We start from the raw sequence: 992,074 nt of genomic DNA on the forward strand, positions 1-992,074 counted from the left end.
TTTCTTTTAAAAATGTTTAGGGGTACTCTCATTTTGACTCAAGAAAATCATCCTTTTATAGTTCAAATTGGGGAAAAATAAATACAGTAAATGGACAAAAGTACAAAGATTCACAAAATGTTTAGGGCTATGCGTCCCCCTGTGTTCCTCTAGAAAAAAAGCATTGCTCATCGGTGTCAGCCCCAAGCGACTCAGTGGACCTCGGTTTCAAATAAACACGCACAGGGCTGGGCTGTAGAGTTTGTAATAATGTGAAAGCTAGTGCAAAAGGCAGAAATGAAATTCACACCCCCGAGTGCCAGTCCACTCGTCACTTTCTGCAAAGGCTCTTCATCAGTTTTAATTGCAGCAAGCTAGAAGACGTGCTCTAAATCCATCAGTAACCCATAACCTTCCAATTGCTATTTATTGGCCCTTGCAAAAAGTCTTTGTACGTGGCTAGCCGTGAATTATATTAACTCCCAGGCGGTATACAAGTCCCAGTGTTCTCCACTGGGATAGAACTGTGGCTCCAGCATCTGGTCTCCCCCTACTCTTCACCTTTTGTATGTGTTTGCTATAATCTGATACATATGTTAACCATTGTTCCGACTCCTGTGCCCCCTAAATGAGGTCTGCCATTGGTTTTCGTAGACATCGTATGGGACGTGCACAACACATCACTTTTATTAGTCTGTTTTATCGTCCTTAGTTCCTAACAGCCCAGACCACAGACCTCCCCAGGTCTCTATAACTTCGCACCAGAGGCTGTTTTGTAAGGCTCCCATGCAGAAGGTTTCATGGTTGCCCATTTCCCCAACCCGCCCCTTGGAACCCTTCAGGGCCTCTTAACTAAAGCAAGGCATGACAATTCACCTCGTGCACAAATAAAAGACTGTAGTGGATCCCCTCGAGCTTTTTTTCCCAGCACTCCAAAGATGCAATCTTTCTCCCTGGCCCAGATAACACACCTCTGGCCCCAAGCCCAGAATGCCTTTGGTTTCAGGAATTGGCTAGGCAGAGCTGTATGCTGGCTAGCCTTAGGACAAAGCCACAACAGCTGTGCTCTACCTCCTCTGTTGGAGGCAGTCTTCTGGGCAATGGAAGTGGGAAGAGGGTTGTTGCAGGTCCTGCTGTGGGCTTCCCATGGGTGTCTGGTTGGCCACTGTGAGAACAGGATGCTGGACTAGATGGGCCATTGGCCTGATTCAGCAGCTGTAAATTGGAAAGGACCTGTGTGATGTCTAGCCTCTGCTGTTGACATTCCTGAAAGCCCCCAGCCCTCAGAAATCTAGTTTGTCGCTTTGCAATTGTTTTGGATGTTATTTCTGCTTTCCCGGCGCTTGAAATGTACGCTAATAGTTTCAGGCTGCACTTGGGTTACCTATAGCCACATAATTTTCTGGCTGGATCAGTTTAGGCTTATTTCTGAAAGCATAATTTTGGCTTGCGTCAGCCCGAGTTAAGAGTCGCAAATGAAGGCCCATGTAGCCAGGGCTTTGATCCAGATGTGTTTGAGATAGGGAAGTTGACATAATCATAGGACGACGCTGCCCCTTCCTTACCCACAGTTGCCCTTGCAGACTGACACCATGCCCAGCTCCAGAGCCAGCCTCTGCTTCCATTTCTGCATCCTCATTCTACTCTCACGCAATAATTTCCTCACAGCAGAGCGATACATGGTTGGAATTGCAGTCAGTGCCAGAATTTTCCAATAGAAAATCCCTTTTTTTGGGCCACAGCCCAGCACTTTGGGGAGGGGAGAAAAAGCTTGTAACATCTGGAAATAGTGGTGGTACAACATCTGCAAAACTTTCAGAAATGTAGGAGGGAGGGAGAACTACCTACATAATAATCGATGTGGCTAATTAAATTTCAAATAGCATAACATTTGATACATATGACTCTCCTTATCTCCTATAAGTTCCCTTTTGCCACATGGTGCGTTGCATGCAGCTCACTGCTGATTAGAGCCAAAGCAAATTCGATGTGAGGATTTCGCATTCAAGCATTGCAATGGATTTGCACAGTGCGTAGCCAAGTGGGATCCTCCTTGCATTCACAAAACACACCACTTTGCATGGCGAGTGAATGTGTCGTCCTTAAAAAAAGAAAAACAAGGAATTTGAATAAATAAAAGCATCATTTAAATGTGCAAGCTGTCCCCAAGAAATCCACCCAAGCAGGCATTGTTCTCTGGGAAGGAAAACAACTTCTGGGTCAGGAAAAAATATATCCAGATTTTTAGTGCTAGGGATGCAATCCTATGCATTCTTACTGGGAGTAAGTCCCACCGAACCTTCCAAGTAACCAGGGGTAGGATTGCACTGTAAATTACATTATACACATATTTTGCTAATGTTTTAAATGTACATTACTTCCTTAGCTATTTAAAAATAACGTGTAAATTGTGGAGGCTTGCTATATTAAAATTCCCTTGCTCTGTCTCTTGTAGTTTCTAGGCACTTTTGAGATACTTCTTGGTCCACATCGGAAGGCACGAGTGGTCATTGCTTTGCCCAATACCAATAGTTTCCCTATTTGGTATGATACAAAAGTATTGGAACACGTACCTGAGTTATGAGCCCCTTCTGTGACTACCACTCAAGCCAAGCAGTGAAAAAAGACCTTGGTCTAAGCAATCATTCAGTTTTGTTATTTATGTGTGTATTTAGAAGTGGTTTATTACAGAATTTTAATGATTTTACTAAAGCCCTGGTTCAATCAGATTTCACAGTTGTGTAGGAAGCCTTCCAGCTTTCTCCATGTAGGCTACCCTTTCAGACATTTCAGGATATAAGATGAACATCTCTATATGTATTTAGTGTCTCATTCCGCATCACTCTTAAATTAGACATCTTCAGAGCCCACAGTCCAGCTGAGCTCAGTAGCATATCATATATATTTTTCCATAGAAAACACTCCCATTAATAACATTGAAACAAATGACAAATCCAAAGTTCAAAGTTATGAAAAATCCTATTTATGACTTAGAGTACAGCTGATTTTCCTTTAGCTTTTTATTTCATTGATAATTCTGGGACTGTAGTTGAAACTTTGCAACTTAATGAGCTGATGTTATTACTCATACCGTGTGACCATCTGGAATCAGTTTGGCCTGTGAGTCCAAACCGCCAACAGCCACCTGTAATGCATTAAGTTGCAGCCCAGTACCAACTACAAGGATTTGAAAAGCTCGGTCTGCATAAATACTAACCTGTGAGAACGTAATTGGAGAAGTGATATTTAAGAACTGATAGTTTGCCAGAAACTCTTATACTCGGGGGAATGGACACACAGGCTTAAAGTTTAAAGCCAAGAGGTTTTCAGTTTCGACATTGGGAATCGAGAAAATCATTGCATATGGATGTTGTTTAGCTTTCCAGGCCACTGGGCCTGTCTAAATAGTTCAAGCTTCTCAAGAAGGCGTATCAGGCCCATTGTTCTTCTGTAGCATTTGAGTCTTATCTTCAAGGTGGTTAAACCTGGCAGGCCACCATTTCTAAACAGTCTTTGATTGGAGCAACCAAACTTTCCATCTCCAAGGCAAACCCCCTTGTGAACGTTCTAGTGAAAACCTTGGTAACATGTTTTACCAACAACAAATGGACAACAAAACTGAAGTATGACACCTCAATCAGATTTAACAAAAATCCATAGGATTAGCAGCAATCCCTTAAACCACAAGGAAGTTCATTTTCTTAAAATGGAACTAGAACGTCTACAGAAATTGGTGAAAATTCTGAACTTACACTTTTGGGGGGAGGGGGGAAGGCACTGCCAAACATCCAGGAATGAATGGCAGCAGACAGTTATGCGGTTAATATATAGGGCTCTGCAGCGAGCAGCAAATAAAAGCAACTTCCTTAATGCAATCTGAATTAGTGGAGGCACTCTAAAATTTAAGGCAGGCGTGGGGAACTTTTGGCCCTCCAGAGGTTGCTGAACTACAGTTCTCATCAGCCTCAGCAAGTATGTCAAATGACCAGGAATGATGGCAGTTGCCGTTCAGCAGCATCTCGAGGGCCAAATATTGCCCACACCTGACTTAAAGGAAGAGCTATTCCATTCTGATTCTAAGTGCTGCTTCAACCTGTGAATTGAACTGCGCCATGCATCATTGGCTAGCCTTAAAGGCCTGCCATCGTGGCACCTGACTGCATCTTCCCCCTCAGTGTTAGATAGGATTATGTCATGAGAACCCATATCTTCTTCTTGATTCTCCTCAGTTGTGCTCTGAATAGCCCCATCTGATGAAACCTGAGATTTTACTGCATTCTGTTGATCCACCAACTGCCAAAATGCTTCATAATATGCTGCATCTCTGGGCACAACCAAGCATGATAAGGAATGCTGGGTTTCTGCCAAAAACAGCCAAACGTGATATACCCCATACCATCTCTCCTATACTGTAGCATGTCACAGTGGAAATGTATGACCTGATGCCATCACATCCTGCAATTCCCTGCCCTTTCTCCACATTAAAATTTGCAACATGCAGGAATCTAACATCCATCTCTCCCAATTCATTCAGAAGAATGAGGCTGTGATGCATATGCTTTATGACGCTTCATTCATTGTATTTGGAAAAGCGAAGCTTTACGCATCATAAGAGTATATGGACAAAATTCCATAAAAATGATCTCACAAGATTCATTACCAAATTGAGATTATATTTTATAAACAGTTTAGGTTTTAGCAGTGGGAATACAACTTGGCTGCCTGGAGCAGTTACCTACCATTTCCCCTATTTATATATCCTTTTGGATTATCAGGGGAAGCATCAGAAGACAAAGAGTATTAAATCCTTGAAAGCCATTTCTCAGCGCTCAGTCCTGGGAACCCTTGGATTTTGGGGCTGAATGTCAAAACTGAGTGGAGACCTGTGAGGAAAGGAAAATAAGGAAGTTCTTATAGATTAACTAAGTGCAGCGCATTGCCCATTCAAGCTTTAAATTAAAATGTTGGCCTCCAGGGTTGCAACCATTACACCCTGACACACCCCAGCATTTTCTTTCTGCATTCCTATTTAACATAAATATATTTCAAATGCATCGGGCTGGCACGCTGCCAGAAAGAAACAGCCAAATACGCCCAGCAAAGTGAGAGATTGACTTTAGACCTGCCAGTAAAATATACCCCTTCTGCACTCCACACATTCTTCCACTGCATGAACAAGGTTAGATATTGTTTTTCACTCAGCTTCCCAGTTTCCTATGCCACCCATGCTCTGAGGCAGAAATTAAACTCATGAACTTAACTTAACTACCGCCCCACTTAAAAAAAACAAGAAACTGCAACTCTTGAAGCAAATCTGAGATGCTTTATCCAGTGTGTGATCTTGGTCTAGATTAGTAACATGATTTTGTATCATTTGTTGTTCTCCGTCTGTCTTGGGAGACAATGGAAGAGTGCACCTTTGGGGTAAAGTCTAACTGTCGGAGAGTTACAGCGCCTGCTGTGGCTGTAGATACAAATACAGGAGATATTTGTTTTATTGCAGGTGGGGCAGATGAATACATCTATTTTCACTGATACAGGTGTGCCATAGTATTTCTTCTTTCTGCGCTCCTCCCAGCAGTCATTCCTACTGTGCTCACTGCTGTGGATACACAACCTGACTGTATGTCTCCAGGGACTGCAATCATCTGCAAGGGATTCCTATACAGAGGCGTTAATGTTGCCAGCCTTCATGTCCCGTTTGCTGACATCTTTGTAACACATAGTTGGTCTGCCAATATACCTAGTGCCTGAAGTCAGCTCTCCATAGAGCATGTCCTTGGGGGACCCCTCCATCTTTCATTCTGTGGACATGGCCAAGCCAGCACAGATGTCTCTGAGAGTGTTGTTGTTTAGTCGTTTAGTCGTGTCCGACTCTTCGTCACCCCATGGACCATAGCATGCCAGGCACTCCTGTCTTGCACTGCCTCCCGCAGTTTGGTCAAACTCATGTTTGTAGCTTCAAGAACACTGTCCAACCATCTCGTCCACTGTCGTCCCCTTCTCCTAGTGCCCTCAATCTTACCCAACATCCGGGTCTTTTCCAAGGATTCTTCTCTTCTCATGAGGTGGCCAAAGTATTGGAGCCTCAGCTTCACGATCTGTCCTTCCAGTAAGCACTCAGGGCTGATTTCCTTCAGAATGGATAGGTTTGATCTTCTTGCAGTCCATGGGACTCTCAAGAGTCTCCTCCAGCACTATAATTCAAAAGCATCAATTCTTCGGCGATCAGCCTTCTTTATGGTCCAGCTCTCACTTCCATACATCACTACTGGGAAAACCATAGCTTTAACTATACGGACCTTTGTCTGAGAGTGTAACCCACCCTAATTTGGTCTTAAGTGCCAGATTTGCCAAAGGAAGCCTTCAAGAAAGACATGGCAGCACTCTGTGCCATATTCCTCTTTTATAAGTAGCATATAGAATTTCGAAGCTAGGCCCCTGCACTGCAGTATTGCACCTGCACGCCTGCCAACCCTTTATAGGCGTTTTAAAACAGCAGGCGTGCCTGATACATCCCAGTGTCAATCACTTGTTAATAGTATCTGCCTCCAGTCAAACAAAAACAAAGCAAAACAGAAATCCTCATTTTGAGGAACTTCAGCTGGTCCTGATCTTGAAATAACCTGAATATCCTTCGCTCTTTGAATTTTCTCCAGTACAACAGGTAGGACTAGAATAGACGACATGCACATTTCTGCATCGCTCTGTACTGATGAAAGGGTGTTGCAGGAAGAAGGAAGTTATAATAAATGCATGATGGCTCCAGACAGTTATCTCTGTTTTGTTCCTATTAATCGCTAGCATAGGAAATGGTAAGCAGACAATGATTTATGCAACCTGTTTAGATAACCTAATGGGAACCCATTAAGAAATCCTTGACTGTATGACCGTCCATTCCTGGGTTCCCATTCATGGAGGTTGGAAGGATCACATGCCATTCTTTGCTTGCCCAGGCCTTTCAGCTTTATAAAGGAACATTTGTATTCCAAGTGCATCTAAATGTGGCAACTACTTCCAGCATTAAGAGATCAATCGCTTCCTCCTTCCTGCAAAACAAGTCTTTATTTTAAGTGCTGTGGGATAACTAACTGCCACTGTGGCAGAAAAATCCAAAGCTAAAGCCAGGACTTCTTATCAGGTAGTGGGTGTGGAACGAAGGTCACAGGGGTCATAGTAAATAAGGCCAGTTTCCTTCCATCATAACTCTGGAAACAAGCCATGAAACTTGAGGTTGTTATTCAGTTCATGTTCAGCACGCCATATCGTGGCAGCATGAGCTCTGGACTCTGGGATCCTCTCTTGGTTGGTTCATTTTACTCCCTTCCTCCTTGTACTCCTTCCCCCGCACCTATTTAAACCTGGACCTTTCACCTGGGTGAGAGCCTCCTCCACATGGCCCTGAATTGGCCAATAAGCTCAGGGGAGCAGGTTGTTTATAAACCATGCCTCCCTAAGCCCTTCCTCTTTTCAGCATCCCACCCTTTGCCAGTTGCTGCTTGGGGCTAAGGAGGGTTTTTTTTGGGGGGGGTGAACACTGAATGGTCTCTGGGTGCACTTTTTCACCTTCTTCAGGTTGCTCTTAATGCATTGGCATTTATTGTGGGCAAGTAAGTGCCTTACAGCTCATCAGCACCCTGAGGCATGCTGGGTGGAGAGCACTACTCTTAACCACCTCCAATGGTTGACTGAATGACGGTCAGTTGGGATGGCTGGCACTGGTCAAGTCATACACCCTTGGCTTCCCTCTACAGGAAAACACCATTTGTCTCCCATCATGCCAGCTTGGCTGATGCAATTGATCTGGAGTAATTTGGCCCCTAGCAGCAGGCGGGAAATGTTTGTCCGTCTACACAGGCTACAGCTGCTCAGACTTGTTATGTGAGATTGGTGCAAGTTCTTCATTATTATATTTAAATAAATGCAACCTTACACCAATTATTGTATTGTCTAGTGTGGCACTAAGGGCATTTTGCACAAACCAAGGCATATGTTTTCTTTAGGCCTTACTCTTCCCATTGCACATGGTTTCCAAGACCACATTCACACCCTACATTTAAAAGCACTATGATGCCACTTTAAACAAAGAATTATGGAAGGTGTTGTTTGTTAAAGGTGCTGAGAGTTGTTAGTAAGATAAGATAAGATAAGATAGATAAGATAAGATAAGATAAGATAAGATAAGATAAGATAAGATAGATAAGAGATAAGCTATCTTTATTGTCATTGTCCCCTTGCGGGAACAACGAAATTACTCAGTTGCTACATCCACTCAGATAAAGCATTCCGCATAATCCAAAATTACAAAACCTAATTAAAAACAGTAAATATAATACAAATAACAAGTAAAATAAGATGACTTCAAAGTCCAGGCTTTCCATTTAAGGCCAAAATCACTCTAGAGAAGAAACTCTTCCTGAGACGGCTCGTTCTTGCCTGCATAGTTCTATATCTCCATCCCGATGGCAGGAGCTGAAACAAATGGTGACCAGGGTGCGTTGGATCTCTTGATATGTCTAGTGCTTTTCTATGGCACCTGGTGGTATAGATTTGTTCTAAGGTGGAGAGTGGGCAGCCAATAATGCTCTCTGCTGTTTTAATAATTCTACACAGCCCTGCTCTGTCCTGAGAAGTACAGCTTCCGTACCACACACATAAACCGTACGCTCTGTATGGCACAGTGATAGTAGACCCCTAGTCCCCTCACTGAGCAACAATTCCAAGAGTTTGATTATTAAACCACTCTGTGAAGGAAATACAGGTTTTCAAATAGTTCTCAGCACCCTTAACAAAGTACGTCTCCCATAATTCTTTGAAGGAAGCCACAACTGTTTACAGTGGGATTATAATGCTTGAAATGTATGGTGTGAATGTGGCCTAAGATTTTCCACTCCAGATATAACGTAGTGCAATATATATATATGGATGGCTCAATAGCTGGAGCTGACCTCTTTAATACGCCCAATGCCAATCCATTACTGTGTGAGCTAAAGAAGCACATAATGTTGTGCAAATGGCATTATGCACATAAATAAACTCCTGCATTGGTTGAAGGAGTCATGGAAGGCCTTCTGAACCTTTCAGAAGAAGACTTGCAGATGCTGTAAAAATACCTTGTCATCTATTTCAAGTCTATAAAATCTAATTTAAAAAAGTAAATGTCTCAACACAGTCTAATGGACATTATGTAGTTACAGCCCGAAGGAACTGCAATAAAAAATATTTCCAGGCTGGTTTATAGGGCACAGCTGTCCACTTCATAGAGCTATTGCTAGAAATACTGCCTTGCTGGCAACCTGAGAGAGACGTGAATGGACATGGAGATTCTGTTCTTTTCTGGATATTTTAATTACTTATTCATTTCCTAGAGTGGAGGGGGGAAAACCCAAAGACATTGGAATACACTTCACGAGTCTTAAGGCCATATGCTAAACTGAAGTTCATTTCATTTGTTCTAGGGGTACCCAACAGCAACACTGCTCATTTCTTGAATGTTTACATGTATGCTTAATGATATGATTAGTGAATTCATTGGTAGCTGCAGCCAAGAGCCCTGGAAACATTATTTGCAACTGAAGTGTATCAGCCAATTAAAATATTTGCTTCTTGGAAAAGATGAAGCCAACTTCCTTCCCTGGTATCTGGCAACTGACTTGTGCATGTTTGCAATGTTGGTAGTAGCTGCTAAGTTCCTCATCCAAATTTTCCTCTCTTCCTCAGACTAAGGAAATTGTTTGACACGGTTTTAATGGGCTGTTGCAAAGTGTTTTTGCTCATCTTGGCTGCCACTTCTTCAAAGTCCCAGGACCTACATATGCAGTCTCATCTAGCATTGCCCCTGTTGTCAACAATGGCTGCAAAAAAAGGGCGACTGTTTATGGGCTCTAGCAGGATATATGGAGTCCCATGTGTTAAAAGCATTGGCTTTTTCTTTTGGCCAGAATGTGGCTGAGATATATGTGCTTCTCCCAATGCCAAGTGAAGTAGAAAACCCCTCTGTGAAACGTTGCTAAACACCAATGTTTCTGTGGTTAAAAAAAATTCGAGGTGCAGGTACTGATATCTTGATTTAAAAAATGTGGGTGAGAGCACAAAATGGCTGCCATGGGAAGCAACACTGGTGATGGCATTCTGTACCAGTGAGTCCTGTCACACAGAAAACGCTGTGAAAATGCATATGAAAATTCTTCTAATTTCCCCCCAAAATTCTATAGATGTTTCACCTCAATAGAGGTGTTCTTTTTCAATCTATTTTATGCTCTAGTATAACTGAGCAAACACTGCAGAATCTAGGGTAACTCTAGAAAACAAGTTGAGTGGTATTTTTATGTGTGCATGTGTCTGAGTGAGACTAACAAAACATTTTAAATTCTTAAAGCAACCATTTTGGCTTCCATCTTCATCAATTGCTATGATGATGCAGTTTCCAAGGGGACTGGCCTTCATTCACTGAAGACCTTCATTAGCTTAAGAGATGCTGGTATTATCCTCTAGACTGAGGCCATGCAAAGTTAATGTGTCCCACCATGTACATCCAGAAGTTCTCCCTTTTTGCTCACATTCTTGGATTTGTTGGCATCTCTGTGGCAAACTCTGAAAGGTTGTAGTACTCAGAATTAAACATTTAGCAACAGGTTGCTCCGCTTTTCTTGTCAAAATCACCAATTTGGTGGCTTCTAAAATGTGTGCGTATGTAGGGCTGTTGTTTTATCCTACATACTGCATATGACATTTCGGGTTTTTGTTTTGTGGGTTTTGTTTTGTTTTGTTTTGCATTCCAGGATATAAATTGTATTGCAGGACCTGCAGGTGATGTCCTGTTGCTTTTGAAGGTAGTTGTCTCCATGAGATACACACAGATTATAACAGTGTTTGGAATTATCAGGATTGCTGATGGATGACTCCAATACAGTTCTGGCTAATAGTTTGCATAGATTTGGAGAATGGCAAAATGTTGTAACAGGGCACTTGCTGGTAGCTTTAGCAAGGTGTTCAGAGATTGCTAACAATAGGCTTTCTCTAATTGTCGGGAGATAGGAGATAAAACATAAAATAGAAAACATGATATCTGTAAAAAAAATGAAACAAAACAGGGAAAATGAAAAATTAGAACACAATGTTCTTTTATTTAGGGACTGCTGATATATCTATAAGCTGGTCACTCAGACAGTCAGAGGTAGACAGTCTCCCAATAGATAAGCAAAGGGGAGGAAGTGCTGGCCCAAGACTGACAGGTTATCACAACGGGACAAGGAAATGGTGTTGAGGGGCAACAAGGCCTATTCTGAGCCCTGCAAATGTCTATTTTTATTTCCCTGTATTTTAAACATGAAGTATTGCAGGAAGCTGGATGCTATTTTCAATTCTAATTAAAAATCAGCTCTTCCACACAAAGGTCTTCGGTTCCAACTTTCCACTGGGACCAAGGTTTTTACAGCTGTGAATTATGTGGTTTTGAAAGTGGCAGGGGGGGGACGTGGAAAGAAGGGTCCTTACAAAGGATCTTCCGGAGTCCCATGTCTATAAGGGCCTCTGAGATACTTTTACACACCATTTCACTCCCATGTGATAGGTATGAAAGTACTGGGTCCTTGACAGTAGGGATGGGAGGCAAATCTGATACAGTTTGGATTTAAAGGTGAACCTATTTAATTTACACTTTCTGAAACAATGCATGAACCGAAATACAGCCTTCCATCAGGATTTGCACGCCCCCAAATTTTGCAATGCAAAACTTCTCCAGTCACATAATGTACGAAAAATGCATATGCTGGAGTGAACTGCCTATAGAAATGCATATACTGGTAAACATAGCATAAAAAACAAATTGCATTGGGGAAAGTGGATTTGTAGTGATCCTAATAAATGTCTGCATTCTTTAGGAACTCTATGCATCTGCATTATTTTCTTTATCAAAAGAGAGGACCAGCTTCAAGGTTAAACTAAATACATATTCATCCATTTCTGTCTGTTATCTTAATAATAATACAGTCGTACCTCAGAAGCTGAACGGAATCCATTCCGGAAGTCCGTTTGACTTCCAAAACATTCAGAAACCAAGGCGCGGCTTCCAATTGGCTACAGGAAGCTCCTGCAGCCAATTGGGAGCTATGGAACCCACATCAGCGGTTTGGGTTCCAAAGAACATTCACAAATTGGAACACTCACTTCCGGGTTTGCGGCGTTCGGAGCCAAAACGTTATACTCTCAAGGCATTCGACTTACGAGGTACAACTGTAATAATAATAATAATCTATTCTCATTATTTTTGCTGTAAGAATCATCAGGAGATTCATTCAAAACTGAACCATTCCCTGCTATGGATTGTTGGAAGGAGTTCTTGTGTGACCACATTTCAAATATGGTTTATGTTTGTATTATTCCCAAACTATGAAGTTAAGCAATCGAAATTGTTTTCATCCTTCCATAGTATGCCTCATCTTCTCTTCTTTTGCTTTACTAAGAAATACATCACCAGGTTTTACATGAGCAAATAATAATTGTTTTCTCTCACTTTATTCTAGTAACTGCAATCAGCACCTCCCAAAATAAACTCGTTTGTTTTCCTGATTTCCTTCTGCTGAAGCTCATTTCAATCCTCCCAAAGGAGAGTTATGAAACTGTGGCAATGAATTTATTTACTAGCGTATATTTAGTTAAGAAAGAGCAGCCCACTGGGACCCATGATTTTCACCATCAGGGAAATCATGGACACCTCTGTTACACTCATAAATAAAGATGAGGGAGAGAGGGCATGGAGCACAAGAGAAAAGATCTAATAACAAAAAGAGTTCTTTCCTTTTTTAAGAGCAATTCAATCTTCTGTCAAAAACACTTTTCATACCATGTTCATCATTTCAAAAACAGAAGGTTGCATGAATCTAGGTTCTACTCAGACTTGGTTCACTGAAATTAATGGGTTCAAGTTAGCCATGCCTATTAATTTGACCAGGACTACTTTGAGTAGAACTTGCATTAAATACAACCCAGAGAATCTGAGAAACTCAAAACTTAATTCTAGGTTTTTCAGGGGAAACAATGAATGCTACAAATCATATTGTGCAAACTATGACATTTCTTTGACTTGATGGGGAACCTGTGACTCTCCAGCTGTTACTGGAATTCAATTACTAGCTTAGAAAATTGAGGTAGTTTTAATCTGTTATTGTATTTAACTCTTGTATGTTTTAAAGTATGGTTGTGAATTTTGCTCACTTTCATTGTCTTATCTTTTTTTAAACTGCTTTGAGGTTTCTTTCAATCAAGCAGTGTATTTTTTTTAATGAAATAAATAAATAGCACATCCCCAACCACTGGCTGAGGTTGATGGGAGTTCATCCACATCTGGGCAGACCACAGGTTACCCTCCCTTGTGCGTACTCTTCCTAGCACACTCACTCTTGTAAACTGCAAGTTCTATCCAACCACCTTTCTGCTGGAAACAATACTTAAGGAATACTTAAAGAACCCAGAGTCTGGCTAGAATCTCACAGTGTTATGTGCAAAATGGATTTATTTATTTTTAATTTACTGCAAGTTCTCTAGGCAGTTTGCATAAACAATAAAATACAAAATATAATTTACCACAAAAAAACCACTTAAAACAAAGATAAAATTACAGTGGTACCTCGGTTTACGAATTTAATCCGTTCCGGAAGTCAGTTCTTAAACCAAACATAGCTGCCAAGTTCTCCCTTTTTTTAAGGGAAATTCCCTTATGCTGAATAGGCTTCCTCGCGAGAAAAGGGAAAACTTGGCAGCTATGAAACCAAAGCTGTTCTTAAGCCAAGGCCCGCTTTCCCTAACGAGGCCTCCTGCCACCGGTGCCCTTCCACTGTTCGGATTCCGTTCGTAGACCGAGGTAAAATTTGCTAACCGGGACACTACTTCCAGTTTTGTGGAGTTTGTAAACCAAATAGTTCGTAAACAGGTACCACTGTCAAAATATTGTGGCAAATCCCTCAACTAAAAGGAGTAGGAAACACAGCAGTTAAAACAATTAAACCAGATTAAACAGCCAGCAAACAATTAGATCCTTCCCACCACTCCCTCCCTTTAAAAGACAAGTTTAGAAACCCACAACAATCCACTGCTGAAACCATTTGTAGATGTGGGAAGCCTGTTTTCCGGTGGCATAACACTCCTAAGAAAAGTTCCATATTGTGGTGCCACATGTTATTTCTGAATCACCAAACTTCTACCGTAGTACTTTTGACCATGTGTTTTTAGGTAAGATCATCCACTGCTAAAAATTCAAAGATAGCTCCACTGGAAGCAGGATGAAAGGGTCTACTTCTGCTCACAGTTGAAGTCAATGGCTGAATTCTCTCTTTCTCGTCTCTCCCCTTCCCCATAATCATTCCAGAGGTGTCCTAAATGAAACCACACAAACAACCTCCCTGGAAAGATTCAGCTGGAATGGTGACTTGAAAGGGAAAACAATGAAAACAAGTTCATGACACCACTGAACTTTGCCTGGTAAGAGGAGATGCCAGTTCTAATGACATAATTTACCAGAAAAAGCATCGTTTTGCTTTTCAAAGAAAAGTAGAAAGAATTCCACTTGCTAATAAATGACTTGTTTCTTTACCCTTGCATCCCAGAAAACGTCCAGACAGCTGGGAGTTCATATACCTTACATTTCCATTTAACTTTTGTGTGACTTGTAGGCCATCCGTTAAGTGAAAGTGTAATGTTTCTTTCAATGGTTGAGGATAGGGAAAAGGCTGGAATGTTGCCAAACAAGGGACTGGTGTTTTACTGCATTACAAACATACCCAGGTAAAAGCTAGACCGGTGAACGTTTGGAGGTGAAAGGTGTCGGAGACTGCGGATCAAGTTGGTTGCTTTCTGGATTACAACTTCAGGCTGGAAGACGGTCCCTTAGTTAATCTGGGGAAACGGGAGACACCCAGTATGGTAGTTTGGAATGGGAAAGATCACTGTGAATGATATTCGCTGGGGAGGGAAAGGAATATTGTCTCACTGCAGAGCAATATAATTGGTAAGAAGTTTGCAACATCATTTCTACAAGCTAAAAGTCAGCAAGCAGCCTGTGGGTCTTTGGTGAATTCAGTAGGTTAAGGATCAAACTGTTCCTGGAAGGCCTCTGACTTGAGATTGAGATTTTGCTTACATTTTGATGAGAAACTTCCTAATATTCACTTATTGAATCAATACTTGAATCAAGTTGTTTAAGAATCAGGATTTTTGTATATCTATGCAGAGGTTCTCAGATTGTATCGACTAAGTAAACTGTGTTCCCATGTTGTTTTTGAACATTTTCAGCAACATGCAGAGAGAGGGAGAGGGAGAGGGAACGCACTTGCTTGGGCAAATTTTCAGTCATTGCTTCCAAAGTGTTTGAAAGTATCCAGCTATTCAGAAAGGACTGCCCTCATTTGGCTTTGTTGTCAATGATGTCAGCAGATGGTTTAGCTACCTAATGTTGTGATGTCATCCTGTTTACAACATGATCCTCCATTGGATGAGCTCACCCATGTGACTAATTATTGAAAACAATAGCACAGCCATTAGAAAGAAAATAAAAAATTCTGAAGCAGGTGGGGCAAACAATGGCAGTGAATAGGATTTTTTGATTTTTGTAAAAAAATGATGATGATGAGGATTCTCACAGTTATGGAGATATCTCAGAAACAATGACTAAAGTAGCAACAGGATGTGGCCCAACAGATGCTATTAGAATCCAAATCCTCCTAGGCCCAGACAGGTCAATGTTCAGGAAGGATGGGAGTTGTAGTTCAGTAACAACTAGAAAGCCATAGGTTCCCCATCCCTGCTTTTGACCAAAAACCACTACAGGGGGACAGTTAGTATGGCCCTGTTCTTCTTGGGTAGACCAAGGAGGTGTCCATTGTTCTGATCATGTTTCCCTGAATCTAGTCAAGCTCAACATCCATGCAGCAAAAGTTGAGATACTGTAGTCTCAATTTATGTTTAAGGATTGTTGTCTCACAGACAACTAGGGTCCCAAGAAACTAGGGTCATAAAGGGGTGGGAGAGGTTGTGCTCAGTGCTCTCGTTGATCTCACTTAACAAACAAATGAAACTTTAGAAGGCCTGTTCTTGATTATCCTAGTGGCTGACTGGGACCATACAGAGCCCAAGATACATGATGGAGGTGGTCCTTTGCAAGGCAGTAGGATGGGGGCCTTGGAAGGATGGCCTCTCTTTCCAGTAGCTTTGCAGGTACAGGAATGCTTCGCTGTTTGATCAAGCACTCTTTTTCAGTAATAGATTTACATTTCAGATTTACATTAAGTTGACAGAGCTTTGCATGCATGAGTGCATGTGTATTAGGCATAGAGTTTACATTTTATAATTCATGTTTGCTGAGCATTGCAGGTTGCTGCTGCTGCTGCTTTTCCTAGGTCCTAGTGCAAATTTCCTGGCTAGAAAATACAGACAGCTGAACCTAGCTATAAGGTTGCCAGCAAGAAAGCAGAATTACCTTATCTCTTCTTCTTCACAGATTTCAGAAATGATCAGAAATCATGTCTATTATAATATGTGCCTTAGAACCATCTGGTTTTGTAATAATCCCAGGAAAGAGTCTTCATTTAACAAGAATTTTGGAAGATTGCAGCCAAAAGCAAGCTTTAGAAGATGATAGGCCTTGGTTTCAAAATCAGGAATAGAGATGGGGACAAGCAAAAATGTCAGTTTTGGGTTTTTCATTTTTTTTTACAGTCTTAGATTGAGTTCTCCGCATTTCCACATGAGTTGGATTTTTTTTGGGGGGGGGGAGTCCTCATGAAAATCCATCAGTGTGAATTTCTCCCAATATACACATTTTGTATACAGTTTTGCCTGATATATACATATTTGCAATGCAGTTTCCATTCAGCAAATCCCTGTGATGCATTTTGGTGTGTTATTTTCACTAATAAATGCATTTACATGCACACTTTACCTTAGTATATGTATTTCTGTACACATTAATGGCCTGGAGAACTCCATTGCAAAATTCTGGAGAAGTGCGAATTTGGAAAGTTGGCTGTGTTTCAGTTTGCATATAGTTCCGGAAAATTCTAATTCAGTCAATTCGCCTTGCAGTGGGAACTGAATCAAACTTCTTCCCCCTCTCTAATCAAGGGTACACTTCATTCATCTCAGCCTCCCTTAGAAATAATTTGAGCTCTTCAAGGGTTAAATCGGAAGACTCAAGCATACTGATTTAGATTTTTCGATGTGAATGTCTCTCCTTCCCCCTGCCCAAATCCTTCTGTTAGAAATGAGGAAGGGGGGACAGCTGGTGGGGAGCTCCCATCATTTGCAGAAAGGGATCCTAGGACCTGAAGCTTTGTGATCTCCAGCTGCAAATGATGTTCTGCACAGCTGATATGAGGCCTTCCAAGTTTTCCTGTGGCTGTGCAGAGCATCATTTCCATTTGCAGCTGGAGGTTGGAAGGGGGCTTTGACTATAAGCCCCACCATTCCCAGCAGCCAATTAGGCTCCAATGAGCTGAGGAAGCAACCCAGAGCCTCATCGGATGGATGCTGTGTTGTTTGCAGCCAGGCACACTGGAACCTGTGCTAGGCTTGCAGTCTCTGGTTCCAAATGATGAGGCTGTGCTACAAGTCACAAAGAGAGTCGGGACAAGTTCAAAGGGAGTGTGCCTTAGAATTGCAGCCATTCACACCCCTGCCCCGCCCAGCTGCTCAGCTAGCTCCTTGATTTGATGAGGAATTGCCCCAAGAACCTGCCATCTCACAATGATGTCACAGTTTGCAAGAAAACTTGGGAGTGGGCCACCTAATTAGAGACACCATGTGCCCAGGATGAGGGTAGCTACAGACTGCACACCAGGTGGCCTACTTTCTTGAGGCCCCTCAACCTGGAACATAGGAAGCAGCCTTATAGCGAGTCAAACCATAGGTCCATCTAGCTTGGTGTTGTCTGCACTAATTAGCAGTGGTTCTCTAGGGTCTATAGCTGGGCTGCCTCCCATCCTTACCTGGAGATGGCTGAGATTGCACCAGTAATCTTCTGCATGCAGAACATGGCTTCTACCATTGAGCTATGCTCCTTGCTGTGCATGGAAGGTGACAAGTGAAGGTAATGAAAGATCTCCACTGAAAATCAAACTGTTTTTTGTTCACGATAATTCATTTCTTGAATCTACATTTCACAGTCCCAAATCTCCAGATATGACTGAGGGGTAAGTTTTGTTAAAGTAGTCTATAAAACTAGTGCTATTTTTCTAGAAAAAGAGGTGCCGGAACTCACCATGAATTCCTCCCTTATTCTCTTATAATGGTAATGGCACACACCTGATGGTTTCCGGAACTGAGTTCTGGCGAGTTCCCACTGGAAAAAGGCCCTGTATAAAACCATATGTCAGGGTTGAAATATGATTCATTGATTAAATGGAAAACACCCACTGGTCTCACTTGTGTCCCAAATTTCTATAGGAGTTATAATGTCAAGTTAAGATGCTCCCCTCCAAAAGCCTGATCCCTCAGACTTTTAAAAAAGAAAGAAAGAAAACAAGAATAAATGTGATTTCTGAGGCAAAATTTGGGCATATATGATTTACACATTCCTCCCCCCCTAGAAAGTGGCAGTAAAAAGCACACCTCAGTGGGAACATCCCAAACCAACTATCCATTTACAGCTGTAAAGAATCAATACATTTAAGCCTGTGGTACATAAGAACGAACATTTTTCTTGGAGTCTGCTTTTAATATATTTCTCATCTTTTATTGTTCGTGTGACCTGGTTATTTTTTTTTTTTTGGAGTTTAGAGATTTTTATAAGGTTGTATATGTTAACATGTGCCTGAAAAAAATTCCCCGCTGAACCAATGTTAAATTAGCTAAACTGAAAGAATGATGACATTAAAATGTCCTTTTTCAGAATCTTAAACTTTTAACTTTCAGGCTGGCAGAATCTCTATATACAAAATTCCTTACTGATGATGATCTCTGATCTTGGCTCCCTGGAAGAACAAAAGTGAATTTCCAATGATCTACAGGCAGAGGAGAACGCAGGGGTTGCGCCTTTCTCCCCCCCACAGCTTAACACATATTCATGTGCTCCCCCAGGAAATACATGAGAAGTACACCAACTGTCAACAAGAAGAGCACGGAGCTCAAAAAAAAAAAAAAAGCCAGCCAGCCAACACCCTCAAAGATTATGAATTCAACTCTGGTTTGCATTGGAATTGTTTTCTCCTTGCAAGGATGGATAACCCTTTCTTGAAATTAGAGGAAACTTGGGAATAGCAAGACAGCACAATATGCACTCGAGTCCAGAGCTGTTGTTTTAAACACAACTTGCCAGCAAAGGGGGCAGGGGATGCTGATCGGGATTGGCATAGAGAGTTAAGGGGCTTTAACTTCCTCCTGTTAAAATCTCACTCCAGATTGGCACTCCCCTCCCTGCAATGGAATGGGAGGTTTTCTTCCAATGTAAAAGGCAGGTTTTGGATTGGGACCATAGTGGAGGAGGGAGAGGGTTAAATCACCTCACCATTTGAGCTCCAGATTGTAGGCTCCACATTGGCAATGTGTTTAAAAGTACCCCTTGCATATACAGTGGTGCCTCGCTAGACGAAATTAATTCGTTCCACGGGTCTTTTCTTACAGCGAAAAATTAGTCTAGCGAATCCCATAGGAATGCCTTGAATTTTTTTTGAATTTTTTTTTTGCCCATAGGAACGCATTAATTGAATTTCAATGCATTCCTATGGGAAACCGCGATTCGCTAGACGAATTTTTCGTAAAACGCATTCGTCAAGCGAGGCAACCTCCCTGCGAAAAATCCTTTTGTTAAGTGGAAATTTTGTTAAGCAGGGCATTCGTTAAGTGAGGCACCACTGTAAGGGCATCGGTTGTACCATTTGGTTTGGTCCCTTGAATAAATGTGGAATGACTTCTGCTCTGTGTCTAGCCCTGAGCTTTTGTCTTGCTTAAGAGGGTGGATGTGAGAAAGTGCATGCTGCTGTTATGTTTTATAATAAGTGAAGAGATATGGGAAAGTGTTGCTGGGGGGGGGGGTGTAGTTTAACAGAGTTGCAAGTGATAACTGTTTCTAAGTACTTAACATGCACCACAAAGGAGGTGTAAAAATAAAGAACTTGTTCTCCAAAGACTTGGGTGAATAAGTAGCAGTGGGATTTAGTTGTGCATTTTCAGCTGAATAATATTAGTAAACTTTCCTAACTTTAAGAACAGCTGGCAATGAAAAGGGTTTCTGAGAGAATTTGTAGAATCTCATTCTCTGGGGAAGCTGGACAACCATCTGTAGGAATGGTTTACATCTGGTGTGTGGTTTCCATTTCGGGAATTGGAGTGGAGAACACAGCCCCTTCTAGCCACACAGTTGTACTATCCCATGAATTTATTACTCTAAGTCAATTAAGCATTTTCAACCCAGTTCTCTTGCCTGTTCAAGATAGTGAGTCAGAAGCAGAACTCCCCCCCACCTTCTACAAAAATATGTGGTTGACCTGACCTGACCTGAAGTCATGTACCTACTTTCTGCTGTCCTATTTGTTGGCGGTGTGAAATAATGAACTTTTGTTGAGTAATGTGTTGGAGGGTCTATATCTTGGCCGTAAGTAGCAGTGGCTGGCACCCATTGGGACTAGTGGGGCGGAAAACAGGTGAGACCAATAGTAGATGGAGATGGAGCCAATCACAGGCAACGCCAACTTATTCCAGTGTTGTCCCCATCCTCCTCCCTGTTGAGTTCAACAAGAGCAGCACTGAGACTAAGGAGAACGAGAAGGTGGTTGAGAACAGACCTAGGTTGGTGGGGCAGTGCCTCATTTGTCCCAATGGACCAGTTTCTACGTAGTAGGGTAAATGCATGTAGAAGTTTGCACATTAAATCCCCAGTTAAAAGGAACATGGATGATGGGAAAGACCTCGGCCTGAGACCCCAGAGAGGCATCACCAGGCAGAACAGACAGTACTTGGTTAGATCAGTCAATAGAAGGCAGCTTCCTACATTCTTAAGTTGCGTATCAAAGCAGAACATAATGGGTAAACCACAATATATATTTATAAAAATTGTACCGTGAACGCTTTTGACTTATTTGAGCTAAGGCAGCTACCTGGACAATTTTCACAATGAGCTGGTGGCATCTGTAGCCAATGTGACATACCCTTGAATATTAGGGTACAGAAAGAAAGGGCTAAGTCCTTGATCAATTAAAATTTGAAATGTGAAGAGCAAATATTACTCCATGGATTTACAAACGTCAATGAGTGATACTTGGAGTACAACCATTAAGACAGATTGTTCTACTCTATGACTTAGTTGAGTATCACCCACAGTGTCCATATTCATATTTTTTAGTTTAAAAACAACAACAACATGTGGGGCTACTAATGTAACCCAGGTTTACACTTCCCACAGACAACCTGATAAGAAAAAACAGATTTTTTTATCTATGAATTTTTCCCCACCAAAGGAAAAATATGAACTAAAGTTTTTAAACCAATGATGCCACATGGATGCTGCAAAAAATATGCATGCCTGAGGAGCATCCCACAATATTCCACAATAAGCACCCATCTGAAAGCACCCTACATCCCTTATTATACATTGCGTATCCTTAGAGAGTGTAGAAAATTTAAAAATTGCATAGGGCTACATCCAGCCATGCCAGCTCACATGCACAAAAGACACCTGCTTGTTGGGGGAAGAAGATGCAGAAGGGTGCAGAGGACTCCAGGGGAGGGGAGGGGAAAAGGAAGGAAGAAAAAGGACCACTGGATTTGTTGCCATGACAACTGGTATCGCCCATAATGTCTGTTACAGTATCTTGTAAATACCAACAAGCAGATTTTCTCATAGCTGGGGCATCTAAAGTTTTGTTTCTTTTCTGACAGGTATTCTTCTGTGGGGGGAAAGAAAATTGCTGAAACAAAACACATTGTTCTCTAAAACGTGAGATATTGCAAATAATTTGACATTGTGACTTCCTCAGATCCTGTGGGGGAAATGGGCTCATTTGTGTCCAATTGATTGATTTTATGGAAATAATAATGTCTTTATTATGGCAGAATGGTTGGATTTCTGTGGTTTTGGCCAAAGGGTTCTCAGATGATTTCAACAACTCAATATCCAGAAAGCATAAATCTGATATGAACACTTTATAAAACAAAGATTGCTTTAAGAGAGAGTCCCCCATCATTTCCCCGTTTTTGTTGACAACTGGCATTCTGAAATTTTAACATTAATATAACCAGCAGATGATGAATCAAACAATTTTTTACACTTCTGCCACATCTTCCAGTTGCTGATCTTGAGATATTTTACCAAAGTGTATTCAATATCACAGCGCATTTGATTAATATGACCATTATACCTAGCCAAGCAATCCAACAAACATCCAAAAATGAAATGTAAAAAACAGGACAGACATTTCAACCGGGGGGGGGATTCCCACTGCTTTTTTCCACTGAGGAAAATATGTTTTGAGTTTAAGTAACTTCTTATTATTTTGTCTGTTAAAAACCAGCCAACAGCTTCAATTAGAATGCTCTAGGTAGATTTAGAGAGATTATCACTATGCATCTGAAATTTTCTAAGTTGGACATTTAAACAACCATTGATCTGCTACTCCAGTTTGGGCTTTTTCTGCTTTTCATGCTTTTTTAAAAAAAAAAATGGAGCAGAAATAAATATTGCCACTGCAAAGAGAAAAAGTGCTATGAACCCAAGGCACACAAAGAAATGTTCCAATACATTCAAGAGGTAGTTTAATGAAGCACAACACAGATCTTTCAAATGTGTATTTTATCAGGGGCAAATGATGAAGTCTGGCATTTAAATTATAAGACTTCCACACAAAAATTAATCTGTCGGTTGGGCAGGATAATATAAATACAACAGAGTAGGTGAAGTGTCATATCATCCATTTTCCAGGCTCCTACATCCCCTGCTTTTGATCCCCGGTGGGAAGATTTATGGAAGCATTTTTATTTTTGACAATATCCATTTACCTTGTCTAAATTATGCCAATTTGGAGGGAGCAATTTGTTTTTGTTTTGCTTTTAAAGGAGAGAGAGAAAGCCTTGAAGCCCATTTTTATGCTTTGCAGTGATTGCTCAAAGCAAAGGGCTGTTTGGGGCAGAGTTATGGGGTGGCATCTATATCACTTGCAGACATGCTTGGCAGGTTGCATGTTCATAGCTGAGCCTTAGATCTGAGATCCAAACTTGACATTCAACAGGGGGCATTTTTTCAGCTGAGCAACAGCTAAGGAACTGGCAACTAAGAGCTGTCTTCTGATACCCGGAGGGCTGGCACGTGGAGGGTATGGTAGGCTTGCTCTCTGATTCTCCAGGTGGCAGGACTAATGGGTGGGAACTGCAAGGAAGCTCAACATTGGAAGCAATTTCCTAACAACAGGAAGCTGCTCAACAGTGGAACAGACCGCCTTGGGAAGCCATGGAGATATTTAAGCACAGGTTGGATGGCAATTTGTTGGGAACGCTGTGGTTTCAGATTCTTGGATTCTCAGAAGAACATAAGAAAAGACCTGCTGGATCAGGTCAAAGAGCCCATCTTGTCCAGCACTCTTTTATCACAGTGACCAGCCAGATGTCCAGTCCTGGGGCAGGGGTATGTAAACCCATTAGTCTCTTCTGGTTCATTGGCTGTGTGGGATCTGGTTTAGGGTCCTTCTACCCTTGCTTTCCTTTGAAGAGGGCTCAGGTCTTATGTCTGGGCAGGGCAGGGCAGGGCAGGGCAGAACCCTGGCAGCTAAAGACAGTGAAACTGGTTCTTGATGGTTCCCATTAACGTCTATGGGACATGATAGACAACTGCAATATGGGGCTTAGTTAAAAAGGGAAAAAACCTTTTCCCACTCTTTAGATATGTATGGCTCCCATGCATCCCCTTAACATAACACTGCAAATGGGGGAGATGTGCAAGCTCACCAAAGCTTAACCTACTAATTTGGAAACTCCCAAATCTCTATGCTCCCAAAATGCAGTAAGGTAGAGTAATTTCTGTGAGCTAAATTGCTACTCTCTGTTAGTTTGGAGGGGGCAGAATTCTGCAGGAGTGAAACCAGAGCATGCAGAGAGGAGCCCCATGCCCTCTGTTCCTTGATTTTTGCCCTGCTTGCATTAGACCAGTTGCGTGGGTGTGCCTTGAAGGGGGTGAATCTAGTCATTATTCCCCAGCTAGGAATTTCATCTAAGCAGGAGAAGAATTTGGGCACTTGTGAAACATGCCCCTTATTTGAGACACGCTTTTATGAGCTCTTGAAGTTTTTTCCTTCGCCAGCATCTCTAGCAAAAACAAACAAAACAAAAGCCCTGCTGAATATCTCTGACACTGTGTGGTGTAGACTCCACTGACTGGGATCTTGGGGGGGAGATGAGAGACTACAGCAAATCCCTGTGTGCTCTGCAGAAATTGTAAAAACCCCACCCACTGCCAGTGGTATCCTGAAATGCACACGTCGTTTCTTCGTCCCCTATTCAACAACAAGCATTTCACTCCAATTGATGATATAGGCTTAAAATGAAATCCTAGACCCACTTATAACACACAGCTCACATAAAAACAAGTGGAGCTGCTGAACTCATTACACATATTTTAACAAATGAACATCAGGAGTAGCGTTAGTATTAAGGACTTGGATCAACCGGTAATCAGCTTGGGGTTTATTCTATCAATAAAGATCATGTTGTTGTTGTTGTTGTTTAGTCGTTTAGTTGTGTCTGACTCTTCATGACCCCATGGACCAGAGCACACCAGGCACTCCTGTCTTCCACTGCCTCTCGCAGTTTGGTCAAACTCATGTTCGTAGCTTCGCGAACACTGTCCAACCATCTCGTCCTCTGTCGTCATCTTCTCCTTGGGCCCTCAATCTTTCCCAACATCAGGGTCTTTTCCAGGGGGTCTTCTCTTCTCATGAGGTGGCCAAAGTACATAGCTGCCAAGTCCGGATCGTAAAGATCCGGGATTGGCAGCGCGCGCACGACCGGAAGTTGCGTGACGCAACTTCCGGTGGCGCTTCGCCCTTCTATGGGCACCAGAAAATGGCGGCGCCAGCGCCGGAAGTCGCTTCCGCGCATGACCGGAAACACGTAAAAGCGACTTCCGGCGCCGGCGCCGCCATTTTCTGATGCCCATAGAAGGGCGAAGCGCCACCGGAAGTTGCGTCACGCAACTTCCGGTCATGCGCGGAAGCGACTTCCGGCGCCGGCGCCGCCATTTTCTGGTGCCCATAGAAGGGCAAAGCGGCACCAGAAAAATGGCCGCCAGGAAGAATCGAATTTAAGGGACAATGCCGGGATTCTCTGCCAAACGGGAGACCGCCAGAAACGGTGAGAAAAAAGGGGTTTTCCCGGCGGATACGGGATACTTGGCAGCTATGCCAAAGTATTGGAGCCTCAGCTTCACGATCTGTTCTTCCAGTGAGCACTCAGGGCTGATTTCCTTCAGAATGGATAGGTTTCATCTTCTTGCAGTCCATGGGACTCTCAAGAGTCTCCTCCAGCACCATAATCCAAAAGCATCAGTTCTTTGGCGATCAGCCTTCTTTATGGTCCAGCTCTCACTTCCATACATCACTACTGGGAAAACCATAGCTTTAACTATACGGACCTTTGTTGGCAAGGTGATGTCTCTGCTTTTTAAGATGCTGTCTAGGTTTGTCATTGCTTTTATCCCAAGAAGCAGGCATCTTTTAATTTCGTGACTGCTGTCACCATCTGCAGTGATCAAGAAGCCCAAGAAAGTAAAATATCTCACTGCCTCCATTTCTTCCCCTTCTATTTGGCAGGAGGTGATGGGACCAGTGGTCATGATCTTGGTTTTTTTGAACCATATTTTGCGCTCTCCTCTTTCACCCTCATTAAAAGGTTCTTCAATTCCTCCTCACTTTCCCCCATGAAGGAGCAATAAAGATCATAAAGAGTGTAATTTCATGTGATCATTAAGTTCACACCAGGACAGAAATGTGTTTGTTGCCTGTGCTTAAAATAGACTCCTAACTCAATAGTGAAGGGACCACTGACACCTGCTGAACATCTCTGTTTGAATGAGTGGGTTGAGTAGGCATCAAAAGGGAACCGGTGGAAGCCCAAGATCAAAAAGTTGATGATAGTCCAATTTTATAAATGTAACTGAACAACAGCTCTCTGTGTATATGTATTATGTTTTCCCTTCCCCTGTTTCATCTCAATTTTCCTTCCCATTTCCTGAAAGCGCTTCCTGATTTCTCACCATAAACATCCTTTCCTTTTATTAGAGCATTTGACTAACTGTTCCTATGGTGTGAAGCCTTCCTCTGGCCTCTGCCAGAACTGTTGTACATTTCCCTACCTTTGATTATTTCTTCTCTTTGGCATCAGCAAGCTCGTAGCAGCTGCTTTTTAAACCTGTGCCAACCAGTAAGCGCCGTCAGTCATATTGCATATTAGGCAGGGATGGGTGAATCCATCCATTTTCTTTCTTTGCATTTTTCTTTTGTTTACCCTCGTAAGTTCAACATTAGTTTGTTGGGCTTTTTCTTTTCTTTCTCTCTTTCTTTCTTTCTTTTTGGTAAAATGTCCTCACTAAAATTCATTGGCATTTTACCATTCACATTTTTGCAAGCAATTTTTATTAATATAATGCATGTTTGCATGCTGCTGGCATGAATGTATGTGGTTTTACGCACATTTTGCCCTTATGCACACAGCCTCATTTGGTTTGCACTTTGTTTTGTGATGTGCAAATCCGGTAGGCTTGAATTAAGATGCAAAGTATCCCCGATATTTCAAAACCACAAGCAATTTTTTCGTCCTCACGGGTGCTGGGCTGCATAAACCTCTTTCATGCAGGACATGACAGATGAGAAAATGCTGTGGGGCTGAGCTTGAAGAGTTTACCTTGGAAAGGAGGAGGAGGTCAGAAGCTTCCTCTCTCCCCTTGGAACAAGCATAGCTTCAGAAGGAGAATTTACAAGGCTCTCTATAGCATGGGGAGACCTCTATGCCTGAAGCTCCGGGTCTTTCAGAAGCATCCATCATCCCATGCTAGTTTTGGAATGGCCTGTGTGTCTCAGTGGCAGCACATTTCCCACGAAACTGGCTGCTAGAGATCCCTCTCTTCAAGGGGACCTTACAAAAATGTTGACACAGCTGTGGATGGGGCCAGGACAGTTTTCTAGGGGTGGCAAGGGGCAGTTGTCCAGGGCTTCCTGGCGTGTAGCTCTAGACAAAAGAAACAGTGGGGAGAAACAAGAGAATGAAAACGCAAAGGTGCCATTACAGAAACATGGCAGGTGCAAAGCAAGAGCAGGCCTCCTTTACCCTTAGAAGGCAGCTCTATATAGGGAAGTCTTTAATATTTGATGTTTCATTCAGTGGCGGAGAGCAGGCGGGGGCGGGGCTGGTGCGCGTCCTGGGGGCGGGGCACACTGCCTGTGGGGCCATGGCGCCCAGCACGGGCAGGGGGCAGCCGCAGTGGCACCCTACTGGGATCGCGCTGCCGGGGCAGTGTGCTCCCCCCTGCACTCCTCTTCCTCCGCCAGTGGTTTCATTATGTGTTTAGGGAAGCTTTTAATGTATATTAATGTAATCATTGTATTTTAATACTTCTGGGGCAACCCAGTCAGTTGGGTGGGGTACAAATAATAAAATCAGTAGTTTTAGCAGTACTTGTGTAGGAGGGGCAATTTGGAGGTGATGCAGCCCACTGTGTATCCACTAACGGTGAGGTCTGCTATTTTTTGTGACAGATTAGCATGGAGTACATCAGAAAATGAGGAACATAATGGAGAAGGAGAAGAAGAGGAGGAGGAGGAGGAGGAGGAGGAGGAGGAGGAGGAGGAGGAGGAGGAGGAGGAGGAGGAATAGTTTGGATTTGATATCCTGCTTTATCACTACTCTAAGGAGTCTCAAAGTGGCTAACATTCTCCTTTCCCTTCCTCCCCCACAGCAAACACTCTGTGAGGTGAGTGAGGCTGAGAGACTTCAAAGAAGTGTGACTAGCCCAAGGTCACCCAGCAGCTGCATGTGGAGGAGCGGAGACGTGAACCCGGTTCACCAGATTACAAGACTACTGCTCTTAACCACTACACCATACTGGCTCTGCTTAACCAGCAGAGGCTGGTTAAGATATTTCTTTCCTTTGGTGGGGCTCCTACAACATGGCAGCTAGTACTACTGCAGCTGTTTAAATGGTAGCACTTCCTTGCAATATTTTTCTGCATTTCTAATTAATAAGGACAGGTTGCATTTCAGCTGTCTGAAGATTATATTTTATTTCTGAAGAAGCTGAACATGTTTACCAAGCTGAATAATCCTGTGGAATCAGGAGTAAGTACCACCAAGGCTAGTGGAACTTGCCGCCCAGTAACAATATATAGTCACACCACTGGGCTGATCAGGAATGTGAACCCAAGTCTCCCCAGCCCAATTCCAACATGCTAAGCCACCCTGTACAAGCCCACTATTCTATTATGGAATGTGCTAGTGCCCTTTGGGGGAAATACATAGCCATACACAGCCATACACAGTGCTCACTGGAAGGACAGATCGTGAAGCTGAGGCTCCAATACTTTGGCCACCTCATGAGAAGAGAAGACTCCCTGGAAAAGACCCTGATGTTTGGAAAGATTGAGGGCACTAGGAGAAGGGGATGACAGGGGACGAGATGGTTGGACAGTTTTCTTGAAGCTACGAACATGAGTTTGACCAAACTGCGGGAGACAGTGGAAGACAGGAGTGCCTGGCGTGCTCTGGTCCATGGGGTCACGAAGAGTCGGACACAACTAAACGACTAAACAACAACACACAGATAATGGATCAACACGTCTGCCTGCATCCCCCCCCCCGTAGGAACGTGGTTATGGCTTTAAAGAAGTTTATTTGAGCATGTTGGAAATCATCTCGAGATTATGAAAAATGTTTTCTGATGTCATGGTTGGCAGAGGAGAGAACATTTCTTTCAGCATATGGCAAAGCGAAGCAGGGAACACAAAAGAAGGGATAAGCAGAAGACCAAGGGGCTGCATTCTTTCTCCCCATGGTGACATCACTGTTAAATCCTCTACAAACCTCTTATTAAGATGGCACGATAAGGGAGCATTATTAAATTGTAATTAAATGACATCTCCTGGTATTAGTTAGTTCATTCCACTACGTTCCTTAGACTCTCATAACGGAAAGGTTTGTGGAAGAACTAAAATACCAGTTTCCCATGGAGGGCAAGCAAGGCCTGTGTCCACCATACTTGGCACCATCTCAAAGGATCACGTTTTCATAGAAACTGAAAATATGTAATTGTCCTGATTGTTTTGTTACATTAAATTATTTTAGTCCTTTCTCTTGCTGATGGGGTTTTTGGTTGTCAAATTGTTTTGAGGTGTTTAATAGGAAGGGAGTCATAAATGATTCCTGCATTGCAGGGGTTTGGACTAGATGACCCTCGTGGTCCCTTCCAACTCTACGATTCTATGATTCTATGAAATAGATGAATGTGTATGAAATAAACACACAGTTTAGGAACACAGCAAGCTACCTTATGCAAAGCAAAACCATTGGTCCATCTAGCTCACCGTTGTCATAGGGTGCTACCCTTACCTGCGATTTAAGGTGAAGGTAAAGGGACCCCTGACCATTAGGTCCAGTCGTGACCGACTCTGGGGTTGCGCGCTCATCTCGCATTATTGGCCGAGGGAGCCGGCGTATAGCTTCCAGGTCATGTGGCCAGCATGACAAAGCCGCTTCTGGCAAACCAGAGCAGCACATGGAAACGCCGTTTACCTTCCCGCTGTAGCGGTTCCTATTTATCTACTTGCATTTTGACGTGCTTTCGAACTGCTAGGTTGGCAGGAGCTGGGACCAAGCAACGGGAGCTCACCCCATCACAGGGATTCGAACCGCCGACCTTCTGATCAGCAAGCCCTAGGCTCAGTGGTTTAACCACAGCGCCACCTGGGTCCCTATCCACATACAAAATCTTACAGATCTCCCACAAAGTGAGAAACTGGCTGAGCTCACCATCACAAACATTCAAAAATGACAAAGGTGACTTATAGGCCAGGAGGACTAATTTGATTCAGTTTGTATTTAACAGCAAACCTATCAAATTTGCACTTTTCAATACAATATTCCGAAACCAAAATACAGACATCCTTGAAAATTCACACTTGCTGTGCAGTTCTCTAGCCAAGTAATGTGTGTAAAAAATGCATGCACTAGGGTAAAATGCATAGAAAAGGGCATATTTTACTGAAAATCACATATGAACATGCATTATATTGCGAGAAACTGTTTCCAAAAATGCATTAAAATGCTGATGAATTTTCATGAGGATTTCAGATAGATAGATGATAAATAGATAGATAGATAGTTGGATAGATAGATAGATAGATAGATAGATAGATAGATAGATAGATAGATAGATTTGTTGTTTAGTCGTTTAGTCGTGTCCGACTCTTCATGACCCCATGGACCAGAGCACGCCAGGCACTCCTGTCTTCCACTGCCTCCCGCAGTTTGTTCAGACTCATGTTGGTAGCTTCGAGAACACTGTCCAACCATCTCATCCGCTGTCGTCCCCTTCTCCTTGTGCCCTCCATCTTTCCCAACACCAGGATCTTTTCCAGGGAGTCTTCTCTTCTCATGAGGTGGCCAAAGTATTGATAGATAGATAGATGATAGCATAGATATTGATAGATAGATGATATCAAATTGATGCAGAAATGTGAAGATGTGAATTTAAGATTGGGCAAATGAGAAACCTGAAAAACCAAAATTGGCAGATTTGCCCATCCCTAGCCAGGACAATATGTAACAGCAGAATCTTCCGTTTTAATGAAAATCTGCCCGTGGAATTTTCTCCTTGCTGTGCATTCTCACATATTCTGGTAAGGCTCTGGGGTGGGTGTATTAATAGTTGCTGTGTTTCACTGTTATGCTAACCTCCTGAGGATTTCAAGAATAGGCAAGTTAAAAATCTAGGTAAGAGAATGAATGAATGAACAAATAATGTTGGCATAGCTAGTGAGTGATGGCCTCTCAACAACCCCTATAATGGAGGGTCTGTGTTGTAAAGGCACCACCAGGTATCAAACTGCATCTGCAATTAAAATCTTATGCTGACAAGGTTTGAATGGTGTATAAATATTTTGATAAGATAAGATCAGCAACTGGAGCAGCCATACTTCAAAGGGCTGTGCTTGGCCAAGGAAAAAATATGTCAAATGCTTAAGAAAATAAGTGGGAAATATCTTAGCCGACAATATATAAAGGTGTTTTTTCAAGGCAGAAGCAATCAAATGAAATGTATCAATGTCACCAGTTATTCTTTATGGTGAATTCTGAAGAAGCGAACCTTGGTGGCTCCTATAAGCCATAGTCTGCTGAAGGGAAGTAAGGCTACCTAATGGGGCACATTCACATAGCATAGCACAGCACAGGATTTGTCCAGATTAAGCTGAATCGATGATGATGACCATCAAAAGGTAAAGGTAAAGGGGCCCCTGACTGTTAAGTCCGGTTCAGATGACTCTGGGGTTGTGGTGCTCATCCTGCTCTATAGGCCAAGGGAGCCGGCGTTTGTCTGCAGACAGCTTCCGGGTCATGTGGCCAGCATGACTAAGCCGCTTTCTGGAGAACGAGACCAGAGCACAGAAACACTGTTTACCTTCCCGCCGGAGCGGTACCTATTTATCTACTTGCACTTTTGATGTAATTTGAACTGCTAGGTTGGCAGAAGCTGGACCGAAAAACGGGATTTGAACCGCCGACCTTCGATCGGCAAGCCCTAGGCTCTGTGGTTTACACCACAGTGCCACCCTTCTATGATGACCGTTAGTGAGCCACTAACTTTGGCTGTATGTTCCAAGTACGGAATGTAAGCTGTCACAGTTTGAAGGCTGAACCAGCCTATCTTCTTAAAAGGAGCTATTTTTCTTATTAACATTTTAATGGTGTTTTCAATCATAGAAGTACAGAATAATTTAAACAGGAGTGTCAACTTGAATAAAATATGGGGGGTAAGCCCCACCCACATAATTGATCATGTGATGTGTTACACACACACACACACACACACACACTATTTGAATGGCAATACCTATCAAATTTGGGGAGCCTGGACCCCTCAAAAAAATGAGGGCAGCGGTGAAGGGATCTTGGCCCCTAGGAGTTAGCTCCTATGCCTTTAAGAGAGTTTAGGCCAAACTACGTGACATTAAATGGGTCTTTGCTTTCAACATGCTGGGTTTTTTTTAAAAAAAATAAATAAACAAGGATGACATCAGTGTAGGGAGCTGTTACTTAATAGCTTCAAATCAGGTGGTGTAATTTCAGCCTTTTTGCCTCCGCTGCGGTTCTGTGAGAAATTCCTATCTGAAGTAGGATTGGAATGAAATCCCCATTTAGCACCAGGGATTTCCCCAGAAAGCAATAGGGTTCAACCCTGCTCCATGCCTATACTGGTCACGTTAATTGACACAACTTCAGCCACCCCAGCTGATACAACTCATATACTTTGAAACCTTGCAAAGACATGCTTAATATCATATATAGTTTGGTGAGGGGGGGGGAAATAAAATGGTGCAGATTAACTGAGGAAGTTAATATTATTTTAAAGGTTCTTTGGATGTTGTAGTTCTGCTTTACAGGCGTACATCCATAAGTTCCTTCCATAATGGCATTCATTCATTCGTTTGTTTGTTTGTTTATTTATAGACAACAATCATCATGCAGGAAAGTCTGGTTCATGTGTTCGATGCATATACTGACATAGGCATAAGTTGCCCACACACTTTGAATTTTCATTAATATACTTGCCTGTAATTTCGGGGGGGGGGACACAGGTGTGTGTGTGTGTGTGTGAGAGAGAGAGAGAGAGAGAGAGAGAGAGAGAGAGAGAGAGAGAGAGAGAGAGAAGAGAGAGAGAGAGAACACACACACACACCCCTATATTTCCAAACATGCAAGGCTAGTGTGTCATAGGGATGGACAAAATTTCACAAAAATGCAAAACTTAACAGTTTCAGCAAGATTTCTCAACCACTTTATTGTAATAAAATCTCAAAGCAGTTTTCCAAAGAGAAAACAATAAAATTGCCAGTAAAAGTCCAGCCATTAAAACCAAGTATTTTAATTTATTTAATAAGCATTCTAATCAGTGATAAACTAATCACCGGATTCCAACACATGTCAACCTTCTACATGTCCAGAATTCCACAATGTTACTTTCGGTGTCATTTGAAATTCAGAATCAACATCTGGCATCCACATTGAAGATGTGACCCCCTTGGTTTCCTACTGATTCAAGGAGATGAAAGATCACCAGATGCCAAGCACTGGTGATGAAGTGACTAGCAAAGTACATGACCAATATGGTCAGGGAATTGTAGCACTTGAAGGAAAAGGAAGCCTTCCAGTTCAATACACTGATGCCCTCCATCAAATGAGCCCATGGTGTAAGTAGAAAGCAAGACATCTTGCTGGACCCAGCAATGTTCTCAAGGCCAGCAGACTACAGGCACCTTTGCAAACAAATACCTTCCCATTGTTGTCTTCCCATTACTGCAGCCTATGGCTTTTGACTCCAAAAGGCACTGGGAAAGTCAGCAGAATGGCTCAAAAGCACGTGAGCTGTCAATCCCGAATATCCTGGGATGACACGTTTAGTCAACTGATAAAGCTAGGTTGTGAGAACACAGTCAGCACATTAGCCAGGAAGCATCCCTAAATACTTTTCGTTTGCTATGAAACCATACCCTCTGTTCTTTCCCAGATGTTAGGCACATCTCTTTCCCTTGCCAGCTGTTTTAGCACATCTATGAATGCAGAAACCGTGTTAGGATACGTACGAGGCGCCTGATGCCAAAAGCATTATCTAATTTGTTAGTGTTTTATTATTCTCTCACAGCTTAAAAAAAGGAAACAAATGACCAATGGTTAGAAACAACAACAAAAAGATTAATTTTAGTAGCCAAAAATGACCATGTAATAGATATTTTATGTGCTGAGCATAACCTATGAGTCATAGTCCATATGGTGGTTTTGGAAGCAACATATACGTTGCTCTTAGAGCCTCTGGGATGAGTTCTCCAAGTTTTTCACATATAATCGATGGTGATTAGTAGAGGATATGAATCATCATGGCGCATAAGGGTGCCTGAGCTCATGTTTTAATGGTGAGGGATTCACACTTTTTTCCTAAATGTATTCTTTCAGGGCTCTGCAGCTTACAAGCAAATAAAAGGGCAAAATGGAAAGGGGGGGGAAGAATTACAACGCAGGGAGATTTGTTTCTATTTTAGATAGTAAAATGGGCACTTGATGCCTATTAATATGATTTAAATGGAGCACGACTAATGCAAATGAAGTCTGTTTCAGTATTTCCCTACAACATTAGGTGGCATTCAGTTGCATTTTTGCTCTAGCACAAGGAGATTTCACCTCCTCCTCTCCCAACGTGAGTCCTACACTCTCCCCAAATATGCTCTAGATGGTTGGGGGTGGGGAACCAGAACAGAATTAGGGGTGCACAGGGGGAGGAGAGGGGGAGCTTGTTCCATTGTGCAAGGAGAAATCATGGCAAGGAATGAACATTCTGCTTATTGCTACACTCAATACTAGTGGCACAAAACATATGCCCCTCAAACCACGTCCCCCTGCACCCCCATCCCCTCCACACAGGAACTAGGGTGGTGCTTATATACATGCCACACAAATGGAGATCCATTACAGATACTTCACAAAAATCAGATTCTTTGCAGTTTACAAGACAGAAGGTTTTTTAAATACATTATTCTAGAATAGTAGCTGAATAATGATGGCAGCATGTGGCAGCATGGCAACAAATTTGGGGAAAACTAACATCTATACATAGGGACCCAGGTGGCGCTGTGGGTTAAACCACAGAGTCTAGGGCTTGCTGATCAGAAGGTTGGCGGTTGGAATCCCTGCAATGGGGTGAGCTCCCGTTGCTCGGTCCCAGCTCCTGCCCACCTAGCAGTTCGAAAGCACGTCAAAGTGCAAGTAGATATATAGGGACCACTCCGGCGGGAAGGTAAACGGCGTTTCCATGCGCTGCTCTGGTTCGCCAGAAGCAGCTTTGTCATGCTGGCCACATGACCCGGAAGCTGTCTGCGGACAAACACCGGCTCCCTCAGCCTATAGAGCGAGATGAGCGGCGCAACCCCAGAGTCGGACACGACTGGACCTGATGGTCAGGGGCCCCTTTACCTTTACTAACATCTATACAGAAATGCCCCTTCTTTTGGGTCTAATCTCGGCAAGGGGAAGGGACTCTTCTATGCATAGTTGTGTGCCCACGGGCGCTGCATTGGCAACATTTGTCATACAATAATGTTCCTTTAGCAAAGGTACATTTTCACTGTGAGAAATTTTCCCAAACATTTTTAACACCCCTGGGAATTATTACAAATGATCCATCTGAGCAAGACCTTCCAATATCACGTTAAGTCTCGCTTTGCCCAAAATTGACCACAGCTTCAGGTATATGAAGAGTCTCTTCCTTTAAATACCTTGGAGTCCATCTTAGTGAAGACCTAACTACAGCCCAGGTGGTTAGGAAGGCCCAACGGAGACTTCGTTTCCTTAGGGTCTTGTGAGAGAACAAGGTTGGACATCAACTGATTATTTCCTTCTATTGGTCCACGATAGAAAGTGTTCTCTCATACTGCATTACGGTGTGGTATGCTGGTTTGACAGCCGTGGATAGAGAGTCCCTATGGAGGGTGGTGAAGACAGCACACAATATCGTGGGCTGTCCCCTGAGTCCGCTAGATGTTATCATGGGAGACCGTTGCCTCAGAAGAGCGAGAAACATTCTCAGAGATGACTCACATTCTGGCCAGCACCTTTTTAATATCCTGCCCTCAGGCAGGAGATATAGAAGCATTATAAGCCGCACCAACAGGTTAAAGAACAGTTTCTACCCATGGGCCGTGAGGCTGCTGAATGGAAGACAGCAACATTGCAGCTGACGTTCGGGGTTGGCGGTCATACGACAGCACCCAGAGTGTAACAAAGACTGAGAGATTGTGGGGGGGAGGGGGCTCGTTTAATCTCACTGTAAACAAGTGGTACAGTGACAATAAATTATTTCTATTATAGCCACTAGCATATGAAAATACAAACACAAATGTGTGGTTACTGTCAACAATCTGTTGGGGAATTAGGCGCCTCCCAGTACATTTCCGAGCACAATTCAAAGTGTTGGTGCTGACCTTTAAAGCCCTAAACGGCCTCGGCCCAGTATACTTGAAGGAGCATCTCCACCCCCACCGTTCTGCCTGGACATTGAGGTCCAGTGCCGAGGGTCTTCTGGTGGTTCCCTCACTGCGAGATGTGAGGTTGCAGTGAACCAGACAGAGGGCCTTTTCGGTAGTGGCACCCACCCTGTGAAATGCCCTCCCATCAGACGTCAAGGAAATAAACAACTCTCTGACCTTTAGAAGACATCTGAAGGCAGCCCTGTTTGGGGAACTTTTTAATGTTTGATGTTTTATCGTGTTTTTAATATTCTGTTGGGAACCTCCCAGTGTGGCTGGGGAAACCCAGCCAGATTTATATTATAAATTATATAATAATAATAATAATAATAATAATAATAATAATAATAATAATAATAATATAATATATAATCATAATAATATATTATAATAATATATTATAATAATTTATAATAATTTATAAATAAATGATTCTTGGAGGCGCAGGTCAATTCTGTGTCCAGGGCAGCTGTTTATCAGCTCCATCTGGTACGCAGGCTGAGACCCTACCTGCCAGCGGACTGTCTCGCCAGAGTGCTGCATGCTCTAGTTATCTCCTGCTTTGACTACTGCAATGCGCTCTACGTGGGGCTACCTTTGAAGGGAGCGTATGCCGAGACTATATAACACCGGTCTTGAAAGATCTACATTGGCTCCCAGTACGTTTCCAAGCACAATTCAAAGTGTTGGTGCTGACCTTTAAAGCCCTAAATGGCCTCAGTCCAGGATACCTGAAGGAGCGTCTCCACCCCCATCATTCTGCCCGGACACTGAGGTCCAGTGCCGAGGACCTTCTGGCGGTTCCCTCACTATGAGAAGCCAAGTTACAGGGAACCAGGCAGAGGGCCTTCTCGGTAGTGGCACCCGCCCTATGGAATGCCCTCCCACCAGGTGTCAAAGAGAAAAACAACCAGCAGCCTTTTAGGGGACATCTGAAGGCAGCCCTGTTTTGGGAAGCTTTTAATATTTAATAGATCATTGTATTTTAATGTCTTGTTGGAAGCCGCTTAGAGTGGCTGGGGAAGCCCGGCCAGATGGGCGGGGTATAAATAATAAATTGTTGTTGTTGTTGTTGTTGTTGTTGTTGTTGTTGTTATTATCTAGTATACCAGCATCAGTTGATAAGGTAGTACCATCTCCTTGACACCAGTATGATGATTATTTATTGTTACATATTAAATTTGTTAGTGCTTTATTTTGCCCAAGGCAACCCAAAGTAACTTAAAAGTATCACTTCAACTGACTGGATGGGCAGCCGCAAGGTCAGGGTTGAAGGGTTGTACCAAAAGGACCACCAGGTTGGCTCCATAGGCATGTCTACATACCCCCCCACACACACACACATACTTTGCCACCTCCCTGCCCCAACCCAGCCATCCAGGTATGCTGTAGTGATGCTGTTATTGGGAGTGCAGCTCCACTCCACCATACCACCGGCGGCTGCATGACACCTGATCGACAGCACCATCTTTTGTCGAAACAGATGGTGTTTGAGTCTGGCGCAAATAAGGAGCTGTGATTTCCTTTTCTTGGTATAGGTTTCTTCCTACAGCAGCTACAGCGAGTATTAAATAGTTCCTAACCTCATACACTAGCTAAAGAGTTCCCGACCACTAAAAACAACACAAAACCTTGAGATTGACATTGGCGCACAAGCTATGTCTGTTGCAATGAAACCCCTGTCTGCTCTTTGACAGCATTGCGCATGAAGAGAGCCAAGGGAAGTGCACAAGTCAACTGGGGGGGGGAGGGATTATGAGGTTAACGCTTGAAACGAAGACAAACTTTTTATGATAATCATGTAAATGCACATGATGAAACAGTTGAAAAAGTAATTAGGCACAATGCTTTTAAAAACAACAACCCTTTTTTACTAGTGTTGCAAAAGATGAAGGAAACACATCTGAGTTTCAACTTGATATACATTATATAGGTTCACATAAGTTACCCAATGCAGATTGCTTAGATAATAAATTGCATGCAGTTAAAGAATCTGAATACTTTTTAAAAGCAATATGCTAGAAATTATATTAGAGAGTACACTAATCCTGTAAAAATTAGAAGCTGCCCCCTCCCCTACTTTACATATGTCCTGGGTCTTCTCATATGCAGAAGTGGCTCACCAGGGGAATGGAACTTCTACACCACCTTCCTGGCAGCTGTGTCCCTGTTGCTTGCTGGGAGTGGGAGTGGCGAGGCAATGAAGAGTTCTCTGTGGTGCAAACCCACTGGCCATAGCTGCCAAGTACCCCGTTTTCTCCGGGAAAACCCCGATGTTACTTACCTTTTCCCGGTGGTCCCCCGTATCACTTCGTCTCCCGTTTTTCTCCGTTATTTTCTCCTGCCGGCGTTATTTTCTCCTCCTTTCCGATTTGCCCTTCTATGGGCACAAAAAATGGCCGCCGCCGGCTTCAAAAGTCACATCTACACATGTCCGGAAGTGCATAGACGCAACTTCTGGTGTCGGCGGCAGCCATTTTCTGTGCCCATAGATGGGCGGAGCGACACCGGAAGTTGCGTCGACGCACTTCCTGACATGCGTACAAGTGACTTTCGAAGCCGGCGCTGGCCATTTTTTGTCCCCATAGAAGGGCAAAGCGACACCGGAAGTTCCGTCGACGCAACTTCCGGTGTCACACGGCTGCCGGTCCCGGATTCTGCAGTCCGGGACTTGGAAGGTAAGCCACTGGCAGGAGCACTGAAGAAGCTCCACTGGTGCATTTGCACCATGCCAACCTCTCCACTACATCACCCCTCTCCTATCAGTAAGCAAGAGCCACCCAGCTACAAGGAAGATAGTGCAATGCTCATACGGCTCTATTTATTTGTAGATCTGAAAGTGCTTTACAAAACTAACATCTCAATTAGGGGTACTCAGAAAGTATTTCATGCTTTTTGTTTTTAATAATAATAATAATAATAATAATAATAATAATAATCAACTTTATGGGCTCCCATGGGAAGGAGGGCAGGATATAAAATGAAAGAATGAACAAATGACTTTTGTTTTACAAAGTGTTTCTCTGAAGATTTCAGCCTTGTGATACAGAACAGTTTTGTGAATGTCACTGCATACCTTATGGTGGCAGCTGCCTACAGCCCCTTTCCCAGATGCAATGGGTTTTCATTGAGATTTTGATGAAGAAGGCATGCAACCATGTGCATCCCACTTGCATTTGGAAACAGTCTCTATTACACAGGACTCTGCCATGTTCCTTTCTTTATCTATTAATATGGCTGCAACATTTTGGCTTCTATCCAAAGCTGCAATTTCCACCAACTGGTATTCAGAAGCATCATAGCTGCCAAGTTCTCCCTTTTTTTAAGGGAAATTCCATTATGCTGAATAGGCTTCCTCGCGAGAAAAGGGAAAACTTGGCAGCTATGAGAAGCATACTGTCTCCAATTGTGGTGGTGCAGCATAACCATGGATAATGACCACAGAGAGCCTTATCCTCCACAAATTTGTCTAATTCTCTTTAAAGCCATCCAAGCTGGTGACCATCTCTACCTCTTGTGGAAGCTATCTAGATGATGTCTGCAACCATGCCAGGAAGGCCATTCACCCTGTGACGTCTGTACGCCCACCACACACCCAACAATCTATGTTTCTAACAATCAAATCACCCACTACCAGAACTCCTCCACCCCTTGGAGACGTATCCTCAGCATGAAAGGATAGTTACTCATCCCCCAAGGATTGGGTTCCTTCTAAGGGATTGTTCCCCACTTCCTCAGAGTAGCTACAATTTCTTTTTTCCCATGAGGGATTTTCACCTTTGGGTACAGAACTATTCTGTAGGCTATTTTATTGCACGTAGTGTGCAAAATCAGCGAGTTTGCCAGAACTACAAACTAGGGCAGAACCTCAGGCCTGAAATCCAGATGTAGCCCTCTAGGCCTCTCTACCATTCACCCCAGGCCACATCTCTCATTGGCTCTGCTTCACATCCTGAGTGTTTTTGCATGGCAGGAATGTGTCCTTGAATTCAGACAATACCTCTTGTTTGCCAGAATGGAGGTTACGGGGGGATGTATGGAACTGGCATATTGTACAAAGGTTAAATTTACATTTGTTGCTCCACCCACTTGTGCCTCTGGCCCTGCCCACCAGTAGCATATCACCCTTGGAAGGTTTCCTAGAAGGTTTCCTTGGGCTGGAAAAGGTTCCTCACCCCGAGAGAAACCCTGGGACTGGGGAAGGCAAGCCCTTTCTCCTCACCTTCCCTAAATGGTGCCATTACAGAGTGGTTCAGGTTCTTAAGCTTTTACTGTACACTTATTTTTGGAAGTGTGTGTGTGTGTGTGTGTGTGTGTGTGTGTGTGTGTGTGTGAAGAATCAATTAAAGCTTTGACTGTAACTCTACACCATTATGTCATTGTTATGGAATCATTATATTCAAGAAGTCCTTCGTAACAGTTTGCTAACATGAAAGAGCAAGCCTCGGCTTGACGGTTCTTCTTTGCTGAACACCACCAAGCATCTGTTTGTTAACTCAGCCCTTTCTCCATGGGACTGGGAATTAGCTTAGGAGAGATCTGGAGCAAGGCAGGCCTTTTGCTTTGCATGGCCTGTCAGGCACCCCATGCTCCAAAGGAAGGATCGTCAGCTGCGCTGGAGAGCCGTGAGGAGAGCAGCCAAACTGAGTCTGCAGGCCTGCGAGGGACCCCCATGCCAAGAACAGCAATAAATAACCTGTTCCAAGCTGATCTCCAAGTAGCAAGATGATTTCCAAGCTCAGCAGGGGCCCTTTTCCTTCTTTGTCTGAAATAGTCCAACGGCCCTGGGATACCTCACGAGAAGAAGGGAGGGGGGGGGGAATCACCATACACTGAGCACAGCTGCCTGAACGGGATATTTAAAGCTGGCTCACTAATGACCTCAGTGTGAAAAAATACATTTCCATCAAAACAGCTCAAGAGTGTAATGCATGTCAGATTCTTTACACATTATAAAAGGCTCCAGCAATGGCAAGTTGTCCCTGATCATCTCCCCAATAACTGTTACAGCTCTATGCTGTGATTCGTGAATTTCTCCATCTGAAGAGGAAGAAAGAGAGAAAGAGAGAGGGGGGGTTGGGGTTCCTGAAAACTTACAGGCCTCAAATGAACTTAAATACCAACATCTTTTGGCTCTCATTGTAACTCTGAGTATCAAGTTAGTTTCACATAAGCACTGTTCATTTCCCTTCCCTTTGCTGTCTCTCTACAGAGCTCTGGAATGACTGGCCGCCCTAGTCAATGATCTGCTCTGCACAGATCAAATTCTTACGCATGCGTGAGGTCAGCAGCGGATGGTGTGGTGGAGCTGCTTCACTCACTTGATCTCTGTATGACGAAATCATTGCAGCATACCGTGATGGTGAAGAGGCAGAAGCAGTGGAGTGGGCACGGTGCAAACACGCCAACAGGAGCACTGGGTCGGTGTGTTTGCACTGTGTACAATGTCACCACCACCAAGCTGCTTCCCCTCTTCATTCCAGGATGCTGCGAGTCGGCTGGACAGAGGTCAGGTGAGCAGCATAGCTCCACCATGCAGTCCACTGCTGATTTAGGGGAAATGAATGAACACATGGAGGAAGAGGGGCTGGCATTGCGCCCACTGTGGCCCTGCCTTCAACTTCCATGCATTCATCCAAATAGCTGCTCAGAAGCATCACACATATTATCTGCATAGTGTGTGCATGATTGTTGGTGTGTCTGCACCCCCTTGTACACAGGGAATAAGTTGACTGAATGTGCATATGCACCTATGCATACATACCCACATACATACATACTAGCCATGTGTTTATTCACTTTCCCTATAATGTCATCTCAACAGGGCTTCAGAGAATGGGGCTTTTCCATAGGGTTTCAGCAGTCATTTGCAGAACTCTGGAATGGTTTACTTCTGCCAATCATCATTTTTATGTGTAATTGAAGTATATTATGCTGATATACACACCATCAAACCAGCTCCAGAGCAGGTCCTGGGCTTTTCAAGGGCAGAGCTTGGTTGAAAATGAAATATCTTGTCTTTTCAGTTACCAAAAATAATAATGATGATCCAGAAAAGACCATAATATAGCAATTGTGCACTTATTCAGAGCTAAGCTAAAAAGAAATGGAAGCAAATGAGTAATTGGTGAAAGGGAAGTAAAGCCAAGATGAAATCTCTTCCAGGTGATCAGAGTCCCAGTGAACAGGTCAGCCAGCAGTTAGCACTAAATACTCAAGAAGGAGTTTCCATCACAATTGAACATCACTTTCATAATCTAGGGTTCTGGCTGGAACCTAAAATGAAATATGACACACACACACTGACACCGTGCCTTTAAAATAACACTTCTGTAATGCTTCTAATTTAAGCACTGCTTGGAGAGAGTAAAAAATGGAAAATATCTTTATTTGATTCAGCTATTATGGCTATTTTACATTATATATTGCATTCCCTGAAATAGACAATGAATTGCTTTCCATCTCATGGAATTGGATGGATACCAGTTGGTGAAATTAATTAAGTGCAACCCAGTGTATCCTATGGCATGATGATTCTTTCCTGCTGGTTCATTCATGGTGGAATATTCCTCCTTTTAAAAAAAAACAGTACCCATAATATTTGCAGTGAAAACGCCACTTTGAAGTATTATACTTTCAGCAGCTTTAATTTCAAGAGCTTGATCAATCCTTGTACCAAGTAAGCTGTAGCAGGTTTGAAGGGATGAATGGATCAGTCTAACTGCTATCTATGCCAATTTAACATGTGCTCATGTTTAATTCAATTCCATTTTAAACATGGTTAAAATCTGTCTCCAGAACTTTCATGAGACCTGAGTTGGGTGCTAACTCGGTGAGAAAATGCCTCTTAATGACACAAACAATAAATATGTCATACTTTCTTTGCACAATTAATTGCATCTATCAAAATAAACAGGGAGATGCGCCAAGGGCTTTAGCACTGAATTATCTGTCAACTTACATTTTGGGTCAGTTGGATTCACATTAGAACTGAGATGAATAAAAGCTCTTGGAGGTTGTCCCAGACTGAAAACCAGGATTTAAAACGTTTGTGCTGCTTTCTGCTTGGCTTTGCAGCCAAGGACCTAGAAATATTGGCCTCGACTAGTTTTATGACTTCAGCTGCAAGCCAAAAAGGGAAGAGACCAGAAAGCTACATTCACCCTGCAATTATTGCCATCTATTTACCCACAATAACCATTCACCATCCCAGTCCAAAGACAGTACTGGGCATTTTACAGGGCAATAAAAAATAAATGTCATGTCCTGATACTGGGCCCTGTTCTGGATCGGGCCACACAGTAGTGTCTTGCAAAAAAAAAAGGCACCCCACTGGCTGCCATTTGCCCCCTTCCAACTCTACAATTCTATGTTTCTATGAAGTAGTGGCCAGTGTCCTCCACGGTGACCTTCATGGTTTCATGCAACCCTATATAAACAGGACTGCTGCTGCTCATCCAAATGTTGGGCTATGGGGATAATTATTAATGCCACAGCATGTTTGGATCATGTGCCTTTCTGAAATAGAGCCAACTTGATGGTGTAAGTTATGTCTTTCCACTCCATAACAAATGACACCCTTTGCTATGTGCAAATCTTCCCACTCACCAAGGGTGTTCCCTGAAAACATCAAGGATGACTCTGCTGTGTTGCTAGTGGCATAATTTAATGGAATAAGAATTTCCCCAGTTCATCCTGACTTCTATTCTTAGCTGTTTCTTTACTGCGGTCCCTATGTTTACTCAGAAGTAAATCCCACTCTTTAAAATGGTAACGGGGGATTTATGGGTATGTTTTGTTCTTGCTCTTCTTTTCATTATGTATTTTGTGTTTTTAGTTTGCATTGTTATGCTGTGAACCACCCTGAGGTCTTCACATGTACAAATTTAACAAATAAAGGAATAAATAAATATGTGCCCGAGCCCAGATGCTTAGGATTGCAGACCAAATGTGCAAAAAACAGAAACCTAATGTATAGTGGTAGTGATTTATATGGAAAGAAATCGTTGTGTTAGTTAGTTGCTTAACCTTGCCACTGATGTTTCTTAGCTTTTTTTAATGCAAATTATACAAGAAGTTCCTTCAAAGTTGTAATTCCACCATAGGTCAAAAGGGGATGCCTTGAAAGTTATCCTTAAAACTATGTTGCAATGGTTCCCAAAATTCTATTCTACCATAGTTATGTTATTTGGGCTGCCATAGTTGTGTATTCTTCCTAAATAGAAGACTAATTAATCTCTGTACCAGCACAGTAGCTGAGTCAGTGAGGAGCCCATTGCATCAGGCCAGTGGCCCATCTAGTCTAGCATCCTGTTCTCATAGTGGCCAACCAGATCTCCATGGGAAGCCTGCAAGCAGGGCATGAGAGCAACAGCACTACCGACAACCTTGTGATTCTCAGCAACTGGTATTATGAGAGAGGGAGTCAAACTTTTCCCTAACAACTTTCTCCACACTAGGCAGAACTTTATACACCTCCACCATGTCTCCTCTTACTTACCTTTCCTATAAACTTAAAGCCCTACTGCTAAATATCCCACAAACAGTGATGCCACTTGCATCTACCTTTCTCGCCATATAACAGTAATTTAGAAGAATAGCAAGGTGTATTACGTGTGAAAAACATGTCTCCTGTTTCTAGTTTAGAGCTTAGAGATGACCATGAATAAGCGATATACAAATTGCATTTTTTAAGGAAAAAAATCTCCATCATGTAATGAGAAAGAGAGTGTGCTGGTACCATCTTCAACATGACATCTTGCCCTGTCCCTTTAAAAGTTCCTTCAACATGTTAGTCGACATGTTGAAGGAAGGTCTGCCAGTAGGCTGTCTCCATGAGCTCCAACTCAAGGCATGGGCTACTTGTGTTTGGCAGGCTTCCACTTTGCAGACCTTCTCCCAACATGGTCAATGGTCAATGGTATGGAGGCAGAACAGAGATACACACGCAACCCCATTCACTCTCTCCAAGCAAATGAGATCACATGGAGAGAAACACCTGAAGAGGGGTTGTATGTCACACTCAGAACTGGGTGCCAGTTCCTGCGTCATATACAGTCATACCTCAGGTTACAGACGCTTCAGGTTGTGTGTTTTCGGGTTGCGCACCGCGCCAAACCCGGAAGTACCAGAACAGGTTACTTCCGGGTTTTGGCGCTCACGCATGCGCAGAAACACTAGATCGCGCTTTGCGCATGCGCAGAAGCGCCGAATTGTGACCTGCGCATGCGCCGACGTGGCACTGTGGGATGCAAACACTGCGGGTTGTGAACGTGCCTCCCGCACGGATCACGTTCACAACCCAAGCGACCACTGTATATATTTCATTTTATAGAAGATAAAATAAATGTAAACACGATAGTAATTATTAAAAGCCCACATTAGCTGGCAAAGGACCAGAGAAGAACAAAGTTTAGTGAAATTGTTTTAGGAAACAAGTGTGGCAAACAGCATTTTCTCCACCACCCTTTATTACCGAAGTTTTGTTTTGTTTTGTTCTAAAGAAAAGTTGTTGTTATTTTAATTATTATTTTAACTTTGCTAATCTACAATTTTCAGACCGTTATTAATAATGCTGCTGCTGCTGCTATTAGTTTAGCTTTGTTCTAGGGGAGAAAAGAAAAGGGATCTGTCAGGAAAGGCTTTTAAACTACAGCCATTTGAGGATTCATTTGCCCTGGCTAGAAAGAAATGATGGCATGCATGAAACTGTTGCCAGTGCCTACCACTGCGTCCCTTTGGGTGTCAATAAATTCATTCCAAGAGTTATACACTTAAGTGATTTACTGTACAGTATACACTTAAGTGCCATTCAAATAGCTCAGCATGAGATTTCAGGCTCCGGAGGTCTTCTGAGATTATAGTCATAATTGTTGGCTTTGGAGCCAGGTATTTCTCTGCCCTACTACAAGCAGGTTTCTTGTATGAAACGCATCAGCCCGTTGACTTGAGCAAAACTCAGGTTGAAGACAGTTTAATTTAAAGTGAATGAAAAAGGTTCAATCAGTCAAAGACCGCCAAATGCATACAAGGCTGTTATTACTATTAATAAACCTTCACAGTAAATTATAATATTTTATAGCGCTATTAAAAGTATGCTGGGTTCCCCCCACCCACCCACTCTCCACAGGAAAAAAAAAGTTTAAAAAGAGTATCCAGTGAAGACTTTTTTAGTTCATTTTGCTAGAGTGGTTTTCATTGCCTCCAGTCCCAAAAGCCTTTACACAAAGGACTATCCATACATATGTAAAAATTAAGGGCCCTCCCAGTACAAAATGGCCGACAGTTCCTGCACATTTCTGCATGAGGTCTTCCTATGCATCCCTCCAACCCAAAGAGTTCATGACAAATTCAGCAGAGGGATGGACATTTAGGCGTCACCGCTTATGGGAAGGCTGTTTCCAGCTACCCCAACCTCTGCCTTTTAGAGCCTAGATGCTATCTGAACTGGTAAAGCATTGGGGAAGTTGAGTCCTTGAGATTTGGTCAGACTGACTTGATTCCTGGCTAATTTGTAGTAGACTTAGAAGCAGTGGGCCACATTCAACTAAACCGTTGCACTCTTCTTCTTTCTTCTTCTTTGGCCATCACTCATAGCCGAGTAAGATTGTCTTCCATAAACACGATTTTAACAATGAGTCCGTAAGTGACTGTGGAGGCCAATTCTGGATCCACACGTCCTTCCACAGTGGGGACATTGGTTTCCAGGTGGGAGTTGATCACGGTGTGGATTTGCCAAGCGTGCCTTCCTCTTAGCACGTTTCACCCTTGCGTCCTGAGATCGAGTTTCTTCAAAGCCCATGACACCTTTGGTAAAGGCTGTTCTCCAACTGGAGCGCTCGCAGGCCAGTGTTTCCCAGTTGTCAGTATACTACATTTTTTTAGATTTGCCTTGAGACAGTCTTTAAACCTCTTTTGTTGACCACCAGCATTATGCTTTCCATTTTTAAGTTCGGAATAGAGTAGTTGCTTTGGAAGATGATCATCAGGCATCCGCACAACATGACCAGTCCAACGTTGTGCTAGTGGAAGCTAGTACAATGTTTCCCAATAGCACAATTGGACTTTCTCCCTTTCTCCTCCCCCTGTGTATCTCGCACCTTCCCTAACCTTCGGGGGGGGGGTCCTGTCAAAAGAACAAGCTAGTTTGCAGAGGGAAAGATTTACATTTGTGCATCTACTTAAGGATTTGTCTTCTTTAATGAAAATAATTGACTCATTATGCAAAAATGAACTATCCAATCTACTCACTGGCTTGTCGTTTTCTTCTCAAGGACTGCAAGCCCACAATGGCTGTGGACTGTCTATCCATTTTTAAATAAAAATACTAACTACCATGTTGACAAAGCAGGCCTTTGCAGGACTTCAAAGCCCAGTTTTGTGTGTTTGCCTCTCTAGCCCACTCTCCCCCCTTGCACTTTGATATTTTGATAGCCAGTGAAATTATTATCTATTCAATCCAGCGTGTATTTATTTAGTTTAATTTATCTCTGTTATTTCTTCAGCAGTCAACAGCCAAGGAAGAGCCCTCCCTCTGATTATTGGCAGAAGCAGAAAGCAAGAATTGAAAGCGCAAGGACTTTTATCTCCAACAGCTGAAAGAAAACTCAGGCATTTGAACTCTTTCTTGCTGGGGCTCTAGTGGGACTTCCCCAGGCTCCTCCTCCCTTAATTTATGCCTTTCAAAACCCAGCCAAGATTCTTTATATAGGTTCCCCTGTGCCATAAGAGAGCAAAAAAGTCAAGAAGACAGTGTTCAATCGAAAGTATGATCTAGAAGTGTTTTTTCCCCTTTTGAAAAGGGAACTCTGTGTTAGAATATTTGGACGCGGTGAGAGAGAGAGAGAGAGAGAGAGAGAGAGAGAGAGAGAGAGAGAGAGAGAGAGAGAGAGAGAGATTTCTCCAGTCTTGTTTGTTCAATTCAGTCTACTAAACTGAGGGTATGCATAATCATGGGAGAAATATTTTATATGCATACACAGACGTTTCATATGATGCATAAATGAAATACACTGGGATAGGGCATACAGCAGACTGCCAGCTATAAAAATTAAGTGTGGTGTAATGGTTAGAGCATCAGACGAGGACCTGGGAGGAGCAAAGTTCTATTCCCCACAAAGCTCACTTGAGCTCATTGGAGGAAAAGGTGGGATATAAATGCAATAAATAACTAAGATGCTTTAAAAAAAAGACTTAGGATGCAGTTCTCTACAGGGAACAAGGCCCATTGAGCACAGTGTTATATGCTGACAAAATGTCACTTCTGTCAGCAATTGTGCTGCAGCATTCTGCACTAGCTGCAGTTTCCGGATCAAGCACAATAAAGCATTGCATAGAGTGCATAGCTACAAATCTTCTCACAGCTTAAGTACTTAAATCTGTTGGAGAATTACTGACTGTGTCTTCTGTGCTAAACTACATCCTATAAAGCTTTTTTCTTTTCTTCTTTAGTTTATTTTTCCCCAAACAGAAGTTCCATGTTCCTGAACTGAACTCATAATAGTTCAGCCATCAAAATGAGATGTATGCGTGTTTACATACTTCAAAAATCAACAATTTACTATCGAGATGTTCTGCTAGGAAGGATACCAGGTCCATAAAAGAAAAGGGGGGGGGAGAGAGAGAACCTTCATAAAACTACATACAGTGCAAAAGGTGCAGGATTTAATTGCTACACTTGACATCCCTGCTGGTAACAGTGTCAACAGAAGTACAGTTTTTGAGCACTAAATATTCCTGAGTCATACTGCATGACTCACAGATCATATCCTCACATTTTGGGGCATATAAACACATTTTCCCTTTCTTCTTGGTTATTGTTTGCTCAAGAATTCTAATTAGCGAGGCCTTCAGTAAGCAGACTGTTGCTAAGTTGTTTGTTTTGCTCCTTCATCCACTGAGTGACTTCTACTCCGTGCATCACACCCAGCTTTGCTATAGTGCAGATATAACTTCCCACCAAGGCGCTTCCTATAAAGAGGAGTAGCAGGACATGAGCTAAAGTAATGGTCTTTGGGATGGGTTTCCCAGACTGATTGTGAAGATCAGCCATGGTGAAGAAGCTCCCCTTAAGCTTACCTGTGGTAAGCACCTGTGGGGGAGAGTTCTAGGGTGCACTCTCTGAATGAGGGGTGACAACAATGGAGCCCAATCAGAAGTGCTACCTGGTTGTCAGGGGCTGCCAGGCCTCCAATGAGTGGGCAGTAGAGGTAGCAGAGCCCGAGGCTGTTCCAGGGGAAGGGAGGAGCAATTTACGGGGTTTATTGCACCTCCCGTGAGGCAGGAGCCAGAGCTAGAGGATGGAGAGGGTATGGAGCGGTCAGAGACAGGGAAAGAGGTGCAGGAGCCGGAGGTGGAGGTGGAGGTGGACGGACAGGCTGTAGCAGGAGCTGAGGGAGAGACAGTGCCTGAAGGGAGGGAGCAGCAGAATCCCCTCCATCTCCTCCCTCTCCTGCTGTCCCCCAGGACCAGAAGGGGCTTGAAGAGGCAGGCACAGTGACAATGCCCATGTACCGTAGGAGAAGTCAAGGTTTAGCTTGCACTCATGCGGTCAGACAAGGATAATGAAGTCTGAGCCATCTGTTTCTCTGACGTTCCAGCTCAGAGCATAAACCCAGGGAGGGACACCAACAGCCTAGCCACCAGAAGTGTGTATGTGCTACAGGAGCTACAGTAAGTTCAATGGCAGACTTGGGTACTATGGCACCCTGTGTGAGGCCAAAGTTGCCCCCCCCCCTGCTTCACACTGCCTTCCCAAAAGTGGATAAGGAGACGCCCAGCTTTGGGAAGGAGGCTCGAGGGCTCTGGCAGTGTCCAAGATCCCTAGCGCCTCCTACCCAAAGCTGGGAAAGTACTAACTAGGCCAGTGTTTCTCAACCAGTGTGCCTCCAGATGTTTTGGGACTACAACTCCCACCATTCCTGACCACTGGTCTTGCTAGCTAGGGATGATGGGAGTTGTAGTCCCAAAACATCTGGAGGCACACTGGTTGAGAAACACTGAACTAGGCTTTGGTAAGGAGGAGAGAGGACTCTATGACCCTATCAGAGCCTCATACCTCCTTTCCAAAGCCCATCACCTCACTTACCGGGCTTTGAAATGTTGCCCCCTCGGCTCGGCACCCAGCCCTAAATCTGCCCCTGGTTAGTTTGTCCTTTGTCAATAAGTAATTAAACTACTGATCCCAACCCCACCCCACCCCAACGAGGTTGAATAAAGACACTTGACAACAGTATTTTAGGTTAATGGGCTAAAGAAAAACCACAACTTTATTGGTTACAGATTATGAGCGGTATTGGCTTAGGCATTGGACCTAACCAACTATATCTGACTCCCACCCATCTGCGCAGAGTCCAGGATGGGTTAACCACCATTAGGGGGAGTCCTGCTGATGCACATCAACTAGGAGCTCCCCCGGAGCCACCGATAGGGGTCGTGCTTTAGGCCCTAGCCTCCCCAGGTTTCGGACAGGGCCACGCCCCTGGAATCCTTTAACGGAACACCCTTCAATGTGTGTGGGAGGTGATGGCGCTACCTCCCCTCCTCTCTTCTCCAGCAATATTCCAATGCCTAACCGCCACCCGAGCCAAACAGCTCACCGCCAATACCCATATACCTGCAACCAATTCCTAATGCCATCTATTATATCAGCCAGCCAAACATCATTTCCCACATCGGAAAGAAGTACACCATCTTCGCAGTAGAGGGACACCTGGCCAATCTTGATGGTGGGGTTCTCAATCACCCTACTGGTCAGTGCTACCATTCTACAAGCCACTGATCAATCCAAGAGCTTCCTGGCTTTGTTTATCACAATAGGGCAATGACATTCACGCCACACATGCCTCTCCAGCAACGATGACCAAAATAGGGTCAGGTTTGGGAAAGAGGCAATCAGTTCATCAAAGTTCTTGTAAATGTTCCACATCAAGTCCATGCCCTTTCGATAGGCCAAGTCATTTTCTCCCAGCTGTATAACCAAGACATCAGGGGGACCATGCATGGAGACTCTAGCTTTCACTGCTGGCAGGAATTCAGCCCAACACATTCCCCTCCACGTGATCCAAGAAACTCTAACATTCACCGGTAGTCCCAGCCTGCACCCCAGGCCTCAATCAAAGGCACAAGCTTGAGCCCAGTGGACAATACTGTGTCCGATTATCCAAACGTGAACCCCTACATCACCTGAAATTAAAATGGAATGACAAGCCAGGTCAGCGGGATCACCATCACTCAGATGGTCATACAAACATAACTATTGTAGCAGCTAGAAGCGCGAAAAGGGGTGAGATTCCCACTGCGTCCTGCTTAAATCAAGCAGGCCACACCCCCAGAGCAATCGGCTTGGTTATCTGGGTAGTGATGCAGCCGGGAATCCCACCACCACCACGCAGGGCTGACCACACCCCTGCACACGTGACGGGATCGTGAGTGCCCGCAACTCCACCTCCTCCTAAGGCAGAAGTGGCTTTGTTTGTCCTTCGTGGGCTGGGTGTGCTCAGGACACTGGTGCCCATTGGGACTAATAGGGTGGAAGGCAGGGAGGTCAACAGCAGGTGGAGCCAACTAATTCTACTTTTGCTCTATCCTCCTCTGTGCTGAGCTCTACAGGGCAGCAAGGAGACTAAGGAGGAGGAAGCTGACAGTCAAGGCCATCCTCAGGACTGAGGTTGGTGGGGCAGCACCCTATTCATTGCAATGGAAGACTCTCCACTGTGAATGCCAGTTCCCACTTTAGGTTCTGGGAGGTCCTTGGGCATTGGTAATATATCTTCAGTGGCCTCCTCCCACTTCTATTCCTCCCAAGGATGATGGGCCTCCAATGTTTATATAAGAGTTTATGTAAGGTGTGTAGAGATAATCCTTGAGGTATTTCAGGAGGGAGGGAGGGAGAACTTTGAGGCGTTAAACATCATTTGAGGTATAAATTTGGCGCTTCATAGTTTCACTTTGCACTAGAACTTCTTTATGGTGAACCACCCAAAGTTGCAGACGCAGAAGGGGCAACATTGCTTGCCCAGGTTGCAACTTGCCTGTATCTCCCATACCCTCAGTGATCCATTGACTCTTTCTGACCAAAGCTGGAATAAGTGGTGTCCTTGATGCTGGCCTAGTTCCTAGTTCCTCATCTGTGCATCATGGGCCTCTGGAGCAACACTCCAATACAAGCCAGTCCCTGATAGGTTGTTCGCCTTTTTCCCTTCAACAACTCAATTCCCTATAAGTCAGCACTCACAGTCCTTTATAGTGATTTCAATTATTGTTGTTGTTGTTGTTTAGTCGTTTATTTGTGTCCGACTCTTCGTGACCCCATGGACCATAGCACGCCAGGCTACGCCTTAGTCTCCTTGCTGCCCTGTAGAGTCAGGCTTATTATTATTATTATTATTATTATTATTATTATTATTATTATTACCCCATCTCTGGGCGGCTTCCAACAGAATATTAAAATACAATAATCTATTGAGCATTAAAAGCTTCCCTAAACAGGGCTGCCTTCAGATGTCTTCAAGTCCTTGTCTGATTATGCATCACAAATAAGATGGACAAAAGGGCTAAGAAGTATTGTACTCTAGCAGTAGTAGTGGTGGTGGTGGTAGTTATATATCAAATTTCTATACTGCTCTTCATCCGAGGATCACAGGGTGGTTTACAATATAAAAACACAGAAGTGCATACAAAAACAATAACCCCCCCACAGACACTGTATTATTATAGTTGTGCTGTGATGCCTCCAGGCTTACAGCATCACTGGAATTGTACAGAATTTAAGCATTGCTATGTTGCCACAAATTACTTGTAAAAGTCATTTGGGACAAATGATCAAAAGTATAGCATGAAACTAATTTATTCCAAGAGCTCAAAACCCATCCCAATACAATTTCCTTCCAGCCCTCAAACTACTATTAATAAGGACAGGGCAATATCACTTCTTCCTCCTTCTCTCTCTCTCTCTCTGTGACCTCTGAAATGATAGCTTGCAGCTGGGCCACTATAAAAGCCATAACATAATATGTTGCTTTTCTCATAATGAGATGAAGACTGCCTTGGTTGTCTGTATGCCTAATGCCCTAATTACAACTGTACTCTCTCTACATCTCCACTAATCTGCACAGTGAGAGAATCTGTTGGCAGCTGTGCTCCAAGTTCATCTCTCCTTTGATGCTATTAACATCACGTCAAGGGAACTTCTAGCTAGCGTCAAGGGTAGGGATTTTTTCCCCTCCACCCCCACTTGTGTAAGCTGAAAAGTGGTCCTCTGTATGCTGGAGAACAAGGCTAGCAGTTCAAAGAGGTTGCCGTATGAAATAATACAAGGAAAGATCAGGCTTCAAGGGATTGTCTTAGAAGCATGAAACCAAATACACACCACCTCAAATAAATAATCACATTTGGGTTTTTCAAGTCAAGTTTGGCCAAAAGTAACTGTGTCTTCCTAACACAGTTAAATCATTCATAAAGGCCCATATATTTCTGCAAAGAGATTGTTGCACCCACTTTCTGTGGGTTTCTCCCACTCAACCCCACAGAATTCTTACTTTCGTTTCCAGTTTAACACTAGAGGAGGGGAAAACAAAACAGAACAGACTGAATCTCACAGGCAATGTTTTCCAGGTATATATACAAGGGCGTAGCCAGGATCAAAACTAGGGGGGGGCAAGCCATGATCATTCAGGGGCAGGGCCACAAAGTGGGAACGTGGGCGGGGCTACAGGGCCAGCTGGCCTGACGACATCGTGGTGGCGGCAGCGGCCACCTTGTGCTTCTGGGGCTGGCAACGGCGGCGGCTACCCTGCTTGGCTGGAGAGGACGGGAGGGTCGGGCAGGCAAGAGGGGGTGACAGGGTGGGCGAGGGCAAGGCAAGGCACGGCCGCAGTCACGACGGCTCCGAGGCGTTGCTGCATATCAGCATAATATTTCAACCATGTTGTGGGTTCAAGCCCCACCTTAGGAAAAAATTCCTGCATTGCAGGGGGTTGGACTAGTTGACCCTTGTGGTCCCTTCCGACTACAATTCTATGATTCTATTGATATATTGCCATAGCATATGCATCATTCTGCTTTCTTGAATTGTCCTAGGCATAGCAGCCAACTCCTAGAGGCCTAGGTGCCTCCCCCCCCCCAAATACTAGTAAATACCGTATGTGAAAGAGTCATCCCCCCCCATGTTGATGGGCTTTCTATGTGGGGCTTATCTGCCCCCCCCATATTTTATTAAGAATGGAAGAGGGAGGGAAGGAAGGAAGAAATAGAGAGAGGGATAACTCATATTTGTGGGTGCCTCTGGGTGATGCTGTGAAGCTGGAACTCTGCAGCAAGAGGATGGGAGGGTCGGGCAGGAGAGGGGGTGGCAGGGCGGGTGAGGGCGAGGGAAGGCACGGCCGCAGTCACGACAGCTCCGAGGCGTTGCTGCATATCAGCATAATATTTCAACCATGTTGTGGGTTCAAGCCCCACCTTGGGGGGAAAATCCTGCATTGCAGGGGGTTGGACTAGATGACCCTTGTGGTCCCTTCCGACTACAATTCCATGATTCTATTGATATATTACCATAGCATATGCATGATTCTGCTTTCTTGAATTGTCCTAGGCATAGCAGCCAACTCCTAGAGGCCTAGGTGCCTCCCCCCCCAAAAGAAATTACTGGTAAATACTGTATTTTAAAGAGTCCTCCCCCCCATGTTGATGGGCTTTCTATGTGGGGCTTATCTGCCCCCCCCCAGTATTTTATTGAGGATGGAAGAGGGAGGAAAGGAAGGAAGAAATAGAGAGAGGGATAACTCACATTTGTGGGTGCCTCTGGGTGACGCTGTGATGCTAGAACTCTGCAGCAAGAGGAAAATACCGGTACACCTGTACAGGAGCCTTGTAAGCAGCTTTCTCTCTGCTTGATTTACAGCAGGCACGTCCAACAGGTAGATTGTGATCTACCAGTAGATCACTGGATGTCTGTGGTAGATCACTGCTAGATCACTGGCACCCCTAAAAAAAGCTCACCCAAATTTTTCCTCCTCCCTAAAAAAAGCTGAACTATGACCTGAAGCCCTAAACAAAAATGGGCCTCCCTCCCTCCTAAAAGAAGCTCAACAAGTTTGACCTAAACCCCCCAAAACAGGGCTTCCCTTCCTTAAAAAAACTCAACAGCTTTGACCTGAACCCCCCAAAAGGGGGTAGATCACTCCCAGTTTTTAACTCTGTGAGTAGATCAGAGTCTCTTGGGAGGTGGCCACCCCTGATTTACAGTATACAGATGCAGGAGGAGGGGCAGACTGGAACACCAATGCTTTTTATAAACATCACTGTGTCTATCAAAGCTACAGCCCCCCCCCTTCTTATTCACTTCCTTTTAGCCTTGCAGGGCCACCTTAGTCAAATTGAATCCTCTGCACCCTCATTAAATCGCCAATAGAACTGTTAATGCGATCCCTGAATGCCCATTAACAACTCCCACTGAATAACAATAGGGTGAATAGGGTGGACCTTGCCTGAAGGGATATTCTGCTCCATTGTCTTAACTGCTTAAGTACTGGTAGCCACTTTGCTTTATTTATTTGATGTGTTTTTGTTACAGCTGTGTTCCCGCCCCCAGCAAGTGGAGAGCTGCTCTTGCTAAAGCAAAGCCCTTTCCACTTCAGTTTTTGGAGGGGCAAAGTATTGGTTATGGTCTGTAAAATACAATAATTTTTTGCTTCTAGGGGGGGCAGCTGCCCCCTCCTGCCCCTCCCTGTCTACACCCATGTATATATATATATATTGAAAATTACTTCATTGGACTGGCACTATGAACACAGCCAGAAAATGATCTCTCCTACCGGTACTAGCCTTTCAGTTTTTCTTTGCACCTGATATTCTGGATACATTTTCTTTCTCTCTCTCTCTCTCTCTCCCCTTTTCAGCTCCAATGTTGAATGGAAGCAGGAGCTTTGATGCTGTTCCAAATGCAAATGCCAGAAGGACCTCAGCTTTCCAGCAAGTACTGCCAACTTCAGCGATCATTAATTTTATGTGCTAATTTTTCATTTGGCCGCCTTTGTTACTTGAACTCTAAAGGACAGCTTTATTCAAAATGTCAAATGTCTTTCAAATGTGGAAAGAAAAGAAAATGTTTTCTCTCTTTCTTGCAATGAGAAAAATAAAATCAAAAACTTCTATTGGTAGATACTAATCAGATTTTCAGTGAAAACACATTTCCGCTTTGTAGCCTCTGGAAATTTGGTTGAGTAACATATAGAATAATTGTTTTGACTCAATAAAGCATTAAAATGGTGAAAAAGAGAAACCTGTATTGTGAAACAAGCTGGAACAAACTTTTTTGGTTCCCCCCGCCCCACCGTTTTCTCCCTTTCTTCCACCACAGAACATTTACTACTAGAGAGCGTGTGATTTGTGTGCAGTGGAAGAAGGATTTTACAGATGTGAAAAATGCATTATTAAATGCATTAAATCCTTATTATAAGTAATGAGTACAGACAGTAATTATTACTTGTTGGATACAGTAAAGTTCAGGGGGCCATAAATGCAAACAACAAGAAAGGTTTCAATAAAACACAGAACAGCATTAATCTAGAAAATAAGCAGCAGCTAAAGCAAACCCCAAGCTTTGCTCATTTAACAGGACACTGTATATTAGGAATTATCACCAAAGTGCTATTTCCTTAATACTGACAACTTTGCTCTGATATATAGTACGGTGAATGTCTTTAATCATGAACAGGCATGGCATATGTTGTTAATGTTCCATTGGGAGTGTTTTCATAACCACCACAATTCATGACAGAAAGGGTACAAGCTAAGATTGCTGTGTTTAAGTCCCCCAAATCTTGGCAGCCTAATTAGCATGTTATGCTAATTATGCAAATCAAGGTGTGGGTTGGGGAACTGTTAAGAAACAGCCCCCAGCCAGTTTTCTGCTCCAAATTATATTTCCCAGTGCAGCATTGCAACAAGTAAATGGGTCACTGAACATGTCCACAAGTTGGCTTACAATCACAAGGTTGAGGAATATAATTATGCACTGTAGGGTCTAGTACTAGAGTAACCAGTGCTAGCGGGTCGTGATGACACGTGTCTGTAATCCAGATACTGCTGCAGACTAAGGCTGGTGGATTGCTTGAGCTCAGGAGTTTGGGGCTTTTGTGGGCTACAATGATCGGGTGTCCATATTAAGCACTAATATGGCAAGGGCTGGGGAGCTGAGGTGCACCAGGTTGCCCAGTGAGGGGTGAACTGGCCCAGGTCATAGGTGGAGCAGGTCAAAACTCCCTTTCATTGGTGGGACTGCACCATCAGAATAGCCACTGCAGACTTACCTGGGAAAGACAGCAAAACCCAGACACTTCTTTAATTCCTGCATTGCAGGGGGTTGGACTTGATGCAGCAGCGGAGGAAGCCTCTCAGGCACCTGGGGCGGAGTGCCCAGGGGCGGGGCAAACCGCCCATAGGGGCGGGCCGCAGCACACATAGGGACTGGGCGTGCAGCGCCCATAGGGACTAGATGCGGAGCGCAGCACCCATATGGACGGGATGTGTAGCGCCCGTACGGGATGGGGCACAGCACCCAAAGGGACGGGGCATGCAGCAGGACCTCAGCTGCCATACAGATGGAGGAAAGGCAGCGGGCGGACAGCGCGGAGCCTGCAGGCACCGAGACACGTGTCTCATGCGCACTGCAGGCCCCGCAGTGATGAGTGCCGCCTGCCATTTTGTCACCCCCCATCAGGGTGGCACCTGGGGTGGACCACACACCCCACACCCCCTTTGTGCACCCCTGACTTGATGACCCCCCCAGTTCCCTTCCAACTCTACAATTCTGTGATTCTATGGTGACCTCCAGTTCCCATCATCGTCGGTGTTGACTTGACCATTGGCCATGTTGGCTGGGGTTGACAGGAGCTGGCGCCTAACAACATCTGGGGGCACAACAACATCTGGCGGTTGCCACCTTGGCTATCCTTGGTCTAGTAAATTATCCCTCAACTCGCTTGCATTGGCTGCAGCATCCCTCATAAATCGTTTCTTCTTCTTATCATTAGCATGTTCAAAGATCTGTGGAAGTGGGAAATATCTTCACCAGCCCCTAGTGAAAATGAAAATTCTCTCCCTTGTATCCTTCTGATCTCCAGAGATGAAATACAGAGCTTATTATGGTAGTTTAATTATGAATCAGTAAGGATGGCCTTCGGTGAAATCCATAACCCCATAAACAGCGTTGATTCTTCTGCCATATTAGATTTCTTCCATTTCAATTGTAAAGACAGAGAGGCATGTGCTTTTCATTTCACTCTCTAGACCCCCTGCTAAACTTATAAACATAAAGGAATGGTAGCAAAGGGCAGGGATTAGCTTGAAATGGAAAGAAAGAAAGAAAGAAAGAAAGAAAGAAAGAAAGAAAGAAAGAAAGAAAGAAAGAAAGAGCAACCTATAGGTCCTCCTCCTCCTCTTACAGGGATCACAAATGAAAAAGGAACACATTTGCCTTCCATCTTGTATTGTTATAAAGCAAAACAGCCATACTCCTTTGGCTGCTTCTCTTCTGCAGCAGAAACTGTGAGACATCTCGGGGGTGGGGAATGTTTGCACTCTGTAAGCAATTAAAAGGTTTCTTATTGTCCCTCTTTACCAAAGCTTGGAAAACTAGGAAAGAGGAACAAATTATCAGGCAATTTTGGTACTGTGTTTTTGAGAATAAGAATAAGAATACCATACAATCTATATTATACAGTAGCTACATTCCCATGCACACTATATTTCCCTTTTTCATTATTGTGCATTAGGGAAGCAACTAGTACTGCTTCCCAGCCTTCTAGAGTCCTAAGCACAGGCTGGGAATTTGTCATTTGCTAGCTGGTTCACACTACAGCAGAGTCGAAATTTCACAGGAGACTTTTTCTGAGTAACTTTCTGAGATTGTTTATTTTCCAGGGGCATCTTAGCCATTGAGGCTACTGGCGCAAGGCGCCACAGCGCCACGTTCTGGAGGGCACTTTGGAGGGCGCCTCCGCCATACCGTGCCATGCCCAGAGCCTCCTCCTTGTGGGAGGAGTTGCCCTCAAGCCCTGCCGGCATCGCCGCTCCTGCCCGCCTCTCCTCGGGCTGTGGGCGCTGTTGCGGGGAAGCAGGCCACAAGCCTCCCATTGGCGCGGCAGCCAGGGCTCCCTGGGCGGCAGCGCCATGCAGCCACTTCGGCCGAGCAGGCGGAGGCGGAGCACAGGTGGCAGCGTCCCTGCCTCCCTTTCTGCCGCCGCCGCCATTGCCGCCTCCGGCTCGGCGATCTTTGTAAAGCGGAGATGCCTCATCTGCCCGGGGGCGGAGGAGCCGTGGGAGGAGGAGCGGTGCGGTGGCCCTGTTTGCACTCCGGGCCAGGTAACCTCTCTAAGGAGTGGGGGGGGCTCCCCAAAGCAGGTGCACGAGCCCGTCTTTGGGGCCAGAGGGAAGAGACAGGGGCCTGATTCCCAGCCTGGGGACCTCCTCTTGCGCTCCATCGAGGCAGTGGAAGGGAGGGAAGGGCGGTGGGGGCGCCCAAGGGATCCCTGCACCACGGCGCCAGATAGGCTTAAGACGGCCCTGTTATTTTCTCAACCTCTCCCCCGCCTAGAGAAAAGAAGGTCACCTTGCAGAACCTTCTCAGGGTCTTCTCCACCATTTTGGGTGGTGAATGGCACTCACACACATGCACCCAGTGCCCCAGAATGATGCTAGGACTCATCATGGAGGACTCAAAATGGTGGTCAGCAACAAAAAGGAAATCTTAACCAAAAAATGTAAGAAGAAGTGCTACTGACAGGTTGAATGGTGAGTCCAGCCACTGAGAAAATGCAAGAAAATGGTGAAGAATGCTTTTATGCCCCTGAAGAAATCTAGTGAAATGAAATGAAATCAAACTCTGCAGGTGCAAGCACCAGCAATCAGCTAGAAGCAAACAATGATTGACATCAAATATAGTGTGAGTGGAATGTTATTGGCTAATCAACTATTCTGGATCTTAAGCCATTGACAGAAATCTGCCTATTGTCATATCTCATCTATTTAATAGCATCCACCACCACCACCCCAAAAAAAATCAGTTATTGAAAAAGCAGAAAGACAGATGGGACAGAAATAAGATGTAACAGATTGAAGCATTGATATTCACTTATGAGCCACATTTAGGGTCTCAGTAGAGGCAAACACAGAGCTTTATATGGTGTCTTTGTTATACTTAAGTTGTCTTTATGCTGTCTTAACCTTCTGCGATTACTGCTTGAATCTTTTTCACACAGTTTCATCTGTTCTCGTTTGGATTTTTATTAGAGGTGATTTGGCAACCAACTTATCCAAACACGCCATGGTTGTCAACAGAGCCCTCTAGCAACAAGTTTAGGCCAAGTGAGAAAACATGGAAAGGGCATGGGAAAATATGTGATATCAAATGATATTGGATGTTGAACTCCAATCATATTAGATGTTGAAACAAGACCACGATATAATAATAATGGGTTTATAAGACTAGCTCTAAATGCTTTGCTCAGTTACAAAATGGGATCCCTACTGTTTTCAAATCATTTCTCGCTCTTTGTGAGCAGATGTGAAAATAGCTGAAAATAGCCCAGGGAGGGGGGGGAGACTTTTATCTGGTACTAACATGCCCAGTTCTAGCAAAAAGCATGGCAATGCCCTAATTTGAGAGGGGGGATGAGGCAGAAGGGAGGTTTTCTCTTAAGGTGGCAATGGGATGAGTGTGACGTGGCAGTTGCATATGATACTACCTAACCCACATACAAACACACAAGAGACACACAATTCTTGGAACAGGGCTCCAAGACTGCAAGGGCATAGAAGTTCCAGATTGGAGATATGAGAAACATTCTTGGCCTGTTGGGTGGTATCTGGCTAACACATCCCATCAGTACAAGGATTTCTGCTTGCACAATGGAAGCGCCCCACTCCTTCCCCCATTCACTGCCTAAACTTGTTCTAGGGATTTAAGCTTAAGTAACTATAAGAAGGGCAGGACAGGGGCTTTGAAGTTGCCCTTCAACAGTTAGGTGGACAGCAGACTGAGTAGGCACAAAGGTTATTTGGTCACAGTCTTCCCCAGTACGGCAAGCCATTTCCTGGATCTGTGACCATATAATAAAATTTGTTGTGAATTATGGCAATTGTTTCTACATTTGCATTCACATATAAATTAGCATATGCAAATTGCAAACAATTTTGCCCACTTTTTTTTAAACTGCTTTGTCCTCTTCTTGCAGTTTATTTGCAAAATGCACACCACCCTCGTCATCTCAAGTGATGTCAGGACAAAAATTCAAAAATAAAAATACAAAAGGTAAAGGGTAAAGGGACTCCTGACCATTAGGTCCAGTCGTGACCGACTCTGGGGTTGCGGCGCTCATCTCGCATTATTGGCCGAGGGAGCCGGTGTACAGCTTCCCGGGCATGTGGCCAGCATGACAAAGCCGCTTCAGGCAAAACAGAGCAGCACACGGAAACGCCGTTTACCTTCCTGCTGTAGCGGTACCTATTTATCTACTTGCACTTTGACGTGCTTTCAAATTGCTAGGTTGGCTGGGACCGAGCAACGGGAGCTCATCCCGTCGTGGGGATTCAAACTGCCGACCTTCTGATCGGCAAGCCCTAGGCCAGGCATCTCCAAACTGCGGTCCTCCAGATGTTTTGGCCTACAACTCCCATGATCCCTAGCTAACAGGACCAGTGGTCAGGGATGATCCCGATGTTTGGGGATGCCTGCCCTAGGCTCTGTGGTTTACCCCACAGCGCCACCCATGTCGCTATATAAAAAAATACAAAAATACAAAAGCCATATAATAAAATCAGTTAATAAACCTATAAAACCACCTGAAATCTAAATCACTTCATCTGCTTCCTATAACAATACAAGATGGCTCAATAGTTCAACCTCCATACTGTGCAAAGGTTTAAAGGAAGATAAAGTTTTTCAGTCCATGCCGAAAGCTGGATAATGTCAATACTAGTGGCACTTGAAGGGGAAGAGCATTTCATAGCTAGGGTGCAACCACCAAGAAGACCTTGTCCTGAGCTAAAGTCTCTCAGGCTTCACTGGAGATGGAATGGCAAAGAGGGCCTCTTGGTTGGCTTATAGTGCAGGCTGTACACTGCCAAGGGAGGCACCACTTCAGAGAAGCAGGTAGCTGTAGGCTACAGAGCCGTAACTTAAGATGAAACCCCTGGATCAGGCCAAAGGCCCATCTAGTCCTACATCCTGTTCTTACAGCAGCCAGCCAGATGCCAATGGGATGCCCACAAGAAGAACCTGAGTGCCCACAGCACTTTCTCCACTAGTGATTCCCAGTGCAGATGGTTTTAGGGTAGCGTGGCCACTTCGGACGCACTGGGTGTTGGTGCTGCAGGGGTCACTTCAACAATGGTGCAGAATGGAGCATGAGAGGCAGGGAGCAAATTTTAGTGTTACACAGGGCATTGCTGAAATTTGAGAACCCAAAGACCACCACTGTTCCCAGCAGCTGATATTTAGACAGCGGGGTTAGAACATGGTCATCACAATGACTGGCCACTGGGATTAGCCTTATTGTCTAATCCCATTGAAAGCCAGGACTAAACCCACACTGAAAGAAAAGGTTCAGTGAGTTGCCGTGGCCCTCGGCCGTTGTCCCTGAAGCTCATATGACCAACCCTAGAAGCTCTTTTGCTTGCTTGTGCTGAAGAAATGTGACCTCAGCATGGGCCAGGCTTCTCTACTTTCTTAAGACTAAAAAAAGAAAAACAAATAGTAGGATCCAATGTGTAATTAGCTAACTAGGTGTAAGGTTACCTTGGAGGTTGTGTTACCCTGTAATAGGAAGACTGAAAATCAGAAGGATTATGTTAAACTAAATAAATAAAAGGATCTGGCGAAAGGCAGGGGAGGACCAACTGCTCAGAATCCTACTACTACATTTTCCATAAAAGCAAAGAAAGGAAATCATAAACAGGGAGAATGAGATATAGGGTTAGCAGTGCCCCCCTTCATTTCAGACATGATTCTTTGGAGATCAGATTTCGATAAGCAAATGAGCCATTAGGGAAGGTTTAATTCCAAAATGCCAGAGGGTCACTCATTTTGCACGAATGAAAATATAGGAACAAGGAACAGCCCTGGAGGAGGTAATGCAGTAACTAATGGATCTGACCTTCACACTTGAGGTGGAGTTGAGGACTGATACAGAATAATGAGGTAGACAGGAAAGCTTTGGGCAGATTCCTGGGTGGAATACCATGAACACCAGCAGTTGTGGGAATTTGTAATGGGAGAATGAATATCCCATAAAAGAATCAATGTTCTAGTGACAGGAATGGAAGGGATTACATAGCATGACATCTACAGTCCTAAAAATATATGGTGACAATGACATCACTGTGAGTTCCTTCCAAGTAACTGTATTGAAGCTTATAGCATTAGCATAATTCTGTTACCATGTTTCATTTTCACCCCATCTGAATATTTGTTATTAAACATAGTTCTTATCCTGTCCCATACTTGTGAGACACTCTAATCTGACTTGGACGAGCTATTTCAAACAAATAACTGTCATTGGTTTGGGGCACAGAATTTTCAACCCAGAATGAAGACACGAGACAGGAAATGGCGCTAAAGGACCACCACTTTATTTAACTTATAAGCAGCCGCTATATCTAACTTTGTCCACCAGTGTGGGCCGCCTGGCAATTTCGGGAGAGAGCTAGCAAGACTTCCCACTTTCTTCCTTTGTTTGGGTGACACATCCACCCCTTCCTTCATGTACTGAATTTGAAGTTCAGATGCATAAAACTTGGGAAAGCTTTCTGTTTAGTTGATTGTACAGGCAAGCCTTTCTTTCTGGTAGAAATAGCCATTTTAAAACTGTTTGTTTAATCACATTTAGCAAGAAATCAATTAAAGCTGCAACCCTATGTGGACTTTCCTGCAAGTATGCCCCACTGTAAACGTGCCTAGGCTGTGTGTGTTTGTTCTCTACATTCTTTTTTTATGTTATACATGTAATACAGTGTTGGGGAACCATTTATGGCTGGTAAGCCAGGTTTTAATCTCCCCAATGCCTAGGAGGCCAAATTTGACAGGTGGGCAGGGCTGCTCACCTGTCGTTCACCTGATATCAAACAGCCTCACATTACTCTTAAACCTCTGATTTTGGGGGCTTCAAAGAGTAATGCTGGGAGGGAACTGAAGGATGGATGGCCATGATTCCCTCAAAATGGCCTTGCAGGCCAAATGGTAAGGCCTGGTGGGCTACAACTGGCCTGCCACCCATTAATTCCCTGCCCTGCCCTGAGGCAGAGGATTCTTAAAAGTGTATTTGGAAAGGGATAGGCAAATAAATCGACTCTGTTCCTCTTCAGCTCAGCGCCCATGTTTCTGAGATGCATGATATTTCTATGGCAAAATGGCATCCTTGCCATAGCTGCCAAGTTTTCCCTTTTCTCGCGAGGAAGCCTATTCAGCATAAGGGAAAATCCCTTTAAAAAAGGGATAACTTGGCAGCTATGATCCTTGCAAGCAAAGACTTGAAATAAGAGCATGAAGTTTGTCATGAGGTAGTGATCCTGCAAGCAAGTACTGCTGGGTGGGGCTCCCCAGGCAGGTGGTAACAATTAGTCCCCAAAGTGGGAGCATGGGATGGGGCTGGCTGCTTGCCAGTAATCTCCAGTGCATATAAATCTTTGAGTTAACCTGCCAGGGGAGCGAGAGAACACACCATGTTTTAGACTTGCTGGTTGGTGTTCTGTAGCTGGTGCCAGAGAAGAAGCCAATAAGGCCTGGTAACCTATTCGGTGTCTGCATGTGATTGATTAGTAGCTTGGAGGCAGGACTCGGGAAAGCGACCCCCTCCTCAACAAAGTTAACATATGATTTGTAGTACATAAAATCACAGTCTTTCAATGTGTTCATGAAAACCCCACAGTTAAATAGAGGTGTGAGGTGGAAATGATGATATTGTTTTAGGTGCAAGAAGAGTTGCCCTCTGTAATATAAAGCAGAGCTGCCTATAAAAATGTATAGGACCAAAATTCAGAGTGTGTGGGTGCGCTGCCCGTTATCCTACCTAAAAGATTCAGGGTTTTACACACTGAAATTAGGATGCTTTGCATTCCTGCATAATGATGCTCTTCTGCAAACCTGCTTGCCACAGAGTTCTGTGCCAGGAGAGGGCTGTGAAACTGGAGGGGAAAATAACTAGAATGGATGCCAACCTCTTTACAGTGTGATTTTTCTGAAAAGTTCTGAGTGCAAAGGAAATTCTGCTGCAGGGCAGATCAGTTTAGTGCTTTTAGTTCATTAAGGAAATGAGTATTTTCTTTTCTGAGCTAAGAAGAGCATTTGCATGTCGTTTGCTATGATCCACACAACACAAACCACTTAAAGTTGCTTGACTTTCCTGGAAGCAGGCTAACCCTCATTGAAATTCAAGTAGTTTGACTGTAAGGAGTCTGGAAGATAAACCCTTAAGGCATAGCTGTCAAGTTTTCCCTTTTTTTTTTAAGGGAAATTCCCTTATGCTGAATAGGCTTCCTCGCGAGAAAAGGGAAAACTTGGCAGCTATGCCTTAAGGACACATTTACAGGTGGTACAAAGAACACATCCTTTACCTCAACAGAGAGGAATTTAAGTTTTAAATGTAACACGTTTAATAAAGTTTCAAAAGTGTTACAAAAATAACAAGAATAGGAGAGATTACTGGGTGCAAATAATACATCTCATGCAGCATATTCACATTTGCAAATTCTTTTTTATCCTTCTCTGTCCGTCCAGATACAAGGATAGTCAATGTGAAGCCCTCCAGATGCATTTGACTACAACTCCCATCAGCCCCAGCCATTGTGGACACTAGTCAGGGATGACGATGCAAGTTGTATTCCACAACATATGGAGGCCATCAGGTTAGCCACCACTAGTCCAGAATGAGGTTTGGTGTTGCTGTGGTTTAGGAACACAGGAAACATCATTCACATGGAAGATAAAGGGATAGCATGCTGCACAGAAGTCATCAAGTTTGACCAGGTCACTTCCCCCCCCCCCAATAAGGCTGCATCACATATACAGGTGTACCATCTCTGCAAAAAAACCCAACACCAGATGCCTTGCAAATCTGTGCAAACTCTAAATGATCTGTGACCATCAAGATGATGATTAGCCTTTTATGAAGAATATATTTATGCTCACCAGAAAATAGCATTTCTAGTCTGGAATCAGTTTCAGTTGTTTGCGTAGTAATATGAGATATCTCACGAAATATCTTCCCCCAGAATCTTCACACATATGCGTATTCCCAGCATGTGTGCCAAATACATTCCATGAGTCTCACAGACCCACCAGCACAGAAGGGATGTCCCTCTGCTCATATGATTGTGCTTTGTGAGCATTAAATGTTCCCTGTGTGCGATCTGTAGAGCAGACTCTTGTATATATTTGCTGAAACAGAGCACAATAGTTACTGGCTCCAAAGTATGGGTTTCTAGAAAAGTGACTGTCCCCGCATGCTCAGGTCCATTTGTCCCCCACAAAAATTGGGAGCACATTTTTGTACTTTCAGAAGGGGGGTCAAATGCCAGTGATTTTTCAGAGGTTGGTACCTTGATGCACACCTTACTTACTATGGGGCCATCAGGCAGGAAAACTCGCCATTGGCTCCATTGTGGACTCAGAGCCTCACAGTAGGGGCAAAAGAAGAAACCTGCCTTTGGGTTGCAATGGAGGAGTGGAGAGGTACACCTCTCCTTCCCACATGCTGCCTTCACAGTGAGAATTGGACTCCCCTTCCCCTGCAATCAGTTAAGACCTGCCATGCATTTAAGCAGATGTTCACCCCTACTTCATGTTGGTCCGGGGGGGGGGGAGTGGAGTATAGTAAGGAGAATTCCTGGATGTCATGATCTAAGTTTGAGAAAAACATGAATGGTACGCTTTGACCTTGAAACTATGAAACTACGTAGAGCTGATGAAGAATAAACCGAAACAGGGCCTTGTCCTGGATTTCTAAAAACTGGATTGCTACTGGAATTCGTCTTATTATTATTATCAACTTAAAACTTTCTAAAAATTATTCCTTTACCTGGCCAGAGCTCTTGGAATCTTTTCATTTGATGATCTAAGTTTGGAGCAACTACTCTTTGGTGAGAGAACCCTAGCAGAGATTTAAAGTCACAAAATATGCAGCAAAGTAAAGCATGGAAATATAGACTGTTAAAACTTTAATACATGCCCTTTCAAGTGAGTTCCAAAATGTCCCTTAAAAAAATTCTTTCCAAAGTTTGCCTCTTCCCCCAGCATAGAAAAGGACCACACGTTTGGTAAGTACAAGTAAACAAAGGTCAGATTCATGTGCTTCAGTAAGTTGCACTGGCAGTAAAACCTGGCTTAGTTACAAAGTGGTGAAAGGGTTGCCATATTTCAAAAAGTGAAAAACAGTACACCCCAAAAATTGTTGAGCTTTTTGATTGGCTTGTCTAATATTCAAAACAAAGTTCCACCTTTCAGAAATTCCCCCCAGACATCAATTCCGCCTTTGGAATCCTGGTAACGTCATATGGCAGCCCTTACTAAATTATTGGTATAGGATCTCAAGTGTGGCTTGTGAGAGCCATGGAGCTAAGCTCTTCACTCGTTGAGCATCTCGGGTAGACTGGAAGAAGGACAAAGACTTGATTACTTAGCTCCTCCCAAAGTTGAGGGGAAATGGACATTTCTGCTAAGCCTGGCAGGACAGCTTACTCTATAGTCTTAACCCCTTCATGCATTAATTAGACTTCAGCACATTGATTATATGACGGTGGCTATTCCACACTTTTTGGTCGATATGGGGTCCATAAAGTGAAGGGTTCCCCATCCTTTTCTGCCACCTAAGGCAAAATTGGAAGGGATCGCTGCCCCCCCCCCCGCTGCTGCCCCCCTGCCAAAGTCTAATTTACAATGGCCATATAGCAGCAACTTGAAGTGAGATCTTGTGAGAGTTCCTCAAGATCTCACCAGAAGCCACTGCCACACAACCATGCCCATCTCATGCATAAAGTACTGAAGCTTATTTATGGGCTGGAAGGGGCCAGCCACCAACCTGATCTCACCTGTGCTGGTCCACAGAAAAATAATTCACCAACCAAAGACCACTGATGTCACTGAAAGACTTTCATGCACGTACTGCAGAACAAGAATAAATTTCTAAATGAGATACTGCTTTGAAAACTAAGCATTGTCAAATCTGGAAACAACCCTAGCATATCTTCAGCAGTTCAAGAATTATATCACTTCTAGTTTCACTGGAAGCTAAAGTAATTGGAAGGCAAGCAATAGCCTGTACAGAATTCCCAGTACCATAAACCAGGGTCCCAGTACCATAAACTCTGACTCCTATCAGTCCTAGCTAGCATGACCAATGGGATTATGGGAGTTGTAGTCCATCTGGAGGGCCATGGTTTCCCCACCCCTGCTGTAAACCTAGCACACTGAATAAGCATTTGGTAGAAACTCATGTGCTTGATGGGTGAAGCAAAAAGTGTTCAAAGCCTCTTTGGTATCCAAGTCTTTTTCAGAGGGATTTGAGTTTTTAAAGAAACACACCAGCAAAGGCAGAGCAGGTGGCACCATCTGTGCCCCTCAGATTCCAGCTAAAATAATCCCATCTCCAGCTGTGGAGGAGGGTAAATAATATGACAGTAATTCATGTGTGGTTAGAACACTGGGGTCTTTGTGGTGAAGAAATATTTGGTCATTAGGGTTGGTCAGCGTCTCTTGCCCTAAGCAATAAACACAAATATGTCTCCTGGCCTGGCAACATCCACCCGCAACCGTCTCAAGAACCTGTAAAAATTCTGGTGGGGGCTCTATGCCATTTTAAGCAAATGCCTGCAGCCTGCCAACTATTTTGAAGGGCACATTTGCTGAGAGCCTTTAAACTGAAACATTCTGCCACATAATTAAAAAACCTCCTTTGCATATTTGAGGGTTTCAAAATGCACCACTTGATTAGATTAAGGTTGCAATCCCATACTCACTTACCTCAGCACAACCTAAACTCAGAGAGTCTTACTTATTCAACTTTCTGCTCTGGGTATGAAGAAGAAGGCTCCTTTCAATGACCTCTAGACCCCCATCCACCACTGGCAGGTGGTGCCCAGAAAGTTCCCAGGAGGCAATGTGGGCCTCAGGCTGAAAGAAGTTCACCATCTCTGATTTGTGAAAACACATATTTTTATCATTTTTTGTCTTTGCTATACATTTTGTATTCAACGTGAACTACCATCAGAGTTTCCCAAACTTGGGTCTCCAGCTGCTTTGGGACTACAGTTCCCACCATCCCTGAGCACTGGTCCTGCTAGCTAGGGATGATGGGAGTTGTAGTCCCAAAACAGCTAGGGAAACAGGTATGGAAACCCTGAACTACGCATAAATACCTCACAACTTTTCCATCCAAAGAAAATTCACTAGTAATGGTTCAACCCTTTCCTAGTTGCTTCCTGTATTTTGAAGGAGTGAGTTGCCTTTCATAACCATTGCAACGTGTTGTTTTTTTCACTTGTATTGTTGACGACCAATTATTGTCTTTGGTACAAACTGGAGACAGAAACCTGACTCATTATTCCCCCTTCTCTCCCTTTTCTTCATCATCCAACACATGCAGATATGAGGAAGAAGTGAAGCATGGGCATTGTCAAACAACATAATTCCTCAACATGCAATATAGTGGATCTCTAGAAACATATATTCTCTTAAATTGCCCCTTGATCATGGCATAGAACATATTAAGAAATTAGCTATGTGCTTTTAGAACACATTCCAAAGGAATCTAAAACCACTAAAGGGTTTCTTTATACTGAAAAGAATCCTAGTTCAGATCTAATACAGTACTGGTCCAAAGATCCAAGCTGGCAATCTTATGTATTGAGGACTGTGTGAGAGAGAGAGCATGTATGCATGCCTGTGTGTGTAAACCTCAATGTTGTAATTAATGGTTTGAGGTTTCCATCATCTCTAGGGATCTACACCAGCCAATATGGTTTCCACGCTCAACTCTAAGTTGATACAAACCAGGCAGGCTCCAACAGTCATGCCCAAGTGATGGGTATGGCTGTTCTCTGGGTCATGCCCTTTTCATTTAGGTTATCTCTTCCCTGACTGTGAAAAAACGGTCCTCTTGGGAGAGTAAATGATGATTCCACTTCCAATATGCTAACAATATTCATGGTTATTTTATAATATAGCCTTCAATGCATCAGGGATACAGCAAATACATAGATGGAGAAATCACAGTGTGCACATAGAAGTAAATGCTCCATTATTAACTTGCATGAAGCCACCTGGGTCGCGGACTTAAATTTCATTATGTATTTTATAAACTCGGAGGTTTAGCAATAACAACTTGTATTGCCAGCTCAGCTCAGAATGCATTTCCATCATAAAGACTGTTGATCTCAAGGGAGTATGTTAAAGGCAATGTGAGTCATACTTCAAAGGCTGCATGTATCTCTGAAAAAGACTCCTCATAGCCATATTCAAACACTAACATTTGATAGAGGCTCATACTTACTTTGGCATTGCAGCCTTCCTTGGGATATCTAATGCTTGGGAGGGGGGCTTGGGTAGGGGGATTGCCTATGTGCTGAACATAGTGTGTGGGAACCCCGGCTGCTATTGGAAGAAGCATTTTATTTTCCATAGCAAACATGGTAAGCCAATGTTGTTAAGTGTGGGAATTTTACTGCTGTCTCTAGCTGGCCATTTATATTGAAGATAAAGGGTTGTCAGCACCTTCAGAAAGTTGATTCCTGAGAGTGTTTACATGTGGATTCATGGGCCCAGTGCTAGAAACTAATATGTGGAAGCAGCGTCATGCTAACCAAAACTTCCTGAAATATGAACGTCAACTCAAGAGTCAGATGAAACCATTTTGATTGTGGGACTTGCCAAACATTTTCTGGCCTGTCTTTTGAGCCTTTAATAGGTGTGTGGCAAAGAACAGCACTGGGTAAAGCTTTACTTAGGAAGAGCTTACTGGTGCTGCTGTGTTTCATATTTCCTGAGTCATAAATATAAAGCTCAATAGCCACAACAAGCAGCTCCCAACACTAGTTTTGTTCTTGCTTACCTGAGACAGGCTGAGGTGACAGTGAACTCAGGGCTGCAAGCATTGGTAGACCTACATTTGGGGGGGGCTCTGAAGCTTGCACTGTTATGGTGGCCCCTTCACAACCAGCAACAAGGTCTAGGAAACTTCAATGGGGTTGTTCCATGGCAGATTGCCACAGTCTTTTTAAAAATATTAACTACTACTTCTCAGACTTTGATTAAAATTGCTGTACTTGATTACCCCGCATGTCAAAGTCACTGGTGTGAATAAAAACTGGTGTCAATGTGCCTTATAGTTTTCTAGTTATTAACGGGGATTAAAATGTTGTATACATGCGCGGTGCACTTTTAAAAGCAATTGTTAAAGCAATGTGGACTAAGTTACTTCTGGCGCCTCTCTGGGATTAGGGGTCCTGGCGCTTAAGCTTCTTTAGTTTCTTAGTAGATACACCCCTGGCTGCAAGAATGCACCCACAGGATTGTAGCTTCCACCAGTACGCCCATGTGGCTCCACCTCACCCAGATAAGCAGCAGCAATGCCAATGTTTGGAGCAGTACCAGATGGTGCAATGGGTCGTACCACTTACTTGACATCCCTCTGGCCAAGTCATTGCTGCACACTAGGATGGGGCAGGGGGCCAAGGCATCAGCAAGGTCAGTGCAGACCCATCATGCCATCCACTACTGGCCGGAAGGATGGTTCTCTAGTTTCACACGCACACACTCCTGCCGGTACAGAAGTGTAAAGGCTGTGCATGTTTCCTGCTTGGGTGATTCACTTGCATGGGCGTGGCCTATATATCCATGCTATTCAGAAACCGTATTTGCACAATTTCTGTTTTTGCTTCATTGTTTTTGGGTGCTTTCAGTTGGTGTTCACTTCCTTTCATGGGGGACTGCTGTGACAAAGGTCTTTGTGGGGAGCAAGGCCTCATCGTCTCAGGCTGGGCTGCCCGGAGGAGTCCCCATGCAATTGCTTGTGGAACCTTAAGTTCAGACTTCTAGGGAAATTGAAGGTTTTGTTGCTTTCCTATGCACATGGAAACCTTAGAATACAGAGAAGCAGAAAGCTGCATCCTGTCCACTACTACCACCTAAAAGAACTGACCGAGATAACTTAATAGACAATTTAAAGGGTAACTGAGGTCAAGCTGTGTAATTGGGTATGTGCATCGCAAACAGGATGAGGAACATTTATAAGTATTTCAGACGATCAGAGAAAACTCCTATCACTTGATTGTCATCAGATAATCACTGTGGCAACAACGAGGCAAAAGTTCGGGTCACCTTCCTGCTCTTACTATTTCTCAGGCCAAGATTTGAGGGGAAAACACCGGAGTAATTTAATACAGGGGGCCATAACACAGATTGTTAATTTTAAGTATAGCAAAATCACAGCAGGCTTTGATTGAGGAGAGCCAAAATAAACAGGCAAAGTATGCGTGCCTCTTTGAAAAGGATATACCACATCCTCCATTTGGTAGCCAAAAAGTCCGGAGTTTTCATCACAAAATGCCATCAAAGAGATACCTTTCTCTAGGTGTGTACCCCAAAGGTGGAGTGGGAGAGGACAATTCTGAAAGGTGCAAGCAACCTTTTGGATGAGTCATTGTTTCCTTGTTGAACGCTTAGCTCAGACTCAAGAAGCAATAAAGACAAGGACCTTGAAATCTAAGGGTGACTTTGATTAATCGGGACCTGATTGTTTGATTAATAGTCACCCCGCAGAAAAAGCAGACAATGCAAGAACACCGCTGCCAACACGCATAAACACACAAATAGCATTTTAGAAATAATATAAAGACAAATTACAGTTCAAAGCTACTCCTATCGGAATGTCAGTTTAAGTGATAAAAACAAAGCTTTCTTGCTAGGGGTGATGGAAACCAGACCTTCAAAAGTGGTCCAGAGCCCTGACGATGAGAGAGAGCTCATTTTCCAGCCTAATTAACTTTTTTCTTCGATCATCCCTTCATTTTACAGCAATAAATCATGATCTCTCTTTTTTTAATGAGGAAAGTTAAACTTCCTCTCATTTTCAAGCTCATTATGACACATTCCCAAATCCCTGCATTACATAAGGGTCTGCACAGCTCTCTGAAAAACCACAAACCCTTTCTCTCTCTGTCTTAAGTAGCAAACAAAACAACACATTGTGGATTGCTCAACAGACCATCAAGTTTCTCCTGGATATGGATAGCGCCCAGTATGGTCCCAGTAGAAAACCAGAAGAGGACAAATCAATAAACTTGTCTTTCTAGAAACCTCACAGTCAAACAGCTGCCTACTAAACAAATGAGTTTCTTTCTGTTTTTTTCATGAGTTTTAATGAAAATTTTTCATAATACAATAAAAAAAACTAATCCAACTGGAAACAGAAACAATAAAGAAAGAGAAAAGAAAATACAAAGTCCTTTCTAAAGGTAGATCTTAACCAGGCATAGGCAAACTCAGCCCTCCAGATGTTTTGGGACTACAACTCCCATCACCCCTGACCACTGGTCCTGTTAGCTAGGGATGGTGGGAGTTGTAGTCCCAAAACATCTGGGGGGGGGCGAGTCTGCCTATGCCTGATCTTAACCATAGGAGCCAATTCCTAGGGGCCGAGGTCCCTTTGGCTGCCCAATAAAATATATGAGGGGGGGGGGTCCCAAAGTTGAAAGACATTGCCATTCAGATGGTGTGTGTGTGCCACATCTTGTGATTGAATATGCTGAGCAGGGCTTACCTGCTCCACCCCCCCCCCCATTTTTTAATCCAAGTTGGCACCCCTGATCTTAACCCTTGGAATATAGCCTGTTGAACAAAGGTTAGGATCACATCCATTTTTCCACACACTTGTGGTCTTTGGCTGCAACCCACAACTGACATGCAGGTTTGCCCACAAGGAGATTCAGTCTTTGGGCCGGGGGTGGGTGGGTGGGTGGATTTCCTACAAGCAAAATGCATTTGACTTCTCCATTCTGTGCTACAAACCTGGAAAAGTCTGAAGCTTAATTCTCAGTCTACATTCTTGCAAAATGTTTCAGATTAGCATTTACTGAAAAACCAATGGCTTTGGGTGGGGGGGGGGTTTAATTGTATTGCAACATGGTCTCTTTGTGTTTACTGATTTCACAACTCCAGCTGGCCTTCGTTTGGCAACATATTAGATTTTTACGAGAGGAGAAAAGTTATAAATCTGTTGTCACCAGAGGACACCATACACTATGTGGCATATTCATGATATCACCAGCATGCACTGCTTTTAACAGAGCCATTTGCCCATAAAACTGCCATCCAGGAAAATCACATATGAAACTAAAATGTGAACTCTGGAGCAGCAAAACATTCACTCTGAGAAATCTTCCTCTCCCTGCTGCCTCACAACTGTAAAAGCTTTTTTTGGGGGGGGGGAGAGAACATTTTTCATAATGAATATCTAAGAATTAAAGTGTAGCCAAATTTCCAGGATAGAATCAGCTGTCATTCACAACAATAATGAGTGAGAGGCGTCCTTCTCCCCAACCCTAATAGCCATGCCTACCTCTTTGCATGTGTGTAGAAATATAGAAAATTTTCAGGGGCTGTAGTCTGTGGCGGCAATTAAAATATTTCAAATATTGTAAAACTACATCTGTTGCATCCATAAAAAAAAAATTCAAAATTCGCCATTTTGAAATCCACATTATGGAAAAAACCTGATCTTTAAAAAATTGCATTCATATTTCAGCCAAAATTTGAGATAAGAATTTGAAATGCACATTTGATTGGTCAGCATGTCAGTCCTGTGCATGTTGTCTCACAGAAATAAGTACCAATGAGTTCATCTGGATTTAGTCCCAGGTAAGTGTGTGCCTGTGGGATAGCTCTGGAAGATTGTAATCAACAGAGCTGGCCCAGCCATTAGGCAGGGTGAGGCCATAGCTTTAGGCAGCTTGCTCATGGGTGCCCTGCCTGCCCCACCACCTCCCCCAGTGGCAGAGAAGCGCCACCACAATTGATGCCAATTTTGGGAAAGATTGTGTCTATTTGGGGTGAGGTTTTACCCAAAACTTATATTCACATTTCAACTGGGTGTTATGGTGCCTAAATTTCCCCCCAGCTTGGAAGGCAAGTGGGGGAAACAACATAAACATGTGATAAGCAATTCCACTTCACCCTCTTTCCTCCTGCCCACTTCACCTACCCATGGCTCTGGGTGACCTAGTCAGAACCCTCTTGACGTATCCTTTCTTACAATGGCTCTGAACAGACAGAAGTGGAACTGACAAGTGCTGTGAGGCTCTGGGTCATAGTAGGGTCACCCACATGAGAGAACAAAGTTAATGGAGTCCCATTTTTTCATCCTTTGGTTCTCTTAGTTCCCCTCACTGAAGATGGAGAATCAGCTCTTCACTGATCTAGCTCACAGATCTAGCTCACTGCAAAGCCTTTTCAAACACGATTAACAAAGTGGTGGTAGCAGCAGCCAGCATCTATGCATCACCAGGGAGTGCTACTGAAGCATCTCTCTTTCTGTTCTACTTCAGTTGCCCTGGCCTTTTTATCACCTTTGCAAGGCATGTTTTTTCCTAGCAGGATACAGAGGAAACAAGGAAGGCTCGCAAGGCCAAAACTGTGGCCCCAAGTTGATCAAGGACGCAGAAGCCTTCTGACACGGGCTATAGCAAATTGAACCAAAACACAAGGAATCACTTGGGGCTCAGAGTTCCATGAGGCAGAAAGATTTCTGTGTGTTTGTACCTGCAGACGGAATTCTGATTGTAGACAACCAGCCTCATGCCAAAAGCCTCTCGGCTAAGAGGTTTATAATTTATGCTTCAAGTAGGGCTGAGAGGTTCACAGGGAGGTTATATTTCTTCTCCCTCTTTATACTGTAACACTATATTTCTCCCCAGCAACATTAATTAGATAACTGATAATTGATTTCTTTTTTAAAAAAACAAAAACCCACATGCTTGTATCCCCCCCCAGTTATTTTTATTGTAAAGCATGCTTGTGTTCTTTCGATTTCTTGCATGCCTGTCTTCGTTTTTTAAAATTATCTTTTTATTGTAACAATGAAAAAGAGGTAAAAATAAATTTACACTCCTGGAAACATAGATGGAATAATAATATATGAAAGACAACAATGAGGGAACATATACAGCAATAGAAGTAATAAAGATGCAGGAGGTATTTTTTAAAAAACAAAACAAAGAGTTAGCAATATACCAGAACAGCAGTAAAAAATATACAAGGATACAGCATCCCACCATAATGACTCATGAGGTTTGGCAATATGTTGGCAAGCTGGGTGTTGATTGCCCTAAGACAGGTAATTATGTTCTCCAGATGCAGCTAGACTACAACTCCCATCATCCCTGACCATTGTCCACACTGGCTGGAGCTGATGGAAGCTGGAGTCCAACAACATCTAAAAGGGACTGCATTGGCTACCCCTGGCATAAAATATGAATGTGTACCAGTTCTTGGTGAAATCTTCTGTTCACATTTGCCCAGTGGAGACAAGCACATGATTGTATTCTTCATTTCACACAGTCAGTGGAAGGCGCAAATGTGGCACTCCTCCACCAATATCAGTGTGCCCACACCTGCCTGCAATTCTACAACAAGTTCAAGGGGGGGGGGGCTCTGCCTGTCATTTCCTCTGGCTCCACCTACTGCCGGTTTCCCTGCTGCCCTTCCAGTCCCAAGGCACACAAGCCACCACTGCATAGCATGATTCCTATCCTGATCAGCAGTGGCTCTCCAGAGGTCTTTCACATCGCTTGCTACTTGATTGTTTTAACAGGAGATGCCAGGAGTTGCACCTGGGCTTTTCTGCATGTCAGCTCCTGTGCTGTGTGCGGGAACAGACTTTGGTCATCTTCCATAACATGGCGCACTGTGCGAGGCCAAAATAGGCATCCCCAAATGGAATTTTCTCAAAGACTGATCTTCTCAATTTGCCCTGTGTGGGGGATCCACTTGAACTGCCCCAAATCTGGTGCTGCTGTATAGATCCTCCCTTTCAGTCACAAGATAGGATCTCTGCAAGCTAGAGAGAGCCAGGCCCAAACCACAGAGAAGAAGTGTGCTATCAAAGGGTGCTTGGGATCATAGAAACAGTTTCCCCAGAGGCTTACGTAATTTTATATCTACAGTGCCCACATACAAGCAGAAATGGAATCACTCTCAAGAGAGACTAAGAACACCTGAAAATCTTGTTTCCATAAAGCGTATGTAGCACAGCGAGGCAGTCGTGTGTGTTCTGTATGAATATAGTTTTGCAAATATAAACTCAAAACACGCCTGAATAATTCTGAACTGAGCTGGCACAACCTGTCATGTTTCAATTTTTCATCACTCTGCCCTGCCCTTGCAAATGTCTTACTTGGTTTTTTCTGATTTCCATCCTGTGTATGAGTAACTCTATCCTATGAGAATTCTTGGAAAGCAATCTTGGATGGAGAACAAGAAAATAGTTGTGCTGGTGTAGCATATGATCCAAGTGTTTCTGAGATGTGTTAGTAGAACAAGCACTTCTACAAGGTCGCCCGAAGTGTTTGTTTTTATTTTATTTCTATTTTTTGGTATCTCAACCAAGCCAGGTAAAAATGCTTACACCGCCATTTTCCTCTTCAGGTTTGGTTCAAAACACACAAAACCACTTCAAATGAAAGGAAACATCTGAGAGATTTTTTTGATAAGCAGCTGTAGTGTTTTGAAATGTAAACTTCATGGGCCAGATACCCCAGCAAATCAAATTATGTTGCGGAACTCATGTAGGTGAGTAGAATGAATTTTAAGAGTAAAAGGAGCCAAGGTCAAATTCAAGCTTGATCGCCCAATCGTACAGGCTGGGAAAGTCTCTGAGAGAATGTTGGTACCAGCCTGTTTCCAGGATACATCACATCAGTTCCTGACTGAAGTCACTATTCAGTGCTCCACTTCTGGATTGCACTGGGGTGGGGTGGGGGGGAATACTTCTCTCTTTAAAGATGTTCTGCACAGTATCAGCATGACTGAAGGGAATGGACATTTTCATGGAACATCTGATCTGGTGGCTGGGAAAGCTCGACACTCCTGCTTGGAATGGAAACAGAGCCCTTCCTGGCTGGCAAACCTACGGCAGCGCTCTTGCAAACCTGCCAACTGGGGAGAGATTCATTTCAAGGAGCTAGAGAGAGGAAAGTCTGCCATTTGAATGAAAGCCCTCCATCTCCTCCCCTCTCCCTCCCCACCAACTGCAGTGAGCTATGGTTCTAGCAGCAAACAAACCCACCCAACTGCTCATGAATAAATGACTCTTGCTGGTGGTCTTTGCAAGGGCAAAGGAAATGGGGTTCCTGTGGTTGTGAAGAAGTGGAAATCTTAGCCTGTGCAGCCTTCCTTGGGTCACTTAGGTGGGCAGTCATCCAGATTTGTTTGCACAAAGCTTGCATGGAGGTTATATGATGGTCAGTGTTCATTCATTTAGATTTGTTCATAGGGAAGTTATATGATGCTATGTCAAGCAATAGTTACACAATACTTTCCAATAGTTTAGATTTCTGCAATGGGACTGACTCTGAAGGTGGTTTGGAAACTTCAGCTGGTGCAGAATTTGGTGGCCAGGTTGCTCACTGGGGCAAGACAGTTTGAGCATATGACACTGATCCTGATCCTGAGTGCACTGGCTCAGGACCACATTACCTCAAAGACCATCTGTTCCCAACATGGACCCTGCAATAAACATTGAGAGGCCCAGAGGGCGGCAGCACAAGAAAGGGCCTTTTCCGCGGTGGCTCCCTATTTGTGGAAAGCTCTCCCCAGAGAGGCTCACCAAGTGCCTTCAGTGCATATCTTTAAGCACCTTTTTAATACGTTTGTAAGAGTGGGGGATTTTTGGAAGTGGGTTTGCTAGAGAAGAGCACCAAATCTACTTTACTTGCACAGCCTTAATTTGACAGCACATCAACAAATCTCACCAGAAAAATATTGACAGTGCTGGTTCCAATACTAGTCTAGATGGGCCAATAGGTACTTTCTGATTCAGTATAATAAATAGACCCAGGAATCAGCTGGTGGTTGTTCCTGGTATTTACAATGCTGAGGGTGGGGTCTGTTTGTCAGCATGCAGTTTGGTTTCCAAAGTTTCTCTTTTATTCTTTTGATATCTTCAGGCGGTAAAAATAAATACCTTCTTTCCCCAAACCTTTATTAGGCATTACAGATATAGGCCATCTTAAAGCATCCATAAATGCTTTAAGCATCCACAAATAATAATAATTTAAACATAAATACCAAAAAGTTTTAGAAACCCATATTCTAGCCTTTTCATTTAATTTTTATAGAGCATTGTTGGAAGCATTTAACATTCAAGATTAAGTACGTGTCTGCAAAAACCCTAGGCAAGAATTATTAACCCTTATTGGCAAAGCCAAATTAGATTATTAGTAGTGATGAAAAGTTGCTTGCCAGCATTCTTCTAACAGACATAACAGCCCCGAAATCCTTTTCTTTGAGCCCTACCTGACCAAGTCAAGCCATACATATATATGTTCAACAGATCATAACTCAGCTAAATTCATACAGTTCTAATCAGGGCCAGCAGAAAACCTCAGTATTCAAGCTCCTGCCAAAACTCAAAAGTCTTTCTTCAAGTTAGAGAGGTGCTGAGCCTTTCAAATATAAAAAGGTCCAAGGAATATATGAAAATACACACACACACACACACACACACACACACACACACATTTCACAAGGTTTTTCTTGGAAACCCTTTTGTTATGTGTGTGCTTGTTTTTTAAATGTCTATTTGCATTGTCTTTGCTATGTGCCATTGTTTTGAAAGTATAATTTGATTTCGGCAGCACAATCTGATCATGTTTACTTGGAAGCAAATCAATCTGAGTTTAATAGTGCTTACGCCAAGGATTGCAGCCTTAAACACTCATTCTCCCTAGTAGCCTTTCACCCTAAAATGAAACTGATCTGGAGGGCAAAATATATTCCACTGTGATTTTTGAAAACACAATTAGACAATTGTAAGCGACTGGATGCCACAGGCAGGGTCATCTGTATCTACACACCAGCCCCTCCTTAGACTGAAAATAACAGAAGGGTCCTGTTGCTCCTTGAAGCCATATGCCTAGAAATCCCTTGGTGCTTCAAGGAAACTCTAGTCAAATCAGTATCACTTGATGCAGCCAATGGAGATAAGGATTCATGGATTAGAAATGCTCTTAAAACTACTATTACCCAAAGATGTGGTGCTCCTTTATGAAGCTGGTAGACAATGAAGTCCTCACTGTTCTCTTAAAACAGATCTTCCAAGAGCAGTAATCATGAGATGGGCCATTGTCAAAAGCACCTAAACCCTAGAATACTAAAAAAAAAAAAAGAGGAACTGCTTTGGATCACTTTTGAACTATACTACTACTATGACGACACTGACTGTACGAGGAGCGCCTTAGTTCCGTCTGTGCAGAAAGTCCCAGGTTCAATCCCCAACATCTCCAGGTAGGTCTGGGGAAAACTCTTGCCTGACATTCTGGCAATCCACTGCCAGTGAGTGTAGACAATACTGTACTAAGCGAGACAGACCAATGGTCTGATTTGGAATAAAGCCAACTTCCTGTGCTCCTATTCATGGCAATAGTAGTGGGATCTCTCCTCAGTGGCTGCATACTCACGTGAAGCATCGTTTCCTACTGGCTGGTCTCTTCCCAAGTTCCTAGGAGCACCCTGATGCCTTATACCCTCTCCTCCATCCTCAAAGTAAGGCTTCTTTTGGCTTGACAAAGGAAGAGGGACAGACGACTAGGAGTGAAACAGCAGCTCCTTGAGGCTTTTGAGGGTTTGATATGAACTCTCCAAGAGCATTGGTAATTTTCCAAGTGAGCACAGTAAAGTAGTCATTCACCCCTCTTTCTTTTGAAAGTATAGTCACATGATAAAAGGGAGGGAGTTACAGCCACTGAGCATGACATTTTGGGGAGTATTTGTCCATAAACAATCAAGAAAGTCTTTGTTTTCTTTTTCTAACTGCTTAAACAGGCATCCCCAAACTTTGGCCCTCCAGATGTTTTGGACTACAATTCCCATCATCCCTGACCACTGGTCCTGTTAGCTAGGGATCATGGGAGTTGTAGGCCAAAACATCTGGAGGGCCACAGTTTGGGGATACCTGTGCTTAAAGATACCCCCAAACAACAATGTCTTGAGCCCCAACAAGTCCTGTGCCCCGTTAAAGACTAACGAATTTATTATATCATATGCTTCCATGGACTATATTCCACTTCATCAGATGCCATCCTGAATTGCAGGTGTGCAGAAGTGGGTGTGTATCTGGGGGAGTGTAAAGTGAGGTCAGGAAGTGATGAAAGGCAGAAAAGTATAGACTATGACAATTACCTTATTAAGATAGGCCATTTTCCACTTCCTGGCTCTGGGAGGGCAATTCATGCATGTAGCATGATAGCAATCTGCTGTGTCTAGTTAACAACTAGATGCCCCATGGGCCACATTTTGACCAAGCCATAATTTATAACTTCATGCATGTGTGGTATCACAATCTGCACCCCCAGTTTTGAGCTTCAAGTTCCCTGGGAGAATTGTGTGGCAAAAATTGACTCCAGAGGCACTTGATACTTAACTATAGTTTATGCATACAGGGCAAGAAAATGTTTCTGCTAAATGTACACAGAATGAATTAAAAAGTCATTTCCTTTTTTTGCAGCCGGTCAAATATGTGTCAGATGTCTTCGTCTCTCTCTTTTTTTGTACTCAAGCCCAATGAAGCTACAAATATGGAAATTTTGGCATTCCTAGTTAAGAATAATTTTAAAAAAGAAGAGATAAGACAATGCAGAGCTGCTTTTAGACTCAAAGTGTGCCTTACAAAGAAACACTATAATAACAGTTATAAGGAGATAACAAGCAAAGACAGTTTTATGACCCTGAACAATTATGATGTTATTTTCAATGTGAACATTGACTAAATGTTAAAACTGTTTGTGATTTGACTTCTTCAGACCTTGAGATAATGCTGAGCCAAGATCCCAACTTGCTGCCCATTTCACCACACTCTAGTTTAGCTAAACTCTTGGCCGCCTCTGCAAAACCTGCTTGCTCTTCATATCCTGTGGGTAAATAACCCATGTAGGAAAAACATCCTCAGTCACCAAGAACCATTAACATCTTTTATCTAGTCCCATCCAGCAACACTTTTAGGCAAATCGTGCTAAGTGGATTCATTTAAAGAAATCAAGATTGTCCAAAGCCATAACACCAGTGTGCATGTGTATCCTATTCACAACACTTATTCAACTACATTCTCCTTATCTCCATGCTCCTTCTTTTTTTATTGATCCAAATGGGCAGGCAGTGCAAGAAAGAACCCTGGTAGATTTCCGTGCTCTATGCTATGCCTAGCCTAATGATTTTATGAAATCATTCCTGCTGCTAAATTCCTGCTAATTGTTTTGAAGGACACAGGGAAAACATCACAACTGGTAATATTTAAAAAGCATGGAATAATGGAAGTGTGTTATTGTTGGCATGGCTGACAAAAACAGTATGTATGTATATGTGGGCTCACAATTGGTGCAGTAAGAGGGGGTATGGGGCCACCGTTTCCTTGTGCTTTAAAGAAATGGGGAAAGCGACCAATTTAATGTGAACACATCCCTTCCTCATTCTTAGCAAAAGAGGATAACAGATGGTGAAAGATAGCTACTTTCTGTAATAATCCCTGCTCCCCTGGGGCATGAGCAAAAGAAACAGATTTTCTGCTGTAGAAAGACAATCCAGAGTTTCTCCATATACCGCAGTATGACTTCTCATTAGTTAATATAACTTCATTCTCATCCACCCCACCGAAGCAGATTTCCATGGTTGTATCCTGAGCTAACACCGTATGCTCAATGGGGTTTACAGTCCAGCTCAGCAGAGAGGGCTGCCTGTAAAGAACTCCATTTTAAAAAGTTTTATCCTTTGTTAGCTTGGATGAGTTGTTCTGAAGGGGAGCTGGGGGGTGGATTTATTTCCACATCGTCCTTTACTTTTAAAAAATATATTAAATGAAACGAAGCTGGTTAAGCATTGCTTCCTAGGTAGAGCTATCTTTCATTGCATTGCCTCTTAATGAAATTCCTTGTCTTTATAAGTGGGCAGTCTGCATTGCTAAGAAACAAAACAGAAGATGTACTGATATTTGAGAGAAAAACAGGCTGTTGTCTTCTGCTGAGTATTGTACATTTTACTGTGGACAGCCTGGACTTGGGTGTTGGCAATGCAGATTGAACAAGATGATGGAGCAGATACTGCTTCACACGCTGCTTCCCAGCTTTCCAACTTTCATCTAGAGCCCCCTTTCAAACAAGAACACTTCCTAGAATCTTAGCAGTGATTCACTACACACAGACCAGCATATTTCAGGGCCAAACAAGACACAACATTATTCACGACTCTAGCCTTAGTGTGTCTGGTGTTTTTTAATAAAATAAAATAAAGAAACAACCAGGGCAGGGGGAAAAAGATTTAGCCCTTTTGTTCCATGAGTGGTTCTGATCCAAATCAGAGCCTTCCACTTGTTTTTTTGTAATGCGGTCTTTGCAAATTGTGGGCGATGGGATCAGAGCCATGGTGGGGGCAAAGAGTTAAAACCTTCACACATACACACACACACACACACACACACACACACTATTTTTTCTCTTTGAAAAAACTGCACATGTCGCAGCTAGTGTTTATTTATTATTTGTATTTCTAGGCTGCTCTTCATCCCGCAGGATCCCAGGGTGGTGAGCAGAAGGAGATAAAACAATTCATTCGAAACATAATTGATTGTCCTCGGGTATGGCCCTCAGATAATCATCCAGATAATCTTTCTCTCTCAAAAAAAGGGGGGGTGGAGGGAGAAAACCTCTAAGGAAGCAGTCCACACACACCTTCAAGACTAACATCTATCGGTAGGTTTTACTGTTGTGAGGGGGGAGCAGGGAGGATGCAGGCAACTGCATCTAACAGGCTAGACTGTTAGAATGAGGTCTGGGTTCAACCACTTGTCCAGTCACTGGTTAGATCTGAACATATCACACTCTCCCAGCGTCTGTTCCACACTTGAATAGTGGAGATAGGATCATTCTGAGAACAAGTTCGTAACAGAGTAAGTGAGTTTCATGATTGGACCTGGCATTTGGGGCAACAGCAGCCCAAGCATGGCTTGTCTTGTCATGGCTCAAGGCTCAGGAAGAGCTGACTGCAGCAGATTCACTTAGCAGTAGGGCAGGGCTAGGACAGGCAAGGCAGGTTCACGACAGGACCCTGGACAGAGCACTGTGGAAGGTGCTTGCTGAAGCATCCTCACTCACACAAGGAAGAGCAGTTACCCCATGAAGGTGTAAAGGTCTTCTGGGGCTGCCTGGTCTGCTACAGCTGTTGGCTCTGCTTAGCCCCACCCCCATGAGCTGTTTGTGTTCTTAAAGGGCCATTGCCCAATTCCACAGTTATTGGCACATACAGCATTGGTAAGGACTGGACTTAACTGGGCGTGGGTGTTCCAAATCCAAAGAATCCAGTAAGGCTACATCTTCTGGCTTGGAAGGTCCTGAAATGTGAAACAATAGCTACATGTGGAGCATTTCCTTCCCTTCCATGCCTTCCTCTGAACATGTGAGGCTAGATAGCATGGCAGAAGATTTTTGATTCCCCAAGCACTTGTTTCCTCACACATGTTAATGGGTCTGTTTGCCCCGCTAATGAAAACTTACATCACAGTTCATATAGGACAGGCATCCCCAAACTTCGGCCCTCCAGATGTTTTGGACTACAATTCCCATCATCCCTAACCACTGGTCCTGTTAGCTAGGGATCATGGGAGTTGTAGGCCAAAACATCTGGAGGGCCACAGTTTGGGGATGCCTGATATAGGATATTCCTTTGACCAGATAGATGTTAAGTCCTGTCATGACAGCTGAGAATGGACATGTTGTTGTGACCCTCCACCATAATGCCAACCATAGTAACTTTTTATTTATAACCATGAATTTGCAGCAAGTCATGCCTACTGCTTTTATGGTTTTCCTTGTAATGTAACCATGATCGCTTCCTGGGTACAACACTAAACAAATACTTTGGGTGACATTCAACTTCACACTATTATAGACATCTGCATATCAGCTTGCCAGATGTGATAATCCATCTCCCTTCCCACACTCTTCTGAGCCATTGGAGGGGGGGAGGGTGCACAGGGGGAGGAGAGGGGATAAAGCCCCATTGTGGAGGCAGAAGCCGTTCTGCAGGGCTTCCACCGATGGTGTTTATCAGATGAATGCCACCCTTTGATTCCTCTCTACTCCTAGTTTAATGGTGGTCAGTTTGAATCTACTAACCCAGCTGTGGAGAACCTTTGACCCTCCAGTTGTTTGCTGAACTACAACTCCCATCTTTCCTAGCCATTGGTTGAGCTGATAGGAGTTGTAGTTCAGAAATATCTGGAGGACCAAATGTTGCCCAAACCTGCACTAATCCATCTCTCTAAGTGTTTGAAACTTCACTGGACACATTTCAACTGCATGAGGTTTTCATCCAGGTATAGAGCAGGCTTCAAGTCACTGTGAAAGATCACTGCTGCTTTGCAACTTAACTGATTTATTGACCTTTGAGGATCAGTCCCCACCCCCCACCCCGGCCCCTTCACAAAGCTGTCAAGCCTCTTGTTCTTGCATTCTCTTACTTGGCAGTGCTTTCAATGCACTGCAGATCTGTTAGATTACTTGCGTTACAAAGAATTTCAAAGTGGGATGAGATTTACAGCTAAGTGCACACGAAAACATCAATACTGCAGACATTTACTGGTAGGGGAAAGAATACTGCACATGAGTCAGGCAGCTTCACATTTCCACATGGACTCCCCCTGGTGGAAGGAGGGCGAGAAACAACTTTACACATGCAACTAAAAGGGGCTTTCGTATGTGTTTGACATTTAACAAACCATATTGAAAAAAGTATCCCTGCTACAAATGTCTTTGTTTTGCCAACAGACTGATACATGTAGAAGGCGAGAGGCCTGAGACTTCTTAAAATCAAGCTTTATGCATTATGGCATGACTTTTCATAAATATGACTGCAGTCCATCAAATCCATAGACAGAACATAAAAACTTGCCTTATATCACATTGGTATTTTCTAGCCTGGTATTTTCTACATTTCTCTGACATCTCACCAGAGGTTTTTTTTTGTAGTCCAAGATCCTTTCAGCCAGAGATCCTGGAAATTGACTATGATCCCTCTCCACAGAGAAGCTGAATGAATGAATACAGGGAGACAATAAATGTGTACATGGGAAGCCTGTCTCTAGATCTCAACTCAGCTATGATTGGGCATTGGGCAAGACTTTGGTCCCTTTAATGAAAAGGGAATAGAACGAAGCTACCCCACAGGGCTTCTGGAGCTGGCTGCTAGATAACAGCAGAAAATGTGGAAGAACTGCATGGCAATGAACAAAGTTTCCTCTCTTCTGTGCAACGTTAATCGAGCAGTGATATCTCTACCTTGCCATATATGCAACCAATCCTTAAAAATCCAAATGATAATCTCTGTAATCAGTATTTGATTGCCAAATACATAAACTCAATTTTGTTAATACTTTATTGAAAAGCTATATGGTTCCACTGCCATATTTAAATAACTGGCAGCGCACTCATGTCTGTGAGTCTACTGGGAAGTAAGCCCCACAGGGTTCAATGGAGCTTAGCCCCCTAGCAAGTATACATTTTTAATTGCAGCCCAAGAGTCCAATATGGTAAAGAATAGTTCCTCTCCATAAGTATATTTGTCACCATTAAAGTCCTTATTGAGCTTTTCCTCCCATTGACTTTTGAATAGACAATGGCCAGGTATCAACAGTTGTGAAGCACCTCTCATTTCACATGTGGCATGCCTCTGAATATCAATTGCTGGGACATACAAGTAGGGACAGTTCAGTTGCACTCAGATCTTGATTGCACAGTTGCCACAAGCATCTGGTTGACCATTGTGAGAAGAGCATGCTGGACTAAATGGACCTTTGGTCTTATCCAGCCAGTTATTGTTATGTTCTAATGATACATGCATGGACCTCTCCTATTCCAGGGGACTGTTATTTTCCATGAGAAGAGGCAGCACTCTTCATGCATAGTGTGCTGGGAGGGCATGTGATTGTGAGTAAATAATCTCCCATCCTAGAAAAGAATGGGGAGCCACTATATACATAAAAATCAGAGGTCCATGGTCATGATTTATTAAAGGCTTTGAACCTTCATGGTCTTTTGTCTCTCTGCCAACATCCAAGCTGTGCAGTGCCATGCAGCATTGGCCGCACAATTGTAAATCACTACACTACTGCAGTATCCCGAGTACTTAGTACAATGGCATGGTGTATGATACTGTTCCAAATGCTCGCCCAATCCTATTTCTGACTTCTTTGTGCCACAGGCCGCAGGATCGGTCCTTGAGCGTTTCTAACAGGCTCTAAATGCTTGCTATTTGTAACACTTCAGTGATGTCCTTGAAAGGCTCACATCACATCAATGTTTGTAATGTTCAGCTGGCGAAGTGGGCCAAGAGCATGGGCTTAGTTTGCACAGTGAGCCTCGTGGAACCCGTGAAGTGGCTTGACTCCAAGTAACTGTTTTGCAGCTCAGATTGATGCTGTGTTAAGATCTCCTGTAGTACGGGAGTTTGGTCTCACTAAGAGGTGCTAGAGCACTGGCATGGGTGTGCTGCCCAATTGTATAAATTATGTATGGAGATTTAACATCTGTATAAATAACCTCTGATGTACCCTTCATAAAACAACATTGCACAAGCTAATCTGCGGATTGGCAGCGTGACAGCATTAATTTGGGGTGGGGACCCACGGCAAGACAGTTCATGAAAACATGTTATGTTGAGCAAGTTATAACCAAACACTCGTCCTCTAAATCCTTGAGACGCAGCTGGAGGAAGCAAGTCCTAGGGTGCTACGAATTCCATTGCTTTGAAGGCAGAGTACCTTATGAGCAGATTAAAAGAAAGCTGTTTCTCCACTTCAAGGCTCTTTCAGATGTTACAGTTTGTACATGGAATTTATTCCCCAGTCATCAGTCACCTTGCATGCATATTTTGCAGATAAAAGCTCTAATTTACACACGTGTCATTTAGAAATGGGACGAAGGGGGGGGGGAATGGAATATATTAAAGTCGTCCACAAGCTAGATGTTACAGAGTGCATGGCTGCCATACAAAGAAGCAGTTCTAGGTGTTCCCTTCTCTTTCCTCTAGGGATGGAGGAAAAACATTATTCACTTTTCATTTTAATGAGGAAACTCTCTGTTTTGCACTTCTTGAACCAATCCACAATGCAAAAGACAATCAGAGTCAAACTACCCTGAATTCTGCAATGTTGTTCTACAACCAAACGCTGAGTGCAATAACGCATGTATATCCAGGGAACGTGTGTGTAGAATTGTATAAGTTATAAATTTTATGAACTAAAAGTAACATAATATATGTGTAAATTAAAACTAAAAGGCCTCAAAGCAGTTTCTAAAAAGAATAAACAAAGAAATTATCATCAACAGAAAGCATTTTTTAAAAAAACTATTTAAAACACCCCCAAATAATTAAAATAAAAAAATAATATTAAAAAACAGATTAAAACACCTGTCATATCTGAATGGGGTTGCCTAAACAACAATGTTTTTAACAGGCTCTGGAAAGAGTACAATAAAGGCATCTGCCTGATGGCAGTAGGCAAGGAGTTTCAAAGTGTAGATGCTGTCACATTGAATGATCAATTCCTTGCAAATGTGAAACAAGCATTATACGGCACTTGTAACAGTGTCGGTTTTGATGACTGAAGCAATCAAGTGGGCATATATGGGGCATGGTGATGTCACAGGCAAATTGTTCCTAAGTTGCTAAGAACAGTTACTGACTGAAAATCGAGGGATGCCAACACCACCACATCCATCTCACCAACCTCTCCACATTTCCAACTTCCATATAGCCTTCAGGTGGCCCCCTGCCTTTCTCACTCCCTTTTATTGTCAAATGAGGCTTTTATGATATCAGACGTAAATTATCCTGCAGGAAATTTTTGCAGCTCCATTGGCTGTACTAGGATAAAGTGATGCACTTCTCCTCTGCCCCAACAACAACAACAACACAGAGAGTTGAAGGCCATCCCTTCCTCTGATTCTTATTAAAAGATCAGAGAAGACAGCTTTTGTTTTCATGTAATTGAGGACAGTAGAACCAAAAATTGTTTCACTTAGGAGAGGCCATATTTTCTGCTGGGCTGTTTGAAAATTCTGCGTACACTGCAGATACGTATCAGTGTTAATTTGGTCAAAGCAATAAAGTTTGCATGCTAAGTCATGATGGAGGGAGTGGAGAGGAGCGGATAGCAGAAGCAAGTCATACCCTACGAAGAAGAAACAGCTGCTTAAGGATGCTCATGGATCTTTTTAGTTTTGATCTGCTTTGGATCTTTGAGACAAGCTGTTTCTTTTACTCTTCACTGTAACCATTTGTATCTCTTAAGAATCAGGAAAAATTAAATGCCATCACAACTATTTAAAAACTAGCACATTGCTGTATTTTCAAGAGGTTCCATTTCATGAGGATATGAAGCTTTCTCCAAATTTCACTCCATATTCTGTAGAAAGTCACACCATAAATGGGGACGACCAAACAGAGAGATTTAGACTACAGGCCAAGAGGACAATCTGAGACATGATCAATATGAGAGATGTCCTGGGAGCCCCACCTAAGACCTCTTCAGTGTTTAACCAATAGGGTTAGATATTTAAGAGCATCGCCAACCTTATACACTTTTCATTCATGAGTTTTAAGGATGGGCTTAACTTTCTCATTGACATTATTGTAATCAGTGGGGCTTCCATGGGAAGTCAGTAGCAGTTTGTGCTCATGGTCATTGTTTTACTGGTCTCCGGTATGTTGTGCAAGATGTATTTATTTCAGTGAGCTCAATTCTAAGGGGGAAACCTGTTGCGACTTGCCCTGTAAGAGGTCCTTCTGTACCTCTTCACAGTCTACAATGAGTTAATTGACCTAAGTGAATATCACCCTCTCAAAACAGAGGGAGAAAGACACATCTGCTTTTTATTTTCTGAGTCCGAGACTTTCCGCACATTGTAGATTAAATGTCTGCATTCTTTCTAAACAGAAAGAAGCTCCCATGGGATGACTCAAACAATACTACCCCTGCTTCCAGACAAGCGTTCCTAACCTCCTTCAAGTCTGAATTCATGTGGAAAAATGCAATGTGTGAATGGGAAGATCTCGGGTATAGTCAGCATCAATTCTTATGACCCAGGGGCCAATTCTTCCAGTTGCTGCCTTGACAGGAATTGCTCCTGACTATATCATTGATCTGCTGGTTTACACATTGCACATGCCACACAGGCAAGGTCCAGGCTGCTCACACAGAGTGTTTGTTGCATCTGTCGCGCTCTTGAACACCAGGTGGCAGGCAGCTGATGATGCCCTAAAGCCCATTCAAATATTTCTCACCCAATGGTCCTCCTCCCCAAGTGGAAATGGAGTCTGGGTCCCCATTAGAATAGACAGAAGGAAGAACTGAGGGCAGTGGAGAGATGACAGTACTTAGATTTGGATTGGGAAGTCAGATGTCCCTAGTTATGGGGACACAGTTCCAGTCATTGTACCACCACCAGCTACCAGTCTCTAGAGCCTGGTCTCACCACCTAGGCACAAGAGTGGAACCACAGCTCAGAATGTGCCTTGCCTGGGGAAGAATTTGGGAACAAGGTTGCCCAACTCATAATGAAAATGAGTATTACTAAAAAGGGCAATTCATCTTGTAAAGCCTCATCAGCATCACTAAACTTTCACACCATAGTGGCAAATTGATCTATGATGAATGAAAGACTGGTGTGGTTTTAGAGGTCATGCTAGAGCAAGCAGCCTGCTGACATAAGTTCAGCATGCAAGGAGTCTTATAGTGCTCCTGTTCTCATCCAACTGGTATTAATCTGGGATAAGCTCACTCTGTGAACAAGAATCTCCTCTCTGGAATTCCAAGAGATTCAAGTTCAGCTGTTTGGTCATTTTTTGGGTAGGGTGGGGGGTAGAATCAGTTCAATAAAATACAACACTTACATTGGGGAAACTTATTTTGGTACACTATTAATTGCTTCAGTGATCTATAATATTAATGACTACAATAAGGATTTCATGGAGATTATATTTCAAATATTATTTACCTGTAACAGAATGCCATTTGTTAATAATTACCAGATTTACGAACTGCTGTGGAATAAAATAGACACACCCTGGGGAGCCTCTTTTAGTATCATAAATATCCACAAATGTATATATACATTATTCATTCTAGCCAAATGTAAAATAATAACACAAGGGAACATTACATTTCAGTAGATTTCAGTTTTCCTCTCTGTTTCTTGAATCTGGAGTTAGGAGCACCTGAATCCCACGGGAACTAAAGCAATGTTAGCAGAGCTGATTGTTCCTAAAGGGTGAAACTTCTCTAGAAAGTAACACACACAACACTGTGTGCTGCTTTCTTCTAAGATGCATTTGTATTACCCCTAAATGCAGGATAGTATAACAATTCCCATTCATCCCAATGGGACTTCCACCAAGTTCGCAGCAGACTGGGTACCTACTTACGGAATTCTAGGGATTCAATAATTCTGCAAAAGACTTACTCAGTTCAGAAGAATGTATTTCAAACTGCACTCATTCCCTACCAGATCACTTTTCTGTTGCTCTTGCACCATGACCTTCTTCCTACAAACTCAGGGTGCAACTTTCGTTTCATATCATAACAACCCTTTGAGGTTGGTTATGCTAGTAATAAAGTCTCTATCCAAGGCCAGCCTCTCCAGGGCCAAGCATGAATTCAAACCGGACTTCCCCACATCAAATTTCACATTGAATTAATGAACATAAGAAACTGGCTGTTATGAGGCCATGGGGTTAAGTGGGGTATGGGTGAGCACAATGATGTCTACATGTTCTGGGTGCTTCTCCAACACTCCAAAGCATACTTGGGGGGGGGCACTAGGAGCATGATGGGGAGGAAAGGGGGGAAAGTCCCTCCCCCAAACATTCCCTCCTTTGCCCCTGTGTTAAAAGATGCTTCTCACCACCTTTCCTTTACTGATGGGACAAGAGTTCATACCGTATATACATTCTGTAAGTTTTTATGTTAAAAAGTTTAATATAGATATTTTGAAAAGTGTGTGTAACAGGATTGGGGAACCTGCAGCAACTCCATACAGCATGGTCAATGGTCAGGGGTGATGGGAGTTGCAGATCATCACCATTTGATGGGTGACAGGTTCCATGCACAGGATAACAGTCTTACTTTCTGTTGTGACGTGGGGTTCGTGATTTTAGCTCTCTTGACATAATATGCTGGAGACAGTTCTCTAGTTGTTGTTGTTTAGTCGTTTAGTCATGTCCGACTCTTTGTGACCCCATGGACCAGAGCACGCCAGGCACTCCTGTCTTCCATTGCCTCCCGCAGTTTGGTCAAACTCATGTCCGTAGCTTCAAGAACACTGTCCAACCATCTCGTCCTCTGCCGCCCCCTTCCCCTTGTGCCCTCAATCTTTCCCAACATCAGGGTCTTTTCCAAGGATTCTTCTCTTCTCAGGAGATGGCCAAAGTATTGGAGCCTCAGCTTCATGGATCAATGCCTTGTCGTGGCGAAGGGGCTTGAATAACTCAGAGAAGCTATGAGCTATGCCATGTAGGGCCACCCAAGATGGACAGGTCATAGTGGAGAGTTTTGACTAAACGTGATCCACCTGGAGAAGGAACTGGCAAGCCACTCCAGTATCCCTGCCAAGAAAACTCCATGGACAAAGACAACAGGCATATAGTTCTCTAGTAACACTTCTTAAAGCAAACAAGACTGAGCTCTGAGGAGAGGAAAGCTACATTTATAGGGACAGGGGACTAGCTAAAAAGGGATACATTTTGGAGGGAACAATATCAGGCAATCACAGTGCTGCCTTTTGGAGGAAACCAATAAGACAGAGGATCCAAATACAGCAGCTTAGATGAATCAATAGTAGCTGTACCTTCTGGAACCAAAAGGAAGTTACTTTACCCTAATGCAAATACAGACAATAGTAATACAGATATAAAATCCTTTGACTCAATACACAACACTTTCTCCCTTAGATACTGCTGTCAATGAACATTCAAATGTACATAGTCCTCTCTAAATTGCACATGTATCCACATATCCTTTCTCCCACTGAATTCCTTAAAGGTTTCTCCAGTGTTACACAGTGTACTGTAGTAAACAATCTTTTCCACCTGCTACTAGACACTGCAGCAATGCAGCATGGCATCTTGTGTCAGTGGCCTGCTACATTGTTTGATCCCCCAGTCCCGCCCTGTTCCTGCTGGCCTTAACCTGCAGTCATGAAGCACCATTAAAAAAAGTGTTTAGCTCGTTGTATACCCTGGAGATGTACAAGGTATACCCTGTTGTATACCCTGGAGATGTACAGCACGTGGTACTAAATGAATGAATAAATCTGGAGAAAACAGCAGGTTTCATCTACTTGCATTTCTTAGAATGCAAATATTTCAGGCTTGCCTCTAAACCATTTAGATAAATAAATTTTTAATCATCAATTTAGCTTGCAGATTTGTGGATTTGAGGCTGTCTTCTAGATCTGAGTTATGAACAGAGCAGCTGGGCAGACGGAAGGCAGAAGCGGACTACCAGAACCAAGTGAATGTATTCTAACATCCATTCCTGATAAATACATTACTCTGCACAGTGCAAATCCTGGGGAATATCCGTGCCTTCTGTTTTTGACACCATGTGAAAACTGTGATTGCAGATAATACCTATAAGGTAAAACAGATAATAAGGTTGTAGAAGGAAGCAAACAGCTGTTTTCCAGCTGCTACATCATGGCTGGAAAGTGGTTTATTTGAGTAGACACAGATCAGATCTGGGATTATTTTGATAGGGCACAATCCTTTCTCATTTTTGATTCAATTTATGGGCTCCAAGTCTCTACACAGCTGGGGCAATTTACAAAATCAGAGCAAAAGTCCTGAGTAGTGTACATACTTCATTCCAGACTGGTAAGCTTATAAGGCCTCTGACTGCAGCCCCTCCTAACACATGGTTGGAACTGACTAAATGCTCTTTTCCTCGTCTATTGATAAGGGTGCATAAATTTGAAGAAAACCCATGTTTGTTGCTCGAAATAAATTATATCTGCTTATTTATTCAAAGGATTTATTTCAGCGCACACCGCCCTCCCATGGCAGTTTACCAAAAATGGTTTTCTATGTATGGAAATACATAAATTAAAATATTGGCCGTTTCAAGCAAATGACTACCTTTAAATCATTAAATTAATTTAGATCAGCTGTGCTGTGTGGTGGAATTTCACATGGGAAACTGAGCTGTGCCACACCTGACATCACATGTAACATCAGAAGTGGGTGTGGTTTGAGGGAAGTGGCTTTATAGGCCAAACTGGGAGGATCCTCGGCCATGATCTGCATTTCTGCTCATGTCATCTCAAAAAAGAAAGGAATAAAAGAATACAGCAGAAATAGAAAGGCACATCAAGAAGATCCATCATCAAGCTACTGGGTGAATTAGCTAAAGAAAGAAAAAACAAGTGCCTTTTCACATGGCTTTGCAAAATCTTCCATGGGGACATCAACAAGATTCAGAAAAGGGAAGGTCTTAGAGACAATCACTTTTCAAAAAGCTTATTTGGAAACACAGAATGGAGTTATCAAAGATGGGGAAGCATCATCTCTTGATCTCCCTTTCTCTGGAACTGACAATTACCAGGCTGCTCACCCAGAGACCACATCTGTTTCTTTAGCCACTCTGAGGAAATGAGGTTATGTGGGTCTAGTGTCTCCTCCCTGTGTTGCAGCACCCAAAAGCAATTTATGTTTTTTGTATATAGTTTTCATTAAATTTTCTGTTTTGCAGTTTAGGATATGCATTTAAACATCTTTAAAATATCAATAACTTCCCTTCTCCTTCATGGTTCATTTTGCATATCATAAATCCCCTGCATATTTTACATAAACTAAACCATTCAGTATTCCATTATTACATCCATCAAGACGTATTTACACTGTTGAATCTAACTTAATGCTGCCAATGTTTTCAAATGTACACAATCCCCCCCCATATATTCAGTAAACATTTTCCAATCTTCTTTAAACGTATGTTCTTCTCATTCTCTTATTCTATATGTTAACTCTGTAAATTGTGCATATTCCATCAGCTTATTGGGACCTCGCTCGTTTTCCATTTTGGGGCTGACAAAACACAGGCCGCACTAGTGGCATACATAAATAACGTTTTCTGACACATGGAAATTTCCATCTGAATTATCCCGAACAGAAAGGACTCTGGTTTGTTTGTTTTTGGAAAAGTACTTTTAAACTTTTTTTCCCCAATTCATTATGAATTATTTCCCAATACTCTCTTACCCTTTTACAGGTCCACCACATATGAAAGAACGTTCCCTCAACCTCATTGCATCTCCAGCACTTATCTGATTCAGCCTTATACTGTACAGCAAAAGCAATTTACTTCTGAAGTCCAGCTGCTGGAAACTGCAGCAGAGGAGAGCACTGTTGTACTCAGGTACCTGATGGACCACTGGGAGGTTGTTGGATTAGAAGAATCATAGAATCATAGAGTTGGAAGAGGCCACAAGGGCCATCCAGTCCAACCCCCTGCCAAGCAGGAAACACCATCAAAGCATTCTTGACATATGCCTGTCAAGCCTCTGCTTAAAGACCTCCAAAGAAGGAGACTCCACCACACTCCTTGGTAGCAAATTCCACTGCCGAACAGCTCTTACTGTCAGGAAGTTCTTCCTAATGTTTAGGTGGAATCTTCTTTCTTGTAGTTTGAATCCATTGCTCCGTGTCCACTTTTCTGGAGCAGCAGAAAACAATCTTTCTCCCTCCTCCATATGACATCCTTTGATATATTTGAAGAGCCACCTGTCTGATCCAGCAGGCTCTTCTCGTGCTCTTATATAGTCTACCTGTTCTAGGCCAAAACCTCATGACAGCAAGCAAAGTGATTGGGGGGGGGGGCTGAAGACATTGTCCACACACAACGTCTCAACGCCCTGGAGCTGTTCAGCAAATGTGCACAGCTCTCCCTGAATCAGAAATGAGACATCCTGCACACTTATCACTAGTAATTAATTGATGAAAAGTGAATAGGGAGAGGGTTTTTTCTTCCGAAATTTAAAAAATGGAGGGCATCCAACCAAATGACAAGACAGTCTGTGCAGAAAAAAATCTCTGTGAGGAAATATAGCTAAAAACAGAAATCCATTCATTCACCTAGCCAAGACAGACACTGCTGGGCAGGCCTCATGCATAAAGCCTAACAGATGGTTGGCCTCCATATGGCACTCTGAAATACTCTGCTCCAAAACCAGCTGCCAAACCTAAGATCTTTTTGGGTACCACCCACTAAAGAAAGGGTGGTTCTGTTAAAGCTACTTAGTGGAATATCCAGGAGTCTCACAGCTATTGAATAAGCCCAGCCAGATATGTGGCCGTTCCCATATCCTTAAATATCATTAACCAATTGGCTCAACAACACCAGCCTATACCTTACTCTCCTTGAGTCAGACACAGCTAAAAAGCACACCACCCTTCATTTGTAAAGATTTAAAGCAGAGGAAAGTCATCTCTTCTAAGCCGAGACCAATTGAATGTTATGGTTCTTGAAAGCAGTGCCTCTAATTACAAATATATGGGGATTAATGAGTTTGGCAATGGCAGCATCTTAAGGAAAATGGCAGACAGCCATTTAACTACTTTCTGGGTAACAAGAGATGACTGATGATTTTACTACCTATGTTCAAATAGTGAGATCAACATGAATTCCCCAAAGCAACGCCTTCATTTAAATACCATGACCTTTTCACATCACCAAGTGGCTGCGAATGGAAGATAGTGGGGCTTTGTGGGGGGGAAAGGCATTATCCCACTTTTGCAGTTTTTCCAAACCACTATTCAGTTCACCAAGTGCATGAAATTTGACAAGCTTACCATGATCCTCGACTCATTTCATCTAAGGATTTAAAAGTTTCTCATCTGATCAGTCATCTGATAACTATATTGTTATGCCTCGATCCGAGAACTGGAAGCTGAAACCTGAACAAGTGAGATGAAATGGTAGGATTTTACAACGCAAAGGAAGAGTCATTAAAAATAACCATTTCTACTTACTATTCATTAGAGATCTGCAGTGGCTTTGGATTAATCCTGAATCCCTGACAGAACCAGGATTCTTTGGAGGGATTGTGGTTTTATCTGAGGTGAAGCACGATCAGGACAAGGTGCACAAAGTCAAAACTGGGACACACAAAATCCAAGGATCTTGTGGTGACTTAGCAACCTGGATGCTCCCACCCACCCTAAAGTGTGTCTGCTGACTGTAAAAGTGTTGTTTCTAACTTTACCATCTAAGCAAAACATCAGTGGGGGGGGGCAAAAAAGAAGATAGCACAAATGCCAAGATGGGGTGATGAAGGAGGGAGGGCTCCATTGTGACTGACAGCAGGTCAAGCTTTTAATCACGGTGAATAATATTACCCAGGCTGGCCAATCCCAGGGCTTCAGAGGAAGAGAGAGAGTACATTTTAGTTTTCTCACCCCACCCCAGCCATGCAATCAACTCTTAAGATGCCTGGTATGAAAACCTCTGACAAATTTATCTGCAGTTTGGCAAGTTTCTTACCTAGGAACACTGGGTGGGTGGGGGTGGAAACACTGCATTTTTCTTTTAAAGATCAGACACCATTTCTCTTATCTCTGATAAGAGATCCTGGGGCCACAGAGATCCTCCCCACACTTCAGATAAGCTTCTGCTGCTGCCTTTTATCGTCAAAAAGCGAGCAGGTTTTTCGCTCCAATCTTAGTGCTATCAGATGTGGTTTTTGCAAAATGTTGTAAAGACTGCCTTTATGGATAAACCACTTTATGGGTAAACCTTCTGAAATCTAGCAGGATTCATCCTCCAGAAGGGACAGCATGCCTGCAAATTTCATCCAATTATGCCAAACAAAATTTACTTCTTTTTTAACAAATAAATCCAAACTTTAAAGACAGCACATAAACCCCTGGATGTCATGTTCTGAATCAAATATCATGGTCAATACTTTACTCTCAATCTTCTTTCTATCCTAGATGATTTGAAACATTCTCTTATTGACCAAGATTCAAGTGACCATAATCTCAGTGCCACCTGCCTCATCAAGGGCTTCTTTTTGTTGATTCTACCCCTTACTCATGGCTGCCATTGTCTATCTATGGCTGAGAAGACCCATAGCTCAGTGGAAATTTACATGCTTTGCATGTATGAGCTTCATTTCCCAGCATCTCAAGTTAATGGTTCTCAAGCAGCAAGCTGGAAATCATTCCTGCCCAAGGGTCCCTGCCAGTCATGGTAAACAGTGTTGAGTCAGATGGTCCAAAGGTCTGTCTGAAGGCAACTTCCTGTGTTCAGCGACTATGTAACTGACTGAAGATGAAGTGAAGCCAAATTTCCAGCTGGCATTATCTTTATTGACTGGGATGTTAAAGTCAACAAGCAGCATAAGTGCACTAAAGAGGCATGTATTTCCAGCTACACCATTAGATCTACTAGGAATGCCAGTGATTATAGTCTTATTCAGATGTTCCATCCTCACACAACTGCATGATGGGGGAAATGGGGCTGCTCTTCCTGACTCTGGCCCCATAGCTGCCAAGTTTTCCCTTTTCTCGCGAGGAAGCCTATTCAGCATAATGGAAAATCCCTTTAAAAAAGGGATAACTTGGCAGCTATGTCTGGCCCTCTCTGTTATGCTTCTGTTGGCTGTGCTCTGTGGTCCTCCACGCGTCGGAGGAGAAGGTAAGGAAAAAGGGAGCCTGCTCTATATGCAAAGACTCCCAATGTGATTTAGCCTATTGGAGAGTTCTAAGTCATGTAGTCTCCCCACTTCAAACCTTCCCTCCAATATGTGGAGAACAACAGAGCCAAGCTAATGGGAAAAGCCAGCCAATGAGGTCCCTTAAATTACTGAATAGGTCTGACACTGCTGTGCTTTCAAACTTTGTATCAGGTAGCTAACACTGTGCTTTCCACATGTTGTAGACTACAACTCCCATCCCCCCCCCAATTGTTGGCCATACTGGCAAAGGCTCATGGGAGTTACAGTCCACAACATTGGCTACCCCTGCTTTGCATGAATAGCACCATGCATAACCATCATTTCGTATATTGCTGGGACACATTAATACGATTGTTAAATGTTCACCGCTGAATGTGCCCCTTTTAAAGGCTTAGCTTACACAGAGCTTTTCTTTTACATCGCAACACTTATAGCAGTTTTAAATAGGTTATGAGGATGTTCACAGCTAAATTTTTCTTACGATTCCCTCCACAAAAAACACCCGTCTTTTTGAACTGAAAAAAGTGGACCATGTTCTGTAGTAAATTAAATGTAATTTGTGTGACATTTCTTCATGAGCAGTCTGTTGGCGTTACTATGGATTATGAAACAAGCTCTGTTCAAGTCCTGTATTAGCCTTATGTTCCATTTTTGGACTCAGTCTGTTTTTGTTGCATTTTCATTTAGGATCAACAGGGGAGCCTTTCTCCTCCTAATTTAACACCTGTGAATTCCCACAGGTGCCGGAGAAGAGGAGGGATCAAATTAGTCCCTCGTGGGGATTCTCTGGTCATCTCCAATTTGCACCAAATGTGAAGGGCAGCCTGAGGCAATAGTTGCATTTTATTTCATGGTGAATTAAAGCTCGGGTTATGTTTTAATTTAATGATACTAGCATTAATAGGAAGAGATTTATGGGGGCCAAACTTTCTACCTCAGGTCTTTCATCATTGTTTGAAAGGACCATAGCGCAAAAGAGATGGCTTTGGAATTTTATTCCCAAATTTGGGGGGGGGGGGATGCTTGCTTTCTATCTTGAATGGAAATGCCACTATGGATAATGAATCAACAAAGGTGTTGGCTATATAATTCCACTGTTTAAAATTAAACCAGGAGTGGCGAACCTCAGGCCTGTGACCCTCTGGTGTGGTTCTCTTGGTCTGTCCCTCAGAACTCTCCCTCAGCGACAACCCTCATTGGCTCTCTTCCATACTCCCAGGTGGTATTGCCTGCCTATGATGTGTCCTTGAAGTGAAACCCCTCTCACTTGTCTTGATGAAGACATGTACATGTAAAAACTACCCTAGTGTACAAAGGTAAAACTTACATTTGCTGCTCTGCTCACTTTGGCGCTGCCAACCACTGATATGGGGCCCTCAAAATGTTGCCCAGAAGGGAAAGTGGCACTCAGACTGTAAAATGTACCCCATCCCTAACTTAAATCGAGCCTTGTGTCAAGACCTATTGAGATCTGTGGACAATTGAAATTGTGAACCTCCGAAATACAAATGGTAGCTTAGAGCCTTAGGATAACTTTTGTTAAGGAAGATCATGGACGGAAAAATTATGGTCCCTACTTCCCCCTGCAACCATTTCCAACTCTTGAGTAGATTCTCCTGAGGGCTGTGCATGTAGGCTCCCCATATGGTTTTGAACCTTATGCAAATGGGGTTCTAAACTCTGCAGGAAGTCTACATGTCTAAATCCAACTTTCTGTTTCAGGCCTTCTTCTCCAACACATGGATCTTGGGACCAGTGAGCACAGCCCAAGACTTCCTGTCATATGATAGTAATTGGGCAAGGGAAGACAAGGGCTTTTATATACAAAGAAATGCTTTTCTCCATATGGCTGGAATTTTCACAATTCACAAGTAGGGTTGCCAGACTCAATAGTGAACAGGACTTCTGTGCCTTTAATTGCCTTGCTCTCTTTCGAGTCTAGAAACCTTAAAGAGAAACCAACAGACCCTTTGTTTAATTTCCAAGCAAAGGGTCTGCTGGTTTCTCTTTAAGGTTTCCAGACTCAAAAGAGAGCAGGGCAATTAAAGGCACAGAAGTCCTGTCCACTACTGAGTCTGGCAACCCTATTCACAAGGTAAAAACAAGGGCCACAAACCTTGGAAAAGTCCGTTAATTCTCAGTGAATTCGAATAAAATCAAAACTTGGTGAAAACACGCAGCTGAAAACTTAACCAAATGCTACAACTTCACATCCAGAGTGATCCTATGCATGTCTACTCAGAATTAAGTTTAATTGGCCTTACTTTCAGGTGATGGAGCCCTGAAGTTGGTATATCTTTTAAAGTTATTTTCAGCTGATGGAGGATGAGGTGGCTAGATTCTGCTACATTTTTCCAAGAAATGCATAAATGGATACGAAAAACATAAGTTTTCTTAATTTGACTTACAAAGACAAATCTTTACGGTGACCAAGCAGATGGCAAGCACTCCCCCCCCCCTTACGCTTTCGCTTACCACATCAAAGGCAGACTTTATTTTGTGGGCCTTTTTCCTGCTGTCTCTTAAGACACGTCTGCCATCCCACTGCTCCTACTTTGTTGTGGCAGGAATAGGCGGCAGGAGAGACATGAAAAGTAGCAGCAGAATGTGGTGCTTCATTGCCGACTGTGGCAGGGCACAGATATGAAACTGGTCCATAAACCTCTCCAAACAAAGCTTTCTGGAAGCAATTTCCAGAGACACAGTCTCCTTTCCAGGTACACTGAACTTTCTGAAAGTGTCTTTGTACACTATTGTATTTCATTTCCTTTGCTGGAAAATTGCTCAGATTCAATCACAATAGCAATATGGAGGGAGCCTCAGTTGTGTCAACTTGGGCTTCCTACGAAAGCTCAGCCTTTATTCATCTGTTTCCTAACCCTCTCCTAAATTTAGTTCTGCCATTTTTATCATGTGTGTTCAGTTCTTTGGAACTGATTCAGAGATTAAATATTCCTAGATTTCCAGGTGTGAGGAAATTTGTGTACACCAAAAAATATAGCATGTGTGAATGAGGTAGGTGTCTGTTTTGATGTGCCTCTATCACATGTGCTTCCTATGAAGTGTGGGCTTAGTGAGAAACCTGGTATATATGGAAGAGCGCTTGATTTTCTTTAGATATTTTCACTTTAGGAATTTGAAAAGGGAATATAAAGGTGCCTTTACTTTGTGGCACCAGAAAAGGGTAAGTGGTGAGTTCCCAGAAAACAAAAGTGTGGGATTCATAAGAGAGAATATATGTTTTGCAGTGGTCATTTGAATTGTAAATTGTATGTTGTATAACAGGAATGAAAGCCTGAGGGCGGGGAACAGGCAAATCTTTCAGTTTCTCTCGGTTTCTCAATTTTTCCAGTCTTAGTTCAATTATCCACATAAGTTCATGATTTTTTTAAAAAAAAAAACCTCATGAAAATTCATCAGTGTTTTAGTGTGAATTTGTACCCAAAAGTGTGCACTTTATTGCACATTTCTTGGCTAGAGAACTCCCTCGCAAAGTTCAAAGTGCAAATTTCTAAGGATGTGTTGAATTGTTTTGGAAAGCACAAATTTTGTATGTTCATCTTTAAAGGTGAACTGAATTACATTTCTCCCCCAACTATACTGGAGGCAACTGTTGATTGCAATACTCAGTCTTCTTACTCTAGAGAAGTGCCATTGGCAAAGCAAGGTTAAACTCTGAATTAGCTACACAGCTTTCATTTTTTTAAAAAAAAGCTTTGTGCCACCTGGGGCCATGAATTCTGTTTCAGTTGTTATAAGACACAATGGTAACTTGAGTTGTGTTCACCTTAAATTAAAACATGCTGCAGAAAGAGGCCCCAGCACTAGCTGTGATGGAGACAAGATGGATGGTTTGAGCTGGGGAGTGAAATCCAAGTAATTAAGTAGTTGGCGCAAGACACCTGAAAACCAGTAACCCTTTGTTGTCTGTAACAGCAGTTTATTCTGCCAGTTGCATAGCACTGCGAATGTGTAAATAATATAGAGGAAAATGAAAACATCCCCCCTCCAAAAAGGCAAAGGTGCAAATTTAACTCCCAATCACTCTCAAATAGTCAAAATGCACATTTGCAGAAGCAAATAATAGCAATTACGAACAAGAGAAAAAAACATATCCTCAAGGTGTAACCAATGAGAAAGAATACTAAATTATTGTTTTTAAGTCAATGATTAGAAAACATGAGAGGTCTAAATTGTGTTTGCATTACAGGAGAAAAAGGAAGATGGCAAATTTTTATTCAACTAGGTCTTTACTGAACATTTGTTCTGATTTGTTTACAGGGCAGTTATATGACAAAACACTCTCTTATAGAGTGTTTAAATTATTGTGATGGTTTTGTTTATTATTATTTATTAGTTATGTCTTCATTTGTTCCTCCCACACTTTTCAATGCATTTCCACCATCACTTTCCAAACCACAAAAAATCTATGTGTGTGTTTTTAAATGTTACACTAGGGCAACAGATTTTTACTTTAACTGCACAACTCTAAAAGTATTGAAATCCGCTTGAATCTCTCCTGCAAAATACTGAGTGTCTGGAGGCACCCTTAAGGTTCAAACCCTGAAAACGTTGCAAGTAGAGTCTGTGGTGAGGCACATGCTTAGCGTGCAGTCTGTCCCAAGTTGGGGGTGGACAACTCCCTTGTCTAAAACCCTGAAGAGTGAAGAATCAACGGCAAATCAAGGTGAGCAATATTGAGCTAGGTAGTCTGACCTGGTATAAGACAGCTTCCTATATTCTTGCAATGTGACATGGTTTTAGTTGCCAGCCAGGCCTTCCCAGGGAATTAGGCGCATGTCTTGTGAATCTTTTCCTCATGCCATATTCTTACAATATTTTCATATGCAGGTCACTTTCATTCTCAATTGAGCAAAGATGAATGAGCATAATAATGCCTGAAGAAGAAGAAGAAGAAGAAGAAGAAGAAGAAGAAGAAGAAGAAGAAGAAGAAGAAGAAGAAGAAGAAGAAGAAGAAGAAGAAGAAGAAGAAGAAATGAAAGAAACTTTCAGGAATGCTGCCAACAGCAAGAGAGTAAGTAACAAGGTCATGAAGAGAGAACGAAATGAGAATGGATTTTTGAAACATAGGGTTTCCTTACATTTTTTTAACTGTTAAGCACTGCTATATACTTTTAAAAGCATTTTTAATATGGCCATAACTCTGTTTAATACAGAAGGGGGACTGTTGACTCCCTGTGGTTTTCATCAATTTTCATATTGATATAATTCAGACAATAGGATAACTCCACTCGATATCATTTCCTGGCTACAGCAGAACTAGAGGTAATTGAGTGTTCATATTTTATTGGCTGGGGGGGCGGCGCAGCAGCACCTGACTTGCCTATACCGAAGCCCCAGAAATGCGGCATGAACAGAGAACAGCCCAATGGATACAGAAACAGCGAGTGGTAATGCATTCCATGCGTATATGCAGGTGGCTGAGCACACCATGGCATAAGCACCATGAAAGCATCTTTGGCAAGAGTTAGTACTGGGCTCAGGAAAACCAATGTACACATAGGTGAATGGGACTATTTGTTTAAATTCTTGTGCCAATTAGGCTACAAGCCAATACATACTTTTAACTCAATATGTCTTGCTTCTGAGTAGGGATGTATAGCTTTGCGCCGGAACCCTTGAATTATTCAACGTCTATGCATCGTGATGACAATGATGGTGGCGAATTCATTTTTGAATGACAACGAAAAAGTACCACCAGATTCTTAACGGCAATAAATTGCATACACCACATCACTTGCATGTGACATTTCCCTCAAAATTTGATGGAATTTTTGGAGTAGGTTTTCAGTTGCTGTTCACCCTGTCCCAGAAGGGCCTCTGACTTTGTCACAGTTGCAAAGAGTTTCCCCAAGGAGGGTTGCATCCATCTCTCCTGGGTTCCCCAGCTATGCTGCTCTTCTCTGGGCATTCCCGCCTGCATCCGGGCCCACACCATCCTCAACCCACTTTCTACTTCAGATTGACAGCAACATTAAGGGAAGAGCTAACCAGCAACTGTTCATGGATGGAACCAAGCATATCAAAAAGGGAAGGGTGGAATGCCTCAAGTGAGTTGCGATATAAGTGTTTTAGATATGTTGTTGTATCCACAAGGTTCCTGGGACTGGTAGTCTTGAAAATAAATGGTTTTATAAAAAGAAAAGCAGTAAAGCCTGGAACTAGGGCATGGGTAGGCAAACATAGGCCCAGGGGCCGGATCTGACTCAATCACTTTCTAAATCCGGCCCACGGACGGTCTGGGAATCAGCGTGTTTTTAGTAGAATGTGTCCTTTTATTTAGTAGAATGTGTCCTTTTATTTAAAATGCATCTCTGGGTTATTTGTGGGGGATAGGAATTTGTTCTTCTTTTTTCAAAATATAGTCCGGCCCCCCACAAGGTCTGAGGGACAGTGGACCGGCCCTCTGATGAAAAGGTTTGCTGACCCCTGAACTAGGGATTCACAAACAAACTCTGCAAGTTTTGTTCAATACACCTAATGTTGTTGTTTTGTCATTTGGCTGGGTTCGTCTGCAGCTCTTCTTGAGTGGCAAACCCAGGTTTCTGCTATGTAGACTTTTTACCACCACAGAAATTGCTTGACGCATCTAGGTATCTCTTAATAATAATAAATGTGTCCTCCAGGCACAACTAGCATGGTGCATCTTGTGCAATCTTTCCCCCAAGGGCTGAGTGCAGCGCATAATCATCCCTGTGAGAAAGGCTGCTAAAGAAGAGCAAGACATGAACTGCATATCACTGGTGCTGATGCCCTTTTATCCCTATGCATTAAATCCATACTATGCATATCTGCTTCCTGCACCTTTTTTCTACTGGCAAGAAATGTAAAGCAATAACGTGAAAGTCAGTCCATCAGTCAAAAGTGATCTAGAGCAGAGATGCGTCTCGGTCTATTCTGCTGGAAGCATAGATACCTTATGGGATCCTGGAGTTATCTTGCTTATTAATACCACTGGCATTGACACATCTGTTTCAGATTCATTCCTTGGAGCTGGTCTTGATAATAAGTACATTCTGTGTTGAACGCTAGCATTTACGTTGCCTGCCGAGATTCATATCCTTGAAACAATTTACTCATTGCTAAGACTATTCGGTGATTTTATCTAACCAGCCAGGTATGAAATACAAAGCATTACACACACACACACACACACACACACACACACACTATTCCTAAAACTTTTACAAGCCCAGACCTACTTTAAGAAAAGTAAAATCGGTTGTGATTGTCTACAATATTCCAATTTATTCAAGGTGTGTTCAGACATTCACCTATGCACTCAGACATCCAAAGTGTGGACAGACGCAGAGGCATATGCACAAGTGTCCCTTCTGCACCTCTCTTTTCCCCATCACCTGTTTTGCACAGTAGGGGCTTCTACTCACATTTGATTGGATGTGAGTACAGCCTTCCATGTGATCAGGCACCTTGATAAAGCAAGAAGGAGTCTACTCACATTCAAGCAAATGGGAGCAGAAGCCCCGTACAGACTTTGCCCACATACCATGGGGAAGGTTGGGGACTAAGGTGGGGGAGACATTTGTGATAGAGAGGACACTGAAGGGCTTGCCTGCCTGCACACTCCCACCCCACCCCCACTCCACAATCCCATCCACAATTTGAGTGTTCACACAGACGCCTAGCAAGTTTGTTCAAGGTGAATGCAAAACATGGCATGCGTTCTTTTACAAAGCACGGCACGTGGCCCAATTTTATTTCAAACTCTAAAAATGGACACATTTGTCCTCAAAAGGGAACCAAGTTCACGGGGCAGCCAGGTAGGCTATGAATATGGTATATTTGTTTTTATTTATTTTATACATGTGCTGTTAATCATCTTGAGTGAGACAAAAGTTTGCAATGAAGAGGAGGCATAGAAAAGCAGAAAGTAAAGAGACAAATACTGTTGCATATACACTATAACTTTCAAGTACATTTGAAGCACTTTTACCACAGCGCCCCTCAAAAAAATTCTGGGCACTATAGTTTGTTATGGACTGCTTGGAAGTGCAACTCTGTGAGGGGTAAACGACAGTGCCCAGAGTTCTTTGAATGTGCCTTAGAGGTATAGAATATGCAGAGTCTAAGAACCTAAGGATGCTGGGAAATAAGAGGGTGGGAGACTAGGCAGGAAGGGATCAGAAATGACACAGGCATAGTGGGTGTGGAAGAGGGAGCATATAGAACAGGAAAGATTAATCTGTGGCCCTCCAGAAGTTGCTTGTCTACCGCTTCCACCATCCCAAACCATTAGCCATGCTGACTGGGGCTAAAGGGAGTTCAACAATTTTTCAGGGGTGGGAGGTGGGGGAGTCACAGGTTCATTACATCATATCTCTGTATCTCTCTAAATAAAAAGAGAGCATGGGGTACTAAGCTGGACCATTTCTTCAGGGAACCTTCAACTCAAGTCACATTTCTGCCTTTAATAAAAGAGAGGAAGGTGGGGGGGGGGCAATACAAATTTAGTATATTGTAACTGGCACCTGAAATTAATTAAAGTTTCCACTTTGGAGCCATTCGCTTCATTTGGCCTTTGTTAGCCATGACAACCCTGCTTTTAAATTAAAAAGGGCTTTGCATCAGACTCTCTGGTCAACTCGACCTGCCCAAATTTGACAGAAATGAGTTTCATTGTGAATATTCAGCTGAGCTCTACAAATAAGCAAAGTTTTCACTGGCTGCTTTGACTAAGCTATTAATATCCTTCTGTGCTTTGATGCAAGTACTTTTCTCTAGAAAGCTGTTGCTGTTCAAATATGTTAAAATAATCAAATATGTTGGCTTCTGGCAAACAATGGGGGGAAATCACTTCCCTACTTCTGGGAGTTGCTATGCATTTTTAAAGCATTTCTAAAATATGCGTGTGTTGCAGTTTTGGGACTTGGAAAGCCAACATATCCACAAATGGATGAAAATGATGGTGCTGTTGTGTTGATTTGCATCTTATTTAGAGGTGAGAATGAGGACAATGATGCTAAAACACTGAATATTTATTTATTTGGCTGCCAAGAAATTTTACAAATCAGCATGAGCCTACGGTTTTATTTTTAATTTCCCACTAGCACTGTCCTTAAACTCAGAGTGTTTGAGAAGGAACCATTTTAAATCAGACCATACACAAAGACTGCAATTCTATGCGTATTTCTACCTTAGGAACCTATGCCACTGAAATGAAGGGGACTTCATGCCAGGTAACATACATGCCAGGCCTGGAGGCAAACAGCCATTCCAGCAAGCTGAGCAGAATTTAAGCATCAACCAAAAGCCAGCCTGGAGTCAGCTAAGCCACATAGAACCATGAGCCAAATACTGAGCCAAACAGAACCATGTTGGCTCATTTCGCTTAAGAACATAAACACCCTACTGGATTAGACCAATGGAGCAATCTCATCCTATTTCCCACAATGGCCAGCCAGGTGCAAGGCATGAAGGTGACAGCTGTCCGCTGTTGCTGCCTCCCAGCAGCTGGTACTGAGATGCATCCTCTGTCGGATCCTGGAGGTCCCATGTAGCCAATCTCACTAGCAGCCATTTATCCTCTGCCTATTACCCTTTAAAAGCAACAGACACACTAATGGACACCATCACTAATTCCACAAATTAATTACACCCTGTGTGAAGAGCTCCTGGTTCCTGGCGAGCTGGGAGCTAAACTGCCGATTTATAGTGGCATTGCAGCATAGCAGAGATGCTGGCCGGAAGCCCTTTCTTCCTCCAAGCTGCCACAGTGCCGTGGAAAGTGTAATGCTCAGGCAATTAGCTGCTGTTGAGGTGCTGGTTCCAGGCTGCCGGAAGGCTAAGATGAAATCTGAAACTGAGGACAGGCAATTAGAGGGGTGGATGTGTGGAAGTCAAGTGTGCCATCATCACTATCACCACCCCCAGCTGATGTGCACACCAAGCTATCTCAACACTATTGTCACTATTATCTGCTTTGCAGTTAATAAGTTGAGGTAGTTCTCATTTCCTATGGCATTCACTCTGTACAAACAATGAAGATTGCTCACTCTATCCCCCTTCCAACAGACCAGCCAAGAGAATTTACACTGGCTCCCCCAGTCCCACCACATTCACAGCATTGTGTCGTAAATACGATCACAAGCAATCTGATGATGCATGAAGGTATTTCACCGTCCGCTCGGGGGTTTGCGATCTCTCCTCTGGGCAAGATTTTTCAGGCAGAGGCTGCCTCATCTTTCACGGAAACTAAGCAGGCCCATAAATTATTTCCAGAATCCCTGCGACTCGGTCTCAGTAGCCTCCCACCCCTGGCGCCTGCTGGTTTGTTGTTGTCGATGATGCTGAAACTGGCCGTTCTGAGTGTGGGGAATGTGTGATGTATCGGGAGAGCAGCAAGACCTCTTAACTCATCAGTGTAAAGGTCGCCAATAGGAAGAAAATGCCATTTCTGAGGATATTTAGCATTATATAGGTCCTCCGGTTAGTGCCACACTTTACTTTGTCATTCTCGGCATCCCGCTTGGAGAGCTCTGCTCCACTTCATCATCATAAACATGTCAACAATCAGCCCCAGTGGAGGGTCCGGCTGTTTGTTCTGCAGCCTCGCATGGAAAAGTGTGCCCCCCACAGCAGTTCACAGCACTTATGCTCTGTGCCCGGTGGGGCCAGACTTGGAACATTTTCATTTTGTTTGCCTAGATTCTTGATCTCCTTCCCCTGCTTTATTTTATTCTTCCCAGGAATGAAAATTATGCATGTGAGAAATGCTGTTAGAAATTTGCCTGGGAGGACCTCCTTAACAGTTGCTGTCTGAAGGCACAAATGCAATAACTTTGTTGTTCCACTCCTATAATGTGATTTTTTGGAACGCTGCAGAAGCTCACACTTGCATGGAAATCATACCCTTTGCCCTAAAAAACAACAACCCTGAGCCTATAATCTCCAGTAGGTGGGAACTATTCCTAATTTCCTTTTAACCCATACTTAGGGCCCACCCACACTGTCCCTTAAGTCTGTACATCTTTGCCCCGTTTTTAATTTGGTCTGAGGCTGGGCGTTCCCACTTGTGATTTTTGCCTCAGATTTTACTTGGGGAAAGACTCCTGAAGCCCTGTGTTTTCCCATTCATTTTTTCTATAATCAATAACCCGCTTCTTGTGTTGTCTCCACCTTCAGCTCTGCCCACCCGTGGCAGAATGTCAGAGAATCAGAAAACAGGATAACCAGAGAATCATTTAACATATAAAAAAGGAGCCAGAAGTCTTCCAATATGTATTATTAAAGACAGAGAATATATTTAAAAATAAAATAAATTGTCCAGCAGCACCTTAGAGACCAACTAAGTTTGTTCTTGGTTTAAGCTTTCATGTGCATGCAAACTTCTTCAGATACAGTGTGCATGCACAAGAATGCTTACACCAAGAACAAACTTAGTTGGTCTCTAAGGTGCTACTGGACAATTTTTTAATTTTATTTTTATTTCGACTGCGTCAGACCAACACAGCTACCTACCTGAATCTAAAGACAGAAAATAAAGCTGTGATTTGGAACCATCACAACCGATCAAAACAAATGAATGGGAACAAGCATATATATCATTTGGTCACAATTTTAGCTATTAGAGCTAAACAGAGAAAACTAAAATAAATAAAAATTTAAGCAGGCCAATGAAACTGGAATTATGCTGCTCGAAGCTGGAGAGACAGCTTTGATTTAACAGTAAACAGTGGGTTTTCCCAGGGGAAGCGGCGGGACAAAAAAACAACTTCTTGAACCCATGATAATAGATATGAAACATTAGAAATCATAGTGTAGATGGGCCCTTACTCTTTTCTGGGCCTTGGTGGCACCCAGCTGAAATATACCATCCATAACAAGTATTCATGATTGTGACTCCAGTTGCCTAATCCAGAACTTTTTTTTACCATTTAGAGAAAGGATGGTGAACCTACAATGGTTGCTGAGCTGTAACTCCTCTTGGCTCAACCAGTGTGGCCCACAGGGAGGGGAGCTGTAGTGCAGCAATCCTGGTTTAGAGGGCACCAAGCTGTTGTGTGAAACCTTGGAGCAGGAAGAATCTTGTTACATGATTCTATATGAAATGCTCTTATGTTCTTTTGGTCTTTTGGGTCACTGCTTTTCTGCAGTGGTTTTTTTGCTGGTTTCTATGGGTCCTGCTAGGAATGGAGCACATTACCTGGTTGACAAGACTTAAAGGCTGCTTTGCAGATGGTTACCTATCATACATATGTTACAGTAAATGTCTGTACAGTGTATATGGAAATTTGCTCTGATTTGTAGCTGGTTTGGGGCTCACTGCTATCCACATGCTCTGATGCTGTTCAATATCCTGGAAATTGTTTGCCTGTTAGCACATTCTTCTGATTATCTGAGATCACTTTATTTCAACTCCTGCATAGAGATGCTTAATGCAACACTGGTTATATGGCCCCCTGTATAACATTCTTTAAATACAACATAGGAAAACAAAAGAAAAACATTTTTTCCATTTATGGCATAGTTTTACAATACAGTGCACTTTTTACAACTTATGCCCCAGAGAGCATTTTAATAGCCCACTTAATTACCCTTGCAAGAGAGGACTCTATAACAGAAACTCTGGCAGATCCTTAACTAGAAATTACAATCACCTACATTATAAAAATGACCAATTAGAATGATGTTTGGCTATAAGAGAGGATGTCGAACGTCCTGGGTGTTAAAAGCAGGCAGCAATAACAAAAGGCTGCCAAAACCAAAGCTTATTACATCCTCCAGTTGACTTCGGTGGGAAGTTTGTTTGCTGGTTTTGAATGGTATGGGCTGCACTGCAAAAGCAAGACAACAGGGGGTACAAATACATAGAAAGCAGCAAGTGGGGGGGGTTACTTGTGCTTCCTATCTAATATGCAAAGTGGGAAAGGTTAGGATTTTTCACCTCAAAAAACACATTGCCCACCTTTTGCCTCCATCCGTAATGGCAATGATTTCTGGTAAGGGTATAATGGAGATGTGTCAAAGCATCTTCACTCTACAGCCTTTACCATCTCTTTACCTCTCTTTAACATGGTCTTTAAAAATTAAGGTACCTTGTTTGATTGGACCCACCTCTTGTGCTGAACTTATACAGTTCAGTTCCATTTGAACCAGTTTTATTTGTTTTATAAGAACCTGTTTTATAGTTGTATATTCTGTTGTTGAACCCCACCTGGGTTTGAGAAGGTTTTGAAAACCCAATCAAATAATTAGGGCCATGCAAAGTTCCTAATTTAGTCAGGCCAGGCCAGATCAGGCCCCAAGCAGAATGAGGGAGCGTACACAACCCTATTTCAAACTTCTACTCCAGCCAGAACTGTTTTGTCTATGTGAACGAGAGTAGATCCCCATTCCATTGCTTCCCAAAGGCTCCAGGAAGCAGAGACGTTGCTTGGGATGTCCTGAGCCCAATTTAACTGCGTCTGATCCTTCTTGTGGCCAATGTTCTCCTGTCCATAAAAACATGTGTAAACCATTCCTAGATACTGGTCTGAGATGTTGTTTTCAAAAGGGCCCATTAATTAGGACTTTATAGGGCACAGGTTAGTGTGTTTGCAGTGAAAGGTTAAAGTCTAATGGCTTCCACATGTTTTAATACTTGACACAGGAACGGCAATTAGCTGGAGGGCTTTTCCTTTCCATGTGTTATTCTTCCACCGTGGCTGAGGAGCAGCTTTAAACTCTTTGCAGAATCACAACAATGTTTCGCTCCTCGGATCCTGTGGCATCCGACTGCTTGGGTCACTTGAAACTTGGCTGCAAGAACACACTGCAGGGAGCAATGCTGAACAGGCAGGGAACGAGGTAAGATGACCTAATGGGCTTTTTCTATCTTTAATGTATATGGTTCCATCATTTCCAATAAACCACAAAACTATTCCAAGAACTAGCTTGCACCCCTAGAGTGTGTGCAGCTGGCTGCTAGGGCAGCAGACGTTCGTTAAAAGCATCTCTGGAGAGACCTTTTGTTTGGAATACCTTCAAAAACCAATATAGTTGTTTTTTATGATGTAACAGAACATGCCAAGGCAAGAGAAGACGGAAAGGAATCTGGAATAGAGGAAAGTTCACTCATCTGACATAAGACCAAGGACTCGGTGAAAATCAGGGTGAGAATACACAGATGGGAAATGGCATTGCAAGGTGCAAAGAGCTCTGTAATTTTTCTGGGGTTATTCACTTTTATAAAGACACACAACACAACTCCCTGCTCACCAGGCAAGGTTTGGGCTAGGAGGACTGGAGAGAGGCCGGTTGAGCAGCATAGCTCCAACGCACTGTCTGCTACTGCCTGGTGCCTTCCAGGCATGTCAGATGACAACTCCCATCAGCGCCAGTCAGTATGGGCAATGGATAAGGATGGTGGGAGTTATACTCCAAAATATATGAAGGCCACCACATGGTCTAGGTAGTTTTTTGAGAGGCTTAGGATCCAGGGGACTCCAGTGTCATGTTTCAACCCTGCCCAGACCTTGAACCTGAAGTCTCCTTGGATGAGGAGCAATGGGAGCAGGACCCTCCAGAATATCTCTGCAATGCTAGTTCCCAGGACAGGATGTGCCTACAATGGGTTTTTTTTGGATTCCTGGCCAACATCCCACCCCACTTTATCTCATCCAGGGCCAGAGAAGCAGAGGAGATAACCAGACACACAGGGACTTTCAAGCTGCTGCTGAAGTGTCTAGCTAGCAGCATGCGAGTAGTGGAGGACCATGGAAACACCTGTTCAGATCAGGGCCCCACTGAGAGCCAGGAAGGGGTGGAGACACTAGCTCCTACAGAAGCTGCTAGTCTGAGATGCTTCATTGCCGAAGCAATGACTCTCCTCCCAGCCCCAGTCTTTCTGACCTGGGGAAAGTATACAAAGAGGTCTCCAGGTTAACATTTCACCTAAGACCAGTCCTATGTCCAAATCTTGATCTACAACACCAAGGTCACATGCTCCAATGGTTGACTGTGATCACAACGCACCCCTTTCTTTGACCTTTTCAAACTCTCCCATAAAAGAGGTCAACGTTAATTTTGCGAATTTTGAGGTGAGAGGTTACAAGCCAGCCACTATGAGGTTCCTTCTCCATTACTTTGTGAGAATTGAATTTCCTCCAGTTCCTTGGAGATGGTGTTCCAAAGGTCAATGTTGCGAAATAAATGTTCCTTGGTGAAGCTTTTAGCTTGCTGTCCCATCTTGCCTGGTTCAGCAGCTGTGTCCTTTGTTGATTGACATATCTTAATACACTTGCTGAGAGCGTTGCACACTCTCTTTATCACTAGCATGATACTACAGGGAAGAAGATGACCGTCCATGGAACGAGGAATCAAAAGACACCCCCTCCTCTGATGTTTCTGCTGAAGAACAAAGTCAGACACATAATGGGAATAATGGATCACTTTACATCATTTTCTCTCTCTTTTAGCATCAACTTCAGATTACAGATAATGAATTCAAACTTCAGATTGCATAGCATTGCATACAAATTGCACAGTATGTTTCGTGGTTAGAAGAGATTCTGGTATTAAAACATTATCACTACCCGCAAAGGAATTAAAGTCTTAGGTTAGTGCTCCAGTTTCCTGAACTCACAAATTTTGATTTGTATATTCTTTTGAAAAAGAATATTCATTTTTTATTTGTTTACAATATCTCTACACCACCCCATCAGAAAGGTTCATTAGGTTGTTTACATACAGCCAAGCTGGAATCCAGTCAGAATCCAGGAGTAGTTCCAAACTACAAACCTCTATCTATCGGGTGGAGTGCAACCCTTACCAAAACAGTGTGCACCTAATTCCCAGACATGGGAACCACCACCCACCACCACCACTTCCATCTTATCAGGATTCACCCTCAACTTATTGGCCCCCATCCAGTCTACCACTGCCTCCAGATACCCATCCAGCACCTTCACAATGCAATCCTAAACAGAAGACATCAGGAAAAAGTCCTATGGGATCAGCCCAAGGGCCCATCTAGTCCAACAACTTGCTGTCACAGCAGCAAAGCAGAAGCCCATAGGAAGCCCACAAGCTGCAACAACACTCTCCCCACTTGCTACTCCCAGCAACTGGCGTTCAAAGACATACGGCTTCCGATGGTGGATTTTAGGTAATCCGGCCATGCCAGATTTTTCTCATTTGCTCAATTTGCTTTTTGTTTGTTTGTTTGTTCTTTCCTTTTAAAAACTCACTCTTAAAATTCATCAGCATTTAAGTGAAAATTCCTCCTGATATACACATTTTTGAATGCAATTTTGCCCAATATACACATTTTTTCAAAGCATACGCCCCCTAATAATTATAATTTCCCTAATGCAATGCATTTTTTGTTATCTAATTTCCACTAATACAGGCATCCCCAAACTTCGGCCCTCCAGATGTTTTGGACTACAATTCCCATCTTCCCCGACCACTGGTCCTGTTAGCTAGGGATCATGGGAGTTGTAGGCCAAAACATCTGGAGGGCCGCAGTTTGGGGATGCCTGCACTAATAAATACATTTGTAATCACACTTTGCCCCAGTGTATGTGTTTTTGTACTTGGCTAGAGAACTGCATTGCAAAATTCAGAGAAGATGTGCACAGCTTGATAGATGTTTCAGTTTGCATATCGTTCCAGAAACTGAATTAGTCACATTTCCCTTTAAATGTGAACTGAATCAAATTTCTGCCCCATCCCTGATGATCAGTGGTGTGGTTTATTTCACTATTGTTTTTCTGAGCACTCTTCTCCACCTGGATTGTGACATCCTTTCCCCTTTTGCATTCAGTCATCAAAACTGCAATTCACCCACAAAAGCTTGGTTCAGTTTCTCCCATATCCCCATTTTCCTTCAATGAAAATAGCCCTTCTGTTTGGTTACCAACTCTGGTAGAGATAAATACCATTGGTGCGTTGCTAGTAATTTTTATTGAATTTGTATACCGCCCGCCCTTCATCTGAAGATCCCAGGGTGGTTCACAACAGAAAAATACAAAATGAGAATACAAAATGCACCATAATTAAAAAACAAAAACAAATATCTCCCCCTCCCATTAGGCTGCTTTCTACAAGCTCGATAAGATTTGAGCCAAATTACAGCAGAGAGACCTAGAGAGGAGGGGCATGCGGGGGGAAGCTTTTGGCAAAAGGAGTTAGATTTTATCCATAATGACAGTTCCAGCTCAACTGAGGCAGCAGGGAACAGGCCCTCCCTCCTCCAGCGCACCTTAAGGTCAGGAGAGGTCACTGTGAGCACCTCAGCTTGGCTGTGACCTTGTGGGAGATCTTGCAAAGCGCATCTGGAATGTATTTTGGCTTCATGATGGATAAATGAAAACACTGAGCACAACAGGATCGGGGCAATGTTGTTTGAAAGAAAAGGTAATATTTTGACCCTTTCTCGGCCTGCGACATGTCTGGTTCTTCCACCAAGGGCCAGGGAAGTGCAGCTTGTTTTGTTTGAAAGCCTGATAAGCTCTTTGGCTGTTTTCAAAGAACAGCTTTTGGGAAGATTTTCTCACACGTAGGCTTTGAGAAGCAGCACTGGTTGCGCACAAATAAAGGTAGGGAGAGCAGGGCTGTGGAAAAGGCAAATGAGCATTGTGATTTCAGACCACAAAATGGAAAATAAACGAATCTGACAAAATTAAGAAAACATATATATCAATATTATCTTTTTTACCTGTTCACCTTGGTAGGGTAGTCTCTATATTGTGTCTCTGTGTAGTTAAGATACTTTAAAAATTAGTTGAAAAGCTAGGCTGTGAATAGCCAAAAAGCTCTATGACAATCTTGTAGGTGATCAAAACTACAGTGGTACCTCGGTTTATGAACACAATTGGTTCCGGAAGTCTGTTCATAAACTGAAGCGAACTTTCCCATTGAAAGTAATGGAAAGTGGATTAATCCGTTCCAAACGGGTCCGTGGAGCTCAACCTGAAGCGTACTTAACCCGAAACATGGGTGTAATTGGTTCCGGAAGTCTGTTCATAAACTGAAGCGTTCATAAACTGAAGCGTTCATAAACTGAAGCGTTCATAAACTGAAGCAAACTTTCCCATTGAAAGTAATGGAAAGTGAATTAATCCGTTCCAGATGGGTCTGCGGCATTCGTAAACCGAAAATTCATAAACCGAGGTGTTCATAAACTGAGGTTCCACTGTACTTTTTAATGCAGGTCTGAAGATGGGTGGAACAACTTTGGGAAGGGGCAAGTTAAACTAGAGGAGCAGTGAATGGGATGTTTCTCTGCCAGCCGTTTCATTCCTCTAACTCCATCCTCTCAGTTTATCATCTCATATACCAAATACTTAGTTTAGTTACGTGCATCATATATACCTTGGAAGTCGATCAGAATCCGTTCCGGAAGTCCGTTCAACTTCCAAAACATTCGGAAACCAAAGCGTGGCTTCTGATTTGCTACAGGAAGTTCCTGCAGCCTATCGGAAGCTGGGGAAGCCCTGTTGGACGTTTGGGTTCCAAAGAACGTTTGCAAACCGGAACACTCCCTTCTGGGTTTGCGGTGTTGAGGACCCAAAACGTTCAAGTCGCAAGGCATTCGGGATCCAAGGTACAACTGTACATGTAATATTTAATTAGGCTCTCATAATTCCTATCTTGATGACCCTTTTCACAATCAACTTGGAAGCGTTTCACACTAACAGAAGCTTGCAGCCTTCTTAGCATTAGACACCACTAGCTTTTTTTTTAATAAAAAAAAATCTTGTAGATATACCACACAGACACTTTACATTTCACATTATTTCTTAAGGGCGTTCCTTTGACCTCCCGCCTTTCATTTTGGCCTCATAACTGCTCTTGCTTAAGTAATATGATTTCCCCTCAGAATAGGCTGCTGAAGGCCTGACTGACATCTCTGGGTCGTTCGTGAACCCAGCAGTCCTGCTGAATAAGCAAAGCGAACAACAGAAGAACACTGGGTGGATTAAAATGGAAAGAAAACCAAATAACTTCTCCTGCTGCTGCTGCTGCTGCTCATACCCTTTTCCTCTTAATTCCTCCAGGACCCCCCAAGGCTGGTGGAAGAAAGAGATCTGGTTGCTTTGTACTGAATATTGAAACAGCAAGAGTGTGTTTCTATAAGTGTCTGCATCGCTTGGCTTACCTCAGTGAGTACAGTAAATTAAGCCAAAAAAAAGAAAACCCGCCACTTTTGGAAGCATAGGGCGGGTGGGGGGGGAGACACACGGACAGACACAGGGTTATTACAATGTGCTCAAGCTGTTTTGAGACATGAGTGCTACCCAAATGCTCCTTCAATGGAGAGGTCCAATCCAATACGTTTTGCTACCAGGGGCAAACTAAATCATTAATCATGACAACCAAATCTGCCCCCTGAAGCCAGCGCTGCACTCTGGCTACATGTAGGACTGGCCCAGTTCATGTGAGTGGAGACGGAGATCAGGTATGGCTTTGTGCATATATTGTACAAAGCAGGGAAAGGTTGTGGAACAGAAGTGGACAGCAACTAAACAGGAGCCTGAATTGGACGGGGGGTGCAAGTCTTGTTGCCTAGAACCAGGAACAGGTTTGCAGTCCTGACATTTACACAAGACAAGTGAGTCTCACAATTGAACACACCGCACCTCAGACTGAAAAGCTTGGTGGGATTGGTATGGGAACGTTTTGGGACATCTCTGTTGCTTCCAGCCAGTTTTGAACTTCTTGCCCTGCTCCAGGATTCCTGAACCATTACTCCTGAACTCTGTGTCTGCTGCTGAGCCTGTACTGCTTGCCTGAATAGAGATGTATTTCCTACTTACAAGGAACACCCTCGGCTTGAGTGTTTTAGAGTGGCGGATGTTAAGCAAGGCTGCTTCCGCTTGCGTTTCTACATTGTTTAATCCTTACATTTTTACCCCGCTTTCCCCCTTCCAGCAGCGGAACTCGAAGTAGCTAACCAAATACTGTAGTTTGTGGGTTTCTGAAAAGTGAATTCTCAGCCAAAGATCTAAAAGCAATTAAGGAGTTGGTGATTTAGCTTCCCGACATGGCCATCAATGAGCCCTTTCAGGTTAAATATGCTTAACAATGAAAACACATTTAGTAACAGAGAAGGTAAAAAAAAAGAAAAAAAATTACTCCTGGCCTTTAGAAACACTTAAAAAGAAAAGAATTTCTCTTGAGAGTAAGAGACAAACCACATGAACAAAGATGGAAGATTTCTATGCCCACATAGCTGAGGACTAGTGCCCCCCCCCAAAAAAGGAAAGATGTAACTATTTAAAAATAATAATGATTTTATAAAGGGTGGCAATACAGAACTGAAGAAATTATACTGTTGCCCAGTGGCCAACAACGCCCACCTCCCAAATTGTGTTGTCTAAGGTTGCTCCAATTTTGTCTACACATAAGAGAACTGTTTGGGCAACTGGAGACTGTTTGGGCAACTTGAGCTGCGGTGCCCTTCCATGCCTGCCATTTTCCTAACATGAACGCCACACCTGGAAAACAGGCCACACACCCAACCCCGATTCCCTGTCTGCCCTCCAACTACTCTTACGCTCGGGATGAGGAAACAGAGATGTGGTTAGGGATCTCTTCCCTCTCTTAGCTAGTTTGACCCTCGGGCACCTCATCCTTTGGCAGAGGTGCCAGCTTCTCCAGACAACTGAGGTGGCCTGGTGCAACATCCTGAAGTCAAGCATGTGATGTTGTGCGTGTGGCCCTCTGAACTCTGAGGGGACCTGGCCCCCTAAAAATGATACACCCCCCCCCAGTGCCTTGGCTCCCTTGGCAACTTAGTAGTAGACCCTTTTATTGTTCTCTGCTACCACCTACTGACTTGTCAAGGAATTCCACACCTCAGTTTGGAGCTCCATGGATGGAACTCCCAGTGCAATTTTCTGCTTCAGGGAGCAGCCATGAGATAAGAGCGATTGAGGTTGGGGCCATATCAGGCAGAGAGGGGAGGATTCAGTCTTATGCCCATGTGCTGACTCCACAACTTTAAATCGCCTCGGAAGCTACTATAGGTGAGTAAACAGACAGCAGATTAATTCACATGTGCACACCCCTAACTACAGTCACTTGAGGAGAGTCATAGCTCAACAGGGATTCAGGCCTAAGCCTCTCTGATTGAAATCCTGATCACTATAATTCACTGGCTTTCCACAATATATTTCCCCACTGATTGATGCCAATTTGCAGGTTGTCAGGAAGGGAATTCAGGAAAGAAGGCATTCCAGATGGGGCGGTAAAGGCTGTTTGTACATGTGGGCATGCATGAGAATGATACAGAACCCTGGATTATTTGTTTGTTTGTTTGTTTAGAAATGTTGCATATTTTCAAGATTTATCTTCATGACAATGAGGACTAGAAACTTTTATATATATATATATAAAAAGTGGTGATGACAATTATCTGGGATCTGAAACAAGTATAGTTATATATTCAAAAAGATCTCAGAAACATGCCATGTAGATTATCAGGGCTATATACTGTATGTGATGTGTAAATAAAATTACTGTGATTCAAAACAAAAAATGGTAGAAATTGCTTAAATGTAGGAGTTTGTTGTTGTTGACTGTTTTATCATCTGCTATGTTTGTTTTTACCTGCTGCTGGCACAGATCTTGTTGCCATTATAATTAGTTTTGCAATATTTGTAGTTTCTGCTTGTTATACTAATAATAATAATAATAATAATAATAATAATAATAATAATAATTTATTATTTATACCCTGCCCATCCCCAGCTACTCTGGGTGGCTCCCAACTGAATATAATATGGGCTCCCATAGGGGGAAGGGAAGGGATGTAAGAACGAATGAACAACTGACTCGTTGCTTTCTGCTAAAGAAAATACTTTAAAAGAAAGACTCACAAAAAAAAACTCCGTTTTAAAATCTTGAAACTTTTAACCAAACTTCACTCCCTGGAACAGGAAAACTATAGGTTGCTTTAAGGGTTACCTAACATAAACACAGCATAGAAATTAAAGATAGAAAGATATGAGATCAGATTCTTCTTTCATGGCAATTTAACGCGGATTGCTAAATCCTGGTGTTAAATGGTCTATGGAACAGAACCTCCATAACTCCCTGTGGAGACTTCTCCACAGTCTGGTTCCTCTTCACATCAGCAGATTCTTTTAATCCCTCACCTTCATTTTCCATTCCCTAGGATTCATCCCATTAGCAATAGTAACACTCATTTTTTCTTTTTTAAAATATTCTTTATTTAAACCATAACGATTTTACAAAAATAAAATAAAATAAATTATCTCAAATCAAATACATACAAATCATATAAATCATGTAAATCGTATAAATCACATATATACAGCATATAAAAAGAAAATAATAATAATGATAACAATAATAAACAGAAAAACACCCAAAAAAGGAGATAGAAAAGGGGGGGGGAACCACCCTCCACCCTGTGATGACTTCCAGCCATTTCTCTATTTCAGTTTCTGTATCCAGGTATTCTCTGTATACCTTTTTACATATTTTTTCCATTTTTGTTTAAATCTCTTGGGCCCTTCACCTGTCTGCCAAGAGGTTAGCATTTTCCACATGTTCTGCCAAATAATTATTAAATTTACTCCAATCTTTTCCAATTTAGCAATAGTAACACTCTTGTTGCGGAGTGGCGGGTGCCTGGTGCTGTTACTACTATAGGGCTGTAAACTCTTTGAATTCCTGCTGTCAGAGCTGGACCTGAGCAGCGGCAGCCATTTTGTGCCTCTCTGTTACTAGGAGGACTACTTGCTTGTTTTGCAGATTCCCATCTTTAAAAGCCTATGCAGAATATGGTCTGTAGTTTTTAAAGCGTGTTCGAAAGAAATGATAGAAGTGGCTTGCCAATTGGGGCAGAGCTACTTTGGCAGCTCCATGGCAGGTGGGTAGTTGCTCACGAGGAGTAGAAGAGGCAAAGTCAGCATGGTGCAAACACACCGGCAGAGCCAATCTGCTGTTCCTGCAGGTGCATTTGTGTTGCACCAACCTCCCTGTCACCTCACCCCTCTGCCTCCTAGTCAACAGCAGCGACCACCCTGCCCGGAAGTTAGCAAAGTGGCTTTACCCTTCCCAGCGAGCTGCTTCTGAGTGAAGCTGAGCCAAAAACTTCGAATATTGACTTTTCAGTCCAATTCATACAGCAGAGGCAGATTTAGGGCAGCACAACCAGTTCCATCGCATGGGACATCGCAAGGCATCACAGCTTTGATGTAGTGCATTGAGCGGAATGGAAGGTGAGAGGCAGGGGTGCAATATTTTGGCCTCACACAGGGCGCTGCTGAAATTTGAGAGACCAAGGTCTGCTCTGCATAGGGGAAGGGCATAAAGGAAGCTAGGACCGGAGGCATTGTGGACAGGGAGTTCAATGAGATATTCAGGCTGTACCTTCCAAGGTACAGTAATGTCTAGACGCATCAGTACCACAATTCCTCCTGGCATCACTGTCACTGTTTTCCTTAGGGTAAGACTATGTATAGGACAGGGGTGGCCAACTCCCAAGAGACTGCAATCTACTCACAGAGTTAAATACTGGCAGTGATCCAACCCCTTTTGGGGGGTTCAGGTCAAAGTTGTTGAGCTTTTTTTAGGAAGGAGGAAGGCCCATTTTGGGGGGGTTCGGGTAAAAGTTGTTGAGCTTTTTCAGGGAGGAGGTAAAATGTTGAGCTTTTTTAAGGGGAGCCACAGTTGTTCAGCTTCTTTGGGGGGAGCCAATGATCTACCAGTGATTTACTGCAGATGTCCAGTGATCTACCGGTAGATCATGATCTACCTGTTGGACATGCCTGGTATAGGACATTTGACATCTGGCAGGGGGGATGTCACTGTTCATCCTCCTGAGCCCTAAACATCCCCTTCCCCTTATCAAAATGGTTTATTTAATTTCACCGCCCAAATGCGCCATGGTTACTAACGGCACACCTGGTGTCATGTGTTGCTGGGCCTTGAGCTGTATGGCTTATCCTCCCCTCCTGCACCAGCATGTTTTGAATGATCACACTTTGTCCCTTGCCATGGGTCACCCAAGTTATGGTGGCATTGGCAGGCTCTTAACACTCTCTCTAGATTAAGCCGCCTAGATCAGGCATCTCCAAACTGCAGCCCTCCAGATGTTTTGGCCTACAACTCCCATGATCCTTAGCTAAGGGATCCCACAGCAGAGAGCATTATTGGCTGCTCACTCTTCACCTTAGAACAAATCTACACCACCAGGTGCCATAGAAAAGCACTAGACATATCAAGAAATCCAACACACCCTGGTCACCATTTCTTTCAGCTCCTGCCATCGGGACGGAGATATAGAACTATGCAGGCAAGAACGAGCTGTGTCAGGAACAGTTTCTTCTCTAGAGCGATTTTGGCCTTAAATGGAAAGCCTGGACTTTGAAGTCATCTTATTTTGTTATTTGCATTATATTTACTGTTTTTAATTAGGTTTTGTAATTTTGGATTATGCGGAATGCTTTATCTGAGTGGATGTAGCAACCGAGTAATTTTGTTGTTCCCGCAAGGGGACAATGACAATAAAGATATCTTATAACAGGACCAGTGGTCGGGGAAGATGGGAATTGTAGTCCAAAACATCTGGAGGGCCGAAGTTTGGGGATGCCTGGCCTAGATCAAAGCATGCCACAAGCAAGCACCGGGAGTGAGTACCAGAAAAGTGCTTTAAAACATAATTCCCATGGGTAGGTGACAACTGCCAAGAAGGGGTGGTGCAAGAATCACATTTTTTTGATTTACTTCTTCAGGATATTTGGGGTGTTATCTTGCCAAGAAGTCCCAGCGGCGGAAGGGCGCAATGCATTTTTCAATTAGCTTCATAGGATGAGTAGGCCAAAAGGTTGTTTGCTCTAATCTATTAAATAGGGACAAAATAGTTTTGAAATATGTATCTAAAAGGGGAAAGATCTTGCAATAGCTTTTTCTAGGTCTTTTCCTGTGGAGGGTAAACTGGGAACCTCCCAAGAGGACCTGGAAAGGAAATGGGAATGCAAAGTGAATTGCAAACAAACAGCTATTTTTAGTGGCGAGGGGAAGGGGAGATACTTGCAATATTTGACAAACAATACAAGGAAGCTGCAGATACTGACGGCAAGAGAGAGTTGATACCCCTTGTGGCTGACACACCTAGTCTGGACACAAGGGTGCTGGCATGTTCTCAGGCTTCTCACTCAAACTTTTAAGGTTTTGTCTGGTGCATGAATTCATCTACCAGACATTGTCACTTCTAGCCTCTTGCCTAAAACCCCAGGTTAGAATCTGCTTAGTTGGGAGAAGGGAAAGGTCGATCTCTCCATTTCACTTCCCCTCCATTTCTCATTTGTCCAATCTGAAGTTCAGCTCCCCACACTTCTACACCCATGTGTGGCTTTTCTAACCCAGGCTTCCTCAACCTCGGCCCTCCGGATGTTTTGAGACTACAATTCCCAGCATCCCTGACCACTGGTCCTGCTAGCTAGGGATCTGGGGAGTTGTAGGCCAAAAACATCTGGAGGGCCGAGGTTGAGGAAGCCTGTTCTAACCCAAATCCACCTGGATTTCTCCTAATATACACATTTTATACGCATGTTTGCCTAATATACATATTTTTACAAGCAATTTCCTCTAACCTGGTGCGGTTTTTGCACATGATTTTCACCCACATGTGAATTTATGTGCACTGCCTCCGAGTGCATTGCATTTCTGTATGTGTTATTTGGGGAAGAACTGCATCACAAAAGTGTGAATCTTGAAGGAGGGCGTTGTTTAGCTTTGCATGTTCTTTCAGGAAGTGGAAATGAGACAGATTTGCCTTTAAATGCCATCTCTCTCTCTCTCTCTCTCTCTCTCTCTCTCTCTCTCTCTCTCTCTCTCTCTCTGTGTGTGTGTGTGTGTGTGCGTAAGTGTAAGTGTAAGTGTAGACAAGGGTACATGGCCCAAACATACTGTCAGTGTTATATATGATGTCTGCAGTAGTACCTGTGACAATTATGTTCTGATATTGCAGAAGTAGCCTCATGGGAAAACCAGCATCTGACATGGCACATCCACTGGTGGTGTTGGGGCAAGACTTTGAGGGAGAAGTAAAGCACCCCCAGAAGGCCCTCAACACCTCAAAGCTGGCTCATTGCAGTTTGAAGTATGTAAAGTAATACCCATTACCATCTAAACAGGGGGTGGACGGATAAGAGCATTAAATCCAGAGTCTAAAATTGCTTAACTGTACCACAGGTTATTATTAATTAAATGTGATTTACTTCCACATAGGTGTGTGGTTAGGGATTTCTGCTTTGATTGTGCATATTAACTGCTTTATACATTACATGCATATTTTACTCATTCGTCTACTACTTTCAAGTGTTGGAGTGACTGAAGGGGAAATCATTTCCTCTTTATGAAGTCTTAGTCTGGGGCCCTTTTTCATTCCACTTCAGAATAAGTCTCGAAGGAAATAAGCTTTTTTTAAAATAAAAATAATAAAAAGGACAAGCAGCATCAATTTCTCCGGCCCAGGGAATGGTGTGAAAGTGCATAATACTGTTCAGCTCCTGAAACAGAGGTCTAATCCCAGGCGATAGCTGGATGGAAGACCACCTGCAAATCATGTATAAACTACTTGGAGTTCCTTGGAAGAAGAGTGGCTTATGCAGCTCATGAGCAGTGCAATCTGAAGCGTGTTTACTTAGAAAGTCCTACTGAGATCAATGGGAGGAGGAAGCAGATATTCAAATGAGGCCCTTGTGATGCTGTGCAAGCATCGCAAAGACATAAAATGGGCCTGCTGGATCAGGCCTGTGGCTGAGCAGATGCCTCTGGAAAGGCCTGCAATCAGGACGTTAGCACAACAGCACTCTGCCCCTCTGCAATTCCCAGCAGCTGGTATTCAGAGGCATAATGCCTCTGGAAGTGGAGATAGAACACAGCCATTGTGGCTAGTAGCCGTTTGCACGAAAGCCTGCTGGGAACTATAACCATGGCCGATTCCCCATCTCCAGAAGTGCATGTCACATGGGAGATTTGGGTGACACTCAGTTCATGGGTTTTCAAAGTGGAGAATCAGCCATTGATATGCACCGTGGAAATGCAGCCCCCATGTCTTCAGCTTCTGCTCCCAAAGTTCCCAAATCTCACCCAAAATGCTCTGTTCATCATCTAGCTAGCCCAAAGGTAGCCAATGTAGTACCTTCCAGATGTTTTGGGCTACGGCTCCCTTCCACCTTGACCATTGGCCATTCTGCCTAGGCTGATGTGAGTTGTAGTTCCCAACATCTGGAGGGCATCACATCACCTACCTCTGATCTAGCCGGATGAACACTTCTGGATAACTCAAAAAGCTTCCACACGTTTGTGATACTTTGGTTAGCATAATAAAAGTATTAACTTACCGTAATATGGATCATGGATCATAGTTTCTGTTAGTTCTGTTAGTTCTTTAAGCACTGTGTGGGTTCTGTTAATAATTCACTGGTGCTCTCGATTCTGAAGAACATTCAGTTACCGGGTATGGTGCTATATTTAGGGCAGGATGTGTCCAACCTAGATTTAGAGTTGCTTCATTTGAACACGATACTTTTACCGTCCAAGTTTACATTGGCAATGCTGTGAATCAACAAAGAGGTAAAAATAAGCAAGTGTTTATTATTTATATTCCCCTATATCAAAACACACACGTGTGCAACTTCTTCCTATTGAGTCAGTGACCGGAGATGGAAGTTCGCTTCAGAAGTGCAAACAGTAGAAACAATTTCTTTGGACACTTAAGAGCTTCCCCCTCTTAAATAAATAAATATTTTGTAAAAAGCGACTCAGCAGTTCTAAGGAAGTTCCATCTCCGTTTGCTTTGCTTCCTCAGAAACAAATTGAGGATTAAACAAATGTAGAGCCTCTGGTCTTCCAGAAATGCTGTGTGTACATGTGCCAATGGAGGAGACCAGGCACACCAACTCTAGGGGGCTGGGGTGTCTTCAGACCCCTCAATATTTGTTGGAAGCAGGCCAGGCCCCCTCCATGTTGAGGCGGCCCGGTGTGTGGTGCCTATGTGTGACATCACACACAATGCAGCTTCAGTGGCTGGCTCCTCCAGACAACACACACGCATCGCCCATATGACACCACCCACCTGCGACACATGTCACACACCCTCAATCTTGGGGGCAACCTGGTACCTCTGGAGGAGACCAACACACTGTCAAAACCTGAGGCTGGCCAGAGACTCTGACTGGAATGAAGACCCAGATTCAGGTCACCATCAGGAAGAGTTGGAATGTGATAAAAAAGACACATACATCTGCTAAAACATTAATTGAACAATTCAGTTCTACGTTGGATGACTTCATGAATAATAACACAGTGGAAGGTAGCTGTCACAGTGGCCGGAGTGGACTACTTCAGAGTAACGACGCTACGCAGCTCTGCATTTTATTCTTTTATTGGTGCTGCGTATTTACAGTGCTCAAGTCATTGCTATTTACACGGAGCGATGTTGTCAGTCGGTTTCAGAACCTCCTAATGGCTTTTGGCGCGTCTTTCTCCAACACAAAAGCTTTGGCAGACCCATCCTCTTGCCCCTCCTCTTCCTGCGTAATTCTGGAGTTGGGGGGATGGGTCTTCCCCCCTTACTTGCCCCTTCCTGTCCCACCTGGGACCCTGGCTCCTCTACCTTGCCTGAGCCTCGGACACGACTTCCTGCTTCCCCACTGGAATCGGAACTCTCCCTGCTTTCCCCTTTGCTCGGGGACGGGCTTGAACTCAGGAGGGGAGGGACTTCGCGATATCCCCTGTCCCTCACATCCACCCCCCTCCCAAGCTCTCCTTCACCCCTCCCCAGGCCCCCCCCATGTGTCGGTGACGACTGGAAGCCTAAAAACTCGGTGCTCTCCGAGCCCGTTGGTGTGAACACCTCCCCCCAGTCCTGCGAGCCCCCCCCTTCCGCCTGGGAGGACGGGAATCCCAAAAAGTCCGTGGCGTCAGAGCTGGTGGGGGTAAAAATGTTTTGCCAATCTGCTCCTTCCTCTGACTGGGTGGATCTTGGCGACACCCATACCTCATCCTCTGGTTCCTCAAACTCCGCTTCCCAGCGCCATGGTGAGCTGTTCTCCCGTGCCTCCTCCTCCTCCCCCTCCCTTTCCATGTGCCAGGGCTTGGGTCTGTGGGGAAAGAGGGCGTGAAATTCTTCCACCAAGAATTCCTCCTGTATCTGAGTGGCGGGAACCCATTCATTCTGGGACGGTGGAGCATCCTCCCATGCCATGAGGTACTCCAGGCCCCCCACCCCCCACCTTGAATCCAGGATGGCCGTGGCCTCATTGAGTTGCTCCCTGCTTTCCCTCTCCCCCCCTCCCTCGGGGGTTTGTTCGCTGTCTCTGAGCCTGCTGCTTTCCCTGTACGGCGACAGCAGCGATCTATGAAACACTGGATGCACCCTCATGTCCTCTGGCAGTGCCAGCCTGTATGCCACCGGGTTGACCTGTTGCGTGACAGTGAAGGGGCCCAGCCATTTGGGTGCCAGCTTTTTGCACCTCCCTCTGGTGGGAAGGCCCTCCGAGGACAACCACACCTTGTCCCCCACCCTGATGACCTCCCCTTGTCGCCTGTGGCGATCTGCCCCCTTTTTGTACGCTTCCTTGGCCCTCTCCAAGTGTTCTCTGAGCTGCTGGTGCACCGTCTCCAGTTCCTCTGCCCAATCCTCAGCCTGTGGGCCCTCCTCCTCCTCCTCCCTCTCCCTCTCTGGGAAAGATCTGAGGTCGCGCCCGTAATTGGCCTTAAAGGGCGACACCCCTGTGGAGACGTGCACTGCATTGTTGTAGGCAAATTCTGCTAGTGGCAAGCGATCCACCCAGTCCGTTTGCCGCTGGCTGACGTAGCATCTCAGGTACTGCTGCAGAATGGTGTTGACCCTCTCCGCTTGTCCGTTGGTCTGCGGGTGTCTAGCCGTCGACAAGCTGACCTCCACCTGCAGGAGGTTCATGAGCCGCCGCCAGAACCTGGAAACAAATTGGCGGCCACGATCCGAAATAACCCTTAAAGGTAATCCATGCAGTCTGAAAATGTGATCAACAAACAGTTTGGCTGTCTCTTCTGCCGAGACTGCCCTGGCACACGGTATAAAGTGACACATTTTGGACATGAGGTCCACCACCACCAACACTGCAGTCTTACCCCTGGACGAAGGCAGATCTGTGATGAAGTCCATGGACACCACTTCCCACGGCCTGTGTGGTGTGGCTAAGGGCTCCAGCAACCCTGGTGGCGCTGCTCTGACCACCTTCGCCCGCTGGCAGGTGGTACAGCCCCTTACATAGTCTCGAACATCTTCCCTCACCCCTGGCCACCAGAAGTGTCTCATGACTAGGTGAGTGGTCTTGTCCCTTCCAAAATGCCCCGCTGTAGGGTTGTCGTGCATCTGCTTGAGGACCGTACGTCGAAGCTGGGTGGTGGGTAGGTACAGCGCACCCTTGTAGAAAAGCAGCCCTCTGCGTTCTGCAAAGTCTTTTGCCTGCTCCCTCCCCCCTCTCAGTTCTCTGAAGATGCGGTTGGCAAATTCATCCGCTGCCGTCAGTGCTGTGAGTTCTGCCTCGCTCACCAGTGCTGCTCCGCAGGACCATGCCGACGGGGGGAAAATGTGCCTTGGGGCTGGTGGCGCCTCCTCCTCCATGTACTCTGGCTTGCGGGAGAGGGCATCCGCCCTGACATTCTGCTCTCCTGGGATGTAGTGTATGGAGAAGTTGAAGTTCGAGAAGAACTCCGCCCACCGTATCTGCCGCTGGTTGAGCACCCTGGCAGTTCTCCAGAACTCCAGGTTCTTGTGGTCTGTGCACACCTGGATGGGGTGCTTGGCGCCCACCAGGAAGTGTCTCCAGTGCTGGAACGCCGCGTGGATCGCAAGAAGTTCCCGATCAAAAACTGTGTAGTTTCGCTCGGGCTGGGTCAACTTCCTGGAGAAGAAGGCACAGGGTCTCCACTCTCTGTTGGCGTCCAGTTGCAACAAAATGGCGCCCACAGCCTTATCAGAAGCATCTGTTTCAATGCGTAGGGGCGCGTCCTGAACCACGTGGAACAGGTTCTGGTCTGAGGCGAACACCCTCTTGAGGCTTTCGAACGCTGCTTGCGCCTCTGGTGTCCACCTGAACTTCTGCTTGCCTCTCAGGCAGTCAGTGATGGGAGCCGTAACTCGAGAGAAGTTCTTGATGAACTTCCTGTAGAAGTTGGCAAAGCCTAGTAGGCGTTGGGCATCTTTGCGCGTCCTGGGGCTGTGCCAGTCCAGGATGGTCTGCACCTTGTCCTTGTCCATTGCCAGCCCCTTGTCTGACAGCTTGTAGCCCAGGAAGTCCACCTCCTTGGTGTGAAACTTGCACTTCTCCAGCTTCACATACAGGTGGTTCTCCTTCAGGCGCTGTAACACCTCCCTGACGTCCTTCACGTGCTGCACTGGGTCGTTGGAGTAAATAAGGATGTCATCCAGAAAGACCAAGCATTTCCTGAAGAGTAGGGACCCCAGGACGTGGTGCATGAAGGCCTGGAAGCATGCTGAGCCCCCTTGCAACCCGAAGGGCATCACCAGATATTCAAAAGAGCCCAGAGGCGTGAACATCGTGGTTTTCCACTCATCGCCTTCCCGGATCCTGATCAAGTTGTACGCCCCCCTCAGGTCTAGCTTGGTGAAAATCTTGCCTCTGCGTGCCGCTGTCAGGAGATCATCCACTCTGGGCATGGGGAAAGCCACTGGCTCTGTCACCGAATTCAGCCGTCTAAAATCCACCACAAGACGGCGCTGTTGCGTGTCTTTCTTGTCCACCCAGAAGACCGGGCTGCCCCCTGCTGCCTTGCTTTCTCTGATGAACCCCCGCTTGAGGTTCTTGTCGATAAAAGCGCGCAGATCCTCCAGTTCCTGGTCTGACATGGCGTACAGCTTGGCTGGGGGTATAGTTGCCCCAGGCACCAGGTTGATCTGGCAGTCAAAAGGCCTGTGTGGGGGCAGGTGGTCGGACTCCGCTTCACTGAAGACCTCCTGCAGGTCCCAGTATGGTTTGGGTATCGCCTCACCCCCTTTGACGTGCATGGTGGCCACCGTGGCTATCGGAGGCCCCTCCCCTGGTTGGTGCTGCATGCAATGTTCCAGGCAAAAGTCCGATCCAAAAGTGATGCATCTCTGATGCCAACTTATGGAGGGGTCGTGGCGCGCCAGCCAGCTCATGCCCAAAACGATTGGGGGGTCTGAGATGGTGGTGACGTTGAATGCCAGTGTCTCTGAGTGCCTTCCAACCGTCATTCTCATGGGGGGGGTTTGATGAGTGATGGCCCCTCCCAGCAGCTCTCTGCCGTCAATGGTTGCCACGTGCAGAGGAAAATCCAGCTGCAGAAGCTGGATCTGGTGCTCTTCTGCAAAGTTTCTCGAGAAGAAGTTGGCTGAGGCACCACTGTCAATTAGGGCGAGGACCGTCAATGGATAGCCATTTGGGAGCGTGAGCGTCACTTCTAGAACCACTCCTGCTCTGGGAGGGGTGGGCTGGCTCTGCTCCTCTCTGTGCGGGTGGGTGGGCTGGGGCTGTTGTCTGCTGACTGTGCCTGGCTGCCGCCCCTTGTCTCCTGCAGCCAGGCTTTCCCGTTTCCCTGCTGTGGTGCTGCGTCAGTGGGGGAGGGCACAACCGTTCCCGCCTTTCCTTGCCACTCCCTGCGATGTGGGCAGTCTCTGACGAGATGCTGGGGGGAGTTGCAGAGAAAGCAATTCCCACCCCTTCCCTCCTTGCGTCTTGGCGCCGCTGGGGTTTGAAAAGCCCGCGCGCGCGCGCTATCAATCTGCATGGGTTCCTGGTCCTGACTGGCCCCAGGCGTGGCTTGAAAGGGTTGTTGAGGGAGTGGCTTCTCCTGCGACCGTGGGAACCAAGCCCGCTTTGCGCGCGTTGCTTGCTTGTCGCTCCATCTGGATTCCTGCCTCACCCCCACCGCCAGAGCCGCTTTGCTCAGTTGATCCATATTACTGGGCTTTGGACCTCTCGAGAGCTCATCCTTCACCTCCTCATGCAACCCCAAGTAAAACGCCGCTTGCATTGGGGCAGACTCCAGATCCCACCCCAATCTGTGCACCAGCATGGTGAATTTCGCCCAATACGCGCGAACTGTCATATTTCCTTGGCGTAAATTATGAAGTTCCTCCTTAGTCTGGTCCATATGACTATCGGACGAATACATCGTTTTCAAACCTTCTAGAAATAGTTTGACATTCTTCATGCAAGGATTCCTTGTTGCAATTAACGGTCTTAGCCACTCCCTGGCCGCCCCTGTAAGGTGCTCCACAATAAACGCTACTCTGTGCTCATCATCAGGGAACTCATCGTGGTGCAGCTCAAGAGCATACACAATCTCAGTCTCAAAGCCCTGAAACTCCTTCGGGTCTCCATTGAACTTGCTTACTAGGGTCCCGGCTCTCCTTCCTGGCAGCACTTGGACTTGGGGTGCCCCTCCCGCCTTGTTTTTCTCTGCATCCAGCTTGTTTTGGAGGTCTACCGCCACCGCCCTTAAATGCTGCTCTTTTTCCTGGAGCTCTCTCACCTGTTCCGCAAGTTGTAGCCGGTCGTCCTGGACCTTCTTAGTCTCCTCTTTAGCTGCCTTCAATTCTCCCTGCGCCTGCAGCGACAGCTGTTGCAGTTCTAGCTGGGCTTGCTCAGCGATCTGCCGCCACTTCTCCGCCTCTGACACGCTCATCCCGGCAACTCCAAAGTAGCCCAAAAATGATTAGGAGGTTGCTGTCACAGTGGCCGGAGTGGACTACTTCAGAGTAACGACGCTACGCAGCTCTGCATTTTATTCTTTTATTGGTGCTGCGTATTTACAGTGCTCAAGTCATTGCTATTTACACGGAGCGATGTTGTCAGTCGGTTTCAGAACCTCCTAATGGCTTTTGGCGCGTCTTTCTCCAACACAAAAGCTTTGGCAGACCCATCCTCTTGCCCCTCCTCTTCCTGCGTAATTCTGGAGTTGGGGGGATGGGTCTTCCCCCCTTACTTGCCCCTTCCTGTCCCACCTGGGACCCTGGCTCCTCTACCTTGCCTGAGCCTCGGACACGACTTCCTGCTTCCCCACTGGAATCGGAACTCTCCCTGCTTTCCCCTTTGCTCGGGGACGGGCTTGAACTCAGGAGGGGAGGGACTTCGCGATATCCCCTGTCCCTCACAGTAGCTTTCAGCAGACGTAAGTTAACTAGAAAAATAACTTATGTTGATGCAAGAAGCAAACAACAGAGAACATTTGGCAGAACTTGAAGAGACATATATCCAAAAATGGATCTGAGACACTGCTAAAGAACCCACCCTATACTTGTGACTAGAGCAGGGGTCCCCAGACTACGGCCCGCGGGCCGGATGCGGCCCAATTGGCCTCCCAATCCGGCCTGCGACGACCCCCGTCGCCCGCTGCCACCGCCCGCTCTTACGGCGCGCTGCACGGTGGCGCACTTCCAGATCTGAAAAAACGCCGAAAATCGTTTCTGCGCATGCATATGGGCCTCTCCCGACCCAGAAGAGGTCATTTCCGGTGCACTTCCGGGTCAGGGGAGGTGCACTTCCGGGTCGGGGAGGCCCATACGCATGCGCACAAACAATTTTCGGCGTTTTTCCGGCCTGGAAGCGTGCCACCGCGCCAGTAAATGTGTGTGTGCATGCGCACGGGCGCGCACTCCCCCACCCTCCGGCCCGCCACGCGATCGGCGCGGCGGGCACCGGCCCAAAGGCAGGTAAGTCTGGGGACCCCTGGACTAGAGGTTCTTTTAAACTTTTTTGAATGTTGCATTTTAAATTGCGGCCTTGGGGTAAAGGGCAAGTAATGAAATTTTAATTCTACAAAAGTGATGAATGGTCAAAGTACAGCTGACTCATGAAGTGATACAACTGATTTGGGAGCAATACTGTGGACCTCTTTTTTTCACATTCACAAAACATTGTTGGATGGGAAGCACTCCAATATCATCCATTCTTTTTTTGGAAATATGCAGCATTAGGTAGAAGTATGTCTCAAACTGTTCAGAGACTAAGACTTTCTGTACTTTTGAGCAAACACTGGAGAGCTATACTTAACTTCCTGTCATTTCAGAAAGCACATTTATCTTCCCTAATTGCTGGTGAAGGGGAGAATTATCTTGCATGTACGTATGACAAATTGGGAAGGGAACGGTGGAAGAGGTTGAGATCAAATCACTCAAACCCGTAATCCAAATTCTGGAGTCTAAGCCAGGCTTGAAAATTTAAAATAAGATAGACAATTGTATCTGAAATATCATGCCTTTTAATGCAAGGATAACAAACATTCAGTTCCATTTAATTTTTTTTTATTTCCTTCTGAGAATCAGTTTGTGTGTCTTCATCTTGTACAGTGGTACCTCGGTTTATGAACACAATTGGTTCCGGAAGTCTGTTCATAAACTGAAACGTTCATAAACTGAAGTGAACTTTCCCATTGAAAGTAATGGAAAGTGAATTAATCCGTTCCAGACGGGTCCGCGGATTACTCAACCTGAAGCGTACTTAACCCGAAGTATGAGTATAATTGGTTCCGGAAGTCTGTTCATAAACTGAAGCGTTCATAAACTGAAGCGAACTTTCCCATTGAAAGTAATGGAAAGTGAATTAATCCGTTCCAGATGGGTCCGCGGCGTTCGTAAACCGAAAATTCGTAAACCGAGGTGTTCATAAACTGAGGTTCCACTGTACTATTAAGAACAAAAGAAAAGACGTTCAGGATTAGACCAAAACCCTAAGTAGTCCAACATCATGTTTCCCAAGCAGCCAACAGGTTGGGGCATATTTATGATACAAGTGCTGACCTCATCTTAGATGAGTCAAGGTCTTGTGCTGGGCTCTGATATTGCTTCAGCTACAGGCACCCTCAGACTAAGCCCTATCTAGGAGCAGCAGTTCTTTCTCAGTGGCAAGCTCCAATTTTACTGAAAGGAGCCCCACCAGTTACAAGGACCCAGACCACTTCAGCAACAGTGTTTTACTCAGATGGAGCAGGGGAAACTGGTTGTACTAAGGCATCTGTGATGGATGCCTTTGAGCCAGAAGACAGCAGTGCAACTTCCTTAAGCCAAAAGGATAGTGCTTACCATGGGCTCATCTTGCAGATGTGTTTCTATGAAAGGACTTATCCCAGAGTCTTGGCAGGCCAGGGAGAACTAGCCCTCTCTCCCATTGTTGTTCTCCAGCAACTACCGTAATAGTAACCTGTGGCAGCTCTCAGGTGTTGGGGCAGAGTTACAACAGTGGCATCACTGCTGCCGACCTGAACAAGGCTCAGGTGGCAACAGTGCTGGAGGTGTCATGGACGCAGTGGTGGCAACAGGAGTCCCACCAGTTCAGTCACATGATCCCCACCTCACTGTCCCATCCCCCCACCAGGTGCCCAAATAGCCAGCAACAACCCTGATGTTGGAAGGGCAGCCCTACCACTTTTCTTTATTTATGCCCACATTTGAACATCTTTAAGACATAGTCTCAGTGGGCATGGAGAAATCAATCAAAAGCTTTAATGGAAAATGTACAATTAAGATCAGCTATTTACCCATCAGAAAACCCAGTTACGTAGGAGCTCATCCCTAACTATTAAAAGCCAATCCAAATAAAAGCAGAGTCAGGGGAGTATTACTCACCATCCCATTTCAGCACAGAGGTTGTCCATATTAGTCATGTAACTCTTATTGCCACATGGGCCTGCAGCTCAGAACTGTTTTCTATATCAGCTTCTTCATCCATGCTATGTGCTGCCATACAGATTTTGTGTTTTGTTTTCTAGTTTGGGGTTCCATCTCCATACTAGAAAATGTAATGTATGAAAGAGTTGTAATGATGCTTTTTAAAAACCAAAAGATAAGAAAAAAGGAGTTATGGGACCATACTCAATTTACATGTCCTTGCAATCTGACCTTGGCAAATAGCTGGTACAGTAGAGAGGAAATTCCCTCTCCATCCCAGAGTCAGCCTAGTGTCCATTATCTATTTTCTCGGGCAAACCATTTCCAGGTGGCCTCTTCTACAGCAACATATAGCTGGCTTCTCAGATGGGGGCTGATGAATGAAATTCAGCTCTGAAATGTCATCATGTCTAGGGCTGCCAAATCAGAAATGTCCAAAAAAAGGAATATGCTGCAGTTGAAAGAATAAGCATTATTTCTGTTCAATGTTTGTGCGAAGCAGGGAAATGATCTATTAAGGGGCATCCAGCAATCGTTTCACCTACTAGTCACAGCCCTGGATCTTGCACTGCTTGTGTCTGGAGAAAAATGTGTGTGTTTTAAAAAGTACCCTTGTTTTGACAGAATGTCCAGCAGTAACCCCATGTCTTGCATAAATGATGTGTTAAAACTGCACAATAATAAATGTCTAAATAACCATCTGCTTTGTTGGCAATGTTGGTCTGCAGGCTTCACACGCTCCACGGCTGATTTGGAACACAGAACTCGCAGGGGCTCTTGCCTTGAATTTCATGACACTCTTGCTGCTGTGAGAATAATGCCCCCAAAATTAAAGTTTAGTCTTTTGCTCAGATGCCACCAAGTGATAGCTGTTGGGACACTTTTTTTAATAATAATAAAAAAGCATGGAATGCCTCGTACAGCTTTTACTACAAAGTATGTGTGCGTAAAGCAACAAACACTCACACACAACCCTTGAGTCATCCCCGAGCTGCCACACAATGCTGAAATCTCCAGGAAGCAAATGTTCTTTATGCATATTTTGTTAACCGCTCAGTGCGTTACATAAACTCCCAATGGGTACAACCATTGCAAAGGGTTTTGAAAGGACATATTTATTGCAGCTTGTAATACTGGCATTTTAACCATCTGACAGCTGCTGCAGACAAATATGCGCATGGGGGGGGGGGAAGCAGCAGCAATTCAAAACTGATGTTACAGAGGACGGAACTCAGTGGAATTATGGAAAACTAGAAAAAGAGAGAGTGGAGGGATCTATATCTAATATTTTGTGTGTGCTGTTTGGTATTCAGTCTGTGTTTCTAAGTACTTTAACCCATATTCATCCACTTGGTAAAGAGGCTAGGATGTATTAACGTTTTCTAACAATACAATTAGGGACCCAGGTGGCGCTGTGGGTTAAACCACAGAGCCTAGGGCTTGCTGATCAGAAGGTTGGCGGTTCGAATCCCTGCAACGGGGTGAGCTCCCGTTGCTCGGTCCCAGATCCTGCCCACCTAGCAGTTCGAAAGCACATCAGAGTGCAAGTAGATAAATAGGGACCGCTCCGGCGGGAAGGTAAACGCCGTTTCCGTGCGCTACTCTGGTTCGCCAGAAGCAGCTTTGTCATGCTGGCCACATGACCCGGAAGCTGTCTGCGGACAAATGCCGGCTCCCTCAGCCTATAGAGCGAGATGAGCGCCGCAATCCCAGAGTTGGACACGACTGGACCTGATGGTCAGGGGCCCCATTACCTTTACCTAACAATACAAGGGCCATTCTCACTAAGTACTGGGCAACTGTGCTGGTTTTGATGATTTTGTGCATCTAAATGCTCATTCAACGACTTAAATCGCCCACATCACCATACAGTGCCCCCAAGTATACCCATAAGAGAAGTCCTTTACCTATTCTTGTTATTTTAAGAACAGCTTATCAAGAAAAAACAAGCAACGATACAATAAGACCACATACACCTTGACATTTGGTTACAGCAAATGTAAGAGCAAAACAAGTAGACAACAGAAAATCTCTCACAAATATAGCATACATGACAAATAAAGACGTCCACCACTTTTGAACAACTCCACACCATGTTTGTTCTCCCCCCCCCCATACTTCTGGGTCTGGGGAGGCATGAATGTCCTCTATGGTCCCCAATGCTGGGATAGTACAAGGGCTCTCCATGGAAAATATAGAACCATAGAGTTGGAAGGGGGCTTGTAAGCATCCAGTTCAATCCCTTGCTTAATGCAGGAAATCCAGAGCTATAACATCCAGCTGATGGCTGACCAGCCTCAGCTAGAAGATCTCCAGTGAGGTCTCCACCACACCTCTGAGTAATTGGTAATTGGTTCTGTTGCTGAGTGTCCTAAAGTTCAGCTGAAATCTACCTTCTTGTAACTTTATCTCAATGGGTCTAATACCTTGGGCTGCAGGAAAGATATTCTCTTGCTGTGGAATTTGGAACTGTGACTGAGATGGGTGAAGTTTGGAGAAGCCCTGGTTCAGGGAGGGAGGGAGGGAGAAGGACCCATCCCATGAGTATCCTGGGTTAGCACGTGAAGTTATGGATTCTGCAGAAAGTTTGACTCATGGAGGGCTGAACTCTCCATTGTCTCTACAGTTGTTCAGCTTTCACTATGCATGGAGAAAGCCACTGACAGTATTACAATAGAACAAGGTTTTTAAATGTTATGATTATGGTGTAAAAAGAGTGGAAGTCTAACACCATAGAATGGTTGAGTCGGAAGGAACCACGAGGGTCATCTAGTCTAGTCCAACCCCTATAATGCAATAACAATTTGCCCAACGTGGGGCTCAAACTCAAAACCCTGAGATTTCGTGCTCTACCAATTGAGCTATCCCAGGCCACTTCAGTGCTAGCACTTACATCTAGCAGTTCTAGATTGCAACACATGTTTGTGTAGATGGTGACATTAGATAGTTTAGATGCTGGGCATCACAGAACTTTTTTCTATAAGGGCAGAGCAATGAGTTTCCTACTGCTGCTTTGCTCTTATTTAAGAGAGACAATTAAGTTCATATATTGCTTCCTGATGGCTGTGTCCTATAGAACTTCCACTGGTGAAGTGGTATGACTCTTGAATATCAACTGATGGAAATCACAAGCAAGGGGGATGCTGTTTGGCTTCCCAGCTTCATCTGGTTGGCCGCTGTGAGAACAGGATGCTAAACTAAAGCAGTCTTTGGCTTGATCCAACAAGGCTTTTCTTGTGTTTGTGACGGTGCTGTACATTTAATGTAGTAGGAGGTGAGGCAGTTGTCGATTCTCCCAATCTCCCTGCTATCTGACCTGCCCTATAATTAAGTCAAGGGCAGTTGTGGCACACACAGCAGCTGGGGATGGGAGGAGGAAGAAATGAACAATAAGTCCAGAAAAGAGATTGGCTAGGGGCCAGAAATCGGTGGCTCTTGCTACCCTGAAGAATGTAAAAAAATAAATATAAATAAATAATAATCAGTGCAGGTTTCTGGTCTGCAACCTGGCAACCTTAAATTTAAATCAACTGCAGATCTTATTCAGATTTTCTTCCCCATTCCATAGCAGTTAAGCCAGAATTTGGTTCTGCATCATCCGCAGAAATATCTTGCACATGTTTACAATAGCTTTCGTCTATAAACTACAAACTCCTTTCTGACATTTGAAGCCAGAATTTCACTTGGGGCAAATCACTGAAATGCTGAGAAGAGGGACTGGACTGCAAAGCTTGCCAGGACATCTGTGATGAGGTGGAGAGTGGGGCATTTGCAGAGTTATTTTATAACCCTTTAGAGAGGGGGGGAGGGGAGAGATGCCGTTTTATCGGTAATGCTATGTTACGGTACCTCTCAGCAACCTGTGGAGAATAAAGTATGTTGCACAAGATGTCTTACTGTTCCCAGCTGAGGTTGCCAACTGTCACGATTTCTGCTGACTCAGTTAAAAGAAAACACACAGATGTTTTCCTCGGGATAATCTCATTTGCAAACAGAAGAAGCATTTGGTAAGAGAAGACATTCTCTTTTTGTGTTCTGGATAGGGGGCTCCCCTATCTTGGACTGTTTCACATGAGATTCAGTGATACAGGAATGCTTCTTCTGTGTATGAAACCTGCATGTGATGAAAGGGAAAACATATATCCCATCAATTTAGGCACACTTACACATGGCAGTTTTCTCATGGGACCTCATCATATGGAATCAAATCACAGCACACACACAAAAAGCACACGTGCACCCATCACACAGGACAAACTGCATGTAATAAACCACCATTTCTCACATGTAAGCAACTTCTCTTTGGGAAAAGCTGCTTCTGTGGAGCAGTCTTTAAGCTGGTGCAGCATTTATAAGGAACTTTATAAATGAGGTAGATGAAAAATGGCAGTTAACGAAACCGCCGTAAAGGTTCACAAACTAGTTGGGATTGGTGTAGGATAAAAATAAATGAGAGGTGTGGGATTTCATGTTTGAGCATGCCTGTATATTAATTTAAAAAAAAAACAGAAACAGAATCTCCTCACACTTGGAACTCTGGTGTGGATACAGGTGTATGGCAGAACACATCTGCAGTGTTAGGTCTACATCAGGCATCCCCAAACTGCGGCCCTCCAGATGTTTTGGCCTACAACTCCCATGATCCCTAGCTAACAGGACCAGTGGTCAGGAAAGATGGGAATTGTAGTCCAAAACACCTGGAGGGCCGAAGTTTGGGGATGCCTGGTCTACATAAACCTGTATCATCAGTAAGGTTTGGGAAGCCTTTTTCCACATCAGCTGCATTTTGTGTCACTCTAGCGACCTTTTGGGGAAGCAATCACTTGGGTCAAGCGACTGGCAAGGTTACTTCCCTTGCTAATGTCACCCCCTCCCCTAGAGACTCCTGTAAGCAAAAGAACGGGGTGGAGCTCCCAACCTACTATTTTGGAGTAATTGTTCTATGACAAACCAGACCTTTCTTTCTGTCAAAAATCTTCCTTGCTTCTTTGCCGTTTTCCTTCTGTTCTTAATAAACTCATTTTCCTATGTTGCATTATTATTATTATTTAACCCAGCACAAATACACAATAAACCCTGAGGTAATTTTCCTAAAACATTTTCTTCTGAAACTTTTTTTTCAAAAGACCATGTATGAACTTCAGTCATTTGGAAATGGGTTTTGAAACCAAACACTGGAAAAGTTAAAGAAGTGAGTGCTGATAAATACTTCCATATGATTTATTTAATATAATATTTTTCCACTTTAAAATAAACTTCTGAGTATAGGAAAAAAAATTGCATGGGAACCCAAGAAACATGTTGAAGCTTCATAGAATTTTTAGGTGCACACACCGATTCAAAGAGAATAACCGCCCCAGAATGGATGGACACCATAAAGCAGATAATAGACAAGGTATACCGTAGTCTTTCCTCAACTGAAAATATTACACCATTCTTGGAGAATAAACTAGCAAGAATTTTACCAGGAAAAAAAGAAATCTGTCAAGGCAGGTTAATAAATAGTTTTATTTTTCCATAAGCATATTAAACACTCCCCTTAAATTTCAGAACAATCACCATTCTATGATGCCGCAAATCTTTCAAAACCTTTTAACACTGTAGATTGTATTAACTTTCTCTGCACTAAAGTCTTTCATGGATCTTCTAATGAGACCTCCCTGCCTTTAATTTGCCACATGGCAAATGACCACACACCCAGGCAGTTTCAACTTCCCACTGGTGAAGATCCTTTCATAAATATAAAGGCCTGAAATTTATAACACCCCATGTTTCAAAGGCAATAATATGCATATGGCTGCTTAGGAGTTATCAAAACACATATATTAACACAACAATCATTACAATAACCCTGTAAGATGGAACAGTGTCCTTAAATTGCAGACAGGGGCAGGTGTCTCCCAGAATGCCCCCAATGTTGTGATCAGTACAAGGCATTCTGGGAGAAATAGGGCAGCCACTGGGGAAAGAGCACCATTTTTGTGGCAGCTACCATTTTGAACCCACAGTTCCCAGAATAATTCAACCTCTGGGACATGCGGGGGAAGAGAACCCAAGAGAGCCATCAAAGTTAGTTTTGCTGCCACTGTATAGACAAAGGCCAATAATAATTGCAGGGGACAGAATGAGGGGGGAAAAACCGAATGGGATGTAAAGAATCAAATATGATGGTTGTGAACAGATAATGAAACTAATGAGGATTTCAATAACAAAAATAAAATAAAGGAGTACTAAGTACTAGGGTTTTTTTATACGAACTTGCTGAAAACCACCTGCTGAGTTTATGGGTAGGGTGAAAAGCGAACAAGGGGCTTTCTGGTTTATAGCTCAGTCTCTTAACACCTTGCGTAGTTCTGTGGAAGGATTCTCTATAGCATGCTTAACATTTCTAACAGTTACTGCGCAAGATATATTCATAAGGTCCTTGGGGGAATGACAGTGTAGTGAATGCTCTGTGTTAATATGATACATGATGGGTTGTTTCTGTTAAGGTTGGAATAGAATACCACCCTTCTAGCCAAAGTTAAGTGTCTCTAATCCCCGCTGATTTCATGGGAGGATTATGCATGTGCTTGGCTCTCCTGCAGAAACCAAAGAGGCTTAAAAGAGCTGTATGGTGACACTTCTGCTTAAAAATGGCCTTGGATACTCAGTATAATTGCCTACCAATGGAGACTCAATAGACTTTATCTTTATCCTCTTCAGGCTGTACCTAAAGATTAACTGGCATTGCAAGTTGCTGGTCGGATTCATTAGGAAGGGATCTTTAACAATATTGTGCTTCAGCCTGAAGGAGATAAAGGGCTGAGCTTATTTTTTAAAAAAAACAAAAAGAATAATTTGAGAAATCCTATGATAATTTTTGGAGGGTGCTCCCCTCAAACATGGAAAACCACATGTATTCTTCTCTACCACCTTTGCCTCCTTTCCCTTTAGGCTTTCTGGTTCACAAGCTCCATACATTGTCTGAAACATCCGTAGCTCTTCTGTTTCCTATTTGATTATTTTCTGTCACATCAACAGCTGGCACGTCCACAAATTCCCACTACTTGAAGGCACTACAGGACAAGGTTAATTGCAAATCAGATCCTCCACTCTGGAAGAGCATAACCACTGGTTTGTTTATTCCTTTCTAAACTCTTTCCCACAATGCAGGGCGGGCTTTATGTCTCTGGTTTATAAAATAATATGTCTGAAATAGGCAAACTAATGAAGCCCTAGTTCCTCCCACCACCACCACCCATCTACACAGAATACATCAGGACACAGCGTACAACCTCTGGTCCAGTGGCCCTCGAGTTGTGTCCTTGCTTCATAGAATTACGCTCAGATTACTATTTCTATTTTTTAAAGGAAAATAGGCTGTGGATGCCATTATAAGGATGGACAAACTTGTCCATTTCAATTTCTCTCAGTTACTCATTTTTCCAGTTGTAACTTCAGTTCACCATATTTCCACAACCGTTTGCGAATTTGTTTAAGTCCTTGTGAAAATTCAAGAGCATTTTGGTATTTCTTTCTCATAATAAACACATTTGTATGCAATGTTACCTAAAACTCACATCTTGGCGAGTATTTTCCCATAAGGTAATGTACATTTGTAAACCATTTCCATCCATATGTGCATTTACAGTGGAACCTCAGTTTATGAACACCTCGGTTTATGAATTTTTGATTTATGAACGCCGCACACCCATCTGGAACGGATTAATTCACTTTCCATTACTTTCAATGGGAAAGTTCGCTTCAGTTTATGAACACTTCAGTTTAAGTACTCCACGGACCGTCTGGAATGGATTAATCCACTTTCCATTACTTTCAATAAGAAAGTTCGCTTCAGTTTATGAACGCTTCAGTTTATGAACAGACTTCCGGAACCAATTGTGTTCATAAACCGAGGTACCACTGTACACACATTTTTGGGTTGAAGAACTGCATTGCAAAATTCAGAGAAGTCTCAATTCTGAAGGATGTCTGCATCAGTTTGAATACTGTTGTGGGAATTACAAATTAGGTAGGTTCGCATTAAAATGCAAATGGAACGAAATTTATCCCGCCCTTTTATCCTTCAAATCCAATAGCACACTCCCAATTTCATCAATAGAAGTGATTAATTAAATCATAGAAATATTTCTAGCTTGTCTTTCAATGTGGATTCTCAAGCTAACCACCCACCCTCCCCAAAGCCCCTCCCACATCCATTGCATGACAAGGTAATTTTATTACAACAGGAGCTACTTTAATGCTTAGAACAAAACTCTGGTTTTTTAGGAACGTTATTGTAGGGATGGGGAAATGGTGGCCATACAGACATTGTTGGACTACAACTCCCATCAGTCCCAGCAAGCATGGTCAAAGGTCGGGATGAAGGGAGCTAAATCAGGAGTACCAAGGGCACCCCACCCCTGCTGTGGAGGATCTAGGCCAGGAATAGCTAACCCACAATTCAGGGACCTAATGATGCCCTCCAAGCAAATATTTGTCCTCCCCCCACCAAAAACCAATCACATTTGGGAGTGGCAGCAAATATATATATACCACAAAAAAGGAAACATAACACTGAGGTGGGCAGAAAGGTTTAAGCCCACCGCATAGCCCAATGCAAATCTCCCCACTTCATAGTCACCAGATCAAACATTCATTGAGCAGGGGTGTGCAATAACTCTCCGCATCAGGTGATTTGTGTATGCACATGAGACAGTGTGGAGTGGCCATACCCACCACTGGGATGTGACCTCTGGAAGGTTGGTGAAGGGTAAATGTGGCCCTTAGGAAAGAAAAGCTAGCCACTTCTGCTCTAGGCCCACTGTGGGATTCCAGACTCCGGGCCAGACTTTGGTAATCTTTCATAATACGGCTCCCTGTGCGAGGCCAAAATTTGGCACCCCAAATGGATTTCCTCAATTATGAATCTTCTCAATCGTTGCCCCTCAACTCAGCACCCTGTGCGAAGGAATCACCTGCACTACCCTAAAATCAGCGCTGCCACATTTCAACAGAGAGGATCACCTGAGTAGAGCTCCACTGGGAAGGTCTGTTTGCGTAGTGAGCAGAAACCCTGTGTTTCCGTTTAGGAGTTTGAGGGTCTCCATCAAGGCTGTGAAAGAAGATAGTTTTCCTCGAAGAGACAAAGCATGCAGACACAGACTGGGTGTATTTGTTTTAAGCAGGCCACAGTGCAAATTCTAGTATCATCTGTCACCAGTGGGTAAAACTGTACCCGCTGTTATCTTTAGAAAATTTAAATAAGTCTTGTTTTGATTTGCAGCTGGGAAAGTTTGTTCAAGAATCTTAATTACAAGGGAAATGATTTGCAGGGCATATTTACATTATTCTGTAGCATAAAGGGGAGGGGTGTGCAATGCACTTATGTCTCAAGGAGATTTTGATGCTGTTGAGTTCTCTCTCTTTTTATCCCAGTGGCCTGTTTGTGCAAACAGCACCGAATGCCGTTTGTGCAAAGGGCTTGAGGAGACTTTTCCGATGGAACAAGCATAAAGCCGTGCATCAAAGCCTGCCAGCCACAAAACAGTTAATGCAAAGAAAAACACCACAAGTCGTGCTCTTCTCAAAGGGATATTTATTTAGTTTTAAAGAACTTCTTCATGCAAAGAAAATGAAAGCTGGAAGCAGAAAAGAAACATCTGCCTTCTACAAAGTTATGAGAAACTAGGTTTCACATTCCTAACCCTTCCTTTTTCCTTTTGGCTCCAAATCAAGTACTTTTAAAAGAAGGTAACATAACATACACACATCTGGATAACTGGACAAACTATATATATATGTGTGTGTGTGTGTGTGTGTGTGTGTGTGTGTGTGTGTGTGTGTGTGTTGTAAAACAAAAACATAAATTGAAGCAACCAAATGGGGCGGGAGAGAAATAGCATATTCACTTTTTACCTGGAAAAAAAGCACATTCTTTTGTGGAATGTTTCTCTGGATCAACTCCCATTACAGTGGAGAAAGTGTTTGGCATTCCGCTTAGTGTTGGAATTCAGGATACACACTTTCCATTCCAATAGCATTAGACCCCAAACAAGCTAAAGTTGCTTGTTCCATGGATTAAGCCCTTTTCATACACAGGACCGGTCACATGGGAGTTCCTGCTCTTGGTGTGAACCCACACTGCTGCAGCGAAGCCTTGGTAAATTAACTGATCAGGTGCTCACAGATTACCATAGAGTTGGAAGTGGGTCATCAAACCCCCTGCAATTCAGAAATCTTTTGCCCAACATGAGGCTCAAACTCACAACCCTGATATCATGAGTCTTGTGGATCATATGGGCCTTTCCCAATGAAGCACCACCTCACCACACAGGAGGGTGCTGACTACATAATTTAAAAGACCCATGTGATTGACTTTACCCATGCAATTGCAATATACTGTATACACATATTTCCTTGCAGGCTTGTTGCTGGTGTGTGAGAGAGAGAGGAGGAGAGAGAGAGGTGCCCTAACCCTTCTGATGAGTAATTACCCAGGCATACAGAGAGTCCCCCAGACACAGGGCCGGCCCTAAGGCAAGGCTGGGTGGCGCAATGCGCCAGGGCACCGGGCCTCCAGGGGGGCGCCATGCTGCAGTGCCCACGAAAGCCGTGCTGTGCCCACCAGACAGCCGCATTCGGAAACGGGGGTGGGGCGCCGGAGGGATAGTTCGCACCATGGCGCCAGATATGCTTAAGACGGCCCTGCCCAGACACCAGCACTGAAGTCCCTGGTATACCAGGGGGCACTCCACTGGCCTACCTCCAGAGGATGCCATGGAAGAACCCTTTGGGTAGATTCCTGACCCACCTCTGAAATGCCCTCAAGAGCATCAGGTCCAGAAGGTCCAAGTCCAGAGTGCATGTCTGAGAGCCCAATGACACTGCATGTCTCTTGACTAAAGGACTCCTTATGAGTAATAACACCCCCTCAATAGTAAAAGACATCTGCTGCATACTCTGGGCTATCAGCTGGATTTTTCCAGTTGCTAGAAGCAATGCATGTCATTCAGCTCCCATCTCTGAACCAGACTCCTTGCCTTGGCCTCTTCAGGACCACCTTAGTTGGCGACCTCCTGGCTCCTGTTTATTGATGCTGTCCCCAGATTATGTTTGGACTCAGATTGGAGCTAATGTAGTTGAGGACCAGAGGATACTTCATATCTCCCTTTCTAACAGAGAGCAAGAGAGCCTAAACATCAGGGAGGCAGATCCAGTGTCAAATACTTCCTTATAGCCACCAACAAGACATCCTTGGCCCAAAGGACCAAAAAGGAGAGTGTTTGGGGTGGAGGATGTCAAGGGATGGCCAAGAACAGGCTTGAACCTGAAGGACTCAAAGACTTCTTAGCCACCCAACATGCTCTCAAGCCCAGGGAAAATATCCACTGGCTCAATAATTTGTCAAGGACATTCAGTTATGAGTGCATAGGCCATACTGTAAATCAAGAGGCAACAACATACATATTGTTCACACAAATCCACAAATATTTTTAGTTACCAGCTCATAAAGGGAGAAAGAAGCAGAGAGTAAATATACAGGAAGAAGCAAATGTTTGATTGCTTATTGGTTGTGATAAAAGGGACAAGAAGATATTTCCAGTGTGTTCTCCCATTTTCAATCTTCTTTCCAAGCATGTGTATATATGATGGGGACATATGTATGTGTGGAAAAGTTTTTCATTTTGGTTTCTTCTTTCATTTTCTGCCTCCCTCTGGGAAGTTATCTCCCCCCCCCCCTTGCTTGAAGCAGATACCTGTTCATGGCAGCCAAGTCATTCAAACTGTTGGTTATGATGACATTTAGAAGGATTGCTGTGATGCATAAAATGACAGGTATATATATATAAAAAGCTGGCTCCTCGGGTCTGCTGCTTGCAGCCTTAAGAAGAAAAGTGTGCCGCGTATGTGATCAATCATTCAATTCAAGACGTAGTTAAAAAGCCATCTGTAAAAGGAGCCAATATCAAGGAAGGAGAGGTTTCAGTAATTCCTGCTTAATCATAAACTCATTATACTTACATACAATAACTACATCACCATTAGTACTACAAATATATTTAAGTTATAAGGTTAAAGGCACTAAAGCTAGAGACCAGGCATGTAGCTTGAGGACCAGAAGCAAGGCAGCAAATAATCAATACTTAGGAATAGGATATGCCACTTGAATGCTCCAAAGCTCTGCTCACTGATCTTTCACTTGTTGTTGGGCAGATGGGTGTCACATTATGCAAGGGAAACAATGCTTTCTTGTAGACAACGTGGCAACAAGACAGATAGAGCTTCCTATCGTAACATTAACTGGACTAAGTTAACTAAAGGGATGAGACAGAGGAGTAATCAGGAAATTACATCACTGAATGTTGACCAATTAGGCACAATGGGCTGGAGAGGAGTAGGAAAGAGAGAGGGTTGGGGACTAAAGAGAAGTGAAGGAACTGCCTGGTAGGGTGAGGAACTGAAACAAGACAAGGCATGGGGACTGTGCTGCCTATAGGAAGCACATTGTTGCATAGCGGACACCATTTCAGAGTATACTATGAGGAAGGGAGCAAGCTTCAAAGACCCACTTCTGGATATATTGAAGACTGCATTATTAGAGCATTGTGCTTGAAGAGCATTTGTTGTAGTTACTTCTACATATTATATAATAAACAAATATATGAGTGCTCCTCAAGAAACATCAAATGTGGTCTGAAGACAGTGAATATTGGCCCTAGAAGATGTATGCAGCCAACCTATCTTCCAACAACCTAAACACACATCCAGTCTAACCAAATTGTTAGGAATTTGCTAACTTTTATTTCATTTCAGTGTTCATAGGGTCTCTCACCATCTCCTCTAAGCTCTCTCACATTTTCTCTCAATGGCTCAATATAGTCTTTGAAGATACAGTGCACTCCACTTCTCATGTCTTTCTGAATCCTGGCACCTATTCTCTCAAAATTACCAGAAAACCTTTTCATACTTATTTGCTACAAGCCTTTTGTTTTAACAAAAAATACCCACCATACTGATTACAAAAATCTACCGGTAGTGGTGCCATTATCAAATTAACCAGCTGTGCCCAATCAGCAAGCTGTACAAATAATTAATATCAAACAAAACTTTCAAACATTCCTTCAAGCTCTCCATTTTTGGCTTCTTCCTATTAAACAACATATTTTTTAATATTCATATTGGCTCTGAAATACATGGCCATTTGTATTCATATATGTCGTCATGAGTGCCTTGGCATGAAATTTGCTGGTCGAGAAATGTGCTTTCTAAATCACAATCCAAGCTGTAATTAAATATTATACAATATCGCAATTATGCATAGCACTTATGAGATGATAAAATTAACATCCATGTAGAGTTAATTACTAACAGGTATGTTTGGCTTGTGGTTAGGCGACTGCTAGCTGTTTCCAGGGCCTGTTTCTCACACTATGGTTCCACTTTCTGAGGCATTTGCAAAGTCTGCTGATCCATAAAATGTACTATTGAAAAGGTTTGTCTTGGCAAAAGGTTTAATTTTGTTCAGCGTCGTAATGGTGTCCGTTAACACACCATTACATACACCATTAACATATTTGGCAACTGGGATTTCCTTTTAAGGGAGAAAAAAAAGAATGTGAGCGTAAATCATAATTATAGTCCACCTAGCACAATCAATCAGCACATAATGCGTCTGCACTCCTTCTTGGCCCACCCTGAAATGGTTCCATCTGAATGCATCTCCCGTGTAAATGGAACCCCATGTGTCACTTTAACAGGAAGTCACTAGTCAAGCGCTACCTGAGGTTAAGTTATATGGTCCCATTCAAGAATGTGGATTCGGTGAGATTCGGTGAGCAATCTGTTACTAACAACATTTCAACACTTGAAGGATGGGAGAAGACTTTCAAAACATGGCCATCCACTCCTAGAAGTGTTAAGCAAATAAATGAATAGAAGCAGATCTCCTTCCCAAACCACAGAGATATCTATATGTCCAAAAGGCCATATACTGCATCTTTCTCCCTTTCTGAGCTATTTCAGTCTTTACTTGTCCCTTTCGAAATTCATGTTTCTGTATACTTCAGTCCTCCATGGCTACAGTTGCCCATTTGTGTTAAACCAGAAATTGGACAAAGTTCGGAGAAAGCACAGCTTCCTTTCTTTATGGCTTTTGTCGGTCCATCTGTGTCCTCTCTGTCTGATGTGGTCATGCAAGGCGATGAATGTAGGCCAATGCTGCCAGCACATCTGGCCTTGGGGAATTGAAGTAATAGACATTTTAAACATGCTCCCCCACCCCTCACTCTTTGTAATGGTGTTGTTGCGGCTACTCTCGAGTAAAGATGCCTTGTCTTTAACGGCTTTATTGTGCATAATGTTTATAGTGCAGAGATAGCAGAAAACATGACCTCCTAGTCACTCACAAAATCTGGGAGTGGACGTTTCCTGTTGCGTGACCAGCATAAGAGCTTAGGCACCCCGAAATGCCTCCTCCCGACCTTATGTTTAGTGGCGCGCCTTAATTCAGGCGCTGGAAGGGGCTGCCTGTTCCCCTCCACCTGTTGGTCAAGGCGGCACAAGGACTCTCCCACACCACTGAGCCTTGCCTCCTCCATCCCGCTAACTTCCTCATTCCTCCCTCCTGACCCGCTGCTGCTGCTCTCACTGGGCGAAGTGCTGGTCAACAGGATGGGGGGAGGTTCCCTGTAGGGAGGTCCCCTGATACTCTTCTTCCAAGCGCCATGCTTTCAACACCAAAATCTGGCAAGGCAAGGACGTGGGGCAAACAGGTGTTTGATGGGTGGCAGGCGGGCAGAAGCCAGAAATCAATCCGTTGCTACAGAGGCATAGGAAGAAATTGGCCATTTCACACTGAAGTCAGGCAGTGGCAGGCAGCTGTTAATGGTATGAGCCCTTCAAATAGCCCACCATGTATCTTGAAGCTAATCCCTGAGGACAGAGCTCCAAGGCAATGCCAAATCAAGGCCACAGAGGAATTTTGGAGAAATTGAAATGTCATGTGCCAGCAGCAGATCTCTAGACCAGGAGCTCTGTTGTTGTTGTTGATTTGCTGTGCCTGCCAACCCCCACCAAGGTAAGGAAAAGGGTGCACCACCACCAAGAGGGCCATCTACTGAGGTCTCTGCCACCACTGCTGAGGGGTCCACCTGGAGGATGCCAGCACTGGTGCCATTCCTGACCAAGACTGAAGGAACACTACAGAGCTTGGGAGTATTACATCAAAAAGCTGTATGGACCTGGCTTTCTGGTTATCACCTGATTCAGTACTCCCAATTTAAGGCATACTGAGCTTAATACCAGGTAACTACAGGCAACCTACACAGGATTATCTCATTTGAATGATTAAGATTTCCCCAAGGCTACCCAGTGAACTTGGGTATTTAAATCTAAATCCTCCCCATTCCACCATTTACCCACTATTCCACAGTGGCTCTCCACACACCACTCACATACCCTCCAACAGGTTGAGTCCCGGAACCAGTATGCCCATCTTCCCGTCCATGGCCCTGCGCAAGTCATGTGACCCACATGAGATCACAGAGTCCAAAAGACACACTTTTGGGTGGCCGTGCTCTCTCATCATCATCACAATATTGGTGCATATCCCCCCCCCCAAAAAAAAAATATGCACACAAAAACGCATGCAATTTAATCCAGATTTTCTTTTTCCATGGAAAATATGACTTAGAAAAAACCTGATGCCAATATCCCATTTGCAATTCCGGATGCCTTGTTTTGCAATATTAAGCCCACCATCTGGAAGCGTCTCCTGAAGTAGGCAGCTATACTAGGAATCATTGCTAATAACAGTGTGGAGGAATGTGCTGGATTTTCTTCACTTTATTCCCTGGGGTTAGGCACAAATATTGCTGGATCCGAGATCTGCAACAGAACCCCTGTTCATTCAGAAGAAAAACAAATGGAATCAAATGGGACGTAAAAACAAATACGATGTTCAGAATAACCAAAGTCACTTGTGTCTGTTAGTCCTGGATGCGGGGGGGGGGGGGCACCTGCCTTCCCTGTTACATGGGCAATCATTGTTGGCACCCATCTGTCTCGAGAGACAATGGAGTGTTCCTCCAGGGGTGAAGTCAATGGAGTGTTCCTCCAGGGGTGAAGTCAAACCACTGCACTAGCTGCACCGAAGTGACCTCCACAGGGTGCAAGCCTGGGCAGTGTGTATGGAGATCCTGGGCTGCCCAGGTGACAAGTCCCCCCTCTAGGCCTTGCTGATGTGGTACAAATGAAAGGAAAGCAATACGTTTGACACCAGATTGGCTGTAGGAGTTGCCAGAAGGAGACGCACAAGGCACCACCCAACCATTTTCAGGACTCCACTCCAGATTTGTATAGGATTTACTCCTCAGCTTTTTCTTCTCCCGAAGATATCCTGCAAGGCAGGTTTAGGACCAGAGATTTCCTTCTACCTTCCCAGGTTGATGACTCCCTTCTGCCCCCCCACTTCTCTCTACAGCATGTGCAGAAACTGCCTTCTTGACCGTTGGACCCACTACAGTATTGTTCTTGTCTGCATAATCTCTCAGACTCAGAGCCTGTCTCACTGAGGGTTTGAGACCCATCAACTACCCTGACCTGGTTTAGCCTGCCAGTTGAAGCCATTCCAAGGGTGTGGCTGCTGTCATATGCTGACAGCTTCTAGGAGCTACTTGTGAGAGCTGAGCGCAGTGGGAGGACCAAAAGGTAGATGAGGACCAAAAGCGAAGAGTGAGGACCAAAAGGTGGATGAGGGAGCATATTGTGAGCCCCACCAGTGGTACTGCCACTCCCCTAACATCCCATACACCCTATTGTGTTGGCAATCAGTTAAAAAAAAGCTGCCAGCTTCCACAGTAATTTGCCAATGCCCTCAGGTAAGCACCCTTCTACTCTCTTTTCCTGATAGCAAGGGATTCTCTAAATGAAACAGAATTAGGTTTGATAAATTCATACACAAAAATGTTTTTTTGATTGTCTGACTCTCATTTCTGCTGATTTTGGGTAGAAATGCCATTTCTCAACAGCCCTCTCCTTTCTGCAGTTTTGCTACCAAACATTCCCTACCTCCAAGTTAGGGATTCCCTATCTCCAAGTTGCTATTTGGAAGAAGAAGAAGAAGAAGAAGAAGAAGAAGAAGAAGAAGAAGAAGAAGAAGAAGAAGAAGAAGAAGAAGAAGAAGAAGAAGAAGAAGAAGAAGAAGAAGAAGAAGAAGAAGAAGAGGAAGAAGAAGAAGAGGAAGAAGAAGAAGAAGAGGAAGAAGAAGAAGAAGAGGAAGAAGAAGAAGAAGAAGAAGAAGAAGAAGAAGAAGAAGAAGAAGAAGAAGAAGAAGAAGAAGAAGAAGAAGAAGAAGAAGAAGAACCAAATAGCAGCTTCACAGAGTAGGCCTTATGAGTGGAGAAAATGGTGAAGTGATGCTTAACATCCCTCATCTTGATCCCCCAAAACACACACATATGACTCCTTTTGGAAAACAAATGGGTGTGGCCTATGCATATACACATGAGAGAGCTTGTGTGTTCAGAATAAATCCATGGAGTCCATAAATGAGCCAAAACTGAAATCTCCTTGGTATAATTCCAACATTATATTCTGGACCACACTAGCTCAGATGCAAACATATTGGATGCAACTTTGGTGAAGAACAAAATAAATGGCAAGGGTAATGTAATCAGCCTTTTTTTATGGAGCCTCATATGGATTTGTGGGGGTAGGGCGGAGAGCAGACGTTTTTGACAATTACAGTACCCACTATTAAAACCAGATTTTAAAACATCATCATCGCCATAATGTTTCTCATTTACATAGTGTTTCATTTTTCATTTCCCAAAACCCATTTCCTACCAAATGAAAAAAAGCCCTTCCAACTAATAAATATGAACCAGCATTATTCTTGTAACTATTAAAGCAATATTACTTAACATTTATGAAGCAGGTTTTCACTAATCCTCACAACATCCCAATGAGGCAAGTAGATCTGTGCACATTAACATTCCCATGGTTCTGATATAACTAAATACCAACTCATGAGTTCTTATTGAGGCAAAACATGTTCAAAGCAATAGTGAAACAATAAATGTCGACATTATACACCTAGATGGATTATACACCCAGAACAATTATTATTATTATTATTATTAAAATGTAGCAGATTATCTGAGGCCCTTCTTCGTGTGCCTCCTCCATGAGAGTTCCGGAGGGTGGCAACACGAGAACAGACCTTTTCTGCGGTGGTGCCCCACTTGTGGAATGCTCTCCCCAGGGAGGCTCACCTGCCACCTTTATTACATATATTTAGGTGCCAGGCAAAAACATTCCTCTTCTCTCAAGCCTTTGGCCAATTAAACGCTGTATGGCCTTATAAACTGGGGGTAATTGTTTTTGTTTATTACTATGTTATGTATTTTTGTGGTTTTATACTATGCTGTGATCCTCAGATGATGGGCAGTATAGAAATGCAATTAACAACAATGTAACAGAGGCTGCTCACCACCCTCTGTACCCCTCCATTTTTCTTCCTCCACTCTTCTCTTCCTCCCACTCCTTACGTGGCACTTGGGGTTCTGCTATAAATCACTCGCACAAGGCATCATTGGAGACGCAATTTCTCCAGTTTCTCTCTTTCTGTCCTTCCTCTTCTCTTTCCCTTCCTTCAGAATGAAGCATAGCTGTCAAGTTCCGTCCTGAGAAATAAGGGACTGGACCGGAAGTAGCAGACCGGAAGTAGCGCTGCCGCCATTTTGGAACTGGGCGGAGCATGCTCTGAAGCTACTTTTGATGCTGCTCTACCCTGTTCCAAAATGGCCACCGCACCAGAACTGCAGCCATTTTGGAACTGGGCAAAGCAGCATCAAAAGTCGCTTCTGAGCATGCTCCGCCCAGTTACAAAATGGCCACCGCGCCAGAATAAACCGGGGGGAAACAAAAAAAACCGTTTTTTCGGCTGGGAACAGCTGGAAAAATGGGGGTTTCCCGGGGAATACGGGAGACTTGGCAGCTATGGAATGAAGTTTAACTGAGTGCTAGGAAAGGAGGGGAGATAAAGAGAGGTGCCCTGGCTGCTAGGAAAACAGTTGTAGTGCCATTTAAAACGTGGAGGAAGGTAGCCTGATAGGCCTACCTTTCCCTAACAGCCATTGCTGCTGCTGCCCAGTTCTCCTCCAGCTCAGTTTTCAGTCTGAAACAGAGGAAAAACAAGGCGGTGAGAATGGGCTCAGCTTACAATAAAGGCACACATTATTTGTACCTTCTGTAAGTGCAGCAAATTTATACTAGATATACTAGATCATTCAAGACTCAACAATACCAGCCCAATTTGGAACTCATCCCTTCAGTGGCAGTAAGCTAGGGAGCAATAGCAAGAGGGGGCTGTTTCCCTCATGGCCTCCTTGTGGGTTCAGATTCCCAAGAGGCATCTGACTGTCCATTTTGTAAAACAGGATGTTGGACTCAACTGACCTTTGGTCTGACTCAGTGGTGCTCTTCTTGAGTTCTTACGTAGTATGGTATCCAGGCAAACTCCCTCAAGGCACTGTTTTTCCTCTAAGAACTTCTCATTTTCCCCCCCAGCAATCAAATGGAAAGATTTGGTCAAGTCATAAAACGTCTTCTCCTCACAGCTAGCACATCCACTGTTGTTGCAAGTGCTTTCTGGAATTTAGTTGTGTGTCATGGCCCATTATTACCACAAGCAACAAGCAAGGGTAAGTGAAGGACTGCTGCTACAAGTTGCCCACTGGAAAAGGGGCTTAGGAAACAGGATAAACATGTATGAAGCCCAGAAATGAATATCATTTACTTGTTAAAGCAACATTTACAAATTCCTTGTATGCTCTCCATTTTCTTCTTTCCGTTTTTGTTTTGTTCTCCAACTTTGCCAGGATACTGCAAACATGTTTCTGCCTCCACGAAAAAGACACCGTTTTGATCAAGGCTTTGGCATGCAAACAACCAAGAACATTATCTTCAAAGACAGACCAAGCACTCTCACACAGAACAAACCTTGTTGTTGCATCCAGTCCCTAAACCAATGGCTGCAAGCAGTGTTTGAGATTGGTCATAAGGTTGACGGCAGCACAAAGATTGTTTTCCACAAGCTCTTGGTGTATTCGGCTTCTCAGTGGACCGTCAACATGTTTGGACCTCTGCCTGGTTCCCTGTAGAATCATAGTGTTGGAAGAGACCACAAGGGCCATCCAGTCCAACCCCCTGCCAAGCAGGAAACACCATCAAAGCATTCTTGACGTATGCCTGTCAAGCCCCTGCTTAAAGACCTCCAAAGAAGGAGACTCCACCACACTCCTTGGTAGCAAATTCCACTGCCAAACAGCTCTTACTGTCAGGAAGTTCTTCCTAATGTTTAGGTGGAATCTTCTTTCTTGTAGCTTGAATCCACTGCTCCATGTCCACTTCTCTGGAGCAGCAGAAAACCCTTTTTTTTTTTCAGTGGGCTTAAGCCTGCCTAACTCTGCCTAGGCTGAGGCTGCACATATCAGATCTGAGTGTTTTTATCATCTTATTCAGGGAGACATAACCAAGCTGACAGCTTTGGGCTAGATTAGAGTAGTTTCAAGGCTTTCAGAAAGTCTGGAGTCAATTTTCCAGGCTCATAAATCACAACAAAAAAAGTGTTTCATTATTCTGTCCAAGCAGAGTGGAATATCTGAGCTATATATCCTCACTTGAAATTTCCATTTCAGAGCCCTTATGATGTCAGGAAACATTTCAGGGTGAAAAACTTTGAATTCATTTTTCAATCTATTCTTCTTAAAAGAAGGCTTTCAAATGTTGCATGGAGCTACCCAAGGTGGGCCAACAGTTCCTTGAGCACTGTGCCCTTTACTTGGGGAATTACAAACGCTTTTCCATTCCCCCTTTTCCGTTACCCCCCTTTTTACAAGTTGATTGAGCAGCTCCACATCATCTTGTAGGCTCATAAACTTCTGAGTATTGAGATCAACTTCTGAGTTCTTGTTCGTCAGTCCACTGGTAAGAGTTGGCATATCAAGAGCAGGACCTTCTTAGTGGTGACCCCCCACACACACACACACCTTTGGAATTCCTCAGGGAAATACATATGGCTTACTCTCTTGTTGCTTTTTTAAAAACCTCAATACATAATTATCCCTGTCTGTGCTTGATTAATCAATATGCTGTGATTGAAAATTTTTAGCTGCTGGTGGTTTAAAATTAATGGTTTCTTTGGATTTTTGTTTTTATGAGTTTAAAGCTTTATGTCAGGGTAGCCAACGTTGTGCCCTCCAGATGTTGTTGGACAATAGCTCCTGCCAGCACTAGTTAGTAGGGCTAAAGATCAGGGATAGTAGGAGTTATAGCCAACAACATCTTGAAGGTGCCCCTGCTTTATGCAATCCACCTTGTGAGGACAGTGTGGCCTGAAAAGTGGGCTATAAATCTTCAGATGAATGTTAATTATCTAGATCCTTTTCAATCTGTCTTCTGCCTAAAACTGCCTTGGTTGCCCTTAATGATAACCGTCTGTAGGAAATACAGGGTTATGTGATGTTGTGGGTTCTCCTGGACTTCTCAGTGGCTTTCGATGTCATTAGCCATGGTATCCCTTCGAATAGAAAGTCAAGTCTTACATCACTGGGAGATTCCAAGAAGAGGTGCAGGGAATGAGGCTGCTCTCTTGTAGGTATATATTTTCTCTCTCACACGGTTTTTCACATCACATTCACATAGAATACCTGTGAAAAGTCACCCAGAATTTTGGGCTGCCGTTAGTAAGCTACTGGTGTCCAGTTCTACTTCTCCTTTCCGTCTGAACCAGGTGTTGCGGTGTCATCCTTGAATGACTTCCAGAGGACAGGAACAGACTGAATGAGAGCGAATAAATTGAAAGATACAAGCTCTCTTCAAGTGTTAATCAAATGAAGGGGCTAACCCATCAAAAGGGAGAGTGGGACCACATCACTGGCCTGAAACCGTGGTTCTGCAGATTCATTGGTCCACACATTGAGCATGAATAGAGCTGGATTTCGAAGGGGCAGAGGAACCAGATACAAAATAGTAAACATGCACTGGATTATGGAGAAAGCTAGAGAGTTCCAGAAAAACATCTACTTCTGCTTCATTGACTATGCAAAAGCCTTTGACTGTGCCGACCACAGTAAACTACGGCAAGTTCTTAAAGAAATGGGAGTGCCTGATCACCTCATCTGTCTCCTGAGAAACCTCTATGTGGGACAAGAAGCTACAGTTAGACCTGGATATGGAACAACTGAGTGGTTCAAAATTGGGAAAGGAGTATGACAGGGTTGTATATTGTCTTCCTGTTTATTTAACTTATATGCAGAATTCATCATGCGAAAGGCTGGACTAGATGAATCCCAAGCCGGAATTAAGATTGCCGGAAGAAATATCAACAACCTCAGATATGCAGATGACACAACCTTGATGGCAGAAAGTGAGGAGGAATTAAAGAACCTTTTAATGAGGGTGAAAGAGGAGAGCGCAAAATATGGTCTGAAGCTCAACATCAAAAAAACCAAGATCATGGCCACTGGTCCCATCACCTCCTGGCAAATAAAAGGGGAAGAAATGGAGGCAGTGAGAGATTTTACTTCTTGGGCTCCTTGATCACTGCACATGGTAACAGCAGTCACAAAATTAAAAGACGCCTGCTTCTTGGGAGAAAAGCAATGACAAACCTAAACAGCATCTTAAAAAGCAGAGACATCACGGACCTTGCCAACAAAGGTCCATATAGTTAAAGCTATGGTTTTCCCAGTAGTGATGTATGGAAGTGAGAGCTGGACCATAAAGAAGGCTGATCGCCGAAGAATTGATTCTTTTGAATTATGGTGCTGGAGGAGACTCTTGAGAGTCCCATGGACTGCAAGAAGATCAAACCTATCCATTCTGAAGGAAATCAGCCCCGACTGCTCACTGGAAGGATAGATCCTGAAGCTGAGGCTCCAATACTTTGGGCACCTCATGAGAAGAGAAGACTTCCCGGAAAAAGACCCTGATGTTGGGAAAGATTGAGGGCACAAGGAGAAGGGAACAACAGAGAACGAGATAGTTGGACAGAAGCTACGAACATGAGTTTGTCCAAACTGCGAGAGGCAGTGGAAGACAGGAGTGTCTGGTGTGCTCTGGTCCATGGGGTCACGAAGAGTCGGACATGACTAAACAACTAAACAGCAACAGAGCTGGGGAAGCTATGAGGCCTCTACACTCATACACTTCCACAGGACCTGGAACCCTGGGTGCTTAAGGGATCTTTGTAGTCTGTGCCTCAACGGGGTCTGGTGCAAAACCCCAGTTTTTATACATATAAACCACTTGGAATCCGATTATGGCATTAAGTGGCATATAAATTATGAAATAATAATGAAATAATAACAACAGCTAGAAGAGCATTTTTGGTGTCCCTTGCTTTCTGAGACTCACCATGTCCAAGCACTCAAGCCTACTGAGGCAAGTTGTCAGAACTTTTTCGTCCAGGCAAGCATTTCATGAGGAGCACAATGAGAGTTTGCCTGAGCTGTGTGTTGCTCCTCCTGCTAGTTGAATGAAGAAGGCTTTTGCATTGTTGTTGTTATGTTTTGTTCATTGCTGTTTTGATGCCTTAATTGTTTTTACACTGCCTGAAATTGTTCTCCATTTGGAGAATTCTTAGTAACTGAGCTGTAGATGCTTTCACATTTTAATTCAAAACAAAACGAAACAAAAATGCATCTCTCCCTACCCACCATCCCATGAGTTAGGAATCTGCCTAAGTTGCTGTTTCACACATTACACAAAAAATGGAAAGAAGAGAATACGCTCTTGTACGTTCTCCTTCAGAGCTTCTTTGTGGATGTGCAAAGCTGCTCCCATTTAACTCTGGGCTTGCTTCGTCCTGTTCACTGAGCATGCTCCTTTGGCTGTGAGCCTGGCTAATTATTTCTGTCTGTGAACTGTGTTCTGAACTGGCTTTGCTCTTTCTGCTTTTTGCCAGCTCTGCAGAAACACACTGCACATGCTATAGCACAGATTTAATGCTTCACTTCAGCTGCTAACATTGAAAGCTGACTTTAGAAATTTTAACACTATAAAGGAACCGAGATCTTGGATTTCCATTTGTTGCTTCCAGACCCTATAATGGTAAGACCAGGACCAACATCAACACCCAGGTTCCAGCATCTAGGCAAGATTATTATCATTATTTATTAAATTTGTATACTGTCCTACATCCGTAGATCTCAGGATCCACTGGTAGCATCATCCCAGGGAATTGTGGGTATGCAAGTCTGCCATTTTAATTTCCCATAATGTTCTAGGCCAGGCATCCCCAGACTGCAGCCCTCCAGATGTTTTGGCCTACAACTCCCATGATCCCTCGCTAAGAGGACCAGAGTTCAGGGATGATGGGAATTGTAGTTCAAAACATCTGGAGGGCCGAAGTTTGGGGATGCCTGCTCTAGGCTTATACTACTATGTCAGCCACTCTTGGAAATGTAAATCAGAAACCCATAGCCACTGCCACCAGATATGTCAGGAAACCCACCAACATAGGAAGATAGTCATGGTGGGCATTACATAGCTGTCCCTATATAGGGCATTTTTCGAATAAAACCTGAACTCTCTGATTTCAGTGGGTCTATTTGACTGATGTTGGATGCTGAGACTACCTTTTCCACATAACAATCAGCAAAGGTCAAAAGAAGGGAAACCCAGAGTAAAGAGAGAGAAAATGAGAGCCCCTTCTCTCTCTGATGCCTCTGGGTGAATTTTTCACTGGATTATCTTTTTTTAAAAAAACAACAACAACTTATTTCTTGAGCAAATGGGTTTTAATGTTTCTCTATTGCAAAAAGGAATTAAGAGCACTGATCTAATAAGTTTGTGCTTCAGAGTGCTCTGCCGCAGATACGCTGACCAGTTTTTATGACTTCTTGGGCTTAGGAATAGTCTGCAATGGATTTCACTTGCTTGGGCCGTGTATTCCCCATTTGTTAAATGGAATAATATGTTGCAAATATATCCTGTGTGTGCATGTTACACACTACGAGTTAAGTGACATGTGTATTTCTGGCTTCAACACCCACCCACCCAAAAATCCTAACCATTTGGAGCCTTATACATCTCCATCCTCATTTCTATGGGAGAGGAACCTGAAGACTGTCTTACAGTTGCTGTCCTTTCATCTGAGATAATTTCTATGACATTTGTGGCTGCATCACAGACAGGTGCTAATGCCCAGTGGTCGGTGGATAGATCCCTTTAGAAACCTGTCTAGCCAATATACTAGGATAATTTAATGCTTCCAAAATCCCTGGCAGGCAGTCCATTACACAAAACAAGAATACATGGGTATAAAATTATGTTGCTGAGCTGCCATTGGATAAAATGGGAATTTCTAATGTCAAACTAGTTCTTTGTTCAATGATATGTTTGAAGAAGAAAAAAGAAAGATGACAATGTGTGTTTACTTGGTACTGACTCAAAACTGGGGGGAAATCCTCTTGGTTTGTTTTCTGCTCTGGAAAGTTCCTGCACAAAACATCCCATAATCCTTTTTTTTTTCTTTTGCCTGTGTGAATTTAGTCCTGGAGACACCTTCCCAAGCCCCCAGCTCTCTGTAATAGTTCAACTCTAAAGTGTGTGGGAAGTTCTGAACGTTTTTCAAAACATAACATTTTCCCTCGAAGTTTTGGCCTTTGGTAATCATGGGGAAATGGCGAAATCATAAGAAACATGTTATCAACTGTCCTCATTTCCTTCATTGACACTTGCTTTGATGAATGATACCCACATTGCACTCTGCAGGAGAGCAGCATTCAAAAGAGCTCATTTGCAAGAAACAAAGAGTTCTCACAATGAATGGAACTTGTCACACAAAACGTCATACTGAGTTATAATCAGCTCTTCTTATTTTCTTTAGCTATATTTCTCTGATGTTTATCTCTGATGTTTATCAGAATGAAATGCTAGACCCGAGATGCTGCCAGGACAAAATGCATCATTTCCAAATCATGGTATCTAGGCTTGGCAAGGTGAATTTTGAATATAAAGTCAAGAAAACCACGTCATAAGCCGTGGAAACCAGGGTAAAGGCAAAGGCCTTTTTTGTGTATGAAATTTTTTTTCTCTCTCTCTCTCTCTCTCTCAAACATTTATCAAACTAATATCATGGGCAAAGACAGATACTGGGCAAAGGACCTCATGAGTTCTCATTTTCTCCTCACTGCTCTAAGGAGGTGTGTTGACCTAAGTTAACACTGTGACAAGATTTTTCAGATACTGGAAAGGTCTACACTTGTGACCTACCAAGCTGAATCAACAATCAAGTCCAACAAAGACTCAGCATGTGCCCTGTTATGATGCCTGCCTAGGAGTGTAGAAGAAGGTGATTGTAAAGTACCCTATAGTCCAGGCATGTCCAACAGGTAGATCGTGATCTACTGGTAGATCACTGGACGTCTGCGGTAGATCACTGGTAGATCATTGGCTCCCCGCAAAGAAGCTGAACAACTGTGGCTCCCCTTTAAAAAGCTCAACATTTTACCTCCTCCCTGAAAAAGCTCAACAACTTTGATCCAACTACCCCAAAATGGGCCTTCCTCCTTCCTAAAAAAAAGCTCAACAACTTTGACCTGAACCCCAAAAAAGGGGGTAGATCACTGCCAGTTTTTAACTCTGTGAGTAGATTGCAGTCTCTTGGGAGTTGGACACCCCTGCTATAGTCCTACCAGGTTTTGTTAGGCTAGTAAGCAGATGCCAGCTTGGTGAATAGTGCAAGCCTGTTGGCATCCATCTGTCTTGAGAGACAATGAAGTATGCCTCCTGGGGTGAAGTCAAACCGCTGTGTTGGGGCACCAAGGTGACCTCCTCAGGGCACAAGCCTGGGCAGTGTGTGTGGAGGACCTGAGCTGCCCAGAAGACAAGGCCGCCAACCCCAACCTCACCCCACCCAGCCTTGCTGATGTGGCCCACAGGAAAGCAGAGCAATACATCTGACACCAGATTGCCTGCAGGAGTTGCCGGAAGGAGGCGTACAAGGCACCTTCCAACCATCTTAGAGACTCCACTCTGAATGTGTGTAGGGTTTGCTCCTTAGCCTTTTCTTCTCCAAAAGATATCCTGCAAGGCAGCGTAGGTTTAGGACAGGCATCCCCAAACTTCGGCCCTCCAGATGTTTTGGACTACAATTCCCATCTTCCCTGACCACTGGTCTTGTTAGCTAGGGATCATGGGAGTTGTAGGCCAAAACATCTGGAGGGCCGCATATTGGGGGTGCCTGGTTTAGGATCAGTTTCCTTCTCCTAGGTTGCCTACCTTCCCAGGTTGACGAGTCCCATTTGCCCCTTTGTTAAGTATGCTATAGTTAGTATAGAAGTCTTTTGTAGCACTGTATGCTCTTCCCCCACCTGCTCTTTCCTAAAACTCCTGCTGTTCTCATGCCCTATTTCCTGAAGAATAAGCTCAAGAGGCTGTTACTGATCCTGCTCCCCGAACACGCACGCACCAAGGAACCCAGCAAACAGCTTTGTGCTGACTGAGACCATTGCTCCATCTTTCTTGGGATTGTCAACACTGACTTAGCAGCGGCTCTCCAATGTGTTAAGCAGGGATTTTCCATAGCCCTGCTTTGATATGTCAGGGATTGAACTTGGGTCCTTCCACATGCGAAGCCCTGGACTTATTTCAGGTGAGTTGGACCATACATGCCACTTGTTCTATGGGAAGATTAGCAATTCAAGGGCAAATGTCCATGCCAGTGGACACATTTCATGCGGTTAAACCACAAGCCTCAGCTTAAAAAAAAAAAGCCGTTTTCCTTTAAACGTTTCATACGTTTTATTCATAACAAGGGCGGCGGCGCTTTTTCCATTTACAAATGCTGCATGAGTCTTCATAATTCGCTTGCCTACAAATGGAATCAAGATGCACTTTCTAAATCAATATTGTAAGGGCTACTTGTGCCCCCTCCCGCCACCTCTCCTATGTATTCAGCAGTGATCGCAGCAGCTTAGGCCGTACCACTTGCTGGTTTATAGCTCCTGACGTAATTTGAGTCAAAAATTCATAAGCATGAAGCCACTGGGCAGCGTTTGTGCCAATTCCACCTCTCATTAACCTGAGTCCTGCCCTCCTCCCCCCCCCCTTGAACTCCAAAGTGTAAAAGTCAACAGGATGTGAGGGAATTCACCATAAGCCGCAGCCGTGGCAGATAGCTGTGACACAGTAGCGTAGCAGTAGTCGTGTCAAAGCTGAGTGCCAATGAAGTCATTTCAAGGACCTGTTTCTTGTCCCCCTCCAGGGCAAACTTGCATTTTGACAGGCCAGGAAAGATGGTTTGGTAACACAAATGGACTTGTGCAGCTGAGGAGAAAGCTGATTTACTAAAGTCACACCAGAGTCATCCTAAAGGCCTTAAGTGAATCATAATAACTTGATGAGTTGGTCCCAAAGGATATTGTATGACTGCTGATTTAACTTCCACTGGGACTAATTAATCATTAAGCCCTTTCTTTCTTTCTTTCTAGCAGCCTTAGCAAAGGTTGGTTAAGCCTCTATCCACTAGCTATTTTTTCTGCTCAAAATTTCCTGCTCTTAACTCTTGACCAAAACCAAAGGGTGCTCATCAATGGCTCCTCTTCATCCTGGAGAGAATGACTAGTGGGGTGCCACAGGGTTCTGTCTTGGGCCCAGTCTTATTCAACATCTTTATCAATGACTTGTATGATGGGCTTCAGGGGATCCTGAGCAAGTCTGCAGATGACACCAAATTGGGAGGGGTGGCTAATACCCCAGAGGACAGAATCACACTTCAGAATGACCTTAACAGATTAGACAACTGGGCCAAAGCAAACAAGATGAATTTTAACAGGGAGAAATGTAAAGTACTACACTTGGGCAAAATAATAATAATGAAAGGCACAAATACAGGATGGGTGACACCTGGCTTGAGAGCAGTACATGTGAAAAGGATCTAGGAGTCTTGGTAGACCACAAACTTGACATGAGGCAACAGTGTGATGCAGCAGCTAAAAAAGCCAATGCAATTCTGGGCTGCATCAATAGGAGTATAGCATCTAGATCAAGGGAAGTAATAGTACCACTGTATTCTGCTCTGGTCAGACCTCACCTGGAGTACTGTGTCCAGTTCTGGGCACCACAGTTCAAGAAGGATACTGACAAGCTGGAACGCAACCAAAATGGTCAAAGGCCTGGAAATGATGCCTTATGAGGAACAGCTTAGGGAGCTGGGCATGTTTAGCCTGGAGAAGAGCAAGTTAAGGGGTGATATGATAACCATGTTCAAATATATTAAAAGATGCCATATAGAGGAGGGAGAAAGGTTGTTTTCTGGTGGTCCAGAGAAGCAGACACAGAGCAATGGATTCAAACTACAAGAAAGAAGATTCCACCTAAACATTAGGAAGAACTTCCTGACAGTAAGAGCTATTCGACAGTGGAATTTGCTGCCAAGGAGTGTGGTGGAGTCTCCTTTTTTGAAGGTTTTTAAGCAGAGGCTTGACAGCCATCTGTCAGGAATGCTTTGATGGTGTTTCCTGCTTGGCAGGGGGTTGGACTGGATGGCCCTTGTGGTCTCTTCCAACTCTATGATTCTACGATTAACTCTTTTTCTTTGCCTCAGGGTTCCGGCTGTATGGTTATTAGGCCACACCCCCACCAGTTTGCAAGGTGCCATAATCTATTAAGTTTATTATGCCACTCTTTGCATCTGTCTGCAATTCCTAAATTCCAATTCTACTAAATTATCTTGGTAAAGAACATGAAATCCTACCGGTAGAACTAAAAGACTGCAAAAGAGCTGCAGAAGGACACAAAGCTGACCTGACCTTATAGGACTCGAGAGCTTCTCCATTTCTCTGGAGCTCAAAGTCAAGCTAGCTCTGGCAAGCAGGTTGCCAGTAACACAACCCTTTAATTCTAGAAGGGACACACAATGTTGTATTAGATCCACTGCATCCTTAAATCAAACAGAAACTTGGTGAACAGAATGAAGATATTCACAGAAGCATGAGTCTAGTGCAATTAAGTAGATTTACTCAGAAGTAAGTCCCACTGAATGCCATGGACGAATAAAGCATTGGACTTACATTTGGTATAGCTCTTTAATGGATGCTTTTGTTCATAAAACATTCTGGAAGAGAGACAATTCAAAGTGCGCAGCTATTCTTTCTCACAAGTCCTACCCTGCAAATTTTATTTCATTGTCCTTCACAGGGATTTTAAGGAGTTACTTGAAAAGCAGACACTTTACTGGCTTATAAAGCACAATTATGAATATGCAAAGATCAAACTAGGTAAAATGCTTTTTCAAAATGAAAAAAGGTCCAAACAGGAATAACTTTGTAAACAAAAAGAACAATCGACCATATCTACCTCATAAGCTTCATGTAGGCCAAGCAGAAGGAGAGCAACAAACATTTCACAAATATGCCAAGCAGGTCATTTTCACAGACTCCTTAAGGTCATGAATGACAACTGCCCCATGTGTGACCCTTCAGGAACACCAGTTTTAACTGGGAGGATGTTAGGACAACATGCATTTATGGACATTTTCTAAAACAGGTTGGCAACAACCCACTTAACCTGCTCTGCTGAAAAGCCTCACAGTTGGCTGCTAGCTACTTTCAGTGAGTAAAATGAAACAGCAAATTGAACACCGGTCCGTAATTTGTCACTGTGTGACATATATAGAAATGGGGACATAGGTCAATGTTCGGTTATGTGAGTTCAGATCAATTGAAAATTGATGACCATTTTGTGGGGGGGGCTCCATTCCTAGACCCTGCGCGCATCAGCAGAGCATGCATAAACATGCCCCTCCCCAACCCCAACCCCCCGCCCGTTCTTCCCTTCTCCAGTCCAAAAGAACCCATGCATCAGCGATCACACGTCATTTGGACGCGCCTAAAATGGTTGCTGCCTGTACATCAAATTCGAATCTGATCTTGTAATGGGTATGTATTTTTGTATAGCTTTGAACAAGTCTCAATAAATAAGTTTAAAAATAAAATAAAAATAAAATCTGAATTAGAATCCCAGTGCCCACAATTTAGGAAACATTGGAGTTCCAGTGTTGATTGTGGAGCAACATTTATACAGTATATGCATCTATTCTAGGGCATGAACCTCTGAGGAGTTCTCCACCACACTCCATTGAAATGAATGGGAGTGGCTCCAGAGCACCACCATTCTTAATCAACATTCATAATGTTCTGTATTTATTTAAGATACTAGATAAGAGGGCAGGAAAACTGTGATTGGACTCCCATGTTGTTGCTTTTTAAAAAAGAAGAAGAAGAAGAAGAAGAAGAAGAAGAAGAAGAAGAAGAAGAAGAAGAAGAAGAAGAAGAAGAAGAAGAAGAAGAAGAAGCAGCAGCAGCAGCTACAGGGGTGTAATCAGGCCGTGCTACTTGTGGAGGAGTTAAATTCCCCTGCCCCATACTATTTTGCAAGTCTATATCATCTCAAAGCTGCTATTTGTTGTGGAAGGGGGAAGAACATGCAGGTATCAAATATACAGGCACCAGCCCTCCCCTAGCACTGTAGATTTCACAGATGCACACCCATACACGCCATAGTTTTAATAAACTGCTTTGAAGGTTTTCTTTACAACCACGCAGTGTGTAAGATTTATGAAATAAGTCAATAAGTCACCTTACATAGTTACTGCTTAAAAACAGGCGGCCCAACCGTAGATGTCATACTATCTTTTATAGCTTCATGTTGGGGGTCTATAAAGCTGAACACAAGGTATTTTTGCATAGTGTTCGATGCGATATAATAAGAGGCATGATTGTTTGTGGTGTGCCAAAAACCCGCTTCTGTCTCCGGTGAGCAGGCTTTGTAAAGGTAACGGGACCCCTGACCGTTAGGTCCAGTCGCAGATGACTCTGGGGTTGTGGCGCTCATCTCGCTCTATAGGCCGAGGGAGCCGGCATTGGTCCGCAGACAGCTTCTGGGTCATGTGGCCAGCATGACTAAGCCACTTCTGGTGAACCAGAGAAGCACACGGAAATGCTGTTTACCTTCCCGCCAGAGCGGTACCTACATATCTACTTGCACTTTGACATGCTTTCAAACTGCTAGGTTGGCAGGAGCTGGGACCGAGCAACGGGAGCTCACCCCGTCACGGGGATTCGAACCGCCAACCTTCTGATCGGCAAGCCCTAGGCTCTGTGGTTTAACTCACAGCACCAACAGGCTTTGTAGCACTTCCCAAATCTGTGCATGCTGTGCAAGGAATGAGGGGCATCCCATTTACTCCAATATAAAACTGCTTACTCTCATGTCACCCACTAAAGAACTCTACTGAAAAGCTTTGGTGTAACTGATCTGTAGACTGCAACAATCACATTACTTCTGAGTAATTTCAACTTGTTCCATGGTGACAGAGAGAGAAAGGGCAATGTTAACATTTGTTTTGTTCCACTTTATGCAAGTATTTGCACACAGACTAACCCAAGCTGGAAGGAGGTCGCTGAAGTAATGTCCTCGAATGACTTCATGATTAGGAATGGGGGGAGGTGTCCATTTATGGATAATCAGGTTTCCAACGCTATGCCTCTCCTCTTCTTTCCATCCTAGTTCTCTGTAATACAAGAAATCTTTCAGCAAAGTAATGCAGAAAGCCAGAATTGAAATGGGTCAGGGGCACTCTAACTTCAGCTGAGAACGGACACTGTGTCTGCATTATTTCAATGAGTCAGTGTGTCACTGATAAGAAAGTTTAAGCAGAGTCCAAAGAGCTGTAATTTATTTGAGGGCATTTCCCATCATTAGCACTACGAGACTTCTAAAATCAGGCAAAGAGCAACTGAGAGACTTAGCATGCTGACTATTCATTTTCAAAACAGAAGAGGCCTATTTCTTTCTGTCTTTTATTTATTTGCAAGCTTTCTATTTTATTTTATTTTATTTTATTTTATTTATTAAATTTCTATACTGCCCTTCATCTGAGGATCACAGGGCAGTTTACTATATAAAAACACAAAACATACTAACACAACATATAACATACTAACAAACAAAAACAGTACACCCCCCAAAAAACACAGAGTTTAAAAGGTCAAAAATTGTATGGATGGATGGATGTGGGACGTGGGTGGCTCTGTGGGTTAAACCACAGAGCCTAGGGCTTGTCGATCAGAAGGTAGGCGGTTCGAATCCCTGGGACGGGGTGAGCTCCCGTTCCTCGGTCCCTGCTCCTGTCCCCGTTCCTCGGTCCCTAGCAGTTTGAAAGCACATCAAAGTGCAAGTAGATAAATAGGTACCGCACTGACGAGAAAGTAAACGACGTTTCTGTGTGCTGCTCTGGTTCGCCAGAAGCGGCTTAGTCATGCTGGCCACATGACCGGGAAGCTGTACACCGGCTCCCTCGGCCAATAAAGCGAGATGAGCGCCGCAACCCCAGAGTCATCTGCAACTGGACCTAATGGGCAGGGGCCCCTTTACCTTTACCTTATGTATGTATGTATGTATGTATGTATGTTAATTAGCCAAAGGCCTGGAAGAAAAGCAATGTTTTTGCCTGACACCTAACGAAGGTGCCCATCCAAGCAAAGCTTTTTATGATGTTGCAAGAGCACATGCTGGCCTACAGGGCTGTGTTCAAAGGATCAGTGCACTTTTAAGACAGTTATTTTGCTCCTAAGCTACAAGAAACTGCAGTCTTCTTTACTGGAGAATCAGGGTCAATCATGGGGATTGGCTCGAACATCCTATTAGCATAAAAGTGCTGAACAAAAAAGTCACATATAAGAATGGATTTAACTAGTTGAATTTACTACTTTTCAGCATTTTTTATTCCAAAGGTGGACAGCAGCATATTTTCTGTTTCATATTTTAAACCTTAAAGAATTCAGATATTCAAAACTGTTTAATGTACAGGATTGTTTTTAAACAATGTTCTGGCTTTTTATTGTGTAGCGTCTGTCCTGAAACCACAAAATATCAATGGCTTTCCTTTTCTTCTTGGCAAAAAAAAAAAAAAATCTAACCTGGCTCTACAACAACCATGTAATTGGAACAATGTGAGCCAATTGGATGAGTCAAAACATATCTATCCAGACGAATATTGATCTTGTACAGGTGTTTGGGATTGGGATTTGGGATAGAGAGAAGAATGCATTCTCCTCCACTGAATGGGATGTTTTGCACATCCAGGGTGACCCAATTTTAGAAAAATTCTCCTCTCCCCCTACCACCAAAAAAAAGCAGCAGTTTTTTTGCATTCATGTTTTAATGCTATCTATTGAGATAGTTAGCTCTAGCTAAACTTCTTCTGACTAAACAGCTGCATCAGACCAGGGCTGCAATTTGAGACTGTACTGCTGTTGCCAAAGGTCTAATTTGAAGTGTTTTAACTAACCATGATTAAGTAAACATGAGTCTCAAAGTGGAGCAGCTAGGATTTAAATGTCTCTCTTTAATAGAGTCTTCTCTGTAAACTGGGTTAGATCAGTTAATCTGCCTGCAGATAATGGGGATTAAAGGCATACAATCTAGTTTCGGGCCTGTCCCCAACACTACATCTGTACATGGTTCCTCCAGGAAAATCTTGCAACTCCCACATCATAACCCTCAGACGGTCACTGGCAAACGGAGTCTAGTTTATTTAAAGCTGCAGGCTGTGTATAGGAACACAATAGAACCAGCTGGCCATGGGATTTCAAATTATTTCCCCATGGCTACCATGTGACCAGTGTTGTGTGTTTATGACAGAATCTATTTATTTGATCTTATACCCTGCCCTGCCTGAAGGCTCCATGTGGATATCAACATCATACCCTCCAACATTTCTCTGATGAAAAATAGGGACGTCCTATTCCATAAGAGAGCCAGTGTGGTGTAGTGGTTAAGAGCGGTAGACTCATAATCTGGGGAACCGGGTTCGCGTCTCTGCTCCTCCACATGCAGCTGCTGGGTGACATTGGGCTAGTCACACTTCTCTGAAGTCTCTCAGCCCCACCCACCTCACAGAGTGTTTGTTGTGGGGGAGGAAGGGAAAAGGAGATTGTTAGCCGCTTTGAGACTCCTTCCGGTAGTGATAAAGCGGGATATCAAATCCAAACTCCTCTTCTTCATAACAACAGTAATAGTGCTTTTATTATTTATACCCCACCCATCTGACTGCGTTGCCCCAGTCACTCTGGGTGGCTTCCAACATATTTAAAAACATAATAAAACATTAAACTACTTCCCTATACAGGGCTGCCTTCAGATGTCTTCTAAAGCTTGTATAATTACTTATGTCCTTGGCTTGGGTGTCGCATAACTCCATACGTTCCAAGATTTCGCCAATGAAAATAGGGATGTCCTAAGGAAAAGCAGGGCATTCCAGGGTCAAAGCAGAAACCAGTACAGCTTCTGAAGAACCGGAACTGTCCTTGGAAAACAGAGACACCTGGAGGGTCTGCAATGTGATTAGCAAAATACAGTAATAAGAACAACAACCACCTTATTTGATTCACGAGCAGTTCCCGTTCCCAACACATACCATTTTAGGCTGCAATCCTAAACCCATTGACCTGAGAGTAAGCCCACTGAGTTCAGTGGAATTTACATCTGAGTAGACATAATTAGGATTGCAGCCTTAGCAACTAAATGTTTGTCCAAATGTAAAGATCCTCTGGTGTTTCTCAAATGTGTTCCCAGGGAATCTCATGCAGAAGAGTTTTCTACATGTGGGCAACTACTGAAAATGCCTCTTCACATTTCCATGATGTTCAATCGTCTTTTTGTGAGGCCACTGGATATTGCCTCATTCACAGTGTATCTATACTTTAAAAAAAAGTTGTCTCACAAAAAAGCTTTGGCCTTATTTTATTGACAAGTGAGGGTTCTGTAAAATTCCCAGGGACCAACTGATTCTGCATTTCAGATATGATAATGGAAGCTACTGAGAAAACAGCTGTCTCCCGTTATGTGATGGGTACAGATTGCCCGACCTGAGTGAAATATCTGATGCACAGGAGTTAATAGAAGATCTACATTACCGCATAAAGATTGTCCACAGTAGGACTCTCACTCTTAGCTGAAATGGGAATCACAAACGTAAAGAGCCAAATACTGATTCTGGCAGCAAAAGCAGCCATGAAAATGAGGGACATTTTACTCCAGACATATGAAATTGAATATCTACCGTCATAATTTATTTAAGTAAATTCAAAGGTAGGCTTTTAGAGTTACACTTGTTTCATTCCTAATTTACTGACTGCACCTCTGTAATCCCTTCCACAATTCACCTGCATAGACTAATTACTCGAGTGGTACACAGATGGAGTTGTTTTTTCACCCAGTGCCAGCTGCCAAGATGGATGTAGGTGGGCCATAAGAGTGTTGATTCTCAGGCATCCATGGCTGCTGTTCTTCTGTTGCTCTAGCAGTAAAGTCACTGGACCAGTTCCTTTTCAACCACTGCAGACTGTATTTTGGATTATTTTTTTCCTCAGGTGCCACTAAAGCAGAGAAGAAAAATATGGCTTGGAGCACACAGTGAAAAAGATTAAGGACTCTGTCTGTCAACACTAATGCCCAGATGTTTTAAAGTGCAAGAGAAAACAGCAAAAAGACATTAATTACATGCCTCTTTCTTCACTTTGAAATGCTGTTTAAAAATAAGCTTTAAGTACCTAACTTTTCCTGCCATTTTCAGAATGATTTTAAAAAAAGAAAACATTTCAGACAAAACTTGTCAAAACAGGCTTAGAGGGAAGGAAACACATCTCCACCCCCCAAACAGAGGTGTCCCCCATTTCAGATTAAATTCACACTTACTGGATTAGGTGGGAAACAATCTATTAACTTCAAGGATCCATATGGGGAGGGGGTGCAATGCTAGAAACTACAGACAAAACCCAACATTTCTAAGTACCAAATTTCAGTTGCACTAACTGAATGATGGAGGTAGGTTGCATGATTGCATTCTATCCATGCAACACATACATGGAAACACAGTTATCTTCACACACACACACAGCATATAGAAAACTATAATGTCAGACCACTAAACTCTTATCCCAAACATCAGTTCTAAGTTTTGCTTTATTTTTAAACAGAAGTCTATTCGGTGATGGCACCAGGCAAAAATATTGGGAGAGTATAGATGGGGTGAAGTTCATTTCTGTATGTGTGAGCTTTGTCTTGCATGATAATTTGGAGGCTGGGGGGGGGGACTCTGCTTGTATGGATGGTTCCTTATCCCCCAGACCAGGCATAGGCAAACTCGGCCCTCCAGATGTTTTGGGACTACAATTCCCATCATCCCTGACCGCTGGTCCTGTTAGCTAGGGATCATGCGAGTTGTAGTCCCAAAACACCTGGAGGGCCGAGTTTGCCTATGCCAGCCCCAGACCCACCTCTGGTGCCTCCCGTAAAAATAACCGTGTGATTTTCTTCCATCCATATCCTGAAATGGCAGAACAGTTTTATAACATGTGATGAGTTGTTTGTTTTATACTAAATCTCAGTTTGTAGCAACCTTTGCCCTCAAAGTATCACTCCCTCCCTCTGTTGTGTCAGCACTACCAGCACATTGTCCATCAGCGCTCCATTCCTTCTGGCTGGGGTGTAAATCCTGCATTCCATGAAAAAGAAAATGCCAGGATTCATGCAAGGTAAACAAATATGCTGAATGGTTATTTGCAAAATAAACTTTAACCACACAATCCGATGTTTCTGCTACAGTACTAACATTCCTTCCCCCCCCCCTTTTTTTTTTACTAGAAAATATGTAGAGGAAGATAATAATAAACGGCCGAGACCACATAACACCAGTCTTGAAAGACCTACATTGGCTCTCAGTACATTTCTGAGCACAATTCAAAGTGTTGGTGCTGATCTTTAAAGCCCTAAATAAACGGCCTCAGCCCAGTATACCTGAAGGAGCGTCTCCACCCCTATTGTTCAGCCCAGACACTGAGGGCCTTCTGGCAGTTCCCTCACTGTGAGAAGCGAAGTTACAAAATGGTCAAAGGCCTGGAAATGATGCCTTATGAGGAACGGCTTAGGGAGCTGGGTATGTTTAGCCTGGAGAAGAGAAGGTTAAGGGGTGATATGATAGCCATGTTCAAATATATAAAAGGATGCCATATAGAGGAGGGAGAAAGGTTGTTTTCTGCTGCTCCAGAGAAGTGGACACGGAGCAATGGATTGCACCTAAACAGAAAGAAGATTCCACCTAAACATTAGGAAGAACTTCCTGACAGTAAGAGCTGCTCAGCAGTGGAATTTGCTGCCAAGGAGTGTGATGGAGTCTCCGTCTTTGGAGGTTTTTAAGCAGAGGCTTGACAGCCATATGTCAAGAATGCTTTGATGGTGTTTCCTGCTTGGCAGGGGGTTGGACTGGATGGCCCTTGTGGTCTCTTCCAACTCTATGATTCTACAGGGAACCAGGCAGAGGTCCAAACATGTTGACGGTCCACTGAGAAGCCGAATACACCAAGAGCTTGTGGAAAACAATCTTTGTGCTGCCGTCAACCTTATGACCAATCTCAAACACTGCTTGCGGCCATTGGTTTAGGGACTGGATGCAACAACAAGGTTTGTTCTGTGTGAGAGTGCTTGGTCTGTCTTTGAAGATAATGTTCTTGGTTGTTTGCAGGCTGAACCATCGCTTCAGGCATGTGAGAAATGCCAAAGCCTTGATCAAAACGGTGTCTTTTTCGTGGAGGCAGAAACATGTTTGCAGTATCCTGGCAAAGTTGGAGAACAAAACAAAAATGGAAAGAAGAAAATGGAGAGCATACAAGGAATTTGTAAATGTTGCTTTAACAAGTAAATGATATTCATTTCTGGGCTTCATACATGTTTATCCTGTTTTCTAGATCAACAGTATATTTCCCCAAAACCCCTTTTTCCACCACAGCAATTTTGATTAATAAAAGCCAAATGCTGGAGAGTTCAGAGTTCTGAGACCTAAGGCGCTGCACTAATACTTAAATAGCGTATTTGGACGCCACCTTGCAATATGAACATTATAGGGAAGCCGATTCATTAATATTTGGCGCTTGTAGCCGGGAACTGTTTCCGCATGATTCATACATTGATCTTTTTTCTCTTTCCAGTGACGCAGAGAACAAGACTCATTTTTCCTTGGAAGTGTTGCTTGTTTTGACCTCTTCATTCACAACTTCGCTAGACTTCTTCCGATTATGTACTTGATAATCAAAAATGCCATCAGAAGGCAGGAGTAAGAGTAAGCTTATTTGTTTCCAGAAGGACAGTTCCCAATTATATCACGTGGTTACAATGTAATAACTGAGGGTGGAAATGTATAAGAGAGTGTTAAGCATTAGGGATAATATGCCCATTGCATAGCAGTAGACAAGCTCAGATTTGTGAGATCTTCTTTGTTTTTTTATTGGCTCTTGAAGTCCACCAACTGGAGCCAAGTGTAAAATATTGGTGGTAGAGGCAGAGGGGAGGAGAGGAATAGACAAAATTCAATAATAAGGTGCTTTGGAAGACATGTTCAAACCAGGAATTTGTTTCTGCCTCAGAACCAAGCTTACAGTCCTTTGGGGGGGGGAGGAATTAACAGAATTTTTTTTTCATTATAGCAGTCTAATTTAAGGTCAGTGGTTACAGGTAGGTAGCCGTGTTGGTCTGACGCGGTCAAAAGGATTTTTTATTTTTATTTTAAGGTCAGTGGGAGAGTCTTTTTGCTGTTGCTGTTGTTAAACCACTGAGAGTCTGAAACACTTGCCAAACTACTGCAGATCACCCCAATATATCTCAGTGGATCCCAAACTACCTTCTATCCATCCCCCACTCTAGCATATATAGAAAACAGAAAACGATATGGATAATTTATTTGGACATACAAAACAATTTGAGGAAACTGGGACTCAAAACCCACTCTTTGATTTGCTAGAGCTTAAAATTTATTTAAATCAAGAAATCACAATGAATACAAACCAACCAGCCACAGCAACAATGTCAAAGCCAGAACTTAAGGAAGAAAGTAGCATTCAAATTTGAAACTGAATGAATCCACCTTCCTTTTTATTATTCAAAATTCCTATTTCAAAACTCAAACTTTGATTTACAGTGTGGCTGTGTTCAGGTTTTGATGACAAAATGTTTTAATTTTCAAGCAGAAATGCAATTAAGTGTGGAAAAAATCAAATGTGTAGCCTAAAACCAGAACCTGAAGGTATACTAAGTACTCTTCACATATATCCTTCCTATCACCTCCCCGTCCCCTGGAAAGCTGGCTTTAGGTTAGGAAGACTTTCAAAGCTGCCATTCCAAAAGGTGCAGGGGTCTGCTACCAGCAATAAGGGGAAACCATGAGCATATGGAAGGCTTTTCTCATGTGTATGGGCCTCTTTGGATCTTAGTCTCTTGAGATATACATGAAATTTACCTGCATAATTATGTATCAGCATTAACAGTATTGTAACTGGCTTCATTCTTGTGCGCACATAACTATACAGAGGGACTTAAGAGCAGATGTCCTGTTAGTTTGCTTCTGACTTTGATTCTGCAGAACTAGAATGACATCACAACAAAATAAGTCACAAGTCATAAAAAAAAATTCCACAGTTGCCTGGATGACACATTAGTTAAAAGGTAGAGGTAAAGGACCCCTGGATGGTTAAGTCCAGTCAAAGGTGACTCTGGGGTTGCAGCGCTCATCTCGCTTTCAGGCCAAGGGAGCCAGTGTTTGTCCACAGACAGTTTTCCAGGTCATGTGGCCAGCATGACTAAACCACTTCTGGCGCAACCAAACACCATGACGGAAGTCAGAGCGCACGGAAACACCGTTTACCTTCCTGCCACAGCAGTACCTATTCATCTACTTGCACTGATGTGCTTTCAAACTGCTAGGTTGGCAGGAGCTGGGAAAGAGCAACGGGAGCTCACTCCGTCACGGGGATTTGAACCACCGACCTTCCAATCAGCAAGCCCAAGAGACTCAGTGGTTTAGACCACAGCACCATAGTCTGGTTGTATTTTGATTGCAATGAACTTTGTCCCTGATTTCCATCAGATCCGGACTACAACCAGAGGAGGAGATGACTGGGCAACCCAAACCCATCGGTGGACTTTCTACCTCCAGAGAGGAGACTCCAGCAGTAGCTCAACCTGCAGAACAGTCTGTGCACAGCTGCAGGCTCATGGAAACAAGAGCAGATTTGTAACTGTTCCCAGCTCCTTGATAACGACTGCTGGGCAGTCTCAAGCTGTTGTATGATGAAAACTTTCCACTTGAGCTCATTTTAATGATATCTCCAAAGATATGACTAAGTAATCAAACTTCGGTGCAATGATAAATCTTAAAGGACCCTCTTCTAGAGGGAGGAACGATACTCTTAAAAATGGGGAAAACAGAAACTCTTTCAGTGTCGGAGGGAAACTTGTGGCTACTGAGGGGGAGATTATTGTGTTGCTTGACTGTAAGCAGTTTCAGATACTGCAAGTGAATCAGTTGCCCAGTAAAAAATCACATGAAACGTCACATACAGCTTGTTCCTTAATTCAAAAAAAGGGGGGGTGCAAGAAAGATTTTGTACTATTGTTGCATCTGGACCAACTTGGTCATACCATGTCCTGGAGGACCCACTGCTGAGAAATAAACTGTAGTTCTAATCTAGCAAAAATATCCATCTGTTCTCAAGCACCCAAGTAAAAAAAAGGTTGACATGTACTTGCAAGGAACAAGACACTTGTTCTAAAATGCCCCAAATGATACAATTGTCAAACAGATGTTTTAAGCCATTTTTTTTATTTCAAGTATTTATTAGGATTCAAGAACTCAAAGGTGGGTCACAACAACCAATAAAACATAGCATTAAAATCTAAAACTGTAGAAAGATTTGCAAATGAATCTGTGTTGTGACCCAGAGATAGACACAATCCCAGAATCAGAGCAGCAAAGCCTTTTCCTGCATCCTGCTAGTCTTTCTGTAAAATATCATTTAATAGACGATTCCAAGATGTTTTCCCCAAAGAATACAGTACTCACTATTTTAAAAGCAGAAAGGTAAATGGGTGGCAGCCAGAGGGGGGCTAGATTGTGTCCTGTGGGAAAACACACACAGGATGTCATCTATCAGATTTGGGGGCAGAACAGCCCAATGGAATGCTTGCTTGGAAAGCACAAATTACAGGCTTGCTGTCATTCAGTAAGCAAAGGAATGGGTATTTCTTCCTGCCTGGATGAGTTTCTACAAAGTCTATAGCATTTCTTTCCAGATGGATGAGTCCCTAAAAGCCTAAGGCAAACTGAGTTACCACCATCAGTCAGATGCAGGATAACATGCAATACAAGAGGCTTCTAAACCACAGCCTTCCTGAGTGACAGAAGCAATAATGGGAAAGATTTGTTTTTTGTTTTCAAGGAAAAGGGCCATTGCCTTTAGTGTAGCAATTTCTTTCAGGTGGTCTTCATCTTTAATCACCTGCATTTAAAGGTCAGGTTGCATAGATAACCTCTGGTTCTAATGTAGGCATTTCCTGAGAGAAGCCCTAAGCAACAAAGAGTGAGAATCAGAAACAGAATAAGTTTGCCACCTTTTGGATTAGCCAGTAAAGGGCCTTTCCTTAAGGACTACAGTGTAGATAAGCACCATTTCATTCTTTAGGATAGCTCCCCCAAAATCGATGGTACTGTAATTTAAAACTGCACCACTGTTTTTTTTTAAAGAATTGATCTAAGAACCTGAAGATCTTAAGCCATAAAGTTATGTTTTTGTCAGAGGGGTGGCATAACCTCTATGGATTTTATACCTCTGATCTCCTCAGACCTGTGTGGTGTTAACCCCATTCAATAATCTCTTTAGAAGGTGTGTGAGTAGTCTTGTTTACTACTTCCTAGCCATCAAGGGGTCCAGATGAGCTCCCCCCCCCCCTAAGATTGACCTCAGGAAGAAGTAATACAGTACTGTAACATGTCCTTGTTTCCCAAATGGGAGGAGGGATCAGGTGAAAAACAGAACGGGGATTTTTTCAACTTTCAGAGCAGCTTAGAAGAGGGGATTTCAGTAAGTGTAGCTTGCCCACAAGTACTCTTGCTGAAATTCCTTATTTGATTCTGCAGAGAATTAATGCTTTTGTTAATCGATCCAGGAAACCTGATCTCTGCCTCCTTCTTGTTAAGAAACCATACCTAATGCCAGATCATCTATAGAAATAATGAGGGAGGAGGTGAAGTTTCTCAATCTCAGAAAATAATAGTATTCAAAACTTTTCCTTTTCTTTCTTGAGCTCTCTATGAACTGTTGGGTATGTTTGCTGACGAATATTCAGCAAAATGGACTCCATTTTTTTGCAATCCGTTAATTTAAGGGACAGCTGTGGATCCAGTGTTAAATATCATTTAGTATTGTGGGTCAAAGAAATGAGCTTGGAGCCTACCCCTTTCCCATCCTCTTCTAGAAGGTCATGGCTTTCTTCACAGAGTTCCGTTCAACATTAAGTGAGCTGGAAATTCTCAGAAGATAATTTTCTAAGGAAAATTTAACCTCCACTTTTCCCACAAGAGTAGTTGGCAAAATCCTGTGCCCCCCCCCGCCCCATTTTGCAGCCCATAAATTGTGTGAGGAATTTTGAAAGAGCAGTCTCCCTCACCTGCTGCCTCAGTCCTACTTCTAAGGGCCTCTTCACTACAGGTAGAAATATTCTAGCATACCTTTAGACCTGTTCTTTGCTAGCTCTATTCTACGTGCCCCGTTCCATGCCCAATAAGCACAGGACACCTGGGCCTGGTGGCGTTGTGGCCCATCAACTGCAGCAAAATACTGGGCAGGGTTTTGCCCGCTATCCTCACTTTGCGACGGACTCGTGGGAAAAAGCTGTCCAATGAGCCCTTGCAAAGGGGAAGGGGAAGAATATATAAGGCTGCTATCCCTGGAGCTCAGGGCCATTTTCTCTTAAGAGCTTCCGACCTACCTGCCCTTGGTTTAGGGCAGGCATCCCCAAACTTCGGCCCTCCAGAAGTTTTGGACTACAATTCCCATCTTCCCTGACCACTGGTCCTGCTAGCTAGGGATCATGGGAGTTTTAGGCCAAAACACCTGGAGGGCCGCAGTTTGGTGGTGCCTGGTTTAGAGCCTTCACTGAGCGATTCTGGGTCGCTGGTTGACAGGACCAGAAATGAATTTTTCTCTCTCAACCTGATTGGCACTTGGTTAGAGTTTTTCACATTTCCCTCAGTGAAATTATGACCGTCCTTTGTTAGGCCAAGAATGTTGTTTGTATGAGGACAGAAATGGCATTGGGCAGGATCAATATGATATAGGGCCCCCCAAAAAGGGGCCTAAGGGGAGGATTGAACTCGGCACTCCCAAGCTTGGGCTATCTGCCTGATAGGAATGCAAACCCTCACCCTGCCTGCTGCTGTCAATAAAAAATTGGCTTAATTTTATCCCATCAACATTGTACAGTCTTGTTATTTTGCTGTTCTCATGGGTCACATATTGCAGTGTTTCTCAACCAGTGTGCCTCCAGATGTTTTGGGACTACAACTCCCATCATCCCTAGCTAGCAAGACCAGTGGTCAGGAATGATGGGAGTTGTAGTCCCAAAACATCTGGAGGCACACTGGTTGAGAAACACTGACATATTGCACCTGCCTGGGCAACCCTAAGATAAGGCTGCCATCCTATTAGTTCCAGGACTCTCCAACGAAAGGACACAGTGTCCCTACAATTGAGCCAAATAGGATCTGTGTTGTGCTTTATCTAAGGGGGGAAAATAGAGAGACCTACTACTGTGCTTCTTCATTCCTAAGTGGATGGCAGCTTGTCGAGCCTTATCTTTGGATTTCCTGGCTTGTGTGTCACAACCTTCATGTTATTTCAACAAAGTTTTGTATCTAATTTAATTTCCTTGTTTTTATTTAGCCTCAGTAATGGAAAGGAAATCTTTTCAATGAGGGTAAAACTGGACAATTATTGACTGAAAGAATGGGTTCATGAAGTTATCAGAGACTAATGAGAAAATAGCTGCTGAGGCAAAAACAAAAAAAACTACAAGTAAGGAGCATGGGAACTAAGAGCTACCAAGGATAGCTGATTAGATTTTAAAATATAAAGCCAGCTGAAGGGACACATACAAAAAGACCTTAAGATAAGACTGGGGAAAGGGATATTCACAGCACAACAGAATGGTATTGTGCAAGATAGAAGCTGGAGAACTAAAGGCCAGTTGACATCATCAGGTGCCCCTACATGTGAGCAGCTAGGCCACCATAACTAAGTTGATGCTCTCCATACTTTTGTTGGACCACAACTGTCATCAGCCCAGCCATCATAGCCAATAGTCGGGGATGATGGGAGCTTTAGTCCTGCAACATCTTGAGGGCACCAGGTTGTCAAAGCCTGGGATGGAGAAATATTAGTGTGAACTGGACATGGAAGCAGCCAGAAGCTATTTTGTTGCAGCTCCTTCATCTGTAAATCTATTGTTCCATTAAAATGTTAGCATTTGAAGATGTTTGTTTAGCCATTCTGCCTGAAAAGAAACACACACAGTAACTTTCCGATTTTGTTCAGTGGGTTTTGCTATCTCTGGCCTGGCGCTTTGCAAACAAACATTTTTGTGCAAATACAGATGGTGCAGCAGGAAGATGGTGCCTTCCACTGTTGGACAAAGGCATTGCTGGGACATCAATGAAGCGCAGAGGCAAACTCAAATGATCTCATCAGTGCAAGCCAGCACAGCAAGCCAGCCAAAATGATTCCTGCCAAGAGTAATTCTCTGCAAAGGGACTTCCTGGCCAGATAAGGCAAAAGAAACCTATTGCACATGTTGTTATTCTAAAGGCTAACGGGTAAAATACATGGATACTGAGCAACTGCAGGAATCCAGCACATTGTGTGAGGAACTCAGAGAGGGAAATCGATCTTTTTGACAGTGCCCAGAGTGGGAGATTGAAGCCACATGGGAAGTCAGGAAAGTTCAAAAAGATTGTACACGGTGCAGTCGAATGCTTCACATTGTGGCATATCTCTCATTACAAGGGAACCTGAGAGCCATGGGCCAGTTTGCACTTCCATGCACTCTTTGCACTTCCAACTTGCACCATGATCTGTATTATATTCATTTGGGTTCCGTCTTTGAGCTTGTCCCTCCCAGTTGGCCATGCATGCCCTCTGGTGGTGGTGGTGGTGGTGCTGGCTGTTGTTGTTGTTGTTGTTGTTGTTGTTGTTGTTGTTGTTGTTGTTGTTTTATACCACCCTTCAGCCACAGATCTCAGGGTTCGTAACATAAAATTACAATATAAAAAGGTAAAGGTAAAGGACCCCTGACAGTTAAGTCCAGTCACAGACAACTCCGGGGTTGCGGCACTCATCTCGCTTTACAGGCCAAGGGAGCCGACATTTGTCCACAGACAGTTTTTCCGGGTCATGTGGCCAGCATGACTTGGCCGCTTCTGGAGCAACAGAACACCAAAACCAGAACAGCGCACGGAAATGCCATTTACCTTCCCACCGGAGCAGTACCTATTTATCTACTTGCACTTTTTGGCGTGCTTCGCACTGCTAGGTTGGCAGGAGCTGGGACTGAGCAACGGGAGCTCACCCCATTGCATGGATTCGAACCACCGACCTTCTGATCAGCAAGCCCAAGAGGCTCAGTGGTTTAGACCACAGTGCCACCCGCATCTCTTTAAAAAATTGCAATATAAAAACCACAACATACATAGTCAAAACATAAGAACAACAAACTAATAATCCCCCATCCCACAACATTGGATGTCAATCAGTCAAAGGCCTGGTTGAAGAGGAATGCTTTCGCCTGGCACCTAAAGGTGCTTAATGAAGGTGCCAGCTGAACCTCCCTAGGGAGAGAATTCCACAAATGGGGAGCCACTGCAGCAAGGGTCTGTTCTCATGCTGTCATCCGCTGGACTTATCATGAAAGGGGGCACATGAAGAAGGGCCTCGGGTGATGATTGCAAGGTCATTGTTAGATACAACATAAGCTAAATGTACCTACATCCTTTAGTGTCTAATATGATCATCGTCCTGATCCTCCTTGGCATCATTTCCAGTGCGCCTTCACCCATCGTGTACAAAATCTCACAATCAGATCTTGAGACAAAACTTTGATACATCTTCAGTTAGAATTGGTAGCCTTTAGGACTGAAAAGATAAAGAGCAGGGTTATTCTGCCCTATTGCTATGTCTATTGTTCAAGCTCTGTTGAGAGGTCCCGGCACCTTCCAATTAACAGCTAATTTCCTTTTAAATGGTTATCTGCTTTGTGCTGCCTTTTCAGAACAGGCCTGTCTCAGGCAAACGTGCTGTGTTGCTTTTGTGAAAGCATACTTTTCCTATTAAGATGATGTTTTCATTGCTCTTCCATCACGCTGTGCAGAACAGGATATTACTCTTTCAACAACTGGAGCACAAGATCCATAGCCAGTGGGGGACTGGCCATTACTAGCTACACCATTAAGAGGATGCATTTGCCTCATACCGTGTTTCCCCTTTTTTAAGACACCGTCTTATAACTTTTTCCCCTCAAAAAAACACACAGTGGCTTATTTTCAGGGGGTGTCTTTTTTTAAAAAAGTGCTGGTACAACTGGGACCCACTGGCTCAGGACGCTCAGTGCTCTCTTCTGCGCGCTGCTGGGCGTGTTGTTGGCGCTGCCAGTTCCGAGCGCCTGCAGGGTGGGGTGGGGGGTGGCAGTGCTTTAAACCCCCAACCCTTTAGAAAGCAATGGAAGTTATGGACCGTAACAATCCTTAAGAGGCGCAGGTCTTAAAAAAAACCCTGGTATCACCCTTGAAGCACAGCCTTCCAAAGTCAGGGGGGAAGAGGTCTGTTTAGACAAAGGAAAGGATCGGGGGTGATTCTGCGCCCTGGGACCCACAGAACTACTTTAAAAATCCCAACCTGGGGGGGGGGTCAAATAGTGAAGCCCCATAGCCCTGTAGCAACAGAAGGCACATTCTGAAGCACCCGAGCTGTTCGGTTCCATAAAAAATCCAGGAACTGTAAAATCAACAACAATAATGGGGGGGCACTCTATCCAAAGAGTTAAGAAGGAATGGGAAAGTGTTGAGTTATATATGGAAAAATATGGAAAGGAAAGTTAGTTAAAGATAAAAAATAAATAATTATCGCAAGGGAAAAAATAACATCATAAAGGGTAATAATATTAAATATAAAATAGACAACACAACAGAAAAAGCAAGTATATGACTAAATGAGATCGCACAGGAGTGAGGGAAGTGGGGAGAGAGGGAGGGGGGTAAGGAATGGAAGGAGGCAATGGTTGGAGGAGGGTATAGGGGGATGAATTAAAGGAAAATTAAGACTGAGAGGCGCATGGTTTTTGTTTTTTAAAGATGCAAAGGCTTGCAATCAGCCAAAGTATAGAGCCCAACTTCCAGGAGACTGCGATCTACTTGCGGATTTATAAACTGGAGGTGATCTACCCCTGTTTTATTGGTGTTCAGGTCAGAGTTGTTTTTAGAGAGAGGAAATATCCCATTTTTGAGGTTAAAGTAAAAGTTCCTGACCTTTTTTTTATAATGAGGAAATGCTGCTAAAACTCCGTTCTTCATTCCACGAAGGGGAGAGGGGGCGGGGCCGGGTGCTCAAAGACAAAAGAAATGGAAAAGGAGATAGCGATCAACTGCAGCCTCCTGCAGCCGCCGGGAGAGGCAGGGGCTGCAGCCGAGTGCTGCTTCGCAAACAAACGGGGGAAAGTGCTTAGAACCCAGAGAATCCAGCTGAAAAACACGAAGCAGCAACAGCAATTGCACACACACCATCCCAAGCCAGCACAGTAACCAAGTCCCAAAAGCAAGAAAGGACTCAGCAAACACTGCTGCGGCCGGCGTTGCTGCTGCTGACTCGGGGAGCTCAGTGCTCTCTTCTGCACAGCGACTATCACTATGGCTTATTTTCCGGGTACGGTTTATATTTCTCAAATGCTTAGAAATGCTGCTATGGCTTATTTTATGACTACGCCTTAAAAAGGGGGAAACACGGTAATTGCACACACATTGTTTCTTGCCCAAACCAGACAACAGTCCTGTTTTCGCTAAGATGGTAGTACTTCTCTGTACCACTCCCAGCCATTGTAAATTTGTACAACCTTCATACTGTTTTGCATGCAGCAGTGGTTTTAATGATGATAATAAATAGTCCCAAATAAAGGATTACCATCCCAGGCATATAAACCACAGTTTATCAGTCTAGGAATGACCCATGCTCCCTCCACACACATCCCCTAACTTGGGGATTCTCTTTCAGACTTGCTAAACCACAGTTTACTGTGATATTCAAACTGGAAAGTCGGTTTATTGCTGCTTGAAAACTAGGATAGAAAACTAAAACCTTAGATTTTTAAAGTGAATTGAGTGTTTGCAACAGACAACCTCCTCCATAGCCGGTAATTACATTAAGACTGATCGTACCCAAAATGAGAGATTTATGCATCTTTCAGTGGAGGCTTAGTGGAAGGATGCAGAGACAGGCTAGAACAGAACAGTGAATCATGCAGAGAAGCAGCTGGTGCCCTCCTCTATAGATTAGCGCTTGGGCTAACAGCTGCCTTGTATTTACTTGTATTTACAAAGTGGCTGGGGAAACCCAGCCAGATGGGCGGGGTATAAATAATAAATTATTATTATTATTATTATTATTATTATTATTATTATTATACTTACTTACTTACTTACTTACTTACTTCCAGGTCCTGGTCATTCTCTCACACGTTCTAGGGCAGTAGTGATTAGGTAATGTTAGACTCTGGACTTCACTGTTTTATCTTTAGCATTGTGAAATTAGATAGTAATTACTTCAAAATTTGGTAACCCAGTTATGTTTGGGGACACTCCTGCGTGCTCTGCTGAGTAGGACCTTGAAGGTTTGCCCCCCAAGTTCTGCCCTGAGGGCACCGCTGCCCTAGGGTACCAGGATGCCTACCATAAGTAAGAGAGACCTGGTCTGAATAAGGACACTGGATTCTTATCTCATTATACGTGATAAAGCTTTCTTTAGCACCTCAGCCCTTACTTATTCCTGCTAGACCAATTGCAGTCGTTAAGTCATCAACAGGTTTACCACTCCTATCAGCCAATCACCCATTCCCACCACCCTTCTGAGTAATACCCCTCCCCACCCTCTGACTATACATAAGGGTCTGGTGACTTCTGTTTCAGTGTATCTGAAGAAGTGTGCATGCACACGAAAGCTCATACCTATGACAAACTTAGTTGGTCTCTAAGGTGCTACTGGAAGGAATTTTTTATTTTGTTTTGACTGCGTCAGACCAACACGGCTACCTACCTGTAACTAGGATGCCTAAGAACAGCCTAGGAATGTTACTCTAGCATTCCATAGCCTATAAGCATGGAGTATGACAAAGGATAAGAGATGCTGTGTCAGAGGTCACAAGACAAGTGAGCAAAGAGGACTTTTTGGTGATTGGCACCCTGGCTCTGAAATATACCCCTGGTAGAGATTCATCCGACTCACTCTGATTTCCAACAGATTCCTCTGATCTCTTCCTTATAGCCCAGCTTGATTGCTGAGATCATCCAGAGGAGTGCTGTTAGTTGTCCCCCATGTCTCTGAAGCCTGACTGGCATGAGCCAGAAGTTGGGCATCGAGTGTCACTTGCCATCTCAACCAAGATTCAGCAGGCATTCTCACTGCAAACTTTCAGAGGACAGGCCTATCTAGTAGTGTTTTTTAGTGTAATTATTATTTTAAATAAACCAGCCATGTTTGTGATTTTTGTATTGTTTTGTGGAACTTTACGCAGTGCACTGCTTTGATGTTTTATGTGAGTGGGCAAAACAGAGATACCTTTATAAATGGACAGATAAATTGTAAATGTTTTTGTTATTTCAATCGGCTTTTAAAGTGGAGCATAGCTTCAAAACTTAAAATATTGAGATGTGCTTTGCTCTAAATTGCATTGTGCTGTAAATCACCACCTGAGACGCATTAAGAGCAGAAGAGTGGGGTTCAAATATGTAGTCATTACCGGCAACAATGGTGTACAGTTCAGAATAAATGTATGGATGATGACTGCTTTAAACCACATGACACTTAAATCCTGGAGAACGGGACAGTTACAATTCACTTCCCTCAGTCTGAATACAAGCGGGAGATATCCTGCCTTGCTAATCATTGGCGATTTCAGTTCACTTCTCTGATTTACAGTTTCCTGATTTGCAGGTTGTTAAAATGCTTGTTAGAGACTGGGGAGTGGGGAATCCTTGGCTGGTCTGGAAAATGTTCCTACGTAATTATGCTGATGACTGAGAATCAGGCTGAAAAGGCTTTAATTCATAGCAGCTTATACAATAAGGGAGATTTAGGGAGGGCTTTTCTCCTCTTCCCATATTTTTAATAAGTTTCATTCATGTTCATATCCTGCGCTGCAGGCCCAAAGCACACGGGTTTATGTGACTAAATCAGCTCAAATCCTGCTCTCAGGATCCGATTCATTTTTCTGGAAATACTTTCCCGGGCAACTAAATTATTCCATCTGAGTGTATTGTGCTTATGTCCTAGCAATGTTTATATGGGGAACAAACAAAGAAGGGGTATTGTCCTCCTCTCTGCTAGGAGCTTAGAGAGGTGAGAGTTGAAGCTGAGAGAAAATAGCCACTATTTGTGAGGCAAAAGAACCTGGCTAAGTTCATGTGGAAAGAGACATAATGGCTGCTAGCCACAATGGTTGTGTCCTATTTTCCTGCCTCCGAATGCCCGTTTTTGGGAACCTCAGATGGGGACAATGCTGTTGCATTCAGATCCTGCTTGGAGGTTCCACAGGGTCATCTGGCTGGTCCCTGAGAGGTCAGGATGCTTGACTGGATGGGCCATGGACATGATCCAGCAGGAAGAAGGGGGAAATGAACAAGCAGCACACTTCGGTACACCTCAGCACTTTGAGTGGGTGGGTACACATCCCAACAGCACTCTGTAAATGTGGAATATACTTTTACAGGAAAACAGTCGGTGTAGCTTTAAGATAAAGCTAAATGCTAAATGCTGCTTTTGCTTTTGGAGAACTGCTCCGCATTCTCCGCCTCCATCCTTCTGTGAAGAAACTGCTTTACCGGGCAGCTCATGAGCTCTATTTTTCTTCTTCTCAGGCGTCATTCCACTTTCTCTGGCTGGCCCCTTTCCGCCCATTTGACCAGCCTACACCTGGGACCACAATGATGCATTGCAATAAGCTTCAAAGAGCACTGTGGTTAACTGCTACTGTAACACGATCACCTTCCTATTAAATACAAAGGTCGGCCACATACAAGTTCGTTCTGGTTTGGGGCTCATAGTGATTCTGAAAGATGATTAGCCGGACCAGGCAGCTGTGGCAGCAGAGTCTCCAACAATACTGTCTGATGAGTATCCCTGGAAGAAAGTCTTGCCATCTACCCAAACATATTAGCTGTATTCTTCTTCTTTTTAACTATACAGTACTGATTTGAATGTGGAGGTTGTATTTTCACACTTGGTTGTACGCTGCCTTGAGACTCATGCAGTAGGTGGTATAGTTCTGATAAATACAGTGGTACCTCTACTTACGAATAACTCTACTTACGAATAACTCTACTTACGAACGGAGCTCCGTCCACCATCTTGGATGCGGTTTAGATAGGATTTTTTCTACTCACGAATTTCTAGATAGGATTTTTTCTACTTACGAATTTTTTCTCCCAATGCATTCCTATGGGATTCGACTTACAATTTTTTCCTACTTACAAATGTGCATTTGGAACGCATTAAATTCGTAAGTAGAGGTACCACTGTAAATAAATAAATAGAAATGTGTCCCTCCATCAGAATTAGGAGACCGATACAGGTGATTTTAAAATGTTGATACGTTAGATTGGAATGTTTTTAGTTAAAGAGAGAAACTAAATCAGGAGTAGAGAACGTTGTTGGCATAGTGGGGCAGATTGCTATTGGTCCCCATCCAACTTTGACAAACTGGCATTTTGCTCAGGGTGCCACTGCTGCTTGCTAGCCAGAAGCAGATGCCTCCTTTGCCCTATTCTGGGGAATAATAATAATAATAATAATAATAATAATAATAATAATAATAATAATAACTGGGGAAGGAAAGAAGGCACATCAGGTTGACCCTTGCAAACTCAGGCTGCTGCCTACCTGCCTGCCAGCAGTGGGCACCCCTTTTGCCCCATGCTGGGCCTATTGGAGGGGGGACATGTGTGGGGAGAAGCTCAAGCTGCTGTTACCCTCCAGTCTGCAGCAGGCAGCTCTTTTGTTACATAGTGGAGCTGGCTTTTTTTTAAGGTTGGAGGGAGGGAAAAGTACTGGGGGTATCCCTGCAGACTCAATCTTGGTGGCGCCTCATTTGCCCCACGCCGGGGCTTGCTTTTTTAAAAAATTGTAATACAATACATAGAATATAAGAAATAAAAAATACAATTAATGATTAATATGCATGTTTAATGTGAAGGACATGCAATGCCTCATATTGCTGTTTAGTCGTTTAGTCGTGTCCCACTCTTCGTGACCCCACGGACCATAGCACGCCAGGCACTCCTGTCTTGCACTGCCTCCCGCAGTTTGGTCAAACTCATGTTCGTAGCTTCGAGAACACTGTCCAACCATCTCGTCCTCTGTCGTCCCCTTCTCCTAGTGCCCTCCATCTTTCCCAACATCAGGGTCTTTTCCAAGGATTCTTCTCTTCTCATGAGGTGGCCAAAGTATTGGAGCCTCAGCTTCACGATCTGTCCTTCCAGTGAGCACTCAGGGCTGATTTCCTTAAGAATGGATAGGTTTGATCTTCTTGCAGTCCATGGGACTCTCAAGAGTCTCCTCCAGCAATGCCTCATCTTCAACCACAAATCCACAGACATGCCACAGATCAGCTGAACGACTGCAGTTTGGGGACTGTGCCATTGCAACTCACCCCTCCCCTGGGACTTATTTGAGCAAAGGTGGAGTGGCCACACCCACTTTGACTTGGCCACACCCACCACTGGCACGCAACCCTTGGGGGGATTGGCCAAAAAAGGTAAGCTACCACCATCCAAATAGGTCAAGTGCCAAAACAGGATGTATCTTAAACATAGGTAGAGATGTTCTTGCAATGTGGTACCCAACTTTATAGCCTGCTATTAATATGTGTGGACATTGCTTTTCATTACTTCCTCCGTTTCACTTTATGGTTTTATGCTGCATGAGCACAACATGGCAGAAAAGCTGGATTCAGGGAGAGCGGAAGCACATAGGAACAATATAGCTTGGTTGTCCACAGATGGGAAGTTGCAGCAAAACGGATTCCGAAGTGGCGACAGCAGTGCCTCCGCAGGTTCCACAGCTTGGCTGAACACCTAGAAACCTGAGCTCCTGCGATTATATGAGAGGTCTCATGGTGATAGCTTTGCTCTGGAGGATTCCACTGCTTCCTGATTTCTGATTCTTGTTGGAATCGCTTTGGAAACATCTGTCCTTACAGCACTCGGAACTCAGGCTTATAACCTTGGCTAAAAGCAGGAAGTGTAAAAGGTGCGTTCACCAAAGGGGGCGGGGAGGAGGAAAGGGTAAAGACAAATAAATAAATAAGTGCACCTGCACCTGAGCTTTTCTAAATCTCAAAGACTAGGGACTGAGTTTTTGGGCAATTGCTCAAATTGGCACTTCATCCTTAAAATCACTTCACACATCCTTGCACACAATATGCTGAGTTTAAGGAGGCTAGTATTTCAGTTTCAGCTCTCAATTCCCTGTTCTGAGTTTGCAAGCCAAACTCTTAACTGTTTTATAGCTGGGACAATTTATATGAAAGAGCTGCAGACTGAAGTGCCATCTGTTTAGCATCTCCTTTCTACTAAGCCATTTGAAATGCCCAGAAAGACCCAGAAGGAACTGGTTCCCAATTAATTTCCAGCGCTGAAAAACAACAGCCAGCGGTCATTTCTCAGTGGATGTGGAATTAAAGCGAAGCCAAACGGATGAAATGAGTGCCCCGCTTGAACTGAATGTGCTATAGAATATGACCCAGAATGTTCTGCAATGAGCAAGAGTTTCGCCATATAAATTCAGGGGTTCCTCAACAGATAACTTGACGATGCCCAAATGGAGCTTTGGGATCTGCCTCACATAGAATCTGACCATTGATCTGTCTAGCTCAGTATTGTATGTATTAACTAGTAGCAGTTCTCTACGGTTTTGGTCTTCCAGAGCGTAGAGATGGCAGTGATTGCACTTGGAACCTTCTGTCTGCAAATCATGTGCCTCAGCCCTTCTGCTTGCACTGTTCTGAATTTTCACAGTCCACCCAACCAAACAACGCCAATTGGTGCTGGTGATAGACTGCACCATGTCATCTATCACCAGCACCAAGTGTCATTGTTTGGCTGGGTGGACTGTAAAATCATGAATAAACCAATACAGGCCTTCATATTTTCTCCCGAAGAAAAGGCAGCGGAGGTTTATTACATATTGCAAAATGAAATAAAAACCATTTTTTTAAAAAGTAAATAGATCCACCTCTGATTTTGCACAAGATTCTACAGGGTATGATTCTTCATCAAAATTACCTTAATTCAGAACACTCTATAAAACGTGTGTTTCAATTATTATTATTATAACCCAACTGATAAGATCCTCTTCCAACTCCTTTTTACTAACGAACAAATGGTTATGCACAGATCAGACCCTGAGCAAGCCACCTCTTTTCAACTGTAGTTGAAATCTAATAAAAGTGTTGTTAATTATAATTTCATTATTAACAAAGTTATAGATTTTGCCTAGAATGAAGAAGAACATGAACTCACTACAGGACAGTCCGTTTAATGCCGTTTTACATATTTTGAAGCGATTGATAGTAGAAGTACTGGGAGAATCCCCCAAGGCAGCTGAAGGTCATTTGTAGGCTTTGGCAAGGAAAGGAAATTATCTCTGAAAGCTAATCTAATGAAAATCCTTGGAAATTAATCTCCAGAAACAGCTTTCTTCCTTTCAGAGGGGGGGGGAAGAAAAGGTTCTTAATCTCCAGCCACTCCATGTGAAAGGTTTCAAGTCTCATCTGTCCTGAGTTAATTAAACTGTGGAAAGGCAGGGTTCCTTCGACTGCAGCTGGTTTAGAGCGAAACCGCTAGCATCAGATCAGAATAAGAAAAACAAGAGGACATGCAGGTTTTGATGACTCAGCAAGGAAGGTTTATCAGCCTATTGTGGCTTTTGAAAATATATAACCCCCCAATATTGCAGATCTCTCCAAACAGGTAGATTAAAGGGCTAAAAGAGTCTTGACATTTCAATACATTATCATCTCTTTCTTGTGTTTTCTTTCTTTTAAAATAGCAGCCACTGGGGAAGGAGATGCTATGAATTAGGACATGGGGGAAAGAGGTTATTCTTTTTATTATTTCTTTAATTTGTAGTGCATGCTTCATCAGTTAATAATTGCAGTGCAGATTATCTATCATTTTAGAAAACAATGTACTATTATGGTCAAAATTCATAAGAATACAAAGAATTAAAACGAAATAGCACTTTAAAGTAAAAACCATCCTAGTAAGACTAAAAATGCCTTACCCTGTACATCTGAAGTCAATCACTGAGCTCATCTGGGGGAGCACTATAATTGGCCCCCTATGGATCAGAAGCACAATTCATCTCAATGAGAAATCATGCCTTCCAGTTGTGGGCCCGACTCTGTGGAACTCCTTCCCACTAGAAGTCAGAGTCTACAGAGTCCCAGACACCTGATTAAAATTATTTTATTTCAGGAGACTTTTGCATCATGAATGGATTTCTGATTTTTTTAAAATGGATTGTTTACATTTCCCAGATTTTCCATTTCTGAGGTTTATGTTATAAATTCTGCATATTGTCTTTTTTATTGTTGTAAACAACTTTGAGACCTAGATATTAAAAAGCAGAATGCACACAAACACATACATATAACTAGTACTGTACAGGCAGTTTCATCATTTAAGAATTAAGTCAATTCCATTAAACTCCCACAAAAGCCTGGAGAAAGTGCTGAAGCCCCTCCAACTACTATTTGACTCCCAAAGGTGCCATTGCAGTCAATAACAAATTGGGTGGTGGGAGTTTTCAGCAGGAAAGTGGTGGGAGGAGAGTCCCAATCCAAATGGTACATGAAGTGTAGGTGGCTTCCCACAAGGCGAGACACAGTGATAACAGCAAGAACCTTCATTGAACAAACAGGGGCAAAGCAACTGCTTATATACATTTCTGAAGGCCTGGACCACTCCCACTCCCAACATGATTGGCTGTCTAAACTTCCAAGCTGCGAATCATAACTCAGAGTTTAAGAGCCAATGGCAGAGGCCCAAATCCTGAAATGTTCTGTGATTGGATATCATGTATCGAATCAGAACACAAGGGCTCAGAATCCTTAGTCCAGACTCAAGCTCAGGCAAACACAGACCACTGAATACATAACAGTACAGTGGTACCTCTAGTTACGAACTTAATTCGTTCCGGAGGTCCGTTCTTAACCTGAAACTGTTCTTAACTAGAGGCGTGCTTTCGCTAATCGGGCCTCTTGCTGCCGCTGCACCGCCAGCACACAATTTTTATTCTCATCCTGGGGCAAAGTTCTCAAGTCAAGATAACTCTTCCAGGTTAGCAGAGTTTGTAACCTGAAGCATTTGTAACCTGAGGCATTTGTAACTCGAGGTACCACTGTACCTCAATGTGACTGTGATCCTAAAAGAATTGAATTATGATGATGCCTTTGATACCAACCTACTTTCCCCAAAAATTCTAATACAGTGGACGCTCGGGTGGCGAACGTGATCCGTGCGGGAGGCACGTTTGCAACCCGCAGTGTTCGCAACCGGCAGCACCGTGTCTGCACATGCCTGGGTTGCGATGTGGCGCATGGGCAAAGCGTGATTTAGTGCTTTTGCACATGTGCGAGTGCCGAAACCCGGAAGTAACCCATTCGGGTACTTCCGGGTTTGCACGCTGCACAACCCGAAAAGACGCAACCTGAAGCGTCTGTAACCCAAGGTATGACTGTAGATACAAGTCTGGTAGACTGCTGTATACCTACTTGAACTATAAATCCTTGGCTATTCAAATGGAAAGCTTCAGCACTAAAGTACCACTTCCAGAAGGGGGAATAACGTGGTCAGAAGTTCAGCAGTCTGCTGTGGTTTCCTGCCGGAAAGAGCAGGTCACGTGTCAGTTTTGGCAAACATTCGTAGTACAAATGTAAGCTTGGTTTCTCCTTTTCTAAATTACCGCGTGTGTGCCCTGCTATGATTCTGTGAATTCCAAAAATACAGTTGCAATGTGAGAACTAAACCACTGGCAGTGTCAGACTAAGGGCCAAGCAGGGTTTCAGTAAAGAAAAAACAGAGGCAGGCTTTCTTGGTTGAGTAATTGCTCAACTAAGTTCAAGGCCCCAGTCAAGCTGCATAATAGCCATGGCTGGCCAATTTGTTTTGGCATCAAAGGTAGAAAGCCCCACAAGCATATCTCCCTGAGAATAAGAATACAACCATAATAAATTAAATAACTAAGCATTTGCTGCCTATGACACCCAAAGCTCAGCTGCCTGGGGCACCCACTTCACTCTGCCTCATGGTAGTACTGGCCCTGTTGTTATTATTATTATTATTACTACAGTATTAAAGCCTGGAGCATCCAGTCATTTAACATTCTGCATGGTGATCTTCCAAGTTAACTGATGACACTTGTTATGTCATAAATGCTGAAATCTGATCTTTAAACAGTTGACTGTATTTTGCTTTTTGCACGTGCCTGGAAATGAATTTTCTGAATAGCAGTCTTCAAAATATATGTGAAGCATTTTTATTTTTATTTTTTTAAAAAAGGCAAAGGAGACGTTGTGTGTCTTCTGTTTCCAGTTAGACTAAGCCAGCTTTCTTAATGAGGTAATGTTCTTCTGCTCCAAGTTTATCTGCTGGCAGATGGGTCAGCAGGTGATCTAAAGGGGATAGAGGCTTGAAAAACATCACCTACAAAGCTGTTTAAAGTTAACACTATCATTCATCTTACAGAACCTTTGGGTAAATTGACAGCCACGGTAGTGCTTTCTCCTTCTGGAGGCCTCACCAAGCCCTTGACCCTACTGTCTAGCACACATACTCTTTCTTTCTCTCTCTCTCTCAGGCCAAATGAGATTTCACGCTACAAAGGAAGTTTATAGCAGTCTGCTTAAAGCCATAGGAAATGTCCAATGAAATACTTTCCATACCCTCCAACATGTCTCCGATGAAAACAGGGACATCCCATTCCACAATGATAATTTTACTATTTATACTCCACACATCCTACTGGGTTGCCCCAGCCACTCTGGGCAACTTGCAACATATATAAAACATTAAATATTTTTTAAAACTTCCCTAAACAGGATTGCCTTCTGGTGGCTCGGGGGTCGGATAACGCCATACCCTCCAACATTTATCCAATGAAAATAGGGACATCCTAAGGAAAAGTGGGACATTCTGGGATCAAATCAGAAACATGTTCTCTGAATCAGGGGTGCCCCTGGAAAATAGGAACACTTGGAGGGGCTGACTTTCATGTATCTGACTATGAAAGCCAGAGGCTTGTGGCTTTCAGAATCACAGAATTGTCAGACTCCAAGGCGTCTTAAGAACCCATCTAGTCCATCGCCACACAAAGGCAGAGGTTAATTAGTCTAACAGATGTTTATCTGTTATGTTTCCAAGCAAAATTCAAAGTGTTGGGGCTGACCTTTAAAACCCCAAACAACCTCGACCCTGTATACCTGAAGGAGCGCCTCCATCCTCATTGTTCAGCCCAGACACTGAGGTCCAGCTCCGAGGGCCTTTTGGTGGTTCCCTCGCCGTGAGAAGTGAGGTTACAGGGAACAGAGGGCCTTCTCAGTAGTGGTGCCTGCCCTGTGGAACGCCCTCCCATCAGATGTCAAGGAAATAAACAGTATTTTGACTTTTAGAAGACACCTGAAGGCAGCTCTATATAGGGAATTTTTTTTATGTTTGATGTTTTATTATGCTTTTATATTTGTTGGAAGCCACCCAGAGTGGCTGGGGCAACCCAGTCACATGATTACGCATGATTGCAAAGCCTTTGCACATGTACATTCAGTTTGCACCAAACTTTCTTTATCAAGTTCTTGCTCATTGTACATCAGCCTGAACAACCTTGTACCCTCCAGGTGTGTCAGACACCAGCTTCCATAAGCCCCAGCTGGGATGGACAATGGGCAAGGAAGGTGTGGCTTGAAACCCAAAACATCTGGAGGGCCTTCCTAATCTGGGGAAATAGCCATCCATTTCTAGTAGTGTGTTTGGTTGTGCTTCAGCCCAGTGTACCTGAAGGAGTGTCTCCACCCCTCTTGTTCAGCCCGGACACTGAGGTCCAGCTCGAAGGGCCCCTATTGAGAGAAGTGAGGTTACAGGGAACCAGGCAGAGGGCCTTCTCAGTAGTGGCACCTGTGTAATGTCTCTGTGGAACGCCAGACCATCAGGTGTCGTGGAAATAAACAACTCTCTGACTTTTAGAAGACATCTGAAGGCAGCCCTGTATAGGGAAGTTTAAGGTTGGATGTTTTAGTTTGTTGCAAGCCACCCAGAGTGGCTGGGGCAACCCAGTCAGATGGACAGCATATAAATTATTATTATTATTATTATTATTATTATTATTATTATTATTATTATTCCATTTCCTGTTGCCCACTGTGAGACCTTACCTGTACTTGTGGATCTGTTGGTCAACAGGGCCCCTCCTTTCTGTAAAGGGCATATTTATCCTGTGTGGGAGGCACTCATAGCCGTGTTGAGTAATGGAGGGTTGCTAAGCCATTAGACGGCTTCCACATATTTTGACGAGAGAGACACTATCCAGACATAGATGTTAACATTGCTGTGCACACTCAGCTCTTTTCTTGGGAAGGCAGAGATGAAAGATGTGTAGGAATGCTGTTTTGAGGCATGGCTCCTTGCTAAGGTTCCCCCCTCCTCTCCCTGCTTTACTTGTGGGGAGTTTTTCCAGCTCCAACTGCAGTAGTGGAATTCAGATTCCTGTTACAAGTTTGCTTCTGGAGCCAGTGTACCTGTTAGAGTTTTACCAACACTTACGCCCTTTGCTGGTTGTTGGGTGTTTGTAGCTAGTGCACAGTGCCCATTCCACAACTCCACATCTGTGTACATAACTCTAAAGACCTGGCAACAGTGTGATGTGACTCCACTTTCATGGCTTGAAAGCTGAGATGTGTGTTCTCTGGCCAGTGATATAGGGTGGTGTGCCGTGATAGATTGCCTTTTTTAGACATACCAACCAACACAGAAGCAGGAAAAAACAGGGGTGAACAGAGTGAGATTTGTGCTCCATCCCTGTCCCCTCCAAACTGGAGACTGAATATCTGAAGCAGGGAGCTTCCTCCTGGCCTCTTGAAGGCTTGCCATGCTATTGGTTCTAGATCATGTGGGGAGCATCCACAAGCAAAGGAGACTCCCTGCATCAGAAGTTTGTCCTCCTATTCATAGAGTGTGATAGGAACGGTGTTGGGGTGGAGCTTAGAGTGCCCATTCCCACTTGCATGAATTTGCACATGAATAAAATGCCTGCAGATGTATTTAGGGATGCATATGTCCATTTTGGTTCTCTCTATTTCTCCCGTTTCCAATCCTAAATTCCATTTCCCAATTTGCATTTTTTAAAATATATATATATAAATAAAATTCATCAGCATTTCTTCTAACAAACACATTTTCTATATAGATTTGACTGACATACATGTTTTTGCAAGCAATTGCCCCTGACATTATGTGTTTTTAGTTTGTCATTTTCACCAATATATTAATTTTTATAAGCGTGCATTTTTTTTGTAAACACTGTTTGGAGAACTGCAGTGCAAAATTCACATCAGTGTGAATTTCAAGGTGTGTGTGGCTGTTTTTCGGTTGTCATGCTGTTTCCTTGGATAGAGTCACCTTTACATGCGAGCAGGATTTATTCTGTCCCCCATCCCTTTGGCAAAATCCCACCCTCCCTTTGCAAAAGAGTGGGGCAAGTGGGAGGACCCCTTCGCTTACTCCCGAGATTGTGTTTCAGCACGACACTGCCTGTTTTGTCATCATAACATTATGCCATCATAGGGCACAGGAACAAGCCTGGGGGAAGCACAGGATTCCTTCCTCCTCCTAAGATCTGGTCCTCCCTCTGCCACACCTCCGTTCCACCCATTGCCCCTTGTACTAATAATGTCCTTCTGGCAGTAGCGCTGCTGCACTGGCCTAGGTTCACATCAGCTTCCACTTCCACAAGGGAGGTGGACTCCCCAAGCACAGAAGGCTCTAGGAGTGCTGTCAACACCACTGGTTGTAATTCAGGATCAACACCGTGGATTTCTTTTGAAAAAGTTCTCATAGTAACACCAGTTCCAGAGTAGTTGAGTACCAAATCTGCAAGCAGCTGCTGATTAGCTTGGCTTATACTGTCTTGTGAGCGGGAAGATTTAAATTATCTATGGAGTTTAAGCTCATAATGCACATATACATACCCCACAACTCTTTTCCAAAGTTCCCAGTCTTCTGGGGGAGCACTAAGAACTTCCTAGCCTGATTTCCATATGGATGAGCACTTTGAAGGGTGTCTCTTCCAAAGATTACTGGACGAGGTCCTAATTGTATGCAGCTCTGGTTGTGTGGAAGCAGCCAGCCAGTTCATGTTTCAAAAACAAGCACAGCACAATACTCCAGTGCGGACATCGATGGGAAGACGATATTCAGGCCAGAGCACTAAGCACCACCTGCTTGTGAAAGAGCTGTTGGGAAGTTGCCATGGGAAACTCGCAAGACGGCTGCTCAGTCAGGCCTGAGAAGGGACCAGAAGCTTGTTCCTTTCCATGTTTCCCCCATCTGAACATGGGGACTTAATTACTCAGAGCTTCTCACAGCCTACTAGTTGGACGCTGTGCAGAAAAACTGCAGCTCGATTCTACCGAGAGCACAATTTCCACCTGAGCAAATTGATTCTGTCCAGACAGCTGTATTTTCAGTGTCATGACAAAAAAAAGAAATTATAGAAGTATCTGAGGCTTTGCAGTGTGTTAAAAAAAGGAAGAAATCAGTCCAGCATCTGTAATCTAATGGAGGCTCTCTGTAAAACTACATTTCATGTTTTAAAATGGCAGAGCAACTACAGTGGCTACAGACGGACCCTTTACATGCAGAAAGTTCTAGTTTTGGTTCTTGGGGTCTCCAGGTAAGCTTCAGGTGAAAATGGCCACTCAGCCGTTTCTGAGGTGGGTGGTGGTTGCAGCCCCTCACCCTCAGCTGCGGTTCGCAACAACCAGATTACACATGGTGGGCCGGCTACTTGGGAATTCCCCAGCCAGCAGGGTGACAGGGTGGGACTTCCCGCCCAAAAGTTAAGTTCAAATTGGACCAATCAGAGCCCCGCTAATGGGCAGTGCCTCGCTGGCCATGCCCAGTCAGGCAGCAACACATAAAAGCCGGCTGTGTGTTTCTTCCACAGCACAGCTGGCAGAATAGGGGAACCATAAAAGGGCTCATGAGAGGGTCATCATATTCCCCAGGCAGGTTCATATGGGAGAAGAAGGTCCTTGATCCCAAGCCCTTTGAGGAACCCGTGGCCCTCCAGATGTTATCCAACTCCCATCAGCTGTAGCCATCATGGGGAATGGTCAGTGATGCTGCGAGTTAAGAGTCCAACAACATCTGGAGGGCCACAGTTTCCCTATCCCTTGATTTAGGGCTTTAAATGTTTATAAGGTTTCCTTACATTTTATATCAGGCTTCCTCAAACTCGGCCCTCCTGATGTTTCAAGGCTAAAATTCCCATCGTCCCTGACCACTGGTCCTGCTAGCTAGGGATCATGGGAGTTGTAGGCCAAAAACATCTGGAGGGCCGAGTTTGAGGAAGCCTATTGTATATACTTGCATGTGCACTTAAAATATTTTCTATGTTTCTACACTCTTATGTACTTTATATAATTGTGTCCAATGTACTGTTCAGGCCATTTTGGCCGGGTTATACTTGAAGATCCCTGCAGCAGGAAATGTAAAAGTTCAGGGCTTGAATGTATGCATTAAGTCATGGCCTGTTGTAAAATGGTTTGTCGTAAAATCTTAGCATGACTGAAGTCTCCTGCTACTTATCCCAGTAAAGTGTATCTTGCAATAATGCTTCAAACGGAGCTCTTTTGCAAGTGAATAACTCCAAAGAGAATACATAGAAAATTCCAGTCCTTCACCCCACCACATCTCACCCCTTGCTGGTATGGATTACTGCAGACCCATTGGAACCCATGGATTTTATGTCAGCTGATGAGGAGTGGTACACGAAAGAGTGAAATTAGCTACATGCTTTCCTTTCGCTATCCAAAGAAAATACACTGCCCCAGAGCCATGAATTGACTCAGAATGGAGAAGGACATTGTGACTGAGCTAATTACCCCTCTTCTAAATTATGTAGCATGGTTTCAGAGGGGAGGGGAGGATTATGTGTTGCATTGACAATGTGTTTCAACTAAACAAATGTTTTCCCTTTTAATGGTGCCTGTGGGCAAGAGAGGGAAGCGGAGGGAGGGAGGGAGGGAGGGAGGGAGGGAGGGAGGGAGGGAGGGAAAGAAAGAAAGAAAGAAAGAAAGAAAGAAAGAAAGAAAGAAAGAAAGAAAGAAAGAAAGAAAGAAAGAAAGAAAGATTGTATTGTGTTTGTAAATGTAACTGAATCCTCTTGTCTAAGGGCTTGCCTATACTACTGGTTTAACACGGGTCAGTGCTGAGCTGAAAATGATTTAGTTAGCAGCTGACCAGCAAATTTGTTATTGAAAACATCTGGGAACCAGTATAATTGCCACTGGAGGTTGTATTTGTGCAGGTCACATGCTTTGGTGTAGCAGAGGCAGAACAGTAGGATTCCGTGACTGGTTAACCATGTCTAAGGTCTGGCGTATGTTTTGATATCTTAGAAGGGTAATTTGGCCAAGACTGAGCCTAACCAGAATTTGAGGGAAATGTGCTGGGTGAAAAATCCAAGGTGGTCAGCACCAAACAGTAATTTTACATATTTCCCTTAGAGAAGTACAGTGGAACCTCGGTTTATTAACACCTCGGTTTACGAATTTTCAGTTTACGAACACCGTGGACCCATCTGGAACGGATTAATTCACTTTCCATTACTTTCAATGGGAAAGTTCGCTTCAGTTTATGAACGCTTCAGTTTATGAACAGACTTCCGGAACCAATTGTGTTCATAAACCAAGGTACCACTGTAACAGCAAAGGTGTCTAAACAGGGCTATTTTGGGTCAAGGAATTCATTTCTGCCAACGTAAAGCAGCTATTGAAACATGTTTGCCTCCAAATGGTTTATGTTAATGGACAATCTTTCATGTTAAGTCTTTTTAAAGTGTGGGGGCAGAAATCCACCTTGACCTTATATAACCAGGCATCATAGTTGTAATATGAAATGTCCTGAAGATTAGCCCAAATTATGAAATGTCCTGAAGATTAGCCCAGATTGGTACTATGGTAATGAGGAACCTTCAGGTCTGACCATTTGTAACCTTCATTAAAGTTGCTGCCCATCTAACATGGAGTCACCAATTACCATGCCCAAGGTGATGGTTTAAAAATAGCTATTTCACCATATCTTTTCATCAGTAGTAGGAGACAACATTATATGCAATTTAATGTGGGTCTCCTGCTGCATCACCTCCCTTGAGCCTTACACTGCACATTCCAAAAGAAGAGGCAGAAGAATGCTTGCAATCATTTTTAATGCCAGGAGATTCTGTTTTTTATTTGGTGGTAATCTCGATCAATAACAGTCAGATCATTTGCGTGAGGAAAAATGAATATGAGCAGCACTGCAAGTTTATATTCCAGCTGTGCAGTGGAATCTTGGTTTACTTTCCATGTCCTTGCCCACAACCCCCCGTTCCCAGTTTGTCAGCAGGAGAAATTTAGGCTAATAAATGCCACATTGGGTTCCAGTGCAGGTGTCTGCAGAGTGATAGTCATTTCTCTCTGATTACCTCCATCTGCAATACATCTTATAATTACAAGTCAGGTAATTGTCCTAAATAGACACGGGGAGGGGGGGAGACTGGGGGAGAGGGAGATGGGGAATTAACAAGGGAGAGTGCATTTTTTAAATTCTGCATTTGCAGTTTTGTGATAATATTCAGGCAGGCCTCCTTAGAAGGCTACAGACCTCTACCTGGCACGTCAAAGAATAAAACAGGAGACTCTTGTCACCCACCAAAGAACACTTGGTCGTTCCGCACAATTACAAACCCCTGACATGTTTTTTTGCCTGGTCTGCATAGTGATGCCAGCCTTCTAACTAGCCTTTGAAGTTGTGCTTGTAGCTAAATGCTATTGCTTGCTGATTGGGTGCAGATCACTGTTAAAAGCACAGCTATGGGACCTTCTTGAAAGGTTGGCAACTGTAGCTGTGGGTATTCATTTCTTGTGCAATAGCCTCCTGTCATACATTGGGTCATGAAATTCGGTGTGCTCATGAACTCCTTAAGGTCAGTTTGCCTGCACAACGGAAGGAAAACTAGGATATCCAGAACTTTTTAAGGTGGTGGGGGGAGTATTTCCTATAAGCAAAATAGGGGCAATGATTTAGCAAAGAATGGTACCAGAAAATTTGTTGTTGTTGTTTTCTGCTGCTCCAGAGAAGTGGACACGGAGCAATGGATTCAAACTACAAGAAAGAAGATTCCACCTAAACATTAGGAAGAATTTCCTGACAGTAAGAGCTGTTCGACAGTGGAATTTGCTACCAAGGAGTGTGGTGGAGTCTCCTCCTTTGGAGGTCTTTAAGCAGAGGCTTGACAGGCATATGTCAAGAATGCTTTGATGGTGTTTCCTGCTTGGCAGGGGGTTGAACTGGATGGCCCTTGTGGTCTCTTCCAACTCTTTGATTCTATGATTCTATAAAAATGAGGAAAAAATAGGATACAATAGGAGGTATGAAGACAGCTTTGGAGATATTGTGTTTGTCAGTAAGATCTCATAAAGCTTGACAGGGAGAAAGAATGTGGATGCAATTACAGAGTGTTGAAATGCTGTTTGCAATGGTTACATTGCATGATTGAATTAGCATTTACACCTTAGTCAAAAACTTGCCATGGGACAGGCTTCCCTTTGATTCAGTCAGTCATCTGCCTCATTAACCAAATTTCTAAAGAAATGTTTAAAAAATGCAATCATGTAAAAATATTCTTTATTTCCCTTAAAGACAGCATAAAATATTTTAAAATCATTATCATCATCATCATCATTGCCACTTATTAGTGTTCTTATTGCATTAAACCCATGCATTCTGTATTGCTGGTTTTTAGGGGAAAGGAACTATAGAGCTGAAAGCCGGGAAGGTGACATCCAGATCACAGAGCTGAGGGCTCCTCCAGATGATCTATCCACTGTGCATTCATCCTGATTTGCTTGCATTAGGTTTACATGGAGTATAGAACATATTTGGTCTTTATTGAGCATTCAGTCAATTTGTTTGCAGGGAGATTGAACTACAATGAGCATTAGACCTGCATTCATCCTGATGTGTATTCCCATGTGTCATTTGTTCATTCTACACATTTCAACCCATTTCCCCATCACTTTCTGAACCACAGTGTGTGCGTGTGTGTGCATTTTAAATGGATTTGTTGCACTAGGATAACAGAGTTTTATGATTCACTTTAATTGTGCAATCTTAAATTCCCTGTTAGGCACTTGAATCCCTCCCAGTACATTTTGGAGACGCACTGTCAACATTCAATAGCACAAAGATAAGAATATGGACAGTGTTGTTGTTGTTGCTGCTGTATTTATATGCCACCCATCTGAACTGATAAAAAAGAGGCATATATTTAGTATACGGCAAAAAGCAATATGGCAAAGATGGTGGTCACACTGCTGTGGCAGGGGAGTTCCATAATTTAAAAGAGCCCTTCCCCCCAGGCCACCATTCCCTGCTCTTCTGGGGGTTAATCTCTTTGGGCATGCCGTGGCCCTACAACATAGTGTTTGTAATGTTGTTGTTGTTGTTGTTGTTGTTGTTGTTGTTGTTGTTGTTGTTGTTGTTGTTGTAAAACTCTCATTGTGAGTTCTGTCAAAGTAAAGGTAGGCTAGAAACCCACTGAATATATGAAATAATCCATTTCACATGGACTTGTGGTAGGAGAAAGGGAAGCGCACTGGCTTGTCACCTGAAATTCAAATGTCATCTGGCTTGTCAGGAAGGAAATGGCAATGTGGAGCCAAAGGGTGTTAGATAATACCAGGCTAACCCATTTTGATGATGTCAGCTAGGTTTCTAAAAGCAAGACTTGCCAACGGAGCATCCTAAGCTAAGCAAACATTATTACTACAGTGGAACCTTGGTTTACGAACACCTCAGTTTATGAATTTTCAGTTTACGAACGCCGCAGACCCGGATTAATTCACTTTCCATTACTTTCAATGGAAAAGTTCACTTCAGTTTATGAACACTTCAGTTTATGAACAGACTTCCGGAACCAATTGTGTTCATAAACCGAGGTACCACTGTACAGTAAGCCTGCAAAGGTTACGTTCCGGGGATAGTGCATAAAGCCAAAATCACGTCCAGTCAAAACACATTGGGTGCAATAGCAGGTGGGTTTGCAATAGTCGTCCATCCCCACCCCCAGGATGCCAGCCTTCTTCTTGTTTTATTTTTTAACTTGCCAAACACGTAAAGCTGAATGTGCACAAGTCAGATGTGCATAAGTTGTGAGTGTACACTTTGGAGGCATTGTCTAGCCCTGAAAATGGTGAAGGGGGAGGAAGAGAAGGACAGGACAAAATCTGCACCTTGATTGTTGAAGGTACTAGAGCAGGGGTAGGCAACCTAAGGCCTGTGGGCCAGATGTGGCCCAATCGCCTTCTCAATCCGGCCCGCGGACAGTACGGGAATCAGCATGTTTTTACATGAGTTGAATGTGTTCTTTTATTTAAAATGCATCTCTTGGTTATTTGTAGGACCTGCCTGGTGCTTTTACATGAGTAGAATGTGTGCTTTTATTAAAAATGCATTTCTGGGTTATTTGTGGAGCATAGGAATTTGTTCATTTTGTTTCTCAAAATATAGTCCAGCCCACCACATGGTCTGAGGGACAGTGAACCGGCCCACGGCTGAAAAAGGTTGCTGACCCCTGTACTAGAGTATCTTATTGAGAGCAGAATCCTCAGGCCTGGATTGTAGCCTGAATTTTTGATCCAAGAAGACCCTCCATTGTTTGAAATTGTATAGTGAGCAGGCTAAAACTAAACCAGGTGTTGTTCCAGTTTTGCCAAGAACAGGCTTGACACACGCTAGCATGTAAATTGATGGCTTTGCAAGATCAAACAATGCTATATTATGTTGGCCGTTCCAGCCGTTCCAGAGAAAAGCAATTTTCCTGTAGTAGTTTTTTTAAAAAAAACAAAACATTTTTTATTTATCTATGGGTATAATTGGATATCATCAGGCTGGCTGATAGTGTTGTGAACCAATGTAAAACAGAAATGCTGGAGAAGAAAAGCTGATGAGATAAAAAAAAATCAGTGCTAGCTCTGTAAGACTAAACTTTCCTTCAAATGTCCTTTTGAGGGCATCATTAAAAAGTCAATTAGGTACAAAATAAAAAAAAATCCTTCCAGCAGCAACTAAGTTTGTCATTGGTATGAGCTTTCGTGTGCATGCACACTTCTTCAGACTAACTTAGTTGGTCTCTAAGGTGCTGCAGTGCTGGAAGGGATTTTTAAATTTTGTTTCTACTACGTCAGACCAACACAGCTACCTACCTCAATTAGGTACAGTAAATGTCAATCACCTTCACCATTTGAAACCAAATTATGGTCCACGATCAAGACTGGGTCATCTTACATCCCCAAATATCCAAATTCCATGCCAAAGAAGTCCAAATGTCCAGCTCAGAATTTGGGATGCTTGAAGAATTTGGTTTTTTGCAAATTCTGGTACAAACTGACCAGATCTATCTATACCTCCCACTCTTTAGTGCTCCATCAGAGCAAACAGCAATCAGGTTTTTGTGGTTTGTCGTTTGTTCCAAATTAAAGCTAAGGAGCAGGTTTTCCCTGGGGAAAGAAGCAGGGCAAGAGGAAAACTGCTTGGACCTGTGTTTTCTAGGCACAGGACTAGCAAAAGGATCTACGAACCCTAAAAGCAAAATCCCTTGGGGGAAACAGGATTTTCTCTTTTTTGTGAAAAGCAGGGGGAGGAGGGGGAGGAGGAGGCGGAGGAGGAGGCAGAGGAGGAGGAGGAGGAGGAGGAGGAGGAGGAGAAGGAGAAGGAGAAGAAGAAGAGGAAGAGGAAGAGGAAGAGGAAGAGGAAGAGGAAGAGGAAGAAGAAGAAGAAGAAGAAGAAGAAGAAGAGGAGGAGGAGGAGGAGGAGGAGGAGGAGGAGGAGGAGGAGGAGGAGGAGGAGGAGGAGGCAGCGCCGTCTTAAGCGCCCCTGTCGCCATGGTGCGCCGGATCTCTCTGGCGCCCTTCTGCCCTGTTTCCCAATGCAGTGGGCGGGTGGGCGCGGCGCTGCTGCGCGGCAGGCGGGCAGACACAGCGCGATCTCTCCGGCGCCCTCCCGCCCCGTTTCCCAGCGCGGTGGGCAGGTGGGCGCCGCGAGCTGCGCCCACCCGCTGGCCGGCCAGTCTGCCAGTCCTCTGCGCAGCTCCTGGCAGGCCGGCGCCATGGTGCCCTGCGCCACCGGGGGTCTACGATGAGCCGGCCCTGGGAGGAGGAGGAGGAGGAGTTTGGATTTGATATCCCACTTTATCACTACCCGAAGGAGTCTCAAAGCGGCTAATATTCTCCTTTCCCTTCCTCCCCCACAACAAACACTCTGTGAGGTGAGTGGGGCTGAGAGACTTCAGAGAAGTGTGACTGGTCCAAGATCACCCAGCAGCTGCATGTGGAGGAGAGGGAAATCAAACCTAGTTCACCGGATTATGAGTCCACCGCTCTTAACCACTACACCACACTGGCCACTGGAGAAGATCAGTCAGATATTCAATGGCAAACCAGAGTCTGGGTGACCTGACTGAGAAGGCACTCCCACCGTTACCCACAAAGCTCACTTCTGCTTGGGGTGGGACAAAGAGGAGGGCCTCTATCCATTGCAGCAGCATAAAAGTAGTTCACATGGAAGGCTGTGTTCCTAAACCATGTAAGGCTTTCAAGACTAGTCCCAGCACTTTGAACTGGGCCCATAAACTCCCAGAAGCCAATAAATGTGATGCAGCCCGTTAGCAGCCTCGCTGTCATATTCTGCACAAACTGGTGTCCAGGCACTCTTCAAAAGTACAGTGGTACCTCTACTTACGAATAACTCTACTTACGAATGTTTCTACTTACGAATGGAGCTCCGTCCGCCATCTTGGATGCGGTTTAGATAGGATTTTTTCTACTTACGAATTTTTAGATAGGGTTGCTTCTACTTACGAATTTTTTCTCCCAATGCATTCCTATGGGATTCGACTTACAATTTTTTTCAACTTACAAATGTGTGTTCAGAACGCATTAAATTTGTAAGTAGAGGTACCACTGTAGTGCTATGTGAAGCATGCTATAGTAGTCCGATCTACATGTAAACAATGAACATGTATAGATAGTGTCATTATATAGTTAGGTCCCCATAGGATTTATCAATACTTTCATGAAGCTTGACACAAAATAAAAGCTTCAGATCAGGCTGACATTTCAAAACAATCTGAATTTCTCTGGGTTTTGAAATAAACAGGAAACAAAGGTGCTTTTCAACCCCTGTGCTTCATTGAAGTATTTCCTCTTTTTCTCTCGCTCTTTATTTTACAACGGCAAGTGCGCTTGCCCATAACCCCCTGAAAACTGCAAACGATTCTTTCTGGAATTCCTCTCTCACTTATTAAACAAGGATCTGGCATCATCTTCCCCCTTAAAATAGCTGGCTATTCTTCCTCTCCCCTATTTTTAAATGTCTTCCAGCCATAAAAATGTCAACTGCTCGACTGAAAAATGTTGTGTAACATTATGGCTCGCATGTTGCCTGTCTCCGCTTGCCACGTTTTGGTGTGTTGGGGTGGGGGGTGGGGTGGGGAGCACAGCAGTGAAACCCAGAGAGAGAGAGAGAGAGATGGAAATGAAACCTCACTTTGCTGCACAATGTGTGTGGGCTTCTAGCCAAACAATTCTGTATAACAAGCTAGTCACAAAGCCACCTCTCATGTCGGAACATATGGGGAAAGTGGATTACAACATATATTTTAAATAAAATAATAATTATTGGCCATTTCATTTTTATTTATTTATTGCTCTTTTTAATTTTAATTAAAAACATTTCGCACCCCCCACCCCAAGCTCGCCTGGACTGAGTCAGCTGGATCAAAGAGAAGCTATTCTGTACAAAAATAATTCATGTTAAGATCTTTCATGAACCATCCTCCTTCATTCAGAAAGCCACACTATCATGTGTTTAACAAATACTTGCTTGCCTGTTTGGCTATGGAGCAGGAATTGGGAGGGAGGTCATTTTCATATAAAATAGAGCATATTGGGGTGTGGGGGAAGAGATCTGATTTTTTGGGTTGTTTTTTTTTTTTTTGCATTTTAATAAGGAACTTCCCAGTGCACACTTTTGGAACCAATGTGCAAATCCAAATGCTTTTTTTTCTCTTTTCTTTTTTGGAAGTTCTTCAATTTTTGTGGGAGAGCTCTCCAACCAAACAACCTGTAGGGGGGGAAGGCATATATTGTGGGGAAATTCACATTTCTCCTAATTTTGCAATGCAGTTATCTCTCTCCAATAATAATAATAATAATAATAATAATAATAATAATAATAATAATAATAATAATATGGCTGGGTTTCCCCAGCCACTCTGGGCGGCTGCCACAATAAAACATCAAACATTAAAAACCTCCCTAAACAAGGCTGCCTTCAGATGTCTTCTAAAAGTCAGATACTTGTTTATTTCCTTGACATTTGATGGGAGGGCATTTCACGGGGCAGGCGCCACCACTGAGAAGACCTTCTGCCAGTACAGTACACTAAGGTAAAGTGTGTGTTAAAATGCATATATTCATGAAAACAGCATTAAAAAATGTGTTATGTTAACTCTACATCAGAACTGACTTCCAATGCTTTGGAGCTCTACAAATGCCACAATTTGCCAACCTGGAAGGGACTTTGTTTCCAGGTCCTCTGCAGCCCACCATTTCTATATACAGTACAACCAATGAGGGGATGTAGGTGAGACTAGCTAACCACCATGACACCCCACATTTAGCCTCTCTCTTGTCTCTTACCCCATCTTCCAACTTTGGTAATAGGCTTTCCATCAGTGTTCTCTAGCTTCTGCCGAAGAGCAGAACCAACTTATGAAGGAAACAATACTCTTTATTTTTGGGTGTATCTTAACGGTAACACAAGTAGCCTCCAACCAACTGTCATCTGAGCAGCCAATGCCTGTTCAGTTCCTGCCCTGGGGAACAGACAGCGCCCCCTCTAAATATTAACACTCAGCTCACCCACATTGCTTTTTTGCATATTCTCTACCCCATTCCCATGATGACTCACTTTGGTGAGATGCCATTTTTCTCCCAATAGGTTTCTTCCAGGCCTAGCATTTTACAGTTCCGCTTCTCCACTTCATACTAGCTCGGTGCCTTGGTCAAACATGCACCGTCTTGACAGCTGGAGAGGCAGATCAATGGTTAATTTCTTACCATAGGCAGTAACAAAGTAGCAAAATATAGTTACATTTGCAATTAAACAATAATCAATTATTAAAGTCCATGGCTCAAAAACAGCCTTTCAGCATACAGATTCATTTGTCAAAGCAGTAATCTGTCACGTGGCTCTCAAATGCACCATGTGTCCTTTTTCTTTTTCGCTACTGCCTTTGCAAAAGCAGCACGTATTTGTTGCACCGCTGTCAGCTTGTAAGGGACCACAGTCAGAAATCTAGTAGTGTGCTAAAATTTGTAGAGACTTTTCTAAGTGCCCCAGGGAGGAAATATGATGAAGACCATTAACGCAATTTCTCTTTTTACCTGAGGCAGCTTGTGAACTCTGACTTTCAAAGGTTGGAAATCTCCCTTTCCCTTTTAACTGCGCAGCGAAGTCCAAGCAACCTTCAGAGTTTCCACTCCAAAGTTGAAGCGTGACTGTGATTAATGTGTAGCTTTGAGTTTCGTGTATTTCTGAACTGTGTACATTGCTCAGGGCTTGAAAGGTTTCCCTTTTTAATGTGCAGTACAAATGTAGGTTTAGACTGGAGGGGCTTGAGAAGGGAATGCAAAGTCAAAAGTATTTCCATATGTATTTTGAGAATGTTGAGCCTGAAGTAGAAGAGTACCTGGGGATTTATACTCTGTTCCACCAAACTCTGAGAAGTGTGCTAATGAAGACGCTCTGAATTCAATTGCTGCAGTGCATTGGATTACTCCACAGCAGCTAAGAATCCAACATTCTGAAAGTTGCCAACGTTCATTCAAACAACATCTGCAATGTGCTTTTTTGCTGCTGTGCTTCAAAACAAGCCAACTCATCCTTATGCTGATTAGGTCAAAACCTTCTGGGTTTAGGAGTCCCTGAATCTTGGGTGGGATTTCATCACCAAAGCTTCACCAGTGCTGGTGCAGAAGCTGGTTTTGATACCTAAATGGACCACTAATTGATTCTTCTATTAATTTAACACCGTATAAGGCTCTATCTGCACTATGCCTTTAAAGAAGAATCATACCAAATCATGGGTTCCCACATAGAATCCTGGGAACTGTCTTTAAGGCTGCTGGTACCATATCTGATACCATATGCTGCTACTAATACCGGTAGTTGTGAGGAGACTTTATTCTCCTCACAGAGCTACCATTTCCAGAGTGGTTTAACAATCCCTCTTCCCAGGGAACTCTGGGAATTTTAGCTCCATGAGGGGAATAAAGGCCTCCTCACAACTGGAGGACTATGTTTCACGCAACACGCCAGCGATTCCTTCAACCCTGGGTTAGAGATTCAAAGGATAAAGCCAGTTTTTGTTCAACAAACATGACTTGCTGGCTCTCTCATTTTCTCTGTTCAAAAGTTCAGAAAAGGGCAAACAAAATGATGAAGGGGATAGAGCAACTCCCCTATGTGGAAAGGTTGAAGCATTTGGGCCTTTTGAGTTTATAGAAAAAGCAAGTAAGAGGTGACATGATAGAAATGTGTACAATTACACATGGCATGGAAAAGTGGATAAAGAAATGTTTTTCTTCCTCTCTCACAACATTAGAGCTTCGAAAGAGGATTATACAAATATTGGAGGTCTGAATGTACAGCAGCAGAATGCAGGCATGACTTGTCTGGTATGATGGCTGGTTGAAAGAGTAAAAAAAAATAACATTAAGGTTTATTACCCTTGGGAAACAAATCTATTATGAGTACTGACATACATGTAGCCTAACTGAACAAGAAGGAGGAAGGAAGGAAAACCTGGGATAAACATTCTACATATCAACATATAGTTACTTAGGAAAGTATCGGGAAAGGAAAAATGTCTGTCACTCCTTCCCTTCCAAGTGATTGAGGGAACTTGTAACAAGCAGTGATGCTTTACTGTCAACAGCAAAATTTGTGAAGGAGAAGACTATCAGTTGCTTCTAATCCCAGTGGATATGTTCCATCTCCACTGTTGGGGACAGTATGCTTCTGAAGACAAGTTGCTGGAAACCACAGGAGGGAAGAGTGTGTTTGTGCACTTCCCAAAGGCATCTGACTGGCCACTGCGAGGAGAGGATTATGGACTAGACAGGCCACTGGCCTGATCCAACACATCTCTTTTTATATTCTTATGTTCTCTTTCCTAAGATGTAAAGCAACTTTGCAGAATTGAATCCTATGAATGCTAACTTTCCTTGTTTAGTTCTCTTGGATTATTAGAAAATCTCACCACTACACCCACTACCCTTGCTTTCTTTTGTGATATTTCAGATTCCCATGCTTTGCACCTAGAGATGGGAAGCAGAAGGGCACTCCTCAGTGTAATGACAATCCTACTCTCACATCTTCTATGACACTTAAAATAAGTGCCCAAGTCCAAAAGGAGTGCTGACTAGATTACACTAACCTGTTCTTTATAACACACCAATGTCCTGAATGGCATCCTGTCTAAACAGGGTCTAAAAGACCATCCTATAAAGATGTGATTTGACATCTCCCATATTCTTCCGTTTAGCTTGACTAAATTAAAGCAGAAAGCACACATGCACTAGAAATACTGTTCATTTCTGAAATGTATAGTATTTGGGGGGGGGTTACTGATGCATGAGCTCATCACATTTGGCGTGTTAATCAGTTCTGAGCACCCAGCAAAATCCAGAAGCCCGCTTTTACAATGCCAACCTTGTCCTGTTTGAAGTGACCTCCTCCCCCAAATTTTAATTTCACATGGCAGACCTCCTCTCGTTTCTTAATTAAGCCTAAGGGAAAGGAGAGGGAGTCGTGCAAGCCCCGCAGAGTGGTCCCCCCTCCACTAATTGACATGTCTGTAGGCTCACTCATGTGGTTACATTTTCATAGCCTGACCCTGAGCAGCCATTCTTTTCTACCTAGGCTCTCCCCCCCCCCAGCCGCCTTCCTCTCTTTCTCTCTCTCGAAGCAATTTTGCATACGTTGATTTGGGTCGAAAAATTCAAATTATCAAAACTGTCATGGGTGATTTGCTGGATCTAGAGATACCCAGGGTCGGATCAGCTTGGGTGTCAGAAACAATTATGTATCCCAAAGTGATTCCAGTTAGCAAGCCCTCCACTAATGGGCCACCGCCCTAAAGATGCTGATTGCTTCTGACGTTGTTTTTCATACTGTTTGCTAGGAATCGACAACCCGGGCACTTGTGGCTTAGCATTTTAGAAAATGCTCTCAAAAAATGAAATCTGCACATATACAAATACATACTGGAAGTTCTTCAGCTTCGCCACTCCTTCAGTTCCCTCCTCCCTCCACCTCCACCTTAAAACTCACTTCTTCAAAAAAACTGTAATAAGAGTCTTGAGCCTTTCTGTCTTCACATACCCTAATGATAAGTGTGCACTTGGTATCTGGTGTTTGCACCCTCTTTTGAATAAGTCGTGGTTTGTCGCAGAAAGTGGGCCATAATACGCCAAATCATTCTGCTTAACCCTGCCTTAATATTTTCTCTGATTTTTGCTGTGTGCCCCTACAAGGATTCTGGCTGCAGTGCAATTGGTTGCAAAGCATCATGGTACAGGTGCATATCTGGAAATGCCTCAGTTGGTAGACAACTCAATCCTTGGCACTGATGTGGCAACATAAAGGTACAATGTGCTGTGGCACTCTAGATCTGGGAAATTATAACGGTTTCCAGGAAGAACTTGCTTTCTCAGACTACCAGCAACCTCAGATGTTTTACTACTGCAGTCATATAGATGCGCACGCACACAAGCACACACATGAGAGACAACTGGCTGGAATGATGTCATTTCCTGGCTCAAAGCCAACAAGAGCTTCCTGACTTGGACATGTTTTGGGACTCATGTACAGTGAGAAGCATGTGAGATGCAACCAGTTCATTTATCTATTCACACACTTGAGCTTTTTCCTTACCACACAAAGTACAATAAATACATAAATGCTACCAAGCAGTTCTTAAATCAGATTTCAGAAGCTGTAAGCTAAATCCACAAGCACCCCTGGGGCATTCTAACAGAGCCTGTCTTATCCAATGCACTGACATGGGCTTTGCCCTGGGTACTCTAAAACAAAAGACCAAGATTACGAGGCTCTCTTGAAGCTAGGCTTCTAAAGGATTTGTGCTTATCTGCTCCCCCGTTGAAAAAAATCACTAAACTTTTAACACAATTGATAGTTCTGTGTTTTCTTGGTAATTTAATGGTGAAATTCTGCATATTTCCCAAGACATTGCTCAGAGATGCTTTGCAACGCAAAACACAGTATTGTTTTTTAAAAAAAAATCTGGAGGGAGATATATGGCATTTGGTGAACTTCATAGGAATTTCTGTGACCAGTGAAAAATAAAATATAGCCTCAAAAACAACAAAGACTGGTGTCAGAGTTTCAGGATTTAAAGTGGGGGGGGGAATACTAGCCTGTGATTTGTAAATTCAGGGATATTTTTTCTAAAGTTCTCTACACCTCAATCCTCAATACTTCGTCCTGTCAAAATTCGCTACCCCCTCCTCTCACACTCCATTCTAAATAATAGTTGCCACACCCCCTGTGACACCCGCAAGGCTCTGCACCCAGTGTGACTGAATGGGCTCCCCTAAATCCCCCTCTGCCTGACCTGTTGGGTTCCCAGTTTGAGACTTTTGTTGCCTGAAACACCAGTCAGCTACATCCACCTCCTTGTTTCTGAAATACATTGAAGTCAATTCAGGAGAGTAACCTAAATCCATCTGCACAAGATGTAAGATTTGCTGCTACAAACCTTGTAAAATGTTACCCCAGAAAGACTATGTGTGTGTGAAGCTTTGCTATGAAACTCTTGCTACGGCTGATTTCAAAAATCATACTGCATTGTTGTTGTTGTTGTTGTTTAGTCGTTTAGTCGTGTCCGACTCTTCGTGACCCCATGGACCATGGCACGCCAGGCACTCCTGTCTTGCACTGCCTCCCGCAGTTTGGTCAAACTCATGTTCGTAGCTTCGAGAACACTGTCCAACCATCTTGTCCTCTGTCGTCCCCTTCTCCTAGTGCCCTCAATCTTTCCCAACATCAGGGTCTTTTCCAGGGAGTCTTCTCTTCTCATGAGGTGGCCAAAGTATTGGAGCCTCAGCTTCACGATCTGTCCTTCCAGGGAGCACTCAGGGCTGATTTCCTCAAGAATGGATAGGTTTGATCTTCTTGCAGTCCATGGGACTCTCAAGAGTCTCCTCCAGCACCATAATTCAAAAGCATCAATTCTTCGGCGATCAGCCTTCTTTATGGTCCAGCTCTCACTTCCATACATCACTACTGGGAAAACCATAGCTTTAACTATACGGACCTTTGTCGGCAAGGTGATGTCTCTGCTTTTTAAGATGCTGTCTAGGTTTGTCATTGCTTTTCTCCCAAGAAGCAGGCGTCTTTTAATTTCGTGACTGCTGTCACCATCTGCAGTGATCAAGGAGCCCAAGAAAGTAAAATCTCTCATACTGCATTGGGTTCCAGTTATCTGCTGGCGCTCTCCAAAACCACTCCCCTCCAAGTACTGGTAACTTTTCACAGAATGTTTCGGTTCCTTTTATCAGTTCACAAGAGTTAAGGAGAATGGACAAATGGTCAAGTCCTGCTTGATCCATTCCAAGTCAAAATGAAATGCCTGCTGGTAGAGAATATGCCAGATAGGATTATACAATATTCTACCCCAGCTGTGGCACTTTTCAGAATATAGGACATGGTGGATTCTTCTTATCAAAAGCATGGCCTAGGGTTCAGCTGTGAACTATGCCATCAAACTCTTTTATACTGAAAAAGGACACCAGTGTAGGCTCAAATGCTAGACTGGTGACTGGGAGCGGCCGCCGAGACCACTTAACACCGGTCTTGAAAAACCTATATTGGCTCCCAGTACGTTTCCAAGCACAATTCAAAGTGTTGGTGCTGACCTTTAAAGCCCTAAATGGTTTCGGTCCAGTATACCTGAAGGAGCGTCTCCACCCCCATCATTCTGCCCAGACGCTGAGGTCCAGCGCCGAGGGTTCCCTCACTGCGAGAAGCAAAGCTACAGGGAACCAGGCAGAGGGCCTTCTCAGTAGTGGCACCCGCCCTGTGGAACACCCTCCCATCAGAGGTCAGAGAGATAAACAACTACCTGACATTTAGAAAATACCTAAAGGCAGCCCTGTTTAGGGAAGTTTTTAATATGTGATATTTTATGTATTTTCATGTTTGTTGGAAGCTGCCCAGAGTGGCAGGGGAAGCCCAGCCAGATGGGCGGGGTATAAATAATAAATTATAATTATTATTATTATTATTATTATTATTATTATTATTATTATTAGTGATTTCCATGTGATAGGCAGTCAGCTTCATTGACTAATTTACTCTTGCCCACATAAAAAGGATGCTTTAGGTTACATATGAAGTGTGGAAGATAGGGGTGCAATTGCTGTAGTCAGTTGCTTTGAGGACCAAAAACTGACAGCAATGACAACTCTCACATGCCTGTAATATAATAGAATTAACTTAATGTACATATCTATTATCACAGGCCCAAATTCTCAATACCTCTAACTGTGCAGTAAATGGACACCTGGCTCATGGGGCACAATGCTATGTATATTCATTCAGAAGTTCCACTATGCTCAAAGGGTAATCTTCAATGGTGCATGTAGTATTGCATCCTTAGTCATAGAAGCAGGAATCTTTGCTAAAGCATCCATGACAGATGGCCATCCAACCTCTGCTTTAAAACCTCCAAGGAAGGAGAGTCTACCACCTCTCGTGGAAGTCTGTTCCACTGCCTAACAGCTCTTATTGTCAGAAAGTTCTTCCTGCCTCCTGTTTACTTAGAATCTCCTTTCCTTTAACTTGAATCCATTGGTTCGAGTACTACCCTCCAGAGAAGGAGAAAACAAGTTTGCTCCCTCTTCCATCTGACAGCCCTTAAGATATTTGAAGATGGCTTTCCTATCTCCTCTCAGTCTCCTCTTTTCCAGGCTAAACATACCTACCGTATCTCCTTCAAGCGCTCCTCATAAGGCTTAGTTTCCAGCCATTGTCTTAGATGCAAACCCACTTCCATTGCATGTTGAAATATAACACAGAGGTCGTTGATGTGGCCAGGGTGAATGTACAGTGTGTGTTCCCTCCAGCAAAAGAAGAGAACAAAGTGAGTTTTAAGCATGTTGCCTTCGGTGATACATGACCTACAAAATAGAATGGTCAGCAATTTAGGGGATAGCTTCAGATTTGAAAAAAAATGGTGTCACAATAAAGAGTATCAAGGACATCGAATCTGTTTAAGCCAAGAGAGTAAAGGATAAATGATATGTGGTAGAACAAAAGAAAGATTTGAGTTGTTCTAATTTGGGATTAAATCTGTTTGTATGTTATCCATTAGTGCCATCTGGTGGAACTTGGCAAGAATTAAGAAGGCAAAGCATTTGTTCCTTGAAGGCAACAATGTGACCTCACATTTTAGCATTAATAAATAACCTTGATTCAGATTAAGTGGATGATCATAGCTAGGCATCCGAGTTAATGACATCTTTAAATTTGTTTCCAAAGTTGACAGTTGGACACTGGCAATTGCATCAATTTAACAGTGTAAAGTTAAGTACTTGCACTTTGGACAGAGCAATCTTATACTCACTTTATGCCAGAACTGGAGATATGCCAGCACTAGGCAATTGTATCCAGCATGTGCTCAGGCCAAGAGGGGAGGGGGAGATAATGCACAACCAGAAAATACAAAAATAGAGTGAAAATAATCGACAGCATGCCTGAACTTTCACTTACACCAACCAATCAATGACTGTGCTGGCAATTATGCCCACATGCGGATGGAGCCAATGAGCCAACTCATTCCAAGAGGGACACCCCTCCAGCACTGAGCAGGCTGCCTACAGAGAGCACACACAGCCTTCTTGGGACATGGATTTGAGACATGCCCAGTGAAGGGAATATGCTTTTGCCAAGCTGGTTAGGGGAAGGGCGAAGACAATATCTATCTATCTATCTATCTATCTATCTATCTATCTATCTATCTATCTATCATCTATCTATCTATCATCTATCAATCTATCTATCTATGTTGCATACCATCCTTCATCTGTAGATCTCAGTGTGGTTAACAGCATGAAATAAGGGGAGCCCCACAGCCAGCCAGCCGGACACAAACACACAAACACTTACAACAACAGCCCTCAGTGGCCCACTGCATAGGGCACAGGGTTGGGAAGACTGAAGGAGTTCACTTTGCCCTGCATGCATGAGGGGATGAGAATAATCCACCTTTGTTGTTGTTTAGTCGTTTAGTCGTGTCCGACTCTTTGTGACCCCATGGACCAGAGCACGCCAGGCACTCCTGTCTTCCACTGCCTCCTGCAGTTTGGTCAGACTCATGTTGGTAGCTTCAAGAACACTGTCCAACCATCTCGTCCTCTATCCCAACATCAGGGTCTTTTCCAGGGAGTCTTCTCTTCTCACGAGGTGGCCAAAGTATTGGAGCCTCAGCTTCACGATCTGTCCTTCCAGTGAGCACTCAGGGCTGGTTTCCTTAAGAATGGATAGGTTTGATCTTGCAGTCCATGGGACTCTCAAGAGTCTCCTCCAGCATCATAATTCAAAGGCATCAATTCTTCAGTGAACAGCCTTCTTTATGGTCCAGCTCTCACTTCCATACATCACTACTGGGAAAACCACCTTTAGACCACCCAAATTTTGCTGCTGTAGCCTACCTTGTTTTGGTGTTTGTTTTTGTTTTGTTTTGTTTTGTTTGTTTGTTTTTAAAACATAAAAATACCTGGCACAAGAAATTACACCGCCTGAGGTGGGCAGATAACACCACCTCCTTCTGCCTTCTCCTCCCCACTCACATTCTCCTCCTCCCCTCATCCCTCACTGGCCTGACTGCTAACAAAATGGGGTGGGAAGATGGGCCTGATCTGCTGGCTTCCCAGTTTGAGAGTCATGGGAATTGTCTTCAAGTCATTTTCAGATTGGTAGCCATGTTAGTTTTTCAGCAAAAATGACAGAGACTCTTGCAGCACCTTGAAGACTAAACAGACATATTATGGCAAAAGCTTTTGTGAACAAGAGCCTATTTCACCCAATAATAGTGTTGTCCTAATTTGGCAGAGAAATAAAATGGGAGGCAACGGAGAAGGGGGAGGTCATAATAGTGTGACCTGGTGGAAAAGAGGGCAGGCCTCGTGTACCTTTATTTCCCCCCACCTTGGACAGAGAGAAAGAACAGTGTGGGGATTTTTTTAGTGAGCTATTTTTTCATGTGGTCCCAACACTCCCCAGCAGAGATCTTTTACTAGATACGGTCGTACCTTGGTTCTTGAACGGAATCCAATCCAGAAGTCTGTTCGACTTCCGAAAATGTTCAAAAACCAAGGCACGGCTTCCGATTGGCTGCAGGAGCTTCCTGCACTCAATCAGAAGCCTCAGAAGCTGCGTTGGACGTTCAGGTTCCAAAGAACATTTGCAAACCGGAACACTCATTTCTGGGTTTGTGGCATTCGGGAGCCAAAACATTCGAGTTGCAAGGTGTTCGACAACCAAGGTATAACTGTATTCCTTTAACATACCAAAGAATAAGAAATGACACACAAAAGAATAAACAGCACAACATCTGCTCAGGGCCGGGGATGCTGGAGGTGACAGGAGAGAGAGAGAGAGAGAGAGAGAGAGAGAGAGAGAGAGAGAGAGAGAGAGAGAGAGAGAGAGGAAACTCTATTGCACCCATAGAGCTGAAGCATTGGATATGACCCTTTGATTGTCATGTATCTAGCAGCAGCACATACACCTTTGTTCTTGATGGTCTTCTCATCATTTGCCTTGGTAGTTGGATTTTCATCCCTGTAAGAGAGAGGGCTTGCAGAGAGCAGCCCACTCTGCTTACTTCCATCAGATGGGAGAGCAGCAGCAAGTCTGGGAGGGAAAACCAGGAACAGGAAGGGTTAAGAATGGTCCAGGGCTCAGCAGAGTCCTGAAGGCTCAGCTCCAGGCTGGGAGAAGGGAAGCAGGGGTGGAGCTAGCTTCAGCAGGGACTGGAAAGGAGGGAGTAAGTAGAAGGGCACCTCAGGAGCCTGTTTTGGGACCACGGAGGACCCATAGAGCAAGGAGGAGGGGCGTTTGGATGCCCAGTCTTAAAAGGGGGGTCAGAGCCCACGAGACGCCATTGTGGGCTTCTGCCCCATGCAGAGCAGACATGATTTGAGACATCTCACCACTGTATATAGCATGCACAATAAAACTCTGAAAATCCAGAGGATGTGTGGAGTGCTTACTCGGGAGTAGCCAACACCCATCTGTGACAATCCCCTTTTTGCGATCCCCAGAAACAGCTGGCTGGGTTTGGGAAGAGCTGCTATGCTATTTTCCCTCTTTCGAAATAAGATTCATAACAACTGCTACTACTACTACCGTACTACTATTACTACTACTTTTTATTTACTTATTTATTTATTAATCTGACTGGGTTCCCCCAGCCACTCTGGGTGGCTCCCAACAGAATAATGATAGTAATGATAATACAGTCATATCTCGGGTTACAGACGCTTCAGGTTGCGTGTTTTCAGGTTACGCACCGCTCCGAAGCCGGAAGTACCGGAGCAGGTTACTTCTGGGTTTCGGCGCTCACGCATGCACAGAAACACTAAATCACGCTTTGTGCATGCGCAGAAGCGCCAAATTGCAACCCACGCGTGCACAGTCGTGTCACTGCGGGTTGCGAACGCTGCCTCCCGCACTGATCACATTCGCAACCCGAGCGTTCATGATAATAATAATAATAATAATAATAATAATAATAATAATAAAGCGATAAAACATCAAACATTAAAAACTTCCCTCATCAAGTGGATGGGTGGGTGTGGGGGAGAGGGGGGGGGACATGCATGTGTTATTCTAGTTCTATGACAGTCACAACTGCATAAAAGCAAACTAGTTACAGTGACCATTGAAGAGGCCAGGTTAGTGACAAGGAGCACAAACACATTGGCCTTGGTAAATGTATCTTAACTTTGGAGCAGATATGTGCTAGACTGCATTGGAAATTGCCTTGCTAATAGTCCTTTGGGGAGAAAAAAGCAAGTATAGATGATGATTTTATTGAATACCTGCACACACACACATACACACACACACACACACACACACACACACACACACACACACACACGGCTAATTGTAGCTTGGGAGAGCAAGGGGATTCAGAATGGAAAATAGATCCATGAAAAGGGTTAATGTGTCCACTTCCAGTGCTCCAATCAATTTCAGAGACCCCTGCATCTGTTTTAAGGTAAAAGGAGGAAAGGAAACAAAAAAGTTCAGAGAGCCAATCATGGATTTCCCTCATCGTGTGTGGTTTGTCCCTCAGCTAGCTTGCCAGTCAAGGTTGTGTATTTATTTTGTTATCTAAAGACATACACCAGTTTCCGCAAGAAATATTGAAAAGGTTGCAATTACAGTATGTTCAATCCAAAGGCTCATCCGAAAGATCTGCCAACATCCAGAAGAGGGCAGTAATGTACCTGCAGGAAAATACATCTATCCTGTGCTTTTTTTTCTATTAAAAAAATGTTTAGGGGTACTCTCATTTTGACTCAAGAAAATCACCATTTTATAGTTCAAATCAGGGGGAAATAAATACAGTAAATGGACAAAAGTACAAAGATTCACAAAATGTTTAGCATAAAAAAGCACTGCATCTATCCATTTTCACTCTCATTGGCTCTATGGAGAAATGATTAATTTCTCCCTTGTTCTTGGAGAAACAGCATCTCTATTTCAAAACGTTGCTGCTTTGCACCTAGTTGATGAGGGTATGGTTATGGATAGATGAAACAAAACTATCGGTTGCCATTAGCATCAAAGAGGGGGATGCGTCTTTAGCACATCATCTCAGTGTTCTGTCAATGGATCTATAACAGGGTTGGGGAATTGGATCTGGACAGAGGACTGGAACCAGAAACGACCAACCCTCCATGGACCACTTCAGGTCATCTCAGGAGCACTTCAGGCCACTGTGATTACAAAATGGCATTTGAGAATCATGTTGATTTTACAGTAAGAACGTAAAGCAGGCACCCCCAAACTCGGCCCTCCAGATGTTTTGGGACTACAACTCCCAGGATCCCTAGCCAACAGGACCAGTGGTCAGGGATGATGGGAATTGTAGTCCCAAAAACATCTGGAGGGCCGAGTTTGGGGGTGCCTGGCATAAAGGGAGGAGGGTTTGCTAGGAGTTGGGGAAGTAGGGCTGTCTGGCAGGTAGGCAGTGTTGGAGAGCAGCGGCAGCCCCTAGTATATAATATAAATGATCCTGAAACCAGTGTGCACTATTGATTTCTTTAAAATATGGAATTAAGTGCTCTATAGTAATTTTTAAAATGCTAGTGCAAAACCACCTAACCACCTTCTGCGTTACTGATCTAAGAGGAATATGTTGGATCAGTATGTTACTAATCTAATATGCTCATCTTGGATAGCTCAGTTGGTTAGAGCATGGTGCTGATAATGCCAAGGTTGCAGGTTCAATCCCCATATGGGACAGCTGAATATTCCTGCACTGCAGGATCCCTTCAATCTCTGTAAATCTGTGAATATGAGTAGAGAATGCTGAAAGGACCCTTAGCCACAGCAAATATGATAGCTGTGGCCTTTAGTTGATGTTGCATAGTAAGACAGACAGATATACAAATCTCTCTGTGTGTATAGACACATGCTTTTACAAGTTTTTCAAAAAGAACATGACCCTACGTATCAAACATTCTCCCTTACCCACACAAAACACAGATTCTTATGGGGAAATGACGCATAGTGTTGAAGGTTTGAAGGCAAATGTGTTTTAGTGGTAATCTTCTGGATAGTGTTTTATATTAACCAGCCTTTTCTCTCACCTTATGCATTTCCATAGTTTTTGAACGCTGAAATAAAATGTGGAAAATAAAAAGCAGTATCATAGGTTTTTATTTCATTCCCCCCTTCCCTCTTTTTTTAAAAAACTAAACAGATAATACAATCTTACAGCGTCATCTGCCCTTAATAACATTACCATGTTGGTACTAATTTAAATATTTGGAAGTTAGCCTCTTGCTCCAAACGCTCTCATTTGAACTACATCAACAATCCAGTCCTATATACATATATATTCAGAAGCAAGTGTCATTGAGTTCAATGGGACTTACTCCCAGGTAAGTGAATACAGAATTGCAGCCTATGATGCCTTAATAACATTGAACCTCTAGCAACAGTTGGTTAAAATATGTTAGTTATTTCAAATGATAGAAGCAGAAATGTATCGATGATTAAGAAAAATTCAGGAAAGGGCAGGATTTATTAAAGTTTTTCATACTGTACCCTGTGCAAATGAGTATCTGAGGGTCGGTTTGGGTTTTACAATCAAGTGATTTATACTTTTTCCTAAATAAATGAATAAAATATGCCAGAATATTTTTTTTTGCAGCTTCAAAATCCTACCTTCAGGTATATAGATCATGTTTGGCTAAAACATGTAGTGCAAATATAACCATTCACATAGCATTCAAAAATACCTAGTCTAGCAAAAGCCAGTATATTTGATTCAGTCACAGCTTATTTTTAGGCTGGCTAGCTATCAAACTCCCACAAGTTCTTGCAGTCTTTCCAAAGAGAGACTGAAAGGTCACAGGTCTCTGAAAGATCCAAAAACATTCATATCCATTGCAGCTTGGGTTAGCCTTTTTTCATTACAGTGATCCTGCTCTTTTAATAGTTCCATGGCAGGCAGAAGTTTTATAGATGCAGCACTCTCAGCACAGAAAGAAAGAAGACCCGGTTGAACTTCTATATGCCTTGTATAGTAGTACACAAATAGTGTTTTCCAGCATCTCTGCAATGTAAACATGTTCAAAACAACAACAAATGTCGCAGTTAGCATCTTACCAGATGAGCCCTAGGTTTTCTTCATTGTTGCAGGTACAACCCAAAAAGTATGCTTTGCCTTTCAAGTTAAGGCAGCTCTCCAATATTATCCTAAGGAGTTCAACTTTAGGGCCTGCCCCAGAATTTGAAGTTCAGTGCTTTGCACCCGTGCAGTTTTCCTGCCTCTTATATACCTTCCATAACCCATCTAATCTCTATTATTTGCTGCTCCAGCTCCTTTTATATATTAGGTTCAGAGAAAGAAAGAAAGAATAAAATAATAATAATAATAATAATAATAATAATAATAATAATAATAATAATATATTATTTATACCCCGCCCATCTGGCCGGGTTCCCCCAGCCACTCTGGGCGGCTTCCAACAAAACAGAAATTCTAAAATACAGAAATCCATCAAACATTAAAAGACAGAAATCCATCAAACATTAAAAGCTTCCCTAAACAGGGCTGCCTTGAGATGCCTCCCTCTCAAGGCTCCCACCCTCTCTTTTTAGACATCCAAGATCAGGAGTTTACAAAAGGAAGTGGGAAGACTTGCAAAGCTATGTATTTGACAGTCATATGACATAATACCAGTAATCTAGGTCATGTATGATTGTGCTTCCAAATGTTATGGGTCCATGCCCTGCCCACTGCAAGACTGGCTAGAGATGGAGGCAAGCAATAGGCCAAGGAATAGTTAAGGGTGTACATAAGATTGCCGGAAGAAATATCAACAACCTCAGATATGCAGATGGCACAACCTTGATGGCAGAAAGCGAGGAGGAATTAAAGAACCTTTTAATGAGGGTGAAAGAGGAGAGCGCAAAATATGGTCTGAAGCTCAACATCAAAAAAACCAAGATCATGGCCACTGGTCCCATCACCTCCTGGCAAATAGAAGGGGAAGAAATGGAGGCAGTGAGAGATTTTACCTTCTTGGGCTCCTTGATCACTGCAGATGGTGACAGCAGTCACGAAATTAAAAGACGCCTGCTTCTTGGGAGAAAAGCAATGACAAACCTAGACAGCATCTTAAAAAGCAGAGACATCACCTTGCCGACAAAGGTCCGTATAGTTAAAGCTATGGTTTTCCCAGTAGTGATGTATGGAAGTGAGAGCTGGACCATAAAGAAGGCTGATCGCCGAAGAATTGATGCTTTTGAATTATGGTGCTGGAGGAGACTCTTGAGAGTCCCATGGACTGCAAGAAGATCAAACCTATCCATTCTTAAGGAAATCAGCCCTGAGTGCTCCCTGGAAGGACAGATCGTGAAGCTGAGGCTCCAATACTTTGGCCACCTCATGAGAAGAGAAGAATCCTTGGAAAAGACCCTGATGTTGGGAAAGATTGAGGGCACTAGGAGAAGGGGACGTCAGAGGACAAGATGGTTGGACAGTGTTCTCGAAGCTACGAACATGAGTTTGACCAAACTGCGGGAGGCAGTGCAAGACAGGAGTGCCTGGCGTGCTATGGTCCATGGGGTCACGAAGAGTCGGACACGACTAAACGACTAAACAACAACAAGTACATGAGCACACACACAAGAGAGACAGGAGATACACTGATTTTCTGACAATGCATGCAGTGTGGCTCAGGTTATTGCAAGCTGTCATCTATACTGCAAGCGGCTAATTTGAGGTTTCACTACTGCAACAATGTCGTGAAGAGCTTTGGGGAAATAGAAATATGTATGCATAAGCTTTAGTAATGTGCATTCCCACCATTCCTTTTTTGCACCTCACTTTGCTCATATCTCAATGTTTCATTGCTGTGTCTGCTTGTATGCGGAAGTGTGAGTTCCCCTATATGGTTTGTGGTTATGATTTGGCCTGCGTCAACAGGAATTATGTTGACATCAGGGAAACGTATTTCATGTTCAGCTTTCATTTTATTTTAAGATCCTTGCATTACTTGCACATTCCAGAACGACATTGTTCATGTGAAATGCTACACCCAGAACGTTTAAGAAAAAAAATGAGGGGATCCTGCAGCATGCAGATAAAGTGATGCTGACTTGTACAATGACCTATGAGGAACTGCAGAGACCCAGAAGAGGAAACAAGAAGTGGAGGGAATGTAGGAGGGACAGAAACAGGGATAATGATAGGGCACTCTCTCTCTCTCTCTCTCTCTCTCTCTCTCTCTCTCTCTCTCTCTCTCTCTCTCTCTCTCTCTGTGTGTGTGTGTGTGTGTGTGTGTGTTCAAATAGGGTGGACAAGACCACAGAGAACTTAAATCCAGAGCCTGCATAAATATGGCTGTTAGCATAGACAGGCAACAGCACCAGTTGCTGGAAAGTGCTACTACTCTCACGTCCTGCTCATGGGCTTCTGCTAGGGATCTGGTTAGCCCCAGTGAGAGCAGGATGCTGGCCTAAGATGGGACTTTGGTCTCATCTAACAGGGCTCTCCTTGTAGCTGAATAGAACCTCCACTCTTAGGGATAACATATCATTAAATCAAGGATGCGGGAGCTGATGTCCTCCATATGTCACACTACAACTTCCATAATCCCTAACCATTAGTCATGCTGACTGGTGCTGATGTGACTTGGAATTTAGCAACATCAGAGGTTCCAATTCCCCACTCCTGCTCTAAATACCAGCACTGCAGACAAACAAGAAGAGAGGCTACATTCACAACTATAGTAGTCCAGCTTGGAGATCACCAGGGCATGAGTAGCCATAGCAAGGCAATCCCAATCCAGAGATTGCTACAGTCAGCGCACAAGTCAAAACTGATCATAGGCACTCTTAACCACTGAATGCATCCAAGGGGAGCACCCCAAAATACACAATTGCTCCTTTAAGGGGAGCGCAAGCCTTTGAAGAACACTGTTCTGCCAACTCCTGGATATGGGGATTTGTACGGTATATGGCTCAAGGTTGTGGACAAGGCTTTGAATAAACTCAATAAAAATTAATTTTTTTTAAAAAAAGGTTGTGGACAAGGCTTGTATGGGTAACTGTGCTCTGGAGCCCTCCTGTCTGATTCAAACTAATAAGGAGGGGACTGGACCAGGGAGGTAATTTATGCCTCTTTAGGAGAGGAGACTGGTCCCTACATGCCTTAAAAAGGCATCTCCAAACAAGTTCAGGACCTGCACTGTCTTTCCAGGTACTGGTGGAACAAAGAGACAAAGCTTGGTGTTGTTTTTTGAGACTTTGGCTCATGGGGATTTATTTATTTATTTATTTAAATTTATTTAAATATATTTACTACCTGCCCTTCACCAGAAGGTCCCAGGGCAAGTTACAAAACAGAAAAAAACAATGCCACCACACACACACACACACATACATATGGCATACATATAAATGAAACAACCCAGCCACAAAGTCACCGAATCCAAAAGCAATTAAAAAAAAATTCGAGGAGCTTTTCTCCAAAACGGTGAGGCCGAGGTCTGGAAAATAACACCACCAGCAAGAAGTAAATAAACACGTGGTGGCAGATCCACCCATGGGCGTAGCCAGGATTTATGTTGCGGGGGTGGGGGTAGGCGGGCAGCCAAAATAGAAGTTGAGCTTCTTTTAGGAAATCAAACGAGCTTTTTTTGGTAAAAATACCCCGTAAATAGGACATTGCGGGGGGGGGAGAGAAGCAGGCTTCTTGTGTGTGGGGGGGAGAACCTCATATAAATGAATACTTTCAGCGGGGTGACCGGGGTTCAGCATAGTAGTAGCTGCTTCTTCGCCCGAAGCGGCATTTGCGGGATTCCATCGCCTGTCGCCTCTGACGTTTCCATGACAACCAACCCCTCCTCCCCTCCGTTCACGTTCGGGCATCGGCCTCGCCTACCCTCCTTCCCGCACGTGATAGCGGCGGCGCTCTTCCCTCCCCCCTTCCCCCACGCGCATCCGGGCTTCAGCAGGCCGCTTCCGGGTGGGTGTGGGGCTCGGCGTTGTCCTGCCCTGAGGCGGCGGCGGCGGAGGGAGGCGGGCCAAAGGAGGAGGAGCAGGTTCCCGTCAACATGGCGGCGCGCAGAGCGGGCGGCGGTGGTGGCGGTGGCCGCCGGAGCGGCAGCAGCAGCAGCGCCTGAGGCGTCGCGGAACGAGGCGCCATGGAGAGCGAGGAAGAGCAGCACATGACCACGCTGCTCTGCATGGGTTTCTCGGACGCGGCCGCCATCCGCAGGGCCCTCCGCCTGGCCAAGAACGACATCAACGAGGCCGTGGCGCTGCTCACCAACGAGCGGCCCGGCCTGCACTATGAGCCCATGGACAGCGGAGGGGGAGGCGGCGGCGGACAGGGAGGCCCCCAGCAAAGCGGCGGCGGCGTCTCCTCCCGCGGTGGAGGGGACGGCGAAGGCACCGGTGGTGGAGGAGGAGGAGGCGGCCAAGGTGGAGGCAGCGGCGGCAGTACCGGCTTCGACCCGCCCCCTGCCTACCATGAGGTGGTGGAGAACGAGGTAACGGTCTCTGGGCGGAGGAAGGGAGCGGGCGAGGCTCGCCTGTGCTTTACGGCGCCGCCCATTAAGCGGGATCCCAGCCTGACCTTTGGCCGCACGTGCCCATTGGAAACGGATCGAAAGGGGGACAGGATCGCCTTAAAATACCACTCTGGTCTTGAGAGAGAGAGGACTTGTAGGGTTAGGAACCGCGCAGCCCTGAATCCTCACCTCGATTTCTTCACAAGGCGCCCCCGCCCCTCCCCAGTTTCCGCGAGTTAATAGGGACCCCGCCACGCGCGCCTGGGGGGGGGGTCTTGGTGGAATTGACCCCCCCCCAAAAAAAACCCCAAAGCAGGCGGGTTTTCCTGGGCGCCTTGTGCATGAGCTGTCAGGTGCATAACCCTAGCTTAAAGTGCGATCTGCGTTTGGGTGCCCTGGTTTGTCACCGGAAGATGAATGTTGTCTGCAGCCTAGGAACAGGGATTGCTGTGTTATGCCTAGGCTGCAGTGGTGGAGGGTTTGGGGACTGGTCGCTTGTGTGTGTGCAGACTCATTCTTTCATTTTGAGGTGCCCATATTGATACTTTATGTGTTTGCTGGGATGTAGGCCATATTGCTTTCAGTTGAGTTTGCTCCCATGTGTTGTATAGTTTTGTAGCTTTTGCTAACCAAGGAGTTCTTTGAGCACCCATGCAATTCTTTATAGCAATTCTGTGCTGATTTTCTTACTTGAAAGAGTCTGGGTGGTTTACAAGCAATGAAATTAGTAAAAATAATCCAAAACCATGAATTAGGTAGGAGGTTTAAAAGCAACTATCACATCATTAGTGGTTGAGGTAGAACTGGTTTTGATGCTTATCTAAAAGTGATAGTGATAAGCCCAGGTGCACTTCTTTTGGGAGGTTATTCCAAATCTTAGGCACCACATCTGAAAATACTATATCTCTGGCACTATCCTACTACCAGTGGTAGAGAGACCCAGCAAAGAGTCTCATTAAGAAAACAAAGTTCTCAGTTATGTTCATCTGTTCTGGGAGAAGGAGATTTTTGAAATATTCTTTTCCCTTTTAGAGCTATAAAGCTCAATAATTGTGTGCAAAATATCACATAGGTGGCTATGTTGCATGAGCAGCAAGTCATAGCATATTCAAACATGGGCAAAAATAGAGATAAAAAATACGCATTCTGACAAAACCTCATAAAAGCATATTGTGTCAGGAGCTTAAGAGTTGTAGTCAGTTAACTTTTATTCAGAGTAGACCCATTGAAATTAATGGCCGTTTAGGTCTGTTAATTCCAGTGGATCTCCGCTTAGTGCAATAATTAATGTTTGGATCATGTAAGCTGATCCAGACATTTAGTAGCAGCTTGCCTGGTGGGCAATCTGGAGGTTGGGGCTGTCTGAGCACATCAAGTCCTGCAAGTACACCTGCACAGTCTCTGCCACCTTGCCCCTCTCCCTCTTGGGAGTGATGTGACTCTCCCCACTGGGTGAGCTGCTTCTGACTATGTTGCAATAGCTGCTAAGAAAATGAATAGCCTTCCTACAATTGAATGGGTTTAGGAATAGGAATGAAAGGTAGGCGGCTTTCTCAGCTGCTCCTTCCCTCAGAGCACCTCCACAAGTGCTCCCTACAGGAAAGGTGATGGGGGCTTCCTGGGGAGATATCCTACCAAATATTAGCCAAGGCCAGCATGGACTCCTTTGACTTCTGTACAAGATAGGAATTCAGAATGCATTTGGCACATCATCCAAGCCATCAGTGGAGGGACTGGGGAAACAACATACAGTCTTATTCTGATCCATCATACAAGAACTAACTTGTACTGTACTCTACTTTCTCTTCCATACTTTCTACTTATTCCGAGCTACAGTGCTTATTAGATAACATTCAGGTATGAATTTATGATTCGTCTCCAGTAATGTACCAGCACGGTTCACCTAGTCCTAGCACAATGGGATTGTTACTTCTACTCCCCCCAACCCTCTGGAGCTGAATTTGACAGCAGGCAATGACCTGAAAGGGACAGAATGCATGCATGAAATCCTATTGCACTGGTGAAGCTGCAGTGTTGGTTACAGCCCTGTGTTTCTAGGTGTATTTTGTATTTTTGTAACCAAGAACAAGTGCCTGAATTTGTTTTTGCCTCCTCCCTCCAATGCCACTTTCCTTTTGAGTCAAGTAAGAGTGTAAGCTTTAGGTCAAAGACTGTCTTATTACTTGCTTTTCTAAGTAGTAGCCCCCCCCCCCTATTTTTGACTGAGGAGTGAGGTAGAAATCCTTCAAACAAACAAATACTACTTACATTCCTTATAATATTCCCACACCAAGACTCCAGAAGTGATGTTATTGTATGAACCTTTTTAATAGATAAATAAAAAGCTTTCAAATTTGAAAAGCTGGTTTTTGTTGGGATGTGCCTGGGGTATAGAACTTGGACCTGTCTGCTATAGTGCTGACAACTCTGGCTCGGAGGTCTTTTGCCAGGCTTGACTGTGTATGAACTCCTTTCTTGCCTTGCTCCTAATTCTCCTAAATTACATGCTGACAACTGAATCACGACTGAAAAGGTAAATAAACATAGGAATCCATGAGCATATTCTTGTAGTAAGTTGGGAATTTTAATTAGGTTGCGAACCAGCACAGAAGTCTTGTTTCGATTCGTAAGCATTTTCTATTCTTCCCAGTTGTCATTACTATAGTGCCACATCAGTGATTAGTGCCATATAACCATCAAATATTTGCCTACTCAGGTTTTGGTGTGCTGTGTAAGGTCCAAACTATTTATTTATTTATTTCACAATGTTTGTATATATACTGCTTGAGTGTTATGGAACTTCAAAGCAGTTTACAAAAAAAAAAACCTATGTAGGACATTTGTGACTGGATTAGCTAACATTTTGATTCTTTCTTTAAACGTTGTCACAGGAGTCCCACAACTAGATCTGATCAGTAGTGCTGGAAAAGAAGAGACTTTCTCCCCTGTGTCAATTTCTGTTCTATTTGACTCTCTTGGGAAAATACAGATAACTAAACATTTGGTCCTAACAGAGAGAAACAGTCTTTACAGTTTACTGTACTGTACCTGGTTTTGTTCAGCAGCTATGCAGTGCCAGTACTAATAATCTAAAATAACACATTGGCCAAAAAATAACGGGACTATTCTTTTTTGCATAGAGTCCACTACTTGTACTTCTGCACTGTACACCTGTTCCTCACAGATGAATTGCTATAACATTCATATTCAAAGTACCCTTCCCGTCCATCCCATCTTGGGTGATGAAAGACTTGAGAGTAGCAGAACACTTCACCGTAATGTGTGTTCCACTATAATAATGTTCTTCATTTTTGTGTGTATTCGCACATGTACAGTTGCTGTGGCGAACTATGCTTATGCATAGCTTCATATATTTAAGAGCATTGCATCATTCACTAAACATTCTGAATCATTTTATGAATGCTTAATCCTTGTCAATAAACTAATAATTTAAGATATAGTGTGTTTAAGTATAGAGTGTAGAAGTGATTATATATATCCTGTGAGACAGAAAGTTGCTGTCGTAATGTTAAGATGAAAGAACTTGAGTATTTTAACCAGAGTTGGGTGAGCTTCTCTTCCCCCACCGCTGTGGCTTACATTGGCCTAAAAGTTAGAGCTAGGGGGCTGCTTCAGAGGACTACTCTTGGGGTAGCTGGGATGGGCAGGTGACGGAAGCGTACCATACAGGTGGCTCTGGGAACAAGAGGGTCTCTTTATGGGAGTAACTGCAGTAGGACAGACCTTCAGGGCAAGTTGTAAAATGGAAAGTCCTTTCTGGCTTGATTTTTAATCTGGGCTTGGGAAGAGTTTGGGAGCTTCTAATGGTCACCTCTCCTTCCAATTATAGTGCGATGTACTGCTAGAATTTAGTTGTCTGTGTTCACTTTGCATATCTCAGTACTGCTTCCTGAAGCGCAAGAAGTTAAGTTAGAAAGTTTGAACAGCTATTGTATAGAATAAATATATACTGCACAGATTCAGATGTTATATTTTCAAAAACAGGTATATTCAGTTATGTGGTACCTTCTCTGAAGGTAAAGGTCTGACTACAGTGTATCAAATTTCAGAGCTCTAACTCATTGGGAAACACCGAAACAATTTTCATATTCATATCAGGTCAAGCACCTGATACATAGTGGTCTGACACATGTTTGCCAAGTGCATACGGTACCTTTTTACTCGTGCACAGCTCTTAAGAGTGTTTGTTTTTTATGGTTTGGTTTTTACCTAGTTGCTCCTCTATTTTCCTGTATGTTATTACCGGTATTACTCAGATTTCTTAACTTGCCCTTCAAGTTGCAAGAATTTAAAAATACAATATTAAAAACAGTTGAAGCAGATTACAATCAAGAATAGGATGAGTTCTAGTTGTATATATATTAATTGTTTTGTCTTTTGCTTATAAATCAAGTGGGGGAGCTGAAGCCTGAAAAATAGTGTAAAAGTTTAAGCATACAGTACTGTAGTTTCTTCACATTCTCCATAGATATGTTCATTATCACTTTTGTGCCAGCTTAATAGCTTTCTGAAATTATGGGTTGCAGTTAGGTCAAGTGATAGCATCAATTTCATTGTTTAATAATAATAATAATAATTTATTTATACCCCGCCCATCTGGCTGGGCCTCCCCAGCCACTCTGGGCAGCTTCCAACAGAAATATTAAAATACACTAATTTCTTAAAGATTAAAAGCTTCCCTAAACAGGGCTGCCTTGAGATGTACTCTAAAAGTCTGGTACTGTAGTTGTTTTTCTTTTTGACATCTGGTGGGAGGGCGTTCCACAGGGCGGGTGCCACTGCTGATAACTTTGCCATCCCTGTGTTCTGTTGGTTTTTAAAGGAGGAGTTCTTAAAATCTTAAGATATGGAAGGACTGTGACACCAGCATGTTAACCCTTTTGTGTAAATTGCAAAATATGGCATCCATATGTATTTTGTGTATAACACATTTCAGGATTATAGCATTTTTCTATGTGGTGTTTTTGGGTTCCTGGTTCTGCAAAACTGGAATCTCTGTATCCTTTCAGCACTTTTATTTCTTGAATAAAAAATATTTATGGACATTGTCTTTTTAACCTACTCCCGAGCTATTATAGTCTTTAGTATATTTCTTACTGTTAACTTCCACCTTTAAAGGGTTTCCAAATCGCATGTGAAATACTTTTCTGTTTACTGAAGCAACCTCCAGGCAAAGATTAACACTTGATGTGATATAAATGTTTATCATTGGTGGAAGTGGGAGGCCATTTATGCATGGAACAAACAGCAGCTCAGCTGGGCAGGAAGTGTCTTTCAAATAATGTTCAGTAGAGACATTTTCTGGTCATCTTCCCAGTCAGAAGTTCTATTCAATGACAGCTGCTTAATAAGGAAGTGAAATGCTGAAGGAAAATGAGGCCAGTGTTAGAAGTTAATTCTACCAAACACATTTTGAATGTTTCTGGGTATGAACAGGAGTCTCTTATAAGAAAAGGCCTGGGAGGATCCTAATCTTTTCTAGGTTTTATTTGAAAACAACTTATACAAAAAGCTTGTCTGGGATAGTGGAGGCAAATGTCTGATAGTTTATAACAGATCCTCATTTGGTGTCAAGTCTTTTTCACCTATTTTTTGCATGTATTGTTTGCTTTCCTTTGCTTAATATCGAACTGTCTAGATGAACTTTTCAAATTCAGTGTTAACTGACAAATATAAAAGGGAGCAAAAGATATACATTCTAGGAAATAAGCTATAAAATTGTAACTAAGTAGATCTATATGTTCTGAGTAATTGTGTGAATCATTCAATGCACCTGTGTTTCAAATCAATTTTCCTGTGGTTGTCAAGTATGAAATAATATGTTCTGTCTATGGCAGCATCCTGATCTGGGTGCTAGCACCTGACAGAAAAGGGGGGAGCATTCCTGTTACTATGCCATGGGAAATTATCCTTGTTTCACTCTGAATTAACTTGATGTATTTAGCTGGTATTATAGGATTTAAATTCCGAATGTGTTATCTTTGTGAATGTACACTCCTGGGCACCCCAGAGGAAAAGACAGTGGTGATTAGCACTTTTCCCTTGGGAATGGGAAAAAGAATTAATGCTAGAGAGAGCTGCTAAAGTACCCATAACTTATATAATCCTGCAGCAATATAGATAAACTAAAAGAAATAGGCAACTTGTGGTTTAATATTTTACGAAAGCTGTTGTAGAAAATGCACTGTTGTGTTTTCCTAGGCTTCCATTAAAGAGCTATACCTGCATTTGCATTAAGAAATGCAGGCAAAAATAATTCATTCTATAGAGGAAAGCATAACTTGCAGGGCTGAGCTACATCCAAATATCCCTCAAAGTGCACATGCTTGTGTTGTAAAAATTTTGCAGAGCTACACGGCCCTAGAATTAAGTGGATCCTTGACCCAGGAAGAGTCCAGGTATCCTGGCAAGCAGACAAAGTTTAAGCGTCTCCTGCCCACCAAATAACAGAGACCAAACCAGGACGTGCGAAGCAAGGCACTTTTATTTTTGCTGTTGCAACAGGGTCCTTCCTCTCACACAGGAGAACAAGGAAGGAACCCCAAACAAAGATGTCTTGCCCTTAAAAAGAGATTTGAAATTGGTTTCAGCCCACCCCCCAGAAGCATCATCCATATGTCACAGAAGGGGTGTAGCCCAAGACCCCCCCTCCCTAGATTCATCATAGGTACATCATGAAAGGGGAGGTCTGGTGGCAGTAATCTGAGCACCCTGGACCCTGCCCCCTGCCCCCAGAACCTAATCAACAAAATTGAGAGATATTTACATTTCCCTGTTTCCCAGCCAAGTTAATCACACCCTTTTGTCTGGCAGTCAGGTATCAGGATGCCAGGGATTATCACTTTAATTCCTGAGACAATGAGAAGGTTCCCCCCACCCCCCTTCTTCCTTGCAGAGGAACACCTGGTCAGAGAGAGTCAAAATGGTGTCAGTCAGGCCTGTTTTCCTGTGCTGCTTCAGACATGTTTCTGTACATTCATGTACATGTTTTATGAACAATTATTATTATATATATATATGACCTCAAAATTCTTATAACAATATCCCCCATTTGGGGCTATAATTTTTCTTAAAAATTGTTGCCCCACAAAAGAATAACCAGATGTGTTGTTTTAGTACTTTGGGAGAAGCATTTCTCAAAAATGGTCTACGTATTTCATTTAACAGGATGGTCCACCAATATTGACTGGAAAGTGCAGTTTGTTTGTTTACCCTTTTGTGTGTTCTTCAGGTGTCAAAAGCTAGCTCTCCTCTGGTTGCACACCTCCATCGTGGCACAACAGCAACAATCCCTGGTGAATCCCCTTAGGGCTTTCATATTGACCATGTCGCCTGGCACCCCCCATAGCTGCCACAGGTTTGGACATGTCATGAGAGAGATGCCTTTGCCTTGGGCTTCCTATGGGCCTTTATTATAGGCTCTGGCCTTGCACTGTAGGGAGTTGCCCAGTTGCTCTTAAAGGAAGAAAGCTACTTGCACCTTGGATACACTTGCCCAATTAGAACTGACCCAATTAGAATTTATACAGCCCCATAAAACATGTCCAAATTAGTCAAATTTAACTCTAAAAGGGATCATTCCTGTTAAATCAAGACATAAATACCTTCATTTATCTGGTGTTTCATGGATCTTGGGGCTTATTCTTGGTAAAATGATTTAAAACAATCTAAAATTGTGTAAGAAGGCTGGCACACTGCAGAGTGCCAGGTGGGACAAGAAAACGTGGTCATAAGTTGATCTAATCTAAATACTGGACTATGCAATATCCTGATCCTTTAAAAGGCATACAATAATACAAAAAAAATCATTGGGACACTATACATTAAACATAAAAAAACAATTAAACACAAAATTGGTTCACCCCCCCCCCTCCTTGTGGAAATAACATACTGTCAGACATAGTTCAATGTTTCTGTCGAATATCACACAACATAAAACATAATCATATATCAGTTGTATGTCTTGAGGCCATCATGATCTTGAGACAATTCCGGCTGCTTTTAAATCCTAGGGCACAGAGTCTTGAGGTCAAGGAGAGAGAATGTCCTTGCAATTCACTTTCCCCCTTTGTCCCAAAGTCATTTGACACATTTCAGTGTTCCTATATAACACATAATGCACAAAACCTTCAAATTATTAATTATACGCCACTTGTATATCTTGAGGCAATCAGGTGAACTTGAGATAATTCTTGCTGCTTTTGCATGTATCTCCAACAAGGGGGTTTTCTTGTCTGCCTTCGAGTCACTGGGAGGAAGTTAACAGTACTTCTATAACAGCACTTCTAAACCTTGCTGAAACGTTATAGCTTTCTAGGTCCTCCTTCTTAGGTTGTGATCAAAGAGATAAAATGTCAATTTGGTTTCCTGTAAAACATCCTTTTGAAAATAGGCCTGCAGGGGGTTGGGGTCTGAAGATATAATTAGTTAAAAAATAATAATAATAAATAGTATAATAATGATAAAGTCAAGAAAGGGGAGAATATTCTAGAAATTTCTTCTTGGGAAGCTGCAAAGAATATAAGATCATAGTTAAGCATTTTATTCATCTAAATATTATTATTATCATTCATATTTAATTACTGCTGTTATTGTCTGCTCAGTCAGTTTAATTTACTTCACCTAGTTTGGCTGTGGAGGAAACAAAGGACAAAAATTTTGTTAATTAGGACACAATCGATAAGTTATTAACATTTTCCTTATGTGGTTCTGAATTCTCTTTGAGGTTCACGTATCTTGTTTGAAAGGGATTAATATTATTATTATTATTATTTACAGGAAAGAATGAGTTAGATGCTACATTTGTATGTACAGAAAGAAAAAGTAGAAATACCAAAAAAAAGATACAAAAATAAAACAATAAAATTTAGATTACCACTCACACAACAATTTTTCAAATGAAATTGGACTTGACACAAAGATATCAGATTTTTTTAAAAAAAGAATTATCATTAAATAATACAAAGACATTATAAATTGGAGAGGAACCTTAAAGATCTGAAGGTGAAATATCCAATTAAGATGGAAAAATGGTAAAATAACGGAAAAAGCTTTGAAATTCATCATAATAAGAAATACTCAGGCAAGACTACCTGACAAAATACAGTCACAAAACAATACCTGGTTATTGTTAGAATAATTTCATAGACATAATGGAAAAACTGATTTAATAAATGGAAGCAGATTATTTATAAGCTAAAGAGAAGCGCCAAAGAGAAATGAAATTACTGTTTGTATCTCCTCACTCCTCACTTTTTCTTTTTTTTTTTTTTTTGTGCTGTGGAAGAAAAAAATTGGCAAAACACTCAATCATTGCTACATTAGAAAAGGGAGGGTTATATTAACATAGGGTAATGCTTCGGGGTGAAATGCAAATGAGAGATAAGTATCCATCCTGAGTACCTGCTACGAAAGAAATGGAGCCTTTTGCTTGCATAGTCTGTCAACTGGTAGACAGCAATTTTCTATGAATTTCCAAGTGTGGAGGGGGCTTGTTTAGGTGGCGTCCCCCCCCCCATTGGGAGATAATTTTGCATTAAGGTTCTGAAAGAATTTCTCTGCACACTGAATCTCAGTATCCTGCTGGAAAGGGAAAATTATTTCATGTGAAAATCAGTCAGGAAATGTTCCTAAAATGTACAGAGTTTTGCATGTTGAACTGGAATTGGCAGCTTCTAAACAGTTGATGGTTCTCAATGGTTCTTTATCTATTTATTTATTTTTACATAAAGAAATTTAAATTTAAGTTTCATGTGCAAAGCATAACCTTGAACCTCTTAATTAATTTATAAACTACTCAAGAGACAGACTTATAGTAGTACTCTGCTATTTATACCTGTGGAAAGAATCTGGCATGTTAAGATTTTGAAACTTGGCAACCATTTAACTTTGATGGACCAGTAACATACATGAGGTTGTTTTCCCTCAGTGGTTCAAAGCTTTACATTAAGAAATTTGAATAATATTTCATGAGCAGATTATAACCTTTTCGCCCCTTAGTTTAAACCTCCTTTTTCTCCTCTATTTTCCTCTTCAAGCTGACATAGCCTCTGTGCATGTACAGAGTTCATGATTCGGCAGTCTATTATACCCTTTTTTTTTTTTTTTAAAGTGCTGTACCTCTTGACAACATTACCATCTGAATAAAGGAAGGGAAGGGGAAAGAGTAGATTTTAAAGTAGGGTTAGATTTCAAACAAAAGATAGAAACATAGCAGTGTTTTTTTTTTCAGAGCCAGTTTAAATTCTTTTTCCTTGTTTGGAGTCCTAATACAATTTGATACATTGTTTCTTGTTTCTTGCTGCTTAAGAAGCAGGCTTATAAACCTTAAACTAACTTGGAAGCTGCAATAAAAGTTGGGTCAGATTAAAGTCCTAATGAAGTCACCAAATAAACACCTCATACCCCAGGCAAAATAAATCTTGATTTGCCCCCTTTATCTACAGGGTTCGGGGTGAATTCGTAATTGCAAATGTTTTCGTTTGTTTGTTTGTTTTTAATTAATTTATTACAGCCATGGCAGACTAAATTCTCTGCCCCTTTATCTATGGGTAATATGGCCATAGAGCCAGAATTCATAAAATCCTTTGCATTCTCATTGATTTTCAGCCTTACCAATTCCAGACAAAATTTTCTGGCCCTTTATTTACTTGAACTGTTGGCTGGAGTTTTGCAGTTAAAAAAAAATAGCTGACAATATGGTGGAAAAAATAACACCAGACATTCATTTTCAATGCATGATATACCATCTCTACCTCTTTCTGAATGGCACCTCAAACTCTTCATGCCAAACTTTAAAAATCTATCTTTCCATCCTTCTCCACCAAAGAGTAATGCTTGACTGAATTCAGGCCATTTCACTATACCACCAGGGTTTAAACTCACTTTTCAGTGCTTACAAACACATTTTCTCTCCCTCCTTTTTCTAAGTTTGGAAAGGGTTGGAAGGGATCTTGAGTAATCTAGTCCCCCCCTTCTGAAATATGGGGATCTCAACACTATCACTGCCCTTAGGATACACATACATTTGAGTACAGACGCCTGACTGGGAAGGAAACACAGGCTATGCCCTATCACGGAAGCACATGTGTGTACTAAGGGAAAAATAAGGAAGGGGAAGATTAAAAGTACCAACGTTATATAGAAGCCTTTAGCAAACCTTAAGATTGGATAAAGATTGGGAAATGTTCAAGACTTTCATATGTGCTTAAACTTTAAACCTTAATAGACAACGTGATAAAAACTTATATAATCACTCCATAAAAAAAAACAATTACACTCTTGTTCCAACTCTGAAAACCAATAATCTTTCCTTGCCAGAAAGCAGAGCTGGGCTGAATTTCAACCCATCACCACATCAGACACATTGCCTTTCACATAGCTCTAAAATGGGGGTTAGAAGGGACCCTGAGGTCATTTAGTCTAACCCTCTAAGATACAGGATTCACAAGATTTGAATGAAAATACCAACTTTATACAGAACCCTTGAGCAGATGAGTTGTTTTTTTCTTAAGAGACTGATATGGGGAGCCCAACAATAACCCTTCTGTCCAACACAATTGAAGTTAAAACTAGACTCAGATAGACAATTCCTGGCTATGGAAGCTCTACCTTTGACAAACAAATCACCTTTATTGGAATAGCTGTTCAATTTTCCTTTAGTCAATATTCATCTAGTCACTTGGAGAAAGACTCCCCTTTGGAGCCTCTCTCAATAACAAACATTTGCACACCTCATTCTCATATTTATAATGTTTAAGATTGATCGGTTCAACATTGTTTCTATACTAGAAATTTAAACAAGTTGGCAGTTTTAACTATGCACACTTAAGAAGGCAGTCTATGGATGTTGTAGCCAATTTAAACACACCCCATAACATTCTAAACCTTGAGTACATCTCTTATCCACTTATAGCTGGAGTTTATGAACATTTTCAAGTTTAAAATATTTTCAAAGCATTGAGCAAGCATTTTTAAACTTACAGCTCGTTATTTTCCTTCATCCTGCCCCCTCTTTTTACTTTTGGAGAGGAAACAATGGCCTTCTACAGCCTCTTTAAAACAAACCTTTACACACTACCTCCACTCTTTTAAATATTTGCCATGTTTTTGGGTTGATCAAGCCCTTACATAAGATTATTTAAGCAAGCTTGCCTTAATTTTTATATTATTTTAAACTATGCATGCTTTAAAAAAGGCAGTCTGTGGGTGTCATGGCCAAATTTTAAACACAAACCCCTAATTTCCTAAACCTGGATTATATCTCTCATTTACTTTAAAGGAAACAACTATCTATAGCAGACACAAGGAACAGACGCACATACACGTAACAGACAACACAGACAACATGTAACATGCAAACATATATAATTTTATACCATAACATACTTTGCAGGATTCCTCACAAAACTTTTCCCATTCAGAGTTCACCAGGGTTAATTTTAAAGCGGAGATTCACTGTATGTTAAAGGAACCTCCTGGTAGCCATTTCCCCTCATCTGGGTGGTCCATAGTAAATCGGACCCTATGTTTTTTTCTTACAAAGTTTTTGCAATTGGTTCCCTTCAAGCTTGTCCGCCCCGGGGATTTCATGCCAATTTAAGAGAACGAATTGGAGTGGACTTTCATCCTCAAAGTCCTTACCGGAGCAAAGCCTCAGTTGTGCTTTGCCTCGGTTGGGAGTCTGGGAAAGGAATTCCTTAGAGTGGGTTGCACCCATTTTACTTCTGTCTTTTTATACTGCAGTTCTGGGTCCCCGACCCTGTTCCTGGACACTCTTAACTTCCCGAGTCTATGACTCACCCCCACGTCCTAGTGGTGTTCCTGCCTGCCGTTCGCGTGCACTAACTACTAGGCGGCCTGGTGCAGCTAAAACCCTATTGGAACCCTCCCACTGGTCATCAATTGCCTGAGGGTTCCACAGCAACTTCCCTGCCTCTTACACACTAGACTCAGGTCCTACTGAACGCTTGCCTACGCAATGTCAGGTCGGAACTGAGGAATACAGAGTAGAAAGGAACAGGCGCACTTGCATTCCCTGGTCACGGGTCCTACCCAACAAGGGTCGCCGTGGCAGGGGGGCGTCTTCACCCGAAGATTAAGAGCAGAGGAATAGGAAACAGAGCTGGGATAGCCAGATTCCCAGATTGGTAGAAAAGCGACAGTTTGCTCAGACTTCTGCTCAGTTTGGCAGAAGGGAGCTGGGACAGTCTTTCTAAGCTCTGCGTTTAACGTAAAGACTGTTGCCCGGGACCTCAGTTCTACTCTGTAACTGTGCCTGGCAGCCTTGCTGCAACTAAGGTCCAAAGAGGAGAGTAGAAAAGGATAGTCCAAGTGGAGAAATAGATTTTTAGTTGCTGTGGTTCTTAGCTCACCCAAGGTGTCCCCTTTTAATACTCACGACCGATCCTTTCAGTCGAATCCCGTTGTCTCCAGCTTCCAACTGGTTCCTAAAAAAAAAACAGCCTTGTCCCTTTAAACGTTGCTTCGTCCTGGGGGTCCCGCTTGGACTCTCAATTACTACCAAATGCCTCGGGTCCTGAGGTTGGTTTACCCCCCTGCAAAAGAGGCAAGGGCGCGCTGGGCTCCCCTTCCTCAGTGAACCCGGAGCTCAAGGCAAAACTGGGTCCCCGAAGTGGTCGCCAAACTGTTGTAAAAATTTTGCAGAGCTACACGGCCCTAGAATTAAGTGGATCCTTGACCCAGGAAGAGTCCAGGTATCCTGGCAAGCAGACAAAGTTTAAGCGTCTCCTGCCCACCAAATAACAGAGACCAAACCAGGACGTGCGAAGCAAGGCACTTTTATTTTTGCTGTTGCAACAGGGTCCTTCCTCTCACACAGGAGAACAAGGAAGGAACCCCAAACAAAGATGTCTTGCCCTTAAAAAGAGATTTGAAATTGGTTTCAGCCCACCCCCCAGAAGCATCATCCATATGTCACAGAAGGGGTGTAGCCCAAGACCCCCCCTCCCTAGATTCATCATAGGTACATCATGAAAGGGGAGGTCTGGTGGCAGTAATCTGAGCACCCTGGACCCTGCCCCCTGCCCCCAGAACCTAATCAACAAAATTGAGAGATATTTACATTTCCCTGTTTCCCAGCCAAGTTAATCACACCCTTTTGTCTGGCAGTCAGGTATCAGGATGCCAGGGATTATCACTTTAATTCCTGAGACAATGAGAAGGTTCCCCCCACCCCCCTTCTTCCTTGCAGAGGAACACCTGGTCAGAGAGAGTCAAAATGGTGTCAGTCAGGCCTGTTTTCCTGTGCTGCTTCAGACATGTTTCTGTACATTCATGTACATGTTTTATGAACAATTATTATATATATATATATGACCTCAAAATTCTTATAACACTTGCCACTTTGTTGACTAGGTTACTTACTTACATGATTTTCTTCTAGGATAGTGAGATGTTATTTTGCAGTTGCTATAGTCTTCCACACACTGGCTACTTCCAGACTAGGCTGCTGAAATGCTTTTTACGTAGGGCTACATTTGAAGGCAGTTCAGAAGTTTCAGTTGGTACAGAATCCAGCCGCCAGGTTCCTTGGAGAGCAAAGAAGTCTGTGTGTATATAACACCCATACTGCTTCAGTTACTTTCATTGCCTGTTTCTTCTAAGCTCAATTCAAACTGCTGCTGAGTTTAACATTTAAAGCCTTTAATTGTTTTGGAATATGGTAGGTTGTTCGCTCTTACGAGTGAACTCTAGGTGCAAGATAATCCTTGTGGACCCTATTGTCTGGCCTACCATTAAAAACAATCAAGTTTGCAGATACGGTACTAGAGACAGGGCTTTTTGGGATGAGACGGGACACCACATCTCCCAAAGTTTTCCCTCCAATAAATTTGTTTGAACCCTCCACTTCAGTATTTTATGTGGGCCCTGAAGAGTTTATTTTGTTCTGCCAGGCTTTTTGTGATCCTGTTGCTGGGTTTTTGTGCTGCTATTTTTTCAGTAATTATTATGTAGTTTTATTGTGCTAAAAAAACACACCTTGGGAGGGTACACCTTGAAAGGTAACTTATAAATGATTCAGATAAATGATGTGTAGTTTTGTGCTCTAGATTTTGCTGTCATGTGTAGCATTGTTTGGTATGCTAGTTTTGCAAATAATGTGGTACTGCCATGCACTGTCCAGCCTCACAGTAGCTCAGTGCTGACTGAATAACATATGTGATGTTGTTTCTGGCTCTCATTGCCATGATGGATAGCGTGGAGGCTGCTGTTCTGCTCTTAGCAGCAACCTCTGACCCTGTACTTCTCCTACTTGCTCTGCAGTCTAACATCACGAGGCTCTTCTGCAAAGCCTCAGAGGTTTCTCCACTGTGTTGGAGGTCGTGGGTATTGGTTCTATCAAAGATTGGTTGTATCTTGTTTTAGCCTAGTTAAGTAGATTGAGTTTGGGACATAAATGGGCATATGTGAGGGGATTGGAATCTTTGTTGAAACTGCATTAGGGTAAGGCCAAGACTGAGCACTTCTGAGCTTGTGCAGTATTTTTTCCTCTTGAAGGGAAGATCCCTTTGCAAATATTAAGTGTTCTCTTTGTTATCATCAGGATGCCACTACCACCACACTAAAAAAAAGCATTCCTCCCTACATATATTCCATAACCCACAGTATATGTATTGCATCACTTAGCCCAATAATAGCATCATTTCATGTTTTTATTTTGCCTCTTCTCCTGTGCACATCATTGAGCCAGGCACAAGGGGCAGACAACTGCTAGGGAATTTCCTAAAGGTTCTACAAGCATCACTTGATCTCTGTGGGAATCAGTTGAACCACCATACTTAGGATGCATAATTGTATATTTGCAAGTGTATGTTCTGAGAGAGATTATAAATGTTGAGAGATTATGTAGCATGTGGTATCACAATATGAAGATATCTAAGAGTTTTCCTTGCTTTTCTAGTTGTTATCTTGGATAAAAAGGGCTGTTTTCATGTGATGCGCTTTGGGGTGGGGAATCCTAAATGGTGGCTGGTCAGAAACACGATTTTGAGGTTTTGATGGATAGCACAATGAAAATTTGACCCAGTGTGTGGATATTGTAATGCTGAAAAGGGTTCAATAAGCGGAGGGGTGTGAGGGAAGGTTCCAACATTTGCTTAGAAAAAAAATGTGAAGGGGGGGGGGACATGATAGAGATGCATGCATGGTGCAGAGAAAGTGGGTAGGGTGTTCTCAGAATATCAGAGCCCATGGCTGTCTAATGAAGCTGGGTAACAGAAAATTCAAGATGGACAAAGGGAAGTATTTCTTTACGTAGAACACTGTTAAACTAGTGATGGCCACTTATGAACTGCTCCTGAATTTCCCATAGACGTCTAGTTGACCACTGTGAGAAAATGCAGCAAGGCTCTCTTATATTCTTACTGCAGTGCTCACCATTCTCAAATGCTGTTCTATAACCACAATGTTGTTTTCTATATTTCAATCCATTGAAAAGATAGTATTTAATGTCCGTGCTTTCAGTTTGTTGTTGCTTTCCTAGATAATAGTTTCCTGTTCTACAGTACTTAATGTTCATTCTCAGATAGGAAGCATTATTTTATGAATGTGCAGTTGTTTTTAATACAGAGAGAGTGCTTGTTAGACCAGGAAATGAAAGCAATAAATGAGACAGTGGAGTGGTACTGGAAAAACAACCTGTGACTACTAGTTCACAAGTTTTGAACCTTGTCCAAGTACATACAATGATCGAAAATAGCCTGCTCACTGACTAGCCAGTGTGCAGTGAGTCATGGTTTTGGTCTTTTTTGTGGTAGCTATGTGTGTCCATGAGAGTTTTATTGTTAGATCCAATGCTTGGCATCAATTTGCATCCTGTTGGCACTTTCAAAAAAAGGTTAAATCTCAAGCTGAACAATGGCCAGCGCTTACTACCCAATCTTGTACATGGTGAAGTATTTCATAGGCTCCACTGCTTTGAGCAGCATTGGATGCCTTTTGACCTAGGGTGCTCAAACTATTTGTTTGCAATAAAAAAATGTTAAAGCCTCTCTTCGTTAATTGCAACAAATTATTCGAATTGTTAGGCCTTGTAGACGGAAGTAGGTAAATTTAAGTGGTGTTTGGGGAATGGGGGAGAGAGCAGGGATTTATAAAATGAAATGTGGGTTATGTGCTTTCTGTTTGTAGAAATGGCTCCATAGGAAATGAAACTGATGAGAAAGTGGCATAAATGACCTTATTTGCTTTACAGTATTATAAATTAGTTGAAGGAATGTGCTGTCCACACAGGCTACATTAGTTGGGGGGTGGGTCAGATACCATCTTGCTCTTTGTTTGCTTTTATTTCCGCTTATGGGAGTCCACCTTAGCCTTGTAGATCTGTGCCTATGGATTTCAAAATCTTTTGCTCAAAATGTGAAAAATAATTAGAAAGTAACTACAGCAGAATGGTTTATAAACTAGATAAGGCAAATAGATATCTGTAAAGATTCTAAACCAAACTTTGTTTTGAGATTATGGTGTACTCTGTTTCCTTATTCATTGCAGTAGTGATGATTTGGTTATTTAGATATAAAGGAGAAGATAAGTTCCAGGCCAGATAGATCGATATTGATTTGTTTGATATGATTGCTATAACCCTATGTAGATGCAGATGTGATAGCTGCAAGCCTTTCAGTGTGGAAAGAGCTCTTCACAAAGTTGTAGGTCCAGCTGCTCTCCAACATGGTGATGGTCTTTTTCATGCTTTTCTTTCTTACCTCAGAAGTGGTGCACTCACTTCTCGTATGCATTATGATCTTGGACAGATGAGTAGTCCAGTAAATGCAGAAAAGAGAGGCACAGTCACACAGTCAGTGTACACATCCACTGTAATGCAGAACTAGGGTAGCTGTATATTCCGTATCTCCTCCTGCCATATAAAGCAGAGGTTGATACCAAGGTAAGACTACATATTAGTGGTTGCTCATTATAATGGCTATATAGTTACCGTCTCCAGTATGATTGGCAGTATGCCTCTGAATACCAGTTGCTTTGAGTCATAAACCGGAAAGTGCTATTGTGCTCATGTTCTGCTTGGGGGTTTCCATAGGTATCTGACGGGTCACTGTAGGGACAGAATGTTGGCATAGATTGACTTCTGCTCTTATATTATTAGGAGACGCTGCATTTTTGTTGCATAGTGGGGAAGCAGAGCCTTAGTAAGAGTGGCTGGCTTGTGGGTCTGTTATGACCAGATCAGTGGCTGGGCAGTTAATATTTCATTGTTAGCATGTTGGATCAATTATGTGATTATCAGAAGTTGTATTCTATATCTGCTAAATAATTAGGTGATTTCTTTTTGGTTTGAAAATGATTGGAATAATGCCCTTCAATCCTTTCCAGACTTTTGATTCAGTAATCTAGGAAAACTTTTAAGTAAATGATGGTAGTACATCTGTCTCACCACTGTGCATATATTTGTCACAGTGCTAGATTCTGCATTAATCTTCCCTACTTTTTCTGGCACTTCCTTATTTTTCTGCTGGGTGCAGAAATGGTGGGAAAAGAGGACAGCAAATAGGCTTTGTTTTCTGAGTTAAGAAGTGGAATTTCTGTTGCACAGGAGTTGCTTTGTAGTTGGAATGTCAGGTTTTCTGGTATGGATCTGCTACAATGCCTTTTTATAACAGCCAGTAAGTAAGTAGAACAACTAACTGTGGCTTCTTCATACAGCTAACTGTGGCTTCTTTTCAACAGAAAAATGACGAAAATGGGAACTGCTCTGGAGAAGGTATCGAGTTTCCTACAACAAATCTTTATGAACTGGAGAGCAGAGTATTAACAGATCATTGGTCCATTCCATATAAGCGGGAAGAATCTCTTGGCAAGTGTTTAATTGCATCCACTTATCTTGCAAGGCTGGGTAAGTTGCAACCTTTTTTTTAAAGTAAAATCATAGAAATGTTGACTTTTATGTTAATGATGACTTGGCAGTAAAAACTTGTCTACTCAAATAGCTTTTGGCTTCACCTTTTTCCACGTTGCATGTTGGTAACAGGTGTTTAATTAACAAAATATTTTCTTGTTGGGAGTAGTATGAATCTCTTGGCTTCAGTAGAGTGCTGTGCATTTTTAAGTTGACGCTTTCACCTTTTAATCAAATGTTTCAGAATCACTTTTGAATTATGGGTGATCTTTAGAACATTTGAAAACAAGCACAAATATATCCCTTCTTAAATATTATTTTATTTTGTGGTTAACAAACTGTTGAATAGGCTGGTATGCTCAAATACCGGGGTGAAAATGAAATTTCTTTTATAAACTTGCTTAAACATATTGCCAAGAGCAGGGCTCTTCAGGCAATTATAGAAAGTTAACTGTTGTTTTGTTGCAGCAAAAACAAAGGAGCTGCTAATTTATAAAAAGGCTGGTAGTAATGCTTTTTGATATGGAAATGCTTGTAGTATAATTGCAGTATAATTACATGGTGGAAACACTAGTTTGCAACATTTCAGTGGAACTTTTGCACACTTGGAAGAGTGTATGCATGTGATGCTAAAGGTGATTATTTGGTGTGGAAAGAGATTGGTCTTTTCTCATTATGAAAATGTCACAAGGTCTTCTGAAAACGAATTTCTCAAACTGTGGAATACCTAGCAATTATTTCCTAGTTATTTCTGCTTGGCACATAGAAAGGGAACTTGGAAAGGTATTTGCGAAGGGAGGCACAAAAATGGTTCCAGTGGCATCACTGATAACTGTGGCTTAGATCTGTATGTGTGTGCACGCCTTCTTTTTCCTCATTTCAGGAATCTAAATCCTTACTACCGGTAGGGTCTTTATTTTATTGGGGTGTCCAAACTCGTAGAGCCCCTGCCTCATAACGTAAGTCTCCAATGAAGTCTTGGGAATCTCTTTGCTTGGCTGGTGTGGAGGGTCTAATTCAGGGGTCCGCAAACTTTTTCAGCAGGGGGCCGGTCCACTGTTCCTCAGACCTTGTGGGGGGCCGGACTATATTTTGGAGAAAAAAATGAACTAATTCCTATGCCCCACAAATAACCCAGAGATGCATTTTAAATAAAAGGACACATTCTACTCATGTAAAAACACCAGGCAGGCCCCACAAATAACCCAGAGGTGTATTTTAAATAAAAGGACACATTCTACTCATGTAAAAACATGCTGATTCCCGGACCATCCGCGGGCCGGATTTAGAAGGCGATTGGGCCGCATCCGATCCCCGGGCCTTAGTTTGGGGACCCCTGGTCTAATTGACTACACTTCTGGGGTGGTATTCAACAAATTAGATTGCACAACAGAACTTCTCTGCCTGTGTGCCCCTTAAATGTGTTCTGGGGATAGCCTGAACCCTCTGGAGCAGATTTGGGGAGATAGCTTAGGGAGAGAAGTTCCCTTGAAAAGAGGAAATCTTTGTGTCAGCAGAACTGCTTATTTGGATTTCACCCCTGAGCTTTTGATGATGCTAGAAGTTAAAAAGGGGGGGCAGGCAGTAGCATGGCATCTCTGCATAAGAGAAGGACCAAAAGTTATTGGTAGAGTATGTGCTTTGCATGCAAAAGATCCCAAGATCAATATCTGGCATCTTTCAGGTAGGCTGAGCGAGGAAAGACTCCTGTAACCTTGCAGAACCACTGCCAGACATTACTGAGCTTAGAGTGTTGGTGCATATGGTCAGACACAGGCAGCAAAAGCTGAGAAAACTTGTTTTATTGGTGAAAGAGGATAACGTAGCTTTTTGGCTATTTGTGTGTGGTGCACAGTCAGGGGTGATTCAGCTGTATAGAATGAGCCAAGGACTGTATAAGCTATCTCTCCACACTAAACTGAACATGTTTGGAGACTGCCTGCAAGCACTTAAGGGTGAGTGGAAGGCTCACTCAGATTCCTTTTATTGCATCACAGGAGTGTAAAGGTGTTGAGCCTTCTTTGCAGAAGTGGAAGTGAAGAGTGAGAGAATAAAGTGAACCTTGTATGATGAGGAATGCATGTTATCCAGCCTTATAGAGTGTGCCAAGAGCAGTGGGGCCCTGCTGAGGTTCAGACCTATATAGGACTGGAGTTGTGTGCCCTAGATTTCCCCCTCCCACTGATCACATACATTCTTAATGAAATATGCCTTAGTTAAGGGATAAGAGAAATTAACTGTTCATGTACTCAGTCACTTTCCTTTATTATTAAATCAGAGCAAATGCAAATTGTTGGGATATAAAAATATTTCATTTGAAATGGGGTCTCAGAAAGAGGAATACCTTGAGGAGGGTGCAAGTGGACAGATTAAAAATTACTGTCTTACAGATATGGGAGCAATCAGCTGTCCTCATTGAATTACAGCAGGGCCCCTAGCTTTCCCGGGCCCATAGGCATATTTGGCATTTTCAGAAGGTGTTGTGAATAACACCACAAAATTGCTGCTGTGGAGCAGGCATGGCAGAGAAGGCTGCAGGTCATAACATGACTGCTGTGAGTGTCATGCCTAGTCACAAATTTTGGGAAGTATGCCTCTCACCCCCACCCCACCCCACCCCACGACTTGCTTACCATACATTGTATATCTCCTGGGAAGAAGGTAGGCCTGGAGGAAGAAAAAACAAGTAAAGGCTCACAAACCCTAGAGAACAGGGGGAAACAAAAGAGTCAAATGCAGATACAGTACGGGTGGCCAGGAAAGTGTGGGAAACAAACAAAATAAGAGAGGAGAAGGTTGGGAAGGGGAGAATGACAAAATACAGACTGCTCCAGGGAGGAAAGAATTTGAAACAAGAATTTAAAAATAAAAATGCAGAATGCCCCCCCCCCAAGAGAAGGACAAAACCTACACACAGTGTTCTGTTCCTTCCCTTCTCTCCTTCGCTAGGTCCCTCTTTTCTTAGCCCCCTCTTACTCTTTTTTACAAAACACTTTCTCTCCTGGTCACTCTGTGTTCTACTTGGATGGTGATTTCAGGCTAGAAAACAAAAGAGTTTGAAGAGGAAGTGGGAATGGCACTCCTCCTACTTCCTTTCACAGCTTTCTTTTCCAAGCAGAAATCTCTCCTTACTTCTGAAGGGGCAGGGAGTGAAGTCATAGCATGGTGGGTAAGGGGAGTACAGAGCCTTTCACTGATGGTGAGAGAGGCTTTCACAGGTGCTATTGCACACAAAAACCACATTGAGGACACTGGCATTACAGCCAAAGCCTTATAAATAAATACATTCTATGCATGCCTGCACATATTGGCTCTTCTGATTTTGCATGCTGTGGAAAATACCAAGTCACAGGATATGTATTGGGCCTAAATTTGAAAGGACGGTCTTATAGATGCTGGTTGAATGTGTAATCTTTTGTTTACAGTGCAGATATGTACCTCTGTCTAGTGCAGCCCTGTAAATATAAGCAGTCTGCATTTGCACCCTTCAGGTTTATAGCATGTGCTTTGTGCAATGATCCTTACTCAGGATGATAAATGATGCTGCAAGACCTATGCTTCAGGGAACTATTTAAGTTGTCTGTGCATAATCAGTATCATCATGAAATTATAGCAAAATTGCAGCTGTTCAGCATGAAGCATTGCCTGCTTACTTCTGCCGCAGATGGTGTGTGGCACATCTGATGTGCTCAGAAGTGTTTTATCTTTTCCCAAGGATAAACACCATTAAAGAAACAAAATAGTTCCTAGGTTGGGGATTCTGTCTTCTGCTCTTGAGTATGATGTCTCCCCCTTCCCCGTTTTTCATCTGGATGCTTCAGATGAAGTGAAGAGCATTTATGTCACTGATACTCTATACGCTCCAGCTGGAAGCATCTGCATCCACAGAGAAAACAGAGCAATGCTCACCCTTTATTACCTTTGCTGTAATGTACTGTGCCAGCCAACAAACTCTGCCTGGGATCCATAGAGCTGTTCTGTCTCATGTGAACTACCGGTACCATCATAGAATTTCTGACTCCAGTGCCATATCATAAACTACTTTCGAAAGTCCCTCACTTGAATAAGAAAATATCTAAAGTCTCCTTTGTTCATAGTATTCTGGATCCTGGCCTTTGTGAGCAATACCTTGCCCCTTCCTTTTAAGCACAAAAATATGGAGCTTTAGAAAGCATTGTTGCTTCTGTGTTGACTTTTAGAAATCTGCACTGTTTTATTTCATTCATTTCTCCTTATTAAAACTATAACTTCTTTGAGTTTCTTCATTGTTAAAATAATTGGTAGGCAGGAGTGCTGTTTGTGTGAACCAACAAAAATCTTGTTTGGGTAGCCCTGTGAACTTCAGTCTGTAGCTTGCAAAACTTTGCAGGATCCTAACTCCTCCTTTTTTCCTGTTAAATAAGGGCTTTCGGATTCTGATGAAAACTGCAGAAGGTTTATGGACAGATGTATGCCTGAAGCATTTAAAAAAGTAGGTGTAAAAGAAAATGACAGTGGATTCTATCCAGTGTTTTAGATAGGAGAGTAGGCGGTAACTCATAAAGTGGGAGCTTGCTACATTCTGATTCTGTAGCAAGTAAGGAGAGAGAGGGCAAGTTACAATATTACTAATGGACATGGTTGACATATTATTCTGCTATTCCACTTCAAATTTGCAGAGTTAAGAGCTGCATTTGATTTTTCTTTGGCACGATGCAGCAATTTTGTGTTCTACAAAATAGGTCATTTTTTTATTGGGACAGCAAATGGGGACAGGAGAATGGGGATATTGAGAAATGTTTGTAGGAATAAGGACAGGGTTTTGTTTTGTTTTTTAAGTGGATTAGTGAGGTATGCCAAGTGAAGATGTTCTCCTAGCCACCTCTAGTCTTAGAATGTATTGAAGATACTGTGTTCTCTAAATATGCTATGCCTAAAAATGCTAACCTAGCAGTTCGAAAGCATATCAAAGTGCAAGTAGATAAATAGGTACCGCTTTGGCGGGAAGGTAAATGGCGTTTCTGTGCGCTGCTCTGGTTTGCCAGAAGCGGCTTTGTCATGCTGGCCACATGACCCAGAAGCTGTACGCCGGCTCCCTCGGCCAGTAAAGAGAGATGAGCGCCGCAACCCCACAGTCGTCCGTGACTGGACCTAATGGTCAGGAGTCCCTTTACCTTTACCTTTAAAAATTGAATCTTCTTAAAACTGGGATGGGGAGCTAAGGTAGAGGCCGGCTGTTCTTTCCAGGTTTAAAATCTGCCTTCAGAAGTTGTTTGTTGCTAAATAGATACCATAGCTCCAAAAGCATTTCAAGGCTAGCAAAAAGGTACTCTTTTCCCCTTGTAGATCCATGTCAGCATTTTAACACATCCTGTGCTTCTTTGCAGCTGTTGACATCAAGTGCTGTTCATAAATGGGGTACTGAAATCCATGAGGGAATCTACAACATGTTGATGCTACTAGTAGATCTGGTTGCAGAGAGGATAAAGCAAGATCCTATCCCTGTTGGTCTTCTCGCTGTACTCACAATGGTATTGCAGTTACTTGATCTCAAGGCTATTCAGCATGAAAATGCATGGTTTATTAAAATGTAAAATCTATAGAAGACATTTCTTGGTTATATCCAATTTGCATATTCAATCAATACATTCCGCCAAATCATGATTATGGAAGCTTTTAACTATGACTTAGTGTGATGTTTGAATTGACAAGACATTTTGAATTGACAAGACAGTACCCATTGAATCAGAATAAGAAACCATGGTTTGAAGTGGGTTTTTGAACCATGGCTTGTACTATTCTGGTTTGCCATGTCTGAACTTACAAACCATAGTTATGGCTGTTGTGTCATTATCCAAGAACTGGAACAAGCAGCTCCAAACCTTGGTTTTCTTGTATATTTGGAAATTCAAAACACTTAGGTTCTAAAGGATAGATAATATAATTAATTACTTAGCAAGATGTATGTTCGTACATTGCTTTGACACTTGGTATTCCACTGCCTGCAGTGACTTTCAACTTGTCAATTTACTGTTTTTAAGAAATGTGAAGAGGGAGTGACCATATCTCAGTGGTAGAGCACATCGTCTGCAATAGGTTCAATTTCTGGCATCTTCAGTTAGAAGGATCAGGTGGTAGTAGGCAATAGGAAAGATCTCCCTCTGTCTGCAACCCTGAAGAGCTGGTGCTTGTCAGAATAGACCATACTGGAGCGGATGAGCAAACAGTCTAGCCTGGTATAGGGCTGTTTTTTGATGTTTGTGTCCGTGTACACAATATTTCACTTTTCATTTTAAAAGCCAAAGTTAAGCATCCATGTTAATATCTATATAAACAAAATCCGAACCAATGCATTTCGCCCGTCTAGGCTCCAATAGCCACCCAGTGTTTTGTCAAAGAAAATTGGTTTTGAGATACTAAAGCCATGTCTTCTGTTTCTTCACTCTGAAGTTCTGGTGCTGCTTCTGCAAAAGTGTATGTACTTCTTGATGTTCAAACACTTTTCTTTCCTAGGAAGGAAAACCTGATGAAATGCCACTTGATCCAAATGTGTTTTACATTGGAAAATTGCTAATCCTATATGTCTTCTTTCTTGCCACACCTTTCGCTCTAGGCTCTTAATCCTGATAATGAGTACCATTTCAAGAACCGAATGAAAGTGTGCCAAAGGAACTGGGCAGAAGTATTTGGAGAGGGCAATATGTATGCTGTCTCGCCCATATCTACTTTCCAGAAGGTAAATGTGTACACTTCAGGTCTCTTACTAGAAGTCAGATAAAGTTGTGTTTTAGTGCAGTATGTGTGACACTTGAAATAAACATTGTCATTTCCTCCCCACCCCCTTTCCCATATCTAACAATTTATCAATCTGTCTCATTGACAGTAGCCTTTGGTGTGCTATTATTTCTGCTACTTTGACTATACTAAGGGTTTAATTACCACTCTAACCACAGTGCTCTCTTCTAGATCTTAGTGGTGACCACACTGTAGCTGTGGTTTAGACTATCGTATGGGTGTGATAATTTCCAGTCCTTTTCGATCTGAATAGTGGCTAAGGAAGTGATATAACTACCTTTTTTAATGTATATGGATAAATAAAAATTTGATCATGAGACTTTTTAGACACTTTTGCAGCATTGAGCTTGTTGGTGCCAAAATATTGCTTCTAATTTCATTCCTTAAGAAAAACAAAAACCCTTCTACTCCATTATGGGTTAATATAACTGATTCTGAGTCACCAACTCCATATCCTAATCTTGCCATAGAATCATTGACTCATAGACCATAATACATTATAATAGGTTAGGCAACGTTTAGGAAGTGGATAGTGCTAACAATCTCATCCAGAAATGTTAGGTGCCTTATCTGAGCAGTTGTTGGCAGGCAGTACATGTGTTGTATTTGCAGTGACCAGTCATGCATGAAGTAATCTAGAGCTCTAAATGAAACACACAATTAAAACACCATTATTTTACAAAGTATCCTTGTGGGGGAAATGCTACTAATTTGTTAACATCTCTGTTGACTAGGAACCGCATGGATGGCTAGTGGACTTAGTGAATAGGGTAAGTAAATGATAAAGCATTCTTTATTCTGAACCATCTACACATGTAAGGCACTATACAGACTCATTAAACAAAAATAAAACCAGTTTCTGGGGTGGGGTGGGGTGGGGTGGGGTGGCGGGCGACAAGAGGATGAGAAGAATGACTGTGAAGAAATACAGTTACAAATATTTAAGCTGGGTTTAAGTTGGAAATAAGGGTGAAAATGTTGGTCAAGAGACATACAGGGAAATAAGATACATTTGAGGAAGGCTCTGAAGTGGAAGAGTTAGCATCATGTCTATATTCAGGGAGATCACAAAAGAGAATGAATGGGTTGTAATTTAAAGCAAGAGGACTTCTGTCAGTGAAGGATGTTAGCACTGGAAGAATGAGAATCATATTTAGGCATATATTTTTAAATGAGATCAATTGGATGAATTTATAGTGGTACTGAAAGGAATGGCAAGTATTTGAAGGGACATGAAGAGCGGCCATCACTTGTACAATGGGAGAGGTGAATGTTTTTGTCAGCAGAATGAGTATTTTTAGCACCAAATATGAGGGAGAGGTTAGAGTTCTGTGGAGAGGCTTCCAAGGCTCATTGTGTATGTGTGTGCACACATGCAGCATTATTCTTGCAAAATGTTCATGTGTGAGTTTTCATCATTTTCTGGAGCTGTAATAGAGTAAGAAGAAATGTATGATGCATATGGAAAAATAGTTTTACCTCTTAAAGTGATTTCTCATCAATTTACCAGTGAAATGCCATTGAACTGAGTTTTCTAGGTGAACTTCAGAAAAATATGAGGCTTTGACAGAGAGAACTGCACTAGTAGTGTTTTCCCTTTTCCTTTCCTCCTATTGTTGTACCTTTACCTCCATTACTGAAATAGTAAAATCCTTAGACTCAGCATACCTTACTGATACACTTTCCCGTGGTGGACAACTGAAGGAAATGCTCATCTATTCATGCCTGTTTCTGAGACCTATCACACTACTTTTATTTATATAATTCATGTCTTTGATGGTGTTGTTTGTATACCTATTTAGCTTGCAGAATTAGGTGGATTTTCTGCAATTCAGTCTAAGCTTCATTCAGAAGATATTGAACTTGGGGTAAGTTAAAATCCAAATCATTTCCCTCTGTTTTATGAATCTTTCACAGTAGATGGCTCTTGTTCAATACGAATTTTCTGTTGTTGTGGAACTGAAGTAATATTTTAGTCTCAAGATGTGCTGGGTGAAGCAAACACAACTTCTAAAACTGTAGTGTGAATTGGTGTGCTTTGTTGCATTAACATTAGGCTGTATTTGCTGCTGTTGCTGTCGTCAAGCAAAACTATACTAGCCATGTTCATCAGTCTATTTTATCAGTTACCATTCTCTTGTCTTAGCCTCATATGCTAGGGACCAGTTTGGGGATCCTTCTTGCAGTATTTGCCTCGGGTCTGTTCTGTGTATGTTCTTAAATGCTTTCTCTTTCTTCTAGGCAGTATCTTCTTTAGTTCAGCCTTTGGGGGTTTGTGCAGAGTATCTCAATTCTTCGGTAGTACAGGTAACGAACAGCACTTTCTTTAAAATTATGTACAATTAGTCACTTGCTCTGAACTTAAAAAGAAAAGTGAAGCAAGTGGAATTCATTGCCTTATGTTTGTTTTTCAGTTATTGCATTTGCAAAATATTTGTTTTGAAACTCATATTATTATTATAATATAATAGCAACAACAAATGATGCTCACATTAACATTGATGCTGTTATTGTTAAAGACAACTGTCAGTTTTGGATAACTCTAGATAATCTGCAAGATACCTTTATGGGATAGATTGGAGGTGGGCGGACTGGGATCTAATTTGTACACTTAGAATTAAATAATTCTGAACCCTGGAATTTGTTTTTAGTGACAGAACCAAACTGAGCTTGCAGTCCTTCCACATAAAAATCCACTCCTCCAGCAGTTGAATGGGGGGGAGGTCATTTTGCTGCCATTTTTAAACAATTGGGAGTTGGAAATCCTTGTTCTACTTCAACCCACCCAGAGATCAATCAGTAGGCCCTAATCTAACATTTGCCCACCCCAATATAGATTTGTATTTATTTTTACATTGGGAAGTATCTAACAGTTACATGTGAAGGTTGCTTGTGCAACTGATCTTTCTCCTCCTCCCTGCAGACAGTTAAAAAGCCTTTTCAGAGGACTTCATTGAACAGTGTGGGCTGTTTACCTGGAAGGGGGATGTTGTGTGAAATTGGGCACAAGAGCCTTGCTTCCTTTGCCCATTTTGGGGAGGGTTGCGTATGACACAGCCCATCGGAAAGCCCTCCAGAGATGTTGTTCAGGGGTGTACTGGGGGGGGGATGTGAGGTAAAAGATTGGTTGAGTGAGCTGTTTTCCACTCAGGCAAGCAGTGGATACAACACTTTATAATTAATTTGTTTACTTCCTTACTTCACATATACTCACATCATGAGTGGAATATACTTTTACTCGGGGGAGAGTGGTTGCAATTTTTGCTTTCTGCACCACATTAAATCCCACTTGGGGGAATCTCCCTGATCTTCAGAAGGGTGCAGGAATAAAAGTTTTCCATTGGAAGAAAGCCCTCGGAGTGGGGAGATACATTTTCTCTTTAACATACAGAATGCCTGTTTCTTGTTTTATAGCCCATGCTGGATCCAGTAATTCATAATATGATTAAATATGTACAGAATGTTGAAGAGAAGGACCTGAAGGACAAGGTAAAACATGATTTTTCAGATGCGACCTACAACTTGAACTGCAATTTGAAAGTGTAAAACTGACATTCCCTTAGCTAATTAATGCTACTGCTCCCATGCTTTTAATGTGTGTACTTGACTAATGTTTGGTGAAACACTTGTAATGACACTTGACAAATAATCAGCATTAGAAGATTTAGCTATTAATGCTGTCAGCTGCAGTGTGCTTAGTACACACTTTCCTTTATAAAGTAATTTGTTCTGTATTTATGATCTGTTTAGAACATGTTTACCCAGCTCTTCAGCCAAAAAGGTTCCCAGAGCAACTTACATACAGTCAGATAATACAAGAAAGTGCCTGCCTACAGACTTACAGTCTAAAACACATGATGCACAAGAAAGAAGGGCTTGGGAAGGAAGAGGAAACTCAGGATGCCCATTTTTTAAAAAAATTAAATTGTAATTTCTACAATGACAGCGTGGAATGGAAACTGTTCAGGGACAGGAAGAGCCCAATAAAGCAAGTCTTTTAGTGGAGCGGCCCTGCTAGAATGGTTGCTTCTGTGTAGCAGTCCATATCCACAATAGTTGCAAATCTGCACTCTTTGTTTTAGGAGGTTCGAATCTTGTATAGCTAAGCAAAGCTTGTTTGATAGACAAAGCAAAACTGAAAAAAAGCTTAACAACTTTTGCAAAAATAATAATAATTCTCAACAACTTTTGTGTCCGGATTTTCACCTTTTGAAATGTGGCAGTTTCAAAGGCTGCATCAACTTAGGTGGCATCTTCCTTTCCACTTGAATTCATCATTGAGATCTCTAAAAAGCGCTCATAATTCTTATGTTTCACAGAGGCTGGTCAGTATCCCTGAACTCTTGTCTGCCATCAAGCTTCTTTGCATGCGATTCCAACCTGACTTGGTAACAGTAGTAGATGACCTGCGCTTAGATATCCTGTTGCGTATGCTGAAATCGCCACACTTCAGTGCAAAAATGAACTCTCTCAAAGAAGTAAGTTTGCTAGGCTAAAATCTTCAGCTTAGATTGACATTCACAATTGGGTATTTTCAACATTCACAGATCCAGGACACACTTTTACCCCAAACACTCATTTGGTGACCATTTTATTCATCTTTTACCATATATGTGCATGGTGGTAGTGCTCCTCCTGCGAGCCACCTTGGATCAGGCTGCAGCCCACGAATGGGTCCCGATCCAGTAGTTAAAAGCTAGTTCTCTAGCTCATATTAACCATAACAACTTAATGATAACCATTGCTGATTGGGGTCGCAAAGCTTTCAAAGAGAAAATGCAGAGGCATAGGAGAAATCCAAAGATTCTTAGATTCTATCCATGGCTATAAATTCATTTGAAGTTCGCTTATGGAATAAGTGACAAATATATGGTGTTAGTGTGCATTTAAAAGGCCTAATAAACTTTTCATGAGGCCATTGAAATATTAATGATTTTACAAAGCTGGGCACTGCTCAGTGCAGTAATGAAAAATAGAATATAGTTTTGCTTATTCCCTGATTCTTCAAGTATTTAGTGTTTCAGGCCTTGCAAACCTTCGCAGTGAAGACATATATTTACAGCCCTCCCAAGAACCACCCATACATACAGCAACTGACTTTTAAGTTTATTTATTTTATTTCCTACACCATTTGGCTATTGATATATCTAGTTGTTACAAATCCTCTGTGTTTATTTTTAGGTAACAAAACTTATTGAAGACAGCACTGTATCCAAATCAGTAAAGAACGCAATAGATACAGATCGGTTATTAAACTGGCTAGTAGAAAACTCTGTCCTTTCAATTGCATTAGAAGGTAAGTTTTGAATATCCTGCGTTTCTGAAGTTCTTAAACAGAAAGAAAGTTGATATTGTGGTTGCAGTCAGAAGGAGTGCTAAACCATGTTTGGTGTTAATGAAAGTGAGTCTTGTACTTGCTTGCTGCCTCACTCCTCCTCCTCCTCCAGGTTGGCTGCAAGGAAATGATGTGAAGCTTCCACTTACAAGATTAAAATAAATTAAGAATGTTGTCCAAACTGTGGTTTATAACAATGGTCAATTGAAACAAACCATAGTTTAGAAAGTTGGCTTGTTTCAATTAACCATTGTTAAGATGAACTGTTTGGCTTTGGATGGTTAAAAACCGTGGTTAATACAAGATGGAAGCTAAAATTGTGTACTTTTTGCAGCCACACCACAGTACAAGAACAAAGTATATGAGCTAAGACTCGTAATGCTAAACCACAGCACTTTGTCTGAACCGTTCATGTATCTGAATGTTTTGGTGTAGATATTCCTGGTAAAAGTTCATATTTTACTGAGTCTTTCAAATTCTCTGGTTTTTTTAGAAGTATCTTGGGTGCTACCAGCACCAATCCATCGGGTAAGAAAGGGCATTTTAAAAAAATATGAAGGGCCTTAGTTGTGTAGTGAATGAGATAGAAGGGGTTGTTAGAAAACAGATCTTCATGTTACTGCACCTCTTATTACTTCTTTTGAAGGAGTATATATTTTGTTATTCCCATATCAAAGACTTGATTAAGGCATTCCTTCTGGTTAGGCTCACTGTTCTGTTTCTTTCGCTAGGTAACATAGACCAAGCACAATATTGTGATCGTATAAAAGGAATTATTGAACTCCTGGGCAGCAAGTTATCATTAGATGAGCTGACAAAAATATGGAGAATACAGGTGAGTATGTGCAGCAGTATGTCTCAGAGTTTGAAATTCTTTTGACAGCATTTGTGGAATGTCTTTTTCAGGTGCATGTATAAAGATCCCAAACCTGTCCAAAATTAGCAGATAATAATAGTGTGACTGACCATACAATAGATATCCATGGAGATGGAGTATGTGTTATTCTACAGAATTGGGACTCATGGCAGGAAGTTGTGTTCGTGGAAGCTAAGTAGATGCATCAATCCTAGGATTGGAAGGAGGCCAGTAGGTCATCTTGTTAAACAACTTGCCCAAGGGAAGTTCACCTCAATGAATCATTTTTATTTTTATTTTATTTGCAATCACATAAATACTGTATGCCACAAGCAGAGAGCAGGATTTGTTTCAATGCATGCTTCTCAGTACTTTCCTATCACCATATTAATGACTTTCCCAAACCTCATAAGACATACCTTGTTCATGTCCTGCTGACCAGGAATCTGATTTAGGCAAGTTTCCAAGAAGATGCGTGACAACCACACTCTGATGCTATATGAATAAGAAAGCAAACAGTATGGTGATCACATTTGCTGAGGCCCTGAAAAAAATTAATCTAAGATAGAATCTTACGCTTCAAGGTTCATCTCTTTTGTTTCTAGTTGAATCTCTTCAAATTCTTCAAATTCTGTGTGAAAGAAAACAATGAGAGATGTATGAATGTTTTTTTTATCTTAGTTTAGAACTGCTAGGTTTTTTTAATTGCTTTGCTAGATTTGTTTGACACTCACATACCTTTGCATATCTGTACATATTATTCAGTCCATCCATCCATCCTCCCACACACCTTTACATTATTTGGTTACTTAACTTAGTTATTGTACTTTGATAAACAGAGCTCTAGTAATTCATTTATCTTCAAGGGCACTTCTATCACTTTTCTTTTTTGCAGAAATGATGTTCATTCAAATTTCACATAAGTGTTGAAGGCTGCATATTCTCTCCCTACCCTGCCTCCTCACTGCTTAATTTTAGTACTCTAATATGAAGCAACTTTAGAATATCCACACCGCATTAAGCTTATAAATATGCAGTAGTCTGTAAAATGGTGACAAAGCTCTTTATTTCTGGCATTGTTGCAACCATGTGACGTATTTCATAATTTATTTTGAGCACAGTCATTCTGCTGACAAACCTGTGACATGTTCTTAAAAAGAGATCTTAAGGCTCTGTGTGTCTCTGAATATCACAATATAGAATGTCTTTGTAGTCTATCCCTTTCCAGTACTCTAGGACATGGGTGGGTTGTGACTGACTAAGGTGAGTTGCAAATCATGGGCCACAGCGTAGCAGGCATGCAGGTTGAGTTTGTGTAGAAAGTTGTGAAGTCCACTGCTTTTAAGCACACTGTGATTCAATGTGTTTTCAGTCTCTCAACATTACATAGGATACTTTTAACTAAGAATACTGCTACAATATTTTAAGGTGACTTCATTTCTTTAGATTTTGGCCGCACATTCACTTCAGTTGTATTTGAGAACAAATAACATTTGCACACTGCCCGTTCACAAGTATATTTCTTGCTGCAATATGTAGCACCAAGGGTTTGGTTGATAAATTAGCAGCTCAGTGTTCCATACAGTCTTCATATTTGCATTACCTTTAGAATGTTTCAAATACTGTGCTAATCTGCATTCCTGTAATGGTTGTTAGCACTTATGTCAGCAACTTCTTTTGATTTCGAACAAATCAATTCAGCCTTCCTGAAGGATTGTGAGTCCTTTCTGACGTGGCTTGAGCATTTATTTCTGAAATTTTACATTCCAATGTTCTCAGAAGCACCATCTTTTCTTAGAGATGAATGAATGATTCATCTTTATTTAATTATGTAGTAGTAGTTACGCAATGCCTGCATTTCTACTGGTTCCATTAGCCTCCAGAATACCCACAGCCGGAAACAGAAAGCGCTTCTGAATTAGTAATCAGTTTACTCAATGACACACCTAGCAAACGGTATCTTCCCTTTACACTTAGTATAAAACCTTTCACAGAGTACAAATGCTTCCTTTGTTGTGTCCAAAACCTAAACGTAAAACCACAAAGTTGTCAGTGTGGTATTTCTTTCAGTCTAGTAAGATGGGGCTACAGACTTCCTCATTCTTGCTTGATAATACGCAGTGTGACCCTAAGCATGTTTAATCAGAAACGTCTATGTTTTCAGTGGGGTTTACTCCAGGGTGAGAATGCCTAAGATTCCAGCTTTTCTGTTTAATTTACATCTATGATTGTTTTTTTCAAAATCACCTTTCTTCCATAGCTGTCTCCTTCCTGTTGTTTTTCTCTCCTCTTTAAAGTCAGGACAGCCGTCAACAGTAATAGAGAACATCCACACCATTATTGCAGCAGCTGCTGTCAAGTTCAGCTCAGACCAACTCAATCATCTCTTTGTCCTTATTCAGAAGGTGAGGCAACTACAGCAAGAAACGGAAATATATATTCTGAAGTCTGTTTCATAATATGGATAACCAAAGCTTGGCCCAGTTGAAACTGAAATTGTTGGGTTTTTTTGTCTTTATTCATTCCCCACCACCACCCCTGCCCTTCCCTCCCGTTTTGTAGAGTTGGGAATCTGAGAGTGATAGAGTGAGACAGAAACTGCTAAGCTTGATAGGACGTATTGGCCGGGAAGCACGTGTAGAGACAACCACTGGAAAGGCATGAGTAATAAATTCCACTTTTAAGAGTTAACACGGAGGCTAACTTCTGTAATGAATGTTGATATTTATCTGTGCGTGTATATCCTTGTAGGTTCTTGAGGTTCTCTGGGAGTTGGCTCATCTTCCAACATTGGCCAGCAGTTTGATTCAACAAGCCTTGGAGGAGCATTTGACAATCCTTAGTGATGCATATGCAGTGAAGGAGGCAATAAAAAGAAGCTATATCATCAAATGCATAGAAGACATCAAAAGGGTTAGTTTGCCTTATCTCTCAGAATGTATATTCTGTGTGCCCCCCCCCCAGTCTTCTAGATATAACTTTATTTTATTAGAAATGTTACAGAACTTGAAGCTTGGCACATTCATTAGTTCTCATGTTTCATAGGACGCCTTGAAAAGGGAGAGTGTGTGTATCAGTTTGCTTCTTGTGAGAGTCTTGCCTTTATTTCTGCCAAAAAGGAGTGACTGTTTGCTGTGGGGAAGCTGCAAGAATGAAATTTGCAAATAGATCCACGTGTCCTTTGTGGGACGCAGGTGGCACTGTGGGTTAAACCACAGAGCCTAGGGCTTGCTGATCAGAAGGTCAGCGGTTCGAATCCCTGCGGCGGGGTGAGCTCCCGTTGCTCAGTCCCAGCTCCTGCCAACCTAGCAGTTCGAAAGCACATCAAAGTGCAAGTAGATAAATAGGTACCGCTACAGCGGGAAGGTAAACGGCGTTTCTGTGTGCTGCTCTGGTTCGCCAGAAGCAGCTTTGTCATGCTGGCCACATGACCTGGAAGCTGTACGCCGGCTCCCTTGGCCAATAATGCGAGATGAGCGCTGCAACCCCAGAGTCGGTCACGACTGGACCTAATGGTCAGGGGTCCCTTTACCACATGTCCTTCACAACGTAATCTATATATATATTACATAGAGAACTAAGTAATCTAGAGTGGGGAATAAAACTTTGAATGTTTATGCAGTCATTGTTACTAAGCATATCTATTACTGTACCTTCTCCTAATAGTCATCCCAACATAATAACCCTCAGTTTGTGTGGGTGGTACCAGCTTTACGTCAGCTCCATGAAATCACACGCTCATTTATTAAGCAGACCTACCAAAAGCAAGATAAGGTAAGATGATTTTTGAGACAAAATTGTGTCTTGTGTGGATTGATATGATCAGGAGGGGGAATTGATCAGGAGGGAACAGATCTAAAAAATGGGATGCATTCGGGAAGTAGACAACGTTGAATACTGAGGGTTTGGGTCCTCAGGTACTGAAAATGTTTGTTTGTTATTTCAGTGTATAGATCAGTGGTTCCCAGCCTTTACAAATATGAGGACCCCTTTTTAACCTCAATTTTTTTGCAGGCCCTTACATACTAATTGTTGTAATTTTAGGCTCTCTTAATTGAGAAAACACTATTATGTACTCAATACAGCATGCAACTCACTCTCTCAAGCTAGATTTTAAAGAAGGGGAGAAATATGTAAAAGAGGGAGAAAATGTGTTTCTTTGTGTGGTCTTAAGAGCTGTCAGCAGTAGGATTCCCCAGAAATAGCATTTCCGCACTATTCAGATTGTACGTTAAATATTCAGACTTGAATAAGGGTGGTGTAACTCACAAGCTCACATATCACGTTGTAAACTCTGGCGTGGTCAGATATATTAGTTCTAACACTCCTTTTTTCGCAATAAAGGCTGTCTTATATTGAGCCACTTTTCCTTAGACCCCACCCTCCATCAGCAGGATCTTCCATTATTTCCCATTCTATCTTTGTATACTCCTCTCCTCAATGTTATTTTTAAAAGCTATCCTTTAGAAGGCTTGTATTAGACCCTAGCCTTACTTATTTTGTTGATCCAGATAATTATGATTTAATTAGGGTTTTTCAGCTCGGCATCAATACTTTATATTTGTAAGGTTCCCCGGAATTTTATCCTTTTAACCTTATTAAACTTTACTTGTGTAATTCTTGATTAAGTTCTAGAAAGTAGAAGAAGCGTATTGGCCGACTGTGGGCCTAAAGTCTCAGCCTTGAATCCAAAATTTTCTTTGTACTTAGCCCCCCTTTTCCTAACTTTCTCCCTTTAACATGTTGTGAAGGGAACTGATATGAAAAACAACTATCAAACCCTGGGTCTGCTACATAGAAATCAGACTTAGACTTCCTCTTTGAACAAAGCAATCACTGTCACAATGCTATAGCCATATTATTGTCATTCTTAATGCTAAGTATTCATAGTAAGATCGGATTTGGCTTTGGAAACGAAAGCACACGATTTTGTGCTGTGCTAACTGAAGTATATATTTGAAGTGCTTAGTACTTCTTTCTGCACGACTAGTGGCATGGCTGGAAAAACTGGTGAATGAGGATAGAAATTATGAGACTTTCGAGGCCCTGGTTGAATAGATGGCCAGGGGGATGCAGCGAGGGAAACTTGTATTCGAGTCTTGAAAGTCTAATTGCGCATGTTGTAATGCTTTGTTTAACACATCTTTTCCAATACTTTTGCCAAGAGCATTATTCAGGATCTGAAGAAAAACTTTGAAATAGTGAAGCTGGTGACAAGCAGCTTAATAGCATGCCACCGATTGGCCGCATCCGTGGCAGGTCCTGGGGGCCTGTCAGGAGCAACCTTAGTGGATTGCCGATACACGTATCGGGAGGTAAGCAAACTTGTGATGTTCAAACCAGATCATTTGGGGCCAGCCCTGTAGAGAAGCAACTTGTCTTTTTACTGAGGTAGTGAGCTTGAATCTCTCAAACCTTACATTTACAAAATGTTTCATAAAGGTCTGTTCGGAAATGTTAATTGCAGTTTGTGTTTGCTTCCTTTTCAGTACTTGGAGGCACATCTCAAATTTCTGGCATTTTTCCTCCAAGAAGCTACACTTTACTTGGGATGGAATCGTGCTCGGGAAATCTGGGAATGCCTTGTGACAGGCCAAGATGTTTGTGAACTAGATCGGGAGGTGAGATGCTGCTGTTGCATGTCCTTGGAATAAATGTAGCACTAATTTACTTGGAAACAATGTATCCTAAAGATGATCTGGGGCTAAAATCAAAACACACTAGGAAAACAAAATCGTTTCACAAATATGTAGAAAAATAAAGTGCTGTTATGAATGTTTGAGGGGCTATTGGAGTAGACAAAAATTACTTTTAATTCTCAATCATACTGATATTGGAGTTTTCTTGAATTGTTAGCAATCCCCAAACAAATTCTGGTGCATGGAGTAAACCATAGTGTATTGGGTATTTTACAGCAATGTAAAATATATCATTTCAAAACAGAATGTGAACCATAGTGTATACTCTTTTCGCAGATGTGCTTTGAATGGTTTACAAAAGGGCAGCACGATCTTGAGAGTGATGTGCAGCAGCAGCTTTTTAAAGAAAAAATTCTTAAATTGGAGTCCTATGAAATCACTATGAATGGTATGTAAGTATTTTTGTTTTATCAGCCTTCTGTATAATAGTCAGATATCTTAGAATAAAATTTGGGGGGCTTGATAACTGCTGAAGATTGCGAACAGCTTCAGAGACTAATGAAGTCAGACTTTAAAGCTTTTATTTTGCATGAGTAATGTTTCTATGTTTGTTTAAATGGAAATAGCAGAATTCCTTTAAAATGTTAATTTTTAAAAACAGGTTTTGGTTTGTTTAAGACCTTTTTTGAAAATGTGAACCTCTGTGATCATCGATTGAAACGTCAAGGAACTCAGCTGGTAAGCAGCTTTCTATAAACTTGTTCCAGTGCAGTTCATAGGTCACAGCTGGCAAGTTTATTTGGAAAACAGTGTGTGCTATAAAATAGTGACCATTGGGAAGTGGCAGTTAGAATGTGGCTCTTCAAAGCTTTAGTTACGGATTTTCCCAGACATTACTGGGATTTCAAAGGCGGAATTGAAATTCGGGGGAATTTCTGAAAGGCAGCACTGGATTAGGCAAGTCAATAAATAAATCGTGTTTTTCCCCTAACAAAAGCTCAGCAGTTTGGGGGGTTGGTTTAAAAAATATCAACAATTTAGGGGTGCCCTGGTTTTTACTTTTTGAAATATACTACTATACTACTATACTACTATAGTACATTAATTTGTCCTGAGTCAAGATTAGGTTTAGGGTTCAGATCAGTTTCCTTTAACTTACTCATATGAAACAATCCATGAGCACAGTTAAATTATTTGCTTCTACATGCCTGGGGGTGGGGAGGGGATTTTTCTAGGGTTAACCAACATTATTAGAGGAGTCCTTATTTGTAATCCTGTTACTAGTATCTTCAGTTTCTGCAGCATGTGAAATATTGCAATAGTGTACTCTGATCTGGTGCTAACAATCTTAGTCTCTCTCTCTCTTTTATTTTGTCTAGCATGTAGAAAAACTGGAATTAATAGGAATGGATTTTATTTGGAAGATCGCAATGGAGTCACCTGATGAAGAAATAGCGAATGAAGCTATTCAGCTAATAATAAACTATAGTTACATCAATCTAAATCCAAGACTAAAGAAGGTAACAACTCTGAATTGTTTTGGTGGCTGTACTTGTCCCAGAAGATGAGATGTAGGCTGCCTTCAGATGATCCTAACCCAGTGTTCGGCATCTGTGTTAAAAGACCACATGAGAGTGGGCAGCGAAGACTAACCTGGTACCGGTAGCTCCACGTGGGCACCCCATCCTCATTGCTCTCCATGACTTGGAGGAATAGCTGCTTCTGCAGTGGAGAGCCTGCTCTATTTATGTGGGTTCCTCGTGATTTTCAAGGATTCTAAATCTCACAGGTTGCTAAAATGAGTAGAGCAGGCTCTCTGCTGCAGAAGAAGTTATTCCTCCAGCTCAAGGAGGGTGACAAGGCTGGGGAGACAGAGGTTGTGGCCCTTTCCTCACTCTTCCACCTTGCATGTTGTTGTAAACAAATGTAGAATGCCTCAGTATTGCCCCTGAAATGAGCAATACCACCTCTTCCTTTGCGTGCACAGGGGGGAAAGAGATTAGTAGCTTCTACTTATTGACAATTGATAGCTCGCTGCATTTGTATGAAACTACAAACTACTATGAAACACAACACAGGTGGCGCTGTGGGTTAAACCACAGCGACTAGGGCTTGCCGATCAGAAGGTCAGCGGTTTGAATCCCCGCGACGGGGTGAGCTCCCGTTGCTCGGTCCCTGCTCCTGCCAACCTAGCAGTTTGAAAGCACACCAAAGTGGAAGGGGGAGTGTGTGTGTGCGCGCGCGCTCGTGTGTGTATGTGTGCTTACTGCTGTTCATTCATAATGGCAAGCCATGGTTTTGGTTGTCTAAATAGAGACATGGACCATGTAAGTTTTTGTATTACCAACACTTTCTCCTGCCCATGCTCATGTTTAATTCAGTAATATGTATATAGTAGCAGTTCTCTGTATGCACTCTTGCTCTCTCTGCATGTGTGTGAATTATTGTTTTTAATATAGTTTAACACTTTTCATTCTTTTCAGGATTCAGTGTCACTCCATAAGAAATTCATTGCGGATTGTTATACAAGATTAGAAGTAAGTGTCAGTCCTTTTTTAAAAAATTGTCCTGTTGTATTTTTTCTTCTTACAGAAGTGTAAAATGATTTCCAGCATTCCACCCTGTACTGTACAGAAACCCCTTTCTCAGCTGGAGTAATGGAGCAGCCACCATGTTGGGTTATATCCACTAATCATCTGGGGCATCAGGGAACTGCATGATAGACTTGTGACCCTAGACAACTCCACTTCTTTGTCTGACTTTGCCCAGGACACTGAACTTTCTCCCACCTTTGACCCCCAAGTAGAGGTTTTCTTTTTTTCTTTTTTTGGAATTGTTTTTACCATCTCTCTCTTGCCATGGTTGGAACTGGAGCCTAGAGTCAGAGGTCTTTTACCTGTTTCTTTGCCTTGGGTATAACCCTCAAACAGCTTAACTAGAAAGAGTATGCTCCTTTCCTGAATATCATTAAAATGAAGGTTTGTAGAGATGTCTGCCTGTTATGCCTTGGAGCTAGCAAATTGCTTTGCAGATAAAAGGCAAGGTTTAGGTTCTCAGTGCTGAAAAAGTGGCCACACCATTATGTGGCCTTCCCTGTAATCCAGAAATAGCATGATGTTTCTTTCATTCTAGGCAGCCAGTTCAGCACTTGGTGGTCCAACGCTGACACATGCTGTCACCAGAGCTACCAAAATGCTAACAGCAACTGCGATGCCTACTGTGGCAACATCGGTACAGTCTCCATACAGGTAAGGTTTTGGTTTAGGAATAGATAAATATGATCTATGTAGGTTTGTTCTAAATAACCATGATTTAGAGGACTGGGAATGTGCTGAAGGCTCACACCTTCAGTTTCAAGTTTTCCGTAACCGTGGCTTTCTAAGATGTGCAAATCCATGGTATGAAATCCTCTTTAAATGTGGTTAGCTGTAACCACAGTTTGCCCAACTTGCTTGTGTTAAAAGAAACCTCAATAATGAGGAGTCTCGTATCTCACATTCCTGATCCACTAAACTTTAGAATGTTACATCTGAACCAGGTCTTCTTGTCTGTGTGTGAAATGGATATGGGCCAAAGAAACTACCAAAATTAGAACTTGTACTGAAAGGCTGCTGGCACCCACAGCTTCATCATACATAAACACTTTACAAAGGATAGGTTTATTCAATGTATTTGTCCCCACAAATGAATGTTTCTGTTTTTTTTTTGTTTTTGTTTTTAAATACCTTGCAATAGGATTCACTGCAGAAGGTAGTTGCCAGAAGGGTGCTGCAAGTCTCTGGTTTCAAAAAGAAGTATTAAGTAAACACTTTTGTTAGGTTTGCTCAACTTATGCTCGCCTATGATGGGAAGGAAAAATAATACAACACAGCACAATACAATACATCTTAAGTTTACCTTTTGGAAAATCAAGTGGTGTCCTGTTTCAATTCCAAAAAAGTAGTGTATTAAACAAGTTAGTAATCATGGAACAAATAATGTGCACTTCCATTAAATTGATTTGGACACCTGCTTAAAGAAGATAAAAGTTGCTACTATTTCTCAGGGGATGTACAACAGCATAGTAGTCGTTTATCTAAGTGGGAGAAGTCTGCAGTGAGGCTGCAGTTTACCAGCAACAGCACTGTAAAAATCGTAAATCTAAATGTTTTCTGTTGCTGATATGGCTTCTGTGATGCTGTTTCTAGTGCTGCTTGGTCTCATCTGTATTTTTATTTGTAAGCTGCCTTGAGTTTACTGTTACCACCGAAAGGTGTGAGATATAAATACATTAATTAATTAAATAAATTAAATCAATGAAAAGATGAATTGGCCCAGGAATGCAGCCAAGTGCAGAAGCTGGTGCTGTTCCATAAACCACTGAACACATTCCCCCTGGCCCTGTGGGGAAAGAGGGCAAATTGGAGGTACAAAGTAGCATCAAAAACTGCAATAATCTACAGTGTTGTCTTGGTCCTGGCTCTTCTCCCACACCTTCCCTCCTAATATTTCTTTAAAATGTAAGTTGTACCTCACTTCTTAAGCCTTTTTCAGGTGAAATAATAAAGCATGTTGCCAGGTTTATCTTTGAATCATGTGAGCCTCAAATAACAAAAGTTTAGGAAAAACTGGAGTGGGTTTGTTACTTATACTCCTCCATTCTTTTCTTTCACTAGGCAAAATTAGGGTTGGAAGTATATGTTAAGGAAGATTTTTTTCCCCTCCTTGCTACCACCACCACCACCGGTACTTCACCACTAACCTGTGGTTACTTGAAATGTATAATATTATATGACCCAGTTCAGGAATTTCTCTGGCTCTGCTTCACTTCATTGTGTAATGTGGAGCAGGTACAGCAAAACAGTGTGAAGACATCACACCACACTTCCTCTTTTTAAAATAAAATGTTACTGAGGTGGTGGTGGGGAGGAGTGGCAGCCACACATTTCTCTCCAGCATTCTTTGTTAAGTGAATAAATCTAACTCCTTGACTGTTGCCACCTTGAACCTAAGTTCCAGCTTCTGCATACTCCTTGATAGTGAGAAATTTGTTTGGGCCACCTATCAGATAGCGGCCACAGGGCATTATGTTTGGTGGCTTTTGTCAGGGTGGTAGGTATTTTCCAGGAGCTCAACTGAGGTCTCATCCAACTGTCATTTATTTTGATTGCAATCTCCAGGTCAACGAAGCTTGTAATAATTGAGAGACTGCTGCTGTTAGCAGAACGCTACGTCATCACTATAGAGGTAAAAAAAGAAAAGTCTTTGTCATCTTGATACCCATGTCCCTTTAGTTTGAGTAGCCCAGTAAGTGCAATGCTAAGTTTAGGCTTCAAGTTCTCCTATTATTATTGTTGTTGTTGTTGTTGTTGTTGTTGTTATTGCTGTTATTTATTGAATTTATATCCGGCCTATATTATTCTTCTTTAGCGATCACTCGTAGCCGAGTAAGATTGTCTTCCATAAACACTGTTTTAACAATGAATCCGTAAGTGACTGTGGAGGCCAATTCTGAACCCATACATCCTTCCACAGTGGGGACATTGGTTTCCGGGCAGGAGTTGATCACGGTGTGGATTTGCCAAGCATGCCTTCCTCTTAGCACATTTCTCCCTTGCGTTCTGAGTTCAGGTGTCTTCAAAGTCCATGACACCTTTGGTAAAGGCTGTTCTCCAACTGGAGCGCTCGCAGGCCAGTGTTTCCCAGTTGTCTGTGTTTATACTACATTTTTTAAGATTGAAAGATTTTTAAGGTTTAAAAAATAAAATCAAAATATAAAACCACAAAATACATAATCAAAATAAAAACAGCAACCCAATACCACACACATCCCACTGTAGACTCATCGTTTAAGCAAGCAAGTTTCTATTACCTTTGGGCCACATCAGAGAGTGAGGAGGATGAGAACCAACGCAGAACTGGATTGAAAAGGCTACAGTTTTATTAGTGGTGGCTATTTTTGTATTTGGCTGAACTGTGGCAGGGCAAGTGATCTAGTGAACTAGTCCTGCAGCCCCAGTCTCTCAAGTTTTGGGAAGAAATTTATACCTTGGAAGGTGACTAAGAAGTCCTAATAATAACTACTACTGCAACTACAACCCCTTAACAGCAACTGCATGCAAGAACAGTAGCATGCAGTGATCGGATCCTGCTCCTTGATCTTGGACCCTGCTTACTACCCAAGTGAATGAGAACACTGAGCTTTACCTGAAATTGGGTCTCATTTGAATAACCTAGGAGCAGGATGGAGAGAAGATCTCCATTCTGGACCATCACAACCCTCTCCACCCACAGGCCATGTGGCATCAAGCTGGCTCGCTGAGGGACAAGACCCATGAACAGTGGAGTGGCAAAGGCATGGACTTGGAGTTGCATGGCCTCTACACTGAGAGGCAGTGGCTCTTCATGATTTCACGGCAGGAGCATTCCCAGCCCCAGCTGGAGCTTCTGGGAATTAAACCAGAGACCTTCTGCATACAAAGCAGATGTTCTGCCACTGAGTCTGAGCCAGCATGGGCAGTGATGATGTAGTCCAAAATATCTGGAGCGGACCAGGTTGGGGAGGCTTTGCTGTATAATGGGCGGATCATTGTGACAGCTAAAACACAGATAAAAATGTTCAGTTGATCAGCTTACGCCAGTTTACATTTTAAATTGTTCCTTGATCATTTGTGTCAAAGGTCATTTTTACTACTTTCTTTCCTTAGGACCTTTACTCCGTTCCACGTACTATTCTACCTCACGGTGCCTCCTTTCATGGACATCTTTTAACACTTAATGTTACGTATGAATCTACCAAAGATACCTTTACAGTAGAGGTATGCTCTTGCAATTTTATTGCATTTTAAAATACTCATATTTAAGGTGTGAAAATTCTCGGCAAAAAGGGAGTTGGGCGTTGATGCAAAGCAGGGGTCAGCAAACTTTTTCAGCAGGGGGCCGGTCCACTGTCCCTCAGTCCTTGTGGGGGGCCGGACTATATTTTGAAGGGAAAAATGAATGAATTTCTATGCCCCACAGATAACCCAGAGATGCATTTTAAATAAAAGCACATGTTCTACTCATGTAAAAACACCAGGCAGGCCCCACAAATAACCCAGAGATGCCTTTTAAATAAAAGGACACATTCTACTCATGTAAAAACATGCTGATTCCCGGACCGCCCACAGGCTGGATTTAGAAGGTGATTGGGCCGGATCCAGGCCCTGGGCCTTAGTTTGCCTACCCATGATGCAAAGAATATAATAGCATTGGGATGTGTGAAATAATATGTTTTGAGTGTATTTTTATTTTATATCTATCAAGGGTATGCTGAGTAAATGGGGCTTGCGGGATAATGTGGAAATGTTTCATGCACTTATCCCTTATGGGTCACTGGTTTCTATCTAATAATACTTCCTAGAACTGAGAACATGAATGAACTAACTTCCACTTCCTTTTTGCAGGCTCATAGCAATGAGATCATAGGGAGTGTCAGATGGAAGATAGCAAAGCTGTTGAATGCTCCTGTGGAAAACATACAGATATTTGCAAATGACAGCTTGGTATGTAAGGATAATTTTATCAATATTCTAGATGTGTACAGTTTGCAGAAGCTAAGAAAATATATTGTATTTCAGCTAACAGTGAACAAAGATCAAAAGCTACTTCACCAGTTGGGCTTTTCTGAAGAACAAGCACTTACTGTAAAGACATCAGGAAGTGGAACCCCATCAGCAAGCTCTGCTGATTCCTCCACTAGCTCCAGCAACAGTAGTAATGTCTTCAGTTCATCATATGCAATGGAACAGGTACAACATGGGGGGGGGGGAGTAAATATAGATTTCACACACACAAAGACACTTTTTCATTAATTAAGTCGGTTTCTTTTCACTTTAAAAAAAATGCTTTCCAGTATCTTCCATTTCTCTGTACATTGGTCATTCATTATTCAAATCTTTATAAAATTTAGTTTGTCAGAATTTGAAAATCAGTTGGAAAGACTGGAGCGAGCTAGTGCTACATGCAGTTACTTACACTGATCCTGCACGTTTTCCCAGTCGAATTGAGATGCTTGATAAATCCAGCAGGAACTGCTAGCACACCTTTCTGGTTTTATCATCTGATTTTGATGAACGCAGGATTTCAGTCAGCATTTCAGAAATGGATGCATCTGAATTGTTTGAAGTAGTTCTGACTGTAAGCAGAAATGGAAAAAGTAGAAAGCATCCTCCCTGCTGCTGTTTATTATATTTGATGACACAGTTTAGAATTCCAAGGTGTAATGTTTTGGTTCATTCTGTGCATAAAAGTTAAAAGTATTGAAAATGTGAAGCTGTGATTTCTTCAGCAGAATTTCAGATCAACAATGAAGTTGTGTGTGTGTGTGTGTGTGTGTGTGTGTGAGAGAGAGAGAGAGAGAGAGAGAGAGAGAGAGAGAGAGAGAGAGAGAAGTATACAGGATTCAGTGCCTTGTGTTGGCAAGTAGCTAGGCCAGGTTTTAAATTTATATCGCTGAATTTTTAAAATTGAGAACCCTAACAAATTGCTTTAAAAATAGGGAAGTTAATTGTGTGTTCTTACTCCTCAGGAAAAATCCCTCCCTGGAGTGGTAATGGCTCTTGTGTGTAATGTGTTTGACATGCTGTACCAGCTTGCGAACCTAGAAGAGCCAAGGTAAGTAGTGTTATTGAAGCCGCTGTAGAAATACTGTGGCTGCAAAAAAAGAAAGAAATTGGAAACATTTACAAGTAGACATAGTGTCCGGCCCAGCAGAAATTTAGTATATTATATGTCTCTTGTATTCTTCAGGATTACTTTGAGAGTACGGAGGCTTCTTTTGCTGATTCCTACTGACCCAGCTATTCAGGAAGCTCTTGATCAGCTAGATTCTCTTGGACGAAAGGTATATATTTTTCTGTTAACTACACAATCATAGTCTAGTTTTGCTGATTGAGATTGGGATTGAAAGGAATGGAGAAAGAAATAGGTAGGGCATTACATTGTAGGCATTATAAAATGCTGGGGAAGTGCTAGCCATTGTGGAGCAAGAATTAAACCATCACTGGCTAAATTAATTTTATTTCTCTTATTAATGATGTTTTGCTTTGGCAGGGAAAAAATATTGGCACACATTACTTTCCTTCTAGGGATTCAGATAGCATGGCTAATGTGCTTATCACTACTGGGGCAGGAAAAAACGCCATGTTAGCACAGCCGTGTATTAGCTTGCTAGCTTCGTCTGTAAAGTTGCACAGAATCTATTACTCATAAAGTTCCTAAGCCACAGGCTCATTTAACATTCACCCTTAAGGATGGCTGACCTAGCTATACCTATATAGGATAGTAGCAAATAGTCATTGGTTCCTAAACATGTTTCATAGAAGTTAGCAAACGACATTAAAATTAATCTGGCATTCACAAAACATGTCTCTCCCATATCCCTCGCGCTGCAACCTTCCAACAGTTTTACTTCACCCCCCAAAGGCACACTCCTCCATTGTCTCCCAAGACAGATGCATGCCAGCTATGAAAAAAGAATAATGTAAATTACAAAAAATACTAATTAAAGGGAAATGGTATTTACACTGGGATGCATCGAAAAAGAAGGGTGTGGCATAACCTTTGTAAAAATCTGCAGATTGTATTTTATAGTTCTTTATGGTATTGAATAGGGATGGGGAATCTGTGGCACTCCAGGCGTCAAATTTCCATCAGCCTGAGTCGGCTGCACCAGTAGTCAGGGATGGACTTGTAATCCAGCGATATTGGGAGGGCCATGAGTCCTCTGTCCCTGGTATAGAGTGTAGCAAAAGGTGCCTGCAAGAGATTTTATTACTTTTAGGAAATTCAGGACTCCGAAGACTATCTGTCATGGCTATATAACCATGTTATATCAGAACTGCCTTCTTATTTGTATTTCTCTATGCTTTTTCTTTTCTCAGAAAACATTACTCTCTGAATCAAACTCCCAGTCTTCAAAGTCGCCTTCTTTGTCTACAAAGCATCAACACCAGCCTAGTGCTACTTCAATACTTGAAAGTCTTTTCAGGTCTTTTGCCCCAGGAATGTCTACTTTTAGAGTACTTTACAATCTTGAGGTAAGAGTAAATTGGCATGGAAGTGTGGGGTAAGGTCAAATATCAGTTCTTTTGTTTTGCATGTAGAAGACCCCGTGTTCAGTCCCTGGCATCTCCAGGTAGAGTTGGGAAAGTTTTCTGTATGAAACTTTGCCGCCAGTCAACAACCTGGTTCACCATAATACTAAAATGTGACTTAGGCAGTATCAACATACTCTGAAGAGAGAGGAAAGGCATTCTGTGAACCCAATGATCTGTTGATCCATTTAGTGCTAAACTTTAGTTTAGTGCATGGGTCCTCAAACAGACATCCTGAGGCACGTCTGGAAAACTAAAAAATATAATGGATGCCACAATATACCCATTTCACAGAAGAAAAATGGGGTGGTGCCAGCACACACAAAACAAAGCTGGCAAAACAAACATGCAAAACCCTCCATTCCCCAAAAGGGGGGAAGGCAAGTAATAAAAACCAGCCCAGACTAACAAAAAAACACAAAGCACCTGCAGCCGCATGCCAACATGCAGAATACACACAGTTCTAGCAAACAAAAAGGAGTCATTGAATTCCCTTATGATGAAATTGCTGTAGTGAAACTGTGTTTCCAGTGGTCCACAGGTTATTTTTGCATGGTTGCCATAGTAGTGATGCCGCTCTCTTGCAACCACCCTAAACATCTGTTTAGCAGGTCGCATGGCACTCCCTCACCACCTTGTAGTTCCTTATCTTCCGTTATTTTTACAAACTATGTAAATATGCCATAACTTCTCCCTTGAAATGGGAGGGCCTTAAAACACATTCATGAAAGCTTTGTTAGTATTCAAGGACCTCTGACTGTGTTAATGTTCTTAATTATATGGCAGGTGTTGATAAAAGAATTAATAAACCTTATTGAAAGGTCTCATTGAATTCAGATGACCAAGTGTCGTAGGATGGTGAATTAATTCTGAGTAGCAGTGTTAGAGTGTAATATGAACTCTTGCCTAGCTGAGCATACTTTGCCTGTGGGTGAGAGAGGGGCTTAGTGTATTGCTCCACTGAAACTCTGCCACTTACCTAAAGTCTGAATATTTTTCAGGTCCTGAGTTCCAAGCTAATGCCTACAGCGGATGATGAAATGGCAAGAAATTGTGCCAAATCTTTCTGCGAAAATTTTCTCAGAGCAGGTGGCTTGAGGTTAGTTGAAAGGAATATTCTGAAGTGGAACCTTCCAGCTGTGCGAGAACTAGCCTTTAAGCATTCTCAACTCAGTATACATTTAATACCAGTATAAATATTGTAAATGGTGCTCTCAATAGTAGTATTCGAGCATCTATTCCAAATACTGTGGGGACAGCATAAATTACACTAGGTAGTTTGCCTTCTTTGTGTGAATGATGTTGAATAAATTGCAGCAAGGGTTTTTCCCCGTTACCTTTCCACTTCCATCCTATGTAAAGAGGTGCCAAAACTGCAGTGCAACCTGGAAATCCTTGCTTTTTCAGTACTGTACTGCTTTCAGGGGTTGGGGCTGTCCTCCCAGAATCTGTTAAGGTGTTTGCAGAAAAATGCTTTGTCAAAGAGTTCTGGATAATAGATAGTACTATCCATTGAATCTGCACTTAACTTTGAATGGGAGTAGACAGTTTGAGGCACTGAGATGGCATTGACTATGCCCTACTGATAAAGTCATAATAAATTTAAATAGTTGATTAGAATTTTAAAAAATAAGCTGGAGGTTGTAAGTATTAAATGTCATCTCTTAGCATATTTGCACTTCGGTACTTGACCGGCAAATGAGAGCTGCTTATATTTCTAGTCTCCAGTGGTTGTGTGCTTAGAATCATAGAATGGATTGAACCTGCAACCTTGGCATTATCAGCACCATGCTCTAACCAACTGAGCCATAACATGCCAATAGAAGAGTATGCCTTTGGACCACAGAAAGGAAGGAAGTGACAGGTGCTGCCATTATTGTGATGGCACGGTCAATGGATCAGTGACCAGAACATTGTGGAGTGCGGAAAGAAGTTGATTTACATCAGAGCCCTTGCTTTCCCCCATTTCACCCGCTGAGTCAGAATTTGGTGGAGTCTGTCAACTGGCCCCCTGATTTAGTGATGCTGTTAGTGAGGCTGCTCTGTTTTATGTGATTAACACATTAAATTAATCCTCATCAATACAGGGAAATACTTTCAACCAGCAGACTTCTACATGTGTTATATGTTTCTTGTCTTAAATACTTTTGAATTAAAAATATCTAAATTTATTTTCCAGTTTGGTGGTGAATGTTATGCAGAGAGACTCCATCCCATCAGAAGTGGATTATGAAACAAGGCAGGGAGTTTATTCAATCTGTCTGCAGCTGGCAAGGTATGTGATTGATTTTCCAAAGGTAGATATGCATGACCCTAATCAGCTCAGTGTTTGATCTTCCTAAGGTACATAGTGCCTTCACTGTTCAAAACAGCACACAAATTCTTTTATGTTTAGGTTTTTGCTTGTTGGGCAAACCATGCCTACCTTTCTTGATGACGATATTGTTAAACATGGAGTGGAAACACTATCGTCACGCCCATTCCGTAATGTGAGCCGGCAGACTACCAGGCAGATGTCAATGTGTGGAACCCCAGAGAAGTCCTCTTATCGCCAGCTATCTGTGTCAGACAGGTCTTCTATCAGAGTGGAGGAGATCATTCCTGCTGCACGGGTTGCAATCCAAGTAAGTAGGTCTAAGTGGCAGCAGTAGGCCTGCTAAAGGCAGAGCTCAAACATTCCCTCTGCAGAATTTTAGTACCTTTTTTAAAAAAAATGCCACTCTGCCAGAAAACCAGAGTTTTTCTTCTGTTTCCAACTATGTTCCTTGGATTTTGTGTCACCTGTGAGTGCTTTTCTGGCCTAACACATTGGTACCTTGAACAAGAATTCTTTATTTTTCCCAGACAATGGAAGCAAATGACTTCACTTCCACAGTTGCTTGTTTTATGCGACTCTCATGGGCTGCTGCTGCAGGGCGGCTTGACCTGGTGGGAAGCAGTCAGCCGATAAAAGAAAGCAACACGCTGTTCCCTGTTGGGATTCGTAACCGTCTTAGCAGCTCAGGTACGCCACTGACTTAACAGAATTGAAACAGCTGAGATTTGGCAATGACCTCAGCTCTATGTTGCTCATAAGACTTTATCACAACTGTAGCTGTTCATTCCTAACTTGAGAGATCTACACTTCTTTTAATCCTTTGTCACTTGTTAACATATTGCAGGAAGCAATTGCAGTTCAGGAAGTGAAGGAGAACCAACAGCTCTGCATGCTGGGATCTGTGTGAGGCAGCATTCTGTATCCACCAAAGATGCACTGATTGCAGGAGAGGCTTTGTCTCTCTTAGTTACATGCCTACAGCTCCGCAGTCAGCAGCTAGGTAGGTTCGAGAGAAGGGGATGAAGCTTTTCTGTTGTTTCCTGACCCTACATACAACTGAGCCACAAAGACCCAGTCCCAATTTGTTACCATCCAACTCCCTTTTCACTTTCTCTCAACCTCTGCTTATATCTGGCACGCACATTTTACTGTAACGCTGTGTAACGCTAATAAATTCTATTAGATTTTCCCAATGATATTTTAATACTAGGAGTATTAAGTACTATAATGCTTTCTCACGAAACAAATTGTGACAATCCACATTGTGTTTTTCTTAGGTTCTTTTTACAACCTCCCTTGTGTTGCTGACTTTATCATAGACATACTACTTGGATCGCCAAGTGCGGAGGTAAGGTGCTTGCATTTATATTCAGAGCAGTTACCTATCTTGCAGAGAGCGGGGCATGTTCTGCCCTGTAGCATGGACAAAGTGCTCATGCCAGTGGCAGCTGAAAAACGTTTGCTACAGATGAAGCTACTTAGGCTATGCCACTGGCTTTCTAGTAAGCAAGTTCCTAGGATGAGAAAGCTGTGTTCTTTAGAGGACTGGACTTCTGGGAATTAAATTAACTGCAAGCATTTTTATCATACTTTATACAGATGTGCCACTTTAAAACTGAAACTAAGATTTGGCTCAAAAGCAGCAATGGATTGATGACATTTTTTACTGCCTCAAGTGAGCAGTTGGAGGATGACAACCACTTGGTGCTATCCTAGTGCCCACTCGAGAAACTTCTGTTCCTTACACGCTTGTCTGTCTCATCCAGCTTGGACAAATTACGATAGTAACTTGGGTGTTTAAACAGTTTTCTAAGACAGTGGTATTGGGTTTTGTGATCTGACGTGTGCTTCTGGCCTGTTCCAGATTCGCCGCGTGGCCTGTGACCAATTGTATACCCTCAGTCAGACAGACACATCAGCTCACCCTGATATACAAAAACCAAACCAATTTCTTTTGAGTGTCGTCCTTACTGCTCAGCTGCCACTCTGGTCACCTACCAGCATCATGAGAGGAGTCAACCAGAGGCAAGTTGGAGGCATGTTTGTTCAATAGAGAATGTAAGAATTAAAAATAAGCATTTGTCTTAAATGCTTATTTAAGACAAGTGCAGTAAAAACTTGTGAAACAGGAAAAAAGTGTGCTAGAAGTGAACTGAGAAGTTATGATTTCCCCTGTGGTTGCTTGAATAGGAATTGGATAGCCAGGAAGTTACTGAATCGTACTGCAGCATTGAACCACAATCTACCCAGTACAAAGAGAGGAGGCAGTAGCACCAACCAGCATACTATGCTAACTTACTTTTAGATTTGTTGATCATAGTAAATGCACAAAAAAACCAGTAGTGCTTTTTTTTGGGGGGGGAGGGTTGCGCTGTTTCAAACGTACATACATGTCAATATCAAACCTTCAGCCTTCTTCCTGTTACCTTTAGATTTCCAATAAGAAAATAAGCATTCATGATGTTGAATGTGAAGCAATGTTTGCTTTAAAGTTAAACATTAAATATGAACACCAAATCCTAGATCTGCTTTCAGAGAAAGGGGTTTTAAGCTGTTAGCATTTCAACATATTATTCTGGAATGAATGATGGTCATCATTACAAACAGTTACTGTGACCTTAAAATAAAAGCAAACCTTTGTTTTATAGCATAGAATGTAAGTCAGCATGTTGGCTAGGTCTGAATAAACATCTTGTATGTGTACATGGTACCCAGGAAAGTAAAGGTTTCTGTAAAATATTTCACATGCTTCTGAGATTTCCCACCCCCCCCCTTAATATTAATTGCCTGAATTTGCTTTTAGGCTTTTGTCCCAGTGTACAGAGTACTTTGACCTTAGATGCCAGTTATTGGACGATCTCACATGTAAGTAGTAGGAATCAAAACTGCTTGAAACTTAATGTACCATAAGAAAATGTCCCTTATCCACATAGTAAACAGTGCCATCGAAGTTGAGTCAAGAATTAATATTGATTCTACTTATGGAGAGAGAGAGAAATGTGTTTCTCTTGGGTTCTTATCCTTCCTCCATTATTTGTGTCCTTGTAGTTCTGTGCAGAACTGTATTTGCATGGGCTAAAAACTCTGCTTCAGAGGTCAAGTGAGAGATCATCTGCCTCTCTCGTGAACTGTTTGCCTGGGTCTTCTCTTTAGCTTTAGCGTGCAATCTAATTGTCTCAAGTGATTAGTAGTTGACTCTGAGCACACAGATGGGTAGCAGTACTACCCCAGCCAGATGGGCAGGGTACAGTGGAACCTCGGTTTACGAACACAATTGGTTCCAGAAGTCTGTTCATAAACCGAAGTGTTCGTAAACCGAAGTGAACTTTCCCATTGAAAGTAATGGGAAGTTGATTAATCCGTTCTAGATGAGGAAAAACACCCCCTAGAACGGATTAACCGCTTTGCTCCGATGCCTTCGCGGAGGCTGGGGAGCGTTTCCGCGACTGGGCTGCAGCCGCGAAAGCGGTCCCCGGCCTCCGCAAAGATATCGGAGCAAAGCCCCAGCCTCCGGAAGGCATCGGAGCTGGGACTTCGCTCCGATGCCTTTGCGGAGGCGGTCCCCGGCCTCCGCAAAGGCATCTGAGCGAAGTCCCGGCTCCGATGCCTTCCGGAGGCCGGGGAGCGTTTCCGCGACTGGGCTGTGCAGCCGCGAAAGCAGTCCCCGGCTACCGGAAGCCGGGGACCGCTTTCGCGGCTGCACAGCCCAGTCACGGAAACGCTCCCCGGCCTCTGGAAGGCATCGGAGCGAAGTCCCGGCTCCGATGCCTTCCGGAGGCTGGGGAGCGTCGCGAAAGTGCTCCCCGGCCTCCGCAAAGACATCGGAGCGAAGTCGCTCCGATGCCTTTGCGGAGGCCAGGGAGCACTTTCGCGACTGGGCTGTGCAGCTGCGAAAGCGGTCCCTGGCTTCCGGTTGCCAGGGACCGCTTTCGCGGCTGCACAGCCCAGTCGCGGAAACGCTCCCCGGCCTCCGGAAGGCATCGGAGCCGGGACTCCGCTCCGATGCCTTTGCGGAGGCCGGGGAGAGTCGCGAAAGTGCTCCCCGGCCTCCGCAAAGGCATCGTAGCGAAGCCGCTCCGATGCCTTCCGGAGGCCGGGGAGCGTTTCCGCGACTGGGCTGTGCAGCCGCGAAAGCGGTCCCCGGCTTCCGGTAGCCGGGGACTGCTTTCGCGGCTGCACAGCCCAGTCGCGGAAACGCTCCCCGGGCTCCGGAAGGCATCGGAGCCGGGACTTCCGGTAGCCGGGGACTGCTTTCGCGGCTGCACAGCCCAGTCGCGGAAACGCTCCCCGGCCTCCGGAAGGCATCGGAGCCGGGACTTCGCTCCGATGCCTTTGCGGAGGCTGGGGAGCCGCGAAAGCGGTCCCCGGCCTCCGCAAAGGCATCGGAGCGAAGTCCCGGCTCCAATGCCTTCCGGAGGCTGGGGCTTTGCTCTGATGCCTTTGCGGAGGCCGGGGACCGCTTTCGCGGCTGCAGCCCAGTCGCGGAAACGCTCCCCGGCCTCCGCAGAGGCATCGGAGCGAAGCCCAGCCTCCCCGAAGGTATCCGATGCCTTTGGGGAGGTTTGGCCTTCGCTCCGATGCCTTCGGGGAGGCCGGGACTTCGCTCCGATGCCTTTGCGGAGGCCAGGGAGCACTTTCGCGACTGGGCTGTGCAGCTGCGAAAGCGGTCCCTGGCTTCCGGTTGCCAGGGACCGCTTTCGCGGCTGCACAGCCCAGTCGCGGAAACGCTCCCCGGCCTCCGGAAGGCATCGGAGCCGGGACTCCGCTCCGATGCCTTTGCGGAGGCCGGGGAGAGTCGCGAAAGTGCTCCCCGGCCTCCGCAAAGGCATCGTAGCGAAGCCGCTCCGATGCCTTCCGGAGGCCGGGGAGCGTTTCCGCGACTGGGCTGTGCAGCCGCGAAAGCGGTCCCCGGCTTCCGGTAGCCGGGGACTGCTTTCGCGGCTGCACAGCCCAGTCGCGGAAACGCTCCCCGGCCTCCGGAAGGCATCGGAGCCGGGACTTCCGGTAGCCGGGGACTGCTTTCGCGGCTGCACAGCCCAGTCGCGGAAACGCTCCCCGGCCTCCGGAAGGCATCGGAGCCGGGACTTCGCTCCGATGCCTTTGCGGAGGCTGGGGAGCCGCGAAAGCGGTCCCCGGCCTCCGCAAAGGCATCGGAGCGAAGTCCCGGCTCCAATGCCTTCCGGAGGCTGGGGCTTTGCTCTGATGCCTTTGCGGAGGCCGGGGACCGCTTTCGCGGCTGCAGCCCAGTCGCGGAAACGCTCCCCGGCCTCCGCAGAGGCATCGGAGCGAAGCCCAGCCTCCCCGAAGGTATCCGATGCCTTTGGGGAGGTTTGGCCTTCGCTCCGATGCCTTCGGGGAGGCCGGGCCTTCGCTGCGGGCCTCCAGGAGGCATCGGAGCGAAGGCCCGGCCTCCCCGAAGGCATCGGACGCTCAGTAGACCTCCGGCACCTCGGTTTACTAACTTCCGGGTTAGGATAGTTCGTAAACCGAAAGTTCGTAAACCGAGGTGTTCGTAAACCGAGGTGTATAAATAATAAAAGTATTATTATTACCATTTTCTACCTTTTCAAGACCATAAGAAATTACACGCTACAACTACCATAACATTCCACTTTCTTGTGAATGGAAATAACATACATGAGCCACTTTGGCTTTTTTCGTATTGTTTTATAGGACTAGGAAAAGTGGGCAGGATAATGCTCTCATTTTTTTTGCCACTAGGGGATGCATGTTAGGAGTATTAGCAAGTGATAGAAAGGCAGAAGAGTGGGGGGGGAATGCTATTTGCCTTCATAATAACTATTTTTTTATTTAAAAAAAATGGAACGTTTACCTGTGTCTTGGCGTTTCATTTCCAAAAAGTAGTTCTGTGTTCATTTTAAGCTAAATGATATCTTTTATATGAAACAAAGTGTTAACCTAAGTTTGTCCGTCTGTTCTGTAGGCTTAACCCATGTGGTTTTTCTTACCTAGCTTCAGAAATGGAACAACTAAAGATTAGCCCAGCTGCTATGTTGGAGGATGAGATCACGTGGTTGGATAACTTTGAACCTACCCGTGCAGCTGAATGTGAAACCAGTGAAGCTGACAATGTGTTGTTGGCGGGACATTTGAGGCTCATTAAGACCCTCCTGTCACTTTGCGGAACAGAGAAGGAAATGCTAGGTAACTTGCTTTCAGTGCTTAGTTGTGTCATTACAGTGTTAAACCTAGCGATTTCTTCCTTGCTGCTGAGATCCCTCAGGCTTCAGATCACCAAAATTCCTAATATGTCAGGTCAGGCTGCTTGCATCTGGTTGCCATGGGCAACAAGAGTTCTAATTTTCACAGTGGAAAGAGAATGGTTCTTCCCTTCCTTTGTGGAGCAAGGTTTAAGCTTTTGGGCAAATAAGCAATTGCAGCAAATTTGGCAGTATGAACAACTATCTCTTAGGACAGGCATCCCCAAACTGCGGCCCTCCAGATGTTTTGGCCTACAACTCCCATGATCCCTAGCTAACAGGATCAGTGGTCAGGGATGATGGGAATTGTAGTCCAAAACATCTGGAGGGCCGAAGTTTGGGGATGCCTGTCTTAGGATAAGACCTGAGTGAACAGAGGTTGTCTCACTTTCCCGCCTGCTTAGAACAGACTTCAAATAGCAGTGGTCTTAAATGAAAATTATTTGCTGTTTTTCACATTTGATTCGTGGTGCTTTGGTCATAAACTAGATAATTGGAACAAGAACAACAGTTCTCTGGGGTGCGGAGGGCGGATAGCTATATGTGTAGCTTACAATAAAACAGGAACAGCATGTAGTGCCATTTGATAATCCTTGCTTAGTTATTGTAGTAATGGGAGGGAAAACTGGTGGTGGTGCTCTTTAAATACAGTGGAGCTATCTGTTCTGACTGGCAGTAAAACCTTTCTCACTTCTGCTTCCTATGACCTGTTTAAGTGGAGATGATAGAGAAAAGCATGATCCCTCACTGGACACCTTTTTCTTGCATGATCATTTGTTATAAATCCTGTAACGGTCAACATTGAACATAGTGTTATTCCCTTTATAGGTTCGTCTTTGATCAAACCATTATTAGATGACTTCCTCTTCCGAGCATCTAGGATTATTCTGAACAGCCATTCTCCAGCTGGCAACGTGGCTGCCACTCAGCAAGACTTTCATCCAAAGTAAAGAGTGCATGAGTACTTTTGTTGTATTAAACAAAGAAGCACAGAGGGCTCGGATCTACCACCCTTGGTCAATCAGCTTTGTGCAGAATGGAACAATTTTCTTTTTTTTAAAAAAAAAGACATTAAAATAGACTTTATGAGTGTGTGCCAAGAAATTAAATAACTTGAGAATAAATGTGGTTCCTAAGAGAGGCTATTAAGAAACATATTGAAATACTACTTAATTATAAATCATCTATATTGCTCTCATGTCCTTTATTACATTTTTAGAACATGATGTTCCATATCTGTGGAGAATCACATTTCAGATTATTGAAGATTAAGCAATGTTGTAAATGCTCTTCCAGAATTATTTGTTTTACTGTGCATAATTTGAATGGCTATAGTTGGTCCATTGCAAAATCCAAAAGGCTCAGTTGTTTTAAAAAGCAAAGCTCAATCCCTCTTTCAGAAGTACAAAGGCATCTGAACAATTTATTGGACCATAGGGCAGGTGTAACTAACCCGTGCATTATCACAGTCCATAACTCCCTCAAAATGTTGAATGAATACCCAGAAACAAAGAAATCGGGTTAACTGTTTTTGTAAATTTCTCTTAGGGGTATAACTTTATTTAGCCACTGAGATTGGGATTTTATGCAGAAATCTAAGTACTTTTCTGCTTAAGTGTCATTTTATTCACATCCCAGAACCAGCCTTCCTTTGGGAGGGAATGATAAGCACATAGACTTTTTTTTATTGCTTGCCTGCCTCTGCAAAATAAATAACATCCACTGGTCCAGGAAATAAAAATGCGCTGAACGGTTTTTAAATTGGACTGCACAGATGGGCATTAAACTTTACTTGGATTCCCTTTGGCAACTATTGGAAGTAGGTCATTGATATATCGTGCTAGTATGAAAAGTGAATATGCAGCATGAACAGATTCTTTTTGCTCCCTTCTAGGTGCAGTACAGTGAATAGCCGATTAGCAGCATATGAAGTGCTGGTGATGCTGGCAGATAGTTCGCCTTCAAATCTACAGCTTATTACAAAAGAGCTGCTCTCTATGCATCACCAGCTTGATCAAGCTCTTTCCAAGGAATTTGATGTAAGTGGGTTACTTCAATGGAAGTGATTTTTTTCACTACAGCTCCGTATATATGAAGCTAAGTGTCAGATCTTCAGAATGGATTAAATAATGACAGTCATAGAATCATAGAATTGTAGCGTTGGAAGGAACCATAATGAGTACTTTTAGAAAGTCCCTTGGATATTCAGTTTTTCAAATAAATATATCCATTAACGCTTTAAATCTTCTGTGCTACAAATTTATGCTCTCTGCCTCCGTATTTTCCAGTATCTCCCACCTGTAGACGGCCGATCCATTTCAGGATTTGTGGGGCTAAAAAATGGAGGTGCAACATGTTACATGAATGCCGTCTTCCAACAGCTCTATATGCAGCCAGGACTTCCTGAGGTATTTTTTATTTACTGTTCTTAAAGCAAATTCTTTTGGGATGCCTGTTAGCTTCACACATATAGTATGGACTCTGGGAAGGAAGGAGTGCTGAATCATGAAAATGGGCCACAACTCTGAGGTAAATCCAAAACTACCTAGTTCAGAAATTACAAGGCTGAGATTCATATGTAGAGTAAATGAGGGGATCTCTAACCTTGGTGGTGGGGGTTTGGCTCTGAGGCACATTTAGAAATCCAAAACTTTCTAGGACACCATAAAATGCCCATGTCATAGAATAAAAACTGTTGACACTCACACAGGCAAAACACTTGTGTGGATGACAAAATACAGGCAAAACAAACTTGCAGCATCCCCAGAAAAACACATGCATCACAAAATAAACACAATAAAAACCAGGCAAAACATGCACACCCCAACAGCGACAAAAAAGCATAACGTTGGAAATAATTAAAAGCAAGGAGAACACCCAGCCCCAAACAAGAAAAGCAAATCACACACAAACACAAGCACCAAAAACAAAACACACACACACAATTGGTCCATCATCCCAAAGCCTCCCAGACAGCAGCAGGATTCCTTTTCTTTTCTGAAAAGGTTTGGAGGCTAAACACAGAGCTGGAGCTTGCTCCCACTCTTTCCCCTTCCTTTGAAGAATACCTCTGGGTATACCCACATGGGCCATAGTTGGGGCACATTGGCATTTGAAGCCCAGGCTCTTGCTCTGCTTTGCTTGGAGGGCAGATAAGGGAGCCTTGTGATTTCTCCTCCATCCAGTTCCTATAAGGGGCTAGAATGAATTCCAGTCCTTTGAGGTAGTGCACTTTGGTGAGAAGCCTCTCAATGAGGCCAGCCATGTCACCCTATTCTTCATCCCTTCCATCTTCCTAACCAGTATGCTTGTTGAAGGTGGGAACAGCTAATAAGGAAGCTCTGGGTATATTGAATATTGATATTAAATACCTTGGTTACTGCTCTTATCCGCTCCTGTCAAAACTGAACTGTTCCTCAGTGTGATGCATTTTCAATAACTTTCCTTGCCATTTGTTTCCAAAGGCATTGCTTTCGATTGACGATGACATGGACAATCCCGACGACAATGTGTTCTATCAAGTTCAGTCACTCTTTGGTCACTTAATGGAGAGCAAGCTGCAGTATTACATACCTGAAAATTTCTGGAAGGTAATTCTCCCCACCCCCAATTTTAACATGTAGATTTAGGTCTAAACATACTGAAATGCAGCAATACTAAAAGGGCTCTTATCTGTTTGAATATACAGTCATACCCTGGTTTTCCAACAGCTTAGTTCTCAAACATTTTGGCTCCCAAATGCCACAAACCTGGAAGTGACTGTTCCGGTTTGCAAACTATTTTTGGAAACTGAACGTCTGACAGGGCTTCCACAGCTTCTGATTGGCTGCAGGAGCTCCTGCAACCAATCAGAAGCCGTGCTTTGGTTTCTGAACATTTTGGAAGTTGAATGGACTTCAAGAACTGATTCTGTTCGACTTCCAAGGTACGACTGTAATATATAGTTCTCCCTATTGGTCACAATCCAGTGGTGCAGATCACGGGGGTGTTCTCCTCTCCTTCCACTGAGAGGCAAGCTTTTTCCAGGGATCTAAGATGCATCTGCTGCTTTCCCTTAAGAGTCTCAGTATCTTAAAGCAGTGACTATGGAATATATTTTAATATTTTAGATCTTCAAGATGTGGAACAAGGAACTCTATGTACGTGAACAACAAGATGCTTATGAGTTCTTCACAAGTCTTATAGATCAGATGGATGAATACCTCAAGGTTATTTTTATGTTTGTTATGGTGTTATAATTACACAGCAATTCTTTTCATTAACAGCCGCTTCATGTACAATCTAGTTGCTATTAGCTTTTTTTTTTTAATCTCTTACAGAAAATAGGACGAGACCAAATATTTAAGAACACTTTCCAGGGAATCTACTCTGATCAGAAAATCTGCAAAGACTGTCCTCATAGGTGGGTGAGTTTTAACTAGGTTATTCCTAGTTACAGGTAGCCTGCTTGGGAAAAAGAACTCTTAATGTTAACTACTGGGCTCAACCATTTCTATCCTCCCTTCCCTGGATTATGTGGGAGAGGAGCCTGATCATTTCTCAGTCAGTGCATTACATTAGATTTCTCATTTATTTTCTCAAGCCTTTATAATTCTCATAGGTTAGGGTTAATATGAGTCGTTGCCAATTCTTCATTTTTAAAAGTAGAAATAAAACACAGCAGCTTGGTTGCAAATACTGAAAATATGTTCCCAGCAGATGATGTCTGACTGGGAAGTCTCTTTCCCAGCCCTTTCTCAACCTAGTGCCTTCCAGGTGTTTGGGGCTACAACTCCCATCATCCCTGATCATTGGCCATGTTGAGTGGGCCTGATGGGATTTGGAGTCCAAAACTTCTGGAGGCTACCAGGTGAGGGGAGGCTGTCATAGATCTGTTTCTATGGCACCTGCCTCCCCTATCCTATATGACACCCCCACCCCCATTTTCTTGTCAATATGGTTAGTATTGCATCTGTAATTATAATACTACTTAATTCTTCACAAATAGTAACCATGGTTAGTTTTTAAGCAGCAAACCCTACACCAGGATTGAAATTGCAGGGAGGATAGGATGGAGCCATGAGCCTATATATAGGCTGCCATCTTACAGCACAATCCAAACTCAAGATCCTCTGGGATAAATGGGTTTGGTTCTGGCAGATTTTGGGCTTCCTCAGCTGGGGATATGCTGACAAAAGTCTTTCACCCTTTCAGAGCCCAGAGGGTTGCCGACAGAAGTCTCAAAAAAGGGAGGCAGAGGTGGAACAGGGCAAGGAGAGACTTAGACCTTTTCCAAACCCCTTGCAGTTAAGTCATGTGGCCTCACAACCCGGCAGAACTTAGCCAGCAAATGGGTGATGTGAATCATATTCTTCCTTCACAGAGCTGGAAATAGGCTTAACTTAAGCCGGTATAAATTAAGATTTTCTACACTTAAGATTGCTCTGTAAAACCATCAAAGGAGATGATAAGCCTCATGTCTGCAGTGGGTTTAACTGTTAAAGATATTGCCAAAAAGAGACATCTCTTAAACCGAGAAACAATAGAGCTGGTAGTATTGCACTCTAACCCTTTTTCATTATCCTCTTTGGTGTAGGTATGAACGAGAGGAAGCCTTTATGGCTCTCAATCTAGGAGTCACTTCATGTCAAAGCCTGGAAATTTCATTGGATCAGTTTGTTAGAGGAGAAATTCTGGAAGGAAGTAATGCATATTACTGTGAGAAATGTAAAGAAAAGGTAATGCTTCCCCCCACTCCCCTGGTGACAGTTAAAATACCTGTGATATTCTAAGGGAGAGACAACCCAAGATGTGTTAGTACACTTAGAGATCTGGAGAATGAGTCTAGTTCAAGCCCTCAAGTTTAATGTGTGCTTGTTTTTATCACATTGATACTCTGCGCTTCCTTCGATGAGTACTGGGGTAGTATATATATATGCCGGGGGGGGGTCACTTCAGAATATTGGTGTTCTGGGCAAAGCAGAGACAAAATATTTGTATGTTTGAAAGTTTTTGCCTATGACAAAAGGCGCGTACTAAATGATTTGATAAGGAATTAGTAGTTAGTCTTTAGAAAATAGTTTCCCTGCTCTTTGATTCTATCAAGCTAAATCCATAATTGTAAGAACACTTCTCTACAGTGAGCAGGAAGTATGCATTCCCTGATGCTAAAATGAGTAGCTGGAGGTGACTCTCTTCTATTTTTAAGAGAACTACAGTAAAGCGGACATGCATTAAAGCTCTGCCTAGCTTGTTGGTGATCCACCTCATGAGATTTGGATTTGATTGGGAAAGTGGACGTTCCATTAAGTACGATGAACAGATAAAGGTAAGCACAGCTGCTTTTTATTTCTCTAAAGGCATTTTCTGGAACAGAATCTTTACTTCTCACCATTATTTATTCTGTTCCAAGTATCCATATAGCCCACGGTGTATCTCTGTCCCTCTGATAGGCCTTTGATGTTACCTGCCCTAACTACTAATGGTGCTTGCAGAGTTTCAAAAGAAGTGAATGTGACTTGCTTTCTGAGCTGAGGTCCATAATCTTCCTCACTGGAAAAAATCGGAAGCTCCATGAAGGGCAGGGGGTTGGACTGGATGGCCCTTGTGGTCTCTTCCAACTCTATGATTCTATGCTGAGTCCTGGAAAAACAGGCAAACCTTCTGGTTTGCTCTATGACTTTCTGCATCCCATAAACTATTTCCTGTGTTCAACCTTTAAAGGTTAGGCACCCTGTGTTTTAGGTAATTACAGGAGGTTTATAAACAAGTAATAGGGCTCAGGTTTAAATTTAATCTGAAGTGCTTCCTTTCAAACAGTTCCCCTGGATGCTGAACATGGAACCCTATACAGTTTCAGGAATGGCCCGGCAAGATTCTTCCTCAGAAGTTGGTGACAATGGGCGACACATAGATCAGGGAGGTGCAGGATCCCCCCGGAAGAAGGTGGCCCCAACAGAAAACTATGAGCTGGTTGGGGTGATAGTGCACAGCGGTCAGGCCCATGCAGGGCACTACTATTCCTTTATCAAAGATAGAAGGTAAGGAGAAAATCTGCTGCGGAGGAACTCTACTAGTTCTTTGCTTGAGTGCTTTAAAACGGGTAAGACCATGCAGTGTTAAAATTGCAAACCCCTCTTGGCAAATGCATCATTTTTGTATAGCCCTTTTTAAAGCTCTGTATGAAAGTATACCAGTATGCTTGAAAGTTTTTGCAAATGTAATGGGGTAGCTCTGGCTTAAAACAAAACCAGAATCTTCCTTTCAATGGATGCATGTGACAGGAGGGATGATCTTCGTTAAGCTTTGAATCATTGTTTGAAACAGGCTGGTGGTGAATGTGTCTGCCATCTTGCTGTGATTTCCGATTTGTTTTGTTCCATATTTGATTTTAACATGAAGTCATTCTCAATGCAGATTATCTCTCTGGTAGCCATGAGAATTGGAAAGCTATTAGGAAACTTTTTTGAGGTTTTTAAGCCATCATCTTTGACAGTGAACATGGCTTGTGTTTCTGTGTGTTACCAACAGGGGATGTGGAAAAGGAAAATGGTTCAAATTCAATGACACAGTTGTTGAAGAATTTGAGTTGAATGATGAAACTTTGGAGTATGAATGCTTTGGCGGAGAGTATAGACCCAAAGTTTATGACCAGTGTAAGTATAAATTTTGTGTTCCATTATCACTTTTCCCTGCATCTTACTTACTTCAGGGCTGAGTTACAGGATCACAGTCGCTGATGTGGATTTTCTAGAAAATGTGGAATTGATTTATTTTCTTGTGCCCCTAAATTGATGAGGGATCAGTGCACATTTGGATTATGCAGCCTGCACTTGGTTTATAAATTCATTTTATGTTATGCTGGGAAAATATCAAGGGTGACATCCAAACTTGCACAATCAGGTTGCCCTTTCCTCTCCTCCCCTTTCAGCCCCCCTAAAATATGTTGTAGAAGATCCATCCAACCCATATTGTTCCAAAGATTATTTTTTTAAATGCGCTGAAAATAAAAAGCAAACCAAAAAAGAAACTTACATTATCTGTTCCAGCTCTTTCATGATAACCTGAGTTTCCATTTAGCAAGGTTTTTCGAAGGCAGGTTCAGAATTCTCAACCTTTTGCTTAAAAGTTGCACAAACGTCTGTGAAAGTTTGGCATCTGTCTTCAGAAAAAATTAATCATATTACTGACATACAGTATGGCTGCTGTCCTATTGTTTTTTATTCTTTTCATATGGTTCCTTAACAAATTGGGAACTGAAGAGTGTAGCTGGTGTGATCAGAGTTGCTACACAAACACATGCTTTTTCTACGCAGAAGGCATTTCCATGTAGGAAGCAACGTGAAACGTGCGTGTGATGTGTAGTGCATTGCTTCTACGCATGTATCCATAGCTTGGCAGCACATTCACACACACACACACACACACACACACACACACACACACACACAGTGAAGCTTGCATGCATATCAGTGCTGTGCTGTTTCCTGCACATACCTGCTTTTCTTGGCCGGGGGGGGGGGGCAAAATGTTTTATGTGAAACGGAAGTGAGCCACCTGTCTTTGGAAAATAAAATACCATGGAAATGTTATCATTTTTTCAGCAGCTGTGTCTGATGACCACAGTTACTTCCCCCCCCCAATTGCTTGTTGGTCCCCTTAATCAGCAGTTTCCATTAACAACTGCCTGAAATTTGTAGTTATGCCAGTATTCCTGCTGCAAGAGTCAGGTCAGTCAACTATAAGGATATCTCTTCTTCACAGCAAATCCATATCCTGATGTTCGCCGCCGCTACTGGAATGCCTACATGCTCTTCTACCAGAGAGTCTCTGACCAGAACTCGCCAGTTTTGCCAAAGAAAAGCAGAGTTAGCATTGTGCGTCAGGAAGCTGAGGACCTGTCTTTGTAAGTTTACCTGCCTCTAACCCCAGTTATTTGATCCCTGCACAAGCAGAACATCTTGCTTCTCTCCCCCCGCCCCAATTTTTTTCTTCTCTCTCTCTCTCTCTCTCTCTCTCTCTCTCTCTCTCTCTCTCTCTCTCTCTCTCTGTGTGTGTGTGTGTGTAAGTGTAAGTGTAAGTGTAAGTGTAAGTGTAAGCTACTTAACCAGAAGCTTATTCCATGAGGGACCTCTGCAGAATTTATAATCTTCTGTTCAGAGGAGTACTCTTGAGGCTATAATTTGGTTATGCATAAGCTCAGGTCAGCTTCTATGAGTATGTTTATGACTAGGGGCATCCAAGACATTTAGGAGGTGGCTACTGTATGAAGGAATAGGACTGTACAAGCTACAGTATTGAAACTTTTTAAAGGTATAACCTTGAAAAAGTAGAACATAACCATTTGGGGGCAAATACTTGCACCGTGAAACTCAAATCCTGCTAAAATGGCCAAAAAACATTTAGTCAGAGAAACCTTTGGTTTTCTCTTTACCTTGTTTCATTTTTTCCCATTAGCAGGGGGCTGGGCAGCTGTCTCTATGAAGCCTGTTTTCATTATGAAAAGGAAATGGTTCAGTTCTGAACATCATTGGGTCTTACAGATAACAGTGTATTAGTAGTAGCAGAAGCAGAACTATGAGAGAGGGATTAGCAGGTTTTTGAATGCATGGGAGCATCTGTTTAGAGCTATGTACTCAGCACCACAGCAGTAAACAACCCTGGAGACCTAATGAAGGAGGAGAAGCTACACTGGCTTCTTACAAAGCACTGCTCCACAGCCTGCTGCCCTAGCAAAGGATGCAGGATTGTTGCCATAATCGGCCATATAATGAGTTCAGGCCTTCCATACGCAGAACGTAAAGTTATTATCAAATGTGCGTTGCTAGATGCACAACATACTTGAGAACTTTGGCTTTGCACTTTGTCAAGCAAATTTTCAGCATTGAGCTTGCATGCATTTTATTTCCCAGGTCTGCTCCATCTTCACCAGATGTTTCACCACAATCATCGCCACGGCCTCATAGACCCAGTAGTGACCGCTTGTCCATCTTGACCAAGCTGGTCAAAAAAGGGGAGAAAAAAGGCTTATTTGTAGAGAAAATGCCGGTTCGGATATATCAGGTAAACAGTGTTAATGGCAGCTAGATAACATTATGAAAATGTAAGGTATTCACAAGCTCAATAGAGAAAATTCTATTTGTAATTGATATAGGTATATCTTTTACTCTCTGAATTGTTCTGGAGCAAAACAAAAATCAAAATTTATCTCGTACATTTAGAGGTGACACTTCATTTTAAAGCTATTCAAATGAAGACCATTTCCTCATGTTGTAGGAATCAATAATCGATAAATTAATCACATTTTGTGAAGAAATAGTTCTCTCTTGTAAGCCTAATGTCTGTCATTTTCAGTTGACAACTCAATTATACCTGCCCCTTTGTGTACATTTGCCAACACTATAACATAGAATAATAGGTTGTAGGTTGGAAAGGGACCCCAAGGGTCATCTAGTCCAACCCCCTGTAATGCAGGAATCTCAGCTGAAGCATCAATGACAGAAAATCATGTGAAAGTTTACTTACTGTTTTATGGCACTGTAGTAAATGTGAGTTCTATTTTCTATTTATTTTGCTGGTAATTCTTCACATAGAATTTGCCATTAAATCTCACTGCTGCAGCACACTGAGCCTGATGTTTTCAGTGAGCCTTTCCAGTATGACTTGATTAGCTTGGTGATAATTACAGCTAATTCAGCCCAAATAATGCCATTTCAAACATACAGTACAGTTTGAAATATACATTGCTTCTAACATCCTGCATTTAATGATGCTTTTGTTTTAAAAATGTAATATTTTCTTTAAGATAGATTTAGAAATTATAAACATATCCTTGACTTTTAGTTCTAAATCCAGGCATATGTTGTCATTGCAGATGGTGAGGGATGAAAACCTGAAGTTTATGAAGAACAGAGATGTCTACAGCAGTGACTATTTTAGCTTTGTTTTATCATTAGCTTCGTTAAATGCTGTGAGTGGTGAATTTTATCTTTCAGATACTAACTGAAGTAAATTGCTGAGGCTCAGTGGAGGCAGAACAAGATAAACTGTCCTTATTGGGAAGAGGGGGGGAAATTAAGACTATCCAGCAGCAAACTTCTTTTTGAAAAATGAATGCATTGTTGATATAGCATACTATGGCATCTTTAATTACTTAACTGCAGTAAGACATATGTTCAGTCCGTGGTTATATCTTTTAGGGGTGTTCATTGCCTGTGTGTGGGCCAGATAACAGGGTGATTTGTGGGGCTGCCCTCCACCAAGTTGGATCAAGGATCCCACAGAGCTTTATGTTGTTCTGTCACATTGTTTCTATACTTTTTTTTTCTCATATATCTATGTTTTCCTACATCTCTTTGCAAGAAGTGAGGCTGTCCAAAATGATGATGAAGGGCTCTAGATTGTGTTTTTTGTCAAAGCACAGCAGTGTAGGACTTTTAAAGAAGTAAGAAGCTACTCATACACATATATGTTAACTCCTGTGTTCCTCTGCTTTAACAAAGAAAACTGAAACACCAAAACTCTGCAGCCAACATTTTAGACCCTGTAAGGCTTATCGTAGGCCTGCAAAACCCATCAGAGGACACAACCACTGGAATGAAAAGGCTGGTATGAAGCCTTTAATACACAGTCCTTTAATTATTGTATGAAGAGAAAAGGCAAGAGACAAATACCTGCTTTTACCCACCCCTGTAAATTTCATCCACTTTGGTCAAAAGTGGGGGGGGGGCATACAATTTTTTGATTCTCCATTATAGTGAATGGGAACTTCAGAATTTTGTTTACACAAAACCAAAAACATAGAACAAATCAAATAGCAGGAAGCAATTTGAAAATGGATCAGAATTTTAAAACACATACAGTTACAAGGCAAATATTGAGGCCACCGCACACACTGATAGTTTGGTTTGAGCTAAAGAGGAAGGTCCAAAAAATGAGGAAAAGTTTGTGCTGGATCGCAGCTGCCAGAGCATAATCCAAGGGACAGAAGCTGTTTTTCCTCTTTCTTTAAACACCAAGGAGCTTAGTAGAAGAGTGGAAGTCACCAGACATTTGACAAAGCCTTTTTCTGAAACCTCGGTTAATTCTCTTCACCTTCTCGTGCCATCCTAAAACTATTTTGACACCATCTCAGTTCCAGTCTGAAAACTGTGTTTAAGAATTTTATCAGAAAGACCAGTACTTGTGGTGTTATGTGATGCACTTTCTTTTTCTTAGACAAAGTTAAAGCACCCCCATTATCCATCTATGGCAAGAGTAAGTTTACAACTAGCAGTCCAGTTCCTCTTCCAGACGTGTCTGCGAACCAAGAAAAAACTCAGGTACCACTTTTAAAAGCTTTTTAAAAGAGAGAAAACATATATTTCACATATTGAAGTCTTGCTGACCTTGCTGTGATTGTTTTTTGTGTGTTTTTTTAAGGGCTGACATAGAAGAATGGATTGCAACCATTGATGCTTTGGTTTCTAAAAGTTTTGAAGCTTGTCAATGGTTGGTTGAATATTTAGTTGAGGCAGAAGGGCGAGAGCTCATTAAGTAAGTATCAACATAAGTACACAAGTTTAACTATTATATACTACTCGCTTATCCCCATTAGAGGAATGTACCCAAAATTTTGTATACTTGGATGAATAAGCCATATGAGAGAATGATCTACTTGTGAAGAGGCAGATAGCCTTTTAGATATATTTTCTGGCAGGAGTTTTAAATATAATTTATGACATGAATATAAAAATTGCTTGATCCATTAAGTGCACAGTGAGTCAGAGAGAGAGAAAGAGAGAGAGAAGCTTGTGTCTGCTCCAAACGACAAGCTCTCTCACACTGAATGACTTTCAGTGGAAAGCCTATCTACATTGCTTTAGGCAGTCAATTACTGCTTCCTTTTAATCTGTCTATTTTGTTATGGTATTAAATCCTGCTGATTTGAAGAATTCCTGTCAGACGCACATAGATATCATTTACATTCTATGAGGCACCTTCAGTTTGGCTATTAAGTGACCGTATCCAGTCTTTCTACTCTCGAAGAAGTGTAAATATTGGATTTCACACTTGAGTAAAAGGCAGGGATTGCAGATTTCTACTAGCACATGAGAGAGATGGATTCTATCGCGCATCTTCATTTTTACTGCATGTGTGCATTTTTCAGGACTTTTCTGCTGGAATGCAGTGTAAGAGAAGTGCGAGTTGCTGTAGCCACCATTCTTGAAAAAACCTTAGACAGTGCCTTGTTTTATCAGGAAAAGGTCAGTAATATGTAACTGCTGGTATGCGAAACATTTCATTGCACTTCAGATAATTGAAGGCTGCTGCTTCATGAATGCTATATATTACTTCTTCCCCACCCCTCCGCCGCCCTTGCTCTTCTATCTTATGTCTTTAGTCTGTTCACTACCAGAATCTTGTGACTAGTTTCAGACCTTTGCAAATCCTATGGTTCTGTGATGGTTTTGTCTAAGTGCGGTATTGAGTGTTGTGAGAAACTCCTACTTGAAAAAATAAGTTTCTGTTCTTATGGCTGCAGAGATCCATTTGAGAATGTATGGCGACATTTGGTAAAATCTCAAGAGGTGGTTGGTGGTCAGAGGAAGAGGCTTAAATGTCCTGCCTCGCTCCTTGCATACACACGCCCCAAAGTTGTTGTCGCTGTGCTCAATACCGAGCTTTTTAAGCTTGAGTGTTTTTACTTAAATTTGCTGAGCCAGTGGTCAGACTTGAAAGTGTTATAGTCCTTCTAAGAGTGTATACACTGACACCCTTCTTAAATAAAATTATTTTGTTCTAAGGATATGTGTGAGTCCTGAAATGTATGTAATAGAATTGTTCAGGGTGTTAAGGAAGCCATGCCCAATGGCCAGCTGAACCAAGCTGCCTGGCATTTGTCTTAAGCAAGCCTAATAAATCCATAGGCAATAGGTGCCTTTTGTACTTATTGTTAAATGGGCCTTAATTAAATCCGCCTTAATACAAGATCTCCCCATCTCTACTTTTCAACAGTTGAAAAGTCTGCATCAGTTAGTGGATGTGCTGCTTGGCCTGTTGGACAAGGACGTCCCTGAGAACTGCAAAAACTGTGCCCAGTACTTCTTCTTGTTCAACAATTTTGTACAAAAGGTAAACCAAATACTCTTCCACTTCTCTCTTTATTTGCCCTATGTCCTAGGACAAATTTATGTTATGGGTAAACATTACCATTATCACATAAAGGTCGATTATTTTTCTGGATTCCTTATATAGCCATTTACAATTTAAACCTGTTACAGTAGGTGCTCAAATCAAGCCCTATTGACTGGAGAGCATGCCTTTCCCCAGGTGCTTTCCAGTGCTCTGCTGCAGTCTTTAGGGCATGTGTTTCCAGCTGTCAGGGCATCCTATTGTTACACTGGTAGGCAAGCAAACCTGAAAGAAAAAAATATCTGCAAATCACAGGGGATCTGGTGCTGTAGAGCCATTCAGAACCCTGCCAGTCAGTAGTATTTAATTTAATCATATGTGTTTTTGGAAAGTACGAAGTGTAATAAGGAACCATAATCTAAAATGTGCAGGCATGCTCTGCATATGGAAACAGATGTGACCCTATGTTCTGTTTGTCCTTTCACAGCAGGGTATAAGAGCTTGTGATCTCCTTCTCAGGCATTCTGCCTTAAGACATATGATCAACTTTCTCCTTGGTCCTAGCCGTCAGAATAACCAGGTAATGAGAGGTGCTTAATATCATCCAGTAGTCTGGGTAGAATATTTGTGTTGCCTTCAAATTCATATACTCAGTTACAGAAACTACCTATTGGGCTTAAAACCATCCTTGCAAGCCATCGTGAACTCTGCCTTCCAATTGCCACCACTGCTCCTGTACCTTGAGACCCTAAGAGAAGCAGCCAAGGAAATTTAATCTCTGAGCTCATCTTCCCCCTGCAACAGTATGTGCAAGAAAACAGCCAGACTCCCTGCAGCTGCTTCCCTTGGGCCCAGCTCTGCACTGCCAGCAGCATTTGAGGCAGGAGGGAGGGCAGAGCCATGTGTCTGGCTTGCCTTGGCAGCTGCTGGTACCAACTGCCTCAAGCCTGTAGGTGGCTCAGCACAACTCAGCCCCGTCCTGGACTTGCTGCATGCATTGCTCTTGGAATACCCTGCCAATTATTGGGACAAGTTGCTGATAGAAGGCTTTTTGCATTAATCAAACAGAAACGGGTGCCTACTTACAACTCAACCCGATTCATGGTGTGATATGCCAAGGTTCTGCTGTACCATAAAACTGAGTCTACCTTGGAAACTCAAAATGAGTTTTCCATATACAGTAGTAACCTATACTTTGCTACTAGTATATGAACACAGTTGCCGCTTACTCAAAGCAAGCGGCAACTGTGTTCATATACTAGTAGCAAAGTATAGGTTACTACTGTATATGGAAAACTCATTTTGATTGGTTTTATAATTGATCTTTCCTTAAAAAAATAAGACACAATACTGAAAAGTATATACATGCAATGATGTTTAAACAGGGCTTGCAAAATAATCTTCTACTGTTTTTTTTTAAAATATTGTTTAACAAAAACAGAATCGCAGATGGAGTTCAGCACAAGCACGAGAGTTTGGGTTCCTCCATAATACCGTGGCACTGCTTGTTTTGCACTCTGATGTCTCATCACAAAGGAATGTGGGTAAGTATTTTATTTCACAAAGTTACCGGTAAATGGCCGCTGTTAATAATTCAGCTTGGCAGATCTTCAGTAAGGGGATTAAACTTCCTCAGTTTTTCCCCTAAGAGCAATTCCTGGTTTTCAGTGACTATTTGGAAGGAGTGTACACCAGCCACAATATTCAACTTTTTATCTGCAGCTTTGGGAAGCAGCCTGATCTGTTGGGAGCCAGTCTTTCCAGTTCAACCCATTGTTATTCAGAGCAGAGCCAAATTAGATCTGTTAAAAATTAAGCTCCGTTTTCTCAACCCATTCATGATAATGGGGAATCTAAAAACAGCTGTAACTGTCTTCCCTTTTCACAGAAGTGGGTTAAATTTGCCAGTGGGTCTTTGCTTGAAGGACCCTCCAGAGTGGATTAAGCCTGCAAAACGTAGGCATTTATATCCAGGGGACACCTAAAGGTTAGATTCTTTTCCAATCAAAGGACAAGTTATACTTTTTTCATTTTCTTCCAGAATTGGGTGAAATTTGTAGGCACAGTCACCCTTTCTGTGAGGGAATGAAGCTTCACAGTGCTTCTCCCACAAGGACAGATGTGACCATTTTAGGGTGGGCACACTAGGAATTGCGGGTGAAGAAAAAAAGTGCTAGATTCTCAGGAAATACTGAGTGTGGGGAATGCCACCCCTAGCAAAGACCCTAGTCCCCAAATGGTGGTTGTTAGGGGGTTGAGCTTCTGCCTCCCACAGACATATTCTCTTCTCCCAAAGAGACTTGCATGGAAAGGGGTTTCTGCAAAACAGCACAAATCTCTAGGAAAAAGGGGATTTCTCCCAGCAAGGACCTGTTACCGTAAGGGTCAAAGGGCTGGTCTTCGGGACCTTTCCCACTTACTTTGAGGCATACAATGGAGATCTTTCCATTCTCTTGCATAGAGGAAAACCTGTAAAGAAATAGCTTTCAACCCCTCCTCTAAATATCTGGAGTGTTCTGGGAAAAGAAATCAGTGTTTCAAAGCTAGACCTGTTTCTCAGATTCCACCACCTCTCCACCCTTCCGAGCTTTGGGAGTTTCCCCCAGTCAGCTTGACTTAGTTTCTGGGAGGCTAGGGATGGGAATCAAGGCCACAGAGCCACCTGGAGTCTTAGGGCAGGGGTCCCCAAACTAAGGCGTGGGGGCCGGATGAAGCCCAATCGCCTTCTAAATCCAGCCCACGGACGGTCCGGGAATCAGCATGTTTTTACATGAGTAAAATGCATCTCTGGGTTATTTGTGGGGCCTGCCTGGTGTTTTTACATGAGTAGAATGTGTCCTTTTATTTAAAATGCATCTCTGGGTTATTTTTCAGCTCCTGGTCTGTGTGTTCTGCATTCACCCCTTAGCATTACCACCTCTGGGCCGCTCCTGGCCCTCCATGAAGAAGTAGAAGCTTTACTGTTCCTGCCTGAGGGGAAGCCTTATTTAATGGAGGTAATAATCATCATCATCTATTATTTAAACCCCACCCATCTGGGCGGCTTCCAACAGAAAAATGAAATAAAATAATTGATTAAGCATTAAAAGAATCCCTAAACAGGGCTGCCTTCAGATGTCTTCTAAAAATCTGGTAGCTGTTTTTCCCTTTGACATCTGGTGGGAGGGCGTTCCACAGGGCGGGCGCCACTATCGAGGTAAACTACTGTTTTACGCCTATAAATTACGAGGGTTGGGTTGGGTCTTAAATGTGAAGAACATTTTAAAAAAGCAATTCTACAAGCTTCCCAAAAGCTGGATTTTTTATTTTAAGAAAGAACAGCTGCCTAATCTGACTCTTTGTGTTTCTTCATTAGGTGATGTATGCATTAAGGGAGCTAACTGGATCGCTGCTGGTCCTCATTGAGATGGTGGTGTACTGCTGCTTTTGTAATGAGCACTTTTCCTTTACCGTGCTGCATTTCATCAAGGTAAGGAGAAACCAGACAGGGTACACTTTCAAAACACGGCCTGTTCTACGTTGGTGCCTGAGGCATGTGTGTGCATGCATGTCTGTGTCCGTAGTAGCTCTGTGCAGTACAGAATCAAATTGCCTGTTGCATAACCTACATATTAAAGGTAAAGGGACCCCTGACCGTTAGGTCCAGTCGCGGACGACTCTGGGGTTGTGGCGCTCATCTCGCTTTACAGGCCAAGGGAGCCGGCGTTTGTCCGCAGACAGCTTCCAGGTCATGTGGCCAGGATGACTAAGCTGCTTCTGGCGAACCAGAGCAGCACACGGAAACGCTATTTACCTTCCCACCGGAGCGGTACCTATTTGCACTTTGGTGTGCTTTCAAACTGCTAGGTTGGCAGGAGCAAGGACCGAGCAACAGGAGTTCACCCCATTGCAGTGATTTGAACCACCGACCTTCCGATTGGCAAGCCCTAGGCTCTGTGGTTTAGACCACAGCGCCACCTGTGTCCCATAATCTACGTATTGGCAGATGCCAATTCTTCAGAATCAAAGAGCTGATTTGCACTTCACTGTACACATTAGCTATTGGAGCACATGAAAAGGTTCTGCAAAAAGGTATGAATAGCCAGCGCTTCTGTCATATTCCTCCATGCATTCATAGACAGAGGAATGCATATTAATTGCATTTATATCCCACCCTTTTTGCCAAGGAGCTGAGGGTGGCATGCTTGGTTCTTCCCTTCCTCAATCCCCACAACAACCCTGTGAGGTAGGTTAAGCTAAGAGACAGCGACTGGCCCAAGGTAACCCAGTGAGCTTCATGGCCAAGTGGAGATTTGAACCCTGGTCTCCTAGGTCCTAGTGCAACATATTTCATATTTATGAATGTAACATGCTAGCTTTTATGAGAACACAACTTTTATATTTGAAATGACAAAAAAAATGCTTAGAGTTTTCAGGAAGCAGGAGATCTGTATATATTTTAGCTCAGAGTTTGTACTCCCCTCACTTGCCTCTCTAATTTTCCTATTTTATACATTTTGTTCTTGCTGCCTGTCGTCTAGCACCCTTTCCTTTGAACCAATGCTCTTCGGAGAAAAAAAAATCACAAATAAAGAATTTGTGAACAAATGGGGGAGGGGTGTTTAAATGTATTTCTCCTATGACACAAGCTTCTGATAAAAGTACAAATACCTAGCCCCTACCTTGTTATAATTTAGGGAGTTTTAAAAATGCAAAATCATAAAAGAATTAATCTGATATTCATGTACGTGCCCTTCCACCTGCTTAAATCTGCGTCTTCAATTTACAGAATCAGCTGGAGACTGCTCCACCCCATGAATTGAAGAACATCTTCCAGCTTCTTCACGAGATCTTGGTAACTGAACAAACCTTAATACCAAACAGGGTTTTTTCCTTGTTTGTGTTATGCCTTTCACTCAGTCAATATGCATTAGAGCATAGATGAAAATGCCAAAAACGAAACTAATTTCTACAACCAATGTATCTTATGTCCATACAGATTTTCCCTTACCTGGTTTTTTGCAGTGCCATAATATTATTTGTCTTGCTAACATAACAATGGATATAATCTAGCCAGGGTAGAATTGAGAAAAAGCCCTTTTGTGCAGGCAGAAGTCCTTGCACTAGTGGAAAGACTTCATTGGATACAAGCAAGAAATGTATAACTATAAGATAGATTCCAAGTGTCTGTATAAACAAATGGCTCTGTTCCTTTTCACAGATTATTGAAGATCCTTTGCAAATAGAGCGGGTCAAGTTTGCATTTGAGACTGAAAATGGATTGCTGGGTGAGTAAACCTGCTGTGAGGCGTTAATGGATCCAAAGAACCTTGTAGCTAGTTCTATGCATGCAAGGAGGACTTGCTTTTTCTCAGCTTCCTGGCAAATCACTTTGAAATTGTGGGAAACTTCCAAAACACATAATTGGCAGTAAGAAAATCAATGGCTTAAATCCAGTGGTCACACAACTGGAAGGCAGGTTACACAACCAATCTTCCTCTTCTTTCCACCTGAAAACTCTCTAGGGGGGTGATGGGACTGTGTGATACAGAGTAGCAATGCGGGAGAGGAGAATTCCCCCCTTCCAGTGACAATGGAAGCCCCACTAGCACCATTTAAAAAAAAAAACTTCTGGACAGGGTTTTCATTTTGTACAGAAGACTGTGGGGGGAGGAAGATCATTTGCGTAAGCAGCCTTACACTTTCACAGCTAATGGACACTGCCCACAATCTCTGTCCTTGAATATATTCAAGTGAAGAATTAGAAACAAATTTATGTGTGAATTCAAAAGGAGCTATTTCTTTTTATTGTGAAGACTTGATTCATATAGAAACTGAAGTGCTTTTTACCATTTTGACAACTACGTCAGAAGCAAAAGAACAGAAATCCTGTAGGTAACAGTGGGGGGGGGGTATGTTGGTAACCAAGTTTCATCATCTTTAATTGGTCTTTTATAACTTAGGTTGTAATCACACAGCTCATTGCATGTTTTAACTAGAAAGGGGATCTTAACATTTTGTTGTTTTTAAGTAAGACATGAATCATAGGCTAAATTCATACGTTGCACCAAACTATGGTTTTGTCTAAGTTAGCGAACTGTAGTTACAGCTAGGTGCTGCACAATGAAAGTGAGAAATATTTATGAAAAACTCCCTGAAATGATGATTTGTCTGTGGAACATTTTGAAACTACAACCATGGTTTAGATTCTACACTTTGGTTAGTGGTCTGACATGAAGCCCAAACAAGGACGTAGAATCAAATCTCCCTGCTTTACAGCAGGGCCCACTCCTGAAGTCTTTAATACTGATTAATCACCTTTCTTTTCCTTTAACAGCACTGATGCACCACAGTAATAACCATGTGGACAGCAGTCGCTGTTATCAGTGTGTCAAATTCTTGGTCACTCTTGCTCAGAAGTAAGTATAACAGTGAAGTGGAAGTCGGTGTGTTCTGTTCTTATTAAGTCACGTGCTTATAAGAAGCAGCTGTGTCTTCAGCAAGCCTTTGCCAGTTCTCTTTTATCCTTTTTCAGGCCCAAATAAAATGTGTAAGATTTATTTATAATCTAGATAAAGGGTCTGCTTCTTGTGAACCAGTGATCCAGTAAAGACTAGTTGTATGGATACCTAAAGAACGTTCAATGCTGTGCATTCACTTGCATTGTAATAGTAGTAGGCTCAAAGAAAACACTGTACAGAACAGCAAATATGAAGCCTGTGTTGTTTGAAAAATAGTGATGTTCTGTCATTTGTAAAAAATCGTCCTGTCACTGCAATGTATCATAGGGGAAAGGCTTGCAAATAGTCACTCAGCTGACTGACTGTGACAAGAAAGAATTGCCCCTGTGTGACAAGGAAGGAAAGCTTTTGTAAACTGGAAGAATTTGTACTTTGGAGAAGTTCTGAAACATTGGACTCCATCCTGCTCTGTATTGCAGCACACAAGCAAAGACAGTGAATTGCACAGCCAGACAGTTCATAAAGTATGAAAAGGGAGTGTGATCCTAATTTACCTTTAGATAAATAGTTTTAATAATTTGCTTTGGATTTCAAAGGTGCTCTGCTGCTAAAGATTATTTCAAGGAGAATTCCCATCACTGGAGTTGGGCTGTACAGTGGCTTCAAATAAAGGTAATTTAAACCCTTTCTTATTCACGTGACTATAGTACTGTTCCACAGTTTCCATTAACGGATGCTTTCATATTTCTCTAGATGTCTGAACACTACTGGGCTCCACAGAGTAATGTATCCAATGAAACCTCAACCGCCAAAACCTTTCAGCGCACTATTTCTGCACAGGTCAGCCTAAATTTGACACTCTTTACACGTAATCTCTGTGGGCTGTAGTTACCGTGTGTGCGTGCGCGTGGTTATACAAATATAATGAAAATGGTATTGCTGTCTAGCATTTTGGCTCTCGTGTGCAGAACTCTCCTGTCTAATTACTATGTAACATTGGCTGATGATTGCCTAGTTTTATTTATGAAAAGCACAGCAAACTTGGTGCACAAATGCCTCAAGCTACATGCGTGTATGCATACATTGCCAGTCTTCATAGGCTTGAAATTCATTAGCATGACTGATTTTTTAATAATTTCAAGTTGCCCATTGCTTTAAACATTGAAACAAGACTGAAGTGCCATAACTTTCCAGTTTGCTCTTTTAAAAAATAAACCTCATACAGCAGGGGTGGGGGACCTTGGGGCCCAGGAGCCAAGTCCAACTCTCCTACCCTCTCCGCATCTCTGTTCTGCTTTTGCATTTGGAGTGCTTTGGCCCGGCAGTGTCCCTGAACAGAAGATGAAGACTGTGTGTGAACTAGCCTACTATGCAAAGGTGAAAGCTGTGTTTGTTGCTCCTCCCCCTTTTGCTTCTGGCTCCGCCCTCCACTGCCATGTGGTCTCCCAAGGTTGAGCGGAAGGGACTATGGCCCACAGGCTAAAAAAAAGGAGCCCCTGCCATGCATTATAGCAAGGGATTTTTGTTAAGTCTCCTATATGAGATCACTACCATGCTCTTTAAAAAAAAAAAAACCTGTTTGCCATATTTGAACCAGTGCCAATTTATGCTTGTTTGCAGGTATTGCATTTCTTTTCCCTGGTGAGCAGCAACATTGTGTAAAAAGTATTTACTTGGCTCTTAAGTCCTGTGTTTTTCCTTTAGGACACGCTGGCATATGCCACAGCCTTGCTGAATGAGAAGGATCAATCAGGAAGCAGTAACGGATCCGAGAGCAGCCCAGCCAATGAGAATGGTGGCAGACATCTACCACAGGTAAAGGACAAGGTTGTTCTGAGTCCGTAACCTGCATGCTTGCCTCTGTTGGCATTGCCTCTTCAAAGCTGAGTGACTAATACTTAGGAAAAGGTTTGATTTCCGTTCACCGTGCTTACTTTGCATAACCTGATGCTGAAAACTTTCGAGGGCTCCTACCACCTTGAATTCCACCCCAGAAGCTCACCTGTTTTATAATGAAATAGTGGTTGTTTTCTATAGACGGCCATAATTCCCATTCATGCATTCAATAAGCTGTGAGAGTGGTCACTTGACTTGAGAGTCTCGCAGAGACAGCTTCATATAGAAAGTCATTTGTGCAAGTAGCTCCCCATGTGGTTCCAACTAGTTTTAAACCCCACCCAGTGCAAATGAATTGAGCTTGTGCATTCTCCCGTCAACAGCTGAAATGTAAACTTTTGTAAGCCAGGTAGAACCTTACCACCTGTCTTCCTCAAGAACAATTTGTAATGTTCTTTGTTTTAAAGCCCTTGTTGCCCAGCTTGATTTGACTTCAGGCCAGTCTAGCACCAAAGAGTGATGAGCACAAAGCTTCAGAATACTGAAATACTTCGGTAACAGGCACAGAACAGTTTCACAGTATAGCCAAGATAGGTTTGATACTAGCCTGGTTTAAGATGCATCTGTTTCTAATCAATATAGTGGAGTTCTTAAGCACATTACTTTCTGAGATGAAATTCACACCCTCAGACTTTAAAGAACTCAGGCAAGAATTAGCTTTACCAGCAGCATCTTGGAGGCTTAATTTGGTTTACCATAGTGCGCCTTCCTGGTGACTCTTGTGCCATTCAAATCAGCAAAATAATTGCTGAGAAGTTCTAAATTGCCAGCTATGTGGCGATAGTTCACAGTGCCTGGGGTCTGCAATATGCTGGCCATGATCTCCATAGCATCTTGAGACACTTCACTCGGCACCTGCTAAGACCCACTGCCCCTCCCAATTCTTTTTAAGGAGCATTTGGCACCGCCCACTTTCCATGGGTAGAAATAAAAAGGCATGTATCCAGCCACACCTTCATCTTGCCTCTCCTTTTCTCCAGAATGCTTCTTGCCCACCCACTTTTTTGTTCAGTTGCTTGTTTTGGTTTCATGAAGGTTGCCTGCTTGCTTGCTTGTTTTGAGGGAGGTAGTTTGCGTGCTTTTTGTTGGTTGGAGGGTGTTTTGCTTGTTTTGGTGGGGAGGTTGCCTGCTTTTATCTGTATGTGTTTTATTTGGGGAGAGGATGGTCTCAGCATTGCCTATTCCTTCTGTGAAATGGGTGTATTGTGGTGCCTGCTTCAGATTTCCAAATGTGCTTTCAAACCCCAGAAGGCTAAGGAACCCCCCCCCCTTGCATTATATGATACTTGGAAGAGTACATATGCTTTCCTAACTCTCTTGTGTTTTTGAAAGGGCACAGTGTCCCCAATGATGATTGGTGAACCTAAAAGTGACCTTGATGATGTGGATCCTTAGTGGTTAGCTGCAAGCTGAGGAACAAGCGTTCAACGGAAGCATTGAACCCCTGGCATCTTTCTGATATTGTTAAAATCCCACCGCTTTCATCTTTTAGAAGTGAAGCTTTCTAAGAAAAAGTGGCCATGCTACTTCCTAAAGAGAAATTCTCCAACTGAGAAGTTTAAGCATCAGGCTGTGGGGGAAGTCCCAGCATCCTTTATGGTTCTTGTGGGATGCTGGTCCAAGCATGAGTTTAAAAATCTGTCACAAGATTTTACCAATTTAAGGAAAAATATCAAGTGGTTGAAATTTTTATTATGTGAACCTTTAATGAGTGAATGTAAAAAAAACTTGCTTTTCTGTGATGCTGCAAAAAAAAACTTTCAGTTTTTATACAGAAGAAAAAATCTGACTGCCTTTAGGTATGGAGGGCAAATTTTTAATCTTTCTGAAAATATTGAATAGTGATATTCAAAATTATGTAAAAAATGTGTGACTTACACTTGGCATTGTAAATTATTAGTTAAGAATCAGTTTACACAAGGACCTTTGTATTTAATATGTCTCCTAAATCATTTGTATAGCGCTTTGCAGAAAGGGTTTGCAGCCCTTTTGTGTAAGGATGGTTATTCCTTATGGAATGGTTTTGGTACTAGGAAGTCTGAAATTGGTAACTTCTTTTCCTGATGCTAAAAGTAAATGGGTAAGAGCAATAAAGTAGCTTTGTTTATTCCAAGAATACACTTATGTATTGTGGCATCAATGGATCTTTTTTTTAAAAAAAATTGATGAGTAAGTTTAACACAAAAAAGCACTTTAAGACAGAATTTTATTGCTGTTTTGCCTCCTTAAATCATCATTCTAACACTTGGAGACATATTGAATAAATTGTAGTCTTAATGATGTGATCTGCAATCATTTGCTTATGCTTTTGAATTTGAGAGTTGGAATTGGCTGTATATGATTCCTTGAGTAACATGGGGACATATGAATCTTTTTTTAAAGAAATAATAACACAGGCAAAGATTGTAGGCTTTGTTTTGCTTGGCCAGGCAGCATTGAAAATACAACAGGTTCATTTGTTCCTTAATAACTGGAAACCAATTGAGCTACATGGGTACAATTTAGTTTCCCTATGTGAAATTTAGTTAAGTGGCATCTTTCGCAGCTCTGGATACTAGCTTCTTCTGTGCCAATTTTTAGTTTTTTCACATTTTTCCCCCCGCACTGCTTTTGCCTTAATTTAAATGAAATGCACCATGAATTGAGGGGAAGTTGTAGAGTGCCTGGGTTACCTCCACTGTAGAAAGGTTTGCCAAGTCAAAGGCACAAACAGCCAAAAAGTGCCTCTTTTTTCTTTTCACTTTTATGTACTATTGCAAAACCTGATCTGACATAATAGCTTTCTTCACAGTTGTGCACTGACTGGTTGTGAATATTACAGGTCACTTCACTGCTGAAGGAAACAGCTGCACATCTTCCAGCTGGAGTTCTTTGCCATGTGTTTTAAGTCAAGGGAGTCATGTTGATAACACTGCATGTGCAAAATAATGACGTTTCAGTTGAATTTGCTTCTCTCAAGACACGCGTCTTCTTTGAAATGTGGCAGAATTCAGATATTTTATCAAAAGCCTCCAAAATTTTAAATGTGGTGTTTTAAAATTTTGAATAAATTTTGATGTCCCGCCCCATTTTTATTGCAGCACCTATCTTCACTTTTAAGTTGAAACAGAAGCAAGTGTTAACAGAGGTGATATTAAAAAGTATCGCTCCTGTTTGTCCAAAGGCATTGGCGCTTCCATCATTTCCTATGGAAAAGATGGTCTCTTTTCAGACTGAAACAGAACGTTCAACCCCAGGAATGTTCTGTTTCACCACCATATTGCAGGCTGTTTTCTGATCCTCTTTCCGCTTGTACAGAGTTGATGGTTACCATTTTCAACTACAACAATTGGTTGACTATTTGATTTCTGGCTGCTATCACTTGAATCTGCTGAAGAATATTTTTTTAAAAAAACCAAATGCAAGAAATCTAGTTTGCTGTGTAAATTGTGACATGTTTCTATGTTGTGATCACTTTTACTGCCAGTCTTTTTGGATGAAAAATGGATATGATATATGTTTAATGGAATGTTCTATTGGGTGGGGTGGCAGCTGTGATTCAACTGTGCACTCTTAACTGTGTGTAGATTTGTCCAACTAATTCCTAAGGCACTTGGTACTGGAAAAGAAAAGGCAGTTTTCATGGGGGGAAATCCTGGTCAATGGAATAAAGTTTATTCCTCTCACACACACAAAAAGGACCAGTCTGATCATTAGGTTGTGAAAAGAGGTCAGATGTCATTTTGCTGGTGTTTTACCCAGGAAACTGCCCTATACTTCAGATTTCTGCTAAAGACTAGCAGGAAACTGTACCTTTGTCATGTCAGGTAGCTGTCTAAGAAAAATAATGCATCTAGTCAAAACCTTGGGTGCAAATGGTTGGCAGGACTGCCAGGTTTTTGGATTTTTTAAAAAAACAAACAAACAAGCTGAACGCACACAAGTTAAATGTGTGTACGTTTTGAGCTACCTGTGGTTAATATTATGTTTAAGAGGAGGCTACACAGTTATGCGTTCCCAAGAAAATTCATATGAAACTTTATTCCAAAAAAGATGGCATTATAAAATGTTTATATAAAACAGAATAAATAGTTTCCAGATAAAAATGTAAAATCCACAGCACGAGAAAAGCTTTTCTTTACATTAAGCACCTATCAATTACAGTAGTTAATATGTGTGTTAGTTCAAAAACACTTACAAAGTATAACATGCTGTCTACATTACTCATGAAAAAACTGTTTAGACTGCAACCCTATGCAGACTTACCTGGGAAGTAAGCCTCACTTCTGATAAAACAGGGAAGGATTGGTCTGTCAAGAGTATTTTTAACATACTATTTCAACATACATCAACAAATATAGTTTGATTATGTAAGCAGTTGGCAAACTTGACTAAAAAGGCAAAGGAGGGAAGGACTTGTGCCTGCTTAAAACAAAAATTAAAATTGTAGCTACCAAGTGCTTTATCAGTAAACCAAACTATTTGGCCTAAATTACTGACAGTGTGCTTGACTTCACAGTATCTCATGTGTGGCTTATGGCCAATAATAGTACGTGGTCTCCTGAATCTTAAGTGCTTCGGGTACTTTTACCTAAAGAAATGTTCTGCAACAACTCAGTGGCACCCTTGGAGGCCAACAATGAAATCTGGACTGTTCCCTCTACCTCAGCTGATGACTTTTGCAGTGCCTTCCTCAGTCACAGGTAGGGGCAACAGTGGCCAATTAAATATGACCGCCTGAAGATGGAACCACAGTAAACAGCCCTAGTAGATGGGGCATTTGTAGGTTAGAAAGCAGCATCAGAAGCCATTCTGACCACTCCCCTTTTTCAGGGAGGAGGGTTTTAAATTTGCAAGGCTCTTTTAATTATTGCAAATGGGGTCTGTAAGGCACTTTAGAACTCAAAATATTGAAGGAACGCAGGGGTGTGTTTGTATGAGCTGAGTGCTGCACCTCCATGGCATGACGACTCCCCCAATCTTTGCTAAACTACAGCAAGATACTGAGATCCCTCAGCCGTAACACAGGAGAGAATCTTTAGGCACTGGAACTTTTTCTCTGTGCTTAGGCAGGGGGGGGGGCATGTGGACCTCCCAAATCTCCCCAGTTGCATGGCCAGTGGTCAGGAAAGATGGGGGTTGTAGGTCCAGCAACAACTGGAGGTCCACGGGCTCCCCTTCCCTCCTGTAAAAGGTTATGGCTTAAGAATCCCAGTAAAGGGTCTTCTGGACTAACCTTATTTTCCTACTCTGTCTTGGACAGGCAACCTTGTTAACCATGGTTTGCTGGGGAGAGAAGGGGAAAACAAAACGTTTACAAAACAACAAGACTGGCCTGATAGGCACAATGCTACTTTAACATAGTAAATGGTTTTAAAAAAAAAATGGAATGACCCCTTCGAGGGGGAGAAGCTGAGCATACAATGCACAACATGGAGTCGTAGGAAACTTGTTGCACGAGTGGAACAGCTTCCATTTGCATAATGGGGCCTTCCCCCCCCCCACGCACCCTATATCTCTTCTGAGAGTTCCCTCAACCCTCTGCAGTAGATTTGGGGGCACCACAGGGCACATATGAAGGGGGGGCAGTCCCACTGCATATGCTCTCATGCAGTTACTTAGTTGAATATATCCATCCAAAATCCTGCTTTAGATACCAGGTTAAAAGTCTTAGGGGGGATACTCAACATTTATAGTTCAGAAGCTGCTAATTCCTGCAAAAGGGGAGTTGCTGGTTATACCTCAGACACCATGAAGGGGTTGAGGTCCCACAAAAACATGTCCTCTCCAAAGCTCCCATTCTTCTTTATCCCCAGCTTTTGAACAAACACTGAACAGTTCTTCAAAAACCATAGAAGTCAAACACGTTAAGTGAACGCATGTATGTGCATTAATATCACTTTGAGCTCAGAGCACTGCCCAATCCATGCTGTTTTCAGGAAACCTCTCTGGGTGGTTCACATCAATAAGGAGTATGGTTGGCCTACCCTGCAGTTTTGGGACAAGAAGAAACTTGGAAGGAGCCGATGCTGTCATACATCCTAAAGGGCTGGAAGTGGCTGGCCATACATATAAAAGGCAGATAGGGGAAGTATTGACTAAGCTACTGTCAACATCATTCTGTGGATGCATCTCAATTGGTATTGCTGAGAGGGCATCACTAGAACCATCTCCCCATAGTGAAGATGGTGGTACTATTGGCAAACTGATACACTGGGAGCATTCTGCTGAGGCCACCCCAAACGCTTTCTAGAGTCCCACCTGGAAGAATAACTTCTTCACCAGGGTGATGTTATGGGGGTGTGGTCTTAACACAGTAGTTCCAGGGATAGATAGTAAAGGGTGGGTGGGAATAGGCCTGTCACTTATAATTGGAACCATGCTTATCTTCCAAGAGTCTCTTTCTGCAGCAGATGGCCAGAGCTGCTGTTCCTTTGCCCCTTGGGCTGCTCAGGACGACGCACGTGTTGTCCACAGAATACGCCCCAAGTGTGTTGGGGCCATGGGACTGGGCACTGCATCCTGTCAAAGTCCAACCATCATCGCAAGTCACCATCACCTGTGATGGAGAAGGCAAGGTTAGTCAACACCGACAAAGATGAAAACCTCTAGATAAGGCAGCCCCAGAGGTAGCATCCTCAAATAAGCCTACTCATTCTCCCTTGCAGCCTCTTATACAGAGAATCCCACCCCCCTGCTGCCACTAGCCCTGGTTCAAGTACCCAAGCCCAAAGAAATGGACTCGCGGATAAAAGACCACAAGACCATTGTGTAGAAGGGCCTCATTGTCTTTTAGCCAAGTGAATGATAAGCCTGCAGGCACCCCCATCCCCGCTGTTGTCTCTCTTAGCTTGGGCATAGAGCAAATTCCAGTATTTGTGGTGAGTGGCCTCCACTTGAGACAAAAAAGTGATTAAACTCTGCCAGAGGTTGAAGCTAGGGCTTGAAAGAAGCTGTCTGTCATACCCAGCAGTAAGTTGTGGGATGCATGCTTCTCCAGGTCACAAATGGGCCCATGGACCCACAATGGTTGGTGACCCATGCCCTAAAGGAACGACACCCACATACCTTTGGTGTGTACTCCAGAGAAGAGTATTCCTGCACCTTGCACTCTAGGCTGGGCGCATGGCAGCAGGAAGCATGCACGGTTGCACCTGCCTGGCCGACACACTGGTCACGATGGCTTTCTGTCCCCAGTTCAGGTCTGATGCTGTCACTGAAATCTCCAGCCAGAGAATGAGAGCTGCAACCTGCCAGTTTAGATCATATTAGGGTATATGCTCAGTGACACGGGTGTGTTTAGATGAATGGAATCAGGGGTACAAGTTGATTTGGAGTGTTCACACTGCGAATCCCCATTTTTCTTTGTTCTGTTTGCTTTGGTTTATATTGCAGGTCAGAAATTAGCTGGGGTATGGAAGAGGTTTCTGCATCAGCACCACTTCCTGCTTGTCTGTCCCCACCCGCTCCAATTTCACGTCATCATCCTACCACATGTTGTCTTTTGCAAGAACCCAAATATAAACCCAGATCACCCGAATTGCAGTCCTTGAAAAGACCAAGCAGTAGTGGGGGATACAGCCTTGTCTGTTCAGACCTACTGAAAGGCCCGTTTCCACAAGCTATTTTGCCCACTTGGGTGTGCATGCACTGTATTGCTGATGGGCATTGTGCATGCATAGGCCATGTGTGCGGATGTTGCCACGACCATGCAAAAGGTTTACATGCTGTTTTAAGGATCCTTGACCAGCACTTTACTTTCCCTCTGCTTTTAAAAAAATAAACTCTGCTTATGTGGGTCTGGAGAAAGGTGCTCGTCAATTTCCAAAAAAATTCTATCCAGCTTTGAAGTATTCCCCAAGTGCAACTACCTTGGAAGTCAAATGGAATCCGTTCCAGAAGTCCGTTCAACTTCCAAAACGTTCAGAAACCAAAGCGGGGCTTTTGATTGGCTGCAGGAAGCTCCTGCAGCCATTTGGAAGCTGCGGAAGCCCTTTCAGACATTCCAGTTTCAAAGAAGGTTCGCAAACTGGAACACTCACTTCCAGGTTTGCAGCATTCGGGAGCCAAAATGTCCGAGTTCCAAGGCGTTTGGGATCCAAGGTACGACTGCACTTATAAACTGTTCCATTTTCATTGCTGGTAGTTATTAATTGTGCAAACTATGCAAGCCCAGAAAGAGTTGCATGCAAATGTTGCACAGTGGTCATAAGATGGCAGGTGGGAAAGCCCATGCCAACCCATACAGTGCAGTACTGATTGGGGCTGTGGGTGCATCAAAGTATAAGATCAGCAAGTGTTCCGCAACACATTATAATTGGCCACGTAAGTCTGGGTCCAGTAAGGGAGTCCTCTTCCCTGCACGGAACCTTCCTTGGTGACACTGAGCCCACGTGGGAAAGATGCTTTGGCACAACATTATGGATTGCATCCATCACAGCTGTCGTCACGTACCTGTCAAAACATGGCCGTCCTTGGTGCAGCTGACACTCTGCAGTGCTGCGCCCTCTGCAGTCTGCGAGTGGCCATGAACCTGGCAGTCTGCTTTGGGCCAAATGCAGCACCTGGCAATGGCATAGACGCCTTGGCCCCCAAATCGATTATGAGCCACACACTCCTTCTTGCCTCCGTTATCCTGGAATTTGGAAAGCACAGCAGTGAGACACAGGGAAGTGCCAGCAAGCCTCCTTAACCCACTGAAAAGCTCGTGTCTGCATGTCAAACAGGAACTCCAAAATGTAGCCTCGCCCCCACAGAACATCACCTCCATGCGCTCGCCTCGCCGCTTGCCATTCTTCGATAAGCTTGAGCAGCTGAACATTTCTTCATTGCTGTTGCAGCGGGCAGCAGCTATCGACTTGCTGGTTGACCCCGACGGGGGAGACCACACGGAACGACAGTACAGCTGCTCATCTGAAAGGAAGTGGCCCGTGGCCATTAGAGGTGCCTAGCAGTGCCCCGCAGAGTGCAGCTCTCCAGCCTGTTACGTTTTCCCTGGTCCAGCCAACTGGAGAACACGCACACACACACACACACGAGAACCATCACAGGGAGGTACTTGGGAACCACTTGAAAGTTGGGCTGCAAAAGTAGCATTTTGGAAGGCGGGGGTGGTGGTGGGGAGGGGAGGGGAACGTCAAATAGACCCTTGTCACGGCCTGTCAAAGCTCTTCTACAAAAGCATGAAGCCAATGAAAATAAGGATCACTCACCTGCTACCAGTTTAGAGGGAAGCCCAGCTACCCTGTTTGGAGTTAGTAACCTCTGGTCTTCTGGAAACCAAGCCTCATTGATGAGGTTTTTGCTGGAGAAGTGGATCAGCTTCTGCCTCAACTCGGTGATGGACAGGTCAGGGTTGGAGTTCAGAATCATGGCTGCAATTCCTATGGAAACGTGCATATTACTCTGCATTATTTGGCACCGGCTGTGAAATTAACAACTCAGTGTTTTGGCTCTCTGTGTGCGCAGCTTTTTAGATGGAGTTCACTTAATCATAAACAGTTGATCAGCTGTTTGGTAAGAAGTGAGGAGGCTGGATCCAGTTGTGTCGCTCTTCCACTCACCTGGGCATGTGCTTGAATCCCATTGAACTCAATGAGACATAAAAGTGCTTAACTTTGGCTGGATTGTACCCCGTAGTCCGTTATCCATCCAGGCTACTTAACTGAGTCTGATGCTCTTGTCAAAGAGAGACAAGGGGGAGAGGCAAACTCGGGCAAATGTCTGCTTTTTTAGAAGGGCCCCACAGAAGATACTTGGCCCAACACAACCATTCACTGTGGGCAGAGGGGTTCTCTGATGGGTGCACTGCTTTACTCTAAAGAGCTTCCCCATTCACTTCAATGGATGGAACAGCCAATTTATCCATGGAACGGAATGGCGCGCACACCCAGGTGGTCTTGGTCAGGATAAAGCAAACAGCAAGAACCACCTTCTGATCTGCAAATTGCTTTGTTATTCTTGGGCGTTTACTTCTGCCGATAATTCAGAATACAAATTATTCGGCCATCTGGTACTCCTTTCCTCCAGTATAGCCTAATCGGAGGGGTTATTTCTGTGTTAAGTAAATGCCTTTTCCTTTTCTCCCCTTCAAGCTGCATATTTCATTTCTTTAAAATATCTGTTTTTACAGTCGCCACAGGCACCCTCCAGGATGCACAGGAACCATTTAGTAAGGAGATGTGTTGGCAGCAGTTAACTCTTTGATGCATTCAGCCTTTGGCCCAGCAGCCCACGAGGCATGTCACTAACAGACCATGACACACATGCTGGCGTTCCCAGCTGCATCCGCACAAAGCTGCCACATGAGCCTGAGGAGCGGAGGAGGACGAGAGCATGCACATGTGCACATGCCGGGGAAATATTCTGTGGCGTAAAGGTCAGGCTGTCATTTCACATGGATGTGCCATGCCAAGGCCACAGCTTTCAGCCATCAAGGATCTGATGGGCCACAGGGCAGCTTCCCAGCTACTTACTTAGTTATTCATCAAAGTATTTATATGCTGCCACCCATCTCGTAAAATATCAGGCCAATGTACAACAAAATGTCCACCATGCAATATGAAACACCATTAAAAACCATTTCAAAATAATCATGAAAATGACTGGCTAATTGCCCCCAAAATTAAGCAGATGCACAGGTCTTCAAAATTAGAAAGCTATGGTGCTTGCCTAACTTGCTCGAAGAGTGTTCCACAGGATGGGACCAGCAACAGGACATGGTCAGCTTCTAGCTGAGTCCAGCCAGGCCTCTCTGTAACATGCCTGGAAGCACATGGGCAGCCAATGCAGATGTTTTAGCAGAGGTGTCACACGCGGTCTGCCATCTGCCTCCATTCTGCACCAGCAGGAATTTCTGGGCTAGGCCCGAGGGCAGCCCTACATGCAGCATATTGCAGAAATGCAGATTACCAATTCGTGAACTACAATGGCTAGGCTGACCCAAACCAGATACAGCTGGATGATACTGGATGAAGCCGGTAAAAGGCACACTTTAACCACAGGGGTGGCTTGTTTATTTATTATTTAGGAAATGTATATCCCAGTTTTCCTCTCTCGTTATGTAGGACCTAATAACACCAAGGTGTATCCTCTAATGCAGGGTTTCCAAAACTTGGGTCTCCTGCTGTTTTTGGACTACAACTCCCATCAACCCTAGCTAGTAGGAGTAGTGGTCAGGGATGATGGGAGGTGTAGTCCAAAAACAGCCAGAGACCTACGTTTCAGAACCCGTGCTCTAACGGGTTTGAAATGACAAATACATACTCGGGAGAAGCCCCCAAGCTGTGTACTTTAGAGTTCAATCCCAACAGGCAACAGCCCTATATGGAACCACCTATCTACAGAAGCCCTGACTTCTCAGGATTCAAATTCAGTTCATCAGCCCTCATCAAGTCCACCATTGCATTGAGGCGCCAATCCAGGGCTTGCACAGCCCCTCCTGTTTTTAGTTGTTAAGATGTAACGGAGCTGCGTGTCGTCAACATACTTGCGGCACCGCGTGCTCCAAAACCCCTAATGAGCACTCCCAACAGCTTCATATAGATATTAAATAGCATTGGGAGCAAAATGGCGCCCTATTGAGCTCCATAGCATTAGGACCAGGCCGAAAAGCACTTCCCCCGATGTTACTTTCCAGGCTTGAACACAAAGGTAAGAACAGAACCACCGTAATATAGAGCCTCCAACACACACACACCCCACTCGGTCCATCTAGGAGGAGACCAACCTTTTCAAAAGCAGCTGAGAGACTTGAGTATGAGCATACAATCTGAGTATGAGCTCTTCCACTATCTTGTGCTAAAGGAAATCCATCAGGGCAACCAAGGCTGGTTTAGTCTTGGAAACTAGGCTTGGACCCATGGAGAAGTCATGGGGTCCCTTTCACACTACTGCCAAATGCGAGATGATTCCAGTGGGTGCATTTACATCCAGGGCAGTGGGCTAGCTAGTGCAAACCCGACATCATGCATGTGCTTAATATGTGGGACGGGGACGGGGGATATCTATGTGGAAAAGAGCCATAGATGAAGCTGCGGAAGTGGAGGCATATCTGTAATTGCATGCAGCCCTGAGGGATGGGGGCCACTATGAGGAAAACCTCCATTAATTCAGTGTTCTTGGGTTTTGGTGACTGCTTGATGAGGTAAGAGAAAATGAGGCAGGAGAAAATATTTGCCTTTCACCATTGAGAATAGGAGGCTCAAAACGACAAATTCAAAGGTCACATCTGCACATTTAGCACACATTTAAAGCACACAAAATGACAGGAACCGCAGTTCACCTCTCACACAGAGCTACAATTCCCAGCATCCTTGACAAACTACGGTTCAGAGGATTCCTTGGGGGAAGCCATGTGCTCTAAATGTTTGGAGTAGATGTGATCAAAGACACACAGAGAGGGGCCGTGAGTCCGACCCCGCTGGGAGCTGAGCAGCGGTCACAAAAATTCTGCCATAAGGTTTTTACCTGCCACGTGCGCAGCTGCTTGGGACGTCCCACTCTGTGACGTGAAGCAAGTGGTGCAGTCGCTGGAGGCACCGATGATATCGTCTCCGGGGGCGAAAACGTCCACACAACGGCCAAAGTTGGTCCCCAAGGAGCCCATGGAAGCAGGCTGGTCCTGAACATTGGTGGCCCCCACTGTGATAACCTATAACGACACGAGACCTAATCATGGCTGGCGCGGAGCAAATAACAAAGACAAACTCCTAGAGGCGCAGAGGGTCTTAGATGACAGAAGCCATCGAATCCAATCTTCTACTCAATGCAGGAAACCTTCAGCAGGTGAGTGTCCGGCCTCTGCAAGCGACAGCCCACTGCCAACCGGCCTGAGCAATTAGTCCCACTGTCAAACCTACGTTTAAACTCTAGTGTATATTTAAACAGCACAAGCACAGGGTACAATGTCGATGGGAAAATTCCACCCAGAAACACCTGGAAGAAAGAGGTCCTGTCCAGCCCAGATGTTTAGAGCATTCTTATGCCGCTTCAATGGTTGTGGCTTCCCCCAAAGAATCCTGAGAACACTGGTTTGTGAAGGGTGCTGACCTCACAGAGCTACAGCTCCCAGCACCCTAACCAGTTTCCAGGATTCTCCACGACTGTTATCATCAAGTGGTATAATAGTGCCATAGGGAGAGAGCATGGTGTGGGTGTGACCAGAGACTCCAGAAAATGTGTGTGTGTGTGTGTGTGTGTGTGTGTGTGTGTGTGTGTGTGTTTAATGGCTTCTTTCCCAGTTAATTTGAACATTCCTCTTCAGCCAACTCTGTAAGTGGGCTGTGGTGTAGACCCTAGTCTGAGAATCACGACCCACAAGGCTAAGCGTCAGCCTCCCCCTCTTTACATCTGGAGACATTGTAGTCGCAGAAAGGAACGTGTGGCTTGGCCAAGATATCCACAGCAGGTTTTGAAGATGCAAGCAAAGAAGCGGAAAAATACCAAGGACTCAGGCCAAAATGACGATTTGCTAGATATATGATTTTCAAGTCTTAAGTGAATTTTATTCCTTTTACAGATGAGATGAAAACTCCAAGGCCAAGGCCCTGTTTTGATATTCTTCCTCAGCTAAATCTCTTAAGAGTTTCAAGGTCGAAGTGTACCAATTTTGTCAAAATAACTTACACTTCGACCTTGAAACTCTTCCTCAGATTTAGCTGAGGAAGAATATCAAAACAGGGCCTTGTCCTGGAGTTTTCATCTCATCTGTAAAAGGAATAAAATTCACTTAAGACTTGAAAATCATATATCTAGCAAATCATCATTTTGGCCTGAGTCCTTGGTATTTTTTCGCTTCTTTGCTTTCAAGTTCCACAAAGAACTCAAATTTCTTTAGGTTTTGAAGATACTGCATGCTCTAGTGCAGCGACTGAATCTTTCTCCAGCCGTAAGCTGCCCAGTCCTTGGTTTGGAGGATGCAGGTGGCAGCAGTCGCCCATCTTTCCATGCCTTGCCCTGGAGTGCTGATATTCCATCAAATGGCAGGTAGGCTAGCCCAGGTGTGTCCACCAGTCAGTACTTGGCAACCGCACAGTGGATGAGTGGCAGTTCCATGTGGCAAACTGTCACCATGGGAGAGCGCTGTGTTTAAAACCATGTGAAAGATGTACCCGTGATGAGATGATCTGGAACCTTCCTTGGGACACCACAAATAATTACTGGGCTACTTTACTACAGGCCTAGAACAAGGGAGCAAGCTAACCCTCTCACGTACCTCTGGTTCTGATGCCGGTGAATACAAGCAAGCGTCTTCCTTGTAGTTGCCCGCTGCAGCAATTATCACCACCCCCATCCGGACCATCAGGCGACAGGCCGTGTTCAGGATGTGGCTATAACCACCAGCCAAGGGAAGCAAGACAACCAGAGGGCTGTAGGGCTGGACATCCAGGGTCTTCTTAATGAACTCCAATCCTGTTGTGCGAAAAAAGGAAACGGACAGCTGAGTGTATCTCTCGCTCAAAAGAGAGGGCACAAGCGCACGTTTTTTCACAGTGTGTGCTTTGCCCTGTTTCCAAGTTGGGGAGACAAATCAGTAGAGCACATGTGAAAAGAGGGAAAGGAGCTTTTTGTACACACATCTGTCTTACCATGCAGAAAAGGAAGGAGAAGAAAACTCCTTGTTTTAAAGTTGGGAACCATGCAAGTGCAATGGACAAAAAAGTTAGCCCATGATAGTACCGTACAAAAAATAAAACAAAACAAGAAGACTTTTGTGGGACTTGAAAGACAAACATTTGTTATAGCAGAAACATTCCTGGGCTAGAGTCCAACGGACAGATCCATGCACCCATTGAATTGGGCTGTGGAGGTCAACATACGTCCAAGAAACTTCCACTAATTTCTTAAGGATTTCTTCTTTGGGGTCCTCAAATATGAAACCACAAAATAAGCTCGGTCTTTTTTTTATATAAATTAGATTTTTGACTGCATTCTCTCTCTCTCTCTCTTCCTTTTGTTTTTAAACCTGATCGGGTGCCAAACGAAGCGAGAGCTGAGTTCATAAAAACTGGACTGAATATCTGTCCGCTCAACCTAACAGGCTCCTCCCCCAGGCGATGGTGGATCAGCAACATCCAAAGTCTGGCTGGGATTTGACAGACTGGACTCCAGAGTTCCGCCCCTCTCCCCCCCCCCCGGCCTACAGCTGCTGCTTACTCACCCATCAGAGTGCCACTCACAGTGCCCTTCCCCTGGCAGTTGAGCACTCGGAGGCTGCTCACGCTGGCTCCTTTGGCGATGCCGGCATCCCTCCCACTCACAACGCCAGCCATGTGGGTCCCGTGGCTGTCACACTTGCTGGCCTGCCACAAAGCATAAAGTTCGCCATTTATCACCTGTTTCTGCCCCCCTCGCGCACACCATGAATGGCAATCCTTCACATCACCGGGTCCAAAACCACCCTGTGGCCTCTGCGTGGCTAAAGAACCGAGTGGTTCCGTTGCCTTTGACGGACATGAGGAAAAAAGAGAAACCCAAAAAGAATGTGAAGTGCTGAATTATATTACAGAATTCTAAATTAATTTTCACTGGAAACTATTTGGGAAAAGAACAACACTAGAATGTCAGGGGTGACCATCATATGTCATAATTCAGGACAGGAATTGATCAAATGCTACCATTATTGGGGGGGGGGAGAAGAATAAACGCTCCCAATGTAAAAGGGTATGCATGGTCAAAGGCCTGGAAATGATGCCTTATGAGGAACGGCTTAGGGAGCTGTGTATGTTTAGCCTGGAGAAGAGAAGGTTAAGGGGTGATATGATAGCCATGTTCAAATATATGAAAGGATGTCATATGGAGGAGGGAGAAATATTGTTTTCTGCTGCTCCAGAGAAGCGGACACGGAGCAATGGATTCAAACTTCAAGAAAGAAGATTCCACCTAAACATTAGGAAGAACTTCCTGACAGTAAGAGCTGTTCGGCAGTGGAATTTGCTACCAAGGAGTGTGGTGGAGTCTCCTTCTTTGGAGGTCTTTAAGCGGAGGCTTGACAGCCATATGTCAAGAATGCTTTGATGGCGTTTCCTGCTTGGCAGGGGGTTGGACTGGATGGCCCTTCCAACTCTATGATTCTATGATTCTATGACCATAATTTTGTCATTTCAAAGCTATCTTGAAATTCCATGCTGTCCAAAGGCCCCATTATTCACCCCTTCGCTAGACATTAAGCAGATCCAGGTTTTGTCACAAATATGAGAAGCTGGAATCCCCTTGATCCTTCACATAAGGAGTGATTGTCATTACAGATAAAAAGCAACTGAACCGCCTCTGGCCTACTTGCTCAACTGACACTTCCCGCTTCAAGAAAACGCCATCCCAGTGGCGCTGCCAAACGCAGTAATGGTTTTTACGAGGAATTTCCAACAGCAACAGAATAAGGGAACAAGTTGTCGGCATGAAGAGCCCACGTTAAAAAGCAGTCGTGAATGTTACGGGGGCCTCCCCTGCCATACACATAGGGAGAAAGCATGACAAGAGCCTATGCAGGGCGTGGAGCCTTTCAGATGCGGCGGCAATAACTCAGCGAAGCACAAAAACGTTGGTTGATAATGCCTGAACAAAAGCCTCACTGTGACTGAAGAATCCACAGGGTTGGATCAAGGGGGAAGCCTGCAGAAGGGGGCTGGCTGAAGCTGGCTTTCACACTCTGCCCACTTTTTGAGAGCCCCTCCACCTCCACCAAAACCTCTCCCTAGAGAAAGGGGACCCTGCTGAAAGGAGTAGGCTTTGGTGTAAAGGGCTAAGGGGGGATCCTCAGAAGTCAGGTGGAGGGAGCTCCTGTAAGGTGCTTCTGCTCAGTTTGCGGGGACTGTCCCCTTCCTCCTGAGCCCACTGCATCACATCTCACCCCATTCAACAAGGTTACCCCAACCCAAAGGAGTGGCCTTTCTGGGGTGGAAGCCCTCAGAGTTGAAAAGTCAGCTCCCACCAGACCCCTTCTGTGGACTTTCCCCTCAATTCAACCCACAAGAGGCAGGGTGAAAGCCCAGCCTCAGGTGTAAAATTGCAGCGCAAAAATTAGTTGGTATGAAATTTTTGGTTCCATTTTATTTGAAAAATGCTGCCCTGGACCCTACCTATCTCACTGGCTTTAATAATAATAATAATAATAATAATAATAATAATAATAATAATAATACTTTATTGTCACTGTACCACTTGTTTACAGTGAGATTAAACGAGCCCCCCTCCCCCCCCACAATCTCTCAGTCTTTGTTACACTCTCTGTGCTGTCGTACAACCACCAACCCCGAACATCAGCTGCAATGTTGCTGTCTTCCATTCAGCAGCCTCACGGCCCATGGGTAGAAACTGTTCTTTAACCTGTTGGTGCGGCTTATAATGCTTCTATATCTCCTGCCCGAGGGCAGGAGATTAAAAAGGTGCTGGCCAGGGTGTGAGTCATCCCTGAGAATGTTCCTCGCTCTTCTGAGGCAACGGTCTCCCGCGATGACATCTAGCGGACTCAGGGGACAGCCCACGATATTGTGTGCTGTTTTCACCATCCTCCGTAGGGACTCTCTGTCCATGGCTGTCAAACCAGCATACCACACCGTAAGACCTCTAAAGATTTCCTCAGCAATTGTGCCATTCAATCTGGAAATCTCCATGCAATGCACATATTTGAAACCACCTTAAGAGGCCATTCCGCCCTGGAGGAGAGGAAGAGACCCAATGGGAAGACCAGGACTCCAACATCTTGGTCAGAGGGAATCCGGTTGCAGTCAGGTCTGTCCACAAATGGCATCTCACTGGGATGCTAAAAGCACAATCCGCACCCACAATGGTGAGGGTCTGTTAAGAACTCACCCACTTCCCAGCGGTTGTGGGCATCCCTTTACAACGTACCGTGTTTCTCATATTATAAGACATGTCTTATATTTATTTTTTCCTCAAAAAAACACACTATGGCTTATTTTCAAGGGATGTCTTATTTTTTTTCCTCCTCCTCCTGCCGCGGCCGGCATTGCTGCTGCTCCTATCACTATGTCTTATTTTCGGGGTATGGCTTATATTCCTTGAATGCTTAAAAATCCTGCTATGGCTTATTTTATGGGTATGTCTTAAAATATGAGAAACAGGGTAACGAAGAAGTGGGCCTGAATAAACTGGCAGACTGAATTATACATGCTGCTGCCACAGAAACACCATAGCTGGTGCTTGATCCCACAAATCCCCTCCCTGGACTAAAGGTTTCAGGGCTGTGCTATAATAAATGTAGGGTTCTAGCAACGTCACTGGTAAAAGGGGAAGGTGGCAACGAAGTTGTCATTGCTCGTGAAGAGAAACAGAGCTGGCGTACCTGTCGGTGGAAGCGAGTGCCGTCTTCTTCTGGGACGTTCTCAAATTCGGTCATGAACACTCTGCCCTCGATCTCTCGGTGGTTGCTCTGGACCCCAGTATCCAGCAGATAAACTTCAACCAGGTCTCCTCTGTCTACAAAGAGGAGGCAGGCAGGCAGGCAGGCAGTGAGTGACGCCAAGAGGCAGTGAAGGCATTGCTCTCAACGCAGCATCCCAGCATGCCAATATACAATGAGGTTTATCTCGCCCAAGCAATTTATAAAGGGAGCTGCTCCAATTTTGTCTTATACGGAGCAGGCAGGAAAGGAAATGGAAGATTGGAGTTAACACGATTATCCTTTCTGTTCTGGTGATCAAAGGCAATACAAGCGAGTTAGCTGCTCTGTGTCGTAAGGCCAGATTTGCAATCTTCGGAAAGCGGAAATTGGGGTGGGGGAGAGTCAGTCTACTTCGCTATTTAAAAAGTGGCGTAGCCTATCCAGTAATTATTCGAGGCCTCAGCATTTAACCATCTAGTGGTTTTAACAGAAAACAAAAAGAGATATTCAGAAAATCCACTCTGCTTACTTTTAAATTTTGTTTCAATCAGAAATATGTGTATAATGAAGCACATGTTTTAATTTCTCCCCCTTCCCCGCTTCCTCCTCCCTTTCTATAAATTCTAATTGTTATTGATGCAAAATACCTGTTACTTTTGGTCACCCATCAAAGCAATCAATGCACGTTACTATATACAGTATAATCTGCAACAATTGTAATCATTTTGGCACAAACACTCTCATTTCATTCATTCATTCATTCAACTTATTAGTTGCTTGTCACCCAAAGGTCTCCATTTTGACACAACTTTGTTAATAGATTCAGAAACATTTATCTGAGTACTTATGGTGGTTTTATTTCCATTTTAAATTTCATGTAGTTGTTGCATGTCATATGCTCTAAAGTAAACAAAGATGTATCCCGATGCAATCATGTTGAACAGTTCAGAGAAGGAAATAAATAAAAACTATGTTACAAAAAGAAGATGTGCGTGTATATACATGCAGAGCAATTCAAAGCAACCCTCACACCAAGCCAGGTTGGCTGGGTGATTCAGCAATGCTGTTCCTCTGCTCATCTCCACTGGCTCAGCCCAGTCCTGCATCAGCATGGGGATGAGAGCCATACTGGCAAGTTATTCGCCAGCAGAAAGCCCCCAGATGGAGTGCTCCTGGGGAAAAGAGGGGCAGGACTAAGCCAGCCTGAGATCCACTGGATCCTGAGCTGGTCTCGCTAATGTCATGTGACGGTCTCAGGCCCAAATAGGGCTGCAAGGAGAGCAAGCATGTGAGACAGGGCCTTGTTGGTGGTGGCCCCACAGGACCGACGGAATGCAGTCCTGTGTGAATCACATAGTGGCAGACCAAACAACAGGTGATAGGTAGCGCCATTCCTCTACATAGGGTTTTGTTGTTGACTCCATAGACATTTGGCATCTCATGAGCACATGGTTGAACAGGAAGATCACTTACTGGGAGGATTATATTCAGTAGATCCGTCTTGCACAGGGACAATCCGGCCAAGGTTCCAGGGAATGCTCTGAGCAAACACATATGAGTCCTCTTCTATATAATCCACATGTGGTAGTCTCAAAGCCTGCACAAAAAGATGACATGGGAAGAACTGTGCAAGTCATGCAATAAATATCATCGCCATCATCCTACTCTTCTCCTAAAAGTATACAGAGCATATAACAGGAATGGGGGGATCTGTGGGCCTTCAGTTGTTGTTGGACTACAACTCCCATCACCCTGAGCAGTGGCCATGTTGGCTGGGGCTAATGGGAGCTGGAGTCCAAAAACATCTAACGGAATGTGGAAAGAGGCCATTTGTGTAATTTCCTCTTCTCCCTGCGGCTTCTCCCCCACCAATGAGAGAGCATCTGGAAATTCAGATTTATGCAATTAGTGCCCTGGAGCAACAAATCCACTTTTAAAAAGAAACTGGTTTGGAAAGTGACCAGGAAATGCACCGAAAAGTAGGTCAACATAGGATTAACATGCAGATGGTGTACACCGGCTCAAACAGATCAGGATGAAGGCTCAATAAAGACTGGATACAATCTAACCTCTGTGTAAGCCTTGTGCAAGCAAATCAGGATGAATGCTCAACAGGTGAACTAGAGGAGCCGTGAGTGCGGCCTACATTGATCTCAACAGAGTGATGTCACCACTGAGAAGGCTCTGCCCATCCAACCTTGTTCCATATTCATTCGGCAGCACAAGCAGAGCCTTCCTTCCCTGCAGGTATCAGAAGCCAGTCTGGCTGGTACTGAGGAAGCTGAAGAGACACGCTGGAATGAGGAAGCCTAGCAGGGTGGGAAGGTGCTGGAGATTTGGGGCAAGGGTAGGGATGAGAGAGGAAAATGAAAAGGGTGGTGGTGGTAAGGATAGGAGTGCAGCAGGCAAGGTGGAGGGGCTGAGAGCAGGACTGGGGAACCTTTGGCCCTCCAGATGTTGCTGGACTCCAATCCCATCAGACCCAGAAAGATGGCAGGACAGAGACCAAAGACTTCTCTTCTTCTCTATGCACAACACGCCCTCCTTACAGAATTGTGCAGGCTTCTATCTCATAAATGTATTCAACTATGCCTGATATCCAGCAACAACACTTGCTCCCATAACTGTTCTTGTGAGGCCATTCACCCCACTGGGCAAAAAGATTCCTGCATTGCAGACGGCTGGACTAGATGACCCTGGGAGTCCCCCCCTCCAGCTCTACAATTCTCTGATTCTATAATCTCTGATAGCTTTGTTTTTAATTTTCTTGCCATTCCCTATATATATATATATATATATATATATATATATATATATATATATATCATTTTTATTGCAGTTTCTGTTCACCCCCCCCCCTTCCCCAATACAGATTGGTATAGTAAAGATACAACACCGTAATATAAAACTAACAACTTTTCTATCTCCTATTTGCTATACCTGTAATGGCTTCCATTCTTCCTTTGCTGTCATTATAAAAGCAAGTTTTTGTACGCATTGATTATCCATTGTATTAATGATTTCAGACCAAAGTACAAACTTTACATTTCCCTTCATCCTATATAATAAAGTCCAAGTTTTCCCGTGTGTCCCTGGGTCACTGCGCATGGGCCCCAGGGATTGGACAGCAGAGACTGCACGCGCTCTCTCCCCCCCCCCCCCGCCTCCTTCAACCACCGCTCCCGGCCGGACACCGCCTCACTGCAGGGCACGTCAGGGAAGCGAGGGTGGAGGCCGGCGGAGGCCTCCTCCTCACAACCCTCCCTGGCCCGTAAGAGGAGCGGCGGGAGGCCGCGAAGCAGCGGCGGTGAGGTAGGCATTTGTGTCCCCTGTCCTTCCTGTCGGCGGCTGGAGGAGAGGAAGGAAGGAGGAGAAAGCAGTGCTTTCTCCTCCTCCGTTCCTGTCCCCCTGCCGCCGACAACAAGGACAGGTCCCAGGCTTCGGAGAAGCGCTGCGCAAGCGCTTCTCCGAACCCCAGGATTCTAGCGCCCGTTATTGAACGGGCTGAAATCCACTAGTTATTTCAATAAACATTCAAATTCATATATTCATATTTCTTGTACATTTGTTCCCGCTCTACTGTTCCGATTTTTCCTAATTTATGTTAATTCCTTTATATAGTTCATAAATTTCCCCCATTCCTTGTTGAATATTCCATTCTTGCCATTACCATTAGTGTGGTTGATAAAGTTATGCAGCTATTATTGAACTCAGCATTACGGCGGGTACTTAACAAATGGACAAAGATACACTCCTCCAATTCTGGATAATTCTAATAGCGATTCCAGTGTCTGACAAAATTCCTTCCACCGTCTGACTTCTAGCTCACATTTGCTAATTTCCCCTTTGCCACCATTTAGGGAGCCTTTCCTGCCTCCTTTTTTTTCAAAGCAGCTCAAACTCTTGTAGCGGCAAGTCATAAATTCTCCTGTGTGTGATCAGCGCTTGAGGCCTTTGTTGGTAAATATCTACTGCATGCTGGAAGCACTCCATCAACAGACTGTGGGAGAATCTCCTTGCTGCAGGCTAACTCTGTGGTCGCTGTCCCCCGCAAACATACACCAAGCACGCAAACACAATCGCAATCTCTCTCATGCTCCCACACAAATTCTAATCCTCTCGCCCATTCTCTATTTCGGTATGTGCATGCATGCGCACACATCCATCTGTGAGCGCTCCTGAATATTTTCCCTTCCACTTCCCTTATGCGTGTGCAGGCAAGCCTTTGCGACCGCAAGCACAGCCAAACAGAGGGCTAGAGATGCTCTCCCCTGCACCTGTCGCAACTTGCACATGGGTTTCTGAAAGAGAGAGCCGTGTCAACGAGTTGTTTTAGAAAACGCAAACCAGGAGTGTTTGCATTCTGCATCAGATTATTTCCCCTAAGCAGCGGCACACCTGGCATCCTCTTTGGTGTTGCAACGCTCGTAAGTTCTCTGATTCGCAGACTTTCACAGAGCTACCAGCCTGAAGCGTTATCTGGCACCGTAAGCAGCTAGGAAGCAATTAAGCAAACCTATTTGCCTCCACTGAGTCTAGCATCCCTTTGGGTTTCTCGAATGGCACCTGCCTTATCTGAAGATGATGAAATGTTTGGAAAGGACCAGTGAGTTATCAGTTGTCCTGTAAAAAGCCACAGGAGTCCATGCAAATATGCCCTTCTTGCGAATGAAAGGGGGAAAGCCCTCACAAAACACCTCCCGGACACTTCCCACGGGAACAAACAGGAAAGCTGCTTCTTATTTGTATCTTGCCAAGGAGGTCGGAACATTTGCGTGCCATAATCTCACAAAGTCAACATCGCATGCGCTCCTGCCCAACAAGAGAACGTCGTGGCTGAGCAGGGACCTGAAGCTGGTTTTCCCATCGCCATAACAAACCCAACCCTCTGAGCCAAAACACAACCAGGATGGTGTGGAAGCAGAGCGAAGCCAAGCTGCTCCTTCTGCCCCTGCCCCAGGAAGACAAGAGAGCAACACAACCACACGCCCTCCCCACTACTGGTTATGGGAATAACACTTTGAGATATTTATACAACAAGTAGAATTCACATGGTGTACTTGTTCAGTTTTGTTTACAGTGGAACCTCCGTGACGGAGGCATGTCTGCAACTTCGCATCCTGAAGCGCCGCGTCTGCGCAGGCAGGATTTGGCGCTTCTGCACATGCGCGAGCGGCAAAACCCAGAAGTAACCCATTCCGGTACTTCCGGGTTCCCTGCGATCCGCAACCCAAAAACACATAACCTGAAGCGTCCATAACATGAGGTATGACTCTACTCAAAACAACTCAAAACACCACTCAGTCAATCCTGGTCAATTTTGGCCGGTCACACATTGCCAGAAGACCCACATCATTGCCCCACGCAATGGAATGGGGACTTTGTGAAAGTTCACACAACAGAGATGATAAAAAAGATAACTGTAGGGGGGGGACCAGAAACAAACAGCAGACAGATGCACAAGTATCCCCCCCCCTAAAGTGTTTTGGGAATGTTTCTTTCTGCTCACTTAAGCATTCTGCTTGGTGCACCAAAAGAAGAGTCTGAAACTGAAAGAAATCTCACTTGAAAAAGAAACAGCTGTATACACACAGCTAGTTTTAACTAAGCAAAAGACCCCAGCAGATTCTACTCCGCAAAAGCCAAATTCTTAACCTCTTTTTCCCTTTACAGATGTTAGCAGCTGTTGAGATGATGATGCCTTGCTTTTACTAGCCAGATTTCTTCAAAATATCTATATTTGCTGTTGATATGGCATGGCACAAAATTTATTCAAACACAGCTTAGACAGCCATCTTTTACAAGATAGTCTTGCTCCATCCTTAGCAGGGAGGTTTCGACCAGATGGCCTACAAGACCCTCCCTCCCGGGGTTTGGGTGGCATTTGGCATGGCGCGGGCAGAGACTTTCACTTGCAGAATGGGTCTTCCCCTTCTCCCCCTCCTCTTCCCCCAGCATAGCTCCCCTACACCTCTCAAAATCTCTCCAACCCCCTAGAGCAGATATTGGAGCTGTGGGGAGCCAACAACGCCCATTCCACTGGTGGAACCCCCACAAGGTATATCTTATGCTGCATTTGATCAAACTGTAGTGCTAGGGGAGCCTTGGATGAGAGACATGCTAAGATCTGGATGTAACTAAGTACCTATTGTGCTTGTAAATACTGCTGGGCTATGTCAGGGACCAGGAGAAGGAGATAGGAGACTGATTTGGAACTAAGGGGAGACAACAGGACTGGTGGGCCTGCCTTTTCCCAACTTGTAAGTATACTTTTGACAATAAAGAGTTTCTTCCATACTCTGGGCATTCCTGATAGCACCGTGATGAACTATAACTCCCCGCCCATAGGCCATGCTGGCTGGGGCTGACGTGGGACCGAAGCACATCTGGAGAGATTGTGAGTTCCCCAGCCCCGATGCAGAAAGGGGGACTTACCATGTGCAGCACGTCGCTGCTCATCTTCACGAGAAAGCCCTGGAACAGGTCCTCAAAGAGATGCAGGATTTTCGTCAAGTAGCCATGCCTGGCTGCTCTAGCCTGCAGGCGCTTGGCGGTCCTTGACGTCTGAGATTTGTGGGTTTCCTCCTTCAGCACCACAATGTATTGCCCTGGCAGGCGCCACAAGTCCTGCATTTAGACAAAACAGAAGTAGAGAGTCGGTAGATGATTTGCAGAAGCGCTTGCCCCACTAGGAGGGGGTGTGGCGCAAACACAGGGTGGGGCTCTGGTGCCCTCAAGAAAGTGTGAGATTCTGCTCCCAATTCATACTGGGCATTGTCTCTTCTGCAAGCTCACTGCTCTGCCTGCTTCTTTTGACATGCACATGAAATGAGCCAGTGGTGTGGCGGAGAAGGAGCAGAGCGCCACTGATTTCACAGCAGGAATGGCAGCGACACCCCCCCTGGGGGGGGGCTCCTCTGCGTGCCAACCAAATAAAGCTTTTCTAAAAGAGAAAATGACCAGATAACCAACCACCCTCTATTATGGCTAATCCAAATAGTGAGCAAGCTTTAGAGGTCCACCAGAATTCTTCAACAGGCTGCAAACTAAGCAAAACTTGGAAAGGGGGCCCTGCATTTATCCAAAAATCATTTTTGCTTTATAGCCTTAGAAGAGATGTGGCAGGGGTGGGTGTGCTGTCACGAAGAGGGCCTGCACTTCAAAATTAACTACTGCACCACTGTATTTAACACCGAAAGGAAACAGATTCCACTCAACCACTCCTCTGACTTAACCATTTTTGGCTCAACACAGCCACTTTAAGAAGTAAACAACACCTTAGAATCATAGAATCATAGAGTTGGAAGAGACCACAAGGGCCATCCAGTCCAACCCCCTGCCAAGCAGGAAACACCATCAAAGCATTCTTGACATATGCCTGTCAAGCCTCTGCTTAAAGACCTCCAAAGAAGGAGACTCCACCACACTCCTTGGTAGCAAATTCCACTGCCAAACAGCTCTTACTGTCAGGAAGTTCTTCCTAATGTTTAGGTGGAATCTTCTTTCTTGAAGTTTGAATCCATTGCTCCGTGTCCGCTTCTCTGGAGCAGCAGAAAACAATCTTTCTCCCTCCTCCATATGACATCCTTTCATATATTTGAACATGGCTATCATATCACCCCTTAACCTTCTCTTCTCCAGGCTAAACATACCCAGCTCCCTAAGTCGTTCTTCATAAGGCATCGTTTCCAGGCCTTTGACCTTGTTAAACACACACACATAAAGCAGCACAATCTTTATTTGCGTAGTGAATGACAACTAAGAATTGATGTGATTTTGAAAGTGAAGGAAAGATGTGCTGGTTGTTTTTCCAGTTCAAAATCTCTCCCTCCTAGCCAATTCCACCCACAGATATGGATACAAACATATGGAACTTTATAGAAGAAATAGCAGGAGCAGGGAGAGATTTTGAGTGAGGAAACTGACCAGCAGAGAAAGGATTGTGTAAACACAAGCTCACACACCTCTACTAAAAATCTGCTTTTTATTTTTATTTGTTTTATTTAAAAAATGGGAGTTTGTTGCACACATCGCCATGTAATGTATAATCTGCCCCTTAGGAGGAAGCTGATTCTGTACCGTATATCAAAAGCAACTATGAGAAAGGGGGAAGGATCATCAGGGATTTTGTGAAGCAAATCTTGCTGAATCCAGCACAAATTATTCTCCCATCTTCTAGTCAATTGCACAGGGCTGAGATGAATGGGACATGGGAGATCCAGAATCAGACCTCGCAACATCTTTGCTTAAAAGCAGTCACATCCTCCGATTTGGACCAGGGTTGGATCCTGAGTGAATTGGGGCGGGGGAGCTTCTTCTCTGCACTGTTTCCATTATTTAAATTCTCCACCTCCCAGAAGCTGCTATTTAGCTGTGGAGTGGGGTGGGGGTGGGAGAGACATAAACCATTACTGGATGTGCTTTCTCTCGTCTCTGTGGCAGCGCTGGGGAGAGGAAATTTAAACTGGGGAAAATGTTTAAAAACCTGTCTTTCAGCACTGATCCAAAACATTTCCCCACCCCACCTATAAGTGCTTCTTAAGATGCTGGGAGATCCAATTATAGATTTCCTGCATTGATGATGTATAGTTGCCCTCCAAATATTTTAGCAATCTCCATTTGTCTTCCTTTGTCTTTTCATTTTTCACACCCCTCTACACTGTTCTTTTTTTTTTTAAGAAGCCAAAAACAAAATCCAGTGACCCACTTTTTTTGGGGGGGGGGGTGGACTGGGAGAAACCTGCATGCACATCTAGGAAATCCCAGTGCTGACTGCTCACCGCTTCCAGTATTGACCACCTGGTTCGTCGCTGGGCAGACTCCACCTCTAAAAGCAAGGGAGGAGAATCTGAAAGAACACCTTGGCTCTTCCTGATACTCCCTTGCAGTGAGAGGAGGCAGGTCAACCGTGCACCCTGCCAAGGCAAGGCAGCAGATATTCTCTATCACGGCTGAAGCTTGCAACGCAGGTGGACCACACGAAGGCATCCAATCAAAATAGGCAAGGCTCAGAAGTGCCCCAAAGACAAAAGACAGGCAATACAACACAGAGTGCCAGGAGAACAACCCTTGCATTTCCCAACCACTCCCTGGAAGACAGATCTTTCAACTCACATGCAAGACAAAGCAGGCATTTTTTAAAAAATGAATAGTTCCAATAAAAGGCATGTCACCCGAGATCACAAGACCTTAATAGGCAGGTCTACCTTTCAGCAGGCGAGGAGGTTCTGAGTGAAGGCAAAAAATGCAACAGGTGTGCACTCGTTGCAAAACATCCTGGAAGCCTTTAAGGCATGCCCAACGTTACAGTGAGTGGTATATGACTGGTGCCTGGCCAAATTTCCCAAAATGGATTCTTCATAAAGCCTCTTCCTCCTGCTGCCTGAACGTAACATTTCAAATGTCCTTTCTTCAAGAGACAACCTCCCCTCTCCCCCCCAAAAAAGAGAGCATTAGAGTTCCATAGAGGAATGACTTTCTAAGGAAACAGAATAGGTCCAAAATAACCGGGGGGGGGGGTATTGGGCCCCTGTTCCCACAACAGCCTTTGCTTCTTGAATGATGGTGGTAATACACCCATCCCAGGCCCTGACCTACCGCGGGTGTCTGAATTTGGCAGCAGAAATCCCAAAGCATGCATTAGTCTCCTTCCAAATGGGGAAAACAAGGGGAAGGGGTTGGGGAAACAGTGCCACACAAACAGGGCTCCCATGAAAATGTTTCTGAATGCCAGAGCCGTGCCCAGAAACAAGTGAAGCTGACTATAATGAGGAGAGCAGCCTGGGGCATGTGCAAAGAGATAATGTGCAGAGAGATGATTTTCCTTCCCAGCGCCCAAGAAAGCACAGCCCACTTAGGAAGCCGCCTCAAACTGAGTCAGACCCTTCTAGCTCAGGGTTGCCGGCACGGAGTGGCAGCTGCCCTCCAGGGTTTTCACGCAGAGAACAATTCCCAGTCCTGCCTGGAGATGCTGGGGTTGAAAGCAGGCACGCAAAGCACAAGCCCTTCCTTCCCAACAACGCACGCTCGGTTTCAGGTGTGTGTGGGGGATTTCCAGAGGGCAGGGAGCAAGGCAGCGCCAGGCAAGACCCTCTCTGGTTTAGGGACTGACGGCTCGCAAGCAAAGGAACGAGCATCTGTGCAATGCGAACCCGTGGCCTCTATGGGGTCCTTTGGGCAATCCTTACATTGCCATCCCATTCAGAAGTCGCTGGAGCTTATACTCCCGGGCAACTGCAGCCTAAGGTCCCAAGCTTTAAAAAAATAATCTATTGGATGTGTTTTTTCGGCAGTCAAGAGGCATATATACATTTTATGAAAAAATCAATAAGCTCCATTGCAGCGCTTAAAGCTACTTTTGCATGGGAGCCAGCCAGGGGGCTTTCGCGGCCGCCCAAACCCTGCCTGCCTGGGATCTTCAAACCAGATCCCGAGCCTCGGAGGACGGAGGTGCCCCTCCAGGCCCAAGGCGAGTGGGAGAGAAGAAGCAAGGGCACCAGCCAGAGCCGGAGCCTTCAGAGTCCCTCTGGTCCTCCTCTCCGCCACGGTCACCTTATTGCTCCGATGGAAAGCGGCGGACCCGCTCCGGTATTTCCCAAAGTCGGCCTGGCTCTCCTCCTCGAAGGCGAAGGACGCCACCAGGTCGTCGTCCTCGTCCGGATCGTCGAGGTTGGCGGCAGCCGGAGAGAGAGCGCCCAGCAGGAAAAGCAGCAGCAGCAGCGGAGCGCGCAAGCAGCGGCCGCCCATCGTGTCCCCTGCTTGGGAAGAACGCGGGAGTCTGCAGACCGAGAAGAACCCGCCGTGCGCGGAAAGTCTCGGCTCTGGAGCGCAGCGCGGCGCCTAGAACCCGGCGCAGGCGGAGCCTAGAACCCGGCGGGACCCTGCACTCAGCGGGCTACTGGCGCGAGCTGCCCTTGGCGCGGCCGCAGTTGCACCGGGCGAAGGATCAGCAAATGGGAATCGCATCCCACAGCTCGCTTGCTGGCTGCCGCGCGCAGAGACACACACACCCCTCGCCCGCTTCTTTCTCGCCGTTTCGACTTTCCCTCCTCCCCTTTGCCTTTCCATGTGCTCCTCTAAATCTTTTTGGGGCGTGGATGTGCCGGATCACGCCACTATTATCCCATCGGACCATCCTAACTCGTTAAACATTAATTGGAGTTTCTCTCATCCCTGGAGATCAAGTTGCTGCCCCGTTTTGCTTTTCCTGGCGTCAAATTACAGGATTACTTTCGCGTGGGGTTTCTTTCTTTCTTCCTCAAACGCATTCCATTGCATAGCTTCCAGAACGAAAAATGTACTGTATATATTCTATGCATGAACACGATTGGAGGACTGCGTCTCAAGGGGATAAGGGGGAGCAGTTATGTAAAGAATTCGAGAAGCAATAAGCATGTTATGGTATGGGTCTTTGGAAAGCTTTTTTTTAAAAAAGAAAACCTGGGGGAAAAATGTCCACAGTACTCCCCAGACTCTTGTTTCTTCAGGGTACTATAGTACTTCCATCCCAAGGAAGTACAACTTTAATTTCCCAAGAGAACTACCAGTAGAATGAACATAGCACACAAAGAAAGGCTATCCCCCACCTCAGGGGCCCTCACTAGGGCACAGCCCCTCTCACTGACAGAGTGCCTTTGCCTGGCTGGAATGTGACCTTGAACTGCCAGACTGTTTCTTGCTCGCCTCAGTTGCCTGGATGAAGAGTCGGGCAAGCGGGCTGTACGGTTCCCTGACTTTTGCATGCCTGAACGCAGCCTGCTATACGAAGGTCAGAGCGGCATCCACCTTTGCCTCTGGCTCCGCCCACTTCTGACTCTGGCCCCGCCCACCACTGGCCCGCAGTGACTCAAAACAGCACATATGTACCCCACTCCTGCTAGCAGATTTCCTCTTTGCTGAAAGGCCTGCGGATTGAACCTAGTAATCTTAGAATCATAGACTCAGAGTTGGAAGGGATCCCAAAGGTCATCCAGTCCAACCCCCTGCAATGCAGGAATATTCTGCCCAACATGGGGCTCGAACCCAAGGCTGACTCTGAGATTAAGAGTTGTGCAGGCCAAGCATGTGGTCTAACCACAGAGCTATGGATCCTGCTATGGCACTGTCAAGTACAGGTGAGCCTATAGAGACAGAATAAATACCTTATGAAGCCCAGGTCAAATATTATTATTGTTGTTGTTGTTGTTGTTGTTGTTGTTGTTATTGTTATTTATTATTATTATTATTATTATCATCATCATCATTATCATTATTTAACCCCCACCTTTCCATCAGCATATGTTCAAGGCAGATTGCAATATGTTAAAATAAAAATAAGTAAAATTATGCCTGCAAATATCTCTGTTCTTTCTTTCTTTCACATTCTTATTCTGCTTTTCATATTAGTTGCCACTTTCCATATTGACATGAACTCACATAGCAGACATTTATAAAAGCAGATTAGATAACAATGAAAAAGAATAAGAAAGGACGAAACATGGGGATGGAGCAGCAGAGAGCCATGGGGAGCAGCCTTCCCGATACAGACATTTCTACACCTTGCTTGGATGGGGCAGGAGGTCAGGGTGAGGGCAAAGGCACTGGACAGATGCACCGGCAGAACCAATCTGGTACGCAGCCCCACTTTGCCGCTGCCCCAGCCCCATCTCTGTAAACTGTTGGGCCACCAGTATTGGGAGGGTGACTCTGCCCCACACCGGCTGCTACTGCCACAGACAGAGCTTCCATATTGCCTTATATCCCCTTTAACACTCAGTGGCATCACTTTGAGTCCCCAAGCATGCAGCGCATACACTAATTAAGGCTGGAGCCTTTCATTATATTCAAGTAATTCAACTATGTTGTAGACCCATTGAAATGAACAAACCTAAGTTAGTCCCGCCCATTAATGTCATTGGGTCTGCTGCTGAGTAGCTCTAACACTGAACACGTCCTCGTCTTTCTTTCTGGACGGGCACTGTGCCAACAGCATCATCAAAGAAGCATAGTATTCTCCACCCCCCTGCAATGCAAGAATCAACTAAAGCATCCATGACAGATGGCCACCCAACCTCTGCTTTAAAATGCCCCAGGAGAGCCCACTGCCTTCCCAAGGAGTCTCCTTGCTCTTACCATCAGAGATTACACCCTGCTGTTCACACACCCTGTGCCAGGACCCTTTCAGTGCTTCTAGGTCTCTTGTGCAGAGGCAATGCTACATCCAGGGCTTTGGGCAGCAAGGAACAGCTCCAGCTTTTCTCTGCTACAAATGGGACAGGAATCCACAGTCAGCCTTAGAAGGTCACTCCTAGAGTTACTGTGTGCAGCCATCACCCGAACACAGAAGTAGAAAGAGCAAAGGAATTAGAAGCAGCTTCTGAGCAAATGAACCAGCCACACAATCGAATTACTTTATCAATGCAAAGAATGTAGGTTTGGGTCAACTGTTAGGAGAAATGTCTTTGTGGCAAGAGCAATTTGACAATGAAACCTAATCTGGGTGGGGTGGCTCTCTCTCACTGGAGGTCTTTGTGCAGAGGCCAGACAGCCACCTGTTGGGGATGCTTGAGATCTCTGACTTTCTTGAATTGATTGGGATTGAACTAGATGATTTATAAGACCCCTTCCAACGAAGGGTGAGTGAATGTTTCTCATTTTTCCTTAAGTTCAATTCTCCACATTGCCGCAGCAGTTTGTGAATTTTTCCACACACAAAAAAAGTTCCTCAGGAAAATTAATCAGTCTTTTAGTGTCAATTTCTCCTAATATGCAGAAGTTTGTATGCAATGTCCCCTTATATAATGCACTTTGTATGCAATTTTCATTTGTGTATATATATTCATTTCTATGCATGCTACCTCAGTGTACGCATTTTCGTCCACTTTAACTGGAAGGAGAACTGCGTTGCAAAACTGACAGAAATGCCTATTTCGAAAGATGTGTTCCAGTTCTCCTGTTGCTCTGGAAAATACAAATTAAGTAGATTCACCTTTAAAGGCAAACTGAATCAAGTTTCTCCCCCAACAACCCTACCTCTGACTCCGTGGTTCTGCTGTTCTGCAGCAAATTGCTCTGTTACGTAAATTGCGAGGCCATAACAGACCATGCCCAAAGGACCTGCACAAGCAAATAACAGTGCTGTGGAATGATCAAAACTCAACTAAGTCATAATTTTGGAAGAGTAAGTGAAAAGAAAACAGCAGTGGTTTTCCTCTCTTTTTATGTTCTGGCCAGGACATTTTCAAAACAGGGTTATCGTGGAACTCTGGGCAATGATTTCTGTGTGCTGGAGGAGAGGGAGGTGGAGTTGGCAAGAAAAACCACCAGGAAGAGCTCAGCGGAAGGCCTTGGTTGGAAAGCTTGTGATGTGGCTTCTCAGTCAGATGTTTGGGGCTTAATCCCGTTCAGCCCATTTCCAACAAAAACCACAACATGCTGCAGTGCCTTTGATTTTACTGCCTGTATGTTTTGTGGGTTGCCACTGTGACTCTGGATGTTGGCCACCACCTCTTCGGACTTAACCCATACGATTTGCTCCCAATGGGTCTACTCCGGAGAGAAGGGAATGCCTAAAATTTTGACAAACTTTTCTCAGTCCAAGGACCCCATCGCCTCAGGGACAACAACCTTCTCGGCAAGAAGGCAAAGCTAGAGGCAAAAGTGGGAAGAGCAACAGATGTAATTCTTGCCTTCGTACTGCAGGCTCTGTAGCACAGGCCTTGCACAAGTCAGAGCTTTCTACACAACCCTCTCTCTCCATCCAGGCCAGCAAGAGGCATTATCATAGTTCAATGGCACATTTCCTGTCAGACAAAAGCACTCACAGAGATGGGGGAGAAGCAGTGCCGGATTTACGTATTAGCTAAACAAGCTATAGCTTACGGCCCCACTCTCTTGGGGCCCCCAAAATAATTTAAAGGGAAAAAACTGGATGTACATTTCCAAAATATGAGATAAAAAACAAATAAAATAAAACCTAGATACAGCAACTGTGTTTTGTGTTGTGTAGGCTCCTATGATGTAAGTAATGGGCCCCGCCTGCTTTGATAATATACATATTTTGTTACGTGCAAATGGCTTTAGACACCCATAAAGTCAATAAATTACCATATAGCATATATTCAACACAAAAAACAGCAACAATTTGTTGTTGACAAAGGACAGCTGGACATATAAAGGGCCCCATTACCTTCAGTAGCTTAGGCTTCAAACCTAAAGTCCGGCCCTGGGTAGAAGAGAGGGGCAGTGTTGTCGCTGGGGGGCAGCATTTTTGCCTTGGGAAAGACCTGAGGGTCACATTCAGACCCCAGTCCCGAGCTTCCCCATGCCTGGGAGAGTTGAATAATTGTATTAAGTTGTTTAACCTTTAATTTTTTATAGTGTTTTTTTTTCAGAAGTATGATAACAAAGTGTTTGTGAATTGTGTTAACTGGCATGAGGTGCACAAATGCGCCTTGTCACAAGTCATGCCACATGGTACTATCCAATCAGAATCCTACAGTTCTGTGAACCCACAATCCTCTAGACTGAACGAACAAGGGTTCAATCCTTGGCAGCTTCTTAGGCACCTGAGCTTCCAGAGACTCAGGCCTCTCCTGGATTGCCTACAATCAAAGCTCATCCAGCTCTCACACCTGTGGAATGGAAGGGGGCAGAAATAAGACACCTTAATTTGTTTCTGGGGAAGGAATATTCCCCCCAGACAGTGCACTATTATGAAGAAAGGAGTATGTCTCCCCTGCAATGGCTGTACCTCACTTATGACCACCTGGGAAGGTCTTTCACCTTTGTCCTCGAGCTTCTAATCTAAGTCATGTCTGGGCTCTTTACAAGAATGCTTTGGATAGCTAGTGAAGATGTTTATGTTGCATATTTTGGACAGCAACAACAAAGGGCTCCTTTTCAGTGAATGAATACCAGCAAATAGCACGCATTCCTGCCCTACAGAATTCTGAACAGGGCGATTTAAATTTCTCTGATTAGCTTAAAATGCATACACACAAAACATGGAAAGTTGAACCCAGCCCATGTTACATTTGAAATCGTGTTACATAATGAAAGGGGGAGGAAGAGAGAATCTCTGTGCGACTCGCGGTTAATTTCACACAGTTGCTGCTCTTGGCTTGATCCCTGAAAGATTGGCTCCTTCTCTATGGACTAGAGGCAAACTGGCAAGCCAAGAAAGCCGGCAGTTGGCTGGATCCTGAAACACATATGACTTGTTCCAGTTTTTCACTGTGGGGAGCTGGCCATAAGGCCTCCCAGACAGCAGATAATGGGATATTGGGAGCACGAGGGGCTGGGAGCCCCTGCACAAAGGGGGCCTGCTTAGCCTGTATATGAAGCTTCACACCAGGAACTTCTTGGTGGAGCAAAAAGAGTTAATAAGCTAGATCTTTTCATCTTTGTTCATGAGCAGGAAGAAATCTTCTGCTGGGCACCAAATGGCAAAGGCTCCTTGTGCCAAATTAAGAGGAAAGCCAACAGATCTGGAAAGAGTTGGATTCAGTGACCTGCTTTTGTTTATCCAAAAGACAAATGCCAATTGCTCCTGCTCATATTAGAATGTTCTTGGATTCTAATAGAAATTGATTTGACAAGAAGCACGAATTTACTTCACAGGATACATGAAGTAAAAGTGGTCAGCGTGTTAGTTACCTGGTGGGCTGAGATCCAGGGCAGAACAGACAAAGTGAGCTTGTTCCAAAAGGGTAGCCAATGTTAAGACTATATTGGGAAAAAGCAAATTAGGAGCCCTGTGGAAGAATCCAGTTAACACAACTTGCAGTAGCAAGAGTCTCTTTTTTCAGATGTATGAGTATTCTAATTCTGAAGGCTAAATTAATGTATTCCAGAGGGACAAATTCCAGTTGGGGTGGTCAAAAACAACTGGGGCTGGATCAAGACACATCAAAAAAGCGTTTCAGGAAAATGTGTTGTAAGCTTCATGCGAAATCACGTTGGAGAAAGATGGGGCTCCACAGCGCCATCTGGTGCTACAGTGTTATAACACATATAGAACGCTTTTTCTTTACTTAATGCAGCTGAGCCAAAAGAGCCTTGCGGCACCAAACCATTTCTTGTGGTAGCACTTTTCTTGGTTCAAAGCTTGCTTGCTTATATGAATGTAAGGAAGGATCTAGAGAGCTGATGTGCAAAGCATGTATTCAGTACATAAGCCAACCATTCGTTTGAGAATCAAAGCATGAGAGGGTAGTGAAGGATTAGGGAAAGAAACAGGGCTCAATACGGTAGTTGTATAGGAGAGACTTTGGTAGTAGAATTGGGATGCACAGACATAGAAAGAGTTGTCGCTGTGTTCTGGAAGCACACTCACATCATTGTCATGTGTACCTAATCCTCTCCAGTGCTGATTGGCAGCTGTCTCATGACATCACGAATGCTCTCTCCTCAGAGTAATTTTGCAGTGTTTAAAAACTTGGCTATGCTTGCTTTCAAAAAGAATGTCATGAACGAGCTCCTGATTGCTTTGGCACCCAAGCAAAGCTTTGATAGAAAGGCAGGCAGACAGCTCACCAAAAATATAGAAAGCAGGGCAAGACTCTTATCAGTGAGAGTGGGAGTTCCCAGGCGGGCTGATTACTGAGCATTCTTGCCGCTAACATCCACAACTTGCATGGAGTTTATTTGATGTCTCCTGCTTCTCAAGCATTCCTCATGTGGAGGTTATAGGACGCTGGCAGCTAGTGGTTGCTATCTCACACTTTCCAATGCAGTTTTCCATAACTTTTCTTATCAGATTTTTTTGCAGTTAAAAAAGGGATGGAAAATTGCACTAGAAAGTGCAAGGTAACAATCACATTTTGTGAAAATAAACAGCCAATCTGGAAGCAATGTAATAGTTACCCAAAAATGAGTATCTGTTCTAGCTAACCAGCTATATAACTGTATGTATGTATGTATGTATGTATGTACCGGTATGTATGTATGTATGTATACAAACAGACATCTATACACATGCACAAACTGACAGAATCGGAAAATCGGAAAAGCAAGTGTCATTAATACCAATATACCAATCTCTGCCTCAGCCTATAATCCAGATACACCTACAGAACACTGATATTTGGGACCAGGTCCATACTGCTCCCACAGGGCATCTACAAATTCTGAACTTTTGGGGGGCGCAACTGAGGGGCATTTTCCCCTTGTGCCCTCTTACAAGGCCTTCTGACAGCCTCTGGAATAGAATTGTTGCATCCTGCTCTCAATCCCAGATCCAGGATTTCTCCACCAGGGCCTTTATAAAATGGGCACACAGAAAAGATGAATTGAACAGGTAACAGCCCCTTCCTCACTTGCAGGAAATGAAAACAAACAATGAGATAATGAGTATGTGTGATAATGAGCTTCCAGAAAAACAACAACAAAGGGGAGGGAGTACTGTAAAAGCTACAGCTGAGGCAATGGAGAAGTGTGTTCTTCAAAAAGTGACTTCCAGCTCCCATAAATATTGTTATTTTTTGAAGGACGAGAAATTAGAGTTTCTCCTTCATCTGAGGGCCACTGCAGACTGGCATATTAGTGGTTGTCTTCTGCCACGTGCTATTGGCATGGTGCATGTATTTATATGGGACTATCACCATTCACACACCATTCTGCTTTTTTAGTTCTGCGATGCTTCCACAATGTTACCGCACTATTGCCATCTGGAGGGGCAATTGCCCCACAGCACAAGGAAAACCAGAGAGAGAGAGAGAGAAGAAATTTCAGCAGGAAGAACAGGACATGCACTGATCAGAAACAAAGCAATACATCCACCCCAAAACTTGCAAGTGCAAAGCAGTTAAACAGTATTGATAGCAGGGCTGAATATAGTACCCTGAGCACAAATCATCCTGAATGCACAATCCAAGGAATTTATGAGGGCCCAGATCTCCCCAGCTCATATTCTCTCTTTTCCACTTCTGCCATCAAGCTCTCCATTCCACTACCTAAGAACTATCTTAGTCCTACTTATCTACTGCCTATGTTGGGCTGTGTATCATATATTGGAATAAAGCTGTCATATCACAAGTGGTCCTTTTATATCTTCATTTTTTACCTGTGGCTTGAGGGGCAATTTGATGATTATCTGTACTTAGTGGGTTGGTAATGGATTAAAAGCTAACAGAACCTACAGTAATTTGGGTTGCCATATTTCAAACTGGCAAATTTGTTGAACTTTTTTCTTTTCGGCCAAAGCTGTTGAGGTGTTTTTTTTTAGTTTTGCCCAAAATGTTGAGCTATTTTTGTGAAAAAAAAATTGGGGGGTAATTATTGAGCTATTTTTAAGGATGTTCACCAAAACCTACACTATACGTCTGGATTTCCCCCAACATTTTAAGTGATTTCCGCCCAGACACAGTTTTTGATGGCCAAAACCCAGCTATGTCCAGGAAATTCCGGACGTATGGCAACCCTTCTACTGTGTTGTACAGTGGTACCTGGCTTCCCGAACTCAATCCATTCTGGAAGTCCGTTTGACTTCCAAAACATTCTCCAGCCAAGGCGCAGCTTCTGATTGGCTGACTGGCACCAGAAACAATGCCGACAGCTGAAACAGACGTTTGCCTTCCAAAAAACGTTCACAAACTGGAACACTTACTTCTGAGTTTGCGGCATTCGGGAGCCGATTTGTTCGGGATCCAAGCCGTTTGGGAACTAAGGTACCACTGTAAAGGTAAAGGTAAAGGGGCCCCTGACCATCAGGTCCAGTCGTGTCCGACTCTGGGATTGCGGTGCTCATCTCGCTCTATAGGCCGAGGGAGCCGGCGTTTGTCCGCAGACAGCTTCCGGGTCATGTGGCCAGCATGACAAAGCTGCTTCTGGCAAACCAGAGCAGCGCATTGAAACGCTGTTTACCTTCCCGCTGGAGCGGTCCCTATTTATCTACTTGCACTTTGATGTGCTTTCGAACTGCTAGGTGGGCAGAAGCTGGGACCGAGCAACCGGAGCTCACCCCGTTGCAGGGATTCAAACTGCCGACCTTCTGATCAGCAAGCCCTAGACTCTGTGGTTTAACCCACAGCGCCACCTGGGTCCCTGTACCGCATTATGAAGTATCCAGAGTGGTGTGTGTACAAATGTGGTCAGCAGAGGGCAGGCTGCTACAAGATTCCCAGTTCTGTGTGTTGGATCCCACAGAGAAAGATGGAACACAAATTATTTGTGTAAATAATCATATACTCTCTGATGTGTCTGCTTCTATACCTGGGTACAGGAAAGAACAACCCACTATTAAGAGGCGCTTTTGTACTCTTCATATTTATTTCTCATACTTACACAGCCCGCCCTCCATAAGGCCAGGGGCTGCTCCATTTAATAATAGGTTAGGCTGAGAGTTTGTGACTGGGCGGCGGTTACCCAGCCAGCTTCATGGTTCTGCAGGAATTTAAAACCCCACTCTACCTCATGCAAGTCCAGCATCTTAATCTCCATTTCACACAGTCTTTCTGCTTAATATAAGCAGTTAAATGGAACCAAAACAAAGAGGGGAATAGCACAGCAAAGATGCAAGTTCCCTTCTGAGTAATACCCCTCCCCACCCTCTCACTATATATAAGGGTCTGGTGACTTCTGTTTCAGTGTATCTGAAGAAGTGTGCATGCACACAAAAGGTCATACCAATAACACACTTAGTTGGTCTCTAAGGTGCTACTGGATATTTTTTTTAATTTTTAAAATATATTTCTACTGCTTCAGACCAACATGGCTCCCTACCAGAATCTAGAACTTTTGGTTTGCGTTTGTTTTCTGGATTGTTTTTATTGTACACTGAATTGGGTTACAGGGGGTTGTACACGGCCTTAGAATCATTTAAATGTGAGGCAACATAGAAAATATTTTAAGTAAATAAATCAAACACAAACTATTAAGGTGCCTCTTTGTAAATGGATTCTACCTCAATGCAAAGGATTGGAATAGATGGCCTCTTACATTACCTCCAGATTTTAGGCGCGTATTTCCCAGAGGTCCTCCATTTTCACTGCACCGCTTATGTTCTTGGGAAGACAGGATCATCAGAGCAAAACTGGAGCTTCTTAGTAGGTTATATACAACCCCAGCCAAGTTGCCTCATGCCTATTCCACAGGGAATCCTCTGCAGTGCCTGAAAAGCTCAGCACCTGGTTTTAATTTCCTCACAGGTGAGTTATTTCTGGTAATGCTGCAAAGCCTATTGCCTCCCTTGCCCTATGTCAAGGTTATTTACTAGGGCTCTGGGTGTTGCCTCCACCATTTCTACAATTAGGCAGCCAAATGCTCTGGGATTTCTGTTTGCATGTTTTAATTTCATGCAGGAATGTCTCCTTCCCTGCTATATTTAACCCCTGCCAAAACCGATAATTCCAGATTTGAGCTATGCAGCCAAAAGAAGCAGGGCACAGAAGACTTAACAAGAATTATCACTCTATATAACAGGACAGTGCTGTCCCAATGGTCCAGGAGGCTGAATCCTGCTTTTCAGCAACCATAAAACCGCCACAATGATCTCATCTCACAAGTGGCCTACATCAGGTCCATGAAAGGACTACTGGCCAGTCTCTAGTGGACCGTCTCACACTGGCTTGACACTGCAATTTTGCAAAGAATTAAGGCATAATAATTCCCATCATCCCTGACCACTGGTCCTGTTAGCTAGGGATCATGGGAGTTGTAGGCCAAAACATCTGGAGGGCCACAGTTTGGGGGTGCCTGAATTAAGGACTAGGTGGAGACAGACAACTGACCTGGCAAGGCACTTCTTGCATTCTTAAGCCAGAGTCCATGTTCACTTAGCACAGATTAGTTGTACCTTAATTGTTAAGACAAGGAATCCAATGAAAATATGTTTTTTACAGGTTGATGTAAACCAGGCACCCCCCAAACTACGGCCCTCCAGATGTTTTGGCCTACAACTCCCATGACCCTAGCTAGTAGGACCAGTGGGCAGGGATGATGGGAATTGTAGTCCAAAACATCTGGAGGGCCGAAGTTTGGGGGTGCCTGATGTAAACAATGGCTACACCACCACTGTGGCTGTTGAGACAAATGTACAGCAATAACACTGGTGGTTTTATGTCTCTGTGATGAAAATAGTGTCTGTTGGCATCTTAGGGGGCCTCCAGACTGTCAGTATTTTGCAGGAGGGATCCAGGCACATACCAGAAAAATTAGGCTTAGGTCGTTAACATGAATAAAAGTGCTCAGTCACCCTTCTGCAGTTGTGAATATGCCCTTTTCATTTTCTCTCTGTTTCTCATTTTTCCAATCTTAAATTCAATTCTCCACATTGCTACATCATCTTGTGACTGTTATTTTTAAATTGTCAGCAGTTCTCTGGAAATTTCTCCTGCTCTGCACATTTTTATGTGCAATGTTGCCTAATGTATGCATTTTTGCAAAGCAATTTCCCCTAAAATAATGCACATTCCTATGCTACTTCCTATAATATACACATATATATTCACGCCTTACCATAGTATATGCATTTTTGCACACATTAATTGCCTGGAGCGTTGCATTGCAAACTGCGGAGAAGCTCACATTTCAAAGGAGAGAAGTGTTTTGGTTTGCATATTGTTTTGGAAAACACAAATATTTCAAGTTCACCTTTAACAGTGAACTAGAGTGGATTTCTCCTTGTGTGTGAAAGGGGGCAGGTTATACCAAATTGAACAGGGACAGGGAGTTTTATAAACCCTACGACCCTGCTGTGATCCCAATCCTACAGTCCTGCCTTTGCTATTTGTTTAGCATAATTCAGCTACCCCACAGCAGCAAACTCCATCTAGCTTGGCCAGCACATCACGATCTCCTAGGGTGAGGTGAGAGCAAGCAAACCTCTCCCGACTTGGAAGGCCTGCCTTGGGCAGTCAGGGAGCTGGGAGCAGGGACATGAGTCAGGTCTAAACAAGGAGGGGGTCCGTTTTTCTTTTGTGTGCTGCTCTCACTTCTGCAAACAATGTTTAGGAAACATGTGCTTTTCTCCTTTTCTTTTGTTTTCTTGCTGTGACACCCAACAAGTGTTTCTCATAATCGTATAAACAATCCTCCTCAACTCCCTGACATTGTTTTCACCTTTGGCTGCTTATTTCTGTGTACGTGAGCAGAGGGCCAAACATCTGCAGGGAAGGTGGTGTGCTTTCTTGTGGTAGACAATGAGCAAAGTACAAAGATGCCTGCTAAATTTATAGTCTAGCTTTAAAAGAGATGCATGCAATGAATATAAGAGGGAACCAGGGCACAAGGAAGACAGAAAAGGGCAGCACTATGAAAATGGACCACCAGGCTATCTGTTTTGACAAGCTGATGAGAAGGTGGCATTGCACCTTGCAAAGCCCCCAATCTTAAAAAATTCATGCCTACTGCAAACTTCTTTCTCCCACCCAGCAAGGCTAGGAAAGCACATAGATCAAGAATTCTTGCTGGAAATTGCAAGAGGGTGTTTTCTGTTTTCTTCCATCCAGCCTGACAGTGCTCCAGAAGAGGATGGTTCCGTTTGACACCCCTCAAAAGCTATTTGGATGGGCTAAGCCCGGAGAAGGGAACATTTTTTTCCCCAGACCAGGTGCCACCTTCCTTCAAATCCAGCCTTCTGGGGGCCACATGCCAGAGGAACAGGGAAATGAAATAGTGGATGTGGTGAAAATGAAAGTGGGTGTAGTCAGAGCTGATATGGGATGCATATAGGCACACAACACACAGCACACACACCACACATATTGACACAACGCACGAGCACAAAATAGCCAGGAGAGCCAAGATGGAAGAGTCATAAATCATAGAACAGGCATGTCAAACCTGCGGCCCTCCAGATGTTTTGGACTACAATTCCCATCTTCCCCAACCACTGGTCCTGCTAGCTAGGGATCATGGGAGTTGTAGGCCAAAACATCTGGAGGGCCGCAGGTTTGACATGCCTGTCATAGAATCATAGAGTTGGAAGAGACCACAAGGGCCATCCAGTCCAACCCCCTGCCAAGCAGGAAACACCATCAAAGCATTCTTGACATATGCCTGTCAAGCCTCTGCTTAAAGACCTCCAAAGAAGGAGACTCCACCACACTTCTTGGCAGCAAATTCCACTGCCGAACAGCTCTTACTGTCAGGAAGTTCTTCCTAATGTTTAGGTGGAATCTTCTTTCTTGTAGTTTGAATCCATTGCTCCGTGTCTGCTTCTCTGGAGCAGCAAAAAACAACCTTTCTCCCTCCTCTATATGATATCATTTTATATATTTGAACATGGCTATCATATCACCCCTTAACCTTCTCTTCTCCAGGCTAAACATACCCAGCTCCCTAAGCCGTTCCTCATAAGGCATCGTTTCCAGGCCTTTGACCATTTTGGTTGCCCTCTTCTGGACACGTTTCAGATTGTCAGTATCCTTCTTGAACTGTGGTGCCCAGAACTGGACACAGTATTCCAGGTGAGGTCTGACCAGAGTAGAATACAGTGGTACTATTACTTCCCTTGATCTAGATGCTATACTCCTATTGATGCAGCCCAGAATTGCATTGGCTTTTTTTAGCTGCTGCATCACACTGCTGACTCATGTCAAGTTTTGGTCTACCAAGACTCCTAGATCCTTTTCACATGTACTGCTCACAAGCCAGGTGTCACCCATCCTGTATTTGTGCCTTTCTTTTTTCTTTCTTTTTTGCCCAAGTGTAGTACTTTACATTTCTCCTTGTTAAAATTCATCTTGTTTGCTTTGGCCCAGTTGTCTAATCTGTTAAGGTCATTCTGAAGTGTGATCCTGTCCTCTGGGGTGTTAGCCACCCCTCCCAATTTGGTGTCATCTGCAAACTTGCTCAGGATGCCCTCAAGCCCATCATCCAAGTCATTGATAAAGATGTTGAATAAGACTGGGCCCAAGACAGACCCCTGTGGCACCCCACTAGTCACTACTCTCCAGGATGAGTATGAGCCATTGATGAGCATCCTTTGGGTTCGGTCAGTCAGCCAGTTAAAAATCCACTGAATGGTAGCATTGTCTAGCCCGCATTTTACCAGCTTCTTTACAAAAATATCATGGGGCACCTTGTCAAAGGCCTTGCTGAAATCAAGATAAATAACTGTCCCAGTCAAGGAGGTTGGCAGGGATGTTTGTGGTAGGGTCACCATTCACAAGGCTTGTGGGAATAGAAAAAAGAAGTGAACCCTCAGAACAGAACAAGATGGTTCCAATTATCTACTCGAGGACACGTGGAATATTCATGAATATGAGATGTAGCTTAGTAACTGGATCTGGGGCTGCAGCCTCTACAAACATCAGGTGAAGCTACGAAGGACACTTCAGGGTCACAAACTGGGCTTTTCTATTTAGTGCAAACAACACATTTAAAATGGCTGTTGACACAGTACACGAGTAGGATTACCACTGTCGGATTACCACTGTCAGGGCAGCTTATGCCAAGTACACAATGCTTTAGCAAAGTACTAAAGCTGGCGGGACAGAAGGGGACGAGCAACAAAACCATCCACAGCCATTGAGGTCCCTCCTGACATCATTACGCCATCATTTTCACGATCTGACTCTTCAGTCCACATTATTTCCTGCAGCTGTCAGGGGCGGGGAAGTGATGTATCAGGAGCAGAAATGGAAAATGGAGCAAGTTACAGAGCCAGGGGGCTGCAACACCAGGCTGCTTCTGGTATTGTCAAGGGTTTCGTAAAAATTGAGGCTAGAGACAACCAACCTCTTCCAGGTCACGTCTTAAGCCAGGCCAGCTTCTGATAGGCTATTTAAACTGTGTGAGACTCTTCTGCTGTTAGTTACCAGGAGCATTTGACTGCAGTCTACTTACAAACAAGTAGCGTCTTGTTCTGTTGCAGAATTGAAACATTAAAAATACTCAGCTTCTAGGTCACTTGAAAGCTTATTTGAGAAGCCAAGACATGCATGAAGATTCCTGAGATTTGCAGCACCTTTCAGTCCCTGAAGAAAATACATTTTCCTAATGGTTGTGGTTTCTGTGCAGCGTCTGCAGTGTATATGGTCCTATAAACTTCTACAGACCCTCTAAGTCCCATCCCATCAGATGTCAAAGAGAAAAACAGCTACCAGATTTTTAGAAGACATCTGAAGGCAGCCCTGTTTAGGGAGGCTTTTAATGTTTAATAGATTATTTTATTTCATTTTTCTGTTGGAAGCCGCCCAGAGTGGCTGGGGAAACCCAGCCAGATAGGCAGGGTATAAATAACAAATTATTATTACTACTACTACTACTACTACTACTACTACTACTACTACTAAGTGTTCCTTTTTTCCACCGATAGCCCCAGATTTACAAAAGCCATCCCAGTTTCTGATTTGATCCCAGAATGCCCCACATTTCCTTAGGACGTCCCTATTTTCACTGGGAAAATGTTGCGGAGGGATGGAGTTATGCGACCCCCAAGCCAAGGAGATAAGTAACTCTACAATCTTTAGAAGACATCTGAAGGCAGCCCTGTATAAGGAAGCTTTTAATGTTTCGTTATGTTTTTATATCTGTTAGAAGCTGCCCAGAATGGCTTGTGCAAACCCAGTCAGACAGATAGGCTGGGTGTTGTTGTTGCTATTATTATTATTATTATTATTATTATTATTATTATTATTATTATTAAATAGTACACCCCTATTTTCACCAGAGAAATGTTGGAGGATATGCTGCAATCTTCGGGTGCAGGGGTTATTATTAAGATTCATTAATCCACCCAGAATAAAATATTGTGTGTGGTTCCCAAGGCTGTGATGCTAAGCACAAGTTGTTTGGATGTAAGGGACCCAGGTGGCGCTGTGGTTAAACCACTGAGCCTAGGGCTTGCCGACCTTGATCAGAAGGTCGGCGGTTCGAATCCCTGTGACAGGGTGAGCTCCCGTTGCTTGGTCCCAGCACCTGCCAACCTAGCAGTTCGAAAGCACGTCAAAATGCAAGTAGATAAATAGGAACCGCTACAGCGGGAAGGTAAACGGCGTTTCCATGTGCTGCTCTGGTTTGCCAGAAGCGGCTTTGTCATGCTGGCCACATGACCTGGAAGCTATACGCCGGCTCCCTCGGCCAATAATGCGAGATGAGCGCGCAACCCCAGAGTCGGTCACAACTGGACCTAATGGTCAGGGGTCCCTTTACCTTTACCTTTAAGCCCTGTTGAACTCGATGGCATATTCCAAATGGTGTGTCTCTCTTTTTTTTCAAGGAACAGGCATGACCGCAACTTATAAAACAGGCCCTACTGGCTTTCTATTGAGATAGCCTAGTTAAGACGGAGCCAACGTCAACTTCACGCTGTCAGTTTCATGGAGCCGCTGCCCCACAGCTGCCTAGGAGCTTGGCTCCCTCCCCATGCGGAAGAAGCAATCTGACAAGCTGAGCATTTGGCAGGCTTCCAAAAGCAACATAAATCACTCTGGATTTTCCACTGCAGCAAGCAGACCTCCAATGGCCAAAAGGCACGAATCGGAGCAGAAAGCAGGACCTCAGAAGCAAAGGTGCTGAGGGCACACGATCCGCCTTCTGTCTGGCTGCTGCTGCTGCTGCTGCTCCTGTACGTCAGCCGCTCCATAGTGATCGGGCCAATCAGTGAAGCGTGAGCCCTGAGCTGCTTTGGCACCCACACACAAGCACTTCTTAAACCTCTGACCAGTTTTGTTCATGTTAAAAGTGTCACCGTTCGGGATATCATCCAATCCCCAGGAACCACCACCATCGAACGTGTCCTCAGCAAAGCAGCCCATGGACATCAAGTAGAATCACACCAATATACAGTCAGATAAAAGGTATCTGTGGATGATGGGGCAAGAATGCTAAAGGATTCTAAAAGGCTAGAAACACATTGAAGGTGTAATTCTGTGCATTTCCACTCAAAAGCATACCTTGCTAAATTCAGTGGGACTTGCTCCCAGTTTTGTGCATTTAGAAAATGGCAGCCTTAGTAGGGAAGTTCAGTCAATAATAATAATAATAATAATAATAATAATAATAATTTATTATTTATACCCCGCCCATCTGGCCGGGTTCACCCAGCCACTCTGGGCGGCTTCCAAAAAAACAGAAATTCTAAAATACAGAAATCCATCAAACATTAAAAGCTTCCCTAAACAGGGCTGCCTTGAGATGCCTTCTAAAGGTCTGGTAATTGTTGTTCTCTTTGACCTCTAGTGGGAGGGCATTCCACAGGGTGGGTGCCACTACCGAGAAGGCCCTCTGCCTGGTTCCCTGTAACTTGGCTTCTCGTAATGAGGGAACCGCCAGAAGGCCCTCGGAGCTGGACCTCAGTGTCCGGGCAGAATGATGGGGGTGGAGACGCTCCTTCAGGTATACCGGACCGAGGCCGTTTAGGGCTTTAAAGGTCAACACCAACACTTTGAATTGTGCTTGGAAACGTACTGGGAGCCAATGTAGGTCTTTTAGGACCGGTGTTATGTGATCTCGGCGGCCGCTCCCAGTCACCAGTCTAGCTGCCGCATTCTGGATTAGTTGTAGTTTCCGGGTCACCTTCAAAGGTAGCCCCACATAGAGCACATTGCAGTAGTCCAAGCGAGAGATAACTAGAGCATGCACCACTCTGGAGAGACAGTCAGTGGGCAGGTAGGGACTCAGCCTGCGTACCAGATGGAGCTGATAAACAGCTGCCCTGGACACAGAGTTGACCTGTGCCTCCATGGACAGCTGTGAGTCCAGAATGACTCCCAGGCTGCGCACCTGGTCTTTCAGGAGCACAGTTACCCCATTCAGGACCAGGGAGTCCTCCACACCCGCCCGCCTCCTGTCCCCCACAAACAGTACTTCTGTCTTGTCAGGATTCAATCTCAATCTGTTAGCCGCCATCCATCCTCCAACCGCCTCCAAGCACTCACACAGGACCTTCACCGCCTTCACTGGTTCTGATTTAAAAGAGAGGTAGAGCTGGGTATCATCAGCATACTGATGGACACCCAGCCCAAACCCCCTGATGATCTCTCCCAGCGGCTGCATATAGATGTTAAAAAGCATGGGGGAGAGGACAGAACCCTGAGGCATCCCACAAGTGAGAGCCCAGGGGTCTGAACACTCATCCCCCACCACCACTTTCTGAACACGGCCCAGGAGGAAGGAGCGGAACCACTGCATGACAGTGCCCCCAGCTCCCAAGCCCTCTAGATGGTCCAGAAGGATGTTATGGTCGATGGTGTCAAAAGCCGCTGAGAGATCCAGCAGAACAAGGAAACAGCTCTTACCTTTGTCCCTAGCCCGCCGGAGATCATCGACCAGTGCGACCAAGGCAATTTCAGTCCCATGATGAGGCCTGAATCCTGACTGGAAGGGATCCAAATGGTCCGCTTCTTCCAGGCGTGCCTGGAGTTGTTCCGCAACCATTCGCTCAATCACCTTGCCCAAGAATGGAAGATTTGAGACTGGGCGATAGTTGGCCATATTGGCCGGATCTAAAGATGGTTTTTTAAGAAGCGGTTTAATAACCGCCTCTTTCAGCGGGTCTGGGAAGGCTCCTTCATGGAGAGAAGCATTTACCAACCCGCGAAGCCCATCGCCCAGCCCTTCCTGGCTAGCTTTTATAAGCCAGGATGGGCAAGGATCAAGGAGACAGGTGGTTGGTTTCATTCGTCTAAGCAGCCTGTCCACATCCTCGGAGGTAACAGATTGAAATTGATCCCACAAAACTTGACTAGACAGGACTCTAGCACTCCCCCGTCCCAGCCCTGCTCCCACGGTGGAGTCTACCTCTTCCCGAATCTGAGCGACTTTATCTGCAAAAAACTTTGCAAAATCATTGCAGGAGATCATATGGCCCGTACTGGGCCCGGATGGAGCAGGTGGTTCCGCTAAATTGCGAACCACCTGGAAGAGTCTCCTGCTGCTGTTTTCTGCAGATGCGATGGAGACGGTGAAGAAGGTCCTCTTCGCCGTCGCCATTGCCACTTGGTAGGCTTGAAGTTGAGCTCTAGCCCGTGTCCGGTCTGATTCAAAATGAGTTTTCCGCCACCGGCGCTCTAGCCGTCTCAACGACTGTTTCATCACCCTCAGCGCCGGGGAAAACCACGGGGCTGTCCGGGCTCCATGCAATCTGAGAGGGCGCTTCGGAGCCAGTCAATAGCGCTGGTTAACTCCGCATTCCAGCGGGACACCAGGGAATCAGCTGAATCAAAGGCGGCTATGGCGCTCATCTTGCTTTCAGGCCAGCATTTGTCCACAGACAGCTTTCTGGGTCATGTGGCGCAACAGAACACCATGACAGAAACCACAGCGCATGGAAACACCTTTTACCTTCCAGCCGCAGCGGTACCTATTTATTTACTTGCACTGGTGTGCTTTCAAACTGCTAGGTTGGCAGGAGCTGGGACAGAGCAACGGGAGCTCACTCCATTGCAGGGATTTGAACTGCTGACCTTCTGATCGGCAAGCCCAAGAGGCTCTGTGGTTTAGACCACAGCGCCACCCGCATCCCAATATAGTAGAGTATCCTTTCATAAATGGCAAAGAATCGCCAAAAGATGATGTTCAAGCGAGTCATGCATCCTCCACCCACACTCCCAGGGAAAAGTCATGACTCTGCCCCTTGGGACGATATATATGTTCTCAGCAGGGCTGCCATTCTCCTATCTCCCTAGAGAGCTCGTTTCCCCTTTATAGTGTTTTTCTGAATCATCTCTCTGGCTGGGGAGAACTTTTAGGTGTTCAGTGCTACCCAGGTTTGATTTCCTTTGGAAGAAAACCACAGTGGGCTTATGGGATTTGGTGATATTTGTCTTCATTTACAAATATACAGGTTGAGCATAAGTGGAGGGTCAGCTTATGACACTTCAACAGACAGCCAAACTTTCGTTCTTCTGCTTTGCTCCTAACCCTTATTCTCCATCGCTCCCTACAAATCCCCAGAGAGCAGGACAAATTTACCATTGCTTGGGCATCCCTTTTATTGTCTGAGCCACTCCCCACCCCAACCAAACCTTTCATCTCCTCGGATTTGGACTCCCATGAGAATGTTCCTGGGCTCATTCCTTATTTTTCATGCTTAGTCCTTTGGTTCAGAGACAGCACCAACCGATGAGGGGACGTCTCCTGGTCCCTCTTTTATTCCATAGTACATGTCATCCTCTTCTACATTACGCATAGCGCTGTGTTCCAGTTGTTCAGGCCCTACTGTAGCCAGTGCCCCGTCTCCTCTGGGGGCAGGAATAGGGCAACGGCTTTGGTTAGGTGCTGTTATCCTTTCATTGCTTTGACCTTGACCTTCCGCCGTCAGGGAATCGATCAGGGCAAAATCTTCATAGGAAGGAAGTTTGAATCTGAGCTGGCTTTCTGTTGGAGACATAGGCTTTGAGACATTTTCCCACTTCTGTAGAAATGGACTGTTGGCTGTAGATTCCACACAAGAGGTGTCCGCTTCCTCTTGGAAAGAAGCGAGCGGCGCCTGGTTAGGAAACTTTTCCGACTCACTAGAATTTAAAGAGAAGGTTCATTGAAGGACATAGCTTCCAAGGCTGATTGTTGAGCTGTTTTGTGTTTCTACTAGGACGTTTATAGTAAATCAAGCAGGGCAGATGCTGTGCTTTTCACCGGCACGTCTCTGGTTTTGGAATGACCAGCTGTTGTTGGTTTAAGTAACTTGGTTTCTAAGGGCAAATTAAATATTATTGACAGCATTGTTTTGATCTTGAACTCAAGAGTCACCAATGTGAAAAACATCCCCTCCAGATGTTTTTGGACTCAACTCCCATCATCCCCGGCCAGCATGCCCAATGGTCTGAGTTAACAGGAGTTGCACTCCACCTGGAAGATATTGCGCTTGTGGTGCCTGCTTTAACTAGAAGGAACAACACCAGGCAGTACCAACTGTGTTGGCTTTTCATTGATACAGAGCTAGCATGCATCTTGTATTTAGCTCCACCTTCTATGGGGATGGTAACATTAGCTGATTAATCTAACAGATCAATCCACTAATGTTGCTAATCAGTTAGATTAATCAATTAAAGAACATAAAAACATAAGAAGAGCCTTGCTCTGGATCAGGCCAGTGGTCCATTTAGTCCAACATCCTCTTGTCATAGTGGCCAACCCCTGTTCAGTTCAAAAGGAGCTCCCAGTTAAACAATCAGTGGCACTTTCGCTCTGTCACTTTCTCTCTCTCTCTATATATATATACACTGTGTGTGTGTGTGTGTGTGTGTGTGTGTGTGTGTGTGTGTGTAATACATATATAGATATACAGTCATACCTCGGTTTAAGTACGCTTCGGTTTGAGTACTTTCAGTTTAAGTACTCCACAGACCCGTCTGGAACGGATTAATCCACTTTCCATTACTTTCAATGGGAAAGTTCGCTTCAGCTGTACTTACAGACTTCCGGAACCAATTGTGTACTTAAAACCGAGGTACCACTGTATATCATTGGACCATATCTCACACATAGAAAAGGATATGATTTCTAACATAGAATATTATATATTTTCAAAGATTGTGTCAGTTCTGACACCTGCATTTGTAACATTGTTATGCAGATGTTCATTTATTCATTTTGTTTAATCAAGCAATGACAATGCATACAACCAACTAATATTTAATTTGACAACCACCCCACCTTTGCAAACTTTTCTCTACCCAGGGAGCCTAACAGAAATCACCAAGAGTGACTCGCAGAGTGGTGTGCAATTTAAACCAACCTTGTAGCATCCTTCTGGGACATCGGGTCCTTGCAGGAGTCTCCATCGCTTTCCGAATCTCTGTGGACCTCTGCCTTGGCCTGTACAACAGGCTGGATACATCCTTCTGCCCTGACCGGTGGGACTGGGGCAGACAGAACACCCACAGATTCTGCACCCGCCACTTTCGTCTGGATCTGTTCGTAAGACGGCAGGCTTTTCTCATAGACTTCAGCTTCTTTCTGGCTGGTGTAAGGTGTCTGGGAACTGAGAAAGTGGTATATTACTTCACCAGATTTGTTACCTCTGTTATTAACAGGGGACAGGAACCTGATTGTTTGCTGATGCAGAAATGTGCGCAGCTTCAGAGGACCTAGCATTTCTCTAGTCAAGTTTGCTTCCTCTTAAGTGTGTTGCAGTTGTTCGTTATGTGGATTTGAGCTGTCAGGAGACCTGCTTTTCTTACCTGTCCTCCATTCCCACCTGGCTGACTAGGAGAAAGAGACATACAAAACCCATCAGTCTGTATGCCAGGGCTATGCTGCATTCAGCTACTTTTTCGTTTCACTTTCCTTTCTGTTGTTGGCAATTGGAGTATTATGGAAAACTGCCTTGCACTGTTAAGAAGCCTGTTTAAGGGAAGTTGATGGAAGGAGTGTGGTGGGAAGAAAGATCTGAGCAAGTAAATGACATATAGCCAGGAATGGAGTGGCCCGCCCATGGGCGCCTCTGAGGCTGGGCTAATGCACAGTAGGCTGGTGCCGGGTCCAGGTTTTCAATCAGAAAAACAGTTGCTTATGAAGCACATAAAATAGGCCTTCTGGCAGCAGGCTGTGCTCTTGCCCTTAGTCAATGTTGAGAGGAAGGGAAGAAGTGACTAATGAACTTGGTACGAAGCTCTATACAACTTGGGACCAGGATAGCTAAAGATTATCTCACCCCTGGGACTCAGCTACATTAGTAAATAAACAACTGTTTGAATGCGCTATAAACATGCAACACCAGATGGTGCCAGAGAGCAGAAAATTTTCATATGCGATTTTCCATAGGGTTTTTTCTTTCTTTTATTATAACACAGGCACGTCCAACAGGTAGATCATGATCTACTGGTAGATCACTGGACGTCTGCGGTAGATCACTGGTAGATCACTGGTTCCCCCCAAAGAAGCTGAACAACTGTGGCTTCCCTAAAAAAAAGCTCAACATTTTAGCTCCTCCCTGAAAAACTCAACAACTTTGACCTGAACCCCAAAAAGGGGGTAGATCACTGACAGTTTTTAACTCTGTGAGTAGATCGCAGTCTCTTGGGAGTTGGCCACCCCTGTTATAACAGATCTAATTTCTGACTTATTTATAGTGGTTTTCCCCTGCGTGTAGATCCACCCCATATATACCCAACCTGTTTCTGCACTCTGCAGGAGATAACCTCCTACAAATACCATTTCACCAGGATTTATCCATCTCTAGGGTGAGGAAGGCACTGTTCTGAAGAAGCTTGGATATAAGGTGGAAGATGGAGAAGAAGCTCTTTTAAGCTGCCATAATTTTATCTTGATTGACCAGTTATAGCTTCTGCACAACACAGAGAGAAGGCCAATGGAGCTGCTGTTCTTATGGCCAGAGCAGAATGAACCCTACGGAGGCCCACATTCTCTTTCTGGATTGGATTATATATAGCAGGGCTAGACACTGAAATGAGATGGAGTTTGCAATCCTATACACACATCTGAGAGTAAGCCACATTGAACTCAATGAGATCTATTTCTAAACAGAGAAGTATAGGATTCTGCTGTAAACGCTGCTGCCTTTTGGCTTTCCTACGGATGGGTCTCCAAAGCTTTTCCATGCTTTACACACAAACACACATACCTCTGAGGAGCTTTATATTTTCCCTAAAGACACCACTTTCCTCCTGCTTAAAAATACACTTAAATTGTGCAATTCACTGCCCTGTGCCAGCGTTTCCAGACGTTGACCTTGTCCCTCTGCGGAACATAGTTTGCGATATGCACAGGCGAGTACTGTATTCTAATTAAAAAGTAGATTACAGACTGTTGAGTTGAAGCTTACAGGCTTGGTTTCCACAAACATACCTGTTCTTCTCGGGAATCACATTTTGAACAGATGAAGCAGCAGTCTTCTTTACAAGAAACTTCTCAGACTCCACATCAACAGAAACAACTCTGATCTGCGGAGGGAAAGCAGGGAAGTTAGGGAACAGGGGGGTTATTTCCTCCCATCAAATGAGCAGATACACACAATCACATGCACAAACACTGAATTTAATTAAGAAAATGTGATGTATCATTTGGATCCCGGATAAAGCTCAGGAGGCAGTCCACCCCGGGCAAAGATATTCTTTCTCACCTACCGCCAAGGAGATGTAGGGGTTCCTTTGAAGAAAGGCATTTTGTTTTTGTTTTTACATTCTGAACTGTGTCTTCAATCAAATCCTAGATTTTCAGGAAGAAGATTCAAGCTGCAACTCCAACAGAGAACAGCCTTAGATTTGCCATTACCTAACTTATTCTTTCTACAGTTCCCGCTGCATTATATTGTGGCACCATTCTAATACCTATCCTGCGATGGCATCATTTTTTGTGTGTGTGGCAACTGTAAGGAAACCAATGTGTAAAGCAATTTATTAATCGAGCGGATACAAAAAAATTGATTGCTTTGCAAGTAAAATATTTTTTAAGTTTGTACTTCTTAAAAGGCTAACGAGCTCAATAAAGAGTAGGAACCATATAATCTTTTAAGATTCCTGCAGTTTCCAAGAGCCCAAAGATATTCTTGGGAAGCCTGAGTTTGATACCCCCAAAATGCAACTGTTGAAGGCACATTCTTTGGAAGAAAAGAAAAGTAGACTGTTTCCTACCTTCGGGTAGCACTGGCACATGCTCCAAATGATCCCCGCAGCGATGAACAAGGCGCCCAAGGTACAAAAGGTGATGTAGATCTGGGGCTTCTCCACACTCATGATGAACATTCCGATCATCACCAGAAAAACTCCCAGGACGATGAGCCCATGGCGAAAAGTTTTCTCTTCAGCCATTGGGATCCAGGAAGAAGGATCGAAATCGAGGTGGTTTCTGGGCAGGCTAATTCATGGAAAGAGCTTGCGCTGGGAAAGTGTGGGTGGTGGTGGTGGGGAGTCCAGGAAGGCTGGGCAGCCCTTCACCTGTCCCTGATCCAGACAGCAGCCCTCCTCCCTCTGGTGCACTGCAAGGAGATGATGCAGAGAGCCAGCAAGGGGACAAGTGTCAGCTGCAACCTTCAGACCAGTCCTGCCCAGGTCTCAGCCAGCCAGCTTTTAATGGGTTTGTAATGAATGCAAACAAGATCCTTCCATTCACACATGAGTAACATTGCCCAGGGACACTTTACAATAACCTTCCCCCTAGGTATATACAGCGCAAAAGCTGAGAATGCTTTGCCAAAGGGAGGGAGGTTTTAGGACCCTTCTAGAACCGGATCCCAGTTGCCAGCTTTCAGAGGCTCACTGGCGAATTAGAAAAACTGTACCCACTGAGCCAACTGACTGCTCCACAGCCCAGTCCTTTGTCTAGACCTTAAGGGACTCTCTGGTGGGGCAATAACCTTCCTGCCCCTGTGTGTTGTCAGATGGCATGGCCTTTGCAGTGCGCAATCTTGCATGGGTGGCTCCCCCAGGCTCTGGATAATGAAGTTGTTGCTTATGAAAGGCAAGTAGGAAGGAGGCTTCACAAGATCGCTTACTCCCCCACCCCCCAAATGTGTTCTTTCAGTCAGACCAGTTATCACAACGACTACATTTTGCTCCTGTCACCCCCCCCACCTCCCACCCCATTCCTTTCACAGAGGCAAGAGTCTCATAACTCAGTTATGTGGGGCAGGATAAATATAATCCCTCACGTAGATGAGCCTTTCACTATCAAATGTCAATCATAGCCCCACCCTTTAAAGCGCTTTCTCAAAATCATTCATTTACAATTATATTGACAAACTTCAGGCTGCATTCCCTAGGAGGGAGCCCTGTTTAATTCAATGGGACTTACTTCTGAGTAGACCTGTATAGGATTCCACTATAAGTCATTTGACTAGCTTTAATAGTCTGCTCATGCATGTTGATAGAGTGGAAGTTTCTATTCTTCCTCCCCCCCCCCCAATTTTTTTTTGTGCGCACGCTTGCTTGCCTGCCTGCCTTAGGGACCATTCTCACAGTCCTTGTTGGCGCTTGCTAGTTTTGAGTTTATATGAAGGATTTTAATAATCGGTCCATTTTTACAATTTTCTTCTTGGGTGAATTAAAAACCGCCACCCTTTTCTTGCCTCTGCATGGCTTTGTAATGCAGTGGCTCATATCTTCTTTCCCACCATTAGTGAAATCAGAAATAATACGGATTTTATTTTTTTATGTTATAGTTAGGTGAATGGGCTTGGAGGCAAGGGAGATTGCTTAGGTTATGGCATTTTCTCCTCAAGCAGCTGATAATATTCTGCTGGGTCCCCCCCCCAAAAAAAACCACACTCCCTTCCTTAAAAACCTTTGAGATTTGTAGAAGGAAGTTTTGGGAGTAGGTTGCCATCTAGTGGGTATTTTACACAACTGCTCCACCAAAAGTGCTGTGGAAAAAGCTGAAGAAAGCTAGCCTAATGCAAGAAAGCCAACCTAAATTATGAACCTTCAAAAATGGAAGTTGTTCACAAATCAGAAATCTAAATAATCCTCCCCCCAAACCTTGCTTCTTATTGTTTCTTGATTCTTCAAGTGCATATATACCCTTCTAGTTTAATAGACACCTACATTGACAGTGGGGGGGGGGACCCTGGAGAGATACTGTCAGTCAGTCTGAATGATGCTGAGCTGGATGAACAACTTGTCTGTTTTGGGGCATTTCTAAACTTGCCAATTACAGATATAATTGCTGGGGGAGAAGTTTCCAGATACTTTGCCATGCTGGCACACGGTATCAGCATTATTCAGCTGAGTCTTCCAGAACAATGAACTCACAAACACACTTTTTTTTTCTACCACAATAAAACCCTGACTTTTTTGAAAGATCTGTAATGGATCCCCAATATCTTCATCTGTGCAGGATCCTGGTTTCTAGGTCGAGGGGGTCGGTGGGCATGGTTTGGAAGACATCTGTTTTACACTACCTCCCTCTGACCAGTGCAAACTGTCAGTTTGTGAGCTTAGTTCAGAGCAAAGGTATGGCCTATAGAGAAGATGCTACTGAGTCCAAGCACTGTCCGTGACAGCAATCGTAAGCAGCAGAAAACAACATTTCATCACAATAACCAGGTTCACCAAAGACATGTAGTTCCTCTTCTAATCTCCGATACTCCCAGAAGATTAGAATCCTGGAATACTAAGCATAAATTTGTTTTAAGCCATGAAAGGGCTATCCCCCCTGCTCCAAATACATAAATGGATGTCATATAGAAGAGGGTGAAAGGTTCTTTTCTGCTGCTCCAGAGAAGCGGACACGGAGCAATGGATTCAAGCTACAAGAAAGAAGATTCCACCTAAACATTAGGAAGAACTTCCTGACAGTAAGAGCTGTTCGACAGTGGAATTTGCTGCCAAGGAGTGTGGTGGAGTCTCCTTCTTTGGAGGTCTTTAAGCAGAGGCTTGACAGGCATATGTCAAGAATGCTTTGATGGTGTTTCCTGCTTGGCAGGGGGTTGGACTGGATGGCCCTTGTGGTCTCTTCCAACTCTATGATTCTGTGATTCAATCTTACAACCCACCAAGACCAAACACATGCCTCTAGGGCAGGGATGAGAAACCTGTGGCCCTCCAGGTGTTGGGTATCATATCACCCCTAACTGCTGGCCATGCTGCCTGGGGCTGATGGGAATAGGAGTCCAGCAACATCTGGAAGGCCACCACTTCCCAATCCCTGCTTTAGGAAGCCTGCAAGCAGGGCATGGAAGCTATAGGCCTTCTCCACAAGCGTTCCTCTGGTTATGGAGTGGTGTGCTCTATGTATGTCCAAAAATGGAAGGTCTACATAATCATGGATTCTGCGGCCTCCTTCCAGCCCTTGAGGTGCCAGCACATTTCATAACACTCTGTCCCAGGTTATCAAGTGGTGAACACACCATCTAATGCACCTTAGGAAGGAGACACCATAAAAGGAGTTTCATATAAGCAAAATCAATCAATCAATCATGTGTCTAAGATTCAAGTGGGTGGTAAGCAACTGTCAATAAGAGCAGTAGTTGCACTTAAGGTGGTTTTCCTATGTTTATAGCTTTTATATTTGGGGAATGGCATTTGGGTTGTACACACGTAGCATTTTTCAGCACAGTAGCATATGTGCATCGTATCTCAATCCTTTCAGGTATATGGGAGGAAGGAACAGAATACATCTATGCCACGTAGGGTGGGGGATACAGACTTTGGTGTAGTAGTTGTTGGCGTCCGCCTGTCTCAAGAGACAATGGAGTGTGCCTCCAGGGGTGAAGTCAAACCAATGTGTTAGCAGCACTGAAGTGACCTTCCCAGGGCGCAAGCCTGGGCAGTGTGTATGGAGTTCCTGTGCTTGCTGAAAGCAGAGCAATATTTTTGGCACCAGCTTGGCTGCAGGAATTGCCAGAAGGAAGCGCACAAGGTGCCATACAACCTGGCCAGTTGAAACCATTTCCTGGGGCTGCTGTTGCATGCTGACTGCTTCTAGGAGCCACAGGTGAGAGCTGAGTGCAGGGTGGGGACCAAAAGAGGACAAACTACCCTGGAAGAAGCATGATGTGTCCCGTCCCCCCACCAGAGGTACTACCCCCTTCCCTAGCACCCCATACCACCCTTTGGCATAGTACAGGTTATGCAAATCCATCCTTAAACCTTTTCCAAATTTTGCCCGAGTCACTTTCAGGGCAAAGGAATGAAAGTCATTGTCCTTTGTTTCCCACAAGGTTAATCCTCTGTTTTAAAAGCAAGCAAAGTCTTATCTTAAAAAGTCTCTTGAACTTTTGCTTCTTGAAAATGTGTGTAATCCAGCACAATGGAATGCAGGGAACTCATGATGAACCTAAAAAGTTGGCTGCCGGCTGAGTGCATGATCCACAAGAGGCATCTTTGCAATGTGTGAAGTAGTCACTCCTCTGCACAGAAAGCTGAAAAATCAAGATTAAACACTCCTATAATTATTTCCCACTTGATCTGGGGTTTCCCTTCTCGCAGTTTATGCTGCAAATGGCTGTCCCCCTCCCACTTTCCCTTTCAGTAAGGAAGCATGGGAATGATGAGGCTGGTCTAGTTGGATATTTCAGTCAAGGAAGAAAGGGGTAATAATTATTTAGGAATCCAGAACTATTTGTACCATCCCTTTAAAGCTGTTTTCATAAAGTGTTCCAGACATAACACCTCCAAGCCACTGAAGAACTACCAATCCTAAAGTGTTGGGAGAGCTTTCAACAATAATTACAGCAACAAATCAGCAGTAAAGTATCATGGGAAATGTATCCATGCTAGGTTTATGTGGAAGCCCCTGAGAAATTTCAGAGCTGCATTGAAAGTCCATTCCATTTGAAATGATCACTAGCAAAATCCAGCATGTTTTAAGAGCTGGCGTTCCCCCTCCCCACCTCCCCCTGTTCAGCTTTTTATGAAGAGATTATATTCTGTCTCTGAAGCACTAATGTAATTTTACTGCAGAAGGATTAACTTTTCAATGAAATTAGAGATGGTAAATCAGATGAAGAGAAGTGATTTCACTGGCTTGGCATCTTTCATGTTAAGTTTCCAGCTTTTCTCCTGGCCCTGATCTTGAGCGTTGAGCCCAAAGTGAAGAAATTAAAGAAGTTATGCTTGCCTCATAGAAACACAAAACAATGGGGAAAGGCACAGGAGCGGGGCTATTAAAACACTGGCAGCCCTTTATTCATGAGTGCATAAGGTGGTTGTGGTTGTAGTTGTGGTTGTTGTTGTTTTATACCCTGCCCATTTGGCTGGGTTGTCCCAGCCGTTCGAGGTGGCTTCCAACACATATAAAAACATAATAAAACATCAAACGTTAAAAAACTTCCTGATACAGGGTTGCCTTCAGATGTCTTCTAAAAGTTGCACGGTTAATTATCTCTTTGACATCTGAAGGGAGGGCGTTCCACAGGGCAGGCGCCACAACCAAGAAGGCCCTCTGCATGGTTCCCTGTAACTTTGCTTTTCGCAGTGAGGGAACCGCCAGAAGGCCCTAGGAGGAGTTCAGGCTGAACGATGGGGGTGGAGATGTTTGGGGTTTTAAAGGTCAACACCAACACTTTGAATGATGCTCAAAACTATGGCTCAAAAACATATTGTGACATATTGTGAGCCAGTGAAGATCCTTTAGGACTGGTTTTATATAGTCTAATATTGAACATAATTGATTTTACTTCTGGATAAACTTGCATAGGATTGTGCTTTACATTTGACTAGGTAGCATGAAACAAGAATACATATAGAGAAGATAATCTAATATTGTGTGCAGTTAATTTCAGAGTAGAATATTTCCCTTTAACCAATAAAAGGGTGCAACCCTGCTAAAAATACCAGACTTAATTGCGTTCCCGATGCTGCCAGATCCATTGTCTAACACCCACATAACCTATTCTTTAGTTTGAAGGAAGAATTGATCGAACATGTGACAGAAGATAACACGCTGCACACAATGCTGCCTTTCCTCAAATTACCTGAAAGTTAAAATTCGAGGGTTCCAGATGTGAAGTTTGCCAGAGCTTTGGTTGCTGAAGGCACTTTTTAAATGAACATTAATATGTGTCACCTTGCCCCTTAAGGAATTATCATTTCAGTTATTTATTGTGAGCAATCCTCAAGCAGAGAGAGAGAGAGAGAGAGAGAGAAAAGAAAGAAAGAAAGAAAGAAAGAAAGAAAGAAAGAAAGAAAGAAAGAAAGAAAGAAAGAAAGAAAGAAAGAAAGAAAGAAAGAAAGAAAGAAAGAAAGCTTTGTAAGGGTTCTATTTTATGTGACAAAATTGGCAGGCTACAAATATTGAGTAATCCAAGCTGTCTTTTATGTGGTAGTGATGCATCCCAGGATAACTTCACTTCACGCTTGGCTCCCAAATCAACCCACATTTACTATCCACTGCAGAGTCAGCCAACATGGCTGAGCCATAAACGTGGGTTGATTTGTGAGCTGAGTGCGCATATTATGAGATGTCCACAGACTCAGTGCTGCTTTACTTCCTACTGAATTCGGCCAGGCTCCACTCAATCCACATTTCTCATCATGGCAGTTTGATCATACACACTGACCTAATTCTTAAAATCAAATCAACTCCTTCTTAACATTGGTTGTTTTTTCCCCTCCCCTCTTTTGCCTTCAAACCTTTAATTTTGTAGTTCTGATCCCATTTACTAAAGTCTGGATTCTTTGCTTGCAATTGCTTTTGCCTGAGCAATTTTTGTTGGAAAGTTTCCTCTTTTTGCTGTCCTTCTTACTTAACCTTTCCTCATAAATCTGCACCCCCACTTAAGGTATACTTATGCTTCTAATGTTGGGGTGGGCTGAGTTGTACACTGAACAAGGACACCCATACCTTCTTTACACAAGGAATCATTGTGGAGTGTTATCACCTAGACACCTTCTCCAGGCCGGGGAGCAATGGTTGCAGTTTATTGTAACTGCTCCGTTGATGGTGTTGCAAAGGGGAAGGGACTATCTCAAATTGACATTTACAGGCAGATGACATAAGAAAACCTGAATAGCTGGGCCATCTATATCCCCGACAGCGATCTCTTGTTTCACTATTTGGTAAACAAACATTTGAAAAAAAGGTGTCATGCAAAAAGGCTACAGCTTCCTCCTTGAGACACATACAGGAACAATTCTGTTTTCTGAAGTGGTTCTTGGCGTCAGGACTATTCAATGCCAGCATCGTCTTCCATGGAGCTAAGTGACCTTGGGGTTGCAAATTGAGAACTCTGTCTCATCTTAGGCACTATATCAACATACGATGATTGGTTGTATTTTTATGTATAGCGGAGCGAATCTTTTTGTCCCTCTCTCTCTCTTAACATTTAGATCACCTTTTGGCATAGTGTGGAAGCAACAGCACATGTTCTGTTTTATTGGTTTGCGTCGTGGCTTAAATATTGCGCTACGCCACCCACGCTAGCTTACTTTTTACAATACTGTATTAAACCAGGTTTTATATCAGTAAAGTTTGTTATGGTGTCCTATCAAAGAAGCAGCAACAGCAGACACCTTGTGCTCTGAATTCCTGAACAAAGGTGCTAACTTTGTTTTGACAGAGTCTCTGTACTTTAATAACTGTGCTATAACAACATTCAGATCAGGTATTCCCCACCCCACCCCGCACTGCGGAGATGTACCGTAGTGATGTTTCACCTATTGAATGCTTGCCTGTCACCTGTCCAGTTAACTCTTGGATGGAGGGGGCTCTTACAACATGACCTCTGTTGGGTTCCCTCATCCACCCGCAGGTCCTCAAGGGCTTATCTGGTGGGGAGTGGTGTCAACAATAACTCAGGCCTACTGGTAGCCGCCATTTTAATTTCTCACAGTAGCCTAGCTTCATGGCTTCAATTTATATGACCAGTAATTTATTCTTGTTGTTTGCATCTGATCACATAACACACAAAAGCCAGGTTTATGACACAAACAGGCTCTTACCATTTTCCTGTCTTGGCTAGGGCAGGGCAAGGCTAACTGGGAGCAAACTGGGAGCAATACCGCAGCCTGCCCACTTCAAAATACTTCCTATCAGAACTTCCATAGCAGTCACACTTTAGAATCAGGAGTGAACTATTGTAGAATAGGCATAAATTCAACCGTAACCTCTTTTGCCATCATGGAGATGCAATTGATAAATATTTACCTGTTGGATTCCTGCCTGTTTTGCAACTGGTAAAAACACAGAAGTCTTGGCGTATCCATTGTCCATACACTGACTAAATAAATGTCATTAAACATTGTATGAAATAAGATTAATAGGAAATAGATATTTGCACAGAGTACTGGAAGACTTCCAGAGGTCTTTTGTAGCTTAAGGGTAAACAGACTACTGTTAATACTTTGGGGGAAAATAAAAAGGGGAGTGATAGGTGGAAATGAGTTGAAGAGAGATAAGGCAGGCTAAGAGAAGAAGAAAAAACTTCTCCTTACCAATTATAAGATTCAAGGAATTGGTTTGGGTAAGGATAAAGCCCCTGCTTGTGAGATTTTGACCACCTCATCTTCACATGAAATTGAAATTCCTCCTGTGCGAGAATCACCAAAGTTACCGTGTCATCAGAGAAAATGTTATTTCTAAACGGTTTCCTTTTACGTAGTTAGCTGGAGATGTTCATGTGGGCAATATTTGAGACAAATAACTTCCCATGTGAAAATGAAGCAGTAAAGTCATTGCTTGAAGACTTCTATCACCTCAAAAATAAACATGTGACTCAGTCCTAATACTCCCCCGTAACAATTACTTTTTTTAACATTAAAAAAACTAGGAAAATAAACTGTTCATTCTCATCTGCTAGATCCTCACAGAATCCAAATATAGATGCATGCAGTGGTTCCACTAAATCGTGTTACTTCCAGGGAAGGCAGCCCTCCTCCTGCCCTCTTCCCCCCCCCCATGTTTCAGATGACATGGCATTCTTCCTCAGCAGCAGCAGAAGCGTATTATCTTTGTTAACTATGAGTAACCATCCTAATACGAATTGGGGGTTGTCTTCCCTCCCACACCTTGTATGATCTCAGGCAGAGATGGGCAATCTGCAGCTCTCCAAGGCCTCTCTAGCCAGCCCTTGAGACTCTCCGCAGCCATGCCCTCTTCTCAGGCTATGCCTCTCACTGGGCTTGCTCTGCATCCTCCTGCTTTTGCCTAGATGAGGTGTCTCTGAACTATGATAATGCCTCTTGCTTGCCTGCATGGAGATGCATATGCATAAAAAAAAAAACACTGAAACCAGTAGCACCACCCTCTCCATCCCAGCTCACCAAAACTTTCTCCGTAACTCATCAGCAACATTTGCAAAGAAACTCTCCCGGAGTCCAGACCTACTGAAGACCATTCACACACCATAACTATGAAAGATAATGCGGTCTCGATAGATAGCATTTATATTCAAGACTGGGATGCTGGCTTGAAACTGAATTTTGTCCCCATTCAAGTATGACCTCGTTAAGAATAACATTTGGCCAAATATAATCAAATAATGGCTTCTAGGGGCTACAGTGGTACCTCGGGTTACAGGCGCTTCAGGTTACAGACTCCGCCAACCCAGAAATAGTACCTCGGGTTAAGAACTTTGCTTCAGGATGAGAACAGAAATTGTGCGACGGTGGCACGGCGGCAGCGGGAGGCCCCATTAGCTAAAGTGGTGCCTCAGGTTAAGAACAGTTTCAGGTTAAGAACGGACCTCCAGGACAAATTAAGTTCTTAACCCGAGGTACCACTGTACTTAGGAAACCTTCCAGCACTGATAGAAACCTTTCTCTGCCACAATACATGGAGTTGTAATCCAATGCTACACCAACAGAGTTGTACCGATGCCATGGGACTTCCGTTTCCTTTCTTCCTCCTTCCCCCGAACCCTCCCCAAAAGAAATCTGCTTCACAAGGTTCCCAACCCTCTGGAGCTGATTTTGAGAAGCTGGAGGGCACAGGAGAGGAAGAGGAAGTTTCATTGCATGCATTGGATATTGCCTTTGGTGTTCAGAACTCAAACACATTTGCCTATATCCCCGCTATGCATATAAAACAATTCAGAATTGATAGCAATTTTATTAAGAGCATTTCAGAACATTTTCAAAATGTCATATATCCACAGCCTGGTTACCCAAATTCGCTGTGTACTGTCCTTAAAGGCCTGTAGCAGTGTAACCTATGAAAGCAGTTCTTTCATTTAGCAGAAGTTTGAATTTTCTATGCACTTAGTATGTGCTTCTGAAGTATCATTCTCGGCACATGAAGCATTGTATTCACATTAGTCGCACACTAAAAAAAGCAAGGTCGAGACCGACCTCCGGCAGGGACCCCTACAAAAAGACAAAACAGTTGTTCGTATTTTTAATAGCTATTTAGCTTTTCCACTCCAGCTTGCCACAAATAATTAATTTAAGAAAAAGGCAGGCAGGTGTCAGCTCAAGAGTAATCTAGAGATTCCCAAGCAAGGTAAACCTGATCCCAAGATCATCCGTCGCACGAGCGAACACTCTCATAGCTAGGGGGCGGAGTGCCGCAGACAATGCTCGAGTCATCCCACGATGCTGACTCCAGCCTTGGCAGAATATTCCGGAACAAAACGCTATCAGAGGAGCTGCGCCTACGGCCGGCATGCCGTGTGTCGTTTTCGTCCACCACTTGATACAAGGGGGGCCTGCTCTCCTTCAGGCTGTTGGGCTGTGTGCAGTTTGGGGCATTTTCAGCAGGCTGGCAATTCAAGGCTTCTTCATAGGAGGGAATAGTGCTTGGATCCCAGGTGCTGAAACAAGCCAAGGCAAAATAATAAAAAAAACCAATTAATCATTATTTTGAAAAAGAGGTATCTTGGTGCAAAATAAGGTTTGCAAGAGCACACGCAAGCAAGACTTCAGTAATCTTTCCACTTCATAGCTGTAGCTATTACTCTTGAAGTCTCAATGTCAAATGTAGAGAGAGAAACAAAACAAAAACCCCACCCCCCTCTTTTCATGTGTTCCTCAAGGACAATGTCACATGATGTGACGTGTAAACGCGCCTCCACAGCTGCAATTCTATGCACACTTACCTGGGATATGCATCTTACTGACCTTATTTCTTAGTAGGTATATACAGGATTGCACCGTGGGTCTCTTGTGCACTATATAACAAAATAAGAAGAGCCTGCTGGATCAGGCCAATGGCCCATCTAGTCCAGCATCCAGTTCTCAGAGTTCTTACCACTCTGCCTTCCTGCAGTTCCCAGCTACTGCTGTTCAGGAGCCTATTGCCTCTGACAGTGGAGGCGGGACACAGGCATCAGGGTTAGTAGTGGCAGACAACTGCATCCACCACAAATTTGCCTAACCCTCTTTTAAAGGCATCCAAGTTGTTGTCCATTGCTGCCTCTTGTGGGGAAACCCACAAGAATAGGTATAGACCAGGCGTCCCCAGATTTCGGCCCTCCAGATGTTTTGGACTACAATTCCCATCATCCCCGACCACTGATCCTGTGAGCTAGGGATCATGGGAGTTGTAGGCCAAAACTTCTGGAGGGCTGCAGTTTGGGGATGCCTGGTATAGACAGTGCTTTTTTCTGGGGGGATGCAGGGGTACGCATACCCCTAAACATTTTGTGAATCTAAGTTTGGCCTCCTTAATAATAATAATAATAATTTATTATTTATACCCCGCCCATCTGGCCGGGTTCCCCCAGCCACTCTGGGCGGCTTCCAAAAAAACAGAAATTCTAAAATACAGAAATCCATCAAACATTAAAAGCTTCCCTAAACAGGGCTGCCTTGAGATGCCTTCTAAAGGTCTGGTAATTGTTCTCTTTGACCTCTAGTGGGAGGGCATTCCACAGGGTGGGTGCCACTACCGAGAAGGCCCTCTGCCTGGTTCCCTGTAACTTGGCTTCTCGTAGTGAGGGAACCGCCAGAAGGCCCTCGGAGCTGGACCTCAGTGTCCGGGCAGAACGATGGGGGTGGAGACGCTCCTTCAGGTATACCGAACCGAGGCCGTTTAGACCGAGGCCGTTTCCTTGAGTAGAAAAATGAGAGTAGGAAAATGAGAGTGCCCCTAAACTTTTTTAAAGGGAAAAAGCACTGGGTATAGAGAAAGCAGAAGAGAATTTTCTTAAGTTGAATGTACCTTCTGTGGGCATATTTGAATTATACAGACAGGAAGTGCAAAAATAAAAAAATAAATGCATACAACATCAATTTAAGTGAAGAATTACCCCTGCATCAGATGCCTCCAGCACTTTAGCAGTACCTGTACAATACGGACATTTGTGCCCTTTCGCAATATTTAGAATATCAAGTGTCAAACTTGACCACATTCCCACTGGTTAATGTGCATTTCATGGGCCACTGATCATCATCAGGCCACAGCGATTACTTTTCCGTTGTGCTTTGCTAAGCAAACATGGCTTGTATACAGGTGAAACTTTCACATAACCTTTGATCATTTGACTTCCCTTTTCTTTCCAAGGGGCAAAGTGTTTATGTGTGGGAAGCAACAATATAGTGAGATGTCAGAGTTCACCTTGAAACAGTGCTAGCCAGGGAAAATACTACTACGCTGTAGAACAAAAGCAGCAAATGGGAAAAAAGATACCACAAAGCAATATTTTATCATTGTCTATCATAGACGTCGTATCCCAGTTTTAGCTAAGCAGCAATTTTCCCCCCATCAGGTTTGGGCACAAAGATCGTGCTGACCTGCAGGTCTGTTTCTCAAGAGGCTCCACGGTGGAGTAATGAAGGTCCCTGGAAAAATGGTACTGATAGCGGCGAGAAACTATCCCAGCATTGGCTGACCACAGAAGGCCAAAGAGGAGGAGGAGACCGCCAATTCCACAGCAGAAGAAGCTTATGGACCTGAGCACCGCATTAGAGGAAGAAGAGCTTGCCACTGGTCCGGCCTCTCCATCAGGCATGATCTTTGGCTCACTGCTAGATGGGGCGGCTCCCATCTCGCCATCACTCCACCAAGCAAAACAGAGAGTCCCCGTCACCAGCAGGATAGCTCCAGTGATGGTCACTCCATGGCGCAAAGTAGCACTTGCCATTTTAAAAACAGAGGCTGATGATACAGGTCATCTAAAGTTTCACCAGGAAATAGGTCTGATGTCCTGATTCAGGCTGGGGGTGAAAAAAAAGGGAAGGGGAGAAGAGAAAACGTCACAGTGGGGAAAGAAGGGGGGGGGATAAAAAAACACAAAGCATGAACTGAGGACGAGAGGAATGCTGTCCTCCCAACACACAAGGAGCAACTTAACTGCCAGTTAATTATTGCAGGTAGCAGTTTTTGTCACAACTTTTTATTAAACGCGTTGCTGCCGTCCCTTTTGTCCAACAGACCATGGTTAAAACAAACCGTTTTGCTTGTTACGTATTCGTGCGTTTTTATATTGTAAACTGCCCTGTGATGCTCAAATGAAGGGTTCTATAGAAATTTAATAAATAATAACAATGACTGACCCTTCTGTGTGAACATCAACCAATATCTGACACTGGGCGTTTCCAGACTAGCACTGTTATCAATCACATACTGGCAAATTCGGGTGGCCCAATGAAAGCTGATTTGGCCATCTTGTGCAAGAAACCCACTGCCCCCAATATTGGACTTTTCATGATATGTGACAGGAAAATGCACTGGAAAGTGTGGGATAACAACTGTTTGATGCCACATGGTATAACCTCCCCACAAACAGATCAGAACAAATGCGCAATGTCATCGAACCTCCCTGCAAACTTGGTGCAAACAAGTAAGGAGGAATGCTCAATAAACAGGTCATCTGGCAGCAACCCAAAACACCAACCGGGTTCCAATCCTAGATTACCACTGAGCTTGCCCAGGCATTTATTGCTTAGAGTGGTGCTTAAATTGTTTGTGCCTAAAGCCCCGACTCTCTGTTTTAGCTGCCCTGCTGAATTTTCATCTGAGAATATATTTTATTAGTTTCTATGTACCTGGCCCTGGGATTTTATTATTATTACTACTTGATAAGGGGTGTGTTAGAAATCCTATTAATAAATAAAAGAGTTTTGCAGTCCACAACTAAGATTCATTGTGTGGAACAGACTGGACGAGTATTAAAATAACCCTAATCTACTGGCTCCCGTGGCCTCTGCATGCCAGTTGCTGCGAATTGCAAGGAGGCAGGTGTGCTCCTTGTTTCTGGGCTTCCCACAGGTATCTGCCTGATTGGCAACTGTAAGAACATGATCCTGGACTTCGATGGATCATTAGATGGGCCATTGGCCTGATTCAGCCGGTTCTTCTTATGCATGAGCTGAAGGCCACTGCCATTACCAGCAGATTCACACATAATGGCAACGGACTACTTGTCGTCTATTTATGATATGAGAGCCATAGCTCCCAGGTCTTCATAATTCCGTAATTATTGATGCCACTCATGCTATCTAGATTTTGGAGTGGGGGCTGCACAGCACGTACCCATAGATCTATGGTGTAATAATCACTGTAATTGCACAGTTGAGTCGATAACCATGCAAAAATGAATATGCTTTGTATGAATCAGGTGTTAATCATAATATGCAAGGTTTCGAGTGACGGGAAAGCGCAAGATGAAATGGGAGAAAAACGTATTCCGAGGACTAAGTGATTTAGCAATTATCTTAAAAGGTGTACAAGTTGTATTGCTGCAGGGAGCCTTTAAGATGTGTTTGTATATTAATTTTTTTCATTATAATTTTCAAACACCTGCAAAAATTAGGCAATGCACAAAAGATTACAGTATTGCAAAGCGTGGTCCAGTCTGAAGGTTAACGGCAACCTATAAAGAGAGAAAGGGCAGGGAATTGTTTTGATAAATCTCTAAGAGCCCTGTGTTCTGAAATATGCAATCTCAGATCTGGTGCAGAGGCAGAGAAACCTAGAAACTGGGATTAATTTGTTATCTTCAGGACGAGTGGAAACTGTACTTTTCACATGAGCTGGGCAAGCTAAATGGGAAACTGAATTACGTGGCAGTGAAAGAAATCCTGGATGATCTTATCCATATTTAATGAAGAGATGTGATGAAATCAGATTTATTAAAGCTGCAGACAGATTGGATGAATCTGAAGTGTATTAATCTAGTGCCTCTTTCAGCTTCGGGGAATGCATCCCTGGCACAGCCCAACGATTCTTGATTCGCATAAACATGGGACTACTCTGGAGCTGATTCTGTCCCGTATGACATGGCCAAGTCAGTGGTCTTTGTCAGGAGTGCAAACAACAATAACAACAACAACAATAGTTTATTATTTATACCCTGCCCATCTGGGTGGGTTTCCGCAACCACTCTGGGCGGCTTCCAACAGAAAAATAAAACAATCGATTAAACATTAAAAGCATACCTGCCAAGTCTCCCGCAGAAAAATACGGGATCAGCAGCAGCAGCGGCACTGGAAGTTGCACCGGAAGTTGTCCAACGGCCATTTAGGGGGTGGCCATGCGGCCACCTCCAAGATGGCCGCGGGCATGCGTAGAAGCTATTTCCGGCACCAGCGGCGGCCATTTTCTGGTGCCTGTAGATGGGCAAACCAGCACCAGAAAAATGGCTGACGGCAGGAGCAGATTTAAGGGAGATTTACGGGAGAGGAGCTCAAACGGGAGACCGCCGGGAAATGGTAAGGAAAAATGGGGGTTTCCCGGGGAATACGGGGTACTTGGCAGCTATGATTAAAAGCCTCCCTAAACAGGGCTGCCTTCAGATGTCTTCTAAAAATCTGGTAGCTGCCATCACTGGTACCTAAAAAGCTGGATCTGGGGACTGGCATTGGGGCTGCTGCAAAGGATACCTCCAGACTCCCTTTGCAAGCGTGCTCAGGTCTTTCTCTCTACTTTGAACCTGGCTAATTTTTACTAAGATGTTCTGGTGGCCCTCCAAGTGTTGATGGGTTACAATTCCTACCATCCCTGACCATTTGGTCATGCTGGCTGAGGCCAATGGGATTTGGAGTCCAACCATGTCTGAATTCTGGAGAGCCACAGGTTGCCTATCCCTGCCGTAAGATTTCCCATAGTAACGTACTTTATATCAGAGAGAAATTGAGAGGAGAGATGGGGATTACTGTCAGGGAATCTCAGGTTTGTACCTTGCAAGGTCAGCAGAACTGATGCATTGTCTGTTGCAGTCTCTAAGGCACTTGAAAATAAACCTTCCAAGTCTAAGAAAGGATCTCCCGTAACACCAACAATTATATTAGTATGTGCCCCTGTGGGAAATGGTGGTGTGAGACCACAGAAGACAAGCAGTCCCAGAAGACATTGACTTGTGTGCTCCTGCTTTTCAAATGCCTGAACAGCCAAAAAGGGATATAACAGAAATAATACTAAGGTGGTAAGATTGTCTGATATTCAAAGGTTCTTTGGAAGACAGGCAATAGATCCGAATCCAACCCCTAGAATGGAATAGTCCTGTGACTGTAACTTGTCTAAAACTGTTATTAATATTGTGGGCAGGAATCAACAAGTCCCAACTGCAGAAGCCCTGGGCAAGGTATTCTACTTGTGCAACTGGGCTCCCCCCCTCCCCCTGCTCCCCCCCAAAACAGCCTAGGGGAATGGTCGGGAGAATCCTGAAAACAACACAGCGAAGAGGAGAGGGGGATTGTTCTGTCTGGCAAGCTGAGAGGTTTGCACTGACAGAATGTTCAACAAAGCACAATGCTGAATTCATCCCAATATTTTTAAATTGCTGCAACCCACCCTGGTCCCTTATGGCAAATAACTGAATTAATAATATTCAGATATGCTGCAAATATAAAGAGATGCTAAAATGTGAGCTACCTTTGTTGCTCGATCCAAGATCTAGCTTCGTCGCCAACAACTCACACCAGTTTCAAAGGAATATCTACCTACCTGCTGGGTCTACAAAATGTGGGCGAGTCAATCCTTCTTAAATCCACTTGAAGGATTATACGGGGCTTAAGCCGTGGTACGCTGCCTGTCTTAACAACACCAATTAATTAACCTCACAGAGACCGGCCGCTTATAATAAATTGGATTACAGGATCAGGCTCCTTACATACCACCCATTTCGTGGGATGCCTCTGTGGCCACCAGGAGCAAAGCCAAGAGATGCAACTCAACCATTTTATTTACTAAGATGCTTCAGTCAATACTTCCCCCCTTCAGGCCCCTCTCCACCAAACAAAGAGGGCAAAAACAGGTCATATTGTTATAAGTTTGTGGGTGCCAGACACTTGTAATCCTAGCAAGCTAATCAAGGGAGGCTAGCCTCCTGATGAGGTAACTGGCCATTAAGAGAACAAAGGAAAGGGCTCTGTGCCAGATGTTAAATGGGTGGGGCTTCTCCTCCAGCTCGCAGGTAGTTAGAAGGACAAAGCTGGGGTTTGAGGGCAGAGTGTGCTGTGATGTGGCCTAGAAGAAAAAGTGGCAGGCTGGAAAAGGAGAGGGAGAGGGAGAGGGAGAGGGAGAGGGAGAGGGAGAGGGAGAGGGAGAGGGAGAGGGAGAGGGAGAGTGCCATGGCTGATTTCTGCTAGAATCCAAGGCTGTGGCTATGGGAGAAACAAGACCCTTTGGGGACGCTGAAGAAGAAGAAGAAGAAGAAGAAGAAGAAGAAGAAGAAGAAGAAGAAGAAGAAGAAGAAGAAGAAGAGTAGTTTGGATTTGATATCCCACTTTATCACTACCCGAAGGAGTCTCAAAGCAGCTAACATTCTCCTGTGAGCCATTCCATCGTAGGTTCAGGTTGCATATATGTGTGAACAAACCATATATAATCAAGACACTACTGTCTCCACAGTGCCTCATTCCCAAAAGGAAACAAACCCCGGGCGAGCGCCTGAAACCCCTCAAATCTCGTACCGCTTGGAGATTGGGGTGGCATGCAGCAATATATTATATCATCTACAGACTGGAGGAAAAACCATAGAACCCAAGCCTTTAAACACTATATAAATGTGGAAGGATTGTGATGATGATAATTATAATAAATGCCCATTCTTTCTCTCAAAGAATACAGGTCACTGTATTTTGTAAAGAATTCCTGGGAATCGTAACTCTTTGAAGGGTAAACTACAGTGCGCACGATGCTTTGAGGGGGAAAATGTTGTACTTTCACTGTGTTTTAGAGGTATAGTCTTGTGTACATAGCCTGTTGGTTACTGCTAACACTTTGCATGCCAGCTGGTCCCAAGTTCAACCCTCCAACAAAAATAGTCAGGTGGTAGTAATGGGGAAAGATCTCTGCCCGAGATCCCAGAGCGCTTTTGCCAGTCACAGTGGACAATAGGCTTGGTGGTATAAGGAGGGTGAAAATATTGATTAAGCAACCACAAAGAGGCATGGGAGGAATCCATCTTTGTGGAGAGGAAGGATGGTGACTCAGTCAGGTATGAGAAGTTAGAATCAGAGTTTTCCACTACGATTCAGCTGAAGACCAGCTTGCCATTTGTTTTGCATCTGAAGCAACACAGCAAACACTTTCCAGTTCAGCCTTCTAGGATGATTTCTGTGGGGGAGGCTAACAGCTTAACGCAATTTTTATCGCTTACAAAATAATAAGGGAGATTGACAGTTTCATAAGGGAAAAAGTCCTCTCTTTCCCCCTTGCATAAAAGCTGCGGCAATGACATTTTCAGCATCCTCAGCCCACGCTTCCAGAAAAGGAGGTGGGGAATTGTAGTGGATCCCTCCTCACACCAATGGCTGCGAGATCAAAATCCCAAAACTTAGCAGCGCGATCCTACACTTACTTCACAAGTCAGTTCTACTCAATCCAGGGCTTAGTTGCTAAGTTAAATATATTTAGACGTGCACCTTTACAGTCTTGTTTCAGCTATTCCTTGCCCTTATAAGAGATCTGCATTTTTTTATTTATTTGTATTTCATCTTTTATTTATTTGTATTTCATACAGTGTGGTGTAGTGGTTAAAGAGCGGTAGACTCGTAATCTGGGGAACTGGGTTCGCGTCTCCGCTCCTCCGCATGCAGCTGCTGGGTGACCTTGGGCTAGTCACACTTCTCTGAAGCCTCTCAGCCCCACTCACCTGACAGAATGTTTGTTGTGGGGGAGGAAGGGAAAGGAGAATGTTAGCCGCTTTGAGACTCCTTCGGGTAGTGATAAAGCGGGATATCAAATCCAAACTCTTCTTCTTCTTCTTCTTCTTCTTCTTCTTCTTCTTCTTCTTCTTCTTCTTCTTCTTCTTCTTCTTCTTCTTCTTACACACACACACACACACACATAGAGAGAGCTATCCAAACACATACTCGTATCCATATGTGTTTTGTTTAGGCAGCACCAGATGAACAGAAAGGGTATACATTTACTAAAATACGTAAATACAAAGGCCGAGAAAGTTCAAAGCATTGAAAAGATATGGAAAGGGAGAATACTGAAAAACGGGGGTGTGTGTGTGTGTGTTAGAGCATCCTTGAAAGGGACTGCTTAATGGGAGGAATTACCGGTAAGTGCAGGGGTCCACAGGCCCCCACTTATGCGTCAAAAGACTAGCTAGTAAGGCTGCAATCCTAAACTCACTTAACCTGGGAGTAAGTGCCATTGAAACCATTGGGTCTTACTTCTGAATAAGGCTTTTGCTGCCAGGCTTCCATTCCAAACACACTTACTAAAGAACACTGAACATAGTAAACATGCATGAAATTGTGCTGTTGTGGATACTAGTCTTAACACTCTTGGGCAAGACTTAAGTTGCAGGGTGGGATGCAGCCCTCCAAGCTTCTCTATCTGATTCTTGGGACTCTCCCAAACCATGCACCCTCCCCGGCCACATCCTTGAGTCTTCTGGTCTGGCAGGAATGTGTCCCTGAACTGAAAAGTCCCTGACCTTTCACTTGCCCAAGGAGGATGGGGGGGGAGGATGTAAGAGAAACTAGCCTCTGCCCATCATTGCCTCGTTCGCCACCCAGTCCTGGCATGTGCCCACCAAGGCCAAGGTTGTTGAGGGGAATGCTGGCGGCTTCTAAATCAGCATTCAGATACATAACGGTTTGAGCTGATCAGGGGCCTAGGAAGGGGTGACATCCCTGACGGAGTGACAAAATGGCATACCAAGGGGGGCAGCCATTACTGTGGGGCCTGGCCTGGAGCGCACCTGAGCCACGCATCTCTCCTGGGAGTCACGCAGTGGCTCGGGCCCCCGCGCTGCCCAAAATGGCCGCCCCCCGAGTTGCTCGCCCGGCCCCCGCCACTCCGGGTGCTGGAGCAGCTAGCTACGCCCCTGGGGCTGATGCCTTTGAGGAAAGAAAACTTTTCTGCCACCAGGCAGTACTTTTCACACCTACTAAGACTCCCCTCCTGCCGCAAATTCTGGATGGAGGTAAACTTTAAAAAGTTTTCATGGGCAGGGGGTCCCAGGAGAACATATTGGGAGCGTCTAAAGATGGGTTGCACTCAGGCTTCCATAATCCAGCTGTTTTGGGACTACAATTCCCATCATCTCCGATCACTGGTCCTGTTAGCTAGGGATCATGGGAATTGTAGTCCAAAACACCTGGAGGGCCGAGTTTGCCTATGCCTGCATTATTAGTTATCACTTTTCATCAGCTGACAATTACTTGAAATGCCATTCCTGTGGAGGCATTTTTGGATGGGTTTTGTCATTTGCCCGTTTTGTCATCTGCTCGCTGTACGTACTGTATTGCCCAGTCAGAAGCAACACATTGCCACATTCTTTTCTTGATCTTAGGGAAGAAGAAAAACCTTTGCTTTGGGGGAGGAGGAAAGTGAAGGTGGGGGGGGCATGCTGGGGCTAACATATTGCGTAAAACATAGGAGCTACCTTATAAATAATCAGGCCATGAGTTCCATATAGCTCCATGTTATTGACACGGACTGGCAGCACCTCCCCAGAATTTCACTCAGGAGTTTTCCCCATACCTACTTGGAGACAATGACAACAACTATTATTATTATTATTATTATTATTATTATTATTCATTTATACCCCACCTATTTGGCTGGGTTTCCCCAAACAAAAAACTGAACCTGGGAACTTCTGCCTATAAAGCAAGGCTCTACCACGGAGCTACTGCCCTCTTCTAGTGTATGGCTTCTATAAACAGCTACAGGATCCTTAATATGCAGGGTTTCCCCCCAGATATTCTGCTAGGCATCTGGTAACACCAATCCAGCAGGGGAAACAAAACATTAGCTTGTACATTTCTTTATTTGGGGTCTCTCCAGTGTTAGAAACTGAGATATGAAAGCTAGGAGCTAAATGGCACCTTAAACCTAGGTTATGGGTGCAACAGTGGAATGTATAGGTGCGCTTTTTTAAAAAAACACAAGAATACAAAGCTGAAAATGAATGAACTGCCGCTAAAATCTTATGTTCATTTTTCATGTGGTCCAGTCCTTCCCCTGCCCACCCCTCTGATATTCTTAAGATGGTCTCTTCTCCAGCCTTCGGAGAGTAAGTAGCTGGAAGTGGGGAGGCAGAAAAAGGTCCTCCTTTCCTTCCACTCTGCAGTTTTAGTCTGAAAAATCTTAGGCACAGTGCTGCTCCCGGAACTCAGAACCTGCTTGCACTGGTGAAATTCCCTGTCGCAAAATGTGCCTAGAACAATGGGAGTTTTGAACCATTGTTTCAATCCCACCTTTTGCCACAAAACCGCCACAGGGCAGATCACACAAAGCCAATTACAGGTAATGAATCCAACACACCTGTATACATCAGAATCAAATTGAACTCAATCCGCATGCTCCTCCACCACTTATTAAGTACCTGAAACAAACTAAGCTTCAGGTGGCTTACCTGTGTAGGTGTGAGCAACGAGCAGTGGTGAACCCTCATTTCTCCACTAGTGAAGATACACCATTTATGCAAGTTCAGAATATTGGATATAGTCAAGTACACCATGCAAGCACCTGTGTGCTACACGTTTAGGAACCCTAGCTTTATAATTACAGCTCTGTGAGATGCTTTCTGTTACAAGTGTGGGCTATTCTTAATGAGAAATGTTTTGCAGGAAAAGATCTAAAGTCACTGTGTGCATGTCAGAGAAGAGATCTGGTCAATCCAATAAGCTTAATAGTTGTTGCATGCTCTGGTCAATGGAGTCACGAAGAATCGGACACGACTAAAAGACTGAACAACAACAAGTAGTGCACAGAACAAGTTGTGCAGAATGTGGTCCAGAGGCTCGGCTAAGCTTTATGATTCATCAGCAAACAGATTAAACTGGGTTTATACAGATATGGGTCTAAACTGGCTTCACCAGGCTCGAGAATCTCACTCTTTTACTAAACAAAATCTAAGGACGCGAGATTCTTGGCTCCTCCGTCCCACTCAGAAAACGCAAGTGTGATGATGGCATCTTCCCCCGCCAATCTTTCTCCTTTCTGCGTCCATCCAACGCTATTAGCAACCGCAGAAATACAGCAGGGAGGCGAAGAAGCGCGATGCGAAAGCACCCATCAAGCCTAGATGGAAATGAGTTCTGTATCCCACCCCCCCTTCTCACCCGCCTCAGCTGTACTCAACTCTTAAAAAGAAAATGCACTGGGCTTTTAAAATACAGGCTGAATAAGCTCTGTTAATGCTATTATTATCTCCGCGAGTGCCGGCTGGAAGCAAAAATGCAAAACAAAACACACACACAAACGAATAATGCTTCGAGCAAAATAACCGTGCTTGCAACAATAAAATAAAATAAAATGCTAGAGTTGCCACAGATCTGGAACACTTGCAGACCATTCTGAATCTCTTACTGGTTGCAGCGTCAACGACGGCTAACTTTTAAACGATTCGAGCCAGGGGCAAGGAGCAGCTACCGAAGCGGCTGGTGCAACGGAGAAAGACAGCGCAGCATCGCCTGCAACGCCCCGCGCAATCCAAGCATGCTTCAGCAAGAGATCGAGCTTGCAAAGTACGCGTGCAACTCCTGGTCGCGCTTTGTCGCCTTGAAGCCTGCGATACTTACTTCGGGCGCCAGCAGCTTCGCGGGTTTTCCCCATGCACTTTAAAGGCAGCCGGCGCAGCCGTGCAAAAAGCGACTCTCCCGAGGGGCAGAAACAGAAAACGCGGCGCGCGCGCAGCAGCTCGGCTCGCGAAAGAATGCCGCCTTGCAAACGCAGCTCCCGCGGGGAACTTAGGTTTAGCAGCAGCGCCCTCTCGAGGACAAAGGGAGAACTTCCCCCCGAAGTACACCTGGACGTATTTTCTGCCAGTCAGGCGGATGGCGGTGCTGATAACGCCTGTTTCTGGCAAGTGCCTCGCTTAAATCAGACATGAAGAGGAAAGGAGAAAGGGCAGCTGCCAGAACGATAAGGAGGCGCTCGGCTCCTGCTCCTGTCAGCCCCAGCCAGCCCAGCCATTAGTCTGGGGTGATGGGAGTTCCAAAATGCCCTCTTTAAAAGTTTCTTTCCAAAGTTTCCCTCTTTCCCTAAAAGACCACACATCTTTGGTAAGTTTAAAAATGGTTTACTTACAGACTCTCCAAAGGTCAAGTTCAAGTGCTTGAGAAAGTTGCACAGAGGCAGTAGTTCGCTTAGTTATGAAGTGGTGAAAGTTCCTAAATTATTGGTATGTAGGAACTCAAGAATGGCTGGTGAAAGCCATGTGGCTGGGCTGGAGTCCAGAAACCAGCTCAAACTTCTTCACATTCTCAGGTAGCCTGGGGGAGAACAAAGGCTTGATTACCTCCCAAGGTGAGGGGAAGTAGACATAGCTAAGCCTGGTGGGACAGCTTACTCTATGGTATTAACCTCTTCATGTGTTAATTAAACTTAAGCATGTTGGTTATATGAGGCTGGTAGTCCCACAGTTTGGCCCTACACTGCAGGTTCCAAGCATCTTTGATGGGACTGAAAATAAATAAGAAGCTTTTGGGTTAAAGTTATTAATGTAATATAAAACTTTAAAGAGAATAAGATAAAAACCAATCCCAAAGTTATTTCACTTGGTAGATTGGATGGGTGGGATACTATCTAAACACAAACAATCCCTAGGGAATAAGTTAGCTTCTGCTGAAAGATTAGTTGGCAAAAGGCTGGAAGAAACTAACTCCCATTACTAGAATGGAAGAAAAAGTATAGCACATAATATTAATGCCCAAGATTCCATATTATAAGAAACTGTGGAAAGGATAAACACAAGGATATTAAAAGTAACTATGTTGGTCCATAAGTAAGAGTCCATACCAGGGCAATATCTTTATTACACCAACAAAAAAATGTCATAAAATAGTGTACATGCTTTCAACAGGCTCTGCTACCCACCATGGCAAAGTTGGGTCCTCCGCCACAGCAAAGCCTCCCCCCACCAGCAACAGTTCACCCCCCCCCCAGCCCAGGCTGGCAAAGAAAAACCTATGCAGGAACATAGGAAGCTGCCTTATTCTGAATCAGACAAGTGGTCCACGAAACTCAGTGCTGTCAACACTGACTGCCAGTAGCTCTCCAGACCTTCTGCATGCAGTGCAAAAGCTCTGCCTCTGAGCTAGGGCCCTTCCCCTGCAATGTGTTCTGTGTCATCATGATACACACACCCAGCCATCAAAGGGATGGGGAAGGCAGAACTGCCCTCAAAGGTGTTAAACCAGCACCATATTCTCGGTCACTCACTATATGACAAAGCCAGAGAGAAGGCTTCATGTTGCATAATATTCAAGCATTCTACTCAGCAATAATTCTTACAGCTTTTTAAATAGATCTAAAGGACTCTGCCTCCTGAAACTCATATACTGTACCTTCCCTCCCCGCAACCTTCTCTGCAGCAAAGAGCTCTATTTTTGGGAAGTTTTGTGTGACAGGCATTATCTCAGGCCCTTGCAGTGATGAATTGAACAGGGACACAAATGCAGCACTTTCCCCCTCCCTCCTTCCTTTCACACAGCTCCAACTAACTTGAATTTAAAGGGTTTTTTCCCCCACCCCCAGGGATCAAATGCCTCGTATGTCTCAGTTTACAGGAAGGGAAGCAGCCACAGACTACCCTTGCAAAACTTATTTCATAAAAGGAGAAAAGTGTAAATAAGCAACCTCAAGAAGAGCCTCCGTTGAACTGACAAATCTCCAACTTGTGAATGCTCTGCTTCCATGGCAGAGATGCAACCACTAGGACAGGAGTGGGCAAACTGCAGCAGCCCTAGGGCCACAGGAGACCGTTAGCCAAATTTTATGTGTCCCTAATTTCAAAGGCAATCAGCTGAAGATCTGGCAAGTTCATTCCCCTGGCAGCCTGCTGTGGGTGGAGGGAGGGAGGGAGCAGAAAGAAAGTGTGAGGAAAGGGGGCGCCCCACCCACTTTTGGTTTCTGTCTCTGCCTCCCTGGGAATAAAATATAAACACATAAAATATTCCACACTGTGCCAAGCAGCAGCTCCACAGAAACTCCACTCTGCACCACTCCATCTTTCCCCTCGTCCTCTCTCACCATTGGCCGAGTCAGTGTTCATTTCCGTGACCTCGCCAATGGAGGACATCTTTTGGTTGTTATGGATGAGCACAGCAGTGATCCAGAGGTAGAAATGGTCACCAATGCTGTCATCCCCAAATTGGACAAACGCGTTTTATCTAATGGCCTGCCTACAATTGTAAATAGTGATAATGGACCACCTGTGTGATTTCCTCCGTTTTCAAACCATCTTGGATTCAAATATCAAAAACGTGTCGCATCTCATTGGTCACAAGCAAATGGGGAAGTTTGGAGATTTATGAGGACAGTCGAGAAAGACTTATGAATTGTCACAGCAGAGGCAGCCAATATAAAACAAGAATTGTTTCCGTTTCTCTGAAGCTCCGAAACCATACCCCCCATTGTTCTACTGGCATGGCACCAGCTACCATGTTTGGTGGAAAGGTAAGGACAACATTTGCTCAGATCGACTTCCCACATAGGGATGCACACTGCACCAACGTGATAATAAGGCAAAGCTTGCAATGAAAAAGTATACAGACCAATGCAAGTGAGACACACAGTGGTGCCTTTCAGAAGGGAGAGAGGGAGATGATCTATGTTAAGAGCTTGCAGCTTTGCAACAAATGCCTTTCATTCCTGTTCCATATGAAACCACAATGATAAATGGCACAATGGTCACTGCAGAGGCGTGCTCATAAAGTCACCACAACAATGGCTTCACAAACCATTTCATAGCATCACTCAGATTCAAAGTCCTGACGATAATGATGACTTCAGTAACTTCTCATCCACCACTCCTGCTGTCTGGAACCCATCGATTCCATACATTCCAGAGCAGTGTTAGAAATGGAGATATGAAAGCTAGGAGCTAAATGGCACTTTAAACCTACGTTATGGGCACAACAGTGGAATGTATAGGTGCGCTTTTTTTAAAAAAAACAAGAATACAAAGCTGAAAATGAATGAACTGTCTGCAGCTAAAATCTTTCACCTGGTCTAGTCCTTCCCCTGCCCACCATGGGCGTACCCAGGATCAAAACTAGGGGGGGGCAAGGGGAGGGGCCAAGGCACGGAAGGGGAGGGGCCACAAAGTGGGCGGGAATGGCGAACTCATGCTCCGCCGGGCTGTGCCCCTCCCTAGAAGCAGGGCTGGTGGGCGGAGGCGGAGCCCAGCCCAGCGGAGCGCAAGTTCAGCGTTCCCGCCCGCCGCGCCGCGCTCTCTGGTTCCCCGCCGCGCTTGGCCTTGCCTGAGGGTGCGCCGGGGAGCTGGAGGGAGGGCGCAACGCGGCGGGCGGGAACGGCGAACTCGCGCTCCGCCGGGCTGTGCCCCTCCCTAGAAGCAGGGCTGGTGGGCGGAGGCGGAGCCCAGCCCAGCGGAGCGCGAGTTCGGCGTTCCCGCCCACCGCGCCGCGCTCCCTGGTTCCCCGCCGCGCTTGGCCTTGCCTGAGGGCGCGCCGGGGAGCTGGAGGGAGGGTGTGGCGCGGCGCGGCGGGAATGGCGAACTCGCGCTCCGCCGGGCTGTGCTCCGCCTCTGCCCACCAGCCCTGCTTCTAGAGTAGGGCAGCTGCCCTAACTTGCCCCGTGGTGGGTACGCCCTTGCTGCCCACCCCTCTAATATTCTTAGGAGGGTCTCTTCTCTAGTCTTCAGAGAGTAGCAGGAAGTAGGGAGGCAGAAAAGGGTCCTCCTTTCCTTCCACTTTGCAGTTTTAATCTGAAATCTTAGGTGCAATGCTGCGCCCAGACCTCAGAAACTGCTCACACTGATTAAATCCCCTGTCACAAAATGTGCCTAGAACAATGGGAGTTTCAAACACTGCTCCAAAGATCTCCAAGGTATCACCGGAAGCCATCACTGACAGCAGGGCTGACACTGCCCTGTAGGTTTCTGCTGCCTAAGGTGCTGCTTCACTCTGCCCCAAGCTGGCTCTGTTTTGGCTGGCCCTGCCAGTTGGCATATAAGCAATGATTTTGCAAAGAAGTTTAAAAGGGGAAGAAGGGAAGCAGATCTGGGGCTCAGAGTAAAAGACCCAGGGTTCAGGCATTATTTGTTGTGGCAGGGGGAGAGGCTGCTCTTTTAGAGTGAGACACACACACACACACACACACACACACACACACACACACACACACGATACACACTATTTCATGTATAGTTCTGGAATGAGATTGTGGCATATTGTTATCATGGAATGTGGAAGTGCTCTGTTGGAGTAAGATTGCGAAATATATTGTGCGCACGCCCTTGGTTTGGAAGGTTAGCAAAACAATATATGACAGCTGGTAAGAGAATGCTTCAAGTAATTATTTATGGAACTCAGTGTACTCCTGAGAGTACACCAAGTAATTTTTCATTAAACCAGTGGCAACAAGGCTGATCTGAGCAATCCTTGAAACTTTAGCCTTAACCTTCCAACTGAAACTCAGACATAAGAAGCAGCATTTCTCCGGGGGGGGGGGGGGGGAGAAAACAACTATATTTTCAAGTTGCCTTCTGAGACAGTGGAGACACAAGTAGGCAGCCTGACAGACAACTTCTTGTTTTCTTCACAAAGGCATTTAAGCAGCCCACAAAGAGGCAATAGAAAGACTTCACATCTCCCCAGCCTTCAGTCTGCAGAAATGGCTTAAAAGGAGAGCTTTGGGAATGGGCAAAGATATCTACTCAGGTATCTGAAGAATCAGGTATATGAATCAGGTATCTGAGGAAGTGTGCATGCACACGAAAGCTCATACCAATAACAAACTTAGTTGGTCTCTAAGGTGCTGCTGGAAGGAATTTTTTATTTTGTTTTGATTACGTCAGACCTACCTGTAACTGTCTACTCATAAATGAGGTTTCCGTTCTTCAACTGTAGATCTATCTTTTTAGCTGCCAGTAGAAGAGTCCCTTTAAAGCCAACCAAAGAGTCACCAGCATCTCCATTCCAAATGGACAGTCCCTTGCCAGGTATGACTTGGCTTATTCTGTGCCAGGATGCTGATATCTATTACTGTATATGGTAAACTTTCCAGTAGTCAGAGTATGAGCCAAATTTCATCTTAACCATGTGTTGACACGCTGATACCTTCATGTTGAAAGATATATAAATGCTTCTCACTCCATGTGTGATAATGTGAGGTTCAATTGCCTATATCTATCTAGCAATCTGAAGGGAAATCAGGGTATGTAGCAATTTGGGGTAGCTGTTGTAGAGATGAACTTTATGTAATTCAGTATACAGTGGTAGCTCTACTTACGAATAACTCTACTTACAAATGTTTCTACTTACGAATGGAGCTCCGTCCGCCATCTTGGATGCAGTTTAGATAGGATTTTTTCTACTTACGAATTTTTAGATAGGGTTGCTTCTACTTACGAATTTTTTCTCCCAATGCATTCCTATGGGATTCGACTTACAGTTTTTTTCGACTTAGAAACGTGTGTTCGGAACTCATTAAATTCGTAAGTAGAGATACCACTGTATGTTCTTGTACAGTGGTGCCTCGCTAGACGAATTTAATTCGTTCCACGGGTCAATTCTTATAAAAAAAAAATTCGTCTAGTGAATCCCATAGGAATGCATTGCATTTTTTTCCTTTGCCCATAGAAACGCATTAATTGAATTTCAATGCATTCCTATGGGAAACCATGATTCGCTAGATGAATTTTTCGTAAAATGAATTCGTCTAGCGAGGCAAGCTCCGCTCGAAAAATCCTTTAATTAAGCGAAAAATTCGCCTTACAGGGCGTTCATCTAGCGAGGCACCACTGTACATGCATTTGGCAGTATCTCACAGCCAGTGCACTATTGAGGATTGAAGCAGGCCTCCCATCTCTCTAAAAACTGGGTATGTTCAGCTTGGAGAAGAGGAGACTGAGAGGAGATAGGATAGCCATCTTCCAATATCAAAAAGGCTGTCACATGGAAGCTGGAGCAAGGTTGTTTTCTCCTGCTTTGGAGGGTAGGTCTCAAACCAATGGATTCAAGATAAAGGAAAAGGGATTCCAAGTAAACAGCAGGCAGGAAGAACTTTCTGACAATAAGAGCTGTTTGACAGTACTGTAGAATGGACTCCCTCAGGAGGGTGCAGACTCTTCTTCATTGGAAGTTTTTAAGTGGAGGTTGGATGGACATCTGTTATGGATGCTTTAGTTGAGATTCCTGCACAGCCGAGGGTTGGACTAGGTGACTCTTGGGGCCCCATCCAACTTTTCGATTCTATGATTCTATGTATACACAAACCCATTACAGTATACTGTATTAGAAAAAACTATGTGATGTTAGGTCAACATTTAGCAAAATTGTGTTTTCAAGACTTACAGAATATAGAAGGTGGGACAAATTTAGCAGGTATTTGATATTAAGCTACTCAATTCTCACAGCAAGGTCAATGCAGGGTTCATCTGACTGTAAGAGCTGGGATAGAATTTTTCTGTCAAAGATGCTAAAAGAAATATTGAATACATGAAGAATACGTTTCCGAGCACAATTCAAAGTGTTGGTGTTGACCTTTAAAGCCCTAAACGGCCTCGGTCCGGTATACCTGAAGGAGCGTCTCCACCCCCATCGTTCTGCCCGGACACTGAGGTCCAGCTCCGAGGGCCTTCTGGCGGTTCCCTCACTACGAGAAGCCAAGTTACAGGGAACCAGGCAGAGGGCCTTTTCGGTAGTGGCTCCCACCCTGTGGAATGCCCTCCCACTAGAGGTCAAAGAGAACAACAATTACCAGACCTTTAGAAGGCATCTCAAGGCAGCCCTGTTTAGGGAAGCTTTTAATGTTTGATGGATCTCTGTATTTTAATGTTTGATGGATTTCTGTATTTTAGAATTTCTGTTTTGTTGGAAGCCGCCCAGAGTGGCTGGGGGAACCCGGCCAGATGGGCAGGGTATAAATAAATTATTATTATTATTATTATTATTATTATTATTATTATTATTATTATTTTAAGTCTACCATACTATCTGGTATAGTAAAATCAAACCAGACCATACTATCAATCAAATTTTACTCCGCCCCTCCCCCTGCTTCAGTCAGACATGCTTTTACCCAACTTGGATTCCAAGCCATGTCTATTGATGTCTAGATATGGTTGTAGATTTTCTAATAGACTAGCAAAGGATGGTTTTGGCATGTGAGAAAGGCCAAATTGAAAATGTGATGCACTGTATCTTGCACCATCCATTATATGCTTATGTTTATTCTTCCCTTTCAGGCTTTCTTACAAGGCCAAATGATTTTAACTTTGATAACTTTATCTGAATCTCCTATTTTCATTTCTGTGTTTTAATGATGGGTGTTTCAATGGATAGGCCAGCTGGTTAGAGCATGGTGCTGATAATGCCAAGGTTGAAGGTTCGATCCCAATAAGGGACAGCTGCATATCCCTGCATTGCAAGAGGTTGAACTAGATGATCCTCAGGGTCCCTTTCAACTCTACAATTATTTTATCCTATGCCGTTCAGTTGTAGCCATACATAGATGAAAACCTGCTCGATTGCAGAAAGCCTTTTGCAAAATTTGGATGTATATTAACAAATGTCCAAACAACTTTCCAAAATATATCAAAGTAGTTAGTTGTGGATTTTTGTTTTAATGTTTCGTAACTGGTTATCCAGCTTCATATACTGCTTAGAGTAATGTTTTGGCATTAACTGTATGCACGCAGAGCATTTTGTTTTGGTACTCAAAGGCACAGAAAACAAGCACCTCTCATTTTGCTGCCCATGGCACCCACAACATGCTTACCAAGATAAGAGAACTGGTACATCATTTCTTTTATTTATTTATTTAAAACAGTGTATGTTTGTATCTTGCTGTGTGTGCAAGAGCAGACGAAGAATTCTGCCAACTCACTCATCCCTCTTCTTCTGTATAATTAAATTATTCAATTTATATACCACCCTTTATTATCCAAAGATCCAAGGGCGGAGTACAACACTAAAAACATAATTTAAGCACAACAACAACAACATAATGCACAGCATAACAATACGCAGCATCATAATAATAAAACGATCATAACAATAATGCATAGGATTGATTTCTGTTTTCACAAAGACCTCTCTGTTCAGCAAGCAGCGTGAAGATTCAGAACTTGGACACTGCTTCTAACATGGCGAACGCCCAGGGGCTGCAGATGGTTCGCCTCGTGCCGCGGCACCGTGCCCCGGACAAAGGGGGCAGGATTACAAGGTTCCAGGCGAGGTGCCACCAGGCAGCACGTGGCCTGAAAGGATGCCCCCCTGGTGCTGCTCCAGACCCTGGCTGCCGTTTCACCCCAGCGTGCCAACTGCATTTCTGAGCCCACAGAACTGTATCTGCGTGTGCAGAGCAAGGCAAGGCAGGAAGGAAACGTCTCCATGGCACGTAAGTTGTCCCATAAGCAAAGGAGGAGGAACCTTTGCCAAAATACTTAAGCGCAATCCTATACGGAACAACTCTCAGGTGTGTATAGGATTGCAATCTTATTTCCCTCCCCTATTTTTTGGTGTCCGAGCAAGAGGCCTCTTTGTTCTGACTGCAATTTAGGACGGGCATTCCCCCGATGCAAGGCTTGCGGGGAACCCTCCACAGGACCGGAGACGGGTCACTGTTCGTCAGTTCACGAACAGAAACGGGGGTTGGGTCATCCAAAAAAAAAATACCTGCCTTGCAGTGTCACCCACCCCCTCCCAACAGCGAGAGCACCCAGCCTGCATGCCTGCCTGGGGTGGGGAGGCGGCGCGCGGCGCTCGCTCCGCCAACTGGCCTCGTGCTGCTCCGAGGCACCCGGCCGGTACGGGTGTTTAGCTCCCCGCCCCCTCGCCTTCCGAGCCAGCCAATCCCGCCACTCGGCGCCTGATCCGATCCAAACGGCGCCACTCCATTGGTTGGACGGCGTCCCTCTCCTCACCGCCGAGGAGCCCGAGCGGCCAACCAGGAGCGAGGTGGGCTGTGCTTCGAGTCGGGCCGGAGGCGGAGCGCCGGGTGCCAAGCGCCGAACGTTGGGTCAGCTCGGGTGTCCAGGGGAGCGCGAGGAACGGTCGACTCGCGAGCTGGGGGTGGCGGTCCGCGAGCGAGTGTGTGACACGGTCGTGGGGAAGGTGCGCGCGTGTCCCCGACGCGGTTCTTCTGAACCCGGGTCTCGTGGACATCATCAAACATATTCTGTAAAGAGACTTGCCCCGTTTGCGAGGGAAGGAGAAGGGCGACTGCCCGCCTTGCGTTGCATAGGGCGGCGGCGCTGCTAAGACGGTGCTGACCGTTGTACGTGGGAAGAAGACGAGGCGGAGGGCAACTGGGGACTGAAGAGGCCGGCTGTGCAAAACAAGTTGTGCCGGTTGTGCGGGAGTCGAGGAGATCCGATTAGGCGCGTTGCGAGTGAGTGACGGCGAGGGTTCGCGATGGGTCCTCTGCTGTCTCTCGGGGTCGGGCTTCTGCTGCTCATCCTGTGGGCCCGCTACAAGGGGCTCGCGTACGTGCTGGTCCACCACCGCTGGGTCTTCGTCTGCCTTTTCCTGCTGCCCCTCTCCGTGCTCTTCGACATCTACTACCAGTTCCGCGCCTGGGTGGTGCAGAAGATGCACAGCGCGCCCCGGCAGCACAACCTGCGTGTTCGCAACATCCAGGAGCAGGTGAGAAGGGCGGGCGGAGGGGGAAAGCCCCCCCCCAAGGGTTTACAAGTTGGAAGAAGCGTAGGCTGTTCAGTTTTTCTAGTAAGACTCGGGGTGTTCTGGCCGTCGTTCCCTAGAGCAGAGGTTTAGTTTGAATGAGGCTAAATAGAAGTCGTGAGTTGCAGGTCAGTCTACTCACAGCAACCATTGAGTCTGGTGCTCCCCCCTTTTTTAAAATCAGGTTTGATATTGCTGATATTGGAAATTTTTCTCATACAAAAACTCAGAGGATATATCCTGACAATTATGTTGCTGCCCTGTCGCTTTGGGTTGCATCTCTGGCTGCACCCATGGGCCAAAGCATGGATGGGAAAGCTGTGGCCCTCCAGATGATGTTGGACTACAACTACATGCCATCATACCAGCTATTGGCTTTGCTAGCTGAGGCTGATATGATTTGGAGTCAGTTTCCCTGTTCCTGACCAATCAGCTGTGGGCCTGTAGCCGTGATTCAGTGCTAAATTAATATCTTATTTACTTATATAACATGTAATGCTAGAGTAGGTTTCTGAGCAGTTTGGAAATATAAAAAGCCAACCATTAAAATACACTAGAAAACAGTACAGTACCATTAAAATTAAAAGTTGGGAAAATCGGATGATGATGATTTATTTGTACCCTGCTCATCTAACTAGGTTGCCCTAGATGAAGATATCAAGGGACACATCTTGCAAACAGGTGTGCTTTCAGAAACCGGTAGATTGTCAATACAAATAGAGATGTATTTCAGCAGAGAAAGCGTTCCATTACTGTTACTACAAGCCAATCCAACATACCATCTCAGGACTATTTAATTGCTCATCCTCTAACATTGTGTATGCCATCAAATGCCAACAGTGCCCTTCAGCTCTCTATATTGGACAAACAGGCCAAACCCTACGCCAAAGGATAAATGGACATAAATCTGACATCAGGAACCAGAAGACAGAAAAACCAGTAGGAGAACACTTCAATCTCCCAGGACATTCTATACAAGATCTCAAAGTAGCTGTCTTACTACAAAAGAATTTCAGAAATAGACTGGAAAGAGAAGTTGCTGAATTGCAACTTATCACCAAGCTCAAAACCATGGAGGGACCTGGTTTGAACAGAGATATCGGGTTCTTATCTCATTATACATGATAAGCGATCTTCAGCCATCTCAACCCTTGCTTTTTCATGCAAAACCATTTGCAGTCGTTTGCGGTCATCAACAGCTATCAGTCAGTCAATCACCCATTTCCACCACCCTTCTGAGTGATCCCCCCTCCCCATCCCCACCCCTCCCCACCCCTTCTCTACATAAGTGCCTGGAAACTTCCATTTCACTGTATCTGAAGAAGTGTGCATGCACACGAAAGCTCATACCAAAATAAAAACTTAGTTGGTCTTTAAGGTGCTACTGAAGGAATTTTTTTATTTTACAAGCCAATTGTAAGTGGAGGGAAAGGTGCTGCAAGATAGCAGTGCCAGTATTTGGCACATTGTTGCTCTCTAGAGAGTATCTTCTTCAAAGAATCATAGCATTGTAGAGTTGGAAAGGACCACAAGGGACACCTAGTCTTCAGTGGTCCTCTTGTTTATGGAAAAGAGGCATAAACATTAGGGGAGTCCGTATGTGGCTTGCATAGGTATGTGCCTGATGCTAGGGAAACCATAAATCAGGAAGCATTCAAATTGCAGAGAGCCTATTCTGTGCCATGTCTCCCTGACAGGTCACTATACCAAACAAGTCTTTACTCTTTTGTTCCTGTTGATGAAAATAGCAACTTCCTGTGTAGAAAGGTTACAGCATTTGGGGCTTTTTAGTGTAGAGAAAAGGCCAAAGAGGAGACATGCTAGAGCTAGAAGAACACCATGCACACCAATGGCATCATCATCGTGGGGTTTATTAGCATGAGATACTTTAACCTCACACTGCAGTCTTCTGCTCATCACAGTGCAATCAAGACCAGAGTGGCCTGTGCTGTCATGCTTTTCAGATAGTAGAGTGTGTTCACATTACCACTTTAAAGCTCAGTGAAATCCCTTCCGCTGCCCCAGTGAATTCCACAGCACAGCTCATTCTCTCCCCCCTCCCCAGCTATTCACATCAACACGGCTCCATTAGTGTAAGATTTGTGTCTGTTTGTGTACACATTAGGGTGCATTGGCAGGCAGGAACGACTTTTCCCTATGCAGAAGTGTTCACACCTTGGTTGGAGATGAATTACGAATGGCTTAAGGAGTCTCAATCAGTGTGAAGCTAGTTTGGGGGAAACTCATAAAACAGCAGTGTAACAAAGTACTGTACAGGATGCATTTGCAAAGTCCAGGATGCATTTGCACCGGAATGTCAGTGAGCACAGTGGGAGTGTGAAAACAGCCCTAGTAGGCTCTTATTCTATCTTAATTGCAATACTAATGCAAATTTTAAAGCTAACACAAAAGAAGGTAACTATCTTGAGAACAGGCAGAAAAACCATTAAGTGGTCCACCAAGACCCTCAAGAATTTTCAAGTAGTCTAGGGGAGGGAGGGAGTTCGGGAACTGTTGGCTTAGGTTTTCTAAATTAAGCAGTATATAAATTTTGTTAAGTACTGGTAAATGTTTGCTTTGAATTGCCCCATTCTATTTAATGGGACTTCCAGGGAAGCGTGCGTATAGTGTACATAGGATTCTTTTAGTCAGAATCAGTTTTCTCAGATGAAAATCTGTTTATGGCCTATTACTTGCAAAACAACATCAAGTTGTTATATATAAGGTGTTAAATTAATCTTCCTTTCTTGCAGGTACGAGAATGGAAAAAAGAAGGGCTAAAAACATATATGTGCACAGGACGTCCTGGCTGGCTTACAGTGTCTCTTCGTGTTGGAAAGTACAAGAAGACACTTAAGAATATAACAATCAACTTGATGGATGTTCTAAAAGTGGACACTGAGAGAATGGTAAGCTTGGAATTTATCCTTCTATTTAAGTGATGAACTTTTGTTCAAGGGATGCGGCCATTGCTCAACACCACTGAGCCTGTTGGTTTCTGTGCTTTCTGGTCCTCTTTGAGGTGCCTGACCAAGGATGAGGCGCATGATTTCGAAGTGGAGGAATCAGAACTTGGGGCACAGGACCTCTGGTGTGGCAGTACTACTGAGGATGTATCCCCACTAGCTGGTGTCTTCAGAATTGCTATCTTTTGCTCACTCTGTCTTGGTAGCAGGCAGTGGGGCAGCAGCACTTACCTGACTTCATGTCACTGCAGCTTACTGCAAGGGCCCAGGTTGGCGCAGTGCAAACTCATTGGTGGGAAAGAAACGAAAGCTGCCATTTCTATATGCAAATGGAAGGATGAGACTTCTGTTCATGGGAGGTTGGCTTGCACAACTCTTCCTAGCAAGTGGAAGGTACAATAGCCAGGAACAGAGGCATGATCCTGCACTTTGTTCATGTTCTAGTATATATGTATGTGATAAACAGTGCAGACAGGATTTTATTGGGCCAAAATCTCAAGTTTATGGTGCACCTTTACCTGCCTTGTCTGCTACAGAAAGTACTGTTGTGCTGCTCAACCTAAAGCATTCATGCTATGGGTTTCCTAGTTGTAATTTGCCTAATTACATCCAGGATAGGCAAGCATAATCTGCCACACTAACCTGTTTAAAGTATTTCTTTTCCACTGTATTTCCTGATTCACAAAGACCAAGGTAACTTTTAAGGTGTGCACCAAATGATGGAGCAGAGTGCATTTCTGTGTTACTGCTCTGGCATCAGATTTGTATTGAGTATTCGGTATTCAGTATTGGCATATAAAATGTGTTCTTCCTTAGGTTGTCCGTGTGGAACCCTTGGTCACGATGGGACAGTTAACAGCACACCTCAACCCCATAGGATGGACTGTTCCAGTGGTACCAGAACTTGATGACCTTACCGTAGGTGAGAGGTCTTGGGATTTGTAAAATATAACTACAACTCTTAAATATTTCAATACTATTCCACTTAGCAATTAAAAGCAAATTATTTTTAAACTTTTCTGTGATGCATAAGCTCTAATGCTCACTGTATGATTCCCAAGTTGGGAAAATTCACTTGTTATTTAAGTAAGTCCTCTGGAAAATTAAAATACAATTCATCTGATTGTGCAATGATCTCTTGTTCAGGTGGTTTGATCATGGGGACTGGTATTGAATCTTCCTCCCACATCTATGGACTGTTTCAGCATTCCTGCGTGGCCTATGAACTTGTTCTTGCTGATGGGAGCCACGTGAGATGTACACCGGTAAGATAACATTCTAATTTGCTGTGGTTTGCGACATTATGCCTCCTCTGTATCTGTATGTGCCTTAGCGTTGCGTACTTTTTGCAGGAGGAGAACTCAGACCTATTTTATGCAGTTCCTTGGTCTTGTGGCACACTGGGCTTCCTGGTGGCAGCAGAGATAAAAATGATCCCAGCGAAAAAATATGTGAAACTGCATTATGAGCCTGTGAGAGGACTGAAGACAATCTGCAAGAGATTTGCTGAAGAATCTGAGAAGAAAGAAAACCATTTTGTGGAGGGTCTGGTTTATTCTTTAGAAGAAGCTGTCATAATGACCGGAGTTTTGACCAATGAAGCTGATCATAGTAAGGTAACGACATTGATTCTTTCACTTCTTCAGGTAAAAAGGGCACCAGCGGGGGGAGAACTAGCCAAACTTGCCTCTGATAATCAATTGCTGCACTTTGTTGATTCTCAAGTTAAGAGAGCCAGATCTGCAGTATAGGCTTCCTTCAGTTTTTATGGTATTTTATGGTAGCTTCTCCTAGAGAACTGTAGTTCATTGAGAGTGTTGTAAATTCTTTTTTTGGAGCCTAGCCTCTCTTACAGAAAAGTAGTTCGTTCCCATGGTTCTCTGGACGAAGGAGTGACTGTTAAACTAGTTTAACAAAATACAGGGCAAATACTTCCATGAGTGGAATGTCTTGCACATAATTAACCTGGTGGGAGAGGCCGTTCCACAAAACTATTTCTCCCACAGGCCTGGGGCAAACCAATTTGCCTGATAGAAGTGCACAGAATTGGCCTGTAGGCAGTTCTTATCTTCAAAAATAATTGCCAGTGTTGATTGCATACAGGCAATTGCATGTAAATGTTGTACATTGCATGACTTTACATCAAGGATAGACAGTGTGTCACCCTACAGAAGTTGGACTGAACTGCCAGTTGGCCCCAGCCATTGCTGGCCAATGCTTAGGGGTGGAACGAATTGTAGTGCAGTAACATCTGGAGCAGCAACCCTCTTAGCTACCTGTGATCAACACAACCTGTTGTTGGCGTTTCCTTGACAATCTTACTCTTAACAGTTGCAGAAATGTGCTGAGCATTAAAAGAACTTGCATTCAATTGCAGCTGCAATTAGAGCCACGTTATGAAACTTTGTCTTCAGGCAAAGTTGCTTTTGTGTTGGTGTGTTCATTGTGTTCCGGTTTATGTTAAGATCAACAGAATTGGGTGCTACTACAAGCCATGGTTTTTCAAGCATGTGGAGAACTATCTAAAGGCTAACAAGACGGGAACGGAATATATCCCGGCAAGGCATTACTATCACAGGCATACACGGAGCATCTTCTGGGAGCTCCAGGTAAGGTTCCAGTTCGTGCCATATTTGCTGTCAGTCAAGCCCACGGACACTTCCTTATCAATTCAACCCTCTCTCTGGTAATGATAAACCTAGTTAGCGAAATAGTTGACTAGGCCGAACTTCTTCTCCATATCGGGGTAGAAACTAGATCTGACCAGCTGGCGTGTACCAGTTCCCATGGCCCAGTTTGACAGCTGCCCACCTGTTGGTTGCCTGATGTCAGCTGATCAGTGGCCAGTGCAAAAAAACCATTTCATTTGCCCACGCCCTTTGATTTCAAGCCATTGGGGGCAAAGGAGGCATTTCCCCGCAGGACTTGTCGTAAGCTCCAAGGTGAGCCAACTGGAAAAATGGTTGCAGTAATTCCCCAGACTGAAATGCATCATATTGTTGCAGCTGACTACACAGAAGATCCCATTAACAAAAGTCCTCCATGGGCCTTAGAAGGAGGGACTTCCTTCCAATGTTATGTGGGATTTGTTGCTAATTAGCTAAATCCATATGTGCTGTGGTTTTATTTTATTTTATTGTATGTACTGATTAGTGCAACTAGTAATTGTAATGTGTTGGTCTGTTTTCTAGGATATCATCCCATTTGGCAATAACCCTGTTTTCCGCTACCTGTTCGGCTGGATGGTTCCTCCTAAAATCTCCCTCTTAAAACTCACCCAAGGAGAAGCAATTCGGAAGCTCTATGAGCAGCATCACGTTGTACAAGACATGATGGTCCCCATAAAAAGCCTTGAGCAATGTATCGAAACCTTCCACAGTGACATTAAAGTAAGAGCATCTTTCCTACCTTCCAGGTTGTTCTTAGTAGCAGTAGTTACACAAAACATGTCTCAACTCCAGGATTCAGAAGGGCTGGGTAGTGGCTCCCATGTATTGCTCTGCCATGAATATTTTTGTTCTTCCATTGTCTCCAGGTTTATCCTCTGTGGCTCTGCCCCTTCATCTTGCCCAATAACCCTGGCATGATCCACCCAAAAGGAAATGAAGCAGAGCTCTATGTGGACGTTGGAGCCTATGGAGAGCCCAAAACAAAACACTTTGAAGCTAAGGCTTCCACCAGGCAAATAGAAAAGTTTGTAAGGAATGTTCATGGGTAAGGGCCTAAGTCCCGAAAGGGCATTCTCTCATGTTGTTAGGAGAACCCTCTTGCAGTTACCTTTTCAGCTTGCTGCATGATGATGTTGCACAAACAAAAAAAATTGTAACTTAATTTTTTATTGATCAGGTTTTTTTTAAAGGATCCTTTTTACCTGAAGGCATATATTATTTAACAAAAACATGCTTCATTATAAGCTGCTATGACAGACTTTCCTTTGGGGGCTACTGAGCAGTCTGAAGTGTTTTCTGTTCTAAAATTCAGAGTTGGTTTCATGGGGTGCTATTGGAGTACTTGGGACTAGACAAAAGGGTTCCTTTAGGACAAGATCTGAACGTTTGTGCTGGCAAAAGAGCCTGCTCAAAGAAATGAGCAATAGTTTCTGCCGCCTTCTGATGCAACAATTTTAAGATCTGTTTTTCATTTTTCCTTTCAGTTTTCAGATGTTGTATGCTGATTGCTATATGACCCGTGAGGAATTCTGGGAAATGTTTGATGGCTCGCTGTACCACAAGCTGAGGAAGCAACTTCATTGTAATGATGCTTTTCCAGAGGTGTATGATAAAATCTGCAAATCTGCAAGACATTAAATCGGACTCACCTGAACAAGAAATTGGGTGAAGTTGGATTTTACAATAACTAATTGCTCTGCCCTTAACAAAAGCATGTTGTTGCTGTCCCAAAGACTTCAAGCATATTTGTGATTTAAGCGATATAAACTCCTGCCTTTATATGGAAAAAAAATCTACACTTAATAATATTATAGCTTAGAAATGGAAATTCCTATAAGGTTTAATTATAGGTTTGCTATAGATCTTTTAGTGGTTTCCTGTAGAAGAATGGAAAAAATCTGAATTTTGAGGATGCTAGAACTGCAATCTGGCTAGCAATTGCCAGCGGGAGTTTTATAGGAACTTCACTACTACAAATGTAATGGGATGGGATCCTCTAATTTAGAACATCACCTCTACACGAGGGTAGTGCCAAATACTTGCCAAATGAGACTGCCTTTAAATTACGTCACTGTTGCCTATACCATATCACTAAGCTTTCCCAGAATTTCCATTTGAATTGTTAAAAGTAACCATGCATTAGATTCACAGTTGTAGACCTGTCTGTCTGAAAGCGTTGGAAGTTATGGTTTGCAGGCAATTTGAACCGTTCAGCCTCTCTCTCTTACTTTGAATTACCGTACTTTTTTCTTTAGTTGTTTCCATCAAAGTTTATTTGATGCAGGGGGAGACTTGCTGGCATGCACTGTGGAGGGATTGATACATTTATCTCTCCTGTTTATAAATGCTGTTGCTTTTGTCTGTTCTCTCCCTTGCCCCCTGTTCTACAAGTCTTCAGTGCAAACTGCCGCTGGATGGCCTTTGTTTGTTTGTTTTCCTGTGTTGCTTTTTGGTTTCGCTGCTGCTGCTACAAGAAGATACAGAATATGCTATGGTTATCTGTTTTTTGGGTAACAGACACTGGATTAGCAGTTTAAATGGATTGTCAGAAATGCAAGATTGGCCTCACTTTCATAATACACGGAGAAGATCAACACTGATCTGACACTGAGCAAAGTGGTTTCATTTTGTTGCCTAACTAATTTATGCTTTATTTTGTTTTTGAAATGTGTAGCAAATTGTGGGTTTTGTGTGGTAGATGATGCACATAACTTTAGTTTGAAAGGCAGTATTGACCATGGGTATCTTTTATTTTTAGGAAGTTTTTATTTTTAGTGCCTTAATCAACTGGAAGAGACCTGGATCATTTTAGCCATTCTATTTTTAAGACCTCATTAGCGTTTGGAAATGCGGGTGGGGTAGGAATAGAAATCCAGATTTTTTAAACGTCCGAACATGGACCCCACATGTAGATGAAAGGAAACGTAAGCTTTTGTATGATGTAACCCAATCCTATGCACATTTACCCACAAGTCCCACTTTCAGTAAGCCTTAAGAGAGCCACGTACATCTAGAAGCCAAACTTGCATGCAGCCAGCCTTGTAGGAGGACAGATACCATTTCTTCATCCTCTTTACCCTCATCCTGCCCAACAAAAGGCAGGGGGTTTGGATGAAGCAGAGCTGTCCCTCTGCCTAGATCTGTCAGCGAGAGAGATCTGTTGCCATCTGTCAAGCCCTCCAAAGTGCTCGCTCAGAAGGTGGGTGACATATACAGCTGGTGATATTCAGCAGAAACCTGGGGTTGGGAGACCAACACATGATCAACTGGATCCTGAGCCATCCCAGCTGCTGACAGCCACAGGCCCAAACTGGGCCACCAGCCCAGCCCTGGGAGCTGTTCTAGTGAGGGGGGATTTTGCCCCCTGCTTCTTCCACACTGGCTGGTGTGTGTCAGTGGGGCTGTGGAAGTAGCAGTGGCTACACTTCATTAAGCCCAACCTTAGTGGTCCAGGGGGTTGGGTTGCACACTAGAAAGAGAGAGGAGCGGGCCTCAAATTTACACTTGTGTTTACCCCCCTTTTCCATACGTTCTGATTAATGTTAAAATGTTAACATGGCTACTTTCTTTCTCACAATTCTAAAAGCTAGTGATTTTTCTAACTGTTAGGCTAAAGCTTCTGCACTGAAGCAATAAGCCCCCAACGCTTCTAACATCAATGCTTCCTAAAAATTTAATGTACAGTCATACCTCGGGTTGCAAACACTGCAGGTTGCACGTTTTTGGGTTGCGCTCCACGCCAAGCCCGGAAGTACTGGAACGGGTTACTTCCGGGTTTTGGCGCATGCGCAGAAGCGCAAAATGACATCACGCGCAGAAGCGCATCACACGTGTGTGCAGACCTGGCGCTGCAGGTTGCGAACGCTGCGGGTTGTGAACGTGCCTCCCGCACGGATCACAATCGCAACCTGAGGTATGACTGTAATAGCAATAGGTTAAGTTGGGCTGGGGCCATGAACTTCCCCATTATAAAACTCGCTTCACATCTGTAATCAGTTTTACAGGGGTTAGGTGGGTTTGGGTTTCTTATTTCCTTTTCATTGCACCAAGTTTAACCAAAATCTGATCCAAAGACTAGTCAAGACTCAAAAATTCTCACGTGGAATTATTTATCTGAACATAGGAAGAAATGTTCGGCTTGGTGAGACATACAATATGAAAACATCTTACTGTCTGTGGGGTTTTATTTATGATGACCAGATGGTGATTTTATTTATTGGAAGAGAATAAACGAGCATATTTTAGTTACTCAGTAATGCACATGTGTTTAGACTGATCCATCTGATAACCATTCCTTGATGGGGGAAAGCCCTGGATACACTACTGTAGCACATCTGAAAACCATTCTCATAATGTTTGTAAGAGTAGGAAGTGGCAGGAGCAGTAAAAAGCCACTGTAGCTGTTCCAGTGTGTTGGGCATAGGTTGAATCCAGAAATGGACTGAGAGTTGACAGCGCAATCCATGCTTGCCATTGTTTATCTGTGCAGGAATGAGTTCTAAAGGCAAAGGGGGGGGAGTGCCAGAGTCTGTAATCTGTAGAGTACAGTGGGACCTTGACTTACGAATTTAATCCGTTCTGAATGCACACTCGTAGGTCGAAAACATCGTAAGTCGAGTTTCCCATAGGAAACGCGGTTTCCCATAGGAATGCATTGGAAACGGAAAAATTCGTAAGTCGAGGAAACCGCATCTAAAAACTCATAAGTCAAGGAAACTGCATCTAGCCGCAAATGGTTTTTCCGTTTGGATGTCGAAAAAATCGTAAGCACGCGGCCACTTTTTCCGCTCATAACTCGAAAACGTCGGATGTCGAATAGCTCGTAAGTCGAGGTCCCACTGTATGTCTTTGTGTCGCACATGGTTCTGTTTCTCATCACAGGCTGTATCTGCAAGTGTGTTTGTCCTCTATTGCTACAACCATAGTGAAAAAGAGTACCAACCACACAGGTGTCCTAATTTTATACCAGCAGCCACAGTGTACTTACGTTGCAACTGTCAGCTGTTTTGTACTGCTGCTCTCGGGCAGAACTTGCGCTACCACCATAAAAAAATATGCTATTTTGATGTGATTGAATAAAATGGTGTTGAGAAGATCTTTGCTGTACGTCTCTAGCATCTCGAGTCACTTAGAATGGAAGATACATTGGAAATGTCATTTATAGGGCATCACTCTTTGAAAAATTTCAAGTAGGTCTTCATAGAAGCTGGGTTGAGGAGCTTTTTGGTGTGCTCATAGGGTTTTTGAAGCTATCAAAATTCAACCTTTAGCTTTTTCCTAGACTTAACTGTTATTTCTAATCCTGGAATCACATCCATATTTATAGAATATGTTGTATTGCATCCTTAAAAAAAAAAGAATCTATGCCTCCATTAGCCTATAAAATGTCTGAAAAGTGAACCTTGCCATAAATTCCTACAGGGTCTTGCCTGGCATTATTTTACCACATTATGTGCAAGTTAACATTTATTCGGCAGTATAATAACATGTCCTTAAAGGAATTGACAAAATGAACTAATATTTCAGTTCCTTGTGCTTCGGTACTATCTAGTTCAGAAGTAACCAATATGTGCCCTCTAAACATTGTTGGCCTCATGGTCGGGGATGATGGTCCTTGTAGTTGCATCAACATCAGTAAAGCATCCTGTTGGCTCGCGTTGGTCTAATTAAATAGAATTTTTCACACACCAAATAGGATTGAACCATCTAGTGTTCAAATGCTGTGACAGTCAGTGCTACCCTATGAGATCTGTAGGGAATGTGTCCACCCACAAAAAAGCAAGAAAATGTTCGATGGTGATGAAACAACAGATTGATAGGAAACACAACTACTTGTATTCATGCCAATCATCCCTGTCTGCTTACAGTCTATGTCTCTAGCAACTGCTTCTATTTCTGTTTGTGTGACTAGGATCGCACAAGGTTTATATGTGTACATAGCTTGTGCACCTGCCAAGTTACCTTCAGGTATTACACTAGACTAGAGCCAAGAAGCTCCTCCTCCTCCATCACCCCCAACCAACATGTATTGGTGCTTCTGATATGAGTTCACACTTTCCAGATAAACCCCTGGCAGAAGAGAGGCACTTTAAAAACACCTGACCCTGATTGCCTGCAATATTTGGAGGAACCAAAAGCAACTGCAAACTCTGATTTCTTTACTCATACAACCGACTAGTACAATTATTATTTTTTTGCTGGTGTGGGCTACATGTAACAGTAAGCAGTTCAGTTTGTGTCTAGCATTTTTAATATTGATACAATTACAGCAGCATGCTGGTTTTCAAAAAACACATTTACCATATTCTACCAAGGGTCTTGATTTGAGTGTTATACATAATTACCAAGAAATGATTGTAGATGGGTACAGGATACAATATAGCAAATGTTGAGGTGTCTGTCTGTGTTCTCTTGGCAGGATTTTTTATGGACATTAACTAGAAATGCAGCGGATCCCTAGTGAGTTTCCTATGTTTCAGGAAGCAAAGAGTCTTCAGATAGATTAATAGAGTCTTCAGAGGCCTTTATTAACAGGCGTAATCCTCTCCCTGAAAAAGAGGATTGAATTGTGAGAAGAGTAAGCCAGCAAAATGTTTACCTTCAAAGAGATGCAAATGAGCTGAAAAATGCACCCAATTCAAGAATTAATTTTAGGAATTCTAGTTAAGCTCCACTCCTTCTGGGTTCTAGTTTATTGTTCCCCTGGTTTGTTTAGCCTTAAGGAAGCAGAATGGGCAACATCTTTTTATCTCCACATGAGACATTTTCACACGAAACGCTTCCTGTCCCACTGGCCTGAGCCAAAGCCTCAACATTTCACAAGCCCAATTCTATTACTATTCTAGATCCTGAAAAGTTTCCAAATTCTAAAACTAAGTTGCAATCGAAACTCGGCATCCAAAACAAGGCATGCAAATTTGGCCAAGTGTACAAATTAGAATGAATTGCTCAAGCACAATTTCACATACTTATAGAAGTTGCTGCCTCCTCTGTGTGTTTTTTTAAAAAAATTACTTACTGTAAGCACTTGTCCCTCTCCAGGTTAGTAAGGTAACGCTGTGTATCATGCATATAAAGCGAACGGTATCTGATCTTCTTTCGGTATTTCTCATGTTTCATAGTATCATAGCGGCCAACTCCAACTGGGTTCTATAAACAGGAAAGCAGACAAGGAGCAGCTTTGGGTATCCTGAGATGCAGATCTGTAAAGCCCTTGAGCATCCATTTCTTGTCTGGCCAACGGAATGAAAGTGAGCTCATGGTGGGGAGATAAATGGGCATTAAGCACTCCCTCTGTGCAAAATCCCCTTTTGGCATTAGACAGTAGAAATGCAAAATGCACAGGTTTGGACTACTTTCACAACTGCTTGTTGCTGTTCCCTGTTATGTCTGAGACTGTTTCTGATTTTGGTGAGCGACATGAATGTTCAACTGTGCACTATAGTGAAGATGATACCACCTCTCATCTTTATAACATTGGAACAGACATCCACCTCATTGATACCCAATATATATCTACATATCTTGTCATAAGGTCCTCCAGATGTTGGTGGACTACAACTTCCATCGTCCCTGACCATTGGTCATGCTGGGGCTGATGGGAATTGAAGTTCACCAACATACAGAGAGCCACAGGCTCCCCACACATGTCTTAAAGGAAGACTTCTGATCCTCTCAAAGGGAGAATGGGGTGAAAGAATTGTGAACATAGCCTTAAAGGCTTTGACAGGCTCACTCCACTTGTTCATGAATCTCTAAGTGCAGTGGATTAGTCTAATGAATAGAATGATTTCAAACCAATCTATTTGGACAATATACCAATGGCTTGACCCTATATTAGGCCATGCCATCTAGTCCTCCAACAGCCACCCAAGATTTCACACTGGAATTCCTGTCATCAGAAATGTCGGTGGCCCTGCTAGAGGGAGATATTCCACAAACCACCTAGCCTTTTATTGGGGGCAAAGCCTTCTCCCTTGCTGCTGTTTGGAAGTTGCCTAAAAAATAAATTTGCCCATGTAACTCAGCACTGTCTACACTGACTGGGAGCTGCTGTCCAGGGTTTCAGACAAGAGTCCTCCCACCCACTGACTGAGAATGACAAACATTGGACCAGGGACCTTTGGCATGCCAAACACTGGCTCTTCTTCTGAGCTATGCCTCTTTTCCAATGTTGCCATTAGTACAATTGCTGTAGGGAGAGGCCATGCATCTAAAACGCCTCTGCAAAGAGTCTTCCCCATCCCCTTGGGGTAAGAACGGCAGTAGAACAGAGAGAGGCTGTTCCGGGTATCAACAACACCCCATTTGCATGTTTTGTACTTGAGAACATCAATCCCCCCTTTCATTTCCATACATGTACAAGAATTCTCATTCATTTTGCTAACTCTGGCTATTTGAACCTAGATCACTGAGGAGGCCCCTCTGAAGCAGGGGTTTGTTTTTTTTTAGATGTCCCAGTGGCCAGAGCAAAACGATTTGCTCCTCCGTTGCATTAAAATCTCTCAAACTGCTGGCAGGTAAGTTCAGTTCTCTGCCAACTTTATCCATGACACTTAATCACCACCAGCAAAGTTCCCCATCAATTATGAAAGAGCCCTTCATTCTTGACCTCTTTTAAGTTCCCTGCTCTCCAGGATCAAGGAGAGAGAACAAACCCTGCCTGGGAGTCCTTACCTGTTCCCCTAAGTGGAAGTGAACTCTTTCAAATGAAAGCTTTCGCTGACTGAGTCCTCCCAGCTTTGTTCCAGTTCACCACAGGAACCCAGAAAAGATGAATGCAGATGATACAAGAAAGGGCACAAGGAGAAGGAGGAACAGAGCCAGAGCCATCCCTTTGGCACATCATTACTAAAAGGAGTTTTAGCCTATCAGCCAAAGGGATGTGACACTATCAAACAATCTAAAATAGATTCCCTCAACCCAGCACAAAGTAAGGGGCACTTGAGCCTAGTGGAGACAAAAGTATTTTATTTGCGCACTGCAAAATCCCCTGATCATAAATGTGTTTGCTTGGGGGGATAGTCCTACTTCTAAGTAAGTACACATAGGAGTGTGGTCAAAGTATAAGGCTAGGTGTGTGTGTGGCACCACCTGCAACTGGGCAGTGGGCAGGGAAAATGTTTCCAATCAATCTGATTCTCTGCCCCTTCACCATTTGTGCCTTTGCCATGCTTCCTAGTGGGCTCATGTGAGATGCCCATTGCTCCATTGAGCCCCTTCTCAGGATAGGCAAATCTGTCCATTTTGGTTTCTCTCTCTTTCTCATTTTCCCATTTAGTACATGCATTACTTGGCAGGAGCACTGCACTGGAATATCTGGAGAAGTGCAAATTTTGATAAATGGCTGTTTCGATTTGCATAGTTTTTCAGGAAGGGCAAGCTAGGTAGCTGCACCTTTATATGCAAACTCCAAATTCTCTCCCCTTCCGCCACTGGGAAAATTACGGTAAGCGGTCTTTCTTAGTCAAACTCTGACCGTTCCGTTTACACAAGTGTTTTGGCTGGACAGATTCATAAAGTAACCAGAAGAGCGTTCTAAAGGGGAAAACCAAGAGGAGGCTTTTTTTTTTTTACTTGCTCTATCCCGATCATATAATTTCCCACTCACAGTATTTCCAATAAACAGACGGTACGATTTCCTGTCAAATCTTTTTGCACCAATCCAGAACGGTGGCTGATTTTCATACTCTTTTCTCTTGATGGGCTTTATGTCGTATGAGCCTGGCCCTGTCAAGAACTGTAAGAAGTGAAACAAATTTCTTTGAATCAGTGAATACAACAGTTGTGTAGCAGCACAAAGATTATAGAAAGGCATCGTGGGGGAGATACAGCTACCTACTTGAGCCAGAGACACGGCACAACGTTTTGCTAGAGATTCCCCTTGTTCACTTGACTAGCAATATTGTGTGACTGAGTGCTTACCAGTTTGGAAGCCACATAAAATACCGGCTTCTATGTACTTGGAGGCCCCCAAGATACGCCTATGACATTTATGAAACAAAAGTTGAAACACAACCACCAAAACATATATTAATTTGACGCTATCTCACAATGGACTCTGCCCCAAACCCCTAGACTCCAGGTGCGTGGCTGGTTGCCCTCAACTCTGCTTGGCTGTTTGGCTGCGATTCTGCATCGACCTAAAACTGAGGAGTTAGTCCAGCTCTTTGGATAGCCTGGGGCCCATAACGGACTGCCCTAGCAGCCTGTTGGTTCTTTATTGTTTGTTCCCCACTCAACCCTTTTCACCTCACATGACTTCCCAACCCTGCCATCTGGAAGAAACTAGCACTGCGATTGCAACCGAGAAGCAATGGAAAGTCACCTACTTGTTCACGTGGACACTGACTGACTGTGGCCCAGAAGATCCGATCGGAGGGGCACAGGGGATTCCAAACAAGATGGCCGAAAGTGCCGTGCTTCCTTTTATCCTTTGATTCTAGTTCTTCCAGGAAGCTCTTCAGTGTGGCGCCACTCAGCTCGGTGGACTTTTTCTAGCAACATTAAACAAGGAAAGGAGATACAGTCGTACCTTGGATCTCAAACGCTTTGCAACTTAAACGTTTTGGCTCCCGAAAGCCACAAACCCGGATTCCGTTCAACAACCAAGGTACGACTGTACAGTATGTGTACTGTATATCAATTCTGTGCAATTTTATGAAAAAAAGGAAGCAAGTCAGATGAGGGTACTCTTGTTGCTGTTTTTTTATGGAATGCAGTTATAATTTTCACACAACACACACACAAGCTCAACGATCTGAAGGAAGATTGTATCAGGTTCAATGATCTTATATAAAATGAATTTTCAACATGCTTTGTTGAGGCTTACTACAGTTAAAATGCACATAATGCAATTGAATTTGTTGAACGGTAGGATCTGCCCTGATTCTGCTTTTGGTCTACCACTGCTGCTTTTTCTATACTGTTTTCATTCAACCTGTAAATTTCTCCATTTTGGAAAAGGAAAGCAATGCAATATTTATCACTGGCAGAAAGGGCCACCCCCAAGATTTCCTATGCCCACCCCCCTCCAAGCAGCTGCAGTTATTTGCATTGTTCAGCCTCCAATCCATCTATAGTATTGTATAATACAAGATTTGTTGTAAGGGTGCTGAGACATTTAATGGAAAATGAGGTGTATTGGAACACTTGTGACAAAATTCTAAATAAGTACTTAATCATCAATATAATCTGAATAGTTTACTCACCCTGGTCTGGAGTGTTATAAACATTAAAAACAATATTGCAGTAGAGACATTTGAACTCTTACAAATTCCTGTCTAATAATTTAGACATTTTTTCATCAGAATATTCAGGGTTCCAAGCAGCAGAACCTGACAGATCACAAAACTTCAAAATGTAACACATAGAAAATTATTTCTTTTTGTGTTTCTATATTTCCTTCTTTTCAAAGACGATCAGAATCTTCTTTAATTTCATTACTCCAAAAGTTGGGCGCTTAAAAGAGGCAGTGTGGGGAAGGTTCAAGGACTTTCTGGTGTTTTGCCAGTCAAACTGAAGTCTGGCAACTCTTATCATTTGAAGTACTAACCCAGCAACATGACACTTTTTAAAAAAAGTTTGCAAGCAAAGAAGATGAGCGTACATACATCAGTAGCGTAATGCCCATAGGGAATAGGCTTTGACCTGTCTCCTGTGAAGATTTCATAAGGGCCTTTTAAGCTGACCACGCGTTTCAGCATCTCATCCACCCCGTTTTTGATATTGTAGGTGCCAGGTCCCAAACCACTTCCCTGAAATCAAAGATTAAGAAAGTATTAGAGAGGGGAGCTTGCAAAAGTGCAGCATCTATTGCATTGAGTAGGCGAGGACTTGGGAAACACCTTGGTCCTGATGTGGCTGTAGTCGTATGAAACTACATGGGATCATAATCCCGTGCCAACGGTGTGGCATGGGAATGCGATCCCATATCAGCAACACAAGGCTTCCCCAGCCTGTCCAACGGGAAGACTACGAGGATTGAGGAGCAGCTAAGTAGAGAACTAAGAAACTAAACTTGCCACATTGGGAAAAGCAAAGCATTTTGAAGTTTTACTGTCCATTATTCCAAGTGCAGTCACAGAGCGTTTTTCCTTTTCATTCAGGGCAGCATAAGGATTTCCATAGGTTCCTGGGCCAGGATAACATTCCTAGAAGGTTAGGGTGGTGAGAGAGAGAGAGAGGGAGGGGCATTAACATAACCACAGCAGAGCAATGGCCATCTCTTATCTGGACTACACATTGTTTCCAATGGTGCTGCCAGACTGCTGTTTTTGAGCTGAATGCAATCACATGCTGGCAATTTAATGTTACACAATTATAGTTGATTTCGAGCTCCTGCTCACCAGGTGCATCTTATCAAAATACTGGACTTCTTGCATTGAGAGAAATGATGGGGAATTGCACTAGAAAGCACATACATATTAACATTTATTTTGACACCATGTGATCTAGCCTTCCTGCAAGCAAATCAGACTCTATGTTCATTAAATAGCTGGTGTCGTCTAATCACCTGGCAAACTAATTAGGATGAATACTCAATAATTATTAGCGAAGTCTTGGGCTGCCAGTTCTTATTTAGTTACTTTGGTAGGGCTTGTGTGAAAACAGCAGGCATTCGTTTTGATTTGGAAGTTACTGTAGTAGGTGTAGTTTTCATTTTCTTTTGTTAATGTTGATGCTATGTTTGTTTTGTGCTTGTTTATTATCATTTGTGTATTATAAATATGTAATTTTAATCAATAAAGAATAATTTGAAAAGAAAACAGGCATTCAAAGGGTGGAACTTTCCCCAGCATTTGGATGGGGCAATGGGAAAAGTTTCACCTACAGAATGAATTTCTGCTTGTCACACTGCTGTTAAATAAGGCCTGCCAGAGGAAAAACTCTAGATCAGGGATGGGAAATGTATGTCCCTTTGGATGTTGTTGGGCTACAACTCCCATCATCCCTGACCCTGGGCCACACTGCCTGGGGCTGATGGAGTCCAACAACATCTGGAGGGCCACAGGTTATTTAATCCCTGCCCTAGGACCTTGCTGTTTTCTGCCACATGTACATAAGCTGGTTCTTCGTGTCTACCAATTGCTTCCTAGTTGCCTCTAGCAGAGGAAATAGCTCAGGTTCTTGTAGGAAGACAAGGAGCCTTCCCTTGACTTCAGGAGCGAGGAGATGCTCCCTTTAAACACCCTTTAACACCCCCCCCACACTTTTATCAGCTTTTATCAGCTGATTTGTATCAGCTACAAAAACAACAAAAGCCTCGCACAGACTAGAGTATTACATATGTACCATATCTTTTAAGACAGTTTCCCTTTTGTGGTACTATTGATATCATCTTTGCTACTGTGACATAAGTGAGGGTGGAAACCTGGCTTTTTGATTATAGAAAAACATCACAAAAACAATTCCTGGAAATTCTGCACGAGAGTTCAGAACAAAGAAAACAGTACAACTCAATGAATAATACTGTGATTAAAGGTATTTTGCAGGCAAAGCAATCTTTCCAGCAGTTAAGAGTTGTAGTATTTTTTTTAATGTGTTTCACCTACTAATCCACTGTGCGTCACTCTTGCTTCATAAATGTGTCAGTCGAGTGGTGAATAATTTTTATTTTGCCGGTGCTAAACCACAAAACCGTTGAAGGCAGCCAATATATCTGTCCTGCATTCCTGCCTCCATGATTCACAAGGAAGGGAAGATGTATGGACGGCTGAATCCTGAGCCTTTCACCATGCCAACTCTCCATCTACATCAAAACCTTTCTTTTTTTTACAACACAAGCTCAGTTGTTGTAGCACTACAACTCCCATTATTCCTCACTGTTGTTCATTCTGGCTGGGAATCATGGGACTTGGGAGCCCAAAACATGTGGAAGACTACAAGCTTCCCACCCCTACTTACGGACTCCTGAGGTAATGAGCAGGTTGTAGACTCTACAGGTGATAGGAGCAGAGGAAGGAGGGATGTACAGACTGAAAGGAGCCCAACGCAGGTGACCATAGCAATGACAGCCATTCGTACATGCATAATGGCTGCAATCTAATTTCTGACACGTTAGAACAAGGGGGTTTTAGATGTTGAGCCAAATGTAAACCCAGAGGCTTTTGGGGTAGCGTGACTGGTTCGGCTGCACTGGGCACCATGCTGCTGGGGGCATCACACGAGACGTAACCGGCTGTACTCTTGCATAAATAAAGTATATTATTCACTGTATCATATTATAGATTTCAACAGAAATAAGTCATAAAATACAACGGAAAAAGCAGAAGCTACTACTATGCCATAGATCCACTATCTTGGTACATTACATATGCACTTGTACTACTGATGAAGCCCAGTCTGGCAAAACAAGGTTAATATTCCGGAAATCCTTGTCTTACACTTTGTGAAAGGATTCTGTGGAACAATAACAACTCTTCTTGTGGATTGCGTGGACCTGATGAACAGATGCAGGTGGAACAGACACTAGCATATGTTTGCACCTGATCCATGAACTGATTAGAATTTGAACCGATCTACTGACTCTTCTGCTTTTTCCGTTGTATTTTATGACTTATTTCTGTTGAAATCTATAATATGATACAGTGAATAATATACTTTATGCATGCAAGAGTACAGCTGGTTAAGTCTTGTGTGGGTATTGAGCATGTTTTAGGTAACCAAAAGTTTGATGTTGTTTTGCTGGGGGCATCACAACAAAGCTGTAGAACAGAGCAAGAGAGGTAGAAGGTGCCAAATTTTAGTGTCACACAGAGCGCCACTGAAATTTGAGAACCCAAGGTCTGCCTCTGGCAATCCCCCTAGTAGGAACAAAACCCAAATGGTTGACTTCTGTATCCTGATGTTGCAGTCCCACCTGCCTTTCTTGATGCTCTGGAGAGACATAGGCTCACATTGCTGGAAATGGGGACAGTGGCTTCATGGTGTGGTTTCTCTAAGCCTACTTTTCAGCCTAGATCTCTCCCCCAATAATGCAGGTTTTAAAGACCCAAAGTTCTTGGTAGGTTGTCGACTCTCCTTTTTAAGCAAAGGTTCGATGACCATCTGTCATGGATACTTTAGTTTAGATTCCTGCATTGCAGGGGGTTGAAATAGATGAACATAGAGTTGGGGATCCCTTCCAACTCTATGATTCCTTTAAAATGGAGACATTTTCTTTCTTTCTTTTAAAAAAATCTATATTATTTTCAATAAACTATTACAAATTACAATGAAATAATAGAATATGTTTTGCATTAACTGTAAAGTACTGCACAAATTGGAGTTCTTGGTAAGTAAGAGAAACAAAATGCGAAAAATTCCAAGAGCTCAGGCCACAAAGATGATTAGCTATTCAGTCTTTAAACGATTTTTAATTTTTTATGTTAAGGATATGTTCCAGTTGAAATAAACTCCAGGACAAGGCCCTGTTTTGTAATTCTTCATCAGCTAGGTTTTCACGGTCAATGTGTACCAATTCTGTGTTAGCCTTCGTTTAAAGACTGAATAGCTAATCATCTTTTTGGCCCGAGTTCTTGGAATTTTTCGCATTTTGTTTAACTATAAAGTAAGCAATGCAGAATTGCACCACAACTGGTGGTTTGAAAGACAGGAGGGTCAAAGAAACCAAGACAAACAAGCAAAACCCCGCAATCCAGGTGACAGAGTTGAAGACTATGATAAAAACAGCAAATTCAAAGTAAATATGGCAAAAAAAACATTCACAAAGAATGTTGCATTTCACACAATTCATTCCAGCAAGGACAGATGCCTACCCTGATGCGGTCTTTAAATCTCACTGCTCCGGTGTCACATATTCCTCTAATGCTGTGTGGGCGTTTCTCTTGGAGTTGTAGAAAATCTGAGTACTCATAAGTCCCAGGACCCAGCTTTGCTTTCTTGGAGAAAGAAAGGATGCACATGAATAGGGTGAAGAGATGGCACGGGCAGCTTTAAAACAGCCACCTGGTATGTGGAGTTTGTGGCAGCACAGGAATGAGGAGGAGCGTAGCTCCAGGCTTTATTTTATTTTTCACAGCAGATTATGCCACCGGCTGGAGCAGTATTTGCTAGTGGTATAAACTGGGGTGGGGGTGGTTGGAAGGTAGGTCTGACCTGGTACATGATCTCTTTTTTAGGGAAGCCAGGCTCAGATAGGTCCATGGTCAATGTCATGATTCACCAGGAGTTATTCTGGAGTGTACACTATATGCTAAATATTGGAAATAACTATTATATATAATTGGCAGATAGAAGAGTCGAAGCACCTCTTTTTAATCTTTTTTTGTTTTTGTTTCCTTCCTACTTAGTTTTTGATAGTATTTTATTAATATTAAATAATACTGCTTATGGGTAAGGTAAAGGTAAAGGACCCCTGGATGGTTAAGTCCAGTCAAAGGCAACTATGGGGCATAGCTGCCAAGTTATCCCTTTTTTAAAGGGATTTTCCCTTATGCTGAATAGGCTTCCTCGCGAGAAAAGGGAAAACTTGGCAGCTATGCTATGGGGTGCGGCGCTCATCTCACTTCAAGTCGAGGGAGCCGGCGTTAGTCCACAGACAGCTTTCTGGGTAATGTGGCCAGCATGACTACACTGCTTCTGGCACAACGGGACACTGTGATGAAAGCCAGAGCGCACAGAAACGCTGTTAGCTTCCTGCTGCAGAGGTACCTATTTATCTACTTGCACTGGTGTGCTTTCGAACTACTAGGTTGGCAGGAGCTGGGACAGAGCAACGGGAGCTCAGAGATGTAGCAAGCCCAGGTGGTACCCGGTGCAGAATTTTTTTTGTCAACCCCCCCCCCCCAATGTGGCTCTGGCCCTGGCTCTGGTGAAAAGTGAAAAACATGAATTGCAAAAAAAACCCCTAGAGCTTACAGAATAAAACCGACTTCAGATATGAAATCAGCATTGAAATAACATATAAGAACAGTTGAAAAATCTCATGCAACAGAAAATAAATAAAAAATATTCCCCAGTGGGGGACGCCAAGTGTCACCCCCCCTCCAGGGTGGCACCCAGGGAGACCCGCCCCCATTGCCCCCCCTTGCTACGCCACTGCGGGAGCTCACTCTGTTGTGGGGATTCGAACCGCCAACCTTCTGATCAGCAAGTCCAAGAGGCTCAGTGGTTTAGACCACAGCGTACTTGCCTGAGAAATAGACAGGGGTGACAAGTTCCCCCGTACACTTGCCTGATGCCCATTGTTACACTTGATGGGCCGTTCCTTCATAGTTCGCAATGATAACATTCTTGGTTATGTCACAAAGACAAACCACATGCCATTTGGAAAATACTCTTAAAGATGATACCAGTCTCGGAGAAAACTGTAGACCCGTGTCCTCGGTTGTACAGTATCTGAAATGAAACTGGCCGATATTTTAACCCCTTGACTAAACCAACATGTAACAAATAGCTTAAAGCCAAACACTCACCAGAGCTTTCCCCCTGCTGCATATTTCCTTAAAATTGAAATGTGGCATTTTGGTGAGCCTTGTTGCCTCCTGGGCTTTTGCCCAACTAGAGCTCGACATCTTCTTATTCAGATGACTAGAACTGAAGCCTCCATAGTCAATACTGTAGGTGCCTGGTCCTAATTTTCGGTTCTAAAGGAAGATATGGTTATTTCCTGCATTTGCTTGCATAGCTACAGTTCCTTGGGAAAACGGCATTGCCAGGGCTAGATAAACCAGTGTTTCTCAACCAGTGTGCCTCCAGATGTTTTGGGACTACAACTCCCATCATTCCTGACCACTGGTCTTGCTAGCTAGGGATGATGGGAGTTGTAGTCCCAAAACATCTGGAGGCACACTGGTTGAGAAACACTGAGATAAACTATTAGGTAAAAAGTCTGTACATTCTGAAGCACCCTGGTTCAATGGGTATCCTTCAGCATTCGTTATCCCATTTCAGCAGGATATTTTAATATGCTAATGAAGGCCTCTACTGATATCTGTTAAACTACAGATATTGCTCTTGGATCTCCACCCACCTACCCACATCACTGATTAATAGACCTCTGACATCCACAAATGAAACCATAATACTCCCTCTCCAGCGTAGCATAATTCATATTCTAGAACAGAATGGCATGAGGTTAGTTGCACCAGCGGGAAAGACACAGAATCATAGAATTGTAAAGTTGGAAGGGACCACAAGGGTCATCTAGTCCAACCCCCTGCAATACAGGAATCTCTGACTTGAACCCACGACCCTGAGATTAAGAGTCTCATGCTATACCGACTGAGCTATCATTGTAGAGCAGAAGCAAGTAATTAAATGAGTGAGGGGGGAAAGAAACAGAGGGTATCATTAAGTTGAGGTGCAGTATTTCAATATGAGTAGGAAAATGAGAGTGCCCCTAAACATTTTTTTAGGGGGGGGGGAAGCACTGACTATAAAAGATATTAAAACAAACCCTCAGGAGGCAAAATAAGGAAAGAAAAAAAGGAGGATCAAGCACATTTAGTAGCCACAGAATGTTGAGTATCAGTTGGGAAAGAAAAGAAAACTGAAGTGGGGATGGAGGTGGAATGGCATATCCTGGAGGAAGGCACAGCTGGATGGAACCATGAAGAAGAGCATTCCTATTAGACTTGGAGTCACAGTCCATTTCATTAGAGAAAAACCAAGTATGTCTTGATTGCGCTCTAGTATGATCAAGGAGTGGAAGCCCTCTAGGCAATGTACCTCTAAATTAGCTTGTATGATACTCCACACGGGTGGCATGCAAGCAACTGCTTCTATGGGCAGACTACTCAGATGAAATAGTTTGACATCACAACGGCAAACTCCCAAGAGATTATCCCTCTGTAAATAGTCAGTTTGCAGCTATAGTGGGAGACAAAGTTCTGGATGGTCTAAATTAGATGCGGGGCAGGGGTGGGGTGGGGTAGAGGAAATACTGTACATAAAAAAATATTTTTTGTTCAACCACACATACAGTAAAACTTAAGACTACATTTGCTTTGTGCATGTGAGGCACCCTGAGGTATAGACTCACCAAGTCTGAGCAGACAGTTTTGGAGTATGGGGCCTGCAGGTAAGTACTTGGTCTCTTGAAATTTGGATAAATCGCTGACACATCAAATCTAGCCAGAAAAATACAAATATGAAGAGCTGAATGATCCTACTGGGGGCATTTGAATCAAAGTCATGTAACACAGTTGCTTTCAATTTTTGACACTCCGAGCTATATAACCACAATAATAGCTGCAGGATATATATATAGAGGCAGCCAACCTGTGTTTGGAACGATGCAGAGTGCTGCTTCAAAATCCAGATCCTGCATCGCAGTGTCTCCAGCAGTGCTAGTATTCTAGAAAAAGAGTCACCATGAACACCTCCCTTGTTCTCTTAGAATGGCAATGGCACCCACCTGAGAGGTGCCGGAACTGAGTTCCGGCAAGTTCCGGCTGAGAAAAAGCCCTCGTCTCCAGTTAATCGGTCTATAAGGTTAGAACCAGTCCAGGTGTTTTGCTGGCCGACTTGGAGCCTGGAGGACAAGGTGGTGCTTCCCTCCCTCCCCCACCCTTCCATATACAGAAGCTAAGCAGGTGGGCACTTGACTCTTACTTCAATGCTGCCTGGTAATGATGAGCAGCATCGCCCATCGTACCTGAGGGCAGCAGGGGGTATATGCCACTTGATCCTTCAACACCTTTGCACCACTCCTTACCTACCAGCACCTGCTGCCTGAGGAAGGGCCAGCCCTGTATGAGGCTGTTTCAGAGCTCAATCTGACTTGCAGAATTATGGCACAGGGTAATACATTAAAATCCTTCCCCCTAAATGCCCCCCTGCCCCCTGAAATTGGTTCAAGGGGATGTTGGGAGGATCCTCAGAACAGCACGTGAAAGGGGGGTGTTTGTTCCATCTGGCAAGCTGGTGTGCTTGCAGAGATGAAGCATTTGTAATAGAAGTAACATTTGAATTGAATTTGAAGTGTCTAACACAGGCTTCCACAACCTCGGCCCTCCAGATGTTTTGAGATTACAATTCCCATCATCCCTGACCACTGGTCCTGCTAGCTAAGGATCATGGGAGTTGTAGGCCAAAAACATCCGGAGGGCAGAGTTTGAGGAAGCCTGGTCTAACAGCTAAGGCAGATGGGAAGCCCTTAAAGGTGTGAATTGGCGGCGCCCAACTTGTGACCCTGCAGATGTTGTTGGACTCCTTTTTAAAATGTTTGATGTTTTATTATGCTTTTATATGTGTTGGAAGCCATCCAAAGTTTCTGGGGTAACCCAGTCAGATGGGTGGGGTATAAATAATAAAATTATTATTAGTATAATTATTATTATTTTATTGGCACCAGCCAGTGTGGCCAATGTTCTAGAATGATGGAGTCAAACATCTGCAAAGCCACAGGTTACACACTCCTGCTATGGAAGGAAACTCTACAACCCTGTTATGTCTTATTATATTTGTGCATGCAAGTGTGATTTACATGCATGGTTGAAGTTGTCTTCTATTAAGGAGCCAACAGATCTGTGATCTAGGCTGATGGGATGTGCAGAATGCAGTTCTGAGCAGGTTCAGGGGTATGTTTGTTTGCTTGTGTAGGATTGTGACTTAGCGTATGTCTACATGAACTTTGATTCAAGAAAAATACAGATCTACAAGAAAGAAACTGTATATGATCCATACTTGTGTGAATATTTGTATGTGGCAACTCACACGCTTCTTGCAAACTTCAAATCCATGGTGAATTATTTGTAAGCATTGTAACAGGAACACAAGTGGCATATGAACTGTAGCTTGGTTTTTAAAACACAAAATGCCCGCGTTACTCCAAGAAAAGAGCTGCCAGAAAAGAGCACTCTCTGCTCAGAATCCCAGAAATCTGGAAGGATGGCTGTGGGTTCTCAAGTGGGAAAGCCACTCACCACATGCTCAGAGACTCTTACATTTTCCGCCTTTCAGGACTGATCGTTGACAAGCCCCAGCACAAGATATGCCCTGTCTTCGAGAAGGTGTCGTTTTATTTTATTTTTTTTAAAAAGAAACCAACCCAATTCCTGTGGGAGCAGCCCTTACCTTGCTGTTTGACTCCCAAAGGGGGCACCTGTGAATCCCTTAGGCTCCTCCATCCTCTGATGCTTGGAGCAGAAGGAGGAGGAGCACCACCTTTCTTCTTGGAAGACGGCTTCTGACAAGAGCTCTGGAACTTCACTGCCATGACAACACCAGACGCTTGGCTTTCTGTTTCCAAGTGGCTGGGAGGAGCAGGTCTTCAGACAGCCTGATATGCTGATGAGGATTTCTCAGTGCTGCAGACACCTGTGGTGGTTCAGTGCCAGAAATCCCATGTGGTACACAAGGACGTTGTTGTGTACCACAATGTCCTTGTCCAGCTGATAAGAGTCTTCCACAGTTTATCTCGCTAAAGTAAAAATATTGTTGTAAGCCAAAAAATGGCTTATCTTCTGAGTTAGCCAATTAAAACTCAGAGACAAGAGGAGTTAGGAGTCCGTTTTGTTTATTGCAAAGCAATAAGGTTACAGTCGAATCTTTTCGCAAAACTGCAACCCCGCCCAAAGGTCGGACAGGAATTTATAACATTTCAGACAAAGGATTTTGATTTAACCAATCACATAAAGCATTACATCATTTAATATTTTATTTTTAAAATATATTTTTATTGATTTTATGGCAAATACAGAAAAAAGAAAACAAAATATAAAAAGACAAAAATCAGAAAGAAACAAGAAAAAAACAAAAAACATTTCTTTAACAATATCTAGTATAATTCTTAATCTGTCGACTTCCTCCTTCCCCCCCTTCCACGCTTCTATTTATAACTAATACAGCACTCTCTATCTCTTAAACCATTTCTTCTTCTAACATACTTATTATGAAAAATTTTCTTGATCCATCTTAACCACACATTCCCAATATTTCAAAATGTCCTTTGAATCTAGAAATCTTGATTATCATTTTACATTTATACTTATTCCCTTCTTATTATATCTAAATGCTTCTTCAGCCTCTTTGTACTTTCATTTCCCTTATTATCTATTTTTAATCTTACAATTCTTTTCCAGATAAATCTTAAATTTCTTCCAATCTTCTTCCACCATCTCATTTCCCTGCTCATTTAATATTTTAATATTCATCATTATCTCATTTCATATTTAATACGTATGTCATTACCTAATCTAATACGCATGCGCAATAAGCGTTGCTAACTAAACTTTGATTCTTAAAGTGACCTGTTACATATTGTTAGTTTGCATGTATGGGAACCTGTGTTACGTGTGGATGTAACAATTTATGTTCTAGTTTATGAATTGCTTCTTTGTGATTTACGTATTAGCTGACCTTCTATCCCAGTAGGGATGGCTTCTTGCTGAATCATCAGTTTCTGTAAAGCAACAGGTTACCATAATTCACTAATATAAGCATATTCCAGGATTTATAGGGAATTACATTATTACTTTAATTGGGGCCCTTTGGGCCCCTGCTACAATATGGGGAAGGTTTAGGGCAGGCACCCCCAAACTGCGGTCCTCCAGATGTTTTGGCCTACAACTCCCATGATCCTTAGCTAACAGGACCAGTGGTCGGGGAAGATGGGAATTGTAGTCCAAAACATCTGGAGGGCCGAAGTTTGGGGATGCCTGGTTTAGGGAGTGGGAGAGGTGGTGTACAACAGTTGCTCTTTCGGGACTGTCACCACTTGTTTTGATTGCGACATGTGGAAGGATCAGCCCCTCCATCCAACCTTCAGGAGCCAATGCCTTTCAGCTAAAGGGAGAGGCAGCAAAACAGCTGTAACCTGCAGCCAGTTTTGCAGCAAATAAAGAATCACTTCTTTATATGTTTATGATACACCAAGATTTCTATATTTATAATATATCAGGCTGCCTGAAGACCTTTCTGCATGGCCTCCAGGCTAACTGAAAGGTGATAATGGTACAAAAATAATACAACAACAAGGTTCTTTTACAAGGCAGTGGTGACTTATGAACATAGCTGCCAAGTTATCCCCTTTTTAAAGGGATTTTCCCTTATGCTGAATAGGCTTCCTCGCGAGAAAAGGGAAAACTTGGCAGCTATGCTTATGAACTTCAGGGTGGGGAGGTAATAGTGGCAGTTGTCCCTCTCCAGGCCTCAGCTGATGTGGCAGTTTCAACTGCCGCTTTTCAGAGGTTCCATGGGGACCACAGAGGAGACTAGCACCCCCATCCATGAGAGCTCCCCAGCAACCATGACCAGGTAGTACCAGGTGTTTTAATCACTGGGAGAAAGTAATCTCCTCACACATGCAATTAGACCAGGCATAGGCAAACAAGGCCCTCCAGATGTTTTGGGACTACAACTCCCATCATCCCTAGCTAACAGGACCAGTGGTCAGGGATGATGGGAGTTGTAGTCCCAAAACATCTGGAGGGCCGAATTTGCCTATGCCTGAATTAGACACTCTGCTGTTGGGAGCAGTGAAGGATGATAACCATGTCCCAGCCTGGTGGTGATGGTAGTGTGGCTGAAAGTTCAGATCAGTGGTTTGGAACCTGCAGCCCATGGAACTATTCAGGCCTGCCAGGCCTCAGAAATTGGACTGCCAAGCCATACCTACCATGCTGTCATATATGACATCAAGCAGGGGAAGTTCAAGCCATGAGGTCCTCATTTCTTCCTTGGTAGGGAAAACTGGCACTTTTAAAAGATGCCAAATAATGACAAGAGCCAAGTCTTGGCTGCAAAGGAAAAACCAGGAGTGCATTTCTGATTCATTCTTTGCAGCTGCACCTTGAATTCAAGCCAGGGAGGCAAAGGTAGTCTTCTTAAGGAGCTGCAGCTGCAAAGGGAGCTTTCCCCTTCACACCTGAAGGTACAATCACCTGATAGACAGATTGTGTTCCCCATCCCTGTTTTAGATGGCAGTAGGTAAACTGGGGTGCAATCTGAGGCTGTATCAGCTGCACTCTGATGCAAGGTTAGCAGCTGCACTACCTGCTGAAGGAATGTTTTTGTCTTCATGATACAAGTAATAAAATTCTTATGAAGACACCATCAATCTCCAGAGTTGCCTCATTCAAAGGAAACCCAAGACTACCTCTGGAACTTCCCACCACTAGGGGAAAAGGAACAAGGAATGGTAACTTGTCCTTTTATATTGCTGTGAGTTTGTGGGTGCCAGGCTCCTATAATCTCTGGATCCAGCAAGCGTCGGCATTTAATCAAGGCTGATAGTGTTAAACCCCTGTGCCCAGCAAGTGTTAAAATATAAGCCAGGGTAGCTTCCTGTGTTTAGGTGATGGGCCGTTAAGAGAACCAAGAAAAGGGGTTTTGTGCCAGGTGACAAATGGGTGGGCCCCCTCCTTTCCTACTTAGATACTAGTAAGAAAGACAAAAACCAGAGATTAGACTTGAAAGTGTGTATAATGTGACCTAGAAGTTAAGTTGCAGGCTGGAAAGCCAGAGAGACTGAGCACAATGCTTGACTCCAAGGCTGCAGCTTTGGGAGAAGCAAGGCCCTTTTGAGACGCTAATGCTGTGAACCCCTCCATTGTAGGCTTGGGTTGTGTAAGGTAGGGAAAAGAAAAGCAGTGCATTTTTTCTTAAAAAAATGTTATGGGGTACTCTCATTTTCCTCCTCCTATTGAAATACTGCTCCTCAGTGAGGCCAAACTTAGATTCACAAAATGTTTAGGGGTATGCGTACCCCCAGAAAAAAAGCACTGGTGAAAAGTAAAGGTAAAGGACCCCTGGATGGTTAAGTCCAGTCAAAGGTGACTATGGAGTGCGGCACTCATCTCGCTTCCAGGCCAAGGGAGCTCGCGGTCGTCCATAGACAGCTTTCTGGGTCATGTGGCCAGCATGACTAAGCCGCTTCTGGCCATGACGGAAGCCAGAGCACATGGAAATGCTGCTTACCTTCCTGGCGCAGTGGTACCTATTTATCTTCTTGCACTGGCATGATTTCAAATGGCTAGGTTGGCAGAAGCTGAGACAAAGCAACGGGAGCTCACCCCGTCATGCAGATTTGAACTGCGGGCCTTCCGATGGGCAAGTCCAAGAGGCTCAGTATTTTCGAATCTCCACTGTGTCTCATTTCCAAAAGGAAACTGTTCAGCGGAGGCGGCCCAAGGCCCGCGCCCCCCGCGTGCCTCCGGATAGCGGCCTGAAGCCGCTCAACAGCTGAGAGGCGCAGTGGAGGTGACCCCAGGCAGCACCGGGGGGCGGCGGGCGGCGGGCAGGCTGGCCAGCGCCCCCTCCATTTTGGCACCCTAGGCAGCTGCCTAGTTCACCTTGATGGATGCACCGGCCCTGAATGTGGTTTGTACTAGGTTGCATCCCACTCCACTCCAAACTGGACATTCTAAACCTTTTCTCGTAATGGGTAGGCATTATGGGTAGCTGGGATGAAGCACAATTTGCTCTCCCTGCTGCTAGCCTTTTGAAAGGCATGGTAATAATGTATAGCCTTCTAGGACCTGGAGCTTTTTCCTTTGTTGACAAATGAAGGGCTGCTTGAGTAGTTCTTGTCTCTGCTTTCTGTGATTCACTGACCAAATGAGAACCCTGAACCAGCAGGTTGGCTGTGGAATGACAAGCGTTTTATTTTGCTCCTCCCTTTGCAGACTTCATGTGAATCAGCTAAACCAGAAATACAGGTAGAGAAAGAGGTGGAGGATTTCTAAAGGCAAACACCCTGACAGAACAGTAAAAAAACAAACAAAAACACCACGTCTTGAATGGAAAAATAACAGGGGAAAGTAGCTGTTTGAGAGAGCCTGGAGTGGTTGATACTCTTTCCAACGTGAAAATGGAAGAAGCCGAGGTGGGCATTGATACTCTCATTGATGAGATGGATTATATCCCAGGTCACTTTCACTTAGATATGAATTTGAACTTTGAGTCTTCTTCACCTATGAATTTCCAAGGGAGAGACTTGAAGCTGAAACGAGAGAGCCTAACCTATGAGCTAGAGCTCGAAACTGGCTCGCAACAGTATGCCATCAGAAACCTCCTTGGGGTCTTTTCTTTCTACCTGGAAGAAGTGGAGCAAGCCAAGGAGATTTTCCTCTGCATCTCTCAGGAGGACCCTGAGAATCTGAACACTTGGGCCAACCTCGCCTACGTTTATGATAGGCTGAACAACGAGCAAGAAGAGGCTAGGTGCACCGAAAGACTCTCCCTCTTAATGGGCTTGGATTCAGAAGACCACAAGCTGCAAGGGGACCCCCAGCTCAGAGCAGCCCGTTGCTTGGCTGAGCAGGGCTATGCTTATGCCTTCGATGTTGGGCTGGTGAACGAAGAAGAGAAGATGGAGAAACTGACCGCAGGCCTCACTCTCTACGGCAAGGCTCTTGCTTATGGAAAGCAGGTAGGCAGGCTGTTTTACCTTCTGATGTCACTTGCCATTCAATGGGTCATTCGTTGTAAGAGGGATACTAGCCAATACACACGCACACCCTTTTTCCTTTTCTGTTTCAGAAGGTGCACCGTACCCATCTGTTGTCTAGAAATGTTTGAGAAGTGTGGGTGCTGCATGAGTTGTTGTTGTTATTTATTTATTGCTTTTATTTCCCAGCTTTTTCTCCAAAGAGCTCAAGACGGCCTCCGTGGTCTCCCCCTTGTCATTTAATCCGCACAACAACCCTGTGAGGCAGGTTAGGCATCTTAGCTGTTGATCTCTGTAGGGAAATGTGCTTGTTCATACAGCAGCAATTGCATATACAGTTAGCTTGCTAGGCTTATTATTATTATTATTATTATTATTATCATTATTATTATTATTATTACAAAAAAACCCTCAGGGAGCTGAGCCAGGCCAAAGGAAAGCTCTTCTCATTAAGAACCACTGCTTCATTTAAACAACTTGTAGCCTTCAAACACCTAATCAGGGCCGGCCCAACGCAAGGCTGGGTGGCGCAGGGCACCAGGGCACCGGGCTGCCAGGGGGGCGCTGCGCTGCTGAGCCTGTGGCAGCCGCGCTACACGCTGCGCTCAGACAGCCACGCTGGGAAACGGGGGGGGGAGGGATCTTCGCACCACGGTGCCAGGGCGCCAGATATGCCCTGGTGCCTTGCACGTGTGTGGTTAATAACCATCCTGTTAGGAAAAAGTTGCTGCAATATATCAGACCCTGAGTCTTTGCAGCAGATGAAATGCCCATACCGTAGAATGGCTTGCACATGTGTCACAACCAGCCCGCGATAGTTTTCTGGGGCATTGCTCAGTCACATCTGGTTACAGCAACAGCTGCCAGCCGGGGCAATGAATTCTGCTACCCTTGTTCATCACCATGAAGCTGACACACAGGTACAAGTCACGGCATGACACTGCATCAGAGCTTCAGGTTCTTTTGAAAATGTAACTTCATCATCACAGGGAAAGGTTGGAGGAACTCAGCTGTAATCACCTCATTATTCTGCACTCGAAAATAATATGTTTAGAATTCTACCCCTCTAGTGACTCATTTTTTTGGTTGGTCATGTCATGTTTTATGATATGCGTGTACAATTTTCGTAACAAGGGGGGGGGAAATCTTTTCAAAAAAGAAGGCTGGAGGAACATGAGCAGGTTGGAGGACTGGAAACAGCTATGGTCACTGGTGGAGGTGGGGCTTGTTTTGGTATCCTCCCAGATGGGAGGAGCATGCTGCCACAGGGGAGGGGTAAATTTAAACAAGGCTTCTGTAACTGGGTGCAACCTTGATCATTTTTTTAAAAATAAAATAAATCTAAGATGCTTTAGACATGTGGCTTTAAGAAAGATCCAGACATAACCAAGGATGAGGCCAATTCAAATATTTTATTTTGAATGTTCAAACCTATTAGAGAAGTGGTTGCAGTGCTCACAAACACGTCCCTGAACAGCCTGGGCTCAAATCACAAACCCTCTGCACCAATTTCTAACACTATCCAGTTTTCTGATTAGATGCTTTTACAATATTCTGGACTACTTGGCTCAAGCTGAACAAACAAAGGTGCAACCTTTTGCACACCCAGTTTATCATCCCCTCCAGCAACAGACAACAGGGAAAATACAGGTGGCTGAACTGGAGCACAGTTTGTCAAAGCAAAATGTTTGCACTGAGGGGCAGGGCTATATTTATGTTTAAACTACAACTGTGCAGAGTCCAAACTTCTTAAGACATTAGAGAAAGCAGCAGTGGGGTGGGGGGGCACACATCAAACTAACCATACTAGTAACTACAAAAATGTTTTAGAAAATAATTGCCACCTTGAGTCACATAAAAATGTTGCTATTCTATCTGTTTTGCTCAGAGCTTCTTGTAGCTAGAACCTGTTTCCTGTTACTCATGGCTGCCCAATTAAATAAATCTTAGCTAATTAGTATGAGTTGTTTATTGACCAATCAACCAATCAATCAATCAATATTCAATTGAATGTGAGTCAATGTGCATATATCAGCATATATACAGACACACAGAGAGACAAGAAAAAGAATATGTTTTCTGGATTGTTCTCCTTGGAATTAATTGCACTGATATCAGTAGGATTTACTTCTAGAAATGAAAGAATTGGTCAGTTTTTATTTCTCTTAGTTCCCCATTTTCCCAGTCTTAAGTTCATTTCATCACATTCCTGCATCAGTTTGTGAATTTCTTGTCACCATTTAATGTGCATCTCGCCTAATAGGGACACAGGTGGTGCTGTGGGTTAAACCACAGAGCCTAGGGCTTGCTGATCAGAAGGTCAGCGGTTCGAATCCCTGTGACAGGGTGAGTTCCTGTTGCTCGGTCCCAGCTCCTGCCAACCTAGCAGTTCGAAAGCACGTCAAAGTGCAAGTAGATAAAGAGGAACCGCTACAGCGGGAAGGTAAACGGCGTTTCCATATGCTGCTCTGGTTCGCCAGAAGCGGCTTTGTCATGCTGGCCACATGACCTGGAAGCTGTATGCCGGCTCCCTTGGCCAATAATGTGAGATGAGCGCCGCAACCCCAGAGTCAGTCACAACTGGACCTTATGGTCAGGGGTCCCTTCACCTTTACCTCCTAATATGCATTACATTATAATATTACATTATTACAAATATTACATTATTGACCATGGCGAGGACAGGAGTAGCTGCCAAAGTCCTTGATTTAATGGAGCTACTGGTGTTCAGCACACTCCTGAAGGCACCTGAGGCCATCACCTTAGAGAAGCTAAGCAGGTGGCTGGTTGGGTGGCCACTGCTTGGGAACCACATGAATACCACCTTGGATTCCAAAACCGAAGAAGGGTGGAAAATAAACAGAAAGCAATGATATTTAAAAATGTATTTGCAATTGACTTCCAGGCATCCCTTTACCCTGGTCTTTTTGTTTTTTATTTTATGTTACTATACATACTTTTCTCCTCTATTCTCCTTTTGTTCCTTTTTTTGTGCCTTTCATGTATCCGCTAAGAGGTTGGTTTTTTCTATTTGTTTTTTTTATATTGTTTAAATGAATTCCAATTTTTCCCCAAATCATCTTCTTTTACACCTTTTATCCTCCCTGCCCTAATTGTTAAATTTTGATAGTTTATCAATTTTTCTACCCAATCCTCTTTTTTTGGTACTATTTTACTTTTCCAGTTCCTTGCAATTAGTGTTCTGCCGGCAGCCGTTGCGTGCATTATTAATGTTCTATCATTGGCCTTTATCTCGGGGGGGGGGGGGGGGAGAAAATAAAGGAGAAAATCATATGTTATTTTTTTGTTTCTGTATATATATATATATATATATATATACACAGTCAGATGGAAGAATAACATGATTCCAGTGTTAAATTGTGATTAATATATGATGTATATATGTATTTATATTTATATATGATTTATCTATAATTTAATTATGAATTATTACGATTTATTATGATTTATTTATATTTGGGTTTAATTTTTTGTTTCTTTATTTTTTCTGTCTATATTTTGTAATTATCATTTCGCTATTTTATTATTAGGCCAATTATTTTTATTTACCACTAGTGTTTCGTTAGTGTTGTTTTTGTTTAACGTTTTATTCTGTTTATGTGTTTTCATTTTGTAAATGCATTTTAATTTCAATAAAGTTATTTTTTTAAAAAATGTATTTGCAGGGAGGCAAATACTGCTTTTCTAAGAACTTCTCTCTCCCTCTTTCAGATCCCTTTGGAGGAGAAACGAAGCTGGTACTTCACTATGGCCACCCTGCACATCAGGTGAGGCAAGAATCCAGGATGAAAAGCCACCTCAATGGAAACAGAAACAAGATTGGCTCTGAGGGGCAAGTCTAGAACTTTTTGTGAAAGAATCCACTTAGGGCTTATCCATATTTACTTTTTGACCCATGCTTTCTTGGGCAAAGGTCTGTGCTTCCCCAGTTGCTGTCTGAGTGCTTTTTCAAAAAATTAACCCGATGCTTTCCCCAGGAAAACCCAATATTTACTGCTGAATTAGAGCAAATGGTAGGGTCCTGAAGTTTTTGAGCTATTTTTAATGAAATTTGCCAAAATCTACACTACCAACGTGGGCTGCCATATGTCTGGATTTTCCCGGACATTTCAGCAATTTTGACTTAAGTCTGGGAAATTCTGGACGCGCGGCAGCCCTAGCAAATGGCAACTCATGTTTTCTACGGATTGCCGTTTGCTCCAACTCCAGTGAGTTTCGTGGCTGAGTGGCCCAACTAGACATCACTGCATCAGATTCCTAGCATGCTTCTTAATCATAAATTCTGCCATCGCCAGACTTGGATCAGAGGCATGGTCCTACGATGTCCTATTCCCCTTTTGTTTTGTTTTTTGTTTAGTCGTGTCCGACTCTTCGTGACCCCATGGACCATAGCACGCCAGGCACTCCTGTCTTCCACTGCCTCCCGCAGTTTGGTCAAACTCATGTTCATACTCATGTTCGTATTCCCCTACCCTGGCTAAAATTGGTCTCACAAGGGACGAGTTGAAGGTAGTGGGGGAGCTATTCAGATGAGGAAAGCAGCATTAGAAAAGAGGCACCAGGTTGGCAAAGGCCACTATACCACACAAGATCTTCTGGGGTGAGTTTACGCCAAACATGACACGAAGCATATCACTTTCAATCGCAAAAAGAAAGGGGGAAGGGCATGTTCAGGAGGGGCAATTGTTGGCTCTGCCCCCGGCACAGCCCAAGTCCCTAGCCTGCATCCCTAGTCGCCAAAGCCGGGTGCAGGCTAGGATCCAGGAAGGGCACCGCTGTTCCAGTTCCCTCGATGGAGCCCAGTGAAGCCTCTGCCGTCCCGCAACGCCGCTGCACCAAGAGGGGTGAGTGGACTTTCCAGCAATAAATAAATAAATCAAAAATCACCCATCACCTGCTATTAGCCCTGGAAGGAAAATTACTTACCTGGAAATAACCCCCACTGAAGTTGTTGTTGTTTAGTCTTTTAGTCGTGTCCGACTCTTCGTGACCCCATGGACCATAGCACGCCAGGCACTCCTGTCTTCCACTGCCTCCCGCAGTTTGGTCAAACTCATGTTCGTAGCTTCGAGAACACTGTCCAACCATCTTGTCCTCTGACGTCCCCTTCTCCTTGTGCCCTCCATCTTTCCCAACATCAGGGTCTTTTCCAGGGAGTCTTCTCTTCTCATGAGGTGGCCAAAGTATTGGAGCCTCAGCTTCACGATCTGTCCTTCCAGTGAGCACTCAGGGTGGATTTCCTTAAGAATGGATAGGTTTGATCTTCTTGCAGTCCATGGGACTCTCAAGAGTCTCCTCCAGCACCATAATTCAAAAGCATCAATTCTTTGGCGATCAGCCTTCTTTATAGTCCAGCTCTCACTTCCATACATCACTCCTGGGAAAACCATAGCTTTAACTATACGGACCTTTGTAGGCAAGGTGATGTCTCTGCTTTTTAAGATGCTGTCTAGGTTTGTCATTGCTTTTCTCCCAAGAAGCAGGCGTCTTTTAATTTCGTGACTGCTGTCACCATCTGCAGTGATCAAGGAGCCCAAGAAAGTAAAATATCTCACTGTCTCCATTTCTTCCCCTTCTATTTGCCAGGAGGTGATGGGACCAGTGGCCATGATCATGGTTTTTTTGATGTTGAGCTTCAGACCATATTTTGCGCTCTCCTCTTTCACAGTATCCTACTGAAGTAGGACTTACTTATTAGCCCTGGAAGGAAAGTTACTTACCTGGAAATAACCACCACTGAAGTAGGACTTACTTCTTTGTAGATGTGTATATTGCACTATTATTGCTGATAGTGTATATTGCACTATTATTAGAGTTAAGCAGCTGTGGATTAGGGCCTAATTTATCAGTACTACAGTCTTAGAACCACCACAGTGCATAGGAAAATACTGATTTTGAATGAACAGAAGTACTGTTGTTAAGGCTAGGTTTACTTCTGCTATGTTTCTTGTTGGCTGTATTTCATATACTATCTTGGTAGGCACCTTACACCCTACAGAACTATGAACCTATCAGCATTAGATCAAAGACAACCACAGAGACTTTGATCTGCGCTCTTTCCTCCCTTATGTTACACCAAAAGGGTTTTTGTTACAAAATCAGAGATAAATCAATTGTCGTGGAAAGCATAGTGTCAGCAATGTAGACACATGAAAATTAGAAAGGACAAAGAACAACGCTTTGTAGAAAGACTTGCCAAAGCATCATTCATTACTGTATAAGGCGCAACATTTGGCAAGTTTTAAAACCAAGATGCGCCTTAATCCTTCCCTCTCCAGCTATGACCACTCCCAAAGCTGTTTCCCATGCTGCAGCTAGCCTAGAAAAAAAAGCCTTCTTTGTTTTCTTCACTTCTCACTTCCCTCTGTGCCCCCCCCATTTACATGATTTTCACCTGTGCCCCCCCCCCCCGGAGTATCCTGGGGACCCCCAGAGAGCCACATGGCCCCCAGTTGAGGAAACGCTTCTCTAAGGAGTATTTTGCAGCAGGTGGTGGTTATTTTAGGGAACTATATATTGCATTTTATGTCTTTTGTATTTTATATTCACTCTGTTTTGAAACATTGCTGCCAAACCCATTGGATGGGGGTAAAACAGTGGCATTTGGAATAAATCACTTGCTTGCCAGTTTTAGAGCTCTGTATATGCAGAACAACAAATCACAATAGCCTTTTTCTCTCTTCAGGTTGGATGCGATGTGGATGAACAAGGGCAATGCTGAGGAAAAAAGGTTGCCAGCCTTCAACAGAACCTTGATTTTGCTTCAGCAAGTCCTGAAGTGCTCCAGTCTACATTACAGAGGTAGGAGAAGTCACTTGCATGATCGAAAACATGTAATTACATGTGCAGTTCACGCATGCAGCTCTGCATCCTGCAAGATTGTTGCAACCCAGATGTGTGTAATTGGGCTCTTCAGCTCAGCTAGCAGAAGTTCTACTGAGGCTGTGGTCTTCGTCGCTGCAACATCCATGCCCAGTGAGGCAAACTATTCCTTATTTTCACAAGTGGTTTGTTTCATCAGCTGGGAAACCTCAGTGCTTGGTTTAAGCTGGCATAAAACGTTCCTTGCCCTGCTTTCAATTCTGTCCTCCTTCTCTTCTAGCCTTGGCCTGGTGCTATCTTGGGATATTGTTTGAAAGGAAAGACTCCTTCTCAGCTACCCCTATGGCTATTCATGACTGTGGGTACTCTGGGACAGATCCCCTTGACTGCTTTGGAAAAGTAGGTTTATATATTGTTACAAGTTTTGAGGGGGGGGTCTGTCTGAATGATACCGTGGGCCCCCCTTCCAGTTCTTGGGATCCTGTACTGTATCTGGGGGGATAGAATGTACTGGCACTGTGGGTTAAACCACTGAGCCTAGGGCTTGCCGATCAGAAGGTCGGCGGTTGCTTGGTCTCTGCTCCTGCCAACCTAGCAGTTCGAAAGCACGTCAAAGTGCAAGTAGATAAATAGGTACCACTACAGCAGGAAGGTAAACGGCATTTCCGTGTGCTGCTCTGGTTTGCCAGAAGCGGCTTTGTCATGCTGGCCACATGACCTGGAAGCTGTACCCTTTACCTTTACCTTTATAAGAACAAGCTTTCCAAACCAGTTCCTTTGTCAGGCTAATGGCTTTGCCTGGCTAGTTAAGGACCATGATTTAGCATAATCAAATAAGTTGCTCTGTGCCATAAAACAAATGGTGAGATTTTCCCCATACAGCCCTCACCCAGCTGCAGGGCTGGATTAACCATTAAGCAAAATGCGGGGGGGGGGGGCAACACAGGATTTTTCCATTGATGGATTTTTAACATTAATAGTCACAAATTGCTCAGCTGAGCTTCCATTTTCTCAGCTGAAGTATAACAAAAATCCCAACAGAACAACTATGCAACAAGGCAGGTTGGGTGCCTTATTTCTACTAAGTTTAGAATCAGATGTGTTGCGTAAGGTTAGTTTTCAGGATCTGATCAGAGACTTTGCAATTTAAAAAAGTAGGAGGAAAGGTTGTCAAATATAAAGTGGAAGTATACAAAAATAAACATCGTTTTCTACCTTGCTGTGGGTTTTGTTTCATTTTGAAAAATAAAATGTTACTTTACTGTTGATTATTGTTTATATTTTGAATAAGATACTGTATATATGGAGGCCCCAAAATCTTTTAAGTGCTCTTAGAGCCTCTAAATCGGGTCAGCAACCTTTTCCAGCCGTGGGCCGGTCCACCGTCCCTCAGACCATGTGGTGGGCCGAACTATATTTTTTTGGGGGGGGGGGGAATGAACTAATTCCTATGCCCCACAAATAACCCAGAAATGCATTTTAAATAAAAGGACACATTCTACTCATGTAAAAACATGCTGATTCCCGGACCGTCCATGGGCCGGATTGGGCCGCATCCGGTCCCGGGGCCTTAGGTTGCCTACCCCTGCTCTAAATTATCTTAATCTGGCCTGCCCAACTGCTAGCAGAACAATAGCCAGAGTGGGTGGAGATGCAAAGCTGAAGCTAGAAGCTACAGAGAGAGGTGTATTTGCTTGTGCTGGATCCAAAGCTGTGGCCAGTGGAGAAGCAAGATCTGTTGGAGTGTTAATGCTGTGAGTGTTTCAAGTGGTGCTAATTATAATTAAGGATAATGCGGGTGTATTATAAAACAAAGATCCCTTTTACTCAAGTCTCAGTTTTACCCTTGTGGAGAGGAGGATGGAGACAAAACTAGAATTAGTTGACTCTGGCTGTACCTATTGTGGCCTCCCTGTCTTTTCCAAAGGGTGCCAGCCACCACTTGCTTATGAGTAGATATATATAAGGCAGTGCTGTAAGTGATGGAAGGGAAGAGATGCCCTCCTTTGCTCATTTCCTTCTCATCCAGAGCAAGGTGCCATCTCAATTCATGTCCTCACACACTCCAGTCTTTCCAAAGGGCATAATGTACAATGGTGGCCAAGCTGAATGTTGACACATAAATTTCTCCTTTCATTGCCCATCGTTCAACAGAGCAAGGAGAAGTTCACTAATGGAACAATGTATTGTGTATTTGTTTGTTTTTAAGGCAATAGCGATAGCTAGAGAACACCCACTTGTGCTGAACCGCCTAGCAAAAATCTTCCACTTCCTTGGCAAGCAAGAGATGGCAATGGCAGTCTGCAACATGGCCTTAGATGTGCTGCCAGATCCAGTACTTAACTGGCAGGCATATTGCATGCGCGCCAAGGTATGGAATTCTCCTTTAAAAACAAGGAGGTTGTCTGTCAGCATTGTGCTTCCTGAAAAGCCATTAATGCAGCTGCCTTTCTGGTCAGCATCAATTATTTTGGTTTAACTGCATAAACAAAAAGTCTCTTCTTGTAACTTCTCCTAATGAGGGCACTGCTTAAATTCCAGTGCTACCAATTCTGTTAGAACATATGAACCTGCCTTGGTCCATCTAGCTTAGTAATATCTGTGTCTATTTGATATAAGCTGTTTATTTTAAAGTTATTGTGACTTTTTTTGTATTGGATCAGATTGTTATTAAGTGTGCAATCTTTGTTGTCCATTTTGTTACTTCTTCAGCTTGTAAACCACCTTGTTTATAGTAATAGAGAAAGGTGGTATACAAATTGAAAGTGAAATGAAGGGCAGTACCTGGCAGAGGCAGTAATTTACTGATTTAGACTCTGAACTTAATGGGCTTATGGGGGGGGCTTTAGATGGCCAAATGCATTACTTCACTTACTTCCATATGTGGTGAGTCAGCCTTGCTGTGTCTGAGGCCTCCTCTTCTCATTCTGAGGAATGGGGGGGGGTCCCACACTTCAGCCCCAAAGTCCTGCCTGTCCTTGATGGTACCTCCGGGTCTTTCCAAGCTCTGACCCCTGAGACCCTTTTAACAAGAGAAGTTGGGGAATAAAGAACAGTCATACAAACTAATGTGCAAGGAGGGGAGGGCAGAGTCAAATTGGTTTAACAGCCCTTTGTTTATAGATGCTGCTTAAACTATATTTGCGTGATTTGGATCGTGTGAAGGTGGGCCTGGGAGGAATGCCAGACCAGAGAAACCTCTCTTATGCCAAAGCTGATCTCGAGAATGTCATGAAGGTGCATCCATGTCTGAAGACTTACCTTGACCTAGGCCAGGTGAGTGAAAGCAACCACCTTGTCCAGACATAGTCATTGTCTTCACTTTATTTTATCTGTATGATAATAAAAGTGTTGCTGCTCATTCAGGCTTTTAACAGGACTAAGGCTGCAATCTTAATTTCAGTAACTTGGAAGCGAGCCCCATTTGAATCCAGTAGGGGTTTTTTTTGAGTAAACATTGTTAGGATTGCAGTTTTTAATTATTTAATTCTAGAGTGTTGATTCTAGAGAGATTTCAGAAATGTAATCAGAATGTAATGAGAGTGTATCCATTTTTAACCAAGAGTAACATATGGGGAAGTTCCTGTGTGTGCATGGATCTCTGAAGGGATGAGCAATATTCTGAACTTTCAGCCCAACTTTCTGCTCTGGTTCTATTTGGAGTGACTCACCCATAAGCCAGGTGCTTGGGAGGAAGCCTTGTTGAAGTGGCTATAGTTTGTGAACCTTTTGTTCCCTTCTCTAATATAATACATTAATTTAATAGAAAGCTCCTGCCTAGCAGCCTACTTAACCAACTCAAGGTGCCAATGGTGTTGACCTATGTAAAGCCCTGAAGTTGCCCTGGAATAGCTTTGTCTCTGTGGGGTGTACTCTCTCTCTCTCTCTCTCTCTCTCTCTCTCTCTCTCTCTCTCTCGCTCTCTCTCTCGCTCTCTCTCAATAGAAACTTGCCCATTCTGAGGAGGAAATGCTTTGAGATAAAAAATGAAGAGCTGAATGCCACTGAGGTCCTGTTTTAGTTTCTTTAATAATTTATCATAGACTGTTACTATGAAGCCCTTCCCAGAGGCCAACACACAGCCTCACTCTACAAACTTTTAAGAAAGGGAGGGGAAACATATGGCCCTCCATATGTTGCTGGACTACAACTCCCATCATGCCTCATCATTGGCCATTGCTGGCAGGAAATGCAGTCCAACAACTACAGGAGTGCCACAGGTCGCCCCCCCCCCGTGCTTTAAGAGAAAGTACAAGATCAGGCATCCCCAAACTCGGCCCTCCAGCTTTTTTGGGACTACAATTCCCACCATCCCTGACCACTGGTCCTGTTAGCTAGGGATGATGGGAGTTGTAGTCCCAAAACAGCTGGAAGGCCCAAGTTTGGGGAGGCCTGTACAAGATATTCAAGAAAGTTTTTTTGTGATTCATTAACATTATATTAAAATTTTATTTTCTGGCAGATATTCAACAATGAACATTTATAGATTTGTTTTCTGGAAGCTGGAAGCCATCTTTGTTCTTTTGACATGTTTTTAAAATAAATACTGAGTGTTCCTCCTTTCCCTCCCTGCCCATCCACTGCTCTTCTAGGTATGTTACTACATGGGAGTAGATGCCATGCAGGAACTTTTACTTGTAGATGAAAATGCTGTGAACAATGCCCTCGTGTTCTTTGCTAAAGCCATGGAATTAGAGCTGGGAAATGTTTTGCCTGAAATCCAGCTGCTGAGGGGGAAATGCCTTCGGATAAAAAATGAAGACCTGAATGCCATGGAATGCTTCAAGCAGGCAATAGAGCTGGATGATGTGGGTTCTGTTTACACAGAGAGCTTCCGTTGCTTAATGGAAATGCTGCTTGCCTTGTTCAGTCAGAAGAGGATAAATACAGAGATGCTGATGAAGGAAGTAGAGTTGTGGGTGAAAAAGGCGGAGGAGAAATATCCCAAACAGCGAGTGCAGCAGGAGCTTAGGCTGGTGTGTCGCCACTACACCGCTGAGGTGCTTGAGCTCTCCAAAGCCATGGTGGCCAGAGGGAAGACTGAGCTGGTGAAAATGCTCTTTGAGACCATGAAGTGTGACTTTAACAAAGGTAGACGGAATGAACGCTCGCTCTCCTTCTGAATGGGTGGTTTGCTTTTCAGCCACATGGCATAGCAAAAGGTTTAGCTCTCCCCATAGTTTGTGGAAAGAATTATGATAAAAACTATATAATAAAATGTGATGCTTTCTAGAGCACCCACCAAGTATTAGTCTCCATATACATGGAGGAGTCGAGGTATGTGTGCTCATATTAAAAAATGAGTGTGCTTATTTTTCCCCAAAGCAAAACATTAAACAAGCACAAAACGTTTACACTATGTATGTATGTATGCATAGCACACAGAAGCAGGTCAACGGGAGATAAAATACACCTTACCTGCTTCTCAGTAATAAATGAAGGCTAAAACTCTGATAACATTTTACATGTATCATTTCTCAACCATCAAAACTTAATGTGACCAGATATTGATGCTTATGTCCTTGCTTTGGATATAGACATTCATTTAACTTAATTGTAGCAACCTAGGGATGTGCTCTTCCCTTTGGAAGAAAACCACCACCATCACCCCGTATGTTTCACTTAATGAAAAAGAGATATAATAGCAGAAGTTTATTTAGATTTTTTTAAAAAACAAGTTAAGAATATGTGTGCACCTGTTTGGTTTTGTCTGTTGAAAATATAGAATGAAAATCTCCAAATTCACAATTTTTTTGTGGTTAGGTATGTTTTACATTTTCTGCACCTTCCTTTGAATCAATGGTTATCTTCACTTATCATGTGGGCTTCTTGCTAGGCCACATATTGAACTCATAGAATGGATTAATTCTGAATGGATTGTGGGGGTCACATTTCCAGAGCAAATCATTAAAATCACCAGATAAGTTTACAGTACAGTCATATTCAGAATGACATATTCAGTAACTTATTTACTGATCTTATCAAGTATGCAACCCGTGGGTACCAACTCCCTGAGGCCCCGCGTGGCTGAGCACCTACAAAATACCCCATGAAGAGGACGGGCACCCAAACATTTCAGTGCCCAGGCCATAGTGCTGCTATTCTGAGATGTACTCACTGCATTTAAATAATGAATTTCTTGCGGGACTCTCCGAATAGCCAACACCTGTTGATTCATGCTTGGACATTAGGTCATGTGATAGTTTAAGCTATTCCTGGCCAACAAGACATGTTGTTGAAATCAGTTAGCCTGGCAAGGAAAAGATAGTATCTCAATTGTCAATACGCCCTTCATTCTGATCTTACAGGGATGTTTCAAGTGGCATTATAATTCATGTGGCATTATAATAAAAGAAAAACAGCACATGCTACACAGCAAATATCAACCAAGAGAGAACTGGGTGATGTTGAGAAGGATGAAACCCTCAGGGATGATGACAGTGCACCTGTGCTCAGCACCCTCCATTCTGACTCTGCTCTGAATGCACAGATCCATTCTTCAGGAGTTCTTTAGCGACAGGGCTGCTGGGATATAGCCGGGTAAAGCGGGCAAGTGCAAAGATAGGGAAGATGATTCGGTAGGCATTGTAATGCAGAGTACCAGATTTGTAGAATGCTCCAGCGATGTCACCCTGAGGAGAGGCAAGAGAAATTCCTGAACAACCTACATGCAGTCTTCTGCCCTGATTTCACGGTGATTAAATTCCATTTGAGAACCCAGTTGTATGATCACTGTAACCTCTTTTAAGAGCAACTGTCACATACAGTACCACCGAGCTTTTGTTTGGCAAACAAGACTCTGGAAGCAGGAAGCAGAGACCAGAGCCAATTAAAATGCAGGAAAAGCAACTAAAGACATTGTGGCATCTCAGGCCGAATATCAAAATGGTTCCATGATTAAAAAAATAAAAGAATCAACTGGCCGTCTACAGCTTTTGAAGGGCACCCCTCTGACCTGCCACATGTATGTAACAGTAGGGCCAGCTGTGTCCTGTGCTCTGATACCACACAAACTCAATCCCAATGGCACATTTCAATGCCACAGCAGTAACAGGTAGCTGCACTTGGGTGCCTAAGGCAACAGAATACTTCCCACAGGAACATCAGAGTGTCCGATTGAGGGCGAATATGGGAAGCACTTGTAAGAGCTCACCTGCCAATGCCACACAGGTGTCCATGTGTGCCCACAATACATTGCAGCCATCTATGAGAAGCATCTTTATGACCGCAATGATGCCAATGAGAGTACACACTGATCTGGGTCATTCTGTAAGTGAGGGGTGGATAACCTTCGATCCTCCAAATATTGCTGACCCCCCACACTCTGAGGACTTGTTGGGAAATGCTCTGCGTTCATTCATTCATTTTATGTGTATTTGGAGGACATGATCCTTTCCATAGGTGGCTGAAATATACTGTTTCTGTCAACCTTGAAATTATATTGCTATGAGGATATTTGATTAAGAAATTAAAAGTTGTAACACACCTGAGGCCACTCCCCAATCGATGTCTGTCTGTCAATCAAAACTTGTATTCCTCTTTCCAGAACCCGAACATCAGGATATCTGCAAAGCCACACGAATACTGGTCATTCCGTTCTGTTATCAGCACCCAGTTGAGGGCTGGTGGCTGGAGCGAGGGGAAAGCCTGTCAGTTTTCTTCTGGGGAGAAGCTTATATGACCACAATTTCTTTTTAAAAGAAAGAAAAAAAACCCTCATGGGTTCCCAGGATTCTCTAGGGAAAGTCATGTGCTTTAAAGGTACACAGCTCACTGCTTTTGGGTGCTGATAGCTCCATTTCCCATGACTAGCCTGCTTTGGCTAACAGGCCCAGAACAAATTTATGCGAGTGATGCAGTGCACTCATAGTGTATGGATAATGGATTTTTTGTGGGAAAGTCTTTGGAGGAAATGGACTTGGGGCAGATCAGCCCAACCAAAGATACTTCCAGAAAGAAGCACCTCTTGTGATGGAGGATTAGGCTGCATACACACCATAGGTTTAGAGCAAATCACTTCCTGCAAAGAATCCTGGGAACTGCAGCTCTGTGAAGGATAAAGTACAGTTCCCAGGATTCTCTAGGGAAAGTCATGTGCTTTAAAGGTACACAGCTTACTGCTTTTGGGTGCTGGTAGCTCCATTTCCCATGACTAGCCTGCTTTGGCTAACAGCCCCAGAAGAAATTTATGCGAGTGATGCAGTGCACTCATAGTGTATGGATAATGTTTTTGGTTTTTTTGTGTGAAAAAGTCTTTGGAGGAAATGGACTTGGGGCAGATCAGCCCCCTCTCGCCAAAGCCCCATGAACTTAGAAGCATGGTTCTTTAGCACACCTTAATTGGTTTGTCTAACTGCTGCAGAAACCACTTGGCCAAAAGCAGACAGAAGCCTTTTCTAAGGTAGGTAACTGCCAGCTTCTGTGCTTACCTAACAGCCATTAGCCCCAACAGAGCCCAAGAGGTTTGGTGGATCTGGGATACGGTGTGCTGAATATATTTGCGAAACCTGTAGGATTCAAATTCCTCTCCCCAGCCACCGTCTTCCATTTGCTTGGAGACTAAGAATTCACAGGCTTTGGTCACTTCCTTGCATGCCTCCCTAGAAAACATGAGAGGAGAAAGAAGGGGAAAAACAGCCCATGAGATGCCTCATTGGGTTTTGTTCCACTGTTGGCCTTGACTGCACCCCCCCCCCAAAATTGTGCACACTTACCTGCAGGTAAGACCCACTAAGTTCAGTTGGATTTACTTCTGAGAAAGCATGCATAGGGGCTGGAGCTGTCAATATTATATGCACATGACTCCCCCGAATTTGATATTTTGGGTGGAGGAGCCTTACGATCTTTCCACTTCACCACCCTGAAGCTAAGCTCCATCAAGGGCTCCCAGCAGAGCAACATTCATACTAATCTTCTATCCGAAAGGCTGCTTACTCACCCACCACGGTAGATGAATCCCATACATGCAAATGCCTCGAGTCCAAACCAGGTGCCATATGTGAAGCATACGCCCCATCGCCTGTCAGGGAGGGGAAAACCCATCAGCCGCTGAATGAATGATACAGAGACAAATGACAGACTACAACCTTTGAGCATGCCCTTCCATTCACTGTTTCATAGAATCAGAGTTGGAAGGGACCATGAGGGTCATCTAGTCCAACCCCCTTGCAATGCGGGAATCTTTTGAGTCTCATGTTCCTAGTCAAAGTCAGAATCTCTTATAACTTTTTATTTTATTTTTTTCTTGTTGTACATTTAACTAGATCTAATTTATATAACCAGTTATTTTACTTCAATCAATAACCTTTATTAGGCATCAGTTGTTTTTTCTTCTTCTTGTACATTTAACTAGATCTAATTTATATAACCAGTTATTTTACTTACTGGTTGTAGATCTAAGGGTGTGAATTTTCATGACGATTCATGAAGGGATCGGTATGGGATCAGTACACAATGTTACTGACAAAAGGATCCCCATCCCTCCCCCCCATTTTAAAACACCAGCATGTTTTCCCTCTAAGCCTAATGATAATGTGAAGGTTTGTGCAACTACCTTATGCAGACACATCATTAGAACACTGCTCATCTGAATGGTCACAAAATCCTGCCTCAGAACAGGCATAGATTTACTGTTGCCGCTGATGCCTAGATATTGGTACTACATTTTAGGCTGCTGGTTTCAAATCACTCCTCAGACAGGCTAACATCAGTTATTTGTTGTGAAGAAGACCTCTAACTGCCAACTTAGCTGTCACATGCTGAATTTGCCCATTTCATGCATCAGGGTTAAGTCTGATCCGGCTCGCATTGTTCATTTAGGATCTCATTACCTCAAAAAAGAGGCTGCATACTCATCTTTTCTTTCCAGTGCATAGAGTTAGGCTGTAGCGCACCCCTCCACAGTGGGAAGGCAATTCCGTGCATTCATGAGAAACCCCATTCCTTGCTTGTGTTTTACCCTCCATCCCAAAATAGTTTCATATTTGTAGAACATATCAAAAGAGCAAGCTGCCACCAGTGCCAATGCAGATAAACAGGACTGTGCCTGAGTAAAGGGTCACCTCAAGACACAGGTCAACCAAACTGAGACACACACACACACACACACACACACACACACACACACAAACACACACCCGGCCTGAATCTATGCCTTCTGGACAATCTTCTACCAAAACCCCTTTACCGGGGTTCCCTTCATCCCGCCAGATGAAGGCGGTGATGCACCATTTCACCCCCTAAGAAACAGACCAGACATCCCCAAACTTCGGCCCTCCAGATGTTTTGGACTACAATTCCCATCCTCCCTGACCACTGGTTCTGTTAGCTAGGGATCATGGGAGTTGTAGGCCAAAACATCTGAAGGGCCGCAGTTTGGGGATGCCTGAAATAGACCCCAAATTCATCTTCAAATTCACCTTAGCCACTGAAAGTTGTGACAATTGCTATGAGAAGACAAAACCACCAAATGGGCCCAATTAGTCTGCTTCCTGGCCCTGAAAACGGTGGCCGATTATCTCCTCAGCAAGGTCCTCCATACACATTGCCCACTTACCTCAAAGGCAATGCCAATTTTTAGGGTGGGCAGGATGATCAGCTGCCAACTATGTTGCTGGCTCCCACTCCAGATGGCTTAAATACTCCAGCAGAGGACTGGAGTGAACCCTCAGTATCTCTCTCTGCTGCTGAAGCTCCACTGTTGGGCCAATTTATATTTTAAAAATTGACAGGCTTTCCCATCATCCCCTCTGGTCAGTTGAGGAAAACAATTGGCCTGCCCCACCCAAGTCCCCCGAGGGGTTGCACTGGGCCACAATCATAGTCCGTATCAACATAGGACAGCTGACTGTCAACTACTGTACACTACAAGTGGTCCGCAGCACTTCCTCTACTAGGATGACACACCAGCTGAAACAATGGAACAGCGTGTTGCATTAGCTAGTTCTCTCAAACTGCTATGTAGGAAAGACATTCAAAAGGTGAAGGTTTCCACTGCTCAGTCAGCAAGTCATTCTTTCAGAACGCTATGTATGCATTCAGAAACTCCGCCAATCAGTGCCGCAGTCAAGTTCAGTGTGGGATATTTGTAAGCCACTCACCCTAACCAGGAGCCATCAGCTTTCTGCATTTTACGACAAAACTGCAAAGCCTTACTTAGAGTATCACTGGGAAGAAAAACAAAGGGGTCTTACATTTCAAGCTAAACAGCTTCTGGATGAGAGAATAATTAAGGCAAGCTCCTTGTAACAATGGCATTCAGTAACCTAAAGAAGCCTTCCACTTTTTCAGAACTTGGTCCCACCCAAAACATTCATTTTGTGGCCTACTTCTTAATGTTTTAACAACGTTTGTGTTGCTATTGTGACCCGCCTTAGAGGAGGCTGTGATCCAGTAGTGGTTCCTCCCAGCCTCCCAGGTGATGGCTACTGGTAATTAAGATCAAGAGTGTTCATCATCAGTCTTTGTTTAAACCACCAGCAGCAACTTTACATAAGTATCACTTCTATGTTGGAAATAACATGTATGCTGTAAGTTACATGTACATATACATTTTCCAGAGGGGTAGCTGTGCTGGTTTGCTGCAGCAAAAACAACTAAGAGTCTTGTGCCACCTTAAAGCCTAACACATTTTATTGTGGCAAAAGTTTTTTATGGACTGGAGTACCCTTCAGATGTACCGCGTGGTCATTAGTTGGCAGGTATTTAAGCGGATGGAGGTATATGTATATATTTTAAATAATGACTGGAGTTGCAATCAAATATCAAAAAAATACAGTCTTTGACAAATTCAACTCCTGAACTCTTAACATGGAATAGTCTATTAGAATATAGAATTCAAGACTATAGAACAGGCATCCCCAAACTTCGGCCCTCCCGATGTTTTGGACTACAATTCCCATCATCCCTGACCACTGGTCCTCTTAGTTAGGGATCATGGGAGTTGTAGGCCAAAACATCTGGAGGGCCGCAGTTTGGGGATGCCTGCTATAGAAGATGAATATCATGATGTAACAATAACATCCTTCTCAGCTTCTGAGGATCTCACCCCAGACCTTTACCTGATTTCATCTTCCCGGTGATTTGGGAATCTTTTCCCAAAATGTTTCAATCCCTGCATTATGGATGAAGTGCATTCTGTATAGGTGTGGTCTATCATACAGTCAGCTGAAAAACATAAAGTATTTTACTTTATGTTTCAAGATGGTTTACAGATTTATAAAATCCTTGAAAATATCCTTTAAAACGGAGCCAAAACCTAGCAGTTTAAACAGCAGGAAGAGGGAAAAAAACTCTATAAAAGCAACAGCCACCAAAAGCTTATCAGGAAAACAGGCCATGCATTTTGTGCAGAGGACTATCAGCGAGAGCCTTCCTTGTCTAGATCAGGGGTGGCCAAGCTGCATCCAGAGGGTCACATACAGACCTCAGCCTATTTTTAGAAGCACAGGAAGAGCCAGAAGGGAGATGAAGATGGTGGTGGAGGTGAAACAGATGGGGCGATGTGAGAGGAAATCCCTTTGCAAGCAAACAGTTGAGAACCCTGCAAGAATTATTGGTCTCTCCCCAAGCAGCCTGCTGGGCACGGAGCAAAAGAGAGAGAGGAAGATAAAAGGGTGTGGCAAAAGGAGGGAGAGATGGCTCTGGCCACACTCACTGCTGACATGCAGTTCACAGCAGAATGCCCTCAAGGGAAAGTGTCCCCCCCCCCTTGAAGGCTGTCATCCTGGGAGAGGTGGCTTCTAAAATAGACCCATGTGGTGTAGCTGAAAACCAATTAACTTGAACTAGGCCCATAGACTCATTGGCAGCCACTAAACACTACTTTGATGTTTAGACAAGTAGCTTGCTTCGCCCACAAAGGTTGAGTTCTGCAGGTCCATGCATAAAGTTAGGAACTCCCAGAACCAGCCTCCACCCCCCCCCCCAATTTTATGAATTTTGCTTCCTTCCTAAAGCCCAGTAAGCACTTGCCCATCTCTGAGAAGCTGCGTAAGCCCAAATTCACAGCTGTGCATTTATTTATTTCTACCCAGCCACACAAAGCTGTGATTGTGTAAGTAAAATGAGAGTAAGACGTGAGTTACTGTGCATTATTGGCTCCCTCCTATCGTCTAGTGCAGGCATCCCCAAACCGCGGCCCTCCAGATGTTTTGGCCTACAACTCCCATGATCCCTAGCTAACAGGACCAGTGGTCGGGAAAGATGGGAATTGTAGTCCAAAACATCTGGAGGGCCAAAGTTTGGGGATTCCTGGTCTGGAGGCATGCTGTGCCATTGTGAGCCAGTCACAGTTTGCAGACCACCTTCAAAGCCAGAGCCAATCTGCAAGGATTTGTAAAGAACCACAGGACACAAACAAGGGACTCTGCACAGCACAGCCTTGGTACCTTGCTATCCTGCACCGTTTATCTTTATTGGGATGCACTGCCACCCACATAATAGCCAAAAAAGAACATGTGTGATGTGAGGAGACCATTGATTTCTAGCTAACTTTGTGTACCTGTTGCTCATTTGGGTTCTGAAATATACTCGGAGTCGAGAGTGAGTTTCATGCTCTTTATTCAGCTCATATTCATCAAGGAGAAGAAGAGAAGACGAATGGCTCTTTTCCCAAAACCATCTGCTTATATACATTATTTACACAATGGGCCTTGCGTGATTGGCTACTTCAGGGCTACACCTGTGGGCCAATTATATTGTGGATTGACTTCTGCCTGCAGCCTGATTGGCTGCTCCTACAGGCCAATCAGGTAGCAGATTCACTTCTGCCAGCCGCCTGATTGGCTGCTCCAGCAGGCCAATCAGGTTGCGGATTCACTTCCACCTGGAGTTGGATTGGGTAGCTCCTGCTGATTCTGAATCCTATTGTTCTAGGATTCAGCTCAGTACATAACAGGTTCCATGTTCAGAGCCACATGGACTGTCCGTATCACGTCATCTTTGTTCTGCCTATTCCAGAAACCAACCACCAGCCTGCCTTAGAACATCTCTCCTATCAGCACCTGCAGTGGACTCTGACAACGTGAACAATTGCCAAGGTCCTATGGCCAAAACAAACTGCCTTCAAACATGTGACTTCAGTTCATGGTCTCTAGCCCCAAAACTATGAAATAGGCCTTGCTTGTAAAGATGACCAGAATTCACAAAAGATTCCCATTTAAGTTGTTCTGATATCAAGGCTGTGTTCTTACCATATAACTCCGTGCAGTTCATTATCTCCAGTAGCCTACTCCCTCGTCTGGTTTCATAAGCAGCAAAACCGCCATCAGAATTTCTCATGCTCAGAATCTGCAAAAAAGTACAAGTGGGATGGGGGAGGGGGAGAGGGTTTAAGAACAGGCATGGTGTTCCTTGTCCTACTTGCAGAGGCACATGACTGGTCACTCCTGCACAACCCCACAAGCCACTCCTGTGCCCCTTTCACGCTTGCCTTTTTTTACAAACTAAAAAACCCCCCAAATGTTACAGAGACCCTTGATCATTTTAGTTGCCCCTTTCTACCCAAGTGCTTTGATTCCTGCTGTTTCAGGCTTTGCCACAAGCACCAAATGCAATTCAGGCGCCATTCCACCCGGCTACAATGCTGTGTAAAATCAGAGCCTGTGCTCTTGACAAACCAATCTCTTTATTTTAAGTGGCGCTCAACAAAAGGAGAGTGGCTCTCTGTACATATATGTAGTCGTGCCAGTTGGCCCTCTCTCACCATATTAGGCCAATGGAGAACTCGGTGGATGGGGAGATTCTGTTGTTCTAGCAAACCCTAGAAAGTGCCCTTGCTCATCACGACTATGATGAGGATTCCAGGACAAAATTTGCTAATTTGCACTATTTCTACCAAATGTGATTTATCTCCAAATTACCAGTGTAGGGAAAGAGATTAACTCATTATGTATTTGACTTCAAATTGATTACCGTAAGTAACGTGTAAGGATGCAATAGCTGCTTTCTAAAGAGCAAGATCAACAGTCCATCTGTTCTCAACCCTAACGCCCAGTGAGCTTTCGATCCAGCTTACTGGGGGAGATTGCTCTCAGTCCCACTACATTGCATCCCTTTACCTGAGCTTCAGGAACTCAAACTTTAAGACTGATCATCCTTCACAGAGGATAAAATGCTGCCATAGGGACACTTCCACCAATTCTCTTAGCCTACGGCCCCACAAAACTCAGCACTATTACTGAATGCTAGATGACTTCAGTCTTCCCACAATAGCTTCCTCCTGCCTGCTTCCCATTTTCTCTTCTGGGCTTTCCCCCTTCTCACCACGTTGACAGCATCAAAGAGGCGCTGAGGTGCCACATGATCTTCTATGAAGGGGCATTTTTCCTCCAGCAGCATCAGTGTCCTCATGGCCTCAGCAGTGCAGTCAGACACTATCCAGTCATTCTCTCGAGTGCTGAAGGGGAATCCACCCTGGTAATTGAAGTGAATACATTAGGACTCCATTGGCAGCTGCCAGTGTAGAGGCATCTCCTCCCAAGCAATGCCCAAGAAAGCAATCAGGGAGTTGATGGGTGATCCATATTTCTTCTTCAGGATTCTAGATTAGATGGGCACTGGCCTAATGCAGCAGGCTCTTCTCGTGTCCTTACATTCTCAGAATTAACACTTAAAAGCTCTCTTTTTGCTGGCTATGTGTCAGACAGACAGGTCACGATTCTGGATGTACCTTGTTCATCTGGCGATAATATCTCTGGTAGTTAGGTGGGTTATCTACAACCTGAAAAACAGATTAGCAGCATATTAATAAAAGGCGATCAGATTATATTTGTAACCAGTGGGAAAGCCAGTGTGGCATAACAGTTTGAGTGTTGGACCTCAGAGACCAGGGTGCTAATCCCCACTGCCTCTCACCCTAGACTTCCTCACAGGGTTGTTGTGTGGATTCATTAAGGAGGAAGAAAACCATGTATGCCACCTTAAGCTCCTTGGAGAAAAAGGTGGGCTATGCAATAACTAAGAAACAAAACAAAACAAATAAATTAACTCAGTCAGAAATATGGCCTGTAATTTAGAAGACAGAATGTGGCTACAGCCTGATGCAATGGCAGCACATAGGGTTATGTTCAGTGCTAGTGCTACTCAAAGTAGACTCACTGAAATTTATGAACTCAAGTTGGTCATGTTTATTAGCCTGAATGGGTTTGCTCTGAATAGGATTCATACTGGGTACAACCCATAGTGCTGGTTGAGGTAAATTGCCGTAGATATACAAGGTTTTACACAGGACTGAAGCCACACTATAAAACCAAATTGATATTACTTGTCAAGGATCACATGGGCTTCAGATTAAAAACCTATTATTCTGTAGTCCTGCCATGACACATTATTCAGCTGAACGAATCTCATGTGATCAAGAGGCAGCTAAGCAACACTCTGGCTCTGCCTCCAAGGTCACACAGCATCTCATGACCACAACATCCACACATTAAGCTTTGCCTATGCAGGCATCCAGGTCTAAATGCATGGATATCAGAGGCAGGGCTGGGGGAAACCATACAACCTTGGAAGCTGTCCTTCAACATCTAGGTCAGGCATCCCAAAACTGTGGCCCTCCAGATGTTTTGGCATACAACTCCTATGATCCCTAGCTAACAGGACCACTGCTCGGGGAAGATGAGAATTGTAGTCCAAAACATCTGGAGGGGTGAAGTTTGGGGATGCCTGATCTAGGTCAAGTAATGGCCCACTGCCTTGGATCCCCTAATAGCTCCTTCTCATGATGAAAGGGGCTCATGTTACTTTGCAAAAAGAGACAAGCGTTTTCCTCCTGATTGTTTTGCTGAGACAGCTGAAAGCAGTATTGATTCCCTATGTATATTATTCCAATATCATGCTTTACCTGAGAGGCTTTCAAGAATTCATGGGCTTTTTTCAGACAGGATGCATAGTCAGGATTGTTCTGAACCCCAGCCTAGAAAAAGAAAGAAGTTATGCTTAAGAATTCTGACCCAGGAAAGTCACAGAGAAAATCTCAGACACTTACACAAAAGCATCACTTTGGACAGCTACAAAAATAAACGCAAGTTCTTGAGGGATAACTTCAGTGTTACACAAGGAATACTCAGTGTGTGAATTTCTGGATCTCATGTCATAAATTACCTGGAGAACCATGACAGGCATACAAGGTGTTCAGATCTCGTAAGGTGTGTGCTTTGGTTAAACACACACCATCTACATGCCAGTTCATTCATCTAATATATATATATGTAAATGGAAATTATTATGGAGAGAACAAAAGTAGAATATTTGACAATATAAAATGGTACCTCCAATAAGCCTTGAATGGTAAATGATGTATCCCAGGTCTGTGATCCTATGAACTGATATAAAGAAAGGAAGAACAGTTTTGTCCTTTTAGATCAGGGCTGGAGAACCACTAGCCTGGGAGCTGAATGCAGTCCTCTCTAACCAGCCCTTGGGATGCTTCCCCAGTCATGGCCACTTCCCAGCCTACAGCCTCCCCCACTGGCCTTGCTCTGCATCAATCAAGAACACTGGGAGTAAATCAGTAACTAAAGGGCTCCTCCACACTTTCGCTTGGCCCTTGTTTTGATTGTATTGTGTACTGATCAATTCCCCCCAAGTCCAATAGTTTTTCCTCTTGTTCTCTCAGTTAAGCAGCATGTGTTTTGGGGATTCTTGGCACATCATATAACATCTGAATCAGCATTTTAAAAAGGTGCCACATGACCTGGTGTTATCTTACATCTTATCTCCTAGCCCTAACCCTGGGGTGAAGCTACACATTATGCAGAAGATCCATGCCTGGATCTCCTGATATTTTGATATTCACTTCAAATAAGCTGGTGCTGTCAGGCAGGGAGAAGACAGCTGAGCTTGAGAGTCACCAATGCAATGCAAATTGCAGCCCATAATATTTCAAAACATATTGGTTCACACTATTGTACCTTTATTAACATACCATCTTGTCCCATCCTGCAGAGATATAAAAAGAAGAGATTATAGCAGTCACAAGACCATGTAGTTACCTATCTGCATTGCATAATAAGAGACCAAAATCTTCCTGATATCTCTCCCATACAACACAACGAGTGAGCCACGGGTGTGCATGAGATCTGCCTATACAGTACTGCAAATAAGGATATGTTCACATCACTGGCCTAAAACGCAGCAAAGTCATTTTATCCCACTGCTTTGCAAAGCTGCATTTGCACAGGGTTGTTCACATCAGAGAGGGGGCAGAGATGTTTTTACAGAGTGTGCATGCCCTTTCTGGTTTCCCCACCACTGCAACCCCCTGGAACGCCTAGTGATGAAGCTGCCATCTGAGCATCTGTGCTCATCTGTGCACATACGACGGTTGTCGCAGGTAAACACACCATTCTGAAGTACGATGTGAATGTGCTTTATGTTTTCTAGTCTGATTGACCCTTTTTTGAGGAAAGATCAAGGTCTGCAAAACCACACTTATGCAAGACCATATTCAGGACACTACAAAGATGGGTGGAATAAATATGCCAGTCTTACCAAAGGTAGTCATAAAGTCTGGAGATATGTTCTTGAAAAGCTGGAGAATTGGCTCCATCAACTTGCTTTCTTATTAGCATATGAAACACTTTACAAATCTACAGGACAAAAGATATATCATTCCAGTTAGGAATTTTCCTCTGCTATACCTCCATGCTTAGCACAGTCATCTGTTGCATGGCTATGTCTCTGCATGTCACCAGCCCAACACAGAAACTCCTTCAATTGGGCAAAACAAGATCGCTACAAGCATAGCTCTACCTTTGGAAGTATACTGGTTTTGGGGGCAAATCTTCCTCAGGAGAAGGAACATATGCTGCCATCAAAAGTAACTTGTTCCTGATACAATTATTTCTGAAAGACATTCACAAAGGACCTACCGGACTAGAATTGGTGGCATTTGAGAATATGTCATCAGCTTTGATTTGCTCATACATTTCTGCAATGGCTTTCTTTCTGAAACTGGTGAAATGGTATCTCTCGTACAAATTTAAGGTAGCTGCAGAAGGAATAAGAGACACTATGAACATCGCAATCATGTTAATACGGTTCTATCTTCCTCGTGCGTTTTGGGCTGCAATCCTCCATGCAATTACCTGGAAGAAGGCACCATTGAATTCAATGGCACTTGCTTCCAAAAGATACTGTATTTTGCTCAAAATAGAGGCAGGATTTCAGCCCCCAAATTTCAAAGATGATTTCAGGGGGAAATCTGCAAAAGGAACATGGGTGTGAACAAGGGGTTTACCACAGATGGGTACCAGTGGTTTAGGGTCATTTGTTTTTTTTCCCTTTCCCTTTGCCCTTCTAAAAGTGAGGAGCTTGTGTCCCAAGCCACCATGACCCCATTGCCCCCATTATAGGGAAATAACCAGACAGGACAAAAAGAGTAAATGTAAAATGGGTCAAATAGGCCACAAATTTATTGATGTGATGTGAATGTTAGCCATAGGCATTGGGTATATCATTTGAAGTCCAGCCTACCAACTGGAAGTGTTTCTAGGGTCAGCCCAATACTATGACCTACCCCAAATTGTGGTACCCCCCCCAAAAGGGTCCCTGGTCAATGAGTGCTATGGCCCTAACCCCCGCCTGGATGTTCAGACAGAAGCAACTCCTTGTGGATCCCTTTAATGGGACACCCTCTTTCATGGAAGGGCTAATACCCATGTGTGGACCCAAGTGACACCACTTAATAACAACAACAATAATAATAATAAATTTTTATCTATACCCCGCCCTTCCCGATTCAAAAACCTGGGCTCAGGGCGGCTAACAACAAATTTAAAACACTTAATTGTAATACAACATAAAAGCAACATAAAATACAGTATAAAAGCACGAATAACAATAAAATTCAAGTTCAAGAATCAATTTGGGGGAAATCCATCCAATAAACATTAGATAGTCACCAGAGATAGCTGGCTAAATTAGACCTATCTGGGCCAGCAAGGAGGCCAGGAGAGAATTAGCTGTGGGGTCCCAGAGCGGGTAATCTTCATAAAAGAGGGGATGGGGGAAGAGAAGGGACTATGTTTAGGGCACCTTGTCTAGCCCCTCTCCCTTTTCGGGGTAAGCAGAGTGGATCCTAAAAGGTGCTGCTCAGGCATGGATACAGCTGCCGAGCTGCTCAACTGCCTCATTCCTTGAGTCAGAATGACTGAATCTGTATCCACCGCCCATGTGCCGGTTCATGACTAGGGGCTTCCAGATTTCACGATTCTGCCCCCGTTACCATTTGCTGATCGCCATGGGACTTTGGGGGTTTGGGTCGGGTTTTTGGAAGACGCCTGTGCGTGAATTTGTTTTATGTGTGTAGATCAGTGCACACTGACCAACGCACAGTCTTCGCAGTAGGGTTCTGTTCCGAGGGCATGAAGTAGTCCTATCTGCTGCAGCCTTCATCCACCTTCACAGCCATTGCAACATGCCACTTGTTATCATCCACCTGTTCTGCTGTTGAGGACTTCTTGGATCATTCTTTGTCTAGCTCCTTCACTTTGACCTTACTGCCTTGGGTGACCCTGCTGGGAGTATGAGATTCCTGACGGCTCACAAGGGTCATAGGAACATGCAAGCCCACTCACCACGACAATGTGATGATCCAGCGAGTGGGACTACCCTGTAGTCTGACAGGCAAAACCCTAGTGATGATCACCATGGGTGGTTCTAAGACTACAAAACCCATAATGCCATGGCATGTGTCCATAGCATGGTTCAGGCCTCTTGCTCACAAAGCAATGTTCTTACTTGTATTTGCTACAAAGGTTTGTATTGTGTTTGTTCCAGCTAACAAGCTGTGATAATATGAAACTTGGAAGATGTATGTTTCCATGGATATGTGTCTGCGTCAAGGACATGCAAAGCATCCATGTCTTATTCCTCAGACAATGTGTTTGCCTATAACAACAGAAGTCTCTTCCTCTCTTTCTCTGTGCCAAGTAAACCCTAGGAAACCTACATTGAAGGCCTGAACTCCTGGAATAAGACTTGCCAATTCCTACATCACTCACCATATGCGGCATCCAGCATCCAGCTGTGTGCAGCTTGCAAATCGGTTTCGTGAATATTGTTCCTCTGGGCTTGCCAATCAATAGTGGAAAAGTCCTCCACATAAATCTCCTAGGAGGAAACCATGAAGTGAAATGACTTTCATAGTAAAGAAGAAGCAGGATACTAGTGTACTTGACAAATGCCATTTCATGGCTTTAAAAAAACCAAGAAAATTCATGCTAGTGTGGCAAAATCTGCTCTGTACCCATATAACACTTCTCCCTGTGTTATGGCATCAGCTTTCATGGTCCTCTTCATCCATTTTTATACTTATATGAAAAGTGGTATGTCTTAAGAAATAATATTAATTAATTAATTAATTAATTAATTAATTAAACACTAGAGGAGGAAGAGGAGGGTACTCCATAGGAGATTAATGGTTCAACAGTTCTTCATTGATTTGTTTTTTAGTAGTTCTGAAGAGGGGAGGAGAAAACACCTTTTACCACCCAAAAAGAAAGGGAGAAAGAAATTAAAAGATGCATTAAAAAGGGGGAGTCTGGTATTACTGTGATGGAGGAGGCAACATGGGTGTAGTCTGTCAGTTTTTAGGAGAAGAGGCAAGGGTCTAAAAGCAATACTCTGTGGAGCATGAAGCACAGAGTCATTAAAATAAATTAAAAGAAAAGCATGGAAGGTGAGAGACATATGATTTGGGAGGGTGATACCATGGGCACCATCTCCACTCCAAATTCTACCCTCCCAAAGTTGCCCTCCCCTGTGGAATAGGGATGGCCAAGTGGCATGTTTCCATGCCCCCGCCTCTCTCCAAAATAAATATTCCCATGGCATTTTTAAACACTGTTGCTCTGAGCTTGACTTCTGCCTTAAATGGAAAATAAGACATCCAATTTAGCCTTCTCCCTGTCAGATACAAGCAAGCAATCTCCCAAGTGCAGATACGAGGGAGTACGAGGGTCCTACTCTGACCGAGGATGATGGGATGTTTGGAGAATGCTGCCTTGCCTGTCTTAGACTCTGGATCAATTCATCTTCTTCCATAGTCAGGCGAGAGGCATAGCAGTAGCTCATCACAAGGGTGATATGGCGAGCATGACACCAGTATGTTGAAGGATGTGCTGGAATCCATGTAGGGAACAGCCTGTTTCAGAAAGATGGAAGAAACAGGTTCATGGAAAACAATGTCAGGAATCCTGGATATAGGGGTAAAACTAAGGGCAGGCTATATTGCCCTTCATCCGAGGATCACAGGGCAGTTTATGGTATAACACAATAAGAAACAAAACAATAATTCATCCTCCACTAGATTTTTTTGTGAAAACTAGTATCTTTTGCAACCTTCTGGTTACTTCTTTCTTAAAACCAGAGCTTTTTTCTGCGGATACACAGGGGTATGCATACCCCTAAACATTTTGTGAATCTAAGTTTGGCCTCACTGAGGGCAGTATTTCAATATGAGCAATATGAGTAGGAAAATGAGAGTACCCCTAAACATTTTTTAGGGGAAAAAAGCACTGTTTAAAACAGTCCTAAAATCATTTCCCAGGCCTATGGGCTGCAGTTTGAGCTCCATTTGCGGCTTGCAATTTTTGCTCATTAACATGCGCCATATGTCACATCCATGACATGTGTCTACTCACCAATCAGGCAGAGGTATGGCAACTAGCCATACCTCACTCTGACTCATGAGTAGATGTTCTTCATCTGAGTAACCTCTACATGAAATCCTGTGAGGAACAGGTTCTGTCACAAATGGACACGAAGTAGTGAAGATTCATATGAATGTGTCTATTTCCAAGTCATTGCTGTTTCGTGAAGGATCCGTCTACTGTGCAATACTGTTGCCGCAGAGACCTTTCTTTGGCAATTCATGATTGGCAGGGTGGGTTGGGGATGAGAAAACTTTAGGACACATACCATAACTCAGGAAACAGTGAATTCATTCCCTCCCAGCTGTACAAATTCATAGTAGCCAGCCAAACTTTGCCCAGATGAGGGATTCCAAGAGCACCACCTGGAAAGAGAATTATCAAAGTCTTTGTTTCCATAGACTGAAGGGGCAAAGTCAAATAAACCTTTAATGAAAACCTAGATATGTTTATAGCCTTGTGTGATTGAAAGCTCAACTTGTTTAGAGTTTAGTGATGCAATGCCTCAGATTTCCACCAGAGTGCTGTGCCGCAGCCTCCTTTTGATTGGTTGTGGGTACAGGTAGCCAGAGGGAGGTGGTGACAGCACTTGCCGTGGGCATGAGAAAAAAACAGTTAAGGGATTGGAGTTCTGGCATTTAGCTGCATAGTAGTATAGCTCCTGAGCTGTGTGTTAAATTCACTCTGTAGTCAGAGAAAGAAGTCTCTGAACTTAAGTTTGAGAGACAGTGATTAGCGCATTTTAAGAGTATACAGACAAGAGAAAACTGGGAAGCTGAATTGGGAACAGGAGAAGTAGAATTGTGAGAGGACATATTATTTGGATTCTCAATTCAGTAAGAAGGGGAGAGATCTTCTTGAAAGAGAAGAATCCCAGACCAGTCAGAGGGGTGAGCTGATCCCCTGGTCTGTTACACTACTAGAGGAGCCTCACGAGTAAGATTTATAGAAGGTTGGGAAACTGACAGAAAGTACCACCCTGAATTACATCCTTAAGGACTGTAATTCATGGAGATCAGGCTGGTGTTTTTTTACCAGGTAGATATATGAAAGATAATTTATGAAACATTATTGATGTGATTGAATATCTAGAAGTTAGAAATGATAAGCAAGCAGCTTTGATTTTTATTGATGCAGAGAAAGCGTTTGATAATATATAATGGACTTATATGAAAAACGTAATTGAAATAATGAATTTTGGACAGGTCTTTGCTAATAGTATTGAGGAAATTTATTCTGAGCAACAGGCTAAATTAATAGTAAACAATACCGTTACTGAAAAATGTAATATAATAAAGGGAACAAGACAGGGGTGTCCATTGTCGTCCCTGTTATTTATTCTGGTGTTAGAGCCTTTGTTGAGAAAGATAAGAACAGATGAAGAAGTCAAAGGCATCACAATTGGAACTAGGTCATGCAAACTTAAGGCATTTGCAGATGATTTAGTATTAATGGTAGAGAATCCTTTGGAATCGGTACCAAAAGTATTTGAGAAATTGAATGAATTTGGCCAAGTGGCAGGGTTAAAGTTAAATAAAGGAAAAACAAAAATGCTGGTTAAAAATATGACAGAACAAAATAAAAATGAATTTGAACAAATAACAGAATTAAAGATAGAAAAGGTGGAATATTTAGGGGTCTGGTTAACATCAAAAATTATAAACTTTTTTCAAGATAATTATGTAAAAGTATGGAATGATATCAAAAGAAATATGGAAATATGGGGTAGAATGAACTTATTTTTTTATGGGAAGAATCTCAACAATAAAGATGAATGTGCTGCCAAGAATGTTATTTTTATTTCAATCAATTCCGGTAGCCTATGGAAAAGAACACTTCAAACACTGGCAAAGAGATATATCTAAGTTTGCATAGCAGGGGAAGAAACCAAGGATTGAATTTAAATTACTGACAGATGTAAAAGAAAGAGGGGGACTTGCTCTGCCAGACTTAAAATTATATTATGAAGTATCCTGTATTTGTTGGCTTTTATAGAATGGATGAGTTTAGAAAATCCAGGCATATGAGATATGGAAGGATATGATAATAGATTTGGGTGGCATGCTTATTTGTAGTATGAAAAGGTGAAAATACATAAAGGTTTTTTGAATCATATTGTAAGAAAATCATTATATTATACATGGGGGAAGTATAAGAATCTATTGGAAAATAAGACCCTGTGGTGGATAGCACCACTTGAAGTATTAAAATTAAATATGGAAAGAGGGTGGTTAACTTACAGAGAGTTGTTGATAGAGGAGGAAAACCAGTTGAAACTGAAGAAGTATGAAAATATAAAGCATTTGTTTTCTGACTGGCTCCAATATCATCAACTAAATGATATATTTAAAAGGGATAAAAAGTAGGTTTTGGGAAAGAAATCTCAAGACTACAAAAAGATCTGTTGGAGAGTAATGAAAAGGTTCTATCGGAAGTATATAAACTGCTGTGGGAGTGGGAAACAAAAGATGAAGAAGTGAAATCGGTAATGATACATTGGGCAAAAGATGTGGGCATAATATACAATTTGAGGCATGGGAAAAGCTATGGAAGGTGATTTAAAGTTTACGCCATGCTGTACGTTAAAGGAAAACTATATGAAAATGAGGTATAGATGGTATCTAATTCCGGTAAAACATGCAAAAATGTACAAAAAAAGTCGAGTATGTGTTGGAGATGTAAAGATAATGAGGGCACATTTTTCCATATGTGGTGGACCTGCAAATTAGCAAAAGCGTATTGGGAAATGATATATAATGAATTAAATAAAATGTTTAAAATAACTTTTATTTAAAAAACCAGAGGCTTTTACCGTGTTTCCCCGAAAATAAGCCATAGTGATAGGCAGTTTAACCTTGTACCGTACTTAATTAAAAAAAAGAAGACATTCCCTGAAAATAAGCCACTGTGGGTTTTTTTTAAAGGAAGAATAAATATAAGACGGTGTCTTATTTTTGGAGAAACACGGGTAGGTATAACAGGAGAAGATATCCCAAAGGAGAAAAAGGTCTTATTTATGTATGCAACGACAGCATTGAGAATGTTATATGCCCAGGGATGAAAGGAAGAAAGAAAGAAAGAAAGAACCCCATCGAAAGAAGAATGAATAATGAAATTAATGGACTATGCCGAAATGGCAAAAATGACTGGGAAGATCAGACACCAAGAGGACAAAAGATTTTAAAATGAATGCACTAATTTTGTAGAATATCTGAAGGAGCATTGTAAACACTTAAAAACATTAGCAGGCTTAGAATAGTGCTGGTGATATAATTAGGGTAAAATTTGTAATAAGGGAAATGAATAAATTAGATAAAGATATAAAGATGCAGAAAAGATAAGAGATAATGATAGGAAACCGGGGAGGAGGGTGGGGGGAAGTCTGGGGGTTGAGAACCTCCAAAAGATAATGTTTTGTTGCGTTGATATGAATGTAAAATGTAAGCAACAAATTCTTAAAATAAAATATTAGATGATAGAGATAGATAGATAGATAGATAGATAGATAGATGATAGATAGATGATAGATAGATGATAGATAGATGAGAGAGAGAGAGAGAGAGAGAGAGTACCACCCTGTTTAAGAACCAAAGTATTAAGACCTAAGCTGTAGCACCTAGGCTGAAAAAATTGAAGTGAAAATAAGCTGTGTTTTCTACCTTGTTTAGACACCTGTAACAACAACTGAATTTAATATATTTGTATATGTTAACTGCCCTGTCACACTGTCATTGCCTGGCTCGGCCACACTCCACACACTGGAGGGCAAGTCTAGTAGCAGATGCAGTTTTCAGCTACGTTCAGTGTAGAGTTTCTGAACAGGTTGGAGCCAAAGGGTCCCCCCTTCATTTCTATATTGGACAGAGTGAATGCCCTGATCATCCTCAAACCATATGCATGTGTTTCTCAGACTGTATCCACGCAGAAGTAACTACTTCACCTCCCACTGTGCCAATAAACCCTATGTGTGAACGCTACTGCAATAAAAAGGGTATAACTCACCTCATTCTTTGTATTTATGAAATAACTAGCTGACCCGGCCACCCGTTGCTGTGGTTCTTTCCTGTGATCCCCCCCACCCTGTCATGATTCATGACGTATCCTGCCCCTCCTCCCTCCACCCCGGCTCATCCCTGTGTTTCGGTAGGATACCCTTCCCTCTGTTGTCCCTGGGGAGTGTTGGCCTCTCCCCCCTGTATCTCCATACCTTGGCCCCCACCCTCGAAAAGGAACTGTTTGGTTCTGGGTTCTATTTCCCAGCATGCACTTTTGTCTGAACCCTCTGTTGTTCCTGGGGAGTGTTGGCCCCTACCCCTGGTATCTTCCTACATTGGCCCCCATCCTTGGAGAAGGAGCTGTCAGTTTCTGGGTTCCATTTCCCAGTATTTACTTTTGTCTGAGCCCTCTGTTGTCCCCTCCCCCCTGTATCTCCATACATTGGCCCCTGCACACGCATCATGAACATTTCTATATGTTTAGATTAAGGATCGGGGGTGATGATGTGCCCTGGGACCCAGAGAACTACATAAAGAATCCCAACCCGGGGAGGGGGGGTCAAATAGCGAAGCCCCACAGCCCTGTAGCAACAGACAGGCCCAGACAGAAGGAAGAGGGTCATATGGGGCACTTGGCGCGGGCCTCCAAATCTAAAGGGGGCCTCGGTCAGCATATTCTCAATCAGTAAAATGGAAGAAGTAACTAAGGGGTTAAAAACAGGGACACATTATCTTATCTATCTGGGCTGGGCCTCTGTCTGGCCCTGCAAGGGCCTGGCAACAGAAGGCGCGTTCAGAAGTCACCGGGTTGTTCAGTTCCATAAAAAAACCCAGGAAGTGGCAAGGGGAAGGTAGGGAATTGTAAATGGGGTGGGAGGTGTGTACTGCAAATATCTGAGGACTTAAACTGGGGAGAGAAAGTGAATGGTTGTTGTTGTTTTTTTAAAAAAAGACACAGAGGCTTACAATCAGTTGTTTCTCCTAAAATAAGACATACCCATAAAATAAGTCATATTTATTTTTGTCTTGTGGATTTTTTGGGGGTAGTGGTGCTAAATTGTAAAGTAAAAACCCCTTGCAGTGTAGGGGCCTACATAAATCAAAGGTCGTGCTGCGGTCTGTGGCAAACCCCTCCTCCGGCAGGCCCCGACCTCCACTTGGCAATGTTGGTTCTTTGGTGGGGTTTTTTTTGGGTGGGGGTAGTGTTGCTAAATGGTAAAGTAAAACCCCTTGCAGTGTAGGGGCCTACATAAATCAAAGGCCGTGCTGCGGCCTGTGGCAAACCCCTCCCCTCCAGGCAGGCCCCCGACCTCCACTTGGCAATGTTGGTTCTTTGGTGGGGTTTTTTTGGGGTGGGGGTAGTGTTGCTAAATGGTAAAGTAAAACCCCTTGCAGTGTAGGGGCCTACATAAATCAAAGGCTGTGCTGCGGTCTGTGGCAACCCCCCCCCCCAGGCAGGCCCCAACCTCCACTTGGCAATGTTGGTTCTTTGGTGGGGATTTTTTTTGGGGGGGGGGTAGTGGTGCTAAATGGTAAAGTAAAGCCCCAAGTGTGTTGCTGTGGGTTATCCCCCTCCCCGGGCCTAGTGGAGGCCTGTCAGCCTGTCAGGGGCCTAAAACAAAGGCCTAGATAAAATGGCTGGCTTGGTGTGTTTCAGTTGCTTGGTTGATGATGATGTCATTCGGTTTGTGGGTGTGGCTTAGATTTCTCAGGAAGGGAGGGGGTGGAGGAGGTTACAACGCCACTTGAGGGCGCTGTTTGAATTGGTGGGAAAGCATTTCTGTACCTGCGCAGGTGTGTGATTTGAGGGATTTTTGCCTCCAACAACGCTCTAGGAGTGGCCTGGATCGTTGTGTCCAAATTTCAGGACGATCGGTCAAGCGGTTACGGAGAAAAGTGGAACCCCGGATTTCATGATTTTTACATTTTTATATATATAGATATTTTATCACTGCATTTGTGCTTTACGGAGTGGTACAAAACGGCCCATGTCCCGACCCTCCCAAGAGTTCCCAATACAGTGGTACCTTGGGTTAAGAACTTAAATCGTTCTGGAGGTCCGTTCTTAACCTGAAACTGTTCTTAACCTGAGGTACCACTTTAGCTAATGGGGCCGCTGCCGCACAATTTCTGTTCTCATCCTGAAGCAAAGTTCTTAACCCAAGGTACTATTTCTGGGTTAGCAGAGTCTGTAACCTGAAGCGTCTGTAACCTGAGGTAACACTGTATAATTGTTAGAGGAGGAAAAATCAGGAGGGAAGATATGACCAGCATCTTCTGTTTGATCATAGAAATGGTGTCCATTTGCCAATCTATGGAGATTTGTAATAGGACCCAGGAAGGAAGGAAGGAAGGAAGGAAGGAAGGAAGGAAGGAAGGAAGGAAGGAAGGAAGGAAGGAAGGAAGGAAGGAAGGAAGGAAGGAAGGAAAAGAGACAGAATAGAGAGGTGCTCCCAAATAACTGTACAACATCAGGACTGCCAAGTTTTGCCTGGGCACTACGCTCGAGCAAAATGGATTGATCCAGCCCTGCCAGAGAGTTCTGCCTTACCTTTTTTGTGGAGATTTATCCGAGCCCGCACTACATTTGGATGGTCAGGCCCAAGTCCAAGGATTCGCATAGCTATATAGCTGAAGGTTGTGCCTAATACTGTTGACTGTTCTGTAAGATGGCTACCATAAAGAGAGATCAAAGAGCCATTAGAAAATAGACCAGAGTGTTTGGATGTCTAGAAACCTGTTTGAATTGTTTAGTTTCCATTAACTTAAATTCAAAAACTTCTCTGAGAATTTGTCAGAATACTCCAACAATACCCAGTCAGCTAGCCATTAGCCAGGCTACCACAGAATACCTACTTTTGTTTTCTATTTCCTTTTTTTAAAGTAATGCCTTAATGGAGGACATGTAGTGCTTTGAAATGTTTCTTTTCAGGAGACAGCATGGGCTTGAGAGCAGCTCATACAGCCGGAATACCAGATGAAATTCCATTCCAAATAAATAAGAGCTGATCTTGGTTAATGAGAATGTAGATTCTGAATTCAGATTCAAAGCTGAGTCAAACCCCGAACTATTTTGTGGTTTGCTATTGGTTTGACAGGATACATTTGGATGGAGGCAACCTGGCTTCCCCAGACCATTTATCAGTTGTAATACTTCCTACAGGTGGTACTTTTTAAAGGCAAGAGGGATGTCAGAAATCATGTCTTCATTATTGTTGCCTCTCTCCACCCCTCATGCCACAATTCTATTTTTCTCTGCCACAGCTGGGCAGCTTCAGTACATGCTGAGTCCAGCTTGCATTTTGGTCATCTACCCTGCTGCCCTGTCCGCATGGTGAGTATTGCTCACAGTCAAAAGACAGCAGAATGCAGAAGTGATTTAAAGTAGCCTTCATGGGGGAATTGCATCATGGACCAGCCCAAGACAAAGATATGCAGAATTAGAGCATCTCTTCCCAGGCCACTCTAAAGAAGCTCACACCCTCCTTGGACTACTCACAAACTCCAGCCACCATCTGGAAGCTGTTGTGAGAAGATGTAACGCAGGAGCTCTCTCTCGTACTCTTCTGGCAGTGAGATCTTGGCAGCATAGCATGACATCAAAAAACCTGTTTGATTTTTTTTAAAAAAGATAACAATGTATAATACTTCACAATCTCAGTTTTGGCTTGATTTGTTTGGATACCGCCTGTTTGGATATCGAAATGTAACTTGTGCTTTTGTACCCCTGGTAGGTAAAAGGTCAAACATAACAAGATTTAATTGGCTTTTCCAATTGCCAAAGCCATGTTAAAAACTAGGTTATGGGACATAGAGCGCCAGGAACTGACTTTAGCTGCAAGAAAAACATGTTCCCCTCTTTATTTCCAACTCTCTTGGGCGCAGGAATCTAATTCCAGCTATTTACAATTTCCGTTTAACCCACAAGAAAGAAGGGCTTTCTCACTAGCTAGGTTCAGTGCTAACCCCTCTAACCTCCTCTGGGGTAGGTTCGCAGGGACTGCTGAAGGAGACAGGATCTGCCCATGAGACGCCCATCTGGTTGAAACTTTAGCTCATATAGTCCTTAAATGTATGACGATATCCGCCAGCAATACCTGGACCAACTATGTGTTCCAAAATGGAAACCGGAGATAGAGGTTATAGGGGGAGAGACCAGGAGCGTACCAAGACTGTAGCTAAGTTCCTCTATTTGATCTTTTGCCGCCAAAGTACACTACAGGATCCTGCCCCCATTGGAGACCCACAGAGGTGAAATAGATTGCTGGCCTTCTCCCCCTTTTGGCAAGTGACTGTACTGATAAGTTGGCGACGTGATTGTACAGGACTATGTATTTTAAATGTTTGAAAATTATGCCAATAAAGGTTTTGATTGATTGATTGACAAGATTTAATTATCTAGCAAGTTTAGGCAAAAGATAATCACTTCTGCCCCCTCACTAGAAGGTGCATAATTTCATTCTGGACTATTCAATGTTGGATGCTGCTTACAGTAATTGCCTGGAGCTCTATGCACTTCCCCTGTGTGGTGAACCACTGAACAACAGGCAGCAGGATTCTCAGTGAACTATCTTCAAATTGCTGGTCCAGGTGGGGATTCAGAGGGGTATTACCCAATCCTATCAGGTGATGCCAGAGGGCAAACCTAGGACCTTCTGCATGCAGGGACTGAACTGAATTCAGCTTCTCTCACTTCATTTCAAAGTTTGGTTCACTTTTTTGCATCAGTTTGTGATTGATTTATTTTTAAGTCTTCATGAAAATTCATCATCTCAATATACACATTTTTGCAAAGCTATTATTATTATTGTTGTTGTTGCTGCTGCTGCTGTTGTTACTCTAGTATATGGCATTCTACACATTATGTAACTGGAGAAGTGCACTACAAAATTCAGTGAATAGCAAATGTCAATGGATGCCTGTGCTTCAGTTCTCATACTGTTTCCGAAAGCACTAATAAAGCCTTTACTGCAAACTAAATCAAATTTCTCTCACATCTCTATCTCTACGCAAACCACATTTATTTATTAATATTTATTTATATACCACTTCAGTGTAGTAAAGCTTCTAAGTGGTTTACAAGAAATATTAAAATTTTCTGTAAAACAGTTAAAAATAATACAGATTTATTTTTTTTAAACCATCTGGTCTACCACATCCCCATACAGCTATGTGATGCCAACAATGAGCAATATCCTGTGCAATGGAGTCAATGGATTACCCCCCTGCTTGGAATGCACTGAAGTGGTATTCTGTTTTGTGAGAGAGGCTAGACTTAGTTTTCCAAAACAGGTGGGAATTGTTTAGTTTAAAATATTCTGAGAATGAAGACTATTCCAGAAAGTTGACCAAAGTCAGTCTGAACTGGCTTGAATAAGATAAACACCTCTGCTTACCCAAGAAGAAGAAAACCTATTTAGCTGAATTACAGTTAAATTCACAGGTGAGATCTCTTTGTTCCTTTCATAGCTAAAGGCTTACAGGTCCATTATTCTAGATTATTCTGACTTCATTGGAAAGCGCGATAGCTTTTGCTTTGTTGCAGAAAATCCCAAGTTGGATCCTGGGCATAGAGCTGGGGAAACCAAAGAGGGTTGCCAGCAGTTCAGTGTTCAGATAGATGTGCCAGTGGGATAAGGCAGCTTCCTATGTTATTATGATGAACAGCTTTGTAGAGGCAAAAGAAAGACAACTAATTTAAGCAGTTTCAGGGGTTTCTGAAAATGTTCACCTATTTGTGCCTAGCCTATCTGGTAAAAAAAAGAAAAGAAACAGATTTATAGAAAATATACAGGGAGGCCAGTTAATGTATTTGTGGTAAGTCTGTTAGCGTCCCTGTACCTGGTCCAAGAGCGACGACACCAGAGCACTCCATAGGCCAATGGCCATCTTCCGCTTGCAGGCCAGAGAAGAATTTAATCGCTTTCTGGACTGCTTCCTGGGCCGTATTGGCTTTGGGCAAGTCTGGAAAGAACTTACTCTGTAAAACAAAATGGGGGAAGTAAGAGAAATGTACAGAAATTAAAAAGGCTGGCTACAGTACAAAGTACCGGTATGCATAGTGTTAACTGTCCTGCTACATATAATGCAACTGTTTGGTCATTTTAAAATAAATATAGCCTAGAGACATCTCTGAGCTCTTAGATCAGTGATCCACAAGGGACCAGAAGATCATGTAGCCCAACTCCCTTTCCACAAGTAAGAACCCAACACTGACTCTGGCTTGCCGATGAACTCACTCAGCACAAGCTCAGATAACAATCACAGAGCAGCTACCTTGTAGAAAGTGATATCAAAGTTATGTATTCCAGTATTTCCAGTAGATCGGCATATTCATCTTATTCAGGGTTGTCTGTCTTTCAAGTATAAGATAAGCCTGACCAAGTGGCAGGCAGTTGGACTAGATGACCCTCACGATCCCTTCTACAATCTATGATTCAATGAAAGCAATAACCAAGCTCCTGTGTTCCTGAGGTGTCAGAAAATGAGAAGCCAAAAGAAAAATGACCCAGCCCTTGGGAATCTGCAGCAAGCCAAGCCCAAGCCAGCAGTCCTCATGCCCTCTACTCCTTTTGTAGACTTTCAGTGTTGTACCATCTGTTATCATTAAGCCACTTACAATGTCCAGCCCTAAAGTGTAAGCCTCTAGTGCGTTCTGTTCACGGGCACATTCTTCATTGTCTGCCACGTAGTACCATTTATGCCGCCCTTCCACGGAGCTGAATCGCCAGCGAGTAAGATCAGTTTTGGGTTCTATTTCATGTGCACCTTTTCTTCTGCGCAGACATCTACCAAAGAACACAGAGGGGGGAGTTTGAAACATGCAGGCAGATTTTCAGTTTGTCATCCTGCCACAGGAAATTAATCTGAAACCAATTTTGTGCTCATTCCTGCCAAATGTGAGGGACAGACTTTTCTATTGATTTCAGTGGGTCTATTCATGACTAATTTGTCCACTGATTTCAGTGAGTCTACTCTGAATATGGCATATTCATACACCACCCATAGATCCTTTGCTTTTTCTAACTAGCTCATTATGGAAACACTTCCTATCGCTTATCCATCGGCTGCTTCCCAAGAATGGCTCCTCTTCTTTGTGTGCAGGTAAGCCTACCTGACCCTACCTGGCCAATCCCCCTGGCACGCCTACCTCTGGCTGGATTGGTCAGCTTACTGAGTGGGCGGCGACTCCAGCCTCAGGTAGCCAGTGCCAGCCTCCAAACTTCTAGAACTGCCCTAGGGATCCCAGGGGGGGCTGCACGCGACTGCGCAAAATGCGCCTCCCCTTTATGTTGGATAAGCGGTCATTCTCTCCAACCATATTTTTGTCCCAGTTGTTCAGAGCACAAAGAGGGATGGTTTATAAGTTTCTTTTATATCCTGCTTCATTCCAATGACAGAACTCATTTTAGGGTTCTTAAGTATGGAAGTCACAGATTGATCAACAGGACTTATTGCTGCAATCTCTTGCATACCTTTCCTGGAGGAAAGCCCCAGGGAAACAGTGGTACTTCCTTCCGAGTAAGCCTGCATAGGATTGTCCTAGTAGACTAAAGGTAAAGGTAAAGGGACCCCTGACCATTAGGTCCAGTCGTGACCGACTCTGGGGTTGCGCGCTCATCTGGCCGAGGGAGCCGGCGTATAGCTTCCAGGTCATGTGGCCAGCATGACAAAGCTGCTTCTGGCAAACCAGAGCAGCACATGGAAACGCCGTTTAGCTTCCCGCCATAGCGGTTCCTATTTATCTACTTGCATTTTGATGTGCTTTCGAACTGCTAGGTTGGCAGGAGCTGGGACCAAGCAACGGGAGCTCACCCCGTCACAGGGATTCGAACCGCCGACCTTCTGATCAGCAAGCCCCCTAGTAGACTATTCCATGTTTAAAATTTAGGGGTGATTTTCTCATAATTGGCCTATTATACACCTCCACTATGGGACCCGGGTGGCGCTGTGGGTTAAACCACTGAGCCTAGGGCAGTTCGAAAGCATGTCAAAATGCAAGTAGATAAATAGGAACCGCTACAGCGGGAAGGTAAACGGCGTTTCCATGTGCTGCTCTGGTTTGCCAGAAGCGGCTTTGTCATGCTGCCCACATGACCTGGAAGCTATACGCCGGCTCCCTCGGCCAATAATGTGAGATGAGCGCGCAGCCCCAGAGTCGGTCACGACTGGACCTAATGGTCAGGGGTCCCTTTACCTTTACCCTTATACACCTCCACTAATTGAACTGTTTTCGACATCAATAATTGACAAATAATAAGGACCACTGATTCAGTTCCAAAGAGAGTTAATATGTATGTACTGTGCTGCACTCTGCTTTAGTCACTAATTTATTTGCAGCCAGATATTTTGCCCATCTTCTGCTTATCCCCTTCATTTATCTAATTGGGTTTGCTAAACTTAACATCAACACATCCAGTTTCATGTCATTTATCAACTGTATTTCTGAATCAAGAAAAGCCAAAATGCTGCCTTTTTATTACTTAAATCATCAGGTTAATTGCCCTTCCCATCTTATTTCTGCAAATGTTTCCTGTAATAAAGCTTGCTTAATCAATATGAATGATGTCAAGCACTGGCACACTTTGTTATTTTATTTAACCATCATCCTAATTCAAAGCATATAGATTGCACACGATGTACTTACGTCCCAGCAGACATCTTCTTGGGTTGATGAAACTGCCTCAGATTGTTCTGGTTATATTTTAGATGTTGCCAGACAGGCACAAAGGACACTGAATAGGACGCTGAACTCTTGTACTCTGGGCTAGAGTTCCTGCCTCTGAAGGTCCACAATTCCTAAAAACATGCAGGCTCACATCCAGTAAAATACTTGAAGGCTACCGTATTTAAAGACTGACCTAACCAATCACAGCAAGAATAACTTTACAGGGTGGGATCAGGAGTGTTAATGTAATCAATGAAAGGCAAACCCACAATAACAAATGTATGGCAGGGCTATCCTTGATGCATTCCACAGACTGGTTCTGAAGATAAAAATCTATCATGAGTAAAGTAACTTACTGTATATATATATTTCGAAACCTGGTTGAGAGTGCAAGGGAAGGAGGAGCAAAAGAACTGGAACCTGTGGCAACCAGTGAGAGAGGGAACACAGGACATAGATTTAAACCAACAACCTCTGGAATATGAGATTTGGGAACAGGTTCTCCTAGTGAGAGGGGGAGAGCCTGCCCCAATCAGAGACTATGATGCTTGGGCAAAAGAACAAGAAGGGGTATAGAGAGGTGCTTTCCTAGTGGGAGTAGGAGAGCACAATCCATACGGTGCGCAAGTTGTGGGATTGGAAACTGTAAAAAATGAAAACTAGCATGGGGAATGTGCTAAAGAATATACACAACAGAAACAGAATGGGAGGGTGGGAAAACAGCAGGGATGGGAGTGGACGAAAGTTGGTATAGGATGAAAGACTTAGGGATTTTGTAATTGATGGATGGATTAAAAAGGTCTGAACTGGATTGTTTTAAGGGACTGGTCGGGACTCCTAGGGAAACGTTTTCCGGGGAAGGGGGGGGACCTAGAGGGGTTTGTCATTTGATTTCAGATTTCTGAATCACTATTTCCCCTGCACACATGCACACTTTTATTCAATTTTGATGCAAATAAGCACTGATTTAGGTGTAGTCCTGTCCATTTCTGTATACTCTATACTGACTAAATAATCTGGGCTTGTCTTTGGCTTTTATTTCGTTGTAACCACTGTAGCACAGGGAATTCATAAAAGAGTTTTTTATACCGTGTTGTTCTGAATGTATCATGGCCAAAACAGAAACCAAAGAGATGCCAAAGATGGGTGTATTGCCAGATTGCTTCCGCAAAGAGATTATATGTTTCTATAGCTGGCTAAACGTTTGACTATTCTAATAATAATAATAATAATAATAATAATAATAATAATAATAATAATTGTCCAGTAGCACCTTACAGACCAACTAAGTTTGTTCTGGTATAAGCTTTTGTGTGCATGCACACTTCTTCAGATAATGATTGACTATTGTCACTCATGTGAATCTGCTGTTTCAATTTATTGATTTCTTAATTTTCCCATTTTCTTCACATGCCATTCCGCTGCAAATGTTCACTTGAGGATTATTATTCTTACATTCTTCATGGAAGAATGGGGCTGCATGCTCCTTATGATGTGGATACAGCCCTAGTCTTCTATGTAGAGTTGACTCTGTGGAATAATCCTCAAGTGAACATTTGAAGCACATTTCCCTCTCCCAAAGAATCTTGGGAGATGTCGTTTGTTAAGTGTTCCTAGGATTCTTTGGGAAGGATGCTCTGAGTGTGTGGTGCGTATGTAGCTGAGGTGGAAAAGACAAAGGGAATCCAAATTCATAACTCATTTGTCCTCACCCTAACCTAGTGGTGTGGTTTTAACTGAGAAGCACCGTCTGGCCAAAGTTGTCCATGCAACTCAGGGTGAATCTGCACTTGAACATGGGTCTCCCATGTTGACACCCAACACTGTGTTCCTACTACAGTGGTGCCTCGACTTACGAATTCAATCCGTTCTGAAGGCACCTTTGTAGGTCTAAAAATTCGTAAAATTCGTAAGTTGAAAAGCTGGCTCCGTCTAAATACTGGCTCTGTCTAAATCTAAATCCACCTGGGCTATTGCCTCTAGTCACACAGGATGTACACAAAGGTGCATGGGCAAAGGCTGTGCACCAAAAACTCCTCACATGTGTCCTGCAAGCACAGCATTTACTCATAATGGGCCCATCCAAGGCAAACAGCCTCATATACCAGCGCCTGAAGAACATTGAACAACAAAACAATATGGCCATTATTAAGAAATTTAGCGCATGGTATATCCGTCTTCCACCTTCCTACATGGACTTCCGGTCACTATACCTGTCCAACCTAACCATCCCAAAATACAGACGAGCCTTCACGCTGGCCAGACTGGACATGCTACCCTCCGCTGTCCTTGAAGGTCGATTCTCAAAAACACCATACCAGAATCGACTATGTCCCTGTGGAGTTGGCAGCGTGGAGACAGTATCACATGTACTCCTGTCCTGTCCCCTATATAAAGACCTCAGGGATGAGATCATCACACCGCTGATATCCACCATTTCGGGCCGCCCATCCGAGGATATACTGTTTTTCCTCCTGGCAGACCAGACTGCCCAGACAACAGAGAAGGTAGCCAGATTTACTGAGAGGGCCATGAGACTGAGGGCCGCCAGCTGAAGGACAATAGCGCCTCCTGTGTGAACATATAATTAAGATCTCATCTGTTTCATTTTAATTGTGTTATGCTGAATCCCGAGACAGCACATTTTATTGTTATATATAGCATTTTTCTTTTTTCTTTCCTTTTTACCAGGTTATGTAATATGAATCCTTTGTTGCAATGGCCTGTAGGCCACGCAAATAAATAAAGTTTTACTTACTTACTTACTTACTTACTTACTTACTTAACCAAGAAGCACCGTCTGGCCAAATTCGTCCATGCAACTCAGGGTGAATCTGCACTTGAACATGGGTCTCCCATGTTGACACCCAACACTGTGTTCCTACTACAGTGGTGCCTCGACTTACGAATTCAATCCATTCCGAAGGCACCATTGTAGGTCGAAAAATTCGTAAGCTGAAAAGCCCCATTGGAAACGCGATTTCCCATAGGAATGCATTGGAAAGGAAAAAATTCATGAGTCGAAGCAACCCCATCTAAAAATTTGTACGTCGAAAAAACCCGTTCGGATGTCGAGAAATTCATAAGTGTGCTGCCATTTGCCCCACTTGTAAGTCGAAAAATTCGGTTGTCGAGTCGTTCGTAAGTTGAGGTACCACTGTAATAAGAAAACTTTATCAGAATTGGTTCTACCCTGATGTACTACTGTTCAGATAAACTGAAGACTACAGATAGACAAAACACCATGTTGCATTTGCACCAGCGAAGCCAGATATCTTCTGCAATAAAATATATCTCTCCCATATTGCTCTCTATAGCCATGGCAGGCACTATACCTCTCCAACAGTTTGACTTTACCCCCAATGGCACACTCTTCCATCATCTTTCAAGACAGGTGGATGCCTTTTGATAACTTTAATCACTGTGCTCCACTGCACAATCCTGCCTCTTCAAATCTTTACAGTAGACTTAGCCTTTGATGAATTGAATTGTCACACTCCTACCCCTTTTTGTTCATGCATGACAAACGTCTAAAAGCAAGGAAAACAAGAATTTCGTGTCCAAAGACCAGAACAGTTCTGTGAAGAATTTGGAAAGCCAGGAGTTTTGTTGTTGGTCCTCATTTATCCAAAGCTATTCGTCATTCACTTGGGACATAGTAATTTCATGTTGTTGTTTAGTCGTTTAGTCGTGTCCGACTCTTCGTGACCCCATGGACCATAGCACGCCAGGCACTCCTGTCTTGCACTGCCTCCCGTAGTTTGGTCAAACTCATGTTCGTAGCTTCGAGAACACTGTCCAACCATCTTGTCCTCTGTCGTCCCCTTCTCCTAGTGCCCTCAATCTTTCCCAACATCAGGGTCTTTTCCAAGGATTCTTCTCTTCTCATGAGGTGGCCAAAGTATTGGAGCCTCAGCTTCACGATCTGTCCTTCCAGGGAGCACTCAGGGCTGATTTCCTTAAGAATTGATAGGTTTGATCTTCTAGCAGTCCATGGGACTCTCAAGAGTCTCCTCCAGCACCATAATTCAAAAGCATCAATTCTTCGGCGATCAGCCTTCTTTATGGTCCAGCTCTCACTTCCATACATCACTACTGGGAAAACCATAGCTTTAACTATACGGACCTTTGTCGGCAAGGTGATGTCTCTGCTAGTAATTTCATACTATGTTATATAAGGCGGGATTTATTAGGAATATACATGCCTATTGCTCATTGGTTCATACTCCAAATCTTCAGGGGCTATTAATTACAGTATGTCAGTAATTACATTAATTATGCCACAGACATTATTTCAAAATATCTTGCTATACTCATAAATAACATATTATATATATAACATATTATACTACATATATAACGTAGTAACAAACAAAAAATACCCCAACAGACACCACAGTTTAAAAACCATTGTTTGCTTAAGTACCCAAAGGTTAACCAGCGCAAATTAACCTGAGCCTTGCCTTTGGGAAGGGGAATGACTGGTGAAGGGAGAAGCAATCAGGAAGAGAGATACCCATGGCACACTTTCAAAATTCAAAAGTGATTACGAGCCCAAAAATGTTGGCAACCCTTGATGTAAAATGAAGCTCATTGGTACAAAAACAACAATAGCCCTAATGACTGCACATAACTGAATTTGCCACAATTACCTTGGGATAGTCTGAAAATGCCCACTCAGTGAAGGTCAATTTTTCTACCCTCCACTCCCTTTCCCCACCCCCATGTTGTTGCCCTGAGGAAACCACCCAGTGCTTAAGGGAGGAAGAAGCAGAAGGAACTAGTAAAATTTCCCTATATTACCAAAACTCTACCCTACCGCTACCAGGCTTCCTCAACTTGAAAAAAAAAAACCTCACTGCTATTATGCCTGATCAGATAACGAAAGAACAAACCTGAAATTTATGGCTGATAAGGTTTTGAAAAATGTATACTGTATTGTGCAAGTAACAGTGAAGCAAGCTTTGGAGAAGAATCACCACCGTGAAGAACAGTGACAGACTTCAGTAGGAAAAGGTTTAGAACAGGGGTCAACAAACTTTTTCAGCAGGGGGCCGGTCCACTGCCCCTCACACCTTGGGGGGGGGGGGGCGGACTTTATTTTGGGAAAAAAATATGAACGGATTCCTATGCCCCACAAATAACCCAGAGATGCATTTTAAATAAAAGGACACATTCTACTCAAGGCCGGTGCTAGGGTTTTTGGCACCCTAGGCAAGGTCACCTTCTGGTGCCCCCCCCCCACAGTTTGAATGGCAGGAGGGATGAAAAGGGGCACAGAGCCCATGTTGCTGGCCTGGGCAGCAGACGCTGTCTCCGTGCCACTGCCAGCGCCGCTTCCTTCCTGCTCTCGACCGCTTCTGGCCGCTTCCTCCCGCTCGGCCCAGGGGTGCTCCTGCAGCCAATCAGAAGCTGCGGGCGCCTCTGGGCCGAGCAGGAGGAAGCGGCCGGAAACGGCCGAGAGCAGGAAAGAAGTGGCGCCGGCAGTGCCACGGAGACAGTGTCCGCCGCCCAGGCCAACCTCCAGAAGGCGCGCAGAGCGGCGGCGGCCTCAGAGGAGGATCGCCTCCCGCATCCTCCTCCCTACACTGCCCCTGTTCGCCAGGTGCCCTGGCGCCCCCCAGCCCGAACCGAGGGACGGCCCTGCAGGCAGTGGCGGGCGATGGCGGGCAGCAGGCTGGCCAGCGCAGTGCCCCTCAATTTCGGCGCTCTAGGCAGTGGCCTAGTTTGCCTTTATTAGCGCGCCGGCCCTGATTCCACTCATGTAAAAACATGCTGATTCCCAGACTGTCCACGGGCAGAAGGCGATTGGACCGCATCCGGCCCCCGGGCAGAAGGCGATTGGACCGCATCCGGCCCCCGGGCCTTAGTTTGGGGACTCTGGTTTAGAACCAGAAAGTTGTTGACAACAGAGAGACAAGCATCAAGCCAACTGAAAGTATCAAATGGAGCTACTGAAAGAGCAAGATTTTTTACTTTGGTACAGAACCATATAAAAGGATTGCCTGTCCTTTAGTTATATGGATCCCAGATCATGTAAAGCATTAAAGTTCACAGATAGTACCTAAACGGGCCCCAAAGCACAGTGATAGTCAGTGCAACAGATGCAAAGAAGCTATATTTGCATTTTCCCATCCGTAAAAAGGCACACAGCTGCCTTCTACACCAAGTGTTGCTTCAGAGGTTTCCGTAAGGGCAGATGCACACAGACCACCTGGCATTACCCAAGCCTAGAAGTTACAAAAGCACGAGTAAGTGTAGCACAGCAACAACATTCAAAAAAGGTAGAGACCATCCTCAGTTCTTACCTTCCTTTCCTTTTGTGTGATGTCTTTTATCCAGACAGGGGCTGCCCTAACGGCTGATCTTTGAAAGTCATTCAATGTTTGAGAAGTGTGGGTGCTGCATGAGTTCTTGCTGTTATTTATTTATTGCTTTTATATCCCAGCTTTTTCTCCAAAGAGCTCAAGACGGCCTCCGTGGTCTCCCCCTTGTCATTTAATCCGCAGAACAACCCTGTGAGGTAGGTTAGGCATCTTAGCTGTTGATCTGTGTAGGGAAAGGTGCTTGTTCATACAGCAGCAATTGCATCTACAGTTAGCTTGCTAGGCTTAATTATTATTATTATTATTATTACAAAAAAAAACTCAGGGAGCTGAGCCAGGCCAAAAGAAAGCCCTTCTCATTAAGAACCACTGCTTTATTTAAACAATTTGTAGCCTTCAAACACCTAATCAGGGCCGGCCCTACGGCAAGGATGGGTGGTGCAGGGCACTGGGCTGCCAGGGGGCGCTGCGCGGCTGAGCCTGCGGCAGCCGCGCTACACGCTGCGCCCAGACAGCCACGCTGGGAAACCGGGGGGAGGAAGGGATATTCGCACCAGGGCGCCAGATATGCCCTGGCGCCTTGCACTACCCAGCCTTGCCTTAGAGCTGGCCCTGTGTGTGTGGCTAATAACCATCCTGTTAGGAAAATGTTGCTACAATATATCAGACCCTGAGTCTTTGCAGCAGATGAAATGCCCATAGAATGGCTTGCACATGTGTCACAACCAGCCCGCGATAGTTTTCTGGGGCATTGCTCAGTCACATCTGGTTACAGCAACAGCTGCCAGCCGGGGCAATGAATTCTGCTACCCTTGTTCATCACCATGAAGCTGACACACAGGTACAAGTCATGGCAGGACACTCACCTTTCTAGCACAGTGCTGCATCAGAGCTTCAGGTTCTTTTGAAAATGTAACTTCATCATCACAGAGGAAGGTTGGAGGAACTCAGCTGTAATCACCTCATTATTCTGCACTCGAAAATAATATGTTTAGAATTCTACCCCTCTAGTTACTCATTTTTTTGGTTGGTCATGTCATGTTTTATGATATATGTGTAGAATTTTCATAACAAGGGGGGGGAAATCTTTTCAAAAAAGAAGGTTGGAGGAACATGAGCAGGTTGGAGGACTGGAAACAGCTATGGTCACTGGTGGAGGTGGGGCTTGTTTTGATATCCTCCCAGATGGGAGGAGCATGCTGTCACAGGGGAGGGGTAAATTTAAACAAGGCTTCTGTAACTGGGTGCAACCTTGATCATTTTTTAAAAAAAATAAATCTAAGATGCTTTAGACATGTGGCTTTAAGAAAGATCCAGACATAACCAAGGATGAGGCCAATTCAAATATTTTATTTTGAATGTTCAAACCTATTAGAGAAGTGGTTGCAGTGCTCACAAACACGTCCCTGAACAGCCTGGGCTCAAATCACAAACCCTCTGCACCAATTTCTAACACTATCCAGTTTTCTGATTAGATGCTTTTACAATATTCTGGACTACTTGGCTCAAGCTGAACAAACAAAGGTGCAACCTTTTGCTCACCCAGTTTATCATCCCCTCCAGCAACAGACAACAGGGAAAATACAGGTGGCTGAACTGGAGCACAGTTTGTCAAAGCAAAATGTTTGCGCTGAGGGGCAGGGCTATATTTATGTTTAAACTACAACTGTGCAGAGTCCAAACTTCTTAAGACATTAGAGAAAGCAGCAGTGGGGTGGGGGGGCACACATCAAACTAACCATACTAGTAACTACAAAAATGTTTTAGAAAATAATTGCCACCTTGAGTCACATAAAAATGTTGCTATTCTACCTGTTTTGCTCAGAGCTTCTTGTAGCTAGAACCTGTTTCCTGTTACTCATGGCTGCCCAATTAAATAAATCTTAGCTAATTAGTTTGAGTTGTTTATTGACCAACCAACCAACCAACCAACCAATATTCAATTGAATGTGAGTCAATGTGCATATATCAGCATATATACAGACACACAGAGAGACAAGAAAAAGAATATGTTTTCTGGATTGTGCTCCTTGGAATTAGTTGCACTGATATCAGTAGGATTTACTTCTAGAAATGAAAGAATTGGTCAGTTTTGATTTCTCTTAGTTCCCCATTTCCCCAGTCTTAAGTTCATTTCATCACATTCCTGCATCAGTTTGTGAATTTCTTGTCACTATTTAATGTGCATCTCGCCTAATAGGGACACAGGTGGTGCTGTGGGTTAAACCACAGAGCCTAGGGCTTGCTGATCAGAAGGTCAGCGGTTTGAATCCCCGTGACGGGGTGAGTTCCTGTTGCTCGGTCCCAGCTCCTGCCAACCTAGCAGTTCGAAAGCACGTCAAAGTGCAAGTAGATAAATAGGAACCGCTACAGCGGGAAGGTAAAGGGCGTTTCTGTGTGCTGCTCTGGTTCGCCAGAAGCGGCTTTGTCATGCTGGCCACATGACCTGGAAGCTGTACGCCGGCTCCCTCGGCCAATAATGCGAGATGAGCGCCACAACCCCAGAGTCGGTCACGACTGGACCTAATGGTCAGGGGTCCCTTTACCTTTACCTCCTAATATGCATTACATTATAATATTACATTATTACAAATATTACATTATTGACCATGGCAAGGACAGGAGTAGCTGCCAAAGTACTTGATTTAATGGAGCTACTGGTGTTCAGCATACTCCTGAAGGCACCTGAGGCCATCACCTTAGAGAAGCTAAGCAGGTGGCTGGTTGGGTGGCCACTGCTTGGGAACCACATGAATGCCACCTTGGATTCCAAAACCGAAGAAGGGTGGAAAATAAACAGAGGTAAAGGGCATTTCCATGTGCTGCTCTGGTTCGCCAGAAGCGGCTTTGTCATGCTGTCCACATGACCTGGAAGCTGTACCCTTTACCTTTATAAGAACAAGCTTTCCAAACCAGTTCCTTTGTCAGGCTAATGGCTTTGCCTGGCTAGTTAAGGACCATGATTTAGCCGCATAATCAAAGAAGTTGCTCTGTGCCATAAAACAAATGGTGAGATTTTTCCCATACAGCCCTCACCCAGCTGCAGGGCTGGATTAACCATTAAGCAACATGGGGGGGGGGGCACTACAGGATTTTTCCATTGATGGATTTTTAACATTAATACTGTAGTCACAAATTGCTCAGCTGAGCTTCCATTTTCTCAGCTGAGGTATAACAAAAATCCCAACAGAACAACTATGCAACAAGGCAGGTTGGGTGCCTTATTTCTACTAAGTTTAGAATCGGATGTGTTGCGTAAGGTTAGTTTTGAGGATCTGATCGGAGACTTTGCAATTAAAAAAAGTAGGAGAAAAGGTTGTCAAATATAAAGTGGAAGTATACAAAAATAAACATTGTTTTCTACCTTGCTATGGGTTTTGTTTCATTTTGAAAAATAAAATGTTATTTTACTTTTTATTATTGTTTATATTTTGAATTAGATACTGTATATATGGAGGCCCCAAAATCTTTTAAGTGCTCTTAGGGCCTCTAAATCGGGTCAGCAACCTTTTCCAGCCATGGGCTGGTCCACCGTCCCTCAGACCATGTGGTGGGCGGAACTATAATTTTTTTGGGGGGGTGAACTAATTCCTATGCCCCACAAATAACCCAGAAAATGCATTTTAAATAAAAGGACACATTCTACTCATGTAAAAACACCAGGCAGGCCCCACAAATAACCCAGAGATGCATTTTAAATAAAAGGACACATTCTACTCATGTAAAAACATGCTGATTCCCGGACCGTCTGTGGGCCGGATCGAGAAGGTGATTGGGCCGCATCTGGCCCCGGGGCTTTAGGTTGCCTACCCCTGCTCTAAATTATCTTAATCTGGCCTGCCCAACTGCTAGCAGAACAATAGCCAGAGTGGGTGGAGATGCAAAGCTGAAGCTAGAAGCTACAGAGAGAGGTGTATTTGCTCGTGTTGGATCCAAAGCTGTGGCCAGTGGAGAAGCAAGATCTGTTGGAGTGTTAATGCTGTGAGTGTTTCAAGTGGTGCTAATTATGATTAAGGATAATGCGGGTGTATTATAAAACAAAGATCCATTCTACTCAAGTCTCAGTTTTACCCTTGTGGAGAGGAGGATGGAGACAAAACTAGAATTAGTTGACTCTGGCTGTACCTATTGTGGCCTCCCTGTCTTTTCCAAAGGGTGCCAGCCACCACTTGCTAATGAGTAGATATATATAAGGCAGTGCTGTAAGTGACAGAAGGGAAGAGATGCCCTCCTTTGCTCATTTCCTTCTCATCCAGAGCAAGGTGCCATCTCAATTCATGTCCTCGCACACTTCAGTCTTTCCAAAGGGCATAATGTACAATGGTGGCCAAGCTGAATGTTGACACATAAATTTCTCCTTTCATTGCCCATCGTTCAACAGAGTAAGGAGAAGTTCACTAATGGAACAATGTATTGTGTATTTGTTTGTTTTTAAGGCAATAGCGATAGCTAGAGAACACCCACTTGTTCTGAACCGCCTAGCAAAAATCTTCCACTTCCTTGGCAAGCAAGAGATGGCAATGGCAGTCTGCAACATGGCCTTAGATGTGCTGCCAGATCCAGTACTTAACTGGCAGGCATATTGCATGCGCGCCAAGGTATGGAATTCTCCTTTAAAAACAAGGAGTTTGTCTGTCAGCATTGTGCTTCCTGAAAAGCCATTAATGCAGCTGCCTTTCTGGTCAGCATCAATTATTTTGGTTTAACTGCATAAACAAAAAGTCTCTTCTTGTAACTTCTCCTAATGAGGGCACTGCTTAAATTCCAGTGCTACCAACTCTGTTAGAACATATGAACCTGCCTTGGTCCATCTAGCTTAGTAATATCTGTGTCTATTTGATATAAGCTGTTTATTTTAAAGTTATTGTGACTTTTTTTGTATTGGATCTGATTGTTATTAAGTGTGCAATCTTTGTTGTCCATTTTGTTACTTCTTCAGCTTCTAAACCACCTTGTGTGTAGTAATAGAGAAAGGTGGTATACAAATTGAAAGTGAAATGAAGGGCAGTATCTGGCAGAGGCAGTAATTTACTGATTTAGACTCTGAAATTAATGGGCTTATGGGAGGGGGCTTTAGATGGCCATACACATTACTTCACTTACTTCCATATGTGGTGAGTCAGCCTTGCTGTGTCTGAGGCCTCCTCTTCTCATTCTGAGTAATGGGGGGGTCCCACACTTCAGCCCCAAAGTCCTGCCTGTCCTTGATGGTACCTCCAGGTCTTTCCAAGCTCTGACCACTGAGACCCTTTTAACAAGAGAAGTTGGGGAATAAAGAACAGTCATACAAACTAATGTGCAAGGAGGGGAGGGCAGAGTCAAATTGGTTTAACAGCTCTTTGTTTTTAGATGCTGCTTAAACTATATTTGTGTGATTTGGATCGTGTGAAGGTGGGCCTGGGAGGAATGCCAGACCAGAGAAACCTCTCTTATGCCAAAGCTGATCTCGAGAATGTCATGAAGGTGCATCCATGTCTGAAGACTTACCTTGACCTAGGCCAGGTGAGTGAAAGCAACCACCTTGTCCAGACATAGTCATTGTCTTCACTTTATTTTATCTGTATGATAATAAAAGTGTTGTTGCTTATTCAGGCTTTTAACAGGACTAAGGCTGCAATCTTAATTTCAGTAACTTGGAAGCGAGCCCCATTTGAATCCAATAGGGTTTATTTTTGAGTAAACATTGTTAGGATTGCACTTTTTACTGAAGGCATAATATATCCAATCTTTGTTTTGCTAGAATATGGTAACCTTGGTTCCTTTTCCGTTTTGAGTTCAGTCCATTCGAGTTCCATGACAGAATCCTCAACGACATCTTAAATTGCAGCAGCTGCGCCTTCTCCTAAGTAAGAATCGGAGTCTAGCTCGATTGGGGCGTTTAGTTGTCCTGGAGTTGAAGTTAGCAGTCCTGGTCGTAGTAGCTCTCTCTCGTATTTCTGGAGGAATTCCTTCTTCTGCTCCACTGACTTGATTTTAAACTTCTTCTGTTGGAATTGGAAATTTAAGCCTTCCAGGAAATCCCACTTGTGATTCATTCCTTTCCGTTTCAAGATGGTTACCAGGTCAGAATATTGGGATCTCAGGTCCAGAAAGAATTTTGGCAAATCTTTAAAAAGGATGATCCGTGTTCCTTGAACCTTCAAGGTCTTCTCGTAATGTAGACTCAGGATTCTATCTCTTTGTTCTTTGGTTTGGAATGATATCATACAATCACTAACAAAATTTTTGTCTTTCTTTGGTCTTGCTCCAAACCTGAATGCTTTGATGATCTGTGATTCCAATTTTTCCTTCGATAGTTCCCAAGCTTTCACATGTCACAAGAGCCCATTGAAGAATTTTGCAAAATAAGAAATTGGGTCAAGAATTCATCTCTTCAGATGAAGTTAAGAAGTGAGGAGTGGTGCTCTATGCTAAAGAGAAATTAAGTCCCAAATTAATATTTAAAGATGAAAAGGGAAGATATGTTGCAGTTGAAATAACATCGCAAGGCGAAAAAATCTTAATTCTGGGAATTTATGCACCAAATGAAGGAAAATCTGACTTTTTAAAAAAGTTACATGAAAAACTCTTGGACTATTTGGATTACAAACTATGCTTGTTGGGAGACTTGAATGGAGTGGTCTCTACATTAATGGATAGATCGCAAAGACAGATGTGTACCAATGAAGGAAGACTGCCAAAGTCTTTCTTCGAATTGACAGAGAATTTCGACCTGATCGACACCTGGAGATTGAAAAATCCATTGGAAAAAGACCAAACTTTTTTTTCAAATGCTAAAAAATCTTGGAGTCGTCTCAACTATATTTGGATTACAAGAGAGTTGGGACCAAGGATAAATAACATGGAAATATGCCCAAGAACTTGCTCCGACCACAATGCGGTACTATTGGACTCAAAAACATCTCTACAGGGTACTTACAGATGGAGAATGAATGATGCTTTATTAAGAAATGAGAAAATAGTGGAGAAAGCCCAAAAAACATTGAAAGACTACTTCGATATAAATCTGAGGACAACAATTGACAAAAAATGGTATGGGATGCCAGTAAAGCTGTGATGAGAGGATTTTTGATCCAACGAAATGCAATTAGGAAAAAAGAAAGCAATGCAAGAAAAGAAAGGATTTTAAACCAAATGAAAGAAAAGGAAAAGAGATTAAGAAGAAACCCTAAGAATTGATGAATCAAGAAATTGAATCAAAAATTAAATGGATGAAACAAAAATCATTTGAATCAGCAAATAAATGTGGAAAACTACTGGCATGGCAATTGAAAAGAAGGCAGAAGTTGAATACCATCACAAATCTGGTGCAAGAAGGAAAACATCTGGAGCACCCGACAGAGATTCGAAAAATATTTTAAACAATTGTATAAACAAGAAAAGCAAGATAAAGATGAGGTAGAGCAATTCCTGGACAAACATGGACTGCATAAAATCCCAGAAGAAAAGAAATCCCTACTTTCGCAACAGATTTCAACACAAGAGGTGGAACAAGCAATACAACAAATGCAACTGGGTAAGACTCCAGGACCGGACGGACTCACTGCTACATATTATAAAACAATGAATGACTGGCTAGTCCAACCACTGAAAGAACTGTGTAATGAGATTTTGAGTGTAGGAGAGGCCCCCGAGTCTTGGAAAGAGGCCTATATCACGCTGATACCTAAACCGGATACGGATAGAACGCAAGTGAAGAATTATCGCCCAATCTCCTTACTTAATGTGGATTACAAAATATTTGCTAATAATTAGCTTCCAGATTGAAAAAGGTTTTAAAAGACTTTATTTACCATGACCAAGCTAGATTCCTGCCGGGAAGACATATGAAGGACAATATTAGGAATGTCGTGGATATTTTGGAGATGTTGGAGCAGAAAATAAACAAAAAAGCCATTTTGATGTTTATAGACGCAGAGAAGGCCTTTGACAATATTTCTTGGCTATTTTTTAAAAAGGAACCTAGAAAAGATGGGGATGGGCCAAAATTTTTTGAATGGAGTAAATGCGATCTATTCCGAACAAAAAGCTAAGATAATTGTAAATAATATGGTTTCAGAAGAGATTAGAATTGAGAAAGGTACAAGACAAGGGTGCCCCCTCTCGCCCCTACTCTTTATATCGGTTCTGGAAGTTCTACTCAATAGGATTAGGAAAGACCAGGAAATAAAAGGTGTGACTGTAGGGAAGAAACAATATAAACTTAAATCCTTTGCAGATGACCTTGTTTTGACTTGCAAGACCCAGAGTCCAGTGTTCAAAGGGCTCTGGACGTAATTCAAGAGTTCGGAAGGGTAGCAGGTTTTAAACTGAATAAATTAAAAACCAAAGTATTAGATAAAAACTTGAATACCGAGGAAAGAGAAAAATTACAAGAAGCAACTGGTTTATCTTTTGTTAAGAAAGTGAAGTACCTTGGTGTCAATATGACTTCTAAGAATTTGAACCTGTTTAAAGATAATTATGTTAAATTATGGAATGAAGTCAAGAATGACTTAGAAACCTGGACTAAATTGAAATTGTCTCTGTTGGGACGTATAGCTACTGTTAAGATGAATGTTTTGCCAAAAATGTTGTTTATGTTTCAAGCTTTGCCAATAATTGAAAAGTTGGACAGTTTTAAAGAATGGCAAAAGGTGCTATCAAAATTCATACAGCAAGGGAAGAAGCCAAGAATTAAATATAAGATACTTACGGATGATAAACAAAGAGGAGGCTTTTCCCTGCCTGATTTTAAAATCTATTATGAAGCAGCGGCCTTTTGCTGGTTGAAAGATTGGTTTATGTTGGAAAATACAGACATTTTAGATTTAGAAGGGTATGATAATGTTTACGGTTGGCATGCATATGTGTGGTATGACAAAGTAAAGGCCCACAGAGGCTTTAAAAACCATATAATTAGAAAATCATTGTATAATGTTTGGTCCAGGTACAAAGACCTGTTAGAAAGGAAAACACCTAAATGGATTTCACCTTTGGAGGCCAAGGTTCGTAAAAGGTTAAACATGGAAACCAGTTGGCCAAAATATAGGGATTTGCTAACGGAAGAAGGAGACCAATTTAAGTTAAAGACATATGAGGAGTTGAAATGTAAATTAGATGATTGGCTCCAATATCACCAGATAAATGAAGTTTTTAAAATGGATAGATTACTTGGTTTTCAAACAGAGAGGTCAAAGTTGGAAACAGAATTGTTAGAACCTTAGACGAAAATACTTTCCAGGATGTATAAATTGCTGCTGGAGTGGCATACAAAAGATGAACAAACAAAAAATGCTATGATCTTGTGGGCAAAAGATGTTGGTCATAACATCATGATGGAAGAATGGGAAAAACTGTGGAAAGAGAATATTAAGTTTACTGTGTGTAGTCTTTTAAGAGAAAACATAATGAAAATGATGTATAGGTGGTATCTTACACCAGTAAAGTTAGCAAAGATTTACCATAACCATGAGAGTAAATGTTGGAGATGTAAGAAAGAAGAAGGTTCATTTTACCACATGTGGTGGACATGTCCACTAGTAAGTGACTTCTGGAACAAGATTTATAATGAACTTAAGAAAGTGTTGAAAAACACATTTGTTAAGAAACCAGAAGCATTTCTAGTGGGCATTGTCGGGAAGGAGATTCCAAAGAAAAATGTATCTTTTTTTCTGTATGCTACAACGGCAGCTAGACTTTTGATTGCTAAGAACTGGAAACTACAAACACTACCAACAATTGATGACTGGCAGATGAAGATGATGGAATTCATGGAGCTGGCAGAGATGACCGGAAGAATCCGCAACCAAGGAGAGGAAGCGATGGAGGAAGATTGGAAAGATTTTAAATTGCATTTTTAAAAATATGTTAAAGTAATGTATTAGATCAGAAATCAAGTTGTAAACAAACTGGAATTTGTGAATATGATATTTTAGAGGAAGAAAATGAGTCTTTATAAAGTGAATAATCTGATATAGAATTTGCTAAATAGAAACGTATCTAAGAACCAATGGGAGGGGAACCCGAGGAGGTCCCAATATACATTGTGATATGATATAAGATTTGGTGTTTTATATGTAGTAGTTCTTTCTTTGTCTTTGTTTTTCCTTTATGCTTTTGTTTTTATTGTTTTGTATTGCTTTATCTTTTGGAAAATTTAATAAAATATTATTTAAAAAAGGATTGCACTTTTTAATTATTTAATTCTAGAGTGTTGATTCTAGAGAGATTTCAGAAATGTAATCAGAATGTAATGAGAGTGTATCCATTTTTAACCAAGAGTAACATATGGGGAAGTTCCTGTGTGTGCATGGATCTCTGAAGGGATGAGCAATATTCTGAACTTTCAGCCCAACTTTCTGCTCTGGTTCTATTTGGAGTGACTCACCCATAAGCCAGGTGCTTGGGAGGAAGCCTTGTTGAAGTGGCTATAGTTTGTGAACCTTTTGTTCCCTTCTCTAATATAATACATTAATTTAATAGAAAGCTCCTGCCTAGCAGCCTACTTAACCAACTCAAGGTGCCAATGGTGTTGACCTATGTAAAGCCCTGAAGTTGCCCTGGAATAGCTTTGTCTCTGTGGGGTGCTCTCTCTCTCTCTCTCTCTCTCTCTCTCTCGCTCTCGCTCTCGCTCTCGCTCTCGCTCTCTCAATAGAAACTTGCCCATTCTGAGGAAATGCTTTGAGATAAAAAATGAAGAGCTGAATGCCACTGAGGTCCTGTTTTAGTTTCTTTAATAATTTATCATAGACTGTTACTATGAAGCCCTTCCCAGAGGCCAACACACAGCCTCACTCTACAAACTTTTAAGAAAGGGAGGGAAAACATATGGCCCTCCAGATGTTGCTGGACTACAACTCCCATCATGCCTCATCATTGGCCATTGCTGGCAGGAAATGCAGTCCAACAACTACAGGAGTGCCACAGGTCACACACACCCCCTGTGCTTTAAGAGAAAGTACAAGATCAGACATCCCCAAACTCGGCCCTCCAGCTTTTTTGGGACTACAATTCCCACCATCCCTGACCACTGGTCCTGTTAGCTAGGGATGATGGGAGTTGTAGTCCCAAAACAGCTGGAAGGCCTGAGTTTGGGGATGCCTGTACAAGATATTCAAGAAAGTTTTTTATGATTCATTGCCATTATATTAAAATTTTATTTTCTGGCAGATATTCAACAATGAACATTTATAGATTTGTTTTCTGGAAGCTGGAAGCCATCTTTGTTCTTTTGACATGTTTTTTTAAATAAATACTGAGTGTTCCTCCTTTCCCTCCCTGCCCATCCACTGCTCTTCTAGGTATGTTACTACATGGGAGTAGATGCCATGCAGGAACTTTTACTTGTAGATGAAAATGCTGTGAACAATGCCCTCGTGTTCTTTGCTAAAGCCATGGAATTAGAGCTGGGGAATGTTTTGCCTGAAATCCAGCTGCTGAGGGGCAAATGCCTTCGGATAAAAAATGAAGACCTGAATGCCATGGAATGCTTCAAGCAGGCAATAGAGCTGGATGATGTGGGTTCTGTTTACACAGAGAGCTTCCGTTGCTTAATGGAAATGCTGCTTGCCTTGTTCAGTCAGAAGAGGATAAATACAGAGATGCTGATGAAGGAAGTAGAGTTGTGGGTGAAAAAGGCGGAGGAGAAATATCCCAAACAGCGAGTGCAGCAGGAGCTTAGGCTGGTGTGTCACCACTACACCGCTGAGGTGCTTGAGCTCTCCAAAGCCATGGTGGCCAGAGGGAAGACTGAGCTGGTGAAAATGCTCTTTGAGACCATGAAGTGTGACTTTAACAAAGGTAGACGGAATGAACGCTCACTCTCCTTCTGAATGGGTGGTTTGATTCAGCCACTTGGCATAGCAAAAGGTTTAGCTCTCCCCATAGTTTGTGGAAAGAATTATGAAAAGCTATATAATAAAATGTGATGCTTTCTAGAGCACCCACCAAGTATTAGTCTCCATATACATGGAGGAGTCGAGGTATGTGTGCTCATATTAAAAAATGAGTGTGCTTACTTTTTTCCAAAGCAAAACATTAAACAAGCACAAAACGTTTACACTATGCATAGCACACAGAAGCAGGTCAACAGGAGATAAAATACACCTTACCTGCTTCTCAGTAATAAATGAAGGCTAAAACTCTGATAACATTTTACATGTATCATTTCTCAACCCTCAAAACTTAATGTGAGCAGATATTGATACTTTTGTCCTTGCTTTGGATATAGACATTCATTTAACTTAATTGTAGCAACCTAGGGATGTGCTCTTCCCTTTGGAAGAAAACCACCACCATCACCCCGTATGTTTCACTTAATGAAAAAGAGATATAATAGCAGAAGTTTATTTAGAATTTTTTTTTAAAAAAAACAAGTTAAGAATATGTATGTACCTGTTTGGTTTTGTCTGTTGAAAATATAGAATGAAAACCTCCAAATTCACAATTTTTTTGTGGTTAGGTATGTTTTACATTTTCTGCACCTTCCTTTGAATCAATGGTTATCTTCACTTATCATGTGGGCTTCTTGCTAGGCCACATATTGAACTCATAGAATGGATTAATTCTGAATGGATTGTGGGGGTCACATTTCCAGAGCAAATCATTAAAATCACCAGATAAGTTTACAGTACAGTCATATTCAGAATGACATATTCAGTAACTTATTTACTGATCTTATCAAGTATGCAACCCGTGGGTACCAACTCCCTGAGGCCCCGCGTGGCTGAGCACCTACAAAATACCCCATGAAGAGGACGGGCACCCAAACATTTCAGTGCCCAGGCCATAGTGCTGCTATTCTGAGATGTACTCACTGCATTTAAATAATGAATTTCTTGCGGGACTCTCCGAATAGCCAACACCTGTTGATTCATGCTTGGACATTAGGTCATGTGATAGTTTAAGCTATTCCTGGCCAACAAGACATGTTGTTGAAATCAGTTAGCCTGGCAAGGAAAAGATAGTATCTCAATTGTCAATACGCCCTTCATTCTGATCTTATAGGGATGTTTCAAGTGATCTAATGTGGCATTATAATAAAAGAAAAACAGCACATGCTACACAGCAAATATCAACCAAGAGAGAACTGGGTGACGTTGAGAAGGAGGAAACCCTCAGGGATGACAGTGCACCTGTGCTCAGCACCCTCCATTCTGACGCTGCTCTGAATGCACAGATCCATTCTTCAGGAGTTCTTTAGCGACAGGGCTGCTGGGATATAGCCGGGTAAAGCGGGCAAGTGCAAAGATAGGGAAGATGATTCGGTAGGCATTGTAATGCAGAGTACCAGATTTGTAGAATGCTGTAGCGATGTCACCCTGAGGAGAGGCAAGAGAGAAATTCCTGAACAACCTACATGCAGTCTTCTGCCCTGACTTCATGGTGATTAAATTCCATTTGAGAACCCAGTTGTATGATCACTGTAACCTCTTTTAAGAGCAACTGTCACATACAGTACCACCGAGCTTTTGTTTGGCAAACAAGACTCTGGAAGCAGGAAGCAGAGACCAGAGCCAATTAAAATGCAGGAAAGGCGACCAAAGAGATTGTGGCATCTCAGGCTGAATATCAAAATGGTTCCATGATTAAAAAAATAAAATAATCAACTGGCCGTCTACAGCTTTTGAAGGGCACCCCTCTGACCTGCCACATGTATGTAACAGTAGGGCCAGCTGTGCCCTGTGCTCTGATACCACACACACTCAATCCCAATGGCACATTTCAATGCCACAGCAGTAACAGGTAGCTGCACTTGGGTGCCTAAGGCAACAGAATACTTCCCACAGGAACATCAGAGTGTCCAATTGAGGGCGAGTATGGGAAGCACTTGTAAGAGCTCACCTGCCAATGCCACACAGGTGTCCATGTGTGCCCACAATACATTGCAGCCATCTATGAGAAGCATCTTTATGACCGCAATGATGCCCATGAGAGTACACACTGATCTGGGTCATTCTGTAAGTGAGGGGTGGATAACCTTCGATCCTCCAAATATTGCTGACCCCCCACACTCTGAGGACTTGTTGGGAAATGCTCTGCGTTCATTCATTCATTTTATGTATATTTGGAGGACATGATCAGTTCCATAGGTGGCTGAAATACACTGTTCCTGTCAACCTTGAAATTATATTGCTATGAGGATATTTGATTAAGAAATTAAAAGTTGTAACACACCTGAGGCCACTCCCCAATCGATGTCTGTCTGTCAATCAAAACTTGTATTCCTCTTTCCAGAACCCGAACATCAGGATATCTGCAAAGCCACAAGAATACTGGTCATTCCGTTCTGTTATCAGCACCCAGTTGAGGGCTGGTGGCTGGAGCGAGGGGAAAGCCTGTCAGTTTTCTTCTGGGGAGAAGCTTATATGACCACAATTTCTTTTTAAAAGAAAGAAAAAAAACCCTCATGGGTTCACAGAAACTCAATAGGTCCCCCTAGTGGAAAAACCTGTAAGTACACGAGTTTTTCACACAAGTTCTGAAAAGTGAAGAAGCTAAATAAATGAAATTGTGAGGCCTCCACCTCTGCCCTTAAGATGGCATTAACTGCATCTTTTGTTTGGCATTATTTCAATTGTTTGGACTAAGAAGCACCTGGGAACATCTACATACCAAGCTGCAGGAAAATTCAGTTCTCTGCAAGTTTACAAAAGACAGCTGTGGCGAATGTGAAACTGTTATGTTATGTTTTTTGTTTCGCAACCAACCTATCGAAGGGTTAACCCAGACTCCTGGTTAACTGGCAGCAACATTCCATGGGAGGCGTGGCCTGCATGGGGTTTAAAATGGAAAGGGGAACTGTTATGTCAGTTGGCGGTTGGGGTTTTTTTGTGTGGGAGCTTGGGTGGTTGTGGAGAAGGGAGAATTAGAGTAGATGAAGTAGTGGATAGGTATTCTGTTATTTGATTACCAAGAACATTACCTGTGAAATTAAGTTTATACCAATGTTACCAGAAAGCAACCATTAAGATTCAAGCCAATAAATATTCATCTTTAAAGTGTCACATTAGTAATCGTCTATTTCATTTTCCCAGTAGTGATGTATGGAAGTGAGAGCTGGACCATAAAGAAGGCTGATCGTCGAAGAATTGATGCTTTTGAATTATGGTGCTGGAGGAGACTCTTGAGAGTCCCATGGACTGCTAGAAGATCAAACCTATCCATTCTTAAGGAAATCAGCCCTGAGTGCTCCCTGGAAGGACAGATCGTGAAGCTGAGGCTCCAATACTTTGGCCACCTCATGAGAAGAGAAGAATCCTTGGAAAAGACCCTGATGTTGGGAAAGATTGAGGGCACTAGGAGAAGGGGACGACAGAGGACAAGATGGTTGGACAGTGTTCTCGAAGCTACGAACATGAGTTTGACCAAACTGCGGGAGGCAGTGCAAGACAGGAGTGCCTGGCGTGCTATGGTCCATGGGGTCACGAAGAGTCGGACACGACTAAACGACTAAACAACAACAACATTTCATTTTCCAGCTAAGGTACCCAGGAACCCAGGTGGTGGGGAACTCTTTTAAACTGTCAAAACTGCCTTTTAGAGGAGAAAGGTTAGTTTGTGGCTGAGAGTGCACCAAGAAAGGGGGGGGCTAAAGGAGGAGACAGGTTCTGAGTGATAATAAAGTTACCTCAGGAAGGAGGCTAGCTTTACAGTAAGGGAGGTTCTAGTGAAGGGAAACCCTTATCTGAGCGCACATAGGAACAGTCTTATTTATAGCCCCAAGTCTATATAGGTACCTGGTCACGTTTAGGCTGGAAGAGGACTCTCTTTTATTTTTGAAAACCCACAAGTGCTAGAGGGGTTAAAGAAAGGCTAGAGGGATGTGGGAAGTTTGATTTACCTCAGAAATCCCTGCTAGTGCTTTTAATAATTGAGAGGTCAGAGTTATAAGACGGAAAGTGAGAAGGACTTTCGTCGCAACAGCTATGCGGCATGAGGGACACGATGTGTGAGAGGGAAGTCTGTGGCCTGTTTTTCCATGGGTTTTCAAAGGCGTCATGGCACCCAATGAAAATAAGCACAACCAAAGATACTTCCAGAAAGAGGCACCTCTTGTGATGGAGGATTAGGCTGCATACACACCATAGGTTTAGAGCAAATCACTTCCTGCAAAGAATCCTGGGAACTGCAGCTCTGTGAAGGATAAAGTACAGTTCCCAGGATTCTCTAGGGAAAGTCATGTGCTTTAAAGGTACACAGCTTACTGCTTTTGGGTGCTGGTAGCTCCATTTCCCATGACTAGCCTGCTTTGGCTAACAGGCCCAGAAGAAATTTATGCGAGTGATGCAGTGCACTCATAGTGTATGGATAATGTTTTTGGTTTTTTTGTGTGAAAAAGTCTTTGGAGGAAATGGACTTGGGGCAGATCAGCCCCCTCTCGCCAAAGCCCCATGAACTTAGAAGCATGGTTCTTTAGCACACCTTAATTGGTTTGTCTAACTGCTGCAGAAACCACTTGGCCAAAAGCAGACAGAAGCCTTTTCTAAGGTAGGTAACTGCCAGCTTCTGTGCTTACCTAACAGCCATTAGCCCCAACAGAGCCCAAGAGGTTTGGTGGATCTGGGATACGGTGTGCTGAATATATTTGCGAAACCTGTAGGATTCAAATTCCTCTCCCCAGCCACCGTCTTCCATTTGCTTGGAGACTAAGAATTCACAGGCTTTGGTCACTTCCTTGCATGCCTCCCTAGAAAACATGAGAGGAGAAAGAAGGGGAAAAACAGCCCATGAGATGCCTCATTGGGTTTTGTTCCACTGTTGGCCTTGACTGCACCCCCCCCCCCAAAATTGTGCACACTTACCTGCAGGTAAGACCCACTAAGTTCAGTTGGATTTACTTCTGAGTAAGCATGCATAGGGGCTGGAGCTGTCAATATTATATGCACATGACTCCCCCGAATTTGATATTTTGGGTGGAGGAGCCTTACGATCTTTCCACTTCACCACCCTGAAGCTAAGCTCCATCAAGGGCTCCCAGCAGAGCAACATTCATACTAATCTTCTATCCGAAAGGCTGCTTACTCACCCACCACGGTAGATGAATCCCATACATGCAAATGCCTCGAGTCCAAACCAGGTGCCATATGTGAAGCATACGCCCCATCGCCTGTCAGGGAGGGGAAAACCCATCAGCCGCTGAATGAATGATACAGAGACAAATGACAGACTACAACCTTTGAGCATGCCCTTCCATTCACTGTTTCATAGAATCAGAGTTGGAAGGGACCATGAGGGTCATCTAGTCCAACCCCCTTGCAATGCGGGAATCTTTTGAGTCTCATGTTCCTAGTCAAAGTCAGAATCTCTTATAACTTTTTATTTTATTTTTTTCTTGTTGTACATTTAACTAGATCTAATTTATATAACCAGTTATTTTACTTCAATCAATAACCTTTATTAGGCATCAGTTGTTTTTTCTTCTTCTTGTACATTTAACTAGATCTAATTTATATAACCAGTTATTTTACTTACTGGTTGTAGATCTAAGGGTGTGAATTTTCATGACGATTCATGAAGGGATCGGTATGGGATCAGTACACAATGTTACTGACAAAAGGATCCCCATCCCTCCCCCCCATTTTAAAACACCAGCATGTTTTCCCTCTAAGCCTAATGATAATGTGAAGGTTTGTGCAACTACCTTATGCAGACACATCATTAGAACACTGCTCATCTGAATGGTCACAAAATCCTGCCTCAGAACAGACATAGATTTACTGTTGCCGCTGATGCCTAGATATTGGTACTACATTTTAGGCTGCTGGTTTCAAATCACTCCTCAGACAGGCTAACATCAGTTATTTGTTGTGAAGAAGACCTCTAACTGCCAACTTAGCTGTCACATGCTGAATTTGCCCATTTCATGCATCAGGGTTAAGTCTGATCCGGCTCGCATTGTTCATTTAGGATCTCATTACCTCAAAAAAGAGGCTGCATACTCATCTTTTCTTTCCAGTGCATAGAGTTAGGCTGTAGCGCACCCCTCCACAGTGGGAAGGCAATTCCGTGCATTCATGAGAAACCCCATTCCTTGCTTGTGTTTTACCCTCCATCCCAAAATAGTTTCATATTTGTAGAACATATCAAAAGAGCAAGCTGCCACCAGTGCCAATGCAGATAAACAGGACTGTGCCTGAGTAAAGGGTCACCTCAAGACACAGGTCAACCAAACTGAGACACACACACACACACACACACACACACACACACACAAACACACACCCGGCCTGAATCTATGCCTTCTGGACAGAATCTTCTACCAAAACCCCTTTACCGGGGTTCCCTTCATCCCGCCAGATGAAGGTGGTGATGCACCATTTCACCCCCTAAGAAACAGACCAGACATCCCCAAACTTCGGCCCTCCCGATGTTTTGGACTACAATTCCCATCATCCCTGACCACTGGTCCTGTTAGCTAGGGATCATGGGAGATGTAGGCCAAAAACCTGGAGGGCCGCAGTTTGGGGATGCCTGAAATAGACCCCAAATTCATCCCATGCCTTAGCCACTGAAAGTTGTGACAATTGCTATGAGAAGACAAAACCACCAAATGGGCCCAATTTGCCTGCATGCAAATTCCTTCCTGGCCCTGAAAACGGTGACCGATTATCTCCTCAGCAAGGTCCTCCATACACATTGCCCACTTACCTCAAAGGCAATGCCAATTTTTAGGGTGGGCAGGATGATCAGCTGCCAACTATGTTGCTGGCTCCCACTCCAGATGGCTTAAATACTCCAGCAGAGGACTGGAGTGAACCCTCAGTATCTCTCTCTGCTGCTGAAGCTCCACTATCAGGCCAATTTATATTTTAAAAATTGACAGGCTTTCCCATCATCCCCTCTGGTCAGTTGAGGAAAACAATTGGCCTGCCCCACCCAAGTCCCCCGAGGGGTTGCACTGGGCCACAATCATAGTCCGTATCAACATAGGACAGCTGACTGTCAACTACTGTACACTACAAGTGGTCAGCTGATCCACAGCACTTCCTCTACTACCGGTAGGATGACACACCAGCTGAAACAATGGAACAGCGTGTTGCATTAGCTAGTTCTCTCCTTTTTATCTGTCAAACTGTTGTGTAGGAAAGACATTCAAAAGGTGAAGGTTTCCACTGCTCAGTCAGCAAGTCATTCTTTCAGAACGCTATGTATGCATTCAGAAACTCCGCCAATCAGTGGCGCAGTCAAGTTCAGTGTGGGATATTTGTAAGCCACTCACCCTAACCAGGAGCCATCAGCTTTCTGCATTTTACGACAAAACTGCAAAGCCTTACTTAGAGTATCACTGGGAAGAAAAACAAAGGGGTCTTACATTTCAAGCTAAACAGCTTCTGGATGAGACAATAATTAAGGCAAGCTCCTTGTAACAATGGCATTCAGTAACCTAAAGAAGCCTTCCACTTTTTCAGAACTTGGACCCACCCAAAACATTCATTTTGTGGCCTACTTCTTAATGTTTTAACAACGTTTGTGTTGCTATTGTGACCCACCTTAGAGGAGGCTGTGATCCAGTAGTGGTTCCTACCAGCCTCCCAGGTGATGGCTACTGGTAATTAAGATCAAGAGTGTTCATCATCAGTCTTTGTTTAAACCACCAGCAGCAACTTTACATAAGTATCACTTCTATGTTGGAAATAACATGTATGCTGTAAGTTACATGTAAATATACATTTTCCAGAGGGGTAGCTGTGCTGGTTTGCTGCAGCAAAAACAACTAAGAGTCTTGTGCCACCTTAAAGCCTAACACATTTTATTGTGGCAAAAGTTTTTTATGGGCTGGAGTACCCTTCAGATGTACCGTGTGGTCATTAGTTGGCAGGTATTTAAGCGGATGGAGGTATATGTATATATTTTAAATAATGACTGGAGTTGCAATCAAATATCAAAAAAATACAGTCTTTGAACTCTTAACATGGAATAGTCTATTAGAATATAGAATTCAAGACTATAGAACAGGCATCCCCAAACTTCGGCCCTCCCGATGTTTTGGACTACAATTCCCATCATCCCTGACCACTGGTCCTCTTAGTTAGGGATCATGGGAGTTGTAGGCCAAAACATCTGGAGGGCCGCAGTTTGGGGATGCCTGCTATAGAAGATGAATATCATGATGTAACAATAAGCTTCTCAGCTTCTGAGGATCTCACCCCATACCTTTACCTGATTTCATCTTCCCGGTGATTTGGGAATCTTTCCCCAAAATGTTTCAATCCCTGCATTATGGATGAAGTGCATTCTGTATAGGTGTGGTCTATCATACAGTCAGCTGAAAAACAAAGTATTTTACTTCATGTTTCAAGATGGTTTACAGATTTATAAAATCCTTGAAAATATCCTTAAAAACGGAGCCAAAACCTAGCAGTTTAAACAGCAGGAAGAGGGGGGAAAATTATATAAAAACAACAGTCAAAATGTCAGCCCTTTGGCCACCAAAAGCTTATCAGGAAAACAGGCCATGCATTTTGTGCAGAGGACTATCAGCGAGAGCCTTCCTTGTCTAGATCAGGGGTGGCCAACCTGCATCCAGAGGGTCACATACAGACCTCAGCCTATTTTTAGAAGCACAGGAAGAGCCAGAAGGGAGATGAAGATGGTGGTGGAGGTGAAACAGATGGGGCGATGTGAGAGGAAATCCCTTTGCAAGCTAACAGTTGAGAACCCTGCAAGAATTATTGGTCTCTCCCCAAGCAGCCTGCTGGGCACGGATCAAAAAAGAGAGGGGAAGATAAGAGGGTGTGGCAAAAGGAGGGAGAGATGGCTCTGGCCACACTCACTGCTGACATGCAGTTCACAGCAGAATGCCCTCAAGGGAAAGTGTCCGCCCCCCCCCTGAAGGCTGTGAGGTTGTAGGGTCATCCTGGGAGAGGTGGCTTCTAAAATAAGCAAGACCCATGTGGTGTAGCTGAAAACCAATTAACTTGAACTAGGCCCATAGACTCATTAGCAGCCACTAAACACTACTTTGATGTTTAGATAAGTAGCTTGCTTCATCCACATAGGTTGAGTTCTGCAGGTCCATGCATAAAGTTAGGAACTCCCAGAACCAGCCTCCCCCCCCCAATTTTATGAATTTTGCTTCCTTCCTAAAGCCCAGTAAGCACTTGCCCATCTCTGAGAAGCTGCGTAAGCCCAAATTCAAAGCTGTGCATTTATTTATTTCTACCTAGCCACACAAAGCTGTGATTGTGTAAGTAAAATGAGAGTAAGACGTGAGTTACTGTGCATTATTGGCTCCCTCCTATCGTCTAGAGCAGGCATCCCAAACTGCGGCCCTCCAGATGTTTTGGCCTACAACTCCCATGATCCCTAGCTAACGGGACCAGTGGTCGGGGAAGATGGGAATTGTAGTCCAAAACATCTGGAGGGCCAAAGTTTGGGGATGCCTGGTCTGGAGGCATGCTGTGCCATTGTGAGCCAGTCACAGTTTGCAGACCACCTTCAAAGCCAGGGCCAATCTGCAAGGATTTGTAAAGAACCACAGGACACAAACAAGGGACTCTGGCAGCACAGCCTTGGTGCCTTGCTATCCTGCACCGCTTATCTTTATTGGGCTGCACTGCCACCCACATAATAGCCAAAGAATAACATGTGTGATGTGAGGAGACCATTGATTTCTAGCTAACTTTGTGTACCTGTTGTTCATTTGGGTTCCATGTTCAGAGCCACATGGACTGTCCGTATCATGTCATCTTTGTTCTGCCTATTTCAGAAACCAACCACCAGCCTTCCTTAGAACATCTCTCCTATCAGCACCTGCAGTGGACTCTGACAACGTGAACAATTGCCAAGGTCCTATGGCCAAAACAAACTGCCTTCAAACATGTGACTTCAGTTCATGGTCTCCAACCCCAAAACTATGAAATAGGCCTTGCTTTTAATGATGACCAGAATTCCCATTTAAGTTGTTCTGATATCAAGGCTGTGTTCTTACCATATAACTCTGTGCAGTTCATTATCTCCAGTAGCCTACTCCCTCGTCTGGTTTCATAAGAAGCAAAACCGCCATCAGAATTTCTCATGCTCAGAATCTGCAAAAAAGTACAAGTGGGATGGGGGAGGGGGAGAGGGTTTAAGAACAGGCATGGTGTTCCTTGTCCTACTTGCAGAGGCACATGGCTGGTCACTCCTGCCCAACCCCACAAGCCACTCCTGTGCCCCTTCCACACTTGCCTTTTCTATAAACTAAAAAAAGCCAAATGTTACGGAGCCCCTTGATCATTTTAGTTGCCCCTTTCTACCCAAGTGCTTTGATAACTGTATGGTTCATGTGGCCATTTTCTGTTTTTCAAGTCTGGATAGATTCCTGCTTTTTCAGGCTTTGCCACAAGCACCAAATGCAGTTCAGGCACCATTCCACCCGGCTACAATGCTGTGTAAAATCAGAGCCTGTGCTCTTGACAAACCAATTTCTTTATTTTAAGTGGAGCACAACAAAAGGAGAGTGGCTCTCTGTACATATATGTAGTCGTGCCAGTTGGCCCTCTCTCACCATATCAGGCCAATGGAGAACTCGGTGGATGGGGAGATTCTGTTGTTCTAGCAAACCCTAGAAAGTGCCCTTGCTCCTCACGACTATGATGAGGATTCCAGGACAAAATTTGCTAATTTGCACTATTTCTACCAAATGTGATTTATCTCCAAATTACCAGTGTAGGGAAAGAGATTAACTCATTATGTATTTGACTTCAAATTGATTACCGGAAGTAACGTGTAAGGATGCAATAGCTGCTTTCTAAAGAGCAAGATCAACAGTCCATCTGTTCTCAACCCTAACGCCCAGTGAGCTTTCGATCCAGCTTACTTGGAGAGATTGCTCTCAGTCCCACTACATTGCATCCCTTTACCTGAGCTTCAGGAACTCAAACTTTAAGACTGATCATCCTTCACAGAGGATAAAATGCTGCCATAGGGACACTTCTACCAATTCTCTTAGCCTACGGCCCCACAAAACTCAGCACTATTACAGAATGCTAGATGACTTCAGTCTTCCCACAATAGCTTCCTCCTGCCTGCTTTCCATTTTCTCTTCTGGGCTTTCCCCCTTCTCACCACGTTGACAGCATCAAAGAGGCGCTGAGGTGCCACATGATCTTCTATGAAGGGGCATTTTTCCTCCAGCAGCATCAGTGCCCTCATGGCCTCAGCAGTGCAGTCACTGACTATCCAGTCATTCTCTCGAGTGCTGAAGGGGAATCCACCCTGGAAATTGAAGTGAATACATTAGGACTCCTTTGGCAGCTGCCAGTGTAGAGGCATCTCCTCCCAAGCAATGCCCAAGAAAGCAATCAGGGAGTTGATGGGTGATCCATATTTCTTCTTCAGGATTCTAGACTAGATGGGCACTGGCCTAATGCAGCAGGCTCTTCTCATGTCCTTACATTCTCAGAATTAACACTTAAAAGCTCTCTTTTTGATGGCTATGTGTCACACAGACAGGTCACGATTCTGGATGTACCTTGTTCATCTGGCGATAATATCTCTGGTAGTTAGGTGGGTTATCTACAATCTGAAAAACAGATTAGCAGCATATTAATAAAAGGCGATCAGATTATATTTGTAACCAGTGGGAAAGCCAGTGTGGCATAACAGTTTGAGTGTTGGACCTGAGAGACCAGGGTGCCAATCCTCACTGCCTCTCACCCTAGACTTCCTCACAGGGTTGTTGTGGGGATTCATTAAGGAGGAAGAAAACCATGTATGCCACCTTAAGCTCCTTGGAGAAAATGGTGGGCTATGCAATAACTAATAAACAAAACAAAACAAATAAATTAACTCAGTCAGAAATATGGTCTGTAATTTAGAAGACAGAATGTGGCTACAGCCTGATGCAATGGCAGCACATAGGGTTATGTTCAGTGCTAGTGCTACTCAAAGTAGACTCACTGAAATTTATGAACTCAAGTTGGTCATGTTTATGAACCTGAATGGGTTTGCTCTGAATGGGATTCATACTGGGTACAACCCATAGTGCTGGTTGAGGTAAATTGCCGATATACAAGGTTTTACACAGGACTGAAGCCACACTATAAAACCAAATTGATATTACTTGTCAAGGATCACATGGGCTTCAGATTAAAAACCTATTATTCTGTAGTCCTGCCATGACACATTATTCAGCTGAACGAATCTCATGTGATCAAGAGGCAGCTGAGCCACACTCTGGCTCTGCCTACAAGGTCACACAGCATCTCATGACCACAACATCCACACATTAAGCTTTGCCTATGCAGGCATCCATGTCTAAATGCAGAGATATCAGAGGCAGGGCTGGAGGAAACCATACAACCTTGGAAGCTGCCCTTCAACACCTAGGTCAGACATCCCCAAACAGCAGCCCTCCAGATGTTTTGGCCTACAACTCCCATGATCCCTAGCTAACAGGATCAGTGGTCGGGGAAGATGGGAATTGTAGTTCAAAACATCTGGAGGGCCGAAGTTTGGGGATGCCTGATCTAGGTCAAGTAGTATGCCTGATCTAGGTCAAGTAGTGGCCCACTGCCTTGGATACCCTAATAGCTCCTTCTCATGATGAGCAACACATGAAAGGGGCTCATGTTACTTTGCAAAAAGAGACAAGCGTTTCCCTCCTGATTCTTTTGCTGAGACAGCTGAAAGCAGTATTGATTCCCTATGTATGTTATTCCAATATCATGCTTTACCTGAGAGGCTTTCAAGAATTCATGGGCTTTTTTCAGACAGGATGCATAGTCAGGATTGTTCTGAACCCCAGCCTAGGAAATGAAAGAAGTTATGTTTAAGAATTCTGACCCAGGAAAGTCACAGAGAAAATCTCAGACACTTACACAAAAGCATCACTTTGGACAGCTACAAAAATAAACGCAAGTTCTTGAGGGATAACTTCAGTGTTACACAAGGAATACTCAGTGTGTGAATTCCTGGACCTCATGTCATAAATTACCTGGAGAACCATGACAGGCATACGAGGTGTTCAGATCTCATAAGGTGTGTGCTTTGGTTAAACACACACCATCTACATGCCAGTTCATTCATCTAATATATATATGTAAATGGAAATTATTATGGAGAGAACAAAAGTAGAAGATTTATGACATGCCATGTCATAAATTACCTGGAGAACCATGACAGGCATACGAGGTGTTCAGATCTCATAAGGTGTGTGCTTTGGTTAAACACACACCATCTACATGCCAGTTCATTCATCTAATATATATATGTAAATGGAAATTATTATGGAGAGAACAAAAGTAGAAGATTTGACAATATAAAATGGTACCTCCAATAAGCCTTGAATGATAAATGATGTATCCCAGGTCTGTGATCCCATGACCTGATATAAAGAAAGGAAGATCAGTTTTGTCCTTTAGATCAGGGCTGGAGAACCACTAGCCTGGGAGCTGAATGCAGTCCTCTCTAACCAGCCCTTTGGATGCTTCCCCAGTCATGGCCACTTCCCAGCCTACACCCTCCCCCACTGGCCTTGCTCTGCACCCTCCTTAAGGGCTGGAATGTTTCATGGAACTGTGACAAGCTCTCCTGCTTAACTGAGTGGAAGATGGGAAAATATGTGGGTGGACAGGTGTGCAAGCCTCTGAAATTTGTGTGGTCAGAATTGAGTGGGAGTGGTTTATTCCCATTTTTATTCTTTTAATACACTATTTTAAAAGAAATCAAGAACACTGGGAGTAAATCAGTAACTAAAGGGCTCTTCCGCACTTTCGCTTGGCCCTTGTTTTGATTGTAGTGTGTACTGATCAATTCCCCCCAAGTCCAATAGTTTTTCCTCTTATTCTCTCAGTTAAGCAGCATGTGTTTTGGGATTCTTGGCACATCAGATAACATCTGAATCAGCATTTTAAAAAGGTGCCACATGACCTGGTGTTATCTTAAATCTTATCTCCTAGCCCTAACCCTGGGGTGAAGCTACACATTATGCAGAAGATCCATGCCTGGATCTCCTGATATTTTGATATTCACTTCAAATAAGCTGGTGCTGTCAGGCAGGGAGAAGACAGCTTAGCTTGAGAGTCACCAATGCAATGCAAATTGCAGCCCATAATATTTCAAAACATATTGGTTCACATTATTGTACCTTTATTAACATACCATCCTGTCCCATCCTGCAGAGATATAAAAAGCAGAGATTATAGCAGTCACAAGACCATGTAGTTACCTATCTGCATTGCATACATAATAAGAGACCAAAATCTTCCTGATATCTCTTCCATACAACACAACGAGTGAGCCACGGGTGTGCATGAGATCTGCCTATTCAGTACTGCAAATAAGGATATGTTTACATCACTGGCCTAAAACGCAGCAAAGTCATTTTATCCCACTGCCTTGCAAAGCTGCATTTGCACAGGGTTGTTCACATCAGAGAGGGGGCAGAGATGTTTTTACAGAGTGTGCATGCCCTTTCTGGTTTCCCCACCACTGCAACCCCCTGGAACGCCTAGTGATGAAGCTGCCTTCTGAGCATCTGTGCTCATCTGTGCACATACGACGGTTGTCGCAGGTAAACACACCATTCTGAAGTACGATGTGAATGTGCTTTATGTTTTCTAGTCTGATTGACCCTTTTTTGAGGAAAGATCAAGGTCTGCAAAACCACACTTATGCAAAACCATATTCAGGACACTACAAAGATGGGTGGAATAAATATGCCAGTCTTACCAAAGGTAGTCATAAAGTCTGGAGATATGTTCTTGAAAAGCTGGAGAATTGGCTCCATCAACTTGCTTTCTTATTAGCATATGAAACACTTTACAAATCTACAGGACAAAAGATACATCATTCCAGTTAGGAATTCTCCTCTGCTATACCTCCATGCTTAGCACAGTCATCTGTTGCATGGCTATGTCTCTGCATGTCACCAGCCCAACACAGAAACTCCTTCAATTGGGCAAAACAAGATTGCTACAAGCATAGCTCTACCTTTGGAAGTATACTGGTTTTGGGGGCAAATCTTCCTCAGGAGAAGGAACATACGCTGCCATCAAAAGTAATTTGTTCCCGATACAATTATTTCTGAAAGACATTCACAAAGGACCTACCGGACTAGAATTGGTGGCATTTGAGAATACGTCATCAGCTTTGATTTGCTCATACATTTCTGCAATGGCTTTCTTTCTGAAACTGGTGAAATGGTATCTCTCGTACAAATTTAAGGTAGCTGCAGAAGGAATAAGAGACACTATGAACATCGCAATCATGTTAATATGGTTCTATCTTCCTTGTGCGTTTTGGGCTGCAATCCTCCATGCAATTACCTGGAAGAAGGCACCATTGAATTCAATGGCACTTGCTTCCAAAAGATACTGTATTTTGCTCAAAATAGAGGCAGGATTTCAGCCCCAAATTTCAAAGATGATTTCAGGGGGGAATCTGCAAAAGGAACATGGGTGTGAACAAGGGGTTTACCACAGATGGGTACCAGTGGTTTAGGATCATTTGGTGAGGAGCTTGCATCCCAAGCCACCATGACCCCATTCCCCCCATTATAGGGAAATAACCAGACAGGACAAAAAGAGTAAATGTAAAATGGGTCAAATGGCCACAAATTTATTGATCTGATGTGAATGTTAGCCATAGGCATTGGGTATATCATTTGAAGTCCAGCCTACCAACTGGAAGTGTTTCTAGGGTCAACCCAATACTATGACCTACACCAAATTGTGGTACCCCCCCCCCCAAAGGGTCCCTGGTCAATGAGTGCTATGGTCCTAACCCCCGCCTGGATGTTCAGACAGAAGCAACTCCTTCTGGATCCCTCTTTCATGGAGGGGCTATTACCTATGTGTGGACCCAAGTGACACCACTTAATAATAATAATAATAATAATAATAATAATAATGATAAATTTTTATCTATACCCCGCCCTTCCTGATTCAAAAACCTGGGCTCAGGGCAGCTAACAACAAATTTAAAACACTTAATTGTAATACAACATAAAAGCAACATAAAATACAGTATAAAAGCACGAATAACAATAAAATTCAAGTGCAAGAATCAATTTGGGGAAAATCCATCCAATAAACATTAGATAGTCACCAGAGATAGCTGGCTAAATTAGACCTATCTGGGCCAGCGAGGAGGCCAGGAGAGAATTAGCTGTGGGGTCCCAGAGCAGGTAATCTTCATAAAAGGGGGGATGGGGGAAGAGAAGGGAAATAAAAGATCAGGCTGAGTTCAAATTAAAGGCTAGGCGGAATAGGTCTGTCTTACAGGGCTGGCGGAAGGAGGTTAAATCCTGTAGGGCCCTAGTCTCATGGGACAGAGCATTCCACCAGGTCGGAGCCATCACTGAAAAGGCCCTGGCCCTGGTGGAGGATAGTCTGACTTCCTTAGGGCCCGGGACCTCTAAACTATGGTTATTCATGGAGCTTAATTCAGGAAGGGTCACCTCGGATATTGTTAAGAGATGGTTTGCTAAGATCCTTAGCAAATTTTGCTGGCCGCAGCTAATACAAAAATGCCTCGATAGTTTCCAAAATCAGTTCTGTCACCTTTTATAAAGAGATTGATAATTTTGGCATCCCTCAAGTCTGCTGGGATCTCTTCTCTTTCCCAGATTTTTTTTGATGAGCTTGTGAAGTTGTTGTGTAAATTCAATTCTGTCCACTTTGAAGATTTTGGCAGGTATCCCATGAGGTCCACTGGCTTTGTTGTTTTTCATTTGGTTAATAGCTGTACACAACTCTCCCAGATTTGGAGATACTGCAAGCTCATCTCTAATTTGTTTTTGCGGAATTTGTGAGAGGACCTCAGCAGCTACGGGGGAGTTGCGGTTAAGGAGATGTTGGTAATGTTCTTTCCAGAGCAGTGTAATAACTTCTTTATCTTTTAGAAGTGTGATACTATCTGCTGAGCATAGGGGGCATATGCCATGATTTATTGGTCCATAGATGGTCTTTGTGGCTTTAAAGAAACTCTGTGCATCTTGAGTGTTGGCTAAGTGCGGGATCTCTTGAGCTTTTTTTATCCACCAGGTGTTTTTTAGTTCTCTGGTTCTTCTTTGAATCTCAGCCTTAGCGTTGGCATAGCTTTTTCTTAGTGGCACAGTTTCTATCTCTTTGTCAGCTTTGAAAGGCCTTCCTCATCTTGTCAATCATGCGTTCAATCTCACTGTCATTCTCATCAAACCAGTCCTGGTGTTTCTTGGTTTGGTATCCAATAGTTTGTTCACAGGCTGCAATAATGGATGTTTTTTTAGCTTCGTCCAGTGTTCCTCGATGTTATCAGGGAATTCTGAAAGCAGGTAGTCCTTAAGAGTCGTTTGGAAGCAATCCCACTTAATGGGATCTTGAAGGACTTGAGTGTTCATTTTGTGCCTTGGTTTCCTTCCTTGAAGCCTGTGTTGAAGACTTCTGACAGGAGCTTCACAAGATCATTTTTGATAGCGAAGCCTACCCCATGTATTCGATGCTCTTGTTCAGGTAGACCTTTCCAGAAGAATGTGTGACCTCCTTTTTCTTCCTTCAGTTATCCCTCGCCTGCTCTTCGAATCTCTTGAAGTGCTGCAACATCAATGTTAAAACGTTGCAGCTCTCTTGCAATGATGGCAGTTCTGCGTTCAGGACGCTCGCTGTCTGTGTTATCTGACAAAGTCCGTATATTCCATGTTCCAAAGTTCAATTGTCTTTTACGACCGCTAGGTGGTGACCCCACTGGGCGCAATAATCCAGTCAGGGAAAAAGGGAGGCAGACTGTGTTTAGGGCACCTTTTCTAGCCCCTCCCCTTTTTGGGGTGAGCAGAGTGGATCCTAAAAGGTGCTGCTCAGTCATGGATACAGCTGCTGAGCTGCTCAACTGCCTCATTCCTTGAGTCAGAACAACTGAATCTGTATCCACCGCCCATGTGCAGGTTCATGACTAGGGGCTTCCAGATTTCACGATTCTGCCCCCGTTACCATTTGCTGATCGCCATGGGACTTTGGGGGTTTGGGTCGGGTTTTTGGAAGACGCCTGTGCATGAATTTGTTTTATGTGTGTAGATCAGTGCACGCTGACCAACGCACAGTCTTCGCAGTAGGGCTCTGTTCCAATGGCATGAAGTAGTCACGACAAACCGGTAGATTCCTATCTGCTGCAGCCTTCATCCACCTTCACAGCCGTTGTAACATGCCACTTGTTATCATCCGCCTGTTCTGCTGTTGAGGACTTCTTTGATCATTCTTTGTCTAGCTCCTTCACTTTGACCTTACTGCCTTGGGTGACTCTGCTGGGAGTATGAGATTCCAGACGGCTTCGCTCACAAGGGTCATAGGAACATGCAATCCCACTCACCACGACAAGGTGATAATCCAGCGAGTGGGACTACCCTGTAGCCCAGGCATCCTCAAACTGCGGCCCTCCAGATGTTTTGGCCTACAACTCCCATGATCCCTAGCTAACAGGACCAGTGGTCGGGGAAGATGGGAATTGTAGTTCATAACATATGGAGGGCCGAAGTTTGGGGATGCCTGCTGTAGCCTGACAGGCAAAACCCTAGTGATGATCACCATGGGTGGTTCTAAGACTACAAAACCCATAATGCCATGGCATGTGTCCATAGCCATGGTTCAGGCCTCTTGCTCACAAAGCAATGTTCTTACTTGTATTTGCTACAAAGGTTTGTATTGTGTTTGTTCTCAGAGCTGACTGTTTGCTTCCAGCTAACAAGCTGTGATAATATGAAACTTGGAAGATGTTGTATGTTTCCATGGATATGTGTCTGCGTCAAGGACATGCAAAGCACCCATGTCTTATTCCTCAGACAATGTGTTTGCCTATAACAACAGAAGTCTCTTCCTCTCTTTCTCTGTGCCAAGTAAACCCTAGGAAACCTACATTGAAGGACTGAACTCCTGGAATAAGACTTGCCAATTCCTACATCACTCACCATATGCAGCATCCAGCATCCAGCTGTGTGCAGCTTGCAAATCGGTTTCGTGAATATTGTTCCTCTGGGCTTGCCAATCAATAGTGGAAAAGTCCTCCACATAAATCTCCTAGAAGGAAACCATGAAGTGAAATGACTTTCAAAGTAAAGAAGTAGCAGGATACTAGTGTACTTGACAAATGTCATTTCATAGCTTTAAAAAACCCAGAAAATTCATGCTGGTGTGGCAAAATCTGCTCTGTACCCATATAACACTCCTCCCTGTGTTATGGCATCAGCTTTCATGGTCCTCTTCATCCATTTTTATACTTATATGAAAAGTGTTAAGAAATGTCTTAAGAAATAATATTAATTAATTAATCTTAAGAAATAATATTAATTAATTAATCTTAATTAGTCTTAAGAAATAATATTAATTAATTAATCAATTAAACACAAGAGGAGGAAGAGGAGGGTACTCCATAGGAGATTAATGGTTCAACAGTTCTTCATTGATTTGTTTTTTAGTAGTTCTGAAGAGGGGAGGAGAAAACACCTTTTACCACCCAAAAAGAAAGAGAGAAAGAAATTAAAAGATGCATTAAAAAGGGGGAGTCTGGTATTACTGTGATGGAGGAGGCAACATGGGTGTAGTCTGTCAGTTTTTAGGCGAAGAGGCAAAGGTCTAAAGCAATACTCTGTGGAGCATGAAGCACAGAGTCATTAAAATAAATTAAAAGAAAAGCATGGAAGGTGAGAGACATATGATTTGGGAGGGTGATACCATGGGCACCATCTCCACTCCAAATTCTACCCTCCCAAAGTTGCCCTCCCCTATGGAATAGGGATGGCCAAGTGGCATGTTTCCATGCCCCCGCCTCTCTCCAAAATAAATATTCCCATGGCATTTTTAAACACTGTTGCTCTGAGCTTGACTTCTGCCTTAAATGGAAAATAAGACATCCAATTTAGCCTTCTCCCTGTCAGATACAAGCAAGCAATCTCCCAAGTGCAGATACGAGGGAGTACGAGGGTCCTACTCTGACCGAGGATGATGGGATGTTTGGAGAATGTTGCCTTGCCTGTCTTAGACTCTGGATCAATTCATCTTCTTCCATAGTCAGGCGAGAGGCATAGCAGTAGCTCATCACGAGGGTGATATGGCGAGCATGACACCAGTATGTTGAGGGATGTGCTGGCATCCATGTAGGGAACAGCCTGTTTCAGAAAGATGGAAGAAACCGGTTCATGGAAAACAATGTCAGGAATCCTGGATATAGGGGTAAAACTAAGGGCAGGCTATATTGCCCTTCATCCGAGGATCACAGGGCAGTTTATGCTATAAAAAGACAAAAATGTGTAACACAATAAGAAACAATAATTCATCCTCCACTATATTTTTTGTGAAAACTAGTATCTTTTGCAACCTTCTGCTTACTTCTTTCTTAAAACCAGTGCTTTTTTCTGCGGGTACACAGGGGTATGCATACCCCTAAACATTTTGTGAATCTAAGTTTGGCCTCATTGAGGACAGTATTTCAATATGAGTAGGAAAATGAGAGTACCCCTAAACATTTTTAAGGAAAAAGCACTGTTTAAAACAGTCCTAAAATCATTTCCCAGGTCTATGGGCTGCAGTTTGAGCTCCATTTGCGGCTTGCAATTTTTGCTCATTAACATGCACCATATGTCACATCCATGACATGTGTCTGCTCACCAATCAGGCAGAGGTATGGCAACTAGCCATACCTCACTCTGACTCATGTGTAGATGTTCTTCATCTGAGTAACCTCTACATGAAATCCTGTGAGGAACAGGTTCTGTCACAAACGGACACGAAGTAGTGAACAGGGCCGGCTCTACATAGCCCCCTGGTGGCACAGTGCACCATGGCGGGGGGGCTGGTAAGCTGGGTGCCGGCCTGGCAAGGCGGGCGCCCTGCGAGGGCGGGGCGGGCGGCGGAGCGATCTCCGCCCCTCAGCACCAGGGCGCGCGAGCTGCTCAAGACGGCCCTGGTAGTGAAGATCCATATGAATGTGTCTATTTCCAAGTTGTTGCTGTTTCATGAAGGATCCATCTACTGTGTAATACTGTTGCCGCAGAGACCTTTCTTTGGCAATTCATGATTGGCAGGGTGGGTTGGGGATGAGAAAACTTTAGGACACATACCATAACTCAGGAAACAGTGAATTCATTCCTTCCCAGCTGTACAAATTCATAGTAGCCAGCCAAACTTTGCCCAGATGAGGGATTCCAAGAGCACCACCTGGAAAGAGAATTATCAAAGTCTTTGTTTCCATAGACTGAAGGGGCAAAGTCAAAGAAACCTTTAATGAAAACGTAGATATGTTTATAGCCTTGTGTGATTGAAAGCTCAACTTGTTTAGAGTTTAGTTATGCAATGCCTCAGAATCATAGCTGCCAAGTTATCCCTTTTTTTAAGGGAAATTCCCTTATGCTGAATAGGCTTCCTCGCGAGAAAAGGGAAAACTTGGCAGCTATGCTCAGAATTCCACCAGAGTGCTGTGCTGCAGCCTAACGTTGTTTAACATTACAACCGCATCTGTTCCAACTCTACAGACAGAGAATCTCACCTAAGAGATCTACAGCAAACCTTTTTAGAACTAAAATATCCACCTGATGAAGTTAAACAACAGATCAACAGAGCCAGACTGATACCTAGAGAGAACCTGCTGCAAGACATACCCAAAAAAGAAAATAACAGAACACCACTAGTTATCACATACAGCTCCCAAGTTAAAACAGTACAACACATCATCAGAGATCTACAACCTCTCCTGGACAATGACAGCTCTCTTTCTCAAGCTCTGGGAAGAAGACCTTTCATTGCCTATAGACAGCCACCCAATCTTAAACAACTCCTCACCCACAATAATATAAACCACCAGACTTAACATGGACACTGGTACCAGAACCTGCAATAAACCCAGATGCCAACTTTGCTGCCACATACACCCGGACAACACCATTACTGGCCCCAACAACATCCAACATACCATCTCAGGACTATTTAATTGCTCATCTTCTAACATTGTGTATGCCATCAAATGCCAACAGTGCCCTTCAGCTCTCTATATTGGACAAACAGGCCAAACCCTACGCCAAAGGATAAATGGACATACTGTAAATCTGACATCAGGAATCACAAGACAGAGAAACCAGTAGGAGAACACTTCAATCTCCCAGGACATTCTATACAAGATCTCAAAGCAGCTGTTTTATTACAGAAAAATTTCAGAAACAGACTGGAAAGAGAAGTTGCTGAATTGCAACTCATTAGCAAGCTTAAAACCATGGAGCCACCTGGTATGAACAGAGACATAGGATTCTTATCTCATTATACATGATCAAGCTTTCTTTACCACCTCAGCCCTTGCTTTTTCCCGCAAGACCAATTGCAGTCATTAACAGTCGTTTAACAGTCATCAACAGGTTTACCACTCCTATCAGCCCATCACCCATTCCCATCACCCCACACACACACCCTCTGAATATACATAAGGGTCTGGTTACTTCTGTTTCAGTGTATCTGAAGAAGTGTGCATGCACACGAAAGCTCATACCAAAATAAAAACTTAGTTGGTCTTTAAGGTGCTACTGAAGGAATTTTTTAATTTTGTTTCGACTCAGACCAACATGGCTACCTACCTGTAACTAGAACTGGTGATATAATTAGGGTAAAATTTATAATAAGGGAAATGAATAAATTAGATAAAGATATAAAAATGCAGAAAAGATAAGAGATAATGATGGGAAACCGGGGAGGAGGGTGGGGGAAAGTCTGGGGGTTGAGAACCTCCAAAAGACAATGTTTTATTGTGTTGATATGAATGTAAAATGTAAGCAACAAATTCTTAAAATAAAATATTAGATGATAGATAGATAGATAGGTGAGAGAGAGAGAGAGAGAGAGAGAGATAGTACCACCCTGTTTCAGAACCAAAGTATTAAGACCTAAGCTGTAACACCTAGGCTGAAGAAATTGAAGTGAAAATAAGCTGTGTTTTCTACCTTGTTTAGACACCTGTAACAACAACTGAATTTAATATATTTGTATATGTTAACTGCCCTGTCACACTGTCATTGCCTGGCTCGGCCACACTCCACACACTGGAGGGCAAGTCTAGTAGCAGATGCACAGTTTTCAGCTACGTTCAGTGTAGAGTTTCTGAACAGGTTGGAGCCAAAGGGTCCCCTCTTCATTTCTATATTGGACAGAGTGAATGCCCTGATCATCCTCAAACCATATGCATGTGTTTCTCAGACTGTATCCACGCAGAAGTAACTACTTCACCTCCCACTGTGCCAATAAACCCTATGTGTGAACGCTACTGCAATAAAAGGGGTATAACTCACCTCATTCTTTGTATTTATGAAATAATATTTTATCACTGCATTTGTGCTTTATGGAGTCAGGAAGGAAGGAAGGAAGGAAGGAAGGAAGGAAGGAAGGAAGGAAGGAAGGAAGGAAGGAAGGAAGGAAGGAAGGAAGGAAGGAAGGAAAAGAGACAGAATTGACAGGTGCTCCCGAATAACTGTACAACATCAGGACCCCCAAGTTTTGCCTGGGCACTACGCTCGAGCAAAAAGGATTGATCCAGCCCTGCCAGAGAGTTCTGCCTTACCTTTCTTGTGGAGATTTATCCGAGCCCGCACTACATTTGGATGGTCAGGCCCAAGCCCAAGGATTCGCATAGCTATATAGCTGAAGGTTGTGCCCAATACTGTTGACTGTTCTGTAAGATGGCTACCATAAAGAGAGATCAAAGAGCCATTAGAAAATAGACCAGAGTGTTTGGATGTCTAGAAACCTGTTTGAATTGTTTACTTTCCATTAACTTAAATTCAAAAACTTCTCTGAGAATTTGTCAGAATACTCCCACAATACCCAGTCAGCTAGCCATTAGCCAGGCTACCACAGAATACCTACTTTTGTTTTCTATTTCCCTTTTTTTAAAGTAATGCCTTAATGGAGGACATGTAGTGCTTTGAAATGTTTCTTTTCAGGAGACAGCATGGGCTTGAGAGCAGCTCATACAGCTGGAATACCAGTTGAAATTCCATTCCAGATAAATAGAGCTGATCTTGGTTTATGAGAATCAGGGCCGTCTTAAGCATGTCGGGTGCCCGGGCGCCGTGGTGCGGAGATTGCTCCGGTGCCCCCGCCCCGTTTCTTGCCACGGCTAGTGGGCAGGCACACCGCGCGGCGCCCCCCTGGCAGCCCCGCGGCGCCCAGCCTTCCCCTAGAGCCGGAGCTGATGAGAATGTAGATTCCAAATTCGGATTCAAAGCTGAGTCAAGCCCCAAACTATTTTGTGGTTTGCTATTGGTTTGACAGGATACATTTGGATGGAGGCAACCTGGCTTCCCCAGACCATTTATCAGTTGTAATACTTCCTACAGGTGGTACTTTTTAAAGGCAAGAGGGATGTCGGATATCATGTCTTAATTATTGTTGCCTCTCTCCACCCCTCATGCCACAATTCTATTTTTCTCTGCCACAGCTGGGCAGCTTCAGTACATGCTGAGTCCAGCTTGCATTTTGGTCACCTACCCTGCTGCCCTGTCCGCATGGTGAGTATTGCTCACAGTCAAAAGACAGCAGAATGCAGAAGTGATTTAAAGTAGCCTTCATGGGGGAATTGCATCATGGACCAGCCCAAGACAAAGATATGCAGAATTAGAGCATCTCTTCCCAGGCCACTCTAGAGAAGCTCACACCCTCCTTGGACTACTCACAAACTCCAGCCACCATCTGGAAGCTGTTGTGAGAAGATGTAACGCAGGAGCTCTCTCTCGTACTCTTCTGGCAGTGAGATCTTGGCAGCATAGCATGACATCAAAAAACCTGTTTGATTTTTTAAAAAAAGATAACAATGTATAATACTTCACAATCTCAGTTTTGGCTTGATTTGTTTGGATACCGCCTGTTTGGATATCGAAATGTAACAGGGGTGCCTTTACCTTTACCTTTACCTAGGTGTGTTTTTCCCCTATCTTGAAACACAATAAAAAGGTCAAACATAACAAGATTTAATTGGCTTTTCCAATTGCCAAAGCCATGTTAAAAACTAGGTTATGGGACATAGAGTGCCAGGAACTGACTTTAGCTGCGAGAAAAACATGTTCCCCTCTTTATTTCCAACTCTCTTGGGCGCAGGAATCTAATTCCAGCTATTTACAATTTCTGTTTAACCCACAAGAAAGAAGGGCTTTCTCACTAGCTAGGTTCAGTGCTAACCCCTCTAACCTTCTCTGGGGTAGGTTCGCAGGGACAGCAGAAGGAGACAGGATCTGCCCATGAGACGCCCATCTGGTTGAAACTTTAGCTCATATGGTCCTTAAATGTATGACGATATCCGCCAGCAATACCTGGACCAACTATGCGTTCCAAAATGGAAACCGGAGATAGAGGTTATACGGGGAGAGACCAGGAGCGTACCAAGACTGTAGCTAAGGTCCTCTATTTGATCTTTTGCCACCAAAGTACACTACAGGATCCTGCCCCCATTGGAGACCCACAGAGGTGAAATAGATTGCTGGCCTTCTCCCCCTTTTGGCAAGTGACTGTACTGATAAGTTGGCGACGTGATTGTACAGGACTATGTGTTTTAAATGTTTGAAAATGATGCCAATAAAGGTTTTGATTGATTGATTGACAAGATTTAATTATCTAGCAAGTTTAGGCAAAAGATAATCACTTCTGCCCCCTTACTAGAAGGTGCATGATTTCATTCTGGACTATTCAATGTTGGATGCTGCTTACAGTAATTGCCTGGAGCTGTATGCACTTCCCCTGTGTGGTGAACCACTGAACAACAGGCAGCAGGATTCTCAGTGAACTATCTTCAAATTGCTGGTCCAGGTGGGGATTCAGAGGGGTATTACCCAATCCTATCAGGTGATGCCAGAGGGCAAACCTAGGACCTTCTGCATGCAGGGACTGAACTGAATTCAGCTTCTCTCACTTCATTTCAAAGTTTGGTTCACTTTTTTGCATCAATTTGTGATTGATTTATTTTTAAGTCTTCATGAAAATTCATCATCTCAATATACACATTTTTGCAAAGCTATTATTATTGTTGTTGTTGTTGCTGCTGTTGTTACTCTAGTATATGCCATTCTACACATTATGTGACTGGAGAAGTGCACTACAAAATTCAGTGAATAGCAAATGTCAATGGATGCCTGTGCTTCAGTTCTCATACTGTTTCCGAAAGCACTAATAAAGCCTTTACTGCAAACTAAATCAAATTTCTCTCACATCTCTATCTCTACGCAAACCACATTTATTTATTTATATTTATTTATATACCACTTCAGTGTAGTAAAGCTTCTAAGTGGTTTACAAGAAATATTAAAATTTTCTGTAAAACAGTTAAAAATAATACAGATTTATTTTTTTAAACCCTCTGGTCTACCACATCCCCATACAGCTATGTGATGCCAACAATGAGCAATATCCTGTGCAATGGAGTCAATGGATTACCCCCCTGCTTGGAATGCACTGAAGTGGTATTCTGTTTTGTGAGAGAGGCTAGACTTAGTTTTCCAAAACAGGTGGGAATTGTTTAGTTTAAAATATTCTGAGAATGAAGACTATTCCAGAAAGTTGACCAAAGTCAGTCTGAACTGGCTTGAATAAGATAAACACCTCTGCTTACCCAAGAAGAAGAAAACCTATTTAGCTGAATTACAGTTAAATTCACAGGTGAGATCTCTTTGTTCCTTTCATAGCTAAAGGCTTACAGGTCCATTATTCTAGATTATTCTGACTTCATTGGAAAGCGCGATAGCTTTTGCTTTGTTGCAGAAAATCCCAAGTTGGATCCTGGGCATAGAGCTGGGGAAACCAAAGAGGGTTGCCAGCAGTTCAGTGTTCAGATAGATGTGCCAGTGGGATAAGGCAGCTTCCTATGTTATTATGATGAACAGCTTTGTAGAGGCAAAAGAAAGACAACTAATTTAAGCAGTTTCAGAGGTTTCTGAAAATGTCCACCTATTTGTGCCTAGCCTATCTGGTAAAAAACAACAACAGATTTATAGAAAATATACAGGGAGGCCAGTTAATGTATTCGTGGTAAGTCTGTTAGGGTCCCTGTACCTGGTCCAAGAGCGACAACACCAGAGCACTCCATAGGCCAATGGCCATCTTCCGCTTGCAGGCCAGAGAAGAATTTAATCGCTTTCTGGACTGCTTCCTGGGCCGTATTGGCTTTGGGCAAGTCTGGAAAGAACTTACTCTGTAAAACAAAATGGGGGAAGTAAGAGAAATGTACAGAAATTAAAAAGGCTGGCTACAGTACAAAGTACCGGTATGCATAGTGTTAACTGTCCTGCTACATATAATGCAACTGTTTGGTCATTTAAAAATAAATATAGCAGAGAAAGGGAGTCAGGATAGGGACCATGGCAGATGGGGAAGTGTCATTTAATACTTCCCCTCTCAGCAGTAGTCTCAATGAAATCCCCCTGCCCCTCGCCAGCTGCTATTTGCATGTGCCTAGAGACACCAGCAGGCTGGGAAAGGCAAAACTCCCTCCTTCCCACCCACCACAATTCCCATACTGACTGGGTCCTCATGTAGTTGATCAACAGTCATGTTAAATACAAAAAGTTGTTTAATGTAATGGATGGTTTGTTCCTGAGATACCATTCCTCAACTGGAGATTCCTCAAGTGACATCTACAGCTGCAAACATCTCACAATGCTTCACATCAATGGGAGATCACAGCTGTCCAGAAATCCAGGAGTCTTCCTCTAAACAAACTGCGTAGAGGATGCATGTGCCTCAGTATTTTCACACACATAAAGTCACTCATGGAAATATCAGACACAGTATACTGGAGAATGGTCATCGAGAGCAAGAAAGTGGCTTGCTAGAGAACATCTCTGAGCTCTTAGATCAGTGAACCATAAGGGACCAGAAGATCATGTAGCCCAACTCCCTTTCCACAAGTAAGAACCCTACACTGACTCTGGCTTGCAGATGAACTCACTCAGCACAAGCTCAGGTAACAAGCACACAGAGCAGCTACCTTGTAGAAAGTGATGTCAAAGTTATGTATTCCAGTATTTCCAGTAGATCGGCATATTCATCTTATTCAGGGTTGTCTGTCTTTCAAGTATAAGATAAGCCTGACCTTATCAAGTTGCAGTTGTACAGCACCAAGTGGCAGGCAGTTGGACTAGATGACCCTCACGATCCCTTCTACAATCTATGATTCAATGAAAGCAGTAACCAAGCTTCCTGCGTTCCTATCTGAGGTGTCAGAAAATGAGAAGCCAAAAGAAAAATGGCCCAGCCCTTGGGAATCTGCAGCAAGCCAAGCCCAAGCCAGCAGTCTCATGCCCTGTACTCCTTTTGTAGACTTTCAGTGTTGTACCATCTGTTATCATTAAGCCACTTACAATGTCCAGCCCTAAAGTGTAAGCCTCTAGTGCGTTCTGTTCACGGGCACATTCTTCATTGTCTGCCACGTAGTACCATTTATGCCGCCCTTCCACGGAGCTGAATCGCCAGCGAGTAAGATCAGTTTTGGGTTCTATTTCATGTGCACCTTTTCTTCTGCGCAGACATCTACCAAAGAACACAGAGGGGGGAGTTTGAAACATGCAGGCAGATTTTCAGTTTGTCATCCTGCCACAGGAAATTAATCTGAAACCAATTTTGTGCTCATTCCAGCCAAAAGTGAGGGACAGACTTTTCTATTGATTTCAGTGGGTCTATTCATGCCTAATTTTTCCACTGGTTTCAGTGAGTCTACTCTGAATATGGCATATTCATATACCACCCATAGATCCTTTGCTTTTTCTAACTAGCTCATTATGGAAACACTTCCTATTCCCTCCAACCATATTTTTGTCCCAGTTGTTCAGAGCACAAAGAGGGATGGCTTATAAGTTTCTTTTATATCCTGCTTCATTCCAATGACAGAGCTCATTTTAGGGTTCTTAAGTATGGAAGTCACAGATTGATCAAAAGGACTTATTGCTGCAATCTCTTGCATACCTTTCCTGGAGAAAAGCCCCAGGGAAACAGTGGTACTTACTTCTGAGTAAGCATGCATAGGATTGTCCTAGTAGACCAGGGGTGTCAAACTCAAATTCATCGGGGGCCGCATCAGCAGTTTGGTCACCCTCAAAGGGCCAGTTGTATCTGTAGGACTATGTGTCCACTGCCTTATGAGTTTGGGCTGCCTTGATTACTGGGAATGGGCAAAACTCTGACTCCCTTATTACGACACCTGTATGGTTTCATGTGTGTTGCTCCCATCAAGTGAACTTATACAATTTCCTCATATTGAATCAACCCATTAATTACAGGGGTGGCGAAATCCCAAGAGACAGTGATCTACTTTCAGAATTAAAATCTGGCAGTGATCTACCCCCATTTTTAGGGGTTCAGCTCAAAGTTGTTGAGCTTTTTTTACGGAGAAGGAAAGGGGGTGGATGATGCAGCCTGCACGAAGAGAAGACAGGGGTGTGGGGTGAGGGGTGGTGGGAAATGCTGCCTGCATGGATGGAAAACTGGGGTGTGGGGTAAGGGAGGGAGATGCTGCCTGCATGGATGGAAGACTGGGGTGTGGGGTAAGGGGGGGAGATGCTGCCTGCTCGGATGGAAGACTGGGGTGTGGGGTAAGGGGGGGAGATGCTGCCTGCATGGATGGAAGACTGGGGTGTGGGGTAAGGGGGGAGGGAGTCTTGGGAGGCAAGCTGCGCAGCAGCCAGCCATCTAGCAGGCGAGCAGGGAAAGGGGAGACCGCTGGCTTTGTGGCTGGCTTTAAAGCAGCAACGGGACAGGAGCCTCCTGCACGGGTAAGAACTCTTTGCCGGCAAGACGGAGGCACACGCGGTCATGCGCGCGCACACACACACACACACACATTTTTGACACTTATGATGCCTGTGTTGGTAAGGCAGTCAGGAAAAGATAAGTGACTGGAAATGTGGGCGCACACCACAGGGGTCAAAATGAGGGGGGAAGAGAGACAGACTAACAATGGAAAGGCATGAGCACTGTGGGGAGAACTGGTAAAATGCAGGCTAGACAATGTTACCATTCAGTGGATTTGTAACTGGCTGGCTGACCAAACCCAATGACTCCTCTTCATCCTGGAGAGAAGTGACTAGTGGGGTACCACAGGGTTCTGTCTTGGGTCCAGTCTTACTAAACATCTTTATCAATGACTTGGATGATGGGTTTGAGGGCATCCTGAGCAAGTTTGCAGATGACACCAAATTGGGAGGGGTGGCTAATACCCCAGAGGACAGGATCACACTTAAAAATGACCTTAACAGATTAGACAACTTTGCCAAAGCAAACAAGATGAATTTTAACAAGGAGAAATGTAAAGTACTACACTTGGGCAAAAAAAAATGAAAGGCACAAATACAGGATGGGAGACACCTGGCTTGAGAGCAGTACATGTGAAAATGATCTAGGAGTCTTGGTAGATCACAAACTTGACATCAGTCAGCAGTGTGATGCAGCAGCTAAAAAAGCCAATGCAATTCTGGGATGCATCAATAGGAGTATAGCATCTAGATCAAGGGAAGTAATAGTACCACTGTATTCTGCTCTGGTCAGACCTCACCTGGAGTACTGTGTCCAGTCCTGGGCACCACAGTTCAATAAGGATACTGACAAGCTGGAACGTGTCCAGAGGAGGGCAACCAAAATGGTCAAAGGCCCGGCTGGGGACCTTCTACCTGAAAAGCAGGGGTCCTGCCCACTGAGTGACAGCCCTTTCTCACATATGTCACTTTGAGCTCCTTGGAAGAAAGGGAGGCTAGAAATGTGACAAACAAGGGAAGTGTCCCAATATCTCAGCCGGGATACCTCAGCCGGGATACCTCAGCCGGGATAGCTCAGTTGGCCAGAGCGTGGTGCTGATAATGCCAAGGTTGCAGGTTCAATCCCCATGTGGGACAGCTGCATATTGCAGGGGGTTGGACTAGATGATCCTCGGGTCCCTTCCAACTCTATATAATTCTATGGCTTTTCTCACACTGCCAGGAAGGCAGGCTGCACCTGGCAAAACTCATTTTCCTTCTCTACATCTGTTCACCCCACAGAATGTTCCTTAGTGAATGGCTGGGTGGGGCGAGAGAGGTTTTTTTTTGCACCTTTAACAGCAGCGCAGAAAAGGCAATTGCCGCAGCTGTAGCCATGTCATCCGCTGACATTCCCTCCGCTACACAACTGTTAAAGGTGCAGGAGCCCCTTTCCTGCGTCTCCTCGCCCCGAGATCCCTGCCCTGAAGCGGCCTACTTGTACCCATCGACTGGCACCCCCCGTCCCTCTCCGCCCAATTCCTCCTTTGTCCGTTCATTCCCCACAAGTGGTGCAGCGAGCGGTCTGCTTCAAGAAGTACGGGAGCGACTCACGGAGAAGAAGAGCGGAGGCAGCAGAGGCTCCCCAGCCACCCACTGTCCCGCGCAGGAAGTCCCAAGGCAGCGGAACTGGGGCGGGCGGACGGGCAGGCGCGAGGGTCAACCAGAGCGCTGGAAGGGCGCACAGAGTCCCGCGCCGCTTCAGCACCACGCCCCTCATCCCCCGCTTGCTCCCCCACTCGCTCTCCCGCCGTCACCCCAAGGGGCAGCCAGCGCGGGAGGTAGGCGGCCCCAGAGGCGGAGCAGAGCAAGGCCTTCGAGCCGGGCGGCGATGGTGTCTTCGGAGGCGCCTCCAGGGCTGCCCGGGGAAGATGTGCTGCTTACCGCTCTGGCCGCGCGGCTGACGGGGGCGCCGAGAAGGAGCAGGCAGATTGCGGCCCTCTTTCGCGACCCGGCGGGGGCGGGCCAGGCTCCGTCATGTGTGGGCGCGTTGCCGGGCGTGTCTTCCTGCCGCGACGGGTGTGGTTTGTCTCGGAGAAGGGGCGGCGCCCAGAGACGTCCGTCGCTTCTGATTGGCTGCAGCTGCTTAGCCCGCCCCTCACCACCTCCCAGGCCCCCCAGCCCGGCAGCCTCGGAAATAATCCAAAAGAAAGCCACTACAGGTGCGCCGTGGGAGGGCGGGCGGCGGGCGGCAGCGGGGGTTTGGGGGGTTAGCGGCCGGCCAGTAGGCGGGCGGGCCACATCGCGAGGTCTGGCGGCGGGCGGGCGGCGGGCCACATCACGAGGTCTGCTGGGCCGGATTAGGCCCGCGGGCCTTGTCCTTGGCACCCGTGTAGTAGACTATTCCATGTTTAAAATTTAGGGGTGATTTAGGGGTGAAATTCTAAATAGGCCTATTATACACCTCCACTAATTGAACTGTTTTCGACATCAATAATTGACAAATAATGACCACTGATTCAGTTCCAAAGAGAGTTAATATGTATGTACTGTGCTGCACTCTGCTTTAGTCATTAATTTATTTGCAGCCAGATATTTTGCCCATCTTCTGCTTATCCCCTTCATTTATCTAATTGGGTTTGCTAAACTTAACATCAACACATCCAGTTTCATGTCATTTATCAACTGCATATCTTTTATTTCAAAGTTATTATAACCAATGATACTTCTTTACACCAATTTTCATTTCTGTTCCTAATCACAATCAAAAACTTCTATTCTATTTTCCACAGTATTTCTGAATCAAGAAAAGCCAAAATGCTGCCTTTTTATTACTTAAATCATCAGGTTAATTGCCCTTCCCATCTTATTTCTGCAAATGTTTCCTGTAATAAAACTTGCTTAATCAATATGAATGAAGTCAAGCACTGGCACACTTTGTTATTTTATTTAACCATCATCCTAATTCAAAGTGGGACCCAGGTGGCGCTGTGGGTTAAACCACAGAGTCTAGGGCTTGCTGACCGGAAGGTCGGTGGTTCGAATCCCTGTGACGGGGTGAGCTCCCGTTGTTTGGTCCCAGCTCCTGCCCACCTAGCAGTTCGAAAGCACATCAAAGTGCAAGTAGATAAATAGGGACCGCTCCGGCAGGAAGGTAAACGGCATTTCCGTGCGCTGCTCTGGTTCGCCAGAAGCAGCTTTGTCATGCTGGCCACATGACCCGGAAGCTGTCTGCGGACAAACGCCGGCTCCCTTGGCCTATAGAGCGAGATCAGCACCGCAACCCCAGAGTCGGACACGACTGGACCTGATGGTCAGGGGCCCCTTTACCTTTACCTTTTACCTAATTCAAAGCATATTGATTGCACACGATGTACTTACGTCCCAGCAGACATCTTCTTGGGTTGATGAAACTGCCTCAGATTGTTCTGGTTATATTTTAGATGTTGCCAGACAGGCACAAAGGACACTGAATAGGACGCTGAACTCTTGTACAGTATTCTGGGCTAGAGTTCCTGCCTCTGAAGGTCCACAATTCCTAAAAAACATGCAGGCTCACATCCAGTAAAATACTTGAAGGTTACCGTAATTAAAGACTGACCTAACCAATCACAGCAAGAGTAATTTTACAGGGTGGGATCAGGAGTGTTAATGTAATCAATGAAAGGCAAACCCACAATAACAAATGTATGGCAGGGCTATCCTTGATGCATTCCACAGACTGGTTCTGAAGATAAAAATCTATCATGAGTAAAGTAACTTACCGTATATGTATTTCGAAACCTGGTTGAGAGTGCAAGGGAAAAGAATTTATGGGGAGGCCGGACTGATTAACTCACACAGGAGAAAGAACATATGTGAAATCTCGTTTGATATTTATCTCAGCAGCTGGGGAAAAAATCGGATGAAAGAGGAAAACATGTGACTGTAAGGGAAAGATCGGGACTATTATAGACTTTGAGTGATGATTTGGACTTTAGAAAAAAGACGGCAGTGGGCAGTTGCGAGGAATCCCCAATTTCTTGAAGCATGGGAACCCCGAAAATTTTAGATGATTTGGCATAACATTCGGTTTGATTGATATGTATTTGTATAATTTGAAATAATGGATGTGATATAATTGTTTTTAATTGGAAAATTAATAAAAATATATTATAAAAAAAAGAGAGTGCAAGGGAAAAGAAGAACAGACAACTTTATCATTTGCTCTACTGCCACAGTGCCCTGCTGTTAAGAGCTTTTTTTTGATGTCCTCACTTGCCCCAACCACCAAAGCATTTCTAAGTATCAGCTCACTAAAGAATCCACACAAAGTTATACAGCCTCAGATTAAGAGATGATTAAAAGAAAAAAATGTATTAGGCTGATAGAACCAGTTTTATCTCCTTCATGCCAGAATGCTTTAATTCAGGGGTAAAGCCAAACTGGTTGGTTTGCAATGCATTGTATTCGCAGGATCAATCACTGTCAGAGGTCCCATTGCCCCTGTGCTGTCAATGCAGTCTAAACATTACTCTTTTGAGGAATTATTCTTAGTCAAAGATCTACAGGGTTGAGTCACCATTTGAACATCACTGTCTCATGCTGAGAACCTGTGCTGTGCATCCATTGAACATAAGGGAAACCTACTAGGGATTATCTCTTGCTTTGAAATATTTGATTTCAGATTTCCGAATCACTATTTCCCCTGCACACATGCACACTTTTATTCAATTTTGATGCAAATAATCACTGATTTAGGTGTAGTCCTGTCCATTTCTGTATACTCTATACTGACTAAATAATCTGGGCTTGTCTTTGGCTTTTATTTCGTTGTAACCACTGTAGCACAGGGAATTCATAAAAGAGTTTTTTATACCGTGTTATTCTGAATGTATCATGGCCAAAACAGAAATCAAAGAGATGCCAAAGATGGGTGTATTGCCAGATTGCTTCCGCAAAGAGATTATATGTTTCTATAGCTGGCTAAACGTTTGGCTATTCTAATAATAATAATAATAATAATAATAATAATAATAATAATAATTGTCCAGTAGCACCTTACAGACCAACTAAGTTTGTTCTGGTATAAGCTTTTGTGTGCATGCACACTTCTTCAGATAATGATTGACTATTGTCACTCATGTGAATCTGCTGTTTCAATTTATTGATTTCTTAATTTTCCCATTTTCTTCACATGCCATTCTGCTGCAAATGTTCACTTGAGGATTATTATTCTTACATTCTTCATGGAAGAATGGGGCTGCATGCTCCTTATGTGTATACAGCCCTAGTCTTCTATGTAGAGTTGACTCTGTGGAATAATCCTCAAGTGAACATTTGAAGCACATTTCCCTCTCCCAAAGGATCTTGGGAGATGTCGTTTGTTAAGTGTTCCTAGGATTCTTTGGGAAGGATGCTCTGAATGTGTGGTGTGTATGTAGCTGAGGTGGAAAAGACAAAGGGAATCCAAATTCATATCTCATTTGTCCTCACCCTAACCTAGTGGTGTGGATTTAACTGAGAAGCACCGTCTGGCCAAAATTGTCCATGCAACTCAGGGTGAATCTGCACTTGAACATGGGTCTCCCATGTTGACACCCAACACTGTGTTCCTACTACAGTGGTGCCTCGACTTACGAATTTAATCCGTTCCGAAGGCACCTTTGTAGGTCGAAAAATTCGTTAGTTGAAAAACGCCATAGGAAATTTCCCAAAATGCATTGGAATCTGAAAAAATCGTACGTTGAAGCAACCCCATCTAAAAATTTGTACATCAAAAAAACCCTATCTAAAACTCCCGCGGTTTCCGTTCGGATGTCGAGAAATTCTTAAGTGTGCAGCCATTTGCCCCACTCGTAAGTCGAAGAATTCGGTTGTCAAGTCGTTCGTAAGTCGAGGTACCACTGTAATAAGAAAACTTTCTCAGAATTTGTTCTACCCTGATGTACTACTGTTCAGATAAACTGAAGAGTGCAGATAGACAAAACGCCATGTTGCATTTGCACCAGCGAAGCCAGATATCTTCTGCAATAAAATATCTCTCTCCCATATTGCCCCCTTATAGCCATGGCAGGCACTATACCTCTCCAACAGTTTGACTTTACCCCCAATGGCGCACTCTTCCATCGTCTTTCAAGACAGGCGGATGCCTTCTGATAACTTTAATCACTGTGCTCCACTGCACAATCCTGCCTCTTCAAATCTTTACAGTAGACTTAGCCTTTGATGAATTGAATTGTCACACTCCTACCCCTTTTTGTTCATGCATGACAAACGTCTAAAAGCAAGGAAAACAAGAATTTCGTGTCCAAAGACCAGAACAGTTCTGTGAAGAATTTGGAAAGCCAAGAGTTTTGTTGTTGGTCCTCATTTATCCAAAGCTATTGGTCATTCACTTGGGACATAGTAATTTCATACTATGTTATATAAGGCGGGATTTATTAGGAATATACATGCCTATTGCTCATTGGTTCATACTCCAAATCTTCAGGGGCTATTTATTACAGTATGTCACTAATTACGTTAATTATGCCACAGACATTATTTCAAAATCTCTTGCTATACTCATGAATAATATATTATATATATATAACATATTATACTACACATATAACATAGTAACAAACAAAAATAATACCCCAACACACACCACAGTTTAAAAACCATTGTTTGCTTAAGTACCCAAAGGTTAACCAGCACAAATTAACCTGAGCCTTGCCTTTGGGAAGGGGAATGACTGGTGAAGGGAGAAGCAATCAGGAAGAGAGATACCCATGGCACACTTTCAAAATTCAAAAGTGATTACGAGCCCAAAAATGTTGGCAACCCTTGATGTAAAATGAAGCTCATTGGTACAAAAACAACAATAGCCCTAATGACTGCACATAACTGAGTTTGCCACAAGTACCTTGGGATAGTCTGAAAATGCCCACTCAGTGAAGGTCAATTTTTCTACCTTCCACTCCCTTTCCCCACCCCCATGTTGTTGCCCTGAGGAAACCACCCAGTGCTTAAGGGAGGAAGAAACAGAAGGAACTAGTAAAATTTCCCTATATTACCAAAACTAACTCTACCCTACCGCTACCAGGCTTCCTCAACTTGGAAAAAAAAACACCTAACTGCTATTATGCCTGATCAGATAACAAAAGAACAAACCTGAAATATATTGGCTGATAAGGTTTTGAAAAATGTATACTGTATTGTGCAAGTAACAGCGAAGCAAGCTTTGGAGAAGAATCACCACCGTGAAGAACAGTGACAGACTTCAGTGGGAAAAGGTTTAGAACAGGGGTCAACAAACTTTTTCAGCAGGGGACCGGTCCACTGCCCCTCACACCTTGTGGGGGGGCGGACTTTATTTTGGGGGGGAAATGTGAACGGATTCCTATGCCCCACAAATAACCCAGAGATGCATTTTAAATAAAAGGACACATTCTACTTATGTAAAAACATGCTGATTCCCAAACCGTCCACGGGCCGGATTTAGAAGGCGATTGGGCCGCATCCGGCCCCCGGGCCTTAGTTTGGGGACTCTGGTTTAGAACCAGAAAGTTGTTGGCAACAGAGAGACAAGCATCAAGCCAACTGAAAGTATCAAATGGAGCTACTGAAAGAGCAAGCTTTTTTACTTTGGTACAGAGCCATGTAAAAGGACTGCCAGTTCTTTAGTTATATGGATCCCAGATCATGTAAAGCATTAAAGTTCACAGATAGCACCTAAATGGGCCCCAAAGCACAGTGATCGTCAGTGCAACAGATGCAAAGAAGCTATGTACTGTAGGTGTGAATGCATTTTCCCATCCGTAAAAAGGCACACAGCTCCCTTCTACACCAACTGCTGCTTCAGAGGTTTCCGTAAGGGCAGATGCACACAGACCACCTGGCATTACCCAAGCCTGGAAGTTACAAAAGCACGAGTATGTGTAGCACAGCAACAACAGTCAAAAAAGGTAGAGACCATCCTCTCTTCTTACCTTCCTTTCCCTGTGTGTGATGTCTTTTATCCAGACAGGGGCTGTCCTAACGGCTGATCTTTGAAAGTCATTCCAAGAGCTTCCCCTGTGCTGGGGCTTCATTCAGGGTGGGGAGTACCCTGTCCTCCCAAATTATTGCCTAGCAGGTGCAGCCTTCGCCACTGAATCTACATCTCTTGAATTTTGCATATCCTCTGTCATTCCTCCTCAAGCACACAAATCTAAACTATATTTTGCATTGTGGGGTGTGTGGATCGTAGTCAAGAACCACTCAGCAGACAAAGCACTTCTTAAATTTCCATTTACCATTAAAGGATTTGAAGTGGTGTGAATACCTGCCAGGAAATTAAGTTAATGTGCCTCTTCATCCTGTTCCTTTTGGGCGTGTTTGCGCATATCGAAGAGGTATCATTAGTATCTCATTAGCCCTCACATTTCTCCAGTCACTTCTTCATATAATTAGTTCACCACCAGCCATTAAAAAAAATAATAAAACTTAATGTGGCAGATATTGATACTTATATCCTTATAACCTTATTTTGGATATATACATTCATTTAACTTAATTGTAGCAACCTGAGGATGTGCTCTTCCATTTGGAAGAAAATCACCACCACCACCCCACATTTTTCACTTAATGAAAAAGAGATAATAGCAAAAGTTTATTTAGAATTATATAAAAAAACCAAGTTAAGAATATGTATGCACCTGTTTGGTTTTGTCTGTTGAAAATATAGAATGAAAACCTCCAAATTCACTATATTTTGTTGTTAGGTATTGTCAGGGGATTGTTGCACCTACTCCCGAGTAAAGACGCTCCAGTCCATTCTGTCTTTACAGGTTTTATTGTGCATACTATTTACAGTGCAGAGATAGCAGAAAACATGACCTCCTAGTCACTCGCAGAATCCGGCAATGACGCCCTTCTGCTCCAGGGCCAGCATAATAACTTGGGCACCCCGAAACGCCACCCTCTCACCCTGCGTTTGGGGGCGTGCCTCAATTTGGGCACCGGAAGCGGCTGTGCTCCCTCCTCCACTTGTGGGCTAGGGCAGTGCAGGGGCTCTGATACATCGCTGAGCCTTCCTTCCTCCACTACCGTAGTTGGCTTGGGCGGTGCAAGGGCTCTGATACCTCACTGAGCCTTCCCTCCATTCTGCTCCCCTCCTCATTCCCCCCCGCCTGACCCACTGCTACCGCTCTCGCTGGGCGAAGTGCTGGTCAGGATGACAGGGAGAGGCTCCCTGTAGGGAGGCCCCCTGACAGGTATGTTTTACATTTTCTGCACCTGCCTTGAATCAATGGTTATTTTCACTTATCATGTGGGCTTCTTGCAGAAAAACCAGGCACTTTCTACCACATGTGGTGGCAGTGTAAGAAATTTGAAGTGTTTTGGGATAACCTCCATACAGAATTGCAGAAACTACTAAAAAATCTCCTTTAATAAAAAACTAGAAGCTTCTCTTCTAGAGATTACAGGTCTGGAATATTAGTGTGTTCCTACTAATAAGAAAACTTTCTCAGAATTGGTTCTACCCTGATGTACTACTGTTCAGATAAACTGAAGAGTACAGATAGACAAAAGGCTATATTGCATTTGCACTAGCGAAGCCAGATATCCTCTGCAATAAAATATCTCTCTCCCATATTGCTCTCTATAGCCATGGCAGGCACTATACCTCTCCAACAGTTTGACTTTACCCCCAATGGCGCACTCTTCCATCGTCTTTCAAGACAGGCGGATGCCTTCTGATAACTTTAATCACTGTGCTCCATTGCACAATCCTACCTCTTCAAATTTTTACAATAGACTTAGCCTTTATACACAAATCCCAGATGAATTGAATTGTCACAGAAGGACAAAAAACAGAAACAGAAACAGAAGGAACTAGTAAAACATCCCCATATTACCAAAACTATGTGAACCATCTACCCTAATGCCTTATGAATACTAATACAACTTGACATGGAGATTTTCCAAAATGAAGATAACATCCACATACGGGAAGGAAGCAAATTGTATCATAAATTGTGAAAGTGCTTCTTTTGCAGCAATGATGTTTTCTGCAAGCTGCTATGCACTTGAGAACCAGAAACATGTGTTTCAAAACCTGGTTGAACTTTAAGGGAACACAAGGGTAAAAGTAAATTCTTGGAAATGTGATCAAGCAGCAAACAAGAAGAACAGATTACATCATCCCTTGCTCCATTGCCTCATCAAATTGCAGTGGTGTAGCGTGGGTTGCTACTGCCAACGGCAAGACTAGTGTTGTGCCCCCTAAGACAAATATTGCACCCCCTAACTGGCGCCTCCATACAGCACACTGCTGCTCACAGAGGGAGCTGTGCGGCAGTGGTGGGGCAGGCATGCGCGCTTCCTTGTGCTGGGGATGGGTTGCTGCTGCCACAAGACTCCTGTCTACACACCTCCTCTGCTGGTGGGGAAACCACACAGCTGAGGGATGCAAGGGCCCATTCTCACTACAGCTCCTGCTCAGCATGCTGCTCAGGTGACGTGGGCGGGGGGATAGGGAGGGCCTCCAGTCAGGGGGGCAGCTGCAGAGACGCACCCAAAAAATGTTTGCAACCTGGTCAATCTCCTCAGTAGCCCCCCCCCCATGCTACACCACTGACAAGTTGTTGTTGTTGTTGTTGTTGTTGTTGTTATTCTATAGCACCCTTTATCTGATGAGTAAACGTTGGTTTACAATATAAAAACACAAAAATATATAACATAGTAACAAATAAAAACAAAACCCCACCACAGTTTAAAAGCCATAGATTGGTACCCATGACACTCCTTCAAAATTCCAAATGTGAGCACAGCCCCAAAATGTTGGCACCCATTGATATAAAATGATACACACTGGAACAACAACAAAAATCCTAATGACCGCACATGACTGCATTTGCAACAATTACCCTAGGATAGTCTGAAAATGTCCACTCAGTGAAAGGCAATTTTTCTACCCACCACTCCCTTCTCCTACCCCCATGTTGTTGCCCTGATCCGGTGCTTAAGGAAGAAAACAGGAAATATTAAGTCAAACTTTCCCATATTACCAAAACTAACTCTATCCTACAGCTACCAGGCGTCTTCAACTTTTGGGGAGGGGGGCGAATCTCACTGCTCTTATGCCTGATCAGATAACACACACACACACACACACAATATATGGCCAATATGGTTTTGAAAACTGTATACTCTGTTGTGCAATTAACAGTGAAGCAAGCTTTGTAGAAGAATCATTAGCATGGAGAAAGTGACAGACTTTCACAGAAAAAGGTTTAGGACCAGAGTTGAAAGTATCACATGAAGCTACTGAAAGAGCGATATTTTTACTTTGGTACAGATAGCATCTAGACTGGGCCTCAAGCCATAGTTATAGTCAGTGCAACAGATGCAAACAGGCCATATGGGAATGCATTTTCCCCACCCGTAAAAAGCTGCCTTCTAGACCAAATGATGCTTCAGAGCTGTCCTTAAGGGCAGCTCTACACACAGCACCCTACATCAGCCAAGCCTAGAAGTTGCAAAAGCGCGACTACCATAAATGTGGCACAGCCAAGTGCAGTCAAAAAAGTAAATATCACCCTCTCTTCTCCCCCCCCTTTCCTTGCGCGCAATGTCTTTTAGAACAGGTGTTTGGCCCTCCAGCTATTGCTCAACTTCCACCACCCCTGGCCATTGGATCAGCTTGCTGTGGCTGGTGAAGGTTGTAATTCAGCAACACAGGGAGGCCAAAGGTTACCCACACCTGTTTTTGATCATAAATTTCCAGGCAGGGACTGATTTAGCCACTCATTCCGAGAACTTCCCCCAGAACATAATATTTCAGCACTAGATACAGTGCTGGGTGGGCTTCATTTAGGCTGGAGGATGGGGAATAGCCTGTTCTCTCAAACGGTTGCCTAAGGGGAGCAGCCTTCCCCAATGAATCCACCTAATAAAAGGAGAGCAGCATCTCTTGGAATTTTCCATATCTCCTGTCATTCTTCCTCAAGCACACAAATTTAAGCTATATTTTGCTTTGTGTAGGGTGAGTGTGGGTGTGGCTCAGTGGACAAAGCCTTTCTTAAATTTCTGCCAAATTTCCGTTTACCAATAAGGGATTTGAAGTGGTGCAAATCCCCACAAGGAAATTAACTTGAGTCTTCCTCCAGTTACTTTGGGGGCTATTTGCACATTGAAAGCGCCGAAACAAACCGGAGCCTCTAAACCTTTCCTGCTTTGGCCTTTTTAGTTAGTAATTTTATTACATTAATTCATATCTATTCCCATTACTCTGGGCCGGCAAACTGAAACTTCTGCAACAAGGAGCCTGAAAAGAGGAACATTTAAAGAGTCGGGATGCTATTCAACCAAGGCCTCTTCACGTGTCACGTGAGGCTGCCTGAACCTGAATCGTCATGGTTATTGGCGGACTTCATCTGTACGCCCGAGACGGAGGGGAGAGACGCCCGAGACGGAGGGGAGAGAAAGAGCGTCGCTCTTTCTTCTTCGTTTCCTTCAACTCTATGGTTCCGGCTCCGTTCCGAAAAGGACGGGGCATCGCTGCTGCGCATGCGCAGCTTCTGTATACTGTGTTGCACCCCCAGTCCAGCCGCCGCGTGGTTTCTGCCACGGGCGCTGCAAGAGCTGGAAAGTTTGTCGCTTTTCTTCTCAAGGGGCTGCTCCGTATGAGACTTGACTCGGCTGCGCTTCCAGTTCAGCCAGGTTCGTGCAAACCCAGTGCTTTTGTTTCTTTACTCGGAAGGAAGCCCTGCTGTGCTCGGCCGGGACTTCCCCCCGAGGAAATGCTTGCACCTTTGCGTTCAGTCCGCCGGCGCTCCTCTTCCTCCGCAGAAATGTCAAAGCAGGCACCATATAGATAGGTGCCCCGTGATGGAGATGACGGGAATGTTACAATAGCAGTGTAATTGGGGGCGCGCAGGGGAATTCATATTTCTCTTTTCCTGCTTCCTCAAAAAGTCTCTGGAGGCGTTTTCATAATAACAGATTTGGACAACTTCTTCATTTGGACCGTGAAGGTACTTGGTTGCTTTTCGTGGCTCTTCAAATGTTATCTTTGCAACTAGGAAAAGCTAGCTCATTGTTTGTATTAAAACATGCAGCTTCTTGCATTGCAGCAGGGATGAGGAAGACTCTAGCTCAGCAGGTGTTCCTGGGTGCAGCCCCACCAGCTCCAGACCGATGGGTCAGGGATAATGGAAGGGCCATTACGCCTATTCTGTACAGATGTGTACCCTAAGTGGGGCAGAGGAAGCTGTACAGCTGTTGTGTGAGCATTGCAAATGTGTATTTTTGTGCCTGTGCATACCCTGTTTCTCCTAAAATAAGACATAACCATAAAATAAGCCATAGCAGGATTTTTAAGCATTCAAGGAATATAAGCCATTCCACGAAAATAAGCCATAGTGATAGACAGTTTAACCTTGTAGGTTAAACTGTGCCATACTTAATAAAAAAAATAAGACATCCCCTGAAAATAAGCCATAGTGTGTATTTTTGAGGAAAAATAAATATAAGACAGTGTCTTATTTTCGGAGAAACACGGTACATTTTGAAGGTGATGAAGCAGGTCTTAAACATTATTTGAGGCAGTTGCGGGAAGCACATTCTTCTAGAAACTCCTCATTTCTTTGCCAATTAACTGAATCAGCTAGAACCATTCAGCCCCATGTTGAGCCAAACAGGCTGTGTTCAATGCATTCAGCTCTCACAGTAGCTAAAATATGTGGGGAATCTCTTTCAGCTAGATATAAAATGTGCATCTGTTTATGTGAAATGAGTTGCTTTTATTTTCTCTCTCTGCCTGCAGATTTGAAAGAGAAGCTTCATCTGTGAGTCTCAAAATGGATGGGCTTCTCAGAAGAGGGAAAACGATTCTTCCTGCTTTGAAAAATTGGATCAGCTGGTGCCAAAAGCAGCAACAATGTTGCAGGTTTTATTGTGATCTTCATGCAAGACAAAAGTGTGTATCCCAGCACTTCCAGTCAATGAATCTGCGGGAGGATAGCATAGCATCACAGCAAACCAGCAAACCGGGTGAACTGACATGTAAAAGTCAGAGACTGATGTTACTAGCAGGACTTATCTACCCAGCCAGTCCTGGCTGCTTCCACTATATGCCCTACACTGTCCGAGCACTGGAGAAGCTCATCAAAGTGATAGACCGAGAAATGCAGGCTATAGGGGGTCAGAAAGTGAACATGCCTGCATTGAGCTCAGCAGAGCTCTGGAGAGCCAGTGGAAGGTGGGAACTCATGGGCAGTGAACTATTACGTCTGGCAGACAGGCACAGCCAAGAATACTGCCTAGGACCTACTCACGAAGAGGCCATCACAGACCTAATTGCTTCCCAAGGCCACTTGTCTTACAAACAGCTTCCCCTCTTGCTGTACCAGGTAACAAGAAAGTTTCGAGATGAGCCAAAACCACGCTTTGGGTTGCTGCGTGGCAGAGAATTTTATATGAAGGATATGTACACCTTTGATACCTCCAAGGAAGCTGCCCTCCAGACCTATGCCCTTGTGTGCAACGCTTACTGCAACATATTCAACAACTTAGGCCTTCGGTTTGTGAAAGTCCAAGCAGCTACAGGAAGCATTGGCGGGACAATGTCTCATGAATTCCAGCTCCCCGCTGACATTGGTGAGGACCGGTTGATGATGTGCACAGGCTGTGACTTTGCAGCCAATGAGGAAACGATAAACCCAGATGAGAAGAATTGCCCAGTTTGCAAAGGAAAACTAGCTGAGTACAAAGGGATTGAAGTTGGCCATACCTTCTTCTTGGGCACAAAATACTCCTCTGTTTTTAACGCTACTGTCCGCACTGCAGAAAATAAGCATATTGCGGCTGAAATGGGCTGCTATGGGCTGGGTGTGACTCGGATTCTTGCAGCCTCCATTGAGGTGCTTTCTACGGAGGACGCCATTCGGTGGCCAAGCCTCATTGCACCATACCAAGTCTGTCTTATTCCCCCAAAGAAAGGTAGCAAGGAGGAGAAAGGGGCAATGCTCCTGGAGGATTTATATGACTGTATTGTTGAAGCAGCCCCTCGGCTTAAGGAGGAGATAGTGCTGGATGACCGGACACAATTCACCATTGGTAAAAGATTAAAAGATGCGAATAAGCTTGGGTACCCCTATGTTATAATAGGTGGCAAGAAGGTTTTGGACGAGCCTTCTCTATTTGAAGTATGCAATCAAAATACTAATGAGACTTTGTTCCTTACCAAAGAAGCCATTGTTAACTTGCTGAGTAAAGTGCAAACTCCCTAAATACTGGATATGTGGCTTTTGAATATTGAAATGTCAGTGTTTCCCCTCTGCCATCTTAAGCATATGACTGTGAGAGTCTATGGGAATTATTTTTATTTGTATCTTCTTTCCCAAGGATTGCTGTGAAGGCAGATATGGTGCTGCCTATATGCCAAAGCCTCACTTGCAAACTTGGTTGCCCTTTGATTTCAACAGCACAGAGTTCCATCTGTACAATTGGGATCTTCTGCAAAGGTGAGGATCCTGTAGCCCTCCAGATGATGTTGGCTGCACCTTCCATTATCTCCAGCCAGCATGAGCAATGGCCAGGAGTGATGGGAACTGTAGGCTGACAATATTTGTTATGCAAAATAATAATAGTGTCCTGTTTGACAGTTATTTTGGGGACAGCAGCATGAAGCTGGATGTGATTAAGCCTTAAGGTAAAAAGAAAGTTTGCAATAATGTTTGCCAGTGCAACTGTGGTTATGGAAACAAAAGGCAAATCCCCACCACTAGTTTCTCTTAGATGCGCTTTGCCTCTGTGTGAGGGACCCTCATGGTCTGAGTACATAACTGGATCTGTCCCATCTGATCATCTGCTACATGAATTCAAAGACTGAGTTGCTGCTTACGTACTAGTGGGTCTCGATTATACTAGCCAAATACTTCCTGGAAGGGTTTGAGAGGGACTTTGCTAAGAAAAAATATACAAAGTTTGTCTTTGTAAACGTTTTTTATTTTTTATTTAAAGAAAAATAATGCCTTTTAAAGTAGAAACCCCCCCATCTGCATGTTGATTAAAAGTAAATTTTCCTCTTCTGACTATAGGGTTGGATTTCTAAGTATGGAAAACAAATTCCAAACAACAAAATTGATGGAACCTGGTTAATGCTGAGCTTCTGAGTGAGCCAATTAAATTGGCTATTCTGAAGTCCTGACACCTGATTGCCAAATAGGCTGCTGCTGTTCTTCCCCTCTTTAAGATCATGTACTGTAATCTGAATTTTCAGTATTCACAAGCATTTCACTTACATAATTAAAAGATATACGGTACAGATAAGTTTGAATATTGTTTTGCTTTAAATATGACCTTCCCACACACCTGTAACTTTTCCCCAGTAATAAAGCAGTTGTGAGCACTGAGCATGGCTAAGAGAGTAAGGCTGCAATCCTAGCCCCACCTAACTGGAAATACGGTAAGTTCCATTGAATTAAATAGGATTTGCTACTAAATAGCTATGTTTAGGATTGCACTGTAAGCTAGGACTGGAAAGCCTGTGGCCCTTTAGAAGGTGTTGGCTTACACTTCCCATCTTCCCTCACCCTTTGCCATTTCAGGGCCAGTTGGAGAAAGGTAATTTAGCCTGGGGCCTCAAGCTTAAAGTGGACCTCAAATATAGACACTTGTTAAGTTTTGCAACTTGTTTTTATGTGCAGCAGATCAAATTGCAACACACTCAGTTTAGAGCTGCAAATTTAAGCAAAAGAAAAAGAGATTTGATAAAAGACAATACTTTTTTGTTAAGTGATGCAGATTTTGCCACATGCTAAATGTCTACTGTGACATTGCATGAAAGCAGGATTTTCCCTCAAGAATAAGTGTATTTGCACAAAAGAGACTGGAAAAGTATTCTTTAAAAATCAAATTATGTCTTATTTCCTCCCCCACCCACATACCTCATTTTGTTTTTGCATTTTGTCATATTTCCATGACTGCGTTTATTATTATGGGGCCTCAAAAGCAGGAAGGTGTCTATGAGCCTCCCCAGGCCTCTGAGAAGGCCTAGTCACGTTGCCTGGGGCTGATGGGAGTTCAACAATTGAAGAATCACACATTCCCCATCCCTGGACTTGTTCATGTACTGTAATGTAATGTAAAAACATAGTTTGTTACATCAAACAAGAACTACATGGGTGGAGTGCTCTGAGTACTCTGAAATACCATTAAAATACATAACCATTTAACTTAGATATCTGGTAGGGATATTACCATTATTGGTCATTTCTCTTTCCCACCTCCCTTTCTACCATCTCTCACACATTTTCTTGGGAAGAAAAGCCTTACAATAAATCCTATTCTGCGGGATTTAGCTTCAGTCTGCTTAGAGCATCATTGTTGTCAAATTGTACAAATCTCAAACCAGCTGCAAACTGATCACTTAGGAGAGTAGTTTTCAACCATTTGAAATCCAGGACTCTCCTTTAACCCAAAAATGCATTGGGGAACCCATTTCTCTCTCTCTCTCTTTACCAGATACTTGTGTGGTGATAGTGCTGTTGCTGTGACCCACTTTGGACCAGGATGTAACCCAGGCTCTGGCTCCCCCGGGTGTTTGCTGTGCCTTTCTACAAATCTGGCGTACCAGGCATGGTTCCCTGTGCGTAGAATTATTGCAAAGGAAGTCCTGTGCCCACTAATTTTGGGTGGAAGCCCCACTGAATTCAGTGGAAGTTATTCCCAAATAAATATGGATTGGGTTGGCCTGCTTGAAGATCAGCATGTAAGCAAAAGCAGCCATTGCACAAAGCCAGCATCTCCTGTGATAATGACTCTGGTTTCATCTGGGGTTGTGGTTACTCTTGCTGGTGTGCTTCTGGTGAAGTGAGAATGAAGTATCAGGTTGCTTCCTCCCCACTCTGTTCCTGTGACTGGGATAAATTTTTTGGTGGGGGAACTACCCTCCTCCCTGGACCAGTAAAGGTGGAGAGCTCCTTCAGAATCATCCTCTTTGACAGAATAAATAACTGAGAGGTGGAAGTAAGGATGGTTCTCTTACCCCAAACAATAGTGTAGTGCTAAAGGATACAAGACAGGGCCAAGGAAAGGACAGGGCTCAAGACAGCAAGTATTATTCTACAACCATGTTCAACTCCCTTACCCAGGATCTTAGATACAATGCAACCAGCAGTGTTGGCTTGAATGATGACACAAACCTCTCCATTGTGACATTGACTAGTAAGCCCTTTCTTCCATCAGAGGAAAAGGAATGTGAAACCAGCAAACAGCTGGGAGCATTCACCAACAAGTAAGCAAGTGTATTTATTTCTTTTTCTGATTTGCTCAAGTGGGTCTCTATGGTTGAGTCCATCAGTTCCTCAGTACCCACAAATGTTTCAGCATCATTTATTTACTCGGCAAAGTACATGACTAGGTCGCCTTGGCAATTCTACTGATTTCCAGTCCCATGTTTCAGAGACCCTAAATATAAATGTAACAAATCTGTTTGGCATGTTTAATTATGGATTATTTCTATGCGAATCCCAAGAAACCGAGAGATGGAAGTAGGGATGATTCCTTACCCAAAACAATAGCATACTGCTAAGGGATACAAGACAGGGCCAAGGAAAGGGCAGTGCTCAAGACAGCAAGTATTATTCTACAACCATGTTCAGAATCTTAGATACTATACAACCAGCACTGTTGGCTTGAATGATGACACAAACATCTCCATTGTGACATTGACTAGTAAGCCCTTTTATCCATCAGAGGAAAAGGAATCTGAAACGAGCAAACGGCTGTGAGTGCTCACCAACAAATAAGCAAGTGTATGAGCTTTCTGTAGGGATCAGCTGAGCCTGAGTATAAAAGATGTATACTGCCCAGATCAAGAGAAGTAATAGTACCATTCTATTCTGCCTTGGTCAGATCCTACCTGGAGTCCAGTGTCCAGTTCTGGGCACCACAGTTCAAGAAGAATATTGACAAGCTAGATGGTCTGCAGAGAAGGGTGACCAGTATGATAAAGTGTCTGGAAACCAAGTCATATGAGGGACAGTTGAGGGAATTGGATATGTTTAGCCTGGAGGAGAGGAGAACTGATATGATAGCCAGCTTCAAATGTCTTAAGGGCTGTCGCATGGAAGATGGAGCGAAATTGTTTTCTGCTGTTCCAGAGCATGGGACCTGAACAAGTGGATTCAAATGGCAAGATTCTGATGAAGCATTTGGAAGAAATTTCCAATGGTAAGAGCTGTTCAGCAGTGAACAGGCTTTCTCGAAAGGTGGTGGAATGTCCTTCCATAGAGGTATTTCAAGAGAGATAATCATCTGTCAGAGGTTCTTTAGCTGCGATTCCAACCACAAGGCATATTGATTTTCACATTCCCAGTGCTGACTTAATGCTTTCCAAACATTTCGTATCAAAATCAACTTTTCTTTTTACAAAGATACTAGACTGTCTTTTATATTTTCTTCTCTTAAAGGGACTCTTATGGAACAAATATGTATAGGTCTGGGTTCTGCAAGGATCTTTGACTGCGTAGGCTTGAGCCATTTTCTATCTGAATTCCATGTCTTTGGTTAGAGTGTAAAACAAGCATAAAGTCAGCATAAAGTTTAAAAGGTGAAGGGTTTTTAACCACCAATGCTGTTTTCCCATTTTTCTTCTTTTCTTTTCAGCTAATATCTTGTGATCTCTCATTAATCAAGTGGTGATAACATCGCCATCTGTATAAAAGCTGGTAGCTTCTGTATGTACACAGAACACTCTACCAATCAGCTCAGAAGAGAGTCTGGCTGTCGGGGTCTTCTCCAATACAGTTGCTTTGTTTTTAATAGGGCATTGAACAGACTTCAACTCTAATCACAATGTGAAGGCTTGATTCCACCACCACCCTACATGCCCTAGTTTACATGTAAGTCAACCCATGGTTTGATGTGTATGCATGAGTGTGGAAGCTGCCAGATTGAGGCCGCTTTGTTCATCCACCAGTCCTGCTGTGAGTAAGCCATGCTTTGGCTTAGCATGTTGCCTGAGTTTGGGCTCATGAATTGTTTCCTCCAGAAAAACCTTGAGCTATAAACTGGAGACAAACCTTATTTGCTGCATGTAGTTTGTCTGGAGCAAGAGAAACTCTGAGCCCGGGTTCAGGTGACACAAAACTAAAGCATAGCTTAAGCCATCTCACAGCAATGGAACAGCAGGAGGACCAAAGCCAGCCGAAAATCTGCAAGGCAAAATATTTGAAGTTCACCAGTGAGGCATCACTGATATTCTAAATTCCTGACCCTCATACAGGAACACTGCTCATGTTGTAAACATCGGTCTTCAAGACTGGAACGCCTAAGTCTGGAGAAGACAAGCTATGGTTCAGGATTTTCAAAATGGACCTTACTATACATCTTTGTGAATGAACGAGGGAAGGACAATACCATCAGTCTTTTTCTAGCTGGTGAAGAATCAGTTGCTCTTCTGGTAATTAACAAACAAACAAACAAAAACTCCCTGTGATCCCAGAGATGGAAAAAGAAATAAAAAAAGCTGAGAATGAAGAGTCAGCTGAAGTCCAAACAACTCAACAGTGTCCCCTGACGACAAAGAGAGAATTATCCAGGAATCCCCTACTGTTGGAAAACTGCCTGCCAGATGCAATTTCTGAAGGTGAAGACAAATGACCTCTAGGGTTTGGAGAGTAAATATGTAGAGTGAAGAACTAAGTACAATATATAAGGCATAAATACTAAAACTCAAATCTTTTAGCTCACTCCCCAATGTGCGTCTGACGATGCACAAGCTTGAACCTTAGTTGCCTAGGTTGATGCTTATAAATGGTTATCTTTGTTGTTGTTGTTTAGTCGTTTAGTCGTGTCCGACTCTTCGTGACCCCATGGACCATAGCACGCCAGGCACTCCTGTCTTGCACTGCCTCCCGCAGTTTGGTCAAACTCATGTTCGTAGCTTCGAGAACACTGTCCAACCATCTTGTCCTCTGTCGTCCCCTTCTCCTAGTGCCCTCAATCTTTCCCAACATCAGGGTCTTTTCCAAGGATTCTTCTCTTCTCATGAGGTGGCCAAAGTATTGGAGCCTCAGCTTCACGATCTGTCCTTCCAGGGAGCACTCAGGGCTGATTTCCTTAAGAATGGATAGGTTTGATCTTCTAGCAGTCCATGGGACTCTCAAGAGTCTCCTCCAGCACCATAATTCAAAAGCATCAATTCTTCGACGATCAGCCTTCTTTATGGTCCAGCTCTCACTTCCATACATCACTACTGGGAAAACCATAGCTTTAACTATACGGACCTTTGTCGGCAAAGTGATGTCTCTGCTTTTTAAGATGCTGTCTAGGTTTGTCATTGCTTTTCTCCCAAGAAGCAGGCGTCTTTTAATTTCGTGACTGCTGTCACCATCTGCAGTGATCAAGGAGCCCAAGAAAGTAAAATCTCTCACTGCCTCCATTTCTTCCCCTTCTATTTGCCAGGAGGTGATGGGACCAGTGGCCATGATCTTGGTTTTTTTGATGTTGAGCTTCAGACCATATTTTGCGCTCTCCTCTTTCACCCTCATTAAAAGGTTCTTTAATTCCTCCTCGCTTTCTGCCATCAAGGTTGTGTCATCTGCATATCTGAGGTTGTTGATATTTCTTCCGGCAATCTTAATTCCGGCTTGGGATTCATCTAGTCCAGCCTTTCGCATGATGAATTCTGCATATAAGTTAAATAAGCAGGGAGACAATATACAACCTTGTCGTACTCCTTTCCCAATTTTGAACCAATCAGTTGTTCCATATCCAGTTCTAACTGTAGCTTCTTGTCCCACATAGAGATTTCTCAGGAGACAGATGAGGTGATCAGGCACTCCCATTTCTTTAAGAACTTGCCATAGTTTGCTGTGGTCGACACAGTCAAAGGCTTTGGCATAGTCAATGAAGCAGAAGTAGACGTTTTTCTGGAACTCTCTAGCTTTCTCCATAATCCAGCGCATGTTTGCTATTTGGTCTCTGGTTCCTCTGCCCTTTCGAAATCCAGCTTGCACTTCTGGGAGTTCTCGGTCCACATACTGCCTAAGCCTGCCTTGTAGAATTTTAAGCATAACCTTGCTAGCGTGTGAAATGAGCGCAATTGTGCGGTAGTTGGAGCATTCTTTGGCACTGCCCTTCTTTGGAATTGGGATGTAGACTGATCTTCTCCAATCCTCTGGCCATTGCTGAGTTTTCCAAACTTGCTGGCATATTGGGTGTAGCACCTTAACAGCATCATCTTTTAAAATTTTAAATAGTTCAGCTGGAATATCATCACTTCCACTGGCCTTGTTATTAGCAATGCTTTCTAAGGCCCATTTGACTTCACTCTCCAAGATGTCTGGCTCAAGGTCAGCAACCACACTACCTGGGGTGTATGAGACCTCCATATCTTTCTGGTATAATTCCTCTGTGTATTCTTGCCACCTCTTCTTGATGTCTTCTGCTTCTGTTAGGTCCTTACCACTTTTGTCCTTGATTATGGTAATCTTTGTACGAAATGTTCCTTTCATATCTCCAATTTTCTTGAACAGATCTCTGGTTTTCCCCATTCTATTGTTTTCCTCTATTTCTTTGCATTGCTCATTTAAGAAGACCCTCTTGTCTCTCCTTGCTGTTTTTTGGAAATCTGCATTCAGTTTCCTGTATCTTTCCCTATCTCCCTTGCATTTTGCTTGCCTCCTCTCCTCTGCTATTTGTAAGGCCTCGTTGGATAGCCATTTTGCTTTCTTGCATTTCCTTTTCCTTGGGATGGTTTTCGTTGCTGCCTCCTGTATAATGTTACGAGCCTCCATCCATAGTTCTTCAGGCACTCTGTCCACCAAATCTAAATCCTTAAACCTGTTCCTCACTTCCACTGTGTATTCATAAGGGATTTGATTCAGATTGTATCTTACTGGCCCAGTGGTTTTTCCTACTTTCTTCAGTTTAAGCTGGAATTTTGCTATAAGAAGCTGATGATCTGAGTTACAGTCAGCTCCAGGTCTTGTTTTTGCTGACTGTATAGAGCTTCTCCATCTTTGGCTGCAGAGAATATAATCAATCTGATTTCGATGCTGCCCATTTGGTGATATCCATGTGTAGAGTCGTCTCTTGTGTTGTTGGAAGAGAGTGTTTGTGATGACCAGCTTGTTCTCTTGACAGAACTCTATTAGCCTTTGCCCTGCTTCATTTTGAACTCCAAGGCCAAACTTGCCAGTTGTTCCTTTTATCTCTTGATTCCCTACTTTAGCATTCCAATCCCCTGTAATGAGAAGAACATCCTTCTTTGGTGTCATTTCTAGAAGTTGTTGTAGGTCTTCATAGAATTGGTCAATTTCACTTTCTTCAGCACCGGTAGTTGGTGCATAAACTTGGATTACTGTGATGTTAAAAGGTCTGCCTTGGATTCGTATCGAGATCATTCTGTCATTTTTGAGATTGCATCCCATTACAGCTTTTGCCACTCTTTTGTTGACTATGAGGGCCACTCCATTTCTGCTACAGGATTCTTGCCCACAGTAGTAGATATGATAGTCACCCGAACTGAATTCGCCCATTCCCTTCCATTTTAGTTCACTGATGCCCAAGATGTCGATATTTATTCTTGTCATCTCATTTTTGACCACATCCAGCTTACCTCCACTCATGGTTCTTACATTCCAGGTTCCTATGCAATATTTTTCTTTACAGCATCGGACTTTCCTTTCGCTTCCAGGCATATCCGCAACTGAGCGTCCTTTCGGCTTTGGCCCAGCCGCTTCATCAGCTCTGAATCTACTTGTACTTGTCCTCCGCTCTTCCTCAGTAGCATGTTGGACGCCTTCCGACCTGAGGGGCTCATCTTCCAGCGTCATAACTTTTATATGCCTGTTTTCTTTGTCCATGGAGTTTTCTTGGCAGGGATACTGGAGTGGCTTGCCAGTTCCTTCTCCAGGTGGATCACGTTTAGTCAAAACTCTCCACTATGACCTGTCCATCTTGGGTGGCCCTGCATGGCATAGCTCATAGCTTCTCTGAGTTATTCAAGCCCCTTCGCCACGACAAGGCATTGATCCATGAAGGGGGCATTGATCCATGGTTATCTTTAGGGAACCGTAACATCCAAAAGACCTTGGGAAGCCACTGCAAGTCAGTGGATGCTACCCAGCTAAGTGACACTCAGAGTAGACCCACTGGAATCAAGTCCGTGGAATCTACTCTGATGATTCCTCACATTGGATATCACCCAGTTCGGTTAAGTTTATTTAAATAATTTCTTACCCACTTTTTATTGCCACGGACAATTCCAAAGTAAGATGACGAGTTTTAAAATGATGTGGTAAAATAAAACAGAGGTGCAACGGTAGATCTTTTACTACTTTAAACCACCAGGCAGAACTTATACACCCTCACTGATGCCCACCAAGCACCAGTATGAAAAATTGTAATCAAGTACTGAGCTAGATGAACCAATAGCCAGATTCACTATAAGGTAACTTCCTAAGTACTTGACCAAACAGCTTTAAACCAGACAGGGCCTGTGTGAAGTATCTGTCCTTTTCAGCTCTGATTTTGCCATTGTGCCAAAATTAGATAGATAGATTTTTACCAGTCTACTAAAGCAATTGCAGAAGAAGAGGCAGAGACTGGAGAAAGAATTGTGAGTGAGATATTTTATACAGTATATATTAAGTGGAATGGAAATAATGTAAGTAAGTAGATGATAGATAGATACCAAAACCCCATAGCTCTCACTATGGTTAGATGAAGTTAGATGAAGATTGCAACTGGAGGATTTCTACTTGCATATGATGAGAACCCTTCCTCAGCTGTAAGTCTTAATTTGCACCACAAAACTATGTTTTAACTTCCTGGTGACCTACCGTTGAGTTTCAAAGAAAGAGTCCCAAATAAATGGCTCAAGATTAGAAATGAACAAAAGAGCCATGTTTGGAGGAAGGAGATTTTTGCACAAGTCTTAGTAAACCTCGGCTTATTACCACGCACCCCGACAGCAGGGGTGGGAACCCTTTGGCCCCCAAGATGTTGCTGAACTACAACTCCCAGCTCTAGCAAGCAGGGCCAATGACCAAGGATGATGGCAGGTGTAGTTCAGCAACATCTAGGAGGCCAAAGGTTATCCACCCCTATGTTAGAGTAACAGTACCAGGAGACATTTCCGCACCAACCTCAGTTCCATTTACTTTTTATTTGTAACAGCTTCACTAACCTCCAGCTATGCCTATGGGATGACGCTGTATGACGCAAAAAGAACGGAAAAGGAAAAACAGCTAGTCTCTGATGACCATAATAAAATGGTAGGAACATGTTCCTAATACTCTGCTAACTCTAACATTGCACTTCCCTCTCGACAGTAAATACACATTTGCAATATTCTGCATATACCTGAACCTTAATATTAGATAGCTTCAGAACTTATTTCAGTGCAAGAGCTCAATTTTGGAAGGCATACAGTTTTGGCAAATAGTAGATATTTTCAATTTGGGGTAAGGTGCTAATGGAGGAGATCAGACTATACCACTATAATGAGGGTCCCTCTTCTCATGGGCACATCCCAGTCACGGACTCACCTTCCATGTTAGCTCATAGATAATTTGCTGACTTCAAAGTCCTGCAAAATAAAAATCTTCCTCTCTCTTTTTTTTTTTACTATGGTGACATGAGCTCTTAGAACTTAGTCTTCCTTTTTCCCATTCAGACAACCTGGCCCTTGTATAACTATGGGAGTTACTTTCTTGCACATTGTGCAGGGAAGACTAAGGGAAGGTTAAACTGATTGTGAGTGAAGGAAATAGAGGAAGCAGAGATGGTATTGATTTCCAATTATGTTCAAAGTCTTAGTAAACAGCTTTCCATGAAAAAGGTATTGCTCCCTTCCCGCGTCCCAGTACTGGCTGGATGGGGACGCAGGTGGCGCTGTGGTCTAAACCACTGAGCCTCTTGGGCTTGCTGATTGGAAGGGTGGTGGTTTGAATTCCCGGGGGGGAGGGAGCTCCCATTGCTCTGTCAGAGCTCCTGCCAACCTAGCAGTTCAAAAGCATGCCAGTGCAAGTAGATAAATAGGTACCACTGCAGCAGGAAGGTAAACGGCATTTCCGTGCGCTCTGGCTTCTGTCATGATGTTCCATTGCGCCAGAAGTGGTTTAGTCATGCTGGCCACATGACCCGGAAAGCTGTCTGTCGACAAATGCCGGCTCTCTCAGCCTGAAAGCGAAATGAGTGCCGCAACCCCAGAGTCACCTTTGACTGGACTTAACTGTCTAGGGGTCCTTTACCTTTACCTTCCTGGCTTGATGTTCAATGCGTGTTCTCTGTGTGGAAGGCAATCAGCAGAATGACTATTGCCATTAAACATTCTATTGCCCTCCTTTCACATCTTATGATGCACTGGCTCAGGAAACTGGTTCTGAACAAATACGGTCATATGTGAAAGTGCTATTAAAATCTTCCACCCTTTTCTTGCTAGTCTCATATGCGTTCCCAGGAATTCGATTCAAAAATGAGTGGGAATGGTAATCAAAACTATCGGCATGGGAATCAGAAATTGCAGCTGGTCGAGCAAACAATGGTGAGTCAGATGCAATGCAGATCCTTTATTTGTGTATTTAATACCTTGTACAATTGGTGTAAAATATGTTTGACCAGCAGGGGGAAAATCACACATTAGTGCAGCTGTAGCAGCAACTTTGGTGAACAGAGCAGACACTTGAACAGTTCTTCCTCACAGAATTTGCTGCTGCTCTTTCGCAGGCACAGATTTTAGACCTGCCTCTGGACAGCATCGACTCGCACTCCACAGCTTTGCGCTGTCAGGGGATGCTTCTCATTCAGGACCTAAGGTATGTCGGATCTACAACCCAACATCCTCCCTGACCCAAATGTTGAAGCAAAGCTCAGAAGAAAAGTGCTAAGGATAGAGTTGAATAATGCCATCCGGAAGAGACTGCCTCAGGCTGGGGTAACCCAGCCAGATGGGTGGGGTATAAAGAATATCATCATTATCATCATCATCATCTGTGGAATTATTTGAAACAAACCACATAGAAAAGCCAAACCGGTCTCAGGTCCGTTGATATGGAATGGATTGTCTTGCTTTATTGCACTACTGACGAATCATGTGACCTACATTGGTGAGCCTGGAGTCCTCTGATCTTGACCCTGGTAGTTCTGAATTCCAGTCAGAGCCATGGGCTCAAGGTAGGCATACCCACACCAGATTCTAGTCAGTGGCTACCCCTTTGTAGCCTGCCCATTCCAGTAGGCACTACACAGCTCAGACATGGTTTATTTCCCCCCCTCAGTACTCTGAACTGCAGACCTCGCCACTTCCATAAGGAAGAATTGTAATGCACATTGAATGCTCTGTTTCTTCTCCCCCAACCGCCATTCCTCAGCCAAATGGAGCTTTCTCATTGGCCTAAAGAGAAGCTGCTCAGCACCTGCATTGCCAGCGTCTTTGCCTTGCCCTCGCTGGACACCTTACAAAGTCAGAGCAATGAAGAAGTTCCCGTACAGGTATTTTCTCACTTCGTTGCAGGTGTTGGGGGGGGGACTATGTCCCTCCAGATGTCGCTTGCTGGATTGTAGCTCATGTCATTCCTTGCCTTTGGCCATTCTAACTGGGGCTGGGGAGATTTTGAGTCCAGTCTGGAGGGACATAGATTTCTCATGACCAATTTACTGTGGAGAGGGTACGTGCTCGAATGATAACATCTCACTGTTTGAATCTACAATGTTTAAAAAGGAAAGAGAAAGAACTATACTGATTTGGGGAAGAGGGTGCACAAAAACATGACCCTATGTGGAACAAAGATACAACATCAGAATGCAAATTTGATGTTGATGATCGAAGCACTAAGTTCCCTTTTGAAGCCATTTTATACTTCCTATATCAGGGGTAGGCAACCTAAGGCCCGTGGGCCGGATGCGGCCCAATCGCCTTCTCAATCCAGCCCACGGACAGTCCAGGAATCAGTGTGTTTTTACATAACTAGAATGTGTCCTTTTATTTAAAATACATCTCTGGGTTATTTGTGAGGTCTGCCTGGTGTTTTTACATGAGTAGAATGCGTGCTTTTATTTAAAATGCATCTCTGGGTTATTTGTGGGGCATAGGAATTCGTTCATCCCCCCCCCCAAAAAATAGTCCGTCCCACCACATGGTCTGAGGGATGGTGGACTGGCCCACGGCTGAAAAAGGTTGCTGACCCCTGTCCTATATCTTCACAATGACCGTGTGAGCTAGGTAAGGCTGGGTTGGTGACTGGCCCAGAGCAGAAAGTGAGCAAAAACAATGAGTTAAGCGTACTTTCTTTTTGTATATCAAGGTTTGTAAAAAAAGGGGGGGATGCCTGCAGTTTGCTGAGAGTGTGAAAGAGGGTTTTTGTGTGTAGTTCAAGAAAGCTTATGCCATTATAAACATGTTAATCTTTAAGATATCACAAAACTTTTCTGTGGTACCTTACTTCATGCATTCCTTTTTTAGGAAGAAGGGGACCCTATTTTGGGAACTGCACCAGGGCCCCCCACCATCTTAATCCATCCTTGGGCAAAAGTAGGACGAAATACACTGAGCATGTTGTTCACTATTATGCAACCCCTATGCATTGTAATAGGGGGGAGAGCTACACTCGCTTTTGAATCACAGCTTTATTAGTCATGTCAGTTCATGGACACTGTTGGCATCCACCTGTCTTGAGAGACAATGGAGTGCACCTCCAGGGGTGAAGTCAAACTGCTGGAGAATCGCAGCGCCTGCTGTGACCGCAGAGACCGGTATCTTTTAACTGCTGCCTCCCATGTTGCTTTTGCAGTGGTCCAAAGGAAAGCAGAGCAATACATTTGGCACCAGCATGGCTGCAGGAGTTCCTGGAAGGAGGCATACAAGGTGCCATCCAGCCATCTTAGGGACTCCACTCCGGATTTGTGTAGAGTTTACTCTTTAGCCTTTCCCTCTCCCGAAGATGCCCCACAAGGCAGCGGGACATGTAATGTTATAGTAATATATTATGCAACTTTTTTCTCCTTCTCAGGCACTGTACAAGCAGACCTTAGAGGCTATAGAATCAATGCTGAAAAGCCTATTGGCAGAAAGACCAAACATAGCTGAACTGGCCGCTCTCTTAGAAGTAAGCTCCTGTTATCTTTTTTGTGGCTCAAAGAATATGCCCTATGCCTAGGTTCATGAAGTAGTCCTTCTTTTCTTTTCCTTTTCTTGGTGTATATGGTTCTCCTCATGCCAATACAACCCTCACAACAACCATGTGAGTCATCGTGGAATGAGAGATACTCACTGGCCCAATAAGGTTCATGGCTGAGTGGAGATTTGAACCAGTTTGTGCCCTGTTATAGTCAAACAGTGTAATTGCTACACCACACTCTCTCAGACAGACAGATTTTTTGTTGAAATGGCATTTGCTGCTCAGGGAGCAGAGAAGTGCCTCATTCACCGAAATCTACTAGTGGGGTTTTTGTGTTTTTTAGGGGGTGTTAAAATTAATTTTGAAAGGTGTCAGCTCAGAATGGCTCCTTTCAGTTTGGTCAGGGAGAGTTACAACAACAGGAATAAGAGGCCAGACAGGAAGCCATAAGATTGTTGAGAGTACTTAGCATGACATTCATGCTATTCAGAACTTTAAAGACCGGAAGGAAAGCAACCCAAAGTGGAATTTGGATTTCCTTGACATTGGGAAGTAACACAGGAAATGCCCTTTCCCCGTGTTCTTTAATCTTTGGAAACCAGGAAAAGTGTCAGGGTGGGAGGGGAAATGAGGGAAGATGTAACCTAGCTTACTTCCTCTCTGTGAGGTTTTGACACCATTGAGAGAGCAACCTGGAGGGCCACATTCAGCCTCCATGCCAGAAGTTCCCCACCGGGTTTTCCAAAACTTAGGTCTCCAGCTGTTTTGGACTACAGTTCCCATCCTCCCTGACCACTAGTCTTGCTACCTATGGATGATGGGAGTTGTAGTCCAAAAACAGCTGGCGACCCAAGTTTGGGAAACCCTTGTGTAGCCAATAGCGAGCTTAATGAACTGATGGCTGGACTTGGAGTAAGGCAGCTTCCTGGGTTCTTTTCTGAAAGACAAGAGCATGACTTTGAAGAATTACACTTTCTCTTCTTATACAGTTGCTAACAGTTTGCCCCCACTACCTCTACAGCACTTGATGCCCTGGATAATATCAGGACAAGCACATGAGCGGGCAAGAGCAGTGAACACCTATGTATCCCTGTTAAAATTTGCAGCCACCTGCCCCACGTTTCATGTGAGTGCTGCCCTCTGGCTTGAGGCGAAGTGAGTGGATAGAGACTGTGAAAAGCAAGTTTAGGGACTGGTACTCACTGGAATCTGATGCTTTATTTCTACCTCACTATTCTTCTACTGGGGAAAAAGAGGGGGGAATGAGTGACTAGAGTCTGAGATAGCCAGAAGCAAATGAACAAGACATTTTCTAATATTCAAGTGGTAGGGTTGCGAGACTCAATAGAGGACAGGACTAATTTCCAAGCAAAGGGTCTGCTGGTTTCTCTTTAAGGTTTCCAGACTCAAAAGAGAGCAAGGCAATTAAAGGCACAGAAGTCCTGTCCTCTATTGAGTCTGGCAACCCTACCAAGTGGTCTATTGGAGACAAAACTGGCCTATTATAGCTTGAATCCCTTATATCCTACAAAAACCATGCTACAGCTATGAGCCATAGCCTTTTCACAGTATTGCTGCTACAAACTGATATGGGCATGAATCGAAACCCCGTGAAGGTGTTCTGCCCCACACACGAGGATCACTGTGAGAGAGCTAGCCAGCCCCTCTGTCATATCTCTATTGCCCAGCTTTGCCACCCCTATGCAACACGGGAGAGCAAAAGTAAGAGCATAGACAGCTGTACAACTTGGGACCAGATGATCTAAAAGATCATCTCACCCTCTATATATACAGGGAGAGAGCCTTCTGCACATGCCTTCTCATCAGGAAGTTCATTCCACATGATATAGGAATTGGGCCTTGGGTTTGGTGGCATCCAGCCACTGGAACTCCCTTCCACTAGATATCACACAGGCACCTATGGAAAACCTTTCTTCTTTAACAAGCCTTTTAAGTGGAGGTCTGTACCCCAGTTCTATCTTAATCGGATTTGAAATTGTTTTAAAACTGCTTTTATCTATTGTTTTTAATTGTTTATGGTTTTTACTGTGAAGGTGCTTGGATATATTTATGTGAAGTGATTCGTAAATGGAATAAGATAAATAAAATTATTATTACATTTATATCCCACCTTTTCTCTAAGGAGCTTCAGTTGCTGTACATAGTTTTGTTTCCCCCCCTCCATTTTGTCAAGCTTTGTGGTCGAGTGGGGACTAGAACCCGGGTCTCCCAGTTATTTGTCCAACACTCTAACCACAACAACACACTGGCATTCTTCAGTGTCTGCAGCACAAAGTCTATTGTCTCTGTGGAGGCTTCCCTCATGATTCAGAACCCCCTGATCATGCAAGGCTTGTTCTCATTTAGAGTACAGCAGACTCCCTGCTGCAGTTGTTTGCCCTCCTGTGTGTGGACGGTGGCAGAGCTGGCTGTTGGAGGCACGATTGAGTCTGTAGAGGCAGCTAACATGGCCCTGTCTCCCTCTCTTTGTGCGAGGAGAATAGCCTGAACAGGGTACAAAGCTCATCAGAAAAAGACAATGTAATTCCAAACATCAGTTCATCCACACAGGGGGACTTTTTTCATTCAAGGAGCACAAAGATTTCTTCTCTTCCCCTCAGTGTCAAAAGACCGCACTCTCAATTTCTCCATTCAGGCGTCACCTGATGAATGTCCTAAGCTTGGGCATCTGATTGGTCAGCTGTGTCTGCGTCTCAATGACCCCCAAAAGGAAATTGGTGAACATGCTATGGAAGGCATGTATTTCCTGTACTCCCTTATGCTGCGCCAAAACGGTAAGATAGGAGCTGTGAAAACTCCAGTATCCAAACTGTGAATCTATATAGAAGTAGTAGACTGTACTTTATTTGGCAGCCATTGACTTGTTGCCCTTGACACTCTCTTCTTATGTCCTATATTTTATTATATCTGGGTATTGCATTATATCAGGAATCCCCAATTTTCTCTCTTTTTTTCTGGCCCAAGTGCACATTTGGAATTTTTATTTTTATTTTGTCAAGACGCCTTGAGTTGCCTGCAGTGAGAGAAGGTGTTTAATAAATTTAATAAAGAAGAAGAAGAATCAACTGTTGTTGGCACCACATAATACCCATTTCACAGAAGAAAAAACAGGGGTGCTTAGAATCTCCAGGCCCCCACATTAACAAAAGACAAAACACCTGCACATACCTGCAGACAAATAACTACAGGACTACAGTACTGTTATTATAAGGTGCCTATTTTCTAAGCACTGCACATATACCAAAAGACAAGGTAGTCTCTGACCACAAGGTTGCAATCTAATAGACATGAAACAGAAGGAATGGGGAGGGAGAAGGAACCTTCACTAGCCAATGGGTGGAGCCAGGTTGGTCTTCCCATTGCCGCAATGTTCTTGTTGCGAGGCAGAAGGTGCAGCCTCTCAATAGTATCAGAAGCCAGTGTGTGGTTTCCTTCAGCTTTGCAGCACACCAACTCAAAGCCAACTTAAAGTTTTCAAAACAACTTTCTATTATTTCATGTGGAAAGAAGTATTCTGGAATTCTGAGACGATCCACAGCAGAGACTATTAATTTGATGTATTGCATCATTATTAGGGGGTTCCAAAAATCTGGAGAGACATGCCCATTTTGTGCAACAGCAAAGGGTGCTTTTATTTAGTTAGCTGTTCTGCAGACACTGGTCTGTTTGCCCTTCATGCTCCTTTTGTCTCTGCCATAGCGTGTTGGATTTTGTGCTGACAACCCCTGTAGTCCTCACTGTGCAGAAGCTGGAGAAGATCCTGCCTAACGTAGCTACAAAGTGGGGCTTTGAGAGAAGTCCCTGGTGGAGAAGATATCTATAGCTCAGTGCCAAATCATGGGTGGTCACATCTCAGTTGCAGCAGGATACCCGCTCTGCAGTTTCCAGAGCTAATTTGAGAATTAAGGAGGATTTTGGAATGGGGCAGGCCGACCCAGGTTACTGTTATGCATCCCCACATCTCCAGGTTCCAGGGGTAATGCTATCCAGGGCTTGGCTTCCTTTTGGAGAAGAGACGATGAGAGATATATGCCATTTCTGTAATATTTGCTTTATTTGCAAACATTCAAGTGGAGCGTTGGAGGAGGCAAACAGCTTATTTTGTTCTAGTTACTTAACTGTGTTGTGGCTTGTACAATGAGCAGTATGCCTATCACCTAAATAAACAACCTTCACAACTTTAATAAATTGGCATGCAATTGATTCTCACCTGCAAAATAGTGGCTTCCTGGGAGCAGCCTGTGTCCTTTTGCCTTCCTTTCCTGTTCCAAAACCTACTTCTGTTGTTCCCATCATACACTGACCTCAAGACCCACCTTAGCTGTGGGTGAGTCCCAAAGTGTTTGTTTGCCATTCTGTGCCATTTTCCCTAACAAAAGATGTGGCTGGAACAGGTTGGTCACTGGCCATTATGTCTCATTAGTCAGCCATTCTGGCCCCTTCTCTCCCTTTTTTCTGAACTCCAGACACCCACACAGCAGCCTGATAGCAAACTCTCCGCTTGGAGAAACTTTAAAGTCACTCTTTTTCTCGTTAGCCTTCGAAAACAAAAGTGATTCCCTGGAAGCAGAAGAGATCCAACTGTGTGAAGAGATCCTGGGTTCCTATGACCCTACTCTGTCTCATCAAAATATCACCCATATTATTCAGGTAATTGTTCTGTGCTGGATATGATGCAATGCAGAGGATATGCAAACTGCAGAGGCCACCATAACTTAGTCCTGATAGGGCGTAAGGTTGGGGCAGAACCATAATTATTACTACATCTTTGTAATGAGTTTTGGGGCAAAGATTTCCACCTTCAGATCATAGGTCAGCAATGCTGCAATTCTATGTGCCCTTCCTCAAGAGGAGAAAGACCCATTGGACTCTGTGGTACTTCTGAGCTTGCATGCATGGGATCTTCCCCATTTTCAGTTTTCTGATATAAAACTTGCGGAAGGGCTGCAAGATCCATGGTAGAGCACATGCATTGGGTGAAAAGGGTCTCATCAGTTCAAACCAGTGGGTCTGGTTTCCTCCGTAAGATGAAAAGCTGAGAACACCAGGTTTCAAATCTATATACCTTTTCTTGGGAGCAAATCCCAGAGTAGCTGGTTGAATTTAACTGCTGAGTGAAGTGGCAGAGGAATGGGCTCCTCCACGGAACTTTTCATTCCTTCCTGCAAAGGTCTCTTAGAACAAGGAAGCCCTGCCAGTTGAGCTTGCCTTGCTGTTGTCCTTTCAACAAAGTGCTGCTCTGTGTCTCCTCTCTTAGGAATTTCTGCCGTACCTCACAGCGCTACAGATCACAGAGCTTTTGTTGACCGCTATAGACTGCCTAAAGGAAGCCAATAAGAGCACCACAGCGGCATCACGTGACATCACATCTGTAATCCTGCAGCGATACATGCACAGGTTACATAGGCAGGTAGGAGATGTTTGGAGCTGGCAGAGACCCCAGCAGTGACAGAGGCGGCTTTTTGAGATGCACCATTACCATTTTAGACCCTGAGATAAACTGTAAATGGGTTTTACGGTTTATCTGTGGTAAAGGACCATTGATGGTCTTGGCAAGGCTCTGCCAGTGCTCCCAGGATGTTTTCCTGTGTCAGTGCCTAATTATTGATCAGCTGACGCGTGCTCCCTGTACCATAGAATTGCAGAGTTGGAAGGGACCGCGAGGGTCATCAAGTCCAACACCCCGCAATGCAGGAATCTCAGCTAAAGCATCCATGACAGATGGCCACCCAACTTCTACCAATCTTGGGGAGAACCCAAATGACCAGAGCAGGGGATCGTTGTGACTTCTCACCTCCAGGACCAGCCTAAGATGTTTTGCTGACTGAGCAAATAGCCTCCCCAGCCTAAGTCCAGTCACATTATTTTGGCACTTGAGACGGAAAATCCCACAGGCACTTCTCCCCCTCCCTAGCAGTGAAAGTACTGCAATAATAAATATCTTAAATACCTTAAATAATCAATATCTTAATGATTTGTTGCTTGGCCATGAAAACAGGGGGTCGCATCCATACCACACATTTAAAGCACGTGGCTTTCCCTCAAATATTCCTGGGAAGTGCAGTTCACCCCGACAAAGCTACAGTTCCCAGGATGCTTTGGGTGACATACTTTAAGTATATGTTTGCTTTCTGCTCTTTGAGGGCTCTGGTTTGTACCTTGTAGTGTGGTCCCTGCCCCAGCGCTGCTTCCCTCTAGCAGGGCATTTAACTGAAGCATGCTTGTTTCCTTCAAGGTGCCAGAAATTGTGGATAAGATCTACCAGCAGCTTGGTTCCATTTACCAGTACCAGGACAGGCAAATAATGATGGAGATCCTGGCTCAGCTGGCACATGCCTACATGGCAGAAGTATGCAGTGCCCTTCTCCAGTGCCCTTTACCAATCGACAGGTACATAGTTCAATGATGCTTAGCCCTGCTGGGTCAGCCTTCAATCCCTGGACACCTTGGGGTGGGGGAAACACGGGAATGGGTTCCCATTCTCTCCCACCTGCACTCGGGCCTCAGTGCTCCAGAAAATACAAATCAGAAAATACCTACAGCCAGCAGGGAAGATTCTTATGAGTGCCACCTTTTCCCGCAAGGAGAGAGTGGGAACCGGAACGGCCTCCCGCAGTCATCCTTCGCAACCAGTTCCCATACGGAAAAAGCAAACAGCTCATGGATTTAGGAGGGTTGGAGCAGAAGCCTGGTCTAGTTACGGAAATGTAGGAGGGCTCTGGATTGAGGGGAAATAGAGCAAGGGATTTCTGACGCTAAAGAGAGAGAGGCATGGCTGTTATTTGAGGGCAGAGGGGTTAGTAAAGCGACAGAAGCATTCACACACCTCAGGGGTGACATCTAGTTTGGCCCCCAAGTCTGCAGAACACCTTCTCCTCTCCATTTTACAAAATGCAGATTGGGACTTTCCCCTCGCACGCCACATCTTTTTCTCTGCCCTCCCCCGAGCCACTGTTTTTAGGGGGGTTGTTTTGGTTTTACTCAGCATCCAGCCTGCAGAAAAGTTATGGTGAACTCAAATGCTGGCTCACTACTCTGTTAATGTTTCCTTATGAGGACAAATCAATAATTTCTATTGGTCCGAATAATGGTATTGCACCTCAGTTACTTAAGCATAATGTATCGTTCCTGGTGGTATTCCATGGTGTACTTTTGATCCCACCACTGCAGCCATTGTTGCTCCCTGTGGACTCTTCAAAGTCTTCATTTATGCCAGGGATGAGGGAGCTGTGGTCCTCCAGATGTTGCTGGACTGCAGCTTCCAGCATCCCTGTCCATTGGCTATGCTGGATGTCCCATCAACACCTGGAGGACTACAGCTTCCCAATCCCTGATTTATGCACTCAGAACAGTTGGGAGGGAGGATAGGCAAATGACAAAGTTGTGGATATAGAAGAAGAAGAAGAAGAAGAAGAAGAAGAAGAAGAAGAAGAAGAAGAAGAAGAAGAAGAAGAAGAAGAAGAGGAGGAGGAGTTTGGATTTGATGTCCCGCTTTATCACTACCCAAAGGAGTCTCAAAGCGGCTAACAATCTCCTTTTCCCTTCCTCCCCCACAACAGACACCCTGTGAGGTGGGTGGGGCTGAGAGACTTCAGAGAAGTGTGACTAGCCCAAGGTCACCCAGCAGCTGCATGTGGAGGAGCGGGACGCGAACCCAGTTCCCCAGATTACGAGTCTACTGCTCTTAACCACTACACCACACTGGCTCTCACTACACCACACTGGTTTCTCCTGACACCTGAAATGTTTCTGTTTCCCTCCCCTGAACTTGCAGGTATGCTTCTGAGATGTGGCATGTGTTGACCAAAACATGTTCCTACAATGACCTAACTCTCCTTGTGAATGTACTGCTGAAAAAGCTGCAGATGAGCCCAAAGGTCACGGGAAACTATATCACACCTCTGGCTGTAAGGAATTGTTCCAACTTGTCTGGATGGTTTTTGCAAATGAGCTCCCTAGAGAGAAGGAAGGAGGGGCATAGCTCAGTGGTAGATCATCTGCCTTGCCTGCAAAAGGTCCTAAGTTCAATCCCCAGCATCTTCAGGTCAGGTTGGGAGAGAACCCTGTCTGAAAGCCTGGAGAGCTGCTGCCAGTCAGTGTATGCTATACTGAGCTAGATGGACCATTGGTCCACTCAGCAGAAGTCAGCTTCTTCTGTTCCTAAAACAAGTTCCAGTACTTCTTCCAAGACTCCTTCGGCACAGGACCTGCTTTGGATGTGACAAAATCCCTTGTAGGAAAGAGCATGCAGCCTATATATGTCAGATCACATAATGATTGCATGCACAGGTATTTTCTAGCATGTACATTCACTGCTGCTTCCTAGCAAATGTAAACTCATGTAACTGCCAGCCACGTGACCTGCTAGCAGTCACATTATACAAATGTCCTGTGTGGTGTCCGACAGGGAGCATTCTCCATGCAGGGAGATTGTAAAGGAACTGAGTGATGTCACTGCAAAAGTGTTGAAATCCCTAATAAATAATCAGCAGTGATACATTGGCATTCAGTACTGCATGAATCGGTGCTACTTTTCTAAAGTTGCAGTCCTGAGCTTGCTTGCCTATTCACTCCATTGAATCCAGTGACTGCTACTTGTGAATAAATAGGCTTAGGGTCACGTTTCTTTCAGGCGGTGCCCATTCTTGCCAAAATCACATCCTTGTTAACTAGGCTTTCAAATCAATTGCAGTTATTATACCTTATTATATATACCTAATTATACAGAGGTTGCATACATCATTGACCTGACTCGGGAAGAGGTGTTTACATTTAAAATTAGTCCAGGAAAGATAAGTGGTTCAGGAGTAACAACCCCCAGAAACATAAATGAGCTCTGCAGAGAAAAGATCTTACCACAGTCTCTCTCTCCCTCTCCCTCAGGCTGCCAGCGCTTTCTCGAAGCTGTTATCTATGCCCAAAAGTTCGGAAGTGGCCCTCTACATCTTTCCCCGGCTGCTGATGGCACTGCTTGTTCAGGTGCACTATAGCATCAGGCACAGCGTAATAAAGAACTCAGATTCTCAGGAGGAATTTGAGCCTGTGGGGTAAATATGAGAGAAATTGTTATGGTAGGGGCTAAACGCACTCCCCAGAACATGTGAACATGCTCCTTTGTAACGGCATGCTTCCATGCACTATGTTCTCTTGAGTAAATCTCACCCACACAGAGCAGATCATCGGTGGGCATAATCTAGCCCTGGCATCAGCACCCTCAGGCAGCTGCAAGGACACCCCCCCCAAGGGGCCCACCACTTTTGCCTTGCCCTGAGTCCCTCCCCTTCCCCTTGAAAAAAAGCAGGTTGTTTTGGAGGCCGCCATTTTAATTTCTGGCAATGCCCTTGATGGGGCGCTGGTGGGTGGACACAGCATCGCACACATCAGAGGAGCCAGCGTTCTCCAATGTTTGCAATGATAAAAGCGGCAGTTCCCAAAGATGGCTCTTTTGCAGGAAGTGGGCAGAGGAAAGGTTGCCTGGCAAGTGGAGATGCTGGTAATGGGCTGGTTTAAAAAGATGATTTAAAAGGCCTGGCATGGTGGGTTTCGCCTGCAGGCCACCAAGTCTCCTGGATTAGATGGGGGAGGGGGTGTCCCTTCAAACAGTATGTCCTGCAGATGCAGTTCAGGAGTAGGACTAGGCAGCCATTCCTGGATAGGGGCAACCTGACCACAGTAGTCCATGCATTAGGAACCTGAAGGCTTGATTACTGCAGAGTGTGCCAGATACGGGGCTGCTCTTGAGTCTGGGTCAGAAGCTTCAGCTAGTGTTTAAATTGTACATAGAATTTCTCCAATGCGCTCTAGCGCTTCATCAATATTCCTACACCAGCCCTGTAAAGCAGACTAGTTCTATCCCCATACAGTATGCAGATGGAGGGTTGAGTCTGGCCTTAGCTAAGGCCACCTAGTGAGAGTGAGTGGGTTTGTGGCAGAGGTAACATCTGAACTGGGGACTGCCCAACTGGGAAGTCGCAGTTGTGCTACACCTGCTTCTTGATGTGTCTCATATTTGATTTGATTTTTAAAATTCAGCTATATTGTGGCAGCACTGAAGACTCTTCTCCTAGCTGCGAGGTGCTATTGTGAGTTTACGCTTATTGAGAAGGAGCGGGGCTGGGAGCTACTCACCAGCTGCGAAGATCACCACCGGGGAGTAGGCCTTATTGCAAGGTGCGCAGTGGTAAAGATTTGGTTAGAGCACCCCAAACATTTACAAAAATTCCCAAGTGTAGAGTTAACCGCTGGCCATAACGGTGTGCATTGTCTTTCCTAACCAGAGTCATGCTTCAGACCTCCTATTATTACGACGTTTTGAGGATCTTGTACCTCCTAGTTCCCTTCCTGGAGCGAGGTGATGAAGAGCACCAGATCACAGGATTGGCTTTCTTCAGCGAAGTAAGGAAGATGCAGCTTCTGCACTGTGGAACCATAGAGGCCTTTCTAGGAGTGCAGAGTGGCTTGTTGGCCTTGATTCCAAGGATGGCTGTACAAATATAGTGATACTGTAATGCCCACCTGTGACTCTGTGGTTATGTTCTCAGATAGTTGTATTGCTGGTGGTGTAAGTGGAGTTGGATCAAACAGAATATATTTGTAGCAGTGCATCTGAAGAGCCGCTTCATCCTGTTGCGTTTTGTGTAGGATGCTGCGGGCAGAATAAATTAGGTAAATATTAAAACAATACAGTTTTACTTATTAAAAGCAGAAGCTGTTCAACTGTGGCAAAACAAGTAATGACAGAACTAGTAATATTTGAGAAAGTGCATCATCTCTAATGCTAGGTTGGTCCTTATGTTCCTGAACATTTGGCATCAGGTCATGTCACATATGACATCAGATATGCAGCAAGTAGGCATGGCTCAGGGGAAGTGGCCTCACAGGACAAACTGGAACCTGTGCTGGCCAAATTTGGTCCCCATGCTGGAGATTCCCTACCCCTGCTGTGGTTGAATGCAGCACAAAGAATAAACCATATAAATCCCCCTGAAGACACAAGAATGGATGGGTGCAACCTACTGCAGGCCATTTCTACTTAACATGGACGAAGAAACAGATTGCATGTCCATTGGAAGGGCCACTGTGTACTTTGAAATTTTGGGTAGGATTGATAACCAAGTGCCAGAAACAGGTTAGTACATGTTTGGCATCTGAACAGGATTTTGGGGGTGTATCTCTCTGGAGGAAACTGAAGCAGGCGGTTGCTTGTGAACCAAATTCTCATGGACCTCTTCTTTGTCTTTTAGCTTCTTTGTATGTCAGAGGCCAGAAGACTTCCCAAACAGTATTCTTTGTATCGTCTGAAGCGAGGACTGACTAATGAAAACCCAGTCATCCGGGCATTGTGTATCAAAGGACTGGTTAACATCACATACTGGATAGGAAAGGTAAATAACAGGGCCTGTTGTATGATTTCACTGGATTTAGTTGATATATTCAGAAATATCTGTTGAGGATTTAATTGCATTCTACTCAATTTGTTTGCACAAGATTTGCGGAGCAGTTAGACAACATGAACTATTTACTGTATTGATAATTCGTTCTGATTTGTTTGTGGGGAGGTTCTATGATGTTGTGTCAATCAATTATTAGCCCATACTTTCCAGTGTGTTTACCCACAATTTTCCTTATTAGAAAAAGTCTGATTTTGGGTGAAGTGCATTTGTTATGAAAGAGCACAAAATCAACTTTAATTGAGCAACCTGAATTTTCCAGTATGTTGAATTGAATCCCATCCAAAAATAGCAATAATCTCCAAAGCCTATGAGTTATGGTCACAAATTCTCCAGAACGTGGCATAAGCAGATTGTGCCCTAAACATCTATCGGCACATGGAATGTTCTTCAGCATTTTGCATGCTTAGGATAAAGATTTTTTAAAGTATTCTCATCTCAGTTGAATGCACTTATAAAATATTCCCACAATTGGAAATATTGATAAGCCATCTTGTCTTACTTCTGAGCAGGCATGTATAAGATTTTATTTTTAATAGACTTTATTAGTTGGAGAAGGTAAGTGCCGTACATTATATTACAAATAAATCTTAATTCTCCATTGCTATTTCACTTTCTTTACCTTAAAATTATGTTTCTTGTCCACTGCTTCATGTTTAAACATAACATCCTGATAGCTTGTTATCCATAGGTCTGGTACAGTGGAACTTCAGTTTTTGAACGTAATCCATTCCGGAAGACCATTCGACTTCCGAAACGTTTGAAAACTGAAAGTGGAAGCCTCAATTCAGTAGGGAAACTCAAAACAGAGACTGTGTTGGACGTTCGGGTTCTGAAAAACATTAAAAAACCGGAGCATTTACTTCTGTGTTTTCAGCGTTCAGGAGTCAAAATGTTCAAAAACGGAGCGGTTCGAGAACCCTAGGTTTGACTATTTATTAACTTAAATTATGCCTTTCCATGCAGGAGGAAGTAAAGATTGTATTGCCTGCCATGACAAAAAGTCTTACTGGGATGGATGGGCGGCTGTTTGTAGATGCAGTTGCTGAAATTGAGAAGATTCTTATTGGCCCAGAAGGAGCAGACTGTATTTGCGATATCAGCCTTTCTCTCCAGGAACTATTCAGTGATGTAAGAAAGCAGTGTCACACTGGCTGGGTTTTGTTACAAGCCAAGAGGCAGGCCTACCCTCTCACAGAAGTGATTTTATCTTGAGGTCCCATTGACATTGACATCCCAGTATGATGCAGTGCCCCTAGAGTGTGGGACTTAAAGACTCTCAGATTCAGATCCCTACTCTGGCACTGCCATTAAAGAAACTCAGTGTCCTTGTGGCTGTCGCTCTTTTTCTTGGCCTAACCTACCTCACAAGGTTGCTGTAAGAATAAAATAGCAGGGGAGAATCGCGGGGAGCAAAATAAACAGCTAATAACCCTGCCCAGAGATAGATGCTGCACAGCTTTAGTAAGGTAAAAAAAAATGGAGATAACCCAATAGATGTTAAAGTCTGAGGCAGAAAATCCTAATGTGGTGCCAAAAATATAGTAATAAGGTAGACAAATTGTCATCCTTCAACAATACCCCAAAATCAGAATCCCCCTATGGAGGAAAAAATGCAGCAGCTACTATTCACTCGTATGAACCGTTCCACATAGCCCTATACAGCTTGGGACAAGAATATCTGAAAAATAATCTCATCCCTTACATACCAAACCAATCACTGCACTTAGCAGGATAGGATATACTGCAGATTCCATCTTATCAGGAGGCTCATTCCACATGAAGTGGAATCTGGCTATTAGTGTGCTGGTATCTCCCTTCCATTACATTTCAGACAGGTAGAATCTTTATGGTCTTTTCAGCATCTGTTGGAGACTTTCCAGTTTCAACAACCCTTCTAAGTGGAGATTTTTATCCCACTAGTATTACATTACTCACATATGCAGTATATGTAATTGTTTTTAACTGTTTTTAATATATAATGCTTTTCGATTACTTTTATGTGATTGTTTAAGATACTAGTTACAGGTAGGTAGCCGTGTTGGTCTGCTGTAGTCGAAACAAAATTTTAAAAAATCCTTCCAGTAGCACCTTAGAGACCAACTAAGTTTGTCATTGGTATGAGCTTTCGTGTGCATGCACACTTTTTAAATTTTGTTTTAGATACTTTTGTTGTTGTTGCTGGCATCCGTCTGTCTAGAGAGACAATGGAGTGGGCCTCCGGGGGTGAAGTCATACTGCTGCATTAGCAGCATTGAAGTGACGTCCCCTGGACGCAAGCCTAAGCAGTGTGTATGGAGGACCTGCCACATCCTCACTGATGTGGTCCAAAGGAAACCAGAGCAATACATTTGGCACTAGTTTGCCATATGTTTTTATTGTATTGTGAAATCGCTTTGAGTTGCTTCATAGGAAATAATTCAGAAATGAAATAAAATTATCTTTTTAAAAAATAATAATAATCTTTATTTCAATTTGGCAAAACAAATACAAAAAGAAATATAACAAATAGCAACGCAAAAAGAAGAAAGTAAAAGAAAACAGAAAATATTAACCAATGATTATATAAACAAATTAATACAAATCATATTGAAAAGCTAGGAAAGAGAAAAAAAACGAAAAGAAAGGCAAATCGAAAACATAAATTTGAAATGATATTCAACCAAATCATATTTAAATATCCGATATAACATATAATGCAAATTAACATAACTCAGATTTCAACCAATTATAATATAGCAATTAAAATATCATATCAATTTTTGTATTCAGATTTTGCAATCTGTCAGCTAAAAGTTACAGTTAAAAGTTGACTCCTCACTGCCCATACATGGCTTCCCTTTTGTTCACACTCATTAGTTCTTGCTTCTATCTAAGCATCAGTTGTATTTCCTCTCTCTTTTCCTTTTATTTTTTTAAGATTTTCTCATTTTCATTTTTTCCCTGTTTTTCTTTTAATGTAGACATACCACCAATTTGATATTAAAGTTTTCTTTTATTAAATAATCTTCCACCTGTTTCCACTCACTTATACATTTTTGCTTGGGGATGTTTCTAATTGCTGCGGTCATTTTGTCTAGGTTCATGAATTATGAAATAAAATTATTGTTTAAAAATAATAATGGAGAAATGGGATTACAAATTTTTAATCGGGGCCGGTATGCATGTCACTCTCTACTGAAACAATCTCACTGCCTTCTTTTGTTTTTGAGACAGGAAAGAGCAAGTGTCCGTGCTTCCGCCATAAGTCTTTTTGGGAAAATGGTGAAACGGGCTAAGAAAAATAACAAGCATGCAATGAGGCATCAGGTACTAGAAAACTTGGTTCCATTACTTCTGCATCTCGAAGAGGAGGACCCTGACATCCACAAGGCAAGCGTCTGCCAACATTTCTTTATTTTCAGGGGAACAATCATGGTTCTCACCAACCAGATAATTTAAAAAGTTCTCTATTCTAGCCTTTTCTACCTCCCATCTGAGTGCTTGTCTTGCCAAAGGCAATGTGGTTCTTTTAAAATGAGATTCAGACGCAATGCAAACTACACAAGTGAGTGAGTGAGAAGATTAAAGATTTTATTCTAAAACAGCAAGCAATGTATACATACCAACCAAGCACTTCAGTTTGCCACTTGGAAGCCCTCGAGAAGCAGCGAAGTGACTCCCCCAGGTAGCCTCAGTTTGCACGGTTCTGCGGCCAATCAGTCTGTGCACAAGCTTCAAAGAAATTCTGCCCAAACCATTCAATTTTATAGATAGCCCCCCCCTCCCAATGCCTCATTTTCTTTTCTTTTTTTAAAAGACATTTTTATTAAATTTCCAATTAAACACATTTAGCAATAACAAAACAAACAACAACAAACATAACAAACACAGAACTTTTCTTCTAACCATCTTATCAATTATTACAATTTTCTTTGCTCTGCCGAGCTTTGACTTCCCTCCCTCCCCCCAAACGGTTTTTTTCTGTCCAATCCTGTCTTGCAGTTCCTTTATTCCTTCTATTTAAAGTCAATTCGTAGGATTTATTTCAGTCCTGCAAGTGTCTTTAAACTTCTACAGTTCTCCTCCATATAGTCCACAAATTTACTCCAATCCTTTTGGAACTTTGACTCTCCCTGGTTTCGGATCCTGCTAGTCAGTCTTGCTAATTCCGCATAGTCCATCATTTTTGTCTGCCACTCTTCAATCGTTGGTAACTCCTGAGTTTTCCATTTTTGGGCTAACAAAGTCCTAGCCACCGGTTGTCGCATACCAATGCCTCATTTTCTCAAAACAATGTCCAACATCAAAGAAGGTACCCATCATTATCCTTCACAACTGATGAGGCAGCTGTGGGGGGTGGGCTTCACCTCCTCCCAATGTTCTCAGGGCATCTAAGACTGTTCTCACACCATCAAAAAACTTAACAAGAGCGAGGGAGGGGGAAGGAACAGAGGCAGGAGGGGCTCTGTGTCAGTCAGATCACTAACTCCTCAATACATTTTGTCTTCCGGGTGCATTTCCCATACAGTGCTTTCATGCTTCCTTGAGTGTAAATATACTAAACTTCAACATTCACATTTCCTGTCCCTTGATGAGCAAATACCAGAAGGTGTGTCCTTCCTAAAGACTATTCAGTAGTTGGGCGTTGTGTTTTCTGAATGGTGTAAAAAAAACAAACTATATATCATCTCCATATCTTGCAGGAATGTAGTTATGCCTTAAATGAATCCTTTCAGTTCCTGGGATGGAAACTACCAAAGCAGGTTGTCAGCAGGAAAGCTTGGCCCGAGAATGAAGAAGTTCTGGATGAAACCTGCCAGTACCTTGTATGTTGTCTACAAGTTCTGACTATTGCTTTACATTAAACAGCACCGGTTCTCCAGGATGTCAGAGTCTTCCCCAGCCCTATCTGGAGATGCTAGGGGTTGTCCCCAGGGTATTTTGCATGCAAGATACGTGCTCTCTACCACTGAGTACAAACCCTTCCCATTGCTTCACTAAAAGTTCTTTGCTGGTACAAAGGAGTCTAAAGACAAGGACAGCAAGAGAGGCAGAACACAAGCCTGATTGTGGCAAGGGTAATGACCTCGAAGGAATTAAAACAAAAAAACCAACAGCCACAATTTTTTGCATTTATTTGTTTTTTTAAATGTGTAGATTTAAAAACTGTCTTTTAGATTAAGGGCAAAGTGGGGTGATAATCTTTTTGAAAGATTATGGGCTGGGTGACATCCCTAATTGTGACATTTTGGAATTCTGGGGTGGAATTCAACACTGCTGTTTAGCTCGCATAATGGCTTTCGATCCGAATGTTGCTTCTGTGTAAGGGGTGATTTTCAAAGATGCTCTCCGCCTCTTCTGTTAGTGCAGCCAGTTGCAGGAACAAAAGCCATGCTGTGAGCTGAACAGCTTTCTTCATTTGAGTCTTCCTAGCAAGCTGATATTTGTCCATCTACAGACTTCTTTAAAAATCAGATATGATGATGATGATGATGATGATGATGATGATGATGATGATGATGATAATGGTTGTATGTTTATTTATATAGCTCTTTCCTAACTCTCACACCAGCTCTTTATTTTTATTTTTAATGAAGCCAATTACACATTTCTTGAGTTTCCAGGTGCAGAAGCAAGAGGCAAATCTCCAGAGATTCTTGTACCAGGACCTTTACTATACTCAGAGTGAGCTTCTTCCGATAAAAAGGGCTTCCATCGTGTTCCTTGGTAAATGAAAAACACAAGTTCAACTGTTTGCATTACCTCTTGCCATGACCTTCATTTTACTGTAGAGAGGATTCCTTAAAATCATGCAGATTCCCCTAAAACAAGTTTAGGGAACTTATTTAAGCCCAAGGGCCAAATTCACTTATAAGCAGCTTTCTAGTAGTGGGTGTGCCCAGAACTAAGGGTGCATGGAACAATGGATAGGACTCTAAAGTCTAAACCTTTGTACAGTAGGCTACATTCCTGCAACATCAAACTCAGGAATTTATATACAAGCACACGCACACGCACACACTTTTATCCAGACAAGCAAGAGGCATTGTCACAGTCAAGTGCAGGAGCATGTTTTGCCACTGCTATGCTGAAAGGATGCCAATAAAGCTGCTTTGTGGACATTTGTTTGGATGAAAGCTTCTACTCAGCAAATGCTAGCTTCAGAACGCACACCCAGCCCTCCCTTCCTCTGATAACCAGTACACAGTTGCATCCTTGTCCTTGAGCATATAACAATTTTAAACCCACTTTCTTAAGGCATTTCTTTGAAACAAAGGGCTTGTTTTCAAGCACTGTACATATACGTAGAATTAGTTACATGCGTTGCTGCCATGCATTGACCCAAGTAAATGACAACTGAATCCTTTTGTGTTGCCTTTAGGTTTTCTAGTACAACATATGGACAGCAAGGCAGGAAGTACAGACTTGGAAATGATCATTCATGGTAGGTTAAATAGAGAAATTGTAAGATTATTGCTGTCATGTCTTTAGGTACTAAATGAAGAGAGTGAACACAAAGGAGAGAAAATTAGATGCAGAGACTGTTACACTTGTATAGATTGTATATTTCCCCCTTTCTTCCTTCGTTTTTATTAAAATGCCAAAATTGTGAAAGATAATATAGACAAAAAAAGACAGAAAGTTCAAATACTTATTGGTTGATAATTTATGAATTAACTCACATTAATTATTCTTGCTATTAAAATACTGAAAGCACCTTAAAACATTATGAGGCCACCCTCTGAGGCAGCAATGTATGTTTTCTTTAATATTCCATAAAATCTCACTATATAATCAGAAAAATCAACTTTGCTTTTTTTCTCCCCGTTGCATTCAAAATTGCACAAACTGCTAGATACTTAGGGAGGGGAAAGAAATCAAAGTGTGTTTAGGGTAATATATAAACACTTTTAAGTATTTTTCAAATCTCTATTAGACATATGTAAATTTACCGTCTTGTTTTTTGTAAGGTATCAGTTTTAGAAAAAGAGGCTGTAAAAGGGTGATTCTATGATGTGGTTTCACATAATGATTATATGGACACAATTATGCTGCAATTTAGGAAATTAAGTCTGCAGAGAATTTTGCAGTATTGTGGGACTGCCATATTTCCTTCCTAAAATGTAAACTCTGGTCCCCACAGTTGCAGAGAAGTAACAGCTAATGTTTTGGTAGCTAATAGTTGTAGGTAAGGCTCTTTCCCTTCAGGACTTGTGCCTTTTCTCTCTACAGCCACTCTCTCTATTATATTGGTCGCTAATAATAACCTCCCTAATAATAATAACCTCCCTAATAATAACCTGGGAACAGGCTTTACCGCCTCTCAAACTGTGCAGCTCAGGACTCAGGTATATTAGTAAAGAAACAGTGATTTGAATGTGCTACAAACACACAACACCAGATGGTGCTAGAGAGCAGGACATTTTAAAATGTGATTTTCCATAGAGATTTTTTTTCTTTTGTTATAACAATCTAATTACTGACTTACTTATAGAAGGGGTTTTTTCTGTGTTTTGATCCACCTAATATGAAATACATGAATAAGCAAATTCACTAAATATGTCCCAGTCATAAAATTTGTGGAGTTATTTTTAAAGATATCCACAACAATAACAATGTCCATTAAATAGCTGAAGGTTTAATATGAAAGGTTTAGCATTTATTTGGATCAGAGCCCCCTTATGTGTTAACATTTCTCTTTCATTTTCAGCTCTTGAAGGCTTGATGCATGACCCAGATGCTTCTGTGTGCCTAGCTGCAGCACATGCCCATGAGCGCGTTAGTGCTGTTCTCTCCAATCAGAAGGAGAGGCTTGAAGGCAACAGCAAGACGGAGGACAGCGACAGTGCTGCTGAAAGTGTTCTAAGGAGTTCCAGAGCCCTGAATACTATCCGCCACACCCCTTCCAGACTTTTTGCTGTTATAAACCTCTGGAGATCGGCCAATGGAAATTAATATTGGACTGGAAGAGGAGAAAGGATCTTGGTGTATAGCTCTTCCTAACAACAACAAAAAGGCTGTGAATATCACTCTTCCTATACTGAACCTCAGCAAGAACATTATAAAGGACCATAAAAGGAATTGATAATTTACCAGCTACCTGGATAATAAAGAACATCAATTCCCTACAGAATCCAGCCTACTGGACTTTTGCTTGCTATAGGTACATCATAACAGGCTTTTCTATGAAGATCAAGGCAGGCATGCCCTAGTCACTTATTAGCTTGTACACAGCACTCCTGCAAGCCCCTTTTAAATACCAATGTTGTTGTTGCTGCTGCTGTTGTTTAGTCGTCTTAGTCATGTTCTACTCTCTGTGACCCCATGAACCAGAGCATGCCTTGGAAACTCTCACTTTCTTCTCAAAGCTTCTCCTTTTTTATGTCCGTGGAGTTTTCTTGGCAAAATACTGGAGTGGATTGCCAGTTCCTTCTCCAGGGGGATCACATTTAGTCTAAATTCTTGGCTATGACCTGTCTGTCTTGGGTGACCCTGCACGGCATAGCTCATAGCTTCTTGGTGTTATTCAAGCCCCTTCGCCACGACAAGGCAGTGATCCATGAAGGGGTTTAAATACCAATAGGTAATGGAAAGACACCTAGAAATAAAATAGTATTGCTGTGGAAGGCGGGGGGTGGGCAGATATGCTACTGTTCCTCTCCTGCCTCCCACCCTTTTCTAAATCTAGTTTAATGTGTACACCAATGCAGGACGAGTTCTCATTTTTTAAAAACCATTTAAAGGTTTTTAAAAATAAGACTCAACAAAAGCTTCAACAGGGTCATAGGCATAGCAGGAGCTGGGTAGTATTAATGTTCCTTTGATCTTCTTGCAGTCCATGGGACTCTCAAGAGTCTCCTCCAGCACCATAATTCAAAGGCATCAATTCTTCGGCGATCAGCCTTCTTTATGGTCCAGCTCTCACTTCCATACATCACTACTGGGAAAACCATAGCTTTAACTATACGGACCTTTGTCGGCAAGGTGATGTCTCTGCTTTTTAAGATGCTATATATAGTAGAAATGAGCAAACCAGTGATATTTTAGGAAGCAGGCTAGCAGGAGGGGCCCATGACTTACATCATAGGAGCCTACACAACACAAAACACTGTTGCTGCATGTAGGCTTTATTTTGTTTATTATCTTATATTCTGGAAATGTACCTTTAAATTTTTTGGGGGGGCCCAAGAGAGTGGGGCCCTAAGCTATATACAGTAGCTTATATGTAAATCCGGCACAGGATGTGCATTAGTATGGACATGCGCCCCTGGTTTTTCCTCACCCTGGTTTTTCTCAGTTTGCCTTTTCCCGCCTACAACCCGAGACAACTGACGCCCCCACAAGCGATCTAATTTAAAACGGGGGGGCAGTGATAGAAAGCTTGCAAAAGCCCCGCCGCTGCAGCGCCCCGTTCCCCTTGCCAGCCCAGGCGGGAAGCAGAGTCGGGCTCCTCCCGCTTCGGGCTCAGCAGGGGCTGGAAGCCGCCGCCTCCGGAAGGGCGGAGCGAGCGAGCCTGCCCTGGTTGTGTCTCGAAGGGGAGTGCAACATGATGGCGGCGGCTGCGGCGGCCGAGGAGGACGAAGAGCACGAGGCGGGCTGGGATGCCTTCCTGGACAGGTTCCGCGGTCCCGAGCGCTACGCGGGCGCCCTCAGCCCCGAGAACTGGGAGCAGGTGCGTCTCTGCGGGCGGCGGGACGAGGGCGGAGCCGGTGGCCGCGCTCGGCTACAAGGGCTCCTGGGCAGAAGCCAACTTGGGAGAGAGTCTCCAGCCTCTTAGCTTTATCCTATTTTCGCCGGCCTCTTGTTCCTCCCCCCTTCCAGGTAGGCAGAAGGATATTGGCTAACCCAACGGCGGCCGGTGAGCTTTTGGGGGGAATTGGGTCTGTAGTTTTGAATGTCGGGATAGGACCCGAGTTCGAAATCTCCCACTCGCCCGGGAAGTTTGCTGGGATGACTTTGAGCCGGTCATTGCCTCTCTCATCCTAAACGACCTCGCAGGTTTTTGTTGTTGTTGTTGGGATAACATGTGGAAGGGGGTTGGATCATGCGCGCTGTCTTGAGCTCCTTGGATGAAAGGTAAGATAGAAAGTAAACAAACAAACAAACACTGGCTAGCCTTCTGCAAACCACTAGTTCCCACTGCAGGGTGAGGGTTGATGGTACCAATCTTAACAGTGTTATTTATTATAAGCATTGCTGGTTGGTTCTACTAAATTATGTTTGAGCAACAGGTCAGTTCTGGAGCCTACTTTCAACTTCAAGGCCTATGAACCAGCAGTAAAGATGAGAGTGCCTCTAGAGCTTGTGCAGAATGCCTTGCCTCCAGTGTTAATAACCAGTCATCTTCCACAGCTGGATATACAGAGCAGTTTTAGGGAACATGACTGACTTCTGGACAGGTTTCCCTGACAGCCATGGGTTTTTGAACCACATTAATGTTTCACATTAACATTTAAAATATTTGTCACCATTATTTTAACACGGAACAGTTGCTGGTATATACTGAATCTGCCAGTAACAATAGAGGATACCTGCAAACTAACTATTATGTTGGCACAATGTTGTCAACATAATTTGGCAACTGAAACTTATAACTTGACCGTGTACGGTGGGTGTGACTTTCTAACCAAGGGGTGTGATGTGTGTTGTGGCATTAGAGTTGTTGTTGTTTAGTCGTGTCCGACTCTTCGTGACCCCATGGACCATAGCACGCCAGGCACTCCTGTCTTGCACTGCCTCCCGTAGTTTGGTCAAACTCATGTTCGTAGCTTCGAGAACACTGTCCAACCATCTTGTCCTCTGTCGTCCCCTTCTCCTAGTGCCCTCAATCTTTCCCAACATCAGGGTCTTTTCCAAGGATTCTTCTCTTCTCATGAGGTGGCCAAAGTATTGGAGCCTCAGCTTCACGATCTGTCCTTCCAGGGAGCACTCAGGGCTGATTTCCTTAAGAATGGATAGGTTTGATCTTCTAGCAGTCCATGGGACTCTCAAGAGTCTCCTCCAGCACCATAATTCAAAAGCATCAATTCTTCGGCGATCAGCCTTCTTTATGGTCCAGCTCTCACTTCCATACATCACTACTGGGAAAACCATAGCTTTAACTATACGGACCTTTGTCGGCAAGGTGATGTCTCTGCTTTTTAAGATGCTGTCTAGGTTTGTCATTGCTTTTCTCCCAAGAAGCAGGCGTCTTTTAATTTCGTGACTGCTGTCACCATCTGCAGTGATCAAGGAGCCCATTAAAAACCTGCAAACTGTATTGGGTTGCAAGTTCACAATACATGTCAGTGTATCAAAAATATTTAAAAAATTGTAACCTGAATTCAACAATATCTGGAGGGAGGGCCACAGGTTCCCTATAGCTGGCTTAAAATAAGATGATGAATTCTCTAGTCACATTTTTTCTATACTGTTTATTTAACTATAATCACTAGTTTATTGATGATACAGTTTAATAAACAGTAGTTTAATAAACAATGGTTTAGCATTATGGGCTAACCTGGCCAATGTGTCTTTCTTGGTAAACAAGAATTGACTTGGAAGGATAGAGAAACTTAATAGAATTCAATGACGGATATTACAGGATCTATATCTGTTACATTCCTGTTGGTTTTGTTTGTGTTTTTGTAACAGGAAAATGGTGGGTTTGAAGGTTTAGAAAGGGCTGGTACTAATTCTGAAATTACTTACCTAGAAAGCCAAGAACTGTGAATTAAGTCAATTATTGAGAAATACCCAGGGCCAAAATTCAATGTCTGGGAGGGAAAAAATACAAGTTCTTCTGTTAAGTATCTCCAATAAAGGGTATATTTCCAAAGACATACGGCTATTTTGAACCCTTTTCTTCTGTCCTTGGTAACTTGGGCTTCTTGCATTTGTTGACAGGAATTTGACCAGATCCCAATGTTCATGAAGAAAGCTCCTGCTGAAATAGATCCTAAGCAGAATCCTGATCTTGCTTGTCTTCAGTCTATTATTTTTGATAAAGACCAAACACCTGAAGGTAGTCTCCACTTACATAACTGTAAATGTATCAGCTGATGAAATTTACATTGTTCTCGCAACACTTTCTCTAGGAATCAAGGGGCATAATTGTTTCATCTCAAGCAGTTCAATGTCTTGAAAAGAGACATCGCAGCTTTGTCTTACCAGGGTAGCTGCTCTGTCATGTCCCATTTGAAGGAGAAAGGGTGACAGTCCAATACAGCCTCTGTCACAACCTTTGTCCAAATGCTGCAATAGGTGTCCACAGATAAATGAGCTGACGGCCCTACTGTATTCCCATTTTGAAAATAAAGATCTTAAGCCAGAGCTTTAAGGTTAACAACCAAGTGTTTATCTTGAAAGGGCACCGTCCCATTTCAATAAATACATATTGGGGCTCATAGGACTTGTAGAAATTTAACTCAGCCGGCACTCGCAGCTCCATAAAAAATTTGAGAGGTTATCATAACATTAAAAACTTTCAATAGCTGCAGAAATACCCTTGACCCCCTTTGGTGTAAAAGAAAAAAAAACCATAGTATAGCAGGCTGGTTAGCTTGAGTTTTCTGGGAAGCATAAGATCTGTGCTTTATCTGTTATGGATAACTTGACTTTTAAAGGAGTGCTGGTGATTGCTTTTCTAACGTTGCAATGTTTATCTTTATTGGTGTTTTTCAAGCCCAGACCTATAAGAATGAGGGCAATGATTATTTCAAGGAAAAGGATTATAAGAAGGCTGTGATATCCTATTCAGAAGGACTGAAAAAGAAGTGCAATGACCTAGAATTAAATACTGTTCTTCATACAAACAGAGCTGCAGCCCAGTTTTATTTGGGTAATGTATTGTATTCAAAACTGTGCCTAGTTCAAATTCTATATACCGTAGCAGGAAAATATCAAAGGTAGGACTTTGTCCTGTATGTTCCAGCAGTCATAAAGTTGTTTTTGAATGTTTTTTATAAACAAACAAGTAGTATTGAGGATGCTAAATTTTAGATCCATATCTGACAAGATCCTTGTTAGACAGATGTTAATTTAGCAGTGTATGTGGAGCTCCCAAAGAAAATAGGCACCACTGAGTTCATTGGGACTTACTCTCAAATATGCATAATATTGCATCTGGTTTGGCTGTACTGTACAGTGCAGTGCTTTAAATTTTGTTAAGACATAATTTGATCCAATGTATTCCAGGTCCCAAGATTCAGTATGTGCAAGCAGAGATGTCTCTTGAGCAGCTAGTCTGGATAAATAAAAGAATTGAGTGCTGTTGGTTTTTAGTAGGGGCAAATAGCCTCAAATACAGAGTCTGAAAAGAAAGCCAAGAAGTAATAGGTTGTGTTGAAGTTTTTGCAACAAAATCAAATTATTATTTATCAAATACATTTTTAAAAAAGGAGGGGCAGTTTTTTGAATCTGCATCTTACCTGTTATAATGCCTCCTCTTTTCATTATCCTTATAAATTAATGTCATATGTGAAGACCTCACGTGTCTTGCCTCGGTGTAGCTCAGTGTTTCTTAGGGAGCAATTTGCCAGCCTCCCTTAAAAATCCAATGTAATGACCCAGGTTTTACAGAGGTATGTTTCGTTTAGGTAACTTTCGCTCTGCTCTCAATGATGCTATCGCAGCAAGAAAACTGAAACCTAATCACCTCAAGGCAATTACAAGAGGTAAAAGAGCGTTCAACAGTTGCATTTTAATAGAGGCCTCCATGTAATTAAGAAAGTGGGGGCACTGTATAACAGCAATAAAAGTTTGTATAGAATATTTTTGAAAAGTAAACTTTCAAAGTGCCATGAAATATGAACATAATGCAACTTAAAAGGGTTGTGTCTACTTGAGATGAAGAGAAGGAAGAAGCATGGGAACCTTGGGACGAAGTTATTTGCAGTATGTTAGGGGCAGCATGTGGTCTGAAGGCACATGAGACCACCATTCCAATGAAGCAAAGCGGGTCTTTGGTCTAGTTAGCATCTGGGAACCACGGGAGGATGCTGAATGCTGTTTGTGCTCACTAGTAAGGAGAGAGATGGGAGATGCTCGCAAATCCACCTGCCGCATCCTTCCCAGCTGGCCTACCAACTTTGAGGCCTGTGAGTTTTGTTGGGACCAGGAAGAAGAAAGAAACGAGCTGAGGCTTATTGCCACCCTTGTCTTTTTGTTGTTGTTGTTGTTTTGTAGTGTTGCTACTTTGGAAAAGGAGTGGGAGATCTTTGCAATTGTTGCTCTTATTGTAGTTTAGCTTTGTTTGCCTTATAATGGAACTGTAAATTTGTTATTATTTACTGGACATGTTTTTATTATTTGTTATGTTGCTCCCTGCTTGAAAATAGTCGGTGAAGAGGTGGGTTATAAATACTTTAAAAAGTAATAATAAATGTAGGGTCATGCTAGGTTGTATGATATAAGAAAAGTAGGGCATAAATGTAAGAAAATAAATAAAAGTCAGCCTAGAATTCAGGCCTCTATGAGTGCCTTCAGACTGGAAAAAAAATTGACCAGCGTAAGTGTACCTCCCTGTTTGCCACACTGATGTTTTAAAAATTAGTTGAGCATATCTGTGTTTGCTGCAGACATATGTGAAACAAACTATTGCTTTTCTAGGAGCACTGTGCCATTTGGAACTTAAACACTTCTCTGAAGCCATAACATGGTGCGAGGAGGGATTGAGAATAGATCCAAAAGAAAAGAAGCTTCTGGAAACAAGAGCTAAAGCTGATAGACTAAAGGTTAGAAGGGGGCAAATGCAAACCTGTTTATACAGTAGACTAAGACTGGTGGAACAGCAATCTCCTCCCCACAGTTACGATGTAGCTTTGTCTTTCAGCGCGCTGAAGAGAGGGATTTCAGAAAAGCTAAATTGCAGGAGAAGAGGGAAAAGTCTCGGAAGGAGGCCTTACTCAAAGCTATCAAGGTACCTTTTTCTTTTGGCGGGAAGAATTGCCCCTGGATATTTTAAATGTGTAAAGATGTGGATACTTGCCTCAATTTTTTCCCCTTTTCTCTTCTGATGTAGGATCGGAACATCAAATTGTCTGTAGCATCCTCTAAGGAAGACACGGCGATATCAGCAGACCTGGCTGAGATGTCTTTAGATGGACTTGGCTCAGAAAATGCTATCGGTGCCAAAGTCTGTTTAGATGAGAATGGCAGCCTAACCTGGCCTGTGTTGTTCCTGTATCCTGAGCATGGGCAAACTGACTTCATCTCCTCTTTTCATGAAGAATCGAGGTTGTTGTTTTTTAAAGCTGAATTTATATAAATCCAAATGAACATAATATGGGAGGAGGCAGTGGGTCCGATTCACACATTTTATTTGCTGTGTTTTCCAGTACTTTGGTAAGACCCTTGAGATGTTCTGAATGCAAAGAGTAAGAGTGGGAGCATGCCTGTCAGCCTCATCTGCTAATCTCAAAGTAATGTTTGAACAAGTCTTCCCTAGCCTGATGCCTTCCATCAAATATTTTGGGCTACAACTCATTTCAGCCCCAGGCCAGCATGGGATGATGGAAGTTGTGGTCCAAAACATTTGGAGTCCTAGAGCATGTTTATATGAAGAGGTGATTGTGAGCTAGTTGACTGTGAGCAGTGCTGTGAGAAGGTAGTTATTTTTGGATTAACCTTAAATAAGAATAGATTTATGATCTTCCTGAGCATCCCTATTTTGAAAAAAAAAAGCATTGAAGAATTTAATTTTTAAAAATACTGTGTTGGTTAGCAGCCTTTAATTGAGCTACATTGCTTTGAATTCCAAAGGCGTCAGTGTACAGTATCTACTTGAATTCAACTCTAGTAGATGCTGAAGCTGAACTTAATGGCTTGGAGAGTAACATGGTGCATTCATCTTGTGTTTCAGATTTACTGACCACTTAATGGTCATGTTTGAAGAACTACCTCCCTGGGATGTAGAAAAGAAATATATTCCTAGTGAACTGGAGGTAAGATACAACGCCTTTTGGCATTTATCTGTCCTTTCTTAAAATGGATATTCTAATATAATAATAACAATAATAATTTATTATTTATACCCCGCCCATCTGGCCGGGTTCCCCCCGCCACTCTGGGCGGCTTCCAACAAAACATTAAAATACAGAAATCCATCAAACATTAAAAGCTTCCCTAAACAGGGCTGCCTTAAGATGCCTTCTAAAGGTCTGGTAATTGTTGTTCTCTTTGACCTCTGGTGGGAGGGCATTTCACAGGGTGGGTGCCACTACCGAGAAGGCCCTCTGTCTGGTTCCCTGTAACGTAGCTTCTCGTAGTGAGGGAACCACCAGAAGGCCCTCGGCGCTGGACCTCAGTGTCCGGGCAGAACAATGGGGGAGGAGACACTCCTTCATGTATACTGGACTGAGGCCGTTTAGGGCTTTAAAGGTCAGCACCAACACTTTGAATTGTGCTCGGAAACGTACTGGGAGCCAATGTAGGTCTTCCAGGACCAGTGTTATGTGGTCTCGCCGGCCGCTCCCAGTCACCAGTCTAGCTGCCGCATTCTGGGTTAGCTGTAGTTTCCGGGTCACCTTCAAAGGTAGCCCCACGTAGAGCGCATTGCAGTAGTCCAAGCGAGAGATAACTAGAGCATGCACCACTCTGGTGAGACAGTCCACAGGCAGGTAGGGTCTCCGCCTGCGTACCAGATGGAGCTGATAAACAGCTGCCCTGGATACAGAATTGACCTGCGCCTCCATGGACAGCTGTGAGTCCAGAATGACTCCCAGGCTGCGCACCTGGTCCTTCAGGGGCACAGTTACCCCATTCAGGACCAGGGAGTCCTCCACACCTGCCCGCCTCCTGTCCCCCACAAACAGTACATCTGTCTTGTCGGGATTCAATCTCAATCTGTTAACCGCCATCCATCCTCCAACCGCCTCCAAGCACTCACACAGGACCTTCACCGCCTTCACTGGTTCTGATTTGAAAGAGAGGTAGAGCTGGGTATCATCCGCATACTGATGAACACCCAGCCCGAGCAGTTTAGCCCCATGTAGGATGCCTGGAGCCTAGACCTTTTGTGCCCTAAGGAAGGGCGGGAGGAGAGCAATGGGCTCTAGCTGAGGTGGAGAGAGAGGGGACAGAAAGACTGAGGTTAGAGGGAGTAAAAATGAGCCTTCCAGCAGAGACTGAGCAACCACACTTTTTGCCTTCCCACAACAGTATACTAAGCAACAGCTTCATCATGGGATATGACAGAGCCTAAATCAGCCTCTACCTGCATCCCAAGCCAAGAACAGGACACTTACGGCTCTTCAAATGCTGTTGGACTAAAATCACCAACTTCATTGATCATTGGCTATGATGGGGTTACTGGGATTTGGAATCCAAAAACATCTGGAGGGCCACAGATAGGTCAGACTGTATCCTTAAGGCAGAGAATAATCTCAAATCAGAGGGTTGTGTTATCCATAAACAACTGCAAAGTTGTTTTAAAACTTTCATTAACTACTTAGATTTGTAGGCATGAATAAAAATTCATTTATTTAGCTCTTCCAAAGGCTTGAGGTATATGGCAAGCAATAAATAGAAATAAAATTAAATCAAGTAAAAAAACCAAGCCCTAAACTACCACAATTCTGGACTCCCAGAACTTGCCCTAATAAATTGCAGTCTCAAATTGAAGCAATGGAAAGGGTTTTTCATCACATGAATAGTTGTTTATTAGTATTACAGATGCCCTGCTGACCTTCATAAATATTGTACTAAGCCTTGCAGGTAATATCGCATGTCCTTGTTCACATGTTTAGTCAATTTGTTTCTCATTAAATTGCACAGCTGTATTTTGAGGACGAAGAAAAAGGGGAGATATACCAGATAGACATGGAAACCACATTGCTACAAGCACTGCAGCACCAAAGGTGAGATTCTGAGCTGGGGACTGCATGTTACTCATCTTTATTGTCAAAATGACAAGTGTGTAATGTTGAATCATCAGGATCCACATGCTTGCCTCAAAAAACCAAGAATTATTTTTTTGTTTAACAGTAATCTAACAGAGAAATAATTGTTCATCAGCAGATTCTGATGTTAAGAATACAGTAGTCATAAATATCCACAGCCAACAAAACTGCCCATATGTTGTCGCTTCAGATTAGAGGTTTCAGCTGAAGCTTATTCATCCATTTCACTACAGGGTTGCCTCAGTTTTCTCTTGGTGGCACCCGCTAGACGTGACAGTTGCGGGAATAACAATGTATAGCCATTGCACTGAAAGGTGGCTGTATTTTTAGACTGCCTTGCAGCAAAAGGTTAGGTGATCAGCTTCTAAAGGAAGGATAATTTACTGCAGTTGTGGCTGCCTGAACTTTTAGAATGTCATGGATCTCCGCAGTGGGGACATCTTTTCTTACCAACCCAGCCTATTAAATTGTTCCAACAGTGAGAGCAGGGGATGGACCTGAGCATCATGCTATGGTAAGCATTCCCTCTGTGCAAACATTTCAGCTTGCCAGACAGAATGAAGCCCACCTTCTCTCTCCACTGTGCGCTATTCTGCAGGTTCTCCTGACCCCTGCCCAGAGCCAATTTCTGGGCATAAGAGCTTCTGCTGACTGGGCTTGTTAGGTGAATCCCACCCATAATATGTTTCCATCCTATCTTCTTCCAAATTTGTAGGGCAGGCTGAGAATCTAACCTATCAAGTTATTCCAGTATCTTTCAATGTGGAATGGGGTGGGGAAATGGGACAGTAGTGTAAGCAAACATGCATGCACAAACACAAGCATATAGATTATCTTAAAATGTTGTGAGCCAAGACTGGAGGTTGACTTTCTAATTGTTTTTGCAGGTACTTCATAAAAGCCGGGACTCCTACTTTTTTGGTTTTGGTCAAACTTGCACCTTTCTCTAAAAACTACTTCTTTGGGAAGAAGGTCCACCAACTAAAGTGAATGAACATTTGGGGGTGGGGGGGAATACAACACACAATGGAACAAGGCCTCTTTAGATTTATAAATTTTCAGATTTAAGATTTATAAAGACGGAACATTGTGTACACATGTATCTTCTTCTGCAACAATTGAGATGGCAAATTTTCTAATCCTAATCACAGAAACTGCACCTGCACTTCTATTTAATTGGGAATAAGCATCGTTCGCATTTCCTTAAAAGTAAAGGAATAGAACAAAACTGGGCATACGTTAAGTAGAAAACCTCACCCTCCACTGTCAAAGGCAGTATGCCTCTGAATAGCAGTTGCGGAGTATCACAGGTGGGGAGAATGTTGTGGCATTTGGGTCCTTCTCACACGTATCTGCTTGGGCACTGTAAGTACAACATACTGAATTATATGGGTCTCTTTTTTTACCTGATCTAGCAGGGCTCCTGTTATGTTATTCACCTAGATATTTAATACACTGAGTTTTGCTTGAGAGAAACAGATCCCCCCCCCCCCGAAGATCTGATTAGTTCTTGAAGTATCCAATTTGCCATAAACCAGGCATCCCCAAACTGCGGCCCTCCAGATGTTTTGGCCTACAACTCCCATGACCCCTAGCTAACAGGACCAGTGGTTGTAGAAGATGGGAATTGTAGTCCGAAACATCTGGAGGGCCAAAGTTTGGGGATGCCTGCCATAAACCGTGTTAATCTCAATGGGGCTTCTACTTGCAGCTTGGGGCAACACAGTATAACTTTACAGATTTAAGTGCCATAAAATAAGTGTATCTGGGGGTCAGGGAGCATACTTGCATCCAATGCTATGCAAGCACAGCTAACAATTCTGTTTTAGGAATAGTTAGAATGGGGGGGACCCCCTAAATGCCTGCCATATGTTGTTACTTTTCCAATAGCTTCATACAAAGGGTTTGCCTGCTCAGTAGGCACAGAGATTAAACCAAAGCTGCGATTTATTCACTACTGTCTTGTGCACTTCAGCAAAGGAATGTGGAATGCCATTGTTGAGAGCTTTACAATTTTGCTGGCTTTTTGCTGTGACAAGATCGCATTAACCTATCTTTTAAAATAGGTTTTAAAAGGAGCTGGGCACATTTTATATATTATATTATAAATTATGGTTTAAATTTCTGGAAGTACATTTCTTACACCTACCCAGTTGCTAACGTTGTGGCCATAGTAGCATCCTTTGCCATGCTGCTAACATACAAGTAATAAAACATAAAATGACTTGTTTCTAGAGTACAATATCTCAAGGACGCGCCTTCACACTGAGTCTATCTATGGCATCCCTCTATATACAGCTTAATTGTTTTTGAAGTGCTCTCATGCAAGTGCTTTCTGAACTTGGAAATGACATAACTTTTCATGGAGGTGGGAAGATCCAGTAAACGCAACTTAAGGCGTAAGGCAAGGGATGTGCTGGACAGCAACTAACTCCTGAGTTCAACCTATATAGAAGGGCAAGTACTACCTGAACAAGCTTGGCTAGTGCTTGTCTCCAGGGAAAAGGAGATACCAAACTGCTGCTTGACTTTTGAAATTAGACCTTTGTTGTATAGCAAATAAAGAACAGGAGTGTTTTACAATAAGGCACTTTCGGCCGGGAAACAAATTCATTACTGCAGTTAGATTTCGGTTTATTAGCTCATCTGTTCTTGCTCCTTGGAACGTAAGGCTTTAATATAATCCATGGTAGAATTAAAAACCAGTCACCTTTCGGCTAGGAAGAGCATTTTACCTTTTCAGAAGTTGGTATCAAATATATTTGATATCAGAAGAGATTTTCCCTGGACTGGACCAAGCACAGTTAGGAAGTCATAGGTGCCCTTAAGCTGATACCCATAACTAGCAAGGCTGCAGCCACTTTAAAAGGTTAACATCTGGTCCTTTAGAAGACTAAGGGGAGCAGAGGGCAAATGAAGTGACCAATCCTTTTTCAGCTGTAGGCATCTGCTTACGAATTTTTCATTTTCAAAAAGAAATCTGTTACTTTGGTGGCATTTAAATTGTCTCATAATTGTCTGACCAGGTATTACTATTAGAATGAGCCTTGATCAGCAAGGAGTCCAGTGTTCTATGAAAGGTCGATTAGTGCATGGGCTGCCAACCCAATGATGGCTAGAAAATTTATAGCATGCTACACTCAGAACACGGTGATCCAAGCACCTGTGAATCTTGTGTGGAGGAGCACTCTACAGCAGGGGTCCCCAAACTTACCCAGCTTTGGGCAGGTGCACGGCAGGGGAGCGCGCCCCCATACACGGGAGCGCATGCTATTTCCGGCGTACTTCCGGGTTGGAGGAGGGCCGGAAATAGCTTGTGTGCATGCGCACGGGCCTCCTCTGACCCGGAAGTGCGCCAGAAATGACGCATGCACACAAGCTCTTTCCGATGCTCCAGCCACCTGGAAGTGGGCAACCGCACCACGCTGTTAAGAGCAGGCAGCATGGGTTGCAGGAGGCCGTATAAAAGAGCCTCGCGGGCCACATCCGGCCCGCAGGCCTTAGTTTGGGGAAGCCTGTTCCACAGCAACCCAGGTCATGGCTTCAGCCATTTGCAGTCCATCTTTTCACAATCATGCCCATGCAGGTTATTTACCCATGTGCTTATAATGTTGAAAGGTGAGCAGCCATATAGTAGAGGCTCAAGCCATTGCATGCGATGCAGCACAGGTTACAGAGGGAAGAGAAACCACGGTAGATGCTCAGTCTGCTTGTCAGCTCCCTGTAATGAGAATCCAGTTGACGCAGCCGCATAAACGACTTATGCTGGAACCACCCAGCATCCTCTCCCAAGCCATAGCTTTGCTCAATCAGGTGCATTTCGGCCATAATATCTGAAGTCACTTGCCCAAACCACTGAGCATTTAGAGCAGCAACTATGACACAAATGAAGAAGACTGTAATCTGGAAAGGAAAGACAGTTATGCTATGAGCTATTTATTGTCGGGTAGCATCAGCTGGTATGTGGGGGGTTTTCATATCACATGTAGCTGCAATCGCTTTGCAGGAATAATATTTGGATTCATGGCTGGTACCTAGGCAGGTTCCTGTGGCCCCAGCAATGCATATCATCCTTAAAATAACCCAGTGGGTTGGCCCTGCCATTGCATTTTCAAATTAGGATTAATAGGGTATATTTCAGTGCAAGATGTTCCATTCCTGTGCCAAGTCACCAAACACTGCCCCTCCACCTACTGTCTGAATGCTACCCCCTACCAGCCGTGGTTACAGGAAACACAAAGAGGGCTCTGTTAGTAAGCGTGGGTGGCTTCTTGGTCTGACCACTTCTTCCTAAGGCAGGCATGCCATCACAAGCGAGGCCATGTAACAAAGCAGAATGGCGGACTAACGGATGCACGTGATATTTAAAAGAGGGAGCTCACTACCTGCATGGTTTCTTCCTCATTGAGAAGTTCGCTGGGGTGACACATGGCAAATATGGTCAGGTTGATGAAAGCACAAGCTGAGCCAATGTGGAAGTAATAAGGGAAGAGGCAACTCTGAATAAATCCAAATGTATGTTGTGAGAGATTGTTGCCCATCACAAAACCTGCAAGAACAAGTGGGGCGAACACAAAGGAACAAGGTTATTTAAATGATACAGATGCTAAAAATAATACCGTAGCTATTTTTTTAAAAAAACCATTGGATGCAAAATACAGTTTTGGATAATCTCTTCTAGCTTCAGACTGGCTTATTTCCATTTTTTATTAGGGTTTTCCACACTTGGTGGTTTTACCTTCACATCATCATCATCATCATTCAGCTGCTTGGTGTCTAGGAATATAGACTCGCCAATCCAGAAAGTACATATCCTTGCCGACCAGTGTTAATCCCTATTTGCCCAGCCTACATCTTGCTGCCAAGCTAAAGTAGCCCTTTTCCCCTTTCTAAATTCACTGCATATGCCAGTCCAGAGCAATCCCATTTCTCCCAATGTTGAATCCCTCCCTAAATAAATTAACTGTGATTAATTTGACCTTTAAGCATCTATGTGCAAAGAGTGGGGGTGTGGAATGGTCCCAACATACTGGCTATAAAAGTCACCCATATCTGCATTCCCCAGAAAGTTGAAAGGAAAACCAAATGGAGCACTTTCACTAAGGTCGGGGGATGAGCATCTGTGGACATGGTACTTCAAGAAGATAGTCGCTTGCAACTCCCTTGGCCAAACTTCAACTTGGGAGACTCTTGTTTTACCTGTTCAGACACACTGAGAGGCAAAAGAAAGTTATTTTAGCTTCAAAGTAGTCAGAAATGTCCTGTGCCCTCAAAATTAAAGTGTAATTGTCACATATGTGTTCTCTCACACCAGTATTCTTAGGGGTATATGTTTTGTATTGCTGCTGTGAAGGAGTTGAATTTAAATGGACCAGCTAATAGTGCTTAACGAAATTCTCAGCCAGTGCTCCCAAGAGAAAGCTACGGTATTCTGAGACATCTGCAAACAGTGGCACTTATAACCTCCCCTTTTGACTAGACTGATAAAAGGATGGCCAGGTCAGCTCACCATATGCCACCATAAAGCCAGGTGCAGGTTTTAAACGGCTTCGGGCAACATCTGGAACCATTGATGCCAATGAGCGTTTAACCACTGATTGCAGAGGGATGTGAGTTGCATTCTTAAAGACTTGGAACACAGACTTCTTCTTTATTCCTTTTCCCCCAGCATTTATTCCATGGTCTTTGGATTACAGTGGAGGGAAGCTTCTCTGTTACTTAAGGTAAATTCTGACCCCAGTCAATGCTGGGTAAAGTAGGTCTGGGATTAGCTCAAAGCAATTATTCCAGCCCACCAAAAATTAGGGCCACTTCCAGTGTCACAAATTTATGTTGTAGTCCGAAAACAGCTGGAGACCCAAGTTTGGGAAACCCTGCTAGAGGAAATGTTCCATGTGTGGTGGTTGCCATGTGAGGGGCACATCAATTATGGAGAAATTCTTTAAATGTCCAGAGTGCTTTAACAAAGTGGATGCAAAGGGCATAATGTAAATTTTGGTATGGGCCCAAACCATTAGAATGGTGTGGGCTAGCAGAAACGCAAAGTCATACATCATTTGTATCTAGAAAAACACAAGCAGGAATGAAAATAATTATTCAGTAATTGTCTATAGCAGGTCCCACAGCCATCCTCCAATCACCTACCAAAAATACACTTGCCGTTACAGACCCTCAGGTGGTGAATCAACTACAAATGTAGATTCCGACTGACAGTTGCTCATCAAAGCCAATTGCTATAACAAGAGAGTCCATACCTGAATTTATTTGAAATGGTTTTACATGGTTTTTATTGTATTGTGAAACTGTTTTGAGAGGCTTCATGGGAAGTGACTCCTAAAATGTTGTTATGGATTGCAGCAACATGCTCCTTATTCCAAGCTGTAAAACATTTTCAGCAGGGTAACACACATCCTGATCTGAACAGAATACTGCATAAAATATAGGAAGAGCAAACAAGGAGAGTAACAGGTTTTTTCCACTCCTTAAACTTCTAAGTACCTCAAGATGGGCAGTTTACTTTCATAGAAACACATAAGCTGACACTTGTCTTCCTCATCCCTTCACCCTGCAACACAAAAGGGAAACTCGGAGGCTAGTAAAAGACAAATACCGTTTTCCCCAAGGGATTCTCAGATAAATTGCAACTAGGAGTACAGTACATGAACAAGAACTCTGCATAAAGGAATCCCGCGATTATAAATTGCAGTCTTGATCCCCTTAGTAGGGTTAATACTGTCACGTCCCTTCAGTCTGAAATAATAATATCAGGTGCTGCAGCCGAGTAGGTGGCCAAAGACATTTCAAACGCGTTTTCAGCGACTAGCAAGCTGAAATATTAACTTCAAAACAAAACTTTCCTTACCACCGATGAATAACGTTGCACAAGTGCGTTTTTCAGTGTGTCACTCAGACTCCCCGCCGCCCAATGCTAGAATCTCAGAAACACAAACACTAGCAAAGCTGTCGGACAGATCCCAAAACAAGAAAAATGGCATCGTTACCATCAAAATAAGCAGGGTCGGAAAGGATACGATCAAGAGCTAGTCACAACACTCAAAAGCAGCGGGTCCACTACCACACATCCCACATCAAACGGTCCCCAAACGCGGCCAGATAATCTGCATAGAAAGCATTTCGCTGTGCAAACAGACGGAACTACATCCCGGAACTGGGAAGGAAAGCCCCCCCCCTTGCGGCAGGAATGCAGAGACTGGGCGATAGGGAAATCCTCGTGCTGCTAAAAAGGAGCCAGAAACGCAAGTGGAGGGGGGCGTGTCGCGATGTGCAAGTATGCACAGGGGGACTTTTCTCTTTTGCAAGTGCTCTTTTACCTACGACTGGAGGAAACTTCAGCCCGTACCCCACCCCAGCAATCGTGTGGGAAAACGGGTGCCAGTCCGAGAGAGTGGCGGCCCCCTCGTGGCAGGCAGTTGCTCGGGCGGGGTCTTTGGGGCAGGCTGCTCAGCCAAGGGGGAAGGGGGCAGGACTGGTCGCCGCGGGGCTTGCAAAGATCACTCCAGATCCTCCTGCCCCCCCCCCCACCTATCTCCTTAGCTCGCCTGGGTGGAAGCGAACCCCCTTACCCGACTCCCTTCTGAGTTAAAGGTTTCCCACCTCGTTCATCCGGCGGATCTCCCCAGTTCTCCTTTTCCCACTCCGAGGCGGGGCCAGCGGTGGGTGGGAGTCTCGGCCTCTGGAGAGACGTCGCCTTTGCCCTAGTTTATTTTTCCTGAGCCCCCACCCCCCATCATCACCGAGGCTTTAACAGCTGCCTCCTTTGCTGAGGTGGAAGCTCTCAACCCCATAAAACCCGAGGACAGATGACAAAAGCAAGGGAGTTGCGCCATATTCAAAGCGCCAGCTTCTCAGTAGCACAGAACGCCTGCGTTTTTGAAGAAGGTTCCTGTGCAGCTCAGCTGCCTTATGTCCAACTTTAGTACCTTGGTCTAGTAAAAGCTAGCCTGCATCTCAACCATGGGGGTCATACTTGGTTTCACTTATGGCACTTCAGCCCTAAGCCCCTTTCCATAGAGCCAGAACAAGCTGGCAGAGCTATGCAGATGGGAGGAAAGTACCCCTGCATTGGGGAGCTGAGGTTTGCAGAGAGTCATGTTTGTTTCTGCAAAAGCAAGTACCTAACTAGAGGTGTCATAACTCTCCAGTGGGTAACGTGGTGCTCCAGTGGGTAACGTGGGGTGGTGTTGAGAGCTTTACAATTTTGCTGGCTTTTTGCTGTGACAAGATCGCATTAACCTATCTTTTAAAATAGGTTTTAAAAGGAGCTGGGCACATTTTATATATTATATTATAAATTATGGTTTAAATTTCTGGAAGTACATTTCTTACACCTACCCAGTTGCTAACGTTGTGGCCATAGTAGCATCCTTTGCCATGCTGCTAACATACAAGTAATAAAACATAAAATGACTTGTTTCTAGAGTACAATATCTCAAGGACGCGCCTTCACACTGAGTCTATCTATGGCATCCCTCTATATACAGCTTAATTGTTTTTGAAGTGCTCTCATGCAAGTGCTTTCTGAACTTGGAAATGACATAACTTTTCATGGAGGTGGGAAGATCCAGTAAACGCAACTTAAGGCGTAAGGCAAGGGATGTGCTGGACAGCAACTAACTCCTGAGTTCAACCTATATAGAAGGGCAAGTACTACCTGAACAAGCTTGGCTAGTGCTTGTCTCCAGGGAAAAGGAGATACCAAACTGCTGCTTGACTTTTGAAATTAGACCTTTGTTGTATAGCAAATAAAGAACAGGAGTGTTTTACAATAAGGCACTTTCGGCCGGGAAACAAATTCATTACTGCAGTTAGATTTCGGTTTATTAGCTCATCTGTTCTTGCTCCTTGGAACGTAAGGCTTTAATATAATCCATGGTAGAATTAAAAACCAGTCACCTTTCGGCTAGGAAGAGCATTTTACCTTTTCAGAAGTTGGTATCAAATATATTTGATATCAGAAGAGATTTTCCCTGGACTGGACCAAGCACAGTTAGGAAGTCATAGGTGCCCTTAAGCTGATACCCATAACTAGCAAGGCTGCAGCCACTTTAAAAGGTTAACATCTGGTCCTTTAGAAGACTAAGGGGAGCAGAGGGCAAATGAAGTGACCAATCCTTTTTCAGCTGTAGGCATCTGCTTACGAATTTTTCATTTTCAAAAAGAAATCTGTTACTTTGGTGGCATTTAAATTGTCTCATAATTGTCTGACCAGGTATTACTATTAGAATGAGCCTTGATCAGCAAGGAGTCCAGTGTTCTATGAAAGGTCGATTAGTGCATGGGCTGCCAACCCAATGATGGCTAGAAAATTTATAGCATGCTACACTCAGAACACGGTGATCCAAGCACCTGTGAATCTTGTGTGGAGGAGCACTCTACAGCAGGGGTCCCCAAACTTACCCAGCTTTGGGCAGGTGCACGGCAGGGGAGCGCGCCCCCATACACGGGAGCGCATGCTATTTCCGGCGTACTTCCGGGTTGGAGGAGGGCCGGAAATAGCTTGTGTGCATGCGCACGGGCCTCCTCTGACCCGGAAGTGCGCCAGAAATGACGCATGCACACAAGCTCTTTCCGATGCTCCAGCCACCTGGAAGTGGGCAACCGCACCACGCTGTTAAGAGCAGGCAGCATGGGTTGCAGGAGGCCGTATAAAAGAGCCTCGCGGGCCACATCCGGCCCGCAGGCCTTAGTTTGGGGAAGCCTGTTCCACAGCAACCCAGGTCATGGCTTCAGCCATTTGCAGTCCATCTTTTCACAATCATGCCCATGCAGGTTATTTACCCATGTGCTTATAATGTTGAAAGGTGAGCAGCCATATAGTAGAGGCTCAAGCCATTGCATGCGATGCAGCACAGGTTACAGAGGGAAGAGAAACCACGGTAGATGCTCAGTCTGCTTGTCAGCTCCCTGTAATGAGAATCCAGTTGACGCAGCCGCATAAACGACTTATGCTGGAACCACCCAGCATCCTCTCCCAAGCCATAGCTTTGCTCAATCAGGTGCATTTCGGCCATAATATCTGAAGTCACTTGCCCAAACCACTGAGCATTTAGAGCAGCAACTATGACACAAATGAAGAAGACTGTAATCTGGAAAGGAAAGACAGTTATGCTATGAGCTATTTATTGTCGGGTAGCATCAGCTGGTATGTGGGGGGTTTTCATATCACATGTAGCTGCAATCGCTTTGCAGGAATAATATTTGGATTCATGGCTGGTACCTAGGCAGGTTCCTGTGGCCCCAGCAATGCATATCATCCTTAAAATAACCCAGTGGGTTGGCCCTGCCATTGCATTTTCAAATTAGGATTAATAGGGTATATTTCAGTGCAAGATGTTCCATTCCTGTGCCAAGTCACCAAACACTGCCCCTCCACCTACTGTCTGAATGCTACCCCCTACCAGCCGTGGTTACAGGAAACACAAAGAGGGCTCTGTTAGTAAGCGTGGGTGGCTTCTTGGTCTGACCACTTCTTCCTAAGGCAGGCATGCCATCACAAGCGAGGCCATGTAACAAAGCAGAATGGCGGACTAACGGATGCACGTGATATTTAAAAGAGGGAGCTCACTACCTGCATGGTTTCTTCCTCATTGAGAAGTTCGCTGGGGTGACACATGGCAAATATGGTCAGGTTGATGAAAGCACAAGCTGAGCCAATGTGGAAGTAATAAGGGAAGAGGCAACTCTGAATAAATCCAAATGTATGTTGTGAGAGATTGTTGCCCATCACAAAACCTGCAAGAACAAGTGGGGCGAACACAAAGGAACAAGGTTATTTAAATGATACAGATGCTAAAAATAATACCGTAGCTATTTTTTTAAAAAAACCATTGGATGCAAAATACAGTTTTGGATAATCTCTTCTAGCTTCAGACTGGCTTATTTCCATTTTTTATTAGGGTTTTCCACACTTGGTGGTTTTACCTTCACATCATCATCATCATCATTCAGCTGCTTGGTGTCTAGGAATATAGACTCGCCAATCCAGAAAGTACATATCCTTGCCGACCAGTGTTAATCCCTATTTGCCCAGCCTACATCTTGCTGCCAAGCTAAAGTAGCCCTTTTCCCCTTTCTAAATTCACTGCATATGCCAGTCCAGAGCAATCCCATTTCTCCCAATGTTGAATCCCTCCCTAAATAAATTAACTGTGATTAATTTGACCTTTAAGCATCTATGTGCAAAGAGTGGGGGTGTGGAATGGTCCCAACATACTGGCTATAAAAGTCACCCATATCTGCATTCCCCAGAAAGTTGAAAGGAAAACCAAATGGAGCACTTTCACTAAGGTCGGGGGATGAGCATCTGTGGACATGGTACTTCAAGAAGATAGTCGCTTGCAACTCCCTTGGCCAAACTTCAACTTGGGAGACTCTTGTTTTACCTGTTCAGACACACTGAGAGGCAAAAGAAAGTTATTTTAGCTTCAAAGTAGTCAGAAATGTCCTGTGCCCTCAAAATTAAAGTGTAATTGTCACATATGTGTTCTCTCACACCAGTATTCTTAGGGGTATATGTTTTGTATTGCTGCTGTGAAGGAGTTGAATTTAAATGGACCAGCTAATAGTGCTTAACGAAATTCTCAGCCAGTGCTCCCAAGAGAAAGCTACGGTATTCTGAGACATCTGCAAACAGTGGCACTTATAACCTCCCCTTTTGACTAGACTGATAAAAGGATGGCCAGGTCAGCTCACCATATGCCACCATAAAGCCAGGTGCAGGTTTTAAACGGCTTCGGGCAACATCTGGAACCATTGATGCCAATGAGCGTTTAACCACTGATTGCAGAGGGATGTGAGTTGCATTCTTAAAGACTTGGAACACAGACTTCTTCTTTATTCCTTTTCCCCCAGCATTTATTCCATGGTCTTTGGATTACAGTGGAGGGAAGCTTCTCTGTTACTTAAGGTAAATTCTGACCCCAGTCAATGCTGGGTAAAGTAGGTCTGGGATTAGCTCAAAGCAATTATTCCAGCCCACCAAAAATTAGGGCCACTTCCAGTGTCACAAATTTATGTTGTAGTCCGAAAACAGCTGGAGACCCAAGTTTGGGAAACCCTGCTAGAGGAAATGTTCCATGTGTGGTGGTTGCCATGTGAGGGGCACATCAATTATGGAGAAATTCTTTAAATGTCCAGAGTGCTTTAACAAAGTGGATGCAAAGGGCATAATGTAAATTTTGGTATGGGCCCAAACCATTAGAATGGTGTGGGCTAGCAGAAACGCAAAGTCATACATCATTTGTATCTAGAAAAACACAAGCAGGAATGAAAATAATTATTCAGTAATTGTCTATAGCAGGTCCCACAGCCATCCTCCAATCACCTACCAAAAATACACTTGCCGTTACAGACCCTCAGGTGGTGAATCAACTACAAATGTAGATTCCGACTGACAGTTGCTCATCAAAGCCAATTGCTATAACAAGAGAGTCCATACCTGAATTTATTTGAAATGGTTTTACATGGTTTTTATTGTATTGTGAAACTGTTTTGAGAGGCTTCATGGGAAGTGACTCCTAAAATGTTGTTATGGATTGCAGCAACATGCTCCTTATTCCAAGCTGTAAAACATTTTCAGCAGGGTAACACACATCCTGATCTGAACAGAATACTGCATAAAATATAGGAAGAGCAAACAAGGAGAGTAACAGGTTTTTTCCACTCCTTAAACTTCTAAGTACCTCAAGATGGGCAGTTTACTTTCATAGAAACACATAAGCTGACACTTGTCTTCCTCATCCCTTCACCCTGCAACACAAAAGGGAAACTCGGAGGCTAGTAAAAGACAAATACCGTTTTCCCCAAGGGATTCTCAGATAAATTGCAACTAGGAGTACAGTACATGAACAAGAACTCTGCATAAAGGAATCCCGCGATTATAAATTGCAGTCTTGATCCCCTTAGTAGGGTTAATACTGTCACGTCCCTTCAGTCTGAAATAATAATATCAGGTGCTGCAGCCGAGTAGGTGGCCAAAGACATTTCAAACGCGTTTTCAGCGACTAGCAAGCTGAAATATTAACTTCAAAACAAAACTTTCCTTACCACCGATGAATAACGTTGCACAAGTGCGTTTTTCAGTGTGTCACTCAGACTCCCCGCCGCCCAATGCTAGAATCTCAGAAACACAAACACTAGCAAAGCTGTCGGACAGATCCCAAAACAAGAAAAATGGCATCGTTACCATCAAAATAAGCAGGGTCGGAAAGGATACGATCAAGAGCTAGTCACAACACTCAAAAGCAGCGGGTCCACTACCACACATCCCACATCAAACGGTCCCCAAACGCGGCCAGATAATCTGCATAGAAAGCATTTCGCTGTGCAAACAGACGGAACTACATCCCGGAACTGGGAAGGAAAGCCCCCCCCCTTGCGGCAGGAATGCAGAGACTGGGCGATAGGGAAATCCTCGTGCTGCTAAAAAGGAGCCAGAAACGCAAGTGGAGGGGGGCGTGTCGCGATGTGCAAGTTTGCACAGGGGGACTTTTCTCTTTTGCAAGTGCTCTTTTACCTACGACTGGAGGAAACTTCAGCCCGTACCCCACCCCAGCAATCGTGTGGGAAAACGGGTGCCAGTCCGAGAGAGTGGCGGCCCCCTCGTGGCAGGCAGTTGCTCGGGCGGGGTCTTTGGGGCAGGCTGCTCAGCCAAGGGGGAAGGGGGCAGGACTGGTCGCCGCGGGGCTTGCAAAGATCACTCCAGATCCTCCTGCCCCCCCCCCACCTATCTCCTTAGCTCGCCTGGGTGGAAGCGAACCCCCTTACCCGACTCCCTTCTGAGTTAAAGGTTTCCCACCTCGTTCATCCGGCGGATCTCCCCAGTTCTCCTTTTCCCACTCCGAGGCGGGGCCAGCGGTGGGTGGGAGTCTCGGCCTCTGGAGAGACGTCGCCTTTGCCCTAGTTTATTTTTCCTGAGCCCCCACCCCCCATCATCACCGAGGCTTTAACAGCTGCCTCCTTTGCTGAGGTGGAAGCTCTCAACCCCATAAAACCCGAGGACAGATGACAAAAGCAAGGGAGTTGCGCCATATTCAAAGCGCCAGCTTCTCAGTAGCACAGAACGCCTGCGTTTTTGAAGAAGGTTCCTGTGCAGCTCAGCTGCCTTATGTCCAACTTTAGTACCTTGGTCTAGTAAAAGCTAGCCTGCATCTCAACCATGGGGGTCATACTTGGTTTCACTTATGGCACTTCAGCCCTAAGCCCCTTTCCATAGAGCCAGAACAAGCTGGCAGAGCTATGCAGATGGGAGGAAAGTACCCCTGCATTGGGGAGCTGAGGTTTGCAGAGAGTCATGTTTGTTTCTGCAAAAGCAAGTACCTAACTAGAGGTGTCATAACTCTCCAGTGGGTAACGTGGTGCTCCAGTGGGTAACGTGGGGTGGTGTTGAGAGCTTTACAATTTTGCTGGCTTTTTGCTGTGACAAGATCGCATTAACCTATCTTTTAAAATAGGTTTTAAAAGGAGCTGGGCACATTTTATATATTATATTATAAATTATGGTTTAAATTTCTGGAAGTACATTTCTTACACCTACCCAGTTGCTAACGTTGTGGCCATAGTAGCATCCTTTGCCATGCTGCTAACATACAAGTAATAAAACATAAAATGACTTGTTTCTAGAGTACAATATCTCAAGGACGCGCCTTCACACTGAGTCTATCTATGGCATCCCTCTATATACAGCTTAATTGTTTTTGAAGTGCTCTCATGCAAGTGCTTTCTGAACTTGGAAATGACATAACTTTTCATGGAGGTGGGAAGATCCAGTAAACGCAACTTAAGGCGTAAGGCAAGGGATGTGCTGGACAGCAACTAACTCCTGAGTTCAACCTATATAGAAGGGCAAGTACTACCTGAACAAGCTTGGCTAGTGCTTGTCTCCAGGGAAAAGGAGATACCAAACTGCTGCTTGACTTTTGAAATTAGACCTTTGTTGTATAGCAAATAAAGAACAGGAGTGTTTTACAATAAGGCACTTTCGGCCGGGAAACAAATTCATTACTGCAGTTAGATTTCGGTTTATTAGCTCATCTGTTCTTGCTCCTTGGAACGTAAGGCTTTAATATAATCCATGGTAGAATTAAAAACCAGTCACCTTTCGGCTAGGAAGAGCATTTTACCTTTTCAGAAGTTGGTATCAAATATATTTGATATCAGAAGAGATTTTCCCTGGACTGGACCAAGCACAGTTAGGAAGTCATAGGTGCCCTTAAGCTGATACCCATAACTAGCAAGGCTGCAGCCACTTTAAAAGGTTAACATCTGGTCCTTTAGAAGACTAAGGGGAGCAGAGGGCAAATGAAGTGACCAATCCTTTTTCAGCTGTAGGCATCTGCTTACGAATTTTTCATTTTCAAAAAGAAATCTGTTACTTTGGTGGCATTTAAATTGTCTCATAATTGTCTGACCAGGTATTACTATTAGAATGAGCCTTGATCAGCAAGGAGTCCAGTGTTCTATGAAAGGTCGATTAGTGCATGGGCTGCCAACCCAATGATGGCTAGAAAATTTATAGCATGCTACACTCAGAACACGGTGATCCAAGCACCTGTGAATCTTGTGTGGAGGAGCACTCTACAGCAGGGGTCCCCAAACTTACCCAGCTTTGGGCAGGTGCACGGCAGGGGAGCGCGCCCCCATACACGGGAGCGCATGCTATTTCCGGCGTACTTCCGGGTTGGAGGAGGGCCGGAAATAGCTTGTGTGCATGCGCACGGGCCTCCTCTGACCCGGAAGTGCGCCAGAAATGACGCATGCACACAAGCTCTTTCCGATGCTCCAGCCACCTGGAAGTGGGCAACCGCACCACGCTGTTAAGAGCAGGCAGCATGGGTTGCAGGAGGCCGTATAAAAGAGCCTCGCGGGCCACATCCGGCCCGCAGGCCTTAGTTTGGGGAAGCCTGTTCCACAGCAACCCAGGTCATGGCTTCAGCCATTTGCAGTCCATCTTTTCACAATCATGCCCATGCAGGTTATTTACCCATGTGCTTATAATGTTGAAAGGTGAGCAGCCATATAGTAGAGGCTCAAGCCATTGCATGCGATGCAGCACAGGTTACAGAGGGAAGAGAAACCACGGTAGATGCTCAGTCTGCTTGTCAGCTCCCTGTAATGAGAATCCAGTTGACGCAGCCGCATAAACGACTTATGCTGGAACCACCCAGCATCCTCTCCCAAGCCATAGCTTTGCTCAATCAGGTGCATTTCGGCCATAATATCTGAAGTCACTTGCCCAAACCACTGAGCATTTAGAGCAGCAACTATGACACAAATGAAGAAGACTGTAATCTGGAAAGGAAAGACAGTTATGCTATGAGCTATTTATTGTCGGGTAGCATCAGCTGGTATGTGGGGGGTTTTCATATCACATGTAGCTGCAATCGCTTTGCAGGAATAATATTTGGATTCATGGCTGGTACCTAGGCAGGTTCCTGTGGCCCCAGCAATGCATATCATCCTTAAAATAACCCAGTGGGTTGGCCCTGCCATTGCATTTTCAAATTAGGATTAATAGGGTATATTTCAGTGCAAGATGTTCCATTCCTGTGCCAAGTCACCAAACACTGCCCCTCCACCTACTGTCTGAATGCTACCCCCTACCAGCCGTGGTTACAGGAAACACAAAGAGGGCTCTGTTAGTAAGCGTGGGTGGCTTCTTGGTCTGACCACTTCTTCCTAAGGCAGGCATGCCATCACAAGCGAGGCCATGTAACAAAGCAGAATGGCGGACTAACGGATGCACGTGATATTTAAAAGAGGGAGCTCACTACCTGCATGGTTTCTTCCTCATTGAGAAGTTCGCTGGGGTGACACATGGCAAATATGGTCAGGTTGATGAAAGCACAAGCTGAGCCAATGTGGAAGTAATAAGGGAAGAGGCAACTCTGAATAAATCCAAATGTATGTTGTGAGAGATTGTTGCCCATCACAAAACCTGCAAGAACAAGTGGGGCGAACACAAAGGAACAAGGTTATTTAAATGATACAGATGCTAAAAATAATACCGTAGCTATTTTTTTAAAAAAACCATTGGATGCAAAATACAGTTTTGGATAATCTCTTCTAGCTTCAGACTGGCTTATTTCCATTTTTTATTAGGGTTTTCCACACTTGGTGGTTTTACCTTCACATCATCATCATCATCATTCAGCTGCTTGGTGTCTAGGAATATAGACTCGCCAATCCAGAAAGTACATATCCTTGCCGACCAGTGTTAATCCCTATTTGCCCAGCCTACATCTTGCTGCCAAGCTAAAGTAGCCCTTTTCCCCTTTCTAAATTCACTGCATATGCCAGTCCAGAGCAATCCCATTTCTCCCAATGTTGAATCCCTCCCTAAATAAATTAACTGTGATTAATTTGACCTTTAAGCATCTATGTGCAAAGAGTGGGGGTGTGGAATGGTCCCAACATACTGGCTATAAAAGTCACCCATATCTGCATTCCCCAGAAAGTTGAAAGGAAAACCAAATGGAGCACTTTCACTAAGGTCGGGGGATCAGCATCTGTGGACATGGTACTTGAAGAAGATAGTCGCTTGCAACTCCCTTGGCCAAACTTCAACTTGGGAGACTCTTGCTTTACCTGTTCAGACACACTGGGAGGCAAAAGAAAGTTATTTTAGCTTCAAAGTAGTCAGAAATGTCCTGTCCCCTCAAAATTAAAGTGTAATTGTCACATGTGTTCTCTCTCACACCAGTATTCTTAGGGGTATGTGTTTTGTATTGCTGCTGTGAAGGAGTTGAATTTAAATGGACCAGCTAATAGTGCTTAACGAAATTCTCAGCCAGTGCTCCCAAGAGAAAGCGACGGTATTCTGAGACATCTGCAAACAGTGGCACTTATAACCTCCCCTTTTGACTAGACTGATAAAAAGATGGCCAGGTCAGCTCACCATATGCCACCATAAAGCCAGGTGCAGGTTTTAAAGGTTTCGGGCAACATCTGGAACCATTGATGCCAATGAGCGTTTAACCACTGATTGCAGAGGGATGTGAGTTGCATTCTTAAAGACTTGGAATACATACTACTACTTTATTCAATTTTTTCCAGCATTTATTCCATGGTCTTCAAATTACAGTGGAGGGAAGCTTCTCTGTTACTTAAGGTAAATTCTGACCCCAGTCAATGCTGGGTAAAGTAGGTCTGGGTTTAGCTCAAAGCAATTATTCCAGCCTACCAAAAATTAGGGCCACTTCCATTGTCACAAATTTATGTTGTAGTCCAAAAACAGCTGGAGACCCAAGTTTGGGAAACCCTGCTAGAGGAAATGTTCCATGTGTGGTGGTTGCCATGTGAGGGGCACATCAATTATGGAGAAATTCTTTAAATGTCCAGAGTGCTTTAACAAAGTGGATGCAAAGGGCATAATGTAAATTTTGGTATGGGCCAAAACCATTAGAATGGTGTGGGCTAGCAGAAACACAAAGTCATACATCATTTGTATCTAGAAAAACACAAGTAGGAATGAAAATAATTATTCAGTAATTGTCTATAGCAGGTCCCGCAGCCATCCTCCAATCACCTACCAAAAATACCCTTGCCGTTACAGACCCTCGGGTGGTGAATCAACTACAAATGTAGATTCTGACTGACAGTTGCTCATCATAGCCACTTGCTATAACAGGAGAGTCCATACCTGAATTTATTTGAAATGGTTTTACATGGTTTTTATTGTATTGTGAAACTGTTTTGAGAGGCTTCATGAGAAGTGACTCCTAAAATGTTGTTATGGATTGCAGCAACATGCTCCTCATTCCAAGCTGTAAAACATTTTCAGCAGGGTAACACACATCCTGATCTGAACAGAATACTGCATAAAATATAGGAAGAGCAAACTAGGAGAGTAACAGGTTTTTTCCATTCCTTAAACTTCTAAGTACCTCAAGATGGGCAGTTTACTTTCATAGAAACACATAAGCTGACACTTGTCTTCCTCATCCCTTCACCCTGCAACACAAAAGGGAAACTCGGAGGCTAGTAAAAGACAAATACCGTATTCCCCAAGGGATTCTCAGATAAATTGCAACTAGGAGTACATGAACAAGAACTCTGCAAAAAGGAATCCCGCGATTATAAATTGCAGTCTTGATCCCCTTAGTAGGGCAATACTGTCACGTCCCTTCAGACTGAAAGAACAATAGCAGGTGCTGCAGCCGAGTAGGTGGCCAAAGACATTTCAAACGCGTTTTCAGCGACTAGCAAGCTGAAATATTAACTTCAAAACAAAACTTTCCTTACCACCGATGAATAATGTTGCACAGGTGCGTTTTTCAGTGTGTCACTCAGACTCCCCGCCGCCCAATGCTAGAATCTCAGAAACACTAACACTAGCAAAGCTGTCGGACAGATCCCGAAACAAGAAAAATGGCATCGTTACCATCAAAATAAGCGGGGTCGGAAAGGATACGATCAAGAGCTAGTCACAACACTCAAAAGCAGCGGGTCCACTACCCATAGCTGCCAAGTTCTCCCTTTTTTTAAGGGAAATTCCCTTATGCTGAATAGGCTTCCTCGCAAGAAAAGGGAAAACTTGGCAGCTATGCCACTACCACACATCCCACATCAAACGGTCCCCAAACGCGGCCAGATGATCTGCATAGAAAGCATTTCGCTGTGCAAACAGACGGAACTACATCCCGGAACTGGGAAGGAAAGTCCCCTCTTGCGGCAGGAATGCAGAGACTGGGCGATAGGGAAATCCTCGTGCTGCTAAAAAGGAGCCAGAAACGCAAGTGGAGGGGGGCGTGTCGCGATGTGCAAGTTTGCACAGGGGGACTTTCCTCTTTTGCAAGTGCTCTTTTACCTCCGACTGGAGGAAACTTTAGCCCGTACCCCAGCAATCGTGGGAAAACGGGTGCCAGTCCGAGAGAGGGGCGGCCCCCTCGTGGCAGGCAGTTGCTCGGGCGGGGTCTTTGGGGCAGGCTGCTCAGCCAAGGGGGGAGGGGGCAGGACTGGTCGCCGCGGGGCTTGCAAAGATCACTCCAGATCCTCCTGGCCCCCCCACCTATCTCCTTAGCCCGCCTGGGTGGAAGCGAACCCCCTTACCCGACTCCCTTCTGAGTTAAAGGTTTCCCACCTCGTTCATCCGGCGGATCTCCCCAGTTCTCCTTTTCCCACTCCGAGGCGGGGCCAGCGGTGGGTGGGAGTCTCGGCCTCTGGAGAGACGTCGCCTTTGCCCTAGTTTATTTTTCCTGAGCGCCCCCCCCCATCATCACCGAGGCTTTAACAGCTGCCTCCTTTGCTGAGGTGGAAGCTCTCAACCCCATAAAACCCGAGGACAGATGACAAAAGCAAGGGAGTTGCGCCATATTCAAAGCGCCAGCTTCTCAGTAGCACAGAACGCCTGCGTTTTTGAAGAAGGTTCCTGTGCAGCTCAGCTGCGTTATGTCCAACTTTAGTTCCTTGGTCTAGTAAAAGCTAGCCTGCATCTTAACCATGAGGGTCATACTTGGTTTCACTTATGGCACTTCAGCCCTAAGCCCCTTTCCATAGAGCCAGAACAAGCTGGCAGAGCAATGCAAATGGGAGGAAAGTACCCCTGCACTGGGGAGCTGGAGTTAGCAGAGAGTCATGTTTGTTTCTGCAAAAGCAAGTACCTAACTAGAGGTGTCATAACTCTCCAGTGGGTAACGTGGTGCAGAAGGTTCAGGTGTAAAGGGTGGTAAAGTGCTGTGCTATATGTCCAAAAGCTGTGCAGGTAGAGAAACACTATTCCCTCTACCTGTACATGTTGTTGCAAAGCTAGCAAAATGATGCAATGGGGGTGTCTGAGTTAAAAAGAACCACAATGATTCTCTGCAGTGTCGTTAAAGCCATGGGTGGGGGGGGGGAAAGCCCTGCATTCTGGGGGTGCATCACCAGCCTCACATCTTAATCCCATGTTTCCCAAGTACAACCCATGAGGATAGGAAAAGTCTAGGGTAACACATATCCCCTGGTTTCCTGTTTTAGGCTCTCCATTTATACCGTAAGACTGCTAAGAGCACAGTGTGTGTGTGTGTGTGTGTGTGTGTGTGAGAGAGAGAGAGAGAGAGAGAGAGAGAGAGAGAGAGAGAGAGAGAGAGAGAGAGAGAGAGAGAGAGAGATGCTTCATACAACATGCTGGCTGCAGTTGATGGGAGTTGTAGTCCAAAATATCTGGAGGTCAACAGGTTGGTGCAGTCTGATGTTTGTGAACTGAGCCCAGCATGTCTGTGTTCAGCTGAGCTTTAGGTTGGAAGCAAAGGAGGAAGCAAAATTAGCTAAATTTTCCCATACTATATGTTTTGCTTTTTGGAGGATATATTTTCCTGTGGTGTCTGTTTCCAGCATAACTGTGTGACGAAATGAGTTTATTTGAATTACCTGTGTATCCTACATAACTGCCTACACCTTGGCAATACCTGTGTACTCTGTAGTACGACAATGAAAAGGGCATGTCGGATGTTTTAAGTTACTGTACCAATAAGAGGCTGAATAGGGGGCAGTTCTTAGGATTGTTTATTAGAGAGCTATTATGAGCCATTGTCTGTCAACCTTATCACCCATCTGAAATGCAGAGTTCATGATACACAACGGTTATAATTCCCACTCCATTCTGCTATGTGGGCATATAAATGGCAGCTAGCATTACATCATCATAAGTTACTTGGCTGCAGCTTTTTCTATCCATATGGGGATATAGACATTGCAGGGTTGTAGTAAGCCACATTTTCAATATTTGCCTCCCAGCTCCCATAGCATGTATGTACATAATATCTTGCAACCTCCCCTTTCCTTGTCCATCAGCAATGCAGGGCCTATAGCATTGAACAGTTTGTTTTTAGACGCAATTTTAGAAATGCTTTTTCACATATAAGAAGGCCAGTGTTTGGAAAAGCTAGAAATTGTTTCTTTGTGTCTATAGTCTGTTTTTGTTTTGTTTTTTTGCAACAAAAAAGTCTTGACTTTCTCCATGAGCAACTGTCACGTTAGCACTCTAATGAGAGAGAGAGTTGCAGTGTCAAAAATTACCAGCAAATCTGGTCTGCAGACAAAGGAACTGTCAGCTCAGCCTAGTGTTTCTTCTGCCTGCACTTTCCCCCAGAGAAGTTAATGGCTGCTAAATGGCTTCTACAAAGCAGAAACATGCCTGCCATTCTCCTAAAGACAGGAAGGTGCAACATACTGGAAGCGCTGCACGAGTACAGACAGAAACCAGAATAACAGGTGGTTATTATTATTTAAAATCAACTGTATTTAGGCATTTTCTTGTTTTTCAAAAAGCTAAACTAAAAGGCCCATCACTTCCTTCCCTGTCACACTTGCTGCTTATTTTCCCACCCCCAAACATAATATGAGAGAAAATAAGAGGGGGTGGGGGGAGGAAATAGTTGGAGTATGGCAGGTGTTATCAACCATTTTGGGCCAGGGGCATATTTTGAATCTTGAGGGCGGGCTGTGGGTGCCAGTCACAAAATGGCTGCCATGGAAGTGTGGCAGAACACAAAATGGCTGCCATAGGAGCATAGCACAACAGAAGAATAGAAAGACGGGACCAGGGAGACTTTAAGCCTGTTTCTACAGATCAGGGGCACCGAGCCAGTCATGATACCCCAAAACAGCCTTTTGTGTCATTGCTTCCAAAGTCATGCAAAAGCCTTTGGAGACTCAACTAGGGCCGTCTTAAGCATGCCTGGCGCCCTGGCGCGACGGATCCCTCTGGCGCCCCCCGCCCCGTTTCCCGGCGCGGCAGGCGGGCGGGTGGAAGCGGCGCGGAGCACAGCTGCCCCCTGGAGGGCCGGCACCCTGCGCCATCCAGCCTGGCCGCCCCCTGTTGCGCCGCCCCTGCGCGCGGCGGAGGCGGCCCCAGGCCCGTGCGCCTCCGGAGAGCGGCCTGAACAGCTGAGAGGTGCGCCTAGGGGTGCATCCGGCGCACCTGGGGCGGCCTCCGCCGCACCTCTCAGCGGGCGCAGCAGGCGCAGCGGCGGGCGCCCCCTGGTGGCCTGGCGCCCTGCGCCACCGGAGTGCTCACTGGAAGGACAGATCCTGAAGCTGAGGCTCCAATACTTTGGCCACCTCATGAGAAAAAAAGACTCCCTGGAAAAGACCCTGATGTTGGGAAAGATGCAGGGCACAAGGAGAAGGAGACAATAGAGGACGAGATGGTTGGACAGTGTTCTCGAAGCTACGAACATGAGTCTGACCAAACTGCGGGAGGCAGTGCAAGACAGGAGTGCCTGGCGTGCTATAGCCCATGGGGTCACGAAGAGTCGGACACGACTAAACGACTAAACAACAACAACAACAAGCCCCATTACACCCATTGGAACGTCCCCTCCCTCTTCTTTCCTCTCCCTGTGGCAGTTAGACAAAGGCAGCCAAAAATCAGAGGGGGAAGCATCAGTATTTCATTTGCTATTTTAGAATGCACCAAAGCAGCAGCAATGGAACACAGTTGTTGTTTTTTAAGAGAAATTCAACAAGTGCAAGAGACAATTGTACTAAAACATGAGCTACCATTTACTGCATTTACTATCTTCACCTGTGTCAAAAAGGGAAATGAGCAACTGATTCTTAAAACCCTGCTGAAGGATTTCATAATAGCAACCTGTGTTTGTTATTCTGAATATATTCCCATAAAGGAATTCAGGGAATAGGAGGAAATAGCTAAGCAGAGACTGGCTTCTTCTTCTTCTTCTTTCCTTTGAGGAGGGTTCCTACTTCATGGTATCAGTTTAAATGGAAACATATCTTTGCAAGATGGTTTGCATTCCTAATAAAAGATATTTGGTTAAAGCTCACTATATTTTATAAATTGACCTGATCAGAAGTAATCGCCTGAGTTCAATAAGGGTTGCTCCCAGATAAATTATGCAAAGAATTATGAGCCTAATCAATAGAACTTTATGTGGTGTGTGTGTCTAATGGATTAACACAGTTGCTTGCATTTTTTGTGGGATAACCAACCTCATATAACCAGCATTCTTAAGTCAAATTAATGCACAGAAGGCTTAATACCATAGAGTAAGCTGTCCTGCCAGGCTTAGCTCACCTTGGGAGGGACTAGTAATCAAGCCTTGATTCCCCTTCCAGTCTACTTAAGAAGCTCAGCTTGTGAGGAGGCTAAGATGATTGCTCCAGCTTAGTCACATTGCTCTCACAAGCCATTCTTGTGTTATTGGTGCAATAATTTAGGAACTTTCTCCAATCTGACTAAGCCAGTTTTTGCTGCCTGTACAACTTTTCTGACTAATGTATGGAGAAGTACATGGACCTAACCTTTGAAGAATTTGTAAGTAAACCAATTTTTTATTTATCAAATGTGGGTTTTTTTCCTATGCTGAGGGAAGTGGGGAGTTTTAGAACTTACAAGGGTATATTTTAAAGGTCTAACAGTCTATATCTCCATGCTTTACTTTGCTGCATATTTTGTGATTTTAAATCTCTGCTGGGGTTCTCTCACCAAAGAGTACTTGCTCCAAACTTGGATTTATCCTGGAGACACCTTGTTTGGTTGTCCTAGGGGATTTTAACATCCATGCCAACACGACCTTACAAGGGGCCACTCGGGACTTTGTGGAAAGCATGGCCTCCATGGGGCTGTCCCTTAATAAGTCTGGCCCAACTCATACCTGCAGACATGCCTTAGACCTGGTGTTCACCTCTATGGATGTTGGTGATCTGGCATTAAGTAAAAGCGAAACTAAAGAAGTGCCATGGTCAGATCACTTCCTGGTGCAACTGGACTTCTCCGTAACCCTTCCCCTCTGCAGAGAGGTGGGACCGATTTGGATGGTCTGCCCTGCCACTTAATGGATCCAAATGGTTTCCAGAGATTGGTAAGGGATGTTTTATCCCATGTTCATGGCCTTTCAGATGATTCCCTGGTGGCCTGCTGGAATGTGGAGTTAACCAGGGCTATTGACTGACTGGCTCTGAAGCGCCCTCTCTGATTGCATGGCGCCCGGACAGCCCCGTGGTTTTCCACAGCTATGAGGGCAATGAAAGAATCACTGAGATGGCTAGAGTGCCGGTGGTGGATAACTCATTCTGAATCTGACGGGACATAGGTTAGAGCTCAATGTCGAGCCTACCAAGTGGCGATAGCGATGGTGAAGAAGACATTCTTCACTGCCTCTATTGCATCTGCAGAAAACAGCAGCAGGAGACTCTTTCAGGTGGTTCGCAATTTAGTGGAACCACCTGCTCCATCAGGGCCCAGTACAGGCCACATGATCTCCTGCAATGATTTTGCAAAGTTTTTTGCCGATAAAATCGCTCAGATTCAGGAAGAGGTAGACTCCACCGTGGGAGCAGGGCCGGGGCGAGAGAGTGCTAGAGTCCTGTCTAATCAAGTTGTGTGGGATCGGTTCCAACCTGTTACCTCCGAGGATGTGGACAGGCTGCTTGGACGAGTGAAACCAACTCCTTCATCCTTGCCCATCCTAGCTTATAAAAGCTAGCCGTGAAGGGCTGGGCTCTGTGGGGTGGTGAATGTTTCTCTCTGTAAGGGAGCCTTCCCAGACCTGCAGAAAGAGGCAGTTATTAAACCGCTTCTTAAAAAAAACATCTTTAGATGCGGCCAATATGGCCAACTATTGCCCAGTCTCAAATCTTCCATTCTTAGGCAAGGTGATTGAGCGAATGGTTGCTGAACAACTCCAAGCATGCCTGGATTGGCCTCATCATGGGACTACTGAAACTGCCTTGGTCGCACTGGTCAATGATCTCCAGCGGGCTAGGGACAAAGGTGGGAACTGTTTCCTAGTTCTGCTGGATCTCTCAGCAGCTTTTGATACCATCAACCACAACGCCCTTCTGGGAGCTGGGGGCACTGTTATACAGTGGTTCCACTCCTTCTTCCTGGGCCATGTTCAGAAAGTGGTGATGGGGGATGAGTGTTCAGACCCCTGGGCTCTCACTTGTGGGATGCCTCAGGGTTCTGTCCTCTCCCCCATGCTTTTCAACATCTACATGCAGCCGCTGGGAGAGATCATCAGGGGGTTTGGGCTGGGTGTTCATCAATATGAGGATGATACCCAGCTCTACCTCTCTTTCAAATCAGAACCAGTGAAGGCGGTGAAGGTCCTGTGTGAATGTGTGGAGGCGGTTGGAGAATGGATGGCGGCTAACAGATTGAGGTTGAATCCTGACAAGACAGAAGTACTGTTTTTGGGGGGCAGGTATGGATGACTTCCTAGTCCTGAATGGGGTAACTGTGCCCCTGAAGGACCAGGAGCACAGTCTGGGAGTCATTTTGGACTCGCAGCTGTCCATGGAGGCACAGGTCAATTCTGTGTCCAGGGCAGCTGTCTATCAGCTCCATCTGGTACTCAGGCTAGTTATCTCTCGCTTGGACTACTGCAATGCACTCTACGTGGGGCTACCTTTGAAGGTGACCCAGAAACTGCAATTAATCCAGAATGTGGCAGCTAGACTGGTGACTGGGAGTGGCCACCGATATCACATAACACTTTGAAATACCTACATTGGCTCCCAGTACGTTTCTGAGCACAATTCAAAGTGTTGGTGCTGACCTTTAAAGCCCTAAACGGCCTCGGCCCAGTATATCTGAAGGAGCGTCTCCACCCCTATTGCCCAGACACTGTCCAGCACCGAGGGCCTTCTGGTGGTTCCCTCACTGCGAGAAGCCAAGTTACCAGGAACAAGGCAGAGGGACTTCTTGGTAGTGGCACCCGCCCTATGGAATGCCCTCCCAACAGATGTCAAAGAGAACAACAACTAGCAGACTTTTAGAAGATATCTGAAGGCAGCCCTGTTTAGGGAAGCTTTTAATATTTTGTTGGAAGCCACCCATAGTGGCTGGGGAAGCCCAGCCAGATGGGCGGGTTATAAATAATTTTTCTTTATCATCATCATCATCATCATTATTATCTTGGCATACTTTAATTTTTTCCCCTTTTACACCAACATTTTAGACTCCCCTTTAGGATATTTCTATGGGGACTGTCCTGATGAGCTTCTGTACTTCATTTTTTTCCAGTACACCACTAGAATCCTGTAAAGAATACTGTAAAATGGAACAAGGTCTGATTAACTTGTCCCAGCATGTCAGCCAGAAGGTGGCAGTAGAAGGGAAGCTTTGAGAAAAGTGAATCTGGTGCATAAAATCTTAGAAATGAATTAAAACGAGGCTTCTCAGGAGCCACCTGTCCAGCCCATAAATCCTGGATCCGACTTTATTTTCATTCATCTGGTCTGCATGCATACTACACTTGTGTTATGCTTGTGGTATAGAAATGGAACAATGTTTGGACAGTGGTAGCTTGTGCTCATTGGGGCTGGTGGGGCAGAAGGCAGGAAGACCAAGGCAGGAACCAGAGGCAATGACAATAGAGCTGCCTTCTGGCTGGTTGTAAGTAAGAAGGCGCGCAGGTGGGGCCTGGCTGATGGCAGACTGAGGTTGGCTGGAGCAGTGCCCCATATGGCCTAGTGGACCAATGTCTGCTGCGTTTGGGTGACAGCTTTGGAAAGAATGTAGTCTTTAGAATGTCAAGCTCCCATAGCAAGTGCGTGTTCATAAATTTATTGATAACATGATCACTATATTGATTACATGATGATTCTAACAATATAAGTTGCAAATAAAAATGATCAGACCATGTTGTAAACAGGGTGGAATTACTGGATCTGTGATGGACGCTACTTTCATCCATGGCAATGAGGTGCTGCTTGAATATTAAGATGCCAATTCTATGCAAACTACAACAGGGAGTAAAGAAACTGCATAAAAATTGTCAAATAAGCCACGCAGACTGTTGATTGATGGTTTAATTGCACATTGTCCCTGAGATTGCACCTCTCCACCTGGACAAGGAGATTCCTCAGTCACAAGAAGGCCTTTGGGCCTCTCCAAGTGTCCTTTTTATTGTGCGTTCAGGAGAATTTGTGCTTACGGTGGTATCGGTACAGTCGCTTCATTCCAATACCATTCATGCTTGAAAAAGTTTTGGTGTAAACATACAGCTAGGTTTTCAATCAGTGCATAGCTTCTTGCTGAAGTCATGTAACTTTTCATCCCATGGTGTGGGTGTGGGTGGGTGTTCCACCTTCGTTGTGCTGTAGCTCAAGTGCACCCCACTCCAGATGGCTATAATTCGGTATCAATTCAGTAACATTGGGGGAGCATTGCAGAATGAAGCAGAATGAAATTTGGACGCTCCAGTATGAATCTCCCCTCTAATGCACTGTTAACTGCATCAATGACATGTTGTAGAATACAGCCACGAAAAACACAGCACACCACCAGTTTGGTGGTTTCCCTTTGTTTTTAATCCTAGGATGAGCTGTGGGCTTGGGGAAACTGCACACTACAGGCAGTCTCAGTCTGGCAGGACAATGGAATAATCGCTTGGCCACTTGACATTGCACACTGACCTTTCCTGCCTGCCACATATAGAACAGTTTGTTTGATCATGTGAACTGTCTCCAAGGCGTTCATTCAAAAGTTTAACCTTAACAAAAACTGTTGTGCCCCGAACCAAACTACTGGCCAATTTTCTTCTCTGCTTAGCGAGAGGCCACCAAGCTGGGGTGCGGTCACCTCTGGTTCTTATTGGAAAGAAGGAGATTGACAGCAGCAGCCCACTGGGGCTTAGAGAAAGGAAACACAAACTCGTGCGGCAGGAACACCTCCTTTGTAGCCATCGCACATGCCTGCCGTCTGAATCGGCTTGAACCTGGTTGTCATGGTTTTCACTAGGCAAAGCAAGAGAGCACCATGAGGATTTGGCCCAGCATACACAGTGTATACCCAACCCTGTCTTGGGATATGTAAAGCAAGCACAGTACTTAAGGGCTTTAGTGGGATTTGCAGAGGTATGTCTCAGGTCTCCTGTATCTACAGTGGGATGAGTTCAATTGTTATGAGATCCTGAACCCCTTGCATTTACCTGTGTGTGTGTGTGTGTGTGTGTGTGTGTGTGTGTGTGTGTGTGGCTAATGCTGTAATTTTAACAGAAGCTTTCCAGATGAATATCTTCTCTTAATCTAGTAAGGTCAGGAAAGCTTAGAAGTGATAATGTCAGTATTATTTCAAACCTGTTAATTTAAAACCAGCAGGCATAGTCTTTCTTTCTTCCTCCTGGGGTTTGGGGGGGTGGGCTAATGTGATCCAGCATTTGTATGCGCTGATCTGAAGAGGGAGGGCCCATCTTTATGTAATCTCAGAGCAGTTGCCTTCACACACATGGCATTAATATAACAAATTCTTGGAGGGAAGGTTCCCCACCCCCCACCCCCGGCACATATAAAGTAGATGGACTTTGGCCTCAAAATATTGCCATGCTGGATTTTTCATATGAGCACAACCTCGGAGAACTTCAGTAAAATTATTTCTGAGCTAGAGAGATCATCACCAGTGTTATTTCCCCCCCCCCCAGTAGAAAACCTTCTATAGCTATTGCAGATACTTAGCCTGTTATTCCACGATGCTGATCTTTGATTACCAGGAGGTAAATCCTGCAAGGAACACAGAACTATTTCTTTTTTAAGAATAATTATTTTTAAGGCAGTGCCAGAAGAAAAACAAGACCAGGAAGGTGTGTTAAAAAAGCAATTCTTCAAGAAAGTACCAGCTTGTTTAAAAGAAACACCTGCAAGACAGCGAAACATCATTAGATGGAATCTCCTCCAAGACAGTAGCACGGTATCACATGCGACTTGTCCAAGGCAATAATTATTAAAGTGAAAAAACCCACAAGTTATTAAGAGAATCCCTTCAAGGCAACAGTGGATTATTGGAAGGAAACTTCTTCAGAGCTGTTCTGGATTTTCTAAAAGGAGGAAAAGAACACCACTTACTGAATTAAGATCCCTTCGTCCCGATTTCTGTTTTCGGGGGCCAAGGCTTCTGGCTGGAGTTTAAACATTCTGAATTCCCTCTTCACCTTCATTTACTCTCTCATCCTGTTTTTGGAAGGAAACTGCAATTGTATAGGGGAAACTGCCAAGGAGCTGGCGCACTTAAAGAACATGACAGCTTCCAGCATGAAGTGTCCTTCCACTGGAAGAAAAGGAGTTGTCATTGCTGTGATCTGTGCCATGGCAGTGATTTGCATAGCTCTCACTGTAACCCTGACAGTCAACAGGAAATCCCCACAAGGTACTAAGCAAGAAGACCAGGGTTTGCTGGAGGTGGGGCCCCGTGAATGTCACATAAATGCTGTGATTGCTGGGTTAGAATTCATATTGCATTTGTCATCTATACGTTGGCAGGACAGGCTCTCTGTTGCAGCTATAAGAATAGAATTGTAGAGTTGGAAGGGAATCGAAGGGCCATCTAGTCCAACTAGATTGCAACTGCTTTTGGCTTAGGTTGATGCACAAGTATGCTAGCTCCCCGTTTTGCTGAACTCTTCCTCAGGCGGAAGGTTCTGTGGTAAAATTCTATGGTAAAATGTGAATGCTTACTTATTTTGAGCCCGGTTGGTTCAATGAAATATATTACTTTAGGTCTTTTAGCCTCACAGGACATTTCTGGGGCTGATTTCATGAAATCGGTATATGCAGGAGGTGGCTGCGTAGTGGGAAGGTGGGCAAACTCAGTTTTGTTTTCCCTAAGATGTGCACAGCCTCAACCCAACCCCTGTGAAACTCCTTATAACCTTGCCTGATACCTTCCCTGGACTATAGTAGAAAGCTCAGTGGCAGAACATCCGTGCCCCAGTTTCAGTCCCTGTGTAGGGCTGGAAATGTTTCTTGTCCGAAGCCCTGCCAGTCAGTGTAGACCAGTGGTTCCCAACAGGTGGTCTGCGGACCCCCAGGGGTCTGCGAGCTATGCCAGAGGGGTCCGCAAGATGCTAATATATATATTAAATATATTTCGTATGATAACAGATTTTTTGTTTTGGCCGCTTCCTGCATGAGCAGAGTCTAGCGCAAAACTAGAATTAGATAGAGGCAGTAGTTCTGCTGTATGCCGTTAGGTGGCGCTTTACAAACACTACTGTTTTGCAAAGAGGCAGCGCGCGCATTCTACTAACGCTCACCTCCCCAAGATGCTTTGCGCGCGTCGGCTTCATTTGTGCGCTACTGCGCAGGTACCCTGTCTTCTCCATTCCCCTCCCCCCTCCCTGGCGCACGCTGCCTCTTTGCAAAACAGTAGTGTTTGTAAACAAACCGTTGTTTTTCGCGGAAGCTACAGTTCACGTAGTTAAAAATGGACCGTTGGTTAAAAAGTGGTTCATCTCATTAAGAACTGAAAATTAAAACTCACTGTATACTGATGGAGTACTCTGTTGTAACTGTAAAAAACGTATAAATATAAAATATAAAAAGACTCTTAATTTGGCTCTCACTTTTTAATTTTAGGATTAGGAATTAATGGGGGTCCTTGTCACAATAGCGGCTCGATGAGGGGTCCTCGAGAAAATTTTGTTGGGAACCCCTTGTGTAGACAACACAGAGCTAGATGGATCAATGGTCTGACTCTGTATCAAGCAGTTTCTTAAGTTATAACACTCCACAGGTTGAGCGTCTTTCTTCTTCAGTATTTGGAATTTGCACGGCATTTTGATTAGGGATCTTTGCCCTTTTGGGGTGGGGTGGGGTGGGGTGGGTAAGATGTAAGCATTTCTACATAGCAAGGAAGAGTGAAGCCAAGAGCTCGTAAGCCCCCGGAGGGAAAGCCAAGATGTGAACTGGAACATAAGACCCCTCCTCGCAGGATTTGGATACCTAATGCTAAACCAGTCAATCAATCAAATGTTTATTACAGTCAACTGACCATTAGGCAAAGTACAAAATACAAAATAATTCAAAATCACAACCTCAGCAGAACTGATTATGAATTATTAAAGGTGACAGGTTAGTAAAATACCGTAACAATCGCAGAAAGTCTGAGAGATATTACAATCTTCAGATATATTACCACCACCACCACCCCTCAAGGAAGATACTCAAAAGATTCTCTAAGGTTTGACCAGAAATCCACCTGTTAATAGGATAAATTATGCTTCCTCAAACTCCTTGATAAATGTATAGTAAAAAGGTCACACGAGAGACCGTTTCAGGCTTTAACTGGTTGAAAGGACAATTCCTATCCTTGAAAATAACTTTGGCAAATCTGATGTCTAGTTTCATGGAGGATAAAATGTTAAAACCTGTCAACAAAACTGTTGTTGCATATTGTTGGAAAATTTAGATAGGCATAGATTTGTTGGACCGATTCAGGCCCTACTGTTAAATGTCATCTTGTTATCAGTCATATACTTATTCAGAAAGGAAATGTTGATCCCTCCCTTCTTGAAATGAATGAAATATGGTATGTTCCTTCAACACCAAAGATATGCACTAACTGGGTCTAAATACCAAGAATGACACAGGAAGTTGCATAAAGCTTTTATTTTGTGTGGGGGTTTAGTTTTTATTGGGCGTAACCAGTGCTTTTTTTCTGGGGGGGATGCAGAGGTACACATACCCCTAAACATTTTGTGAATCTTTGTAATTTTGTCCATTTACTGTACAGTGATCCCTCGACTTACGAATTACTCAACATCCGAAGTTTTCGACTTACGAACAGGACAAATGGCCGCACGCTTACGAATTTTTCTACATCCGAACGAAAACCATTGGCGGTTTTAAATGCGGTTTCCTCGACGTACGAATTTTTCCAAATATTTTTTCCTATGGGAATCTGCTTTTCGACTTACGAAATTTTTGACCTACAAGTGTGCATTTGGAACGAATTAAGTTCATAACTCAAGGGACCACTGTATTTATTTTCCCCGATTTGAACTATAAAGTGGTGGTTTTCTTGAACCAAAATGAGAGTATCCCTAAACATTTTGTAAGAGAAAAAAGCACTGGGAGTAACCCATGTTTATTTGTGTTCAATTTCCTGTTTAGATTCTCAAGCCTTCAGTACAGGTGGAGATATGTTGGATTATCTGTTCAATCTGAGGAGAATAGACCGGAAAGATGGCTTGCTGGTCAGCTGGTACCATGCTGCAAACCGGAAGAGTGAAATGGAAGAGGCATTAAAGAGTAAGGCGCCGTTTTCTTCTCCTGGGTTAAATCATGCCTAGCTAAAACTACCATAGTAGGGTACAAGTGCACCAGCTTGCCCCTTCGATTGTGGGGGGTTGGTGCTTTGTGAAGTGTGCATACTGTGAGCACACTGTGCGATGTGCTGATGTCACTGACTTTGGCAGTGTTTGTTGGGAAGCAGGTGGTGGTGGCTAAAGAGGTACATTTGGACTGCACATTGTGAAGGTGCTTCCACGCCGACTACTCTACAGTTGTCAGACATCATTATTTCTTTACCAGACTTACGGAAATATTGTTCTCATTTGTTGCAAGTGTTGTTCTGTACAGTTCCCAAGGAACAAACTTTCCTTTCAAGTACTGTATGTACCACCATAGTAGCAGGGAAGATGATGGCTTGAGTTTCAAGTCCAGCTGAGGATTTTCCCTCTCTCGAATAATGCTTTTCACAGATACATCAGTGCTATGAATTCAGAGTAAGTCTGTATTCAACCACCCACATGGGGGTATATAGACTTGCTAATGGGTGTAAGAACTTGTCAATATCCCTCAACTGACAGAAAAACAGCTGCAGTTTATTTCTCATTTTATGTGGTTGAGGGGCAAGTGACAGAAGTTAACTTTAAGGGGCTCACTCTAGGTTCAAAACTGCATTTTAATACATGCTTTCCCAATTTTTCTTTTTTCTTTTTTTAAGGTGGGTTAACCACCATGAATTAAAAGTTCTGCTAAACTTTAACATATTAACTACACCATTCCTTACAGTTAATCAAGGCAGATAAATCTGTAATGATAAGGGGGATAGGATGGCTCACATTGTAGCGATAAGAATGAGCAATTGATTCTAGTTGTGTGAGATAAGACAACTCCATCAACATGGAATGCTACGGTTTCCTACTGCGTTCTGTCTGAAGGGGCTTATCACCTTGTGATAATGAAACTAGAGGAATGGGCAGAAAGCTCCAGGCTGATGTAGAAGTCTTCCACTTCCATTATCAGCTCAGGCACAACTTACATCAGACATCTTATCTGAAAAAAATCAAGTATTTCATTGGGCCTTGGGAATCCTTCTTGAGGAAGGAACTGGAAGAGAGAGGTTTCCACTGAGTTATCTATTAGTCAGCAAGAGGAATCAAAAGAATGTGGCATAAAATTGGAGGGCCTCTGCACTTTCAGGAACACTGCTGTCCTGGTGATCAGAAACCAAATATATATTTATTTCAGTAGGAATTTAATATGCTGAGTGTTGGGTGTATTATTCTATTTCTTTGCGGTGTGAACCCAATTAGTTTCTCCTTTTCTTCAGATAGCACTTTGTATATTGTTTAACTTGGAGGAAACAGAAGCCCTTCCCGATGTTCTTTGACTCCCAACTCCCTTCAACCCCAGCCAACATGGCAAATGGTTTGGGAGGATGGAAGATGTGGTCCAACAACTAAAGGCTCCCCAACTAAGCTTTAAAATAAAAAGTTGATATTTATACATACATACATACATACATACATACATACATACATACATACATACTGTATATTCCGGCATATAAGACGACTGGGCATATAAGACAACCCCCAGCTTTTCCAGTTAAAATATAGAGTTTGGGATATACTTGCTGTATAAGAAATACGACCCGGCATATAAGACGACCTCCGACTTTTGAGAAGATTTTCCTGGGTTAAAAAGTAGTCTTATGCGCAGGAATATACAGTACCGGTACGTACATACCCCACCTTTTCCCCTGACAGGGACTTAAGGCAGCTTACAGATAGAGAATTATAACCTCTAAAAACACACACACAAAATCTATTAAAACTGTACAAATAATAAAATAATGTATCCAGTGAGAAATTAAACTCTTTTGATTGCTCTATCCTGGTGTCTGATTGGCCTCACTCAGCTGGCAATGAACTCTGGGTGGATATTTTTCTCATAACACCATGGAAATGTCTCATTCAAATTAAACCCTCCTTGCAATGGGAACAGTACCTCAAGGACTGCCTCTCCCCACATAAACTGACCTGAATCCTGCAATCATCACCTGACACCCTTCTTTGTGTGACCCCACTCTATGGGAAGTTTGGAGGATGCAGTGCTATTTTACTAGAATAAGAGGTGCTGGAACTCACCATGAGTGTCTCCCTTGTTATCTTATAATGACGCCCGCCTGAGAGGTGCCGGAACTGAGTTCTGGCGAGCTCTGGCTGAAAAAAATGCCCTGGGGAAAATATGAGAATGGGCCTTTTTGGTGGTGGCCTCCTGCTTCTGGAATGCTTTCCCCAAGTAGGCACAAGCTTTAGGCAGCAGACAAAAGGTTTTTTCTTTGCTCTGGGGCTTTCAGCCCTTAATTTCATTTTGGCCTTTTTAATGTGGCTAGGACCTAAAGTCCTGTCTTTTATTCATATAGGTAAGTTTTTAGAGGGGTGGTGGTGGTTTTGTTTTTAACTGGTTTTAATGTAAATCACTTTGAGTTACTCCATAAGAAAAGCAACTAGCAACAGCAATAAATAAATAATATTAATAATAAATGCACTATAAACAAATCTTTTTGGTTTATAAAATTGTCTGTTCTGTATTGTTCTGTATTTGCTGCAATTATTACCTTAAAAAAAGAGGAAAGAGAAGCACGGCAAACTGTTTAAATACAGTGCTTTTTCCACAGTTGACTCTGAATGCATCTAGAAGCAAGCCTTTAGACCTTGTTCCAATTCCAGACCCTAAAATCTGAAATGGTGCCTCTGTGTGAAAGCTGCCCACACCAAACTCCCACCATATGCAAATAGACTGTGCATAGAACTTTCTTCACTACTCTCTCTCTCTCTCTCTCTCTCTCTCTCTCTCTCTCTCTCTCTCTCTCTCTCTCTGTGTGTGTGTGTGTGTGTGTGTACGTTCGTACAGGTGATGTTATGGCCTTGGAAGCTGATGTCACCGTTGAAGCACACAACACACCCAATGAGACAGACACACCCATCATGGCCCATCCACCTGACATCTACAGTGATAACACTCTTCAGGAATGGCTGGAGGCAGTCCTTAAGTCATCCAATAAAGGTATGTTGGCTGAAAGGAAATGTGCCCATTGAAGTGGATAGGGAATGAAATTATAAGCTTCAAGCCAAAGGTATTGGGTTTGTTTTTACTCAAATTGGTTCCATCTGAAAGGTAAAATTTATTTGTGGTGGAGAAATTATTTTATTTAACTATATTTATTATTGTCAGCCTTCTCATCTTGCCATATGTCACATGCATGGAAATGGCCGAGACGGTGCCCATTTTTAATGTGTATTTGAGACTGTACACCAGGGTCCCCAAACTACGGCCCCCGGGCCGGATGCGGCCCAATTGGCCTCCCAATCCGGCCCGCGACGACCCCTGCCACCCGCTGCCGCTGCCTGCTCTTACGGCGCGCGGCGCGGCGGCAATCTTCAACATCGGCAAAAAATCGCCGAAAATCCTTTGTGCGCATGCGTATGGGCCTCTCCCGACCCAGAAGAGGTCATTTCCGATGCACTTCCGGGTCGGGGGAGGCCCATACGCATGCGCACAAGCGATTTTCGGCGATTTTTTTCGCCCGTGTGCGTGTGCGCATGCGCACGGGCACACACTCCCCCGCCCTCTGTCCTGCTGCGCGTGCACTCCCCTGCCCTCCGGCCCGAAGCCCGGTAAGTCTGGGGACCCCTGCTGTACACCATTAATATCTTATATCTAGTCCTTTACATTTGTGTTGAAAGCATCTTCCAGGAAGGGGGATGATGTTATGTATAAAAGAGGCCCTGGGTAGCTTCCCTGAGAGCAGTCAAAGCAAAGTAGGAATATCTGAACTGCAGAAAACGTGGAATATTTTGAGCTTGGATGTAGGAGCATAATTTATTACTGGGTGGAAACACCTCGAAAAGAACATGCATCCATCGGCCATGGTGGGAAAACAAGCAAAAGGCTTGAAATATAGAGGGCGATTTCCTTTCAAGTCTGAACAGCTTGCAATCGGGAACAGAGGTTTCATTATTTATTTAATTTATAGCTTGCATTTTGTTTACCCCACTTCCTCGTCAATAATGAAGCAACTTACAGGTCACTTCCAGATGGAAACTTGTTGAGCAGTTGTCCTGATTTGTTTTCACAAAACTTGTGCAGAAGTCTTATGCTGTCACCAACACACACACCCTACCCAGTGATTATTATTATCCTACACTTTTTGTGGTCTTCTATCTGTGTGGTTTGTTTGTTTGTTTGTTTGTTTGTTTTGGAGGGGAGGGGAGTAGATTTGTTGCACCAGAGCTCTGCTTGGTCATTGCTATTTATTGTGATGCGCCCGTTTTCTTTGTAGAAGGTTAGGAAAGTGTGTTCTCAAAGGCTGCCTGCCTGACTGTGGGGAGAGATCCACACAAAGGGTGACCTCTTCATGTGTTGCCTCCATCCATCCATTCTAGAACAAAGCTGGGCTGGTTGAGTTAGGGGCACTAACTGAACCTGATGGATTTCTCAGGAGTTTCTTCCTTTCCCAATTAGCCATCAAGCTGGATTTCAAAAGCATCAAAGCTGTTGGCCCATCTCTGGATACATTAGTAAAAACCTCCTCTCAAATGAATATCGACAGACCTGTGTGGCTAAATGCAGACATTCTGAGAGGCCCAAATGTACCTATTAATATTGCAGTCAACGCAAGCCGGTGAGTCAAATGAACTTCTATTGTATTTGTATCAGGATGCATTTTCTATCCTGGGGTGGAGCATCTTATACAGAAGTACTTGTCTACAGTTATATCACACACTTAACATTCGACACATGGTAGGAGTCGAGTCGAATCAAAACCTGTGACTTTCTCCTAAGCCTCCACTTGTGTGAAGCATGTGCATACAGGGGACGCTGTGAAAAGCAGCTGGAGGAGAAGGAGACAAAGGCTGGAGAAAGAACTATGAGAGGAGGGGTGCCCTTTTCGTATCCTTGGGACCCCCTTTTATATATGAACTGTGTATTTTTGTAATATTTGCTGTCTGTTGTTGCTTTAGTTTTCTGTATACTCCTTAGAGGGCTATTTTTATGTATATTACATAAATGGTGTAAATAAATAAACTGTCCCATATAGTCAAATTCAGCCCCATATTTGCTCAAGAGGGGACACCTGTGGGCAAATGTAGCACAAGGTGTACTCAGCAGTCCCACTGCACCAAAAATGCATTGCAAGACATCAGAAAAATATGGATCAATTGCTGCAGATAGCTTGGGAACCCAATAACCCCACAACCATCTATTCTCTGCATATGTGGCATAAATTCTCCTGTGTGGCAGACCCAACTTGATCTGCAATGGAGCCAACATTTTCCATCTGAAAAGCTTCCCAATCACCCCACAGTCTGTATAGTCTTCTGCTAGCACAAGACTTCACTGAGCCAATTTTGCAACGACACAATTATTGATAAATGCCAAGTGTCTACTTGATTGTGTCAAATGGCCAAGTTGGCTTGTGCCCTGAGACCATTAATCACCACTAAGCCAAGCAGGGTTTCCTTCTAGATTTTAGACTGTGTTTTGCAGGCTAGTAGCATCTCGGCTTGTATTGGCAAAAGATGGCAGATCACAGAGAATACAAATACCTGTAATAAGGGAAGGCTTTGGGATCAGGATTATGGGATGCTGGAAGCCAGGTATGAAGGTATGAAGGTTATGATCAAGTCCCTGAGCTGCCATTCATAAACGAGAGATGCTTCCCAAATATGCTCTGAGTCTTGGCTATCCTTGTGTGAAGAGAAATTAGAATGGCTTTAGATGTCTGCAGTTGCAGCTATATTGTTATTGTTTGTCCTCAGATTCCTCTCACTCATCCAGGAGAAGTTCCCAAACTGCACCCTCTCCCCAGGATGGTCAACCCTCTATTTACCTTTCTTTCCAAACAAGACCTACACACAGAAAATGGTTGAGGACATGCATAGCCTCGTAGAGAACCTGCCTCAGCGAATCACCTTCCCTATAAGAGCTGTCATGGCAAGACCAGCCTGGCCTCATTTGAGCTGGCTTCTCAGCCAGTCTGACAGGTAAGAGATTTACAGCACACTTATTGTTTATCTCCGCTGCAACACACACAGATTAATTCAGAAATCTTGGTTTACTCGCGCACTAGAAACTTGCAAACTGTATGCAATAGATCAGATTAAAACAGAGCTGCTAATATTAGAATGAATCTACATATTCCCGGTCACAAAACATACCAACCGCCTTTCAAAAAGTGCTGTCTTGGGAACAAAGAATGCATTGCCCACAAGATACAACACTGATCTCCCTACAGTGCAGCACAAGGACACAGCCAGAATAATCACGGCAAAATGGGAGTAGGGGGAAGAGGAAGTGGTTGCTTACCACTCGGGATGCTTGAGGAATGTGATCTTTGGTGATTCTGATCCTAACAGCCCTGCTGGGTTACATCTCTTGGACTGATGTGCAGATTGGAACATTATTATCCTTCAGAGCTGCATCCCTGTAAAGTCATCCCTGTAGGCATATCCTACAGAGTCATTTCTGTAGTGAGAAATCACCTGTACTTTTGGAATGCCTTGTCAGTTGATATTAGGCAGGTGCCATGACTGTATCCTTTAGATGCCTGCTGAAAATGTTTCTCTTTTGGTGGGTCAGCTTGGGATTTGGTTACATCTGTTCTTAAATTTGTGTTAGATGTTTTAATGTCTTCAGATGTTTTTAACAGTTTTTTAATTATCACATAAGTGTTTGCTGCCCTGGACTCCTTTGGGAGGAGGAAAATAAATTTAATAAAATATATACTAATCAGACCTTTATGAATTTTGCAATACAGTACTGTTCTTGGCTCCCCATTCCCTTCTATACCATTTCCTCAAACCACAAACCCCAAAGCATACACCTCTCAGGTATCGAGTCAATTGCAGCCTAATCATGGATCTCCCACATAACGTATAGTTTGGAGCTTAGCACTGAATGATTTGCTGTTTAACATCCTTGACTACACAGCTTGCAAAAACTTCCTGTAACCCCCCAAATGACTTCTCTTCCTAGGTACAGCCTGACTCTCTGGCAAGGGAAGACTGATCCAGTTACAGTGGATGATCTCCTCTTTATCCGAAAGAATAGCCAACCTGAACAAATCTATTACGACCTTTTTGAACCTGTGTTGACTCAGTTCCGAGACTTGGCATGTGAGTATTAAATTTTACTTTTGAAAATGCACCAAGATGCAGGCAAAATTCAAGTGAGATTATGAAATATTTGCATATCATACAGGCACAGCCACACACACCCCTCTTCTAAGCAACCAAATTCACCAGGCTTGTAAATAGGCACTTGCCTAGTTTCCTGCATTGACTCATATTCTAACAACCATTTCAGACAACAAATGACTAAGGCTGGCCATGGTGATGCTGGCTAGCGTTTGTGGTAGCTGTAGGCCCTACCTGGCCAGGAAGAGAACCTGGGACCCTCTGCGTGCAAACCAGATGTTCTCCCACTGAGCCGTGACCCTTACCTACCAAGGATGGGAACCTGTGGCCCTCTAGGTGTTGTTGGACTGCAGCTCCCATCAGCCCCTGCCCATGTGGCCAATGGGCCATCCAAGAACATATGAAGGGCTTGTTTTTATAGTATAAAAGTCATTTGTGTTTGTTTTCATGAACAAACATTTCAACTCCCTGTAGTTTCAGTTGAGACTAAGCACAAAGAATCAGGGCGACCTCATCCAAGTCCCGCTCTTTGTTATACATCTGATTTGCGCTGATCCAGCAAAGTTTCAAGTTTTTTCATTTAATTCTGAGTCCAGTAACCTTTCCCCTCTTGGCTCATTGGCCAACTGAAGAGCTCCAGAATAGCTATGCCACAGCAGAGACTCACATTGGGCAAGGCTCTTCTTGCAGCTTTTTCCTGCCCAGAGTCAGATCACCAGCAGTGGTATGCTCCAGAATCTGGTTGACTTCCTTTGTTTTGCAGCTGGATTGGCAGTTTAGCGCATGGACTAGATGTTCAGGTCCAAGTGTGCTTGTTCTTGGTTCTCAGCACAACAGGAAGTTCAACGTGGCAAGCTCCTAGGCTGATACCACCAGATCAACTGATATGTTTAAACTCTGCTACTTCAGTCAATGTGTATACACAAAAAAGGAACCAATTCATAGTCCCTGCAGCAACTTCTACAACAAATAGTATCCTCAGCTTCTTGCCATCTGGACGGTGCTGCTGCATAAACAGCTTGGAAATGCCATCCTATTTGGCTGAGACAACTTTCAAATTAGTGTTAGCAGAGAAGGCAGACATGACACACAATAACTTGACAAATGAATGAAGTTGAACTAAACTCATTCTCAGACGGTGGAGGTGGACGTTCTGAGGACATGGCTGAAGCATCACCAACGGGTTTGTACATTACAAAATTCAGTAGCTTTAGAGATTTCTTTAAAATGTCCCATTTTAGCTGATAGAGAATATAAAATAGTTCAGTTTCTTGACTAAATTGTTTAGTTTCTTCTAAACCTTAACCATCACAAGTTGTGCTCAGTTCTCTTTCACACTGATTGGTTTGCATGTTTTCATCTTCTTTCTGGACCTCAAAGTACTAGGAACTAGATTTTTTGAAAAATTAATCCCAAGGTACTGAATTCTGTATTTGACCTCAGCTTCCATGCTTGCATAATGTGAATGCAGAAGCATGACATACATGTGCAGGAAAGCAAGAAAATCCTAGAAGCAGGCTGACTTTGGCAGACATCAGTGGTTCTTGGGGAACCATATCATACATTGTTACACAACTGCTACCCATACAGTGTGATCTCGTGTACAAGAAAGAGATCCACTGCAGTTCTCAGCTCTGCTGCTGAAGCATGTAAACCAATCCTTAACCAGAGTTAACAGCCTCCCTGATGTACCACCCATGTTATGGGCAGCTTCAGAACCCAGGAATATATGTATGTGCTTAACAGTGTCAGCGCTAAGCCCTGTGGAGCGTGAAATGAGAATTTAACATGCACATATATAATTATAAAATGGAGGCATGCCATCATAGCCTCCAATAGCACCTGAGCAGTTTGTGACCAACAAATGCAAACTCGGGAGCTTTTAAATTTTTAAATATTCTTTTATTGAGAGAAATGTCAATAAAGTCCCACAGCTCTGTCAAAAAGATTCAAAACCAGAACTGGCAAACTTTGCTACAAAAGAGTAAGAGAAAATACCCACCTAGTAAAACAGAAGATGAGGTACTTAGTTTATGGATCAAAGAATAGATTATTCATCCTCCTCCATTCCAAGTACCAGAAGGGCAAGTTTGAATGATTTTTACATGAGAAGGACGTCACCTCCAGGGCAAAATAATTTAATCTCCCTCAGGCTCAGACTGATGATAAAAAAACTTCCAACATTCAAGAAAGACACATTGATACTAAATAATGGTTGAAGAAAAGCTAACGTGACATGATTTAATACTGTGCTGATTTTGTGCAATGTGCACTGTAGGTAGTTAAGAATGCCCTCCACCAATTCAAAAATTAGTTTGTAGATTCTTCCAATGACGAACAATTGTTGCAATGAATTTGTTCTGAATTCTTGTGAAGCTCAATAGCTTTGGTTAAAAAGCACTTTAAAAAACGTTTCACCTCTATATGAAAAGTCATTTTTAAGCTACTGATTTTCAGTTGAAAGCTGTTCTCCCATCTAGTGTTCTAGACACAGAAACAGTCCCTTTTCAAGTTTTTCTTGACATCCCATTTCTCTGCCAATCAAATATATATACAAGGCTTCAATAGAAGCCAACACAGGTGCAATTAAGGAGATGTAAAACCCAGGACGGATCAGAACAAGTTACTTCCTAAAGTGCAAACATGATTGCTAAGTTACTGATCATTAAATTGTACTGCATAAAAACTTCATTCTGATCATAAGCCAATAAAAGTGACTTCCCTGCACAAGTGAGGGCTGTGCAATTTGTGCATTTGAATAAACCTGTTTCTTTCCTCTCCTTTTATCACATACACTGAGCTGTCATTTCAATATTTACAACAATGCTCATTGTCAGACAAAGATGACAGGACTGGTTTCTATACAACTAAAGATTCTGAAGCCCAACCGAGAGATTGTCTTTGTTTTTCTGGAGGAACTGTTCACAGGCTTGAAAGGTGGAATGGAAGCTTGAAGAGAGGCCAGCAATGTTAGTTGTAATGTAGGCCAAAACACCTGAAGTGGCCTGATGGTAATATGACACCTGGAAATAAAATAAAAAAACCCCATCAATTAGTTCCTGGGAAGGCTTCAGTTTACGGACCTCAAACTAAGAATGGGTGTCCCTCCTCAATGTAATAGTTGACAGCAATGTCAGAGGACCTTTGGCTCCTTGAACTCCGTTCTAATTCCTAACTTGCACAAGACATTGGTTTATTTAGAGGAATCCAAAGCAGCAGCTGGCTTCAAGGTACAATGGAAGGACAGCAAACAAGCAACTAGTTAGTATACATCTGTGGGGGTGTGTATCAGCTTAGAGGAGAGACACCATGTGGATTTTCTGCCATAAGCATCAGAACATCTTGAGCCATCTTTGGAGATTATTGCAAGAATCCCGGAATAGCAACCCACAAACTCAATCCAAACCATTACACCGGTGGTGCATCTCCTTTTTTTTTTTAAGGATTTGTGCCCATTTTGAATCACAAAAACCTACATACAGAAAAACCTTTGAGCTAGAAATGGGCAGATACTAAAAGCTGGTGCACACACGCAGTTCCCTGACTTCTTTTCCCACACAACCACTCCCAAATACATTGGTGTATGTGATTGCATAGAGAAAAGTGTTGTGTTAACCAATGGTACATAAAAGGAATTCACAGCAAGTGATTTGCTATGTCTCAATATTTCACAAACGGCATCTATTCTAACATCGGAAAAAAAGATTCATGACATTTTATAAAGGTAACCTGGTATACAAAGCTACTCTCAGAACAAATAGGGTGAACTCGTGCTATAAAATACATCCCTGGGAACTGAACCAATTTGGAGGACAGAGGCTCATAGCCCCCAGCCTCCACTATTTCCAGCCCACATTGCCCCCGCTATTTCCGAGTTGCTTTGACCATAGTTTCCCATGGTTTCTTAAACTGGGCAGATTACAGTTAGTGCTGACTTCCAAACTATGAATTTAGAAACCATTGTTTGGAATTTAGCACTAACCATGGTTTGTCCCTAGTTGGAAATCATGGCAAATTATTATCGTATTTATTAAATTTGCATACCACCCTTCATCTGGAGATCACAGGACAGTTTACAACTTAAAAATACAAAATGAGAACACAAAATGCATAATAAAAAAACAAAAACAAACCAATAACCCCACTCCCCACAAACACATTTAAAGGGCCGTAGTTTGTTTAATCAGCCAATAGCCACTGTTATAGAGAAAAGTTTTCACCTGGTGCCCAAAACCTGGAAATGGAGCAGAATCCTTGCGTAAGTAGGAAAGGGGATCCATGGGACATTCCCCATAATCCATGTCCAAACTGAGCCACTATCACTCATTCCTCTGCTGCACTCTTAGAAAGCTAAATGCCTACCTTGGTGAGCTCATCTGTTTCCTGCCAAATACAGAAGCCAGAACACAAGGTCTCCCCGCGGGTATACTCTGGTTTTGCTGGATGTGTTGGCAGTGTGACAGATCTGAATGCTACAACATATGGATCACTGGAAAGAAAGGAAACCCAGTTAGAACAAGTGCACTGAACTTTTCCCTCTCTGCTTACCATGCCCACAACAACCCCCAAAGAAATCTTGTTCCGCTTTACTCAATAGGCTGAACCTGCCCTGGGCTAGCCTAGTTCTTGCCTTTAGCTTTTGTTCAAAACTGGTGAAATGAAGTTTGCAGAAGAGATTTTGAAAGGCCACCTGGGCACTGGTCTTTTTACAGATATGTGTGCACCATCTCTGAAGCGGAACGGACGCCCTAGAAGTTGCAGTGGAGAGGAGATGCTTGGCCACATACCCTTTGCTGCAAGGCTTCCTTTGTGACACGAGGATGACGAAGTCCTGAGGCTTGTTTTCCTCGCTCATAGTATGGCTAACAACATGATAGATCATGTCCTCTTTATCAACTTGTTGGACAAGTTCAGAACTCCTGCAAAAAGGGAAATCAGAAGGTGAACAGTTGGAGATGACAATTGCCCTTTCGCATCTGAACTTTGACAAGGAGACCTTATTTAGGTTCTTATATTTGTGCAACCGCAACTTAGGCTGTATACAATAAAGAGCAACAATAGCCAATAGGGTAAGTTTTGGGAGTGATCAAAGTTGTGAGGGCATAAAGGAGGAGGCCTGGTACTGTGTCTAGTATCATTGGTAGAGTAGCTCAATAACCTCGGATCTGAGTTATGCTGAGATTCTACATGAGCACAGAAAAGAATGTGCATTGGGCACAGAATCTACTATTCCAAGAATCTCAGCTTGTGGGTTTGTTTGTTTGTTTTTAACTACATGAGAAGAAAGATCTCTTAAACTATGAGAATGGGAATTGGGGACACCATCCCTTAAAAAGGCAATTGTTAACCACCAAAGTACTTACGCATAATGGCTGTCCCATTCGTGCCTGTGTCGCAGGTCCGAGAGCAGCAGAAAGGCCTGCATTGCATCAATGCAGATGGTCATTTCTATTCGGATAGAGAGGAATTTGTCCTCTTCCAGTGTGTACATCTTGACCTTAGAAAGCAAAGGCAGGGGTGATTAAAACAAAAAAGGGCACCTCCAACAAAAAATATCTACATTCCAGTTCAATGCAAATGTAGCCCAGCAAATTTCATTGTATGCACAATTCACGAGAACAAAAAAAATAGTGCTTGCAGTCCTAAAACCATGATTTCTCCCACAACAAAGATAAACTAGGATGAAATGCTTGGATACTTGACTACATGTTTTGCATTTTAGACTGAACAGTTGCTTGAGGATGGGGTCAGCTACCTTGTCTCTTTCGGATGTAAGCACCCAGTTGGCCTTTGCTACTAATGTCTTCAGTGCAGTAACATTGTTGTAACTCAGGTAAACCTGCATTTAAAAACAAACAAACAAGAAAATAGCCCATCAAAGAGCTTCTAATTGTAATGTGTCCAGCACCAGCACGACCTTTTCCCTTTACTTCCTCTCACTGTTCCTCTTATCTTTATTAAATTACACACTGGTGGGCAGGGACTGCTGTGAACTTTTCTCTATTATTGTAAAGTATTGAGGGTCCTAGTACATGTCGTTTGCTCTAGAAATAAAAGACAGTGATGGGGACATCATTCCACTTTAAAACTTTGGCTTATATGCTCTTTCTGACATGGAGTTCCATGACATAGTTTTAATCCCAGAGATTTCACAATTCTGAAGTCTCGGAAATTTTTAGCAGAATTAGCCAGACTTTATAGAGTTTCTTTAGAAGTTGCAGGGAGTCAAGTGCTAGGAGTCAGTGAGGACTCTGTGATAATAAAGCTTGCAAAAATAAATACATCTTCCTCTTCCATTTCCAATTGCCCCCCCCCAAAAAAAATCCACTCTGGCAAAGCAGGTTCTCACTATAGGGGAGAGCATGGGTTGCGGAAGGGTTAACAAGATGTCCCAGGGCTGTTGTATCTTATTGGAGGGTTGGTTGTTGCTGGGGAGTTTTAATTGTTGCAATTTCGTGATTGACAATTCTAGTCTTATTTAAGCTTAAGAAGCGGTTTGTGCCTCCTCTTTGCTGCTTGCTTTGAATTTCCCGCCCTCCGCTGTGTTTAGGCCCCTTGCTTTGACCTTGCAGTGCCTGTCACGGGGTCGCCTGTATTCAGGGGCCTGGTAGGAATTTTTCCACTTGACTGATTGGCTGGTGTCAGGTGGTTTTTGCCTACCATACTGCAATTAGTCACAACTTGTAAGGTTGCAGTTAGTCATTGGTTCAAATAAATTGGTCGAGGGGTACGGATTTTGGCTGGGCCTGACCCTCATGTGATTGCTGCTGCCATATAGAAGTATTCTGTTAAAGGAATCCTGGGCTCTACTTGTTTGTCTGTTTAACCCTGCTAGGGGACAGGACCACGCATGAGCCACGGGGAGCATCTGGGGAGAGGACAATATGAAGGGCGTGTGCCCCCTGCTCCGCCCTCTCTCAGGGGATGCTTACTTACTGGCTCCTCTACTAGGTTAGAGGGGTCAGATCTGTCCCAGGCGGGGGACAGATGGCTGGGGAACCAATGACTAAGCAACCACTCACATTTGATTTGTATTTTAATAAAGTTGTGGCCAAAATTAATGCAAAAAACCCTTAAACAAAATTTATGGTGTATTGTGTGAGTTATTGGGGGGACATCTTGGTACCTCGGCACGCAAATGGCCCTATACTTCGTGGAACCTCCTTTATACCATCTAGTATCACCAAGTTCCTGTCAAAATATTCACATCATATTTAAAAAACCACTTCCTTCCACAAAAAGATTGTAAAGGGTCCTCCTCTTTCCCACCCCTTAACCTGCATAATATATTAAGGCAAGAGAGTCTGATTTACTTTCCATCATGTGTATTTCTTTGTTAAGGAATGGTGGAATTCTAGAGGTGCCAAATATTGTTCACATTTTGATAACGAAATACATCTTAGCAACTCTTTCCACTGTTCTTAAACTTATTCACTGGCTCCTAGTTGGTTTCCAGGCCTAATTCACTGCTGGTTTTAACTTTTAAAGCTGATTTGGCAGTCTTGCACAACAAACCAGCTTCTCTCCCAATTTGGGACTGTTTTTGAGACAAGGCAAGTGATGGAAAAATAATGTAATGTCCTCACAAACAAATCAGAATGAATACTGAACTGAATAAATAGCTGGCTTTGCCTAACCACCCCCCAAACTTTGTTGAGCATTCATCATAATTTGTTTTGAGCAGTCACCCTGAAGTGACTTGGGATGAGGACATTCTAAATAATAGTCCGTCTCCTTAAACACCTAGGTAGATTTTCAATCAGAAGCTCTGCTTTTGAATCACCAGAAGCTCTGCTTTGAGTGCCACCACCTTTGGAAGCAAGCTAGGAGGGCAATAAGCTGAAGGCCTTCCATCAGTGGTACTCAAAGTATGGGATTCCTTCCCAGCAAGGCCCAAAATAGCCTTCTGAAGGTATTAAGAAGTTTATGAAAGCCTTTGGGGGAGAGAGAACGAGTGTTTACATGAAATGTGATGATATTTTCTTGCGTTTATTCTGTTTTACTTTTCTCTTGCATCAGCTGCCTGAGAGACCTGCTGTCAGGCTGAAGGAGGTATAAGTAAATATTTTAAGCAAACAAAAAGCAAACCATGGGTTTAACAAATCAAATCCTCTAACTTTAATCACCAGCCAAGGTTTCAGTGGGTTTTGTCCTGATTGCATAGCAACAGACACATGTCCGCTTCTAAATATCTAATTTCCCAAGGTACAGGCAAAATGTCATGTCTGGCTGGAAAGCCAATATAGAAGCTACCTGGAGGCCAGCTTGCATTCTGACACAAAAGCATGGAGTCTCCAGTCTCCTTCTTGGAGAAAATGGCTACTAGTTGCGATGGCTATGTTACCTCCAATATCAGAGATAGTATGACTCTGAATGCCGTTTCCAATGAATCACAAGTGGGGACAACGCTACTACACTCACGTCCTGGTTTTGGGCTTCCCCAAAACACCTGGTTAGCCACAGGATGCTGAACTAGATGGGCTACTGGCTTGATCCAGCAGGGCTCTCCTACCATTCTGCACCAACACACAAAGCTTTCTAACTTTATCTTTGCTCATGAGTAGCATTTCTAGTTCACTCCCACAAGAGAGCCCTTATTCATTAAGACACCTGATGCACAAACAAGTTCCATGGCAGGTATGGTTAAGTTTTGGGGGCCTGAGGGCGGCAGTCCCCCTTGGTCAACCTTCTCAGGGAAGTCTGCAGATGATGAGTATGTCCAAGAATGGGCACCTCCCATTTGCACACCCACACTTGTACAACACACACACCAACTTGATTTGTGCAGATCAACTGATGGGGGAAGGGGTTATTGTCCACTCTCCACCCATCAAATGAACTTTCTGATAACTAAGGATTTTTGTTAGGGAAGGGCAGGACTTTTGTTGGGGGGGGGGCATAACCAACGTGTTTGGTCAGTTAAGTATTTCTATTGTTTTACTTGATGGGGGGGATGCCCCCATGCGGCGAAACTAGTCTACTGTACAAAGGTAAAATTCACATTCATTGCTCTGCACACTTCTGCTTTTGGCACCACCCACCACTGGCATGTGGCCCCTGGAAGGCTGCTCCAAGGGGAATGTGGCCCTCCTGCTTTGGAAGAGTCTAAAGGCCCCCTGAGATGCAGATGTTAGCAACTTGTGGAGCACCAAGAAGCCTCCATGTTTATTTTACCTTATTGCTTTGATCCCAAGGCACAGACAAAGGTACTTCTGTATGCTTGCAGGAAAAGACGTATTTTCTGCAGAAAGGAAATGAATGCATTGGTTACGCTGAATGTTGACTGTCAACAAAAGGTAATTAAAAAACGCTCCTCGTAAAATTGGCACTTGAAAGGAAATGGCAAGTATGCTTTGAACGTGACCTTCCAAAGATACTATCTAAAAGAAATAGGTTGTCTTGTTTTTTAAGTATAGCTTTTAAATTAGCCACCAGACTGAATCCAGGTATCTGCAGAGGAAGGGAGAATAAATCTTGTGGTTCAACAGAGACTCACTGGGCAAGGTAGCTATATGGTCATCACAGAATTATAGAATTGATTAAGGTTAAATACTCTTAGGGAAATTAGATTAGAATCACATGAGGGAGAGCAGGGGGGTGGGAGTGGCTGGCCCCCAAAGTGCCGCATGCCCACTTTTCTCTGCACACTGGGAGAGCAAACTGACTGCAGCAGGAGCCTGTTGCACTCACGGTGCCTCCCTGCATGATCAGGACTCTAAATTGCACAGGAAGGCTCCACAGGTGCAGCGAGTTCCTGCACCTGGAGGACAGCAAGAGCAGCACAGGGACACACAGAGGAGTTCACCTCTACTTTCCTCATCATATGAGGAGGAGAATACCTGAATAGAGCTCACAAGGCCAGTTTAATCGAGGCACTCTAGAGCAAGCTAGTTACACAAGATAGTGGTGTCAACATCTCTCTCTTTTTGTATTATTCCCAAATGGGCTGGTGGCTGTTAAAGAAAGTAAAGCAAATCTGAGATAGCTGGGGTGAGGGTTTGAGTAGAAAGTGGGTGGTCACAAACAGCAAATCAAGAGAGAGGGATGTGTGCCTTCCTCTTTAGAGAAATCTTCCTTTTTCTAATTATTCTCAGTCCGTCTAAAGGGAACAAATCAAAGACTCCCCAGCTGAGAACAAGTATGAGATTATAGATGTGTTAGGGAACACTGTGCTAGTTAGGATCTGGGATACCTTTTATCTCTAGTTTGGGACACATTGTATATTCAAGGTATAGTTTGGGGTTTGTTTTTCAGTTAAGTGAATTCCTTTGCTTGCAACCATTTTTGGCAAAATCTGTCTTGGTTCATTCTGGCCTTTTGCTGGTGCTAGGGAGTGAAGGCAGGCAAACACCTAGAGAAAATCACATTCAGGTTTGCTCTAACATACTACAATCGCATCTACTGACTTCTTTCATATGTGGATCAAGAGGCCCACTTGCGAATAACTACTTATGCAACTTCCTGCCACATCCCCCAAGTGCCCTGGATTCCTTTCCCCTAGTTGCAGGGTTAAAGTCAGAAGTATCACCTAATTGCACTAAAATAAAACCTTACACAGGATACAGCATCTCTCAAATTTAGACGCTGCTATTAAACTTGGGTCTATTTTCAGAGAGGATTTGCTGCACACAGGTGAAATGTAATGGGATTTAATGTAGGGGCTTGAGGAAATAGAAACTGGTTAGTATGGTGTGCCTGACTCAGCTTGCAGAGTGCATTTCCGCTATAGAACCAGCAGTAGCCTTGGACTCAAGTGACAGAAAAATTGCTCAGTGCTAACAGCAGGGCACTGACAGTCACAAGATGCTCTTGTTCTTTGCTCAACTGTATCACTCCCATACAATCTCATTATCAGGACCTAAGATAAGGAAATGAGGAGGAGGAGAGATTTGTCTGATAACAACTGATCTATGACCTTCAAGATGACAGAGTAAAGTGGTAAAGTGGTCCAAAGTACCCAATAACAAGAGGTCTTGCCTTGGCAAGTCATATGACTTAAGAGACATTTTAAACTTATTAGGAAGAGGAGCTCAGACAGAACAAAGTCCACAGGTTTTGTGGAACAAGGAGATTCAGGTATATACACAAAATGCACACTTGCATACCAGTTCTCAAGAAAAGGAATTTGCTCGTATTCCTTACTCCCCTATATTTAAAGGCACCCATGGAGTCCCAGCATCATAAACATAACAGTTGGTCAGATACTATCTAGTAAGTTACAGACATTACTATTTAGATTGCAAGCCTTCAGTTACAGCTCTATTCTGTGTTTCGTATCAAATAATGCTTTGTGTTGTGTGTTTAGGAGTTTAAAAACAAATATTATTAATAAATTCCCTGGATTTGGAGCTTGCAAGACCAGCCCTAACACAAGATGAAGTGAAATCATGATCTTGGGACGAAAATCTAAACAACCCCTTTTAAATCACTTAGAGACAGGATGGGAAACCTGTTGGGACTCCAGTTCCCCTCATCCCCAGTCAGTGGGCCAACCAGCAGGGATGGTGGGAGTTGTAGTCCAACAGCATTTGGAGGCCTACAGGTTCTCCTCCCTGACTGAGGGCAGCCCAGTTCAGCATGCACCAACCTGATCCCCCTGCAGCAGTACTGAAAAGAGAGAGAAATGCTACCTCCAAGATGCAGTATGTTTGCAGTCTCTCTCTCACACACGCAAATAGAGCAGATGTTTTAAGAGTAATGGAACCAGGCACCCCCAAACTTCAGCTCTCCAGATGTTTTGGACTACAATTCCCATCTTACCCGACCACTGGTCCTGCTAGCTAGAGATCATGGGAGTTGCAAGCCAAAACATCTGGAGGGCTGCAGTTTGGGGATGCCTGATCTAAACAGTTCAATGACCAAAAAAAGCTGTTCGTAATGGCAGAGACCATCTCTCCCGAATATGCTTTATGCTCCATAACTGAAGCACCTTCCCTTCCACTCAGGCACCATAGCTAGGTGGCCAGGCTGATGTCATGCATTTGTGTGGGCCAAAACTTTGCTTAACAACCCACCAGTTGCAAGATAGTGTTATGGTAAGCCCCGATAAGGGTGAGGTGGCAGTAGAAGGGGGGCATATATGCGCTTACACTCCTAGGAGGGTGAAAGTTGCACAAGTGCCTTATTGAGCTTCTGTGGCTTCCAAATATATTTAATCACAGCCCAACAGGCCCCCGTGTGGTTTTCAAGTGTACTACAAATGCTTTCCCCGGAAGAAGGCTCTCTGTGGGTAAAAGAAATATCGAACGTGAAGCAGCCCCGTAACAGAAATCAGGACTTATTCCACTTTCTCTGTATCCACCACAGACAACATGAGGAGGCTCTCCAAGTGACAATCTGGTCATTGCATTGATGGTGAGGATTACACATGCACTTCTGAACCCTTACTAGCAGGCAGCAGGCAGGTCTGAGGTGAGGTGTGGGCCTTCTGTGGTTTCTACGCATGTGCTCTGTCTAGAATGAATTTTAGGGCAAAGAACAGATTGCAGGAGAGTTCTGTGTGGCAGGATATTGAGAGCTAAGCTACCAGCAAGGATGTGGAAGCCACGGGCCTTAGTCTCTACACCAGTACACAGAAACATAGGAAGCTGCCTTATAGAGAGTCAGACCAATGGTCTATCCAGCTCAGTATTGTTCATACTAAATGGCAGCAAGGCATCCAGGATTTTAGGCAGGGAACCCTTCTCAGCATGAAGAAGCTGCAGAACTGAATATGGTAACTTCTGCAGGTAAAATAGATTCTTTACTGCTGCTGCCCCCATATGAAATACAAAGTCCACATTAGTTCTTAGTTCTTTGACTTGTGGGGTTTTTTTCACACAAGGGTGGAGAGCAACACAAACTTTGTTGTAATATTGTTTTCAAATTAAGGTTGTTTTCCAAGGTACAATGCAGCTTTGAGATGAGCATCTCATAAGTATGCATACGCAGAATGTTTTATTAGCTTTTAAAAAAAACGTTTTCCCCTAATAAAGATTTTAGAAAAGCTTTGGAAGAGTAAAGGTTACTATTGTGAAAAATTGTGACCTGTCCTACACCCAAAGGTCCCAGGGCAGGTTAAAGTAAAATGGTAAAAACAATTTTAAACAACTTGCAATCACAGAAATAAGGCGGGTCCTAAAAAAGATGGTCCAGAGAAACAAAGCGAGACAGGCAGATACCAGAGACCACAGCTACTCACCAGTTACCTCGTGAAGCTGTGGCATATTTAAACCTGACATTATCCTGAACTGACTCTTCTCCCCACCACAGAAGTGTATTTCATTCTAAGTAGGCTTTGCAGCGAACGGCACTGCTGCTCAGCCAAGCATTTTGTATATCCCCCCAATGATTAGGATAAATAAAGTTACCCTGTAGATTATTTGACTGCTCTGCCTACTACGCTCTCCTGATAGGATGATGTAGTTGCGGTTCACTAGCAGGCACACGAGAATGACAGAGACAAATGGCCAAGCCACCGAGATGCCAGAGAAGAGGGGACTCCCGAGCAAGGAAGGTGCCACGAACCCCTAAGTCAGAGCATTCTAAGCACTGTTCATGATGCTCTTGCAGCCTGCTTTATTCTTCCCTGCCTTCTTTCGCTGCTCTCAAGAGAATTCATTGATCTGGCATTAATGCTCCGAGAACTGTGGCCTTAAGGATAATGCATGCGGTCTCAGTCTGTGTTCTGCAATAAATTATGAATTAGAGACAACCAAAGAACAAGGCTATAAATACACTATGAGGTTTTAGTGACATAACAGGAGGCAAACTGGAAGGGGCTCTGATGTCACCGTAAGGCAAAACTAGAATCAGAATGAAAACACAGAGCTGAACGAAGGTTTGTTTTATAAATAGGACTGGCTGAAGAAGAAAGAAACAGACTGAGGATGGGGGTGGGGAACACTTCTCTGAGCTTTGCTGGTCACTTTTTCCAGCTTTCCCTTTCTTCCACGAAAACTTACACTTTCGTTCCTACCAAGCTTTTTACCTTTCTGACAAATTTTGCTACCAGAATACAATGGGCCGATTATAGCCAGTGAATTTCTTGCTATTGCCTTTCCTTCCTTACATTTTCAGCAAGCGTATTTTGCATCAAATTTAGTAATACAGATTCCGAAGGATCTTAACACTTGCCAAAAAAAATTTAAAAGCAAATTTGTATCCGCCTTCATTGTAGAAACAGATTTGCGATCAAACTAGCAGTGCCCATAAAAAACTCCAGCGCTGAAGAAATGGAGTCTGCGTGCCTTGCCTCATTTCCAGTTATGCCATGACTTCATTCCAGCCAGGCAGTGCTGTTCAACCCACCATCATCCTATTCCAAAGGTTTAATGTCAGCCCATTTGCAAAGCCAAAGTTCAACCTTAGAATGTGAAGTAATTACAAAAAAAGAAGTGTGTGTCTGAGCATGTGCAAAGTATGTGTCCCTTCCTGGGAAGGAAATAGGGGGAGAAACCCAGGCATGCTGTTCTGAATGCACGTAAGAGATTTCGCTAGTGGGATCTAAAAGTTGTCAGTTACTGACATCGTCAGAATGTGTCAAAAGACAGAGCTTAACTCCTCTGTGAATAAATAAACTGCCTATTAAAAATCAATTTGGATAAATTCACAAGAAACACCTTGCCCTCACTCCTACCTCCTTCCCATCAAAATCATCTCCATTTGGTAGCAGCTACCTCTGCTGTTTTCAAGAACGCCACCATGAGCACTTTGCTGAGACACGGAGAAGAGCAGAAACTCTACCTGTGGATCAAACCCAGGGGCCCCATGTGCAGGAAGACCTGCTTATACGTAATTGTTTCAGTCTACAACATATGAATACAATTCTACCACAGGAATGTACAAAGAGGGAGGAGGAATCACATATGGTCCTAGTTAGGGAGAGCGCGATGCAAGAAGTTGCCAGAATAATAATACTTTTTCACTTACCTGTCCAGTCTGATTTTTTTCCTAGCGCTAGCTTCTTTGAACCGTCTTTCTCCATCCTGTTAAAGGGATATAAAATGGATGGGTGACATTTGGAAGACATATGAAGCAAGCATAGGAACAAACAAAGCGAGGCCTTAAACTAAATAGATGGGCCAGATGTTAAGAGTTTAACTCAAAAGAGTTTAGGTTGCCCTGCTTCTCCTGCAGTAAAAAAAATATGGGCCAGAAAAGACCATCACTAAAGCTGAATCCACGGACAAATAGTATCAACACAGTGAAGTGAACATCTGCAAAAAGAGTCTCAGCACAGAATGCTCCAGTCAGTTTATTAGACTTTTTAAGGGTCTCTTCCCCACACCCTGGTGAAAGTTGCCTTAATGTTTATATATATATATATATATATATATATATATATGTATATATGTATGTATATGTATATATATATATATATATATATATATATATATGTATATATACACACACACACACACACACACACACACACACACACACATACATATTGCAAACCATTTTCGCTGTTTCCCCAAAGAGAAAGCTGGTTTTGCATGGCTAACATGCTACAGTGTGCAACTGAGTGAGTTCATGCAGGGCTACCAAATTTGATTCAGGACCACAATCCATCACTCTCAAAGCCATTGCTGCTTCTTACCCCAGGCTCTGGTTTTAGCATTGGAAGTGTGCGTGGCTGACCCTCATCATTCAAGACCACAAAGGTCATGAAAGCACTGTTGATGTGTCTTCGGCTGACTTCCATTTCATGCCGATAAGCCTCTACACACACCCCAACCTCCATGCTGAAATTAAGAACAAGACATTTATTTTTTAGCTGGCACAGATCAAAGCGCATGTAGAACTGTGACAAGTAGAAACAGACTCCATTTCTAATTTAAAGGGCCTTTTTGTTAACTCTGCTTCTTTTGGACTTGCGAATTTATCCAAATTGATCTTAAATAGGCAGTTTCCCCCAAAAAGTGCTGTTTTTATTTATTTACAGACGAGTTAAGCTATGCCTTTTGATTCATTCAGATGATGTCAGTAACTGACAACTTTTAGATCTCAATGGTGAAATCTCTTATGTGCTACATGGAGGGAGGGAGTAAAAGAAAAAAAACCACACCAAAAACTTCAATCTGTCATCTTCCTGTTCAATGACTTTGCATTTGTTCTGGTAGATCACAAAATGTGGTCTAATTTATACAAGTGAAGTAAGTTTTCTGAAAGGCAATACCTGTTCTTGAATGCATTGTTGACAATGGCCTTGAACAGGAGGCGGTCCCCAACCTGAGATGGTCCCCTGAAATGGAACATTTCGATCGTCTTCAGGGTGGGGTGAGCATGGCACAATCGGCTAGGGAAGAGAGAGGAATCACACAGAGTATATTATGAGCACTGAAAAATCAAAACCAGTATTCCTCTGCAGGACAAAATATGCAAATACTACTTCCAACTAGTAATGGGTAAGCTGTACTCTCGCACAAGATATATTATCAGTTCTCCATTCACAAAACAAGACATTTTTACCATGACACAGCGAGAGTCAGACCTAGGCTATCCAGCAAAGGTCAAGTTTGCACCATACATTTTAAAGTGCACAGCTTTCCCCAAAGACCCCTGGAAACCCTAGTTTGCAAAGGGTGCTGGGAATTGTAGCTCTGTGAGGGGTAAACTATAGCACCCAAGAAGCCATGCACTTTAAATGTGCAGTATGGAGTCCCTAAAAATGAGGGAGTTTGGGAAGCTTGGGAAGTGCCCAATTTAAGTTTCCCCTCATCTCTCTTCTTCACTAGCTTATGTCATCCAGATCCCCAGAACTAAGTGTCACTGTGTCACCTAGCTTGTCTCTGCTAAAAGTGAAGGGTGATCTTTGGCACTGCTCAAAGGTTTGGACTCCAAACAATTCCACAAGGAAGGCTGCCAGTGCTAGAACAAACTGTCCCCAGTGAAGAGAGATGCAGCGCATCTGCTTAATTATGGGGAGAAGGCAAAGGTTGTGCACACCAGCCTCTCAGCCAGAGTGAAGTGCATAAAGGGAGATGCCTTTCTGCAGCAGCTAGGGAAATATATAACTAAGTAAAACTTAGTTAAATACCACCCAGGATGTCTAAACCATTAGGATGCCTCGTCCATACCCTTTGAAACCAGGATGTTACTATAACTGGCTATAATGTGAGTTATGGTGCTATGCAGGCCTAGTCAGAAGTTCTACGGAAAGGAGCTAAACCTTTGCCAATGCAATGAAGCCCCGACCAAAGGCTGTAGCTCAAGTGCAGATCAACTGTCTGCATCCGGAAGGTCCCAGGTACAACCCTTGCATCACCAGGTAAGACTGGGAGATACCCATTCTGAAACCTGGGGGAGATGCTGCCAGTCAATGTAGTGACAATATTGGGCTAGGGTTGGACCAAAGGTCTGACCCGGCATGAGGCAGCTTCCTATGGTCATCAAGAAACATTGTTAAATTTTGGCAAGTAGGTAACTAAATAGGTGTTAGAGAGCAATGCTTTCAATGATTCCTGAAGAACAGTTTTACAACTGTGGAAGTAATAACACCTCTGTTATTAGTAAATGATGGAACAGAAGTCCTCCAATGAAAAGAGTACGCGTCATAGTGACAAACTCATCTCTTCGCATGGAGGCCAGTCCTAACCATGCATGAAGCAGGAGTTGCAGGGTCCAAACTTAAACAGCCAAGTAGCACCATCCTGTCTAGTTCTTCCCCCCAAACCAAGTAGACCACCTTGCCGCTATTGTGGCCACATTTTCCATCCAGGCCATGATCTGTCCTCCAAATGTGTTCCCCTGGTGGTTGGCATGTGGGGGCAGGATGAGTTCCACACTTTCCACTCTGGTCTTTTCTGCAGGTACCATCATGCCACACTCTCTGTTCTCAAACTCTGGTAAGAAAAAAAGGACACAATTTTATCAGAGAGGTGTCTGGAGAGGAACAATCTTCTCAGGGTTGAATCCCCACACCCTTTCCAATTTGCAGGGACCCACAGTCTGGCAGGGAAGTGGGCAGGAACTGCTGCGGTATTATCTGGCACAAGGAGGACACAATGGTTCCTGTTTACAGCATGCAGCCCTAGGAAGCCACGGACAGTCAGCATTTGTGATAAACTGGGATGTGTCTAAAATTATGAATAAACTGGTAGGCATGCAGATACCAGGAGCTAGGAAACAAGTGGCAGCCAGTGTAGTGCAGTGGTTAAGAGTGTTGGACTAGAAACTGGGAGAGACCAGGGTTCAAATCCCCATTTGGCCATGAAGCTCACTGCATTTCTGCCTAACCTAATTCACAGGGTTGTTGTAATGTAGGGATTAATTGGGATGGGGGAGAGCCATCTTGAGCTCCTTGGAGAAAAGGGTGGGATATAAATGCAACCAATAAATAAAAACAAGGACCCATGAGCCCCATTGCCTGCTCTACACCATCTCTTTCAAAAAGTGCATGGCGTCAAGCTTGCCAATTTCTCTTCTCTAGGCAACAAACCAGGGCTCATTCTCATCTCCACTTCTGTTCACTCCCAAGCTTTATACTTCGCTCCTGTTCCACTAGGTTCCATCTATAGTAGTTCAAAGTGCTTATTTCTTTGTTAGGGGCTTAATGACTTTTTTTAAAAAAAAAGGTAGTGATGATTAAGGTAAGCTCTGCAAAAGGTGAAGCTGCAGCACCTGACAACCACTGGCACCACTGTTGTGCCTCTTTAAACAGCATGGCATAGACAGCATATGGGCTTCAAGCCTGCAGCTGAGCACCTTCTCTGCAGCAATTGTGACCACTTAGGGATTTAACAACAGGCCAGTGATGTGCTCTCAGTAGCTTCTTCCACTATGCCAGTGTTTCTCAACCAGTGTGCCTCCAGATGTTTTGGGACTACAACTCCCATCATTCCTGACCACTGGTCTTGCTAGCTAGGGATGATGGGAGTTGTAGTCCCAAAACATCTGGAGGCACACTGGTTGAGAAACACTGCACTATGCCACCCATGAAGATATCTTCTGGCAGAACCTCCAAGTATTCCTATCCGCTAGGAAATACAGCTGCTGCTCTAAATGCAAGGACAACACAGAAAGCAAGGCTGACTTGCCATTGAAGATTACATCTTTAGCAAAACCCAATCACCTTCTCTCTTCTATGCATGAGAATACCTTACATAAATATCGCTGTGGGAAACCCCAATGCACATCATGTAAACACTGTAATTTGGGGGGGAGGATACATCCATGTACAGTGGTACCTCGACTTCCGAAGGTTTCGACTTCCGAAGTCCGCTCACCTGGAAGTATTTTTGCCGTGCGTGCAGTCTGTGCATGCGCAAAATGGACGCTTCGACTTCCGAAGGTTTCGACTTCCGAAGAGCGCCGCAGAACGGATTGCCTTCAGAGGTCGAGGTACCACTGTATATCTATCTGGTAGGAAGCTGTGGCTGGCTTTGCGAACATGTGGTCAAAGATACATACTGCTTCATGCACCAGATAACTGCTAGAGACAACACTGCCTGACAAAGTGGGAGGAAGCCATCCACTGCTAAAAATAATAGCATAGCAGTGTCTACCTACATAAAGATCTGCTTCTATATTCTGTGGTGGCCACCCCACAATTGTAGGTGGTGGCCTCACACTCCAGATACAGGGCTAGCTTCAACTCTCAATGTTCGCTTGCTGATGGTTCCCTTTTCCTGCTTGTGAGCACACTTTGTTGTTTCCAACCCTGTGGCAGGACTGATGTACTAGACAAGTGCTGCCCCTCAGCAAAAAGTACCTGAAAGGAGCCTGGGGATTTCTGTACCGGACTGGACAGGGCTGTTAGTAACAAGGTCTTTGATGGTCTCTGTGTGGGCCAGTCGCATGCGGCGGCGTTCAGCTGCAACGCTGTACTCAATCTTCTCCTCTTCGGTTTGAGGAACCAGGGGCTTTAACTTGATCTAAGTGTATTATGGAAAAACAGCATAAAATGTACCTTTCAGTAGAGAGCCGTTAAGCATCCTGACCTGAGATTTTTCCCGCATTCTGAGAAAGTAGTTCAGCTATGACCTTCCATTTATTTTAAATCTAAAAGCTAAGGAAGTATTTTTCCAGCTGCCTCTTCGGGCACAGACCTCACAATGCGGTTGACATAAAACCACCATAAAATAATATTTAGGTAATATAGTATGTCAATGACAGCCCCAATTTACAACAACAGTCACTCGAAAACAATTCACAGGCCACCACCATACCATTATAATTAAATAAAACAACCTTTAAACAGTTTCTGGAAAAGCAGCACTCTAAATCCTTTTAAAGAAAGGGGAACTAGAACAAGCGAGTTTTTCATCGGCCCCTTTAAAAGCCAGTAGAGTATGGGGCAGTACACAAATCACTCTGGAGGGAGTTCTACTAGCTTTGGAAACTTGCTGAACGGAAAAGTTCAGGACATACCCATGATTGCCCAAAGCATTACCAAACCACATTTTACCTATTTTGATGCTGATATTCTCTGTAGTCTGCATAGTTCTAGCATAAAACAATAAATGTGTTGTTCACTTTGACGGGAGTGTGTGCGCATGTCAGGGAAGGCCTTGCAGTTCACAAGAAATGGCACCATGGCCTTGTTTTTCAAACACCTTTGTACATTACAGGCATGCAACAAGCTTTCTATTTTAATTGATGCAGGCAAGCAAAAGGCATTATCCACATTCTGACCAGGCAAAAGCACTCAATGAGAATGCGGGGCAGATTCAGTGAGGTGTGCAGTCTGAGGAGAGTCCCAAAGGTCAAGCAGAGGTGCCTGAGGTTTCCAGCCCCTGATTTACACCATGGTCCTGGGTGTGCTTTCGCAGAAGTCCAGCATGTTCAATCCTTGCAAGTGTGCAGAGAACTGCAACCTTCATATAACTTTCATCCACTGCACAATCACCCGAAGTTCTGTATGCCACTCATACGAAAGATGAACAAGTGAAATCTGCAATGATTGATTGGGCAAAAGATGTGGGGCATAATATCGTGATGGAGGACTGGGAGAGGTTGTGGGAAAAGGCTATTAAGTTTACAGCATGTAATATTTTGAGAGAAAACATGATGAAAATGATGTACAGATGGTATCTAACGCTGGTTAAATTAGCCAAGATTCATCATACACATGATAATAAATGCTGAAAATGTAAGAACATGGAAGGAACCTTTTACCATATGTGGTGGACTTGCCCCAAAGTAAAAGACTTCTGGGAAAATATTTATAATGAATTGAAAAAGGTGTTGAAAAACACATTTATTAAAAAACCAGAAGCCTTTTTACTTGGAATAGTTAGGGAAGAAATTCCCCAAAAGCATGTTACTTTCTTTTTGTATGCCACGACAGCAGAAAGAATACTGATAGTGAAGAATTGGAAGACACAAGAATTACCAACAGTGGAAGATTGGCAAATGAAGATGATAGACTTTATGGAACTGGCTGAGCTGACCGGGAGACTGCGTGACCAAGGAGAAGAATCGGTGGAAGAAGATTGGAAGAAATTTAAAGTACAGTATATTTAAAAAAGAACTGTAATATTTGAAAGGTTTGAAACAGATTTGGAAGTTGTTATAGGCTGTAGGGAGAAAAATGTTTAGTATTTAGGACAGGCATCCCCAAACTGCAGCCCTCCAGATGTTTTGGCCTACAACTCCCATGATCCCTCGCTAACAGGACCAGTGGTCAGGGATGATGGGAATTGTAGTCCAAAACATCTGGAGGGCCAAAGTTTGGGGATGCCTGATTTAGGATTTATAGGTATAAGAGTTAAGTATGAAAATTAGACAAGGAATGACTAAAATTAGATAAGATGATTGAAAGTATGATATAGAAATTGCTAAGGATGATTTACAGTGAAGCACAGTTAGGGGGGAACTACTTGAGGAAGTCACCACAATGCAAAGAATCAAGAATGATAAGTATGAAATTTTTGTATTTTTGTTTTCCTTTATTGTTATATTTTTAGTATTTTGTTGTTTATTGTTGTACTGTTTGATATTGTCTTTATGTGTATGTGGTGTGCTTATATTCAAAATGAATAAAAAAATTGGGGGGGGGGAAACCAAAGTTCTGTATGCCACAAAGCCAATCACAATCATTGTTGGCAATGGAGTGCGCCTCCAAGGGTGAAGTCAAACTACTGCATTAGTAGCACCAAAGTTACCTCTCCAGGGTGCAAGCTTGGGCAGTATGTATGGAGGTCCTGGGCTGCCCAGAGGACAAGACCCTCCCCTTGGCCACACTGATGTGGTCCAAAGAAAAGCTGTTTTGGCACCAGCTTGGCTGCAGGAGTTGCCGGAAGGAGGAGTACAAGTCACCATGAAAGCAATCTGTATTTATATCTGTGTGCCCCAATTTGTATTAAAAACCATGCAATGCTATCCCATTTGTGTGTTGCAGCACTCTATATCAGCTAATAAGTTATGATTGAATTAAAATACCTTTATTTTTCTCCTAGTTTCAACATTACAAATTAGACCTCAGCAGAGCTGCACCAGCAACATACCATATAAAAACTGATCGTGTGTGTGTGTGTGTGTGTGTGTGTGTGTTATTTTTATAAATAGTTGTTAAGGACCGTGATAACATAGCTAAAGCAATCAACAAGAGTCTTTATACATTCTCTAAAAATGCACAGGGTAGTCTCTATAAAGCAAATCTCAAGGGGAAAAGGGGGTTGAAGGGATGGAGCAGCAATGCTATTTTTTTTCCAAATGCCTAAACTGAAGATTTTAACTCTCTGTGCCTACCTTTGCAGACGGCTTGCCTTGTGCCACAAAAGTTGCATAGGCCTTGCAGACATTCCACTGCTCCCCATTGCACAGGTCTTCATAGCTGACCTGTACACCAACCTAGAAACAATCACCAGAGGGGAGGAGGAAAATAAAACGATGGTGAGGTACTGAATTAAGAGTTTAGTTGCATTTTAAGAAAACCTTCCACTATTTCCATTCAGGAAAAAGGAACATCGGAAACAACTGGATAATATTTCAAAAGAATGCTTTGTAGCACCTGAAGGAGTTGCACTGCATAATAGCTCTCTGTGTTGTTCTAGTTCTTAGCTCTGGTTTGGCAAGTCATACTTCTGAATATTTAAAGGTGAACAGGCGGTGTGATTATTGCATTCTATGTACTGCTGCTCTCCTAAGCAAATGAATCACAGAAGTTTGTTCCCTGGGGCAGAAAAATGAAAACCAGACATCCCCTGGATAACATTCTTCCCTTTTCCAGCAACAGAAGCCAAGTTATGGGAATCAGGGTGCTGTTTGGGTTTTGCCTGGATAGGTTCTTCTTCTGTGAATTACAGAAAAGCTTTTACAATTGATGGGGGAAATGAATATTCCACAAACCAGGGCCATACATATTCTGTGCCCTGCAAAATGTGGTCTCTATATAGCTTCCAGGAATAGCTGCTATTAAGTTTTCGTTTTTACTTAAAATCCAAGTTTCTAGCCCTTGTGATTATGAAGGACAATTTGATGACTTGGAAATAGTATCACAATCAGGATACCACACAGAAACAGTGACAGCTCTACTTCCCTTCAGAAATATTACATTTGGGGGGGGGGAGAGAACCTTACAAATTAATGTATGTTAACATTATTATTCAATAGAGCATTTAACATAATATTAACATATCACAATAACTGGTTCTGAGGACATATTCCAGGATTCACATGCACATGGAAAAATAGCCAAGAAATACAAGGCTTTGCTATAGGAATGTGACACGATTCTGGCACACAAATCTTGCCAATATGCTTCAAAAGCTCAGCAACTCACAAGTAAAATAGTACTTCAGCTGTAGCATGATCACTGTGCCGAGCAAGTGGATTTTGACTCCCATTTTACTCTACATGTTGCTTGACATGGAGGATGTTCCTCTGCACGGACTGGTGCAGGGTCACATGAACCTGCCCAAAAGCTAAGGTAGTATTTGGAAACCCTTTTCTAGAAGCTCCTACCATGAGTAGTGAGCCGTAACCAGAGACAGAGCTGCTTCTGCGGTTGTACCTCATTCTGCAACTCCCTCCTAAGAGACATCTACCTGGCACCGTATTTGCAGTATTTTATTAAGCACCTGTTGAAGTCTGTTCTGTTCACTCAAGTTTTCGGTGGTGGTTAAACTGTACCATTTAAGTCCTCATTGCGGCTGGTATTGTCCCTGCTTGTGGTTTTATTGGCTGCTGCTCTGAGCCTATATGCGCTTTTAAAATTTTCTCATGTGGTTCGTATTGGCTATTAAAATTGCTTTTGTTTCATGCGTTATTGGTTTTGCAATTGTTTTTATGGTTATTGCTTTATAGATCATGTAAGTGCCCTGAATTTGATTTGATTTGATTTTTGCCAGATATGTGGGGTATGGTTTAAAAAAATGAAACGAAATGAAATAGGCTGCCATGAAAGCCACCTCTCCACTGCACTACAGTGAATTTCAACCCATTGACAGGACATAGGAAGCTGGAAATGAAGCTGAAACCAAGATTTACTTCTACAGGAAGACACAGAAAACAGCCTTTCCCTTATGTAGCATTCACTCCAAATAGTTGAATGTTATTTCTGTGTCATGCATTATTCCTATAGGACTCCTCATCCCTGGCCCTCCCTGTTTTCCTTTAAACTATCCAACCCCCTTCTTTTGCCAAAAATATTTCAAGCTCGACAAAGAAAACAATGTTTAGTATTCACATAACAAAGCTTGCACTTTTTCATTTACCCTCCACCACCTATCCTCATCCTCTACGTGGTTATGAACATCCTTTGATATATTAAACAACTTAGGAAAGCAGATAACAAATTTTTATGGTATTTAAAGAAGTGTGCATGCACACGAAAGCTCATACCAATGACAAACTTAGTTGGTCTCTAAGGTGCTACTGGAAGGAATTTTTTTAAATTTTGTTTCAACTTTTTATGAGATATATTGGTTGTTTCATTGGTTGTATACACACACACACACACACGAGTACAGTGGTATCTTGGAAGTCGAATGGAATCCGTACTAGAAGTCCTTTCAACTTCCAAAACAGTTCAGAAACCAAGGTGCGGCTTCTGATTGGCTGCAGGAAGCTCCTGCAGCCAATCGGAAGCCACAGAAGTCGGAACAGATGTTCAGGTTCCAAAGAACATTTGCAAACCGGAAGAATCACTTCCAGGTTTGCGGCATTCGGGACCCAAAACATTCATCTTGCAAGTCATTTGAGATCTAAGGTGTGTGTATATATAGGTGTGTGTGTGTGTGTGTGTGTGTGTGTGTGTGTGTGTGTGTGTGTATGTATCCCAGCAACTCATCTTCAATTCAAATTAACTCAATAACTGCATGTTTGCATTATCTTTCTGGAGAACAAAAATTGAGTGCATGGTACTGGCAACTGCAAGGCTGAGATCCTAGCCTTCTCAGAAGTCCCACTGAATGCAGCGGAGTTTGCTCCCAGGTAAGTGGGGTTAGGATTGCAACCTTAACTGCTTATTGGGCAACAAATGTAAGTCCTCCAAGATAGCACACTGAAGCATACAAACCTCCATGCTAGAGTTAAATGCTCGGTTCACTTTTGCTTTGATGTTGACAACTTGCCCAACACTAGGGATAGGGGAGAAAAGATAAATAAGATAAGAAACATTAAAATGCAATTGGTAGAAAGCATCCTGTGGTTCTGATATGCAGGAGTTCTACCTGACTGGTGGGCCCTGCTTGACAATACTGCTGTCATGGTCCATTTGTTAAGATAGCTTTCTGCTCAAATCACTCCCACCGGGTGTCTAGAAGCAACACAGTCAGATTAATTCCTGAGGCCTGTAAGTTAGGTCACCCGGACAGTTCACGGGGACGGCTGAGAGGAAGCACTGGATAGGCCTAGAGATTTATGGGATGGAAATTATTTTTTCCCCTCCCCACCAGGTCCCAAGTGGAAGACTTTGCAGGCCCAGGCCTCGTGTAGTTTTCTGGTTCATCAGAAAAGGGCACATAGATAAGATTTCACCCATGGCTAAACACACATTTAAATCATATCTACCTCTCGATAAAGGAAGCGGGATGTGTCATCCCTCAAAAAGTTATCTGCCTGGGTTCAGAGATGCTCAGCTTTAATATAAGCTCTCAAGCGCAATGGCAAGTCTCTCTCCCCTTTCAGTTTCTCAGTAAAAAAAAAAATATGAGAACAGAATCAACAGGGAAAAGGTTAGGCAGGATGGTCACAACCTGCTTTAAACACTTCATTTCAACACAGGACTTTCCTTAAGCTTCTCCATCAGATCAGCCCAGATATGAGATGTAGGAGTTCATTGATATGGTTAGTGAAGGATGCCTCCACCCTCTTGCTACAAGCCAAGTGAATCTGCTTGGCATGAAGCTAGGCTCAAGTGCCAGGTTCCCACGTGGTGTTTTGTCTAGGGGTGCTTCCAGACAGCTGTTCCTTGTGGAACCTGTGATCCTCATACATGCACATTTCCACCCATATCACTGACATTAAAAACCCAGCCCATAATTTCTCCCATTTAAATCTGCTACAGGCAACCTATTTTGCAATATCCCAATGACCCATTTAGGAAACTGAGCTCCCGTCTGGAAGCACCTTAGGAGTGGACACAGCCTCTTTAAGGACACATCCTCTTACTGCCACCCAGTGCAATTGCTGATGAAACTCAAAGGGATGTTTTTCAGGTAGGGTCAAACAGCGGGGTAAAAACTGAATTAATAATATTTAGAATCACACACCATTAGCTGGAGATTAACTCTCACAGTTTAAGTGCTATATTCTGAAAAGTAAGTTTCTCTCTTTTTTTTAAATTTAAAATAGATCTTTATTCAAGTAATTAAAAAAAAATACAAAATCAAATACACAAAAACAGAAAATACATTAAAAATTCGAAAAAGATAAGAATCAAATAACATAAAAGGATTCAAAAGTAAGTTTCTCAGGGTGCAGGTGTGTGTGTGTGTGTGTGTGTGTGTGTGTGTGTGTGTACAAACACACACACACACACAAGTGGAAACTATGGATGTCGAAAGAGAACTGCCTTCATACTGGCCTTAAAACACCCAAAAGGCATACATGCACACAGGAGATCATATACCAAGCATCCCCAAACTGCGACCCTCCAGATGTTTTGGCCTACAACTCCCATGATCCCTAGCTAACAGGACCAGTGGTCAGGGATGATGGGAATTGTAGTCCAAAACATCTGGAGGGCCAATGTTTGGGGATGCCTGTCATATACTATTACAACAAACACAGATCCCAAGCAAAGATTCACCCACTAACCCAGTTTCTTTCACACAAGCCCTTCCTTTCATCGACTAAACTCTCAGAAATTATATGCAGACAGGTAATTATTTTGCAATAAAGGCATTTGACATGCAAAAGGCACGCAAATAAGATCAAGAACTAAATTAAACGTCTCTGTCAGAATATTGAAGATTTTGCCCCATTTCAAAGGGACGTGTTACTTAAATCAGGGAGTGAGCAATTTACTAATGCTATTCCAACAGTTTGCTTCAAAGCATTATTTAAAAACAAAAAAAACCCAGAAGATTTAGAGAGGATCAACTTCCTTCTTCTTAGAGTTGTTGGTAGTTTGTTGACAATTCTGAACTGGAAAGAACAGTCAAGAAACTAAGCCAGAAAGGTGAATGCAACAAAACTATTCAGCTGTTTAACAGGCTATGCCAGAGGCAACCAATGTTTCTGGACTACAGCTCCCATCATCCTTAGCTGGACATGCTGGCTAGGATTGATGGGTGATGTAGTCCAACAGCATCTGAAGGTAACCACATTCTGAACTGCAAAGCCCAGAAGTAGCCAAAAAACATGCACTGGCTCAGTTTTACTAAATGCTATGCATGCATATTGATTCTTGTGTGAATTATAAAATGCTGTCTGATCTGAATGATGGACTAAAGAAAGAATTTTGCCCCGCCTGGTATAGCATGACTTCTCTCATGAAGCACAATCCGATGCATACTTCTCCAGAAAGAATAAAGTCCCACTGTGCTCAGTAGGACTTATACCACAATACCCAGGAAAATACAGAAAGGATTTCAGCAATGCTTTGGGGTATAGCTTGTACCAAAAATTTTAGCGCATGTAGATAGATGTGTGTGTGTGTTTTTAAAACAATGGTTTGCATAATGTATAAAGAAAACGCATAATGAAAAAAACAATAATAGTTGGGGGAAGCTATTTTTAGAGTCCCTGTGCATGATTAAGAGTACTGCTAATATCTCTGGATGACACTGCAGGACTGGGTTACATTTGCCATCAGTTGACATTCAGGAAATGCATTTGTATGACATTAAGAGAAAACATTGCTCATCTGAAGCACAACTCCCGGAGAGTTGTGTAGATTTCAGATTTTCCGGATGGTTTTTCAGATGAAGCTTCTTCAACTCCTACTTTGCACTTAGGGATTTAATTGCAGTTAACACATAACAGTTTGAATCCCTGCCTTTTTGAAAGTCACTCTTCATTCTGGTAACTAACAGGCTCCGACCCTACTCACCCTTCCCCTTTAATACCCCTGATCTGGATTTGGGACATAGAGGTAAAAAGCTACGGGGGGCTGAAGTCCTCCTAATGCACCTTCTTGGTCCTACAAAACACAAACCTACTCCCTCTCCATCCACTCATAGAGTAATACCGGTATGAAGAAAATGAAATTGCTCCCATAAAATGAGCCCTTCATCTGGCAACTGCATGTTTTCTAGAAGCCAGAACAGCAGATGGACAAAGCATCCCTTCATTTTTCACACAACAATTTTATAGTCCCATGTGCACCCTGTGAAGAGTTACAGTTTGTTTTAGAGACGGAAAGATGGAAAGAACATCTGCAAGCTGCAGAAAGTGAATATTACACTTTTTTGAGAACCGCCTCTGTGCACAGGAAAAGCAGGCTAGTAGGTGCATTCTGAATACCGTGTCAGTTAGGTTAATTAACACCAGTATCTCAGGACATCAGTGGGTTAGGAGATCAGCGATCTAGTCTATTGCTGTAAACATTTGTACTGCAAAGGCTCCTACCAGGCTTCGTCCATCCCACATAGGCACCAAGGAGACTTTACATGCAGCTGTCTAATACAAAAGGATAAGGAGGGAAACAAAGCAAAGTGCAGCTGAAAAAGAAAGAAGTCGCCTCTGACAATATAAAACACACATTTGCATAAACTCTGTGGGACCTAAGGGGTGTGTTTCATTACGGGACCTTAATTGTCCAACCTACCAAGTCAACATAACTGAGTGGCCCTGGAACATTCTTATAGATGCTTTTCAGCTGTGGGAGAACAGGGAGAAGGATAGGCTTAAACATGGACAGACAAAAGGCCAGCAGGCACCGTCCATATTTTCTATTCATATCAGAAGTTCAGTCTACTGGACAGTGTCTGACATGAACCCAAGCAGATCAGAGTCCAAACCCCACAATTCACTGAGTGCCCTTGGGCTAGTCTCCATCTAGCCCACCTTACAAGTCTGCTGTGTCGATTAAAAGGTGCTGAATAACCTGTGCTGATTCTTGCTCCCCCCCCCCATGTTTTTAAAGTGAACATTATTGGGCTTCTGATTTTGAGACAAAACACTGATCCAAGAGTTCCTGCATAGACAAGAAGCCAACCCAAGTCAGTGGGCTACTGGTCTTCATTTACCCCTCAGTTTTAGCACCATTCAAGCTGATCTCAGGTGTGAAGACAATCCTGGCTCATATTTCTCTGCTTATTTCCAATCTGCATGTGTTGTTTGCATGCTGGCATTTATCTGGGAATATGTGGCTTGCGGGAAGTCTTGCACCTTTGTCTTTTTTTGCTTCCCTGGAGCGTAATAAGCATGGATATGAGTTCTACCACTGCTCAAGTACTACCGGTATCTGTTTAGAAGTTCCAGTGTTTTATATATAGTACACTCTAACCATGATCATTATCACTTAATAGAGCACTCACAAAACATAACTGTCTTCCACAGCATATGCAGCCATGCGCTTTGGCTCAGAAACATCTCCCTTTGACTATCTTTTCAAGGTTTGGGGTAATCTTTGATCCAGCCTTGCCTTAGTAAAGCCAAGCAGCATCCATGTATTGAAACACCTGTCTGCAGCTACAGCCTCTCCTTGACAGAGATAGCCTGGTCATACAATGGTACCTCGGTTTAAGAACAGTCTGGTTTAAGAACAATTCGGTTTACAAACTCTGCAAAACCAGAAATAGTGTCCCGGTTTGAGAATTTTACCTCGGTCTAAGAACGGAATCCAAACGGCAGGAGGGCACCGGCAGCGGGAGACCTCATTAGGGAAAGCACGCCTCAGTTTAAGAACAGTTTTGGTTTAAGAATGGACTTTCGGAACAGATTAAGTTCGGAAACCAAGGTACCACTGTAATTATCTACACTCTGGTAATATCCCATTTGGACTACTGTAATTTTTCCTATATGGGGCTGGCCTTGAAGACAGGAAACTTCTCTTGGTTCAACCCATAGCAGCTAGAGGACCAGGACCAGGCAGATAAAATGCCTTTTTTAAAAAAAATGCACTGACTCCTTGTCCCTCTCTGAGCCCAAGCCATTATGCTAGTTTTAACCTTTTAAAACCACGATCTTTCCCAAGCATCCAAACTCTGGCTGAGAGTGGGCATCCAGGTGGTAGTAAATGGGACATAATAATCTGCGTCAGGAATAGAGAACCTTTTGGTCTTTCAGATGCTGTTGGACTACAATGCCCTTCTACTCCAGACCATTGGCCACACTGGGTGGGGCTGATGGGAGTTGGAGTCCAACATCTGGAGGACTAAAGGTTCCCCATTCCTGATCTGAAGCCATATTGAGAGTCATGCAGTCTGTTAGCAAATCCTCGCATATAAAAGAATCAAGATGATGGGCACTCAAATGGAATATAAAAGTTTAAAGTATTACCAAAAAAAGAGAGGCAAAACTCCAAATTCACCCATTCTTCTGACAGCTTTCCCAAAATAAGGGCACAACCACCCACCCCATAAGCTAGAAAAAAGGACCTGGGTTTTTACATACCTGCCCTCTGAAAAAGAAGCCCATTTAATCTCTCACCGCTGCCTGAAAGGTGCTTTATTAATTTTTAACACAGACAGGTATGCCACAGAGCTTGCGCTTACCATAATGATTTCATGCCATTTGTGTAACACATGAATATATTCAAATACGAACGGCAGGATAATAAAAATTCAGCGTGAATGTTCTGTTTCAGAAAATTTGCTTCAAGGCTTTAAGTTTAAATATAAACGCCACGGGGGAGGACCATCGGTCAATGGTAGGGCACCTGCTTCGCATGCAGAATGTCCCAGGTTCAATCCCTGGCATCTCTGCGTGGGCCTAGGAAGCTGCCTTATACCATGTCAGACTGTCCATCTAACCCAGTATTGTCTACACCAGCTGCTTTTGGACTACAGTTCCCATCATCTCTGACCACTGGGCCGGCTAGCTAGGGATGATGGGAGTTGTAGTCCAAAAAAACAACTGGATACCTAAGTTTGGAGAACCCTGGTCTACACTGACTGGCAGTGGCTCTCCAGGGTATGAAACGAGGGACATTCTGTGTAAACCACCTAGAGCCAATGGGTGATCAAGCAGGATATAGATCCTGTTAATTAATTATTTAAATTCCCAGCACTACCAGGAGGTGCCTGGGATTTAACCATAGGCCTTCTCCACCTAAGGCAGTTGCTCTGCCGCCTAATAACAGTCTATCTCAAAAGTCCTCCATTGGGAAAGACCCATCTGAAACCCTAGAGAGTTGCTGCCAGTCAGTGAAGGCAATACTTGATAGGCAGATGTTCCTCATTCAGTACAATAAAATAATAATAATAATAATAATAATAATAATAATAATAATAATAATTTATTATTTATACCCCACCCATCTGGCTGGGTTTCCCCTGCCACTCTGGGCGGCTTCCAACAAACATTAAAATACATCAAATATCACACATTAAAAACTTCCCTAAACAGGGCTGCCTTTAGGTATTTTCTAAATGTCAGGTAGTTGTTTATCTCTCTGACCTCTGATGGGAGGGCATTCCACAGGGTGGGTGCCACTACCGAGAAAGCCCTCTGCCTGGTTCTCTGTAGCTTTGCTTCTCGCAGTGAGGGAACCACTAGAAGGCCCACGGCGCTGGACCTCAGTGTCCAGGCAGAATGATGGGGGTGGAGACGCTCCTTCAGGTATACTGGACCTAGGCCATTTAGGGCTTTAAAGGTCAGCACCAACACTTTGAATTGTGCTTGGAAACGTAAGGTAAAGGTAAAGGTAAAGGGACCCCTGACCATTAGGTTCAGTCGTGACCGACTCTGGGGTTGCGTGCTCATCTCGCATTATTGGTACAGCTTCCAGGTCATGTGGCCAGCATGATAAAGCCGCTTCTGGTGAACCAGAGCAGCACACAGAAACGCTGTTTACCGTCCCGCTGTAGTGGTCCCTATTTATCTACTTGCACTTTTGACGTGCTTTCGAACTGCTAGGTTGGCAGGAGCTGGGACCGAGCAACGGGAGCTCACCCCGTCGCAGGGATTCGAACCGCCGACCTTCTGATCAGCAAGCCCTAGGCTCTGTGGTTTAACCCACAGCGCCACCTGCGTCCCTTGCTCGGAAACGTACTGGGAGCCAATGTAGGTCTTTCAAGACCGGTGTTATGCGGACTCGGCGGCCGCTCCCAGTCACCAGTCTAGCTGCCGCCTTCTGGATTAGTTGTAGTTTCCGGGTCACCTTCAAAGGTAGCCCCACGTAGAGCGCATTGCAGTAATCCAAGCGGGAGATAACCAGAGCATGCACTACTCAGGAGAGGCAGACCGCAGGCAGTTAGGGTCTCAGCCTGCGTACCAGATGAAGATGATAGACAGCTGCCCTGGACACAGAATTGACCTGTGCCTCCATGGACCACATTCCTGTGCCCTGAAGGAGTTTGTTTTGTGACCTTCCTCTAGAAGAGGATGGAGAGAGGTCATCGCTTTTTGTGCAGAAGATCCTTGGCATCTCCAGTTGAGACAACCCCGGGAAAGGCCTCTGCTTGGTGCACTGGAGAGCCATTGCCAGTCAAGGAACATCATACAGGGCTAGAGAGACAAATACTTTGACCTGGTATATTAACAGAAATTGAAATAAATAAAGCTGGTTAAAAGAAGAACAGATATGTTCTTGCAGCTGACGCACATCACTGTGTAAGATGAGGCAGCTGCACATTTTGGCACCGACTCGTTTTCTAAATCAGAGAGGTGCTGAGGCTCAAGCCCTCGGAGAAGTCGTAATCCTATAATCCCCAAAACATCCTCCCCAAACGCCAGATGTGTCGGGTGGGCTGTGGTCAGTAGGGAAGGCAGCTTCCTGCAAATGCTCCAAAGTACTCTCTTCGTTCTTGGAACAGAACCGACCTTCAAACAGAACCGAATTCAAAGCAGGTCCCGAGACTGCTCCGATTGAACCTTCTACCTGGGATGTCAACTTGTGTGTAATGTTACTCTTAAATATAATACCTGAAGGGAGCTAGAGTAAGTGTGTAGGGGGACAATGGGGACATGTGTGCTAGTGCTACACCCCCATCCTCATCACCCTCCAAATTGTCAATGTAGTCCTGGAGACTCCCTGAACACTTTAGGAAACCCTAGAAAAACAGGATTCTAAAATGCATAGGGAGACCCCTAAAGTACAGGGGACTCCCCACTTCAGAGGCCGCTCTTCCCTGAATTGGAGAGAGATGGGACAAAGAAGGGGTTGGAGCGAGCACGCTTGTCCCACTGTCTTCCCCAAATGTGCTATTTTATTTGCAAGCATAACACATGACTAGGAATGCTATAACAAGGGAATCAAAGTTCCCCAGACCCTCCGCATCTGCACTGCATTCTTTGTTAAGGGCACATGCCAAAGGTGAGGCCTGTTTTGCAGTGCTGAAACAGCAGAGTTGGAACACCCCATCTTAATGGATAAGGAGAAACCATTGATTTTTCAACCTAATATTTTTCATTGGCTGTCCCAGTAAAAGGAAAAGAAGAAGAAGAAAACAACAACCCAGAGAAGTTACCCAGGCTCAAAAGGGCTAATTAACATGGCACATATTTCTACTACTTCTGCATTTGCTAAAGGCACATTTTTAAAAATCCAGTTAAAAATCCAGTTGAACTGCAATGAGGCAAGGAAGTGAGGCAGTTACCTAATTGTGTGCTCAAAATAGATATCATCCACTGAAGCCGTGACGCAGGGGCAGCCAGCATGCCTCTCGGCTGAAAAGGCAAACAAACCACATTAGTTATGTACATCATTGCAGCAAACAGGGCTCTTTCTGTTCACAGTAATTACAGTTGCAGGCTTGGAATGGAAACAAGAAGCCTTGGTTGCAGGAACAAAACCGGCACCATGGTAGGGCGCATAAAACTGCAGAGTCCAGCACATGCGCCTGCTATGTTAAGAAGCACTCTCATAATTATCCCCACATGCAGAATTGGGGGGGGGGAATCCCAGGCAGGTGATCACCCAATTGCCTAAAAAGCTGCTGTTGGAACATAGGCATTCAAAATGTTTTTTTCAGCTCTTTGCAAGGTTGACTCCTAAAGATTTGATGCTAGGTATTTCGTATCTGAAATATTGTATTCAAAAGGCTACGCTTCTCTTCTAGAATGGTGGTTTACCTATATCTAGAGTCCCCAACATGCCCCCTTCCAACCTCATTCTTTTTACTCATGTTTTTTTGGCTTGGGAGGTTATTGCAAGGTTTGCCAGGTTTTTTCGAGGGTGTGGACTGCTTTTATTTTGTGCTTTATTTTGGCATAGGTGTGGGTGTTTTTGCCTCTTCTTGCAGGGAGGGTGGAGGGGAGGTGGTTCTGAGCACTGTCAGCTTTTCTTCCGGGAGATGAACATTTTGTGGTGCCCAAAACAGAGACTTCCAAACATGCAGATGGGCCCCCAAAAAGGTTGGTGATCTCTCTGATTGTACGATTATTATTGTTACCTTCCAAGCCTCATTTTAATTTAAGAAGCTATCTTTCCACTGTGCAAGCAGCTCCATAAACAGCAATATACCCTTCTCAATAGCTTTCCTTTGCATCAGAACTTCAGGTCAGTTGAAGTATTGACGCTAAAAGTCCCGTAAGTTGTAATCAGTTTTAATTGACAGAATTAATCAATTGAAGGTTTACTTGATTAACGGTGAGTGCCAATTTAATTAGCAAGGTCAAATTTTAATTTGTGGAGTTAAGGTAGGGGTAGGAAATCTTCTGTAGCCCGAGAGCAACATTCCATAGTACATTCAAGTGGGGGAGGGCAGAGCCAAATTGGGTGGGACAATGGGTGGAATACTTACCTTTGTATGATAGGCTACATTCCAAAATTCATTCACACAGAAATTAGAGGTTTCTACACACAACGCTCTCCAGCTAAGCAAGTACCAGCTACAGTGCTAAAGAGAACCCAATGGAAGTGTTTGCATAAGTCACCTCTCTAAAGGTATCTGAGTACTACCTAGGGACACCCACTTCTGAACCATTTGCTCTGATGCAGCAGTAAAATGAGGGTTCTTCTGGGGAAAGTGCCAGGAGAAAACAATAACAATATTTGGACACGGAGCTTTAAAGCTCAGACCTGTGCTTAGAAACATGGCACAAAAGAAAGTGTGCATGAGCCCTTAGATTGCTTTAGAAAGATTGGACAAATTGAGAGAACATATTGCTATTAGCTATGACAGCTAAATGGAACCTCCCAGGTGAGAGGCAGTCTACCTTTGAATGCCCAGGGCAGAGCAAAGTATATACAAGGAAGAAGGGGCATTTGCTTGTATGTCTGGAAGTGTCAGTAGTATAAGTAGTATCTATCAGGCTACTGTGGGAAAGCAGGTTGCTGAATGGAATAGGCCTCGGTTCTGATCCAACAGGGCTATTCTTATGGATTGTGCAGATTCCTCTGTGGACGTCTGGCAGGTGAGCAATCCTGCCTGTGAGTGTACAAGACTAGAGTGCATTTAGTCTTTCCCAAACCTCTGATCATTACAACAGTGTGACTTGGGCACATTTAAAGTGGAATAAGTTCATTGATTAAGCCCCTCAGATTCATCTGCTTTCAAAATGCAAGCTCCTTTATGAAGTTCCTTAGTAGTGCTTCTACAATGTAGTTAAAGGTTCTAAAGGCAACATGCCCAGAGGGGAAAACAAATAAGCTGCACTCCATATTAAAGACCAATAACAGTGGGCATGGCTGCTCTGGTTTGGTGGGGGGGGGTTCCCCCCTAGCTTGCTTTTCTCCACCAGCACTTTTGGCCTGGTGGTCAAATCTAGGAATCTCTGCTTGTGCAGTTACACTCTTGATCTGCTGATCAGCAACTAGTTTTACGTTAGGGAAGCTTTGAGATGAAGTTGGACACTGGTGGGACATGCGCCCCAGCACCACCATTGCACCCCATGAACCCTCTTGCCACAGCCCTCCATGCGCTTCTGTCTTGCCTCTGAACTGGCAATGAGTATTTTCTTCTTGGTGCCAAATGAAGCCTCCAGCTGCCAGCCCAGCTTAATTCACAATTCAAAACTACACTAACCCTCTGCTCATTCTTGTTTTTTGTTTTGTTTTGTTTTGTTTTGCCACTTCCAGCCCTGCACTTCAATTGTTCTCCATACATGTGTGCACGAACATTATTTTTATTTCACAGTTACCGCTAGCCCAGGGAATTAAAATATGAAGAAAAAAGACAAAGTTCCAAACGAGCTTGACTTTAGCTCAGAAAAGTTTCTCTCACGGTTTTGTTTTTCAGAGCGGTAGGGAAGGGGGATAGAGGTCCCTAAGTGGGGAGCGCCAAGTCGGTCCCCTTCCTCTTTCCCTCTGCAAGTCCACGGATGCAGGGAGCCTTCACGTGTACAGGCTTCCCCGCGATATGGCGTCCCTCCCGACGTTTCCGTCCGCGCTCCCGCCCCCAGATTTATTGGCTATGAAGGAAAACAGGCGAGGCCGGCCCGCCCGTTGCCCTAAAAGCCTTTTTTTTAACCCCTCTCCCTTGGGCGGCGAGGGCTGCGGCCGGAACTCGCTCGGCCCACCTTAAGAGCGAGCAGTGAGCAAGCTAAGGGCGTGTGTGTGTGTGCGCGAGCGAGCGCTTTAGATCCAGCCGAGGGCAGGTTGCTAAGAAACGAGCTCTCGCCCCTCCGCGTGCCCGGGGCAAGTCCGCGGCGGCTCACCGGAGAGGCAGGCGGCTGTGTCGATCCATTTGAGGAGCTGCCCAATGCTGAGCTCGCGGCGGTGGTTGGTGTGGCAGGGCTGCACCATCTGAGTCATCTGCACCTCGGTGGCATTCCGGTAACTCTCCATGGGCCCCTCCGGCGAGCTCTGAGGGGGAAAGGAGAGACAGAGAGAACAAAGCAGCGAGTCAGGGCGGAGAGAGAGCAAGACGCCTCGCCGCCCGGCTGCAGTCTGGATACCCGATTTCCTCCAGTGTGTCAAGCTATGCAGCGCGTTTAGCACACTTATTCACACACCTACATCTCTTCTTGACCCATCAAAAAGGGAAGCCCCCACAACCATGGGCGTGGTCAAGCGGGATCAGGGATAGCAGCTGCCCCCCCCAAAAAAGCAAGCAAATAAATAAATAAAAATACTTAACTTAAAGTAGAAATGGTGATACGTTTTTGACCGATTTTTCTCAGCACTTGGGGTCAAAAGAAAGTAATTAAAAGCAATTGTTGTTGATGTGTTTCATTCTGAATCTGCTAGACAGAGCCAGGCAGAGGATGGTGACAGGTGGGTGTCCTACCCGCCCCCCCCAACATAAATCCCGGCTCTACACCCATGCCCACAACCCACACTTTGAGGGCACCTAAGGGTGGGCCAAATGCTTTTTAATATCTATGGCAACACAAACCTCAAACCCAAGCTTTTGGGCGACTGAAACCACCTCAAAAAAAGATTAGTTAATGGCCACCAAAGGAATTTTTCCCCCAAATAAAGCACCTTCTTTTTTCTGCCCCACAAATTCAAGTAGCGAAAACTATTTAGCAACTGACCAATCACAGGCAAAAGGAGCTTCTGGTTAAACCAAACACTTCCACCACATCCCCAAAACCAAACACTTCTACACCCCAAAATCCCTCCAACGTTTACCAAACCTAATCCTGGGATAGGGAATCTGGCCCTCCAGGTGTCATTAGACTACAGCTCCTATCATCCCCAAATACCAGCCATGCTGTTGGGAATCCAACAACATCTGGAGGACCACAGCTTCCCTGGCCCTGTTCTTTGGGGCAAGTTTGGCATCAGCTAAACCAAAAGCAGCTGTCAACTGGGAGCCAAAGGATGTGCCAGAATTCCTGATGCATATGCAAGGAATAATTACAAGGACAACACAAGTGGCAATGCAATCCCTCAAACCAAGAAGCAAAGAAAAAAAATTGGTCTGAACCGATTTGAGTTGCACAATTATTATTTTTTGATAAGGCTGGTCTCTCCAGTTGTCTTTCTGTGAAAGCACTGTGCATAATACCTGCTCAGCAACTTGATGCTTGTTTAAGCATTGTTATTCCCCCCTCCAAAAAAAAAATACTACTTCCTGTACAAGAGATGTGGCAGGAAGAGGCTTTATTGAATCCCAGCTGACCACTATTGAAAATATTAATAACAGCCAGTTAACACTTTCCCAAGACTAGTGTATTATTGATGCTTCCTGATTTTCATTTGTGACTTCCTACCCAATGACCCACCTTAAACTAAAGAGATATCCAGGAAGTATTTGCAACAGTTTCCAGAGGGCCATTGGTGTTAGTCTGTTCAGGAAAAGACAACGTCTTGCAGCACCTTAAAGACCAGCAAATCGGCATAAAATCTCTGACATTTAGTTATTGTGGAAAAAAATAACATAACTTATGGGTCTCAAAGGGACAGGATGATTCTGGCCATTTCTACTCAGTATGATGGGATTTATTTCATATAGTCATATAGTTTATAGTTTCGGATTTATAGGCATCTCTCCCTGCACAGTCTAGATAAATATGGATGTCATGATCTTAGATTGGCTTAGATTGGCTGTTATTATTTAATATGTTTTGGGCTGTGTATGCTCTGGCTTTAGTTGGATATATTATTATTTTGTTGTTATCTGTGGTTCTATCTTAATTTGAAAACTAATAAAAACAAACTGAAAAAAAAGACTTATGAAATCTAGTCTACGAAAGTGCATGCCACAACACAGTCCATCAGATGCATGAAATGTAATCCTTAAACTGCAGGTAAATATCCACACATGACATTTGCATTATTGGATTCTACTCACAAAGCAGGGTTGGGATTGTGCTGAGCCTCAGTGATGTTGAACAGTGAATGTGCCTGTGAGACTTGCACAAGTACATTCCCTGATGCAATCAAGGTGACAATGAATGAGTTATCTGGGGAAAGGATCACCTTTGCTCTTTAACCCTTTGGAAATAAGTGAGTGTTGAAACAATTGCATGCAGTAAAAAGGAACGTTTGTGTTACAGGCAGCATGCTTTAAACATGCACTTTTAATGCACACACACACAAAAAAAAAAACAGATGGCACGAAGAACTTTTTAAAAATATCCATCCATAGCAAGTGTCAGCCATGCACATGGGGGGTGGAGAGAAAGAAAGGGGAAGGCAGGCTCTCCTTGAAATCTTCCTTTTGGCACTGGCTGTTCGAGCAGAGGAACGAACTTGCAGTATATACTTCAGACAAGACTTCAGACTACTCAACATTACTTTCACCCAATATGGAGATTAATACTGGTCTTTGGAAAATAATATATTTATTTGGCAGTACAAACATCCGTTTTGTTTCTGATATATGTGATGGGAGGCAACTACTGTATATATAGTGACTTCCTGATCAGTGTTTCGGGATCAAAAGGTATTTGTGACATCATTACCCCATTCTCTTTTACATTTTGTTTAGTATATATTTGTTTTGTATATTAGAAAAAAAAACACAATACAGTATTATTTTAGGCACCAATAACAGCCCTGAGGCGGAGCAGGGAATAAGAAAAGGTAAAAGGGAGGCCATCAGGAGTTTGCATTGAAACAAAACTTCTCTTTGGCAAACCTACTACACCCTTCCTAAACATAGGCTATTCCACTTCACTGCTGTTATAACAGACTCCCTTTTCACATAAGCCTGGACCCGAGAAGCTGGCAATTATTTGCTTTGCTGAAACACAAAAGCTGGGATTTGCTGAGAGGGTTAGGTGCTCAACAGCCACTGAAGTTCAGTGATTTTCGTAAGCCACATACACACAAAGCGGGAGTTGCCCTGGCTTAGGGTTAACCCCTCCCCCCCACTGTGGTCTACCTGAAAAGTAATTCATATAAACACCTCAACTCTCGGAAGTGCTCTTTTCTATATGTAGAGGGGTCCTCCATCACCACATCTTTACAGAAGGACCTTTCCTGACTGAGAAAGCTGCTGGAGTAATGCAACATGGGCTATCCAAAATTGACCCTGAAGCAAACATGCATTTGGGGGGGGGGGGTATAAGCAGAAAAGACTGCTCCACATAGACCTTTTCTCATTATTTTTGCTGGGATTTTGGAAGACAGTGGGAAAAGTCAGTTTTTTAAAAGGGCTTGAGTTTTTTAATGTATGGGGGGTGCGGTGTGGGGAGGTGTAAAACGAGAATCTTTCGGAAAGAATAGCCATAATGTTTAAATAATAATAATAATAATAATAATAATAAGCAATTCAAATAGCAGGTATGAGGGTGCCCACATACTACCGTAGTATTACAGTAAAAAGAAAAAAGAAACAAAAAGCATATATGCTCCCAGAAGGGCCCATTTGGTCAAAAGATGAGGGTTTTTTTTAAAAAAAAAAATGTTAAAATAACACACTTCGTTACATTTTGATTGGTCCCAATAAAGGTATTGCCCAATTGCGGATTTTAGAGTTTTTAAGAAACTGTAAGCCTGGAGTGTGTTTTGTGATATGTAAATGTGTTTATTGGAACTGTCCACGTAGAGCATCCTTAACAGATACATCAGCACATGATCATTCCGAATGACTCATCTACTATTTAGGGTAGATCAAGTTACTAGCCTGAAATCCTTTCTCCTTTCTGTATTGCATGCAAGTTGAAGAGTTGGAGCCAAATCATATCCCTTGTATAAAAGGGGGAAATTCTATTTTAACAGGCTATTTCTCAGGCTATTGTATACGTGTTTGTTTCTAACAAACTATCTATACATTAACAAATGTTTTTGGTGGGTTTTTTAATTGCCCAGATAGTTTCTTTGGCTACTGTCCTGCACAGTTAAATTGCTTTTATCCAACTGACTATAGGCTGAAGGTTGAAGGTGCCTAACTGTGCAGAGGATACCGGCATTGGCTTCTGCATTTATATACTGTATATTCCTACATATAAGACTACTTTTTAACCAAGGAAAATCTTCTCAAAAGTCGGGGGTCGTCTTATACGCCGGGTCGTATTTCTTATACGGCGAGTATATCCCAAACTCTATATTTTAACTGGAAAAGTTGGGGGTCGTCTTATACGCCCAGTCGTCTTATACGCCGGAATATACGGTATTTTTCTCTTTCTTTCTCTCTCTCCCTTCCCCTCCCCACTCTCATATATGTTACATACACATATAGACACACACATCATATAGAAGTTAAATACTTATAAAGATTATCAGTTCTCTTGTTGGAATGTCAGGAAAAATGGGGAGAAGTGCTTGTAGACCTCGATCTCTTGATAGTCTTTTAATTTTTAGATTTTGACCCTTTTTATACCAATATTGCAGCAAACTAATCTGAAGATGAGTAATTCACTAGACATCAGAAATTAGCATAGAATTCTGGCCTGAACTTCCCTCATCTAGGCCTAGATGTGCCCCACTCACTCACTTGTATCATCAGGAGTTCTTTGTCGTAACAGCTTGGAATTGACGCAACAGGGAAATAAAAGGAAGGAGATACAGGCTGCAGTGGGAGCAATCTTCCCATTAAAACAATTTCTCTGGGTCAACAACAATAAAACACATCCCCTCCTCTTGGACAGATCCCACTTTTCTCAATACTTCTACCGTAGGAGTGTTCCATTTAGATAACTGCTGATACAACCTAAGGTCGAAGGACCGCCATTTCCAAAGGCAGGTAGATCTCACCATCCTGCAGCAAAAATCACTTCCAGTTTCTCTCCCAGCCATTGATTAACTCAGGGAAGCCAAGACCCTTTCGCTGATAATTAACAATACTGTACAGACATGCCACAAGAATTCTACTGGGCTGAACAAACGTCTGTTACAACTGTATGTAACTGGCAGCCATTTAAGTCAAACCTACTATCCAATTTCAAGTCAATTCCATGCCTACACACAAGTGATAAGCCAGGATACCTATATTTAGCAGCTTTGGGGCCACTTACAGAGACAACAAGCCAACCAAATCAATCTCTCTCTCTCTCTCTCACACACACACACACACACACTTTTGATGTCATGTAAACCAGCGTTTCTCAACCGCTGTTCCGCTGGCTGGTGTGCCGCGACGAGAAGGGCGATTTGCATTGTCACGTGCCTGGCGGCCGCCAAAACACAACACTAACCCACCGGAAAGCAATATTTCTCCTCCTCTTTCCCAAAGCTCAGTGCAAACAAGCCTGGCGGCCGCCAATACACAACGCTAACCCACCGGAAAGCAATATTTGGCAAGTGTTTCTTACAGTCATAATTATAATATAGGGCGGCACAGAGTTAATTTTTTTAACTTTTTAATGGTGGTGTGCCTCGTGATTTTTTTCACGGAACAAGTGTGCCGTGGCCCAAAAAAGATTGAGAAACACTGATGTAAACTGTCGACTTGACAAGGTGGTTCTTAAGAATTTTGCTGCATTCAAGTGCATAGATGTAATAGTCAGGTTGCAAGTTGTTATGAGAACAAAATTCTATTGGAAAAACAAAAGGCAAGCAAACTTTTGATGTACACATTCAACAATAATGTTTTCATACAACTTCCTTTCCAAAGCAGGAAGTCAAGCTACTTTGTTCCACTACTGCTCTGTCCGCTGCTGGGCTTTGCTGCTGGGAGCAACAACCAGAACTGCTCCAGGAATGCTGCTGCTCCTCCCTCCATTTCGGCTCCAGGCACACCTTGCTCACAGGCCTTTTATCCTGGAAACACGAAACCCAATTCCTGACATGAGTATTGCACGCCACCCCAACCTCTGTGCGGTGCAAAATTCCAGGAGTCCAGGTGCTTGCCCAGGGTTTGTGTTCTTCAAGCCTTGATTAAATTCTAACATTTACTAAATCCAGGAATTGTGGGTACCTTGCACAATACAGCAATAAAAAAATATAAGCAGCACAGAAGTAGCCACACATAAGGGAACGTTGGCAGTAAACAGGACTGAGAAAATGATTGATGCTGAGTTCATGGATTTGAGGGCAAAATCATACAGGCCACCCCTACTTTTAAGCAGTTACCAGATCAGAGGCTTCCAGTTGTCTGAATACACATTACTGTGACAGAGATTAAAATGGTCTGGTGGAGCTCATCTACAACTAATAAGCAATTTAGGTCCATAACCATTTTTCTGTGCAAGAGTATTTGCAGTCATAATGATCAAATAGCATTTATGTGGGTGAAACAGAAGAACGTTTGATATGGCATTAAACATGCTGTACAGTGCATGTTTGATTTGATTAGGAGTAATGGTGGTTCCTTTATCCGCCAGCCAAGTCTAGTGAAGAGTAATGTGCAACACAAAAACTTACACATTCTCCCATACCAGTTTGTTAGTTCCCTAAAAAAGTAATAAAGCACAATCCTACCTTACCTATTTTTCCTTTCCCATACTTTTATCCAATATGGCAACAATAGTTTAGGCTTATTATTCAAACTAGTCCAGCCTAATAGAGATAAAAGATTTGAGCAGTGACATGGATCAAGCTTTCTGGGAGTGTTTTGGAGAGCACCGCAAGCAGGCACAGGTCAGTGGCCACCTGCTTTCTTTGACGAACAAGTTTGTCTTGTGCACTGCCTTGAAATCTCTACATGCCTCACATGACTTCAGCTGCAATGCCAGGAGTCAAACGTCCAGGAGCTGCCGAAGGAGAGCAATTTAGTTACTGCCCAGGCACCCACATGAGAGTGAATCAGAGCGAGCCTCTAGGGTGGTACTGCAATTGAAAAGGGATTGCTGGGTGTCATTGCGACAGCAAATGGAGATAATCAAGGGCATTGTTTCTCTGAAATCAAGCTTGGGAAGCGTTTAAAAATAGAAGAGAAGATTTGGACAAAAACAGAAACCTCAAGCCCATACTTTAGCCCAAATTGTTCGCAATCTGACATTCCACCAACCTTCCTTCCTCAGGCTGTTGTTTTGGAAACAGGCCGGCCAGTGCCAGCCACAAATGCAGCAGTACGAGAGGGAAAGAGAAAAACTCAAGCTTCTTTCTGATCTTCGTAACCTGGATTCTTGTTGAGTCTAGCAGTAGAAGTAGAGCTGATTGTATCCCTAGAAGCTGGCAATCTTGGCACAAATCAGGAAAGAAAGCTTCAGCAGGAGCAAGAGGGAACAGAACAGATGATTGCACCAACTTGTGCTTCCCCTTATAGATGTAACTTGAAGCAGCCGTCAACAGTATTGAATCAAAAGGTCTGTTTTAGTGCAAATCCAAGTCCTGTATAGCAAGATGTCGGTCTTCAACTGCCACGGCCCCAGCACAACAGGGAATGGCTCAAAAAATCAAGGATGGTATAGGGCAGTCCAACTTTCACTCTAAACCAGTGGTGGCAACTCCTATAACCACACCCCCAAATAGAGTCCATAGACATGCCCCGCAAAAAAGATTCCTGGGAGCCGTAGTCTGTTAAGGGTGCTGAAAGCTGTTAAGAGACCCCTATTCCCCTCATAAAGCTACGGTTTCCAGAGTTCCTTGGGAGGAGGGATTGTTAAACCACTCTGGAAACTGTAGTTCTGTGAGGATAGGACCCTCCTAACAACTCTCAGCACCCTTAACAAACTACAGTTCCCGGGATTCTTGAGGGAAAGTCATGATTGTTTCAAGTGGTATGATACTGCTTTAGATGTATAGTGCAGATGGGGCCATAGAATAGTGAGCTGGCAAAGAGCAGTGTAGTGCTTAGCATGATGCACTTGGGCTGTGGAGAACTGAGTCCACATTCTTGATGAACCATGGAGTTGGCAGTGCGACCTTGGCCCAGTTACTGGTCTGAGCCTAGTCTGCCTAACAAAAGGCATCATGGGTAAGGCCCGAACTGCCCTCCAACCCCCAAAGGGAGACCCACTGGCAAATTTTATTTACTTAATAAATTAATATATTGCCCTTCTCCTCCTAAAGGAGCTCAGGATAGCAGGTACTGCTCCAGCAGATATTGCCATTGCTTCTACTTTGCATTTTGTCTCTGCTGCATTCCTGCTTTCAGCTGCATCCATGGGATGCCACAGCAGCTGCATTTGGCTTGCAGCATGGACCCACCAGCTTAAAGGCTCACTGTTCTAATACCCTGCCTATTAATCCTTTGGTCGTCATGTGGGCTGAAGAAAAGCAGAAGGAAATGAAAATAAATCTGAATGCCCATCACCAACCTTTGTACCTCTCATTAGCAGCTGGACAAAAGAAGGGGAAAAAATCAGTTATGCAGACCAAGACCACCCCTAGAAGAACAGTAATTCAGAGCAAAGACTTTCCCAACGCACAATTTCAATATGAAATGCAGCTCTTTTCCCAGGCAAGTCATCACATCCTGAAACTACGCAACACGAGGAAGGAGCTTTTCTTAAGAACCGAAATGTCATCTAACTGCTTTTTGTTGTGGCAGCAGGATTCAAGACAACTGAATTATTTCAGCATATGAACGAAAAGGCTTTTCACTCAGCTTCAGTAGAACCAAATTCCTAGAACAGCCCCTTTGACACCACTGCTCAGCGGACTGCAAAATAAGTGAGAAGAGCTTACCACAGAATACAAAGAGCACACAGTACGACCACGTCATTATGCCAAGGGCTTCCAAAGAAAGTGTCTTTGTCTGCATTATGAAGTCTAGATGTGACGATTGTGCAGCTAAAGTGTATCGCATCACAAGTAGTATACCAACATTTGGTATTTTCATAGTCCAGCTTTTTAAAAAGAAGGCACATGGGCATGTCTATACTCCTGCATGCCTCCCCTAAGCGGCCCTAAGGGGCTGTGAAGAGTTGTTTGGAGACATATGGAAACACCTGCCCCTTAGGCATGCCACCGCCTGGGCCAAGTGGGCCACAGAGTGGCACCAGTGTGAAATGTAGGTGCCAGGTTCTGATGAAGATGCTGGCTTCCAATGGAACTATCACTGCATTTCAAGGGCATTATGCTTTTCCATCGTTGTGAACCTTAGCACGTCCTGTGAGCCCCTTTGACTCTCTGTCTTTGTTTTCTATTAGTCTTGGCTCGTCTCGCTTGGTCCTTCTTCAGAGCGAGGTGGGGAGACTGCCAGTGCTCCCACTGCTAACACAACAAAATGTTAAGTGGAGGGAGAGGGGCAGTGTGCATGCTTGCCATGTGTGTGTGAAACTGCTACCCGCCAGCCCTGCTGAGCTCCTTCATCTGGCTAAGAAATAACCAACGCAAACCTTCCCAGCCACTGATATCAGTGGTGGTTCTGCCAAACTGCAGGGTCCTGAAAGCAGCAAACCACAAAGAACACATGGCACGTGTTGAGCACACCTTTGAAGTACATAACAGAAAGGCTGCAAAACAAAAATTTGAGAAGTGCCATGTTTGGAAAAAGAAGAAGAATGAAATCACACTAACCTGGAAGTCACTTCCATTGGACATAGTGGAAGCTGCTTCAGAGCAAACATGCGTAGCTGCATGCCTGATACCTGCTATTCCTGATCTTCCAGCAGCTAAACCTCAAGTAGGAAGCTCCCTGGAACTAAACTAAGTACAGGGAGGGGCTCAGTGGACGGTCATAACGAATTCTATACATTGCAAGCACATAGCGTGTAAGCAATAGAGTCTAGATTTTCCAATTGCATGTGAATACTGGCTCGGAATGTGAAACTCATATCCCAGGCCCATGTGATCTGAACCTCAGAGAATGACTTTTTTCAGGACTATTCAAACAACCATTCAGAGAAGGACTGCAGGTGCCAAGCAAAGGCATACTTGAGTTCTACTCAATGTGAAATAGTTGGGTAGTTCCTTTGCCTCAGCACTGCCTGCCTTTGCTAATTTTTGAGCGATTGAATTGGACTGGGAGTAATGCCTGCAGAAAAAGAGGAATTTCTCCAGGTGTCCCCACCAAGTGAAGCTCAACATGTGGAAAGGGCCTTCTCAGTGGTGGCAGCCTAATTTTGGAATTAGGTGTCTTCGCTATGGACTTTACACAGCACCAAGAGAATACTTTTTATATTTCCAGGCTTTGTAAGTTTCTAAATCCACTGAAATTTAGATGAGTTTTAGTGACATTGTTCTGCTGCTGAACGTTTTTCACGTTGGAATTTATTTAATGTTTCTATAGTTCTGCAGTTCATGGATTTTAATGCTTTCATTACTTGTAAGCTACCCATTGTTTGGGTGGCATATAAAAGCTGTCAATAAACAAATAACTTGTCACATGATGACTCCACCATAAGCATAAAAGCCCATGTTTTCACAACTTTAAATACTCATTATTTGTTTGTTTTGTACTTACAGCCCACCAAAACTGTCACAATTGAAGCAAGCACAATTCAAACTAAAATTGTAACAGCAAAACTACAAAACTAACCAATAACAAAATGAATGAAGCAGCAGCAGAGAACAGCAATATAGTCAGAGGGAAGACACCTTATTCAACCCAAGACCTGGGTAAAGAGGTGTGTCTTGACCAATCATCAAAAAGTTGACAATGCTGGCACACAAGAGGCTCCTCAGAAGGGAGGCCATTCTGCAATGTGGGGGCCACTACCGATAAGGCTACCTCCCAACAACACTGCTCCTCAAACAACAAAGAGTGGTGGGGCTGCAAGCAAGGCCTCCATTGCAGTGCAGTGAAGAGAGCTTTATATTCCTTCAGCTTGACATGTGGAGAGGCCCACCTCTAAGGCGTTTAAAGCAGCTCCCACATGGCAGCCATAACATGAGCATACGTCTTGAGGCAGCAGCTGCCATGTTTCTTGCTGAAGGAAGCCTACACTAAATCAGATTCTTAATCAACGATATGTTGCAAAATACAGTTAAGGCTCTTCTCAATGACCTAACTTTGGTCATGACGACTTACATGCCGTAACATCACGGGAGGAGTGTTTCCAGCTCCCCTGCCTTGGAAGCCTTGTCAGAAACTGCAGGAGGAGGAGAAGCTGAATAACACCACAGGAGGAATTGCTGTCTGACTGGTGATGTCAATAGGGCAGTGGTTTGTGGGGGAAGTCAAGACGAATATATTTGATCACACTTACTTGATCCTTGGCTAATGTGCAGCAGACACAGCAGGAACAGCTAGGACCAAGGCAGAACTGTTCAAACTCCTCTGCTATTTTTGCTATTGCCAGGAAGAGTAATGTTGCTACATTTTATGTATTGAAACGCTTTCTAATGCAGTAACATTTACCGTATGTCGCTGTTTTGTCATTGCTGTTATTATGAAGCCTATTGACCTGTTTGTGAGATACCTCAGTGGTCCTCCATTTACAATATTCAGACAACTTCTGGAAGCACCCTTGAACAAGGGAGGCAAATAAAAGCACATTTAGCAACAGCACTGGCTGTTGTTGATGTTTCATGTCAGGGCTCAGTTACACCATCAATGCTGTTAGCCCTTTGTGTGTGGCAGGGTCATGAACCAGTAAGATTTTGCGCTCAGCCACACTTCAGCTTGCCCCATGCCTAGAAAGCATGAGTCCAATCACGTTTTCCATTTGTCCCGTGCCTACTACGTAGATATGGGTTCAAGCAGTTCTGCTTTTGCCCCACCACTTTCCCCACAAAACCCCGCTCTTTAGCGCTAAATCAGAGCCAACGTCAATCCAGAGGAAACCTGATGGACATTTGCTCTGATTCATCTGTAAACAACAGGGAAACCAGAAGTGTGGGGGAGTCCTTACTGGACAATAGACCACAGTGACCCTTCCAAAGACCACAGGGCACTAGATCTGAACCCTCTTCAGGGTCACTACCTCCATGACTAGGGTTGCCAGACTCAATAGTGGACAGGACTTCTGTGCCTTTAATTGCCCTGCTCTCTTTTGAGTCTGGAAACCTTACAGAGAAACCAGCAGACCCTTTGTTTAATTTCCAATGACTTCCCAAACCACCTGACTCTTGTGAGTTTGAGAATTCATCTTCCAACAGTCATAGTCCTCTTGTCTCCTCCTCCTCCCCTGAAAATCTTTTGTCAGTTTCCTGCTCGTCCTTCTGCCACATCACAGTGGAATATTATTATTATTATTATTATTATTATTATTATTATTATTATTATTATTATTTTATTTGCAGGAATTTTATACTGGCTAAGTGCTTTTACTAGAGCCATCATTCAACAAAGATCTTCTAGAGATTTTCACCTCAGAGTCTGATGCCAACTCTAAGGCCTAGATGATAGGGAAGGACTATCCCAACCACATAATAGCTTGTGCTTTTTCAGAGCCTCGTGTGGTCCTGTTTTAGGGCCAAAACACTGAGGCAGTAGTAGTAATAGTATAGCAAGCAGCAGCATGTGAAATTCCCATTCAATAATGTGCTTGGAAGCCCTGTCACCAATCAGTTCTGAAAATGTAGACCTGGGTGGGAGTCGACAAGCAAGCTAGGCCATTTGATAGGTTTTAGACAGCTCTACGATGCCAGCTCAAAAATGTAAAAAGAAATGCACACCTAGGAATAAAAATGGAAGAGGTGCAAAATGCTAATTTTCCCTGCCTGAGAATTAATTCTAACAGAGGTTTTGATCAGTTCTCAGAAGATAGGCTTTTGTTTACTTGCCCTTCAGGAAAGGAAAGCTAATGACACTAATAAATGACTATTCAATATGAACAATAAGAGAAAGAAAAAGTGACAAGCTGTTAACTAGACAAGCTGTATAATTAAGGCCAAGCTGGTGGTGGAGGTTGATTTTTCCCCCCTTCAGAGAACAAGGACTCTGGAGCTCCAGCAAAATGTCTCAGTTCTGGAAATTAGGCTTTAAAATGAAGAACATTTAATGTAATGAAGACAGAAACTTGACATCACCTTTGTTGTCATATTAAATTGCCCTCTCTTGAATGTATTTAGCTACATAAAAAGGGATTAAGGACAGGTTCTAATTGCTCCAGTCTCCTACAAGAAATTTCTTTTTTCCTTTTTCTTTTTAAGAGAGGTTGTGTTCGACAGGATCTCTGCCATTAATCAGGTGCCTTCCCCTGAAGTTAACAAATCCTGCTTGAAGAATGGGATCTGGTGTTAACATGGGGGTGTGATTAGAAAGGACAGAAGCCTTTGAAAGCCAAGGCATTGAAATCTGGCCTAGCCAAGCAGGAGTCAGTCAGTCAGTCTGATTCTTTCCTTTTTTTAAGTCACTGCATGTCTCTGCAGAGAAGACATTAAAAGCCAGTGGACAAAATCCTAGAGAACACACCGCAGGAGAAAACTTTGTATTCTTAACAGGAATTAGACACCCTAACGGGCCTTTCCCCTTCCCTTCATTTCCAGCGTGTGCAGGATCAGGGCAACAGCCTCTGAATGTGCAGGAATGCAACTTAATATTCATGGTGCAACATTCATAAGAAGTCACAGCACGTCTGTGCCACTGCAGAGATTGGATATTTATGCACAGCTCCCCCCCCACACCCCAAGTATTGTTGTGAAGGGGGTGGGTGGGCTTGCTTTGCTTACGGCTAGTTTTTACTCTTCCCTGGCCTAGCAGAGGCAGCATGCAGATGTTTGCATCTGAGGGAAGGGAAAGTGGAAGGAGGCAGAAGAGCATATGGAAAGCAACGCTGGCAAAACAGACTTATCTGGATTAGAAATTCTCATACATTAAGTCATGCTAGCCAAGATGTAAAACTCCAGAGGCCCAATTCATGTAAACAAGCTTGTGAAAAGGGGAAAGTCAAAATAGGCATGTGTCAAAAACGGGCATATTTGCACGTCAAATGGGTTATACCAGGCACCCCCAAACTCAGCCCTCCAGATGTTTTGGGACTACAACTCCCATCATCCCTAGCTAACAGGACCAGTGGTCAGGGATGATGGGAGTTGTAGTCCCAAAACATCTGGAGGGTCGAGTTTGGGGGTGCCTGGGTTATCCATGACCATTCCCCCCACCTTCACGGTTGTTTCTAATGCGGCCATCACACACCAGCTGATTTGTAGGCCAGAAATTATACAGCAATAGTGGGCAGCATGGAAGAGATGGATACAATCAAACCTACTTCCAGCCAATAACCTTCCAGCCCCTAAATTCTGCACTAGCTGCAGTTTCCCATCTTCAAAGGTAGCCCCATGACGTGGGTACTAGTCCACAAGGGGTGCTGGGCTGGGTCACAGGCCGCGCAAGGAGAATGTCAAGTAAAGGCTATTGTTGTTGTTGCTGCTGCTGCTGCTGCTGCTGCTACTGCTGCTGTTGTATCCCTAGAGTTCAAAGCACCATGCTCCTTCCTGTCCCATACACATTTTACACTTCTAAATATATTTAGAGAAGCTCTGCAAACATTTTGTTCCACCTATTGTTATCTGGCCAATTAGGTCTCTGCAGCGTTCAGCCAATCTGAATTCTAAAGTATAGCTATGGCAAAGAGGTCCCTCCTATGTGCATCTAAACAGAAAAACCATGTGACTGATCAAACTGCTACCGTAGAAAGTCAGCCCGGTGCGGAAGTCAGCCCGGTGCATTCGCTGGTCTACTGGGGCAGCCTTGAAGGCTCCTTCAAGCATGCTCTGTTTCCTTGAAAGTCATGCCTTGGAGCAGGGGTTCCCAACAAAATTTTCTCGAGGACCCCTCATCGAGCCGCTATTGTGACAAGGACCCCCATTAATTCCTAATCCTAAAATTAAAAAGTTAGAGCCAAATTAAGAGTCTTTTTATATTTTATATTTATATGTTTTTTACAGTTACAACAGAGTACTCCATCAGTATACAGTTAGTTTTAATTTTCAGTTCTTAATGAGATGAGTTAAATCTGTCCTTTGAGTTCATTATTTCTGAAATATTAGGTTCCAAACTTGAAACTTTCACTCCGAAATCCGACCGCATGTCGAGCCAATTCCTATATTTGTTTTTCATGAAACACATGGAAGAAAATGCTTGCTCACACCGATATGTGGTTGCAAATGGAAGGATCTTTTTCATTGCCTTATTTCCAAGTTTCTTGTTTACAAACACTACTGTTTTGCAAAGAGGCAGCGCACGCCAGGGAGGAGGGAGGGGAATGGAGAAGACAGGGTACCTGTGCAGTAGCGCACAAATGAAGCCGACGCGCACAAAGCATCTTGGGGAGGTGAGCGTTGGTAGAATACGCGTGCTGCCTCTTTGCAAAACAGTAGTGTTTGTAAAGCGCCGTCTAACGGCATACAGCAGAACTACTGCCTCTATCTAATTCTAGTTTTGCGCTAGACTCTGCTCATGCAGGAAGCGGCCAAAAAAAAAAAAAACCTGTTATCATACGAAATATATTTAATATATTTTTTATTCTAATAGCATCTTGAGGACCCCTCTGGCATAGCTCGCGGACCCCTGGGGGTCCCCGGACCACCTGTTGGGAACCACTGCCTTGGAGCATTCCTTGCACTAAGAAGGAGAAGGGTGTGGTAGCTAGCATGAGAAATTGTTTTTAATTACTGCTTGTTAAGAGAGAGCAATAGTGGGCAGCATGTAATAGTATCTTTATAGAATTGCAACTTTTCCTTAAGGTAAAAATGCTCTCTCTATTTCTCCATCCTCTTAGAAGCCTATTTTGGCATTTTAGCAATATATTCATTACATAACAACAGCCTGTGCTCAGAAATCTGGTGAGCACAGAAAACCTGAAGAGCGTTTCTTACGGGTGCCTTTTTGCCACTCAATAAGTTGTAAACTCAATCTCAGAGCTGTGCTACAGGAAATGTTAACCCTTCATGCATTAAAATGGTATGTGCAAATTACCAATCTGCAGTAAGGTAAAGGTAAAGGGGCCCCTGACCATCAGGTCCAGTCGTGTCCGACTCTGGGGTTGCAGCGCTCATCTCGCTCTATAGGCCGAGGGAGCCGGCGTTTGTCCGCAGACAGCTTCCAGGTCATGTGGCCAGTATGACAAAGCTGCTTCTGGTGAACCAGAGCAGCGCACGGAAACACTGTTTACCTTCCCGCCAGAGCGGTCCCTATTTATCTACTTGCACTTTGATGTGCTTTTGAACTGCTAGGTGGGCAGGAGCTGGGACCGAGCAACAGGAGCTCACTCCGTTGCAGGGATTCGAACCGCCGACCTTCTGATCAGCAAGCCCTAGACTCTGTGGTTTAACCCACAGTGCCACCTGGGTCCCTACCAATCTGCAGAGCAGAGGGCAAACAGTCGTTAGCTCACAGAAAACATCTGTATTAATACACAACACTTCTCTCATATTAAACTGGGGGTTTTTGGGGGGGAGGGGGGAGAGGCCGTGAAAGCCATTTACCAAAGCAGTCACTAGCATACATTTTGAACCACAACGACCAGGCTGTGGAAGCAGCTGGCATCGCTCTGAGCACAAGGAGGTCAGAGATGGTGGGTGGCTTCACATGATGCACGCATCACTTCAGCTTTTGCTTTTGTACCATACTTCTACTAGTCCCTTTATAATTTCAAGTTACTGGGGCTTTTTGAACTGGGGTTAATAGCAAACAGATCTAAGTTGCTCATCAGTCATTTTAGCAACTGGCCAAAATTGAGCATATTTTCTTGCCTGCTATTCAGTGCACCGAGGCAATGCCTGCACAACAGGCAAGGCAAGAATTCAAGCTTGTAATCACAGTGGTTCTCAGGGGAGCCAAGGGCACTTTTACTTGTCCCTACAAGTCCGACCTCCTCACTCTTCTCGACAGAGAAGACCAGGCTGGCGCAAGATTAAGCCTCCTCATGCAAAGGCAGGTACAAGCGCTGAACTATTTTTAGAACCAATTGACTACACAGCTAATGAACATCAAACTAAAAATGCTTTACAAAATAGCAGGCCCTGCTGTAGGAGATTTCTGGTGTTCGCCAGAAGGCTCATTCTACTTTGTGGCTGCAACAACAGGCATAACGGCTAACTGATTTGGATCACTCATCACTGACTGCTTTACACAAATTACTTTACCAGCTGGTGGTCCTCCTGACACATGGTGATCATAATGGCAATTAATGTGCAACTTGTGCGAAAAATTGCACGCACGCACACACACACACACACACACAAAATGTAAAATATAGTACTTCCAAAGCTGGAAAAATGCAGTACAGGATGGCAGTATTTTTTCTGGAGATACTCAAGGGTACGGAGTTCCAGCACCATTCCCCCCCCCCCAAATGTTAAAAGTGTAGCACTTACTATAACAACTTCATGGTGAGTACTGACACCTTTTTCCCTCTTAAAAAGCACTGAATATGAGCACAACAGAACTGTAGCCTTGAATATGGACCTATGGACTGTGCATAAATGCAGGAAATTAAATACACCTCTATCGTGCAAGAAAGGTAGCAAGAGCTACTGCTAACTTTAATCTAATCACAGGATCAGCCTCATGGCTGTCAACCTCAGGCGGGCTCAAAGAGAAGGTTTAAACAACAGCATTAAGAAATGGCAGACAGAATGGGAAACAGGAGCCCTAGTCATACACAGCTGTTGAAGGCTTTTACTCCACCCCCACCCCCACCACCGCTGCTTTCCTGGCTTCAGGCTGGCAGCTTTTGGCACTGGCTGCAAAGCAAACAGCAGTTGTGCTTCAAGGAGCATACATACAGTATGTGATTCCACAAAGGCCAGCATTTCTATTTCAGTGACTTGTTGAACAGGCTGCTTTTTGTGTTTACAGCTTACGGACGGAGTAATCCAAGCACTCGGCATTTGTGGGCATGTGCGTGCACACACAAATTCAAACTCTGACCACTGTGCTTTCCAAAGCTTTCGTACTAAACATGCCTCATTAAACCATCTTCTCTGTGTGCTGCTTGTTGAGTTTCTCTCTCTCTCTCTCTCTCTCTCTCTCTCACACACACACACACACACACACACACACACACACACACAAGTTTTGCTTTCCACGAAGACTTGTTGCATCCCAGTTTTTAGTTCTGGGACATGATGGGAGCAACTTTCCTGGCTGTGCAGTTTTACCGAAAAGCACTTGCCTACATAGCAAGCACACTAGCTGGAGGAAAACCATTGTATGGCTAGGAGTTACACAATGTACAATTCCCTATTAAGACATTATCCAAGACGGGTCATTCTATTATGATTAGAACTGTGTGACGTTTGCCTGGCTTCTCTCTTGTGCTTATATTCTGAAAAGCAGGAGTTGTGGAGAATTCGCCACTTTCAGAAGCACAGAAGAGGATAATTTGGTGTGTGCCACTTTCACATGTTAACTCACATGAAGGGTTTTTCACATGATCAAGGGCCACTGGGGGCCACCCCTGGCCTTGTTTCCCAGTAGTGGCTGGTGCCCGTTTGGATTGGCAGACAGCAGGGAGCCAAAGCTAATGGTGGCCAGAGCCAACTAATTCTGTTTTGTCCTCAAACTGTTCTATAACAGCAACATTGGGACTAAGGAGGAGGAAGCTGGCAGGTTGTGCCATCTCTTGGACTGGTTGTAAGCAACACAACAAGCGGGTGAGGCTTGGCTGAGGCTGTGGGACGTTGCCCCAGTCGCCCTCATTGACCAACCAACCTATCTATGTATTAGAAATGGACATATGCAGGGGGAACCGAGACTTATACAGTGGTACCTCTGGTTAAGAACTTAATTCGTTCCGGAGGTCCGTTCTTAACCTGAAACTGTTCTTAACCTGAAGCACCACTTTAGCTAATGGGCATAGCTGCCAAGTTTTCCCTTTTCTCGCGAGGAAGCCTATTCAGCACAAGGGAAAATCCCTTTAAAAAAGGGATAACTTGGCAGCTATGCTAATGGGGCCTCCTGCTGCTGCCGCACCGCCGGAGCACGATTTCTGTTCTCATCCTGAAGCGAAGTTCTTAACCTGAGGTACTATTTCTGGGTTAGCGGAGTTTGTAACCTGAAGCGTTTGTAACCCAAGGTACCACTGCACACATCTGCACAAGTCACCTTCCCCAGGGCCAGCATGACCAAGGTTTCAAATGAGGTCTATGGGCACAGGCTTTGTCTCTGTAGACAGTGCTTTTTTTCTTTAAAAAAATGTTTAGGGATACTCTCATTTTGACTCAAGAAAATCACCATTTTGTAGTTCAGATCGGGGAAAATAAATACAGTAAATGGACAAAAGTACAAAGATTCACAAAATGTTTAGGGGTATGCATACCCCTGCGTTCCCCCAGGAGAAAAAAAGAAGCACCGGCCGCACATAAGATGCAGGCAGAGAAAGCCATGAAACCCTGGAGACAGGGCCAGCAATGTCACCGCACAGCTCCTTGATTGTGAGAGCACCCTTCTTGAAAATTAACACATAAAAAGGGAAATAGGGGTAGGAGTATAGGTGGTTATTGAGAATGACTGGGAACTATCTGCAACAACAAAAAGTTCATTGAGATAGGAAAATTAGGGCTGGAAAAAACCATTTAGAAAATCAATGTTCATGACATCAGCAGTATCTGTTCATTGTAAGTGTTCAGTGCCAATTTTCATTGTTAACAGATTTCTGTACATCTCCCTTTGATGGATTTAGACCAAGAGTTTAAACAATGTGTGTTTTTCATGCATTACCGGTAATTAGAAAACAGAACTACTGCTGGCTTAAATTGCCTGAACTGTGGGTCCATCCACAGTCCTGTTTCATCCCTTGATTCCAAGTCACGGGCACGAGAGGGTTGATTTTGTTGTTGTTGTTGTTGTTGTCCTGCTGCCTTCTCTGGGAAAACACGTTCTTTACAGCTGAATCGGAACAAATGTCAAGCCATAGAAAACCCAATTGATGTTTGTTCCAATTCAGCAGTAAACAGTAGTTTTCCTGTGGAAAGTGGAGGGACAAAAAAACCCCTGTTGGAACCCTGACTTGAAATCACGAGACAAACAGAATTGTGGGTGGGCTCAGAATTACTACTATTGGTATATAACATTGCTTTAGCCAATGAAACTCAATTAAAAGTTAGGCAGTAGAAAAATGTAAATTGGTGAATACCCCTTTTTAATGGATATACTTGTTCTTAGGAGAGGACAGCAGACCACTCAGGTTTACAGATGTGGTCCAAACATTTAAAAGCAAGAATAGAAAACACACTGCTTGAGAGAGGCTACAGTGTACTAACAATTAATATAAAGACACAATAGCAAATAAAGACAAATAATCTGCAATTAAGACCACCATTATGAAAATTATGGTATTAACTACCCTCCACAAGTATTACAAGATATTCACATCTGCGTTATCCATCTGAGAAAGCAATGAAGAGACAGAGGGCTTTCTGTACCAGCGCAATAGTTATCCTAGGAATATGACAAAAGGACCAGCAAATACCACATTATGACCTCAGGGGTTTCATGACCAGCAGAAGCCATATCAAATGGGAGAGCCAGCCTAACATTATTATCCTTCAACAATCTTGCTTTGGAGTGTCAGGAACTGCACAGAGCGAGACCTGAATTATTAATTTACATTCTAGAAACATTAACAAGGTGGAAGAATATTTTTAGAGTACTTGGCTATTGAAACTAACCAAGTGTCTGTCCTCATTAAAACCTTCAGTCTCAGTCAGCTGTCAAAATTTTGAAAGCTGTTGACTGATGCAGCCTTTAGGGTCACCATGGCAACAAGATACATTACCTAGGTGATGGCGCTCTTACATTGTCACCCCTTGGGTGACCTAGTTCTTGCAAAAAAGAAGAAGAACTATTTGCATTATATTTTGGATATAAGCCTTTAAGCTGAATATTGCACCAGTCATGGAGGTAATTAAGAAGAGCAGGATATACTGTGGGGGCAGCATTTTTTAATATAAAAAAAGTAGAAAAGTTGGCCTGATCATTCAGGTCAGTATCACAAGTCAAGCATGAAGTTCATTTCACTTGTAAACACTATGCATTCTCTTTGTTTACAAGTATCCAATTAACAATGAGTAGTTTTAAGCTATTTGAAGGACACACTATTGGAAAGTTGCGATTTAAGTGGTCCAAATTTCTCAGGAAATTATCTGTCATTTTCCAGATTCATGCCAAATCAGTATGACAAGCAATGCTACACGAAGCAAGCAGTCATATTGACTGGCAACGAGGTCACAAGAGATATTCACGCAGGCCCCACAATAGCACCACCCTTTATAAGACTGTACCATCTCTGAATGCATGTAGCAAGGAGCTCTTTTTTAAAAAAGAAGTTACATGGCTGGAAGAGACTTTTTCAATAACATTAAAGCTCCTCCTAATAGCATCAAGTGCTGGCTGCAGACAGAAATAAGGTCAAAAAGGGGATCACTGAGACACGAGAAAGGGGGAGTGTATTTGCATCTCAAGGAAACCTTGATGTTTACAGAAATACAAAACATACAACTTAAGCTGGAGGGCAGGGGAAGAAAAACACCCCATCCAATGGAGATTGCGTATGCGCAGCAGCCATGAAATGTTGAATGTCAATTGCAGAGGAATAGTGGCTGGACAACTCTATTCACCCTTGGATGAAACAGGCTATATTCAATTCAAGTTGTTTTCAGACACACTTACCTTTTGCCCTTTTATGTCATATGCTCCATAGATAGTCTGATAGTTGACTTGGGGGGGGGGGTGTCACCAACTCCTAGGTATGCATCTGCAAAGAATTACCAGCAAACAGGAGAAGCGGAATGCAGAGTGAATGATCAACTTTCAGCTTCACCAGCTCCCAACTTCTCCTTTGCAGCAACTGAATCTCCAGGGCTCAAGACATATGAAACATAAGGAGATGAACAAAACATCCAACCAATCTACCAAACCACATTTCCACTGTGGCATCCGCCAAGGCAATTAAATTTTCCAGTCATATAGCCAATTCACACCTTTTCGCAATGTTAGAGGATGTCAGCTAAGGTGAAGCGATAGAGAATGTCAGCTAACGCAGAATCAAACAGCCAAGTCCAAATGAAATTCTTGCACTTACGACAATTAGAAATTACAGGTGGAGGGAATCCTTATGCAGAATGGGAAAATTTTATACCTGACAGTGAGATGGGATGGGTCTTGTAGGCAACAGATACCCCACTTTCTCTAGAGGCAATTAATTGCCACAGGCAGGGACAATATGTTGGACACCATAGAGACGGGACAAAGTTCACCCAGTCAATGGATGGAGTTCTACTTGGGTCAGAAAGGAGTCCAGGATTATCATTGTTATATATTTCAACACTGTTCATAAACCCTGAAGACTTCTTGCAGCATCTAACAAATTAACAAACAACAACAAAACACTCAAAACAATAAAACAGAGCTGCAATATTTAGAAAGCAAGGTAAGACACTCACTAAAATAGAATAGGTCCAGGCAAACACACACAGATTTTTTTTTTTTACCTAATGTTGAAAAGACAAAGTCAGCTTCACACAAGGCATTCCAAAGACAGGACACCATTCCTGGGAAGAGCAGGTCCCCTCACCATCACAGAAGGCAAGGGGATCCAAGGAAGGGCCTCTAAGATAGATCTCCACCTACAGGCAGATTCATTTGGGAGCCAGTAGTTCCTTAGGTATCCTAACCCTAAACTGTACTTGCCATTTTTTTCTACCTAACCAGGCAACATGTAACTTGCCTTCTTTGTGCAAGCCTTACTTGCTCTGTAAGCACCTTCGTGGTGTAGATATGTGGAGCCACACATATCTGAATTGCTTAGAGGGTCTCTGGGTGGACGGCCCTTCACTGCAGTAGGGTATTGCCCTAGGATCAGCCTTCATACGTTGTTGGACTATAACTCCCACCAGCCCTTTGGATTAGTAGCCCAAAACATCTTGAGGACACCAGGCTGGGGAAGACTGGCCCAGACCAGGACCAGGGACAGGAATCTGTGGTCCTGCGTATATTGTTGGGCTCCAGCTTCCATGATTAGGAATGATGGGAGTTGTAGGCCAACAAAATCTGCAGTACCACCAGTTATCCACCTGTGGCCTGGATGGGGACCTGGGGGAGGTTTAAAATAGCACAAGCAACACCATTCCTCGCCACTTTGGAGACAGCTGCTTCCCCACCTTTTATCTTAACCTAGATTCTCAGTTGCTTCAGCTCATATATTCCCAGTTTTCAACCATCAGAGCTTCTTTTGCACATTCTGGGAATATTTAAAAACAGAAAGATGAGCAGCAATCGTGAGATTCTCATGGGGGATTATTGGTGTATAATTAAGCAATATCCATAGTAACAAGCAAATCTGCATTAGCCTGACCTAGTTTGAAAAATTCCATCAGCTTGTTGAGGGACAATGACATATTATCTCCCAAAGTACCCCCAACTTTGAAAGCACAACAAAGGCAGGACTATCGTTCTTTTCCAACAATGAGGCAGCCAGAGACAAGGAACTAGGAACTCCATGGCGCAGAGCAAGTTTATGTAATTTTCTGTTCACATAATTTCAGAACAATGTCTATATAAGTTATTAAGATGAAGGGAAATCCCAAACTTATGTTTGCTTCACAGATGAACACATCATTATGCCACCTTGAACAGTTTGGAAAGGTGTGGAATAAATTTCTGAAATAAACTACATATTACAAAATCCTACAGAGATACTTCTCTGCATAAACATTCACATATGATTGGCCTGTGCAAGTTTATGCAAATATTCTTTGGGCCTAGCTGAAAATTGCAGCCACCACAATTCACCTTTCCTGGTAAATTCCTCCCAAACCCACCAGCTACATATTCTCACTCCACTCTACTCTTTTTCTTCCATTTCCCCAAAGGATGCCCCTTGGTGACTCAGAAAATGTGTAACTACTTTATGCACAATGAACATTTAAAGCACCTGCTCCAAAAAAGAAATCTGGAAACTAGTTTGTGAACGGTGCTTTGATCTATGCTCAGTGACAAACAACAATTGCAGGATTCTGGGTTTTATTGGGGGGGTTCCTGTGTGTACACAGAGAGTATTATATTCCAGAGGTGAAATGAGGTCACCGAAAGCTTATACCGTTCTGTATTATTTGTATTTATTCACACACACACACACACACACAGAGAGAGAGAGAGAGAGAGAGAGAGAGAGAGAGAGAGAGAGAGAGCACATTGGGAAAGATACAGCATAACTCCTAAAAATATTGTTAATTTTCAGTGTGGGGAACAGCCAGTCTCCACCACAGTGCTGTTGACTTACAGACTCTGAAACTTACACACTTTCCCCAACCCATTTATTTCTAAAGATGACTGGTCTACTGTTCTCATGTGCATGCACACACAAGAACCTGTCTGACACCGCCTCCAGCTGCCTTCTTCAAGAAAGAATACTTGGCAAAGGTCAGCTATTCAGATCCCTCAAGGTCCATCCTCCCAGTAGACAGGAACTAGCCAACTAAACTTGCCTAATTGGCTTGCCCTCTGTGGCAATCTCTTTTTTAACAACCAGAGTCACAGGGTTGGGACCGGGAAGAGAGATCGTTTGGGCCAGCTTCCCATCTCACTACAACAGCAATAACATGCTTGAGAAAGTAAACAGAAAAGTCATTCAAAAGCCATTCAAGGAGGTTCAAAGTCCCTGTCATGCACTTTATAAATAACTAGTGAAACATGAGGAGTGTATATGGGTGTGTGGCTCGGGGACAGGAGAGTCCTTGCATAAAGGAGCCACAAACCGCAGGACAAACCTTGGCTACAGCTTGTGGCTAGTGTAAAGAGAGCTGAACTATGAGCCTGTGTTCAGACAGTATGCTAAGTCAAACTGTGGCTTCCCTAATCACTTATTTATTAATAGAATACTTAAATAACACAATTTCAAAACTGTGTACAAAAAATATCGATACAATAAAACAACAGACAAAATAAACCGGAATCACAAATCACCAGCCAACAGTTTAAAAAGAATCTCTGTAAGCCTGGCAGCATAGAAAAGCCTGTGAAGATTAAATATCAAATAATAATTTGGTGAGATAGGACAGTGCCAGGTTCAGATTTTGGCAGCCCCCAGGCAAGATGTTCTCAGCAAACCTTCTTCCCCCAACTGTCCCTTAAGTTGCCCTCTGTGCTGGATGCTGCTCCATCTCCTTATCCATCGCTAGAGGGACAATAGCTGCAAGAAGGAGCAGCGGCAGGGAAGAGGAGGCAGCGGTGGCAGCCAGGTCCCGAGAGATATGCCAGCCATAGAGTAACCACACATCTAGAAAGGCAAGGGCACTAACACCTAACTAGGCACATGTGAGGCAGTTCCTTCTGGATAAGGGTCAGTGTATGATTGTGTTGCTTTACATAAGTCCACACTGGACGCACAGTCTTCCATTCATGTCTGCCAATGCAGCAGACAGGGCAAAAGGGAAAACAACTGAGTGTCACTTCCAGAAATTATTGGCAGTGAGTTAGTGCATCCCAAGTGCACCCATGATATTCTTGCAACTTACACAAACGGAAACCACAAGCAACTAGTGTTCAAATATTGCTCTTCAAATGCTGGGAAAGTTCTGTTCCCAGCTTATCTCTATTTCTGCTCAATGAGTAACAACTCATTGCATGAAAAACACTGGTCTCCTACAGAAGTGCCAGGTCTATCAGCAGTTTCCATTGTGACTCAGCCATGTTTAGAAAGTGTGGAGCACGGAAACTCTGGACCAGCTTTTGGTGGGGAAAGTGAAAGGCACATTTTAGACTCTCTTTTTTTTTTTTTGCTCCGGAACCAACTTAGCAATAATTCTCTACACCAAACAAACAAGTTGGTAAAAGTTGCAAGCCTCGTTCACCTTGGAAATTATATACTTAACAGAGATTCTGAAGTCTCTAACCCCAGCTACCTGAAGAACCATCCTGTCATCCATTTGAGAAAACTTAGCATGAGAGGGTAACTTGCAAAGTGGAGGCAGGGATCCTGAAAAAAAAGGCCACAGATTTCTACTTGTGGGACTGTCAGGGAGTTTGGAAACTATAGCTGAAAAAGCTAAGTCTGTAGATGTTCTCTTCCTTTATCTGATAAATGCCATGTCATGGAAGAGAAATAAGACGGTCCACTGCTCCATCAGGAACCTTCCAAAATGAAGTGTGCATTTCCCTCTTAACCACAGAAGTGTTGCTGTTTTTATCACAACTGCGCCCCAATAAAGAAGTTTGCTTCAAGTTCTGCCTGAAGGCAGCTTCATCAGTGCAGAGGTATTTAGCGCTGAACACACACCGCTTTAGCAGCCCTCCCCAAGATCAGAAGTTCACTGGTTTGAGAAGTCATTTCCTCCACCCTCTATTACCCCAGGAAAACGCTTAGCCATGGCTAGGTCTCTCCCAATCTTCTCTGCCCCTCTCACCTTTGCCAGAGGAAGCTGAAAACTGCCAAAGATTGTTCCTGTGAAACAGGCAGACACTTGCACTGAGCGATCTCAGTTCAGGCTGCGACTCTCAGTGAAGGAGGAATCCCAGGCCACCTGCAAGCAGAACTTTTCTGCCTCATGCTTTTTATTCTCTCTGTGTGAGTCCTTAGGGCTTTCCAGGCAGAACCACTGCCAGGGCTTTCCTTCGGTTCACTGGGGAGTGGTAAACCCTCAACTTCCGTTAAAAAAAAAGTCTTTTGAAGTTTTCTTAAGGTGGAACTTTGTAGAACTGTTCATCGTACTTTCCAAACTCTTTCATCAATCCCTTCTCCCATTCCTTTTAAAGTAGCAGAAATTTCTCTATAATTTTCAAGAACCTCGAACATTGGCTACATACTACTCCTCACCAATTTTTTTGTAGGTGATAAACAAAGAAACAGAAGGGCCTTGATTCTGAGGTTGCTTCCAGAAGGCCCCCATCATATTCAAAGTACATTCACCACACATTTAAAGCACATGACTTTCCCCCAGATAATCCTGGGAACTGTAGCTTCCCCCTTGCAGACCTAAAATTCCCAGTATGCTGAACAAACTACAGTTCCCACAATCCTCTGGGGCAACTCACTGGCTTTAAAGGCAAGTTGGATGTGCCTTAAATGCACGGTGTGGATCTTAATGTTGGGCCAATACTTTCCAGCGCATGTCCCTGTCATTTTCCTTATCACAGAAAGTCCGTTTCTTTGGTGTTTGTTTTGCAGCAGCTCCAAATGAGCCTGAATTTGGCAGTGACTGCCTGGAAGCTCCCTGAGTCCCTGTGATAAATTGTAAGTCAATTTAAAGTTTATATTCTATTACTAATACTTTGGCCACCTCATGAGAAGAGAAGACTCCCTGGAAAAGACCCTGATGTTGGGAAAGATGGAGGGCACAAGGAGAAGGGGACGACAGAGGACGAGATGGTTGGACAGTGTTCTCGAAGCTACGAACATGAGTTTGACCAAACTGCGGGAGGCAGTGGAAGACAGGACTGCCTGGCGTGCTATGGTCCATGGGGTCACGGAGAGTCGGACACGACTAAACAACTAAACAACAACAACATTCTATTACAAATCTCAGAATTTCAGCCTTACAAAATCTTCCTAAGTCATAAATATAAAAGGGGGGGGGTGTTAGTTGGACAATATGGCCAATATCCCATATAAATGTGAAGAAGATTTTGCTGACCGTGGCAGTAAGGAATAGTTATTCCAAAATATATCCTTTCCTTCCCCACCAGCATCACTTATGAGACCAAAGTTGTAAAAACTTGCCACAGCCACAGTGTGAAGGATGAAAGCCAATCTCCAAACAACTGAGACTTGTTCTAAGTGTAGCCAATAACTCAACAAACAAAGAGGTAAGTGGAGGCTGCAGGCAGAACTATCAATTATGAATTCATGACTACCATTTTACAAACACACACACACACACACAAATAACATTAAGAAGAGCCTGCAGGATCAGGCCAGTGACCCATCTAGTTTAGCACCCGGCCCTCACAGTGGTCAGCCAGATGCCTGTGGTAAGCAGGATCCAAGCACAAGAGCCCTCTCCCTGCTCCTGTGGTGGCAGAGCCTAGTAGCCATTGATAGCTTTATCCTCCATGAAGTTGCCTAATAGTGTCCATCCCTTCTTCCTGTGGGAGGGAATGCTATAGTTTAAAACTATTTGCTGGGTCAATGAGTAATTTATCTGTCCTGAACCATCCAACATTCAGCTTCATGAGATGTCCATGTGTTCTACTGTTATGAAAGATGGAGGAAAAACCTGCTCTCCATCCACTTTCTCCATGCCATACTATAATTTTAAATGCGTCTAATGTATTAAATGTATTTAAATGTCTGCTGTGTGCCTGTGCTACGCACCCCCTTAGTCCATCATGCTTCTCATTTTAGTCTCATCCTTAAACAAATCGAATGTATATACTTAACTTTGATTGAATAATAGGGAACAAATGTATCTCTTTGCAGATGGTTCAGATCATCTGGATATCGTTGTCCCTCAGACCCGTATTTCTCGCTGTGCATGTTACCCTCTCTTCTTACCATCCCTTCAAACTCAAGCCAAATATGTGCAGTCAGGCAACACCCAGCTGAGAGACCTGAGGGCTCAAGAGTAAATATCCAAGTGTACAGGAAAAAGCAACTCTAAAGAAATATAAAGGCATTTACAATCAAAACTAGCAGAAAGGTTGGGAAGCCAAGGCCTTACCCTCTTGTGGATCATGACAAGGGGGTGTTATTGCATTGTTCAATTCCTTTTAACCTTTTCAGTGTTTGAAATATACATTAATAAAATCCCTCTTAGATTTCTAAGAGCAAAAAGGTTTGTTCTGAATTGCTCTAGAATATCATCCAGGAATTGCAGCATCCAACATCTACATCTGGCTTGAAGTAAAGTATGACTAGATGCAAAAATATCCCTCTTCAGTTTCAAGATTCCTCTGGGATGGTGCATCTACTACATCCATGCCTAATCTGTTGCAGTGGTTGACCTTCCCATGTGGTTAGGAAGCATTTACAGCACAGCCTTTACAACCCAACCCTATATGTTACTCAGAAGTAAATTCGATAGGGTTAGGCGCCAATCCTATAAATACATTAAGTGTTACTTTTATTTTCTGATTGCACAATTTTGTTTCTGACAGCAATGTGAAATGATCCACACCATGCATTTAAAGTACAAGGCTTTCCCAAAATAATCATGGGAACTGTAGCTTCCCTCCCCCTTCGCAGACCTACAACTCCTGGTACCCTTAATGGACTACAGTCCCCAGAATTTTAAATCATGTGATTTAAATGTATGTTGGGTCTGCTTTAAATGTATAGTGGGTGTTTGTGGGGAAAACGGGACATTTTTCTTCACCTCCCTCAATTTCCAACTCTCCAAGTCCTTGCCATTTGATTTTACTATGAGAGAGAAAAGCGCCTTGTCCTTAGACAAGCAGAGGTGACGCAGGCCACCAGTTTGCATACTTAGATGTGTGCACCGTACTTACCAATAAATGATCGTTGTAAGGGCAAGTGCATATTAACCGCTGCTATGTGCATCAGCCATAAAGTGTCTCATGGATCCCTCTACAGCGCATCCACATCATGGAGCATCTTCATATCACTGCTAATACCTGTATGGAGCAATTCCTGTATCCAGCATCTTCCATAATACATGCCATTGACCAGCCCTCTGCTGTCCTGGTATCATCAACAAGAGCACAAACATTGAATCAGCTGTTAAGTGTGAAAAATAGCAAGAGACCCTCATAATCTCCAGGTTTTGCCATCCTGGCAAGCACACTACCATTGTTCTAGAATACAGACCCATGAAGAACTTGTCTTTATAATGCAAGTAGAGATCCAGAACTCGGGGGGTAACAGAAGCAGCAAAAAATCAAGACCGGGTTTAGGTGTGGGGCCGAAGTTTGGAGGCAGCAATTCTGAGAGCAGTTATTCTATGTTCTTAAGATCCCTTTTTCAAACAGCCTCTTATGAAAATCTGCGCCTTGATAAAGCTGCCACTACGAATTCTTCTTCCCTGGTAATATCAAGGATGGGGTGTGTCTTATGCCTTAATGTGCAAAGTCATATTACAATGCTTTCCTCTTCTTGTTTACACAGTGAAGGGAATCACCATTCCTAGGTTTCCTTTACCGCAAGGAATTGCATCTTTTCTTACAAGGGCGTATGAAAAATGTCTAAGAAATCCAGAGCCTCCAGCCCAGAGACTTGATACCATTCTTATTTAGGGAGCTGCACATCTTCCTTTGTCCCATAGTAAATATCAAAGAAAAAACCTGTTAAGCAAAAGATGGCATTATCCACTGAAGAAGAAGAGCTTGGGGGCAAATATCACCAGATTGTTTATGGCATACCATCCATCTTGCTCAGATTTTATCTAGAATACATATCCAGTGCATCTCTCCAGAAGTGATCTGCTCCAGAACAGATATAGCATTGCTTTTTTCTTCCCTCCCACCCCCTCGCTCCCACAAGCTTGTTTACAATGTGTACACTTTTATGGCTCGGGAAAGAAAACAGCCTCTATAATCATGCATAGCAATCAACCCTCATTATTTACTCTTAATGATTTTACAGTATTTTTACACTAGTCCCCTAGAAATTTTAGTCATCCCAAAGAGAATAGCTTGCTTGTAACCATTTGCTAATTGCACGTATGAATGTCAATTAATTCACTTAGCTAATTATCCACTCTATGAACATCATGCACCAAAGAACTGTAAAAAGACAGGCATATGGTAATAGATTTGGAACAGAACATAGCATGTTGGTGGGTATTCATTTCATCAGATGAGGCACTGCAGGGGGGGGGGAATGGACACATGTGTATTAAGTTAGCATGTCAGCACACCCTGGATGAAAAGGCACTGTCAGCTTGGGGAATACCAGCTCCATAAGCCATAATTACAGCATTATGCTAATTGTGCCTGAACATTGATCAAAATATCACTGGAAGGATACTGCAACAGCACTACAACTTTGGTTTGGAGATCGCATCGCAAGTCAAGCGTTTAAGAGGTTCTAATCATCTTGCTCCTTTCAACATAAGCAAGAATTACGTTTCATCTAGGAGTCCTCTTGAAAATCGCTAATAGGGAAAACACACACAGCTAAATTGGCAGAATTCCTCATAAACCTAATCCCAAAGAACCCAAATGTTTCAAGAGGCCTCACATCACATGTGTTTTGGTCCGAGAGATGCAGCTATATTCAAATATCAGCCTTTAGTTCCAGAACACTTATCAATTAAGGAGAGCAAAACCCAAACAACTGATTTTTATCAATTTTGCTCTCCAGAAATCAGCAGCCAAGAACTGCAGGTTTCACAACAAGGTCACATCCACCGCCATACATTTATGCTGCTTAAAGCGTTATGGCTGCTTTAAATGTATGGTGCGGATGTGACCTAGGCGTTAACAACTAAAACTTGATAAATCTGTGTTTATCTGTGAGAGGAGGACAATAACATTGGGTGTTTTCAAACGAGCAACTCCTGATGTTATTCAGCAATTGCTCTTCCACCGGAAGCATGATGAGGAAGAACAGCATACTTTCCACACTTTGGGGATACAGCACTTTGTGTGTACAGTGCACATTCTGCTATGCTCTATCCACACTAATGGGGATAACATAGTTATGTGAGCATGGAAGGGACCATTTAACCTGAGCATGTCATTTACATAGGAATATATGCCAAGTCAGATCATTGCTCCATCTAGCTCAGTACAGGTACTGTCTACTTTGACTGGCAGTGGTTCTCCAGGATTTCGGGGGGGGGGGGTCTTTCCCAGTCCTACATGGAGATGTCAGTGATCTTTTACATGCAATGCACAACTTGCACAACTCCTAACCTCCTTTCTCTCCAGCCCATTGAACTATTGTTATTTTTAAAATTTGCATGGGAACATGTTTTTTTTTTACTTACGTGCTTTTGCATAACTTCTTCAATACTTTTAAGGCAAATAAGGTGTTTCAGTACAAGTTTTAAAAACACAATTTATAAACAACATACTGATAAAATGGCACCACCAGGAAAAGGTGGACTCGGGAGGGGCAGGGAACCAAATGCGTGGCAACGGGCTCATGTGCTCAATATATCACTCCGCATCCCCAAACCACATCTCTTTAAAAAGATAGAAGACTAGCATCAAAGCATTCTATGCCTTTGGATAACAAAAGGAGCCAAGAGTTCCCCAGATATCATTTCATATTGCTCCCCCCCCCCGGACACCACATAATAATTAGTAGTCACTCACTTAGTTAACTTTAGTGCATAAGCTTCTCTGCCTGGTATATTTCCCTACCCCCTTATATGCAATCAATGTCGCACAAATGCATGTGAGATCCTGGGCTATCAGAAATATTTGAGGGCTGGTAACATCTGAAGACCTGCATGCAAAATTATTTCAGGTCTAAACTGCACATTTAACAGTTCTGAGGTAGTAGAGTCAAGGACACAACTTCAGATTATAAGGGGCAAGGCAGGAAGATGCCAGTTAAAGGAGGAGGAGGAGGAGGAGGAGGAGGAGGAGGAGGAGGAGGAGGAGGAGGAGGAGAATTGTACCCCACCCACCTGACAAAATATAAAGGAACACAACAAATGCTCCCTTGCCTTAAACAAAAACAATCCCTACCAGAAGATGACCCAGAATAAATGAGAGAGTGGTTCTTCTGTGTACTCTGCTAGTTTTCCTATTTAGGGCAATATTCAAAAAAATGTTATCCATACAACCCCTGTAGACTGAAATGGAGCAGACCATGCTATCATCTCAAAACTCTACAACCTCACCCGCTCCTCATTCTGCTGCATGTGTAGCTCCGGTCCCACTAAATTCTTAATACAAGTAACTTAAGATAATACCGCCTTATCATCTTCTTATTTATGATGGAGCTTACCCAGGATTTGAACTGGAGGACTTCTACCTCAAAGACATCATGCACTTAACCTCTCTCTACAATATGTGCTCCTATTTGCATAACCCTTTTCATACATTTACAGCTGAGCCCGTAAGGTTGGCTCAGGTAGACGCTTTAAAAGCTGGACATAAACTGTAATCTTTCACAGCTAAAGAGGATGCTGAACCATCACAATTCCTTCCGAGGCACATGAGCCCTCATTTACAGAAGCTCTCTCTCTCTCTCTCCACACACCACACACACACACACACACACACACACACACACACACAAAAAAAAACACATGTTATGCAGCAAGCGTTCTACAACCTGGGAGCTCTGTACTTCCAAAGTGCATAATAAAAGCAGTTTTGCAGACATCTCCAATGGAAAAGGCTCATTATGAAATAGGAAAGAGGCACTAGCTGGCACATTAGCCTAATAAATCATAGCCTTGTAGATTCTTTTGCATTAGCTAGCCTAGCCTCTGGGACAACTTGAGTTTCTGGCAGAGATGGAAATCCTAACCAAAGTATTAAACCTTTGTGGTGATGCTAGCAAACCAGCCTGCCTCAGTCCCTTCCCACCTACCGGGTAGGTACAACTGCCCCCTTTCAGCTGAGCTTCCCTTTAAATCCTTGGAAGCTCACAGACAGGCAGATTCAGCTACAGCCAGCAAATTAACCATTTAAAGGAAGTATCCACTTTTAGTCTTTAGTCAACATGACTGCTGGTTCTGTACTGTATATAAAAAAGCTGTCCACTGCCACATTGTAACTTCCAACGTTTCACAGAGAAGCATCTTATTCTGCAAATGCAGAATAAGGCAGCCTTAGAATCTCAGCTTCTATTTAAGCTTTCTTTAAAAAGCGTTCTTTATCAGTTAAGATAATTTGAAGTTCATCTATATGATGATGTGTGTTTAAAAATGACTCAAAAGCCAGAACAGGTTTTCACCATCCTGTCTGATGATGTTCACCCCTTCCGACAATATATATATATATATATATATATATATATATATATATATATATATATTAAATTGAAGCAATTGAAGCAAACATGCACTTCTTCCTTTGCAGAAGCCACATTTTCTTGGTTCAAAACCTGAATTCCTTCAATGCCCTAATTCAATAAAAGGGGTTAAAAGGGGTTCCCAGTACCTTGCCTACCAGCAGATTGAGCAAACCTTAGCAAATTTCTGAATTGTTAAATTCAAACCCGAAAATCATACTTATGTACATCATGATATTCATAGCTCAACATCTCAACTCCAGGTATAAAAGTTAAAAGTACTAAAATCAGAATTTGACCAAGAACCAGCTTCCAATTAAGATGGACGTCACTGTTATCATCTGGCTGAGTTGAGTTCTGTATGAGGTACAAACAGCATATATAGTATAGCGTATATGTATCAATTACTAAGCAGCTTCTGTTGAAAGGTATGAGAAGAACAGCAGAGTGTGCTGTGCACTGAGCATACTATGAATGCAAGTCAGGTAAATGTCACACTAAGGTAGCCTGCAGAGTACCTAGTTTGCAATTTGAATTCACAAGCAGCCTGTTTGCAAATGCTGACCAAACAGTACTTGGACACACACCTAGAAATACACACATAAGTTCTGTGAATACCAGAAATCCCTCTGCAGAATTGACCGAACTGATTTATTTCACTAGAACTAATGTTTTATGTTTAAGTTGGTGGCCAACTTTAAAAATTGATCCATTATTCTAAAGCTTTCCCTGTGGTTTAACAGCTGGAGGATTTCCCTTTCCAAAACCAACAGTATATGCAAAATTATTAATGCAGCTGATCCAAAACACACCCAAATTGCAAGTCATTCCATGTTTACAGTACCACCACAAAGACGGCAAAAGCAGTTTAAACTAACAATGCTTCTTAGCTTTAATCCACTGTTCTTGCTTTCCTGGTTTCTGAAGCACATTCGGAATTCATGATGACCTTAACAGATTGAAGAACTGGGCTCAAACTATCAATGAATCTCAACAGGGACACATGTCAGGTTCTACACTTTGGCAGGAATAACCAGCTGCATAAATATAAGATGAGGAACACCTGGACTGCCAGTAGTATATGTGACAAGGACCTAGGAGTCTTAGTAGACCACAAGCTTAACATGAGTCAACAGTGTGATGCAGAAACAAAAAAAAGCTAATGCTATTCTAGGTTGCCTCAACAGAAGTATGGTGCCCAGATCAAAGGAAGTAATAGTGTGACTTTATTCTGCCTTGGGCTCCTTGATCACTGCAGATGGTGACAGCAGTCATGAAATTAAAAGACTGCTTCTTGGGAGAAAAGCAATGACAAACCTAGACAGCATCTTAAAAAGCAGAGATATCATCTTGCCGACAAAGGTCCGTATACTTAAAGCTATGGTTTTCCCAGTAGTGATGTATGGAAGTGAGAGCTAGACCATAAAGAAGGCTGATCGCCAAAGAATTGATGCATTTGAATTATGGTGCTGGAGGAGACTCTTGAGAGTCTCATGGAATGCAAGAAGATCAAACCTATCCATTCTTAAGGAAATCCACCCTGAGTGCTCACTGGAAGGACAGATCCTGAAGCTGAGGCTCCAATACTTTGGCCACCTCATGAGAGAAGACTCCCTGGAAAAGACCCTGATGTTGGGAAAGATGGAGGGCACAAGGAGAAGGGGACGACAGAGGACGAGATGCTTGGACAGTGTTCTCCAAGCTACGAACATGAGTCTGACCAAACTACGGGAGGCAGTGGAAGACAGGAGTGCCTGGTGTGCTCTGGTCCATGGGTTCACGAAGAGTCGGACACGACTAAACGACTAAACGACAACAACATTCTGCCTTGGTCAGACCCCACCTGGAGTACTATGTCCAGTTCTGGGCACCACAATTTAAGAAGGATTTTGACAAGCTAGAACATATGCAGAGGAAGGTGACCAGGATGATTAAGGACCTGGAAACCAAACCTTATGAGGAATGTTTGAGGGAGCTGCATATGCTTAACCTGGAAAAGAGACTGAGAGGAGATATGATAGCCATCTTTCAACATATAAAGGTCTGCCACATGGAAGATGGAGCAAGCTTGCTTTCTGCTGGGGAAAGGACCTGAAAGGTGTGCTTGGGTGGGGAGCGGGGGAGCAGATTTATTGCACAAGGACTCCTAACCAGCTATAATTGCACAACCTGAATTTGCCAACACACAACTGAATTCCATCAGAAAATACTGGCAGTCCCATGATTGGAGAGGTTTTCACAGCAGTTTAGAACTATGGACAAGGGGGAAAGCAGTTTTATCAGGCACTTAGACGACACTTCTCCAAACACAGCACTGATCACCTAGCACAGGCAGAAGTTAGGAAAATCTGAAAGGGAAAGCACAAAAGAAGTTTGTAAAGCTTTGTAATTAACAAGCTTGTGCATGTAACTCTGCCCTCTCCTGGAAGGAACTAAATACTGAACTGACTGCTAAGCACCAAAGCAGCAGCACCATGTTTACTAAATGTCACCTGTTGGAGAACAAGCAAAGGCATCATCCAGCAAGCTCATTACAAAAAGCCAAAGGTCGTCAAGTCTGAACTAGGTTTGGGCCAATTACTAACATGAGAAGCAATCGAGACATGACAAAGGAAAAAGTAATTTTCCACCAATAAGAAGCTTTATTTTGACCTATAATATGTCACTTAACTATTGTTAATCCAATATAGGAAGTGAACAAAACTATGCAGTTAATATTAGATTGCGTCAGCTTCTAGATGCCAGGAATACAAAGGAATGACTTTCAGAAAACAACTTCAGACAAACCTTCCTTTTGAACCTAACTCCAAGAGCTCTGCATTTGTCACTATACCCATGCGCCTTTACAGGATATTTTCATCCTAAATATTGATTAACCTAAAATAGCTATCTGAAATATCTATGAAACAAAATGCAGGCTTTCTAAGTGAGCATACTGCAGTGTAGCTAGACAGACACTGCCAAAGTACAACACTCACCTACATATAAATATTTCTTACGAAAGCTTTGCAGAATTATTAAGTCCTAGTACCCTGTTCGTTACAGCATGTGCCAACTGGACAATGTCCCCCATGGGGAGGTCCACCAGACATAGATGCAAACGTATATTCAGGTGGCAGGATAGAACTTAGGTAATTGGGTTATATTGATGCTGCTTTTCCCTTCATTTTTTATTTTGACTTTGGCTGTCCCTGGAATTTTGCTATTCTGCATGCTAGTTCCAGTCTTGTGGGGAAAACAGCATAGAATTGCAGAGTTGGACCCCCCAAGGTTGCAATGTCATGTAATAACTGAGATATATATGGCTATATATCTCAGTGATAGAGCACATGCTCTGTGTGCAGGTTCAGTTATTGGCATCTCTAGGTAGAGATCTCTAGGTAGAGGGATGCGGGTCGTGCTGTGGGTTAAACCACAGAGCCTAGTGCTTGCCGATCAGAAGGTCGACGGTTTGAATCCCTGCGACGGGGTGAGCTCCTGTTGCTTGGTCCCTGCTCCTGCCAACCTAGCAGTTTGAAAGCACATCAAAGTACAAGTAGATAAATACTTGGCGGGAAGGTAAATGGCATTTCCATGCGCTGCTCTGGTTCACCAGAAGTGGCTTTGTCATGCTGGCCACATGACCTGGAAGCTGTACACTGGCTCCCTCGGCCAATAGAGCAAGATGAGCGCCACAACCCTAGAGTCGGTCATGACTGGACCTAATGGTCAGGAGTCCCTTTACCTTTACCTTTAGGTAGAGCTAGGACTAGGAATGTTCCCTGCCTGAAACCCTACAGCAACCTTTCTCAAGCTTGGGCCCAAGATGTTGTTGGACCAGAACTCTCATCCTTCCTAATTAGAAGGACCAGTGGTCAGGGATGATGGGAATTTTAGCTGAACAACAGCTGGGGACCCAAGGTTGAGAAAAGCTGCCCTACAGCAGGGTTTCCCAAGCTTGGGTCACCGGCTGCTTTGGGACTACAATTACCATCATCCCTGACCACTGGTTTTGCTAGCTAGGGATGATGGGAGTTGTAGTCCCAAAGCAGCTGGAGAGCTCGAGCAAGGATGGCTAACATGTTGCCCTTCAGATGCTCTTGGACCAACTCCCATCATACAGACATAGGCCATGCTGGCGGGGGCCAATGGGAGCTGTAGTTTAGCAGCATTCAGAGTGTCACATGCTTGCCTCACACATCCCATGCCCTACACAGTGCTGCCACATTTGAAGCGCTTTCCTTCCCTCAAAGAACCATGGGCAGAGAGTTGCAGCTCCCAGCTTAACAAACAACAATGCCCAGAATTCTTTGAGGGGAGAAGGAAATGTGTTTCAAATGTGCTCTATAGAAAAAGTGTGCACGCAACCTAGCTGTACCCAACTGTGAGCTAGAAACGAGCCAGTGGTCTGATTAAGGCTGCTTGCTATGTTTCCAGTGGTCTGATTAAGGCTGCTTGCCATTAAAACAACAGAATCCCACCCCAAAAGGCCGGGAAACCAAAATTAAAAAGTTGGTTGTCTCAGTTCTTGAGACGAAAACCTTCACTATTTTTTAAAAGTGACTGAGATAAAAGATGCTATTAATACTAGGGCATTCGTCAGTTAATTCCCTAGGCCAGCAGGGGCCACTACCAACCAGCCCAGGCACAAACAATAATACAACCTGCCTCAAGTTGCTCTACATGTGTTCCCCTCACTCATCTACCTGTACCAGAAAGCTGGCTTCCAAGGGCAGCAGATTCCTATATTTTCATCGGGGAGGAAGAGCTCTCTGGAAACATATAAACACAGTGGCCCTTGGTTTCAGAAAGCCACTGTAAGTTTGGAGCACATGGCAGAGCTCAGCATCCTTTATGGATTCTCGTGTGTGCGTGCGTGTGTGCGTGCGTGTGTGTGTGTGTGTGTGTGTGTGCGACAGCCCCATTTCCTTGTTCGTCTCCCGGCAACTGTGGTACTTTCCCTGGGCTACTCTGAGAGGCTTTTGTTGCCAGATATTCTTTTTTATTTTACTGCATCCGCTAATCTCTCCCCTCTCTCTTTGAAAATGACAGATGTAAGCTCAGATCAGTTGCCTGACCCACGCCGTTCCTGCAAGACAAAGAAGTGTTCCCAGAGAGAATAAAGACCCGCTACACTGGATGCGCTTTCTCCCACCCCACCCCCTTTCCTCCCTCAAAGTCTCCAGGGGTTTATAAACCAGTTGAGGGAGAGGGAAACTGCTTTTTTTAAAAAAAGAAATAAAAATAAAATAAAATGAGCGTGGCACCACGTGGACTTAAAAAATAAAATAAAAAGGCACCAAGAAGCACCGCAGCAAGGATTAGCTCGCCGGATTTATCTCTCTTCTCTCCCCCCCCCCCCGCATCCCTTTCCGAAGCCACACAGCTCTCCCTGCCAAAATTAATCTCTCCCGCGCCCCAAATTGAGGGATGAAATGCGCTTCCCTCCCGTGTGTGTGTGTGTTTGGGTGGGGGGAGAACCTGCCGGGTCTGGGTGCCGTGGGGCGGAGAGGTCTCTAGGGGGCACTGTTGCTCCGAGTTCCTCTCGCGGCCAGTCCAGCTCGCACGGCGAATATGCCTGTTCTCAGAAATGTCCTCTTCCACCCTGCTCCCTCCGCCCTTCATCCCCGGCTCTGCATCCTCTTCCCTCCCTCCCTCCCTCCTTCCCTAGTGCCAAGTGTCAGCCTCAGGAGGAATTAGCCATTGCAAAACCCCGAGGGAGTAGAAGAGAGCCGGTGTTGCAGAGCAGAAAATGCCAGGGTCTTTTCCACCGCTGAGCCTCTCTCTCTCTCTCTCTCTCTCTCTTTCCCCCTCCCGCGCTTTCCCACACCAGATACTGCAGTGGCTCTAAAGCAAACCTGCTGCACCCCTCTTTTTTTTGGGGGGGGGGACAGAAGGGGCACCTTGCTTCCGTCTCCTCTTTGCATGTTAAAAGGGGCAGGGAAAAGATGGGAAACCAGTTCGCCTCTCACATTAACCACACAATAAATGGCTACATTAGAAAGGAGAGGGATCTCAGCACAAAATCTGCAATACTGGATTTCTACCCAAGCAAATGATTCTCTCTCTCTCCAGACTCAAAAATTTAGTTCTGGTAGGAGAGGCACATTTGGAAAAGCCCCCTCCCCCTTTAAACACACACACACACACACACACACCCCTCCATATGATTTATTTCTGCAGAGAGACAGGAAAAGGAACACCCAATGTAAACCCCAACATTTGCAAGTACCCCACTTTTTGGGGTGGTGGGGAGGCAACCTCTGCGTTTCGACCCGCTCTCATAGCCCGGCGGGTGAGAGAAAGTATTGATAACCCCAGTATAACATCCCACCCTACCCCCCAACATTTACTTACAACGAGGAAATAAAAGCTGTTTTGTTTTTAAGCAGAAAGTTTTGCTGGACGGAAGAAGAAAAAACTTTGCATCTAATCACTGAGAGGAAACTTTTTTTTAAAAAAAGAAGCAAGCCACATAGAGAGCGCCTTTAATTGAAACCATCTCTGCAGTGGAAAAACACAGCCCCCCCTCTCCCCCTGTGTCCTATGAAATCATAATAAGAAGCGTGCAAAGGGGTTGCAAGAGGAAGAGAGCAGGGTTGTGGGAGGCTAGTATAAAATCCTGCAGACACTGGGACACAGTTTTGATACTATGGTTACTTGATCTGACCAAAACATGCAGCAAAGAGCAGTGACAACAACAATAGATCAAGCAGTAAAGGAAATTCCTTCCGGGATGGACAGAGTGGAGGGAGGAGAGCTGCTTGGCTGGAACGCTGAGACACGAGGCTCCGCCAATCAGCGCGCAGCAGCCAGCAGTTTCAAAATGCCCCTGCTCTCCCCACCTCCCCTCCCTTTCCCCTGCTCTACACAAGAATTGCTGAGACGTTTCTCTACACACGTCTCTGTAACCCTGAGTGTGCTGCAGCAGCGAGATTTCCAAGTCCCCCAACACAGACACACACACACACACCACATTCCTCAGCCCTAAGCTGCACAAGTTGGAATCATAAAAATTCTCTTCTCCCCGCCCCCCCCCCCCCGTTCTGGCTCTCTGCTAAAGCTTTTATGTGCAATTATATGGACAGACAGATCTACACTGTATGCATTGTAAAACAAAGACACCCAATGCAACTTGAGCCCCTTTAGGAGCAAGAAGGGTCAGTATGCAGAAAGGCCCTGTTTATTAATACTGTCAGGACTTGAGATCAAGAGACCGTGACGTAGGTGGTTTTTGCTAAATATTGGGGTGGGGGTGGAATTAACAAAACAATATACAGTATTAATATGGAAATGAGATACCATCAGTTCAGTGTATGTAGCGGACAATGCAAAGAGTTACATTTTTAAAAAAAGAGCACATGAAATTCATCACACCCACAAGCAAATTATAGCATTGCATACGTTTAAAAAAGTGACCAGGAGCCTATGGTTCAACAAAATGAGGCAGCCAACAGAGTCTAAATATGCTTGTTAACAGAATGAATTCTCTTGTATAGCTTTTGCAAAATAAGTAACCAAAATGTCGTGACATATGCCTAACTCCCAGCATAAAATCACAATAGCGCTGCACTCTAGTTGGTAGCTGGTACTTCATTATTTTTAACTGGGAATATCCCTATTTCTCCTACACTTTATGAATAACAAGATTGTATTAATTATGCATATACAGTAGCTGCAAGCAGATTGCTAGTTTCTTCATCTCTAAGTACTTGATTAAAAGAGAGAGAGAGAGAGAGAGCAAACAGACCATTCATACTCTTAAAAGAGCTTAGGCTTTTTCTGCAAACCACCAAAAAACTTCAAGGGCCCTACATTTTCCAAAGGGAAGGAACAAACATTTGTAGGATCTTTCACCCAGGCTGGAAAATGGCTAGGGCAAAAGAAAGGTTGAGGCAGTGGAAGAGGGGGGAGAGAAAAGATCAAAACTTGTTAGGTGCCTGCGTTGTGTTTACCATTCAGTGGCTTGACTTGCCTAATACACACACACCCTTTGTAATACTCTCCATGCAGCTGCTCCGGTAAACAGGAAGCTAGCAGTAGCTGGAGTGCCCAGCTTGCTGGTTTTTTGTTTTTGTTTTAATTTCTGAGACAGACAGACAGACATGCGCGCGCGCACGCACACACACACACACACACAAACTGACTGCCTGCGAAGTCTACTTTCCAGTCTTGACATTGAAAACACACACAAAAGCTGTCTCATTTCTTGCACATTCCTTCCAAAATAACACAATACTGAAAACATCAAATGGGAACTTGCAGGGAACAGGGATTTTAGAACCAAGTAGATCAAGTAAGGCATTTTCAGCACACAGGCATTTTTTTAAAAAAAGGTTGCTTACTTGATTCAAAGGCAGCAGTGACCATCAACCTACACCGGTCACCTTCTCTGCATGCATCAGCAACCAGTGCTATTTTTCTAGAAAAAGAGGTGCCGGAACTCACCAGGAACGCCTCCTTTGTTGTCTTATAATGGCAATGGCACCCACCTGAGAGGTGCCGGAACTGAGTTCCAGTGAGTTCCACCTGAAAAGAAACCCCACTGAACAGCAAATAAAGGGGTACACTGCTGGTAGAAAGTAGCACAGTTCATACAGTGGGGGTGGGCTCTCCTGAGCCACCCTGGGAGGGTCGTAGCTCAGTAGCAGAGCATCTGCTCCGCACACAGAAGGTCCCAGGTTCAATCCCTGGCATCTCACTCTAGCTAGTGTTGGGACCCTGTCCAAAACAGCTAGAGAGCTGCTGCCAGTCATTGTAGACAGTACAGAGCTAGCTGGACCAGTATCATGAGCATAAGACAGCTTCCAATGTTGTTTCTGTGCCTCACACAGTCAACTTTTATGCAAGGTCTTCTCAGACTTTCCTCCTTCCATAGTGAACGAGGATGATGAGGTCACTGAGAAACAAGAGGGAGGTATTCACATGCTCAGGGGAAACTGGGCTGTCGTGTACTGTTTACAGAATACAATACAAACATACCTTAAGTGGATGCCGACGCCACCCAAAAAACTCACTGAAAACAGAGCATCCTAATTAGCCAAGGAATATTGCCATCCAGAAAAGAATGAATGGAAACAGAGAAGGATGGGACAGAATGGAGTATCCTGAAGCGAGGCATGACTGGCCCTCTAAACTCCGCAAGTTTAGTATACATTGCAACATTTCATTGCAGCCAACACTTATTTATGTCCAATGCTAAACCACAACTCTGGGAAGAAATGCCATAAGGTTGCACCTTCATATTTCTGCGGGTCTATATATCTATGTGGATGGATACCTGACCTACAATGGATGTTATCCAGCTGCATCCTTCTGAACCTTGGGAACTGGTTGCCTGGTAGAATCATCTGCTGACAGCAATACTGAGCAGAAGCGAGTTACAAAACAAACAACTGCAGACAACAATTAAAGTATCTCTGTATCTGTAGTGCTGCCTACCCCTTAGGGTTATAGCACTGTGGGACCCAGACTTTAAAGAAAGTAACAGGCTCGGCTGTTGGGCCTGTCCTGTGGCGTTAACTGGCGTCAAGATATTCCTCAGACATGCACCAGTAATTACGTTCTGTGCCGTAATGATGCTGAGGAATTGCTAGAGATGTGAGACTTAAGTCTTACAAAGCCTGTTTTACCACTTGGCTTATAATTACTATTTGGGAGGCAATGAGATCAGGATGCAGATCTCTGTTTCAAGCTTTACTCTCAATTCTGTGCATGCTTACTTGAGAAAGTAACCCCTTTAAATAGTATTTGCCTTTGAGTAAACGTGCATACTGTATATGATTGTGCTGTAGAACTCCAAAACAGAATGATTACATTTGACAAATCAGCTCTTATTCCCAACCAGCAAATTACTCCAGCTACTGCAAAGTTCATTGAAAATTCACTCTTCCAGGTTCCAAAAAGTAAAAAAAATAAAAATCCAGTTCAGGAAAGTTCCATATCCCATTCCAAGATTGTCCCTTCCACTTTACAGTAGAGTGGCTCAAATTCCCACTGAAATTGCTATGTGGACACAAAGTGCGAATGGCATTATCTGTACAGGATGACACGATACACTGTGTGTGACTATAAGCACACAAGCTGCTTGCTGCAAAGACTGGGCAATACCTGCCTGCCACTACGGTATGTCCAGCCGTCAGGAGGAGTCCCTTACAATCCAACCTGATCCTATCCTGTAGGTGGCAGTCTCAGCAACAGGTGAACAGTGGTGCTTAATTCAAGTCTCCCATCTAAGGAAAAGCTTGCTGTATTACTCAGAAGTATGCTACTTAGGGAAAGCTGCATCTCCATGGTTTCATTTCCAGGAGTTGAAATCTCCATGACGGACCCGTTTTTCACTCTGTGCTTTCTTTGTGAGCAGAATCAATAAACCCCGGATGCAAAACTATGTACGGTAGACAAACATCACACATGTAACTGGTAAACATCACACATGTAACTGGTGTGTCGCAGAAAAAGACAGGCAAAGAATCCTATCCATAACAAGAGCCGCTGAGGAAGTGCTGCTGACCAGATCTGTGGGTTCATCTCACTTCCCTCCGTGCAAATATGTGTGCGCGTATGGCCAGGACATGAACAAGAAACCAAATATTGCCTAAAGCAGACATAAAATCAGCACTCTAATCTAGACTGTATAGTCTACAAGCACTTTGAGGGTTGGTTGGCTTGTCTGACACATAGCTGTTGTGAATTTCAGAGCCAAAGTACAGTACACATGACATTGAAACATGATGGTTGTCCCTGCCAATCATTTTCCCTTCTTTATTTTTTTTAACGTGTAAATTCCAGCTGCTGGGGGACCCAATCAGGACTGACCATAATGCAAAAACGGAGGGCAGGTTAACCCTTTCCTCCTGTGCCATGATCCCAATGTAGAAGCTATTGGTCATGAGGGGGAAACTCCCTCTTGCCACAATAGATTAAACGCACACATACACACATTGGCCTTGATTAGACACTCCCACCTCAGAGTTGCAGCAATAAAACTGCTGGCACATTTGCAAAGCTAAGCAAGATCTGGCATGGTTTCAGACTGGATGGGGAACGGTGTGTTGAGATTCCTGCGTTGCAGGGGGTTGGACTAGATGACCCTCAGGGTCACTTCCAACTCTACAATTCTATGATAATTCAGATACATGCATGCAATGTTAAATCACGTGTTTTAACATTACAGGTATCTTGGCTCCTTGTTAATATTTTCAGATATGTTTTTTTGGGGGGGGAGGGGAAACGATATATTGCACATTCTCCACACTTTAACACAAGTGTTTTAATGAAGCAGGTTGTTTATAGCACTGCATGTGAGCCACATAGCCCTCTAATAGTGATCTCAGGAAATTTAACTCAGCAAGCACACAGTTGTCTTTTTATATCTGCTACAAGCACTGGCACATTGATGTGACTGGTGTTTTGACCACAAGAAAGGCAGCAGTGTGCAGTGGACTGGACAAGTCTACCCAGCAGCAGGGCTCACTCCAGAGGGTGCTCACATATTGCCTGGTCACCTCACCTCAGAAAGGAAACTGTAGATCTAGAAAAGGTTCTGGAAAAAGGAGGCAAAGAGAGCAAGGGGCTGGAGCAGCTCCTCTATGAGGAAAGGACGCAACATTTGGGAAAAGAAAAGGAGGACATGCTAGAAGTGCATAAAATGATGGAAATTATGCACGGCCTGGAGCAGGCATCTGGTGCTGCGCTGCCCATTTCCAAAATGTCTGCAGCGCCAGAGATAGCTTCTGCACAGCCGTGGACATGCACAGAAGCCATTTCCAGTGTTTGGGACATGGGCAGCGCGGCACTGGAAATCGCTTCTGCGCCTGTGCGGCCTATGTCTGACCCACGGACCATAGTCTGCGGGAATCCTCTGGCCCACGGGCAGAAAACATTGCTGATGCCTGGTCTGGAGGAAGTGGGTGGAGTAAAGTTCCCCCCTCTCTCTCTGCTGGACAATTTAGGGCGGACAAAAGAAAGAATTTCACACAATGCATAGTCATACTATGGAATCTGGTTGCCTATTGCGAGAAGAGGATGCTGGACTAGCTAGACCTTTGGCCTCTTACATCAAGACACTTCTTAAGTTTTTTAATGCACCACTTCTGGTCCAGATTCCAGCTCTATTTGCTGATGAATCTCAAGAGGACAACCATTCTTCCTAAAAAGAAATGTGTCACTATAGGGAGGGCTTGGAAAGACCCCAAACCGGTATTGTTCCAAGGACTTCCACCATCCTAGTCTTACCTCATCAACCATGGTACCACAAATGTCACATTGCCCAAACGGGGCTTTTGAACACATACTCCACAAGCAACATGCCTACGTATGGGGCCACAAGGGATAAAAGCACACTCTCAAAGATTTTCCTTAGACATGGGCTACAAAATGCAGTTGTATTGGTTTGCATGAAGATAGCTTTTGGCAGAGCCCCTAACAAGAAAAGTTTAACTTTGATATTACTAACATAAAATGTGTGTGTGTGTGTGTGTGTGTGTGTGTGTGAAAGAGAGAGAGAGAGAGAGAGAGAGAGAGAGAGAGAGAGAGAGAGAGAGAGAGAGAGAGAGAGAGAGAGCGCTTCTGTAAATATCTGTAACCTAAAGGAAGATATTCTGGGTTCTGTATGTTTTACTCCTGAACTGTTTCTTCTGCCCGTCTTCCTTCTCCCTCTCTCTCTCTTCCAGTTCCCCAAAGCCATAAATCACATCCCTGCCCCCACCCCAGCCTCCCTCTACAGTCTTTCCCCCAACAAAGATGCAGGCTGCCTAAATGAAGAACAGTCTCTCTTTAACTCGGCTTGAATATTTGCAAGCGTTTTAGGGAATCAGGTAAAGATTTCAGCCTCTCCAGACAGCGTCTGGAACACCTCCTTTGCAAGACTTCATTTAAATGCAATCTGCGCTCAGCGTTTCCCACTGCCACTGAGGTGTGGAAGTCTCGCAGAAAGCAAAAAAAAACCCCGTCCAAGTAAATCCTTACCCCAAAAAGGGGAGTAGAAAGACTAACAGATGACACAGACAAGTTTTAAAATAAAATCCAACTCATCTACATTGGGGTGGGGGGTGAGAATGTGACAATTTGGAAAATGTTAAGCCTGTGACATAGTGCGAATCATTGGACACAGATTCATATAGAATATCATTCTGTGCAGCATTAGCAGAAATGCAGGTAACTGAGGTCCCTACATAAGGCTTAATCTGACTAATAGCCCCCCAAAACAACAACAACAACAACAACCCAGGACTCAATTTCATAATTAGTTTCTAGTGCCAGGACGGAATCTGTGAACATGTGGTGTGCCTCTGAGCATGTTCGGAGCGTGTTCCCCCCCACAAAAACAGCAAACAAATGCAATTAGGGTTAAGGAACAGGCATTCCAAGACAATGGTATGGCATTCTAATTTTCCTGAACCCTGGACTCTCTTAGAAATTCATCCCTGCTTTTAACGCAAACAGTGGAATGACAGCCTGCCCAAGTATGTCTGCATTAATGCCAGCTGGTGCTCTTCCCCCTTAACCTATTGTTCTCCAAATTTGACCACAAGGAGATTCCCTGCTAGGAATAGGCAAGAGTGTTTAAATTCTAGGACTACTATTCATTGGCTCTTATTCCAAACAAACAACAAAACAAACAAAGAGCAAGCACAAATGGGACGGAACTGGAATGCTCAGCTACTGCTTCTGGGTTTTGATTACTTAAACATTTAGATACTGATCATGGTAAAAAAAACAACAACACAAATATAAAGGAACTGCATTAAGGTTGCTGTAAGAAATTGCTTAAGAAGAGGTATGCAACTATCTGAAAGAGGTCCAAGGGATGGGAAAATAAAACTGTTGATACTGGAACGCCACTCCCACTCTCTGTCTTGAACCATGTGGTTCTTCTGCTCTGTTCCTCTCTCTGCTGCCATCTAGCAAGGAGGTGGTACAGGGTCCCCCACTTGCCTTGCGTTCTCTGCACCCTCCCAGGCAATTGTGTGGAATGGGCCAGAGAGACAGGGCTAGTGGGGAGGGAACTGGAAGCCCACAGAGGGAAGATTCCCCCAAAGCCCTCCAAAACCTGGAGTCAGCACTGCCTGCATGGTGTGGAAAAGTTGATAGGGGAAGTTGCCTTCTCCCCCCCCCCCATATAATAATACTAGAACTGAAAGGGACGTGCAATCAAACAGGCAGTGGCAGATGATTCAGGACAGACAGGCAAGAGACATGCAACATCAGATGATTCAGGATAGATGGAGAAAGGGATATAATTTCTGCACACAGTCAGGGCCACCTTACCCATAGGCGCTAGGGGTGCGGGGCACCTGGGCACCGGGCTCTCAGGGGCGCCAGTGCCACAGCGGGCTCTTCTGCTGTGCGCGGCTCTGCACCACAAGTTCGGGGGCGACCGAGCCAGCGAGATGCTGAGGCGGCCAGCCTGCTCCGCCCTCCTGCACGCCTGGGACTGGGCAACCGGGGTGGGGTGGGGCCGCCAGGTGGATCTTTGCACCCCGGCGCCACATATGCTTAAGACAGCCCTGCACACGGCGCATTGTTCATATATGGACGTCAAAGTAAGAAGATGACCACTAGAATGGATGCCCTTAGAGCAGGCATGTCAAACCTGCGGCCCTCCAGATGTTTTGGACTACAATTCCCATCTTCCCCAACCACTGGTCCTGCTAGCTAGGGATCATGGGAGTTGTAGGCCAAAACATCTGGAGGGCCGCAGGTTTGACATGCCTGCCTTAGAGGATGTCATGGAGGAGAAATCCACGTCGTCAAGTTCTGATGATCATGTGGAAACTCAGATCAGAAGAAGGCTGTAGCCTTCATATAGGCACCTGTCTGGCCTGTTGCTGGATTAGGTGAAATCTTGACCAGATCCACCAGGCTTCTTCTCATGGCAGGATGTGGGAGGAAAGCAGCAGCTCCAAGTGTACTGCCAGGAATGTAGGTTAACATAACCAGAAATACACCCCTGCTCAGCATTTGACTAATCTTCCTGAGGGCTTCAGCGTCATTTCAAACCCTAGTCCTCAGGCTTAGATGTCAGCTGGTAACCAACCCAGTGAGTTGGAAATATTAAACATCCATCCAAAGTTGCACATGATGCACTCCCTCATTAAGGTCCAAACAAATGGCCTGTTAGCATGTTTGGCCATGAATTTCAACCAATCTTAGTCATGAAGGTCCTAATACCCTTCCTTACTTTTGCTTTCTCATCCTCTGCAATCTCACTACCTTGTCACTGGCTGATTTGCCCAAATATTGCAGAGAAGCTGCTCAGCACCTTCTTTTTGAGAACTGTAACAGTCAATACAGGCTTTTCTAGGTATGTCACTCAAATCACACAAAGGAGAGAACTACATCCTACTATTTGCTCCACAATTAGAACTTCTGGGGACTGACTCACTGTGTGGTAGAAACCTATACTGCTATCTGACTAATGCCATAAAAAGCAATGGTTCCCAGCCTTTTGGGTATGATAACTCCCCATCCAAATTTACTTTGTACGGTGACCCATTTATTATCAGATGAATTTTGGACCTTAGGAACAGATAGCAGGACTGAGCAAACTGGGAAAGAAAGTTAAGTACTGTAATACATTTTTGTCTTCATAGTTTGGCTTCTGTACAGGCTCCCCTATGTGCCTGTAGCATTTATTTATTCACCGTATCACACAGGTCTTGTAGTAGGATTTTAATATCATTTACACTCTACGTAAATGTGCTCTATGTGGGGCTACCTTTGAAGGTGACCCGGAAACTGCAACTAATCCAGAATGCGGCAGCTAGACTGGTGACTGGGAGCGGCCACTGGGACCACATAACACCGGTCTTGAGAGATCTACACTGGCTCCCAGTATGTTTCCAAGCACAATTCAAAGTGTTGGTGTTAACCTAAATGGTGTTGACCTAAACGGCCTCGGTCCTGTATACCTGAAGGAGCGCCTCCACCCCCACTGTTCAGCCCGGACACTGAGATCCATCCAGCGCCGAGGGCCTTCTGGCAGTTCCCTCATTGCAAGAAGTGAGGTTACAGGGAACCAGACAGAGGTCCTTCTCGGTAGCAGCACCCGCCCTGTGGAACACCTTAATTTTAAAAGAAATCTGAAGGCAGCCCTGTTTAGGGAAGCTTTTAATATTTAATGCTGTATTGTTTTAATATTCAATTGGGAGCCACCCAGAGTGGCTGAGGAGACTCAGCCAGATGGGCGGGGTATAAATATTATTATTATTATTGTTGTTGTTATTGTTATTATTTAACTGCAGTAGCCTTCCCCAACAACCCTTTGGATGTAGTTGAACTCCAAATCCCATAAGCCAGCAAGGCCATGATCAGGGATGATGGGAGTTGGAGTCCAACAACATTTGGGTGAGGAAGAGTGAATTATGGCAACAGCTAATGAGTACCTGAGGATATTAGCTCACACACGATCACATTCTCTGTATCAATCACCTTGGAAATAACTACCAAGTCCACTGCCCACAACTTGCAACATGCACTTCATCCGTTCAAAGGACTTGGAAGAGTTTGGTGGTGGAGACTCAGATTTGAAAAGCACAGGCCACCTGTCCATTTCAAGGCAAGAAACATCATCTCTATCCAGATGCCAAGAGATGACGTCCGTACTAACAAAGCAGGTTTGAGATATATTGGAAGAGCCTCAGAGCAGCACAGTGGTGATTGTGAAACTAAACGGCAAGTGCAGACGATTCTGGTCTCAAGGCCACCAAAGGCAATGCCTGAATGGCTGAGATTTGATCTTGTATCCATTTCCAAAACTTCTAGTCAATGCACCAGATGGATACTTGCTTACGGTTCACTGGTTTCCAAGAGCCCGCTCTGTATCATCTGAATTTGCTCAGGAATATGTTGCTTTAAATAGCAAATCTAGCTGCCTTTCCTAGCACATGCATCATGGGACTGAAGCCTCAGCCGCAACACTTGGAACTGTGTAGCTAAGGAAGAAGTATACAGTTATGGGTCAGTAAGTACAGCCTCCCAGAGCTCTGATTTGCAAAGACTGCTCTAGTTTGACATAATAATTCCAGCTCCTTATTCAAAGCTGCCAGCCCCTCGCTGCTTCTCTCTTGGGCACACTTCCCGCTCTAGGATCTACGCAGAGCATTCGCTTTTGCTGTGAGGTAAGCAGCATTGTGTGATAAGCACAAACTCGACAGCCCTGGGGAGGCCAGTACTGGGCAGTGGGGAGGGGAAAGGGCCCCAAAACCAGCACTGTTCAAAACTGCTGCACGGTTCAGACAGAAGTCCAGCTCTCTTTTTGCAAAAGGGTATGCTTCAGATATTCAAGTTAAAATAGAAATAGCCCAATCTCCTTTAGCACTCCCACCATACTTTTAAAGCTGAATTCACAAACAGTGAAAGCTACATGGAAGACCTTTACTGCTATCACAATCAGTAGCCCAATAGTCTCAAGATGTTTGTTGTAAAGCGTGTTACTTCCTTTGAAAATAATGAGATTTATTATTATTGCTACCGCAATTTTATTAGTTAGAAAACTGCAAAGGGAAAGTTAGAATTTGCTCATGTTCTTGTCCAAGGCAGAATGTCAAGACAATTTGCTACAGGCAACACTCCTCTCTGGTGAGCCATGCTGCCGCTATGTATCTGTGTCTTTAAGTGCAGCTTTTGTTTTTTTCACAGATTGCTTCCAGGGGAGGCCTGATCTGGATTGAGTTCCCACCATAGCAAGCAGTAAAGGATTAAAGCTTCCTTACCTTCCCATGTTGGGGAGGTCCAGGACTGGGACCCTGCAATTTAAGTGAAATGGTGGCATATATTTTTTTAAAGGCAGAGATATGTAACTAACATATTGTTGAACTTGATTCTAAATAGTTCATATATACAGCTCCAGTTATCATTCAGGGCCAAACTATACATTAACAACATTATCATCATCATCATCACCATTATAACAATAACTTACAGATTCACCTTACACCCAAAGGTCTCAAGGTGATTTACACAGTAAACAAGGAAATCTTGAAAACATACAACAACTAAAAGTGATCACACTATGTATCCACACACACCCATAATGTTGTCACGGGTGGTCACCATAAAACAGCAAGGAGTGAGGGACCAATAGCTATCAACGTACAAGTGCTTCGGGACATAGAAAAATGATGTTACACTTGGAGTTAGGTATGCCTTGCAGGTGGAGATTGTTCCAGAGATGGGAATCCACTGTAGAAAAGGCAGTGTGGTGTAGTGGTTAAGAGCAGTGGACACGTAATCTGGTGAACCAGGTTCGCATCCCCACTCCTCCACATGCAGCTGCTGGGTGACATTGGGCTAGTCACACTTCTCTGAAGTCTCTCAGCCCCACTCACCTCACAGAGTGTTTGTTGTGGGGGAGGAAGGGAAAGGAGAATGTTAGCTGCTTTGAGACTCCTTCAGGTAGTGATAAAGTGTGATATCAAATCCAAACTACTCCTCCTCCTCCTCCTCTTCTTCTTCTTCAATGGGAGCAGTAACAACTGTTCAATCATATGTCTTCCCTATTAATGTACGGTAAATATCCCTTCTTATTTTTAGATCATAGGGGAGCTGAACTGTCCCAGCCACTTCTCCATGGTTTGTCACGCCAAGCCAGCTCCTGTATTAGAAGCTGGTCAGAACAGGAGAAAAGTGCCTGGGATGATATTAACTTTTTATTATTATTATTATTATTCACTTCTTCACAAGTGACTCAAAGTGACTTACAATGTAAAATCAAACATTAAAACCAAGTAGAAGAAGAAAAAACCTAAAATGTTCACATAGAGACACAGAGGCAGATTCAACTCAACTCTTTTTGGTTGGATATTAGTGGAGTTGAAAGACTTTAGTTTAGAAAAAAGGTGAGTGAGAGGTGACGTGAGAGAAATTTGTAACATCATGCATAGCATGAAGAAAGTGGATAGATAAAAGTTTTTCTGCCTATCTTATAACACTAGAACTTGTGGACATCCAATGAAGCTGAATGTTGGAAGATTCAGGACCGATAAAAAAAAGTTACTTCTTCCTGCAGTACATACCGGTAGTTAAGCCTTGGATCTCCCTCTCACAGGAAGCAGCGATGGCCACCAACCTGGACTGCTTTGAAAGAGGACTGGACAAATTCACTCAGGAGAGAGCTATTGATGGGTACTAGTCACAATGGCAGCTATGCTTCTGAATACCAGTTGCTTGAAATCACAGGAGGGGAGAACATGCCTGTGCTGTAATCCTGCTTTCAGGTTTCCCACAGGCACCTGGTCAATGTGAGAGCAGGATGCTGGACTAGATGGGCCATTGGCCTGATCCTGCAGCCTCTTATTGCCTTAACGCACCCCACTAAAAAGATGAGCAGAATAAGAGGCTACAAACATACTAAGGTAGCCTCTAGATTAAGATCCAAAGGCCTAGGTGAATGAATATATTTCTGCTGAGTGCCTTAAAACGGATAATAATGACACTGGGCTTACGTCCTTGGTAATAGCATTTGATGAATGGGGAGCCACCAATGAGGAGGCTTATTCTTGTACCACCACCCTTATATCTCCCTCTGAGGGAGGCACAGAAAGAAGGGCTTCAGATGATAAACACAGAGTTGGGGCTGGCTCATGTAGGTAGAAGTTGTCCTTGAGGTACTGGGATCTACAGTAACCTAAACTAGAATATGATTCAGCTCAGTACATAACAGGGAGGGTTAAGACTTCTGAGGGATGGGGAAGCTAACCTATTAATATCAAAGTTCGAGATTCTTCATTAACACCCCATCAAATATGGACAGAATTTAAACACACACCTACAATCCACATACAAATCCTCCTTCCTGTCTTTTTCAGACTTTGCATTTTGCAAGGAGCTTCCCTTCTCCTCCCCCTTCATATTTTTTTTAAGTCACAGAATTCCACAGTTCAGCTCTTTTCTCCAGCCTACTGCCAGAGCCAGTTATCACACAATATCCAATCCAATCAGGAAAGACTGGATACTCCTTTTTCTGCCAGAAAATTATCAGATGGAGACACACTGAGTTTTCCTGATAGGATAATCAGGAGACTGCTTAGTACCATGACCCACCTATGCCTTGGGGTGAATCCAGCTTGGATTCCACACACACACACACCCTCCATCATATCCAATCTGGAATTTCTTCCGCTGTCTCTCTCGCGGCAAAAGAGAGAACCAGCTCCAGAAGTGTCAAAATTATACCTCTCCATGCCTTCCCAAGGAAACACTTGTAGTGAAAACGAATCACACACAGCTTGTGGAAAGTTGCTTATATTATAATGTTTAATACAAAATGTAAGTAGTTTGATTTTTTTTTTTTTGGTGTGCAAAAAATGGACTACTACACATGAAAAGAAGTAGAGCAGGTCCCACCAAGGAGTCAAATTGTCAGCCCCAAGCATTGAAGATACTGCTGTCTACACAAGTGGCACTTTACAGTCGTACCTTGGAAGCCAAACTGAATCTGTTCCGGATGTCCGTTCGACTTCAAAAACATTCAGAAACCAAGGCGCAGCTTCCGATTGGCTGCAGGAAACTCCTGCAGCCAATAGGAAGCTGCAGGAAACTCCTGCAGCCAATAGGAAGCTGCGGAAGCTGCACCGGACATTCGGCTTCCAAAGAACGTTCATAAACCAGAACACTCACTTCCAGGTTTGCAGCATTTGGGAGCCAAAATGCACAAGTGCCAAGGCATTTGGCTACCAAGGTATGGCTGTAGACATTTCCAGGCTAAAACTGGATCCAAAGACAAAGGGTGGCATCTGACTAAGTTGTACTCAGGGTAGACCCATTGAAACCAATGGACCTAAAATTTGTCATAATAACTTATTAAGTAATTGACTAGTCTACTCTGAGTATGATTTAGTCAGATACCACAAAAAATAGATGTTCCACAAGCATTCAGAAGATGAAAATACTGTATACCAATCGCTGCCCTGCAAGCTATCATATGGTGATGTCCGGTTACATTTTGTGCCTTACCAGAATGCTGATTTTCTGAACTCTCAGTAATTTTGCACCTCCTGTGCCCCAGAACCACCCATGCTTCCTGCTGGAGTTTTTCTTTTGTGGCATTATGCTCATACTGTTTCCCAACTGATCACCTGTAGACAAAAAAAGAGAGAGAGGAAGAAAGAACAAGGGAAAGGGTTTAGCACCATTTGGACGTTTGTAATTCATGGCTCAATTATCCTGGGTATTAGTCCTGTTTTTGCACCTGCCTGCTTTAACAGCAGCACCTCAACCCCAGTCTGGCTAGTTATTTTGCCAGGGTTATAACGGAAAGCATGCTGCAGTTGCTAAGCAACTACCCAACACTTCCTGCCATTGGAGAAAACAACAGCTTTGGGGCATGTAAACAGGGGGGTGTTGAAGCTAGAAGGCTGCCCCTGTACTGAAGGAGCAAAGCCCATTTTCTCCTGTCCATGCACATCTGGTCAGCCTTCTCTGTTGACAGGTGGTGCCAAACAGGGCACACAAATGGCATACAGGCTTCCTGAGGCCATCTTGCACAATATGGCATCTACTGGAACAATTGCACACCTGTATGCATGCAGATCACGTCAAAGTGCAAGTAGATAAATAGGTACCGCTCCGGCGAGAAGGTAAATGGCGTTTCAGTGTGCTGCTCTGGTTCGCCAGAAGCAGCTTAGTCATGCTGGCCACACGACCTGGAAGCTGTACACCGGCTCCCTCGGCCAATAACGTGAGATGAACGCCACAACCCCAGAGTCGGTCACGACTGGACCTAATGGTCAGGGGTCCCTGTACCTTTACCTCAGGCATCCCCAAACTGCGGCCCTCCAGATGTTTTGGCCTACAACTCCCATGACCCCTAGCTAACAGGACCAGTGGTCAGGGATGATGGGAACTGTAGTCCAAAACATCTGGAGGGCCAAAGTTTGGGGGTGCCTGCTTTACCTCATGCATACAGATGCCTGGTGCCATTTCGCCTGCTGCTTCAAGACCCAAGCTTTGGTCTGGGTGTGGCATATTTTGCTCCTTAACCTCACCCCAAATTCACCACTTGAGGTCACAATATGGCCATCCTTGCATCACAGAACCAGATTACTAGGAAGATGCAGAACTGTCTCCTTACTAGAGTGATGGCTGTTCTTTGTGTGACCTCTTGACAAACACAGGCTTCTGGGATTTAGCCCAGAATGGCTTCAACTTTTTTAAAAAAAAATAAAGAGGCAGAATCCTAAATTAAGAGTCCACTGCTCTTCACTACTACACCACACTGCCTTTTCTACATAGTTTGCCATGGGCAGAATGAAAAGTTACAGCTGCTGCTATTAGCCAAGAGAGCCATTTGATTAGGCTCCAAACCTGTGCTCACCACAGGCAACCCCTTTACTACTGTGCAGATTTTGAGAGAAGGAAAATAAAAACTAATATGAAAGTCATGAGTCTGTATTTGGTCACAGTCTTCAGATGAGAGGAGACTTGCAAATGAGGCTCTGTACTATTATTATTATTTTATTGTTGTTGTTGTTGTTATGCCACCTTTCCAGACTGGAACTTGAGGCAGCTTGTACAAATTAAAACAACACTGATAAAATACTAAAAGCTAAAAGCATATAATAACAATAACAACAACAACAACAATAATAATAATAATTTATTATTTATACCCCGCCCATCTGGCCGGGTTCCCCCAGCCACTCTATATAGTCATATAGAAGACAATAGTTAATTAATATAGTAATTAAACTCTAATAGAATCAAAACCATATAGAAACAAATCTATTAAAATGCAGATACCTGTAGTAAAAACAGTGCAGCACTATTTAAAAACAGTCAGTTCCCCCAAAGGCCTGTTGGAGGAAAACACAATGGCTGACTCCCCCATTCCTGAAAAGAGCAAAAACCAATAGTTACCCAGGTTTGTCTCCAAGCTTAGAAGAAAGGCAGTTTCTCTGGCAGATTGCAACAGAAATAAATAAAACTAGGCAGCCTTTCAGGTGTGTGTGCTGGGTAAAAAAAAGCAATAGAAGACAAAGAACCTCTGCATCTTAAAGCTGCAGGGCCATCACCACCAGCTGGCTTTTTTCTCTCTGCTCCCCACCACTATGTAGCCTCAGGAAACATTATGGAGAACTCAAAAGCTTGCATACTTATTTTGTGACATTCTTTATACTGCTCTATGGAATATTCTTTTTTTTAAATGCCTCTTGGTTCCATTTATCAAAAGGACAGGAAGCCTTGTTTCAAATACTCTTCATTTTAATTTGTCTGCAGCTCTTCAGTTGGGTGGGACATATAGACAACGCAGATAAAACATCAGAACTAGGAATTACGCTTTCCAAAACCGTTTCATTTTCTTAATTGATGGAATTAACAATGCTACTCTGTGATGAAACTTAAGACAGGATGTGTGTCTGTAGGCAGGAAAAGGGACCCTGAATACAAAGGGATATGCAACAAAAGCTTAGACCGCCATCACTACTGCTTTGCTCACTACTCCTGCACTATAGTAGCAAATAATGTTTACCAAAAAAGCAAAAACTCTGCAAATAGATGCAGGCACAGAGCACGCTTTGGACCTTATTAAAAAGATCCTCTTCCCCAGCCTTGGCGGAGTCACCAATACCCACTTAACCCTCCGCTGCTGGAATCTGGACACCCTAACAAGGGTCTGTTTCAAAGAAACAGAGCCAATCGTGTTTACACACCTATAAAATACACAAAGCAAACAGTCAAAGCAAAGCCCCAGTTCACAGGGGCTAATCACAGAGCAGACCTGTGTTATTAAAAGACTACCTTCGTAGCTTTGGACAGCACTGCTGCTGACCACCCCTAAAAGATTCCAGTCTACCATCCAAATACAAGAGGAAAAGTCTTGTTCCAATTTTATCCTCCTCGCTCAACCATTTCTAAATTATAGCGAAGTGGAATGAGAACATACTGACTTGTCTACATTCCAGCCTGCCACAGAACAATCTTGTGTGGCATTGGTTCGCAGAGCTTTTCCTTGAAAGCTGTGGCCAAATTATAAGCAAATCTTGTTTTTGTGTTGTTTTTGTTTTGTTTTTTTAAAAGGAGGAATGGGTTTGAGCTACAGATGTATAAATTTAGGACTTGGCTTGGGATGGGGAATGCAGAAAGGATGTCAATAGGCCAGATCAGTACAGGAACAGAAAAGTGTGTAGGGAAACATGGAATATTTGCTGTATGAGACCACAGTCATGTACCAAAGTTGGGGTCCATCTTTTTTGTGGTTTTAGGACCAGTGTGCATCATATCATACATGTGAGGCAGAGCCTTTTCATCTTTACATTCCTGTAAGGGGCCATTCCTTGGCGGTAAAGCATCTGCTTTACATGCAAAAGATGCCAGGATCAATACCCAGCATCTTCTGGTAGAACTAGGAATCTCCCCCATCTGAATTCCAGGAGAGCTGCTGGCTATCAGGGTAGACAATACTGAACTAGATGCACCAGCGACAGCTTCCTTTGCACAATTTAAATAAGAGATTACGATCCTGGTCAAACATGGGCTTCTTCTGGATTTGTTGGTGCATCTTCCTTCTATTCCTTAGTCACTTTGGTTGGCATTTTGCGGCTACTGAACACCACAATTTCCTCTCACACAAATTCCATTGAGAACATGGCCCATCTGAGAAAGGGAAGACAATGGAGGGAGATTTCCCCATATCTGGAGCCCCTCCAGACATCCTTTTCATTGCTCATTCCCAGCATAGCTGCCAAGTTCTCCCTTTTTTTAAGGGAAATTCCCTTATGCTGAATAGGCTTCCTCGCGAGAAAAGGGAAAACTTGGCACTATGATTCCCAGTGATTTGTGCTCACTATACTACCATGGCCATCACACAAGATCTCACTTTCAAAACTATTTGAACCTGCAAAAAGTTTGGGGGGCGGTCATTTTGCTCCATTTCCAAGTTAGTGCCTATTTAAGTCCCTGCGGTAATTCTTCCCTTACCATAAATGTTCTGTTTGAGGTGGGGGGTTAGGCAGGGCCGTCTTACCCATAGGCAATAGGGGTGCGAGGCACCCGGGCGCTGGGCTCTTGGGGGCGCCAGGGCGAGAGTCTGGGGCCCGAGAGTTGAGTCTGGGGAAGAGCCCATCTGTTGGTGGGCTCTTCTGCTGTGGCCGGCTCCGCGCCATGAGTTCGGGGGTGGTCGAGCCAGCAAGACGCTGAGGCGGCCGGCCAGCTCCGCCCTCCTGCACACCTTGGACTGGGCAACCTGGGGGGGGGCGCCGGATGCATCTTTGCACCCCAGCGCTGCATATGCTTAAGACAGCCCTGGGGTTAGTCCAACTTTTGTGATGCTACAACCCCTCTGAACAATAATGCAGCAGAATTGGTGAAGCATCATAGAACAAGTAATAGAGCAGAATAAATCCACTGCTGAAAAAAAATAAAAAATTGTCCAGTAGCACCTTAGAGACCAACTTAGTTTGTTCTGGGTATAAGCTTTTAGGTGCATGCACACTTATTCAGATTCTTTTAAATCCACTGCTATTATTGTGTCAATCACACACCAGTCTGGAGGAGGCTCTGATCTTATCCAGGCAAATAACAGACAATAGCACCACTTAAAAAGGCAATGGTCAACTGGTGCAGGGTTGCAGGCCACATATTACAGCTGCTCTTTCTCTCGCTCCCCACTTTCCTCCCCAGCATTTACCACTATCCAAGCCAGCCACCTCAGGTTCATGACATGGGGAAGTACAGAGAGCTAACTTGTACTGTGAAATTCTCAAGGGAAATACAGCACACAATAAGGCCTCTGACCTTTACTGCATATTATAATCTGTGGGTGGGGAGTGGGGGTTGGGACCCAGTTCATTTGCATTAATATAGACAACCAAGCACCCATGTGGTAGAAATCCTTACCATGTGGTAAGTGAACCACCCTGAAATCTACGTAAGGGTATAGGGTGGTATATAATAATAATAATAATAATAATAATAATAATAATAATAATAATAATAATAATAATAATAATAGGTTAATCCATATTTATCTATGGCTTCCAGTCCGGCAGATAGAAGCAATCTTTCCAGATGTACTTTTGAGTCATGTCCTTGGGAAGTAGGGCTGCCATATGTCTGGACTTTCCCGGACATTACTGGGATTTCAAAGGCAAAATTGAAGTCCAGGGGGAATTTCCAAATGGGGATGCTTTGTCCTGGATCTCAGGCAAGACAACTGCAAAATCATGTTTTTGTAAAAACCAGCTCAACAACTTTGGGGTTTGTATTAAAAAAAAAGCTCAACAATCTTGGAGTCTTCCTTTAAAAAAACCCAGGGTTCCTTGTTTTTAATTTTTGAAATATGGCAACCCTATTGGGAAGGTGTTTCCGATTTTACCTTTCTGAATGGCTGGTGTTCAGGGTAGCTAAATTCTCCTTTGGGAGGAGAGAGTGATGCTGTCATATGGCGCCTTTGTAATAACATTCTAAAACACACACAGGTTTAGCAGCCATTATGCAGCCACAGAAGCAAGTGCACAGGCGAGTGAAACTAGTCTCAAAAGCAGCCTGAGCACCACAAACTCCCCCTATAAATATCTTATTTGTTTCCCCAGATCAGACGAAATGTGGTTTGAGGCTCCACCCTGCCTGTATGTCAGACTCTTGCTTCAAGAAGCTTGGACCTTTGTCCCCGTATAACAAAGGTTTTAGGTTCTCCCCAGATTTTCATGGCCAAGGCCAACTTATGAACAGTTCAGGCTTGTCTGCTTGACAGCTCTCCCATAAGAGCAGGACAAAACCCTAAAATTCAGGAACACAGAGCAGGTAATATGAGCTGCACTCTCTATGCTGATCCCCCAATTGCCCCTGGCTGCAGCGTCTGTGGGCAGAGATCAATGAACAGTGAACACAGACAACATGACATATGCCAGAAACAGATCCTTCAAAACACTCTGGGAATTGCAGATGCACAATTAGTTACAACTTTCAAGCATCTTCTAGCAAGCATTAGCAATACTAAAGAGGGATCCACACTGTACATTCAAACCACTCTTATACCATGTTGGCAGTCATGGCTTCCTACAAAGAACCCCAAAAACTTTAGTTTGTTAAGGGTATTTACTGAGGGTTCTGCTAACAACTCTCAGTGCCCTGAAACTGCAGTTCCTGGCATTCTTTTTAGGAAGCCATGGCTGTTGAAGTGGAAGTGCTTTAAATGTAAGGTGTGGATGTGACTTTTTGAATGTTCCTCATTCAGGCTGTGTGTACATTACTGCCTTGAAACACAGCTAGGGCATTCTCTATTCTCAATTTGGACAGCAGCTGGTTTGTGGGGAAACACAGTATTTAATAGGAAATGACAAGGTAGATATGGATTGTGGCTAATGCCATGTGCATACTGCCTCCCAAACCAGTGGTGGGAGCATGTTGGATGCAGAGTAAATGGGAATAGTATACACAGCAGCAGAATTCTAATAAAAAACCTGGAAGGGTTGGATATGGGCTGTGCATTCCCAATTCTGTGTGTGCTTTTTAAACCGCATGCAATTATTCCTCAAGAGCTCCTCTAGCTATAAGGTTGCTTTTAAATGCCACCTCATTGTGCAAGTTTCCGCCTCCCCACCTTCTCCAGCTTTCTGAACAGCCCCGCATGTAAGATATTATTGTTTGATACTCCTCCAAGTGGGAGGAGGTTCCGCAAACAACTTCTCTCACACTGCCAATTTCCTTGTAAGGAGAATAGTGGGGAGTTACGATGATTTTTTAAAAAATCTCCTGTTTTATTTAAGCATTGATCACACGAAGGAGGAGCAGCCAGCCAGCCAGGCAGCACTAGATTTTAAAAGCACCATCAGTTGCACACGCACACACACACACACGTGCACACACACACAGCCTGCCCAAGCACCGGCCTACAACTGTGGACAGCCTCCCCTACCCACTACAGCAGTTTCTCCTCGCTGTGTGGCTGCTTGGGGGGTGGCAGGGCAGGCGCAGCACACAGGATAAGGAAAGCAGTCACATCAAATGCATTTATGGTTATTGGCTTTTCCACAAGATTGGCAAAGCGGCAACATATGCTAACAAGCCCAGCATCAGAAGCAAAAAAAAAAAAGCCTTATCTCTTGAGTAAACTCATTCTGCTCTGTTCCAAAGCAAGGCTCCTTGTGTTCTGCTCCTCCCCGTTATTCAAAAGACTTCAGTTAAAGCAGCAACACCCCAAGTTCCCTGCTGGGTTAGCTTCCTGTATACCAAATAAATCAAGGCTGATCTGACCACTGTGACAAAGAACTACTGTTTCAATTTTAAAATGGGGAGGGGGGGCGTGCACGTTGGAGAGAGAATAAACAGGCTAAGCGCCAGTGCATTTTCCAGGGAACCCTTAACAAACAAACAAAGACATGAACTCAGGAGCGTAACTTTTCATACCGCTGCGACATGACTGTCTTTATAATGTCAGATTTTAAAAAGGGTACTGCAAATACAACACTGGATTCAGCAATGGTCTAGCAAAGTATTGCAGAAGAATTAAAACAGAAAAGGGGTGCGTGGCATGTGAATGACAGCAACTGTTTGAAGCGGTTGGGCATATGGACTGAAAGCCGCAAAACTCTTCCCTTGTTGAGAGCCTAATAGTATCCATTGGGGGGGGGGTACAAGTCTTAAAGCTGCTCTTAGTACCAACTCTTGCCCCACAGGTTTTGTTTTTTAGGAAACAACCACAGTCTTCTTACCTGTGAGTCAACGGCCCAAGCAGTTGTTTTTCCACCAGGGTTCAAAATGTCAATTAGGGTGAGGGGAGGGGAGCTTTGGGTCAAATTAGATGCCACTGGGCAGCCAGGGATGATGTTTCTGTTGTGGAGTGTGGGGGTGATTAGACTGGGAATATCCCCTCCCTCAGGATATTCCACCATTCTTCAGCAGAGTTTCTTTTCTTTCAGCAAAGTAAGTGGCTCAGGTATATGTCAAACAAAGCTTCAATAATAATAATAATAATAAAGAAAATCGTAACATGATGACATACTATCTGAGAGAAACTAAAACAACATCATGAGGCAAGAATGAGACAAGAATGACAGTTGGCCTCTCTAACGGAAGTTAACTGAACACCCAAAGGGAGGGGCTAATTCCAGAGCACAACACAAAAGCCCTGCCCACCAGATGCCAGACACTCTACTATTCAAATTAGGCCGCAGTGTTTCCGTAACAGTTTCATATGCAATGCCCATTCTGACATAAAAAGCCACAGTAGGCAAGGTGGCGGTGAGCCCTATTATTTTTTAAACCCATGAAATGTATTCCATAGGTCTGGGTAAACCAGGCTGTGCCTCTCCAACCACTTTAACCCACTGCACTCGATTGCTTCAAGCAGTTTCCCCCCCTTGCCTGGCACATATCACAGCTGGGGAGAAAATTACCTGAAGCGACTGCATGCATAAGGTACATTTAAAGCACAGAGCTTCCCCCAGAGCATCATGGGGACAGTAGTTTACTCCTCACAGAGTCACAACACCTAGCACTCTTAACAAACTACCATTCCCAGGATTCTTTAGGGGCAGTCATGTACTTTAAATGTATGGCATGTATTGCAGTCTAAGTGGGGGGAGAAGCCTTTGATTTGCTTCCTTCAGCCATGCAATCCACTCCACGTTTTGAGGAAAGCAGTTGCCAAAAATAGATGTAAGGGACTGGATGGAGCACAGCCTTGTTTCTCCTGGTTGCCTTGAGTTTGGTGCAGTGACTATGCCCATTGTAGGGAAGAAGCCCACCAGCTTCCCTGTAATTTAGCAGGGCAAGAAATTCAATTGTATCACCTGCAGTTTTAATTGGGATTACAGCTTTTTTATCACTTTAGTTCACCAACACTTGCTTGACAATTGTCACTGTATCTATTGCTCTATGTAACAATCACCAATGGATTTCTTTTGACCTCATTCTTCTCTATTACTTATGCGCACACACACACACACACACAGAGAGAGAGAGAGAGAGAGAGAGAGAGAGAGAGAGAGAGTGTAGGGGCGTAGCAAGAGGGGGGTGATAGGGGCGGGGCGCCCCGGGCTCCACTCGGGGGGGGCAGCGCCCCCTCTCCACCTCCACTGACAACAGCCGTCGCCCCGACGTTGCTTGGCACACACTTTGCTTGTTCCTGGATGAGGCGCGGAGGGGCATCAGTCTCCTTTTTTAAAAATAGAACTATTTATTATTTGCCCACCAACAAATCCTAGGCACTCCCAAATTGCAATAAAAGCAGAAACCCATATATTGGATTTAAAACAAGTATCATTCCTGTTTAGTAGGGTTACCAAAGTTGTAAGGCATAACCGCAGAAAGTTTTGATATATTTTACCCATTCTGGATTGCCAGATGTAAGCTTGTAAACTGCAAGTGGTATGGGGACTGTCTGAAGCCATCAACTACCACTTGAATATAAAAGCAAGTCTGGAGTGTCTCAGTGAGAAAACATTATTTCTTCATCTGAAAAAGCCTATACCCCCATTTTCAGTTACATAGATCTATTATGGGGTGGGGTGGGGAACCTTCTAGTTCCATTTCATCCTTGTTCTCCATCCATTAAAGGATGCTTCACCAAGAGTTGGAGAAAAACTGAGTATTGGCTAGTTGTATTTTTAGGTATGGGAAACCATCCATTTTGTACTCCTTCTTACCAGAAGACTGGGTTGCAATTTGAAACCCAAGCACAGTGGTACCTCTAATTACAAACTTAATTCATTCCGGGGTTCCGTTCTTAACCAGAAACTGTTCTTAACTAGAGGCGTGCTTTTGCTAATGGGACCTCTTGTTGCCACTGTGCCACTGGCACACGATTTCCATTCTCATCCTGGGGCAAAGTTCTCAACTCAAGGTAACTCTTCCAGGTTAGCGGAGTTTGTAACCTGAAGCGTTTGTAACCCAAGGCGTTTGTAACTTGAGGTACCACTGTACTTGAAAGGGCCTCAGTTGAATGTCTGCTAACTCCTCCTACCCTATACTTTAAGACTTTCAAAAGGGGAAGACAAGGGTTGCATCACCAACACCACCAGACCTTTCCCCCCCCACCCCATTTGCATATTTACATCTGGCCTGATGGTGATTTCTGGGGAACTCAAACTTTTTTGTAACGTTTTGTTTGGCCCAACAAAAGATAATGTGGATTTTATGTCACTCCAGGAAAAAGGGTACTGTCATACCCCTGGTTATGTTCGCTGCGGGTTGCGTACATCATAGGATACAAACACACCGAACCCGGAAGTACCGGAATGGGTTACTTCTGGGTTCAGCACCGAATTGCACGGCAAGCATGTGCAGATTCGGAGCTTCAGGTTGCGCACTGCTCAGGTTGCGAACAGGGCTCCAAAATGGATTCTGTTAGCATCCAGAGGTACCACTGTACTTGGGTTTAGAGAGCATGATTCAACACACCTCAAATGGGCCAGTTCAGAGCTAATTAACACACTGATTGACATCACTTGGTGTCTGTCCCATCATGTGATAGTTGCAAAAAAATGTGTCAACCATCTCCATTTAAAAATCTGTTAGAGGCAATAGGATATGAAAGCTCTGCCTGCAGCTTTTCATCTGTAATGAACATTTCAAACATTTCACACATGCAAGGCATCATGATGCTGCAACCTCTTGTGAACGTTCACATGTGATTTAGACCTCAGGTTGCAAATGAATGGAGTCCTCCACAGAGAAACAGGATCTATAATAATTTCTGTTCTAATCTTCCACTTTCCTGTTGCTCAGTGATCGGGTATTTTAGCTTTCTACTAGACAGATTTCCAGGTTCCATAAACTTGTTAAAAAATAAATGATTGAGTAAAAGTTGTTGAGCGGAGGGAGGGAAAAGCTGTGTGTTTGTCATCCTCCTCCTATCCTACAAAATGAATTCATCTGACATTTTTTTCTGAACAGCTGTATGCAAGAGACATCTAGGGGGTAGAAAGGTTGTAGTTTGGCACAGTAATAACCATGCCTCTGTATTCCAGAGAAAACTGGTTTTGATTTGACTCTCAATTATGAGCCTTTAGAATTGCACTCCCATCACCCGCAGAGTATATTTTTGCCTGATCTTTTCCTAACCTCATAAAGTGCAGTTAAGGCAGGCTGTGCTACATAACTGTGCATATCCGTTTCAGCTGCATAATGAGAAACATACTGAAAGTCTATAGACCAAGGCAAGGAAAGCCTAACTTCAGGCTTTACACTCTGAGTAATGTTTGCATTACCTGGTACTGAGGCATTTAACAGGCTGGATTATTATGAAGCCTAGCTGGAAAACTTCTGAAGTAGTTCTCTCTCATCACCTCCACCCTCTGATGGAAAACAAAAGCCAGCAAGGATTTGTTGGTTCCATGAAACCATACTTACTTGAAGCCAAAATGTGTGTGAGAGAAAGAAGAAAATCCAGTTGTTAGGCAAAGGATTTTAGAAGCTAAAAAAGCAACATGGATGAAATAGAACCTCATTCAATAAATTAAAGTCTATGGAGCAAAGTGATGGGTATATTCTCTCTCCCATGATGCAGCTTGGTACAGTCTTCAAGTACCATTATTGGTAAAGCTGAAGTTGGTTTGTCAAAGGATTTTGCCAGAAATTGTAAAATGCCTTTTCTCCTGAGCTTGGTAGAAAAGGCGCTGTAGGTATGCAGGCTAGAGACAGATTTAGGGGAGCGCAACAGCTTCAGCCGCACTGGGCACAAAGCCACGACTATGAGGTAGAATGGAAGGCAAGTGTAATTATCAAATAAGCAAAGCCAATCAGAGAACAGACAAGCCTGCAAGCAAACAAACTTCTAATCTGGGTAACTGCGGTGGAGTGGGGAGGGGACTAAAGTTGCCACCAACAGTGGATGGAGGAAAAGTTGATTCAAGCAATTAATTTATGTTTATTGCAAAATTCAAGGCTTCCCATTGCCTGTCATTAAACCATAGTTGTTGCTGTTGTTGTTGTTTTAAAAACCCATATTGGTGGCAAAAGAGAAACCAAAAAGAAAACTCAAATGCAACCTTAAATTCATTTATTTAAAATATTTGCTCAGCGCTCTTCATCAAAAGATTTTATGGCAATATGCAAAAGTGTGAATAGAGGCTAACTTCAGTCAGGTGAGAGGCTTATAGTCTTCTATGCACTCTCTACATGCATCTACAGAATCATAGAATCATATAATTGTAGAGTTGTAAGGGACCTCAAGGGTCATCTACTCCAACCCCCTATGATACAGGAATCTCAACTAAATCATGCATGGCAGATGACCATCCAACCTCTGCTTAAAAATCTCCAGTGAAGGAGAGTTACCACCTTCCTAGGGAGTCAGTTCCACTGTCAAACAGCACTTGTTGTCAGAAAGTTCTACCTGCCTGATGTTTAGTTGGAATCTCCTTTTTTGTAACTTGAATCCATTGGTTCAAAGTCCTACCTTCTGGAGCAGGGGGAAAAAGCTTGCTCCATCTTCCATGTGAAAGCCCTTTAGATATTGGAAGGTGGCCATCATATCTCCTCTAAGTCTCCTCTTCTCCAGCCTAAGCATACCCAACTCCCTCAACAATTCCTCTTAATACTTGTTTCCCTGACACTTGATCATTTGGGTCACCCTCCTTCTTAAATTGTGGTGCCCAGAACTGGGCACAGGACTCCAGGTGTGGTCTGACCAAGGCAGTTTAGAGTGGTACTCTTACTTCACGACACTGAATCATATGGCAGACTGAACCTTTCAAAGCTGCACTGATTCTAACCACTTATTTCAAAACCCGCTGATTCTTTTTCTGGTTTCTTGGTGCCCGGCATTGCCTGGGAATTCTTTCTGCTAGTCGGTGTATAATTGGCAATAATATCAACACAAGCAATGCCAACACAACTTGGAATGTGGGTGTTTTATAGTGACAGCTCCTCCACATGAACACTGCCTAGTCTCTAGGACGTGTACTATTTGAAAGAATATTGGCACATCCTACCCATAGAGGATTGCAGAACACTTTACATGCCATGTTTGAACAGAGAGCAGGGCTTTAGAATGCTGGAAAAGCAAGATCGTGCCCAGGCTGAACAGGACAGTCAAGGTACAAAGAGAGAGAGTGCAAGATTGAAGACTGTAATCCATATTCTCACCCACCTACATGCAAGTCCCATTGAGATATTAATATGGGTGTTATGAGCTACATACATTAAGTTGATATAGCAACCAAGAAATTCCATTGTTCCCGCAAGAGGACAATGACAATAAAGATCTATTCTATTCTATTCTATTCTATTCTATTCTATTCTATTCTATTCTATTCTATTCTACATTTGCATGGAAAGCTGACCTGCAAAAAAAGTTTTGCAATCTTTTCAAAATAAAGAAAAATGTGTCATGATTTTTATAAATCTTTATTTATAAAAATTTAAAGGGAAAACAAAGGAGTCATTCAAGATTTTTGGAATAATTCCCAAGAAAGAAATACACACTCCCCAAACATATCACTTGTGTCACTTTTGCAAGCTTCAACGCAAACACTAGAAAGACACAAGAATGGGTGAAGATTGGGATGGCAAACACCCTGCTCATAGGCCGGATGTGGCTCCCAATTTACTTCAGCTGTTCAGCCGGAAGGAGCTGAGAGTTGTGTAGAGTATGCTTTTTTACATCACTTTTTTGCTCTTTTGCTATTGTGGGCAAGGGATGGGAGTTTCTTGCTGTGAATGCTTGTGAGCAAAAATGTTATACTACTCAAGGTGAGTGCCTGGGTGGTTTTGAAAGTGGGGGTCAGTCCCACAAAGTCCTGTGGGCCCTACTCCCAGGTACGTTTCTGTAGGATTGTATCTGAAGGCCAAGGCTACAGTCCTCCACACATTTGCCTGAGAGTAAGTCCCACTGAACTCCTTGGGACCACCATGAATAAAGATCTACAGGACTGCACCTTTAATGTTTACAAAGTTGTGTGTGTGTTGTTTTTATGGAAAGGTGGGGAAGGGTAAAACACTGTTCCTCCCTGACACACACACACACCTTTGCCAGATGACAACTTGGAAGACTTCAACCCTCTGTTTTTGGTTGCCACCAATCCACAACCCAAAAGTAAGATTGCTCTGCCTGCTGCTACCTTAGGATCCAAGCCATTCAGTTTTACATAGCAATAGGGATTTGGTTCATGAATATGAGAGGGTTGACAAAACACAGTGATACCACAGACTATGCATATATTTGGTTTAAAAAAAAAAGCAGGAGGGAGAGCACTTCAGGATAATCAGCATTTGTTGGGCCGTATAGCTACTGTGAAAATGACTGTATTGCCAAAGATGTTGTTTTTATTCCAATCGCTGCCAATAATTGATAAGTTGGACTGTTTCAAAGAATGACAAAAGGTTTTATCGAAATTTATATGGCAAGGGAAAAAGCCAAGAATTAAATATAAGATACTTACTGATGATAAACAAAGAGGCTTTTCCCTGCCGGACTTAAAGATTTATTATGAAGCAGCTACCTTTTGCTGGATGAAGGATTGGTTTTTGTTGGAAAATACAGACATTTTGGATTTAGAAGGTTACGATAATGTTTATGGTTGGCATGCATATTTATGGTATGATAAAGTAAAGGCCCACAGAGGCTTTAAAACTCATATAATCAGAAAATCACTGTATAGTGTTTGGTCCAGGTACAAAGATTTGTTAGAAAGAAAAACACCTAAATGGATATCACCATTGGAGGCCAAGGTCCGTAAAAAAGTAAATATGGAAACCAGTTGGCCGAAATATAGAGACTTGTTGATTCAAGAAGGAGACCAATTTAAGTTAAAGACATATGAGGATTTGAAATGTAAACTAGACGATTGGCTCCAATATCACCAGATTAACGAAGTTTTCAAAATGGATAGACTACTTGGTTTTCAATCAGAGAGGTCAAAGTTGGAAACAAAATTGTTAGAACCTAAGACGAAAAAACTTTCCAGAATGTATAAATTGTTGCTTGAGTGGCATACGAAAGATGAACAAAGAAAGAATGTTATGATTTTGTGGGCAAAGGATGTTGGTCATAATATCATGATTGAGGAATGGGAAAAATTTTGGCATGAGAATATTAAGTTTACTGCGTGTAGTTTATTAAAGGAAAATTTAATGAAGATGATGTATAGATGGTATCTTACACCAGTAAAACTAGCAAAGATATACCATAACCATGATAACAAATGTTGGAGATGTAAGAAAGAAGTAGGCTCATTTTACCACATGTGGTGGACATGTCCACTAGTGAATGACTTCTGGAATAAGATTTATAATGAACTCAAGAAAGTGTTGAAAAACACATTTGTTAAGAAACCAGAAGCATTTCTAGTGGGCATTGTAGGGAAGGAGATTCCAAAGAAGAATGTATCGTTTTTTATGTATGCTACGACGGCAGCGAGACTTTTGATTGCTAAGAACTGGAAACTACAAACATTACCAACGATTGATGACTGACAGATGAAGATGATGGAGTTTATGGAACTGGCTGAGATGACCGGAAGAATCCGCAACCAGGGAGAGGAAGCGATGGAAGAAGAATGGAAAGATTTTAAACTGTATTTTTAAAAATATGCTAAAGTAACATATTAGATCAGAAATTAAGGTGTAAATAAACTGTGGAATTTAGGAATATGTGATATGAAAGTTAAAAAGTAAGGTTAGGCAAGGTGATGAAAATGATTTAGAATTTGCTAACTATAAATGTGTTAAAGAACCACAGGGAGGGAAGCCTGAGGAGGTCCCATTAAATCATGTGAGATGATATGAGAATTGTTACGATATATGTTTTTCTTTTTCTTTTTTCTTTTTACTCTATGTGTTTATCTTTTCTTTTTTTATGTATTGTTGTTATTTTTCTGAAAACACTAATAAAAAATATTATTAAAAAAAGGATAATCAGCATTTGTGAAGTTTAGTAATACTGTACAGTATATTAGTAATCAGCCTTTGTGAACTAGGAACACGTGAGATTTGAGATATTTCTAGATCCCCAAAAGAGGAATTATGAGAGTTAAGATATATTCTTAGCTTGGATAATGGTTGCCTATCCCATGCTAGAGAAACTCTGAAGTTTGGAGAAGATATCCCCTTTTGGCCACTTCATGCTAACAATGCCTAGGGCAGCTCAACAGAATGCTGAAAATGCACAACGGTACCAATACCTCACACTAGGCAAAAATATTAATCTAGCCATGTTGAAAAATATAACCATTTTACAATGACTTACAAGGGACTGGACAAATTCATGGAGGAGATGTTTGATCGATGGCTACTATTCACAATAGCTATATATGATATCTCTCGTATCAGTGCCATTATGACTGTGAATGCAGCAGAAGAGGGTGTCAGGGTAGCTACCATTAAGTACCTAATGCTGAGTTAGGTACATCTTTATTCTGATCTAGCAGGGCTCTTCCCTTCTTATTGACCTGGCTTAAGTACATGAAAGCAAGCCCAATTGCTTTTGATAAAGTTCGTATCTAAGGAAGAAACATTCTTAGGATCAGATCTTTGTGAATCATATCTCACCCCAATAGCCACCAGTGTCCAAAACAATAAACCTGAATCTAGCAGGAAGAGAAACTTGTGTATCTTCACATTGTTTAAGGTCCCTACATAGCAGCAGCAGATTTAAATTTACCCAAGGCTCCTATAAAATACTTTCGCAGATAAGCATTACTTGCATTGCCTTAAAAACCTGCACAGGAAAGCTACTTGAATTCTCTTTCTATAGCAACACATCCACCATTGTTGTCACTTCAAGTGGAAACAGTAAGGTTATCTGTAAATATCCTTATCCCTAGTCTCTTGAAAGTGATGGGGGAAACTCCCAATGGCCCAACCCTCTGTATGCATACTGGGAAGTCAGCTCTCCCAGAGTTGACTCCCAGGTACCTGTAAGTATAAGCAATTGATAGGTTGGGTGATTAACCTGGGAGTAACTACTTCAGTTATGTCAGGATGGTTGGTAACAAGAATAATGATTTCATCTTTTTTCTGGTCCTGTGCCTTTAATCCTGCACAGGGGCAGAAATCAAATGATGTTTCCCACTTGTTACCATGGAATCTGCATGCCTGGAAAAGCTTCACCTGTTTGCTTTCTGCAGGCCTAAAAGACATAGACTTGGATCCTAAAATCAGCTAATTTAAAACTCTTAATGGAAAATCCATAGCTGTTTTTCTTTTTATTAACTGGTTGTTGTGAGTTCGGCTGGATCAGTGAGTGAATGAGCGGTCTGAGATTTTGATGAAAAGAGCATTAACATTTTCTTAAGGTCCGTGAAGGGAATTCACTCGCAGCGGTGGGGGCAGAGTCCTGGTGAGGAATGTTGCAATAAACAGCACTTTGCCATTGGAATGGGCAGGGGAGAGAGAACGGGAGTTAGTTGAAGCTGGGTATACCTTCTGAGGGGTTGGTTGAGTCTTCTCGTCCAAAGGAAACTATGGAGACAATTGTAACCCATTTTACCTGGAAGTAAGCCCCATTGAATTATCTAGGGCTGCCCTCTCAAATCCAGATTAGGCAATCAATATGTGTGGCTGGGGTCACTCGAGGCACCTGATGACAACCCACACTATGATGGGGTGGATCCAAATGATCCCATTTGTTTAACTTGGGTCCCACTGAAAGTTAATTGTGACTTCATTTCAGTTCCATTGATTTCAGTAGGAACTCACTCATTCAGTTAGCCTGGATGCAGCCCAATGCATTGATACAGCTTGCACGGTCTTCCGTCGTCTTCTAAAGTAGATGGGAAGGGTGTGGGTGGGTGGTTGGAACTCTAAAACTGCTGGCACAATGTTCAGAAAGAATTCAGATCAGTTAATTAGAAATTGGCCTGTGTAGCTAGAGGTATTGAACACCACTCAGAAGAAATTATTCCGAAAGCTTTACGTAAGGAGCTGTTGAGATGGAACTTGGCTTCATGTAGCATGTTCCTCGTCTCCTCCTAGGGAAAGTTAAAGGACCTTCAGAGAGAGAGATGGAGATGGCACAAGCAGATGGTGACCAGAATGAGTCAGGAACTTCAGGATGTAGCTGAAGCTGTACTAGCATTCCTCTGCAAGAGTCAACACTTCATATAGGACAGCCTTTCTGAGTCCTGGAAGAAGGATGAGCTCCAGTTACAGTCTATATGCACTGCAATTCTTCTGCAAAACATGCTTCATGGACTCAAACTCTGCCTGTTTAATTAGGGAAGCACCTATTTTCTCATAGAATAATAGAGTTGGAAGGGACCATGAGGGTCATTTAGTCCAACCCTCTGCAATGCAGGACTCTTTTGCCTAACATGGGGCTCAAACCCATGACCCTGAGATTAAGAGCTCTATCGGCTGAGCTATCACAGCAGCATCTAGAGAACTCCAGGCTTCCAACCCCCTAGAGTGAAGGAATGTATTTTTTGAAATATATTTACCGATAAGGTTTTAAGACTTTACTCTACTGCACAGCTATTCCTGCAATGCTAGAGCAATTCCGCCTGCCTTGAAAACATTTGAGGATGGGCTGGGGGCATAAACATATTGCCTTTATCACCTTTGGTACGAATGTTCACCTTTTAGGAATGTTGTTAGCTTGTTCCAGTTTCCTGGGAATTCTGCTGAATTTTTAGAAATCAAATTTTATGAAACATTTTTGTTAAACCTTACCAAAAACATGTGAAAAAATACAAAGCAGCAAACAGTGTTGCAGATAGTTGCATGTGACGAAACTAGGCCAAGTTTAGGTTGACAAACCACAGTTCTGTTTGCACAAGGATAATAAAGTGCACATTTATTAACGGCAAATTATGTAATACAGATAAAGTTATTTCATGCAGAAATAATATACTTGCTGTATGCATTTCATCCCCTATTTCAGCAAGAGCCATATTTACTTCTAAGTAAACATGTGTAGGATTGATTCTGCTGTTTGTAGAAGTCGGGGAGGATTCTGGGCACAACTCAGGCAGGGTTTGGGCTAGCCAATGAGATGGCAGGGCAGAACTTATTTGAAAGTGAATCAGGATTCCTTTTATTTAAAAAAACACGTTTATATCCTTTGAGAAATTCCTCCAGAATTACAGATAAGGGGCCGGATCCAGCACAAGGTGGTTGCATTAGTTCCCATTGAAATAAATGGAGCTTAAATTTAATTACACCATGACTATCTGGTTCCACTGATTTTAAAGGGATGTAAATTAATCTAATTTAAACTGCAATCTTATATTAAGTTACCTGGGATTAAGCGCCAATGGGATTAAACTCAATAGGATTTACATCAGTCTGTGTCTATAGGACTGTGGTGTTCATCTGGATCATACCCAATGGTTGTTGAGTTAAATGTAAATCACGCTAAGGGTGCAGATATACACTGAAAGCAAGACTCCTGGGAACTGTAGTTTATGCCCACAGAACTACAACCCCAGCACCCACAACAAAATACAATTCCCAAGATTGCTGGGGGGAAATAATGTGCTCTAAATGTAGGGTATACATGCATCCTAGATACATCCAAAACAATCAATGGCTGAGTAATAACATGTTCTCTCTCTACAGTGGAACCTCGGTTTATGAACGCCTCGGTTTACGAATTTTCGGTTTACGAACGCCGCGGACCCATCTGGAACGGATTAATTCACTTTCCATTACTTTCAATGGGAAAGTTCGCTTCAGTTTATGAACGCTTCAGTTTATGAACAGACTTCTGGAACCAATTGTGTTCATAAACCGAGGTACCACTGTATTACGATCTCAGGCACTCTTAATTGAGCCAATCATTTCACACACACACACATTGATACTGTTACATGCCACCCCAATCTCCATGAGTGGTGTGATATTTGAGGAGTTCCAGGGTTGTGTTTCCATTGGGAAGATCAGAGCACAGCAGAGACTAGTGTCTTTAAGAAATACAGTTTATTAACACACACTTACAGTTGGAAGTCTGCAATGGAGGGATGCAGAACATTACACCCCAAGAGTGCCTCCTGTTGCCGCTCTCTCCTAGCTTCAGGAAGCTGGGGTCCAATGCAGCAGTCTTTAAGGGCTCCAGGGCTCTTCGTGCAGTCTCCTCCAACCAGCACCGCATGGAATTCAGGCCTGCGCAGCAGCTCATGGGAGTCTCACCTTTATTCTCCGTCTTCCCAGCGTACCTCTTGCCAAAAGCCCAAGCCTCCTGCAAAAGGACACATTTTTCTGTCACCCCACAACCCTCTTCATCACCTTCGCACCGCCTGTTTTGCACAGACCTGGGAACCTTCTTAGATGTGTAGATGCTAGGCCATTGTTTCATGATGGTTTGCATCTAACATTGCCGTTGGCCTACATCGGTCTGGAGAGACAATGGAGTGTGCCTATGGGGAGGGAGAGGGGGGTGAAGTCAAACTGCTGTGTTAGTAGCACCCAAGTGACTTCCCTGGAGCGCAGGCCTGAGCAGTGTGCATGGAGGGCTGCCCAGGCAAGACCCTGCTCTTGGCCTTGCTGTGGTCCAAAGGAAAACGGAGCAATACATTTGGCACCAGCTTGACTGCAGGAATTGCTGGAAGGCACTGTCCAACCATCTTAGGGTCTCCACTCTGGAATTCTGTAGGGTTTATTCCTTAGCCTTTTATTCTGCTGAATATGTCCCATAAGGCAGAAGATGTTTAGGATAATAGTTTTCCTTCTCCTTCCCAGGTCGACAAGCCCTATCTGTCCCTCACTTCCCTCTACGGCACGTGCAGAAACTGTCTTCTTGACCACTGGACCGTTGGTCTCGTCTGCTCAATCCGCTGGAGGCTGTCATTGCATGCAGGGGAATGCAATGTGTCCTCTTTTTCCAGGACACGTCCTCTTTTTCAGGGGTAAAATTTCTGTCTGGGTGGATTTTTTTTTTAATTTGCCAAAATGTCTCTGGCTATAATTTCTGGACAAGTCAGAGCCATGATGGGTGGTTGTAGATTTGCTTTCCTCTTCTCTTCTCCTGCCTCCCCCCCCCAAGCAATATATCACAGCTTCTATAGCCTACATATAGTAGGGGATGGCAGAGGACGAGATGGTTGGACAGTGTTCTCAAAGCTAGTAACACGAGTTTGACCAAACCGCAGGAGGCAGTGGAAGACAGGAGTGCCTGGCGTGCTCTGGTCCATGGGGTCACGAAGAGTCGGACATGACTAAACGACTAAACAACAACATAATAGGGGTATTTAAAATGATAGCATCCTCTTTTTTGCTCTTCAAAATATGGCAACCCTAGGGGAAAGATCTAACTCACCAGGGATTTGAGACCCATTGGCTATCCTAACCTGGTTTAGCTGGCCAGTCAAAGCTGTTTCCCAGGGTGCGGCCACTGGCACATGCTGACTGCTTCTAGGAGCCACAGGTGAGAGGCGAGTGCAGGGCGGGGACCAAAGGCAAACAGACTACCACAGAAGGAGCATGGCATGTGCCCCACCAGAAGCACTACCCCTCCCCTAACACCCCATACATTATTGGGTTTAGGGGAACCTCCCCTCCCCTCAGTTTATAACATTACATAAAGGACTTTGCAGTATAACTTAAACCAACAGGGAAATAGAGGCTCTTTGTAAAACTTTGCTGTGCGGTGGATTGTTCACATTCATGCAGCAGTGGGGAGGATTAAAAAAGTAACTATTATTTAGAAAAGATGTTGTGGTGTTTCAAAGCCATTTAATTACTATAGCCATGTAGTATTAAAGTAGCTATGCAATATCCAGGTGACTTTTTATTATTATTAAAGAAATGAATCCTGATTCTCTAAATGTTTTTGTAGATAGGATCATAGGAAGCTGCCTTAAACCAAGTCAAACCAGTATTGTCTACACTGACTGGCAGCAGCTTTTCAGGATTTCAGACAAGGAATCTCTCCCATGCATGTACACGAACATATTAACACACAGAGAGAGATCTGTTTTGAGACTCCCCCCACTACTAATGCTGACCAAACATCTGTTCTCATGGAAACTGTATCCAAAAGCCAATGGCTGTGGATCAGGAGTTCTTGCTAGTTTCAGGAGCTGCCTCTCAGTTCCTTCTTATGCTCCCGTTTCCATAGAAATGAATGTCAGAACGGCAAAGACAAGGAAAGGGAAAGGAAGTACAATACAGGTTTCACAAAGTTTGCCCTCTGGAGAACTGGTTGGAAACATTACAAGCTGATGAGCAGAACTGGGCTGCCTGGAGCTGCCTTTTAAACAGAGCTAAACCTTTTGTACGGGGCTTTCGTCTTCACTGTCATCACTTATCCAAACAACACAATACAATATTGATATTATTTATTAAAACAGCAGGTTTTTTAAAATCAGCAGCAACACCACACTAAATCTCATGAAACAACAATGGCAAATTACTACAGCAGGGAAAAACCCAACAGACAATAACAAATGAAAAAGAAACCAAGAAATAGAAGCATTGGTGTAAAACACCCAGGCAAACAGAACAGCTTTTCACCTGGCATGGCAACCAAACGATAATAAATCGTTTGGGCAAGTCTCTGTAGGAGCAGGTGGTGCTTTAAGTGCCCACGTCCCACCGCAGTTCCAAGAGATGTTACCTGTGCAGAACTTATTTCTTGGTCCAGACTACTTCGGTAATCATGCTTTGGAGATAGCTGAGACATTCAATTTTTGTCCCCATGTTTGAAGCAGGGAGAGATGTTGAAATATCAACTGATTCGTCAAAGATCTAGCCATTAGCATGTGCATTCAACTGCAAAAAAAATCTGCATTACCCAAGAGATCGCAGCTGCAGAGGTAAGAAAACAAGTGTCGTTTGTTGTCTGGAGAGGTCACTTCCTGGTTTGCATGGAGCCCAGTGATGGAAGTGCACAGTTGTATTCAGGGAGCACTGGGTGTTGAAATTTTGCACCCCTAGCAAATTTGCACTCGGGGCAACCACCCCTTTGGGCCGCCCTGATGCTACGCCACTGGGTGATGATAATTTAACTTTGGCCTTGTCAAGCAGTCAGCAGGGAGAAAATGTCTGCTGCTGGCCTTTGCCTGATTTCTGTCTATTTGCAGGAAGCTTTGACTACTGAAAAATAAAATCGCCCACCTACCACCTCATTCTGCTGCACATATAAACAGGACTCAATCTTGCTGATCCTCACTGGTTACTCCTTTCTAGTATGAACTGTTTCCATTTTTATTCTGCTTAACTCCCCCTCCGCCTCAAGCAAACCAATCTTTTTATCCCATGTCTGCTGCTTTAGTTTAGGAACAATTAGTGTGGGTATTAGACTTTTAAAAAGAATCCAAGTACCCCCATCTACAAGCTTCTTGATCACCATCTGCAACATGCTTCTGGGAAACCTCCAATAATTCTACTGGGCTGATGAGTCATTGCTTGCTTTGATAACGAATCTGGTTGATTTTCTTGCAATGGCAGATTCACATGCACACAGTTTTTAAAAATGGGACAACTCGTAACTCCCCCCCCCCCCAATCATCCATGCTAACATGCAAAGGTCACTAGGGTGACCAAGTGGGAATTCGACAGCTGTAGTTTGCATGGCATGTGGAAATTCCCTCTTCTGCACACCTTAAAGGTGCAGGAGCCCTCTTAGATGGAAAATATGGCTCAGAAATTTTCAAAATTAGTCTTTTAAAAAGTCATAGTAATTGCATGAATCTTACCTTTAAAATATTGCATTTCACAATATAGCGCCATAGTTATTTTTGCTTTTCTACAGTTCAGTCAGGCTTACTTCATAGAATCATAAAATTGTAAGAGTTGGAAGGGACCATGAAAGTCATCTATTCCAACCCCCTGCCATGCATGAATATTTTGTCCAATGTGGGGCTCAAACCTGCAACCCTGAGATTAAGAGTCTCATGCTCTACCACGGGAGCTGCTGCTGCTCAGTTTATTTATTTGTAGGCATTTATAAGCCTACTCTTCACCAGACAGCCCCCCCCCCTCAGGTGGCTTACATTCAGCATAATACAATTAAACCAGGCAATACAGAGGTTGGCAACCTATGGGGGGTTGTGGGCAAATTTGCAAACTGGAAAAACAGCTGGGAACATCATGCACTCACTCACTCATCATAATCATTTTATTTGTAAGCTCAAGGTGGCTTACAATATGAAAAGATTTACATACATAGTTACAAACATAGCAAAGTAGTCATAAAAATAAACAAAACACATCAAAACTACATAACCAAACTGAACAATCCCCACATAAAAATAAAGATACAAAAAATTAATATCAACAACAGCAAAAACTTCCAACAAAACTTTCCCCCAAATACCCCCGTCTTTGCTGGGCAGCAGCAGCAGCAGCAATTTTTATGAAGCCTGTCAGGCCCCGCCCTAAGCCAGGTGGAGAGAGGCAGGAATGGGGCCCTCAGGCTCCCAGCAGATCAGCCTTCCCTCTCACACATTCACCCCCATTCCCAGCAGCGATGAGCCTCAAAAGCAATGTTTTCTCTTTGCCCCACAAGCCTCGGTAGCGGGGTGGGGCTATCTTCTTGGAGAGTGCAGCTGGGGAGGCAAGAGTTAATCCCCACCTCCTACCTGTTAGCTCTAGGAATTGGAGGTCCACATTAACCACTGAGAAAACAGGATGTTGGCCTAGACGGGTCGTTGGCCTGATCCAGGAGGCCCCTCTTAGGAAGGTCACCTCTCTCCTGCAGCCATTGGGCCTGGCCATATTGGAGCCAAGAGGAGTCTTCTTTGAAATGAAGCCCAATTGCAATGAGGGTGTTTTCAGCAGGCAGAGTGTGGTCATCGCTGGGGAGGGGGTAATCCCTCCCAAACTCTCTCTCTCCTCTGTGGTAACTGTACTTGAAAGCAGCTTTCTATAGAGGGGTCTTATGTGGTGTGTGTGTTAACTCACCCCAGTTTTAAACACAACCCAGCACTGCAATTAGATTGGGAGCTTTATCTTTGTTAAGAAACAAGATGACCCCACAGTCACCAGGTGCCATGTTAACAACCCATGATGTAAGATATAACCAATGTATATAAAAAATGTGTGTTGATGAGACCAAGGGGAAGGCATTTCACACCAGGGGGGCACAGAAAAGGCCCTCTCTTGTGCTGCCACCCCACAAATTTCACAGAGTGGCTAGCAGCACCTTGCCTGCAGAATGTAACACCTGGGCAAGTCTACACATGAGGAAGTGCTCCTTCAGATATCCTTCAGATACAAGGTTTGGGGGCTTGTGTGTGTCAACAGAAGAATCTTGAATTAATGTACAATTTTGTTTGTATAACGCAGCAATGCCTTAATGCGCCACCTTTCATTTTTAACAAGTTTACCGTTACAGGTCCCATCAGATATGAAGTCCTATTATTATTATTATCCCCATTTTACAGACGTACAGCTAGGTGTGGCATGATACAGCAGTGTGCCCAGTGTTGCATAAGGATTTGGCAGCTGAGGTATGAAACCACATCCATATTGTGCAAGTACCCAGAAAGTTTGCTCAGTATTTTTCCTCCCAGTGGAAGAGGAGTAGGCCAGCATGGCATTAAGGGGATTTAAAATGGAACAAGACATGGCAAGATCAGGTTTCAGATATACTTGAAAAATGTCCATCATATTTAGCCACATTTAATTAAGAGAATCTGCAGAAAGCTGGGGTCAGGTCTGTAAATATCCCAGTCCCAAACATACATTCCTATCTTTCGGCAGTCATCTTCTTCCTCTTTCCACTTTGGGAAGCTGTTTATGTTGAAAGGGAAGGTTGGCTTCTTCCCAGCCCATCATGTGTATCCACTTGGTTCTCCTTGCAGTGAGCTCACAAGGCTGAATTTGGCACATCCCTTTAAACCTTCTGGTGGAGGCTGATGTCACCAATAAGGGCTTCTTTTTCTGATTTCACTGCAGCACCCGACCATAAGGGGAACGGAGCGCAGAGGAAGAGGAGGCGACGTATTGCCAAATACCTGGAAGGAAAGCAAACTAGCTAGCAAGAGAGATGCCTGGAACAGAGCTTCAAAACACAGAATCATGTGCTTTGCAAATGCTCCCCTTTATGCAGGTTTCCAAAGAAGAAAAACGGCCCTCTTCAAGGATCGCACTTCAGGATAAGAAGGCTGGAGTGAGCTTTGTTTTCCTTCTCTGAAACTGCTGCTCTTGTGTGTTGTCGTTTTTTTGCTTGCTCATGGTATCGATTGGCATTTCCAGGACAGGGAAGGAAACTGGTCAGTGCACGAAATGGTATCGGCTCAGGAACGAGTCAAAGATCTGTCAGGAACAGACCCTCTTTAGTATTTCTGACTTGGAGAAAGCAGAAAGAGTACTGTACTTCCAAAAATCCCACTTTGACCCCGAGATGCTGCAAAGAGGCACATGGATGGTGGAGTTCTGATGCGGCTTATTGCAAGACACCCTTCTCACTCTCTCTGGTTTCACATGCATAGCTGCTATGATAAATGTTTTTTAAACACCCACCCATTCACCCCTAAGTGAGGGAAACTGCAGAGTGCTTGTGCCTTTCCTACGGAGGAAGTTCTTAAACAAGGAGCACCATCCTCCCCCACCCTCTGTGATTTCCAATAATTGTTAACACCCTCATTGATTTCTTAGGTTCAAAGTAGAATTCTAGAGTCACAAAATTAAAGAGCACCTCAAAGATCGCTTAGCTCCAGGGTGGAGTGCCCTTTTCTCAGCCGGGGGGGGGGAGCATTTCCTTCTGGGCAACCTTCCAAGGGCCAGGTGACAGTGGCAGGTGGAGCCAGAGGCAAAAGTGGACAGGTGTATGGATTTTACCTCCGTACAGCCAGCTACCTTCTACACAAACTCACACACCTGCTCTGTCCTCCATCTACACATTCCAGCTAAAGCCCCCAGGTTGTGAAGCAGGACAAGTTAGTAGCCTGGGAAAAAGTGCTGAGGTTCCCTACCCCTGATGTGGCCCATCTCTTTGTTCCCTCCTGAATCAGGCCAATGGCCCATCTAATCCAACATCCCATGGCAAAAGGAAATCCTTCTTAACACTTACTTGAAATCTCCTTTATTTTAATTCTAACTCGATTGGTTGTAGCCCGACCCTCTGGAGCAACAGGAAACAAATTTGCTCTGTCATCTATGTGTGAATCCTACAAACATTTGACTGTGGTTATCATATTGCCTCTTCATCGTGTTTTCTCCAAGCTGTCAAACACATCCAACTCCTTTGACCTTTACTTGAGATCCTACAAGGAAAGTTACTTTAACAATGCAGGCACTGCTGTAAATCAGAGAAAATGAAACTCCTCCTCCTCTGAATTTTGTCCATCTATATCATACATCAAAAAGTTGATCACCTAAACTACACCATATGCGAATGATGGTAAAAATAATAATATTGGAAACAAACACCAAGAAAACAAAGGATTTATTTTGAGCAAGAAAACTGCTAGCCTTTATGGTTTTACAGAATTTTGACCCCAACAACTGTACCAAACTAATTCAATTACTGATGGCTCACAGAACTCCTAAATTTAATTTGTTTATATATATATATACACACACACACATATGTGGAAACACTTTTTAAATGGATCTGTGGTGGTGAGTATCTTTTTCCTTCTGTGAATTCCATGCCACCTACCGGGAAGAAAAAACCTTAAAACTTGCAAGTTTCCACCGCAGACAGAGTGCTTTGCAGCCTTTGAATGATACCTTTCCCAGTAACCACGCATAGCACAGATTAAATCAAGGCGAGTACAAAGCTCCGGGCTGTATCGTTTCCTGGGGGGGGGGGGGAAGAGAGAAAGGAGGAAGGAAGGAATATTACTCCGAAAACGCACATAAATTCGCTTTCTAAAGATCCATAATACAGATCGCTCACGTTAAGAGGACTCTGCCCCCTTTTAAACAAATATACACCTTTGAACAATACCACCGAACTTTAATGGGCGTGTGCGCGCTTGTAGTTTATATTAACTCTGGGTTTGAGTTTTCCTTCTTCCACTGTTTTTTCCCCAGGACACTGACCTACCCTTTAATTGTTTGGTGATAGGCATGTAAGGGGGAGGGGCGTTACTTGTTTATTGGAACAGCACAGTTAAAAAAAAAATCAACCCTGGCGAACAGTTTCTAGTCCCCCCTAAGGATGTATCCAAACAGGCAGCCAATCAGCGCTTACACAGCTTTTTCAGCTCGTCTTTTTTAAAGGGACAGTAGCAAACGGGTTATATCATTTAAAGCGAAAGGCACCGACATTTGCGGGGTGGGAGGAAGCTGGAAAAAATCTCTCCCAGTTTCTCAGGAGGTTCTAACTTTAGGCTTCAGGAGAGAAATGGACCGCAAATGTGGGTCTTTAGCTGTTAACAGGGATGGGGAGATGGTGGTGAGTTATTGTTTGAAGGATACAAGGCGCCTTTTCTCGGATCATGCATAGCCCCACGCATCTCTGAGGTTTTTCTTCGGGGGTACGGGCATCATTTTAAATCTTGTGTTTTAAAGATCTCCTAAACGGTGCCCCTTCTCCAAAACTTCCTCAAACCTCCATCCAATTCTCTGCGTCCCCCACCCCTTAAAAAATAAATCTGGGGAGGTCGCGCTCCCTCCGTTTTGAGGCATTTTGAATTGGTCCTTATGTTAGGGCCATCCTGGTGTAAGACAAAAAAAATATTAAAAAGCGGTTTTAGTATGGTTTCTGCAAAGGTGGGTAAGACACGGCACCCCCCTTCTGTGCAAGGAGAAACAAAAATAGCCTCGAGCGGACCAAAGGAGCTGGACGGGAGGGTGGGTGGAAGAGATGGGGACTGGGGGAGTACGCAAAGGTGGTCCAACCGCTCCTTTTTACTAGGACTGGGAGTTAAGTCCCGTTGAGCTCAGTACGGCTTACAGCACTTGCTAATAAAGGTGTTTAGAAGCGGGGTACAAAAGGTGAATGAATCCATAGCCATCGGGAGGCCCCGTTTTTAAGATTCCACTGGCAAAGCCGAGATCCCACTGCAAATCACAGATTCGCGCTTCCTTGGGAGTAAGCCCCACTGAGCAAGGTGGGAGTTACTTCTGAGTAAGTTGCACGCCTTGAGATCGGGGGGGGGGGGGAATACGCCTCTCACTTTGCGCACTTCTGTGCTGCGATCCGCAAGTCCCAACTGAGGAACACAGACACACACACACACACACTTTCTCTCTCATGTACTCGGGAGCTGAAGGGGCTTGAGGATCGCAGCTTCAGCCTGGGCAGCGCTAGCGGCCACAATATGAAAGGTAATGGAGGCGGGAGGTCGGGAGGAAGAGGAAGGCGGAGAAACTGGGGCGGCCGAGCGCAAAGAGGATGGAGGGAGAAGCAAAAGGCAGGAGTAGGGCTAGGATAGGGAGCGGGGAAAGGGAGCGAGGCAGGTGCAGCCACGGGCGCAAAATGGGGCGCAGAGGGGCCTGTTGGCTGGTGCGGCGCGGGATTGTGCTGTAGCGGGTGCAAACGGCACGCGGGGAGGCTGGGGCGAGGACTGAGAGCAGGGCGGCGCATGTGGGAAAGGTGAATGGTGCGAGGGAGCGAGCGAGACAGCGGGAGGGCGTCTGGTGGGGAGGCTGGGATTAGGGGAGGGTACCTGGGTTGAGGAGGGAGCCGGGTAAGGAAGGCAGCTCAGCCCCTCGGTAGCGGCAGTAGGAGGAGGCGGAGCAGCGGAGGCCCTCCTCCCAGCCAAGGGGACCCTTTAGGAAGCGGCCGGCGCGCTGCTCTCTCCGCCTGGTCCTGCCCAGCAGCATCTCCCCCGGTGCCACCTTAAACTCGCTGTTCGGGGGCGGAGCAACCCTTCCCCCCGCAGGCCGCCGATTGGCCGGGGAATGTATCCATTGTGGAACGTTGACGCCCGCCGCGTTCCATCCCTAGTGTAGCCACGTTCGGTTGAGCCGGGGGCAGCCGCGGTGGCGGCAGCAGCAGCAGCAGCAGGAGCAGCAGCTGAGGAAGAAGCCGGAGCCGCGGAGAGGGGCAGGGCGATGGGGTCGAGGCCGGGGCTGGGGCTTTGACAGCTGAAACCGGGGCGAGCGGCGCGGCGCCAGCGGCGGAGCCTGGGCGAGCCACAGCTGAGGGAAGGCGCGAGGCTTGGGAGACCGAACGGCAGCGGAGAGATCCAGGCGGCGGCGGCTTCGGTTTCGCCTCTTTCTTGCTGCGGACCATGTTCGCCAAAGGCAAAGGCTCGGCGGTGCCCTCGGATGGGCAGGCTCGGGAAAAGTAAGCGCCCAGGCACCGGATGGGACTCCCGAGAGCAGCCGGGCATGGTTTCCTCCGACAGGCGTTCTCGCCGTCCCTTCATTGTCTTCGGGGAGCTCGGGCATCTGGAGGGGACGAGCATGGAGGCTGCGATCCTGGGGTGGATGCGGGGTGGTCGTGGCGGGGAAAGGGTCTCTCGCCACCTCGGTCCCGCCGCTTCGTGGTGGAAGGGAAAGCGAAGGGTGGCGGATCGGAAAGCACGATGGAGGAACGCATGCACCGCGTCCTTTTGTCTGAAGTGTCTGTCCGTCTGTGCAAGTGGAAGGGGTGAAGGGCTTTGTCCAGGCGATGAGAGATGGGTAGGCTTCCCCTTGGCCCTCCCCGCCTCCCACTTCGCTCCGAGAGTTTGCAAGTTTGGGCAAATCGGGGGATTGGGTATAAGACGATTTTGGGGTGGGAGGGACCCCCTCTTAGACCCAGCTGGCCTTCCCCCAAATCTGTCCAGGCACTAGTGGAGAAAGACCACAAAACTCCCCCCTCCCCCCCTCGCTTTGGGTTCCTGGAAGCTTTAATGAATGGCTGGGGGATGCTGCTGGCTGCCTTGCAAATGGGGCATGTGCCTGCAGAAGTTGCATTTTGTTTCCTGCCCTGAGCTAGTATCAACTTATCTCTGAGGTGGGATGGGGGCTGCGCGGGGCGGGAAGGAAAGCGCTCCTTGCTCTCAGCACTGGAGGCAGGAAGGAAGTGATATTTCTTCACCGCCCTGCTTTAAACCTGGGTTCATCCCCACTGAAGTGAGAGGAAGGTCAGCGTGGAAGTGGGACGATCCTATAAAGTCTTGTTCAGCACAGTGGTCGCTTGCTCCTTCTCTACCACTTTTTCTTTTATTCCGTCCTTTTGCAGGTTAGCTTTGTATGTGTATGAATACTTGCTGCATGTAGGAGCACAGAAATCAGCACAGACCTTTTTATCAGAGGTGAGTGGCTCTGTTTACTTTTGACCCTCTTCCCTCACCCCTTGTTTTAGATGGCCTTTGTTTTCAGAAGCAGGCACTGTAGCCTCCATTTTGAATTTTTTATCACCTTTTGCCATTTATTGCTAGTTGGGCCTCAGAGGCTGCTTGGGGAAAGGGGAGGTGAAGTGGGGGCTGCGGGCAGAGGAAGCATCTTTCCCCCCCAGTATCTAACCTCTTTGCACCCTTTGCTGTTTACAGATCCGATGGGAAAAAAACATCACGCTAGGAGAACCTCCTGGGTTTTTACATTCGTGGTGGTGGTAAGTGGGCTGCTGCTTTCTCTTCCCCAAAATAGAAACTCCTATGCTTAACTGGCTGTAAGTGGGGCAAAAGTTTTGGAGTCGTCTTGTGTTCCTGTGTTGAGAAATAGATGTAGTTGAACTGTGAGCTCGTCTCTCCATCCCAGTTAGGATTTAGTTCAGCAAGTGTTGGAGAAAAAGGTACTGAAGAAAGTCTTGGATCAGTTGTTGTTGTAACTGTTTCCAAGTCATACAAAATAGATGTTGCTTGAGCTTTCCTTTATCATTAATCAAGGCATAAGCTCTAGCCTTTACTTTCTTATGTATGGTGATTCAGAGTGCAGTCAAAGGACAGTTATGTGCTGGTGTTTGTAAGAAAATATATGGAGTACTTCTGCAAGTTACACCTATTGCTCTGTTTCTTCCCCTGCCCTTGTTATGATGCTAAGGTGTAAATGTGTGACAGGATAGATCAGGTGCTGATATTTTTTTACAAATGTATTTGCCTTCTCCTGAAATGTTTCCTTGGGAAGAGCTTTATTAGTCTTGCAGAAAGATTTCTAGTTTTACTGAAAAAGTTTCAAAGAAACACTGGCACTTTCCCTTAGCTTCTGCACAGAGTTACTGATCAATGCTACTTGTTATGAGGTTCTCTCTCCCTTGTGAATTTGTGTCAGTGACGCAGATAGTCCAGTGGGCAGCTTCAGCTTGACTGGAGCAGTTGTGCAATTGGTAGTGTGATGCTGGGTGATAGAAACATTTCTTACAACCCGGTTCCGAAGGGCAATTCTTGACAGTAGACCCCATTGATGCCACTTGCATGTGATGAAGTTACCACGTGTCTGGGCCGTTTGCTAGTAATGCAGAGCAGGACGCTTTCAACATGACCGTATATGAGACAGGCTTGACACCCAGAGATGGAGAGCTGAGGGACACATGTTGCTTAGGTAAGCGGTGCAGTTTTTTGATTAGGCTTGTGGGTTGGTTTGTAGTTTATCTTAGAAGAGGTTGAGATAGCACATGGGGTTGAAGGCTGCTTGCTTCTGAACCTGTAGAGCAGGAGAGCTGAAAGGTTTTTTATTTCTCTTTCTGGTGTGTAGTTAGCAGAAGCATTTTTTTTGTCAGAACATTCTCTGTCAGCTGGCCCAGGTTAATGCTGTTTGGATTGTTTCCCAGTCTGTTACATGCTTGGGGTTCGTGCATAGTCTCAGGCGTCAGGCTATGCAGTCAGTACTGGTCAGAAAAAGTTAAGAAAAATATGTTAGCACCTGGAGTCTTTGATACTTGAAAAACAACCACTGTGCAGGATATTTTCTGACACCCCACATTATTTACCCGAATGCCTGGGGAGACTGAAATTGTTGATTTTTTTAAAATGGGTTTTTATTAAAATATTTTTATGGACAACATATAACATTTTCAGTTCATAGAGTCCTTTCTACATGAGGGAGAGGGGAGAGAAAGAAAAGGGGGTGTTTTTTAAAAATCAATATTTCACTCCTCTTCCTCCAAAGAGCTCAAGGTAGTGTGTGTGGTTGTCCCATTTCTGCCATGTGTTTCTCACAACGACCCAGTGAGGCAGGTTAGGCTAAGAGCCAGTGAGTGGCCCAAAGTCACCCAGTGAGCTTCATGATGGTTGTGGAGATTTTAAACCTGGGTTTCCTCATGACACTCTTGCCCACTACACAGCACTAGATTAGTCAGCAATTGTATAAGTGACTGCAGCTAACATGGGGGGAGGACAGTGAGTTTTATTATCTAAGGGGCTTCCATTATGGCGGTGCTTATATATGTGCAACATCCAAGACAGAGGATGAAATCAATGTTGTATTGACAGTATGGCATTTAATGTCAAACTGAAACAGCTCTAATGGATTGCACTCTGGTTTGGAAGATGGCTTCATATTTAGAGGGAGATGTGTTCTGGTTTAATAGAGCAACACAACAACCAGAATTGGATGCATTTGGTTCTAGCGAGAGGGCGATTAAAAGTGCTGTTGAATGTGCAGTAGTGTGTAAGAGGTCCAAAAGTAAAAGTTCAGCCTGAGCATAGAGGGGAAACGGCAGAGTGGGCTAGCCCTGGCAAGATGAGCGAAAGCGGATGGTTACAGAAAGAAATCTCTTTAAACAAAAGAGTGAGTGTAAATATAGGGAGCTTGAATGCCCCAAAGTTGGGAACCCAGGTAGTTGTCTTCTAGTAAGTCGGACCATTGGCCGATCTCTTCCAGTGTTCCAGAGTCACTAAATGTGATTCTCCAAGTTTTTGGAGGGGGGACATTTCCAGTCCTAATTAGAGGTGGCAGGAATTGAACATAGAACATTCTTCGGGAAATCAGATGCTCTGCCACTGAGCTACGGCCCTTCCCGAAGTTCAGCTTTTCTTTGGACACTTCCGTGGGAATCCTACACATTAATAACATTTGCATCCCCAATTGCACATCTTGCCTGTCTCTAGTTGGATGTTGTTGAAGGTGGAAGTCTCAAGTGGAACAAAGGTGATATACTGAATGCTTCTTGGCTAAAGATAGATGCACCTTGCTGCTGAACCGTTGGCATGGCCAGACTTCATACCAAACACTGTATGTGATGTTGTATATTGTCCAGGTTCGTAGTCACTGTCTGCTCTCTTTCCTTTGCCCTACAGTGTATTTTGGGACCTTTACTGTGCAGCTCCAGAAAGGCGAGATACTTGTGAACACTCGAGTGAAGCAAAAGCCTTTCATGATTATGTGAGTAACTTAATTTTCAATCCTTTTGACTATAAACTCAAGGGAGTACAGCAAATGGGGAGGAAAGGGTGTTGCCACTGCTGCCATTCTGACTTGGTTGAATAATATTTTATAAAGTCACAGCTATGTGAATCTAGTTCAGATACTTATCTTGAGTACTTTAAGGTGGTGCATATTGATCTCGTTACATCGCCATGCATCTTCCTAGTGGCACGCAGGATAAGCAGGGTGAAGGAGAGATGCAGTGGCGATATTTATCATGTTGAAATCTCATTTGCAAACTTTCTGACATAAGTAAATGGCTGTATTTGAATGTGGAATGCTCTTTCTCCAGGAGGAGAATGTCATCGGGGCCTGTATGTATTTAGGAATCAGTTGTAAGGTTGCTGTGCAGGGCAATCCTGTGCATGTTTACCTGGAAGTAAGCCCCACTTACTCCCAGGTAAGTGGACCTAGAACTGTAGCTTTCGAGAGCCAATGGACTCGGTTCAAAATATCAATGCAAAGGTTTTCCACTTAAGACTGCAATGCAGAATTTATTATTTCTTTTGAATTTTTGTATGGGCTGCAGGTACAAAATTGAGGTGGAGAATCTTGCATTTTTGTTTTCTGATGTGCAATTGATTACCCCCAAATAAATAGCAGGTGTATGCGATACGAGCACCTGGAGTTTGCTTTGTTACGGTGGAGGGGTGGGGAATGTTGTGAGAGTAACTATAGAGCTACAAGGCCCCCCCCCCCAGAGGATAACGTTAGAAGCTGTTTCTAGTGACCCTATCCTGTTAGAGGGGACATTGCCCCAAGCTAACTCTTCTGGATAAACTTTGACTTGTCAGCTTCTACCTGTGATGGCAGAGCACGGATTCCCAGGAGGATGTAGATTTTGATAGTTCATAAAAGGAAAGGCATCTTGTCCTTTTTCTTTTGCAACACACAGACTGAAGGACTTGTAAGGAGATGAGTTTCAGTGGAGAAAAAGCAAGCTGCCGAATGTTGTCCTTGTTTCCATTGAGCTGAGCCTCAAAATAATATACAGGGTGAGAAGCTGTGGTCTGTGGGGAAAGTGAGCCAGAAGTGAACAGTCTGGTTAAAAAGTATTTACTTGGAAAGAGACCCCATTGGTTTTAATCAATTTCTCACATGATTTGTAAGTTAAGATCATTAGGAGAGCTGCTCCCTCCATAGTCCTGCCTCTCAGTTAACAGCTATAGTGTTGCCTGAATTATATGGTTCCTTCTCAGACCAGCTCCCTGGGAAAAAGGGTTCACTTAACACAGGGAAGAATGGGATAATTCGTCCATTGCTTATCTCTGTGGATGTTGCTGGAGCAGGGTGAGACCTGACAAAATAAAAATGGTGTCAGAATTGTTGTTCTGGTAACATGTGAACTGGGCTTCTGGTTTCTGTACTGAGGATCACAAACTCCAGGACAATAGCTCTTCTTGATGGTATCCAAAGCAGCTTTTAGTAAAAGGTTTGAGAGCTTATTGTAGGCAGATTTCCTAGGCTAGAAGAAAACTTCGAAAATGTGCATTGCTCTGTGCTTATCATGGACATTCTTCTTCTGCAGAATCAACTTTTGAAAGGAGAGTTTCATATTAAATCCACAACCTACATCTTTAATTTTATCTCCTCCTGATGCAGCCATACCAGGAATATGGAACTATGTTTCCCAGAAAATTGGCAGATGGCTGGGCATTGATCTGATTTTGTGTATTTGATTTGACCAAGTCCCCAAAGAGACATTTTTGCCTAATGATGAACAATCTTTGGAAGTTGTTTTTCTGACTTGGTGGAAAACACTTGCTTTTGCGTGAAGAAGTGTAGGCTGTGACAGCATGAATTAGCAGGAAACAGTCTGTCTTGAAAGAAAGAGCAAGGGAGAGGGGCACAAAAAAACTTTAGCCCTAGTGTCTGTGGCTGGGTGAATTGCAACTCGTGCCCTGATTTGTAGCCTTCCCATAGAAGAAGTCCCAGTTGTACTTAAAGGGGAATAAAATAATCTGACATTTTTATTTATTTATTGGCCTGGTTTGTTTTAAACAAATGGTGTCTCCCCAAACAGTTTGCACCAATAAAAAAGAATAATAATGAGGAGCAGGCTCTTACAAACTAAAAACACAGGACAAATAAGGGAAGGAGAGTGGAGAGGAAAAAAGATAGAAGGGGAAGATCAGCTGGGACCATGCCAGAGGATAGTTGTGAGCTGTGAGCAGGCCAGGCTGATCTTCCCATGATGCCCTTGCTCTTAGCCCTCTGGCTGGTAGCAGAAGCCAGATAAAATACTCTGGGATAGCTCAGTTGGTAGAGCATGAGACTCTTAATCTCAGGGTTGTGGGTTCAAGCCCCACATTGGGCAAAAGACTCCTGCTTTGCAGGGGGTTGGACTGGATGACCCTCGTGGTCCCTTCCAAGTCTGATTCTCTGAATTCTACAGTCCTAGGGAATTTAACAGTTGGAGCAGAGCATTTCTGGCAGAAGAGGGCTGGGAAGCAAACTCCCTGTACCCCCTGGTGTTCTTCCGGGGTGGGGGGTGGGAAGATGGTGCAAACTCTCTGCTTTCTCCTTTCTTGTACAATCTGTGGGCAACTAGGGACATAGCTGGGGAGAAGAACCTACGCCCCAGCACTGGTTATCCCCGTGGAAGTAGATTTCCCCCTCCTTCAATCCAAGTTAAACCCTCTTAAGAGTAGTGAGAAATAAATGCCATTCACCTGAATCGGAAGAAGTACTGTATATTCCTGCGTATAAGACTTACTTTTTAACCCAGCAAAATCTTCTCAAAAGTCGGGGGCCGTCTTATACGCCGGGTCGTATTTCTTATACGGCAAGTATATCCCAAACTCTATATTTTAACTGGAAAAGTTGGGGGTCGTCTTATACGCCAGAATATACGTACTCTGCTGCCGTAAGGGATATAGTTCAGTTGGGGGCAAAGACCTGACTTTGCCCCTAACCCTGGGTCTGTTTTGCTTCCATCGTAACAGTGTGCCCAGAAGCAGAAGTTTAATTCGCTTTTGTGGCAGAAACTTAAGAGGCCACATTATGCTATGGGGAGGAGCCCCATATCCCTGCAGTTTGATGGATGGGAAAGGAGTTTGCCCCTACTTGCTCCTCGTTGGTAGCTCTCAAATAGGCCTGTCACCGTGAAAACTGAGGGAGAGCACACAGCATCCTAGTTAGAGGTGGCCTCGCCATATTGCTTAGTGTGTGGCAACTTCGCCACAAGACACTGTTTAGATTTAGGACTGCAAGTGTCAAGCCTGTTTCTGATTATTCTTGAAGTGTGTGTATTGTTTTGAGCCTCACTTCTAAAGGAATAGAACTTCCACTGACACCAACAGGGGCTTAAGCATGTGGGTCGATATGTCTTCGTTGTTACACGTAGTGACAAATCAGTCGCTGGATTTGCCATTATGGATTGCTGGTTCCTTCTTTGCTTCTTCTCATGTCTCTTTTTTGGTTGGGAAGTTGCTTCTGAGTCAAGGTTGTCCCCTATGAAATGTTGCTTAATATAGTTTTCTAATGATATTGGAATGCCCTCTGTAGGTCTTGGATGCAAAGCATAAGGTGTGGAGGGATACTGCTTGCATTCAAGATATAGTACTGCTACATTAGCAGCAGCCTTATAATAGTGTCTGAGGATTTACAGTATTTAGAGAAATTAATCTTTTTTAGCTGGGTAATAATTCTAATAATAGGCATGAGTGCATTAGATGATTCGCATAAACTTCTTTAATACATGTTGCTTTAAGCTTACAGCAAATAGACACAATCCTGATTGTTTTGTTTTGTTTTTTAAAAGTCCTAGTGTAATACAGTTTCGTAACACTCCTGAGTAGTACTTTACCTTTTTAGTTTTATTATGAAGACCAAAAAGATGTTCTGTTCCTGCCCGCCCCTAGCTCCCCCCTTCTTTTCATTATACTCATTATTTGTAAAGGGCTGTTGGTTTTAAAATAGTTGACTAATCTGTATTTTCATGACCATGTTGCTTTCAATCATAGATGTATCAGTTCCCCACTCCCCAACAGAAATCTGTAGCTCCCTTCCTATAATGAACTTAGGACGCCATCATGGATGAGATATTGGAGTGTGTTGTGGAGACAAAAAGGACAATTTCTCATGTATGGGAGGGGTTCGAAGAGGATTCATTGGGCTGAGGTTATTAAAGAACATTGAACTAGTTTCCCCCTTTTCCTAATCTTCTAAATTACTGCCCCCGTGCAGAACATCTGGTGCTGAAGTTGGACCGAGTATCAAACATGGAAGGCCCTTGCCTGAGAGAAATCTTGCTGATCGGTTTGCTTGTTGGCCTTGTTATATGTAGCCAGGATGTGTTCCCACCACCTTCTTCTAAGCCTCTGCCTCCATGTAACATAGTTTAAACGACAAGCCTTCTTAAACGGCTAATGAATGAACGGTGACTCATTCAGAAAGGCTCCCAACCAGACTACAGGATAGTTGGCTGCATAATTTGGATTGACACTGTATGGAGGTTTTAATGGAGACTCCAGGAAGAACATGCAGGATTGCGAGAACATGTTAATAGCTACTGCTGTTTACGTTCTAAAAAAGATTTTCACTCGGGGGGCCTGTGCAAATCATGATCAGAATGGACAGATGACTAATGTGGTAGATGGAGTAAAAATAAACTGCTATTCTAGGTTGTCGGTATGATTGGTAAAAATTCTCTTAAGCTCTTGATGTGCATGATTTGGATGCACGTATTTTGTGGATTCCTTTATTCTCTGCACCAGTAGAGACTCTGTGCTGAGGTTGATCTTTCGTCTTGTGTCATAGGACTGAAAGCAAAAACATTGTCTTAAAATTCGGGAGAGTGCCTAACCTATTGTGTATAAAAGACAGTGTTCTGTGCTTGGAGAAATGCATTTAAAAGCCTGGCATCATTTCCTTTGCATGCTTCTTTCCCATTGTTTATGGTTGAGGTGTGGCTACTTGGACGTATAAGAAGCAAATCTCTCCAGATCAGTAGGCTTGGCGAATACATGCTTCAGAGAATGGGAGGCCATGCTTCATTAGCAGCCTGTATAACAGCACTTGCATGCTGTGTAACTTCCATTTCATTTCCCAATATAACTATATGATAATAGAAGCAGCAGGAGCAACAAGCAATTTCCCCAAAGAACATTTTTAATATTAAAAACAGCAAAAAGTCTTCGTTCTTCTTGGTTTTTCTGTGTCTTAATCGATTCATAGGAGTTCTGAGACGGTTGACCTGTACTGACTTCGAAAGGAATTCTTGAGATTGGGACGCAGTGTGCTGAATTCTTGCTGGCAGCAATGTAGAAAGGTGCTATGTAGACCCCGTACCAAGGGGATGGATGAATAAACCTTACGCTTTGGAGACTTCACAAATGCTCCTCTTGCACATTTCCCTGTGAGCTGAACACCAAGGTTTTTCTTCTTCCTGCAATGCACAAAATTTGCTCACCACAGGGGAACATGGGACCAATTTTGGGGCAGAAAGCAATTAGTGCTGTGAAGATATGACAAGGGCAAGATAGGTACATTTGAGGGGTATTTTTGTGGGGTGAGGAAAGGAGGCTACATCTTGTCCTGTTTGTGCCATTGTTCCACTTCTGTAAGAGAAAGTCCCACGAAAACTTGAATTTCTCGGCTGACTTTGCAGAATTACGCTAATTTATGTTTTTGGTTGCAACGTATTTTTGCAGAAGCACGCGTTAAAGTCACTCGTTAAAACTTTAGCTAATTTGAAGCTGTGTAAACTGGTACAAAGTTGACTTTAAAACAGAAAACAGCTTATTAATTTTATACACTTGGTTTCATTTCTCCCCAAGTCTTGGGGTAGAGTAGAAATTTGATAAAACTGTGGTGCTTTTAATGTGGTGGTTCAGTGGTTTGAAATTTGAAAAAAGAGAGAAAAGAAATGTCTAGGGGGAAGGAGAGAAGAGAAATCCAAAATGTGCTTCCAATTTCAGTGTTTCTGTGCGTTTCCAAACGAAAATGTTATACTCTCTCTAGAGGTTTACTGCTGTTGGCACGCTTGCCTTTATCTTGCTTCTAGGCAAAGCCCCTCCGTAGGCGCACTCATATTACATTGTGGCGGTGTTGCCAGACACTCTTGTTGCAGGTTTTATTGTGCATCTTCTGAGCTGGTGAGCTACAAAGGGATTGTACAGCATGACAGGGAATTTCAACCACCGCGTTATCTTGGAATTGGCCGATTGATGATTGCAGTTCAGCGTTTCAACACTGTGAAAGCCAATACAATTTGAGTTAGCTGTGATGACTGCCAGTTTAAATACCGCAGTGAATTTCTGTCAAATAGCTAATACACAGAATGGGGAATTGCAGAAAACTTGATCACTAGAACCAATTTAGTCGATTTTGGCCTCCAGCTACAGAAAATGAACTTAAATCTAGTTGACTGTCGCTACATACTTTTTGTGGCATTATTCTGTTTGCACATGCTCCTCTGAGTGTAACTTCGAGGGAGAGTGCAAAAATTCAGAAACTGTTTTCAACACAATCCCCTCCATTTTTAAAGTTGTAAACCAGCTGTTCCCTAGGTGATATTAGTCCTTTGGAACCGCTCCCTAAAAACTTTAACATAATATTTTCAAAATTAAATATTTTAAGAATTATATTTTTAAAAGTTTTATACAGGGCATATTTTGGTCTGGCAGTTGCAGGATATGCTGTCTGTCTGTTTGCTCTAGCAGAAACAACTCCTCTCTTAAAAAAGACTTCTTTTCTCTCTCTCCTTTAAATACCTGCTAACTGTGTGTTGTGTCAAACAGTTAATTATAATCTAAATAATTCTTTGCTTCATTTATGCAAAAGCAGTAGGTGTAACATAAATATTTTTTTCTACATGACTTAACCTTAATTGCTGGGAGAATGTGACAAGAATCCATTTCTTCAAAGAGGTCCTTCTCCCTCGTGACGTGAAGCCCATGTTCATTTTCAGATTCTCACAGCAGCCACAACTGTGGAGATCTGTTCCATTGCAATCCTGACAACTAACAGGCATTCATTTCTTTTACCAAGACCAGAAGGGTTTCTACATACAGTATATTCTGCTTTGCTGGAGCATAATCTTTCTTCAACATACCTGTATTATTTCTCGTCGTTGTCAGTGTCCTCATGGTCCACTAAATAGCTCTTACATTACTTTTTTAACTTGAGATTTGCACTCTTCTCCATGGCTTGATGCATGAGCTAGTTCTTCGAAAGATAAAACATTTGGTGCAGAACTGAGGATGTTGGCTTGGGACTCCAAAGCTAAAGAAGTGTCTCAGCCGTACCTGTGTCTTAAGCTCTTTTCTCCACCTGCCTCTGGCTTGTGATGTTGGTTATATGTTCACAACAGAGAGAACCTTCTTGGTGGTGGCTCCTGCTTTTGGATTGCCTTCACAATAGGACCATGTCAGATGCTGCCATAATCATTCTGGCGAAACGTCTGAACTTCCATGTTTGCCCAGGCATCTTAAAATAGGTTACATTACTCTTCGTTGTTGTTGAGGCAGTCCTGTCTTGCACTGCCTCCCGCAGTTTGGTCAGACTCATGTTTGTAGCTTCGAGAACACTGTCCAACTATCTCGTCCTCTGTCGTCCCCTTCTCCTTGTGCCCTCCATCTTTCCCAACATCAGGGTCTTTTCCAGGGAGTCTTCTCTTCTCATGAGGTGGCCAAAGTATTGGAGCCTCAGCTTCAGGATCTGTCCTTCCAGTGAGCACTCTGGGCTGATTTCCTTCAGAATGGATAGGTTTGATCTTCTTGCAGTCCATGGGACTCTCAAGAGTCTCTTCCAGCACCATAATTCAAAAGCATCAATTCTTCGGCGATTAGCCTTCTTTATGGTCCAGCTCTCACTTCCATACATCAGTACTCTACTCTGGTTAATTTGGTTGCCTTTCCTTGTTTCATGATGACGGTTGATTGTTTTATTTATTTTATTGTGTTTTATGACATGTTTGATTTTATTCGTGCCTATTGTATACAGTAAGCCTTCAGATTATGTGGGGGTTACATTCCAGCAATCGTGCCTAAAGCTAAAGTCACGCATAGTGAAAACACATTGGGTTCAATGGCAGCAGGGATTGCCAAAATCTTTTTTACCAGACACCCGCCTCCTTTCTGCCTCTTTTTTTTTGCCAAGTCATAAAGCTGTATGGACAAATTAAGTGTGTGTAAGTTTCAGGCTTACTGTACTGCCTTTGTATCTGCAAGGATGAAGCACAATCTAGAAAGGCTTTAAATAAAATCTAGACTCTCCTCTTGACATATGATTCCAAGTGCTGGTACGTATGATGGTGTTTGGAACTAGTAGAAGCCCCAATTGTCACCCCACCCCTTAAGCAATCCACCCAAGATAGCATTTTTGTCTGGGAAAATACGATTCTCTCTCAAGATAGTGATGCCATTGCTAGCTGTTTGCAGCGTATTGAGGCTGTGTTAATGTTTATGAACTTGGATAAAGCCTGTGGTATTGACAAACTCTCATTTCTCCTTCCTTAATTTTTTAAAAACATGGTAGCTGAACATGGGAGTGCCTTCTTTTGTCATAAAAACCAGCCTAGCAACAACTCCTGCACTAAACTTCCTTGCACTGCTATGCACAACGTCTTGGGTTTTAATTTTTGTGCAATATGAAAGGCTACTGTCAAACTATGCTATTGCATTTTCCTTTAAGTTAAACAAAAGGGCTAAGACATATGATGAGAAGACATTGTAACCTTCAGGTTTCTAGATCTCGTCAACCCTTTAGGTTTTGCGGTCGGTTGTGTACTATCTATTTTGGTTGGTGGCTGGTGCTCACTGTATTCACAATGGATTCATCAAGGCAGCATAGGATGGAAGGTTTTGAAGAATGGTACTTGAACATATCACTAAGGAAACTTTAACAATGGAATTTTGTAGGAGGATTATTTGAATGTAGAGGTCACCACTTCTTGTGGGGCATTTACCCTTAAAACCCACTATTGCAAGTGTAAAGGGACCCCTGACCATTACGTCCAGTCATGACCGACTCTGGGGTTGCGCGCTCATCTCGCATTATTAGCCGAGGGAGCCGGCGTATAGCTTCCATCCAGGTCATGTGGCCAGCATGACAAAGCCGCTTCTGGCGAACCAGAGCAGCACATGGAAACGCCGTTTACCTTCCCGCTATAGCGGTTCCTATTTATCTACAGTGGTGCCTCGCTAGATGAATTTAAATCGTTCCATGGGTCTTTTCTTATAACGAAAAAAATCGTCTAGCGAATCCCATAGGAATGCATTGAATTTTTTTGAATTTTTTTTGCCCATAGGGACGCATTAATTGAATTTCAATGCATTCCTATGGGAAACCGCAATTCGCTAGACGAAAACGAATTCGTCTAGCGAGGCAACCTCCGCTAGAAAAAACCTTTCGTTAAGCGAAAATTTCGTTAAGCAGGGCATTCGTTAAGCGAGGCACCACTGTACTTGCATTTTGATGTGCTTTCGAACTGCTAGGTTGGCAGGAGCTGGGACCAAGCAACGGGAGCTCACCCCGTCACAGGGATTCGAACTGCCGACCTTCTGATCAGCAAGCCCTAGGCTCAGTGGTTTAGCCCACAGCGCCACCTGGGTCCCTACATTGCAAGTGTAGGGCACCTTATTTGGATCAGCCCCACAGGCCAAATTTGACAGGCGTGGGGAGTCACCCATGTGTCAATCAACTGACATCACAACAAGATCAGGTGCAAGGTGCTTTGAAGTCCCAAAGTCAGGACTTCAAAGCACCTTGCATGCTGCTCCTGAAACAAAGATAGTTCTCCCTTCGTTTTTAGCAGGTGATTTCATGAATCAGGAAAGGTATCTTTCTGAATCAGGAAGGTATCTTCATGGAAACCCCTGCTAAAAGTGCTGGCACTCTTTTGGAAGTGGGTTCTTCCGCCAAGTCTTCGGAAGGCCACTCCCCATATTGTTCTTTCTGCATGGAGAATAATTTATACATCAGAAAAAGTAACCTGTGAGGTGACACATGCCCATTTGAAATTACTGACAAATAATTCTGAAAAGTAAACTGAACAGTGAGCATGAAATAAATTAGTAAATGAATACGGAGCTGCTGTTTAATATTCATAACAGAAACCATTTGGTTGAATTAACAGATCACAGGTTTATAACAAGCCAAAATAAGTACTTACAGAGCTTTATTATGGATGTCTTTGATCTTATGTTGGCATCTTTGGAATTTAAGTAAGGGCTGGTCAGATTCAAAGAGGAATAGATCGTGTAACGTGTTCCTTCACATGGCCGGAAGAGGTGGGTTGCATCCAAAACTATCAATATGTGAGTGAAATAAACATCAGTTTGCACGGTGGAACTTCACCTTTGTCTCCTCTTCACACTCTACAACTCACAAAATCTCCAACAAGTTGGTAGGACCAGTAGATTTGGGGGTCATATGAGTGACTGCTGATGTGAAGAAGGTGGAGTTGCAGGAGTTGAAACTGGGTGTTGGATTTCCACCATATGTGCAGAATATTTCCAAGGCACTAACTTGGAGAAAACAGGTAGGAAGGATCCCGCTTAACCTGAAAACAGTCCTGTGAATTCTTAGAAGCTTTGGAAGCATCTGGGGTTGTCTACTAAGAATATATGGATCTTTTTGCAATGTTTAGGTTACCCTCATCCTGTTCAGATGTTTTTCCCCCTCACTTGATATTGGGAGGAGGCTCCAGTTTTGCATGCCACCTCTTCCTTATGCTTCCTCTGTTCACCAGATCACAGGGAGAAGCAATTTATTAGAACCAAAAAGGTATTATGTCAACAAAGACTGAACACACATTCCTGTGCATGTTTTTCTCAGAGGTCACCCTTAATTTCAATGGAACATACTTACACTATTAAGCCTTTTAAGGGCCTGGGAACTGGTGGCTCACCAGGCGTTGTTGAACTCCAGTTCCCATCAGCCCCAGCTGGCATGGCTAGTGGTCAGGGATGATGGGATTTGGAGTCTAAGAACATCTGGAGGGCTACAGCTTCCCTGTCGCTACCTGAGGATGCGTGGAGATATTTTTCAAGAGAGGGCTGTTTTTCAGCTTAAGGTGCCTTGTGGTTTTAAATGTATGCTGTGTGCAGAGACTTAAGTTCTCATTGTGTTTAATTTTTTCCAGAAGTACGTCCTAAACTTAAAAGCAACTGCGCAGTAAGACATACTACTAAATAATTAGCTGTATACACACTGGCAGCTATTAAGCTATGGCAGAAGTCTCTTCCAGGGGTAATATAGGTTGTGAATCCCACAGTAGCACTGTGTGTTGGATGCTATTAGTTAGGATACAAGCCTTCTAGCTTATTAGGTTCCTGAATTTTTTGCTTTTCTGCTTCATTTTTATACAAATAGCGCGGGAGGTATTCACGCTCTCCTTTGTTGTCAGTATCCATTTGAAGCCCTACTCCTATGACAAGTTCAAGGGGTTCGTCCTGATGCACAAAGCCTTATGCAACTTGCATACAGGGCACAATAAGCTGCTTCTACTGAGTCAGACCCAGTGCCGTATTTGCGTATAAGCTAAACAAGCTATACCCAAAAAAAATTAAAGGAAAAAAAACCTGGATGTATATTTCCAAAATATAAGATAAAAAACAAATAAAATAAAACCTACATACATCAGCAGTGTTTTGTGTTGTGTAGGCTCCTATGATGTAAGTAATGGGCCCCACCTGCTAGCCTGCTCCCTAAAATATCACATATAAAGGGCTCCATTACCTTCAGTAGCTTGGGCCTTATCAAACCTAAATCCGGCCCTGGTCAGACCGTTGGTCCATCCACCTCAGTATTGTCTACACTGACTGGCAGGGGCTCTCCAGGGTTTCAGACATTTTATCAGGAGGTCCATTCCTCACAGTGTAGGAATTGGGTCTTTAAGTGTGGCAGCATCTCTCCTGGGGAATTCCATCCCATGTCTCCATGGTGTGTTGTCTTCTCAATAATCTTTATGCATGTTGAAGACCTTCTTTTATCCAACAAGTTTTTTAGGTGAAGATTTTCATCCCAGTCCTTTTCGGTGCCACACCTGAAATTGTTTTTGTGCATGGTGGTGGTTGTTGTTTTAATTGTTGATGAGTTTATTGTGAAATTGCTTTGGGATCTTTAATGGGAAGCGATTCATAAATGAAGTAAATAGGAAAATAACAGGGAAAGTATTGAGTGTTTGTGTTGGCTGTTCTTACTGGTGGAATGCAGGAGGTACAACTTGACCTGAAAGGGTAGATAGATCCTTCTGCTGTAGAAGCTCTCTTGGGCTGCTTCAAACACTTCTCTTGGCAGGGGTAAGTCTTGTGTTCCATATAATAGAAAGCTATTTGGTATTTCAGTGGATTCCTCAATAGGCCCGTGAAATCTAAATGGCGTGATAGGCTTTTCCTAATCTAGAGTCATGGGAGCAGCTGCATTTGTGAATATATCTGAACTGGCTCATAGTCAGAGGCGGAATTCCCATCTTACCCCTGAGTGGGTCTATTCCACACAAGGGATTATGGGAGTTGGACCTCCTTCCTGCTGCAGTTCTTCAGAAGGCACTCTGTTGCTGTGTCCCTGAAGTAAATGCATTTGAAAACAGAGGCTACGGAAGGAGGGTAGTTGAGTGACCATGGATCAGTGAAGGGGAGGAGCTGTAGCTTAGCAGCATTGAACACTTGGTTTGCCAGCATCAAGTCTTTGGCATCTCAAGTTAGAAGGAACTCTGCTGGCATGCTTGGAGAGCCCAAGGCCTTGAAACACTGCTGCCAATCAAAGTAGGCCAGCTTTCCTCAACCTGGCGCCCTCCCAGGTGTTGCCGAACTCTCAACTTCCATTAGCACCATCAGTATAGGCAGTGATCAGGGATGATGGGGGTTAGAGTCCCAACAACACCCAGGAAGCGTCGTGTTGTGGAAGGTCGACAGATATTACATTGGTCTACGGAGATATATGGGCTGACTCAGTATAAGAGTGCTGCATATGAATCCTTGAAGTGGTGCATTGTCAGGCTTCCTGTAAATTTACTCAAGGGGGAGAAGCTGGCTGTATGCAATTAATCCCAAAGGGGAACATGGGCCAGTACTTGTCCCTTGGGTTGCAGAGGGCAAGTGCATTTTTGCACCGTACCTTAAAACCTGTCAATGAGAGAAAACCAAAGCTATCTGTTTCCTAGGAAGGAACGGTAGGAAAAACCAGTACTTTTTTTTTTTTTTTTAGCCAGAGTGCAGAACTGGCACCTCTCAGGTGGATGCTATTGTGAGCCAGGAGTTTCCCTGTCCACTTCTTGCCTTTATGTACTTAGGAGAAGCCCAAAATTTCAAATCAAAACAAAAGCTGACCAGTGGGTGCGAGTCTACACTTTTCTTTTCTTTTTAGATCTATGACTCCTCCTAGCTCCTAGCCGCAATTGGTGGGGCCAATTTGTATTTCCTTTTCTTCAATCCGTCTTGTGTGTAGTGGCAGCTAGCTTTAAGCTTTCCAGCCAGGCCTCTACTATTGCATGTGTGTGTGCATTTGTGCAAGGGCCCTTCTGAGCTGCCCTGGCCACCCGCCTGAATCTAAGAGAACAAGGGAGGTGGGGCGCATTTCTTTGACCTTCACCAGAACCACGGGAGCCCCCCTAATCAGCTAGGGAGACAGCTTGCCTAGTTTTTAGCACCTCTGTGGGCAGTGAACACCGGATGTTCAGGGCTTGAGTCGCCTTACTGTAACAACTTCGTGGTGAGTTCCAGCACCTATTTTTCTTGGGGGGGAAAAACACTGGGAAAAACCTTCCTCAGTTTCAGAATACCCTTTCAGTTTTGATCACGTTTGCTATTTGAAGTAATAGTTTTAGCAAATGAGTATTAAGCAATGTGCCTCCATCTGCTTTGGAGGGTCTCGCAGCCCCACATAGCAGATTTGAGGGTGCTCAGATACTCAGTGGGGGGTTACAGCCCATCATAAGCTCTATTGGTCAGGAGGAAACTATGGTCTTCATTGTGGAAGTCTCACCTTTTGGGGGGGGACCCTCTTGCAATCCACTTATTCCAAGACAGGCACTTAAGTGCGTTTGATTTTGTCCTTAAGAATGAACTTCTGATGACTCTATTTTCATTAATAATGATCCATGGCTGATAAACCAGTGGCAAGATAATGACTTTACTATGTAAAAATAAAAATGCATCATTAAAGCACATTCATTCATTTACATTCTTGGTATAAGGTTGGGCTGCTTTAAAATCTTTGATTGTCGCTTTAGAGGCAAGTACCTATTTGTCATTTGAGTGAACTAATGTCCCTAAAGTAGGAGTTATTCTGGCATTCTGCAGCTGCATAGGAGCTACAAGAATGGATGGCTGTTCAAAAGCAGTTCTTCCTTTTTTTAAGTTGATATTGACAAAACCCAGGAAGCATTAAACCAGAGGTCATGGCAAAACGCTTACGCTGTAGTCTCTGTGATTGGGGAGCCTAAATATTTATCCTGGTCTGTCCCTAATGAAAACAAATTGTCAACAGTTGTTCAGTAACTGACTAAATTAAAATCTGTAATTAGTCAATTAGATTAAAGAGTTGGCACAACCTGATTGTATCATGCTGGTTAGGTTATTAAGAGAAAGGGTGTGATTTTTAATTACTGCATGCTAATTTTGACAGTTTCAAATGGAAACAGACGTTCCCCCCCACTACCCCCACCCCACAATGTGCTGTGTTTTTGTGAAATAAGGCAACAAAATGTAGTTTACCCTCAACAAAAGACCTGAAGTTTCTTCTCTCTAAATTCAGTGAGAGCTGAATTTCAGCTGGGAAGACCCTTGGATAAGGAATGCAGAGTGGGGTTATTAAATTCTGCTATTTTTTTTTAAAAAAAGTCTATTGACAATAGGGTATTTTTGTAGAGTTGGGTACACCTGTTTTTGTAGAGTTGGGATGTTTTTGTAGTTGTCTTAAGGAAGTCTGGGCTGTTGATGAGTATTCAACCCTTTGCAGATTGAAATCAGCAGTAACTGCTGAACTTACTTGGGGGCAGAAGAAGCATTGTTCTGGTGGGGATAGAGAGATGTGGAAAAGTCGGGTGTATTGGAAGCTGTGTTTACCATAGATCCATACACTGCTTGCTGGATCGCACACTGCTTGCGATCTTGTGGGTGTTGCAAAGAACACTTCCTGACACAATGACTAGAACTCTCTGGTGGACAGGGGCCTGCGTTGACTGTTCCCTCTTTCTCCCTTTCTTTGTACTCTTTTGCTTGCTTGAAATCACTTGTAATCTGCTCTTGGCATGGGCCGCTTGTTAAAGAGGGCTCCCCCCCCCCCCAACACAGGCTAACGGATGTGTAGCTCTGAGATGCTAGTGACACAGAAGTGAGTCATCCCCCTCTCCCAATTCTTCCTCCTCTTTACCTCCCCCCCCCACTGCTTATTGTGCAGGCTTTGATCACCATTAGAAAAGGGAATAATGTGGTATTTTTTGGGTGTGTGTGTGTGTGTGTGTGTTGGGAAACAGAGCTTTTTTGCTGCGATTGTATATATGCAATATATGCTGCTCCGACATATGACTGCAAGCAAAATCTGGTGTCTGGGCTGCATGGGTTGTGAATTGGCCTCCCGGGTGCCTCCCGGGTGTGTTGGGGGTGGGGTGGGGTGGGGGGTTGGTGCCTTTGTGCTGTGATCCCCCCCTTCTTCCTCAGAAAGAATAAAGGAGGGGGGGGCGAAGAGAGAGAAGTTTTGTCTTTGAAGGGGTGTGTATGTGTCTTTAAGGGGCTGACAGATTTGTAGCTCTGAGTAAATACAAACCTTGTAAACCTTCCTTCATTTCCTTTCTGTGGTCCTTTCTGAGGAACAAAGAAACTCAAAGCAGTTCACATACAAAAGCTAGGGGAGACTTCTCCCTCCACTGAGGAGCAGTCATAACAAGGGCTTCCTACCCCAACAGCAAAAAGAGGAGAGTTTTTTGTTAATAGGGATAAGAATTCAGGAGAAATGATTCTTCGCAGAAGCAGGCAATTAATGAATTTTGCTAGGCTGGTGCAACATGTGTGACTCTTGAGTAGGTCCTTCCTGTTCTGTTGATCATTTCCTTCCTTACCTTGGAAGCTTGGATTTTATCCTACCTTTTTGTAAAGTACTTCATGTGCCTCATTTAAAAGCAGTCTCTTTTGATCTTCTGATAACAGCGGTTTGTTCAGTTTTAGGAAAACTTGATATTTAAGGGTTCTGCACATGCGCCTGCTTGCACTTCAGTAAAGGCTGCTTTAGAGGGATGAAATGTACTATTTGGGCAGATCAGACATCAAATGATCTAAGACTGTGCTTTGTTTACAAGAGTTTTCGGGGGTGGGGTGGGGTGGGGTCTGCAGCATGCTCTGTCAGTGGCATCATTTATCTTTTGGGTGGAGAGGGTGCAGCATTCAAATAGTCAGAAAATCTTGGCTTCATCCAAGGGGGTCACCTAGAAAAGAAATACTGATATTTGTAGTTTTAAGATGCAATTATTAAGGCATTGGTTGCTTAGATCTCTAGAACAATTTGGTTATACTTGGGGCCCACTGAGATGAACAAGAAAGATTAGACATTGACTAATTAAAGCCCATTGAGTCACAAAACTTAGTCTGGAACCCAACCATTGGCACTTAAAACTTGGAACTTTTGCAGCAGAAGTCAAGTTGTATATGTTGCAACTCATTGATGCAACAAGTAGTTGCTCATCTTCTTGGGGGACGTGGTAGTGGAGGAGGGAACACGACAACGTTAATATAATGCATTAAGAAGCACCTTCTAAAACTGAGAAAAAAGTGCAAAACATGCAGAAGTTAAAATACTAAAATAGTTGGTTTAAAAAGGTAAAACTCTTTAAAAGATTATTAAAATTGTGTTGCCTGCGAAGCTCTGTGGTCAGCTGCCTGACCTACCACCATCATACTCATACATAATCATAGATTAAAATTACTTCAACTTTCTAAGCATTTGGGTAAGGTAAGGTAAAGGGACCCCTGACCATTAGGTCCAGTCGTGACCGACTCTGGGGTTGCGCGCTCATCTCGCATTATTGGCCGAGGGAGCCAGCGTACAGCTTCCAGGTCATGTGGCCAGCATGACAAAGTCGCTTCTGGCAAACCAGAGCAGCACATGGAAACGCCGTTTACCTTCCCGCTGTAGCGGTTCCTATTTATCTACTTGCATTTTGACGTGCTTTCGAACTGCTAGGTTGGCAGGAGCTGGGACCAAGCAACGAGAGCTCACCCCGTTGCAGGGATTCGAACCGCCGACCTTCTGATCAGCAAGCCCTAGGCTCAGTGGTTTAACCCACATCGCCACCTGGGTCCCTTAAGCATTTGGGTAGGCTTGTCTAAAGAATGATTTTAGCAGACACCGAAAAGAGTACAGGGAAAGCTGCCATCTTGATCTCAACAGGCAAGGAGTTCCAAAGTGCAGGTGCTGCCATACTAAACTATTGAGTTCATACAAATGTAGAACCGGTATTATGTGGCACCTGTAGTAGTGGAAATACTTGGGAAAATGTTATTGAGATTGAGATTGCTAGATCTTTCATTAGAAATCTTAGAGGAAATCTTTAGGGCTTAAAGATCCATTTACTTAAATTTGCATATGAATGAAACCAAGCATTTTGAAGGGCCAGCTTTTTTTTAAAGATGAAGCCTGCATGTGTCACTGAAGACACCATTTTAGGAGATTCCCTCTTTTTACTGTCAGAAACAAAGAAATAAAAAACAATGGTGCTTGCCACCTGTGATGTTTGTATTTGTTTTCAAACTAATTAAACAAACAAACAGCTACACACTTAGCTGAGGATACAATCTTAATTGACCAGAGAGTGTGCATGTATTAATAATTAACCAATTAATTGGCTAAATGATCACATGCGAAATATCATTTTATAGAAAGAAACTGAGAGACAGAGGGAGGCAGGAAGGAAGACAACCTCCTGGAAGTGAAGTGAAGTGGTGAGGCGCTACTGTCCACACTTGAGCTTTTGTGACTGAGTTTTCTAGGTCAGATTATCACATGTTGAGGGGCCAAGGGAATGAGCTGCAACATTTAAATGCAAACTCATTAAGTTTGTTTTTTAAGGGACAGATGGTACAATAACCAGTAGCGTTAGCTGTTGCCATTTGCAGCAAATGGTCTCCAAATTCTTGCCATGTATAAGCAGATAGCTTTGGTAAACACGCACAGTGGACATGGGGCAGTCTTGCACTGTTGTTGCGTTAGCCGAATATCTGAAAGGAAACGGTATTAGGGCCTGAAATTATTCACAGGAGGGTTTGGCTCCCGTCTTGGCTGCTTATGAAATAAGTTTTTGTTTTGTTTACTTTCTGACTCAGTATACAGTTTCTGAAAAGAGATAGCAAATTTGAAGCCAGCCATGCTCCTTTCCCATGAGTCAGCAAGTGTGTCATAGCTGCCATGGTTGGGGTAAGATTCAGATAACATCTGCTGCTGCTGGCTGGCTGGCTCCTTTTATCGGAGCTGGCTGCAAAACCTGCTCCTCAGGTTTTGAGTAAACAGACAACAAACACATGAATGTTGCAACTAGACAGCATTTCGAGGACTTTCTAATTGGGTGGAAACCACCACCATGCCAGTAGCAGAATGTACCGAGAGAAACACCCAGGCCTTAATAAATATATTTTAATTGGAAATGGGGAGAGATTACAAATAGTCTTTGTCTAACAAGGCCGCTTTTCTGGAATTTGTGTGGCCAGGTGTCACAGCAGATCCAGAACGGAGGATGTGGGTGGAAAGAGAGAAATGTTGCCTGTGTGTGGCTTTCTCTCTCTCTCCCTCCTGTTTCAACCGGGAAACACAAAAGACGAATATGCTGGCAATGTGCTGGCGGACTCGGAGATGCGCGCTGTCTCTTTAAGCTGAAATGGCTGTTGGTTTACTGCTAACTGTGGGGGAGGGGAGATGCGTTATACCCTGGTGACTTGATGATAGGGAGGTCCGCGGCAAGCTCTCAGCTTAAGCCCTGACACAGCAGGCTGGGAGGAGCAAGGAGGAGAAGTAGCCGCTGCCTTGACAATTCAGCACACTTTGCAGCTAGCTAGAGGCGGCCTCGGCTCTTTGTTGGCGGCGGCGGCGTTTCTTCTTGACCAAGAAAGTGAAAAGATTTGGGCTGCAGTTCACTGGGGAGGGAGAGATCAAGCCTGTAGGAAACAAGCCTTTCGGGTTGCAAACAGGCCCCCCGAATGCCCGTGCTGAAGGCAGCGAAAGCAGTTTTATTTCTGGGGTTTAGGGGCGAGGGTAAGCCCCACCCCCCACCCCCAAATCCATTATGTCCTGTGCCTTCCTCCTCTTGCAGGTGGGGCTGAGTAGGTTTAGAGAGCTCTGGGGTGTGTGCGCTGGTCAGTGCACGCTGAACCTGGCTCTCTTGAGGGTGCCTTTCGGCAGCCATGCAATTAAGCAGTAGCCTGGCAATCGTAGGTGGCAAGGAGTTGACCCGAAGCGTTATGTATCCATGGGATTGCATGCAGGCAAGTGAGCTGGAAGGTGGAAGATGGATGGAGGGCTAGGTCTCCCCTCTGCACCCAGGGCTGACACTGGGCGGGGTAGGGGAGTTTCATCTTCTGCTTCATCCCAGTATCCAGGCCAGGGTGTTGTTGTAGGAGGGATGGAGGCGTCCCACCCCCCCACCCCCGGGCTGGTAATTTATAAAAAGAATTGTTTTTAGTAACGTTTATTTACACGGCCGTCTTAGAGTCCTGTGCTCTTGTCTATTTGGTGGGGTGGAGGGAAGTAGCTACCCCGATCACCCTGTTGCCATGAAGGTCGGCATGTGTCACTCTGCTCTTCCGCTGCCAACGCTGCATAAAATTACTATGTCGACACACACATAAAATAGCTAGATGAAAGCAGGCAGGTTTAGGCTCCCCCCCCCACACACAATTCCTTGTTATATCAGGTTCGGAGGTCAATTCCACGGGGGCTGCATTTAGTTGTGCCATTTAGGGGCTGAATTTTATGTGGCTCCACAGTTGTGGCAGAGCAAAGCTTTTGACCATTAAAACAAGTCTCCGTTGGTAACAACCGCAGAAGCAAATCTTCATGTACCTTATCTGTTTTTAATTTAATTTTATTGAAATACAGAGATGATGGGGGACGTTGGTTCAAATCCTGGACTTGTGACCTTCTGGGGCGAGATGGCAAGTTTTGTTTTTCCTTGGTGGCCTGTCAGCAAAATGGCAATAGCAGTGTTTCACGGGAGTGCTTGTGGAGTTGACTATAGATGTACAGTGAGTCAGTGTAGCAATTAGAGTGTCAGACCTTGACTGAGAGGCCTCGAGTTCGAAATGGTACTCTGCCATGAAGTTCATCTGGGTGACTCTGCACTCTCAGCCTAACCTATCTTCTAGGGTTGCTATGAGGATAAGATAGGTGTGAAGAAGAAACCAAACCATGCACATTTCCTTGAGCTCATTAGAGGAAAGGCAGGATATGAATGAATGAATGAATGAAGAGAGAAAGAAAACACAGATATTTTTAGTTTTCCACATACTATTACTAGATGACTTCTAGATACAGGGCAATCTAGGAATATATATATAATTGTTCAGTATTTTTGTTGTCTTATATTAAGCCCCCAAGGGGGCAAATAGAATGCTTAGCAGGGGAGTTCACATGTGCCCCTGAGCATTTGCCACTAAATAGCTGCAACCAGTATTCAGGTAGCTGGGGTAAGTTACCCTTTATATCAGAATGTTTGGTGTCAGAACAAATGCTTACTTTAGAAATTTATGGTGAGGGACTGACTGCTTTGGCACCTGTGTCTTCTTGGGCAGTTGCTTGGCCCTTTCACACCATAAGAGCTCACTACTGATTTGTGTCCTGCTCCCCATCAATTCTCAGAGCGGTTAAATAATCCATCCCTCTTTGCGCATAACTCCTGAGGAACTGTAGCTCTGAGAGGGAGGTAGGGGTCTCCTAACTACTCTCATCAGAGTGTTAGAAACTGAGATATGCAAGCTAGGAACTAAATAGCACCTTAAACCTAGGTTATGGAGTGTCTAGGCGTGCTTTTTTATAACAAGAATAAAAGTAAAGGTAAAGGGACCCCTGACCAGTAGGTCCAGTCGTGACCGACTCTGGGGTTGCAGCGCTCATCTCACGTTATTGGCCGAGGGAGCCGGCGTACAGCTTCCAGGTCATGTGGCCAGCATGACAAGGCCGCTTCTGGCGAACCAGAGCAGCACACTGAAACGCCGTTTACTTTTCTGCTGTAGCTCCTATTTATCTACTTGCACTTTGATGTGCTTTCGAACTGCTAGGTTGGCAGGAGCTGGGACCGAGCAACAGGAGCTCACCCCGTCGCGGGGATTCGAACCGCCGACCTTCTGATTGGCAAGCCCTAGGCTCTGTGGGTTTAACCCACAGCACCACCCGCATCCAAATAACAAGAATACAAAGCTGCAAATGAATGAACTGCAGCTAAAATCTTAGGTTCATTTTTCACATGGTCTAGTCCTCATCTTAAGACTGCAAAAAAACGAAGCCATACTTCCCTTGCCCACCCCCTAGTATTCATATGAAGTTCCCTTCTCCAGTCTTTAGAGAGAGGCTGGAAGCGGGGAGGCAGAAAAAGGCCCTCCTTTCCTTCCAGCCTTGGCAGTTTTAATCTGAAATCTTAGGCACAGCCCTGTGCTCAGAGCTCAGAAACTGCTCACACTAATGAAATACTCTGTCACAAAATACACCTAGAATAATGGGAGTTTCGAATGCTGCTCTCAGAACCCTAATAATAATAATAATAATAATAATAATAATAATAATAATAATATATTATTTATACCCCGCCCATCTGGCCAGGTTTTCCCAGCCACTCTTAACAAACTACGTTTCCCAGGATTTTTGAGGGGAGAAGCCATGACTGATTAAAATGCAAATGAGCACTAAACTTGTGGTAGATTTCCAGAAGTTACTTTTATGTTGTCTGAAATAGCACATAAAATATGGAAATCATCAGGTAAGGAACACTGGGAAATGGAATAAAGTGTTGTCTGAATGCAACCTATGTCTACAGAACCAGGCCTACAACTAGGTGGAATGAGGGTGCCACCTCAGGCAGCAGATCCTTTGCCTTAACCCCCACCCCTCTATTTCTGCCTCTGTTGGAGGAGAGGCCATATATAATCTGCCCTAAAGAGCAGCAGAGGGTGGATGCTGTTCCATTGCCAGCATTGAAATTGGGTTCAGCTGCTTCTGTCGGTGGAATGGGGAGGTGCGGTTTTTTGCCCTTTGCCTTAGGCAAGCAAATTGTCCCTGCGTTTTACACCACACAACTTTTTTTCAGTTATTACCCTTGCTTTGAACTGGTGATCTCTTGTCCCCCTTCTGTTCTGGTTAATGTTCTAGTTCAGGGGTGGTGTGGGGAATGAAGGTTTGGGGTTTAATCTCTCATTTGGAACGGAATAGGGAGGGTAACTGATAGGGAAAGGAAGGTTTTGTACAGAGGCACTAAGCCCTCTTCGGATCTGTAGGACTGGCTGCCTTCGTTACTCTTTGTAATTCATGGAAATTGCCATGAAAAGACAGATGGTTTTTAAAAGTTGACTTCTGTCTCTGCTTTATCTGTTGGGGCTCCGTCTCCCTTCTGGAGAGCAGCCTCAGCTGGTTATAGGCAGCGGTGATGGAAGCCGTAGCGGTACAAATTGAGGTTATTGACACTATAAGTCTTCACTCTTTTTATATCTCTAGATTTTCTTTTTGGCATATTGATGATTCAGTCCAGACACAGGTTACAGAATCTACATCCGTATACTGTTTGCTCTGAGGCAAAATGCCCAAGTGAGCAATGGGGTTTGTCAAACTGCTTGGTGTGTTTTTAAAAAACATTTTCCTTAAGAGATACAGTGCACAGTTGGTTTGTTCAGCATGCAAATACTGTAGCAGTAATATGGCTTGGAAGGTAATTGTTTGGGGCATAAGGATTAGACTGTAGAATCATAGGCAACATTTGTAGCTGGCAACATTTTTCTTGAACACGTTTTGAAAAACTTGGATGCATCGTTTATATAATGAAACTTTGAAACTTTGCCATGACCATAGTTTTGGAGGTACTTTGAAACCTCAGTCTCTGGTTTAGTTTAAAAACATGAATATTTAAATCTAGCTGCTCCCTCCCCAGTGAAAAGTCTTCATTATTTGACAGTCTTGATTGAGTAATGGTTTAATTCACTGATGTGTATGTGATGCTTGGCACGTTATTTATTAACATAAATAGGGTTGTTTAGTTTACTTGAAAAACCCAAAACAAAACTAAAACTTCTGTTACACCTGCATAGGAGACTTGAGTAAGTTGTAAAAAAAAGCTAATTTGGCAGTCCTCTAGGAAGTACCGTAAGAGGCAAAACCATCCTGTGAAAAAGTGCTACGAATTTGCTTTGTCGGTGTAAGGCTGGCTTTTAAAAAAAAATTCAGTTTTCTAAAAGTTTATTTTTTTAAGAAAAAGACTCCAAGATTCTGAATGCAAAATCCATTTATGAGAGCTGGTGGAATGTACTGTGTGTGCCTTCTGCTTTGCTTGAACCCAGGGACCCTTCTCTGTGCCATTGACCACCTCTTCCATTCCAAAGAGAGAGAGAGAGAGAGAGAGCGCTACATTTTGCACATGGTTTGATGGTACTGTTGGCGGCAACCGGCCATGGAGCATTTTTTAATTTTAAGCGTGAGTGTGGCAATAAATATATACACCTGCTATGCTTGTTAAAACAACCGCCTTGGCTTTAAAAGCAATACGAAGATGGGTATGGGCGAAGGTTGAAGGGAAGTGCTGATGAGAATAGTGCAAGTGTGTGTGTTTGCAGCAGCAGAATCGTGGTGGTTTTTGTGTGTGTGTGTGTGTGTGTGTGGCAGGGAGGGTTGCCTAGGCCTGAACAATAGAGAGGTAGCTGCAGCTTGGGGAGTGGAGGACCTAGAGCAGATGTAGAGCAGCCAGGCTAGAATGTGGAAGGAGGTGGGGGAGGGCTTATTTGCATAACTGATTGTTGCCCTGGGGATTAAGCAGGGGGAAGGGAGGCAGTGGGAGTACAAAGAAAAACACAGAAGATGAAGAATATTTCTCTCTCTCTTCCCTCTCTCTTTCTCCCTCTTCCTCCCTCCCCCATTTCCCTTTACAAGTGCTCCCATCGGTTCTCCTGTTGGGTTCTGTTGCCCACGCAGCTCACTCATGCCATCCTGCTGACATACACTTCTGCTGGGTGCCTCGCCAGGGTTGTATTCTATTCTTTCTCCTTCTCTCTTCTCCCCCCCCCCCTCTTTCCTCGCAAGAGAGGTAGGAGGGAGGTGCAAGATGGAGAGGTGGAGGCCTACCATCGCCAATGGATGGGTGTTTTTTTTAATTTTAAAAAAAACCCAGCTCCTGATGCCTGCTGTAAAGGCAATGACTCGGCAGCCTGTAATGTTAAGATAAAGTCCAAAGGAAGACCTCTGGCTGTGTCATGAGCGAACTCTCTGTGCACCCTGCAATATTTGATCTTGTGCATTGAAAATTAGCTAGGCTCCCCCCCCCCTCCCCGGTCGACTCTCTTTCTTGCTTTTCTTTTCACTTTTCTTGCTGTGCCTCTTTTTAATTGCACGCGTGCATGTGCTTTTGTAAAATTGTTTGCGTTTTGGTTGAATGCAGACGTTTCTAATTTATAAAGAGTTACTGCTTTCTGCCCTCACGCCTTGGAGCAAAGTATATATATCTTTAAACTACCACTGTCTTGCCTGCTATGCTTGTATGTGAATCCTGCCTCACGGGGGTGCAAAAGCAAGCTCTATCATCCGGCTCCTTAAAAAAAACTTAAATAAAGTCAAGCTGTCAACACAGCGCAATGTGGATGAACACTATTGCTTAACTTTGCTCGCACCCTGATGTGTGGCTTCTGTATTTATTCTAAAAGATGCTTCTGAACTGTAGCTTAGTTGCACAGCAATTCATGGGGAAGTTGCAACCAATTGAACTTTGATGCTGGCGTTTTCTATTTATTTGCCTGTCAGGCACAGGTGTTAAAAGTAAGGAACTTTTTCTGCTAGCAATTGTGCAAAGGGCCTAATAGGCTTCAGGCTATATATAGAGGGCATATTGTTGGATTCTTATGAAAATGGCGAGCTCCATTTGCAGTGGGGCCTGCTGGTGTGTGTGTGTGTGTGTGTGTGTGTGTGTGTGTGTGTGTGTGAATTATTTTTACACAGTACAGCATGTAAGGGACTTCCATTGTAAATAGCCTGTTCTTGGTACTTCGGCAGTCGGTAGGGCTGCTGTTGGAAATCAGTCCTGTGTCTCCCCAAAGGTTCCTGCCCCATAAGCAGCAGGCACTCAAGTAGAGTGTCAGAGGAGAATCTTGGACATGGGCGCAAGGAGACTGGATTAGTGTGTTGCATTCCCCAACTACAGCTCTGCTTCTGCTGCAGCATCTTGTCCAGGGGAAGTTTTTTTTTTCAGCCTGGGGGCCACATTCCATTTGAGCAGCATTCTGGGGGGCCACATGCCTGTGGTGGGTGGGGCCAGAGCTGAAAAGCGAGCCATGCAACAGTTGTGGCTTTGGTACAGTAGACTACACACCTGCCATACAAAGGCCAAAGGTTTCTACCCGCTGTATCTCCTCATTCCGCATTCAGACAAGCAAAAGGCTTAGTCACAGTTCAAGAGCACATTCTATCTAGACAAAAGCAGCTGAGGAGAGAGTATGGAGCATAGCTGGTGTCACATGGAGCAGGCTCTTTATTAGCGGAAACCAGACCAGCTCAGGGGAACCAGGCCTATTGAGCACAGCAACTCTTCTCAGTAGGCCTTTCCCCTATGAGGCAGCTGCAGAAGCTGAAGGGTCCCCTCTGACAATTCATCCCACCACCACTCCAGCTCTGATCCGTCATCCCTTGGGGGTTCCCCAGCTGGCGCCTCCCACATTCCTTTGTGTCCAGTCAGTCCATGACATCTGGTTGTGCGTGTTGGCCAAGAGGGGACTGGAGGAGCCATATTTGGCCACTGCTCCTGAGGTTTCCCCACTGCTGAAATAGTTTCACCTTAACATATATTGTGGTGCTTCCAGACCCTTCTCGAATGGTAGGATCTCCATTGGTCACATGGCCCTGGAGCTCTCTTAATAGGGGTGATTGTTTCTGAGAATGGCACCCTCTGTATTAACCCGTTCATATGCTGCTGCATTTTATCCTGACTTGGTGAAGGTCTGAAAAGCTGCTGTGACCAATTCCATATGAGTGCCCTGTTGCTCGCCCCATGCACCCCTGTACGAGTTGTAATGTGTTGTAGACCACTTTGATAAACTGAATGAAAAACAGTTCAGAAATCTTGAATGATAAGCACAGTGGCCCTTCATGATCCTAAGAACATGGACTATTATTTGTTCAAACTGGGCTTCTGACTTCTGGAATGTATACAAAATGACTGCAGGAGGCCCACCTGCAATGACATTTAGCACCTCTTGTAATGGAAATATTCTTCCAGTTAATGAGCCAGATCCTGCATCCTCCTTGCTTGGTATCTTCTCAACCTTTCCTGGTATGTTCCTCAGTTTCAACCAATCATGACTCCCCTAGTTTTTTTTGTTGTTTTGATTTGGATTACATTCAAACGCATAATGCTTTTGCTTGATGTTGCTGTCTTGAGCTATGAGAGCCAAACATGGTTAGTCTTGAGTGGAACTCACGGGAATGGGCTTATATAAGTTAATTGGTGAGCTTTGTTGGCAGAAGAATGAAGTAAAAATATTTAAAATAAATGTGCTGTTTGTAGTGAATATGCCTGAGATTTTCTGAATGACATATATCTCCCTGGAAGATCCCAGTCAACTGAATGGAGAAAAGTTGTAGGGAAAAGCCGGGGAGAATAGAGGGGGGTTCAGCTTTTGTCCTTGCATCTCTCTATTTGCATGTTTGTCATTAGTGCTATGTACCCAGTTGAGTGGAACAGGGAAAACCCTTATTTTTCATGAAAGTTTTTCAAGTGGCTTGTCTGTTTCTATTGTTTCTTTATCTAAACAACAACCCTAAGTCCTTGGTGCCACTTTATCTGTGTCCCAGGCTTGATGTTTCCTTGCTGGTTGGAAGCATTAGGTGGGGATCAGCAGAAAACCAGGTTTACTAAGATATACAGATACTGATGCTGCTTATATGTATGCAAATAAACAAACTGTCCGGTGAAAGTTCCTTGAGTTCCTTGATCGCATGGTAGTTAGAATACAAACAGCTTGCTTGCAGGAGTCAGTGTGTCTCTGTAAGTGGGATTTTGAATATTGGTATGTTGTAGATTTTAATCCAGGGTTTTGGGAGCCTTTTTACCCCAAGGGCCACAGGGATAGTGGCCAAAATCTGCCGGTTGCTCAACTGTCCCATTAATCCCCTTTTCAGAGGTCAGGAATGATCAGCTGATAAAAGTTGCAAGATTTCGATCAGAGACCTCATTGAATGCATTGTTACCCGTTTATGCTGTGGTGGACCTGTTGGTTGCTGGTCTTGCCTTAGAGAGTTGGCCAAACTTGTGAGTCAAGACACAGGATGGCAGTTCTTACCAATGCTGAGAGAGAGGAGGAAATGGATGGGTAATGGGTTGGATAGGAAGCAAGGATGGGTAAAAGTAAAATTGTCTTCCATTTTTTCAGGTTGAGGTTAAAGGTGTGTCCTGGACCCAGATAAGTTTAGGACTGCTGTTCCAGGCTATGATCACATTGACTTTTTGTTTTAGACTAGGTAAACATTTCACATGCCATTCCTGCCATGGTCTCCTACCTCTTTTGTTGACATCTGCTTCAGCTTTCCTTGTATTGCTTGCATGCTAAGGCACATGTCTGCACCAGGGGCACAATGGAGGATGTTTCTCTTATTTTCTTTTTACTGCTATGGCTTCCTTTTATTTGGCTGCAGAGAGTGTGTTATGCTCTAGGGAGAACCTCTAAGTGTTGTAGTTTCTGTATAGAGGGATCCTTGCCAATGGAAGAAAGGCCCCTCTTTTCATCTTGGAATTTTAAGTAGGCCTGTTCTGAGGCCACGTGTGTATTTAGCAGAGAATGTGGAAAAACAAGGCCCCGGAAAAGCGGCTTCCTTGCCACCCCCCAAGTTTTCCTGTTTGCAAATGCTATATGAGTAATAACCCAATTCCATGATAATTGATGGAGGCACTGCTTGAAGCATCTGTTCAGGCTTGACCAAGATTCTTTAGCTCTTCTGCTGTTGCCAGCTTTCTGTCAAACTTGCTACCTTTGGGGTCAATTCATACTCCACATCTTTGCATGTGCACATGGGATATTATAAGGTATAGCATACTTAAATTATGTTTTCAGTCTTTTTGTAGAGAGGATTCATCAGTGACATTTTAGTTTTACTGAGGACCTACTTGTTTGGTTCCAAACCACATATTGAAATTGAAGCTCTCTTTGATGTTAATGCTACAGTGTCTGAATCCTGCTTTCAGTAGCTAAGTGTCCTGACTCTTGATGCCCTCAAGCTTCTCTGGTTGTCTCCGTGTGCCAGTTGGGTGGCACTGCCAGATGATGGGCGCATAGTTGGTTCACAACAGGTTAAGCTGCAATAAAGCCCCGTAATCTGGTTTACTGTCATCGACACTTGCCAAACCAATCTTGTAATTACAGCAGAGTTGTTGCAAAGTACTTTCTGTAGTACAGGAAGGGCCTCACAATAGCACTATCTCTGGAAGAAAACCAAGTCTTCAATTTACAGATCTAAAAGTCTGACCACAAGAAATTACAGTACTACTGTATATCATTACCTTCCTGGGTCTTCAGAAAACTCTTAACCCTGGATGGATTTGAAGACCTTTTCTTCAGCCATAGCTGAAATCATGCCACCTTGAGGATTCCCCTTCTGAGACTTGCAGCAGGTAGTAAGTTGGTGATGTGTATCTCCTTTGCAGTATGCCGATATGGATTGTTGCTTAATTAGTGACACTGACAACAACCTCATTAGAGGGAGAGATACCCAATGCACTACCTAGGAAAGAACAAACTGCCACCCTTGTATTCTTTCCCTGTATCAATTGCACATAGTATGGGCTTTAAAATAGAATGAACTGATGCAGATGCAATAATGCCAGACTTTGGTCACTTATATGTAGTGCTTTTTTTTCTAAAAAATGTTTAGGGGTACTCTCATTTTCCTACTCCTCTGTTGAAATACTGCCACTCAATGAGGCCAAACTTAGATTCACAAAATGTTTAGGGGTATGCGTACCCCCCCCTCCGAAAAAAGCACTGCATATATGTGTAGGGATAGCAACCTCATCTTCCATGATTTAAGTTTTAGGATTTAGTATCTTTGTCCATTGCCTTTTGCAAAACATCTCAAACTGACTCTCAAGATCTCTTTTCCTCCTTCCCTTCCTCTCTCTCTTTGGCTTTCTCCACCATTGTGCGGTATGTTAGCCCTGGTGTCAACTATGCTTTTTTTTTTAAATAATAATTTTTATTGATTTTAATACAGACAAAACAAACAAAACATACAGTATAAATTCTGTCCCTTCATCCTCTCCCCCCCCCCACAGGCCCACTTCTGCCACCATTAGTACCCGCGGGAGTGGAGAGTCAAAGGGGTCCATTTTAAGGCTGGGTTTGACCTCCCCCCCTCTCCTCCCCCTCCGGTCCCTCCCCTGCCACTGAAAGGACGGGGACGGAGGAGCACTGAGGTTTGGTTTGCTCCCTGCTGCTCCTTCAACACGACCTACAAACAAACAAGAAAACAATAACATATTCTAAATCTTAATTTCTTAACATTGTATTTGTGACTTCCTCGATTCTCTTCTTCCTGGTTTTCTTAATTTCTATATAAAATTATGGCGATTTACCTATTCTAATTCAAGATCTTACCCTTATAATATTCACTCAATCCTCCTCCTTCTTCGTGCTGCCCCTCCGCAAGTTCTCCCCTGCCACCGGAGGAACCCGCAAGGTGCAGCACTCCCAAGGATATCCATTTTTGCATCTGGGTTTCCTTCCACCCCCCTCCCCTCCCCTCAGGACACCCCCTGCCACCAGGTGTTCCCGAGCACAGAGAGGAGGAACATGGCTCTCTGCCCAGGGTGTCAACTATGCTTAATGTAATTTGGATTTAAATTTAGTGTAGGTCTGCAAACCACCCTCAAACTCTGATTTCAATTTCAAAGCTTGGTTTAGAGCTATTGTGCTGGGCCAATGTGTCTATACTAGAAATACCTGTTTGTGCTGCGGTGATGTTGAAAAACCGTTATTTATATAGCAAGAGTTAGAGCTGTCCAATGCAGGAGAGCCATTCATGTATATGTATATGTATATGTATATGTATATGTATATGTATATGTATGCAGTGGTACCTCGACTTACAAATTTAATGCGTTGCAAACGCACATTCGTAAGCCGAAAAAATTGTAATCCCATAGGAATGCATTGGGAGAAAAAATTCGTAAGTCGAAGCAACCCTATCTAAAAATTCGTAAGTTGAAAAAATCCTATCTAAACCGCATCCAAGATGGCGGACGGAGCTCCGTTCGTAAGTAGAAACATTCGTAAGTAGAGGTACCACTGTGTGTGTGTGTGTGTGTGTGTGTGTGTGTGTGTATGCATGCTTAGGAAATTATATATTTCGAAAAGTAGAAGATGGGAAGCAGATTTTTAATGCAAATGGTACTGAGCGAGCAGTAGTATTAGCAACTGGGACAGCTTGAACAACTGGATACAATGATGATGTGAAGACAGGATTGGTCAGCTTCTTTCTTTTTCTTTTAAAAACTATTTCTATGGAAAGATTTTCATGGATAACAAAGGATTTGCTATGATATTTTATGCAGCCCTGGAATGCATCAGGTTGAAGTGTGCTTTAGAATTTTAAACAATAAATAAATACGGTACCCTTGGAGCTGAATTTTCAATACTTTACTTTTAGTGTTTTCCCTTCCCATCCCCATGACTTTCTGGATTAGAATAATTTGTTTATTTGTTTATTAAATTTGTTGCTAAATTTGTATATCGAAGATCACAGGGCAGTTGACAATGGAATAATAATAATAATAATAATAATAATAATAATAATAATAATAATAATAAAGACAATGGAAAAATGCAAAATGAGAACACAAAATACATAATAAAACAGAAAGAAGTCAATAACCCCCCCCCCCCAAAAAATCTATTCCTCCCTTTTAAAGGGAACCTAATGTTTTTGGAAAGAGGAGAATGGGCTTTTTGCTTTCTGTTATTACGGTACTCCCTAGTTTATTGCAGTCTATTTTTTAAATCCAGAGTGTGCACCCAAGAACATCTTTTTCCATGATACAGGAAATGAGATGTATGCATCCGCTCCCACGAACTGAAGATCCATGTGAGTTTATAACTTGAAGCCATAGTCTTGTAGGGAAGGTGGCACTGTGAACCAGAAGCTGCCTTCCTTTCTGAAATTTGGCCCTATGTAGAGGTGGGGCTGCAAGGAGCCATTGTGAAGAGAGGCAGCCAGGTGGTGGGGAAAGTGTCCCAACAGGAAATTAGCTAGTTAACTTATGCTAGACTCAGCTGGCCTCTGGACTTGATGATCACTTAGTTTCAGTGTAATAATAGCACTTCCCAGAGGCTCAGTGTGGTTAAACAAGGCAGCCGTGCACATCTTTGTTCATTTATACGAGGTGTAATGGAGTGGATATTGATGGTGTCGGAGGCTACTTTCACATGGCTGAGATGAGCCCAATACAGGTGTCCCTGCTCTGTTAATAAATGGCAAGCCACAGTGGAGACTGGATGGTGGATGTGTGTTGGTGGCTGCTTTCTGGTCCTCTCCTGTTAATTGTTTTCCCATTTTGTGCTCCTTTTTTTAAAAAACTGCATGGCGTAAGAAACAAGGAGATTCTTGAATCAACATGGAACGAATTGTGCCTGAAAGTAATACTACTTAAAAAAAACCCCAATTGTCTTGATTAAGAAGTTTCTACCTTGGTTCTTTCATCTCCTTTTCACTCCCCACCTCCACCTACAAACTTCAAAGTTGAATCCGGCAACCAGTCATAAATCACACTCTTAGCATGCTAGCATCCTACCCATCTGGCTTTGACGATCACAAGGTGTAGCAAAGTGTTTTTTTTTTCATCCCAGATCCTGAACTGTGACTGAGTCACCTCTTTGAATTAGGTGAAGCCTTCTGGCACATGATAAAGCAGGCCTAAAATAGGCTTTGTTTGCTGGTTTCTTTCTGTCTCCCTGTTTTTCTGCAGTGGAAGATCCAGTTGGGACTCTTCAGAGGAACTAGCTGAAGTCTTGGTCCTGCTATGTGATGCTTGAACAAGAATAGTTTATCCTCCTCACCCACCCCAAATGCTCCTTCTTTGTGACACAATCACCCTTTTAACTTTGTGTAGGAAACAAAGCACTAGACTAGGTTTTTGCCACATAATTCTAAACTCTCATAGAATATGTCTGCTCATAAGGTACATTTGGAGATAATGGAAGGAACTTCTAAAAGAAGCCTTGTGCTGCTTCCAGCATTGTAATGGTTTGGAATATGTGAGCCACAGTGGAAATTTGTCCTCTTCAATTTTGTGTCTGGTAGAAGTCTTGACTATAAGTACAATGAGACCTAGTGTTAAGCACTGGATGATATTTATACTGCAGATAGACAAACCATCTCATTTTATTTTTGTTCTTTATTCTTGGAAGATGCAAAAAAACTTGTGTCTTTTCTCTTGGTATACACTACATGCAAACAATTCTTTGTTACTCTAATGAAAATCATGACTCGTAATCAGTGCTTTTTTTCTAAAAAAATGTTTAGGGGTACTCCCATTTTCCTACTCCTATTGAAATATTGCCCCTCAATGAGACCAAACTTAGATTCACAAAATGTTTAGGGGTATGCGTACCACTGCGTGCCCCCAGGAAAAGCACTGCTCATAATAATGTCCCTCATATGTACATGTGTTTTATTTCTTTTTAGCTAATGCTCATTTTAAAAATCTTTCAAATATTCTTTGATACCAGTTTTAAACTGGTCCCCCCCCCGGCAATTTAACTTTTATATGTATGTAAACTGCTTAGAAAAAACAGTTTGCATACATATTCTTACAATAAAGCAGCATATAAATTTGGTTAAATAAATAAAACAAAAAAAATTGTCTGCTGAAAAGACAGCTGGCCTTAGACATTTTTGTGTTTAGCATGGGAAATAATGTGCACACATTTATACTTGTGTACACATACTATCTTTAAAAATAAGACCAATGCGATGACCAGAGGTAGGAAAATTGTGCCCTCTGGAGTCTGCCACCCAGAACACCTCATCTTGTTCCAAGGTTAGGGCACCTCCAGCTATAAACCTAAATACGCTCTTGCATTGAGAAGTCACAAGCTCTGTTCTCTGCAGAAATATTTTCTTAACTACAATTGTATGTGTGATCTTTCAGTCTGCAGGTGATTACCTAATCTATACTACGGAGGGGAAGTTCTCTAGGTTCCCTCTTTGGTATCTAATTAGAGGACCCAATTATCTACCTGTCTAGCTGAAGACCATGTCCTACTTTGAATAGTTTGCATTTTAATCTGCCTTTTCAAACAAATGTTGCGATCAGACAGGTGCTTGATTCCATTGTGAAATCAATTAATGCCGCGTACGTATTTGCAACATTGCTGCTCCATTTTTCTTTGCACATTGGGGCTGAATTTGCTACGGGCTTCCGAAGAATATCTCAGGTTTCCTATCTACATGCTGCTTCCTAGACCCACAGTTTAGATGAGGTGTTGCTGCTATAGTAGCTTTGCTGCAGGTTGATATGTTCAGAAGCTTATTTTTGACCATCCTTATTAAAATAAATTGCTGTAATTGCTCTAGAACATTTGGTATTGGCAAACGTCTGGAGCCTGTGCGCTGTCTGTGTTCCTAGTATTGTTCATCGCTGGATGTTTTCTTCAGAGTATTTTGGGACTCGAGCTTATGAGCTGCGTTGCAAAACCTTTTGCTGGAGCCAGGTTGGTGTCGTGGCATGTCCAACAGCATGTCTGTCCTTACCTGCAGCTATCAAGGAGTTTTTCAATATTACTTATATAAGGCTCTGAACTTTCGATTGCTTCACTGTACTGCACAATGGATTCTCTGTCAATGTGCCAGCTAATTAATTTTAACTTTTAATGTTGCTTCATCTCGGCATGCATTTGGCGCTGTCCATTTTTAGTATTTGTGTGTTTCTTAGCTTCCATTCTCTCTGAAGTAATGGATTGCACGTTCCTCCTCCGCCACCTCCTTTGGCAACTTGTTGTTACACAAGCCATACCCCTGCCCGTTCTTGGAAGTTTGTTTCATTTTTATTTCAAAGGGGAGATTCGCTAGAAGTAACTTGACAACTGCGGCACAGCCTGGTCTCTCTCCCCCCCCCCTTCCCATCACCCCAAAGCATTCAGGGTGAGCTAGTATTTTGGCTGCAATATGGAGAAGAGAGGAGGTGAGGCTTGCACTTAGCATCATCTGATGAAAATAACAGGCTATCGCGCCTCAGTTTGCTGCTTTGCTCTGTACGTGCCTTGCAGAGAATGATCAGGGAGGTGAAAACCATCTTGTCTGGCTCTTCAGTGCAAAAGTGCTCATTCATCATTCTTGTGAGAAACACACAATATGATGCAAATGCAATTTTAGTCTTGGTTTTTTGGTGGAAGGGCCACAGACCATCTATTAACAGTTCTGGAAATTGAAGTATTTTGTCATCTTCTCCTCTTCTGTGCAGTATTTCACGTGTGTTTGGGAGGAATAAGGACCGTTAGAAATATTGCTACCTAATCTGATCTCCTGGTTTGTTTTTAAAGTACCATGGTTTTCATCTTGGCATAATGGAGTTTTCAAAATTTCTAAGGTCAGGGACAATGCTGAACAGCTTTTCTATTCTATGGGGTATTGCAGCTTTGTGCTAGCGGGTGTCAATATGCATTTGTAAACTTGGCAATATAACATTTGCACTTCCCCCCTACACTTAATAAATCCACACTTGATTGGAGAGGGTTCATTGAAGAGGCCCTTCATGTATGTAGGAGATTAGGAATATAGGGCAAACAGAGGCAGTATGCTATGTAAAGGCACACTGACACAACAAATACACTGGCAGTAACAATCTGCTTTGCACAGTGCTTCACAAAGGTTTTTTAGCATGTAATGGATGAACTTCCAAGTCCAGGGCAAATGTTTGGCTCATGCCCACCCCCACCCCCCAACCAAATGTGGCAGTAAGGAAAGGGAATCTTGTTATAAACTCCAGTAAATTTCAAAACAAACAATCTACAAAGCATAAATTATGAAGCAGGATCGTTCAGCTAACCAGAGTTCATGACGTGGCAGGATTCCTGGTTTGTGTCAACATTATTTGAAAATGAAACTATTTTTTGCAGTGGTCCTCTACTCTTTGGGCTTGCTGCAAGCTCATCATGCTATACCATAGCTTTGTACCAGTCATCCTGGTTTGGTCCTTACTGACTAGCACAATTTTTCACATTCTATCGGTTGGGTGCTTATTTACTATCTGACTTTTGCTACTCTTTTCTCAATGAGACCCTCTCTAATGAGTTGTGGTGATCATTCCATCGTTTCATAGCATGTCTCTTGTAGTAGTTCTGCTTGCCATCTTCATTTTACGTAATACTACAACACTTCTGTGAGGTAAGGAATGTACTGGTGCTGTCACGCTGAAAATGTTGCACCAAAGAGTGGAGATGGCAGTGGAACTTGTATTCAAAGCTGTAAAATAAATCTGCTTCAAAGAAACCAAGCCAAAGCAAACAAGGGCATGGAGAGAGTGATTCTCTGTACAGTAGTTGCTCCTTGGATTTAGAACACCCCTTGTCTCTGAATGCTGAAGCTATAATAATATTCAGGTTCAATGGTCATCACTTGATTAAAAGGTGGTTGAGTAAGAATCGTGAATTACTGACAGTGTTAATATTTGATGTTTTCGGTTTTTTATTGTGCCATTATAGGGCTGGTTTTCAATTTTAATAAGTAAATAAATAAAAACTAAATTGAGGGGGCTCATCTATTTATTATTTTATTATTCAGCAAAATAGTTTGTGCCTTTCACTAGTTTAAAATTAAGAAGCATGTTCCCACTGGCAACCAAGATTCAGATCTAAACGTTTTTTTCATTCTTGTGGGTTTTCTTAAGTCTTACTTCCCTCCTTTCCTTAGGACAGCCTTATTCTTAAGACAGCCAAATGCTGTGTCGCTAACTGCTTTTGAAACTCATCTCTGATTCAAAAGTGGCTTGCCATGCGAGGAACCCCAGTCCCAAACTCACTTGGCCAGTAAATTTCATGCTGAGTTCTTTGGATTCTGTCTACAATAGTTATGCCACATATCCAGTCCATTTAAAATCCATAAATCCGTGCCAGCACATTAATTCGTTTTTAAAACTGGTGGTGGAGGTAAATTCCCATCTCTGAATGCTCAGCATGCTACTAGAAAACCCCCAGGAATCCATTGAGAACTGGCAAGCGGCTACCCTTGGACCATAGACAGGCTGGGATTACTGCTTTATACCAACATTAACAGCTTTTTAAAATCACTGCCAAGACTAAACTTAAGTTTTTTAAAATTGAGAACATGTTGGTTTTGTCTGTGTAATACTGATTGGTCCAGGAACAATGACTTTTGTCAAAGAATCCCTCTCATTGGTTTAGGTTGGAAGTAGCTGGCAGGTCAAAGGGATACAGAATTGATGCCTTTTGTGTTTTAATCAGGTTACAAGGGGAAGCTATTACAGATAATGAATTTTGCCTGTCCACATGGTTGTAATACAAGAACCTAAATGTCTGTCAATGTAGTGAAGGTCAGTCTTCTTTATTTCTGGTTGTAAATTTTGCCTGTTACAGATGTTTAGTGTTGATATACATAGCTAATCAAGTTCCAAAGCCAGTTGGCAGGGTTCAAAAATGAGAGTCTCTCTTTGAAGGAAGAGAGAGAATAACTACAAAACCATCTTCTAGGTAAACGTTATATGTAATAACTAGCAACTAATGGAATAAGAGCGGAAGGGTCTCTTTCAGAAAGCATGTATTGGTAAAAAGGCACAACAGCGTTGCATCTGCATCCAACTTTGTCTATGGCGTTGATTTTGCCGGGGTGCTTTTGGCAGATTTTCCTCAAAATTTATGTGCATTGGGGATGGAGATATATTGCTAAGGGAAAGAATGGGAAATTAAGCCTTAAGTGTTTCTTTTCTTGTGTCTAAATGTCTTGCCTTTTAAAACCACCCTTGCGGAAACATGAAATATTTACCTCCCCCCAAAATTCACTGTGCTCTTGTGTGTGCTTATGAGAGAGAGAGAGAAAAAAATGAGTAGCTTCCATTTTCAGGATCTTAGACCTTTCGAAGTGGGCCTTTCCCCCTCCACTGCTGTTCCAGTTACTATGGGCAGTTCTACACGTCACAAGGTAAATGTTTGGTCTGTACAGGTGTTAACAGTGGTGTTTCCTGGAGCAAACACAGAGTGTAGATGACATATAAATGCATCTGGGAATCGTTATGATCATGCCATGTTCACATTTGCATGTTCACATTTGCTGGCATATGCAGAGCAAACACATTTGTCTCTTAAATATGGAGCTTATTTTGCACCACAGGCACAGTTGTTTCTGTATCCTGATATGTATTAAATGGTAAGAATTTTCATCTGTACCTCAGGACAATATGTCTCATGTGCAGTCTTTTTCTATAGCAATAAACTGATAGGAGCTGCTTCTTTTTCACGTCTATGATCATTTCCTATTTGCCTTGCTGAGTTCTAACCTGTGTGTCTTCCACTTATTTACAGCTAGAGGACATAATAAACTTTTCAGTGATATGAGAGAATGGTGCAGGAGAGGAGGTTGGTTGCAAAAGTTGAAGCTTGCTCTGAAGTGAAATTGTCCAGTGAACAATGGAGTAATGATGAAAGCAATTTAAAGAAAAGGGATCCTTAATTGACACAAAGAATGGATTTACTGTATACTCTGGAATGTACAATCTGTTTCACTCACTCATGGTTATAGTTTGAATGGGATTCTTACTGACCACCCCTGTAAATTTACTTGTGCTTGTGGCAGAATCTGGCTAACATCTTAACACTCCTGCCTTCTGAATCCCCAGTTAGGTCGAGCAATGGGACTTAATCATCCTCAACATCACTTGTTGACTAAGTACCTTTGGGTCCTTTCTGCTTTAACCTTTTGCCCCAAAGGGCCACATTTGATGATGGGGAGTGGATAGGACAAAGGGGCATGGCAAGAGCCAGTGGTGGGTGGAAACTGGGCTGACCATTCTTCCCATAAAAAGGCTTACTTTTTATGGGAATGACAATGCATGCCCCCCCCAGCAGTTGTCTGGCAAGCTGAGGGAGTGTGATTCATACAAAGGTGATGGTGTGCAGGGGTGGCCCTCCCTGTGCATCCTTGCCCCTTGTAAATGGATGCCTGACAATCATGCGTGCCCGGTAGACGCTCTGCCCAGTGCATTCTGTGGTCAGGAGCAGGAAATGGTCTGTTAGATGAGTGCAATATCAAAATTTGTCAGGCAAGAGCGGCAGACCAGATTGGTGGGGAGGGAAATCTCTCAGTGGTGGTGAAATCAATAGCAGGTGACAGTTTGGCAGCAAAATACCTGTTGGGGGCTGAGTGGAAGATGCAGGACTGTATGTTGGCTGCAAGTCCACCTACATGTGGCTTACGACAATACTGGCTTTCCTGTCCTGCATGCTTTTTTGGCACTTTGCTCCTCGACTGCTTATTCCTTGCCGAAACAAAACAAAATACAAATTTGGTGGCAAGGTAGTTCAGAATCTATGGATGGATCATTTGCCTGATATTTACAATTCCAGAACACTCAATTTTGTTCAGTGAAGTCTGTGGAATTTGAAGTGTGTTGGAGGTGTGTGTGTGTGTGTGTGTGTGTGTGTGTGTGTGTGTGTGTGTGTAGAATTCACAGGGGTCTACTTGGAACTGAAGAGTATGCATGTCTTGCCAAGGCACTAACATGCCTAGGAGAAAGGGTAGCTTGGCTGCCTTTTTGCTTTTTCAATGAAAGCACTGCACCGTAGGCTTGTTCACTAAAGCAACTGTGCATCCTTCATATGCTGCTGATTGCATTGGGTTTTCTTTTGGCCCCAAAACTGGCTTGTGTGTGAGAACACCAGAGCTGCACATGAAAGAAAGATGACTGGATCTGATCGAGTGGTTTTAAAAATCACCACTTGTACGTAATGATTAGATGCTTTCAAACCTTTGATGGAAATCCTCTTAGTCAGTGACGGAAGGAGCAGTAGGAAGGCCAAAAGTGAGCCTGGTTTGCACATCACACTAAGCCCTGCTTTGGCTTTGCATGAAGAAGCAAATATGCAGACTGTCAGACAGGAGGTTGTGGCCACTTTGCTCCTCTGGTCATACTGCCACTCTACTGAGCTAAGTCATCCAAACCCAGGCATGTGGTTTAACTCTCTCCAGACTAATCATGCTATGTAACCAAGGCGTTCGAGAGAGCTAAACCCACAAGCCTCAGTTCAGATGACATACTAAGCCAAATTGTGGCTTGGCTCAGCTCAGCAGGAGAGTGACCATGGAGGAAGGAAGCAGCAGCAGCAACCTCCATCTCCCCAGGAACTCATGTATTTGAGCTAGGCTATAGTTTGTCTGAACTTGATGTGTGAACCAGAGGAAAGTGTGTGTGGGGGGGGGGACATTGTGTGTTCTTCTTTTCAGTCGTCCTGTTTCTAATGCAGTGATGGGAGGGATTGTGGCATAGGAAACACCACTTCACAATGAAAAGCTGCCAGGGCAGCAGTCCCTAGGAGAGAGGGCATTGGAGCTATGAATCCTGGGTTCAAGTCCATCTCAGCCACAGATTCGTGCTGCTTTGGATAAGTCACCAGCTCAGCTCAAGCTTCTGTAAAATTGGAGCAAAGATTTCAGGGGCCTACCTTTTTATGAAGCTGTTATCAAGCACTCTAAATAAAATGTAGTAGGAGTATTAAACTCTCCAGAATATTTCTTGTAAGCAAGCAACCTGCATGTTTATGGAAATATTTCACTTTGATAAGCTGGTACTTCCAGGGATGAAACAACCAGCATATGTGTCCCCTACATTTCTTTTACAGTGTGGGAGACAGCGTCTATTGACCATAGCAAGGGAACTGTATATCCTGCCAGAATGGGCCAGGGCTCCGTTATTGATTGCTTTACTCATGGGAGCCTGGATGTTTGGTTACTGCTGCACAGCTTTAAGGCTTATTTAATGCGTGTGCAGCCTAAGCCAAGGCAAGTTTACTTGGACATAGCCCCGTTGAACTCGGTTACTAGCAAGGAAGCATGCATAGGATTGCAGCCTTAATGTACAATTATGATTGGAACTCTCTGTCTTGTTCAAAGATTTCAGTTTCCCCCACTTTTGTGTTAGGAATTGGGGAAGGAGAGAGTATAACCAGGGAACAATGTGACATTTGAAATACTTTCTAAACAGTTGCTTAAAGTTGCAGGATAAATTTATTTGGAAATGGAACTGCCTATTCTTTCAAAATATCTCAAGTCAGGCAATTGCATGGTTAATTTTAGCAGTGTATTTTGTCTTACTGTGGCTGCTGGTTGAAGGCCCTCCCCCTCCCCACCTGCCTTGTGTATGTGCCCCCTCTCAAGCCCTTTCTAAAGAGATTTTACTCTGGGAATACAAGAGTATTAAATTGCCTTGTCTGCAGACCAAATGCTGTTCAAACACCAGTGTCAAATTAGCACATGAAGTTGGGGATAGAAGGCCGCTATCTCTCCTGTCCTCTCCACCCCCACCCCCCAAAAGTGTGTAACTTTATTCAATATTGAGTGGAATTTTCTTACTGAGTACTAAAGGATCTTGCAGTAGGAGGGTTGCCTTGTTAAAATCTGCCAGGCAATTTCTTGAAACATTCCGTATCTGTATCCCTTACATAATACAATTTGGCAGATGTCCAAGTTCAGGTTAAGTGTGCAGTTATGTGATAAAATTCTAGAAAACAGAGGCTGCCCCACACCACTTCTTTTGAAAGCTTGATTCCAGTATCTCCTCCCTACCCCCTGTTCTTTCACACATTCTTTTCATCATTTTACTTAATGATGTTAGAAATCCCTTCATAATTCTCGGCGTAGTACTACCACATTGTTTGCTATCCAAAGAGATATTATCTAAGGAACTTCTATTTCAAGAAGCTTCCTGCAATGTGGGCGAAGAAGACAGATGCAGATTCCATTCCAAATTTTGGAATTCTGCTGTCTGGATTTGATTGTCTCTTTCCATCTTGGAAACCTGAGGTGCTTCTGCATGGAAGCTTCTTGTGGTCTCAATGCAACTCATGCATGCAGGATTTTGTTCTCATCAAAATGCTGTCCCATATCCCCTCCTCCTGAAATTTAATCTAGATTTACTGGGTTGTATTCAGTGTAGGAAAACACACTCTCCTGCTCTCCTCTCCACTGCACACCCCCTAAGCCTGTTACGGTAGCTTTATCAACCCTCCAGGCAGGGGTAGGCAACCTAAGGCCTGGGGGCCGGATGCGGCCCAATTGCCTTCTCAGTCCGGCCTGCAGACGGTCTGGGAACCAGCATGTTTTTTTCATTAGTAGAATGTGTGCTTTTATTTAAAATGCATCTCTGGGTTATTTGTGGGGCATAGGAATTCATTCATCCCTCCCCCAAAAAATATAGTCCGGCCCAGGTGGCGCTGTGGGCTAAACCACTGAGCCTAGGGCTTGCTGATCAGAAGGTCGGCGGTTCGAATCCCTGTGACGGGGTGAGCTCCCGTTGCTTGGTCCCAGCTCCTGCCAGCCTAGCAGTTCGAAAGCACATCAATAATGCAAGTAGATAAATAGGAACCGCTATAGCGGGAAGGTAAACGGTGTTTTCATGTGCTGCTCTGGTTTGCCAGAAGCGGCTTTGTCATGCTGGCCACATGACCTGGAAGCTATACGCCGGCTCCCTCGGCCAATAATGCGAGATGAGCGCGCAAGCCCAGAGTCGGTCACGACTGGACCTAATGGTCAGGGGTCCCTTTACTTTTACCTTACCACATGGTCTGAGGGACGGTGGACCAGCCCATGGCTGAAAAAGGTTGCTGACCCCTGATTTAGAGCAAATTTGGGAATGGCCGGGGGACGACGACGATGACACTGGGCAATCCTCATTTCGCTAGCGTTAATCCTTGCACTAGTGCTAATATTTGGGGAATGTTTTTTGTTGCTCTTGCAGGTTTTTTAAACTTGCTGGATTTTTCATACGAAGTACAAGTCCACGCTAAATGGGGAAATAATACGGGACGGCATTTTGATGAGGCCACCGTCTTGTGGATGCTGCACAAAACTTGCATGTGTAAGCAGCACTAATAAACTGCAAGATGGAAGCATCCCTGGTGTCAACCCAGGAGCTCCTCAGAGTGACTGGGGGAACAGATTCTCATCAATTACATATTATCACACATTGATGACTATCATTAGTTCAGACTTTTCTGAATATCGCTGCTTATTGGCTTGGCTGCACCAAGCATAAGCACAAGATTGCAGGATTGGTACAATGCAAAAAAGAAGAATGGGGGGGGCAAGGCAGGAGGGAATCCTGTGCAGGCATCTCAGAATAGGTTCCACTGCACAGAGGTCAATCCGCCATCAACTGCCGTCATTAGGTAATTGCCAGGAGTCAGCAGAATGATTTCAAGAAAGGTCAAATGAGCAATTCTGCTCTCGCACACCACCCAAACCCTACCAGATCCATTTCTTCTGTAGGAAGAAGCAGTGTCTGTTGATCTGTTTCAGCCAAAGGCATTCATCCACGTTTGTGGACACACCATACCGTTAAAGCACATAGCTTACCCTCAAGGGTATTTGGAACTGTAGTTTCTTTAGGTACTGGAAATTGCAGCTCTGTGTGTAGCTCTGTAGTACAGTTCACAGCGTTCCAATGTGCTTTAAATGTGTGGTGCTTGCACAACCAAGTCCCCCAGTGGTATTCCAGGATTGGGCCCAACAGTACAGAGTGTGTGTGTGTTAGTCTTAATATTTAGATATTGCTGATCAGAATGTCTACCTCAAACTACCTAGGGAAATATCAACCAAGACGTTTCATGCATTCGCTTCATAGAGATGCGTATGAGATCTGCTTGCCCTTCATATTTATTGACCACTGACCTTGCGCTGAAAATCTATGCTGGAAAATGAGGTTCCAAAGCAACTTAGGAACATCAAGAATAGGAGAGTGGGAACAAGCACAGCTTATCTGACCCCGGTGCTAATTTTACTTTCTCCTACCCACATCCTCTTCTGCTGGCATTCAGGATCTAGGCCAAGGATGCCTTTCATTTGCACTGTTTCCATGTTGGCGTTTTCTTTCTTGAGGTGTGACCAGTTGCCTCAGCTTTTTAAAATTGGCTGTTGTGAAGTAGGAATTCTTATTAATCCATGCTCCTTGCTTTTTCAGTTCTGCTTTTATTCCTGACTCTGTCCATTCTTCAGGGCTGCTTAAGCGCAAAGCATTCTACACACCTTGAGACCAAAGTAGTTTAAGAACCCCTTCTATGAAATCCTCCTTCCCTATGTGCCTTAAAACAACATGTGATGAAGCTCTGCCTAGACCAGGCACCCCAAAACTGCGGCCCTCCAGATGTTTTGGCCTACAACTCCCATGATCCCTAGCTAACAGGACCAGTGGTCGGGAAAGATGGGAATTGTAGTCTAAAACATCTGGAGGGCCGAAGTTTGGGGATGCCTGGCCTAGACTGACCCTACCTTTTGAGGGAAGGCAGGTGTCCACAAGAAATGGGCATGTTTAATTGGTTACGACTATTCAGGTAGGGCTTTCCCAATTCCAGTATTGTAATTTCTTCTTTCTAGATAGTTGGTTTTAAATTCTTTAACTTTTTGGTGGTTGGATAGTAATTCGTTGGCCAGCAGCTTGAGAGCTCTGGCACTATACTATGTTAAGCTTCTGAATTGGCAAATTGAGAACAAACATATGGGGTGGGGTGGGGAAATAATCCCACATGTAGTTGTCGTGGTTTGGGACCCAACAGGCAGGATCCAAGTTTGGGGCACAAGTCACGCTGCTTCATTATTGGTCTTAGCAAGCAATTTCTCTTAAAGCCTTAAGACGCACTGTTCGTGGAGGCTGTTGTGGTACCATCACCAACCCCCAACTGCTCCTTTTGGGGCATGGAAGCCGCAGGGTTTTGCGGTGGTTTAGATTTTAATAATTTGCGCTGCCTGATCATGCCTTCACAAATGGTCAACCTTGTGGACGCTGAGCAGCTCTTTGCCACGCATAAGAGTAACTCGCCTTGAGTTTGGAGTGTGCTGCCTTGCGTGACCCTTTATGAAGATATTTGGAGACAGGAAGAGAAGGGGGTGGGGGGGTGTCACTTGGCAGTAGGTCCCTTTTAGGCAACTGGAAGGTGTTAGTGTACCGCTGACCATCTGTCCCCCTCAGCATTGCTTTTCTCTGCCTTCTGTTTACCACAGAAGGGCTTACCCATGATCTGTAATACGCAGACACGAAATTCTGACCACAAGGAATAATAACATCCCATTTTTGCTTTGTTTCTTCCTATTTCATATTCACAGCATACTCTTCTCTCCTCCCCCAGCCCCCATATTGGCAGGTGCATGTAAAAGTTTGTTGGCTGTATATTTCTTTTATCCCTCAGTAATTTTCTGTTAAATTCTAGGAAAGCAGCCAGAGAGTTTTAGATCAAATGCAGAAGGATGGTTTCTCTCCCCCCCCCTCATTTTGTTAAGCAGACAATAAATCCAACTTTCTCCGAGCTGCATTATTATTAGCATTACCTTCCTGAGCTAGTTAAAGGGTTAAAATTATGGGGAAGTTCAGCTAGCACTTGCAAGATATGGTTGCCTTAGCAACAGGCCTTCTAATCTGGTAGGTGACCTGAGAGACTGTGGAAGATGCAGGGGTTGGTTTGGCATTTCATTATTTCATGAGGGCTGTAGCTCTCCAGCTGGCTCATTTCTGAACATAAAGCTGCTGTTCTTGCCACTAGAATTACTGGCATTCCAAAACAAAATCTTCCAAAGAGAGGGAAAAACCTGTTTTGGATTTCACAGACCAATGTGGAGAAAGTCCAGCTAGGCTTGTGGCTCAAGCCACTATCCTTTTTGTTGTTGTTGTTGCAAACCAGATTCCTCTCAACCCCCCCTCCTCCCCACCTCTAAAAAGGTGTGAATTTTTCAGTTTCTGCCAAAGATTCTTCCTTATTATCACAGAGTGACAGCCTGGAGAAGGACGGGAGGTTTTATTCGCTGTTGCCTATTTATTTATTTATTTATTTGTTTGTTTGTTTGTTTGTTTTACTTATGGTTGATCTTAAATGAAATGTTAGCAGTCAAAATGCCAAACAGTTTGCTTGATGGCGCCAGTCATTTATGCTTGCATGCATGGTGCTTCTGAGATGATGGCCATTCCTTTGAGTTGATAGGGACAAGCACTTGGTGGATAAGGGCATGTGCATTTAGATCACGACCTTCAATGATGAGTATTTATCCCCCCCACCCCCCCTACCCCGGTCAGGTTGCCGGAAATAGGAGAGCCACATAAACTGAAGTTCAATTGAGAAAGAAGGGAAGAGGAACTTGGTTCACACAAAATGACCGTCTCCTCTCCGTAGTGAAAAATGGAGTGAGAAGGACCATGTGGGTTGGCCCAGCCACTGACATGCCACGTGCTGCTCATGCATGTGGTGGAAGCACCTGCTTGCCCATCTGGGCATCCTAATGGTGTTCAAAGGGGTTGTCCTTGCTTATACACATTGGGCTAGAGTCTCTCCCTGCATGGAGGAGTTTTCCCTGCATTCTGTCAGGGCTGGAGTTAGATGTCGGACAGGACAGAGAAGCAGAGTCAGTTGTCAGTGAAGTTGTTGCGTACAACTCAGCACTTCCCAGAACGTCTTGCCCCTATAGAATAGTTGCCAGGGCTGAAGGTCCCTGCCTTCCACCCTTTCTAAGGCTCCTGTCCTGGATGTTTCCCAAGCAAACTGTGTCTGCCCACCTATGACCCCTGCCTGCTCTCCTCATTATCCTGTATGTTCTTGGAGACTAGAGGGGAGGGAAGCTTGTTGCAGCCGGAAATTCTTCAGCAGTCTCTTGACCCCCGCCTCAGAGTATGAACTATTCCTCGTCACAGGTTCCTCCTGCTCACTGAACCCTGTTGTCCCTTCAGTATCCACCACCTCCTGCCAATCTTCCCACTCTCCTCAGCATCCCACCATCAAACCCTGGGCTCTGGGATTTCTTTTGGGGGTTCCCGACTGTTGCCTTGCACCATTCTTCTTCGTCCAGTCCCTGACACATAAATCGGTACCCAAGGAGAACCCCTTCCCACACCATCTAAGCATATTCCTACCAAGGACACACATCAACAGTGGATGAGCTAAGCCGCATTTTTTTGCCACCACTGGAGGTTTGTGTGTGTGTGTGTGTGTGTGTGTGTGTGTGAGAGAGAGAGAGAGAGAGAGAGATGTGTGTGAATTGTGTGTATTGCTTTCTCTCAAAATGGGATTTGGTGCACTCCCAAATGGTTACGCCATTGCCACTAGAAAGGAGGAGACATTCGGTATGTGGATATTGTTGGAACTTAGATCTCATGTTGATGGTCAGAGTGTCTTTTGGGACTGGGGAAATAATTTTCTCATTGGACAGATTGGCTGGCGAACATGTCGTGTGTCCATCTCTCATTTTGTCCCCTTCCTATTCAGTTTAGAGGAGTGGCATTTATCAACTTTCAAAGGCTTATTTAATACGTTGTCGTGATCTCTTGACAATTAAATTCCCCTGGTGCAGCCTTCCCCAAACTGGTGCCCTCCAGATATTGTTGGGACTCCCAATTCCCATCAGCCTCAGCCAGCATGGCCAGTGGTCAGGGAGGATGGGAGTTGCTGTCCCAACAGTACCTGATGGACACCAGTTTGGGAAAGGTGGTCCTATTGTATGTATCTGCTGTCAGGCTCTAAAGGATTCTACTGTGGAAGGGGCAGTTCAAAATCAGGCTGTTGAGGTGCCCCCAAGATTATGTCAGATATTTTTCTTATACTCATATTCCTCCTATGAACTATTCTTCCATGGACCAAAAATCTTGGAATTGGCCCTTCATGCAAGCTATAGTGATTGTGCTGCTATTCAGTTTCTCCCAAATGGTATTCAAGTAACCCTGGAATGGCTCTGGTCCCTTGATGGTTGCTTGTGTGGAGAAACAGAAAGGCACTTCTGATTTTTCAGCTGCTTCAAGTAGCTGTGAATTTCTGGTGAGTAAGCAGATGGAATTGGCCTTAAAGTATTCTTCCCATACATCAAGCACTTTCTCATTTTCGACATAGGTTGTGCCTTTTGATAGTTGGTCCTAACTTCTACAAGGCTGCTGTTGAGGATTCTTATATGAAGAATATCCCCAGTGCTGCTTTGTCAAGTTTGCTTGTCGTGAGGCTGAGGATCAATACTCATACTAATGTGCCTATAGGTTTATTACGCCCGATCCTTAAATTAATTTGCTCCAGGCCAGCTTTGAGGGTTCCCACTTTGGGATTCACTCACACTTAAGCTGATCACACTTTCTTGCTTTGGGCACCTATACCTGGCAAAGGTGAGTTATGTAATTCTGAAGCTTGCACTTGTAGCATTCGGAATATTGACTAACTCCGAAAGGTGTTTCCTCATTTGTTCTTTTGTTTTCCAAATCAGATATTTTAAGTAGGGATGCAACATTTTGTTGAGTAGATTGTTTCAGTCGACTTGAAAGTTAATCCTATTGGACATGATTTTTAAAATAATAATAAGAGGGGAGGAGAGAAGGGAGGACAGCCAGGGAGAGAGGGAGGGTGGTAGGTGATTGGGTGCCTTACATGCGTTCTCATGTGTTGGAGAAGGAGACTGGAGCAGCTCAGAACAGTCAGTTGGGCCCCCCCAAAATATTGGGGGGGGGCACTGAAGGGGTCTTGGCCCTTTAGAGTTGGTGCATGTTATCTTCCTTCTCTCATGCAGGAGGAACACCTCTTCTAAGATGCTTACTAACACACACTTGTTCCACCACCTAGAAACAAAAACCATGCTTACTGATTCTGAAATGCCATATGCAGATTTATGCAAATATAATTGATTGACTAATTGAGCAACTAACACTCCTACAGTTAATCAATTGACGTTCTTTAGTTAATTTTTAGCTTTGCACCAGATTTGCACGTGTCCTTGCTGGTGCCCACTTAGCCATTGGTTGTTGTTTTTAATGACTTGGTCTTGACCTATAAATCTCTGAATGGCAGCTCCTTGGCTCCTTGAGATAGTGAGGGACATGGTTTTTGCAGTCAGAAGAGCTTGAGCTTTTAGTCCTAAAGTTTAATTGAGAGCTGTTACTGGCAAGGGTCTGGGGCAGTAAGTTCTGGGAATCGTCTTGAGCTTGGCAGAGCCTGGCCTTGCGGCTCCTCAAAGCAGACTGAAAGCCGCCAGCCAGCTCTTGAGTTCAAGAAGTTTAATTCTGTATCTGTTTGGGTTTGAATGGAGACAATGGCTTCCTAACCCACTAAAGGGGGTTAATTAACGCAACCACCCAAGCTACTGCTGTTGCGAATGGTCACTCTGTTAATTTTGCATACATTTAGGCTTTAATTGAATTTTAGCTACTCCTTGATATTTCATGACTATTTGACTCTACAATTCTCCCTCCATCACTCGTGAACATATACAGTAATATATACCCGCTAACAGAGGACACTTTGTGCATTGGTTGAAGTGGACGAGCTCACAAAAGCTTATGCCTCAGTAAATCTATAAGTCTTTAATGTTCCACAAGACTGTTTTACTGCAGCATGCTAACACGACAATCCCTCTGGACTCTGACATGTGTATATCTTTCAAATTAAGCATATCTGCATATTTTCTTATTGGGAGTAATTCTCTCTTTGCAACTCATGGGTAGGCGTGAGGACAAAAATCCCCCCCCCGCATTTGCCATTGCCCCTGCATTTAAAGTTACACCTGCAGGTTTAACGTAACGACAGCTAAAATGTGCAGGATATTGATTTGTGTCCCTAAAATATTTTTTTGCACAAGTGTGTTTCAGTCACTTAATGTGTGGCTTAATATTTATGTTGAAGGTTTAGTAATCCGTAGAGTTATTTTTGATTTGAAACAAGTTGGAACCTTGAATGTGCAGAATGTTTGTGAAATTTAGAATGTTTTTAGCAGGGTATGGCAGCTAGATGGATATCAAGAAGCAATATTTTGCCTTATAGTTGTGTGCAAACCCAGGTTTGTGGTGGTTGTCACTTCAAACAAAGCATGAGTTGTAAGCCAAGAACAAACCTTGGTTGCAGCTTGTAGCTTGTTTGGAATGAACTTGTAGTAGCACTAAGCCCAAACCATGGCTTCGCCCCTAATAGCATAGTAGTAACAAGGTCAGGGGGAGGAGAGAAATAGCCACGATTTTAACTCAATGCACCAGTACCTTGGTTGGTTCATGCTTCACATTTTGCAGACCTTTGATTTCTGGTAGATTTTTCAGATTGAAGTTAGCCCATCCACTAAACATCTGCTGGGCTTTTCAGTGATGTGGGTAAGGGTTTTAGAGAAGCTGCAGGCACAATTATCTTGCAGCCCAGTGCCAAATAGCTTGTGATGCAAAAATCTGTAATCTTGACTCAAGAAAAAAGAATAAATCTCTTTAGAGGAAAAACTTGCATCACCAAGTTTTGTTTCGTTGGAGGTCACAGCTGAAATTTACAGCCAGTCTTGAAATGTCACCCATTTCAGTACCAATGAATATGATGTCAGCAAAAGCCACTGGCTGAAATGCTGCAGTGGGACAAACTGCAGCAGTGAGACCTGTAGCCAAACTGCAGCAATGTGGACAATTGCTGTGTGTGTGTGTGTGTGTGTGTGTGTGTGTGTGTGTGTGTGTGTGTTAGTTATTTAAAGTGCCAATGTGCCAAATCATGTTGTAGCTGTACAGCTGTACATGCAAGAAAATAAGCACTCCCTCTCTCCCTACGTGTAATAATAATAATAATAATTGCAGTTACCATCTCCATATCACATTGCTCCCTTTTATTTTGATTCACTTAGCCCCTCCGCCAAAAGTCATATCATCTTGTTAGTAGCAATATGTCCTTAAGGTGTCTGCTTTTAAAAGTTTCTATCTGAAGGCTGAGAAGTACCAGATAGTACCTGTTGTCTATCCCAATAAGACCCTGCCTGCCCTACTAAGGCTGAAATCCTAACTCAGCTTATGTGGGAGCAAGTCCTATTAAATTCAGTAGGACTGATTTCTGACTAGACATGGTTAGAATTGTTCTCTGTGTGTAATGTCATTGGCTCAACAGTTTCTTGCTAGTTGACCAATGCAAACAGACACATTCCATATCATTAAAAGTATCTTGCTGGAAAGTTTGGATCAGGATTCCCCCTCACCCCAGGATATTATTAGTGTTCAACAATTATGATGAGTTATTCTCTGTGACAGATGGAAACCCATCTTAGATAACCTACATGCCAATTATTTCCTGGTAGGAATGAAGTTTCCCACATGGAGCCCAAATTTGATTGTTCAGTCCTTTTCGAACCTTTAGCCCAGTTTTCTATGATGTTGCTGCTTCTCCATAGTCCTGAATTCAGCAAGATTTTTCTTTGCCCCTGTAGACATTGCAGAGTGTTTTAGCTATACAGTGGTACCTCTACTTACGAATGGTTCTACTTACGAATGGAGCTCCGTCCGCCATCTTGGATGCGGTTTAGATTTTTTCTACTTACGAATTTTTATATAGGGTTGCTTCTACTTACGAATTTTTTGTCCCAATGCATTCCTATGGGATTCGACTTACAAATTTTTTCGACTTACAAATGTGCATTCGGAACGCATTAAATTCGTAAGTAGAGGTACCACTGTAATAAAATTGTGGTTTGCCTTGTCCCATTTAACTAACCTTTTCACAGGTCTCAGGAGCTTTCCCTACTTAATGCTTGCCTAGATCCAAAGCATGCCCAAGTAAAGGGTTTGGTGTCCTTTGAATATTTGGAAGGCTCATAAGCATTCATTGGTCATACCAATGAGCTTTGAAGTCTTATTTGTATCTCTCTGGCATAAACTCTTGCAAAGAATTGAAGTCTGCCCTGGTTAAGTGGCCAATAGCTGACATAACTGAAACATCAGGGAAGCATGTGCCATGGGGTTTATGGTCCAGACTCTTATGAGAGCAGTCTCTTATGGGGGGCATCTCTAGGACATCAGCCCAGACAATAGTCAGCACCAAGCACTGCTAGGTGGAAACTTAGGTTTCTACGGACACAGTCTTTTAGTTATGGCTTGAAGTACCTTCCTGCCATTTCTTACTCCTGAGGGCGGAGGTTCTCCATCCCAAACCTGCCTTGTGTCTAGTTTTTTGCTTTAGTATGTGAACTTCAGTCACCAGCTCTTAGCTTCCTTGGAAGAAAAGCAGGAAACAAATAATAAATAAATTCGAGGTGGTTGTTGTTTTGTTTTTGCCTCCTGGCATCCCAGAGAAGAGAATTTTTTAAAGGGTTTTGCTGAAATGTCTATGTTGTGTTGAGAAGAGGGTTTCTCAGTACTTTTAGGATGCTTCCTTGTTTCAGATCAGAGCAAATCTACTTTTCTCTTTAAAATATCATCTCGGCCAAGAAATCACTCGGGTGATCTTAAGCCATTCTCTCTCAGCTTTTCACCTGCAGTATAGGGATAATAATACTGATCTACTTTGCAGGGAATAATTCAGCTGATCTACAATTGAATGCTTAAAGCGCTTTACAGTGTATTCAAAGTACTATATAAATATTAAGAATTATTACAAGAGTAGACTCATGCACAAATTTCATTTTGTGTTTTATTTCAAATAATAATTAAACTATTCTTTCCCTTCAAGTGGTTTTTGCAATTTATTGGCTTGGGCAGTACAGAAGCATAACAGTTAGCATGTCCTCTCTGTATGGGAAAGGGTTGGTATTACCCCACCAAAAATAATAATTCTCAGCCACTGCAAATGACTTTGCTAATAAAAAGACATGTATAAACTTTAAAGAACTTTACTCGAGCTCCTACTCACCACAACATTCACTAATAATGTGAAGCGGAGAAGCTGAAGTGGAAAACCCCCTTTCTGTGCCCTGCAAACCCCAGGTCAAATAGTTCATGACCTAATTATTTTTCCAAATTGCGCATGTAGCATGATTTGCTTGCTTTGGGCTATGTCATTGACCTACTCATATGTGTTCATTGGTTTTGCTGTTTGCGGCATCATAAGTAATATGTGTTATTTTGAGTAATGGGTACTGGTTAAATGAGGAGTTGAAACACGGAGTTGAGTGCAGCATGGTAACTCATCAACAGGGCTAGACTCAGAAGTGCCTAGTTGTCCAAGAACAAGAATAAAGTTTAGAAGCTGCACGGGGATTACAAGCTCCCCGTTCAAACCCAATACTTTAACCTAGTAGCAATGCATATGGTAAGTTGTTAAAGTCAACAGTGTGAAGGAGTACCATACACTTCTATTCTGCCTTTGGTCCACTGAGTCAAGGAGCAGAGAGCTGTTGCAGTGCTGGAGAGGCAATGGGAGTGCAGTCCTCAGCACCCCTGTTTCTGAAGAAGCCTCCTTTTACAACAGTGGAGTCTCTAAGGCATGAGTATTCACTCTGCCTTCCATCTTATTATATGCTATTTCACACTAAGCAGGCAAGTGTACAATGCACAAGTCCGCTGCTAGTGGGGATCAGTCACCCTCAAATTCATATTCTTCCTGCTTCCTATAGGCCATTTTTGCTCCCAGTGTTATCTGTTACATAAAGCCTTGAAAGGATTAAAATTTTATGAGTAAACCCTGTTTCATCATGCGAGCACACACAGTCTAGTTAAAAACAAAATTATCGGAGCACGGAACAGAAATAAAGCACATTCCCGTTACGCTGGGTTTGTTCCTGCAAAACTAATTTCTGCCCCAGTATAAAATACGTAATCAATAGTCGGTATAAATTGAGTATGCTATATAAAGCTAGGCAAAGTAAATGAATGTTGCAGAAAGCATGCATGGCTGAGCCATAATAGTACCTATTTTTACAAGGCAAGTGTCATTGGTACAACCCCCTTATATAAGCTATATACCATATGGTGTTGTGCAGTGATACTTGTCTTTTGAAACTAGGGACCAATATTTTATGCAAGTCCTTGTGATGGAGTGGAGAGTGTGAATATGCTTCTATCATTTGGATTCGAGAGTTGGTGTGCCTTTCAGTCTTAGCTTCAAAATTTGTGCTTCCTTGTTGCTAAAATGCACACTTGTAAAATGTCAAATCTTTCTCCCAAATACTAATTTTAAGAATCTCAAGCAGTATATGCTAGCAAAAGTTGTATCACGTACCAAAGGAAAATATGAGGTATTCTGCTAGCCAAAGAAGTTATTCTGAGGGGTATGTTCTAACAGCAAGCACACACAGAAGATAGGAACTCACCTTACAAACTAGGTGCCGTTCAAGTGTTTGTGCAGATTTAAATACGTTTATTGGTGCATATCACTGACGTTCCATGCATGTTACCTTGACATCTGCTGCCATTAAAACAATTTATTTCCCACAACTCTAGAAAAATTTAACTCGATGAAAATAGAACTTAGAAAAGCTCACGAGTTAGTTGGTGGAAATGGGAGAAAGAATACCTTTCAAATTCTGCTCTGGCTGAGCCTTGTTAGTAGAAAAGATTAAAAATGAAAAGTATTGCTACTGTTCCTGGGGCCCTGTAAACATCTGCTGTGTTCTGCAAATGAACAGATTGATTGCTGACTTCACCTGGCTAGCCGAGTCTCTTGGTAAAGACTGAGTCAGACTCATTATTATGCTTTCATGCATTGACGTAAGAACCTCTGAGTTATGAATGGGGTGGGACCAAGCCCATTGGCTAGGGCCAGGCTGCAAGACAACAATGAGGTGACCATATGTAACGCTCCAAGCCCATTTGAATTCTCAGTCACTCTGTGGGTGGGTGTTTCCCAAATATATGCAGTCCTTTTAACTCACAGTTTTCTTATGCAGAGGCGACTGACACATGGATTTACAAAGAGCTGTATTCAGTCTTTTTGCGGAAGCATCTGTGTTGAACCTTACAGTTTCAGCTAATGTCCCATTCCTATAAAAATATTTCAGGGAGGTGAAATCAACTGTTTAGGTAGGGCTGAAGAAAACAGCAATGCCAGCAGCTGACCATTCGAAAACCCTAAGCCAGCGGTGGGCAACCTTTTGAGCTTGGTGTGTCAAAATTTGCCAAAAAACCGAGCATAACTCGGGTGGTGTGTCACTTCGAGGGAAAAACCCCATAATTTCGTGATATTTACAGTTTAAATAACAAAAATGTATAATTGTAATATATAACTGTATTTAATAAACAAAAAACTAATTATTTAACCAAACCAAAAACCCCTTATTTATCACAAAGTGCCCAGAGTTGTTGAGCTTTTTGGGGGGAGCTGCTGACCAAAGTTTTGGAGGTTTCTTTGGGGGATGCAAAAGTTGCTTTGCTTTTTTTGGGGGGGGTGCCCCAAAGCTGCTGCGCTTTTTTTGGGGGGGGGAGAGAACAGAAATAAACGATGACGGTGAATAATACCTTCGCTGGAACTAACACGCAGCACCGACATAGTCTGCCAAAGCGCCAAAAAACCAGCACAGAACGGGTTAAAAAATGAACGCTGTTATACCCAATCATCGTCTGCCAAAGCGCCAGAAAAAACAGCACAGAAAGGTTTAAAAAACCAATCTCTGGCTACCAGCAATAACAACAAAGGATCCGGGTTTTAACAGCGGAGGAGTGGGAGAACAAATGGGGGGTAAACAACAACAACAGCGCGAATGGGCTGATGGGGCGCGTGCCAGCAGTGAGGGCTCTGCGTGTCACAGGTTCTCCATCACTACCCTAAACACATGTCACAAAGAAGCTCCACTTTAAAAAATTGGTAACCACAATGGACTAGGTTATGACTAATCCTGCATCCAAACATGGGGTTTATTGAATTTAATTCACACCACTGGGCGTGTGGTGTGGCACAAGGACCCAACGTCATTGGGAATGTTTCTACTCCCTCACCCTTTTTGGGCATGGTTGCTTCTGTTTTCCCATGATTCATTGCGTGGAATGCCAAAATGCTGCCCAAAATTTCATTATTTGAACAAAGCTCCTGCAATATTAGGAGTCCCTAGCCCCCCCCTGGAAACAGTTCACATAAGTGAGTACAAAGCTTTCACTAGATTTTGCCAGATTTCCAGATGTTGGGTTTTGTTTTTGTTATTTTGGTATGAAAGACCACATAGAACAAACATTAACCGGTAAGGAAACATTGGGGAAAGGAAATGAAGTGCTGTCTGAGTGCAGCCTAACTTAGTGGGTCTACCAATGTTAGTGGATCTTCTCAAGGGTATGATTTACTTGGATTTCAGCATTGCTTATTAAGCTGAGAATGAGTGTCATCTTCCCATTGTGTTGCAAGTTTTGGTGCTTCTATCAGAGCTTGTTGAAGCCACAATTTCCATCTGCATCTGAACCAGGAAACTGATTTTATTTCCTGGTAAGTAAGCCACATTAAACCACACTTTTTTTGTTTGGATATAAATAATATGGGTAGCAATATGATTTTGCTACATCAATCTTGTGGGACCTTTTCAAAACTAACATTTATTATGACATATGCTTCTGTGGGCTAAGTAATCCACTAAATAGTGGACTACATTTTGTCATCCACAAAAACTTGTGCCCTACTAAAAATTAGTCCTTACTATTTGTTGTATAAATAGTATTAATAATATCATTAGTGTCCTCCATTCAAAAAAGATGCCTGGTTATTGGAAGGTTTTCTTGAATAATAATTGCACTGGACTAAAACCCTTGGAGCATGTGTGTGTGTAAGGAATCTGAGTTTTGGGTAATCAATTAGTCCTCTGTATGGTTTTTGTTTGAAATACTTAACACTGCATTAGCCTGAAGTGCAGAGAGTTAATAGGAGGATCATGTGTGAAAAGGGCTCCGTAGATGCATCTTTGTGATGGGAATAGGATTTATGATGGAGATGGAGAACCTGTTGACAGACTGTCCAGATCAAATGCATGACAAACATGGTGAAGAAAGAACCCTTTGTTCTAAGCGTCCTGCATTTTACAGTTCAGAACACAAACTGCTTACTGAAGCAGACATTGAAGCTATAGAGCATGCGCTTGCACACACACACACACACACACACACACACACACACACACGTGCGCACACACACACACACACACACACACACACACACAGTGATCACTGCTCTTCCTGGTGAAAGTTACCTGGAAAAAAAAAGAATTAACTACAGCATTTGGTGGCGGGGGGCAGGGAGAGAAGAAATTAAATCTTGTAAGCCCTCCTTTTAAAATATCTCTGTTCTAAGTAATGCTTATTTACCAGGTGTCTTTTAACTGGCCGTAACAGTTCAGATGGGTCAAATAACGCTGAGCTGTCAGTGTGAGAAGTTAGGTGTTGCATATCAGGCTCAGAGTGCTGCTCGGTGACATGCTTTGTCTCTGGCTATTTGCAGGAGTGGCAGTAATTCAGGACAAATGCCCTCCTGGGACTCCATCTGAGACCACCAAGCTTGTTTTCCCAGCAACCTCTGTCCCTGAAAGGGGAAAAGGTAGAGCATTGTTAAGCCACAGCAATCCATAGCCCTCTAGGTACTTGCTAATTTCAGTGTTTGTGTTCTGGCTGTCAGGACCAGAAGCACAACAGTAAGTTGATTTGTTTTATTCCTGGTTATTGGAAAAGATGAATGGTAGCATGTCACCAAAACAAGGGAGGATCGTGACGTTAGATATTATCTGCTAGGGAAGCTGAAGGAGAATTGAGTAAAAATGAACTTGGCACATCTGAACGCTACAGGACTTTTTCTTGCGCCACGGAATACGGTTCCAGACGACTGAAATGAACCACCATAAAATCAACAGAATGCAGCAGCTACATACAGTTTTAGCACATCATGCCCTAGGCGCCATTAAGTCCTAAATGTACCAGCCCTACCTACCTTGATTGACTGCAGGTAGATGTTGTTGAAGGCCCTTTTCACACACTGCATTCACCTATTTTAAGGCCTGTGCAGGGATAGGAGAGTGCAGAGAAGTTGGACTAAATATGTGCTGATTTGGGTGGGGGGTAATATCTGAATCTGCACCAAGAGTTTGGATTTGATATCCCGCTTTATCACTACCCGAAGGAGTCTCAAAGCGGCTAACATTCTCCTTTCCCTTCCTCCCCCACAACAAACACTCTGTGAGGTGGGTGGGGCTGAGAGACTTCAAAGAAGTGTGACTAGCCCAAGGTCACCCAGCAGCTGCATGTGGAGGAGCGGGGACGCGAACCCGGTTCCCCAGATTACGAGTCTATCGCTCTTAATCACTACACCACACTGGCTCTCAAGCAGTGTTAGAAGCTCAAATATATAAGCTAGGCACCAAATGACTCCCTATTACAGTCGCCAAAATGGAATGCCTAGTTGCCATTTTGGGGCCAGCCTACTCGGAAGTCATATTTTTAAATACGACTTTTTGGTTCCTGAAATTCGTTTTGATTGAGGAGATAAAATATAATGGATAGAATTCTACAGGATGTGTTGCTACTGTGTGAAAGCAGTCCAAATCCAAGCATTCCCAGGCATGCACCTTGCAAGTGGCCAATAGCTGGGTGCATCGTGCTTAGACATGTCTCAGATACTCCTCCTGGTGTTGCAAAGGGGTCTATCTGAGTTTTTGACCAGTGTTAGTTTTTGAAAACCACAAATCCAGAGGAGCTACCCGACAAACATTAGTAGGGAATTGCCTTATGGGAAATAGTTTCATTACTGAATGCAGCAAACGCTTGGCAAGATGAAGCACAGTGAACGGGCAGTTGTCCTGAAACGGACTCTTAATAAGGATCTTCAAATTACTTTTTGTAGAAGCTACAGTTCATCTTCTCTAACAGAGCGGTATTGTGGCATATGAAAAGCCTTGCTCTTTGATGACCAGACTTGGGAGGTTGCTCCAGAAGAATGTTGAAAGTCTGCATGTATATAAAGTGGGGTTCTTAATCAACCAACTTTCCTGATGCCTGAAAGCACACTTCACACCATTGTCACCCAGTCTACTGACAGGCGTTGTGCTGCATTAGTCTTTTCCCTATTAAAAATGGGCATACTGTATTGTGCCAAAAGCAGGAACTTATTCCATACAATTAAGTCTGGGAGTGTGGCTGTCAAAAGATTGCCTAGAAGGTCCTTCCCCTGTGAGGTTACAGTCTCCCACATTCTGTGATTTCCACCATAAAAAAGCTATATTTTTGAGATGGATGGCATGATCTCAGCCATAGAATTGTACAGTTGGAAGGGACCCCAAGGAATCCTGCACACAGCCATCCCTGGGTGGGCTCGAACCACCAACCTTCCGGTTAACAACCAGTTGCACTGAGCCACAGAGAGCATCCATCTCCACGTGTAATCTGAGACTCCAGTTTAGTAGGATATAGCTTTCCATTTAGAACCAGGGCCTCCACTGTTAAAAAAAAAAGCCACATTACACAGAAGCTGGAAAAGAAGAAGCATTTCTTGATGTTTTTGTCTGTAGTTCTGCGTTAATGTGTCGTGCGAATTGTGGCTCTCATGAGCTATAGACACAGCAACACAGGCAGTACAGAAAATGAAGAGGAGCAACGCTTCCCCCATTTATATGTAATACACAGGCATAAGACACATGATGGAGGATTTGGATATTGATAAACACTATTTATGTGACTGTATCCCCCCCTCACTTCAGATTAATAAACTTTCTACCAGTTCTATACGAGTGCTCAATTGCCCTTAGTTCTGTTCTGTTTTTGAGTTTCAATTTATTCTCCTGGAATTGAGAGGTAGGTGTTAATATGGAGACTAGCTGGCTAGATTTTTGGCAACCCAGAGAGCATCTCTGAGGCACTGAGGTTGTCTTCTCTGTATGCTACCTTTTTACAGCCTCTTTCTATGTCCCCCTCAAAACCTGAGTTAACCTGGTGAACTACAAGCCTCTTGAGTTCCATATACTTCTATAAAAGCCTGATGTTTTTTAGCATTGAGACTTGCCTGAATATCCCAAGAGTTAAAAGCAGCATGTGCAAAATTGCTTTCTGATTTATTATGAGCTGGTAGATCACACCGTTTAGCTAATCATAAGGACTAACGTGATGCTCCCCCCCATGAAGAGATTCTGATTTCTGACCCAGTGGCAGCTGACGCTTCGCAGTCCTGCAGGCAGCAAACTCCATCAGGCTGTGGCTGGATACAGTTAATGGCCACTTTGCTCATGAGATGTGGTCCAGCTTTGTGCTGCAAAGTACATGTAGGCATTTTTTGTATTTCCCCTTTGACACTTGAAGGAGTTCACCGGGTTTCAGTTGCGAAAGGGGAATATTAATCCATGTGAGACATAATGCTAGTCAAACCAGTGTACCGGCTTAATGGGAACTAGGGAAACCCCAAGGAAGTTACTGCTTTAACAATTTATCCAATGGACTTAATTACAGGTGCTCAACTGTACTTGGTTCACCTTTTTCTTCGTGTAGTTCCTCTAAAAAATAAATAAATGAGAAGCTATCTTCAAGCACCTTTGTCAACTGGAATTCAATTGTATCTGGGATATAGTAGACAGTTGCTTTTGAAGAGCAAATGGCAACACTTTTGAAACATGATCAGAAAGATGAAGATCACTTTTTCAATTAGGGTGTAATTGAAAATATAAGGAAGCTTAAGTGCAACTTGAACCGCCTTTATTGGAGTTTAGCCGGATGAAGAGCGACGCACGCTCACACACACACACACACACACACACACACACAGAGAGAGAGAGAGAGAGAGAGAGAGAGAGAAGCATAGCCACAAAAGTAAAGCAATAAAAGAGTAAGAACATAGATTCTCTCTCCCAGCAGAGATTTGTCACCATACAATCTTAACATCATCACATGGCTTACTGCTTCTGAACTTGGTGCCTATTTGCATATATATTTTTGTATCAATTTTGTATCAGATTAAGACTACCTGTCAAAACCTCAGGAAAAAGGATATAGAATTGTTGTTCTATCAAGTGTCGAAACTGAAGCAGGCGTCCGGTTTTACTCATTTACCAATGAGGATTTTTGCTTCTTCATGGAAGAGGGGTGTGGGTGGGTGTGGGTGTGCACGCACACACACATGCAGTGTTTCTCCAAAGCCTCTTCACGGGACACAATGCAAATATTTCAAACTACTCCTATGGGTTCAAAATGTTTCACGTGCATTATCTAGTTGTAACCCTTACAACAACCTTGCAAGTTAAAAAAAAACACACCTAATTATTCTCCATATTGCACATGGTGTAGGCATGGGAACTGGTGCTGAGAAAGTAGCTTGCCTGGTGTGTTCATGGTAGAGATGTGATTGAACCAGAGGCTTCTTGATTCATAGAATCGTAGAGTTGGAAGGGACCACGAGGGTCAACTAGTCCAATCCCCAGTGCAGGCATCTTTTGGGGCTTGAACCTGACCTGAAATCAAGAGTCTCGTGCTCTTTTCCATTTGTCTCCTGCAGGAGGAGCAAGAGCAGTAGCAGCTCTGCGCCGTCCCATTTGGGTCAACCTGATTTTCGGTGTTATCTGGTTAGAGAGAGCATGTGTTGTGTGCAGGGTCCTGTGCACAGCAGCCTCGACTTTGCGGGTTGCCAGATTGTTCTTCTAATTGTGCTGCTCAAGATTTAAACGAGAGGGTTTGTGCAAGGACTTGTTGACAGGCATTCTCCCTGCAGCAAAGGGGCGCCGGGGTGCAGTGTTTAAGCCCGTCTGTACCTTCTCAGCTCCTTTCGACAGCCGAACAGCTTCCAGACTGTAAAGCCTTCTCAATCATCATGAAGCTGGGCGATATTTCGAGCAGAGGGTGACCTGGAGGTGAAAGTCTCGGTATCCCATTACCAATCCCATGAGCCGCCCGACCACCCATTCTAATAAGGTCTAATACACTTGAGAGTCAAATTGCTGCAGACAGAGCTGGAGCAGTTTTGCTTTCTGAAAACCTTTGAATCATACCTAAAATAATTATGCATCCAAAATTGACCGTTCTTCTTCAGAGCATTTTTTTTTTATTTTTACATAATGCCTCGAGGCAGCGAACATATGTGGAATGTAAATCTGAGCTAGTCTTTAGTAGTAGTGAAAGTAGTACAGTTTTTCCACTACATGCTCTTTCATACAGATTATTTAAGGGTTTCAGCGCAGGCAGCTTCTGAGCCAAAACGATGACTTCCCTTTTTTGCAAAGGGGAAGCTGGCCTATAAAAGACCAAATGTATCAGGACAAAGTTAACACGGAAAAGTGTCGTCCCTGAGTTGGCAGACCATGGACCTCCCTGAGGACTGATTTTGGCTGGAAGCCTGTACACATTTACCCGGGAGTAAGCCACATTAAACTCTGCCCGAATTAATTCTTAGTCAACATGTACAGGCTGTACTGTTATTCCTGCTTGGATAAAACCACCTTCCTTTTCAGTAGCAGGTGAAGTGACTCCCCTTGTCTTTCAACTGGCCATCTTTCCCCTTTAAACACTTAATTGCTATCTACAGGGGAGGCAGAGAAATTGCACTTCTGTTGTAATGAAGGCATCCAAGAGGACAGAATTAATGTAGGGTGTTGAACCTTAAACCCCTTGCATTTGCTAACAAGCAGGCTTCCCTATAGCCTTGTGTGTGTTTATGTGTAACGTGTGTCCAGGGGTTAAAAGGAGTTTGTTCTATGTCTAATGTCAGGGAAAAGATCACCTCTCATTCGTGTAGTCTTATCTTTAAAAGGGGGGGGGGCTTATCCATGCAGTTCTAGAAGTAGGCTTGTCCAGAAAAGAAGGTTGAAGGCTTTCTAGGAATCTCATTAAGGCAAGAGACTTTAATTGATCCCTAAACAATATCCTAGTGTTTGAGCACTAGAACAAAAGGCCCTCTTTGCACGTTAAAGTGAAATTAATACCACCATGTTGCAGTAGCATGAAGCTAATGACTGTATATGTATTTGCATCCATGGTTGGATGCTGGTGTGATGTTCCTTCACCCAATCACCCACGCTGTAAAATGCTTAACTGGAAGGAACTTTCCTGTCAATTGAATTAATCTTCTGCTCCAGGATACTCAACACGCCTACTGTGAAAGGGCATTTGTGAGGCCCAAGGGATTGTGCTTTTTCCTCTCTCTTCAATTGAAGATGCGGAAATTAAAATGTGTTACTAGAGGCTTGGCCTTGGGTATGCCCATCAAGAGGAAGATGCAGACGAGGAGGAGGTCCTCCTGCTCGCAATGTCAAATGGATTATCTCTCTGCAGGAAAATGGGGGCAGCAGTGGCAAACGATGTTGAAAGGGTGAATATGTATCTTGGTGTAGAAACACATTCAGCAAACACAGTTGCCAAAAACAGCACAGAATCTAAACAAATGGCCATTGGGGCTCTGTTTATATATTAAAAAGATCAATTACTGTAGGCATGGATGTGGTACACACTCATAATGTAGATAACAGGAGAAGTGGTAACTAGGGTTCAGGTGAGAGGTTCTCTGGTATACGGTGTCCACAATATCACGCACAAAGCAAAGGCTTGCTGTTGTGTGGGGCGTACTTTGCAAGCTGTCAGTGGAAGTATGGCTATAAAACCGTCAGCTAACATAGGTGATTTTAAACAGACCTGCACTTGCAGCTTTTTTGAGTTGAGGCGAGTAGAATGACTGACCACTTTTCTGTTGCACAGAAAGCTCACCTGATGCCAGGTGTTGTTCTTTAACTCTCCCGATGTAACCAGTCGAAGGCTAATTGTAAGCTTGATGTCGTACATTTGTGTTGAGTGGTCTCAGATACCGACACGACCCTTTTCGGTCGCTAATTTTAGGAACGATGCCTAGGAAGATGGGTAAAAGCTGTCACCTCCAATTACACAGAACTTCCCTACTCATAGCTGTCAACTTTTGGATTTGAAAATAAGGGATCAGCAGCCTCACCTGTCCCGGGGACAGTCTACGGTATATCTAAAAATCCAGGATAGCAGTGGGAAACGGCGCTGGAATAAGGGAGTTTCCTGCAAAAAAAAGGGAGGGTTGATAGCTATGTCCCTACTAGGTGCCAGTGGTTCAACTGACCACAGGTGCCATTTGGGGGAAATAATACTCAGCGGAACCAGGCACAGCAATCCCAGGGCTTCGGGGATAGGGGTGGGAAGGAGAAATGATGACAAGACCCAGGCATGGGATCAAAATGGCCACAACTTTTTTGATTACAGAGTCGGTAGGCTTTGGCATAGGCATTGGGTGTGTATCCTGAATCAGCCAGCCCATTTGCTGGGTGGTTATTCCTTCAGGGTTGATCCTGGGTTTCTTTGTCTGTCAGGAGAGAGAGAGAGAGAGAGAGCGACCACGCCGCCTTGCTCTGTGCCACTATACAGAAATGCTCCTGGCTCATTTTTTAAATGAACAGAACCATTCTCTTAAACGATTCCTTTGTTCATTTGCATGCTGCTATTTGTTTCTAAATTATATTTAATAATGCAAGCTCCTCCAGTGTAACTTGCTTTGACATCTTGAAGTGTGATGAAGGGATTGGAAGGGGCTGGATGAAGAGCTGGCAGACTAGGTTCAAATTTCTATTCTCCTCTGAAGCTCTCTACGTGATCTTAGGCCAGTCACCATCTGTCAGCCTAACCAACCCCTCTCAGTGCTGTTGTGAACATACAAGGGAGAAGAGAATCCTATCTACACTCCTAACCTTTTTGGAGGAAAAGGTGGGATTCAAATGTAATGAATAAATATAAACCTGATTTAGCACTTAAATTTCTGCTTATGCAGCTTCAACCCCTCACCCCCCACGCATACCCCCACCCAATCCACATCCTAGAACAGATTTAGGGGTTGTACAGGGGGGGGGGCTGAATGTCCCATGGTGCAAGCAGAAATCCCTTTGCTGAAGGATCATTTGTGTAGCACTACACTGTATAAAACCCATTAAGGGAAAACTGGCTTTCCTCAAGAATGAAACATAACTTCAGGGTCTGGAACAAGGAGCCCAGTTTAGGGAACATAAATATATGATAAATCCAGGGTCAGGCACTAAGGGGTGAAAACAGGAACCTGGTCCTTCTCTCAGGGGGCTGTGATAGGTGCACAGTTCCCATCTCTTTACTGCCACTGAATCTGAAGGGCTTTTCCACACAGTTGGAACTTTTAAGAAGTTGCACAGTAAATTCATGCTTTTCTCATCATTTGAGCACAATCTGGGCCTAAGTTTGTTCTTTTGCTCCAGAAATATTGCAGCTTGGGCAGCATTTAACCGCAGCTGTCATCTGGGGGAAGGTGATATTTATCATGCTCACTACTGTTACTGGCGATAACACTGACAGAGTATTTCTAAAGAGAACAAGTGAGGTGACTCTGTGGTGTTCTACATGTTTTGAAAAATCTGCACGTGACCAGAGAACACTGAGAGCCAGCCTGGATGGCCAGAGTTTGGCCATTGAGACCAAGCCTCAGGCTAATGAACTTCTTTCTGCCTCTGATATTCGCGCATTCGGATTCCTTGTGGACTTTCAGGGTCCCAGCAAACCATAGTTTTGCCTGTTTGGGATTTAACAGTAAATTGTTGTGTGTTGTGAACAAGAGAGACTTTTTTGGGGGGGTGTTGAAGCACATGAGAGAGGGCAGAGGGAGCACATGAGTCTGAGGCTCTAGATTCAGTTACGTACGAATCAAGCTATAATCACTGAAAAACACCAGACTTTTTTTTTTTTAAAAAAGGGAGTTCTTCACCATTTTGCATCATAATATTTATATACTGCTTAATGTGCAAAGTCCCTAAGCAGTTTACATAAAACATGGAAAGATAAGGAAAATAAAAAGGTGAATGGTATAAGAAAAATGGTGCTTCTGTTGAAAGGCCAGTTTCATAATTTTAATTCTGGAAGCTGTGTGTTGCTTTGCCTTACATGGGAACACACTTCTCGACATGTGGAATAGCTCAGTTGGTACAGCATGAGACTCTTAATCTCACAGTCATAGGTTCAAGTCCCATGCTGGGCATGTTTCCTGCATTGGGTTGGACTAGATGACCCTTGCGGTCCCTCTATGATTGTATGTTTTATTTTTATTTTTTTAAAAAAACCAAACATACAGGGAAGAAAGCTCTTCTCTCTCTCAAAGAAAGTGTCAGTGTGTGTTAATTTTTGCTCTCTGCAGCCTTGACAGCCAGAAACTTGTTATGTTTTGGAACCGTAAACAGGGGTTCTGGGGAGTCTAAGGGAACTACTGCAATGGAGGCTAATCTTACCCATGGTACAATTACAGGCAAACAGATTGTTAGAGGACCTCATTGGCCTTAATTTGCCCTTTTTAATGAGACTTTGGTATGTTGACCTCATTTTGTTTCTGTCATATAACTGTTCTGCCATTTGACAGCAGATTGGGCAAGATAAGAATATGTAAGCAGCCTCCCTGTTCTGATGACAGTTTTCTGAGACTTTGCACTTCCCTTTATACCGTTGCGTGCTGTGAGCTTGCTTTTCTTTAACAGTTTTTAGAGCACTGTTTTTCTGTTTATCCTCGCTAATATTGCATTGGTGTGTTGCCTGCATGTTGCAGTTAGGACAGGTAATGAAACTAACATAAATGTGCCAAAGTTACAAGTATAAGGTATATTTGCATGCAGGTCACAAGGCACTTTCTTGATGCTTGTATTGATAATAGTTTAGTATTTACGTTTGTTTGTTTGTTTGTTTGTTTGTGTGTTGTTGTTGTTGTTGTTGTTGTTGTTGTGTGTGTGTGTGTGTGAGAGAGAGAGAGAGAGAGAGAGAGAGAGAGAGCGCACTTTTGGGTTTCTAGGAACAAGCATTCATTCTGCAGTATACAGACTCCAGTTTTTCTAGCTCTTTTGAACTGCTCTTTATGTGAAGCCCTAGCTGCAACTCTTGAGTTCTGACTCAGTGCACATGCCAGAGATGTGTGCATAGAATCATAGAATTGTAGAGTTGGAAGGGACTCCAAGGGTCATCTAGTCCAGCCCCCCGGCAATGCAGGAATCTAAACACACAGTCCCCCCCCATCCAATTTGAAACAATACGGGGCCTGCGTAGCTTTGCAAATGTGCTAGCACCATTTGGAGCAGTGCCCAAGCTTCCTTCATAGTTCCCAGCATAATGTCCCGCCATGGCAGACAGACTCAAGCTGTGGGAGATATGAGTGGGGTGGTTGGGGCGAGGGGTTTAAATGCGTGATTAGTTTTATTTTAAAATAGCAGATTAAGAGGACTTGAGCATTTACCTATGTGCTTAAGCCTCATTGGTTTCAATGGGGTTTGGGCAGGTCTGAGATCATTTTGATTGTACTCACAAATCAGACATGTCAGCGTAGAAGCAAGCAAATTGCATCATGGGCACCATTAAGAGAAAAATCATCTTGACAGCATGCTAATATTTTCGGTTGTATCCCCTGCTTAGGCTTACTCTGAGTAGACTCGTTGAAATGAATCAACCTGAGTTAGCCATGTCCATTGAATTCAATAAGTTTACTCCGGGCAGTACTAGCATAGGCTAGTACTTGTGGGCTAGTACTTGTGGGTGGAATTTCAGAGTAATGAACGTTCCATCTGCACAAGCATTATTCCTCCCTTCCCCCGTACGCTGCTCTTGGGGGGGGGTTCCTCCTGACCCAGATACCCAGAGTTGCTTTTGGGTGTGTGTGATGGAGCAGAAGTGATTGTGCCGGGCTTCTGCTCAGGGTTCAAAATCCCCCGGGCGCTAAGCACATATCGCTACTGGCACAGGTCCAATTGCGACTACATGGAGGTTTCTGGGCGCCAGGTTGGCGACTGACATCTCCATTGAGCTTACTGACTCACTCGCAGCCCTCCATCATCTCATCGAGGAAAGTTAGTGCAGGGCTGAGTAACAGATATATTTGACTGTGTTTCAGCCTCTCCACAGGCCACCCAAATGGAACTCAAAAATCGGTTTTAAAATCTCTGCTATAGTTAATTAGTTAATACCTATAATTAACTATAGCCCATAGTTAATACCTTTTCCATTTCCACTGTGTGTGTTTCTCCTCCTTGCATATTGGGACAAGTGAATTGAATTGTAGAATTGTAGCGTTGGGAAGGGTCCCCGATGGTCATCTAGTCCAACCCCCGGGCGAATAGACATCATGTTGTGGGAAGCATAGCCCAGGTTTAAGGTTCCGTTTGGCACCTAGCTTATATATCTGAGTTTCTAACACTGCTCCAGCTCACAGGGCTCCTTGGTTGAATCTGCCCATTATTTACTCAATTTCTATCACACACACACTCCTCCCGAAAGAGCCCAGGCACTCCACCATGGAGATGACAGTGGTGAGATTTGAACTAAGGATTCCTGAGTCATAGCGAGTCTCAAAGCCGTCACACTGCAGCAATTCTTAGTAAGTCCAAAGCGGAAGTTCAAAGTATCCAGAGTGGGGTGCGCAGGCCTTCAAGGTGGCTTAGTTGTGGCTGACTGTCAGGATGAAATAGCTGTCAATCCTGCTCAAACCTGTCACCTCTTTCCCTGGGGACAGACTCAGCACAGGATTACTGGTACTTAAAAATTCATGGAAAAACGGTTCTTATCACAACGTCATAATTGTTATGACTCAGAGGAGCAGAATTGCCATTCTGTCCTGCCTATTTTTCTTACTTTTTATTGCATACAGAGTTCTTAGCGGCAGCTGCAGAATCATTAGAAGGGGGGGGAGCACACACACACACACACACACACCACAGAGCAGTGCTTTATTTATGCTAACTGCTGCATTTGACTTGGAAAATGGTGTCCCACCGGGTCCTGTGGTCAGCATATTATTGCTTGATTGATGGCTGTCGAACTGGCAGTTCTAGGCAGATTGCAGTGGGTGGAGGAGAACAGATGCTCCTTGACTTTAGGGGCTTAGTGTCACCCAAGTCTCAAGACCACATCTGGGGGAGGGGGGAGCAGATGGGAGTACTCTGTTGACGCCAGCTATTCTTCTCTTCCTTTTTTGCCCGAAAAGAACCCCAGCACTCCCCCTCTCCTTCCAAGATAAATAATGCCGCCTTCTGCGATGCTTAAAAGTGGAATGCTGTAGCCCAGGGAAAATGAAGGTGACACCCACCCACACCCCACTTGACACAAGCTTAGCTTGAACATCATTGTGTTCAGCAGTCGTTAAGGCAGTCACTTTATGAAAAACCATTAGTACAGATCTCTAAGGGATATCGGTCTCCAAAAAGCATGACTGCATTGGTTTCCGTGATTATGACTGGGGTTCCAGAACCCGAGGTGGAAAAATATACAATACCATGTTCAGCTGTTACAGAGAACCAAGTGTTGTCATTGGAATGCTCATGCAAATTAGATAAATACCCAGAATCTGTTTTGCGCTGAGGTGGGTTTCTTCCCCGGCCATTTTGTTGTTGGCATCGTGATAAAGGGCAATATAAGAGAGAATTTTCAATTAATGGAACCTGGATGGAGAAAGGTGTGGCACTGATTTGTTACACATAAGCAGCTAAGGCCCTGATCTTCCAACAGGTTGGGTCAGGGCCATGGGATGGGTTGTGGCTGAATCACAGCTGGTTGAGGTAAACGCTGCCACCGCCATTTTGTTTTATGAGGCGGAACTTCCTTTGCTCTTTCTAAGATAAAAACAGAGCATGCACTGCTTTGCCACCTCCTTTTGGCATGGAGGGGAAAGGGAGGGTGAGGTTACCCTGTTTCTCCAAAAATAAGACGTAGCCGTAAAATAAGCCATAGCAGGATTTTTAAGCATTCAAGGAATATAAGCCATACCCCGAAAATAAGACATAGTGATAGGCACAGCAGCAATGCCGGCCCTGGCAGGAGAAGGAGGAAAAAAATAAGACATCCCCTGAAAATAAGCCATAGTGGGTTTTTTTTGAGGAAAAATAAATATAAGACGGTGTCTTATTTTCAGAGAAACACGGTAGAGCAGCACACACTTGGAAGGAGTGGAGAGCATGAAGTAGTGACTGCTTTTTAGCTAAAAAGGAGCTCTGTGTGCTCTTGCCGTAGTTGATCCTTCCACTTCTCCTTCACTCTTCACCCAACACAAGCTTTGGCTGTAGGATAGCGCATAGCACTCTGTACTTACCCAGAGATCCCTGGATCCCTGTCCTTGTTTCCAAGTCATGAGGGGAGGCAGGTGGAGGCACTTGTGCCGTGGCCCTTCTGCCGTTTCTTCTTGATATTCATGATGTTATAGGGAAAGATGGGAAGAGATGCATATCAGGGAGTGGGAAGAGGGAAGTCAAGCTATTGTGGGAGCTTTGGAATCCCCTTCCTCACTGGTTACTGAAGGCCAGCTATGTGTCGCGATCTTGATGCCTGATCCCAAGAACCTTCCTTTGTATCAGTCCCCTGAAGACAGTGGCAAGGTGAGTGAGAAAGGCTCTGTGTTGCAGAAGGAGGCTCAAGGGCCAAACCTGTCCCATCTTTCGATAGGTTGAAATCTACTGAATTGCTTAGTGTTCAAGTTCCTTTCTCTGACAACTGCTTTTCTAAACTTTCTCCATGTGCTTCTTTCCCCCCTCCCCACCCCCTGCAGACCTGAAACATCAAGGGGAGGATGATTTCAGGGTTATGCCAGGCCCTCCTAGTATGACTAGATTCTTGGTTTCAGCTACTCACATGGGCATACTGTTCACTGGTAACAAAAAAAAACACCATGATTGCCACTGAGTTGTGACAGTACTCAGGCTCACAGTCTCCCTGTTCTTGTTTTTCACATGCCAAAGGAGGTGATTGGACATACCTGCTTCCTGCTCTTAAACTATAGTTCCCCATGGCATCTGAACTTACTGTGGTTTGTTTAAACCAGGGGTTGTCCACCTGGTCCCTACCGCCCACTAGTGGGCGTTTCAGGATTCTAGGTGGGCAGTAGGGGGTTCTACGGCACAAGCTGAATCCTCCTTCCATCGAGCACAGGTGGGTGATAAGGAAATTTCACCGTCAAGAAAGATGCATTAGTGAGCGGTAGGTATAAAAAGGTTGACTTCCCCTGGTTTAAACTATAGCTAGTGAGAACAAGCCAGGATCAAACTGGTTTCAGGTGCTCATTCATTCTGAAATGGTAATAGTTCCTAAGTTTGAAAGTCATGGGAAACTGATTAGTTTTAAAACATGAAGCAGATAATTCTGATCTTGTGCTCTGTGGAGAGGAAGTCTGAAGTTGGCTGTAACTCAATTTACATAGCAGGAAGCCATCATTTTCCATTAGGCCTGGACTAAGCTATTCTCATCTATAATAAGCAAGCATTCAGCGGCTGAGACTTTCCCTGCATATTCTTCAATCCAAGCATTTTCCTTCTTGTATAGTGCTGCTGGGAAATATTGTGTGTGCTGGGCTCTGTGCATGCAAATTCATAGATTGATCTTCTGTATCACAGTTTTGATTGCCATGCAAATATTCCTCTTATTCCCATTTTACAGCATTGAGATTGGAAGGGAGAGCACAAAGGTGTTAAGGAGGTTCTTGGTAGAGTACAGATTTCTATAAAGCTCTCCCAGGTCCAAACTAGTTACACACAGTTGATGAAATGTTGTGGTTGAGTTTTAAAGCCATAGTAAATTGTTTTGTATGATGCCTTCTAAAATGACCACAGCACCCCCTCCCAAATTCTTGCATTTATAGCATAAATCATACGTCCCTTGTATAGATGAGTTTTTGCTAGCACAGGGATTGCATGCACAGTATTCAGCATGCTCATATGTTTGTTCTGGCTGTTGTGGGCCACTGCAGTTTAATGGCTGCCTGCACCTGCATACTTGCTGGTTGTATTTTGTAAAACAAGTTGCTAGTTTCGTGGTTTCCTCTGTGTTCTGTGTTAGGATCTTGATGTGCAGTTCTGCGATATAGTTCGTAAATAGCTCGGTACTTAATGGCACTTTGAATTTATATATCTTCTGCTGGCGAACGATGTTACCCTCATTCTCATATTGGGCCAATGCAGATGTAATACCGTATTTTTCCGTCTATAAGATGCCCCTATGTATAAGATGCCCCCTATTTTGGGGGACTCCGATTTAAGAAAAAAATCGTGTATTTTACTATCTGTGTATAAGACGCCCCCCATTTTTTACATTATTTTAAAGGAAAAAACCCTAGTCTTAAACACAGAAAAATATGGTACTCCTGATCTCAAAATTGTGCTTAAATGATCCGGAGCAGATGGAAGGATAGTTGGTGATCAGCGGCTCCTGATTTCCCTGTTTTCCCGTTGTTTAGACTCTGCATCCAGCCAGAGTATAGTATTCTAGTAAATAGCCAAATATGCTGCAAGCCAGGCTTTTGTTTGCTTGGTATTAAATCATCTATTCACCAGCTAGTATTTGATTTAGTACAACAGTGCAGGAAGTATTCATTTCTATATTATTCAATGAACAGCAATTTTCTACTAGTACATTCCCTTGGTACTTTTTACCCAGCCATGCATATACATCTGTTGCTTCAGTCTTTCCCTTCTCAACTTTTCTTTTCCTTTCCTGTAATAGATCAATGAAAGTTGTTCTTGCTCTGTGTGTGTGTACTCTCCCCCCCCCCCAGTCAACATTTTTGTTATACTGTATGTACTACTAGGGGCTTGACTTTCAATCCCAGCTATATCCTGGGTTTACAAGTAAGGCCCTAATTAATCATGGAAGACAAGAGACCTTTTAGCACCCCATCCGATATCCCATCTCGTTACTTTGGGGGACTGAATTTTCACTGCTATTCTTAGGGATGTGAATCATTATTGCGTATAGTTTGAAACAGTGCAGTCATCATATGAGTCAGCATTTTCTGCAAGCTGACTCTTTCAGTTATCACAAACGCCTCTATTGCATGTACATCAGTGGCCATGAAACTTGTGCTACTTCAGGTGAGCAGCAACATTTTTATCTCATGGGCCCTTTTGCTGGCACGGAAATGTCAACTGATAAAAGGTGACCTCGAGCTAAGTCGCTGATACTTTTAATACTTGGGGCAATTGCAGCCATCACCCACGCCTGTTAAAATAGCCTGGGCAAAAGCAGCCCAAATACTGCTCTTACTCTACACAGATTCAGTTTTAGGAGTTTCTTCCATACGTGGTCATCAAGTGCCAGGGCTTGCCCCTCTAATGCTGACCCAGAGAGAGTGGGGAGGGGGGAGAGCACTTCACTTTTCTCCTTAGGACTGAATTATAGTCTAGGAGAAAGCAAAGGCATGGTCTAAGGCAGGCATCCCCAAACTTCGGCCCTCCAGATGTTTTGGCCTACAACTCCCATGATCCCTAGCTAACAGGACCAGTGGTCAGGGATGATGGGAATTGTAGTCCAAAACATCTGGAGGGCTGAAGTTTGGGGGTGCCTGGTCCAAAGCAAGGATGGAGTGAGAACCTGTGTTCTGTCAGATGTTGTTGGACTCCAGCTCCCATTAGTCCCAGCCAGTCTGGCCAGTTGTCAGGAATTATGGGAGTCGGGAGTCCAGCAACCAGGGATAGCTCAGATTCTTTATCTCAGGATTGTGGGTTCGAACTCCACGTTGGGCAAAATATCCCTGCATTGTAGGGGGTTGGACTATATGACCTTTGTCCCTTTCAACTCTACAGTTCTTTGATTCTATGAACATGTGGAGAGCCACAGGTTCTTCACCACTGCTCTAAGGGATGCTGTTGGAGTGTGAGCTAAATTTGTGTACTACTCCTGGCAATCCCAGAATTGCCCTCCTCCTGGATTGCAGCCCGTTTATTTTGTCACACACAAGACGCATGAGAAGATACTGAGAACCAAGGCACTCATGATCTGTGTAGAGGAGCACAAGGTCTTCAGAACTGGATCTTAGAGAGATGTGGTGTGTGCTTTTGTAGAAGTTTCAAAATCAGACCCCCCCTCCCCCCTTGTCTGTCTAGCCTTTTCATATTTGGGGCTAAGTGATAAAATTTGGCACAGTTTCAGATCATCCATCATAGAAATCGCCATCAAGAAACTGCCTCATTTAGTAGATTTACTGACATATTGGAGACATTAGTTCTTAGGAGCTGGAGGTGCTAAATCACAGCAAATCCATGGACTTCATCATCTGCTCAATGCAGAACTTTTCAAACTATGAAGCAGGATATATGACTGCTACATTAACGTTGTATCATTAATCAGTCCTTAAAAACTGGAGTTTCCCCAAAGGACTGGGAGAGAGAGCTCAGGTGCTTTCACTCTATAAATCTGACGTGCCCAGCAGCTGTGGACCTGAACCCTTCCATCCCTATAGTATGCAAAATTATGGGACCATGGCATGATGAATAGTCTGGTTCTGAAGCTATTAGTTTCACTGGGGCTGTCTGTGCATAAACAGGAGGTATAGAAACTTGCTGCATTATAGTTGTTCTGCATTATTTTATATTCTCATATATAGCATGGTAGACTGTTTTTGGAATGTTGGGGAGTGGGTGAAACTATGTTTCTAGTCCTCATGGGTTGCAAAGAAAAGGGTTTTTTTAAATGCAATTTTATTTCTTCTCATGTTCCTCTGCCTCTTCCCGTTTTCTCTTTTCCACTGACACTCCATCCTGTGCATGTTGTGACAGTAGAAGTACATAGATTAGCTTTATAAGGGGTCACCAATATGGTGCCTGTGGACACAGTGGTATCCTTTGAGGTCTCCCTCTGGTGCCCGTGAAGCCTCTGAACTCCTATTCAGCCCACTCAATGTCTGCTTGGTCACAGGGTAGTGATGGCTACCCTTTTCTAAGAGTAGTGCTCTTTCTCACTTCCTTTAGCAGCTCCAGGTCCCTTTCAGGGCTTGGATTAACTTCAGTGGAAATGACCGGAGGGAGACGTACCCATTTCACTTGTTCAAGAATCCGAATGTTATAGTTAAATATCAAGATCAACTTCAAACACATGATCTCCTAAAGATCATGTATGTTGTTGACTTAAAATTGACTTTCCACTCTTTCTCTCTGCCCCACACCCACTGGTGGACCTTCCTGGTCCTCTAATTAATAGTTCATTGGTAATACAGTAAGAACTTGGGTCTGATTTCGCTCACAGTTTAGAGTGGAGATTGTGACGAAGGAGGGACAGTGGTGTTGATTGCTGCCTGCTTGAGCCTGCAAGCATAAGATTTCATATATTGCTTACATACGTCAGCACTGCATTTATGTGCAAACCATATGTACACCATCATGTTTGTTGCATATATGTACATGGGAAACCATACTCCCTCCATAGTCCCCATGATTAATGCCTCATGGGGTAGGAAGCAAGAACAGCCTCCTCTACAAGACACCCATGGGTGCGCTTGAACCCTTGCTGCATTTGCTTGTTGTCTGTATAACATTTCTGAGCTTCCTGCTCATTGCCCTCCTTACTTGAAAATCTAAATGTGTCCACGAACCCTAAAAGGTTGGTGAACCTTGAGTTGGGGAGCAATTGCTGCGGGTGCCCCTTTCCCTTTAGGTGGACTCCCCACACACTTCAGAACCCTGGTTTTCCAGGCTGCTAAAACACATGGGAATCTTACACTCATAGAGCAGGTTGACTGCTGCAGAAAGCCGGCCTCAACTCACAGGCAGTGGCATGGGGTGAGTGTGCCCATCCCTGCTTCTTCCTCTTCTGTGCAATGTTAACCATGCAGAGAGGACTCATGTGCACATGTTAATAGACATTTTAACACGTATCACAGTCTGCTGTTTTTTCCTACATGGAAATAACCACACGTGAAATGGTCTTTTCAGGAATTGACTGGTGAACCTGCCACCTGCTCTTTGCAGATGCTAATTAGTTGTATCATATTCTGTACAGAACCTGCTGGTGGCTTTTGCCCAAGCAAGATAAACTTTTACATGTACTCTGTGATAGAATCTCTCTGTGTCTCTCTGCTCCAAAGACTCCAGTCCTTCGGAGGGCATCTGGATAGTGTTCTGTCATATCTCCATCGGTGCACTTCAAGGCAAAATATCAAGGCTGCTCAACGAAGGAAAGCATATTAGACACGTCTAGCGAGAATATTCTGCTCTTAACATTGAACTCTGCTTCGCCCAAATTTTTAATGTTGCAATTGTTGAGCCCCCCAAGTCATCAAGGGTATGTCTCGGGAAGGTGTTTTTTACCATTCTTAACCCGATTTTTAAATGTGCCTTTCCTTTTAAACCTGTTCTCTGAAATCGAAAAAGGTTCTGTCATCCCTACCCGCTGTTTCCACTGATGCACCACAAAACAGTAGCTGCGGTGCATCCAGAAATGTATTACTGCAGCACATCTGAAATACATGAACTGATCTGTTAAAGATAATGTAATCTCAGACTCTGTGATAGTCTTAACCTTATGCTTGACCTCTGCACTTGGTTTGTTTTCAGCTGAACTGTTCACTTCTCACTAAAGGGCTATCTGACCTGTCATCTGCTGCATGGAAATAATAAATAGAAGAAAATATTGTTGGGGAGAAGCAGCTAGGAGTTGGGTCTTAAGAAAATTCCTATCAGATCCAAATGCTACTCTGCATTTTTTAGGACAGAAACTTGGTTGTAGACAATGACGTTTTAAAAGTTTCACAGAACTTTAGCATTCATTTTGTACTTTCCAGGTGTCTTGGTAGAGACACATAATATATTACATATTGTTCTCCCAGCCCAGCGAGGTAATAAAAAGAAATGATTCATATACAGGCAATCTCTCTAATACAGATATGTAAAAAAGTGTCCTCCTTCCCTACTACGTACCCAGTCAATTAATTTGGTTGTCCATTCCCCTTGCTGTGCAGCTAACTATAATGTGTGGCTCCTCCAAACCTTCTGACCCCAGTAGCAATTCAAAGTGCACAAATATTTACATACAGCAGAGTAGACCACTGTTGTGTGGTTAAACTCATTTGACCATGAAAGCTCGTTTGCGCTCTCTAGATCTATAGTATATCATGATGAATATAGCATACTGTGACAGTTTTGACTGAAGAAGAACCTAAAAGCTGAATAGCCAGGATATTTTTTGCTGCTCTCTTCTGGTGTCTGGCCACTTTCTATTTCTAAAGTTGTTCATTTTATCTCTTGCTCATTATTTCTGCACCTCAACAGCTGATCACAGACCGTTTCAGCATTATATCCCAAAGGAGAACACTCAACCAGTTATGAGTCTTGGACATGAGTTTCTTCTTTCTGCTCATCTGGCAGGGGGAGTTGAGCTACAAACTGGGCTGAACTACACTTTAATGTGCCATCTCATGGGCTGCCCAGTCAAAAACCTGAAACAACTTTCTTCTCCTGTTAATGGAGAGGATTGTTCATGTATCCGAGATACATACTGGGCTGAGAGTCTTCCATGAACTTGCTTCCCTACTGGTTTGTGTATTTCTTCTTAATATTATGAGAATGTGCACCATCTTGTTCAAGGCAGAAGTCCTAGAAGCACAACCTGATTTAGTATCTGGGGTGTAGTATTTAAACGCGGGTGGCGCTGTGGTCTAAACCACAGAGCCTAGGGCTTGCAGATCAGAAGGTCGGCGGTTCGAATCCCCGCGACGGGGTGAGCCCCCATTACTCGGTCCCAGCTCCTGCAGTTCAAAAGCACATCAAAGTTCAAGTAGATAAATAGGTACCGCTCCGGCGGGAAGGTAAACGGCATTTCCGTGTGCTGCTCTGGTTCGCCAGAAGCAGCTTAGTCATGCTGGCCACATGACCCAGAAGCGGTTTGCGGACAAACACCGGCTCTCTCGGCCTATAGAGCGCTGCAACCCCAGAGTTGTCCGCGACTGGACCTAATGGCCAGGGGTACCTTTACCTTTTTATGCACATTTCCCAGTTATCAGAAGCATTGATTTATGCAAAAATGTCCTTTTGCCGTATACTCACAGGGTAGATTGACACAATCAAATTCTGGCTTAAGAAGCAGTATCTGCATATCCTGCTTTATTAAGCCAAGAACTGATTGTACAAGCCATTGTTTTTTCTCTGTGCTGTGTGTGCTTTTGCACCTGGAAGTGGCAGTTATTCCTGGTGCAATAGTGCTGACCCTCAGAAGATTTCTCTTAATTAGCATCTTAATTAGTGATTTGTTGTGTGTGGCGATAATTGCGTCTTCTTTCCTTAACTATGGTTTATATGGGGTTGCAATGTTACGCTGTGATCTTAAAGTTCACTTAAAATCCCTTCTGCGGGTACCTAAGACTTCCTTCCAAATAAAAAAAGTATAAACGGTTGCAGTATTATAATTAAAGATGGTTTTGCATTTACTTTCCTGCATAGAAGTATTAATGTTAAGACAGTGGTAGGTTTTCCACCAGCCCTTTGGAGTTCAAGGAGGTCAGCTCGGATTAATTAATAGCAAAAATTGATAAAGGAAAATAAACACATGCTAAATTAAAGTTGTCCTCATAGCATGACTGGTATGGTGCAGAAAAGGCTAAGAGAATGAACCAAGGAATGTCTGTTCAGATTTCCCCTTGGCCCTACTTAGCCTTCATCCCGGTATAACACTGGTTGCCAATGCATCACCCACAGAGGTCTTATCTGACACCTACAGGATTCCTCCCTCCCTCCCTCCCTCTGAAATTAATCTTGAAAGAAGCATCTTGTTGTATCCAGTAGTGTAAGTTGTGCGCTCTCTCTGTGTGTGTGGTGCCCATGACAGTTTCTCCAATCTGCATATGTGCCCATGGGTTGGCCACTCTTGTACTACAATGTAGATATTATAATACTGATTCACTTTGCAGGGTTGTTGCAAGAATCACTTATATGCATTTGATGCACTAAATAAATGCCTATTATTACTGATATTGTAGATAGGTAGATGGTTTATGAGTTGTATATCTACATTATGGCAAGTCCATAAAATAAATGCAGTTCCATTTAAGACCTAGACCATGTTATGATTTCATTCAGATAAGATTAGGTAAAGCTAGCTGTAGCATGGTGCCGATAACACCAAAGTTGCAGGTTCGATCCCCGTATGGAACAGCTGCATTGCAGTGGGTTGGGCTAGATCATCCTCGGGGTCCCTTCCATGCCTGTGATTCTGTGATATTTCTTGAATGAGGGTGTTGTTGGACTGGGAACTGAAACTATTAGACTAGATCAGGCATGGCCAGACTTGGCCCTCCAGATGTTTTGGGACTACAGTTCCCATCACCCCTGACCACTGGTCCTGTTAGCTAGGGATGATGGGAGTTGTAGTCCCAAAACATCTGGAGGGCAAAGTGTGGCCATGCCTGGACTAGATACTGTAGTGGCATCAGGGTGGAGAGGGCCTGGACCCCATCACAACTATTCTTGTGTCCTAGTGCGGAAAATTGTTTTGGCTACTGTTAGGAGTTTATTTATGTTCCACCATTGCACCCAAATCTGCAAAGGAAGAGAAAACGTTTGAGAAAGCAGCATCAGTGTTGCAACTGATTGTTCACTGCCCATAAGAATGTGAAGGCAACTTGTGTTTTTTTTTTTACTTTTAATTTTTAATAAATTAGTTTTCAAAGTGAGGGTTTGATTGATTTTAAAATGAACAAGTTTCCTAAGCCGTTGACTCAGACCAGTTTTCCATGTACTTGCACATCCTCATATACTGGATGGCTTGGGGGCATCCATGTCATACTTAAATCCAAAAGTGATAAATTTATGATAGGGAAACCTCCACCTCTATACAGAAAGTAAATCCAATAATAATTTCATGTGCTTAAATTATTTGCTCAGATCATAGCTCTCAACTTACTAGTGACACACTGCAGACTTGTTTATCCTGCGGACAACTTTGAAGCTAGATAGACTCACGCTTGATCCCTTGCCAACTTAGGCTTTGCAGAACAGTTGAGTTGAGGCTAGTAGTTTAGCTCATGCAAAGCTTATCTTGATCTCCAGGAATATTGTTTAGGAAGAAACAATGAACCAACTAAATCAGCCATATAATTTGAAAGGAAATTTGCCAGCTCGTTTTCTGCTCTTAACTTCTTCACCACCTTTTTCCCTTGCTAGTAACTCATTTACTGATTCTTTAATGTAAGTTAAGAGATTTCTACATAAATGCCTGCCTTTTAACCCCTCTCCAAAAGAGGACTTGTGCAGCTTCTTATCGTGGCATTGTATGCCAAATATAACAGTACCATTGTGCCATTAGACTCTTTGGCTGGGACATTGGTTAGGGTTTTTTGTTGTTGCTGTTATTGATGTTAATTTGTTGCATCTTTATAATTACAATTATAAAGATAAAGATATTATTATTTATGTGGAAATTGTTTCATTTGGTTGTGTACTTTTTGATGTGTTTTATTTATTGTTTATGACTACTTCCATTATATTTGTAATTATGCAAGTCTTTTCATGTCATAGGCCGACTTGAGCATGGTTTTAACTATGGAAATGTGTCATACAAATATTATTAGTTAATAAATTAATTTATTAAGTTTGTATACCACCCTTCATCCATAGATCCCAGGGCGGTTCACAACATAAAATTACAATATAAAAACCACAAAATACATAGTAAAAGATAAGAGCAACAACAAACCAATAATACACCCCCCCCCCACAATGCATTTAGAAGGGCATCAGATGTCAGTCAACCAAAGGCTTGGGTGAAGAGGAACTTTTTTTGCGTGGCATCTAAAGATGTATAATGAAGGTGCCAGCAGAACCTCCCTGGGGAGAGCATTCCACAAATGGTGGAGCCACTGCAGAAAAGGCCTGTTCTCATGTCATCCTCTGGACCTCTCATGGAGGGGGCACACAAAGAGGGGCCCCAGGTGATGGCCCCAGGGTCCAGGCAGGTTCATATGGAGAGCAATAGTTCTTAGGTATTGTTGACCTAAGCAGTTTAAGGCTTTATGAAATTATAGCGATTGTGATGATGACAGGTACAGTTTGTTTGTTGCTTGAGATTTTGCACAGCAACAGTAGTCACATGCCACAGCAAGTGTCAGATCGGGCAAAAATCACAGTAGCCCTTCAGTTGCATGTAACCTGAATATAAGCAAGTTAGGAGGTGATGTCAGGTAATATTTTAGTTGCCTGTAGTCCAAATAGCAACCATATTGGTAGCCTGTTACTCAAAAGTGGCTCTGAGTGATTGAATTATTCGTATTAATAGAAGTTTTGACAAATGAGGCGACCTGATTACTGAAAAGTTGCTAACACAGGGCTGACTACGTTTTTCAAATAATAAAAGATTCACAACTGAGTGTTTTGGAAACACGATTTCTGCTTTTTTTGGAGTAGTTGTCAAAAAAAAAATTCCCAAACATATTTTAAGATGAAGAAACTCATAGCAAGTGTTGTTTCTTTACATGCCCTATTGCTCCCAAAGAAGTGAGTGATATACATGGTTTCTGGGATTTTCTGGTTTCTATTTTGTGGTGGCAGTGGAGCTTGGTTCGTTCGGTGGTTGTCTTAAGGTACAATCTGCAGCAATTCCTTTTGGGGGGCTTAAATGATCATTAACAAATCCAGACAAGGCTGTTGTGGTAAAGGCAATACAAAAGCTGCAGCCTGAGGGAAGATTGAAGGGCTCTTCTCTGCAATAAGAGAGTCTTTAGAATTCACACTGCCCCTTTTGTAAAGCTTAGCAGGGTGCTGTACTAATAAAAAGCCCCTGGCTTCTGATGTCACTTCCTTTTGCTGTGTGAAAAACTTTTTCCCATGATGGGAGGTGCTGGCTTTGCACTTGCATGTAGGCTTTCTGCTGAATTTTGCTTCTGATCAGATTCGTACCATCCCTCCCCACCCCCTCTAAACGAAAGACTTAATTTGATTTGATTTAAAAACCAAACATACACAAAATGACTTTTCTCAGAACAAACACATTCAGGTCCAGTTTATTGAGCAATCTATACAAATGGCGTTGAAACACATGAAAGGGGGATGTTTTATTGGGGATCCAGTTGCCCCCTTTCCATTGGCTTCACATCTTCTGAAGAAGCAAGGTTGATGAAGTAATGTACTATAAAAGACCCAATATGATAAGACTGAAAATGACTAAAAACTAAAAAATCAGAATTCAATAAAAAAGCCTGTTGAAATTTTTTTTTTAAAAAAAGGCTTGTCCAACAAATTGGGCCAACAATTAAAAATTCATTGCTCCTTATACATCTGAGCAGCGAGGGACCATTAACATTGACTTACCCAAAGACCTCGGTGATCGAGCAGTCGGTCCCTGACTTTGTTAACTTACCCATTTACCTGTCACACTTGTTTGATTTCTCTTCATCCCAAATCAGGGCTGATAACCCTAAGAACTGGTCCTTTTGTGATTTCAAAGATGCAGTTGTCCTCTTGCTTTGTTTGTTGCTTGCCATCATCTTTGGGCCATAAATGGAACATTCCCACGGAACATACAGCTTCATATTCAGGGTTTCTCTGCCCTTCCTAACGTCATCCAGAATGCTAGGGTAGGGGTATCTCATAATTCTTTTGTGGTGAACTCACCTGATTCTCTGACATGGTGGACAGAAGACATTGCAGTGCAGAAGGGGCAGAGGTACCTCGTAACGTTCCATAAACACTAGCTTCCAAAAAGGTACTTCTAGCGTAACCAGATAATATAATACAAAACCACCGTTTTAGATGGACACATCTGGGTATACTAGTTATCCCTCCCACCCAGATTTGACTGCAGATCACCATATCTACTAGGTGACATATCTTTGTAGTTTAGCTTCATGACCAACACCAGAAGCTGGTAATAGGAACATGGAATTAAAAATTAGCAATTGAATGTTTCCTGCCCAGGCAAGCCTTATACCAAACTCTCTTCCTAGCTGAAAGTATTTTGTTTATGACAGCCGTAAATTGAAAATGAGGAAAACCTATGAATGCTAACCGATCCCTCTCCTCTACCCTCAGTTGTTATTTCCGTTTGCTTCTGCTGTGTTTGTTTTGCTATAAACTAAAACCAGATCTCAATGAAATATTTTTTAAAAAATATCTCATTGAGTCTCATTCAGTCAGCTTCTGAGGCAACCACTAATGACCTGAGGTGACTCTGCTTTTGTTTTTCAAGTATTTTAAATTGTAAACAGCCTTATGTACCTTGACAGAAAGGTGGCATATAAATGCAATCAATCAGCAGAAATAATTTTGACTTGATCTGTTTGGGAGCTTTTGGAGGGCAGGGTGTGTGGCTGTAAAAACACGGCCAGTTTGTATGTGTGTGATTCTTCAGGCGGCATCTAAATGCGATTGTTTGTGGGAGCTTACAGGATTTGGAAGAGTTTTGTTCCCTGTTTGTTTAGTTCATCCTATTTCATCCACCTCTAAATGTGCTATACTGTGTGGAATTGGGATAACATCACTTAGACTTTTGCTTGCTTGAAGTATCCAGGTGTCACTTTCTACAAACAACGAAATTCTAGTTACAGGTACCGTAACTACATGTTGGTCTGACGTAGTTGAAACAACAACAACAAAAATCCTTCCAGTAGCACCTTAGAGACCAACTAAGTTTGTCACTGGTACGAGCTTTCATGTGCATGCACACTCCTTCAGATACGTATGAGCTTTTGTGTGCATGCACACTTCTTCAGATATGTATCTGAAGAAGTGTGCATGCACACGAAAGCTCATACCAATGACAAACTTAGTTGGTCTCTAAGGTGCTACTGGAAGGATGTTTTTTATTTTTTGTTTCAACAAAATTCTAGTCCTTGTGGTCATGAAAAAAAGCTCTGAAAAGGTATGCTTAAGAAGTTATGTCACTTTAAAAGTTCAGAAGGTGGAGGAGGGGAAGCAAGACTGGGCATTGATGGGAAGTGATAATGTCTTACACCCACCTGCACCTTAGCGAAACCAACCTTAGCACTGCAAACCCTCCCTGGCAATGTTAACGAAATGTACTCATGTATTAGAATTTGTGCCAATTCATGCTATTTCTTTCATCACACAGGTAAATCGTTGGTTGCATGTGTGATGCTTAGTGAGTTTGATACTGAAATCTCCCCTTGAATGACTGCCACCCACCCTTGTCGTACTACAGATTGCTTCCTAGGGTGAGAACTTAGCTGAAACACTAGTGGAAGCCTTGAGCTACAAGATGCCTTTTGAAAAGGGAAATAAGACGTCCTTGGCTAGTACAAGCTGGAGGGGAAAATGTAATTGTTTGTTCTTGGAAGCCTTATATTGCGTGTGCGTTGCATAGATGAATCTGTACAGACTTCCCCTCTCCATTGTAACCATAAATTTGACATAATTCATCCTATTTTTCCTCCAAGTATGCACACTCTCTATCCTCCTTGAGTCCGCTGAAGAGTTAATCCAGCTTGTGAATTGTACTGCTCTATTTCATCTGTCTTATTGTGAAAGCACCTATATCCTCCTACCAGTTGTCTGAAATCTGTCCATCCTCCATGCCAAATTAGTTTCTTGCTTTCACCAGGCATGAAGAAAGCATCCAGTTTATTGCAGATAGCACTGAATTACATGGTAGCTTACATCAGATTTACCCCCGTGGCCCTTTGCTCTGGTTGACCTACTTCAAAAGGTCTTGAGCTCTTGGAGACTGGCACTTCAGTTTTTGCCTAGAAATCAAACTGGGCTGCTGAAGCAGGAGTTTTTTTCCTTAGGAGAATGAGTCAAATTGTGCCTGTTCTCTTTCCCCATGTGGTGGTTTAAGACTGCACATTTTATTTACGGTAGGAAGTGTGCAGAGGTGATGTTACAACTATGGCTAATCTGAAATGCCCTCTGTTTTTGTTTTCTCTGGTCTGGATAACGAACAACTTTATATAAACAACTAAACCTGGACAGGACGTTATGTTCATGGCGCTCTTTCCTGTGGCCCTAGGGCATACTGGGAAACCTGTGGCCTTCCAAATGTTGTTGGACTCCAACCCCCATCATCCTTGATCCTTGGCCACGCTGGCTAGAACTGATGGAGTCCAACATCTGGAGGAGTACTGCTTTCCAATCTCAGCCCTAGTGGGTTTCCATGTTACAGGATTTGCAGTTGTGTATCAGGTCCATCAGCTGAAAGATTATGATGCTTGGCAGGCTGTGTAGTGAAACATGAGGCTATGGCAGATGTGCCAAAACCCAACCACTCCCTAGATCAGTGGCAGGCAGAATTCAGGCTTATGGGTTGGGTTTTTGTTTTGTTTTGTTTTTTACCAGAATCCCAAAATCACCAGCTCGAGTCAGGTGCTTTAGTGGCTTGCAGTGAGATGGGGACATATTCCTATAATTAAGGAACAGGATGTCTTTGAGCAGAAATTTGTTTTCATAGGTTAAATGAGCTCACAGTCCTATCACCCAAAAACCCACTCCTGGTTTTACTCCTAAATTTGCTTCAGCAGCCTAAATTAGCAGGAGAGGGGGGGGGCTTGTTGTTGTTGCCGCTTAAACAGTTGAGAGTCAGATTTCTTGCTGACCTACTGCAGATCACTTCAGATCTACCAGTAGATCCTGAGCTACCTACTGCTCACCCCTGCCCTAGAGCAATCCTTCTCAAATATTTTGAAGTGGAACCCACCCATACACCTACTAAACCTTATGGGACTCACTTGTAAACTAACAAGACCTTTCCTTTGGGTCTTCCCTTCGCTTTCTACCACAGAAAATTCAAGATTGTCATATGAGTAGTTAACGCAATATTCTTGTTTTCCATGATTAATGTTAATATAGCTGTGCACACGTGCAGATATACAAATGATATAGAGCTGGAGGAGGCATAGATGACCTGGACTTCTTGTCCCCAAATATATGGCTGTTCCCCACCATATTGCAGTGGTCACTCTGAACTGTACGTACACATAGCTTGTTTCGGGAATCGAGGACAAGATAAACTTCTGTTCCAAAATAAACACATGTACTGTATTTGATTCCACCTCAGTCTTTCCACATAGTACATTAGAACATAAGAACCTGCTGGATCAGGCCAATGGCCCATCTAGTCCAGCATCCTGTTCTCACAGGTGCCTGTCGGAAACTTGCAGGCAGGATTTGAGCCCAAGAGCACTCTCTCATCTGGTGTGTTTTCAGCAACTAGTATTCAGAAGCCTGTCAGCCTCTTGACCATTGGAGACGGACTACAATCATCATGGCTAGTAGCCAACGATAAAGTTAACAAGAAGACTTTGCATATAGGAGCAGCCCAGTCCTTTGTGCTGTTCTGACTCTGGTGCTCTTCAAGACTATTGTCTCCTTTGGCAAAGAGCACCCCGCTCCCGTCATACCTGTTTGGAGCAGCTTTCCGTTCTCCTCTTGGAACTGCCAGGTTCGAATGCTGCATTCTGGAGTGCTTTGTGCCAGCTGCTGCTGCTGCCGCAGTGCTTATAAGGTACTGCCTAAGGCAGAGCTAAATATTCTGGGGGCATAGTTGAGATCTCAGTGGTTCAAGCTCCATATGGCTCAAAGGGATTAGTCAAGACTGGTCTCAGGGATTAACTGGGAGGGGGGAGGGGAGCGGGCATGTGGAAGGAGGGGAAAGTTGCTGAGACATTGGAGAGATTTAGAAATCTTGGTTTCGGAGCCACATTGAAGCAAATCTGGTAAAAGAGCCATACATGGCAGGAAAGGAAATCTCTGGAGGTGAAAGGAAGCAAACTACAGCACAGCGCCTTGTGCTAAGCTGCATCCCAAGTGAACATTTCTGCCAGGAAATACTTGCATAACTGTTTCTTATTTACAGAATATGAAAAAAAAGAAAAAAGAGTGAGACACACTGATAGGAATGATACCCAGCACTAGTGTAGCCCATTGCAAATGCTTCTCTTCTAATGCCTTTCTAAACATTGTCATTTTTTTGGCTAGTGTACTGTTTTCCAAATTCCTGATACATGGGGCACAATGTTATTTTCTGGATTAAAATTGGAGGCATGCTACTCGATTTGACTAAAAAAAAATGTGTGTGTGTGTGTTTGTGTACACATGGGCACCCCCCCCAAAAAAAAACAATAGAGAGGCATTATCCTTTCAACTAAGGGATAGCCAATTCATTTTACCTTCTGGGGTCATCCAGTTCCTTTCACCAGTCAGTCAGGACTCTGGATGGGACCGTACTTCACGGGCAGCGGTGATGCTTAAGGGATTTTCCCCATACCTCTCACCTCTAGGCCAAATTGCATGTTACTCCCTCCTAGAGATTATGATTACTGCCCCAGATATTGTGGGTGGGAAGGAAATGGTTGGTGCACAGGCCCTACCAGCTCTGATGGATATAGAGTGTTGAGAACATCTAAGACCCTTGACTTATATAAAACCCCTGTTTATATTTTCATGTAACACCTTTGGAGAATAACTGTGCCAGTGACTTTGTGAGGGGTTCCTGCTCCACCATTTCCCACCTATCCTTTCCTTGTATTTTGAGGGGCTTCTCAATTTTCAACCAAACATAGAACCCATTTCATAATCTTGCTCAGTTTTTGTTCTTATTTCTGTAAGATTCCTTTCTTCATTCTCTCCTTTACTGAAAACATAGTAGAGTAACTGAGAGCTTTCTAGGAATGGAACCGATAATAAAAGTGCACTCCCTTGGCGATTATGAAACTCGCAAATTCTTTCACTCTTAATTTGTGAAGATTACAATATTTGTGAAGAACCAAGATGATCTTGGTTTCAAGAAGCTTTCCTTCCTCTTTTAGGAAGCTATTCAAACTCACCTCTTAAATGAATGTAAATCCCCCTTTGCTCTTTAAATTAAAGAAGAAGAAGAGAGAGTTTCATAATATCTCATTGTCTCCAAAGATCCTCTCACATCTCTGCACAGCAGTGGGCCTTTTCTGAAACATACAACCACAAAATCCCATGCACCACTTCTAAGGCAGTAGGACCTTTTAAAGTGTGTGGTGTGAAGAACTAAGGCAAAGGGCCACCAAAGAAAGAGCTCAGTCTGCCATTCTGAAAGAGATTCCTTTGCCCTTAGTTCACTTGCAGCACTTCTAAAACAAGTTCTTTGTTGTTTGCCCTTTCTTGCCCGGTCCTGACTAGTCCCACAAATGACCATCTGGTACACCTCATGACTTAACCTTAGCACCGACTCAAAGGATTTGTACCATGTCCTGGATAGAAATAGAAAATGCTGGCCTTTGGTGGGTGAAGGATTTGATCGTACCGCAATCATGCTGCCCTCATAGGACAGTTCTGCTGTGTGTCACTGCCAGTCCTCCTTATAACTCTTCCTCCTCAGTCACGTTCACCTTACAGATTTAAAGCAAGGATGCAGCATCAAGTTGTGTCAAAGCTTTCTACTCATTTTGTAGTCTGAAAGCGAGTGAAGTCAGGAGTTCATGAAGTCATTCAGTTAAGCACTCAGCACCCCAGTTAACTGTCAAGAACCACATTGCCACAGACATAGAAGCTGACTCTGCAGTGAGGTATAGATTTACATCCCTTGGTCTTTTTGTGCATGTAGTGCTGTATCCCAGTGGGCTTTGAAAAATGTGGATTATTACTGGTCTAAGAAAGAAACGAGCAAATACAGAGATGTTCTTTCCTTTCCAAAAGAGCAAAATAGGGAATGATTAGGTGAGTTTTTGAAGGAGCCCCGTAAAGCTCTTTCTTGGTGCCTAAGTAGTTGCAAGAAAAGCTGAATGTTGTTGCAATGTGATGGAGCACTAACAAAAGATTTTAACAAGTTTCTGCTGTTTTGCATGGTTTGTTTGTAAGCACTGCTGACATGCATGCAAGGATCCTGGGAAGATCTTCTAAATATTTTTTGTCTCCACCTCTAATATGAGGTGGGCAACCCCAGATCTTAGCCTGTGACTTCTGAGTTAAAATGTGACGGACCCCATGTGGAGGCTGCCAGAAAACACATCTATGTACGAGAACTTGGTGTGTTGCTTGTAACATTTGTGTGGTGCTCCATGAATGTTAGATGGACAAGTATTGAAACGTGTCACTGTAATATCACAATAAACAGTTTGCAATATGGCGGCCACTTGTACATCATCAAAAAAGGGACAAAATACTATACAGTACATACTGACATAAAATTTGCTTATGCTGATTCATATGTATAGATGCAGATTTATAAATAATTACTATAAATACAATGCATCTTGCCATATTGGGAAAGACTTGTGACAAGGTGACCTGTGTGCATACTCGGTCTGTTGTCCTGGTGCTAGTTGTTGATTAGCAACTTCAAGGTGTCTCCGTCCCCTTCTTACGATCTTGATCCTTAAAACAGACTTGGAATGGACAGCCTTTCATATAGAGGGCTATCCTCTGTAAAGGGGGATATTTATGATGACCTTAGCTTACCAATATTTATGGGTACTACAGAGGGGAGGAGAATTGCCACAAAATGGCCTCCCATCCTACTGACGGATGACATTCAGTCAGCTTACACTCACTATCAGGTACAGTGGTACCTTGGTTTACAAACACAATTGGTTCCAGAAGTCTGTACTTAACCTGAAGCATACTTAACCTGAAGCGAACTTTCCCACTGAAAGTAATGGAAAGTGGATTAATCCGTTCCAGACGGGCCCACGGAGTACTTAAACTGAAAATACTCAAACCGAGGCGTACTTAAACTTATATGACTGTAGTACCTTTGACTCCTGTGTGCGTGCTGCCAGCTACTGCCATATTTTAGTGGCCTTGATGTGGAAACTTTAAAAGTTTGAACTGACCCTTAGACTGTAGGAGATGTTTTCAGCCAACGAGAGACCTTTATCATTCATTTGGCTTTTCTGTAAGCTTCATCTAGAACTTGCATTGATAGACACAGTCTTCCGAATACTCTTCATTTATTTTAAGTGTTGCCATATCAGGTGAGGAGGAGAAAAAGACACACCTTGTGACCACCATTTTTCGGGGGGCTGAGGGAACTTTTAAAGAAAGGAAGAATAATAATAGGAAACAGCTGAGAGCTGCCAGCCGTTAATGCAGTGGCCATGTTGACCCTTTTCACCTCAATTTAAGGCCTTTCCCTCTTGTTGGTGTATTTAATACTTATCAGCTGTGTTTTGTAGACTATATTACAAAACCACTTGCTAAAAATGGTAATTTTGCGTTAGCCTGACACACGTTTTTGTTCGAGGACAGGGAGATCCCCCCTCCTCTTAAAGAAGGGGTAGCAGGGAGAGAGCTTTTGTAGAAAATGTACTCTTCACAGATCAGTAGGCAAGCCAATTATGGGTCTTTCTGAAAGCATGCTCACCAGTGTGCCTGAGAGGGGATTTATTTAAACATGGAGAGGCTGGAGGGGGGAAGGGGGCGGATTGGGGGAGACGTGTTACTGCTTCTCTAGGTATACAATGCCTATTTGAATATCTGTGAAAGGTTACAGCAGCATTTGAGAAAAGGGTTTTTATATTATTGCGTGAAGATGGTGGCCATGTAGCTGTCAGCTTTTTGTCTAAATGAAATGGGCATCTTGTCAGGGGCAGGCAGATGGTGCTCACCTGCTCTTGGGCGAGCTCTCCAGCAGTCACCATATAACAGACAGCTGCTAGCAGTAAAATAGGCTTAAGCAAATGTGATATTTTGGCATTCAAGTGCAATAAGAATGAGTGAAAGTCTTATGTATTCCCCTTCATTCCCCCCTCTCTTTTTTTAATTCAGGAAACAGTATATAAAGTACTGACCCCTTGGCAGAATATTTCATGTTTTCTTTTTGTTGTTGTTAACATGCTGGTATACTTCCAGAATAGGGACCCCCAATTATGTATTTTTCTCTTCATTTTTATGCACCCCACCCTCCCAGAACCTAGCTGACCAAGGTTTCCTCCCCTCATCCAGCCACCAAGCAATCACAGCTAACTGAAAAGTCGGAGGAAATAGCTGGCTAAATACAAAGACAGCAAAAGATATCACTGAACCTTACTTTTCTAAACCTAATTTCATACCGGTATTTTTCATCTCCCGCCCTTCTCAGCTTTTCCCAAAAGAATTCCTCTTTCAGAATGATAGGGTTTATTTTTAATGCTGACAATTCCTCATGCTGCAGCTTCTGTAGTGCCTTTCCTAGTTTCCACTCAGCATGTCTCTCACACCACTTCTTCTACCCCGAGGACATAGAACACAGCATAATTTATCAAAGCAACTTGGGGCATTCCATTATGTGACAATTTTAGAAGTTTAGGTGAGCAAATAGGACTTTCTTTCTATTGAGCTCCCCTGATGTGGTATGGGTCATATTGGAGTGAGCTTATCCAAAGTTTTGGATAATCAAGCGTTCATAGGAGGGTGAGGGTGAGAGAGGCAGCTATCTGCCTGAAAGACACCAAATGTTAGCGCCCCCCCCCCATTTCTAAGAAGTGAATGGAGGCTACAACCAGCCCAGCCCTTGCCAAGCAATAAGCAGAAACAACAGACACTCCATAATACTTTCGTCACAAAGGGCAGTGAGCAGCAGCAGAAAGTACAATCAGAAATTGTGTGTGTGTGTGTGTGTGTGTGTGTGTGTGTGTGAGAGAGAGAGAGAGAGAGAGAGAGAGAGACTTATATACAGGTGAAACTCGGAAAATCAGAATATTGTTGAAAAGTGCATTTATTTCAGTAACGCAACTTAGAAGGTGAAACCAATATATGAGATAGATGCATGACATGCAAAGCAAGATATGTCAAACCTTTATTTGTTGTAATTGTAATTATTTGTCGTTAGGCGGGTCAGTTATAAATGGAATGTAATTAATGAAATGTAATAGCGATGTTTATTTTTGTATTATTGTAACTATTTGTTTTATTACTGTGGAATTTCCAAAAGAAAGCATTTGTAAAAATTAAAAGAAAAATAAATAATAATAAGTTGCATTACTGAAATAAATGCACTTTTCGACGATATTCTAATTTTCTGAGTTTCACCTGTATGTATGGGTATTGAGAGGGGATATTGTAAACAATAGGGGCAAATATGTGCAAGGTAAGTACAGTAACCATTAACAGCAGCAGCAGCAGCAGCAGCAGCAGCAACAACAACAACAACAACTTATTATTTATACCCCGCCCATCTGGCTGGGTTTCCCAGTGTCAATTATTGGTGAATTGGCTATACTGTGTTTATTTTGTATATATTTAAACAAGACATAATGATTGTCATCTGCTGCATTTCACAACCATTTAGCCCAAATATTTACATTTTTCTTTCTATATACATGTGTGTGTACAATATGCACTTATCAACTGAAGAAAACACGCCATCCATCCAGTCAAGTGAATGTTCATCCATATATTATATTGTTAGTTTGCTCCTGCAAAACTGCAAATACTTTTATGCCTTTTAATGACTAGCATGGTCAACCTTTTAATAGCTGAATTGTGACTGAGACAGTACAGTAATGCTCTTAGAGCATGCCTTTCCCAACAAAGCTTGGTTCAGGGTTTGGGACGGGTACAGATTCTTCACAGCCTCTGTGCAGTCCTGCAAATGCAAATTCAAGCTGCGAATTGGAACCTTTTGGGAGGCTGGTGAAGGCATTTTCAATGCATCCTTCTTGATTTTAATACATTCAGTGGGGCCATTTTGTGTTGCTTTTAAAGCCTTGTATTCTATGTATTCTCCATAAGGGAATCAGCCTCCCTTTTTCTATGGTTGCCTCCCAAAGCCCAGTTGAGTGTATTGCCCATTTGTGTTTAACTTTCTGTTGTGTTGGCTGTTTCGTTGTTTTCTTCAGAGGGGTGGTATTTAACCCCTCCCCCTATTTATATTGTTTCGAATCTCCGGGGGTGTGTGGATTTTGAAGAGCTTCATCATCCAGATTCCTCTTATGGTGCCTTTTATCTTTAAACATAAAGAGAGATGAAATGCAAGTACATGTGTGTGTCCAGACGGGAGGTATACTGATCAGCCATGTGGCAGAGTGACCCTTGGTAATTGCAACATGGTGGTTATAGCACATGAAGTGAGAAGTGTTGCAGCGAGTAAACACCCATCTGCTTTAATACTCACAACTTTGCAGAAACTCTGGCAATTTACCTCTCCCAACAGCTTTGTTGCCTCGCTTTTTTCTTTTGTTTTAAAAACTCTGAAGATTGAGCTGTAAGCTTTTTCTTTAAAGCGTGTGTAAGTAAAAGAAGATACAGGCCCAGAGGGAGCCAGTACAGCAGTAAAATGAGGCATAATTTCTCTCTTGGAGTAGCATGGGAATGGAACTATAGTGTAGGGTGTGAAGAAATATTGATGGTGTCAATTGTCATGCCAATAAAACCAAACAATATCGCCTGATATATTAATGGTAGATTAATTGTTCTAAAGCCATTGCAGAATCTAATGAAAGTTTTATATATTTATTTTATATAACTTTTTTGGCAGGTGGAGCCTTTAAATGGCTAGTATTGATTGTTGGATCAGAGCCTAGTGTTTGCTGCTGGTGGAATTACTAGACGAAAATTTATAGTTAATTAATACCTGTGCATGTACATCTTTTTTAAGCCTGCTAATTGCATGTGCCTTTGGTGAAAACCTTTTTGAGTCCTTCTGGCACTGTTGGGAACTCATAAACTTTTTAAAAATTGTTTAGATTGGAGGTGGATGTTGTACTGGTGGGTTGGCATGGCTGAAAACCGTAACCCACGCCTAGCAAGCTAGATCAGCAGAGTGATCTTTCTGCTCATTTGCAATTGTCCAAGGTTTGGGAGCAAAAGTAATCCTCCTAGATGGTTCTGGTACTGGGTGGTTGCGGTTTCCTTGGGAATGTAGTCTTTGGGTGCTTCTGGATCAGGCACCCCCAAACTTCGGCCCTCCAGATGTTTTGGACTACAATTCCCATCTTCCCCGACCACTGGTCCTGTTAGCTAGGGATCATGGGAGTTGTAGGCCAAAACATCTGGAGGGCCGCAGTTTGGGGATGCCTGTTCTAGATGTTAGGAAAAGGGTGGGGCAGGCCTTGGGCCCTTTTTGCCTCAGCCAGAGAAAGAGGGCAGAAAGGGAAAGAGTTCCCTTTCCCCTGATCTCCCTGTTCTTCTGTCTTTTTACAGGCACCTTTGAAGCCATACCAACTTCCTGCCTCTGTTGCTTTGCTTGTGAGTAGGCCCTTACTCCCAAGCAGGCAATTATTTATGAGGAGGCCTCTCTCTGGTTGAATGGGATTGGCCCTGTGGAATAGCAGACTTCCCAAAGGGCTCTCTTCCGCCACTCAGCCTTGTACCTTCCCATGCCACCCCTATATCTCAGGGATTTGAGCAAGGAGTGGGTGCTCCTGGAAGCCCAAGTGGGATGGCTTTGTGAAAAAATAAATTCGTACTTGCCACTCTTGCCGTATTGCACTGTCTTGTGCTTCCTTTCTATAGAGATTCTGTTGTCTCTGCTTTTGGACAACTTCATCATCTCCAAGTATAGTTCTTTAATAGTTATTATTCCACCAACACTGCTGAAGAATTTGAACATATTACCTGTTTGGCTTGCATAGTACTGATGACCCTGGAAAGTGGATGGTTGCTGGCATATATTGTACTGAAATCTGAAGTCTTTAAAACTGCAGTGTTTGGCCTTAGAGGCATCGTGACATGGCAGAAATGCACAAATATAAGGCAGTAAACGCTGAGTATACTCTTTCTGTGCTTTAGGGAAAAGATGCTTTGAAGCTGACATGCTGCCGTATGTCATGCCATCCATCTCCCAAGTATTTTATGTGGCTTGATTACTGACATACTATTAAATCTCTTTGTTGACATAACACAAAATGAGCGTACTTGTTTTCCTCTGCCAAATGTATACATCTTGCGTTCTTACGCTTGGGAGCATTATCCATCCATGGAGGGTGGGGTTGGAGGGGGAAGGAAACAATCAGCTGCTGAATAGCTTGAATGATCTCTAAAAACACTTCTCTACCACCAGCTTTTATGACAAATAGATAAAGATGCTAAAAGTTGTAAGGGGAACTAAGCAGCTTAACTGAGTTGAATTTTCTAGTCAGCTGGCTAGCATTATGAATGACTGAAGATGACAATATGAAGCTGTAGCTCATACACCCTTTTTAGCATACTACTAGTTTGAAAGAACACCCTGGTCAGTATGAAAGCAAACTTTAGAAAGTTTGAAAAACTTTCTTTGGCGAGAGTATTCTGTCTTGCCATGTTTTTAGGGTGTATGTCTGCATGACCTGGTTTTTGGTATGATATGTCGTGAACGTACCACACACAGGCAGTACAGTCAGCGTCTAATTCTTTGTCATGATCCTGAATAATATTCCACTTTCAGCTTTCATGTGGGTGGGGGAGAGGACAGCTGAAGAAAAACGCTACAGGGGATGTTGCTAAAGACCTAACCTGTTATGTTTCTTATTCCAGAACACGACAGCTCTGTTGAATAGAGCACATCAAAACTTAAATTCCATAGAATGCAAGTTGCAGCAAATTTCTTTGTAATGTTTACAATTTTGATGTGCTAACATGACTTAACAAGCAAGTGGTTTCCTCAAAGCTTTCAAACACTGCAGGGCTACAATACCTTAAATTTCTCTCCCCTCTTCGTATGTGTGTGTGTGCGTGCAGGCTTCCTTTTTTCTTTTCCTGTTGTTTTACACTTGTTCATTTTCGTTCCCTCTTTTAATTTGGTTGCTGTGAAGTTTTACAACCCTGCCAAGCTATTTCCTTGGGATATATTTAGACAAAGCAAGATCAGCAGAGTCTCGGTGTGTTTGTACAAGGATGTTTGTAAATGTTAGCAAGGAACCACTGCCAGGCCTTTGAACGTGTATGTCCATGAGATACCACCAAGAGCCATTGACAAAACTGTGAATGACTGGAGAGGTTTCCTAATGGTGAAGAGGGAAGCCTGTGTGTGTGTGTGTGTGTGTGAAAACTGAAGCTGTCCTGGTGTAGCTGCCTTGTCAGATTACTCTTTACAAGAGAAACAGGAAAATAGACTGTGTATTAGCATGAAGCACTATGAAATTGTTAGCTTTTTAAAAATGCATTGGTTAGTATATTTAAAATAAAATCAGAGCTCTTCCTGACTTGAGGGACAAGCCTTTGACTTCTCTCTGGAATGGCTGCTTAGGTCTGTGACTGTCAGGGAAGGAAAACTGCAAATCTGATAAATCTTTAGAAAATTCAAGATAGAATTTATATTCATCAGTAATCTTCCCCCTCAGTAAAACCTTCTTAACCCTTCCCTCATAAGCCCCTGCTGGAAGGTTGCAGATCAGGAAGGCACACACACACACAAATTTACAGTGTTGGTACTGAAAAATCCACAGTGCTTTTATTATTTATTCGTTTACTAAATTTATTGGTCGCTTTTCTGCCACAGCAACTCAAAGCCCCTACAATGTTTTCATAGACTCATAGAGTTGGAAGGGCCCACGAGAGTCATCTAGTCCAACCCCCTGCAGTGCAGGAATCTTTCTTCCAACATGGGGCTTGAACTCAGGACCATGAGATTGAGAGTCTCATGCTCTACCAACTGAGCTATTTCATACCTGTAAACCACATCAACTACAGGCATATAGTCATACCTCGGGTTAAGTATGCTTCAGGTTGAGTGCTTTCAATTTAAGTACTCCGCGGACCCGTCTGGAACGGATTAATCAACTTTCCATTACTTCCAATTGGAAAGTTTGCTTCAGGTTAAGTACACTTCAGGTTAAGTACGGACTTCCAGAACCAATTAAGTACTTAACCTGAGGTACCGCTGTATCACAGTTTCATTCAGCAAAAAAGAGTGGGGCTGTAGCAACAGTCTCCCACCCACAATAATGGACATACACACATACATCAGAGGTACTAGAAAATAATCACACGTCTCTTTTTTCTAAGCATTAGATCAGTGTTTCTAAAAGTTACTGTGTGCTCAAAAGAACCACTAAGATAAATATCTTGCTGGTAACAAAGGCACCATTGTTTATAATCATTTTCAACATTTAACAATGTTTTGACCTGGAACATAAGGGTCAGTGAGTGGGTAGGTAGGTAGGTAGGTAGGTAGGTAAGTAAGTAAGTAAGTAAGTAAGTAAGTAAGTAAGTAAGTAAGTAAGTGAGTGAGTGAATGAATGAATGAATGAATGAATGTTATATATAAAAGTTATCTATGTAGATGGTTCAGATACCCCTGCCCACCCATACTTGAATTGTACGGAAGGCATAACATGAAACTGTTCCAACTGTAACTATGAAACTTTTAACTTTCATCAGAGCACTGGTTTTGTTGTCTGATGTGGCGGCACCAGGAGACCTACAACCATCCAATATGCAAAGTTGATCACTTGCAATCGTCTTTTGTTACCTTGACTGCTAACATGTGATGCTTGTTTGGGAGATGCCTGTTTTGGGTACCAAATCTGTCCCATGCATGTAATGCTGGGCCTTATAGCTCAGCATAGAGAGACTTTGCCATAATTCTATAAACTTCCCAATGTATAATTCTATACACTTCTATACATATCATTATACTGGTGCTGTGGGCGGTGCTTTCATGGCGAAAAGTTGTATTTTTTCTTTGAGTTTTATGCCTAGACAGGCCTGTAGTGCTGGTTAAGCAGATGACTCTCACTGCTGAAAATTGGTCCAAACCCCTGTCCTTTCAAGTGCTGTTCATATCTGATGCCTTAATTTGGAAACAATTCTTCTAACCTGGAATAGTCTTTCCGAAGGTATAATTTTGAACAAATGAAGGTGCCTTATACTGAGTCAGGTAGCCAGCTCATTTAGCCCAATAATGTCAGCTCTAAGCAGTAATATCTATTGTGAGTGACAAACAGCTTTCCAAGCCCTGCTACCTGAGATTCATTTAAATAGGGACAACAGGAATCAAACCTGGAACCATTCTGAATGCTACACACGTATACCACCACTGAATTATGGCTTCTTATACAAGTGCATCATACCTATTTGTAAATTTAGATGCAGTTTTGAATGAAAACACCTTTCATGCGCTTGGCTTTTTAAAGACTTTGGCAAAACCAATTTTGGTCATCTGGTTCCTACAAGAGTAAATTTCAGCAAGTGGTAGATAGAGCAGCATGATTAATTAGACTGCTAGAACATTTAAGACTTGCATTTCAAATAGCTGTTCTTCATGTTTCCAGTGTGTTTCAGAAAGAGAGGATTAAGCTGTGTGTGTCAACAGTTGGCAGGGAAAGGGAGACTTATGTGTAACTTATGTGCGCACTATTCATAATTTATTGTAACACATGCTTTTAGATGTTAGTTGGAAAGAGTGTAGCAGTCTATTTTAATTATTATAGTTACAGGCTATTAGCACCACATCTAAGAGTAAAGCAATATTGCCGTTAATGTGGAAATTATTCCAAAGTACCTGATATTTCATTCACAGTGTATCCCAGCCTGTCTTAAAGGAGTTCTGAATACCCTGTGCAAAATTTTGTCTGAATCCCCACCCCCCCAAAAAACCATCCTTTATTTATATACAAGATCCTTCAACTGCGTGCTCATGAATGCCCTTGAAGTTTGGCCACAAAGGCCTGTTGGAGACATAATGGCTCAGGTTTTGACATTGTGGCCCGTGGTTGGGAACTTCCACATTTCTTTCTTCCTGTCCTGTCTTTTTTCACTTCTGAATCCATACAATATTATTCCATGGTTTTCATTTCTCGTTTGGAGGCCAATCATGGTTTGTGGGTAACTAGAGTTTGCCTTATTTCACATGCAAACTACTATGGTTACAGCAAAGTAGGAAGTGCAGAAAAAGAGGAGGAGGGAGTGGGAACAGATCACATTCCTGACAGCAAAACTGGACCAATGTTTCTGGACTTCTAACCATGATTAAGCAATTGGGAACTTGTGAGGCTCTCTTGAACTCTCTTCATGTTCTCGCAACTCTTTCATGACACCCATATTTTCAGCATTAACCATGGTGAAGCATGACATCTGTAATGAGGTGATCATTAACAAGCATTGCCTTTTTATCCCACAGTTTACAAACCAGCTTCAAACTGAACTAAATTCTAGTTAAAGCTAACTATGGTTGACATTAATGTTTGTGCAGATATAATGTAATGCTCTGGTTAATGCTGAAAATGGGAGAGTGGAACATCCCTAACTTTAACCATGGTTAGAAGATCAGGAGATATAAAAGTTTACCAGGCATTAAGAGTGTAGTGATAGGGCAGGCATCCCCAAACTGCGGCCCTCCAGATGTTTTGGCCTACAACTCCCATGATCCCTAGCTAACAGGACCAGTGGTCAGGGATGATGGGAATTGTAGCCCAAAACATCTGGAGGGCCGAACTTTGGGGATGCCTGTGATAGGGCAACTTTTCAGATCATCTTTGGGCATAGTGCCTGAGATCATTATCAACAGGTCTATGACTTCTACAACTAACCTATGTATTTGACCCTTAGAAGTAAAATTATATTTTAAAAATTAGATTTAAACCTCCATTTGTGGGTACAGCAAGCAGTTGGCAACAGCTTTTACTCAATCACTGTCCTTGCTGGGAGCCACAAAGGACCTAGAAATTGAAAAGTAGCAGGGATGTAGGCTTTTACTCTTGCTTTTGACTGTTTAAACGTTGGTTATGCATAACTGCTGCTATATTGCAGATACATTTTTTAATAAAAAAATATGAGTTTTATGCAACAGCATAAGTACTCATTAAGCTTTTGAAGGAGTGAATGTTGCAAAAAAGTGTTGGTAATTTCACAAACGCAGCCCAGGCAGAAGTACGCTGGAACTATTAACCCAACAGGGCAGTGAGATGGATTTTGAAATAAAAACAAACAAACCCATCCCCTGCTTAGATCTGTATGAAATGGCCAAGATACTGCTTTACTCTAAAGTTAATCGGGTTAGCGTGAGGTGTGGTAGTGTTCTATTATTAAATTTAAAACCTCACTATATAAGATGAAGGCAGCTTTAATGAGATGAAAAGGCTTAACTGGAGTCCACTTAAATTCAGTCTTACCTGTTTGTGCAGTCTGTTTAAACCCTGACCCATAGTGTTGCCGTTTCTTTTACGCTTTTATAGTCTAGACTCTGGGAAGAAAACTGGGCAGACATAATATCAATCTGATCCAGCCATCTCTGCTGGGGACGGGCAGTAGTAGTGGGTACCCCCAGGATATGTTTCTTGGACAAAAGCACCCTTTGGTATTTTTGAAGATCCAGTTGGATATTAGTCATTGCTGAGACAAATTTATGCTGATGAATCAAAACACCCTTATCAGATATTTTGGACACTGTTTTCCTTCTCCCTGCTTACCTCTACTGTACTATTGTGGGTTACTTTTAACCACTATACCACCCTGGCTCTTTGCAGTAGCATCTAGTTTCTGCCTGGCGTGTTATTTAATAGACTGCTCTTCTTCCGTATTATTTGACAATAAGGTCAGTGCTGAGCTTCCTTTGGAACATTAAAATCTGTCCCAGACATGAAGCACATGGCGGTGGGGTGGGGTGAGACAAAAGCCTACCAAACTTTGCTTGTCCAACCGGTCTGTGAGGTTGAGCAGAGAGACCCCAAGGGCCAAGAATTATGCTTGCGATTCAAGTGGGAATATATACCCATACTTTATGAGGTTAACTTCAATTTTCAGCACAGTGACCCATTAAGCTGCTTTGCTTTGTGAAGCAGTGGGGATGGCAGTTTGTGATTATCCTGACAGGGAGATTGAATGAAAGGGACGTGAGTGCTGAAATAAGCACTATTTGCCCCTTACTGTTCAAATAGGAGATTGAACGAAAGACCCTTGAGCGGAGCATTTTGAGTGCAAATTCACAGACCGTCTTATCTGAACTGTTAAGGTACTTACTCTGGAAGCTTGTCAGCATGTACAAAATAGTAGGAGGTTAAACAGTCAAGAGGCATGCTACCCCTTACACTTCCCTAGTGTGTCAAGTCTTTGGCGCGCATCAGAGAGTTGCGTTCCCTTTCAGCCAACATTTCTTTAATAAAATGCATCGCTGTTGTCATTGCTATTTGTCTTGGACTACTGCAATGCGCTCTACGTGGGGCTACCCTTGAAGGTGACCCGGAAACTGCAATTAATCCAGGATGCGGCAGCCAGACTGGTGACTGGGAGCGGCCGCCAGGACCACATAACACCCGTCCTGAAAGACCTACATTGGCTCCCAGTAAGTTTCTGAGCACAGTTCAAAGTGTTGGTGCTGACCTTTAAAGCCCTAAACGGCCTCGGTCCTATATACCTGAAGGAGCATCTCCACCCCCATCGTTTAGCCTGGACACTGAGATCCAGCGCCAAGGGCCTTCTGGCAGTTCCCTCACTGCGAGAAACAAAGCTACAGGGAACCGGGCAGAGAGCCTTCTCGGTAGTGGCACCCACCCTGTGGAACGCCCTCCCATCAGAGGCCAGAGAGATAAACAACTACCTGACATTTAGAAAATACCTAAAGGCAGTCCTGTTTAGGGAAGTTTTTAATCTGTGATATTTTAATGTATTTTAATGTGTGTTGGATGCCGCCCAGAGTGGCAGATAAAAATTCTGATCTCCAGACTGCTGTGCACCACAGAAAGATGGCAGAACTGGCACATGCAGAGGAGTATGTGTGCAGATGTATAAGCCACTTCACAGCCAACAGCTACTGAAACGGTGTGCAATAAAGGTGCACTTGCTACAGCTTTCATCAGGAGCGTTGCTTGTTTATCTCCTGGTCTTGCCTCTTTCTGTACCTGTGGGTACTAAAAGAGAGACTGCAAAGCGCTATTGTTTTTAAGAGAGCAAGAAGAACATACCTTTAAAGAAGAGTGGAAAACATTTATTGAATATATGGGAAATAATTGTATACAGCTGAAAATGCTGGCAGCACTAAGATAAATTCAACAGAGTAAACTTTTTTTGATGGATGTAAAAGTGGAAAAGTGATTTGAATGGTTTTAGTAAAATATGCAGGGATGTGAGATATGTAAAACGAACCATGGAAGGAGAAGAAGGGAAGTCATTGGATATTTTAAAAGTTTGTAAGATGTTTATTTGGAAGTGTAAAATTGAAAATATAATTTAAAAATTCATTTTAAAAAAAGAGAGAAAGTACTATTGTTTTATTTAAGGGTTACTTAACAGGTCCTGCCAAATGCGCACAGATTTATTGCATGACAGGGTGTGCCTTAAATGGGTGGATCAAGCCCAGATGCCACCTCATTTCCATCGCAGCCTGTTTTCCAAAAAGACTTGGATCTGATGCTTGAAAGAGATGCAAAATCGTTTTTCACACTGTGAGATGAGAAGAAATGCCAGTCGATATTGAGGGCGAAGAGGGGAGGTACAGGGAAATTTCTTTTGGCCAGGTTAAGGATTTGAGCTATAGGGTATCCGTTATCAATTGCGTGCTTTCCCCTCAAACCCATTTCAATGGGCTGCCTTATGGGTTGATACCTAATGTATTGAAGACATAGCTGTCTGCATTTCTTCACTCACAAATATTGCGACTGACAACAAACAACCCCAGCTGCAGGGCGGAGGTCAAGGGTTAAATGAGTGTAGAGAATGAGCTGCTCTCTCCTGCCCCAACCAAGAAGTTATTCCAGAACGGAACCGAAGCTGAAGAAAGCTCTCACATTGCTGCTTAGAATACATTGAATAATCCACAGCTTTTGTTTTAGTCACATTCTATTGGAAGCACACTTGGGGAGGGGGGTGTTTGCATGAGTAAAACAAGTTCTTAGTGACACATGTGTGGTTCTAGACTTGAATTCAGACCTGTTGGTAATAAGAGGCTTCATAGGTAAGAAGAACCTTGTCAGCCCCCCTCTGTTAATTCCTGATTCAGCTAATATGGTTAATGTTGCTTTTAAGACATAGCAGAAACTGTTCAGGTTGTGCTAGGTACAAGTCTGTAAATGCTTACCTTTCAATGAACAGGTCACTGACCTGGGGAGCTGGCCTAAAAGGTCACAATCGGCAAATATAATGTGTCTGGCACCTTAAATAAATAAATATAAAATAAATGAAAGCAGTTTCAGGTATCCTAAAACTGTTAGGCCTAGGTAGCCTCTGTTTAGTCTTCTCAGACTGCTTTACTGATGGCTTAGAATTACCAATATTACCTAGAAGTATTATGTAGCTCAATAAAAAGATGCATGTAGTGAATTTACTAAACAACTTGTTTCATTAAGTGGCTTATTACCTGGCAAAATACTGCGCTTGCTTGTTTCAGACTGGACAAGAGGTAATGAAACTGAAGACTCCAGTAAATTATCAAAATAACAAGCAGGCATCTTTCAGTGACTCTTTTTTTAAATAGAGGGACAGTTAATCAATCTGCTACTAGAAGCCTTTAATCCTGTAAATATATCTGGGATAGTTTTTGCCAAACAGACCAATTATTTACTTATTAATGCTGCTCAGAAATGTAAGACAGCTCAAGCCATTATTTGTGGGTTGATTAAATGTGACTTGGTACCATAGGATTACAGCTAGCGCTGCCAGGTCCTGTAGACCCAAACCTTGACTGGAGTTTCTGCCTTTTACATTTCATAGTAACAAAGATGGCATGGAATTTTAAATGCACAGATTAACCCCGAGCATGTGAAAGTTTAATTACAGTGCTTCAGTAAATTGAATCAATCCTTGTACCTTTTGGGAAAGTAGCACAATAATGAACTCCACTTTACAGGTGGATAGAGGTGAAGTGATATGACAAAGGTTTTGTCACATGCTGCGGAACCAGAAATGAAATTTTCTGTATTCTGTATTTCTACCAGTACCCCTGATAGGCTTTGCATTGCGCAAGTACTGTATTCTCTTCTGCTTTATTAATGGATGCTGCATTCATTGTTGGATGGCATGAAAAGCCTTCCTTTAAAAAAACCACCCCCTTATTGACTGCCAATTTGTTCTTTTAACCGTTTTGTTGTAGGTTGGGGCACATTTTCCAAATGGTAATATTGTTGTTATAAGGGCTATATTTTTTGTCTTTTGCCTCTTTAGCCTGGGACCACTTATGTAAAATTATTGGGCCATGGATTTAACCCTGCTGTATACTTTTTGGTGGTTAGTTGTCAGGTGGGCATCCTACTCTGTCTAAAGTAATTGTTGCTTTCCATAAGTGCTCTGACCATGTTTCTGTACACTGTATTTCCTTTTTGAAAAGCAAGTGTAGAAACCATGTCACTGCAGTGCATAACTCTGTTTGCCTGGTCCTATTTGTTACTTTCAGTCTCATAATCCAAATGCTGATTTATTTATTTAAAAAAAAAACCCTCAAGCCAACCCAGAAGAGTAAGCACAGTTCAGATAACTGCCGGGTTTCTTCCTGCTTTCCTGCGTATCACTGACTCCAATCATTGCACCAAGCTAAGTTTATTGAAGGCACCAGGGAGGTTCCACATGTGCAGCCAAGAGCAGAATGTGGCTTGAACAACCATTCTTCCTGGAGGTGATACATGAAGAGGCACATGAATTGGATCTGATCTCAGGTTGTGCAAAGCAGGTGGTTAGGAGATAAAACTCCCCCCCCCCAAAGGCTGAGCACATTTTCTTAAAGAAAGCACTGGCATTCCAACACAAGCTCTTTTGTGCTACAGTTTTAAAAAGTCTGTTCTCACAGTAAGACTGTACAGTGGTACCTCTACTTACGAATTTAATGCGTTCCGAACACACATTCGTAAGTCAAAAAAAATTGTAAGTCGAATCCCATAGGAATGCATTGGGAGAAAAAATTCATAAGTCGAAGCAACCCTATCTAAAAATTCGTAAGTAGAAAAAATCCTATCTAAACCGCATCCAAGATGGCAGACGGAGCTCCGTTCGTAAGTAGAAACATTTGTAAGTAGAGTTATTCGTAAGTAGAGCTACCACTGTATAATTCTTGCTTGGTCCCTGAGAACTTATAAAATATGATTAGGCTGACATATGAAAAGGATGATACTTAAATACCGATCATTTTCACAGATGGGGCTTAAAGCTTTATGCATTGGATTAGACCTCTTTTTTGACCTCTTGGTGGCTTTTGATACCATTGACCACTGTATCCTCCTGGTGTGGCTCAGGGAGGTGGGGGTTGGGGGACGCTGTATTGCAGTGGTTCTGCTCCAACTTCCAGAGTAATTTCCAGAAAGTAGTTATGGGAGAGGGCACTGTTCAATGCAAAGGGAGCTTTCCTATGGTGTCATGCAGGGTTCCATCCTGTACCCTATGCTATTAACATCTACATGATGTTGAGAGCTGCCATCAGGAGTCTTTGAGTGCAGGGTCACCAATATGTGGATGACACCCAGCTCCATCTTTCTGTTCCATCTCAATCAGAAGAGGTGGCTGAGATGTGCTAGACAGGTGTTTGGAGGCAGTGATAGGCTTGATGTCAGCCAACAAATTGAAACTGAATCTTGGAAAGACTGAAGTTTTATATGTTCAGGTCCAGGAGGTGGGAAGACAGCCTGTTCTGAATAGGGTTGCATTCTTCTGGAAGGTGCAGGTTTGTAGCTTGGGAGTACTTCAGGATCTAACATTGTTACTTGAGGCACCTCTTATTCCAGATTGGAATAATAATAATAATAATGATGATGATGATGATCATGTAGGGCCCCAAACTCCTTCAGGCAAAAATGTCTACGTTGATTTTGCTCACAGCATGTAAAAATACTGCTTCCTCATGGACTGGTACACATTATAGTTAGATTAGGAAGTTACTTTCTGCTCATAGTTTTATAAATTATACAATGGATGGATGAAGGAAATTTTTTACCTGCTTCTCAGCATAATTAAGGATACAAGTTCGTGGTAATCCTGTGGATACCCACCTCTTATTTGTTACATTTTCAATTCTTTCTGCAGCAGTATTGTTCTTTGCAGGCCTAACACAGCCACAAGGCCATCTTATTGCTTTCTTGTTACGCTGCTGAGAGGCTTGAAGAAAAGCTCTTTTTCTTTTGCCTGCTGGCTTAATATACTGTATTGTGCTTAGGTTGTAAGATCTTTGCAGTCCCATTTTGTTTGTCTATATAACACCTAGCACAACATTGCAGTTTAATTATTCGGTCTATGTATTAGCACCCTTCACTAAAAACGGTGGTGTCCAATTTAAAAACAAATGCAATTAAACAATGAAAAAAATCACTGAAACCGCATCAAAACCCAGGAAAGCTATAAAAAAAATGCTTGAAATCCCCTCCAAATAAAAACATCTTTAGCACCGAAAATACATAAACGTTGCTCCAGGCAACGTTTCTGGTGCCATGGCCAAGATGACACACTCACTTCAGTAACCACCCACCTAAATTTCGGGTGGTTGTGTTTGGAGATTGGGGTTCCTACCTGAAGAAAAAATTGATTAAACCAAGTCACCTGAAAGCAATTGATCCTAATAATGACTGCCAGAATCTGTACCCCAGGAACTCTCTAAAACAGTGATGGTCAAATTTGGCCCTCCAGCTGTTTTGGGACTACAATTCCCACCATCCCTGACCACTTGTCCTATTAGCTAGGGATGATGGGAACTGTAGTCCCAAAACAGCTGGACAGCCGAGTTTGGCCATCACTGCTCTAAAAGAAGGTGCCTCTATAAACAACCATGGATAGGAAGTCTCTGCCAAGACTTGGAGCGCCCAGTCAGTGTAGGGCCGCAGAAAGCGAAGGAGAGCAAGTGGACCACAGCCACAAAATGCCAGGAGGAAAGGGCCAGAGACTTATAAACTCGGTGTATCATTTTCTCCTTCCGCAAAGGTGTTTCGTTGTGCCTTTTGATAGTAGTGGAATCTTCTGATAGTAGAATTGCTGGCAAAATATGAGCCAGCAGTGCAGCCGTCTAATATTAGTGTGAGTTTTCTACACACTATTAATTGAGAGAGAAAAACTATATTAAGAAAAATTCGGGGTGGGGTGGGGTGGGGAGGCAGCTCGCTATCTGGCCTCTGACGAGTCACTATTCCTAACACACCTTACAAAGTTGTTACAAGGATTAAATTAAACGTGCCATTGTAAAGCAGCCCGAACTCTAGAAATGATAGATAAGCTGCAGGTGAACAATTTCTAGAGAACTGAGCTTTCAGTTTTCATATGATCCATTCAAATCCTCCCTTCTATTCAAGTGAGGCAGAGACAGAGCTTAAATTCAGTTGGTGGTTCTGTATGTCAGAGCTCCACCTCTTCTTCCTCGGATTAAAATCACAGAACTATTAGCTTGCAGCTGAAATGCAGGGCACCAAAATCCTCCCATTTCATAATAGTTTAAAGGCTAGATGGGCCTTGCTTAATTCCCTCCCCTGCCCTCCCCCCCCCCCCAAGCCTGGCTGGTTTCCAGAGAGTAGGGCTTCTGTGTAAGCAACAGGCAAATTGTTTTCATAGCTAATCTGGAGTTGGAGAGTGAACTGCTGTTTGTCTTCCACGGAGCAGGCCCCAGTCTGCCTATGTGTAAATCACACCAGGAGTGAGGTGCGAGATAAAAGAACAGAATAACCATTCCTGTGGAGATTACATCACTGCCTTCTGGTGGAATGACACACTCCAGATACTCTACCAAAACATTGTCAGGACTGGGTGAGGATGGTTGTGTTGTACCTCCGGAAGTTTTTAAGAGAATGTTTAGCAGTGAGGGCACCTCCGTCTCCGCCCCCACCCCCATCCCGCCTTTTAAGCAGCCAACATTTAATTCAAACCAGAGAGCCATAGAAATTCCTGTTTTGTGGAGGTTATTACAAATGGCAGGCTGGGGAAAGTATAATTATGGTGTTCCACTTGTATGGCTCTTGACTAATTATTTCTGAGGCCTGAGGAAGAATCAAGTGGTAGAGTCCTAAGCTGGTACGTGTGGACTGTACCGCTTCAGACTGCAAGTGCCGGAAGCTGCTCTGAATGCATATTAGAAAAACAAACAGACAAATCCCAGCATGTCGACAAAGGCAGGGCTGGACTGAAACCTTTCTGTATGATGTGCTAGGTTTTTTGTTTTGCTTGTAGAAAAGTGTGTTTCTAATGCACCGCCTCAAAGTAACACCTCGTTTTGCCACGTGCGTAAACTACGCCTGAGTGTAAGCAGTATGAGGTTTGAGAAATCCAATGGTGGTCCAAGTAGGAGTTGTTGGAACTGGAGTCTAGAGTCAGTGTTGCAGCCTCACATGGAAACCTCTGAAAAGTCCCCCCCCCCTGCAGCAGCACACTCTGCAATAAATGTAATGTTGAAAACCTTGCTGCGTTTCTTCCATTCTAATTGCATGCAGTGTCTTAAGCCACTGCTGTCATAGACCTGACATGCAAGTGCTCTGTTTTGTACTTTGACTCTCTCTGATCTTACTTTATTTAAATGGATGTTACTTTTGTTTTGAAACTTACTCACAACCCCACCTGCCTATAGCTGGTGTAGTAGATTAGAACAGCGTTTCTCAACCACTGTTCCGCGGTACACTTGTGTGCCGCGAGACGCTGGCTGGTGTGCCGCGACGTGCGGCGACGAGAGGGGCGATTTGCATTGTCACGTGCCTGGCGGCCGCCAATATGAAACACTTACCCGCCAGAAAGCAATATTTCTCCTCCTCTTTCCCAAAGCTCAGTGCAAACGAGCCTGGCGGCCGCCAATACACAACACTGGCCCACCGGAAAGCAATATTTGGCAAGTGTTTCTTACAGTCATAATTATAATATAGGGCGGCACAGAGTTAAATTTTTTAACTTTTTTTATGGTGGTGTGCCTCGTGATTTTTTTCACGGAACAAGTGTGCCGTGGCCCAAAAAAGGTTGAGAAACACTGGATTAGAAGGCTGAACTATGAATTGGGGAATTCCCCATTTTAAATCTTGCTTCATTAAAGGCCTTAGGCAAGTGACTTCCTCTCAGCCCCTTCTCCATGCCCATGCCCACCCCCCTCCAAAATCTGCAATGTGGGGATTATAATACTGACCAACCTTACAGGCTTGTTACAAAGATGAATGAGAAGCACTTTCAAAGCTCTTTAAAACAGTAGTCTTCAACCTTTTCCGACCCAGCACCCACCTTTAACCCAAACATGCATTTGGGGACCCATTTCTTCATCTTTTACCAGATATTTGCATGGCAGCAGTGCTCTTGTGGTGACCCACCTCAGATCAGTCCATGACCCCACTTGTGGGTCCCGACCCACCAGTTGAAGACCAGTGCTCTAAAATGTTATGCAAATTTCTGTTGCTTTTATTCTTTAATGAACAAAAATAAATAAAAAGAGGCTGCAGTGCGGCCCTTGGGGTGGAATGAATTGTTCATTTGTTTGAAGCTGTATATGAATATCCTAAATTAAAGGGTTGGATGGGACCTCAGCTCTCATCTAGTCCAACCTCTTGCCAATGCAGGAAACCTACTACTACAAAATCCCGGCTTGGTGGCAACACCCAACCCCTGCCTGAAAAGCTTTAACTTTAGTTCACACTTTCCAAGAGGGTTTCTTCCACTGGTTGTACAACTCATGCCATCACAAAGTTCTTCCTAATGTTCAGTCTAAATTCCTTTTCTTGTAATTTGAACCCTTTGGCTCAGGTCCTACCCTGCAGAGCAACATACAATTAATTTGGTTCTTCTATCTGACAGCCCTTCAGATATCTGACGATGACTGTCACATCTCTTCTCCAAGTTAAACATACCCATCTCCTTCCACTTTTCCTCAAATGACATGATCTTCCTTGTCACCATCTTTATCACTTTCTTCTGTCTCCGGTCCATTTTGTCCACACCCATCTTAAACTTTGCAGCCCAGAACTAGAGGAATGACCAAAGCAGAATAGAGTAGACACTACCAATGCTCTGGACATTACTCTTGAATTTCTACCGTACTTCTGGTGACACAACCTAGAATTCTATTCTACTCTTCCTACTCAGATGAAAAACTTTATGTTAATCCCTGTTTAAAAATTGGTTTGTTAATTTTGGGCCAGATTTCCATCTTGCTGCGATCATCTTGGATCCAGATTCTGTTTCTGAAAGGATCAGTTGCTAAATTGGGTGTTGTCTGCAGATCTTCATGAGCATCTCCTCCACTTCTTTGTCCAAGTTGATTATAAAATACCTTCACTTTGCATTAGATCAAAATCAGCACAAGATTCCTACTATAACTATCTTATAGGTCGAGGGCACAAAAAGAAAGCTGTGTAATGGGTTCATAGTCTGGACTCTGCATCTAATTACAAAGGCTTCAGATTGACTAGTGTCAGAATGCAGACGGAGTTGTGTTTTGTGTTTCTGAGCCAGAGAATGCCCAGGTTGCTCTGACTAGATCTTGAATTAAGAGGAGCCCTTCTCTTAATAAATGATGCTCTTTAGCCTGCTGCATGTAACCACTGTCTGCAGTCTTCATGATGAATTAGTCAGCTGTGAAAGCACCACTGAAATGGAATCATTTTTCTTTTCTTTTTTAGTATGCATGTCTGAAACCTGGTTTTGTTGTCCTTCCACATCAAACAATCTTCAGCTGTTGTGGAATCTTTTTGACTTTGTTTCCAGCTTTGGATAACACAGGCACCCCCAAACTGCGGCCCTCCAGGTGTTTTGGCCTACAACTCCCATGATTCCTAGCTAACAGGACCAGTGGTCAGGGATGATGGGAATTGTAGTCCAAAACATCTGGAGGCCCAAAGTTTGGGGATGCCTGGTTTAACAGAAGAAAATACCGGTAATCACTTGTTTGGAGAGCTGTGGGCTCTCGTGACAGCTCATGATGCTGTTTGCATGCAGTTGAAGGTTAGAGTTGGGTAGTTGAGTAGATTCCATCATGTTGAAGTCAAAATAGTGGCTCATCTTTCCTCTCCGCCCCACTAAACTCCCTTTGCCCCTCATAACTTTTTTTTTTAAAAAAATCTCTGTGTGGGATTCCTACAGATTATTTAAGCATCCAGTTCCTCGCTGTGTTGTTTTGTTCAATTTCTTTTGCATTCTGACCTACATCATTCTTTATTTGCAAAGCTATACTTGCAGGCAGCAGTAATAAATCAATTAATGACTCTGATGAATCATTTAATGGCTGACAAAATAACACTAAAGCCAACAGCTTGGATCTCTGTAGCAGTACCAGAAGACGCTGGTTGACTCAGGGCTGGGAGACGAAACAGCGACTGTTAGCTCAATTAGCACAATTAGTGTGCGATTTAAAGGCTTAGACGGCATCTGCTGGAGTGTACCGAGCCGGTGTGTTGACTGCATGTCTAAGTTTGGAAGCAGAACTCATCCATCCAGATTTTCATCATTATCTGTGCTGGTTCATTTTTAAAATATAATTAATGAATGTCAGAAACTGCCCCATAATTTACTTTGCATTTACAGCTAAGTAGAAATTCTGAACCTTGTCTCCCATCCTGCAGAAATCTGTCAGACCTCCCACAAATGCAGATGTTAAGTTCTGCCCCAAAGTAATGATGCTTCCCAGAAGTCTTGTAACTCCACCAGGTGCTCCAAATGGCTCAAGCAGTTGCAATCGCTGCTGAACATTTTTCGGGGCACAGTGTTTTTAATAATGAGATCATTTATTGGGCACAGTTAACCCTCTTTACATGAGCTTTGCCTCCCCCCTTTTTAAAATCATATTCTGTTACAAAAATATTCATATTATATCACAGTAATATGAATTTTGGGGTCTGACATTTGGCAGACCATGTGACATGGTAGTACTGAGCTTGTTTAGGCCTTTACTCTACTTTAGAGATATAGCAAAGAAATATCCTCAAGGGCAGGCACCCCCAAACTTTGGGCCTCCAGATGTTTTGGACTACAATTCCCATCATCCCTGACCACTGGTCCTGTTAGCTAGGGATCGTGGGAGTTGTAGGCCAAAACATCTGGAGGGCCGCAGTTTGGGGGTGCCTGCTCAAGGGTCATGCACTGTCTTCTTATGAGCCAAATTGTTAGAATAATGCCTGGATATCCCTGCCTTTGGAAAGGTGGCTTTTGGGAACAATATGCTGCAGGCATGTTGAAGAACATTCAGGTTGCAAAGAGAGAAGTCATCGACACAAATTTTCTCCAGCCTGTGAAGTGCAGGATGGCTTGGTGGTGCAAGTTGGTGAGAGAGTTGGCAAACAACTTTCAAAGTAACCAGTTCAGTAACATTTCATGCAATCTCATAATGATCAAGCAGCTCAAAAGACTTGCTAATCTTACTGCAACTGTTTAGCTGCTGGTCCCCATCACAACCTGTGATTTGCATACAATAATACTATAGCCAGACCTGATGTCTACTCCCAGTTAAGAAATTATTTTATATAAGGAGAGAAAAATGTGTGGAAAGGATACAAGTAGGCTGCTACTTTACTACCGTTATAAAATATAACCTGTATACGGAATAACTCTTCCAACCCATTACTGTGACACTCTCTTCTTGGCATCACTTTTCCTAAATGTGACCCAACTCCCTCCCTTCCAAGCTTTAAACAAGGACTCAGCTAGATTGGCAAAGAAAAAGCAATTTATACGCGTTGTACATGCAATATAACATTGTGCCACGAGGTGCTGCTGTGGAGTCCCATTTTTCTCTACCTGTTTTCCCTGCTTAAATTTGCAACACATTTAAGTGAAACTCTTCTTTGATGTGTCTAGATCCAGCTCAAATCTTCTCTACTGGCTTGACTTTTTTTCATCCTGTTGCTCTCATCCCTCTGCCTTTGTTCACTACATTCTGCATAATTTATTTAATAAAATACTTACATTGCTCTTTCACTTTTCTGACCTCAGATCACTTAGCTAGTTAACTTTTTGTTACCTGTTCTCTGTGTCTAGGATTTTCTCTTCCTTGGCCATTCATCACCATTCTCCACCTTGGCAGCTTCTAGTATTGAGGAGTGACAGACAAATGTCAAGAATTGCCTAACCAGGTTCTCTTTTTATTCTGGCCCTATTTTTAAGAAGGCTTTTCAACCCTGTCCCTCCCCTACAGCATCCTGGTTACTGTATGGACCTTACGAAGGGAAATTGTCCACTCATATGATGATAAGGTCACCAGTGGAATGAAGCATGACTTCCTTCCCCCAAGTTATCTTATGACATAAGAGATAAAGAAACATGCCACAATCCCAAATCTTAGTGCAGCACCTTGTACATAGGAATCATCCTCCCAGGATCTATTGCTGGTGTGTTTTTTATTTATTTATTTATTTTATTTATGTACTGTACTGCCTTTTGTCAGAAAACCACAGGGCGGTTTGCAACATAAAACATAAACAGGCAATGTATGCCAGTGGATATTATCTATCCAGTACAAAAATTAACACAGTTACATAAATGCGATTATAATACGTGTGTGTGTGTGTGTGTGTGTGTGTGTGTGTGCAAGAGAGCGAGAGCGAGAGAGATTCTCATAATATAAATTACTACCTACTCTTCTCAGGTACAACTGTGAAACATCATACATACCTAGAAGCAAAAGCCTAAAAATAAGGGAGGAGAAAATCATCAGCAAGATGTCTAAAGTAGAAAAGCAGTGCACAAGAGCGCTATACAAAAGTAGCTCTTAGGCACTTCCAGCTCTCACCTGGGAACCTTCAATTTCTCTCCCAGTCTCTCACCATGGGAGATCCTTAACTTATGCCCTCTGTTGGCCACTTTCAGATGGGTGTAGTCTTGGGCCTCCATGCAGGTGTGGTAATCCCTTGTGGTGCCTTCCTTTCAAAGTGACTCTCACTGGCATTGGTTGCCTGCAGCATGCCCAGCTTCTCTCTCCTTATCCTGAAAAGCACTCTCAGGGTGGGCAAGATCCAGTTTGCCTGCTTCGATGCAGCCGCAGCCGACAGTTAACACTGTCCTGTGCACGCAGTTGCTGGTGAGTTTTATGCAGGAGAGAAGCCTAATCCAGGGTAAATGGATGATTCCTTCAAGTAACAAGGAACTGGAAAGTTCAGTGATCTTGTGAAGACCTATCCTTGCCATGTTAGATGTAACGCCACCCATTGTGGTTGGTACCCAGTGGTGTGAGTTTCTCCCTCACTTGCTGCCTTGGCCTTCCTGACACTTTGCAACCAGAGTCCATTGATTTGGAGGTTTGCTCTTGCTATCATAGATGAACTGCCATTTGGAGGATGGGGGCACTGGGGGGTGGGGAGAGAGAGAGAGAGAGAGAGAGAGAGAGAGAGAGAGAGAGAGAAGGCCACACTCCAGCCTTCTAAATAATGCATCAGGTCTGGTAGATGCGATTCTTGCTTTTGCATTCTGTTCAGGGCACTGGTGGGCCTTTTAATTATTAAGTTCCAACCAAGTGTCACAATGCGTATTGAATTGACATGTGTGTATCTTGGAAAAATAACTCCCACGATTTGATGGGAGGTATGCCTGTGCTAGCAGAAGAGGTTTTCATTGTACCCTGCATTCCAACTGGCAGCTGTGCAGGGCATTCCAGGCCAGCCAGGAAATGTAACAGATGCCTTGCTGCGTCTGCAATATGTCCAAGTAGAGAGGTTGTGCACACCACACAAAGGGACCATGATACCTGGCAGTTCGTTTTCCATGGCTTGGCTGCATATCCGGGGTGCGTTTCATGCCATTGCAGATGAAGATCATTAACTGTAGATCTATACATTTGACTTTTCTTTTCTTTTTTGCCCAGCAGTACATCGAATACTATATTCTTTGCTAGTTTACACTGGCAAATTTTGCATTATAAATAGCAGTGCTAAATACAGTGTGCAGGATTCCGTCCCCCACCCCCAATGTTTAGATGGTTTGTGGAACTCTAGAGTATCTGAACTGCATTATTCTAAGCTGTTTTTGGGATCTATTTAACTCTGGGAGGCTCACCAGCAAGGGATTATAGTATGCTGGAAATCTCCTGAAACAATAAAATATTGGCTGGCAGCTTTATTGCGATGCCTGCTGTCTTTGGAAGAGCAGCACTTTCTGTGATAGAGAGCTTTTATTAAAAAAAAAAGTAATTGAGTATACTGCAGTTTGGAGCTCTATCCTGGACATACTTTCATTAAGACCATTCATTCACTTTACAGAGAAGTTACACTATGTTTAGTGGCCTTAGAATAAAATTTCTGCTTGCTCTTTTAAGATGACCTACAAAGGAGTGAGAAATTATGCTTGTTTCCCTGTCTTTCCAACTTTATGATGTAAAAAGAGTGCCTGCTTTATGATTTGACTGTCCCCCCAATTGGTTTACAACCTTTCTTTTCTACCCTTCCCTTTTCTTAAAACACACACAAATATGCACACTTGGGATAATAATTTTTCTTGGCTATTAATTTAGTCTAGGAGTTTTTGCATGCACCCCTACTCCCCCAGAAGATCACTTCTGCCAGGTGTTTCTGAAATCACCATTGATTTTTAAAACCTTTTCCCTTCTTGATCAGTATTCCTGTACTTTGTGCTTGTGATATTCCACTAGATTATTCACTATCCATTAGTATTCCAGAGCCAGTAATACTTGAATTTATAATAAAGCTTTTAAAAACATATTTTTCCTCTACTCCATCTCCCACCCCCAGCTGAAAGAACCTCTATACTGTACCTGGTAAGAAAGAAGGAAAAAGGTGTACAGGAAATATATAGAAAGTCTTGCAGATTTCCTTTAAATCAGGCTTACAGTTAAGGGTTCAAAAGTGTCTTCTGTACAACTTGTCAGCAGGTCTGAGCAGTCCTTTCGGAGGAAAATTACTTCTGGGAACAGCAGAGATGGTTGTATTGGATTAGTATAGAAAGTGTCTATGGACTCAGCTACACAGCTGCAAATAAAACGTTTTAAGTGTGTTGTAAAGTGATATACAAATAGATGGCGATAGTGAGCTATGAAAAATTCAATGTGTTTTTCAAAACTTTTTTTAAAAAGCATTTTCACAACATTTTGTGTGTGTGTGTAGATTCCGCCTATCTCAGTATGGTTATTAGAATTGTTCTATTTGTAATACAAGGACACCTATTCAGATCCCATTGTGCCATGCTAAAGGCATTCCTTCTTTTCCCAGTAGCTTTTGGTGTGGAACTGAAAAGGGAAAGGACAAACTTTCCTGACACTTTGCTACTACTCCATCCTGGCAGGATGAGGCAAAGGAGCTACAAATGACCCCATTAAAAGTTTTTGGGTTTTTTTTTGGTAAGATTTTAAATGATGGATTTTTTTAAAAAAACACAAGAAAAAATTAATAACTACACAATTGGAGAGATGAACCTGGACAAGCAAAAACAAGGATTCAATATTTCAATTAGTGCTTAATTATTTGGTAAATATTAGTCAAGCTACGGTAAATTCAGGAGTGACCCCTGGAGTGTTATACATGGATACCAGCGGTCAATACTACTGATTTAAACCATTCTTAGAAAAACTTACTTGGTGTGCCAGTAAGATGAGATGTTCCCATATCTTTCTGTACCAAAATTTAACAGTGAGTAGGGTTTTCTTTTTTTACTTTTGCAGTATATAGTTATTTCTACTTTGGCAACTGTCAAAAGGTGATGAGTAGTTGATTGCATAATGCTTCCGCTTGGTGCCCTGGAAGGATATCCTATAATGTTGCTCCAGGTCCTATGATTATCCGACAAAGGTGTCTGCAACACCAAACACGTTTTATCCAAAAATCTAAACAGCCAAACATGACCACCATGTATTTGTGGTTGGGGATTCCTGGTTCATCACAGCTCTGCCAGCATGAGTGAGATATTAAACTGAAATGTTTGCACTACCTGGACAGGACTTTAAGTATACAAGCACATAAATGGTAAATGTGTGCACTTTAATGAATGTCAAATGTTATTTTTATTGACAAAAATACTGCACCTGTTGGACCTGGAATAACTGATACCAATACACCTTGAATCCCAGAATTTTGGTCATAAGTTGTTGAAGAGAAAGAAAATGGTTATACTGTACTTAATTATGTCTATAAAGCAGAATGTGTCTCTTTCTAAGGAATAAAATACCTTCTGTCAATTACTTAGGGTGGTCAACAAATGCTGTAAGGAGAGGCTTTCTTCCAGAGACAAATGTGACCAGTGTATAAGAATTACTGATCTGGTACACATGTGTAAGGACCATAGTAAAAAAATGGAATCCCATACATTTTAATGCTTTTTGCATTCAGCCTTTCCATTTCTACCCAGTGGAAGTCTGAACCATGTGATATATTGGAACTTTGGATCTCCTCCTTAGCTAAACTCTTTTTCCTCTTGTGTGTATGTAAAAATCTCCCCCCACCCCTAATTCAGAGACAGACAGAGACAGAATACAGGTGGTGACCGATTAATTTGTGTCTGGAAGTCAGCAATGGTGCATTTTGAGGGCAGGATTCTTTATCCTCCTTTAGAGCAAAAAACTGGCAAACACCCAAGTTTGCACAAACATCGTTTTGGCATATGAAGTTGTGCTGCAGCTGCCTGACGAGGATGGGGAGTGCACAAGCCTGTGGGTCACTGTTGCTTATCCTCATAATGCCTGTTTGATGCTTTGTGCAAGCACAAGAGTCGTGAGCTAGTTAAGGGCACACAAATCTGTGGTGTTTTAAACTCCATAGATGAAAAGCTGAAGCAGATTGGTGGTTGAGAAATGGCACATAGGTCCTTATTTCCATAGTCATGCTGCTGTTGATTATGTAAAAAACGCCATTCTATGTTTTCAACTACACTAGCTTTCGTTTCGTGCCTTTTCCTTTATGCCTCCAATATCGTCTTGCTACTTGGCATCCTTTTCACTTTTAAAAATAGAAAGCGAAACAGTTCAATGCTAACAGTTATGCTGACCAGATACACAATACGGGTGATGGGTGATGATTCATCTTTGGTATAGACTTCACTTTGCTTAGTAAAAGGGGGGGGGGGTCAAGCGAAACCAAACTTTTGCCATTATTTTTGCTTTAACTAGGAAGCTGCTAGGTTTGTTCTTTACAAAATTACTTGGTTCAGTTAGTATAATTCCAGATATGATTAAGAAATTATATTGAGGTCTATTAATGACCAAGCCTTTCCCCCCAAATCCCATATAAACCTCATAAAATAGTGCCAAAGATCAAATGAGGACAATCTGGGGAATTAAAGTAAAGGTCAGAATTTGTGGGAGGAGAAGGAAACTTGAGTGCCAGAGTGTGGTGAAGTGGCTAGAATGTTGGCTTTGGATGTGGGAAACTCAGATTCATATTCCCTGCTCAGCTATGAAGCTTGCTGGGTGGCCTTGGGCATACCTCAGAACCTACCTTGTAGGGTGATTTTGAAGCAAAAAGCCTGTGTTTCTTTGGGAGGAAGGAAGAGGTAGGAAGTTAACAATTAGATGGCACCCATAGCTTGACACTGGAGAGACCACCATAAAAGTACTGGTCCCAGGTAATATGGGATACAGTATAGTTTTACTGGAAAAAATGGACTTGCAAACTAAGTGTTTTGAAAGGCCAGAATAAGATAGATAAATTTATTTCTGTTTGGTATGATTTTGTGGTTTATACAAATATTAAGTAACATGGGCAGTGTCCATTGCCCGTGTACAAATCAGGGGTAGGCAACCTAAGGCCCGTGGGCCGGATGCGGCCCAATTGCCTTCTCAATACGGCCCATGAACTGTGCAGGAATCAGCGTGTTTTTACTTGAGTAGAATGTGTTATTTTATTTAAAATGCATCTCTGGGTTATTTGTGGGGCATAGGAATGCATTCATTCCCCCCCCCCCCAATAAAGTCCAGCCCACCACATGGTCTGAGGGACTGTGGACCAGACCACAGCTGAAAAAGGTTGCTGACCCCTGGTACAAATGGATCTGGTTGATTTAACCTTATTTATCCCCCTCCCAATATTTTTCATCATTGTGAATGTTTTATTAACAGTTTGATTTTATATATTGATCACCTGCCAGTATACATATCTGGAAAACAATTTAAGTTGTTTTGATTTGTATTTATTCTAAATTTGGTTTGTTTATTTTTAAAATTGTGCTTCTGAATAGGAATACTTGCTGTTTGCACTGTTATACAATGAAAGCATATCTTAAAACTCCAATAAAAAATAATTAATAAAAACCCAACACATAACCCTTTTTGTTTTTAGTTACAGGTAGGTAGCCGTGTTGGTCTGAGTCGAAGCAAAATAAAAAAATTCCTTCAGTAGCACCTTAAAGACCAACTAAGTTTTTATTTTGGTATGAGCTTTCGTGGTATCTGAAGAAGTGTGCATGCACACGAAAGCTCATACCAAAATAAAAACTTAGTTGGTCTTTAAGGTGCTACTGAAGGAATTTTTTTATTTTCCTTTTTGTTTTTGTTTTTTGTTTTGCTTTGCTTTAAATATTCACTACAAAATCTCATGTTTTATGAAGCAGAAATGAACATTTCCAGCTTCTGATACATTTAGATGAGATTGCGAATTGTGGTGGTGAATATATTTTTCCAGAGCAGGAAATGTCTGCAGGGGCTTTTACTCACATTTGCTTGAACATGAGTAAAACACTTAGCACAGGAGAGGCTAGGAACTCAGTGGACAGGACAGCCCACACTGGGACAGTGCGGATGGGATTTTCATATGTGCCCCAGTCCACAGATACATATTCGCATGTTCAAGCAAACGTCTAGACAATTCTCATGATGTTGGTAACTGGCATTATATTTATGAAGTTTTTTAATTATAACAAGAATGAGTGGGGTGGCTGATAACTCATTATTTATTGGATGAATAACCATGTTTTACACTGAAGAAGACCCCAGATATTGTAACAGAGGCATCAGATTGTGCTTGTGCAAACCCATAGCTCAAAACAAAGGAATTTTCCATCTTCTTTGACTGTGGCATGCTTTGGTAATTTCAGTAGGGTGGCTTAGCTTTGAAACCTGCTGCAGTTACTGCCATTAAAAGTGTTTTTTGCACAAGTTTGCTTGATGACGGAACCAGACTCCCAGTTGCACATTAATCTGAATGGCAGCCATTGGCATTCTATTAGTCTTAATGGCACATTCTTACAATGTGAAGTGTTTGATTTCCTTTGGGTAGGCTTGATGATGATGGTATTGGTTATTGGTTATGTGCTAATTGATGGAGCTGTGAGATGTGTGTTGACTTCCTTTTCAGCTGACCTGAAATCAGTGCTGTTTATCTATACGTATATTTTCTTTCTTTTTTTGTACAGAGTGCAGCTGCAGCACCAAGTCCAGTACTTGGAAACATTCCTCCAAATGATGGAATGCCAGGGGGACCCATTCCTCCAGGTTTCTTTCAGGTAAGAATTGGCTCTCCTGACTTTTGTTGCTGTTTGCTGCATGCATGAGCATGAATGGATTCTTAAGTAGTTTACAGATGCACCATAGTCTCAGAGACACTTTTAAAACAAAACTGCCAGAAGTACCCAATTAGCTGTAATATTATGCTCGGTTTCCCTTAACCTTTGTTTTTGCAGTGTGTATGTGTTAGCTTTCTCTGGTCTGGAAAGCAAGATTCATTTTTTTGTTTTTACAATTCAGTATTTTCCAAAGCTGCTTTTTAAAAAATTATTTATTTGTTGGTCATGGTCATGACAGGCTTGTGTGTAATTCAAAACATTCAGGATTTGGATCCTTCTTCTTTTCCTTCTGGTTAACCACTTGATTTTTTCCAACTGCCATCACTGAAATCTTTTAAGAAAACCAGCTTAAGCTCTAGCCACAGGCAGAAACCCATCCAGCCTGTCATGGCAATGGGAGAGAAACCCAGTATCTCAATATCTGCCTATTGGAGTTGACTTCATTTCCCCTTGAAATTTCCCCTTTTTAAAGCAAAGGTTCCCTTTAGCCTTATGTGATTTCCAAGTAATAGTTTTGTGAGCAACACCTAAGGTGGAGGACATTTATGGTTGAAACAAGGGAACGAGGTTTAACAGTGATTTTCAAGCAATCGGGATTTTTAACAGGTTTTTAATTCTCCAAAATGCCTCCCCTCTGTGCTATGTTATGGCTGGGCTAATTGTGCCTCCTTCAAGGGCCATGTTGGGTACATTGGGAGCTGCAGGATGCAGTTAATATAAGCCACACATTGATGGTGGTGGTGGTTTTGTGTTGTTTTGTTGTTACATATAGGCACAGGATTTCCAGCACTTACGTGATCTAAATTTGTAACTGCTAACTCCCAATATTTGTAAACTTCTGGCAACTCATTAAAAATATTTTTAAAGCAATAGAATTCATAAGATCTAATAAGTAGCAAGTTTAGTTTGTTGCCATTTTATTTCTTGTAACCTAGCATATTGTGACTAGTATGTATTCATTTTAATCTCCGTAATCATGAAGGATAGCACCTTCTTAAATTCATGAACACTGGGATACCTCATCCTAATGAGTGGCAATGGTCAATCAAAAAGGGACACGTGAACATTAAGCCATAGGTTTAATTGATTACCAGTGTCCTTGGTAGTTATGTTCATTTTAGTATTACAGAGCTACATATCAGCAAGAATCCTTTCTAAAAAGTTATGAATATTGGTTGTAGTCTGGAAGTATGTTTTACCTTATTTGAGTTACTGACTGTGTGCAAGAAAAAAAGTACTGAGCGATGAATACTTTTATCAAAGTTATGTGGTCTGGATTACGATGCTAAAACTACTAATTCTGTGGATGGGGCTTGTTAGCCTGCTGTATTTATTAATTTTTTTAAAAAAGGAATGATATATTTGTAGGACATGTAGGAAAAAGAGAATCTCTTGGTTCTGAGATACTAACAGAGGCTTAAGCGAGTTTTTTTATATTGGTGGAAATAAGTGAAAGAAGATGTGAGATGGGAACATCTGCCAGCAATTCAAGTTTTGTATGCCTTGGGTAAAACATACGTAGATTTTTATTTTGGTCTGTTTGATAGAGAGAATCCTCTTTTGTCAATGTTTTTCAGAGGATTTTTGTTTGTTTTTGGGCAAGTGTTCCGAACTTAACAGTTCAACAAGCTGACACTGTGCTGAACCTCTAATATATATACTAAAGGTATTTATAATCTGTCCCTCTGTCTGAATGTGCTGGGGCAGAGATACAAAGTACTAATAAAAAAATCAGCAATAAGATTTAGAAAGTATAAAACTAAATTCAAAGTTCAACCAGGCACACTTTTGAGCCTGCTTTCATCTGCGCAGAGATGATGACACGATTTCAGCACCATGGAAGGCCTCTGCAGACACACAGAAGCCCATGGGCACCACATTGGGAACCCTGTATTAACCTATAGTTAAAGTAAACTATAGGTAAAGGTAAAGGGACCCCTGACCATTAGGTCCAGTCGTGACCGACTCTGGGGTTGCGCGCTCATCTCGCATTATTGGCCGAGGGAACCGACGTATAGCTTCCAGGTCATGTGGCCAGCATGACAAAGCCGCTTCTGGCAAACCAGAGCAGCACATGGAAACGCCGTTTACCTTCCCACTTTAGTATATATATTAAAGGTTCAGCACAGTGTCAGCTTGTTGAACTGTTGAACCTTCCTATTTATCTACTTGCATTTTGACGTGCTTTCGAACTGCTAGGTTGGCAGGAACTGGGACCAAGCAACGGGAGCTCACCCCGTCACAGGGATTCGAACCGCCGACCTTCTGATTGGCAAGCCCTAGGCTCAGTGGTTTAACCACAGCGCCACCTGGGTCCCTAAAGTAAACTATAGTTTAATTTAAATGAGTAGTGTGCTGGTACAAGCTGCTGAGGTCACAGGTGCTTAATTCCTCCTCCTCCTCCTCCTCCTCCTCCTCCTCCTCCTCCTCCTCCTCCTCCTCCTCCTCCTCCTCCTCCTCCTCCCCCCCCAAATTGAACCCAGGCCTGTGAATTGTTTATCTCCAAACAAACATACAGGATGTAATAAGCCAAGAGCAAACCTTGGTTTAACGTGACATGCACACCACGCCATTGTGGTCCTTTCCAGGTTAAGAAGGATATTGCTTGAACTTCTGTATTTGTAACTAAGGCAGGACAAAAGAGCAACTGCTCAGCTGACAATGCCTGCTCTTGTGTCTGGCCTGAGGTCAAGCAGGTCAGCAGACCAGTGACGGAGAATAACAGCTATAACTATCTATGTTTTCCTTTGGATTTGGGGGGGGGGGGAGAATCACAAAAAACCCATTTTTAAAATAAAAGAAGTCAGAAGCTGCACCCTTTGGCTTCAAAACATTTGCAAATCAGAATGCCAAAAGACAGAAATAGAAGCAATAACAAACAATTCAACTTTTTATCACCTTTAGTTTAGTTTTCCAAATTCACAAACGGAGGGTTCCAGTATATGGTGGAGCCTCCCCAGCCCTGTTAGTGTCGATAGTGGAGGCTGCTTCTCTCCTTTCTCTTTGCCTCCAGCTAGAAAGGGCAGGTGAATGGGCTGGTAGTGAAGGAGAAGGAAGTGTAACAGCCACCAAGTAGCTACTGGCCACTTGCTCGCCTGACCCCCCCCCCCACTCCCCATTTCCCCAGAAGAACAGGATGGGCTGCTAGATGGCCAACTGCTCCTCTTCCTCCCTGCAATAGCGGTCACTTCAGGGTTTTGTCAGCCATCAGCAGTGGACTGCTTGCCAGCCCATGGGCCTTAGCAAATGCTCAACAGCGCCAGCTGCTGATACTGCGCCTTCCTTAGCAACCAGTCTGCACCTCCTCCAGAGATAAGGCAGGCTTTGCAGCAGTTAAAGATGGGCATGTGTTGTCTTTTACATTATGGTGTAAGGTGCATTGAAGGGTCCAGACTCTTTATCTAGTTGCCTAACCCTGCTCTGGAGAGGGCGGTGGGGATTGGAAAATGAGATTCTATATGTGCTTTGAGTTTTCTAGCAATGCTCGGTTACCTTATGTGTTCTTTCAGGCTCTTTTGTGTACGGTTGTTGCTGTACACTTGGTGGCCGTGTATTTTCCTGCTGATTTTTGAACTCTGTGTGTAGCATTTTGAAAAATCTCTCTGATGAAATGGAAAGTTGAACATAAATCAATGTCTGTTGCTGCTTTAGCTATGCATCAGCAGTTAGTGAGGGCTGCACCATAACAAAGCACTCTCAAGTTTGTGTTCCTACACTGCCCCCTAATGCATTGAGACCTTGGGAGCCAGACGATGATGGTGTTCCTCAGCACTTTTGCATTTTATTAAGCTTTGACTCCCTGCATTTTTCCATGCTAACTAACTACATTTGTTTACTAGTTTATAATCCTGTTGGTAAAGCAGAAACAAAATTAATGTTGGGGGGGGGGAAGGTAAGATTAAGAGCTGAATTGCATAAGCCTGATCCTCTACATGGATACAGATCACGCCCATGCTGGAAATGACATTCAGGGAGGCAAATGCAGTTACACATGATGTGTGCACAGTTGTCAGTCACTCTGGGAACCTGCCATAAATTGGTGCTTCCTGCCACATGTATACACACTGAAATGGACAAGTGTGTATCATACCTGAATGAAATACACACGATTTCTTCTATGGAAATGCTATTCAGCTTAGACATTAATTTGAAGTGTGTGTTCTTGCTTGTAATTTTCAAGTGGCCCGTCTTTAGAAATCAAGTTTCACATAGGTTGTTTTATAATGGTGACTGGCTTGATCTAGTTTAAGGAACTGATGTGCAGAGAATAATTTTGTTTGGGGGCTGTAAACACTATATGATTATTTCAGTTTTATTTCCGCTACTTTTGGGGTCTGATGGACTCACATCACCATAGAATGAAATGCCAGTCCTTGCTATTTAACACTTGACAATTTGTTGTAGTATCTTAATAGGAGAGAAACAAGAAAATGCAGCTGAAATCGAAAATATTGCTTCCAGCCTCTCCTATGTAAACACTGTTGGAAGTGCTGTTGACAGACACATCTTCACCATCTTCATTTGACAGGATTTCCTTTCTTACCCCAGTGGCTGTAGATAATTCCCTGCTTAACAATTCTGATTGGAAGGAGGGATGGCTGTTTCCCCAAACTTACAATGGAGCACAAAAGCCTTCCATTCTAGGCTTTGGGGTCTTTCAGACCCAGTGGGGGGGGGAGTCCTCTTTATTTACCAAGATGTCACACATTCGCACCAGTTTTTCAAATCTTTCCTTGGAACTTGCCACAAAGGGTGTTCCGCAGCCTTGCAATTAAATTCCCAGGTGGTTTCCCAGAATGTAGTAGGGTCACAAAAGGGGGAAAAACAGGACTGTTGCAGCACTTTGGTTCACTTATGCATGGCTGCTTAGAATACGGGAAATGGTGCGGAGCAGGGACAGCCCTTTGGTATTATGAGGGGTATATAGCCATTGTCTTTACTTGCATGTTTTCGTGAGCTACTACTATGGAGATTCTCCATGCATTTGTGGGCAAACCTCAGAAGGTTGTGGCTGCCTGCATGAAGTGTCGCCATACAGATGCAGTTTTTTAATTGGCCCTGGCTTACTTGGATTGCTGCCGACAATGAATGTTGAATTAGAGCCCAATCGGAGACATATGCACAGCATTGGGAGTTCGGAAAACCACCCCTCTGGCCTGAAAGCAGGTTGCTCTGTGAAGGCAGTGTGGCTTGAAAGATGAGCCTTTTTGATTATTGGCTTTGGAAGCGCTGCTTTCTGAGGTTTCAGAACACTTCTAATGGGTGTTTTGTGAGGAGGCTATGGATGTGAAGACTACATTGGAGTCATTAAACCATTTCTTAGTCTCTAAACGAAATAAGATGTATGTTTAGCAGTACCTGAATAAAACCAGTCAGTAGACATCGTGACATTGTTTTACTCAGATACTGCAGTACATTAGTGGATCAGTAATAGTAGTTACCATGTTTTTTCTCAATCTGCCACTTTTTTTTATAATAAAAATGCTTATCGTCAATAGCACCTGCTTTGCACACAGAAAGTCCCAGGTTGAAACCTCAGCATCTCCAGGTACGGCCGGGAATGTTGACCACCTGAAATTCAGGCACGCTGCTGCCACTCAGTGTAGTAGACAGTAGTGACCAAATGTACCAATGGCCTGACAGTGTAAAAAGGCTTCCTTTGTTCGAATGCTGGGCCCTTACAATAACATACATCAGGGTATTGTATAAACTTGTATTATTTAAGTAAAATTAATACAGTTGAGATAGACAGACAGATATGGATATATACACACTCATACATACATACATACTGTATATACATATACATACTCACACTCCATAAGTTTAGATGTTTCTTATTGCAAGACTCCTTTAAACATGTATTGACTATCAAGTGGATTCTAAAAAGTAAATAAACAATTTACATAGATTTTAAAAAATTCCCTTCTTTAATCAGCTGCAGAAGTATTTTCCCCCTTCAACCTAATTCCTGTTTATAGGGAAATGTGAAATTATAAATCTTTCCAGTGTCCTTTTGACAATGCACTTGCTTCTGTTTGTTGTGGGTGAGCTGAATAGCTTCTAAAGTCAAGTCCCAGTTGTGCTTAAGAAATTCAGCAGAATGGATCTGCTTGGGACTCACAAATACCACTTTCAGCAGGTGATCTGCTAGTAAAATAGTTCCATTCAAGCACCTGTTCTAACCTAGCTTCTTGCTACCTTTGAAATGCCCTTCTCAATCTATCTGTTCTTGTTTTCCTCCAAAGTCAAACCCTTTCTGTGCCTTTTTCTATAATAGTAACACTTAGGAATACTGCACATTTCAAATGTTCATAGTAGGTTCATTGCCTTAGCTTAATCATCTTTAACAGCAGCCTGTAAAAAAAGGTAAAGGTAAAGGACCCCTGACAGTTAAGTCCAGTCGCAGACAACTCTGGGGTTGCGGCGCTCATCTCGCTTTACAGGCCGAGGGAGCCGGCGTTTGTCCGCAGTCAGTTTTTCCAGGTCATGTGGCCAGCATGACTAAGCCGCTTCCGGCGCAATGGAACACCGAAACCAGAGCAGTGCACGAAAACGCTGTTTATCTTCCCACTGGAGTGGTACCTATTTATCTACTTGCACTTTGGGGCGTGCTTTTGAACTGCTAGGTTGGCAGGAGCTGGGACTGGGCAACGGGAGCTCACCCCATCGCGGGGATTCGAACCACCAACCTTCTGATCAGCAAGCCCAAGAGGCTCAGTGGTTTAGACCACAGAGCCACCCTCGTCCTCAGCAGCCTGTACGGAAGGGCAATAAATACTATGAATGAAAAAGTTGGTGGTTATGTTTTGTGTTCGTTCATCTTCTAGGACAGTGTGCTGAAGACCCCTGATTTCCTATCCTCAGTTATGTGACCATTTTTTTTGAAAGTTAGCTTTAGTAAATAAAAGTTTATCTGCCACCTTGAAAGATGTTTGTGACAAAGTGCCTGAGACTTGCAAAGCTTCTCATTATCTCCTAGATTCTTAAAGTGAGCAGTTGGAGGCAAAATAGCTCCCAGCGCCATTACTTTGTATCACCTTCTTTCCTCCAAAATTAGGAATCTTCACTAGACAGCCTGAGGTGGGAAAACGACTTTTCTCCGAGAAGGAGAACGAAGTCATGAGGTCCCAACAAGAAATTGTAATGATTCAGTCCTGTCATTTGTAGGCTTGCCTGTTGAAGATTAAAATGCAACTCATCAACTGGTTTCCCAAACTTTTAAAGTGGAATGTTGATTTTGTTAAGAGCGTTTCTTCTTGGTCTAGAGCAGACTTCCCCAACCTCGTGCCCTCCAGGGATTTTGGACTACAACTCCCATCAGTTGCAGTTAACATGGCAAATGGTTAGAGATGATAGGAGTTGAAGTGAAAAATATCTTGAGGGCACCGGGTCGAGAAGGCTGGTCTAGTTCCATGGCACAAAGTCTGGTGTCGTTCCCGATATCTACTGTGGACGCCCCACACTTAGCCAACAGATTGTCCTGTCCCATCATTTCAGTATCACCGTGTTGGTCTGAGCTGAAGGAAACACCATGCAAGTAGAATATCTTGAGTGCTTAAGAATAAGGTTGTAACTGATTCCTAAGCAAAATTTATGCTTTTAGCAACAGAGCAACCTTATTTTATAGAATCCATCTCCCAGCATGGACAACCTTGTAGCTTTGATCAACATGTTGGGATTTCCCTTATTCTTAGGGTATCTATTATTAGTTGAGTGGTAATTAAGGTATGATCAGCTGAATTCCATTAATGCCTTCTGTTTGCTGCTGGTTCCTCTGTAAGATCTGAACCTGGAGGCAGAGACACGACAAACCACAGACTTCTATATTTTCCTTCTTAGTTGCCTGTCATTTTAGGACTCTAAAATGTGTTTGCATTCCGAGTGTCGTGTATGTGGTTTGAGAGCAAAACATTAATCCTTGGGAAAGCAATGCAAGGGCCTGGTGCTTTTTAATATTCATCTCACCTACTGCTAATGTTGTCATGATTAACTGTGGAGTTCTTAAGTAAGGGGGAGATGATGCTATCTTCTGGTGTAGAAAATACCTCTTTAATCTTAGTTGTGTTTCCTACTAAAATACAGAAGTCTCTTTAATGCAACCCTGTATGCTTTTATGAAGGATTCTAGAATTTATCCAATAAAGTATTAGTTGTATAATTTTCCATTAGCATGTGAAAATTACATCAGATTAAAATTTGAATGCATTTTCTCTTATTGGAATGTGTAGCAAAAATAAAAATAAAAATTATGGAGCATTTTCCTCTTGCAAAGTTTATGTTGTCAATACCTCATTGGGCCCATGCAACGGGGTGAGGATTGCTGCATTCTTTGGCTGTGCTTGAAAAATTATGGGAAGCTCACCATTTCCCCCTAAAACATGATCTATTGTGGCAAAATTGCACCTGAAATATATAAATGTAGCCACATGTGTGATTGTGACCTGTGTATTCCCTTTCCCGATAATGGCAACTATTTTTAATAGCTTTGTGCTGAGCTGCATAATAGGGGGAAAACTTTAATTTAGTTAAGTGACAATAACAAATAATATACAGATCTATGGTATTTGTTAAAGGGATGCTCATGTGTTTTTCTTTATATCCCCCTCTAATTAATGTTACTAAAACCATCCAGGCCGCAAGAAAAAAAAAATCTAGAAAAAATATTAGTAGCTAAATGATATATGACCAAGTAACTCTAAGGGGGTGTGTGTGTGTGTGTGTGTGTGTGTGTGTGTGTGTGTGTGTGTGTTTAAATAAATGTAATTGAAACCCCTCCCTTTGGTGGCTATGGCACTATTGAGTATCTTAGCACTAATGGTATTAGACATATGCATTGCCAGATCCTCGTTAGATTAACCCTTTCCTATCAGTATTATTCCTTGAAGAAAATAAAATGCTATTGTTTCCCTGTTTAGCTATTTGGCTACACTATGGTCACACACACACCAGAGCAGCTGAGAAGAAGGTACATATGGTAGGGAATTCAGTTATTTTTCAGAAAGAGGCAGCCGTTTTGCCATGGGCACTAAACATTTGAAATCAAAACAATATGAAATGGGGAGCTATTTAAAATATGGCGAATTGGTCACTTGCGTTCAGAGTGCAAACTGATACCTCCAATAATACATTGTTGACCTAAGAATATCTTTGGGTTGTACAGTTGGATGCCATTGTGATCAGTGTTACCCAGTGATTCTGTCACAAATCTCTGCGGCTGCTCTTTCCACACAATTATTATGGTAGTGTGGCTGGATTTCACGCTGTTGTGAAATGATAGAATCATACAATAGAATTGTAGAGTTGGACGTTCACCCAGAGGGTCATCTAGTCCAACCCCCCTGCAATACAAGAATCTCAACTTTCTAAGATTGATAAATTATTTGAAAATAATATGCAACAAAAGAAATATGAAGTCTGAACTATTTTCATAGCGAGGTGAACATAAAGCTTGGCTTAAAGCAATATATACTCCGGATTGTATTCAAAACTTCAAGTAGTGCTGGGATATTCCTCTTATTTTATTTTAAATTTTAGGATTACCTCCTCACCCGCTTGCTTCTCAGCACAGCTCCTACAGTGGCTTTCAAAAGAAATAAAACATGAATTAAAAGCACATAAAATTCATAAAAACACTGCAACAGTAAAAACTTAATGAAAATAAGCATCAGAGAGTACTAAAATCATTAGATAGAGTTTCTAGTTCAAGAACAACCTAATCAGGAGGGAAAGGCCTGCTTTTGGTTTCTCCAGTTAACAAAAAAGCGCAACAATCTACTCTTGATTCTTCCTTGTTGGCCTAAATATAATCCAGTTTCTTCTAAATTGCCTGATTGTAGTGTTGTTTTTCTGTGTTATAATTTTATTTTCTGTAATTTTACTAGCCAACAAATTACTTTACTTTCTTTAACTAATTAAACTAATTTTCCTTTATCTGTTATTCTTCTTGATCTTCCTCCTTCATTGCTATTGATCATTTGTTCATTGAACGGTATCCTTGTTTTTGCAGTCATTATGTTCTCTTGTTTTCATCTTTCGAAGTGTAGTAATTCCATTAGAACCTGTGCTCCTCCAGATGTTGAACTCCAACTCTAATGCCAGCCTAGGCAACAACCATGAATGATGGGAGTTATAATAAAACAATGTAGGTTCTCCATCTCTGAGTTAATAGTTCTTTTCCTTCAACCTCCCACCTCACCAACCAATATATGAGAGTATCTCAAATTTCTGTTTAGGCCGGGAGGGTGGGATTCACCTAGGAATTGTAGTCCTAAAACATGTGAAGGACCGAGTTTGGGAATGCCTGAAACCAGTCGCATCCGTAGAAGCCCTGGGTACAGACTTCTGCTTGCACAACAAGGCTTTCTCTTTCTCCTCCTTCTCCCTGCATGCCCCTAAATTGGCTCAGGCAGGGGTCAGGAGAACCCCAGATCAGACCAAAGGGAAAAGATTTAGTCTTTTTGCCTTAATTATCAGGTCTATCGTGACAGTATCCCAAATAATAATAACAAAGTTGAAGAGGCGTCACCTCTTGCACAAGAGAGTAGTATTACCGGTAGTAGGCTCAGGGAAACACCACAGTTTGCAGAAATAGGTTTTTTTTAAAAAACCTACTAATTATTATTTTATTATTTATTAAATTTATACACTACCCTTCATCTGAAAATCTCAGGGTGGTTCACAATATAAAGGAAGGTAAGCCCCAGAATTGCCCATTGAGGACTCTGTCTGCCCAGTGGCCACAGATTGCTGACTGGTGGTGGTAGTGGAATGGAGCGCCCTGGGAAAGGGTATGGCTGGCTGGCTGGCTAAAGCACTGCAACATTTTTGCTGCACATTCCACTCATTCTTTTCTATCTCTGATCTGTTGTCTTTTCTTATTAATCTTTTGCTGCTTCCTCATAGCCGTCTGCTCATTGTTTGAAGCCAATGTGGTGTAGTGGTTAAGAGCGGTAGACTCCTAATCTGGGGAACCGGGTTCATGTCTCTGCTCCTCCACATGCAGCTGCTGGGTGACCTTGGGCTAGTCACACTTCTTTGAAGTCTCTCAGCCCCACCCACCTCACAGAATGTTTGTTGTGGGGGAGGAAGGGAAAGGAGAATGTTAGCCGCTTTGAGACTCCTTAGGGTAGTGATAAAGCGGGATATCAAATCCAAACTCTTCTTCTATTGTTTCTTTGTTTATGGGTGGTGTTAGCACCTCTTGTTTTGCCACAAGCTGCAGAACTTGCCATTTAATTTCTTCCCTTTCTTCCCCTTTTCATTGTTTGCTTATTTATCATTAAAATATTTGTGTTTCGCAAACTCATATAGAAAACATCTAAGCAGTGTACAGCAAATAAGAAATATAGGAGAGCAGAAACTTTCATAAGTCAGTCACATAACAAACATTTATACAACTGAAAAGGCCCATCGACACAAGAAAACCTTCAAAAGGCAACTCAGAATAACAAGCATGGATTTCCACCAGGAGCACATCCCACATTGCTGGCCCAGCCACACTCAGTGCCCCCTTTCCTCTAGATGCCAAGTGGGCCTTGTTCACACGGGGGACAGATAACAGGATTCCTCCAGCAATGATTGAGCTGCCACCGAAGGGCTCAGGCAGTCTTTAAGGTATCCTGGTCCTTTCTTTTGTTGATTCTACTTGTACCTCTCAGTGGGTTCTCTAACTTGGTCCTGGTTGGATTATCTGCCATATTACTCTTTCTGGCTGTGGTACTCTACAGCTTGCATTGAATGCAGTGGCCTTGACTTCTGAGTAAATATACAAAGGGTTATGCTACAAATATACATAGGTATTCCTAGTTAAACTTCTTGTTTGCAGTCTCTCACCCCTTTTATTTTTATGCATGTAAATATGATCATGATTCTTTGCTTTTCTCTCTTTTTCACACGGAGTTCCTGTTCACAAGAATCTGTTGCTTCGTATGAATTCATTCTATCTCCTGCTTATCTTTGATATCTCTATATACCCCGATTTAGTCTTTGCATTCTTCCGTTTTTGTTGTTGCTGCTTGTTAAACCCTGTATCTGTTTCTCAGTTTCGTATCTTTATGCTCTGTACTTTTATTACATCTTATCAATGGAACTCCTTACCAGCTGATATTCATTTAATTAGATCTCTTCCTCCTTTTTAAAAAAAGCTGTAGCCTACAGTTGCAACTATACTTAAAACGACAGATTAGTAATTATGATTTTAGGCCTTTTTAAAACATATTAATATTAGACTTGGGGTGGGGAAGGGGACAGGTTGGCAACACAGCATTGAGTTTAAACTCTGCTCCTCCTGTATCATTTTCCAGATTCAAATTGCACTCCCTGAAGCTGTTACTTGCTCTGCATGGGACTTTGTGGTACCTACATGGTTCATCTCTTTGTGGGGAAGGCTTCAGGAAAATGTGGTTTCATTAGAGGAATATCATGAGGAAGTACACCCCCATCCCCTCAACACAGTCCTAATCCAATCTGGAGGGTCCCACAATTGCTAGGTCCTTTAAACATACATACATACATACATACATACATACATACATACATACATACATACATATCCTTGTTTATCTTGATCACAGATCTCCCTGTTGAGTTGCACCCTGCCTTTAATTGTGTTTGGCTTCCTTCCCTGTGTTTCCTTGTTGTTTTGTTGTTGTCTAATTTAGATTATGAACCCATTGAGTAGGGCTGTTGCTTTATGGGTTTTGTACGGCACCTCATTTTTAGGCACTTCACAACTAACAATACTTATTATAAGAAGAGTCATCTTCATCAGCCTCCTGAAAGTTGACCAAGAAGAAGAAGACTTCCCTTGGCAGGGACTGCCTAAATGCTAGAAGCCTTACCCAGAAGTCTCTGCTCCTAGATGACATCTCTTTTTATCTGCCAGATGGCAGAACCTCCATGGAAGTGCCTGGGTCATGGGGGTGGATATATAGGAACCCTACGTTTCTGATGTTTTCAAGCGGCCAAGCTGTTGCTTTTTGGGGTGTTGCTTTTAAGAACATGGGATTTAAAAATAATCTATAAAACTTTCAATAATTACAAGAGAGGCTGCATAACTGAGCTGTCTTTGTATATTTGTAAAGTAACTTTCTTTTTAAAAAAAGCAGACAGAAAGTGCTTGCTAACCATTTAAAATCAGTATTGAACAGTTTGGTACCTTGTGCTCTCCACATCTAATCATCTGGGACTGGCAGGATTTATAACACCACTAATGCATAACAGTGGCTTGGTGGGGGAAAGTTTAGTTTCTTTCTTTTCCCTTTTTTAATACCCCTCTGCTTTTTTCAAAGTTTAGTGAATGGTGGTTTTTACAAGGAAGCAAAAAAATGTATTGAAATTATCTTGGTGTGCTCTCTTAAGACTTGCTCATTCTCTCAGCTTCATGAAAGCTGAAACCCGGTATTTAAACAACCACATTGCATCTACTGTAAATACACCATCTGATTTCATTTTTGATAAAGTAAAAAGTTCTATAGAAATACATATTTTAAAATTTCTGTTTGGTCCCATCCCATGTAGTACAGTAGGTTCTGAGCTAGGTAATGAGGGTGACTCAGTCCAAGGCCACCTCCTACATTACTGAAAGTTTATCATCACCTATTACAGCTTGTAAGGAAATCTTAAGCTCTTAAGGAAATCAGCCCTGAGTGCTCACTGGAAGGACAGATCCTGAAGCTGAGGCTCCAAACTTTGGCCACCTCATGAGAAGAGAAGACTCCCTGGAAAGGACCCTGATGTTGGGAAAGACTGAGGGCACAAGGAGAAGGGGATGACAGAGGACGAGATGGTTGGACAGTGTTCCCGAAGCTACGAACATGAGTCTGACCAAACTGCGGGAGGCAGTGGAAGACAGGAGTACCTGGCGTGCTCTGGTCCATAGGCTCACGAAGAGTCGGACACGACTAAACAACAACAACAACATTACAGCTTGTGAGCCCAGCAGCCTATCTTCTTATAAGCTTAGTATTATTATTATTAGCTGAACTGTGGAGATAATTTCTTTGGGTTAATTCCAATGAAGTCAGTGTGGGACAAGAACAATTTCTGTGAATAGAACAAAACTTCTCATTCTCCCCCACAACCAGTGTGCCCACCTCATCTCCCCCAGATCTGCTCTGGAGAGTTGGGGAAACCACAGATCAGATTGGAGGGAGGTGGGGGAGCAAAGCTCTACCCACACAGCGGCTTTGTGGACTGCAACCCCTCTCCCCCATCCCTGTGGAAAGTTGGGGATACTGGGGAGGGATGTATTACTATTACTCCCAGTATGAACAGGCTATTTCCTTTCATATGAAATCCCTTTACTCCTCCCACCACAACACGACCAGACTTCAACTGAACATAGTTTCTTCTTTTTGTACCAACTGAGAAACTATGCTTACCAGCTTGGGAGCAAGCCAGGGTATTAAGACAGCTTTAAATCATGGTTTAACTTGTATTAAAGCTTGTAACCATAGTTTCCAAGTTTGAATGGAATGGGAAACTCTGGTTAATTACAGACTTCCTGGTTTAATCAGATCTCACATAAAGGGAGGGCCTGTTTGGCGCTAATTGATTAAGCCATGATAAAATCATCCAAAGTAGCTCATTGCATGATAGTGCATAGTTGCTTGTTCTTCTCTCACCATTCCTTTAGTGGTTAGGATATTGGACCAGGACCTGAGAGACCAGGGCTCAAATCCTCACTCGTGAATCTCACTGGGTGACCCCGAGCCAGTGATAGCCTCTCAGCCTAACCTCCCTCGCAGGGTTGTTGTGAGAATTAAATGGGAAGGTGGAGAACCATATATGCTACCTTGAGGTCCTTAGGGTAAGGTTACCAGATGTCCCCGTTTCCCAGGGGCAGTCCCCAGATTTACAAATCAGTCCCCATACAAAATCCATTGAAGTTTAAAAGTGTCCCCGGATTCATTGAAAAAAAATCTGGTAACCTTACCTTAGAGTACGGGTGGGAAATAAATGCATTGAGTGAATGAATGAATGAATGAATGAATGAATACTCCAGTGTCTTAAGTGTGCATTTTACGTCAGGACAAATTAAGTGCACCAAGTAAAACATAGTGTGGGGGAGCGGACCAGAAATGTGTATATGCATGTTGTATCTGTCATGAAGAATAGCTAGAAAGTGTTTGTAGCAATTGTGCAACTATATTCCCCACAGAAATCACAATTGCAAGAAACTATGCTTGAAGATCTTGAATAATTGCATTTTCCCAGGTACAAAAGATTGTGGCTCAAATGGTTGGAATATGTAATATCTCTTCAAGCAAAGTGCATTTGTGAAGGATCACATACAGCTTGTGCAGAACAAACATGAAACTAATTCATAGTTTGCTGTGCCTCCAACATTTCTCTGATGAAAATAGGGACGTTCCATTCCATTATGATAATTTTTAATATTTATACCCCACACATCTTACTGGGTTGCCCCAGCCACTCTGAGCAGCTTCCAACATGTATAAAAGCATAAGAAAACTTTAAACTTTTTTTTAAAAAAACTTCCCTATACATGATTGCCTTCAGGTGGCTCAGGGTTCAGATAATTCCATACCCTCCAACATTTCTCCAATGAAAATAGGGACATCCTAAGGAAACTTGGGATATACAGTACTGTAATCAAACTTGAAACCGGGATGGCTTCTCTAAATCAGGGATCTCCCTGGAAAATAGGGACACTTGGAGGGTCTGCAATGATCTGATTATATGCAAAGGCCCTGGGATACTTTGACTGCATGCATCTCCTTCCCAAAGATACCAGTTTGGCTTCTCTTGGTTCTTTGTATTCTGTATCTTTAAAACCAGCATTAGCAGGCAGTTCATTTCATTCCTTGATTTATAACTGAGTGTATGTAAGGGGGGAGGGGAAAGAGAGAGAGAGCTCTCCAGCATTCACTCTCTGCTGAATTGCAGTTCTCCATAGTCCTACAACATCTGCAAATATTTACAGAGATAACAATATCCAGAGGTCTGGCCTTTCTTTCTTTTTTTGCTTTGTTTTTTCCTAAGAGAAAGTAGAAAATGAATCTTGAGCTAGGCTGTAAAAGGTAGAAGGCGGGGGCAGTTTGGTGATGGGGCACCAGAAGAGAGGGGGTTGTTTTTTATATCCAAGCAAGGCAGTTTTAGTGGCCCCAGGGTAGCAGACAGGAAGTAGCAAATGTTTTCAGATGCTTGTTGTTGCCGTTTCTCGGCCAGCCCCAAGCCACCAGCTCCTCCCACTGCTGCATAACAAGTTGAAAGAAAGAGCATGCAGCACTTTTGCAGAGATGCTTGCCTTCACTGTAGATCTGCAGTTATATTATCCAGAGATACCTGTCATGAGCATTACTCTTGCAAGCTAATGTGGCCATGAGGATTCAATTTACTGCTGTGTGTCATTTGCCAACAAAATGCTTTGCAAAGTCTTGAATTTCCTGGGAGTGTCATACAATTTCTCGCTTTTTTTTTTTTTTGCAGCATGCACTCAGCTGTTGTTCCAGCACACCCCTGTCTTCCAGTACACACACGCACACACACACGCACACACACAATGCATCTTGGAAGTGGATTAAATTAACCACTGGGATTCCCTGCCCAAACCATTATTTTTTGATCTCCTGTGGGGAAAAGTGTGTGTTTAAAGCGGGCGTTATCATATAAAGGACTGTGGGTGTCTTGATGCTTAGATGAATGCCCTTCCAACGCCAGTCGCTTTCGTTTAAAGAATTAGGGAAAGCTCTGCTGCTGTGAATTGCAATAACCTACTTGCTAATCAGTTTTGTTTAAAAGCAGAAATTGATTTTCGACCCCTTTTTAATTAAAACTGGTAATTTGAGTGGAATCATTCTAATGTCTCTCCAGGAGGCACAGGAGAACATTTTCTGAGTCTAAAGAAAGGGTCTTCATGCTTGAGATGATACACTTGAGTGTGGGCATGCTTGAATCTCTTTGCAACTTCCTGGATATGGGCAGAGGGACATTCTGGAAATGAGGTTTCCCCTACCTGGGATCTTGGAGGCAAGAAGTAGAAAATGACTTACTTGGAGGTGGGGACCCCCTGCTCTTAGCCTGTTCCTGCCTAGGGCTACTAGGCAATTCTGGGCAGCAATTTCTACTTAGCTCTGCATCGGCACGCATCTTATCTTAGCTAATTTTCTTCGTTTTGTTTTTAGCTTCTTGGTTCTTCCTCTGTCTCTTAGCTACTCTCCCTTGGTTTTTTTTAGTCAAGTAGCAGGAAGTACTTTAGTTATCTCGGTGTGGCTTCTGGGCCTGAGATGTTGGCTTAAGGAGAGGGGCACTTTCTCCTGGAACTGCAGAAATTGCTCAGTGTAGGTCTAACTCCTCTCTCCTAGAAGAAACATGATGTGAAGGTCCAACTCACAATAGATGCCATGGGAACTGCATGGATATCCATTTCTTCACCATCACATGGCAGCAGGAATGGAGGAGCCTCACTGCCATTTTGCTTCCATCTTCCCAACAGAATACAGTGGAACCTTGGTTTATGAACACCTCGGTTTACGAATTTTCTGTTTATGAACGCCGCGGACCCATCTGGAACGGATTAATCCACTTTCCATTACTTTCAATGGGAAAGTTCGCTTCAGTTTATGAACAGACTTCTGGAACCAATTGTGTTCATAAACCGAGGTACCACTGTACAGATTCTGAAGCTGCAATGGAATTCCCACTTGGGGACCAAAACCACTAGCCATTTCTCACACTGTATTCTCTCCTAAAAATACATTGCTGATGATGACTAAGGTATACCTAAATTTGACATCCTTGTGGCTGCCTTCTCTTCTGTGGAAAAACTAATAACTGAAGAAAGGAATTGGCTCTCAGAGCTTTGAAGCTAAGGTTATAACCATCCAGGTTTCAAAAGTTGTTTTCATCTTTTGCTCAAGCAGCCTTGCTGTGTGCCAGCCTTATCCTCCAGAGGTTTTCAACTACAGCTCCCATCGGCCCCAAGCAGCATGGCCAAAAGCCAAGGACGATGGTTCAGCAACATCTGGGGAGCACCAGGGTGGTAGAGTCCTTTCCGACTCTCCAATTCTTTGATTATATTATTCATAGGTGGTTAGGAGAGGGCATGGCCCAAGATAGATGCGAGAACATGTTTGAAAGCTTATTTGCAGAAAACCAAGGCGTCAAGGTCTGGAACTCTTTTTGTTTCCTATAAGTTGGGATCCTTTGAGGTCAGAGTTTTGAAGGCTTTCTAAATACATTAATACTTAATATATTAAGTATTCCTTAATACTTCCTCTTACGTATTAGGGAACATACACATTAGTGGCTTAAAATGCAGTACGGTCATTTACCCCCTGCTGTGTTTCAAGTCGCATTTGCTGTTACTGTACACACTTGTGAGGGGGTGGAGATGTCTTCATCCAATAGGCATTATGAGATTTTGTTCCCTGCGACTGCAAACCTCTGTCATCTGCACATGTGCAACAGCTAGACTGAACTGTGCATACTTCATTGTAACTGCAACCTGCATTTTCAAATTAGATAGAAGCTGGTTCGAGGGGAAACACACCAAACAACAGTCTTTCTCAACAAACTACAGAATTGTGGCCACCATCAAGTAAACTCTGCTTCAGACACCAGCGGGAGCGCACAGAGTAAATGACAATGTGTGTTTAGCCTTTGTTTGGCCTGTGGGTCATCTGGTGAGTGGTCCCTAAAAAGCAGCTTTTTGTCGAATGCTGCTTATGACAACAGGGTCATAGAATCGTGGAGTTGGAAGGGACCCTGAGGGTCACCTAGTCCAACCCCCTGCAATGCAGGAATCTCAGCTAGATCATACATGACAGGTGGCCATCCCAACCTCTGCTTAAAAACCTCCAAGGAAGAGGATCCACCACCTCCCAAGGGTGACCGTTCCATGGTCATCTATAAAACGTTGCTTCCTGGACTCCAGCTTTTGTATACCACTTCCGAGATGTGCCTCTATCTTGTTTCTGGATAAGAGCAGACGGACATTACACCCCACCCTTTCTGGTTTCCAGCTGGTTTGGGTTTCTAAGGAATATCGCTTATTCTTCAACTAATTGTCTGTTTTTATGTTCTTTGTATACTGTCTTAGTTTCATGATGTTAGCCGCCGTGAGCCTGGCTCTGGCAGGGAGGGCGGGGTACAAATATAATTATTATTCTTATTATTCTTATTATTATTAGCTCTGTTTTGTTGGTTCTCTAGTTTCAAATTCCAATTCTAAGCTTTTGTTGTATCAGTCCTGAGAAGGAGGGAGCCCCGTTCTGTGTTTCCAGTTCCCAGGCTTCTAGGAAAGATGATGTACCTCTTTCAGAATGCCACTGTTCTCAGATTGTAAGGTCTGTGGGAACAGGGGTTGCCTCCCCATCCTGCTTATGCAACTCTCCCAAGTGCTATGTATCATGATGGTGCTCCAGAAAGGGGATACACCACGAAAGGCAAAATCTCCTTTTTGCTTTGACTCAAAGGGTTGTGGTTTCTTCGGGGAGGGCAGTGTGCTGCTGATAATGCCAAGGTTGCAGGTTCAGTCCCTGTATGGGACAACTGCATATCCCTCCATTGCAGGGGGGGGGGTATAAATGGCTCTCTTAAACTGTGGTAAAGAAATAGAGAACAGGCCATGAAATCACTTTGTCCCTTGCCTTAACCTCCCTCCTGTCTAAAACAAATTTGTCCTACCCACCTTGATCTTAGTTTTAAGCATTATTTTGGTATCAACATTATGTGGTGATTGAGGCTGGCCTCTCAACAAGGATTAAAAAAGTGCATAATCCTGTGACTTGCTCCTGGTTAAGAAAGGTCTTTCATTGTCTTTTTATTATTTTTGTGGGTTTTTTCTTTCTATTTTTTCTTCACTCTTTTATATAAAATGATTGAGAACTATTTATAAATAAGATAGCTAAGATGTAACCTTATGATGTTTAGTTAAGATCTTGGAAATGTTATGAGCTAACTATAAAAGGAGGGTAAGCAGGGCAAGTGAAGAATATTGAAGAAATAAGATGTGATGATATTGTTTTATACTTTTGTATTTTTCCTTTTTTTGTTTTAAATTTTTTGTCTTTTCTTCTCTTTTTTTTCTTTTTTCTTTATGTAAAATCCAATAAAAATAATTTAAAAAAAGAAAGGTCTTTCATTATGTCTGCAGGCATTAATGCAGAAATAACACATCTGTGTTACTACTCTATGGAATCAATATGTCGTTCCATGATGGAAGAAAGGCAGGGTAAATATAAGGAAATAAATACTTCATTCTATATTGGCCATGTTCATTAACGGAGACTAGTGGGCACTTCAGCAATGGTAAATCTGTGATGTCTACTTAATTGATGAAGGTTGGCACTGGCTTCTTAAAATCCTGAGGTTCATCTCTCAACATTTATTTTGTGGAGAGGCAGGATTCCTGGTTTAGGCAAGGTTGTTTTAGACTTATGTTTTAGTCTTTAATTATTTCAATATAGGAGAACCACAAAATAATTTGCTCATAACTTCATGTAAGGAGAGGTTGATAACTGAAGGCAGAGAAGCTTATACATTATAGCAGTATGGCAAGTAAGATCAGAGCTGAAGGTTTTGAAAGGGATTATTGGCATAAGTTTCATATGGAACTTTTATTCTTGTGTTTGGTGAATATCTGTGAGAATGTAAATTCTGCTGTGAACTTGCTGTTCTGTAGTTGCAGTGAAGTACAGTGGTACCTCGGTTTATGAACCGGTTCCGGAAGTCTGGTTCCGGAAGTCTGTTCATAAACTGAAGCGTTCATAAACTGAAGCGAACTTTCCCATTGAAAGTAATGGAAAGTGGATTAATCTGTTCCAGACGGTCCGCGGAGTACTTAAACTGAAGCGTTCATAAACTGAAGCAAACTTTCCCATTGAAAGTAATGGAAAGTGGATTAATCTGTTCCAGACGGTCCGCGGAGTACTTAAACTGAAGCGTTCATAAACTGAAGCAAACTTTCCCATTGAAAGTAATGGAAAGTGGATTAATCTGTTCCAGACGGTCCGCGGAGTACTTAACCTGAAGCGTACTTAACCCGAAGCATGGGTGTAATTGGTTCTGGAAGTCTGTTCATAAACTGAAGCGTTCATAAACTGAAGCGAACTTTCCCATTGAAAGTAATGGAAAGTGGATTAATCCATTCCAGATGGGTCCGCGGTATTCGTAAACCAAAAATTCATAAACCGAGGTGCTCATAAACCAAGGTTCAAGTGTAGTGGAAACAGCGTTAACTATTCTTAACTTCCATGAGGTGTTGTCCCCCCCCCCCCGGTCCTATGATCATTTTATCTTAAGAACGAATTTACTTGATTGTTGCCATTAATGAATGTATGTGAAGTAGTTGGGTAGTCGCTCTGAGCTTTCCAAAAACGGTTCTTATTTGGAACTGCTGGATTTCCTTTAGTACTTGGCTAATGATACAGTTGGGAAAGATAATGGTTTTGTCGTTTTCTTTTCACTACCCTTTTCAATTAACAGCAGATTATTTCTGCTTGCAAACTACAGTGTGTCAGAAAAAGAAGTTATCTCTTTAGGTGACATGGGTGAAGCAAAGGACTGTAATCCTTTAGGTTATGTCTTTAGTAGAAAATATTCCATGTTCTCACACTTCTTATAGGGGAAACTAGCATGGGGTAATGCAGGGGTTCCCAACAAAATTTTCTCGATGACCCCTCATCGAGCCGCTATTGTGACAAGGACCCCCATTAATTCCTAATCCTAAAATTAAAAAGTGAGAGCCAAATTAAGAGTCTTTTTATATTTTATATTTATACGTTTTTTACAGTTACAACAGAGTACTCCATCAGTATACAGTTAGTTTTAATTTTCAGTTCTTAATGAGATGAACGACTTTTTAACCAACGGTCCATTTTTAACTACGCGAACTGTAGCTTCTGCGAAAAACAACGCTTTGTTTACAAACACTACTGTTTTGCAAAGAGGCAGCGCGCACCAGGGAGGAAGGAGGGGAATGGAGAACATAGGGTATCTGCGCAGTAGCGCACATATGAAGCTGACGCGCACAAAGCATCTTGGGGAGGTGAGCGTTAGTAGAATGCGCGCGCTGCCTCTTGGCAAAACAGTAGTGTTTGTAAAGCGCCACCTAACGGCATACAGCAGAACTACTGCCTCTATCTAATTCTAGTTTTGCGCTAGACTCTGCTCATGCAGGAAGCGGCCAAAACAAAAAATCTGTTATCATACGAAATATATTTAATATATTTTTTATTCTAATAGCATCTTGCGGACCCCTCTGGCATAGCTCGCGGACCCCTGGGGGTCCGCGGACCACCTGTTGGGAACCACTGGGGTAATGGATAGCATTGGACTTCAACCAGAGAGATTCATTTCGCAGTGAGCTTTGCACCAAACTCCTCTCCTCTGTATGTACATTGCCCTGAGCTCAGTGTAAGAAAGGTGGGATTAAGATGTGAATAAAATAAACTTGCATATAAACCATGCTATAAAATAAATTAGGTTGATGAAATGGGGTGATTCTTTTGTTCCAGGGAGACTTAGCTACATGGCTTCTTGGTCAAAGCTACTTCAAATATGATGCTAATAGACCTAAAATAAGAGTTTCTTTCTGAGGTTACCATTGACATGTTTGATAGAAATGTGGGAGCCATGAAGCAAGGCATTTCAGAGGTACATGTTAATATATCTGGGACAAGGAGCAATTGTTATGCATTTGAATGAATCCAACCCAGGTTCTAGGCTAAGTTCTGTTATGTTGCTGTTGCCTATAACCCCAGTGCTGACTTTTCCTGTTCTAAAAGGACCTTGATGGTTCCCATCCTCCTCTATCATGAAAATCATTCCCACGCCTCATTGGGATTCTGCAGTCACAGAGACCTTGACACTGTTCTTCCAGACAGAGTGGGAATGTTAAGCTCTGAGCATAGAGGCGATCAGAGAGGGTTTAGGCAGTCTCAATGGCTGAAAGCAAGCTACCATCGATAGCTGCAACAATTGCCATTTCGTTGGGTTGGGTTGGGCATCACTGACAACCTCATACATATAATTTCTCAGTAGAAGTTTCATTTAAAGTGGGAGTTTCTTTGGTCTACAGTAGAAGATAAAGTATTTGCTTGAAGGTAGCACAATTACGGCAGCGGTCACGGAGTGCTGTGACCGAAGCATCTCAAAGCAGCTTACTTTTTCTGTTCCAATTTAAATTGTGCAAACTTTATGTGTTTATCATCCCAGAGACCATTTTCAGTTGACTTTAAAATAATGGTATTACTTGCAGTATGCTCCTGAAACTCCTTCCTTTAATTGTGTGTAATTGAAAAAGTTGTTTTTTTTATTTTCTGTAACCTAAAGAGGTACAAGGACTTTTTGTGGTTTTGGGGAGGGGTCAAAGCACATGATAAGCTAGTGCTGAGAACAAATTCTCCTTGCTGCACAGTGATTGTGTCTCAAAAGTTGATTTTGGTTACCCATGCATTTCAAAATACTTGATAGCAGGGGTCTAATTCTCTGCTTTTAAGTATTTGAAAGGGGGGGAAGCTACATTTGAAACATACTTCATAAAAGGTAAAGGGACCCCTGACCGTTCGGTCCAGTCGCGGACGACTCTGGGGTTGCGGCGCTCATCTCGCTTTACAGGCCGAGGGAGCCGGTGTACAGCTTCCAGGTCATGTGGCCAGCATGACTAAGCCGCTTCTGGCGAACCAGAGCAGCGCACGAAAACGTTGTTTACCTTCCCGCCGGAGTGGAACCTATTTATCTACTTGCACTTTGACGTGCTTTCAAACTTCTAGGTTGGCAGGAGCTGGGACTGAGCAACGGGAGCTCACCCCATCGCAAGGATTCAAACCACTATATCCACTATTTTCATGTATTTTGTATATACCGTAGATATCAGTACTAGAGAAAAAAATACCCTGTGATAAGCAACCCTTAATTCTCAGTTAAAGGAGTTAATGAGTAAGTATTAGCACCCTATGTACAATGGATCTTATTAATGCAAAGGAAAATCAGTTTACACGATCCCGTAAATATAACCTGGAGGATCAGCAGAGTGTCTGCTTCTGTTTAGAGCTCTGTTTGCATCTTTCAGTGTTAACTCTTTAACAATTTCTCCCCCTCTTTTATTTACATTGCACTCAAGTTTCCCTAGTACAAAAGATTTGCAGGTGCAAATATGTCCTGCCTTCATTAACTTCCCCTCCCCTTTTAAATTTATGTGATTTCAATTTTCCTTCCCTGTACTGTTAATTAGGGGATCCTCTAATCAGTACCATTATCACAGTGGTATTCATGTTTAGGAAAGCTGCTAAACAAATGCTTGCAAAATTGCTAAATGGCTAATTAATGTCTGTTAATTAAGAAAATTGCTCATGGTAACAAACCGTGCCATTGCTGGCAGCAGCTAGAAGGCGAACACTTGTTGAAATTACTAACATGGCAGGTATAGAACATCTGTTCCTCTGCTTTTCCTGAAGTGTGTAGCTGATTCTCATAATGTACTTACAAGTCTTGTTTGCTTTCCAGACCAATTACAATTTTGTGTTTGTTTGAGAGAGAGAAAATTACACAGGGAACATGTGTACATCATAGTACGAATTTGGTTATTCATGTTCAAAAGCACACTTTTTTGAAATAAACTTCTTGTTTTCCGGGATTCCAGGAATGGAGGGAATTAAAATGATGTTCGATCCTACAGCCCTGCGTTGCAGGGTTGAAACTATACAAATGAATCTTTTTCTTCTCAGGCGCATATAAGTCCGTCCCCTCCCCCCCAAAGGTGAAATCATATCTGCATGCAAGATTAATTGTTGCCTCAATAGATAGTTAATCTTGGTGAAGGACCGCAGTTCTGGTCTCAAAAATGTGACACTATAGTCTTGTGTGTATAAATGATTTAAACACGTTATTGCTGCTGCTACAAACTTCCTAGAATTGGAAGTCTAGGTAAAGCACGGAAACATGTTATTAAGCATTTTTTTATTATTATCATCATAAACCTTCTTGTTAACTTTCTCTTGTACTAAATTCTTGACCCAAGTGGCAAATGAAAACGCAGAAAAGTACTATTGCTAGTCTAATAGGACTATATTGTGGGTGAGCTGGTTTTGTATGTGTTCAAGCACTTATCCAAATGCATTTAATAGTGCAGGCTTGTGGAAGACTGAAACAGTACAGGCTTTTTGTTCAGCTTGCATAAGTTGTATTGCCCAGACCCATATCATGATCCATACAGCCAATGCAGATTTGCATTTTGTTTTGTTTTAGTTTTGTTTTTTGTTTACCCAAATCTGCTGAATAACGTAATTTGAATAAAGCGTGCCCGAACGCGGGCAGATGCCAGGGCACAGTTGGCGGGCATGTTGCATTTCTGCGACGCCATGTGTGCAATTTCCAGTGTGAAACTAGACAAGGCAGGCTTCCCCCACCCCCACTCCAGATATTTTGGAGACTTTTTGTGTTAATTGAGATCACAGTTTGCATTTATTAAGGTTCAGCAATGAAAATGTTTGCTCTCGGGTTATGTGCTGCCACACATTGCACCTATTTTAGTCTGTCCGCACAGCAGTGAAATTCCAGCACTGAGCAGCCGTTCCAGCGTTCGATTCACTAGCGATCCCATCATAAATGTCAGAGGGCACAAGCTGTGTCGCTCGCTCAGAATTAACAACTCATTTGATGTGCTTTGACAGTTATTGGTTCTTTGCCCCCCCGCCCCCAATTTCTATTTCTTTTGGAAGTTTGCGATGTTCAGAAACAAAACATTCATTCCCTGTGAAGATTCGCCAGCTTCTCCTGTTAAAGCCAGCTCTTTTCCTGCACATTCATGTGCCTGACCTATAACCACCTTCTGCTATCTAACCTCACAGGGACCGCCTGGCTCTCAGCCCTCGCCACACGCACAGCCTCCACCTCACAACCCCAACAGCATGATGGGACCCCACAGTCAGGTAAAGACATCGCAGGGCACTGCTGTGATATGTGTGTTCTGTGTGAACTCTCGAAGCATGTGGGAGCCACACCCTTCCGCTAACTTAACCAGTGAGCAGCTCCAGGGTAGTTTGCGGAGCGCTGTGAATTTACATCCACTCAGGATCCCGGGACCCCAAAATCGTTTTCATTCCACCTCATCTCACCTCCGCTAGGAAGTCTGTTCCTCTTGGCTGCATTTGTTCCATTGACATCAGATTACAAAGTAGCTTTCTCGATTTTCAGACATGCTAATTTACATACAAATACCTTTTTTTTTAATCCTCCCCCCCAACCCCAAACAGCATTAAGACAATCATTGTACGGTTTAAGTGCTTGTTTTCACTACTTGTCATTGAAATGTTTTAAACTCTTCCCCTCCTCAAACCGCACTTTCATTTAGCAATCTGTTTTTTTAAAGTATCTTAATATTCGCTTGGTACTTTCACTTGTGCTAATTTTAATTCTTGTCAAAAATTACTAAACCACCCTAACCTTAAACAAATAAATAAAGCGCAACAAATGTCAAAGACTTAAGAGTCTAAATATTTCTTATTTATCAGCAGGGTTTGGGGGGGTTTTGTTTCTTTTTTTTAAAAAAAATGCTTCTGTGTGTATATGTGTCAAGTCTAATTACAAGTTGAATGGAATGCAGTATATTAAATCTTTCATTCATTTGGCCTGGAATTCACCTCAGAAATGTTCTGCTAATCAAATGCTCGGTTTGGGGAGTTTGTGTGTACGTGTGTAGAATAAGGGATATACAATCAATTTTGGTATTTTAAAGAGCACTTGTGAAGAAAGTGGTTACAATGTTTACTTCCTCTTTTGAGCGTTCATTGCCACTGAACTAATTTTATATGCTTACAGCCTTTTATGTCACCAAGATACGCAGGAGGTCCCCGGCCCCCAATCAGAATGGGAAATCAGGTATCGTATTTCTTCCGTATTCGCAGCTAAAGCACGATTGAGGCTTAACATGTTTATTCTTTCATTCATGTGCTTTTTAACACTGAGGTTGCAATGAGTTACCACACACAGACATACACACCTCATTTCTTAAAGGGGGAATAGTAAAACTCTCGGGTGATCTTTTGCCCACAAGATAATAAATGCATATATGTAGTGAACAGTGGGAGCTTGAGGGCAGAAGGATGTCCTGTCTGTAGCCAGCTTGCGGTTTGTAAGTGGAGTTCATGCAAACCAGATTGTAAGATGGAAGATTTACCAACTCTCTAAAAAATAAAAACATCTGCCATCCTATTGAGTGTCATGCTTTTCTGGCCTTTCTTAACCAAAGATCACACTAAATTCCTCTTTGAAATTGCTGTAGGAGGCTAGAGCATAACAAGAACTCTGCTGGATTAGACCAAAGGCTTATCTAGTTTCAGCATCCTGTTTCCCACAGCAGCCAACTAGAGATGCCTCTTGGGGAAACCCACAAGGAGGACATGAGGGCAGAAACTCTCCCTCCTGCTGCGGTTTCCCAGCAACTGGAATTCAGAGGCATTGTGCCTCCGTTCCTGGAGGTAGCATAAAGCCATCACGACTAGGTAGCCCTTGAAAGCTTTGTCCTCCATATATACTAACCACCTGCACATTTCCACAACAACAACAAGGAATCTTGTATGAAGTTTAAATTCCTTTTTATAACTGTGTGCTGCAGGATTAAATGTTTTTTTTTAATAATTGTGGTGTACATGTTGTTGTTGTTTAAAAAAATGTACATCCAATGCCATCACACTCACTTATGGCTTTTTAAGGGACCCATAAAGCTTTGCAGGAGTTTCACGGCACCTTTTATGCATCACATATTTTTAAGTTTTATATAAATATATCCATTTTGGGATACCAGTTCTCTATCTAAGTTACAGCAAACAACTTCTATTAAGTAGTGATGTTAAGAGGGATCTGGGCTATTTTTTAAAAAATATTTTAAAAAGAAAATGTCCAAAACGCAAACTTGCTTATAGCTACAGAGAGAGAGAAAATATCTGTCTTTTCTCTCCAGCTTTATCAAAATATTATGAAGTTGAAAGGATTTGTTGTCTAAGAAAAAAAGGAATGTTACCATTTCTACAAAACGTGTTAATACAAATGGCACCATCATAATCTGTTCACTTCTGTTAAGTAAGAAAGGAAGGGGAAACCCTATCACCCTTGTTGATGAAATGTCATCTGTGTTGGCAAACAGATAACTTTCTTTAACGCCGTGCATTTCCCAAATTGCACTGGCCTTAAAATTGCACTGGCATCAGTAGCATTTCATTCAAGGACCTTCACTGTGAGACTCAGGCTGCATATGGATGACAGCTTTTTTTTAGAAAATGAAGATATAGATTCATGAGGAATGGGGTATGCGCACATGGGCACCTGCAGGGAGGATAAGGAGAGTGTCACCCCGAACACCTGATAAGCCACCTTCCCTGGATTCCAACTTTTCATTACAAAAGAAGAGGAGGGGAAGCAAGTCTTCAGCCCTTGTTGAACCCAAAATATGAGGCAAAATATGCAGGTGCTACTCTGCTCATTTGTGGGTTTTTTTAAATAGCCTGTTCCTCTTTCTGTATTTTTAGCCAATGAATGAGGGCATAGCAATGACTGGTGTTTAGGAAAGCAGATCTAGCCAATTAGGCGAGAGAGAAATGGTATATTTAAGAAACTTCTTGGCTTATTTTAAAGCTTTTATGTTTTTCTCCAATGGGGAAGTCATTGTTGTTGAATTGGGGGGGGGAGTCAGGTACCTAGGCGTTTAGTGTAGCTGAGACTGGAGTAAAGGTACCCCAAACCAAAAGGTAGCAGCAAAGATGGAAGTTCATGATCTTTCTAACTCGGGTCTTATTTTGCACCCCCCAAAAAAGTGACACCCCGTGAGTTTGTAAACCATGGACTCAGCTATGCAGCTGCAAATGTGTTGTGAAGTACAATACACAATTGTGACACTAGATGGCAACTGTGAGCTATAGCAAATCCAATGCATTTTTCAAAACGGTTTTTTTTTTAAAGCAGCATTTTCACAAAAATTTTAACATGTGTGCAGATTCTACCCTAATCAAAACTTACCCTGCCAGTGCAGGTAAACTCCATCACTGTTATACCTATATAGCGTATGTTTATTTAGAAAAAAGTTAAATACAACTTTTCACTTCCAAAGTGGTCCCAAAGCAGTTTACAGTGAAAATAAATATAAACCTAGTGATAAAACAAAGCAGTTCACACATTAAAACCTGCAGCAGTGCAGTAATGCAGGCTATACTGTTCTAAAACTCCAGAGCAGATTCAACCAAGCCCTCCAAAAACCTGGGAGAGCAGTTGTTTATGTCAAAGGAGGCCCTGAATGGCATGGCTTCTAAGTGAAGGTGCCATTACTGATAAGGCCCTACCCTATATCCCCACACTGTGAACAAGAAGGAGCCCGCTGAGACAATCCAAAAGCCCAGGCTGGGTGGTGTGGGTAGAAGTGCTCCATAAGATACCTAGGTCCCCATCCATTGAGGGGCTTTTTAAGTTAGCTAGTCTCCGGTGTATGCATTTTCAATATGCTTGTGGTATATATGTGTGCTTGTGAAGGATGGTTATATTTAGCAGGTAACTGAACTAGATAAACACAGATGAACTTATGAACCAAACCTAGAAGAATACTTAGCATCAAAGGAGTTGCCACAGTCAGTTAGCCCACCCAAACACCTGGAGCTATTTTACCCTGGCTTTACGGCATGAAAAGCATGGTTTTTGAAAGCGCCCATGAACTATAGAAAAGGAGGCTTTTTTTCTGAAGACGGTCAGGCGAGGACAAAATTACAAATTGTGTCAGTAAGCCCATTTGGCATTTCTAGAAGACCGTCAACAACTGGGAGGAAATGACTGCTTAATCCACTCTTCTGATTCTCCCCTAGAAATCCCCTTTTTTCAGTGGGCTAGTAGACAAGGGGGTTGTAGCATTCAACCATGCACACATGAGACTCTTAGGAACTGATGATAGATGAACTGGGATAAATAAGAGATATCGCTTACGCATTCAGGGAATGCAGCTGAGGCCATTCTCCACCTACATGTGTATTGTGAAAATGATGTCCCATATGTTACATTTTTCTAATACAAATAAATGGTGCTTTTAAAAAATGCTGCTTTTTTTTCATCCTGCTCCCCCTGCCATACCTACCTTTCACTGTTGGCTTAGGGGAAAGTCGGCCAAGAATAACTGAAAAGGGGGGGGGGTTCTGTTCGTTTTTTAAGGAGGATTTCTAGGGAAGATTAAGCCTATCCTGGAATCAACCAGGTTTCCCCTGCAAGACACCCACACAATGGCAATATGAGACAAACGCAGGGCTTATAGCATAAGGGGGCTGTTCTGCCCTCACCATTGTCCCATTTCCTTGACGTCTAATGCTTTTGAGTATAGATATAAAAGCAGCTGAGCCAAAAGGCCCTTCAGCCCATGACTGGTTTTTCTAATTGCAGCAGCAAATGTAGCAAAGCAATATCGATAATTGTACTGTGCCTCTCCCAAGTATTTGATTTCTTCAAATTTGTTTCCTTTCCCCCATAGCCTCCAGGGGGTGTTCCTGGTACACAGCCCTTGCTGCCCAACTCAATGGACCCCACACGACAACAAGGTAAATGTGATTCGGCTTGCCTGCGGGTTTTCTTTTCCCCTTGGCCTATCCTTTCACCAAGTGCATTACTCTCCAGTAATAAAGTAACATCTTCCTGTCTCTCTTCTCTCGCTAGGGCATCCCAACATGGGAGGGCCGATGCAAAGGATGAATCCTCCACGAGGAATGGGGCCCATGGGTCCAGGTCCACAGGTAAAACCTGGGCAGAGCATTTCCTACCCTGTCCAGTGCCAAACAATAGCTTTGCTACTTTTATGAAGTTAGCGAGCAAAACATCATAAAAGCAGCCTCTGGGAGCTTGAAGAGCTAGGAGTACTTCCATTCCTCCCAAACCTTTTCTTCCTCACCATTAGCGGTAATGCATTTTACATTAGTGTGTTTACATGTGTCTGGATTTGGGGGGGGGGGGAAATCCCACCTTGCAACATCTAGTTATGGCTTCAGAAGTGAACATCCTCATATCACGTACTTCATGCGCTCCCACCTTCCATCTTTGCTCTTTTTATCCAAATGGGCAAACTCCTGTTTAATTGGACTCTGGTCAGGAAGGAATCTTACACCTTAGGTGGGGTGGGGTAGGGTTGCGGGTACAATGCTGAATTTATTTCACTTAATTTTTTTTATTTTAATAATAAAATTTGCCGCAGTCTATTCTGCACTTTTCACTGGCAGACACCCTGTCGACTATGCAGGTCAACCAAAAAGGTGCTTTGCTCTTTTTTTCTTTTCTTTTCTTTTCTTTTCTTTTCTTTTCTTTCTTTTTTTTTGCTGCATAGCCAAGTGTATTTGATGTCCATACTTCACATTTACTACATACTGCAGGAGGAATGATGGAAGGAAGAGGAGGACTGACAAGTTACTTCTTAGATGCATGCCGTGGGCCAATCATGGCCCATATCTGCTTTTATACAGTTCTGGTTCATTCTTGGATACCAGCTTATTGCTACTTCCAGTGGTAGCATCTCCTCAGCAGAACTCCACTCAGGGAGAGCTCCTGCCAGTGGGAGGTGGCATTCACCTACTCACCCCTTCCTTCTGCAGCCCCTTGCATCTCCCCAAAATCGGAGGGTTGGAGACTCTTGGACAGGGGGAAAGGGTTGGGGGGGGAGAGAGAGAGAACACAGCAAAAAGCTCCTTCCCCACTTCCTCTTCTGGATCAAGCACCTTGTGAGGATGGGAGGAACATTTCAGTTTGTGGGAAGGCTACTTTTGAATCCGAACCTCAAGGTTTGACCCTTAAGAATCTGGACAACTTCATAGGCTGCCTAGAAAGCCATTGCTCTTAGATACCTAATTCTGTTGCAATACGTCTGTTTGGTGGGTTCTGTTGGGACTCTGAGCCAACGGATCAGTGTGAGAAGCTTCCAAAGGGAGAGATGGAGTCAGATGGTGAAGAGAGAGAGAGATACAAGGTCCTTTCTCCAGTCTCTCGGCTGGTCCACTTTTTGTGCCTTGGTTGGATCAGGTTATTGAGGTGCATGATGTATATTTACAGGTACTTGTTATAAATAAGTGTTGACGGAGGGTACTGAGGAATGTGCATCTCTTCTTTCACAGGCTTGCCGCTTCTCTGTGGTCCTCCCTTTGCAATCCTGCTCTCTCCTTGTTCTCTTAGCATGCTTCTTCCTGAAACCTGACAAGCTCAGATTTCTCACATTAAACTTCAGGGATGTTCAGGCCAGATTTTCCTTGACTCAGGATAGTTACAGATGATCATTTAACTCGTGGTCACTTAAAGCATTGCTCATGTAACCGTATGGAAAGCTGGGTCATTAGTAAATCTCAGCTGCACAATGAGGCTTTTCTGTAGTGTCCAATCCAATCTATTGAGGTACCTGTATCACATGGGTTTGATACTAGAGATGACCAGCTTGCCACATGTGCACTTCAGAAAACAGTTGCAGGGGAACCATAACCAGTAGCCACATTTTAGTGAGGTCCCTTGCACTTTCTGAAACTTCTTCTGGGATTAGCACATTATCTGTGCAGTGGCTCAGTTCAGACAGCCTTCCAAGTCATGTTTTTGGTTCAGTGTTTGAAGGAACACCATAGAAAACCGACTACAGATTCGACACCAGAACCACAGCACACCACGAGTCCCTCACGAAAACTGATACTAAGAAAATGTCAGCATACCAAGGGATGTAGATGTCAGAAAAGCTGCTTGCTTCTTTCCCCTCCATCTCCTATGTCATTTTTACTAATGCTATCAGGTTTGTCAATTTCAGCAACTGTGAAATCGTAATTGTTTAAAGTGTTGAACTAACACTTTAAAAGGGGGGGACGTGCACAAAACGTTTCCTTGGGTTTCCTTGCAAATCGCTTTCATCCAGTTATACCCTGTGAAAGTTCTTTGGATCTGCAGCTGCAGCAAAAGTGTTGACCCTTACAAACACCAGTCCTAGGTAGCCACCTGTGATAAGTCAGCCCAGCACTTAAGGTTCTACTGCTATTACCGGATTAACCTCAGGGTCAGCAAGTGTAAGGAGAAGGCTTTAAGTCAGACCATCTGTTTTCAGGCTAGGACTGGCAATAGCTGAGCAAGAGGCATAGGCAGGTGCAGAAGGAGGGCTTAGACTTGGAGAAAGTGGGCAGCATAATAGTTGCCTGCTATTAGGAACAACTTTACTCGAAAGGTCTTGATAACTCTGTGACAGCATCGTTGCAAAGAAAACAATTGGAATAGGTGCAGTATGAGCCCACCTTTCAATCTTCTGCATCTAATTTACACAAATGAATCCTGTTTATCATAATACATCAGCCTTCGTCTACCCAGGACCTTCAAGTTGTTGCCCATTAGCCCCAACCAGCATGACCAAGGAGCGGCCGAAGTTGTAATCAGGAGACACCCAGGTTTGGAAAGGCTGTTCAGCATAGCATCTGAAGGAGAGTGGAAAAGAAGAAGATAAATAACTGATCTGGTGCAAAGTATGAACTTGTCCATTAGAACGTCAGTTGAAGCCACACACCTCCAGGAAAGCAAAAGGAAAAAGAAGAAAAAGTCGCTTGCATAATCATTCTGGCAAGCTTAGATTCCAATAGCTTTGTTATCTATTTTAATGGTCTGGCACTGTTAGTGATGGGTACAAAGCTCTTGATAGTCCCTTATGTGTTATTATAACAGCTTGCATCTGTTACAGTTGCATCAGCCAAACAAAGACTGCTTCAAAACTTTTGGATGTGCTGTACAACTTGGACAAGCCAGGTGCTTGCCATCCCCACCAAGTGGTGTACTTAAGAGTGATTTCACTCCATTAGAGTTGTAGTTGCGTAGGCATCTGCAGTAGTAGAATTTGCAGCTGTTGTTAAGTGTAGGTACATGGAGTCTTTCTAAAGCCGTGCATGAAATGTGTGTAGATGAGCATTCCCCGTGTCTAGCTCTTGTTTACCTTGCTAGGGATGCGGAGTTGGGGGGGGGAATCCTTTTTTGCCCCTTTGGTACTTGCTTCTCATTCCAAAATAGCATTGGTCCCTGTTCCCAGCCAATAAGAGTTTAAACATGCCATTCATGAAAGTGTGAGGAAGGAGCCATTCCCCTTGTCCCGTGTAGGCAGCTGAAGTTAGTGAGGCAGGTGAAGCTCTTTGATTTGCCTTTAAAGGGGGGGGGGGGTTTGTGACTATCCAGGATGCCTAGTATTCAGCCAAGCAGTTTGTTTGCTTGCCAAGACTGTACTGATCGGCTAATGATCAGCAGATCTGTTGCCAGCTGTGACTGCCCTCTGTCAGGAGAAATGGAAGGCCGAAGTGTTTCGTTCAAGAGTTGAGGGTTCCTGAGAAACCCTTGCAACAAAATCACAGCAGAGCTCTGCCTCGTGTGCAGCGAGCAGCTCTTCCAAGAGGGTAAAAGCGTCACTTATAAACAGTATGTAAGCCAGTTGCAATTTTGCTTTAAACTCATTTCAAAGAGGAACCCGCTTTGAACCACCTCTCTGCTTTGTGCAGTCTACATCAGACCCTGCAGGGCAGCCATGTTTGGAGGGGAGCCAATCAGCCAGCCAAATGTCAGCTGTCTTTCAGGAACCAAGAAAATCGGAATCCGTAGCTAGATTTATGACTTCAGAGAGGTGGGGAGGAAGCAGCTTCTTCAGGTGTTTCAGCAAGTGCTCACATGTAGACTTCCACAATAAGCTGCCTTTTCATCCCCAGCCCTTAATCGTTAGCTTTCCGTGGGCTTCGCAGCTGTGACAGATTGGCGCCCTTTCTGTCAGATTTCATCTTTTAGATCTCCTTTGCGAAACAAGTGGGACCTAGTACAGTTCTGTAGTATCTCACGGGTGGTGAATTTATGCTCTAACTTTGGTCTGTGTTGGGGAAACTGAAAGAGTTTGCCAGCCGTGTTTAATGGGCGAGAAGTGACATTTTCTGGCCTAAGAATTGTCTTCTCTTTCTTGTGCATGAACACCAATAAAGATTTGCGCAGTTTTGTGACTGGCCAGCTTTGCTGTTTTGTAACTGAATGCTCTTTACTTAGAAGCTGTTGCAAACCTTTGTGCTGTCACTATTCCCCTTTCTGAACACCCCATCACTTGCTCATTGCCTTGTCTTCCTTAAAGCAGAATCTTTCTCAATTCTGCCCACCCCACCCCACATTTTTTTCCTGCTTCTTTCCATGCAATTCCCCCACCACAACACTAAGCAAGCAATCTTAATTCTTTCATGTCTACCTCTCCTGTTTGGCTTCCTGTGACAAGGTGGTGGGGGAAGCCTCCCTTTTTCGGTTTTGTTTGTTTGTGTTTATTACCTTTCAAGATAACCATCTTACATACCCTTTAGGTGCAGCTACGGCTTCCTTGATGATCTGCATTGGCCAGTGCCAGAAGCCTTAGCCCACTGGGCATTCCTGGTACACTCCTACCATGAGATGGGAATTTGGGCGGCTTCTAAGATTTTCTTTCTCCCCTCCCCCCTTTTAAAAATAATCCTTTGCCTTGTCAAAGAGCAAATTGAGAGATGCCGCCGTCCTGTTTTACTTTTTTGAAGTAGCTAATTTGCCTATATGTTCATTATCATCATCTTTTTTTTAAATTAAAGTTCATTTTCACAAACTAACCCTCTCGTTTTTGTTTGTTTTTTTTCCTTTCTCTTTTCTTCTCCGGTTTCCCTTCTCGTTATGGTAGACTGATCCTTGGTTATCATTGCAGAACTATGGCGGCGGAATGAGACCTCCACCCAACTCTCTAGGGCCCGGCATGCCTGGGATTAACATGTAAGGCACCTGCCATGCTGCTGGCTTTCCATTGACGTTCTTACAATTCTAGATGTGGAAATCATTTTGGTTTCCCATTGTTACTCTGTACATGCTGAAGGCTTGTTTTCTCTCAAACTCCAGGGGTCCAGGAGCTGGTAGACCATGGCCCAATCCCAACAGCGCTAATTCAGTAAGTGTCCGTTTATTAGAATGCCTTTGCTCTTGTAAACGTGGCCCTCATAATTTAGTTTTCCTGTAGTACTTGAATTCCTCTCATTTGCCGTCTTCTGGCATTCTACTGTACGGGTGAGTGGGGACAACCAGACAAACTATGCCTACACTACAGCCACCATTCCAGTCTCCTTTCATGAGTTGGAGGGAGAAAGTCTGAATCAGGGAGTCTCCTGTACACATGGGTCCCACTTTCCAACCATAATGTGTTGCTGAGAAATGGCTCTTTAGGCGAGCATTCGCATAACGAGCCAATCATTTACTTTGTTTTCTATTGGGAAATCCCACTGCGTTCCCTAATAAAACAAGGCCAACAGGAGGAACACCACATTTTCCTACTATATATCTACACCGGCATGATCTCTCCACCCCGTCACCCTCCCCCAGTTCTCCCTCCATCTCTGATAAGTGCTACCGGCCTACCCCTTTTCTGCCCATTTTTGAACCAGTTCCACTCCCCTTGCCTGAATCTAACCAGTGAGTTAGTTGGTCAACAATGCCACTGCATGAGCCCGCGAGGACAGCCAAGGGAAGGCATGTGGGGCTGAGCTGAGGAACTTCCACTGCTGGTGCAGCCGCCACCTATTTCTCCTCCTCCTTTTTTCGCCCTCCTCTGGTACCGAGGCCTAGGCCAAGAGTGAAGCCTATGATGAGGCTGAGGCCGGCATCAGCACCAACTCCTCTTCTTCCTCCACCAGCTACTGCAGTGGCGAAACTCACTCGCTCAGCCCTGGAGGAAGCCAAGGTCGTCTTCCTCCTCCTCCTCTTTTTCTTCATCCTTGGCGTCTCCCTCATTGTCCCAGCAGCCAACCTAGTTGGCACTCTGTGGGCTTGGCTCTGACATGTTCTTTGCCGCTCAGGGACAGCGACTTGGCCCCCACCTCAACGACTGAGAAAGAGTCAGTAGAGACTCTTGCGTGTTTTCCTACCCCAGAATATCCAGCTTCTAAAATGGGTGGGGAACTGTCACAAGTACAGGTATCTCCCTGCTTCAGGCATTTGCCATCCAATGGCGGCTAGGGGACAGAGCTAGTGTGCTCGTTCTCACTGCCCTCCCTTGTCTGCATACTTAACTGATGTGGAATCTTTTAAGAGCGTTCCTGAATCTCCATTGAAATGTGTTGATTGCCCTTCCCAGTGGGATGGTGGGATGTGCTCCAGTGTCCCTCTGCTCCTATCTTGGGTTCTCTGAACATTAAAAAAAACACAGTAAGACTGAAATGACGTTGTATATATTGCGTCCATCTCCTGGACACAGGTAACAGTTGTTGAGACCTCCAGGTATAGGGCAGTCTATAAATTTATTATTATTATTATTATCATTATCATTATTTTGTATGGACTCTTGGCCTACAGAGTCATCACCTGTAGAATTAATTTCCCTGTACAGTTGGTATATTTCATCAAGTAATGCCTATCCTCTGATCTTCTTGCAGATTCCATATTCTTCTTCATCGCCTGGTACATACGTGGTAGGTTTATATTTCTTTATGGGTCGTGACATGCCGGTCCACCATACAATTCGATATTTTGGTGTTTGCGTGCACACAAATAGGAATCCTGGCCCAGGATACAATTGCCTACAGGGACTTGGTTCTGTGTCTCATGTATTTGCTTCTGCGGTGAGGCCAAGAATTCTAAAAAGTCTGAGCTACATGGTTTCTGAGGAAGCCCCTTTCTATTCCTCCAGACAATGCGAATAAAGCATGTTAAAAGCCCCTCCCCCCACCAGTCTTGAACATGCCTCAAAAGTAGGGAAAGAAATCCCTTAGCGACCCCAGCTGTGCGAATGATGCAGTGGTGGCGTAACTGTGTTTAAGGGGTCTTGAGAAAGCATTTCTGAAGTTTCGCATGGTGATTGCAATTTGCGTAAGTGTCGCCGGAGAACTTTGAATGCATACTCCTCTAATTGTTCTGGAATGAGATTGTCCCATTGGCACATCTAAGAAGTACATTGCAGCGTTCCAAGTTGCCCATGTCTGTTTGCACCTTCTGCAGATGTGAAGGTTATAGAAAGAATGCCCCCTGTTAACTACCCTGGCAGATAGACTTGGTATGTGCTCCTTGCACAGATGTGGCCCGCCCCCCACTTCTCAGTAAAACCTTCATTTTTCCTGAGGCTTAAACAAAGAAATTGCACTTTGGCTACAAGAGTGCATCAAAGGTTTTAGCAGGAGATTAATGCTTGGCTGAATACCAAGGTGAGACATTGTTGCTGACAGCAGCAGGATCTGGCTGACCTATTGCAGGCTATGTTATCACAGTGGTTCCTGATGTGTATTTAATCTTGTCAACAGGGGCCCCCTGGTGGCGGAGGTCCTCCTGGAACACCTATCATGCCTAGCCCCGCAGGTAAGGGTGAAAGAAGGCAGCACTAATTTCCCCCCATTTTTTTATTTTTTTATTAAAAGAGAATTGAGAGCCCAGTAATGGTTGGGTTAGCGTAGCAGGTTTCCTTTTCTGCTGGATTTTATTTAAGGTCGCAACAACAACAATCTGCATGCTACCGATGCACTGTTTGGCTATTGATTGGGCGCAGCTGCTGTAAAGCAACCCGACTCTTTTCAAAGGGAGAGGTTTCGTCTTCAGTTCCTCTTTCCCTGCCCTCGCTGCCAGCCATGTGCTGGTGGCTTTTATTCTGCCAGGGCTTAAAACATGAGAGAGCACCGCAAAAGGGGTATGAGAAATGGGGTTAGCGGGATATTCGGCTGCACCAAAAGCCTTTCCTGAGGGGTGGGAGGCAGCTTGCATCCTGCTTCGGCCTTGAGCTCCCAGTAAGCCATGTGAAAGAGGTCGCTGCATCCCTGGATGAATTATCCATGTGAAATTCGACACCAATGTGTCGGTAATTTTTTTTTTAACCACCTATTTTTATGTTGGTAGATAAGGAAAAATCTTATGGGGGGGGGATTTGTAGAAGTTAACTAGGAACATTCTCTAGATATCCAAAAGAAGTTTAAAGAGGGTTATTATTGTTGTTTTTAAGCCAGTCCCACCCACCTTAAAAAAAAAACCAACTTCTTTAGGGCTGTTCTATTCTTGGGTTGTAGGGACACGGGTGGCGCTGTGGGTTAAACCACAGAGCCTAGGGCTTGCTGATCAGAAGGTCAGCGGTTCGAATCCCCACGACGGGTGAGCTCCTGTTGCTCGGTCCCTGCTCCTGCCAACCTAGCAGTTCGAAAGCACGTCAAAGTGCAAGTAGATAAATAGGGACCGCTCCGGCGGGAAGGTAAACAGCGTTTCCGTGTGCTGCTCTGGTTCGCCAGAAGCGGCTTAGTCATGCTGGCCATATGACCCAGAAGCTGTACGCCGGCTCCCTTGGCCAGTAAAGCGAGATGAGCACCGCAACCCCAGAGTCGTCCGCGACTGGTCCCTTTACCTTTTTATTCTTGGGTTGCCCAATATTAGCACCAGGAAGGCCTACACAAATCTCTTTTTGTTGTCAGGATCAGTGTTGTTTTGTTGCCATATTTGTACTGGGAGTAAAACGGTGCTCACTCCCCAGGAGGCTGAGTAAAACTCCCTTCCCCCCCCCTTTGTGTATTTCCCTCATAGTAAAGTGGGAGGGGAAGAAGAGAGAGTGTGTGTGTCAGTGTTGGGGCTGGTGAATATTCCTGATAGGCCTGCAAGGGTGATTTACTATACATTGTATGTGTCTGTGGCAAGAATAAAAGCAGGGGGAGTGGTGGCTCTGGGGAGGTAAGCCATGCCGCGTGTATCTCTCGTGTACCACAGCTGCAGGGGTGGAGCTTCAGTGTAGTATTACCACTGCCTTCCTGCTCTTGCATTTATATGAGAACTCTGACCTACATTTCAGACTAGGTCATAATAAAACAATCCATATGTTAATGTAGGCACAACTCCCCTCGCTCCCTCTCCCCCCTCCCTTTATTCTGTCACCATGGACTGCTTGTAATTTGTGTATTTTTGTTTGTATTCTGCCCCTCAATTAAACACTTGTCTCGTGGTGCTTTCATTATTAAGAAAAATATTGGGCTTTTGTGTTTTTTAAAAATAATAATAATATTGTGGCTAAATGTCATCCATGTGTTTTGTTATTTTTTAAAAGATGAAATATGATGTTGTAGTAAGATAATTGCATTGGCTAATTTTGAGGTGTTACGTGACACATGGCAGCAAATTATCTTTCTACACCTCTCCTGGCAAGAAAGCCCCAATATTCTCGGTTAGTAGCAGAATTCTTTTCACAGTTGAATTTCTGTGATTAAAAACTTTGTGAATCTTCATTAAATACAAATTAGCCAGAAAATGGTGGTACTTAGAGAGAATTTTAGGTGATAAAATACAAAAGAATGATTTCAAGTGGCATGAGTTTGTTTTAATTAAGAAATGAATTAATCACCCTGACTTAGTGGGTTTCACTGTTCTACAGATTCGACAAATTCAAGTGACAACATCTACACAATGATTAATCCCGTACCGCCTGGAGGCAGTCGGTCGAATGTAAGTCTGCTTTCTAATAATTTACATATCAGATACCATAACAAATCATAATTAACTTCATCAGTTGAGGGTAAAGCAGTTTAATTGATTTCAGCCATTTGTTACAAAACAGAAATAAAACAAACCATCAAAAAGTGATTAACTCTTCAGCGACTTTGTTAATTTTTTACGCTTATTAAAACAGCGGCGTTCACGCAGCTCTGGTCAAGATTGTCATGCACATTGCTGGTTAGAGGGATCGCATTTAAAGGGGACACATCTGACGCCCGGGCCCTTCTTCACCTTTTACTCAAGCTGATCTCAAAGAGATTCTGTTAAGATTACCTGCCAGATTTTTGTCTTCAGGACAATGCCAGCCCAATATTTCAGATAAGAAGCTCTTATTGGGGAAGGCCAGCTCTTTCCTGAATACTACTATGTTCAGACCTAGTTTTTCAGACTGAACCAGTCTGGATGATTGCTTAAAGTGTGTCCTGTCCATTTCTCCGAAAATGTTGTCCAAAGAGGATGGAATACAGAACAGAGAGGAGGCAGAGGAGGAGCAAACACTTAAATCTCAGTTTTTAATTTATGGGACGTTAGGAGAAGCAAACTTATGATTGTAAGAATAAAAAAACAACTGGGGTCTAAATACAGGTGTTGTGGCTTAATCCATTAAAGCTAAAGAAATCTGGTCCTAGCCAGTATTTGGGTAGAAAACTGTCAAGGAATCCAGTGTGTGCTTCCCTATGTAACTTGGATGAAAGGCAGGGGTACAATTAGATGACATGGAGCCTAAAGAAATCTTGACTGGCAACTGAAACATTTTGGCAGATGAGATTTCAGAAACCTGGATTAGTCATGTTATTAGAACTTCCACCTCTTGCACTACTTCTGTCACTTAAGGGCAGGATTCAGCAAATGAGCCCTACCAGCAGAAGCCCATGCATAGACTTCCGCTAGCTTTCCCCCCTCTCCTCCTTCCATGCCCACAAAACTGGCTCTGTGGGGATCAGGAAAACGCCCATAAGTACCTGCAAGGGGAAGAGAGGGCAGAGCATTCATTTCATCAGGCAAGCAGAAAGATTTGTGCTAACGGAACAATTTGCTTAATGCTTAATGTTGAATTCCTCCCTTGGTTTGCACATGGGAAGTTGGAGGTGACTTTTATATGGACCCTGCATATAGTAGTAGTTTGTGATTGAAGGGTTCCAGACTGCCCACACATGGTGCTGAAGTAGAGGGGGGCAGCAAAATTTCTGCACAGCTGAGAAGCACAGTAGTTGTGGCATGGCCGGGCATAGGCCATCCAACAGTATCAGATGCCCAGACAACCATGTGATAAGTTGGACACCAGCTGCTCCATTTGGCTATCCACTTTGATCCAAAAGAGAAGAGAAGAGAAGAGTTCCCTGCAACTTCCTTGACAGGATTGAGGCTGCCCACAGGAGTGGTACAAGGTGCAATACAGTGGTACCTCGGCTTAAGTACACAATTGGTTCCGGAAGTCTGTACTTAACCTGAAGCGTACTTAACCTGAAGCGAACTTTCCCATCGAAAGTAATGGGAACTGGATTAATCCGTTCCAGACGGGTCCGCGGAGTACTCAACCTGAAGCGTACTTAACCCGAAATATGAGTGTAATTGGTTCTGGAAGTCCGTACTTAACCTGAAGCGTACTTAACCTGAAATGAACTTTCCCATTGAAAGTAATGGAAAGTGGATTAATCCGTTCCAGACGGGTCTGCGGAATACTTAAACTGAAAGTACTCAAACCAAAGCGTACTTAAACCGAGGTATGACTGTAGATCAACGGCTTCTTAGAAGAGAGAGGGTGTATTTCAACACCTCCTCAATTTGGAAGACACATACCCAGTGGGCGATGGTGGGTTTTCAGTGCAAACTGTTGTTTCCTAAAGAACTTTTCATTATTTTGTGTTTAAAACAGAATTCAGAAAACTTGGTTTGCAGAGCATTGCTGCCATTGGTGTTCTGAAGCATCTATCTGCCAATAGACATACAAGCTAATATATTGGATGTTGGATATTTTATAATAAGAGCGATGTGTTGTAACTGACAGCTCTTTCTTTCTTTCTTTCTTAGTTCCCCATGGGACCTGGCTCAGATGGCCCAATGGGAGGCATGGGTGGGATGGAACCGCATCACATGAATGGCTCATTAGGTAAGACTTCAGCAACATTCAGTGTTTTTTGGACTATCTTCTCACGGGACATCTCAGAACCAGCAGTGATCAAATGAGTTCTAGTTGCGCATTTTGTCATTTTAACTGTGTGGAATGTGCAATCACAAACACGTTTTAACATTTTTCATGTACTGGCTGAAAACATTGCTTTCTGTTCATGTGGTATGCAGGATTTTTGATTGGGGGATCAACATCAGGCAGTGGAATAGTTGTTTAAAATATGTATACTGTAATCTGTTTGGGTCCAGAATTAGAGTGCCCTTAGTACAGAACCTTGGGAGGACATGCAGTGAACCACAAGTTGCTTTGATTGTTGCTTTCTGCAGTGACCCTGGTGTAGGGTTACTTCGGGTGTATTGTTGAAATTAAAATAGCAGTCACCCAGGACCCCTTGCAAGGCGGTGGGGTGACCCTAGTCCTAGCTAGCCTTTGTCCTGATATTCTGCAAAATTCTGTAGCAGATGCTTTCTGTCCTCAGAGCTCCTGTTGGCTGATGTTTGCTTTCGGCATTTGTTTTTGTGGTGCGGATCCTGTTTGTTTCCAGAGCTTTGGGACTTGCTCAGTGCTGGTAATCTGCAAAGCCCAGTCTTGTGAGGGCTTGGCCATTCCCAACACACTCAGCATAGGAAAGTAGCCAGGGAGCAGGGACTGCTGGTCACAGGCTTCGCCAGACTCCTGTTGATGGATAAAAGCGAAGCGGCAGCATCAACCTAACCGTGGCACGAGTGTTTTAATTAAAGCAGCAGAAAGACCCATTAACCTCCTATGTTTGCCTTATACATCTTGCTGAAGTAGAGGTGCTATACTCCATCTTGATCAGTGTCACGAAGCTCGCGGGAGGGAGCCGAGGCCGTAGCAACTCGATTAGGCCATTACTCTAGTGCCGTGCAGGAAGGTGAGCCGGGGCTCTGCTCCCGGGAGTTCTGCATGCAAAGGAATGGCAGCTGAGGCAACCCCAGCATGTCCCTTTCTGGAGGCAAATGTTAAGAGGTTTGCATTAGCCCAGCTGTGACCTGCAGCTCACTAATGTACTGCCAGCTGCTTCCGGGAAGGCCCAGGCGGAGCTTTTTGCAGCCGCGTCTTATTTCTGGATGATGGTTCAGGAACCGGACACTTCAGTGCAGAACAACGGGGGCGGGGGAGTGGGGAGAGCTGATTGCGGGGACGACCCTGATTGAGAGCAAGGAAATTGACTATCCCCCACTAATAGCCTACCTTTATTTTCTTTCTTTTGTTCTTCTTTCACAAGGGTCAGGAGACATAGATGGACTTCCAAAAGTAAGTCTGCATTCTTAGACGGGGCCATGTTCTTTTGTTCTTGCTTTCATGGACAAAATAACAAATATGTCAGGGGGTTAATATGGGACCCTGGGGGTAGGGGCAGGGAGGGAGTACTGAGGCTCTACCCTTGGTTGTATTAGGGTGGCAGGAAAGCTTCTTTGACTTTTCTGCCCTCTGCTCACCAGCGCAAGGACATTTTCTCCCTCTCCCCCCCCCCTTTTGCTCTTAGCTCTGTGAGGGAGTCATCAAACACAAGTCATTTTCTCATATATATATTTAGCTATCCGTGTGATCTTTTTTCCATTGTAGAACAATATGTTTTTGTTGCAGTTGCTAGTACGCAGCATACTCGAAAAGACACGCACTCACTTCTTGCATGTGTATCTCTGTGTGGTCTGTTGTTTCTTTTTTAAAACAAAAAAAAACCCCTGCAGAATTCTCCAAACAACATAAGTGGCATTAGCAATCCTCCCGGCACTCCACGAGATGATGGTGAACTGGGAGGCAACTTCCTCCATTCCTTCCAAAATGACAATGTGAGTCATCCTTACACCAACTCTTCATGCTAACCGGGGTTTGAATCACAGAGTCTGTTAGGCTCTTTCAAGCTATTTCTGGGAAGGAATCATTGATATTTGCAGAGATGGGAGAGGGAGGGGGTGCTATAAAAGGGTGGGGGAATGGAAGTAGACAGAGAAAAGTCAGCTTTGGAGCTGACAAAACTTGGAAAAGGTACACAGAATAGCATACAGTGGTTACATCGGGTTACAGACGCTTCAGGTTACAGACTCCGCTAACCCAGAAATAGTACCTCGGGTTAAGAACTTTGCTTCAGGATGAGAACAGAAATTGTGCTCTGGCAGCGCAGCGGCAGCAGGAGGCCCCATTAGCTAAAGTGGTGCCTCAGGTTAAGAACAGTTTCAGGTTAAGAACGGACCTCTGGAACGAATTAAGTTCTTAACCCAAGGCACCACTGTATTGAGACGTGACATACCTTTCAAAGACAAAAACCGAGGCAATTAAAATAGAGAAAAGTAACCATGGTTCGCTTGTCTTGCTAAGCCATGATTTGCTTGGCTTAACTGTGCTTTGCTTGCATCTCTGAACCACCCACTCCAGCCAACTAATTATGGTTTGCCTGGGGCCAACAAACCAGAATGTGAAACCATGGCTTTAAGCTGGCTTATGAAGCTATGCCTACAAAACAAGAGGCAGGAGCAGTTAGAAAATGAACCCAACATTGGACAGCACAAGCCATGGTTACTTGACTCATTTGTGAGGGTCATCCTGGTTTGATCAGCAAGCTTATTAAGTTGGACCACCCAGCAATGTAGTTACCACTTGGAAACACTATTACAATCAGCGGGCAAGCAGCAAATTAATATGTATGGCTTCCACGCACTGTATATGTGTGTGTGAGTGAGTGATCACATCTAGCAGTCTACATGTCCATTTCATGCTGTTTCCATAACAGTGATTTCAGTGAATGTGAAGCATCTAAACAAGGATTCCTCCTGCTCACTAGAGCAGTGTTTCTCAACCAGTGTGCCTCCAGGTGTTTTGGGACTACAACTCCCATCATTCCTGACCACTGGTCTTGCTAGCTAGGGATGATGGGAGTTGTAGTCCCAAAACATCTGGAGGCACACAGGTTGAGAAACACTGCACTAGAGGAAGCCCTCATCCTCCACAAGAGGGGCAGCCGCTAGCACTTCCTCCCCCTTGTTCTGGAGTGTCATCTGGCGCTTTGGAGAAACTTTCCAGGGTGGGAGGGGAGAGGAAGAATCTGCAATGGCTTCCCCCCTTTTCTCCTGTGGGGACAGAGTTCTACCCATGAGTAGTCTCGGTTGATGGTTATTGCAGCAGCCATGTATATCCATGTTTTGCATAGTAGCAGAAGCCAGAGATGGAGCCCTGCCCTGCCCTGCCCTCCCCTTCAGAATTCCCAGTCAAAATTTAGATGAGCAAAGGGGGAGGGCTAGGAAAGCTGCCTGCCTCCTTTAGTTGAATACGTCCATACAAGAAGACCTAACGCGCCTGCGTTTCACTCCAGATGAGTTAGTTCTACCAGTGGTACTTCATTATATGCAGTGGCACCTTGAAATGAAACACAGTAAGACTGTAAACTTGCACTGTATTTATCATTCTATACATTTGAAAATTTATTTAAAAAAAATAAATTGTGTGTTCTGCCACATACTGTTTAGGCTTATTATTAAACTCTCCTTTACCCCCCAGTTTGGCAAACTGTGGTTTGGGGAAATGGGAGCGATTATGTCCTGATAAATTAGTCTTTAGCATATTCTAGCTCTCCCTGATTTATTGAAGCCAATTACGTTGCTTTATAGTTTTCATAAGCCCACATCTCTTTCATATCTCATTTCCTCAGCTTCCGCAACATTTAGCATTTTGGTCTTGTTCTTGCCTCACTCTAACGCTGTGATTTCTCTCTTTCTCCACCCCCTCCCCATTTCCCTCCCAACCGCCCAGTATTCTCCCAGCATGACGATGAGTGTGTGATTTCCCTCCTCCCTCACCCCGCATCCTCTTCTCCAGGATAAAGAAAAAGTCGGCTGCCATTTGGAGGATCTCAAGAAATTATGCAAGAAGAGAATCTAGGTGTGTTTGGCAGGGAGACATGCAGAGAGCCGGGGGGAGACCCACCCCTGATTTTTAGTTTCATGCAATAAAAAGGCTGAACTTTTTATTCCATCAAACAATGAAGGACAAATCTTTAAAATATTTCAAGACATGACAAGATCCTTCTGCAGAAGAAGGGTTTATTCTATGTACATGACACTTTTTTGTTGATTTTTCTTTCTTTTTTTTGGAAACAAAACAAAAGCCTCTAGCACCCGATTTCCAACCTCCTTTGCTTGATTATTCTTTTAAACCTGTTGTATGTTTGTGCTGTGCTACGCAAGGAAGCTAGTCTAGATATGAAATCTCATGTTGTCTCTGTAGCCATTTTAAAATAATTAATAAAACTGGAGAGTTTGGTTTTTATATATATATAAATCGGTGGGTTTTGTTCGGAAGACCACTTCCTCCCTCTCCCCCCCCCCCTCCACCCCAACTTCTTTTTGTTTTGGTTGGTTTTTGTTCCCCCCCGCATTTGATGTTTTGCAGCACAAAACATTCTCCAGCAAGGAAGATCCAAGTGGAACAGATTTCTTCTGCCTCATTCTCAGTTGCGTAATGCAGCTTGGCCCCCTTGTAGGATCACATCCTCCAAAACTTTTAATTGTGATCTTGGTATCTGTGACTGTGGCATGCACTGTATTAGCCCCCTCCCTCCCTTGTCCTTCTCCCCAAATTACAAAGAAATGTTATTATCTCCCCTTTTGCAAAACTTTTAAAGTGTCAAAAACTCCTGGGGGTAGGGGGTGGGTAGGTGGGGTTAGGGTACGTGGCATTTTATTTTTTATGTTGGGGAGCTGTTGGTCCACCAGAATTGAAAGGGAAAGGGGTTAAAAACTTGACCTGGGACACGAAAACTGTGAGCGCAAACTTCTTAACATTTGTTTTTTTGTTTTAATGAAATGATGTGATCTTATTAGGGTTTCACTGTATATGCTCTGAAACTGGATGGAGATATTTTTAAGTAATTATTGTTGTTAAAATGTATACTTGCTATTCTGTAGGCTCTCTCTCTCTCTCTCTCTCTCTCTCTCTCTCTCTCTCTCTCTCTCTCTCTCTCTCTCTCTCTCTGTAATTAAAAGCAAAATTAAAAAAAACCCCTTACCTTCTCATGGTAGAGGTGACTACAGAAAAGCATACAATGTATAGTGAAACTCGCAAGTCTTGGGATCTCTGTACATTACACTCCCTTGTAGCTGGTCTTTGTTTTATATAAAAAGAAGAAAAAACTTCACTTCTGATCTATGTATTTCATATTATGTAAAATATTATCTTCCCCTGGATTTACCTACCTTTGTGCGGATTCTTGAGAACATTGTATCTTGTTTCAGTGTTTTTTCTTACCTTGTAGTCTGGTTCTAAAATTAAGCGAGGGAAAAGAAAAGTAATTATTATACATTGTAGTTTGTGTACGATATTTGTTGATAATGTTTTATTAAAGGGATGTCTTTTTTCCGCACCCCTTAACGAAATGTTTTTTTTTTGTTTAGTTTTTTTTGGGGGGGGGGAACATTGGCTTTTTATTATTCTGACTGAAAACAAAAACTATGTGAATTGACAAACTTTTTTAGTAGTACGATGACTTTTTTTAATGTTTGCCTTTTTCTTAGGCATTTTAATTGTGTTTTCTCTGTAGAAATATGATGGGGGGGTGGGGTTGACAAATGGTTGGTCTCTCAGTCAAGAAAATATTTAAAAGCGGGGTGGCGGGGGGGATAAACCGGCAAGCCAATTTGTCCCATTGCTAATGCAGCACCCTTTCTATTTTTTTTTAAAAGGATAACTGACAGGTTTCATTGTATTAAAGTGATAGCTAAATTATTGTCTTCATTGGTTCGGGGTGGTTTTTAAAAGATGAATCAAGACCCTCTCCTCTCCCTTTCCCCCCCCCCCATGCTGTAATAAATATAAACATTTGATTTCAGTCCCTTGCTGTTTGTTACTGTCGTAGCAGCTGTCTTCTGACTCTCGTTGCCTGCAGTGATTCCAGAAGAGATGGCTTGGGGTGTGGTCTATGGTCATCGGCTGCATTTGTTATTCTGAAGACACAGCTAGCTGCTTGTCACAAAGGTTATAGGTGTGTTGGATTCCGGGCTCCTGCCGCCACATTCGTTCTTAAGACATTATTATCCTGTTCAGTCAATATTGAAAATGCATAGGAAAAGCAGCTCGAGAACTGTATAATATCAGACAATGGAGGAACAGCAAATCCAGCCCTACTACTAGACAAGAGTGAGACAGCTGCCTCAGGTGGCAGAACTTTGGGGGCAGCAGCTCTCCAAGCTGTTTCCTTCTGTTGGAAGTAACCCAAACTCCTGTCCCCGAGAGAAGGGCACTGTCCCATTGGCAGTGTTGAGGTAACGTCAGCTGCTTGCGAACGTGGCGTGAAGTGCTTGCTTGTGTGTGCTTTAGGCAGAAAAAAAGACCATTCAAGGTGGTGGCAGCAGTTCTAAAGCTCCTAGAACAGGCACCCCCAAACCGGCCCTCCAGATGTTTTGGGAGTACAACTCCCATCATCCCTAGCTAACAGGACCAGGGGTCAGGGATTGTGGGAATTGTAGTCCCAAAACATCTGGAGGGCCAGGTTTGGGGGGTGCCAGTCCTAGAAGCAAACCTCCAGAAAAACTACTGTGTGTTTTTAAAACAGCAAAAGTCCTCAGTGGTCCTTCCTGCTAGCTGCTCACAAGAAGCAGAAAATGAACCCGCAGTGGAGTTGAGTTTGACACCGTTCGCCCCAAAAGGCTTGTGCTATTGTGATCTGTGAGGTACGGCATGTGATTGTCAGTGGAGGAAGCCTGGATTACTGCCTTCAGGGTGGCATCAACACAGCTCCTTCCTCCACAGCAAGCCATCCCTGAATGAGAGTTTCATTAAGCTGCTTATGAAATGAAGGAAAATATATCAGCTCTTTGGGATTGCCTGTGGTATAGTTCTGCAAATCCAGGCCCAGGAATCTCTGTGTGGGCAGGATATTGTTTCAGCTATACAAGTTGCAAATATATGCAGGGAAGGTGCCAGTCCTGCCTAGCCATACCTAATTATGTTGGTAGTAGTTATTTTGTAGCACATGGGAAAGCTGACAGAAGAAGAAAACTCTCTTCCAGTTCACAAGAGCTACACCACCTGGTCAGTTGAAGCTATTTTTTGCATAGGTGACTGGCTGTTTAGTCGCTCCCAGGCCTCCGCAGGGGAGATTGGGAAGAGGTCCTTCTACCCATATGTGGGACCTCAAGGGCTACATCCTCTTCTGCGTTGCCTTCCAAGGGGCCACGTGGTAATGGTGGGTGGAGCCAGAGGGAAAAGTAGGTGGAGCAATGGGTGTAGTAAACCTTTGTATACTGGGCTAGTTTCTACACATGCTCACACACAATTCTCTGTCGTCCATCAAAGCGAGCAGGAGATATTATCGGAGTTCAAGGACACTTACCAGCCAGGCATAACCACTCAAAAGAAGATGTGAAGGAAGGCCAGAGGCTGCTGTGCCTATAGGTTGATGCTGAGGAGCAGATCCACCTCTATAGTGGGTTGCTCCCTCAGCAATTACTTCTCAGCTCGCTTCTCTCTGGTGTGGAGAAATATTACGGAGATGAAGAGTAATTTTTGCAGCAGTGGTCTTTGCTACTCGTCTCATCGTGTGAGGAGGAAGTCCTCGTGCCGTTATAGTATGAGCACATCCAACAGCTGCTGGCCATCTGAGAACGCCGACTCTGGATGGTCTACATCAGGATTAGTTGGATAAGTAAACACAGCACCCACCGTTCAAGCAACTTAATGGTGTGGTTGTACAAAACTTGGTGCACTTTTGTAATCTTGTTTTGAAAGCAGTGTTGATCTTTCCACTTGCAGTTCAGAGCTCAGTCATGCAATGGGCAGTGTGGAAAATTGCCCGATGCATGTAACAAAAACCTGGGCAATGTCTTGCAGCACCAGAATTCACCTTAAGCAGCAGCTGCTAGTCATAGAAAAATTAAGTTGGAAGGAAACCCAAGGATCATCTAGTCCACCTCCCTGCAATGCAGGGATCTCAGCTAAAGCATCCACGGCAGATGCAACCTCTACTTAAAAACCTGCAAGGAAGGAGAGTCCACCACCTCAGGTGCAAGTCTGTTCCACTGCCAAACAGCTCTCACTGTCAGAAAGTTTTTCCAGATGTTTAGGCGGAATCTCCTTGCTTGTAACTTGAAGCCATTGGTTTGAGTCCTACCCTCCAGAGCAGGAGAAAACAAGCATGCTCCCCCTTCCATGTTATAGCCCTTAAGATATTTGAAGATGGCTATCATATTTCCTCTCAAGTCTCCTCTTTTCCAGAATAAACATACCTAGCTCCTTCAAGCGCTCTTTGTAAGGCTTGGTTTCCAGACCCTTGATCATCTTGGTTGCCCTCCTCTGCACATGTTGCAGCTTGTCAACATCCTTCTTAAATTGTGGTGCCCACAATTGGACACAGTAGTCCAGGTGTGGCCTGACGAAGGCAGAATAGAGCATTACTTCCCTTGATGTGGACACTATACTTCTGTTGATGCAGCCTAGAATAGCATTAGCTTTTTTGCTGCTGCATCACACTGTTGACTCATGTTAAGCTTGTGGTCTACCGAGATCCCTAGATCCTTTTCACATGTACTGCTAGTAAGCGAGGTGTCCCCCCCCCATCCTGTATTTGTCTGGTTTTTCCTGCCTAAGTGCAGCCATCTGATTAAAAGCAGAAAAGGCCTGCAACACTCTGCTTCCTCCCTTCTGGTTCTCTAGCATAAAAACTCCCAGAATGGTCTGACTTCTCCAAAGTGTTTTTGTTTTGCACAGAGAGCAAGACTGGGAGGAATTCAAAATGGTGCCAATTGCTCTTGTCAGCTCAACTCAAAGCATTTTTTGCTTGCCTGGTAGAACAATCTCTTCCAGGCAATATGGGGGAGCAGCCCCATCGTACTAGCAATAGACCTTGCATGGGCTTCTGCTAGCGAGACCCGTTAGATCAGGGGTAGGCAACCTAAGGCCCATGGGCTGGATGTGGCCCAATCGCCTTCTCAATCTGGCCCGCAGACAGTCTGATAATCAGCGTGTTTTTATGAGTAGAATGTGTGCTTTTATTTAAAATGCATCTCTAGGTTATTTGTGGGGCATAGGAATTCGTTCATTTCCCCCCCCCCAAAAAAAAAGTCCGGCCCACCACATTGTCTGAGGGACGGTAGACCGGCCCACAGCTGAAAAAGGTTGCTGACCCCTGGGTTAGATGAATCCAGCCCTCCATGTGTTACCTTTTCACATCTAAACAACACGGCACTTGGACTCAGCAACACTTAAATCCTGATTCATCCCAGGTACAGGGAGCAAAGCAGTTGATGAATACTCATGCAATAGAGTATTCTAAGCTCTTGGGGCCAGCATTTCAAGTATTTTGCTCACAAGCTGTATGGAGTGCCTTCTTTTAAAATGTACCAAAATAATGCACTATGCTCTGTTTCGCAAAATTTATTCATACATAATTTATTCTGATCCTATTAGGGATCAGAGAGGGACAAGGGCATTGCAAGCTCTGGGCAGTATCTGACTACCTTGCTTGCTTGCTTGCGCAACAGAAGCCCCCCCCCCCCAAAAAATCCTCCCTATATCTGTTCTGAGGCATGTGGAGAAAGGGATGGGGGAAGTTCTCCTGCACAAGCGAATAGCACATTGCGATGGTGGCCTGCTGCGCTTCTCTGCTTGTAAGATTTCAACAGGATTGCCTGAGGACTATCAAGCCTATCTTTTTAACTACATGAGCGAAAAGTACCAAAAGACTGACATTTTCTGAATGCTAAATACGATGCCCACTTCTGCATCCTATGCTTTGTAGTAATAGAACTTGATAATCACTGGCGTGTTATCTATGCATGCCACATGCATGAAGCCGTGGCATAATCCAGGGCAGGCATCCCCAAACTTCGGCCCTCCAGATTTTTAGACTACAATTCCCATCATCCCTGACCACTGGTCCTCTTAGCTAGGGATCATGGGAGTTGTAGGCCAAAACATCTGGAGGGCCGCAGTTTGGGGATGCCTGATCCAGGGGTTCTCAAACTTCCTTCCCCCACAGCCCACTTGAGGTGTTTGAAAATTACCACAGCCCCCTACTCTCAAAATGGTGGTGCAAGGGCAGTGCCAGACATAAAATGGAGGCAGGTGGCTTTTGATATAATCAGCCAGCAATTACTGACATCATTTTCAGCTAAGAGCTAATCTAGCGTTGGATACTTTGCCACTGCATTCTTTACCACTGTGTTTTCCTTGTGGCAAGGAGTTCCATAGCTCTGTCTTGCTCTGGAGCTATTAACAGCCTCTCCATTTTAGTCAGAATCTGCTGATGCAAAGGTTCTAAAAGGCATGTGTCCATCTCATCCCTACATGTATTTCAATGTATTTTTACCCATCTCTCATCCCCTACCCCCCATCTTCCCTTCATGCTCAGCTTTGTACCTTATCCACCCCCCTCAGCTGCCAGGGTTTTTTTCATCCCTCCTCCCTGTTACTTACGCATTCACTACTTTCTACCTATAACAATTTTTCCAATAACATCATATTTTCAGTTTATTTTGATTAAATATTTATCTTTTGTTCCACTTTTTTATTTCTCTAAGAACCTCTTCTGGCCCTTTCTCCTCACAGAAGGGAGACTTTCTCTCCTGGTCCAGCCCAATGCCTGTCTCAGCTGCCCCTTATTATTGATGCTGGCATTGGTCAAACCAAAAGCCCATTGCATGGTTGATAAAAGTTTGGAGTCCAGCAGAATCCTGAGGGACAGATATTTTCTGTCTTCACCTCCCAGGTAGAGGCTACAGGAGAACTACCTGGGACCCTAGATTTGGTAGCTAATGCCTTTCTCCCTATTTCTCTCTAGATACTGGCCTCCACTGAACAATCAGCTTGCTTAAGGCTATCCCTGGGGCATGTTTGCCTATTTAGCACTTTGTAGAAGCCATAGAACTAGGATTCATTTAAACATGGTAGACTTGCAAATTCCACTAATGGCTACTACAGGTATTAACCATTTGCTTGTTATACTCCTCTCTTCCTCCAAATAACATAATAGCCGCTTGTCTAAATTTAAGATTAAATAGCAGGATTTGGACTTCGTATTTGTTCTGGTAACTGGAAGTGGTATATTTTTATGAGCAAGGCCAACCCATCACATGCTTTGCTGACTTGCACGTTGACAGTTTGCCCAGCCTTAAGCAATAGTTTGCTTAAGGCTGGGCACCCACAGAGACTATAGAAACGACCCAAAAGATGTGATGTGCTGCTCCCCACAGCTGCTTTTTATTCTTAAAAGCTGCTGACAGGCCCTAAGCCCTGCCTCAACCCTTGGACTACTTGCGAAGGCTAAATGCACTTCCAGGTGTTTTCAGTGAACCCTCAAGGCAGCTCTCCGATTCCTTCCTCTTAATCTCTTAATCCAGGACCACCGGTTCAGTGGCCCTAGGGGAGCCACTCATTGGTTCTGCTGCTCTCTTGCACTTTCATTTGTACGCAACATCTCCTTTGTACCAGCCAGCGTGCAGCTGTTGGAATTGCCGCCAGCCAGCTGTTCAGCAGGGTCCCTATGGCAAATCCTGCATCTTGCCAGCGCTCTTGTAGCTGTTGCTCTCCTTGCTTCCTTCTGTAATAGTTTGGGGCGAGCTTGTTTAAGTCATTAACAAACAAAGAGAATGGATTTGAAGTTATCCCAATTCCCCACCTCTACCCCACCGTAGTAAAAGCTATACACTTCAAACTTTTTTTTAAAAAAAAGTGTCATCAGAAATCTAACTTTGCATTTCTTCCTACGATATACAGTGGCACCTCGGGTTACAGACACTTCAGGTTACAGACACTTCAGGTTACAGACTCCATTAACCCAGAAATAGTACCTCGAGTTAAGAACTTTGCTTCAGGATGAAAACAGAAATCATGCAGCGGTGGCATGGCAACAGTGGGAGGCCCCATTAGCTAAAGTGGTGTCTCAGGTTAAGAACAGTTTCAGGTTAAAAACGGAACTCTGGGACGAATTAAGTTCTCTACCTGAGGTACCACTGTAAATTGCAGAATTTTAAAATGTAATGTTTTGCTGTGAAACTGGGAATTTTGTTTAGATCCGTTTTTTGCAGTGAAGGCGTTTGCTGGGTTTTAGAATACTTTAGCTAAAGCATTAGAAGTTTATAGTATAAAAACCTGCTGGTTTATGGTTCTAGAGCAGGCATCCCCAAACTGCGGCCCTCCAGATGTTTTGGCCTACAACTCCCATGATTCCTAGCTAAGAGGACCAGTGGTCAGGGATGATGGGAATTGTAGTCCAAAACATCTGAAGGGCCAAAGTCTGGGGGTGTCTGTTCTAGAGCATACGGAATAACAAATATTACTTGGTCATAACACTGGCTGCAAGTTATTCTGATGTGTGGGGGGTGGGGTGGGGGAATTGTACATCATGAATGTCTATTATTTGTGCATGCTAATTCTATTTCAGAACACCCAGGGGGATCATTGTCCTCAGTCTAGCGCTGGACTACAAATGGTAGGTGGCAATAGCCTGTTCCAAGCTGGCCTTAGATGAGATAAAAACGAAACGCCAATTGTGCAATGCATTCATTTCCCATTTTCCTTTTCCCTGTTAGGGAGTACAGGAAGAATGTGTGCAACTGAAGTCTAAGATTGAGTTGTTTGTGGGCACATGCAAACCCCTGGTAGAGCTATTAGCACAGCCTGCAGAGTTTGATTTCATACTAGCTTCACATCAAGGGAACATGCTGTTTTAAGAAACAATTCTCCCCTTGAACAGCATACAGGCTTCATCATGCACTGTGTTTTATCTGAGCCATGCATACCTGTTGAAACAGTTCAGACAAAGAGATCAACGAGTGGGAGCAACTTCAAAAGCCTATCACAAACACTCTGGCAGGTCCCTGGGGCCTAGCCTTAGAATTGTCACCGTAGTATAGAAACTGTAGGAGGAGAGAGCATTTGTCTGTGCTCATAACAGAGGGAAACAAGAGGGTGGAAAGGCGTGTTGAGAATACAGATTGTTCCTGGTGGTTTTGTTGATGCGTTTTCTTTTCATATCTAAGAGACACAAACCGCTCAGCCAGGTCTCCCTGTATAGCACCAGGCCTTGTGTAGCTATTGTCTGATGGCTGGTCGCTGTGGCTGAGGAGCTGCCGAGTGCTACCATCGTGCTAGCTGAAAATCTCTGGTATCGGATAGCTCCCCTGCATCACAAGTCAGTTCTACATCTGTCAAAATCCATCCAGTCCTGAAGTGGCAAAGGGATGCCAGTTTTGAGGGCCTGTGGCGTGTTAAGATGATGTATCCAACATCACACAGGCAATTGCTGTTGACATCCCTAGCAAGACCTGACAGTAACATGTTGGAAAGCCTCCTGCAGCTAGTATATTATTAGCTACATAAAGATGAGGTTGTGAAATAGATTTTCTCCTCAGTTCTATGCAAATAATAGAATTCAACCAAGCCGAAGGATTATCTGTTTTCTGGACAAGCACAATTAATATCTAGCAGCTTACAATGTTTCAGTTGGAATTTTTTTTTCTACAACTAGGTTTCCATTACAGCAGATTTGCTTTGTCAAAGTTTTGCTGCTGCTTGCTTGATCAGAAGCAAACTGCAGCTATGAAGTTGGGTGGTTCAACCTCTCTTGCTTTATCAACTTAGTGGGTGCATGCCATTGTCTTTTCAAAAGATTTACATTCTTCTGCAGAAAAGATGGGGAATGTGCCACCAGATGCAGCACAGTAAAATGGCAAGCCCCTAAATCTCATAAGAACTTCTCAGGAGCTGATTGGTCCCCTCTTTCCCAGTGACCAACCAGAAGCCTCTGGCCAGACCCTAAGCCAGGCATCCCCAAACTGCGGCCCTCCAGATGTTTTGGCCTACACCTCCCATGATCCCTAACAGGACCAGTGGTCGGGGAAGATGGGAATTGTAGTCCAAAACATCTGGAGGGCCGAAGTTTGGGGATGCCTGCCCTAGGCATATGAAGCTTTTCAAACTCTGTCTCACAATGCATTGTCAGCTGCAGTGTGTGAGGTGTGTCATGTGAATGCTCCCTGCGCTCCCCATGGGCCTGGAAAGGGGTTAGTTTAACCTCCGGTTTGCCAGTAATTGTTCAGTTATTCTACAATGGTCTGTCTAATCTTTGAAAGCCAGCTAAGTTAGTGCTTGTTGCATCTTGTCAACGAATTCCAGAAGTTATTCTTTATGAGAAGAACAATCTTTTGTCTGTCCTGGACCAACTGCTAATGGGTCTCTTTGCTGAATCCCAATAAGTAGGAAACTATCCACTTTCTCCCCAAGTACAAATCTTACATTTTTTCCATTAAAGGACACCAAATGCTAGATCCAGTAATTTGTTGGGAACATGTTTCATCTTTAGCAAGTGTGGTTGTACTTTGTTAAGCTCAAAAATATAATTCAGCTGGTAACTGCGTATCATTGCAGATATGGAGAACTCTACTTCTTTCTTCCCTCCAACATGAGGACTTATTCTTGCTCTCAGTGTCCTGGGGAAACCCAGCCAGATGGGAGGGATATTATTATTATTATTATTATTATTATTATTAACCAGTTACATATCCATGAGGACTTGTCTTTTTATCCCATAGTAGTGAAGTTTGCTCAGGAATCTATTGAAGAACTATCCTTGGCAGAAACAATGTTGATTCTTAAATGATCTTTTAAAAATGCGGGTGGCGCTGTGGTCTAAACCACAGAGCCTAGGGCTTGTTGATCAGAAGGTCGGCGGTTCGAATCCCCACGACGGGGTGAGCTCTCATTCCTTGGTCCCTGCTCCTGCCAACCTAGCAGTTCAAAAGCATGTCTAAGTGCAAGTAGATAAATGGGTACCACTCCGGCGGGAAGGTAAACGGCGTTTCCGTGCACTGCTCTGGTTCGCCAGAAGTGGCTTAATCATGCTGGCCACATGACCTGGAAGCTGTACGCCGGCTGCCTTTGCCAGTAAAGAGAGATGAGCGCCGCAACCCAAGAGTCATCCGCAACTGGACCGAACAGTCAGGGGTCCCTTTACCCTTTACCTTTACCAGTTGATCTGGCCCAGATGATAAGCTAATATCCAATTCACATGATCCTGCTCCCTTTTTAAAAGTGCTACATTAGACTAGAGTAGGAAATAGCTAATGCCATCTATCTTTACAAGAACATTGAGAGTCAACATGGCGCTCTCCAGATGTTGCAGACTACCATTTCTATCACCCCTAGTCAGAGTGGCTAATGGTCAGGGAAGGTGGGAAGTACAGTACACAACAGCTACCCCTTCCCAAGCACTTCATTTCTTGGCCACTCTTGAGTTCTTTACTTACACTCCCTACCTGGAAGTTCAGGCACAAGTCTCTTTCCCACATCTTCCACTGCGACTATATGCGGTGAATTTATTCAGTTTCCTCACTTTAATCACTCTTCACCCATTTGTTTTCTAGCAACCCAAATAGCTTTGGTCAGTTTCCCGCTTCAGGTGAATTTTAGAGATATTTTAAAAACTTTGTTTCACTTAACTTATTTTTAAGTTAGATTTGAACAAGTTAGACTCCTTTTCTAAGGGAAGCTTGCTTTTTTTTCAACTTTCTTAATGTATTAACGACACAGACCTCTTTATAGACATAATATGCATCATACTACTATTGGTATACATTCTAGCTGTGTGTATCATTATTGTGTAAATGAACCCTCAAAACATTTGAGAGATTTGATTATCTTAAATCTCAACTACAGTGGTACCTCGACTTACGAATGACTCGACAACCGAATTTTTCGACTTACGAATGGGGCAAATGGCCGCACGCTTAGAAATTTCACGACATCCGAACGGAAACCGCGGAGGTTTTAGATAGGGTTTTTTCAACTTATGAATTTTTAGATGGGTGTTGCTTTGACTTACGAATTTTTCCGTTTCCAATGCATTCCTATGGGAAATCGCGTTTCCAATGGCGCTTTTCGACTTACGAATTTTTCGACCTACGAAGGTGCGTTCGGAACGGATTAAATTCATAAGTTGAGGCACCACTGTAGTTCTCTCATTGTTTAGAATTCTTCCTTTGCAACTAAGACACTATATACTTGTTTGGAATAACAACTTTCAACTTGGCTGTTTGAACCCCTAAATAATGTCACCTAATGCCTAATGACTGAACAAATGCAACTGAAGATGTTTTGTAAAAATGCATTACTTGATTCCTGCCACCCCCGAACTTGTATTAATATTGTCACTCAACCTAAGTTGGGTTTTTTTTGGGGGGGGGGGTTACTCAGCTGCTATGAGGATGAAAGACATGATTATGGCCCAAGTATAGTTAGCCTTAAGTGCAGAACTAGATTTTTCTTTCCATTCTTTCTTTGTAAAAGTAGAACACTGGCACTTAATGATTCAGAAAGAACGCCAATATTAATGTGTTAAATGTTTTGACAGCAGATTGAAACGATATTATTTACATGTGACTTTTATATATAAAGAAACTTTATTTTTTATTAAAAAATTAAATAGTTTCTAACCCTTAACTGCACAGTAAGCATTACAGGAGGAAACAAAGGCAGAGCTCTGCTCACACCACACCATGCAAGTACAATGCCAGGAACTTCTTGAATGTGTCTGGTTGATAGCCATGTATTCCAGCTGGAATCTGTAGGGAGGAAATTTTGAATTTTCAATGTCTGTCATACACATTAATACAGCAATACATTTCACTGTGTGAATACAGCAATACATTTCACCATCTTAAATTTATTCTCATCCTGTCCCTTCCCTGAAACAAAAGAAAGCAATTTCTTGAAGAGGATATAAAAAGGATTCAAACAACTTAAGTTGTTTTTGTTTTTTTACTTTTGGATATCCTGAAAAGATTGTCAGAGCCAGGCTCTAATCAGCCAACATGCACTTGAGTATGGCATTATCGTTAAGGCATCTGTGCATGCCTGTTACAATGTTACGTGTACTTTTACAATGATACACACTAGTCATTTCTTCTTGTAATGCACTATAAGTAATCAAATGGGTGCTGGGCATGAAGCACCTCAGTGCTATTGAGAGTCTAACTTAATGATGTTCAGTATGCCCCCTATTCTAGTTTCAGGGAATTAATATGTTGCCTCTAATGGTTCAGGTTCTTTTAGTCTCCAAGCTTTTCTGTCTAAACTAGTTCCTGTGGCAACAAGTCATTCTACCTTTCTCAACATACCTGGACGATTTTCTTCTTGATTACTGGACGTCTCCTGAAATCCTCATACAGAAGTTGATCTCCATCCATCCAGGCCAGGTTTTTAACACCATTGCTAGAGTCTAGATCTGTTGTATTCAACTGGAACACCAGGAAATGGAAGTGTTGGCCATTTGTAGCCACAGTCTGCACAACAATGGGGCTCTCCAGGACCCTGGGCTCATCCTGGAAATCGGCATGAGAGGGAAGTGTGAAATAAGAAGCCATAGGATAAGCTCCGTTGGTCATGAGAAATGCTGTACATACTGCCTATTTTATAACTGGATGAAACCGTGAATGGGTTCAATTCTTAATCTGTTAATGAAATAAAGATAAAAAGGCACACAGTGTGGCTGTATCAGAGGTTGTTAACTTGTGGCCCTCCAGGTACAGTTGCACTGCAATTCCCATCATCCTTACCAGTGGAGTCCAACCACCCTTGAAGGGCCACAGATTCCCCATCCCTGATTTACTCTTAAGCTTTGCCACCCGAATGTACTTGAAAACATGTAAAGTTGTCTGTCCACGTGTGGATAACTGGAGATAGAAGGTAGCACAGGAAAGGGTCATGATGGATGGTAGAAAGATGCTAGACAATAGCGCAAACATCTGGCCAGGAAAACATTTTGAGTTGATAAGACAGGCTAGCAGGACAGAGAACTACAATTATGTCTGATTTTAGTTTGGGGAAGAAGTGGCACATACTTGGGAGGGTTTGCCAGAGGCCAAGCCAAACCTCAACAAAAGCTGCAGGACTTGAGGACAATCTGTTCTCCATGCCTATAAGTTCAAATTCTAACTATCAGCTACAAAAGCTGCTTCAATCTCATTGGGCTTTTTTCCTCTTCTGTTCAGGTACCAGACATATACCAGACTATTATTTATTCAGGATTTTATATTAGAAACTCATGTTGAATAGAGTGCCATGATGCCCGCAGCTGAGCTGGAATTCAACCAAGGCTTTTCAGCTAGACTCCTGGATCACAATGACCATACAATTTAGCGACAAGAATTTGTTTTCCTACATCATAGTCAGTCCCCAACAATCCCAGACTCCCTGTGCACAGCAGAAATGGAAAGTGCTGGCTTTGTAGGGTTTGTTATGCAACTTATGGATCACAATACCACAGTGTCCTAGCACTGCCAAAACACCAACTCAGAAACACACCAAGCTTCCATGTGGATTTGCCCATGGAAGGTTAGAGCGCAAAGCACAGGAGGAGGTTCAGCAAACTTTTACCTCTAAGTTAGGAACAGCGGCTAGTATAGTGATCGTTAATGGAACGATTGGAAGAATGGAAGCAACTAACTGCCATCTCCTAATTTGGTCAGCATATGCCATAGTTTTTCTACAAAAATCTTAATACTCACCCCATATAGCTCCTTTGCTTTGGCCAGAGCATTCCCAAAAGCAAACATTATCATTTTCCCCTGAAGCTGTGGTGGCCTCATTTTATGTATCTTGTCAAACTGAGCAATGTACACAGTGTGAGGATAAGGATATGGGTACCCTTCTTGGAAACCTAAAGTACAAAATCAGGTGATAGTTAGAACTATTTCACAACTCATTGCTCAAGGAGACAATTTCTAAAGTAAGAAACCTGACGTTTTAGTGCAGGCATCCCCAAACTGCGGCCCTCCAGATGTTTTGGCCTACAACTCCCATGATCCCTAGCTAAGAGGACCAGTGGTCAGGGATGATGGGAACTGTAGTCCAAAACATCTGGAGGGCCGAAGTTTGGGGATGCCTGTTTTAGTGCATTCACTCAACTGTTAGACTTCAACCCCCCTATTCTCACATATGCCATCTGATACAATCTCATCCATAACAAATTAACTTCTGTGAAAATGATTTTTTTCCCTTAATCCTCCAAGCTCTAGGAAATTCACCTGTATCATTTTTTATGTGATATGCATTAACTTCTCGAAGGTCAATTGTAGGCAAAACAGGGTAGAAGGTTTCTAAAGTGCAGTTTTCAGTGGCTAATATCTCATCTTTGGAGGCTATAGGCTGTAGAAGGTTCGTTGCATTCAAAATCTTCCCGTGGATACCACGAACCTGAAGTAGAGTAGATTCTGTAAAGGAAAACAGTGGACTGTAAATAGATCCTTCCTCACTAGAACTATGCTGAAGCCAAAAGCTGACCCATAAAAATACCATTCCGAGAATGCTCTTGTAATCCACTAGCACAGGGGGCAATCCCCTTTTCTGTTTGGACAGCAGGTGCTAGCACTCTCCTATTCATGCTCCCTCCTATGTTGAGCAAAAGACTTTCACCACTTCCCACAAATATGCATAGCTAAATGTACAAGTCCTCATTGAGTGATTGTGGATACTTCCCATATACCCTGTTTCTCCAAAAAATAAGACGTACACATAAAATAAGCTGTAGCAGGATTTCTAAGCATTTGTGCAATATAAGCCATACCCCGAAAATAAGACATAGTGATAGGCGCAGTTCTGGAAGGCGCCAAGGAAGAGGCTAGGCTGGACACATAAGACATCCCCTGAAAATAAGCCACTGTGTGTTTTGAGGAAAAATAAATGTATGACGGTGTCTTATTTTTGGAGAAACACGGTACTTACTTGGTTCCAAGAATACAACAGTAAGCTCCACAATCAATTTCCAGAAAACGTAATGGCATGCCCTTGGCTAGGAAGGGAACCTAGGCTAGTGTGGATGTCAATGAAACATGGTGTATTTTCTATAAAGGGTTTCTGCCCTCCAAGACTGAGAGCAAGTGGAATCAGTCACTGCAAGGACTGGGCCAGCAGATCAAGTTAAGGAAATCACCAACTGGTTCATGGCCAAAATTAAGATCATATTCTTCGATCAAGCTCTATTATTTTAAGCAACATTTGTCCCAAAGGCTTTGAGAACATAAACTACCAATACGTATTTTACAGAAATATCCTGTTAAAGAATCAGCATTTTATATCAAACTAGCTGGCCCGGGCACACGTTGCTGTGTCTGACTCAGGGTCGTTGTTTCCCAGGAAAGGGGGAGGATGTTTCCCTCTCCCCCTGGGCTATGTGTGCCCCCCCCATTGTTGTGCCTCATCCCTGTGATTCCTCCCATCCTGTTGCGATGGGGTATCCCGTCCCCCCTCCCCTGTGACTTCCCCCACTCTGGCTCAACCCATGACCTATTCGGGGGCCCCACCACAGCTCCACTCAGCCTATCCTACATAATAAAGTGCAAGTGTCTCTGCGTCCAGATTCCGTGTGTCCCTGGGTTACTGCGCATGTGCCCCAGGGACACAGGGATTGGAGGCAGACAACCACCGCTCCGCCAACCCGAAGCCCCATCTCATGCTGGAGGTGCGCTGCGAGGCGGCGGGGGAGAGAAGCGCTCCTCCCCCCGCCACCTTGCCACGCACCGCTGGCATGGGACAGCGCTTCTTCGGCGAAGGCAAGCAGGCGAGCTGTCTGCCTGCTTGCCGTAGCCGAGGAAGTCGAAGCGGCAGCGGGCAATTCGGCTGGGGGACTAGCTTGGCGGCGGCGAAAAGGGGAGGAATTCCTCCCCTTCTTCCCGCCACCGCCAAGCCAGTCCCGGAACCGAAATATGGCGTGGCGGGGTTGCCGGCTCTGTCGGGTGGGGGGGGAGGGAGAAGCAGAAGATCCGATCGGTCTTTGGCTTCTCCCTCACCCCGCCCAACAGAGCCGGCATTTGGCTCTTGTCAGGCGGGGGGAGGGAGAAGCAGAGGATTGGATTGCTTCTCCCTCCCCCCACCCGACAGAGCCAGCAACCAGGTCCCGGGGTTCGGAGAAGTGCTGCGCAAGCGCTTCTCCGAACCACGGAATGTCTCTTTCATGTCGGTGGCTGGGGGAGAGGAAGGAAGGAGGAGAAAGCAGCCCTTTCTCCTCCGTTCCTGTCCCCCTGCCGCCGACAGCAAGGACAGGTCCCAGGGTTCGGAGAAGCGCTGCGCAAGCGCTTCTCCGAACCCCGGGATGTTCTAGCGCCCGTTATTGAACGGGCTGAAATACACTAGTTCTTTATAGACTAGCCGAGGCCTAGTCTGTAGGCCTTGGCTCAGCCTAGTATGTAAATGCAAGCCGAGACCTCTGCCCTGTATCTCCATTCCTTCCCCCCCCCCCCTTAGAAAAGGAACTGTCAGCTTCTGGGTTCTATTTCCCAGCATGCACTTTTATCTGATCTGTGTGTTCTGAAACACGGGTTTTTTGGGGTTTTGCTTTGCACAGGTCTCATATCTGTGTACGGAAAGTGTCTTAGGTTACTCTCTTATTCGCATGTGGCATTGTGTCCAAATTTCAATGCTATTGGTCAAGCGGTTTTGTTGAACATTAGAGAGGAACGGACATACCCAGTTTACATTTACATATATATAGATGTGCACATTTTGCAAGTTTACAGTAAAGTACAGTCCCCTCTAATTTCAGGAGAGCTATAAAAGCCGTTTCGTTACAGCAGCACAGCTCTAACAAATGTTACTTGTACAACACTGGCTCTATAGTAGGGGTAGGAAACTTGTGACCTTCCTGATGTTGTCAGGACTCCCATCAGTTCCCAACCAGACTGGCCAACAGTGCGAGAGGATGGGAATTCGCTCTATTTCTCTATCCTTCTACTTATTCCCTTTTTGTTAACCTACAGAAAAAGGTTCATGACATAGAAGACCTTGTGATTTTACCTCAAGAGCACTCTTTCTGATGCTAAGCCGTGGACCTTGTAATCTTTTTACAGAACCTTCCTTACAAGTCAAAATAAGTATTTTGTTTATTTGTTAGACTTATCCCATACATTTCCTCTTATCTGGATCCCAAGATGGCTTACAAATAAGGATGGATATATGAAAACAACAAACAGAATCCAAATAATAAATAAATAAATAAAATTCATCAATAAAATTCCATAAGCTTCAGAGCAAACAGATCATATGCCTTTATTTCTTAATGGTGAGGGCTGAGCACATTTTCCCAAGGAGGAGCCACCACTGCCCTGTCTCATCACCCTCCTAGCATCTCACAGGGGTATGTCCATAAGCAGGGCTTCTCCAGCTGAACTTAAGGCAATATGGTAGACAGTACAGGGAGAGGTGTTCTTTTAGAAAATTCTACTGGGATAAAGAGACATACCTCGTTCCCATGCAGCTGCCACTCTGTGGTCTTGAGCAAACATTCTTTTACCCAATAAGGGGAATTTGGCTGTCATCGTCCTGCATAAGTGAAGCAAGTCTTCTAAAAGTACAGGGCTTCAGAACAAAAAAATAACTAATTTACTGACAGTGCCCAAACCACAAATTATTACATAGCAGGATTTTCATAAACATTAATTTGTAAGTATTATAGCATTTGCAATTGGCTAAAGGCATGTTCAGGCTCAAATGTATGTTACACTTCACACCATGTTTCCAACCAGCTTTCAGAATTTGCTATGTATAGCCTATTTTGCACCTGACTATTGGCCACTTGTGACTAAGTGAAGATGTCAGGTGCCATCCTGGTGCCCAGACATCTCCATCATCAGGAGGTGGATGCCTGGGGATCCTTGGATCTGGATTGTTTTCACACACTAGCAACATATCCTGTAGAATTCTACCCATTATTTTTTAACTGCACAATCAGAGTGAATTTCAGAAACCAAAACGTTGTATTGAAAAATACAACTTTTGAGTCGGCTGACCCCCCAAATGGCAACTAGACATTCCATTTTAGTAAATGGAACGCTGGATTAAGAAGCCATTTGGTGCCTAGCTTATATATCTGAGTTTCTAACACTGTTCCCAACCACCCGCATTTTGAGCTGGAAGGTCTGCAGCAGGCTCCTACTCACCCTCACTTGCACATGAGTGGAAATTCCCTGCGCTTCAACACGTTAATGGTCATGGACGAGGGGGAGTGCTATGCATGCAAATACACTGAAGGCCATGTGTTCAGCCAAATGCCTTAACACAACTTCAAATTATAGTTGCAGTTAATTATACATAGGATAGTACACCAGGTATTCATTAGTAAGAATGCCAGGAATCAATAATTAAGCCAATCAGTGTTACCGGCATCAGCTGGAAACAATATTGTGCAAAAGCATAAGCAGAGCTACATTAAAATAGTTCTGTGCAAAAGGTAACCCAAATTCTATGGCAAGTCTCCTTTTGCATAATTTATTCTACTTCTAGTCATGGGTGATGACTGGAGGTACAGATGCAGGTGGAAAGTTAATTTTTATTATTGGATATTAGAACTTGGGGTCACCCCATTAAATTTATCAGCAGTAGGTACAAAACAGCAATTCTTCTTTAAAGGGTAAAAGGAACCCCTGACTGTTAGGTCCAGTCATGGATGACTCTGGGGTTGTGGCGCTCATCTTGCTTTACTGGCCGAGGGAGCCGGCGTACAGCTTCTGGGTCATGTGGCCAGCATGACAAAGCTGCTTCTGGCGAACCAGAGCAGCACACAGAAACGCCGTTTACCTTCCCGCAGGAGCGGTACCTATTTATCTACTTGCACTTTGACGTGCTTTCAAACTGCTAGGTTGGCAGGAGCTGGGACCAACCAACGGGAGCTCACCCTGTCGCAGGGATTCGAACCGCCGACCTTCTGATCAGCAAACCCTAGGCCAGGCATCCCCAAACTGCGGCCCTCCAGATGTTTTGGCCTACAACTCCCATGATCCCTAGCTAACAGGACCAGTGGTCGGGGAAGATGGGAATTGTAGTCCAAAACATCTGGAGGGCCGAAGTTTGGGGATGCCTGCCCTAGGCTCTGTGGTTTAGACCACAGTGCCACCCACGTCCCAGTTTTGTCTTTTTACAAGGTGTAATTAATTTATGGAATGCATTGCCGTTAAGACCACTAGCCATATTAATAAAGGCTAGGTTAGGTCTATCAGCAGCTATTGGCAAGACAAGGCAAGCAGGCTAGATCCCTATCTCCCCCACCCCTCCAACCACCAAATTTCACAGGCAGGAGCAGTGGCAGCATTTTGAAGCCCCAATGATCCAAAACACCACACATGGCCCTCTGCATGCACTGGTGATCAGATGTGCTTGCACAGAACTAGTGGTCTTTAAAGGGGTCTCTGCAAGCACCTAAGATCAGCTGCTTGTTGAAACTTGAAAAGGGCCATGCAGGCTTTGCAGGAGCTGCCAATGATGAAAATCAGCAGAGCCTGCAACCCCCTTTTTTGGCACAGTCACATCTTTACTGACCAATAGAACAAGTGAGCATAGCTCGGCTTAAAGTCTTGCAAGGCAAATGGAGAGGCTAAACTCGGTCTGCAGGCCAGAAGTCCCCAACCTTTGGCTTAAGAAAACCACCTGATTCATAGCCAATGTACCTCCAAAGCTAGTTGCTGGGGGAGTGGTATTCCCTTTATGCTGAGTTTGTGAGCTTCCCAGAGGCATCTGGTTGGACAGAGTAAATAGCAGGACATTGGACTAGTTGGATTTTGGGTGTGATCTTCTTATGTCCTTAAGTATGGTTAATAACCCGACACTGCTGCCCTATGGATTCTGAATGTTTTAGCAGGCTTTCCTCAAACTTTCTTAGCCAGTCACTAGAAACTCATTTTAAATGCATGTCAAGATTCTAAAGTGAATTCCGCACTTATACAGGATCAAAGAACATACACAGCCTTATCCATAAGCTGTTCTCATTCAGAACAAAGGTGCAGAAGTAATTTTTCTTCAAATCCTTCCTTAACACTCAGATTTTCTACGTAGCCTTTTGCACCACCCCCTTGATGCTTTACTTTAACAAACCCAACAGCATACAACCAAAATCATCATCCATTCCTGCCTCCCCTTCCTCTGTTGCTTCCCCATGTCAGATTTTGGACTGTAAGCTAAATAGGGCAGAAACCTATGTACTCTGTAGAACACCTCACACACATCTGAGGTGCAATAATAAAGCTGTTAAGGCAATTTCAGAAATGGTCCCAAACAATGGAACAACAAAAAAGGAATCCTGAGCCAAAGACTTACCAATAGGTTTCTATAGGTACATCCTCCTCACTGCTACCCCAGAAGCGTGCATGATAAATAGCATTCTGGACCCTCTCATCCTGGTTTTCACATTGATTAGCTGGGTCATTGATTATGCTAAGTATTTGCGGAGGTAAACCTTGTGTCAGCTTTGTCTTGGTTAGCCACAATGCTTGCTTTACACCTTCAAGTAAAATAATATATTACCAGTGAGCATCTTTAGTACTGCACCTTGCACTTCAATCACTCTTACACAAGAACAAGGACTTTTCCATCATTCTTCTTAAGATTTGGAGTGGGGGGGAGAGAAGCTAATCTAGAGACAAAATGGAGCAGAAGACCAAGACCACCTTATAAATGCTGCATGCATTGTGGTTAATTATTTAACAAAACCTGTACAAGTATAGATAAGTTAGCACAATGTGGCCCAACAAGTTTGTGTCCATTAATTTGCAGTTCCCGCCTTCTTATAACTACCATCCTTTAACAGTATTTATGCTTTCCAAATATTGGACTTTTCTTTGCAGATAATGATTATTATGCTGGGGAAGACAAAGCAAGTAACAAATTTAATAAATAATATTACATTGGGCCAGGTGTCTGAGAGAAGAACCATGTGACTGTGCTAGCCTCCTAGGGTGGAGAAGAGCGCTTCTGGGAAAGGCCTGCAGAGCAAGACAGCCAGCAGCACCACATCAGGGAGGAGACCGCTGCTCTCCTAGGAAGCCAAAATCTCCATAAAGGGAGAACTATAGAACAGCACCTTTAAAAACTTGTACACAAGCTCCCTTTCCCCTCACATGCTGTTGCTGTATGCATTTTTTAAAAAGTGAGACTGTCTTTTTCGTCAGCCACTCGGGAAAGCCTTTTCTAAGCTGCAGGACTGGGTGTCCATGCCATTAATGATTGATTGATTTTTAGCCATCTCCTTGCTTTTTCCTGCAAGACCAACTGCAGTCGTTAACAGTAGTCAAACAGGTTTATCGCACCTATCAGCCAATCACCCATTCCCACCACCCTTCTGAGTAATACCCCTCCCCATCCTCTCACTATATACAGTATAAGGGTCTGGTGACTTCTGTTTCAGTGTATCTGGAGAAGTGTGCATGCACACAAAAGCTCATACCAATGACAAACTTAGTTGGTCTCCAAGGTGCTACTGGAAGGAATTTTTTTATTAATTAACGAGTACTCCTCCAATGCCTGATCTGGATAACCCAAGCTCAGCTTGTCACTTCGCAGGCACCAACCTCTGGCCTGTCTCTTCCTTTCACCGCCCCCTTCCCTCCCCTATATAGGACGCCTGCTTCGCCTGCACTCGACTGCCTCAGAGCCCAATCCATCCTGGCACGAAACACACCGAACCTGGCCGGCCTTCCCCGCCCCCTGCCCGCAGGCAGCCCTCACCTTCCAGCATGCGAGTCCCCTGGTGGAAGATGTAGCAGGGCCGCTGCTTGTAAGAGGCCATCTCCTCCACGCGGGGGCCGCCGTCGTGCCAGGGGTCGTGCCACTCGCGCTCCCACTTGGGGTGACGAGGCGCGGCCAGCCATGGCACGCGGTGCAGCTTCCCCTCGTACGTCACCACGTCGAGCTCGGGAAACTGCTCCCGCACCGGAGGCACTTTGCGTAAATACCAAGGCAACGGCGCGCCCGGCGGCGGCCCGCGCACCGTCCACGGGGTGCGGGGCGGCGGCTCCTTTGGATACCTCGGCCCGTAGAGAGATTTCGCGCGGCGCTGCCCGGAGAGCGCCAAGCGCTGCGCCCGCTGGGCGGGCAGCCGTAGGGTCAGCATCGCTGCCTCCAATCCACGAAGCCGAGTCCCCCCGCAGACACCTCACCGCCCGCTGGCGGTGACAGCCATTTTCTTTCCGCCTCCGAAGGGCATGCCGGGTAGAGGGGCGGGGCTATGTTGTGATTGACAGCTGACCGCTTCCCCACCGCGCAAACTCGGCGCTCGTCTGGGCCCGGCGTGGGAAGGAAGCGGGCCGGGGGTTCGCCGTCGAGAGGACCGGCGGTGGCTCTCCCTACGCATGATGCAGCCGGTGGAAGCGCCTCCAGTTCCCTCAAGGGCAGAAGAACAACGTCTCCCCTCGCAACGTGGCGACTAATCCTGCCCTTTTCTCCAGGGGACGCGCCGCTTTCGCAACGGAGGGGCATTGCGATTGCACGGCGCTTGTTGCACTTAGAGCCCACCAACTCCGGGCGGTGTGCATGCTTCTCCCGCGTCCTCATTTAACCGCCATAACAACTACAACCACCACCGCCACCTTGCTCTGCTGCGATTAAAGCACCTTCGACAGTCCCCGCAGCAGTTCTCACGTTTTGCATGCGAAAGGTCTTGGTTTCACTCCTTCCCATCTCCAGGTAGGGCATCGCTGCTGGAAGCGCTGGAGGGTGGCAGCAGCAGGGGCTGAGCTTGGTGGCCCCCCAATGGCCCAGCTTGGTGTAGAGCAGCTTCCTTATAAGGTTACCAGATTTTTTTCCCAATGAATCCGGGGACACTTTGAATAAATAAATAAATAAATGCTACACATTCCAGTGATCAAGGAGCACTGGAGCATATATAATATGCTCCTAACAGCCATGGTCTCCTCACAACAGCCCTGTAAGGTAGGTGGCAGGGAGGGTGATGGGGCCAAGATCACCCAGTGAGCTTTGTGAATAAGCAGGGATTTGAACCTGGGTGTCCCTTCCTGGTCACGTTACCTTATGCATAGCCATCCCACGCCACACGCCTTTAGGTAGTTTTGCCTCTGAGCTACCAAGCAAGGGCAGAGGCAGCAGCACAACACAGGAAAGTAGGCAGGAGTGTGGACCTGAATTTAAGCTATAGTCAAAACCACACAACTTCCTGTTCCTGATGTGCCATAGTCATTGATGTCTGCAGCATTAATGGAACTGGTCAAATGGAACCCTCCCAGCACTGCTTAGTGGAAAACTGAACATAGAAACCTGCCGTACAAGTTGGAACCGTTGGTCCATCTAGCACAATATTTTTTTGCACTGAGCATCTCTCCAGTGTTTCAAACAAGAGACTTTCTCAGCTTACCTGTAAATGCCAGGGACTGAACTTGGGATCACTTGCAAACAGCTCTTGTCCCTCCCTATCATTAACATTCTAACTAGAAATCTCAAGAATGGCTGCCTTGCGTATATGTGCTAACGAAAATATTAATTGATTCTATCCATTTCCTGCCTTTTTGTTTAAAAAGCTGATAATGTTAATATGGACTGTAATTGATCAAGGATGTAATTTATCAAGACTGCCCCTGGAGAATATGGGAAGTTGGCATATATTGTTAATGGTGCTTAATACGACTCCCAGAATCCTCCTGGCCTGTACATTTTGATGTTAAGAACTGGATGAAATGAAGTTCAGCCTCCTGTTCTCACAGTGGCCAGTCAAATGTTTTTGGAAAGGACACGAGTGCCACAATACCTCTTGCTCATGTTTCCCAGCAAGTGCTATTTGGAGATATGCGGCCTATGATACTGGAGGTAGAACACAGCCATCAGGATTAGTGGCAATCAATAGTCCTATCCTCCATGAGTTTGTCTAAACCTCTTTGTAAAGCCATCCAAGTTGGTGGCCATTACTGTACTCATTTTGAGGTACCAGTAAGGCAAGGTGCATAAACATCTCCAGCTCTTCGTTAATTTGTGAATGCATCCAGATTGGATTTTTTTTTTACGTAAATGTGTACATGTAAAACTGTCAGCCTCCCCTGATTATGTAACTCTAGAAGAGTCCAGCAGGGTAGTTTTTCCAAAAACAACTACATTATACGAAATGATGACATACTGAACTCTGATCAGGTTTGCAGAGGTTTAGCTCCTAAAACATACTGGGGACAGGATCCACAGCCTCCACATTTTCGCTTTTGAGACAACAGATTTTACATTCTCTTTGACGCCTTTGCTTCTGTAGAGAGTTGGAAGGCGGAAAAATGACCTGTTTAACCAGTTTCTGAGGGGTAGGACTTGCACCATCAATCCAAAACGCAGTATGTTGCTGTAGAAGGTTACAGTGGATTACATGTGTATATCATGTCCCATTAAAAAATCCTGAAGCAAAATAACAAATGCTAACATACCAAAACTTTAAAATGACAATATTCCAAACATATATATTAAACACGGATATGTGTTATATTTAACAATTTTATTTACCACTTAGTTGTAACAAAATGTCTTAAGAGGTTTGCAAGTAATACGGTATTAACATTATCAATAAAAAATGAAATGCTTCCAAGCAAGGAATTCAGCTGTCATGTGCTAAAATACATGTTGGTTGTGGTAGGGACAGATCATCTCCATCCAACGGTTTGAAACTGAGTGTTATATTTTCTAGACAATGGAGGATAGTGAAGATGAGTGGCTGTCTCTCAAGCCCAAAGAGCCGTTGCCATTCCAGTGCTGTGGTAGTGGCTGCAAACCCTGTGTCTATGACACGTATCAGGAACAGCTGGAGCAATGGGAAAAGGCCAAGGCAAAACAAGACAGAAGCCTCCTGACAAGGAAGAAACAGCAAGTAGAAATCTTAAAATTATGTTAATATTTCATCTGGGTCCTAATTTCCCCCCCTTGTAAATAGATCCCATTGATTTCAAATTGATCTACTGTACGTTCAGGTATATCTAGGCTGCAGTCCTAACCCCACACACCTGGGAGTAAGCCCCACTGAATTCAGTAGGCCTTATTTCTGAGAAGACATGGTTACTTTCCAAAACAGTATTTTGTCCTTTTTATATCTAATTAGAAGTTTAATATAAGTATGTTTCAAAAAGTTTATGTCTTTGACTTGTTTCTCTCCTGCTAGCCTCTTGAATGCAGAATTATTAGAAAAAGGGTTTTATAACACATCAAATTTCCCACTTCTTTAATATTTGTAATTGTAGTTTGCTGCCATATTGTCTTCCCAATAAATCTTGCAAGTATTTTTGAGCCAATAAAAAGCAGTAAAATATGTAAGCTTAATTATCATTACATTTTAAATGCAAGAAAATATATAGTAATTCATGTAGGAGAATAAATTCCTTTCTAGCATCTCTCATATTTGAGGAACATCACAACTTGCCCATAATTCCGTTTTATCCCATTGTGCCACCTGGCTTTCTCCAATTCTATTAACGCCCCTCAAGCTCCCAACAAATGAGGGCAAGCACAAATCTCTTTAAAACAGGCATCCCCAAACTTTGGCCCTCCAGATGTTTTGGACTACAATTCCCATCATCCCTGACCACTGGTCCTCTTAGCTAGGGATCATGGGAGTTGTAGGCCAAAACATCTGGAGGGCCGCAGTTTGGGGATGCCTGCTTTAAAATATGATGTTGCTTATTGGAGTAATACCTGAGAAAGGATGCTAGGAACTGAGGTGCCGATCCCATTGAGACTAAGCCCCATTGAACGCAATGGGTCCTACTTCAGATTAAAAACGCATACAGTCATACCTCATGTTATGTTTGCTTCATGTTATGTTTTTTCAGGTTGCGTCCAGCGGCAGCCCGGAAGTACAGGAAAGGGTTACTTCCGGTTTTTGCCACTCGGGCATGCGTAGTAGCACTAAATCATGCTTTGTGCATATGCACAAGCGCCAAATCACGTCGCACACCTGCACAGATATGGCACTTCAGGTTGTGGGCTTTTCACGTTGCGAACGGGGCTCCGGAACGGATCCCGTTTGCAACCAGAGGTTGTGAAATGTATACTGAGAAAACGAGAACAAGGAAATGAACATACAAAAAGAAATTATTATTTTTTATTTGAAATGATAGATATTAGGGTTCAAGCCTGCTTAGAAGCCCTTTTCCTTGGCCTGGAAGCCATTTTGATGTGCCAGGGCTAAGGCTGAGGCACATGCTCAGAGGTTCTTTTTTTTAATATTCACTTGTTCCAAGTCTGAAGTCTTGAGACTTCAATCAAATTCAGGGGCCACACAATGAATGGCTCGTGTGCCCTGAAACAGATAAAACATGTCTTGAACAAATTGGTAATGCAAAATTTGCTTCTAAAGATTGCCTGGAGGCCCGAATAAGCTATTCTCTTCACTGGATCTTCGTACTGTGAGAAGCTTTGCTCATGTAATTCTTGCAGACATGGAGCTGTTAAAAGCGCTGGAGTTTTGCAAAGGAAGAAAGACTGCAACCCTAGTGGGAGGTCTAGAGAAAAATAAGAAATTGCTTTTGAGAGGGACTGCAAACTAAAGAGGAATGCCCATCCATTCCTTGAGATAGGTAGAAAATTACCTCCTAGTTTGCCTTCCATCATCTTTTGGGAGTGCTATTACAATTTCTGTGACACCTTTAGTTTCTCGCCTTCCAAAATCATTATCAGCAAATACTGTATATTGTTATGGTCATAATTGTAAAAAATGCAAGCAGATTAAAATGGGATTTAACAAATAATTACTTACTGAATTAACCCTTTAATGAGACCAGATGTATTCAGTCTTTAAAATTTGTGTGTGTGTGTTGCAGTAACATGTTTCACCATGGCAGAATTCGCTCACATTTTTTTTAAAAAAGAAAAGAGGGTGGCATTGCTTAACCTTGTAATTATTTATTGTTGCTCTTGCAGTGTAGTAATTCAGAACTAACTCCAGAAACGTTTACGGCTTTCATCATAAGCTCTATGGATCAGCTGACAGAGGACACCTACCAGTATAAATTTGAATTGCCTGGAAATAGCAGCCTAGGGTTGAGTTTGGGACAACATATTGTGCTAAGGTACTGTACTAAGTCTCTAGTTAAACAGACCGCAGTATGTGATTTAACTTGCTTTTTGTTGTTGTTGTTGAGCTACAAAGATTCCATGCCAAGTAAATCATAATTTCTGTGCTCCCAGATTGGCTCTGTTGAAAGAACTTGTGAGCTCACTGAGCTTATTAACCTTGTTAATTTTATGGTATATGCTACCCTACACTTGCTTTTCCTTCCATTTTAGTTGTATTGGAGGCAGAAAAATGTAGTGTGGGTAAGAAAGCCAATTTACAGAAAGGGAAAAGGTGAAAAGCAAATGTGTATTGGAATGATCGTCACGTACCAACACATAGGGACAATACAGTATATTAACTCCCCCCCCCCGGAAGTTATGCACATTGCAGTACAGAGCCACCTTTCATATTATTTATGTTCTGAGTTACCTTTGTATCCCACCCTTCCTCTAAGGCAGGCATGGCCAAACTCGGCTCTCCAGATGTTTTGGTACTACAATTCCCATCATCCCTGACCACTGGTCCTGTTAGCTAGGGATGATGGGAGTTGTAGTCCCAAAACCTCTGGAAGGCCGAGTTTAGCCGTGCCTGCTCTAAGGTATGTTGGGAACATTTTGCCCTCCCAGTAACTTTGTGAAATAAGTTAGAGTGACTGATCAAAGTTGCCCAAGTGAACCTTACAACTGAGTGATGGTGCAGTCTCCAGATTCTGTGGTCCAGCACCAACACCCTGGCCATAATATCTTTTCTTTTTTCAAATTTATTTATTTGGTTTTTCAGATTAAAATTTTGCAATCACATATCCAACATACAACATAAAAACAAGATTCCAAAGAATCTCCTGGACTTCCCCCCTCCCATTTGTGGGAGGACCATAATAGCACACTGAGCATCTAACTGAAAGGCCTGACCAGGACCACTGAAAACAGATTAATAAAGCTGCTGTTGGAGTTCACTATATATACTCCACATCACTGTAACAGCTAGATGTCTCACAAAGCTTCATTAAGGATAATAGAATTGACTATTCTGAATTGAAAAGTTGTCTGTTGTTGATGTGAATTGATTGGCAGTGGAAGCCAAGAGGTACATTGCTTCCCAAGTCATTTTTGGACTTTTAAGATGACTGTGATTAAGTCAGTTTCTATAAACTGAGTGAAGTTGCCAGCACCACAACAGGAGCATGGTTCATTCTGGGCTCTTTGCAACACATGTAGGGATGATTTTTGCACGATTGTTTCAGTTATCCTTTCTGCACATTTAGTTGGGAGCACTCCAAAATTCAAAATTTTATTAGTGCGGGATGTTGTTTGTTAATATTATTTCCTTGTATTCACTATCTGTCCAAAGCCATTTATAACATACACACACCCTCAGTTTAGTTCTATAATTTCCTTACTTTGTGAGCAACACAGCTATATTGCACAAAATAGCTAGGCTGGCCGTGTAGCTCATCTGGCCCCGGGAAAGGGAAGGATTGTTAAGGGAGGTGTGTGACATAGAAATCTGAGGTTATTTCAATGCCTTGAATCTCTGTGATTTCACTGCAAAATGGGAGGGAATGATCTATTGTCTGGCTTGGCAAAGGACAGCCCATGGGGAAGGAGGAAGGATACCTGCAGTGCTTTTCAGGCAGCAGCCTTTGCTGAGAGAGAAGTACTTTGCTGACAGGAATTGTAAGGGATTCAGATCAGGGTTCCCTTCCCCTATCTTTCTTTCTCTCTCTCTCTCTCTCTCTCTCTTTTTTCCTTCCTCAGAGGACTAGTGAATGGTTTGGAGGTTCAGAGAGCCTATACTCCAATTACTCCTGTGAATGCTGAAGGGTACTTTGAAGTTTTAATAAAGGTAAATAGCGGCCTTTGTTCTATAGATTAACAGCTTGACGTAGGAATCATGTCATCTTCTAGGCCAGCTGAGTGCTTAGCTTTGTACTTTAATAACTAGAGAGGCCTGCAGTCAAAGATTTGGCTTGTTAGTCCTAATCAATATGTGGAATCCTGCCCCCTTTCCCTCACTCTGAAGTAAAGACGGGGCTACTCATGTAGCAAGATGAGGTGGTAGGCTGGGGTGACATGATTCTGGGTAGTACCATTTCAGAAACTTCCTGCAAGTAAAAAAAATGGCATGTACTACATGTAGCACTGCCTTTTGAGGGTCATGCCTTTTTTTAGAGAAACAACAGCACCACAATGCTTTGGTTCTGCTGTTGCTTAAATTTGTTTATGTATTGTTAGCTCTGGCTCTCCGTGCCTCCCTGTTTCATGACGCTGTGTTTAGACCTAGTTGGTTTTGGTATTTGTTTTAATGACATGTTATTTTACTGTTATTATTTCTGTGGCTGTTTACACCTTGTTAACATCTTGGAGCAATTCCATTTCTGAAGGGGAAAGCAGAACGCAAGGGTCCCCCCCCCCCTATAAATAAATACAACTTTCCCTAATCCATAGTTTTCTACATGCAGTGAGCTCCCAACGCAAGGGAGAATCTTAAAATGCGTTCCCACCCTACCTCCCATCTGAATTGTTTCTGTCCATTTAACCCCGTCATTCTGTCGTAGGTCTGGACTGCACCCAAGTCAAACAAGTTGACAGCTCAACAGGCTTTACTTCATGGTTAAGCCAAGTTGTTCTTAGAGAAGGGCATCTACTTGGTGCATGTTAGGCTGCAGCATTTTGTCATTGTGAAGGGTTTTGTGATGCTGCCTCTTATTTGTACCCCAAGAGATGAGGTGGGGGAGTAAAAGGGTTAGGGGATGGCTTATCTGTGCACAATCATAAAGTCATTTTGGACAATATGGAGCCATCTATATAGGATCCATCTTTGTGCCTATATTAGTAGTCATCTGTTACATTGCTATGGTATGTTACAGACAGTGTAGCCAGAATGAGCACAGCAGGAAACCGTAGTAACTACAGTACCTGCCATTCCATGCTGCAAGACAGCTGTAATGTTTTTAGGATCAGTGTCAATCACTGCATAAGGCAATTCTCCTGAGTAAATTCAATGATTTCTCTATGGGATTAAGAGATTTATTGATTGCAGCCTTTGAGTCCTTATGTTCAGAAGGAATGTTGGCTAAGCCTAACAAGGATCAGTGCAAACATAAATAATTATGAGCCTAGGAATATCAAAATCATGTCTATCTTTTCAATCTGTCTTTACACCTTCTCGGGGGAAGATAGATTTCACTGTAAATCTCAAACCTCAAGCACTAGATCTTCCAGGCAGGTCACAGGGACCCATTAATTTGCCCTCTGCTCACCCTCCAGGAGTGTGTGCTTTTCAGGGTTTTATCATTGATTGCATGATAGTTTGAGCATGAATTATACTCCTTTTGAGGTGTGTATAGCTTTTATAAGACACTTGTGGGTGGATCATTTCACCATTATTGTGGCAATTGGAGGGGGAAATGCTACATTTGAGCTGCATTAATAGGTTGCCTTTATAGGCTGACTGTGAAATTTTATATATACTTGCTTATTACACACAAGTTTTGCATTTCAATAATAGTAGTAATGATTGTAATAACACCTTCCCTTTATATAGAACCTTTCATCCCAAAAGGAACCATAGTTATTCTCTGGCAGTCACAAAAGAGATGGAACACCCATCGTAAAGCACCCATTTGTATAACTTGGCTTTGTAGATTGTAGTGTATTTCTCACTATTCAGGCAATTTTTGGAAGTACTATATTATTATTATTACTATGCAATCCAAGTGCTGTTCAGACACCCCTGTGTCCCATGATTATGGCACTGCATTCGTGATACTACAGTTAAGTGCAAGTGAGTGGCGATTTTCTGCGCTTAACCCTCCCTTTGAGTGATTCTATAATGTTATGGTGTTTTTTGGTGTAAAACCTGGCATTGAGGTTTTCTCTTCAGGAGTTTCTCCTGCTCTTCTGTTTACAAGAATTCATTATAAACCAGTTTGGCCATTTCCCCATTAGAACGAGGAAAGAACCTATTCAGTTCTAAATACATTCTGTCTCCTGCAACCAATCTCTCACCAAATGGGAAACATAGTAACTGAAGTCTTCTCTCTCTCCACACCTTGAATTTAACATCTTCTTCTGCCTTCTTCTCACTGTGGCTAGAGGTATACCAGCAACTCCACCCTGCCACAGCTCCTAAACTAAGTTTTAAGAGCAGCCTAGCATGCAGACATTTATCAGCAATGTCTTCTGAGATGAAGATACGTGATAAGAAAAGCTCCATCTACTAAATGGCAATTGTAAAACCAACAAAGACCACCAACTAGAAGACTAACATATATATATTGTGGCATAAGCTTTCATGGACTAGAGTCCACTGCAGTGGATGAAGTTGACTTTAATCCATGAAATCTTATGCCATAATAAATTCTTAAGTCTTTAAGGTGCTGCAACACACTTTGTTGGTTTTGCTGCAATAGACTCTCCCTCTGGGGAATTTTTTTTCTGTGTGTCATGCCAGAGGCATAGGAGCAGAGTCTGTGTAAAGCTGGCCACCTTAAGCATAGCTATCTCTCTTCTTAGAATCATAGAATTGTAGAGCTGGAAGGGACAACAAGGGTCATCTGGTCCAACCCCCTTCAACGCAGGAATCTTTTGTGTGGGGCTTGAACCCCTGACCCTGAGATTAAGAGTCTCATGCTCTACTGACTGAGCCAACTCAGTTCTTTCCTTGATGCAGTTGCTTTTTACAGTCATTATTGTAGAGAAAGCATAAGGCCTGGTGCTGTGATCATATTTTTGTGTGATACATTGTCTTAGCATGAACTACTTTCACTCTAAAATCATAGATGAAGGAAGCATTAAAAAGGCAGAATATACAAGTCCTGGAACAAATGACCGAAGGGGCATTGTGCACTTGAATTTTACTACTCAGAAAGCTCCATTTTTCCTATAAATGCACAGAGTTCCACAATGAATAAATGACTGCATGTGTTAGGTGCTATTTTGTGTATCTGTTAGTCAGTATCGGGTGCAAAGGCTATTTGCAGTCAGAGCAGGTTTTTAAATACCTGAGTGGTTTTATCTGCCACCCAGCTTAGTCAGCACAATTACAATACAAGCAATAGACAATCTTTATTTTGCATACACTTGAGCAAATTAACAAATACTAATGCTAGAGACATAACTCATGTCCCAGATTAATTTAAATCTCTTTGTGCTAGACCTTTAATATATATTTTAAGCGATTTTTTAAAAAATGCACAGAAGACTTTTTGTTCTAGTTTATGAAATTTTACTTGTAGAATATAAACATGAGGTTTTTCCTCTCAAAAATATTGTTTGTTTGTTTGTTTTGTGCTTCCCTTACAAGTGCTATGAAGATGGACTCATGTCACAATATGTAAAATCCTGGAAAGAAGGAGATTCGGTTTGTTGGAGAGGACCATTTGGAGGTTTTCCTTATTCAGCCAATCAAGTAAAGCCATATATATACTTACACAGAAACGCACAACACCCCCAACCCCTTCACTACATAGCAATCACAGGGGAGTTAACAACATACCGTGGTGCCTTGACTTACAAATTTAATCCGTTCCGAAGGCACCTTCATAGGTCAAAAAATTCGTAAGTCGAAAAACGCCATTGGAAACGCAATTTCCCATAGGAATGCATTGGAAACGGAAAAATTCGTAAGTCGAAGCAACCCTATCTAAAAATTCGTAAGTCGAAAAATCCCTATCTAAAACCGCCGTGGTTTCCTTTTGGATGTCGAGACATTCGTAAGCATGCGGCTATTACCCCCATTCGTAAGTTGAAAAATTCGGTTGTCGAGTCGTTTGTAAGTCGAGGTACCACTGTAATATCTAAAAATGTAATATAAAATAAAATGGACAATGAGATACAATCTGATGTAAGGCCATTGTTATAAGTAGTCAAATGCCAAATAGTTGGTTTCCTATTTTTGGTTTCAGGAAATGAGGGGGTAACCATTAGGGTTTAAGGAGCAGGGTAGGGTTATTCAGATTTTCAACACAGTGCTTCAGAGCTTTGACATGGATCTGTGTAGGATGCAATTTATTTGCAGATGATCAAGAATAGCAGTCGAGTCAGATTTAGTATAATTTTCTTTTATATTTGATCATTATGGCTGTAATCCTAAATAGAACAAAATAGAATTCCATCCAAGTAAATATACTTAGAATTGTCCTGTTAATATTGCAAACCTCGAGACAGAAAAGATAAACTGTGAAGTCTGAGTCCTTTCTGAGCACTGTCCTCCTACCATGTTTGTTTCATTCCCTCTTGAAGCTTCCTTCTCATCTGAATTTCAATACTGACCGTGATTTAGTATGACATGCACTTTCTGGAACAAGCTCATGTCTATTCAAAAAGTTCATTGGGACTTATTGCCAAGTAAAGCTATCTCAGTTGATCCCAGTGGACCCGATATCCAAAGGAGAAAAGAATAATACCCGAGTTACGCAATGTTCACACTTTTTTTTATAGGATGAAATGGTGAATTGGCACTGAAATTCAGTTTCTGTTGCAGTGTTTTTTCCACTTCCAGTGACTCAGATGTATTTGGCATCTTCTGCTTCATTTTCAGTATGGAGAACTTCTCATGCTTGCTTCTGGTACTGGTCTAGCACCAATGCTTCCTATTCTTCAGTACATAACAGAGAATGAGGATGATGAAACATTTGTAACTCTAGTGGGCTGCTTCAGGAACTTTGAAAATATCTACATGAAGCCTCTTCTTCAAGAGCAATCTCGATTCTGGAACATAAGGGCATTTTATGTATTAAGCCAGGTAATATTCTGATAGGCAGTTTTTCCTTCTCATGGGACAGTGTGACAACCTTCCCCTCAGTTGATGCATGAACCTGCTATATGTGTTGCAAGTGGTTCAGTCCTGCACTGAAAACCTTGTAATGTCTAGCCTTCCTAGCTGGGGAAAGGACCATAGCTAGGTAGTAAAGCCCATGTTTGCGTGTAGAGCCTTTTGCAGCCCAAGAGCTGCATCCCCTCATATACAGTGTTCCAGGGGCCACATACCTGGGCTGAGTGGATCCGGAGTGAAAGCAGGCAGAACAATGGATGTGACTCTTATCTTTGTACAGAAGGCTACATCCCACCTCTTCTCTTTCCACCCAGGAGTGAAAAACGGGATTAATATAGCTCAAGGCTAATTTAGTATTGGCCGTATGTTTCTCTGAGATGATTTTAAAGTGTCTTACACTTTTGCCTCTTCAGGAACACTCACTCGAAAATCTGCCTTGGAGCTTTCAAAAAAATACACACCTTGGTCGAATAAACGAGGACGTGATTAATAGTATGGTGAAGACATGCAGAAGACAACCTTACATATTGATATGCGGCTCTGTGACATTTAGTGAAGAGATGGAGAGATCTTTGAAAGCCATTGGTCTTAAAGAAGATTCTTATTTTATATTTTAACGGACTTTAAACAAACAAGGCATCTTTGCTACGAATAACCTTAATCTGTCTTTGGTGAGATTGGATTTTTTTAAGAAAAAGTTTAGCTGTGCCGATCCATCCAAATTTATGCCTTCTGTGTCCTAAGAGTTGGCTAAACAATCCCATGAATGAGCAGATACCACAGCCTGGTTCCACTTGCAGCCAGTTATTCTTGACTGTTTCCAGAAAGTAATTATGGGGAAGCTATGGCTCAGCACCATGGGAATTGTCCTGTGGCACCCCACAGAGCTCCATCTTGTTCCCCGTGGCATTTTACATCTATTTGAAGCTGCTGAGAGCTGTCATCAGGAGATTTGGAGAGAGATGTTATCAGTATGCAGGTGATGCCCAGCTCTATCTTTGTTCCATCTGAATCCGGAGAGCACTTCAGGACTCGCACTTAGAAGAAGTGATGGGCTGGTTATGAACCAATACACTGAAGCTGAATCCCGATTGCCCATCCCTAGATGCCCAGGTGCCCTAGGCACAGTCCAGCAAGAGACTTGTCATATTTAAGTCCCATTGAGAGCAATAGCATTTGGCTGAACCTGTGGCCAGACTCCACGGCCCACCATTCAAGTTCAGAGGGCAGAATCTGCAGTACAATAAGGAACAAAAAAAGAGAGAGAGCTTCAACTTCACTTTATAACAAAAGGCTTAAATTTGATCTATTTCAGAGCTGGGAGGATATTGATCTGTAGACCGAGGAAACCGGAAACCTTAGCCTGATCTAATTAATACACATAATGGAAAATTGCATTGGGTTTGTGTTGTTAGTCATAGAAGCCTCTTTGAGGGGGAAATACCCCATGATGTTCTACTTTTCTCAGCACAGAACTGAAAAATGAATACATCTACAAAGCTTTGCTTCCAGCATAGGGAGGGGTCATAGCTTGGTGGTAGCTACATGCTCTGCATACACAAGTTCCCAGCACCAGTCTCTGGCATCTTCTCTTAAAAGGAGGAACAATGGTCTGCCTCAGTACCATGCAGTTTTATGTTCATATGTGTACATAATGTATGTATTTGTGGCTACGTTTTAGCCTGTAAAGAATTTACAGTCAAATGAGCTACCGAAAGCTGTTCATGTTAAAAATCATGACCAATCTACACACTGCTCAGAAATATAGCACACTACTCCCGTCATTTCTTGTGGCATTTAAAATGCTTCCATAATATGTAAAAATGTCTTCATATACTGTGCAATTCAATTTATCTAAATAGCCTCAGGAGCACAGAAAACATTTGAGTAATCAGACAGCAGATAAAAGAGGATATCATTTCCATAAGGTTACACTAATGTGGAGTCACAAGAGAGATGAGTGAACTCAAAACTGAATTAGTAGTATCTGAAGGTGGGAGAATAGGGAGAGGTTCCACCATATATAGAAAAATGTAACGCTTTAACTATGTCACTATGATTCTTTCCAAATAGACAGTCCTGAATCTTTGGGGAATAATATGGTAAGAATCAAGATAATCAATTGCTCCTCTTTATTTCTCTGTTCACATGAAGAACTTGAATCATACAACCTGACTCTATCCTCTGGCGAGACTGCTTGAGTAGGACAGGATGGTATCTTACTCTCCTTGCGCTAGTGCAAAACAGTCACTTAATGGTTGTAGCCTGTTAACTAAATCCCTACTCAAGTGTTCAGTGAATGTATGAGGCGGGAGCAGGACAAAGCCTTCTGGCTGCATACCCTAGCCTAAGCCCTTGCACCTTCAGCTGAGTGCAAAAAGGGGCCTTACATAGCAGCCCTTTCTATGTGTTCATTTAAATGCACATAGGACAGGGTGTGGCGTGAGGAAATGGGCCTATTTCCCTCTCCACACATTCAGTAAACATGTAGGAAAACACATACAGGGATAAATGCTTTACATGGAAACCAAGCCTCACGAGGAACACTAGAAAGAGCTGGGTATGTTTGGCCTGGAAAACAGGAGACGGGGAGGAGATATGATACCCATCTTCAAATATCTGAAGGGCTTGGTATCTGGACCAGGAGCGTAATTGAAATATATAAACAAAGGAAAGCATCAAACCATTAATTCTAGCATGCAGGGGGGGGGGGGACCTAAATTGTATAATTTGGCATCTCAATAATTGATATTATTAGTTGTATTAGAATTTGGCATTGCTATAATAAGGTTGTTATTGGATAATAATAATAATAATAATAATAATAATAATAATAATAATAATAATAATTTATCATTTATACCCCGCCCATCTGGCCGGGTTCCCCCAGCCACTCTGGGCGGCTTCCAACAAAACAGAAATTCTAAAATACAGAAATCCATCAAACATTAAACATTGGACTGTTGTAATGGAAAACTAATAAAAATTATTATCAAATATCTGAATGGCTGTCACATGGAAGGTGGAGCAAGGTTGTCTTCTCCTGCTCCACAGGGTAGGACTCGAACCAATGGTTTCAAGTTACAAGAAAGGAGATTCCGACTAAACATCTGGAAAAACTTTCTGACAGGAAGAGCTGTTAGACATTGGAATGGACTCCCTTCGGAGGCTGTGGACTCTCCTTCCTTGGAGGTTTTTAAGCAGAGGTTGGGTGGCACCTGCCATGGATGCTTTAGTTGAGATTCCTGCATTGCAAGGGGTTGGACTAGATGACCCTCAGGATCCCTTCCAACTCTACAATTCTATTATTCTGTGACATGTATGCATCTACATTTAACAAGGAAAAGAACATTGTCATTATCACTGAAATCCCCTATCCCCTGTGGTTGCTGATTGCTAAAGTTTTAGGAGACAGGAGATGCAATCACAGATCTCCATCATATATATATTTTTGTTAGGCTCAGAGCCATCCTTGCCAGTTCTTTCCTTGCATAAGCACTGGAGGTGTTTTCTTGGTACGGTATAATGTTATGCTTCATGGAGGCATCAAGCAGTTGTTTGGGACTCTGTTGTGAGAATGTCATATAATTCTTCCAACTTTGCTCCTGTGTTGATTTAATGGGTAGATAGTAATTAGCTTGTGTTGGCACAAGCAGTGGTAAGCATTTAGGTACACTATAGGATTTTGTTGTAAGAAATAGAAACTTGTCCATCAAATGTTGTGTTTTTGCATGACATAATATGTGAGATAGCAGTAGTTGTTCTCTGATGACTCAGACTGCCATTCTAAATACATCTGCTGGAGAGTAAGTCCCACTGAATTTAGATTGACTTCTGAGTAAACATGTTTCAGATTTCACTGTCAAAGAAACGATACTGACTTGAGTTCTTTGACACACAAGATTGCGTTTAGCTTTAAATTCATAGAATTAGATGTGTCATTTCCATTATGTTTTTAACTGAATGGGACTATTAATAAGTTAGTCAAACATGCCTAAAAAGCTTCTTCTTCTTCTTCTTCTTTTAGTCATACGGGAAAGATATGAAAGGTATAATTTTTTCAGCAGTCAGTCAAAAGTATATGGCATGCACTGAAACAACAAAAATGAGTATTTGATTTCCATACTGTTAAGGAAGTGAATTTGTCTGAACAGGGACCCCAGAGACACTAGCTTATCACCACTATCAGTAGTGTCATCTCTGTCTTTGCTGCCAATGACAACATTGACAATTAGCTTATACTGTGGATAGGCAAACTTCTTAAAATGTGTCTTATTTCATCACTCAAGGTTGTGATGAGAATGACATATTTTACTGGTTCATAAGTGACGTGAGCAAATTCTGCTGGTAAATACTCCCTGTTTGGTTCCCATGCTTGAGCTTTCCTGTGCAGGTGAATCAGAAATCTGTAACTAGGGGTTCTTTGAGACCCTGCACTCCAGGCAAATACAGGTGACACATTGGTAGTTGACTCACTGAGGGAGTTGGGTATGTTTTTAGCCTGGTAAAGAGGATACTGAGAAGAGATATGATAGCCATCTTCAAATATCTAAAGGGCTGTCACATGGAAGATGAAGCAAGCTTGTTTTCTCTCACTCCGGAGGCTAGAACCTGAACCAATGAATTCAAGTGACAAGAAAGGACATTCCAACTAGACATCAGGAATAAATTTCTGGCAGTAAGAGCTGTTTGACAGTGGGATGGACTCCCTAGGGAGGTGGTGGACTCTCCTTCCTTCCAGGTTTTAAAGCAGAGGTTGGATGGTCATCTTTCATGTAGTCTTTAACTGAGATTCCTGCATTGCAGGTGGTTGGACTAGATGATTCTCAGGGTCCCTCCCAACTCTACAGTTCTATGATACTTTTCCAGAAAAAAATCATGGTCAAAGCAGCTTATAACAAACAGCAAAACATCTCAAGATCAACCATTGCAAGAGCAGTAATAGTAAAATGACAACATAACAGCAAATATAGCATACAAAAAACGCAACTTCTCTGTGCTGTATATAACAACATTACATCAACAACACTAGAAATAACCAGGGAGCTTGAGAGTTTCACCTTGGTCCTAGAAATGCTGCTCCCATGCAGTTCCCCCTGCAGCAGCTTATAAGGGTTCTAAAGGCTGGGGTAGCTGGAAACACTCCTCCCATGATGTTGGTCACCGTCCTTGACTAGAAGGTCTTGTGCAACAAATCCACTTCCCCCCAGAAAATAGATGTTTTTCAATAAGGAACATGATGCAAAAATGCAATGGAACCTAAGAGAGAACACCTGCTTTGATGCAATGTCATCTAACCTCCCAGCAAACAAATGAATGCTCAATCATGTTTTTTTTTTAAAGCACACCTGGAAGCACCCCAAAAGTCAGGGATGGGTAACAACCCTGCTTTGTTTGACAGGCTTGTCTTGCATTGGCTATGCCAGGTCTATGACAGGTCTTGAACTGGAATTAAAGCCTATTTCAATGAAAGACATGCTGTGTGTACATACAGTGGCAGCTGGCGGGGGTCTATCTGAAAGGCCATTGCCCCCACTATACTGGTGCTCCTCACAATGCACAGTCCTGCAGTTCCTCTACAGCAGGAAATTAAATTTAATTTGAATTTGTTGACCCTCCTAGATAGAGAGAAGGTGAGCTCATCTAGTTGCAGAAGCCTGCACATGCTTCCTGTTCCTTGCAGAAACCCACACACACTGTATGTTCCTTCTATGTGGAGCAGGCCATGTTTTTCAGATAGATGGAAGATATGCTCACCTAATACTTGAAAACTGGAGTGAAAAGCTGTCCATGTCAGGTCTTAAGGAGAATACATCAGCTCTTCTACTTGGTTGCTAAGAAGTGAAGGTAGGGGAACATATGCTTAGATTTCATAGCAACCTTTATATTCTTGCAGAGCTCTTTTTTTTATGTCTGCGTGACTAGCAGACATTTAGCAGGTATATTTGTGTGCCTGGAAAAGGATCACTTGCTGGATTTGTGCTTTCCATGCAACAATTAAAGACCCTAAAACCCTTCTGGGCATAGCTGTCAAGTTCCCCCTTTTTTTAAAGGGAAATTCTCTCATGCTGAATAGGTTTCCTCGCGAGAAAAGGGAAAACTTGACAGGTATGCTTCTGGGCAAAGAGGTCAAAGCAATGGTGAGAAGTTTAAGAAGCGGGATGTGATTCTGTGGTAGAGAATGATGAGGATTGCTGGGGTCACTCTGGAGAGAGAGGTAGCTGAGAAAGCTACAAGTGGATCACAGGTGGGATCTGGCCTGAAGAAAAGCCAAAAGAAGGCTTAGGAAGGGGGAGAGTTGGGAAAACCAGCTGTGATTCAGATTCACAGCCAAGCACTCAGCCCCTCCACAGGTGATCTGAAAAAAAGAGAAGCCAGAGGCAATATACGGTAATAGATAAGGCCAGAAACCAGGAGGCTCTAATATGCTTATCAAGTGATAAACTCATCAGTGGGACTTTTACACTTTTAGTTAGTTGCTTCCATGTATTAATCAAAAACAGTGTGCTCAGTGCATCGGATTATTCTAAGCTTTTAGATATCTCCCAGACAATTGTAAGGATGATGCCAGATGACATACTTAAAAAAAAAATGTCTGTTTGGGGGGCTGAGGGAGGAGAGAAGCTGAATTAGGGGTTGCTAAAACATATGAACAGACTTTCGAAATTTCCTTTCTGCCCTCCCCATTTTCATTCTTCTTTATTCCACCAAGGTGTAGAGGCTGAAGTAGACACCTTCCTTGCAATGGTGCCCCAGTAGTTCCTCCGAGTGACCCCCCTTTTCCTTTCCTTCCCTCCCCCTCCATCTCCATCTGACTGACAAATGACAATTCTGCCATTTCAGACACAGCTTGTGCAGCGCAGGCACCAGGTCACGAGAGGGTGAAATGTGTCACAAGGCTGAAATACGATGTCTCCTGGGCTCAGGTCACAGCTGGTGCCTCTTTGCAGTCCTTCTGCCCCACCTCCTGGCTAAGCAAAGCCATTGTGTCCATTGTGTGCAAGGCAAATGGCAAAGGCGGGGTGGGGTGGGGGTGGCGCTTTGAAACAAGCCAGAAAGGAATGAAGAAAAACCAGGCAAATAGAATTGAGTCCTTCACTGAGAGAGGGCTAGGGCAAGGGATCTCATTGCTGCATGCCCAATTTCCTCAGAAGAATGCAGGGGCAAAAATGGAATGCTATAAAATGGTATCGAATGACTGTAATGCTTCAGTCAGTCAAAACTGATTGCTTAAAAGTAAGGCAGTTGAACTTAACGGCAATTAAAAATCACAACCACAATTGCTGTAATATTCCTCGGTTGACGGTGTCAATGAGGAGGAGGAAGAGGACTAATGTGCTCTAAGCAACGACATACAAGTTATCTGCCACCCTTTCGTACACATTCTGCCATCTATGCATGTTCATGCTACAGTCAGACTCATCAGGAAGAACAGGTTGGTGCTGCTGGATACCACAATATTATGGCAAGAAACACCTTTCTAGCTTATGTGGAAGTGTTTCCAAGTACAAAATGAGGTTCCCATTCACAAAAACAAACCTGTACTGAGTTGAGCAGAGTTTGTGCAGCATTTGACACGTGCTGAGTGGGTATCGGCTCGTTTCAGTACACAAGTGGCTTGCAGCGCAGCGTACAGACAATGCCTCATAAAACACAATGCAGCAAATACAGATGGATTTCTGAATTCGGTTTGTTCTGAAGTCATCCACTGGCCATTACAGCAAATGTCAAGCACCGTGGAGACGCAATAAAGCTATATTCACCATGATTGTATCCGTTGGCATTATGCGTGGTAGACCAGAGAGTGGCCAGCAGCATCCTGAGAGAGTTGATAATAGAATTGGTGTGCACTTTTGCTGAGTCCTGCTGAGCATTCCCTGAGTCGGGGCTGCACCATGGAGCTCCGTAATGCTCATTCAGATATACTTTTGCTGATCATAATAGTGTGATGTTGATTTCCACCCATAGTGTCAGATTATGGAGATGTGGGTTCAAATCCCCATTTGCCCACTTTTTACCTTGTGAACCACCCTGAGACCTGCTGGTATAGGGCGGTATACAAATTTAATAATAATAATAATAATAATGATATAACCATGCAACACACAGAGTGGAGTGTATTCTTGTTTTTTAACCCAACTTGAAGAAGGAGAAGACCCTACACACACACACACACACACACACACAGTGTGTCCCCCAAAGTACTCTGGGAAAGCACAAAATGGAGGGTGCTACAATTTATAGCTGAGGAGAAGTTGGGGGTAAATCATGTAAACAGTGCAGTACTTCAAATGGAAATCACACACCATTTCACTTCATATTTTCATTTTGCGAGGACTGCCTCAAACAGACATGGCTTGTGACTTGTCTACAAGGTCAAACAAGAAGCGAGCGGCCATGTTAGGAATGGATCCCAGATTTATTTTCACAACTGTTTGGTGTTTTTAACCACAAGCCTGATTCCTTCGAAAGGGTAAAAGAAGGCAGAGGGAATTTAGATAGAATGTCATTACTTGAGTTGGAATTTGTCCCGGACACTGTGGTTAACACTTCATCTAATGCTGGAGAGGTTTTTTTATATATATAATTGGTCCTCAGGGCTTTGTAACAGTTCCCTGTTTGCTTAAGTAAACGGAGTAGTCAGCCCTTTAAAACACTGTGCGGACGAGACAGGAGCTATTCCACATTAGTCTTCATTAGGCGGACAGCACTGGCTAGGCTGTGAAATGCTGGTAGTTGACCACAACCTCCTGTAGAAAGCACCTTTTACCCCAGTGTTAAGCTTTATGCAATTTACATGAGCACTTAACACCAGAAAACACTGGATGTCACTGAACCATAAATGTTAATGCTCAGTTTCCATCCGGCGCAATTCACAGGCCCAACAGTTGGCTGGAAAAGGGTGGAGGGGTCTAAAGCTAGCTTTATTGATTCCTCCATTGAATAATAGATTTAATTCTAGGACTAATAGGGTTAGCAAAGACAAGTTTCAGTGGGCCAGATGAGGGTTTATTTGTTTTTTTTAAAAAAAGAGCCCACCATCTTTCCTTAAGGAATTTCTCCTTGGAAAAGAAGCTTTTCCAGACATGAATGGAGAAAGACTCACATGTCATAATTATTTGCATGAATTGAGAACGGGAGCTGTGAAACTGGGCTGCACTGGGCTTCTATGAAGCTTAAGTTGTAAGGAAGGCAAGTTTCCTGCACTTTTAATAGTTGCATAACTGAGAATTTCATCAGGTACAGCTTTAAAAAATTTATTTATTAATTAAACAAAATAGTTATAATTATTAAATAAAATATTATTATCAAATAAAAATTATTACTTATTAAGTATAATTTATTAAATTTATAAAACAAATAAATACAGCTTGCATACCATTTCCTCTTCTACACAACTTTTAAAGTTGCAGAAGCCATGCCACCTTTTACATACATCTAATTTAGAGGTGAAATCAGAGTCCGAAACATTTATTCTTCTATAGCCCAGATGCCATATGATAATGCTTTATGCTCTTAACAAATACTAAAAAAATATTTTAAATGTTTGTTTATCATATTCTTATGCCACTCCTGTTGGCAGACCAACTCTGTGTTACAAAGATGTTTGCAAACATGACATGACATGAATGCTGGCAACATCAACCCTGCCATGTGGGAATCCCTTGCAGACAACCACAGTGCCTGGAGACGGTCAAGTCATGCATCCACAGCCATGACCAGAGGAGGAAATATCCTATGCATATTTACTTGGAGGCACTGCCATTTTTCTAGAAAAAGAGGTGCTGGAACCCACCATGAAAACCTCCCTCTTTCTCTTAGAACAGCAATGGTGTCCACCTGAGCAGTGCCAGAACTGAGTTATGGTGTGTTCCCCCGAAAAAAGCCCTAGTTGGAGGTAAGTCTTATTGTGCTCATTTAGGCTTACTCCCATGAAAGTGTGCAAAGGACTGTAGCCTCAGCCACTATGATACACCAGCTCACATAGTTGGTTTGTTTCTAATGCCTAAGCCAATACTACTCGCCAATAAAGTTGTGGCCCTTTTTAGCCCATTAACCAAAAATACTGGTTTCATGTGTCTTTTTTTCCAACATCTCGGGAGGGTTTGGGGCCTTGCCATGCAACTGTACCCCCATCTTAACCATTTACTTGTTGAGGCAGCAGGCCATAACATTTGTCCTTCGAAATCAACCCTGCCAGCTTTGCTCTGAGTAAATCAGCATGCCCATGAGGTGTTTTGCAAAGGAGCAATTTTTGCATCACTATGGGGTCCTCCTGTTATTAACAATTTCTTTCCACAAAGGAGCAAAAGAAAACCCTCCCTGGTACTTTTACCGAGTGTGTGTAAGGGAACATCTCTCTCTGTGTTTCTCTTTCACAGAATTTCTAGAATATGCACGCCTGAATTCATTCTGTTGCATAAAAATGAGAACCATTTGGTTCAGGAAGCAAGCGAGAGGAGACGAACTAAATATTATTATTGTTATCATTGTCCATAAAATAAATCTAGTCACTTAGTGACCTTGGCACGAGGTATTTCCTGGGAATTGATGACTGATTGGTGTTAATGGCCCTCAGCTGCACCTCAGGCCAACAGCTCCTCCCAGCTGGTCATTAATCCACAGGAAATGTCTCAGGTATCGATCCTTATAGCTTAATTAATAAATGCAACGTGTCTTATGGTCTTAGATTTAGAGATGGACCTTTCTTTTTCTGCTGCTTTGAAGGTGACATTTTTACCTCCACCCTCTCTGGAAATATTTCCTTTGAAAGCTTTTGTTTCATTTTGTCTCTCAGAATTCATCTCTGCGAGGAGGCAGCAGAGAATTTCACCCTTAGTCAGGGAAGAAGAGAAAGGAGTGGGGTGTGTGTGTGCGTGTTCATGTGCGTGTGTGTGCGCACAGGAAACTTAAATACCTATTTAAATTGGAAGCACACACCGAACAATCAGATCTGTGTGGCCGACATCCACATTAACACCCTGGTGTGCACATAACCGTAGTCTCACGGTTTGTAATTTAGTGCTACTCAGAGTAAACCAATTTAAACCAATGGAACTAAGTTGACAATATTCATTCATTTCAATGGGTCTGCTGTCAGTAGGACTAGCATTGGATACAACCCATTATGCATAATGAGTATGCCAGCATCACATACCCATCCTATGGTTATTGTTATGCTATCTTATGTTTTGATGTGTCAGTTACAAATATCTATATCGTCACCCTTTAGCAACCCCACACACCAGGGGTGTACCCAGGATCAAAACCGGGGGGGGGGGCAAGCCATGGTTGTTCAGGTTGTGACCTTTCAGCACGGAAAAGGCAAATGAAACCAAAATTTTAAGAAAATAATATATAATTATAGCAGTGCTTTATTACGGTAGTTATTACAATTATTTGCTTGAAAAAATAATAATTTTATTCTAGTTACATGTCTTATACTAATATCATTTTTCTTGGGTTTGAAGAAAATTTGTTCAAAACTTTCGTTTCAATCCAGTCCTGATTTTCCTTGAAGAATTTCCGATGGACACTCATCAAACACAACCCAGTCAGTCTGTCCTCTCCCATTGTACTTCTTTAATTTTCTACAGAAATTATTTAACTTACCTTTTTGGAAACAGTTTCTTATATCCATTTAGGCAGCCTCGATGTCTTCTAAATGTAAATAAGAAGGTAAACTAATAGCGGGCGGCTCAGTTTAGTGGCGGGCGGCTCAGTTTAGTGACGTGGAACTCACTAGACCCCTCTAGAAGATTCCCTCTTCTCTCTGCTAGAGCCCGCTAGAGGACTCTCCCTCCCTTGAATCCCAATGGCTGGCTGACATAGATTCCTCTACCAGTCGCTAGGTGGCTCTAGGTACTTCTCAGTTTTTACACCATTTCAGTGTGGTAAACAACTGATTATTCGCCATCGCCCTACCTAATTTTGTTTCGTTTCATCACTTTATAACCATTTTTTTAAAAAAATTTGCTTCTAGGGGGGCACCTGCCCCTCACTGGGTACGCCCATGCCACACACACACACAGAGAGAGAGGGGGGGGGGACAACATCATTGCTCTCTAGATTCCTTTCTCCTTTCCTGTGGGACAACATTTAGAGTCCTGCTGGCCGTAGAGGAGAATGGCCTACAGTGGACTCTCCTCAAATTACCACAGCTTATTAAAAATATTGTAGTTCAATCGTACACATTGTTACTCAGAAATAGGTCCCCCTGTGTTTACTGGGTCTTACTTTTGGATTAATTGTATATTGGACTGCAGATTACTTTTATATTCATTTTAGATTCAAATGATTTTTCGAAATTGCCTTCCTATTTCCTCCTGGATAGCATATGCTCTCCTACTGCATCAGTGCAGAAAACCCTGTGCAACAGGTCCAAAGGCCATCATTTGTACGCAGTGTTTTTCTATAGGTAGTGACTGGACCAAGTTAAATCTAACATAAGTTAGGGATTCATCAAAGCCCTGCTGCTCTTGCGTTGTTGTTTTTCAGGTGTGGTCCCACAAATCTTCTAAATATTTAGCCCAAAGCTACACTGTAGAGCCCGAGTATAATAATTATTCCAAAGATGTAAATTTAAAATCGCGTCAATCAGTCAAATGCAAGTCTTTTCACGGTTGAGCAGATCAACTTGAATCTTACCCTAAATCTCGAATGAACACTGTATTAATCACAGTACAGTAAATGCAACAATACATTTGGGACAGAGGAAAACAGTAAATGTTACAGGTTAACACTCACAGCAAAAGACTGAGGTCTCAATCTTAGCTAAAACTACAGTAGTTGTGTTTAAGTACAATTGAAATCAATGGGATTTAAATTAATCGCTAACATGTAATTGAGGCTTAAGCATAAACTAAATTTAGTTAGCTCAATTAGGTTCTGATTATCTAAAAATCCTTATGCCTACATACTGAGTCTACACTACTATTCTAGATAGTTTCTTTTAAAATGCTCCCAATTTACGGTTAATTAAAGAAGAGAGGGCTGTCAAACCGAAACATTTCCTTGGTAGTGCCTCTTAAAGATGGTGTGAGTGCTTTGGGAAAGTAGATGTTAAATATTGATCAGTGCTGCATGGATTTCACATGAGTCCTTCCAGCATGTACAAACAGGTTGCTGTCACTCTACCAGCTATTTATTTTGACTTCAGTGTTGATTTATCTTGCTTTCCATAAATCCAGAGGTAAATAAGACTTGTATTTAATTTTGTTTTTCACAACAGAGGAGGCAGGGAGAAAGACAGAAGGAAATAGTTTTAATTCCACCTGCTTTGTTCAAAATGTAAGCCTGCTACTAGTCAAAGGTTACGTTCCTTCTCACCAGTATAAAACTTGTCCAGTGATCTTACTGCCATGTTCCCCGCTCTAAGCTTAACTTTCAGACTATAGGCATAAATTCCTGAGAGTTTTAGGTAGTGCCAGTGGTAAAATAGTATTGGGGTAAGGACATTGAAGACATTGCTCACATTTAGTGTTTAAAGCCCTAAACAACTTTGGCCCTGAATTTACTGTATGCCCACCTGGTTGTTAAGATCTCAGAGGGGGCCCTCTTGGTAGCCCCATCTGCCTTATTAAATGTATGGGGTGGTGGCAATGCAGGAGAGGGCATTCTCTATGGCAGTCCCTAAGTTGTGGAATTTCTTCCTCATGAGGTGCATCTGGCATCTACACAATGCAGTTTTTGGATCACGCTGAAGACACACCTCTTTGCCTTTGACACCTGAGACAGCTTAGGTCCAAGTCATCTGAAAGACCGTATTCTCCAATGCGAACTTGCTTGGGTTTTGAGATCTTCAAGGGAAGCTCTTCTCTCAGTCCCATCATCCTCACAGGCACACTTGGTGGGGACACCAAAGAGGGCCTTCTCGGTGGCTGCTCCCAGACTCTGAAACTCGCTCCCTACAGAGAAGCTAGACCAACTAGCTTTTGTATAAGCAGAGATATCACCTTGCCAACAAAGGTCCGTATAGTTAAAGCTATGGTTTTCCCAAGAGTGATGTATGGAAGTGAGAGCTGGACCATAAAGAAGGCTGATCGCCGAAGAATTGATGCTTTTGAATTATGGTGCTGGAGGAGACTCTTGAGAGTCCCATGGACTGCAAGAAGATCAAACCTATCCATTCTGAAGGAAATCAGCCCTGAGTGCTCCCTGGAAGGACAGATCGTGAAGCTGAGGCTCCAATACTTTGGCCACCACATGAGAAGAGAAGACTCCCTGGAAAAGACCCTGATGTTGGGAAAGATGGAGGGCACAAGGAGAAGGGGACGACAGAGGACAAGATGGTTGGACAGTGTTCTCGAAGCTACGAACATGAGTCTGACCAAACTGCAGGAGGCAGTGCAAGACAGGAGTGCCTGGTGTGCTCTGATCCATGGGGTCACGAAGAGTCGGACACGACTAAACAACTAAACAACAACAACAAGAGAATCCTTCTCCCCCTGCCCTCGCGAACATGACAATAATGCAATAACACTGCGGAAGCATCACAGAACAATGAACAAAGTGGAATGATGTGTGGATGATCCCGCTACTAATGCGCAATTATTGTGTCAATGAGATGCTGCAGAATATATCTGCGAAAAATAAACATGCCCACCAGTCTGAAGAGACTGGGTTGTGATATGCAGTTCACCATCCAAACGGTAATTAGGGAACTGAAAAGCTCCTTGATCCTTTAGTATGGTTCAGCTCATCAAAATCTAAAAATCTGTCTCATATTTCTCTTTCTTTTATCAACTACTGGCTTTGTGCAGCAGGCCCCATATTTTAAAATCAAGCTAATTCCCCAGATACATTTCCATGTAAAATCTGAAATTCCTAATTTGGTTCCCTATCTTGCGTGGTGAACTAAATTATTTTCACGAGCCCTTCAGGGCATATTGTCAGCACTGACTTACTGCAGTTATGCACCATATCCCAACCATTAACATCGCTTCCAAATATAGTGTATTGACAAGGTACCTGGTACAGTGTAAATCCTAGGGACATTTGATCCAGATCGTTAAAACCGAGTGAAGGAAGCAAAGAACAGATCAGGTTACTAATTCAAACAAGCAATGAATTATTCATTCCATTATTAATTCGACAGGCCTCCAGCTATTTTTCCCCTCTCAGATAGGCACCATTGAGTATACTTTGGCTGTTTTCTGGCATTGGGTCCATTTGTCTCTTCATAACTGTGTCAAAGGATGCAGCAGATGCTTCTCATACACCTTGTGACAATAACTTTCTTCTGCGCAGCAAATGGGATAAATGCCAAGAAAGGTAAGGTAAGGCATTTTAGGGGCTGTGTTCTGGGCCCATTTGCAAAATCGTGTTTCTTTTTTAAATGGACTGCCTTTGCTTTGTTTCTCATGATCATGTAGGGTACTTACTCTAGAACATTAGCTGTCATGGTGCACTTGCAATACGCTGTGTACTGATGATGCTTCTTTTACAAATCTTTCAGTAATCTGCTCCCTGTATACACTGCTTTTTTTTTTTAAGCTAGGGCTTCCAAATTTGTCCTTGTATCCATGCCTCAATCAGATGCATACATGGATCTCTTGCATGTATGATGCCCATAACTCATGTAATGGAGGGAGCAGGTCCAAGTGGGCAAAGGAAGCGTGGGGGTCAAGCTTCCTCCACTGGAATTAACATAGAACTGTATACATCTCTGAACTCTTGCATCCACAAGTATTTTCTGGATCAGGTTGACAGGGTGGAAGCTTCAAGCCACCCAATACCCCTACTGAGAAGAATGGGTCCGCTGCAGCAGTGTATGTGCTTTGAGAAGAACAACAGAGGGCAAAGATTTGTTGATTTCAAAAGAGCTGTAGATATGGAGATGTTTTTGTGTGCTTAGAACCATGTTTATAGTGGTGTGCTCGAACAGTGTTTTTCTTTCTTTCTTTCTTTCTTTCTTTCTTTCTTTCTTTCTTTCTTTCTTTCTTTCTTTCTTTTCAATTATCACTGTAGGCATATAAACAGGTTTAGGGTAACTAGCAGGCTCCGTTGAGCAGAGTTAAAGTTCTTAGTGAGAAGATGAAATTGTGTGAAGAAAGGCAGAGTGACTAATGCTTTCCAATGGGTTCTATTTCTAAATTCTATGGACCTGTAGCTGCATTTGAGAAGAAGATACTCAGTTTTGAAGAAGGCCTTCCTCCTCCTTACAACTTAATTTCAGATTTTAAAACAATGCTATTGTCCATTTAGGTACGTTTCCCCCAATCTTAACCAAAGTTTTTGTTTTCTTCCATTCAACTCCATAGCTCTCTCAAGCTATGATCTTCACCACATGCCCAGATTCCCTCCAAAATGAGCTGGACAACAGAACCTTGCTAGATATGATGGATATTCCAGTGAAAGATAATATGCAATTATTCATTCTCTTAGATTTATGCAGGGATGAGAAGTTACGGTATACACTGCATAAACTTTATGTAGTAAAGGAATGTATATGATGCTGGTTTATGTTATCTATCTACTGTTAGAATATTGGGGTGTAAATCACCAATATTCTTACTACTGCCACTGGCTTCGGTAAAGAAGACAGCAAACAATCGTAGGTGCTAATCTACGTTTATTCAGAGAGTGTGTGTTCAGCCATCACTCTCCAGTTCAGTAGAAAGTGAAAGTAGAAACAGAACAAAGAACATCACATGACAGGAGATCAGGTTACAGCTTGAGCTCCTGTGTGGGAAAGTACAGCAGTTTTATAAAGTAAACATTCATCCACATGCAGCATCTGTGCCATGCAGAGGATTTATGCTAACATCTACTAGCTGTAGATCTTGCCCTGTGGTCCATTATAGTGTCTGATGACAATGCATTACACACTGGTTGTGAAAGTTTAGGAAGGACAGAAGATTTCTTCTTTGCCTGTGGCAGTTATTTAGATTTTATTTTGAGTCTGCCTAGTCCCAGAAATTCTTGAGTGGATTACAGTTCATGTAAAGCATGTAAAATAACCAACTAATATTAGCAAAATGGGCAATAATACTACATTGTAGTGTGTTGAGTCACTATCTGGACACACATCAAACTGTTCACAAGATTGGTTCAATATGTCTTAACTGACTTCAACAAGCAAAGATGGTCAAATGAATGCCCCTTGGGTAAGCAGGAGAAAGGCATTAGGGAGAATGGCATTGTACAGACAAAGCCACATTCAGAAATAAATTTTGGAGTTTTGGGGGTGGGGACTTACACCGCTATATATTTCTTCAAGTTGTTGCTTATAGATACAGTAGGCTACAGTGACTGCTTAGTCAAAGTTGCTCTTCAAATGTTTGTGTTTTCTGTAGGCATCAAATGTGGTGGTGTCCTCTCAGCGCCACATGGCAACGTCTCAAGCCCGAATTTCCCTGGACTCTACCCATATGATACAGATTGCATGTGGCTCATAGTGGTAACAGAAGGGTCCTCTGTTTTGCTCACCTTTCATCACTTTGACCTGGAATACCATGACAACTGCGAATTTGACTACCTCATGATTTACAATGGGATCTCGGAAGACCAAGGCAATCTCCTAGGAAAATTCTGTGGCACAAGTTTTCCTCCACCATTTACATCATCTTGGAACATCATGACTGTAATATTCCACTCGGATAACCATGTGGCCAGCCAAGGATTCTCTGCAGTTTACCAAAAAGGTTAGAATTGGCTTCAGTTGCAGCTTCTCTACGAAAGAGAGAATAGTTTATTTATTCGAACTATTTCTATGAAGTCTTTCTTGCAACCTTCACAAGGTGATATACAAAAAATACATCAACATTACATTAAAACGTATTTACAGAATAAGAAATGTCAGTCAACATTAGGCCAGACCATGTATATGTCATGCTGTGTTGTACACCAGGGGACACAGCACCACCTTACAGATTTAGAGCCTCTTAGGAGGAATAAGCCTTTACAAGAGTGGAGCTCTAGGGAAAATTCAGCAGCAAGTACAACGTCTAAGCTGGCCAATAGAGCTGAAGCTACTCATTAAGGCACAAGGCAAATCCGTGATTATAAAGACAGGCGGGGGTCAATACCACTTAGGCAATCAAAACAAACAACGCGAGAGCTGGTGAAGGAAAAGAACAGGTAAAACGGAGGAGAAAAGAGGAGTCAAAAGTGAAGTAGCAAGCAAACAGCGATTGGGAAGTGTAATAGGCCTATAAAGAACAAACACAGTGTGCCTTACTGTACAAACAGAGTCAGCAAGCACGAAGAGCCAGATATAGAGGAGAAAACATGCCTCGTTGTGTAGAGTGGTGAGAGAGTGAAGCAAGGCAAGAAACTGGCTAATATACTGAGAGGGTACTTGACCTCAGAGAGCAAAAATAAAAGCGCACAGGCTGCAGGGGGAAGGTGGTGGCTGTCAGGGACACAAGTTCCTTTCTGGGACCTACCCCAGAGAACCTCTGAGGTCTGTAGATGCTCAGGTCTCAAAGTTTCATTCCGGTGCTGAAGAAAAGAGGTGTGCAGCATCACTTTCTGTGGCTGGCAGGCATTACAAAGTCTCTATGTTGACTAGGCCTGCCTGGTATACATATTTAGGAGCCTAGATTTCTACCTTGGTGTAGTCAACGGAGCAGTGCATCGACCTGGCTGTATCTCCAGTTTCTCCAGCTCAGGCCACTGTCCTTGCAGACCTTGAAAGTACAACTTGCATGTCTGGACTTGGTGTGACTGAGTTGGTCTGTAGCTGTGGTGGGTTAGGATGAGAGTGAGGCATCCCCAAACTGCAGCCCTCCAGATGTTTTGGCCTACAACTCCCATGATCCCTACCTAACAGGACCAGTGGCCAGGGATGATGGGAATTGTAGTCCAAAACACCTGGAGGGCCGAAGTTTGGGGATGCCTGGACTAGACCAAGGTCATTCAGCTTCAGGGCTGAGCGGGGAACTGAGTGTGGTTCTCCGCAGACATAATCCAATATATTACACTGCGATGGTATACAGTACCACACTTCCCCAATCAGTTACTACCAGCTGCTGGTGAGGCTAACTGAAGAAGGGCAGTTTAAAATTTAGTTTAAATTTTGCTTATCAATTATCTTTAGATACAGATTTCCAGAGCATTTAGAAATCCTTGCTTAGACTTCCTTTAAAAGCTCTTACATTTCCCTTTTCATATTAAACTGTAATCAACTGTAATCAGGATGGGTCCATAAAAATGGTATCATGGAGCAACTGAGATTTATTATGCTTACTCCTGGTGATTTCAAGAAAATAATGTGCAGAGATTGCAAGTGGAAATGTATTTTTCTTCTCAAGGGTTTTTCCTGAACACTCACGGAAGGATTCAAGAGTAGTAACATTGGATTCTTTCCGTCTCAGGGGCCAGCACTGGCAGGAAAGGGTTTGCAAGCTTAATTCTTCTCTCTCTTTACAGTTTTATTGCTTCTTGGCGTAATTGGAAGCAGGAATTGACCTCACAATGGGAATTTAGGCTGTGATTTGCAAACCAGTTGCAACTTAGAAAACCTGTTGGTTTCAGTAAGGCTACCCCAGAGTAAGCAGTTTCAAACCAGCAACCTATGTCAGCAAGCACAAAGTGCCTGTGGCTTTTGTAAATAGTGTTTTGTTTTGTAAAATGATGGTGAATGACCACCATTCAAAGCAATGTTTCTCAAACTTCATGAAGTCATGAATCCTCCTCCTATATATGTGTGAGATCTTCTAGGCCTCCCACAACCTGGAAACTTATTTGAACTGTGAAAACCAAGGGACCACCCACACTTACATCTTGTCCCATGCATTTTAGATTCAAGTCTTCAAAGCGCTGTGACCAAGCGCTTGTTCTTTTGCCCCAGCACTTTCCCCATGAAATCCTGCTCTTTAATGCAGAGTCAGTAGAAAGCAGCAGTTTGGGACCTGTGCCTAGAAACATGGGGCAAAAAGAAGCCCATACACCCCCTGCATGCTGATTCTTTTTCATCTCATTCTTCTCATTCATTTTGTTTCTCATCTTCAATTCCTACATACAGACATATGCATTGGATCTAGTCTTCTCTACTTAGCTCCAAAGGGGGCTTCCAGACTGTCACTTTTGGAGGCAAAAGGGCAGGTTCAGGTTGGACATTTGATTGGGGGGAGTCTTGCACAACAAACCCGCTTCTCCTAAAGATCAGATTTTTTTCTGTAAGGAAATGCACTGGAAAGTGTAGGTTGATACAATGTCATCTAACCCTTCTGCAATGAAATCGGAATGAATGCTCATTGAATAAACTTGTCTAATCTCCCTGCAAACAAATCAACAGTGAAGATACAATGAAGATAGCCTGGGAGCACTCACTGTGGCTCCTCTCACCGCATCACTTTCTCTCTCGTTTGAAGTGGCAGGGCCTACAACCTTACTTCTCTCTTTGGAACCACTATCTGTCCTCATTTTCTATACTTTTCCAGTTTTCACGTGCCTTGTTTTGGCTCTTTTTATTGCTTGGAGAGGTGGGGATCTGTATGACATAATTTATGTCCCTTTTCTGGGCAAAGGTTTAGGGCAGGGGGTGTGGTCTGCCCCAGGTGTCATCCCTGAGGGGGTGACAAAATGGCACACCCTGGGGGGGGGCGGAACTTACCGCGGGGCCTGGCCTGCAGTGCGCCCAAACCACTTGTCTCTCCTGGGAGTGGCACAGTGGCTCGGCCCCCGCGCTGCCCGAAACGGCAACGTGGGGCTTGCTTCCGCCAGGCGGACTCCATGCACAGATCGCCGCGGCGCCCCTGTGCGCGGATCGCCCTGCCCCCCTGTGGGTGGCCCCTGTTTATGGGGCTGCATACACACCACATATTAAAGCACATTTAAAGCACATGACTCCCAAGGAATCGCGAGAACTTTCATCTGTTAAGAGTGCTGGTAATTTTACCTCTGTGAGAGGTAAACTACACTTCCTAAGACGCTTTGAGGAAAGTCATGTGATGTAAATGCAACTTGAATTGTAACCTCTCTCTCATTTTAATATGTTATGCTTTCTTGCTTCCAGATGTTTGTGGGGGTGTGTTCACCGGCCTTTCGGGATCAATAACAAGCCCCGATTACCCAGAGAATTACCCTAACAATGCCGAATGCCGTTGGGTCATCCAGGCAACTTCAAATTCTGTCATCAAACTGATTTTTGTGGACTTCCAGATGGAAAACAGTGAGCAGTGCAATTTTGATTATGTAGCCATCTTTGATGGGTCAACTATGGGGGATACACTCCTTGGTCACTTTTGTGGGCACGTGAAGCCTCCAGACGTCTCTTCTGCACAGAAACTGCTGGTTGTGTTCAAATCAGACTTTAACATTGCAGGCAGAGGCTTCAAAGCATATTTCTTTTCAGGTATGGAAGAAAGTTCTACCTTTACCTTATGCCAAGATCAAGTTAGCAGAGGCATGGCAGGCTTTGTGGAGTCTCTGTTAGCACAGGAAGTCATCCTGGGGTCCTTCTAGACATGGAAATTTTAGCAGCACCTAAATATTGCTGATTCTACTTTAAGCTGGAGGTAGAATGCCAACTCTGCTTCTAAACTTCTGGAATCCAAATAACATTGTGTGACCAAGAGGGGAGCCTCGCTTAATTCGGCTCCAAATGTTTCAGGATGTGATTGTCATTGGGATCATGGTATGGGCAAAAGGGCTAAATGTTTCCTCTTCCCTCACTCCAGCTCCACTACAATGCAAAAGAGGGGGGGGGGAAATGTGGATACAGTATAGTGACATTGCTCTTCAGAAAGGGAAAGGTTAAAGTGGCAAAGTTGATTCCTAGAGAGGAAAGACAGATCATAGAGAAGGAAATGGCTAGAGAAATGCAAGCAGGCCATAACTGGCTCCAAAACCGACTGAACAGCTGTGTGATAGGCCATTTGCGCCATGGGAGATTCTGCAGCTATCCTACTGTTTGTTTGTTTGTTTTTTAGTCAATTTCTGAGCTCTGAAAGCAAAATGGTAGCTGAAAAGGGGGAAATATGAGAAGAGTATGTTTTGGTCCTGACTTTTTATGCAGATGCATCTTAAAAGGAGAATGAACAAGTGCAGCTTTTCTCAGAAAATGCTTGGTGTGGAAGCAGCCTAGGGAAAAATGGGATATATCTACTCATTCCCCAAATAACCTTAGCTTTTGTATAAATTGAGAGATGGATCCTGACCTCAGTAAGGTTAACAAACTAGCATTGCTTAAAACTGAAGTTAGTATTTCAGCCTTTGCAAATCTTAAAACTTTTATGATATGTTCCTAATCACTTGGATTCACCCAATGCTAAGCTTTGGCAACATTATATCTGTTTCTAACGTTCATTTTGAAAATATGTTTGCTTGTTGAGTATTTAATAATAATAATAATAATAATAATAATTTATTTATACCCCGCCCATCTGGCTGGGCTTCCCCAGCCACTCTGGGCGGCTTCCAACAGAAAAATAAAATAAAATAATTGATTAAACATTAAAAGCCTCCCTAAACAGTTCTCTTCTCTTTGACATCTTCTCTTTTTAAAATTTTTTTATTTTTATTAAAGGTTTTCTCAGTTTACAAAGACATGGGCAGTGTCTCTCATAGCATTTTTACAGATCAGTTTCAATTGTTGAGACATTGGGGAGGAAAAGGGGGAGAGCGGTAGATAAGGGGAGGGGGTGGGGGTGGTGTGACAATGTTTCTAGTTTACTTAAAGTGTGTTGGGGGGGTTGTCAGCATCGGTTGTGCAGGTTCTTTGTTGTGCATTTGTTTTCCTTTGATGGTGAGAGTTGTTGGGGTTGGCCTAGGATATAGTTTTCTTTTGTGGTTGGCTGTGGTGGTCTGTTTTAGGTGAGTAGGGTGGGCGGGTCAGGTTAGCCATATTGATTTGTATGCTGTTGGTGGATTTCTGTCGTTGTCTTGTTGGGCTGTGTATGCGATAAAGGGGAACCATACTGGGGTGAAGCCGTCTTCTTCTATTTGACCCCGTGTCAATTTCAACTTATTGGTTAATTTTTCTAATAGGGCTGTTTCCCATACCGCCTGGTACCATTGGTCCATGTTTACTCCTGCCAGGTCTTTCCAGTGTCTGGTTATGGTGTTTCTGGTAGCTGAGAGTGGGTTATGAGTTCTTTGTGATGTAGGTGGGCATTATTGTCCTGGAAGATGTTTAGCAAGGCCAGTTCTGGGGTAAGTTCTAATGTTTGTTGGGTTATTTTACCTATTTCTCTTACGGTTGTTCTCCAGAATTGTTGGGCTTTGGAGCATTCCCACCACATGTGGAAATATGTGCCTGTTGAGGTGCATCCTCTCCAGCATTTTGATGAGGTTCCTGGGCGTATTAGTGCTAGTTTTCGTGGTGTTAGGTACCACCTGTAGATGATTTTCAGAGTGAGTTCTTTCCTTTTTGCTGATATGGATTTAAAGGGGGTTTTTGACATCTTCTCTTTGACATCTGATGGGAGGGCGTTCCACAGGGCGGGTGCCACTACCGAGAAGGCCCTCTGCCTGGTTCCCTGCAACTTGGCTTCTTGCAACGAGGGAACCGCCAGAAGGCCCTTGGCGCTGGACCTCAGTGCCCGGGCAGAATGATGGGGGTGGAGACGCTCCTTCAGGTATACTGGACCGAGGCCATTTAGGACTTTAAAGGTCAGCACCAACACTTTGAACTGTGCTCGGAAACGTACTTCTTCTGAATGCAGTCCCACATCGTGAAATCTGAGATTTACCACATCCTGGAGAACCTTAGTGTTTGACCAGCCTCCAGGATGTGGCAAATCTGAGATCTCACCACACCGATGCATATTCAGAAGAAATGTTAACCACAGAAAATGATTAGTAAAAATCACATTGTGACAACTTCACCACATTCAAAAGGAGTGTGGGAATTAAGGCACAGAACTAATTTACACATTTAAAAAATGGCACAACCTCCAAGAGCTATACAACTTCAAGGTACAGGAGAGGGTTGCATGTTTTCTGCCAAACATTAAACACAAACATACAAAACTGTATTCCTAAGGAAAGCTAGCCTGTCAGGGAGAAAAAGTGTGCCTTAGTATTCTCCCAGATGCACTACCTTTCTATGTACAGGGATTTCCCCGCCCTTATCTGTATTCTGAAGTTTTTTTAGCCCTAGGACATCTTTACAATGTGCATTTCCCCAGAAGAGCTTGCCAGCTCTACGTCGGACTAGATGGGGATTTTGCTATAGGGCTTGGACAAAGGTCTCCCATTGGACACAGGGGCTAGGGAATATGATGTTGGGTTATTTTAAAAAAAATGTCAGTAGGTGTATCAAACTCACTAATGCATACATTTATATGCACACCTTATCCTGGTGGTCGTATGCATTTCTATGTTCATTACTTGTTTATAGGACCGCATTGCAAAACTTGGAGAAGTGTGAATTTTGAAGGATGGCTACAGTTCGGTTCTTATATTGTTTAAATGTGAACTGAATCTAATTTCTCCCCATCCCTAATCTATACATACACATCAACATATGCAGATTGTATGCAAACCTCTTCTTTTGATGATGCATTTCCTCTTTTGGGTGATGAGCAAGCGGCTACCCTACAGCCAAGCTTGGGGCGGGGGTGTTAAGAAGTTGAAATTGCATTTCCCATTGGGTTGGGGAGAGGGATGTGGGAGGGAGAGAAGTGTTTATGAATGTCTTACACAGCACTACAAGAAATTAAAGTTCATTCTTTGGCTGTCTGAATTGTATCACACTCTCTTTGTTCTGTAACCAGGTGCATGTCAGGAGGTGTACACAGCCATCAAAGGAAATTTCTCCAGTCCTCAGTATCCCAACTATTACCCCAATAATATCAAGTGTCACTGGGCCATCCAGCTGCCCCCAGGATATCGAATCAAAGTCTTCTTCCTGGACTTGGATCTGGAGGGGCGGAACAGCCTGACAGATGGCTGTGATTATGACCATCTGGCTGCGTTTGATGGAGGCACCGAGAAGGCGTCTCTGCTGGGGAAGTGGTGTGGGAGAGAAATGCTGTCTCCTATTATATCCAGTAGAAACAAGCTGCTATTGGTCCTTCACACAGACAGGAACACGGCCAACCGAGGTTTCTCTGTTGCGTACATCGGAGGTATGGCTCACTACCTGACCTCTTTCACCCAGCTTTTCTGTTGTGTGGACTATTGGGTGGGGCGTGTTTATGAACAAGAGAATCCATAACAAGCCTGAAGATAATAATCATTGTTGAAATTAATTACCAAATTTATTATTGCACTGGCATACAAATTATATAAAATTATGGGGGAAAGCTATGCAATCAGTGGTTTTCTGTTTTGCATGCTGTTTTCCAAACTGTATCATTATTAAATATACATGGTCAGAAAGTATTTGGTAGTTCATACTTCGTTTCAGGAGAAATATGGGCAATTTTTCAACCCTTGCTTTGATATTTCTTTACTCTAATATTTACTTATCACAGGTTGTATTTCTGTAATGAGCTTTGCAAGAGGCCAGCTGCATAAGAGCTGAAATTGGAAGTCTTGTTTAAGTCATCTAGAGTGAAGTCATCCAAGATGGATTTTCTGCAGTATACTTGCTCTGTCTTGTGTCATATTGGTTTATATTGTGTGGGCTGAAATCTGGTAGCTGGTATTGGTCAACACCTGGTCCAATCCTTGGCAGAATGGGTTGGACATTTTATTTTGAATGTTCTCTGTTGTTTGGTTCTGTTCATTTTAGTGCTGCAAAGGGCACACTTCTTCACTGTGGGTTCATATAGTCATAATAAACAAAACGAGAGAAGCTTTAGAAGAACTGAGGTACTAGATCAGACCAGAGCTACCTTGATTCTTGGTACCAGCTAAGATATACAGGATAAAGAGGTCAGCTGCAAGGACAAAGATAAACACCTGTATGTATGTATGTATGTATGTATGTATGTATGTATGTATGTATGTTCATTAGACCAACACACCTTCTCAAATGACTTTGGGTGCTTCCAGACATGGACAATGTCATAAGGGCCAACCCGATACATTTTGCTGCTGTAAGCAAAATGGCTGACAATGCCCCTGCCCCCATGACACATCCCTCCGCAAATCCAGGTCCCGATCCTGCCCTCTCCCTGCTCTGGGTGTCATGATGCCTGTGCTGCCGCCAGCCCCGTCACTGCAACTGTACCCTCACCTGCGACTGTGCCCATGCTGCTGCCACAACACAGCAGCGCAGTGCAAGCTGCAAAAATAATTGGGGATGCATAGATCTTATATGGATGTGTACAGTGCTGAAAGGGAGGGCGCAGGATCTTAGACAAGAACTCCCAACTGTCATGATCAGGGGCTTCACATCCTGTGTCACCAGTAGCATAAGCCCACCACACTGGGTTTTGATGTGCCATCTAGACAGTAATGCCAGCCTGTTCAGCACCCAGTCAGCTGACCCCCAATGACCAATCCCAGGACGCCATGTCCTATAAAGGTTTTGCCTCAGAGCTTGCTTGTCTTTGGCAGTCTGAATAGCTTCCCTCAGAAGTGAGCCTAAGCTCCTGCTCCCTTTCTCTGATTTTTCTCTTGGATCTTGGGTTTGACTAAATGTATGCTTCTGCTTTGGACCTTGACTTCTGCCTGTTTTGGACAGGACACCTGCTTCTGGTTTCATGTGGGCTGACAACAAGCTCCTTTGGGTCCCAGAATCTTATTGCCCTAGAGCTGAAGTCTGACAGGATAAGATTTACAACTCCATAACAAGCATCACTCACACTTTCACTCCACACACACACACACACACACACCTAAAGCTGGGCAGGAAACAGCAGTCTTGCTATTGACTAACAGTGTCTCAGGGATGTGTGAGGGATGATTTCTAGCTTATTTCTGCATGGGACATTCCTTCCTGCATAGTACCAAAGACCAACCTTGTATGTGTTCGCTGAACTGCACAGCAGGAACTGGTTTCTTTGTCCCAGGTCAGAGCCAGTGGTGTCAATCTCCTGTGGTGGATATTAGGAAATGAACAGCAGTTAAGAGCTGCGCCTTCTATTTCACATTGCTGTTGTTAAGCTGGAAGTAGGGTTTTAAATTACCAACCTAATGTATTTGAGGATTTCTCAGTGAGCTTTGAAAAAATGAACTCGGGAGTGAAAAGGCGTGATAAACCTTCCCAAACAGTAAACTGTATGCTGCCCAGAGTCACATGTGGTGGTGTTGATTATTATCTAGTTTCAAACCTGTGCTTTAGCTCATCCTATTACTTTCTGCATGAAGATAATATTATTTTCTGTATGAAATACTGCGTACCGATAAAGCAAATGTTTCAGTTCGCTTATTTTGAGCCTGTGGCTTTTACCACTGGTTATGTCTTATTCCCTGATTCACTTGGTAAAGTGCAACTTCATACTCAGATTAGATCACTAACAAAATTAGCCAAGTAGTTCTTTGAGGCTCTGGTTTCTGTTAAGCCCAGGCAGGGGCGAACGAAGGGGAGGTGGGCCGCCCTGGGTGCCATCGTGGAGGGGGGGTGACAAAATTATCAAGAACAATTACCGCCCTACCCTCCGAGAGGTGGTTTGGGACCCGGCGCTGTAAGCCTGCAGCCATATATCTGGTCAGCCAATACATATACCCCCATATAGGACTTTAGAATACAGGACATAGACTTCCCTTTTGACAGCGCTGTATCAGGTCCACTGACATATCTGGCTAAGACAGTGTGATTCACCTGTGGGAATGCTGCCACCTATTTGTTATTAACCTCCGGTGATTTCAGGGAAGGGTTCTTCCTTTCTTTTGTTTCCCCTCTCGCAGTTGTCCTCATGAATGTCAGCTGCACACGGACAGAGTTTCAGATCCAGATTCCCACACAGTCACTGGCTCCACTGGAGAGGAATAAGATATATTTAGGAATCCCGTCCTGCCCTGCACAAGTGGTCGGCTTGAATTTTAGGATACATGCAAGGTTTGAAACCTGTGGTACAGAACCGCAGGTAAGTGATCAGTATTGTGTTGTTGTTTTTAAGTTAGGCTTGTATAAATTAAGGCCATGTCCAAGTAAAATATGTTGGCTTCCTGGGCCTTGTATTCTGTATCAGCAGGAGACACAGTTATGATCATTCGTTGCCCCTGGACCAATCCTCAGAGCATCTGCTCCTGGATTTGTTCCCGTGGCCAAATTAGTGAAGTCCTCCTGTGTGGATTACTTGCTGCCCCTTACTACTGGCTGCTTGCTTTGCTTGTTCAACATAAATAACAGGGAACTACAAGGCCAACACACAGTTGTGTCATTGAATGGATAAGGGGAGGAGAAGAAGAAGAATTACTACTGGAGGAGTGAAGATGAGGCAATGCAGATGCAGTTATTATTTATCTTATACATTTTTATATGCCACTTTTCTTCCATCATGGAACTCAAGGAAGTGTACATGGGGGTTCCCATGGGAATCTCCCATCCTGGGTCTCTCACCCCATCTTCTCTCTGTTTCTGTCTCTCTCGCACACACATACTCTCACATTTCTCCACACCATCTCCATAATGTTACACACAAACACATAGGGGAAATGTTACATCTATAGGTGTGTATTTGAAGGAATGGAAAGAACTATTTGGGGTAAAGCACATTCTAACGTTTGTTGTTGGTTCTCCCCTCCCCCCTTTTTTATCCTCACTACAACCCTATGAGGTAGGTCAGGCTGAGAAGCATCTGTCTAAGATAAAAGTATCCTCCATTATACTCTGAAGTAAGCGGCCTGTGATGCCTGGATAAAAGTTTGTGGTGTAAATGTGGTGTTTTGCTGTTGTTTGAACTGTAACTTATGTGGCATCCAAGCGTAGACAGAAAGCTCATCATGACTCAGTTTTTGTTCTAAGAAAGTTTTCCAACACTCTGGCTGATAGCCTGGTCTAATGATTTTTCTGGAAGAAGGCTTCGTGATAATCAGAATGCATACTGTGAATGGGCAACTCAAATCTGTTTTGTTTTTTTAAAACTAAGCAAAATCCTTCCAGATGTTCAGCATGTGTTAAATTATCCTCAGGTTGCACAAAGAAAAACTAAGAGCTAAACCAGAGTAACATTAAAGGTGGAGATTCACACATTTGTTGGGCACATTTCTTTAAAAAATGCAAATAGCAGCCTCTGCTAGGGGATGTTAAATATCAGGATCAAAGCAGGGAGAATTTAACTCCTTCCACCCTGCTGCAGACCTTAGAAAAATATCTCAGTTTAAGCATTGGGAGGAAATTTCCTCTCAGCAGCTAACAAGAGTGAGTGTACTTCAAATAGAATCGTGGCATGCAAGGAAAAGGTTAAAAAAAAACCCTGGTACCACAGCACCAATAACACCTTCAATTACCACTGCTGCTTTGGGCTTTTCTTTTTTTAACCACTAGAAAACTGCTCCTAAGTCCGACATTTTCTTTTAATATAATTTAGTATAATTTTTAATCAATTTATCATAAATGTATGTACAGACTGACACATAATCATACAAACCATAACAGAACCATACGCTGAGTATATTCTGTATAAAAAAAAACAAATTACAGAGGTGCAGTTACATATAGCCAAGATTTTAAGATGAGTCTATACTATATAGTCTAATCACAATGAGGAGTCATGGGAGGAGTACTTATATGACTCTCCATATTTATATAATTTTAAAAATGGAGACGGATCCACTTCAGAACTGTCTGATTTGGCTTCACCCCAAACTACATGTCTGACCAGATATTCAGATAAAGCTGTGTTCCATACATTAGTAAAACATACCTCTCTCATAGGAATATTTGATGATTTCCAGTATAGGGCTGTCTGGCTACTGATAGTAACACAAGCACTATATTTTTATAAGTTATAGGTGATTGACATGAGTCCCACATTTTTTAAAGTAACCATCGCTTTGGGGTGCAGTTACTTTCTGATTCATGAGAAATTTCATTTTAGGTCCCTGTCATCTGGGAAGTCATTGATGTGCAAGTGGCAAGGCTCACGTTAAAGACCCTAGATTAAATAACTTGTCTATGGCCAGAGAAAGAAAGAGAAAATGAGGGGTGCTCATTCCTCGGTCAATGGCTTGGCAGTCAAAGGTGCTGAGCATCCAAACAACATTGAAATGAGGCTGTGCGCTGCTGGGGAATACTAGATAACTTGTAAATTATTCATAATATTTTCATGTATTTTCAACATATTTTCAAAACCGTGCGAGCTAAGCCAAGCTTCCTCATGACATAGTTTTGACTTGTCACGATCAAAGAACTGGTAGTCATAAGTTCAGCTTGTTTCCCTTTATTGTGCCATTTTGTGATTCCATGAGGTGTGTGTAAAAGAAGAGAGAAGGGGCCTTTTGCTCCATTCAGTCTAGGTAGGTCAGTCATGCCAGGCCAGAGGTTCTCTGTTCCCTCTACCTCCAGATGAGAGTGAGTTTTGTGAATCCAAGGCACATATTTATGAGGGGAAACGAGAGATCATCAAGCCTTCCCAGCTCTTCCCTGGACCACAGAGACTTTTCTTTTCTCTGTCAGATCTGACTTGTACAGCCCTGTGAGGGTGAGAAATATCCCTTTGAGTCCAGCAGAAATGCACCCAAGTCCCCAACAGCCAATTTTATTAAGTTTCTTTAGAATAAAAAGACAAGGTACAAGCAGAATGGTACATCAAAAAGAAAATGTTTCAAGTCTTTTTCTCTTATTGCAGCTACTTATAAACATGCTCCTGGCCTCCTCAGATTAGATGGTCGGCTGAGGGACAAAGACCTATTTGGCAACAGTCATCTTTTAAAGAGTTTTTGGCCCAAGTGGGTCTTGATTGACAGGTGGCTATGTCCCGCCAATCACAAGGCAGTCACATAGGTAGACAACACCCAGGGCCTAAAACAGTCAAGGTGGCAATAAATTGGAGGTGGGAGCTGTTAAGGTGCCTTTTTCCTGAACTGTGGGCATGACTTCTCTGCTATGATAGAGAACAAGCGATACCAGGCAATCTTAAGGTGATGGGAAGGAGCCGTAGCTTAGTGGCAGGGCATATCTGCTGTACATGCAACAGTTCCTAGGTTCCATCCTCAGCATCTCCAAGTAGGTCTGGGAAAGATTCCCTGCCTCAAACCCTGGTGAATTACTGGCAGTCAGCATAGACAATACTGAACTAGGTGGACTATCGGTCTGAGTCCAAACAAGGCAGCTGCCTATGACAAGTTACCATAAATGAGGCTTTATGGGCCTAAATGAGGCCACAGTATGAAATAAACCACTTTAAAAAAATACGTCCAGAACAATGGTCTAATAACCATGTGCATTTGTTGCTTTGTTTTTTGGCAATGATGGCACAGCAGGTCAGATGTCCAGCGGCACGATGGGATGATAATCCAATGAGTAATCCCATTTTGCTTTCTCTAGTTTCATGGAGCTTGAGAAGGACTTTTTTATTTCTGGCAGCAGATTTGTCTGCTTCCTTTGTGCACTATTCCCTCTTTGAAAGGGGAAGCTCTACAAGCGTTTTAATGCAGGTTCTTCTGATAAAGGCTACATTGATTGACTGATGTACTGTGGCTGGAAGGAAAGGTATGGCCTACCAGTAGAATAAAAAAAGGATTCACCAGCTGTGAGTAGCTCATAATCAGGCCAATCGTATTGATTTTCTTCCCGTCTGCTCTGCATCCATAGCATATGCAAGTCAGATAGTGGTACCAAAGATTCCATCGCGGAAATATAAAAACCAGTACACGTGCTGAATGTCAAAGACAAAATGCACATAACTTCCCTCTGCTCTATTCAAAGCTTGCTCCAGTTTGACACTAGTACAAACTGTATTCCACCTAATCCATCTTTTCTCTGTATAGCCCTGCATAATACTGCGATCCAGAAAGCTGAGCACAGTTAACTGTCCGGGGGTGGTGGCCCAACAGGGGCTTCTCAAGAAGCATCTGGTTTTGTCTGGCACTGCAGAAACCCAAAAAGATATTGAGCATATGGCAACTGCAATATGTTGCTTGAGAGCTGTGTTCAGCTTGGTAGTTGTGGAGTTGGTTAGGTACACCTGCGTTCTGTTGCCTTTCAGGGCATCATGCACCTTGCTTTATCTAGAAAACAAAGAGGATTTAGATTAAAATTTTACAGTCACATATCAAACATACAACATAAAAGCAAGATTCCAAGGAATCTCGTGGACTTCCCTCCTCCCCTTTGTGGGTTCTATTGTTAATCATGTCCTCCTGCATCTTTTATGATAATCCAAATCTTTTACATCTCCATTGTATCCAAAACTCACCACTAAGCTACAAGTGATATCCCAATTCTATTAACGATTTTAACTGTTTGCAATGGTTTTTAAGATAGGTTATAAATTTCCCCCATTCCTTATTAAAATTTTGGTCTTCCTGCTTTCTGATTCTTCCGGTCATTTTAGCCATTTCGGCATCATCCATCAACTTTATCTGCCATTTTTCTCTGGTAGGTAAAGTACCTACTGGATTAAAAATAAATTAGTACCTAGTAAACCTTAGGCAGCCTTACTTCTTTAGAAGATTTATTACTTATGTAGAAAAGGAAGGTGTTCACTGGTTGCACTGGTGTTAAAATAAAACACTTTTCTTTTGTGTGTGTTTCTTCTTTTATAGAAAAGAAACAACACATCTGTGATTGTCAGCATCCTGTATATTGACTTTTCAGATGGAAACCAGGAGGACATTCACCAATATGAAGTGCAGTGCGAGCCCAAAAGGAAAGAGGCCTCTGTGACTCTTCTCTCTGGCTCTGATCCCTACAGACTGAACCAGCATGCAGAGAATCTGGTGGAGTCCCAACAGCAGGATATGGAGGCAGCAGAAGTCTACGAGAGCAAGGGCCAGGACACCAGTGACATTGTCTTCATCAGCATCTGTATTCTTGCTGGTGTTCTCATGATCATTGCTATTGTTGGGTTAGTCTTGCTATAGGGATGAAGCCTTTCAGACGCCTATCCTCTTGGCACTCTTTCCATGTCAGCTACTCAACGAGACTCACATGAGAGGCAGCTTGTTCTGGAGCTGGGTTAAAATGCTCACTTATAGTGGCAACTCACCACATCAGGCTAGCCTTGTCCCCTGCCAGTTTAGATCTGAACAGGACTCCTGAGCTTTTGCTCAAAATCACACGCTTAGAGTGTATCTGCACCAGCACACTTTCTTAATGCTCGTTTTCATTTAATGTAAATTTGCCCCTCATTTCCCCAGTACTAATCTTTGTTGGTAGCAAGGGGAAATGATAGGTATAAAAGGAGAATTCCTGGATGCCAAGATCGAAGTTTGGGGCAAGTATTTTTTGGTGAGAGATTAATAATCACAAAACGTAGCAAAGTGTGTGGGGAAAAGCTGTTAGATGTTTAAAATACACCCTTGTGGGTTCCAAAATGGTCCCTCTTCCCTCGGCATAGAAAAAGATCACACGTTTGGTGCATTAAAAACTGGTTCACTTACAAACACTTCAATTGGTTTACTTACAAACATGTCAGGTTCATGTGCTTTTCTATACATCATTCGGAAAACATAGGCAGTAAAACTTGACTTAATTACAGTGATGAAAGTTCCTAAATTAGAGACTTCCGGTTGATCGCAATGCCATCGCAGTCGGAGGTCCGTTCAGCGGAGCGGACCTCGGCGCTTTGAAGATAGGGGAAATCGCTCCAGCGAAGCGGATCCCCCCAAATAAAACCCAAGTCAAGCGTCTTGGGGTCAGGTCGTCTGGCGGGTGTCAAAAGCGGGCTCCCCCCGTAAGGCTCTGTTTTGAGCCCCCGAGAGCGGGGGGATCGGAGCTGCGACACGGCAGGCATAAGATCGCTAATTTCAAAGCGTGACACTGCAGGACTGCAGGGCTACAGTGGTCAATTCTCCCAAATAACTGGATTAAAAGCGTGAGTTTCAATTGGATTTATTTGAATTAATTTGGACAATTTGGCCAAGGGAAGAGACTTAAAAACGGGAGTCGGTCTCTCCATTTGAGTGCTCGATGATGCAGTAGATGTGAATGCCTAAAAATTGGCTTTAAAACACTTCCCTGAAGCAGAGTAAGGGGAAGAGTTAAATTGTATCTAGATCTCTGCAAAGGACTGTGTTTTGATAAGAGGAGACCCCTCTGAGAATTGGAGTCGGGTCAAAGGAAGGACCGGCTAGCCGCCATTATGTCATCACAATAGAAAGGAATGTGCTTGTTTATCAGAGACTGAGAGATTGAGGGACTGAGAACTAACGACAGTAGACTGTTTAATATTAATTTAATTTAATTTAAATTAATCTTAATTTAAGATTGAGTGTCAAGAGGAAGATCTAAGAAACAGAATAGTTTCCGGCTCTGACGCACGTATTGAAATGGAGGACAATAACAGGATGGAGGAGAAGGTTTTGGATTCTGAAGAGGAAAACATACTTTGGGACTTAATCCTGGAAAATATTTTTGAAATGAAAGAGGAGATGCTCAACCCCAAAAGAAAAGTAACAGCTCTGGAGGAGAAGATTGCTGAACCAACAGAACTGAACTTTGAATTAGAAGATTTAAATTGTGGAGAAAATAAGGAAGAAGAAGCAGTGGAAGAAGAAGTGGAAGAAGAAATCACTGTTCCACCGGTGGGAGGGGAGGAACAGGGAATGGATTTGACCCAAAAGTCCCAAATAAATGGGAAAACTAGAAAGGCTGCCACCCCAGTGAGAGAGGGGGGGGAGAAGAAGATGGGGGACAGAAAGCAAATGAGATTGACGATAAGTTGGGAATACAGCAGGGGGGAAAGGGCTGAGCAAGGGCTGTATTGGGACAGAGCAGGAGTGGGGTGAAGGTGGAATATGGACTAAATCTATATAGAATGGATAAAGACGGTCTGAACCTGGAAAGTTTTAAGGAGCTAGCTGAAATCTCTGGAGACATCGACTCCAAGGAAAGGGGGAATAAATTAGTTGGGATTAAAAATAAAATAAAATAAAAGATATAGAAAAAGTTATATGGATATTTTTGGGCAAGAAATAATGGTTTTGAAGTAAATGAGAAAGATGTTTTTCTTTAAGGATAGATGTTTAAGATTAAGGTTTAAATTATAAATTATGATGTAAAATTAAGAAATATGAATACTGCAAATTAAGCTATTAAAATGAACTCAAGAGGGGGGATGCGGGAAAGTCTACAGTGTTAAGAATTATGATTGGATAATGGATTGAATTTTTTTCTCTTTTTATTTTTCCTTTTCTTGTTTATTCTTTTCTTCTGTATTTCGTTGTAAAATTAATAAAAATTATTATAAAAAAGTTCCTAAATTATTGGTACAGGAACACAAGAGTGGCTTGTTAGAGCCATGCAGTCTGTGTTTGGAGCAACCAGATCAGACCTCACACGTTGAGCTCCTCAGGCAGGCTGGGAGAGAACAATAGGTTTGATTACCTTCCTCCCAAGGTGAGGGGGTGTGACCTAGCTAAGCCTGGCATGACGGGTTACTCTGTGGGTTTAACACTTTTGGCATTAATTAGACTTAAGCATGTTGATATGAGGCGGATAAATTTTGTATGTATGTTAGAATAATTGTGGGTTTCTGGAGACTTCAAAAAAATAGTACTGCTTATGCACAATTACTTCTGTGCACTTGTGTCCTCATACACATCAATAACTTTGAAGCAGTATGCAGAAGAGATGGGTGTGAAGAGGTATACTTTAACACTGAAAAAGGCAATCTCAATATTAGGAAAAGGATATGAAAATAAAACAGCAAGTAATGTGTATGCCTTCACATAAACTGCCCTATGGCGTGTCCCTGTTTAAAATTCTATGTTCAGTTCTCTCACCCCATCTCTAAAAGGGTATGGTAGAGGTGGAAAAGATACAAAATGGAGAAACTGAAATGATTAGGAGAGATGGAGCACCTTCCCTTATGGAGAAAAGCTTAAGAAGATGGAGCGTCTTAATGTTGCTTTAAAGAGTGGTGTGACACTTGAACTGCTCTTTAACCCTCCTGCTTGTGTGAAGAAACTAGTGATTAAAGAACATTAACAAGTAACTAATCCACATTAAGAGATCTTGAGTATGTACTCTTGTCTCCTTTGAGAAGATATCACACTGCTTATGGAATAGTGGAAAAATCACAACAGCCTGTAAGAGACATTGCAGCAGAAGTATTATAGGCCCTTAGCATCTTGATAACCTATAAGCCAGATGTTTTTGTACCCATTAGGAGCAGAGGGTTGGTGTGTTCATATGCCAAGGGTAGGGTGAGGAACCCACAGTTTGTTCATACTTCATGTTGACTTAAGAAGTCAGCCTCTGACATGATGAAAAACTTTTAGAGTCCTGAAATAATTCAGAACTCGTATTCCATCTCTCTTCTTAATGAAAAAAGATACACATCAATTCTTCCCCTTCTTAATAAAAAATCTAGCTTTGTTTTTTAAACAATATTTTTTTTCTAACAATATAGCTCAGGCATCCCCCAACTGCGGCCCTCCAGATGTTTTGGCCTACAACTCCCATGATCCCTAGCTAACAGGACCAGTGGTCGGGGAAGATGGGAATTGTAGTCCAAAACATCTGGAGGGCCGAAGTTTGGGGATGCCTGATCTAGCTGGTCTTCCATTTAAAACCATAAAGCAAATTTAAATATTCCTGGGACAAATTCAAAAGCTGGTTTTTAAAGTAACAAGTTTATGAGTACAAATCACCTGGGGCAGAACTACACTCATGGTTTATAACGTTAAAGAATGATTTTCATAATGTAGATGGACACATTACATTTTGCTTATAATGTTCATAATGTGTTATCAAAATGTGACACCAGAGAACGCTGCAGAGCAACCAGGAACCAGCAGTAGGGAAACTGCATTTTGACAGATAAAAACAAGGTAAGGAACGTTTTTAATTTACCAGTATGCACTGTGACGTTTTAGAACGATCTATCTAATATTGTTCTAATACAGTGACGGTTAAAAGGTCAGTGTGGATCCAGCCCTGCAATCCTAAACCCTGTTGAAAGAAATAAGTGCTGATCAAGTGTGTAGATCCCCTTATGGGATTTTTGCATACGTACATGTAAAACAGGAGTAGACAGAAGTTAATATTATTTTTGTCCTGGTAGTGATTTCGCCTTGCATGGGCAAGTTTAACAGACAAACATATTTTTTGTTTTAAGCTTCAGAAGGTCTGATAGCTCATGAGTTCACAATTCTCTGATTACATGCGATACTCAGATATTTAAATAACCACTTCTTAGCACATGATGTTTCATGATAAATTCATGAAGTTCTACTTAAATGATTTCCACAGAGTGCCTATTTGAGCAAGTCGGATTCACTTTTAAATGACCAAGAGAGACAGCTATTGCAAGGCTTCAAGCACTTTATTTCTGAAATGCTGCACATGGTGTTAGTTTGCCTCCAATAGAGACACTTTATGCCGCTCGAGTCAGGAAGAGAGCAGAGAGAATTTCTGTAGACCCTTCGCATCCTGGTCATCACTTGTTTGATTTACTCCCATCCGGACGTCGGTACAGGACTCTATATACAAAAACGTCCTTGTGCCATCAAATTGTTGAATCTGTAGTTGTGGGCGGAAGGGAGGCCAGTTGGTCTTTTCGCTGTGCTGTTGTATTGTGAGGGGAATAGTGGTTGTATGAGGTACATTTTTTCTTACATTGCAATGTAGTCGAAGCAAAATTCCAAGTATGGTTGATACTTGGCCAATAAATTATTCTATTCTATTCTATTCTACAGTGCTTTGCCACCTTCAGTCTCTCGATGCTGCTCATGGCTTCTTTAACCTAGCAAGGGAAACCAATAACCATTGTACTAACAGTGGGGGACTGGCTATGCCATAATTACAAGTGATAAGTTCCCCCATTCTGCTCCTTGAAAATTCTGTACTACAGAACATCTCAGGGACAGGACAGAATAAGTTTAATGCTGTCTGAATTTCTATGAGAGTGCATGAATTGTAGAGAAGAGATCGTTGTTTCTGTGTCAAAAGCATGGGACACCTCAATATAATTCATTGACCTTTAATCTGCCTGCACCAAGAAGGCCACGTCAGAAACAGCAATATTCCTCTACTTGCCTTTACCAGAACTCTTAACTTCAGTTTATTCCTTTTAAGTCACGAAGAATATTAGGTTGCATGAATAGCTGACTTCTTGATTCCCTATTCTTAGTTGTAAAGCCACTTCAGGGTCCTTTCCAAAAAATCTCAAAAGTTTATTTGCAAAAGTTACATATATGTGATCCTACTATGATGTAAAAACATCGCAAAATAAACCTTGTGTCCAAACATGGTCCATGGTCTCCAGGATGGAGGATATTTATTTGGGTAGCAATATTTCCCCCCCAGAATGAACTATCCTTGGATGCAGAATCTTCACTAAAGAGGATGAGCCTTCTCCACAATAGTTTCAGAATAATGTCACAGTCCTTGTGTTTTCAGTGGCAGTATTATTAGCAGATTCTGAAGGCCTCCTCTAACACAACAATATTGGTTCAAGAGCACACACACACACAAGTCCCCCACCTAACAAGAGTGAAAAGAAACCGGGACTTGCAAGAGCTTAGACAATGAATCAGACAGACATAGGTATGACAAGCTGCTTTTCAGATTCCTGGTGTATATGTGACTCATGAGTACACAAGACAGTTTTCATAGTGGGAGCAAGTGCCACTGCAGAGAACAAAACAGCAAAAGAGCTTCACAGGAGGGATGGGAATGGAGATAGGCAAATGTTTCACCGCCTAATTTGCCCTGTTTTTTTTCTTTTTCAAATCATGCTCAGGCTAAAGTCCTGGTCCATCTTCCTGTCACCTTGGAACTCCTTCAGAATGTTCTTCACTTTGTCCTCCAATTAGCTTGTTGAGCCACCAGTTTTTCTGTTTTCTTATCCACTTCACCCAAATCTTCTAATGGACACAGATCAGAACTGTGACTGCAAATTTACGCATGCATAACTGCAAACCCCACTGAGCAGGACTGCAAAACAATATGAGAAAGTGCTCAACAAAACATTGTTTCTCTTCTACCAGGCAAAGTCAAGTGGGATGACCATGCATCCTGCTTTACAGAGGTTTGTCCTCTGAAGCATTGTCCAGTCCAAACACATTTTAAAGATAAAGAACAACAAGAAGGGAAAGTAGGAGACTTGAAGCCAGTGCCAGTGTGGTGTAGTGGTTAAGAACGGTAGTCTCGTAATCTGGTGATCCGGGTTCGGATCTCTGCTCCTCCACATGCAGCTGCTGGGTGACCTTGGGCTAGTCACACTTCTTTGAAGTCTCTCAGCCCCACTCACCTCATAGAGTGTTTGTTGTGGGGGAGGAAGGAAAAGGAGAATATTAGCCACTTTGAGACTCCTTCGGGTAGTGATAAAGCGGGATATCAAATCCAAACTACTACTACTCTTCTTCTTCTTCTTCTTCTTCTTCTTCTTCTTCTTCTTCTTCTTCTTCTTCTTCTTCTTCTTCTGTTGTCTATCAGCACAATACAGGAGCAGAAGGTGCATGTCACTTGGTCACAGTCTTTGTCACTATAGTGAAATGTATTGCATTTCCACTGGAATTATGGTAATTATTTTTAATTTTGCAATTGTACATATAATTTAGCATATTCACATTTTATGTAAACGAGTTTCCTCTTTTTTTTAGTGCAGAAGTGGCCATCTACATGCACTGTTTTCTGGTCTGCAGAAAAGCACTTTCCAATTGTATTCAATGGAACCTTTGATTTCCTTGGAATAATGTCAGGAGTTTCTCCATGAGAGCAGTAATGATGGACAAGTTTCCCTGAAAAACACTTTGTACACCGCTTCAAATTTTCTCTGAAAATGTAAAAGTGTGTTCCAGGCTGTACTTTTAGTTATCACAATGCAACAATAATGTCCAATATACCTAGCCATATCAACTGACTGGGGCCCAGAAGGTGACCCAGAATTGGCTATAATGGACTAAGGTTCTGCAGGAGTGCAATAGCAGAGCAGTTAACACGGAAATGGCTTCCTGAATACAGAAAGCCTGAAAACTAGTGGAATACCAAAGGACTACTCCTGTGAGAAGGTAGCATTTTTTTTTTGGTACACATTACCTGGCTAGAGAACTGCCTGGCAAAATTCAGAGAAGTGCAAATTTCAAATGATGGCTGTGCTTCAGCTCATGGATGGTTTCAGAAAGTGCAAATCAGGTAGGCTCGCCCTTAAATGTGAACTGCATCAAACTTCTTCCCCATCGCTAACCAGAAAAAAAAGATCCAGATTCACAATGCAAACTAATTTAAACAAGCCAGTTGGCCCTCACAAAACCTGTGAAAAGCGCACGGACTTTGTGCAGGTTGATATATTGATATTTGAAGCTGTAGAGATAAAAAGAACTGTTGGGTTATTTTTTGAAAAAGAAACAACCTGAACTTTCCCTCTCATAAAAAGAAACTTTGTTATCAGGGTCTTGATTTGAGTCAATGTTTGTTGAACTGACACGTTGGCAAATGAAATATTTATGAGCGAAATATTTGCCATCTATGTTAAGCTCCATTAAAGAGACATTTGTGTGTGTGTGTGCCCACGCTTTAGAAAAGAAGGCCAAGCCTCTCCCCATCGCCACAAATCCTTTATGTTGGTTAATTGCTATGTATATAGCTGTCAGCTTGGGACTAGTATCAAGGGCTGACAACTGAGGCAACTTAAAAGATATAATTAACCTTCTTCTGCAAGGGCAACTACACAGCGACATCAGAATATGTCGGCCAGTACTTGCTGGTTGTATAATTGCACCGACGCGTGCACAGTGTCCACTTTCACATGTGCTGTTTAATTTGACAAAAAGTGCATTAGTCAGGATCACGCAGTCCTGTCCCACACTTCATCTGGTTGCGTAAGAAGATGCAACATGTTGAAAATCAAATGTGTACAGCAGCTAATCGCCCAGTACTATGGAGACTGCAGTGATGAGTGTCCTAATCACACCTCCTTCATGTGTTCTGCTCACCTTCAACAGACCCTTCCTTTGGTAGTTAGTTACAGCCTACTGAAGAATTGTGGGACAATGAGGGCAGGGAGAGTCAGCCCCCACCCTCATCTAATATATCATATATGTCGACGATTTGGCATCTGCCATTGCAAACAAGAGCAACTGTACTATAAAAAGCACAGGAACTGACTAACTGAACGTACTAGCTGAAATGACATTAACTCTGAAAAGCTTCAGCAGCACTTTGGCAGTCTGCATTGGGCAGACCTATTCCACAATAAGTGGGGCAAGAGAGAATCACCACTAATTACATTGGGGGTGGGCAGGAATGAGAAGACACAATATGACACCACGGGAGTTCAACAGACAGGCAACTATGGGTGCTTCCAGACAGGGACTTCATGGCACCAACAGACTATTCAGATCCAGTTTTTCTGTATGCTACCAGAGGTAGAAATTGGGTTGTGTACACTGCCCTATATCCCAGCTTCCTTTCCTCTTAAGTGCTTAATTTCAGATGCACTTACACTAGTACTGTTTTCAACCCAAAACCTCATGCCAGGAACACCAACCTGAACACCCCCTTATCATCTGCAAAAAAACCCCTGTTTTCCATTACACCAGCAGCAGGCTGGCTACAGAGGGCCTCTGACCCTGTACAGAGTATTTCAAATGTGTAACTATTAAGGTTATGGTACAAGAACTAAAATTGCCAGTTACCTGAACCGCCACACATCCAGGGAGGTACAAATATCAACTCCCTGACATGGCCATTGTCAGTTTAATCAAGCAAGACCTCTTCTCATCGGAACATGATGATGAGCATCGTTTTCCCACCGTGAGGCTCCTCCAGTGTCAACAGAGCAATTTACCCTACATGGGGACCTGCTCCTGTCCATCTCTGACCTTCTAGCCAGGTGCTCTAATCGCAGACAGCATGATTAATGTAATTTTAAACACGAGTTACATTTCAGGACAGGCGGAGGCTGTGCAGCGCTGCTATCCTTTCCTACTCAATGTTTGCATCCTGTCATGTTTCCTTCATGTAAGTGCTTGTCGGGCTTGCTCTGGCCTATGTTTTCAGCTGTGTCTGCGATTACTAGCTATTAGCGATCTATCCTGCTCATCCATTCAGTGCCTCCTGAGAAAAGAGGGGTCTCTTTGCACTTCCTCCGTGATTGGTCGTTTGCTGGTTCCTGCTCTCATTTCCACCAGGAAGGTTTGGAACCCATTTTCTCCGTCTTTCAACATTCCACTGGCCTTGCTGCCCAGGTCCCCTTTTAAAAACACACGCACACACCCCTTCTCTCTTAATGAATGTAGGCCTCATATTCTTAACCCCAAGCGAGTTTTATCCAACCTCTTCCTCTGCCAAAATGCCACTGTAATATTGTCAGGATAATTGACAGTAATTCACCTCGCCACCCTTACTTGGGAGGCTAACACTGTAGCTGAAGTTTCCTTCTGAATTTATAAGGGGCCTCCCACCTAGAAGACCTTAAAAGAGCCTTGTGGCGATGAATACGTATGTACAAGCTAGTCACATGTCAGAATGTCCACACACACTAGGAAACCACTGCTGGAATGGCACCATATATTGAGGCTTTGTGGCATTCAAAACAAGTTAGCATGGGGCAGGATGATGGCAACCGGGTGGCTGTGTTCTTAAAAACACTGGAATAAAGTCAGCTGCTTTTGTGTTGTCTGATTACTATTTTGCTTCCTGTTTACTGAACCCACGCCCCGCAAAACTATCCACATGAGCTGATTTTGTAGCATACCTTTCTTCCTTAGCTGGTAGGTTAAAGCAGGGTGTTGCTGGACTCCAATTTCCATCAGCCCTAGCCAGCATGACCAATAGTCAGGGCTGATGGGAGCTGTAGACCAACAACATCTTGTCAGTGTGTAGACAATACTGAACTAATTGGGCCAATGGTCTGAGTCAGGATAAGGTAGGTTCCTATGATCCAAGATACTCAGATAAAAACAACTGATTCAGAGCAATAATAGCAACAATAAACTCTACAACAGAGTGTTGTATTTAAGAAAAAAGATTTACTAGACCGGCCAAGGTTGTTGGCAGTCTAGGAAAATGATACCTAGAGCAGAATATATGTGTGATGGTTTCAAATTCTTTTAGCTGTGTACTCCCTTTGCTTTCTGTGTCTTCAAGAAAATTAAAGAGTGAGGAACGCAAGTATACGAACAAGGCTTTCAGTTAGGCTGCACAGAACTAATGAGATCAGTGGGGAAAGCTAGGGCCTGTGTTCAAATCTTAACTCCAACAAGAAACTCATTGGAAGGCCATGGTAGGCTGCATTCCGTACTTACAAAAGAGGACAACTTAACAACTTCTCTCACATGACGAATGCAGTGAGGATCATAACGCTCTTTCCACACACTAAGGTTTCGGTCCTTCGCGTATTTACTTCTGACTAAATGAGCTTCGCCTCAGGCTATACAAGTGCTATATGATAAATTAGAGTGTCAAAATATTCCTTCCCAGTGTTTGGGGGTGGTTTGGGGGGTGGGAATCTCTCTTTGGAGCCCAGAATTTATATGGGTTGTGTTGGGGGTGGGGATGCTTGCTTTTTTATGGCAAAGCCTCTAAGCTGCCCATAGCATCATGGCTGCTGTCCCCGTCTCAACATGTTGATGGATCCAGTCCCTGCTTAATGTTCACCTGTCATGCATGCAGTGTTAAAGGCACAGAAAAGTACTGCCGAAAAGGGGGGGGCAATCCTGGCAGCATATTTTTTAAAAGGGTTATTTATTAAACAATAGAAGGGCGTGCATATGGCTACTTGGTGGCGAAGGAAATGCTTCCTGCAGGTGCTTGGAAGTACCCTTTTATCTATTATTGCATTACACATTCCAAGGGAGACGCCATAACTCAGCAGTGCAGTACGTGTTTTGCATGCAAAAACCCCAGGTTCTATCCCTAGCCATTCTGATTAAAGAATCTCAGGCAGCAGAGCTGGGAAAGACCTCTGCTTGGATACCCAGTGCTAGCTAGCCAGGGTAGACAATTCCCATCTAAAGTCTAGACGGAGCTCTGGAGTAACAGGCTGGGAATACATTGCACAATAAACAGAGGCTTCCCAAATCCTGTGTTTTCTGGGTAATATGGGGTGAATTGCAGGGAAGAATCAGCAGGAAAAAGTGGGGCGGCTTAATCCTAACCCCACCCCACTTCGCTAGCAGTTTGGACTTTAAGAAGCTTGGGGGGGGGAATGCACAGGAGGAGGAGGAAGGGCTATAGGAGGAAAGAGGTAGGTGGAGAAAGTGTTCAGGCAGCCTATTCCTCCTGTCTAATTCTCCCCCTGTTCTCACATTTGTGTTATCCAACAAATGGAGACTGGTCACATTTAAAGTGAATTTAAGACACATGACTTTCCCCCAAGCATCCTGGGAAGTGTAATACTGGCGCCTCCTGTGACAGAAGCTCAGGAAAGCTTTTCCCACTCTTCCTTGCACAACAGCCTGGTGAAGTAGGCCCATTGCATCTTGCAGCAGCTGCCACCACTTCCCTATGAACTCACAGGTGTTCCCTGCTCCATAAGAAGAAATCTGGGGTGCTCAAGGAAATATAAGAGCCCCAAGATCCTAGGAATGACACATTCTCCATTTCCCAACCGGGTCCCTCACAGTTTATCTAGGGCAGACATCCCCAAACTGCGGCCCTCCAGATGTTTTGGCTTACAACTCCCATGATCCCTAGCTAACAGGACCAGTGGTCGGGGAAAATGGGAATTGTAGTCCAAAACATCTGGAGGGCCGAAGTTTGGGGATGCCTGATCTAGGGCATAAATCCAGCCCCTCAGCTTTCTATCTCTCCTATTGCAACTTACTGGTCTTTTAACAATCCAATCCTATACTCCAAGCAATCTAGACTTGTGGGAGATTCCTAGAATCCTTGAGCTTCGCAAACACACACTCCAGCAGTCGAATTATACAAAGCCTTATTAAGGATAGAAGGGAAGAAGGCAAATGGGCAAAACAGCATAGAAGCAAAAGGAGCTCTGTGGTTCAAACGTGACTGATCCGAAGCTATTTAAGTGCTCTTTGGTCTCCTCAAAACAACAATGTCAGTTATGGACTCCAGAGGGAGGGAGGGGACAAAGACTGCATAGGACCGCTCACTTTTTAAGGGCTCTTGATCCCACCTTGGTTTGTGTGACTCCTGGCTCCTTTGGACCAATCATAGCCTAAGTCATGTTTTGCATAAAGATTTACAGCTCAATGCAGCCGTTGTCTTTTTCAGTGTACAGACTGTGTAAGCACCACTGGGTAGGTCATTGCTAGCATGAGATTTGTGAGTGAGAAGTGTGGGTGCAAGGAACCCTCTCTAGTGGTTATTCTATTATAGCTTCCATTTGGAGTGCCTTTCACTTCTCAATGGCCAGGCATGTTTGGGAGCCCTGATATCTGTGAGTCACACACACAGTCTTCTATTCCTGGAATGTTTTATGAGTTACAGGTTTCCTCACTAACCTAGCCATAAAAACAAGGTCCCCACTCACCTATAACCAGAGGTGTGGATCTTCCAGCCTTACTGATGTTTATTTGGCCCATAAGGCTTAGTCATCTTCTACCAATTGTCTGCTTTATAGCCTTTTTTGAAAAAAGAACTCTAGCCCTCAAGATGTCAAGAATGCAAGAAGTCTGTGTTAATTTTCCTTTGCTTCTTTCAGGACCGTACTAATAACCTAAGTCATTAAGATGAAAATGTGACACCTAGGACATTTATATGCAATAGAAAGGGAAGGGAAAGGTCTGCAGAAAATATAAAGAGCAGCTTTGGAAGGCTTGAAGTATCGTTTCTGGCTTTATTTGTACAGATGCAGGGAAGGGCTATGCCTTAGTGGTAGGACATCTGCTTTGCATGCAGAAGTTAAGTCCCTGGCATCTCCACATAGTACCCTGTCTGGAACCCTGGTGTCAGCAGTGGGCCAGCAATAAATCACACGGAGAAAGTGAAGTTAACTAGAATAAGCAAGGTCAGCTCTGGAGTGCCAGGTCAAATGACCACAGCAACTTGGTAGGTCTTGGTAGGTCTTGCCCCTATGAGGCAGTTGTGAAGACTGAAGGTCCCTGCTTTCCCACAGCTGTCTACGTGTCCTCCTCTCCTGGGTCTCTCCCAAGCAATCTGAGACTATGCCGGCATGCTGCTTCATGCCTCTCCTGGTCCTGGGAAACCAGCGGGGAGGGAGCTTGTCGCAGCAGGAGCAGGAGACCCCTGCGCTTCTTCACCAGCCTGTCTCCGCTCTGCCTCTTGGCCTCCCTCCTCTCCTGCTTCTGCTTCTGGACTGCTCTCTGCCGCAGACTCTCCCTGCTAACTAAACCCTGTTCCCTCTTCAGCTTCCAGCACTTCCTCCTCCCAGTCTTCTCCCTCTGACCATTCATCGTGTCCCACCACCAATCCCCAGCCTTTGAGCCTTCTTCCCTTGGGAAATGTCTAACTGGTGCCTCCCACCACTCCTCTGCATCCAGCCACTCCATGACACCTGGAGTGCCACTGATAGTCACTGCAAACAATACTGAACTAGATAGACCAATGTTCTTCTGACTCAGTATAAAGAAACTTCCTCTGTTCCTATGTCTGAATACTAAATCCTTCCGAAGACACACACATGTTGGCATGAACATTAGGTCCAGTCGTGACTGACTCTGGGGTTGCGGCACTCATCTCGCGTTATTGGCCGAGGTACAGCTTCCAGGTCATGTGGCTAGTATGACTAAGCTGCTTCTGGCGAACCAGAGCAGCACATGGAAACGCCGTTTACCTTCCTACCAGAGCAGTACCTATTTATCTACTTGCACTTTGACGTACTTTCAAACTGCTAGGTTGGCAGGAGCTGGGACCAAGCAATGGGAGCTCACCCCGTTGCAGGGATTCGAACTACCGACCTTCTGATCGGCAAGCCCTAGGCCACCCGCGTTCCAGGCATGAACATATGTGTACATATTTCCTTCAAGCAGGAGGGAAATTGTCTGCTTTGCAGCTGTCGACTGCCACTGTCTCTTTAAATTCAACAGAAGCCTGATGTGCAAACATTAGCAGGTAGTAATGTTTATCTCCATGTTATGTAAACTTCACCTGCTGATTGCTGCACCACCAACCTGCTGCTGAATGCACAAGAGAGGCCAGGTTAGGCAGGGGGTTTGGAGCGGGTTTAGATGTCATAAGTAAAGCCCATTTAGAGTAAGTGCAGAAAAAGATGGCTATTGCCTGTTAAAATGGGAGGGGGAGTACTCAGTCGTACACAGAAGCCCAAGCTCCTTTGCAGCATCACCTTAGCAATAAGATCAGCTGTGTTCCCCCAAGATCTCATCTTCCATTAGAAGTATGACTTTGACTGGATATAGCCTGTGGGCTTTAGGGCACCTATCCCAACATAACTGGCTTCTTAGCCAAAACAGCTCTTACTAATCAAGGAGAGATTAAGCCAAATTTAGATCATTTTGATCCTTTCCCCCCAAAATTCAAAGGCAGATTATGTTATGGATTACTGGCAGCATTTCTAACAGAAAACTAGTGATGTACACCTAATTTCACTTTGAACTGTGGATAGGCACACTTTGCATGCAGAGTTTTTTATATTATTTATTAGGCTCTTCCTTACATAGTGTAGCCCCAGGTAGTCTAAAATAGCCTGCCTGGATTAAATGAGGGGAGATGAACAGAATAGTGTTTTGATGACAACGACAATGTCATAGGGGTGCTGCGGAAAAGTTTCAGGCAGGATTGACTTTGCAATAAGCAGGTGTGTGGAGGTGCCCATAATAAACCAAAGAACATTGTGGCATGATAGTGGGGAACAGCGTGGCAACCCCCATCAGACAACAAATGTTCACTGATTCAGAGGTCACCAACATGGTGTCTGTGGGCACAGGTACACTCACAAAGGCCTCCTCTGGTGCCCCCAAGGTCCACTCTCCCCACTGATCTCCCACTTTGAATCAATCACAGTATTTTAATCTCATCATGCTACTTAACAGAATTTGAATTGATTGACAATTCTAGGCTGCATCAAGAAAAGTATGGTGTCCAGATCAGGGGAAGCAATAGTACCACTCTGTTCTGCCTTGGGCAGGCCACACCTGGAGTATTGTGTCCAGTTCTGTGCGCCACAGTTTAAGAAGGATGTTGACAAGCTGGAACGTGTGCACTGGAAGGCTACCAATATGTTTAAGGGTCTGGGAACCAAGCCTTATGACAGAGCTGGGTATTTTTAGCCTGGAAGAGTGGAGGCTGCTGAGAGGAGATATGTTAGCCATCTTCAATATCTAAAGAGCTGTCACAGTGAAGATGGAGCAAACTTAATTTCTGCTGCCCTGGAGGATAGGACTCAAACCAATGGATTCAAATTACAAGAAAGCAGATTCCCACTAAAAGTTAGGAAGAACTTTCTGGTGGTAAGAGCTGTTTGACAGTGGAGTGGACTACCTCAGAAGGTGGTGGACTCTCCTTCACTGGAGGTTTTTTTAAACAGAGGTCAGATGGTCATCTGTCAGGGATTCTTTAGCTGTGGTTCCTGCAGTGCAGAGGGTTGGACTAGATGACCCAAGGGGGTCCCTTTCAACTCCATAATCCAGTGGTTCTATGATAGTGGGTTGCATCCTGTCCTCGTCCAACTCAGGTAGACCCATGGACATGAATGGACATGACAACCATAGGTCCGTTGATTTCAGTAGGGCTGCTCTCAGAAGAACCAGCCTCCATGCTGCAAGTATTGTATATTGTGCTATTGCATTTGCTCTGGGTCATTTGGGCAAAGCAGCCTTGATACAGTGATGCACAAGATATAGGCTTATTTCCTTGCTGTTCACAAATCCAAAGCTGGCAGATTTTAGGTCATTGCCACAAGTGTCATTATGAAACACTGCTTAGCTTCCAGGCTGGCAGGGTAGCACTTTAGCACGCTGGTGTAATGTGTGCTACAGATTCATTCTCCGTTCTCAGTTGAGGTTCATACCAGAAGATGGACTGACATTTGCATTTCATGCTTGATGTGCTCTTCTGGTCACTTGTGAAAGGATGCCCTCGCAAACAGCAGCAGCTTCACCAGCAATGAAGTGCGCAGCTCGTGTTCCTGTGTGGCCTTGCCTTGGTGACCTCCCCAGCAGCAGCTGTCGCTTTTCCTGGTCTCCCACACCATGCAGGGGCACTGCCAGGTAAGACTGCTCACTTGTGAAGAGGACAGGGAGGAGGTGGGCACTGGGCAGCCACCATTTCCCCCTTACCTGCTCACTCATGGCCATAACCTGTGGTGGTAGGAATGGGCGAATCTCTCTATTTTGGATTCTCTCTTTTTTCTTCTTTCATTTTACTTCTCCATATTTCCGCATCAATTTGCAAACTCCTCAAGGAGATTCACCGGCACTTTGATGCCAATTCCTCCTAATATACTTATTTTTTGCTAAGAAATTTTCCAAACTACGATGCATTTTTTGTATGTAATTTTTAACGCACCCTTTACACTTTGTGTACATGCATTTCTGCACACTTTTAGTTGGCAAACTGCACTGCAAAACTCAGAGAAGTTCAAATTTCAATGGGAGGCTGTGTTTTGGTTCAGAAAGCGTGGATGAGGTAGATTTGCCTTTCAATGCAAACTGTGCCAGATCTCTCCTCCATGCAAAGGGGGTGGCTGTCATTGGCAGGAGCTGAGCAAGTGCCATTGCAGCACCAATGCCAGGTAAGCCTGTGAACCACGGAATGGGGCAGCGGCTGGTGGATGGATCAGCACCACCCCTGGGAGGGGAGAAAGCTGCTGCAGGCACAGTGGTGGTGAGAACAGGAAAAGCACCTGTTCTGGTGGTGTCCTGGCTTCCCCCATTAGACTTGGAACTCAAACTATTACCCAGGTTTGGAGCTTTAACGGTTGTATTCAAGAATTCAGCACAACGTCCCAACATGGGTCTACAGGTTAGAAGTTCACAAGGCTCTATGATACGTGGCTAGGCACCAGCTAAGACTTTGTTCCAACTATTGGCACACACCCTGTGCTCCCCTTTGAAGAGCAGGGCAGCTGCTCATGCAGTTGGCATCTGGAATTTTGGGACTGGGCAAGCAAGCAAGTGCAAAGTCTGTTCCTGCAGCCACATCTCTGGAGGCAGAGGGGGAAGTCAACTTGCTGTCAGATTTGTCCCTAAGTGCCTCCCTCGTCAAAGACAGTGCCCCCTGATATTGCACTTGATGTCCATCATAGCATGGAGACAGACAAGAAGAAGAAGAAGAAGAGTTTGGATTTGATATCCTGCTTTATCACTACCCTAAGGAGTCTCAAAGTGGCTAACATTCTCCTTTCCCTTCCTCCCCCACAACAAACACTCTGTGAGGTGAGTGGGGCTGAGAGACTTCAAAGAAGTGTGACTAGCCCAAGGTCACCCAGCAGCTGCATGTTGAGGAGCGGAGACGCGAACCCGGTTCCCCAGATTACAAGTCTACTGCTCTTAACCACTACACCCACTTGGCTTTTCTCCTGGGTTCAGGCCTCCACCTTTCAGGTCACTGGGGCTCTCCCTGGGATCAGGAGACTCTCAGGATCATGGATCCTCATGCCCCAACCCATGAGTTTCACCAAGGGGGGCAGGGAGGGACAGCTGCTCCCCCAAATCAATAAAAATACATAGCTAACTGAGGTTCTGCCCCCCAACAAAAGGCCTGCCCCCCTCCTAACAAAAATCCTGGCTATGCCCATGACCCAACCCACTAGGGCAAGCTTCCTCAACCTCGGCCCTCCAGATGTTTTTGGCCTACAACTCCCATGATCCCTAGCTAGCAGGACCAGACAGTGGTCAGGGATGATGGGAATTGCAGTCTCAAAAAACATCTGGAGGGCCGAGGTTGAGGAAGCCTTCACTAGGACCTTCCCCTAGGTCAAACACTCTAACGCCGTACTCTCCTCCTGCTCCTCGTCATCTGACCACCTTCTCTATGACATTTCCATGGGGTTTGTGGCAGGGTGGGTCCTGCTAGGGCACCTGTGACCCAGTGAATACCCCATTATGCCAAGTGCTTGTGCTTGGCCAGGAGACAGTCTGACTTCACAGTAGCTCATGATTCCCCCTGTGGCGTCTGTAGATGGAGAGTCTTGGCCATCTTCAACAACACTACGTGATCTGTGCATGCCCCTTGGTTTGCTGTTCTTTTCGCTTCACACCCTCAAGAGTTGGCAGCCCCGTTTTATAAGCTGTGCCATATGGAATCACTCTGCAAAGCTTCAGGCGCAAGCAAACAGGCTTCCACGCAGCCCAAGGTCCAGCTTTGTCTTCTCTTCTCCATGACACAGAAGAGACACCACCAGCCAGTCACCCTGTGAGCGTAGCGTGCAGAGACATCTAGTGGTCGTCTAATTTATTGCAAGGAGGAAAAGCGATAAATACAGTCAAAGGGTACGCCAGACAAGTGTATTTAATTTCCACCACCTCTTTTATAATATAATAAAATAACAAGTGCAAGAAATCAAGTGGGGTAATAGTGCCTTTTGATGCCATAAGCCCTGCCTATAAATACAGATCACATTAGTGCAAACTGTGTTTCATTCACTACTTACTACTTGCCTGAGCTTCAGAGTGAGGCGGAATGATGGGGAATTTCTTTTTCTCAAGGACAGAGTTAAATATTGTAGCTTTGATGCTGACTATTTCACTGCAGCTACAGTTTTCTCTTGCATGGAAGCAGTGGGGTCCTCTTTGCAAAAAATGTAAAAACACAAGAGATTTCCACCACTTGTACCGTCAACATTTCTAAGGATCCAAATAGACACAACGTGCTCAATCAAAGAGGTTGTAAGTGTTAATTTTCATCTCAGAGTAACTGCAATATAAAGAAAAACGGGATTCCCAGAGTACCATTTCAGTGGCTACATCACGGGCAAGTTGTGGGATCACTCTTCACAGGATGGCTGCTTTTTGGGGAATATCTCTGTGTACTGCAATGCCAGCTCCAAGTTTGAAGAAGACCTCAGTGGTTCCACCCCTGTCCTTCCAGTATGCGGTCCCAGTCTGTCCTCCCATTTCCTTCTTACCACTGACCACTCCCCTGCCCTCTGCCTCTGAGCCTACAACCACTCAGAAGAAAAATGCTTCCATCTCCTCATCCTGACCATTGTTTGCATGTCTGGAGAAGGGAATAGGCATCAATGGCTCCGAGAAAGAGGAGCAGCAGAAGGGCCAGGAGGCTTTGAGAGTCAGCTCTGGAGCCTCAGGAGGGTTGTGGACTTTGGCAAGAGCCCAACCATGCCAACAACGCCTGCTGCCAGCTCTGCCTGAAAGGCATAGAAATGTGGGTGGTTGCGAACGTCAGAAGAGGTGGCCTTGCCTTGGACTGTTTATGTGTCTCTCACTCAGCTATGATCAGCAGGGCTCCTGCTTTTCCCAGTGTCTGCAGCTTAACCACAAAAGAGAGTAAATGGTAAAGATTCATTAAACAATGGGAACAGGAAATTCCCCATCTTGGCAGCCTGACTATAGCCCACACTAAAGAGGGGCTCTGCTCCTCTCCTCACCATAGAAAGCCAAGGGAGGCTTTCCGTATTGTTGCTGCTTCTTTAATTGGCCTGCTTTTTTTTTGAAATGGTTGTTGCCACCATGAATTATCTGTCAGATTGTTCCTCCTGTCAGAAAGCTGTTGGGGGAAAATGGGAAAACATGCCTAATGACATCCTGCTTTGGGAAACAGGATTCTTAACACAAGATGTTGCTAAAACATCTGCCTGCCTCATGGCTCACCCTCCTCCCATCAATGCCTGTCAAGCACATACAAAGCCAAACAGAACACGTTTCTCTGCAAGGCCTCCCTTACCTGGAAGTCTCTTCG

The 992,074-nt window shown here is 43.4% G+C and overlaps 22 protein-coding genes and 2 long non-coding RNA genes across 47 annotated transcripts; 11 read left to right on the forward strand and 13 right to left on the reverse strand.

Moving 5' to 3' along the window:
- Window positions 1-173,409: 173,409 nt before the first annotated feature.
- LOC118089550 (uncharacterized) lies at window positions 173,410-177,351 on the forward strand. Its single transcript, XR_004693125.2, has 4 exons — window positions 173,410-173,498; window positions 174,485-174,657; window positions 174,948-175,078; window positions 176,879-177,351. It is a non-coding gene; the product is annotated as an uncharacterized LOC118089550 (long non-coding RNA).
- A 49,987-nt stretch (window positions 177,352-227,338) lies between these two features.
- On the forward strand, window positions 227,339-309,405 carry USP24 (ubiquitin specific peptidase 24). 2 transcript variants are annotated; one of them, XM_035123913.2, is made up of 67 exons: window positions 227,339-227,805; window positions 246,550-246,715; window positions 251,122-251,189; window positions 252,085-252,228; window positions 253,311-253,433; window positions 254,227-254,262; window positions 255,295-255,360; window positions 255,734-255,799; window positions 256,907-256,981; window positions 257,812-257,970; window positions 258,674-258,788; window positions 259,559-259,662; window positions 261,981-262,088; window positions 262,246-262,341; window positions 262,435-262,596; window positions 263,350-263,457; window positions 264,849-264,998; window positions 265,173-265,304; window positions 265,659-265,770; window positions 265,984-266,060; window positions 266,702-266,842; window positions 267,806-267,859; window positions 268,455-268,570; window positions 270,482-270,548; window positions 272,009-272,119; window positions 272,747-272,845; window positions 272,921-273,091; window positions 273,871-273,956; window positions 274,092-274,185; window positions 275,225-275,380; window positions 276,439-276,536; window positions 277,617-277,712; window positions 277,833-278,061; window positions 278,282-278,441; window positions 278,599-278,754; window positions 279,032-279,102; window positions 279,619-279,779; window positions 280,558-280,619; window positions 283,728-283,919; window positions 284,804-284,921; window positions 285,870-286,014; window positions 286,264-286,383; window positions 287,440-287,565; window positions 288,085-288,183; window positions 288,295-288,377; window positions 289,551-289,692; window positions 290,163-290,282; window positions 290,774-290,994; window positions 291,485-291,609; window positions 292,718-292,859; window positions 293,866-294,016; window positions 294,828-294,923; window positions 296,171-296,274; window positions 296,375-296,488; window positions 297,102-297,198; window positions 297,950-298,066; window positions 298,554-298,646; window positions 299,508-299,610; window positions 300,941-301,062; window positions 301,422-301,535; window positions 302,835-302,900; window positions 303,267-303,333; window positions 304,383-304,464; window positions 305,103-305,178; window positions 305,260-305,346; window positions 306,211-306,321; window positions 307,735-309,405. In XM_035123913.2, the coding sequence occupies exons 1-67, from the start codon at window positions 227,458-227,460 to the stop codon at window positions 307,795-307,797; spliced, it is 7,839 nt and encodes a 2,612-aa protein (XP_034979804.2). In that variant the 5' UTR covers window positions 227,339-227,457; the 3' UTR covers window positions 307,798-309,405. The 2 variants fall into 2 exon arrangements, with proteins under 2 accessions (XP_034979804.2, XP_034979805.2); XM_035123914.2 differs by lacking the exon at window positions 227,339-227,805 and adding an exon at window positions 244,003-246,449.
- A 1,678-nt stretch (window positions 309,406-311,083) lies between these two features.
- On the reverse strand, window positions 311,084-335,808 carry PCSK9 (proprotein convertase subtilisin/kexin type 9). Its single transcript, XM_035123915.2, has 12 exons — window positions 335,276-335,808; window positions 331,160-331,351; window positions 326,198-326,321; window positions 324,686-324,819; window positions 321,542-321,683; window positions 320,597-320,793; window positions 318,850-319,033; window positions 315,594-315,764; window positions 315,146-315,294; window positions 314,836-315,016; window positions 313,450-313,631; window positions 311,084-312,940 (listed from the first exon to the last, which is right to left on the reverse strand). The coding sequence occupies exons 1-12, from the start codon at window positions 335,468-335,470 to the stop codon at window positions 312,743-312,745; spliced, it is 2,049 nt and encodes a 682-aa protein (XP_034979806.1). The 5' UTR covers window positions 335,471-335,808; the 3' UTR covers window positions 311,084-312,742.
- Window positions 335,809-354,242: 18,434 nt separating this feature from the next.
- Window positions 354,243-360,711, reverse strand: BSND (barttin CLCNK type accessory subunit beta). Its single transcript, XM_060276876.1, has 4 exons — window positions 360,184-360,711; window positions 359,399-359,493; window positions 357,327-357,572; window positions 354,243-356,103 (listed from the first exon to the last, which is right to left on the reverse strand). Exons 1-4 carry the CDS (start codon window positions 360,358-360,360, stop codon window positions 355,680-355,682), a joined length of 942 nt encoding a protein of 313 aa, XP_060132859.1. The 5' UTR covers window positions 360,361-360,711; the 3' UTR covers window positions 354,243-355,679.
- Window positions 360,712-369,215: 8,504 nt separating this feature from the next.
- Window positions 369,216-383,533, reverse strand: TMEM61 (transmembrane protein 61). 3 transcript variants are annotated; one of them, XM_035124344.2, is made up of 3 exons: window positions 383,366-383,533; window positions 372,658-373,080; window positions 369,216-370,736 (listed from the first exon to the last, which is right to left on the reverse strand). In XM_035124344.2, the coding sequence occupies exons 2-3, from the start codon at window positions 373,005-373,007 to the stop codon at window positions 370,445-370,447; spliced, it is 642 nt and encodes a 213-aa protein (XP_034980235.1). In that variant the 5' UTR covers window positions 373,008-373,080; window positions 383,366-383,533; the 3' UTR covers window positions 369,216-370,444. The 3 variants fall into 3 exon arrangements, with proteins under 3 accessions (XP_034980235.1, XP_034980231.1, XP_034980233.1); XM_035124340.2 differs by lacking the exon at window positions 383,366-383,533 and adding an exon at window positions 382,858-383,005; XM_035124342.2 differs by lacking the exon at window positions 383,366-383,533 and adding an exon at window positions 382,646-382,849.
- Window positions 383,534-392,221: 8,688 nt separating this feature from the next.
- DHCR24 (24-dehydrocholesterol reductase) lies at window positions 392,222-403,655 on the forward strand. The gene is made up of 9 exons (XM_035123272.2): window positions 392,222-392,889; window positions 395,679-395,834; window positions 396,708-396,813; window positions 397,038-397,156; window positions 397,244-397,507; window positions 398,357-398,500; window positions 399,083-399,280; window positions 399,427-399,605; window positions 400,045-403,655. Exons 1-9 carry the CDS (start codon window positions 392,659-392,661, stop codon window positions 400,196-400,198), a joined length of 1,551 nt encoding a protein of 516 aa, XP_034979163.1. The 5' UTR covers window positions 392,222-392,658; the 3' UTR covers window positions 400,199-403,655.
- Window positions 403,656-405,574: 1,919 nt separating this feature from the next.
- CIMAP2 (ciliary microtubule associated protein 2) lies at window positions 405,575-419,723 on the reverse strand. Its single transcript, XM_060277464.1, has 9 exons — window positions 419,610-419,723; window positions 417,546-417,671; window positions 415,978-416,148; window positions 414,319-414,441; window positions 410,584-410,712; window positions 410,173-410,316; window positions 408,892-409,056; window positions 408,171-408,299; window positions 405,575-405,709 (listed from the first exon to the last, which is right to left on the reverse strand). The coding sequence occupies exons 1-9, from the start codon at window positions 419,721-419,723 to the stop codon at window positions 405,575-405,577; spliced, it is 1,236 nt and encodes a 411-aa protein (XP_060133447.1).
- A 4,182-nt stretch (window positions 419,724-423,905) lies between these two features.
- On the forward strand, window positions 423,906-437,495 carry LOC118088947 (tetratricopeptide repeat protein 22). The gene is made up of 7 exons (XM_060276877.1): window positions 423,906-424,877; window positions 428,628-428,683; window positions 431,602-431,717; window positions 432,019-432,137; window positions 433,948-434,109; window positions 434,862-435,014; window positions 436,330-437,495. Exons 1-7 carry the CDS (start codon window positions 424,317-424,319, stop codon window positions 436,858-436,860), a joined length of 1,698 nt encoding a protein of 565 aa, XP_060132860.1. The 5' UTR covers window positions 423,906-424,316; the 3' UTR covers window positions 436,861-437,495.
- A 529-nt stretch (window positions 437,496-438,024) lies between these two features.
- On the reverse strand, window positions 438,025-453,528 carry LOC118079447 (lanosterol synthase-like). Its single transcript, XM_060277465.1, has 16 exons — window positions 453,451-453,528; window positions 452,743-452,851; window positions 450,610-450,728; window positions 450,230-450,327; window positions 449,650-449,677; window positions 449,008-449,061; window positions 448,581-448,652; window positions 447,408-447,458; window positions 447,002-447,151; window positions 445,930-446,026; window positions 443,797-443,902; window positions 442,837-442,902; window positions 440,676-440,756; window positions 440,167-440,337; window positions 439,224-439,302; window positions 438,025-438,369 (listed from the first exon to the last, which is right to left on the reverse strand). Exons 1-16 carry the CDS (start codon window positions 453,526-453,528, stop codon window positions 438,190-438,192), a joined length of 1,539 nt encoding a protein of 512 aa, XP_060133448.1. The 3' UTR covers window positions 438,025-438,189.
- A 7,357-nt stretch (window positions 453,529-460,885) lies between these two features.
- Window positions 460,886-467,142, reverse strand: LOC132592484 (lanosterol synthase-like). The gene is made up of 5 exons (XM_060277466.1): window positions 467,035-467,142; window positions 465,007-465,175; window positions 464,229-464,367; window positions 461,887-461,995; window positions 460,886-461,060 (listed from the first exon to the last, which is right to left on the reverse strand). Exons 1-5 carry the CDS (start codon window positions 467,046-467,048, stop codon window positions 460,886-460,888), a joined length of 606 nt encoding a protein of 201 aa, XP_060133449.1. The 5' UTR covers window positions 467,049-467,142.
- A 7,035-nt stretch (window positions 467,143-474,177) lies between these two features.
- On the forward strand, window positions 474,178-485,425 carry LOC132592485 (tetratricopeptide repeat protein 22-like). The gene is made up of 4 exons (XM_060277467.1): window positions 474,178-474,222; window positions 477,818-477,979; window positions 478,731-478,883; window positions 484,664-485,425. The coding sequence occupies exons 1-4, from the start codon at window positions 474,178-474,180 to the stop codon at window positions 485,192-485,194; spliced, it is 891 nt and encodes a 296-aa protein (XP_060133450.1). The 3' UTR covers window positions 485,195-485,425.
- On the reverse strand, window positions 485,282-496,733 carry LOC132592486 (lanosterol synthase-like). Its single transcript, XM_060277468.1, has 9 exons — window positions 496,707-496,733; window positions 496,413-496,562; window positions 495,295-495,391; window positions 493,524-493,629; window positions 492,583-492,648; window positions 490,390-490,470; window positions 489,880-490,050; window positions 487,539-487,617; window positions 485,282-486,682 (listed from the first exon to the last, which is right to left on the reverse strand). The coding sequence occupies exons 1-9, from the start codon at window positions 496,731-496,733 to the stop codon at window positions 486,503-486,505; spliced, it is 957 nt and encodes a 318-aa protein (XP_060133451.1). The 3' UTR covers window positions 485,282-486,502.
- A 32-nt stretch (window positions 496,734-496,765) lies between these two features.
- Window positions 496,766-518,520, reverse strand: LOC118079446 (lanosterol synthase-like). Its single transcript, XM_060276878.1, has 14 exons — window positions 518,383-518,520; window positions 513,637-513,805; window positions 512,330-512,468; window positions 509,965-510,073; window positions 508,851-508,972; window positions 506,374-506,470; window positions 505,287-505,422; window positions 504,226-504,334; window positions 500,399-500,517; window positions 500,019-500,116; window positions 499,435-499,462; window positions 498,619-498,672; window positions 498,023-498,094; window positions 496,766-496,869 (listed from the first exon to the last, which is right to left on the reverse strand). Exons 1-14 carry the CDS (start codon window positions 518,394-518,396, stop codon window positions 496,801-496,803), a joined length of 1,335 nt encoding a protein of 444 aa, XP_060132861.1. The 5' UTR covers window positions 518,397-518,520; the 3' UTR covers window positions 496,766-496,800.
- A 9,014-nt stretch (window positions 518,521-527,534) lies between these two features.
- PARS2 (prolyl-tRNA synthetase 2, mitochondrial) lies at window positions 527,535-563,852 on the forward strand. 13 transcript variants are annotated; one of them, XM_060276879.1, is made up of 24 exons: window positions 530,052-530,070; window positions 530,359-530,477; window positions 532,480-534,860; window positions 535,244-535,606; window positions 540,145-540,242; window positions 541,412-541,513; window positions 541,696-541,784; window positions 542,340-542,460; window positions 543,978-544,073; window positions 545,107-545,211; window positions 546,742-546,880; window positions 548,644-548,756; window positions 549,364-549,516; window positions 550,342-550,496; window positions 551,881-552,013; window positions 552,990-553,153; window positions 554,139-554,276; window positions 554,384-554,501; window positions 555,350-555,490; window positions 556,523-556,687; window positions 558,773-560,364; window positions 561,163-561,265; window positions 561,921-561,983; window positions 563,250-563,852. In XM_060276879.1, the coding sequence occupies exons 4-21, from the start codon at window positions 535,465-535,467 to the stop codon at window positions 558,995-558,997; spliced, it is 2,397 nt and encodes a 798-aa protein (XP_060132862.1). In that variant the 5' UTR covers window positions 530,052-530,070; window positions 530,359-530,477; window positions 532,480-534,860; window positions 535,244-535,464; the 3' UTR covers window positions 558,998-560,364; window positions 561,163-561,265; window positions 561,921-561,983; window positions 563,250-563,852. The 13 variants fall into 13 exon arrangements, with proteins under 13 accessions (XP_060132870.1, XP_060132871.1, XP_060132873.1 ...); XM_060276881.1 differs by lacking the exon at window positions 530,052-530,070 and having other exon boundaries at window positions 530,338-530,477; window positions 532,480-534,189; window positions 534,784-534,860; XM_060276882.1 differs by lacking the exon at window positions 530,052-530,070 and having other exon boundaries at window positions 530,338-530,477; window positions 532,480-533,251; window positions 534,625-534,860.
- Window positions 563,853-565,054: 1,202 nt separating this feature from the next.
- TTC4 (tetratricopeptide repeat domain 4) lies at window positions 565,055-580,040 on the forward strand. Its single transcript, XM_035103638.2, has 10 exons — window positions 565,055-565,211; window positions 567,425-567,542; window positions 568,203-568,358; window positions 569,116-569,193; window positions 570,128-570,252; window positions 570,351-570,437; window positions 570,540-570,754; window positions 571,380-571,461; window positions 573,293-573,375; window positions 574,305-580,040. The coding sequence occupies exons 1-10, from the start codon at window positions 565,086-565,088 to the stop codon at window positions 574,405-574,407; spliced, it is 1,173 nt and encodes a 390-aa protein (XP_034959529.1). The 5' UTR covers window positions 565,055-565,085; the 3' UTR covers window positions 574,408-580,040.
- Window positions 580,041-581,005: 965 nt separating this feature from the next.
- Window positions 581,006-585,324, reverse strand: LOC118088235 (transmembrane protein 205-like). Its single transcript, XM_060276892.1, has 3 exons — window positions 584,651-585,324; window positions 584,006-584,169; window positions 581,006-583,523 (listed from the first exon to the last, which is right to left on the reverse strand). Exons 1-3 carry the CDS (start codon window positions 584,748-584,750, stop codon window positions 583,224-583,226), a joined length of 564 nt encoding a protein of 187 aa, XP_060132875.1. The 5' UTR covers window positions 584,751-585,324; the 3' UTR covers window positions 581,006-583,223.
- A 1,834-nt stretch (window positions 585,325-587,158) lies between these two features.
- LOC132592437 (transmembrane protein 205-like) lies at window positions 587,159-591,852 on the reverse strand. The gene is made up of 3 exons (XM_060276893.1): window positions 590,853-591,852; window positions 590,208-590,371; window positions 587,159-589,725 (listed from the first exon to the last, which is right to left on the reverse strand). Exons 1-3 carry the CDS (start codon window positions 590,950-590,952, stop codon window positions 589,426-589,428), a joined length of 564 nt encoding a protein of 187 aa, XP_060132876.1. The 5' UTR covers window positions 590,953-591,852; the 3' UTR covers window positions 587,159-589,425.
- Window positions 591,853-603,408: 11,556 nt separating this feature from the next.
- Window positions 603,409-613,576, forward strand: FAM151A (family with sequence similarity 151 member A). Its single transcript, XM_035123538.2, has 6 exons — window positions 603,409-603,565; window positions 606,277-606,405; window positions 609,301-609,453; window positions 610,912-611,071; window positions 612,210-612,434; window positions 613,426-613,576. Exons 1-6 carry the CDS (start codon window positions 603,409-603,411, stop codon window positions 613,574-613,576), a joined length of 975 nt encoding a protein of 324 aa, XP_034979429.2.
- Window positions 612,332-726,218, reverse strand: ACOT11 (acyl-CoA thioesterase 11). 4 transcript variants are annotated; one of them, XM_060276894.1, is made up of 17 exons: window positions 725,229-726,218; window positions 705,366-705,487; window positions 650,664-650,811; window positions 647,663-647,732; window positions 639,031-639,091; window positions 636,261-636,362; window positions 633,280-633,442; window positions 631,255-631,411; window positions 629,746-629,865; window positions 629,167-629,311; window positions 628,497-628,552; window positions 622,761-622,827; window positions 619,342-619,425; window positions 618,950-619,083; window positions 618,374-618,505; window positions 617,949-618,075; window positions 612,332-616,609 (listed from the first exon to the last, which is right to left on the reverse strand). In XM_060276894.1, the coding sequence occupies exons 1-17, from the start codon at window positions 725,596-725,598 to the stop codon at window positions 616,454-616,456; spliced, it is 2,214 nt and encodes a 737-aa protein (XP_060132877.1). In that variant the 5' UTR covers window positions 725,599-726,218; the 3' UTR covers window positions 612,332-616,453. The 4 variants fall into 4 exon arrangements, with proteins under 4 accessions (XP_060132877.1, XP_034977493.1, XP_034977492.1 ...); XM_035121602.2 differs by lacking the exons at window positions 705,366-705,487; window positions 725,229-726,218 and adding an exon at window positions 676,963-677,190; XM_035121601.2 differs by lacking the exons at window positions 705,366-705,487; window positions 725,229-726,218 and adding an exon at window positions 660,247-664,564.
- A 3,112-nt stretch (window positions 726,219-729,330) lies between these two features.
- Window positions 729,331-734,918, reverse strand: LOC132592438 (uncharacterized). Its single transcript, XR_009557899.1, has 2 exons — window positions 734,795-734,918; window positions 729,331-732,977 (listed from the first exon to the last, which is right to left on the reverse strand). It is a non-coding gene; the product is annotated as an uncharacterized LOC132592438 (long non-coding RNA).
- Window positions 734,888-905,479, forward strand: SSBP3 (single stranded DNA binding protein 3). Of its 4 annotated transcripts, none has more exons than XM_035123053.2 (18): window positions 734,888-735,417; window positions 736,300-736,372; window positions 736,610-736,671; window positions 739,295-739,379; window positions 858,111-858,200; window positions 884,077-884,157; window positions 885,047-885,106; window positions 888,726-888,792; window positions 888,908-888,984; window positions 893,910-893,998; window positions 894,122-894,170; window positions 895,648-895,683; window positions 896,509-896,563; window positions 898,605-898,675; window positions 900,758-900,836; window positions 902,107-902,135; window positions 902,573-902,674; window positions 904,629-905,479. In XM_035123053.2, the coding sequence occupies exons 1-18, from the start codon at window positions 735,362-735,364 to the stop codon at window positions 904,656-904,658; spliced, it is 1,191 nt and encodes a 396-aa protein (XP_034978944.1). In that variant the 5' UTR covers window positions 734,888-735,361; the 3' UTR covers window positions 904,659-905,479. The 4 variants fall into 4 exon arrangements, with proteins under 4 accessions (XP_034978944.1, XP_034978945.1, XP_034978946.1 ...); XM_035123054.2 differs by having other exon boundaries at window positions 893,934-893,998; XM_035123055.2 differs by lacking the exon at window positions 884,077-884,157.
- Window positions 905,480-913,511: 8,032 nt separating this feature from the next.
- On the reverse strand, window positions 913,512-927,829 carry MRPL37 (mitochondrial ribosomal protein L37). Its single transcript, XM_035122385.2, has 7 exons — window positions 927,354-927,829; window positions 925,947-926,130; window positions 923,101-923,216; window positions 919,892-920,077; window positions 919,373-919,524; window positions 917,984-918,187; window positions 913,512-917,428 (listed from the first exon to the last, which is right to left on the reverse strand). Exons 1-7 carry the CDS (start codon window positions 927,736-927,738, stop codon window positions 917,351-917,353), a joined length of 1,305 nt encoding a protein of 434 aa, XP_034978276.2. The 5' UTR covers window positions 927,739-927,829; the 3' UTR covers window positions 913,512-917,350.
- A 61-nt stretch (window positions 927,830-927,890) lies between these two features.
- Window positions 927,891-951,392, forward strand: LOC118088576 (NADH-cytochrome b5 reductase-like). 2 transcript variants are annotated; one of them, XM_035122386.2, is made up of 7 exons: window positions 927,891-928,310; window positions 930,298-930,477; window positions 932,523-932,671; window positions 934,416-934,503; window positions 937,966-938,070; window positions 939,202-939,405; window positions 939,849-951,392. In XM_035122386.2, the coding sequence occupies exons 2-7, from the start codon at window positions 930,301-930,303 to the stop codon at window positions 940,050-940,052; spliced, it is 927 nt and encodes a 308-aa protein (XP_034978277.2). In that variant the 5' UTR covers window positions 927,891-928,310; window positions 930,298-930,300; the 3' UTR covers window positions 940,053-951,392. The 2 variants fall into 2 exon arrangements, with proteins under 2 accessions (XP_034978277.2, XP_034978278.2); XM_035122387.2 differs by having other exon boundaries at window positions 930,298-930,473.
- Window positions 951,393-952,710: 1,318 nt separating this feature from the next.
- CDCP2 (CUB domain containing protein 2) lies at window positions 952,711-974,451 on the forward strand. 2 transcript variants are annotated; one of them, XM_035124244.2, is made up of 5 exons: window positions 952,711-957,080; window positions 960,398-960,736; window positions 964,101-964,454; window positions 967,126-967,304; window positions 971,929-974,451. In XM_035124244.2, the coding sequence occupies exons 1-5, from the start codon at window positions 956,714-956,716 to the stop codon at window positions 972,244-972,246; spliced, it is 1,557 nt and encodes a 518-aa protein (XP_034980135.2). In that variant the 5' UTR covers window positions 952,711-956,713; the 3' UTR covers window positions 972,247-974,451. The 2 variants fall into 2 exon arrangements, with proteins under 2 accessions (XP_034980135.2, XP_060132878.1); XM_060276895.1 differs by having other exon boundaries at window positions 960,398-960,553.
- The last annotated feature ends 17,623 nt before the right edge of the window (window positions 974,452-992,074 follow it).

The sequence above is a fragment of the Zootoca vivipara genome, chromosome 7 (genome assembly GCF_963506605.1).
Source record: "Zootoca vivipara chromosome 7, rZooViv1.1, whole genome shotgun sequence".
Taxonomy (NCBI): Eukaryota; Metazoa; Chordata; class Lepidosauria; order Squamata; family Lacertidae; genus Zootoca; species Zootoca vivipara.

Bases quoted from the DNA above. Each gene is read 5' to 3' on its own strand.
- USP24 (XM_035123913.2), top strand. From the start codon at position 227,458: ATGGAGAGCGAGGAAGAGCAGCACATGACCACGCTGCTCTGCATGGGT. The intron at 278,755-279,031 runs GTAGGTTCGAGA...TGTTTTTCTTAG, and splicing joins GCTCCGCAGTCAGCAGCTAG to GTTCTTTTTACAACCTCCCT. The intron at 301,536-302,834 runs GTAAGGAGAAAC...TTCAATTTACAG, and splicing joins CCGTGCTGCATTTCATCAAG to AATCAGCTGGAGACTGCTCC.
- PCSK9 (XM_035123915.2), bottom strand. From the start codon at position 335,470: ATGGGCGGCCGCTGCTTGCGCGCTCCGCTGCTGCTGCTGCTTTTCCTG. The intron at 321,684-324,685 runs GTACGCCAGCTC...GCTTTGTGGCAG, and splicing joins GCACTCGCTTCCACCGACAG to GCCAGCAAGTGTGACAGCCA. The intron at 319,034-320,596 runs GTACGTGAGAGG...GTGTCGTTATAG, and splicing joins CACCGGCATCAGAACCAGAG to GTTATCACAGTGGGGGCCAC.
- BSND (XM_060276876.1), bottom strand. From the start codon at position 360,360: ATGGCTGAAGAGAAAACTTTTCGCCATGGGCTCATCGTCCTGGGAGTT. The intron at 357,573-359,398 runs GTATGTTTGTGG...CCACTTTCTCAG, and splicing joins GTGATTCCCGAGAAGAACAG to TTCCCAGACACCTTACACCA. The intron at 356,104-357,326 runs GTTGGTTTAAAT...TTTAAATTCTAG, and splicing joins TCCCAGAAGGATGCTACAAG to TGAGTCGGAAAAGTTTCCTA.
- TMEM61 (XM_035124344.2), bottom strand. From the start codon at position 373,007: ATGGCAAGTGCTACTTTGCGCCATGGAGTGACCATCACTGGAGCTATC. The intron at 370,737-372,657 runs GTCAGCACGATC...GGCTTGTTTCAG, and splicing joins CTTGAGAAACAGACCTGCAG to CACCTGGGATCCAAGCACTA.
- DHCR24 (XM_035123272.2), top strand. From the start codon at position 392,659: ATGGGTCCTCTGCTGTCTCTCGGGGTCGGGCTTCTGCTGCTCATCCTG. The intron at 397,157-397,243 runs GTAAGATAACAT...TACTTTTTGCAG, and splicing joins GCCACGTGAGATGTACACCG to GAGGAGAACTCAGACCTATT. The intron at 399,281-399,426 runs GTAAGAGCATCT...CATTGTCTCCAG, and splicing joins CCTTCCACAGTGACATTAAA to GTTTATCCTCTGTGGCTCTG.
- CIMAP2 (XM_060277464.1), bottom strand. From the start codon at position 419,723: ATGGCAGTGAAGTTCCAGAGCTCTTGTCAGAAGCCGTCTTCCAAGAAG. The intron at 410,317-410,583 runs GCAAGTTTAGTT...CTTTGATTTCAG, and splicing joins GCTTTGCTTTTCCCAATGTG to GGAAGTGGTTTGGGACCTGG. The intron at 405,710-408,170 runs GTGAGTGGGAAA...TCCTGTTTATAG, and splicing joins GTCTGTTTATTGGAAATACT to AACCCAGTTGGAGTTGGCCG.
- LOC118088947 (XM_060276877.1), top strand. From the start codon at position 424,317: ATGGAAGAAGCCGAGGTGGGCATTGATACTCTCATTGATGAGATGGAT. The intron at 432,138-433,947 runs GTAGGTTTATAT...TTTGTTTTTAAG, and splicing joins CCCTTGACTGCTTTGGAAAA to GCAATAGCGATAGCTAGAGA. The intron at 434,110-434,861 runs GTATGGAATTCT...CTTTGTTTATAG, and splicing joins CATATTGCATGCGCGCCAAG to ATGCTGCTTAAACTATATTT.
- LOC118079447 (XM_060277465.1), bottom strand. From the start codon at position 453,528: ATGCCACTTGGCCATCCCTATTCCACAGGGGAGGGCAACTTTGGGAGG. The intron at 447,152-447,407 runs GTACATCCAGAA...TTCAATTACCAG, and splicing joins ATTATCGCCAGATGAACAAG to GGTGGATTCCCCTTCAGCAC. The intron at 443,903-445,929 runs GTAAGAACACAG...TATGTTTTTCAG, and splicing joins GAACTGCACGGAGTTATATG to CTGACTGTATGATAGACCAC.
- LOC132592484 (XM_060277466.1), bottom strand. The intron at 461,996-464,228 runs GTACAGGGACGC...AAAATCAAACAG, and splicing joins TGTCGTCGCTCTTGGACCAG to GTTTTTTGATGTCATGCTAT. The intron at 461,061-461,886 runs GTGAGTAGTCCA...TCTTTATGGTAG, and splicing joins CCAGATGGTGGCTGGAGTTT to CCATCTTACAGAACAGTCAA.
- LOC132592485 (XM_060277467.1), top strand. From the start codon at position 474,178: ATGAATTCTGCTACCCTTGTTCATCACCATGAAGCTGACACACAG. The intron at 474,223-477,817 runs GTACAAGTCATG...TTTGTTTTTAAG, and splicing joins ACCATGAAGCTGACACACAG to GCAATAGCGATAGCTAGAGA. The intron at 477,980-478,730 runs GTATGGAATTCT...CTTTGTTTTTAG, and splicing joins CATATTGCATGCGCGCCAAG to ATGCTGCTTAAACTATATTT.
- LOC132592486 (XM_060277468.1), bottom strand. From the start codon at position 496,733: ATGAGAAGAGCCTGCTGCATTAGGCCA. The intron at 496,563-496,706 runs GTGCCCATCTAG...TTCAATTTCCAG, and splicing joins GAGCCTGCTGCATTAGGCCA to GGTGGATTCCCCTTCAGCAC. The intron at 493,630-495,294 runs GTAAGAACACAG...TTTGTTTTTCAG, and splicing joins GAACTGCACAGAGTTATATG to CTGACTGTATGATAGACCAC.
- LOC118079446 (XM_060276878.1), bottom strand. The intron at 512,469-513,636 runs GTAAGTGGCTTA...TTTGTTTTACAG, and splicing joins ACACTTTAGGGCTGGACATT to AGTAAGTTCTTTCCAGACTT. The intron at 500,117-500,398 runs GTAGGTCCTTTG...TTTGTCCTGTAG, and splicing joins ATGCCACCAATTCTAGTCCG to ATTTGTAAAGTGTTTCATAT.
- PARS2 (XM_060276879.1), top strand. From the start codon at position 535,465: ATGGAAAAAGAAATAAAAAAAGCTGAGAATGAAGAGTCAGCTGAAGTC. The intron at 549,517-550,341 runs GTAGGAGATGTT...GTTTCCTTCAAG, and splicing joins TGCACAGGTTACATAGGCAG to GTGCCAGAAATTGTGGATAA. The intron at 556,688-558,772 runs GTAAGAAAGCAG...TTTTTGAGACAG, and splicing joins TCCAGGAACTATTCAGTGAT to GAAAGAGCAAGTGTCCGTGC.
- TTC4 (XM_035103638.2), top strand. From the start codon at position 565,086: ATGATGGCGGCGGCTGCGGCGGCCGAGGAGGACGAAGAGCACGAGGCG. The intron at 567,543-568,202 runs GTAGTCTCCACT...GTGTTTTTCAAG, and splicing joins TAAAGACCAAACACCTGAAG to CCCAGACCTATAAGAATGAG. The intron at 569,194-570,127 runs GTAAAAGAGCGT...TTGCTTTTCTAG, and splicing joins CCTCAAGGCAATTACAAGAG to GAGCACTGTGCCATTTGGAA.
- LOC118088235 (XM_060276892.1), bottom strand. From the start codon at position 584,750: ATGTCCACAGATGCTCATCCCCCGACCTTAGTGAAAGTGCTCCATTTG. The intron at 584,170-584,650 runs GTATGTTGGGAC...TTGTTCTTGCAG, and splicing joins ATGGGTGACTTTTATAGCCA to GTTTTGTGATGGGCAACAAT. The intron at 583,524-584,005 runs GTAGTGAGCTCC...TTTCCTTTCCAG, and splicing joins ATGAGGAAGAAACCATGCAG to ATTACAGTCTTCTTCATTTG.
- LOC132592437 (XM_060276893.1), bottom strand. From the start codon at position 590,952: ATGTCCACAGATGCTGATCCCCCGACCTTAGTGAAAGTGCTCCATTTG. The intron at 590,372-590,852 runs GTATGTTGGGAC...TTGTTCTTGCAG, and splicing joins ATGGGTGACTTTTATAGCCA to GTTTTGTGATGGGCAACAAT. The intron at 589,726-590,207 runs GTAGTGAGCTCC...TTTCCTTTCCAG, and splicing joins ATGAGGAAGAAACCATGCAG to ATTACAGTCTTCTTCATTTG.
- FAM151A (XM_035123538.2), top strand. From the start codon at position 603,409: ATGAAGTGTCCTTCCACTGGAAGAAAAGGAGTTGTCATTGCTGTGATC. The intron at 606,406-609,300 runs GTAAGGCGCCGT...ACGTTCGTACAG, and splicing joins AATGGAAGAGGCATTAAAGA to GTGATGTTATGGCCTTGGAA. The intron at 611,072-612,209 runs GTGAGTCAAATG...GTTTGTCCTCAG, and splicing joins ATTGCAGTCAACGCAAGCCG to ATTCCTCTCACTCATCCAGG.
- ACOT11 (XM_060276894.1), bottom strand. From the start codon at position 725,598: ATGCAAACCATCATGAAACAATGGCCTAGCATCTACACATCTAAGAAG. The intron at 650,812-705,365 runs GTAAGGCACAAA...TTTCCCCCTCAG, and splicing joins TTCAGAAAATCAGCATTCTG to AGCTCGCCGGAGGGGCCCAT. The intron at 619,084-619,341 runs GTAGCTGACCCC...TTGCTTTCTAAG, and splicing joins TTACATCCGAAAGAGACAAG to GTCAAGATGTACACACTGGA.
- SSBP3 (XM_035123053.2), top strand. From the start codon at position 735,362: ATGTTCGCCAAAGGCAAAGGCTCGGCGGTGCCCTCGGATGGGCAGGCT. The intron at 885,107-888,725 runs GTATCGTATTTC...TTTCCCCCATAG, and splicing joins CAATCAGAATGGGAAATCAG to CCTCCAGGGGGTGTTCCTGG. The intron at 902,675-904,628 runs GTGAGTCATCCT...CCAACCGCCCAG, and splicing joins ATTCCTTCCAAAATGACAAT to TATTCTCCCAGCATGACGAT.
- MRPL37 (XM_035122385.2), bottom strand. From the start codon at position 927,738: ATGCTGACCCTACGGCTGCCCGCCCAGCGGGCGCAGCGCTTGGCGCTC. The intron at 920,078-923,100 runs GTATGTCTCTTT...TTTCCTTTACAG, and splicing joins GGCAGCTGCATGGGAACGAG to AATCTACTCTACTTCAGGTT. The intron at 917,429-917,983 runs GTATGTTGAGAA...TCCTCCCTACAG, and splicing joins TCAAGAAGAAAATCGTCCAG to ATTCCAGCTGGAATACATGG.
- LOC118088576 (XM_035122386.2), top strand. From the start codon at position 930,301: ATGGAGGATAGTGAAGATGAGTGGCTGTCTCTCAAGCCCAAAGAGCCG. The intron at 930,478-932,522 runs GTAGAAATCTTA...TTGCTCTTGCAG, and splicing joins TGACAAGGAAGAAACAGCAA to TGTAGTAATTCAGAACTAAC. The intron at 934,504-937,965 runs GTAAATAGCGGC...TTCCCTTACAAG, and splicing joins ACTTTGAAGTTTTAATAAAG to TGCTATGAAGATGGACTCAT.
- CDCP2 (XM_035124244.2), top strand. From the start codon at position 956,714: ATGTTTGTGTTTTCTGTAGGCATCAAATGTGGTGGTGTCCTCTCAGCG. The intron at 957,081-960,397 runs GTTAGAATTGGC...TCTTGCTTCCAG, and splicing joins CTCTGCAGTTTACCAAAAAG to ATGTTTGTGGGGGTGTGTTC. The intron at 967,305-971,928 runs GTAAGTGATCAG...CTTCTTTTATAG, and splicing joins CCTGTGGTACAGAACCGCAG to AAAAGAAACAACACATCTGT.